The sequence below is a fragment of the Rhinatrema bivittatum genome, chromosome 4 (genome assembly GCF_901001135.1).
Source record: "Rhinatrema bivittatum chromosome 4, aRhiBiv1.1, whole genome shotgun sequence".
NCBI classification, from domain to species: domain Eukaryota; kingdom Metazoa; phylum Chordata; class Amphibia; order Gymnophiona; family Rhinatrematidae; genus Rhinatrema; species Rhinatrema bivittatum.
The window spans coordinates 413,164,722-414,151,311 of NC_042618.1; the positions used below are offsets into that span (position 1 = coordinate 413,164,722).

At 45.1% G+C, this 986,590-nt stretch overlaps 9 protein-coding genes and 3 long non-coding RNA genes across 39 annotated transcripts; 7 read left to right on the plus strand and 5 right to left on the minus strand.

The window, feature by feature from the left end:
- Window positions 1-32,392: 32,392 nt before the first annotated feature.
- Window positions 32,393-157,941, plus strand: QRICH1 (glutamine rich 1). 4 transcript variants are annotated; one of them, XM_029601244.1, is made up of 10 exons: window positions 32,393-32,611; window positions 80,448-80,780; window positions 104,856-105,872; window positions 129,317-129,488; window positions 137,653-137,807; window positions 153,505-153,619; window positions 154,290-154,398; window positions 154,848-154,999; window positions 155,452-155,542; window positions 156,581-157,941. In XM_029601244.1, exons 2-10 carry the CDS (start codon window positions 80,469-80,471, stop codon window positions 156,765-156,767), a joined length of 2,310 nt encoding a protein of 769 aa, XP_029457104.1. In that variant the 5' UTR covers window positions 32,393-32,611; window positions 80,448-80,468; the 3' UTR covers window positions 156,768-157,941. The 4 variants fall into 4 exon arrangements, with proteins under 4 accessions (XP_029457104.1, XP_029457107.1, XP_029457105.1 ...); XM_029601247.1 differs by having other exon boundaries at window positions 104,856-105,860; XM_029601245.1 differs by lacking the exon at window positions 32,393-32,611 and adding an exon at window positions 32,872-33,025.
- A 46,883-nt stretch (window positions 157,942-204,824) lies between these two features.
- Window positions 204,825-266,554, plus strand: IMPDH2 (inosine monophosphate dehydrogenase 2). 5 transcript variants are annotated; one of them, XM_029601249.1, is made up of 15 exons: window positions 204,826-205,020; window positions 211,223-211,271; window positions 211,714-211,830; window positions 225,410-225,484; window positions 229,980-230,186; window positions 244,697-244,784; window positions 245,781-245,980; window positions 246,253-246,343; window positions 247,499-247,594; window positions 248,804-248,875; window positions 250,791-250,934; window positions 253,373-253,517; window positions 254,872-255,015; window positions 255,802-255,885; window positions 266,374-266,554. In XM_029601249.1, exons 1-15 carry the CDS (start codon window positions 204,923-204,925, stop codon window positions 266,393-266,395), a joined length of 1,632 nt encoding a protein of 543 aa, XP_029457109.1. In that variant the 5' UTR covers window positions 204,826-204,922; the 3' UTR covers window positions 266,396-266,554. The 5 variants fall into 5 exon arrangements, with proteins under 5 accessions (XP_029457113.1, XP_029457109.1, XP_029457110.1 ...); XM_029601250.1 differs by having other exon boundaries at window positions 204,827-205,020; window positions 211,729-211,830; XM_029601251.1 differs by lacking the exon at window positions 248,804-248,875 and having other exon boundaries at window positions 204,827-205,020.
- A 13,138-nt stretch (window positions 266,555-279,692) lies between these two features.
- Window positions 279,693-359,741, minus strand: NDUFAF3 (NADH:ubiquinone oxidoreductase complex assembly factor 3). 4 transcript variants are annotated; one of them, XM_029601264.1, is made up of 7 exons: window positions 359,637-359,741; window positions 326,834-326,975; window positions 310,418-310,525; window positions 309,929-310,121; window positions 308,476-308,542; window positions 294,781-294,881; window positions 279,693-280,163 (listed from the first exon to the last, which is right to left on the minus strand). In XM_029601264.1, exons 3-7 carry the CDS (start codon window positions 310,501-310,503, stop codon window positions 280,053-280,055), a joined length of 558 nt encoding a protein of 185 aa, XP_029457124.1. In that variant the 5' UTR covers window positions 310,504-310,525; window positions 326,834-326,975; window positions 359,637-359,741; the 3' UTR covers window positions 279,693-280,052. The 4 variants fall into 4 exon arrangements, with proteins under 4 accessions (XP_029457124.1, XP_029457123.1, XP_029457122.1 ...); XM_029601263.1 differs by lacking the exon at window positions 359,637-359,741 and adding an exon at window positions 340,819-340,942; XM_029601262.1 differs by lacking the exon at window positions 359,637-359,741 and adding an exon at window positions 340,781-340,935.
- On the plus strand, window positions 359,073-384,680 carry LOC115091205. 5 transcript variants are annotated; one of them, XR_003856640.1, is made up of 5 exons: window positions 359,073-359,178; window positions 361,375-361,436; window positions 372,816-372,906; window positions 374,993-376,031; window positions 383,350-384,680. It is a non-coding gene; the product is annotated as an uncharacterized LOC115091205 (long non-coding RNA). The 5 variants fall into 5 exon arrangements; XR_003856639.1 differs by having other exon boundaries at window positions 375,974-376,031; XR_003856642.1 differs by lacking the exon at window positions 359,073-359,178 and adding an exon at window positions 359,795-360,076 and having other exon boundaries at window positions 375,974-376,031.
- LOC115091206 lies at window positions 376,028-385,984 on the minus strand. Its single transcript, XR_003856644.1, has 3 exons — window positions 385,675-385,984; window positions 385,134-385,383; window positions 376,028-376,302 (listed from the first exon to the last, which is right to left on the minus strand). It is a non-coding gene; the product is annotated as an uncharacterized LOC115091206 (long non-coding RNA).
- An 870-nt stretch (window positions 385,985-386,854) lies between these two features.
- Window positions 386,855-529,367, plus strand: DALRD3 (DALR anticodon binding domain containing 3). Of its 6 annotated transcripts, XR_003856638.1 has the most exons (15): window positions 386,855-387,191; window positions 389,561-389,859; window positions 390,937-391,223; window positions 405,130-405,188; window positions 405,652-405,768; window positions 406,552-406,622; window positions 416,994-417,052; window positions 442,443-442,525; window positions 442,804-442,927; window positions 443,520-443,578; window positions 444,115-444,228; window positions 474,324-474,392; window positions 480,718-480,837; window positions 513,025-513,122; window positions 529,046-529,367. XR_003856638.1 is itself a non-coding variant. In XM_029601259.1 (14 exons), exons 1-13 carry the CDS (start codon window positions 386,988-386,990, stop codon window positions 480,835-480,837), a joined length of 1,665 nt encoding a protein of 554 aa, XP_029457119.1. In that variant the 5' UTR covers window positions 386,855-386,987; the 3' UTR covers window positions 529,046-529,367. The 6 variants fall into 6 exon arrangements, 4 of the variants coding, with proteins under 4 accessions (XP_029457119.1, XP_029457118.1, XP_029457121.1 ...); XR_003856637.1 differs by lacking the exon at window positions 513,025-513,122 and having other exon boundaries at window positions 480,718-480,894; XM_029601259.1 differs by lacking the exon at window positions 513,025-513,122.
- On the minus strand, window positions 525,258-533,560 carry WDR6 (WD repeat domain 6). Of its 3 annotated transcripts, none has more exons than XM_029601254.1 (7): window positions 533,339-533,560; window positions 531,752-531,866; window positions 529,052-531,521; window positions 528,488-528,592; window positions 527,152-527,268; window positions 526,196-526,314; window positions 525,258-525,913 (listed from the first exon to the last, which is right to left on the minus strand). In XM_029601254.1, exons 2-7 carry the CDS (start codon window positions 531,858-531,860, stop codon window positions 525,429-525,431), a joined length of 3,405 nt encoding a protein of 1,134 aa, XP_029457114.1. In that variant the 5' UTR covers window positions 531,861-531,866; window positions 533,339-533,560; the 3' UTR covers window positions 525,258-525,428. The 3 variants fall into 3 exon arrangements, with proteins under 3 accessions (XP_029457114.1, XP_029457115.1, XP_029457116.1); XM_029601255.1 differs by lacking the exon at window positions 533,339-533,560 and adding an exon at window positions 532,466-532,666; XM_029601256.1 differs by lacking the exon at window positions 533,339-533,560 and adding an exon at window positions 532,213-532,459.
- Window positions 533,561-539,281: 5,721 nt separating this feature from the next.
- P4HTM (prolyl 4-hydroxylase, transmembrane) lies at window positions 539,282-643,773 on the minus strand. Of its 2 annotated transcripts, XM_029601267.1 has the most exons (10): window positions 643,340-643,773; window positions 642,783-642,864; window positions 630,732-630,922; window positions 619,740-619,836; window positions 610,107-610,269; window positions 593,491-593,676; window positions 586,870-586,960; window positions 581,845-581,968; window positions 566,976-567,237; window positions 539,282-540,995 (listed from the first exon to the last, which is right to left on the minus strand). In XM_029601267.1, the coding sequence occupies exons 1-9, from the start codon at window positions 643,739-643,741 to the stop codon at window positions 567,020-567,022; spliced, it is 1,554 nt and encodes a 517-aa protein (XP_029457127.1). In that variant the 5' UTR covers window positions 643,742-643,773; the 3' UTR covers window positions 539,282-540,995; window positions 566,976-567,019. The 2 variants fall into 2 exon arrangements, with proteins under 2 accessions (XP_029457127.1, XP_029457128.1); XM_029601268.1 differs by lacking the exon at window positions 539,282-540,995 and having other exon boundaries at window positions 567,086-567,237; window positions 581,871-581,968.
- Window positions 632,617-638,367, plus strand: LOC115091210 (secreted frizzled-related protein 5-like). The gene is made up of 4 exons (XM_029601274.1): window positions 632,617-632,810; window positions 636,151-636,320; window positions 637,237-637,323; window positions 637,590-638,367. The coding sequence occupies exons 1-4, from the start codon at window positions 632,632-632,634 to the stop codon at window positions 637,904-637,906; spliced, it is 753 nt and encodes a 250-aa protein (XP_029457134.1). The 5' UTR covers window positions 632,617-632,631; the 3' UTR covers window positions 637,907-638,367.
- A 60-nt stretch (window positions 643,774-643,833) lies between the features above and the next one.
- On the plus strand, window positions 643,834-675,307 carry LOC115091211. The gene is made up of 4 exons (XR_003856645.1): window positions 643,834-643,945; window positions 655,331-655,398; window positions 669,044-669,093; window positions 674,820-675,307. It is a non-coding gene; the product is annotated as an uncharacterized LOC115091211 (long non-coding RNA).
- On the minus strand, window positions 663,586-841,438 carry ARIH2 (ariadne RBR E3 ubiquitin protein ligase 2). 5 transcript variants are annotated; one of them, XM_029601271.1, is made up of 15 exons: window positions 841,325-841,438; window positions 833,428-833,775; window positions 766,506-766,573; window positions 745,965-746,028; window positions 728,060-728,207; window positions 726,919-727,040; window positions 712,040-712,149; window positions 702,577-702,694; window positions 701,747-701,797; window positions 701,624-701,645; window positions 679,572-679,723; window positions 677,903-678,046; window positions 669,106-669,174; window positions 668,479-668,562; window positions 663,588-667,384 (listed from the first exon to the last, which is right to left on the minus strand). In XM_029601271.1, exons 2-15 carry the CDS (start codon window positions 833,674-833,676, stop codon window positions 667,313-667,315), a joined length of 1,473 nt encoding a protein of 490 aa, XP_029457131.1. In that variant the 5' UTR covers window positions 833,677-833,775; window positions 841,325-841,438; the 3' UTR covers window positions 663,588-667,312. The 5 variants fall into 5 exon arrangements, with proteins under 5 accessions (XP_029457133.1, XP_029457132.1, XP_029457131.1 ...); XM_029601269.1 differs by lacking the exon at window positions 841,325-841,438 and adding an exon at window positions 841,037-841,282; XM_029601270.1 differs by lacking the exon at window positions 841,325-841,438 and adding an exon at window positions 840,929-841,282.
- A 19,542-nt stretch (window positions 841,439-860,980) lies between these two features.
- Window positions 860,981-969,644, plus strand: SLC25A20 (solute carrier family 25 member 20). 2 transcript variants are annotated; one of them, XM_029601275.1, is made up of 10 exons: window positions 860,981-861,129; window positions 861,234-861,367; window positions 890,577-890,669; window positions 890,827-890,954; window positions 901,922-902,012; window positions 903,495-903,612; window positions 905,338-905,410; window positions 905,973-906,082; window positions 906,794-906,918; window positions 968,804-969,644. In XM_029601275.1, exons 2-10 carry the CDS (start codon window positions 861,263-861,265, stop codon window positions 968,864-968,866), a joined length of 906 nt encoding a protein of 301 aa, XP_029457135.1. In that variant the 5' UTR covers window positions 860,981-861,129; window positions 861,234-861,262; the 3' UTR covers window positions 968,867-969,644. The 2 variants fall into 2 exon arrangements, with proteins under 2 accessions (XP_029457135.1, XP_029457138.1); XM_029601278.1 differs by lacking the exon at window positions 968,804-969,644 and adding an exon at window positions 924,614-924,710.
- Window positions 969,645-986,590: the final 16,946 nt, after the last annotated feature.

Here is a 986,590-nt window from a genome sequence, read left to right on the forward strand (position 1 = left end):
AAAAAGAAAAACATCGCTATCTGCATCGAAGGCCGCACACGTCGACCACCGACCCGATACCCGTGGTGCCATCGGAGACTGAATCGACTGCTAAGAAACCTCGGTTGGACGTACAGGCTCCGGAACCATCTATTCCAAGGCGATCCCCGCCGATACCGATGCAGGGAACCGTACCTTCTCAGGGCTCTGAAGAGGTACCGGCATCGCCACTACCGCCTCCACCCATGGCTGCTCTGATCTCACCAGCCATGCGGGCAGAACTTGATGTTTACATACATCAAGCGGTACGGGACGCATGCCTCGAAGCGATACCGAGGCCACAACCTTCGACACCAGCGATGCCATCGACGCTGATTCCGGTACCGATGGATATTCCGTCCTCGGATACCGATGTCACCAGCCATTCCGGCACCGATGCCGTCTACGCCGATTCCACCGGCAGTACCGATGAAACCATCTATGCCAATTCCAGAGGTCTCTATTCTTCAGCCTCTGATGGAGAAGTTGGACACCCTAATCCAAGCTGTAGCCAAGAAGCCACAAGATATGGATGAGGGTTCCATGCCAGAACCAATACCAGGTCCTTCTGGCATTGTACCACCTCGGAGACCACAATCTCCAGGATTTCCTTCCATTCCATCGATGTCTGTCTTTTAGACCATCAGGTCATCCAAGAGACACTGCAACTGATTCTGACTCAAGATGTCCTCGTCTGTAGAGACATCTATCTCAACCTTCACCTCCAGAAGATAGGAGAAAGTCACCTCCGGAAGATCTTTCTTTCTCCAATTTTGTAAAAGACATGTCGGAGACATGTCTTCTCTCTGAGATTGACTCCAGACAGAAGACATTTGAGGTGCTACAATTTGTAGTTCCACCCAAGGAAATACTGGCTATACCAGTACATGAGGTGCTGCAAGAGCTCATGTACAGATTGTGGGAGCACCCTGGATCAGTAGCATCAGTCAATAAGCGAGCAGATGCTACATACTTAGTCCAGCCAATTCCTGGCTTTCAAAAATTTCAACTACCACACCAGTCGGTGGTAGTTGAGTCAGCCCAGAAAAAGGCTAAAAGGCTCAAAACACATGCTTCCACACCACCAGGAAAAGAAAGTTGATTCCGGGATAGTCTAGGCAGAAAGGCCTTTCAAGGTGCTATATTGGTCTCAAGAATAAATTCATACCAGTTATTCATGAACCAATATCAACGCAACCTCTGGAAGCAGGTAGAAGGCCTTACCCCAGGAGCAATTACTTCCAGAGCAATTCCAAGAACCTTTCTCACAACTCTTGCATAAGGGCCTAGAAGCAGGCAAGCACGAAGTCAGAGCTACATACGACAGCTTTGAGACCGCTTCTCGATTGTCAGCCTCAGGAATCACGGCTCGTAGATGGGCTTGGCTGAAAGCTTCTGAGTTATGTCCAGAAGTTCAAGAGAGATTAGCCGACCTTCCTTGTTTAGGTGAGAACCTATTCGGTGACAAGGTCAAGGAAGCAGTGGCCACCATAAAGGACCACACGGAAACTCTCAAGCAATTATCACTGATTCCTCAAGAGTCACAACCACCTTCTAGAAGACTTCCTAGAAGAGATGTCAGAAAGCCTTACTACCGCCAACGACGCTACTACCCACCAACAAGCCGGACAAGACAAGCTCGTCCAACTCAGCGTCCTCAGGCTCGACAAAGGCCTACTAGGCCTCAACCACCTGCTCAGACTGCGTCAACATCAGGCTTTTGAAATTCAACCAGAGAGCAGAAGCCCCTTTCACAATCCACTTCCAGAATTACCAGTGGGAGGTCGCCTAACCTATTACCATCATACATGGACCTCCATAACAACAGACCAATGGGTTCTTTCAATTACAGCTCAAGGGTACCGATTGGATTTTCTCACTGTACCAAAAGAAACTCCACCAGTCAAATCTTGGACAGTAAACCACCATTCCAAAATCCTAAGAACAGAATTATCCACCCTTCTGAGAGCCAGGGCAATAGAACCAGTTCCCAGGCCTCAGCAGGGCAGAGGATTCTACTCCCGCTATTTCCTCATTCCAAAGAAAACCGGAGGCCTACGTCCAATCCTGGATCTCAGAAATCTCAACAAAGTTCTCAAAAAAGAAAAATTCAGGATGGTATCATTAGGCACCATGCTACCTCTTCTTCAAAAAGGAGATTGGCTCTGCTCTCTGGATCTTCAAGACGCCTACGCTCACATTCCCATCTTTCCTCCTCATCGACAGTACCTGCGATTTCTGATCGAGGGACAACATTTTCAATACAGAGTGCTTCCATTCAGCCTAGCCTCAGCACCTCGAGTGTTCACAAAGTGTCTGGCAGTAGCGGTGGCACATCTTCACAAACAAAAGGGTGCATGCATTCCCTTACTTGGACGACTGGTTCATCAGGAGTCAGACACAAGAAGGAGCTCTCAATTCCCTCAAGCTCACTATCAACTTGCTTCACTCCTTGGGGTTTCTCATCAATTACCAGAAATCCCATTTCACACCATCTCACCTATTACAATTCATAGGTGCAGACCTAAACACCATCACAGCAAAAGCTTTTCTTCCAAGAAACCGTGCTCAAACACTCACTCTCCTGCCATACTCTTTCCGAACTCAATCTCAAGTTACAGCTCATCAGTGCCTCACCCTACTCGGACACATGGCCTCCACAGTTCACATCACTCCCATGGCCAGACTGACCATGCGACTAATGCAATGGACACTCAAATCTCAGTGGATTCAAACCATTCAACCATTGTCCACTCCCATTCAGATAACGCAGGAACTACGCTCCTCCCTCCTCTGGTGGACATCAATGAACAACTTGCTCAAAGGCCTACCTTTTCAGCAACCAGTTCCCCAAGTGACTTTAACTACAGATGCGTCCACCTTGGGCTGGGGAGCACACATTGGTCATCTAAAGACACAGGGGACGTGGACAAAACTCGAAGCCTCTTTTCAAATAAACTTCCTAGAGCTTCGAGCTATACGTTATGCGCTACTTGCGTTCAAGGACTGCCTTTCACACAAGACTGTTCTGATCCAAACGGACAACACAGTAGCCATGTGGTACATCAACCAAGGGGGAACAGGTTCCTACCTCCTTTGCCAGGAAGCAGCACAGATTTGGGATTGGGCCCTAGCACATTCAATCCTTCTACGGGCCACTTACCTAGCCGGCATCCACAACATAGTAGCCGATCGCCTAAGTCAGTTCCAACCACACGAGTGGTCCTTGGATCCAACGATAGCAACCAAGATCTTCCAACGCTGGGGTCAACCAACAATAGATCTCTTTGCATCCCATCTGAACTACAAAGTGAACATTACTGCTCCCTGTTACAACAGGAGAACAGCCTACCAAGGGATGCCTTTGCTCCCCATTGGAACTCAGGCCTGTTATATCCACCGATACCACTCATAACCAAAACGCTAGTGAAGCTACAACAGGCCAAAGGGACAATGATACTCATAGCCCCATACTGGCCTCGACAAGTATGGTTTCCCACACTGCTAGACCTCTCAGTCAGGGATCCCATTAGTCTGGGAGTAGCTCCCACTCTCATAACTCAGGATCAGGGTCGCTTGCGCCATCCCAACCTTCAATCCCTGTCCCTGATGGCATGGATGTTGAAAGCTTGATCTTACAACCACTCAACCTTCCAACCACTATATCTCAAGTGCTGATAGCTTCATGTAAACCTTCCACTAGAAAGAATTATTCCTATAAATGGAAACTGTTTACTTTGTGGTGCACTCAGAAATCTTTAGATCCCTTCACTTGCCCCACTACCTCACTACTAGATTACCTATACCATCTTTCAGACTCTGGTCTTCAGACTTCATCTGTAAGAGTACATTTGAGTGCAATCTCAGCTTACCATAAGAGGCTGGGAGATGCACCTATCTCTACACAGCCTCTCGTCAGTAAATTTATGAAAGGCTTAACTCACCTTAAACCTCCTCTTCATTCCCCAAGCATACAATGGGACATGAACGTAGTATTAACCAGGCTCATGTGTTCCCCATTCGAACCCATAGATACCTGTGACCTTAAATATCTTACATGGAAAACTGTATTCCTCATAGCCATTACATCAGCTAGAAGAGTCAGTGAACTACAAGCTCTTGTCACATACGAACCTTTTACAAAGTTCCTACATGACAGGGTGGTCCTCCGTACTCATCCTAAATTCCTTCCAAAAGTAGTCACGGAATTCCACCTCAATCAATCTATAGTTTTACCAACATTCTTTCCAAGGCCTCACTCTCACCAGGGAGAAAGAGCCTTACATACCTTGGACTGTAAACGTGCACTATCCTTCTACTTAAACCGCACTACAGTCCAAAGGAAATCCAGTCAGCTATTTGTATCTTATGATCCAAACAAACCAGGTAAGCCAGTGGGTAAACATACTTTGTCAAATTGGCTAGCAGATTGCATACAATTTTGTAATGAGAAAGCAGGCCTTACTCTTCAAGGGCGAGTAAAAGCACATTCAGTCAGAGCGATGTCAACCTCAGTAGCGCACCTTCGCTCTGTACCTATTCTGGACATTTGTAAAGCAGCAACATGGAGTTCTCTTCACACGTTTGCAGCTCACTACTGTTTAGACAAAGAAGGAAGACAAGATTCAGCCTATGGACAATCTGTCTTAAAGAACTTGTTTCCAGTGTAATCCCAACTCCTACATCCAACCTGTTGTGATCTTCGGCTGATTCATTTCAACAACAATACTTCACTGTTGCCTCAATCCCAAATGACTCAGCCTCTAGCTTGCTAATCACCCATATGTGAGGACTAGTATCCTGCTTGTCCTGGGATAAAGCAAAATTGCTTACCTTGTAATAGGTGTTATCCCAGGACAGCAGGATGTAGTCCTCACGAAACCCACCCGCCACCCCGCGGAGTTGGGTCCGATAACGTTTTATTATTTTATTTTTTGGCTAACGCTAATTGCTACAAAACAGACTGAAGGGAGGCCCCTGTGGCAGGGAATATCATGGCATGCTGAGCATGCTCAGTAGGTACTCTGGTGCCAGTCAAAAGTTTCATAGAAACTTTGAAAGAAGTTTTTCCGTACATAGGGCTCCATACTGATGTCACCCGTATGTGAGGACTACATCCTGCTGTCCTAGGATAACACCTATTACAAGGTAAGCAATTTTGCTTTTTGCGATCTTATTAGAAAGATGAGAAGGCTGCTTCAGGAGAGCAGCCATGCCCTCAGAGGTTACACTTTGGTGGATAAAGAAGTTCCCCCATGTGAGTGAAATACCTGATTCTTTCCACAATGAGGCTTGAGCTTCCTGTTACATGAATAAATTAGAACATAAGATATGCCATACTGCATCAGACAAACCCAGTATCCTGTTTCAGATAGTGGCCAATCCAAGTTGCAAGTACCCAAACATTAAATAAATCCCTTCCTACTAAAGCTGGCAACAAGCAGAGACTATTCCCTATTGATTAATAGCAGTTTTCCTAGAGTGTAGCAGATGGACTGAGGACCAATGGGTATAGTGTACTCAGGACCAATGGGTATAGTAGTTGGAGATGGATCAGATTTCAATCTGATGTCAGCCCTAGTACATATATCCCTGCAGGAAGTGCAGCTCTTTAGTCTTCATAGCAGTTAGGGACTCTATGCATGCTCTCACAACATCAGAGTAATTTCACCAAAGAAAACCAAAAGAATAAGAAGAAATCTGACCTCTACAGACGAGCCCCTCCCCAGTTGGAATTCCTGAGGTGATTTCTGCAATCTCTCTGAGATAAGCCTCGGACCGGCGGCTGACCCTCGGCGGGGACCTAGCCCCCGACATCGGGTGAGGCTGAGAGACAGCGGGTGCAACCTAGAGCGCGGCGGTGAAGGTATTTTCCCTCTCCCCCCCTGCAGCCGGAGACCGCCCGGAACGAGACCGGGAAGCGTCGAGCAAGGTAAGGTAGAAATCTAATTAAAAGTCTCCTGTCCCTGAAGTTCGAGGAGTCGCACAGGTCACCAGCCGGGACCAGTGCCACCGGGTTGATCTGCCCTAGCAGGGCTAGACCCCAGTTAGATCCGAGGGTCCTTCCACGTGGAGACCCTCTGAGGTGGTTGCCGTCACCATTTTGATCCGTTCGCCGCCCCGATCCGTGCGCACAGAGGCGAGCCACGCGCTTACTGTGCCGGGCGCACAACTCTGTCTGCACACATCTCCCTGAGTGCGCACCAAACCTACATTCACAACTGTATTTTACGCGCACAAGCCATGGCACCACCGGAAAAGAAACTCATGGCTCAGGGCCTTTGCCCAGCATGCCACATGAGAGCTGCACAGCATGAGGAGGCCACGGCCCTCTGTTTACAGTATGAAGAGGCCCTAGGGGATCCAACTCATGGCCCTCCCCAGCCGGTACTGGGTTCCAGCCTCTCGAACAGTACGCCGGACCTAGCATTGCACAGCGGGACCCCTTCTCAAATGGGGCTCCCCAGGGACACAGCGCCTCTTAGTCTAGACTCAGCATCTATCTCCTGGGTGGAATTCTTCAAAGGTCTGCATACCTTCATCCACATGCAACCGGGGCCTCCTATAATACAGCCACAAGCATTACCAGAGGACCTCAACATCCCGGGACCCTCTATGCCCAGGGAAGTGATCCCACCACCCAGAAGCCCCACTTTCGGGGTCACGGACAACTCTGATGAGGATTCAGAACCCCTGGAGGAAGGGGAACTCTCTCCGGGGACAGAGCCCCACCGAACCATGAGGTGCTTCTTCACCAAGGACAAGCTTCCAGACCTGGTCACACACAGCTTTAAAAAAGCTTGCTATCCCGGGCACAAGTGCCTCAGGGGAACCTAAGACGAACCCCCTTCTAGAGGGACTCCGTCAGACCTCCCGTCATTTCCCACTATTACAAGCCGTCCAGCAACTAATTGACCTGGAATGGGATGCCCCGGAAACTACGTTCAAAGGGGGACGTGCTCTGGCAGCCATGTACCCTCTGGACCCAGCCGCTAAAGATCTCCTGGCATGTCCGAAAGTGGATGCCATGGTCTGCGCGGTCTCGAAGCGCACTATCCCAGTGGAGGGAGGAGCAGCCCTCAAGGATGCTCAAGACAGACGTCTGGAATCTATCCTCAAACAGTCCTTTGACGTCTCCGCTATGTCTCTACAGATCGAGGCCTGCTGTGCCGTGGTGACATGCGCCTGCTTATCACAGACCAGGAACAACACTCCTGGGGAAGCCCTGGAACCAGCAGTATCATTCCTCGCGGATGCAGCTTCTGATCTGGTGTGCACCACAGCTAGAGGAGTGTCATCCACGGTGGCAGCCAGAAGACAACTCTGGCTCCGAAACTGTAGGCTGATGCATCTTCCAAAACGAGACTCACAAGGATGCCCTTCAAGGGAACCCTCCTATTCGGAAGCGAACTAGAGAAACTAGCCAACAAATGGGGCGAGTCCTCACTGTCGTGGCTACCGGAGGACAGGAATAAGAGAAACCAGCGACCCTTCCCCTGAACTTCCAGGGGCAGAGGATCACAGCGCTTCAACCCATATAGAAGCACATATCAAGCGGCCCGCCCTGTGGGCCGGAGCCAGTCCTTTCGGAACAAGCACAACAAAAGGGGAGTCAGCTTGGGCCCAGGCCCCAGCTGCACCCCACAATGAAAATCAGCCGACCCATCCAAAGGAGGAAGCCATAGGGGGCAGGCTTGCCCTATTTTACCAAAGATGGGTCGAGATAACGTCGGACAAGTGGGTCCTAGCCATCATTCGAGAGGGATATTACCTGGATTTCCACCACCTCCCTCCTGACAGGTTTGTGGAATCCCCCTGCCACGACCTTTACAAGAGGATGGTGCCTCCACAACAAGTAAATACTGGACATTATTCCATCTATTTTATCGTTCCCAAGAAAGAAGCAACATTCAGGCCCATCCTGGACCTCAAGTCTGTCAACCGTCTCCTGAAAATTCCTCTCTTCCGCATGGAAACCCTACGCTCTGTGATAAGGGTGATACAACCGGGAGAGTTCCTTACATTTTATTTATTTATTTATTTGTTTGTTTTTATATACCGAAGTATTAGTGTTGGCCTTCACTCCGGTTTACATTTGAACAACATTATACATGTGAACTCAAGAACAATATACATAAGAATTCAAAGAACAATTTACATAAGAACTCAAGAACATTATACTTAGGAACTCAAGAGTATTATACATGAGAACTCAAGAACAGTATTATACATAGGAATTCAGGAAAATCCTATTTGACAATGTGAGGATTGTGGTAACTGAAATTATTAGAATCTGTGGTTAGCTGTGATAAGAGATAATAACTTAGCAGGAAATGACAAGGAGATAATTTAACGGTGGATGACGGAGTAACGGGGGATAAAACTGGTATGGTTGTTCTGGCATGGTGATCAAGGTGGTTAGTGTCGTGAGACTGGGGAGGGGGCAGAGCTGGGACAGTGGGATGGATAGGGGGGGAGATAGTGGTTTTGATAAGAAAGTGTGGCTATGGTGGGGAGGAGGGGGATTGTGCTGTGTAGTCGATGGTTTATCCTATCCCATCCTTAAAGGCTTGTTTAAACAGCCATGTTTTGAGTAGTTTTTTGAAAGATATGGTATTTCTTTCGGTTCTTAGTTGTGTTGGAAGGGAGTTCCATAGGTGAGGACCAGCTATTGAGAATGCTCTTTTCCTGGTTGTGGTGAGTTTGGCGGCGGTTGCAGATGGGATTTCAAGACAATCTTTGTTAGTTGATCTGGTGGTACGTTGGGAGTGTTGTCTCTGGATTAGGGTACTGATGCTGTCATCGTCATTGTGGTGTGTTGAATTGTGTAAGATTGCTAGAGTCTTGCATTTGATTCTTTGTTCTATTGGGAGCCAGTGTAGCTCTTTTAGGATCGGGGTGATGTGGTCAGATCTTTTGTGACCTGTGAGAATTCTGGCTGTGGCATTTTGTAATATTTGAAGAGGGTGTAGAGATGATTTGGGGAGTCCTAACATGAGCGAATTGCAGTAGTCTATGCTTGAGAAAATCAGGGCTTGAAGGACGGTTCGGAAGTCTGAGTGGTTTAGCAGTGGTTTTAGGTGTTTGAGGATTGATAGTTTGTGGAAACCTTCTCTTATTTTTAAGGAGATGTGCTTTTTAAGGTTGAGCTGTGGGTCAATCCATATTCCCAGATCTCTGGCATTTTAATTTAATGTGGTTGTTGTCTATGTTAATGGAGTGGTTGTGAAGATCTCCTGTGTTGGATTTTTCAATTAGCATACATTCTGTTTTTTCTGTGTTGATGCATAGTTTTAGTTGGTTTAGTAGGGTTTTAATTTTGTTGATGGTAGTAGCTGCGAGTTGTAGTGCGTTTTCGATGGTATTTGTTACAGGGATGAGGAGTTGTATGTCATCGGCGTACAGGAAGTAAGTGACACTGAGACTGGATAGAAGTTGGCAAAGGGGTAATAGGTAGATGTTGAAAAGGATTGCAGATAGCGAGGAACCTTGAGGGACTCCGGTTTCAAGTGGGATGGCTTCGGAGGTGTGGTTGTTGAACTTTACCTTGTATGTTCTGTTTTGGAGGAAGGAGGTGAACCATTCTAAGGTTTTTCCTGTTAGCCCAATTTCGGATAGTCTGTTGATTAGACTGTTATGTTCGACTGTGTCGAAGGCGGCCGATAGATCAAGAAGGATGAGAATGTATCGTTGTCCATTGTCAAATCCTCTTAGGATGGTGTTTGTTATGTTAATGAGTAATGTTTCGGTACTGTGACTTTTTCTGAATCCGTGTTGGGTGGGGTATAGTATTTTGTTTGTGTCGAGGTGATTGTTTAGTTGTTTGAGGGTGGCCTTTTCAGTAAGTTTGGCGAGGAATGAGAGGTTTGATATAGGGCGGTAGTTGCTTAGGTCAGTGGGGTCGAGGTTCTTTTTTTTTAGGATGGGTTTTATAGTGGCGATTTTTAGTTTGTCTGGAAGTGCTCCTTCTTCCAGAGATTTGTTTATAATAGCTGTGATGGTTGGGGAGATGGTTTGGGTGATTTCTTTGAGTGAAAGTGTTGGTATGGTGTCTAGATCGTGACGGGCTGGGTTTAACGTCTTGATTAGCTTTTCCGTTTCATTGATTGATATGGGTTCGAAGTTGGTCCAGGGTGTGATGTTTTTGCAGCTCAGTTGAGAGTTGTTGCTTGTGGTCTTAGTTATTTTTTCGGATATTTTATTTATTTTGTTTTTGAAGAACATTGCCAGCTCTTGACTTAGGTTTTTGTTGGGGGGGGGGAGTTGTTGTTCGCTGCGATCAAGTTATTTACTAGATTGAAAAGGGTTTTCGGGTTGTTTGAGGAATTAGAGATTTTTTTGCTGTAGTATTCTCTCTTTGATTTGTTTATCTGGCTTTTGTAATGGGCAAGGTGGGTGCGGTATCTTTCCAGGGTTAGTGGGCATTTGTTTTTCCGCCATTCTTTTTCTTTCCGTCTTAGGGTGGTTTTTAATTCTTTTAGATGTGTGTTAAACCACGGGTTGTTGTTAAGTCTTTTTGTTTTGATTCTTTCTGGGTTTATGGTGCTGGCTGTTTCGGTGGTGATTTGATGCCATGATTGGGTGGCATTATTTATATTAGAGAGATCTATGTTTGACAGTTGAATTTCAAGTTCGAGTTGAAGTAGGTCTGGTGAGAACGGTGGTCTGTACTTGAATGAAAGTGGTTTGTTGGGTTCTTTCTTGTTGATGATGTCACTATTGGTCGTGCATGGAAGGAGAAGGTGGTCTGACCATGGGACTTCAGAGTAGGATATAGATGAGTTTGAAAAGAATTTGTCATTGGTGAAAATCAAATCTAGGGTGTGTCCGGCTTTGTGTGTTGGGTTGTTAATGAGTTGAGTGAATTGGAGGGTGGTAAGGACGTCCAACAGTGTTTGGCAAGATTGGGAAAGTGGGGAGACAGCATGGAGGTTAAAGTCTCCTAGCTTGATTGTTGGTTTTTTGTTGTTGTTATTTGAAATGAAGAATTCAATAAGTGGTGAGATGTCTTTGTCCAGTAGTTTGGGGGGGCAGTAGATTAGATAGATTTGGAGGTTGTCGGAATCGAAGAGTGCTAATTCGAACTGCTGGGGGAGAGAGTGGGGGATTAGTTTTATGTTGAAGTGTTTTTTTATGATTAGCAGTAGACCACCTCCTTTTCGTGATTTCCTTGGTATTGAGAATAGGTCGTAGGTGTTAGGGATTTGGTTTGTTAGTACCTGATCGGTGTCTTTAAACCATGTTTCTGTCACTGCGATGAAGTCTGGTTTTTGATCTTGGAGGATGTCTGAGATGAGAACGAGTTTTTTTGTGAGGGCTTGCGCATTTATGAGGAAAAATGTTAGGTAGAACAAGCTTTTTAAAGGGTCCGTGAGAAGGATCTTTGTAAGGTGCCGATGGTGGTCTTTTTTCGGGTTGGTTGAGGAGGATTGCATTTTTGGATTTTGAAGGTGGTTAATCAGTGGTATAGGTGATAATGTGGGGGGGTTAGGGAGGGGGTAGAGGGTGGGACTTGTTATGTGTGATGATCTAAGTGGTATTGACATCTCTTTCTTATTGGGTGGTGAGGCAATTTGAGGAAAGGTTGTTTGGAATCCTGGGCGCGGTGTTACCTTGGTTTGGAGGCAGGTCTTGGTAGGCTAGTGACGGTGGGACGGTGGATTTTACGGTTCTTGGTGCTTGGTCTTGCGAAGATTTTGTATTGGTCTTGGTGCTTGGTCTTGGAGGGGCACGCTAAGGGGCACGACAAGGGGCAGGCCCCTTAGTCGCGCTCTTTCGGCACCAGAGGCGCGGTTGCGGGGGTTTTAAAGGCCCCTATCAGGTCCCACGTCGCCGCCTGGGGGACGTCTGTGGGCGGGGTCTCTGTTGGTTGGTGCGGCCTGGGAGAGGCCTAAGTCGGGCGCATGGGCGCGAGGGAACGCGATTGCCGGAGGCTCACCATGCAGGTGGGTCTGGTGTCCCTGGCGGTGGGTTCCTTCCGGGTTGGCGGGGAGTCCGGTTCAGTCCTGTCGCGTCGTCTGTCAGTCGGTGGGGCCTGATCCTACGGTGGAGGTGGGGTAGGGCTGAGGCCTGTGTGCTCTGGTCAGGCGGTCCCTCTCGAGCGGGTCTGGTGGGATGGGAGCCCGGGAAAGGCGCTGGTCGAGGGATGCTGCGGTAAAGGCGCCAGAGGCGCGGTTGCGGGGGTTTTAAAGGCCCCTATCAGGTCCCACGTCGCCGCCTGGGGGACGTCGGTGAGCGGAGTCTCTGGTTGGTGCGGCCTGGGAGAGGCCTAAGTCGGGCGCATGGGCGCGAGGGAACGCGATTGCCGGAGGCTCACCGTGCAGGTGGGTCTGGTGTCCCTGGCGGTGGGTTCCTTCCGGGTTGGCGGGGAGTCCGGTTCAGTCCTGTCGCGTCGTCTGTCAGTCGGTGGAGCCTGATCCTACCGTGGAGGTGGGGTAGGGCTGAGGCCTGTGTGCTCTGTTCGGGCGGTCCCTCTTGAGCGGGGACCGCCCGACATCCCTGGATCTGTCGGAAGCCTACCTACACATTCCGATCCATCAAGAGCATCAGTGTTTTCTACGCTTCACGATCCTGGACCATCACTACCAGTTCCGGGCACTACCATTCGGATTAGCCACAGCACCCCGGACGTTCACAAAGCTCATAGTGGTGGTGGCAGCAATACTGAGGAAGGAAGGAATCCGCGTACACCCTTATCTAGACGATTGGCTGATCAGGACGAAATCCCCAGAGGAGAGCCACCAGGCGACCAACAGAGTTAAAACTCTACTGGAGAGCCTTGGGTGGGTGGTCAACACAATCTTTAGAATACTTGGGAGTCCGGTTCAACACCAAACAAGACAAGGTCACCCTGATACCAACAAGGAGATCGAAATTGATGACCCAGTTGCGAACCCTGTTGAGCGAGCTTCACCCCACAGCATGGGACTACCTACAGGTCCTCGGCCTCATGGCATCCACACTGGAAGTAGTGCCATGGGCAAGAGCTCATATGAGACCCCTACAGCACTCACTACTATTGCGATGGAATCCACTGTCCCAGAACTTTACACCATATGCCTTCAGCTCCTGGACAAAGTCCAGACCCAACTACGATGGTGTCTACAAGAAGACCATCTGAGCCAGGGAGCGAGACTATCCTCACCATCCTGGATCCTGTTCACCACAGACGCCAATGTACGAGGATGGGGAGCACATTGCCAGGAGCTGACCGCTCCGGGACAATGGAGCAAAGAAGAGTCTGGGTGGAACATCAATCGCCTAGAGGCCCAGGCAGTCAGACTAGCCTGCCTACGGTTCAGTCACAGACTCAGAGACAAGTCAATCAGAGTTATCAGACAACGCCACAACAGTGGCCTACATCAACCACCAGGGAGGAACCAGACGCCAACAGGTGTCTCTGGAAATAGACCCCCTAATGTCATGGGCGGAAGCGAACCTTCAAGAGATCTTGGCCGTCCACATCGCCGGGAAAGACAACATCGCTGCTGATTACCTCAGCAGAGAAAGTCTAGAACCAGGAGAATGGTGGCTGTCGACCACAGCATTCCAATTGATAGTAAACCGTTGGGGAACACCAACCATGGACCTCCTGGCAAGCCGGTCCAACTCCCAAGTGCCCAGCTTCTTCAGCCGCAGGCGGGAACCCCAGTCCCAGATAATAGATACCCTGGTACAGACCTGGCCACAGGAGACTGTTATACATCTTCCCGTGGTGGCCCTTATTGGGCGCAATCATCCACAAGATAGAACTCCACAGGGATCCAGTACTTCTAGTGGCTCCAGACTAGCCAAGAAGACCATGGTACGGAGACATGTGAAGACTGCTGACAGGGAGCCCCCTCTACCTCCACACACAGACCTGCTCCAACAAGGACCGATCCTCCACGAGGATCCAGCTCGATTCTCTTACGGTCTGGCCATTGAGAGGACTTGCCTGAGGAAGAGCGGATACTCGGCAGTAATTGACACCCTACTCCGAGCACGCAAGTTCTCCACATCCCTAACATTCATAAGGATTTGGAGAGTATTCGAAGCCTGGTGCGAGGACCGCAAGATCGTTCCACGCTCAGTCAAAATTTCGGCGGTTTTGGAATTCCTGCAGAGAACGGGCTACAACTCCATCAAGGTACAGGTGGCAGCATTGTCATGCTACAGAACCAAGAGCGAGAGCGGCAGCATAGCCTCTCACCCGGATGTCTCCTGCTTTCTGAAAGGAGTCAAGCAGATCAGACCACCCCTAAAGTGGCCGGTGCCTCTGTGGAACCTCACCTTGGTCCTGGATTTCTTAGCAGGAGCCTCTTTCAGACCTCTTCGCGGCCTGTCTCTGACTATTAACATTGAAGATGGCCTTCCTAGTGGCAGTCTGTGTGGCCCGCCATATCTCCGAGCTACACGTGCTGTCCTGCCGGGAGCCATTCTTCAGACTCACCCCAGTAACCATCCAGTTACGCACAGTTCCGTCGTTCCTCCCCAAAGTGGTGTCTCACTTCCACCTCAACCAAACCATCTCGCTACCATCGCCAGATGAGCATAAGAATTCGGAAGAGTCTTGCAGTCTACACTATCTCAACATCGGCAGACTCCTGGTCCGATACCTGGAAAGGTTGGAATCCGTATGAAAGACGGACCATCTATTCGTTCTTCACAGCGGGAAGAAGCAAGGGGAAACGGCCTCGCGAGCAATCATAGCCCACTGGATCAAAGAAGTCATCAAGGCGACCTATGTAGAAGCAGGCAAGCCACCGCCTTTACAAGCCAAGGCCCATTCCACTAGAGCCCAGGCTGTGTTCTGGGCGGAAACCAAAATGCTGTCACCCGCCGAGATCTGTTGGGTGGCGACATGGTCCTCCATCCACACCTTCTCCAGGTTTTACCGCTTGGATGCTCAGGCTCGAGAGGACACAGCATTTGTAAGGGCAGTACTAAGTGGGTCACGGGCAGCCTCCCACCCCGTTCAGGAGTAGCTTTTATAAATCCCTTTGGTCCTGAGTCCATCTGCTACATGCTAGGAAATGGAGAAATTACTTACCTGATAATTTCATTATCCTTAGTGTAGACAGATGGACTCAGCATCCCACCCACGGCTGCAGTTATTCATGGAATTCTCGAGGGACATCACCCACAATGAGTGATTCACGGGTAAGCCACGCTTTCCTCCAACTAGAACACCCATCCCTACCGCGTGTCGACGTTTCTCGGTTGAGGGCACTGGTGGTCTCCAGCTATAACCAATTCAACTAGTTCAAGTTAATTAAGTTAACCAAGTTATACAAGTTAATCAAGTTTTATACAAGTTATAAAGTTAATCAAGTTAAATGAGTCAATCATACATATATCCACAATTGCTTTTCGAGGAGAATACTGAAGAGTTGCACTTCCTGCTGAAGTATATGTACTAGGGCTGACGTCAGCTTGAAATCTGATCCGTCTCCAACTGCTATGAGGAGTACACTATACCCATTGGTCCTGAGTCCATCTGTCAACACTAAGGCAAACGAAATTATCAGGTAAGTAATTTCTCCATTATGGACTACTTCAGAAACTTTTCTAAAACTTTTTTAAAATCCAGCTACACAAATTGCCTTAACTACATCCTCTGGCAATGAATTCCAGAGTTTGTGTGTGTTTGAGTGTGAGAATGTTCTCATAGAGAACCTCCTAGTCCTTGTATTATTTGAAAAAGTGCTTAACTGATTCACATTTACCCATTCAAGTCCTTTCATAATTTGTAGACCTCTATCTTTCCTAGTGTGTAGCAGATGAACTCAGGACCAATGGGTATAGTGTGCTCCTGATAGCGGTTGGAGATGGAGTCGGATTTCAATCTGATGTCAGCACTAAATATACCCCTGCAGGAAGCTCTGCTTTTCAGTATTTCTCCGTCTCCATAGCAGTTTGGCACTCTACACATGCTTGCACAGGGTTAGAAAATCCAGACCAAAAGAAGAAAGAAATTCCAAAACAAAGAAGAAATAATCTTACCTCTACAGCCAAGCCCCGCTCTCCTGCGGTGAAACATAAGGGTCCCTTCCCCACTTGAAAATTCCTGAGATGATTTCCGAGATCCCTCAGCAGTAAGCCTCGGTCCGGTAGCCAGTTCCCGGCGTGGACTTAGCCCCCAGGAGGGAGCGGCTGAGAGGCAGTGGGTGCAAGACCGAGCACGGCGGTGAAGGTATTTCCCTCTCCCCCCGCAGCTGGAGACCGCCCGGCACGAGACCGGGAAGCACAGAGACAAGGAAAGGTAGAAAACTTTCTTAAGTCTCTGAGGCTCTGACGCTGCACAGATCGCCCGTCGGCGTCTATCCCATCGGGTAGAGCAGCCCCATCCAGCTCGAGGGTCCTCCCACGCAGAGACCCTCTGGAGGGGTGATCGCCGGCGCCATTCCCTCCCCCATGATCGCCATACTGTCCGCCTAACAGTCATGAAGTCATGAAAATTCACTGAAATCCTCTTCTCAGTGTGCAGCAGTGCCCAAAAAAGCAAATAGAATGTTAGGATTTATTTAGAAAGGAGTAGAAAACAAAACTGGGAATATAATAATGCCTTTGTAACAATTCATGATGTGACCACAGCTTGAGCATCGTGTGCAACTCTGGTTGCCACATCTCAAAACAAGATATAGCAGAACTAGAAAGTGCAGTCAAGGGCAATAAAAATGATCATGGGGATGGAGTGGCTGCCTTATAAAGAGAGGCTAAATATTGTATGTGATGTGGAACAAGTTAATAGTAATGGTTATTTACTCTTAAATACTAGAACTAGGAGACATGCCATGAAACCAACTAGTAGCAAATTTTAAGAAAAAAAAATTTTTCCAGTCAAGACATAATTAATCTATGGCATTTGTTGCCAGAGAATATGGTCAAGGCTAGTAGTATAGCCAAGTTTAAAATAAAGGTTTACACAAGTTTCTGAAAAACAGGTCTATTAATTATTAACCAAAATGGACTCGAATGTCTCCACTTCTTGCTTCTGGGAGTTTGCCATAGGGAACAGGTTTTCCTATTAGGATTGGCTGGGTACTGCCAAGTGATGTGGACTAGTCATGGTTGGATACAGAATAGGGGGCTCAGTTGACCACTGCTCTGCCACAGCAAGGCATTTTTTGTGTTATGAATAAAAGAAGCCAAAAGAGCAAATGAGTGCACCAAGCAGAAATATTTCTTCACAGAAAGGGTGAAGGAAGCAGGAAATGGCCTCCCAATGGAGGTGGTGGAGACCAAAACAGTAAGGGAAGAGCAAGAAAGCCTGGGGTAAGCATGGAGGATCCTTAGCTGTGAAGAAAGCCAGAGATTAATTGGGCTCTATACCATTGTACCAAAAATGAAATGGAACTGGAGGAGCCTAAATTCTTTATCTGCTGTCATATTCTGTGTTTCGGTGGAAGGAAAATACAAACAAGGAACAGTTGAGGTGGTTCACTGAAATAGATTCTTAGCGTCAACAGCTGTGGAGATAACTTCTCTTTATTAAAGACTACAAAATAATGTCTTATGGAGAGAGCACTGGCAAGGTGCTATGCAAAAGACTAGTATAAAACTGTCTCATGATTTTACTGATAAGACACAGGAATTTACACTTGAACATTTCCAATTCTTAAACATTGACAATATTTCTATGATTGGCTTTTTTCTATAAACATTTAATCTGTAGGGCTGTATGGTAATTTGCTCTTGCTCTGCATGTAAATGAATCCTTGTTTTGTATGTAAATGTTATCTATGGGCCTCTAACTAGCTGCAGTGTCAGCATGGTCTTTGTTCTAAATATCGCTGTAACCCTGCAGCCCAGTTCTTTCCCATTAATGCAGCTTTCTGTCCAGTCTCTCTCCTTCTGTGGTGGCTGCTATCTAGCAAAATAAAGCACAAAACGAAAGCAAAAATGTATCTTGCTAGTAATTACAAAGCTGGTTAGGATAAAAAAAAAAAACAAAAAACCCAACAACTTAGAACAAGAATAATGACTTTTGTGTGTTATGTCAAGTGTTTCACTGCTTTTATCACAAATCATGGGGTTTTGTGCACCGACAGCACAGTCAGCTAAGAAGTGAATCTCTTTGACTGACGCTGTCCATGCTTGAAGTAAGAAAGGGTAAGCAAATAAAATGATCAATCTGTGAACTGATTAAGAAAAATACAGATTGTGGAGATTCAGGAACGAGTCTAGTGCTCAGAGCAGCAGGTTGCATACAAGGGGAGCTACGGCTCAAATCCAGCTGCTGTTCCTTGTGACCTTCTGCAAGTCACTTCAGCCTTCATTACCTCAGATACAAACTTAGGTTGTGAGCACTCCGAGGACAGAAAAATACATATAGTACCTGAATGTAATCTGCTTTGATGTGGCTACTATGTTTCTATTGCCATAAGGCAGAATATACAATTTAAATTAAAGCAAATGACTGGAGGTGGTTAAAGAGATAGAGAAAAGCAGTTTCTATGGGCCGAAGTGACCAGACACCAGATTGAAATGGGTAGATGGCATTGGAGGAACAGAGATGGTCCAGTCTAGCATCTCTAGCAAAAACTGAACTAGCATCTAAAAAAAGCTTTATCACATTAATTCAATTCACTGTGAAAAAGGGACAAACATAAATGGCAACAACTCTGAACAATGTCTTCAAGGAAAGCCACTAACCTTTAATAATCCCAGCCCTTACTTTTAAAGTTTCAACTGCTGAGATACTTAAATGTGTTCAAACAAATATTTATCCGAGTTATAACAAATGCACTCCTAAATAATCACTTCCCTTATTTGAAAAAGGTCCCAGATGGCACTCAACATGGGTCTGTATTTCTAATATCTGCTTTCGGACTGCTGTTCAGCTGATGTAGTATTTTAGTTTAATTAAGAGGCATCCACAGGATCCCTTCTTTTTGTCTTTTTCTGCCTCATCAATCTGCTACATTTAATTTTTTTTTTTTTTTGAGGGTGTAAATAAACATGTAGATAAAGGTGAGCCAGCTGATAAAATGTATCTGGATTTCCAGAAAACATTTGACAAAGACCCTAATGAGAGACTCTTGATTAAATAAAAAAATCATGGGATAGGGGGCAGTGTCCTATTGTAGATTGGGAACTGCTTAAAAGAAAACAGAGAATAGGGCTAAACAGTAAATTTTCCCCAATGGAAAAAGGTGAAGAGTGGGATGACCCAGGGTCTGTGGGAAAATGTGAGAGGTGATCAAATTTGCTAATGACACTAAATTTTTCAAAGTTGTTAAATCACAAGAGAATTGTGAGAAATTGCAAGAGGACCTTGCAAAACTGGGAGATTGGGCATGCAAATGCCAAATTAAATTTAATATGGACAAGTGCAAAGTGAAGCATTTAGGGAAGAGTAACCCAAATCATAGCTACACAATCGGGCTGATACAGTAAAAATCGCGGGAGAGCGGGCGAGTGCCCACTCTCCTGTGCGCACAATACAGTAAATTAATTTATTTAAATTAGGGTCTGCGGCAAAAAGAAGCACTAGGGACACTAGCGCGTCCCTAGCGCCTCTTTTTGGACAGCAGCGGCAGCTGTCAGCGGGTTTGACAGCTGATGCTCAATTTTGCCGGGGTCTGTTCTCGAGCCCGCTGACAGCCACGGGTTCGGAAACTGGACGTAGGCAAAATTGAGCGTCCAGTTTTCAAGCCGCGGGCCCATTTTAAATTTATTTATTTATTTTTTATTTTTTTTAACTTTTGGGGCCTCCGACTTAATATCGCCATGATATTAAGTCAGAGGGTGCACAGAAAAGCAGCATTTACTGCTTTTCTGTGCATTTCCCCGGCACCGGCAGAAATTAACGCCTACCTTTGGGTAGGCGCTAATTTCTTAAAGTAAAATGTGCGGCTTGGCTGCACATTTTACTTACTGTATCGCGTGGGAATACCTAATAAGGCCATCAACATGCATTTGCATGTTGCCGGAGCTATTAGGTTTGGGGGGGGTTGGACGCTATTAGGTTCCGGGGGTTGGACGCACTATTACCCCTTACTGAATAAGGGGTAAAGCTAGCGCGTCAAACGCGCGTCCAATCACGGGTTAACAGTGCGCTCCACCGGAGCGCACTGTGTACTGTATCAGCCTGTTTGCAAGGTTCCACCTTAGGAGCTGCCATTCAGGAAAAGGATCTAGGCCTCATCATTGATAATACATTGAAATTTTCTACTGAGTGTGCAGCAGCAGCCAAGAAAGCAAATAGAATGCAAGGCATTATTAGGAAAAGAATGGGAAATAAAATAGAGAATATATCAATACCTCTATATTGCTCCATGGTGCGACTTCATCTTGAGTACTGTATGCAGTTTTGGTCACGACATCTCAAAAAAGATTTAGCAGAACTAGAAAAAGTATAGAGAAAGGGCAAATGAAATAATAAAGGGGATGGAATGATCCTCCTATGAGGAAAGGCTAATGAGGTTAGGACTCTTCAAGTTGGAGAAGAGATGGCTGAGGGAAGAAATGAAAGAGGTCTATAAAATAACGAGTGGAGTGGATCAAGTAAATATGAATTGGTTGTTTACTCTTTCAAAAAGTACATAGACTAGGGGACACACAATGAAGTTACTAAGTTGTATATTTAAAACTAATAAAAGAAAATATGTTTACTCAATGCATAATTAAGCTCTGGAATTCATTGCCAGATGACGTGGTGAAAGCTGTTAGTGTAGTTGTGTTTTAAAAAAGATTTGGACAAGTTCCTGGATGAAAAGTCCATAAGCTATTATTAAGGTGGAGTTGCAGAAATCCACTGCATATTCCTGAGCTAAGCAGCATGGATTCCATCTACCCTTTGGGATCCTGCCAGGTACTTGTGACCTGGATTGGCCACTGTTGGAAACCTTTGATCTGACCCAATATGGCAAATCTTATGATTTTATGATCTAACACAGTGTTTAAAAAGAGCAATTACTTACTCAACAACCAATCAACATGTTTACCACTTACATGTTTAAGGAATTCCTCTCTAGTTGTCGGTTAAGCCCAAATAGGTCCATAGTTTTCAACTTAAAAGTCCACAATTGTTCCTTAAAGTTAAAAACTTTGGGGCGGATTTTAAAAGGAGCGCGAATAGCCTACTTTTGTTTGCGCTCCAGGCGCAAACAAAAGTACGCTGGATTTTAGTAGATACGCGCGGAGCCGCGCGTATCTGCTAAAAACCTGGATCGGCGCGCGCCAGGCTATGGATTTTGTATAGCTGGCGCGCGCCGAGCCGCGCAGCCTACCCCCATTCCCTCCAAGGCCGCTCCGAAATCAGAGCAGCCTCGGAGGGAACTTTCCTTTGCCCTCCCCTCACCTTCCCCTCCCTTCCCCTACCTAACCCACCCGCCCGGCCCTGTCTAAACCCCCCCCCTTACCTTTGTCGGGGGATTTACGCCTCCCAGAGGGAGGCGTAAATCCCCGCGCGTCAGCGGGCCTCCTGCGCGCCGGGCCGCGACCTGGGGGCGGGTACGGAGGGTGCGGCCACGCCCCCGGACCGCCCCGGGCTGTAGCCACACCCCCGTACCCGCACCCAAAACGCTGCTGACACGCCCCCGAAACGCCGCGACGACCGGGCCCGCCCCGACACGCCCCCCTCGAAGAACCCCGGGACTTACGCGAGTCCCGGGGCTCTGCGCGCGCCGGTAGGCCTATGTAAAATAGGCTTCCCGGCGCGCAGGGCCCTGCTCGCGTAAATCCGCCCGGTTTTGGGCGGATTTACGCGAGCAGGGCTCTGAAAATCCGCCCCTTTCTGTATATCACCTCCCTACGTAGATAGGTAGATAGCGTGTATTGCATGTCTGTCCAACAGATGTCGCTGTTTTCCCCACACAATGTAAAAATATGTTTTTCTCTGTAACCGTGTGACATCTATGTAATCTAGATAGAGAAGAACCTTGCTGAAAGTGAAAGCAAGGTTGTGTCCAAATTTGAAAGCAATTGGTGCAGTAGTTTCTGAGATTATCGATTACTTCCAAACTATTTTACATTTTTATTTATATAGATATGCCAGTCTTCTGTTAAGTAAGGCAACAAAGAATAACACATGCTATATTATTACATAAAATGTCTTGTTGAACTGGCTGCTTAGCCCATATGTAAAAAAGCTTCTCTTTTTGTGAGAAGGGTGGTAATTTTTGCACTTCGTGCACAGCTGCAACATCTATGGCTACTTTTTACCTTCATCTTTGCATCAGTTTTCCTAGCAAAAGGATGCACAAACTTTCCCTTTGAAAACTCCCCAAGGAAAAAGTACCTGCAGAGAGTTGTACCTGCTTTTTCTGCAGCTATTGTTTCCAACCATAACTATGCCCATAGTTTTCTCCTATGACCTAATCCCAGCCTGAGACCACCTCTGCTATAATACACACAAAAGGAAAGGCGTTGTGCCACAACGTGTATGCTGTTACCTACGTCCAGGCCAGGCAAGTTTGAGAGTACATGGAAAATTGCCCTCTTTGAGACTAAACCGGTCGCCTTAGTCTGTTTGCTAGCAGAGCACCAAGTAGGGGCAAACCATTGAGCCAGGTCAAGCCTGGCTCATTTTACTACAAATAAACAAGTTAGCAAGTTTCTCTTTTCTACATCCTAGAATTTACAATTGCAAATACCCTCAACTGGCTCTCAGTACCTAAAGGGCAACTGCTGCCTTCATTGTCATTTTTCCAACTGGCTTTAATAGCATCCCCCTCATTTGCACCAGAATTTCTTCTCTATTAAAAGTCTCAAAATATTCACCCTTTACTGCAGCAGTGTGATCGTTTAAGCACTGCATCATAAAGCACTATGCATCATTCATCAAAATGCGTTATCGCACACAATGCCCGAAATGACCATAATGCAATTCATGATAAATTTTTGGAAGTGAGAGTGAATGAGAGCACCTCTGGGGAAGGCCTCACAGTGTGCACCTATTTTATATCCACCTATTTTTATTTCTATATGAGGGCCACCTAATAGGTCAAGGTGAGGTGGTGGTGGTTTATGGTTTAGGGGCTAGTTTTGCATGTAGATTGAGACGTACGAACAAACAGCACTATACATCTTGGAGAAGATTTGATGTCATTTGGAGTGAGGAAAGTCTCAAAAAGATGACATTTTGTACTGTGTTATCTCACCCTAGCTTGATGGTACCCTGTTATAGAGTCCATCAAGCTAGGGTGAGTGAAAGTTATTATTCAGTGAGTATTTAATGCTACAAAGAATACATAACATTTACAAGTCGGCTTCCTCTCTTACTGGAGGGTCTGATATTGCCTGGGTTCTAATCCCAGCTCTGCCCCCGACCCACTTTGTGGCAGATATAACAGCTCCTCTGTGGTGACCCCTAACTCTTATGTCCACTGAGAACTCCTGGTTTTTGTTTGGGGCTGCAACACCTTCACAGAAGTTAAGGGCCTGAAGAAACTTTAGTGCTATCCATAGAATAGAAGCATCTCAAAGCTCCCCCCCCCCCCCCCCCTCGACTCATATTGGATGGTCTCATCAGCATATCCAATAATTCTGGGGAAAAGCCATAGCATTTGGTCTATTCATTCATTGGACCTAATAATGCCTTTGCTAGGCCGCCTTATAGAAAATATCAACAGGCCGCTTGCCTTCTATTTCCGGGTGCCAAGCAGCGAGGGCCCTTTTGAATTTCCTGCGATATCTGACCAGGACCGAGGACTCCAACACGAGGAGGAGGAGCGAATAAAAACTTGCCTACACCGGCGCGACACCGCCGGTGCGACGGTTAAGCCGCGTGTGGTCAAGGGGCGCGCAACTCTGCCCGGCTTAGCCCGGTCTGGAGCGGATTGATTTTATATATATGTGCACCTATTTTATATCCACCTATTTTTATTTCTATATGAGGGCCACCTAATAGGTCAAGGTGAGGTGGTGGTGGTTTATGGTTTAGGGGCTAGTTTTGCATGTAGATTGAGACGTACGAACAAACAGCACTATACATCTTGGAGAAGATTTGATGTCATTTGGAGTGAGGAAAGTCTCAAAAAGATGACATTTTGTACTGTGTTATCTCACCCTAGCTTGATGGTACCCTGTTATAGAGTCCATCAAGCTAGGGTTAGTCTCAAGCGGTCAGACTGAGATCTGGGACAACAATTGTGAGTAACTTGCGGCTTATCACTGAAAGCAATCATAGTTTGTTTCTTTTGTTGTCTCATCAAATTGCTATGCCTCATACGAAGAGGAAAGCAAAGATGAGAGAAATGTCATCTACCAATTTGTTGCAGCCTGTTATTACAGATTGCTTCCAGATGAATCCTATGCATACACCCGGAAGAGCCGCTAGTAGCCCAACCCAGGAGCAGGAGTTGTCTAACTTGGCATTCGAAACATCATTGTCCCCGGGTGCCCCAGAAAGACCTACCCCTCCGTCTGCTACAACTGATGTGGATATAAATTTTCTGCAAAGTCTATCAGTTTCCCAGAGAGAAGTCATGAAGGCGACTAAAATCTCGGAGGACTTAAAAGACCTTAGTCCCAGGGAAACTAAAGATACTATGAAGAATGCAGACCAAAATGAAGAGGTATTGCAGCAGCTAGGAGGAAGCGATGTACAAATTTGTTTAGATGGTGGTGAAAATGTCTTTGTTATCTCAAAAAAATTTTCAATGGAAGAACTAGGCTGTATGATGATTGCTATGCAAAAATCTATAAATAACCTAGTCAATAATGTTCAGGAAGTTTTAAAAAAGAATACTCAAATGCAGGAGAAAGTAGATTCTTTAGAAAAGAATTTAAATACAATGGAGGTAAATTTGGGGGAAGTTCAAACAATTCAGTCAAATTTAATTAAAACAGAAGCAGAATATAAGGTTAAGATTGAAATGATAGAAAATCAGATGAGGAAATTAAATCTTAGATTATTAAACTTCCCGAAGACTCATCTTGTAACATCTCTAGATCTGTTTAATAGTTATCTTAGGAACATTCTGAAATATACAGAGTCTAATTTGCCTAAACTAAATAGAATTTATTATTTACAACAAACAACAGAAGAGAGAAAAAGTGATAAAGATGGAGAGATGTTACAAGATCTGAATTTGACGGATTTTTTTAGAAAAATCTTTTGAATCTAAAATCAGTACTACAGCAACGTTAGTTGTACAGTTTATAACCCAACTAGATAGAGATACAGTACTGAAGTTGCATTTCAAACATCAGAAGAGTAATTTCTATGGTCAGTCTATAAGGATCTTTCCGGACATAGTTCGTTCCACTCAATTAAGACGTAAGAATTTTATAACAATGTGATCTGAAGTGCTATCACAAGGAGCACAATTCTATTTAAGATACCCCTGTAAATGTTTAGTTAAACATGGTGATAATAGATATGTTTTCACTCAGCCGGAACAACTAAGAACATATTTAGACACACACTCTTAATATGCTATGCAATATGGGAAAAGTTATTTTTTGATATGGGATGGAATAAGTAACAAGTGTATGTAAATTAGTAAATTTCTATTATGGGATGCTCCTAATTTCTGTTGAACCCAGATTTTCAACCTTTTCTTGACTCAATTTCCTTAGTACAGGATGATAATAAGTAAGGTGGTAAATGCTTCTATGATATAAATCTATGTATAAGATTGATGTAACTTATTCATCTATTTTTTGTATAAATTGAATAATGCAATAAAAAGAAAAAAAAAGAAAATATCAACAGTTCTACAGAAAAACGTATTACACATCTCTTAGTTCCCAGCAAATCTAAAACAGGAAAACTCTCCTGAAACTGGACTCGCTGACCAAATGTTGGAAGATATTAGCTGTGGAAAAATTAACATCTGACACTTTTTATAGCTTCTATCCATTCTATCTTTCATTTTAGTTCTTCCCTTTAAACTACCAGTAAAACTACAGTTGTTTGGCAAAAGCCCACTCTATATGATGTCCTTTTCCCCTTGCTAAGGATTAGAAGCAGTGGACAAAGATTTATGTTCCTGGATATACCAGTTGCTTGTTTTTCATTGTGAGGCAGAGTAGGTTATGGGAAGGGTGGGGGTAGGGACTCCCAACTACAGTGCTGGTGCAAAGGTATTAGATGACTTAGACAAAGCTTCAGCCATGCATGCCACCCCTCCAACTCAGCAGCATTTTTCACCCTCTAGCTGCTTGTCCCCCACCCCAGCTAGTCCCAGGAGCATTTCTCTTCCTCTCCCCCAACTCCAGCTAACCCCGGAGCATTCCTCCTTCTCTCCCCCTCCATCCACCCCCAAAAGCATTAATTCCCCCCTCCTCCCATCCTGGAGCATTCTTCTTCCTCTCTTCTTTCTTCCCAGCACCTGGAACATTCCTCTTCCTTTCTCTTTCCAGCCCCAGGAGCATCCTCTCCCTTCCCCCAGCCCAGGGCCATGCTGATAAAGCAGAAGGAAGCACATTTTTGCTGGTTCCCACCAACACAGGTGATGTCCTGGGAGCGTGGCTGGCAGGTTTGGTGCTGCCACCAACTTGGAAGGGAAGCTGGCTGGTGGCGCTCTTGAAAGCTGCCACTGCGGGAGGAGTCCGCAGAGCAAAGGAGGTAGAGGAAGTGGCAGGGAGCACATTGGCAAGCTCCCACCGCTACTACAGAAAGACTTAGGCCCCAACCGATTCTGGTCCAGTTCTGCTGCTGCTGCCCACAAAACTGGTGCTTTAGGACAGTGCTTTTCAATCGGTGTGCCTCACCACACCAGTGTGTCACCAAACATCGGCAGGTATGTCACGTCTCTCGGTGTCCCACTGCCCCATTGTACTTTCCTTCTCCCTTTTTCCAGCCCCAGTGGGCCAATTGGAAGCCTCCTTTCTTCCTACCCCCACTGCCCAATGGGAAGCCTCTTTTATTCTGCCTGCCCCAGTGCAGGCCAATTGGAAGCCTCCTCCCTTCTACCTGCCAGTGGGAGTAGGAAGAAGGGAGGAAGCCTTTGGCCGGTGAGCAGGCATCGCATAGCCTGGGGGTGGGGTGGGAGGAATGGCAGTGTCGAACCCCGACGAAGCAAGGCTGTCACGGGAACCCATCCCCGTGGCAGCAAAGAGGAAACCCGACCCCAAAAGAGGCCACCACGGGAGCCCATCCCCTTGGCGGCGAATAGGAAACCCGATCCTGATCAAGACCACCTTGGGAGCCCATCCCCGTGGTGGCGAAAAAAGAAGGCCCGCCGGAGTAAAGCCACGGTGGAACTGGAGCCCATCCCTGCAGTGAAGGAAGAAGTTTTTGGTGAGAGTTTGTGTGTATGGGTGTGAATGAGTGCCTGGGTGAGAGCCGGTGTGAATGAGTGCCTGGATAAGAGCTGGTGTGTCTGTGTGTGAATGAGTGCCTAGGTGAGAGCTTGTGTTTCTGTGGGTGTAAATGGATGCATGGGTGAGAGCTTGTGGGTGTGAATAGGTGCCTGACTGACAGTTGGTGTGAATGGGTGTAAGAACAATTGTGTGTGATTGAGAGCTTGTATATAAGAGAGCATGTGTGTGATTGAGAGAGAGACTGGTCAGGGAGGTGATGTGTTTCTGTGTGAGAGAGAGAGACTGGTCAGGAATATGACTGGTGTGAGAGAGACAGAGACTGGTCGTGGGGTCTAATTGGGTGTGTGTGTGAGTGACTGGTTGTGGGCGCTAAGAAAGAGGATTGTGAGGACAGAGCTTCAGCAGCCCTTGCTGATTTTGGTGAGTGCTATTGGCCTGGAAGGGAAAGGAGTAGGAGAGTTGCTGGAGAGGGTAAGTAAAGGTGGCTTTTTAAATGTATTTTTCTTGATTTACTGCCATTTTAATTATTGGGTATTATGTGATGTCTGCTCTTTTGAAATATTTTATTGATATTTGGACATGTTTTAATAATTTTTATGAATTTTTAATTGTTGGATATTCTGTTTAGCAGCTGTTTTGTAATATTTTTAGTATAGCTTTACAATTATTTCTATATGGGGCTCTTTAGCAGCTTGGTTTATACTGTTTTCCCAATAGGAAATGTATTAGTGTTTAGGGCCTGGTTTAATAGTTGTATTTCTTAGATAGGGTTGTTACTGTTTGAGTGTGTTCCATAATACAGGTGTAACTTTATGCGGGTTAGTTTGTGTGCATTATTGCAAATCCTGAGAGTCTGTTAAGAACTATATTTCTCTTTCCATTTCTCCAGGTTCGCACCGCATGCAGAGTGGCTTTTTTAGTTTTCCATTCCAGTCTCTGTCTCTAAATTTATAATTTGTGGTTTTTCTCTACTTGGTGAAGGTCAGGTCTGGGTGTGTGACCGAGGTGAGGTATTTTACTAGCATGTTGGCATTTGTATCGATCTTATTTGTTGTGTTTTCTCAATAGGATATGCATTAGTGGTAAATTACTGTCTTTTCATAAGGAAGGTTATTGTGCCTAGTAGTAGAGGGAGTTTGTTTTGCTTTTACTGAATGTCATCAGAACCAGAATATCTTTTTTGTATGGTGAGTTGTACAGGGCAATGCCCTAGATCTGCTCTGTACTCATTGCTGGGGGTTGAGGGGATTCCTGAGGATGCAGAGTGCATGTTTACATTTACCCTGTGATGGTCACATGTTCAGTGTGTCACACATGTGAGAACCATCTGTCAGGTGTGTCCCAGCCAAAAAAAGGTTGAGAACCACTGCTTTAGGAAACTGCTTAGTGCATCCACTGACCTTGCCCAATTATACAACCGCAGTACCAATTGGTGAAATATTTAAGATGCACCCATACTGGGTTCTGTACAGAGTCGAGGACTGGCCCCAGGGCGGCCCAGTTAGCTTGGGAAGGGCATTAAAAACAGGAAAACATTCAAGTAGTTGCGAATAAAGACTCCTCTTGCTGTACCACCAACAGAGGCAAATGCTAATTGAACTAGAAGTCCAAAAGGGGCAGAAGCAACATAAAGGATTTTTTAAAAGCTATTTTAATTCCTAGTTGACTTAAATTGTTTTAAACAAATTACACTTTCACTGCTTCATCGCGTCACTGCCAGAACCGTGAGCTATACTAAGAAACAAGGGCATTCTGTCCCTTTCCTGTACTCTTATCTTCCCGTAAACACAACATTCCTACTTCTGTGCTACTTAAATATTAACTTGCTTTCATTGTAATCAATGAGCCAGCCACATTATGTCCTAACTGGCGTGCATGGCGGTACTTTCCATGTTCTACGAGTGCAGCGTTCATGCCCTCCGTCTGTCTATCTGTCCACTGCCTTAGCTACGTGCCCATAAAACACAGGAGGTTGGGGGAAATAAAGGCACTGCAGCTTTAAAGTGCACCACATTTTCTGTTGTATACAAACACTGGTATCTAGTCACTCACTTCCAGTTACTCGAGCCCCAGTTTAAGGTAGGCTGGCTCAGGTTGATGTAGTGTATTTTGCGGTTGGTTTGACCCTGACGGCCAGCAACCAACTACTTTATGCTAAACGAGAAATTCTCTCTAGGGAAGAGCTCACTTGCCCTCAGCTTCTCGTTATGAGTCTTTCTGAGTGTTTTAGGTAGGCGTTTCAGGCAACAGCAGCAGCTGGAGGGTTGACACTGCGCCGTGCCACCTTAAGCAGAAGTGTTGCTGCTGTAGAGTGGGAGGTAGTAAAATAGCACATGGATATGTTAAAGCAGTCATGTCCCAGCTCCCTGCGGGGAACAAGCTGAGCAGTGAAAGGTGGGGGGTGGGGGGTGTCAGCTCTCAGGTTCAAAATGCGTTCAGACTGCTGGCGAGTTGGCTATCATAACCCGTCTCCTGGTTTGCACTCGACGCATTCGCTAACAAATCCAAGAGTAAATAAAGCAGGCCTGAAAAGCAACGCAACTTCTTCACGAGTTTTTCGTTTCTCGTTATCTTCAGCCAAACGGCAATGCCTACAGCATTAACCAGCTGTCACAGCCCTCCGAGGTCAAGCTGAGGGCAATTTATCTGCTGCAAGCTGCAGGTCTGCACGTCAGAAGAGCAAGGCGGCCGCCTGCGGGTGATCAAAGCGAGAGGTTTCTTTCACAGGCCTGACGCTCAAAGAACAGATTTTTTTTTTTTACGTCGCAAAAGCTGTCTGCCAAGCTTGTATCGGGACTCATCGATTAGAAAGCTTGAAAGATTGTCTCCTTAGAGCTCTCTTTTTTGGTAGACCCAGATCTATTCCACACAGACGTACATCCTGTGACCCCTTTTTTTCACTCTTCACGTGTAAGTTTTTTTGAACAGAGAAACCTTTTACCTTTTGATGGCGGCCAGGAGAAGAAAGATGAGACAAAATAGTAATTGAACTTCTATGCTATGTTTGCACCTCTTCTGCTTAAGAAAAAGGGGTAATATCAGGTAGTTTTGCCACTCTCTTAAATGATCACGGATACCATTTCTTTGCTCATTTCATCCCCAGATCAGAGTATTTAGGTATTGTTTGACGTAAAAATGGTTGAACTACACCAGTTTGAAACCAATCACCTAAGCTTCAACCTTTTGTTATTGTCTCAATCATTTCTCTCATATGTGATTGAGACCAACGTATAGCTCAGAAAAGCAGGTAGACAGATGGAGGGCATGATCTAGTAATTATAGTGATAAATTAGGCACCGAGTTCAAATCGTGCTTAAACCATTGCTGCTTGGTGTGATCTTGGGCAAGGCACTTTTATCTGTTTTATTTAATTTATATTCTGCATTTTGTGTCTCGTCAGTCACTTCCAAGTGGATTGCATTCAATTTTTCCCTGTTCCCACAGGGCTTACAGTTTGTGTGTATCTAAGGCAATGGAGGGTGAAGTGTCTTGCCTAAGATCACAAGGCTTCCCTGCTTTGCAGCCTGCTGTTCTAACCACTCTGCTAAGACTATAAAATTGTTGAAACAGGACCATGATTTTAAGTAATTTAATATGTAGTGCCATATTGGAATTAAAAAAAACATGGGACAAGAACAGAGGGTCTCCGAGGGATAGGCCTAGCATGAGATGTGGATAGGCAAACTGGATGGGCCAAATGGTCTTTAGCGGTCGTGGTCTTCTATCTGTGAATACCTGCAATGGAGCTAGTACCAAATTGTAGCATACCAGGAATACCAAGGGGGCCCTGATGCTTGGACAACACGGGGCTTCCATAAAACCTTGCTCAGACTTGTATACAGGAGCGGAAACTTCACCTTAATTTCATGCTATCATTATAACATGGCGAGGCAATAGTCACCAATTTAAAATCCTCACTCAGCTGGCATAGAGAATGAGTGTCAGAGGTTGCCTCTAGCACTGGGAGCTACTTCTGATTTCTGCTGCCATAATTGCAACAAAGATTGCTGTTCTCATGTGGGTCTTTACAGCCACAAATGCTGTCTATTGCCATGGGCTGCCAGAGACTGAAGAAGCCTAAGGGCCCAATGAAACTAACTTTGTGAAAAAGCAGAATATCAAATCTCCATATTATTTATAAAAGGAATAATCAATAGGCAAAATGGAAATAAAGGACTTGAATTCTAATTGAGTGCTATTACAGTTGGGGTGAGAGAAGAGGAAGTAGTTTGCAAGATAACCCTTTAAAATGCTATGGATTCTGCTGCCATCCTCATTTTCCCACAACATTTCTAAAACTTGATTGACTTTGTTTAGGTTTTCAAATAGTAAAAAACACTTCCAGATTACTCTCACAGCAGCACAAAATAAATCTGTGAGACACTGCCTCCAGAGTTACATATGATGTTACAGTTACAGTTAGGTGACATCTGCATATATCCTAAGGAGATACTCTACAGCTATCAGAGCATTATGGTAGCCTTTTAATGAAGGTTATCATTCTGTTGTGAGATCACACTACATTTATAAGAAAATATCTACCCATCATAGTTTAACTTCATTGCTCTGACAAACAGTACAGATTGCTATAGGTGCAGCTTACAACAGATCCATAGAAAAGAGCAAAAAAAGAAAAGAAACAGATGGCCCAGATTTTGCTGGGCCCTTTTTCATTACGATATTCAGAGAAATGGAAGCATCTATATTCACTATTGTATTTTGTAGGAAACGAAAAAGGGTAACCTGTTAATTTAGATTTTTCCTTAGCCCTGGATTCATTAGAACCCTTTAAAGCCCTAATCACAATTTAAAAAAAAAAATCTGATTGTTGGAGTGAGAGCACTGTACTGCTGCATCAGTAAAGTCTAAACCTAAGAAGCACTCCAGTTGACTAGGGAGAGCTCTTGCTTATTATTATTTTAAGCTTAGGGGGTCTTGTGTAGAAATGAGGTATTCTTAATTTGTGAATGTGATTTTTGAACGTTGCCTCTTCTCGCAGGCAGACTGAAAAGAAAGATCATCTTGCTGAGCTAGTGGCCCCGGGAAGCAAGCCTAGCCCTCCCGCCGCCAGCCATCAAGCTCCAAGTCCTCGGGGTGTGTGTCCCCTTTAAGGCGGGCCGGGGACTGCTCGTCACCATCGCGGGATTTGGGAGATGTGTTCTCGCGAGTGCCAAGCACCGCGCCGCGATTGGCTGAAAGGGGTTGAATGTAAGATGGCGCTCAGGGAGGTCTAAGGCGAAAATAATACATCAGGGGAGAAAAAAATTCCGAAGCTAAGGGAATCCGGCGTGCGATCCTGGAGCTAAGGCCGCCAGCGGCGGGCTAAGGACGCTGTGCAGAGGCGGGGAAGGGAGCAGGAGCCTGGAGTGCACCGTAGCGCCGAGCAGCGGGCGGGGTGAGTGAGCTCCAGCAGCCTGCGCTCGGGCGGGATTTCCGTGATGAGGAGAGGGGAGGGAGAAATCGCAAGCACAGCCTGGGCCTTTGGCTATCCTTCGGCGGGGTGGGGAGAGTTCGTGGTGCTGAGCCGGGATGGGGGCCGGAGACGAGAGAGTCCCTGGGGGCTACGCGCGCGCACACTTTCTCCTCCTCCTACGCGCGCTCCCTGCAGGGGCGGTCTCGCCCGTGTTCTCTGTCTTCCCCTCTCCTTTCCCTCCCCCCCTTCCTGTTTGTTGTTTGGCGCGGGCGTGCGCGCACTAGTGCCGGAGCGGATGAGTGACGGAAAGAGAAGGCGCGCGACGGTGGAATGCATCGCGGAGTAGGGGGCGTTTCGTTGGGGTGCAAGAGAAGAAAAAATGAGGGCGGCTAGAAGGTGGGTGCGCGCGCCCCTGGTGACGGATCTCTGCCTGCAAGCTGGGCTTTCCTTTCCAATATAAGGCCCAGCTAGTTTACGTCCGTAAAGTTGTCTGCGTAGACGGAAACATTTATGTCGCCGGTTTCTTATCTTTGGCTGCTTTGTTTCACCTTCCCTCCTTGGCACCTTGTCCCTGCTGCCCGCCCGCGACGATGTGGGCCGCCATTGTGTTCCGTGGCGCGCGCCCGCTGGCTGACTCTCCGACCCCTGTGGGGCGCGCGCCCGTGCACCTGGGGGCATTGGAAACCACCTTCCGAAAGACGCGAACTCCGAACCGGTTTCGCACTTCCTTTCTCCCCTCGGAAAGCACGCGCCGCGCGCCAGCCTCCCAGCGCCTTGTCCTGCTCCTGCGGTCTGGGAGAGTGCGGAGACCAAGGGCCTAGGCCGTTTCTCCGCTCAGTGCTTTTATTTATTTAGGTTTTTTCCTCCGCCTCAACTAGTGTTTGGAGAGGGGCGCGGTGAATACATATTTTCAGTTACCGTAGCAGAAAAGCTCTGAAATGGTGTAGGAGGAGCCCAAATGATGTCAGCTCCGTGTGAGGGCCTAGGAGAGGTGTCAAGACCCGGTCTGTAGTGAATGAGTGCGGGAGAAGCACAAGGATGACTTTTAATTGTTAGGAACAATGAATGCATTGGTTATGTTTTGGGAATATTATCTGACCTTATAAATATTTCAGCACTAATTTGTGTACCGTTTTGTGACCGAAGCCATAGTTCTGCTGTTCTGATAATGGGGATAATCCGTTCACACTGTAATTTTATTTTATTTGCAGAGAGGTGTAAGAGTGCGAACATGCCCTGCGGGGGTACATGCTGGCCTCCTATTAGCAAAGAAGCTTCCTTGTATGTGTGGTACATATTGCAAACTAATATTTTACTGTATTCCCAAATACCTTTGCCCAAAACGTTTAAGGCTAATAGTAAAGCTTACAGTAAATTATATTGCATGCCCACGTGTTTCATGTTAACACGGACCAGTACTCTTTTTGTATTCTATACTGATTTTGCATAGTGCAGACATTTTACACTAGAAATTGCAGTATGGGCGATTATCAAGTATGTGGTAGAATTAGGCAGATTTGATAAAGTAGTTCCTAGTCTTTTCTGCTTAGGTTGCAACTATAGCACAATCAAAGGATTTATTACATATTCGATTTTTTTTTTTTATAGTTATGCTGGAAATATAGCACTGTTCTACAGAATTTATAGACTGCTGTTCTGTTTTTTTATTGTTCTGATCAAACAAGCACAGTGGTATGATTTCACGTTATATCTGGTTTTGGGATCCACTATTAGGTCCAGAAATACAGGTTTGGGAAACTTGATTTTATACTGATTTTTATAATAAGTGAAAAATGCCCTAGGTCATTGCTAATTTTCATCCATGTTCTATTTCAACTTGTGTACAACTTTTTCTTTCCCAGGAAAATGAAACACACTGCTTCTTTTTAACATTATATAACATTTAGTTACCTCCTTCACCAAAAGGAGACCCAAAGTGGTTTATAACAAGGAAATAAGTACAATAACAGGTATAAAGTATCTAAAAATACATCAACAGAAAAAATGTAACAAAATTCTATTCAATCCAAAAATCCATTTATCCAACCTCTATCTTACTAAGGGATGGGCAGGACTACAACCCATCAAATTATATACCTAATAACATAGGCTCTCACATAAACAAAGAAAGATAAGAAATGTCACACTGGATCAGACAAAAGGTCCATCGAGTCCAGCATCCTGTCTCACAGTGGTCCAATTCAGGTTATAAGGATTCCAAAAAATAGCTCCAGTCCTCCTTGCTCATAATTAGAGATAAGCAGTGGCTTTACCAAGTCTACATGGCTAATAGTGGTTTATGGACTCTTCTTCCAGGAACTTGTCTAGGCTCTTTTTAAACTCAGCTACTTTTAACTGCTTTCACCACATCCTCTTGCAAAAATTCTACAGTTTAATTGTGTGCTGAATGAAAAAACATTCTCCAGTTTGTTTTAAAAGTTCTACCTCTTAGCTTCATGAGTGTCTTCTAGTATATTGGATAGAGTAAATAACTGTTTCCTATTTATCTGTTCTACCCCACTCATGATTTTATAGACTTCTATCTCCTCTCAGGGCTGAATAGCCCTCAGCTGTGAGCTGTCCCATCCCGATATCATTTTGGTCATCCTTCTCTGTACCTTTTCTAGTTCCAATATATCTGTGAAGTAGGGTGACCAAAGCTTCACACAATACTTGAGACTTTATATCTTCTGTTGTATTTTCAATTCCTTTCCTTATAATACCTAACATTCTATTTTCTTTTTTGATTGCCTCTGCACACTGAGCTGAAGCCTTCAAAGTATTGTCCATAGTGTCTCTAAGATACTTTTTCTTAATGGTGACTCCTAATATGAAATCCAGCATTGTTTAGCTATATAGTAACATAGTAAATTATGGCAGATAAAATCCAGAAAGGCCCATCAAGTTTGCCCAGCAGTTGCATCTACCCAAAGTAGATGAAGTTCCCACATGGAACCCAGCCCCCAATGCTGTTGACCCTTTTAGGATTGCAACAGCTGCTGTGTGCAGTTTACCCCATGTCTTCCAGGAAGCACAATGCAGTTATATTGCAGCCACCATGGGATGCAACTGTTGCATGCATAGTGAGTTACTAGGTGCTTCATTATCATTTTCTTGCCACTGGGTGTCCTCTGTTTATCCCATGGTTTTTTTTTAAATCTGTCATCACTTCATCCAATAGGGCATTCCAGTCATCTACCATCCTCTCTGTGGGGAAAAAATGCCTTCCCGATATTGCTCATGAATTTACTGCCTTGGATCTTTGCACTTTAACCCCAAGTTCTACAGCCTCCTTTCCATTGAAAAAGCTTGGCTTCCTAACTTCCTGTAATTTGGATTATTCTTCCCTATATGCATAACGTTGCACATGTAACATTAAATTTCATCTGCCATTTAAATACCCAGTTCAGTCTCACAAAGTCCTTTTGTAGTACTTCACAATTGGCTTGTGGTTTAACTACTTTGAATAATTTGGTCTCATCTGCAAATTTCATAGCCTCAGTCATTGCTCCCTTTTCCATATCATTTATAAATATATTAAAAAGCATTGGTCCCAGTACAGATTCCTCACTATTACCTTTCTCCATTGAGAAAGTGCTGTTTCATATCCTTTAGCCAGTTACCAGTCCACCACAGAACATTGCCTCTTATCCAATGACACTTGTTTCTTATGAGGGACTTTTTCAAATGCCTTCTGAAAATTTAGATACACCATATCAACTGACTTACCCTTTTTAGTGACCCCTTAAAAAAAAAAATCCTAACGGATACGTAAAACAAGACTTCCCTTTGCTAAATCCATGTTGTCTCTGCCCCATTAATCTAAGTCTATCCAAATGGCCATTAATTTTGTTCTTTAGAATAGCTTCTACCATTTTGATCAGTACCGATGTCAAGTTTATTAGTTCGTAGTTTCCCGGATCACCCCAGAACCTTTTTAAAAATGAACGTTATGTTGGCCAACCTCCTATCCTCTGGTATGGTAGCTGATTTGAATGAGAAGTTAGTGATTTACTAGTAAAAAGTCTGCAGTTTCATTTTTTAGTTCTTTCAGAACTCTGACATATATTATCTGGTTACAGTGATTGGTCAGTTTGCTCTATCACATTTTCCCGGTTCACCGTGATTTGCTTCATTTCCTCTGAATCATCATCCTCGAATGTCTGATGTAGGTATTTCCTCTATATCCTCACTCAGTAAAAACTGAAACAAGGAATTCATTTAGTTTTTCTGCTGTGATCTTGTCTTCCCTGAGCACCCCTCTGTCACAGGCTTCTTGCTTTGAATATACTTGAGAATTTTTATTTTCGGGTTTTGTCTGGAAAGTTTCTTTTCAGATTCTTTTGGCCTGCCTTATTCCTTTACATGTAACTTGCTAGTGCTTATGCTTTTTCCTATTTTCTTCATTTGGATCTACATATTCCTTTCCTTTTTTATTTTTTTTATTTTGACCTAGTAGTTTCCCTCTGTTCCTTTGTACTTCCAGCTCAGTCAGATCCAGAGCTATTTATTTAGACATTTTATATACATTCGTTCCATATCAAGATCACAACGATTTACAAAATTAACACATTGAATGAAATGTTCCAATACAAGTTAAACCACTTACTAAAAACATATAACAAATGATACAGGAAAATAATATAACAGCTAATGCGTAATAGCAATCAGTACATTGTAAGTCATGTTTCATTGCATCTGTCCTACATGCTTCTGATCCAAAGAGCTCTCATCATTCTTAGTATTTAAATTCCCTCGCTCTCTCATTACATTTTATTCCTCATGCTTCAAAGTAAAACCCTCGACTTCTTGATACAGTAGTTCTCTTATACTCTGCCATGAGCCTTTGCTTGCAATCACTTGATTTTTCTTTTTATATCTTCCCCTGCCCCAACATACCTGGTCTGTTCATTGTGGTGATAGCCCACAGCCAGGGGCCATACACCGAAACTCCTTCCAAAATACTGAATGTGGCCACCAGGTGTCGCTCTTAAGCATAGACCATGACCCTTTCTCCTCCTCTGCCTGCCAGTCAGCCCTCACCTTCCCCCTCCCAAAACACTGCCTTTACAGCATCCCCAGCTGTCCCAGGGAGTGGAAGACCTCATTCTGGATCGAACCAGGACTTCCAGTGTGGCAGTACACAGCACTTGCCAAAGGCTGGCTCCACACAACATCTCTGACATCTTATAAATGCACATAAATTCAAGCTTTTCATTTTCTCACAAACACTCCCATCTCGCACAAAGAAAACATTGCCAGGTTTGTTGGAAGGGGTGAGCAGGATGGCCAAACAAGAGGGAGAAGAGAGGGCGATGCTGCATTTTTGAGTTGCTGTCTGCAAGTATGAAAAAGAAGGGAGTGGTGAAAGCAACCCTTGCTGGGGGTGATTTTCCTTTTTTTTTTTTTTTTGCCCAGCAGTGGCCCTGCCACTCAACTCCAGCTGCTCACAAAATTGACCACATGATCTCCCCCACACACACACACACACACACGCAGCCTTGGAAATTTGTGGTCATTGTAAAGAACTCCTTTTGGAGTACATTTTTTCCAATCTTGATAGAAAGCTAGAATACATTGCTGTGCTATTTAAATGAATGGTAGAGTAGTTGCTGTTAAAATCATGTTTTGAATTGCCGGGTGTATTTATCATTTTAACATTGTTTTCCATATCAGATATTTTGGAGTTTGTCAGTAGAGACAATTTGCTATTTATTTTTTTCTTTCCCTTATTCTCACCCATCATATTTGATTCTTATCCTACCTTCCCTTGGCAGCATGTCTGTGGCTCTGGGAATTCTTGCCAGTTCAAGAGCTGGAGGTTGTGCCTCTGAGGTGCATTTTCCATATACTTTGTTGACTGGCAGTAGTGTTGCTAGATCTGACTTACAAAATTGTGTGGGAGCTTCAAAATTATTTTGCGAAAAATCATTACATGCTGCTTTGGTTTCTATCTCAGGGCCAGAGTTGCTTTGTCCTTTTTGGTTTCTGTCCGACAGGGGTGGGAAGAGGAGATTCCCCCTCCCTCGTTAATGCGCTATTTTTTTTTTTATCATAGTAAAAAAAGAAAATTATCCATTTTATTTATTTTTATTTATATTCTGCTTTTAACCACTTCAAAGCGGATTACGTTCAGAAATTGTACGGTAGGTATTTTCCTGTCCCTGGAGGCCTCAACCTATTTAAACCTGAGGCAATGGAGGGTGAAGTTACTTGCACAAGGAGTGACAGGGATTTGATCCCTGGTTTCTCGGGTTCATAGCCCACTACTCTAACCACTCGACTACTCCACTCCATTTTATTTCTAAGTGGAAAGAAATTTTTTTGCAGGGGGTGTCTGCATCATGCATGAATCAGAGTAACTGGTAGAGGGAGGGATACAATTTACCCTGAATGTTCCTAGGGTTAATTGTGCACAGCTCCAGCCATTTGCCCTCTTGTTGTATGGAAAGATGGAAGGAGCAGCCCAATCCTACTGCAAGGGAATGGAGAACACTTTTCTAGAGGGATTTCCTCTGGGGAGAATAAGCAGAATATGCATTTTGGTTGTAACTTCTGAAGCTCAGTCACATCAACCACTGCTGCAGATTGCAAAGAGATCAAGATTGTAAGCTCCATAGTAAAGGGTCTCTCTCCTTTGTTCTACACCAGCTGTGATCCCTTTTGGCTTGCTGGTTACTATCCCAGACCATTTAGAAGTTTTATTTTTTTCCCCTTTGCGTTGTGAATGCTTATTTCCAGTTTGAATGAGATAACACTTTATTTCCCTTTTTGGCAGGCAGGGTCAGAAGGGTTGGAGCTGGCAGTTTTATCCTGCTTCTCTGGGCTTTCAAGTCAGTTGAAACCAAGGTTGCAAACTGGCACCATGAGCCTTCATTTTCAACCATTTGGGGATTTTTTTCCTCTTCCCAACTTACCGTATTTTTTGCTCCATAAGACGCACCTAGGATTCAGAGGGGGGAAATTTAAAAAAAAAAAGGTGTGCTAAACCGGCTCTGTTCCTGGGCGTCTGTGCGTCTTATGGAGCAAATTAGGGGTGTGCATACAATTTTTTTTTTTTTTTGTCCCTATTTTGTTTTCGGGTCTGGGGAGGTGCCATTTCAGTCCACTCCCCAGGTCAGAAAACTTTTATCATTCTCTTTGGGGGGAAAAAAACCCCCAAACCCCACCCCCAACCCTTTAAATTTAATTACAAACCCCCCCCCCCAAGACTTGCCAAACGTCCCTGGTGGTCCAGTGGGGGTCCAGGAGTGATCTCCTGCTCTTGGGCCGTCGGCTGCCAGTAATCAAAATGGCGCCGGTGACCCTTTGCCCTTACTATGTCACAGGGGCTCCTACCATGTGATAGGGGCTGACCAATGGCACCGGTAGCCCCTGTGGCATAGTAAGGGCAAAGGGTCACCGGCGCCATTTTGATTACTGGCAGCAGACTGCCCAAGAGCAGGAGATCACTCCTGGACCCCCGCTGGACCACCAGGGACGTTTGGCAAGTCTTGGGGTGGGGGGTTGTAGTTTATTATTTTTTATATTTGCTCCATAAGACACACAGACATATCCCCCCCCCCTGCTTTTGGGGGGAAAAATGCGTCTTATGGAGCGAAAAATATGGTACTTTAGTCTAGTGATTGTAGTGATGGTTCTTCACTGGGGGCCATGTATATTTCCTAAATCAGCAACTAGGTGTTGCCACTGCACAGTGAGTATGGCTCTTGCCCTGGGGCTGTGAGAACTGTCTCCATAGAATTCCTAATCCCTACCAACCCAGGGAGTGGAAGACCTGAGCTGGGAAGTGGATCTGTATCTCTCTGCATGGCAATGCACAGCATTGTAAGAAAGCCACCAGTCCACTCCTTTTTGGTTTATTTGCAATCTGTGTTTCCTTGGTTCCTGAATTAGTTCCTACCCCTCAATATCTCGTTGTAAACTTTCCCCTGTTTTACAGTCTATGGAGTTTACAATCTTTCTAGCTCAGGGCTGTGTGTGTATCTGACTTAACTTCCTGTCATTGCAGCAGGAATTAGAAAGTAACTGGTTCAGCTTGCTGGGTGGGAGGGAAATTTTGACTGACTTCCTCCCAAACCTCACCCTTTCTCCTTTTCCTCCTGCCCATAACCCCTTCATTTTCTGTCGATAAAGCAGGCCTGAATTAGCCATTGTATATGGATGACACCAAATAAACCTTTCTTAGCTTGAAAAGCTACTGAATTCCTGCTCGGGTGTTGCTTTGAGCGCCTTCAGTTTTGTTTTGTTTTTTTTCTTCTAGGTGCCAGCATAGACGTGTATCTCTCTATTTCTCTTTTTCTATGAAAAGTTTTCCTAATTTTCTTTAAAGATGCCGCTCTGCTTCAGCAGCCCCCAAAACAGCACTTTTCAGTGCTACTTTAAAAAAAAGTTTTTTTCTTCAGTATGTCTGGAAGTAAAAAGGCCACAATCAGTGGATTCAAGGACTGTGTTTGTGTAAGGAAAGAGATTGAGGAGAAGAAAATAATTCAGGAATCAAGGAAAACCCAGACTTGCAAAGAAAAGAAAAATAGGTGGACTGTTGGTCTGCCTCACTGGGAATGAAGTTGAGCAAGAGCTCCTCCAAAATATCTCCCCTATCAGTAGAACAGGCCAGATCCTCAGGATCAAGTAAGCAATATGCATCGAAGACGAAGAAGCACTATTCTGCAGAGCCACCAGAGTCTTGGATGCATCAACGCATGTTGTGTTGCATAAATCCTCAACATATTTGACATAGTGGACCCTAGAAGGTGGAATGTATTCTCAACACCTTTACCATCAGGGCAGGTGGCTCTATCGTTGATGCATTGTGATGCAATGTTTCCCTGCACAGAAGTTTGACAGGGGCAGGATGAGGTATAACAATCTCATCACTACTGTCTCCAGTACAATCTATTCTAATTCAGCTGTATGTCTTATCTTTCGCCAAAGTCGCTACACCCATATAAACCTCTCTTCTGAAGACGCACTGAATTGGCTTCCTATCTGCTCCTGCATACATTTCAAGCTCCTCTTTTTCACCTACAAATGCTTTCACTCTGCAACACCTCACTACCTCTCTTCTCATCTCTTTCTCTCACCCCTCCTTGTGCATTCCGCTTATCAGACAAGTCAGCTTGGAGAAGAGATGGCAGAGGAGAGAGATGATAGAGATCTACAGAATCATGAAAGGGTTTGAACTGGTAACTGTGAAAATGGTTATTTACTCTTTTGGATAATACAAGGACTAGAGAGCACTCCATGAAGTTAGAAAGTAGCACATCTAAAACAAATCAGAGAAAATTCTTTCACTCAATGCACAATTAAGCTCTGGAGTTCATTGCCAGATAATGTAGTTGTCAGCTAGTGAGGCTGGGTTTAAAAATGTTTGGATAAGTTCCTGGAGGAGAAGTCCATAAACTGCTATTAATAGGGAATAGCCACTGCTTGTTGCTGGCATTAGTAGCATGGGATCTATTTAATGTTTGGGTACTTGCCAGATACTTATGATTTGGATTTGCCACTGTTGGAGGCAGGATACTGGGCTTGATGGACCCTTGGTCTGACCCATCATAAGACATATATGTTCTTATCTGTGCCTTTCTCCTCTACTGCCAATCCCTGACTCTGTGCTTTCCATCTAACTACACCGTATGTTTGGAATAGTCTTCCTGAACTGGTTCATCATGCTCCCTTTCTTGCTGTGTTTAAATCCCATCTAGACCCTCCTTTTTGAGGCTGCTTTTAAATCTTAGGTCTGTCTGCTTGTAGCCTCATTAACTAACATTTTTTCTTTTTTAACCATTGTCTTACTTTATGAAATGCCTCAAGTTTCTTGTCCTGTATGTTTGTCTCAAATTTAAGCTTTGTTGAGCTGGGACTCTCTCTTTAGTGTGTGTGTTTAGTGCTGCAGATGTCGTGTAGTGCTATAGAAATGTTTAGTTGTAGACCTTACTTCAATAAAATTAATGAAACAGGCTATTCCTAGAGACTCCAAGGACTGTTTGTTCTCTGGTATTACTCGCATCCAGTTGGCTTCCAATTCAGATTTTGTTGATCCCAGAAGATGTGCATGTTTCTATTCTGGTATCAGAAGAGGATGTTACCCTTTTAACATGGCATGGGCAGTGTATGTCAGCTCCTTGACCAGTTGGCGGAGCTGCTGAAAGATTTCTTAACCTGATGGCTAAGGATAAGGAGGGTAGCTTCCAACCTCTCCTTTCCAGAATATTAGATTTACTCTCATGAGGAGTCCCAGTATTCCTGATTAGGGTGGTTACTCCCATCAGAACCCCCAAATGGTAGTTCTGGTTCAAAAAATGTGCTTGCAGCAGAGACCAGCCAGTTAGCGGATGTCCTCCAAGAGTATTCCCCTCTGAGAAGACCAAGGACCTACATTTGGGTCCAGATCAGTGGTACCATTCCTCTTGGCTTTGAAAAGGGATTGATGGGGGATCCCTTCCAACCCTCTTTTGGACCCTCCAGAACATTGTCTCCACTAGAATACCTTTTTTACTTCAGATTTCTGGACATGCTGGGAAAAGAACTTGGTGTTAATGTGCATAGGGACAAAGATTGTTGCACAAACATCCTTTGGGGTTTAGAATAGTATGATTACTCCACCAATAAATTATGGTGGCATCAGCTCTTAATAGAGCATAGATATACTCTAATATCCCACCAGGGAAGGATTCCAGACTACTGGACAACATTTGGCAAAAAAAGGTTTCCAAAGCTGTATACTTAATGCACAAATCTCTGCTCACCAATTCTACATGTCTCATTACTTAAATTAGTGTATATACAATTTTCTTCCACCTGGTGAAGGTGGAGATACTCTACTGCATTTAAGAGTAGCTAAGGGTATGCATTTGCTGTCTTCTTCAATCCATCTACAAAGCTTTTGATTCTATGGCTTGCACCTTGACAGTATCTATTGGAGCTTACTGTATGGCTTGGTTGAGAGTCGTTAGCCTGTGTGATGGTGTCCCATGCCTAGGGGGATCACCTTTTTAGAGAAAAGCTTAGAGAAACAGTTGCTCAATTAAAGATTAGAGAATATGGCAGTCCAGCCCCTTTCTTTGGGAAAGAACAGCAATCTTCTGCAAGGCGCCCTTAACTGTGCTTTTAAAAGACCATATTTCCAGAGATAACTGATTCTGATTGCTGCCTCTACTTTTGCAACAGCTTCTGGCTTACACTTGACAGCATGAGCATCATCAATCAAAAACAACAAAAGTCTAGTCAGACTGGACCACGTTCTTGACATCTTTCATACCCAGCACCCATCCTCAACAGTAGGGGGGAGAATCCAGCACTACCTGGAGGAGTGGTGCAAGATCACCAAAGATCACTGGGTTGTCAATATTGTGGAGTCTGGATACCACTTGCCTTTCTTCCGGCTTCACATGCTTCCTCATTGCTTAGCCTTCAATCCGGATCTGTCTCATTCGATGCAGCTCTGCCTAGAAGTGGAGTTGCTCCTTGAACAACAGGCAATAGAACCCATTCTACCCCATCACCATGGCCAGGGATTCTATTCACGATACTTTCTTTATCTCCAAGAAATCTGGGGGACCAAGGCCCATCCTGGATTTAAGAAGCCTGAGCAAGTATATTCTCTGAGAGAAATTTAGAATGAATTCCCGCCACACAATTCTCCTCCTTCATCCAGAAGTGGATGTGTGCTTTGGATCTAAAGGATGCTTACATGCATCTTCCCATTCATCCCTTCCTACTAGCATAACTTGTGATTTATGGTAAACTTGCCATTCTCCGAGGACAAGCAGTATGGTAGTCCTCACACACAGATATCATCCGATGGTGCCTGGCACAGAACTTTTGTTCTCGAAGATTCTAGAGCTTTCAGCATGCTCTACTGAGCATGTGCAGCTGTAGCTACCTCCGTGCTCCCTAGGCAGAGCCCTCTTTTTTTTCTGCGGAGCTGTGTGGTCACAGTTTTAGCTTATCTCTCTCCCTCACAGCTACTGCTGTGACAATTCTGGAGCTGCAGCAACTGTTTTTTTTCTAACAGGTCTTTTTCTTTTTTACTTTTATATCTTACAGTATTTTTGTTTTTCTTTTTCTCCTATTTCAAGCTCCTCTGCTGGCTTGCATGGTGGGCCTAGTACATTGTGCAGCCTGGCAGAAGTGGTTCTCTTCTCTTTAATAAATAATGTATCTGTAGCTTATTTGTATTTCCTTTCCTTTAATTTGTCTGTTTTGTGCCTTAGGTGCCTCGTGGAACTAGCAGTGTGCAGTCTGTGTTCCAAGTAGGTCTCTGGCCAGGGGACTTGCCTGAGTTCCCACACAGGCAGGAGTTCTAGCAAATTTCTTCTGACTGCTGGGCATTGACGGAGGCTCAGACAGTGAAGGAGTCCAGGATCAGACCATTCCCCTAGGGTTAGTCTCCATGAGCCTCAAGTTAATATTCACCTCTGGAACCCTGGATGACATAGCCTTCCCTCCTGCTTGTCAGCTTGCTCTTGCAATGCATTGGGAGAGAAGGTGAGCATGAGTCTGGGCATTCAGCTTTGCTGCTGCACCATTGGTGCCTGCCCGTAATCAGTTGCAGGTGCAGGTCCATGCCAGAGCATCATAGACGCTTTAGCACTGAGCGCCATGGATGCATGCGATGCTATAGAAACCTATCGAGTGCTCTTGATGCTGTCAGCGCCGTGGGTGTCACCAAGTGCCAGGAACACTCTCAACACTGGTGAGCATCATGGATGCCATTCACATTGAGTGCTGTCAGCTCCCTTGATGCCGTCGCTCACCATGAATATCCTCAAGCTCTTAAGCGCCATGGGCATTGTGGATGTCCTCAATGCCGTCAAGCAACATGGACCCCATCGAGGACCATGGATGCTGTCAATGCCATCAAGTATCATAGCATACTTGACATGGTTTAGCACTATGGTCATCGTAGTGCACCATGGACACCATTGAGCACTGGGAGCACCATAAAGCATCGTTGATGCTGTGAGTTCTGTCTGTGCCATGGACTCCATTGAGCACCATCTAGGCTGTCGGGGCACCACTGTCATAGTCAAGTACTGTGAATACTACTGCCTAAATGGGAGGCAGTGGAAATGGTTAACGGTGGGCATTGTCTAGACCTCAGAGGACTATCGGGTGGGGCCATGGATGCCATCTATCACCCTCGTGTCTGGCATCATGGGTGCTATGTGGCATAGTTGGGGATGGCACCACCACACACTTCTTCACAGTTCAGTCTCGCACAATGCATTGCCACTAATACCGTCAGTTTTATGTCTGGTCCAGGCTGTGCATGAAGCTTTGCCCATGGGCGCTTTGATATCTCGTTCATACATGCCACCATTGGCATTTTGTAGCCACTTCATTGGGTGCATGGCACTGCAGTTGCAGGCTGACGCAGAGGCACAACTGTTTCTTGGTGCCCTCCAGGGTGTGTGTTTTTCCTCTTGGAAGTCGTCACAGGCTTTTGCACAGCAGTTGCCAAAGCACTGGGATGTCGTGAGAATGCACTCCTACTCACTCCGCATTTTGGGTGGATACCCCCCCCACCATGGGGAGGGGCCAGGCCTTTACAGGCCCCCCTCCCATATTGGCTTGTGCTTAGGTTACTCTTCATGTGGAAGCCTCCAGGGCACAATTCATTGGAGGTTTATTGCTCTGGCCAGTGACTCCATCTTCATGAATCGGTCCCCTTGTAGGTCCCGTGGGAACTGAGGGGGCGAAAAGCAGTGGGTGGGGGGAGGTCATCTGGACCATTTTCATTGTTATCTCTCTGCCTGGTTACTATGGTGGCTGTAGTATCAATCTAGGTGGCTACCAGTGACTGGTTATGTCATCAATGGAACCTGTGGTTGATGATTGTGCCCCATTTTCCTATGGAGAGTAAGGGGTATCTTGTGTGTCTGACTCGTTTACTGTTGCATTCTATCTCCCCTTTGGGAATGGGAGATTTAGCTATTGGTTTTCTAGAAGTGACCTTAATAGATTCCCGCTCAGCGCCTTATTTTTCTGCTCTGGGAAGTGGTTGTTTTCACGTCCCACTCTGAGTGTGCTTGCATTTATGTGGCAGCCGTGCTCTATTTCTTACTGGATCTGAGAGCTGTCAGACAGGAGTACTCACTCCACTGTTACACTGCTGTGAGTAAAGATGCTTTGTGGCAGGCAGGGATCTGTCCCAGATTCGGGGGTCCCTGCAATGTAGGATTTCCATTTCTTGGAAACCCACTCTCCTGCAACAGATGATGATTTCTCCTGCATGGGAGGCTTACCTTTTTTGATGCCTGCTGGGCACAGTATCCATGTTCACTTTTGTAACTGCTCTTGCCCATCAGTGTATCGTCTAAGTCAGGGGTGGGCACTTCCGGTCCTCGAGGGCCACAAACCAGTCTGGTTTTCAGGATATCCCTAATGAATATGCATGAGAGAGATTTGCATGCACTCTGCCTCAGTTGTATGCAAATCTGTCATGCATATTCATTAGGGATATCCTGAAAACCAGACTGGTTTGTGGCCCTCGAGGACCGGAAGTGCCCACCCCTGGTCTAAGTGGTATTTTTTCTCTGAGAAGAGGGTTCTATCCTCTGCAACCCAAAGGGCGTGTGTACCTTCAGGCAACTCACCATATACATGGTTGTATGTATCAGGGGATGGGGGATCTCACAAAAGAGACCCCGCATCTTTGTTGCAATCACTTAAGGGTTGTCATTGCCTCTTTTTGGGGGTAACTTGTCAGTGGGAACATTCATACACTGAAAAGGTGTTCCTTGTCCATGCAGATGTTCTTTCCATTTTGTGTGCCATGAGGTTATCAGATGGAAAAATGTTATCTTGGGCAATAGGGTATTTATTACCTATCCCCCGGTTGGTGAGTAGTCCGTTCTGCTAGTCAGACTGAACCTGATCTGGTACCCTCAGGGTTCCCAGATCAATGAAGAAGTCTGGTTTCTATAAGAACTGGCTTTTATAGCATTTCTGTTTTTGTGCTCTCAGCGAGGTTTCTGGACTTAATCCTCAATGTTCTCACTCTTGTCTCTCAGTATACCTTGCTCCTTTCTATTGAGAGGAGATATGCCCTCTGGGCTGAGTCAGCCACAGTAGCAACTCCCTGACTGGGATCAGCAGAAGGTTAGTATAGTTGGGATATGCCCAGCACTGATTTCTATAGCCTAGAGGTTATTTCTTTAACCTGAAACCCCAAGATCTGTCTGCCTCCTTGTATTCTTTGCTGCTTCTGACTTTGCGTAGATATGCCAAAGGAGAAGCCATGGTATGATTTGGTATATAATTTCAGGGGCAGGTACATCAACCTTTCCCTGTTGACTTTTCATGCTTTCATTGGCCTTTTTGCCTGGGCTTCCTGCCAGGTGGATGGATCTGCTTTGTCATGGTAGTGTCAAGCCTGGGTGACCTTCAATTGCAGCTCCCCATCTGTACTCAGGGTCTTGGCATGGTGCTCCCATTAAACGGGGTAGCCCTTTCATGTCATGGCACACTTCTTTTCACCATCTGACCTGGGAGGTCATTCAGCAGAGGGGTTTCCCTCAGACCCAAATGCTTTTTGCTGCTGCTTCTTTCAAACCCGGGCAATCTGTTCCTCCTCTTCTCCTTCAGATACTAGTGGACCACAGTTTTTTTTCTGGAGGACTCTCTAACCCCAGTTTGTCCTGTAACATCAAAGAAAATCTATGCAATCTTTGTCCAAGTGTTCTTTCTCTTGGCTGAAGATTTGTGCCCTTTCGTCTCACTGGTGCTTGTCAGAGTTAGCAGTATGAAATCTGACTGAATTACGTTTTGTGCAGCAGAGGGCTTCTCGGCATGAGTTTGCATTGCACCCCTGTCTTAAGAGTGTATGCTGCACATTGGGGTTTTTGTCTGTCTGTCCTATGGGTCTCTTTGAGGTGTAGAATTCAATTTTTTTTTCCCTCCTACAGTCCATTATAGGTCGGCTGCCTCCACAAAATAATAGGGGGAAAGTTGGTGCCTTCCGCACTATGGGGTTGCCCCACTTTATTTTCTTGTTTCCGGGTAGCCTGTAGCTTAGGATTCACCCATGTGGGAGGACTGTTATCCTTTTTGTTCTTGGAGAAAGCAGAGTTGCTTACCTGTAACAGGTGTTCTCTGAGAACAGCAAGATGGCAGTCCTCAGAATTCTCTCCCACCTCCCCTGGGAGTTGGTGTCTTCATATAATAATGGGAGATTTTGCTATTAGATTTCAATTACTCCAATATTGACTGACTGGGTAAATGTAACATCAGGACATACTAGAGATAAAGTTCCTGGATGGAATAAATGACTGCTTTGTGAAGCAGTTGGTTCAGGAACCGGTGAGAGAAGGAGCTATTTTAGATCTAATTCTTAGTGGAACGCAGGATTTGGTGCGAGAAGTGACAGTAGTGGACACGCCTGGCAATAATGATCAAATTTAAACTAATGACCGGAAGGGGGGGCAATATGTAAATCTACAGGTCAAACACAAAACTTTCAAAAGGGAAACTTTAAAATGAGGAAAATAGGAAAAAACTGAAAAGTGTAGCTGCAAAGGCGAAAAGTGTACAACAGGCATGGGCATTGTTTAAAAATACCATCTTAGAAGGGTAGTCCAGAAATATTTCATGCATTATGATGGAAGGAAGGCCAAATGATTACTGGCATGGTTAAAAGGCGAGGTGACAGACTATTTTTGGCAGAAAAATCTCAGAGGATCGATCACATGATATGATGAGCCAGGGAAGACATGCTTTCCTAAGCTCTGGGTGCCTTCTTCCTCCATCCAATTTCATCTGGATGAATTTAGCTTGCAGACATCTCAGTTCTTATGGGTGTGACACCTCTGGTATATGAACAAATTTATTAAGTATCTAAGGGTCATATCCACCTGTTTAGCGAGGAGAGAGAGAGAAAAACTATGCACATCAGAGGTAAAAATGATTGCTGTAAAAGATACTACTACTACAGCCTTAACTTTCAAATGATGCCACTGTTTTGGAACTGAGAGCGGTGATTTTAGCAGTTTGATTTTAAGTTTGAGGAACCTTTGGCACAAATCATTGTTGTTAAATTGGATGATATTGAATTCAATACTCGTTTTGACATGGTAGAAGTCCAGGAGGGAGTTGTAGAAGATGACATGCTAGCCCTGTCTGCAAAACTTGATAACCTTGGAAAAACTAGTGGGAGTTCAGGACACAAAAATCGAAGATTTGGAAAACAGGGCATGGCGTTCTAACCTGCATTTTGTCGGCTCCGCGGAGAATATCACAGATGCGAAAATAATGGAGATACTAGAGCAGTGGCTGCCAGCGGAATGCACACAACTGCTTGGGACCAGAACAAACCACATGTAGTTTTTGCCAAGATATTGAATTTCGCACACAAAGCTCTTTTATTGTAAGCTTACAATAAAAAGGAGCTACTATATCAGAATCAAAAGGTTATAATTTTTCAAGATTTTTCGCAGAGGTTTTCAATACAAAGGGAGAGAGTTTGCGCTGGTTTGCTCAGAGCTGATAAAACCTCAAATTTGCTTTGCGTCATTGTAACCAGTCAAGCTTAAAATATGGTACAATAATAGATCTCAGTTCGAATCGGTAACAGCGGCTAAGGAGTACTTACTATTGCTGCCATGTTTTGCGTAGTTGAGTGCTTGTCTTGCAGTGTTTATTCACTCTGTTCCGAGTTACATTAATTGAATGAGGCATGGGCAATGAACAGCCATACTAGAGCATAAGTAAAGTTTAAAAAAAAAATGGATGGCTTATAAAAGACATCGGTAATATGTTTTAAGAGATAACAGTAATGTAGCAGCCATTTTTACATATGAGGAACCTTCCATAAATCACTGCAAAATTGAGAGATTTGCCATTTAGAATATTCTTGCTACTTAAAAAGTTGACTGTGAGCACATGTGGTTCTGCAGTGATTACAGGATTGATAATGACGATAGTGTTTAGAATTCACCAGTTGAATTTCTCTATTTTGATCCCAATACAGCATTATAAAAGCTATTTGTAATCAATCTTTATTTTCTGGTCACACACTGGGAAATGTTTTCATGCAGAGGCTGGGTAGGGGTTATTTGTAAAGTGATATTTTAAACAGGAAAAACCTAGTAGTCATGGGTGGGGAGAGGCACCCAAACACAACTGATTCCAGTTCTCTGTTAGAGACACATTTTTATTAGGAATAATTGGGGGAGGGGGGGCAGAGCTCAGGGTAAGAAATGGGTGAGTAATTGGGGAGAAGAGGAATTGGGGAAGGGGAGAGAGAAGGGGTGGATGGATAGGCTGTCATGGGGTTGGATGATAGCTTGGGGGAGATATGAGCCGTGTCTGTTATGGAGAGGAAGTGAATGTGGAATGATTCCATATTGGGGATCTAAGAAAGTTTGAATGAAGAAGTCTGGTTTAGATAGAAACAGGGAAGTCAGCAGGTTACATGTTGAATACTTCCAAGTGGAGAAGTTTTTGGCCTTGGTAGGATGGGGAGTTCTCTTAAATTTGTGACTTGGAATGTGGCTGGAATGGATACTCCGATTTAAAAAGAGAAAAAGAATAGACTAAAAGGTACGGTCATGTTTTTTGCAGGAAACTCATATATCCGAAGGAGAACATCTTAAATTAAAGAAAAGGTATTAATCACGTACTGTCAGCAAAAGGTTCATCCAGTAGTCGGGGGTGAGAGGGGGGTAGCAATTCTAATGCATAAATCGGTCTCATTTGAATGACAAAAATTCATTATTGATCCTAAAGGTCGGTATATTATTCTGGGGATATTGTTTGGTAAACGTATGATTTTATCCTCAGTATATGGGCTGAATTCTTATGATCATAGTTTTTTCACAGAAGTCACATCTGATATCTCTTTGCAAGGTACCTGAGATATTGGGGGAGGGGGGGATCCTACTTTAGATCGCCAAGCTAATAGTACTGTATGTCCAATGGGGATTTCTAAAGGAGTTTCATTTCTTTGTAACACATTGAAGTTAATGGTTATCTGAAGGATTCTTTATTTTTTTTTTTATTTACATTTTTATTGGCACAAGTAATATAAACATTCCAATAACCTTGAACAACAATGTAATTTGAAACAATTTACAATCAACTTTGAACATCGTACAGTAGTGCCTAATGCTATTTCCGTGTCCCCATTTTCCCACCCCTCCCCTCATGCCCTCTATATAGATTGACTCCAAATTTTAGGCGTATGATATCTTGTCACATCTATGAGGTGTAGACTCCCTCCCCCCCCCCCCCCCCCCCGCACATCTCTTGACCCATCTTATCCCTCCATTACCTTCCTCAGGGGCCCTAGTATAATTAAGGTCTATATTCCCCAGCAGAGCTATCCTGCCTGTTTTCAAAAACCACTGTCTTCCTAGTAAACCTTATACCAAAGGAGAAAAGGTTCTCAAACAACACATGCTTCGCCATCGTATCCTGTTGCTGGGCTTTAAGATAGTACCAGTAATGCATTTGCCAAAGTCTATGTGAAACCGAAGTAACTGTGGGCAGCCAATCTTTTTTCCAATGTGCCGCCAGCTCCTGCCAGGCCGCACTGAGAACTTGATGTATTAAAGTCAGCTTTGTCACTGCCCATGTGCCCGGATAGGTGGATAACAAATCTCCGGACGTAAGAATATATTAACGTTCAGCATCTGAAAAATCATGGTCTGAATCCGTTGTCAATAGGACACCAGCTTAGGACAGGTCCACCAGATATGAAGAAAGGTACCCACTTATCCGCATTGCCTCCAACAATACTTCCCCTGGGTAGGGTAGATTTTATGTAGTTTAGAGGGGGTTAGATACCATCTAGACAGCAATTTGTAATTGGTTTCCATAAGGTTTGCAGAAATAGAACGTTGGGTAATATATCCGAAGCATTGTTTCCATTGTTTCTCAGTCCATTGTAGAGTTAAGTCCTGTTCCCATTCTCGCTGGTACCTAGCCACAGCTGTCGGCGAGCCCATCAACCACACATATATATTGGAGATAAGACCTTTCGCAACAGTATAAGTACAACACAAAGTTTCAAACTCCGTTTTCCGCCGAAACATGTCATCTGTGTTGTGTAAGTCTAGAAAGCAATGCCACAATTGTAAATAATAGTATTCCGTATCCGGTAGTCCATACAGGCGCTGTAGTTCCTCGAAGGGGATGATACGTTGCTCATGTATTAACTGACCATAATGCCATATCCCCCATCTGCTCCACCGATCATGATGGCCCCCCCCCCCCCCCAATGGGGCACCCAGCATTTATTTTTATACAAACCAATGGGTAACAAAGGTGTAACCAAACTTGACCCGGATAATAACAATCAACATTTCTGCCATAACCGCATTGTAACTTGCGTGAAAGGGTTATCCGGGACCTGTTCAATAGTTTTCCATAGCAGTCCCCATATTCTGTGTTGCAGGGGCTCCCCATTACCAGAAGCTTGCTCAATCAGTGCCCATTGCTTCAACTGTTGTCCCCCTGTCCACTCAGGAATAACCCGCAGCTGGACTGCATGATAGTACTGGGTGAAGTTTGGAACCGCTAACCCCCTGTCCTTCTCCCGAGCTTTATGTAAAACCTGTCTGGTGAGGCAAGGCGGCCTCATGTGCCAAATAAAGTGAAATATCTTAGCATGTAAGCGTTTCAAAAATTTAGTTGGTATGTCTATCGGCAATGTCTGAAAAAGGTACAGCCACCTCGGCAACACATTCATTTTGATAGTGGCCACTCTCCCCACCCATTATAGCATGTAGGGACCCCAGATCTCTAGGTCTCTAGTTAGTATTCATCAAAGGGATATAATTTAAAGCGAACAGATGCCGCCAATCTGCGGCATCTGTTTTAATCCACATGTAGCCCACTTAAAAGGGAAATGATCCTGGATACCAGATTTCTGAACTTCAGTAAGGGTGATGTTCAGAATCTCCGTTTTTGTCATATTAATCTTAAACCTTGAGATGGAACTAAAGCGGTCCATTTCCCGCACCAAAATTGGCAGCGTCTGCTGGGGATGTGCAGTCAAAAACAGGATATCGTCTGTGAACAATGATATTTTATATTGAGCGTCTCCGCTGACGATTCCTTTACTATCCCCATGCTGTCTGATCATAGCCACAAATGGTTCCATAAACAGAGCAAATAGCAGTGGAGAGAGAGGGCACCCCTGTCGAGTACCCCTTTCCATATCAAAAGTGGAGGAGTATGAACCATTAACTTTTATACATGCCTTTGGGGAAGAATATATTGCCGCAATCCATGTTCTGAAATTATCCCCCAATCCCACCTTTTTCAATACTCTAAACAGAAAATCCCAATTTACCCTATCAAATGCTTTCTTGGCATCCACCGCTATTAATACTGATGGTGTTTTATGCGCTCGTGCGGTCCCTATTAAGTTAACTACTTTCCTAATATTATCCCCAGCTTGTCTGCCTGGTATAAACCCCGACTGATCAGGGTGTATTAGCATGGGCATAACCATATTCAATCTGCGGGCCAGCACTTTAGCCATGATCTTTAAATCCAGGTTAAGTAGGGATATAGGCCTATATGACCCGCATACTGATTTATCCTTTCCTACTTTAGGGAGAACTGTTATGCCTGCTAATTCCATAGTGGCTGGCAATGTAGGTGATTTGAGAAGGTCGTGTTATACCAATTGCAAATATGGAACCAGCAGGTCCTTGAACTTCTTATAAAAAAAAGTCCCTTAAATCCATCTAGCCCAGGTGCCTTATTAGGCTTAAGATTTGATATGGCATCATGTATCTCCCCTTTAGTGATAGGTTTGTCTAAAATCTTTGACTGAGCATCCGATAACGTTGGCATTGTAACACCCTGCAGATAGGTATCAATCCGCTCTGTCGATATCTGAGGCCCTGCTGAATATAATTCTTTATAAAATTGAGCAAATCTATTCCGAATGCCTATGTTATCCAAAATATAATTACCCATAGCATCCTTAATTTTAAAAACAGTGCTCTGTGCTATTTGTTTTAATTTTCTCGCCAGCATCCTACCTGGCTTGTTACCTTCCAAAAAAGAAGTCCCTCGGGCCTTATCTAGCTTAGTCAGTATTTCCCCTTCCAATAATATTCATAATTCATTGCGCTTTTTATCCAGGTCTCTCAGGGTGTGCCACCTCCCGTATTGTTTGTGTTTCCTTTCCAACTTCCCAATTTCCATATTCAACACTTCCCTTGCTCTCTTATTCTCTTTTAGCCTAGCCGCTGCCTTGGCTATTAACTTCCCTCTCATAACTGCCTTAAAGCAATCCCTCACTGTCCGTGGAGGGACCTCACCATTGTCATTAAATTCAAAATATTCATTAATATCAGTTATTAGGGATTCGCATATTTGTGGATCCATAAGGAGGTTATTATTTAAACGCCAAAATTTAATCCCTGGTTTATCCTTTGTTATACAAAAGGTACCTTGGATGTTTGCGTGGTCAGACCACGTAATGTGTCCTATCTTGGTGTCCCTACAGCCCATATACCAGTGCTTGCTGCCCAGCCACATATCGATATGAGAATAGGACCCATAAACTCTGGAAAAGAATGAATAGTCCCTATCTTTTGAATGCTGCTGTCTCCAAACATCCTCCAATCCCCAATGCTCCATCAAGAGTTTGAGCCTCGCTCTGTGTCCCTTGTGTCCCCCTCCGGTCCAATTACTAAGATCCATTTGTGGATTCAAAATAGTGTTAGTCACCCCCCATTATTAGCGACCCTTGTATGAACCCACTTAATGTTTGTTCCAGCTGAGTGAAAAAAGGCTCCTTGATTTTGATTAGGTGCATAAACATTAAGTAGAGTGACCAAGATCAATTTTGGCCACCACAGCTATATATCTACCCTTCCGGTCCTTCTTGCTAACTATAATTTCCACTCTGAGATCCTTGGCTATTAAGATTCCCACCCCACACGTCTTTTTTTTCCTCGCAATTAGATGCCAAAATAATATGGGGGTATGCTTTGTCCCGTAGTAGCCTCTCATCTTTTCGTAGCAAATGCGTCTCTTGTACAAAATAAATTGATGCCTTATGGGCTTTCACATCTTTAAATAGCAATTGGCATTTCCGAGGATGATTCAGGCCCTTAACATTAAGAGATACAAATTGCAAGTCAGCCATAGGATTTATATAACTTCTCACCATGGAAAGGGCCTCTGTCCAGCTGCCTGGACGCACTCATTGTTCCCCACCCCCCTGAAATCCTACAGATATACACCATCAACCTACCCCAAATTCCTTCCCTCCCCTCCCCCTAACCCCATACAACAATAGTGAGGTGTTCTTCCTCACCTAAACCAAAAGGAGGAGTAACATCATCCTGTGTAGCATAACACATAAACCTTAATAACTATGTTGAATACACACTACAAATACAGAAACTGTCATCTGCTTGTCACCTGCCAGTCCGTTATGAGCTCTAGTGTTTGCAAAATGCTCATTAACATCCCACCTATACTATAGACTGCGGAAACTATTGTCTCATGTACAGGGGCTTCTCCCATAGGAGGGAAGCTAAAGAAGGTGGTAGTCACGACATGTCCAAATCACTCCAGCCTCCTGGGGTCGATCAGCCTTCTCAGAGTCCATTTCCCTCTTTAGTGCCATCTTGTTGGCGCAGTCGCTTGCCTCCTTTTCCTGCACGCTGCCATCTGGGTACCGGTCCGAATCTTCCAGGTTGGGTTCCTGCAGTTTGTCTCAGAAATCTCTCTGCTCCCTCTAGGTCTCTTGCAACAATGTAGTTCCACTAATATTAAACAGTATTCCAAACGGGTATAACCATCGATAACGCACATTTTCCGCCTTCAGGGTGTCGGTGATGCTTTTCATCTCCCTACGCTTCTGTAGCGTGACGGATGAAAGATCATTAAAAATTTGAATCACCGTTCCCCGCCACACGATCTGCCCCACAGAGCGTGCCTTAGCCATAATTGCTTCCTTGATTGGAAAGTTATGAAGGCAGGCAACGATATCTCTAGGTTTATTATTAACAGGCTTACCTAGGGCTCTGTGCGCTCTATCTATGGCGATTGTTTGCTTATAAGGTTTCTGGGCCTCGATGCTTAGCACAGCTTTACACAAGTCCTGCACCAGTTCAACATAATCAATGGTACCTTCTTTCTCCGGGATCCCCCAGATTCGAATGTTACATCGCCGTTGTCTATTCTCCAAGTCGTTAATCTTTAGCCTGTTGCAGAATCTGAATTTCCTTAGTGTGTTGCGCTAAAGCCGTGGCCTGTTCGTCTGCACCCTGCTCCACCACATGGAGTCTCTCCCTGAGTTCCTCCACTTCGACCCGCAGCGCGCCCATACTTTCTTTGATCTCCACTTTTAACGTCTGTATTATTTCTTTTTTAGCGTCCTGCAGCCACATTTTTATTTCTTGCCCCGCTGGATTAAGCCCCGCGCTCTCTGCCGTCTTTGACTCTGACACCCGCACACCTTCCTCTGCCATATTGCCGCCTTCCTCCGTCGTTGGCATGACCGGGTGCGCTGCACTCCCGCTATAGGAGAACTCTGACAGGTCTACAGTTCTCCGATGTGCTGCCATCTGTCTCTCCTTCGCATAAAGTTATTTGGAGCGTCGCAGAGGACCAGCTTTGCTGGATTTCCACTTAGATTTTCCTTAGCTACACGGAGCTAAGAGATTATGCTGCCATTCACCTAGGATGACGTCACTTCCTCCCCCTGAAGGATTCTTAACCCTTACGCTAGGGATTATACTCACTATGCATGTTCTTATAATTCCAAATCCAAGATAGACTACTTGCTGATATCAGCGATGCTTTTTTCTAAGGTGGGCAGTTCCAACATTGAACTCTTGTTTATCTCAGATCATTGTCCTGTGACTCAAGGAGGGAGCAATAGAAATGTTTTTTAATTGGAAGATGCCACCCTGGCTAATTCAGGGTAAAGTATTCAAGGATTTCTTACAGCTAAAATGGCAAGATTACAATAGCTTCAATAGCTCAAGTACCAATGAGCCGATTTTTTTCTGGGAAACAGCTAAGGCTGTATTGCGGGGGACATAATTAGTTTTGCTATCTGCAGGAAGAAAGAGCTGAATAAAGACATCTTAGAATTAACGATGCAGTTAAACATACAAAAACAACTATGGATTTCACAAAATACTCTAGAAAACCAGAAACAATTTATTTCTGATACGGAAAATGTTAAATGGATAAGAGCAATGTCCTTTTTGGACATAAATCAGATAAATTACTAGCTAATCTGCAGTTTACTGATTAAATCAGCTTTTGTGACTGGTTTTGAAAAATTAACATGGAAAGACAGTTACCTTATTCTCTGGTAAAAGTGAAATCTTTCAAGAATATTATAAAAAGCTTTATTCAGCAAAGGGTGAGAACTGTGAAGCCAGGGATAAATTTATGGAAAGTATTAGGTTTCCTACTCTTTTTACTACAACAGCTAGAATGTTTGAATGCCCCCATACAGACCTCTGAAACTGTCTCGGTCATAAAGGAATTAAAGAATTCTAAGGCCCCTGGCCCAGATGGGCTGACTGCTTTATTTTATAAAATATTGAATCCACTTATATTTGCGAATATTAAACAGTTATTTGATGCAGTGGTGGCTCTTGGTAAAATGCTGGATATGCTCAAAATAGCTCACATCATAATACTTCCTAAACCCGGTAAAAATGCACAACTCACCTCCATATAGACCAATTTCTTTGTTGAATCTGACACAGATTTTCGTGAAACCTTTAGCCAACAGACTTGCAGACATGGTAATATCTAAGGGTCAAGCAGGGGTTTGTAAAGGGGAGAAGGTCAAGTATAAACATAAGGCACATTTTAATGCTGTTAGACTTGTGTAGACATGCACGGTTCCTCTTTTAGTGTTTGATGCGGAAAAGGCCTTTGAGGTCTCATGGTCTTTTCTCCAGTTTATTTTAAGACATTTTGGGTTCTTGGGGTTTATTAGTCAGGCATTTCAAATTTTACATGCTAATCCCGTGGCCAGAATTTGGGTGAATAACACTCTCTCCACTCCTTTTCAGTTGACAAGAGGTACCAGACAGGGGTGCCTGCTGTCCCCTTTTAATTCATACTTACCTTGGAACCATTAGTGCATGTCCTTAATGTCCTATTACAAGAACATACTTTTTAACAACTTCTTACCCACTTTGTTGTTTCCAGATGAAGCAAGGTGATTGTAAAAGGAAGTGCTGGGAGCATTTCAAACATCTGGGAGTTTTTCAAGCCTAAAACTCGATTTGTAGATATCTGAAACAATGGATATTATGGGACATTTGAGTAAAGATTGGGCCCATTTTTTATTATAGTGGGTAGGAGGTTCAATTAAATTCTTGAGTATCCATATTCATAGGGATATATGGTTGTGATATCAGTCTAACATGTCATCCCTTATTCTAGAGTTTCAGAGAAGAACTCTGAGTTGGATGCAGTTTCCGATATCGTTGATGGGCAGGATAGCACTGATTAAAATGTTCCTTCTTCCTAAGCTATTATATTTGCTGCAGAAGATGCTCTTAGTAATTAGGAAAGTAAATATAGGAATACAAAAGAGATGTTCCAGGTTTGTGTGGAAGGAACGTAGAACACTTTTGCTAAACTAATGATCCCTGGCTTGGAGGGAGGCTGTGGGTTCCTAACTTTGATATTATAATTTAATGAGTATTTTGAGATCAGTAGGAGATTGGATTTGGAATAGCAACTATTAAGCAGATGTAGTTGCAGACATTAATTTTGCCCATCCATATGATTTACACTTCTTGCTTCATATAGGAATGAAAGATATACTATACTGTCTTTCCAGTAATTTGCTGATTCAAACTATGTAGTATGGTTGAAGGAATGTTCAAAGCATTTGGTACTCCTCTGGAAACAGTCACCTAGGCTTTCAATTGGTGGCAACTCCTGGTTCTTAACGCAGGGAGTCAAACATTTTTAAAGTGCTAACTGAAGCTGGTTTAGATACATTTAATTCCTTTATAGATAATCAAACCAAACAAATGTACTTCTTTTCCTATTGCCAGGAACATTTTAGCCTTTGGGAGCCAAACTATCTGGAATTCCACCAAATAGCTCATTTTCTTACTATATATTTAAAGACTAAAATGGAGCCTTATACTTCAGGTCTGTTTCAGAGACTGCTCCAGCTGTGTAAAGGAGGTAAACATTCCCTATCAAATATATACAACTTCATATCCTGGCGGATTTCTGGAATTCTGATTTGAAGTCCACTCTTGAACATGTGGATCTATTACAGAGCATAAATTGGCTATATAGGTTCATTCCCTCTGTCTTGTTACGTGAACATCATCTCAGAATAATTTGTAGATTAATGTCTCCTTATCGAGCATATAGGATTAAGTTGATACATAATTCAACATGTGTGAAATGTTCAGAGGTGAATGCAACTTTTGTCAATCACCTGGACTGGATGGTATGCACCCCAGTGTTCTGAAAGAACTCAAAAATGAAATTTCAGATATTAGTAAAAATTTGCAACCTATCATTAAAATCGTCCATTGTACTTGAAGACTGGAGGGTGGCCAATGTAACCCCGATTATTTAAAAAGAGCTCCAGGGATGATCCCAGAAACTATAGACCAGTGAGCCTGTTTCAGTGCTAGGAAAAATAGTGAAAACTATTCTAAAGATCAAAATCACAGAGCATATAGAAAGACATGGTTTAATGGAACACAGCATGGATTTACCCAAGGGAAATCTTCTCACAAATCTGCTACATTTTTTTCCTAGTAAATTTCAAGAAATCAACTCCTAATTCTCTCTCAGAAAATCAAATTCATTAGCGTGTGGATAGGTTGTCTACAAGAGAAGGCGCTCATCCCGTCAGACTGGGGGATACGCTCAGATTCCTTGTGTACAAACTGTTAATTATGAATTGGTTAACACAGTCGGAGGAGTTTGTCATTCTGGGCCACCTTGTGGTGGTGATTCACATAGCTCACTAACCTGCCTTCACATATGTCTCCTGCAGTGGGGTCTCTGCTCCCAGTGAGAGCAGTTCACACATCCCTTGTCAACCAGCATGACAGTTTTTCTTACAATCCAAATAGACTGGGCATAGCAGTGGCCAAATGTATATTGTTCAGTTGGCTAGCAAAGTGGTTCTCAACCTTTTTCTGTCAGGACACTCCTAACAGATGATTCTCACATGCGAGACAAACTGAACACAACCATCACAGGGCTTAATGTAAAAGGACATTCTCCATACAACTCATCATACAAAAAAGATATTGCTTACTCTTTCCAGCTGCCCTTCTACTCCTTTCCCTTGCAGGCCGGTAGCACACACCAGAAACAGCAGTGAAGCGCTGTCCTCACAGTTCTTTTCCTTAGGGCCCAAAACCAGTCTCTGTCTTTTATGCACACAACACACACACACATGCACGCGACACCCCCCCACCCCCATGACCAGTTTCTTTCTCCCTAACCAGTCTCTCTCATGCACACAAACACCGGTCACCTCTGTGACCAGTCTTTTTCTCACACAGCAGTCACCTCCCACATCAGTCACTTCCCTGACCAGTCTCTCTCGCACACCAGTCACCTTCCTGACCAGTCTCACTCTCTTCTCTTACACACACAGGCTTCCCAATCCCATGCTCTTTCTCTCACCCACTGGCTGTAAATCACAGTTACACATACACTGGGTTAGCTGGCTCTCTTTCACTTTTCTCTCTTTCTCCCTTCCTCCTGGAGCACAAATGGTAGCTACAACAGCCTAAGAATTTGTTGCCAGAGGATGTGGTTAGTGCAGTTAGTGTGGCTGGGTTAAAAAAAGGTTTGGATAAGTTCTTGGAGGAGAAGTCCATTAACTGCTATTAATCAAGTTTACTTAGAGAATAGCCACTGCTATTAATTGCATCAGTAGCATGGGATCTTCTTAGTGTGGCCTGGTTTGGACTCTGTTGGAAACAAGATGCTGGGCTTGATGGACCCTTGGTCTGACCCAGCATGGCAATTTCTTATGTTCTTAAGAGAGAATCCCATTGGCTATAGGAGCTAATGCAGCAGTCTTCCTTGCTGATCACCAGCTGCTTCTGATTTTGCTCCAGGCCCATGCTGCTGCTGCTCTGGGCCAATACTGCCAATACTTTTCAATTCAGCATGGCCCTTTCTTCCTGTGTGTGCCCCACTGCACATCACTTCCTCTTCCGGGCCATGGGGACAGGAAGAAGAAAAGGCTATGCTGCAGTTGCTAGCTTCCACTAACATTGCTGCCATTCCTATCTGGGCGGGAACAAGTTGATAGCCTGGGCAATAACAGCAGCAGTGGAAGAATGTCTGCCTCTTGCTGGGGTGGAGGAAGGGGATGGAAGCACAGTTGAGCCAGTGGGAGACCGGGTAGCATGTGAACACTTGCCGCAGCTTGGTGATACACTGGTTGAGAATTGCTGGGCTAGCAGATTGCAAATCTCACTGCTGTATTGTAACATTTACAAATTACACACATCATCAAGGTTTAGATTAGATCTATAGCTGTATCAGTGTCTCATCTGTGAGTGATGCCTCTCCAACATCTGCCAAGCTGCAACTTGGTTGTCAGTACACATCTTTATGCCCCATTACTGTCTGGACAATCTCTCAAGGAATGACAGTAAATTCAGAAAGCAGTTTTGTGTAATCTGTTCATCCAGTAGTCCGTTATCTACATGAGGTCCAGGTTTCTGTTTTTCTATAAACGTTCTGCTGCAATTTTCAGCTTGGGACTCCCTGCTTGTAATGGCTAATTCAACCCTGCTTATTGATTGAAAAAAGCAAGTTTGCTTATTGTAAAGTGTTTCCATAGTTAGGATGAGTTAACTATACTAAATAACCCCTTCTCTTCTCCCCCCCCCCCCCACCACACACACACAATCTCTGGAGAGTCGTCTACCTAGCTAGAATTAGCGCTAAAATCAACTGAGCGGGCTCACGAGGCTATGCCTGAGCAGGAATTCTTGCACATGCTCAGTAGAGCAAAAGCTCTAGAAGCTATGAAAGAGAGGTCATTTCAGTGCTCCCAGATGAAATCTCCCACATGTAATGTAATGTTTAACAAGTTTGAATCTTTTTTGAAACTCTGTTTATCCCTTAATATTGTAACCTTCATATTTGTAAACCGTTATGATGGATTTATGATGATGAATTCGAATGACTGTATATAAAACCCAATAAATGAATAAATAATGGCTAATTCATCCTGCTGGGTATGGAAAACAATTACAGTAAATAAACTTGCTATTTCCTCCTTCCTCAACCATTTTTGGGTTTTTCGACTCCTATCAGAGCAGGGAAGGTGTTCACATTATGCTGCCTTTCTCTTGCTCTGGCATGGATGGTCCGCAGTCAGATCAGTTGAGTCTAGATTCAGCCTTCTGCTTTTGTGTGTTTCCAGTGTGCTTTCTTGTGGCATGTTGAATTTCCTGCTTCACTCTTCATTCCTCTCTTGTTGGTGGTCATTCTGTACAAGCTTGGGCATACTCAACGAGCACATGCGAGCACAGCAGTGGACACACACAGATTTTGCTTCCAACGTTCTGCCAGTCATTGCTTAGAATGTTTCTGAGTTTTCAGATGGAGAGCAACCTTGGAAAGGTGCCAATGGCTGTGCTTTTGATCTGCCTCCTGTGTACCATTGCATAGGTGCAATCAGTATGGATGTGGAGTCTTCAGACTGTAGAAAAGTGACAGGCAAACTTATCATACATTTTCCCACTTTTTCCATTATTGATTGTACATTATACAAGGGGTGCAATTAGTCAAATACAAAATAATCACTATGTTAGACAGTGGCCAGCAGGGTTTGCTACAGTAGCAGCCACCATCTCCTGTTCTCAGTAAGGATCCCTCCCCTGCTCCCAGCTTAAGTGCACCACCTCCATGGTGCGCCCAGTAAGGACTTTTGAAGGATTTTATAAATGCATGCTAGTCATATCCCACAAATGTATGCTCTTGATTCTCTCTCATGGTTTCCAACAGTTTCTGCCTATGTGAGCTGGAATTTGGCCTAATAACTGTGTAGTTATCAAATAGTTTAGGATGATTGAAAACAGTTGCTGAAAAGACAATATCAGTTTGACATTATAGATTACACTGGGGAACACAATTTTCGTTGTTAGATCTGACACTTGTTTTTGACTAACTTTTGACATCAGAATCCAAAAATGACCCAATTTTTCTCACGTCAACTTTTTAAGGTACAGGATACCCTCCCTTTGTCCCAGAAATCATACAAAATGTACATACAAAGGAAATAAAAAATTACCTGAATATACTGTTTAGTTATTTTATTCATACAAAGGCTATATATTGTTACTGTAATGCAAATTATATACAAGTAGTAAAGTTCTGCTACCAAACATACAGGTCTATCCTGTAAAGTGCGGCCGCGTTTACCCTGCTCCTAAGCCGCGTTCTACTCACTTTCCGGCCGCGTTATCCCTTCCTGCGATCCTGAATCCCCTTTAACCTACTCCTACCGCGTCCTAAAATCCCCGGCCAACCCCTTCCGCACGCGGCATGTATATTGCATGCAAACGAGCGAATTAGCTATTCCCTAGCATCCCGTAACCCGCGCCCCGACTATCGCTATCTTTCCCTGCCGTTTTGTCGCGCGTTTAACCTGCTAACTTACCGCCTACCCTTACCCCTGCAGTAGAGGCAGGGGTAAGGGTAGGAGGCAAGCTTTCCCCCAGCCCCCGCTCACCTGCCCCGGCCGCGATCACGGGTGCCGGTCTCCGGGGCAGCCCCAGTCCTCTCCCATCCTCCCGTAGCAAAAAAAAAAAAAAAGTGCAAAAAGTAAGTCGCTTTGCCGCTTCACACTGTCAGTCTCTTCCCTCCTCCCAAAGCAGGGCGCGAAAAGCAGCCTTGCTCCAGGAGGAGGGAAGAAGAGACTGACAGTGTGAAGCGGCGAAGCAACTTACTTTTTGCAGGCGTCCATCTTCCCGAGCAGCTGGAGGCAGGAGAGGTCCGCCGATGTCCGGAGGGGGGTGCAAAAAGTAAGTCGCTTCGTACTGCCAGTCCCTTCTCCCCTCCTCCCGGAGCAAGGCTGCTTTTCGCGCCCTGCTTCGGGAGGGGGGGGGGGGGGGGACTGGCAGTCCCGACTTCCTGGTATCTGTCATTTCAAATGACATTTGAAATGACAGATACCAGCGTGGCGTGAAGCGTTAGGCCCGCGCACCCAGGATACTGTATAGGCGCTCTATCCAGTAAAATGGGTTGCGCGGGCCTAACGCTTCACGGACCCTTCTTAGACGCGGTTTACATTTGCATAAAATTATTGTTCAGGATCGAGCGGTAGGTGAGCTGCACTGTGCGTGCGGCAACCGGGGGTGCGCCGGGCACTAACGCAGCTCTTCCTACCGCTCGGTACTGGATAGACCTGATACATATTAAGGTACAAATTTACACTTATAGCTTTTCTGGCAGTGTTCAAACAGTGGACAATCTTGCCTGATGCTCCAACAATAGTCAGCCATCATATGTACATCCCATCTACCCTGGTAACGTGCCTCCATGACCTTCAAATCTTGGTGGAATCGTTCACCTTGCTCATCACTGACTGCACCAAGGTTTTTCGGGAAGTCAGCAAGATGGCTATGCCGAAAATGCACCTTGATGCTCATGTTGCAACGAAGCATTTTGAAGCTCTTCAAAAGTTTCTGGACAATTTCGGTGTAATTCTGTGCTGCGTCTGCAATCTGATCTATCCCATAGCCTATGCAGGCTCAGCCCTGAGTCTATCCCATAGCCTATGCAGGCTCAGCCCTGAGTCTGGAAAATGTGTACTAAAGTTGATGTGTTGTGATATGACAAGACTTGAACTATATTTTCAAAAGCAGCAGTACTAACTAGAATCCTCAATTTCAAGTGAGCAGTTTTCTTGGCTTGGTAATATCTCTTAGCACTATTCATTGGTTTCCTTTTTTTGTTTCACCTTAATATATATATTTTTTTATTTTTTTTAAGAGTAAATGATGTACAGCTTTTACCAATGTAAAACTCCATATTTTCAAACATCTCCATAATCCACTCTTTAGCTGATCATTTTGTATTTGTTTTATAGATTTGAGTATAGTATATGTGTGGTTCTGATGAGGAACAACACACTTAATTTATGGCTTGGCATTTATTCTTTTGTATTCTGTTTTCACATCTGCAGGGAAAGGTTCCTTTTCATGCTGTAATAGTCCATGGATGTTCTCTGTTCTTATATAAGCCAATATATGGGGCAAGTTGTCAGCCTATCTGGAAGCATTGTATTGTTAACCACTCTAATTGCACCTTGGCATGGCTTATAGCATGATATTATTGTATAATATTTTAACGGGTTTATTTAAAAAAAGAAACTTGCTGGGAAGATATAATCACAGGAGCAGCAGCAGCCGTAGTAGTAGTGATACTTGGTATTCTATATTATGTTGGGATGTTAACTATTCACAATACAGAGATTCTCCCTAATGTTTTAAAAAAAGATCTTAAAATAAATGTTGCTGTTATTCATGTGAAAGTGAGTTATATTTTTAGTTGCATTTGTCAATGCAAGAGCGCCTCCTGTTAGCAGTCATTCTTACTTATATTCCAGCAGCAAACTCATCTGATATAGCTGAAAATTTTTGGTGCTTCCCCCACTAAGCGCTGGGAGAAAACCTTTGCTTGATTCAGATTGGTCCGCTCTAGGGACCAGTTGAACCCCAAATGTGCCTACATGTTATACAATGCATAACGTTTTACATCTTGTTTCTTAAGGACTTAGAACCCTGCGCTAGAAACCAAAGGCAAACTTCTTGGCACAGTTTTTTAGTATAGAAACATAGAAATGACGGCAGAAGAAGACCAAACGGCCCATCCAGTCTGCCCAGCAAGCTTCACATTTTTTTCTCATACTTATCTGTTTCTCTTAGCTCTTTGGTTCTATTTCCCTTCCACCCCCACCATTAATGTAGAGAGCAGTGATGGAGCTGCAACCAAGTGAAATATCAAGCTTGATTAGTTATGGGTAGTAGGGGAAGTAACCGCCGCAATAAGCAAGCTACACCCATGCTTATTTGTTTTACCCAGACTGTGTTATTCAGCCCTTATTGGTTGTTTTTCTTCTCCCCTGCCGTTGAAGCAGGGAGCTATGCTGGATATGCTTGTAGTATCAGTTTTTCTTCTCCCCTGCCGTTGAAGCAGGATATGCATTGAAAGTGAAGTATCAGGCTTATTTGGTTTGGGGTAGTAACCGCCGTAACAAGCCAGCTACTCCCCGCTTTGTGAGTGCGAATCCTTTTTTCTTCTCCCCTGCTGTTGAAGCAGAGAGCTATGCTGGATATGCGTGAAGTATCAGTTTTTCTTCTCCCCTGCCGTTGAAGCAGAGAGCTATGCTGGATATGCGTGAAGTATCAGTTTTTCTTCTCCCCTGCCGTTGAAGCAGAGAGCTATGCTGGATATGCATTGAAAGTGAAGTATCAGGCTTATTTGGTTTGGGGTAGTAACCGCCGTAACAAGCCAGCTACTCCCCACTTTGTGAGTGCGAATCCTTTTTTCCACATTTCCTCTTGCTGTTGTAGCTTAGAGCGATGTTGGAGTCACAGTAACCATGTGTATGTTTATTGAATAAGGGTATTGTCTCCAGGCAGTAGCCGTCATTCTGGCTAGCCACCCACTCTTTATTGACGGCCTCTTGATTTTATGGATCCACAGTGTTTATCCCACGCCCCTTTGAAGTCCTTCACAGTTTTGGTCTTCACCACTTCCTTCGGAAGGGCATTCCAGGCATCCACCACCCTCTCCGTGAAGAAATACTTCCTGACATTGGTTCTGAATCTTCCTCCCTGGAGCTTCAAATCGTGACCCCTGGTTCTGCTGATTTTTTTCCTATGGAAAAGGTTTGTTGTTGTCTTTGGATCATTAAAACCTTTCAAGTATCTGAAAGGTTGTTAGAATGTATGTGTTATAACATAACACATACATAACACATGTATGTGTTAGAATGTATGTGTTAGAACATAAGAAATGGCATTCTGGATAAGACCAAGGGTCCATCAAGCCCAGTATTCTGTTTCCAACAGTGGCCAATCCAAGTCAAGTACCTGGCAAGTTCCCAAACAAATAAATCTCAAGCTACTATTGCTTATTAATTAACAAGCCGTTAAGCCCGTTAAAACGGGCTACATTACATTTAACACAGCACCCTTCTACACTTTTTCTCCCTCACTCCCCCTTCCCCTCGTTCACTCCTCCCCTTCCCTCCATCAGTCTTACTCACCCTCTGTCTCCCACTGCCTCCTTCCTCTCACTCTCACCTACATCCCATCCCCTCTCCCTCAGCCCTCCTCCACTCCCTTTTTCTCTGCTCCACAACTTCTTACCCTTCCACTTACTCACATCCCTGTCTCTCACCTCTCCCTCATTCTCCCTCTCCCCTCACTCTTCCCCACCCCCTACCTCCCTCCCACACACTCACCCACTCCTCCCTCTCACTCAGTCCCTCCCCCTCCCTCCCTCCCTCTCACTCAGTCCCTCCCCCTCCCTCCCTCTCACTCAGTCCCTCCCTCTCACTCCGTCCCTCCCTCTCTCTCTCTCCTCCCTCCCTCCGCCGCTGCCACTCGACGCCGCCATGTTGGTTTTTTTTTTTCTGAGACCGATGTCCTTGCCCGCACATGCGCAGTAGAGCTGCTCTCTACTGCGCATTTGCGGCACGTCGGTCAACCTTCGTTTATTAGGTAGGATAGCAGTTTATGGATTTTTTCCTCTAGGAACTTATCCAAACCTTTTTTAAACCCATTTACATGAACTGCCGTAACCACGTCCTCTGGCAATGAATTCTAGAGCTTAACTATGCGCTGAGTGAAACATTTTCTTTGATTTTTGTTTTAAATGAGCTACTTCCTAACTTCATGGAGTACCCCCAATCCTATTATTTGAGTAAATAACAGATTTACATTAACTTGTTCAAGTCCTTTCATAATTTTGTAGACCTCTGTCATACCCTCTGTCATACCCCCCCTCAGTCATCTCTTCTCCAAACTGAACAGCCCTAACTGCTTTAGCCTTTCCTGATCATTTTGGTCACTCTTCTCGGCACTTTCTCCAAAGCAACTATCTTTTTTTTTTGAGATGCGGCGACCAGATTTGCCCACAGTATTCAAGATGCGGTCTCACCATGGAGTGATACAGGCATTATGATATTCATTGTTTTATTTGCCATTCCCTTCCTAATAATTCCTAACATTCTGTTTGCTTTTTTGATCGCCACAGCACACTGAGCTGATGATTTCAGCATATTATCCACTAGGACGCCTAGATCTCTTTCCTAGGTGGTAACTCCTAAGATAGAACCTAACATTGTGTAACTACAGCAAGGATTATTTTTACCTATAAGCATCACTTTGCACTTGTCCATGTTAAATTTCATCTGTCATTTGAAAGCCCAATCTTCCAGTGTCGTAAAGTCGTCCTGCAATTTCACAGTCAGCTTGATTTAACTTCTCTGCATAATTTTGTGTCATCCGTAAATTTGATAACCTCACTCATCGTACCCCTTTCCAGATCATTTACAAATAAATTACCGTAGTACTGGTCCAAGTACAGATCCCTGAGGCACTCCACTGTTTTTACCTTTTTCCACTGTGAAAACTGACCATTTAATCCTACTCTCTGTTTCCAGTCTTTTAACTAGCTTGCAATCCACAAAAGGACATTGCCTCCTATCCCATCACTTTTTAGTTTTCTTAGAAGCCTCTCGTGCGAGACTTCGTCAAACACCTTCTGAAAATCCAAATACACCACATCTACTGGTTCATCTTTGTGCACATGTTTTTTCCTAGCATGTAGCAGATGGACTCAGGACCAATGGGTATAGTGTACTCCTGTTAGCAGTTGGAGATTGATTAGATTTCAATCTGACGTCAGCCCCTAGTACATATACCCCTGCAGGAAGTGCAGCTCTTCAGTATTTTCCGTCTCCATAGCAGTTAGGGACTATCTGCATGCTCTCACAGCGTTAGAACAAATTCAACGAAGAAAACCTACCTCTGAAGACGAGCCCCGCTCTCCTGCGGTGATACCCTCGGGTCCCTCCCCCAGTTGAGATTCCCGAGGTGATTTCCGTGGTCCTCAGAGGTAAGCCTCGGTCCGGCGGCTGAATCATGGCAAGGACCTAGCCCCCGATCCTCGGGCACGGCTGAGAGGCAGCGGGTGCACCCTCGAGCGCGGCGGCGAAGGTATTTGCCCTCTCCCCCGCAGCCGGAGACCGCCCGGGACGAAACCGGGAAGCGCCGAAGACAAGGTAAGGTAGAAATCTTCTGCTTGAATCCGGTCTCCAAGGATCGAGGAGGAGCACAGGTCACCAGCTGGGACCAGTGCCACCGGGTTGATCCGCCCTAGCAGGGCCAGGCCCTGGCTATTTCAGAGGGTCTACCCATGTGGAGACCCTCCGAGGGGGTCGCCATATTGCCTGCGTGCTCGCCATGGCCATCTTGGCCCTATTCGCCTCGCCGTTCGATAGCGCACAATTCGAGCTAGGTGCACAAAGCACTTGTGCGCATAAGTTGCGCGCACATTTCTACAGCTGAATGCACAGCTGCGCGCACAACTACCCGCTCATCCTAAGCGCACCGGAGCGCATAAGAGTTTACGCGCCGACAGCCATGGCACCTCCAGAAACAGGGATAAAGGCTCAAGGCCTCTGCCCAGCATGCCACATCAGAGCCGCATAAAGCGAGGAGGCAGACGCCCTGTGCACGCAGTGCACAGGGCGTCTGCCTCCTCGGAATGCTCTGGAGACCCCCTCGGAGGGTCTCCACATGGGTAGACCCTCTGAAATAGCCAGGGCCTGGCCCTGCTAGGGCGGATCAACCCGGTGGCACTGGTCCCAGCTGGTGACCTGTGCTCCTCCTCGATCCTTGGAGACCGGATTCAAGCAGAAGATTTCTACCTTACCTTGTCTTCGGCGCTTCCCGGTTTCGTCCCGGGCGGTCTCCGGCTGCGGGGGAGAGGGCAAATACCTTCGCCGCCGCCGCCGCCAGTCCAGGGCCAGGGCCGAGTTTTAGCTCCTCAGGGAGTACCCCGGACCTAGCCAGGGGGACCTCCCCAAAGACAGGGACCCAGCAACATGCTCCACAGGAGGACCCTCATGCCCCAGGCCCTTCAAGACCTAGGCACAGGCTCCCACTACCCAGAAGCCCCACCTATGGGGACTCTGACATCTCTGAGGAGGAAACTGAGCCCTTAGAAGAGGGGGAGCTCCCCCCGGGGACAGAGCCTCACCGAACCATGAGACGCTTCTTCACAAAGGATGAGCTCCCGGACCTGGTCAACCAATGCCTGATGGAGCTTGCTATCCCGGGCCCAGGTACTTCGGGGGAACCTAAACCAAACCCCCTGCTGGAGGGTTTTCGACAGACTTCTCACCATTTCCCTCTGTTACAAGCAGCACAGCAGCTGATTGACCTGGAATGGAATGCTCTGGAGACCACTTTCAAGGGGGGACGAGCTTTGGCAGCCCTGTACCCCCTGGACCCGGCAACCAAAGATCTTCTTGCATGCCTAAGAGTTGATGCCATGGTCTGCATGATCTCCAAGCACACTACCATCCCAGTGGAGGGAGGAGCTGCGCTCAAGGATGCACATGACCGGCGGCTGGAGTCCATCCTCAAACAGTCATTTGACGTAGCAGCTATGTCTCTACAAATTGCGGCCTGCTGCACCGTGGTGACATGTGCCTGCTTATCACAAACCAGGAACAACACCCCGGGAGAAGACATGGAACCAGCAGTATCATTCCTCGTGGACGCTGCCTCCGACCTAGTACGCACCGCGGCCAGGAGGCAACTCTGGCTCCGAAACTGGTCGGCCGACGCATCTTCCAAAACGCGCCTCACGAGGATGCCCTTCAGAGGATCTCTCCTGTTCAGCAGCGAACTAGAGAAACTGGCCGACAAATGGGGCGAGTCCCCATTGCCGCGCCTACCGGAGGATAAGACGAAGAGAAACCAGCGACCCTTCCCCAGGTCCTCCAGGTGCAGAAGTTCACAGCGCTTCAATCCTTACAGGAGCAACTATCAAGCTCCCTCGCCCTACGGGCAGGAACCAGTCCTTTCGGACCAAGCTCAACAAGAGGGGAACCAGCTCGGGTACAGGCCCCAGCCGCACCCCACAATGAGATTCAGCTGACCCATCCAAGGGAAGAAGCCATAGGGGGCAGACTAGCCCTATCTACCGCAGGTGGGTCGAGATAACTTCGGACAAGTGGGTCCTAGCCCTCATTCGGGAGGGGTACTACCTGGAACTTCTACGATTCACTCCGGACAAGTTCGTGGAGTCCCCCTGCCACGACCTCTCCAAGAGGGCAGCAGTGGAAGCTACACTGTCCAGGCTACTGGCCCTCGAGGCCATAACCCCAGTGCCTCCGTAAAAAATAAATACTGGCCATTATTCCATTTATTTTTTCGTTCCCAAGAAAGAGGGAACATTCAGGCCCATCCTGAAGCTCAAGTTTGTCAACCGCCACCTCAGGATTCCCCGCTTCCGCATGGAAACCCTACGATCCTTAATAAGGGCAATACAACTGGGAGAGTTTCTCACATCCCTGGATCTTTCGGAGGCCTACCTACACATCCCAATTTATCAGGATCACCAGCGTTACCTACGCTTCAAAGTCCTGAACAGTCACTACCAGTTCCGGCACTACCCTTCGCGTTAGCCACAGCACCCCGGACGTTCACCAAGGTAATAGTAGTGGTGGCGGCAACACTGAGGAAGGAAGGAATCCTCGTTCACCCTTACCTGGACGATTGGCTGATCAGGGCAAAGTCACCGAAGGAAAGCCGCCAAGTAACCAGCAGAGTCATAACTCTACTGGAGAGCCTAGGATGGGTGGTCAACACAAACAAAAGCTCCCTACAGCCCTCACAGTCGCTGGAATACCTAGGAGTCCGATTCGACACCAAAGAGGACAAGGTCAGTTGACCCCCACAAGGAGATCAAAATTGTGGAACCGGCTGCAAACCTTGCTTGAACGATCCTCGTCCCACAGCATGGGATTACCTGCAAGTCCTCGGGCTGATGGCATCCACCCTGGAAGTTGTGCCATGGGCGCGAACCCACATGAGGCCCCTACAGCGCTCACTCCTATCACAGTGGAGCCCAAGGTCCCAGAACTACACCGTACGTCTATCACTCCCGGGCAGAGTTCGGACCCAACTACGGTGGTAGCTGCAGGCCAGCCACATGAGCCGGAGATCAAAGCTATCCTCCCCAACCTGGACCCTACTCACCACAGATGCCAGTCTACGAGGATGGGGCGCACACTGCGAGGAGTTAACTGCCCAAGGGCAATGGAACACAGAAGAGGCAGGATGGAACATCAACCGCCTAGAAGCGCGGGCAGTCAGACTAGCCTGTCTGCGGTTTGCTCACAGACTCCGAAACAAAGCGATCAGAGTAATGTTGGACAACGCCATGACAGTGGCCTACATCAACCGGCAGGGGGGAACCAGGAGCCAACAGGTGTTCCTAGAAATAGACCCCCTGATGGCGTGGGCGTAAGCAAACCTCCAGGAGACCTCCGCCATCCACATCGCCGGGAAGGACAACATCACGGCAGACTTCCTCAACAGGGAAAGTCTAGACCCAGGAGAATGGAGGCTGTCGTCCGCAGCCTTCCAATTGATAGTGATTCGGTGGGGGACACCGGACATGGACCTTCTGGCAAGAAGATCCAACGCCCAAGTATTCAGATACTTCAGCTGCAGGCGGGAACTGCATTCCCAAGGGATTGATGCCCTGGTACAGACCTGGCCATCGGGGACTCTACTTTACGCCTTCCCACCGTGGCACATGTTGGGCACGATCATTCACAAGATACAACTACACAAGGGACTAGTTCTTCTGGTGGCTCCGGATTGGCCAAGAAGACCCTGGTACGCAGACATGAGAAAACTGCTGGCAGGGAACCCTTTACCCCTGCCCCCACACAGGGACCTGCTACAACAAGGTCTGATCCTCCACGAGGACCCAGCTATCCACAGTTACAGCATACAACTTTTGTTAAACTGGAGATGCGAGGCTCTGTTATCCATGTGCTAATCAACTAAGCCATCCTATCCCTGAAAATAGCATTTGTTTCAGATACAGCTTGAAGTAACATAGAGAGGGAATTTTAGTGTATTAGGGGGCTACATAAGCAGCCCCCTGCTTGGTTTTGGAGTCTTTATTGGCAGCAGTTGTACTAAGAAAATATTTTTGTGGTGGTTCATTTAATACACTGCATAATTTCAATAGTCCTAGTGGTTTACAGAAAAAAACATTCATAATTCAATAAGCACAAACAGTAGACTACTCTCAGTTCCCCCAGTTTCCTGTGGTAGATGTTTCAAAACTTTGGGCAATTATGTGGCAAATTTGCATAATTTTGCATAAAGATTCAAACCTAACTAGCAAAAAGTGAATTTTTTTTTATTGAAAACCATTCACATTGTTTAAAATCAATGTAAACTGTGTACAAAAAAATCTAAGTACAAAAATCAAGTTTATCAAGTTAAGACATATGCTACAGATGTTATCTGTGAAATCACTTCTTTGAAATAATGCAACCATTTTGTAAATATTTTCTTGAAAATCCTTGTCATATCAGCTTCTGAACTCTAAATATGCCCTCAACATCAGCAGTTTGTCATTCTGTTAATTACACAGAAAACAAAAATAGATATATATTGCACACATTGTAACAGACACAAAAAGGGGTTGAATTCGCACAAATTTGAAACTTGTCAGCAGCAGTGTCAGTCATCAGAACTTCTGAGAATTGAAATGAATGCCCTCTCTGTCAGCTGTAGAACTCCAGCAGTTGCAGACTTCCAAAACACATCCAGGTCTTTTGTAGTTGGTGTATGGTTGGCCACATGCTGGTTCAAGAACCTTTGTATAAAGATGTAGGTCTTCTAAAGAGACAGAAATTATATCAATATCATCTTTTGAAGAATCAAACATTACAACTGCTTTCTCTGTCCTCTCCAATTCACTCCTCACTCTCCTTTTTTCAGTACCTGAGGAAGAGAGGAAAGAGGGAAACAGGAGGAGTAGATTCCTTGCAGGCTGTGTTTGCAAGGGGAAGGGGCTGGAAACAGGAGTGTAGAGAGAGCTAAGAATGAAAATAGGCAGGCAGACACCCTGCAACAATCTTCAAAACATTGAATTAAGAGATGTGAAATCTATCTGGAATATTGATTCTGAGGCAGGTTGCCAAATATGCGGTTTCTCCTGTGCGGGAAGCTAGGGGCACTGACTACTGTATATATATATGTGTGTGGTATGTATATATGTCTTTGTATAAAATTACTGAGTAAAACAAAAAAAATTTCAGAAGAGCACAGGGAAGCTCCACAGTAATTCAGGAAACTAGAAGAAAACAGTATATTAAACATTGAATGCCTGAAAGAACAACTAGGACTTAACCTTTTTCCTAAACTTCAGTTAATTTAATTCTGAGTATCTACTGGCAGTGCGTTCCACAAGAATGGAGCTTGATAACTGAAGGATGTCTGTCAAGTTAACTCTTAACTCTGATGGGCAGAATGAAGAGACCTTGAGGGCAGTAATATATTAATAAATCTGAAAGAGAAATTGGTAGGGCTCTATGAAGAGCATGGAAGACCAAACAACATTTTAAAATGATTGTGACAAATGGTGGATAATCAGTAACTAGTAAAGGTGTTACGTGAGCACTGTTATTTAAAAAAAAAAAAAAAAAAAAAGTTTAGCAGCAGTGTTTTTGCATGACCTGCAACTTTTGGACAGGTTCCTGGAAGAAAAGTCTGTAAACCATTATTAAGGTGGACTTGGGGATATCAACTGTTCATCCCTGTCCAGCATGGAATCTATTGACCTTTTGGGTTTCTGCCAGGTATTTGTGACCTGAATTGGCTATTATTGGAAACAGGATACTGGGCTTGATGGACCTTTGGTCTGACCCATATGGCAAATCTTAAATTTAGGAGCTAAGGTGAACTCTGGTACAAGGCATTATAGTAATGAATGCTAGATAAAACCAGCGCATATACTCAGATCTGCAGGTTATTTAGTTTCTAAAAAAAACAAAATAATAATGTTGCAACGATGAATAAAGGACAACCATACAACCTTTGACATAAGTTTAGAGGCCAGGTGCCAAAGGATAATACCGCCTCTTTAATAGGTATCCATTAATGGGGCTGGTCAATCTAGGTTAGTGTTGATTTACAAAGAGAGCCTCGAATTTATATGGATTATCTTTTTTATTTGGTTAACCACTGTGCAATGGGACCTAAATTACTAAAATCTGGCAAGTCTGGAGAAATTTTTAAGTGAAAATATTTAATAAAACCCTGCTTTTTAATTATTGTTGCCAGCGAGGCCAAATAAGCATTAGAGCAGAGAGCAAGCACTGAATTCTGTGGGTACAGATAAGGTCTTTAAGAGCATTTGACCTCACTCAACTCAGTAAGGGCGACCTCAAAGGATCTAATTCATTTTAATACTGTACTGAGGAGATCTAACAAGTAACACATCGATGATGTCAGAGGTTGTGCTCATTACAGTAAAGAAAATGACTCTGGACTTTCCAACATCTGTACTTATTTTTCATTTAGTTATTCATAGCAATTGAGGCAAATTCAGTACTATGGTAAATACACAGAAAAAAATGAGGAATAACAAACTACTCACATTATGTTAAATTCTATTTTTCAAACAAGGGAATTAGTATCAGAATACTCTGTGCTCAATCGTTTGGCTCTTGCCCACAAAGGGCTGCAACCAACTTCGTGGCAGAAAAGCACTTTACTTAACCTCAATTACTAGTTCCCAGTAACAGATAATTTTTAAATTTCTTTTTTTTTAAATTGCACGTCAATTCACTTATCTTGAAAAATGTTCCATGAAGATCCCAACACCTCCGTGTTCCTCTTATCGTGACTCCAAATCGAACCTCAGTATACTCGCGATTAACCCAAATATTAATTCATACTGTTCTTTTTATTTTTGCGGCATTAAAATCTCTCCGAACTCCCAACACTGCAATGTTTCAGCGGCTAGTATCGCCTGCTTCAGGGGATTCTTCCTAACGATAAAAACAAAGTACACTCAATGGTACTCTACCCCCTCAAGTTGTTTTATTCTTATTATGTATTATATGGCATCGTAACAAACGAGACTCAGTCATTTTTTCAGCCGCTCCCGGCTCAACCCCGCAGCACAAAGACAAACTGCGCTCCTCGCTCAGATTTTTTACTCTCCCAGAAGTGCCGCTTTTAAACAGCCCGCTTACTTTGGCTTTGCACCAATCAAACCTCTAACTTTACCTTTAGACCAATCAAATCCCTCATTGCATGTATACTGACCAGTCTACTTCCTTATTCAAACCAGCCGGGTGCGTTGTCTGTAATTTGAAAATTCACTTCTGTTCCCTCTGCATTAGTCTTCGATCTAAATTGCCACCTCGCTCATCTTCCTTCAAAGCCTCTAGCACCGTGCATTTCAAGCTTGTAAATGCATGGCCCTTCTCCATGCAGTGTTGCACCATTGGAGCTTCCTGCCTCATACACTTCAAGGCGCTTTTGTGCTCTATGAGACGGGTTTTTAAACTCCTCACAGTTTTCCCAATGTATAACAAATCACATGGGCACCAAACCGCATATACCACTGCATGAGTAGTACAGGTTGTTCTTACTTTAGGTGTATAGGATTGTAACTTCGGAATTGGGATATCAATATTTGAATGTGCATTAGCACACATGGTACAGGCATTATGCGGGGTGGTTCAAAGAGCAATGGTTGAAAGTTTGTTCCTATAAAACTAATGTCCTTTTGGTGCCGTTTTATAGATGGTATCATCACAGTGTGGTCAGGAGGTCAAGATTTGTTTGTCCAGTTCATAAACTGGTTAAATTCTTGTGATCCATCACTCCAATTTACTTATACGTTTGGTAATAAAGAGGTACCATTTTTGGATATTTTAATTTCTATCACGGCCGGTGAGTTCTTTTTTACAATATATAAAAAACCGACTGATAGAAATACCCTGTGAAGTTACTCGAGCCATCATCCTCAACAGTTAATCCATAGTATACCGTTTGGACAGTTCTTAAGGTTAAGAAGATTGTGCCCAACCACGGAAGAATTCAAAGAGCGCTCTAAAGAAATGAGTGCAAAGTTTTTAAGCAGAGGGTATCCAGCAAAAGTGATACGGCGAGCCATGAAAAGGGCCCGATAGAACAACAGGGAGTTGCTGTTAACACCCCAGCAAAGAGTTAAAACGAATAAGTTAACTTGTGTTTTACCATACTCAGTGGGTATAGGGGAAGTAGTGACTAGTATTAAAAAAAACTTTGGCAATTCCACCAGGTGTTTGAAGAACGACCATGGATGGCATTTAAAAGAGGAAGTAATATTAAGGATAAGGTGGTCCATTCTCTCTTTAAAACACCCCAGCAGAAGATTACCGAAGAAGTAGGTCACTTCCCCTGTCATGCCTGTACCATGTGTGCTAATGCACATTCAAATATTGATATCCCAATTCCGAAGTTACAATCCTATACACCTAAAGTAAGAACAACCTGTACTACTCATGCGGTGGTATATGTGATTTGTTATACATTGGGAAAACTGTGAGGAGTTTAAAAACCCATCTCATAGAGCACAAAAGCGCCTTGAAGTGTATGAGGCAGGAAGCTCCAATGGTGCAACACTGCATGGAGAAGGGCCATGCATTTACAAGCTTGAAATGCACGGTGCTAGAGGCTTTGAAGGAAGATGAGCGAGGTGGCAATTTAGATCGAAGACTAATGCAGAGGGAACAGAAGTGAATTTTCAAATTACAGACAACGCACCCGGCTGGTTTGAATAAGGAAGTAGACTGGTCAGTATACATGCAATGAGGGATTTGATTGGTCTAAAGGTAAAGTTAGAGGTTTGATTGGTGCAAAGCCAAAGTAAGCGGGCTGTTTAAAAGCGGCACTTCTGGGAGAGTAAAAAATCTGAGCGAGGAGCGCAGTTTGTCTTTGTGCTGCGGGGTTGAGCCGGGAGCGGCTGAAAAAATGAGTGAGTCTCGTTTGTTACGATGCCATATAATACATAATAAGAATAAAACAACTTGAGGGGGTAGAGTACCATTGAGTGTACTTTGTTTTTATCGTTAGGAAGAATCCCCTGAAGCAGGCGATACTAGCCGCTGAAACATTGCAGTGTTGGGAGTTTGGAGAGTTTTTAATGCCGCAAAAATAAAAAGAACAGTATGAATTAATATTTGGGTTAATCGCGAGTATACTGAGGTTCGATTTGGAGTCACGATAAGAGGAACCACGGAGGTGTTGGGATCTTCATGGAACATTTTTCAAGATAAGTGAATTGACGTGCAATTTTAAAAAAAGAAATTTAAAAATTATCTGTTACTGGGAACTAGTAATTGAGGTTAAGTAAAGTGCTTTTCTGCCACGAAGTTGGTTGCAGCCCTTTGTGGGCAAGAGCCAAACGATTGAGCACAGAGTATTCTGATACTAATTCCCTTGTTTGAAAAATAGAATTTAACATAATGTGAGTAGTTTGTTATTCCTCATTTTTTTTGTGATTATTGAGTACAAACATACATAGTGAGGAAGTAATAGCCTTAATAGAAAGTACTATGATAAATGCCAGAAACCAGCCTAAGAAGGATGAAGTCAATCATTCTTAGTATTAAGGTCTTGTCAGCTGATCATCTACAATTTTTTTTTTTCAATTTTTGCTACAAATGATAACTTAGATATGGGATAGTAGTGACCAACTGCTCTCTGATCTAAATAATCCTTCAGTTTTGATTTGTTCTTGCTTCAAAACACTGGGTACATAGCCTGTAGAGAGGCTACTATTGATAATGGAGGCAAGTAATCAAAAGGCCGAACCTGTTTAATAAATTTCGTGGGCCAAAGGATCGCATGGGGAAGTAGTAGACCCTGGAGGCCAATTTGAAAGGTCAAATTAAAAGAAGAAAAAGTACTTCTGGAGTGCTTTGCTGAAATACCTAATTTATTACTTGAGGAATATTCATTAGAAGGCAGTTTGCTATGGATCAGGCAAATATTTTCTTCAAAAACAAAAATCAAATATATTAGGAATGTGCATCATCCTGATGTAGATTTATTAACCTCATCCATAGACAAATTCCCTGAGAACTTTGGTGACCTCCCCTTAGATCACAAATCGAGACTTGAAACATGAGTTCCACCTCAGAGAAGGTAGCACTAGTAAGGTAACGAATTATCAGGCCTGGTTTCTTTCAGGCATGGTATCATCTGAGCCTCAAAATGTTTTAAAAAGGCATTTGTGCAGAGGTGTCTCAAAGACAAATCCATCCATTTGAGCATCCTTGGATTTATTTACAAAGATACATTTTAAAAATTTGTTTAGGTTGATTATCTGATTCATCAGATAAATACGTATTTAAAAAAATCTTTTCTTAGATTGAAGCAAATTGTTTAAATTACGTTTCAATTTATAACTACAAAATCTCAACAGAGAAAAACATTTGACCAACTTTTACAACTTTATATTAAAACTAGATTAGGTTATTGTTTCATAGATAAATACTTTTTCTTAGATTAATTTTCTGATGATAGGAATTGTAGTTGTCTTTGAGACACCTCCGCATGACTGCCTTTTTAAAACATTTTGAGGTCGGATGATACCAGGCTACCAGGCTTGATAGTTCGTTACCTTACTAGTGCTACCTTCTCTGAGGTGAAACTTATGATGATTCAAGTCTAACCACTAGATCATTCACTCTCTCACTGCAGAGATGTGGTGAAATTAATTATCTTGTTTGTTTCTTCAGGATTCCTGACGACTTGAAGCTATGAATAATTCTTTGGAGAACACCATTTCATTTGAGGAGTATGTCCGTATGAAAGCACGGACTATCCCGCAGCACAGGATGAAAGAATTTCTAGACTCCCTCTCCTCAAAGGGACCCGAAGCCCTTCAGGAGTTCCAGCAGCCTGCCACAACCACAATGGTGTACCAGCAAGGGGGCAACTGCATTTACACAGACAGCACAGAAGTGGCCGGATCATTGCTTGAACTTGCTTGTCCAGTTACAACCAGTGTCCAGCAGCAAACCCAGCAAGAACAGCAGATACAGGTTCAGCAGCAGCCACAGCAGGTCCAGGTAAAGGGAACTGAGCCAAATATTAAAAGTGCACTTGCTAATTGCAGGACATGGTAAACAGATGGCAACTTCTAAAATCTCTGATTTCACTTGCAAATGTTTGTGCGTATTTTACATGTAAGAATTTAATTTGTATTATAGTTCTTCCTCTGTATGAACACTCATAAAAATACAGCATCTAGAAAGCATGAGAGCATGTTAAGGAAATAACTAGTATTCCTGAACGTACCCAGATCAGTCCAGACAAATGGGCTTTATTCATCCCTACCAGCAGATGGAGGTAGAGAACAAAACTTTGGGCACTGCCACATATACGAGAGTGCCACCTGCAGTCCCTCAGTATTTCTGTACCTCCAGCAGATGGTATTTATTTATTTATTCATTTTTATATACCGTCATTCGGTTTAGCCATCACAACGGTTTACAGAATCAAAACAACAATCAGATAAATTATACATAGTTGCAAAAGAAGAAAGCAATAACAATAGTGAAATGATAGGTAGAGGAGGATGGTGGGGTGAAAGGGGGGAGAAGGGAAAGATGTAAAAAGGAAAGTAACAAAAATAGTATTCATCTTAAAGGAGGGCTTCATATTAAATTTCTGAAATTGTAATACTTAAGGTTGATGCCAGTTGTAGTTACTGTTTTTTTCTTGTTTGGATTTGAATGGTTGAATTGATTGTAGACGGATTGTTAAAGATGATTATTGATGTAGACTGTATGGAAGAGGAAAGTGTTTAGGTCCTTCTTGAACTTTTTGATGTTAGATTGAGTTCTTAAATAAGGCGGTAGAGAGTTCCATTTTTGGGGGAAGCAATGGAGAATGCTCTGTTTCTAGTAGTTGATAGTCTAGCATCTTTAATGGGAGGAATTTTTAGACAAGAAGTTTTGTTAGATCGAAGATTTGTTCTGGTAATTTGTGGAGTGATTTTTAAACCAGTATGTTTATGATGATCAGCATGTATTAATTTGTGAGTGATGGTCAGGATCTTATAATCTATTCGAGATTTAATAGGAAGCCAATGAAGCGACATTAGTATTGGGGTGATGTGAACATATTTTTTTGTTCCTGTTAAAATTCTAGCTGCTGAATTCTGAAGAATCTGCAGAGGTTTGATGCTTGTTGATGGAAGGCCAATCAAGAGAATTACAATAGTCTATTGTTGAGAAAATAAGTTGCAAGATGGTTCTGAAGTCCATTGAATTTAAAAAAGGTTTTAAACGTCTGAGAACTAGGAGCTTATGATATCCTTCTTTGATTTTAGTTATGTGTATATTGTAGTTTAGGTTCCTACCCATGATAACTCCAAGATTTTTGGCGTGATTGGTAGAAGTGCTAACCCTGCTGTCCTGACTGATGTGGATAGTTTGAGGAAAATTTGCTCCCCGATGTGCCAGGTTCCTGGAAAAGGGCCATCCCTTGCGTAGAGCCGGGCGATCGGGGGGTTGGATGCCCCTTCCTAGTTCAGCCCGCATCTCCAGGACCCCGGACAGCCAGTGGTCTGGCTCCCTCGGTGGAACCTGAAGCCCCCTCCGCTGGCCAGGACGCCCCTCAGGGAAGTATCCTAGTTTTTTTTTTTCTATGGGGGACTTTCTTGTGGGGTGCATGTGCCTTTAAATTTTAGTTTAAAAAAAAAAAAAAAAAAAGCCTGCTTTGTGGCTGAGGTGGCTCGAGCTCAGCTGAGCTGCCTCTATGTTCAGGAGACTCTGCGATCGTCGCAGGCGGGCTCAGAGGAGAGCGGCGGATTGGGGACAGCAGTGGTAGAAACTCCCCGGGGGGGGGGGGGGGGGGGAGGTTCAGTTCGCTGCTTTTTGACTTAGCTGCACGGCCGTTTGGAACGGGCGGTTTTCTCAGCCGCTCCAGAGGCCTTTCTGTGCGCGCCAGCGGGAATCGCAGGGGACCGTGTGCCCTCTTCTGGTTTGTTCCCGGCTGCATGGTGTGCCTATCCCCCTCGTGGCCCAGCCGCGTTCCTGGGCAGTGTCAGCATGATTGCTGCACTTTTTGACAGGACCTGTTTGTTTATTGCTGTTTTGAAAATTTGCTGGCTATTTCAGGGGGTGGCAGATTTGCAGCAAGGAGAGGCCTGCCAGTCCTGAGGGGGGTTGGGTGGCCTTCCTCACTGACCTTCTCTGCACGGATTGTGCAGAAGGGGGGGGGGGAGGGAGCATCAGAGGCAAAGGTGAAGGCGTGGAAACATTCCAGTCCTGAGGCAGGGGCTCTGGAGGGAATGGCTATGGCCACGGAGGTGGCACCAGACAGCGGTCAGCCGCCCCGGGGTTCTGGGGGGCTCGCGCCGTCTATTACTCCCAGGGTTCGGCCAGAACTGGAAGACCTAGGGGCCTCAGGTCCGAGCAGCCCTAAACGCCCTTCGGGAGCCGGGGGGGGTGTCTCCCGAATTTGTGCTTCTTCTACACGATGCCTTCCTGGCTAGGCAGGCAGGTACGTGCAGGCGGAAGGTTGGCCCCGCAGACCCGGCGAAGCAAAAGCAGGACCCCTCTAAAGGATCTGGGGGATCTCGACTCCTACCCTGAGGGGAACGCCAGGCGCAAGTGGAGTCAGATTCAGAAGATTCGGAGGAGTCCCGGGAGGAGGATGTCCTTTCCTTGGGAGCTGGTCAAGATGAGGATCCGATAGGGGACCCTCCTCTGGACCCAATTGATTCTAGACTGGATCAGGGGGTTGCGGAGATACCAGAGACTGAAGGTGATGATCCGCAGGTGATTCGCCTATTTGAGAGAGGAGCTTCGCCCGCTTATACCCCAGGTGTTAGAGGAATTGGGGGTTAAGCTTACTCTGGAGGATTCGGATGCGGAGGGGGTTCATCACTGCTGGATGGCCTTAGGAGACCTCCCAGTGCCTTTCCAATTCCAGAAAAGCTCCAGAAGCTGATTGCCAGGGAGTGGGAGTCCCCCAACTCGGGACTGCGAGTCGGCAGAGCAATGGCCAAGCTTTATCCGCTGCGTCAGGTGCGTTTGGATATCCTCAAGGTTCTGAAGGTGGATGCAGCAGTTTCGGCGGTCACCAAGAAGACTACCATCCCGATGGCTGGGGCTTCCACTCTGAAAGATGTTAAGGATCGGAAGTTGGAGGTGCACCTCAAGCGAGCTTTTGAGGTTCTGGGTCTAGGCCTGTGAGCGGCGGTCTGTGCAAGTCTCATGCAGCGGGCCTGTTTGTGTTGGATTCAGAAGCCGCAGGAACAGTCTGCCTCTGGTACTCTGTCCCCAATCCAGGCGGCTCGCCTGGAGGCGGGGGTTGTCTATGGAGCTGATGCCTTGTATGACTTGGTGCGAACCATGGCCCGTGGTATGGTGTTGGTGGTGGCAGCTAGATGTCACTTGTGGCTACGAAATTGGTCGGCTGATCTTTCGTTAAAATCGCAGCTCTGTAATTTTACCTTTTCAGGGGATGCTGCTGTTTGGTGAGGATCTGGACTGTCTGAAGTTTCTGGGTGAGCCGAAAGGCAGTCAGCTGCCGGAGGATCGAAAGTCGGTCCGTAAGCCTTTCTCCTCTCTGCCTCGTTTTCGGGACTCAAGGTGTTTTCGTCCAAGATCTTCAGGAGCCCTGGCTCCATGACTGGCTTTGCATAGACAGCAGTCCTTTCACGGGACTGGAAGATCATTTAGAGGTGGATCCACCCAGGGAGCAGGTGGTAGTAAGTCCTCACAATGAGATCCGGCAGGTCCACTCTTCGTCTCTGGTGATCGGGGGCAGGCTGGCTCGTTTTTACGAGGAGTGGACCTAAGATTACATCAGACCGCTGGGTATGTATGTATGTATTTATTTATTTATTTATTTAAGATTTTTATATACCGGCATTAGTATGCAAACATCATACCTGTTTACATTACAACTAAAGACTGAAAGTACAATCAATGGGAGAGGGGGAGTGGAGAATGAGTAATTACAGAGTTACAGAAGTATAGAAAGTAAAACAGTAACAATAAATGGTAACAGGCTATATACAGTGGTGCAACTTATATACAGACTGTTCAAGAGAGGGAAAAAATACAGGGTCCTGGAGGTTTTACAGGAGGGGTTACAGGAGGTATTGAGTGTGCTGAGCGAAGGTTACACCTTAGAGTTTTCTCGTCCTCTGCAGTCCGCCTTTCTGGAATCGCATTGTCTTTCCCGAAGCAAACGGGCAGCTGTCCAGGAAACACTTCAATGGTTGTTAAGTCTGGAGGCAGTGGTGCCGGTGCCGGCGCCCGAACAAGGACAAGGCTGGTATTCCATCTATTTCGTGGTGCCAAAGAAGGAGGGCACTTTCCGTCCTATCCTGGATCTGAAAAAGGCTTATCTTCATATTCCCATCTGGCAGAAACATCAGAAGTTCCTCAGATTCATAGTGCTGGGACAGCACTATCAGTTTCAGGCGCTGCCCTTTGGTCTGGCCACCGCCCCACACACTTTCACGAAAGTGATGGTGGTGGCTGCAGCTCTGCGACAGGAGGGATTGTTAGTGCACCCTTACTTAGATGACTAGCTGATCTGGGCAAAGTCTCTGGAAGAGTGTGTACGGTCAGTAGACAGAGTGAGATCACTCCTGGAACTGCTGGGTTGGATCATCAATGTGCAGAGAGTCATCTGACCCCTCTCGTTCCCTCAAGTACTTGGGGGCCCGTTTTGACACCCAGCGGGGCAGAGAGTTTCTCACGGATGACATGATGAACAAGATTCAGGAGCAAATAGCTCGTCTACTTTGTCTAATGCGGCCAAAGGTCTGGGATTACTTACAGGTCCTGGGCTCGATGGTGTCCACGTTGGAGCTGGTGCCTTGGATGTTTGCTCATTTGAGGCCTATGCAGAGAGCGTTGCTGTGCCGTTGGAGTCCTCTTTCGCAATAATACTTTCTGTCCCTGTCTCTCCTATCTTAGTCCAGGATTCTCTTTAGGTGTTCTGCATTTCATTTGGATTTGATGTAATCAAGAACTGTAATTGATAAACCCTATTCCCTGTATGTACCCAGATCAGTCCAGAATCTTGGGTTTTGCCTCCCTGCCAGCAGATGGAGACAGAGAGAATTTCACTGACACTGTACATAACCCAGTGTACCACCTGCAGTCCCTCAGTATTTCTCTGTCTCCAGCAGATGGTAGATGTGTAAAACCTGCAGTCTGGAAAGAGAGAGAAAAAAAAAGATCAAAAGACAAAATTTCTGGATCCTCCCAGGGGATTGTGAGGTCCTGGTGTGGCCATCCACCCTAGTTTGAGGCAGAAGAGCAGGGGTTTGTGACCCTTCTAATAGCTTGGTCCGGAGGTCAGTTGGGTGGGACATCTGGTTGTCCAAATCCTTATCTCCAGAAGACAGTGGTGGAACCTGCTTAGCAGTTCTGCACCTCAAGCCCAGTGGAGCAGGGAAGTATCCCTTTTATATGGTTTGTTCTGGGCTGGGTTGCTAAAGTTTGGCAAAAGGAGACTGATATAACCAGTGGTCTGGCTCTTTTCTGATCTGCCATGTGGCCTGCGCTCCTAGAACCTGAACCAAAAGAAAGTATTGGTTTCTATGTATGTATATTTGTATGTATACATCCATCCTCCAGCTGGGTGGAATGTTTCCAGGGCCTGCAGACCTTTCTGCAGGGTTGCCTAGCAAAGGCGAAGCAACCTACTATGTAGGGATCACATGCTTGAGCCTCCCGTTTGTCAGTCACGGTGGGCAAATGCCACAGGGAGGCTGTCCCTTGTAATGTTCAAGGGGGTGTGGATCATGAGACATCGGAGGATTCTGTTGGGGAATTGGCTTTCTCACCTGTAGAAGAGGGAGAAATTGCATATGATTGGGAGCCGCTTTGGACTCTACTCAGATTTTTTCTTTTTTCACAGAGATGTCTTGCTGAGTTTGTTGGCCCAGACCCAGCATATGCTCAGCATGGCCAGAGTCTGTTGGCTCAGACCCTGAACATGCTTAGTGTGGCTGGAGGTCAATTTTAAGTTAAGCATCCTGTTCCCCCCCCCCCCCCCCGTATCCAATTCAAGAGATATTGGATTTAAAGAAGGTAAATGCAGCTCTCAAGGTTTCTCATTTCTGTATGGAAACTGAGATCCAACTGAGGTCCATCATAGCAGCGGTACACAAAGAAGAGTTCTTGGCATCTCTTGCCTTGATAGAGGCATATCTGCACATAGCCATCAGGCTGGAGCACCAGAGATTCCTGAAGTTCATGGTCCTAAGGGAACATTTTGGTTTCGAGCCCTTCCCTTTGGCTGGCAACGGCTCCACGTACCTTCACCAAAGTGATTGTGGTGGGGTAGCTGCATTGCAAAAGGAGGGTGTGTTAGTGTGTCAGGATGACTGGCTTTATTCGTGTGAAATCAAATGACCTGTCAACAATCAGTACCAAAGGTACCTATGCGCTCGAAGTCTCTAGGAAGGATGGAGAACCTAGCAATGAGCCATTAGTCCTCTTACAAACTCTGGAGAATCTGGGAGCTCAGTTCGATACACTGGTGGAGAGAGATTAGGCTTCTGCAAGAGCTTTTGGTGCCCAGGGTCTGGGACTATTTACAGGTCTGGGTTCTACGGCATCAATATTGGAATTAATGCATTGGCGTTCGCACATATGCAGCCTCTGCAGGGGGTGGTTTTTTCCTGCTGGAATCAGTTATTGGAAGAGTTTCGTCTTCCTCTTCCATTAGAGGAGGAAGCCAGGACCAGTCTTTAGTGGTGCTTACTTGCACCAATCTCGAGCTTGGTGCGGAATTGGAGATTCCGAATTGGATAGTAGTCACCACTGATGCAAGCCTCTCTGGATGGAGGGCAGTGTGGCAAGATCAATTGGCGCAGGGCCAGTGGTCAAAATAGGAGGCTTCATGGCCTATCAGTCTGTTACAGACAAGAGCGGTGCATTTCATGTTGCTTGCCCGTCTGCCAAGGTTATGCGATCATCCAGTACAGATTCTATCGGACAATGTGACAATGGTGGACTAATCCACCGTCAAGGCAGAACCAAGAATCAGGCAGCAGCTTGAGAGGCCCAGGAGTTGATTCTCTGGGCAGAACAGCACTTAGAGCGGCTGGCAGCAACTCACATCACCGGAGTGAACAGCGTTCAGGTAGATTTTATCAGTCGGAGAAAGTTAGACCCCGGTGAATGGGAGTGTTGGAGGCAGCGATGTGTCTCGTTCATGGAAGACTGGCATATCCTGACCAAAGAGAATACCAAGGCGTCGTGGTTTTACAGCCCTTGAACAGAACATAGTACAAAGGAATCTGAATTCTGGTGCTGCTTTAGACTCTAGGGATTCTTCTTTGTCTTCCCTCCATTGGCCTCTGGTGGACAAGGGATTACGGTGGATAGAGAAACATCAAGGCAAATGTGATCCTGGCAGCTCCAGAATGGCCACATCAACTGTGCTTCCCAGATCTTAACATAACCATAGACTGCCCCTGAGGTTCGGACATTTGTCAACTATTTTCCACCAAGGCTCAATATTTTTGGGTCAAGCGGCTCACTTCTGTCTCACGGTTTCGCTTCTGAAAGGAAGCAATTGAGACAGAGGGGATATTATGAAGCGGTTATTTCCACCTTCTACATCCTTGACGTATGTGCGAATTTGGAGGATTTTTGAGTCCTGGTCTGCTGTTCAGAGTGCAGCCTCAGTCTGTCAGGCTACGGTGTGCGCATATTTTGGCTTTTCTGCAGAAAGGTTCTGGTGAAGGGACTGGCCTTTAACTCTGAGTGTCCGGGTAGTGACATTGGTTTGTCTCCAGGATAAGGTGCAATGGTATCCTCTGTCCACACATCTGGACGTTCTGTGGTTCCTTCAGGGAGCTAAGAACTTTTGTCCTCAGGTGCGGAACATTTGTCCATCTTGAAATCTGAACCTAGTCCTTAGAAGATTGTGTGAGGCTCTGTTTGAACCACTAAAGAGAGCTATGGTTAAGGACTTGACTCTTAAAGTGGTTTTCTTGGTGGCTATTTGTTCAGCCAGGAGAATTTCGGAGCTCCAAGCGATGGCGTGTCAAGATCCCTTCCTACGAATGTCTGTTTCAGAGGTATCTTTTTGCATGGTGCCTTCTTTTCTGCCTGAGGTAGTCTCTGCATTCCATCTTAGTTAGACAGTAGAGCTTCCAGCTTTTATGGATTTGGATTCCTCTACACCTCATGCGGGGGAGCTTAGGCTCTTAAATTGGAGGAATGCATTCTTGAGGTATCTAAAGGTCACTTATGATTTCCATAGATCACATCACCCATTTGTAGATCATATCACTTCTTTGTACTGTGGAGTGGTCCAAGGAAGGGAAATAAATCATCTAAGGCTACAATTGTACGGTGGCTGAAAGAAGTGATTGAGTTGCCTTACATTTCTAAAGGCTGCCCACTACCATGGGGGTTAGGGGCACACTCAACAAGTTCAGGCGACTTCCTGGGCTGAGTCACAGCAGGTGTCTCCGCATGAAATTTGCTGGGCAGCTACCGGGAAGTTGTTGCCCACTTTTGCTAGACATTATCACTTGGATGTTGGGGCTCCGGCTTCCATGTGCTTTAGTGAGAGTGTTCTATGAGCGGAACTCTCCACGTCCCACTCGAGTTTAAGGGAGCTTAGGTACATCCCAGGAGTCTGGACTGATCTGGGTACGTACACGGAAAGGAAAATTGGTTTTTACTTGCAAATATTTGTTCCTGTAGTTCCACAAATCAGTCCAGAGACCCACCCATTTACTTGGGGGGGGGGGGGGGAGGAGGGAAGAGGAGGAGAGAATCCGCTGCTCGTACTGTTGCTTTGGAGGAAAGCAAATTTGCTTAGAAGCTTACTTAGAAATTTATGGTTATCATCTTGGCTTGGGTACTGAGGGACTGCAGGTGGCACACTGGGTTATGTACAGTGTCACTAAAATTTTGTGGCAGGGAGGCAAAACCCAGGAGTCTGGACTGATCTGTGGTACTAGAGGAACGAAAATTAGCAGGTTAGAACCAATTTTCCTATTCACCAGCTGTAAACTAGATGCATCCCAGATCTCACCACTCTAGGACTGATAAAAGATGATATCTAACCAGTGCTCGTTAAGGACATTTTCATTTGTAACTCAATATTTTTTTGTAGCCTTTCCTTAAAATCTCACTTTGATTGCAGATAAACACATTTCCAAGATCCAGGCTTATAGGTTTCACTGGATTCACCAGTATTTGTTAGATAATGAGCCCATTATTTATATTTTGCTTATTGTCCTGAAGAAAATGTTTTCTTTGTCTTCCAGTTGTTACTCTAGCAAGCCCAATCCTGTTTTACATTCTTGTTCTATGGTGGGGATTTCAACCACAAACTCTGGCAATTAAATTTGTCAGTTGTTTAGACTACTGTTATCTGGTGACAGAATGGCAGATATGACAGGTTGCCTTATATAATTGCTTTTTTACTCTGAAGCTAGCATTATAGTGGAATCTTCTGCCTCTAGATTTAAGGCCACTAAGAGAAATTGATGAAAGGTAGGAGCTTATTGTAGAGTATTTAATAAGGGTGTGCTGTACTGAACTAAAACCCGTGACTGTTTATCACCAGAACATCTAAAGAGTAAGAAATATACCCCAAGTGTATGGGATACAGCTGTTCAACACCAAAGGTCTTCTTTTTGAATGCCTGAGGAGGAAGTGGAGTCATACCACAAACTCATTAGAGATTCTCTTCAGGGCAAGGTTGGCCAACTCCAGTCCTCAAGAGCCACCTGAAGATATGGAAAGATAACTCTCTGGTGTAAATGATATTTTTCTTGTAAAATGGGGAAGTTAATCACCGCCCCCTTATCCAACATTTGCCCTATATTTCTTATGCCTCGATCTGCGCAGATTTTAAAGGATTTTGTCTGTCCCCCTGTAGGAAATAGGGTATTAGTGTAGATATTGGAACTGTAAAAATATCTCCGATTTCCCACCAGTGAGTTTCTCAACTTCTCCCAAACCGTTAAGGTGGTTTTGGTCGATGTCTGTATATAGTTCAGGTGCTGCCAAGTTCCCCTGGGCTGTCAGACTAAAGACCTAAGTGACATCTTCCCTATCAAGAATTGTTCTATATCCACCCATTGTTTTCATTCATCTTTCCTATGCCAATCAAAGATAGCTCGCAGTTGTGAGTCCATGAAGTACCAACTCAGATTTGGCACCCCCAATCCTCCCCGCAGCTTGGGTCTATACATGACTGCTTGTCATACCCTAGGTGGTCTTCGTCCCCAAATATATGAAAAAATCCTTCGCTGCCAGCTCTTAAGTATGGCGGTGGGGATATAAATCGGGAGTGACAGGAATAAATAGCCCAAATGAGGTAGGACGTTCATCTTTATGGATGGTATCCTACCCCAAACCAGGATAAATATAGTTTGGACCATGTATCCAAATCACGAAAAAGTTTTTGTATGAATGGGGGATAATTCAATTGGTATAACTCAGCAGGGTTATTGCTAATATAAACTCCAAGGTATTTAATTTTCTTATTGGCCCATTTAAAGGGGAAAGAGGATTTTAATATAGACAGCTCTCTTATTGGGACAGATACATTTAAAATTTCAGATTTTTTTCACATTTAGTGTGAAACTAGACACCTCCCCAAATTTCTGTAGCTCAGCTAGAGCTGTATGCAAAGACCGGGCCGGGTTTGTTAGGGTGAATAGTATGTCATCTGCGAACATAGACATTTTATAGTCTTGCTCGCCGATGGTTTCTCCCCGAATCCTCCCATTGTTCTGGACCTGAGTAGCAAGGGGTTCAAGAAAAAGCGCAAACAACAATGGTGAGAGAGGACAGCCTTGTCTCGTGCCTCTATTTATCGAAAATGTCTCTGTATATGTCCATTGACTTTTACTCTAGCCTTTGGATCCGTGTATAATAGTTTCAGCCAATTAAGAAAATAGGGGCCGAAATTCATCGCTTTCATAGTACTAAAGAGGAACAGCCAATGCACCATATCGAAGGCTTTTTCTGCGTCCACTGATAGTAGGACAGCTGGTAATCCCTGTTCTCTTGCACTCTCCACTAAATTTATGATTTTTACGTATATTATCAGCAGCCATTCTGCCAGGTATGAAGCTGGCCTGATCTGTGTGTATTATCCTGGCTATGATCTTATTCAGCCTCATCACCATAATTTTGGCTAAGAGCTTAAGATCCACATTTATAAGAGAAATGGGGCGGTTCAACCCACATTTCTTTAAATCCCTCCCCGGTTTTCCCAGAATTGTAATACCAGCAACGTTCGCCCCTGTCCCCAATGAATGACCCTCTCTTACAGGCCGATACAGTACAGTGCACTCCGGAGTGCACTGTTAACCTGCCCTTGGACTCGTGTTTTCCCTTACCCCTTATTCAGTAAGGGGAGGAAAATGCGAGTCCAACACGCGGCACCTAATAGCGCTCTCAACATGCAAATGCATATTGATGGCCCTATTAGGTATGCCAGTGGGATACAGTAAGTAAAATGTACAGCCAAGCCGCACATTTTACTTTCAGAAATTAGCGCCTACCTTTGGGTAGGCGCTAGTTTCTGCCGGCACCAGGAAAGTGCACAGAAAAGCAGTAAAAACTGCTTTTCTGTGCACCCTCCGACTTAATATCGTGGCGATATTAAGTCGGAGGTTCCGAAGAGTAAAAAAAAGTTTGAAAAAAAGAAGAAAAAATTAAAAATGGGCCGGCGGCTGTCGGGCCGTAAACCGGACGCTCAATTTTGCCAGTGTCTGATTTCCGAGCCCTTGGCTGTCAGCGGGTTTGAGAACAGACGCCGGCAAAATTGAGCGGCTGTCAAACCCGCTGACAGCTGCCACTCTGGGCTAAAAGGAGGCGCTATGGATGCGCTAGTGTCCATAGTGCCTCCTTTTGCCCGTTTCTACCGCACCACCTAATTTGCATACTGAATCGCGTGCACCGGCGAGTGGCTGGGGCGCGCACCGGGAGAGCAGGCGTTCGTCTGCTCTCCCGCGGACTTTACTGAATCTGCCTGTTAGTGAATTAAATAGCATGTTCAAAGGGGTCACCAGTGAAGGTGCCAACTTTTTGTAAAATTGTGGGGTATATCCGTCTAAACCAGGAGCCTTGTTAGCTTTCAGTCCCTTAATTGCGTGCTGAATTTCCATAGTGGAAATTTCCCTATCCAAATATTCTTTTTCCTCATCTGTGAGTGTAGGGAAGCTAACTTCCTCCAAATAATGGTCAATTTGTGCCTGTAAAATTGTTGAAATCTATGCTGGATATCAGGAGGGGAAGTGATTAACTTTCAGTCAGAACTTTCAATCGGTGTAATCTGGTTTTGCATTAATATTTGTTTCAGGTATCTTGCCAATAATCTCCCTGACCTATTGTCTCACTCAAATTTTTCCTGTGTACCAGGGACAATTTGGCCGCTAATTCTGCACCTGCCATGGCTTGTAGATCATCCCTGGCTTTTTCTGTAATTTCACATATGTATCCTTAAATAACGTTTGCTTGTGGAACACAGATAATTTTGTTATTTCATCAATCACTTTTAGTTTCGCCTTCTGGCTATTTTTTTTTTAATATGGGCTCCTTCAGGCAGTCCCACACTACAGTGGGGTCACCTTCATTGGTGGCCAGATACCCTGTGATCTCCTCCTGCAGGTATTTGCAAAATACATAGTCTGCTAGAAGGGTATCATTTAATTTCCATGGGCGAAACCCGGTTTCATCACTGAGGTAACCTGTCTTCATGCCGAGAGGTGCATGATCAGACCACGTAATGGGGTCTATATGTATCTGTTTAACCCTACCAGCTAACATCCTATCCACTAAAAAATAATCTATTCTTGAATAAGAACAATGTGGAGAGGAGAAGAAGGTATAATTTCTACTGTACGGGTTTCTTTGACGCCATATGTCTATTAGGTGCCATTTTTTAATAAGGGATTGTAGCTTCTTTCTAGTAGGGCCTGTGCCCTTACTACTCCCTCCCGAGTTATCTAATTGAGGGCAAAGGGTCAAATTGAAATTACCTGTTATTATTAAATTACCTTCACCTTCCCTGTCTAATAAGAACATACATAAGAACATAAGAAATTGCCATGCTGGGTCAGACCAAGGGTCCATCAAGCCCAGCATCCTGTTTCCAACAGAGGCCAAACCAGGCCACAAGAACCTGGCAATTAACCCAAACACTAAGAAGATCCCATGCTACTGATGCATTTAATAGCCCTGGCTATTCCCTAAGTAAACTTGATTAATAGCCGTTAATGGACTTCTCTCCTCCAAGAACTTATCCAAACCTTTTTTGAACCCAGCTACACTAACTGCACTAACCACATCCTCTGGCAACAAATTCCAGAGCTTAATTGTGCATTGAGTAAAAAAGAATTTTCTCCGATTTGTCTTAAATGTGCTACTTGCTAACTTCATGGAATGCCCCCTAGTCCTTATATTATTTTAAAGTGTAAATAATAATAGTTGGTCGATCTGCTCGAAAAAGGCCTGTTGGTCAGTGTTTGGAGCATAGATGTTCACTAAGATATATAATTCTCCCCGCTGTTCAAATTTAACCAATATAAATCTTCCATGTTCATCTTCCACATGTTTGCATATTTTATAATCCTGTCTCTGCTTGAATAATATACTCACTCTGGTATATTTGCTTTCCTTAATGCTGCGAAAAAGAATCGATAAGCAAAAAGAGGCCAGGCTAGAAAGGTGTTCATAACGACGCCTCAAGTGCGTTTCTTGTAAACAAATAACCATGGCTGCATTAGACTGAAGGTCCTGTTTAAGGAGGTGTCTCTTACGCGGGATATTAAGACCTTTAACATTCAGTGAGAGAAATTGTATTGCCATTATTTATACACATATAATAAAGCTCTTTCCTCAATAATATGACTCCCTCATGGAAACCAGCCTGAATCCCTTTGTTGCAGCCCCTTCCCAGGTAGTTCCCCACATGCCTCCCCCTCGCTTGGTTTTGAAACTGAGACCCTCTGGAGTTATACTTCTTACCACTCGTACCTGTAAAACCCTCGTCCTATCCTCCCCTCCTCCCTTTTCCCATTTCAATCGCCACTCTTCCATGGCCTTCCTGCCTACGCAGGTGAGGTTGGTGTATGTCCTGGGACAAATGGACAGCACCACAAGGTCCCTCAGGCCCTATTTAATATGCCCTCCTCACCGCCCCCCCCAACACCGAATGTCATTCTCCTATCTGATAAATGTCTAAGGTAACCAAGAAATGCATAAGACAACTGTCCCTTCAAACTGTGGTGTAGTCAATCCATTTTGAAATTGATATTACCAGTTCAATGCCTTAAACCACAAGGTTGTCCTTTGGTTGACAAATCATCCCTGTCCTTCCAAAGCAAGATGTGCAATCTCCCCTGTATTCCACCGAAGTCTCCGGCCTCCTTTCTCCACACGTTGCCAGTGCGGAGTCTCTGGTCTGTCGCGTGTCTCAGCTGGCACTGCTGCCTTGATATGCAGTCCTGCTGTCTTCAAGATGGCTGCCGCTTCTGCAGGGGAAGAAGCTTTGGAAGTAATACCCTTGATGGATATGGAAATCCCTATTGGGAAGAGCCACCGGTATCGTAAGTTTTCTTGTCTCAAAATCGATGTAATTTGCTGATATTCCTGTCTGCGCTTAAGAGTTCCTGGAGAAAGGTCCGCAAACACCAAAATTGAGTGAGTCTCCCACTCCCATGTTTGCTGCTTCCTTGCCACTTGTAAAACTTGTTCTTTGACTGGGTATCAGAGGAAGCAGGCTATTATATCCCACGGCTGGTTCCCCTGTCTGGCTCCCAGAGTACGGTGCGCCCTCTCAATTTCAGTCAGCGTGCTGTTAGCAGTGGGATCTCTCTCACACATTTGCATTAGTAAAAAATTACAGAGACTTGACCACCATGTGGTAGTCGCTGTAAACCTCCGTTTCGGGGACTCCTCGGAAATGCAGATTGCATCTGTGAATTCTATTTTCTAAGTCCTCTGATTTAAGGAGCAGATCTGCCTCCGATTTAGAGAGAGTGTCGCATTGGGACTGCATTTTCTCAATCTTACCTGCTTGGACGTCTAGCCGCGTGTCACATTCGTCCACCCTACAGCTTATCTCCGCCATTTCTTCTCTCAGCTCCGATAATTTTTACAACATTTCGTGTTTATTGGCTGGGTGAAAAACTCTGGTTTGATTCCTGGACCCAGCTGGGTCTGCAGATATGTAGGCAGTATTCTCGGCCCATGGTAAAGAAGGGAGGGAGTCTCATGCCCCAGTTATTGCTCAGTGGTATGACCTATTGGCTAGCATTAGGGCGCACAGGGTTTCAAAGGGAATCTTGGTCTGTGGTTCCCAGCCAAAGACCTTCATGGCAGTGACTGAGCTAGGGAAGGCAATAAAATTAAGGGAAATACCCCAAGCAATTGTGAGTGAAAGCTTTATGGCATTATTGCCTGATAGAGGCTGGTTCAGATCAAATTGGAAATCCAAAAGAGCAGGATAAAATTGCTGGGCTAAATTTAAAATTAAAACCAATTTAAATAATTTAAATGCATTCTGGCACAATAGTTACTCCAACAGTTTCTTTGTGGAGAATTCATATGCATACTTTATTGATAATGGAGAAGCTGACTGCCAGCAGAAGTACTTAACATGACGTAAAAAGATTTTAAAAATTTGGATTGTATTCCTTGCCTCATTTTTTTCTGGAATTTATAGAATTAACTCCCTGACAGTTTGTTACTGTTATATACGAGATAGTTTGGATGGGGGTCAGGGGATAACTGCTGTACAGCAGGAAAGGGAAGATGATTTGTGAAATGTTTCAATTTATTATTCTATTGTTTAAGATTGTTCTATAAAATAAATTTTGTGGGATCTTGCTGGGTAACACTTTAAATCTGTGTTTAATGCAGTATTTCAGTGAACTACACTTTGCATGTTTTTATGCAATATATATAATTTATGGATGTCATTTTTTTGAGAACAATCTTTTCTATATTCAGTGGCTTGCAAAAGTATTCAACCTAAAAAGTCAGCAGATTTGTGTGGATTATAAATGACACTGATAAAGCAAGTCAGACCAGTTGCCTTAGGTAGGGATTATTTATTCACACAATTACCTTGATAAAAGAGCCCAACTCTGTCCGAGTTTCGCACAAGGCTGCTTCAGGGGCTACAAAATAACCAAGCATTAAGGTAAGTATAAAGAAATGATAAAAACACAAGAATTATTATAAATAATAAAACATATAATCCACAAGGCATGAATAAGGAAATATAGGAAAAAGAAAATAAATAAATTTAATTACGCAAATATTCACTGAAAATTCTAAATAAAAAAAAATTGTAAATAAATAAAAACAGTTAATGCATATAAGTGCATAGATATCAATATAAAGTACATGGGAGCCAATATAAAATATACAGAAAATAAAAACCAAACAAAAACAGAGAAACAAGCAAAACAAAGAACTGGAGAGGAGGAACAGATATTGTACTTTTTGGGGAGATGGTATGTGATTTTCCAAGATGTAATTATGGAAGATTGTGCTGTACTAATATAAAGAAAAAATAATAGATGATAAATATCAGTTAACAAATTGTAGCAATCTTAAAGCTTTGGGATAGAATGCTCAGGCAGGAACATAATAAATAAATAAAAAATATAATAACTAGCCACGTTCTGTGCAGTATAACTCAACGGTTTAATTCTAAGTCAAATTGTCATGTGTGTTCAAGTGGAATTAATTAATCATGGAGGTGAAGCAGCCTACAATAGATGGATAAAGTATCAAATTATAAAATTTGTGAAATATGTATGCACGGTCAAGTACATATGTATTCTATTCACTGGAATCACGGCGGATTAAACTTCAACCATACGTTGTGTACATCAGTATTTCAGTTCAAATACTAAGCTGAACATAAAATAATTGCAATGATCAGTATAGCGTGACTGTCACCTTTTTTAAATCTACTGTCACCTTTTTTAATCTAAATAAACATCGCAGATTTTTATAATTTTATATATAACGAGTATATAATCTTGCAAAGCAAAAGAACAGGAGGCAGAGAGGGCAGGTGGTGGGGGTGTGAGGGGGAAGGGGGCAGGTGGGAAGGGGAGAGGGAAGTAAAATATGGGGAGGAAGGAAAGGGGCGAGGGGAACAGGGGAAGTTTCAATTAAGGTGTGGTGTATGAGTGCAAAAGATTAAAAAAAACAAATTACAATTATAGTTCTGGCGCACAATTATAGTTCGGGTGCACCAATCAAGCCAGTGCGCACAGCGGCACGCGCATCTTGCCCTAGGCGCACATAGTGGCCTGCACGCACATCTCCAACGCATCCGGAGCGCATATCTAAGCCTCCGGGTGCGCGCACAGACAAGTTTTGAACGACTCCACATGCCCAAATCATGGCACCACCGGCCAAGAAAGCCAAGGGACAAGCTCTCTGCCCAGCTTGCCACCTGAGAGCAGCACAACAGGAAGTGGCTTCGGTCCTGTGCCTGCAGTGCGAAGAGGCCCTGGGGGAACCAGGACAATGGCCCCCCCCCCAAGGCCAGTAGAGGAATCCGGCTCCACCAGCGACAGTACCCCGGACCTCTCTATCCCCGGCTCGGTCCCTACTCAATTGAGCACCTCTGGGGACGCTGCTGGCTTCAATATGGACCCAGGAACCTTTTCCTGGGTAGAATTCTTTAAAGAGCTACAAAACTTTGTCCAGGCAAAATCGGTACCACCAGCAACACAGCCACAGCTTCCACCAGAAGACTAGAACCTTCCAGGCCCCTCCCAGCCTCCCCGAGACATGCCCCCTCTGGACAAAAGCCTCCTCTTAGGGGACACAGACACCTTGGCGGAAGAACCAGACTCCCTGGAGGAAGGAGAAATCCCTCCAGGAATGGAACCATACCGAACCATGATGCGTTTCTTCTCCAGAGACGAGTTACCAGACCTCGTGTCTCTGAGCTTGAAGGAACTAGCCATCCCAGACACAAGCGCCACAGTGGAGCCAAAGACGAACCCTCTGCTGGGTCAGGCTTCATCAGGCCTCACGTCATTTCCCATTGCTACAGGCCGTACAACAACTGATAGACTTGGAATGGAATGCCCCAGAGGCTAGTTTCAAAGGAGGACTGGCCCTAGAAGCCCTATATCCACTGGAGCCCTCAGCCAAAGAACTCCTAGTGTTCCCTAAAGTGGATGCCATGGTCTGTGCTGTCATGAAGTGCACTACCATTCCAGTCGAAGGAGGAGCGGCACTCAAGGATGCCCAGGACAGACATCAGGAATCCATCCATAAACAGTCATTTGATGCAGCAGCTATGACACTACAGATCACTGCCTGCTGTGCCGTGGTGACACGGGCCTGCTTATCAGTTGCCAGGAACGCTACCACGTCCATCGAAACATTAGAACCAGTGATATCCTTCCTCACAGATAAGACGTCCGACCTGGTGCGCACCTCAGCCAGGGGCGTCTCATCCATTGTGGCAGCCAGAAGACAACTCTGGCGCCGAAGCTGGTCAGCCGAAGCAATCTCCAAGACTAAATTCACGAGAATGCCCTTTAAAGGAGCCCTCCTGTTTGGAAGCGAACTGGAGAAGTTAGCCGACAAATGGGGCGAATCCTCAGTACCTCAGCTACCGGAGGACAAGAACAAAAGAAGCCATCGCCCCTCTCCCCGAACATCCAAGGGCAGAGGATCACAGCGATTCAGACCATACAAGAATACATACCAAGCACATCGCCCTGCAGGCAGAGGCCAGTCCTTTCGGAACAAACACAAAAGAGGGGAACCAGCTCAGGTCCAGGCCCCAGCCGCACCCCACAATGAGAATCAACAGACTCATCCACAGGAAGAAGCCATAGGGGGCAGGCTTGCCCTATTCTACCAAAGATGGGTTGAGATAACGTCTAACAAGTGGTTCCTAACCATCATTCGAGAGGGATACTATCTGGACTTCCACAGCATCCCCCCAGACAAATTTGTGAAATCCCCTTGCCACTTCCCCTCCCAAGAGGACGGCAGTGGAAACCACACTGACAAAATTGCTCTCCCTAGAGGCTATAACACCGGTACCCACTCACCAACGAAATACTGGGCACTATTCCATCTATTTTATCGTTCCCAAGAAAGGGGGAATGTTCCGTCCCATCCTGGACCTCAAGTCCGTCAACCGCTACCTGAGGGTACCATACTTCCGCATGGAAATCCTACGTTCGGTCATAAGGGCAGTACAGCCGGGAGAATTCCTGATCTCCCTAGACCTGTCAGAAGCCTATCTGCACATACCGGTCCATCACGGCCACAAGCGCTTCCTATGCTTCGCGATCATGGACCACTACTACCAGTTCCGGGCGCTACCCTTCGGACTAGCTACTGCCCCTCAGACGTTCACCAAAATCATGGTGGTAATGGCAGCGACACTGAGGAAAGAAGGAATCCTCGTACACCCGTATCTGGATGATTGGCTGATCAGAGCAAAATCTCCAGAAGAGTCTCATCAGACGACCACCGGAGTCAAGAATCTACTACAGAATCTCGGGTGGGTTGTCAACACAACCAAGAGCTGCCTGCAGCCCTCCCAATCACTAGAATACCTGGGAGTCCATTTCGACACCCAACAAGACAAGGTTGTCCTTCCCCTTACAAGGAGAAGGAGATTGATGGACCAGTTGAGAAAACTGATGAACTGTGCTCGCCCCACAGTATGGGACTACCTCCAAGTCTGAGGCCTCATGACATCGACCCTAGAAGTCATCCCATGGGCAAGGGCCCACATGCGACCACTACAACATTCTCTACTGTCACGATGGAACCCAATGTCCCAGGACTACAACGTTCACCTCCAGCTACCGGCGGATGCAAGGATCCAGCTCCTATGGTGGCCACAAGAAGACTATCTGAGCAAGGGGTAAGGCTGTCCCCACCGACTTGGGTCTTGCTCACCAAGGATGCGAGCCTATGAGGGTGGGGAGCCCACTACCAGGAACTGACGGCCCAGGGGCAATGGGACAAGGAAGAGTTGGAATGGAACATCAACCAACTAGAAGCCCGAGCAGTCAGACTAGCCTGACTGCGATTCAGCCACAGACTCCGGGGAGAATCGGTCAGTCATGTCTGACAGTGCCACAACAGTGGCCTACATCAACCGCCAGGGAGGAACCAGAAGCCAACAGGTGTCCCTGGAAATAGACCCCCTAATGGCATGGGCGGAAGCAAACCTGCAAGGAATCTCAGCCGCCCACATCGCGGGAAAAGACAATGTCACTGTGTGGATTACCTCAGCAGGGAAAGTCTAGACCCAGGGGAATGGATGCTGTCGCCCACAGCCTTCCAGTTGATAGCAAACCGCTGGGGAACACCAGCCATGGATCTTCTGGCAACCCGGTCCAATGCCCAAGTTCCCAAGTTCTTCAACCACAGACGAGAACCACAATCCCAGGGGATCGCCCTCGTCCAGACCTGGCCACAGGAAGACTTGCTGTATGCCTTTCCTCCATGGCCACTACTGGGCGGGATCATCCGTAAGATAGAACACCACAGGGGCTAGTACTTCTAGTGGCCCCGGACTGGCCAAGAAGGCTGTGGTACACAGACATGTGAAGAATTCTGGTCTGTCTACCTCCACACAAGGACCTGCTCCAGCAAGGACAGATCCTCCACGAAAACCCAACTCTATTCTCACTTACGGACGGCCATTGAGAGGACTCGCCTGAAGAAGAGCAGATACTAGAGGGCAGTGATTGACACCTTGCTCCGAGCATGCACATTTTCCACATCTTTAACTTACATACAAATATGGAGAATATTCGAAGCCTGGTGTGAAGAATGCAACATCCTTCCGCGGACAGTCAAAATTCCCATGATCCTGGAATTTCTGCAGGACGGCTTGAAGAAGGGGTTGTCTCTAAACTCCATCAAGGTTCAACTGGCTGCGCTGGCCTGCTTCAGAGCAAGTGGGCGGCATCAGTCTATCTTCCCATCCAGATGTCTTCTGTTTCCTGAGAGGGGTCAAGTAAATCTGACCACCATTAAAGTGGTCGGTACCCCTATGGAATCTCAATCTAGTATGCGACTTCCTAGCGGGAGCTTCCTTCAAGCAGTCTGTCCCTACGGCTCCTGACCTTGAAGACTACATGCCTAGTGGCAATATGTTCAGCCTGTCGCATCTCCGAATTTCAAGCACTATCCTGTCGGGAACTGTTCCTCAGATTCACACCGGGATCCATACAGCTACGCACTTCCCTCCTTCCTGCCAAAGGTGGCTTCTCATTTTCATCTAAACCAAACCATCTTGCTGCCATCTCCAGACGAACATAAGGACTCAGAAGACTCACGCCGCCTTCGCCATCTTAACGTCGGCAGACTCCTTGTCCCATACCTGGAAAGATCGGAATCCATACGAAAGACAGACCACCTATTTGTCCTTCACAGAGGGAAGAAACAAGGGGAAGGAGCCTCGCGGGCAACCATAGCCCGCTGGATCAAAGAAGTAATCAAGGCGGCCTACGTAGAGGCAGGCAAGCCTCCACATCTACAAGTCAAAACTTATTCCACCAGAGCCCAGGCAATGTCCTGGGCAGAAACCAAGATGCCGTCACCCGCCGAGATCTGTAGGGCGGCGACATGGTCCTCCATTCACACCTTCTCAAGGTTCTACCGCCTGGATGTTCAGGCCCGGGAGGACACAGCATTCGCAAGGGCAGTACTAAGTGGGACACGTGCAGCCTTCCACCCGGTTCGGGAGTAGCTTTTGTACATCCCATTGGTCCTGAGTCCATCTGCTACACATTAGGAAATAGGTAATTTCTCTATCTGATAATTTCGTTTTCCTTAGTGTCGACAGATGGACTCCCGCCCATGGCTGCCTCATAATACGGAAACCTCAGGTGACAACCCCTTAGAGCAAGGCAAGCACGAGTAAGCCACGCTTTACCCCCAGTTAGGACACCTATAGTTACCGGGTGTCAGCGTTTCTCGGTTGAGTGCACTGGCGGTCTCCATCTAAAATTCACGTCAACCAGTTCAAGTTAATCAAGTTATCCAAGTACACATATATCCACAATTGCATTTCGAGGAGAATACTGAAGAGCAGAGCTTCCTGCAGGGGTATATGTAGTGCTGACGTCTGATTGAAATCTGACTCCGTCTCCAACTGCTGTCAGGATCACACTATACCCATTGATCCTGAGTCCATCTGTCTACACTAAGGAAAACAAAATTATCAGGCAAGTAATTTCTCCAGTAAAAGACAATAAATACATTTATTTCCTTATACATGCCTTGTGAATTGTTTTATTTATACTAATTCTTATGTTTTTATCATTTTTCTTTATTTATACTTACCTTAATGTTTGGTTATTTTGAGTCCCTGAAGCAGCCTTGTGCGAAACTCTGCCAGAGTTGGGCTCTCTTATCAAAAGAATTGTGTGAATAAATAATGCATACCTAAGGCAACTAGTCTGTCTTGCTTTATCTTTGTCTTCTGGCTTTGACAGACCACCTTCTGGTTTGTTATAAATTACACATAGATATTTGATATTGCAAATAGGATACGGAGAAGTCACACAAGGACCTGAGTTTTGAAGGTCAAAAATACAGACTGCTGAAATGGGAAAATTCCTGGAGATGGAATTTAAAGACGGAGAAAATGGTAGAGGTGGAACTGTGGGCAAAACTAAAAGGAGCAATTACAAAGGCAACTAATCTTTACATTAGAAAAGCAAACAAAAGCAAGAGAAATAGGATACCCATCTGCTTCTCAAAGGAGGTGGCTGACAAAATAAAAAGAACAGCATTTTTGAAATATAAAAGATCCCAAAAAGAAGAACAAGGGAAGAATATCTGGTTAAACTGAGAGAGAAATACTTCAGTTCGGTGTTTACTAAGGAATTCCCTGGAGAAGGACTGTCAATGCTTAAGGCTGTGAATGGGGGTTGATTTGATGAAACCCTATTTTTTTCCTATTCTCATTCCAAATCTTCATTAAGCTATCTGTTTCACTGTAAACCGATGTATTGTGCAAACGAACTTCAGTATATAAAAGAAGAAAATAAATAAATATATGTGTGTATATACATACAAAACAGCAAAAGGATACTTTTCTCCCAATGTCTGCATATATCTGATTATATCGACACAGCTCCAGAAATGCTGTGCAACTTGCACAATAGTAACGTTATTGGTAACATGCATTTATATATTTTAGTAAGTTCCTTGTGGCAAGTGCACTATCTAGGTACCTGAAGCTGCTTTTACTGATATAGATTCTGTGTCTTTGTGACAGAAGGTTAGAAGTTGACCCTTTTTCATATTGAGAGCTCAGCTGCTTTTGGTGGTTAGAGGTCAGGCACTAAAAAAAAAAAAAAAAAAAAAGCTTTTAGGTGATCTTGCAATAGTGGGAACAAAGACTTGACTGTACTTCAGGGGAAGTGGCTTTAAATCCAAACCTGTTCCAGCAAGAGAATATAAAACACGATCCTATCTCCAAAAGCACGCGTTGCTAATTCTGTAGGGAGTATCAATCTCTAGATTCTTTTCTAAACCCTGCATTTCTTGAGCTATGTACGATTAGGTGCACACTTTTTTTTTCCGTTTTGCTGCAGTTGCTTCTCTGCACTACTTACTGACAAGGATTTCAGAAAACTAAAAGCAGCAGCTCTCTACTTTCTGTTAAGCCCTCCTCTCCACAGAATGCCGATGTTTCAGTTCCCTCGATGTTCAAGTAACACATTTGCCCCATTGATAGACTGTGCTAATTACCGTCAGTCAAGATGGTTTAGCCCTTATAACGTTTCTATGAAATTTTATAAAAGGTTATTTTGAGGATGGATGAGTACTGAGAATATATTGTACCAGTTTTTATGCCTATCTTACTCAGCCATATAGCAACTATGAAATTCACTTTAATGTAGTTATTGTAGCATTATGAAACAGCGCATCCTTAGAGCCTGGCATTTAATACTTAGGAAAAGCACTTATTTCTTCTTAAAGTACATTTTGGCTATGTTCTATGTCAGAAAACAATTTGTGAGATGTAACCTGTCACATTTAGATCCTATTAAAGGCCTTAAGCCTTAATTATGCAAATGTATATTTTTTAGGTGAATGCTCACTTTTATATATATTTAAAACTGTACATATATATTTTTCTTATTACCGTAGGTGCAGGTGCAGGTCCAGCCATCACCCCAGCAGGTCACAGCACAGCAGCTATCCCCTCAGCTCACCGTCCATCAGCCCCCTGAGCAGCCAATACAAGTGCAAGTGCAGATCCAAGGGCAGCAGCAGCCACCACCCCAACAGGCTTCTCAAACAATACAGACTCAAGCATTGCAGAGCCCCAACCCTTCTCAACAGTTGTCTAACTCGCAGCTCCAGGCAGCACAGATCCAGGTGCAGCATGTGCAGGCCGCAGAGATACAGGAGGAGCATATACAGCACCAGCAGATCCAGGCACAACTCGTGGGGCAGGCAATTGCCAGTGGCCAGCAGATACATATCCAAGCAGTTGGGGCTCTTTCTCCTCCACCCTCTCAACAAGGGTCACCCCGGGAGGGGGAGCGGCGGATCAGCACTGCGAGTGTTCTTCAGCCAGTAAAGAAACGCAAAGTGGACATGCCCATTACTGTATCATATGCTATTTCAGGGCAGCCAGTTGCCACTGTGTTGGCCATTCCACAAGGTCAACAACAGAGTTATGTGTCTTTAAGGCCAGATTTACTGACAGTGGACAGTGCTCATCTATACAGTGCTACTGGGACCATTACCAGCCCAACAGGAGAAACTTGGACTATCCCTGTTTACTCAGCACAGCCACGTGGTGACCTTCAGCAGCAAAACATAACCCATATCGCCATCCCCCAAGAGGCCTACAATGCTGTCCATGTGAGCAGTTCACCGACAGCTGTAAAGCTTGAGGATGACAAGGATAAGATGGTGGCTGCCACGTCTGTTGTGAAAAACTCCCATGAGGAAGTGGTGCAGACTCTTGCAAACTCTCTCTTTCCTGCACAGTTCATGAATGGGAATATTCACATTCCAGTGGCGGTTCAAGCTGTGACAGGGGCATACCAGAATACTGCCCAGACCGTGCACATATGGGACCCTCAGCAGCAAACCACTTTGCAGGAGCAGGTTCAGCAGCAGCAACAGCAGGAGCAGCTGCAGGTAGCCTGTTCAGTAAGTGAAATACACTGGCATCTGTGGGAAATAGGAGATGGCTTGTAGTTGACTTAATTCTGAAGCATGATATAAAAGGATTGTCTTGATATAGAAGAGATCACCTTCACACCTCTCAGTACTGAGGATCAGCATTCTCAGTATTTTGAAATTGCAAAGATTACCTATAGAAATGCATTTCTGGGTTGTGCAACCAAGTAATGAATAAGTTACTACTGGTAGGAAGGATCCCTGTTTTAAACTTTATCCACCTTGTGCTTAGTAGGAAGATGAATCCTGCCTGTAGGAAGTGAGGCAGGAGTTCCCTATTGAAAACAAAAGTTGATTACTCTCATGACACACACAGTACAACCCAGATGATTAAAGGTTAGGCATACTGTCATTTTATTTCTTTACTTTGGGACCTCACTTAAGATTTTTCCCTGGGGCAGAGATTGGAAGGAAAACATCTACATCTATCATATTAGGCACTGCAAATTTTCATTTACTTTGTTGCAATAAAAACCACACTTCAGTTTGAGCGAAATGAGAGATATGACAGATAATGTGAAGATAGATGGAGGTTGCATGCAGGCTTTTGATAAATGTTAAATTGATGCAAATGAAACTCTGAGGAGATGGAAAGGGGACAGAGGAGCATGTATTTTAAAAATGTGGACAGAATTCTAACATGAAGCTTTGATTGTAGTGGCCCGGGCCAACATCCGGCCTCAAGAAATAATTTCTGGGGCAGCCATCTGTTGCCAGACCAGAAAAAGGGAGGAGCACTGTTGGGGAGAAGGGAGAGGCCAAAGGGGAAAGAAGCTGGAGAGGAAAGTCAATGGGGGGGGGGGGGAGCATTCCCACCTTCCATTCCAGGCATAGGAGGGGTAGCGTTCCTGGAATGGAGGGTGGGAAGATGAGGCAGGGAAGGGAGGTGAGCATCTCACGAGGTGCTGGGGGGAGGGGCAGACTGCAGGAGGGACAGCAGACCATGTGTGGGGGGAGAGTGGTGTAGGTAAGCTAGCATGCCATTGTCAAGGATTGGGGGTGGAGGCGAGCACAGATGGGACACACCCTACAATATCTAGTACAGCTTTGAGCCATTGTTAGGTTTTCAATGAAATTCATGAGGATTAGATTTCATTCATTTTGTTGTAATAGTCAAGTTGGTTTGCATATTTTGTTTACACTGAAAACCAGACGTGAGTTGTCAAGGACCAACTTTGGAAACTGCTGCCCTTCAGATAATGGGGTGAATTTTTCTAGTTTGAGTGCTTTCAATTAGTAATAAGTTTTAGAAAACATTTAAAATCGGATTTCTTTGTATGTGTGGGGGGTTAGATCAGGAGAGAATACTGGATATGAGCTACTTGGATTTTGGTAACTGCTTCGATCATATCCAACGTAGCTCTTTGGGGGATATTAGTATATAATGAGACAGTAATTATGGTCACCAATATAATAACTATAAAGAGTCCTGAATATATCTCCAATTGGGTGGTGATATCTGAAACTCACATATAAGGCAGTTGAGATACAATTACCCGTTTTTAAGTTCCTTGGACATTTTGTGTCGTTGCCGGACTTTCTCATACATACATCTTGCTGTTTATTACCACAGTAGCTTCTTCCTTGTCAGCTGCTTTAATCACTAAATCCCAGTCCTAGTTTTAAAGGTCTCAGAGTTTGATGTTCCAGTTTTGATACTGTGAAAAGTCTTATCAGATTGTTTGATAATCCAAATGAAATCTTTATGCACTAACTTAAATTTGTCTGTATTACTGGGTCTACTTGGCCCTAGAGGTGTCCATGTTGATTATCACCTGTGTTCCTATCTGCTTTACTCTCTCTCACAGAGCCATAAAGTCACTTTTGATATGCTATGCAGTATCATTTGTGATAGCATGGCTGAGCGGCATTGGATCGCAGTTACTAGGCTTGAGGGTTTTCAGCAGTAGCATCTCGCAGGCATCACCCTTCTCAGGACATGTATGGTTGGCAGATGGATATGGCTGTACCCTTTAGAAGCAAATCACCAACCACTATTACTATCTCTGCCTCCTAAGTGCAATGGTTGCTGAGCCTACAGCTTTGGGGTTTACATATTTTGGTTCCTTCTGAGCCTGGGATTGTTACTTCTCCTTTTCCGAGATGGAGGTGGTGGTGCAGATTCTGCAGACTGTCTAGAAAATTTCATGTTAAAAGAATAACAGGCATGTAAGGAAAGTGGAAGAAAGTGACACTCCCTATGTAGTAATTCTTTATCATTAAACAGGGGACTGGAGACTTCACAAAATAACCTGCAAAATTCCTCAAAGTGAATGTCCTTTACTAGCTCTATGTGTCACTCAACCAGCTTCTAACCCCTTTCTTTTGGGGAGGGGGGGAGCCCTTTGAGTGCATTTGCCAGTTTATGGCTCCCCCTGGCCTGGCAAGGAAGATGTCTACCCCTCTTCAAAGGTTAGGGTCAGCATTTTAAGCCCAGGTGGAGGACCTATCTTGCTCAGGTAGGGGGAGCAGCTAGGTCAGCAGGGGACCGGGAAGTGTGGGGACACACCTGCTTGTGCTTGGCGACACACTGGTTGAGAACCACTGCTCTAGGTGATGTACAAATGAAACGGAAAATAATACAAATAAAGACAATCACAAAACAGTTGACGACTAATCATAAAAATTTACAGGGGTACCATAACAGTCCATGAAAATGAATCGTGCTAGCAAATGTTCAAAGTCCCAAAATGGCTAATAGTAGGCCTGTTTAAATAGCCAAGTTTTCAACAAAGTTTTGAAAGCCTTCACTCCATCAGCCATGCATAATGCCTCTAGAAAGGTGCCGCAACAGAGAAGGCACAGTCTCTAGTACTGCTCAGTCTAGCATGGTGCAGAGATGGTACATCCAGCAGTCCTTTTTATGGTGATCACAATTGGCAAGTCAGACAGTACATATGCACAAGGCCTTGCACCATGGTGTGACTGAGGATGAGATCAATTTAAATAAAGTAACTGCCAACTTGTACTGGATGCGTTCAGCAGTTGGAAGCCAATGAAGATCTATTATCACAGGTGTAATATGATCCCCTCTTTTACAACCTGAAATCCAAATGAGTAGCATTTGAACAAAACTTGAAGTGGTTTTAATGTCACAGCAGGTAAGCCATTGAAGATGACATTATGGTAGTCAACAGCAGGATTAAGCCTGTACGACTGTCCGAAAATCTGACTTGTCTAAAAGATGTTGAAGGCTGCATAAAACCTGTAGCTTATAAAAGCCAGACTTTAACACTTTTCTTATGTGAGGATGGAAAGAGAGCAGAGCGTCGATTAGCACACCAAGGTTCCTTATACATGAATTCAATAGAAACGTGACATTTTCAATTGCAGTTGTAGTGCATTGAACCTTGGAGCATGGTCTCTGGATTAAAACGCAGTGTGTTTTGGCAAGATTCAAATTCAATTTATTAAAAATTAGCCATTTCTGGATAGTAGAGAGACAGATGTTCACAAGTTCTACAGTTTCTGTCCAGGATGGCTGAACACATACAAAGAACTGGATGTCCTCAGTGCAAAGTTTGTATCCATCACACAAGCCGGCCAAGATCTTACACAAAGGCGCTAAATAAAGATTGAAAAGCATTGCCGACAAGACTGAGCCTTGCGGAACACCTGTCTCTATCTCCGACCATTGTGAGTGATTAATACCGTACGCCACACATTGATAATGTTGTGAGAGATGACCTGAACCATTGCAGAACAGATCCAGAGATACTGCATTCATAAAGTCAGTACAGAAGGATGGAATGATCTACCATGTCAAAAACGGCTGAGATGTCTAGCGAGACTAGGATATAGCTGTTGCTACTATCCATGCCCCTCTGCAAAGTATCCAGAAGTGATAGTATTTTCCATACTGCTGCTCCTCGATATAATCAGTCAATTGAGTTAGGATGATTCTTTCTATCAATTTTGCCAAGAATGGGAATGAGGAAATAGGTCTGTAGTTAAGATCAGAAGGACTGGAACCAAGTTTTTTTCAAAAGGGGTCTCACTGAAGCTTTTTTCAGACTTAGGGAGGACAACCTGGGTTAGATACAGATTGACCAACACATTTAGAAATGATGCCACTGCTTCCTTTGCTCCCTTAAGAAGAGATATATTAAGGGTTTAGAGAGCAGTACGAGAGATTCCGTTTTGAAATTGCCTGTTTGATTTCAACCACTGAAGTAGTTTCAAAAACACACCGGGGGGAATCAACCTTTTTCCAAAGGAGAATGCCAGTTTGGTACAGTGGAAAAGCTATCAGTGAGTTTACAACTTTACTTTTGAAGTGATCTGTGAAATCATTAAAATTAATATTTATGGAAGAGTGAGTGGCCATACTGTAGAGTTGCATTAAGTGATGGTAAAAATATGTTCTTAGTATGATAAGTCTGAACCACCCTGTCAAATTAAAACGTCACGAGGGCTTTGTATAGGATGCAGATGTATGTTATCTTCCTTAGACTCATTTGCCATTCAGACTTCATAAATTGAAGCCTCGATGGATTGAAGAATGTTATGCATCCTGTTGGAAGTGTGGTAAGACTCAGGTTGTTGCTATTCTAATTGGTAAAAGTTTCTTGCAGAAGAAAATACTGGATCAAGAGGGGAAGTTTATCCTCCTACAGAGTAACTTAAATGGGGAGGAGGTTATACTGTTTAATAGATTTGGTCAAATGTGTCATCTAAACTTTTTTTCCTCTAAATTTTGAGCTACTTTGTGTAGAGGGAAAAGATATATTGTTAATGGGTGGGGATTTTAGTATCATTGATAGTGGTATGGATAGAGTGGGTCCAGCTCCACAAAATGAGAGAGAAAATGTTGAAAAATGTATAAAAGGGAAAATTAGGTTTATTAGATATTTGGTGAAGATTAAGCCTACAAGATGATAAATATTTTTCCCCACCACATACTGTAAATCCACTTGAGAATTGATGTGGCAGATGAGAGAAGAGTACCCATGTTAATGACAATACGCACTTTAAGATTATGCTCCTACTTCTCTGTAACCAAGTTGTAACTTAGACTCTCAGTGTGTAGGGGCATAAATAAATAATTTTTGAGGGATACTGAAGTTAAGGAGGGGGTGATCCAAAATGGAAGGAAGATGTTGAGTCTTGAATGATTCAGAAGGCATCGATATTGGTGTGATTGGGATGTGGGGAAAGGCCATACTGAGGTAACACCATTTCACGGTCATCCTATGAGAAGAAATGGAGAGAAGCTAAGATAATTGAACTTGAAACAGAAATCAAACAGTTATAAAAGAGTGGTAGGGAGGAAAGTTTCAAGGCACTGTGTAAGCCTAGGCATCAATGGAATATGGTGTTAAACGAGAGAATAGATTGTCTCATGAAACTCACTAAGAGGTTTATTTTTTTTGAGAGAGGTGATAAGCCATAAGGCCTTCTAGCAAGACAGTTAAGAGGAAGTAGATGGAAGAACAACGCTAGGGAGCTTAAATTAGAGGGTCGCACATCTATTGCACCTAAAGAAATAGCAGAAGTTTTCAAGATTTTCTGTGAGCATCTTTGCACTATGCAAGGGGAGGTGAATGGGGAAAGGATAGCAAGCCTTCTGAAATTATGGGAGTTAGATAGGGAAAGACTAGGTGCCCCATTACAGTGATAGAGGTAATTCAGGCAATTAAAGATTTAAAATCTGGCAAGGCTAGTGGATTGGATTGATTTAGTATTGGTTTAGGATTTTTATAAATCCTTTGCACACTAGTGAGGGTATTTCAGAGTGTGCTGCTGACATGTGAACTACCAGAAACTATATATGAAGCCTTTATCATTGTTATATTGAAGAAGGGGAGAGCCAGGGATGATTGTGCACTATATCGTTCAGTATTAGTTGAAAACAGAACTAAAAATGTTCACGAAAATATTGGGCAAAAGATTGGAAGGAGTGCTACAAAAGTTATACATAAGGACCAGGTAGGATTGTCTCAGGTAGACATTCTGGTAATAATAATTTATTGCATTCTCTGGGAGTGATACATGGAGTTAGGGATGGACCTAAGAATACAGTGTTGATCTTTCTAGATACTGAGAAGGCCTTAGACAGAGTTGAATGAAGCTTTATGGACACAGTGCTGGGGAAGGTAGGGATTGGAAATAAAATGAGGAGATGGAGTAATGCAATGTATAAATGCCCTAGAACATGGTAAGAGTTAATGGTGTGGAATTGAAGTCCTTTATATTGCAAAGGGGGAAAAGGGAGGGATGTCCTTTGTCCCTATTGTTATTTGCATTGCTTATTGAACCATTAGCGGGCCACATTATAGGAGCTTCCCGGATATGTGATATCAAGGTAGGAGGAATGGAGCAAAGACTAGCCTTTTATGCAGTTGATGTGCTGATGTATGTTACAAAATTGGAGAGATCCTTACCAGTTATTTTGAGAAAACTTGAGTATGGGGCCATCTCGGGGTACAAGGTGGGGGGTGGCCTTGTGGTTGGAGCGGTAGGCTGCGGATCAAGGAGACCGGGGTACAAATCCCACTGCTGTTCCTTGTGACCTTGGGCAAGTCACTTTACCCTCTGTTGTCTCAGCTACATAGTTAGATTGTAAGCCCTCTGGGGATAGAGAAATACCTACAATATCTGAATGTGATCCACTTTGAAGTGCTGAAAAGCAAAATATAAATCAAATAAGTCCAAGATATTAATTTTTGCATGAAGCAGAGGCAGGGGATTTAAGAAGTAGGGTTGATTGCCCATTGAGATGGGCTGGAAGATGTATTAAATATCTGGGAATTTGGTTGCCCTCCAGGCTGGGTGAGTGTTAGATCAGTTAAATTACTGTGGTAGTCATACTGTGGTAGAGCATAAAAACACAAGAAATTGCCATGCTGGGTCATACCCAAGGGTCCATCAAGCCCAGCATCCTGTTTCCAACAGAGGCAAAACCAGGCCATAAGAACCTGGCAAGTACCCAAACACTAAGAAGATCCCATGCTACTGATGCCAATAATAGCAGAGGCCATTCCCTAAGTCAGCTTGATTAATAACAGTTAATGGATTTCTCCTCCAAGAACTTATCCAAACCTTTTTTAAACCCAGTTACACTAACACCCTCCCCACTGATTTAAGACTTGAACCGACATCACAAACTTTCAAAAAGAAACCAAAGACATGGCTATTCCAAAAGGTATTCACAATATGTTGAGAACTCACCACTCAACTCTCCCACACCCACACCACACCCATCCCTATCCTATTCTCCTTTCCTTTTCACCCTTCCACTGACCCTATATTACTCCCACCAGCTCATCATCAATCCTATATTAATAAAATTGTACAGAATGCCTATCCCTTGCATACCTAAATGTACATAAGAGAAACCCCCCCTCTAATTTTTTTTACCTCATTTATTCAATTTTATATTTTTCTTTGTTTGCTTTATTTATCAATTAAATCTCTCTCCCTCTATCTTTACTCTCCAACTTACCACTCCTTATTGCATTGTAACTTTTTTCTTTTTCAGTTTGTTCTATGTAAACCGATGTGCTAACATATGTTGAATGTCTGTATATAAAAATAAATAAAATAACTGCACTAACCACTTCCTCTGGCAACAAATTCCAGAGCTTAATTGTGCATTGAGTGAAAAAGAATTTTCTCCAATTAGTCTTAAATGTGCTACTTTCTAACTTCATGGAGTGCCCCCTAGTCCTTCTGTTATCCGAAAGTGTAAATAACTGATTCATATCTACTCGTTCAAGATTTCTCATTATTTTAGAGACCTCTATTATATCCCCCCTCAGCCATCTCTTCTCCAAGCTGAACAGCCCTAACCTCTTCAGCCTTTCCTCATAGAGCTGTTCCATCCCTTTTATCATTTTGGTCGCCCTTCTCTGTACCTTCTGCATCGCAACTATATCTTTTGAGATGCGGCGACCAGAATTGTACACAGTATTCAAGGTGCAGTCTCACCATGGAGCGATACAGAGGCATTATGACATTTTCCGTTTTCCTCTGTTCACAGTTTTGATGCAATGGTATTGTTCCTCTTCTAGTCAACATTGGGTTGACTTTGGAAAAAGTGGAGGGAAAAGGGAAGCAGACATGTAACCCTGGGAGATGGGTGTGGATAGGATGAATATGATGTGGCTCTATGATAGCCACAAAGAAATGGTGGTTTTAAGGTAAGAAATGGGGTTATGAAAGGCTTTCAGGTTATACCCAGACTGTAGTTTGTACTAGTTTGGAAAACTTATGGCAGAAGGATGTGAGGGCCGTGACGTGAAAATGTCAGTAGAGTATGATTTCTATAAGTTTACAGATGGGTTTTTCTGAACATAAGGAGAATTTGGCCATGTGGGCTTCCCGTTGTATGGGAGTTTACAGTTCATTGTGTTTGCGCTAGCAAAGGAGAATAAAAGTCCCCACCTTGGTGGAAAAAATGGTTTTCAGAATGAATATTTCTAAGGGACGAATAAGTTGCATATACAAAGCCATTCGTAAGCCTGAGAATGTGATGAGTTTGCCAATAATAAAAACTTGAGGAAAAGACTGGTGAAAGTTTTCGAGGAAGAGGACTGGGAGCAAATTATAAAAGAGGTGTGGAAGAGCTCAGTTTCTGCAAATATTGATCAACAATATTGTATTCTATTGAGAGCTTACCCCATTCCAATAAGACTCCACACTATTGATAGTGCTAACGCAGAGGCATATTGGAGGGATTGTGGAGATATGGGATAAATTATGCATATTCTTTTCAGGTGTCCTGTCAGTTTATTGGAGGGAGGTGAAAAGTTCATTTGAGATAACTAAAACACAAATTCCAGATGCTCTGAGAATGTTCATATTTTTATTTGTAACAAACTATACAAGGGTAAGAGAGTAAGATGTCCATTCAAGAAACTGGTTGGAAGAAAAACTATTATAAGCAACTGGAAATGCAAATCCTCTCCTACATTGAAAGACTGGATTGCAGGTGTGGGGATGATGATGGAAACAGAAATAACAGGAAAAAGTCAATGGTGGTTCAGAGAAGGTGCAGATGTTTTAGGAACTTTTTGTAAAATTTTTGAATGACTAAAGGAACTCTACAGTCTAAAACTCATTAATACAATTCATACTTTTATGAGAGTTTAGGGGTTGGGATGGGAGGGATGATTAGGGATTCGACAATGGGAGAAAGATGAAAAGCTCAATAGAATTCTCAGGGTATGTAGATTATTGAAGTTTGTGATATGTTATTGAATTGTCTGCATTTTTTTTTTTGTTGTATTTGATACTCACTAAAACTGAAGTTACCAAAAAAAAAAAAAAATCAGTAAGCATGGAGAAGCTGGAATTTTTAATTTTTTTGGACCAATAGCCCAACTTACTAAGGGGCCCCCTTTCTTTTTTTTTTTTGGAAAGCATTGTATCTAAAGGGAAAAAAATGGAAGTAAACTTTTAGTAAATTGCCTTCTAATTTTGTTAGTAGTGATGGTTATTAGAAAACTTGGTAATAAGGCATAGAAGCGGTCCTCGTGGTTGGATTAAGCAGGAGTAGAAAATTCCTAGTTGCCAGGTTGCTCAGGCGCTTAAAGCTCTCTGGCACTCGCTGCTGGTTTAGGAAAGGTTGTAGTGAAGCATGAAAGAGTAACTCCTGTGAGCTATGGGCCTCTGAACAGGAAGGGAGGCATGCAGCCTGAAGAAAGTTGCTCCTACCTGTGGCAAACTTGGCTCCTCTCTTCTGGCCATATTTGAATTGGGTTTGTAGTAGGTCTGGTCTGGTCTGGAAAAGAGCAGCCATTGCTACTGTCTGTGGTGTGTGCTGTATTGGTCTTTATAAGAATCAGAATTGAAGGTGACGAGGCCTAATATGGCCTAAAGCAGAGTTGGTGGAGGCCAACAGTTTTAACAGATTTTGGGCATGGTTGGGACAGATATGGAGATTGACAGGTAGAGGGTTGAGGGACCAGGTAAAGACAAGATTAGTATTGCATGTTAAAAATAAATTGTGGATTTAAAAGTAAGTAGAAATTACATTAAGCATGTATGACAAGAATAGCACAGTGGGTACAGTCTTTAGTATTAAGTAAAATTGACTACTGCAATGCTCTGTATGTGGTGTTATAATGTTATTAAGGATGCTACAATTAGTTATGAATGGTGCAGCAAGAGTGATTAGGGGAACCTATCCCCATGTGCATATAACCCCAATCCTGTACCAATTACATTGGTTGCCAGTGAATGATAAACATGTTAAAATGTTGGTTCTGTTTAAAGCATTGCATACTGAAAATTATTCATTGTCTGTTAGTTCAGCCTTATGGTAACTCTCAAATTTTACTCTCTGGAACAAAATCTTTTAAGGGAACCAAATTTTAAGGATTATAAGTATAAGGAAATGCGAAATAGTCTTTTCTATTAAAAGACCAAAGATGTGGAATACAATTTCTAATGATTGAGGAAAATGGAGGAGTTGAAACTTTTTAGGAAATATTTTAAAACTAACCTTTTAAAATAAGCATATTAGTATACACATTTTAAAACTTTGATATGAGAGAGATTACGTATATTTATGCTGTAAGCCGCACAGATTGATGTTGGATGTTGCGGATTGAAAAGTAACAAACAAGATGGAGGAGGGGTGAAGTTGGTATTGGATTGCATATAGGAACTTTAAATGCTCATCTACCCATAGTGGAAGAATCTTATCCGGACAGACTTAGATGGGTCAGATTGGTCTGTATCTACTATCATCTGCTTGTGATGTTAATTAAATTGGTACAATTTTTACTAGCAGTGTAGAAATGGTCAGTAATCAATTTGAGTGATGGGGGTTACCATTCTTTGAAGTGCTGTTTCATTGGTGGGATATTTTGTCTTAAGTAAGGTTATAATTTTCCATGGAAAATCTTAGGTTAGTCATGGCATAGATGGAAAACAATGTGAAATTCCTGGTCAAGTTACTAAAAGTCATACAAGTTTATTGGAAGTTGAAGTTACCTCAGTTTAACAGTATTTTATGCAGAAGCATACAAACATAAGGGGGGGGAAAAAAGCCATAGGAAAAAAACTGGAAAGCAAATTTCTAAAAAACTATAGACTACTCTTTAAAAAAAAAAAAAAAAAAATTTTCTCCTAGTACAAGCAGGATGGTAGCCCTCACACATGGGTGACATCAGATGGAGCCCGGCACAGAAACCTTTTGTCAAAGTTTCTAGAAACTTTGCCCAGCATGCCACTATACACATGTTCACGTGGGGTTCCTCTTCAGTCTCTTTTTCTGTGAAGCTTTCGCCTTGCAACTGTGGAGCTTGGGGCTCTTTTTGTGGAAAACTGTTTGGTTTGTTTTTTTGGTTGCGCCAGGTCCCTCTTCTACCTGGGGTTAGTTACTGGGCATCGTGGTAAGTTATGTTTGCAGTCAATTCCTGACGTTGCTGCTTCCTGGTGGCTACCAGTCATCGACTGCACGCTGAATTCTTTTTCCCATAGTGTCCTCTCTTTCGCTGATGCCCCCAGTGCCCCTGGACTATATCTATCACAGATCCCCATGAGGTCTGTTTTTGTGCCTGGGGGTGTGCCTTCTGTGCCCAGATGACTCCTAAGGGCCATCACACGCATCTCGTCAAAATGGATAAACTGTTTGGTACCAAAAAGTCTGAACCCTCTACTTTTGCATCGGGAGCATCAGGACATGAAGTCTCAGCAACCCTAGCTCCCATGTTATCTTTCTCTCTGCTGGGTCTCAGGTCGAACTGGGCGCGGGGGGATCATCCACTTTGTGTCCTCTCGTTCCAGGTCTGGGTCCTTGCCATCTCCCTTGGCTCCAGGGAAGGACCGGGCCAAGCATTAGGAGAAGTCAAGAAAGCACCTCCATCGATCGTCATCTTCCCATGGCACCAAGCTGCCCTCAAAGTAGCCCTGGCCCGAGGAGGCATCGCCCTCCATTGAAGATGAGGGCCCAAGGTGATCCCCACTGGTTTCGGTGATGGGCACCACTCCTCCTCCTCCTCAAGCTGTCTTGTCCTTGTCAACATTTGAGGAGTTGGAGCACTGTGTGCAGTCGGCTGAGGGCCCTACAAGGCATCGAGCCACCAGCCCCATCCAGGCCACCACCGGAGCCTGCTCCATCGGTGCTTGCACCTGTGTTAGAGTGGCTGGATTTACTACTCGGCATACTGCCAACACAGCCTCTCCCAGTGCCCTCGATGCTGCAGGGGGCACCAGAGTGGCCTCCTTCAGAGACTATTCCGGTGGCAGATTCCTCCGATGAGGAAAGTCCATTTGGGTCGATGGCCCCACTCCCGTGGAAGGCCACCCAATCGGCAGTGCCCTCTCGAGTCTTTAGGGTTCGGTTCCTTTGGGGCCCCCCAATTCATTCGGTGCATCTGGTGCCCGCAGTGCCGGTGCACCACTCAGTGCCTGTGGGGCTGCTGGTGCCAGCACCCATGCTCTTGGGGCTCCCGGAGCCTTCAGGGTCTCTTCCTCAGAGAATCATGGGGCTCCCCCTCTGGTATCCCTGAGCACTCTGAGTGAGGAAGATGCCTCCTGTGACCTTTGGGAGGACGAGGCATCCCCATCCTCTTCGGAGGACTCTGAGGATTTGCCCTCTGAGCAGTCTCTTCCAGAGAAAAGGCGTAAATCTCTGCCGGAAGACTTGATATTCGCTGGCTTTGTACGGACTATGGTGGAATCTGTGCCATTCCAGCTCTTGACTGAGCAGGACTTCAGACATTAAAATGCTGGAGGTCTTCCAATTTTTGGATGCCCCCAAGGAGGTGGTAGCAGTGCCAGTTCACAACATATTTAAGGATCTGTTCGTCCAGCTGAGGGAGCACCCCATTTCAGGTCCCCCAGTTAATCGAAAGACTGATGTGGTTTATTTGGTGCAACCCACCACTGGGTTCGAGTGCCGTCAACTTCCGCTTTAATCGGTGGTGGTGGAATCCGCCCTAAAAAAAGGCGAAAAGGACTTGCACCCATGTTTCCATTCCTTCAGGTCGCGATGACAGGGCTCTGGATGTTCTAAGAAGGATAGTCTTCCAGGGGTCCATGCTGGCAGCCCGGATTGCATGTTACCAGCTATATATGAGCCAATTCTCCAGAAACGTCTGGAAACAGGTTCAAGATCTGGTAGAACAGCTTCAGGAGGACTTCCTGAAAGTGATTCAACAAGGTTTGGAGTGTGACAAACATGAGGTCCGATCCGCTAATGGCTTTGATTTTGAAACAGCGACAAAGATGGCTGTGCAGGCATAGGAGCTTGGCGCATGGCCTGGCTTGGGGCCTTGGACCTCCAACCTGAAGTGCAGGAACATATTGCAGACCTACCCTGCACTGGTGAAAATCTCTTCGGAGATAAAATCAAGGAAGCAGTAGCGCAGCTGAAGGATTATCACGAAACCCTCCAGCATCTGTCCACCAGCACCTCAGACCCTTGGTCCTCTGGCAAGAAGTCATCTAGGCAAAGTTCGAGACGTCTCTTACCGCCTGAGGAAATAGTAGTATCCTCCAGTGGGTAGGGCGAGGTCTCAGCATGCTGCTCCTAGGGCACGCATACGGTAGCCATGCACCCCTCGACCACAGCCAACCCCACAGCAGAGCCCTGCCACAAGGTTTTTGACTGGTTGAGAGGGAGTTTAAGCTAGCCACCTGTGCCTGCGACTAACAACTCTCTAGTCTGAGGCCACCTGCAATTCTTTGCAGACTATTGTCTGAGTGTCACCTCGGACCAATGGGTTCTATCTGTCCGTCAGGGGTACAGACTGAATTTCCAAAGGGATCCCTGAAATCCCCTCTGTGCCTCTCATGGGGGGTTTTGGGTGAACCAGCAAATAATTTGAGGGGAGCTCTTCACCCTTATAACGGTTCGAGATGTCAAACCTGTTCCGTCAAGTCAATGGAACAGTGAGTTTTATGCCAGGTATTTGCTGATTTCCAAGAAAACAGGAGGCCTCTGTCCTATCCTGGACCTGAGGGCTTTGAACAGCTTCCTCATAAGGGAAAAGTTCAAAATGGTTTTGCTGGGTGCCCTAATCCCTCTCCTAAGAAGGGGGGACTGACTTTGCTCCCTCGACCTAAAGGATGCCAACGCTCACATTGCAATCTCTCACAGGCATCGGAAGTACCTCCAATTTGTGGTGGGAGATCATTTTCAGCATCGCGTGCTACCCTTCGGCCTAGCGTCCGCACTTCGCATCTTCACAAAGTGCCTAGCAATGATGGATGCTTCTTTTTGAAGGCAGCGGGTGCAGGTTTTCCCCTACCGCACGGTTTGCAGTAGAGGAGGACCGGAAGGCTCATCTGCATACTGCTCCCAGCATCCCCCAGGAAAGGAGTCCAGAGGTCACCGCAAGCGATCCAGGGATTGACTGCCACATGCCCAGCTTCCAGAGGCCCCGCACGGTTTGCAGTAGAGGAGGACCGGAAGGCTCATCTGCATACTGCTCCCAGCATCCCCCAGGAGAGGAGTCCAGAGGTCACCCCAAGCGATCCAGGGATTGACTTCCACAGCCCCAGCTTCCAGAGGCCCCGCATGGTTTGCAGTAGAGGAGGACCGGAAGCGCACGCCATTAGGCGCGCAAATCTCAAATCCATTAACTAAGTGAAGATTAATTTAACCGTGGTTTAAGAGGATTGGTAAGTATAGTTTTCAGAAATTTGTGGGCTTATAAAAGTTTGGTGAAAGGTGAAATTAAGGGATATATTCTTTAGAGTTTGTGTGTGTCTGAGGTAATAATCAAGCCAGAGATAGTTAATTCTAGTGTCTGTCTTTCCCACCCACTCAACCCCTGATTTTTAGGCAAAAGACACTTTCTCATTAAAAATCAATCGGGGTCTTATCTAAAACATATTGTACCAGCCCTTATTGAAAGTTTAATCATTCCCTTGTAGGACACTAGCTGATTAATTACTAAATTCACCTGTAAATTTAAAGTACTCTCATTCCAACTCCCTTAGTATCCTAAACTTAACTAGGAACTCAATAAAACTAAGATGAAGGCAGCAGTCCAGCAGCAAGAGGGGGGCTTTCCAGTCTTTTGCATTGAGTGTCACATGTTTGATTTTTTACCCACCGGTGAGAGATTGTATGTGTGCACTCTGTGCAAAGAGCTCCTGGCTCTCAGGGAACAAGTCCGATCTCTGGAGGCTAGAGTAGCAGACTTGGAGGAGCTGAAGGAGGCAGAGGTACATTGACGAGACCTTCAGGGACATAGTAGCCAAGTCCCAAATCCATTCTGGCAGCCCCAGTGCTGCCTTGGATCAGAAAGGTCTCCCAGTAGGAGAACATCACCCTGGTGTAGCAGGAAGTGATCCTGTAGCAAGGACCTGCTCTCCAGGTGATGTATTGTCTTCTTGCACTGAGGACAAACCTCCCAGGGCTACTGCCCAGGAGGGAAGGGTTAGGCCGGCCATCATAGTTGGTGATTCGATTATTAGACATGTAGATAGCAGGGTGGCTGGTGGACGTGAGGACCGCCTGGTGCGAAGGTGGCAGACCTCACGCGTCACCTAGATAGGATTATAGACAGTGCTGGGGAGGAGCCGGCTGTTGTGGTACATGTGGGCACCAACGACGTAGGAAAATGTGGGAGAGAGGTTCTGGAAGCCAAATTTAGGATTTTAGGTAGGAAGCTGAAATCCAGAACCTCCAGGGTGGCATTTTCTGAAATGCTTCCTGTTCCACGTGCAGGTCCCCAGAGGCAGGCAGAGCTCCAGAGTTTCAATGCGTGGATGAGACGATGGTGCAGGGAAGAGGGATTCAGCTTTGTAAGGAACTGGGGAAACTTTTGGGGAAAGGGGAGACTTTTCCGAAAGGATGGGCTCCACCTTAACCAGAGTGGAACCAAGCTGCTGGCCCTAACTTTCAAAAAGGAGAGAGAGCAGCTTTTAAACTAGAACAAGGGGGAAAGCCGACAGTCACTCAGCAGTGCATGGTTCGGAGAAGTGTATCCTTGAAGGATACTAATGAAACAGGAGAATTAGGGCATCCCAACAGAGAGGTTCCATTAAAAGCAAACATAGTTCATATGCCTATATGTAAAAAATCACCAAAGCTAATGATTTCCGAATTACCCAAACAACTGAAAAGCAGGTTGTTAAAACAAGCAAAAACCACACTTTGAAATGTCTGTATTCCAATGCCAGAAGTCTAAGAAGTAAGATGGGAGAGTTAGATGTATAGCAGCAAATGATGAGATTGACATAATTGGCAACACAGAGACTTGGTGGAAGGAGGATAACCAATGGGACAGTGCTATACCAGGGTACAAATTATATCGCAATGATAGGGAGGATCAACTTGGTGGGGGTGTGGCACTTTATGTCCGGGAGGGTATAGAGTCCAACAGTATAAAGATCATACAAGAGAGTAAATGCTCAGTAGAATCTATATGGGTAGAAATCCCATGTGTGTTGGGTAAGAGTATAGTGATAGGAGTATACTACTGTCCACCTGGAGAAAATGGTCAGACAGATGATGAAATGCTAAGAGAAATCAGGGAAGCAAACCAATTTGGCAGTGCAATAATAATGGGAGATTTCAATTACCCCAATATTGACTGGGTAAATGTAACATCAGGACTTGCTAGAGACATAAAGTTCCTGGATGTAATAAATGATTGCTTCATGGAGCAATTGGTTCAGGAACCAACAAGAGAGGGAGCTATTTTAGATTTAATTCTTAGTGGAACGCAAGATTTGGTGAGAGAAGTAACGGTGGTGGGGCCACTTGACAACAGTGATCATAACATGATCAAATTTAAACTAATAACTGGAAGGGGGACAATAAGTAAATCTGCAGCTTTAACACTACATTTTAAAATGGGAAACTTTGATAAAATGAGGAAAATAGTTAGAAAAAAACGGAAAGGTGCAGCTGCAAAGGTTAAAAGTGTTCAACAGGCTTGGACATTGTTTAAAAATACAATCCTAGAGGTGCAGTCCATATGTATTCCGCACATTAAGAAAGGTGGAAGGAAGGCAAAACGATTACCGTCATGGTTAAAAGGTGAGGTGAAAGAGGCTATTTTAGCCAAAAAAAATCCTTCAAAAATTGGAAGAAGGATCCATCTGAAGAAAATAGGATAAAACATAAGCATTGTCAAGGTAAGTGTAAAACATTGATAAGACAGGCGAAGAGAGAATTTGAAATGAAGTTGGCCATGGAGGCAAAAACTCATAATAAAAACTTTAATATATCCAAAGCAAGAAACCTGTGAGGGAGTCGGTTGGACCATTAGATGACAGAGGGGTTAAAAGGGGCTCTTAGGGAAGATAAGGCCATTGCAGAAAGACTAAATGAATTCTTTGTCTCCATGTTTACTAATGAGGATGTTGGGGAGATACCAGTTCCGGAGATGGTTTTCAGGGGTGATGAGTCAGATGAACTGAACGAAATCACTGTGAACCTGGAAGATGTAGTAGGCCAGATTGACAAACTAAAGAGTAGCAAATCACCTGGACCGGTTGGTATGCATCCTAGGGTTCTGAAGGAACTAAAAAATGAAATTTCTGATCTATTAGTTAAAATTTGTAATCTATCATTAAAATCATCCATTGTACCTGAAGACTGGAGGGTGGCCAATGTAAGCCCAATATTTAAAAAAGGCTCCAGGGGCGATCCGGGTAACTATAGACCAGTGAGCCTGACTTCAGTGCCGGGAAAAATAGTGGAAACAATTCTCAAGATCAAAATCGTAGAGCGTATAGAAAGACATGATTTAGTGGGGCACAGTCAACATGGATTTACCCAAGGGAAGTCTTGCCTAACAAATCTGCTTCATTTTTTTGAAGGGGTTAATAAACGTGGGTAAAAGTGAACTGGTAGATGTGCAGTGTATTTGGATTTTCAGAAGGCGTTTGACAAAGTCCCTCATGAGAGGCTTCTACGAAAACTAAAAAGTCATGGGATAGGAGGCGTTGTCCTTTCGTGGATTACAAACTGGTTAAAAAACAGGAAACAGAAAGTTGGATTAAATGGACAATTTTCTCAGTGGAAAAGGGTAAACAGTGGAGTGCCTCAGGGATCTGTACTTGGACCGGTGCTTTTCAATATATATATATAAATGATCTGGAAAGGAATACAAGGAGTGAGGTTATCAAATTTGCGGATGTTACAAAATTATTCAGAGTAGTTAAATCACAAGCAGACTGTGATACATTACAGGAGGACCTTGCAAGACTGGAAGATTGGGCATCCAAATGGCAGATGAAATTTAATGTGGACAAGTGGAAGGTGTTGCATATAGGGAAAATAACCCTTGCTGTAGTTAAACGATGTTAGGTTCCATATTAGGAGCTACCACCCAGGAAAAAGATCTAGGTATCATAGTGGATAATACTTTAAAATCATCGGCTCAGTGTGCTGCAGCAGTCAAAAAAGCAAATAGAATGTTGGGAATTATTAGAAAGGGAATGGTTAATAGAACGGAAAATGTCATAATGCCTCTGTATCGCTCCATGGTGAGACCGCACCTTGAATGCTGTGTACAATTCTGGTCGCCGCATCTCAAAAAAGATATAGTTGCGATGGAGAAGGTACAGAGAAAGGGCAACCAAAATGATAAAGGGGATGGAACAGCTCCCCTATGAGGAAAGGCTGAAGAGGTTAGGGCTGTTCAGCTTGGAGAAGAGATGGCTGAGGGGGGATATGATAGAGGTCTTGAATGGGTAGATGTGACTCGGTTATTTACACTTTCGAATAATAGAAGGACTAGGAGGCATTCCATGAAGTTAGCAAGTAGCACATTTAAGACTAATCGGAGAAAATTCTTTTTCACTCAACGCACAATAAAGCTCTGGAATTTGTTGCCAGAGGATGTGGTTAGTGCAGTTAGTGTAGCTGGGTTCAAAAAAGGTTTGGATAAGTTCTTGGAGGAGAAGTCCATTAACTGCTATTAATCAAGTTTACTTGGGGAATAGCCACTGCTATTAATTACATCAGTAGCATGGGATCTTCTTAGTGTTTGGGTAATTGCCAGGTTCTTGTGGCCTGGTTTTGGCTTCTGTTGGAAACAGGATGCTGGGTTTGATGGACCCTTGGTCTGACCCAGCATGGTAATTTCTTATGTTCTTACCTGGACGATTGGCTCATCAAAAGCACCAGTGGGCTTAAGTCCTCCATCCGTGTTTTAGAGGGCCTGGGTTTTCTAATAAACTACCTGATGTCCCCACTGGTTGCATCCTTACAGCTGGACTTCATTGGGGCCAGGTATGAACAGAGTCGAGCCTGAGCATTTTTGTCCTGGGACCGGGCACTGACCCTGGTGTTCCTGGCAGGGGTGATCTCTCAGAGACACCAGGCCTCTGCCCACGAGATGTTTCATTTGCTGGGCTGCATGGTGGCGACGGTTCATTTACACCCTTTGCTCGGCTGCACAGGGGACTCTGCAGTCCCAGTGGCGTCATGTGACCCAGGACCTTCAGGTGCACGTCACGGTCACCCCACCACTTCGAGAGTCCTTATCGTGGTGGGAAACCCAGTCTAATTTGGAGGTAGGGATAACCTTTCAGGTTTCTTCTCCTTAAGTCATCCCCACTACAGATGCCTGCCAACTGGGTTGAGGAGCCCATGTTGCAGATCTCTGCACCCAGGTTCGGCACTCCTCACAGGAGGTGCAACGTCAAATAAACTTCCTGGAACTCCGTGCAATCCAGTACGCTTTATGGATGTTCCAGGACTGCCTAACCAACAAGGTAGATTTGGTTCGGACCAAAAACCAGGTGGCAATGTTTTACCTGAACAAGCAGGGTCATTCCTCTTCTGTCAAGAAGCGGTCCAGATCTGGTCCTGGACTCTGTCCCAGGGCATTCTCCTTCGTGCCATGTATCTGCCAGGAAATGAGAATGTGGCGGCAGATGTTCTGTGTTGCTCGTTCTGCCCCCATGAATGGTCCTAAAGCAGGAGATTGTGGATCGGATCTTCTAGCTCAGGAGGGGCGTCCCGGATCTGGAATGCTTTGCTTCCCCTTGCAACAGGAAGGCGGAGCAGTTCTGCTCCCTGTTCAGGGGGACGGCTAGCCGATATAGGATGCCTTTGTTCACCACTGAGGCTCGAGCCTCCTGTACGCGTACCCTCTGCTTTCGCTGATGATGAAGACTCTCCTGAAGCTCCAACAGGACCAGGGAACCATGATCCTAATTGTGCCTTATTGGCTGAGGCATATCTGGTTCCCACTTCTACAGAACCTTTCCTTCCGGGCTCCGATCAGTCTGGGGACTTCTCCAGACCTGATCACTCAGGATCCAGGGCAGGCTACGCCATCCCAACCTCCGAGCCTTATCTCCCATGGCATGGATGTTGAAAGGATGACCTTGAAGATCCTGGGCCTCTAGGAAGAGGTGTCTTAAGTCTTGGTGGAGTCCAGGGAGCCTTCCACTAGGAAGTCTTGTAATCTGAAGTAGATGAGATTCTCTGTTTGGTGTGAAGGACACTGCTTGGATCCGTTCTCTTTTTCCACCTCAAAGCTTCTGCACCTCTCTGAGGCTGGTTTGAAGACCACCTCTGTGCTATTGGGGCTTATCACCAAGGGGTGGATAGCTTGCCCATCTCAACGCAGCCTCTCGTGGGGCGCTTCATGCGAGGCCTACTTCAACTCAAGCCTCTGATCCGGCCCCTGGCAGTATCCTGGGACCTTAATGTTATTCAAATGGTTATTCAAAGAAGCCTTTTCTTAACTCCAATGTCCCTTTAAATTTCTTTTCGCAGCTTCGCTAGTAGAATTTTGGCACTAGCAATCCTCACGGAACTCTGTCGATCTTACAATTACATCATTTTGTCTCTCCCCCTATCCCCCCGTCTCGTTCTTAGACACCTTCCTCCCCTGTCAAAAAATGTGCTCGTCCATCTCATTTGCTGATCATCCCTTTTGGTTTGCATTCAAGTTTTACTTCCTTGTTTAATGTAATGCATTTCTTTTGCAATGGTTATTGTTATTATGTAAACCGAGGTGATTTGTAACTTGTTACATGAATATCGGTATATAAAATTGCTAAATAAATAAATAATGTGGTTTTAGCCCGCCTCATGAGAGCCCCCTTTTAGCCCCTGTAGTCTTGTGACCTGAGGTATCTGTCCTGGAAGGTCATCTTCCTGGTTGCGGTCACCTCAATGTGTGCAGGGTTAGCAAATTTCAGGCTTTGGTGTCGAACCCACCTTATGAACCACCTTATGAAATTCTTTCATAAGGTGGTTCTGTGCATGCATCCTAAGTTCCTGCCAAAGGTGGTGACGGAATTCCATCTCAATCAGTCTATCGACCTGACCACCTTTTTTCCAAAGCTGCATTTGCATCAGGGCGAGCGGGCTATGCACACCCTGGTTGCAGGAGGGTCCTAGACTTTACCTGGAGCATACGGCGGGCTATAGACAGTCCACACAACTCTGTCTCTCTTGATAAAAACAGATTAGGAGTTGCAGTATCTAAGCAGACTTTATTGAACTGGTTAGCAGATTGTATTTCCTTCTGCTACACGCAAGCGGGACTGCAGCTTGACGGCCACGTGAAGGCTCATTCTGTAAGAGCCATGGCAGCTTCAGTAGCCCACTTGCATGCAGTGCTAGTAGCTGAAATCTGCAGGGCTGCAACTGGAGTTCCCTCCACACTTTTGCTTCACATTACTGTCTGGACAAGGTCGGCCGACGTGACAGCAATTTCGGCCAGACAGTCCTCCGCAATCTCTTTCAGCTTTGACACTCAACTCTCTCTGCCTCGGGCCCTTCGTTCAGGTTCAGGCTGTCTCCCAGTATTATAGCAGCACTGGTGGTTGTGCACGTTGGCACCTATTAAGTGCTGGTTATCTTATGGCTCGGAGCAGCCTGTAGCTACATATTCACCCATGTGTGAGGGCTACCATCTTGCTTGTCCTAGGAGAAAGCAGAGTTGTTTACCTGTAACGGGTATTCTCCTAGGAAAGCAGGATGTTGGTCCTCATGAAAACCACCCGCCTCCCCGCAGAGTGGGTTTCCTATGTTTATTTTATTTTTCGTGAAGTCTATATTATAAGACTGAAGAGGGACCCCACATGGGCACGGTCAGTGTGCCAGCCAAAGTTTCTAGAAACTTTGACAAATGTTTTCCGTGCCGGGCTCCATCTGATGATGTCACCCATGTGTGAGGACTAACATCCTGCTGACCTAAGAGAAAATCTGTTACAAGTAAGCAACTCTGCTTTCTGTACATTTCAAGTTGCAGTAATCTGTAAACACTGAACTCTATTCTGTTTAGTTAGATATATTTATGTAGTTTTTGATATTCTTTCAGAGTGACTGGCTGTACTGGAACAGAAATGTCATGAGGGAGCAACTTAAGTAATTCACTCATTTTTAAAGTAAAATTTGAGTATTTTGTTTATAGGGCATGTGCTTGTTACACTGATTTCCTGAAATATTAGCTTGTAATGTGCCACTAGAGGGCAATTGATCCTTAGGAGTGGAACTCTCATTTGGCATTTACTACATATCAACAATACCATCTAAGTCAAGTTATGATTCATTTCCTCACTCAGAGGCAGGCATTTGGCCTCTGATACTAGATTTGTGTGTGTGTGTGTATGGAAGCAGGTTAGTCAAATGGTGTTGTAAACTGTCACGTTAATACTATTAATTAGCAAGACAATTTCTCAAAACCTAAACATACCGAGATTGGAAATAAAAATAAACATGTTCCATGCTATTCTCATATGGCTGCCATGTTAATCCACTTTAAATATGTAGAAATAAGGGTCAACAAATAAGTTGTAGAGTGATTTTTTTTATTAGACTAACTGTAATACATTTGTGACTAGCTTTTGGAAAGCTATGCTTCCTTCATTAGGTCAGTGAAGAAACAGCACAGTTCCACTGGGTTTAAATAATACAGGTATCTCCTGCAACTTAATTGTTGACCCTTATTTTTGTATCATTGAAAAAAGAAATTGCATTTTTTAGGAAAGGATGGTGATCAGAGGGGAAGGAAAGGTGTTTCTTACTATGAGGTTATTTGTTCTGTATGGTAAAGTGCATGCAGTAAAGAGTGTGTGTTTGTCTGTAGCCTTCTACTAGAAGAGAACCGTATATGATTCAAATCCAGGCATACACAAGACTAGAATAATTTGAATGATGAACACCAGCAAAGCTACAAAATATAGAAAGTCTGCAATGCTGCATTTTGGAATAAACTTGTGGGGAATGGTGTTCTCAGTTTGACTTGCGTTTCTTGCTGGAAATCAGATGACTCATTGGCAACCGGAATGCCAAAGGAAGTACAACCAGAATAAAATTGGTGTTTCATTTGTAAAACTAATGCACAAAATGTTCCAATGTCATTAATTTCATGCTCTGAATGGGTTTTGAAGAATGTTCGAGTGGGTAGGATGAGTTTACACGATCAGAAAAGATTAATATAGTAATTGCTGTTTGTTGCCTGTGGGCTTTTTTTTTTTTTTTTTTGGGGGGGTGGAAATTATGAACCTGAATAAATGGTTATCTGTTACAGGCTCAAACAGTCCAGGTCACTGAGATCGAGCCTCCACCTCAGCCTTCACCAGAACTCATGCTCCCAAATTCTTTGAAGCCAGAAGAAGGTCTTGAAGTATGGAAAAACTGGGCTCAGACCAAAAATGCAGAGCTGGAAAAGGAATCCCAGAACAGATTGGCACCTATTGGAAGTATGTTTCTAAAACATGGTGGTGAGGGGGAATTGGGGGTGGAGGCTCAGTGTAGAGGAAAAGCTAAAGCAGAGTATCACCCCTTCCAATGGTGGTGTGGAAGGGGTGGTATCTGCCTTATCAAGAAGGATCTCTGTTCAGATCTCAGTTAAGTCACAAATTAAATGTGTTTGTTTAAACTATCTTATAATTTAATGACCCTCCTAAACCTGTCTTATAGCCTGTGGGGCAGAGGAAGGTACCCTAGTGGTTAGAGTAATGGAATGAGAATCAGGAAGCTTGTATTTCCCGTCGATAGCAGGGCTGACTTAGCCATGCTGTCATGGGATCTGTCAATCAGGTCTGGGAGGCGGAGCTTTACCAAGCAGATATTTAGATTTTAGCTCTCTGCAGCTGCGCGTGTGTTCCCGCACAGGAAAGTAACATATTCTCCTCAGTCTGTTTTTTCCGTGAGCGGGATTGCACACAGGGCTGATTTCTCCTCAACGTTTTATTATTTTCTGACAATGTCGAAAAAGTCGGGGTTTAAACCCTGTACTTGTGGCAAGGTAATGTCGGTCACGGATGGACATGACCGATGATACCGATGCCTGGGGCCAGAGCACTATTTAAAAAATTGTGAATTTTGTGCCCGAATGTCCCCAAGAGCCCAAAAACAACGGGCGTATAGGACATTGGAGGCTCATTCTTCGCCTGGCCCCTCGACAACTACGGCTCCATCTAAAAAACGAGCGTTGTCGTGGGATCCTCAACCCTCCAGGCTTGGAGGTAAGGACTTGCCGAGCCGTCATAGGCCATCGGATCCGATAGGACCGACAGAGCCTCAGAGATCGGCGCCTGAAACTTCGGCGCCTATGACTTATGCGCCCAAATCTACGTGGGCGCATAAAAGTTCTGCGCCCAAATCGACATCAGCGCACAAGACGTCCGCGTGCACGGCGTCGGAAACAACGGCACACACAGCAATGAAGGAATCGACGCATACTGGACTACAACAGTCCACTCACTCATATCAGTCAATGCCACATGAGTTAAAATGTGGTATGGGACGTGGAATCCACACAGGATCATTGTCACGCCATCACCATAGGCGATCACGTTACATCAAAAAGCGGTGAAGACGAGAGACACATGGGAAGTGAGCCCTTCTACTTCTAGGTCATCTCAACCATAAAGTGTAGACAACTTATCTCGTAGAGACATAATACAAATCACTTCCTCTGCTGCATCTACATCCTCAGATAATTCTGTTAGGATCGCACAGCATAAGATGGGGAAGAAGTGTGAGGTGCCAAATGCTTCCCCTCACATTCCTCCAGTACAACCTAAGGCATGTGAGTTACCGAAACAGTCTGGTCATTCAACAATGCCTCCTCGAACAAAAGAGGCATTTTTTCAATTATCTCAATCGTTGGCAGGGTTTTACGAAACCCTTCAATCATCCTTTAAGATGTCTAACGAACTACTGGGGAGTTCCCTGGAACACAGCAGGCACACCTCTAGAGAACAGTCAGAGGAGCCTCCGGCATCCCCAATAACAAAATGACCAAGTTCACCAATTCAATAGCAAAATACACCTCTCGATTCTCTGTCTCCGCAAACATCCCCATCGTCATCTACCGGATTTCCATCGGATCCATAGGAACAACCACACGAACCATATTCCCCTCCTGAAGACCTGACATACCCAAAAGTTTTAGAAAAATTGGGCATGATATTGCATCTCGAGGTCCAAAAGGAGACAGACCCTAGATCAGAAACTTTTGGTCTCCTAAAGATTTTTGATGCTCCGGGAGAGCCAACATCTCTTTCACAACATGATCTATTGCATACCGTCTTACAGAAATCTTGGGAAACACCTTACACTCTGTCAGCGGTTTCAAAGAAAACTGATATAAAGTTTCGTATGCGAAAAACATCGCCTTATTCTGTCACAACTACCACATGCTTCAATTGTGGTAGAGTCTGCAATGCAAAGATTCAAAAAAGCAAAGTCTCATACCTCATATCCTCCGGTCAAAGACAACAGATATTTAGATGAGTTTGGCAGGAAGATGTACCACAACCCAATGTTGAATGCCTGCATTATGCACCATCAATTCTATATGGTACAATACCTATATGAGTGCATACAAGCCACAAAAGGTATGCTTTCCTCGACGGCTGATCAGGTACCACCACCTCTCCATGACGTGGAGGAGTGTTCGCGACACCTTCTTCGGTCTATATATGAGGGATTTGAAACATCTTCTAGGGTGTCTGCAACAGCTATCGCAGCACATAGGATAGCATGGTTACGTTCTAGTACGATACAAGAAGATTTACACAAAAAACTAACGAAACTCCCGTGTACAGGAGACAACCTGTTTGGAGAATGTTTTCAAAGCACAGTCAGCAAATTAAAAGAGGAGGCTCTAGCAGTCCAGTCCTTAACATCACAACCTCACTACTCGACCACACGTCGTTATGTGGGATCTATTCGTAGACAATCCTATGCCTGTAGACCGTACAGGTCTTATCAATCCTTTTGTACACAGACGTATCCATCTTACCAGCGTCCTCCGCCGCAACAAAACAACCCAACTCAACGTAGGGGTAAGCCACGTAACTAGAGACAGCAGACAGAACAGCCGGCTACTGCAGTAAAAGCAACGCCATCTTTTGAATAATCAAGTACCACCTGGCAGAATTCATTCTTGCCTGGGAGAGAATAACAACCGATCAATGGGTTTTAGAGAGAGTACGACATGGCTACCAACTCCAATTTACCACAAAACCCATACTACCTCACCTTTCCACTCTGAAGAGTCAAAGCTTCCAACCACAACTGGGGGAGGAAATTGCTTTGCTTCGCAAGCAGCAGGCCATTCGACGGATTTTCTCGGAGACCCGACAAACAGGGTTTTATTCCCCATACTTCCTCATACCCAAGAAGTCGGGTGGCCTTCGCCCCATATTTGAACAAATTCCTGACCAAAGAGAAATTCAAGATGGTATCGTTGAAATCGATCCTACGTCTGATTCAACCCAATGACTGGATGTGTTTCATCGATCTGAAAGATGCTTACACACACATTCCAATCCATCCATCCTCTTGGCGTTACCTATGCTTTCGCTACGGTCATCAACACTACCAATACAAAGTTCTCCCTTTTGGGCTATCTGCTGCACCCAGGGTTTTCACCAAATGCATGGTTGTGGTGGTGGCTCATCTCAGACAACAGGGTATGACCATCTCTCCATATCTGGACGATTGGCTAATAATAGCCTCGACCCCAGATATCTTACTCGATCACCTCAGACGGGTGATACAGTGCATACAGGAATTGGGACTAGTGATCAATTTCCAGAAATCACATCTCCAACCAACACTACAGTTTATAGGAGCAGGCCTGGGCACTGTTCGCAACTGGGCATATCTCCCAACAGAAAAAATAACACAATTACGTCAACTTCTCTACTCGTTGAACAACACTCGAAGGCCATCAGTGAGACAAATTTTGGTAGTCCTCGGCCGCATGGCTGCAGCTATTTTCACGGTGCCCAACACCAGGCTACACATGAGATGCTTGAAATGGGGACTAAAACGACAATGGAAACAACACTCACAACCATTGACACAGAAGTTATCGTTGACCTCCGAGATGAAACAGGACATAACATAGTGGCTCCTAGGCTCCACCCTATCAAAGGAGCATTATTTAGTCCTCCCCCTCACAACGCAGTTTTAACCACAGACGCGTCTCGCAAGGGATGGGGAGCACATCTCGAGATTTACGAAACCCAAGGGTTATGGACAATCTCTGAGCAGACCCTACAGATAAATTTATTGGAGCTCCGAGCAATTCGAAATGCGTTACAAGTGTTTCAAGATCACTTAAAGGGGCCGCAGGGTCATGATCTATACAGACAATCAAGTAGCAATGTTTTATATCAACAAACAAGGAGGGTCCGGTTCATGGTCCCTTGGCAAGGAGACGCTGACAATCGTCAAACATGGTCACCAACATTGCATACATCTGCAAGCAACTTACCTACCAGGAGTAGCAAATACAAGAGCGGACAGGCTAAGTTGCATCTCTCATCCTCACGAATGGACACTCAATTCGGAGGTAGCCCGAGACATTTTCATGCAATGGGGAATGCCTGCGATAGATCTCTTTGCAACAGAGATCAACGCTCAGGTTTCCAAATTCTGCTCGATAAGACCAAGTCAGTTCAGGATCGCTCAGGATGCCTTCCTCATTTCGTGGACGACAGGCCTCCTGTTTGCCTTTCCTCCCATACCATGCATAACAAGGACACTTCAGAAGTGCATAGCAGACCAGGCTCAACTGATACTCATAGCTCCAGCCTGGCCAAGGCAACCGTGGTACAGTTTCCTTCTCTGACTGTCCATCACGGACCCCATTCGGTTACCAAATCGCCCAGATCTTCTCTTCCAAGATCAAGGAACGCTTCTACACCCGCTACACTCATCTCTCCATTTGACAGCATGGAGATTGAAAGGCTCCTTTTAACAGAACAGGGAGTTTCACAATCCATTTTGTTAGAATCCAGGAAACTCTCAACAAGGAAAAACTATAGCTATAAATGGAAACTATACTCGACATGGTGCACTTCTAATGATATACCACCATTAGACTGTTCACCTGAGTTACTCATGGATTATCTACATACACTGAACACAGCTGGTCTTGCAACATCATCCATTAGGGTTCATCTCAGTGCCATAGTGGCATATCACAGACCACTTAACAATATTCCTATTTCCAATCACCCTTTACTATCTCGTTTTATCTTGATAAAACGAGATAGTTAACGAGATAGTGTTAACTCACCTTGGTCCTCCGATCTCCAAACCTCCAGTTCCATGGAACCTCAACATAGTTCTTGAACAGCTTATGCTTCCCCCGTTTGAGCCCATGGACTCAGCACATATTAAATACCTCACATAGAAGGTAGTGTCACTGGTTGATGTAACATCAGCACAACGAGTCAGTGAATTACAGGCCTTGGTCCATTATTCTCTGTATTTACAGTTTCATCACCAAAAGGTGGTTCTCTGAACTCACCCGTCCTTCTTACCAAAAGTGGGGTCTCAATTCCATCTTAATCAGACCATAGAATTACCCATCTTTTTCCCTAAACCTCATGCAAATAACAGGGAAAAATTACTGCATACACTAGATTGCAAAAGAGCTTTAGCATACTACAAAGAAAGAACAAACTTGGACTCCTGAGTTTCTCAACTCTTTGTCTCTTTCGACCCGAAGGCACCTGGACTACTGGTGGCTAAACGCACCATCTCCAGCTGGATAGCACAGTGCATCAAGTTTTGCTACAACAAACAGAATCTATAGCTACATTCTGTTCCCAAAGCTCATCAAGTTAGAGCAGTGGCGGCCTCCTTGGCACATCTTAAACATGTATAACCCATAGACATTTGTAAGGCAGCTACATGGTCTTCGCTCCATACCTTCACATCGCACTACTGCCTTGATCAACAAGCAGCCACTGATGCGAAGATAGGACACGCAATCTTCCAATCTCTATCCTCTGGTACACAGTGACTGCCACACTATTCATGATCATGTACAAACATACATAGCATAACCAACGTGATCGGGAGCTTGGGACTCCCATGACAGCATGGCTAATTCAGCCCTGCTATCGACTGGAAAAAGCAAGTTTGCTTACCGTAAACTGTGTTTCCGTGGATAGGACAAATTAGCCATGCTGACCCACCCTCCTCCCTGGCAGTCACCGTCTTTCGACTACAATACAGCTTAATCACAGACTGAGGAGAATCTGTTACTTTCCTGCGTGGGAACACACGTGCAGCCGCAGAGAGCTAAAATCTAAATCTCTGCTTGGTAAAGCTCCGCCTCCCGGACCTGATTGACAGATCCCATGACAGCATAGATTCATCCTGCTATCTACGGAAACACAGTTTACGGTAAGCAAACTTGCTTTTCATATCCTACTGCTGGCTCGTGTTGGTGACTTTTACTGCCTTAAGTACCCACTTAGATTGTAGGCTCTGTTGGACAAGGATTTATAATACCTCTGTGTAATTTGTTTTATGGCTTCCTGATTTAGTGTGCAAATAATAATAGGGCAATAGTCCAGCAATCAAATATGAATATCGGACATAAGCTCTATTATATATTTACTCGCATTTATTCCATCATGCTAGTTTTTGTTCATTTGACAGTTTTTTCTAATAATTAGCTTAGTTCTACCCCCGTGCTCCTGGTTCTATGTAACCCCTGTTCTATGTAATGCTTTTTGCAATGTTTCTGTTTCTCTGTAAACCGATATGATATGTAATTCTCCACATGAATGTCGGTATATAAAAGTTCAAAATAAATAAATGAATAGCCAATAAGAGGAGGAGGGATCTCAAAAGTTCAATGTCCATAAAATTCAAGAACAAAGTTTTATTCTATGTAGGCAAGCAAGAGTTCAAATCGTCAGCATCAAGCCAAACCATTTATATCTGTGAATTCGCGGTCCCCCGACACGAGCCGTGTTTCGAAAAGACTGCGTTGGGAGCGAGCCCACAAGTGATAAGATACTCATCTAAAAAATGAGAAGTGTTTGTAGTCTAAGCACTGAATCCCCAAATGAGCACAGAAAAATTCAGAAGGGTTTTTAAACAGAGCTTTTGGGTAATTGCTTTGTCCGGGAAAGCTTTTCACAGTAATCTTGCAGGGGATTGTGCAAATTGGAATTTGAAAATGGGCAAGTAAGCCCTGCAGGGGGACTGTGAATTCACTGATATAAATGGTCTGGCTTGATGCTGATGATTTGAACTCTTGCTTGCCTATATAGAATAAAACTTTTGTTTTTAAATTATGGACGTTGTTGAACTTGTGATTTTGCCCCCCACCCCCCTCATTGGCTATTCCTGATTTAGTGTGCCATATACGTATAAATACATATGTAATCTATACAAATTTCCCATTATCACGTTGCAAAAAAAAAAAAAAAAGGCAGGTCCTTTTTGTGATACAGTGGATGAATGTAACAATAGCTGCTGTGTAAGGTTTTTCTTTCCACAGCCATATGCTGACCATGGAGTCTTCCTGCCAGTAGATGGTGCAAGAGAGGTAGAACTGAACATAATCTCCTCTGCTTCCATGCCCTCCCCCACCCACCGCCATCGAAGACCTCTCCCATCATCTCCTCTGTTTTGCTATAAGGGTTCTTATTCCCTCTGCCTTTTCCCCCATCTCCTCATTTTGGAGTAGTGTGAGCCCATCCATATTGTTCTCAACATCTTTTTTTTTTTTTTTTTTTAAATACCTGCTGGTTGGGCTTTGCGGTTTGCACTTCCAGTTAGGTTTTGAAAATGCAAACACAGTAGTCTGTAGAGCATGTATTGGCACAACTGGGAGAGTTGCTAGGCATGGTAGGATCCCCTCCTCGCTGAACTGAAGCAGGAGTGAGGAACTGGGGAGAGGAGTGGGGGGGGGGAAAGGGAAGTAGGAAGATTTTCCAGCTGGGAATCTTGGGATTTGAGCTTTAGACTTTGACTCCAAACAAAAAGCCAAAGATACAGTAGCTGAGCTAATGGGAGCTTTGGTCCTTTAAGGCGGTTGCTTCTTTTATTACCCTTTCTTTCATTACCTTCGTGTCCTGTCCCTCATTCAGGACCTTCCACAATATATACTCTGGCAAACAGTCTGCCCAAGATGTGCATTTTTTTCTCTGAAGCTTGTTAAAGTTAGCTAAGGTAGACAGAAGAGCTTCACTCCCTTTTCTTTTCTTTTTTTTTTTTTAAACTATTGGCAGCAACACTAATAAAGTTTCCCTGATGGCAGACTTTGTACCTCTCTATCACTTTGTCTGTCTTTCGAAAGAGGTAGTATAATACTGGTAGCAGTGGGTGTGCTTTTTGGTCAAGCACCATCACATAATATTGAAAATAACAGGTTGTTTGTAAATGTATTTCTCATAAGAGTCACATTGAAGGTTTTAATTGTTCTACTTTGTGGCTCACGATAGGCCTCAGCCATCATCCTTGATTTTGCTGATCCTTTGATCTTGGTGGAAATTGTTGGGAAGGCTTAACCATATGTCAACTCCTAAAATTTTGTGTAGAACCGGTAGGCTACTTTAGTATGATTTTACAAACTGACACTGTCTCTTTCTGTAGGACGTCAGCTGTTACGGTTCCAGGAAAACCTTATCTCCTCAGCAGTCGCAGAATTGAACTATGGACTCTGCTTGATGACAAGAGAATCCCGGAATGCAGAAGGGGAGTCCTATGATGCAGATGTTCTTTACTATATTTTCCTGTGTATTCAGAAGGTGAGAGAATATGATTTCAGATTGTTCAAGCAACTAGTTTCTTGGAATCTGATTACTCAAGTAATAGAATATATCATATCTGTATATATCCATTACTTATGTATTCAATGCTTTGTTATTGTATGTAATCTGCCTGGGGCCTACCTTTAGGAAAAGGTGGAAGATCAATGCTTAGAAAGAAAGATAATTTTCTGTCGATAAGCAGGGCTATAACATACGGGTGGTTACATCCAGTGGCACCAAAGGGACCACTCTCTTAGCTAGTAGAGCTTGTGTGGAAATTCCCGCTTGAGCAGTCTCGTTAGCCCCCCTAGCACTAGCACGGATATGCACCCATATCACGCTCTCTTTTTTTTTTTTCAAGAAACTTTCAAAACTTAATCTTTAAAGTTGTTTCACTGCTTCAGTAGCCCCCAAACAGCATTTTGCAGTGCTGCCTTTCTCAAATAAAAATTTTCATCAGAATATCTACCAAGAAAAAAGCCACAGTAAGTGAGTTTAAAGACTATATTTGTGGCAGAAAAATGTCCATTACAGATGGAAAGAACTCTGCTACTGTTGCCTGGGTCCAGACCATGACCAAGCCAATTGTTACAATTGTGGACAGATGTCCCTGTGAACAAAAAGGTCCAGGGCCTGGAAAATGGAGGAAATATGTAAGTCTCATAGAAGCCACAGTCGTGGGGGTGTGGAGATTCTGATTTTCAAACATATATATGCAGATTTTTTGGAATTGGATGGGGATAAAGATGGGAGATAAATTATGATCCAAATGGTGATTGCAGAAGAAATTTTTATGCTTCTGAATATCTTTGGCCCTAATACCGATCAGAGTTCTTTTTTCCAGATTCTTTCTGATGTTGTTGCAATGAAAGTTGTAGGCCATGTAATAATAGGGGGAGACTTCAATATTACACTGCACCCTAACCTAGATAATTCAGGGGGAGTTAGGTATTACCTCAAGAAACACAGTCTTAACTTAAAATATTTGATCTCTAAAATAGGGGTAGCTGACATTTGGAGATTACGGCACGCACACACAATATGTACTCCCGTATTGATTTTTTTTTTGGGCAAGTCACTGGTTCTCAGAGTGCAAAAAGCTGATATAGTAACAATCACATGGTGGGATTATGCCCCTTTATAACATTTCAATTTTTATTGACCAATAATGACTCAGAATAGCGTTTTTGGAAACTTAATGATGCTTTATTGAACGATAAGGAAATTTGCAATAAACTTAAGTCCATTACTGAAGATTACTTAAGAAGAATAATAATGGAGAACGCTCTGCTGTTATGCTCTGGGAGGGTCTCAAGGCGGTTGCTCGGGTTCATTTGATTTCCTGGGCCAGCTGCAAGAGGAGGAAGAAATTAAGAGCAATTATTTTTAGAGCAAGAGATTGACAAATTTAGGGAAACTACAAAAGTCCCATCCCACTGGTAAACATCTCCTGGCTTTAGAAAAAGCTAGGGAAAAGCTTAAGTCTGAGGAAATTGTACAACATTTGAATATGACCAAGCAGAATTACTTTGAATTTGGTAACAAGGCAGGAAAACTTTTAGCTCATAAGCTCAAAACCCAAACAGCTTTAAATCAGTTCCTTAAAATTAAAGATAAGGATGGTACTATGATTTATACCTCCCCTTCAATTTGAAATAGATTGACCCAGTTTTATTTGAAGCTATACCACAAGGATGAATCTATAAAATTGACTAAAATTGATGAGCAGTTGGCTTCTGTATCATTGCCTTGGTTGGAGAATGAGCATAAGCAATTTTTGAATAAAGAAATTTCAGGTATTGAAATATCTCAGGCTATTAAAAGTTTAAAAATTGGAAAGGCTCCGGGACTTAGGTTCACGACCAGACTTAATAAAACTCGTGAATCTGTTCTTTTGTGACCCTTGCAGGATATTTTTAATTCCTTACTAGGAGAAGGACATTTCTTCTTGAGTAGTAATGTGGCAGGGATCACTGTTTTGGTGAAGCCAGGGAAAGATGCAACTGTTTGTGAATCATATAGACCTATATCTCTGAATTTGTATCTTAAGTTGTTGGCTAATAGATTAAGCATTTTGCTCCCTTTATTGGTTCACAAAGATCAATCCGGATTTATCCTGGGCAGAATGGCAGCTGACAACATCAGAAGAGTTGTTTTTTTTTTAATTTAATCTGGTGGGCTTGATTTAATAGAATCCCTTCTGTTTTATTAGCAGTAGACACTGAGAAAAAGCATTTGATAGGGTTTATTGTGATTTTTTTAATTTAAAGTTTTTGAGAAATTGGGGATAAGTGATAATTTTATTCAGTGGATTCATAAATTGTATAAGGTGCCTGAGGCATGTATCAAAGTTAATGGAGGTTACTCTGCTACCTTTACGGTGTGTTATTGATTGAGTCTTTCACAGAGACTGTAAACAGCAAGGGATAGCAGGTAATGGGTGATTATGACTATAAAATATTATTAACAGATGATGTTATATTTACGATTGGTGATCCTGTGACTTCTTTAACCACCTTGATTAGGGAAATGGGGAGAGATGGGGCGGTGTCGGGTTTTGAATTCAATATAGCTAAATCGGAGCTACTTAATATCTATGTAGAATGTGACTTGACTGAAACACTGAAATCTAGGTTTACATTTAAATGGGCGCATAACAGCCTGAGATATTTGGGTGTACTAATATGTTCTAAACCTGAGGATTTATTTCTGTTGAATTACCCAAAGCTTGTCTCTGTTTTCCAGGATTTGGACACATGGGGAATTTATAATCTTTCCTGGTTGGGCAGAATTGCCACTATTAAGATGAATGTTCTCCTGCGGCTTTTCTGTCTTTTCCAGACATTGCAAATATTTCTGTCGGATGCTTATCTTAAAAAAAAAAAAAAAAAATGAATCTTCAGTTTTATATGGAGAAAGATGCCCCCCCTAGAGTAGCACAACAAGTTCTCTATATTTCTCAAAGGATTTGGGTGGCTTGGGTCCCCAATCTTAGGAAATGGACTCTACTGGATTGCATTTGTAAAAGACTACTAAACCCTGGGCTGACGTGGATCAAGCCATCCTGGGTGAGGTCTCCTTCAAAACGCAGTTTTGAGTGCCCAAGAGATTTAGATATCCGCTTGTCCATATGTCACATTATACTTAGCTTATAATGAAGTTATGGGATAGATGGAAAAGGTATTTGGTGAGAAATAGTGAGGCGTTCTTTAAAACACCTCTGTTTTAATAAATATTTTGCTCCTGACTTGGATTCAGAAACTTTTCAAAGATGGGAATCTTTGGGTCTGCATTCACTGGAACAGTTTTGGACTAATAATATCTTTATTAGTTTTGATGCTAGGAATATTTATCCTTATTTTCAAGTTTACTACTACTTGAAATCTAAACAAGTTAATATGTATGTAAATAAGGGTAAATCTTTCTTTGAGGAGTTATGTGATAGTTGTGATAAAGGAAAGGGCATTATGTCAAAACATTTATAAGCAGTTAATAGAGGAATTGGTGACTAAACCGAAGCACATTCTATCTTGGGAATCTGATCTGAGTGTTACTTTGGATGAAGAGATTTGGGATCTTTGTTTCATGTCTGTAAATAAAGGATCCATCTCGTCGTTAGTGGAGAATGGATGTAAGATCCTGTTGCATTGGTATCTAACTCCTGTTAAACTTAACAAAATATGTCCTCTGACCTCCCATTGTTGGAGACAATGTGATAATGTAGGAACTGTTTCATATATGGTGGGAGGGTCCTGGTAGTGCGGTAATAATGGGAGACTTCAATTACCCCAATATTTACTGGGTAAATGTATCATCGGGACATGCTAGAGAGATAACGTTCCTGGATGGAATAAATGATAGCTTTATGGAACAATTGGTTCAGGAACAGACGAGAGAGGGAGCAATTTTAGATCTAATTCTCAGTGGAGCACAGGATTTGGAGAGAGAGGTAACGGTGGAGGGGCTGCATGGCAATAGTGATCATAATATGATCAAATTTGAATTAATGACTGGAAGAGGAACAGTATGCAAATCCATGGCTCTCGTGCTAAACTTTCAAAAGGGAAACTTTGATAAAATGAGAAAAATTGTTAGAAAAAAACTGAAAGGAGCAGCTACAAAAGTAAAAAGTGTGCAAGAGGCATGGTCATTGTTAAAAAATACCATTCTAGAAACACAGTCCAGATGTATTCCATACATTAAGAAAGGTGGAAAGAAGGCAAAACGATTACCGGCATGGTTAAAAGGGGAGGTGAAAGAAGATACCTCAAAAGATCTTCATTCAAAAATTGGAAGAAGGCTCCAACAGAAGAAAATAGGATAATGCATAAACGTTGGCAAGTTAAATGTAAGACATTGATAAGACAGGCTAAGAGAGAATTTGAAAAGAAGTTGGCCGTAGAGGCAAAAACTCACAGTAAAAACGTTTTAAAATATATCTGAAGCAAAAAGCCTGTGAGGGAGTCAGTTGGCCCGTTAGATGATCGAGGGTTTAAAGGGGCACTTAGAGAAGATAAGGCCATCGCGGAAAGATTAAAATGATTTCTTTGCTTCGGTGTTTACTGAAGAGGATGTTGGGGAGGTACCCGTACTGGAGAAGGTTTTCATGGGTAATGATTCAGATGGACTGAATCAAATCACGGTGAACCTAGAAGATGTGGTAGGACCTGATTTACAAACTGAAGAGTAGTAAATCACCTGAACCTGATGGTATACATCCCAGAGTTCTGAAGGAACTAAAAAATGAAATTTCAGACCTATTAGTAAAAATTTGTAACCTATCATTAAAATCATCCATTGTACCTGAAGACTGGAGGATAGCTAATATAACCCCAATATTTAAAAAGGGCCCCAGGGGCGATCCGGGAAACTACAGACTGGTTAGCCTGACTTCAGTGCCAGGAAAAATAGTGGAAAGTGTTCTAAACATCAAAATCACAGAACATATGGAAAGACATGGTTTAATGGAATAAAGTCAGCATGGCTTTACCCAAGGCAAGTCTTGCCTCACAAATCTGCTTCACTTTTTTGAAGGAGTTAATAAATATGTGGATAAAGGTGAACCGGTAAATGTAGTATACTTGGATTTTCAGAAGGTGTTTTGACAAAGTTCCTCATGAGAGGCTTCTAGGAAAAGTAAAAAGTCATGGGATAGGTGGCGATGGGCTTTTGTGGATTACAAACTGGCTAAAAGACAGGAAACAGAGTAGGATTAAATGGACAGTTTTCTCAGTTGAAGGGAGTGGGCAGTGGAGTGTCTCAGGGATTTGTATTGGGACCCTTACTTTTCAATATATTTATAAATGATCTGGAAAAAAATACGAGTGAGATAATCAAATTTGCAGATGATACAAAATTGTTCAGAGTAGTTAAATCACAAGCAGATTGTGATAAATTGCAGGAAGACCTTGTGAGACTGGAAAACTGGGCATCAAAATGGCAGATGAAATTTAATGTGGATAAGTGCAAGGTGATGCATATAGGGAAAAATAACCCATGCTAGAGTTACACAATGTTAGGTTCCATATTAGGTGCTACAACCCAAGAAAGAGATCTAGGCATCATAGTGGATAACACATTGAAATCGTCGGTTCAGTTTGCTGCGGCAGTCAAAAAAGCAAACAGAATGTTGGGAGTTATTAGAAAGGGAATGGTGAATAAAACGGAAAATGTCATAATGCCTCTGTATCGCTCCATGGTGAGACCGCACCTTGAATACTGTGTACAATTCTGGTCGCCGCATCTCAAAAAAGATATAATTGCGATGGAGAAGGTACAGAGAGGGGCTACCAAAATAAGGGGAATGAAACAGCTCCCCTATGAGGAAAGACTAAAGAGGTTAGGACTTTTCAGCTTGGAGAAGAGACGGCTGAGGGGGGATATGACAGAGGTGTTTAAAATCATGAGAGGTCTAGAACAGGTAGATGTGAATCGGTTATTTACTCTTTCGGATAATAGACTAGGGGGCACTCCATGAAGTTAGCATGTGGCACATTTAAAACTAATCAGAGAAAGTTCTTTTTTACTCAATGCACAATTAAACTCTGGAATTTGATGCCAGAGGATGTGGTTAGTGCAGTTAGTATAGCTGTGTTTAAAAAAGGATTGGATAAGTTCTTGGAGGAGAAGTCCATTACCTGCTATTAATTAAGTTGACTTAGAAAATAGCCACTGCTATTACTAGCAACGCTAACATGGAATAGACTTAGTTTTTGGGTACTTGCCAAGTTCTTATGACCTGGATTGGCCACTGTTGGAAACAGGATGCTGGGCTTGAAGGACCCTTGGTCTGACCCAGTATGGCATGTTCTTAAGATAACATTTTAGATATTCCTAAAGATCCCAAATATTTGAGTATTCCAGTTCCTGGTTTGTTTAAATCACTTTAACATTTGATACTTCAAATTGGCAGCTTCTGGCTGCATCCATCCTGCCCTTCTTTAGAAGTGGTTAGAAAAAAGCTTCATGATATATATTTTTTATTCTGTCTCACAGCTCTGAGACGTGATAAATTGGAAGTCTTTAATGTGTGTGTGTGGGGTGGGGGTGGAGATTGCGGGTCTATCTTTGTAACTGAGCATATACCAGCCTACTGTAATTGTACTATTGCTTGTTTAATAAACTATCAATTATATTAAAAAAAAAAAAAGCCACAGTCTGTCATCTTCCTGAAGTGCAGCCTTATCTGCCTCACTGGTAACAGAGTTGATCACTAGCTCCTCTAAAATATCTCCACCTTATGAACAGGGTGAATCATTGGGGTCAAATAAACATTGCTACTATGTGTCAAAGAAAAGGGGGCACCACTCTGCAGAACCACTGGAGCATCAGGTATTGAAGAAGCACTCGAGGCTTGAATGCATCAGCGCTGTCGATGCAAAAGTCTTCACATCAGGCCCTGGAATACTGATCGACAGCTTTGCCCATTAAACCATATATTATATCATATACTGCAAATCATCCTACACAGTTATATGCTGGTCAGAGTAAGCTCTTCATAAGAGCAGAAGGGGATAAGATCCCCTGTCCACTACCAATTGCTAGAACACTCTCACCTGTGAAATTGCTGTCACAGGGACTGCCTCTAGAAACATCAAATCCTACCTGCTCTTTGGTACCTCTTATTTTGAATTGGCCTCCAGTTCAAATTCTACAAAGCCCACAAAATGTGCAAAATTCCATCACTCACACAGAGTCATAGGGCAAGGCAGCCACTTGACCAAGAAGTGGAGTTGGTGAAATAATTATTTGTCTCTTTAGTGCTAAGGATGAGGAGAATATCATACAATCTTTCTTGCCAAGATATCAGTTTTACTTCAGCAAGCAGGAGTCCCAGAATCCCCAATACATGGTGAATTCTCTGTCCCATGATCTAGCCATGACATTCACATGCAGCAGAATCTAGCTACTCCAAGGATATACACTGGGAATTCTCTTTTCAGAGGCAAACAGGAACCTCTCCTCAGTCTTCATTGGAGTCCTGGATCAGCGTTCCCTCACCTCTAGGCTCCAAAGAAAGTTCAAGATTTCTGTCTGACCCCACTCCAGAACACTCATTTCATACTCCAGATTTCTGAACAAATTAGAAAAAGCCATTGGAGTGAATGTACATAAGAGCAAAGATCCTCATGCAGATGTCTTGGGCCTCCTTCAGGTTCTGGAAGCTCCAGCAGACCCAGCAGCGATTCTGGTTCGTCATACAGTATCCTGCAAGATTTACAGACGAGAATGAGAAAATCCCATTTTCTGTGTCCCAGTAGCAAAGTAACTTGATTTCAAGTACAGAGTTCAAAATTCCCAGGCTTCAGAATATTGCAGTTACCCCATAAATTAGTAGAATCAGCTCTTAAAAGAGTGAAAAAACAATAATATATTAAAATATGCTGCCAGGGAAAGATCCCAGGCTACTGGCATGAATCGTGCTCATCAATTCTACATGATCCAGTACTTACATGTGATGGTGGAATCACATACCCTCAGCCACTGCTAGATGCTGAAGAGTGCATATGCCATTTTCAGTCTGTCTACAAGGCATTTGATACCTCACATTCTTCTTCAAACTCCATTGCAGCTCACCACATGGCCTCATTGAGAGCCCTATGAAATGTTGACGGACATGTCATGCCTTGGTAAGAAAAGCTTAGAAAAACAGTAAAGGAACAGCACCTGGTGGTGCAGTCCTTCTCCACAGGACTAGAAAAGTCTTTTGAAGGCATCCATTCTATGCTTTAAAAAAAAAATTAAAATTAAAAAAAAAAATTATTTGCAGAGATGCCCCTTCTTGCAATTCCAGTGGTACCAGATTCCATCTCTATTTCCACAGCAACAGTAACTTCAGATTTGCACTTGGCAGCATGGTGCTGCTTTTGGATGACATCATTAACAGGTCCAGTCCAAGCCTGAGTCAAGTTTTTGACCACCCTTCAGACCCAGTAACTATACTCTCCAGTAGCAGGGAGAATCCACTACCTGGAAGAGTAGTGCAAGATCACCAAAGATCATTGGGTTCTCAAGATTGTGGAGTCTGGATACCCCTTGTTTCTCCCAGCTTCCTGCGCTTCTGCACCACTCAGTCTTCAATCCGGATTTTGTCTCACTCAGCATAGCTCTGCCTGGAAGTGGAGTTGCTCCTCGAACAGCAAGCAGTGTTCTCTATCTCCACATTTAGGGTTTCTACTCTTGCTATTTTCTCATCCCCCAAGATATCTGGAGGACTGAGACAATCCCTGGATTTAAGAAGACTGAACAAGCATATACTCTGGGGAAAAATTCAAAATGAATTCCCTCCACACAATCCTTCCCTTCATGCAGAAAGAGTTAGATGTGTGCTCAGGGTCTAAATGATGCTTATGTTCACATTCCCATCCACCATTTACATTGGCAATACCTTTGTTTTATGGTGGATTCTTCTCATCAATACAAAATGTTCCCATTTGGCCACTCAGCTGTACCAAGATTCTTTACCAAATGCCTGGCTATAGTAGCAGTGCATGTACAGCATCAGGGCATCCAGGTCTTACCTTAACCTAGACACCTGACTTGTGACAGCAAATTCACAAGAAGGAGTTCTGATATCCCTGGAGAAATCGATACTACTTTTACAGTTGCTCGACTTCCTTGTGAATGTCAAGAAATTGACTCTGACTCTGATTTCATCCCAGAAAATCAAGTTCATTTCCTTTCTCCAGATCGATCACAAAGTCTCTGGGCATTGGCTTACAGACAGCTGAACACAGATCAGTCAAATGCCAGAGAAATAATGGTGGATGTTGGTCACATGGCGGCAGCCATCAAGGTAGTATGGCTGACCCGAAAATACACATCTCCTACAGTGGAGCCTTCATTTCCAATAGGACCAACTTACTCGGCCCCTAACAACCAAAGTGGAGACTTCAACAGAAATTAAGCAGGACTCGAGTTGGTAGCTGGACCCCTTCATTCCACAGGAAGGGGCACTGCTGCCACAAGCTCCTCAAGTAACCTTAGTAATAGATGCCTTCACAAAGGGTAGAGGCCCCTTTCAAACTCAAAGAACATGGTCTTTTGTGGAGAAACAATGCCAAATCAATTTTCTTGAGTTGAGTGATAAGGTATGCTCTAACAACTTTCACTCACCTTCTTCAAGGAAAGAGCATTTTTGTCTAAACAATCAAATTGCCATGTTCTATATGAACAAACAAGGAGGCACAGGATTTTGGAGTCTGCCAAGAAGCAAAAATATGGGATTGTAGACATCAAGCTGTACTGCAGGTGACCTACCCTCCAGGAATTTCCAACATGTTGGCAGATTGCCTGAGCAGAATTGTTCATTGTTCATCCACACAAATGGTTCCTTCAGCAATCCACAGCTCTCTGGAGATTTCCAGCAATCAATCTATTTGTGTCAGAACAAAATAGAAAACTAGAAAAGTTTTGCTGCATTCTTTCCAGCAAATTCAGATCCACTTGGGATGCTTTTCTGCTCAACTGGAATGCAGAATCTCATGTACACTTTTCCACAAATTCCACTAATAGCCAGAATGGTACAAAAAGTACTGAAGAATCAGGTCTGTGTCATCCTCATTGCTCCAGTGTAGCTCATAGACAGATCTGGTTCACATATCTAGTACAGCTCTCCAGTCATCCTCTGATATCTTTCAGATCAGATCCATCCATCCTGTTTCATCCGAACCTTCCCTCCTTTAGCTTGACAGCTTGGATGTTGAATGCTCAATGTCCTTACCTAAAGCAGTGGAGAACATATTAATGTCTGCCAGAAAACCTTCAATTAGAGAACTTAAGATTTCAGATGGAAAAGGTTTTCCATATGGTGTCAACACAACAATTTGAATTTATTTGCCTGCGACCCAAAAGTTATTGAATTATTTGCTCTCACTTTCTGAACCAAGCCTAGTCACCTCATTAATAAGAGTAATCTCAATGCCATAGAGGCAAACTCTGTTTGAACATGGTAAGTTTATCTCTATTCATCCATTAGTATCCAAATTCATCAAAGTCTTGTGGCATTCTAAACCACCAGTTGTAAAACCATGGGATCTAAATGTAATCCTGGCACAACTATTGAAGCTGTCCTTTGAATTATTGAAGATGGCCTTACTCAAGTTTCAAACCTGGAAAGTAACATTTCTGGTTGCAGTTACCTCAGCCAAAAAGTCAGCAAACTTCAAGCTTTAGTTCATTATCCTCCATATATGCAAGTCTTTCACAATAGGGTGGTGGTCCACCATCCACCCAAAGTTTCTACCAAAGATTGTCAGATTTTCATATTAATCGAGCTATCATGCTGCCTATGTTCTTCATAAGTATTGTTCTTTATTTGTAATTGATTTGTTTAAGCTTAATTTTTTAATGTATATTAATTTTATATTGTATTTTATTTATTTACATTTTATTCATTATGTATGTTCCATTGTAAATCGCCTCAAACTATGGAGGGCGCGGTATATAAGTACTTTTAAATAACAAAAACCTCTCGCATATGAAGTAGAGAAAGCCCTTCCTGTCTTAGATTGTAAATGGGCCTTGGCTCACTATAAGAGAAGAACTTAGCCTCATCATCAGTCTTGTCATGATTCCGATAGATTGGGCATAGCAGTGGCTAAATGTATATTGTCCAACTGGCTACTAGAATGCATTGAATACTTTTATAGGTTAGGCTAAGAAATTAGACACCCATCAAGACTCATCAGGTTAGAGCCATAGCTGCATCATTGGCACATTTTATTTATTTGTGGATTTTTATATACCATCGTTCGGGTTTGCCATCACAACGGTTTACAAAAGTGTTCGCATGTTAACATATCAACGTGTTCATATTCAAAGAAACAATATACAATTACAGATATTATGATATGTTCTGTTAGAGGTTATAGTAATGTTATGGTTGGGATGGTTGTCGAGATTCTTAGAGTTGTGCGAGTCAGAAAGTGTAAAATTTGCTTGTAGTATTTAGTGTATCCTTGTCTCATTTGGTTTGATGGTTGTGGAACCAGATGTATGGTTTTCATTGAGTATCTAAGTAGGCTTTGGTGAATAGCCATGTTTTTAGGTCTGGTTGTTTCCTTATTTTGATTGGCAGGGAGTTCCATAGCTTGGGGCTTCCAATGGATATGGCTCTTTCTCGAGTTGTGGTGAGTCGCGGAGTTCAAATGGGAGGAATTTTTAGGAAGCCTTTGTTTGTCGAGCAAAGGGCTCGTTTTGGGGCGTGTAGCTAGATTGCTTTAGATAACCATCTGGTTTGGAGTCCTATGATTGTTTTGTGAAGTATTGTTAGTATTTTGTAGTCTATTCGATATTTAATTGGGAGCCAGTGTAGTGCCATGAGGGATGGGGTGATATGGTCGTGTTTATTTGTTCCTGTTAGTATTCTAGCAGCTGCATTCTGTAGGATTTGTAGTGGACGGATTGTGGTGAGGGGTAGGCCGAATAGTAAGGAGTTGCAGTAGTCGAGGTTGAAGAAAATGAGTAGTTGTAGAACTGTTCCGAAGTTGTTTTGAGAAAGGAAGAGTTTGTCTTAGGTTTAGTAGTTTGTGGTATCCTTCTTTTAGTTTGTTAGTGATGTGGATCTTGAAGGATAGTTCGCTGTTGATGTTGATTCCCAGGTTTCTTGCATGTGTGACTGGCGAAATTGAAGATTTTGGGTTCTCAATTTTGAGTGGTGTTGATGTAGCGTTGTTGTTTTTCCTTTCTAGGATGATTATTTCTGTTTTATCTGTTTATTATGAGATTTAGATCATTTAGGAGGAGTTTAATTTCAGATAGGTGTTTGGCTTCTTTTTTGTAAGTAGCTTCCAAGGTGTTGGGTAATGGGATTAGTATTTGTATGCCATCTGCGTATAGGAAATGTCAGACCAAGGCGATCCAGCAGGTAACAAATTGGAAGGAGGTAGATATTGAATAATGTTGCTGATAGTGCTGATCCTTGTGGGACTCCTGTGTTGAGGGTTCCTTTCTTCGAGAGGGGGTTGGAAGCTTTGGTGAGTTAGGTATGATGTGGACCATTGTAGAGTTTTACCGGTGGCTCCTATTTCAGTTAGTCTGTCCAGCAGGATTGTGTGGTTTACTGTATCAAATGCAGCTGATAAGTCTAGTAGGATTAGCAGGAAGCTTTGGCCCTTGTCGAAACCTCTGAGTATGGTGTCATTTAATGAGAGTATTAGGGTTTCTGTGTTTAGGTTTTTTCTGAAGCCATATTGTGAGAGGTGTAGAATGTTCCTTTTTAAGTGTTCAGAGAGCTGGTTGTGGACGACTTTTTCCATGATTTTGGCAATGAAAGGTAGGTTGGATATGGGTCGATAGTTTAGTAAGTTTTCAGGGTCCAGGTTGTTCTTTTTTAATAGGGATTTAATTATTGCTGACTTTAAGCAGTCTGGATAATTTCCTTCTGCAAGGGAAAGGTTCACTATGTTGGTTATTGTTTTGGTTATTGCGGGCTCGATTAGCTTGATTGTTGGTATGGGGATGCTGTCAATGGGATGATTGGCTGGATTCATTTTTTTGATGACCTGTATTTCCAGTGAGGAGGCCGGCTCAAAGGTCCGCCAGCTTGTGATTGGTTTGGTTATCATTTTTATGTTATGGATGTTTATGTTGAGATTGCTCTTTACTAGGTTATTTATTTTCTCGGTAAAGAAGTCTGCGAATTCATTGCATTTATTTATCTTGGTTGGTGTTCTTGGTTCATTTGCCATTTTGGTGAGGCTTTGCACTATTGAGAATAGCATTCTGGGGTTATGATGGTATTTGTTTTGCTCGTGTAGAATTCTCTTTTAGCGTTGTGGATCGTTTTTTTGTAGAGGGCTAGTTCGGTAGGCAGAGAGAAGGGGTGGTGTCTTGTTCTTGCGCCAAGTTTTTTCTTTTTTCTGAGTTCACATTTTGCATTTCTTATGCTGTCATTGTACCATTGGTTTAGGTGTTTTGTGTTTTTTATTGTCTTTTTTTACGATTGGGTTAATGTCGTCTGCTATAGCTTTGGTGATATTGATCCATGAGGTTGTGGCCGCTTCAGTGTTCCTTAGGTCTATGTTTGTGAGTTCTGGTTGTAGTTTTTGTTGCAGTGTTTCGCTATCGAAAGGAGGACGGTAGGAGATCGTCACTGAGTTGTTTATTTCCATTGTGAATTCAGAGTTGTAGGTCAGGGTGGTCTGGATCAGAGAGTGGTCTGACCAAGGGATTTCGGTTTTGTTTGTTTGGTGTGTTGACCAGGAGTCTGTATTGATAAAGACAAGGTCTAGTGTGTGTCTTGCTTTGTGGGTTGGGCTCTTGATAATTTGTTTTAGTCCTAGGGTTGATAGAGCTGCTGTGATTGTTTCACATGTGGATGAGTGGGGCAGTTTGTCCATGTGTAAGTTGAAGAATCCTAGTAGGATGATGGGCTTATTAAGTGTTAGGTTGGTGATTATAAATTCAATGAGTGGGGAGCAATTTCGGTCAAGGGAACCCGAGGGGCAGTATGCTAAGCATATTTGTAATTTTGCTGAGTCGAATAGGGCAAGTTCAAATGGGAAGCATATTTTTGTTGGGATAATTTTCAATTGAAGGTTCTTTTTGGCGATTAGCATTACTCCTCCGCCTTTTTTTTCGGCCTGGAGATTGAGAAGGTTTTATAGTTTGGGTTGTTAATTTGATTAGAATGGTGTGTGTGTTTTTTATCCATGTCTCCATTATTGCCATGAAGTCTGGTCTTGCATCGCTGAGCAGGTCGGAAGTTATGGGGATCTTTTTTACTATGGACTGTGTATTAAATAGAATGAATGATGGGAGAATGTGTTTGCAGTAGATCTTATGGTTGCTGTGTGTAATGGTTAAATTGTTGTACTCACTTTCAGTCTTTGTTTTTCTTCGTCTTTCGTTTCTTGATATTGTGACGAGTTCTTCCCTGTTAGTGCATTTGTTGCTGCTGTTGGATTGGAGCATGTGATTTGACATATTCTTCGTGTTGTGTGTTGCTAGTATACAAGGTGTGAGCCATGCCTCTTGAAGACATTTGAAAAGCTGCAGTGTAGTCATTTGTGCACACCTCTATGTCCCATTGCTGTTTGGACAGTCTGAGTAACAATAAATTTGGACAAGCAGTCTTGTGTAGCCTTTTCAACCAGTAGTCTACTCTCCACAGTGCGGTTTGGTTTGCTTATACAGTAAATGCTGTGCTGTAATTCTCATCTTAGGACTCCACACATGTTATGGCTGATTCAGCCCTACTTATAGACGGAAAAAGCAAGTCTGCTTACTGTAAATGGTGTTTTCTGTAGATAGTGTAGATTAGCCATACTAAATACCTGCCCACATCTCTGGAGAGTCAACTAGCTAGCTAGACTTAATCTATTGAGGGGCTGCTTCAGGCAGTGCCCAAACTGGAATTCCCAGACATGTTCAGTAGAGCAAAAGTTTGACTAGCTGTATGAGAGGAGGCTGTTCAGTGCTACTGGAAACGTCACCCACATGTTATAGCTAATTCATCCTGCTATCTATGGAAAATGCCTTTTATAGTAAGCAAACTTGCTTTACAGTATTGTTTGAGGAAGTTATTTATTATTAATAATGACTGTACTAGACAAGTCCATTTAACTTAAAATGGTTGTTTGCAAATATATGCTGCCATTTTAATAGTACTGTCAATCTGTGGGAAGTGTAAAATGTCATTTTTAATAAAAGTTTTTGTCCTTTATTTGGGATCTGCTTGTGCTAAGAAATTCTCTTCTCTGAACTCCATTATCTTCTGTCTGGTGGGATTCATCAAATCAGCTGAATGTAGCACTCTGAACTGGCCCAGAATTGCAGAAGTAATATGTCTGTTGGCCAAATTGTATTATTATAGAGTAGGGTATTTCAATATAACTGTGTTCAGCTTTGATTGTTGAATTGCAGCCAGGCAGCAGTTGTATATTAAGGAAGTTTTATGCTCAATGATAGTGACAGGAAAAATAATCTTTGCCATGCGATCACTTTGAAAATGGATCCATACAACTTTAGTAGCTTTTGAAATGAGTAAGCCAGAGCAGTGGCTGCCTACAATGAGAAATGACTGGGTGAAAGTCATTACTTTTGCATGAAATTGTACAGAATCCTGACATTGCATGTGTTGTGCTACAGTTCTGACTTGGCCACATTTTGGAGGTTTATGAGAAAGAGGTGTAGGCCAAACTTATATACTTTTAAATGTAACCTTGACTCTCTTATTCCATTTCCTTTCCAGTACCTCTTTGAAAATGGAAGAGTGGATGACATATTCTCAGATGTTTACTACACAAAGTTCACAGAGTGGCTGCATGAAATTCTGAAGGACTTTCATCCACGCCTTACGCCTCTCGGTAACTCGCCTTTCAGTTCCCCATTTCAGAAAAAGGTCTGTTGACTCTGATGCATATGAGAAGAGCTCTAGGAAAGGGTTTAATGTTTACCATATGGTTCTTTTTTGATATTTGTGGCTCTGAAAAATTGAGTTCACAAACTCAAATTTAATTATTTTGGTAGGTTTATAGTCCTTTTTCATCTCTTAATTGCTTCATAAAGAAAAATTGAGTTTTTTAAAGACATGAATATTTCAAAACTTTCAGTAAAATTGAAGTGAATTTTCATATTCCCATGACTCGTCACAGAAAAAGACGCTTTGAAACTTTGCTCCCTGTATTTTGTCAAGAGATTCCTAAAATGACTGGTTTTCAATACCGTGTCAAGGCTCAAAATTGCCGAGATCTACCTCTTTTGTACTCTGCTGGTGGTCAGTGATATTTCAGGTTGTCATTGTCCCTGTAGTGAGAAGTACACTGAAAATCATTGGCATAGTACAAAACTTATTATCCATCTACAATTTAGCTTTTAAACACATCTAGAGTGAAATTGAAGATAATTCCTTACTATTTTTTCTTTTTGGTGGCAGATGTGATTTTTTGTTGGCAGGATTGCATGTGAACCTGGGTTTTTATGCATGATAACTTTTTTTTATTCTTTTTGTTTTTGGTCTCTTTCTGACTTTTGTAGGTTATGTTATCCCCAGTCATGTAACAGAAGAGATGCTCTGGGAGTGCAAGCAACTGGGGGCTCACTCCCCTGCTACACTTCTCACTACACTTATGTTCTTTAACACAAAGTGAGTATTTGGTTTTCAGAGGGAGTAAGAGGATCTTGCCCCATGATGCCCAGTAACAGAAGTGACTTGGAAGGATCCATTAATCCCTTAGAGCAATAGTACCACTAAGAAAACAAAAGAGAACCTTGAAAGAAATGCCAGTTAAAATGTTTTTTTTGTTTTGTTGTAAAATTTCTCTTCATCCACCTTTTGTGAGTTCTGTGAAAATGCTTTACAATATTTTAATTTTTACTTCACCTGGTGAGGTATGTTATGTCAAATCACAAGATATTGCTCTGCTTCCATAGAAACTCATGAGATCTTGTGACAAAACAACCAAAAATGAATGTTCCTGTATTTACATGTAATCAATAGTGATACTTTTTCCCTTTTTGTACCACCATAAAATTGATGAGGCCCTCCCCCCCCCCCCCCCTTGTATTTCTTCTATTCCTTTCCTCACTGTTCAGATATTTCCTGTTGAAAACAGTTGACCAGCACATGAAGCTGGCATTTTCCAAGGTTCTTCGGCAGACCAAGAAGAACCCTTCCAACCCCAAGGATAAGAGCACAAGTATCCGATACCTAAAGGCGCTGGGCCTCCACCAGACAGGACAAAAAGGTAGAGACCCCCTTTAGTCACTTGGATTTCTCAGATTGTGAAGAAGTGTTTGTAAGAAATGGTTACTAGTTTCCCTAATGCTTTATTCTGGCTGCATCTGTTTGTAGAGGTTTCTACTGTGCGTTCCTATTCAAACAGATTGTCGAAATTGTAGTAACGATGTGGAAAGAAGTGAGACAGCAGGAACACATGACATTCTTAGTTTGGTGTTTCTAAGTACATGTCCCCCACTATAATGGACACTGCCAGCAGGGCCAGGAATTAACACAGCCAGAGAAGTCTCTTCATTTTTTCAGCCAGTTCTTCTGATAATGCACACATTCCTTTTTATATATTACAAATATATTAATTTTATCCATCACAACCGTGCGCACATTCTGTATTTGCAAATGTTCCATATGTGCTGGTAGTGCGAATCTGTAAGGGGTATATCTGTCTCTTGTATTTTTTAGTTACAGATGACATGTACGCAGAGCAGACAGAAAACCCAGAGAATCCGCTGAGGTGTCCCATTAAACTTTATGATTTCTACCTCTTTAAATGGTGAGTAATATTTTTTGTTTATTCTATAAACATATTGCATTAGCTATAGGTTCTGAAGCCATCATAAATACTCTGTGTATTAACCCCAGCTCAGTCCTGTAATTGTGCTTCTTATTGTAATATGAGGGTGTACACCTAATGCCTGGAAGTCCTCTCTTAACATGGGGGATGCGTGCTCGCTCGGTGCCCCCCCCCCCCCCCATATGACTTGTGCAGCAGTTTCCCCTTTCTCCCCCTCCTCCTTGCGTCCAGCACCTGAGTGATTTTGGCAGAGGAGAGTGGAGGCAGTCGCATGTTGATGACCCTCGTAGGCCTTTTAAACCCCTACTTCCCCAGTACACTTCGGAGGTCGGTGTACCCACCCACTCTCACCCCACCTTTGTTCAAATCTTATTTCAAAGAATAAAAAGGGGAAGGGAAGGAAGGGAAATTCTCTAGTTCTTCTTGTTGTCATTGTAATGTTTTGTTTACTTTCTATATAGAAGTTAGCCGGTTGGTGTTAGTGGATGATTCTTGTTATTGTACATGTGATATTGCATGTCGCAGCTCTTAGCTTAAGGCGGGGGTTCTTGAGCCGATGGGCCGCCTTTGATGGCCCGGGTAGCCCCCCTTGTTCGGAAACAATGTAAGGTAGGGCAAGATGGCTGTTTTGCTTGACAGAAGGCGGGTGGCAAGGTGTTAGTGACATGTCATGTCATTGGTAATCATGTGGTTCGAGTACCAGGAAGTAGTGTTTATAATGTTTACAATAAAGCTGCGGCGTTTATACATCCAGTTGATGCCTCTGTGTCATTTGTGGTGCAGGTGATGGGGGGGGGCCAACACATTCATAGCACCTCCCAATGCTGTAAGTGAATATAAAATTTAAACTACCAGAAAGGCAAGGATTAAGATTGGGTTTTGCTTGTTCTCACTGTAAATATATAAAAGTGGGCTATGATATGATTGGAATTGGCTACTAAATGATTGATAAAGCAGTGCTAGTGGTTCAGATGGTTCTCACAGTTTCCAAGTGCTAATATGTTTCAACTTTTGCAGCCCACAAAGCGTGAAAGGCCGGAATGACACATTTTACCTGACCCCAGAGCCTGTGGTAGCTCCTAACAGCCCTATCTGGTATTCTACCCAACCAATCAACAGAGAGCAAATGGAGCACATGCTGACCCGGATCCTGGTGATACGAGAGATTCGAGAGGTCATTGCGCTCGCCAGCAGCATGCACTAAGAGTCCTTTCCAGCCATGGAGAAGAATATCTGTACAGACTTTTACACTAAAAGAAGATGCCTAACTTTTCTGTTTCTTTTTTTTTTTTTTTTTTTTTTTTTTTTATTGGTGTAGTTATGAAGCCCTTTTAGGCTTCTTCTGTTTAAAATAAAGTATGAAAGAAAAAGTACCAATGTACACCATAACACAACTATTAAAAACAGCTTGTTGAAAGATGAGTTCCACATTTCAGAAAAGGCTGGATGCAATGTAAAGTTGCTGGCTGACTGTTTTCGTTTTATTTTATTTTTTAAGAAAAAATAAAATGGGGAGAGCGGACTGTACCAGAAAGGGCCCCCCGCCCCCCCCCCCTCCACCCCCTTTGAAGACTTGTTGGCGGAGTACAGCTTGAGGACGGATAAGATGGTCCAAGTGGTGGATATTCTCTGCCTGCTGGAGATGCAAGCTGTTTCTTTTTTTTTTTTCTGCAGAAAAGAAAATAAATTTGCCATCTTCATGAAAATATGAAAAGGAGGGACAGGGGGAATAGTGAACTTCAATTATGGTTTATATTATTAAATAAAAAAAAAAGAAAAATTTCTATTCAGATCTTTAAAGAATGTGACATTTTTAGATGTTAAAGTGAAAAACTTTACCACACTTTTGTTTTGGCCTAAATGATGAGGCCTTAAACTTGAGGCTTTTACGCCTGATAGAATTCTTGTAACATACACTTGTGTATCCTATAAAGATACCGCCCTGTTTCTCTTATGTATTCTTACTCTAGCTGTTTATTAAGAATGACAAGCACGTCTTTTCAACATGCCATTTGAACAGTGTGTTTATTTCGGGAAGACCTGTTACTTAGAAACAGATCAGCAGGGTTAGGTCCTAATGAGCTGCCAAATTCTCGTCTGTTTCTGATTCTTTGCTATGGATAAACAGGAAACTGGGATTTCATGCTGGAAATGCATGCTGTTGTCCCACAGTGAATGGGGTATGCAGATAGGCACAACTTTAGGGACTGCCAATCCTTTGGTAAGCAAGGTGCTCAGGGTTTAAAGGCATGAACTTCTCAATTTGGAGTCGGATATTTTTTTCTTCATACTGTGTGTGGAAATAATTTTCTGTGTGGGGGGTCAATTATCCTTAAAAAAAAAAAAAAAAAAAATCTATATGCAGCAACCTTTAATGACAAGGGGATTAAAGTTGGCATTGCAGGAGTGTTCTGCTGAGCCTGTCTCTGCTTTATCACATTAAGAAATGCTTTTGTAATAAGGATCTTATGTAGTGTTAGTGGAAATTTGCGCAAATTCTGAACTTACTCCCACCATCATCATGGTTCCTTGGGGGACTGAAAAGCCACCTGCTCATATACATGGCAGGCTTTTGTCTTTTAAAATGTGCTGCAGTCTTGAAGCACTTAGACTAAGCTCACGTTTTGTACAGGATGGAATGCAGCAAGCCTTTCAGAAAGGTCAGTGATCCATATTTCCCTTTCTAATTTGTGTGTTGGAGTAAAAAGTGGATAAATGCCACCTGGATAGCTTTGTGTTTGTTTTTTTTTTTAAGAAGGTAGGGCCTAATTTTTTTTTTTTTAACAGCATGAAACATCAGGGGGCGCTGGTGAACTTCAGGTGAAAAATATTCCAGGCATTATCAGCCTGTGCTCTACAGGTGGTGGTGTGCATAAAAGTCCCCACCTTGCTTTCCTTCTTATTTTAACATTTACATGAATCCTTTCCAATGGTAAGTGCCATTCTCTAGAGTGGAGCGTGATCTCAATGCATTTAATTGATTGGCCTGTCCTCATGATGCAGTTAATATATTACCGGTAGGGAGAACTGCAGCACAATGTTACTATAATGTACTTGGTCATTAATGATACCATTGTTTATAATTTATCATAGTACGTTTTGGGGAAAATCATGGATTGGTCATGGTAAAAATGTTCAAAAACCCTGAAAAGTTATTGGTGTGGTTTATTCAGCAGCAAAATAGTTATTTGTTACAATGTTTGTATTCAGATCAACTTGAAAACTGATTGAAGGAGATGGCATTTGAAAATAACAGCGTATTTAAGAGTACAGCAGTTTTATAGCTTCAGAGAAATTGCTGCAAAAGAAGGAATATGCTTCAACCAACAGTTGACCAGGCCAACAGCATCATTATTACAGAATTACATAGAAATTGCCAGAAGACAATGGAATCGTATAACATTCTAAAAAGCATGTGTGTGTTTTCTTGACCACAATGAAAAATGGCTCCAATGCCAGTACTGCTCTGTTAGGAAAAAGGATGCCATTGCACAGGACTGTAACTAGGAATAATAGGTGGGAGGGGTAGCTGCCCAGGGCACAAAGTTTCTGTGGGTGAAATGACTATAATGTAACTGTGGTCAGGCAGCTGATGAAAAGCCAGAAAGAGTGCCATTCTCTTACCATATGGGTTGTGGGGGAGAAAAGCAAAGTGGAGCAGGAATCGGAGTGGTGAGGGTGGAGGAGAGAAGAGCATGGATCCAGGGTGGGGGGGGGGGGGGGGAGAAGAGGTGGTGCATTCACTTGCCTGACCTAGGTGCTGCCATTGGTGTAATGAATACAACTGTTATATAGCAGAAATCCATTATTCTATTTCTAGTGATTGGGAGTTTAGTGCGGTTCTGTGCTATGGAATATGTGATGTGACTTTAGTGCTGTATGGCTAATATGTTCTAAAGGTTTTCTACCACTTTGTGCCTGTGAGAAAAATGCTTACTCTACAGGCAGCTGTATGCATCCTATGTAAAGGGGCAGCATCACAGATTGTAAAATCGTGGTGAAAAATAAACCCTGTAGAAAGTTATGATTTTTAGAAAACATGTATGTTTAAAAGTAAAGGTTTAAAAAAAAAAGTAAATCTGGTACAGTGATAGTGGGGAGTTGGCATTTGTCACTACATAAGATAGTATGGTTGCTGTTAGTACACTGATTTAAAAATAAAGGCAAATCTTTTTATTGGACTAGCTTTTGATGAGCTTTTGAGAACTATGCTCCCTTCAAGTTTATGAAAGAATTGATTTAATGGAAGCAATTGGGAGAGGAAGAGCAGTATACATTTAAAAAATAGTGCTTGGCTCATTTTGCACTGATTCAATAAAGGGGAGAATAGCTCTTGAAAGTTAGTCACAAATATATTAAGCTGATCCAATAAAAAGATCTCATATGCAACTTGTGTGTTGACCTTTACTTCTAACATCATTACAGGAATCCATAGTTGGAGCTGCATTGTCACTGTAGAAATCTAGCAACCTCATAAGCCTGGCATTTTACTATCTTAGCACCACATATGGTATTGTAAAAAGACTGATTTTTCAAATGTAATGCTGTTTTCAATATCACAAATTGCTTTGGCAAGTGATTACAGTATTAATTTATACCTGTATTTTTTATATATATTTTACACTGTCTAGCCTGCCAAATTACCAAGCTTGGCTCATAGTGGATAACAATACATAAACAGCAAATATATATTAACAGATTACATCAGTTAAAATGTGAATAAAATCAATTAAAGTAGTTTGGAGCTGAGAAAAGTAGTGTGCAATGGTCTTGTGAAAATAGAAGCAGTGCTGAATTTGAAGGTGCATTTAATAGTGAAGTCTTCCTTTCAACAAATGCTCTGGTTGAAGCTTTTTATAAGTTACACCTGTGCAACTGAGTAATGCCTTGCAGAATTAGCTGAAACTGCAATATTTAAAGAAAGTTGGTGGAGGATAACTAAATGCTCTGCTGTATGGGTCCCCATTAGCCCTTAAAGCAGTCTTACTCTTTTCTCTGATACTGGCCTATGTGCAAAAGAGGAAGATAAGTACATTTAAAACTGGAATTAACACCGATTGACAGCTGGAGGAGCATTTAATTGTGGATCAAGTCCATTTAAAATATTTTTCAGGCATCTGTGTTAGAAGTGTAAAGGTAACTCTTTCCTTCTCTAGATGGTGGCCCACCCTATTTTAGTAATAGTTTTGTTTAAAGAAAGATGTTCTGAGAAGTATGTATGCATTGAAAGTTCTAAGATATTTCTGAGGTGGTACTGATCATGAATGTAATATTCATAAGGAATGATACTGGGACAGGCCCAAAGTGACCTTGATTGGCGAGAGGATGGAGAAGGACCTATGAAAGCATAGGCAGATACAAATGGGCAGGCTCTGTGAACAGAGTGGTTTACTTCTGCCAGCTTTAATCAATGTTTTAAATGTTTTCTTTAAAATACAGTACAGTATACTATCCATATTGGACCTGTACAAAACTGCTTATCTTGTACAGAAGGTAAAACTTACTTTATTAGCTTTCTTATTTTTGCTGGATCCAAATCCATGTTGCTGGTTCAATGGCTGTTGTACTGGTCTTTGGGGGGAAAACTGTATATTTATGAAAGTTGTGATAGAATTGGATCAGCAATTAGGTTTTGTATATTCTCACAGGACAAGCAGGATGGTAGTCCTCACATATGGGTGACATCATCAGCATGGAGCCCAATCATGGAAAAATTCTGTCAAAGTTTCCAGAACTTTGATTGGCCCCTACTGGGCATGCCCAGTATGGCACTAACCCTGCAGCCAGCAGGGGTCCCCCTTCAGTCTTCTTTTTTCCGCGCAGTAGTAGCCTCACAGTTTAGGAGCTCTGAAGAGATTCCTGACAGGAATTTTCCTCACGGACTTAATTAAACTTAAATTGCCCCACAGGGGTCCCTCCTCTAACTTTTCTCAGGCCGCGGTACTCCGGTAAGTTTTTTACCATTTTTCGTCGATTACTGTCTAGTTTGGCCCTCGCGGCCCACTGGCCATTGACCGTACCGCGGCTCGATATTTCTATGGCCATGGCTTCGGGGTTTCGTCGGTGCCCAGACTGTACTCGCACCATGTCTATCACAGACCCTCATGGAGTCTGTGTAATGTGTTTAGGCCGTGAGCATGATGTCCTGACTTGCACCAAATGTGCCCTCAAGACACCAAAAGGTCACAAAGCCAGAATGGAGAAGATGGGACTCCTTTTCCGTGCTCACACCCTGACTCCGTCCATCGCATCGATGTCATCGGAACCGGCACTGTCGAAGTCGCACCAGCATTGACAACCGTCCGGTGACCGCCCACCATCGAAGTCGTCACGGCCATCGACTCCCGTTTCTCCCCCTCAAGATCGAGGGGATCGTAGGGAGAAACATCGCCACCGGCATCGTAAGTCTCGGACCATCGAGGGAGCGAAATCATGAACCTCACCACCGGCCAAGCCACCATCGAAGAAGCCCCGTCCAGGAACGGCACTGACCACTCCTGCGACCGGGACATCAAGGCAACCCTCACCTGATCAGGGTTTGGGAGTCGCGATTCCGCCTGTAAAGGTGGTCCCGCCGACTGTGCCTCAGCCTCCCTCTTCCGACATGGAGCCGGGGCAGATTGCCCCAGGTCTTCGGGAAGAACTGGACGGGCTGGTCCATGAGACAATCGACAAGGCGATGCAACGACTCCAGGTTTCTCCGGCACAGAGAGTGGAACCAGTCACCGACCTGATTCCAGCAGCACTGGCACCACTGCTATCCCGGATGGAAGCGCTCATGACTGCCCTTCCACCGGTGATTCCCGGGTCTCCGATGGCTCCGGTGCGCTCCCCGATGACAGCTTCATCGGGAGGAGAAACACCATTCCGCATTCCTCCTTTTGGGGTATTGCCTCAGCCATCGATGCCATGTCATCCCTCGCCATCGATTCATTCATCGGGGGCGATACGCACATCGGTGCCTTCGATGCCGGCACAGATACCCCCCAGGGTATCCACGGTGCCCCCGGTGATTCCTTCGATTTTTTTGGAGCCTCAGCTGGGCCCTTCGGGTATGCAACCCCCTTCTCATCCTACAGGTCATCCTGCTGATCCTTATGACACCTGGGGTGATGATACTTCCACAGACACCGATGACTTACCTTCACCTCCCTCTCCTACTGAAAGTAGAAAGCGTTCTCCTCCAGAGGACCTTTCTTTCATTAATTTTGTGAAGGAAATGTCGGAATTGGTCCCTTTTCAGCTTCAGATGGAGCAAGATGATAGGCACCAGATGATGGAGCTTCTCCAGTTCCTGGATGCCCCTAAAGTAATCACTTCTATTCCCATTCATCAAGTTCTTCTTGACCTCCTCAAAAAGAACTGGAAAAACCCTGAATCCATTGCCCCAGTACACAGAAAGGCTGACACTACCTATCTAGTACAGTCAGCCCCTGGCTTTCAAAAATCTCAGCTTGACCACCACTCAGTTGTGGTAGAATCAGCTCAAAAGAAAGCAAAAAGGACGAAGCCTCACTCCTCTACCCCTCCTGTCAAGGAACACAAGTTCCTAGACAATATTGGTCGACAAGTGTTCCAAGGGGCCATGCTCATCTCCAGAATTGCTTCTTACCAGCTGTACATGACCCAATACAACAGGGTCATTTTCAAGCAAATACATGACTTCTCTGAAACCCTGCCTGACCAATTCCAAGAACATCTTCAAATCCTTGTCAACAAGGAGTTTGAGGCAGGAAAACATGAGATAAGAACAGCTTACGATATCTTCGACACCTCCACTAGAGTGTCTGCAACTGCCATTTCGGCAAGACGCTGGGCCTGGCTCAAGGCTTCTGACCTTCGCCCAGAAGTACAAGACCTGCCCTGTATAGGAGATAATCTGTTCGGTGAACAGATTCTGCAAATAGTGGCTGAATTAAAGGACCATCATGAGACCCTCAAACAGCTCTCATCGATACCTTCTGACTTCCCTTCTAGCCAGCCCTTCAAGAAGGACTCTAAAGTCATTCTTCCGCCCAAGAAAGTACTATCCCCCACCAACAAGGTCCCGAGTTACGAGGCCTTATCAAAAATCTCAGCCTCACCAGCCCTGGAAGCAAAAGCCACAAGCAGCTCCCCAGCTGGGGCCTGCTTCAGGTTTTTTACTTTCCCTTTGAGAGCAGCAGCCTGATTCCTCTGCCAGGTATACCAGTAGGAGGTCGATTGTGCCACTTTCCCAGCATGTGGCAATCAATCACAACCGACCAATGGGTGCTAGCAATCATTGCTCAGGGTTACCACCTGAACTTTCTTGCTCTTCCACCGGAATCACCACCTCTACAAGTGTGGAGAGTAACTGACCACTCTGTCCTTCTGGAGCAGGAGGTTTCCCTTCTTCTCCAGTTAAGGGCAATAGAACCCGTTCCTCTTTCGCAAAAAGGCCTAGGGTTCTATTACCGGTACTTTTTGATCCCCAAAAGATCCGGGGGGCTTTGTCCAATTCTGGACCTACGTGCCCTCAACAAGTACCTCCACCGGGAAAAGTTCAAGATGGTAACCTTGGGCTCTCTTCTACCTCTTCTACAAAGAGGAGACTGGCTCTGCTCTCTGGATCTCCAGGACGCATACACCCACATTGCGATAGCTCCAGCTCATCGCAAGTACCTCAAGTTTTTATTAGGCCCAAGGCACTATCAATACCGGGTGCTTCCATTCGGCCTAGCATCGGCACCACGAGTCTTTACCAAATGTCTCGTAGTTGTCGCAGCCTTTCTCAGGAAAGAAGGTGTTCACGTGTACCCCTATCTAGACGACTGGTTAATCAGGGCCCCAACCCAGCAAGCTGCTCGATTGTCCCTGGATTTGACCCTACACACTCTACTTTCTCGTCAATTACGAGACATCCTCTTTAGTCCCATCTCAAACCTTGTCGTTCATTGGGGCAGACTTGGACACCTTATTTTTTATTTATTTAACAGTTTTATATACCGAAGTTCTGGTAACAGAGTTACTAATCACTTCGGTTTACATTACAACAGTTACAATGACAGTATATAGTATAATGTCTTACAATGAACAAGGAGAATTGAAACTTGGATAATATATCTAACAATGAACAAGGAGAATACAATTTAAATACAAAATACTTTGAGGAACAGTGAGTACCCTGTTTCCCTGAAAATAAGACATCCCCTGAAAATAAGACCTAGTAGAGGTTTTGCTGAATTGCTAAATATAAGACCTCCCCCGAAAGTAAGACCTAGCAAAGTTTTTATTTGGGAGCATGCCCATCGCACAGAACACCAGAGCATGCAGCTGTGATTTTTTTACCCTGCAGGATTCACAGTTAGTTGTCATCACAAACCAGCATAACCAGACAACTATTCAGAATATAATAAATGTTCATTTTTTTGTTCAACAATATATGTGAATTCTTCTTCATGGAAAAATAAGACATCCCCTGAAAATAAGGCCTAGTGCATCTTTGGTAGCAAAAATTAATATAAGACACTGTCTTATTTTCGGGGAAACACGGTATAATCGCTGGGACTGACTTTGCGGGGCCTAAAACCGACTATCATGATGTTCACTGGGAGAGAGAGAAATTATGAGTAGTTTATTAGTGCTGGAAGAAACTTGTGGAAATGTCAAAGGCAGGGTCTACTCTTGGGATCTATACTAGGGAAATTGGGTTAGGAGAATGCTTGGTTGAACAACCAGGTCTTAAGTCTTTTTTTAAAGGTGGGTGTCGATTGTTCAAGCCTGAGGTCTGGTGGGAGTGAGTTCCAATGTTTAGGGCCAGTGGTGGAAAGAGCTCTTCTACTTAGTGTTGTTTTGAGAGGATGGGCCTGTAGAGTGCCTCTCTGAGCTAGTCTCGTCGGTCGGGAGGTAGTGTGAGGCTGTAAAGGGATCGTGAGATCAATTGGGGTGGTGTTATTGATGACTTTGTGGATGATTGATAGGGTTTTGTAAAGGATTCTATATTTGATTGGGAGCCAGTGAAGGTTCTTTAAAATGGGTGTTATGTGGTCACTTTTGTTGGATTTTGTTACAAAATGCCACAGCGAGGATTCTAACATTTGTAATGGTTTCAAAGTGTTTGCGGGTAGACCAAGCAGCAAAGAGTTGCAGTAATCTATTTTTGAGAAAATGATTACTTGTAATACATATCTGAAATCTTGGAAGTGTAGGAGGGGTCTTAGCCTCTTTAAGACTTGGAGTTTAAAGAAACATTCTTTAACAGTGTTATTGATGAAACTTCTGTAGTTCAGCAGATTATCCATGGTGACCCCAAGATTTCTGACCTGGAGGGAAAAGGCTGGAGGAGCTAATGTGTGTGCGTTGGGTAAAGTGTAGTTGCCATCTGGAGTGATGAGAAGGAACTCTGTCTTGTTGAGTATCAAATTGAGATCTACCTCAACGAGTGCAAACCCTCGTGTCCCTTGCTCACCAGTTGCAGTCTCAGTATACAGCAACAGCTTGGCAATTCCTTGTTCTTCTCGGACACATGGTGTCCCTCAGTCCATCTCACACCAATGGCCCGCCTGGCCATGAGAGTCATGCATTGGACTCTGAGGTCACAATGGATTCAAGCGACTCAGCCTCTGTCAACCATTGTCCACATCACCAACACACTCCGTCTGTCTCTCGCCTGGTGGAAAGATCAGAACAATCTCATCCAGGGACTGCCTTTTCACCTACCAGATCCTCAACTCATTCTCACCACCGATGCTTCCAACCTCGGGTGGGGAGCTCATGTGAACGAGCTACAGTCACAAGGATTTTGGTCTCCAGAAGAAGCCAAACACCAGATAAATTTCCTGGAGCTTCAAGCAATGCGCTATGCTCTCAGAGCTTTTCAGGATTGCCTATCAAATCACGTCATCCTGATTCAGACGGACAACCAGGTGGCCATGTGGTACATCAACAAGTAGGGAGGCACAGGCTCCTTCCTTCTGTGTCAGGAAGCTGCGCTGATTTGGGCGGAAGCGCTCTCCCACTCGATGTACCTCGGGGCCACCTATTTGCCGGGAGTGCACAATGTCTTGGCAGACAAACTGAGTCGTGTCTTCCAACCGCATGAGTGGTCTCTCAATCCCTCGGTAGCAACCTCTCTCTTCCAGCAATGGGGTCATCCCCAAATAGACCTCTTTGCATCCCCTCAGAAACACAAAGTGGACAATTACTGCTCCCTCATTCGGAGCGAGCGCTCTCAGCCCAGAGATGCATTCTCCCTCTCGTGGGCAACCGGTCTGCTTTATGCATTCCCTCCACTTCCTCTTCTCTCGAAGACTCTCGTGAAGCTCCGTCAGGACAAGGAAACCATGATACTGATAGCACCTCACTGGCCACGCCAAGTGTGGTTTCCTATACTCCAGGATCTCTCCATCCGCAGGCACATTCCCTTGAGAACGCACCCGCTTCTGATCACTCAGAACGACTGATGTCTACGCCATCCCAATCTTCAGGCCTTGTCCCTGACAGCATGGATGTTGAAAGGTTAATCCTTCAACCACTTAACCTTTCAGATTCCGTTTCTTGTGTCCTGATTGCTTCACGGAAGCCTTCCACAAGAAAGTCTTATTCCTATAAATGGAAAAGGTATACATCATGGTGTTCTTCGCAATCCCTTGATCCCTTTTCCTGTCCAATCCCAAGGTTTTTGGACTCTCTCTGGCACTTATCGGAATCAGGTCTAAAGACTTCTTCCATCAGAATGCATGTCAGTGCGGTAGCCGCCTTCCATAAAGGTGTCAGGGATGTCCCTATATCGGTAGAACCCCTCGTAACACGTTTTCTTAAAGGCTTGCTCCATATCAAGCCACCTTTATGTCCTCCAGCCCCTTCTTGGGACCTTAATCTGGTTCTCGGGCGGCTCTTGAAACCACAATTCGAACCTCTTCACTCCTGTGACCTAAAATATCTCACATGGAAAGTGATTTTCCTTTTTGCTATCACTTCAGCTCGCAGGGTTTAGTGAGTTACAGGCCCTAGTTACCTATCCGCCTTACACTAAACTCCTGCAGGACCGGGCGGTACTCCGCACTCACCCTAAGTTTTTGCCTAAGGTAGTTTTGGAGTTTCACATTAATCAATCCATCATACTACCTATCTTCTTTCCCAGGCCCCACTCCAACCAAGGGGAACAGGCTCTGCATACCCTTGACTGTAAATGGGCTCTAGCATTCTACCTACACCGTACAGTTGCCCACAGGAAGAGCACTCAGTTATTCGTCTCTTTCCATCCTAACCAATTAGGGCAACTTGTGGGTAAGCAGACTCTCTCCTGGTTGGCGGACTGCATATCTTTTTGCTATCAGCAAGCAGGCATTCCTTTCCAAGACCGTGTTAAAGCACACTCTGTAAGGGCCATGGCGACTTCAGTAGCACACCTATGATCGGTGCCGCTTCCTGACATTTGCAGGGCTGCCACCTGGAGTTCCCTCCATACTTTTGCAGCCCACCATTGCTTGGACAAAGCCGGAAGACAAGATTCCATCTTTGGCCAATCTGTCCTGCGTAACCTATTTCCAACGTGACGAACCAACACCCTTCCGCCTGCCTGGTGGGGTTCAGGATGCCCTCTACCAAATTCCATCCCAGTTGTTGTGCCTGTTGCACGCCATTGGGTATCTTTGGTGCATGTTCGGACATCCTCAGCTCGGTACTCATCCATATGTGAGGACTACCATCCTGCTTGTCCTGTGAGAAAGCAAGTGTTGCTTACCTGTAACAGGTGTTCTCACAGGACAGCAGGATGTTAGTCCTCACGAAAGCCGCCCGCCGCCTCGCAGTGTCGGGTTCGTAACGTTTTGTTTTATTTTTTCGGTACTGCCTGTAGCTATCAAATAAGACTTAAGGGGGACCCCTGCTGGCTGCAGGGTTAGTGCCATGCTGGGCATGCCCAGTAGGGGCCAGTCAAAGTTCTGGAAACTTTGCCAGAAGTTTTCCGTGATTGGGCTCCATCCTGATGATGTCACCCATATGTGAGGACTAACATCCTGCTGTCCTGTGAGAACACCTGTTACAGGTAAGCAACACTTGCAATATGGCCGTCTCTGGAAGTAGACCTTTCCATATGTCTGGTAGTACTTTGTCACCGATTGCTCCACCGGGGAAGCCAGTGACAAAACTGCAGTGTTTTGTTCTTTTAACTGTGCCACTTTCTCTTGTCCCCAGAAAATTTGTCATGGCGACAAGGGAGGTCTGCCAACTTCTCGTGAACGTCTTCACAAATAGCATTGGCCCTAAGCCATGCCTTTTGATGGGTGTCTATGCTTCCTGCCATGGTACGAACTGATGTTTCAAAGGCCTTGTCGATCGTACGTAGCAAATGCCTTAGACCTTCCTGTAGGTCGTGGAACTTTTGCGGCAGGGCCTCTTCCGGCGGGGAGGCAGCAAAGAAAGGCTTGAGCGACTGAAGGCACTCATTGAGGTACTGGGTGATATAAAATTGATGATGTTGGATCTTAGCATTCAGCATCCCCACCTGGAATGCCAGTCTTCCAAAGTCATCCAGGTACTTAGCATGATTTTTTGGCTCTCTTCGTGGCCGATTTGACCACCATGGATGCATGTGGTAACTGGACTGTGCTGCAGAATGGAGATAGCTTTATCCTGAACTTAAGGTCCATCTTGCAAGAAGTCGCTAGCCCCAAAAACGGAGACTCCCAAGCCTTTGTCATGACTGCATCTAGAACAGCATGTGATAGCAAAGCTGTTGGCTCAGCTGACGTTTCAAAGATATTTAGTATCCCCAAGAATGCTGCACGGGGGTCTGCACCTTCCATGTTTCAATGTTCAGTTTGGAGCCCACCTTCTCCACAAACTTTTGAATAGGCAAGGTCCTTTGGGGGGGAGGCCGGCTCACGTTCCGGAGAGTCCGATGGGTACTCTGACAGCAGAGAGAGAGAGTGCCCCGCAGCTGGACTGCTGGATCGGTGAGGTGAAAGTGGTCTGCCCTGGGGAGGTGTCTTCTCTTGGAAGAGGGCGAGACACGCCACTTCCTTGATCCTGGATTAGGATCTTTGAAAGTTGGGCCATCGCTTGAGAGGCCAATGTTCCTCGCCCCTGCACGGGTGATGAGTCCACTGGCGGTTTCCTTGGGGGCAGCCTTGCCAGAAGGATATCTGAATCAGGACCCTGGGGCCGAACCTTTACCTATTCCCCTGAAACAGATGGTCCGTGAAGCTTCCGGAGGGGCTCCTGCAGACATGGTGCCAATCTTTTTTGTGCCTGGAGAGGAGCTCATGGACCCTAAGACTGACACCTGTTCTTCACCTGAGAAGACCAGATTCAAGTCATGAAGGATGGCCCCTTGTGGTTCTGCTGTTAGGGCTGAATCCTTGGATGATTTGGATCCTGGTGATACAGAGATGTTTTGCGTCGAGATGCATGGTATAGCGTGGGCCGGCATCTATGTTCTTGCTGATACATCGAGTCTGTCTGCTTACTGTGACGGTACGTTGAAGTGACTCCCCCTTGCACTTCGGTTTCAAAGCAGCGCCGACTGCGCTTGAGATGTGTGGTGTTTCGGGCCGGGTGACTCACTGGGGCAGTGCAGTGCATCGAGCGAGTGCGTCGGTGGTTCTGCGCCAATCGACGCAGACCGCTCTGGCTGATGCTTCGGTGCATCTCCCAATGCCTTCTGCACCAATCGGGAGCGCTGAGAGTCGGTGGGTATGCCCCCCTTGGCCCTGATTCTTTGTGGTCCCACGGAGGAGGCTCTTTTAGACTTTTTGGGGTGGTCCAGACGGAATGGGCCAACAAGCATTCCAAGCTGGGGCCATAGGACCCTGAATTACCTTCTCTTAGCCTGGCGATCTTGGTAGCATGTTGGCACTGGGCTCGGGGCGACATGCGGCTGCAGCCCTGACATGTAGTTTGGTTGTGATATAGTTCTAGGCACAAGTAGCAGTAATTGTGCCTGTCTGTTGCCAATATTATTTTGCTGCACTGGCACAATTTAAACCCAGGCAGCCGCAGCGGCATGATTGCGATCCTTTTCTTTTTTTTTTTTTTAACAAGGTGAAGAAAAAAATTACAGATTCTGTTGCGAGAGTAACAGTGGACCCTTGATCCGGCCTGAAGGAGAGAGAGGATGATGGAAGAAGGAGTCTCTGTGGAGAGAACACAGGCCGGGAGGCGGATGCTGGCTGAGCGAGAAGGAGCTCTTCACCCCGGAAGCCCGAATCCCCCCGGGAGGAGCCCTTGAGGATCCGAGCGCTGGGACTTAGGTGACCAATGGAGATGACTTCACCCTGGAAGCCCGAGGCTCCCCCGGGAGGAGCTCGTGGGAACCCGGGCCGCTGGGACTTAGGCGAGCAGCAATCTAGAAGAGATGGTCCGAGATCGAGGCAGGTGAGCAGAGTCTGAGGCAGGCAGAAGTCAGCACTGGAGGAGCAAGCCGGAACAAGTGAGGAGGGTCCAGAACTGGAACAGAAGCGGAGCAGGAACTGGAAAACGAAGAGCCGGGACTGGAAAGAAACAGGAACTTGAGCAGGAGAAGAAGAACTGGAACTGAAGGAGAAGATCTGAACCTGGAACTGGAGCTGAAGACAGGATCAGGATCCCCAAGCGAGAACAGGCACCGTCCAGGGCACACAGCAACACGGAAAGCAGGAACCTTGTTGCAAGGCACTGATAGAGGGCAGATGCTGGCCTTAAATATCTGCTGGCGTCTGACGTCACAAAAGGGGCGGCCCGCGGTCCGGCGGGAAAAGGCCTTTAAATTGTCCCCCCTCGCGCGTGCGTGCCTGCCTAGGAAGGGAGGGGCAATGTTCAGGCCCGGACGCGGCGACTGCTGCCCGAAACCAGGCCCGAGGAGTGGCGCTCCAACTGGCGGACCCCGGACGGAGAGGTAAGGTCCCGGTTGCCAGCGCTGCGACCGGGACCACAACAGTTTCTCGGAGTCGAGAGTGAAGTTCCATGTGCAGCCTGCAGCATGGAAGAAAGAGACTGAGAAGAGGAGCCTCACAGGAAAGGATGCGCAGCCGGTCACAGAGCAAAGCTCTGTCAGCTTGGTAAAGCTCCACCCAGCTGTCCTGGAGGGATGACCCCAGACAAGCAGGCTGAATTAGCCTAGCTCTCTGTGGGGGAAAAGAATGGAATGCCTGCCCAGCAGAGGTGGTGATGACAAGAGTGGTAATGAAGTTCAAAAGGTCATGGGCTAAACACAAAGGTTCTCTACTGCCTAGAGCAGGGCTTCTCAACCGGTGTGTCGCCAAACACCGGCAGGTGTGTTGTGTCTCCCGGTGTCCCACTGCCCCATTGTACTTTCCTTCTCCCTTTTTCCAGCCCCCGCGGTCCAATTGAAAGCCTCCTTTCTTCCTACCCCCACTGCCCAATGGGAAGCCTCCTTCATATTGCCTTCCCCCGCGCAGGCCAATCGGAAGCCTCCTCCCTGCCACCTGCCAGTGGGAGTAGGAAGAAGGGAAAGAAGCCTTTGATTGGCCGGTGAGGCAGGCATGGCACTGCCCGGGAGTGGGGTGGGAGGAATAGCAGTGTAGGACCCCGACGAAGCAAGGCCGCTACGGGAGCCCATCCCCGTAGCGGTGAAGAGGAAAACCCGACCCCGACGGTGCAAGGCCGCTACGGGAGCCCAACCCCGTAGCGGTGAAGAGAAAACCCGACCCCGACGGTGCAAGGCCGCTACGGGAGCCCAACCCCGTAGCGGTGAAGAGAAAACCCGACCCCGACGGTGCAAGGCCGCTACGGGAGCCCAGCCCCGTAGCGGTGAAGAGAAAACCCGACCCCGACGGTGCAAGGCCGCTACGGGAGCCCAGCCCCGTAGCGGTGAAGAGAAAACCCGACCCCGACGGTGCAAGGCCGCTACGGGAGCCCAGCCCCGTAGCGGTGAAGAGGAAAACCCGACCTCTGACTGAGGCGCCCATCCCTGTGGCGCCGAAAAAAGAAGGCCCGCCGGATTAAAGCAACGGCGGAACCAGAGCCCATCCCTGCAATGAAGGAAGAAGTTATTTTTGGTGAGAGCTTGTGTGTCTGTGTGTGAATGGGGGCCTGGGTGAGAGCTTGTGTGTGAATGGGGGCCTGGGTGAGAGCTTGTGTGTGAATGGGTGCCTGGGTGAGAGCTTGTGTCTGTGGGTGTGAATGGATGTCTGGGTGAGAGCTTGTGTCTGTGGGTGTGAATGGATGCCTGGGGGAGAGCTTGTGTCTGTGGGTGTGAATGGATGCCTGGGTGAGAGCTTGTGTCATTGGGTGTGAATGGGTGCTTGGGTGAGAGCTTGTGTGTAGGGGTGTGAATGGAAGCCTGGGTGAGAGCTGGTGTGAATGGGTGTAAGAGCTTTTGTGTGTGATTGAGAGCTTGTATATAAGAGAACATGAGTGTGATTGAGAGAGCGAGACTGGTCAGGGAGGTGATGTGTTTCTGTGTGAGAGAGAGAAACTGGTCAGGAAGATGACTGGTGTGAAAGAGACCGAGACTGGTCGTGGGGTCTAATTGGGGGTGTGTGTGTTATGAGTGACTGGTTGTGGGTGCTAAGGAAGAAGATTGAGGACAGAGCTTCAGCAGCCCTTGCTGCTTCTGGTTAGTGCTATTGGCCTGGAAGGGAAAGGAGTAGGAGAGTTGCTGGAGAAGGTAAGTAAAGGTGGCTTTTTAAATTTATTTTTCTTGATTGACTGCCATTTTAATTATTGGGTATTATGCGATGTCTGCTGTTTTGAAATATTTTATTGATATTTGGACATGTTTTAATAATTTTTATGAGTATTTAATTGAATATTATTTTGTTCAGCAGCTGCTTTGTAACATTTTTGGTATAACTTTACAATGATTTCAGTGTGGGGCTCTGTAGCAGCTTGGCTTATTCTGTTTTCCCAATAGGAAATGTTTTAGTGTTTAGGGCCTGGTTTAATAGTTGTATTTCTTAGATAGGGTTGTTACTGTTTGCGTGTGTTCCGTAATACAGGTGTAACTTTGTGCAGGTTAGTTTGTGTGCATTATTGCAAATCCTGAGTCTGTTAGGTGCTATATTTCTCTTTCCATTTCTCCAGGTTCGCACTGTATGCAGAGTGGCTTTTTTGGTTTTCTGTTCCAGTTTCTGTCTCCATATTTATAATTTGTGTTTTTTCTGTACTTGGTGAAGGTCAGTTCTGGGTGTGTGACCGAGGTGAGGTATTTTACTAGCATGTAGGCATTTGTATCAATCTTATTTGATGTGTTTTCTCAATAGGATATGCATTAGTGGTAAATTACTGTCTTTTCATAAGGAAGGCTATTGTGCCTGGTAGTAAAGGGAGTTTGTTTTGCTTTTACTGAGATGTCATCAGAACCAGAATATCTTTTTTTTGTATGGTGAGTTGTACGGGTTATGCCCTAGATCTGCTCTGCACTCATTGCTGAGGGTTGAGGAAATTCCTGTGGATGCAGAGTGCATTTTTACACTTAGCCCCGTGATGGTCACATGTTCAGTGTGTCACGCATATGAGAACCATTTGTCAGGTGTGTCCCGGCCAAAAAAAGGTTGAGAACCACTGGCCTAGAGGATGGAAGTGAACACAGGGTGTAACCTGTGGTAACTTTAGGTGTAACCTTTCTGCATGGACAGCAGATACAACTTTAGACATTTTGCTGGGCAGACTGGATTGAACATTTGGGTCTTTATTTGCTGTAATTTACAATATTACTTTCTGTCAATAATGCACCACAGCATATAAAATTGCAAATTTTAAGAAAAATTCTCTGTCCTCCTGCAATGCAGCATTGTCTGCCTGGCTGGGAAAAGAGTTGAGCATGGAACTCCTCAAAAATTCCTTCAGTAAGACAGGCTCAAACCTGGGACTCATGTAGTGCTGACCATTTTGCATGCAAGAAGTAGCAGCACTCTGTGGAGTAACCAGCATTGCAAAAGCATTGGCCTTCATCATAATTACCAGCCAAATACCATTCTTAAATGGAATCTGCGTTGAAGTAACTGAAAAAGCAGCAAAAAAAAAAAAATCCTCAACTCCCATGCACACAGTAAAGCAACAGTGGTGATGCCTGGTGCTTCATCACACAGTGGATCGATGGATGGTGCCCATACTCTATTGATGCATGGAACTCCAGTGCCATCAACATATGCACTATTGGTACCATAAATGCATGCAAGGTTGGTGCTGTCAACATCACACTTGAAGCTTGGCAAGTTAATGCTGTTGAAGCATCCAGCACCATTGAAACAAGTCTTTGGCACTGCCACAGCGAAAAGCCTTGGTGCCAGCGATGTACCATACAATACCTTACTACCTCTAACTAATCAAGCTAGATATTTCACTTGGATGCAGCTCCATCACCGCTCTCTACATTAATGGCGGGGGTGGAAGGGAATTAGAACCAAGAGCTAAGAGAAACAGATAAGTATGAGAGAAAAAATGAGGGAAGCTTGCTGGGCAGACTGGATGGGCCATTTGGTCTTCTTCTGCCGTCGTTTCTATGTTTCTATGAACATAAGAAATTGCCATGCTGGGTCAGACCAAGGGTCCATCAAGCCCAGCATCCTGTTTCCAACAGAGGCCAAACCAAGTCACAAGAACCTGGCAATTACCCAAACACCAAGAAAATCCCATGCTACTGATGCAATTAATAGCAGTGGCTATTCCCTAAGTAAACTTGATTAATAGCAGTTAATGGACTTCTCCTCCAAGAAGGTATCCTCTATACTATAGGAATTCACTAGCAAAACTACAGAGTCACAGAATGCCCAATTTGGGTGAATACACCCTTCAGAACCCCCACTAGGAGGTGGTTGGTTTATTTTATTTGTTATTTATATTCAGCCAAATTCCAACCAAAATTGTCCAATACTGATTACATCAACCAGATTCACAATAAGATAACAGCACATTCATTTATAATAAAACAATTTATGCAAAGGCTTATTTAAAATATAATTTCTTTAAGTTATTTCTGAAAGTTTTGAAATCCAGCTCATTCACTTGCAGTGGAGTCCAGCTGTTCAGAGGTTGTCCACTAGGGCCATTCCCTTCCGAGTTAACTGAGGATCCTTCAGTTCACCATCTTCATCCTTGGGATCCTGGTTAGTTTTCCCACTCCCTTGAGTTCTGAGAAGGTATGACAGGAATACCCTCTGACTCACTACTGGTTTTTCCAGAGTATTCCTCTCTGGAAGAACTTCCTTATTCAAACTTTTTAAATAAATTGGGAAACAAAGTTAAAAAAAATTAATAATAAATTGGAAAGCATGCTTGGAGTGAGTGTGTACAAGGCTAAAGATCCTTGGTCAGAAGTCTGGTCTCCTTCAAATTTTGGATACTCCAGAGCTCTCCCAGTTCACAAAAGTCTGCAACTGCGATTATGGGGAAACCCCCATCCCTTGTGCCTCAAATATATGGATTACAAAAATCATCAGGATTTGGACTAGTTCAATTACCTCATCAATCTGTTGTCATGAAATCCTCCCTAATAAAAGCAAACAAGAATTTATGCCAAATACTACTCCAGGGAAGGCTCCTAGGTTGCTTGACAAATTTGGGAAGAGGTTTTTTTTTTTTTTCTTCAGAGCTCCATGTGAAGTGCATGGATTTCCTCTCCCCAATTTTATATAGTGCAGTACCTTCATAATTGTGTGCAAAAGCTCTAAAACCTTTCCTTCAGCGGACTGAAGGCTGAAGTTATTATTTGCAGATGCTTCTAAATGCTGAAAAGTGTATAATGCCACTTCTTTGATCAGTCTATGAATCAATTGATACTATATTACATACCTCAACTGCTTTAATCAGAGCTTGCTGCATGGCCTGATTGAGAGCCAGCAGCATATGTGACAATGTTCATGACAAGTTGGCAGATATGCCTTTTCTAGGGGAACACCTTTTTGGAGAGAATCTCACAAAAATGGTTAAACAGATAAAAGAGCAGAATGTAGCAGTCAAGTCCCTTTCAACAGGATCTGAACAATCTTCTTCGAGACACTCCTATAGTTTTAAGAGGCCATACTTCCATAGATGCTCTGTATGACCTCTTCAAAGATATCGGCTGCTGCCTCTTTCTGCTCAGCAACAGCAGCAACCTTTGGCTCATGTTCGACAGCAGAATGCCATCACCCTAAAGCAAGCAACAAGTCCAGTCCAAACTTGAGCCTAGTTTTTGATCACTCCAAAATTTCAACAGCTGCCCTCTCCACTAGAGTGTAGAATCCAGGCCTTCCTGGAGAAGTTGCATAAGATAACCAAAGACTGCTGGGTTCTCATTGTTTGGCCTTTAAGCCAGATCTGTCTTACTTGATGCAACTCTACCTAGAAGTGGCATTACTTCAGCAATGAGCATAGAGCTGGTCCCTGTATTCCACCATAGTCTGGGGGATTGAGACTCATTCTGTATTCCACCATAGTCTGGGGGATTGAGACTCATTCTGGATCTGAGAATCCTGAACAAGTATCTGCTTCAAGATAAATTCAAAATGAATTCCTTCAACATGATTTTTCCCTCTATCCACAACAATGTAGAATGGATGTGCCGCTTTGAGCTGAAGGATGTATATGTCCACATACCCATAAGAAAAGAAGAATTTGACATACTGGATCAGACTGAGGGTCCATCAAGACTAGTATCCTGTTTCCAACAGTGGCTAGTCCAGGTTAGTAGTACCTTGCAAGTTCCCAAACAGTAAATAGATCAATATTGTGCAGTGATAAGTAGTGGCTATTTCTTAATTCTACTTAGTTAACAATTTGACTTCTCCAGGAACTTTTCCAAACCTTTTTTACACCCAGCTACATTAACTGGCTTAAACTCACATTCATTGCCAGAGGATGTGGTTAATTGTGCATTGAGTGAAAAAGAACTTTCTCTGGTTTGTTTTGAATGTGTTACTAACTTTATTGAGTGGCCCTAGTCTTTACTCTTTCAAAAAAAATAGAAATAACCGATTTCACATTTACCCATTCTATAGACCTGTACATACTCGCCCTGTTTGAACAGTTCTGATCCCTTTTGCTATCCCCTTTATCTTTTTGGTCACCCTTCTCTTTACTTTTTCCAATGCACCTCTATCTCTTTTTGAGATACAGTGACTAGAATGCATATGGTACTCTAGGTCCAATATCACCATGGAATGATACAGAAACAATATGGCATTTGCTGTTTTATTTTCCATTCCTTTCCTAATAATTCCAACCATTCAGGCCGATTCAGTAAAGTCCGCAGGAGAGCGAGCGAACGAACGCCCGCTCTCCCGGCGCGCGCACAGGCCACTTGCCTGTGCGTGTGATTCTCTATTTAAATGAGGCCCGGCGGTAGAAACGGGCAAAAGGAGGCGCTAGGGACACTAGTGCATCCCTAGCACCTCCTTTTAGCCCGGAGCGGCGGCTATCAGCGGGTTTGACAGCCGACGCTCAATTTTGCCGGCGTCTGTTCTCGAGCCCACTGACAGCCACGGGCTCGGAAACCGGACGCCGGCAAAATTGAGCGTCCGGTTTTCAACCCGACAGCCGCCGGGCCATTTTAAATTTTTTTTTTTTTTTTACTTTTTTTTACCCTTCGGGACCTCAGACTTAATATCGCCATGATATTAAGTCGGAGGGTGCACAGAAAAGCAGTTTTTACTGCTTTTCTGTGCACTTTCCCGGTGCCGGCAGAAACTAGCGCCTACCTTTGGGTAGGCGCTAATTTCTTAAAGTAAAATTTGCGGCTTGGCTGCACATTTTACTTTCTGTATCGTACGGGAATATCTAATAGGCCCATCAACATGCATTTGCATGTTGTGGGCGCTATTAGGGGGGGGGGGGGGGTGGCCGTGCGTTTTCCGCCCCTTACTGAATAAAGGGTAAGGGAAAATGCACGTCCAAGGGCAGATTAACTGCGCTCCGTCAGAGCGCACTGTACTGTATCGGCCTGACCGGTTTGTTTTTTTTTTTTAATCACTGCTGCCCCACCTGAAACCAATGATTTTAAAGTATTGTCCACTATGACACCCAGGTCCTTTTCCTGGACAATAACTCTTACTATGGAACCTAAGATTGTATAATTACACTGAGTTACATTTTCCCCTGTGCATCATTTTGCACTGGTCCAAATTAAATTTCATGGGGCATTTGAATGCCCAGTCTTTCAGTCTCGCAAGGTTCTTCTGCACTTTTTTACAATCCACTTGTAATGTAACTCAGAATAATTTTGTGTCTTCTTCACACTTGATCACAGCGCTGGTCGTTCCCCTTTCCAGACTGTTTATAAATATGTTTAAAAGGACCAATTCTATTCCTGATCCCTGAGACACTCCACTGTTTACCCTTCTTCACTGAGAAAACTGGCCATTTAATCTTACTCTGTTTCCTTATCTTTTAAGCAGTTTGCAGTCCACAATAGGATATTGCCTCCTATCCCAAGACTTTAATTTTCTCAGGAGTCTCTCATGGGTCACTTTGTCAAATTCCTTCTGATAATCCAAATACACTATATCCATTAGCCACATGTTTATTAACACCTAAAAAAAAAAATGTAGCAGATTGCTGAGGTGAGACTTCCTTTGTGTAAATCCATACTGGCTGTGTTCCATTAAACCATGTCTTTTTTTTTTTTTTTTTTTTTTATAGGTTTTGGGTTTTTGTTCTTTTCAATAGTTACCATGATTTTCCTCCTCACTAGCATTAGCTTTGTTTCAAGGTGAACTCTTCCCATTATCAATCCAGAGTATTCCCCTTTGCACTGTCAGCAACACTGAGAGTCTTCACCAAGGGGTAGATTTTATAAATCTGCGCCCGCGCGTACTTTTGTTCGCGCACCAGGCGCAAACAAGAGTACATGGGATTTTAATAGATACGCACGTATCCATTAAAATCCGGGGTCGACGCAAGCAAGGCTGCCCAAAATCGGCAGCCTGCGTGCGCCGAGCCGCACAGCATGCCTCCTTTCCCTTCCACCCCCCCCCCCAACACCTTCCCCTACCTAACTCCCCCCCCCCCCATTCTAAACCCCCCTCCCTACCTTTGTTGTACAAAGTTACGCCTGCCCGAAGCAGGCGTATTGTGCGCAATTTCCAGGCCCCGGAGCCATTTCAGAGGCTTCGTCCCTGCCCGTGGCCCCGCCCCCAGGAAAGCCTCTGGGCTTGTGCGTGCCGCCGAGCCTACTCAACATAGGCTCGGTGCGCGCAGGGGGTAGTTTGGCCAGGTTTTCAGGGGGTACATGCATACCTCTTTGAAAATCTGGCCCCAAATGTCTGACCGAAGTAGTAGCAGCAGCAGCACCAGCACCCTTTTGGTGTCAGGGAGGCCAAGTTCTCCCATCCCTGGATGATTGGCTAGTCCTCATGCGGACATATTAGTCTTCCTGCAAAAGTCCATTCAACTTCTACAGACGGGGTTTCTGATGAATTTCCAGAAGCTGAATGTAGTGCTGACCCATAAAATAAAATGGATTAGGGCAGTCATAGATTCACTGCAGGACAGAGCTTTTCTTTCAGTGGAATGGTTGAATACTATGTGAATATTCATTCACAAGCAGCACTTGAGAGGAAGAGAAGTTCTTGTTGGTTTAGGTCATGTGGTGGTGGTGTCCATTCATATAATTCCCCTAACCTATCTCTATCGATGCAGTCAATGGGACCAGCTATCTCAACCCTTGACAACCAACGTACAAGTGGCTAAACCCTCATCGTTTTCAGCAAGAAGCTCTAGTCCATGGGCTCCCCCCTCAAGTAACCTTGGTAATGGATGCCTCCACAAAAGGGGTGCATATATGGGACCTTTTTGAACCCAAGGAACTTGGTCTCTTAGAATGATCTGAAAATGTCTATCTGTTACAACTGAGAAATCAGATATGCTCTTCCATTTCCACATATCTTCTCAAGTAGCCATGTTTTACATGAATAAACAAGGAGGCACAGGATCATAGATTCTCTGCCAAGAGCAATAAGAATATGAGAAAGGGCATGCAAACATCAAGCTGTCCTGCAAGCCACTTAGCTTCCAGGGATCTCCAACACACTAGTGCATCATCTAAGTAGAGGGTTTTTTCCCTACATGAGTGGTCTCTGCAACAATTAAAAGCTGACACTATTTGACTTAAGAGGTATTCCAATGATCGATCTATTCATGTCAGAACCAAACAGAAAGTGTGAGAAATTTTGCTCAGTTCTACCTAGCAAACTTAGGTTAGCTCAGGATGCTTTCCTGCTTGATTGGAATGCAGCTCTCGTATACACTTTTCCACTGATAACCAGAACAGTGCAAAAAGTGCTAAGGGAGTGGTCTTGACTAATTCTCAGTGCTCCAGCATGGCCCAGGCAGACTTATTTTGCATATCTCATACAGCTTTCCAGCAGTCCTCGTATTTATCAAGGGACAGACCCAATCTTATTACCTCAAGAGGAAGGAAGTAAATTCCATCCAAATCTTCCAGCCCTCAGCCTGATGGATTGGACATTGAATGCTGTCTCTTTACCCAGAGAGATTAAGGATAAGATTTTTAAATATAATATAATATTAAATACTAGGAAGACAACAACTAGGAGAGCTTATGCCTTTAAATGGAAAAGGCTTTAAATGGTATCAACATAATTCCTTGGACTAGTTTTCATATGAGTTCTAAGATCTACTAACCTACTTTCTTTCTCTTTCTGAATCAAGCCTTGCTACATCCTCAGTAAGAGTACATTTCAGCATCATAGCAGCTTACTATAGTCAAGTAAACTGTAAACCTATCTTAACTCATCCGTTGGTATCAAGATTTATGAAAAGCTTATGGTAAGTTAAACCTCCGGTGCCATGGGTCCTGAATGTTGTAGAGATACCAGATACAGAGAAGGTTTTCATGGGTGATGATTCAGATCAACTGAACCAAATCACAGTGAACCTGGAAGATGTGGTAGCCCTTATTGACAAACTGAAGAGTAGTAAATAACCTGGACTGGATGGTATATACCCCAGGCTTCTGAAAGAATTAAAAAATGAAATTTCAGACCTATTTCAATTAATTTGTAACCTATCATTAAAATCATCTGATGTACCTGAAGATTGGAAGATGACCAATGTAACCCCTATATTTAAAACGGGATCCAGGAGGGAGCTGGGAAACTATAGACCGGTGAGCCTAACTTCAGTGCTGGGAAAAATCATGGAAACTGTAATAAAAGAATAAAATTATAAAACATTTAGATAGACATGGTTTGATGGGACACAGCCAACATGAATTTACCCAAGGGAAGTATTTCCTCACAAATCTACATTTTTTTGAAGGGGTAAGTAAACATATGGACAAAGGTGAACTGGTAAATGTGGTGTTTTGGGATTTTCAGAAGGCGTTCGACAAAGTCCCGCATGAGAGGCTTCTAAGAAAACTAAAAAGTCATGAGATAGGAGGTGATGTCCTTTTGTGGATTGCAAGTTGGTTAAAAGACAGGAATCAGAGTAGGATTAAATGGTCGTTTTCACAGTGGAAAAAGGTAAACAGTGGAGTGCCTCAGAGATCTGTACTTGGTCCGGTGCTTTTTAATATATTTATAAATGATCTGGAAAGGGGTAAGATAAGTGAGGTTATCAAATTTGAAGATGACACAAAATTATGCAGAGTAGTTAAATTGCAGGAGGACCTTGCGAGACTGGAAGATTGGGCTTCCAAATAGCAGATGAAATTTAATGTGGATAAGTGCAAAGTGATGCATATAGGGAAAAGTAATCCTTGCTATAGTTACACAATGTTAGGTTCTCTCTTAGGAGTTACCACCCAGGAAAGACATCTAGGTGTCATAGTGGATAATACATTGTGCTGTGGTGATCAAAAAAGCAAACAATGTTAGGCATTATTAGGAACGGAATGGAAAATAAAACAGAGGATGTCATAATGCCTCTGTATTGCTCCATGGTGAGAGTGCATCTTGAATACTGTGTGAAATTCTGGTCACTGCATCTCAAAAAGGATATAGCTGCACTTGAGAAAGTGCAGAGAAGGGCAACCAAAATGATAAGGGGCATGGAACTGCTGCCGTATAAGAAAAGGCTAAAGAAGTTAGGGCTGTTCAGTTTGGAGAAGAGATGTCTGCGGGGGGATATGATAGAAGTCTACAAAATCATGAAAGGACTTGAACAAGTTAAAATCGGTTATTTACTCTCTCAGATAATAGAAGGACCAGGGGGTACTCCATGAAGTTAGCAAGGAGCTCATTTAAAACAAATCAAAGAAAATTATTTTCACTCAGTGCATAGTTGAGCTCTGGAATTCATTGCCAGAGGATGTGGTTACAGCAGTTAGTGTAACTGGGTTTAAAAAAAGGTTTGGATAAATTCCTAGAGGAAAAATCCATAAACTGTTATTATGGTAATTAATATGCAATAGTAGTTTGTGATTTATCTAATGTTTGGGTACTTGTCAAGTACTTGTGACTTGGATTGGCCATTGTTGGAAACAGGATACTGGGCTTGATGGACCCTTGGTCTGACCCAGTATGGCATATCTTATGTTATGTTCTTATGTTTCGTAATTGATGAAGCCGCTTTGTAAATTGTTAGAATTAGTTTCTCTTAAGCTTTTGCCATGAAAAATTGTATTTCTTGTAGCGGTAACAGCAGTCAGAAGAATTGGTGAACTTCAAACATTAGTTCACTATCCACCATATATGCAATTCTTCCACAATAGGGTGCTGCTCCACACCCACCCAAACTTTCTAGTAAAAGTTGTAGCAGCTTTCCATGTTAATCAGTGCACCATGTTATCTACTTTCTTTCTGAGGCCACATTCATATGAAGGGGAGAAAGCCCTTCAGATGATTGCAAAAGAGTTTTGGCCTTTTACAAAAGAAAAACTCAGCCACATTACCAAGCTTCGCAGCTCTTTGTATCCTATGATCCTAACAGACTTTGCATAGTAGTTGTCAAAAGTACGTTGTCTAACTGGATAGTAAACTGCATCCAGCATTGCTACACAGCTTCAAGCCTACAAATTATAGACTGTCAAAGCTCATCACGTTCTGAGGGAAAGACAGTAAATTTGGACAAGCAGTTTTGTGTAGCCTTTTCATGCAATAGTCTGCTCTCGATGGTAGGGTTTCAGTTACAGTACAGTGCGTCTCCACCGGAAACGCACTGTACTGTAACCGAAACCGAAAGCGCACAGCCCACGTTTGGCTGCGCGTTTTCGACATGCTATTTTTACCCCTTATATAGTAAGGGGTAATAGCGTGTCGAAAATGCACAGCCAACCCCCCCCAAAACTAATACCGCCCGCAACATGCAAATGCATGTTGATAGCCTTATTAGTCATTCCCGCGCGATACAGAAAGTAAAATGTGCAGCCAAAGGCTGGCGTTAATTTCTGCCGGCACCGGAAAAGTGTACAGAAACGCAGAAAAAACTGCTTTTCTGTATACCCTCCCACTTAATATCATAGCGATATTAAGTCGGAGGCCCCAAAATTAAAAAAAATGTAAAAAATAAATTGTTTTAATCGGCCGGCGGCCAGCAGGTCAGAAGACAGATGCTCATTTATGCCGGCGTCCGTTTTCCGAACCCGCTGTCAGCGGGTTTGAAAACAGATGCCGGTAAAATTGAGCGACGGCTGTCAAACCCGCTGACAGCCGCCGCTCCTGTCAAAAAGGAGGCACTAGGGATGCGCTATTGTCCCTAGCGCCTCTTTTTACCGCGGGCCCTCATTTGCATACTCAATCGCGTGCCCAGGAGAGTGACCTGGACGCGCATTGGGAGAGCAGGCGCTCGTCTCGGAGCTCCTGCTCTCCCACTAATTTTACTGTATCGGCCCATATAAATGGTGATTTCTGTAGATAGCAGGATGAATTAATCATGTAAATACCCTCTCACCTCTGTGGAGAGTCGACTAGCTAAATTCAGCTCAACACTCAAGTGAGGAGGCTCATGAAGCAACGCCTTCACAAGAATTCCGTGCAAGCTACGAAGAGCTCAAAGCTCTGTTAGCTAGGAGAGATGAGGCTGTTCAGTACCACTGGAGGACATCACCCATGTTATTGCTCTATGTTGGAGCAAGGGGGGAGTTTTTCCATGCATATTCAGAGCATTGACCTGTGTGCAGATAAAAACATATATAGCTCTTGTACAAAAGAGGGGCATCTTGGAGAGGTACTTTCAGCACTTGAACTTTATAAATGCTTTCAACCCTGATGAAAAAAAGCTTCAGTAAATGTAATTTTGCTTTGTTTCCTTACCTTCCTCTCTAAATACTGTCCTAATTAGTTTCTTAGAATATAATCTGCCACCCAGGTGCATGCTGTGTAGTTGAGCAAGTGCTACTCCTGGAAGAATTTTAAACATGCTATTTGCCAAAATAATAGAGCTCAGACTAATTTAAAATATGCAGAAAAATTTATTACTAGGGCCCTGGTCTCCTGCAAGTATGTGGCTGCAAAATTGGGCCCGTGCTTCAGAATTTGCAGTCCTGGCCCGACTGCTGTGGAAGACTGGGGACCTTTTCAAAACAAAAACATTGGTGGCAGTGGAGGGTGCAGTTTCCATCTTCCAACTGCCCTAGCAGCGTAACATAGATTGCACCCTCTATTGCCATCAATCTCTACCCTCCTCCACCCCTGGTTCACTCCCTGGCCTATTTGTAACCCCTCGCTCACTGGCTCATGTGACTGTGAAATTCTAGTGCATCCTCCCTCCTAACTGGGGCCTGAATGGCACGCTTTAAACCAGGGACCACCCCGGGCCTTCTTGTCCTTCAGATTCAATCATTCCCTCCAAGTCAGCAGTGCGGGACTATGCTGCAGCAGCTGTCTTTTGTCTAAACTACACAGACTGAGACTTATTCTTTCAGCCACTGTGGGCTACTAATGTCATCTCCCTCTTCTCCCATGGACTGCTTCTCTTTGCGCTGCCTCCAATGCTGAAACCATTGCCTTGTGCATCTAGAAATGTGCTTCCAGCTATGCAGTCTGATACTTTCAGTGCTGCTTCCTGGTCCCCTGCTAAATTCTGCAAAGAAAACATAAAATTCTGTGTGAGTGGGAATTATGTGCAAATTCAGTGTTGCAGAGTTATGTAAAATTCCTCTAAGAGTGAATATCTAGTAAAATAGTGACAGATGAAAACCAATTCAGTCTGCCCAGTTATTCCAATCAACACTACTAAGGCTATATCCCAACCTCCAGAATTTGTAAGGTATCGCTCCTTATGTAAGTCAATTTTTTTTTGTCTTCTTTGGTTCTTTACCATCCTGGGTAGATAAGTATACAAATTCCCATATATAATCTAGTACCCTCTGCCCCTCCCCCCATGTCAAACCACCAAGCATTGTAATAATCTCTGGGTGTTTTTATAAGTGCGTGATGATAACTTGGCAAAACATCTATTTTTACAGACACAAAAAAGGGTTGAGCAAAAATATATAAAAACTGGTTTAGGATCAGGAAAACAATGATTTAAATAAATTAAAGTCACACATATGTACATTTTTACAAATCAAATTCTTGTCCTAGTCATTAATTTTTAGGCTTTTAAGTTGTCTTTGTAGCCAAATACTCACTTGGGTCTACATTTTTTGTTGTCTGTATCTATTGGCACTTCTACTCAAAAGATGTTTTGACAAAAATTGACATGCATATATTGAATACATGGTAACATCCATAGATTTAATTAGCATAAGTTTCAAATGTGTGAGTATTCTTTTTTTTCTATATGAAGTACTATAGTTCATGATATCATCAACTATCAAACATCAACTTTGCAACCATGCCAACAGCTCCAGTTTATTGGAACCCTGCTAGATACAACAGTGGAAAAGGTCTTCTTGCTAATCCAAAGAGCAAACTCCTTAGTACACAGAGGGGCAGATTTTTAAAAAGTACGCCGGATTTTAAAAGATACACGAGTAGCCGCGCGTATCTTTTAAAATCTGGGGTCGGCAGCCTGCGCGCGCCGAGCCACGCAGCCTGCCTCGGAGGGAACTTTTTTTTTTGTCCCCCCCACCACCTTTCCCTCCCTTCCCCTATCTAACCCACCCCCCCACCACCTTGCTTGATGGAGTTAGGCAGGCGTAACTTGCACGCGCTGGCTGGCCAGGCCCTGACACAGGCTGCTGGGTTGGGGCACTCGGCCACTGCCCCGGACCGCAGACACGCCCCCTCGGACTGCCCATTTTAGCAAGCCCTGGGACTTACGCACGTCCCGGGGCTTTGTGCGCACCAGCGGCCTATACAAAATAGGTGCACCGGCGCGCAGGGCTTTTAAAATCTACCCCATAGATACATATAAGTGATGGCAGAAAAGGACCAAACGGTCCATTCAGTCTGCCTAGCAAGCTTATGGTAGCATCAGTTGCACCATACAGGTCTACCCCCATAATGGTAGCATCTGCTGCACCATACAAGTCACCCAATACTTAGTTTCCTAAACTGCCAAATTCAGGGCCCTTGTTGGTTGCTGTCTGAGTCCAATTCCCCATTACCTCTTGCCACTGAAGCAGAGAGCAATGTTGGAGTTGCATCACAAATATAGGGCTTATTGTTTAAGGGTAGTAACAGCCGCATCAGCAAGTTACCCCCATACTTATTTGTTTTCCCAGACCATAAAAGTCAATGTCCTTGTTGGTTACTATCTGAAATGAATTCCCCTTTTCCCCCTGCTGTTAAAGCAGAGAGCAATAATGGAGTCGCATCAATAGTATGAAGGCTTATTGGTTAAGGCTAGTAACCGCCACACCCACAAGTTACCCCATGCACTCTTTTCCTCATTTCCATCTTCTAGCCTTTAGGGATCCCCTTTGAAACCTTTCACTGTTTTTATCTTCACCACCTCCTCCGAAAGGGTATTCCAGGCATTCACCACCCTCTTTGTGAAGAAATATTTCCTAATGGTTCTGAGTCGTCTTCCCTGGAGTTTCATTTCGTGACCCCCTAGCTCTACTGATTTCTTTCCAGCGGGGAAGGTTTGTTGATTGTGCATCATTAAAACATTTCAAGAATCTGAAGGTCTGTATCATATCTCCCTTGCACCTCCTCTCCTTCAAGGAATACATATTTAGATCCTTCAATCTCTCCTCATAAATCATTTGATGGAGACTTCCCACCATTTTTGTTGCCCTTCTCTGGCCGCCTCCATCCTGTTTCTGTCCCTTTTGAGATACAGGCTCCAGAACTGAACACAATACTCCAGGAGAGGCCTCACCAAGGACCCATACAAGGGGATTATCACCTCCTTTTTATTACTGCTTTTTCCTCTCTCTATGCAGCCCAGCATTCTTCTGGCTTTAGCTATCGCCTTGTCACATTGCTTTGCTGTCTTTAGATCGCTAAACATTATCACCCCAAGGTCCCTCTCTTGCTCCGTGCACAACAGCCCTTCACCACCTATCACATACAACTCCTTTGGATTATCACACTCCAAATGCACAACTCTGCACTTCTTGGCATTGAATCCCAGCTGCCATATCTTTGACCACTGTTTAAGCTTCCTTAAATCACATCTCATTCTCTCCTTCTGACGTGTCCACTCTGTTACAGATCTTAATATCATCCGCAAAAAGACAAACCTTACCTTCTATCCTTTCTGCAAAATACAATGAGAAACTTGGGAGTGAGCACCAAGGTGGTGGCGTGGATTACAAACCGGTTGATGGATAGAAGATAGTGTGTGATTTGCTTGTTCTATCATGACAGTTCCTTTCGTTTGCACTTGTGTGATGCTTAAATCTCAGTGGAACCAATTTACCCAACTGCTGTATCCAGTAAGGATGACCAGCCTGGCTCGTTTTAGCCTAGCTTGGTAGGAAGACTAATCTTAGTTGGGACACTTTTTACCAACCCTATCAAAAGCTAGTTTTGACCACAGATACATTGACCATGCGATGGGGTGCTTACACTCTCACTCTTATGTACAAAGTTCCTGGTCCATAAAGGAAAGATCAGATCAACTTACAAGAACTGAGGGCAATTTCCAGTGCACTCAGAGCATTTGCCAATGTGTTATCAAGATGCAGAATTTTAATATAGACAGCTAACGAAGGGGTGATGGTCTACATAAATAAGCAGAAAGGGACAGGATCCAGAGCTGGTGCTACAGGGTGTGCAACCGTGCATGGGGCGGCAACTCCGTGGGAGATGCGTCTCATACCAGAGTCGGGTCAGTGCCGTGTGCAGTAGTGGGAGAACAACAGCTTCGTTTGTCCTCCTCTATACAAGCAGCAACAGTAGCCGCGCAGCACAGTGGAAATTTAGTCTAGATTACAGCCTCTCACTCGCCCCCCCCCAATTCCGTCTGTGCCGTTCCTGCTCAGCCTCTGCTTACCTGCACAACTGAAGACGGGTCTATTGGAGCCTGAAAATACCCACCAGAAAATACTGTCATCATGGAGATTCAAAGGGTGGCAAGTGTTCCCCTAAAAAAATTGCTTGCCACCCTGTTCCATTCCCCTTTCCATCCTGCGGCAGTTCGGGGACTAATAAGCAGGAAGAGTGTGCTTGCAAAAAGGCTGCATTTCCAAAAAGCAACAGCAAGCAAACAGAAAGTAAACGCAGAGCCGATCTGTGAGCAGGAGCATTCAGCCCTGCCCCTTCTTCCACGTGGGTTTCCTGTTACCTAGGAAATGCATGAGTGCTCCTGGCTCCTGCTCACAGATCGGCTCCACATTTATTTTCCGTTTGCTTGCTGCTGCTTTTTGGCAATGCAGCCTTTTTGCAAGCATACCCTTCCTACTTTCTAGTCTGGAGTCTTCCTGGATCAGCTGAATCAAGCTGGTGAGGGGGAGGACTCGGGATTGTGCGGCCCTGGGGAGATGCTGGACAGAGAGGGAGCTATGGGAGACATCCTGGGAAGGGAGTTGACGACAGAGTGGTGGGAGATGTTGGGAAATATGGCTGTGGAGGAGAGAAGAAAGGTACTGGATGGGAATAGTAAAAGAGAGAATGTGCGCAGGGGAGGATGGGGGGAGAGTGGTGGAATATGCTTGGAAGGGGGGGGTGTTGAAAGAGGGGAGCTGCTGGATGGGGGCAATGGAGGAGAGAGGGGAGATATAGGGAAGGAGGCAGAGCGTGATGGGAGATGCTGGGAATGGTTTTTTTGAGAGAGAGGTGGATTATGGAGGAGAATATGGTGGGATATACTGGGTGGAGGTGCTGGGTAGAGGGATTGTGGAAGAGATGCTGGGAAGCGGGCAAAGAGTGGTGTGAAGGGAATTGTTGAGAGGTTGAGAGGGGGAAGATGCTGGACAGGAGGTTTTGGAAGAGAAACAGGGATGCTGGTAAGGGGTGACAATAATTGGAGATGATGGGAATGGGGTTGAGCAGGAAAGACAAGAGATGAGTGTGGTTAGGGAAGAGGAGATGTTGGGAAGTGGGGAGAGGGCAATGATGAGTAGGGGCTGGGGAAGAGAGAGATGCAGAGCAGAGGGAAAGATAATTGTTAGATGATGTAGGAGAGAAATGAAGAAGACAGGAGGAAAGAGAAGAAACAGAAAATGGACAGGAAAAACAGAAGAAAGAAGAGAAAAGCAGAAAACAGGAGACCAGGACCAACATGATTAAAAAACTAAAACGTCCAGACAACAAAGGTAGAAAAAAAAAATGTATTTTCACTTTGGTGATTGAAATATGTCAGTTTTGGCAATGCATATGTCTTGTATCTTTGTACTTTTTTAGTACAGGGGAAAATGTATGTTTGTATTTCTTGGGAGGTCAGCCGGACCCAGAGGGGCGGATTTTAAAAGCCCTGCTCACGTAAATCCGCCTGGATTTACGTGAGCAGGGCCTTGTGCGCCGGCGCGCCTATTTTCCATAGGCCTGCCGGCGCGCGCAGAGCCCCAGGACTCGCGTAAGTCCCGGGGTTTTTTGTCGGGGACGTGTCGGGGCGTGTCGGGGGCGGGGCCGATCGATGCGGCGTTTTGGGGGCAGGACGTGGTGTTTCGGGGGCGGGCCGAGGGCGTGGCCGCGCCCTCTGGAACCGCCCCCGGGTTGTGTCTTGGCGCGCCAGCGGCCCTCTGGGAGGCGTAAATCCGTCAACAAAGGTGGGGGGTTAGGTAGAGGAAGGGAGGGGAAGGTGAGGGTAGGGCGAAAGAGGGTTCCCTCCGAGGCCGCTCCGATTTCGGAGCGGTCTCAGAGGGTACGGAGGCAGGCTGCATGGCTCGGTGCGCGCCGGCTGCCCAAAATCGGCAGCCTTGCGCGCGCCGATCCTGGATTTTAGCAGATATGCGCGGCTACGCGCGTATCTACTAAAATCCAGCGTACTTTTGTTGGCGACTGGTGCGCCAACAAAAGTACGCGAACGCGCATTGTTTTAAAATCTACCCCAGTGGCCGGTTGGCCAAGGCACGCTCTGAGAGTTGGCCCAGGCCCGCGGCGGTGCCTCGGGGAAAGGCAGTTAGGTCAGGCTAGGGTCAGGAAGAAGGGAGGGGCTCGATCAGGGGAGATTTACCCCGCGGGAAGCGAGCAGGGATTGGCAAGGCAGGAGAGCGGCTGTCGTGCTGGCCGGCCAGGATTGGTCGGCGAGCACGGGGCAGCTGTTGGTAGCGGAGTCTCGGGGCAGCGCGTTATTGGCCTCGCATTTCGCTGGGACTGCCTCGAGAGCCGGCCGGCCGCTTTCCCTCCCACCCGCCCTTCTATTGTTTTGACTGTATTTGGTGTTGTTCTTGTTTGTTGCAGAGGTAGGGGAATAGCAGGTGTGCGGATGGCCCGAGCCGATACAGCTTATACATGGGATATCTGATAAGATGGATTTATGTGGCAATTTGAGAATGGCGGACAACTGGGGTAGTTGTCGGTTGCAGGCTCCTTGCTGGCAGGCGGCGGGAGTCTCCTGGTCTGGCTCCTTGCTGGTTGGCGGCAGGGGTCCATCGGGTTGGCTCCTTGCTGGCAGGCGGTGGGGGTCTGAACTCAGTGTGGGGCCGAGGGACGAGCCGTGTTGGCTGGCGAGGATCGTCTTGCTGGAGGAGTGGCGGACAATTAGGTTGGTTTGTTGTTTGAAATTGTAATGTTAATCGAGGGGCTCGGGCCTCCAGGTTTTATTAAAGCTGCGGCCCTGTTAACCCAAAACCTGTTGTCTGTTATATTTATTTGGAGTGTAAAAGGACGGATGCGAGCGAGTAATGTCCTGGATGCCCGCATTACCAGGGTTGCACTGCATGTAGAGTTGGGCTTCTTGGGGGTCCCATTTCATTTTTTGTCTGAATATTTCATATTTGTGATCACTTATTTTGTATTTGGTGAGGTTCTATCCATGTTGTGAGTATGTGACCGAGGTGAGGGATTCTGCTAGCATGTAGATTCTGTGTAGGGATCTGTCGCAGTCCAGTTTGTTCTGTTTTCTCAGTAGAGGTATATTAGCGTTCTAGGCCCGGTGTCATTTTGCTGTGCCGCCTTTTCCTAGGGAAGATTTTGTTGTTTTGGTATGGCAGGTTTGTTATGTATGTGCTGGGTGTGGGGTTTTTTTTTTTTTTTATTTCACAGGATTTTGTATTTCATAGAGTACTTGGAAGTGAAGGGAACTTGTGTTGCGGTTAGTAAGTATTCAAAAGTATTCAAATTTTGCTGTTATGAGTTGTAAGGGGGCAGGGGAGTTTCGGTGGGAACTATTTTATCTGATAGAAATTATGTAAAATATTATGGGATTTAGTTCAAAATGGACCAGATCCTCATACACTGAATTTACATTTTGGGAAGAGCAGAATTTTGTTGTCAGATTTGAGTTTTCTGGTGCATAATTAATTATTTTGTCTGCAGGATACATCTGGCATCCTTGAGATTTTTGTATTGGATCTGAAATATTTTGTGTTAAAACTTTGACTGTGAGACCGATTTTCATAGTGTTTAGACTCCTAACTTTCAGACAGGTCAATACAGTAAAGTGGGGCCGCAGTTACCCTGCTCCTAACCCGCTTTCTACTCACTTTCCGGCCGCGTTAGCCCTTCCTACGATACACAATCCCCTTTAACCGATTCTTACCGCCTCTTTAAATCACCGGGTAACCCCTTCCGCATGCGGCATGTATATTAGATATAAACGATCGAATTAGCTATTCCCTCCCATATAGTAACGCGCGCCCTGACTATCGCTATTTTACCCTGCCGTTTTTCTGCGCGTTTAACCTGCTAACTTACCGCCTACCCTTATCCCTGCGTTAGAGGCAGGGGTAAGGGTAGGCGGCAAACTTTCCCCCAAAAGGAAACCTCTAAAAACCTAAAATCTCCTCCTCCCCTCCTCCCGTAGCGACTCGACATTACTTTTTGTTGCTTTCTTACTTTTTGTTGCTTTTCAGCCCCTTCCCTTCTCTGCCGCCCTCTGGAGGGGGCAGCCGGCGGCGAAAGCGGCTTGCAGCGTTCCCCCCAGCGCAGGTCCCGGTTCTCCTGGCTCGGCCCTCATCAAATTGTGAAGTCAGGTGAAAGCCCACTGTTCTGTGCTTTTCAGCCCCTTCCCTTCTCTGCCGCCCTCCGGAGGGGGCAGCCGAAAGCGAAAGCGGCTTGCAGCGTTCCCCCCCCCCGCGCAGGTCCCGGTTCTCCTGGCTTGGCTCTCATCAAATTGTGAAGTCAGGTGAGAGCCCACTGTTCTGTGCCCTCTCCAGTCACGGCGCGAGCGAAGCAAAACGTACTTTCATTGGCCTGAGTGCCCGTCAATTTGGGTGCTCCAGCCAATGAAAGCACATAGACGGGCATGCGTGACGCACTCCGTGACATCACGCGCGCCCATCCATGTGCGCCCAAATTGACGGGCGCTCAACCAGTGAAAGCACATAGACGGGCATGCGTGACGCACGCTGTGACGTCACGCGCGCCCATCCATGTGCGCCCAAATTGACGAGCGCTCAGTCAATGAAAGCACGCCCGTCTATGTGCTTTCATTGGCTGGAGCGCCCGTCAATTTGGGCGCTCCAGCCAATGAAAGCACATAGACGGGCGTGACGCACGCTGTGACGTCACGCACGCCCGTCTATGTGCTTTCATTGGCTGGAGCGCCCAAATTGACGGGCGCTCCGGCCAATGAAAGTACGCTTCGCTTCGCTCCGCTCGCGCCGTGACTGGAGAGGGCACAGAACAGTCGGCTCTCACCTGACTTCACAATTTGATGAGGGCCGAGCCAGGAGAACCGGGACCTGCGCGGGGGGGGGAACGCTTTCACCGCCAGCTGCCCCCTCCGGAGGGCGGCAGAGAAGGGAAGGGGCTGAAAAGCAACAAAAGGTAAGTTGGCACATGTCGAGCCGCTTCGGGAGGAGGGGATTTTCGGTTTTTAGGTTTTCATGGGTTAAAGTTGGGATCCACTTCCTGGTGCCTGTCATTTCAAATGTCATTTGAAATGACAGGTACCAGCGCACCCAGGATACTGTATAGGCGCTGCATTAAGCGCCTATACAGTAAAATGGGTTGCGCGGGCCTAACGCTTCGCCTAACGCTTTGCAGACGCGGCTTGCATTTGCAAGCAATTTAAATAGAGTATCGAGCGGTATGTGATCAGAACTGTGTGTGCGGCAAACGAGGGTGCGCCCAGCACTGCCGCACTCTTTCTAACGCAGCCTTACTGTGTCGACCCGTAAGCTATTAGCTAGAGCCTCACAAGTTGTCCTTGAACAATGAAATCTCACTGAACTCATTCCCAGAAATAAATCTCTTTATGATAGAGGACACCAGGAAAGTTCAGAAATTCTGCTCCATACGACCAAGCCATTGCAGTCTAGCAACAAATGCTTTCAGAATTAATTTGGGAACAGGGCTTCTATATGCCTATCCCCCTAGTTTGTTGATACCCAAAATGCTGGAGAAAATAATTCAGAACAATGTCCTTGTTATTGCTCTGTCCTGGTCTTGATGTGTAATTTTTATATACTGGACTGTAAATGAGCCTTAGTTTATTACATGAAGAGGATTTAGTCTCATCATTAGTCCACTCATCCGTTCATCTCCTTTGATCCAAACAAGTTAGGCTATGCAGAAACAAACAAAAAAAAAAAACCAAACCATTATTGAGCTGATTAATGGATTGCATATCCTATTTTTATAGCTTAGTAGGTCAACAATTAAATGATCCTATCAATGCACATCATGTTAAATCCATGGCTACCTCGCTGTACATCTCCACTCACTTCTTATCGAGAAACGATGTAGAGCTGCAACCTGGTCTTCTGTTCACACATTCACAGCCCATTACTGACTAGATAAGATGTCTAGGAAAGAATGCTTTCAGTCAAAGCAAAGTCTTTTATATTAAGTCAACTCTCTCACTTCATCATTCCAGGCAACACTCAGTTGTGGGATTCCCAACTTGTGTGGCTGATTCATCCTGCTTGTTCTGTTACGGGGCTCTCTAAGTGTCAGATGTATCAGACACAGGAACTTGAATCAGATACAGGGACTTGACTTGCCCTCTGCAGAGGACAAGATGAATCAGGGATTTGACTGAAGGAGGTTGTGAGAAGGCAGAGAGACACCAGAGGTCCCACACATGCTCAGAAGGTTTTTCTCTGTTGGTGACAGGATAACATGCGTGTCTGATTTATCCTGCTGTCTATAGAGAACCCCCATTTCAGGTAAGCAATTTCAATTTATACAGAGTACTCTAAATGAGGTCTCAGAGACTTTTACAAAAGCAATATCACCTTTTTTTCTGCTGGCTATTCCTCTCCCTATGCACCCAAGCATCCTTCTGGCTTTTGCCATCACCTTATCTACCTGTTTGGCCACCTTAAGATACGAAGAAGTAGGATGATTGCAATGTTAAGAACATGCCATATTGGGTCAAACCAAAGGTCCATCCTGCCCAGCATCCTGTCTCCTATAGCAGCCAATCCAGGTCACAAGTACCCACTGACAGGCGAATTTTAAAAGCCTGATGCGCACCAAAACTGGGAGATTTGAGAGTAGGTCTGACCTGTAAGCACTGAGCGGATTTTAAAAGCCACCTGTGAATGCACATATCTCCTAGTTCAAGCACAAGTGAGAAAGCCCAAAAAGTGATGGGGCATGGGCGGGGTATGGACGTTCTGGGACTTTAACATGAAATGTGCAGGTAAGTATTTATGTGCACAAGCGCGAGCCAGGGCCCCCTGCCACATAACATTACTACTGCTATGGATGGCGTGTAAGTAGTTAAATAAAAAAAAAAAAACTAGGCTAGTCAGCAGTGTTTTAAGGGTTAGGGCTAAAAGGGGAAAAAGGAGGCTAATAAATTAGGAGAGGCTTGGAAGTCCTATCCCTTAACTGAGTGAACTGGGATAGGACACGTCTCTTATAAAAAATTTCCCCACTTATGTGGTTGAGGCGGAATTTACATGCACATGAACGCATCCATATAAAACTGCGTGCACATGTACGTGTGTTCAGCCTACTTTATACCATGCATACATATACACATGTATGCTATAAAATGACTGTGTCCTTTGGCTTGAGCCGGCATAAGCACATACATGTGCGCCTGTGCACCGGTATCAAAGTTACCATCTAAGATCCCATAGAACAGATCCAATCCTTCTCTCTCATAATCAGGATAAACAGTGTCTTCCCAAAGTCTATATAGCTAATAATCGTTTATGGACTTTTCCTCCAGGAACTTGTCCAAATCCTTTTTAAACCTAGCTACACTAACTGCTTTCACCACATTCTCTGGCAACAAATTCCATAGCTTAATTGTAGGCTGAGTGAAAAAATATTTTCTCTGATTTATTTCTTTGAATGTCCCCTATCAGAATGAGTAAATAACCATTCCCTATTTTTCCATTCCACATTACTCATGATTTTATAGATCACTATCATATCTCCTCTCTGTCACCTCTTCTCCAGACTGTAGAGCCCTAACCTGTTTAGTTTTTCATCATAGGGGAGCAGTTCCATCCCTTTTATCATTTTGGTCACCCTGCTCTGCAGCTTTTCTTTTTCTACTGTATGGTATATCTTTTTTTGAGATGGGGTGATCAGAATGGAACACAACACTCAAGATGTAATTGCACCATGGATCGATACAGAGGCATTATGATATCTTCTGTTTTATTTTCTACTCCTTTCCTTATAATATCTAACATTCTGTTTGCTTTTTTTTAACCATTGCTGCACAGTGAGCTGAAGATTTCAAAGTATTGCCCACCGTGACTCCAAGATTCTTTTTCTGGGTGGTAATTCCTTATACAGAACCAAGAATTGTGTAACTATAGTTTAGATTATTCTTTCCCCTATGCATCATTTTGCACTTGTCCATATTAAATTTCATCTGCCATACTGATGTCCAATCCCCTAGTCTTGCAATAGGTTTGTGTCATTTGCAAATCTGAACAATTTGGTGTCATCTGCAAATCTGATCACCTCACTCATCACTCCCTTTTCCTGATCATTTATAAATATGTTAGTTCACTTAGAAATAAAGGTTATCAACCAGTTTGTATTAACCTAACACATTTGTTACTAGCTTTCAAGAGTTAAACGTTTATCAGAGTTTGCATTGATCAGAGGCAGTATAAGTTGCATTGGCTGGAGGTCAGGACTTTCTAGGGGCTCCAGTGAATCCTCAAGAGATTCAACCCCCTAAACAGGTGCCATCACCATAGCCAAAAACACAGCTGTGCTGGCAAATGCAGAGAGAAGAGCAAGTCACCAGACCAAGGCAGAAGAGCCGCTGACAGTGATGGGAGCGAGCTACTGCTGCTTGCATTAACATCTTTGCTTCTATCCTCCCCACCCCATGCCCTGCATAATATTCTTTCACTGGCAGGAGGAATCATGTTGCTGCACTTATCTGCTGTTGCTATCTCCTCTGCCAGCTTCCTTCTGAAATCAAAACCACATGGGGCCTTCAAGTCTCATGGGACTATGTGACCTGATGTGGTTCTGACTGCACAGGGAAGCCAGCAGAGTTGGAGGCTGAAGCAGGTAAGATGCATGCCTGCTCGCAAACTCCTGCCAATTCAAGGGGATCAAAGGGTGGAGGAGAAGAGAACAGGTGTTTGTGCTAGGAGGGAGGAAAGAGGAGATAGATGACTGGGGAGAAGTGTGAAGAAAAAAAATGATTATTGCTTGAGGAATGGGGGAGAGAGATAAGACAATTAGGAGGTGCTTGGGGGGGGGGGGAGATGATTATGCCAGGAAGGTTGGGAGAAACAGAAGGAAGGTGAGAAGGTGATTATGCCAGATTATGGGCAGAGGAAAGGGAAGGTAATTATAGAATTGGGAGTGGAGGAAAGGGAAGGGAGGGGAGGGTGATTATGAAAGGGTTGTGGGAGGAGGTACATAAATTGAATATTCCAAGGACAGCATTTACTGAGAATGTCACCACTGACAGTTGAATGCTAATCCCAAAACAAAAAAAATAATAGATTACCTTCTTCATCTTACCTCCAGTTGTATGTCCAACTCCAAATCATACAACTTCTAGTCCTAACATTCTCATCCCCCCTCCCTCCTTTCCCATCCCACAGAGCTGGTATATGCGCACATTGAAGCAGGGCTGAAGAGATGTCATCAAAGACAAACCCATTCTTGTCTTGGAGACCAAACTCAGAGTATCTTACAGCTGTTGAATACAATCTTGCATAGATTTAGAGAGAATACCCCAGTAACCTTGCCAGATACACATACACTTTTGTCTGTATTCCCAAGATCTGTTTTTTTAACTCAAGAATTAAGGGTTCTTGGCAGCTGGCGCACTCTCCATCTCCATGATAAAGAGTATTCTTTCTATGCTCATAATGTGTATTCGAGAATTGAGTATATTTTGGTATCAGAGTCCTGTTTCTCTCAGCTGTGCAAATGCGAAATGTTTGACATTTCTTTTTCTGATCATTCTTTAATTGTATGTATCCTAGCTTTTGCTGATGAGGGGAAGGTCAGTTCCCCTTGGAAAATGTCCCCCTTGCTTTACCATGAAAAAGAATGTTAAATTTCTATGTGCTAAATGGGAGGAGTATAAAGAATTGAATCTCTTGCAGGAGGTGTCAGCCACCACTTTTGGAATGCAGCTAAGGCTGTGCTCAGGGGCCAAATCTTGGCCTACCAGGTGACCCTTTCAAGCATACCTACGTCAGTCGCATGACTCCAGCTAATTGGCAACAACAGGTCGCAGCTCATAGAGAGCTGGATCTCAAGCCAAGTCAAGATTTGCAATATTATAAATATAAATTATTTCAGTGGGGTAATAAGTCGGGTAAGTTGTTAGCGTGTTTGCTATGGAATGTGAGGCTAAAAACCTTTGTTCCATGATTGCATTTCTGTGGCTCAGATCATGTCAGCACAGAGGCAGTCCTCAAAGTTTTTCAGGGATTTTTTCAGAATATCTATACTAGTGCACCATCCAATCTGGCGAACCGCCGGAGGCTCTTCCAGGAGATAGCCTTTCCCAGATTATCTTCAGAGGACAAATCTAAGCTGGAAGAACCTCTCTCTTTGGGGGAGATTCAATCGGTGGTGAAAGGGCTTAAGCTAGGTAAAGCTCCTGGCCCTGATGGTTTCGGTCCTGAATTTTTTAAAATTTTAGGGCCAAGGATTTTTGAGTCTCTACGGGAAATATATGAGGAGGCATTTTCTGAGGGTAGAATGGACTCTGAGAACAATTTGGCAACAATTATCCTTCTCTTAAAACCAGACAGGGACTCTATGGTGCCAGGGTCTTATCGGCCCATTTCTCTTTTGAATCAGGACATTAAAATCCTTTCAGCAGTGCTTGCCACTCGGGTTAATAAAGTTATTCAGACTGTTGTGTCCAAGGATCAGACAGGATTCATTTCCCACAGGCATTCCTTGGCCAACATGCTCAAAACTTTACTCACGGTATTGTTAAATGGTCGTTCGGTGTGCAATGGCATGTTGGTGGGCATGGACGCTGAAAAAGTGTTTGATCAGGTGGAATGGTCTCATATTTAGTGGGTGTTGGAGCAATTCAATTTTAGGGATCAGTTTATCCGCTGGGTGAAAGCTTTATACATCTCTCCTAGAGCTCAGATTGTGGTTAATGGTGCACTGACCACTCCCTTTTGTTTGGAGAGAGGAACGCATCAGCGCTGTCCTTCTCCTTTGTTTTGTGTATTGGCGATAGAACCTCTTGCCATTTTACTTCGAAGGTTGGCTTCCTTTCGGGGTCTACCCATGGGTAGGAAAGAAGCGGATGATATGCTTCTGTTCCTTGTTAATCCACAGGATTGTCGGATGGATATCATGGGAACTATTAATCTTTTTGGGTTTTTTTGGGGATTACAAATGAATTACGATAAATCTACTGCATTCCCCATTTGTGCCGATTTACCTACTCATTGTGATGGGCCTTTCCTCTCAGGTGAAGTGGGGGAGGGGCATGAAATATCTGGGCATTCACATGGCTCGTACCGTTTGGGGTTTGTATTTGAGGAACGTGGGAGCTTAGGGAAAGTTCAGGCTTTGCTCAAATTCGTTCCTGCTATCTTTGATGGGGTGTTGTGCTGTAATAAAAATGAATGTTCTCCCCAAGGTATTTTACCCACTCCAAATACTTCCAATATGGCTAAAGCAATCTGATGTACTTCAGTTCAAATCCATGATTTCTGCCTTTTTATGCTGTGGGAGACGGCAGAGACAAATTGGATGTGAGAAAAAAACATGGAGGTTTGGCTGTTCCGGACCTGCGTCTATACAACATTGCTTGCCTTATGCGTTACATACAGGATTGGGCCTCTCATCATCACAAATTTGACCCAGAGGATGAGTGGGCTAACCCTTACCATGGGATATACCTGCTTCATCTTCCCAAGTCTGCCCTTCAGAGTTTATGCCTACATACCTTCTGGCTGGGGGCATTTCAGAACACGTGGAAATAGTGGAGGGTAATAGCACAGGGCTCTACATCTGTTTCTCCTTTTCTTCCTCTAATTGGCAATAAAGATTTCCCTGAGGATCTTGCTCTTTCTGCGTTTCATATTTGGAAGGCATTAGGTTTGTCTTGCCTTGGGCACCTAGTGGATATGGACGCAAAAACCTTATGGTCATTTCAACAGCTTCAAGAGCAATGGGACATCCATCAAAATTTTTTTTTTGCTTACCTGCAAGCTAGACACTATGCCTTGGAGGACTGCCAAAGAAATACTAAGTTACTTGCCTTACCAGAGGAGGAGGAAACGTTTTTGGAACCACTCCTCATTTTAATAAACTTGGAATATGGGCACTTTTTTGTCCCAATAGGATACACTGGCTAAGCAATGGCGTGAGGACTTACGCATAGAGATTGAGGTGAAAGATATTGGTAGAGCATTTATTATGCTTCATTGCTGTATGGTTCCTGCCAACCTGCAAGTGTTGTAACAGTCAGTCTCAGGTGGCTGCGACCTCTCATGCTCACCTCTTTTTTTTCCTGCATCAATCATTGGGAGAATGGCGGCCTCTGCCAATCAACGCCGACTTCCCCAGCGTCCCTGGGACAGTGTAGGCGCTGCCAACCGCCATCTTACTTCCGGCATCACCTAGGCGCGCGTGCTCAGGGCCTCCTTATGAATACGTCATGGTGGGAACCTCAGGGGCGTCCCCTCCCGATGGCATCAACACCACTAGTGTACGTATACGGACTGGCCCATTGCTAAGACGAGTTAGCAAAGAGTTCTCTCGCTTGTTAAATCCGCTCTAACTTGGATCTTCTGTTCCAGACTATTCTCCTGGCAATTGGACGCTCTGAGTACCCGCTCCTCGGGGGCTCTTCCGCGTCTTGGCTATCCGCTCCTCGGAGGGCCCTCCTGCCTGGGACATCCTGACCCGCTCCTTGGGTATCTCTACTGGGACTTCCTTGTGTGAGTACATTCTCCAACTTCTATCATCTCTATTGAAGATTCCACGGCGTACCCCGTTCCACAGGCCACTACCGTTCTTCAGATCTTCCACACTACTCTATCTGTGCCTCAGGATACTTCATCTCCTATACTGGGTCTACGGCCTGGTTTCTGTATCACCGATCTCTGCCTCTTTAACTTTTACAGTACAGCTTCCTCAGCATACCTCGCGCTGCGGGCCACTATCGGATCTGCACTCAAAGGTATTTACATCAGCCTACAGGAATTCCCGGGCCACTACTAGGACCTTCGTATATACATCATCATCCAAACCACTGTATTTACCATAAAAAAAGACTGTGTTTATCACATTTCCCGCTTCTCGGGTTATATTTTATTTTTCTCCTTAATAAAGTCTCTCTCACAGCTGTGTCCTACATCGCTGAGACCATGCCCACCGACGGTGAGGCCCACGGGGCTCCTCCCTGTAAGCAGAGACATCTCTCACCTCGCCTGGGGTTCACCAATTCATCAAAACCATAACAGTGAGAGATCCAATTCAAACTTATTCACTGTATTTATCTAGAGATAAAGGTGCCCGATTACGTTTGTGTGGATCTGATGAATGTTTGAAGTGCTCTCATATGCGGGGGGGATCTTTGTCACATGTTTACCGAATGCCCGAAACTTCAGCCTTTCTGGAGTAAAGTGTGCTCAGCTATAGCGCATACCTTGGATACCCCGATTACATGGTCTGGTAGCCTCATTTTCCTGTATCTGTTTGAGGAGACACTTGCCCTGCCAGGGTGGGGGTCAGAGGTTTGTTGTAATCTCTTTAACTTTGACAAAGAAGGTGCTATTATCCATTTGGAATGCAGCACTAGTTCCGGCTTTTCAGGACTGGTGCCAAGCAACGATCCACTTTGCAACATTAGAATCTCTAAGAAAGAAAGAGCTTGGCCACAAGCGCAGTGTTCTGTATCTGAAAAGCTACTTTGCACTATGGGAGAGAGTTTCTAAATGGAAGTCTAATTAGTGGGTCTTTTGGTTCTCTTTATGTTGCTTTTCTAATGAGGCACAGTGATTTACTTGGATTTTAGTAAAGCCTTTGACAAGATCCCGCATAGAAGACTCGTGAACAAAATGAGAAGCTTGGGAGTGAGTTCCAAGGTGGTGGTGTGCATTACAAACTGATTGACGGATAGAAGACAGAGTGTGATGGTGAATGGAACCTACTCTGAAGAGAGAACGGTGTTAAGTGGAGTGCCGCAGGGATCTGTTTTGGGACCGGTTCTGTTCAATGTCTTTGTGAGCGACATTGTGGAGGGATAGAAGGTAAAGTTTGTCTATTTGTGGAAGTTACGAAGATCTGTAACACAGTGGACTTGCTGGAAGGAGTGGAGAGAATGAGGCATGATTTAAAGAAGCTTGAATAGTGGTCGAATATATCGCGACTGGGATTTAATGCCAAGAAGAGTAGAGTCATGAATCTGGGATGTTGTAATCCAAAGGAACTGTATGGGATGGGGGGTGAAGTGCTGCTGTGTACGGAACAGGAGAGAGACCTTGGGGTGATAGTGTCTAGTGATCTAAAGATGGAGAAGAAATGTGACAAGGCGATAGCTAGCTAAAGCTGCCAGTAAACAAAATGGCGCCGGCGGCCCTTTGCCCTTACCATGTGACAGGGGCTACCGGTGCCATTGGTCAGCTCCCGTCACATGGAAGGAGCAATGGATGGCCCGCGCCATTTTCTAAGATGAACGCCTGGAATGCCTTGCCAGAGGAGGTGGTGAAGGCAAACACTGTGCAAGATTTCAAAAAGGCATGGGATAAACACTGTGGATCCCTAAAGGCAAAGGAGAGAGAAATGAAGTAAGAGGCTTGGGGGTAACTTGCTGGTGTGGCGGATACTACCCTTAACAAATAAGCCGTCATATGGGGATAACCTGCTGGTGTGACGGATTCTACCCTTAACAAATAAGCCTTCATACTGTGATGCAACTCCATCAGTGCTCACTGCTTCAACGGCAGGGGGAAAAGAGGAATGGGATTCAGTCAACAACTAAAAAGGACATCGAACAGTACAGTCTGGGATAACAAATAAGCATGGGGTAACTTGCTTGATGCAGCAGTTACTACCCTTAAATAAAAAGCCTAATACTACACTTCTGATGCAACTCCAACATTGCTCTCTGCTTCAACTGCAGGGGGGATAAGCTAATTGAACCCAAACAGTAACCTGCAAGAGCATGGGGTAACTTGCTTGTTGCAGCGGTTACTACCCTTAACCCAAAAGCCTGATACTACACTTCTGATGCAACTCAAACAGACTGGATGGACCATAAGGTCCTTTTCTGCGGTCACTTCTATGTTTCTATGTAAGTACTTGAGGTCAGTGACATAGCTAGTGGGGGAACGGAAGGGGTTCAAAGCCCCGGGGAGCCAGAGGCCTCTTTTTGCATATTTTTTTTCAGCTGCTTGCAGGTAGGGGAGAAGAGGGTGTTATTTGAAATGTCTGGTGTTGCTGTGATCTTAAGCATTTCTACAAGGAGGATGGTAGTGGTGGGGAAAGGGGAGGGCATGGAGGAGGCAACACAAATGTATTGGCCCCCAGATGCTGGAGACCCTTGCTACACCACTGCTTGAGGACCTATAGAAGTTTACAACATAAATCAAATTAACACTTCATAATAAACAATTAATATAAAATGTATCAGCATGTTATGTTAATTTACATTTCTAGATCATATGCCTTGTTCCAAAGTACAACACAAAGACGTATATAAAGGAAAAAAATAGTACATGATAGCAGATAAATACCCAAATAGTCCATCCAGTCTGCCCAGCAAGTTGCTTAGGGTACTAACATAAATCTAATACATCAGTAAAATTAATATAAGCCTTAATACATCAAAATATATCTAGAAACAAACAATTACTATAAAATATACAATTTCTGTATATCAAAAATTATTTACCCTTACCAATCCCATTCTATTACAAAGAGGCTGGACTATTCACTCTAAATTTCTTACAGCCAAATAAATTACCAATATTGAATAATAGCAAAGCCCACAGTATCCTCAAACACCTCCCGAAGGAACGACCCCCTAAAGATCGCCACCGGGCCAGCATCGACCTTAAAGCACAACTGAGGTGACATCACGGGGGGGGGAGAGCGCGGTGGCGGCTCAGGTGACAACAGTCGGGTAGGGGGGGAGGAAGGAAGTTCAGATAACTTCACTCGAAGAGAGGTTTAAAACCTGAACACCGCAGCTTCGGTTCACCATGGAGAAAGCATTGGGACAGAGGACACATTTTCTCTTCTTCACCATTCCCAGCCGACAATGACCTTAACGCCAGGTCAGATGACATCATCACTCGCAGGTGGCGGTAGCGCAGGTGACATCACTTGGGGGATGGGGCTTAAGCTTGCCATGGAAAAAGAAAAATGCTGGGGTTGGGGAAACAGTTCTCCTCCGAGAGCCTCACAGCTTAACATTCAGTTTCAGATTCTCTCCTCCTTCCCTCCCCGGGTTAGCCGGTATTTCGCTCTTTTTTTTTTTTTTTTAATCATTCATCTTCTCGCCTTTCCGTTGCCTCGACCGCTTTACTAAGCACAGTTGACTGGCGGAAGTGACATAAGGGGGAGGAGAGCGGGGAGAGGCTTTAAATAGCAGGGGCGCGCGCACTGTATCCTCTGCTTTTGGTTACACGTGGAGACGGCGGCGGTGCTGGGGGGGGCCCCACGGTCTCTCTCTTACCTCTCCTGGAGAGTGGCTATGGCGGATTACCTGATTAGCGGGGGGACCTCCTACGTCCCAGACGATGGCCTAGCGGCCCAGCAGCTCTTCGGCGGCGGTGACGGCCTGACCTACAAGTGAGTGTGTGCCCGTGGTTTGTGTACTCTCCCTGTCAAGAGTCGTGCCCGGGTCTGATGTGCGCCCCTTTGTATCACATCGACTGTCACGATGTGCACGGTCTCTTCCTGCACGCTGCCTCCTGTTTGAATTTCATAGTATGTACAATGACCTCAACACAGTACACTATCATTCCCTACCATTGTATGCAGGATCTTAGTAATTCAATATACCATGTGTATTTCATGTAATATATTTTCTCATCGAAATATATCGTAAGTATACAGCGTGTGTGTGTACACTTCTTGTGATCCCACAGCTAGTAGGGTTTTCAGGAGTTTCACAGTGAATATTTGAGAGCGTTTGCAAACTTCACAACATATAGATCTTATGCGTGTTCATGATCAATATTCTGAAAACCAGTCGGGGAGGGGGTCACCAAGATCGCTCTTTGCACCCTTGGGATAAAGCAATGGGACGATCTGGGAATGATTAGACTTCTAGAGTTGGCAACTGGAAGACCACTTTTAGCATTTGAAGCAGTAGTAAGGGCAAAAAGGCTTTTGACCAGAACTAGAGTATATTTGAGGTGGGACAGGCCACATGGTCTTTCTTATCTACTGCCATCCATTATGCTCCATACCCTCACAGTTCTCCCTCACAGTTCTAGGTATATACATATACAGTGAAGATAGCATACTATATGCATAAATGTTTTATCTTGTGTATAGATCTTACTCCTGTACCCTCATTCTTTGTATTCAGTTGTTGGTTATGTGGTATACTTCATTCATGTGTGCATGAATGTATACACATTCAATACTGGGAATTAAGGCTGCTGCTGTGATTGAACCAAATACCTGACCATCGTTTTCCACCATTGTTTTGGCAACTGGTTAGGAGATTAAAGTTTACTGAATTCTAGTACAGTAACAAGCTCTTGTAGCTTGTCATAACTCTTATTTAAAAAATAGTGTTAAGTATAATATTTGCAAACTCTTTTGATTTTATATTTTCTTGTCTTGGATGTAAAGAGGCAACTCTACATAAGAACATAAGAAATTGCCATGCTGGGTCAGACCAAGGGTCCATCAAGCCCAGCATCCTGTTTCCAACAGAGGCCAAACCAGGCCACAAGAACCTGGCAATTACCCAAACACCAAGAAGATCCCATGCTACTGATGCAATTAATAGCAGTGGCTATTCCCTAACGGGCGGATTTTAAAAGCCCTGCTCGCGTAAATCCGCCCGGATTTATGCGAGCAGGGCCTTGCGTGCCGGCGCGCCTATTTTGCATAGGCCGCCGGCACGCACAGAGCCCAGGGATGCGCGTAGGTCCTGGGGTTTTTTGAAGGGGCGGGACTGGATGATGGGGCGTTTCGGGGGCGGGACTAGGGGCGTGGTGCCGGCCTGGGGGTGTGGTCCAGGCCTCTGGACCAGCCTCTGGGTCGGAAGACAGCACGCCAGCAGTCCGCTGGCATGCATAGATTTACGTCTGCTTCTCGCAGGTGTAAATCTAGGGACAAAGGTAAGAGGGGGGTTTAGATAGGGCCGGGGGGGTGGGTTAGGTAGGGGAAGGTGAGGGGAGGGCGAAAGGAAGTTCCCTCCGAGGCCACTCCGATTTCAGAGCGGCCTCGGAGGGAACGGAGGCAGGCTGCGCGGCTCGGCGCGCGCAGGCTGCCCAAAATAGGCAGCCTTGCGCGCGCCAATCCAGGATTTTAGAGGATATGCGTGGCTATGCGCGTATCTTATAAAATCCAGCGTACTTTTGTTTGTGCCTGCTGCGCAAACAAAAGTACGCGATCGCGCTTTTTTAAAAAATCTACCCCTTTGTAAACTTGATTAATAGCAGTTAATGGACTTCTCCTCCAAGAACTTATCCAAACCTTTTTTTGAGCCCAACTACACTAACTGCATTAACCACATCCTCTGGCAACAAATTCCAGAGCTTAATTGTGCGTTGAGTGAAAAAGAATTTTCTCAGATTAGTCTTAAAATGCAATGACCAGAATTGTACATAGTATTCAAGGTGCGGTCTCACCATGGAACGATACAGAGGCATTATGACATCTTCCGTTTTATAAACCATTCCCTTCCTAATAATTCCCAACATTGTTTACTTTTTTCACTGCTGCAGCACACTGAGCCGACGATGTTAAAGTATTATCCACTATGATGCCTAGATCTTTTTCCTATGGAACCTAACATTGTGTAACTACACAAGGGTTATTTTTCTGTATATGCCACACCTTGCACTATCTTCTAATGTAACAATGGGGGAATATAATATTGCTCTGTAGATAGATAAAGAGCAGCAGGGAAACTGCTAAAACACTAACTTTTGATATATAGCAATTGATGCCAACAGGTTCAGTAAAGCAGCCCAGCCCCCACCTCATACTACCTGCAAAATGAGATTTCAAAACCTGGCCCCATGGCTTTTTTTTTTTTTTTCAAAATAAGATTTTGAAAAAAATATCATGGCTGTTGGGGTCAATTAATTTTCATATGGACTGATTTGTAGATGCTGTTGAGATGTTTCCTCATGCCTAGTATGATGGTCCTTTTCAACAGCTGCTATGTGTTTAAATTATCAAGACTAAAATTATCAAGGGATAGCCTTTGTATTTATTGGATTATAATTACACAGCTGAGGGAAAGATGATGCCTTAGTTTAGTAATGGTGAACTCCAGTCCTCGAGTGCCACAAACAGGCCAGGTTTTCAGGATATTTACAATGAGAGATTTGCATACACTGCCTCCATTATATGCAAATCTATCTTATGCATATTTATTGTAGATATCCTGATAATCTGGCCTGCTTGTAGCACTCGGGGTCTGGCATTTGCCATCTCTGCCCTAGTTTAATGCTAGAGGTAGACAATTATTCAGATTTTTATGTCTACATTCTAAAGTACATCCTTGTGCATGGCCTCTCTGTAATGGGATGCTGTAACTTTTTTTTACACAGATGTGTATGTGTCTTCTCCCCCCTCCCCGTTCTGGGTGTGTTAATATAGAAGTGGATTATAACTTATTTTCAAGCATTCAGTTTAATATAAAACTGCTGTTCAATTGATATTGTAGCGAGCACTGTTTATTTATCTTTTTATTCTGATTACATTACCTCACATTTTCTGACAGCATTCTTACAGTGAGAAACGAGAAATAAATCAATGTGCTTATATATAACATTGTGATAATTTGGCAGGCCTTAATGCCAATTTTTTTTTTTTTTTATATTTGCTTAGTATGTTTATCTGTTTTGTATACTGCTTTTGGGTTAAGCATTTTCTTCAAAAAGCAGTATATAGTATAAAATAGAAATAATGTGTATGGGATGCTGTAGCCTTTCTGATGTGTGCACTTGCTTACTATTAATCCTGCAGGTCTCAGTTCACTAAATATGCCATACATTCTGTACACTGCGTGTACAACTTAGCTCATGAAAGGCAAGGTGAACAATTAGCTGTTAATACCCCAAAGGGTTATCGCAGCTCCCCTATGAGGAAAGACTAAAGAGGTTAGGACTGTTCAGCTTGGAGAAGAGTCGGCTGAGGGGGGATATGATAGAGGTCTTTAAAATCATGAAAGGTCTAGAATGGGTAAATGTGAATTGGTTATTTACTCTTTCGGATAATAGGACTAGGGGGCATTCCATGAAGTTAGCATGTGGCACATTTAAAACTAATCGGAAAAAGTTCTTTTTCACTCAACGCACAATTAAACTCTGGAATTTGTTGCCAGAGGATGTGGTTAGTGCAGTTAGTGTAGCTGGATTTAAAAAAGGATTGGATAAGTTCTTGGAGAAGTCCTTTACCTGCTATTAATTAAGTTGACTTAGAAAATAGCCACTGCTATTACTAGCATCAGTAGCATGGGCTAGACTTAGTTTTTGGGTAGTTGCCAGGTTGTTATGGCCTGGATTGGCCACTGTTGGAAACAGGATGCTGGGCTTGATGGACCCTTGGTCTGACCCAGTATGGCATGTTCTTATGTTCTTACATAAAATGTGGGTTATGGACATAGTTATTTAGAAATGGAGAATAGCCGCCATGACCAATCCTGTCAGTGTGTAATAATCCTGGTATACTATTTTGAGTAAATCTATATTAAGTAACTCTATTTGTATCCTTTCTATACTTGGTGAGTCCCGTCTTCCGTTACCGGGTACATTTCTTGCTTTTTTCTTAATTGCTCTTAGGTCTTTTCTGACCTTTGTCTTGAACCTTTCAAACCAAGAAGTTTAGCTAGAAAGCTCAGTGGTGACTGGGAATGTTAGCTGCTACTGCAAAGTCTGGGGTTCTCCAGTTGCTGCCCATCGATCAGAAACCCTCATTAAGGGGTTCATCAGATGCCTGTCCCTCCCATCTTCCTGCAGACTTCACAAGCGCACCTCGGTCCTGACCTAAATTCACCTTTTCAGTTGTGATCTCGAGTCTCTCACAGGAGCATACAATTCAGTCATGCAGAAATTCTGTGATTGTATCTCCTGCTACCGCAGTTTAGCCACTTGTATTTGAGCAGTAATATGTTAACCTACACACAGTTGGGACACTCACATGGAGGGCATGAGTCTGAAATGGGGAAACGTTTTTTTTTTAATACACAGGATTACTTTTATGGCTCTTGCCTAAATCAGGGGAGAGGGGAGCAGTGGAATTTGTCAGAGGGAGGGGAGGGTCTCCGAGTTCCAGTTTGGCTCTTGCTCCAAGAAAGAACAGCATAATTTATACTCCCAGGGTAGATAATTTAAAAAAAAGCAAAAGCTACCTTTTATTTATGTATGTATGTAGTCTAGGAGTATAATAAGAACATAAGATATGCCATCCTGGGTCAGACCAAGGGTCCATTAAGCCCAGTATCCTGTTTCCAACAGTGGCCAATCCAAGTCACAAGAACCTGGCAAGGACCCATACATCAGATAAATCACAAGCTACTATTGCTTATTAATTACCGTCATAGCAGTTTATGGACTTTTCCTCTAGGAACTTATTCAAACCTTTTTTAAACCCATTTACACTAACTGCTGTAACCACATCCTCTGGCAACAAATTCCAGAACTTAACTGTGCGCTGAGTGACAGATCAATACTCTCCCCAGGATCACCCCTCCTAACTCTGAGATTTCATCCCTCCAGTACAGGCTTCTGTTATGTGGCAGTTGACTCTTCTTTTACCTGTGCAGCCATGCACTTGTCTAATGGTTGACTTTTTCCGTCTGTGATGGCTGCTTCGCCCTCCTCTGCCTGTCTGGCACAAAGAGTGGGAAGACCAGGACATTATAGCTTTGCAGCTGTACTTGCTGATGTCATCCAAGGTCTGCAGTGTCAGGCCTCTGACATGAACAGGGATAGTCACAGCGCTAGAAGGTGGACCAGTCAATCTATTTATCTAAAAATGAGCCAGCCAGATCAACGGGTTCTGTGGCCTGATTTTGTCCCGTAGGCCATAATTTGCCCACAAATAAACTCTAAATATAGAGTCACATGAGGTGCTTGTCTTATGTAGAAATCTGAAATTGTTTTGTCAGTGCAGGTGATTCTTTGTTTCTAAAGCCTTCCGTACTCTGATAGATGGCCAGATGCTTACTGGCAGAGAAGATTGAGTGAGTGCTTCATTAATTACATGGGCACAACATGGTAGTATCTGAGAAGCAAACTGACAGAATATATCACTTCATTCCTAGGATGATTGCTCCTGCCAATGTGACTTAGCAAGTCCTAGATCTGATTAATCCTACATGACACAAGGGGTTGCAGCATTTTTATGAGAAAAGTGCCTGGCAGTTTCCTGCATCTTAACTAAAGTTGTGCTATATTTAAACTATCCTCTGTTTCAAAACAAATCCAAGTGACCTAACACACGGAGATATTCAGTGTTTGGAATGTCGTTCCTAGAATATCTCTGGGCGGGAGGTGTTACATACAGATGCACATGGGACTGCCTATCACTACGTCTCATAGCAACATCCCAATATAGCTGCAGCATTGTAAATTTGGTTTTCTTTGGAAGAAACTAAGTTAGAAACCAAAGATACATTTTTAAACAGGTTCCAAAAGCATGCAGCATTTTTAAAACTTATTCTTAAAGCATTCATAGGTAAGTCGGCTGTGAGGTACTTCTATTTGTTAGTCATGCCGACTTGCACCCTGGAATTGGTGTGGTAGAGATTCATGGCTGAGTTCAGTTAACTGTTTTTTTTTCTTTCTCCTCCCTCCAGTGACTTTCTTATTCTTCCTGGATACATTGATTTCACTGCAGACCAAGTGGTGAGTTCTGGATGGAATTTTCATGTTTTTCTTGAATGGAGATGAGGAAGCCCCAAGCTGCTTTTATGCCATAGTTGGTAAAGCTAAGGTTGTCCCCTTGTTTGACTGCTGTTATAATCAGATGGTTACTACCAACTGAGGGCAAAATTGGTACTGAGTGATGTCTGAATATTATCATACAATTGGATCCTTTAGCTTACTACTTAATGAAATCTCACTCTGCCTGTTGCACAGTCTAGAAGTGCTGAATCTTACCTACTTGTTTTTTTCACTGAGAAGATGGTAATCCATAATGAGATTTAATTTGTTACATTAACTGGTTGACTTTAAGGGTGGCTCCATCTGTGAAACAAGTTTATTAAAAAAAAAAAAAAAAAAAAGTTGTTTTGTAGGCCTGGTCCTTAACATAGCTGTATGCATTTGTTGCTTTGTCCAACACAAGCTCCTCTTGTTTAAGGACTTGACTTCAGCTTTAACCAAGAAGATCACCTTGAAGACACCGTTGGTTTCTTCCCCTATGGATACAGTTTCTGAGGCAGACATGGCCATTGCAATGGCGGTAGGTGTTCAAGGAGGTCTTCCCTCACAAAGAAAGCAAGTTTAGTTACTGTAAACAGTGTTTTCCATAGATAGCAGAATGGATTAGTCATTACATGTGGGTCATGTCATTCACTGGCACATAACAAACATGTCTCTCCAAACAGTGGCATACTAAGCAGGGGTGTGGTCCGCCCTGGGTGACAGCCGGGAGGTCATTGGCCGCAAGTGGAGTCCATCCTGCTTGCGCTAGAAGAAGAGGGAGGCTGTTGGGCCACGAGTGGTAGGAGTGCTGGATGGCCACCTGGAGCACCACGGGTCTAGAGCCAGCAACTGCATAGCCTTTTCTTCCCACTCTCCCTGCAGCCTGGAAGAGGAAGGGGTGGGTCTGCGCGGGCAGGAAGAAGGAAAGGTCATGCAGTTGTGGCCCGAAGCAGGAAGAAGAGCAACAGCGCTGCCCCCCACACTCCCCACAACAGTTGCAGGAAGTAGAGCCGCACCAGCTCCCATGCTGCTTCAAGAAAAACGAGTCCCCTTCTGTTGCAGGGGCTGAAGGAGGAAATTGCTGTGCTTTTGATGGGGAGCGGGGTAGGAAGTGTGTGTGTGTGTGTGTGTGTGTGTGTGAGCTGTATGAAGGGGTGTGAATATATGAGAGAGAAATGGAGGGAGCCCATGTGTGAAAGTGTGTGCAAGAGAGAGAACCTGTGAGGGAGAAGGGAACCAGAGATCACTGGGGAGGGGGAGGAGGGATGGAGAAGTGAATCTGCGGGGTGCCAAATACATCAGGTATACCACTGTCTCCAAACTATTAAAGCTTTGAGCTCTACAGAGTATGTGCAGGAATTCCCATGTGAGCATTGCCTCGTGGGTCTCCTCAGTCTGAGCTAAATCTAGTTATTTAGTCATCTCTCCAGGGAGGTGGGTGGGTATTCCATGGCTAATTCATCTTACTATCTACAGAAAACAGTTTACAGTAAGCAAACTTGTTTCTGTTAATAAGTGGGCTGAATTGGCTATTACATGTCGGAAGTCCCAAGCTTAGGGTTGCAGCAGAGCATTTACTTAGTAAGTCTGTGAGTTGTAATCCTGCTAATGAATGCACTCAACTAACCAATTAGAGTGGGCTTGGCGACTGCTACTTCCAGTCAGTGTCGAAGATGAAAAGCTGGATTGACAATGTGTGAGGTTTTTTGCAGTATGGAAAGGCTCATTTGCAGTGCAAGGTATGGAGGGTTTTCTTGCCTTCATGAGTGTTTTGCCTTTAAAAGAATGGTAGGCAGTATGATGGATTGATATGGAAATCTGAGACTATCTTTTTGGTAGAAACTTGAGGTGAGTTTGGAGAACTACCCTGTTGTGAAAGAATTGCAGATATGGAGGATGAGAGCCTGGAGTTCGCTGACTTTTCCAGCAGAGGCAACAGCAATAAGAAAATATCTCCTTTCAAGTCAAGAGAAACTGATTCCAGAGACCTAACTATCAGTTGAGAGAACTGCATTGAGGTCCCATGACACAAAGGCATTTGGACCCGGGTGTCGTACATGTCATAAGAACATAAGATATGCCATACTGGGTCAGACCAAGGGTCCATCAAGCCCAGCATCCTGTTTCCAACAGTGGCCAATCCAACACACAAGTACCTGGCAAGCACCCAAACATTAGATCACAAGCTACTATTGCTTATTAATTATTCATAACTGTTTATGGATTTATCCTCTAGGAACTTATCCAAACCTTTTTTAAACCCAGTTACACTAACTGCTGTACCCACATCCTCTGGCAATGAATTCCAGAGCTTACCTATGCATTGAGTGAAAAAGGCCTTTCATAAAATGAGATCAAGGCATAAGTGGAGAATCTGTTCACTGTCCAATGGAGTGTGGTAGGCAGCTGTGGTGCTGAAGTTTACTTGTATGGAAGAAGTGGCGAGACCCAAGTTCAGTATGTAGAGCATTTACTGTAGTAGATGCTGAGGCTTACAGGAAAAGGGATCAAAACCATTCTGCTGGCACTATTTTGCATATCTGTTCCATTTGAAGGCATAGCTTCTTTGAGTTTAATGGCTTTCTGGATGATGTGTCTACAGTTTCTGTAGGTAAATGGAGTTCGGCCATTACTGAGCTTTCAATATCCAGGCTGTTAGGTTGAGAGCTGAGAGGCTGGGATGATAGTCCTGTGTTCCTGACTTTAATAGAACAGGGTTTGCTCTTAGATATATGGGAAGATTGCTAGAAAGTTGTATGAGGTATGCATGCTATGCTGGAGCAATGAGGATCAGTTTCTGCACTGTTTTGGCGATCAGTGGCATTGGTGGAAAAGCATACATGAGGTCTGTCCCTGCAATTGAGGTGGAAAGTGTCTTGAGCTAATCGAAGATCATTTGGAAGAATTGAGCAGAATTGATCTAGTATGTTTTTCCCTGAGGCAAACAGGTCCATAGATGGCTGATCCCATAATCTAAAGATTTTTGTCTACTACATATTGTAGTAGAGACCATTCTTGTAGACAAAATATTCTGCTGAGCTGATCTCTCAGCATTGAGATTCCTGGGAAATAAGAGGCTTGCAAGATGGCCCGACTTCTCTTCACCCAATTCCAGATCTTGAGTGCTACTTGGCAGAGGGGCCATGATCTCATTCCTCCTTGCTTGTTGACATAAAACGTGGCCACTTGGTTGTCAGTCTGAATCATGATGGTCTTGCTCTAAAGAAGGTTCTTAAACATAATGAGCAAATTTCTTATTGCTCTTAGCTCCAGCAAGTTGATTCGATATTGACTTTTCTCAGGAGACCAAGTGCCCTGGGTCTGACAGGATCCAACTTGAATGCCCCATCCCTTTGAGGCATCAGTTGTCAGCATTATTCGTTAGGGAAACTGACGAAGGAGAGCACCCTCTTGGGATTGTAGCCACCACCTCAGCTCCTGAGCCATCTCCCAGGAAATCTGGACTACATTAGAAAGTGACTGGGTTAGTTGATCCTGTTGGGAATGTAGACACCATTGAAGGTAACAAATATGTAGGCATGTCAATGGAATTTTCTTTTTGTAATTAGAATATTTAATTTTATTGAAACATAACATGTGCCTGGATTTCATTCCTTAAATACAATCTATGAACAAAACAAAATAAAACAAGCACTAACCCATATTTCAACCCCTCACCCCCACCATTCTCTAATAAATGATTGTAATTGCATAACATTAACATGACCAGCCTACACGATGGTCATTGAAAATAAAAAAAATTTAAAAAAAAAGGAAGAACATGGGTACCATAGACATTAATGCTCACTCGCTATCCTCAAAATATATACGGCTCAGGCATCTCCCACAGGAATTTTATCATCTAGTTAAAAATCAAAAATCTTTCCCCCCCACCCCTCACTCCCTGGAGTGGGTAGATTTATAAGATCTGGAAACCCCTTTTAAAGGAGGCCAATCAATTATATTTGGCTGCTGTTAAATATGCTAAACTGCGATATTCATAAATTTTTTCAAGGACCTCATTAAACGCTGGTGTCCCCTCCATTTTCCAGTGCATTGCAATAACATCACGAGCTGCTATGAAAACCCGCAGGCATAGTTTCTGCTGAAAGCTATTCAACCCTACAATGGGGATATTGAGTAAAGCTGCTCCCGCTGCAGGTCAAGTTTCCATAACCAGTCTACTACTGTATGCCAGAAAGGAGTAATCCTAGGGCACTGCCACCAGATATGAAAGAATATGCCAGCAAAGCCACAGTTTCTCCGCAGAGGTTAGATTGGCAAGGGTAAATTCTGTGTAATTTCTCTAGAATAAGGTGCCATCAATACAACATTTTAAAGCAGTTTTCTTGCATTTGAGCAGAAATAGAGCATTTGCTAGCATTTCGGAATATAATTCCCAAATCCTTTGGATCTAGGGTCCATCCCAGATCTTTTTTCCATTTAACAATATGATTAAAGGGTTGTTGCTCTAACTCAGCAAGCAGACCATAAATGTTTGAGATTATTCCAGAGTTTGCTTGAGAACAATAGATTTCAAATAGCGATCTACTGGTTCACAGGACCTTCATGTTTCTCAGTGATTCTATGATGTGTTTAATCTGGGCATAGGCCAAGAAGTTAATATACTCTAAAGGGTAATGCTGCTTAAGCAATTCTATAATAAGGAAGTCACCTTGTCTAAATAGATGTCCAATATTAGTAATCCCAACTGATTGCCAAGCCTGAAATACTGGTGTTTGGAAACCTGCTGGAAAAGAAATGATTGGTAAAAGTAGGAAAAATTGCCCACTAATCTTACTTTCCATGAGGACCAGATCTTTAATGTAGTGTGAGTTGACCATGGCATGCAACGCACTGGACACCACGTTATCTGGGGTTGCCAAAATAGAGCACCCAAAGGCATCTCGCCTATAATTGACTGCTCGATCAACACCCATTGTTTCACAGCTCTCTTACAGCTAATATCTGAGAGCTCATAATTGAGATGCAGCATAGTACAGGAGGAGATTGGGGACTCCTAGACCACCTTGATTTTTAGGCAGGAAAAGGATTAGATGGGCTACCCTAGGGGGGCGGTGCCACCAGATAAAGTCAAAGATCTTCTTTTGCGCAAAATGCTGAGGTGAAGTAAATCGGTAATGTAGCAAACAGATATAACAATTGAGGTAAGACATTCATTTTAACCACTGCGATATGACCCAGCCATGAGAGAGAGAAATGGGGCAGAGGTTCTAAATCTGTCAATCATACTTACTAGAGGAGTATAGTTAAGAGCAAAAAGCTCAAACATTAGATCTTAAAAATATTCCCAAGAATTTAATAGCAGATTTTGCCCACCAAAATGGAAAATGCTTTTTAATGAAAGATCTCGGACTCAGAGAGATTAATATTAAGAAGTTCTGATTTCTCAGTGTTTACTTTGAATCCAGAGACTTCGCTAAAAAGTTTCAGTTCGGATTCTGCACCAAACAGGGAAGTGCTAGGCTCAGACAGGGTAAGCATAATGTCATCTGCAAATAGGGAGAGTTTGAAAGAATTAATGTTTGAATGTAAACCGAGGTGATGTTACTTACGTGCCCCAGTATATAAAAAACCCGTAAATAAATAAATGAGGACTCTCCCAGCCGTATCCCCTTAACCATTAGTGAGGATCTGATTCTTGAGGTAAAAGGCTCCAAAACAAAGCAAATACAAAGGGAGGAGAGGGGGCAGCCCTGTCTGGTCCCTCTGCCAGTAGGAAAGTCCTGGTTATAACCCCCATTTACCTTTACTTTAGCCCTGAGATATTTATACAATTGCTGCAACCATTGTAAAAAGGACTGTCCAAATTGCATCTTCTGTAATGTGGAGAAATAAGAAAGGCCAGTGGGCAAGATCAAAGGCCTTCTCCATATCAATTGACAAAAGAGCTGTAGGAAGATGTTTAGTTTTGGGGGTTTTTTTTCACCCACCAGATTAGGTCAACGATTTTGCGCACGTTGTCTGCCGCCATGCGATGCAGAATAAATCCCACCTGGTCAGGATGAACCAGAGGGGGCATGAAGCGATTCAGTCGCAAGGCTAGGACTCTAGCTAATATTTTTAAGTCTAAGTTGATTAAGGATATGGGTCTGTAGGAGCTGCACAAGCAGGGATCCCTGCCTGGCTTAGCAATGGCAATTATTCCTGCAACATTAGAGTGAGTATGAAGAGACCCTCCCTCTCTGAGATAATTGAAGAAAGCAGTTAATGATTCAGCCAATATAGAAGAAAGTTTGCGATTTAGTATGCACTGGAAAAGCCATTCAACCCCAGTGCTTCGTTAGCTTTAAGGGACTTAATTACTTGCAGCGTTTCAGTAATAGAGATGGGAGAATCTAAAAATTGCTGCTGAGCTAGATAAATAAGGTAAATCTAAATACTGTAAATAATGCTCTGTATCTGAGTCCTGGATGGATGCATCCTTAGTATACAACACAGAATAGAAATCCAAAAAGAACTTCTGGATTTCAACTGTCCATACAAATTCTTCCAGACGCATCTTTAATTTTAGGGATGATACTTTGTGCTATTCGAGACTTAAGTTGGCGAGCTAGAAGATATCCTGCTTTATCTCCCCCTTCAAAGTAAGTTTGCTTATTCAGCTCTAACTAGTGCAGAATTTTATGATCATCTAATTGGTGGATTTCAGCTCTAGCTGCAAGCAGTTTTATTATAAGTGTCTGATTGGATGTGCATGTGCTGCCGGGAGAGGTGTTCCACTTTGTTTGCTAGGGAAGCACGCAATGATTCTCGCTCTCTTGCAAGCAACAGCCTTAGAAATAAGCAATCCTCTTGCCACTGATTTCGAATATTTCTATATTACACCCAAGGATTCAGTGGGCTGACAATTCAAATTGAAATATTCCTGCAATTGGGTACTTAGAGACGACACTTTTTAAATCACTCATTCAATCACCAGCACTGCTGCCCTGCTTCCCTCCCTTGTAAACATAGATCCACCCATACCAGTCCATGATCTGACCAAGTAATAGGCCCCACATCAGCTGCTGAGGTCCTGGGTAAGAGATTTATCAATCAGAAGAAAATCTATGCAGGAGTAGGGTATTGTGTGGTGAGGAGTAAAAGATATACACCCTTGAACTAGGAAAATATTGTCTTCACACTTCTACCAGGTCCCAGTCACCCATAATTGAGGTAAGTATATTCCTGGGACTCTTCCCACCAAAGCGTTTATGGTAAACCTTATTCTGAGAATCATCTAAGCCTGGGCTCAAAGTTAGTCTCCCCCAATAGTTACAAGTCCCTCACCATGATCTTCCAGGACTTTAATACGGCTCAAAGGTCCTTGGTCAGTGTTAGGGGCATATACAGAGTAACAAGAATACATCAGATCTATCTTAATTTTGATAAACACAAAACGGCCTCCTGGATCTAAGATGCACAAGGCTAATCGAAATGAGTGTATACCAGTACCTGCATAGCGGTTATTTTTCCTGCTGGCCGCTAAATATTTGAGGAAATTCTTTAAAAGAGAGCAGATGTTCATGCCTTTTGCGGAGATGGGTCCCTTGTACAAAGGCAATTGCCACCTTTTGGGAGAGCAGCTCTTTATGTAATAAAAGTAGCTTCCTGTGAGAGTTAAGGCCCTTCACATAAGAGATAAAATACGAGCCATTGTGCCAAAAAATAATTAAGCAAGCTAGGCGGAGTAGTGAATAGGAGTTGAAATAACACACTTACCCATGAAAAATGATATGGTGTAGAGTGAACTTAAACTCCCCCTTCAATCCCCCAAAGAACTGATCCACATAAATCACTCCATGGATCCCCGTCCATGAGGGCAGTGCCATGAACAGCTGACAGACCCACAGCTCCTCCCTCCCCCACCTAATACAAAACATGAAACGAATGCAAACCAAAGCTTAAATCCATGCAAACATTTCGAATTTATGTAATCTCAGTACATGGCAAATAGGCCAATACCTAACAATCTGGTAAGCCATCAAAGAAGAGATCAACAACTTGGTTTTGTGGACTTTTTTTATGTTTAAATTCATCCCTGGTCTGACAGTGCCTCTCGGGACTCTGCAAGATGGTGCCGCAAGCAACGTCCGCCCGGCCCTGTTCTGTGCCCTCTTGGCATTGGATCAATGGTAAATACTGTTGAAGCAGCAGAAGGGATTGAAAAAGTAATCTCCAGGCCTGCCTATTTAAAAGTTGTAACTGCCTCGGTGAGTAATTTGATACAATAGGAGATGCCTTTAAGTTGAAAGAATAGGGCAAATGGAAATGCCCATTAATAGCATTTGTCTTCCTGCCGGAGGGAGAGTGTAACTTCCCGTAACTCATACCGCTTCCGCAAGGTGCTGGGTGCTAAATCATGAAAAACAGATAGTGATGCCATTCCAGTTCCACTCAGGCTTCTTTCTGGCAATATTCATAATATCTTCTTTCTGAGAGAAGCTGTGTGGGATCAGCACAGTGTCCCTTGGTTTGTTCCGCTGTGGTCCTAAGGCTCTATAGGCCCGCTCAATTTTGATAGGAAATGTGCCGAACTCAGAAGACACTAACTTATTCTCTTTGTGCGATAACAGAAATGTGCAAATCGTCAATGTGGTGGTAACAGCTGCCATATTCCTCTGTCTCCGGGACTCCCTTTATCTGTATGTTAGCCCTCCTAGAACAGTTCTCCAAGTCCTCCACTTTCTCTTTTAGTATTGCAATCTCTGCCGACAAAGATTTATTTTGCTGGGTTAAGGTGGTGATGGCTACACTATGACTTTCTCTGCGGGAGTTTATCTACCCTGTGTCCCAGGGCCATCAGGTCTTCACGTACTTCCGTAATGGATGCTAGTAGGTTGGCCTTATGTTGCTGCATGTCTGCTCTCGGCTCCAAAAAACATTCCTGGAGCTCTGTTTTTGTAGGGAGATCCCCCAGGTCTTGTGGCCAATCTGGATTGGGATGGGACGATAATGTTGGGGCCTCAGCGTTGTCGGGCAGGCCGCCATCTTTGCCCAGTGGTGCTGCTGCAATTTTACTAAATGAAAATTGCTTCAAATCAGTGACTCGCTTCCTGGTGGCCATCCGTTCACAGGAGGAGAGCAGCAGCGCCTGAAAGACTCAAGATGGCTCGAAACAGCTCAACTTTAAGCTATTTTAAAGCTTTGATTTGTCGGGCAGGTGAGGAGCTCCGAGCTCAAGCGTCCATCTTTGTAGTGCGGCAAACAGTGCCCCCCCCCCCCACCCCATATTAATGGAATTATATAGACGGCCACTGCCATATGTCCTAAGATCAGAAGAGATCTCACTGTTGCTTTCTGAGAGGAGAGCAGTTGTCTATCCATTCCCTTATAAATTTAGTCTTTGAGTTGGTACTAGATTTGACTTTTCAAAGTTTATTAGAAATCTTAAGCTCTGCAGAGGAGTAACTTTGTCCAGAGATTAATCACCTTCTCCTGAAATCTTGCTGTGATTAGCCAGTCATCTAGAGAAGGGAAGACTTTTTTAATCCCATGCTGCTATTACAGCCAGGTATTTGGTGAAGACTCTCATGGAAGCTGTCAGGCCAAATGGGTGCACTCTTTATTGGTAGTGGATAGAATTCATCTTGATTTGAAGGTAGTACCAGTGCTAACAGTGGATGGGTATGTGCAGTTAAGCATTCTTGAGGTCCAAGGCACACTTCCATTCACCCTTGTGAATATATGGTGCTGAGGAAGTTCATTTTGAATTTCCTTTGAAGCAAGTGTTCAGATGCCTCAGAGCCTGAATATACTGCAATCCTCCCAGTTTCTTGAGGATGAGGAAGTAACTGGAGTAAAAGCTCTGCATGTTGAAACACAGGTAGAGGCTGCAGGAGTGACTGAACTTTCAGGCAAAACTTTGGCGCATGCGATCGATGCAGTTGATATACAGAACAATGTAGAAGAGGTGCTAGTCAGGAGAAATGCAATCTGGGTACTGGTTGCAAGCCCAGCATCCTGTTTCCAACAGTGGCCAATCCAGGCTATTATAAGTACCTGGCAAGTTCCCAAAACTAAGTATATCTAATGCTACTTATGCTAGTAATAGCAGTGGCTATTTTCTAAGTCAACTTGATTAATAGCAGGTAATGGACTTCTCCTCCAAGAACTTATCCAATCCTTTTTTAAATCCAGCTACACTAACTGCACTAACCACATACTCTGGCAACAAATTCCAGAGTTTGTGTTGAGTGAAAAAGAACTTTCTCAGATTAGTTTTAAATGTGCTACATGCTAACTTCATGGAGTGCCCTCTAGTCCTTCCATTATTCGAAAGAATAAATAACCGATTCACATATACCTGTTCTAGACCTCTCATGATTTTAAACACCTCTATCATATCTCCCCTCAGCCGCCTCTTCTCCAAGCTGAACAGTCCTAACTTCTTTAGTCTTTCCTCATAGGGGAGCTTTTCATCCCCTTTATCATTTTGGTCGCCCTTCTCTGTAACTTCTCCAGTGCAACTGAATCTTTTTTGAGATGCGGTGACCAGAATTATACACAGTACAAAGGTGTGGTCTCACCATGGAGCGATACAGAGGCATTATGACATTTTCTGTTTTATTCACCATTCCCTTCCTAATTCCTAACATTGTTTGCTTTTTTAACTGCTGCAGCACACTGAGCTGACGATTCAATGTATTATCCACTATGACGCCTAGATCTCTATCTTGGGTGGTAGCTCCTAATATGGAACCTAACATCATGTAACTATAGCATGGGTTATTTTTCCCTATATGCATCACCTTACACTTATCCACATTAAATTGCATCTGCCTCCTGCAATTTATCACAATCTGCTAGTGATTTAACTATTCTGAATAATTTTGTATCATCTACAAACTTGATTACCTCACTCGTCTTATTCCTTTCCAGATCATTTATAAATATATTAAAAAGCACGGGTCCCAGTACAGATCCCTGAGGCACTCCACTGCCCACCCCCTCCACTGAGAAAATTGTCCATTTAATCCTACTGTGTTTCCTGTCTTTTAACCAGTTTGTAATCCATGAAAGGACATCACCACCTATCCCATGACTTTTTACTTTTCCTGGAAGCCTCTCATGAGGAACTTTGTCAAATGCCTTCTGAAAATCCAAATATACTACATCTATTGGTTCACCTTTATCTACATGTTTTTTAACCCCTTCAAAAAAGTGAAGCAGATTAGTGAGGTAAGACTTGCCTTGGGTAAATCCATGCTAATTTTGTTCCATTAAACCATGTCTTTCTTTATGTTCTGTGATTTTGATTTTTTAGAACACTTTCCACTACTTTTTCCTGGCACTGAAGTCAGGCTAACTGGTCTGTAGTTTCCCGGATCACCCCTGGAGCCCTTTTTAAATATTGGAGTTGTTAGCCACCCTCCAGTCTTCAGGTACAATGGATGATCTTAATGATAGGTTACAAATTTTTACTAATAGATCTGAAATTTCATTTTGAAGCAGAATCAAAAGCTTCATAGATTGAGCTGAGGAGATGGTGGATGCTCTTTCATACTCAAGAACAGGTGAGAATAACTCAAAGATCCTTCCCCAGGTCAGAGGAAAGGCTTCAGCTTTCGGAGGCCACCATGGGTATACTGTACCATCATAGAATTGGTGAATGGTAATATGTGCAGTTGGCATGGAAGCTTAAAATGCTTTCTTGTCAAAGTGATCTAGAAACTTGTGACCTTTTCCTGGTGATATATTCGAATGGATCTACATCTTCACTTTTTTTTTTTTTTTTTTAAGAGTGGATGCCACTTCTACTGATTGGTGCGGCAATTGAATACCACCAAACCCTGGAGATTGTTGAACTCTGTACTTAGGTTCAGTTTTCTTGCAGTCTGCATGCTGGAAATAGGCATTTCCCACATTCTCATCTATGGAGCATTAAGAATGGTGTGGACAGGTAATGCCACTAGTTCAGATGGTGTATCAAGAATTTGTAGAATCCCCAGCATCTCAGAAAGGGGTCTTTGTCCTTAGGAACAACCCTGGGTGTCCATGTTCATATCTTCTTGAACATTTTACAAGACGTCTTCTGGAAGTGATGTATGGTGTGGGCGGAAGGTATGCCTGTCGAATCAGTCTAAACTCGCTGGTACAAGGTCATTTACCCAGATGAAGGTGAATCAGGTGGTTCCTCTGTTGGAAGTAGAGGCAGTGCTGAGCATGCCATTACTTCTGTTCTGATCTGCTGCCCACCGCTGCAGTGAAATGGGTTAAAGCCTGAAGAATCTGCTCCAAAAGTGTTTAGCCCTATGGGTGAAACCAGGACTCTACTAGGTGGAATTGTTGACATTAGTTTTTGAAAACAAGCTGAAGTCTCCTCAGACACTCTGGAAAGGGCAGTGAGGAAACATTGCACCAGAGATTGATATGGCCTCTGATCCCAGCAGTACACAGTGGTACATTCTCTTCTGTACCAGGATTGATTCCAGCATCTGGCAACTGTGGTCCACCAGAAGTAAACAGAAGTATAGAACATATAGGTCCTGGTGTTTCAAGCTGGAATCCTTCTACCATTAACTGAGGCAGAGAAAGCATTCTGATGGGAGGAGTAATCTTACCCCTTCCCTGTCAACCTAGGGTGGACCGTATACAGCTGTTAGAGTAACTTGTGGAATTGGCAGCTTTGGCAAGATAAAATGTTTGACTCTGAATGACTTAGATTTGGTTTGCTTTGATGGGTGAAGTTTTGATCATGTCAAGGACTCTAGTCAATTCTGCATCAATGGAAGTGCCAATTGCTTCATTGCTGCGCTATGCACTTCTTTCGCAGGGCTAGAGTGCAGGGATTCAGGTGCATTGAGGAGCCAGAGTGCCAAAGATATAGAATTTGTCAACAGAGTGCTGTGCTTCATTTGTGGCATATTGTACATCAAGTGCACCGATGAGGTGTTTTCATGCGGTCTGCGAAGAACGTCCAGATGGGGTCTAATACCTCAATGCAGCATTCTCTGATTTTCTTTGATGCACCATGTATGTTGACTTGAGTTGTACTGACTGCACCGATGCACTGCACTATGAGTGTTTTGGGGGGGTGTTTAAATGCAGGCTTCAGTGGCTGGTGGCTCTTTGACGCAGGGTGCTGTGGCTCCAGCTTGTGCTGATGGAGTCTTAAAGGAGCTTTCGACTCCTTAGATTATGCAGCTTCTCAATACGGTGCTCCCTGGAGTATTGCGAACATGGGGACATTTTCCCACATGCCTAAGATCTGTTGATTGTGCTCAAAAGCTGTTGGAAATGGACACTACCTTTCCATAGATACACCACTTAAAACCGCTCACCGTCTGATCTGTCTTTTGCAACATTGTGAGGACAGGCCTCTGAGAGGTGAAAAATGTGGTATTTCCTTTCTTCCTGTTTGCGGCGTTTTTTCTTTTCTTTTTTTTTTTTTTTTTGTAGCACTGAAAATTGCTTTTGGGGGGGGGGCTGCTGAGGGCAGCAAGGCAACAAATTTAAGGACTTTAGGAGAAAAAATTCTGAGGAGACAGTACACATCTGTGCAAGTCCTCTGACAAAAATTGACTGAGGAGGCTTATGAGGCAATGCTTGTGCAGGAATTCCTGCACAAAGTTCTACCTTCTTGGAAAGACAAATCCGTTTGGCGCTTCCAGATCCACATGTTGCTAATTCAGCCTGCTTATCTATGGAAAATATAAAATATTTGCATAAAATGTGTTCACTGTTGGAATGTAGTGGCTTGGAATGAGAAAATGATGAAGTAAGTCCATTATGCACAGATTGTCACACTGAATATGACCAGCCATCCCCAGCTATTTTAGCTTTCTCCTGAATGGAGAAAGTAGATGTGTCCTTGAAGTATGACCATGTTGGGGAAAAATCTAGTTTAACGTTGAGCTTCATAAAATGAGAGCTGCGTTCTTAGCTGCCAGTTTGAGAAATCTGGGGAAGGAAAACGCAATACAAATTGTCATAATAGAAGCCTTGTTTAGTGCTGTACTGAGGGGACTGGGCTAGTGCTTCTTTTTATACAACAGTATTTGGAATATTAACTATCTATAACATTGTTACTGTGTGTCTAGGACCGGAGTAACTGAGATTGGAACCTCATCCATATGTCATTTTTTATTTTTTTTATTGTTTTGCTTTGTTAGCTTACTGGAGGGATTGGATTCATTCATCATAACTGTACACCAGAATTCCAGGCAAATGAAGTGCGGAAAGTAAAGGTAAAATTAACGGCCGTCCAAATATCCAGAAGTAAAATAAACTTGGGAAGTAATCAAAATATTAAGTAAATAACAGGGTGAAATTGCCATTGCTTCTGAAAGTCTCTTCTAGGAACGCCAATTAAAGGAAACTTCCTCATTAGGGGATAATTACTGACACTGCATGTTGGTTGCAGGCAGATTGACAATAGCAGTCATGGGAAAACTTAATGTAGAAGACTATTATGTGACATTTTTCAATGGGTAAAAAGTGAGAATATAATGGGGATCACTGGAAATCATTTTTAGACTAAGGGGAGAGAAGACATCATAGTAAGGCTTTCACAGCTTCCATTATGTGAGCAGGATACCCACCCAGTAAACTGGTGTAATATCAAAGTTTCAAAATAATGATCAGGTAAATATCTTAAACTAGATAATGAGATTTCCTCTCTGAAACCAGTGTATGATCTGGGATACCCAAAAAAACAAGAATTAAGTGTATTTTAGTGTTTAAAAAAAAAAGTGAAAGTTGCAAAAAAATATTAAGAACATAAGTTGCCATACTGGGTCAGACCAAGGGTCCATCAAGCCCAGTATCCTGTTTTCAATAGTGGCCGATCCATGTTTCAAGTACCTGGCAAGTACCCAAACATTAAAAAGATCCCATGCTACTGATGTCAGTAATAGCAGTGGCTATTCCCTAAGTCAACTTGATTACTAGCAATTATGGACTCCTCCTCCAGGATCTTATCCTAACACTTTTTCTAAACCCAGCTACACTAACTGCCCTAACCACATCCTCCAACAAATTCCAGAGGTTGTGTGAGTGAAAATTTTCTCCAATTTGTTCTAAATGTGCCACTTAACTTCATGCAGTGCCCCCCTAGTCCTTCTAAATAACAGATTCACATTTACCTGTTCTAGACCTCTCATGATTTGCAGACCTCTATTATATACCCCCTGAGCTGTCTCTTCTCCAAGCTGAACAGCCCCAATCTCTTTAGCCATTCCCCTAGGGGAGCTGTTCCATCTCCTTTATTTATTGGGTAAATATTTAAGTTGTCTAGTAGTTAGCTTATAAATAGACCTGTTTGGTATCTGACATGCTGACTTGCTCCTGCTCTCTGATCTGTATGGTAACACCATTAACAAAATGTTGACTTTGTAATATAATCTTGTGCTTTTATGGTAAGGAGATAGTATACCAAGATCAAAGTCAGCTTCTTGCTTTAAGGTGATCCTTGATGTAACTTGACATTTTAAAAGAAAAACTTCCTCCTTTTTTTTTTTCTCAAACAAAAATCAGCATTTTTTAGCTCATTTAAAAAAAAAAAAAAAAAGTATTGCTTTGTGTAAATATTTTCTGAACTGTTCAACCTACAACAGCCATATTTGCAGGGAAGACAGAACTATATAAAAACTAAAATAATAAAAAAAAAAAATCAACCTCTTAATTTATGGATCTAGCTCAAAATAAAAAAAAAGTCTCACCTTACCCAAGATCAGTGGATCTTCCTGCATATTGAAAGCCCGAATCACAGAAGCTCTTATGTGCCACCTTTTTAGTTCTGAACTGGGACTGTCTGGGGGCAGCATGATTCAACCAAAGTTTCTTCCCATCCACCCCCCCCCCCCTCCCTGAGAACGAAGCATGAGGGAGGGGGGACGACTATACCATCTGGCCTAGTACAGTTGTCTCCAGGCATAGGCCACTGCAGCTTCTGCCCCACTAGCACTCCTGAGGAATGGGGGGGGGGGGGGGGTTAGGTTAGGCAGAGGCAAGCTGACAGAGGAGGAAGAAACAGCACGAGGCAAGTGCTGCTCACTTCTGCCAGCTCCGGGAAGGGACAGGAAGAAGCAATAGCTGAATGTGCCTAGAAGGGGGATAAGAATGTGCCACAGAGGGTTGGGGGGGGGAGGGAAGATGTTACAGGGTGGGAAAGAGGGAAGGTGATAAGGGTTAGAGAGACAGGGTAAAGGGACAAGGAAGGTGATATATAGGGGTGGAGGGGGGAGAGGTTAGAGGGAAAGGAAGAGAAGGTGCTGCTGATGCTGGAAGGGAAGAGAAAGTGATGCCAGTGGGGTAGAGGCTGAAGGTGGCGATGTCAGGGGAAGGGGATAAGGAAGATGGTAATGATGCTAGGGGAGAGAGTTATGATTGGAGAGAGAGGGAAGGGGAAGGTGGTGATTCTAGGGGTGGAGCGGGAGAGAGAGGGGGGAGGGGAAGGTGACTATGCCAGGGGAGAGGGAAAATTAAGGGTGGTGATGGTGCCAGAGGGTTGGAGGGAGGAAGAGGAGAAAGTGGTGATAATGCCAGGGGCTGGAGGGAGAGAGTTTGGGTAGTGGGAAGGAGAGAAGGTGATGTCAGAAGGTTGGAGGGAGAGAGAAAAGGTGGTGGTGATGCCATATGGGTGGAGGAAGTGTGGTGATACCAGGAGGTATGGAGGGAGATGGGAAGGGAAGATATGGTGCCGGAGTGTGGAAGGAAGAGGAACAGGAAGAGAAGGTGATGGTGCCAGGGATAGGGGGAAAGGAAAGGGAGAGTGATAATACCAAGGGGTAGAGGGAGAAGGAACATGATGCCAGAAGTGGGTGGAGAAGGAAGAGAAGATGAGTGATGTGCCATGATGAAGTGAGCCCTGTACCAGGTGTGCCATGACTCAAAAAAGGTTGAGAATCAGTGCCCTACAGCAATGTCCCTCCCCCCCCAAAAAAAAAAAGTCTGGTCTTGCCCAGTGGTGGTGGTATTCGGCTTAAACCAGTTTATAACCTGTTTACAACCTTGGGTGGGGAAGCACGCACAAACCTCTGCAATTCCTTATTTTTTATTTTTTTTTTGGAATTTATAAAGAGCTAGCTTTTTTAAATAACATTTTTAGACATGATAGTGAAATACATATTGTTTTTATTGAACCATAAAGCATATTGCAAACTAGAAAAATTGTAGGTTTCCAGAAACAGTCATGGAATAATACAGTAACATGGTACAAGGTCTTGAAAGAGAGAATCCCTACCCCACTTCCCTGTCTCACACCCTCACAATACTTGTGGATAACGTATCACTTAAAGGTGAATATATTAAAAGCAAAACATGCTACTCAAGCGTTCTCATGGCACCATTTGACATATGGGTCCCATACACTGAAAAAAGGATATAGTGAATCCTTCTGCAAGGCTGTTAATCCCCAAATAGTACATATTCCACGTACTTTCGGTTAAGGAGAGCAGCAAATGACAAATACTTTTCTCCAGTAGGCAGCTATTCTGCATTTAGCAACAAATACAGTTCGAGCTAGCAATTTAACCTTATTTGTAGGTAAATCATTAGGAAACAGAGAAAGTAAAAAGACCTTGGATTCCTTAGAGGTCGATACATCCAACACTTAATCAAATTAAGAACAACATCCCACAAAGATTGGACATGGACACAACTTCACCAAATATGAAATTAAAAAAATGATCCAGTTGCATCATATTGATGCCAGCATAAATCAATGATAGGCTAAATAGGATTTTTCTTACTATCTGGCATCGGGTACCATCACAACAAAACCTTTATCACTAATTTCCACAAAGTGGAAAGGGAGTATTTTGCAGTCTACTAAAACACATCCAATACATATCCCAAATCTCCCTCCCATGATGCACTTAGATGTTCAGCTTTAATGTCCACTCTAGGTTGGAGAAGAGCATGCAATTTAGAAATCAACTCTTTATCCTTAACTGTACTGGTTGTAAAATAGTGTCAATTCCCTAGAGATCTCTAATAATCCCTTTACATAGCAAGAAGTGTTAGACCTGTAGGAAACCATATTTATCTTTATCCAATAACCCAAAGTGTGTAGCAAGCTCCTCAAAACTTAAGTTCTTTATTTTGGAATAACTTCCCCCACCTGCTCCCATCTATGGAGAGTGGAAGACATGATCTCAGCACAGAATCCTTATTAAAGCTAATAGAAGTTAATGGGGACTGAGCCCTATGACTGGTAAAGTGAAGGACCTATTTTAAAATCCCTTTTACAGTTTTTAAGCCGTGAGACACATTTAGAAACATAATAGCAGAAAGACCATATGGCCCATCCAGTCTGCCCATCTGTCCAATTAATTTAGCATTACAATTCTCATCACTTCCTTAGAGATCCCCTGTACTTATCCCATGCTTTCTTGAATACAGATACTGTTTTGTCTCCACCATTTCCACTGGGAGGCTGTTACACACATCTACCACTCTCTGTAAAGAAATATTTCTTAATATTACTCCTGAGTCTACTCCCCTTTCATCCTCATCTCATGACTCCTTGTTCTAGAGCCTTCTTTCCAATGAAACAAGCTCGCCTCCTTTGCATGGAAACCTTTGAGATACTTGAATCTCTATCATATCTCACCTATCTCTCTTTTGCTTTAGCTTAGATGTCTATAAGCAGTTGTCTTCATTCGAGCATTCTTTGTATTTTGTAGTATTCTTGGATGCTCATTTTTCTCTTATTTTATTTTTTTCTCTCTCAAACTTCAGAAGTACGAACAAGGATTTATCACAGACCCAGTGATACTAAGTCCACAGGACAGGGTCCGAGATGTGTTTGAAGCTAAAGCTCGTCATGGATTCTGTGGCATTCCCATTACGGACAAAGGAAGAATGGGAAGCAAACTCGTAGGCATCATTTCTTCCAGGGACATAGACTTCCTGAAACCAGAGGAACATGACCGTCCCCTCAGTGAGGTCAGTAAAACTCCAGATAAGTTTTAGTTCCCTGTATGTACCCAGATCAGTCCAGACTCCTGGGTTTTGCCTCTGTGCCAGCAGATGGAGACAGTTTCACTGCCACTGTACGTAACCATGTGCTACCTGTAGTCCCTCAATATTTCTGTCTCCAGCAAATGGTAGCTGGTGTAAAACCTGCAATCTAGAAAGAGAAAAAAAAAGATAGACAATTTATGGATCCTCCCAGGGGGGTTGTGAGGTTCTGGTGGGGCCTTCCCCCCTGGTTTGAAACAGAAAAGCAGGGGGTTGGTGACTCTTCAGATAGCTCAGTCCGGAGGTCTGTGGGGTGGACATCTGGTCCAGATTCCTCATCCTCCACAAGACAGCAGTGGAACTCCTGGCAGTTCTGCACTGCAGACTCTGAGCAGGGAAGAATCCCTTTCTATACGGCTTGTCCTGGGCTGAGTTGCTAAAGTTTGGTGAAAGGAGACTGATATAGCCAGTGGTCTGGCTCTTTTCTGATCTGCCATGCGGCCTGCGCTCCTGGAACCGGAACCTCTGCAACAAAGGAAAGTATTGGTTTCTATGTTTTGGGTTTTTTTTCTTGTCAGAATATTGTTTAGCAGCAAAAACTAAGAATAGTACAAATGTAATCCTAAAAAACAGTGTTACAGTAGCCTTGTACAGATGATAAAGCCATATTTAACTGTTTAAAAAGTTCTTCGTTTATATGTAATTGCCTCCAAGCAAGTTTTCAACTGTTCTCTGTAAACCGATTTGATTTGCATATAATGTAAGAAGATCGGTATATAAAAAACAATAAATAAATAAATAAATATGCCAATACAGACATAATCATGTAATCAGGAAAAAAAAAAGCCAAGTATGATTAAAAAGTTATATTTTCCTAGCATACTCAGGACCAATGGGTATAGTGTGCTTCTGACAGCAGTTGGAGACTGAGACTGAGTCAGATTTCAATCTGATGTCAGCACCAGTACATATACCCATGCAGGAAGCTCTGCTCTTCAGTATTTTCAGTCTCCATAGCAGTTCGGGACTCTATACGCTTGCACAGTGTTAGTTTTCAAACCAAAGAAAGAAAATTCCAAACAAAAAAGAAATCTTACCTCTCCAGACGAGCCCCGCTATCCTGCGGTGATACCTAAAGGTCCCTCCCCCAGTTGAGAATTCCTGAGGTGATTTCCGAGATCCGAGGCAGGCCTCTGACCGGTAGCCGGTTCTCGGCGTGGACTTAGCCCCCGGCACCGGGAGCGGCTGAGAGGCAGCGGGTGCAATACCGAGCACAGTGGTGAAGGTACTTTTACCTCTCCACCCGCAGCAAGAGAGCGCCCGGAACGAAACCAGGAAACGCCGAGGCAAGATAAGGTAGAAAACTTTTTCTAAGTCTCCGGTCTCCAAGGCTCAGATAGCCGCACAGATCGCCAGCCGGCGTCTGTACCATCGGGTTCATCAGCCCAGTCCGGGCTAGACCCCGATCGAACACGAGGGCACCTCCCATGTGGAGATCCTCCAGGGTGGTCGCCATCTTGCTCGCGTGGTCTCCGCCATTCCCCTTGATCGCCACTCTGTCTGCCTAACTGAACCGTGCGCACAGCTGTGCTGGGCGCATGAGTTAAGGCTGTGCGCAAAGCGGCACACATCCCGGCCTACACAAATCTTGGGGGCACCCGGAGCGCATAGCTTAGCCTCCCGGCACACACATTAAACGCACAGACCGGGGTTTCAATGACCTACATGCACAAAACCATAGCACCACCGGCCAAGAAAACAAAGGCACAAGCCCTCTGCCCAGCCTGCCACATAAGAGCTGCACAGCACGAGGAGGCCACGGCTCTCTGTCTACAGTGCAAGGAGGCCCTGGGAAACCTGGACAAGGCCCTCCCCAGCCAGTACAGGAATCTGGATCCACCGATAGTACCCTGGACCTCTCTATCCCCAGCACGACCCTCCCTCAAATGGGGTCCCTGGGGAACACAGCGGTTTTCATTCTAGACCCAGGATCCTTCTCCTGGGTAGAATTCTTTAAGGGTCTACACACCTTTGTCCACATGCAACTGCCATCAATGACACACATCCTCCACCAGAGGACCCTAGCCTCCCAGGGCCCTCTAGGCCTCCCAGACGCGACCTCCGACCTGGTGCACACCTCCGCCAAGGGCATCTCATCCATAGTGGCAGCCAGAAGGCAACTCTGGCTCCGAAGCTGGTCAGCCGATGCAACTTCCAAGACGAAACTCACGAGAATGCCCTTCAAAGGAGCCCTCCTGTTTGGAAGCGAGCTGGAGAAGTTAGCCGACAAATGGTGTGAATCTCTGGTACCTCGGCTACTGGAGGACAAGAACAAAAGAAGCCAATGCCCCTCTCCCCGATTACCTAAGGGCAGAGGATCACAGCGCTTTAGACCCTACAAGAGTACATATCAAGCACCTCGCCCAGCAGGCAGGGGCCAGTCCTTTTGGAACAAACACAACAAGAGGGGAGCTGGCTCTGGCCCAGGCCCCAGCCACACCCACACCCCACAATTAGAATCAGCCGACCCATCCACAGGAAGAAGCCATAGGGGGCAGGCTTGCCCTATTCCAACAAAGATGGGTCGAGATAACAGCAGACAAGTGGGGTCCTAACCATCATTCGAGAGGGATACTATCTAGATTTCCACAACATCCATCCAGACAAGTTTGTGAAATCTCCTTGCCACGCACCCTCCAAGAGAACGGCAGTGGAAACCACACTGGCCAAATTACTCTCCCTAAAGGCCACGCAACAACAAAATACTGGGCACTATTCCATCTATTTTATTGTCCCCAAAAAAGAGGGAACGTTCCGGCCCATACTGGACCTCAAGTCTGTCAACCGCTACCTGAGGGTACCTCACTTCGCATGGAAACCCTGCGCTCTGTCATAAGAGCGATACAATCGGGAGAATTCCTTACAACACTGGACCTGTCAGAAGCATACCTGCACATCCCAGTCCATCACGAACATCAGCTCTTCCTATGCTTCATGATCCTGGACAACCACTACCAGTTCCAGGCGCTATCCTTCGGGCTAGCCACAGCCCCCCCCCCCCCCCCCCCCCCCCAACATTCACCAAAATCATGGTGGTAATGGCGGTGACACTGAGGAAAGAAGGAATCCTCGTACATCCATATCTGGACAATTGGCTGATCAGGGCAAAATCTCCAGAGGAAAATAATCAGGCAACCACCAGAGTCAAGACTCTACTGGAGAACCTCAGGTGGGTCAACAACACAAACCAGAGCTGTCTGCAGCCCTCCCAATCTCTAGAATATCTGAGAGTCCGGTTCGACACCAAACAAGACAAGGTCATTCTTCCCCCTACAAGGAGAAGAAAACTGATGAACCAATTGCGAAACCTGCTAGGAGGTCTCCACCTAAATTATGGGACTACCTCCAAGTCCTCGGCCTCATGACATCAACCCTGGAAGTGGTCCCATGGGCAAGAGCTCACATGTGACCGCTACAGCGCTCCCTACTGTCATGATGGAACCCGATGTCCCAGGACTACTCCATTCGCCTCCAGCTCCCGGAGGAAGTGCGGAACCAGCTCCAATGGTGGCTACAAGAAGACCATCTAAGCAAGGGAGTAAGGCTATCCCTACCGACCTGGATCTTGTTCACCACGGATGCAAGCCTACGAGGGTGGGGAGCCCACTGCCAGGAACGGACAGCCCAGGGGCAATGGGACAAGGAAGACTCTGGGTGGAACATCAACTGACTGGAAGCCCGGGCGGTCAGACTAGCCTGCCTACAGTTCAGTCACAGACTCCAGGGCAAATCTGTCAGTCATGTCGGATAATGCCACAACAGTTGCCTACATCAACCGCCAGGGAGGAACCAGAAGCCAACAGGTGTCCCTGGAAATAGATCCCCTAATGGCGTGGGCGGAAGCAAACCTACAAGGGATCTCAGCCGCCCACATCGTGGGAAAAGACAACGTCACTGCAGACTACCTCAGTAGAGAGAGTCTAGACCCAGGGGAATGGATGCTGTCGTCCACAGCCTTCCAGTTGATAGTAAGCCGCTGGGGAACCCCAGCCATGGATCTCCTGGCAACCCTATCCAACACCCATGTCCCCAACTTCTTCAGTCGCAAACGAGAACCACAATCCCAAGGGATCGATGCACTCATCCAGACCTGGCCACAGGAAGACCTGCTATAGGCCTCCCCCCCCCCCCCCCCCCCAACATGGCCACTACTGGGCGGAATCATCCGCAAGATAGAACATCACAGAGGGCTACTACTTCTAGTTGCCCCGGACTGGCCAAGAAGGCCGTGGTACACAGACATGCGAAGACTCTTAACGGGGAGCCCTCTCCCCCTACCCCCACACAGGGATCTGCTCCAGCAAGGCCCAATCCTCCACGAAGACCCAACTCTATTCTCTCTTACGGTCTGGCCATTGAGAGGATACGCTTGAAGAAGAGTGGATACTCGAGGGCGGTGATTAACACCTTGCTCCGAGCATGCAAGTTCTCCACATCGCTAACCTACATACGAATATGGAGAATATTCAAAGCCTGGTGCGAAGACCACGACATCTTCAGTGGACAGCCAAAATTCCCATGATCCTGGAATTCCTGCAGGACGGCTTACAGAAAGGGTTGTCCTTCAACTCCATCAAGGTTCAGGTGGCTGTGTTGGCCTGCTTCGGAGCCAAAGTGGAAGGCAATAGCCTAGCATCTCATCTGGACATCTCCCGCTTCCTGAGAGGGGTCAGGCAGATCAGACCACCCTTAAAGTGGACGGTACCCCTATGGAACCTCAATCTAGTACTAGACTTCCTAGCGGTGCCTCCTTCAGACCTATCCGCGATCTGTCCCTACGACTCCTGACCTTGAAGATTGCATGTCTAGTGGCAATATGTTCGGCCCGTTGCATCTCCGAACTTCAAGCACTATCCTGTCTGGAACCTTTTCTCAGATTCACATCGGGATCCATTCAGCTACGCACAGTCCCCTCCTTCCTTCCAAAGGTGGTTTCTCACTTCCATCTAAACCAAACCATCTTGCTGCCATCTCCAGATGAGCACAAGGGCTCGGAAGAATCTCACAGTCTTCGCCACCTTAATGTCTGCAGATTCCTAGTCAGATACCTGGAAAGGTCGGAATCCGTACGAAAGACGGACCACCTGTTCGTCCTTCACAGTGGGAAGAAACAAGGGGAAGCGGCCTCGCGGGCAACCATAGCCCGCTGGATCAAAGAAGTAATCAAGGCGGCCTACGCAGAGGCAGGCAAGCCTCTACCACTACAAGTCATTCCACTAGAGCCCAGGCAGTGTCCTGGGTGGAAACCAAAATGCTGTCACCCACCGAGATCTGTCGGGTGGCGACATGGTCCTCCATTCACAACTTCTCCAGGTTCTACCGCCTGGATGTTCAAGCTCTGGAGGATACAGCATTCGCAAGGGCAGTTCTAAGTGGGCCACGGTCAGCCTCCCACCCAGTTCGGGAGTAGCTTTTGTACATCCATTTGGTTCTGAGTCCATCTGCTACACGCTAGGAAATGGAGAAATTACTTACTTGATAATTTCGTTTTCCTTAGTATAGACAAATGGACTCAGTATCCCGCCCACGGCTGCCGCAAATCACGAAAACCTTGGGTGACAATTCCCGAGAGCAAGACAAGCACGGGTAAGCCACACTTTCCTTCAGCTAGGACACCCATATTTACTGGATGTCGGAGTTTCTTGGTTGAGGGCACTGGTGGTCTCCAGCTATAGTCCACGTCAACCAGTTCAAGTCTATTTCGTTTCTCAAGTTATTCAAGTTAAACAAAGTTAACCAAGTTAATCAAATTATCCAGACACACATATATCCACATTTGCTTTGTGAGGAGAATACTGAAGAGCAAAGCTTCCTGCACGGGTATATGTACTGGTGCTGACGTCAGATTGAAATCTGACTCAGTCTCCAACTGCTATCAGGAGCACACTATACCCATTGGTCCTGAGACCATCTGTCTACACTAAGGAAAACGAAATTATCAGGTAAGTAATTTCTCCAATGTTCAAAGTCAAATGCTAACAGAACAAACTGCCTAGAACCTTTTCTATAATGTATATAGAAATCCATCCATCCAAGTCAAGCCTCTTCCATTACCATCTTTCATCCCTATATTTACTCATACTCCACACTTGGACACACACATCCACATCCACACACCCACAGAAGAGCCTGCAACTCCCATAACAATAAATGATGGGGCAGAGGTCTAAATTGCAGCAATGACACTGCAGATCGCCTCCTGTTGTGCCCTGGTGGGCCCGTTCATGTCTGCTTCTCGAGAGAGAGGCTGACAGCTCTGGGGTTCCTACCAGGGAGGTGATGGAACCTGCCGCAGCCTTCCTAGCGGGTGCAAGCTCTGATCTAATGTGTACCTCGGCCAGACGAGTAGCCTCAGTGGTGGTGACCAGAAGGTATCTATGGCTGCGAAAATGGTCAGCAGATGCGACCTCTAAAGCAAACCTCACAAAGATGCCCTTTAAGGGATTCTTTCTATTCGGAAGCGAGTTGGAAAAGCTTGCCAGTAAATGGGGAGAATCTCTGGTGCCTTGGCTACCGGAAGATAGGAAGAAGAGGTCACAGGGCCCTTCACACAGGAGGGGTTGGGCCAGGGGCTTCCAGCACTACCGGCCCGTCAGAAACCCGCTGTTCCAGACTTTTCTATCTTCAGGAAGGTCTCAGACCTTTTGGAACAGACAACCAAAAAGAGGAACTGGCTAGGGCTCTGGTTTGGCCCGAACTGTGCAGTGAAGCTGGGCTGACCCATCTATGGGACGAGATAGGGGGCTGGCTATCCCTCTTCTGTCAAAGGTGGGTCACGATCACGTCTGACAATTGGGTTCTGGACATCATATGAAAAGGATATGCCCTAGAATTTCACAGCATCCCTCGGGACACATTCATGATGTCTCCTTGCCACTCCCAGCAGAAAAGACTGGCAGTGGAAAAAGCTCCTCAGTCTGAGGGCTATAACCCAAGTGCCCACACCCCAGGAAAATATGGGGTGTTATTCCATCTATTTCATTGTACCCAAGAAGGAGGGGTCATTTCGTCCCATTCTGGACCTCAAGAGTGTCAACAGTCATCTGCAGATAACCCACTTCCGCATGGAAACTCTTCACTCAGTCATAATGGCCGTTCAGCCGGGACAGCTCTTAACATCCCTGGACATCTCAGAGGCCTACCTTCATCTCCCAATCCATCAAGACCACCAGCGTTTTCTGTGATTTGTAGTACTCTTCCGCCATTATCAGTTCTGGGTGTTGCCTTTCGGCCTGACAACTGCATGCCCCCCCCCTCCCCACCACTTGAACTTTCTCCAAAATTATGGTGGTAGTAGAGGTGGCACTAAGGAAAGAAGGGGTCCTGGTGCACCCTTAATTAGACTATTGGCTGATCCGGGCAAAGTCGTCTGAGTCTCCAGGCGACCAGCAGGGTCATGTCCCTATTCCAGGAACTCAGTTGGGTTGTGAACACGGACAAGAGCAGTCTCAAGCCCTCCCAGTCCTTGGAGTACCTGGGAGTCTGGTTCGACACCAAACAAGACAATCTTCCTCCCTCCCTCAAGGATAAGGAAGCTGATGCACCAAGTGCGCCAATTGACTAACACCGTTCACCCCAGGGTGTAGAGCTATCTCCAGGTCCTTGGCCTGATGGCATCAACACTGGAGGTAATTCCGTGGGCGAGGGCACACAAGTCCATTCCAACACTCCCTACTGTCACGTTGGAGCCCACTATCTCAAGACTATTCAATTCATCTCCACCTACTGATGGAAGTATGTTCCCTGCTCCAGTGGTGGCTACAGGAAGTGAACCTAAGCAAAGGGGTAAGCCTGACCCACCGAACTGGGTAGTCCTCATGACGGATGCAAGCCTCTGAGAGTGGGGAGCTAAGCTACTGTCTCCCGGTACCATTTGCCGAGCTGCGACGTAGTTTTCCTCGCACACCTTTTCCAGGTTTTACTGTTTGAACGTCCAAGCCCGCGAGGGCGGTGCTAACTGGCCATGGGCAGCCTCCTGCCCTGTCCGGGAGTAGCTTTTGTACATCCCATTGGTCCTGAGTCCATCTGGCTACACACTAGGAAATGGAGAAATTACTTACCTGATGATTTTGTTTTCCTTGGTGTAGATCAGGGCTTCTCAAACTTTTATCCAATGTGACCCCATTTTAGCACTTGAAAGTTCACATGAGTAGGACGAAAACAGAATTAGCAGGAATGTGGTTCCCCTTTAACAATGTTCTCTTTTTCTTTCCTGCACTCCTGTTGATCCCCTCTCATCCTCCATTATCTCCAGTCAAATTTTTTCTCTCCACCTCCACCCCTCCAGAGGACCTCCCTTTTTTTTTAGCCACCTTCCCTCCAGCAGACTTTCTTCCAATCTCTGCTCCTCCAGCTGATCATCTTATTTCCCCCAACTCCTCTCAGCTTCTCCAGCCCTTTTTGCACCTCATGACCATATCCTCTTATCACCCCCAAGACCTTCCTATAACTCCCAACTTGAGCCTCTATTATCTTTTCCCTCCCCCTCATTTCCTAGCCTCATCTCCTCCCCTTCAACCCTTCTCTCACCTCCCATCTCCTAATCTATATACCCCAGTCGATCTGTCATTCATCTTCTCACCCTCCACAGCCAATCCCTCTCCATCTTATCCCTCCCTTCAAACAGCTCCTGGCCAGGGTCAGTGTCATTTTTTTGTGGGTGCTGGACCAAAGGTGGATGACAACTGGTAGGAAGAGAGGGCAGGTGGACAGGGGGCAACATTTTTCTCTTGGATAGGTTCAATGGTGGGTGAGGAGAAAAGAGCAGTGGTAATCTCCATAAACCCGGGCATACCAAGCCCTCCTTTCCCCTCCCAACCTGGCCATTCACTAGCTCAATGGTGATCTGCAAGTGGCCGCAGCATCAGTAATGAAAGTCAGCATGGGGATCTGTGAGTCAGTGCAAGGCCACCATAATCTCCTTATGCAGGGCTTCCTGTTACCGCAGAAACTCATGCAAGGGCAAGGCCACTGCAGGACCTGTATGTGCTGGCTTACAGGCCCCAAACTGACTTTCACTATTAATGCTGATGCTGGCACCTGAAGAATATTGCTGTTCGAGGCACCAGCTGAAGGTTCTGTGACCCCTTTTGGGGTCCCAACCCACAGTTTGGGAAGCCCTGATATAGATAGATGGACTCAGCATCCCACCCACTAATAGTGCCAAGGGAGCACACACAAACCTCATCCCCAAGGGACTGTGAGTAAGCCATCTCCCTATCCCTGGATTCGGGTTTCTACAAGTTGGCTGGGATTCAGCACTTTTGTCTGAGTGTGGCTACAGTCTCCAGCCTTTGAATTTGTTTTTTTAATCCAGGTTTTGTTGTTTTTTTTTAATCCTTAGTCCACAATGGCTTTTGAAGAGAATACTGAATGGCTGAGATCACTGCTAGCAGGGGAGCACATAGCCATTGGTCCTGCCTACACTAAGGAAAACGAAATTATCAGGTAAGTAACTTCTCCCTTATTGAGGGGACGCACTGGAGCTCCTACCCTGATGTACATTCCGGTTTGTGCCAAAACTGGAAGCCCTCTATGTATCTATTTGTTTTCAGAGTAAAAAAAACAACGGAACTAGTTAGAGGAATCTGTGTAGCATCAGGGTCCAGGGAAGGAGCTATCTTAGCAGCTCTGGGAGCTCCGCGATGGGATTTTTCAGTAGCTTCTCTGCCTGCAGAGACCAGGGGTGGCTCCATGGTGCTGAGTTGCTGGAGATGCCACGGGTGCTGGGAGGAACGGCGTGCAGCAAAAGTGGCATGGCGTTTGGAGGGGGGGTCTGCATCGAGCATGGCTGCACCAGTAGAATGAAACTTGCGGGTGATATGGTCAAGTGCTGAGGCTTTCCCCGTCAGTGCGGAAATGGCGGCCATTTTTTATTCCCTAGCAGTGTCAGCGGGAGAGACAGGTTGAGTCCCCTCAACTATCACTGGTGGTTCCCAGTCCTGCGGAGTTGCAGAGGGGCACTTGCACAGAGGAGTTGTCTCTGGTTCTGGTAGAGGTCTTCTGCCAGTTTTAATTTGCTTTTGTGCAAAGCTTGTTTAGTGGAGCAAACAGCAGGGGATGCTGGCTCTCGGCCCTAGTCTCCATGGATTCTTGGCCAGTCAAGAGAAGCACTTCAGGCCTTTGATTTTCGGTGCCAGATGTTGAACGGATCTGGGCCTAAACACGCTGAAGGTGCAGGCAGGCTTTACTTAGCCTTGTGGAAGGCCACGGCAGCAGTTATTTTCCTGCATGCGTAGGCATGTGCGCACATACTCTCCACGTGGTGGTTACATGAACAGGACCTGTGCGCATAAGGCTACAGCCTAGATTTGAGCGCATACCTCTGCGACCTAGACTTGAACACTTATTTGTACAGGTACTTGTGCATGTATGACTACGGCCTATACAAGTGTGTATTTGCTCATGTACTTGTGCGCATACGACCGCGACCTAATCTTAAGCACGTATTTGCACGTCCTGGACGGATGTACACAAATGCCCGTGTGGCATTGGTATGTGCACAAGAGGCCACCTAGAGCTGAAGTTCAGGAGAGCTAGGCGCTGGGGACAAACAAGTCCAAACGCCTTGCTATCTGTGAGGCTTGCTATCTGATAGTGCCGACACAGAGAATGAGGACTGAATTGCTATTTAGATGCTCAAAGCGATTTGACTATTACAGCTTTTGTCCATGTTGGGACATCCCCCTCAGCCTATGGTGTCTCTGAAGTGGGAGGTGAGGCAACAGTAAATTCTCATCCTTTGTTCCCGAGGGCAGAAGCTTCCCCAAGAGCGGTTGGAGAGAGCAAGTTTGGGCCTATGGGTTCTGGTGTAGATCCATCCTCCTTCTTCTGGGTGGAATGTTTCCAGGGCCTGCAGACCTTTCTACAGGGGTGCCCAGTGAAGACTAATCAACCTATATAAGGATCACATGCTCAGGCTTCCCATTTGTCAGTCACAGTAGGCAAATGTCACAGGGAGGCTCACCCTGGTAATGTTCAAGGGAATGTGGATCATAAGACATCAGAGGATTCCGATGGGGAATTGGCTTTCTCACCTCTAGAAGAGGGAGAAATTGCATATGATTGAGCTGCTTCAGACTCTTAAGATTTTTTTTTTTTCCCACAGATGTCTTGCTGAGTTTGTCTCAGACCCTGAACATGCTCGGTGTGTCCAGAGGTCAATTTAAAGTTGTCCTGTTTCTCTCTCTCTTCCCCCCCCCACATACAATTCAAGAGAAATTGGATTTAAAGAAGGTAAATGTGGCTCTCAAAGTTCTCTGTTTCTGCATGGAAACTGAGGTCTGTCACAGTGGCAGTACAGAAGGGAGAGTTCTTTGCATCTTTCGCCTTGACAGAGCCATATTTGCACATAGCCATCAGGTTGGAGCACCAGAGATTCCTGAGGTTCATGGTCCTAAGGGAACACTTGGTTTCGAGCCCTTCCCTTCAGCTGGCAATGACACCATGTACCTTCACCAAGGTGGTGCTGGCGGCGACCGTATTGCAAAAGGAGGTTGTGTTGATGCATCTGTGTCTGGCAGACTGGCTTGTTCATTTGAAATCAGAGGACCTCTGTCAACAGTCAGTCCAAAAGGTACTGATGTGCTTGAAGTCTCTAGGATGGGCGGTGAACTTAGCAACGAGCTATTTAGTCCTCCTTCAAACTGTGGAGTATCTGGGAGTTCAGTTCAACACACTGGCAGAGAGTTTCTCATGGAGAGAGAGTGCTGAAATTGCAGCGTCAATTAGGTTTCTGCTAGAGTTTTTGGTGCCCAGGATCTGGGACTGTTTACAGGTCTTGGGTTCTATGGCATTGACATTGGAATTAATGCATTGGATGTTTACGCATATGCAGCCTCTGCAGGGGGTATCTTTCCTCTCCTGTTGGAATATGTTATTGGAAAAGTTTCATATTCCGTTAGAGGGGAAAACCAGGGACAGTCTTTCTTTCTTTCATGGTGGCTTACTCGCACCAACCTCAAGCATGGTGTGGAATTGGAGGTTCTGAATTGGGTAATAGTCAGCACTGATGTATGCCTCTCCAGATGGAGGGCAGTGTGGCAAGGTCATTTGGTGCAGGGCCAGTGGTCGAAACAGGAAGCCTCATGGTCTATCAATTGGTTAGAAACGAGCAGTGCATTTAACGTTGCTTGCCTGTCTGCCAAGGTTACACAGTCTTCCAGTTTGGATCCTGTCAGACAGTGAGCTGGTGGCCCATCAATCGACAAGGTGGAACCAAGAATCAGACAGTGGCTTGAGAGACCCGGGAGTTGATTTTCTGGACAGAGCAGCACTTGAGACACTGCTAGCTGCTCCACTGCTGGAGTGAACAATGTTCAGGCAGATTTTCTCAGGTGCAAAAGTTAGACCCCAGGGAATGGGAGCTGTCTGAGGCAGTGATGTCTCATTTATGGAAGATGGGGGGTATCCTGACCAAAATGAACACCAAGGTGTTGCGGTTTTACAGCCGCTGAACAGAACATGGTATGGAAGGAAGCGGAGCTCTGGTGCTGCCATTGACTTGAGGGATTCTTCATCTTCCCACTATGGCCTCTGGTGGACAAAGGATTACAGCAGAGAATCATCCAGGCAATGTGATCCTGGTCGCTGCAGAGTGGCCACCATTGACCATGCTTTCCAGATCTGATCAACATGGCCATAGACAGGCCCCTGAAGTTCAGATATCTGTCGACTGCTTTCCACCAGGGTCCAATATTTTTGGGTCAGGAAGCTCAGTTCTGTCTCATAGCTTTGCTTCTGAGAGGAGACTGAGATGGAGGGGATAATCTGAAGCAGTTATTTCCATCTTATTGCAGGCTAGGCGACCTTCTACATCCTTGACATATGTGCAAATTTGGAGGATCTTAGAGTCCTGGTCTGCTCTTGACAGAGTATAGCTTCAGCCTGTTCAGGCTATGGTGTTGCATATTTTGGCTTTTATACAGAAAGGTTCTGATCAAGGGACTGGCCTTTAACTCTAACTCTGAGTCCAGCTAGTGACAATGGGTTGTCTCCGGAGTAAGGTGCAAGGATATCCTCTGTCTGCACATCCAGATGTTATACAGTTCCTTTAGTGAGCTAAGAACTTGCATCCTCTGGTGTGGAATGCTTGTCTGTCTTGGAATCTGAATCTAGTCCTTAGATTGTGAGAGGCTCGGTTTGAACCACTAAAGAGAGCTACAGTTAAGGACTCTACTCTTAAAGTGGTTTTCTTGGTGGCTATTTGTTCAGCAAGGAGAATGTCAGAGATCCAAGGCTGTCGTGTCGAGATTCCTTCCTACAAATGTCTGATTCGGGGTTATGTTTATGCATGGTGCCTTCTCTTCTGCCTGAGGTAGTCTCTGCTTTCCATCTTGGTTAGACAGTGGAGCTTCCAGCTTTTCGGGATTTGGATTCCTCTACGCCTCATTCGGGGGAGCTTAGGTTCTTAGATGGGAGGTATGCATTATTGAGATATCTAAAGGTCACTTATGATTGCTGTAGATCGCATCACCTCTTTGTAGAGTGGATTACCTTTGTACTGTGGAGTGGCTCAAGAAGGGAAATAAGGCATCTAAGTCTACAATTGTGCAGTGGCTGAAAGAAACAATCATGTTGACTTGCGTTTCTAAACGGCATCTGCTGCCAGCAGGTTTAGGGGCACACTCAACGCGTTCTCAGGTGACTTCCTCTGCTAAGACACAACAGGTGTCTCTGCATGAAATTTGCTGGGTGGCTACTGGGAAGTCATTGCACACTTTTGTTAGGCATTATTGCTTGGATGTCAGGGCTCTGGCTTCCAAGTTAAGGGGAACTTAGGTACATCCCAGGAGTTTGGACTGATCTGGGTACATACAGGGAAAGGAAAATTGGTTCTTATCTGCTAATTTTTGTTCCTATAGTACCACACATCAGTCCAGAGACCTGCCCATTTACTGAGGAATGAGTCCGCTGCTTCTACTGTTGCTTTGTATATTGTGCGGAGTTGTTGGTTTTCAATGCCGATCACTTATGTTAAATTTGGGAAACAAGCTTTCCATTGTCTTTTTGGGTAATTTCACCTTCTTCCAGCTCTTTGGAGGGGAGGGAGTTTGCTTAGAAGTTTACTTAGAAATTTATGGTTGTTTCTGTCATCTTGGCTTGGGTACAGGTCAATACTGAGGGACTGCAGGTGGCACACTGGGTTATGTGCAGGGTCAGTGAAACCTTTTTCCATCTGCTGGCAGGGAGGCAAAACCCAGGAATCTAGACTGATCTGTGGTACTACAGGAACAAAATTAAGCAGGTAAGAACCAATTTTCCTTTGACACTTGTAGCTGAAATAAGTTGAAATACTGTAACAGCTAGGTGATAGACTGTAAGCAGGACAAAAAGAATTTGAGGAGAATCCCAATTTAATTTTGGAACAATTCATGTAGATTTTTTTTTCTTTGAAAAACCCATTCACTCTTTGCCCATTATTCATTTTGTGTTAGATTATGACCAACCGAGAGGACCTGGTTGTTGCCCCAGCTGGAGTAACGTTAAAAGAGGCAAATGAAATTTTGCAAAGAAGCAAAAAAGGTTTGTATGTTCTTTTGCTTAGCTTCCTATAAATGTTAAATGGGAGGGTACCCTTGCCTTAAATGTTAAGCGCCAGGCCATTCTTTGACGCTTATGTCCAGGGACACAAGAACTCTTAGATTTTTTTAATAAAGCATAATTTTTTATTTATTAATACAAGTATTCTTGGGAGATGCTGATGCTATGTCTCTAACAAACTGACTACCAGCATCTCATTGTATACAGGAAGTGATCCTTCTTTTATAGATAACATACAATATTGTAGAAGATTCTAGAGTTACATGACTGTCCAGAGGATAATTTACATTGGTTGTCATGTCAACAGTATGATGTGATTATCCCTAAACTGCCCTGATTACTTCTCCCAGGTGGGGCCCATTTACCATCACTCTCTAGATAGTCCTTTTGTTCTGTTAGAATCTTGCTGGTCAGGGCAATTAACACATTTGAGGTTGTGTTTTTATAGAAACCCCTGAGAAAGAGTGCTCTATTGTGACAGTATAGCCTGCAGTTCCCTCCATTGGCTTCTGCTTTGTGTGACCCTATAATTAGGCATCACCGAATAAAGCCAGCTTCGACTACCTGTCCAGATGTCCTGGGAATTCTGCAAGTCATTCTCAATAAGTCACTTAGAGTTCATACAGCCAGGACAGGCTAAGCAGAGGATTCTGGGGCATTTGCCTTTCTCCATGTTGCTTTTCTGTTCAGGCACACTCATCAATATGCACTTGATGTGAATCAATACACTTTTTCTGCCCTTCTTGAGGACAGCAGCTAGGTGTCTCCATGCATACTGTAAGTTCTATGCTGCTCCAGAGCAGGGTGTAGATGTCTTACTGTTTGGCTGACTCACTGCGGCAGTTTGGCAACTGGCCTTTTAAGCTCAAGCATTTCAATTGTACCGAATCTTTAACATCTCATGGCTTGAGATGCCGATGCTGTATTTGCTGGACTTGGGGAAGACTTCTGTGATTGTTTTCTGCTGGGGTTTTTCAGGCAAGCTTCCCATTGTGAATGAGGATGATGAGTTGGTAGCTATCATTGCTCGGACAGACCTCAAAAAGAACAGAGACTACCCACTAGCATCTAAAGACTGCAAGAAGCAGCTGTTGTGTGGAGCTGCCATTGGGACCCACGAAGATGACAAATACCGGCTCGATCTGCTAGCTCAGGCAGGCGTAGATGTGGTTGTGCTTGTGAGTTTCTGGTTTTAGAATTTTTTTTTATCTCTTTTTAGATCAGCACACAATTCATAAGCTATTTGCTGCTTACTGGACAAAGGTGTCTGACACCTGATACTGCAATAGTGTTTAAGTGAAAAAAGAAAAAAAAAATCTAGTGCAGTGGACTGTGAGATCACTGTTTTAAAGATGCTCCATATACATACTTCAGATTTTGTTCAACCTAATTATATAAACGAAACATGACTCTACTTTTTTACATTTTATTTTTCTTTTTTTCCTTCTAGGATTCATCTCAAGGGAATTCAATTTTCCAGATCAACATGATTAAGTACATCAAGGAGAAATATTCTGATCTACAGGTCATTGGTGGCAATGGTAAAAATTTACTGAAAATAGTTTCCCTTCCAGTTCTGCCTGTCTCTAAGACAGAAGTTGCTATAACCCCTCCTCCTCTCTAGGGCCTGATTTAATTGAGCAGTGTTTTTTTACACTAGAATAGGATGAGGAAAACATTGATGCTTAGGTCCATTAATCTGCACTCTTTGGTTGCAAGCCAAGGATCACATGGAGTTACACAAATTGCTGTTCTGTGGAGATTGAATGCCCTTTTGACTAGATGCTTTACACGTGGACGGTGTCGGCATTTTCTGTTCCTGTTCTTAGGAATTTTAACAGCTCATTGACTAAAACTATTTTGGAATACTGAAAATGTAGAATTTCTTTTCACCAGACTTATCTGATATTGTCTTTAGTGTGGTTATACAGAAAGCATTAATTTGTGATGGAAATGGAGAACATGAGTTCAGGATGCATGGGGCTCCATGCTGAGGGAATTTATAGTTCAAATCTCTGGAGGAAAAGAGGGTTTGAGATAAAACCTGCTAGATAGTTGAATATTTAGAAGGTAGCATTTTTTCCATAGAACAGAGAGCTTCAAACACAGCACTCATATGAAGCTGAAGAGGGGAAGGCTCCAAAATCATGTAAGAAACCCTTTTACTAAGGATAGATAGCTGGAATAGATTTTTGCCAGAGGTAGGAGCCAAAACAGTGGCAGCATTTTTGATTGCATGGGATTAAAAAAAGAAGCTGATATTCCGAAGCATTTCCTTGGATAACTTGAGTTACCAGGACAAACCTGTTCTGAATTTCCTGCCATTCAGTGTGACAACATAGTTTAGCCAAGGAAGCTATTTCCCCAGGCTAAAATTTAGCCAAATAAAAAGAAGCTGGTCAGGGGGCATGGGTTAAATTATTTGGATAGCAATGAGTGCTAGCTGGATAAACTTAACCTGGGTAAGCCTGGTTGAATACATCCGGCTGAAGTTACCCTGTCATGCCTACTAATGTTCCCACTCCCTTCCTTTCTCCATCTAAACTTCTAAGGGACCTTACAGGCAGAGGGGGAGGGAGAGGAGCACTGATGGGAGTCAGCCAGTGATAGAACAGTAGGCAGGTACGAATGGCAGACCAAGTAGCCCTAGACTGTTTTTCACATCTAACTGTTCATATCCCTTTTTTCTGGCACAGTGGTTACAGCTGCTCAGGCAAAGAATCTGATTGATGCAGGAGTTGATGCCTTACGAGTTGGGATGGGCAGCGGCTCAATCTGTATTACACAAGAAGGTAAAAAGGATGCATTATGGTTTTGTTTTGTTTTTTAAGCCCTTGTTTTGGGGGGGGGACATTTTTAAACTATTATAAACCAGTGGCTATGCTTACAACTTGAATACTCTTCTGATATTTTGAAATGACAGAGAAATTTAGAAAAACATCTGCTCTGAATTCTTGTAGAATTTCTTGTAGAAACTAAGGTATTAGAAGCAACATCACCACAGTCTGCATAAACACATGATTTAACGGAGAATTCCCATGCTTTCTCCTCTTATATAAATCCCTATCACTTCACTGTAGAACTGTATCCAAGAGTCTGCTTGGATGCAGACTCAGCTTTTCCAATGAGGCTTTTGATCTAGTTCTTATAGTGGGTTTATATTTGACTTGTCATCCAGGTATCATGGAGAGGACCACTTTGTATTATCTGATCATGAGATTTTTTTTAATCTTCCCAATGCAAACAGTTGTCTCTTCCATTTTGGCAGAATTTTACAAAGTTGGGGTCTACTCCTGCTCATTTTTCTTATTGAAAGAGTGTCCACATTTTGTCAAACTTTGTCAGTGACTCCCTATGAAGCAACATTGTATGTAGTGGCTCCCAGATCCAGTCCCTGTGGGTTGTGAAACAGATCTAGTTTTCAAGGTGTCCACAATGAGCATTCATCAGATTATCTTTGCATTCACATGGTTCAGTACCTTGGATTACTTTGCATATTTTGGTTACTTCAAAAACCAGACTTTTTGTGGCCCTTGAGGACCTGAATTGATGACTGGTCTAGTGAGATTACGTTCACATACCGAGGCATGTCATAAAGGCTCTTAGATACTAGGGAAGCAGAAGGGGAGATAATTAAACCCTTCAGGCAGCAGGGTTGGAAGCATCTTTGATAGATTTTTTGCAAGTGTGGATTATGTTTCAAAAAATGCAGACTCCTTGCATAAGAATTAATACCCTGCAGAGTCTACAAAAATCAGTGTTTCCTCGTGTTCCCAGGAGGAGGATCATTGATACAGAACTTTTCATGCTTTTAATAATGGGATAAATTTAAAATTGGGAGCAAGTGTCACACTGGGATCTTTCCAGATAAATACGAAGCAGAGATTCTTTGGGCTGATAGTGCTGCATTTCATAATAAATCCTTGCTGGCTCTATGCTTGCACTGCCCTCTCCTCTATCTTTCCTTCTTTTATATTTTTTTTTGTTTTGTTTTTATTCAGCTGCTCCAAAGATACCTCCAGACCTAAAGTCCCACAGCCCCAAATGCCCTTCGGCAGTCACGGGCACTTATAGTAAGTCACTGCCCTGTTCCTGCCCCATGCTGTGTCTGGGAGCCATGTCCTGTTTGGCTGCACATATTGTCCTTGTGCTTGATTTTGGTAATTATGTAGTTGTAGATTGCACTTGGGGTTTTGTGGCTTTGGATACTGGTTAACATGAAAAATCCATTTTACAACTTAATTTCAAAAGCAGGATTCTGAATTGTCTATAGCTTTCTGAGCTTTTTAACCTGTGTAATTCTAAATCTTCTGGACTTGAGCTCCCTCAAGTAAACTAATAGTTAAAGTGATTTAAGTGTTGCTGAATTGTAACCTGAAAGATACTTGCTGAATAGTAAATTTTTTTTTTTTTAAGTAAATTTAATATTCTAAATATTCATTTTACAAACCAAAATTCTGTCAGTTATGGTGAATGGACATCTTGGCGGTCTCCCCTAATGACCAACATCTCCATTCCAAAATCAAGTTGGTCTCTCTTTTTTTTTTTATCAGCAAATTTTCATCTTGAAACCTGCTTTTTAGGCATGTGCACGCCATTCTTTGGCATCAGGAATTGGGAGCATCCAACTTGATGTACTAATCAAGTTCTCGGTCTACCTGATGCCAGGGTTCTTATCATAAAGGGCTGGTCTCCATCCAGGTGATCCGTTAGGTGACGTTATTAGTTTGCATTAGTCCACCTTTGATAAAAATGATTTGTGCTTGCTTTTATATAGTGCGAGTCCCTGCTGTGGGAAAGTAGCCTGTGTCCTTTTGAGTAGCGCTTTGATGCCAACCACTGTCAAAGTGAGACCATCTCTTTAACACCAAGTGCCCTTGGTGGTGGTGCAAAGCCAGCCTCCTTTTCTTGCCTGAACGGTTGAATATCCCAAATTAACGAATCTGAGTGTCATGATGCTTAATCCAGTCAGATGGTGCTGCACTTTATAAAAGTAGAGAGCTAATGAAAAATGAACTGTTCCTTGACCAGCTGTACTGACTTCCTGCAGTTCATGTTGGCTTAGCATGGTTAGTCTTGCCCCCATGGGAAGAATGCCAAAAACTGTTGAAAGTCCTCTGTATTAAATGTAACGTTTGCACTTTCTGCTACTAATCCTGCATGTTCGCCGTACATTGCATTAATAATGGAATGAAACATTTCCTATTTAATGGGGGGTGGGAGATTAAAAGAAATAGACTAAGGATTAAGAGCAATTTTCAAACACATTTCCCCAGGTAAATAAGAAAAAACCTAATGGGTGCAGGGGATGAAAATTGCCCTGCCTTCCTTCCTCCCCACTTGTAAGTTAACAAAACAATATACTGAAATGGTAGGGGTGTGTTTTACCTGCACTGCACAGAAGTAGGGAGGGTAGAAGACCGTCACCAGACAACATGCAGAGATTTCACTTTAAAATCCCCACATGCAGTTAGGGCATGGGACCAGTTGTAAAGCAGGTGCAAAGTCTGCAGGTACTGAAATGCCTGCAGCACCAGCCAGCCCTGCATTTAGAAAGGGAAACCGTTTCCCTTTTGAAAACGTGTTTGTAGGTGCATGGATACAGAACCTGTAGACCTGCAGCTTCCCAGGCACTTTGATTACTCAAGTGCTGTATGTATTTTTGGCTACCAGATGTGTGGGTATTCTAACTTCTGACCCCATAAGTCATTTTCTTGGCGTTTGAAAATGTTGTCTCTATAGATGCAATTGCAGCATTCCTAGTAGTCCTTTCCCAGGCAAGTGTCTAAGCCAGTTTAAATATTTGAAACCATATTGACAGACTTTTTTTTTTCCCCCTGTCCACATTTATTCCAGCAAATGCAGAGACTGGGATTTCTCTGAATAAATAGCATTTGCAGCCTGATCTTTTATCGAAACATGAATTTGTCTAACTAAAAACTTGGGTTTTTTGGGTAACTTAGTTCCTTTTCCTTCCCCTGAATTTAGTGTTGGCATGTGGCAGACCTCAAGCCACTGCTGTGTACAAAGTCTCAGAGTATGCCAGGAGGTTTGGTGTCCCTGTGATTGCAGATGGCGGAATTCAGTCCGTGGGGCACATCGCCAAGGCACTCGCTCTTGGGGCTTCAACAGGTGAGGAGCAGGGTCACTGTCTATAGTACCTAGTTTTAAGCAATTATTTCCTGTTTAGTTTGTTCAAATCACTGCCATTTATTAAACCAATCTGTACATCTGAAGGACTGGATGGCTCTAGCTTTACGCAAGGATACTAGGCAATTTTGAAACCCCGCAAGGGGCTTGCAGACTTGTGGGAATATTGTCTGTGTGGACCTGCATGCCCAATTTTTAAAAAGAAACTCCATGTGTGTTTCCCTTCAAAAATGCAGGGTTGGCTGCACTGCAGGTGCACCTGTGTTTCAATAGGGACACTGGCTTTAATGATGCCTGGGTGTTTCAAAACAAAATCCCAGCACTCTGGCTGGCTGTTGTCCTGCCCCCAAACCACCCCCATCCCTCTCCTTTGGCATGGACAGAAGTACCCCTCTTGTGGAGCAGCATAGGTACTTTGACCCTCAGTCGGGGAGGGCAACTTTCCGCTCTCCCCCATTTTACCCAGGTAACTACTTAGTTTTGTTCTCAAGGGCCTTTTGTTTCTAGACTGTTCATTCAAAGTCCAGCTGCTTGATGAATTAAATCGTTACCTTGTGAAAGCTACCTGTGTAATATGCTCAGGCAGGTTTTATCCTACACTGACTAACTGGTATCTGCATAGATTACACTGGTCTACATCAATTTTGCTGACTACAAGATAACAAGTGACCTTTATGTATTTTAGTGTGCCGAATCAAAAAATCGCATCTGTTTCCTCCAGTCACGTCTGGTTTTTCCGCAAAACGCTGTCTACTCATAAACTCTTATAGCAATAACGTAACATTATTTAGATACGCTGAATACATAAAAAGATAATGCGCAGAAAGACATGCTGAATACGCAATAGGAAGACTGCTTATTAAACAGTTTAAAACTGCTGATGTCTGCATTTTATGGCTATATAAGCAGCGTGAAAACGGTCATTCATGAGGCGTAGAAGTCGTAGCAAATTTAACTCTGTTAAATCTGTTTTTGTTGAATATGTCATCCAACACTCGAATAGTTCGTGGACTGTGCCGGAATGATCCTGATATATTCTGTTACATTTGTGGTTTTACAACACCCAAACAAAGGACAAATATATCTGACTTTGTACGAAAAGCTTATTATGCATATTTCAGCGTGAAGAACAAGAACGCTTCCATCAAGACCATGGAACATAGATATCAAGGCAGATGGAACACAAACATGATGGCAGACTACTGCTGGTGTTTACAGCATGACAACCCTGATTATAACTATTCCCGAGCATTCAAAAAGAGAATTTCTCCCTAACAATTAAAATTTACACTATTGTTCTCTTGGTTAGACGATAGACTTGTTTTTTGCATGAAACAAATATTAATTGCTATCGCTTCTTCAGAACTTATTACCCTTGATATTCAACTTTATAATCTTTAATCAAACATTTCTCATTTGTGAAAAAATTTGACATTGCATATTTTTTTACTTCATATTTGTAATTAGCAAAAATAATTAGGTCAGCAGAAAACTTTTTTTTCAAATATAGATCTGGGCTATCAAATGGACAAATTCAATCGTGGGTGCCTGAAATAGTGCTTCCTTAATATTTAATTAGTTATATTACAAGAGCAAAGGCATTGATTCATCTCTGCAATGGGACCCGAGGCATGAATCATCTCTGGGGTCACCCAAGCAAAAGGGGGAGTGACTGGACCACCAGTATCACCCCAGCCAGGCAAAAGGCACCGGGAATAAGGAATCCTAGGCTGAGCACTCAAGGGGAAAATCCCCCCCTTCTAGGACCCTGTAAGAGCTGTGAGACAAATCTGTCTCACTTAACAAAACCTTGAGGTTCCTTTTTTTTATTTATTTATTTATTTATTTAAATTTATGTAACCAATACTTGCTTGATCCTGAGAAAACCAAAAGGTAGGAAGAAATTCCCACAGAGAAAAAACATCTAGAGAGAGAAACGCAGGTTCAACTGCCTTCATCTGCTGGAGACAGAGAAATACTGAAGGGATGCAGGGGTGAGCACTGTCCTGATATAGGATACCCTTTCAGTTTTTCTCTGTCTCCATCTGCTGGACAGGAGGCTAAACCCACTATCTGGACTGATCCAGGTACGTACAGGGAACAAATGCTGGACTAAAAGCAGGTTTCCCTTATGGATGCATTCAAAAGTGCTGACCACAATCGAGCCATGTGTGAGGAAAGCCTGAATGGTAGAGGGAGATAAGCCACCTTTACTATCATTCGGGCCGGGGAGCAAATCCCTGAGCAGTGATGAAGGTTTCACTAGAGATTATGCTATTGGTGCATATTTGATAGAATACATGGAAACAAATGAATAGTCACATCACGCTAATTAGAAGCTTTATTGTAATTTTCATCTAAGTACCTGATATTCTGCTGCAGTGGCTTAACCTGTGGCTTTGTATTTGGGTTGTCTCTAGTCATGATGGGATCCTTACTGGCTGCCACCACTGAGGCTCCTGGAGAATATTTCTTCTCTGACGGAATCCGGCTGAAGAAATACAGAGGAATGGGATCTTTGGATGCCATGGATAAGAATCTAGGCAGCCAGAACAGATACTTCAGGTCAGGAATAATCTGCCTTTGTCCATTTACCTTCCCTTTTCTCTGTCAGAGGTGGGCAAACTACAGTTCTTTGTGTCCATGGCAGCACAAATGTCCAGCCCGCAGTACCTGCATCACTTCCACTGGCCCACAGAAGAGGATGCAATGACTGCAGGGAGTGTTGTCTACTCTCTGCACTGATTCAGTGGCTTCCCCCACCTCACTTATTTGCTCCTAAGCCAGCCCACCCCTGCTCTAGGCATATTCAAGTGTCCTGAAGAAAATCTTAATAGAATGAATTCTAATTTAGAGCATTCAAGAGTCAAGAACTTGTACAGATACAGGTAGGCTCATCCAATCTGCTTATTTTTCCTACCTGTTCAGTACTACAGACCCAACTTGATCTGACTTTACTCTCTTTTACTGCTGAATTCATTTTTGCTTATCCTTGCCTTCTTGAATTAGCACTTTTTGCCTGTTCTGCTTGGAGGCTATTCACAAACATCTGCCATCATTTCTCTGAAGAAATATTTCTTTGGGGAACTCCTGAGTCTAATCCATTACTGCCTCCAGTCCTGACTCCTTTTTTTTATAGAATCTCATTCCCAGTTAATACTTGCTTCTTGTTTAATGTGGAAGACCGAAATACCTGAAATCTCGCCTCTCCCCCTGGCAACATGGACCCAGGTCATTAAATTCCACTTCATGATGCAGGTCCCGATGTTCGAGACATGGTATCCTGGAGAAAGAAAACATTGTTGAATGGTTGTAAATGGGGGTGAATGATTTGGCGGCTCCTGAAGAAGCAGTAGATGCAAAACATCAGCTGTTGTTGAGCAACAGTCCATTGAATTTAAAAGGGATACATTTGAGAAGAAAGGACTTCACTAATAAAAAAAAAAATTAAATATAAAAATTGGGATTATAAATTGGGATCGATACCACAAATGACTGAGTAGTCCAGATGGCCTTTAGAAGGTAATAAGGCACGTCGCCAGGCTTGCTAATGCGGTTCAAAGTAATGTGAAACATATATTCAAGTGTGATAAATAAGGTTAAGTTGATTGGCATGGATGTTTGAAATTTTTTGGATGTGGATTTCATTTTATATATGAATATAATTACAGCAATATACATAATAGATGAAAAGCTTCAAAGTAGCATAAGACTCATCCCATCAAAACATGCATAACAAGACATTGAAACATACTTCTACAGAAACTTTAATATTAGGTACAGCAGTTTAAAGCAGCTATAAAAGAAAAAAATGCTTGTGAGTCAGTTATGAATTTTTAAGCCATTACGTTGGTTTGTGCATGAGGAATCGCAACAAATGTCCTTTTTTTCTCTCCTTCCTAATCTCAATCATCCTTAGTGAAGCAGATAAGATTAAGGTTGCCCAAGGGGTCTCGGGTGCTGTGCAAGACAAGGGCTCCATCCACAAGTTCATTCCATACTTAATTGCTGGGATCCAGCATTCCTGCCAGGATATTGGTGCCAAGAGCCTCACACAAGTCAGGTAAGAAAACACCTAGACACATAGGAGTGTCATCAGGATTAATTGTTGACTTTTGAGTTCTGCTGAACGTCTAGAGTAAATCTTGACAATTTGATGGTCTGGATTTTCCTGCAACTGATGCTGTTTAGAATCTTTTTGTAGGCTGCTGAAGCACTGCACCAATATGAGTAACTCTACATGCCACTCCAGCAACAGTGCTACACTTATATTAATTGTGAGCTACTCTGGTGACATTCTCATTATAAAGTTCTGTGGTTAAGGTTACAGGATTGCAAGTCCTAGTTTTGTTTAAAGATCTAAAGCCACCTAGTTTCTGTCCAGTTTTTAAAGTACTCTTTTTACACTTATGGAAGGGATCCCCAGATTTGAGGGATGATGAGGGCAGAAAACAGAACTAATCTGAAAAAATAGCATGTCTTTTTGTACTAAGACTGTCCTATTGAGAACAGGCTCTCACTGGGAAGTTTCCTGATTTCACAACTTTTGGGTTCTATACCAAAATATAAGGAAGGCCATCTCCTCTAGGAGTCTGAAACAGGTCTGAAAAATTTCTGCAAATCCAGAAACTGCACAGCAGGCAAAACTGATTAATGCAGACTTCTGCAAAATAAAAATGTTAAATTTTCAAAACAAGTAGGAATAAGGATTTTTCAAACTTTTTTTTTTTTTTTTTTTTTACCTCCATTTCTTGCTTTAATGTGTCTTGTTCATTTTGATGCTTGGGGTTGCAGGTACAGAGGAGATAAGGTAATGCTAATTAACACCTTTTTTGTTTCCTGATCTCAGAGCCATGATGTATTCAGGAGAACTAAAGTTTGAGAAGAGAACAATGTCTGCGCAGGTGGAAGGTGGCGTGCATGGACTCCATTCGTATGTTTCTTGTGCTTTTGGTTCAGCTAATCTTTTATGCTCTACTACTATTACTATAAGCATCTGATTTATAGTGTAAGAACTGCATGCTACATATGCATGTATTAATGTGGTAATGCTGGTTTACACAGCAGCCAGTACTCTTGTTCAGTGGTCCTTCAGCCAGAGAAGTCTGTGTGCTGTCACTGTACCGTAGTTAACCCTTTTTGAGGCTGAAACCCAGAAGCTTATTGTAGTTTAGTCAGCTGGAACATCTGCACCATAGCAGGACCAGTGTTGTGGAATTCTATGCCAGAGCAGTTACGGATTACATCTGAATCCAGTAAATATAGAAAAATTCTAAAATCCTAGCTATTTAAGCAGGAATTTGAGAAGTAAGAAAGATGTAATGGCTGAAACCAGCAGCAAGTAAATGGAGCACATTTGGTTTTTTGTTTTGTTTTTATGACTTCAGTTTTTATTTGTTTGTAAACTGCTTTTCTGGCGTTAGCTATATAGATGTTGTTTTTTTTAAAATAAAATATAAAACAAATAGTGATCTGCAGTTTCCCAGCATTCCAAAATGAGTGATGCACTAGAATTTCAGGAGCACGTATGATCTGGCTGTGATAAGAACATAAATTGCCATACTGAGTCAGATCAAGGGTCCTTCAAGCCCAGCATCCTGTTTCCAACAGTGGCCAATCCAGGCTACAAGTACCTGGCAAGTACCCAAATACTAAGTAGATCCCATGCTACTGATGCCAGTACTAGCAGTGGCTATTCCCTAAGTCAACTTGATTAATAGCAGTTAATGGACTTTTCCTCCAAGAACTTATCCAAACCTTTCTAAACCCAGCTATACAAACTGCCCTAATCACATCCTCTGGCAACAAATTCCAAAGCTTAATTGTGCATTGGGTGAATTTTCTCCGAATAGTTTTAAATGTGTTACTTGCTAACTTAATGGAGTATCCCCTAGTCATTCTATTATCAGAGTAAATAACAGATTCACAACTACCCGTTCTAGTTCTCCCATGACTTTAAAGGCCTCTATCATATCCCCCCTCAGCCATCTCTTCTCCAAACCAAACAGCCCTAACCTCTTTAGCCTTTCCTCATAGGGGAGCTGTTCCATCTCCTTTATCATTTTGATTATCCTTCTCTGTAACTTCTCCAGTGCAACTGAATCTTTTTTGAGATGCAGTGACCAGAATTGTACACAGTACAAAGGTGTGGTCTCACCATGGAGCGATACAGAGGCATTATGACATTTTCTGTTTTATTCACCATCCCTTCCTAATTCCTAACATTGCTTTTTTGACTGCTGCAGCACACTGAGCCTACAATTTCAATGTATTATCCATTATGCCTAGATCTTTTTTCATGTGAAGTAACTCCTAATATGGAACCTAAAATCGTGTACCTACAGCATGGGTTATTTTTCCCTATATGCAACAACTTGCACTTGTCCACATTAAACTTCATCTGCCATTTGGATGCCCAATCTTCCAGTCTTGCAAGGTCCTCTTGCAATTTATCACAATCCGCTTGTGATTTAACTACTCTGAATAATTTTGTATCATCTGCAAATCTGATTACCTCACTCGTATTCCTTTCCAGATCATTTATTTCATCTACCCGTTCACCTTTATCTACATTTATTAACCCCTGCAAAAAAAATGAAGCAGATTTGTGAGGCAAGACTTCCTTTGGGTAAATCCATGCTGACTGTGTTCCATTAAACAAGGTCTTTCTATATGCTCTGTGATTTTTGAGATTTAAAATAGTTTCCACTATTTTTCCCGGCACTGGAGTTAGGCTCACTGGGCTATAGTTACCCGGATCGGCCCTGGAGCCTTTTTTAAATATTGGGGTTACATTGGCCACCCTCCAGTCTTCAGGTACAATGGATGATTTTAATGATAGGTTACAGATTTTAACTAATAGATCTGAAGTTTCATTTTTGAGTTCCTACTGAACCCTGAGATGCATACCATCTGGTCCGGGTGATTTGCTACTCTTTTTAGCTTGTCAGTCTGGCCTTCTACATCTTCCAGGTTTACATTGATTTGGTTCAGTTAATCTGACTCTGACTCACCCTTGAAAACCATCTCCAGAACTGGTATCTCTCAAACATCCTCATTAGTAAACACAGAAGCAAAGAATTAATTTAGTCTTTCTGCAGTGGCCTTATCTTCCCTAAGAGCCCCTTTAACCCCTCGGTCATCTAATGGTCCAACAGACTCCCTCACAGGTTTCTTGCTTAGGGTATATTTAAAGTTTTTATTATGAGTTTTTGCCTTTACAGCCAGCTTAATTTCAAATTCTGTCTTAGCCTGCCTTATCAATGTTTTACACTTGACAATGCTTATGCTTTTTCCTATTTTCTTCAGATAGATCCTTCAGATTTTTGAAGGATTTTTTTTGGCTAAAATAGTCTTTCACCTCACCTTTTAATCATGCTGTTAATCGTTTTGCCTTCCTTCCACCTTTCTTACTGTGTGGAATACATCTGGACTAAACTTCTAAGATAGCTTTTTTAAGTGATCCCACTTTACCCTATGTTTTAAATGTCCCCAAGTGCAATCCTTTTAGAAAAGGATAGGATGCAGATTCCTTAAATGCCTGTAGGAGTCTTCTATGTAATTGTATATACTGGCCTAATTTGTAGAGTTAACCATGGAACATAAGAAATTGCCATACTGGGTCAGATCAAGGGTCCATCAAGCCCAGCATCCTGTTTCCAACAGTGGCCAGTCCAGGCTACAAGTATCTGGCAAATACCCAAACACTAAATGGATCCCATGCTACTGATGCCAGTAATAGGAATGGCCATTCTCTAAGACAAATTGATTAATAGCAGTTAATGGACTTCTCCATGAACTTATCCAAACTTTTTTTTTTTTTTTTTAAACCAAGCTGCACTAACCACATCCTCTGGCAGCAAATTCCAGAGCTTAATTGTGTGAGTGAAAGAACTTTTTCTCCGATTAGTTTTAAATGTGCTACTTGCTAACTTCATGGAGTGCCCCCTAGTCCTTCTATTATCTGAAAGCGTAAATAACAGATTCACATTTACCTGTTCTAGACCTCTCATGATTTTAAAGACCTGTATCATATCCACAAAGTGTTAAACTCAGAAACTAAAACAAAAAATGTCTAGATTTATTTTATACTGTGGGTAGGGACCTGTAATCAGTTTAAGCCCAAAGAATTTCTGTGCCTTCAGTGGGAGATAGCAAATGTTGCTTACCTGTAACAGGTGTTCTCACAGGACAGCAGGATGTTAGTCCTCACATATGGGTGACATCAGGATGGAGCCCAGTCATGGAAAACTTCTCAGTTTCCAGAACTTTGACTGGTCCCTACTGGGCATGCCCAGCATGGCACTAACCCTGCAGCCAGCAGGGGTCCCCCTTCAGTCTTATTTGAAAGCTACAGGCAGTGCCGAAAAATAAAACAAAACGTTACAAACCCAACACCGCGGGGCGGTGGGCAGGTTTCATGAGGACTAACATCCTGCTGTCCTGTGAGAACACCTGTTACAGGTAAGCAACATTTGCTTTCTCACAGGACAAGCAAGATGGAAGTCCTCACAAATGGGTGAGTACCGAGCTGAGGATGTCCGAACATGCACCAAATGTACCCAACGGCGTGCAACAGGCACAACAACTGGGGTGGAATTTGGTAGAGGGCATCCTGAACCCCACCGGGCAGGCGGAAGGGTGTTGGTACGTCACGTTGGAAACAGGTTACGCAGGACAGACTGGCCGAAGATGGAATCTTGTCTTCCGGCTTTGTCCAAGCAATAGTGGGCTGCGAAGGTATGGAGAGAACTCCAGGTGGCAGCCCTGCAAATGTCAGGAAGTGGCACCGATCGTACGTGTGCTACTAAAGTCGCCATGGCCCTCACAGAGTGTGCTTTAACACTGTCTTGAAAAGAAATGCCTGCTTGCTGATAGCAAAAAGATATGCAGTCCGCCAAGCAGGAGGAGAGAGTCTGCTTACCCACAGGTTGCCCTAATTTGTTGGGGTGGAAAGAGACTAATAACTGAGTGCTCTTTCTGTGGGCAACTGTTCGGTCTAGATAAAAAGCTAGAGCCCGTTTACAGTGAAGGGAATGCAGAGCCTGTTCCCCTGGATTGGAATGGGGCCTGGGAAAGAAGGTAGGTAGTATGATGGATTGATTAATGTGAAACTCCGAGACTACCTTAGGTAAAAACCTAGGGTGAGTGCGGAGTACTGTCCGGTCCTGCAGGAGTTTAGTGTAAGGTGGATAGGTAACTAGGGCCCGTAACTCACTAACCCTGTGAGCTGAAGTGATAGCCAAAAGGAAAATCACTTTCCATGTGAGATTTTAGGTCACAGGAGTGAAGAGGCTCGAATGGTGGTTTCATGAGCCGACCGAGAACCAGGTTAAGGTCCCAAGAAGAGGCCGGAGGACGTAAAGGTGGCTTGATGTGGAGCAAGCCCTTCAAAAAGAGTGTTATGAGGGGTTGTACTGATTTAGGGACATCTCCGACACCTTTATGGAAGGCGGCTACCGCACGGACATCCATTCTGATGGAAGAGGTCTTTAGACCTGACTCTGACAGATGCCAGAGATAGTCCAAAAACTTTGGGATTGGACAGGAAAAGGGATCAAGGGACTGAGAAGCGCACCATGATGTGAACCTTTTCCATTTATAAGAGTAAGATTTTCTCATGGAAGGCTTCCGTGAAGCAATCAAGACACAGGAAACTGGGTCTGAAAGGTTAAGAGGTTGAAGGATTAACCTTTCAACATCCATGCCGTAAGGGACAAGGCTTGAAGGTTGGGATGACGTAGGCACCCGTCGTTTTGAGTGATCAGGAGCGGGTCCTTTCCCAAGGGAATGTGCCTGTGGATGGAGAGATCCTGCAGTATTGGAAACCACACTTGGCGAGGCCAGTGAGGTGCTATCAGGATCATGGTTCCCTTGTCCTGACGTAGCTTCACGAGAGTCTTCCAGAGAAGAGGAAGTGGAGGGAATGCATAAAGCAGACCGGTTCACCAAGAGAGGGAGAATGCATCTCTGGGCTGAGAGTGTTTGCTGCGAATGAGGGAGCAGTAATTGTCCACTTTGTGGTTCTGATGGGACACAAAGAGGTCCGTCTGAGGATATCCCCATTGTTGAAAGATTGAGTTTGCTACCAAGGGGTTGAGAGACCACTCGTGCAGTTGGAAGACTCGACTCAGCTTGTCTGCCAACACATTATCCACTCCCGGCAGGTAGGTGGCCCTGAGGTACATCGGATGGGAGAGGGCTTCTGCCCATATCTGCGCAGCTTCCTGACACAGAAGGAAGGAACCTGTGCCTCCCTGTTTGTTGATGTACCACATGGCCACCTGGTTGTCCGTCTGAATCAGGATGACTTGATTTGATAGGCCATCCTGAAAAGCCCTGAGAGCATATCGCATTGCTTGTTGTTCCAGGAAATTTATTTGGTGTTTGGCTTCCTCTGGAGACCAAGACCCTTGTGTCTGCAGATCGTCCACGTGGGCTCCCCACCCGAGGTTGGAAGCGTAGGTGGTGAGAATGGCTTGAGGATTTGGAACTTGAAAGGACAATCCCTGGAGGAGATTGCTTTGATTCTTCCACCAGGCGAGAGACAGACGGAGTGAGTCGGTGATGTGAACAATGGTTGACAGAGGCTGAATAGCTTGAATCCATTGTGACCTGAGAGTCCAGTGCATGAGTCTCATGGCCAAGCAGGCCATTGGTGTGACATGGACTGAGGACGCCATGTGACCCAGAAGGATGAGGAATTGGCGAGCTGGTGCAGCATGTTGAGACTGTAACTGGTGAGCGAGAGACACGAGAATTAACGCTCGTTGTTGAGGCAGAAAAGCTTTTGCCTGCAAGGTGTCCAAGTCTACTCCATCGAACGACCAGGTTTGAGATGGGACTAAACAAGATTTCTCGTAATTGACTAGAAATCCTAGCGAAATTAGTGTGTAGAGTTAAATCAAGGGACAACCAAGCAGTTTGAGTTGGAGCCCTGATTAACCAGTCGTCCAGATAGGGGTAGAAGTGAACACCTTGGGTTCTGAGAAAAGCTGCGACAACTACAAGTCATTTGGTAAAGACTTGTGGTGCAGACGCTAGGCCGAACGGAAGCACTCTGTATTGATAGTGCTTGGGGCCTACTAAAAACCTCAGGTACTTGCGATGAGCTGGAGTTATCGCAATGTGGGTGTATGTGTCCTGGAGGTCCAGAGAGCAAAGCCAGTCTCCTCTTTGTAGAAGTAGTAGAAGCGATCCCAAGGTTACCATCTTGAACTTTTCCCGCTGAAGGTACTTGTTGAGAGTCCGTAGGTCCAATATTGGACGAACACCCCCTGATTTTTTGGGGATTAGAAAGTACTAGGAATAGAACCCTAGGCCTTGCTGTGAGTGCGGAACGGGTTCTATTGCTCTTAACTGGAGAAGGAGGGAGACCTCTTGATCCAGAAGAATGGAGTGGTCTGATGTTCTCCACGTCTGCAGAGGTGGGAAGTCTGGCAGGGCGCGAAAGTTCAGATGGTAACCCTGAGCAATGATTGCCATTACCCATTGGTCGGTTGGGATTGACTGCCACATGTTGTGAAAGTGGCACAATCGATCTCCCACTGGTATATGTGACAGAGGAATCTGGCTGCTGCTCTCCAAGCGGAAGTCAAAAACCTGAAGCAGGTCCTGGCTGGGGAGCTGTTTGTGGTTTTTGTTTTCAGGCTTGGCGAGTCTGAGGCTTTTGATAAGGTCTCGTAGTACGGGACCTTGCTGGTGGTGGATAGGCCTTCCTTGGACGGTAAAACGACTTCTTAGAGTCCTTCCTGAAGGGCTGTCTTAAGGAGAAGTCGGAAGGCATCGAAGAGAGCTGTTTGAGGGTCTCAAGATGGTCTTTTAATTCAGCCACCATTCGTTGGATCTGTTCACCGAACAGATTATCTCAGATACTTGGTAGGTTGGACAACCGGTCTTGCACTTCTGGGCGAAGGTCGGAAGACTTGAGCTAGGCCCATCGTCTTGCTAAAATAGCCGCTGCAGACACTCTGGTAGAGAGGGGTCAAAAATGTCATAAGATGTTCGAATCTCATGTTTGCCTGCCTCAAATCCTTTCTTTACAAGGGTTTGTAGCTGGTCTTGGAATTGTTCAGGTAGGAACTCTGAGAAGTCCTGTATCTGTTTAAAGATGACCCTATTATATTGGGTCATATAAAGCTGATAGGCAGCAATTTGGGAGATGAGCATGGTCCCTTGGAATACTCTTCGACCAATGTTGTCTAGGAATTTTTGTTCCTTAGCAGGTGGGGTAGACTAGTTGGGTTTTGACATTTTTTCCCTCTTTTGTGCAGACTCTACCACAACTGAGTGGTGGTCAAGCTGGGATTTTTGAAAGCCTGGGGCTGACTGAACTAAATAAGTAGTGTCAGCCTTTCTATGTACTGGAGCAATTGATCCAGGGTTTTCCCAGTTCTTTTTGAGGAGATCAAGAAGGACCTGATGAATGGGAATAGAGGTGATCACCTTGGGGACATCCAGGAACTGGAGTAACTCCATCATCTGGTGCCTATCATCCTGTTCCGTCTGCAGTTGAAAAGGAACCAACTCAGACATTTCCTTTACAAAATTTATGAATGAAAGGTCCTCTGGAGGAGAACGCTTTCTACTTTTAGTGGGAGAAGGTAGTGAAGGTAAGTAATCTGTGTCTGAAGTATCATCACCCCAAGTGTCATAAGGATCAGCAGACTGTCCTTTAGGAAGTGAAGGAGGTTGGAAACCTGAGGGTCCCGGTCTAGGCTCCGAAAACATCGGAGGAATCGCTGGAAGCACAGATGATGGCATCGAAGGCAACGGTGCAGGCATTGATGTATGACTCTGGCGCCGGTGGACGTATCGGCACAGACGGATGAATCGGTGGCGAGGGACGTGTCTGCATCGATGGCTGAGGTAAAACTCCCAATGGAGGGATGCCGAATGGTGTTTCTCCTCCCGATGATGCTATCATCGGGGAGGGCATGAGAGGCATCGGAGACCCCGGGATCCATCGGTGGAAGGGCGGCCATCAGCGCCTCCATTCTGGATAGCAGCGGTGCTAGCGCTGCTGGAATCAGGTCGATGACAGGTTCCACAATCTGTGCCGGTGCCAGAGGAACCTGGAGACGTTGCATCGCCTTGTCGATGGCCTCCTGAACCAGCTGGTCCAGTTCTTCTTGGAGACCTGGAGCAAGCAGCCCCGGCTCCGGAACAGAAGAGGGAGGCAGAGGCATAGCCGGAGGGACCACCATTACAGGCGGAATCGCGACTCCCAAACCCCGATCGGGTGAGGGTTGCCTCGGTGACCCGGTTGCAGGAATGGTCGGTGCCTTTCCTGGACGGGGCTTCGGCAGCTCGGACGGTGGCGAGGTCGATTATTTCGCTCTCTCGATGGTCCAAGTCTTGCGATGTTGATGGCAATGTTTCTCCCTGCGATCCCCTCTATTTTGAGGGGGAGTAGAGGGTGTCTTTGGCCGTGAAGACGTCTATGGCGGTCGGTGGACGATGCTGGCGCGAAGTCGACTGTGCCGGTTCCGACGACGTCGATGTGATGGACGGAGTTGGGGTTTGAGCACGGAAGAATCTTCTCCATTCTGGCCTTGCGACCTTTTGGTGTCATAAGGGCACATTTGGTGCAAGTCAGGACATCGTGCTCACGGCCTAAACATGATGCGAGTACAGTCCGGGCACCGACGGAACCCCGGCGCCATAGCTATTGAAAAAAATTGAGCCGCGGTACAGTTGACGGCCAGTAGGCCGCAAAGGCCAAACTCGATGGTAATCGGAAAATGGGTAAAAACTTACCGGAATACCGTGGTCAGAGAAAAGTTAGAGGGACCCCTGTGGGACAATTTAACTTTAAATAATCCGTGAGAAAAATTCCTGTCAGGAATCTCTTCAGAGCTCCTTTACCGCGGGGCTACTGCTGCGCAGAAAAAAGAAGACTGAAGGGGGACACCTGCTGGCTGCAGGGTTAGTGCCATGCTGGGCATGCCCAGTAGGGGCCAGTCAAAGTTCTGGAAACTTTGACAGAAGTTTTCCATGATTGGGCTCCATCCTGATGATGTCACCCATATATGAGGACTACCATCCTGCTTGTCCTGTGAGAAAAATGTATCCTATTTTAAAAGCAGTTGTTCCTCTTCATTCTGTCAGACCAGGCCAGATGAACGGATTATGCCCCCTGCCAGATTAACAGGTTTGCTGATGTCATCCCTGATATGCACTGGTGCTGATCTCAGCCTGCCACTGTATTGTCTCCAGCAGGATGATAGGTAGCATGCTGTGCTATGGTCTAAATCCTGGTTAGGTTGGATAATAAATTATTTTGTAGAGGGCAGCTCCTTCAGTTGAGTACGGCCCTGGGGCAGACTTAAGTCTTAGCTTCTGAGGAGGAAATGGTGTCCCCCTCACTTGGTTGAACAGAGCCTGGGGCAGGAGGCTTTCTACTTCCTTTTAGACTGGTATTGAGGGTCTCCCCCTTCACCTTTCTGATCCTTAAAAAAAAAAAAAAAAAGTGACTAGAGCACAACCTTGAGTGATTGCAGTCTGCAGGACTAGTTGGAGAGCATTCTTGGGTGAGTCCTGTGCCTTCCCTGGGGTTCCTGACCATGGCGGCGAGAGCTGAGGAGTAGATGGTGGCGGCGGCTGCTGCAGCAGCACACGAAAAAAGCCATGCTCTGCAACAGCTGTGGCACTCCCAGGCACCAAGGGTGGGGAGCAGCGATTTCAGGTCTTCTGGGGAGCCATGCCTATGGGGTTTTCAGGGCAGCCAATTCTGCTGAAGAACATCACAGTGGGGATGGTGGCCATTTATGAGCACAGGGAGCCACCAACTCTCAGCCCTAAAGAACAAACATGCACTAGCATATCAGAGAGGAGCAGTAGCTTTTCCCTCCTCCCAAGAACTGTCCTCCTTGGCTTGCACATTAATGTCCAAGGAGTCTGAAGCATCTGCACCATACATTTTGTATGGGGCAGTTCTACGATCCATGCTGTTGTGGATTTAGACTGAGCTTATTCAATCTCTGGAATAATCAGGGTGGAACATACTAAGCATTATAGGAGATGGTCTCACACCCCACCTCTACTACAACTTTGCCATTGTTCCTGTTGTCGAGCATGGAGTGGGAAAGAAGCCTGGTACAATGCCAGTAAAGCTTACATTCCCTGTACATACCAGGATCAGTCCAGTCTGCTGAGTTATGCCTCCCTTCCAGCAGATGGAGTCAGAGAAAAGCTGAAAAGGCACCTCCCATATAACCTGGTGTGCCACCTGCGATCCCTTAGTATTTCTGACTCCAGCAGATTGAGAGCATAACCTGCGGTCCTGATCATCTCTAAATTTGGAATGGTGTAATGGTTAGACCTATAGGAGCTGCTTTTACTGCCTCTTCCACATGCCATTTTCCTGGTTTATCTAGTAATTGCGTGTTTTGTTTGTTTTTTTTGTTCCCTCCCCCCTTAGGTATGAGAAAAGGCTGTTTTGAACAAGCAAGACAGAATCCAGCCCCACATCTGTTGTGATCTTGGAGGCTTCCACTTCATCTGTTTCATTTCTTGGAACAACAGTAGGCTGCAGAGCTGCCTGGGTGTTTAAGCATATGTATTGTATTTAGCTTAAAATAAAGATATCCACCTTTCCTAAATAGGCTGCTCCTATTTGTTTGAAGAGGGTTTTGTATTAAACATGCTGCTTTAGGAGAAAGCCCATGTGCAGGTCCCTCGAGTCTACTTGGTATTTTAGTTGACCCGGCCTCTAGTAGAGGGGTAATGAGTGGTAGTGTCTATAAGGTGTCTTGTTGTGCAGGAATCAATTGACAGTGTGCTGCCTCCCCTCCCCCCCTAAAAAACCCCAAAACAAACTATGAATTACTCCAGACTTACTAATGATTTATCTTCAGATTCATAGCCTGAGTGAGGATAAGACAGGACCTGGTCATCCTGATGTCACAACTCTGTGGCCTTTCTAAACAACCTTTCCCTTGTGGCACCATAGACCAGATTAGTCATCACACCAGAACAAAACAGTAATTAACCCTTTCCCTGTATGTACCCAGATCAGTCCAGACTCCTGGGTTTCTCCCCTCCAGCAGATGGAGACAGAGAAGTTTTGACAGACTCTGCCATATATACCAGGATGCCACCTACAGATGGATGCAAAACCTATAGTCTGTGAGCATACTTAGAGTTGGATTAGGGTTAGGTATAACCTATATAAAAAAAAAAAAAAAAAAAAAAAGTCTTAACTGAGGAAAAAGAAGTTTGGGCTACAGGAGACAGTCTTCTGCCTCCCAGAGGGTTGTTAGGTCCTGAGGGGACCATCTCCCCTGGTTGTAGAAGCCGCTGAGGACCCTATTTCCAGCTAAGTGCAGTACTGGGGGTGATACCGGGGAGCCCAGTTCACTCCCCCCAGTAGGATCAGGACCCAGAGGCTTTAGGGCAAGTGTGTAAAAAAAAAAAAAAAAATTTTCAAATTTTTGCAGTTTTGTTGCCTTTCATTTTCTGGGCTCTCCTTCTCCCTCCAATTGCTTTTGGGCTCCCCTCGTCCCCTTTCGCCGAGTTTTCATCAGGATTGTGCTGAGGAGCACTTGTGTTCTTGTTGGCACGTCCTTCTCCCGGACTAATGTTTTCGCCACCCTAAAATCTCAATAACACGACTCCTGCCTGCAGCATCAGATCGGGCAGGAGTTGTTGCCTCCAGCAATCAGCTACAACATGGGAGGAGCTATTCGCAGAGAGGCAGGAGAGCTGAGGGGGAGTGCAGCCCGGGCTCTGCTTTTCTCTGGCTGCCATTTTGCTGTGCAAACAGCTGGGAAACAGTTAACTAGCACAGCAGTCAGAACCTCGCTACAGCCCCAAATCAGGTGAGAGCCGCCAGTTAAAAGGGACAATCAACAATAAAATATAAACAAGATATTTTAAAAAAGCAAATATTTAATAGGTGGGTTGTTATTTGTGAACCGGGAGCGCTGCTAGCCGTTTGGGATTCTCTCTCTACGGTCCCCCCCTCCCCGATCTTCACTTGCTGTGTGCGGCAAGACCCAAACGGGGAAAACTGCAAAATAAACTCACCTTAATAATAGCCAAAGGCAGAATTTCTGAGGAGGAGTGGTCACTATCCAAGAGGCACTTAAGCCTGCCTCTCCTCCCTCCCCGCGATTAAACAGCACAACTTACATCCATCGTTCTGTACGACAACCTCTTTCAGTTACAGAGCCGGGCGAAGCACAGATTCCTATGACTGGCAAAAAAAAAAAGCTGCTGTTCTGGCAAAATTCTTGTTTCATGCAGGAGGATACAGCTTCATGGCCTTATTGGAGGATCCCGATACCATGGGTCCTGTGCCACCGCCAGAGGTAAGCGCTCAGGGAAATCAGCCCCCTGCATTGCTGACCAAGACACTGACAAAAAAGGATTTCCAGGTATGGTTTGAAGGGCTGAAGACTGAGTAGAGCCTTGAAAGAGAACATGCAGGCTAACATTGAAACCTTGTGATCGGATCTGCGGGCCACACGGCCATCAGGTGGAAGAGACAGAGGGAGTAATAGAAACCCACGGAACCCATTTAACTGAGCTCACTGATGAAATTGCTGAGTTAAAATCACGCCAGGAAGAAACTGTCCTAAAATTGGAAGATTTGGAAAATCGTTCCCGGAGGACGAACATCAGGATTCGGGGTCTCCCGGCGATTCCTGAATCTGCGGACCCCATGAGGGTGGTTTGCAAAATTTGCCAAGCGTTGCTGGCAGCAACTCTGGGGGGGGAAAAGTACAGAGGAGGCAGCGACTGTGGATGTTGTAATAGAGAGGGGCACATCATACATTGGGAACCACTCCCCGCAATACTCCAAAAGACATCATAGCCTGTATGCACAGCTTTCTTATAAAAAAAGATATAATGCACTGTACAGGCAGAGTTTGTCCTTTTAGCTGGGAAGGGCATGAGTTGTAGATCTTTCAGGATTTGGTGCCTGCTACATTGTGCCGGTGGAGAGCCCTACAATCTCTCACCCTGGCACTTTAAGTGGAGCAAATTTAAAAATAGATGGCTCTACCCCTGGGATTTAGCCTTTATTAGTCAGGGGGTAACCTCACAAGTGGAAGCACTGGAAGAAGCCATCCCCATCCTGCAGACAGTAGGTATCATAATACCACGAGGGGAAGCAATGGCACTGAGATCCAAGCCGCCAGCCGTCCCGAAATAGCAGTGGGTGGGGAAGGGGGGACGTCGCCTCACAAGGCAGACTGCCAGCAATGATTTTTCTCCTATGGATAAGCCTGCGTGAGGTATGGACTCCATTTTCTCCACCCTGGAGAGGAAATGGCAAGGAAGTACCCCCATCTACCAATTGCACACCACCCCAGCTCTATTTCTCGAGTTGTTCATAATAGAGACAGTGGGGTAGATTTTTAAAAACGGCGTGTACTTTTGTTTGCGCTCCAGGCGCAAACAAAAGTACGCTGGATTTTAGTAGATACGCGCGTAGCCGCGCAAATCCAGGATCGGCGTGCGCAAGGCTGCCGATTTTGGGCAGCCGGCGCGCGCCAAGCGGCGCAGCCTGCCTCCGTTCCCTCAGAGGCTGCTCCGAAATCGGAGCGGCCTCGGAGGGAACTCTCTTTCGCCCTCCCCTCACCTTCCCCTACCTAACCCCCCCCCTACCTTTGTCCGGGGATTTACGCCTCCCGGAGGGAGAAGTAAATCCCCGCGCGCCAGCGGGCCGCTAGCGCGCTGAGATGAGACCCGGGGGCGGTTCCGGAGGGCGCGGCCACGCCCCGGGCCGAAACCACGCCCCCGGGCCCACCCCCCAAACGCTGTGTCGATCGGCCCCGCCCCCCGACAAAAAACCCCAGGACTTACGCGAGTCCCGGGGCTCTGCGCGCGCCGGCAGGCCTATGGAAAATAGGCGCGCTGGCGCGCAAGGCCCTGCTCGCGTAAATCCAGGCGGATTTACGCGAGCAGGGCTTTTAAAATCCGCCCCAGTGTATAACAGAGTGGGAGTGCTGTGGACAAACCTGCAGGCCGTTTGGCTTAAGCGATGAGTAGGCTGAAGCGTATAATGTTACTGTTGTAGAGGTTGCAGGTTGCAGTTTAATGTTGTTCATTTCAGTGGTGAAGTTGTGCATGGAACATACAGGTTAATCGTGGGGGGGGGGGAGTAGGAGGGTGATCCGCCCTAAACTGAAGTCTACCTTTAAGGTGGGGAGAGAGAGGACAGGATGGGGGGAGGGGAGGAAAGGTAGAAGTAATAGGTGGGGGGAAAGGGAGGGAAGTGGACAGGGTACCTAGTAATAGGGATGACTGGATGGAAGGAGAGAGGGTCTGTGGAGAGGTTTATTGGTGCTGGGTGTGGGAGGGGAGTGGCTCCCTCACAACGGAGAGGTAGGGGAGAGGATATGAGATAAATGGGTGAGTTTACCTGTATTTCATTGAATGTTAAAGGCCTTAATTCTCCTTACAAACATCAAATGTTATTGAAAGAACTTCAGAGATTAAAGGCCTCCATAGGATTTATCTAGGTGACGCACCTCAGGGACAGAGATGAACGCTTATTACATTCTAAAAAAAAAATACCCCTCTTCAGTATTTTGCCCTAGCCACCAAGTATAAAAAATAGTGGAGAGTAGGGATTCTGTTTGCACAGCATCAGGATCCGGAGGATAGATTTTTGATTCTGTAGGTCTTACTGAATAATTCTCCCCTAGTGTTTAGTGTTTACTACCCACCCTCCCTTCCGACAGAGATGATGCTCAAGGTGAATAAACGACTGGAGGGATACTCAGGGGACCCTGTAATCATCGCTGGGGACTTCAATCTTTCATTAGACCTGGAAAAGGACACCTCCAGTCAAATTTTAACAGGCCAAGGGAAACCAAGGAAAATATTAAAACAGTTACTGAAGGAGTGCCACCTAGTAGTCATAGGGTGGTTACGTTACCCTTATAGCTGAAATTACAACTACTGTTCTCATCCACATAACTCATATACCTGCATTGATGGGTTCTTAATAGCTAAAGATCCGGTTGCAAGAACGGGTTGTAGACATTGAATGCATTACCTGGTCTGATCATGCCCCAGTCTTTTGTACATTATTAGGCCAGGGCAGAAGAGTGCAAGTTTTGGAGATTAAATGACTACTTGCTGACCCTGCAATCCTATCAGGACAGGCTGGGGAAGGTCGTGAAAGACTATTTTGAGCTGAATGGAGGGCAGGTGGTTGCCCCCAGATTGCTGTGGGAAGGTATGAAGGCGGTTATCTGGGGCCATTTAATAAGTATAGGCACATACCATAAAAAACAAATCAATAAATGCAGGGAGACCTTACTGCTGGAACTCACTAGGTTAGAAAGCAGACATAAACAAAACCCAGGATCTAATAGGACTCCTTAGCAGGAAACGAGAAGAGATAGCAGCCTTAGACACTGCAGCGATAGCACATCTGTTAGATCTTCTGCATCAAAAATATTATGAATTTGTAAACAAAAACAGTAGACTTTTAGCAAACCGGCTGCACATTAGGAACCTCAAAGCCATAATATATTATATCAAAGCAAGTTCGGGAGAACTGCTCACAGACGCGGGGGCTGTCTGTCCAGGTTTCAAACATTTTATGGGAATCTACCCCAGAGGTCAGGGCTCCCAGGGAGGATATTCAGGCATATCTAGAGCGATTAGACCTCATCCTCTCCGATCAGAATCAATACATTTTGGGGAAACCCATCTCTGAATATGAGGTGGATTGGGCCATTAAGGCTCTTAAATCTGGGAAGGCTCTGGGTTTGGATGGTTTTACCCCTCTTTTATAAAAAAAAATATAGACACATCCTCAGAGGCCCCCTGGCACAAATGTTTAATCACATCCGTAAAGGGGGGCATTTATTACCAAATGGTAATGTGGCAGGGATAACCTTGTTACCCAAGCCGGGAAAAGATCCTACCAATTGTGCATCTTTTAGCCCAATCTCCCTGATTAACATCGACTTGAAACTCTTGGCTAAAATTTTGGCTCTTTGCTTAAGAGGAAGAATAGAGGGATTAATTCACACTGAGCAAGCGGGCTTCATGCTGGGGCGCACTATAGCAGACAATATAAGAAAACTAATAGTTTGATTTACAGTGTTCAGTGGACTGCACACCCAACAATCTTTCTCACTATTGACACCGAAAAGGCCTTCGATAGAGTATTTTGGCCCTTTTTATATGCGGTCCTGGATAAAGTTGGCCTTGAGGGTTATTTTTCTACATGGGTGAGGGAATTATACCGAGCACCCCAAGCCTGTTTAAAAATTAATCATAGTTCTACCCAGAACTTTAAGGTACAGAAGGGGACTAGGCAGGGTTGCCCACTGTCCCCATTGCTATTTGCTCTGTCTGGAACCCTTTGCAGTGAAAATCAGGCAGGATCTGGAGGTGTATGGAGTTCAGGTGGGCTCTCGTCAGTATAAAATCTCGCTTTATGCTGATGCTATTATTTTTTCATTAACACAGCCTCTTTCTTCTCTGGACCAGGTAAAGCATCACTTAGAAGTTTATGGCCGCCTCTCGTAGGTCCTTGTGAACTATGATAATTCGGAGATTTTATCAGCCCATTGTGATACTGGATTGGAACGAGAAGGGAAATATTTGTTTCCCTTTCGTTGGACAAAGGGCTCCATCTGATATTTGGGTGTAAATTTAGGGCTAGATATTGCGGCATTAATGCGGAATAATTATCAACCCCTTGTGCGGAGTATAATGGGAGACTTGGATAAATGGGATGGATTTCAGCTCTCTGGTTTGGTCTGCAGTGGGGAATTCTTGGCTTCCTTGGATCTGACCGAAGCTTACTTACAAATAGCTATCCGCAAGAAGCATTAGAGGTTTCTTTGCTTCAAGATTATCGGCAGCCATTTCCAATTTTGTGTGCTGCCATTTGGGCTTGCGACAGCGCCTCGTACATTCAAAAAGGTGATGATGGTAGTAGCAGCGGCCCTTCGGAGGGAGGGTGTACTGGTTGACCCATACCTAGACGACTGGCTCATTTGGGTGAAGTTGAAGGAGCTGTGGGAGGCAGCTGTCAACAGAGTTGTGGAGCTCCTAGAGTCACTGGGATGGGTAGTCAATCAGGCAAAGAGCAATCCGGTCCCGTCTCGGGTACTGGACTTCTTGGGAGGCTGATTCGATACTCTGCTGGGGAAGGTTTTTCTCCAAGCGGTCAGGATTTCCAAGTTAATACGACAAATCCACCGCCTGATGGAGCTTCTGATTCCCACGGTTTGGAACTACTTACAGGTCCTCTGTTCCATGCCATCCACTCTGGCGTTGGTCCCTTGGGCGTTTGCGCATATGAGGCCGTTACAGAGAGCATTATTTTCTCGATGGGATCCGAAGTCAGAGCAGTTTCAGATCCCATTAGCACTCACAGACTCTGCAAGGGCCAGTCTTGGCTGGTGGCTGATCCCAGAGCATCTATCTCACGGAGTGGATCTCTAAGTTCCTCAGTGGGTAGTAGTCACCACAGATGCAGCCTTTCAGGTTGGGGAGCGGTCTGCCAATCACAAGCGGTTCAAGGAACTTGGTAGGTGGAAGAGTCACAATGGTCCATCCATCACCTGGAGATGAAGGCAGTCCGGCTGGTGCTCCATCTGTTTCTGCCGCTTATGCACAATCGGGCGGTACGGGTGCTGTCCGACAATGCGACGACGGTGGCCTACATCAACCAGCAGGGCAGCACCAAAAGTCGTCTGGTAGCTGCAGAGGCGGTACAGCTCATGGTCTGGGCAGAGAAGCATCTCGCCATGCTGGTGGCATCACACATCGTAGGCACGGACAACATGCAGGCAGACAACTTGAGTCGACAATGGATCGATCCCGGGGAGTGGGAACTCTGAGGAGGCAATGGGCCTCATCATTCGCAGGTGGGGATTGCCCCATCTGGATTTGATGGCAACCCAAAGGAACACCAAGGTCGCCCGCCAAGGTAGCCAGCCATGATTTCAGAGGCAGCCTGTTCAGAGTGTGTGCATATCATCCATATCCCTCTATTCTGGAAACCACCAAGGCAATACAAACACAGAGGGCACTAATAGAAATGGGTTCTCTAGTATTCAACTAACAGTAACCCCACAATCAATGAGAAGTGCCAATGGTGGAGGGGGACGACCCTAGGGTTATCTGCCTATTTAGAAGAGGAGTTGTGCCTCTGCTTCCACATGTGTTAGAACTAAGCATTAAGATGTTGCAGGAGCAGTCAGATTGGGAAGGCATGGATCCTGCCTGGGTGGATTCAGAAATCTGGCAAAAGCCTTTCCCTTTCCATAAGTAAATGAAGAAGCTAGTGGGCCAAGAGTGGAATATGCTGGAGACTGGTCTGAAGGTGGGGTTGAGCAATGGCAAAGTTGTACCAGAGGATGCGCTTGAACTGTTAATGCTTTCAAAGGCGAATATGTCTGTCTCAGCAGACACCAAGAAAACCACCATCCTGTAGCAGGGTCTGCAGTGCTGAGAAATGCACAGGACTGGAAATTTACCTCAAAAGAACTTTTGAGATTTTGGGGTTGGGCAGTCAGGCTGCAGTTTACAGCAGTTTTATGCAGAGGGTGTGTTTGGGTTGGGTGCAACGACTTCAGGAGCATGGTACAAATACCTCAGTTACAAATAAGCTGGTGGTACACCTAGAGACAGCAGTGTGGGGTATGTGGTGGATGCCCTCTGATTTAATTCAGGTGCCTTCCAGAATTATGATGCCCAGTTTCAGTCAGGCGACTTCTGTGGCTGAGGAATTGGTCGGCGGATGGCCAGTCAAAGTTTCTTAACTGCTCTTCCTTGTAAAGGGCAAGCTGTTCGGCAAGGACCTGAATCAGTTGGTAAAGCAGTTAGGAGAGTCTAAGGGGCTCATGCTACCTGAGGATAAGCCAAAGGGTGATAAGAGGACTCTTTCTACCCATCCCTGTTTTCAGGATACCAGAAGGCACTGGCAGAAAAGAGGCCAGTCAGACCAAGATTCAGTTCTTTCGGCGCAGACACAAGCCTGCTACAGACAGAAAACCAGGGGTGCTAAGTCCTCACAATGAGATGAAGCCAGTCCACTCGTCTCCTCTGGCCCTATTTTACAAAGCATGGACCAATGGGATCTGGAAATAAGACACCATTATGTGTTAATTTTGCTCGGTTGCTCAAGGAGACTTACATCCCTTCTTGCATGACTCTGGCCAAATGGCTAGAAGATTGCGACACAGTGGATTGGTCACTGTGCTTGGAGGTCATCATACTGGTCCCTGAGGAAGAATAAAGAGGAAGATATTCCACTTCAGGGTACCAAAAAGTGCTGACCACTTTTAGATTTGCAGAAGGTCAATGCGGCCCTCCATCTGTCTCAGTTTCAGATGAAAACACTTCGATCATGGTGGCAGTACAAAACTGAGAATTCCTGGCATCATTAGATCTCACTGAAGCATATCTACACATACCCATTCAGCCGGTGCACCAGAAATTCCTAAGGTTTAGGGTTTTGGGAAAGCACTTTCAGTTTCGAGCTCTTTTGTTTGGGCTCACTACAGTGTTATGTATATTCACCAAGGTAATGGTGGTGGTGGTGGTGGGAGTGACAGCTTTTTGGAAAGAATGTAATCTGGTGCACCATACCTAGACAACTAGCTTATTCGAATAGAGTCGAAGTCTTATGGCAGCAGGGGCTAAGGGGTTCTGAGCATGTTGCCTTCATTGGGTTGGGTAGTGAATCTGGCAAAAGGCAACCTAGTGCCATCCCAGTCTTTGGAGTATCTGGTCATGCGCTTCGAAGCCAAGGTGGGTAAGGTATCTGTCAGGGGACAGGATAGAGAAGCTGCAGACAAGTTTGCAGTTTGTGTTTCAATACCCAGAGTTTGGAATTATTTGCAGGTCCTGGGATCGATGGTGTCACTGCTTGATCTAGTTCCCTGGCCATTTGCAGAGATGAGACCTATTTCAGAAGGCACTCCTCTTCTACTGGAAACCAAGCCTGTCCTGTCGGAGGAGTTTCACATTGTTACTCCTTCAGGGGGAGTCCAAAGCAAGTCTTTCGTGGTGGCTTTCTCGTCCCACTTTGGAATGAGGAGTGGAGTGAAATTCCTCATATCTTAGACTTTTTGCAACAGGGGTTTTCGGACAGCCTGACCTATAGTTCACTGCACGTGCAGGTGTCCACATTGGGTTCTCTGAGGGGCAAGTTACGGGACAGGTCTCTGGCCTCTCATCTGATGTGATGCATTTCCTGGAGGGAGTGAAGCATCTGCACCCTCCCATTACAAAGTTGTATCTGGATTGGAGCCTCTTAGTGCTGCATGCAGTTTGTGGCTGTGGCTACTGCTGCTAGCCTGGAGAGTTGGGGAGCTGTTTGCTAGGGGCAGGCACCTCAGGGCCAATAGACCAAGATGCTTCTTCGGCTGACCATCAATTGATTAGAAATTAGGGCAGTTCGTTTTGCTGTTGCTTTCATTTTGACAGAGGTTGATGGGTGGAGCAGTGTGTCTTATTGGACAACTTGATGACTGGCTTATATCAACTGTCAAGGGGGGAACACTGAGTCAGAGGGCTGCACAGGAGTTGGTTGTCTGGGCAGATCAGTACCTGGTACCTCTGGCAGTGTCCCACATAGAGGGGGGGGGTGGATAACGTTCAGGCAGATTCTGTTGTCAGAGACTAGACCCTGGCAAGTGGGAGTTGGCAGAGGAGGCTATGATCCTCATTTGGGCCAGATGGAGGTTCTGCGCATGGATTGGATGGCATCATGGTGGACCATCCAAGGGGGCCCAGTTTTTCAGTTGCAAAAAGAGTACGGGGCAGAAGGAGTCTATGTTCTTGCTCTACCGTGGCCACCAGGATCCTTTCTGTATGTTTCCTCCATGGCCCTTGGTCAGGAGAGTGATTTGGTGAATAGAGGCATCAGGCCAAGGTGATTCTTGTGGCCACAGCACCTGTCGATTGAGGATCTCAAATTCTGGCAGTGGATGGCCTGCTGAGGTTCAGACATTGTCATATGTTGCTTCAGCAAGGTTCAATCGTTTGTGATCAGCTAGATCACTTCTGGCTCGCAGCCTAGATTTTGAAAGGCATAGATTTGAGAAATAAGGGTTATTCTGATGTCATTACTGTTACAAGTTAAGCCAAAGATATAGAAGGTTGCCAATGTGAGTATAGAAGGGGTTCGAAGTGTGGTGGCTAGAACAGTTGGTGCAGCCTACTCTAGCTTTAATGTTGCATATCCTGAGTGTTTTGCAAAGGGGCTGGTATTTAACTTGGTGTAGGTGCCAGCATTGGGACATTTTTTTGAAGCAAGGTGCAGGGAGTGGCTCTTGCGTCTCCTCAGGATGTGGTTTGGCTTCTTTGGGGCATGAAGGATGTGTTCCCTGGTGAAGAGGATGTGTCTATTATCGTACCTTAATTTAGTTCTCTGCCTTCGTTGTAGGAAGCTGTTCGAGCCCTTAAGGGGACAGTCTTTGAAAGATTTGACTCTGAAGGTAGTTGTGGTAGAGGCAGCTCTCTATTAAGACAAATGTAGTTTGTTTTGGGGGGTTTTTTTTGTTTTGTTTTTAGCTTCAAGGGTTGGGGAGAGACCCTTTTTCTATAGATTTTTGTAAGCGTGTGTCTCATTGTGAATGGTGTCTTTCCTACCACCAGTGCTCTGCCTTTATCTGTCAGAGAGTGGAGCTTTTGCCCTTTCTAAATTTTGATATGACCAAGCCCCATGTGAGAGAGGAAAATTGGTTCTTAACTGCTAGTTTTCATTTCTGTAATACCAAAGCTTGGTCCAGATCAGTGCATTTTGCATCCCTACCAGCAGATGGAAGCAGAGAATAAAAGCTTTGAGGCACTGCTACAGCACTGAGTGCCACCTGCAGTCCTTCAGTATTGCTAGATACCCAAGCCAGATATTCCCTCTAAACCTTTCCAGGGCAAACAGGCTACCTAGGGTTGGACCCCCTGAACTGGAGCCCCCAATACTTCCAGAAACTCCAAAAACCACTCTGCTTTACATATCTACAAACTATCACGTTCCTCTTAAAAAAGGAAATTGTCTTGTGACAGCAACAGCATGGGCTTTTGGACTGATCTGTGGTATGCAACAATACAGAATTAGAAGCCTAATGTCCGATCTGGATTCTTTATTGGACAGAGACAAATATCTTTAAACAAGCCCAACTCAGGCAGAGTTTCGCCCTCTTACAATGGGGCTGCATCAGGGGCTCAGCTTTATCATTTAGGAATTTCTGAGTGTCCGAGTTGAAAGTTATGATTATGCATCAAATGGTCTCTGGCAAATTGTGATACCTTGTGCGGCAGTGTTATTTAAAAAACAACGCTCTCCAATGGATTAGAAGCGCTGAGGAATCTGATATCAAAGGAGCAAGCTCTGTCTCTCTCCGATCGTGAAAAAAGGAAGATATTTTTGGTAAAAATGGCACCGTCCGCAACATGACACAGCCATCAAATGTGCAAAAAAGGGATCCCTGCAAGAGAGCGCTTGTAACTCCAAAATCCTTCTAGCAGAACAGATGGCCGCTAGAAACATAGCCTTCAACATCAGGTCCTTCACAGTTGCTCCTCAAAGACCCAAAAGGAGCACCACAAACTGCATGCAGCACTAAGAGGCTCCAATCCAGATACAACTTTGTAATGGGAGGGTGCAGATGCTTCACTCCCTCCAGGAAATGCATCACATCAGATGAGAGGCCAAAGACCTGTCCCGTAACTTGCCCCTCAGAGAACCCAATGTGGACACCTGCACGTGCAGTGAACTATAGGTCAGGCTGTCCAAAAACCCGTTGCAAAAAGTCTAAGATAGGAGGAATGTCTGCTATGAGGGGATCCTGACCTATGCCAGGGCCATAGAGGTTTTACAAGTCTGGAGAAGTGTGGAAATAATCTGCTCTGAATAGCCTTTCGACTGCACCTGCTGCCTCTCAAAAGCCAAGTCACAAGACAGATGCGATCCTACCGCTCTGAAAAAATGGGACCCTGACAAAGCAACCCTGGAAGGTGAACTAGCCTGAAGGGTCATTTAACCGCGAGATGAATTAGATCCATGAACCACGGATGCCACAGGCACTCCGCCACCAGCACCACTGCTCCGTGATGTGCCGCAGCACTCGCCCAACGAGATTAAAGGAGGAAACATGTACAGCAGGATCACTGTTGGCCACGGACACACCAGAGCATCCAGCCCCCTGGCTCCGATTTCTGTCCTGCAACTGAAAAAGCTCGTCTTTGAATTGGCTCGCGTTGCATGAGATCCAATTGGGGAGCTCCCATCTGGCACAGATACAATCCCAGGCCTCCAGGGACAACTCCCACACCCCCAAATCCAGTTGGTGCCTTCTGAAGAAATCCACTTGCCCATTGTCTACTCGGGTGCTACTGGATTTAAGAGAGGGGGAATTTGGTTAGTTATTTTATCTTGGCTTGGGTATAGGTCAATACTGAGGGACTAGGTTAAGTAGCACTGGCAGCAAAGCTCTTCTCTCTCTAGTGGTGGATAGGGAGGTAAACGGGCCTGATCGGTGGTAATTAAGGAACAAAAAATAGCAAGTAAGAACCAAGTTTCCCTTAGTTGTGGGGCCATTAGTTTGTTTTAGCAGAAGGATAGAAGATGGGAATTTTTAAATCCCTTTCCCTTCCTGCTATAGTCCAAGTTCCATTGTGTTGTGGGATGTTACTATTTTGCTTTTGTGAGTACTCATTGTTTTAGAATAGTAAAACAAAAGAACTTCAGGACTAAGCTGACCACAGCCAGAAAAAGGCAGGATTAATACGTTAGGTAAGGAGGGAAGATAGGTTTAACAGAGAAAATTTTATTTTTAGGTACAGGAGCCTGTTAAGTTATTACATGCAGTATGGTTATTTAAAATAGAAAGTGCCAACAATAACTAGACCATATGTACACAGTCCAAGCATCATCAACGCCAGTTCTTTTCCATCCCTTTCAGTTGCAATACTAAAGCCACATCCTGTCTAAAAAATATATATTATCTCATCTCCTTTATTGGTGTAGAGCTAGCTCAATGCCTGTACAAAAGAATTCCTCCAGAGAAAGAAGAGAAATGTGCTCCTTATCCCCTTTCCCAGAGAAGCTCCTTCTTAATATTACCCTAGATCACAAGTCCACTTTTGCCATTTTTTCATAGGCAATATCTATTGGCTCACAATTAGACTAGTCTTCTTGAAACCCAAAGGAGGGATGAGACCAGCTGCTGTGATGCGATGCTCACTGCTCAAGAAGTTGAAGGTTGCACAGGCATTAGGCTGTTTTAAGACAAAAAAAAAAAAAAAGTGAGTGCATCTGAACAATAAGGCATGAACTGAATTTGGTAAGCAGCTGTAACTTAGTGCATCAAGTCAGCCAACCTGCCTACCCTCTTCCCCCCACAGTGACCATGCATCATTACAAGAGAAGGTACCAATGAGCTGCGACTGTACCTTTAAGGTGAAATTACTTCTTACTTAATTTCATTTCCTTGAATATAATCAGCTCATTCCATACCAACCTGTTATGCCCACCAGCCAGCAGATAAGAGACAGATTAGCAGGCTTGTTGATACCAGTCCTCAGCCTACCAATATTTCTGTAATGAGTTGATTGTATTAACATTGTCCACAGTTAAACAAACCAAATTATCAGTTCTCTTCCCCCCCCCCTTTTTTTTTTAACCAGTAGACTTCCAGAAGAACAAGAAAGCATTGTCCACACTAAATTAAAGATATACTCACCAATGATGAAGTAGACACTTAATACTTAATTCCTTGAAGTGCTGTAATTTACTCTACCTTGGCCTTTCTCGCACTGTTACAAGTTGTGCACAATGCTTCTGCTGCTAAACCCTTTTTTTTTTTTTTAAATCAGAAGCAAACAAAAAGAACATATAATGCCTATTCTCATGAAGCTATATTGGTTGCCCATCACATGGAATTTGAAATACAAAGTCCTGAATATAATAGGAAAATTGGTTCATATCTGATAATTTTCATTTCTAGAATACCACCAATCAGTCCAGACACCTGGGTTTTGCCTCCCTACCACCAGTTTGCGACAGAAGAAAAGCTTTACTGACACTGCTGATTAACCTTGTGTGCCACCTGCAGTTCCTCAGGATGAGCTGTACCTAAGCCCAGATGAGAATACCTATAACAACTGAGACCATCAAAGAGCAGAAGGGAGTCAAAGCCTCTATGGAAATCTCGTTCCAACAACATTAAGCAGAAGATTATATAACCAAGCAAACTGCCATGACAAGCAGGTAGGATTCTGGACTAATTTGGGGTATTCCAGGAACAAAAATTAGCAGGTAAGAACCAATTTTCCTTTCCTGTTAATAAGCCAGATCAGTCCAGACTCCTAGGATTTACCCAAGCTCCCCTATACTAGGTAGGAATGTGATAATGCCCCTCGCACTATACTCTTTCCAATCCCCTCAGAGTCTGGTTCCTGGACCTCCAAACAATACTGTCTGGAGAAAGTATGTAACAAGTAGCCGCCTGACATATTTATGGTGAAGAAACTAGCTAGCTAGGCCCATGAGATTGCTTGCATCCAAGTCAAGTGAGCCCTTAGACCCTCCAACACAGGAAGGCCTTTATAAAGATAGGGCAAGCTAATCGTGTTATTCAGCCATCTCACAATAGTAGCCTTGGATGGCTTGCACCCCTTTGTTGGCCCATTCCAACAAAGGGGTGTTGGATATGCAGTTAGTCATCTAACTGCATATCCAACACATGAAGCTCCTTCACATGTGTCACAGATGCATCCAAAGGTGGGAAGTTACACTGTTTGACTAAATCAGTTACCAAAACAACCTTCAGCAGAAATGAGGGCATCATTTGAAAGGACATCCCATTCTCTGTAAACTGAAGAAAGGGATCTCTTCGAGACAACAGCTAAAGCTCTGAAATTCTTCTGGCTCAACAAATCGCTACCAGAAAAACCCAGTCAGGGTTAAATCATTTAGAATCATCATCCGCAGTGACACGAACAGAGCCTCGCACAACACCCTCATCACCAAATTAAAATTCCATGAAGGACACACCTTCCGCATTGGAGGCCGCAAGTGTTTTGCCCCTCAAAAAAAAAAAAAAAAGAATCACAGCCAATGCAAGGCCAGGGACCCTCCCTGCACCTTACCCCGAAGACAGCCTAAAGCTGCCACCTGTATCCAAAGGAAATTATAGGCTAAAACCCTCACTAGACCTTTTGTAAAAAGGTTCAGGGTATGGGAAATAAAAGCCAGAGTAGGCTGCAAGCTTTGTTCAACACACCAAGCCTCAAAAATCTTCCACACTCTAACCTAAGCCAAGGGTGTGTAAGGCCGTCTGGCCTGCAGTAAAGTGGCAACGACATCTTCAGTTGTCATTCTATCTCAAGTGTTCCTCTCAAAAACGAAGCTGTGAGACAGAAGCAATCCTCTTAATCCACTAATAGGGGACCCTGGTGCAACTGTCTTGAAAGAGGACTGAACCTTAATGGACCGGCCACTGCCAAGGTTACTAGGTCTGCGAACCTCGACTGACATGGCATTCTGGAGCCATGAGAATCATTTCATGCTGGTGGCTGTGCCATAGCAAGCTGCCCAGCATGGCCATGAGGGAACGACGTAAAGAAGAATCCCCGGTGGCCAAGGGAGGTACCCGTAATGGAGAAGGTTTTCATGGGTAATGATTCAGATGGACTGAATCAAATCACGGTGAACCTAGAAGATGTGGTAGGCCTGATTGACAAACTGAAGAGTAGTAAATCACCTGGACTGGATGGTATACACCCCAGAGTTCTGAAGGAACTAAAAAATGAAATTTCAGACCTATTAGTAAAAATTTGTAACTTATCATTAAAATCATCCATTGTACCTGAAGACTGGAGGATAGCAAATGTAACCCCAATATTTAAAAAGGGCTCCAGGGGCGATCCGGGAAACTACAGACCGGTTAGCCTGACTTCAGTGCCAGGAAAAATAGTGGAAAGTGTTCTAAACATCAAAATCACAGAACATATAGAAAGACATGGTTTAATGGAACAAAGTCAGCATGGCTTTACCCAGGGCAAGTCTTGCCTCACAAATCTGCTTCACTTTTTTGAAGGAGTTAATAAACATGTGGATAAAGGTGAACCGGTAGATATAGTATACTTGGATTTTCAGAAGGCGTTTGACAAAGTTCCTCATGAGAGGCTTCTAGGAAAAGTAAAAAGTCATGGGATAGGTGGCGAGGTCCTTTCGTGGATTGCAAACTGGCTAAAAGACAGGAAACAGAGAGTAGGATTAAATGGGCAATTTTCTCAGTGGAAGGGAGTGGACAGTGGAGTGCCTCAGGGATCTGTATTGGGACCCTTACTGTTCAATATATTTATAAATGATCTGGAAAGAAATACGACGAGTGAGATAATCAAATTTGCAGATGACACAAAATTGTTCAGAGTAGTTAAATCACAAGCAGATTGTGATAAATTCCAGGAAGACCTTGTGAGACTGGAAAATTGGGCATCCAAATGGCAGATGAAATTTAATGTGGATAAGTGCAAGGTGATGCATATAGGGAAAAATAACCCATGCTATAATTACACAATGTTGGGTTCCATATTAGGTGCTACAACCCAAGAAAGAGATCTAGGTGTCATAGTGGATAACACATTGAAATCATCGGTTCAGTGTGCTGCGGCAGTCAAAAAAGCAAACAGAATGTTGGGAATTATTAGAAAAGGAATGATGAATAAAACGGAAAATGTCATAATGCCTCTGTATCGCTCCATGGTGAGACCGCACCTTGAATACTGTGTACAATTCTGGTCGCCGCATCTCAAAAAAGATATAATTGCGATGGAGAAGGTACAGAGAAGGGCTACCAAAATGATAAGGGGAATGGAACAACTCCCCTATGAGGAAAGACTAAAGAGGTTAGGACTTTTCAGCTTGGAGAAGAGACGACTGAGGGGGGATATGATAGAGGTGTTTAAAATCATGAGAGGTCTAGAACGGGTAGATGTGAATCGGTTATTTACTCTTTCGGATAGTAGAAAGACTAGGGGACACTCCATGAAGTTAGCATGGGGCACATTTAAAACTAATCGGAGAAAGTTCTTTTTTACTCAACGCACAATTAAACTCTGGAATTTGTTGCCAGAGAATGTGGTTCATGCAGTTAGTATAGCTGTGTTTAAAAAAGGATTGGATAAGTTCTTGGAGGAGAAGTCCATTACCTGCTATTAAGTTCACTTAGAGAATAGCCACTGCCATTAGCAATGGTAACATGGAATAGACTTAGTTTTTGGGTACTTGCCAGGTTCTTATGGCCTGGATTGGCCACTGTTGGAAACAGGATGCTGGGCTTGATGGACCCTTGGTCTGACCCAGTATGGCATTTTCTTATGTTCTTATGTTCCTTCTGCTCCGTGGTTGCTCCTGTGATTGTAAAAGCTCCCTACTTTGGCGTTTTGTCTCTATGCCATTAAGTTCATGCAAAGCATTCCCCACCTGGCCTGACTGAGAAGCAACTGCTTTGACTGACAGCTTCCATGCTCTAGAGTGCAACTTTTGCCTGCTGAGAAAATCCACCTGCATGTTGTCCACCCTGGCTAGGAAAGACCCTGCCAGATACTACTCTGCCCAGTGAACCAACAACTGAGCCTCTTGAGAAACGATTCGACTTTTGGTCTATCCCTGTCAGTTGATAAGTCAACGCTGTTGCATTGTCTGATAGAATTTGCACTACTCAACCTTTTAACCATGGCAAAAAGGAAAACAAGGCTAAGTACACCACTTTTGCACCTAACCAATTGATAGACCACAATGCCTCCTCCTTTGATCATTGATCCTACTCAGTCAGGCCCTGACACACCACTCTCCAATCAGAGGCTGCTGTCGGCAGTCCCTATCACCCAGTCTGGAATTTCCAACTCTATCCCCTGTGCCAGATTGACCCGACCAAGCCACCGCCCCCTTTCCCCTGAGGGGAAGAGGAATTTTCAACTCCTCCAATCAGGGGATCCAATGGGAAGGGTGTGCTCTTTGAAGAGTCCACATATACACAAACTCCCAGGGAACTAGATCTAGCGTTGATGCCATAGACCCCCTGGACCTGCAAATAATTCCAAATTCTGGCCACCTTGAGTCACTGAGCCTGACTCTGCAGCTTCACCATCCTGTCCTCCGTCAAACACCTTGCCAATCCAGGTGTCGAATCGAGCCCCTTTGTACTCCAAGGAGTTGGATGGCATTAGATAGCTCCTCACTAGGTTCACCACCCAGCCCAGAGCCCTCAATCTCTTGGACCTGCTGTACTGCCAGCTGACAGAGGTCTGCTGACTTTGCCTGAATGAGCCAGTCGTCCAGATATGGGTGTACCAGCACTCCTTCTTTCCAAAGGACTACTGCCACCACCACTATCACTTTAGTGAATGTACCCAGTGCTATCACCAAAACCGAAAGGAAGGGCGCAAGAGAGTAAATCATCTCCCAGAATCATAAACTGCAGGAACTTCCGGTGCTCCTGCCTGATTGGAATATGTAGGTATGCCTCTGTGATGTCTAGTGATGCCAGAAACTCTCCCTTGTGAACTGCCACTATCACTGAACGCAACATCTCCATTCAAAACCATGGTACCTTGAGAGCTGTATTGACCTTCTTTAAATCCAAAATCGGTCTGAATGTCCCTTCCTTTTTCAGGACTGCAAAATAAATGGAATACCAACCTTTTTCCCCATTCTTTTTGGGGAACCAGCACCATCAGCCTTAGCTGTTGCAAGCAGTTTACTGTATCGCGAACCTCTACCTGTTTGGCACAAGAGGAGACTATGAAGGCTACTCACACTGGGCATGTAAAATCTAACGCGTAGCTGTCTTTATCACACCCAAGACCCACTTGTCTGTTGCAATTCTGGTCTGCTTCCCATAAACGTGGACCAACTGCCTCTCGACAGCTGGAACAGAAGAGTGGACCAGCCTGGTTTCATTGTGAAGATTTACTGTAGCTCCCCCCATTCCTTGACCAGGGATATCACGGTTCAGCTTTTGCCTACCTTGAAAGGACTGGGTCTTACCCAAGCTTTGCCTCTGTACAACCGAAGGGTCTCTCTTCTGCCGATATTATCTATACTCTCTAAAAATGCAAATGGGTGGGAAAGGATTTCTTTCCCCTCTTCAGCTTGTCCTCCAGCAATATATGTTCCTTAGACTCTCCCAGATGCTTCACCAGCTGCACTAAATTGACTTTGAACATGCCTTTGTTCAGGAGGGCCCCTGGCTCAGACTTTGACCAAACATCTGCACAACAGTTTGTTAACCAGAGCAGCCACCTGGCCAAAACTGCTGACATCATAACTCTGGAGGATGTCCTCCAATCAAGTCATACAAGGCATTGGTCACATCGGCCACCACTGCCTCCAAGCACTGTACATGCCTCATGGAGAACAATGATGTTGTCTCCTTCACCTGCAACTGCTGAACCCAGTGCAAACAAGTTCTCTGCACAAAACTGCTGCATACTGTAGCCCAGAACCCCAAAGCAGAAACCTCAAAAAAATCTTCTTCAGGTGATCTTACAGCTTCCAGTCCTGCACATCTTTCAGGGAGGTGGACTCTGTCACCAGAATGTTGATTTTCTTGGTCACTGCCAAAACCGAAGCATCTACCTTCAGAAGCATCAAAAGCTCAAGTGTCTCTGGTAACGGGTACAACTTCACCATGGTCTCAGGGGTGTTCCATTCCCTGACGACTAGCTGCTTTACAGACTCGTGGAAGGAAAAGGCCTTAGCCACTTCTCAAGCCGACCATGACGGAGTACACCCCTTCCTGGTCCAACTCCACCTGTGGAAGTTTGATGCCTAGCTGTTTAAACACATGTGGAATTAAGGGCCACAACTCTTTGCTGCAAAACCACCGGACCACCTTAGGGTCTTCCCCTTCCCTCACCAGCACCTCCCCCCCAGATCTAGATTTGAAAAGTCCTCAGGAGACTCTGGCCCCAAAGACATTGCATTCAGACTCCTCCATGGGGGCCGCCTCGCTGCCCAGCCCCCCTCTAGATATTGGGTAATGCCTTTTTGCAGGACTTGAGTCACCTTGCAACTGATCCTGGGTACAAGGGTGCTTCTCACCTGCTGCCTTTCTTACCAGATAGGCTCTGTGGAGAAGTAACACAAAATCCTAGGAAATAGCCTGAGTCCTCAAAATCTTCCTGCATTAAGGCCTTCTCATCTTCTGAGACTGCCAGCTCTCCCCTGGACTCTGCATGGCTGGCAATAAGGGAGGAGCCCACTCCCAAGAGGATTGGCAGAAGAGGGGGCGGGGAGGACTCCTCAGCCGCTCTGGTGGGAGTCACCGCCACATCTGCCTGTAAAGCGGGGGCTTCTGAGGTTCCTACAGAGACAAACTCCCCTGTAGAGACATCCGCCTGGGCCTCCACACACTTTTCACACACTGAGGAACCTCCTGGGACTAAGGACCTTCATATGGCATGCTGAGCAGATGCGAAGCTTCTTCCCTCGCTTCTCCCCCAATGCCATGTCACACACTCTTCTCTGTTCCTCTAAAAGCTGAGCAAATGCGTCCCACTGCGTGCCTCAGCAATTCCTGCCAATCAAAATGGCGCCTGCCACATATGGTTTTGGCAGTTCTAAAACTAGCCCTGCAGCCCTTCTGAATCGCACTGCTGCAATCGCAGCAGTCTACTGCCCGGCCGCAATCACAGCAGTCTGCTGCCCGGCCTGCAAAAGATTGTGCTGGCACCTGCTCCCAGCACTGCTCGACATGTGCTTTTTTTTTTTTTCCCCCCCCCAATAAACTTTCCACAGACAAAACCATCAAAATAAAAAAGGCAGGGAGAGAGTTGAGGGAAGAAAGCAGGACCAGACAGAGAAGAGGATTATGCAGCAGGGCTGAGCCCAAGGCCTCCTTACCCTACCAAATCTTTTCTGCTGCCAGAGGAGGACTAGGACTGCAGCCTTCAACTCACTCCTGTCATTTTTTTTAAAATTTTTGCTTGTCTCCTGACATTGGTTCTCAGACACTCAACTGAGGGAGGGAACTATTGCTTTCACTTGTTCAATCCAGGCAGGCCAAGATCCACAAGTATGGATGCCTTTCCACCACCTGCTGGAGACAGAGAAAAACAGGCTAGTTCGTGACTGAGCAGAGCTATATGAGGGTGACATCAGCAAATCTTTGTTCTGCGTCTCCACCTGCTGTTTGGAGTGCACAACCCACTGGAGTGGATTGGCTTGCCTGGAGGAAGAGTAATAGCATGTAACGTGTGAATTAACATGACGACTTTATATTTAACCCTCCACTGAACTGGAAGCCAGTGGAGGTCATACAATACTGGAGAGATGTGGTCTCTTGTTACAGCCTGAAACTAAATGAACTACAGAGTTCCGCAAAAGTTGCAGTGGCTTTGTTGTAGATGCTGGAAGGCCCACAACGATAGAATTACAATAGCCTAATGTCATCATTAAAAAGGCCTGAATAACCAAATGGAAATTTCCAGGTGAAAATTTGTGGCAGGAGCCACAATTTGAAAAAGCCATATCTAACAACTTTTTGTGAGATACAAGACAAATTAGAATCAATTGTGACTCCTAGGCTTCGGGCTTGCACCACTATCGGGAGATCTGTGCAATCAGTCCTAATAACCGGTGAAACTGACATTGTCTAACCTTGATGGATCACCAGAAGTTCAGTTTTGATAAGTTCAGAGCAGGTTTTTTATGGGTAAGCCAGGGCCTAATGGTAGTCAGACAGAGAGAAATCATAGAGGTGGTATCGGACCATAAGGGGGACAAAGGATTGTAGAATTGTATTTCATCCACAAAGAGACGACATACAATTCCACAGGGTCCTTGTGAAACACCAAACCATGGCAAAGCACTTTCCTATGAGGCAGAAGCTGTAGAGGGCTGCTGCTCAGCAAATGCCAGAGATCCATATACCGCAACTGCTGACGCCAATTGGGAGCCACTTGAAGCACTAGAACTGGATGACTTGCAATCATCTGGGGTATTCTACCTATCGTGGGCTAATGCAGAAACACATAAACCTTGCCTTCATCGGCCACACTTGCACCAGGGCATGGATTCCATAAGACCGAGAATCTCCTGCTTACATAGCCACTGGCCCCATCAAATCCAAGTCCAGCATACCCTACCTGGTGATGAGCAGATCGAAGGCCCTTGTCAAAAAGACACCACTCCCCCGGGTCTAATACACTGTGACTGAGGTAACATGCTCGCACATTTTCTGCGCCTGCTATGTGAAATGCCAACAAGGTCTACAAATTCAGTTCAATCCAAGGAAGAAGCAGATGCATCTGCAACAAAATCTGAGAACTTCTAGTTCTGCCTTGGCATTGTCCGATATCACCCTAATCACCTGACCTACCAACCGAAACACAAATTCGAGAAGAGCGAGTCGAATCAACCTGGCTTCCAGATATTTAATAGACCGGCTTGCCTCCTTATAGGGTTCCACTATCCTTGAGCCATCAGCTCCTGACCATGCACACCCCAATCTGACAGGCTTAAGAACATAAGAAATTGCCATACTGGGTCAGACTAAGGGTCCATCAAGCCTAGCATCCTGTTTCCAACAGTGGTCAATCCAGGCTACAAGTACCTGGCAAGTACCCAAACACTAAGTAGATCCCATGCTACTGATGCCAGTAATAGCAGTGGCTATTCTCTAAGACAACTTGATTAATAGCAGTTAATGGACTTCTCCTCCATGAATTTATCCAAACCTTTTGTAAACCCAGTTAGACTAATTGCATTAACCACTTCCTCTGGCAACAAATTCCAGAGCTTAACTATGCATTTAGTGAAAAAGAATGTTCTCCGATTAGTTTTAAATGTATTATCCACTATGACGCCTAGATATTTTTTCTAGGTGGTAGCTCCTAATATGGAACCTAACATCATGTAACAACAATATGGATTATTTTTCCCTATAGCATTACCTTGCATTTGTCCACATTAAATTTCACCTGCCATTTGGATGCCCAATCTTCCAGTCTCGCAAGGTCCTCCTGCAATTTATCACAATCCGCCTGTGATTTAACTACTCTAAATAATTTTGTATCATCTGCAAATCACTCATCGTATTCCTTTCCAGATCATTTATAAATATATTGAAAAGCATCGTTCCAAGTACAGATCCCTGAGGCACTCCACTGTTTGCCCTTTTCCACTGAGAAAATTGACCATTTAAACCTACTCTCTGTTTCCTGTCTTTCAACCAGTTTGTAATCAACGAAAGGTCACTGCGTCCTATCCCATGACTTTTTAGTTTCCTCATGAGGAACTTTGTCAAACACCTTCTGAAAATCCAAATACACTACATCTACTGGCTCACCTTTATCCACATGGTTATTAACCCCTTCAAAAAAATGAAGCAAATTTGTGAAGCAAGACTTGCCTTGGGTAAATCCATGCTGACTGTGTTCCATTAAACCATGTCCTTCTATATGCTCTGTGATTTTGATCTTTAGAATAGTTTCCACTATTTTTCCCGGTACTGAAGTCAGGCTCGCTGGTCTATAGTTTCCTAGAACGCCCCTGGAGCCCTTTTTAAATATTAGGGTTACATTGGCCACTCTTCAGTCTTCAGGTACAATGGATGATTTTAATGATAGGTTACAAATTTTAACTGTTGCGTCCGTCGGTCTTCGACGGCTTCGCTCCACTTGTTGCACCCCTCTCTCGGCTCCTCCTGCTTACCTGGGCAAGATGGCTACCGCAGTGTCGTCAAGCCGACTTCTCTGGCGTCCCCGGAACGGCTATGGTGCAGCCATACGCCATTGCTCCTCCCAGGTACCTGCTAGGGTGCGCGCGCGCAACCCACGTCTAAGTATGCCCAGTGACGCGAACCTCGAGGGCGTTCCCTCATCTGACATCACGCCAATCCGGGTATATCTACTTCTCAAGATTGCAAGCTTAATGGATCCTTGGTCCGACCCAGTATGGCATATCTTATGTTGCTTCGGATATATTTTAAAGTTTTTATTATGATTTTTTGCCTCTATGGCCAATGTCATTTCAAATTCTCTCTTAGCCTGCCTTATCAATGTTTTACACCTAACTTGACAATGCTTATGCTTTTTCCTATTTTCTTCAGATGGATCCTTCTGTCAATTTTTGAAGGCTATTTCTTTGGCTAAAATAGCCTCTTTCACCTCACCTTGCGTCTGTCATTACCATGATTCAGACTGGAAGAACTAATTCCACCCCCTGTCCAAGTGTTTGCATTCTAACCACAATTGCGAGTTCTGTCTGGTTTACTCCGGCAGCAGAAGCCTCACTGAGCAGTCTTGGGACTGGAGATTCCTTCTGGAAAGCATGGCCCTCAGCAGAGGACACATATGAGCTCTCGTCAACAGTACCAGGTCCACTGCCACTGCCGATGGAGTCAAAACCCTAAAAATAGGACCATATGGTCAGATCCCTGTCCATCCCCAATGTCTGGATCTTGTCTCACAATTTTGAACTCATTGTTCCATTAGCCACACACAACCTGTCTTCATATTGGACAGAGCCCCCAGATAAATTGGGTTCTGAGACCCAAGTCCTATAACAAGTGAATTACCCTCTAAGAAGCCATTGTCAGCCAATTGTCCAAATAAAGAGTGTACCAAGATACCCTTCTTGCGCAATGTCCACTACCATCACTTTTGAGAAGGTCCTTGGGGCTGTCGCTAAACCAAAGGGCAGAGTCTGAAACTGAAAATGACATCCTATCACTGTGAAATGAAGGAAGGATTGGTGATCCTTCTGGAGCGGAATGTGAAGATAAGCTTCTGTTAAGTCTAAGGAGGTCAGAAATTCTTTTTTTTTTTCACTGCCATAATACCAACCATGTTTCCATCCTGAAGTGTGCCACCTTCAGAAAGTCATTAACTCGTTTGAGGTCCAGAACAGGGCGAAAGTGACCCCTCTTTCTTTGGGACCACAAAGTAAATGGAATATCAACCTTGTCCTTCCTGTCTTTTTGGCACTGGAATAACAGCCTTCAAGTTAAGAAGGCTCTAGAGAGTGGTCTCCACAGCCTCCCTTTTCCAGGTGGAGTGACAGGTAGACTCAAATTCCAGGACATAACCATTTTTTATAATTCCCAGAACCCACTGAAGTTGGGCCCACCTCTAATAAAACAGATAGATGTCTGTCTAGCTCTGGTACTGGAGATTGGGCCCCCAAAGTACTCATTTTATTGGTCTAGAGGAGGAGAGGGAACCTGCAGATCCGTCCTTCTTGAGATGAAAGAACTGGAATACATCCAAGACCTCTGTCCGGAACAATTGCAGCCTTACTCAAAATACCTGTAGTCCCGAAAGTGACTATGGGGGGAAAAAGGTCGAGATGAAGCCTTGGTCCTATCCTCGGAGTCTTGGAACCTTTGAGTCCCCCTCCCCCCATGCCTTGGCCATCTTCAGCAAGTCCTCTCCAAACAAAAGCCACCCCTTAAAGGGCAATTTCATCAAAATGGTTTTGGAGATAGCATCTACTGACCAACTGCATATCCAGAATAGCATCAGAACTGCCACAATGGAAGCTATCCTTCTGGTGGAGGAGCAGACTAAATCGTAAATGGCATCGGCCAGAGATGTGGCCTCTGGTTCCAACAACTGGGAATCCTCCTCTAACTCCTCCAGTGTAACTTGCCACAATACAACAGCAGGCAGAGATCTGAAAAGCTATGCTCACAGCTTCAAAGACCTACTTAAAACACAGCCTCTATCTATCCTTAAGAGCTGCATCACCCTCACCTGGAATGGTGGTTCTCTTAATCAACAGGCACACCAGGGCATCTATCTGGGGAAAACAAAACCTTTTCTTCTCCTGAAGGTCCAGTGGATACATTTTGGCAAGGGAGCAACCCCTTTAAAATTACCTTCCAGGGCCCCCATTCTAGGTTAATTAAATCTTGCACTGCCTGGTGCAGCGTGACGATTTCCATAAACTAACCATGATAGGATCCTTCTTTGGAGCAGCTGACTTGTCTTTCTTATTCTCTGCAGTCTGCAATGCTCGCAGGGATGTTAATTCATCCCTATGAAAGGGACATAGCTTAGACATATATACCTCACCATCAGGAGGAACGTCCCCTTCTAAGCTGTCATCACCCGGAAGAAATTTCTCAAAATTGCCCCTCTGAGTCACAGAAATCCTCCTCTGGAACAATCTTGTCCATTGCCGCCCTGGCAAGCTTCCTCCCCTGAGGGTGCGAAGGGACAAGTAAAGATGGGCCAGTCTGCCCCACACCCTGCCCCATGCAAAAGGCCTGCAGGCCCTTAACAAATTCCACCCAGGGCAATGTGGACATGTCCAGAATGGGAGAAGCAACCACCATTGCGTTTTCTGGTGCTCTAGGCTTAAAAGAGGGGGGTGCACAATTTTGATCAATGTCGTGTCTGCAACATGGTCACTGGAGTCTCCAGCAAAGCAAGGGACTTACTCTTTCCAACAGATCAGCTGCCCTGTCCCAGCAACAAAATTATGGATAGGCATCTCTCCTTAGGTTCCTGAACATTCCTGGCATTCTCAAAACTGCCTCCTGCCTGAACCTAAGTTGACAGGCTGTCAGCTCGGTTATTCTCCCACGCTGACTAGCTGGTGCCATTTTACTAAGTTCCTCTCATCTCCAAAAAACACATGGGCCCCCACCAAAAACACCTTGCAACGCTAGAGACTAACTGCCACAGATTCACCAAACAATCCCCCTGAGCTCCAAACCTCGCTGCTGCCACTGAACAGGATCTCCATAAAGCTCCTCAATTTTCTTTTATAACATTTCATTGTTCCAAGCCATACTACAGTTCTGGATTAAAGCCACATTCCTCAGAGGAAGCTGAAAGGAGAATAGATGGAGGCAACTGGGGTAGCTCACAATTAGGGAAGGGGGTGGAAAGCCCCCTGGGTCCTGGACTGCTTAACAAAGGGAGGGAGATCCCCTCCCTCCTAACAGCAATAGGTAATGACTAGGCTCAACTGAGGGAGGGACAGCTAGTCTTTCACCTAAGGAACTCCAAGGGTCAAACTCTATTCAGTCTACCAGGCCTTAGTCCACCGTATGGGATGCTTGTGTACCATCTGCTGGAGACAAAGAATACTGGCAGGCTGGTGTCAGCACAGATGAATATAAGGAGTGACGGCAGCAAGCCTGTTGATTTTGGTTTCCATCTGCTGGGTGGCATGCACCATCCATTGATATGGACTGATCTGACTGGATGAAAAGGAAATGTACATTTTAAAATTGCCAGTGGATTGCAGCACTATATTACACACCTGCTGGCTTTTTACTCTTAAAATGTCACTATTTTATGAATGATGAGCATAGCTTAGATTGCACTTGCTTAAGTTTAAACAAAAATATATGTGCCATTAGTAATTGTTGTCTGGATCTGGCTGACAACAATAACTAAATCATGAACCATTGTATTTCCTGTGCAACTGGAACCTAAATCCAGCCAACAGATGTCACCAGTGAGCAATGAAATAATCATGAAAGGAATCTGCCAACTTACATCTGGAATCAAGTTGGCTCTTTTTTGTAATACCAGTAAGCAATGACCATGACTTCCACTCCAACCAGGGCCTGTGAATACTGTTTCCACAGACAACTTGGGGATTGAACTGGGGAGCTCCTGCATAGGCTTCCAAGCCAGTCCTACCAGCATTGATCTATAAAAGCAAGTCTTGTGGGGCGGGGGCTAAATGCTAAACAGAAGCCAGGAAAGACTCTTTAATAGTACAGAATACAGTAGCTAGATCCCAGTTGTTTCTCTATACACAGCTGCACGATGTTCTGTATTGCATAGGTTGCTTTGTATTGACATTGAGGAGTTATGAACCAGAATTGGATTTCATTGAACAGTCTTGCATTTAGTGTGCTCTTACCGTGTCCTGCACTTCCACTGCTATCCCCTTCTGTCTCATAAATTTTAGCAAGTCAGAATCAAGTCTCTCAACTCTGCCCCCTGTTCCCAGGACCAAGATTTCTAAAGAAAAAAAATATTGTAAACATATAGTATTAATCCCTTTTAGATTACAACAGATTATATTATATTTTTCTTTTCAGGACCGCAGGTTCTGCCACCCTTATCTGCTGGAATCAGAGAAATACAGGAAAAATGGTTCTTACCTGCAAATTTTCGTTCCTGAAGTACCACTGATCAGTCCAGACTCCTGGGTTTTGCCTCCCCTCCAGCAGATGGAGACAGAGAAGTTTTAACGGACTCCGTTTTATACCCCTGAGGTGCCACCTAGAGTCTATCAGTATTACACTGTACCCAAGCAGAGAAAAGTAAACTCGTACAACCAAAATTCCCCCCCCCCCCCCCCCCCCGAGCAGAGGGAATGAAAACTGGTAACATGAACAAAAACATGCCCATTCTCCTACCCTTTGAAGGTGGGCGCACAATATCAAAATGCATTGAATAAATCTGCAGAATATGAACATCAACCGGCTGAGCAGACTCTCCATTTCTCCATGGATGGGACTCTGGACTGATCCGTGGTACTACAGGAACGAAAATTAGCAGGTAAGGACCAATTTTCCTTTCCCTGTACGTACCCGGATCAGTCCAGACTCCTGGGATGTACCAAAGCTTCCCTAACCAGGGTGGGACTGAGAGAGTCCCGCTCGGAGAACACTGGCCTTGAAGGAACCGGGCTCTGGGGCCCGGACATCTAGACGATAATGCCTAGCAAATGTGTGCGGAGATTTCCACGTAGCTGCTCGACATATCTCCTGCGGCGACACCTGCTGAGATTCCGCCCACGAAGTCGCCTGCGATCTAGTAGAATGAGCCCGGAGACCGACCGGAATCAGACGGCCCCTGAACTAGGTAAGCCAAAGCAATAGCTTCCTTCAGCCAGTGTGCAATGGTGGTCCTTGAAGCTTTCTGACCCTTCCTGGGACCACTCCATAGGACAAACAGATGGTCCGAAAGACAGAAACCATTCGTGACCTCCAAATAATGTATCAGCACGCGTCTGACGTCCAACTGTCTTAACTCCCTAGACTCGGAAGTAGAAAGATCTAGGCCCGCCAAGGATGGGAGCTCCATCTTCTGATTCAAATGAAGAGGACACTACTTTCGGAAGAAAGGAGGGAACCATTCGTAAAGAAACTCCTTCATTACAAATCCTTAAGAAGGGCTCCCAACAAAATAAGGCCTGTAGCTCCGAAACACGCCGCGTTGATACGATAGCCACGAGGAAAACAACCTTCAATGTCAGATCTTTCAAGGTCGTCTTCTTCAGCAGCTCAAAAGGCGCATTACAAAGGGCACGGAGAACCAGGTTCAGCTTCCACGAAGGACAGGGGTTCCGAATCGGAGGACACAGATGTTTTAACGCCATGCAGAAAACGAACCATATCCAGATGGGATGCTAGAGCGAGGCCATGTACCTTTCCCTGAAAACTACCAAGGGCTGCTATCTGAACTCGAAGGGAATTGAAGGCTAGACCTTTTACTAGACCTGCCTGCAGAAAGGCCAGAACATCCGGAATAGTAACCCTGGACGGCTCCACCGCATGGGTTCAGGCACCAGTCCTCTAAAATACCCCAAACTCTGACGTATGCTATGGAGGTAGAAGTTTTATGGGACTGCAAAAGCGTAGTAATCACCTCCTCTGAGTAACCCTTATTTCTCAATCTCCGCCTTTCAAAAGCCATGCCGCTAGACAAAAGCGATCTACCTGTGTGAAATAAACGGGACCTAGTCGCAGCAGACTCAGGGAAATCTCAGTGGGCCGTCTACCGCCAGATTGAGAAGGTCCGCAAACCACGGGCGCCTAGGCCACTCTGACGCGACGAGTATCACCTTGCCCGAATGAGCCTTGATGCGGCATAAAACCTTGCCGACCAATGGCCACGGCGGAAAGACGTACAACAGAATGTCCTATAGCCAGAGAAGCACCAGAGCGTCTACACCTTCCGCTCCTGGCTCTCTTCGACTGAAAAATTGAGGAGCTTTGGCATTGCAATACATCGCCATCAGGTCCATCGCGGGACTGGACCATCGGTTGCACAGGAGACTGAAAGCCTCGGAGAGTTCCCACTCTCCCAGATCCAACTGGTGGCGGCTGAGAAAATCGGCCTGCACATTGTCCACTCCGGCAATGTGAGAGGCTGCTATCCTGTACAGGTGCTGTTCCACCCAGCTGATTAAAAGTTGAGCCACCATCGCCACCGGACGACTCCAAATTCTGCCCTGATGATTGATGCATTGTTGGAGAGAATCCGCACTGATCTCCCCTCTACTAAGGGAAGGAGGGCCTGTAGCGCCAACCGAACCGCTCTGGTCTCCAACCGATTGATTGACCAAGAAGACTCCGACCTCATCCACTGACCTTGCACTGCTGTTCCTCGACAAACCACTCCCCACCCGGAGAGGCTGGCATTGGTGGCTACCACTATCCAGGAGGGAATTTCCAAATCCACACCCAGTAGTAAATTGTCTGGACACAGCCACCAAAGAAGACTGGACCGTGCCAAATCTGTCAGTGGGAAGAGAAGATGAAACTGTTCGGAGAGCGGATTCCACCGGGAGAGCAAGGCTGACTGAAGAGAACGCATATGCGCAAAGGCCCAGGGCACCAGTTCGAGAGTGGAAGCCATCAAACCAAGGACCTGCAAATAATCCCCTGGGACAAGGCATGGATCGCAAGGACTCCACCTGAGTGAGAAGCTTGGACAATCTTTCCTCGGTAAGGAAAACCTTTCCCAAGATCGTGTCGAACCGAGCACCCAAAAATTTCAAGGACTGGGAGAGAACCAGGTGACTCTTGTCAGGTTGACCACCCAACCCAACGAGCTCAATATCTGCAGCACCCTCTGCACCGCTGCTCTGCAAAGGTGTTCTGTCTTCGCTCGAATCAGCCAATCATCCAGGTAGGGGTGTACCTAAATCTCCTCCTTTTGCAGGGCCGCTGCCACAACCACCATCACCTTGGTGAAGACTCTGGGAGCCGTCGCCAGACCAAACGGTAGCACGCAAAATTGAAAATGATGCCCCAGGATCACAAACCGCAGATATTTCTGATGATCTGGGCATCTAAGAATGTGAAAATAAGCTTCTGTCAGATCTAGAGATGCTAGGAATTCCCCTTTGTGTACAGACGCTATCACCGAGCGAAGAGTTTCCATCCGAAAATGAGGCACCTGTAGAGTCCGATTGACTCTCTCTAACTGCCACGAAGTAGATGGAGTAGCGCCCTCGCCTGAGCTCTCCCGCGGGTACTGGAACTATGGCGCCTAGGTCCTGTAACCGCCGCAGAGTGTCCTGTACCGCCCGGCATTTTTTGTGGTACCCGCATGAGGAAACCATGTACTGCTCGTGGATCAGCCGAGCAAAATCTAACGCGTAATCATGTTCTACTATACTGAGGACCCGCTGATCTGAGGTTAAGTTGGTCCACTCTTCTAGAAAAAGGGATAACCTCCCCCCTATTCTTGGGACGGAAGAGTGGCCCGGCCTCGCTTCATTGCGCTGACTTGGGACCCCCATGAGATTGTGGGGCTCGATCCCTGGCAGGCCGGCGCCCTTGAAAGGACTGATTCCAAGAAGATTGGCGGCCGGGACCCTGTTGAAAGTACGGAACGTGAAGAGCGAAACCGGCAATTTCCCCAAAATCTCGCCCGTTGAGGAAAGGATCCTCTCGTCCTGGGTCTATCCACCGGCAACCTATGGACTTTATTCTCCCCCAGAGATTTTATCATGTCATAAGAACGTAAGAAATTGCCATGCTGGGTCAGACCAAGGGTCCATCAAGCCCAGCATCCTGTTTCCAACAGAAGCCAAACCAGGCCACAAGAACCTGGCAATTGTCCTCCAATTGTTGCCCGAAAAGCAGCTTACCCTTGAAGGGTAAGGAGCTCAGTTGAGCCTTAGAGGAAACATCGCAGCCCAGTGTCTAAGCCAAAGGAGCCTGTGGGCTGACACGGCCGAGACCATAGTCCTGCCAGAAGTCCGCAACAGATCATAAAGCATGTCAGCACTGTAAGCTACTGCCACCTCCAGATGCCCTGCTTGCACCGCCTCACTCGCAGAAAGGGATACTACGGCTTGCAAATCCTGAACCCAGCAGAGACTGGCTCCAAGCACGAAACTGCTGCACATAGCTGCCCGAACTCCTAGGGCCGAAACCTCAAAAATCTTTTTAAGCTGCAACTCCAATTTGCGATCCTGCAAATCCTTCAGGGCAGTGGCTCCTGTTACCGGGATGATGGTTTTCTTGGTCACTGCCGAGACCGCGGCGTCCACCTTAGGGACCTTGAGGTCCAGCGCTTCCTCCGGAAGCGGGTATAACTTGTCCATAGCCCAACTTACCTTTAAACCAAGGTCCGGAGTGTCCCACTCCTTAAACAAAAGATCCATAACTGACATACGAAACAGAAAAGATTAAGCTGGACCCCTGAAGCCCACCATCACCGGATGCATAGCCCCAAACCGTGAGTCCTCCGGAGGAAGCTCAATGCCCAGCTCCTCCAGAATGGCCGGGATAAGTGGACAGAGCTCATACCTTCTGAACAGGCGGACCACTAGAGGCGCATCTACTGGCTTGGCTGGCTGGAGCTGGTGATCCTGATCCATAGCCAGGCCCCTCACCAGGGGCTTGCGGAGGAGACTCGCCTTCATCCACCCCGTCCGTATCTGAAATGTCCACCTGACATGAAAAGGACCTGAGAGGGTGTTTGGCCTTGGGGGCTTCTATGCCACTGTGTGACTTGGTTCACTTGTGGAGTGATGAAGCTCCTGTCCAAGCCCCCAGCAACGGCGGGACCTCATGGGGTACCTTAGTAACCTGGCTCTTTGCTGCTTTTCGCAGCAACAAAACAATCGGAGGAGAACGAGGAAGAAGACTCATCCAAGTCCTTCCCCCATTCCTCCTCTTAGGAAGAGATCTGCGCTGCCTGCAAGTTGCCCCCCCCCCCCCCCCCCACCAGGGGCAGCAGGACGTGGCGGAGAGCTCCCCTCCCCCAGGGCAGCCTTCTCCTGCTCCCTGAACGTTCGCAGTAAGGCTTCAGTACCTGCGCTGAGAAGAAAAGGGTCCTGAGGCTGCCGCAGCAATTTTGTCCTCCCAGGGTCCCTGCATGTTCTAGAGCTGCTGCAATGCAATTTCGCCGGAATCGGCTTCCCCGAAGAGCCATCCCCTCCCGACAAGTATCCAGTACAAACTCTGGTCTGCAGGCCGCACCATGTGGCATGATCCCAGAGCTAAATTAGGATCGTGGCCGAAAAAAGAACCAGCGTGACCAAGACAAACCCCCGGGAGCTTGTAGGAACTGAAAAGGACGGCGAAAACAGCATCGGAAGGCAGGAGGGCTGAAAGAGACCGCTAGGCCGGCTCAGAAATTAAATAAATCACCTCAGCGTTGTTTCATTCTGTGTGCAGATCTTCAGAGGGTGAGTGAACTGGGCTCCCCGGTATCAGCCTCAGCCACGAGCAGTTACAGAGCTCCCAACCCTCTGCTCCAGAGCCTCTGTTACCAGGGGGGGATGGTCCCACCAGGACATAACAACCCCCTGGGAGGATTAAAGAGATATCTTCTCTCTTTTTTTTTTTTTTTAAGATACCCTAAGGAACGAATACCAACAAAACAAAAAAGAGAAAAATCGCTGGGAAACAAAGAAGTTACTGACATCTGAAGGAAAAAGAGAACCGCCCACTGTGACGTCACCACGCTCTGAGTTTCAGCCGGTAAACGACGCCGGTCCACCAGGCGTCGCGCGCCTGCGTCGCGTGCCGAAGGGGCGCAACAAAGGGGCTTTCCCCTTTGTGCTCCCTTTCGTGCTAACCTTTGTGCTCCTTTTAAAATATTTGTATGTATATTTTTGTTAATAATTTAACCTTTGTAATGTTGTTTAGTTTTTTGCCCTATTTACAATTATTTTGTTATAGATGTTCAATGTATTAGACTAAGGAATTGTATTTCCTGCTTACACTGTTTCATTGTAAACCGGTTTGATATGCATTTGATGCATGAAAATCGGTATATAAAAATTATAAATAAATAAATAAATAAAACTAAAAACCTAACACTAAACCCAGACTAAAGGTTTTGCACCTCCACCATCTGCTGGAGACAGAGAAATACTGACGGACTCTAGGTGGTACCTCAGGGGTATAGGATGGAGTCCGTTAAAACTTCTCTGTCTCCATCTGCTGGAGGGGAGGCAAAACCCAGGAGTCTGGACTGATCCGGGTACGTATAGGGAATGAAGGATCGCAGGTGGCACAACAGGTTAAGAGGGGGTGCCTTTCAGCTTTTTTCTCTGACTTCATCTGCTGGAAGGGAGGCATAACTCAGCAGTCTGGACTGATCCAGGTATGTACAGGGAATATATTTTTCTTTTGCCACATGTTAAAAGTGCACCAAGTGATAAAATTGCTACAGTGGAAAACCAGGTGCTGAGTGTGTCTTCCAAAAAATAACTGCAGAGAATAAAGTGTTCATAGATGGTATCAACTCTGAAAAGCAGTAGCCTGCATATCCTAATCCGTTTCTACTAGACAGGAAACACAAGTGAAAACAGCATCTCAACCTAGCTGGACTGGGCTGCTCTCTGCAGGTGTCTGGCATTAATAATCTGATTTTTTATATCTTTTGCAGGAGAAATGTATATTAGTAAAATGGTACTTGTCAGGGTCAAAAGAAAATTGGTTCTTACCTGCTAATTTTCATTCCTGTAGTACCACGGATCAGTCCAGACTGTGGGTTATGCCTCCCTTCCAGCAGATGGAGACAGAGAAAAACTTGAAGGGCACCCTCTCATAACCTGGTGTGCCACCTGTATCCCTTCAGTATAGAGATTATCCAAGCAGAACAATAGTAATAACGAATCAAGCAAAAGTGAACATTAAAAATAGAAGTACAAAATCGAACAGGAAAGCAACCTGTAGTCTTCTTCCTTAGCTTTCTGCAATAAAACTGAATACGAACGCGGACTCTTCTAATTACTCCCTTCTTGGGCAGGCGTCTGGACTGATCCGTGGTACTACAGGAATGAAAATCAGCAGGTAAGAACCAATTTTCTTTTCCCTGTACGTACCCAGATCAGTCCAGACTGTGGGATGTACCAAAGCTTCCCTATACGGGGTGGACACAGAGTCCCGCGCGAAGAACTCCATTGCCAAAATTGCTGACATCTAGAGCCCGAACGTCCAAGCGGTAGTGACGCGCAAATGTATAAAGCGTTTTCCAGGTAGTGTTGATTCTTTAAAAATCAGCTTCAAGGTACTGCCCCAAGAACACACACAGAAGTCCAAATTTAGTACAGACAAATTTAAGTTTATTAAATAATATGGAAAGCCAATCATATGAGACCTCTGGAAGACCCAGAATGAGAGCCTCATGTTTCTAAAGCTCTCCCTGCGTGTCTTAGCGTTTGTCAGTGAGTGCTGACTTTTTATAGGTAAAACATACCATGATCCCTAAAAGGACTTCATAGAGTAACAGGTACCACATGTCCTGTGTCCAAATCAGACAACCTATGTCTAAGATTCCCTGGTCCCGCCTCCCATATTGAGATCCAATTAGGCCTTGTGGAGACCACGTGTCTGCTGATTACTTTCAGTAGGTCTTTGTTCTGTCACTCTTTCCAGTCTTTTGATCAGACTCTTAATCTCATGGGGATCTCCAATTACACTGGGCCCCTCAAGTCGAGACAATATTCTGTGAGAACATGGCCTGGTCCATGTGTTCATTGTGACCTCATGACCCTCCATCATATCTGAATAGGTCTGAATTCATTCCAGATGTCTCCCAGAAGCCATTCAAGCTCGGGTCAGTCTGCGTTCCTTGTATGCCAGAATTTTTCAGTTAGGCCAGAGACAGCAAAGGATTCTGGATAAGCTGAGTGAACCAAAGTCTGAGCCAAAGTCTTCATGTTAGGCTTCCCATATCTCAGTAGCCGCTCTACATATTTCTTGTGGTGAAACCAGCTGACATTCTGCCCAAGAAGCTGCCTGGGAGCGAATTGAATGGGCTTTCAAACTCTCAGGAACGGGCCGCCCTTTACAAATATAAGCAGACGAAATAGCCTCTTTCAGCCAACGCGCAATCATTGGCTTAGAAGCTTTCTGACCCTTCTTAGGAATGCTCCACAAAACAAACAAATGATCTGAAAGTCTGAAAGGATTTGTGACCTCCAAATAGCATAACAGAGGTCGTCTAACATCCAATCGACGAAGCTCTCTCGAGTGCAGGACATTGTCCAATAAATCTAGAAAAGCCGGGAGCTCAACTTATTGACTTAAATGAAAAGCTGAGATCACCTTTGGCAGAAAGGAAGGAACAGTACAAAGGGAGACTCCCGAATATGAAATTCTCAAAAAAGGTTCCCTGCAAGAAAGAGCCTGCAGTTCCGAGATTCTGTGAGTCGAACAGATAGCCACCAAAAATACCGTTTTCAACATGAGGTCCTTCATAGTGGCCCTTTTAAGGGGCTCAAAAGGCAGATCACACAAGACTCGAAGCACTAAATTAAGGCTCCAGGACGACCACACCGGACGGACGGGCGGAATCAAATGTCTCACTCCTCCGAGGAAACGCACCACATCGGGATGTGATCCTACTGAACTGCCAACAAGAGAACCCAACGCCGCCACTTGTACACGGAGGGAATTAAAAGACAAGCCTTTGGATAAGTCTTTGCAAAAACGCCAAAATATGAACCATGGAAGCCTGCTTGGGAAGGATGCCTTTTCGCGGCACCACGTCTCGAAGACTCTCCATACCCTGACATATGACAGAGAAGTAGACGTTTTTCTGGCTTGTAGTAGCGTAGTAATGACTTACTCCGAATACCCTTTCTTCCTTAACCTTCTCCTTTCAAAAGCCAAGCTGCTAGACAAAGCCAATTTGCCTGGTCGAAAAATATAGGGCCTTGCTGAAGCAGATTTGGAAGATGGCAGAGCCTCAGGGGCCCGTCTACCGCCAGATTGACAAAATCCGCAAACCACAGCGGTCGGGGCCACTCTAGAGCAACTAGGATCACGCTTCCTGGATGAACTTCTATCCTGCATAGAACCTTGCCCACCAGAGGCCAGGGAGGGAACACATACAGGAGAACTGTGGTTGCCCAGGGAAGTACTAGCGCATCGACTCCCTCTGCTCCGTGAACCCTTCTGCAGCTGAAGAAACAAGGAGCCTTGGCATTGTCCCGTGTTGCCATCAAATCCATGTGGGGTGACCCCCATCTGCGAGAAATAAGATCCATCGCTTGGTCGGAAAGTTCCCACTCCCCTGGATCTATGCACTTCCGACTCAGGAAATCCGCCTGTACGTTGTCTGTTCCGGCAATGTGAGACGCTGCAAGTAGAGCAAGATGTTTTTCCGCCCAAACCATGAGCTGCTCTGCTTCTTCGGCTACGGCTTGACTCCTGGTGCCGCCTTGACGGTTGATGTAAGCTACCGTCATCGCATTGTCGGACAGAACTTGGACTGCCTGATTGCGTAACAGGGGGAGGAAGTGCCACAGAGCTAACCGAACTGCCTTGGTCTCCAGGCGATTGATCGACCAGCTCAACTCCTCTTCGGACCAGCGGTCTTGAACTGAATGGGACTGATAGACCGCTCCCCAGCCGGAGACGCATCCATGGTCACTTCTAACCAATTCAGGACTTCGAGATCTATGCCGCGAGTCAAGTTGTGCGGGCAAAGCCACCACCCAAGACTGGAACTGGCGGGATCAGTGAACGGTAGAGGGAACTGGAACTCCTCCGACTTGGGATCCCAATGGGAAAGCAACGCTCGTTGTAATGGTCTCCTATGAGCAAAGGCCCAGGGAACTAACTCCAAGGTGGATGCCATGGATCCGAGGACCTATAGATAGTCCCAGGCTTTGGGGAGTGGGAGCGACAACAAGCGCCGAACTTGCTCCATCAATTTTGTTATCCGGTCTGGTGGAAGAAATACCTTTCCGACTTTGGTATCGAACCGGGCCCCCAGGAAATCCATAGACTGAGATGGGATAAGGTTGCTTTTGGATTGATTGACAACCCAACCGAGCGACTCCAAGAGACTGACCACCTTGCTGATTGCTTCCATGCAGAGGTCCCTCGCCTTCGTCCCGATGAAGCCAGTCGTCCAAGTAGGGATGAATGAGAAGTCCCTGCCTCCTCAGGGCTGCTGCCACCAACACCATAACTTTGGTGAATGTGCAAGGAGCCGTGGCCAAATGGAACGGGAGAGAGCAAAACTGGAAATGCATGCCTAGGATCATGAAGCGAAGAAATTTCTGATGATCCTTGCGGACGCGTATATGCAAGTAGGCTTCCATCAGATCCAGAGATGCCAAAAACTCGCCTTTGCGCACAGCTGCTATAACACCGCATTTCCACATGGAAACTCTATGCTCTATCTTGAGAACCTTGTTTACCTTTTTCAGGTCTAGAATAGGCCAGAAGGAACCCTCCTTTTTCGGAACCACGAAATAGATGGAGTATTGCCCCATCGTCCAGTCGTTTTGGGGGACAGGTTTTATCGCCCCGAGAGATAGTAGGCGGTCCAGGGTCTGCCAGACGATCTGGGCCTTGGAGACCATGAAAAAATCTTGGAGCGGCCGAGCAAATTCCAAAGCGTAGCTGTGTTCTATGATGCTTAGGATCCACTGATCAGAGGTTATTCTGGCCCATTCCTCGTGAACTGGGATAATTATCCCCCTACCCGAGGAATCAAGGGATGGGCCAGCCTTATCTCATTGAGAAGCCTTGGAGCCAAGGGTCGCGGCAGGGGCATCCTCACTAGCAGTTCTGCGCCCTCGAAAGCAAGGGGTCCAGGATTGCGGCCTAGCCAATGGCTGCCTTTGTCCTGCAGGCTGTGATCTGCTCTGTCGAAATCTCCACTGTCCACGAAAACGTGAGCGGGTTGAAGGAAAATCTCTGGAAGGTTTCAGCCTGTCCTCCGGGAGTTTATGGACTATTTTTCACTCAGGGACTTTATCAATTGCTCCAAGTTGTCACTGAAGAGAAGCTTCCCCTTGAATGGCAACACACCCAACTGAGCTTTGGACGAGGCATCTGCTGACCAGTTACGTAGCCAGAGGAGCCACCTTGCCGATACTGCGGACGACATGGTGCGAGATGAAGTACGAAGGTGGTCATACAGAGCATCAGCCCCATATGCTACCGCCGCCTCCAAGCGTTCCACTTGCTCAGACTTGCCCGGAGAGAGGTCTCTGGATGTTAACAACTGTTGGACCCAGCGGAGGCTAGCCCGGAGCATGTAGCTACTACACACCGCCACTCATATACCCAGTGCGGAAACCTCGAATATGTGTTTGAGGAGAACTTCCAGTTTCCTATCTTGAAGATCCTTGAGTGCTGCCATTTTGTAACAGCCGAAACTGAAGCGTCTACCTTAGGGGACTTTAAAAGTTCAAGAGACTCCTCAGGCAAGGGATAAAGCTTATCCATAGCACGACCAACTCTCAAGCCGGCATCTTGAACGTCCCACTCCCGGGTCATTAGCTGTTGGAGCATCGGATGAAAAGGAAAAGCTTTGGCTGGAGCCCTTAGTCCCGCCAGGACTGGGACCACGGAATCCTGAGGCAGAGTATGCTGGGGGAGGTCCACTCCAAGTTCCGACAACACTGAGGGAATAAGAGGCTCCAACGCCTCCCTGTGAAATAGCCGGACCACCTTCGGATCGTCACTGTCCAGAGGAGCCTGCTTTCCCAGGTTCTCCTCAGACCCCGTGTACCCTGTGCCAGGAGGGGGCAAGGTAGAAGCCAGCACGTCTGTAGCCCCACTATCCGCGGCATCTGGAACAGCAGATCCGCCAGCAATAGAAGAACCCCGCAATTTAGCGACCCACAGGGACGCCGGTGCGTCCAGTCACTTGGCGGCTCAAATATGAAACAGCACCCTGCGGAGACTGAGAAGCCAAAAAGGCATAAGAAGCACAAAATCTAATGAGAAGGTGTTAGAACCCCCGGGGGATCACCATCAAAATTGTGCTGGTCTGGATCAGAGTGATCCCCAGGACTGGAAGAAACCGGGCATAAATCAGGAGGAAGCTCTCCTGCCCCCATTGCCCTGGCTTGAGCTTTTGCAAAGGTGTTTAAAATGGCTGCCGTTCCCACGCTGAGGGGGAATTGGATCGGCTCGAGCTTCCCGAGGTGCTGATCTTTTCGCTGCACCTCGGGGCTTTGAAAAGCATCCCGTTGGCAAAATTGAGCTGCCTTTCCCACCCGAGAGGCACCGCGAGCAGACGCCTGAACGGGAGAGTCTACACGAGGACTCCCCGCAGGCAGTACAGGAAGATGGCTGCAGCATCGTGGAGCGGGGGGGGGGGGGGCAAAACGACGCGGCAGCAAGGGAAGCGGCAGGGGGCCTTAAAACCACACCCGTACTGCACCCGATCCTCAGAGCAATGCAGCCGTTCAAGAAAGAAACTAACAGGCTGCCTCCGTTTAAAGTTTACTTTTTTTTTTTTTTCTTTTGGGCTGATCAGCGAAGGGAGAAGCGTGACCGGACCACTGGTATCTTTCTCCGGCACCTTACCTGCCAGGAGCCCCGCGGGGTAACCAACCCCAGCTCCTCAACCTGCTACCAGGGGGGGCGGCCCCGCAGGACCTACCTACCCAGAGATGATTCGTTGACTTTTCCTTTTTTTTTTGCCTGATTCCCTGCCACAGAAAATTAAAAAAAATAAATAAAAGTTTGTGAGAAAGGGATATCATCTTAACCCTAAAATCAGGGCAAGACTGCAGGGTTTGCACCACCTCCATCTACTGGAGACAGGGAAATACTGAAGGGATGCAGGTGGCAAATCAGGTTATGAGAGGGTGCCCTTCAAGTTTTTCTCTTGTCTCCATCTGCTGGAAGGGAGGCATAACCCACAGTCTGGACTGATCCGGGTAGTACAGGAAATACCTGATACCATGTTGCCCTCCAACACTATGCTGATGCCCTTCAGGAACTATTACAGGAGTGTTAGCGCCCTGCTAGTCTGTTTCTACAGAGAACATGGCTGTGCTAAAAAAGGTCTCTTCCATGGCCAGAACTACAAAACTTGTTCTTCTTAGGCTGTGTTACTTTCAGCAGCTATACACATAATTCAACCATCTTATATTTGCAGCATGACAGCAGCTGAGGGCTTTTTTCAAGGTTTGGATCCATAGCAAAATCAGATCTTTGCCCAACTCTGTATGTGCATGTTACTTCCTCTTTAGGGAAGAATGTGGCAGAAATGTGTGAAAACTAGAGTGTTCACCCTTTGTGCATTATGTACAAAGTCCAGCCCTTTGAAATGTTTTAGTTTTTTCTCTAGATCTAGTGATAATTCTCAGTTTCCCCATTTCTCCAAGATTTTTTCAGGTCTTTTCACTCAAACTTTTACTGGAATTTCACTTGAAAGCCTTTGCAAGAAATCCTCTGATGAAAGTTTTTTGGGGAAAGGCAAATACAAAATCTTCATAAAATAATTCATAAAGTAGGAAATCTACCTTTCTTCCATGAAACAAAGACACACAGCTAAAATTAATGATTGTGCAAATCGAATCTTAGATATCAAGCACACAAAAAAGGCCATGAGTAGCTCATTGTTACTGGGTATTGCGAGCCTTTTTTGTACACACCTATTTTAGGCTCCAGCATGTAAAACAATGCCAAGCTCTCCCGGGAGATATCTTTATAACTGCCGACCTGCAAGCAAAAGCAAAGAGGTTAACAAAGGCACACATGCCAAATCTCTCAATTTCATAATTTATATACTGCACTTCCAGAGCCAACAGCCTGCCTAAAGCAGCATAGCAACAAACACTGGAAGTGCAAAGATGGAGAGCATTGTGCCACAAAATGCAGTAAATGGGAACCTTTATAATTTGGGTTCAGTTTTCATACAATGCTCAGTGCTAGGTCCCTAAATTTAGGTGAATTTTCAGCTGAATTTAGATCCCTAAGTTTTCCACTACAAATTTTCCTAAATTTAGGTCTGCAAGTTATCTGCCTAGATTTAGGATGATCTTAAAACTTGGTTTCAGAAGTGAAGTTATTCACAAATGTACCCTGACAAACTGCTCAAAGTCATTCCTACAGTGGAGCTGGTACTGCTATCAGTTATTCTAGAAAGATAGGTCTATAAATTCTATATCTGTCAATTACTAACTACTAGATTCTCTTAAATCTTGTCCTGCTCAATAGAATATGGTATATATTATTATAGGATAAGACAGAGAGAGGGAATGGCTGCTGCTACTAAAGTAGCTAGTTAACAAGCCATGACTCAAAGGAGGTGCCACCAGTCTTTGGGCCTCTCATGCTTGCCAAGGAGTGGGGGAAATAAAAGGCAGAAGGCAAAAAATGTGTTTTATCTGTATTACAAAGGCTTTTCTCATTCTTTGTGTTTTTCTTCCTGTCAGACCAGGGTGGAATGATGTGAGGAGATAGGGAAACCAGCATGAAAGCTGGTCTTGGTCTTTGAGGCCTGTAACTGTATTTATTTATTTATTTTTTTACTTTTTGACCCAGCAAAAGCTTCTCCTGCTCCTTTGGGCTTCCAGCTCAGTTAGAACCAGGGCTGGAACCAACAATATGAGCCTTTACTCACAATTACATGGGGTTTCTATCCCTCCCACCCTGGTTTTATATCCTCTCCCAACACACTTTAGTAACAGGCATTGCAGAGATGGTCTTGATCCAGGGGACCATACACCAGGGCTCCTTCAGGAACCTTGCAATCATGGACCCTCAATCTGACCACTAGGTGTCACCACTGCTCAATAGATAGGACTCTCTTCCCCCAGGTGCTATGCATGCAGCAGCTCCAGCCTCAGCCAACCCAAGGCATGCAAAACCTCAGCTGAGAATCAAATACAGGTACCAGTACTTGCCATTGAGCCACTGGACCAACCCACCAAAAGTTCTTTTCATTTTAGATTTCTGTGCTAACCCCGCTATGTGCGGGCTCCCCTCCATTACTCTCACAAAACAGTCCGGGGCATACTTTAACTCGTGCTTCAAGGAAATAGTGTTGTCCAGGATTTCTACTATATGAAGTCACATATCTCTGCAAACACTCTGCCATCTCACATTCCACTGTAGGATAGTGCGTGGGATTACAGCACATGGCCCAATGATCCTGTTCCCATTGATAGTGAAGCCATGGGTTGTGTAGCCATCGATAAAAATCAAGTTGGAAGAATCCTTCTCCAATAGGCTTACTGTTGTCTTCTGATACAACTCGTCATCGGAAGGACTGAGGCGGTGACTGCGCTGCTGCTGCCTATATAAAGGACAAATATGTAATCCAGCAACAATAACTGTCACTTTATTGTGCCTGTATGTTACAGGTAGATAAAGGCCAGCTGGTCCATTCCAATCTAGATTCCTTCTCTCTGGTTCATTACCACTTTGGCTACCTGAACATACAAATTCCCATGCTTAAACACAATGACCAACTTCATCCACATCACTCCATCAAACACCACAGGTAGGAGAGACTCTACAGCTACTGCTGCTATTACTCTGATGCTCAAAACCTAAATAGCAGGTGCTTCTAACTGAGTTTAATGAACTTACCAGTTCTGATCTTTCATGGCAATGCCTCCAAGCTTCCAACAATGTATAGGAGATCTCCATAGCATCCGGAGCGATGCAACAGCCATCCTGATCGCAGTCTCAGAAAACCTTACAAAGCAAGAGTGCATGGCATGAATTCCAAGAAAAGAAAATTGGTTCTTACCTGATAATTTTCGTTCCTGTAGTACCAACGGATCAGTCCAGAACTTCAGGGTGGAGGAATAGCCTAGTGGTTAGAGCAGTGGACTATGAACCAGGAGACCAGGGTTCAAGTCCAGCTGCCACTCCTTGTGACCTTGGGCAAGTCAATTTACCCTCCATTGCCTCAGGTACAAAAACTTAGATTGTAAGCCCTCTGGGGACAGAAAAATATCTACAGTACCTGAATGTAAACCGGTATGATATCTCAATTGAGATCGAATGTCGGTATATTAAAAAAAAAAAATCCCTGCCAGCAGATGGAGACAGATAAAGCCTCGCTGACACTGATTGAAAATCCCTGGTGCCACCTGCAGTAGCTCAGTACTGATCTGTACCTAAGCTGAAAAAACACTATGTGTAATAACCGACTAAAAAAAAGTCTCAAACAACTTTAAAATTTTACAAGTTCACAACAAAGAATGGAAGTTTGCTGAAACAGTTATAGCTGAGCAGACGACTCTCCTCTCGAACCCAGGTGGGTTCTGGACTGATCCATTGGTACTACAGGAACGAAAATTATCAGGTAAGAACCAATTTTCTTTTCCCTGTACGTACCCGGATAAGTCCTGAACTCCTGGGATGTACCAAAGCTTCCTAGAGAGGGTGGGACCTGGAGAGTCCCGCTCGCAAGACACCTTCACCAAAAGACTTGGAATCTGAAAATCCCAAATCCAACCTGTAATGCCTTGCAAAAGTATGGAGCGACTTCTAAGTCGCTGCCCTGCAAATTTCCTGCGGAGGCACCAACTGAGCCTCCGCCCATGAAGCGGCCTGAGCCCGCATTGAGTGAGCTCGCAAACCGTCAGGAACCTGGTGGCCCTTGAGAATATACGCTGACCCAATAGCCTCCTTAAGCCACCTGGCAATCATTGTTTTGGAGGCCTTGGTACCCTTCTTTGGCCCGCTCCATAACACAAACAGATGATCCGATCTTCTGAATTCATTAGTAAACTTGAGATAACGAAGCAAGGTTCTGCGGACATCTAACATCTTAAGCTCTCAAGCATGCTGCATAGAAGCATCTAAGTCTGCAAATGCTGGGAGTTCGATAGTCTGATTAACATGAAAGGCAGACACTACCTTTGGGACAAAGGAAGGAACCGTACGCAACGTAATACCTGAATCAGATATTTGGAGAAATGGATCCCTACACGACAAGGCCTGCAATTCTGAAATCCTTCTAGAGGAACAAATGGCCACCAAGAACACCACCTTGAGAGTCAAATCTTTAAGAGTCGCTCTCCGAATAGGTTCAAATGGAGCATCACACAATACTCGCAGAACCAGATTAAGGTTCCAGGGAGGGCAAATTTTCTGCACCAGAGGCCTCAAATTCTTAATTCCCCGAAGAAACCGCTGCATGTCCGGGTGAGAAGACAGGGAATAACCCTCAATCTTTCCTTGTAAGCAAGCAACCGCTGCTACCTGCACTTTAAGGGAATTAAAGACAAGACCCTTAGCTAAACCCTCTTGTAGAAAAGACAAGACTGGAGAAATCGAAGCCTGAACTGCAAGAACCCCTCAGTCGGTACACCAAGTTTCAAACACTTTCCAGACCCAAACATATGAGAAGGAAGTGGATTGCCGCCGAGCCTGTAAAAGTGTAGTAATCATCGGTTCTGGATATCCTCTCCATCGCAAGCAATGCCTCTCAAAAGCCAAGCCGCTAGACAAAAGTGATCTGCCTGGTCAGAAAATACAGGACCTTGATGAAGCAATTCCGAGAGGTGACTCAGGCGTAACGGACCAGCCACCGCTAGATTGACAAGATCAAACCACGGTCAACGCAGCCACTCTAAAGCCACTAGGATCACTTTCCCTGGGTGCTTCTCTATTCTGCGCAATACTTTGCCCACCAGCGGCCATGGCGGGAATACATACAGCAAAACTTTTGGAGGCCAAGGCACAACTAGAGCGTCGACTCCCTCCTGCGACTGAAGAACCGAGGAGCTTTCGCATTGAGCCGAGTTGCCATCAAATCGACATGGGGATGGCCCCACTGTCTCCAGATAAGCCGCATTGCGGACTCCGCCAACTCCCACTCGCTGGGATCTAAGGTTTGACGACTGAGAAAATCGGGCTGAACGTTGTCAACCCCTGCGATATGAGAGGCCGCTAGCTGAATCAAGTACCTTTCCACCCATTGAAACTCTCGCGCTTCCATCACTACCCCCTGGATCTTGGTCCTGCCTTGGCGATTGATGTACGCAATCATTGTGGCATTGTCAGACAGAACCCTGACCGAACGACCCTGAACGAGGGGAAGAAAGGTTTGAAGTGCCAGCCGTACCGCCCTGGTCTCCAACCGATCGATTGGCCACGAGGCTTCCATCACCAACCAAGTACCCTGGGCCAACTGTCGCTCACAGACCGCTCCCCAACCAGAGAGACTGCCGTCTGTAGTGAGAACCACCCATTCCGGAACCTCTAGGCTGACTCCACATTGCAGATTGGAAAACTGTAGCCACCATGATAGACTGTTCCACGCCGACGCATCCAGCAAAACCAGTAAATGAAAAGCCTGCGACAGAGGACTCCATTTATCTAACAGAGCCCTCTGAAGTGGACGCATATGTGCGAAGGCCCACGGTACCAGTGCTAGAGTGGAAGCCATCGAACCCAGAACCTGTAGGAAATCCCAGGCTCATGGAATCTTTAATGCCAATAAGCGGCAAACCTGTGACTGAAGTTTGAGCATCCTCTCCTGTGTGAGAAACACCCTGCCTTGGCTCGTGTCGAAACGAGCGCTGAGGTATTCGAATACTTGGGACGGCTCTAAGTGACTCTTCGTCCGGTTCACCACCCAGCCAAGAGACTCCAACAGGCGAACCACTTTCTGAACTGATGCACAGCAACCCTCCAACGACTTTTCCTGAATTAGCCAATCGTCAAGATAAGGGTGTACCAACACCCCTTCGCATTGGAGAGCTGCTGCCACCACCACCACCATCACCTTGGTGAACGTGTGAGGAGCCATCGCTAGCCTGAAAGGCAGAGCCTGGAATTGGAAACGTTGACCCAATTCCGCGAAATGGAGAAATTGCTGATGCGCTGGACAAATTGGGATACGCAAGTATGCCTCCGTCAGATCGAGGGAGGCCAAGAACTCCCGAGAACGGACTGCTGCGATTACCGATTGTAGCGTCTCCATTCAAAACCGTGGGATGTGAAAGGACCGGTTGACCGATTTGAGGTCCAGAATGGGGCAAAATGTCCCCTCCTTTTTCGAGACAACGAAATAGATGGAGTAGCAACCCCTGCCCCGTTCGCGAGGCAGTACCGGAATCACCTCTCCCAAATTGCGCAACCTTCGCAAAGTCTCTCGAACCGCGTGATGCTTCACCGAGAACCCGCAAGGGGAGTCTAAGAAGAGGTTGCGCACGAAGTGTGCAAACTCTAAGGCATAACCGTCTCTTATCACTAAGAGGACCTCTGATCCTGTGTGATTTTGGTCCACTCCCCATAAAAGTCCACCAGCCGGCCTCCTATATAGGGAACGGTGGAGTGAACCAGCCTCGCTTCATTGGGAGGACTTTGCCGCTGTTGCTCCTCCCGTCGTGGGGGCTCTAAAAGGTCGACACCCGCCGCGAAAGGACTGACCCCAACCACAGCCTCGCGATTGCTGAAAAGGCTTTTGGGCTTGCGCCCCTATGGGCCCTCTGGAAGGACGAGACCGTCTGGCATCCCTGGATTGAAAACGCCTGGTGATTCCTCTGCTTGTCCTCCGGCAGCTTTTGAACCTTTGTCTCACTCAGCTGCTTGATGAGTTGCTCTAGCTGCTCTCCAAACAAGAGCCGACCCTTGAAACGCAAAGAGCCTAACCTGGCCTTAGAAGAGACATCCGCTTACCAGTGACGGAGCCACAGCAACCGTCTGGCTGCGACCGCCGAACACATGGCCCGCGAGAGCAACCGTACCAAGTTGTACTGCGCATCCGCTACATACGTGACCGATGCTTCCATGCGATCCGCATCCGACATGTCAGGCCCCAGAGGTGCATCCTGAAAGTTCTGTACCCATCTCAGACATGCTCTCTGCCTGAAGCCGGAGCACACGGCAGCCCGGAGCCCTAAGGCTGCACTCTCAAAAAGCCTCTTAAGGTGAAGCTCCAACTTCCGGTCCTGAACATTCTTGAGGGCAGCGGCCCCCTCTAAAGAAATTGTGGTTTTCTTAGTAACCGCAGAAACTGCCGCATCAACCTGTGGAAGTGCAAAAAGTTCCAAGGTTTGTTCCGGCAATGGGTAGAGCTGGGCCATAGTTCTCCCCACCCTCAAACCGGAGTCCGGGGAATCCCATTCATGCTCGATCAACTGCCGCACCAATCTATGATATGGGAAGGCGGAAGGCAGAGCCCAAAGACTGTCCAGAACGGGGTCCGCACCATCCAACTCTGGAACCTCCTGCTGGGGTTTTAACCCCAGCTCCTCATGGACCTGCAGAAGCAGAGGTGCCAGCTTCTCTCTCTGGAACAACCGAAGAATCTTGGGATCATCTCCTTCCTGCACCGACGGCATCTCCCTGGATCTGGATTTGAAAAACCCGACGCTGTACCTGCCGGGGCCCCCGGTACCTGCGAGCCCCCTGGTGCCCCCATGGAGCTAGGCCCAATGGGAATGCCCGAGTCCCGCGGCCGAGCGGATCCCATCCCAGAATTAGGAAGCTGCAGACCTGGCTTCTGAGGGGCAAAACCCCCAGGAGACACCCCTACCCCCTCCTGATGCACCAGGTAAGCCTGGTGTAACAGGAGAATGAAATCTGTGGAAAAAGGACGTGCACCCGGAGGCAAATTGGGGATCTGGTCTCCCTCTGGTCCCTGAGGTAAGGGACTTGAAGATCCTGCTCCCCCAGCAAGCCCCTGCGAATCAGGGGGGCCCGGGATGGATGGGGATAGCTGCGGAGGAGAATCCCCCTCTCCCTCAGATTATGGCGGCGCGCGAGAGTCAGCATTCAAAATGGCCACCACACCCGTCTCGAGGGAGCTGGCAGACCCGGAGGGAGCAGGAGCATGAACAACCGGGCCGACCGCGGCAGCCGCGCTTTTACAGAGGCGCCAGTGTTTTGCCCCTCCCGGGAGAAGGGAGAACCCTCCCCCCCCCGAAATACACCCCGAAAAGAGGCCCAATCTACTGAGGTGCAGCGGGCTGAGCCGCGAACCATGCCGGTGAGCAGACGAAGAAACTGCAACAAAAACCCCAAGAAAAAAAGAAATAAGTGCCTAAAGAAAACCCCGGAGAAAAAAAAAGGGGGGGGGGAAGAAAGAGAGGGGAGTCACCCCGGCGCCTTACTGTCAGCCAACTTCCTTTTGTTGAAAAAAAAAAAAATTATTTTTTTTAAACTTTAAAAGTTAACAAAAAAGCCAGAGCTTCTCTCCCAGAGCTGCAAGGAGCTGTCCAGCTCAAAGCAGCTGCTGAATTAACAGGAGAGAAAAAAACCTCTGCTCAAAAAGAAGGGCTGCAAGCCGCACGGCCGGCTTCGTGAGGGGAGGGATCTGGACCACCAGATTTACACCCCACGGAACAACTTGGACCTCAACCAATCCATCCCAACCAAGCAGAGAATAGTTCCTCAAGGAACCAGTCCCCTGGGAGGAAGGCAAACCTGACAAAAACTAAATCTAGAAAAAAAAAACCAGCAAGGGTAAAAAGAAGCCCTGCAGGGGGGCGCACTGACGTCACCGACGGGAATGGCTGCATAGAGTGAAAGCTCCCAGCAACATCCTTTTAATCAGCCCGAATCAACAGCATCCAGCCATTAAATACGCCGCAAGGAACACAAATCCGCTCACCAGAGTGCTGCGATGGCATCTAAACGCAAAACTCCGGATTTACCACAGTTCTCGTATCTAAAATCCAGCGACGTTCACGGCGTGCCTCTGCAGGACCAGGCCGAGACTGAGGCCTCGGAGCTGGAACTTGATCACGAGGCGCCCGCATCACTCTCCGAGTTGACCACCCGCGCTGAAGTTCGGGAGTGGTTCATCGATCTGCGAAAAGACCTAAAACAACATAAACGGGAGCTGCTGCACTCAATATCAGAGGTTCAGGAGGAACTAGCAGCGGTGGGTCACAGAGTGCATGATTTGGACTCTCAAGTTGAGCACCAAGAAGAGGTAATACACAAAATGGCAGATGACACAATTCAGAGCCGGGCTGACCTGATTGCAATCGCTGAAAAAGTAGAGTATCTAGAAAACAGGTCCCGTCGTAATAATACACGTATACGGGGCGTCCCAGAACTACAAGAATACACTGACTGCAGGGAGGTAGTCACCAAAATATTTAATTTTCTACTAGCGGATGAGGCAGTGGCAGACAAAGACAATGAGACAGGCACTGTGGCCTTCCATACTGAGAGAGCACATCGGGCGCAAGGGCCGAGAGCATCTGAAAAACCCAGGGATATCTTGACATGCTTTCCAGGAAAAAACTCTAATTTACAATGCCTCGCGCAAAAAGAGAGAATGGCTTTGGGAAAGCCATAAGATTTATATTTATAATGATTTGGCAGCCACAACCTTGCGGAAGCGCTTCGACCTGAGAGCCGCGACCACAGTATTGCAGGAACATAACATTCGCTACAGATGGACATTCCCATTCAGCATGATGTTCATGGTGGATGGAGTCACACATAGAATCAAGGACATGGGGGAGGCGAAGGAAGCTTTTTGCAAGGCCAATCTGCTGCTGCCAGACCCCGCTCCGAGCTCTCAGTCGGGACCTAACAGAGTAATCAACACACCCCAGAAGCAAAGGGTGGGTAACAACAGGCGTTTGGAGCGCCAGAAGGGGTCACTCCGGGACCCACAGCAACAATCTAACCGCTAAGGCACGGACAGTATCCATCTTAGTTCAACAAGGCTGCCTGCTGGATGACACTACAGTGACCACAACATCACAAGGAATAGAACTTTGATTCAAGACTGAGGAATATCACTAGCTCAGATAATTGTAAGTCGCTGGGAATGCGGCTCACTCGTTGGTGACTGAGATCCCTATGATTGGAGGTATCCATAGGTGGGATACACATGACCTTTGAGGGGGGGGGATTTACATCCATGAGCACACCGAGGGGATGTGTGCGGGATTTTCTGGTGTTATAAGTGGGGATGGATTTCTTTACAGAGACAGGGGGAGGCTTCTGCAACGGATTAATGGGGAAGAGGTATGGCTTTGAAAGTTTGGTCCCTTAACGTTAAGGGACTTAATTCTCATTCTAAGAGGCAGTCTCTACAACGAGATCTACTCCACCTACACGTAGATATTGCTCTGATACAAGAAACACATGTGCGTAAACGCCACGAAAAACTATTATAGATTAGGGGATTCCCTTCTGTCTATCTGGCGGCTAGTACGAAAAACTCCAGATATGCGGGAGTTGGAATTTTGCTGGCTCAGCGGGTGACCTTTGCTTTTAAATCCCACTTCGCTGATCCATTGGGCCGATACCAATTTTTGAAAATCCAAATTGATAGGAAATTATTTACTGTTGTTAACCTATACGCCCCAAATAATGGTCAGAATACTTTTTTTACAAGCCCTGAAAGAGACACTTACTACATTCGCTGAAGGCGATATAATTTGGGGAGGGGATCATAATTTAGAATGAAACCCTAGGATAGACACATCTAACTACAGAAATGCAAGGGGCTGGAAAGCCACCTCGGAATTGTCTCACCTTTTGCGTACTTGGGGCATTGTTGATATATGGAGGCAGCACCACCCTACAGATAGGACGTATACATTTTATTCCATCCCACATGATACATATTCCAGGCTTGTTTTTTAATAATTGACAAAGGTTTACAAAATCTTGTTGAAGAAGTGGGTATCGGAAACATCACATGGTCTGACCATGCACCAGTGTGGACCTCGGTGAGGGTCAATACCCCAGACTCAGGCATACAATTTTGGCGCTTACGTGAGGATCTGCTGAAAAACTTGGACAACAATAAGCTCATCCAGGATGCTCTGCGGGAATATTTTAGTCTAAATAAAGGTTCAGTGTCAGCGGCGAGCTCAGTATGGGACTGCTCCAAGTTGGTAATCCGGGGGCATCTCATTGCACTCTCTTCAGCCGTCCAGAAGAAGAGGGATAAGAGGCAGAATGAGTTGATCCATATTATAAATACTTTAACCTACCAGCACTCTAGGACTTTTAAGGGCCCTACACTGTATGCATTGAGGGCTGCACGCACGAAATTAAACATTTTGGATTCCACCCAAATAGTTCACACCTTAGACAGAACCAAACAAAAATACTTTTGAGGGCCATATCAGAGCGGGTCGGATTCTAGCCAGACAATTGAAGCAATGCATGACCCTCAATAACATTGCTAAAATTAAGGATAGTAAAGGAAACATTCAGACTTCCAGCCAGGATATTAGAAAATGTTTTACACGATTTTACTCTTCACTCTGTAGCAAAGATCAAACGGTATCACAGGAGGCTATTGACCAATATCTCCAGTCGGTCACGCTCCCTGACTTAACAATGCAACAACAACAATACTTAGACACCCCAATCACCGTAGCGGAAGTACAAACAGCCATCCAAGACCTAAAAACTGGAAAGTCTCCCAGGCTTGATGGGTTTACAGGTTACTACAAGAAATGCCAGGCACAGCTTTTAGGGCCACTTATGGAGTTTTTTTAATAGTCTGCAGGAGGGTGCTCCTTTACCACTCCACTCCAACGTAGTGGGTATTACCGTTATCGTGAAACCGGGGAGGGACCCCACTCTATGCAATTCATGTGTTATTGTATTTGTTATTTTTATGTTTTTATTATGTATGTTAATGTTGTAAATCGCCTAGGCCTCCCTGTGGTAGACGATCAATAAATTTTAATAAATGAAAAAATGAAATGAATGCGGGTCCTACCGTCCAATATCGCTTTTAAATATTGATCTCAAGCTTTTAGCCAAAGTGCTATCCTACCGCAGCTGGTTCATAAGGACCAAGTTGGCTTTATCCCACAAAGAATGGCAGCAGACAATGTGCGAAAAGTTACTGATATTTTATGGTGGGCCAAAAGTGAGCGAGTGCCTTTGATTCTACTAGCCATCGATGCCGAAAAGGCTTTCGACCTTGTTCATTGGGATTTCTTATTCCCAACCCTGGAGAAGATGCAATTTGGGTCTAGATTTTTGGGATGGATAAGGAGCCTCTATCATAATCCAGCAGCCAGAATCAAAGTCAACGGAGGATATGGGGACCCCTTTCCCGTACAAAGAGGAACGCGACAGGGTTGCCCATTATCCACCCTCCTGTTCGCTCTCTTTTTAGAGCCCTTTACTACCAGAATCAGGGAGACAGATCAGATTGAGGGAATAGTTCTAGGGACGTCACAACTTAAACTATCATTATTCGCAGATGACATCCTCATGACCCTTACTGATCCCCTTAAGTCCTTACAAGGAGTAACTGCAGAAATACGAGCATTTAGCAGCATCTCTGGATTTAAAATTAATCTGGATAAAACTGAACTACTGAATGTCTCAGCTGACCCATCAGTGATCCAGACGCTGCAGAGGAGCTACCCCTTTAAGATAGCAACCAACTCGCTTAAATATTTAGGAGTGCATATTGGTCCAGATGTTCGGAAGCTAATTCACCTTAACTATACACCCCTCTTATTGGCGCATTAAAACGTGACCTTCAAAAATGGGATCGAGAATCATATTCATCAATCATCAATCCACAAGGCACTACATAACTTTGCCCCACTCGAGCTCAAAATCCCTCTCAAACTACACACCTCTACCAGGCCAGTGAGACAAGCCTACAAAAACAACCTTCAGATTCCACCGATAAGTTCATCATTAAGTAAAAGAGCCTTCTCTACAGCCGGCCCCAAACTCTGGAACACTCTCCCTTCAGACCTCAGATTAGTGCAATGCCCCACTATATTTAAAAAAAGACTTAAGACTTGGTTATTCAATCAAGCGTTCTCATAAGCAACAGCCTGCCGAACTATTCATGCCAAGGACCCTTCTTTAGTAACCCCCCCAGAGAACTATATAGATCATATCCAGAACTCTCAGGCCTTCTTTGAATCCTTAACAGACTTAAATCCATTCCCAGATTGATACCTTGCTTCTTTGTTTTAGCCTACATTAGGCTCTGTAGCATTTACGTTATGTTAAGTTATTACCCCATATAGCTGTATCCAAGTTACTTTTACCTGTTCATTGTAAGACATTAACTTGTCATTGTTCTGTTCAGAATGTAAACCGAATTGATCAGTAGCTCTGTTATTGGAAAATCGGTATATAAAAGTGCAAAATAAATAAATAAATATTCCTGGCTGGGACGGGTGGCCATAGTGAAAATGAATGTATTACCTAGACTCCTATATCTGTTTAATACTCTACCCATTTTTATTAGTAGCGCCATTTTACGATCTTAGCAAAAGATTTTATTTGATTTTATCTGGCGCAGACGGCCTCCGCGGGTTGCTAGACTACTTTACCAACCAAGGGATAGAGGAGGCCTCGGAGTGCCTAACTTGGAGCATTACTACGCAGCCGCTCAGCTGACCGCCATCACCAATATGCATAGAAAGGGCTATGTAAAACAGTGGGTACAGTTTGAATAATATTTAGTAGGGGGGACTCCACTGGCGGTGATGCTTTGGCAACCGTGTGATACAAGGCCTCCCCAAGGTAAGCAGACTATGGCCCTAGAAACAACCATGAAAATATGGACCAAGTGGAAAATGCGTTTAGTCGGCACTAGGACTTATTTTTATTCCACGCACCTTTATTTCAACACTCACTTCACCGCAAAGCAGAGCAACAGCTCCTTTCGTACCTGGCAGGCAAAAGGAATTCACACTATAGAACATTTATTCAGAGGGGGCTCCCTTATGTCCTGGCCAGAACTGCAACAGTTGTACCGGCTTCCACCAGCGGATTTCCTGGCAGACAGCCAGATCACTCATTTTCTACATACGCCTTCCATTTATAAATCTTTGTTGATGGGCAAAACACTCTAAAGGAAAATTAGTTTCTTACCTGATAATTTTCGTTCCTGTAGTACCAAGGATCAGTCCAGGACACCTGGGTTGTGACTCCGCACCAGTAGATGGAGACAGACTAAAACTTGTGGGCGGAGCCATATATGCCCCTGTGCCAGTCACAGCCCCTCAGTCTTACGGAATGTCAAAGTAGAACACAACCAGAGAAGTAAACAAAACTAGATACCGCTAACTAACGGGGAAGAAACACCCCCTCTGGAACCGGACTCTCCAACCGAGAGAGCGAACAAGCGGAACAGAGCAAATCAAAACACAGAGCGGACTCTCCATTACTTCAGCGCAGCACTGCGGGCGGGATCCTGGACTGATCCTTGGTACTACAGGAACGAAAATTATCAGGTAAGAAACTAATTTTCCTTTCCCTGTACGTACCAGGATCAGTCCAGGACACCTGGGATGTACCAGAGCAACCTACTGAGGGTGGGAAGCAGAGAGTCCCGCTCGGAGAACCCTCTCTCCAAAACCCCCGGAATCGGTAGCCCGGACATCCAGCCGGTAATGCCGGATAAAAGTATGCAACGACTTCCAGGTGGCCGCCCTACAAATCTCTTGAGGCGACACCTGAGAAGCTTCCGCCCAAGACGCTGCTTGAGATCGAGTCGAGTGAGCCCGCAGCCCCACAGGAAGAGGTTTTCCCCGCACCAAGTACGCCGAACCAATGGCCTCCTTGAGCCAACGAGCGATCGTTGTGCGGGACGCTGCAGCTCCTTTCTTTGGTCCAGAGAACAGGACAAACAGATGATCTGTGACCCGAAACGGATTAGTGACCTCCAGATATCGGAGAAGGGATCTCCGCACGTCAAGCTTCCGTAACTCCCTCTCTTCTGTAACAGAGGAGTCTCCGCACGCAAAAGCGGGCAACTCCACCGATTGATTCACGTGAAACGAGGAGACCACTTTCGGAAGAAAGGAAGGAACCGTCCGTAAGGAAACCCCCGAATCGGAGATACGCAAGAAAGGTTCCCTACAGGACAGGGCCTGTAACTCGGAAACACGCCGTGCCGAGGCAATCGCCACCAAGAATGCCGTTTTTAAAGTGAGATCCTTAAGAGTTGTGCGTTTCAAGGGCTCAAACGGCGCCGTGCATAGAGCGGAGAGAACCCAATTGAGGTTCCAAGCCGGACAAGGAAGACGTAACGGGGGGCGAAGGTGCTTAGCACCCCGAAGGAAACGAGCAATATCCGGGTGAAGCGCCAGAGACTTACCTCGCAAACACCCAAGCGCCGCCACTTGGACCCGTAGGGAACTGCACGCCAGACCTTTGGCCAGACCCGCCTGGAGGAACGCCAGAACATCAGAGACGGAAGCCGAAGTGGGGTCCACCCCGCGTTGCACGCACCAGTCCTCAAAGACCACCCAGACACGGACGTAAGCCAAAGACGTCGACTGCTTCCTGGAACGCAGTAGCGTGGCCACCACCGCATCTGAATAACCTTTTCTCTTCAGTCGATTCCTCTCAAAAGCCATGCCGCGAGACAGAAGTGATCCGCATCCTCCAAACAGACGGGGCCCTGATGGAGTAGGGCCGCCATTCCCTGGAACCGAAGGGGTGCCGCTACTGCCAGTTGTACGAGGTCTGCGAACCACGGCCGGCGCGGCCACTCCGGTGCCACCAAGATCACGTTGGCCGGATGCAACTCTATGTGCCGTAGAATCTTGCCGATCATCGGCCACGGGGGAAACACGTAGAGCAGCACATCCGTCGGCCAGGGAAGCACCAACGCATCGACGCCTTCTGCCCCTCGCTCTCGACGTCGACTGTAAAATCGCGGGGCCTTCGCGTTGTGCCACGTGGCCATCAGATCCATGTGGGGCACCCCCCACGTTTCGCAAATGAGAAGAAACGCTTCGTCCCCCAGCTCCCACTCTCCGGGATCCAGACGATGACGGCTGAGATAGTCCGCCTGCACGTTGTCGACTCCCGCAATGTGAGACGCTGCGAGGTTGCTGAGATGTAGCTCCGACCAGGCCATTAAGCGCTGAGCTTCTTCTGCCACCTGGGGGCTCCGTGTCCCCCCCTGCCGGTTGATGTATGCCACGGTGGTCGCATTGTCCGACAACACTCGGACTGCCTTTCCCCGCAGCAATGGTAGAAAAGCCTGCAGGGCCAGTCGGACCGCCCTGGTCTCTAGGCGATTGATAGACCACTGGGCTTGCGACACGGACCATAGGCCTTGAACTGAGCTCCCTAGGCAGACCGCTCCCCAACCGGAGAGGCTGGCATCCGTGGTCACCACTGTCCAACTGGGCACCAGGAGAGAGACTCCGGCGGAAAGATGACTGGGGTCCAGCCACCACCGCAGGCTGGACCTCGCGTGTCCCGCTAGAGGAAGCGGTAAATGGAAGTCCTCCGAGACCGGCTTCCAGCGGGAAAGCAAGGATGACTGTAAGGGTCGCAGATGAGCGAACGCCCATGGCACCAGCGCCAGCGTGGAAGCCATAGACCCTAGGACCGTAAGGTAGTCGCAGACCCGCGGCTGGCGAAGAGACAACAAGCGCTGCACCTGAGTTTGCAGTTTGCCCATCCGTTCGAGCGACAGAAACACCTTTTTTTTTTTTTTTTTTTTTTAAACAAAGATGCCTGTCGCTGTCCACGGTCCTGGAGCCCTAATCCAGCAGGGGTGAGTGAACCGGGCTCCCCGGTGTCACCCCTGACGCTGCTACTAGGCCAGCTGGGTCCTCGACCCTAGCAGCGGCCTCAACCAGGGGGGGTGGTCCCCTCAGAACCTCACAAACCCCCCTGGGAGGCAGGGCGAAAGGGACCTAGGGACAATTTAGAAAATTATTGCCAAATAGAACCCGTAGCCTAAACTGGCCTAACAAATCAAAACAAAAAGAACCGACCCTGACGGAATACCAGAACCAGGGCAGGCAGGGCTGTGACCGGACCTGCACCATCTACTGGAGACAGAGTAAGACTGAGGGGCTGTGACTGGCACAGGGGCATATATGGCTCCGCCCACAAGTTTTAGTCTGTCTCCATCTACTGGTGCGGAGTCACAACCCAGGTGTCCTGGACTGATCCTGGTACGTACAGGGAAGAACATTTATGTGAGGACATTGATAAAAAGAAGGGGGTGATTTCCAAACTGTATGTCTTATTAATGGGTATTGAGACTCAACCATTTACCCATGTTATGAAATGGGAAAAGGATCTGGGAAGCACTATCAGCACCGATGATTGGACACAGATATATATATATCTGCCTGTAGGTGTTCTGTGTCGGCTACACTCCAGGAGAACTGTTATATACCACCGAGTGCTGAGTTTATAACACCGCATACACTTCACCAATGACTCCCCCACGTGAGTGATCGCTGTTGGAGAGCATGTGGCCAACTAGGGACATTCCTTCACATGTGGTGGTACTGTGACAATGTGCAGCAACTATGGAAAAAGGTTGCATTGTGGATCGAGAGTCTTTTAGGCATACAATCACGTGTATATATACCTCCTTTAATTGTGGATACCCTCCTATATATCAGAATCTCCCCCTCCCCACCCCTATATATCAGAATCTCCCCCTCCCCACCCCCCACCCCCGTTTAGATAACCTCTTTCATGTATCACACTTTTATAATTTTACTTATATAATCTAATCAGTTATTTGTATGCTCTGAATGTTCCTTATTTAATTATCTAATTATGCAAAAATTGTAAAGCCTGTTGCTCAGTTCTGTTATATGTAAACCGACGAGATGTTCCCAACGTTCGTCGGTATATAAAAGTTACTAAATAAATAAATAAATAAAATAAATACATGGAATACAAGACCCTGGCTTCATGTTACTCCACTACCCACACATTCCCTTGGAGAAACCACACAGAGCATTCTGTCAACAAGTCTTTATTGCCACCAGGATCACAATAGCCAGCCTTTGGAAGCAGACTGAGGTGCCATCTTTAGCTATGGTACAACAGAAAGTGCATTTCTACTGTAAAATGGCTGCCATCACAGCAGAACTACACGATTCTTCCTCTAAGTTCTGAGAGACATGGACACCGTACCTACAATGGGAAACCGGGCAGGCTGGTTTGAAGCTTCCTTCTGCATTGGGTAATACCACCTGCATTTAAGGGACTGAACAACCCTACACTTATTACAGGTTCTCACTTTCTTTGTTGCCAACCGCAAGTTTACTGACTCATTACGGTTACAATTTGGCTGTGCCCATGGATTTGGGGGGGGGGGGGGTTGGGGGGAAATAGGGGAGGCAGTTGTTCTGTATACCGTTGTTCTTATTGTTCTCAATGTTATCCCATTGTTACGCAATGGTTCATTGTTCATGACTTCTTGTTTGCTTGCTCCACTTTTGAAATTTAATAAAATTATAGATTGAAAAAAAAAAGAAGCCCTGCAGGTTAATGCACCAGCCATCTGCTGGAGACAGATAAATACAACTCTGAGCTACTGCAGGTGGCACCAGGGATTTTCAAGCAGTGTCAGTGAGGCTTTAATCTGTCTCCATCTGCTGGCAGGGATGAATTAACCCAGGAGCTCTGGACTGATCCGGATACGTACAGGGAACTCCCGTTAATAGTATGGCTAATAAGATTGCTATACTGCCCGTCAGACTGCAGCACATCTCACCAGAAACTGCTGCCTTTTCTCACTAGATAAGCAAAGAACTAAAATTAAGGAACAAAGATGCATTAGATATCCTTAAGATCTACTGCTTAACCAGATTCAAAGTATCATCTGAGCTGAAAGACTCCCTACGTGCAGGCACATAGCACTAAACACCCTCATCATAAAATAACATTTTAATAACCAGGAATCTTTTCTACAGTTTAGGGTTTGTTCTTACCAACAGATCTCATTTCTATCCTGCAGGACATCCTCCTACCAAGCCTGTTAGGGAGCCTCATGCACATCAGTCTTTTACACACACACACACACACCAATTACATACAGCTCCTTTGGATTGTCATACCCAAAATACAGATGTGCACAGTCATGTATTTGGGGTAAAGCAATTCAAAGGAGCTGTATGCAATGGGTGGGGAGGTGAAAAATCGATGTGCATGGGGGTGATAGTGTCCAATGATCTGAAGGTAGTGAAGCAATACAAGGCAGTGATTAAGGCCAGAGAGATGCTGACTTGCATAGAGAGAGGCATAACCAGCTGTAAAAAGGAGATCATAATGCCCTTCTACAGGTCTTTGGTGAGGCCTCACCTGGAATACTGTGTTCAGTTCTGGAGACTGTATCTCAAAAAAAATAAGGACAGGATGCAAGCGGTCCAGAGAAAGGCAACCCAAATGGTGTGGAGTCGGCACCAGAAGACTTATGAGACTGGAGGACCTAAATATGTAAACCCTGGAAGAGAGGAGAAACAGGGAAGTTATGCTACAGACTTTCAAATACCTGAAATGAATTAAATGATACACAAAAATCAAATCTTTTCCAATGGAAAGAAAGTTATAAAACTAGGTGTCACAATATAAAACTCCAAGGGGGAAGACTCAGGAACAATGTCAAGAAATATTTATTCGCAGAAAGGGTGATGAATACTTGGAATGCCCTCCTGGAAGAGATGATGAAGACAAGAACAGTAATGGAATTTAAACGGGAATGGGACAAACACAGAGGATCCCTAGTGGCTAGAGAATGGAAATGAAGAAATGGAGTAACCTTGGTTACACCTAAAGTTTCCATTTCTGTATGGGAGTACCTGCATGGAGCAGCAGTTATTACACTAAGCAACTTGCTGGACAGACTGGATGGACCATTTTGGTCTTTATCTGCCGTCATTAATTATGTTACTATGTTAAGTAATTCTCTGACATGTGGAGGACATCCAGGAGACAGTCCCCAAATTGACTTAAAGATGAAATATGGTCTTACCTGTTAATTTCCTTTCCTTGAGTCCTGCCACACCCATCCAGATTAGTAGTTTATTTCCACTTACTAACAGATTGAGGAAGAGGACACACCCTGTTTTCAGTGACATCATCACTTGGTATACAGGCTGAGGCTGCACCGGTAATAGCCAGTATTCTTATATCAAAGCAATAGAAAAAAAACATCTGCCTCTATAATACAATTAACTTTGGAAACAAGAGAGAATTCATATACAGGAGGGATAGAGTAACACTGTTTGTCCTGTCTAAAAAGCAAACGCCACTGAGCAGGGACCCTGTTCATGTCAAGCAGTGCCATAGGAAAGATAAATAGCACAGAAGCAGCAGCTTTGGACGCACCTCAAAGGCAAAATCAAAATTTGTCAATTATAACAGTGCAAGCCCTGACTTCCCAGGAGGGTCTTGGACTAGTGTAGCGGGACTCAAGGAAAGGAACTTGACAGGTAAGACCAAACTTCACCATCCTTAACATCATGCTACACCAGTCAAGACTAGGAGGACATTCTAAAGCACATTCTAATAGAGGTGAGAAGATAGGGCTGCTCCGAGAATGCCTGCCTCTAGGCACTATCTCCCTTGGCTTGCATATCTAACCTATAGCATCTATGAGCTGCCTTCCAGATGTTCTCTAGAGTACATCTGGAAGGCACCTGAGCCTTTGTAGAATGAGCAAGAAGTACCTTCAGAACCTGTTGACCCTTTAACAAAGGCCGAAGGGATTATTTGCATGATTTACATGGACAACAAGGATTCTGAAGCTGTCTCGCCCCATAAGGTCCAGTGAATAAAGGCCTAGCAGTTAGCCAAAGGTATTAGCCATCTTTTAAATACCCGAGGACGGTATTTTTTACCATGGTAGCCCATTTAAATATTAAATCGGAGAGGTCAATTGGCACGCATTAGGAGAGCGGGCGATCAATCATGAGCACCCATTTTCCCCGTGACGATATTGCATCAGCCTGTAACTAAACAGTCCCAATCCACCTTAACGAGCAGAAGGAAGGTGAAGGTGAAGTCTCAAAAATGGAAAATTATTTTCAACGACAATAAAAGGAGATCATCACTGAACTTCTCATCAATTCTTCATTATATATAAATTGTCAGTATGAGCAGACTCTCCCAAAAGGGTGGGACTCATTCCTGATCTGATTACGGAACAAAAATTCACAGGTAAGAAAAAATTATCCTTTCCTGTTCATACCCAAATCAGTCCAGCCTCCTTGGATGTACCCAAGCTTCTCTGAATAGGATAAGACCGTCATAGTCCTACTTGTAGATCACTCTCACCAAAACCCATGGCATCCGGAGCTTGGACATCCAACCGATAATGCCTGGCGAAAGTGTACAACCTCTTCCATGTAGACACCCAACAAATCTGCTAGATTCCTTCGGCAAATGCACAATGGTAGCCTTGGATGCCATATACTTTCTTCTTGGACTACTCCAAAGCACAAAAAGTTGATCAGACATCCTGAAACTATTAGTGAACTCGAGATATCTCAATACACCCGAACATCCAAAAGTCGAAGTTCCTTCACATGAGATGCCGATGAATCCAACCCCCAGGAGTCTGGACTGATCCGGTACATACAGGGAAAAAAAGATCTCTCTACACAATAACGCCTGACGTTTTGAAATCCTTTTGGCTGAACAAATCACCACCAGAAAAACTACCTTCAGGACTAGACCCTTTATAATCATCCTTTTCAGTGGTTCAAAAAGAGTCGCACATATCCCCCTTAAAACAAAATTAAGACTGCAAGAGGAACATAAATGCAGCACTAGAGGACATAAATGCTTTGCTCCCCAATGAAAACGAACCAAATCCAGATGCGCGGTAAAGGCCAATCCCCCCGCTGCACTTAACCTTGAAGACAGCCCAAAGCTGCCACTTGCAACCTAAGGGAGTTAAAAACCCTTTCTGTAAAAAAAGTCAAAATATATGCAACCGAAGCATGACTAGGCTTCACTCCTGATTGGTACATTAGAACTCAAAAACCCTCCAAATCTTCACATAGGCCAAGAAAGTGGAGGGTCTTCTTGCTTGCAGCAAAGTGGTGATGACATCCTCAGAATACCCCTTCCATCTCAAACGCTTCCTTTCAAAAGGCAAGCTGCAAGAAAGAAGTGAGCTGCCTGATCCAAAAATATTGGACCCTGATGAAGAAGCTTCGGCAGATGACCGAACCTCAATGGCTCGTCTACCATCAGATTGACCAGATCCACAAAACATCGTCGACATGGCTACTCCAGAGCCACTTGAATCACCTTGCCCAAATGTTTCTCTCTCTATTCATCATAGCATCTTGCCAACCAGTGACCACGAAGGAAATGCATAAAGAAGACTCCCCCAGGCATCGATGCCTTCTGCCCCATGTTCTCGTCTGAGACTGTAAAAACAAGGTGCCTTGGTGTTCTGTCACAACACCATTAAGTCCATGTGGGTCATTCCTCATCTGATCGAATGAAGTGCATCGCCTCCTCTGCCGGTTCCCACTCTCGGGGTCCAGCCATTGTCAAATGAGAAAATTCACCTGTATGTTGTCCAGCCCGGCTATGTGAGATACTGCTAGCAAAGAAATATGATACTCTGCCCAGCAAACCAACTCATGGGCTTCTTGAGCCACTGCTTGACTCTTGGTTCCTCTCTGCAGGTTGATGTAAGCCACTGTATGCATTGTCCGACAGAATTTGTACTGACCAGCCTCGCAACCATGGAAGAAAGGCAAGCTACTGCCCTCATCTCATCAAATACCCAAATACCAATATCAAATACCCAGCCTTACAATCAAATCCTTGGCAGTCTAAAAATCAAATACCCAGTCTTAAAAATCAAATACCCAGCCTTATACCTATCACCTATTTCCTTAGCCAACATTTGGCTCCGTAGCATTTACGTTATGTTATTAACCCCATATATCTGTATCCAAGTTCCTGCTACCTGTTCATTGTAAGACATTAACTTGTCAATGTTTCTGTTTAGAATGTAAACCGAATTGATCAGCAACTCTGTTATTGGAAAGTCGGTATATAAAAGTGCTAAATAAATAAATAAATAATCTCTAACCAATTGATAGATCACGATGCCTCCTCCTTCGACCACTGACCCTGCGCTGACCTTGGCACACCGCTCCCCAACTAGAAAGACTGGTATCGGTGGTCACTATAAGAAAATTATTACTTACCTGCTAATTTTCGTTCCTGTAGTACCATGGATCAGTCCAGACCGTGGGTTATGTCCCCAATCCAGCAGATGGAGTCAGCCAAAACTTTGAGGGGGCGTCACCGTAAGTAGAACTACCCCCTCTGCAGGAGTTCAGTATCGAGTATATCAAAGCCCGAGTAGAAAAACCCGAACCCCCTCATTGAATCAAGTTTATGGAAAATTGGCAACAACCAGCCATGTAACTGTAATAACAGACTAACAGTGGGCGTCCTACAACGGGTAGGAGGCAACAAAGACAACACGTCAACTTGTGAGGCGCTGATGCTGGGACAACAGTGAAAAATGGACAAGTGGTGAAGTACAGATACCCTTACCGTTCCCACGAGCAAGATGAAGCAGGAGTAGAAAACCCAAAAGCGGTGGGCGTCTGGACTGATCCATGGTACTACAGGAACGAAAATTAGCAGGTAAGTAATAATTTTCTTTTCCCTGTACGTACCTGGATCAGTCCAGACTGTGGGATGTACCCAAGCTTCCCTAAATCGGGTGGGGTCCTGCGAGGCCTGCTCGGAGAACCTGTTCACCAAAATGTCCCGTGACTGAAGAGGCGAGGTGTAGGCGGTAATGCCTCGCGAACGTGTGCAACGACTTCCAGGTAGCCGCCCGACAGATCTCCTGGGATGAGACCGAGCGCGCCTCCGCCCAGGAGGCCGCCTGAGACCTTGTAGAATGCGCTACAACGCCAGGCGGAGGCGTCCGCCCCGCCCCAACATAGGAAGCGGCAATACCCGCCTTCAGCCATCTCGCAATGGTTGTCTTGGAGGCCTGGGAGCCTTTCTTCGGACCGGACCAAAGGACAAATAGATGGTCGGAAGTCCGGAACTCGTTGGTAGCCTCCAGGTATATACGCAGTGTGCGTTGAACATCCAAGAGTCGGAGAGACTTCGGCTCGGAGGCGGAGAAGGACGGCAACTCCACCGTCTGGTTCACATGAAAAGCAGAGACCACCTTCGGTAGGAAGGAAGGGACGGTGCGGATCGAGACTCCCGAGTCGGAGAACCGGAGGTAGGGTTCCCTGCACGATAGCGCTTGTAACTCTGATATACGCCGAGCGGAGCAGATTGCCACCAGAAATACCGCCTTGAAGGTGAGATCCTTGAGTGTCGTGGTGCGCAAAGGTTCGAACGGAGGCCCCGACAGGGCTCGCAGCACCAGGTTGAGACTCCAGGAGGGACAAGGATCCCGTAGCGGAGGCCGGAGGTGCTTGACACCCTTGAGGAACCAAGCAATGTCCGCGTGCTGCAAGAGAGAGCCCCCATCACGCAACAACGAACCAAGAGCGGCAACTTGGACTCTCACCGAGTTGTAGGCTAGTCCCTTGTCCACCCCGTCTTGCAGGAACTGAAGGATCTGAGGGACCGAAGCCGTTGTGGGGCTAGTGTCCTGGCTGGCACACCACCGCTCGAACACCTTCCAGACGCGAACGTAGGCCACCGACGTGGACGTCTTGCGCGCCCGCAGCAGCGTTGATATTACCGCCTCCGGGTACCCCCTGCGCCGGAGGCGTCGCCTCTCAAAAGCCAGGCCGCAAGACAGAAGAGTTCTGCCTGCTCGAAAAATACCGGGCCCTGGTGTAGGAGGAAGGGGAGGTGCCCCAGCCTGATCGGGCCGTCGACCACCAGCTGCAGCAGGTCCGCGAACCAGGGTCGCCTGGGCCATTCCGGGGCGACGAAGATCACAGTCCCCGAATGTCCTTCTATTCTGCGGAGCATCCGTCCTACTAGGGGCCACGGCGGAAAAGCGTAGAGCAGCAGATGTGCCGGCCATGGGAGTGCCAGGGCGTCCACCCCCTCGGCACCGCGTTCTCTTCGCCGGCTGAAGAAGCGGGGAGCCTTGGCGTTTAGAGCGGATGCCATCAGATCTAGGTGGGGGGCCCCCCACCGACGAACGAGGAGCTGCGTCGCCTCGTCGGACAGAGACCACTCCCCGGGATCCAGCCGTTGACGACTGAGGAAGTCCGCTTGAACATTGTCCACCCCGGCGATGTGTGACGCTGCCAGCCGGACGAGATGACGCTCCGCCCATTGCATGAGCAGCGCTGCTTCCAGCGCGACCTGTGGACTGCGCGTGCCTCCTTGGCGATTGATGTAGGCCACGGTGGTCGCATTGTCCGATAGCACTCTGACCTCGCGGTTTCGGAGGAGCGGGAGAAAATGCCGCAGGGCGAGCCTGACCGCCCTGGTCTCCAGACGGTTGATGGACCACGTCGCCTCCACCGCCGACCACGTTCCTTGTGTGGCGCTGCGATCGCAGACCGCGCCCCAGCCCGCTAGACTGGCATCGGTGGTTACCACCACCCAATCCGGTAAGTCGAGGGACACGCCTCGGGCTAGGTTCGCCGGATCCAACCACCAGCCCAGACTGTCCCTGGCCTTCTGAGGAAGTGGCAGAATCATCTGGTAGTCCTGCGAGACCGGCTTCCAACGGGAGAGGAGCGCCCACTGCAAGGGCCGGAAATGTGCAAACGCCCAGGGGACCATATCTATGGTGGATCCCATCACCCCCAGGAGTTGCAGGTAATCCCATGAGGTGGGTTCCGGTAACACAGAGAATCGTCGTATGTGATCCCGCAAAGAAAGCGCCTTGTCCTGTCGCAAGAAGACTTTGCCCAGCCGGGTGTCGAAGGTCGCCCCCAAGAAATCCAAGCGCTGTGAGGGTACGAGGGAGCTCTTGGAGAAGTTCACCACCCATCCCAGGGAATGCAGAAACTGTAGCACCCTGGACACGGCCGCCTGGCCATGGGTGAACGACTTCGCGCGAATGAGCCAATCGTCCAGATAGGGATGAACCAGGATACCCTCCCTCCGGAGAGCCGCAGCCACGACTATCATAATCTTGGTGAAGGTGCGTGGTGCCGTCGCCAGTCCGAACGGGAGAGCTATGAACTGGAAGTGCTGGTCCAGTATCTTGAATCGCAGAAGACGGTGATGATCCGGCCGAATGGGGATGTGTAAGTAAGCCTCCGTGAGGTCCAAGGAGGCAAGGAACTCCCCCCGATGCACCGCTGCGATCACCGACCGCAGCGTTTCCATGCGAAAACGGAGCACTCGGAGGGACTTGTTGACCTCCTTGAGATCCAGAATGGGCCGAAACGACCCGTCCTTCTTTGGCACAACGAAGTAGATTGAATAGTGGCCCAAGCCCACCTCTCCGAAGGGCACGGGCGCAATAGCGCCTATCTCCTGAAGCCTGTTCAGCGTTGACTGCACCGCCTGCCGCTTGAGGGCCGAGCCACAAGGGGAAAATACGAAGCGACTCTTCGGTGGCCGGACAAATTCCAACGCGTAACCCAGCTTTACGGTGTCCAAGACCCACTGGTCTGAGGTAATCCGCGCCCACTCCCTGTAGAAAAACTTCAGACGCCCCCCGATCCTGGGGACGGTGGAGTGGGCGACTCTGGCATCATTGTGAAGACTTGGAGGAGGGGTTACCTGTCCCGAGAGCGGGGCGCGCGGGCCTGCGGCCGCGAAAGGAGCGCGACCAGGGTTGGGACCGGGAAGCGGGCGGCCTGGAGCCCCCCGGCCTGTAGTTCCTGTAACGCCGCTGCGCCCTGGCTCTAGTCCGGGACGAAGCAAACGCCCGGGAAGGGCGATATCTATCCTCCGGGAGGCGGTGAACCGCATTTTCCCCCAGCGACTTGATGAGCTGGTCCAGATCCTCCCCAAAGAGGAACTTACCCTTGAAGGGTAGGGAGCCCAGACTCGACTTGGAAGACGTATCTGCCGCCCAATTGCGAAGCCACAGCAGCCGCCTGGCCGCCACCACCGAGACCATAGCTCTTGCCTGGACGCGGAACAGGTCATACGAGGCATCCGCCCCGTACGCCACTGCAGCTTCTAACCTGTCCGCCTGGGCGGCCTCCGCCGCTGGCAGATCCTGGGAGGTGAGAAGTTGTTGAACCCACAGGAGGCTTGCCCGCTGGGCGAGTGAACTGCACATCGCTGCTCTCATACCCAGCGCGGAGACCTCGAAGACTCTTTTCAGGAAGATCTCCAATTTGCGATCTTGTGTATCCCGCAAGGCCGTGCCCCCTGTCACCGGGATTGTCGTCCTCTTCGTGACCGCCGAGACTGCAGAGTCAACTCTCGGAACCTTGATGAGATCCAGGAAATCTTGAGGTAGCGGGTACAGCCGTTCCATGGCACGACCCACTTTCAGAGTCGCTTCGGGGGTATCCCATTCCCTCGTGAGGAGCTGCAGGAACGAGTCGTGAATGGGGAAAGCCCGCGCCCTCGGGCGCAGGGCCGCCAGGACCGGATCTCCTTTCTTTGAGGATGTGACCACCGCCGGCGCTACTGGAGCAGGCGGGTCAGGCGGCGGATCCAGATCCAGCTCCTGAATGATGCGTGGGATGAGCTCGTCCAGCTCTTCCCTCTGGAAAAGGCGCAGCGTACGCGGATCGTCCCCCTCCGTCGTGGCGTCCCCTTGCCCCAGATCCATGAAGTCCGGGTCAGGGTCCACTGGGTCCGGCGCCGCTCCCCCTGTTGCTGGCGAAACCCGAGCACGTGCGGGAAGACGAGGGGCCCCCGCTCCCGCCGCAACGGGGGGGGCCTGAGCCGGAGGCGAGGTCCGGCATATCTTGGCGGGGGGGGGTCCACCGGTGTATCCAGACCCTGCAGGTATGCCGTGTGCATAAGAAGGACGAACTCCGGGGAAAACCCCGGTCTCGCCGCGGGGGCTCTGGAGGGGGGCACGTCCGCGCTCTCCTGCCCCTGCGGGCCCTGCTCCGGCAGCAAGGTCGGGGGCGAGTCCGGCTCCGACTCCCTGTCATTCGCTCTCTCCTGAGGTGCCGCGGGGCGCCGAGCGCTCAAGATGGCCGCCGTTCCCGCCAGGCCTGTGGGAGGGGCCCGCCCCCGGCGTCCTGGCAGAGGCGCTAGAAAAGAGAAATCGGCAACGGGCTGTGAGGTGCCTTCCCCCCCGGGAAGACACCGGGCACAGATGCCCTCCCTGGAGATGCGGGACCCCGGTTCGCCGCAAGCCGCGCAGCGCGTCGGCCGCGGCATCGCAGCACCGAAAAAAACCGTGAAAAACGAAAGTGCTCAAAAAGAATAAAAAAGTGAGCCTCGGGGTCCCGCGAGCCGAAACGCCGCCGCCGCGGGGGGGGCCCGATGGCCTGCACTGCCCGCCGACGTGAGGAATAAGAAGGCGCGGGGGGGCCCTCCTGGCCGCACTACCCGCCAAGAAGAAAAGCCTGCCTGCCTGCCTTTCCGAGCCGCCCACGAGGCGCTCAAGATGGCCGCTGACAATGTGGCAAGCGCGGAGAGGCCGGTGCTGTCGGCCTCCGCGAGGTAGCAGGGGAGTTTGGGGAGCTGAAAGGTAAAAGAAACACCAACTTACCCCGTCTGTAGCATAGAAAACAAGGAAGACACAAACAGAGGGTAAGCCACGCCTCCCCAAAGTTGAACCCCTCAATTAATTAATTAACTCAATCAGAGTCTTCTTTTTTTTTTTTTTTTTTTTTTAAAACAAACTTGATTCAAACCTGATTCAAAAGAAATAGGCAATAGCCCAAGAAAGGGCAGCCAAAGACAAAGTTAAAAGCTTATGCTGAATTGGGAGCACTCCAAATTCCCTACTCGCATCTGCTGGAGTCAGAAGATACTGAACTCCTGCAGAGGGGGTAGTTCTACTTACGGTGACGCCCCCTCAAAGTTTTGGCTGACTCCATCTGCTGGATTGGGGACATAACCCACGGTCTGGACTGATCCAGGTACGTACAGGGAACACCCAATTCAGAACGTCCAACTCCATTCCGCGACTCAGACTGGCCCGACCAAGCCACCATGAAAGACGGGATCTGAATGGAAAATGAAACTCCTCCAATAACAGAGGATATCGCCACTACCACCATTACCTTGGTGAAAGTGCTTGGAGCCGTTGCCAACCCAAAAGGAAGTGTGCAAAACTAAAAATGCTTCCCTAGAATCAAACTGTAAGAACCACTGATATTCTGGTCAGATTGTTATGTGCAAATAAGCCTCTGTCAGGTTTAAGGACGCAAGGAACTCTCCCTTGCGCACAGCTGCTACGACTGAGCGCAGAGTCTCCATAAAAACAGGGAGTCTCGAGAGCTGCAATTACCTTCTTTAAATATAAAATCAGTCTGAAGGTGCCCTCCTTTTTTGGTACCATGAAATAAATGGAATACCTTCCTGTTCTCTGTTTCCCTAGAGGAACGAGGACTATGGCCCTCAGGCGCTACAAGCAGTCCACAGTCCCCTGAGCTGCCACCTTCTTGGCGAGTGGAGCGTAAGGGGAAACAATGTATGCATATCGGAGCAGGTGAGAAAATTCTAATATGTAGCTGTCTCTTATCACATTTAGGTCCCACTGGTCCGTTGTAATTCTGGTCCACTCCTCAGAAAAAAAGAGCCAATCAACCCCCCGATGACCAGAAAAGAAGAGTGGACTGGCCTCACCTCATTGTGAGGACTTGGCCCTAGCAGTCCCCTGTCTCAGTTTGGCTTCCACCCTCCACAAAAGGACTGCCCCCAGGACTGTATTCTGCCTGAGCCTTGTCTGAGAGTCCACGAAGGGGCCCTATTCTGCCTAAATCTCCTATTATCACGAAAACGAGAAGGGAAGAACTCCTTTCCACCCTTCAGTCTGTCCTCTAGCAATTTATGCCCTTTGGACTCTCCAAGATGCTTTACCAGTTGCTCTAAGTCCTCTCCTAACAGGAGCTTGACTTTAAACAGCAAAGCCCCGAACTGTGATTTAGAAAAGACATCCACCGACCTATTTCTCAATCAAAGAAATTTCCTGATCGACACCGCTGACGTCATAATCCTGGAAGAAGTTCTGATCAGATCATATAAGGCATCTGGCAACATCTCCCTACTGCCGCTTCCAGATGCTCTGCCTGCTTCGGTGCAGATGCAGACACAGGCTTCTTTGCCTGCAATTGCTGGACCCAGCACAAGCATGCTTTTTGCATAAATCTAGTGTAAACTACAGTCTGTATACCCAACACAGACACCTCAAAATTATTTTTGAGATGCATTTCTAACTTTCAGTCTTGAACATCGTTCAGTGCAGCTGATCCAGCCACCAGAATAGTAGTCTTCTCAATCACCGCCTTCAGAAGCATTAAAAGCTGGAGGTTGTCTTCTGGCAACAAATACAATTTTAGTCATTGCCCTGCCAACCTTTAAGCCGGTTTCAGGAGTGTCCCACTCTCTGACCATCAACTTCCTCACCAATTTGTGGAAAGGAAAAGCCTTTGCCGGACTCCTCAATCCATCCACCTGACCAGGTCTACATCTTCCTGGTCAGACTCCTCCTGTGGGAACTTGATCCCTAGCTCCTTAAGAACATAGGGCATCAAGAGCCACAGCTCCTCCTTGCAGATGATACGCACCACCTTAGGGTCGTCCCCTTCGGTTACTGGCACTTCTTCTGGAACATCTTCCAGATCCGACAAGTCGTGATAAGTACTTGTGTCAGGAGAGTCATCTGCTGGCACGATAGAATCCTCTGATTCCTCAGAGTCCTCCCTAGGGCTACCCGGGCAAGCCGTCATCCCCAGAACCCTCTGGATACTCGCAGATCCTTTCTTCTTCGAGACTTTGGGTCTCTTCCTGGGTCACAAATCACCGACAGGCTGTACCTCGGATGGAGACCTCTTAAGCTCCGCTGCTTTTCTGACCAGATAAGCTCTATGCAGGAGCAACACAAATTCAAAGAAAAAGCAGAGGAATCTTCAGAGTCCTCCCCCAGGAGGTCCTCTTCTGCATCAGAAGCTTCCTGCCCTTCCTCAGGGCCTGTACGGCAGAAGATAATGGGGGTAGGGAATCCCCTGACTCCCTAGAGGTCCTTGCTGCCGCTGAACCCAAGATGGCCGCTGTTCCTGCACTGTCAGGAAGACATCTATGGCAGACCCCAACCCTCGTGACACTCGTTTTGCAGCAAGAGCCTTCTCCCCAAACCGCCTTCCCCTCTAGAGAAGAAGCAGGAACATAAACTACACGACTCCCCACAAGAACAGCAGCTGCTGCTGATGCTGCTGCACATTTTTCTCTACTTGCCGGCTGGAATCGTATGGCAACAGGATCTGCATGCTGCGGTGAGCCCCTTCACACTGGGACCCCCAGCCGTCACCGCTGCCCCGGCTCCACTTGCGGTGCAGGAAATCCACCCTCCCGCTCAGATTGCTATAGCCACTTCTTTTTTTTTAAACAATAAACTTTAACGGTACAAATAAATAAAAGCAGTTACTTCCCTGAAGCTGGCACTTCCTAAAGCTGCAGAACTGTAGTGGGATTCAATGGCTCCTCCTTGGGGAGGAAACTGGACCACCAATTATCAAACCCCATGGAGATAAGGTCCGAGCCAAACGAAAGGGTCACCAATCTCCTGTTCGTCCACCTCAGGCAAGGAGGGATGGCCCCATCAGGACCTAGCAACCTCCTGGGAGAAAAGCTAAAACTCTTTTCTTCTTTCTTTTTCCCTCTCCAGACTGCAGGTTTTACACCTCTGCCATCTGCTGGAGACAAAGAAATACTGAGGGACTGCAGGTGGCACACTAGGTTATACAGTGGTGTCTATGAGGCTTTTTTCTCTGGCAGGAAGGCAAAACCCAGGAGTCTGGACTGATCTGAGTATGAACAGGAATATTATTTTCCTCTAATGGTGCATAGCTCCACATTCCAGCATAACAGAACTGCAGGGAGCATTTCAACCTAGTCAGATTTTTGATTCAGCCAGGATAAAGTTCTCCTGTAAAGGTACAAAACATTTGGAAAACTAACATAATCAGCAAATTTGGGAGGCAGAAAGTTAGGGTGACACAGAAAAATAGGTCCCAACCCCACAGGCAGGGCCGGTGCTTCCGTTAGGCAAACTAGGTGGTCGGCTAGAATGCCAAGATTTTGGAGGCAACAAAATCCTGCCAGTGTGATGTCTAGAGGGGTGCAATACCATAGCCAACACTGTCAAAGAAGGGAGTGCAGTCCTAGAGCCATTACTATAAAATTCATAGTAACATAGTAATGATGGCAGAAAAAGACCAAATGGTCCATCCAGTCTGCCCAGCAAGTTTCTTATGGTAGTCCTGCCACCTCATGCAGGTTTCCCCCATGTTTCTGTTAAGGATAGTAACTGCCACTCCGTGAAAGACACCCCCAAGCCTTATATTAAGGGTAGTAATATTTACAAACAAAACCATGCAACCGTTAAACTCATAACAAAATGTATTGCTAACATTTTTCACAGTGTGCAGCCTTCTTGATAAGTCAGACAATATTGCTTGAACATGCTTTGCTTTTTTCCTAATGTCTGTGTATCAATAACCAAACCATAAAAATCAGGGCCCGGTGTTGGCTGCCATCTGAATTTAATTCCCCTTTTCCCTCCCACTGAAGAGAGCAGCAATATTGTAGTTGCATCACAAGCATAAAGCTAACTGGTTAAGGGTAGTAAGTGTTGCTCCATGCAAGTTACCCCATGCACCCTTTCCTTCATTTCCATTCTCTAGCCTTTAAGGATCCACAGTGTTTACCCCATGCCTTTCTGAAGGAGCTGGAGTGGTCACCAACAGATAAATTGGGAGCGGAGGGAAGTGGGTGAAAAACTAATAGTTCACCTGGGAGCCAAATAGGCTTGTACCGGCACAAGGGGAGAAGAAAAGGAGGAAGCTAGGTGAGTTTCTAGTCCAAACACGGGCATCTATGCTACAGACATCATATTTGCTAACCAGAGTTTTCACCCCAGAGATAACTGCACGTTTCTGATGAACTGAACTGAAAAGTGCACCCTCTTTTCTTTATATCTTAACTATCACCAAAGGTTATCATGTATCCTCAGTATGTACAACAGTCGTGTGCTATAGATCGGAGGTGGAGAAATAATATCGAGGCTTTAGCCACTTCTGCACTAAATCTGCGTCATTATTATTAAAAAGAAGCGAGAGAGAAAGCGCTGCAGAAGTCCTCCCCTTCTCCTACACTAGCACGCTCTGCTTGCCTGCTGTGGGGCAGGAGAGGGTTCCTACGGGAGAAGCGAGTGAAAGGTTCCAAGGGCGGCAGGAGGGATACCTTTCCGGGGCACGTCATCCATTTCCTGCCGTACTCACTTTCATTCAAACGAGGACCCCGCCGCCGCCGATCCAAGGAAAGAGAGCAGCTTAGAGCCCAGCCCAGCGCCCCCTGCCGGCAGGAGGTGCAAACTCCAGCAGCTCGGAGCGTCCGGCACCCGAACTATATAACCTGGGTGGGGCGATTTCCTTTACTGCCCCACCTCTAAGTGTGGCCTCGGGCAGATTTGAGTACCTTCGGCGTTCCAAAACAGCGGTCGATGCCAGCTATATCCTGTGCGAGGGAGGTGAATCTGTATCTGGGTCCTCTGCTACTGGCCAGTCTTTTAATGTGTAAAAAATGTGGCTTTTACTTGCAAATGAACAATAATAAGGTCCTTAAAAGGGAAAGGACACGCTCTGAAAGCCTGTCAGACAAAATAAGACGTGGTGTGTCACCTAATTAATTCCACGCACCTTGAAGAAGGTAATCCATCTTAGAATAAGTAAATAATCATTTTGAAATGGTATAATATATTATTTTTAAATCTCTATAATTAATATTTATACGACATTAAATGTAGAGAGATTTTGGAGTCACATTCAGAAGTAGTTGCTTTGGGAGTTGAATATTTGTTTGTTTTTAATTATTGGTTATTGAATTTTTAAATTCCAAAGACATTCTTTATGGAAGAAATACATAGAGTCCAACATTGATAGTAACAGAGAAGAAAAAGGAAAAAAGATATATGAGGGCTTCACTTTTGAAGCAGGTATATACTTTACAAAGAGGCATAAGAAATAAAGGAAGATAATCAAATAAGCAATATACCAAAAAAGGGCTTAACACAGCCTAGGCACTAGTAGAATTTACAATCATGATTTAAATATTATTGGGAGACAAGGGAATAGGTTACCAGCCTACGGGGCCTCTAAGAAAAATTTCAATTGCTCAGGCAGAAAAAAGATAAAACCTTTGTTACCTTTCTTGATAACACATTTGCAAGGGTAACGAAATACAAAAGAGAAACCTAAGGATACTCACTATAAAGTAGTAATTTCACTACTCTCTGTCAACTCCTTATCATTTCTACAACCCCAGGCTCTGCCACCCTGCTCCCCACCACCACCTCCCCCCCCCCTTGCCCTCACCCAGCTTTTCCTTTTCCACATCACAATGACATATGGGCCGATGCAGTAAAGTGCGCTCAGGCTGAGCGCACTGTTAGCCCCAGTTTGGCCGCGCGATTTCCACATTCTATTTTTACGCCTTATACAGTAAGGGGTAATAGCGCATGGAAAACGCGTGACCAACCCCCCGAAACTAATAGCGCACGCAACATGCAAATGCATGTTGATGGGCCTATTAGTCATTCCCGCGCGATACAGAAAGTAAAATGTGTAGCGAAGCCGCACATTTTACTTTCAGAATTTCAGCCGGCTTACTGCTTTTCTGTACACCCTCCGACTTAATATCATAGCAATATTAAGTCAGAGGCCCCAAAAAAAAAAAAATTAAAAATCTGCCCGCGGCTCTCAGGTTGGATGACGGATGCTCAATTTTTCCGGCTTCCGTTTTCCGAACCCCTGGCTGTCAGTGGGTTCGAGAACCAATGCCGATAAAATTGAGTGTCGGCTGTCAAACCCGCTGACAGCCACCACTTCTGTCAAAAAGGAGACGCTAGGGACGCGCTAGTGTCCCTAGCGCCTCCTTTTACCACGGGCCCTAATTTGCATACGGGCTGATACTGAATCATGCGCCCAGGACACTGGCCTGTGCGCGCGTCGGGAGAGTGGGCGCTCACCGGCTCTCCAGAGACTTTAACTGTATCGGCCCGATTGTGAGCTAATCTATGATTCACTTGAATGTTCAAGCAATGTGCTCTTTTGCTTTGACCTGCTCACTTTGTCCTGATGAAGTGAGCGTAACTTCCAAAAGCTAGTCAAAAAATGTATTGTTAATCTAATAAAAAGATCTTGCCTTGTATTTTTTGTCTGTTTGTTGATATTTATTGGCCAACCCCAGGATCAGTAGAACATTGGATAATTTATATGTCAGCAATATCCAAAGATGGATGAACGTAGGGATGGACAGCCTGGCATGGTCTCCCTTTCAAAGTGTTCTCTTACTGTTCCACAAAGAGCATGTACAGATTAACACATCATATTTTACTTACAAAATTATTATAAATTTTATTTATATTTTGCCTTTTTGTGATACTTCAAAGTGGATTACATTCCACATCCCCAGAAGGTTTGCAATCTAAGGGGGTTATTTTCTATTCGTATCGCACGCGAAAAGTCCCTTTTCGCATGTGTTAGCAAGCAGGTGGCGAAGTCGGGGAGGGGAGGAGTCAGGCAGCGAGGAGGTGGACGCAGCGGTATCTTCGCTGGTGGCGATAAGGTAATCCACGTTATTGCCGCCAATAGCGCACCCAATAGCACCACCTTTCATGGTGGTGCTATTGAGTGCAAAAGGCAGCAGTGATAACACCGTGAGGTGTGATCGCTGCCAGCTTTCGCAGGCCTGCCGTTACCGCCGGGATTCACCATTCTCTGCAAGAATGGAAAATCCAGGCCTAAGAGTCCTGTCTACTAAGCATTTTTCCCGTAGACACAGAAGGAGAGAACAGCTTTAGTATATCAGGCCTTTAATTTGTACTTCAATTTAATTCTGAATGTTCTTTCCAGAAGCCAGGGGTGGATTGCTTGAAAATATCAGCCCGGGGAATTTTTTCAAAACCAGCCCACGGGGTATCTGACTCGCTCATATGCTTACCTCATCTTTTCTGATACAGGTCAAACCCTCCTCAAATACAGAATAAAGACATCATAAACTATAACTAGAAATATGCAGACAAAATCTAAACTGGAAACTACAACAAGCCAGAATCTGTATGTACTGCAACAATGGATAAACAATAACCATTACACATAACATCAAACAATAAAATCAAGAAATATAATAATAAAACCATACTAAATAAATTAACAAATATTTCAAAACAGCTGAATAGAACATCCAATAAATAAACTCACTGGGAAATGTTTAAAAGATTTCCCAAAAAGCAATACAATATTTCAAAATAGCGGACACATCAAATAACTAAATAATTTTAAATTCACCACTCTCCATATCTGAAAATTTTTTATTCTAGTCACCAAAAAATATAAATAAATGTACAGACAAAAACCAAGCTGAAAACCGCAACAAGCCAGACACTGTATATGAAAAACAAAAACATTACCATTCCTCATAAAACATCAAGCAAACTATGAAGTATAAAATATAATAGTAAAAGCATACTAAAAAAATGAATAAATATTTCAAAATGGCTGGCAAATAGTTTTTAATTATTAGATCTACTATATTTTTTAATTTAATGTTTTGAAATATGTTTTGGTATTTGGAAGACATCAAATAAAATCCTTGTAACAGGACTCCCTATTTACTTAGCCAGATTTCAGTTATAGAATATTATTACCTAATCGTAATCATTGTAATTTACTCCCCAGTTCATTGATCCAAGTTATCCTACCTGTTCGATGTAACCGCATTCTTATATGCCTGTTAATTGTTATAATGTAAACCGAAATGATATGTAACTTTGCTACATGAATTTCGGTATATAAAAATGTTAAATAAATAAATAAATAAATGAATGAATAAATAAATAAATAAATAAAAAAATAAATAAAAAATGATTAAAAAAATGTTGTGCCCTTCATACCTGGGGATGTTCGATTTCCAGTCATCTGAAGATTGTCATACATTAGCAAAAGAGAGTGGTTGTATAAACTTTCTCCTTCCTCACTCCCACCCACATACACATTGACAGAAGCAATCTGCTTTTCTCACACACAAAGGCAGAAGCATGCTCCTTCTCTCTCACACAGCCACAGACAGCCAGAAGCATGTTCAGTCTTTCTCTCACACACACACAGAATTACCCTCCTCTCACCCGTACAGAAGCACCCTCCCTCACTCGCTACACACAGAGAAAAACAATCCCAATCTCACATACATATATACATACACACACAAGCACCCTCCTGATCTCACATACATGCACACACAGAGGCACTCTCCAGATCTCACATACATACGCAGACAGGAGCTCCCTTACTCACTTAAACAGAACATTCCCAGTCTCACACACACACAAGCACCCTCCGTCTCTAACACACACACACACGGCCCCCAGCTGAGTAGCTCAAGTCTTTGGCCCTGCCGTCTTGGTCTCCAGCAGCAGCCAGAGACTCCCATCTTTGACCCTGCTGGCCTGGGCTTTATCTTTGGCCCTGCCAGCCTGGTCTCTGGCGGCAGCCAGCACCTGTCATCTTCGGCCCGCACCTGAGCAGCTCTTTTCTTTAGTTGCAGCGGCCTGCAACTCTTTTCTTTGGCCCTGTTGGCTCGGAAAACGCAGGTTGCAAGATGTGGCCAGTGTTACCCGCCGCTGCGGTGCTGCATGGGGAGGAGCATGTGAGGCACAGTGAGGTCCCAGGCCCATGCTGCTGCTGCTGTGGTAGTCAAGGAGAAGGGACGTGCAGGCCGTTGTGACCGCCACCAACCATGTGATTTGGCCTACCGACCAAAGCCCAATCTGCCCCTGCCAGAAGCTACACTATTTTACTAGCATCTACTTATTTATCATGCCACCTACAACAGTCAATCCCAACAATCTTATTGAAATTTGAGCACTACCATTTAAAATGTTCATTTTCAAAGAGTGACATGATTGAGGTACAATCTATTTACTAAGACACAAAAAGGGAGAAAATCTTTAGTAAATAGCCCCTTAGATTGTTAGTCCTTTGGGGAAAGGGAAAATACTTACTGTCCCTGATTGTAACTTGCCGTGAGATAGCAATGAAAAGGCATAATAATCTAAATAAACCTTTCATTTACAGGAAGAAAAATGTAATGTGCACATATTTAAATCATTTTCCATACTTTATATACAGTCTTCATCATGAAAGCATGTGTGAAAAAGTGACAGGCAGATTAAACCAGCTTTACAAAATCTGGTTTGTTACATTCTTTGAAAAAGGCTTAAATCTAATTTTAAATGTTTGCTACAGGAAAACTGCATCTTTTAAATTACATACTACTTCCCCTAGATCCACCAAAAAATTGCACTGCAGTAGAAAATTGTACAAAAATATGCAACTTTGGACTGGTGCAAATTTCGCCGAAGGCATACATTTTACACCACGCAAAAAAACTTGCACAAGCTAAAAATATGCAAAAAGCCACTGCGACAAGATTTTAGCATAATCCTTGGATCTGGCACTAACGTGTCTGAACAATCAGAAGAAATTACATGAAGTGAGTCATTTTAACTTGTTCAAGAAAAAATCTTAGAACCTATTTTCAGTTAAGATTGGAAATATTAAAATTATTGCCAGTTTAATCTTAAACTTTTCTAGGTTAATTGAAAAAATACTTTTTATTTTATTGTCATCCAAATTCTCCCTTATTCAGATTGTAAGCCATCTGGGGACAGGGAAATACCTGTGGTACCTCAAATGTAACTCAGAGTGTGCTACAATGAAATAGCCTCAAAATCTAAATATATCTTAAAATTAAATTAATTAAAAAACACTATTAAAAAAAATCTTGTAATCCTATTTTCAATTCTTATATTATTGGGACATATTGTCTTAAAAAGCAAGATATTAAAGCTGACTGAAATATGATTTTTTTTTTTTTATAGTGCACAAGGATCTGGAAACTTCCGCTGATTAAATTTCACTGACCTGCGAAACAGTAAAACAGTCTCGAGACAACATGGAAAGCCCACCTTTTCTAAATTCAAATAAAAAAGAGAATCGGATACTGCTGAGTGCATGCATGAGTGGCAGTGCTCAGTGGAGAAGGCCCAGTGAAGTGCTGCCAATTGCTCCTGCTCCACTCCGTGAAATATACTTTGTTTTCTTAAAATAATTTGAAAAGGGCCTCTCCAGAGACCCTGGGAGACCCTGCCAGCAAAACATCACCAGGAAGACCTGTTGCTCTGTAATTGATCCCAGTGCTGTATTACATTTTCCTATTAATTAGCAGTCTGTGTGTATTTATGGAAAGCACCAGGCCACCTCAAAATTTTCGGGGCTTTTTCCACGCAACAAAATAATTAAACCGGAAAGTCACGTGTCGATGGACAATGGCAACTACGTTAGTTGTCCGCACGCTGCAGCATGCCTCTGAATTGTCAGCCAGTTAAGACTTTGAGTGCCTGCCTTGAGGAAAAAAAAACCAACTTCAATGCGAGGACATTCCTTGGCCTATCTTATGGGTCAGCCTATGACTTGCCACTCAGCCCATTTATTATCCCAGTATTTCAGGTGAACAGCGTATTCCTATCTTTGCTTATCAATGACATAGCATCTCTAAAATCCAGGCAGCAATGAAAATTCAAACATACCCCTAGATTCATCAAAATGCGTTAACGCATTGATAGCGCCCGCATTAAGAAAAATGGGCATGTTTAGGCAAACTTACCATTTCACATCGGTAGTATCGTGTGGTGCAGTAAACTTATCCCTATTTTTCACATCTTGCAGAGAGAAAGAGAGAGACTGACTAACTAAAGGGCCTTCATAGTAGTGAAGTATTTATATCTCTATAGGTGAGATGTTGGTAGTGGTTTAGGGGGCCAGTTTCTCATGTAGAGTGAGACATACAAACAGCACAGTACACCTTGGTAAAGGTTTGACATCATTTGGCGTGAGGAAAGCCTCACAAAGATGAAATTTCTACCATGTTGCACCCTAGCTTGATGGACTCTATACCAGGGTACCATCAAGCTAGGGTGAGATAACATAGTACAAAATTTCATCTTTGTGAGACTTTCCTCACTCCAAATGATGTCAAATCTTCACCAAGGTGTACTGTGCTGTTTGTATGTCTCACTTTACATGAGAAACTAGCCCCTGAACTCTAAACCAGCACCTCACCTTGACCTATTAAATGGCCCTCCTATAGAGATATAGATAGTTGCATACTGTGAGGCCCTCCCCAGAGTCAGTTAGTCTCTCTCTCTCTCTCGCTCCAAGCCCAGAAATGGCCAAAATGCAATTCAAAAAATTTATCATGAATTGCAGTGTTAAAACCGTGCAATAGCATGCATTATGCTATCGCACAGTGCGATATCGCCATTCATTTTCCTAAATACCGCCCAAACTCCTCCCTGATCCCAACCCTCCCAAAAATTTGCATTCATGCCGTGCGTTAATGTTCTTATTGCATACGTTATGGCTTTAACCATTGCGTTATCGGGTGTGTTTAATGCCATAATGCATTTTGATGAATAACCCTAATAGTTTGAACTATAATTAGTTGCACAATAACCCATGGGACATGCATTTCTGGAACACCATCCCTTTTGTCAGGTGGAAATATAGAGGGATGATCAAAGGCTAAGTCAACAGGCTACCAATGAGTACCAATATCAACTGAAGCTGGGAGGGGAGAGAAAGTAGAGTCCTATGCTTGCCCGGTCCGCACCTGGAAATGTCTCCAGGGAAGCGGAGAGTCCTTAGTTGCTAGGTTGCTGCAGGCCTAGCTGAGGAGGGGACCCTGTTCTTGCTCTGCTGTGCTTTGCTGTAAAGTGACCTGGGAGAAGGGGGAGGGAGTGAATGGTTTAAAAAAAAAAAAAGTGGAAAATCCTAATGAACACCTGCAGCCTCAAACAACGCTACTCAACAGAGCAAGGGAGTCCTTATTAATCCTCTCAGATTTCATGCGTTGGCTTCCCAGCCTGCCTCCTTGTAGCCCAGGAGTGGAGCTAGCAGCCAAACAGCAAATTACAGTGTAACCGACAATCTGACGGGATTTTTGTTTCATTTCTGCCAGTTGGTGTAACTTAAGAATGGTTATGCGGTTCATTTTCCCTCAGACGATGATGCGATCATTTTATTTTCCAAGGGCCATTGAATGTAATTAAGAAGTGGTTGAAAAGCTAATTTCAAGTTTACATTAGGAGCGGCAGGGTACACAAGCCTCCCATGCTAAAGCAAGACCTAGCAGAGTGGTCCACCCTTTATCATATGGGCGGTTAATGTCCTGCCACCCAACCCCACCGGGGACATGATGATGTAATGACCATAGTCAAAGTAGAAGGATTAAAAGTGAAAAAAAAAATTAAATGGGGATGTCGCTCTTATTGTGTGTAGATGACAATAACCTTTTATAGCTCAGATCTAGATTTCTTTGTGTATGTATAAACCTAAAGCCAGAATATTAAAGCATATGAGAACAAGTAAGGTGATAAAATTTGCTGATGACACAAAATTATTCAAAGTTGTTAAATCACAAGAAGATTGTGAGAAATTGCAAGAAGACATTGTAAAACTGGGAGACTGGACATACAAATGCCAAATGAAATTTAATGTGGACAAGTGCAAAGTGATGCACTTGGGGAAGAGTAACCCAAATTATAGCTACAAAAAAGCAAGATTCCACATTAGGAGTCACCACAGAATCTAGGTGTCGTCATTGAAAATGTGTTGAAATGTTCTGCTCAGTGTGCAGCAGCAGCTAAAAAAGCAAACAAAATGCTAGGGATTATTAGGAAAGGCATGGAGAATAAAACAGAGAATATCATAATGCCTCTGTGTCACTCCATGGTACAACCTCATCTCGAGTATTGTTTGCAGTTCTGGTCACCACATCTCAAAAAAAGATATAGCAGAATTCGAAAAAGTACAGAGAAGGGAAACCAAAATGATAAAGTGGAGGGAACAATTCCCCTATGAAGAAAATCTAAAGAAGTTTGAACTCTTCAGCTTGGAGAAGAGATGGCTGAGGTGAAATACGATAGAGGTCTATAAAATGAGTGGAATGGAACGAGTAAACATTAATCGGTTGTTTACTCTTTCAAAAAGTACAAAGACCAGGGAACACACAATGAAGTTATTAGGTAGTACATTTAAAACAAGTACAAGAGAATATTTTTTTACGCAATGCATAATTAAGCTCTGAAATTAATTGCCAGAGGATGTGGTGAAAGCTGTTAGTGTAGCTGAGTTTAAAAAAGGTTTGGACAAGTTCCTGGAGGAAAAGTCCATTAACCATTGATAAGGTAGAGTTGTAGAAATCCACTGCTTTTCCTTGGATAAGCAGCTTGGAATCTGTCTACCGCTTGGGATGCTGCCAGGTATTTGTGACCTGGCTTGGCCACTGTTGGAAACAGGATACTGGGCTTGATGGACCCTCAGTCTGACCCAGTCTTATGTTCTTATGTCCTTCCAGGGTTACCAGTGCCATATAGTCCCATGTCTGTAGGAAGCAACTGTGCCAGGCCTGGTGGCATTTTTATTGCTTGCATGGACTTGTAGTTCCAATTTCTTAACAAACAAGAACCAGAAATCCATGAATGTAGTGAGAGGCAAACCAGGACTGAATGGAAAGGCAGAAAGGGAAGAAATGCCAGAGATGGAGGGAAAGAGGGAGAACCAGTGCCAGAGAGGAAAGGAGTACCAGAGAGAGAGGGAGAATGGCACCCAGAGAGAGAGAGAGAGACAAAGGGAGAACCAGAGCCAGAGAGGGAAGGAGTGCCAGAGAGAGAGGGAGAATTGCACCCAGAGAGAGAGAGAGACAAAGGGAGAACCAGAGCCAGAGAGGGAAGGAGTGCCAGAGAGAGAGGGAGAATTGCACCCAGAGAGAGAGAGAGACAAAGGGAGAAGTGGAGCCAGAGAGGAAGGGGTGCCAGAGAGAGAGAGAAAGGGAGAGCCAGTGCCAGAGAGAGAGGGAGAATTGCAGCCAGAGAGGGAGAGGGAGAAGCAGAGCCAGAGAGGGAGAATCTGTGCCAAAGCCAGAGAGAGAGAGAAAGAGAGAACCAGAGCCAGAGAGAGAGAAAGGGAGAACCAGAGACAGAGAGGAAAGGAGTATCAGAGAGAGAGGGAGAATTGCAGCCAGAGAGGGAGAGAGAGAAAGGGAGAACCAGAGCCAGAGAAGAAAGGAGTACCAGAGAGAGAGGGAGAATGGCACCCAGAGAGAGAGAGAGAGACAAAGGGAGAACCAGAGCCAGAGAGGGAAGGAGTGCCAGAGAGAGACAAAGGGAGAACCAGAGCCAGAGAGGGAAGGAGTGCCAGAGAGAGAGGGAGAATTGCACCCAGAGAGAGAGAGAGACAAAGGGAGAAGTGGAGCCAGAGAGGGAAGGGGTGCCAGAGAGAGAGAAAGGGAGAACCGGTGCCAAAGAGAGAGAAAGGGAGAGCCAGTGCCAGAGAGAGAGGGAGAATTGCAGCCAGAGAGGGAGAGGGAGAAGCAGAGCCAGAGAGGGAGAATCTGTGCCAGAGAGAGAGAGAAAGAGAGAACCAGAGCCAGAGAGAGAGAAAGGGAGAACCAGAGACAGAGAGGAAAGGAGTATCAGAGAGAGAGGGAGAATTGCAGCCAGAGAGGGAGAGAGAGAAAGGGAGAAGCAGAGCCAGAGAGGGAGAATCTGTGCCAGAGCCAGAGAGAGAGAAAGGGAGAACCAGTGCCAGAAAGAGAGAAAGGGAGAACCAGAGCCAGAGAGAGAGAAAGGGAGAACCAGAGCCAGAGTGGGAAGAAGTGCCAGAGAGAGAGAAAGGGAGAGAAGAAGTGGGAAGAAGTGCCAGAGAGGGAAGAAGTGCCAGAGAGAGAGAGAAAGGGAGAACCAGTGCCAGAGAGACAGAAAGGGGGAACCAGTGCCAGAGAGAGAGAAAGGGAGAACCAGAGCCAGAGAGAAAGAGAGAACCAGAGCCAGATAGGGGAGGAGTGCCAGAGAGAGAGAGAAAGGGAGAGCCAGAGAGGGGAGGAGTGCCAGAGAGACAGAAAGGGAGAGCCAGTGCCATAGAGAGAGAAAGGGAGAACCAGAGAGAGAGAGAAAGGGGGAACCAGTGCCAGAGAGAGAGAAAGGGGGAACCAGATCCAGAGAGAGAGAGAACCAGAGCCAGATAGGGGAGGAGTGCCAGAGAGAGAGAGAAAGGGAGAGCCAGAGAGGGGAGGAGTGCCAGAGAGAGGAAAATGGAGAGCCAGAGAGGGGAGGAGTGCCAGAGAGAGGGAAAGGGAGAACCAGAGAGGGGAGGGGTGCCAGAGAGAGGGAAAGGGAGAACCAGTGCCAGAGAGAGAGAAAGGGAGAACCAGAGCCAGAGAGGGGAGGAGTGCCAGAAAGAGAGAGAGAAAGGGAGAGCCAGAGAGGGGAGGAGTGCCAGAGAGAGGAAAAGGGAGAACCAGAGCCAGAGAGGGGAGGAGTGCCAGAGAGAGGGAAAGGGAGAACCAGTGCCAGAGAGAGAGAAAGGGAGAACCAGAGCCAGAGAGGGGAGGAGTGCCAGAGAGAGAGAGAAAGGGAGAGCCAGAGAGGAGGAATGCCAGAGAGAGGAAAAGGGAGAACCAGAGCCAGAGAGGGGAGGAGTGCCAGAGAGAGAGAAAAGGAGAACCAGAGCCAGAGAGAGGGAAAGGGAGAACCAGAGCCAGAGAGAGAGAAAGGGAGACGAGTGTGCCAGAGAGAGAGAAAGGGAGAGCCAGAGAGAGAGAAAGGGAGAACCGGAGCCAGAGAGGGGAGGAGTGCCAGTGCCAGAGAGGAAAGGAGTATCAGAGAGGGAGATGGAGAAGCAGAGCCAGAGAGGGAGAATCTGTGCCAGAGCCAGAGAGAGAGAAAGGGAGAACCAGAGACAGAGAGGGAGAAAGGGAGAACCAGAGACAGAGAGGAAAGGAGTATCAGAGAGTGAGGGAGAATTGCAGCCAGAGAGGGAGAGAGAGAAAGGGACAACCAGAGCCAGAGAGAGAGAAAGGGAGAGCCAGAACCAGAGAGAGAGAGAAAGGGAGAACCAGAGCCAGAGAAAGAGAAAGGGAGAACCAGAGCCAGAGAGGGAAGGAGTGCCAGAGAGAGAGAAAGGGAGAACCAGAGCCAGAGAGAGAGAAAGGGAGAACCAGAGCCAGAGAGGGGAAGAGTGCCAGAGAGAGAGAAAGGGAGAGCCAGAGCCAGAGAGGGGAGGAGTGCCAGAGAGAGAGAAAGGGAGAACCAGAGCCAGAGTGGGAAGGAGTGCCAGTGAGGGGAAAAGCAGAGCCAGTGTTGCAAAGACTCACCATAAGCCTTTCAGGGGAGTCTTCATCTCACTTACCATTCTTCACTTTTCTCTTCCTGACACTTTTCTCTTCCTGCATTTCAATGGGAGATTCAGATTTCTTTTTGTTCCCCAAATCTTTCTTCTAGCAACTCTCAGTTGTTGCCAGGCATTAGTATTCCTTACTAAAATTGTTTTGCTCTTTATACTTCCTGACAGAAGGAGGGGTCAGAAGGCCTAGGGCCTAATTCACTGAGCTTTTTCCCATAGAAATAAAGGGGGGCAATAATCAAGATTTTACATGCGTAAAACGCATATTTACCTGCATAAAAACAGAGTTTGAGAGTTTGACTATTGGCTCCTCTCCCTGAACGCAGTTAAAAATCAGGCCAATATAGAACGGTGCGCTCAGCTGAGTGCACCATTTAGCCCGTTTGGTATTATTACCCCTTATACTGTAAGGGGTAATAGCGCGTGGAAAACACACGGTCAATCCCCCAAAACTAATAGCGCTCATCACATGCAAATGCATGTTGATGAGCCTATTAATTAGTCCCGCACGATACAGAAAGTAAAATGTGCAGCCAAGCCGCACATTTTACTCTCAGAAATTAATGCCTGCCTTAATTTCAGACGGCACCGGGCAAGTGTACAGAAAAGCAGAAAAAACTGCTTTTCTGTACCCCCTTCGACTTAATATCATAGCGATATTGTCGGAGGCCCCAGAAATTTAAAAAAAACAAACTTCTTTAAAAAAAAAAAAAATCTGCCCACGGCCCGGAAAACGGACGTTCAATTTTGCCGGCGTTTGTTTTCCGAAGCCATGGCTGTCAGCGAGTTCAACAACCGACATCGGTAAAATTAGGTATCGGTTGTCAGACCCACTGACAGCCGCCGCTTCCGCTAATAAGGAGGCACTAGGGACGCGCTAGTGTCCCTAGCGCCTCAGTGCCGGCACTAATTTAAATACTGTATCGCACGCCCAGGAGAGGTGCCAGGGCGCGCGTCGGGAGAGCGGACCCTCTCCTCGAAGCGCTGGCTCTCCTGCAGTTTGGTTTTTTTTTAAATCGGCCTGAATGAGAGCTAGATGATGGCATGCAGGCTTTTAAACATGGTGGAAGCGGGTGGCACTGGGGGTGATGTAAGTACAAGTGGGGATCTCATTTGGAAATCTGCACGTGCTTTCTGCAGGGAATTTTGCACCTGCTTCAAAGCAGGTGACTTAAGTACACAGGTACAAAGCACTTGCTGTTCTCCTCCTCCCCTCACCTGCCAAATATTCAAAAGGAAACTCCACAGAGAGGTTCCATTTAACAATATTGGGACTGCAAGCTGCACGGACATCCTTATTATTGCCCAGGGAACGGACTCGGGGGCCCTTCATTTGTAAGGATGTGCTTTCATTTTCAAACGATACGAAAACTCCAGCGAGACAAGCAGTTCTTGTTTTCCATCATTTGAAATCCAAACAAAAAGAAATGTTAACAAAATTTGGTTCTAATTTCATTTTGCTTTTGTTTTTAATGTATAGCACACACTAAATTAGAAAAAAAAAAAAAGGCAACTTGAATAATAAAACAAACCCCACTCTCTCCCAGAAACAAACCTTTTGGGGGCTGCACACCCCTAAACCCCTGTTAATTTTATCAAAAGTGGATGCTTTTTTTTCCCCCTTCCTTCTCTAACACCCCTTCAGCCCTTACTGTGGCTGTAAGTGCAGCTCTGGTGGGCAAATTCTAACTTCCAGAACCTGCTGCCTCCTGCTTTCCTCCTTCTCATCGTGTTCCCTTGATATCTGCCAACTGTAGAGCCTAATCCAGAAACCATTCTTTAGACTTAAGTATCCATGTGTGGCAACTGATTGCCCAAGCTTCCTCCTGCCCATGTGCAAGCTCTGCGTTCCCACTCATCAGACATTGCCTCTTGCTTCGTTTGTGTTGAGTTAATGGATCTGCATTGGGAGCATGCTACATCCCATGGCACACCTAAGCAGAGGTGGACAGGGATTACAAATTCAGCCCGGAAATTATGGTCTAGACTGTCCTATATTACATTATGAAGATTAAGGAACAGATGTATTGAATATTTTCTCCATAGACATGGGAAAAACCCTTTAATACATCTGGCTCTCAAGCTTGACCAGTTCAGCAGTAAACTTTACATAAACCACTATTGTTGACTCTGTCATTACTACAGATTTAAAATAGTCCTTTGGGTTTTCTTTTTAAATTTCCATTGCCATAATGACAACAAAGCAAATACAAATGGCAGAAATATGATTTACAATTCTGAAAATAAATTGTGAAATTGTTTACTGTTATTATAGATCACAGATCAGTATACCGGTTTCTGCCAGGATATTTTGGAAACCATACAATAACAAAAAGACAAGGGAAACTGATTGAAAACTTTATCTAACAGAATAATCTTGAGAATGTGCTTGTTATGGCTATGGACCATAACAGATATAACAGAATAGCAACAATTACAGCTAAAATTCTGAAAAGGGTAGGCTATAAAAGTTCTATAACATTTACAAAAAAAATATATATATTTTTTAAAGACTATTTTGGGGCCTCCAGCTCAGTTGGAACTGGGCCTGGGATACTGCATCATGAGCCCTCATTCACAGCTACCTGGGGATTACCCCTCTCCCTATCCCTAATCACGGATGAAATAGCCACCAGAAAAACTGTCTTCAAGGTCAGATCCTTCAGGGTCACTCGCTTCAAAGGCTCAAAAGGGGCCATACACAGTGCCCTCTGCATCAAATTAAACTTCCACGAGGGACAAGGGCTCCTAACTGGAGGACGTAGATGCTTAGCTCCTCTTAAAAAACATGCCACGTCTGGATGAGAGGATAACGCAACTCCTTGCCTCAAAAACAGCCAAGGACCACCACCTGCACACACAGGGAATTGAACGCCAACCCCTTGGCTAAACCTGCCTGCAAAAAATCCAGGATCTCTGGAATTGACGCCCTAGATGGTTGAACTTGGTGGTCTATGCACCAGGACTCAAACACTCCCCAAACTCTAATGTACGCCATAGAGGTAGAGGTTTTACAGGAACGCAAGAACGTGGTCACCACCGCACACGAGTAACCCTACGCCTTTCATAAGCCATGCTTATGAGTAAACCTACGCCTTTCATAAGCCATGCTGCAAGACAAAAGCGATCTGCCTCTGCAAAATAAACTGGGCCCTGACGCAACAGAGTCGGAGATGGACGAAACCTCAGTGCACCGTCTACCGCCAGATTCAAGAGGTCCGCAAACCACGGGCGCCGCGGCCACTCTGGAGCCACGAGGGAAAAAGCACTTTATTTTTCAGACAGGGCTATATAGATCTTATTGGTGTATATGGTGTATATGGTTTTGGAGCTATGATTAGGAGTTCTAATGAAATATTAATGTTTTTAGAATAAATCTGAAACTGAAGTAAATCTGTTTTAGCAGATTTGAAATTAATAAACTTTTTATTTAATTGAAAATTTTGATGTTTTTGCATCTGTCTGAAAAATAAAGTGCTTTTTCCCTTTTTCTCCAAAAATTAGTTTGGGGTAGTTTTGTGTATATATATATATATATATATTTATTTATTTTTTTTTACCTGGCTGAAGACAGGCTGGCTGAGGGTGAGTGAGCCGGGACTCCCGGTATCACCCCTCGCCGTGGCAGTTTCAGGGTCTCCGACACTCTGCTCTCCAGCCTCGAATACCAGGGGGGATGGTCCCACCAGGACCTTCCAACCCCCTGGGAGGCTACTCACAACTGTCCGTGTACTATTCTAATAATTCTTCTTTTTTTTTTTTTTAATTTAAAGGGACCCTCAACTAAACTTCCCTTGTAAAATCAAGCACTAAGAAACTAAAGTCAGACCAAATCCAACCCTAAAATCAGCACCTCTATCAGACACTAGGTTTTGTGTCTGAGGTGCCACCTAGTATCTGCCAGAAAATGGCAGACACTAGGTGGCACCTCAGGGGTATAGGACAGAGTCCGCAAAGTCCTTTTCTGTCTCCATCTGCTGGAGGGGAGGCAAAACCCAGCTGTCCTGGACTGATCCGGGTACGTACAGGGAAAGACTATTTTGGGGCCTTCAGCTCAGTTAGAACTGGGCCTGGGATACTGCATCATGAGTCCTTATTCACAGCTACCTGGGGATTACCCCTCTCCGTATTTTATATCCCTCCCAACTCACTTAGCCAAGTCATTGCAGGACTAGGTCTACATTTAAGGATTGTGTGGTCTTTTCCTGATTTACAGTTCCCAAGCAGCCTTGCATGACTCAACTGGTCCTTCTAGAACCTTAAGGCCAGCCCACTCCTGAGCCTAAATTGTGATCAAATGATCCATGAAGCAGCCCCTTCTAAAGAAAGCCTTGAGATAATGGGTCATTCACACACCTCTTGGATCAGTAATCCTGTGCTCAAGAGGAGGCAAGAATAACAAAGCCTGAGTATGAATACCAGCCCTAATTCTTTATTAAAATCACAGTATACCTCATGCCTGACCTGAGCTTACTTGCCTGGAAGGGATGACAGGGAGAAGAGTAAAACAGACGATGAAACAGCTGGATTCTTGTTTCAGTACATGTTGACACGTCAACTTCACATAAAATTACTGAGATCTCAGTTTAAAGTCTCTCTCTGCTTCCTATGCTCCTTTTGATGGAAAAGTATCTAAATATCAAAAGAGATTGGTATTGGAAAGATTTTCTCCCAGTGTTTGAACAGGTGAGGGCATTCACTGTCTCCTAAGAAGGGACAAGACAGCCAGGGCTGAGAGTTGCCACAGTATAACACTGGAGCAGTGCGGGGACAGTACATGTTGTGAATTCAGTTCTTAATGCTTTTCCTGTGTTTTACAGGTCAACGGGGTTCACTTACGCTTTGTACTCAAATCTGGAAGTGTTTTCATGATGTTGGAAGTCAGAATAAGACCCTGCAGTCTAATAAAAGAGAGCATGTTCTGAAAGTCAGTTCCTTACACAAATTTGGAAGATTTTAAGCACTTTTGGAAAAAAATAATAATACTTCCAAACTGAGACTGACAGAAGCATTTCAGGTCAGTGCATTACCTACACATAGAGCATTTGAGATTTATTGGAAGGGTGTATGCATCAGTGTGTTATTTACACGTTTGAGCATTGGTGACATTTGGGAGGCATGTGTGTCAATTTGGTTACACATAAAGCATTTGAGAGGCTTGGGACAGGTGGGGGTTGTGTCACTGTATATGTCAGCACGGTTACACATGAAGGGGGTAATTTTCAAAAGGAGTTACGCGCATAAATGTAACTACTATTGTAGCAATTTTCAAACGCTATTTACTCACGTAAAGTGCATTTATGTGAGTAAATCCTATGGACAATTCAATGGCATATATTGTAGCAATCTTCAAAAACCCACTTACTCAAGTAAAGTGCATTTACATGCGTAAAACCCAGATTTACGCATGTAAATGCTTTTTAAAATCCGCCCCGAAGTGTTTGGAAGGCTGGAATGAAACATGTGTCAGCATGGTAACACATGTGGGGTTCAGAAGTCTGTAAGGGGAGGTTTGTGTATGGTTACACATGCAGTGTTTGTGAAGCCAGGTATAGGAGAAGTGTGTGTGTGAGGTTACACATGCAGTGTTTGTTAAGCCAAGGATAGGAGAGGTGTGTGTGTGAGGTTACACATGCAGGGTTTGTGAAGCCAGGGACAGGAGAGGTGTGTGTGTGTGTGAGGTTACACATGCAGAGTTTGTGAAGCCAGGGATAGGAGAGGTGTGTGTGTGTGTGAGGTTACACATGCAGGGTTTGTGAAGCCAGGGATAGGAGAGGTGTGTGAGGTTACACATGCAGGGTTTGTGAAGCCAGGGATAGGAGAGGTGTGTGTGTGTGTGTGTTTGTGTATGCATATGGGAGGAGGGGACAAAAGGAGAAGGAGCTTTCTGCCTAGGCTGATGTGGCAATCGCTGACTGCTGAGCCCTGACTTGGCACCTGATGCTGCTCAAAGAGAAACGGGTACATAGAGAGCAGTCTTCTTAACTGCCACTCCTAAGAAAAAATTCCCGTGTTAATAAAATAACATCTCAATCCATCCAGAACGATTTCAGGCCGGGTCTTGTGAAGACGCTTAAACAGAAGGCAAGAAAAGAGAGGCAGGACCCACACAGCCACTCATATCAAAAGTGAAAATGCCTTTGACTCCTCGGAAAGAGGAAGTTTGTAAATGAGATTAGTTTGATCTGTCTCTGATTGGAAGGCTGGTCTTTTTTTTTTTTCCATCCTCTCTGGGAGGGGAAGAGAGGTGGAGAGAGAGGGAGGTATTTGTGTCTGTGCTGTGCATTTAATAACTGGAGACTGGATTTCCCTGGGCAGGTAGAGCAGAGGACAGCAAGGCTGGTAAGTCACAGAGCATGTCTGTCTCCTAGCACTCAAACTGGACCTTGTGTTGTGGGAGAGCAGTTAATGCCCCGCACAGGAATCGGAAGCAAAACTCATTTCAACAGGGAGAAAAAACATAGGACATACTTATACATGACCTGAGAAATAGCAGGGAGCAGCACCGTTATCTTATTTGGGCAAGTTTAGTGAGCATTATTGAAAAATCCTCACATTGCATTTAATGACATAATTAAAGCTGGCTTTTGCAAACGTTAGAGAACTGTGACGGCATGATGAGGTGGGGTTTTTTTTGGGGGGTGGAGGTCCGATAATATGTAATATGTTCAAAGCAAGCTTTGAAATTCTGTGGCCCGATGAGCTTGAGAGACAGGAAGGGAGAAAAATAGCCCTGCTCTGTGGTTTCTGGCAGGAATGGAGAATGAGTGCAGTAAAACGCTTAGAAGTGGTGCTGGTACCTGAGAACTTCCCACTCTCTTGCCCTTGGCACTGGCGGACATCCTGCTTCTACCAGGACACAGGATCTTCCCTCCACTTAGTGCCTTGGAAGGAAAAGTACTGCCTGGCACACCTGCTGCTGGGATACTGAACATGCAACAGAGAGAGAAAAAAAAAAGAGGACAGAAGCTAGTTCTCAGCTCGATCGTCTGGCAAGGCCTCCCTTTCCAACTCGTTCACGTCAGAGTGAGGGGAGAGGAGAGTGATTGCCTGACCCGCGGCCTGTTATTAAGGGCTGCACGGCGCGTAGAGCAGGGAAGACCGAGGTTGGCATCGGGAGCCCTTTGTACGAGATCTGTAGGGCTGCCGTCCGTTGGGCTGATCGTTATCCGGCCGTGCACGTTGTGAAAAGGAAGTGCTTAGGAGAGCGCTGGCAGCTGCAGAGATCCGGTGACCACAGGTCGGGGGTAGTTAAAAAAAAAAGGGGAAAGCACGTGTGCGAGCCCTGATGGGGGAGGAGGCAGAGGATAATTAACGTGGCTGGTGAACAGAACTTAGGGAGACTTGGAAAAGGCATGAGCTTTGTTGGAGATTTACTGTAGAGACCATGCAGGAATAGCTCTGCAGCACAGTGCATGGGGGGGGGATTTAGACCTGCCCCTCTTTCAATAACTGCAGTTATGCACATTATTAGCCGAGAAACTGGTTGTCATGCAGGTGATAGCCTTTTTGATCTTCGGTTTTTTAAGCGTATCTTTCTTTTTTGTTGTTTTTTTTTGGCAGAAATTTTGAGTTTTCACTTCACCTGAAGTTGTCTCTCCTTTATAGATGGGGCCAATTTGGGTACCTCAGACCCACAATGCCCTCACACGCTGCCCTAAGAAAAACCCCAGATCCAAAATGATATCCAACACTGCCCAAAAATCCCGGGATGAGGCTCATTTGGGAGTCCCAGATCTTTAGTGACAGCACACTCTGCCCCAAGACCCCCAGATCATTGGCAACACCACACCTTCCTGCTTCACTATATACCAGACACTACATTTCAACAGAGTATTGATCAAGTTTTGTTAAATCACTGCTTTAAATATTTTGCTGAAAAAAAATACTGAACTCTTGAAATGAATTTTGAGATCCTGTCTTGGACCTGGAGAATCTCTCTGATTCTATAGGTGGTGACATTAGTCGCTGCACCAGCGTAAGAATTACCCGAAGGTGTGGTACTGCATCCTCCTTTCCTGTCCCCTTTTCTCAGGTACCCTTTGCCTACTCTTCTGTTCTGCCTGGCCTGGGTACTTGTGACCTGAACTGGCCATTGTCCGGGACGGGCTGTTGGGCTTGTTGGACCTCGCTCTGACCCAGCATGGAGTTTCTTTTGCTGTTTTATATAAGCCTCCCTGACCAGGCCATTTCTTCCATTAGGCAAAGAAGGTGGTCACCTAAAGCAGCAAAATCCTGCTAGTGCAAGGTCCAGAGAGGTGCAGTGACGGAGCCAGCTCTGCCAAAAAAAAGGCGTGTTGTGCTGGAGTCGCTGCAGCCATAGGAGGAAGTTGGGGAGTAGGGTGCATAACCAAAGGGTCACTTAGGGAACCAAATATTCTAGCACCGGCCCAGACCCTAAAACCTAAGAGGCTAGAATCTGAGCAAAAAAAAAAATAAGGCAAGCTGCAACAAAAGGTTTGACAAGAAAAAGCCACCTGGCTTGCCAGAGAAATATGAAAGCTGCAGGCTTTACAATACTCATTTTATGTTTTGCAGGTACAATATTCTAGGGCTTCAGCTCATCACTTCCCGCACAACAGGCCACACAATGGCACAAGGTAAGAATAAAAACATCCCTAAAAATCTGTTATCTGCTGGTATTACATTAGTAGGAGAAAAAAATATTAGCCCGCTGGTTTTTTAGGTAATTCATCCTAGGAAAGCACAAGAGCGAAGAAGGATGGTGTTTTTCCTACAGCTTGGTATGCATTCATTGTGCAGCTAGGAAATACGAGACACTTCTAGGACAATAGTACCAGGAGAACAGGGACCGACTTGCTAAAGCTCCCTGGACACAGATTGAAGGTTTCTGTAAAAATGCTGGCGAGGTCTGTGCTGAACAGGTGGCAGGTCACACAGTTTAATAATAGCAGAGTTCGGAGAGCGCCTGCATGATAGTTACTGCATGGGGTTTCAGCCTGTTTCTATCAGTAATAATCCAGATGGTGGCAGTGCTCTTACTGGATGATGTTTCATAAAATGTTTCACCTCTCCTCTTTGGGTTGCTCCCCTACAAAACATGGCTGCTGCCCAAAGAAGCTCCCAGTTATTGCCAGAGTACTGGATTTAATGTGATGAGCTTCGGGATCTGTATTTAGCTGCTCCAGTCAGGTATGGTGAAAAATTCTCCTGGATCTATGCGTACCCCTCTTGCGGTTTCATAAAATCCTCTGCTCTGCTCCTCCCTATGGCAAATAGGACTTCACTCGTCTTGGCTTCCCCTGCTAATTTGTATTCGAACAGGAGATAGTTTCCAAAGACAGTATCACTCAGTGCATTGATTCAGCCCCCATGCTGAACAAAGCACATGGAAGGAGGAGTAAAAAAAAGAGAGAGACTGATAAAATATTGCTAGGAATTAATCCTGGCCTTTTTTTTTTCCAGCTACAACAATAATATAATCCCAACCAAAGAGAATCATTAGAACCAAAAAAAAAAAAAAAGGCAAGATTTTAATTGGGTACCTCTGCAGGGTGCTTTGTGCCCAGAAAGAGAGGGGAAAGTGAGTGGATGGGAAATGCCTGTACTGGTCACTGGATTACATCCAAGCTCTCCTGCAGATTTCCAGGCATGGACTGGGATTGCGCAGTTTACCATGGCTCTGCCATGAGTCACTACAGGGAACAGGGACAGTCCCATGGAAGGGGTTCCCTGGTAAGTCACTGTAGGGAGCTCAATTCATTCTAGAAAAGATTAAAAAAAGTGTTTTCTGGAGGGCAAAGCCAATAATGAAATTTCCAATTTAGTGTGATTCTAATTGATAGATGCTGATCCAGTGATTTGTTTCAATTGCCCTTAAAGAGCTGGGAAGGAATTTTCTGCTAAGAAAAGATGGACTTTAGGTCCATGATATTTACCTTTTTTTTTTTCACTTCCCTATGAATCACCACAGGTAGATTTTTATTGGCCAAGGCCCAAACATGGGCTGATTGAACTCAAGAGACTAAAGTCTTTTCTCAACCAGATGTGAACCATGCACTGCTTACACTTCCTGCTGAGACGATTCTGCTCCCACATCCTTCTTAGAAGGGGGTTTGTTTCCGGGTGATGCCGAGACTGGGAAGAGCTGGGCGCTCACTCTCAACTGCCACCTCTCCCGCCTTCCCTACTTACCCGTGACTCCTGCTGTGAGACCTGGAATTATATTTCAGTGTGCCTAAACCTAGAAGAGGTCAAATTTCACTTATATTCACCTTCCTCCCACTATAAAGCCACATCCAGGTCAGGAGAGAGGCCTACTGTGTCCCGAGTCTACTCCTTCTGGCTAAATTTATTATTGGCAGTCACATGTGCCCGAGTACCTGCTCTGGAATCACTCATGCTCCGACTTATGCCCTTGGCTGTTTTTTTACATCTAAATCCATAACTGCTTCCCTCTTCCCACACACTCATTAAACTCACATGATTAAGGGACATTTTGCATATGTTTGCTTACCTTTCACAGAGCCACCACTTAATATTTTATAATACTGACATTTTTTCAGATTTTGTTCGTTTGTACAATGGAAAAGTAAAAACAAAAAAGGTGATACTTTTTTTTTTTTTATTGGACTAACTATAGTTCTTGACCAAACTTGCGAGGGTTATTACTCCCTTCCTCATGTCAGAATGGAATGAGCAAAGGCTGATATTGCCAAAAACAAAAGTGAATCACAAAAGGCATTCAAGACCGAGGAGGGGGAAGGTGCTGATGGGTGATCAGAAGGTGCCTGGCAGTATAATTTTATGGCTCATACTGGATTAGGAAACCTAGGGCTGAGATCTTCTGTGTTCCTTCCAAAGTGTCTGAGCATTTTAACTTCCAAAGTTTTGCATTCCTGGATTGCTTACACATTCCCTTTCATTGTTCTGGTTTGGGAAAGTGCTCCTCCAAGGAGGCTTTGGTTCGGTCATCTCTGTAGTCTTTGATTTTGTGCCTGTGCGAGTCTCACCTGGCCTGTCTTACCAGTGTCGCATGCTTCTTTACATTTTCTGCCTTGAATAATAGACACTACATTAAAGGAGGAGCATGACTAGGATCCCTTTATGCTGAAATTTCTCCCAAGTGGGTGGGGGGTGGGCCTTGATATGAGCTGGCAGATTTTGCAGCGTGATGCATTGCAGGGATCTGTGCCATTTTCTTTTTGCTGCGTTTGTTAGACCCTTTGCTTTTTATTCAGATTGGGAAGGCCAGAACCAGTGGAGCAGGAAATATTTCTTCCAGAAACTCATCCTCCAAGAGTAGTGGTTGTAGGTCTCTTCTGATTTTTTTTTGTAGCTCTAGGTTTATGTAACTATAAGGGGTACTTGTTCTGTCTTTTTTCCTTTTATTTATTTATTATTATTATTATTATTATTATTATTGGTACAGCAGTAGGTTGGTCCTGGGTGTTTTAAGGGAACAAGCAGTCTTCGGGAGGTTAGTTTGGGGTTGTAGCCTTTGTGTCTGAAGGATTCACTTAGAACTTTGAGGTGTTCATCCCTGTATTTTGTGTCAGCGCATATATTTACCAAAAAAAAAAATCATAAAAGGCATTCCAAGGTAGTGTCTGCTTTGGCTCATTCTATTCTGACCCCAGGAAAGGCGTATTTGCTGCCCAAATCTAGTCAAGAAATGCATTGTTAGTCGAATAAAAAGGCATCGCCTTATTCTTTTTCTTTTATTTCCATGCATTCAAATGGGCTAACACAGCAACCACAAGACTTCATGCAGTTGAAAGGAAACAAAAATAATCTGTCCCCTGCAGTACTGAAGGGAGAGGGTGCATGGGAAGGACTGTCTTTAAAGTGTTAGAACATTTTGGGACCTAACGTCATAGTGGCCCTATCGAGTCTATTTGCTGTTTTCCTACAGGGCATACATGAGCAGCAGGCAGAAGATGGGACAGGCTAGCCAGGGAGTATGTTGGGAAATCTCCAAGTCCAAACTAGACTGGAGTTGTGGTTTGCCAGTCTAGTTTTCAGGATATCCACCATGAATAGGCATGAGATACATTTGCATACATTAGAGGCCCAATATATGCAAATGAAGTCAATAGGATAGGTATGGGAACTGGAGACTTCTATGAGCCGTTCCAGTGTAGTAGGATAAGAACGTGGGAGTTTGAATAAACAAAGGGATGAAGTTAGGTGGTATAGCAAGCATCCACAGCATCACAAAATCTTGCTGTGTGGCAAGTTCCCCTGTCTTTTTCGGTGAAAAACAGTAAGCATCATTATTCAAATATTGCTGTACACAGAAATGCACAGTAGATTTCCAATATTCTCCTAGGATTTTTTATTTAATAAAGGAAAAATTAAGTTTCTCTCTTCCACAATACCATATACTAGAAAAATATTGCATCACACCCCAGGGTTTTCTATTCATTCCTTGCTGAAGTAATTGTGCTCTTTGTAACAATCTTTAGGCTCACTGGAAAATCATATAATTGATGTTCCAGTCTTGCTTCTTCAGCTCCCATTTCAAAGCACTGTGGGGAGTGTGTGTTGGGGGTGAGGGGGGAGGTTGGATGAGCACTGACAAACCAGGACTGTGTTCATGGAGTCACCCAGTAGCATACATTTGAAATTCAGATTATTAGCAGTTACCATACAGAAGAAAGCTTAGGGGTAGATTTTAAAAGGTGTGTGCGCGCAGGCTTCCTGGCTCGCACACATGAACGCACTGATTTTATAATGTTATAAAATCCCATGGCCGCACGCGCTGGATTTTATAATCTGCAGGTGGGCCCAATTTTGTAAGATTATGCGCAACGACGTAATTGGGCCTCCCAAAGTTCTCTGCCCATACTCCCCCCCCCCCCCCCCCAACCCTTTTGCCTACCTTTTTTTTTTGTTTTATTGCTTACTGCTCCATTGGAGCAGAAGCAACTTGTACGTGCCAGCTGACTGCTAATGCGCACTTCCCTGGGACAGCGGCTAATGGCTGCTGTCCCGGCCAGCCTCCATCCCGTTCCTCTCCTCCCAGGCCATGCCCCCCCCCGGCCTGCCCCCTTTTGAGAGCCTGGCAGTTTGACACATCTGTAGAGATAGGGACCACCCCTATCTCTACAGATGTGTCAAACAGCAGCTTGCATACTTCAGCATGTTTGGTGTTGGTCACAGCTTACTAAGACTCCAGCTTTCTCCAGGACCGATATGGCTACAAGAATTCTACACTTCTACCCTGTGATAAGAGTTTGGTGACACACCTGGAAGAAATCAGACTTCCCATCAGTCCTCTGATAATCTTGGAGGTGTGAGGAGCTCCATGTGGCAAGATAACATCTGTCCTGTAAAGCTGCAGTCTGAGTTTAGGAGGACATGTTTTTTTGTGTGGTACAAATTCTGTCGCTAGGTGTGATTAGCATTGCTCACCGGGTCCTTCAGTCTGAAAAATCATTGATTTCTTTGAAAAGATCATTTCTGCTGAGAATTGTGCTGGGAATTACTGAATGCCCAAGCTGCTACATCCAAGGTGACCATTTAGACACGTGGCTACATAATAGCCATTCCCTGATTGGTTGCTGCTATTTTTGCCAGAGAGGGGCAGCAGAATTTAAATGGATTTAAAAATGTATCTCTTGTTTCCCAGGATTTATTTTACAAAGAGTGCAAAGCTCCCAGAAGCAGATTCTGAATCTTAAAAGTATTCCTACTTCCAAAAATGTAAACTTCTTTTGAAATTGGACAAATTGTTAGAATTCCAGAATAATATGGAGCTGCTGGTATTTTCATACAGCCTGAGCTGGTTGCCCCTTAGCATTTCCTGTAGTGAAAGGGATAAAAGGACCAGTAAGAATAGTCATTTTTTCACAAGGTCTACAGGCAGAACCTGCTGAATGCATCTTGTATCTATCTATACGACAGTATCTTCCACTGTGTATCTTCCAGCTGAGGATTCACATCCAGTTCAGGTCCCTCCATTACTGAGGTGTGTACCCAGTGTCTCTTCCAGGTATATGCAGAGGTATCCATTCTGGTTCCTCTTCTCTGCTAAAATCTGTATTCATCATCCATTCCAGGAAGACAATTCTAGTCCTCCCACCTCATAAGGTCTATGCCTAATGTTCATCCAGATAGGCACCCAGATTATTCTGGTTTCTCCTCTGCTAAGGTGTGCATCCAGTGACCTGTGCAGGATAAGCAAAAAAAAAAAAATCCCAACATCTCCCATGGATGGGATTAGAGTACAGAATTTCAGGTGGAGTCAGAAATCTAACTCAGGTTTTTGTCACTAGGGCTACTTTTCATTCGTTTCAGGCAATGGGGATTTATTTATCTATCACTTTGTCTCAAGGCAATTTACATATAATGATAAAAAACAAAATTAAAAGTACCAATCATAGCATCAGCAATTTATGTTTAACAACTTATCCCTGCCTCAATACATCTATTCCTCTACCCCCTTTATATAAAGTCCTCATTTTCTCACAAAACCATTTCAAATACATCCTTCCCTGCCCACTGGTAAAATTTATCACAGCTCTCAACTTTTGCCAACCTAAAAAAATCAGCAGCTAGTGTATCAGTTCCTGATTCATCCTTTATATCGAGAATAATAATTCCCAAATAGCCAGGTTTTAATTCCTTTCCTAAAGGTTAGAGATTTCTCTGGTTGCTGTTGTAAATCATCAGGGAGACTCTTCCACAACTTGGGAGCAAACTAATAATTTGCCTGGACAATCATCAAATCCTGCTGTGATGATCTGAGCTAACAATTTGGACTATACTTGCATAATTTTTCCTGAGGATAATCTGGTGCCATTCCATGAAGAGCCTTAAACATTAAGGTACAAATCTTAACTAAAATCCTAGCTTGGACGGGAAGCCAAGCTAGGATTAATACCCGAAAAGCAGAATCCCTGGCCCTTAAACCCATCAAATCCTTGCCACTGTATTTTGAAGGCATCTTCAAGCTCTGCCACAAGCTCTGTAGCAAAGGGCTGGGCTTCCCCTGCAAGTCAAAAAGCCACAGAGAAACCCAGTTTCCTCTGTGCGCTACTTCAGCCTCTGTGCCTCACTTCCTCTGCTCGCTTTTAAATGTGTTGAGCTAGTCTAAGAGTCAAATCAGTTTTTTGTTAGAGCACATACATCTCACTGCACACTTCTGGTTAGAATAATCAAAGATAGCGCTCTAGAGTTTTAACAGAAAAAAAACAGGGAAACATAAGTAGCAAGGCATCCGATCTTGGTAAATTTGTAACAGAACATAATTTCTGGTTTTCAACATAACAACTTGGGTAAGTTTGGCCCTACACTCACAAACGTCTCTAAAATTGGTGTAAAGTGTTTAATTACTTTCACTGGGCATTCTTTAATTAAAACAACTGTCACTATGAAATCTGTACCATTTTTTCAGTTTATTGTTTTTCTGAAATCTCAGTGGCTGAGCAAGGGCATGAGTTTTCCCCCTATGATATAACAGTGTAATTATAGCCCAGGCTGAAGAAGATTTGGAAGGAAGAGGGGCGAGCTGGAGAATAATCTGTCCAGTTTGGGGTTTTCTTTTCAGTCTTTTGTGTTTTTAAAACTAGCAAATAACCAATTCATGTTAGCCACACATCAAAAGGGCAAGTTCTTTCCAGCTGTGGCTGTAGAGCCAGCTCTGCTGTGGGTGGGTTTTTTTTTTTTTGTTTGTTTTTTACAGAAAAGAGAATAACTTTTTTGAAATTTAATTTAAAAAAAATGTATATGCCATCAGTCCAGCAGCTCAAGGCAGCATACAGCGTATACCGTTCATACAATTTAAAAGCAGCAAGACCCATCAGAGCTGCAAAGTTCTGCAGCTAGACCAAATTTTTACACAGCATTTATACAGCGTTATTTGCAAAATAAAGCAGGAGTCTGATGCATTCAAAGATGGCTAGAAAGTATTTTCTCTTGCTTCTAGCTAAAGCCTGATTAAAAAAAAAAAAAAGCAAGCCAATCAAGGAGTAGCTAAACCCTAAGTCCCTTAACAAGCTGCTATTTGATCTTCACTATACACCCCTAAATAATGTAAACCTGCTTTAACAAAAAAAAAAAAAATTACACTGTAAACAGCTCTAGGCAGCTTGTGCTATCGCTCTTGGGTTCCTGCATCCCTTTTATTTTCTGACTTGATGAGGGCATGCAGCTGCAGTACAGGGTGGAGAGGAAGGAGAACAGATGGTGCTACACCTTTAAAATCACTTCAGACCCAATGATCTGGTTTTGCCGGAATCCTTGTAGGTTGCCAGACCTTTATGTGAACCATCTATTTATTTTATCTACTATATTGCCCGAGCAGGATATTCCGCGTTTTACAGACCACATAGGTCTGTCTTTTCTTCACATATTTCGGTGCACTTCAAAAATGAAGCGCAAAACCCCATCAAATAGCAGGGGGTGAAAATTCAAACCTGCAGTGTCTTCATTCATTCATTCAATTACAAAGAGACTGCATTCCACCCTCAGAAATAGGCTAAGGGGATCATTACAACTCTAAAACTGCACCTTTCTTTCAGAAACAAAGCAGTACACAATATCCTCTTCCTTCCACACTGGAAGCAAAGGCATTCACAGAGATAAAATTAGAACAGTCAGCAGGTATTATTTCTGCCGTGCAGTCACTTTACCCAGCTCTGCACTAAAGAAGATGCTAAACCACGTGGCATTTGTATTGCAGTCTTTTGGCTAAGATCCAAGGGTAGGATCTCAATTATGAACTGAAGATTGTCGTTTCTTGGCTTTTTGGTCAAGATCAAGGCCCTGTACAGCATGGAGCATTAAAGTCCTGTTAAGCAATCCCATTGGGGCGAACATTACATCCCAACCATTGCTAAAACAGGAGGATTACATTTTCTGCTAAAAGAAAAAAAAAAAAAAAAAGCAATCCTATGTATATATTTATTTATTTTATTTATTTAAAGGCTTTTATATACCGGAGTTCATGCACTTGTGCATACCACTTCGGTTTACACAGAACAAGGAACAGAAAATTACATCAAACAGATATACAATGAATACTGGCATCATGCATACCTGTGCTTTGTGTGGCTTACCATACGTGGTTCTTAACCAGTACAAGACAGCAGAAAAGGATAACATCAGGTCTACAATGAGATGGCAGAACCACAGCACTGCTAGTAAATCATAATTAAAGTGAATATACTCGTCTATTAACACACCTCGCATATGCCACCTGTAAATACCCCGTTCAATGTTATACGTTAAAGTTACTATTTGATTGTTATTGTATCTGGTTGTTAAAAATGTAAACTGGAGTGAAGGCCTTCACCAATACTTCGGTATATAAAAACCTATAAATAAATAAATATGACATTTAAAGGCGCCATGCGCTGGTGGCCATCGTTTAATTATTTTGCATTTTATTTCATTTACAGCCCAACTTGGCTCACTAGATGCATCTTGTTCTGTTTGGTTGCAATCAACTTTCTCAAGTTTGTTTTTTTTTCTTTTTTGAAAAACATTAACTGGGCCTTTCTTGCAGTTGCAAGGAATGGAAATGCTGCAATCAGCTTCTTGGTGGGTAATACAAGTGGGGGTAGATGGGACAAGAAGCATCACAAAAAAGGAGAAAATGACAGCAGACAAGAACCATGATTTTCTAGGGCCCATCTGGTCTGCCCAGATTACTGTATTTTATTTAAAATTTCTTAGATTCCGCAACTTCCAGAAAATGCTTTCTTAGTTGATCTTCGCTTCCCTGCAGCTAGAGATCTTCTGTGCTTATTCGTAAATTCTGTTACTATTTTTGCCTTCAGCACTTCTGCTGGAAGATTATACCATACCAGTGATAGATTTCTTTCCTTCTGCCACACTATCGGTGCTACCCACACCCCCTATAGATTTCTGACCCCAAATGATCTGCATTTCCTCCCCTAACTTCATTTGGTTGGTCTCCCCAATTCAAATTCAAGCAGAGCTTCGCTGCTATCATCACAAAGATGCAAGCAGGTCCTCAGTAATCCCACAGCGCCTTGCTCACAGGCTCAAAATTGTCCGTTCCCTCCCCCCCCCCCCCCCCCTTTCCAGGTTTCTGTTCAAAGGGCATTCCCTGCTTGCTTCCTTATGATAACAGTAGCACTGGCACCGGAGCTATAGCTCTAGGGTTGGGGGCAAATGGGAGCTAAGGAGGCCTAGAAGCATGCATGGGGAGAGAGGGAAGTGGCAGGATGGGATTGAAGGCCTGCAGGAGGGCAGCTGGTGAAGACGGGCAAACTTGCCCCCCCCCCCTAGGCACAGGCCTAATATGCCTGTATGTAAATCCAGGCCTGCACCACACATCTACCACCCTCTCCCTGAAGTAATATTTTCTGATATTACTTTTGAGTCTGATCACTTGGAGCCTCACTCTTGTTCTACAAAATCCTATCTGGTGGAAAAAGTTTGCTAGTTGTGTGTTATATTTAAATGCCACAAAGGTATAAATCTCTATTCTATCCCCCTCTTTCTTCTCTAGGATAGGGGTGGGGAATCTCCAGACTCCTAGGGCAGCAAATCAATCTAATTTTCAGGATATCCCTAATGAATACGCATGAGAGATTTGCATGCACACTGCCTCAGTTGTACAGAAATCTCTCTCATGCATATACATTAGAGAGATCCTGAAACCCAGATCAGTTTGTGGCCCTGGAGGGCCAGAGGTTGACTACCTCTCTAAGGCTGTTGGAGCAGATTGTGCACCATTATGGTAGCCTCTTTCTGGATTGCCTCCATTCAGCCTATATCTTTTGGCAGCGTGGCCTCCACACAATACTCCAAATGAGGTCTCACCTTTTCCTACTGGTTATGTCTCTCCCTAAGCCACCTGGACTCCTTCTGGCCCCTGCCTGTTGGATTCAAAAGGAATGATTAGGACAGCCAGCCCAACAGAATCAAATGCAAATAAACACTGCATATTAATTGATCTCTGCTTTACATCCTTCATGACTAAATCTGAGTCTCTTAAATGGAGATATCTCTGGTGAGATAATGCCACAGGTGAGGAGCAGGCAGTGACTAATACTGGATTAAACATTTGTCTTTGTTCATTGCCCCTCATTGGTGTTGAATTTCTTGATTTTTATGGCTCTTTTGTCTAGTGTGTTAAACTACCTTGCAGAGCCCCTCTGGGAAGTGCCCAGACTGGGCAGCAGGATCCACACAAAGGTTAAATCATCTGCTGCTGCTTTAAAAACGTACAGGTGATTGCTTTGTTCTCCGGGTTTGTATTGTTCTGTGTGTGGGTTGAAATGGTTCGTTCCTTCCTTGGCTCAAACAGGTGTTTCTGCAGGTTTAACCGTGCTGAATCCTGCTGGGAGATCTGCCAGGTTGGCAAGATTATAGGCTATTCTCCCATCCCTTCCCCCGCCTCCCGAAGCTGCAGTATTCCTACATCAGGTTTCAAGAGTGCAGACTGGAGCAGCGGAGCCCTGAGCTCCTTCACTTCTCTCTACAGCTAGTGGGGCTGGGAGTGGCTAACACAGGGACACCGGGAGCTTCCCCCATAACCACTGCTTCTACTCCATTCCCTACAAGGATTCCCGCTGAAAGGGGCCAAGGTTGGAGTTCCCTATAAACTGCATCCTTTTACCATTCCCTGCGATAAGAGATGGGATTCTTACATCATCGTTTACAGCAACTTCTGCCAGAAGAGGCAGGGTAGGAGGAGGTTGATGGGAACTTTCCTACAACCAGCACTGAAGCATCATTCCTAGTAGTGGTAGGTTTTATACTTCGATCAAGAACATATTCTCCAACATGTTGCATACCATGACCAGGTCGCTGGTAGTGTTTGGGGAGGGATTAGTGTCAGTGGCAGGCATTTAAGGATATGACCTCTCGCTGCTAACTCTGTTAAGGGTTAAAGTACTTTGGCGGGGCCGTGTGGGGGGAAACCTGTGCGGTACCTGTTCCAGAGGTAAATGGAAGACTTCAACTTTCAAAGTTGTGGATTCAGCACTTTTGAGCATTAGCAGGTATGTAAGAAAATAACTCTGGTTCTTTTTGTTTAGCGCTCCTGCCTTTCACTGTTGGAAATTAGTGAGGTACAATTAGGATCTAACCGGAGCTCTTGCTTCCACTGCTTCCGTTTCTGCAACAGAGGTGAGTGTTACTCATATTTGTCCTACATCCTAGAAGCTGCTCTGTGGATCTGTGCACCCCCCATGTTACTACCTGTCAGAGAAAGGGACAAGAAGAGTTCAGATCTCCTCTCTCAAAGCCGTAAGAATGCAGGACTTCCAGCTCTTTGCTCTTCAGAGGCCTTTTCATTCCTTTTCACCATCCTCCATGCATGGAACAATAGCACTTTTTTTTTGGGGGGGGGGGGGGGGGTTAGGGATTTACAGGGAGTTTATACTGCAGAATCCAGAAAAATGGCTCCCTTTTCCCTCAACACCTCTCCTATCAATCTGTCAATGAAACCCCAAATAACCTGCAGAACTCAGGATGCATTTCCAGGTGAAGACTGTGTTGCAAAACCCAGGTAGCCTTCTAGTTTTGAATAGCAGGCTTGTTCCTCCTACTCCTAACCTGCACAGAACCGCCTCTCCTCCAAGACACGGAACAGCACAAGAGCGGACAACGGAATCCCAAAAGCAGCTGTTTTCAGAACATTGCAGCTGCTGTTGGATTCTGTTAACTGTTCTCCTGCTTAGGCATCCACTTTCTCCACCCCAAGTCAGGACAGGCTCGGACTGATTAAGGACTTGCACCCATTCCTAAGGATAACATATCCATGATGGAAAGCATGCCGATTGCTACTCCTCTACCTCCAAACAAGGCAAACGCAGCCATCAGTTACAGCATCAAGGACTCAGAGATTCAGAAGACCTGGATCCTTCCAAACCCAGACTGTGGCTGTAAATCAGCTGTGCTTCTGATATTATCTAGTAGCATTTATTTGTTACATCCTGCTGCCATTTTCTGGCTAAATCATCTCTAGGCCATGCCTTTCACCTGCATCCAAATCCCTCTTTCCAAGGAGCACCTGAATCTCAGCAGACCTCTTCCCTGTAATTACATTAAGGCTGTCGCCTGCACTATAATCAAACCATTCAGTGGTCTGTATCACACCTCAGATGCACAAGAATCCATTCCCTCACCTGCCCTGGACTCATATTTCCTAATTATCCCAAGTGTCACGTTAAAAGTCTCCTTCTGATGTTAGTATACTGGAAGAGTTTAAAAAGTGATGACTGTACAATTTTAGAATAACTCATTTCTTTAAGGCATGCTGTAGGTACTTAAGTACAATGCTGTCTTACCAAAAAAAAGTTAAGAGACTCTTATTAAAACTTTGTGTGTGTGGCAGCGGGGGGGGGGGGGGGGGGGGGTTCCCAATAATTGTGTCATTTTTCAATGAAAACATCCCTTTATTTTTAATAGGGAAGAGTGTCACCGATTTTGCACTGGAGCATAACTGACCCAGAACTGTAATAAATCTGCACCGAACTCAGTTTTCAGCTTTGCTTTACCAATATAGAAATTCTAAAAGTTTAGGAGCGACAACAGTCTCTTCCTCTCTCTATGTGTCTTGCTGAAAGTTTCCTCGGAGATATCAAGCATGTATTGTCTAGATAGCTGTTCACATTTCCTGAAGAAAACCAGCAGAGGTCTACAGCAGCCTGCTACTATCTCCAGTATGAATGCTAAGATACTGCAGAGGGTAGGGTTGGACCATCATCTTCTGAGGCAGTGGGATACAATTTGGAAAGGTGGGACAGGGAGGGCGTGAGCAGTTGGCAAACTATGATATAAGCTTTTGGCTTTTTATGCCATAGTAAGTTTTGACCCTTAATTGTACTTTGGGGTGTAGTGTAGGTCTCAGACTAGTGTTCACTGGACAGTTGTACTTTGCAGTAGTGGGTTAGTGAAATGGGTAATTTAGAGCTGACCAGTTTTGCAGAGGGGATACCCTGCGCTGAACAGACACCAGGACAGGTATATGATTTTTACTGGAATACTGGAGACTGAGTCTGCCACATTTGAAAGAGCAGTGGTAAAGAAGAAAAAAATTAACAGATTATCCCACCTCAATAACATGAAAACCAAATTCTCCTTATACCTTGTATTCTTACAGAACCCCACTGATAAATACAAACAGCAAGCATTGTAGGGTTAACATAAATCTTTAAAGGGCTGCAGTTCTAGAAACAAAACCATGCATGCAATTTTTTTTTTTTTTTAGAAACTTTTTGGATGTGTGTTTGAAGCAGAGTTATGGTCTTTTGCAAGTGTTCTTTGTTTGGAAGATTGAGGATGCATCGCTTCATATCATTCGTCGTTTGATTCCTCTTGGCACTTTTGCTGGGTGTGCCCTTTGGCTTATTTGCGGAACAGCACAGATTATTGCACCGCTTGCTGAGAGAGGAGCGAAGCCCATTGGAGAGAACCTGCCCTGGAATGACACGATCACTCCCGTTGAGCAGGAAGCAGTGACGCCATCGGGAATATCGTGTCTGTCCAAAGCTCTCTCGTCACCTCCTGTAGTGCACAGCCAGCAGACACAAGGATACAAGAATAAGAAGCAACATGACTTCTCTCTCCCTAGTTTTCATGTGGTAGCAGTTTGAAAGTTTAGGTTTGCTAGTTTATGCCTATGCTCCCAGTTCCATGTAACCCTGTTCTTTGTAATGCTCATTGCAACTATTATGTTTCACTGTAAACCGATAAGATATGTAGTCTGACACATGAATGTCGGTATATAAAAATCCAAAATAAATAAAATAAATAAATAAATTACCAATATGCTATTTCCCTCCTGGATACAGTAAATACAATTGAAACTCACTAACCCGTTGGAAGTGAAACTATTTCACAATAACAACCACCACACATGTTAACAGTAAGCTATATTTATCCATGAAAAGAGGCTTCAAGACATTATTAAAAGAAAATAGTCTATAGGCAGGGTATATTTGGCATGGATTTTCTGGAGAAGACCCCATTCAAACCATGAGAGGAGTAGGGTGAAGGAGGAAGGTATGGCGCTGATGAGGTTAAATGATTTTCAAAGCCAGAACCTCTTTGGTGCAGAACATCTTTCCTGTCCAGATCCTCCGGGGCAATAAGAATAATACAGCAGACCTTGCCACTCTCTGAGATGCTTGCATGTAATTGTTAATTAGTTTAATCTGCTTTTCTCTTCTTGTTAATGAATTGTTCTCAGGTTGGAGATCCTGGACAGCATGTGTGGGATGAAGGCAGAAGGATAAAGATGGCCTGAGGTATACAGAGGACTGGCCTTCCACTGCAGACAGTCAGTAGTTGGTCTGGCGTGAGCATTCAATCTCAGATCACCTCTTGCCTGTGCGCGGTGCTGAGTGTGCTTTCTGACCTGAATTTCATAACTACAGTAGATTGAAGAGTGCCCAGTGTTGTTGAAAGTACTACACTTGCTGGTAGCTATGATGAATTTCCATGGTCAAATGTAGTCTGGATACATATCCTGTCTTCAGAACTCCCTGTACAGAAATGCTTTAAAGAAATGGTTCTCACCTGAAGGGAAAGAGAGAGAGGTTATTTCAGGCTATGAAGGCAGCATATATCTGATAGTGGCTGAGTGAAAAAGAGGACAGACTGATCTAATTTAGAAATGTAAAAGGGCAAGAATTATTTATAGCTTCTATATGGTCCCTACCCAGAACAAGCAATGCAACATTTCCCTTCTTCCCTGCGTGGTTTTATTTTTACCTAATTTGTCAACCCTTTTCCTACCACTGCCTTCCCTCTATTCCAAGCATACTTACATCTGTTAATGTACCCAGGACTGTCCCCGAGCTAAACAGTGCCCTGTCTGGGGGCGGAGGCGGTTTTCTCATAAGAACATAAGAAATTGTCATACTGGGTCAGACCAAGGGTCCATCAAGCCCAGCATCCTGTTTCCAACAGTGGCCAATCCAGGCTACAAGTACCTGGCAAGTAGCCATGCATTAAATAGATCCCATGCTACTGATGCCAGTAATAGCAGTGGCTATTCTCTAAGTCAACTTGATTAATAGCAGGTAATGGACTTCTCCAAGAACTTATCCAAACCTTTTTAAAACCCAGCTACACTAACCACTAACCACATCCTCTGGCAACAAATTCCAGAGTTTAATTGTGCGTTGAATTTTCTCTGATTCATTTTAAATGTGCTACAAACTAACTTCATAGTGTGCCCCCTAGTCCTTCTATTATCCGAAAGAGTAAATAACCGATTCACGTTTACCCATTCTAGACCGCTCATGATTTTAAACACCTCCATCATATCCCCCCTCAGCCGTCTCGTCTCTAAGCTGAACAGCCCTAACCTCTTTAGTCTTTCCTCATAGGGGAGATGTTCCATCCCCTTTATCATTTTGGTCATCCTTCTCTGTACCTTCTCCATCGCATCTATATCTTTTTTTGAGATGCGGCGACCAGAATTGTACACAGTATTCAAGGTGTGGTCTCACCATGGAGTGATACAGAGGCATTATGACTGTTTTATTCACCATTCCCTTCCTAATAATTCCTAACATTGTTTGCTTTTTTGTCTGCAGCAGCAAACTGCGCCGACGATTTCAATGTATTATCCACTACGATGCCTAGATCTTTCCTGGGTGGTAGCACCTAATATGGAACCTAATATCGTGTAACTACAGCATGGGTTGTTTTTCCCTATGTGCATCACCTTGCACTTATCCACATTAAATTTCATCTGCCATTTGGATGCCCAATTTTCCAGTTTCACAAGGTCTACCTGCAATTTATCACAATCTGCTTGTGATTTAACTACTCTGAATAATTTTGTATCATCTGCAAATTTGATGACCTCACTCATCTTATTCCTTGCCAGATCATTTATAAATACATTGAAAAGCAAGAATCCCAGTACAGATCACTGAGGCACTCCACTGCCCACCCCCTCCACTGAGAAAATTGTCCATTTACTCCTACTCTCTATTTCCCAACTTTTAACCAGTTTTTAATCCACGAAAGATCACCACCACCTAACCCATGACTTTTTACTTTTCTTAAAAGCCTCTCATGAGGAACTTTTGTCAAATGCTTTCTGAAAATCCAAATACACTACATCTACCGGTTCACCTTTATCCACATCTTTGTTAACACCTTCGAAAAACTGAAGCAAATTTGTGAGGCAAGACTTGTCTTGGGTAAAGGCATGCTGACTTTGTTCCATTAAACCATGTCTTTCTATATGTTCTGTGATTTTGATCTTTATAACATTTTCCACTATTTTTCCTAGCACTGAAGTCAGGCTAACTGGTCTGTAGTTTCCCGGATCGCCCCGGAGCCCTTTTTAAATATTAGGGTTACATTAGCCACCCTCCAGTCTTCAGGTACAATGGATGATTTTAATGATAGGTTACAAATTTTAACTAATACATCTGAAATTTCATTTTTTAGTTCCTTCAGAACCCTGGGGTGTATACCATCTAGTCCAGGTGATTTACTACTCCTCAGTTTGTCAATCAAGCCTACCACATCTTCTAGGTTCACCGTGATTTGGTTCAGTCCATCTGAATCATTACCCATGAAAACCTTCTCTGGAACGGGTATCTCCCCAACATCCTCTTCAGTAAACACCGAAGCAAAGAAATCATTTAATCTTTCCGCGATGGCCTTATCTTCTCTAAGTGCCCCTTTAACCCCTTGATCATCTAACGATCCAAATGACTCCTTCGCAGGCTGTTTTGGATATATTTTAAAAAATTTTTACTGTGAGTTTTTGCCTCCACAACTAACTTCTTTTCAAATTCTCTCAGCCTGTCTTATCAATGTCTTACATTTAACTTGCCAACGCTTATGCATTATCCTATTTTCTTCTGTTGGATCTTTCTTCCAATTTTTGAATGAAGATCTTTTGGCTAAAATAGCCTCTTTTACCTCACCTTTTAATCATGCCAGTAATTGTTTTGCTTTCCTTCCACCTTTTCTAATGTGTGGAATACATCTGGACTGTACTTCTAGGATGGGTTTTTTTTTAAAACAATGTCCATGCCTCTTGCACACTTTTTACCTTTGTAGCTGCTCCTTTCAGTTTTTTTCTAACTATTTTTCTCATTTTATCAAAGTTTCCCTTTTGAAAGTTTAGATTTGCTTATTGTCCCCCTTCCAGTCATTAATTCAAATTTGATCATATTATGATCCCTATTGCCAAGCAGCCCCCACAACCATTACCTCTCTCACCAAATCCTGTGCTCCACTGAGAATTAAATCTAAAATTGCACCCTCTCTCGTCTGTTCCTGAACCAATTGCTCCATAAAACTGTCATTTATTCCATCCAGGAAATTTATCTCTCTAGCATGTCCCGATGATACATTTACCCAGTCAATATTGGGGTAATTGAAATCTGCCACACAAAATCAATATCAATGGAGTCAAATAGTTACCCAAGTGGCGAGATAAACAATTAAATGAATGGGAACTATAATCCAATTATAATTATAGCCTAAATGCAGGTGTCAGCAAGCCTGATGTTATGTTTCTACCGAAATCAACTGGTCTTCGCGATCATTCACCTTCACAATTTTTTAATGCACTATTAAATTTTTTTAGAATTTTTCAAAAAATATTTTTATAAAACTTGTTATAGACCATAGTCCAGAGAATGTATTCCAAAATCAAACTTTGAAAAGCATTGAATAGCGCTATTACTACACTACCAATTTAGTTAGCTTCCCTAATTTCTCTTAGCATTTCACTGTCCGTCTCACCATCTTGGCCAGGTGAACGGTAGTATACTCTTGTCACTACACTGTTTCCCAACACACAAGAGATTTCTACCCATAAAGATTCAATTGTGCATTTAGTCTTATGCAGGATCTTTATCCTGTTGGACTCTATGCCCTTCTGGAGATAAAATGCCAACCCGCCTCCCAGATGCTCCTGTCCATTTGAGATATAATTTGTACTCCGGTATAGCACTGTCCCATTGGTTATCCTCCTTCCACCAAGTGTCTAAGATGCCAATTAAGTCTATGTCATCATTCACTGCTATACATTCTAATTCTCCCATCTTACTTCTTAGACTTCTGGCACTACAATTAGTTGTCCTAACTGACTCACTGTTGTTCTGATTAACAATTGATGGTACCCAATCAAACCAAATCACACTACCTTAACACCTTTCCAAGGTGAGTAACTGAACCTTTCAACCTTTTTACTTAGGTATACACTGCTCCTAGCTTATTACTAGCTTCTGGCTAGTTTGTTTTTTTTTCTAAATACAAACTGACGTGCCCTCCCCCCTGGGAGGCACGCGGAGTAGAGACTCTCCCATGAGAGCTGCGAGCCCGCGTTCCCTCATGCGCGGCAGGCTGCGCCACGCAGCATCCCGTGAAAAAACCAAACGGCACAAGAGAGCAAAGAAAAAAATCACCCGTTTTCTCCGCCCCCCGCTGAGGAGAGAACGAACGGTGCCGCCGAGCACTGCCCTCACAAGAAACTGCAATTTAAAACTAACAGGTCTTCTTTTTTTTTTTTTTTTTTTTTTTACCTGGGCGCTCTCCGAGGTACCTGTGACCTGCTCCGAAGAGGGCGAGTGAGCCGAGCTCCCCGGTATCACCCTAGCCAGGCGTGGTTGATGGGCCTAAAACCTCTCCAACTCCGGCGGCCTCAGCACCAGGGGGAGGGGGGGGGGGGGGGAAATAGTCCTTTCAAGACCTCACTACTCCCTGGGAGGCAGTGAAGCGTCTAGTCAGAAAACAAATTTGACACAATCTTCTTCTTTTTTTTTTTTTTTTTTTTTTAAATCTCTTAAAAGGCCAGTTCTAAGACAAAAAGATTCCAGACTAAACCCAACTAAATAAAATTCCTAACTACTCTGACAAGAAAACCAACTATCACAGACTGCAGGATTTTGCACCTCCACCATCTGCTGGAGACAGAGAGATACTGACGAACTGCAGGTGGCACTTCAAGGTATAGGGCAGAGTCAGTCAAAGCTTTCTCTGTCTCCATCTGCTGGAGGGGAGGCATAACCCAGGGTCTGGACTGATCCAGGTACGTACAGGGAACTTCTATTAGCTGCCTTACTGACTATTTAAAACAAAAACACACTAAATAATATACCCCAATAATTTACTTCTCCCCAATGCTTTTAAAAAGTTTCCCAAGCAGAACTTACTAATTCTTTTCAGCCACCAGCAAGGTGATCCTCTCCTCTCAGTACTCCCACTAGATTGTAGGTTACTGAGCCCTTCCCTTGCAATATATGTTGTGCTTCTAAGGCAAATTAGTACAAAACAATCCCTGTAGAGATTTACATTACAGTTAGTTGTCCTGGGTGACTCACTGCTGTTCTGATTAACAAATGATGGTACCTAATCAAATCAAACACACAACCTTAACACTTCAGTTAGCTTATTTAGGTATACACTGCTCCTAGCTTATTTCTAGCTTTTTTGTTTTTAATATAAAACACACTAACTTCTGTTTGTGCTTTAAATAGTCAGTAAGGCAGCTAACAAAGACACTAAATAATATACTCAATAGTTTACTTCTCCCCAATGCTTTTAAAACGTTTCCCAAGCAAAACTTACTGATTTCTTTCAGCCATCAGCAAGGTGATCTTCTCCTACTGGTTTTTATAGATTAGGCCAGAACTCTTGATTTCTAGGGTGAACACTTTGCTTTAAAAATCTTTTTGGACCTGGGTTCAATTCTCTGGTTATGTTTTCCGCATCCAGGCTGGATGGGGCTAGGGATGCTGAGGAGGCAGTGGGCAAGGGAAAGAATCCCAGTCACTGGATTGAAGGCCCATGATTATGAAAGGATCCTTGTGCATGGCCCCTGGCCAAGGAATGTCATTATGGTGACTGAGCTTAGTGAGTTGGAAGGGGGATATCCCTAAATCATTAGAAATGAAGGCTCATAGTGCTGGATCCTAGCCCCGATTCTAATTGAGCTTGGAAGCCTTAAAAAAAAAAATCTTCATTGGGCCTTGTTCAAAAAGGACTTTTTTCCTAGTCTGTACTTATAAACAGAAGAGGGGCTATGCTGGGTTAGAGCAATTATCCATTGAGCCCAGCATCTTCCTTCCAGCAGTCGTCAGTCCTAAGATGAGTCCATTCCATGTTACTTACTCCCAAAAGTAAGAGGTATGAACCAAAATGTTTTGTTAACGGTCATTATCTGCAAACTGTAATACAAGAACATTACTGCAGCCAAAACTGGCCAAAATGGACATCAAGAAATGCAAGGACATTTTTCCATTTCTTGAATTAACAAATTTTTCAAAAATAAGCTCTGATAAACAAGGGACAATTTTTGTCTCAGCTTAATTTCCTAGAAACTTATGGATAAAATGCAATAAATACTGTTTTGTGTACATTTCTGTCCATGTGTGTACTTTGGAGATCTTGAAAACCTGATTAATCTTAGCCTTTGAAGGACTGAAGTTAGGTACCCTGTTCTTACCTCTGTTCACATACAAGATGCAAGGATTTTCAATTTCCAATTTCTGGGTTGTATATTCTTCTAAGCAAAAAGCTAAAAGCTGCTGGTCCAATGGATTTCACTAGATAGCTGAATTACTCTTGCAGTTTCCTCTTTTCTGGGAGTCTTATCCTTTTACAGTTTGTGTTGGGATCCTAGAATCATGCACTCCCTGCACCCTTACTATTCAAGCGATACCTATGTCAGGGCTTTCCAAACTGATCCTGGTGACCCCACAGTCAGTCAGTTTTCCGAGATATCCTCAATGTGCAGATACTGGAGATCTGGTATATGATCCTTTAGCTCCCATATATTCATTGTAGATATCCTGAAACCCCAATTGGCTGTGGGGTCATCAGGACAGGTTTGGGAAGTCCTTGCCTTACATATTTGAGGGAAAGAGGAGTGCAGTGAAAAATGGTACTGTATCAAAGAAACTGACTCTGCCAGAGTCAATATAAGCACTTCCTTAACGAGGCAGGTGGGTTTCCAAGTCGTTTTACAACATGTGAAGGAGACTGAGGACTAACTCGAGTACAAGTGGTGATGATTATTCATCTGAATAATAGCTCATGTGTGTCCTGGGATTTTACTGTGCTGCATAATTGTTTTTAGCCTTGTTTTATTGCAATAAACCCTGCACTTTTAAAACAAAGACTTATGACTATGGTATTGTAAGAAAAGGCAGCACACAGCCAAATGATGGAAGTTATAAATTGGGTATCCAGGTCTCATAACTCTGCATCTTAACTACTGTTTGACTTTGCCACTCTTCTAAGGCTCAATATATTATAGTGACATATAAAATAATTATTCAAAAATTCTTTATTTAGTACAAAATATCAATTTATAAAAATCCTATTTCTTTCATCAGATACACATAGAATTAGCTCAGGAAAAATATATACCCCACATTATATATAAAATAAACATTCATACACCTATTCACAGATCAATAATAGGAGAGGTGGAGACATTAATAAAACTTTATTATGGGCAGAACAACTATGGATATTTTTTCTAAAAACTTTGGCACCAGTAGGTTTAAATGAGAGAGTTGATTGGGTGGCGTGTTTTTGAATTGGCGTCATTTGATTGGCTCTTTTGCCCTTTAAAACTAGCTTGGGAAGGTTGCATAGAAGTTTGATTTGAACAGCTGGAAGGTTTGACGTAACATACGTGCAAAAGACGCAGGTTTATCTCATGCGTTTGGGGTGAGTTTCAACTTTTCCCTCAATGGTTTATGAAGTACATTGTGCGATTTGGTGATCTGTGTAGTATATTAATTTTGTGGGTTAAAATTTAACTTTTTCAGAATTGAAATATGTGAAAATTGAAGGACAGCATCTCCTCCGTGTATGTATCTGAAATCTCAGGATCGGGATTCGAGGTTTGCGGTTATATATAGATAATGTTTTGTTTCTTGGAGAAATAAGTTTATTGAAAAATTGTTTGAATGTGAATTATATTTTGTAGACAGGATACACATGTATGATCTATAATTAGAAGAATTGCAGGCTTTGAAGAAGAAACGGCATGGAAATGCCTTATTTAAACACTCAGGAACACTAATTGTGTGAACTGGATGTATACTCTCCTGAAGAAGCCTTCATAGCAAAACATGTTGGGATTGTTGTAGAAAAACAAAGGATATCTGAAAAAGAAGTGTTGTAATTCTTTTTTTTTTTTTAATTGTGTGAATGAATGTATGAATGTTTATTTTATGTATAATGTGGGGTATATATTGTTCCTGAGCTAATTCTATGTGTATCTGATGAAAGAAATGGGATTTTTATAAATTGATATTTTGTACTAAATTTTTTAATAATGTTATGTCACTATAATATATCGATTCTTTAGCAGTGTGAGATATGTAAAGTTGCCACTAATTTTTGTAGTACTCTTCTAAGGCTGACATTCTCAATCTCTCACCCTTCCGATAGTCTGCCAGATCTGTATTTAGCGAGCACACGTTGATTGGAAAGGTTTTGGTTTTAATTTTTCCCTTTTGTTCTTTGCTTTTGCACATTTTGGCAAGCCCCATGCTTTGACATTGAAAAAAGAAATGAGAAATCAAGGTCTGCTGTACAGTTGGCAATACTCCTGGCTTGACTGGCTCCAGTGCCAAAAAAAGACCCTCAGCTCCAGCCTACTCTGAAACTGTTCCAAACTACTACAACAACTCTGGAACCACAGAGGAAAAAAATGTAAACTAGTATAATATTGTAATAAGCTTAACAGTTTCTAACTTATTGAATAATAAAGATGATATTTTTCTAGCCCTATTCATTATGCCATAGTTGCTGATTTATTATATATACAAATAAAACAAGCTGGGTTTAATAAAAAGCTTTTATGTTTCTTTTTAATTTAAATTAATAATTTTTGGAATATTTCGCTTTTAAACTATTTACTAGCACAGAAACTACATCTGTATGATATTAATTGCATATTAAAACATAAAACATTTCCTAAACAAAATATTTCCATTTTTTTTCCCTTAAATTGCTTTTTTCATAACTCCTTGTTCATTACTTACGCAAGGACAGATTATGGTTTATCAGAATGATTTTCTCTCTCAAGTTAGAATGAGGTATCATTGTTTTATTCCTGTGAAATGAATTACATAGTGCATTTGTTACTTTCAGTATTGTAAGGTAGCAGAGAGTAGAGAAGCTCCAGAACCTCAGCTCCAGCGCTGGAGTATAGCTAGAAAGAAAACATGACAAGCATCAGATTTTAGATCTGGCCCTAAGCCGATCCTTGGCCATTCCTAGTCTGTTAGTGTATTCCTCTGAATTTCAATGGCGACGCAGATGTTTCACAAAATTTTCACATGAAAAACCCACTGGCTACCAGCAGGGTATTATTTACAGAAGGCAGCCTCTCTCATCATATCACTAACCTTTTGCATGCTGTAAATGACTTATTGGTTTAAAATCAGTCCAGTACTTCATCTGATTTTCTTCATCTCTTCAGGTGGTATTTCTACTACAGGTTCAGAGAAGTGGCTCAAACCCCCCCCCCCCCCCCAAAAAGAAAAAACTCTTGAGTCTTGGCCACTAGAGACAAACACTTAACTAATGAGTGTGTCCTCAAAAATCACTGGTAAAATTCCTTAGGATTTCCATTTGAGATGCCAAAAATCCCTCGATCTGTATGCCAATGGTTAAGAATCATCGGTTACACAAAAGATTCATATCACCCTACAGTTACCCACACAGAAAAGATAATTAACATAAATAAATATTTATGCTCTACATATTCATGTAATATAATTTACTCACTGAAGAGTATGTGAACAGGAATGCTATACTGGCACAATTGGACAGAAGTTAAAATAAACCTTCATAGACGTGATAACAGCACCGAACAAGGCAACACTCCTGAGAGGCAACATTTTTCTAGGCCAGGCTACTACAGTAATGACCTTATGATTAGGATACTAAAAAGGAATTTCAAAACTATCCAGAAACATAAGTTATTTGAAATTCAAAATGTTTCCCTTTTGCTCATTTTGCACTACTCCCAAATTTGTGCAAGACCAGTACTAAGCTGGGTAGCCCAGCATGCCTCGTACCCCCCCCCATCCTCCTCCTTTTTTCTCTTCCGCTGGCACAAAGCACTTGGAGGTGCGGAAGGGGCGGGGACAGTTGGGGGCTGGCTGACCGGCCAATCGGAGTGGGCAGGGAGAGGCACTGGGCGATGCAGGCAGAGTCTTTATTTAAGGCGCTGCTATAAAAGCTACGGGTGTTTTTTTCCTTCCCCCAATTTAACTGAGCTTCCATTGTAGGCCGGGGAGGAGGAAGAGGGTGACTGTTGCAATTTGGCGGGACCCTCCTTATAGACGGGCGAGTCGCCTGGGATATCGGCAGGTGGGCATAGGAGTTAAAGGCACAGGCCTTGTGCTACCTCAGATCGTGAGGTGCCGAACTAGGCGGACGGCCTTGCGATGCTGCAGGTCAAGATGCCAAAATTGGGCTAGTAGTCCTTGTGGATTGACTAAACAACCCTGACAACAAATCTGATCATAAGGACTATTGCACTGGACTAGAATGGGGAGGATCATTAATAAAAGATTCATAACTGTCATGTAATGGTTAGAGGATACGTATTTAGTTGGTAGGATACAAAATTGTATGAATTCACTTAGGAACATTTATATATTAAACTGTATCATACTAAAACGTTATTGAATAAAGTTGTGGCCAATTATACCCACTACCTGCTGTTCGCCAATTAATGGCGGTTAGCAGCGTGCTGCCTGTGCAAACAAGTTAATTCAATAAAAGGTTATAATTTACAACTGGTTTGTTGAAGGTCTAGGAGGCTCATGGTGTTACTTTGACCACTCAAGGAAGACTGTCAGGTACAGCCTTAAAAGCTGTGACCAGCAGCCTAATTGGCTCGTTGCAGTGGCACAGGACCATTGGAACAGAACCTTTCTATAAGTCTTGAATAATTGTTATGTAAGCTTATTATAAAACGTGTCCTGTTAGATATAATTATACTTCACCCACACAGATTCCGTCTCCAAGAAACCACTACACCACACCCCCTACTCCCAAATTAGCCCACTTCAAAAATGGCTATCCCAGCTTCATTTCCCTCTAGCGTCATATCCGCTTCCGCCTGTACAGGAAGTTAGCAACACGTTTCCTGCCTTCAGTGTTCCGAAACTACTGGGCCCCAGTGCACGGCGGAATAAAGCTGCGGGGGTTTGAACAGCCCTTTTAACTCCCGTTTGCCTGCTGTCTCTATGGAGATGGGGAGCGGTGCGGAGGGCTCGGTCGGCTGTTTCCGGCTGTCAGAGGCCCTGCGGGCTCTGAACGCTTTGCTTCTCGCCGCCCCGAGGGCCCACCCGGCTTCTGTCTGGTTTAAGGAGAGCAGAGGCAGGAAACTGCGGAACCGGGATTTCGTGGCCCCGCATGAGGCCTTGCAGAACCTATTTCCCCAGGGTCAGGTGCGGGAGGGCAGCGAGTGACCTAGGCTCTGGGGGAGGGACAACACATTGCATTGTGGTATTTGTAGTTCTGCACCTTCTATAACTAATCAGTACTACCTATATCAGAATGCACAAAAAAAAGCCGACACTTGAACAAAGAAAGTCTCCCTTCAGAAACTGGTGACTTGGCAACGTGTATCTAGCTTGGGGTGGGGTAAAGGAGCTGTCGGAGACAGACGTGCTGGTATACTCATACACTCATCCTCAATTAAATGGGCTTTTCTTGCAGAATATGAATGTCACAACTGAATAACAGGTGTCAATATTTCCAGAACTATTTGTACCTGTTTTTTGTTTAGAAGGGGGATTATAAGAGAACACAGTGCCCTGGACTTTGCTTTAGGAATAAGGCGACAAGCTGATGCAATAAGACACGCATTAAAACGGGCACTTGCATTGAGCTCCTGTTCTCCTAACATGTGCACAGCCATGACTCCTGGGTGCCCGATGCAATATTTAAATGATCTGCGTTAAAAAGCATGCGCTAAGGAAGAATGGTGCTTCCCTAGCACTCATATGCATCGGGCACTCACAGTTGCAACAGATGCTCAATACGAGCATCCATTTTATCCTGCTTCAGGGCGATTTCTCCCAATGTACACACACAATAGCAATGGGTGAAATCGGCCTGGAGCCTGTCAATTGTATGTGTATATTGTGTATTCAGAATTTTTTTTTTCATCAAGCTATTACATACTTATACTTTTCTTCTTAAACACCACAAGCAGTAGATTTAAGTATCACAATCATACTATTAGGAGGTACCACAGAGGACAGTATTTTTTACAGTTCTCCTTAGCCCTTAACTTGCAGATTGACAGCTGTGGGGCTGGATTTAAATTTGCCATGTTAAAAAGTGTGCATTGGGAGCTATTGTCTAGGCATTTCGGCATGCTTTTTGGATGCACTAATCTCATTGCATTGGGTACTAGTCTAGCGCATTCAAAACAGGCATCCAATCGCACATAAACCTATGCGCTAGGCTGGGAGCACTTTATTGCATCAGCCTGAGAGTATTCATATTTGGAAGCATATGCGATATCACATACTGCTATTACAATTCAGCTACTTGCTCTGATGTCAACAAGAATGAGGGGAGTGGGGACACCATTAAAGATGCTGTGCTGATGGTGAGGGAATGGGATTTTTTTTTAAACAATGGAGGAAGGCACCAGTTTGAAGGTAGCAAAAGACTTAAACAGCAAAATGTATCTAGTAGAGACCCTGCAGAAAGCACAGCTCTCCATGAAAGATATGATTCCTGGGAACATATTCTTAAGAATACTTTCAGATGGGACTTTAAAACAAAACTCAGTCTATTCTGCAAGCATTAAGGATATCACTTTTTGAAGGCATAAGGATTTTAATCCTGGTATCAAGCAAATTACCACACATTTTGTACAATTTAGTGTGCTATAATTGCTCCAGCAGGGAGAACATAATTACATTCTGCAAACTAAGGGGGTCATTTATCAAAATGCGATAAGGTGTTTTCGCATGCGTTAAGGGCTTATTGCATGCGAAAAGCCCTGTTAACGCATGCAATTGCACGGTGCAAATTCGAGAGCGAGAGCGCCTGGCCACAATATGATGGCCCATAGGTAGGTATTTGTATCCCTATGGTAGGCCCACCTAGTAACTCAAGGTGGGGTTTAGGTAAGAGTGTAGGGAGTTAGGGGCCACTTTGACATTCTACGTGACACCTACGAACAGAACAGTGGTCTCTTGTGAAGATTTGCTGGCCTTCGGAGTGAGGAAACTCACTCCAAGATGAGATTTGGGCAATGTTCGTAGGTGTCACGTAGAATGTCAAAGTGGCCCCTAACTCCCTACACTCTTACCTAAACCCCACCTCGAGTTACTAAGTGGGCCTACCATAGGGATTCCACCCCTTGTTTTAATACAACTGTACAAACTGAATTCACACTAACCCCACTCATGCACCAAGTTTCTGTCTTAGTTGGCCCCTGGTTTCTGAATTTTGATGGAGTCGCCAGTATATTTTAACACCCAAGAGTTTATATATGAGTCTCCAGCAAAATAATTAGCTCTGAAGAAAAATTATTGAAAATCTTTTATATACTGTGTTCATAAACATTTGGATAGTTTGTGATTGGTTGAATTAGGATCTAAGAATGCCAAACAGTGGTGCTAGTAATTAATTGCATCAATTAGCCTCTTCTAACAAAAACATGAAAACATTTTGAAATGATAAATACACCTATGAAACTCATTACTGTTGCCTGGTGCTAGAGCAGCACTGGGTTATGTGGCCCAGCACACCTTAGTGTTGTAACATTTAACCTATGTATCTCTTATTTCATTAGGTTCCTGAAAACATGATAAATGGCATGACTCACCTACAAATAGCTGGTGTTCCCCCTATTCGAAGCTGCAAACAGACAGAGGCAGGACTTGTAGTTCAGTTAGAAAGACCTGCAGTGTTTCAGCAGGTCCTGAGTCACATTCCTTACTATTTGAAACCTTCATCTGCATCCAGTGGACAGAATGTCATTTTGAACTGCGTTCCTCTGCATGGCTGCAAGAGTCTAGAATCCCTGCGGCTGAGCCACCTGAGAGCTATCTTGGTAGCAGATCACCTGGCGGCAGTGCTTAGAGCAAAAGGGTCAGTGATTGAACAAAATGTGACATGCAATACTAATGATATAAAGCTGCTCTTGAAGTCAGTGTTTGTGCTTTGCAGAGACACATTTATTTTTATGACCAGAAATGTGTTAGTTCAAAGACTTGTGGCTTTCATACAGAGTCTTATGTCAGATACTTTTAGGGAAAGATATGAAAAAAATGCTGAGTGTATACCTTTATGAAAAAGTCTGGCTAGAAAATGAAAGTATGTATTTTGAACTGGGGAAACCTCATAAAGTGCCAATACTGGGCTATATAAAGAAGCCTCTTATGGCTACTTAATCCAACTCCAATGTGCAGGTTCTTATGGCTACTTAATCCAACTCCAACAACCTGCACATTGGAGTTGGATTAAGTAGCCATAAGAGGCTTCTTTATATAGCCCAGTATTGGCACTTTATGAGGTTTCCCCGGTTCAAAATACATACTTTCATTTTCTAGCCAGACTTTTTCATAATTTAGTATTTATCATAGTGTCTGGCACCATCTGGATTTATTATTTTGAGTGTATACCTTTCCCATCTTCTTTTTTTGCTTATGCTCTCTTCTTGATCTGTTCTTTTTTTAATCAAACATAAGAGGAAGCATAAGTTGTTTATTTTTTCTATCCATTTCTGGGTGTTGATGGGCCCAATCACAAGTTCTTTTTGTAAATTGCTTGATGGGAACTTGAGGCATTTGTCATCATTACAGTGCTCAGTAAATAACTCTGGACATTTTAAACAAAGGAGGGCAGGAAGCAAGAATTTTAGGGCCCAACTTAAAAATCACTGCAGATTCCACACTGTTTTCTCCCACAGCATTTGTGAACTTTTTTTGGCAGAATACTACAGAAGTTTGCTATTGCCTAGTACCCAGTCTTTCCTGGTGGTCCCTAATCCAGGTACTACCTCTGCCTAATCCTGCTTAGCTTCTGAGATCTGATGAGTTTGCTCTCTCCTAGGCCAGTATTGTTGGATGAAAGTAGAAGTACTGGAGAATATAAAGTATTAGCATTTCTTAATATAGCTACCGTTCTGTAAATTCATGATGGAAAAAATATGTCTGTCTGTTTTAGCGTGGAAGTTCGCCTGGTGCCTGCACTGCACAATGAAGAGATCAAGTACTTTCTGCACCAAATGAAGATTGATTGGCCCACTCTACTGGTAACATCATCTGTTCCAGATGCAATTTTGTTACTTAAGCAAAGCCTAATGGACTGCATTTATGCAGAGAAAAATGAAGCAGAGATGGGTCTGCAGCAGAAACAGGAGACAAATGCATTTTGCAGAGTGCATTTCAAAGAGTTTATGGAGAAGCAGCAGGATTTGGAAGGATATGATCCAAATCTGGATGTGTTTCTTGGTAAATATTGTCAAAATCCTGGAAAAGATCAGCTGGTGTTGGTGTGAGCATGTACATAGCACTATATTACTAGGACAGACTAGACCTGTCCTAGTATTTTAACTTTTATTATTTTAGAATCCACAGTATTGTATTCTTAGTAGGAAAAAAAGAATTGCAAATATTTGAATGCATTTGGACAGTAATTTAAAATAAAACAGGCCTGGACTAACATTTACCAAGTGTCTACACTGTTTAAAGCTGGATTCCCTGTACGTACCCAGATCAGTCCAGACTCCTGGGTTTATTCATCCCTGCCAGCAGATGGAGACAAAGAAAAGCCTCGCTGACACTGCTTGAAAAGCCCTGGTGCCACCTGCAGTAGCTCAGTATTTCTCTGTCTCCAGCAGATGGCTGGTGCATAAACCTGCAGTCATTCTTTACCCTTGCTTTTTTTTAAGGGATTCCGTCAGTGACAGAGGGGGATGATCCTAAAATTCTCCGGTTGTCTGGAGGGAGGAGTTGGACCCTCTGCTTCCGCAAGTTCTTGAGGAGCTTGGTTTGAAAGCTCCTCAGGAGGTTCCGGAATTAGATGGGGCGGATCCTGTCCTGGACAGTCTTCGGGCCCCACCTTCCGCGTTCCCTTATCATAGGTCGGTGCGGCAGTTAGTTGAACATGAGTGGGATTCCCTGGACTCCGGCTTGAGGATGGGTAGAGTTATGGCCAAACTCTACCCCTTGCCAGAACAAACGTTAGAACTTTTTGCGCTTCCGCAAGTGGATGCAGCAGTTTCCGCAGTCACTTAGAAGACTACAATCCCGGTGGCGGGGGCCGCAGCACTCAAAGATGTCCAGGATCGAAAATTAGAACTCCATCTCAAGAGAATTTTTGAAGGGGCGGCTTTGGGGCTCCGGGCTGCCATTTGCTCCGGCTTTATGCAAAGGGCATGTTTACGCTGGGTGCAGAATTTTCAGAATGGCCACCACTACCTGGGTCCGGCACGTCAGATGCTGATCGCGTGGAGGTATCGGTCGCATATGTGGCGGATGTGCTGTATGATTTGGTGTGCTCGCTGTCTCTTGTGATGAGTTCTGCAACGTTTGCTATGGCTCCGTCACTGGTCTGCGGATGTATCCTCTAAGGCCAAGTTAGGTTCTTTGCCTTTTAAGGGGTGTCTCTTGTTTGGAGAACAGCTGGAACAGCTGATCAAACAATTGAGTGAAACAAAGGTACATAAGGTACCGGAGGATAAGCCTAGAAATCTCCAGGAGTTTCAGGCCTGGTCCCATTTTCGAGACGGCAGGTGGTCACATCCTTCTAGAGGTCCTGTCGGGTCACAGTCACAGAAGCCTTTTCAACCACGTGGCTCAAATTGGGGTCAGTCCTTTCGTGGCGGATGAAGACCGTTCAGGGCTTCCTCGGCCGGGGGAGCAGCTGCAATCAAGTCCTCCCAATGAAGCAAGACAGGTCCACTCCGCCATTCCATATATAGGGGGCCAGTGGCAGACGTCTATGGGGGAGTGGATCAAGATTACACAGGATCAGTGGGTTCTTTCGGTGATAAGAGACGGTTACGCATTAGAGTTTGCATATCCCGTTCGCGACCTCTTCTTAGTCTCCCCCTGCGGGTTCTCGGCAAAGCGTCGGGCGGTTCGGGAGATGTTGCGCAGGTTGCGAGAGTTAGGGGCGGTGATCCCGGTATCCCCATGCAAACGGGGCAGGGGTCGTTACTCCATCTATTTCGTGGTAGTGTAAAAGGAGGGAACGTTTCGCCCCATCCTGGACCTCAAGTCGGTTAACGCGTCCTTAAAGATACCGAGCTTCCGAATGGAAACTTTACAATCACTAATTGCTGCGATGCGCTCGCGAGAGATTTTGGCCTCCCTACATCTGACGGAGGTGTATTTGCATATTCCCATTTGTCTGGACCATCAGCATTTTCTGAGATTCGCAGTAATGGGTCAGCATTTCCAATTTCAAGCTATTCTCTTTGGCCATGGCTCCTCGCACGTTCACCAAAGTAATGGTGGTGGTGGCGGCAGCTCTTCGGCGCGAGGGAGTGAGTGTTGGTGCACCCTTATCTCGACGATTGGTTGTTTCAGGAGAAATTGTTGCAGGGTTGCCTTTCGGCGGTCCAGAAAGTTATTTGTCTGCTAGAGTCTCTCAGCTGGGTGGTCAATCGGGCGAAGAGTCATCTAGAGCCGTCACAGACACTAGACTACCTTGGGGCTTGTTTAGACACGAGGCAAGGCAGAGTGTTCCTCACACAGGAGAGCATGTTCAAGCTCCAGGCACAAGTTTGCCACTTGCTGTCGTTGAAGGTGCCTCGAGCCTGGGATTTTTTGCAGGTTCTAGGATCGATGGCCGCAACACTGGAATTGGTGCCATGGGCCTTCGCGCATATGCGCCCACTTCAGAGGGCCTTGTTGGACAAATGGAATCCTCTGTCGCAGGCTTTTCAGTTACCGGTTTTGCTGGATGCGTCGGCACAGACCAGCTTCTCATGGTGGCTACAGTCGTCCAATCTACAGCATAGAGTCAGTCTCAAAGTCCCGGAGTGGGTGGTTCTCACTACCGATGCCAGTCTCTCTGGTTGGGGAGCGGTCTATGAGCGACAGTCAGCCCAAGGCACTTGGTCGGCGGTGGAAGCCTCGTGGCCAATCAGTCGGTTGGAGACCAGGGCGGTGTGGCTGGCACTTCAAACATTTCTCCCCCTCTTTCAGAGTATTTCGCTCAGGGTTCTGTCGGACAACGCCACAACGGTTGCTTACATCAATCGTCAGGGCGGGACCAAGAGCCAGGGGGTGGCACTGGAAGCTCAGGAGTTGTTTTAATGGGCGGAACGGTACTTGGTTCAGCTAGCAGCTTCTTATATCGCAGGTGTCGACAATGTTCAGGCCGATTTCCTCAGTCGTCAGAGCTTAGATCCAGGCAAGTGGAAGTTGGCGGAGTCCGCAGTGTGGCTCATCCGGAGAAGGTGGGGCTGTCCCTACGTCAATTTGATGGCAACTCGGCTAAATGCAAAAGCTCCTCGGTTTTTCAGTCGCAGGAGAGAGTACGGGGCCGAGGGAGTCGACGCTTTAGTAGTGTCTTGGCCTCGGGAAGTCTTGCTGTATGTTTTCCGCCGTGGCCTCTGGTGGGTAAAGTATTGCACCGAATAGAGAGGCACCCCGGGAAGGTGATCCTAGTGACTCCAGAATGGCCACGTCGACCATGGTTCGCAGATCTAGTCAATCTAGCAGTGGACGGTCCGTTGTGCCTGAGTCATCTTCCGGAACTTCTCCATCAAGGTCCCGTATTTTCCGACCAGGCAGATTGCTTTTGTCTAGCGGCTTGGCTATTGAAAAGCGTCATTTAAGGCGGAGAGGATATCCATAGCCAGTGATCACTACGCCTTTACAGGCTAGGCGGCAGTCTACTTCCCTCTCGTATGTTCGAGTCTGGAAAATGTTTGAAGCTTGGTGTACCGACCGAGGGATACATGCAGTTCAGGCCTCGATTTCTCAAGTCTTGTCTTTTCTACAAGAGGGTTTAGCTAAAGGTCTTGCCTTTAATTCTCTTAGAGTGCAGGTAGTGGCCCTTGCCTGCTTACAAGGAAAGCTTGAGGGTTATTCCTTGTCTTCTCATCTGGATGTACAGAGGTTTCTTTGGGGAGTTAAGAATTTGCGTCCTCTGGTGCGGAAAGTATGTCCTCCTTGGAACTTTAAAATCTTGTTCTGCGAGTATTGTGTGATGCTCCATTTGAACCAATTCGGAGAGTGACCCTTAAGGATCTGATTCTCAAGGTGGTGTTCCTGGTGACCATCTGTTCCACCAGGAGAATTTCGGAATTGCAAGCCTTGTCATGTAGGGATCCGTTTCTTCAAATATCTGATTCCGGGATTACGTTGCGTACGGTTCCCTCCTTTGTCCCAAAGGTGGTCTCTGCCTTTCATGTTAATCAGACTATCGAGCTCCCAGCATTTGCAGACTTGGATGATTCTGCGTAGCATGCTTGGGAGCTTAAGCTGTTGGATGTCCGCAGAATCTTGCTTCGCTATCTCAAGGTTACTAATGATTTCAGGAGGTCTGATGTTCTTTTTGTTTTATGGAGCGGACCAAAGAAGGGTACCCATGCCTTCAAAGCAACTATTGCCAGATGGCTTAAGGAGGCTATCGGGTTGGCGTACATTCTCAAGGGCTGCCGAGTTCCTTAGGGTTTGCGGGCCCACTCAACGTGGGCCCAGGCCGCTTCATGGGCGGAGGCTCAGTTGGTGTCTCCGCAGGAAATTTGCAGAGCGGCGACTTGGAAGTTGCTGCATACTTTTGCAAGGCATTACCAATTGGATTTAGGATTCTCTGATTCCAGATCGTTGAGTGAAAGTGTCTTGCGAGCGGGACTCTCCAGGTCCCGCCCTCTCTAGGAAGCTTTGGTACATCCCAGGAGTCTGGACTGATCTGAGTACGTACAGGCAAAAGAAAATTGGTTCTTACCTGCTAATTTTCGTTCCTGTAGTACCAACGGATCAGTCCAGAACCCACCTGGATTGGAGGGGAGAGTCTTCCACTCATCTATAATCCTTTCAGCAAACTTCTGTTCTTTGTTGTTAACTTACACATTTTTTCAAGTTTTTTGACGTTTGTTAGTCAGTTTATTGCACATAGTGTTTTCAGCTTGGGTACAGATCAATACTGAGCTACTGCAGGTGGCACCAGGGCTTTTCAAGCATTGTCAGCGAGGCTTTTCTCTGTCTCCATCTGCTGGTAGGGATGAATAAATCCGGGAGTCTGGACTGATCCGTTGGTACTACAGGAATGAAAATTAGCAGGTAAGAACCAATTTTCTTACAAATGTGTTGGAGGGCCACCCAAAGGCTTCTCCACATGAAAAAACTGTTGTGATAGTGGCTCTCCTCAACCCAAGGGGGAGTACACAGAAACCAGCTTTAACTAAAAGTGGACAAAAAGTCCAACAGAAAGAGCAGACTTAAAAATAGCAACCAAGACTTTACCAAGTAGAGAAGAGAAAAAAAGGAAGTGGGTAGTGCATAACCAGGTTGGAGGTATATCCGAGGTGTGGAGGATAGAAATGTCTCACTTCTCCCAGACAGGCCTGCCCACTTCCAGACTGGAGTTCTGCTCTTTTGGCAGGGCCCATCACAGGTGGCCACCATCACATAAAAACAATGTAGCCCTCTTCATCTCAAGGGGATGATATACAGTTGAATCTTAACTGAAGCTAGACTTAAACTAGACTAAATGAAACTGTCTGATAATTGTGACAAAGGGAAATTCTACCCAGGTTTGGTCTCAAAGGGGATTATAGAAATTAAGATTTAGGCATAATATGGTCAATCTACTTAACATTGAGTGTCATTGTATGACATAAGGACTAAGTGTGGGAAAAACTTTAATATTTCTAATGAGCCAGCTGGGGAAAGGCCTGGTTGAATATCCATGCCTTGGCTTTTTTTAAAGAACTTTTTGGTTCCTTGCTGATGGGTAAAGGAACCTCATTCCAGATTTTGGGAGCACATCAATTCAATTTGGCAGAAGTCGTGGATAGAGAGGAAAGAAGGGCCTTTTGTGAGGTTCGGAGCTCTCTAGCTGGTGTGAAGAAGGCAAGAAGACGGGTGATATACTCCAGGGCCTGTTTGTTCACATTTTTGAAAATGAAGCAAAGGGATTTGAATTTAATCCTGGTTTCAATCGATGGCCAATGTAGTCTGTAGAAGATTGGTGTTATGTGGTCTGGCACCTACTAGGATTCTGGCAGCTGCGTTTTGCACAAATTATAGTCATTTCAAACAGGTCTGGGAGATACCGTTCAGAAGAGAGTTACAGTAATCTAATTAGTGCATGGATAACTGAATCAAGGTTATGCTGATTGAAGTAGTAGCATAATTGCTGGAGCTGGTGGAGGCTTAAAGGAGGCTCTCATTGTTTTTAGAGATGTGGGCTTCCATAGTGAGGTTAGGATCAAGTTGGTCCCTTAGGCTTGGTATAGAATCTTTGAGCTGGAGGAGAGTGCCTGCTAAGGATGGAATAGACTACAGGGGGTGACAACTAGCTTAATCAGAGGAGTTCAGATTTGGAGGGGTTAAATTTGGGTTTATGGTTGTTGAGCTCAGACAGTTGTTGAAATTGGTGATGGGAGAGGATTGTTCAGATCTGAGTTTAATTCAAAGTTGGATATCATCCTCATACAAGTGACATTCAGTGTTGAAGAACAACATCAGATTGCAGATAAGTTGAATGTAGACATTGAAGGAAATCAGAGAAAGAACTCAATATTCCACAAATGAGATTTTTAGGAGTGGACTGTTCATTGGCCCAGATGACAGATTGAGTTCTGTCAGATAGAAAAGATTGGAACCACCTAAGGGCAGTACCTTCAATTCCAATATTCTGTAGGCACTGAATCAAGAGTCTGTGATCAACTGTCGAAGACTGCAGAAAGATCTAGTGACACTAGGATGGAGTCACCACCTTGATTTGTGTTTAGATGGATTCCATTGGTTAAGTCTAGTAGGACAAATTCAGTAAAGTGATTTTTCCTAAAACCAGGTTGTTGGGGGTCCAAGATGGTTCTCTCTTTGAGGATAACACCTGAGGAATTACCAAATTACTGGCTTATATGTATTCAGGCAGACTATATCAAAATCCCAACCCCAGGGGTGGGTGGGTAGAGGGGCAGGGTAGGAGGTAGTTAAACAGTTAACCCTTGGTCAAAGTTGTTCTCAGGACCTGTATCTGCTGTTAAGTTTGAAAAGACCCTCCCCCAGATTGGCTTACTAAGTTAAACCTTTTACTTAGCTGGACACAAGAAGCTTTAGTATTTCATGTATTCTGGCTGAGCACTGCCCTCAAAGGATCTAATTGCCCCTTGCTGTCTCTGTGAGTCAGCCGCCCAAGCTGGTTAGAGCAAGACTGTTTCTGGAATGCTTTCAGTTTTGCTTTAAATTAACTCCACAGCAATTTTATGCCCCAGTATTAATGTCTAGACAAACAGTGATTTTTAATGACAGCTATATGCAATTAAAGAAAAAGATTATAGTGAGAGAGTGATTATAGTGACAGGAGTATCTCAAGAGGTTTTTCTTTTTTTTTTGTTTGTTTTTTTTTGTCTTGAAACTTAATTAGCCCACAGCAAATTAATATACAATATCAATATCTAGAAACAGAGAGAGGTTATAGAGAAAGTACAGACAGCAATATATTATATCACAAAAGTACTCTGAAATAAGTAGAAATTAATAAGAGTTATTCCTTAGCTGTTTAGCTGGATGCTTGATCATAGTCTGTCTCCTGGCACAGCCCTCAAAGGATCTTTTTTCCGTGTATGGAACAGAAAAAAACTCTTTGTCAAAGATGGCGTACATCTGTCTGTGGAGGGATAAAGGATCCTAAGAGATAAATTCAAATCCTATGTCATAAGGCATTTAAACTAGATGATGGGGGTGACAGTAGGACATTAGAATTTCACCCCCCAAATACAAATGCAATAAAAAAGGGCAAAGTGGATAACAAAAGTCAGCTAAATAAGTCACAAACAGGCTGATACAGTAAGGACACGGTAGAAAGAGTGCGGTAGTGCCGGGCGCACCCTCGTTTGCCGCGCGCACAGTTCGGATCACATACCGCTCGATACAGTATTTAAATGGCATGCAAATGCAAGCCGCCTCCAAAGCACGTCCAAGAAGCGTCCATGAAACGCAATCCATTTTACTGTATAGAGCGCTATACAGCGCCTATACAGTATCCTGGGTGCGCTGATACCTGTCATTTCAAATGTAATTTCAAATGATATTTGAAATGACAGGTACCAGAAAGTGGATGGTTTTCCTACGCTCGGGCATCGGGGATTGCCAGTCCTCTCTCCCCCCCCTCCCGAAGCAAGGCGCAGGGCGAAAATCGACTCGACATGTTATTAAGAAAATAGAAATTGTAACTAAAGTAAACTTACTGCATGCTTCCAGCAGCCCCAGTCCTCTCTCCCCTCCTCCCGAGGTGCCCACCGCGGCTCTCCTGCCTCCCGGGGGCAGCCGGCAGCGAAAGCGGCTTCCAGCAGACCCGCCGGCGAAGGTGCATGAGCGCACGTCCAATTTGGGCGCTCAAGGCACCTTCGCTGGCTTGAGCACCCAAATGGGACATACAGGCGGTGCGAGCTCATCATGCCAAAAAAATTGCACCGGCAGGCAACTGGAAGATTGCCAGAGCGGCAGGGCCGGGGGTGGGGGGGTGGGGTGTGTGCGGGAGGGGGTGGGGCGGCGGCTCCCCTACTTTTCCTGCATGCGGGGCAGCTCCGGCTCGCCTGCCTGCCTGCCTCCCTCCGTTCCGCCAGTCACTGCTTCCCCAGCGCCATCTTGCAGCTTGTGACGTCACCCCTGACCCTTGAGCGCCCAAACGCCGGCGAAGGTGCATGAACACACGTCCAATTTGGGCGCTCAAGCAGCGAAGGTGCATGAGCGAACGCCGTGACCTCGGAGGTCACGGTGCAATTTTTTTGGCATGATGAGCTCGCACTGCCTGTACGTCCCATTTGGGCGCTCAAGCCAGCGAAGGTGACTTGAACGCCCAAATTGGAAGTACAGGCGTGCCGTTCATGCATCTTCACCGGCGGGGGCTGCTGGAAGCCGCCTCGCGGAGAGCGCCCGATCCGCCCCGGGCTGCTGAAGCGGGAGAAGGAATGCTGAAAGAGAAAATGAAGGGACAACATGAGCCAAAGCGGAAGAAGGAATGCTGGAGGAGAGAGTGAAGGGACACTTGTGAGTCAATGTCCCTGTCCCTGTCATCGCGGGCCCGTACGGGAGACCGGCACCCATGGACGCAGCCAGGGCAGGTGAGCGGGGGCTGGGGGAAAGTTTGCCCGTGAAATTTCACGGGCAAACTTTACCGTCTACCCTCTAACGCAGGGGTAAGGGTAGGCGGTAATTTAGCAAGTTAAAGACGCGGCTAAACTGCAGGTTAAAAAGGCAATAGTCGGGGCGCACATTACTGTATGGGAGGGAATAGCTAATCGGAGCGTTTACATATCATATACATGCCGCGGGCGGAAAGGGTTACCCGTTGATTTAAAGAAGCGGTAAAAATGGGTTAAAAGAGATAGTGAATTGCGGGTTGAACTTACGCGGCCAAATTGCAGGTACAAAGTGGGTTAGAAACGGGGTAATCGCGGCCGCGCTTTACTGTATCGGCCTGAAAGTAAGTCCAAGAAAAGCATTAACCTGTACCAGAATAGCTGGAAAGCTATGAGCACAAATGCTCGTAGTTTGGGCAATAAAATCCCAGACCTGCAAACCCTAATAGTGGAAGCGGACTTGGACATTGTTGCTGTCATGGAGACGTGGTTCACGGATTCACATGATTGGGATACTACCATACCGGGATATAACTTATTAAGGAAGGACAGAGAGGACAGAAAAGGGGGAGGAGTGGCTCTTTATGTCAAAAACAATATCCAAGCATCCGAGCTGCAAGGAAGATGGGGCAAAGAAGAAACTTTATGGGCCATCCTAAAAAAAGATGATGGGGCATCCCTTTTTATAGGCATGGTTTACAGGCTTCCAAATCAAATGGAAGTACTAGACAGAGATCTGGTTGAAGACATCCAAAAGATGGGTAGGAAGGACAGAGAGGACAGAAAAGGGGGAGGAGTGGCTCTTTATGTCAAAAACAATATCCAAGCATCCGAGCTGCAAGGAAGATGGGGCAAAGAAGAAACTTTATGGGCCATCCTAAAAAAAGATGATGGGTCATCCCTTTTTATAGGCGTGGTTTACAGGCCTCCAAATCAAATGGAAATACTAGACAGAGATCTGGTTGAAGACATCCAAACGATGGGTAAGAAGGGAGAAGTGGTGATTGTTGGAGATTTTAATCTGCCGGATGTAGACTAGAGAATCCCTTCTGTGGAATCTAACAGTAATAGAGAGATAGTGGATGCCCTGCAAGGGGCTCTGTTCAAACAAATGGTAATGGAGCCTACGAGGGAGGGAGCTATGCTCGATTTAGTGCTCACTAATGGAGATAATGTCTGTAATGTCCGGGTGGGTGCCCACTTCAGCACCAGTGATCATCAAACGGTATGGTTTCATATTACTAATACGATACGGAGAAGTCGCACAAAGACCCGGGTTTTGAGTTTCAAAAATACTGACTTTGTTGAAATGGGGAAGTACCTGGAGGAAGAACTAGAAGGCTGGGAGAAAACGAGAGATGTGGAACAACAGTGGGCCAAACTAAAAGCAATTACTGAAGTGACTAATATATGTTAGAAAAGTTAAGAAAAGCAAGAAAAGAATGAAACCTATCTGGTTCACAAAGAAGGTGGCTGATAAAATAAAAGATAAAAGAACAGCGTTTAAGAAATATAAAAGATCCCAAAGGGAGGATCACAAGGTAGACTATTTGGTAAAACTGAGGGAGACGAAGAAAGAAATCAAGAAAGCAAAAAGTCAAGTGGAAGAAAGGATTGCCAAAGAGGTAAAGCGAAGTGAAAAAACATTTTTCAGATACATCAGTGAAAAGAGAAAAGTCCAAAGTGGTATAGTGAAATTGAAAGGTGAAAAGGAACAATGGGTGGAAACAGATAAAGAAATGGCAGAAATATTAAATGAATACTTCAGTTCGGTGTTCACTAAAGAAGACCCCGGAGAAGGACCGTCGCTAGTAAACAAGAAACTGGAGGGGAATGGAATGGATGAAACTCCATTCACAGAAGAGAATGTATGGGAAGAGCTAAGAAAACTGAAAGTGGACAAAGCCATGGGGCTTGATGAGGTTCATCCCAGGATACTGATGGAGCTCAGAGATATGCTAGTGGCTCCGCTGCGTGACCTGTTCAATAGATCCCTAGAAACGGGAGCGGTGCCAAGTGATTGGAGAAGAGTGGCAGTGGTCCCTCTACACAAAAATGGGAGCAGAGAGGAGGCTGGAAACTACAGGCCAGTTAGCCTCACCTCTGTGGTGGGAAAAGTATTGGAATCGCTGCTGAAGGAAAGAATAGTGAACTATCTACAAGCAGCAGAATTGCTGGACCAGAGGCAGCATGGTTTCACCAAGGGAAGGTCCTGTCAGACGAATTTGATCGACTTTTTTGATTGGGTGACTTACTCGGAAGAGAGAGCAGTTGTGAGCGGAGTGCCGCAAGGCTCGGTGTTGGGACCGGTCCAGTTCAATATCTTTGTGAGCGACATTGCGGAAGGGATAGAAGGTAAGGTTTGTCTTTTTACGGATGATACTAAGATCTTGTCGAAGATATGGCAGCTGAGATTCTCTGCCAAGAAGTGCAGAGTCATGCATATGGGCTGTGGAAATCCGAAGGAAATGTATTCGATGGGGGGTGAAGGGCTGATGTGCATGGAGCAGGAGAGAGACCTTGGGGTGATAGTGTCTAACGATCTGAAGTCGGCAAAACAATGTGACAAGGCGATAGCTAAAGCCAGAAGAATGCTGAGCTTCATAGAGAGAGGAATATCGAGTAACAAAAGGGAAGTGATTATCCCCTTGTACAGGTCCTTGGTGAGGCCTCACCTGGAGTACTCGGTCCAGAGAAGGGCGACCAAAAAGATGGATGGTCTTCAGCGAATGACTTATGAGGAGAGATTGAAGAACCTAAACATGTATACCCTGGAGTAAAGGAGGAGCAGGGGTGATATGATACAGACTTTCAGATACTTGAAAGGTTTTAATGATCCAAAGTCAATGACAAACCTTTTCCATCAGAAAAAAATCAGCAGAATCAGGGGTCACGATTTAAAACTCCAGGGAGGAAGACTCAGAACCAATGACAGGAAGTATTTCTTCATGGAGAGGGTGGTAGACACCTGGAACGCCCTTCCGGAGGAAGTGGTGAACACCAAAACTGTGAAGGATTTCAAAGGGGCGTGGGATAAACATTGTGGATCCATAAAATCTAGAGGATGTGAATGAGGAGAAGAGGCATGGGGGTGGCTTGCGGGAATGATGTCTACTACCTGGTGATTAATACCCTTATTCAATAAACACACACACACGGTTAATGCGACTCCAACATTTGCTCTATGCTTCAATGGCAAGAGAAAATGTGGAAAAAAGGATTTGCATTCACAAATAAGCGGGGAAGTAGCTTGCTTGTTGTGGTGGTTACTACCCCAAACCAAATAAGCCTGATAGTTCACTTGGAGTACATATCCAGCACAGCTCACTGCTTCAACAACAGGGGGAATGAAGAAAAGAGGATTTATATTCAGACAACAACCAGCAAGGACTGAATTGCACAGGGTGGGTAAACAAAAAGAGTGGGAGTAGCTTTCTTATTGCGACAGTTACTTCCCCAAATCAGTTAAGCCTGATATTTCACTTGGAATACATATCCAGTGCAGCTCACTGCTTCAACAGCAGGGGGAATGAAGAAAAGAGGATTTATATTCAGACAACAACCAACAAGGACTGAATTGCACAGGCTAGGTAAACAAATAAGAGTGGGAGTAGCTTGCTTATTGCGGCAGTTACTACCCCTAACCAATTAAGTTAGATACTTTACTTTGATGCGGCTCCAGCACTGCTCTCTGCATCAATGGCAGGGGGGAAGGAAATTGGAACCAAAAAGTTACCAATAAGGGCCAAGAGTAACAGATTAGTATGAGAAAAATAAGTGTGAAAGCTTACTGGGCAGACTGGATGGGCCATTTAGTCTTCTTCTGCCATCATTTCTATGTTTCTATGAGGAAGTTAAGTAGTTGGAAGTAGATTTATCTTTTTCAGTAGTTGGATAAAAATGAGAGGCTGGAGACTAGGCAATAGTTATCGATTATTTTGGGATCAGAATTTGGTTTCTTCAGGATTGTTTTGATTACTGCTTCCTTAAACATGCCAGGAAGCAAATCTTGGAATAGGATGCCATTGATTATATTGGAGAACCATGGGGCTGGTTCTTCCTTAAGGTCGCAAATTAATCTTGGAGAATTGGGTCTAGTGGGTTTGAGGGACGGATTAATTTTCTGGAGGACATTTTCCATCTCTTTAGGGGACAAGAGAGAAGGGGAGAGGAAGAGGGAAGCCATTACCCTGGCAAATAAGGTTTAATGGGATTGCTCTCCCTTACCTAGGATGTGATTCCAAGGCTCATGGAGGGAAGGAACATCTCACCTCCCCCATGCAGACCCATCAGGGCTGCCCAGTACTTAAATAGAGTCCTGGTATGATATCAGGGAGGAGGTCCAAGGAGTGTGAGAGAGGGTGGAAACGAAAGCCTATTGAATGAACCTGTTAAATTTTCACCTTCTGATCTGAGGTTGACTTGAGTTGGCCAGTTGGTGTTCTCCTGTGAATGTATATGAAACTTCTTTTCTTGAATATGGAGTTCATTTTATTTTTATGTATGTTAAATTAATTTTATTTCCTGTGGGGAACATCTGAGCAAAGTCAAATTTGGCATGGAGCTTTAACACTATCGCTTTCTGTTTGTTTGATCTGAATACTGATCCTAATGTCTGGAGTTCGCACATCACCACCACTTGTGTTAAATCTGTCCTGAATATAAACAAAGCCTTCTCCTTTGTGTACTGGTCACTTGGAAACTTTTGCAAGTTTTGAATTTAAAAATATTTTTAAAACACAAACAGTGATTTAATAAGGATCCTGTAAAGCTAAACAGCATTCCTGAAAGTTAACACCCCTTTTCAAATATATAAAAATGACTTTTTCACTAATTAGAGGATATATCTGTATCAGATTCATATAGAGTCAGTTAAGATTTCATATGATGCCGAGAGCTGGCTGTTCTGGGCAAACAGGATCTTTGGGGACCTGTTGGCCCATTGCCTCCCTTTCAAGCACTGTTTACTGGTATGCAAAATACAAGCAAAGTTTGGAGCCTGGGAAAGATATGAAATGTATTTACTTAAAGAAAAGGAACTTAGAATAACATCACTTCTATTCTTTTTTTTTTTTTTTTTTGTAAAGTGCTTGAGGGGAACTTGAGGCATCTGGCAGAGTTACAGGAAGCCGTGGCACAGTGTTTAGTAAGTACCCTGGACATTTTAAGCAAAGGAAAGCAGGAAGCAAAACATTTAGGACCTAACATTTAAATCACTGTAGATTTCACCCTCTTTTTCCCAAAGCACATTTTGTGAACAAGGAGAATCCAATGAGCGTAGTTCAAGGAACTTTTGCCAGTCCCATTAATGAGCAAAACAGTTTGTTGCGAATGATTTAACTATTTCTAATTAAATATAATATTTTGATTTAATAAATTGCTGCCAGTTATACACACTGGTCAGTTCTGAAAACCTTATATTGCTCCTCTGTCACAGTCTCTCCCATAAGGATCCTGTGTTCCATCACAAAGTGTGATCGCTTTTCTTTCCATGGCACACCTCCCTGCAACACAACCATTTTTCAGATTTGGAAGGAGCCAATGAGAAGTGACCCCTAATCTGCCAGGTAGACCCCTTTGACTAAGCATAAGCTATATTCTGTTTCCAGAGTGCCGCAGAGAGCTGCAGAGTGATTCATGTGGTCAGCTGCGAGGAGGAATTTCAGCAACAGAAGGTGGACCTGCTGTGGAGGATAGTGGATACAGGAGCACACACAGCATCACAGGTTCTGACAAAGCAGTTGCTGGACTCCTGGAGGCCTGTCTTTTATCCAAAAAAGTTGTCCTGATGTTACAGTTAATGGACAACAAAACTGGATCAATAGGTGTTCTAAGTCACCCTACAAAAAAGTATAGACAGTTTAGAACTGATGACACGTCCTCTTAATTAACTAATGTAATTACCCTTTTTCACTTCTTTTCTTTTTAAAGATCCTTTATGCAACTGCAAATTAGTGGGAGATTAAATCATTTGGATTTATATAGTGCCTTTTACACAAACAGCATCCTAAAGAACTTTACAGTTTAACACTTTCAAAACATACATGCAGCCACATCTGGGTTTGATAGCCTGGCAGCATATTTTGTCCAGTTGAACTATAGAACATTAGCAGTTAAGAAATAATTTTCTTTTATTGCCCAATTACTGCCTGATTCACTAAGGCTTCTTCCATTCTATGTCTATGGGAAAATACCTTGGCGAAACAAGGCCCTTAGTTATATAAATTAAGGCACAGAGAGAAAACGTGTTTTCTATTATCACAAAGAAAGTTAGAGAAAATGAAGATTTGAATATGCTTCCCAGGAGTTCAGTACTTTCACCACTAGACTTCTCCTCCTTTTCCTCTTTGGAACTTTCAGGTCATGTCATGTACGAGCAGATCAATAAAGCTGATAATAACTTGTTTACAGCTGATCTCTGCTACTGTGCGACAACCATTTTCACATCAAAGCTGTTCCCATCTTTAATCTTCACTCACTTACTGTCTCTCGACTTCTATTTATTTCAGAAACACCTTGTTTGTGGGCCAGTGAAGGTTCTGTCCTCCTTGTCTCCTGTTGGGGCTGCTCATTATTTTGAGTAAGTAAACATATTGTGAAAACCTACTGCTATCACTGTACAAAATAAGCTTTGATGCATGATCCGTGAAGAATTTCAGGAGAAGTATGCTTTTGTGAGAAGGACTGGAGTAAACAAGTTGTATAAAAAGAAGGTAAACCTTTCATCTTACTCCTGTTCAGACAGTGGCAGTCAGACATGGTGCATCTGGGCTGGGTTACACTGCATGGCCAGGTGTTGGAAAACTGATGGGCGAATATGAAACAGGTTGTTTTACTTTACCCTCCATTGCCTCGGGTACAAACTCAGATTGTAAGCCCTCGGGGATAGGAAAATACCTACAGTAACTGAATGTAATCAGCTTTGAAGTGCTGAAAAAGCAGAATATAAATAAACAATAAAATAAAATTCCCTGTACGTACCCGGATCAGTCTAGACAGCTGGGTTTTGCCTCCCTTCCAGCAGATGGAGACAGAAAGTTTTTGACTGACACTGCCCTTAAGTTGAGGTTCACCTGCAGTCCGTCAGTATTTCTCTGTCTCCAGCAGATGGTGGAGGTGCAGAATCCTGCAATCTGAAAGAAAGCTAATTAAAAAAAAAATGTATAGACTCTACAGCCTCCCAGGGGGTAATCAGGTCCTGGTGGGACCATCCCCTCTGGTACTGAGGCATTTGAGCAGGGGGTCTGAGACCTTGGAGCTCAATTATTGCAACTGCCAGGGTTGACACCGGGGAGCCCAGTTCACTCACCCTGCAGGGGAGAGTCAGGAGCCTGTTGCCAAAGGTCGCTGTTTAAAAAGAAAAAAAAAAAAAAAGATTTCTTGTCAGTGGGAGTGAATTGAGTGTTCCAGAGGTAGGCTGTGGCTTTTCTGAGGTAGGCTGTGTGCCCCGGCGCTGTCGTTTCGCTTCGGGACAGTTTTTTCTTTTCTCCGGCGCCTTAGTCCCGTGATCTGGTGTGGCCTGCACTGCCTGTGGCGCCACGTGCGCGTGCCTTTCACGTACCGGCCTATGCACAGAGTGTCTCCCCAGGGGGGAAGGTACCTCCAGTTCCGTGGCACAGGGGAGGATGTCTGCAAGCCTGGGAGGCTTTCTTCGGCACAAAACCCCCCGGATGACCTGTTCCCGCTGAGCGCAGGAACGGAGGCCGTTTTGGCTGCGTTCGCCCGACCTGCGGAGGAGGAAGGGGAATTCCCTCCTTCGTTGTTGCTGTGTCCTGACCTGACGGAGGCTTACCTGCACATAGGGATTCGTCCCGACCACCAAAGATTCCTCCAATTTATGATCCTAGGGGAGCATTTTCAGTTTTGTGCCCTGCCTTTCGGTCTAGCCACGCGCAGGACTTTTACCAAGGTAATGGTGGTGGTGGCAGCGGCCCTTCGGAAAGAAGGGGTCCTGGTGCACCCTTACTTGGACGACTGGCTGATTCAAGTGAAGTCAGAATCTCTCTGTTGCGAAACGGTGGATCGGGTCCTGTTCCTATTGTGGTCTCTGGGCTGGATAGTCAATTTGGCCAAGAGTCATCTTGTTCCCTCCCAGAACCTGGAGTTTTTGGGAGCCCTGTTCGACACGGGCAAAGGCAAGGTGTTCCTAACCGAGGAAAGGATCCACAAGTTGCAAGCTCAAGTTCACTTGCTGCTGGCCATTCACATGCTCAGGGCCTGGGATTACCTGCAAGTTCTGGATTCCATGGCTTCCACCTTGGAGTTGGTCCCATGGGCCTTTGCACATTTGAGACCTCTACAATCAGCCTTACTATCCCGCTGGGATCTGCTCTCCGAGCAGTTTCAGCTTCCGCTTCCACTCAAGGAATCTGCTCGGTCCAGTCTCCTCTGGTGGCTCGTCCCAGACGAGCTTCTACACGGGGTGGACCTGGAGGTCCCCCTCTTGCACAGTAGTAACCACGGACGCTAGCCTCTCCGGTTGGGATGCTGTTTGTCAGGGCAGTTCCGCCCAAGGCCTTTGGACACCGATGGAGTCCTTGTGGTCCATCAACTGGTTGGAGATCAGAGCCATGCGACTGGCTCTCCAGGCTCTTCTCCTGCTGGTGGAGGGAAGGCCAGTGAGGATCCTGTCAGACAACGCCACAGCAGTGGCTTATATCAATCGCCAGGGGGGCACCAAGAGCTGAGCGGTAACCCTGGGAGTTGTTCAGCTGGGCAGAACTGCATCTGGAGTGGATAGCAGCCTCTCATATTGCGGGCTCGGACAACGTTCAGGCGGACTTCCTGAGTCGTCACCAGTTGGATCCCGGAGAGTGGGAGCTTTCGCACCGCGCCTTTTGTCTCATATGCAGCAGGTGGAACCAGCCCTGCATGGACTTGGTGGCGACCTTTCGCAACTCCAAGGCCCTGCGATTTTTCAGTCAGCGTTGGGAGTTGGGAGCAGAAGGAGTGGACGCTCTGGTCCTCCCTTGGCAGTCAGATCTTCTGCTGTACGTGTTTCCACCATGGCGGCTGATCGGCAAAGTGTTGCGCCGAGTAGAGACACACCGAGGAGATGTAATTCTTGTGGCTCCGGAATGGCCGAGGTGTCCGTGGTTTGCGGACCTGGTCAACCTAGCGGTGGACGGTCCCTTACGGTTTCCAATCTTGCCGGACCTCCTCCACCAAGGGCCCGTTTATTTGGAAGGAGCGGATCGCTTCTGTCTCACGGCCTGGGTTTTGAGAGGGAGCGCCTAAGGAATAAAGGTTATTTGGAGGCAGTGATTACTACTCTCTTGCAGACCCAGAAAACCTCTACTTCCCTGGCGTATGTCAGAGTTTGGGTTGGTGTGATGAACACGGGGTGAACATGACCCATGCCTCCGTGGGTGATGTCTTGGCCTTTTTGCAGGATGGCCTTGTGAAAGGTTTATTCTTCAATTCCCTGAGAGTTCAGGTAATGGCTTTAGGTTGTCTTTGAGGGAGTGTGTGTGGCGTTCGCTTGGCATCTCAGCCAGACTTGGTCCGCTTCCTCCGGAGGGTAAAGCATTTACATCCTTCCGTTTGGAATCCTTGTCCCTCCTGGAGCCTTAATCTGGTTTTGAGGGCCTTGTGTGCGTTGCTAAAGGATCTCACTTTGAAGGTGTTTTTTCTGGTGGCTGTTTCCTCAGCCCATCGGGTGTCGGAGCTTCAGGCTCTGTCTTGTTGCAAACATTTCTTGCGGATTTCGGATTCAGGAGTGTCCTTGAGAACGGTTCCCTCTTTTCTACCTAAGGTGGTTACATCCTTCCATTTGAATCAGTCTGTGGAGCTCCCTTCCTTCCCGGTTTTGGTTCCTCCAACCCCTCAGTCCAGGGATTTGCAGAAGTTGGATATGAGGCGGGCGCTGTTACATTACTTAGAGGTTACCAACAGTTTCCGCCTGTTTGATCATCTGTTCGTGCTGTGGAGCGGCCCCAGACGGGGGCAAAAAGCGTCTAGTGCCTCTATTGCTCGGTGGTTGAAGGAGGCCAATAGCTCTGCGTACATTGCAAAGGGTCAGCCGGAGCCTGTCGGGCTTCATGCACACTCTACCCGCTCGCATGTGGCCTCTTGGGCCAAGTGTCAGCAGGTTTCCCCTCAGGAAATCTGTAGGGCGACTACTTGGAAGTCCTTGCATACGTTTGCCAAGCACTACCGTCTTGACGTCCAGGCCCCAGAAGCTGGGGGTTTTGGTAACAGGGTGCTTCGAGCGGGACTCTCGGGGGCCCACCCTCTGTAAGGAAGCTTTGCTACATACCAGCTGTCTGGACTGATCCGGGTATGTACAGGGAAAGGAAAATTGGTTCTTACCTGCTAATTTTCATTCCTGTAGTATACCAGATCGGTCCAGACTCCCATCCAGGTTGGGTTAGGGGAGTTGGAGAGTCCGCTCGTTCAGTGTTTGGCTTCAGGTTCTGGTCCCGTGCAGGTGTGTTGTGCGGGTAACAGTTTTTATTCAATTTCCAAAGTTTCTTCTTCCCTCTGCTCATTTGGGGGAGGGGGGGGTGAATTTGTACATAGTTAGTGTGAGTTGTATTCCTTTCAACTGGCTTAGGTACAGTTCAATACTGACGGACTGCAGGTGGCACCTCAACTTAAGGGCAGTGTCAGTCAAAAACTTATCTGTCTCCATCTGCTGGTGGGGAGGCAAAACCCAGTTGTCTGGACTGATCTGGTGTACTACAGGAATGAAAATTAGCAAGTAAGAACCAATTTTCCTTTAGTCAGATTCTTGTGATTCTGGCACAAAGTCTGACCTCACCCACTAAATCTATTTTCTGTTCGTACCCCAGATCTGTCCAGACAAGTGGGTTTTGCATCCCTACCAGCAGATGGAGGCAGAGAACAAAGCTTTGAGGCACTGCTACATATCTGAGAGTGCCATCCTCAGTTCCTCAGTATTTCTCTGTCTCCAGCAGATGGTAGAGGTGCAAACCCGCAGTCTGCAGTTTTGAAAGAAAAAGAAACTTAGAAAAGGAAGAAAGACGATTCCTAGCAGGCTCCCCAAAGTGTTAGGTTCCTTTGTGAGCCATCCCTTGGGGTAGAGCAGGGCAAGCGGGTTGGGGGGGGGGGGGGGCGGGTTTGGTGATCCCTGAGCTAGCTCAGCCCTTGTTGGTCAGGGGGAGAGGGTGAAAGCCAGGGGTCCTGGTTCCCTCACCCCATCTGGGTCCTCACTTCCAGTGCAGCTTCCTCCGGGCATCCAGAAGCAGGGAAGTAGCCTTCTTTGGTTTCTTTGCTTGCTTGTTGACTGTTTTCTTGGTTTAGTCTGGCTATGCCTTTAAAAAAAAAAAAAGGAGAGAGAAGATGACTTGGGGATAAAGCTTGGTAGAGCACTGATCGGCTGGTCTGCCGGGAGGCAGGGTCAGATGAGTGAGGACAGAACTCTTCCGATCGCCGGGCTGGATGCTTGGGACAGTATCGGGAGCGCACCACCAGTGGTGTTTTCAGGGGCTATTTTTAGGCTCAATCACAAATCATACCGATGCCCGCTTAGCACAGGAAAAGTTGCCGTGGCTGTGGCTCAAAATGGGTTTGCCTCAGTGCGACCGCATTTTGTGCGGAGTGTCCCTTGGGAGGGGCTGGGACCTCAGGGGGTGGCCAGAGCATGAGGTCGGCTGGGCTGGTGCTGGAGGCCCCGATGGGATTGGAGGAGCCGGTGGCCATTTTGGCTGCACATGGCAGGAGCCAGGAGGCTGTTCCAGGGCCTCGGGACTCCCCTTCCCCGCTGTTTCCCATCGATATAAGCCCTGCTGGTGGCAGGGAAGGGGAATGGGTCCAGGGGGACAATGAGCAGGATCGGTCCTCTTCGGATTCAGAGCAGTTTTCCACAAATTTTGTCTGCTTCTTCATAAGGCCTATTTAGCCAAGAAAGAGGCAGGATCCAGGAGGTAGCTTCCCAGAAAGTCCCTCATGGCTAAGAAGCCTGGGGGGGGGGCGGGCAGGCTCGGGAGGGATCCTGCATCTCCTTGGTCCGGGACAGTCCACAATTGAGGATGGGAACATGACAGATGAGTCGGATGTAGTCAATTAGTGGCAGGGTGGTCTGCTGGATCCAGACAAGGACCTGGTCAGCGATTTGGTGGATCCTGTGCAGGATGTGGATGATGTCCCGATTGCTGAGGGTGATGACCCTCGGGTGGTCAGGTTGTTCCACAGGGAGGAACTGGGTCTGCTGATTCCCCAGATATTGGATGATTTGGGGGATTAAGGTCACGCAGGAAGATTCGGACAATGAGGGGGTAAATCCGGTCCTAGAGGGGCTGCGAGGTCCCCTAAGGCCTTTCCTTTGCCCAAGAAGGTGAAGAAGTTGGTGGACTGGGAGTGGGAGTCTCCCGAATTGGGCCTGAAGGTAGCCAGAGCGATGGCTAAGTTATATGCTTTGCCAGAGCAAACCTTGGAATCCTGGAAGATTCCCAAGGTGGATGTGGCGGTGTCCACAGTAACCAAGAAGACAACCATCCCGGTTGCAGGCTTGGCCGCTTTAAAGGATCTCCAGGATCAGAAGCTGGAAGTCCTGTTGAAGAGGCTATTTGAGGTTTCGGCCTTAAGCCTTCGGGCGGCGGACTGTGGGAGTTTGATGCAGGGAACCTGCTTGTGCTGGGTGCAGAAGGCGCATGAGAAGGTGTCAGGGACCACGGCAGAGGCTACTCAAGCTGCCCGTTTGAAAGCAGGTGTGGCCTATGTGGTGGATGCCCCTCTATGACATGATTCGGACTTCCGCCAGGAATATGGTCTCTGCAGTGGCAACGTGGAAGCTGCTGTGGTTGCGAAACTGGTCAGTGGATGTATGGTCTAAAGCCCAGCTATCTAACCTCCCCTTCAAGGGCAAGTTGCTGTTTGGAAAGGATCTGGAACAACTCATGAAGCAGTTGGGGGAGTCAAAGGGTAATAAGTTGCTTGAGGATAAGAAATCCACCAAGAAGTCCTTTCCCCGTGTGCTCATTTCTGGGACGCGAGAAGATTTCGTTCAAGCAGATCCTCTTTACCTATGGTGCAAAGCAGAGCTTGGGCAGACAGCAGTCCTTTCAAGCGCATCATAGACCTCTTTCGGACGGTGGTTCCCAGGGGGGAGGCAGAAACAAAATTGGCCAATGAAGGCAGGCTGGTCCACTCCTCTCTAGAGGTAGTTGGAGGAAGGCTTTCCCTTTTGTACGAGGAGTGGACCAGGATCATGTCAGACCAGCGGGTGCTGGAGGTGATAAGAGATGACTATGCTTTAGAATTTTCTTAGCCACTCAGGGATGCCTTTGTAATCTCCCACTGCGGCTCCTGTTTCAAGCGGGAAGCGGGGAGGGATACTAGATTGGAACCCTGCCTCTTAACCTTCAGAAAAAGACTAAAGACGTGGCTCTTTCACCAAGCCTTCCCAGATCCACCAGATAATCACTAGTTTGAGCCTCACTTCTTACAAGGACTTTGACACACTTCCTCCTGAACAATGGACACTGGCATTTCCTGGTTAAAGCATATGCTCTAACCCGTTAAATTATTCGTATCATGTTATATTTATTCTACCTGCCTCTATCTTCCTTCCAGCTTGTCTTTAAGCCTCCAAGTTTTCCATACCTTGTTGATTGTAACTTTGACTTATTCCTTTTCCTTTGTTATCTATTATTTACCAGAATTGTTACCTCAGTTTTACCCTTTGTTAAAATGTAAACCGATCCGATATGGTTATCTACTATGAAGGTCGGTATAAAAAACTGCTAAATAAATAAATAAATAAATCTCCTACGAGCCATTGTTCCGGTACCTTTTCAGAAGAGGGGACAAGGAAGGTACTCAGTGTATTTCATGGTTCCCAAGAAAGGGGATGTTTCAGCCCATTCTCGATCTTCAGTAGGTCAGTGCTGCCCTTCAGGTGCCATGTTTTCAGATGGAAAAGTTGCGGACAGTGATAGCAGCAGCATGCAAAGGGGAGTTTCTGGTGTTGTTGGATTTGATGGAGGCCTATCTTCATATTCCCATAAGGGCTGATTACCAGAGGTTCCTGAGATTTATGATTCCCAGAGAGCATTTTCAGTTTCGGGCCCTTCCCTTTGGATTGGCAACAGCGTCGCGCACGTTCACAAAGGTGATGGTGGTAGTGGCGGCTGCACTCAAGAGGGAAGGGATCCTGGTGCATCCATACCTGGACAATTAGCTTATGAGGGTGAAGTTGGAATTGGAATGTCGTCGTTCAGTTCACTGCGTCATATAGCTCCTGGACTCATTGGGCTGGGTGGTGAATGTGGCGAAGAGTCATTCAGAGCCATCCCAGTCTTTAGAATATCTGGGAACTTGGTTCGATACCCGGATAGGGACGGTGTTTCTGACCATGGAGAGAGTGGTCAAGCTGCTGAGTCAGGTACTCCATCTTCTGCAGTTGTCAGTTCCCAGAGTCTGGGACTATTTGCAGGTCCTGGGTTCTATGGCTTCTACGCTGGAGTTAATTCCATGGGCCTTTGCTCACATGTGGCCCCTGCAGAGGGCTCTTTTATCCCGGTGGAATCCGCTTTTGGAGGAATTTCAGGTTCCTTTACTGCTTCTGGGGGATGCCAGATCCAGTCTCTCGTGGTCGCTATCTCGGACCAATCTGGAGAAAGGAATGGACCTGGAGGTACCAGACTGGGTGGTGACACAGACGCCAGCCTCAAAGGTTGGGCAATTTGTCAAGGAAGATCAGCCCAGGGACTGGTCACTAGAAAATGCGTCCTGGTCCATCAGTCATTTGGAGACCAGAGCAGTTTGCAAAGCCTTGCTTGCCTTTCTCCTGCTCGTTCAAAGGAAGTCAGAGCGAGTGTTCTCGGACAAATCAATGACTGTGGTGTATATCAGTCATCAAGGCGGCATGAAGAGTTGCCTGGTGGTGCCGGAGGTGCAAGACCTGTTTGTTTGGGCGGAGAACCATCTAGCAGGAATAGCAGCATCATATGTGGCTGGAGTAGACAAACGTGTAAGCGGACTATCTCAGCAAACAGCAGCTAGATCCCATGGAGAGGGAGTTGTCGATGGAGGCCTTTGCTCTAATTCAGGCCAGATGGGGCAGGCCAGACTTGGACCTTATAGCAGTTCCAGGAAATGCGAAGGTGGCACGATTTTTCAGTCGCAGGAGAGAGGCTGACTCTGATGGCATCGATGCTCTTGTTCAGCCATGGCCGACAGAGCTGTTGCTATACATTTTCCCCCCATGTTCTCTTGTAGGGAGAGTGTTGCGCTGCAATGAATTTCATCTGGGAAGAGTGATTCTGGTGGTACCCAAGTGGCCATGCTGGCTGTGGGTTGCGGACTTGGTTTATCTGACAGTAGATGGGCCCGTGCGTTTAGCACATCTTCCAGGGTTGTTGCAATAGGGACACATACTTTCATACCAGGCGGATTGTTTCTGTCTAGCGGCTTGGCTTTTGACAAGTGGCGGCTCCGCATGAAAGGATACTCAGAATCTGTGATTACTACTTTACTTTAGACGCGTAGGCCTTCCACATCTCTGCTTATGTCCGGGTTTGGAGAGTGTTCGAGTCATGGTGCTTGCAGAATAATTTACAACCATTGAGGTTAGAAGTTCCGCAGGTTTTATCCTTTTTGCAAAGCGGTCTGTCCAAGGGCTTGCCCTATAATTCCCTCTGGGTTCAGGTGGCAGCCTTAGGTTTTCGAGGTAAGGTACAGGGATGGACGTTGGCAGCTCATCCGGATGTGGTGCATTTCCTGAAAGGGGCAAAACATTTGTGCCCTCCAGGCCGGAAGGTATGTCCGGCCTGGAACATTAACCTTGTGCTTTGAGTTCTGTATGGTCCTCCGTTTGAGCCAATTATGAGGGCATTCTTGAAGGATTTAACCTTGAAGTCTGTTTTCCAGTGGTTATCTGTTCAGCCAGAAGGATATCAAAGCTACAGGCTCTGTCGTGTAGAGATCCTTTTTTGAGTATTTCAGAAGACGAGGTTTTGTTGCGTATGGAACCTTCCTTTCTGCCTAAAGTGGTTTCGTCCTTTCATCTTAAACAAACAGTTGAGCCACCAGCCTTTCTGAATTTTTCTCCGGATGATCCAATGGCAAAGAAGCTTCACCTCTTGGATGTGCAACGAGTGCACGTGTAGTATCTTAAAGTGACAAATTCCTTTCAGAGATTGGGCGCATTCTTCGAGGGCACAGGTAACTTCCTGGGTGAAGTGTCAGTTGATATCTCCGCAAGAGATTTGTTGAGTTGCGCCATGGTCTTCTCTTCACACTTTTACCAAACATTACTGCTTGGATGTGCGGGCGCCAGAGGAGGCAACTTTTGGGGAAAGTATGTAGCGCGCTGGTCTTTCAGGTTTCCGCCCAGTATAGGGGAGCTTGGGTACATCCCACTTGTCTGGACTAATATGGGGTACAAACAGGAAAGGAAAATTTGTTCTTACCTGATAATTTTTGTTCCTGTGGTACCACAGATCAGTCAGGAGACCCATCCCCTTCTTTCAAAGGACTTCCTTACTTTTGGATGTTGCTGAGCCAGTATATAGTCATATACAGAATTTCTGAAAGTGTACATAGGTTAATATGTTCCTTGTTTGTAATCAAGGGGTCCTAGTTTTAGGGGGCTTCAACTGTATTCTCTGCTCATCTTTAGTTTTTGTTGGGGTTTGTTAATTTGAACATCTTGGCTTGGGTATAGGTCAATACTGAGGGACTACAGGTAGCATTCTCGGATATGTAGCAGTGCCTCAAAGCTTTGTTCTCTGCCTCCATCTGCTGGTAGGGATGCAAAACCCACTTGTCTGGACTGATCTTGGTATTACAGGAACAAAAATTATCAGATACATTTTCCTTTCCTACTCATACCTCTTACAAGATCTGGATACAGTGACAATTCTTATTGCTAGACATGGAATGTTTCCAATAAAGAAGAAATGAGTATTTTCTTATCTTATTCTCATGACTAGTAGCATTACGCTATTCACTGGGTGAATCTTGTCTTTTTTTTTTTCCTTGGCAGGCTTCGCAGATCTCAGATGCACAAAGCCTCTTTTATGAAATATGGAGACCTTGTTCAGGGTACATTTTTATTTCTTCTTTTTTAAATCACACATTTTCTTCTCTTTCTACTCATTCCTTTGTTGCTGTTATGCTTGTGAACACAGAGGGCAGCATCTGCTGACAGAACTCCTCCTAGATCAGGTACATGGTTATAGATGAGCCACAGTTTCCTTTCCAGTTACACTGGTAGAATAACAACACTGTACCTGTTCAATCTTTCCGTACAAGAACTATATAAGGTACAAGAACTATATAAGGATGCAATTTCTATTTTATTTTATTTAATTTATATGGTGCTCTGTCTACAGAACTGACAATTAACACACACCATGTCTAAATAGGTTGAGCAATACAAACAAAATCTCAATGATATTGACCAGTCAAGAGGGAGGGCTAATTGAGGTGATTAAGGGAAAGCCAATTTGTAAAATGGGTTTTTAATTTGAAGTAAAAGATGAGCAGGGGAAGGAGGGAATCTTGATTCTTAGAAAGGTATCAATAGAAAAGAGCACAATATATTTCTTTTCTGAGAGCTTTAGTTTGATTCCTGCCCACTGTAGTAATCCCTGAAATCAGACCTGGCACAGATTTAAGTCTCTGGACATGCCTGACTAACTGATCTAACTAGAGGTATCCTGCAATGAAAATAAAGACCTCTTCTAAGACTTATTTTGCCAACTGGGGCTTTTGACTTTATACTTTGGTACAAGGAAAGAAATGTAAATTAACATAACATCAAATTATTTAAAATTAAAAGCTCAGAAGATGCCTCGAAGACAACTTACAGAAGCTCAAATAGCAATGATAGCATAGGCCTGTGGTTTAGTGTGGCACTCTGGTATATGAGCGAAATTAGACCAACAAAGGAAAGAGAAACCATGCCCGGATTTGGAGGACTTTTCAACTTTGACCCTGTTAAATGACTTTACATTTATCAGATCAAGCTCATTTTCCATAGGATAAGTCCCAAAGCCACGGTCAACTTTACCCCTCCCACTCCACCAATTTGCAGCCCAATTGGTTGAACAGATTTAACAACTGCATTAGAGCTTTGCAACCTTAGTTGAAAAGTGCTAAAATGAAAACAGTCACACTATTTGAAAGGGTTCAATCCCTAACACTTTTATTCCATTGATCTATTGGATCAAACTGATCTCATTTAAAATATTCAGTTTCAAAGCATGACATGCCATAGAAGAATAGATCCATTCCTTCCAGATATAACACAACTTAATTCAGGAGCATGATCTCTTTATCAGAGATAAGGATTTGACATAAATATTTATTCATTTATTAATTTACTGTATATTCCACAATTCTAATATTATTATTTAGTGCAGATCACAATGTAAAGCATCCATATTCAACATTACAAATAAACATCACACACAACTAAGATGCATCATGTAAACTAACAGCATTAATAAATAATTACATCATAAAATTATTTTAAATCAGCACTAAAATGACTGGCTTTCATCTTTTTTTTTTCTATTGATGACTGAGTAGTAGTCCTGTTCTTGATACATTTCATGATGTGCACTGGAAATGTTGTAGTTCTGTGCATGTATTTCATTTTTAACAATATTTAGTGGTCTCTGTTTCAGACAAAACATCTGAGGAAAACGAACTGAGGTCTTATGTTTTCCATTGATAAGCAGGCTGAATTAGCCATGTTTAGTGGGTGATATCAGGTGACATGAGGCAGAGCAGTCTATCAAAGTTAGTAAAGTGTTAGTAAAGTTTTTTGGCTCTACTGAGCATGGGTGTAACTTCCCACACAAATGTATGTTTGAGAACCTCCTAGGTCTCTTTTATTCCGCACTTTACCCGGACGCATGGATCCTGTCTCTTGCTCTCTCTTCAGATCTCCTTGAAAACATCTTTGCTTATACGTGATCCCTCAAAAGCACTTTTTCTTAGCATCCAGACAGATGAATTCAGAGCCAGTGGATTATGCACCTCTACCAGCAGATGGAGATGGAGCAAAGCTTAGTATATATACGCCTGCAGTGACATCAGCCTGCCAGTATTCTCCGTCTCCATCAGATGGTGGACATGCATCTCCCTACTGGGATTGCTTTAAGTTTTAGAAGGAGAAAAAGAAGGAAATTTAATTTGCCCCACTCTCCGGTGATACCAAATGGTCCCTCCACCAGTTAAGAATTCCTGAGGTGATTCCCTTGGTCCCTCAGATCAGTGCCTTGGTCCGGTAGCTGGTTTTTTCAGCCAGTGTGGACTTAGCTTTGAAACAGCTGAAAGGCAGCAGGTGCAGGAAGCTGAGCGCAGTGATAATGGTATATGCCCTCTCCCCCCGGAGCCGGAGACTGACTCTGTACTCAGCCAGGATGGGCTGAGCTCAGGTAAAGATTAGAAACAAAAAAAATAGGGCCCATCGTTTTGGCACTGGCGCAATTTACGACATGATATGTTACAAATGGATCGTAGAGCAGCGCTAAAATATTTTAAAAGACAACGTTCCTTCTTGGCAACATGGAACTCGTATCTTCAATCATTTTCTCCGAGCGCAAGGAGTTTAATCCTAAATTCTACGACATGAAAAACTGGACATTTTTGCTGTCTGTGTTTCTCTAATAATTGGGAGGGGGTGGGTAAGGGAAGGGGAGATTCTGGGGTTCATAATTGATCTTTTGGTTATTCTTGCTGCTTGTTCTTTGCTAGAACAAAGGGGAAAGCCGTCAGTCGCTCAGCAGCGCATGGTTTGGAGAGAGGTATCTTCAAAGGATACTAATGATGCATTAGAATTAGGGCATCCCGACAGTGAGGTTCCAATAATAAGAAAAGTAGTCCAAGTGCCTGTAACTAAAAACTCACCTGAGCTAAAAAATTCTAACTTATCCCTATCAATTAAAAAGCAGAATGAAAATACAAACAAAAAACAAACTTTGAAATGTTTGTATGCTAATGCCAGAAGTCTAAGAAGTAAGATGGGAGAATTAGAATGTATAGCAGTGAATGATGAAATAGACTTAATTGGCATCTCAGAGACATGGTGGAAAGAGGACAACCAATGGGACAGTGCTATACCGGGGTACAAATTATATCGCAATGACAGAGAGGAGCACCCAGGAGGCGGTGTGGCGCTTTATGTCCGGGATGGCATAAAGTCCAACAGGATAAACATCCTGCATGAGACTAAATGCAAAATTGAATCTTTATGGGTAGAAATCCCTTGCGTGTTGGGGAAGACTATAGTGGTCTAGATAGTGGTCAAGATAGTGAGACCGACAGTGAAATGCTAAGAGAAATTAGGGAAGCTAACCAAATTGGTAGTGCGGTAATAATGGGAGACTTCAATTACCCCAATATTGACTGGGTAAATGTATCATCGGGACACGCTAGAGAGATAACGTTCCTGGATGGAATAAATTATAGCTTTATGGAGCAATTGGTTCAGGAACCGATGAGAGAGGGAGCAATTTTAGATCTAATTCTCAGTGGAACACAGGATTTGGTGAGAGAGGTAACGGTGGTGGGGCCGCTTGGCAATAGTGATCATAATATGATCAAATTTGAATTAATGACTGGAAGAGGAACAGTATGCAAATCCACGGCTCTCGTGCTAAACTTTCAAAAGGGAAACTTTGATAAAATGAGAAAAATTGTTAGAAAAAAAATGAAAGGAGCAGCTACAAAAGTAAAAAGTGTGCAAGAGGCGTGGTCATTGTTAAAAAATACCATTCTAGAAGCACAGTCCAGATATATTCCACACATTAAGAAAGGTGGAAAGAAGGCAAAACGATTACCGGCATGGTTAAAAGGGGAGGTGAAAGAAGCTATTTTAGCCAAAAGATCTTCATTCAAAAATTGGAAGAAGGATCCAACAGAAGAAAATAGGATAATACATAAACGTTGGCAAGTTAAATGTAAGACATTGATAATACAGGCTAAGAGAGAATTTGAAAAGAAGTTGGCTGTAGAGGCAAAAACTCACAGTAAAAACTTTTTCAAATATATCCGAAGCAGAAAGCCTGTGAGGGAGTCAGTTGGACCGTTAGATGATCGAGGGGTTAAAGGGGCGCTTAGAGAAGATAAAGGCCTTCGCGGAAAAATTAAATGATTTCTTTGCTTCGGTATTTACTGAAGAGGATGTTGGAGAGGTACCCGAACTGGAGAAGTTTTTCATGGGTAATGATTCAGATGGACTGAATCAAATCACGGTGAATCTAGAAGATGTGGTAGACCTGATTGATAAACTGAAGAGTGGTAAATCACCTGGACCGGATGGTATACACCCCAGAGTTCTGAAGGAACTAAAAAATGAAATTTCAGACCTATTAGTAAAAATTTGTAACCTATCATTAAAATCATCCATTGTACCTGAAGACTGGAGGATAGCTAATGTAACCCCAATATTTAAAAAGGGCTCCAGGGGCAATCCGGGAAACTACAGACTGGTTAGCCTGACTTCAGTGCCAGGAAAAATAGTGGAAAGTGTTCTAAACATCAAAATCACAGAACATATAGAAAGACATGGTTTAATGGAACAAAGTCAGCATAGCTTTACCCAAGGCAAGTCTTGCCTCACAAATCTGCTTCACTTTTTTGAAGGAGTTAATAAACATGTTGATAAAGGTGAATCGGTAGATGTAGTGTACTTGGATTTTCAGAAGGCGTTTGACAAAGTGCCTCATGAGAGGCTTCTAGGAAAAGTAAAAAGTCATGGGACAGGTGGCAATGTCGTTTCGTGGATTGCAAACTGGCTAAAAGACAGGAAACAGAGAGTAGGATTAAATGGACAATTTTCTCAGTGGAAGGGAGTGGGCAGTGGAGTGCCTCGGGGATCTGTATTGGGACCCTTACTTTTCAATATATTTATAAATGATCTGGAAAGAAATATGACGAGTGAGATAATCAAATTTGCAGATGATACAAAATTGTTCAGAGTAGTTAAATCACAAGCAGATTGTGATAAATTGCAGGAAGACCTTGTGAGACTGGAAAATTGGGCATCAAAAAGGCAGATGAAATTTAATGTGGATAAGTGCAAGGTGATGCATATAGGGAAAAATAACCCATGCTATAGTTACATAATGCTAGGTTCCATATTAGGTGCTACAACCCAAGAAAGAGATCTAGGCGTCATAGTGGATAACACATTGAAATCGTCGGTTCAGTGTGCTGCGGCAGTCAAAACAGCAAACAGTGTTGGGAATTATTAGAAAGGGAATGGTGAATAAAAGGGAAAATCATAATGCCTCTGTATCGCTCCATGGTGAGACCGCACCTTGAATACTGTGTACAATTCTGGTTGCCGCATCTCAAAAAAGGTATAATTGCGATGGAGAAGGTACAGAGAAGGGCTACCAAAATGATAAGGGGAATGGAACAGCTCCCCTATGAGGAAAGACTAAAGAGGTTAGGATTTTTCAGCTTGGAGAAGAAACGGCTGAGGGGGGATATGATAGAGGTGTTTAAAATCGTGAGAGGTCTAGAACGGGTAGATGTGAATAGGTTATTTACTCTTTCGGATAATAGAAAGACTAGGGGGCACTCCATGAAGTTAGCATGTGGCACATTTAAAACTAATCGGAGAAAGTGCTTTTTTACTCAGCGCACAATTAAACTCTGGAATTTGTTGCCAGAGGATGTGGTTAATGCAGTTAGTATAGCTGTGTTTAAAAAAGGATTGGATAAGTTCTTGGAGGAGAAGTCCATTACCTGCTATTAATTAAGTTGACTTAGAAAATAGCCACTGCTATTACTAGCAACGGTAACATGGAATAGACTTAGTTTTTGGGTACTTGCCAGGTTCTTATGGCCTGGAATGGCCACTGTTGGAAACAGGATGCTGGGCTTGATGGACCCTTGGTCTGACCCAGTATGGCATGTTCTTATGTTCTTATGCGAGGTTTGTAAAATACAAACACATGTATTGCTCCGTTTAATATCTCATTGTAAAGCCTGTTGCTGAATTATTGTTTGCTGTAAACCGAGGTGATGTGCTGTACGTGCCGCAGTATATAAAAATCTCTAAATAAATAAATAAATAAATAAACACATTTCAGCTGTGTTTGTTAATGATAAAATAAAAATATATTGAAAATAAAAAAAAACAAAAAATTGAGGAGTGTTTTTTTTTGTAGGGCCTCCTCCTGCCTCCAGTTTCCATGCTTGGCGTGCCAATCCAACGTTTGTTCTCGCCCCCGAGGGAGTTTAAGGGGCATGGGCAACCTGGCGGATTGAGCCCAGCCTTTTGGGCTAGGCCCCGCTCTTAGGCTTTTCTCTGTGTGCCACATGGCAAGGCGTGCCGGCTATTTTTGTACCTTTTTCTTGTGCATTAGGCTGCCCAAATTAAGCACCCAGTTTTTGGAGCTTAGTTGGATGCCTGCATGGGCGTCCAGTTGGTAGCAGCATCTGATTTCAGCGTGCACAATCTGATCTAGGGGGCTCAACTTTTGGACGCTCATCGCACACATGGTTGTGCACTTAATCTTTGGGTCGCCTAAGTTTGGTGCTCCTACGTTTTGGATGCCTAAATATTGGGCACATTTTTACAGAGCAAATTCCGGTGGATGCACACCTTTCAGTCACCTGTTAAGTGTACTGACATACTGATGGTGCCTATAATTAAGAAATCTAAGCGCCTTTCCTTCTGTATTGCCCGAAATATTCGAGCTTCTCAGCCTGGCGTTCCTGCTAACTTGTGCCAGCACTGATTAGAGGCTCAGGATGAATTGCCTTGTCTGATTTTACTAAGCCCAGTTCTTCCCAGCCTGATGAAGGCCCTGGTAAAGATGTGTCAAAAGGAGCGCTTGACCTTGAAACTCCCTTAACTGTTTCATTAGTGGGTTAAGGTAGCTCAGGGGGCATCTTTCTGCCTTTTCTTGGGTGGAATTTTTTCAAGGATTGCAATCCTTTTTTTCAGGTACAGTCCTTGGCCCTGACAAATCTTGTCAGGTCAGAGTCTCAGGTGGTGACCTCCTGCACACCTGACACTGTGGTTAAGCGTCGAAGTACTACTAGATTGTCAGCCAGTCTTCCCGATAGGGACTTGGATGGCATGGATGATGAAGCCGATTCTTACTGTCTGGAAGATGGGCAAATTCCTCCGGGACTGGAATCATGTACAACTATGTTGCAGTTCTTTCATAGAGATAAGTTTCAGGCTCTGATTTCCCAGACATTAAAGTTGCTGGGAGTACCTGGGGCTGATTCCATATCTGAGCCAAAGAAGAATCCCATTTTGATTTCTTTGCGTAAAGCCTCTTGTTTTTTTTTTTTTTTAAATTGTAATTTTTTATTGCTGACAGACAGAGAACACAAAAACAGCAACAGCATCAGATATTGTCAGACAAAAAATAGCTGATAGGCAAAACAAATTGAATACATCCTTAACGTTTCTATACCCTCCCCTCCCTCCCCCCTCCCCCCGTCATCATGCCGATCAAAGATAACAGATAAATGAAAAATAGTGTTATCAGTACATCATACCAGTCAAGGAAAAAGAAAAATCCCAAGTCCAATGCCCGGGAATACACACATGGGGGCAAAAACCCCAAGAGGAGCCCGCAGTACCACGTGATCAAGAACATGCTAAAAGGTCAAGCCCCTCCAAGTTATATAGGGATCCCAAATTGAATTAAATTTGGAGATACGGTGATTTTTCAGGGCGGTAAGTCTGTATAAGGTGCAGTTCCTATCAATGCGAGTCAGAATTTCCTGTGGAGAGGGCGGTAATGTCCTTTTCCAATGAAAAGCAATCTCCATCCTAGTGGCTGTGCATACCTGGGAAACAAGGTTTTGTTGAGTGCGTGGTAGGTCATCATTAAAGAGCGATAACAGCGCTTGTTCCTTCGAAACCACAAATGGAGTCGCCAATATAGTAGACAGGAGTGTAGATATGTATGACCAAACTTGTTGGATGTAAGGACAGTCCCACCAGACATGCAGATATGTGCCTTCTTGATGACAATTGTGCCAGCAGAGTGGTGATACAGAAGGGAAGCAACGGTGCAATCGGACAGGAGTATAATACCAGCGAAACAGCATTTTATAATTCGCCTCAATTATCCTGGCAGAGACATTCCCCTGTGTAATCTTGGTGAAAATGTCAAGCCAGTCCTCCTCCAGTATTGGCCGTTCAAGGTCCCCCTCCCAGGCCTTCAAGTGCTTATACACCATAAACGGACGCAGAGAGAACAGTTTGTAAAGTTTAGACACCATACCACAGGGAGTCTTGTCCGAAGTGCAATAACCTTCAAAAAGAGAGCGCGTCAGGGAGATCCTGCCCTGAGATCGGAGTTGTAATAAAAAGTGTCGGAGTTGTAAGTAAGAGAGAAATTCTTGAGGGGGCAGATGGTACGTGTCCACAAGAGTGGAGAAGGATGCTTCTGAGCCTTGAGTAAGTAGATGATGGATATTTGTGATCCCCCTGATCTTCCAAAGCTGAAAGGCTAAGTATGGTAGACCCGATGGAAAGTGAGTATTATGGAATAATGAGGATTGAAGAAAATAGTCAAAGTCTCCCACCAGTTTTATCTTCCACCGTCTCCACATCTGCAGTGTATGTCTGGTGGTAGGCGTCATAGCAAGGCCCATCCGCCACGTATTTCTGGGTTGCCAAATAAGCGATGCAAGGGGTGTATCTCCCAGCCAATCCTGTTCAAGTAGCATCCATGGTTTGGGGTCATCCCTTGCGTGCCAGCTCACTACGGGCCTCAGTTGGGCCGCGGCATAGTACCATTCTAAATTTGGCAAACTAAGACCTCCTGCTGTTTTGGGAAGATATAGAATGGCACGTGCGACCCTAGGAGGGCGATGACGCCAAAGAAAGCGTAGTAGTTTCCGTTGCCATAAGCGTAGCGTGTTGTTGCTTACAGGAATAGGTAGCGTTTGGAAAAGATATAATAACCTTGGGAGAATATTCATCTTGAGAGTTGCCAAACGCCCCAACCACGTAAGAGGAAGTGAGAGCCATTTATCAAAGTCTTTATCTATCTGCTGTATGAGGGGGGCATAGTTTAGCTGGAACAGATCCGTCGTTGTGCTACTAAGTTGGACCCCGAGATATTTCAGTTTATGGGAGGCCCACTTAAATGCGTGGGAGGCCCTCAAGGAGCTCACTAAGTCTGAAGGACAAGTTAGGTTAAGGATCTCAGATTTGTCCCAATTGATTTTAAAGCCCGATAGGGCACTAAAATTTGCCAACTCTAGTTCGATCGCCGGGAGAGAGATTTCAGGCTTACCCACAGTAAAAAGAATGTCATCCGCAAATAGCGACATCTTGTACTGCTTGTTGTTCAGAGCAAAACCCCACACGTTCAAATTATGCCTAATGCGAATTGCCAAGGGTTCCAAAAATATGGCAAATAGCAAGGGTGACAGGGGGCACCCCTGCCTAGTCCCTCTACACACTGGGAAAGGCGCTGTATACCTCCCATTGATCTTGAGACAGGCGGTAGGGAGATGGTATAGCGCATTGATCCAATTATGAAAAAAGGGACCAAATTTCATGTGATGCAAAGTTTGGAATAAAAATGGCCAGTGCACCATATCGAAGGCTTTTTCAGCGTCGATTGCTAGCAAAAGGTGGGCCGCTTTTTGAACGGAGGAACCCCATATGATGTTGATAATTTTTCGGACATTGTCACTGGCCATGCGCCCCGGGATAAAACCCGCCTGATCCGGGTGTATAATTTGGGCAATAAAACGGTTAATCCTCTCGGCTAATATCTTAGCCAACAATTTAAGGTCCAGATTAATAAGTGAGATCGGGCGATAGGAGGCACATAAGGTAGGATCCCTACCGGGTTTGGCCAGGATGGTAATGCCTGCCTTGTTAGAATCTAAGTTTAAAACCCCGCCCTCCCTCAAAGCATTAAAATGACGCTTTAGATATGGGGCAACACTAGAGCCAAAGGATTTATAAAATTTGGCTGTAAGACCATCGGGTCCTGGAGATTTCCCAACTTTTAGAGTTTTGATGGCCCCCATAATATCAAGAACGGAGATCTCTGCATTAAGGAGATCTGTCATGTCAGAAGTCAATTGAGGCAGTTGCATGGACTGTAGGTAGTGGTCTATATCTTCCAACTTAATATGAGATTCCGCTGAATACAGGGACTGGTAGAATTTAAGGAATTGCTGTGCTATAGCAGAGTGAGAGGACTCAATATGGCCCAGGTCTGTCTTAATTTTAAGTATATGATTTTGAAGAGACTGTTTTTTCAATTGCTGAGCTAGGATCCTTCCAGCTTTATTGCCCCCCTCGAAATAAGTCTGCCTGGTAAGGTTAAGTGCATGAGCGGTATGTGCCATTTCAAGCCTCCGAAGGTCCTCCCTAGCCCCAGTGAGCTGAGCAAGATTCTTTTTAGACCCTGTTTGAATATGCTGATGGGTGAGGGATCGAATCTGGTCTCTCAATAGGACACAGGCTGCTTCTCTCTGTTTCTTGAGATGTACTGAGTGAGATATAAAGTGCCCCCTTATGTAGGCCTTAAAACTATCCCACAACATAATAGGGGAGGAGACCGAGTGGTCATTTAGTTGAAAATAATCATTAATGATAGACATAGTGGCCCTAGTGAAGGAGGGATCCATGAGGACAGAATCATTGAGTCTCCAAAATTTACACCCAAAGTCCCCTCCTGTGAGATATAGTTGTATCGTGATTGGCGCATGATCAGACCAAGAAATTATTCCCACCTCTGAACGCCGGACATGATGGTAAAGAAATTTATCCACCAAAAGATAATCGATTCTAGAATAAGAATCATGAGCCTTGGAATAGTATGTGTATGAACGAGAATGAGGGTAAGTTAGTCTCCAAGGATCCACCAGTTCATATTCCTGCATTAAGGCCTTAAGGGCCCTGGTATGTGCTATAGCAGTGTGAGAGTGACCTTTGGAAGTATCTAAAGAAGGTGCAATAGTAACGTTGAGGTCACCCCCTAAAATAAGTCGACCCACTACATGTTGTAAAAGAGTATGTTGGATTTGCGTGAAAAAAGCAGCCTGGTCACTGTTAGGAGCATACAAGTTTAAAATAGTAAAGTCCATGTTATATATAGTGAGGCATAGAAGTAGATAGCGCCCCCCCGGATCAGCAACACATTTTTTACACTCCACAACCAAATGGGAAGCAATAAGAATACCAACGCCAGTATATTTAGCTTTTTTTGAGGCAGCAGCATAATATTGGTTGTTAAATTTTGGAGATTTCATGAGAGACTCATGGCATCGTAAAAGATGCGTCTCCTGTAAAAGTACGATATCTGGCACTGATAGAGACAACTCTTTATAGAAAAAGGAGCGCTTCTGAGGCGAGTTAAGTCCCTTAACATTAAGGGACAGAATGTTCAATTGCGCCATAATATTATAATCGAGTAGGGAGCAGTGAGCACGCCTACAGATATGGCCCGGGACACCGCCTCTGCAATACCAACCATGGTATCACTGGACTCTAAGCTGGGCTGTCTTGGGTTATGTGCCACGAGCCCGAAGTAAAATAAGACACTGAACCATCCAGCCGCCTCATAGCCTAACAAAAATACCGGCATAGGTTTTCTGGTATGAGACAGATAAATAAACAACAGCATGATCCCCAGAAGGACTATTAAGATCCTTCGATCCCCAAAGAACAGCCTGCCAATCCCTCCAGGCAGACATCCTCTCACCATGATTTGGGGGTGTAGGTAAGATCACAGGAGCGCTATACTCTCTGCCCACCCCCACCCAACCTCCAAAGGTATAAAACACCAACAATAAAAGATAAACCTTTAAACTGCGTCAAAACTAGAACCCCCTAGAAGCCTGTAAATGTCGACAAGGCCAATATTCATTCAACGGTACACCATTAAATATACACTGTAGAAAAACTGTAAGCGGGTACAAAACAATTAGTCATCCTTATCCCATGCAAAAAACTCATGGGGGGCCCTGGCTAGAGGAAGAACCCCCAGACTGCCGGCGCAGTCGGCTATTGCGAGGTCCGACCCTCTGCCAGGCCGGGTATGGCGGACGCGTTGTTTGCAGGCTCCCTCTCTTCAGAGGAGACTGGGGTGCAGAGAAACCGATGGGCGCCAGTCCGGGGTAGGCCTCATCGGAGTTAATACATTTATGTGTGACCCCCTCCAGAGTATAGGATAACCCGAAAGGGTGCAGCCACCTGTATTTTATAGCTTTAGTGCGCAGGAACGCCGTTATATCCCGGAATGATTGTCGATTTTGCAAAGTAGCAAAAGAAAGATCCGGGAAAATGAGGATAGGCTGACCCTCCCATGTCCATTGGGATTTTTCCCTCGCTGCTAACGCCACTTTTTCTTTAGTAAGATAGTCGGAGAAACATACGATGATATCTCTCGCCTTATTAGTTTGGGGATTTTTCAGCGCTCGATGCGCCCTGTCAAACCGGAGGTTAAACGAATGGTCCTGTGTCGCCTTTACCGGTCTCTTGCAGGATATGTAGGCAAAAGCTCTTGATAAGCGCATGACAATCTTCTGTCTGAGTGCCTTCGGGAAATCCTCTAAAGCGAAGATTACTCCGCCGGGAACGATTCTCCAGATCGGCTAATTTTGCTTGTAGTTGTACACTTTCAACTCGGAGCTCGTCGCAGGATTTTTTATTAGAGGAAGCATGCACAGCAATACCTTCAAGCCGGACATCCATCTCGTCCACTCGATGGCCCAGGGAATTGAGATCTTCCCGCATTTCTTCTAGGTGCGCCTGAAGTTCCTGGCGGTAAGTTTTAATATCAGCCCGAATGTTGGAGAACCATTCCCTGAACTCAGCCCTGGTTGGGTGTTCCGTAAGCTGATTATCTGCTGGAACGGCCGCATTCTGAGAGGACTCCGGGCCCGTAGGTTGATCAGCGACGCCATCTTGGTCCTCCTCCTCGAGGGTCGGCGGATTATCAACTCCATCTTTTCGGTAGGAAAATCGCTGTAAATCCGGATTTTTCTTTCTGGCGGACATTGCTCAGATCTTAGGCAATCACTTCGTGGAGAAGATGGCTAGAGTCAGATAAAGTGAAACGCAGATTCTGGAGGATTAGGTGAGGGCCAGCAGGAGCTCCCGGATCAAGCTACCATCTAGGCGTGTGACGTCACGCGTCCCCCTCAAGCCTCTTGTTTTTCCCCTGTAATGGAGGCCATTCAAGGTGATCTTGGGTGGGGCGCCCTGGAGGCTAATTTCTAAGGGGGTCGAGTCTTGGAAGGCTTGCACCCCCTGGATCCAGTGGCAAGAGAGCGGTTGCATTTTCCAAAAGTGGACACACTTGTGTGTGATATCTCTAAGTGGACGACTATCTCCATGGAGGGAGAAATGACCTTGAAGGATGCGGCAATAGAAGGATTAAGGCCATCCTTGCAGATAGCTTCTTGTTGTTCCCTGGTGGCTCACTTCTGTTTACTTCTCTCTCAGGAGGTTGATGCAGCTGGAGTGAATTCCAGGGCCGTTATGGAGCCAGCAGCCACTTTTTTGGCAGATTTGGGCTGTGATTTGGTCCGCACCTCAGCCAGAGGAGTGACTTTGGTAATAGCGGTCAAGCATCAGTTATGGGTGAGAAATTGCTTGGCCGATACGACCTCCAAGGCTAACCTTATGAAGTTGCCCTTTGAAGGCTCGCTCTTGTTTGGGAGTGAATTGGAGAAAATGGCCAATAAGTGGGACGAGTCTCCAGTTCCTCGATTTCCGGAGGATAAGAAGCAGAACAGAGAATCATATTCAGAAGCTGACTGTGCAGGTCTATTGATGAACACAATACACCTAACAGTGTGGTCCCATCTACAGGTGCTCGGATTGATGACAGTGATCCTGGAAGTGGTGCCGTGGGCAAAGGCACATGTGCGTCCTCTTCAGCATTTCTTGTCTCGTTAGAACCCTCAGTCTCAGAACTATTTGATTCGGCTCCACCTACCAATGGAGGTCTGCTCTCAGCTACAATGGTGTTTACAAGTGGATCATCTAAGAAAGGGGGTTTTCCTAAAATCTCCAGACTGGCTAGTACTCATGACAGGTGCGAGCCTCCAGGGCTGGGGAGCTCACTGTCAGGAACTGACAGCATAAGGGCGCTGGAGTGCAGAAGAGTCTCTCTGGAACATCAATTGGCTAGCAGCCTGGGTGGTCCAGTTGGCATGCTTGCAGTTCGGAGATAGTTTGCAGGGTCGAGCAGAACGGATAAAGTCGGACAATACAAGACACTGGCCTACATCATCGACAGGGAGGAACCAAGAAGCCAGCAAGTGTTGCAGGAAATAGACCAACTTATGGAATGGGCGGAAATGCATCTTTAGGAGATCTCCTGCACACTGCAGGAAAATACAATGTAAGAGCAGACTTTCTCAGCAGGCAGAGTCTGGACCCAGAAGAATGGGTGTTGTCAGACGAGGCATTTCAGCTGATTGTGGATCGCTGGGGCCTTCCGTTTCTAGACCTGCAGGCGACTTCTCGCAGTGCTAAGGTTCCTCGATTCTTCAGCAGTTGCAGGAGAAATCTGAAGTCATTGGGTATCGATGCTCTTGTGTAGGATTGGCCCAAGACAAGCTGCTGTATGCCTTTCCCCCATGGCCCATGTTGGGCAGAATGGTTCGGAGGGTCAAGAGTCACAGAGGGATGGTGCTTCTGGTGGCATCAGATTGGTCCAGGAGACCATGGTATGTGGATCTGCAAAAGCTCCTGGTAGACTCCCCCCTCCAGTTTTCAGCACACAGAAATCTGTTGCAGCAGGGGCCTTTTCTTCACGAAGATCTGACTCAATTTTGTCTTATGGTATGGCCCTTGAAGGGACTCACTTGCTGAAGTGCGGATATTCTACTGCGGCGATTGCCATCTTGCTATGAGTGAGAAAGTTCTCCACTTCCTTAGCTTATGTGCAAGTTTGGCAGTTGTTTGAGGCTTGGTGTGAAGATCAACGTCTTCTTCCTCGTTCAGTTAAGATCCTGCTCATTTTGGAATTTTTGCAGGATGGATTGAATAAAGGGTTGTCCCTTAATTCCTTAAAGATGCAGGTAGCATCTCTTGCCTGTTTTAAGGGTCAGGTGAATGGTGAATCCTTATCGGCTCATCCAGATGTGGCCCATTTTTTGAAAGGAGTGAAACATCTTCATCCTCCCTTGAGAGGAGTTTTGAATCTGGTTTTGAATTTCTTAGTGGGCCCTATGTTTCGACTGATTCGTAACCTCTCCTTGCGGTTACTGACCTTGAAAATAGTATTTCTTGTGGCGATTTGTTCGGTGCATAGAATATCCGAGCTGCAAGCCTTGTCTTGCTGGGAGCCTTTCCTCTGAATGACTCCAAGGGCAATTCAGCTGCATACTGTTCCTTCCTTTTGCCAAAAATGGTCTCAGATTTTCACTTGAATCAATCCATTTACCTTCCATCTCTGGATAGGGAAATAGATGTAGAGGAATATCACCTGTTGTGACCCTTGGATGTCAAGAAACATATCATGAGGTATCTGAAGGTTTCTAAACCTTTCCGAAAGATGGATCGCCTGTTTGACCTCCACAGTGGAGATAAACAGGGCGATCCAGCTTCGAGGCCTATAATAGCTTACTGGACTAAGGAGGTAGTTACGGCTGTGTATGTGGTTTCTGAAAAGCCATTGCTTAGTTAGGTTAGGGCTCATTCTACTAGGGCTTAGGCAGCTTCATGGGCAGAAGTTAGATTGTTGTCGCCTCTCGACATTTGCCGAGCTGTAATGTGGTCCTCCTTACACGCCTTTTCCAGGTATTATTGTCTGGATGTGTAGGCCCAGGAGGACGCAGCCTTTGCAAGTGCGGTTTTTTGACAAGCCTGCAGGCAGCCTCCCACCCTATTTGGATCAGAACTTGGGTACATCCCACTGGTTCTGAATTCATCTGTCTGGTCGCTAAGAAATGAGAATTACTGCTTACCTGATAATTTCCTTTTCTTTAGATCAGACAGATGAATTCAGCTTCCCGTCCTTAGCTGCCGAATGATTGTGCTATGGTCCTCCTGCGTGGCTATTTGTTTCAGGGGTTACTGGTAAGTGTTAGTTCAGTCCCTAGACTAATGTTGATATATTCTTTGTCTGAGCTCAGTGTTTCCTGTTGTCTGAGTACTGAAATGGTTATCTGTTATTAATAAAGTTTTCTAGTCTGTCCACAGTTGGCTTTTGAAGAGAATGCTGGCAGGCTGATGTCAATGCAGGAGAATATATACTGTGATATCAACTTTGCTCTGTCTCCATCTGCTGGTAGAGGTGTATAACCCACTGGTTCTGATTTCATCTGTCTGGTCTAAAGAAAAGGAAATTATCAAGTAAGTAGTAATTTCTCATTCAGTGCTACCATGTCGACCTGCCCAACTTCTGGATTTAAATACTGATCATGTGAGCACATTAAGTCTGTAACAGACGGGCACAAGTATTATTATCTGTACCTGGGGCTGGAGCAGGATCAAGCAAACTACTGTGATTGCAGCTGCATGTCACTAAGAGCTCAATGTCAGCAAGCCAAGAAAATAGCCCAAGGGCTGAAGGCGAACCCCTTGTTGCTGTAGAACTAGGGTCAACCTCATCCTCCGGAAGCTCTCACAGTAAGTCCCCTCCCCAAACTGGCTGGGATGATAAGAGATCTTCCTACTCCTCACCAGGAATGACCAAGCAGACCCATGCCAAAAAGCACCATTCTGCCTCCACAAGAGCAACAGATGAGCAGAGTGTGCCGTCCAAGTCGCCGTTGACACACCTAAAGCCACATAGCATCATGGTTGAAAAGACATGCGCACTACCGACCCAACACATGGCACACAACATTGTCTGGCGCATGATATGGCGCATGGGGCTCACAACTCCACTCCGTCAATGCATGACACACAAGGGAAAGCGCATGCCCGGGCGCATGGAGCAACTCCTGAGGCCAAAGGATGCCTCAAGCCACCTGTGTAGAATTGTCCGGTGCAAGAGTGCTTCTAGCGCATGATACGGCACATGGGGCTCACAACTCCATCAACACACAGCACACAAGGGAAAGTGCATGCCTCGGCACATGGATCAACTCATGAGGCCAAAGGGCGCACAGGCCACCTGCATTGAAGCGTACAGTGTAGGAGTCCTCCTTAACACAGATGAAACTTAAGGAAAAACCAAAGAGCTATGAGAAGGCTCATCTGGCACCCCGGTCACCAAGTGCCCAGAAGGAAAGTAAACTGGTCCATACGATATACATAGACCGATTGAGGCACCTCCCTTGCCATACCACCATCCAGAGTGCCCTCAGGCATATATTCCACCTATGAGTTCATCTTTATTTTGCCAACTGCAGCCCTAGACTATTGCTAGCATCCATGCTTTGGTAACAACATTTTCACCTACAGACCCCTGACCCCATCAGTTCGATCATTCCAATTTCTCACCCATTCTCAGTGGACCACAAATAGATTTTAGTGCCAGAGGAAGACACCGCACCCTTGTTCCCAAAGCATAGATCACCACAGGCGGTGGATCAGATAACGGATATCATTAGAAATTTCTTCTCTGCTTTTTTCCTACAGGTGGCACCACCATCCTTCCTGCAAGCGTACCCCATTCTTCCATTGATAAAGAAGATAATGCCGGGAGCACCACCTTGTCCAACCTCCTCCTCCTCCTTCTCAGAGGATCCATGATTGCCTATACTGGAAGGTTTTCCACCATCTTCCATTCCTTTGTGGGAGCACACCATGCCCCACTCATCACTACCATATATACCTTCTGACCATCCCCAGGGATGGTCAGAACCTACTTCAACACTGGAGGATTTAACCTATTCCAAGTTCATGGAGAAAGTAGCCTACACCCTCCAGGTGGAAGTCTGCAAAGAACCAGACCCACGTTCAGAGAATATGGGAATCCTAAAAACACTGGACATTCCAGCGGAGCCTTCCGCTCTCCCTTTTTATAATGTGCTTGACATAGTGCTTATGAAGAGGTAGGAAAACCCCTTTCTCAGGAACTACAGTAATGAGAAATATAGACTTCAAGTTCTGACTGAAGAAGATTTCAGGATACGGAATGGTACAACTACCTCACAATTCCATAGTCATAGAGTCAGTGATGAAAAAAGCCAAGAAATCCAGGCTCCATTTCAACATGCCACCAGACAAAGACCACAAACTTTCAAGGTACCATGCTCATTTTCAGAATTGAGCAACATCAATTCTGAATGGTCCAATACCTGTACAAATGTGTGCAACAACTGAAGCCCCACATCTGTTCTGAATCTAGCGACCAGATTTCGCCACAAACCCTCCATGACCTGGAGGAGGGCCTACCCCACCTCATTTATTCTGTCTACAAGATTTTTGACACCATGGCCCGAATATCAGCAGCCTCAATAGGGACTTGAAGAATGACTTGGCTTCGAGCCAGCGGGATACAGGAAGATGAGTATGAAAAGCTTGAGGACTTCCCATGTCTGGGAGACAACTAGCTTGGAGAAAAACTAAAAAAAATGGTTTCCCAAATCAAAGAACAGAATGTGACCATATAGTCCTTCATGACTCAAGGCGATCAACCAGGAAATATTAGACAATTCTACCCTCTATACAAATGCTCTTATTACCCATGGACAGTACAGATCCTACCAGCCCTACTGCCTGCCTCCATTGCAACAGCCTTGCCAGCAGCCGCAAACTTCCTAGCAAAGAGAATAACAGCCGAACTGGTGTGTGCCAAAGTTGCAATCTCAAAGTTTTTAATAATCCAATTGTCACAGGCACAAGTACAGGTCGGGGGCAGAATCCAGCAATTCCTACATGCCTGGATGCAAAAAGCCACGGACCAATGAGTGCTGAAGTTTATTCAAACAGGATACGATCCCATCTTCTTCCACCAGCTGAAGCTGCCCTACCTAGCCCTTCTTTCATGATCTGGAACACTTCCTCCTCCTGTCCCAGGAGGCACAGACATTATTACACCAGAACACAATACAGGAGGTATTTCCTCAAGACTGCAACAGGGGATCACTTTTTCATTTCCAAGAAGGCAGGAGATCTCTGCCCAGTCTTGGACCTCAGATCCTTAAAACAAACACCTGTATTGAGAGAAATTCAAAATGATATCCCTCGATATTTATTTATTTATTTAAAGGTTTTTATCTACCGACATTCGTAGTTCCCTGTATGTACCTGGATCAGTCCAGACCATGGGCTGAGCTTCCTTTCCAGCAGGTGGAGACAGACCAAAACTGAAAGGGTATCCTATATGAGGACAGAGCCTACCCTGTAGCCCTTCAGTATTTGTCTGTCTCCAGCAGGTGGAACAGCTCACCTTGTGGTTCCCTGTTAACTTCTATTTGTCCCTTCTGGGTGTTTTTTCCTTCTGTGTGTCTATCGTGTTTGGATCAAGCAAGTATTTCTGAGTTATTGTTTAAAAAAAAAAAAAAGTATGAACTCTGTGGATCCTTCACAGGAGACAGTCTCTGTCTCCTCACTCTTGCGGGGGCCTAGGGGGGCTTGGCCCCTTGTTTTATATAGCCCAGGCTCCCTTTTCCCGGTGATCCTCAGCTGCAGGGGTGAAAATTGGTGATGCCAGTCACTCCCCCTATTCAGCGCCCTCTCTCCTTCTCTTCTGTACTGCTGTCCCTTCAGTGGGATCCATGGTTTTGTAGCTGCTGACAGGGACCTTTGTAAAAAAAAACAAACAAAAAAACCCCAAAGACTAAATAAAAGGCAATTTTACCCAGAGGAGTCCCTGATAAGTTTAACCAGAAGCATCAGTTTTTGGTTCTTTTGGGTGGTAGGTAGTTCGAGCGGGCCTGTCAAGGTCCCACCCTGTCTTGGGAAGCTTTGGTACATCCCATGGTCTGGACTGATCCGGGTACGTACAGGGAAAGGAAAATTAGTTCTTACCTGTTAATTTTCGTTCCTGTAGAACCACGGATCAGTCCAGACGCCCTTTCCTCTCTAACATCCTGTCCGCTTGAAGATCCTTATGCTATGTATGTCCTCATTGGAGGCACCGGAAGCATCCATGTGATGATTGTGGGCATTCATGCAAGAGTGTCCATACACGGTGTTCATTCATTTTTTCACTGTTGTTCCTAGTTCAATATTTTCAGAGTTCTCTTGTGGTTTGCTCGAGTTCTTCTGTTACTTGCTTGTTCCATGGTGTTTATCTTCTCTGCTTTGACAATGGTTATACTGAAGGGCTACAGGGTAGGCTCTGTCTTCATATAGGAAACCCTTTCAGTTTTGGTCTGTCTCCACCTGCTGGAAAGGAGACTCAACCCATGGTCTGGACTGATCCGTGGTACTACAGGAACGAAAATTAACAGGTAAGAACTAATTTTCCTGTACATCATGACGGTTAACATAGAACAGTTAATTGGAAACGAGTTACAGCAAACTAGGGCAATAGAAACAGGGGAGCTAAGGAAGGCATTTTAAGATACATTTCAAGGTAAGAGGAAAACAAGATACAGTCACAATGAAGTAATAATATAACAATGAAGTAACAATATAAAAATATAACAAAAAATGAAAATCTGATCATATGGCATTATGTTGAGGTAAAGGAGGGAAATCAATTGTGAGGTTACAATGCAATGGAACTTGCATGAACAGAGGGGGGGCATAGCCAATGGTAAGGACAAATACATTGGAATGGGCTAAGAAGAGGGAAAGTATAAAAAATGTGTTACGATTGAGATAAGAAGGTTAAGGGTAGGCTTGCTTAAAGAGCCAGGTTTTGAGTTTTTTCTTAAATTTCTGGGTGCATTGTTCTTGTTGGAGATCGGGAGGCATGGAATTCCAGGTGAAGGGACCGGCAATGGATATAGCACGTTCTTTTGTGGTGTTAAGATGGGAAAGCTTAGGAGAGGGAATGTTTAGAGTGCCTTTGTAAGAAGATCTGGTAGGTCTGTTAGAGGTGTGGAATTGTATAGAATAATTTAACCAGCACATGTTCTGGTTGTGAAGAGTTTTATGTACGATGGTGAGTGTTTTGTAGATTATGCAGTAGGAAATGGGGAGCCAGTGAAGATCTCTGAGGATGGGTGTGATATGGTCTTTTTTGCGAGTGTTTGTGAGTATTCTGGCAGCGGAGTTTTGAAGCATTTGCAGAGGTTTAATAGTAGCTTTTGGGAGACCAAGGAATAAGGAGTTACAATAATCTATTTTGAAGAGTATTGTGGCTTGTAGTACAGTGCGGAAGTCATTAAGGTGGAGGAGTGGTCTGAGTTTTTTTAAGTGTGTTGAGTTTAAAATAGCATTCTTTCATCGTCGAGCCAATAAATCTTTTTAGGTTGAGGTGATTATCTATAGTGACACCGAGGTCTCGTACTTGCTGTGAGAATGTAGTTGCTTGTGTCAGGGTACTTATTGGGTTATGGGGTGGAGAGATGATAATCAGTTCCGTTTTGGAGGTGTTGAGGGCAAGATTGAAGCTGGTGAGAATGCTATTGATCGATGACAAGGCGTTTTCCCAGGTTTTAAGGGTGTTGTCTAAAGAGTCAGTGATGGGGACGAGTATTTGTATGTCGTCCGCATAAATAAAGTGAGAGAGGTTTAAGTCGGAGAGAAGTTGGCAGAGGGGCAGCAAGTAGATATTGAAGAGGGTAGAGGAGAGTGCGGAGCCTTGCGGAACGCCCCTGGAGAGGTGAATAGGTTTAGATTCTATGTTGTCTATTTTAACTTTGTTTTGTCTATTGGTTAGATATGATTCAAACCAGTGGAGGGGGGGTACCAGGTATTCCAATTTCTTTGAGACATGTAAGGAGGATGTTGTGGTTTATGGTGTCAAAGGCAGAGGAGATGTTAAGTAGGGCGAGTAAGAATGATTGACCTTTGTCGAAACCTTTTAGTATGGTGTCGGTGAGGGAGATTAGGAGAGTCTCAGTATTGAAGAATCTGCGGAAGCCGAATTGTGATGGGAAGAGGATATTATGTTTTTCAAGGTGGTCTGAAAGCTGGATGTTAACTACTTTTTCAAGTACTTTGGCCAGGAAGGGTAGGTTTGATATGGGTCGGAAATTAGAAGGATCATTCGGGTCAAGATTAGGTTTTTTGAGTAGGGGTTTGACAGTGGCTTGCTTTAAGGGCACCAGTACGTTTCCAAGGGTAAGGGAGCAGTTAATGATATCAGCAATGGGTTTGGCTATTATACTGGATATGGACAAGAGAGATTTAGTGGGTATGGTGTCAGAAGGGTGTTGTGCTGGTTTCATTTTCTTTAGAATCGATTCTGTTTCGGTGGAAGAGGTCATTTCAAAGGTGTTGAGAGTGGTTGTGAGGGGTGTAGAGGGCTGGGATGATGAGGGGAAGCGTTGTATGAGTTTAGATATTTTGTCACAAAAGTAGAGTGCAAGGTTGTCACATTTGGTTTGGGTGTCTTCCTCGGGCAAGGGGGGGTTGGGAATTTTGGTGAGCTCAGCAGCGTAAGTGAAGAGAGCTTTAGCATTGTATTGTAGATCGTGAATTCTAATGGCGTAGAAGTCTTTTTTTGTTTTAAGGATGGTTGTGCGGTATGTGTGTAAGGCGGATTTGTAGGATGCCAAATGTGATGGGGAGGGGTCATGGCACCATTTCTTTTCCTGGCATCTCAAAGTGTGTTTAAGATTTTTTAGTTCTTGTGTGTACCAGGGTTTTTTTTGGGTTGCTGGAGGTTTTTAGTATTTTCGTGGTTTGTGGACATAGGGAATTGGCAATGTTAATGGAGATGGCATTCCAGGTTGAGAGTGCCGCTTCAGTATCAGGTCAAGTTTTTGTAGGGTGTTGGAGAGAGAGGTGATGAGTTCGTCTCTGCTGCATGTTTTTCTGAATTGTATAGTTTTTTTGTTAGTGTGAGAGGGAGGGTGTTTATTTATTATTGAGAGGGAGGTTGCTAAAAGCGCATGGTTGGACCAGGGGACAGGGGTGCAGGAGGGGGTGTCAGTGGAGAGGATTTGGGAGTTTATGAATATTACGTCAAGGCTGTGGCCGGCTTTGTGAGTGGGGTTGGTAATAATTTGGTTGAAACCCATAGATTTAAGAGATGATCTTCTCGTTTATCCAACTCAATGACTGCACATGCTCGTTCAACCTAAAGTATGCATATGCACACATCGCAGTTCACCCTTTGTGTTGGTGCTTCCTCTGCTTCAAAGTGGGACAGATAAACTACCAATACAAGGTTTTCCAGTTTGGGCTCTCCTCTGCCCCGAGAGTCTTCACAAAATGCCTAGCAGTAGCTGTCGCTCATCTATATCGATCGGGGATACAACTCTTCCCCTACCTTGACTGTTAATTGTAGCGCCGGACAGAAACACACTCCTCTCTGACACTGAAATGACCATTGGTTGCCTGAAGTCATTGGGATTTCTCATAAATTATGAAAAATCTATACTCCATCCAGCTCAATGGCTCCAATTCATAGGGTCTCAAATAAACTTCTTTCAATCAAGGGCCTTCCTCCCTCTCAACAGAGCACTCATGCTTCACTCACTGGCCACAAAACTTCTGCAGCCAAAAAAAGATGACAGTCCACCACGTACTGGGGCACATGGCAGCTGCCATTTATGTTGTTTCCTTCACTCGTTTCCATATGCATCAGTGCCTGTGATGTCAGTTTCTGCAGCCCTTATCAACAATAGTTTGCATCACATAACAGATGTCTCAGGACATTTGTTAGTGGCTACACACAGGTGTGCTGGAAATGGGGTCCCCACTTCATCAAATTCCACACCAGGTGATCCTTACAACAGACACCTCCACCATGGGATGGGGTGCACATCTGCATCAATACAAAACACAGGGCTTCTGGACCCCTCTGGAGTGAACAATACACATAAATTTACTGGAGCTAAAAGCCATGTGGTACACTCTCAAAGCATTCAAACACATATTTCAGTGAACACCTGACATGATCCACATGGACAACCAAGTTGCCGTGTTCTTTGTAAATACACGGGGCGGGGGGAACACCAGCTTGTGGTGCCTTTGCAGAGAAGATCTAGAAATTTTGGACTGGGCAGGCCATCTGCTGTAACCATGTACCTGCCAGGTATCATGAACATGGAAGCAGACTAACTCAGCAGAATATTCTGCCCATACGAGTGGTCCCTATTTCAAACAGTCACCAACAACTTATTCTAATGTTGGGGCTGACCATGGGTAGATCTCTTCGTTCCAACCCCACAGAGAAGCACTGGATGCTTTCCTGCTATCATGGATAACAGGACTGATCTATGCCTTTTCCCCATTGCCACTACCTGGTCTTCCATTTACATTTTTACATCCCACTACTGCCTTGATGAATCCGTGGCCTCTGACAGCTCGGTAGGCTGAGAGGTACTGAATCAGGTTATTACCTCTTAAATCTGCTATCCAAGAAGGAATCTGGGTTGCAGAAAATAGAAAAGCAAAAACTAGAAGAAACAAAGAAGCACTGACTTTCTGCAGCCCTCAGTTTGGGACTTCCAACTGAGCATAGCTAATTCAGCTTGCTTATCGATGAGAAAAGCAAGTTTGCTTACCATAAACAGTGTTTTCTGTAGATAGCAGGATGAATTAGCCATGTGAAACTCACCCCTCCTCTCTGGACAGCAACTACTTCTATGAAGTCAGCTAAGCTTTGTTATCAACTGAGGAGATTCTAGAACATGCGTTCATGCGGGAAGTCCTGCACATGCTCAGTAGAGCCAAAAACCTTACTAACTTTGAAAGACAGCTCTGCTTCATGCCACCTGATGACTTCACACACTGAGCATGGCTAATTCATCCTGCTGTCTACAGAAAACATTGTCTACAGTAGCAAACTTGCTTTTCTTATTTATTGAGGTGGAGTTGCAGAAATCCACTGCTTATCCTTGGGATAAGCAGCATGAAATCTGTCTACCCTTTGGGATCTTGCCAGGTACTTGTGACCTGGATTTGCCACTTTGGAAACAGGATACTGGACTTGATGGACCTTTGCTCTGACCCAGTATGTCAAATCTTATGTCTTCTCCCCTTAATAAACTTATATTCTGCTACAGCACAAACTTCATTGGCTTCCCAGCTGTGTACTTGCTGTTCTCTAATACATGCAGCTGAATCAGGGCTGCTTTCTGTTGCAGTTAAATTATTAGATTATTAACCTTTCTGCTGATCTGTAATGGAAGAGTAGCCTAGTAGGCTGAGAACCAGGAAAGCCAGGGTTCAAATCTGTTATCCTCCTTGTGGCCTTGGCAGGTCATGTCCCCCTTCATTGCCTCAGGTACAAATTTATTTACTAAGCATTTTTCCCATAGACACAAAATGGGAGAAAACCTTTAGTAAATACCCCCTTAAATTGTAAGACCTTTGGGGGTCAGAGAAAATACTTACTGTACCTGAATGTAACTTGCCTTGAGGTAGCAATAAAAAGGCATGAGCTAAATCTAAATAAATAAAAACAACCATATATATCTATACTGATAGAAGATTGTCTTTGTTCTGTGTAAATACTTCAGTAATATATATCCAGTGCATCTGTTTCCCAAACAGGTAACGCTTGGGATGATACTATCAATATCTTAACATCTGCTGCTATCAGGTTTGAGATGCTGGCGACAGCACATCGCAGTCAGGTGAGTATGCACTGTTTCTTCTGTGGTATTGCATTTAGGAAAAGGGGATCCTCTGGTTTAGAGGATAGTAGAGTATGTGGTGCGCGAAAGTCTGTACATCTCTGAAGCCCTGTGCTTAATGGAAAGAGAAGAGGTGCACGGTGCTCAGCAGAATTGTCGTCTCCTTGCATTGTTGTGCTGGTGTCTGGTACTCACTGCATTGTGATCCTTCCCTGCTATATAGAGAAGGGAGGGATTACAATTCATAAATAAAGATCTGTTTCTGCTTTTTATTCCAGATCACCATCAACATGGAGGATGCTGCCATCTCCACCAAGGGGACGAAGGGTGGTGCATTCATGATGTACAACTGCGCACGTCTTGCCACGCTGTTTGGAAGTTACCACAATGCTGTTCACCAAGGTGAGATTGCAGAAGCCTGAATCAATTTTTACTGTAATCATTAGTGATAAAGCAGGGTCAGTAACAGTTCAGCTTGGTAGACAGTTAAGTGCACACCATCCAAGGAACAGAAGGGCTTTTTGGCTGGCAGGTTTTCCTGCTCCTTATGGACTTCTTGCTCAATTGAAACCAGTTTCTATAGATAAAATGGCACAATGTTCTTAATGAGGCTTCATTTGCAAATACCTGGGGTTTTTTCCCCATTCCCACCTCCCCTCCAACGACGTGGTCCAACCCAGTCATCATAATAACAATTATCTGGGGTTCTCTCTGAAACCCAGTACAAGTCCAACTTTGAAGCAGTCAGTAACTGTCAGGGTTGCATGATGCCTGGGAATCATCTTGCCCACGCCCCCAGAGGCTGTGAGGTTCTCACAGAGGTGCACATGCATATTGACAGGATAAATGCAAGATTGGGCAAAGCTTCATTAAACTTAATCAGTAGTGGCATTTGCTACATATTGATGAATGTAGGTTGATGAATGCAAACATAATTATGCATTTTGAAGATACAAATGTAATCCTGTATTTGTATTATGAATTTTGATTTTAGGTTTGTATCCAGCATTTCCCCCTACAAGTGAATTGAACTTCTCATCTCTACAAGAGGAGGTGAGAGAGCAGGTTGAGGGATAAGGCAGTGGGAGGGATGGGGTCACAAATAATGTGATAAGGGATAAGGCACAGGTGTAATATATTCTAAAGTCTAAAACTTTTTATCACTCTCTGATCTCATAGCTTACCAGTCCAGTTGCTGTTTGAAGGTTGCGTCAATGACTAAATAAACAGCACAGTACAAAAAAACCCCCCAAAAAACGCATTTCTGTACTGGTAGGCTCAATCAATTAATTGTATTTATATATTTTTACAATTTTCATCCAGCTGAAAAATCAGCCATCAGCAGGTTTCTGGTTGGCCCTGGGAGTTATGATCTCTGAGGAGGCTTGAATACCAGGGCTTGTTGTTAAGAGGATGACAAACTGGTGCAATATTACACACAGGGAAACCTGGAGATACAATCCTCAGAAAAGAAACATGGAGGGTATGAGAAGTTGTAGTCACTCCAATGAACCCCAGAGATGAGTTCAGAATGAGTTTTACTTGTAAATATCCAGTATTTACTTTGTATGCTTTGTTTCTTCTCCCAGGGTGAATGGCTTTTATTGTTTAATTACATCATCCCCTTCTCAGAGGTCCTTAGCCAGTCAGCGCGGATCCCAATGTCTGCTAAAGGGGTTCGGATTACAGCAAACACAGAGGCGGTAAGAGTCCTTAATCTTATATATTTGTCCATATTTCAGTGTATAAATGCTCTCTTCCTCTTCATCCTGTCAGACCAGTCCATGAACAGGTTATGCAAACCAACCAGCAGATGTAGATAGAGATCAATAGGCTTGCTATATCACTCCATATATACCTCTGTGCTGACACCAGCCTGCCAGTATTCTCTGTCTCCAGCAGATGGTGGATGTGCATACTTGGGTAGATTTTATAAATCTGCGCCCGCGCTTACTTTTGTTAGCGCACCAGGCGCAAACAAGAGTACGCAGGATTTTAATAGATACACGCGTATCCATTAAAATCTGGGGTCGGCGTGCGCAAGGTTGCCCAAAATCGGCAGCCTGCGTGCACCGAGCCGCGCAGCCTGCCTCCATTCCCTTCCACCCCCCGCACCTTCCCCTCCCTTTCCCTACCTAACCCACCTCCCCAGCCCTATCTAAACCCTCCCCCTACCTTTGTTGCACAAGTTATGCCTGCTCAAGGCAGGCGTAACTTGCGCATGCCGGGCCGGCTGCCGGTGTGCCATGGTCCGGTTTGGGGGCTGGTCTGGAGGCCGCAGCCACACCCCTGGAACGCCCCCGATGACGCGCCGGCCGCGACACTCCCCCCGGAACGCCCCCGATGATGCGCCGGCTGCAACACGCCCCCCCAACACGCCCCTGACACGCCCCCAGGAAAGCCCCGGGACTTACGCGCGCTGCCGCCGAGCCTACTCAACATAGGCTTGGCGTTCGCAAGGGGAGTTTGGGCTAGGTTTTTGGGGGGTACGTGCGTATCCCTTTGAAAATCTGGCTCACTGTGCTGTGGACTATGACCTGGCTGACTAGGAGTAGATCTTCAGGCTCTTGAGGTGACAGAATAGTTCTCCCTTCCTAAGTTGAGCCTGATCCTGCTTGTGGTGTTCAGATTGGGAGGGTGGGGTCCTCCCTCTTTTGAAAAGTTTGGATCCAGGGAACTTTCAGGAGGCTAAGGCTAGCTTTTTCTCTGCCTCCCCCCCCCCACCCCCTCCTTCCCCTCTATCCAGGTCTCTCTCACTCTCCCCTCTGGTGAGCCCTGTATTTTATCTTTTGTGATTCTGTTTCTTTAAGTGTTTTTTGTTCCCAATCGATGGACAATAAAAAAAAATTGTCAGTGCAGAGAGAGAAGTTCCCAGAGGCCCTGTTTCGGCTGTGCAGCCTATGGCAGTGTGATTAGGGGAAGTTGGGACCAATTTGGACAGACTTGGGTTAAGGTTTGCTGCCTTGCTGTAAGGTTTCAGTGCGGAACCGCATGCTTAGAGGAACCGCGGGAAGCAGCCAAGATGGTGCCGGCTAGTCAGTACAGGAGTAAAAAAACATGCTTTGTTCAGCCTGTCACCTTAGCTCATTTCAGGCTAGGGGCAATTTGAAAATATGCAGGGAGTGTTCCATAGCCTAGGGAGATATGCCTGCCCACAACCTTTTCTCTGTGGGGGTAGGGGTGAGAAGAGAGGTCCACATTGGCAGCTCCTGCTGAGCTGTCCCTTGGGAGTGCCTCCCTCTCCACAGGGGAAGCTCCGATGGCAATTTTAGGACAGAGGAGCCCTGTTCAAGATGCTGGGCTTCCCTCCTTAAGTCCAGGAATAAGGGGACTTGCCCCTGTGTGCTGGTGTGCCCCTGGCTGCAGCACCCAGACTTGATATGTCTTCCCTGTCCTGGGTGGTATTTTTGAAAGGACTCCAGGTTTTTTGTGTGGGGCAGGGTGCAGCATAGCCTGGATCAGTTCAGCCTGTTTCATCCGCCCCTGTGCTTCCTCGGGGGAGGAAGCACTCTCGGCAGGATCTTGATTATGAGGTGCCAAGGGAGGATCCTCTCCTTCAGAGAAGTCCTGGATGATTTTCCCAAGTCCCTCCAGGCAACACTGGAGATGGCTTGGAGGAGGGGGAAGGTCCCCCTGATGGGGAAGACCATTTGTCTATGCTTCGTCTCTTTCATAGGGATGAATTGCCATCCCTGATTTCTCAGTCCCTGCACACACTGCAGATTGTTGACGACAAAGGGGACCCCATCATGGTTAGTTTCCTGTACATACTCAGATCATTCCAGACCAGTGGGTTGAGTATCCCTACCAGCAGATGGAGTCGGAGAACAAAAACTTTGGACACTGCTACATAAGAGAGAGTGCCACCTGCAGTCTCCCAGTATCTCTCTGACTCCAGCAGATGGTAGAGATGCAAACCTCTAGGGTTTAGTTAAAAAAAAACAAAAAGTGAAGTTAGTTTAGATTAGTTGAGCTGAGATTTTGCTCCCTAAGGTGTTAGGCACCGTTGCGGGCCATCCCTGCAGTGGATTCAGACGTCCGGGGGATTAGATACCCCTGACTGTGTTTTGCCCGCACCCTGCCGGAGGGCCTGATAACCAGAAGCTTCTGGTTCCCTCGGCATCTGAAGCTGTTCCCGGTTTCCTTTGGTCCTGCTGAGGTTGGCTAAAGTTTTTATTTAAAAAAAAAAAAGAAAAGTGATTCCCTGTACGTACCTGGATCAGTCCAGACCGTGGGTTATGTCCCCAATCCAGCAGATGGAGTCAGCCCAAAACTCTGAGGGGGCGTCACCATAAGTACTACTACCCCCTCTGCAGGAGTTCAGTATCTTCTGACTCCAGCAGATGCGAGCAGGGGAATCGGGGCTTGCTTCCGATCACCTATAACCTTTTTGTGTTTTCCCTTGTTTTGGGGCTTTATTCTCTGTCTTTGCTTAGTTGTTTGGATCAAGTTGTTTGTCAAAAAAAAAAAAAAAAAAAAAGGGACAAAAGTTAATTGACTAATTGGACTAATTGGAGAGGCGTGGCTTCCTTGTTGTGCTTCTCTGTCTCTCTCTCTCTCTCCTTTCCCTGCGCTAGTGGCTTCTCCGGGGTAAGTTGCTTCGTTTTTTGCTGCTGTTATTTTATTTTACAGTTAGGTTGAACGCGGTTGCCGGTGGGACCGGCCTACCAGCGCCTTCTCCCTCTCCCGCGGCCATTTTGCGGCTCCACGTGGGCTGCAGCGGGGAGTAGGGGGATAGTTGTCGGCGGGTTGTGCGGCCAGGAAGGCCCCCCCGCGGCGCCGTTTTTTTCTCGTCGGCGGGTAGGGTAGGCCATCCGGGCCCCCCCGCAGCGGCGCTTCGTCTCGCGGCCCGCCCCCGAGGCCCTGGGTGTGTTTTCGCTGCCGGGAACTGTTTTTTCATCGCGATCGCGATGCCGCGGCCGGCGCGTTGCTCGGCCTGCGGCGAGCCTGGATCGCGCGTGTCAAGGGAGGGGATCTGCGCTAGGTGCCTCCCCGGGGGGGAAGGCACGTCTGGGATCCTCACCCATTCTCTCCCTATGGCAGCCTTGCCCGGGCGGCGCGGGCCGGCCCCTCCCCCATTCCTGGTGGGAACGGCGGCTATTTTACATACGCTGCACCCTGAGGGAGCTCAGGCAGCGCTGGGGGGTGGGGAAGCCTCAGAGGGCTCTCCCCCGTACTTAATGCCGGAGACAGATCCGGAGGAAGACCCGCAGGGGCAGGGTCCCCCGGGGCCCCCACCCGCGGAGCTCCCCCCGAGTAGGCCGGGGTTTTCCCCGGAGTTTATTCGGCTGATGCACACAGCGTATCTTCAGGAGCTGGCGGCTCCCACGGGACCTCCACCACCCAAGCTACCGCGACCTTCGTCCCTCTCCCCGGCCCCCCCCGCTCCGGCGGGCGTGGGGGCCCCACAGCTCCCCATACACGCCCGACTCACGGTGGCCTCAGGGGGGACTGGGTCGGCCCCAGTTTCCCCTGGGGCGGATCCTGCAGCTTCGGGACAAGGGGACTCTACTGCAGAGGGAGAGGATCCACGCACGCTGCGCCTCTTCCAGCGGGATGAGTTGGATGACCTAATCCCTCAAATCATTCAGGGGTTGGACCTCGATCCTCCTCCGGACCCGCCAGCTCCCGTTGCGCCCGCTGTCGTCACTTCCTCTAAGAAGGGGGATCCCGTACTGGCAGCCCTTCGTCCGAGGGCTCGGGCTTTTCCCATTCACGAATCGTTCCTGCAGCTGCTCACCAGGGAATGGGATGCCCCGGAAGCGGCCCTGAAGGGCAGCCGCGCCATGGAGAGGCTGTATCCGCTGCCGGAAGATTTCCTGGATCTCATCAAGGTACCCAGGGTGGACTCCGCGGTGTCGGCGGTCACGAAGCGGACGACCATACCGGTCACGGGTGGAGCGGCGCTAAGAGATACGCAGGATCGCAAGTTGGAAGTCTTCCTCAAGCGGGTCTTCGAGGTTTCCGCTGTGGGGCTGCGGGCGGCGCTGTGCAGCTCGCTTGCCCAGCGGGCCAGTCTTCTCTGGGTGCAGCTACTGCTCACTTCGCAGGCGTTGCCACCCGGGGAGGCCGCCCAGGCGGATAGGCTGGAAGCTGCGGTGGCATACGGGGCTGACGCCTCCTATGATCTTTTTAGGATCCTCGCCCGCTCCATGGCTTCGGTGGTGGCGGCTCGTCGACTTCTCTGGCTACGCAACTGGGCGGCGGACACGTCCTCCAAATCGAGTCTGGGTTCCCTGCCATTCAGGGGTAAGTTCCTGTTTGGGGAGGATCTGGACCAGATCATCAAATCCCTGGGAGAAAACGCGGTCCATCGCCTGCCGGAAGACAGATATCGATCCACCAGGGCATTCTCGTCCTCCCGGACCAGAGCCAGGGTGCAAAGGCGCTACAGGAGTTACAGGCCGGCGGCGGCTCGGCCCTCTGCCCCCAGGTCTCAGCCCTGGGCACGCTCCTTTCGCGGGCGCCGCCCCGCACGTCCCGCTCCCACGGCGGGACAACCTTCTCTCAAGTCCTCTCAATGATGTTCAGCTCGCCCACTCCGCCGTCCCCAGGATTGGGGGGCGGCTGGCGTTCTTCTACGAGGAGTGGGCGCGCATCACCTCGGACCAGTGGGTCTTGGACACCATAGGACACGGCTACGCGTTGGAGTTTGCCCGCGCTCCGAAGGGACGGTTCATCTTCTCTCCCTGCGGCTCGGCCGTCAAGCGAAGGGCGGTGCAATTGACGCTGGACAGATTGTGGGAAATAGGCGCCATTGCGCCCGTACCCTCCGGAGAGGTGGGCTCGGGCCATTATTCCATCTACTTCGTGGTACCGAAGAAGGACGGTTCCTTCCGCCCCATCCTGGACTTGAAGGAAGTCAACAAATCCCTTCGGGTGGTCCGGTTCCACATGGAAACGCTGCGATCGGTGATCGCGGCAGTACATCGAGGGGAGTTCCTGGCCTCCTTGGACCTGACGGAGGCCTACCTTCACATCCCCATTTGCCGGGAGCATCATCGTCTCTTACGGTTCAAGATCCTGGATCAGCATTTCCAGTTTGTGGCGCTCCCGTTCGGATTGGCAACGGCCCCGCGCACCTTCACCAAGATCATGGTGGTCGTGGCAGCTGCCCTTCGGAAGGAGGGCATCCTAGTTCATCCTTATCTGGACGATTGGCTCATCCGAGCGAAGTCTTTTCGGCATGGACAGACTGCAGTGGCCAGGGTGATAGAGTTTCTGCAGTCTCTGGGATGGGTGGTGAACTTCTCCAAGAGCTCCCTCGTACCTTCGCAGCGCTTGGACTTCCTGGAGCGACCTTCGACACCCGTCTGGGCGCGGTTTTTCTACGACAGGACAAGGCGCAGGCCCTGCGGGAGCACATACAGCGGTTCTCTGCATTACCAGCTCCCACCTCCTGGGACTATTTACAGCTCCTGGGGGTGATGGGGTCTACCATCGACATGGTTCCCTGGGCATTTGCGCACCTCCGGCCGCTGCAAAGAGCACTCCTCTCCCGTTGGAAACCACTTTCGCAGGACTACCAGGTGATTCTCCCGCTGCCCCAGCTTGCCAGGAGCAGTTTGTCCTGGTGGATGGTCCCGGAGAATCTGGCTCGCGGCGTGTCCCTCGATCTACAAAATTGGGTAGTGGTAACCACCGACGCCAGTCTCGTAGGCTGGGGAGCAGTCTGCGACCGCAGCGCCACGCAGGGGACGTGGTCCGCGGAGGAGTCAAAGTGGTCCATCAACCGTCTGGAAACCAGAGCGGTCAGGCTGGCGCTTATCCACTTCCTGCCTCTCCTTCGGAATCGGGACGTCAGAGTCTTATCCGACAACGCGACAACGGTGGCCTACATCAACCGACAGGGCGGCACTCGCAGCCCGCAGGTCGCGCTCGAGGCCGCGATGCTGATGCAGTGGGCGGAACGGCATCTGGGCCGTCTGGCGGCCTCGCACATCGCGGGAGTAGACAACGTCCAGGCGGATTTCCTCAGTCGCCAGTTTCTGGATCCCGGAGAGTGGTCCCTCTCCGACGAGGCCATGCAGTTGCTTGTCCGGCGGTGGGGATCTCCCCACCTGGATCTCATGGCGTCCGCCCGGAACACCAAGGCTCCTCGGTTCTTCAGTCGCCGGCGGGAGCGGGGGGCGGAGGGCGTCGATGCTCTCGCGCTCCCGTGGCCGGCCGATCTGCTCCTGTACGCGTTCCCCCCGTGGCCGCTGGTGGGAAGACTACTCCGCCGGATAGAGGTTCATCAGGGGACGGTAATACTCGTCGCGCCAGAGTGGCCAAGACGGCCTTGGTTTGCGGATCTCCTCCAACTGGTAATCGACGGGCCCATCCGTCTGGGACATCTTCCCCGCCTCCTCCACCAGGGACCGGTATTTTTCGACCAGGCAGAACTCTTCTGTCTTGCGGCCTGGCTTTTGAGAGGCGCCGCCTCCGCCGACGGGGCTACCCGGAGGCGGTAGTGTCTACGCTGCTGCGTTCTCGGAAGACTTCGACGTCGGTGGCCTATGTTCGAGTCTGGAAGGTGTTCGAGCTGTGGTGTACCGGCCTGAACACCAGACCCACGGAGGCGTCTGTTCCCCAGATCCTCCAGTTCCTCCAAGCAGGGGTGGACAAGGGACTCGCTTACAACTCCCTTCGGGTTCAAGTGGCCGCTCTTGGCTCCCTCCTACGGGACGGAGGATCTCTGTTTCAACACCCGGACATCGTCCGTTTCCTCAAGGGAGTCAAGCACTTGCGGCCTCCATTGCGGGACCCCTGTCCCTCTTGGAGTCTCAATCTGGTACTGCGTTCCATGTTGGGACCTCCGTTTGAACCTCTGCGGACTGCGACGATCAAGGATCTCACTCTCAAGGCTGTGTTCCTAGTGGCCATCTGCTCCGCTCGGCGTATTTCCGAGCTACAGGCTCTGTCGTGCAGAGAACCTTATCTCCGGTTCTCCGATTCGGGAGTCTCGCTTCGTACTGTGCCCTCCTTCCTTCCGAAGGTGGTGTCCGCGTTCCATATGAATCAGACGGTGGAACTTCCATCTTTCCCTTCGTCGGAGCCGCGGTCTTTACGTCTCCTGGACGTCAAGCGCACTCTGCGCCTTTACCTGGAGGCTATGAATGATTTCCGGACTTCTGACCATCTCTTCGTCCTTTGGTCCGGGCCCCGGAAGGGATCTCAGGCCTCGAAGACGACCATTGCCAGATGGCTGAAGGCCGGCATTGCCGCTTCCTACGTTGGGGTGGGGCGGACGCCCCCGCCCGGCATTGTAGCGCATTCTACACGTTCTCAGGCGGCCTTCTGGGCGGAGAGTCGCTCGGTCTCTTCGCAAGAAATCTGTAGAGCGGCCACCTGGAAGTCGTTGCACACGTTCTCGAGACACTATAGACTACATCTCGCCTCGTCCACCCATGGACACTTTGGCGAACAGGTTCTACGAGCAGGCCTCGCAGGACCCCACCCGGGTTAGGGAAGCTTGGGTACATCCCACGGTCTGGACTGATCCAGGTATGTACAGGGAAAAGAAAATTATTACTTACCTGCTAATTTTCGTTCCTGTAGTACCATGGATCAGTCCAGACGCCCACCGCATTTGGGTTCTACTCCTGCTCAGCTGTCTTTGGGGCTGATTTTTCTCAGCTGTTCCTCATGTTACAGTAGTGTCTTCCTGCTATTGTCTTTTCACGTGTTTCCAGTTTTCACTGTTGATGGAGGTTGACACGCTATGTTCGTGGTCCCCACCCGTTGGTGGGAAGTTTCCAGTTTTCTCTATTTCAATTCAGCGGCTTATTGTTGCCGTCTTGTTTCAACTTGATCCACTCAAGGGGTTCCTGTTTGCTCGGGCTTTGATATACTCGATACTGAACTCCTGCAGAGGGGGTAGTAGTACTTATGGTGACGCCCCCTCAGAGTTTTGGGCTGACTCCATCTGCTGGATTGGGGACATAACCCACGGTCTGGACTGATCCATGGTACTACAGGAACGAAAATTAGCAGGTAAGTAATAATTTTCTTTTTCATCAGAACCTAAGAAGTTCCTCAGGTAGGCCTCTGGACTTAGTCGGGGCCTGGCCAGGATAGTGGGTACTGTGGCCGGAGGAGGAGACTGGTCAGTGTCCGGGGCGTGAGATTCGGCAGCCCAGGGTTCCGGGCGGGTGCGACATCAGATGCGATCGCTTGCTGAAGGAAGGGAGCTCCCTCTGCTCTTTCGCGGCGCGCGCTGGTTCTCTCTCACGTCCCGCGGTGTGAGTGACACTTTCGGGGCAGGCAGCTGCGGGCCCTGGGACCTTGGTCTGCAGGCGCTTTGGTTCACTCGCGGGTGGCTGAGTGCGGCTCCTTTTTGGCAGGTGCCATTTTTGTCGGAGCTCTCACGTGGTTCTCCACATGGTGCCGAAATCCAAGATGGTCACCTGCCACATGTGTGGCGTGGCAGGGGGCAGGTTGGATTTGCACTCCCTCTGTGTTAACTGTGGGTCGGGAGAGGAGGGCCCCTCGGGAGGGAGCTGCTCAGTTAGGCTAGGCCTCTGTTCGGCTGGGCCTCCTGCCTCTGCCTCGGAAGTCGAGGCTTCTGACCTCGAGGTGCCGGGGGGGGATCCCCCTCCCCCTCTTTCCCCTATGGAGCTGGTTTGCACGCCTCCGGATGATGCTGTACAGCCCGAGCCCCCGCAGGAGGTAGAGGAGCAGCCTGTCAACTTCTCGCCTGAATTTGAGCTGCTTCTTTATCAGGCCTTTTTGGCCAATCAAAGATCCGTAATTAAAAGGACAGCGGAGTGGTCGGCAGACCTGCCCAGCGGAGGATCCAAACTTTCTTCTGGCCATGTGGGCGACTCTCCAGAGGTTATGCGATCTCAACGCCATTTGTCCAGTCCCTCCTGCGGCGCAGGGCCAGATTCGGTATTTGGTGTACTTCATGGTTCCCAAGAAGGAAGGGTCCTTTTGTCCTATCCTCGACTTGCAGAAGGTGAACCGGTGTCTACGAGTTCCCAAGTTTCACATGGAAACGGTCCGAATAGTGCTTGTGGCGGTGCGTCCTATCCTCACATCCTTAGATCTAACGGAGGCTTATCTGCACATTCCAATCCGGCAGGACCATCAAAGATTCCTGAGGTTCAAGGTGCTGGGTCGGCATTTTCAGTTTCGAGCTCTTCTCTTTGGGCTGGCCACGGCTCCTCGAACGTTCACCAAGGTGATGGTAGTAATAGCAGCAGCTCTGCGCAAAGAAGGGATCTTGGTGCATCCATATTTGGACGATTGGCTCATCCAGGAAAAGTCTTGGGAGGACTGTAAAAGATCTCCCCAGAGAGTGATGACCACCCTAAGGTCTCTTGGTTGGGTCATTAATCTGCAGAAAAGCCAGTTGGTGCCCACACAATGCCTGGTGTACCTAGGAGCAGAGTTTGTCACGCAAAAGGGCAAGTTCTTCCTGGCGACAGACAGAGTGCGGAAGTTACAGACTAAGGTGAAAGGCCTTCTTCGCTTAAAGAAGCCTGGGATTATCTCCAAGTCCTGGGCTCCATGGCCATCCACATTAGAGCTGGTGCCTTGGGCTTTTGTGCACTTGAGACCTTTACAGCGTGCGCTGTTGTCCAGGAGGAGTCCTGTGTCGGAGCAGTTCCATATTCCATTGCCTCTTCTTCAGGATCCCAGACGCAGTCTCTCTTGGTGGCTGTTGCGTCACAACCTGGAGAAAGGGGTGGAGTTGACCCCCCCCGACTTGGATGGTTGTCTCTACGGATGCCAGCCTCTCCTGATGGGGAGCAGTGTGTGAAGGCAAGACCACTCAGGGCCTGTGGTGAATGTCGGAGAAATCTTGGTCCATCAACAGACTTGAAACCCGGGCGTTTCGCCAGGCCCTTCAAGTGTTCCTGTCCTTAGTCAGGGGTCGGATGGTGCACATTTTGTCCGACAACATGACCACAGTGGCATATATCAACAGGCAGGGGGGAACCAGGAGCCCTATGTGGTGCTGGAAGCGCGACATTTGTTTGCTTGGGCAGAGATTCATCTCGGGGGCATTGCCATGTCACAGGAGTGGAAAACGTGCAAGCAGACTTCCTCAGCCAACAGCGCTTGGACCTCGGAGGCATGGAATCACATTTGCGCCAGATGGGGCACTCCACAGTTGGACCTGATGGCGACTTGAGCCAACTCAAAAACGGTTCGGTTTTTCAGTCGAAGGGAGGGAACTTGGATCAGTGGGGCTCGATACTCTGGTATGTCCATGGCCCTCAGGATTTCTTCTGTATGTCTTCCCCCCCGTGGCCTCTCATAGGCTTCGTTCTCAGACAGATAGAGTTGCATCACAGATCCGTGGTGCTCGTGGCTCTGGAGTGACCCAGGTGTCCCTGGTTCGTGTATCTGGTACAACTGGCGGAGGATGACCATCTTCGTCTGGCTCATCTTCCATGCCTTCTGTGTCAGGGGCCTATATTCTCAGATCGGGTCGATCACTTCTGTCTCGCGGCTTGGCTTTTGAGAGGCGGAGGTTACGTCTGAAAGGGTATTCTTAGTCGTTAATTTCCACTCTTCTTCAGGTTAGGAGACCTGCTACGTCGATGGCATATGCCAGGGTTTGGCAGGTGTTTGAAGGTTGGTGCTTGCAGAGGAACCTGAGCCCCTTGGCTGTGGGGGTGTCCCAGATTTTGGATTTCCTGCAGCATGAGTTAGCTAAGGGCTTAGCTTTTAACTCGCTTCAAGTTCAGGAGCTGCTTTGGGAGCCCTGCGAGATGTTGCTCAGGATCAGAAGCTGACGACGCATCCAGATATAATCAGGTTTCTTAGAGGAGCGAAGCATTTGCGTCCACCAGTGCGCAAAGTATGCCTGGAATGGAGCTTAAATTTGGTACTCCGCGCTTTTTGCGAAGCACTGTTTGAACCGTTGAAGAAAGCGTCTTTGAAGGATTTGACTCTTAAGATGGTGTTTCTGGTGGCTATCTGTTCGGCACGGAGGATTTCGGAGCTGCAAGCCTTATCCCATAGAGACCCTTTCCTGAGAATTTACCGGGACAGGGTATCCTTGTGAACAGTTCCTTCCTTCATGCCCAAGGTGATCTCTTCTTTACATGTCAATCAGACAGTGGAACTTTCAGCTTTTCCAGACTGGTCCCATGATTCCTTCCGGGAGAGGGAGCTGTATTTGTTGGACATGCGGTGCATCCTTCTCTGCTATCTGGAGGTTTCTAATGCTTTTCGACGGTCAGACCGTCTTTTTGTCTTATTTGCCGGGGCCAAGAAGGAAGACAAAGTATCTAGATTGATTCAGGAAGTTATTACTTCTGCGTACATTTCTAAAGGAAAGCAGGCTCCTGTGGGATTGAGAGCCCACTCCACAAGAGCACAGGCGGCCTCCTGGGCAGAGTGTCAATGTCTTTCTCCGCAGGAGATTTGTAGGGCGGCTGTCTGGTCTTCCATTCACACTTTCACCAAGTTTTATCGTTTGGATGTCAGGGCGCAGGAGGAGGCGTCCTTCGGTGAGAGTGTTCTGCATGCGGGTCTTTCGGAGGCCCGCCCAGTATAAGGTGGCTTGGGTACATCCCACTGGTCTGGAATGATCTGAGTATGTGTTGCGGGCGCGTCCGCCATGCCGCTGACGGACCGAGGGTATGGGCGCTCTCGGGTGCAATCGTAGGCGCGAGGAGCATGGCCGTCTCTAGAGCAGGTGGTGTGAGCCCTTGGGCCATGGCGAAAGCTAGGGAGGAGCCCCAGCCACACCGTGGGAGGTGAGCCGGTGCTGGCATGGTGAGGCAGGCAGGAACAGAAGCAGGGGATAAAGAGCAGAGTCTGACCCTCAGCCGGACCTGCACGCCCATGGCAACCAACACTGGGAAGTTGATTGATGAACGGTCCTCCGACTGTTCCCGGCCCTTTCGGACCTGCCGCTGGGTAACGGCAATGGGTGGCAGGCCGGAACGAGGACGAGGGCAGACAGAGTCCTTTACACTGAAGACATCGTAGACAAGGCTGGTGCAGAGACATCAGAGGCAAGGACTGGTGCAGAGATATGGGCACTGCACAGCCCTACACAGCCCAGGAAGGCTGTGTAGGGCGCGGACCACCCTGAGAACGGAAGAGCGCAGGGAAGATCCAGGCGAGCAGGAACTCCGATGCTGGGAGCAATGACATCCGAAGCCCCTTCGGCTGGCAGGCAGGGAAGCTCCAGAGCGCAGGGACGAATCCCACCTGTTGGCCACTCCAGGGCCCAACAGGCCAGAAGGCTCAGGAGCCAGACAAAGATGTAGGGCAGAACAACTGGAACTGGATCAGGAACTGGATCAGGAGCAGACATCGAGGCAGAGACAGGAACAGACATCAAGGCAAGGTCAGGAACAGACATCAAGGCAAGGTACCATCTAAGCAAGGCAGACCACGGTGGACCTGGATCAGGCAAGGTTACAGGCAACTGTAGAACCCGATCGAACGGCCAGTTGCAAGTGAAATGAGAGTCCTTATATACTGCAGGTTGTAGGCAACTCCCTGGGAGGAGTTTGCCAGGACCGCCCCTTGATGGCCCTATAACTGGGGTAGAGAGCTGCGGGCCGGCCCCTAGGGAGAAGGGCGTCACCAAACAGGAAGTCCAAACACAGCCTTGCAAGCCACAGGCAGGCCTCAGGAACAGCTAGGCCTCCCAGGCCCTGGAGCAAGTCCCGGATGGTGCACAGGCGAGGCCCTGGCTTCAGAGCGGCCTCCGGAGGGAAGGTAAGATACCTCCTGTAGCGCAGCAACAGGGGGGATCGCAACAGTATGTACAAGAAAGGAAAATTGGTTCTTACCAATTTGGGTCCTGTAATACAGCAGATAATTTCAGAGACCCACCCCATTCCGACTCCGAAAGACAGTCTATGGAGCTTTTAGTATTCTGAAGGAATGATTGGATTTCTATTAAACAGCAGGACTGGTGGCTTACCAGTGTATGTTTCGTTGATTTCTGGCAACCTAGACATCTGGTTATTTGGGAGGGATCCAACCTTTGGGGCCAGGTTGCCCTTGGTTGAGGTTTAGTTTCAAGGGCTTGGGTGCAGGCCGATACTGAGGGACTGCAGGTGGCACTCTCTCTTACGTAGCAGTGTCCAAAGATTTTGTTCTCTTACTCCATCTGCTGGTAGGATTACACAACCCACTGGTCTGGAATGATCTGCTGTATTACAGGAACGAAAATTAGCGGTAAGAACCAATTTTTCTTTATGAAAGTCATCCTGATTTTTCCCGCTGCACCAGGACTTAATTGACTTGGAGTGGGGAGCTCCGGAAGCTAATTTTAAAGGGGGGGGGGGGTTTGCTCCTTCACCAAGATGTATCTGCTAGATCCTCAGGTGAAGGAGCGATTCTGTTTTCCCCAAGTACATGCTTTCATGTGTTCGGTGACTAAGAGAATCACCATTCCAGTTGAAGGTGATGCTACACATAAGGATGCCCAGGTTAGAAAGATAGAGGCTACCTCAGTTATCATAACTCTTTAGATCTCAGTCTGTTGCATGGTCTGGATTGTGTCTACTGTAAGAGGTTATAGCAGGGCTTCCCAAACCTGTCCTGGGGACCCCACAGCCAGTCAGGTTTTCAGGATATCCAGAATGAATATACATAACATAAATTTGTATATACTGAGTCGCTATAATATGCAAATTTATCTCATGCATATTCATTCCAGATATCCTGAAAACCCGACTGGCTGTGGGGTCCCCAGGACAGGTTTGGGAAGCCCTGGATTATAGGAAGATTCGGGGGAGGATTCCCCATTTCTTGATAGACAGGTTGTGTTTCTGGCAGATACCAGATATGCTTTGGCCCGCTCCTCCGCCAGAGGGGTGGCCTCCATAATAGTGGCTCTTCAGCTTCTCTGGATACACAATTGGTCAGCAGATGCTATATCCAAGTCCAATTTTACCAAGTTACTTTTTAAGGGGTAGATGTTTAGGGATGAGTTGGAGAAAATGGCCAAGGTTTGAGAAGACTCGAAGATTCTGGGATGCCCTGAGGATAGGGCCAGTGCTTTCTCATGTCCTTACTCATCCCATAACTGTCTTTAGGACTCCAAGAGATTTTGGCAAGGCCGTGAATATTCAGGGCAGAGGTCTCGTACCTTTTTCTGGTTCTAATCATTTTGTTCAACAAAAAGTGGGAAAGACAGGTCTGCAGTTGCCAGCTCCTTCAGATCTGTGCAATGAGTGCTTGGGCGCCTGGTCTCTAGTGCTAGAGATAGGCGGTCATCTGTCTCTGTTTTATCAGAGGTGGGCCCAAACTATGACAGATCAGTGGGTCCTTGAAATAATAAGACATGGTTATGCCCTGGAATTAGAGTGTCTAGTTTCCAACAATTTTATGATTTCCCCTTGTCGCTGCTGGAAAGAAGGAAGCTGTGCAATCAACTCTTCAGCAGCTTCTCAACTGGAAGGCTCTCGTTCTGGTACCAGAAGGGCAGGGGGGCAAGGGCTATATTCCATTTAATTTATGGTCCCAAAGAAAGAGGGGTCCTTTTGCCCTATTCTGGACCTGAAATGAGTCAATTACTTCCTGAAGGTGTCGCACTTCAGGATGGAGACCTTATGGTCAGTGATTATGGTGATGCAGAAAGGAGAATTCCTGACTTCGTTTGGATTTGACAGAAGCATATTTTCATATTCCAGTCTGGAAAGATCACCAGCGATTTCTTCATTTCGCAGTGTTGGGTCACCATTTTTATTTTTTCCAAAACATTTTATTGGGTGTTATTCAGCATACAACAGTAACGAAACAACATACAGAACACATCAACACGCCTCCCGGGTTTTTATTTGAACACTAAGTCCCTCCCCCCCCCTCATAGAGAATCTCTCACTGTAGTAAAGACCAAGGGGTTTGCCCTGCTCGCCATTATCCCGGCACTAATACATCCCTCCAATAAACAAGTAAGCACAGTCACAGACTTACTGACCTATGAGCATGGCATGTCTCTGGCATTAACCCCAACTACATACAATCACTACCCCCTAGCGGAGCAAGTTTCTTGACAGTTTGTGATAAAGTTCCATAATAGTTGAACCATATCTCATGAAAGATACGTTTCTTCCGGGGAGAAAAGCGCTTGTATAGGGAACCATATTCCAATTGGTAGAGTTCTGTCATAAGAGAAGACCACATCGCAAGTGTCGGGGGCTCTTTCTCAATCCATTTAAGCAAAATGCATTTCTTCGCAATAAGACATGCTTTTGCGATAAAACCAACATTGTCAATGTTAATACTAACTTCGCCAATATCATTATTGAGAATACACAAGGAGCATGACCATTGAATATCAGTGTGGAACAGGGCAGACAAAGAGCCACGAATGGAGTCCCAGAAGCTCCTGATAACCGGACAGGACCACAGACAATGGATGAATGACGCAAATGATTCGGGGCATTTGAGACAGGCAGCAGACTTCACGCTTCCCATGCCCATGCTGGAGAGTAGACGATGCGGTGAAAGATCCGTTGTTGGAGTTCCCTTAAACCCACATTATTGGTGATGAGGTTAATAGATATGTAAGAATGTTTGAGCATGTGTTCCTCCAGCTCCTCTTGACAGTCCCGGGACCACTTGGAGAGTAGACCTTGGAAAATGCGACATGGCTATGTGGCAGTATAGAAAGTGTACAAATGAGACAGAGAGGCCTGCCTCTGTTGAAAGCAGGTAATTAAAGCAGAGTAGGTAGAATTGTCTATCTGTCCTTCAACCCCCCCGGACAAGTCCTCGTATAGCTGCTTGTAAGTACCCATAGATTAAAAAGTGATGAGAACGAAAACCCAAGAGAGTTTGACATTGAGAAAAAGAATACATTTGGCCAGAATGAGGATCCACGAGTACTCCCAAGGGCCAGTTAGGCCTTATGCTAAAGTGATGGTGTAAAGGAAGTATCTCTAAGGATGTCGGAGATGATCCCCGCATAGGATAGTGGGGTGAGACAAAGGGTGATAATTCCAGCATCTTGCGTGTAATACCCCAAATCTTCCTAATCGTTTTCACCAAGGTGAAGGGTATGTTCAGTTTCAGGAATTCCAGGTTGGAAGTGTGAAGCACATAGCAAGGGTCTCGAGGGGTACATAGCATACGTATAAGCTCAGGATCAGTATATTCAGAAGTCCCGAAGACCCAATCCCCCAAGAAATGTAAGTTAGCAGCCAGGGAATATAGATAAACATTTGGAAGACCATACCCTCCAGAGTGGCATAGGAGAGTCTAGCTTTCTTATTCTTCCACAAAAATTTCCGGATCTCCGCCTGTAAGAGACGACAGTCTCGAGACGAAAGAAGCATGGGTAACATTAACAGCTTGAATAATAGCTGAGGCGCTATCACCATTTTAATCACAGCAATTCGCCCTTGAATGGATAAGGGAAGAGCACTCCACCCTCTTAATTTGGAAACCATCTTATGAATCGTGGGGGGAATATTGAGGGAATACCATTTGTGGGGGTCAGAATGTATAATTATACCCAGGTATTTGACCGTGGAAGACGCCCACTTCACCGGAAAATTCTCCCAGGTAGATTTTAAAGACCCCGACAAGTCCAATGCCTCAGTTTTGTCCAAGTTCAACTTAAATCCAGACAGTAACTGATATGCATGAAAAATATCTAACACTGCCAGAAGGGTCGTCTTAGCCTTAGATAAAAGGAGTAATATGTCATTAGCAAATAAAAGAGTAAGATAGGATTGATGACCTACTAATATACCTGTTACTGTAGGTGTGGACTTTAATTTGCAAAGAAGGGGTTCTACCGACAGTATAAACAAAAGAGGGGACAGAAGGCATCTTTGACGGGTGCCCCTTTGTAAGCCAAACTCCCCAGACAATTCACCATTCACCAGAATCCGTGCCGTTGGATTTGTGTACAGTAGGTTAATATATTCAAAGATTCTCCCCACAAACCCCATTTTTTGAAGAACTTGCTTTAAGAAAGGCCAGGCAACTCTGTCAAATGCCTTTTCCGCATCACATGTAACCAACAAGGGATCAGGAACCCCAGAGCCAGCGTACAACTCTAACGCAGTCAACACCTTATGAAGGTTGACAGTAGAGCGCCTCCCAGACACAAAGCCTACTTGGTCTGGCGAAATCAGAATAGGCATAAGGGATTTTAATCTGTTGGCCAATATTTTAGCATAGATTTTGATGTCAAGATTTAATATGGAAATCGGCCTGTAAGAAGAGGGCTGCAACAGATCCCTGCCCGCCTTTGGAAGAACTACTGTAGTAGCAGCTCTCATCGTGGTGGGCATTTCTTGTTGATCTGTCATGTGTTCATACACCGACTGTAACACCGGTGCCACTTCCTCTTTTAAAGCTTTATAGAATGTGGAGGTCATGCCATCTGGTCCCGGCCTCTAGCACCTCCTCCAATTCGATAGAGCATTGTAATCGCTGAAGTTGAGCGTCAGTCAAGCATGGCATAGCAATCTCATTTAAGAATTCTGTTATAGCCCCTTCATTCACAGGGTCTGCAGAGTATAAGGTTTTGTAGTAGGCAGAAAATATATCAGCTATATCTTTGGTTGTGGTCTTTACTTTCCCTTGAGGATTACTTAAGTTAGCAATATATTTAGATGACTCTTGTGCTTTTAAAAGACGTGCTAAGAGCTGACCAGCTTTATTGCCATGCTGAAAGAAATTAAACTGCCTATGCCGGAGAGTATGTGCTGCTCTAGTGTGTAGTAAATCATTAAGCGCAGATTGTGTCTCCCGAAACTGAGTTGTGGACTTACGGTCTCAGGAGGTGGGTAGCCTCCGTTTAAGAGCCCATAACTGTTTTTCCAGGGAAATAATATCTTTATCCAGCTTTCTCCTTTTAAAACTAGCATAGCTAATGATATCCCCTCGAAGAACACTTTTTGCTGTTTCCCATAGAAGAACAGGTTGATCTGCATGTTGCGCATTATATGTCATGAATTCTTTCCATTTCCTTTTTAAAAAAAGGGAAAATTCAGGGTCACTAGACAGGGATGTTGGAAGTCGCCATTGACCCCGGGAAGGACCACTCCCCAACTGAAAAGTCCCTGTGACTGGACTATGGTCAGAGATCACCAACGCTTCAATAACAGAAGCGGTAAATTTAGGAAATAGGGATTCAGATATGAGCAGATAATCAATCCGGGATTGAGGTGGATGCGCCTTGGCCATGTGGGTGAATTCACGTTCACCCGGATGGAGCACGCGCCATAAGTCCATAAGACCTAAATGTTTACATAAAAAATTGGGGCCTTTCCGCTCACTTCTCTGATGCCCTCCCCATGCTGGTAGCCTATCCATCTCCGGATCTATAACAAAATTAAAATCTCCCCCAAGTATCATAGGACAATCTCCCATTCCAACAATCTGAGAAAGTAGTGTAGTGAAAAAAGTATGGTCAAAGGAGTTGGGGGCATATATATAAGCCAAAAGTAGCGGAAAACCAGCTAAAGTGCCCCTAACCAGAATGTAGCGCCCTTGGGGGTCCGCCAGTGTCTGTTGCATTTTAAAGGGGATATCTTGGTGAATCATAATGGCTACACCCCTACTTTGAGGTTCCAGTAGCATAGTAAAGCTGGGATACCCACTTCTTCCGCAGCTTCAGAATTTCAGTGGGGAGCATATGTGTTTCCTGTAGGAATACAATCCGGGCACGGAGTCTGTTCAGTCTGGCAAAAACGTTTTCCCTTTTTATGGGTGTACCCATTCCCGCCACGTTCCATGTTACCACTTCGAATGCCATAGCAATGTATGTATAAGAATGTTCCCAAGCTTTCTAGCACTTGTCTCCTTTGCGTATGCTGCAATGTCAAACTCTCTTTGGGAATACCTGTGGGTCAACGAAATCAGGTATTGCGAATTTAGTGAAACCAAGAACAAAAACCCCAATGTAAAAGCAACATAAGCCCATTCAGTGTACCTGAGATTCTCTACATATGCTGTTTCCCCTCCCCCCACCCCCTTAAATCCCACCCACTGGGGGTCGTACAGAACCTAATCTGGCACGACCCTCCACTGTATGTAATCCCCATCACCAAGGAAGTATATCCCTGGACGGGATAGAGAACACATAGATGAACTCATGTGCTCGGCTGTCCCCCCCGTTGGCGAGGATGACAAACTGACACACTTATAACCCAACCATCAATATAAGTAAACAACCGGTTAAATTCGCCAAGGACAAAGAAGTGCCTTTACATGAGAGAGCATACAGCAAATCCCACACCTCACGGCTTATAAGTGTGGTAAAAAAGACATTAGGCAAACAAAGAAGGGGAAAAACAACGACAACGAAAAAGAAAAAGTCCCCAAACACAGGATCCCGCCCAGCCTCCCAGCTGGTGTTCAGGTAAAAAGTTAAACTTCAAAATAGTAAAGCACAAGTCAGGTATACCAAACTCAGTTATTGTAAAGTGAAGTTAGACGACTCAGATTTAGAGAAAAAAAGAAAAAAAACAAACAATGCTGCCAGAGGACTCATTCCCAAAACAAACAGACTCAATAGTCACGTCGCCGCGGGATGACCTGGCCCTGGGAGCTCTTGAACATAGGCCCGGGCTTCTGCTGCAGAGTCAAATAATTTCACTTGACCCTGGTAGGTAATTCGAAGCTTGGCAGGGAACATAAGAGCGAAATGGATCGGTTTGTTGACCAGTTCCGCGCAGACTTCATTAAAGGCCTTCCTCTGCAGAGATACTCTGGGGGAGAAATCTTGGAAAGTCATGATGCGCCGCGATTCATAAAAAAATTCGCAAGCCTTCCGCTAGTGCTGTAGAACTAGCGCACGGTGAGCGAAATGTAAGAAGCGCGCAATTATTACTCTCGGTCTGTGCACCATCTCTCCTTCGTTCTTCTGACCTAGCCGATGTGCTCTCTCAAATAGACTCCCGGATGGAGACGCTAGGGACGGCACCACACTCAGCAACCAGGCCTCCAACACGCGGGGCAGGTCAGCATCGGGCAGAGACTCCGGGAAGCCGACGAAACGTAGGTTGTTGCGTCGGGACCTATTTTCGAGGTCCTCAAGTTTTTCCTCGCTTACCCGGGCTTGTTTACTGAGCTCCTCGACCCGTCTCTCCAAAGCCCCGACATCATCCTCCATAAGGCCCACCTGGCCCTCAATGCACTCCGCGCAAGTGTCAAATTCAGTGAGGGAGGCCCGGACTTCGGCTATTTGTTCGGACAACTGGTGAAGACGAACATCTAAAGCTGACACCACAGCATGGGAGATTTTGTCTTCCAAAGATTCGCCGTCGGGTAGGGGGTCCTGTGTAGATGCGGCGGCCATCTTGGTAACAGGGACCGTCGGTTTTTCTTTCTCTCGGCGTATCGAGCGAGTAGCCACGCGATGACTCAAAGCACTTGATAAGGGACCTCGTTGGATTTACAGATCACAGAAGACGAGTTTCGCCAAAAAAAAAAAAACACAGGAAAGCTTTGATGGTAGGGATTATCCGGGAGGGGCAGCCAGAGCTCAGTGTACAGCACCCTACTGAGCCCACCACATCACGTGATCTCGGGTCACCATTTTTAGTTTTAAGCTCTGCCCTTTGGGGTGGTTTTGGCTCCAACAACCTTCTCAAAGGTAATGGTAGTGGTGGCTGCAATGCTTCAGATGGAGGGTATCTTATCTGTATGATTGGCTGATAAGGGTAAAATCCTTCCAGGAAAGCATCACGATGTCTCAGCGGGTGATCTAACTGTTACAGGATCTGGGTTGGATTGTCAACCTCTCCAAGAGCAAACTTCAGCCATCACAGAGCCTGATTTATCTGGGGACTCAGTTCAATACAAAGATAGGCCGGGTATATCTGCTGGAACAACGAGTCCAGAAGTTGTGGGACAAAATCCAGAAGTTGGGAACAGTCAGAAATCCAATCGTTTGATTCTATCTTCAGACTCTTGGGTCTAGGGTGTCAGTTTTGGACTTGGTGCCATGGGCAAGAGTTCACATACAAACTCTTCATAAGGCCTTTCTTTCCTGGTGGAATCCTCAGTCCTACAACTACTCTGTGAGCTTGCTACTTTCAGAGTCGACTAAACAGAACTTGCAATGGTAGATTGATCATAAGCACTTGGACAGGGGGATGAATTTAATACCTCTAATCTAGATTGTGGTGACCACTGATGTGAGCCTGTTAGGGATGGGAGCTCACTGTCAGGAGTGATGGCTCAGGGGTAATAGAAACCCAGGGAGGTGCATTGGTTCATCAACCAAATAAAGGCCTGGGCAATTAGGCTGGCATTCCTCAACTTCGCGCTTCAGTTAGTAGGTTTGGTGGTCAGAGTGGTGTCTGACAATGCCACGTAAGTAGCATATATAAATCATCAAGGAGGAACCTGAAGTCATCAGGTTTCCTTGGCAATGGATCTGCTTCTTCCTTGGGTGGAACTGAATTTGCAAGCCTTGTCGGCATCCCACATAGCAGGCATGGACAATGTGCAGGCCAGTTACCTCAGTAGCTATGTCCTAGATCCAGGGGAATGGTGTCCATCATCAAGGGCCTTCTATCTCATCATCGCCAGGTGATGGCCACCAGACCTGTGAAGCAAGCAGGTTCTTCTGTCACTGGAGAGATTCACACGCCTCCGTAGTTGATGCTATGGTGCAGGAATGGCTGACGGAAGAGACATTGCATGTGTTTCCCCCTTGGCCTATAATAGGCAGAGTACTTCAAAAGATTGCAGGTCATCCAGGATTGGTTCTTCTGGTAGCACAGTATTGAACTGAGTCCCCAGCTAAATCAGGCTCTGTGATGGCTGAAGTTTGCTCTTGGAGAGGTTGACAATCCAACCCAGATCCTGTAACAGTTAGATCACCCGCTGAGACATCGTGATGCTTTCCTGGAAGGATTTCTGGAGTCTGCTGTGCGACAGCCCTCTGTGTTGCAGAAACTTGCTTTATCAGAGTCCAGTATTTTACGATGTTCCGATTGGTTTTATCTTATGGTTTGTCCCTTGAGAGGGCACATTTAATTTAAAAAAAAGTTATTCTCCAGCAATGGTGGTTACGCTTCTGAAGGCTGGAAGTTTTCCACTTCCTTGGCTTATGTGTGTGTTTAGAAAGTATTCAAGGATTAGTGTTCGGGGTGCAGTGTGTGAAGAGCAAAGCATCATACCTTGGTTTCTGGACTTACAGCAGGTGGGGTGCAGGGTAGGCTTCTGTCTTCTTACCCTGATGTCTTTCGGTTTTTGAGGGCCATTAAGCATATTCACCCTTCACTCCGTATTCCATTTCCTGTTTGGGATCTTAACTTAGTCCTGTCTTTTTTGGCAGGATCACAGTTTTCCCCTCTTAAAGGTATTTCTTTATGGTTTCTTACTTTAAAGACAATATTCCTCTTTGCTATCTGCTTTGCTCATAGGATATCAGAGTTACAGGCAATGTCCTGCAGAGAACCTTTATTGGTGATTACACAGGATAGGCTTCTGCTTCGCACAGTCCCTTCCTTTCTTCTGAGAGATATGTCAGGTTTTCACCTGAATCAGACTATTTCTCTGCCTTCCTTTGACAGGAAGACAGATGTGGCTAATTACGCACTCCTTCATCCTTTGTACAAGGAGAGGCATCTATTGAGGCATATCAAGGTCTTCCCGAGATCGGATCATCTTTTTGTGTTGTATGGTGGCATATGGAAAGGTGAGGCACCTCTAGGGCTACAGTAGTGCACGGGATCAAAGAGGTGATTACAGTGGTATTTCATGGATTCTGGTATTCCTTTGCTGCAGCAGATTCAGGCACATTCCACGCAGCAGATTCAGGCACAGGCTGCTTCATGTACAGATCTGCAGTTGGTGTCTCTTTCAGAGATCTGTAATGTGGCGACTTGGTCTTCCTTGCATACCTTCTCTAGATGCTACCATGTGGATGTCAGAATTAGAGATAAGGCCTCTTTCACCTCGATATTATTGCGAAGAGCTCGCGCAGCATCCTGCCCTGTTAGGGAGTAGCTTGGGTACATCCTGTTTATATGGACTGGTCTGGTTAGATGAAGGGAAAGGTGAAATTACTTATTTGATAATTTCCTTTCCTCAAATGCAGTCAGACCATTCCAAGACTCTACCAATGCTAATGTTTGTCATTTTTTTTTCTGTATTTTCAGTCTTTAGGGAAACTTTTTCTTCTGGACCCTTCAGGCTCAGTATCTTTGGATTGCCCTGTGGCAAATATGACTTGTTCTTGATTTCCTATAATTTCTATTTAAATGCGAACTAAAAACATGGCTATTCAAAAATGCTTAAAACCTAACTTAGAAACATCAGAATGAAGAGAGCTACAATAACAAGAAGGACAAGAGTTTCTGAACATACCCAGATCAGTCCAGAAAAGTGGGTTGTGTATCCCTACCAGCAGATGGAGTCAGAGAACAATTAGAACTTTGGGCACTGCTACATAACGAGAGTGCCACCTGCAGTCCCTCAGTATTTCTCTGACTCCAGCAGGTGGTAGGGTGCATCTTCTGCAGTCTTAGTTTTTTTCAGGGTAGTTAGGAAATTTGTTATTTTATTTTTCCTTCTCGTTTGCTTCCTGAGGTGTAAGGCATCTTCGTGGGCCATCCCTCAGTGGAAGCCGGGTGTCTGGTGGGGGTTAGACACCCCTGACTGTGTTTCGCCCGCTCCAACCCGGTGGGTACAGGCTGGGGGCTCCTGGTCTTCCTACCCCTGAAGCTGCTCCCTTGACCCCTGTTAGTGCAGGCTTCAGTAGTTTAGTTGTTTAAAGTTAGTTTAAAAAAAAAAAGTCTCTTCAGTCTGAGGTAAGGAGTCTGCACCAGGGGATCCTGCTGTGCAGCAGGCTGTGGGGACAGCTTTGAGCCGTCGCAGTTTCGTTTCCTTCCTCTCCTGGGGCTCCGGGTTGATAGTGAAGGTAGTCTGTGTGTGTACCGGGTCCAGGCCGCGTTTTCAGCACCCGGGTGGCTGAACAGCGCAAGTCCTCGCAGAAGCCTTGTTTTTCTATTTTTCTTTTTTTTTTTTCCCACACTGCCGGCGGCGCTCGCGCAGCTGCAGGCTTGGGCCTTTTTTTTTTTTTCTTCCCTCAGCTGCTCTGACTGCGTGGCTACGCAGCCCGGCATGGCGCCGCGAAAATTGGCGGTCTGCCGTTCCTGTGGGACGCGCGGGCAGAATTTGAGCTCTGCGTCGTTGTGCCCAGACTACTCCAGTTTGGAAGGCCTGTTGGGGGTGGCCCCTCCCCCCCCCCCCGCGGGGGGGGGGGGGATGACTCGCGACACTGAGCAAGAAGAGGATTCCCCCCCTCCTACTTTGATCCCCATGGCAGTAGATCCGATTTTAGGGACTGGGGAATCGGCCCCGCAGGACCCCCCAGATGGGGAAGTAGACACGGGAGATTTTTCCCTAGAGTTTATCTTGCTGATGTATCAGGCCTTTTTGGCACGGAGATCCCTCTGAGCCCCCTCTAAAGCAGGGACGTCCTGCAGCCACCCAGCAGCACCCGGTGGTCCACTCTTGTCCTAGGGAGGATGGTCGCGAGGCAGGGGCGGCACCGGTTCCAAGTCTGGGGGTTGGATCTGGGCAGCTACCGGGTGCGGATCCAGACCAGAATCCTGATCCGGTGGACACAGATACGGATGATCCTGATGGGGATGATCTCCCTCCGGTGGAGGGTGATGATCCTACTGTTGTCCACCTGTTTAAGCGAGATGAGCTTTGCCCGCTTATTCCCCAGGTACTGGATGTCCTAGGTCTTAAGGTTACTCAAGAGGATTCCGATAATGAAGGGGTTAATCCGGTTCTGGATGGTATTGGGGGGTCATCATCAGCTTTTCCACTGCCTAAGAAAGATCGAAAGCTGGTGACCTGTGAGTGGGATACTCCGGATGCGGGCTTAAAAGTGGGTAGGGCGATGGGAAAGCTCTACCCGCTGTCGTCAGAGGTGCTGGACCTGCTGAAGATTCTGAAAGTGGACGTGGCCGTTTCGGCGGTCACAAAGAAGACCACAATACCCATGGCGGGACATGCAGGACCAAAAGCTGGAGATCTAGTTGAAGCGAGTTTTTGAAGTGGCTGCTTTGAGCCTTCGAGCAGCAGTCTGCGCTAGTCTTATGAAACGAGCTTGCCTATGCTGGGTCCAAGAGGCGAGTACTAATGTGGCGGACGCCGACGGTGGAGCGTTGCAACTAGCCCGTTTGGAAGCCGGAATTGTGTATGGAGCAGATGCACTATACGACCTCATTCAGACCTCGGCTCGGTCCAAGGTGTCTGAGATGGCAGCTCGTCGTCTTCTCTGGTTACGGAATTGGGCAGTGGACCTCTCCTCAAAATCCCAACTTTGTAATCTTCACTTTAAGGGCAAGCTTCTCTTTGGGGAGGAGTTGGATCAATTGGTCAAGCTCCTTGCGGAATCCAAGGGCCATGGGTTGCCAGAGGATAAAAGAGTGACCAAGAAAGTTTTTTCCCCTCGGGCTCGTTTTCGGGACTCTCGCCGTTTTCGATCTGGCAGATATTCCACTCCGGCGGGTCGTAAGTCAACACCGGGTCGCCAACAGTCCTTTCGCGGTGGCCACCGCTCCGGGAGGGACTCTGGACACCTCGGGGCGGGTAGCAGTAAACCTGCCCAATGAAGCCAAGAACACCCATTCCGTCGTAGAAGCTATCGGAGGCAGATTATCCGGCTTTTACGTGGAATGGGCAAGAATAACCTCGGATCACTGGGTCTTGGAGGTGATCAGGGACGGTTACGCCCTGGAGTTTGTGCGTCCAGTCTGGGAAATGTTTGTGGAGTCCCGTGTGCTCTCTCGCGCCAAACGCGAGGCGGTACAGGATACCCTGCAGCGGCTGCTAGACCACAGAGCCTTTGTCCCGATGCCGGAAGCGCAGCAGGGACGGGGATGGTACTCAATTTACTTCTTGGTCCAGAAAAAGGAGGGCACTTTTCGTCCCATCCTTGATCTGCAGAAACTCAACCGTTGTCTCAGGGTCCCTCATTTTCGTATGGAAGCCCTACGGACTGTGATGGCGGTGGTTCGAAAGGGAGAGTGTCTATCGTACCTGGATCTTACGAAGGCGTATCTTCATATTCCAATCCGGATGAATCGTCAGTGGTTCCTGTGCTTCAAGGTCTTGGGTTAGCACTTCCAGTTTCAAGCCCTTCTGTTTGGCTTTGCCACAGCTCCTCGGACTTTCACAAAGGTTATGGTGGTGGTAGCAGCTTTCCTTTGCAAGGAGGGTATTCTGGTCCATCCTTATCTGGACGACTGGTTGATGCGCACCAAGTCTCGGGAGGATTGCATATGGTCCATCCACACGATGATGGTCACCTTACAGTCACTCGGGTGGGTCATCAATGTGCAGAAAAGTCATTTGGAACCCACCCAGAAGCTGATTTACTTGGGAGCGCGATTCGATACATTACAAGGCAAGGTGTTTCTGGCGGAGGATCGTTTGCGGAAGTTGCAAGAACAGATTCACGCTCTCCTGCGGAGCGATTAGCCCACAGTGTGGCATCATCTGCAAGTCCTGGGCTCCATGGCTTCCACCTTGGATTTGGTGCCCTGGGCTTTTGCTCACTTGCGACTATTACAACGTGCGCTCTTGTCGCGCTGGAGTCCAGTGTCGGAACAGTTCCATCTCCCAATGCCGCTATTTCCCGAGTCCAGACTCAGTCTGTCGTGGTTGCTGTTGGCGACAATCTGGAACGGGGAGTGGACTTGGATCCCGCGGATTGGATAATAATCTCCACCGAAGCCAGTCTGTCTGGCTGGGGAGCAGTGTGTGCAGACAGAACCGCCCAAGGGCTCTGGTCTCCGATGGAGGGGTCCTGGTCTATCAATCGGCTCGAGACGAGAGCCATACGGCTGGCCTTACAGGCATTTCTCCCCTGGATTCGGAACAGCATGGTTCACGTGTTCTCCAACAATGCGACGACAGTAGCTTACATCAACCGCCAAGGAGGCACAAGATGTCCCGCGGTTGCGCTCGAGGCACACTTCCTGTTCACCTGGGCGGAGCGCCATCTCCAGGGAATTGCAGCTTCTCATGTCGCGGGAGTGGAGAATGTGCAGGCCAATTTTCTCAGCAGACAACAGCTCGATCCTGGGGAATGGGAACTGTCTCGCGACACGTGGAACCTCATTTGCGCCCGGTGGGGTGTGCCGCAGTTGGATCTGATGGCAACCAGGACGAACGCGAAGACAGACAGATTTTTCAGCCGTCGGCGAGAGCAGGGCTCGGTGGGTCTCGACGCACTGGTGTGTTCCTGGCCCATGGGAATTCTTCTGTATGCCTTTCCTCCGTGGCCCCTCATTGGTTGACTTCTTTGTCGCATCGAACTCCATCCCGGCAGGGTGGTTCTGGTGGCGCCGGAGAGGCCGCGTCGCCCGTGGTTTGCGGGTCTAATTTGCCTGACCCTAGAGGGTCTGTTGCGACTCGCTCATCTACCGCATCTTCTCCGTCAGGGGCCCATATTTTCGGATTGGGAGGATCACTTCTCTCTCGCGGCCTGGCTTTTGAGAGGCGACATTTACGCTTGAAGGGTTATTTTGAGCAGGTTATTTCCACACTCCTACAGGCTCACCGTCCAGCCACATCTATGGCTTATGTTTGCGTTTGGAAACTATTTGAGGCATGGTGTCTCCAATGCTCCTGCAATATGTTGACAGTGGATGTCATCCGGGTGCTTGAATTTTTGCAGCAAGGACTTGCTAGGGGGTTAGCGTTTAATTCCCTTCGGGTTCAGGTGGCAGCGTTGGGTGCCTTGCGGGGTCAGTTGAATGGTGTGTCTCTAGCTGTCCATCCGGATATTGCTCACTTTCTCAAAGGGGTTAAACATCTGCATCCGCCTGTCCGGCCTTTATGTCCCGATTGGAGTTTGAATCTAGTTCTCCGGGCACTGTGCGAAGCCCCCTTTGAGCCTTTGTGCAGGGCTTCGTTGAAGGATCTGACTTTAAAAACAGTGTTTTTGGTGGCTATTTGCTCGGCCCGCCGGATTTCGGAATTGCAGGCATTGTCGTGCCGTGATCCCTTTCTTCGGATATATGACGATAGAATTTCCCTGCGCATGGTTCCCTCGTTCCTTCCCAAAGTGGTTTCGGCCTTCCATGTCAATCAGGCGGTGGATCTTCCCAGTTTTCCGCACTGGGCTCGGGATTCCTCTAAGGGCAGGGACCTTCATCTATTGGATGTCTGGCGTATTTTGCTGCACTACCTGGAGGTTACTAATAATTTCCAACGTTCGGATCACTTGTTTCTCCTGTTTGGGGGGCACAAACAGGGTGACAAGGCGTCTAATGCGACCATCTCTCGTTGGATTAAGGAAGCCATCGGCTCCACCTACATTTCCCCGAGGGCGTCAAGTGCCATTGGGTCTCAGAGCACACTCAACCAGGGCACAAACGACCTCTTGGGCGGAGTGTCAACTCCTGTCACCTCAGGAGATTTGTAGGGCGGCAGTGTGGTCTTCTTTACACACTTTCACTAAACATCGCTTGGATGTTAAAGCTGATGATGAATCGTCCTTTGGTGAGAGTATATTGCGTGCGGGTCTTTCGGGTTCCTGCCCACTTTTCTGGACTGAGCTGGGTATGTTACGGAAATGAAAATTGGTTCTTACCTGCTAATTTTCGTTCCTGTAATACCACAGATCAGTCCAGAGGCCCACCCCTTTCTTCAGATACCGAAAGACTGCATTGCCTTACGATTTGCTTTTTTTTTTTAAATTACGGAGCTCCGTGTTGACAGAGTTACTCGATGGAGCAGTTTCTGAGTCTGTTTGTTGAGGCCACAGGTTGTCGTTTTTTTGTTAGGGTTTCAACCTCGGCCGCTAGTTAGTTCTGTTAGTGTGGGCTTAGGTACAGGCCAATACTGAGGGACTGCAGGTGGCACTCTCGTTATGTAGGAGTGCCCAAAGTTCAAATTGTTCTCTGACTTCACCTGCTGGTAGGGATACACAATCCACTTTTCTGGACTGATCTGTGGTATTACAGGAATGAAAATTAGCGGGTAAGAACCAAGTTTCATATACTAATTGAAGCATGAGGAATAAACTTAATGAGGGAGAGAATGTAAGAAATGCGTAACTTTTGGAACAATGGTAGGGGGGGATTTAGTTAAGGCTGGGAGGTGGGTTAGATAGGGGAAGGGAGGGGAAGGTGGGGGGGGGGGGCTGAAAAAAAGTTCCCTCCAAGGCCACCTCGATTTTGGAGCGGCCTTGGAGGGAACGGGGAAAGCCATCGGGGCTCCCCTCAGGCTCGGCACACGCAAGGTGCACATGTGTGCACCCCCTTGCGCCCGCCGACCCCGGATTTTATAACATGCGCGCGGCAGCGTGCGCATGTTATAAAATCGGGTGTACATTTGTGTGCGCTGGGTAGCACGCACAAATGTACCCCGAGCATGTAACTTTAAAAATCTGCCCCCAACTATCTAAATAAATATTCCTATGTTTTCCTGCTTCCTTGTTCTGTTGGATGTCCTTGGTTAAAAAAAAAATATTAATTACACAGAGGAATACATTTTTTTCTAAATTGCTGCTCATTTTTAAATTTGTCCAAGTTTTTGGTTTTTTTACAGAGGTACTGGCAGGCTGTCAGCACAGAGGTATATATGGGGTGATATTAGCAAGCCTATTGATCACTATTTCCATCTGTTGGTTGGTGTGCATAACCCATTCCTATGGACTGGTCGGACTGCATTCGAGGAAAGGAAATTATCAGATTAAGAAATAATTTCACCATTTTAAAGGAGCGCATCATGCTGAAGATGTGGAGCTCCTATAGCAAAGGGAAATTCAGATGTGGACTCTCACTTGCTCTTCCTTGTGTGGTGGGAAGTATTTGCAAGTGAGCAGAGTGGCTGAACCAAAAGCTTTGAGTTGTAGTAACACAGATACATTCTCCTCTCTTTGTTTCAGATATGTAAATTCCTGGTCAAGTTGAGCATGGATTTCAGCTCCTATTACAACCGGGTTCACATTCTAGGGGTAGGTCACACAGATTACCAGAGGAGGCACCAATACCCTCTTTCTCTTACAAAATTATGAAGCAGAAGGATCATATGGTAAAAAAACACATAAGCTGCACATGGGAGTGGGGAGGAGTATTGGACAGATTTCTGCAATTTAAGATCTCCTCCCCATGACCCTAGAGGAAAGGCGGATAGGGGAGATATGATAAAGACATGAAAAATACCTCCAAGGTTTTCATGCACACGAGGCAGGCTTCTTTTCAATGGAAAGGAGACTGTGGAACAAGAGATCATGGGATGTTGAAAGGAGGAAGACTGAAGAATAATGTAAGGAAATATTTCTTTACAGAGAAGGTAGTGGAATAATGGAACAGCTTCCCCATGGAGGTGATGGAGAAAAGGACAGTATCTGAATTAAAGAAAGCACAGGATCTCTGAGGGAGTACTAGGTGTAGATGGGCAAAAAAAATATTATTTTTCTAACTTTACCAATGGAAATTAGAATTTAATTTTCATTTTGAATTAGCTCAGAAGGATCATCAAACTTTAAAATTCCAACAAGTGCATTATTTAGTCAGACTATTTCTATACTGTCCCTTGCTATGTTGGGTCTTATATTCCCTTCTTGTTTTATTTTCAAGAAAGTTCTTTCCTACTTGCCAATTATTGTAACAACATATCTGACAACATGAGTTTCCCTGTACGTACCAGGATCATTCCAGACGGTGGGTTATGTCCCCCTTCCAGCAGATGGAGTCAGAACAAAAGCTCGGGGGGGAGGTACTATATAACCTCACCTCCCTTGCCTCAATCCTCAGTATCTTCTGACTCCAGCAGATGTTAGCAGGGGACTGGCAAGTCCCCAGCACAGGAGCTTAGGTTCCCTAGGCCTTCTTTGTCTGTTTTCTATAGGGATCAAGTAAAAAAAAAAAAAAAAGAGAGCGTTTCCTGATTTAGTGGGGACAGAAGGGCTTGCTGACAGGTCTGTTCCCTTGTCTCCCTCCCTCTGCCTTCCTCCCTTCCGTTTTGGGGGGTAAGTGTTTAATTTGATTATTTCTTTCAGGCTTACCTCTTGCTTAGCGGTACTCAGTGTCTCTGTGGACTGGGCCGGACCCGGGGTGCACGTTAGTGGTGCTGACCTCTCCACCCCCCCACCTCCGTAGCCGCTGCCGACCCGCAGCCCCGCGATGTGTCATTCCCCGGGGCCGCCGGGAGGTCCGATTCCCCGGCGGCTCCTTCGGGTCGGTGGGGGGGGGGGGGATGGTCCGTGTGCCTTCGGCATTCAGGAGCGAGGACTTCGCCGTTTTGGTCTTGCTCCTCCCCCCCTGGACCCGCCATGCCGCGATCGGCAGCCTGTTCTTCATGCGGCAGGCGGAGGGGGGGGGTCGGCTGTCGCTGGAGGGGCTCTGCGCAAGCTGCCTCCTCGATGGGGAAGACAGCTCTCAGCAGGAGGACCACGCGGCTAGGAAGTGGCAGGCCCCATTCCCTCTGAGCGCGGGAACGGCGGCCATTTTATTTTCAGATTCGGAGGCCGGCATTTCTGAGGAGGACACAGAGGGCCCCATCTTAGCGGCGCCTCCCGTTTTAGCGCCGATTACAGATCCGGAACCAGTTTTTCAGGAAGGGGAGGCCCCGGCTTGCCCCCCCTCAGGGGCACCCTTGTTTTCCCTGGAATTTGTTGTTTTGATGCACAGGGCTTTCCTGCAGAGCAGGTTTCAGCCTATAGATTTTTCCGTGGGGCCCCCTCCCCCCAAACTGGCGCGCACGTTTCCACCCCTGGGGGGTCTTCCCCACAGGATAGTGCCCAACCATCTGGGGGAGCGCCAGGGCCTCCCGGGACCCCCTTGCGCCATCACGTGGATCGCTCGCCACTCCAGAGGGGGGACCCTCTCCAGGATACTGCTGGGGACGACCCCACCTTGGCGGCCTAGGTGGAGGGAGACGATCCGAGGGTCCTCTGCATTTTTCAGTCGGAGGAGCTGGACGACCTTATTCCCCACATCCTACAGGAGATGGACATTGATGCCTCCCCCGGAACCAGTGGGGCCCGTCCCCCAGGGGAGGAAAGGGGATCCCCTGCTGGCAGGCCTCCGTCCGCTGGCTAAAGCCTTTCCAACTCATCCCACCTTCTTACAATTAACCTCCAGGGAATGGGATGCACCGGAGGCCTCTCTCAAGGGCAGTAGAGTGATGGAAAAGCTCTATCCCCTTCCGGAGGAGTTTCTGGAGCTGCTCAAGGTCCTGGCCGTGGATTCCACTGTCTCGGCAGTCATGAAGCGTACCATCATCCCCGTCACAGGCAACATGGCGTTGAAGGACCTCCAGGACAGGAAGTTGGAGGTCTATCTCAAGAGAATCTTTGAGGTTTCTGCGCTAGGGATTCGGGCGGCCATCTGTAGTTCACTAGCACAGAGAGCTGGTCTTCGTTGGCTTCAACAGCTGCTCACCTCACAGGATCTGCCGGCTGCGGAGGCCCAGCAGGCGGATAGGTTGGAGGCCATGGTAGCCTATGGGGCAGACGCCCTCTATGACCTCCTTCGGGTTCAGGCCCGATCAATGGTGGCTGCGGTCTCGGCCCGTCGTCTCCTGTGGCTCCGAAACTGGTCGCCGGATGCCTCGTCTAAGACCTGCCTGGGATTGCTCCCCTTCAAAGGCAAGTTTCTCTTCGGAGAGGATCTGGACCAAATCATCAAGTCCCTCAACGAGAATGCAGTGCACAGACTTCCAGAGGATAGGCCTCTGTCTACTAGATCCTTCAGCTCCACCAGGTACCGGTCCCACAATCAACGCTGGTCCCGCACTACGAGGCAGCAGCAGCAGCAGCCACCCCGGACTCTGTCATCTCGCTCGCATACCTGGAACCAGTCCTTTCGAGGCCGCAGGCCCGGCAAGGAAGGACAGGGCCCGGGCACCTCCTCGAAATCAGTCCAATGATGCCAGGCCGACCCACGAACCGACTCCCTGGGTAGGGGGTCAGATTGCTCTCTTCTACAAAGAGTGGGTCCGAATCACGTCAGATCAGTGGGTCTTGGATATTCTAAAACACGGCTACGCATTGGATTTTGTCCGCGCGCCCAGGGACATGTTCCTCTTCTCCCCATGCGGGTCCCTTCACAAGCGAAGGGCCGTTTGGCAGACCCTCGACCGCCTACTCTCACTGGGGGCGATAGTCTCAGTAGCCGCCTCCGAGCTGGGTCGGGGACATTATTCCATTTATTTCGTGGTGCCCAAGAAGGAAGGCACTTTCCAACCCATCCTGGATCTCAAGACCGTCAACAAGTCCCTCAGGGTCCCGCGATTTTGTATGGAAACACTACGCTCAGTGCTGGCAGCAGTCCATCAGGGGGAATTTCTCGCCTCCCTGGATCTCACGGAGGCGTCCTTCATATCCCGGTTCTTCGGGCACATCAACGCTACCTTCGCTTCAAGATCTTGGGGCAGCACTTTCAATTCCGAGCCCTTCCCTTCAGTTTGGCAACAGCTCCACGCGTCTTTACGAAGGTCATGGTAGTAGTGGCGGCAGCTCTATGCCAGGAAGGTATGCTGGTGCACCCTTACCTGGACGACTGGCTCATATGGGCGAAGTCTCTGATCCAGGGGTTTCAAGCGGTCGACAGGGTGGTACAGTTGCTCCGGTCCCTGGGGTGGATTATCAACTATGCCAAGAGCAACCTCATTCCATCCCAATCGTTGAACTTTCTGGGGGCGCGCTTCAACACCAAGGTGTTCTTGCGACTGGAGCGGGCACAAGCGCTGAGCGAGCAGATTCTTCGCTTCACGGCGCTTCCTGCCCCCACAGCGTGGGATTACCTACAGGTTCTGGGAACCATGGCTTCCACTATCGACCTGGTCCCGTGGGCCTTTGCGCACTCTCCAGAAGGCATTGCTATCCCGTTGGAAGCCGGTGTCGCGGGACTTTCAGGCGGTACTTCCAATCCCGATCTCTACACAACTCGGCCTCCGCTGGTGGCTGGACCCTCGACACTTAGCCCAGGGAGTATTCCTGGAAGTTCCGGACTGGGTGGTAGTCACCACGGACGCCAATCTAGTTGGCTGGGGAGCGGTCTGTCGGTCGAGCTCCATACAGGGCCGTTGGACGGCGGATCAAGTGCGGTGGCCCATCAACCGCCTAGAGACCAGAGCGGTCCGCTTAGCATTGAAAGGCTTCCTCCCGCTGGTTCGCCATCAGGCGGTCAGGATTCTCTCGGACAACGCGACCAGGTGGTGTACATCAATCGCCAGGGAAGCACGAGGAGCCGTCGCGACTCAGAAGCAGACAAGCTGATGCAGTGGGCGAAACTGCACTTGAGCCATCTGGCAGCCTCCCACATTGCAGACGTGGACAATGTACAAGTGGACTTCCTAAGCCGGCAGCACATAGATCCAGGAGAGTGGGAGCTCTCGGAGGAAGCAATGCGTCTGATAGTAAGATGGTGGGGGACTCCCCACATGGACCTCATGGCCACAGCCGGCAATACAAAGGCCCTTTGCTTCTTCAGCAGCAGAAGAGAGCACGGCGCGGAAGGGGTCGATGCCCTGGTACTGCCGTGGCCCCGGCAGATTCGATTGTATGTCTTCCCTCCGTGGCTCCTTGTGGGGAAGGTACTTCAGCGGATAGAGAGCCATCAGGGTTCGGTAATCCTGGTGGCGCCAGAATGGCCCTGATGGCCGTGGTTCGCAGACCTCCTCCACCTGGCGGTGGGACCTTGACGTCTCCTCAGTCAAGGTCCCATATTTTTCAAGGAGGCAGATTGCTTGTCTTGCAGCTTGGCTTTTGAGAGGCGTAAGCTGAGGCGTCGTGGGTATCCAGAGGAGGTGATTTCCACTCTACTGCGGGCACGAAAAACGTCCACCTCCGTTACTTATGTGCGGGTATGGAAGGTCTTTGAGACATGGTGCCAGTCACATACCATCCAACCGTCCCACGCCTCGGTGGCACAGATTCTCTCGTTTTTGCAGGCCGGTCTGGATTTGGGCCTCGCCTATAACTCCATCCGGGTTCAAGTGGCGGCGTTGGGAGCTTTCCTTCACAATGGGAGAAAGTCGCTACTCTCAACCCACCCGGATATCCTGCGTTTCCTAAAGGGTGTTAAGCACCTGAAGCCACCGCTATGGCCACCTTGTCCTTCCCGGAATCTCAACTTGGTACTCCGCGTCCTCAGCGGACCACCTTTCGAGCCTCTTCGGGCTGCCACCATCAAGGATATCACCTTCAAGACGATCTTCCTGGTAGCGATCAGCTCGGCACGTCGCATTTCCGAGCTTCAAGCGTTGTCCTGCCGAGAGCCATATCTCCGGTTTACCAATGAGGGTGTTTCCTTGCACACGGTTCCATCATTTCTTCCCAAGGTAGTCTCGGCCTTTCATCTCAACCAGTCCGTTGAATTGCCTTCCTTTTCCTCGATGGACTCCAGAGATCTTCGCAAGCTCGATGTTAAGCGATGTCTGCTGCAATATTTGGCAGTCACCAATGAGTTTCGCTTTTTGGATCACTTGTTCGTACTCTGGTCGGGACCTAAGAAGGGTCGTATGGCCTCCAAACCGACCATCGCCCGTTGGCTGAAGGGAGCGATTGCCGCCACATATCTCGGTGCCGGGAGCCACCCTCCGCTGGGTGTCAAAGTGCACTCCCTTCGCTCTCAAGCTACTTCCTGGGCAGAGAGTACTTCAGTGTCTTCGCAGGAGATCTGCAGGGCGGCCACATGGAAGTCTCTCCATACCTTTGCGAGACACTAGCGTCTGGATGTACGGGCACCAGTTTTCGGTTCCTTCGGGGCTGTCTATGGCCCACCCATAGTAGGGAAGCTTTGGTACATCCCACCATCTGGACTGATCCTGGTACGAATAGGGAAAAGAAAATGATTCCTTACCTGCTAATTTTCGTTCCTGTAGTACCATGGATCAGTCCAGACGCCCTCCCTGGTTTGGGGGATTTCTTGGGGTATGCCTCTGCTCGAATGACATCTCCGACTCACCTCTGTGCGCCCTGGGGAACCAGAGTCTGTTTGTCTTACAGTTCTGTTTACAAGTTCCCATTGGGGTTTTTTACGGCAGTTATAAAATTCTCTAACGTTGCCTTGTCAGCGTTTAGTTACTTGATCCCTCTGTCTCTTCTCTTCTTGGCTTTGCTAGTCTAGTTACTGAGGATTGAGCCAAGGGAGGTGAGGTTATATAGTACCTCCCCCCCGAGCTTTTTGTTCTGACTCCATCTGCTGGACGGGGGACATAACCTACCATCTGGACTGATCCATGGTACTACAGGAACGAAAATTAGCAGGTAAGGAATAATTTTATTATTTTTCTCAGATTTGATGTTTTAATTTGTTTTCCTTGCTATACAGGAGCCATTGCCTCACCTGTTCAGCCAGATGTTTGCCAGGTTACAGCTGATGAAGGCAGTGCAAGAGGTGTTTCACAGTGCATTGGCCACGCTACACATCCCTCCACTCAAACAAATTTGAGTATGTTCCTAAAATACATTACTGCACTTTTAGCCACTGTTGAAAAGGAACTGCCAGGTAATTTCAGGATGTTCTATAAAACTCCAAAGGCCAGACACAAGCCAGTTCAAGTACCAGATATCGCAATCAAGTGCCATTCAGAAAATATATCTCATCAGAGCACATTCAGAATGATTGCAGATGTTTGGTAGTGAGTTTGTTCGTAATGATTATTATTATTAAAAAATGTATTACTCACATATGCCACCATTTCTAGTAAATTACATAAAAACATTCATAATGATGTATTGCTTGATTCCCTGTATCTTCGTTTTTTATTAAATTTTATGGAGTTGTTCTTTTGTTTATAAAAGAGGTCCTTATTAGCCGGCAATTTCTGTATTATTGTACAAGACTATAGGTTAGGAGAGGCCAACTCCAGTCCTCAAGAGCCACAAGCAGGTCTGCTTTCAAGATTAATTCCAAAATTAATATGCAGGGGTTACTTGCATACAGTGGAGGCAATGCATGCTAATCTCATGCATATTCATTGTGGATATATACCAGAGGAGACCATCCCTGCTAAAGTGCAAGCTGAGGAAGAAGAGGCAGAAATTAGTACCTAGCATTCTACATTCCTGTTCCTACCCCAGATCAGTCCAGACAAGTGGGTTTTGCATTCCTACCAGCAGAGAACTAAAAACGTTGAGGCACTGCTACATAACCGAGAGTGCCACCTGCAGTCCCTCAGTATTTCTGTCTCCAGCAGATGGTAGAGATGCAAACCTGCACTTAAGAAAAAAGAAAGAAAGAAAGGAGGGACAGAAGAAGAGAAGTTAGAAGACGCTCCCTGAGGTGTTAGGTTCCTTCATGGGACATCTCTCAGGTTCAGCGGGGGGGGGGGGGGGGGGGGGGGGGAGGGGGTTGGTAATCCCTGATCAGCTTTAGCCTGCAACAGATCCAGGGGTCTGACAGCCAGGGGTCCTGGTTCCCTCGTATCCCCTGAAGCCTCCTTCCCAAAGTTGTTGCCAGCAGCAGGGAAGTCTTCCTTTTTTTGCTTGAATTTTTTCCTTTGCGGTGGCTGCTGTTAAAAAAAAAAAAAGTGTTACATTTTTCTTTCAGCAGCAACTGCGTGGGCTGCTTCTGGTTAGATCATCAGGGCAGGCCTGGGCTGGGGAAGGAAGCAGTGTAGCTTCTCTGTTCGCAGCTTTAGGCTGCTTGGGGAGCCGCTGATTACATTGGGCCGTGTTCCTCCCCTCTCCCATGTGCCACGATCACGCAGCTTCTGTATCTTTGCAGCAGGCCCAGCCGCATGGAGACAAAATGGCTCAGACAGCGATTTATTTATTTTTATTTATTTTATTTAAGACCTTTTATATACCGGTATTCGTAGGAACATCATATCAGTTTACAAGGAACATTAACGCAATACATGGAACATTGTGTGTGGGAACTTGGAGGACATCAACGAAACATGATAAAAAGGAAATATACAGTTATAATACAATTCGACAAGATTGATAATAGGGAAGATACAATGTAGAATAATTGTTAAATAAGATATGAAGGAAGATATAATATAGGATAAATATTATATATACATGAGGCAGAAAAATATGTATTATACAAAACAAGAATCAAATATATTAATGCAGATATTGAATAGAGCACTATTCGGGGAATGCCTGTTTAAAGAGCCAGGTCTTTAGTTTTTTCTTGAATTTCTGGGTGCATAGCTCTAGACGGAGGTCGGGAGGCATAGAGTTCCAGAGGGCGGGTCCTGCGATCGTTAGGGCTCGATCTTTCGTGGAGTTGAGATGGGTGGACTTGGCGGAGGTGTGTGTGTAGGGTACCTTTGTAAGCTGATCTGGTGGGTCGGTTGGAGGTATGGAGGCGGAGGGAATTGTCCAGCCAGTGTATGTTACAGTTGTGTAGGGTTTTGTGTATGATTGAGAGATTTTTGTAGAGAATTCGGAAAGATATTGGAAGCCAGTGGAGTTCTTTAAGTGCGGGGGTGATACGGTCTGTTTTGCAGGTGTTAGAATTCTGGCAGAGGCATTTTGCAGCATTTGGAGAGGTTTAATGGTTGAGGTGGGGAGGCCTAGGAGAAGAGAATTACAGTAGTCAATTTTAGAGAAGATGGTGGTCTGCAGGACTGTGCGGAAGTCATTGAAGTAGAGGAGAGGTTTCAGTTTTTTTGAGGAGTTTGAAGTAGCATTCTTTTATGGTTGAGTTGATGATTTCCCAGCAAGGGAAAGCTTTGGGCTGCTCGGGAAGTCTTCCCCTCCTCTCCTGCATGCAGCAATCATGCGGTTTCTGTTCCTCTGCAGCAGGTTCAGCCGCGTGGAGACAAGATGACGCAGACAGTGGTTTTCCTGTGCAGGAAAGCTTGTTGGGCCAGTGGCCTGGCTCAGGGACAGCTGAATGCAGCAGTGCAATGCCGCGATTCATTTCTGGAGGGGAGGGGCCCTCGGGGGGGGGGGGGGGGGAGGGGGGAATGAGGTTGGTAAGAAAGTCATAGGTTCCCAAGGCCGTGTCAGCTCAATACTGGGAGCCTAAGCCTGTCAAGCAGGAGTAGGGCTACAGCTCGGAGGGTGACGGATACCCAGGAGCCCAGGGACTCCCCTCCCCTGTTGTCTCTGGCAATCCTGCTGGGAAGGGGGAAATGCGAGCTCTGTGCTGGAGAGGGGAGAGGATGATGTGGCATTTTCCTCAGACTTTCTCTACCTTATGCATAAGGCCTTTTTAACCAGGAAAAGCACTGGCTATAAAAGGGCATTTCTGTCAGGCGTCTTGTCCTGCTGTAAAGAGGCCGAGGGGTGGATCAGGATGACCCAGCAAATCTCACAGCAGATGTCGATCAGGACGGGGATAAGGACATGGCTGATCCGGAAGAGATCCCGATAATTGAGGAAGATGACCTGCAGGTGGTTCATCTGTTTTGTAAGGAGGAGTTGAGGCCCCCTTAATATCCATGTTCAGAAGGAACTGGGTATTAAGGTGGTCCAGGAGGAGACAGACAATGAAGGTGTGGATCTAGTGTTGGTTGAACTCCGGGGCTCACCAAAAGCCTTTCCTTTCCCTAAAAGGATCAACAAACTGTTTACCAGGAATGGGACTTCCTGGAGGCAAGCCCCAAGGTGGATAGAGCCGTAGCAAGGTTGTATCCCCTGACAGAGGATATCCTGCAGCTGCTGGTATTGCTGAAGGTGGATGCTTCGGTCTTGGCAGTCACTAACAAGATGACCATTCTGGTTGCAGGTTTGACAGCGTTAAAGGACGTGCAGGAATGGAAGCTAGAGATTCATCAGGAGAAGATGTTTAAAGCCTCGGTGCTGAGCCTGCGAGTGGTATCTGTGGAAGTCTGATGCAGAGGGCCTGTTTACATTGGATCCAGAAGTCTCAGGAAAAGTCTTCAGTAATCACTGGTGTTAATAGCCAGGCAACTCAGGTGGTGGCCAGGATTGCATATGAGGCTGATGCGATTTAGGACTTGCGTTGGACTTCAGCCAGGAATATGGTCGCAGCAGTCTTGGTGCAACGTCTGCTGTGGTTGAGGAATTGATCAGCTGATATGAGGTCCAAGTCTCAGCTCTGTAATCTTTATGTTCTGCACATGTGACTAATAGGGATGTGCAGGGAAAAAAAGTCATTTTAACTTTTCGTTTTGGAAGGATTTTTTCCCACCAGTTTCAGTTTGTGGAATGTTTGATTTGTTTCATTTATGTGAAAAAAACGAATCAAACATTTAAACACACACACCCCCCCCCCGCCACACACACACAAAACGGGACCTCTCAAGGCCTCCCACCAACCTGGAAAAATGCAGGGAGCCAGGATCCACCAGCTCCCACTTACCTAGTCCGGTGGGGATATGCTGGCGATACCTAGGCCCTGACCCAAAGGCTAGGTTCCAATGCCAGGGTGTCAACCAGGACCGACACCTGACACCAAGACCCGGTCTGGAAGCCAGGTCCCATCATCTTGGCCTCAGCCTAGGCCCAGGCCAAAGTCTTGGCCTTGTGTAGGCTGAGGCCAAGGTAAGTTACTGCGACCTCAGCCTCGGCCAATGCCCGAGCTCAGGACTGATGCTGTAGCCTGGCACAGAGGCTGGGTCTTGACACCGGGGCCATAACCCAGACCCAGCCCCAACACTGGGGCCTGGCCCGGAGGCTGGGTCTTGATGCATGGGTCTCTGCCTAGGCTGGAGCCTGGGTCCAGGCCCAATGCTGTGGCCCGACCTGGAGGCCGAGTCCAATGCTGTGGCCTCAACCTGGACCCAGGTCCAATGCCAATGCTCCCACAGATAGCCAGTGGATAAGGTAAGAGTTTGTTTAGGGGTGCTCAGCTGAGGCCCTAACGTCAGCCTGGGCCCAGACCAAGACACTGGGCCTAGGCCATAGCTCCTGCTTTAGACATTTGTCTATGCCCTAGGTGAGGCCCTGGCTTCAGGCCTAGGTCTAGACCCAATGCATTTATTTTTAAAAAATGCAACAAATAAGCTTTGTTTCATTCAGGTCCCCCTAATTCATTTTGGGGCCCCATGAATGAAACAAATCAGCCTTATTTGGTGCATTTTGTACATGCATTTTAATCAAATGCACATCCCTCATGACTAAGGTGAGATATTCTGCTAATGTGTAGTGCCTGTGTAGGATCTATAGGAATCAGGTTTGTTTTGTTTCTCCAGTAAGTGGTATTCTAGAACCCAGAGTAATATTTACATTGCTGCTTTTTCTCAAGAAGGGTTGTTGTTTGTAGCTTGGTGTTACTACTGTTATGTTATGATAGGTTTGCTATAGAGATTTTGTCTTTTTTGTGGGGTTTTGGGTTACTTCACAATGTGTCTAGCCATATAGAATTATTTGAATTTTGCAGCAATAGCAAATTGTGCCTTAACCTATTCTTGCTTCATGATGGATTTAAGTAATGGAGAATTATTTTCATTAAAACAGTTTAATAAAACATTTGAAATTTGATATTTTTCACACTATTTTTGCTCAGGCACACTTGGCTAGTAGCACACATATTTTAGCTCAGCTTATAAAACGTTGCATGAAAGAACATTTTTGCGCATATAGCCTGTCAAATCTTAGAAGGAACATTGCGCCAGATCAAATAGGAAGAGGTTCTAGTCTAGATATTTTCTTATTTTGAAGAAAACAGATCTTCAATCAATACTGGACCTTCATGATCTCAGTTCTTACCTGGAGAGAGAAAAATTCAAGATAAACACTCTAAGCACTATTTTAACTCTGCTTCAGAAAGGAGACTGGTTAACCTCAATAGACAAGAAGGATGCTTACACACACATCCCTATCCATCTGAAGCACAGACAATTTCTCAGATTCACTCTTCAAAATTAGCACTTCCAGTTCAGCAGTCTGTCAGCAAAATATCTAGCGGTAGTAGCAGCATATTTGCAGACAAAGAACCTGCTGGTTTTTCCATATCACAACAACTGGCTATTATCAAGCACTTCCTCAAAAAGAATTGATGCTCAATGCAGCTCAAGTAGTCCGTACCATGCAACGGTTGGGTTTTGTAGTAAACTTTGAAAATCCAATTTGATACTCGTGCAACAGCTACTCTTCATCAGGGCCTAACTCAATATGGAAGACAGAAAGGCATATTTTCCAGCGTAGAGAGGACTCAATCTAAAGACTCCAGTTTACATGATTTCCAGAAGACCATGGGTGACTGCTAGGAATTTTCTCAAATATGGAATCCATGGTGCACATTACATCTTTGGCTCGCTTGTTAATGCACCCAGCTCAGTAGCAGTTGCGCTTTCACTGGAATCAGCTTCTACAAGCGAAAGTTCCCATTACCCGCAATCTAATTCCCTCGCTGAAGAGGTGACTGAGCGACAAGAACCTTTATACTGGAAGGAACATTCATGTGTCAAACGTCCATCTCATCCTCATGACAAGTGCGTCACTTTGCGGTTGTGGAGTTAATCTTGATCACATGACCACTCAAGATGTTTAAGATGTGCAGAAATACAGATATCACAAAAATCTCTTGGTGCTCAAGAGGATTTTCAAGGACATGGTGGCATTCAAACCTTGGATAGTCAATAAAGTTCTACAGGTGCAGACAGACAATCAGGTCATCATGTTCTACATAAATAAGCAAGGGGGAACAGGCTCTTACAAGCTGTGAAAGGAAGCATAAGAACATGCCATACTGGGTCAGACCAAGGGTCCATCAAGCCCAGCATCCTGTTTCCAACAGTGGCCAATCCAGGGCATAAGAACCTGGCAAGTACCCAAAAACTAGTGTATTCCATGTTACCATTACTAGTAATAGCAGTGGCTATTTTCTAAGTCAACTCAGTTAATAGTAGGTAGTGGACTTCTCCTCCAAGAACTTATCCAATCCTTTTTTAAACACAGCTATACTGACTGCACTAACCACATCCTCTGGCAAGAAATTCCAGAGTTTAATTGTGCATTGAGTGAAAAAGAACTTTCTCCAATTAGTTTTAAATGTGCCACACACTAACTTTACTAAGTTAGCGTGTGGCACGCTTAGTGATCTGGCACTTTACTAAGTTAGCGTGCCAGATCACTAAGCAGTAGTGATCTGGCACTGGGATATCAAATGGAATATCCACTTGACTACACTTTACCTTCCAGGCATACATGATCGCTTGGCAGATGGCTTGAGCAGAGAGTTACAGTCTCACGAGTGGTCTCTTCATCTAGATATAGCTTGCCAGGTTTTTGCGAGGTGGAGCATCCCAGCTATCGATCTCTTTGCTTTGCTGCTCAAACAGAAACTACCACATTTCCGCTCAAAGGATCCTTCCAACCAAGTAGTGACCTTGGACACATTTGCATATCCATGGTCCAAAAGTCTAATGTATGCATTTCCTCGAATACTACTAATCTCCAGAACAATTCAAAAGCTATGAAAGGCCAAGGCTACAATGATTATTATAGCCCCATTTTGGCCAAGGTAAACATGGTTCACATGGGTCTTGAGGTTAGCAGTACAACCTCCCATTCACTGCCCTCTCTTTCTAACTTTCCTTACACAAAACTAAGGGACAATTCACTCCATCTTACATTCTCTAGCAATGACTGCATGATTGCTGAAAACCAGATGATTGGTAGTTTTTGTCATGAAGTGTGAACCCTTGGCTGTGACATGGTTGATGCAGCCTGAAAGGCAAGCCCACTAGGCCCACTCCGACAGTAGGTGAACACGCTGAACTGAGATGAGGTCTGGGCTTGCTTATTTATTTATTTATTTATTTAGAGTTTCTTCTATACCGATAGCCGTTTGCACATTGTATCGGTTTACATACAACTAAGAACGTTTGGGCATGGCCCTTACATAGAACAATCGCAAAATATGTAAAAATAGACACAAGAGATATATATGTCTTAAGAACAGGGAACTATATCAAGGGGTTCACTTATACCAGCTCCGTTCCCCTCAAGTTTAGCTCTTAGGTTCCGAGGGCTGGCAGGGGGTAGGCAAGGGTCTGATAGAGAACAATCAGACAGAGTCTGGTGGTAGGCCAAGGTCAGGACAGGCAGCGAATAAACAATGGTCAAATCCAGGCCATGGTTGGAGCAGGCAGATATCAAGCAGTGTCAAGGTCCAGGCAATGGTCAGGGAGTGCTGCTGCTGGGGTTTCTCACCGCAGGACCTCATAGGCCAGTGTGCAATGTGTGGGCATGCAATCCGTGCATGAGCCTAAGGGCGAGGCATCAGTGGGTCAGAGCAGGGCGGAGGTGACGAAGTTTCTGCTGTGAAGATGCTGCAGCTAGGTCAGGATGAGTGCAGCCGGTTGTGGGGACTACCCATGGCTGGCTAAACATTACATTACCCCTGCCCAGGGCCCTGGGCTTATAGGGAAAGAGGGGATGAAACTCGTTGGTGAGACAAGGAACCTGGACATTAGCTTGCCTCTAATGAACCTGGCTTCCAGAATGTGTCCTCTTCAGTGGTCACACTGGTAGGTTCAGGGATGGATCATGTTGGCCAAGACAAAAGCAGAGGCTTAGCTGCTTTTGTCACATGGAACATGTCATGGACCTTGAGTGAGGGAGGCAGTTTTAATTGATAACAACCGGGTTCAGCTGATGAATAACAGTGAATGAACTGATGAAATGTTGTGCAAGTTTCAAGGACAGAATCTTTAAATGGAGGCTACAGGTGTTTAGCTATACTCTGTCCCCTGGTTTGAAGTGAGGAGTCAGGCAACATCTCTTAACTGCCTATGTTTTGTACTTTTCTGCGACTGTAGCAAGGAGCTGGTGGGTCCTGTGCCAAAAGTTTCCTAGATTCTGGGGTGGGTGTGTGTGTGTGTGAAGGAGAGAGCCACCGAGTGTGAGAGAGTGCCTGTGTATGTAAGAGCCAGAGTGAGAGAGTGTTTGTGTGTAAAAGTGAGACACAGAGTGTGAGAGACTTCCTGTGTATATGCGAGGGGGAGCGAGAGACACTGAGTTTGATATTGCCTCTGTGACAGGCCGATACAGTGTTAACCCGCGTTTGGACACGCGTTTGTCGTGCTAGCTTTACCCCTTATTCAGTAAGGGGTAATAGCGTGTCGAAAACGCACGACCAACCCCCCGAAACTAATAGCACCCGCAACATGCAAATGCATGTTGATGGCCCTATTAGTTATTCCCGCGCAATTCAGTAAGTAAAATGTGCAGCCAAGCCGCACATTTTACTTTCAGAAATTAGCATCTACCCAAAGATAGGCGTTAATTTCTGCTGGCACCAGGAAAGTGCACAGAAAAGCAGTAAAAACTGCTTTTCTGTACACCCTTCAAATTAATATCATGGCTATATTAAGTCAGAGGTTTCAAAAGTTAAAAATTAATTAAAAAATTAAAAAAAAAAAACTTAAAAGCAGCCCGCAGGTTGAAAACCGGACACTCAATTTTGCCGGCGTCCAGTTTCCGAACCCGTGGCTGTCAGCGGGTTTGAGAACTGACGCCAGCAAAATTGAGCGCCGGCTGTCAAACTCGCTGACAGCCGCCGCTCCTGTCAAAAAAGAGGCGCTAGGGACACGCTAGTGTCCCTAGCGCCTCTTTTTACCGCGGGCCCTAATTTGAATAAATTTGTTTTAGTGAATCGCATGCACAGGAGAGTGGCCTGTGTGCACACCGCTCTCCCACAAACTTTACTGTATCGGCCTGTGAGTGTATAAGAAGGGGGAAAGCCACAGAGTGTGAGAGCATGCCTTTGTATGTGTGAGGGGGAGAGAAGCTTTTGTGAGTGGGGTGTGTGTGAAGAAAGAGCTACTGAGTATGTGTGTGTGAGTGAAAGAGGATAAACTTTCTACATCTTCCCCCCCCCAACTAATATAGGTGTCACGGTTCCTCCGGTCCATGCACTCCCAACTGCGTTGTTTCCAAGGTCCAGCCCCTGAGAGAGCTTTCCTGGTCCCTTGAAAACTCAAATAGAAGTTCTTTGTAATTTATCCTCACAACTCCCCAGGCGGGGTTTGAACTCTCCCGGCCTGGCTGGAAGGCAGATGCCCTCCCCAGTGAGCCAATGACTCACCCTGCAATGTCTGGCTTCTAAAGTTCATAACCAACCAACATCAACTCCAAAGTTCAAAAGTCTGACCCAATGGGCCTAACTGCCACCTCCCACAGTATCTCTCAGGATAGTTTCCTTGTCCCTTAGATACAACCACCCGCTGGCAGTCTCTCAAACAATATCCTTAAGTAGGCACATCCGGATAGTAAACAGTCTTTAGCTCCCAAGCTCACCTTCAAGGAAGTCACGCCAGCCATCCGTCTTCCATCTAAGCAGGAGTACCAAAGTTCCAGTCTTGCAGGTAGCATGGTCCTTCTCCTTCAGTTCCCAGCAAGAGACTGAGACTGCTGGGTTAGGGAGTCTTTTTTATACTCTGTAACTCCTCCTCCTCTGCCAGCTGATTGGCTCGAGGGAAGTCCCACCCTTAACCTCCCACACCTGTGAGTTTGTCTCTATGGTTACAGGGGAAGCCACCAGTGTATATCCTTGACTCTGTGTCACCTGGGTTTTCTTCCCCCTCCTTCTAGGACTTTGGTTCCAGGGAGTTTTTGTTCCTGGCTTTATTCTACCTACCCGGACTGGCTTAGTGACCCCGTCACACTAGGACAATCTCAAGGAGATTAAAGTTCCCAAGAATGGAGAGCAGAGGATTTTTTATCCCTATTAGTTTCAATTGTTGAATGTAGTTTGATATTAATTAATTAATTATTTATTTATTTATTTATTTATTTATTTAGAATTCTTATATACCAACATTCTTGAAAAAAATATCTAATCATATCGGTTTCCATTATAACAGAACAATCGCAGCTAAGGCGTTACATTAAAACGAGGCGTCTGATAAAATAAATAAATAAAACAGCAAAACAGTAATAACAGGCGTTAAATTAAAACACGGCGTCTAATAGAGTATCGCTATGAACCTGAGAACCATCCAAATAGGGCGTAAAGGGGGGCCCTAAAGGATGTAAGAGCAAAACCAGGATATAAAAACATTAGCATTAGCTACTAAGTATAATGGTTGATTGTTAACTCATAAGTAAGGTAGTAGGGGTTATCTTGAAAGAGGATGACACTGGGTGTGTAAGGAGGGACAAGGGAATGGGTAGCAATGAGTAGAGAGAGGGATAGGCCGAGATGGCTGATGGACGGAGGGAAGGAAGAGGAAGAGGAGGGGAGGGAGGGGAACATGCTAAGGTGGTTGAGGACAATCATGGATCCCCATAAAGTTCTGTTATGTCCTTTGACCAGTGTCCGCGTGTTCTTGGGACTCCGGGAAGGCTTGTCTGAAAAGCCATGTTTTGAGGTGTTTCTTAAATGTTTGATGACATGGTTCTTGGCGAAGATATGTCTATTTTTAAATGTTTTATTGATGTAATATTTGCAGTGGTGCTCTTTTCTGGGTAGGGTTGCTGTTTGAGACCTGGGAGTTAGTGTTATTTTGCTGTGGCAGATTTCTCTCTTGAAGAAAACTTTATTCTTGGTAAACTGTAATAGTTTTTATTGGAGCTATGTAAGTATTATCCCAATATAATGTATGTGAGCTATTGAGACAATATAGGACCTATCTTTAGATGTAAATATCTCTGATCTGACATCTGAAGAAGGGGGTCTTTGTAATTTCAAAAGCTCTTGCATAATATTTTTAGGTAAAGGTATTTATTTTGTAGGTATTTTTAGGCAGCCTGGCTTGTTCCATTAGGTGGTGTATTGGTGTTCAGGGCCCGATGTAATATTTACATTGTTGCCTTTTTTTTTTTTTTTTTTGTAATCACTGTTTTTATTGGGTGATTCACAAACAGGGTAACAACATTCGTTGCATAACATTAGAGACAGAGAAACAGAAATACTTTCAAAACAGGCAACTCGCTGAGTAAACAATTATTACACCCTTTTTTACAATCTGCAATGCTACCCATCTTCCCCCCCAAGGTCCCAAGCATCCCTTCCCCCCGCCCTCCCCCAAGAGACCGTAGAAAACCATGCGTAATCACCATTAACTCTGCAAGTACTCAGTAACAAGTATTAAGAACCAAACTTCTAGCTCTAGGAGGCAAGACTTGGATGTAAGGCTCCCAAGTTTGCAGAAATAATTTTCTCCGGTTAGGTGAGCCACGGGCAGCGAGCTGTTCCATCTGCATAAGTCTATGAAAATGGATCCGCCAGGTCCTTGTTGCCTTTTTATACGTATGGTTTTTACTGTTTGAGTACTGTCAATTAGTTCAGTTTTGGTATGGGAGGTTTATTATATTGTAATTGTTTACTCAAGGCTTTCTGAGGGCCAAGTCCATACCCTATTCATACTACAAAAAGCCTAATGCCATATAGGTTTCAACTGTCTTTTGTATGGTGGGGAAAGGGGACGGAGGGTGCGAGACTGCTGAAGGATTGGGAGGGGAGTGTGGGAGGGTAGAGAGAACTGAGGGAGCAAGACTGTTGGTGACTCGAGAGTGGGGAGGGGGGGGGGGATTTGGATTAGAAAGGAAGGATGAGGGAGCGAGACTGAATCCCCATTTATAAATATCACCACAAGCCACTGGTTGCCAGTATAGGAGCATATGCACATGTGCAGGTGGGCCTGGGCAGTGCTTGGTAGGATCTTCCAAGCGGCCACAAGGTTAACCCTGAGTGGGTGTTAAGAGTAGCACTGAAACATTATATGGCAGGGATCAGTAAGCCTAATATCTGCTAAAATGCTAGAAACTATAGATAAGAATATAATTACTGGGTGCATGGCTTAATGGAGAAATAACATGGTTTCAGCACAGGGAAGTTATACCTTACCAATATATTATAATTTTTGAGATGCAAATAAACATGTTGATAAGGGTCAGTTTGGCCATATAGTTAGGGACCATTTTTTCTTGGAATTCATCGGTATTTATTATAAAATGTCTTTTTTCCACTGATTTTCTCCTGCTTCTATTGTCACGGTAAACACTGATAATTTCCTGGGAAAAAAATCAGAATTGAAAACCAAGGTCCCTAGATATGGTGTACCTGAGTTTCAGACGGCATTTGATAAAGTCCCTCATGAGAGACTGCTCAGGAAATTACAAAGTCATGGGATAGGTGGCAACGCGCTATTGGGATGTGCCAGGTACTTCCAGCTGACCTGGACTGGTCACTATTGGAGACAGGGATGCTGGGCCCGATGGACATTGGTCTAACCCAGGATGGTATTTCTTATGTTCTTAATATCTATAATGTTTACATACTGATTGAGTTTTTATTCACTTGAATCATTTCACATCTTTATTATGTACAGCACTGTATATAACAAAGTATTATTTAAAGATTCAGCAATGGACATTTGTTTAAGTTGCCTTTGTTTTTTGCACAAGTAGGTTTTGTAACACTTTAAGGGTTAGATGTGCTAAAGGGTTTTTACCCATTTTGAGGTAAAATTATCGGTGGTATGCCTAACTGCTAAGTCACATGTGTAATTTAAAATACAAATAGAGTAGTTGGAAATCCAAAATCACTGGAATATATCAATAGTAGTGATCTGGAAAATGTTCAAGTCCACAAATGTTCAAATAGCTGTTCAGAAGGAATGCTTTAATCACTTAGAACAGACAACATCTCAGTGTATTATATGCATAAATAGGCCATTCATGTGCATGATTTTTTAAAATTCAGGTTGCACAAGTAAAACTATAACTTGTCTCCAAAGCATCTCTTTTTTATGCAGCCATGTTTATGAATGTCATGAACATAAGCACGTATGTATGGCCCATCTTATTTTACATGCTCAAGTCTTGACAAGTTTGGAAAATTTGCCTCATCGTGTGTACGGGGAAAAATGCTTAATATATCTGGCTCTTAATAATAGGTCAATATTCAAAGCCATTTAGACAGAGAACTCATAAGTTATCCAACTAAATGGCAAGTCTGATATATTCAGCCATTTAGCCAGATATTAAGTCATTATCTGGCTATAATTTAAGCTGGATAAAAAAAAAGGAGCATTTCAGAGGTGTTCCAGAGCGTGACAAACTTATCCAGCTAACTTAGCTGATTTTCAATTGTCACCAGCTAACTGGAAGATTTATCATTTCGCTATAATTATAGCGAAATGATCCACCACGGAAAAAAAAAAGGGGCGGGGGGCGATAGTGAGCAGGTGGCCGGTGCACACTATCGCCCCTTTAGCACCAATGAAATATCTGTAGCTATTTCCGGCGCTAATGCGGGTGATGATGTACTTATCGCCCGCAGTGCTACAGGCCCCTAAATTTCCTGTTTTCTGTACACCCTCCGACTTAATATCATGGCGATATTAAGTCGGAGGCCCCAAAAGTTAAAAAAAAAAGTAAAAATTTTAAAAAAATAAAAATTTAAAATCGGCCCGCGGGTTGAAAACCGGACGCTCAATTTTGCCAGCGTCTGGTTTCCGAACCCATGGCTGTCAGCGGGTCCGAGAACTGACGCCAGCAAAATTGAGCGTCGGCTGTCAAACCCGCTGACAGCCGCCGCTCCTGTCAAAAAGGAGGCGCTAGGGACGCGCTAGTGTCCCTAACGCCTCCTTTTACCGTGGGCCCTCATTTGCATAGGCCACCCTCCTGAATCGTCGCGTGCCCAGGAGAGTGGCCTGTGCGCTCGCCAGCTCTCCCGTGCATTTTTCTGTATCAGCCTGTAAGTTAGCTAAATAACTTTATACCTGCTTCAGAGCAGGTCTAGTTATCCGGCCTCATGTAGCTGGATGGCTTCCTATTTAACTGGATATCCTGTTAAGTAGTGCGTCAACATTAAAAGAAAAAAACAAAAAAAGCAAGAAAAAAAAGTGCCAGTGGCTTGGTCTCCCTCCCTGCTCCTCATACATGGCCCTGTTGGGCCGTGCACCCTCCATCCTCCTCTTGTACATGGTTAAAGTGCCGGGATCTGCAGATTGAGCCTTTAAAATAAGAAGATCGCGCTGCCCCCACCCATACCTAGCGCATATGCTAACGCTTCCAGCTCTGACTCTGACAGAACAGCCCTTGAAGCATCGGGAGTGGGGAAGGGTTTACCTCACTCCCGCGTCCAGGCATTTTAAGGTATAGGGGTGGAGTATGGGAGGCTCAGAGGGGATGTCGGCCTGGCTTCATATACATTACAGGTGGGTGGGGGTGGGGGGAGCAGCCTGATCTTTTAAGGGAAGCGAGGAAGAGAGGGGCCTGACCTGCAGACCCCAGGACTAACTATATGCTGGATGGGAATCGGAGTCTAGAAACTCAGATTTCTAAGGCGATGTGATTAGCGTTTTTATTCATTTAAAAATGGTTCGTCTGTTGCAGCCATTTGTAAATGGACAGGCTCTGAAATCGGTAGTCTATATCCTAGTAATGGCAACAGTGGATTACTGTAATGGTATCTACTGGGGCCTAATCAAGGTATTAATAAGACGTTTACAGGTCATACAGAATCTGGCTGCGAGGTTAGTGATGGGGTGTTCAGGGCATGATCCTGCAAGTCCGCTTTTAAAGAAATTACACTGGCTCCCTACAGGATTCTCCTTGTAAGTTCAAGATACTAGTCCCAGCTTTTAAGATATTGAATGGGGGAAGTGTCCACCGCACTTGCAAAATCAATTGTTATGGAAAACATCAACCAGGTCACAAAGATCTCTCCATCAATTTCAGCTGCAATTTCCATCTGTTACGGTGTTTCAAATTAGGTTCCAAAATAGAGCTCCCTCCTGAGATCAGGGAGGAACATGGTTTACTAACATTTTGGAAAAAAACTGAAGACCTGGTTGATGCTTACTGAGGTGAATTAAGGCTTTTATAAAAGTTTATTGTGCTGTATTGCATTACTGTTGGTGAGACTGATTTGTTTTATTGTGATGTATGTTTCTATTATTGTGCACCGCTTTGGACTTGTTTTAGCCAGGAAAGCGGTATATAAATCATTTAAAATAAATATGTAAGAGAGGTTTGGGAGGTGGAGGGTATACGGCTGACAGGACCATGTATGATGATGGGGTTTTTTGGAGGGGGGGGGGGGGTTGATCCGCTGGTATTTTTATGTTTTGTTTTATTTTTATATATTGACAGCGCTACTTATCTGGATATCTTTGAAAGATATTCAGTTAAGTAGGAAGTTATCTGGCCAAACAGGGCTGTACAACTTAAAAGCCTAAGTGGCTATAGTCAAACATAATCAGTTAGGTTTTTCAGTAGCTGGATAACTTTAGGCAAGTATATTCAGTGGGAAGTTTATCATGCTGAATATACGAGCCAAATTATCCAGCTAATTTTAGCCAAATAACTTGTCCACTAAATGGCTTACTGAATATTAGCCTGCTTATTTCTAAGGTGCACTTTTGTTTCCTTCTTAATTAGCAGAAGTCCCTCTGTTTTTAATTTGTTAGAAAAGGCTAAATTGGCCAATCTAATTGGTCAACTTGGCCTTGTCTGAATAAATTCTTGCTCTGAAGATGCTTATTAGCTGCACGAAAGATTGAAAGTTCCATTTACATTTCTGCAACCCTCTACAAGTGCCCTCCTAAGTAATTCAGTTGTGGGGCCTTTCTTGAGCTGCGGTGGGATGATGTCCTCCGCAGCAGCGTTGGGCCAATCTTCAACTGCAGTGGGATGGCATCCATACTGGGACTTTCTTCAGCCGTGGCGGGATGGGATCCACTGCAGCTATGTCGCCATGGGATGGGTGATGCTAGCGGTGCCCCCCCCTCCCCCCACCTACCCAAACACTGGCTTTCAGTTCTGTAGCTGTTTCATGATAGCTTGCACTAGCTGTTGGTGCTGAAGCCAGTGCTTCTGCCTCCAATGTTCAGGCAGTTCGAAGTATGAGAACGTGAAATTTCTGCTGAAGCTGAGGTTGGAAATCCTTTGCACAGGTGGAAGCTTTACAGGACAGAGCTTGGCCCCACAGTGTCCGTAGGACCTACCTCTTTTCCCTTGCCCCTCAGCCTTTGCCCCACTGGAATGCTTGCTTCCATGGGACTTTGCATCCTGGGTGGGTTGCGGCTGACGTTTGTTGCTAGGTTTAGGACTGGCTTTCTTCAGGCTCTGGCTCACCCGCCCCTGCAGGCCGCTGAAGTGGTTGGAGTTTCCAGTGCAGGCTGCATGGACGGGGGCATCGTGGAGGAATGCGGTGAAGAACTCTGAGGAGGGTGATCCTCCCCATGGAGTCAGGTCTTCTTTGAAGCTGGTGTGATTCTTTTGTTTTGCTTGTGGGGAGGGCTTTTTTTGAGGTGAACAGGCAGAGCAACGCCTTGGCTTTTGGTCCCCTTTTTCTGAATTAGAGAAAACAAAATATATGAACAGCATGCAGTTCAGTCTGTTACAATAAAGCAACATATAGCTTGAGCTACAATATTTATTTATAATGATTTGTTTACTGTTCTTTCTAAGGATCAAGGCAGTTTATAGTACTAAAACATACATTTAAAAAATGTACATATAAGGTCATGACAGATTCTGCATAAACATTTGACACAGGAAATAGCATGAGGTGCATCTTATATACTAAATTCTAAACTTCAAATCAGAGCCGTAGCCAGGCCATTTGGCACCTATGGCCAAGTATAAAAGTGCACGCTCACCCTGAGCACCACATACAACACCATGAGCTGGGAGACTCCGTTAAATTTGGGGGCTTTTATTTTGACCCAGTAGCTTTCTCCTGCTCCTATGGGTTTCTGGCTCAATCGGAACAAATATGGGGATCCTGATGCCATGAACCTTCATTGAAAAACTGAACTGGAAACCCCAAGAAGTCAGATTCTGCATGCCATTCACCATCAGAGAAATAGAAATACATTTCCTCTTATATTGTTCAAAATAAAGGAAATCATGGGCTGCACATTCCCAAAGTTGACATATTCCATTCAATAAACTGAATATAAACTGCTTTTTTCCACCCATGCTGTCTGAACATTTTATTTTCCTAATCACTTTATACTGCTTTATACTGCTTTTCTCTTGTTGGTTTCCTAACTCCTTTACAGGGTCTCCTGTTCATTTTCCATTTCATCTCTCTCCTCCTGTCTTCTTCAGTTCCTCCCCTATGTCTGAGTTTAATACAGATCTTTCCGTTTTCTTCTCCTTTTTCTTCATTCTCTTTCTCTATCTACTCATCTAGATTTCATCCCCTTCTTTCCGTCCAGTTCTCTGTGCCAATCATACAACTCGCCAGCTCTCTCCTCTATTGCCCCCTCTGTCCTCATTCTCCCCCTTGTTGAGTTGCTCCTTATACCATCTCCAGCTGTCTGGCTTCCTTGTCTTTCCTCGCAACAGCTGCATCCTTTCTTGTTCTTTTGAAACCACCTCACCCCCAAATCCTCCTCCTCTCCCATCCCCCTTGCTCATCTTCTAACCACTCATATCTTCCATTCTTCCCTAGGGCCACTGAAAGGGTATTAGGCAACCTATGTGAACCTTACAGCCTTGCACCCCCTCCTTCTCAGGCATGCCCTCCCCACACACAATCACAAATTATGCATTTATAGTAACAGATTTTACAAGAAAAAGGACTTTGAGGCAAAAACATCACTTACAGAATGTATAATACATTTACATGCACTGCTGTGGTGACAACCAAAAAATCCTGCATAAAGCAAAAAAAAGACATTTGCGGGTAGATTTTATAACATATGCGCGTGCGTCCATGACCGCACAGATTTTATAACATGCGTGCGCCGGTGCACGCATGTTATAAAATCAGTTTGCCACGCCACATGCACTGAATTTTAAAATCCACGCGCGCACATATAGGGAGAATTTTTGCAAAGTCCGCGTGGTAACGCAAACGGGCCTTCCCCAGTTCCCTCCCAGTCCGCTCCTTAATTGGAGCGGACTGGGAGGGAACTTCCCCTCTCCTCCCCACCTCCTAAAACTAACCTACCTTGCCTCTATTTTATTTCTTACTACTCCTCGGGAGCAGAAGTAATTTACACATGCCGGCCGCCCAGCTGCCATTGTGCGCTTCCCCGGGTCAGTGGCTAATAGCCACTGTCCTAGCTGGCCTCCATCCCACCCTGCCCCTATCTCAGGACCCAGCCCTTGTGTGGCTGGGCCCTTTTGAAAACGTGCGTGGCGCACGCAGGGCCCAGCCACACACATAAGTGGCGATTTTTATACACGTGGCTGATTTAAAATTTGGCTGTTGGTTTATGGTGTTAGGCCTATGGTAACAATTTGGGTATTGGTTTTGTCCTGGCAAAGCCATGAGAAAACTGAATTATAATTACAATATAGTAAACCTCCCATACCAAACAGCAGTAACAGCCAGCACTCAAACAGTAACAATCCTTCCTATGAAAAGATAATATTGCAAATATTACACAGGCCCTAAAACACCTCCTATTTGGGAAAGAAAACAAGCCAAGCTGATATAGATCCCTACACAAAAACTACACGCTACCAGAGTACTTCACCTCGGTCATACATGCAGAACACAGACAAACCCTCACTAAATACAGAATTAAAAAACGTGCAGACAAAAACTCAACTGAAAACCACAACAAGCCAGACTCTGTATACAGTGCAACCTAGGAAAAACAGAAACATCACTAAGCCTCGTAAAACATAAATCAACAAAATCAAGAAATATAAAACATCAATCATAATAGTAAATCCATACTAATGAAAAGAAATAGTTCAAAACAGTTGATGATTAGAACAGCATCTAAAAACTCATAAAATTTTTCTGAATGGCAATAAAATATTTCAAAACAGCAGATACATCAAATAACACCTGATAATTAAAACTAATAAGGATAAATAAATCTTCCGCTCTCCATTCCTGGGAACATTTTGATTTCCAGATGCCCTGAGATTGCAATGGATTAGCAGAAAGAGGGGAGGGATTTGTTGCACACAAACTTTCTCATCTCTCTCTCCCTAACACATATGCTTATTTGCTCTCTCACTCTCACATTCTCAATCATACATACACACACGCACTCGTTTTCTCTCTCACATGCTCAATTATATCCACAAACATACATATAACATGCTCAGTCATACACACACACTCATACGCTCTCTCTCAAATGCTATCATACATACACACATGCTTGTTCGCTTTCTCTCACATACACAGACACACTCGATCGTTTGTTTTCTCACATGCGCAATCATGCACACATGCTCATAAGCTCTCTCATACATGCTCAATCACACACACACACATACTCATTCATGCTCTCACATGATCAGTCACACACGCACATACACACACTCATTTGCTTTCTCACATGCTCACACACACACGCTCATTCACTCTGACACGCACAATCACATGCACTTGTGTACTCTCGCATGCGAAATCACACACACATGCTCGTACACTCACAATCACACGCGCTTGTGCAATCTCACATGCGTAATCACACACACATGCTCATACACTCTCACACGTGCAATCATATACACATGATCATTTGCTCTCACATGCACTATCACACATGCTTGTTCGCTCTCACATGCTCATGCACACAAATACACATGCTCCTTTGCTCTCTCTCTCACTCAAGCACATGCTCAGTCATACACATATGCTCATTCACTTTCTCACAAATGCTCAAGCATTCACACACACACACTCATTGGTTCGCACATGCTCAATCATATACACAAATACTTGTTCACTCTCTCACATGCTCAATCATATACACACACATGCTCATTCGCTCTCTCTCACACACGCTTAATCATACACACAAATGCTCATTCCCTGTACGTACAGGATCAGTCCAGACGGTGGGTTATGTCCCCCGTCCAGCAGATGGAGTCAGAGTAAAACTTCGAGGGTGCTGGTATATAAACTGGTGCACCCTCCTAGATCCTCAGTATCTCTCTGACTCCAGCAGATGTGAGGAGGGGATCTCGGTGTTTCCCCAAAGTTTAGAGTTTATTACTCTATATATATATATATATTATCCTTCTTTCTTTTGCTGATGGATCAAGTTGTTTAAAAAAAAAAAAAAATATATATATATTTGGTTCCTGTCAGAAGGGAGCCGGGGTGGCTTGGCTCCCCTGATCAGCCTGCCATCAGGACTGCCTCTTACCTCGTTTATTTACCTCTTCTTTGGATTTCAGGGGTAAGCTTAGGGGTAGTTCTTTTTGGGTTTGTGTTCCTTTTATTCTTACAGCGCAGGTTTGGGCGCATTCTGAGGTGGATGCTGGTGGGGCCAGCCTCTCCCCTCCTTCCCGTTGCGGCGTCTCACCTCCCCCGCGGCCCTGCAACGCTTCATTCCCCAGGGCCGCAGGCGCCACGGAGGTCCCATTCCCCTGCCGTCCCCGGGGTTGAGGGTGTTTGGGCGGGTGTCCGAAGGCACGGCGAGCCCGCTCTTTCCGCGCCGCGATTTTAGGCTTTCCCGGGGGGGGGCTTCTCCCGGCGTGCTACACTCGTTCTGACCCTCGCGCGCTGTCCGTCCTGCGGCGGCCCGGGCCAGGGCGCCTCGAGGGACGGTCCCTGCGATCGTTGTCTCCCCGGGGGTGAGACGAGCGGCGCCCCGCCGACAATTTCGCCGCCGCGCCAGGAGCGCCGCGGGCCTCGAGGGCTAGCCCCGCCCCCGTCTTTGGCGGGAGTGGCGGCCATCTTGGACCTGGAATGCAGCGCGGACTCCGACGCGGAGGAGCCCACGGAAGATTTTTTGCCGGCCGCCCCTCCGACCTCAGATTCGGGGCCTCTGCCTTCCACATCCGGACTCCCCAGGGACCCCCTGCCCTCTCCCTCGACGGGCCTGCTCAGTTTTTCAGCGGACTTTGTGGTGCTTATGCACCAGGCGTATTTACAGAGCCTGAGCCCTCAGGGGGGGGCAGCTTTCTCTCCTCCTCCCGCCAAGGTCCCCAGGCCCTCGGGCGTTGCAGCTGCGGTACCAGGGACCGGAGGGGGCGGCAACAGGTTGCCCCTGAGTATACCACTCTCCCTGGGGGGACCATCACCCTCGCCGAACCTCGGGGGCGACCCAGTGTCACAGGTGGATGACGATTTGGCCTTAGCAGTGCACCTGGAATGCGATGATCCGAGGGTCCTTCGCATTTTTCGCAAGGAAGAATTGGCGGAGCTCATTCCCCACGTTCTCAAGGAGTTGGACCTCGACCCTCCTGTGGAACCCCCGGGACCCCCGGCTCCCTCCGTAGCCTCGGCTACCTCCAAGGGTGACCCTGTCTTGGCAGGTCTGCGTCCCATAGCGAAGACATTTCCCATCCATGATTCGTTTCTCCATCTTCTGGTGCGGGAGTGGGATAACCCGGAGGCGTCCCTTCGGGTCGGCAGGGCGATGGACAAGCTCTACCCTCTTCCGGGGGATTTTCTGGATCTCCTCAGGGTCCCCAAGGTTGATTCAGCGGTGTCCGCCGTCACCAAGAGAACTACCATCCCGGTCACGGGGGGCACCGCGCTGCGAGATATTTCGGATAGAAAGCTGGAGGTCGCCCTCAAGAAGATCTTCGAAGTCTCGGCGCTGGGGGTCCGGGCGGCTATCTGCGGTTCACTGACTCAGAGAGCCGGGCTTCGATGGGTTCAACAGCTCCTCACCTCGCAACAGTTACCGCCCGAGGAGGCAGCCCAGGCTGACCGTCTGGAGGCGGTCATTGCTTATGGGGCGGATTCCCTGCACGACCTGCTGAGGGTCCTGGCAAGGACCATGGCATCGGCCGTCTCTGCCAGAAGACTCCTGTGGCTCAGGAATTGGGCGGCGGACGCTTCCTCCAAGGCGAGTCTGGGAGCTCTGCCCTTCAAGGGCAGGTTTCTCTTTGGTGAAGACCTTGATCAGATCATCAAGACCCTGGGGGAAAATTCGGTCCACAGGTTGCCTGAGGACCGACAGCGTGGTTTTCGTTCGTACTCTGGAACTTCCAGGAACCGCTACCGCCCCCAGAGGCGTTACCGAGGCTCCAGAACACAGACCCCTAGGACACCTTCCACCAGGTCGCAGACGTGGACGCGGCCCTTTCGGGGTCGCAGACCGGCCAGGGACTCCTCGGCTCAGGGAGCCTCGGGCAAGCCTTCCCAATGATGTCAGGCCAGTCCACTCCTCGCTGCCCCGGATTGGAGGTCGCATCGCTTTGTTTCGCGAGGAATGGACCAACATCACCACGGACCAATGGGTCCTGGATATTGTAAGAGAGGGTTACGCGTTGGAATTTGTGCGGGCCCCCAGAGATCGGTTCATCTTCTCCCCCTGCGGGTCAAGTATCAAGCGACAGGGGGTGCAGCACACGCTGGACAGGCTGCTGACCCTAGGAGCCATCTCGCCCGTCCCCTCAGGAGAGGTGGGCTCGGGGCATTATTCGATTTACTTCGTGGTTCCCAAAAAGGACGGAGCCTTTCGTCCCATTCTGGACCTCAAGGAAATCAACAAGGTGCTCCGGGTCTCCAAGTTTCGCATGGAAACACTCCGCTCTGTCATTGCGGCGGTTCATCAAGGGGAGTTCTTAGCTTCCCTAGATCTCACGGAAGCTTATCTACATATCCCTATTCATCCGGCCCATCACAGACTCCTTCGTTTCAAAATCTTGGGTCAACATTTTCAGTTTCAGGCGCTGCCCTTCGGCCTGGCGACCGCGCCCAGAACCTTCACAAAGATTATGGTGGTGGTAGCGGCCGCGCTCCGGAAGGAAGGCGTTCTGGTTCACCCTTACTTGGACGATTGGCTCATTCGCGCGAAGTCTCTGTCGCAGGGACGGGCGGCGGTCGACAGGGTGGTGTCTTTCCTTCAGTCCCTTGGCTGGGTAGTGAACTTCAGCAAGAGCAGCCTGCAGCCAGCCCAACAGTTGGATTTTCTGGGAGCACGGTTCGACACAGCTCTGGGCAAGGTCTTCCTGCGTCCGGACAAGGCTCAAGCACTGCGGGATCTAATCGTCCGGTTTGCGTCTCTTCAGTCACACACGGCGTGGGACTATCTCCAAGTTCTGGGTTCCATGGCGTTTGCGATCAGCTTGGTGCCCTGGGCCTTTGCACACCTACGGCCCCTGCAAATGTCCTTGCTCTCGAGATGGAAACCAGTCTCCCAGGACTACCAGGCGATTCTCCCACTTCCACCGGCCGCCCGGTCCAGTCTGAGGTGGTGGCTGGACCCCAGGAACCTAGCTCAAGGCTGTTCCCTGGAAACGCCGGACTGGGTGGTGGTCACTACCGATGCAAGTCTGTCTGGTTGGGGAGCAGTGTGTCTCCGGAGCTCGGCTCAAGGCAGGTGGACGGGGGAGCAGTCTACCTGGTCAATCAACCGCCTGGAGACAAGAGCGGTTCGTCTAGCCCTAGTGCAGTTCCTGCCTTTGATCAGGGGGCGAGCGGTTCGAGTCCTCTCAGACAATGCGACGACGGTGGCATACATCAACCGACAGGGGGGCACCAGGAGCTGACTTGTCGCGTGGGAGGCCGCGCGCCTGATGGCGTGGGCGGAGCGTTTTCTGGACCAGCTGGCGGCATCCCACATTGCCGGGGTGGACAACATTCAAGCAGACTTTCTGAGTCGACAAGCGTTGGATCCGGGGGAGTGGTCTCTCTCCGACGAGGCGATGTCGCTGATCTTCCGCCGGTGGGGGACGCCGGCGATGGATCTCATGGCGTCCGCCGCCAACACAAAAGCTCCTCGCTTCTTCAGCCGCAGAAGGGAGCGCGGCGCGGAAGGCGTCGATGCTCTGGCTCTCCCCTGGCCCACTCAGATTCTACTTTATGTCTTTCCCCCCTGGCCACTGGTGGGAAAGGTGATTCGAAGGGTGGAGCGGCACCACGGTCAGGTCATCATAGTGGCTCCGGAATGGCCGCGGCGTCCGTGGTTTGCGGATCTGCTCGGCGTGTCGGTGGACGGTCCACTCCGACTCGCGCACCTTCCACGTCTTCTGCACCAGGGCCAAGTATTTTTGGAACAGGCGGAACCCTTCTGTCTTGCGGCGTGGCTTTTGAGAGGAGGGCGCTCCTGAACAAGGGCTACGTTATTCCCGTGGTGGACACACTCCTCAAGGCGCGGAAGGCTTCAACGTCGGTCGCCTACGTGAGGGTCTGGAAGGTCTTTGAAGTTTGGTGCTCGGCGCGGGGAGCCCTCGCGACCGCGGCTTCCCGCCATCACATCCTGGCGTTTTTGCAGGATGGTCTGGAAAAGGGCCTTTCCTACAATTCGCTCCGAGTGCAGATGTCGGCCCTCGCGTCCTTGGCTCGCGCCTCCGGCAGGCCGGATCCGTCATCTCATCCGGATATATCCCGGTTCCTCAGGGGAGTTAAGCACTTGCGGCCGCCGGTGCGTCCTCTTTGTTCCTCCTGGAATCTCAACTTGGTACTGAGAGCCCTGGGGGGGCTCCCCTTCGAGCCTTTGCGTCACGCTTCCATCAAGGACGTCACCTTAAAGACGATTTTCCTGGTTGCAATAGCCTCGGCAAGGCGTATCTCGGAACTACAGGCGCTGTCGTGCAGGGAGCCCTTCCTGCGGTTCACGGACTCCGGGGTTTCCCTGCGGACGGTTCCTTCGTTCTTGCCTAAGGTGGTCTCCTCGTTTCACATGAACCAGGTGGTGGAACTGCCAGCCTTCCCAGGGGACGCCCCTGCGGCGCTTCGGTGCCTGGACGTCAAACGAGCGCTTCTTCGCTATTTGGAGGTGACGAATGACTTTCGACTCTCTGACCATCTCTTTGTCCTCTGGTCTGGAGCTAGAAAGGGCCGGCAGGCGTCCAAGACTACCATCGCACGCTGGCTCAAGGAGGCGGTGGCTGCGGCTTACATTGGTTCCGGGAAGGATCCTCCGGTGGGGATCAAGGCGCATTCGTTGCGAGCCCAGGCCACTTCCCATGCAGAGTCTCAGCTGGTCTCCATACAAGAAATCTGCCGGGCGGCAACTTGGAAGTCTCTCCACACTTTTGCCAGACACTACCGTCTCCATGTACCGGGGACGGAGTCTGGTTCATTTGGGGACAGGGTACTTCGAGCAGGGTTCTCAGGGACCCACCCGGTGTAGGGAAGCTTTGGTACATCCCACCGTCTGGACTGATCCTGTACGTACAGGGAAAAGAAAATTACTTCTTACCTGCTAATTTTCGTTCCTGTAGTACTAGGATCAGTCCAGACGCCCACCCGGTATGAACCTGCTCGACTATTCTCTACTGTCCTTCTGTTCGCTGCTCCCCCCCTCTCGGGGGTAGTGGGCTTTTGTGTGTTGTTATGTTTGGCAGTTCTCATTGCATGTTGCATAAATTTGTTCACAGTTTCAATCTTTTGGTTGAGTTCATGCTTGATCCATCATCCTTGGTCTGTCCAGTTTTCTGGCTTGGCTTTGATATTCTCGATACTGAGGATCTAGGAGGGTGCACCAGTTTATATACCAGCACCCTCGAAGTTTTACTCTGACTCCATCTGCTGGACGGGGGACATAACCCACCGTCTGGACTGATCCTAGTACTACAGGAACGAAAATTAGCAGGTAAGAAGTAATTTTCTTTTCGCTCACACATGTTCAATTATGCACACACACTCATACACTCTTTCTCTCTCTCTCACACACACACACACTTGCTTGATTGCATATGCACACATACGCTCCTTTGCTCTCTCTTTCTCGCTGCAGGCCGAGCTTCTTCTGACTGCAGGGGCAGGGTGGAGGCTGATGTTTCTATTTTTTTGGTCCACGGCCCACGCGGTTCCTAAATGCTGGAGTGGGGGTGGGGAGTGAAGGAGCTGAAGGTGCTTTGCGGGCTGCACTCCTAACTTCCGGGGGAAGGGAGGCTGATTCTGCTCTTGCAGATCTGTCTGGCGTGGCAGGAGGTTGATGTCTCTTTTTTCAACATATATGTTATGATCTCCCTAAATGCCAGGGGGGCAGGCGAGGAGGTGAAAGAGGCTGACACTCCTACATAAGCTGTACTCCTAACTTCCGGGGGAAGGGAGGCTGATGCCACTCTTGCAGGTCCTTGGGCCGTACTTCTGACTGGCAGAGCAGGGCGGGGTGGGAGGCCGATGTTTCTTTTTTCAGCCTGGGGGGGGGGGGGGTCACATTCTCCCTGAATGCTGGGGCAGGGCGGGGTGGGAGGCCGACGCTGCTCCATGGGCCGGGCCCCTAACTTCCAGGGTGAAAGGCTGATGCTCCTCTTGCAGATCCGCAGACCACTCTGCATCTGACTGCGGACAGAGGGGGGAAGGGCAACAGTAGTGTTAGTCATCTTTTTGTCCCGACTCCCAAGAACGGCCCAGAGCGTGGGTGGGACATTCATGAGCAGGCCCAGCAACTCTTCTTTTCCCCTCTGGCAGCTGAGCCAGTGGAGGGGAGGCAGAACGTCTACAACATTTTGAAAGAGATGGAGCCCCTGGAGGATGGGGCCCATGGCCGAGGCCATATCAACCATAGGCTAGCTACGGCTCTGCTTTAAATGCTTTTTTTTTTTTTTTTTTTTTTTTTTAAATAGCCATGTTTTAAAATATTTTTTGATAATTTAACATCAGTTCTGTTTCTCAGTTTTTAGGCATGGTGTTCCAAATTATGAAGCCAGCAACCAAAAAAGCCCAGTCTCATACTTCACCCAAATGGGCCTGATGTGAAGAGGGCATTGTTAAAAGGCACCTACTTGCTAATCTCAGGGTTTGCTGCTGAACATGTAGATGAAGTGTTGCTCCCATCCAGTGATGATTATCTCCCATAATTATTCTTGTAGGATTACTAAGATTTTATAATGAATCCTAGATTGTCCAAATACACTGTCTGCATGAGTTCTTGTCCAGACAGTAATGCTTTATAAACGTGTGTATTGTCCATGTGGCAGCCTTACAGATACACTAGATTGTTGCCAAGTTCAAATGTGCTATCTTTGCGGCCTTCACAAGCACCTGATGCACCTTTGTCCCTTGGGATATACTCAAGCCAATGGTTTCATAGCAATGAGAAATACATTGGGTCAACCATCTCGATAAGAATTGTTTTTTGATATCTATGCTCTTCTTAGCTATATTATAGGATATGAAAAGTTGAGTTGAATTTCTGAGTGGTGAGATCTATTCAAATAGAACAAGAGGGCCCTTTTGCAATCTAAAGTATGTAAAGCTTGTTTAAGGGTGTTGTATGTGGTTTTGGAAAGAAATTTGGGAACACTATTTCCTGATTAAGGTAGAAATGTGACACTGCTTTTGGCAGGAATTTCAAGTGAGTTCTAAGGAGAATTTTATTTTTGAAAATCTGTGTGTAGGGCTTATAGGTTACCAGTGCTTGCAATTAAGAACATAAGAAATGGCCATACTGGGTCAGGCCAAGGGTCTATCAAGCCCAGGATCCTGTTTCCAACAGTGGCCAATCCAGGCTACAAGTACCTGGCAAGTACCCAAACACTAAGTAGATCCCATGCTACAAATGCCAGTAATATCAGTGGCTATTCACTTAATCTACTTAATTAATAGCAGTTTATGGACTTCTCCTCCAGGAATGTATCCAAGCCTTTTTTAAACCCAGCTACACTAATTGCCCTAAGCACATTCTCGGATAATGGATTTCAGAGCTTAATTGTGTGTTGAGTAAAATCATAATTTTCTCCAATTTGTTTTGTTTTCTAATGTGCTACTTGCTAACTTCATGGAGTGCCCCCTAGTCCTTCTATTATCTGAAAGAGTAAGTAACTGATTCACATTTACCCATTCTAGTTCTCTCATGATTTTATAGACCTCTATCATATCCCCCCTTCAGCCATGTCTTTTCCAAGCTGAACAGCCCTCACCTCTTTAGCCTTTCCTCATAGGGGAGCTGTTCCATCCCCTTTATCATTTTGTCGCCCTTCTCTGTACATTCTCCTATGCAACTATATCTTTTTGAGATGCAGCAATCAGAACTGCACATGGTATTCAAGATGCAGTCTAACCCTGGAGTGATACAGAGGCATTATGACATTCTCCCTTTTATTCGCCATTTTCTTCCTAATAATTCCTAACATTCTGTTTCCTTTTTTGACTGCTGCAGCACACTGAGCTGACGATTTCAATGTATTATCCACTATGATGCGTAGATCTTTTTCGTGGGTGGTAGCTCTTAATATGGAACCTAACATCGTGTAACTACAGCAAGGGTTATTTTTCCTTATATGCAACACCTTGCACTTGTCCACATTAAATTTCCTCTGCCACTTGGATGCCCAATCTTCCAGTCTTGCAAGGTCCTCCTGTAATGTATCACAGTCTGCTTGTGATTTAACTACTCTGAATAAATTTGTTTCATCCGCAAATTTGATAACCTCACTCGTCATATTCCTTTCCAGAACATTTATAAATACATTGAAAAGCACCGGTCCAAGTACAGATCCCTGAGGCACTCCACCGTTTACCCTTTTTCACTGAGAAAATTGACCATATAATCCTACCTTCCGTTTCCTGACTTTTAACCAGTTTGTAATCCACGAAAGGACATTGCCTCCTATCCCACATATGTTCCAATCACCTCCCACACACAAGCCCCTGGTATCAAACTTTTCCAACTGAGCAGAGAGATGCTTACAGAATTCACCCTGTCCCACATTGGGGCCATTGACATTAACTAATGTAATGGTCTGATTTACAGGCTACTTTCCAAAATAACAAAACACCCCTCTGGATCACAAAAGGAATTATGTACCTGAAAAGGGATATTCTTGTCAATGAGGATACATTCACTCAACTCTTAGAATTATAAGAGGCAGTGAAGACTTGGCCCACCCAACCTTGACGTAATTTATCATCCTCAGGCTTAGTCATGTGAATTTCCTGTAAGAACCACTCCCTCCTTCTTCTGTTTGTTAAACAGCAATATTCTCGCCCTCTTCACTAGACTGGATATGCCCCTTATATTCAATGAGACCACATGTAAATTAGCTGACATTTACCCAAAACAACATCAATATTTTCATGTAGAATGAAACAGTTAAATTGAACAGGGCTTGACAGTTTCTACCAGTGCCAACTGAAACAAACAAATGCCTTTTTCGTCCCCTTATACCTCTTAAACTCATAACCAAATTAGATAGAACTTCAACACCATCGCATCCACCCACTACCCACCTCCCATCACTAACCCCTAACATCCCCCAACAACCTCTTCATCTAATCCCAAACCCACTTGCTTTCCCATCCTCCTGCCCCCATTATCCCTCTACAAATCCTAACCCCCTGACCCCCTGTGCCCAGCACCCCACAACCTCTCAACATAGCAGAGCTATTTGCCTGAGAAAGCCTTTGCCCGGCCCTGACAAAACTCCTACTTGATAGGCACAAACCAGAAAACCAACAGAAGATATATTAACAAATTGGGAAGACCCAAAAAATCATAAAAAAAATAAAACAAAGGAATTAGGCATATAAAATGTTGTAGCCAGCATAGTAACATACAATCCTCTGCAACAAAATAAAGATGTGGTTACAAACAGGTTAAACATCTTAACACCCAGAGCCATCATCTGATACAGAGAAGTTACTCAATCCCACAACTGTCCAACAGTCTTAATAACCACTGGAAAAATATAATCTGCATCTTTTCCTCCCAAAATTGTATTTAAAAACAAAAAAACAAAACAAAACTAGCATGCCTCATATGATCTCCAAAAAAAATCAAGAGGACCCCCCCCCCAAAACCAATGCAAATACCCAGAAAATCAGCTGAGTAATGAGCAAATCCCATCTCTCACCCGTCCTATCTTCCAGCCAGAATTTCCAAAATAGACCTATTCCATATCAAAGCATGGAAGCTGGAACATTTGCAAACCCCAGGAAAGGCATAATCTCCACTGAGCAGGGTCAATAATGCTCAGTGCACAAGCCTCATCCCAAAATCACAAAAACGTAAACCAGGGAAAAATATAAGAAGAAAAATTGGAGATAAAAATAAAAATCTGATAAGAAGAAAAAAAAAAGATTAAAAAAAAAGAAAAAGAAAACACAAGCGCAGCACCAACAGGCCCATCTGCCAAACCGGTTCTAGAACAGTCGCGTGGCCCAGTAGTACTGCTGCAGGCAAAAAAGAACAAAAAAAAAAACAGGAAATAAAAATAAAACAAGCAACTGTCATCTGATATCTTAACAAAGATTGATATCAAACATTCACAAAAGAGTAGAGGAGCTGCATGCAGGGTTTTCCAACAAATCGCCTTCCAGCCAGTAACTATCAAGAAGGCAAACAGGTCCAAAAGTTCACAAAAGAAAAAAAGATGTCCCCAAAAACACCACCATTAGGGTTAAGCAAAAAAAGTGAACTCTTGAAGCAGACATAGAAGAAAAAAATAAAATAAATGTGGAAACAAAGGAAAAATGAGTTAAAAAGAAAAAACCCCAAAAAACCACTCTACAGTATTAACGCAGGAAAGAGACATGAACACTCATCCTGCTTCCTCCGACCAGATGTACCTAGTTGGTTTCTTCCCATTTAAGAAGAGTTCTCAGGTAGCTCTGACAAAAAATGCTGTACCGCGCCGACCGACTCAAAAGTACAATTTTTATTCTGTGCGGTGACCTTTAGCCTGGCTGGATACAGCATAGCATATGGCAAATCTCTCTGTCGCAGCAGTTTCTTCACATCCGCAAAACTGGCCCTATTTTTTGGGGCCAGTTTTGAAAGAAGTCATGAAAAAAATAGATCCGGTGCTGTTTATATGTAATGTTTGCTACTGTCAAGCCTTAACCATCACTCTCGCCTTATCCACATAATTGTGCAGCTGCAAGATCACAGCACACGGCCTTCCTCCTGGCGTGGGCAGTTGAGCCAGAGCTCGGTGAGCTCATTCTACCTTCAGTTTGCCACCCAATTTTGCATCTAGGCCCAAGTCCTCCAAAAGCCATGTGGTGAAAAAAGCAATGGGATTATTGTCCTTCACACCTTCAGGTAATCCGACGATTCAGATATTCCCCCGTACGGCCACGATTTTCAATATCGTCAATTTTTTCTCCCATAAAGCCCAATTTTCGTTGAGGTACTCAGTTTTTTTTCTGGGCCTCCATAAGGGACATTTCCAGCCCTTCCACATGGCTGGCCACTTCTGTGATATGAGTCGAGTTGTCCTGAACCATCGTAACCCAATTGCGCCACCTTTTCCACCACCACCACTGACAATTTATCAGTTATAGTTATGTGTGCAGTTATTTTTCTATAAAACTTATCAAACATGTCATGTAATTGCTTTGAATTGTCCATTGGAGTAGCCAGAGCAGGCTATTTCTCCTCTAAAATAGCTTCCTCCTCTCGCCCCACACGTGCTGAAAATTTGGAACAAGTGTGCTGCGGCAGCTTAGCAGTCATACCCGCCCAAAAAGCAGACAAAGATTTCTTTTGTAAATCTTTTACCGGGGCTGCCATTATCCAAGAAAGAAATGTAGTTTTTAACAGGAGATAGGAATAGGGTTGGAGGAGCTCCCCTCACACACAGCCACCCGATAGCAGCGCATCACGTGACCCCCCCCCTTTTTTTTTTTAATTTTTCACAACAAAAAGCCAAGTGAGAAAACAATTGTAATAAAGAAATTTTCTTGAAGAAGCAAGTCATAGTCAATTAAAAGTCAGCACTTTGCAAACAAGCAAGAAAATATCACTTATCTATTGGATTCCTGGACGTGATGCAATCACATTAAAACAAGGACAGTTTCTAAATATACAGTTGTTCCCATAGGTATACAGACTGCTTAAACTTAAATAGCCACAAACACTTCCCAAATGAATGTGAGGGCATCACTTAAAATAATGTAGTCCACACTTCTCATGTTACTTCACAATAAGGTACTTAAATTGTTCAGGTTTAACTAACCACCAGCACTTTCCAGGTAAGAGGAAGAGCGTCAGCTATCTTTGGATGGAAGCCATGCAGTTCACACTCCTAGTATCACTTGAAAGCCTTGCATCAGCTCCAGGTATCCAATAGGTAAGTGATGTTTTCCTGCTTGTTGGTAAAGTATGAAATTTAATTGAAGATGACTTGTTTCTTCAAGGAAGTTTCTTTGTGACAATTTTTTCTCACTTTGGTTTTGTTGTTTTGAAAATCTTTCGAAAAATATGGCTTTTTAAAAATGCTTTCACTTATGAGGAAAAAGATTGTAGTATTAGGTGTGAAATTTAAAATTATTTGTGTAGGCTATGATTAAAACCCTGTTCAGCAGTTCTAGGAAAGAGGCACACTGCCGCCTTTAATGTTTTTACTGTGTTTTATGAATGCCCATTTCTTCTCAAAGTGATTTGTCATTTTCATTGTATTAGCCATCTATAGTGGGTTGTTTTTTGATTTTTGTACTGCTGGATTTTCATTGGGTGTTTTAGAGGCTAAAGAGAATAGAAACCAGAGGATGGATTCACCACCATCCCTGTGGGCAACCGTGAGATCTTTGGAGATAGCATCCAAGATAACTGCTGTATACTCAACAATTACAGTTAAGCATAAGTATGTTAAATACAGTCTAGGAGGAAATACAGGTCAAACACTAATATGTACATCTCGTAATTAAAGACTTACCAGCGTCCTTTACCAGTTGATTAATACGTGGCAAAGCCGATGTCTTTTGCCTCGGAAGGAGCACTCCCCCCGTTAGTACTTCCTCCTGGCATCTCAATGTATCTGCTGCCTGGACAAGAGAAAAACTGGACTTTAATGGCTAACACAACAGGCAGGTCAATTAATTCAGGCAAGCTAGGCTCTCATCTTTTAGACTTAGGAAGCCCTTTCCAGTTCTAATACCCTGGTGATTATAGCTCAGATTCATTCTCTGTTTCCTTTAATTTACATCATAAGAGGTATGAAGTGCAGGTTTACAAATGTATGCTGGAAAGGCACTTTCTCTACCATTGAATATTATATATTGGTTAAGAACAACCCAAGGTTTAAAATCTACATCTGGTTCTTTTTACCACAAAATAGAACTAGAACTTACAAGACATAATTTTTTTTGAGAATTACTATTCCACTAAAGTTGCTCTGTGTGTGACAAAACTCAAGTACCTTTTTATTCTAAGGAATTTATTCTTCCCCACAGTAACACACAGAACACTCAAGTGCTGTCATTTTAATGGGTTGCTTCATAAAATTTCACGTAAGTGCTGACCTCTTCTAAAGTCTACAACTATTTTTTTTACCTTGGCAGAATGTCCTGGTTTTGTGTTGGTTCCTGGCACTTGTACGACTACTCTTGGGACAACTGGACTACTCTTAGTTGGCAGCAGCAGCAGATCCACCTTTCCATGTTCTGAGTAGACCAGCTTTTGTGTAGCTTTCTTGGAGTTGCACATCTGGTAATTTGTTTCTGGGTCTGTGCTGGAACCCAACCCTGCTTCTTCTAGATTTTCTTGTAGCATCTCTTGCAACTAATTTGATTTCTTCTTTTGCTAAAAGAAATCGCATGCAGAAATGCTGTCTGGTCTTGCTTGGCTGTAGAATGCAGTCAATAACTATTCTTTTAAAACAAAGATGTAAGTCATAATGGAGTTCAAAGCCCACAGAGCAGTCTTCTGCAGATACTAAAGTGTAATGTACACTGCTGCAGACCAGCACACATGCCACACACATCTAGGGCACTCATTAGGAGCTGAGAGCTTCAATAGTACTTTGGTTCACAGCAAGTTCAACATTTGAACTGAACGATGATCCTCTCTGGTCTCAGTTAAGGGTCATTGTGAGCTACTGATGCATGACAGTCATCAACCCATGATAAAGCAACTATACAAAGTGCCAGATTATCACAATAAGCAGTAGAAATGTGAAACCATGAAATATGCATAAAGGATGATGGAGAATGAATAACTCCAGACAACCAAGGGTGCCAAACATTCAATTATTCAAGAAGAAGCTGGAAGTAACCCAGGCTACAGATGAAACCAATCTATCTGGAGTCCCCTGAGGCAGATCCCAAATTCTGGAACCAGCAGAACTATGGAAATCTCTCATTTTCTCAAACCTGGATTACTGAAATTCATGACTTCTGATTAGTCACTTAAAATCTCTGCAACTACTGCAAAATGCCACAGCTAGACTATTGTCTGGAGCAAGGAAATTTGACCACATCACCCAATACTGATGGCTCTGAATTGGCTTCCTGTACAGTCAAGAATACATTATAAACTCTCAGATCACAGAACAAAGGCCTCCTAGAAATCCTGAACTTAAGAGGTTCTCATCTAACGCTAACTAGACAGAGTGATTTCAATTGCCAGCCCCAAACTATGGGATTCCATGCCAGAAGAACTTCGAACATTAACGGATAAAAAGAAATTCAAAGGAGACTTAAAATCTTGGCTATTAAAAAATGCCTTCTACTTGACAGAAACACCCAGTTCCCCATGACTCAGAGAACAAAACTAAGTCTTGAACAATAATCCCCCTCACAAACCCTTATAATCGAGCTGTTTTCATGTTCTATGTCTGCCATTGTAATACTTCTGTTTATTATGAATATTTGTCCACCTTGTAACACTCATTATAATTACGAACGTTTTACCTGTAAACCATTATGAACTAGTGATTCTCACATGGAATGACAGTATATAAAACATTTAAATAAAATAAAATAAATAAATTGATTTTGGGTGGGTGCGTATGAGGTGAGGGGAAGGATGAAAGAGCAACACTGATGGAATTTTCAGAATGGGTACCAAAAGTGTGTGCGAGTAGCAAGGATTAATGACTCCTATAAACAGGACAACAACTTCCCTGTGCCAACCATTACCAGCTGCACTGTTCATACTTCCAAATCCGCATGCGAGTAAAATATGAAAGGGACAAAATAACCTCCCCTAGAAAGTTTGAGTTCCTCATACTGCATCATAATTTTCCTCTCACTATTAAGTAAAGCAATCTTCTTGTGACTAAGGAAAAACTGCAATTGCTGCTTTTTCACAGCAATCCCATTTTTTTTTTAATTTAAACTGTGCTTGGAAGACAGGATGGTCCTTGGACTGTCAAGCTGGACTTTCCTTTATTTCTCATTTATATAACCACCAGTTGGGGATAACTTCAGGGTCTTTGGATACTGAAAGAGAATTTAAAAACGTGCTTTTCAGACATCAGAAAGATATAGTCTTGATGCACCAACCTTATGCAACTACAATATGGAAGGGATACCAAACTTTTGGAATTTGGAAACAGCAGTCATAGGACTGGCTGAAATGTGGCAGTATAGTAAGTTTTATTTCCGAGTCCATATTATTAGAAACTAAGTCACACTTTGGTAAATAAACCACTTTTGCATTAAAAATTAATATCCTGCATGCAAACCACTTTCTCTTACAAAATAGGAAAATTGGTTCTTACCTGCTAATTTTCGTTTCTGTAGTACCACAGATCAGTCCAGATTCCTGGGTTTTGCCTCCCCTCCAGCAGATGGAGACAAAGTTTTACTGACACTGCCTCATAACCCGAGGTGCCACCTGCAGTCCTTCAGTATTGAACTGTACCCAAGCCAGATGAGAAAACAAAAATTTATTTATTTTATTTATTTAAGTTTTTTTTATATACCAACATTCAAGACAATAGTCCCATCATGCTGGTTCACATGAAACAGGAGTGCAAAATAACCTTAAACTTGAACAATAGTGTGGAAAAAGCAGTTACATGTAACAAGGAAAAATAGAACTTGGAGTGAGAAGGAAAAAGGAAAAGGAAAACCAGCTAATTACATATAATTACATTGTAAGAGGTAGCTAATAGTGATATTGATGGTGATGTGTGTTGATTGTTAGGAGTTAAATAATATTGGAGTTAGGAAAAGCCTGCATGAACAGCCAGGTCTTGAGTCTTTTCTTGAAGGTTGAGAGGCTGGGTTCCATTTTAAGATCTGGGGGGATGGAGTTCCATAAGGTAGGACCGGCTGTGGAGAAGGCCCGATTTCTTAGCGTAATGTGTCTGGTAGTTTTGGCTGGGGGTACTTGAAGTGATCCTTTGTAAGCATCTCTTGTCGGTCTTGTTGAAGTGTGTAATCGGAGGGGGAAATGAAGGTCAATTGGGGCTAGTTGATGGATGTTTTTGTATATGGTGAGAATGGCCTTGTAGATTATTCTGAAGTGGATGGGTAGCCAGTGGAGGCCCATTAGGATAGGGGTTATATGGTCTCTTCTCCTGGTGTTAGTGAGTATACGGGCAGAGGCATTTTGAACCATTTGCAGTGGTTTGGTGTGTAGTGAGGGGAGACCAAGCAAGATGGTGTTACAATAGTCCAGCTTTGCGAAGATGATTGATTGTAGGATTGTTCTAAAGTCATGAGTGTGGAACAAAGGTCTTATTCTTTTCAGTACTTGGAGTTTATAAAAGCAGTCTTTGGTGGTTTTGTTGATGGTAGCTTTCAGGTTCAGGTGATTGTCAATTAGAACTCCTAGGTCTCTCACTTGTGTAGTTTTTGGTATGGCTGGATGAGTGGGGGTGCAGGAACTGTTCTCTGGTGTGATGAGTAGTAGTTCCGTTTTGGATGAATTTAGTACCAGGTTGAGGCTTGTGAGAAGCTGTTTGATATTTTGGAGGCATGTTTCCCAATGAGACAGTGTTTTCGCGAGTGACTCCTTGATGGGGATCAGGACCTGGATATCATCCGCGTAGAGGAAATGTTTGAGCTTGAGGTCAGTGAGAAGTTGGCATAAGGGTAACAGGTATATGTTAAATAAGGTAGGAGATAGGGATGAGCCCTGAGGGACTCCTACTGACGCGGGGTAGAGTGAGGATTCTTTGTTATGAATCTTAACCTTGTATCCTCTATTGCTGAGGAAGGTTCTGAACCACGAGAGGGCAGTGCCTGAGATACCTATGGCTATTAGTTGGTTGATGAGAAGGGAGTGATTGACGGTGTCAAATGCTGACGAAAGGTCCAGTAGGATCAGAAGGAAGGCTTGTCCTTTGTCAAGGCCTAGGATGATGTGATCTGTCATGGAGATGAGGAGTGCTTCCATACTTAAGGTTTTGCGGAATCCGTATTGTGATGGGAATAGGAGGTTGTTGTCTTCTATGTAGTTTGAGAGTCGTGAGTTTACCAATTTTTCCATAATCTTGGCTATGAAGGGGAGGTTAGCGATCGGTCGATAATTGTTGGGATCATTGGGGTCGAGATTTGGTTTTTTGAGTAGGGGTTTGAGTGAGGCCAGTTTGAGGTTTTCTGGGTAGAGTCCTTGTGTGAGTCCTCATAATTAACTAACCTCCCATGAACGAGCAGTGGGAAAAGGAAACCTGAGAATTCCAACTGTGCCCACACAAACCCTGTGTATAGCTGACAAAAAACCTGCGCCATATTTCAGAGTATTTACAACAAAATCAGATCAAGCAGATTCTCCTATTCCCCTCTCCTCCAGTGGGCGGAAACTCTGGATTGATCTGTGGTACTACAGGAACGAAAATCAGTAGGTAAGAACCAATTTTCCTTTCCCTGTATGTACCCAGATCAGTCCAGACTCCTGGGATGTACCAAAGCTTCCCTACTTGAGTGGGACTGTAAGAGTCCTGCTCAAAGCACACTCTCACGAAAGCCCATGGCCTCAGGGGCCTGGACGTCCAAACGGTAATGTCTAGCAAAAGTGTGCAATGATTTCCAAGTAGCCGCTCAACAGATTTCCTGCAGCAAAACTAGTTGACAATCGGCCCAAAAAGCTGCCTGAGATAGAGTAGAATGTGCCCTCAGCCCCTCCGGAACTGGGCGGCCTTGACAGATATAAGCAGAGCTAATAACCTCCTTCAGCCATTGTGCAATGGTGGCTCTTGAGGTCTTATGACTTTTTTTGGCACCACTCCATAGCTCAAAAAGATGATCCGACAAGTGGAAGGTGTTCATAACTTTCAGGTAGTGTAATAAAGCACGCTTCACATCTAAATGATGCAATTCCTTTGCATGTGGAGTCGCAGGATCCAAAGCTGGGAAGGATGGGAGTTCCACCAATTGATTCAAGTGGAAGGAAGAAACCAACTTTGGCAAAAATGACGGAACCATTCTCAAAGAAACTCCCGCATCTGAAATTCTCAAAAAGGGCTCTCTACTTGATAAAGGCTGAAGTTCAGAGATTTGGCGAGCCGAACAAATTGCCACCAGAAAAAACCACTTTCAAAGTAAGATCCTTCATAGAAGATCACTTCAGGAGTTCAAACAGAGCAGCACACAAGCTCTTAAGGACCACATTAATGTTCCAGGACGGACAAGGTTTTCGAACCGGAGGACACAAATGCTTAGCCCCCTAAGAAAACACACATCTGGATGTGCCGCTAAAAATACTCCATGAACTTTACCACGAAGGCAGCCTAAAGCTGCCACCTGAACCCTGAGGGAATTAAAGGACAGACCTTTAACCAATCCCTCCTGCAGAAAGGCCAAAACATCCACCACTGAGGCTCAAGGATCCATCTTCTTCCCCATACACCACAACTCAAACACTTTCCAGACTCTTACATATGCCAGGGACATGGAAGATTTCCTTCTCCCTTGATTACCCTCCCATGTTATTATTCCAGCTTCTCCCTTGATTACCCTCCCACGTTATTATCAAGCTAATTTATTTTATGTCATCTCGTTATCTTCCATGTGATTATCGTTATGCTATTGCATGTTTCTTTTATATTATTTTGTTTATTATTATAACTTTCATTATATAATATTATTTCTCGTTAGTTGCATCCATTACACTTCTTCTGTTATGCCTTTACCCTGTTATACCCCTGGTTCTTCCACTCCCCTCCCCGTTCACTGTATTTCTCTTAGTTCCATGTAAACTAATATGATGTACCCACGAATGTCAGTATAAAAAAGTTGTTAAATAAATAAATAAAAATAATAGGGTAGCGATAACTCCTTCCGAATAAACCTTATTCCTTAATCGCTCCCTCTCAAAAGCCATGGTGCTAGACAAAAGTGATCTGCCTGATCCAACCGGGACCTTGATGCAGTAGATTGGCCAGATGCGCCAGGTGTAACGGACCATCCACAGCTAGCTTGACCAAGTCCGCAAACAACGGACGCCTCGGCCACTCTGGGGAAATGAGAACTACGTCACCTGAATGGACTTCTATGCCCCGCAAGATCTTGCTAACCACCAGCCAAGGCGGAACCACATACAGAAGGACTCCTGTCGGCCAAGAAAGAACTAAGGCATCCACTTCCTTCTGCCCTTCTTTCTCTTCGCCAACCGAAGAACCATGGGGGTCTTGGCATTGTGAAAGGTCACCATCAAATCCATGCATGGCATGCCCCATTTTCGGCGGATGAGACATAGCGCTTCCTCCGACAGCTTCCACTCTCTGGGGTCCAACTGATGCCGGCTCAGAAAGTCTGCTTGCACATTGTCCATGCCCGCTATATGAGAGCCAGCTATTCGCTCCAGATGCTGCTCCACCCACCAAATCAACTCTCAGGCCTCCTAAGCCACTGCTAGGCTTTTGGTGCCCCCTTGCCAATTGATGTAAGCCACCATGGTCACGTTGTCTGACAAGACCCTCACCGGCTATCCCCTCACCAGGGGCAGAAATGCTTGAGGGGTAATTGTATAGCTCTCGTTTCCAAACGATTGATGAACTATGAGGCTTCCTCAGCCAACCACTAGCCTTGCACAGACTGGTTCCAACACACCGCTCCCCACCCAGAGAGACTGGCATCAGTGGTGACAACCGTCCAGTTCAGTATTTCCAAGTCCACACCCCATCTTAGCTTGTCCGGCATGAGCCACCAGGAGAGACTGGATCGAGCAAACTCTGGGAGGGGGAGCAGAAGCTGAAACTGCTCCAACCACGGGTCCCAACAGGATAGCAATGCTGTCTGCAGAGGCCTCATAAGAGCAAACACCCACAGAACCAACTCTAGGGTGGAAGCCATAGACCCAAGAACTTGCAAATAATCCCAGACCCTGGATATTTGCTTCCACAATAAGCCACAAACTTGTGTTTGAAACTTGGAAATCCAATCTTCGGAGAGAAAAACTTTCCCCATTTTGGTATTGAAAAGCGTCCCCAAGAATTCCAAATGCTGGGAAGGAACCAGTTGACTTCTGCTCAGATTGACTATCCAACCCAGAGAGTGCAGTCAGTGGAGAACTACCTCCACTGCCTCCCGACAAAGGATCTCAGACTTGGCCTGAATCAACCAGTCATCGAAATAAGGGAGGACCAGGACCCTGTGCCTGTGGAGCGCCGTTGCTACCACGTCCATCATCTTGGTAAAGGTTCTGAGCACTGTCACAGGACCAAAGGGCAGAGCACAAAACTGAAAGTGTTCTCCCAGAATCATGAACCTCAGATATCTCTGATGCTTGGGCCGGATTCCGATACGCAAGTACGCTTCGGTCAAATCCAGAGATGCCAGGAACTCTCCTTTGCGCAATCACCGAATATAAGGATTCTATTCGAAAATGAGGAACCTTGAGAGCGATGTTCACCTTCTTTAAATCTAGAATGGGCCGGAACATGCCTTCCTTCTTGAGGACCATGAAATAAATGGAATATCAGCCCAACCTCCACTCTTCTAGTGGTACAGGCACTATGGCCCCAAGTGGCGAATACAAGCAATGGTTTCCCTCACCACTAGCCTCTTTTCTGGATAAAAGCAGGGGGAGAGGAAGAAGTGATCTCTTAATGGATGAGCAAATTCTAAAGCGTAGCCTTGACTTATCACACTTAGGACCCACTGATCCAATGTGATCTTGGCCCACGCCTCACAATACAGAGTCAGCCAGCCAGCCAGCCAGCCCCCGATCACTGGGACTGAGGAGTGGACTGGCCTCGCCTCTTTGTATGGATTTGGCTTCTCCGCCACCAAGGGAAGAGGTATCCCTGCCTGACCAGCGTCCCAGAAAGGGCTGATTCCAAGAGGCTTGCCTACCCGAGGACTGCCTCTGGGAACCCCCTGAAGCCCTGGTCAGCCAAAACTGCCAACTGGCTCTGAAGCGGGAATGGGAAGGTAGGGAACCTTTCACCTTCAGCTTGTCCTCTGGCAATTTGTGGACCTTATTCTCGCCAAGAAATTTGATCATCTCCTCCAAGTCCTTGCCAAACAGCAATTTCCCTTTAAAAGGTAGCGACACCAACTGGGACTTGGACAAAACATCAGCCGTCCAGTTCCTCAACCAGAGGAGTCTCCGAGCCAAAATTGCTGACATCATAGATCTGGAGGAGGTCTAGACGAGATCATATAAAGCATCAGCACTATACACCACCACTGCTTCCAGATGCTTGGCTTGTTTTAACTCAGACTCAGATAAGGGCTTGTCAGCCTGCAACTGCTGCACCCAGCATGAGCCAGCTTTCAACATAAAACTGCTACACATAGCTGCTCAAATGCCTAAGGCAGACACCTCAAAAATCTTGAGGTACACCTCCAGCTTCATATCCTGAAGATCCTTTAATGCCATTGAATCAGCCATGGGAATGGTCATCTTCTTAGTAACTGCCGACAAAGAGGCATCCATCTTCAAGATCTTCAGAAGCTCTAGTGCATCCTGAGGCAAAGGGTATAATTTATCCATGGCTCTGCTGACCTTTAAGCCAGTCTGGGAGTATCCCACTCTCTAAACAGCAAATCGCTGACAGACATATGAAAGATAAAAGCCCTTGTAGGACCCCTGAAGGCCAACCATGATCGGATCCACTGCTCCCAATTCAGAGTGTTCTTGCGTGACCTCTATACCCAGGTTCCTGCAAAACAGCTGGTATAAGGGGAGCCAACTCCTCCTTGAGGAACAACCGAACCACCTTGGGGTCATCACCATCGACTGCTGGGATCTTCAACACCTCTTCATCTGGTTCCTGGTGGTCCACCAAACCCAGAGGACCTTGCGTGGAACCTCATCAGCCCAGGAATCCTTGGGTGAGATGTCCTTGGTGGACGTCAGGGTGGAAGCCTGGGAACCCGCCTGATCCTTGTGGCCCCTGTAGCCCTAGAGGGCTTATATCTCTTAGCAGGAGTCATGGAAGCTTCCTGACCAGACCTGCGCCACAGGGACTTTCTTGTGCAAGAGAAGCACAAAGTCCAAAGAGAGGAAGAAGAATCATAATCCCACGGGGCATCCTCTTCACTTCCTAAAAGGGGCCCTCAAGTGTCTGGACCCCCTCCAGAGGTTCCTGGCACTGGCGTCAAGGAGGTAGGAAAATCCCCTTCCGCGGCCCGCGCAGCAGCCTTGTAAGAATACAAAATGACATCCGTTCGTCTCTGCAGAACAAACTGAGGATCTTGGGGTCATCCCCCTCTGCCCAGAATCTAAGTCACCACCTGGGTCGGCATCCACCACATCTGGGTCCGTTGCCCAAGTACCGACCAGTGTTATCCCTGGGCTGGCGGGATCCCCCTGTGGTGCCACTGTGGACACGCACAACCCTCGCGCAGGTGCAGTGCCTCCCTGCAACATGCCCTGACCTGAAGCCGAGTCAGGCAGCAATCCGCCCTGGGACAAGCCAGGCTCCGGGAGCAGAGGGGCATGCTGACCCCCCTCCGCTAGGCACACTCCCCTCATACTGTGCCAAACACACCTTGTACATCAGAAGCACAAATTCCAGCGAAAAAGGGGCCAGAGCCCGCCGACTGTCAATTGGAGGCAAAAAGGGCCCCCCCTCCCCGAGGTCCTTCCAGGGCCCCCTGTCCCTCTATAGGACCTGGGAGCACCGGGAAAAGCACTAGAGGGTGGTCCTCTACAGGCTCAGGAAACATGGGCCGGACCGCCGGGGGATTCAAGGTGGCTACCGTTCCCACGGTTACAGCAACAGGACACCTCGTGGTAGCTGCAGAGCCCGGAGCTGTTAGGGAAGGATCAGAAATGCCTCTCTGTCATTTAGCCGGCCTAGGGAGCTCTGAGGGGCCCTCCCCCCCTCCCCCTGAAATGCAAGCCACGCACAAACCGTGGTGATTCAGCCTCGCCGGGATCGACCCACACGCGCAACAAGCCACCCCCCTCACCATTGCGTCGGCGGCCCAACAAAGAAGCAGGAAAAACAAATCAGAAATTGAACAAACCAGAGGAAAAAAAAACATCGAAACCGGGCCGGGGTGGGGGGGGGAGAAGAGAGCAGATACAAGCTCCTACCTATTCCTGCTACCTAATTTTTTTTTTTTAAATAAACTTTACTGCTCTAAAAGCAACCTCACTGAAAGTTTCCCCTCCTAGTACTGAAGACAGCTGTCCAGCTCAATTCAGCAATATAATTAAAAAGGAGAGGAACATGAGAAAAAAATCAACTTGGGAGCCAACTTGTTGCAGGGAGGGATCCGGACCACCGGATGTGCACCCCACGGTTACTTTGGGGCACGGGCGTACAAAAGGGTCACAGCCCCCCACCTCAACCAAACAGGATGGGGGCTCCTCACGAGCAACCCCGACCCCCTGGGAGCAAGGCTCAACCTAGAATCAAAGAATTAAAAAAAAAAAAATACTGGACCAAACTGCAGGGTTCAAGCATGAGACCTCCACTGCTGGAGACAGAGAAATACTGAGGAACTGCAGGGGGCATCAGGATATATAAAGCAGTGGCAGTTTTACTTTCTATGTCTCCGCCTGCTGGCACGGATGAATGAACCCAGGAGTCTGGACTGATCTGGTATGTACAGGGAAAGAGGCATTTCCCTTAAGAAGAATGGCCACAGGCTCGAGCAGTCCCACAGGGTGATGGAACAGGGACCCCCAGGTTTCAGCCGATCAGCAGAGGACTGAGCAACAAAAGGAACCCGACCCCCTACTCGTCTACCTCAGGAACCAGGGGGGGTGACCCTGCCAGGATCTACCCCTGGGCGGCTCTTAATCCCTGAAGATTCTGATCGGAATATCCCTTTTGTTTTGGGTTTTTTTTGTTTAACAGGCCGCAGGCTTTGCACCTCCACCATCTGCTGGAGACAGAGAAATACTGAGGGACTGCAGGTGGCACCTCAGGTTGTGTGACAGTGTCAGAAAAACGTTCTCTGTCTCCATCTGCTGCAGAGGGGGCAGAACCCAGGAGTCTGGACTGATCTGGGTACGTACAGGGAAAGCTTATTTAAGAAACTATAACTTATAGCTGTTACTTTGCTTGAGATAATACATAACGGTGAGCAGCTGCCTTTGTTACTGACAAGGATAGGATGAAAGGAGATTTTATATAAAAATCATTTTAATGAGTAAAAGTAATTCTTCTTTCTAATGTTTTAATAAATACAGGCATTCAGCACACAGAGTCCTTTCACATGGGCAGCATGATTTCCATTATTTGACAATGTTATCTCTCATATAAACATTACTTATATTTCTACAGGTGATATTTAACTTTTAATCACATTATATACTTGATAATCTGAAGCCCCTGGCCACATAAGATGTTGTAATGAACCAGCTCTCCCTCTGTCCAGCAGTCCAGGTCAGCTACATCAGGCACATGACAAAACTTGCTACACAGGAAGTGAAGGCCATTGTCACCCAGTCTCCATAATGTAAAACGCTGATCCACAGAAACAGACACCAGCAGGTCTGATTGGAGGAGCTTTAGTCCTGTTATATGGGCTGCATGGGCAGATACCACTACAAACTTCTTCAGCAGCTGGATGCAAGATCCACAATCCAGCTCATACTGTGCTGTGTCTCCAAGCTTAGATGACATCACATTGCCAGGTGTCATTTCTATGGCAAGGACACAGATGTGAATGGAATTATCATCTCCTCCACTGGCCACAAGGTAATATCCTTCCTCTGTCTTTTGAACATGGAGGCTGTTTATCCCAGACTGATGAGCCTGAACAGTCAATAATGGGATCCCTAGGTCTGTTTAAAAAACAAAACAAAAAAAAAACACATGCTAAGAAATTGGATTTACAGGAATAAACATATAAACACTTCAGGAACTCAAGCAAGAGACTTGAGAGCTTTAGAAGGCTGAGCCCACGTGACCTTGATGAAAACAGCAAAGCCAAGAGGGGCAGGGAGAAGAGGAGAGAGAGGATTGCACTTGGAAGCATTAAATCATCAGTGCAACAACCCATTGTATAGCTTTCCTTGTCCAGCAACATCTTAGATTTGCATAAATGTAATATAATGATCTCCTACCCTTTGGCTGAATTGCTCTATCTATGAGCTCCAAAGTGCTCTTAGCGAAGTCCATAATGGTAGTGATATCCCAGAATGCTATGATGCCATCCGTGGCTGTGCTACACAGAAATACTCTCCTGGAAATGGAAAACAAAAATGGTTTGTTTTGTTTAAAATTCATGTACAGGACAGACCATTCTAATCTCTTCCTGGAAAATGACAGGAAGCTGTCAAAACAATTACTGCTATAATCTGAAACCGCCTGCTCCTAACTATTTCAGTCTTATGCTTGCAAACACTGTACCTGTGTTGGAGACTTTCTACAAATATGAGAGATAAATCAAGAATATACCAGAAACCCTCTGTGGCACTCTACTGAACAACATGTAACTAATTTAAGAGAATGAATGGCCAGTGTGGAAAGGGACAACATTTAGTGCAAAGGAGAAGGGATCATGAGCTACATGTAGTAACAATACAATCCATGTTCTAAGCCCCAACACATATGTCCCAAAACATATTGCAGTGGTGAAGGTACTAATACATACTTTTTAAGAGTAAAAGTTAAAAGTAAGGGAGAACGAGGCAGTTTCTAAATGGGCCTTGAAGAGGAATAAGGAAGGAGCACAGACAGAGCTAAAAAAAATAAGGTATTGTAGCAGGAAGTAAATTGGACTATATAGATGAGTCTTACAGTCCTTATCTGCTATCATATTCTATGCTTCTGTGAAGGGTTGGTCAAGAGGTAACTGGAATTATAGTGATATTCAAAACCTGTCTGGTCAGGATACAAAGTAGATTGAGGAAAGAAATCAAGAGGTAGTTTTAAAATATAAATATATTTTACAATTACTTTAAAAACTGTACAGTGTTCTGGTTCCCAAGGGATAGTACAAACTAGCCCTTTCACTTCCAAGCTATACCTCTAACATTCCATCAGCTTCCTTATGGAAATTCTGTATACAGCAGCTCACCTTCTACCTGCCGCAAATCTGTGCATAAATGTTTCCACTTTGAGAACGCAACGCTGGTGGTGAGAAGACTCTGCGATGAGAAGCAGCTTTTGGGAGCACTCAGACATCAGGAATAACCTGAAATAACACAAGTGGGAATAAGAACATAAGAAATTGCCATACTGGGTCAGACCAAGGGTCCAAGCCCAGCATCCTGTTTTCAACAGTGGCCAATCCAGGCTACAAGTACCTTGCAAGTACCCAAACACTGACACCACTTTCTGCACTACAACCTGCACGCATTTCCTCCAAGGCTTTTTGTTTTTGTTTTGTGATATTTATAACAAAAAAAAAAGTAGCTTAGCACATATGTTACTAGGTAATGGATGACTCCTTATGGATGCCATGCTGGGTCAGACCAAGGTCCATCGAGTCCAGTATCCTCTTACAGTGACCAGTATGTGTCACAAGTACCTGGCAGATCTATTTATTTATTAATACATTTATATACTACCAATCTACAATTCTTAGCAATTTACAAAATCATACACACTTTCAGGGATAGCAATGGCTTTCTTTAGTCTACCTGGCTAATAGTGTATTATGAATTTTTCCTCCAGGAACTTGTCCAAATTTCTTTTAAACCCTGCTAGGCAAGTCGTCTTGACCACGTTTCTCTAGCAACAGATTCCACAGCTTGATTGTGTACCAAGTGAAAAAGTAATTTCTATGATTTGTTTTAACTCTGTTGATTGTTAATTTAATGGCATGCACCCTTGTTTTAGCATTATTTGTAAGGGCAAATAACCATCTTTTATTTATCCAGTCCACCCCACTCATAATTTTATAAACTATCATGTCCCCTCTCAGATGTCTTTTTTCCAAGCTGAAGAGCCACAATCTGCATTGCCTCTCACCATAGGTGAGCCATCCCATTCCCTTTATCATTTTTGCCACCCTCCTCTAAACCTTTTCTAGTTCCGTTATGTCTTTCTTGAGATGGGGCGACCAGAACTGCACACAGAACTCAAGGTGCAGTTGAATCATTGGTTGATACAGAGGCAATAATCTATTTTCTATGTTATTCTCCATTCCTTTTGGATCATTCCTAATATTCTATTTGCTTTTTTTGACTGCTGTGCACACTGAGCTGAGGACTTCAATGCATTATCCACAAGGGCTCCATGATGCTTTTCCTGGGAGTGACTCCCAATACAGAACCCAGAACTGGATAAATACCTTGGGTATTTATACAGAGTGAATTAAGATTATGATGGGTATTATAACCCACCCTCAGCATGAATAAAATATTTAAAAATAAAATAAAAACAGACGTCTCGTTCTGCACACATCTCACCTCACACTGCCGTCACTGCATGCTGCAGCCAGGAACAAGGAGGAGGAGACAAACTGCCTTGAATCAAGATCTCTTTCCTCATCCACCACCACAATGGACATGTACCTTGAAAAATAGGTTAAACAATTTTATACATCTTTGCCTATCTTGTTCACCCTCCTTCACTTTGATATCTATTGAAATTTGCTTGCATTTATGATTTTCGTGCTCATGTGTGTTTTGCCAGCCAAATACAGGTCTAACTAGTTTTACCAATTTCTGTTGCTTCCCTATTCCAGAGCATTATTGCTTATTTTCTTCCATTACAAAAAAGGATTACATGCTAGTATGTCTTCTAGCCTAGATCTGGTAGGACAAGCAATACTACGGTAGCATATGATGGGGGTACTGAAGAATCCCAATCCAAAAGTGCAGGGTATAAACTTTTATATGTCCTGATCAAAGGAGAATTCCAAACATTTTATGTGAATGCAATTTATAATTTTATTGCGGCAACTGAAGAATCCCAACACAATTCAGTAACTGTGTCATTGTCATTATATCCTTTTATGTCTACAGCAATACCTGGTTTCTGGATCCATTTTGATGACTTTGTGCTTGTTCTTCATACAATCCCAGTGTTCATCCAGCCTATGAGAAGCCACATGGATCACCTGGCATCTGATGTCATTGTTGCCACACTCACAGCTGATTAATAACCTATAACATTCAATTTCTGCCCTGCCTCCAGCTGAGAAAAAAACAGTGGACATGGGAGAGTTCTCCAGTTTCTTGCTATGGATTCTTAATGAAGCCAGGGCTCTTACACTCGATATGTGAGTACTGATTGTTGTTAGTTGGAATATTTTGTTTGTCAGCTCATTAAAAGCTAAAATACTCACAGTGGTATCTTCACTACCTGTAAGCAAAATATTTACAGCCTGCTTAGTAGATGTCTGTATTGTTCCTATATGCCTTACACAGGTGAGCTCTCGTCCATGTAGTGAATCTTTAAGGACACATTGACTGCTGTCAGCAGATCTGTTTTGATAGATAAATATGTCACCAGACTTGATGTAAGCTAAGATCTTGGTGGATAAAGAGCAGTCGTAGCTCCAAGACCTGTGACCTCCACCACAGGGAACACAGAGGAGCTTCTCACTGGTTCTTGTGCTCCAGAGGACAAAGTTTGTGGAATGGAAACCCATCACCAGCAGGTCACCAGTGGGAGTGAAACAAAGTTTCTCAATCCAGTCCATCCCTTTACAAGGTTTCTGTTTTCTCAGAACTTTCAATTGCCCTTTTTCTACATTAAGTTGACAGTAGCAACCATCTCTCCCAGTACTGTATATCAAGTCATCATGATGGCTCACTGATGTCACTCCCAGCTTTCCATGAACCCCAAACAGAAAGGAGCTAGGACCTTCTGCTTGGAGTTTCTGCCCTCTGCTAGAAACATTTTTTTGTTCACCCATGTTTGCAAGCTCTAAATTGTGACACATAGAATTCTTTGTTATATAGGTTCCCCCACTTTCTTCCATCAGTGCCTGTACTGCAATGTCTTTCTGAGCAGTGGTACAGGAATACAGCAATAAGGACCCTCTGCGGTCACCAACAACAATCAGCTCTTCTTTGGGCAAAAATGCTAGGCTTGTATGCCATCTCTGTTTGCACAATGGCAAACAAAACTGACATTTTTGTGCAATAAATTTGATCTGTCCTGAAGAGCATGATATTTCCAACCAAATCAGTATTCCATCTGGGCCAGAAGAAAATAGATTGCACAAATCTGAAGTTTGGCCTTGAGGTAATGTCCAGGTCAGATTATGAACTTTTCCTTCATAAAGTCTTAAGTCTTTAGCTTCCTCAGGGTGGCAAAGAGTAAATAGTTTTATGTGTCCTGTTATATTACCAATAGCACATATCACACAGTTATTAGTTAATCTAACCACTTCAAGTAAACTGTAAGATTGGTAGCTTGTGTCCTCCAATACAAATTTCCAAATTTTACAAGTCAAATCATAAGTGTATAAGCCTCCAGTATCAGTCATTATTAAAAGACAATTTATGTCAACCAGTTTTACAGCTTTTGGTGTCCCCTTCCTGTTGGAGGCACTGAAGTTTAGCTGTAAGAGACCAGATCCATCAGCTTTATTTCCATTAATATTCCAGAGTTTGATGCCAAAATCAGCCCCACCAGTGGCTACCCACCCATTGGTTTCATGGACAGACATTGCTCTTATGCTGCGGCCTTTATGACCTTTAAAATGATGCATAATATCTCCAGTGTAATTCCATACAATACATGCTGAATCTTCTCCAATGCTAATGATGCAGTCACTTAGTAATTTGACTGACCAAACTCGAGACTGGTGACCATATAACACAAGACGACACTGAACAGGATTTTCAGTTGCTTTTAGGTCACCAACATACCACACCCGAAGACTTCTGTCATCTGATGCAGAAGCCAACAAGCCTTTGCTTTCTAAGTAGAAAATACTAAAGATGACACCGCTATGTCCACTGATTCTGCATTTGGGCTTTATCCTTCCCGCATCATCGATGGGACCAACCATACGCCAGACAACAAGTTGGTTAAAGACTGTCCCAGCAATCAAACACAATTCATTCCAGCTGTTTCCAACAAAATGAGCAGAATACAAAATACATTTTTCTTCACAGTGAACCTCTTTAAGTATTCTTTGTGTGGTATAGTCATAAAGCACCACTGAGTTGTGTCCAAGAGCTAAAGCCACGTAAGAGACAATCTCCGGACTATTCTTTAACCACTGAAGATCCCAAATCCAGTCATGCAGCTCTTGGAATTGACACACTTCAATTAATTTCATCTTGTCATCAAAGGTGATCAATTGCAGGATGATAAGACCTTTACCTCCGAACACGGCCAAGACAGTCCTCTCATCTCCAGAAGCAGGACAGATGCAATGTTTAATCTTGTGAATGTTGTAATTTCTGAGCACACTTTGTGAATGCCTCACTGTGTGTTTACCCCCATGCTTCAAGATATGCACAGTAAGGTTAGGCCCTTCACCTAAAATGGAAAAAGTCAAAGTTACAACAAAGTACTAAAAAGAAAAGTAAGCTTACTGATTGCACTCAACACACTGCAATGCATCAGAAGTTTACTGTAGCAAAGCATAATAAAACTAACAATATTCAATCATAAACACCTGACAATGATATGCCAAGCAAAACAAAATCTTATAAAAATGGCTATATCAGGCAACCAGAATAAAGTGTTGCCAATAATTCCAGATTTACCTGACAGAAGATGGTCCCCTACAAACTCTAAGGCCGTGACAGGAGTGAGTAAGAGCACAGACTCCATCAACATGGCTGCAAAGTCTGTATCTTCGTCTTTTTCTCTCATGGATACCTATCAACATAAAAAGTATAAATCAGGTTACCTTTAAGCTTTTATTATCTTGAAAGTCTGACTGATTTTAATGCTCATAAATACACTTATACAAAACTTGTTTAGTGCAAACAAATGCTGTACATACACTTTTCCCCCAAATACCTAAACTAGTACAAATCAGTCCAAACTATTGTTATTCAAAGCTGATGGAATCAGATTAATAATGACGTAAAGTTGCCAAGAAATCATTACAACACAAACCACTGTCTCAGAAATTAACACATAAATTTTGTTTTTATAGTACAGCGATAATATAGATGAGAAGACAATGGTAATGTCAATACAATTGCTAAGGAAAACTCACATTAAGCCTTCATTCAGTGTCCAAAAGGTAAGAACATTAACCACCAGATAAACATGCACATTCTGTACAAGAGAACACAAAACAACCAAACAAAAACTCAGGCCCATATTCTAGACTGTCTTTTAGTCAATCAGGAGAAAATGTAATCATAATTTTACAATACATGCCAGTTACCAAATGAACTACAAACTTCATAGACAAATGTTAGCTATTTTATCCCCATTTCTTAAAACTTAATGAAGCTAATAGCTACTTTATTTTATTAGGTATAGTGCGTCCATCTAGAGCAGCGGATAGTCCCAGTCAGAGAGTTTGGGGATAGGTCTGAGCTGAGATCAGCTGTTTCTCAGCGCCTCATGCTTTGTTATTCTTGCACAGCATCAGAGAAGCAACAGAAACAGTGGGAGCAGGGCTGGAATCGCAGGAGAGTTAAGAAGCAAAAAAAAAAAAAGAACAAAAAGCCATACGACCCATAAAACAGAATTTATACCGGCCGACCCGGAAGTGTGAAAAGAGAACAGGGGACTTGAACAGAAGGGAAATGGAGCCCAAGGTAGTGCCTGAAGTTCTTCACCCTCAAACCACTTTTTTTTTTTTGTTACGGGAAATCAGTTGACAAACGAAATAAGACGGGATGGAACAGCATGCAGAGAACGGTCAGCACACGCAGAACACATGTTTTGGTTTTCTTTTTCAGAAGAAAAATGTCAAAAATCCGGCAGGCATCTGGCACTGCCCAAAGCACAATAGGACCCCTTGGTTGGCAAACAGGTGGAACCTTTTGAGAATGAAAGTCTGAGGAGGAAAACGACCAAATCTAGCTACGTTAGTTCTGTAGTGTAGAGGTTGTGAAGTCATGTGAGATCTCATTTTAAAGCGCTACTTGATCTTTTTCCATAAGGTCTATTTTCAGTTTGTTGGGAGACTTGCCGTTTCCGTTGGACCCGTTTTTTTTTGGCTCACAGACCCTCCACTAGAGTTACTTTTTCTCATCTTACCCGTCGGAATTGAGAATTTTGATCCCCCCGGAAAGTAGAGGACACGCGAGCATTCGTTTGTTAGTAATTTAAAAACGGAAGACATTAAAAGATGTAAACGAAACCAGTTCGTTGCCGAGAATCCTTACCCGTGGAAAAAGTCACCGCCGCCAGCAGCTCAGATACGTCCGCACCAGCTCCTAGCAACAGCAAGAGACCCCGGTGGTGGCTCTCAAAGCCAGCACGATGCCCCACCCGCAGTGGCGTAGCCACGGGTGGGCAGGTGCCCACCCAACTTAGACCCAGGCCCACCCAACTGGCACCGGAACTGCAAGGCTGTCGCGGGATCCCATCCCCGCGACAGCGAACAAGAGAACCCACGCCTCGCGCGCCATCACGGCACACATGGTGCAGCGCTGCTGCGGCCGTATGGCCAACCGGTCTTCCTGTTCGGGGGTGGGGGGGAGCGGAAGCGCCGCGCGCAGCTTCCGCTTCCTCCCCCCCAATGCAGGAAGATCAGCTGCCTCTCCTGCTGCCACCCGTTCTCCTGCTATCTTCGGGCGCCGAACTTCCTGTTTTGGGGTGGGGGAGCGGAAGCGCCGCGCACAGCTTCCGCTTTCTCCCCCAAAACAGGAAGATCAGCTGCCTCTCCTGCTCCACCGGCCTCCTGCTATCTTCGGGCGTCGGGCCCGCCGAACTTCCTGGGGGGGGGGGAGGAGCGGAAGCGCAGCACACAACGTCCGCTTCCTCCCTCCCTCCCCCCCAAGCAGGAAGATCGGCGGGCCATACGGCCCGACGCCCGAAGATAGCAGGAGTTCGGTGGCAGCAGGAGAGGCAGCTGATCTTCCTGCTTTGGGGGGAGGAAGCGGAAGCTGTGCACGTGCTTGAATGTGTATGTGTGGATGAGAATGGGAGTGTGTGTGGGTGAAAACTGGAGCCTGGGTGTGTATGTGGGTGAGAATGGAAGCTTGAATATGTGGGTGAATGGGAGCTCGAATGTGTGTATGTGTGGTTGAGAATGGGAGCCTGGGTTTGTGTGTGGGTGAGAATGTGAGCTTGAATGTGTGTATGTGTGGGTGAGAATGGAAGCTTGAATATGTGGGTGAATGGGAGCTTGAATGTGTGTATGTGTGGGTGAGAATGGGAGCCTGGGTTTGTGGGTGGGTGAGAATGGGAGCTTGAATGTGTGTATATATGGGTGAGAATGAGAGCCTGGGTTTGTGTGGGTGGGTGAGAATGGAAGCTTGAATATGTGGATAAGAATGGGTGCTTGAATGTGTGTATGTGTGGGTGAGAATAGGACCTTAAATGTGTATATGTATGGATGAGAATGGGAGCTTGAATATGTGTGGGTGAGACTGGGAGCATGGGTTTGTGGGTGAGAATGGGAGTCTGGGTTTATGTGTATGGGTGAGAATGGGTGCCTGGATGTGCGTCTGTGTGTGCATAAGAATATAAGCCTGGGGAGGGGTGAGAAAGTGAGAACTTGTATGTGTGTCTGCAGAGAATGTGAGCTTGTGGGGGGGGGGGGGGAGAGCATATAAGAGTGAGAGCTTGAGTCTGTGAGAGAAAGTGTGTGTGTGTGTGTGTGTGGAAGGGAAGAAGACAGTAATAGAAGAAAGACACTGAAAAGGAATTAGGAAATGAGCTATAAGGGAAAAAGAAACCAGGACCAACTGATCAGAAAAATACAAAGATCAGACAACAAAGGTAAAAATATATATCTATATTTTGAGATGTTAGCAATTTAAATATAAGCAACACAACCGCTCTCTCAAAATTTATGGACAGGTAGGAGCTGTGTATAAAATCGTAATAATAAGAAGGCTAAAGTACCACAAATCACCGTGAATTATGTTTGTATCATTAAGTAAACCTCAGGCGTAGATGTGAATGCTATGCTGCATAATTTGGCATTATTTATCAGTAAAAAAACAACTAGTAGACCTGCATGCCTACAGCCCACCCATGTTAACCTTGTGCCCACCCAAAAAATCAATTCTGGCTACGCCACTGCCCACCCGGAATGTGAAAATTAACAAGCAGCATGCGGAGAAGGGACAGCCGCACCCGTCTTTCTCCTTAAACCAAGTGAGATGGGGGCAAGTCGCCGCTCTGAATTTTGTGCTCAACAACACTGGTCGAGGTCTGGCAGCCAGCGTGGTGCTAACCTGGTCAGGAGGGAGAAGCGTAGAGCTCCCAGGACCCCCCCCCCCCCCCCAAAAAAACAAAACAAAACCTTGAAAACTTTATTCCATGGAGTGCGCAAAATTTCCAGTGGCATTCTTTACAACCTGTCCCTCTCTTCCAGCAACTCTCCGTGTAAGTCTTTTGTTTCTGCACCGAGGGCTCCTTGAGGTAATCTACATGGAAAGGCAGTTACTACCCTTAACACAATGTACGGGGGAAACCTGCACAGAATGGCAGTTAAACCTTGTAATGGAATGCATGGGAGTAACCACCACGGAAAGGCAGTTACCAGCCTTAACAGAATGGGGGGTAATCTTAACAGAACGCATCTTTTAATGCTTTGGCATTCGGTCTTTATCTGCTGTCATTACTGTCTTTCCTGTCTGAGGGCTGTTTTCTCCACTCCCTAACAAGATGTAGACATCTCTTTCGTCTTCCCACTTTTCTCAACTTCCCGTCTCCTTAGCCCTCTCATTCTTTTCTTTCACTCATCACTGTACGCTGATGGTCTTCTCTCCCCACATATCCCACCCCTACCCAGTGCAGTCTCTTCCCCTCCTCTACTCTTCCTTGTGTCCTCCTACTCTCTTACTTTCTCCCACTCGTCCCTCCCCCCTCTCTACCTCCACCAAAGCCCTGCTGTTGTTTCACAGGCCCCAGTAGTTAAAGAACCTCCTTCCAGGTCCCCTGCTGCTGTCATCTCCTGGGCTGCCATTGGGGCAGAAGATCCTTCTTCTCTCTGACTGGTGGGACCTTGGGAGACTCACCAGCCCCCAGTTCTCAAACCACTGGCCCCTTCCTCTTTGTTTAGAGTTGGCAGAGCTTGGGGAACCCCATCACCTGCAGTGTTCCTGCCCCCTTGTTCCTCGTTTTGACTGTTTTAACTTTCCACATGCAGATAATAACAATGAACAATTGGTTAGGTGCATAACATTTTCTTACAGTACTTACTGTAAAGAATACATAAAAAGGTTTAAAGTTCACCCTAGGAAGAATGCTTAAAATGGGTCAAGCAACTGCAGCTATCTTGGTCCCCTAAACCAAATCAGCTATAGTGTTGGTAGAAACCATTTTCAATGAGAAATCCATAGCAGGAAATCATTCAAAATCTACTATTATGCAGGAACACTGCGTCTTATAGAAAGCTTAACACCTCTCCCTCCAAAAAGGTCAGGAAATGTTGATACCCATGCCCCTGTAACTGCACCAGGGATGGAAAAACATTTCATCCGAGGGCCACATGGGGCTCAGGTCCAAATTGGGAGCCTAATGAGGGTCTGAGTTTTGGGTGAGATGAAAGGGATATTCCTCTGGTGATAAGACACTGGGTCACCCCTCCCCCCTGTACTTTATATACTACCCCCCCCCCCTTTTTTTTGCTGTTTTTCTTTTTCAGTTTTCCTCGCATTATACAATATTCCCTGTTGATCACATATAAATCTTTGTTAGCCCTGTACTTTATACCTCGTGAATATCAGTACATATGTCTATTATTTACCTTACTCCTTGTATATGTATTATGTTGTACTATATTGTACCATACACCTTGTATATATATTATCCCAGGCTACCCTGTACATTGTTAGTCCTGTACTTTACTCCCATTATATATTAAGATACTTTTTTCTTGTTATTTTAGGATACATTATTTTGTGTACCCTGGCTTCCCTGTTCTCCCCTCCCTTGTTTTTTGTAATTCGTTAAGTTCTCTGTAAACCGATATGATGTACCCACGAATACAGGTATAAAAAACCCCCCATCCATCCATCCATAAATAAATAATTATATTATATATATATATATATATATATATATTCCTAAATGCCAACTTGAGGTGCTGCCTTCTGATGAAGGCACATGGCAGCATCACTTCTAACCCATGGTTGTCACTGCTGCAGGCCAGGAACCATCTTCTCACAGGCTGGATCAAAGCTTCCTGCAGACCATTATTTGCTCATCACTACTCTGCACCTTTTGTGCGCTGATTATATCACAGATGACATCATCACGGTTGTTTTCTATATCTATTAGATTCTCTATTAGATGAAACATTTTGATAAAATGTGCTCATCTTCTCACACAATAATTTGCATTACTTTTGTATTCATTCAAATGGCTTCATGTTGAAATGCTGATCAAGCTGGGTGTCAATCTGGAGTCTCAAAAGTATGGTATTATTGCCCTTCCTCAATTTAATCCCACTTATATAACCCTCCTGGTTTACTTCTTCCCAATCAGGGCCTCACTGTTTTGACTCAAAACCTCCTATTTGTTTTTGTTGTGCTTCGTCTGTCCAACTTGAATAGACTGTAGGCTCTCCTGAGAGAGACAGTCCATTATATGTCTCTGTACAGTGCTGCATACATCTGGTATGCACTACACAAATGATTGATAAAATGTATTGAGTGCCCATATCAACAAATCACATATTCTTAAAGTGCAAATATATCTTGTCCCTAAATTCATTTCTGGTCATGTGTTTACATGTAGCACTTTTATCCAAAGCACTTTTCAGAAATGTAAAATGGGTGAGATTACACATGAAAACAATTACAAAGAACTTGTGAAGGTGGTCCAATAATGGAGGACTAGTGATTAGTGTCAGAAAGAACAAATGGGTGCTGAGATACTTAATGTTGTGTTTTGGACATTGAAGCGTGGGCCCTTGGTCGCTGTAAGAGATGGCACCAGACTTGTAGCGATAGGCTAGCTCAAGGCAGAGATGGACACAGAGAATTAGCTTTATTGTACTGCAACGTAGATGGTGACCCGAGGAAAGGGTGATGATTCCAGCCAGGAGCTGAGGAACCAGATGGCAATGTTCCGTCTGTAGATTGCAGGATGGAAAAGGCAGTTCCACAGTCTCACCAGATCTCAAGAGGGAAATGGGACCGGTAGTGGTCTGCGAAGCGGGGTAGACCGAGAACCCAAGCTTAGATGGAATAGCCAATAGATCCGGTAGTGGTCCGCAGTGCGGGGTAGGCCGAGGATCTATGGAGAGAGAGATGAGACAATGCAAAGACAGAACTGAAGCGGCAGTACTCACTCTGATGCTGGTAGTTGAAGAGAGAGGGAACTCTTGAGGAGCGGAGGTCCTGGATGAACAAGGCCCCTGAGGAGCGGGTACCATAGGCGTCCTGGCAACTGAGTAGGCAACCCCAAAGGGAAGATAGGAGCACGGCAAGGTCCCCGAGGAGCAGGTACCTTAGGCGTCCTAGTTGGTAGGAGATAACCCCGGAGGGTAAACTGGAGCGAGGCAAGGCCCCCGTGGAGCGGATACCTAAGTCATCCTGGAGCGAGCGGACACAGAGCGGGGGCATCTGGTAACATGGAGAGAACAGCATGGAGGATTCCTTGCTAACTCGAAGAAGTAATCGTGACTCCTGGAGAAAGATGGTGAACGCAATCGCCCATGCCGGGCCAAGGACGCCAGAGAGTTCAGTGAGGAGAATCGGAAGCAGCCATCTTTCCAAAATGAACTGAGTCAGGTAGAAGAAAGGTGAGCAATAGAGGGTGCAGCCGTCTGCGGCCGACGGGTGCAACACTTAAATTGTCACTGGTGAAGGTAAACTGAAGAGTGATGGGCCAGGGAATAAGGATCTTTTTCATGTATTCCCTGATTTCTTGGATTCTTTAGGGACTGTAATCAAGCCAAAGTAAACTTGGATTATGGATGGGGTTTGCAATGCAATTTTGGTCCCTCTCTATGCAGAAAATCCAACTCACAAATGCAGTCTTTAAAATCAAGCTGGCCTAACTTTTTTTAATTAATGCATTTTACATTTAATATATCTGTAAAAAAAATAATTTCTGTTGAATTCTGCATATACCAATTGATGTATTCCTGCTAGTGCACAGGGTAAAGAAATATTTTAAAACAATGATTTAAATAAGGAATCAAATCATTTTAAAAGCTTTTATTATCTGTTCAAACAGCTTCATTCCTCTCTGTAATAATACAATAAATATATAAATACATTGGGTGCAATCAATGCAAATATTGTGCAAAATGTCACAAAACAAGAAAAGGCAGCCATCTATGAAGAGCAGAGACACCTGGAGAGCAGAAAGGGCCATTCAGACAGCTTCAGATTTATGAAGATGAATCTACAAGCATATGTTGCTTTTAATTCTACTCTTATCACTCCTGTTTCTTTAAAAATATAAATAGACAGTCGGTTCTCTTATAAATAAAGTATTGCTGTTAATCTTAAAAAAAAGATATAAAAATGTAATTCCTGTATTCAAAAAACAGAAGAAATCACTGAATTCAAGGGAAGGACATATGGAACATGGATTTACACAAAAAAAGTTAATTTCTTGCTTTTCCTCCAGCCTTCTCATATGTAGATGTAAACACACATGCAATGAATGGAGAGTGCCATTCTGTAATTGGAATCTAGTTTGTAATCAGAATACATACCTCTAACCTGAAAAATGGAGCCTGGAATATCTTCCATGTCCCCAAGAAATGATGTTGTTACCAGCTGCTATACCAATTGTCCGCTAGATGTCAGAACTACTTTAATTCAAACTAAAAAAATGTGTGAAACCACATAAGGAAAAGAATGCAAGAGGCAAGGCCAACTCCATCACCTGCGTAACCTGCCATCTCGTTAAGGATGGGGCTTATATCACATCAACGGACAATTAATAAACTTCAAGAGGAGACTGAAAATGTAGTCACCATTATCATATATGTATAGCTATTGGACTATGTTTGGAGCTGTAGTATTTCAATATCTGAATGACACAAATAACTTTAGAATCTCCAGGTTCAACATTCCTGTTTATAATTCTGCATTGCATATTCTTCAGGATAAATATATGACAAGAAATAAGTTGCAGTATACTTTACTGTACCCTTAATCAGTTATAAATATATATGCCCCTAACAAAAAAAACAAAAGATGATTCTGGTGTGACAATTCTACTTTCTCACCTACCTGGCATATGTTATATGATTGCGCTTACTGATCCCCTGATCTCTCTATCCTGTTTACATCAAGTTCAAACTCATTAGTGGGTCACAAGTTAAGGAAAAAGCCAGCACAAAGTTGGGCACTTGGAGGTGCCGGGCCATGAAACCTCTGTCCACACGGACATGGAGTAAAAAATCCCTCATTCAGTTCATCATCTAATATTTAGCATCTTGTTGATCTCTTTATAAATGAATATTTGAATACAATTTTTTTATTCCATGTTTGTGTGAGCTTGCTGAGTGCAGGCAATGGTCTGTTGTTTCCTCCAAACTCAGTGGGGAAAAGTCACAATCCTTCTTTAGCTGGCTACAGAACATTAGTGCTTGGTTGTGCTACATTGAGAGATATGTGTATATCCAGTGTCTATATAGATAGTGTTCTTTGGTTTCATTCCCATATGAATTTAAAGTAGAAAGAAGAAACACCAAAGCTGTTCCAATTCACCACAGGAAATGCTGCATATGTAGAAGGCCCTCTACATTCAGCATGTACCGTATCTTTCTTGCAAATGTGGGGAATTCAAATAGATCAGGAATGCACACAAATGGGTTTGCAGAAGTGTCTCTAATGAAAGAAATAAGAAAACAGAGCAACCTGTACGATGGCATTTCGTGGGTTTTTTGGGTCCAGTCTTCTGCAAAATAAATAAATTAGTGTGATCTATGAACATCTCTATTTACAGAAGTCACTCAGCAAATCTGGTAATATCTTCAATGATGATCAGAGAACATGTACAGTTTAATGTTCATTTTTCCTTGAAATATTTTTTCCAGTAATTGAAATGTGGCCCAATTTTAATCACAAATTCTGAATAAAAGACTTTACAACTTTTATTTTTATTGTAAGCTGTTTATCCTATCTTTACCTGCAATTACTCCCACTCCACCTTCTCTCAAACAATGCAGTCTAAACAGGGAGATGTCCTGCTTTGGCCAAAGTGAAACGTCAGGGAGGAGGGGTGGAAGGAATCACAGATTTATCCAGGAGGAAAGAAGGAATACAGTTAAGGAAAAAACAGATAAATTAGTTCTTACCTGATAACTTCCTTTCCTTGAGTCCAATCAGACCAGTCCAGATAAGTGGGTTAAGCATGGCAACCAGCAGATGAAGACAGAGATCAACAGATTCACTGACATTAATTAATTAATGATTTTGTTCTATGTACACCGACGTGATATCTCTGATGAGCGGCGGTATATAAAAACCAATAATAAATAAATACATAAATAAATTATCCCATATATGCATCCATGCTGGCTTCAGCCTGTCAGTATTATCTGTAACAAGCTAACTGGATAACTTCAATACAAAGCAATGAACAATATATATACTGTACATTAGGAGGTCCATATTCATCAAGCCGGTTAGTTGACAAGTTATCTGGTTAAAGTTAGTCGGATAACTTGTGCTCCCATGACAAACAGGATGGTAGTCCTCACATAAGGGTGACATCATCAGATGGAGGCCTGTCACGCAACACTTTTGTCAAAGTTTCTAGAACTTTGACTGGCCCACTGAGCATGCCCAGCATACCACTAACTCCGTAGACACCAGGGGTCCCCCTTCAGTCTCTTTTTTTCCATGCAGCAGTTGCCTCGCAGTTTAGGAGCTCTGTGAGAAATTTCTCACAACTTTCCTCACGGAAAAATTTGAAGAACATAAGAAATTGCCATGCTGGGTCAGACCAAGGGTCCATCAAGCCCAGCATCCTGTTTCCAATAGAGGCCAAAACCAGGCCACAAGAACTTCTTTAAAAAATCCCTCACTGGGGTCCCCCATTGCGCTCCATTCCCTCTGATGCTTGGTAAGTGTTTTCGCGTACTTTGCGGTCAGTTCCCTGCGGCTTACCACTTCAGTGCCCGACGGTCACCAACTGCGTGCCCGCCATTTTTCAGCATGGCAACCGGGTTTAGGAATTGCCCCAAGTGTCCGAGGACCATGTCCATAACTAGAGATATGCTTCGGGTTATAATTTTGTGTCGGGCTTCGTTTCGGGGACCCCCTGTGGGAATTTAGTTTTTCCTGCAGTTAGGGTTTTGTTTTGTTTTTTCGGGGGCCCCGATTTTCGGGTTAGTGCTCACTAACTCTCGATAGTGCGCACTAACGTGGGAGAGTTAGTGCGTACTAACCCGAAAATGAATTTTTTCCGAAATTTCGGAAAACATTCAACCATTTTTCAGTTCTCCCGAACCATTCCAAATGAAGCAATTTCGTTGAAATTGCCTAATTCTGGAAAAATGACTGCACATCCCTATCCATAACAGACCCGCATAATGTTTGCGTTTTGTTCCTAGGCCCCTCGAACGATGTCCGCCGATGCCCTAGTTGCGCACAAATGACCCTCAAGGGCCGGTGCGCTTGACTGGACAAAATGGAGCATTTGTTTGCGTCAAAGCGTTCGACTCCAGCTCAAGTGACGCCGCCCGAAAAGGATCCATCGACCTCGGAGACGCCCCGCCAGGAACATCGCAGAGCGGGTGACCGTCCATCACCAACACCATCAAAGGCATCGGCATCATTGTCCTCTGTGCCGGAGAAGGACCGAGCACAGAGGGAAACACTGGCACCGACGAGTGTCCCTGCCTGGTGCCAGCACCGATACCGCAGCAGCATCGACTTCCACTGAGCTGCCTGCGAAGAGGGCCCGGGGAGAGGAGCCCCCATTCTCCTCTGGACCCGGGACCCTTAGGCGCTCCCCACTGGTGCCAGGCACTGAGCCTCCACGGGCCCCCGTGGAAGCTCCAGTGACGCCTAGCCTGCCTCCTACCCCAGTTGCCGTGCCATCCATGCTAGCTTTTCAGGAGGAATTGGACCGCATGGTCCAAGAGGCAGTGCTGAATGCCCTATGAGGCTTCCAATCACTGCTGGCCCCGGCCTCCATACCGGCACTGGAACCGGCTCCCTCAATGTTCGCACCACTCCTTGAGCACCTCAATACGCTAATCGGTGCCTTGCCGACTCAACCTTTGCCCCCGGACATGCTGGCACCGAGCTGTCCATCAAGGCCTCCGCAGGTCCCAATACCAATACCGGGTTCCGCGGAGGAGGAAGAATTGGTTCCCGGCCAGATCCCTCCACGGGAACCACCGATGCCGGAACCTGTTCCAGGTCCATCAGGGCTATCTGTGCCCAAGTGCACCTCATTTGCCCCAGTGCCCTAGATGCCAGCACCGATTCCCTCGTTACTGGTGCCACATCTATCGATGCCTTCCCACCCTCTCGGCTTTGGCACACTTCCTCCATCAGGACTTACTCCAGGGGAAGAGATAACTCCCTATGATCCATGGGGAGATGCAACTTCAGATGATTCTTCACAAGTTTCCAAGGAATTGCTCTCAGAGCCTTAACCCCCGGAAGAGCAGCGATAATCTCCTCTGGAAGACCTCTCCTTTGCCAATTTTGTCAAAGAGATGTCTGAGACTATCCCATTTCCACTGGTTACGGAGAAAGATTCTCGCCACAAAATGTTGGAGGTCTTATAATTTGTAGATGTTCCAAAGGAGATAATGGCAATACCAGTGCATGAAGTCCTTGATCTCTTGCACCGCCTGTGGGACCATCCAGGCACTGTACCTCCAGTCAATAGAAAGACAGATGCTACATACCTGGTCCAACAAGCCCCAGGTTTCCAGAAAAATCAGCTGCCCCATCATTCTGCAGTGGTGGAATTGGCTCAGAAAAAAGCTAAACGATCACGTCCACATTCCTCTGCTCCCCCTGGTAAGGAACAGAAGGCATTGGATGCGTTAGGACGAAGAGTTTTCCAAGGGTCCATGATTTATTTGCTTCAGTGTTTACTGAAGAGGATGTTGGGGAGGTACCTGTACCAGAGAAGGTTTTCATGGGTAATGATTCAGATGGACTGAACTAAATCACGGTGAACCTAGAAGATGTGGTAGGCTTGATTGACAAACGGAAGCGTAGTAAATCACCTGGACCTGATGGTATACACCCCAGGGATCTGAAGGAACTCAAAAAAAAAAAAAGAATAGAGTACAAAGTCCTCACTATCCTACACAAGACAATTCACAAAGCTGACTTCACTGCCTTGGACAATATTATACATCTACATAAATCATCACGTACAACAAGATCAACATACAAAATTCAGCTGGATGTCCCTTCACTACCACAAGCCAAACTATCCTCCACTAGAAATAGAGCCATCTCTATCGTCGGCCCAAAATTATGGAACTCACTACCTCAACACCTCAATTCTCAAGTAAACTCTAAATCTTTTAAAAAAGATCTTAAAAACTGGCTACTCTCACAGTCATACAATGACTGCTCACCCATTGACAGCAGAACTTAAACCTTTTTATCATATCCACTTCTCAGTCCTTTTCATGCCAGCAACCCCCTCCTTCTGACTTTGCCCCGACTCGCAGGAACCTTTTTCTCATTTACGATATCAACAGTCTACTTCAAGATTTGCATACATTCATATCTAATGTTCAATGTATTTACTGAATTTTATTAAGTTATTGTTTTTTGATTCAATCTCTGTCATACTGTTATGAATTTAAATGTAACTGGTTGTTATAATGTAAACCGGAGTGAAGGCAATGTCAGCTTTACCTCGGTATATAAACAAATGCTAAATAAATAAATAAATAAATAAATAAATAAATAAAATGAAATTTCAGACCTATTAGTAAAAATTTGTAACCTATCATTAAAATCATTCATTGTACTTGAAGACTGGAGGGTGGCTAATGTAGCCCCAATATTTAAAAAGGGCTCCAGGGGCGATCCGGGAAACTACAGACCAGTTAGCCTGACTTCAGTGCCAGGAAAAATAGTGGAAATTGTTCTAAATATCAAAATCACAGAACATAGGGAAAGACATGGTTTAATGGAACAAAGTCAGCATGGCTTTACTCAAGGCAAGTCTTACCTCACATATCTGCTTCACTTTTTTGAAGGAGTTAATAAACATGTGGATAGAGGTGAACCAGTTGATATAATATATTTGGATTTTCAGAAGGCGTTTGATAAAGTTCCTCATGATAGGCTTCTAGGAAAAGTAAAACGTCATGGGATAGGTGGCAATGTCCTTTCGTGGATTACAAACTGGCTAAAAGACAGGAAACAGAGAAGATTAAATGGACAATTTTCTCAGTGGAAGGGAGGGGGCAGTGGAGTGCCTCAGGGATCTGTATTGGGACCTGTACTTTTCAATATATTTATAAATGATCTGGAAAGAAATACGATGAGTGAGGTAATCAAATTTGCAGATGATACAAAATTATTCAGAGTAGTTAAATCACAAGCAGATTGTGATAAATTGCAGGAAGATTTTGTAAGACTGGAAAATTGGGCATCGAAATGGCAGATTAATGTGGATAAGTGCAAGGTGATGCATATAGAGGAAAAATAACCCATGCTCTAGTTACACAATGTTAGGTTCCATATTAGGAGCTACCACCCAAGAAAGAGATCTAGGTGTCATAGTGGATAACACATTGAAATTATCGGTTCAGTGTGCTGCGGCAGTCAAAAAAGCAAACAGAATGTTGGGAATTATTAGAAAGGGAATGGTGAATAAAACAGAAAATACCATAATGCCTCTGTATTGCTCCATGGTGAGACTGCACCTTGAATACTGTGTACAATTCTGGTCGCCGCATCTCAAAAAAGATATAGTTGAGCCATGATTCTTCCCCCTTGGACAAACCGGCGTGAGGCATGGACTCCATTTTCTCCTTCCTGGAGAGGAAATGGCGAGGAAGTACCCTCATAGATCAATTGTGCACTACTCCGGCTCTCTATCCCCAGTTGCTCATAATAGAGACCTGAGTATAATAGAGAGGGAGAGCTGGGGGCGTTCCTGCAGGCCAGGAGGCTTAGTTCAGTGAAGAAAAGGTTGAAGAGTATAATGATTGAATTGATGTTGTAATCACAGTTTGTGGCTTTTAACGTTAGTGTTCTTAGCGTTGAAATTGCGTATGAAACGTTGATCGTAGGGAGGGAGTGGGGGGCGATTTGCCGAGAACTGAAGTCTACCTTTAAGGTGGGCTGGGGGATGGAGGGGGGGAGGGCACAGATGGGGTTGGGAAGGGGTCAGATATGGTAGCTATAAGGGGGAGGGGTGGAAAGGCAGAGATAATGGGGGGGGGAGTTGGAGGGAAGTGGACAGGGAATTTAGAAATAGAAGTGATTGGATGATAGGGGAGGGGAGAGAGTTGGTGGACAGGTCATTGCTGAGGGGGATGAAAAGGGAGAGGTTTCCTCACAACGGAGTGAGGGGGAGAGAGCATGAGATTCATGGGTGAGTTTACATATATTTCACTGAATGTTAAAGGCCTGAATTCTCCATATAAACGTCAAATTTTATTTAAAGAACTGCAAAGATTAAAGGCCTCTATAGGCTTTATACAAGAGACGCAGCTTAGGGGTAGAGATGAACGCCTATTGCATTCCAAAAAATACCGCTTTCAGTATTTTGCACCAGCCCCTAAGCATAAAAAATACTGGGGTGTAGGGATTCTGTTTGCGCACCATCTGGAGGTGCAAATACAGGCCCAATATTGGGACCTGGAGGGCAGATTTTTGATCCTGCTGGTTCTATTAAATAATTCACCCCTAGTGTTAGTTAGTGTCTTCTGTCCTCCCTCCTTCCAGACAGAGATGATGCTTGAGGTGAACAAGCGTTTGGAGGGATACGTAGAGGATCCTGTAATCATCGCGGGAGACTTCAATGTTTCCTTAGACCCAGGAAAAGACACTTCCAGTCAGACTTTAACAGGCCAAGGAAAACCTAGGAAAATATTAAAATAGCTGCTGAAAGATCGTCACCTAGTAGATATCTGGCAGTTACGTTACCCCCACAGTCGGAACTACACATATTTTTCATATTCACAGTGGGGCGGATTTTCAGAGCCCTGCTCGCCTAAATCCGCCCAAAACCGGGCAGATTTAGGCGAGCAGGGCCCTGTGCGCCGGTAAGCCTATTTTACATAGGCCTACCGGCGCGCGCAGAGCCCCGGGACTCGCATAAGTCCCGGGGTTCTCCGAGGGGGGCGTGTCGGGGGGCGGTCCCGGTCGTCGCGGTGTTTTCGGGGCGTGTCGGCAGCGTTTTGGGGGCGGGTACGGGGGCATGGCTACGGCCCAGGGCGGTCCGGGGGCGTGGCCGCGCCCTCCGTACCCGCCCCCAGGTCGCGGCCCGGCGCGCAGGAGGCCCGCTGACGCGCGGGGATTTACGCCTCCCTCTGGGAGGCGTAAATCCCCCGACAAAGGTAAGGGGGGGGTTTAGACAGGGGCGGGTGGGTTAGGTAGGGGAAGGGAGGGGAAGGTGAGGGGAGGGCAAAGGAAAGTTCCCTCCGAGGCCGCTCCGATTTCGGAGTGGCCTTGGAGGGAATGGGGGTAGGCTGCGCGGCTCGGCGCGCGCCGGCTATACAAAATCCATAGCCTTGCGCGCGCCAATCCAGGTTTTTAGCAGATATGCGCGGCTCCGCGCGTATCTACTAAAATCCAGCGTACTTTTGTTTGCGCCTGGAGCGCAAACAAAAGTAGGCTATTCGCGCTCCTTTTAAAATCCGCCCCATAATTCATATACCCGCATAGATTGGTTCTTAATTTCTAAGGACCTGGTGGCCAGAACGGGATCAGTAGATATTGAAAGCATTACCTGGTCGGATCATGCCCCTAACCTTTGGACATTAGTAGGCCATAGCAGGGAGGAAGGGCGTAAATTTTGGAGACTACATGACTACTTGTTAACCTTGCCAACCTATCAGGACAGGGTGGTGGAGGTCCTGGAAGACTATTTTCAGTTGAATGATGGGCAGGAGGTGGGTCCAACATCGGTGTGGGAAGGTATGAAGGCGGTTACTAGGGGGCATTTAATAAGTATAGGTACATACCATAAAAAACAAATCAATAAACGAAGGGAGACCCTACTGCTGGAATTTGCTTGGTTAGAAAGCAAACATAAACAAAACCCAGGTCCTGTTCGGGTAGGATTCCTGAGTCGGAAGCAAGACGAGATAGCAGCCCTAGACACTGCAGCTATAGCGCATCGGTTAGATCTTTTACATCAAAAATATTATGAGTATGATAATAAAAGTAGTAGACTTTTAGCAAACTGGCTGCGTACTAGAAGCCTCAAGGCCATGATATATCATATTAAAGCCAGTTCAGGAGAACTGCTCACTGAACCGGGGGCTATTCGGAGCAGGTTTCAAACATTTTATGGGAATCTCTATACTCCTGAGGTTGGGGCTCCCAGGGAAGATATCCAGGTCTACCTAGAGGAGGTAACACTGCCCACGCTTTCAGATTCAGATCAAAACATCTTGGGGAAACCTATCTCCGAATATGAGGTAGACTGGGCCATCAAGGACCTTAAATCCTCAAAACTGCAAATCCTCAAAAGATTTGCAACTGCAAATCCTCAAAAGAGTCAAACCACTTCTCTACGCCCAAGACTACAGAACAGTACTCCAAGCTCTCCTATTCTCCAAACACGACTATTACAATGCCCTACTCCTGGGCCTCCCATCCAACACCCTCAGACCACTGCAACTACTCCAAAATGCTGCCACAAGATCACTCTCAAACACCAAAAAATCTGAACACATCTCACCAATCCTCAAAAACCTGCACTGGCTACCCATCCCACAAAGAATTCAATACAAAGTTCTACAAAAAGCATTATACACTGAAAAATACAACTGGCTGACCCCTGCCCTTCAATTCCAAGCTTCCCAGAGATCTCTCCGATCCACCAACACTGGACTCATTCCTACTCCATCATCAAGAATGGCCCATCTGACCTCAACAAGGGAACGAGCCCTAACAGTGGCAGGTCCAACACTATGGAACAGCCTACCATCCCAACTCAGGCTCAACCCCACAACCCAATCTTTCAAAAAGAACCTAAAAACCTGGCTTTTTCAAAAAGCATACCCAACGATCACCCAACACATGAACATGAGCGCTCCCCCACACACACCCCCACACCCCTCCCTCAATACCCACATCAAATCCATATATTCACATATTGTGATCAACCCCAAAAAACTAAGCTTTCTCACTACATTAGATGCAAACTTTCAATGAAATTCTTTTCCCCTAAAATGCTTCATTATGACTCCCTACAGACCTTCTACTACCTTCTCCACAAAGTTTCATCACAAAAGATTGTAAAGCCTCACTACATAATGTTATAAAGTTCAATACAACAGGCAATAAAGTTCAATGTAAAATGTTCAATGTAAAATGTCCAATGTAAAATGTCACAAAGTTCAATGTAAAATGTTAAAAATGTTTAATCTTAAATGATACAATGTTCCATTGTAAAACAAGAAGTCTACTCTAACAGACTTCTTGTTTCCACTGTAAACTGGTGTGATATGTCCGATGAACATCGGTATAGAAAAACAAACAAATAAATAAATAAATCTGGGAAGGCTCCAGGTTTGGATGGATATACCCCACTCTTTTATAAAAAATATCACCATATCCTCAGAGCCCCCCCTTGGCAAGAATATTTAATCATATCCGGGATGGGGGCAGTTATTACCGAATGGTAATGTGGCTGGGATAACTTTATTACCCAAGCCGGGGAAAGATTCTACCAATTGCGCATCCTTTAGGCCAATCTCCCTAATTAACATTGACTTGAAACTTTTAGTAAAAATTTTGGCTTTCTGCTTGAGAGGTAGAATTGAGGGGCTCATTCACACAGATCAAGCTGGTTTCATACCAGGGCGTACAACAGCAAATAATATTAGGAAATTGATTGATTTGATATACAGTGTTCAGCGGACTGCACACCCAACAGTTTTTCTGTTGGGTGTGCAGTCCGCTGAAAAGGCTGAAAAGGCTTTTGATAGAGTATTTTAGCCCTTCTTATTTGCGGTTCTGGATAAAGTGGATCTCGGGGGTCCTTTTTCCACATGGGTGCGGGAACTTTATCGAGCACCCCAAGCCTGTTTAAAAATTAATCATAGTTACACCGAGAACTTTAAGGTACAGAGGGGAACTAGGCAGGGTTGCCCACTGTCCCCACTGCTATTGCTCTCAGTTTAGAACCCTTTGCAGCAACAATCCGACAGGACCCGGAGGTGTCCGGTATTCTGGTAGGAGCTCGTCAATACAAACTTTCTCTTTATGCAGATGATATCATTCTTTCATTAACGCAGCCTTTCTTGTCCCTGGATAAGGTAAAATGTCATCTGGAAGTGTATGGCCGTCTTTCAGGGTTTCGTGTGAACTATGATAAGCCTCAGCCCATTGTGATACAGACTTGGAACGAGAAGGGAAGCGATTGTTTCCCTTTCAGTGGACAAAGGGGCCCATTTGCTACTTGGGTGTAAATTTAGGGCTCGACATTGCAGCACTAATGCGGAATAATTATCAACCCCTTATGCAGAGTATAATGGGAGACCTGGACAAATGGGACAGACTTCAGCTTTCCTCATTTGGTAGGATAAACATCATTAAAATGAATATATTACCCAGACTGGGATATCTCTTTCAGGCTTTACCCTGTCTCCTCCAGAAACATGAGTTGAAACCCCCTTTTGAGGAAAATGTTTTATTTTATCTGGCATAGGAGACCACCGCGGGTAGCCAAGATGGTGTTGTTTTTATGGTTATTGATGTTTGGGTGGATCCTTGGACACTGTGGCAGCTGACCACGCCCACGGGGGGCAGTCCCGTGAGGGACCACAGTGTCAGGCTGGACTCTGGACACACAACACAGATTTGAATCTTTTATTAAACAGTTTTGGAAGCCATCAAAAGTGGCAGTAGTGAGTAGTGGATGTTGAACCCAGCTGGGCAGGTCTCCCAGAGAATGCTGGAACAGCGAGTCCTCTGCTAGGCAGTGCTGTAGTGGAAAGAGACTAAGAGTTATGAGTACACAATAAGAAACATTCAGAGTCCCAGGTAGAATTAGGAGAAGCTCCGAGACAGGAGAGCAGGCCCTCGAGGCGCGAGTACCTGTTCTCTTAAAGCAGAGAGACTCAGTTGTATTGTATTCACGTAGCAGTAACAGAGATTCCACTAGATAAGAGGTCTGGCACCGGAACAGAGGGCAGGCCCTCAAGGAGCGAGTACCTGGTTCCATTGAAGCAGTACTGTGGAATAGATGGTAGTTGTACTCACAGATGGAAACTGTTAGTGAAGTCTCCCAAGTAGAAAGGTTTGAAGATGCAGGCAGCGACTCAGGGAACATGGGCCCTCGAGGAGCGAGTACCGGTTTCCTGATAGCACCTGAAAGAAGCAGAAGAGAACCCCGAGGAGTGTATACCCCATTAGCAACCCCAAAGGGTGTAAGAGTTCCAGATAGCGCTGGAGTGGCAGAGCAACTTCGGTACGGAGAGCGAATCCCATCCATAGAGTTACCGTCGCTAACTCGATGAGCTAGCAAATACTGTAGGCTTAAATATCCGGGCAGCGTGACGTCATATCAGGGGGACGCCCCTGAGGTTCGCGCCAACGTGGAAATAAAGATGAGGGTGGCATGCACGCGTGCGCCCTAAGGTACCTTGGAGGAGCATGGCGGGAGGCAGCACCAAAGCTGGTCCGGGGACGGCGGAGAGGACGGCAAACAGACGCCGCAGTAGTCCGAGGTGAGCGGGAGGAGCCGTAAGTAGTGAGAGGTAGGCGGGGCAAAGCCATCGAAGACCGACGGTCGCAACAGTTGTATAGGAGCAGAAGGGATGGAGGAGTGGGACTCCCATCTATAATACACTATTATGTGGCCGCTCAATTCCGTTCGGTAATTGAATGCCATGATCCTAACTCGACCAAGCAATGGGTAGAGATAGAACAGACTTTGGTAGAGGACATTCCATTGCACACTCTGTTTTGGTCGGAGGGACTCTCCAATCAGGCTCTCAAAGACTTTCCTCCTCCTTTACAATGTACCTATCCTTTATGGAGATGTTGGAAATCAAAACTGGTGCGGAGCAAACAATATTCGATGCTTTCATCTATCCATCATTTGAGACATTTTGTTGCTGGGAGATTAAATTCAGTATTTCTCCGATGGGAGAAATTGGGGCTTACTTGTTTGGGGCAGATCTGGCGTAATGGAGTAATAGCATTTGATCAATTACAACGGATATAGGGCCTCCCTAAGTCTGACTTTTTAGCCTATGCCCAGCTGAAACACTTTGGGGCGGATTTTTAATGCCCTGTGCGCGTAAATCCGGGCGGATTTACGCGCGCAGGGCCCTCGCGCGCCGGCGCGCGCAGAGCCCCAGGACATGCATAAGTCCCGGGGTTTTTTAAAAGGGGCGGGAGGGGGCGTGTCAGGGGCGTGGCCGAACTACGCAGGCGTAAATCGTGCGATAAAGGTAAGGGGGTTTAGATAGGGCCGGGGGGGGGGGGGGGGTGGGTTAGGGAGGGGAAGGAGGGGGGAGGGCGAAGGAAAGTTCCCTCTGAGGCCGCTCCAAAATCGGAGTGGCCTCGGAGGGAACAGGCAGCGTGCGCTGGGCTCGGAGCGCGCAGGTTGCACAAATGTGCACCCCCTTGCGCGCGCCGACCCCGGATTTTATAAGATACGTGCGGCTACGCGCGTATCTTATAAAATCCAGCGTACTTTTGTTTGCGCCTGGTGCGCAAACAAAAGTACGCGATCGAGCAATTTTTAAAAATCTAACTGTTTATTAGTACCAAAGCAGTGGAGACCGATCTACAGCAGGGCCGTTCTCTTTTTGAAGGGTACTGCATTTTCGCCGGTAAAGTTCAAAAGCATATATCAAAAATATATCAATTACTGATAGGTCAAGATTGTATTCAAGGAACCCATATTGCAGCTTGGGAATCAGACCTGGGGGCCAATGGGAAGAATGTTTTCGTAATCTGGGTCGGGTTTCAATGTCGGCTGACTTGATGGAGAATAGATATAAACTTTTACATCGCTGGCATTATTCTCCGGCTTGTATAGCCAGATGGTCTCGGGGTCGACCACCTACATGCTGGCGGCAATGCTTCTAAATAGGTTCTTTCTTTCATATGTGGTGAAGTTGTCCTCACATCTAGAGGTTCTGGAAGGCTTTTCAGGGTTGGATGGAGAAAGTCCTGGGTGTCCCCGTCCCTTTGACAGCAGAGTTTTGGCTATTAGGAATTTCAGATGAGGGGTACACGGATGAGCAGCAAATATTGATTCAATATGTGGCAACTGAGGCACGAGTATTGGTGGCGGCTCAATGGAAGTCTAACACACCGCCATCCCATACACAGCTGTTAGTAAAATTACGATACTTACAGAGGCTGGAAAAACTGACGGCAATAAGAAGGGACGCCTTTTCTAAATTTCGCAGAGTATGGTCCCCGATTGCCCTCTATTTCCAAGAATAAAGAGGAATTGGAATATTGGGAGGGTCCACAAGAGGGTGGGATGGGATTACAAAACAGGGGAGGGAAGGGGGTGGGATGGGGGAAGTTGGTCCACGTAAAAGATATAGAGGATGTTTTGTTCCTGCAGTCAGTATTTTATTGGTAGCACGTATAACTACACTGCCTCTTGTAATTTTCATTCTGTATGTGATAATTCTATTCGTTGACAATATATTGTTCATGTGATTTTATATTACTAAAAGAGAGTGGACAATGTAACCCCATTATTTAAGAAAGGCTCCAGGGGCGATCCGGGTAACTATAGACCAGTGAGCCTGACTTCAGTGCCGGGAAAAATAGTGGAAACTATTCTCAAGATCAAAATCGTAGAGCATATAGAAAGACATGATTTAATGGGCCACAGTCAACATGGATTTGCCCAAGGTAAGTCTTGCCTAACAAATCTGCTTCATTTTTTTGAAGGGGTTAATAAACATGTGGATAAAGGTGAACCGGTAGATGTAGTGTATTTGGATTTTCAGAAGGTATTTGACAAAGTCCCTCATGAGAGGCTTCTACGAAAACTAAAAAGTCATGGGATAGGAGGTGATGTCCTTTAGTGGATTACAAACTGGTTAAAAGACAGGAAACTGTTACGCTTGGGCTCCGGTCAGGAGGCGTGAACACCACCCAGCAGGGTGGCTCCAGGTGGAGAGAGACAGGAAGCTAGAAACAGTGTCTGGTTCCAGGCTGGGTCAAGGCAGGCAGCAATAAGCAGTGTCTAGTTCAGGCTGGGTCAGAGCAGGCGGCAAGGAGCAGAGTCTAAGTTCAGGCTGGGTCAGGGCAGGCGGCAATGAGCAGAGTCTAAGTTCAGGCTGGGTCAGGGCAGGCGGCAATGAGCAGAGTCTAAGTTCAGGCTGGGTCAGGGCAGGCGGCAATGAGCAGAGTCTAAGTTCAGGCTGGGTCAGGGCAGGCGGCAATGAGCAGAGTCTAAGTTCAGGCTGGGTCAGGGCAGGCGGCAATGAGCAGAGTCTAAGTTCAGGCTGGGTCAGGGCACAGTAAGCAGGGCAAGGCAGGTCAGAAGGCCCGTAGGCCACACACACACAGAAGGCCCGTAGGCCACACACCATAAGCGGGGCAAGGCAGGTCAGAAGGCCCGTAGGCCACACACACACAGAAGGCCCGTAGGCCACACACCATAAGCGGGGCAAGGCAGGTCAGAAGGCCCGTAGGCCACACACACAGACAGAAGGCCCGTAGGCCACACACCATAAGCAGAGCAGGGCAGGTCAGAAGGCCCGTAGGCCACACACACACAGAAGGCCCGTAGGCCACACACCATAAGCGGGGCAAGGCAGGTCAGAAGGCCCGTAGGCTCCACACACACAGACAGAAGGCCCGTAGGCCACACACCATAAGCAGGGCAGGTCAGAAGGCCCGTAGGCCACACACACACAGAAGGCCCGTAGGCCACACACCGTAAGCAGAGCAAGCAGGTCAGAAGGCCCGTAGGCCAGGTGAGAACAACGAGGAAGGAGGCCCGAAGGCAAGGAAAGGCCCGAAGGCCGCGCAGGGCAAGGCAAGGAAAGGCCCGAAGGCCGCGCAAGGCTAGAGCAGGGAGCCCAGGTGAGCTCGATGCCGAAGCACCGAGGCAACTGTCAGGCAGGGTTATAAGGACACACCCAGAGCACAGAGTGGACAGATAAGATGGACTGGGCCTGTCCGGAAAGCCAGCACTAGAGGGACCCCTGGTGGTGAGGCGGTTGCACTGCAGCCAAAACTGTAACAGAAACAGAGAGCAGGATTAAATGGTCAATTGTCTCAGTGGAAAGGGTAAACAGTGGAGTGCCTCAGGGATCTGTACTTGGACCGGTGCTTTTCAATATATATATATAAATGATCTGGAAAGGAATACGACGAGTGAGGTTATCAAATTTGCGGATGATACAAAATTATTCAGAGTAGTTAAATCACAAGCAGACTGTGATACATTACAGGAGGACCTTGCAAGACTGGAAGATTGGGCATCCAAATGGCAGATGAAATTTAATGTGGACAAGTGCAAGGTGTTGCATATAGGGAAAAATAACCCTTGCTGTAGTTACATGATGTTAGGTTCCATATTAGGAGCTACCACCCAGGAAAAAGATCTAGGCATCATAGTGGATAGTACTTTAAAATCGTCAGCTCAGTGTGCTGCAGCAATCAAAAAAGCAAATAGAATGTTAAGAATTATTAGGAAGGGAATGGTTAATAGAACGGAAAATGTCATAATGCCTCTGTATCGCTCCATGGTGAGACCGCACCTTGAATACTGTGTACAATTCTGGTCACCGCATCTCAAAAAAGATATAGTTGCGATGGAGAAGGTACAGAGAAGGGCAACCAAAATGATAAAGGGGATGGAACAGCTCCCCTATGAGGAAAGGCTGAAGAGGTTAGGGCTGTTCAGCTTGGAGAAGACACGGCTGAAGGGGGATATGATAGAAGTCTTTAACATCATGAGAGGTCTTGAACGAGTAGATGTGACTCGGTTATTTACACTTTCGAATAATAGAAGGACTAGGGGGCATTCCATGAAGTTAGTAAGTAGCACATTTAAAACTAATCGGAGAAAATTCTTTTTCACTCAACGCACAATAAAGCTCTGGAATTTGTTGCCAGAGGATGTGGTTAGTGCAGTTAGTGTAGCTGGGTTCAAAAAAGGTTTGGATAAGTTCTTGGAGGAGAAGTCCATTAATGGCTATTAATCAAGTTTACTTAGTGAATAGCCACTGCTATTAATTGTATCAGTAGCATGGGTTCTTCTTAGTGTTTGGGTAATTGCCAGGTTCTTGTGGCCTGGTTTTGGCATCTGTTGGAAACAGGATGCTGGGCTTGATGGACCCTTGGTCTGACCCAGCATGGCAATTTCTTATGTTCTTAAGATATAGTTGTGATGAAGAAGGTACAGAGAAGGGTGACCAAAATGATAAAGGGAATGAAGCAGCTCTCCTATGAAGAAAGACTAAAGAGGTTAGGACTTTTCAGCTAGGAGAAGAGACGGCTGAGGGGGGATATGATAGAGGTGTTTAAAATCATGAGAGGTCTAGATCGGGTAAATGTGAATCGGCTATTTACCTTTTCGGATAATGGAAAGACTAGGGGGCACTCCATGAAGTTAGCATGTGGCACATTTAAAACTAATCGGAGAAAGTTCTTTTTCACTCAGCGCACAATTAAACTCTGGAATTTGTTGCCAGGGGATCTGGTTAGTACAGTTAGTTTAGCCTGTGTTTTAAAAAGGACTGGATAAGTTCTTGGAGGAGAAGTTCATTACCTGCTATTAATTAAGTTGACTTAGAAAATAGCCACTGCTATTACTAGCAACAGTAACATGGAATAGACTTAATTTTTGGGTATTTGCCAAGTTCTTATGGCCTGGATTGGCCACTATTGGAAACAGGATGCTGGGCTTGATGGTCTGACCCAGTATGGCATGTTCTTATGTTCTTGATAGCGCGAATAGCAGCATATCAACTATACATGACCCAATATAATAGAAATCCCTGGAAACAAGTCCAGGAGATTGCGGAGACATTACCACAGCAACAACAAGAAACCTTGTCCTCCATCCTACACAAAGGATTGGAAGCAGGCAAACATGAAGTCAGAGCTCCCTACAATTCTTTTGAAACAGCATCCTGAGTCTTGGCAGCAGATATCAGTGCTAGGCGCTGGGCCTGGCTCAAGGCCTCAGACCTATGCCCAGAAGTGCAGGTCAAACCTGCAGATCTACCCTGACCAGGAGACAACCTGTTCGGGGACAAGATCCAGGATGCAGTGGTCCAATTAAAAGACCACCATGAGACCCTGCGTCAGTTGTCAACTGTCTCCCCAGATATTCCCTTCGTAGCCTGCAGGGGCACACGTAGGGACACCAGGAAACAATTCTACCGGCCACATAGATATTTCCCTCCTGCGTCCCATGCACGACCAGCTCAGGCACGCCAAGCGAGAACACCTAGGCTGCAGCCTGCTCCACAAGCGGGCTCTGCGGCTGGATTTTGACTTCTTGGTCAACAACCGAAGCGACCCATCAAATCAACTTTCTGGAGTTTTGGGCAATGCGGTACGCTCTTTATGCATTCCAGGACTGCCTCTCCAACAAAGTTGTCCTGATTCAAACAGACAACCAAGTTGCAATGTGGTACCTGAACAAACAGGGGGGCACTGGCTCTTATCTGCTCTGCCAGGAGGCAGCGCAAATTTGGGTCTGGGCCCTGTCGCATTCCATATTACTGTGAGCCACTTATCTGCCAGGCACACAGAATGCACAGGCAGCCCCACAAGTAGTCTCTGGATCCCTCGGTTGCGAGCAGAATCTTCCACAGGTGGGGGTCAGCCAACCTCTTTGTGTCCATTCAGAACCACAAAGTGGAACGCTTCTACTCCCTGCGCAGGGACTGGAGAGCACCAACCATGGATGCCTTCGCCTGTCCCTGGAACACAGGCCTGCTATATGCGTACCCTCCGATTTTGCTAATTAGCAAGACTCTCGTGAAGCTACAACAGGACCGAAGCTCAATGATACTCATAGCCCCGTATTGGCCACACCAAGTTTAGTTCCTCATACTTCTTGACCTCTCTGTCCAGGAACCCATTCGCCTAGGCACATCGCCCAATCTCATAACACAGAACCACGGCAAGTTACGTCACCCGAACCTCCAGACCCTGTCTCTGAGAACCTGGATGTTGAAAGGTTGATACTACAATCACTCAATCTTTCTACGGACGTCTCTGAAGTCCTCATAGCTTCATGGAAGCCTTCCATGCGGAGGTCTTACTGCTCTAAATGGAAGAGGTTCACCTTGTGGTGCACACAAGGCTTGGTCCCCTTTTCTTGCTCCACATCGAATCTGTTAGACTATCTCTGGCACCTTTCGGAATCTGGTCTCCAGAAGTCATCTATCCAAGTACACCTTAGTGCCATCTCTGCTTACCTCCAAGGAGTAGGGGATGTCCCGATAACAGCTCAATCCATGGTGAGTCGCTTCGTGAGAGGCTTATTACAGCTTAAGCCTCCTCTATGGCCACAGGTCGTGGCATGGGACCTCAATGTTGTCCTTGCACGGCTCATGCACACTCCTTTTGAGCCCTTGCACTCCTGCGAACTCAGATACCTTACATGGAAAGTACTTTTCCTAGTAGCCATCATGTCTGCTCGCAGGGTAACTGAGTTACAGACCCTTGTGACCCACTCACCCTACACAAGGTTCCTCCATGACCGGGTGGTTCTTCGCACTCACCCTAAATTCCTTCCTAAGGTGGTAACTGATTTCCATTTAAATCAGTCCATAGTCTTGCCCACTTTCTTTCCAAGGCCTCACGCTCACACAGGTGAGCAAACTCTGCATACCTTGAACTGTAAGCGTGCTCTTGCATTTTATTTAGACCGCACCACAGTCCATAGGAAATCCACCCAACTCTTTGTATCTTTTGATAAAAACAAACTTGGACTTCCGTTGGGCAAGCAGACACTCTCCAACTGATTGGCAGACTTTCTCCCAGGACAAGTCTGGTAGCATTGCATTCTGCTACCAGCAAGCAGGCCTTCCACTGCAGGGACGTGTGAAAGCACACTCCGTCAGAGCCATGGCAACGTTAGTAGCACACTATCGTTCAGTACTGACTGCCGACATCTGCAGGGCTGCGACATGGAGCTCTCTCCACACCTTCGCAGCTCACTACTGTCTTAACAAGGCTGGGCAACAAGACTCTGTCTTTGGCCAGTCTGTCCTAAGGAACTTATTCCCAGTGTAGGAACCCAACTCGTCCTACCTTGACCCGCTGTGAATTTCAGGCTGCCTCATTATTGCCAGCAGCACCAAAGTTGTGGTGCCTGTTGCACATTTTGAGTGCTGATTGGCTTCCTGTGTTATGAGTCAGCCTGTAGCTTGCTATTCACCTATATGTGAGGACTACCATCCTGCTTGTCCTGGGAGAAAGCAGAGTTGCATACCTGTAACAGGTGTTCTCCCAAACAGCAGGATGTTAGTCCTCACGAAACCCACCCGCCACCCCGCGGAGTTGGGTTCATTATCGTTTTCTTATTTTAGTTTTTGCTCATACTTTTGCTACAAATGAGACTGAAGAGGGACCCCTTGTGGCTACAGGATTAGTGGCATGCTGGGCATGCTCAGTGTGCCAGTCAAAGTTCTAGAAACTTTGACAAAAGTGTTCTGTGACAGGGCACCATCTGATATCACCCAGATGTGAGGACTAACATCCTGCTGTCCTGAGGGAATACCTGTTATAGGTAAGCAACTCTGCTTTCCTTATACATGCCCAGATTTAGGCGTAGGCAACATAAGCAACTGTCTCTGGTGCCAAATTTTTATAGACACGAGTGAGGCTTTCAAATTTGCGGATGATACAAAATTATTTAGAGTAGTCAAATCACAAGCGGATTGTGATACATTACAGGAGGACCTTGCTAGACTGGAAGACTGGGCATCCAAATGGCAGATGAAATTTAATGTGGACAAGTGCAAGGTGTTGCATATAGGGAAAAATAACCCTTGCTGTAGTTACACGATGTTAGGTTCCATATTAGGAGCAACCACCCAGGAAAAAGATGTAGGCATCATAGTGGACAGATAATACTTTAAAATTGTCGGCTCAGTGTGCTGCAGCAGTCAAAAAAGCAAACAGAATGTTAGGAATTATTAGGAAGGGAATGGTTAATAAAACGGAAAATGTCATAATGCCTCTATATTGCTCCATGGTGAGACCGCACCTTGAATACTGTGTACAATTCTGGTTGCCGCTCCTTCTGGCAGGGCAGGGCAATGCACTCACCTCCTTCTCTCAGTAGCATCACGGTCCTGTTAAAATTGATAGAGTGGTTGGTGGGGCCTATTTCACAGCCCCTTTCTCACACACAAACTCATTCATACCCCCTCTCTCTCTCACACATACACACACAGGCTCTGTTTCACACACATAACCTCTCTCTTCCTTACAGGATTCTGGCTCTCATACACACACACACATACAGGCTCTCTGGCTCTCAAATGTGTACACACAAGCACAGGCTCCCTGGCTCTCATACACATGCACCCACTGACACAGGCACCTGATGATGTCATTCAATCACCGGCAGCCAGGAGGGAGGAAGCAATCTGTGCTGCAAGGCCACAATCCTTCGATTGTTCAGGAGCAGGGAGGATGAATGAGGGGATCACAGCAGTACCGTGGGAGTGAGCAATGTTAAGAAAATCATGTGTCGTTCCACTGCCACTAATGAGGCTTCTCCCGTTGTTGGCAGCCATCCCCTGTTCCAACGCCTATGAGTGGAAAAAGCAGTGTGGCCCTGCCAGAATCATCAGCGGGCCGTGCTGCTTTTACAAGTACTGAGGCCCCACATGGCAGTGCTATGGCACCTTTCAGTAGCTGTGCTTATGGCCGTGGCCATAGGCCCGCTCCGGTTCCGTCCATGGGTCCATTTGTGCCCCTTTGAGAACACACAAAATGGGATCGATTTGCTCCAGTGCTTGTGTGAAATGTGGCACACTATTAGCCACATTTCTTCACTGCTATGGGAATGCCCGCTAATTAAATGTTTTTGGGAAGACATAAGAACATACGGAATGAGATATTTTTGATCACAGAAAAATGTGCTCTGGACAAGCTCTTTTTGCATTTTAGGTTATAATAAAAGTGGAAATTTTATTGAAAAAGACCATAAGGCGTTCTTATTAACATTTTATTTGATAGCAAAATGTTGTATTCTAATTAATTGAAACAGACAACCCCTCCATTGGTAACAACGTGGAAATACATATGATCGAACTGTTTCAGATGGAATATTGGTCTGTATACCATAAATTGAAAAAGGTGAAAGTATTTTTTCAGAAAACTTGGGGATGGTTTCATTGCACATTATCAGCAACATTCTCTCTCAATTTTCTATTGGGTCAAAAACTAGTGATGCTATGGACCTGACAAAGCCTTATGTAAAACTCCTTGTTATATCTTTTACTGTGCCTCAGGTGGTAGGAATGTTTCCTGAGGGGTTCAATTGTCAATTTAAGTTTATTCATTTAATTGTGTAACTAATTCATTTTTTCAAGAATGGTAATGTTTTTTGATTGCTTCGTTAACATATAATTGGGGAGAAAATGTAACTATAGTGTGTTTTGGATACTGTTCCTTGTCTGTAACAATAAAGAGAATTAAAAAACATTCAGTGCAATGCCTTCAGCAGCTTTGGCAGCACGTTTCCTCCTCCTACACAGACTTCCTGTTAAGATGGAAACCTATGTGTGGGGTGGGGCACCTCTGGGTCATTCAGGGTGCCAGGGCTGGGGAAGGCCCCATGCTGATTTTTACTTCATCTTCCAGCACCTACATGAAAGAAGCGGTGCTGAAACTTGTAGATGAGGAGGGAGGGTTCGTGCCCTACACCCCCTCCCCCTCAGGGAGGAGTAGAGAGGATAACCCTACCCCCATTACCTATGGGTGCCTTCTGCCTTAATCTGACCCTGTCCATATATTCAGTTGGATAAACATCCGGCTGAATATATTTACTTAAAGTTATCCAGCTATTTGTAGCTGGATAACTTAAAAACTTAACCAGTTATGTTTGAATATAGCCATTTTGAATTTTAAGTTATCCAGCCTTGTGTGGCTGGATAACTTGCTACTTATCCGGATATCTTCAAAAGACATCTGGGTAAACAGCACTGCTACTTATCCAGATATCTTTTGAAGATAAGAACATAAGAAATTGCCATGCTGGGTCAGACCAAGCCCAGCATCCTGTTTCCAACAGAGGCCAAACCAGGCCACAAGATACCCGGATAAGTAACACTGTTTATAACCAAAAAAAGTAAACTTATAAAAGGGCCTGTGGCCCAATCCTCAACATCCCCAACAAAATATCTTCTGGTTCTTTGGGCCGTGCATCCCCACCCAAATACTAAAAAAGGTTTCAGGGCTCATAGATTGGGCTCCGCTTCCCCTGTTCATTAAAAAAAATGCCTCTCTTGTAGCCACCACCCAACCGCAGACCGTATTTTCACACCTATCCACTCCCTTCCCAGACCCTCCCCTGCTGGAGGCAAGGTACCCATTTCCCTGTTCCTGGTATTTCCAGAACAGCATCTGTCAGTGGCTGCAATGGAAGGGTGACTGCCGGGGTTATAGCTGGAATCTGCCTGGTCAGAGGCTTAAGCCTTGAGGAAGTGGCCACACGATAGCTGTGCCAAATCTGTGAGTGCTGAAGCTACCCCGGGACATATCTTGCCCATATAAAAGACCTACTGCCAACAGTTTAAATCCAGATTAAAAAAACAAAGGCCCATACTAAGAAGGACACTGCTGAGGGTGGAAGAGAAGCAGAGCTGAGAAACAAGAGAGGCTTTAGCTCTCCTCTAGCACCTTGTGGCTACAACATGGCCGCTGTTCCCACGTTTGCAAAACAGGAACCAGCCAAAGAAGAGCCTGACTGCCTACAGGCATAATTATGAGCGCAGCCTCCTTGAGTCCTCTGAGGCAGCACACTCATCTTTTCGCAATATCTTCCGGTCCCCTTTCTATCCAGAGAGCTCAAAGGGCAAGAAGATACTGGAATGACTGAGAAAGCTGCTTCAACAGCATTTTGCTTTTAAAAAATTCTTGTGAGCCCAAAGTACCAGAGAGCTTTGGGAAAGCTGGGGCTATCCCTGAGGCCTTACCTTGACCCATACGGAAGGCCTATAGGCCTTTGAAAAATTCCCATGAAATAGCTGTCCCAAGGTAGAGAGGAGACAACAAATGCTGGGGTAGCTGAGAGGGCTTTAACCTGTGCAGAAGCTGTTCTAGATGCCACTGCCATTGCTTCTCTGGACTGAGGGAGGAAGCCTGAAGTTCCCCTTCACACCCTTTGGCTGCAAAATGGCCACCAGCGGCTCCTCCGTGCTTTTGGGATCCTGTGGAGAACTGCAGTACCTCATTGGTCTCTGTTCCGGACACCCCCTCCTACCCAAACACACGGCTGCAAAGATCCCACCTGAGCCGCCAAACATTTGCGGCACATTTTGGTGCCACTGACTGCTGGCACCTTCCTCAGGTTGCGGGTTGTGCAGAGTGCGGTTTTCCTCCAGTGCTCCACAGCTGGCGCTATCTTGCCTGTCAAGCTTGTTCCCTAAGGGGAAACATGGCTGCAATCTAAAGTAAAAACTTTGTGGCGACTCACCCCGTTGAAGGAGACCAAAAAACTCCTCAGAAGTCTCCTTCTTGCAAACCCAACTGCCGCGTCTCTGCCACTGAAACAACAAGACTCCTATCCTACTCCCTTTTTTTCATTATTGCAACTGCTGAGAAAAAAACATCTTCAATTAAAGGAAAAGCAGCTCAATCCAAAGAAAACTGAATGAGCAGGGCAAAATAGGAATAATGGGACAATATGTAACAGGGAGGGGGAGGAAGGCATGGGCCGATCTCACCTCCCCCTCCTGGAAGCCCCCTGGCTCTAACCCGACTCATGGAGGAAGGGAGTCCAAGGCTTTCATCTCCGGAGCCAATTTCCTGCAATCATCAAAGGACTCTGCTCAACTGAGGGAGGGAGAAATACTTTCACCTCAATATTTTCCTATTTAGCCTACAACAGTCCACAGCACAGGATGCTTGCCCATCTGCTGAAGAAAGAGAATTCTGGCAGGCTGAGGTCAGTATGGATTCACATATGGAGTGACAGTCAATTTGCTGATCTCTATTTCCATCTGCTGGTTAGCGTGCATAACCCACTTGTCTGAACTAGTCTGACTGGATGAAGAGGAGTGGGGCTTTATTCAGTACTTCTAATTAAATGTACTGCTAGACACACATTGGAGATGTTACACCTGGGCTGAAAAGAAGCTGAGGCAAATCTGAACTACTACATTAAAATAAGAGCAGTTTCATGTGTATGTACGCCTCGGCTATATTTAATGTTACATCTCGTTCTTTTCTCTTAATAACAATAATGAAATAAAACAAAGTGTGTGTTAATAGGTAAAGGCCACCTGGTGCAGCCAATCTGCCCATTTGTGCCTGCTCACCGTGCTGCCTCAGGAGTTTCTCCTTTCATTCCCCATTCTCAAATAGTCATTTAATCCTAAGAATATTTTATAAACCTCACAGCTGTAGATACGTTCATGGCTTTTCAAAAATGTAAGTGTCCTCCTGCTTAATCCCACACTGCTTTCTAAGGTGTCTACATTCTACATTCCTTCACATCTGTACTTCCTCCGACTTAATAAGTCGGAGAAACTGGGGCCAGAACAGCAACAGACACTTTAATCCTTTTGGTCTGAAATCCCAACATTTTTATACAGGGTGGCCCATGGAAAGTAGCCTGCCTCCAATGCACTGGTATTGGAAGCGGGCTACTTTTCCATGGGCCACCCTGTAGTAGTTTGAGCTATCCAATTACTTTCTGGGTAATTGAAAGCAGTAATGTTCCCCTAACTTTGGCTACATAACCTACCAGTGGCATAGAGATATTCTTAAGGAAGCGTGCTGCATCATGTTTGAGCTTTCAATCACATTGATTCATGAACCAGTGAAGATACACATTTCATTTACTGCAACTTTTTATATTTTCCCTCATTGCTAAGGGTTGTTTGCATCATAAATTTCTATTGCATTTTCCCTCCGCATTTTATGGCTGAAATATTTTAAGACTATGTACAGTCTCAGATGACAAGTCCATAGAGCATAAACCCCAGGTAAAGAAGCATGCAAAGACAGGCCAATGATGGTGCATACAGTTCAGCTGTAATGGAAGAGAAGGCTTAGACCCAGAAATTATATTTCAGTTAGCATGCATGCTCTTCCCTCCTGTGCCTCAAACTCTTACAATAAATGACTATGAAAGAAATTGCAATTTGGGCATCAACACATTATTTTACTTGTCATCTCTCTAGTTTCTTCTTCATACCATTATTTTGCAGTTAAGCAACGAATGTACTCCAACGAATGTCAGCATATAAAAGCAAATAAATAAATAAATAAATAACGACTTCCTTTCCTGCTTTCCTTTGCCATAATCAGGCCGATGCAATATCAGCACACCTTAAATGGGTGCTCGTGACTGAGCATCTGCTCTCCTAATGCGCGCTGATGCACCTTTCTTGGGTGTCCGATTTAATATTTAAATGGGCTGCTGTGGTAAAAAGGAATTGCTAGGGAAATTCTGCGCCTCTAGTGCCGCCTCAGCAGCAGGCACCCAGGAGAGGTGGCTGTCATTAAGTTAGGAAAACAGACGCTCCATTTTAGAAGCATCCATTTTCCTAACCTGACCTTCAGAGACTTTTTGTTTTTTTGCTGGTTCTTTTTTCAGTTCCTCCGACTTAAGATCACCACGATATTAAGATGGAGGAAGTACAGAAAAGCAGTATTTTCTGCTTTTCTGTTTACTTTTGGGACTCCTCAAGAATTAACACCTGCTCCGGGGCAGGTGTTAATTTTTGAGAGTAAAAATGTGTGTGTTGGACACACTATTAGCTACACGCTGGTTTGGATGTGCATTTTGGATGCACTAATCCCCATACTGAATAAGGGGGTTTTGGACGCGCCTCCAAACGAGTGTAAAGCGTGCACTTGGCCAAGTGCACTATATTGTATCGGCCTTAAAGTGTGCAATGGCTGCACTAATGACCAGAATGGCACAGGAGAGCTAGGTCCTAGCAGCTTCACTTCTGACTGAATGTCAGATTGTAAAATGTGTCATTTGATTTAATAATAGATGTTGTGTAGGGACAGAAGGTTGATACTGTTGGCGTAAGTCATTCACAGTCAGTAAGTTTGTTATTGAGGTGAAAAGAAAGATAAAAATCTATTTCTTTTCACCTCAATAACAAATGTATTGACTTCTACTCTTGTACAGTAGATAATATGGAGTAAAATGATAATTTACATAAAGGAATGTGCGAAACGCCAAGTTTCTAACCTGACAGCACTGCCTTGGAAGTTGAGAAAGCACTAATTGCACAATCCCTACATTGGAAATGATGGACAATGGAAAGCCAACACTTGAATATCTGGAGTTTGTGGAATAAAACCTGCGATGTCCTCATATTGTCCTTAGCATTCGCTAGTATGGTATGACTATAGGTAAAAATAAAAAGTGAGAAGCTCTGCCTCTAGGTATAAACTACTTAAATCTTGCTATAACTCATTAGTTGGCCCATCTGTTGCACTGACGATCATTGTTAATGCAGATGCAAAGGCTACAAAAGAGCTTGAAAAGTGGCCATAGGAAGAGAGAAGGATATCACAGGAGCAAAACAGCTGATTGCTGAAAGGTACTCACAGTGTTGCTGAATCAGCATCTCAGTGTCCAGCTGATCTGTAACCTTATAAATCCATATGCACATCCTTGTATGATCTGTCTACAGTCCACTCTGTCTGTGCTTCACTGTCCTCTTCAGTATAGCGAGCCATCTCATGTTGGAACTGGATCTGCCGCTGTTTACTTGGGTCTATATTGATCCAGTTGTTAGCAATCCATTTGACTCCTTTAGTGACTAGGCAGCCTCCATGTAGTGAGTATTCATCCAAGTCTCCTACCCAGCCTGCAACAAGAAAACCATGAAGTTTGGACAAAAAAGAAAGAGAAATAGAGTCAAGAAACAGGTATATTTTGAAGAAAACAGAGCTGCTAGAAAGGGAATTCTTTCCATTTACTTTGTTACTACTTTAAAACTCAGTGGCCAAGCTGGGCATTAAACTGTGCACTGAAATTCAGCACACAGTTTAATGCACACACGAAAATATTTTTTTATTTCCCAATGTAGTAAGCTAATGATATGATAATGCATCAGGAGTTACAAAATGGACATTAATCAGAAAATGTGCATAAAGAAAATGCTTAATGCACATAAAAACATGATTTATCAGATAAATCATGTTTTCTGCACACAAAAAAAATGTTTTCAGTGCAGAAAATCCCAGCTACAGTTCCTGGCACTGGAACTCCAGCTTCCACCCGTACACTATAAATGTTACTTCACCTCAGGAGTAAAGCTCCTTGCACTAAGAAGCACAAGGTAAACTAACATACCTCTAGCTATTGCAATGATTAGCATGGGAACTGCATAAGAGGGTGCTACTCTGTACACATATTGTGGTGTGCAAAACCAGCTGCATTGACAGTAAAGTGTGTGCACAATGCCAGATGCACCTTATTAAACTGGCCCTTTAATCAAGTGTGAGAAGTCATCCAAAGAAATAGAGTATAAAAGGGTAATAACTTGGCCAACCTGTGGCTCAGCAAAGTTGCTTACCTGTAACAGGTGTTCTTCATGGACAGTAGAACAAACAGCCACACAAGATGATGTCATCTGACAGCACCAGTATGGTCTTTTTTCTCTCCTAGCCCAGAAACTTCTGGAGTTGTTTCTGGGCATTCACAAATGTTCCTACGCTAATTCCTATGCTAATGCCACCACACGCCTCTCCCTCAGTCCATTTTTAAGCTTGTCTTCAACTTCCCAGGGAGGAGGGAGGGATTAAGTGGCTGCTTCTTCTGCTGTCCACAGAGAACACCCGTTATATGTAAGCAACTTCGCTTTCTCTGTGGGCAAACATCACAAAGTAGACACACAAGATGGAACTCCTCAGCTAAGGGCTGTGTTTCTTTCTGTTTACACTTTTTTTTTTTTTGCAACCTGTGGCTATTGTGTGGGAAGTTGGGACTTCATTTTAAAATGATGGTGAATTTTACATGCCCTATGTGCACAAAAGCTGGGAGATACGCAAGTGACTGGGACGTGCGCACGCTGCACAGATTTTAAGAGGCCCTCAGCCACGCACCTATCTCCCAGTACGCGGGTAAAAAAGGTTAGGTGAAAAAGGGGTGGGATGGAGCGGGGTCTGGGTGGGGCATGGGTGGGCCAGGACTGCACCCATGAAATCAGTTACACGTACTAGCGCATGCCGGGATCCCACAATCGCATAACTTGCTTCAGCTATGGACATAATGTAAGTAGTAAAATAAAAAACAAAGGATAGTCAGCAGGATTTTAGGGGTCGGGGCTAGTAGGGTAAAAAGGAGAAAAGTTAGGTAGGGGGTTTAGGAAGTCCACTCCTTTACTGGGGCAAACTGGGAGGGAACTGGGAAATAGGCATATTGCATCTGCGTACGTACCTACTAAAATTACCCTCCCTTACGCGCTTGAGACGGGATTTGCACGCACATGCGAGCATCAATATAAAATCATGTACGCATGTGAATGCAGGTAGCAGATTTTATAACATGCGTGCAAAGACGCACGCATGTTATAAAATCAGCGCATCCATGTGCGTGCACCAGCAAACGTGCACACATTTGTGCACGTGCTTCAGTTTGAACGTTACCGTCTTACTGAGCACATACTGTATCTGCTCAAGATTTCTGTTCCAAACAAAATATCTTGTAAAAGTTTTGATGACCATGTTGCTGCTTTGCAATTGTCTTGTGCTGAAGAAGAGTTTAATGAGCTAATGTTGTGGCAACAGCTCTTAGCTGATGGACCTTTATCAGTTGTGAAATCTGTTAGTTTTATAACATTATACATTTGTAAGGGTGCTTTGAGAAGGTTTCTATGAAGCCAGACTAGTTTGGTGACGGTGAAGAAATAAAGAAATAGAGCACAATAAGATTGCACTAATCAGGCTTGTAGGAATAGGCAAGGCTGCTGAAAGGATAAAAAATATGTTAAATGTCAGCACTGACTTTCGTTTCTGCCTTCTGGGCTCAATTTACAAGAAATCATATGATTTAAGGAATCCAATCTTATTAACATATATGACATACAATTATAATGCCAACCAATTAGGAAAATGTTATGCAAACAAACTAACTCATTGGTGAGTAAATTAGAGGTGGTGATGTATTTCACTGAGAATAATGGCTCAGAAGAGCTGAAGGAAGCCTTTTTCCTTGATGTCTATCTCCACCATCCAAATCCGCAGCGTCAGTTCATCGTGGAGGTAGATGCATCTGATTTTGCGATAGGGGCTGTCCTGAGCCAGTTATCCACTAAAGGCAAACCCTTACCATGTTCCTATTATTCTCGAAAATTCTCTCCGGCAGAGAGAAATTACAGTATCGGCGATAAGGCGCTCCTGGCCATCAAGCTCGCGCTGGAGGAGTGGCGGCAGTGGCTGGAGGGGGCCCAATACCCTGTGATCGTCTATACGGATCACAAGAACCTGGAATCCTTGTGCCAAGCCCAATGCCTTAATTTTCGACAAGCCCAATGGTCGCTCTTCTTTAGCCGGTTCAATTTCCTCCTCCGGTACAGGCCAGCTTCCAAGAACATTAGAGCAGATGCTCTCTCACACATGGCTGAAACAGAGGATAACCCGGATCTGCCCCGTTATATCCTCGATCCAGCCAAAGTCCTTCTTGCAGCATCAGAGGTGGTTCCCATGCATAAGACGGTCGTACCCATTCGCCTGCGCAAGAAGGTGTTGTCATGGGCTCATGACTCGTTGACTGCAGGGCATTCGGGGGTCGCTTGGACCTTAGATCTGCTGACCGAGTATTATTGGTGGCCTCAGGTCAGGAAAGATGTTCGTCTTTATGTCAGCTCCTGCCCGACCTGTGCTCGACAAAAGACGCTGACTGGTCGCCCGTGGGGGCTCCTTCAACCATTGCCTATCCTCACCAAGCCATGGACCCATTTGTCGACCAACTTCATCGTGGACTTGCCACCTTCTGAAGGGAAAACAGTGATATGGGTCACAATCGACAGGTTTTCGAAGATGGCCCACTTCGTCCCCCTCACTAAGTTACCAACGGCACCAGAGCTCGCTAGTCTTTTCGCCCAGCACATCTTTCGCCTACATGGACTTTCTCTCCATATTGCCTCCGACTGGGGCTCACAGTTCATGGCTAAATATTGGAGAGCACTCTGCAAGAAATTTGGGGTCCAGTTGGACTTCATGACTGCCTTTCATCCCCAAGGTAATGGCCAAGCAGAATACACAAACCGGACCTTGAAAGCCTTCCTCCGAGCCTTCATGGGAGACCTACAAGATGATTGGGTGGCTTTACTCCCGTGGGCAGAATTCTCCTACAACCACCATAGGCATTTGGCCACCGGTAGGCCTCCCTTCCAGGTAGTCTATGGGAGACATCTCTGACCTCCTTTGCCTTTGCCATTGGCAGTCCCATCACCAGCCATGCAACTCACAGCCCAACAGCTACACAGCCTCTGCGGCTCTACTCGGGAGAAACTTCAACACATGGCAGTCACAGCAAAAAGATATGCGGACTGTCTGCGACATCCAGCTCCAACATGCCTTCCCGGGGACAAGGTATGGCTAAGTACCAAACATCTTCGCCTGCGGGTTCCTTCGGTGCGCTTGGCTCCGAGGTACATTGGACCATTCCCAATCATGGAACGGGTGGGGGCGGTCTCCTACCGGCTCCGCCTTCCCTCTACGCTCAGGGTTCATAACGTTTTTCATGTCTCATTGCTCAAGCCGTTGGTCTTGTCCGTCTTCCATAACAGGATTCCTGAATCCACCGCTCCCGTGGCCCAGGGGGACACAGTCTACCAAGTAAAGGACGTCTTCGATGTACGGTTCCACCATCGTAGATGGGAGCACCTCCTTTCCTGGGAGGGCTACGGCCCCGAAGAGAATACGTGGGAACCGGCCTCTAACATCCTTGACAAGGGGCTGCTCCGCCAGTTCCACCTGGATCATCCTGCTAAGCCCAAGCCCCCGGGAAGAGGGTGTGTGGGGGGGGTACTGTTATGGTCCTGGGCCGTGCCCCTGTCCCTTCACTTACCTCGGGGCTGGCCCGGGCCGCTGAAATGCCTCCCCGGCCGGCAAAGCTCGTCCCGGCTTCTGCGGCGGTGCTCCCTCTTCGAGGGAGACGCTGTTGATCCTCCACGCCTGGCCCCACCCCTAGGCGCGCGCGCAGGGGCTCAGGATTTAAAGGGGCCAGCGCGGGAAGAGTAAGAACGGCCCTCAGATGACATCAGACGCTGCAGGGGTATTTAAACCCTGCAGCTAGGCCTATACTTTGCCTTGCAACAAGGTTCACTCTTTGTTGAGAGTTACTAGTTGCTGCTTCTGACTTCGGCTTTCGACTACTGGCTTCTGACTTTGGCTTCCATCCACTGGCTTCTGACTTCGGCTTTCATCCAGGAGGCCTCGCCTAAGTCCAAGCGGCTCGGGTCCTCACGAGCTCCTCTTGGGGGGACCACGGGCTTCCAGTGGTGAAGTTCCAGTTAGCCTCCTGGCTTCAGCTCTACTCTTCTCTATCCTCTGGAACGCTTCTTCGACACCGACCCACAGGAGACCGCACGTAAGTCCAAGCGGCTCAGGTCCTCACAGGCTCCTCCTGGGGGGACCTCGGGATTCCAGTGGTGAAGATCCCTCTGGTCTCCTGTCCTGTGCCGCCTCCCAGCTTCGACTTCTCTGTGGGTCTTCCCACGGCGTGTCATCATCTGTCCCAGCCGGCTCAGGGGTCCACAAATCCAACAGCTGTTATATGGAAGTTTCATTAATTGTTGAAATCTCATTGTGGTGATGGCATTTTAACTGGAGGTTTTAAATTGTAAAGACCTTTCATAAATTTGGCTACTAATGGATGATGGGAGAATGGGTGCCCTTCTTCATCTTGAGTTGATGGTAAGCTGCAATGGCGCTTAGATGTACTCTCACCGAGTTAGAGTCATCCTCCCCCCGCGCCGCCGGTGCCTTGGCAGCTGCGGACACCAGCGGGGCTAAAATGGCGGCCGCTCCCGCCAAAGCAACAGATATTTTCAAGTGCAAATCAAAGACGTTATGTCAGAAAAAATAAACCTTCAAACAGGAGTACCACAAGGTTCAGCCCTATCGGCCATACTCTTCAACATATATCTCTTACCACTATGTCACCTACTGGCTGGTCTAGGCATCACTCATTATATATACGCTGATGATATCCAATTAATACTACCCATTGATGACACTATTGAAAAAACATTAAAAATAGCAAATATGTACCTAGATATCATCAAACAACTACTAAACCAAATGGAGCTAGTAATTAATATTGAGAAAACAGAATTTATACATTTAGAACGAAAAGACACGCAGATCGTTCAAAAAACAATAATACTCAACAACAACCAAAAAATAGAGTTAGCTGACAAAGTACGGAACCTAGGGGTAATAATTGACATGGAACTAAGCTTAAAACAACACATATCTTTAAAAGTAAAGGAAGGTTACGCTAAAATCATGGTGCTTAGAAGACTTAAACCTCTTCTAACAACCGCCAACTTCAGATCAGTACTACAAGCGCTGATTTTTGCAAGTACTGATTACTGTAACGCCCTCCTACTAGGCTTACCATACACTTCGTTAAGACCGCTACAAATATTGCAAAACACAGCCGCTAGAATCTTAACCGGCAAAAGCAAAAGAGATCACATCACAGAAACCCTGGCAGAATTACACTGGCTCCCCATTGAACAAAGAATTCAGCACAAAACACTAAGCACCATACACAAATTAATACATAATGAAAAAGCAGATTGGCTGAACACAGCCCTTCGCGTACACGTTCCAAATAGAAACCTGAGATCAGCCAACAAAGCACTCCTCACCATTCCATCAATCAAAACAGCAAGGCTTACACAGGTAAGAGAGAGAGAGTTATCCTTGGCAGGACCCGTACTATGGAACTCCATGCCATTGGTGATAAGACTACAAAGTAACAACAAAACCTTTAGAAAAAATCTAAAAACATGGTTCTTTAAACTAGCTTATCAGAAAGAGAAAGGAGAATAGTGCCCAGGGGAAAGCAGGTAGAAACAAACAAACAGGTGAACAACAAACACATAACCAACATCAATATGTGTATAATTTTATTTAGCTTAAGTTTCATTTTTAAGATCAGCAATAAAAGGTAAAAGTACAATGATAAAGGTAATCTCATAGTCTAAACCAATACAAGGTGAATTGGACATGATTTATTACACTTACCAATTAATATTATTATAAACTATGTTACCGATCCTTAATGGCACCTATGTAACTTAAAATACGTTAGAATTATTTTTATGTGCCTTAATGTAAACCGTTGTTAAAATAAATAAATAAATAAATAAATAAAATAAAGCTGACCCTAGTGAACCTAAAATGGCGCACGTTCCCACGCTCCGCGGGAACGGGTTGGCACCTGAAGACTGTAAGTCCCCAAATGCTCCGGTCATCTTTTGGACCCTCACCAGGACCCTGCCCGGGGCCGCAGAGACTCCCTCGCCTCCGGAGAGGCAATTAGAACACAAATTGTCCCGGGACAGTCGTGCCTGCGCGGCGCCGCAGACCCTACAAGCAGCCCGACGCGGCATGCTGCAGTGAAAAACGGCACCCGAAAATTGCTTGGAAAGCGGCGAAAATGGCGCGCAAGCACCCCCAACTCGACCGGAAGGGAAGGAGAATCAAGCCCCGACAGGACACACAAAAAATAAATATTTTATTTTTAGCTTTTTTTTTTTTTTTAAATATACTCCCCCAATAGCCTCCGGGTCCTGGACCAACTGGGGGGAGTGAGCCAGACTCCCCGGTATCACCCCCAGTCATGAATTCAAGCTGGCAGGAGGGTGAAGCACCCCACACCTCAGCGGCCTCAGAAACCAGGGGGGATGGTCCCCTCAGGACCTCACAACCCCCTGGGAGGCGGGCGACTGAACCTGCAGGCAAACCACTGCGGTCCTATATCTTATTCTAACTTTATCTTTCTTTTTACCCAGCTAACAATACTATCTAGAACTGAAAACTAGGCCTCAGCACAGACTGTAGGTTTTGCACCTCCTCCACCTGCTAGGAGACAGAAGAATACTGCCAAACTGTAGGTGGCACCAGCCTAGATAAGGCGGAGTTTTGTTTATTAAACTTCTGTCTCCATCTGCTAGAGGGGGGCAAAACCCAGGAGTCTGGACTGATCCGGGTACGAACAGGGAATAGCAAATTAAAATACTATTTCAAATCATAAAACTAAAAAATAGGCAGATTTAAACAAACGGGTCTTGAGAAGACCTTTGAACTTTTTAAGAGAGTCACATTTTAGTATTTCGAGTGGGAGGAGATTCCAGAACATAGGTCCAGCAATGGAGAAAGAGCATTCGCGTGTAATATAGAAGTGTGCTGCTTTTGGTGAGGGGACTTCGAGAAGGAGGTGTTGTGATGAGCGTTGAGAACGAGTAGGTTGGTAAAATTTGAGTAAGGAGTTGGCCCATGTACAAGAGACATCATTCAGAAGTTTATATATTATCGTTCCCAGTTTATATTTGATGCATTCGGATATGGATAGCCAATGGAGATGAATTATAGTTGGTGTAATGTGATCTGAGCGTTTTGTGTCAGACAGGAGTCATGCACCCGAATTGATTAAGAGTTGGATAGGTCGTAGAGTCGCAGCAGGAAGACCAATGATTAAAGCTGACATGGTTCGATGTTGTCTTTTTCAATGTTTTCCCTTTGTTGATGTGAATCTATTTTTTGCATGGCTGACAAGAGAGGAGAGAATTGTGTCCATTCATGAAGCGGATAAAATTAAACTGAGGGAGAGGCACATGGTAGTGTTATCACATGATCTCCAATCCATGCCCAAAAAGAACTCCAGAAGATTCTGGGCTAGGAGAAAATAAAAGACCAAATTGGCAGCGTTGGATTATGTCACCCATCTTGGTATCTGCTTTGTGATGCTTGCCCAGGAAGAATAGCCATAGAGCTTGTATTATGGTGCTGGCCATCCAGGTTTGAAGTCCCCATTCATCAGGCTGGTTGGAACTGAATGCATTGCAGAGATGGTGCATGTAGGCCTAGGAAGGGAAGACAACTGTCTCAAGAGAAGGTACCCCCCCAGCCCTCAAACTGGCAAGAGTTCCCCAGAGCCACCCAGGCATGCTCTTTGGGGACGGAATTTTTAAAATGGAGGATGAAAAAGGGGAAAAAAACAAAAAAGGGTAATAACTATAATGTTGTTCCTTCTCTTGTCTTCCATTTGGACATCCAGGTCCTACAAATAAGCTGCCATACTATCCTTTCCTGAAGTGGCTGCACATATAGTTCTCAAGGGCATATTGGTATTGCTATATAATAATCCAATTAAGCAAAATTGCTTACCTTGTAATAGGTGTTATCCCAGGACAGCAGGATGTAGTCCTCACATATGGGTGACATCAGTAATAGAGCCCTATGTACGGAAAACTTCTTTCAAAGTTTCTATGAAACTTTTGACTGGCACCAGAATGCCTACTGAGCATGCCCAGCATGCCATGATATTCCTGGCCACAGGGGTCTCCCTTCAGTCTGTTTTGTAGCAATTAGCATTAGCCAAAAAATAAAATAATAAAACGTATCGGACCCAACTCCGCGGGGTGGCGGGTGGGTTTCGTGAGGACTACATCCTGCTGTCCTGGGATAACACCTATTACAAGGTAAGCAATTTTGCTTTATCCCAGGACAAGCAGGATGCTAGTCCTCACATATGGGTGATTAGCAAGCTGGAGGCTGAGTCATTTTGTATTGAAGCAAACTTGCAGTCTTATTGATGGAAATGAGTCAGCCGAAGATCACAGCAGGATGGATGTAGAAGGAGTTGGGATTAAACTGGAAACAAGTTCTTTAAGACAGATTGTCCATAGGCTGAATCTTGTCTTCCTTTTTTGTCTAAACAGTAGTGAGCTGCAAAGGTGTGAAGAGAACTCCATGTTGCTGCTTTACAAATGTCCAGAATAGGTACAGAGCGAAGGTGTGCTACTGAGGTTGACATTGCTCTGACTGAATGTGCTTTTACTCGCCCTTGAAGAGTAAGGCTTGCTTTCTCATAACAAAACTGTATGCAATCTGCTAACCAGTTTGACAAAGTATGTTTACCCACTGCTCTACCTGGTTTATTTGGATCATAGGATACAAATAGTTGACTGGATTTCCTGTGGACTGTTGTGCGGTTTAAGTAGAAGGATAGCGCACGTTTACAGTCCAAGGTGTGTAAGGCTCTTTCTCCCTGGTGGGAATGAGGCCTAGGAAAGAATGTTGGTAGAACTATGGATTGGTTCAAATGAAATTCCGTGACTATTTTTGGAAGGAATTTGGGATGAGTACGGAGGACTACTCTGTCATGTAGGAATTTTGTAAAAGGTTCGTATGTGACAAGAGCTTGTAGTTCACTGACTCTTCTAGCTGATGTAATGGCTATGAGAAATACAGTTTTCCATGTAAGATATTTAAGGTCACAGGTATCTATGGGTTCAAAAAGAGAACGCATAAGCCTGGCTAAAACCACGTTCAGATCCCATTGTATGCTTGGTGAATGAACTGGAGGCTTAATGTGAATGAGGCCTCTCATAAATTTAGCGACGAGAGGCTGTGTAGAGATAGGTGCGTCTCCCAGCTTGTTATGGTAAGCTGAGATTGCACTCAAATGTACTCTTACAGATGAAGTCTTAAGACCAGAGTCTGAAAGATGGTATAGGTAGTCTAGTAGTGAGGTAGTGGGGCAAGTGAAAGGATCTAAAGATTTCTGAGTGCACCACAAAGTAAACCGTTTCCATTTGTAGGAATAATTCTTTCTAGTGGAAGGTTTACGTGACGCTATCAGCACTTGAGATATAGTGGTTGGAAGGTTAAGTGGTTGTAAGATCAAGCTTTCAACATCCATGCCGTCAGGGACAGGGATTGAAGGTTGGGATGGCGCAACTGACCCTGTTCCTGAGTTATGAGATTGGGAGCTACTCCCAGGCGAATTGGATCCCTGACTGAGAGATCTAGAAGTGTGGGAAACCATACTTGTCGAGGCCAATATGGGGCTATGAGTATCATGGTCCCCTTGTCCTGTTGTAGCTTCACTAGAGTTTTTGTTATGCGTGGTATCGGTGGATACGCATATAACAGGCCTGAATTCCAATGGCGAGCAAAGGCGTCCCTTGGTAGGCTGTTCTGCTGTCGGAGGAGAGAGCAGTAATCGTTTACTTTGTAGTTCAGGTGGGATGCAAAGAGATCTATTGTTGGTTGACCCCAGCGTTGAAAGATCTTGGTTGCTATCGCTGGATCTAGGGACCACTCGTGTGGTTGGAACTGACGGCTGAGGCGATCTGCTACTACGTTGTGGATGCCCGCTAGGTAAGTGGCCTGTAGAAGAATTGAGTGTGTCAGGGCCCAGTCCCAAATCTGTGCTGCTTTTTGACAAAGGAGGTAGGAACCTGTTCCCCCTTGTTTGTTGATGTACCACATAGCTACTGTGTTGTCCGTTTGGATCAGAACAGTCTTGTGTGAAAGGCAGTCCTTGAACGCATGTAGCGCATAGCGTATAGCTCGAAGCTCCAGGAAGTTTATTTGGAAGGAGGCTTTGAGTTTTGTCCATGTGCCTTGTGTCTTTAGATGACCAATGTGTGCTCCCCAACCTAAGGTGGATGCATCTGTAGTTAAAGTCACTTGTGGAACTGGTTGCTGGAAAGGTAGGCCTTTGAGCAAGTTGGTCATTGATGTCCACCAGAGAAGGGAAGAACCCAGATCTGATGTTATCTGAATGGGAGTGGACAACGGTTGAATGGCCTGAATCCATTGAGATTTGAGTGTCCATTGCAGTAGTCTCATGGTCAGTCTGGCCATGGGAGTTACATGAACTGTGGAGGCCATGTGTCCCAGTATGGTGAGGCACTGATGAGCTGTAACTCGAGACTGATTGCGAAACGAGTGCGTCAGGAGGACGAGTGTTTGAGCACGGTCTTTTGGAAGAAAAGCTTTTGCTATGACGGTGTTTAAATCTGCACTATGAATTGTAGTAGGTGAGATGGTGTGAGGTGGGATTTCTGGTAGTTGATGAGAAATCCCAAGGAGTGAAGTAATTGGACTGTGAGCTTGAGGGATTTGAGAGCTCCTTCTTGTGTTGTACTCTTGATGAGCCAATCGTCCAGATTAGGGAATACATGCACTCTTTGTTTGTGAAGATGTGCCACCGCCACTGCAAGGCACTTTGTGAATACTCGAGGTGCTGAGGCAAGGCCGAATGGTAGCACTCGGTATTGAAAGTGTTGTCCTTCGATCAGAAATCGCAGGTACTGGTGATGAGGAGGAAAGATGGGAATGTGAGCGTAGGCGTCTTGAAGATCCAGAGAGCAGAGCCAATCCCCTTTTTGAAGAAGAGGTAACATGGTGCCTAACGATACCATCCTGAATTTTTCTTTTTTGAGAAACTTGTTGAGATTTCTGAGGTCTAGGATAGGACGTAGACCTCCGGTTTTCTTTGGAATGAGGAAATATCGGGAGTAGAATCCTCTGCCCCACTGAGGCCTGGGAACTAGTTATATGGCCCTGGCTCTCAGAAGGGTGGATAATTCTGCTTGTAGGATGTTTGAGTGATGGTTCACTGTCCAAGATGAAAGAGGAAGATTGTCGTTTGGTACAGTGAGAAAATCCAATCGGTACCCTTGAGATGTAATTGAGAGTACCCATTGGTCTGTTGTGATGGAGGTCCAAGTATGATGGTAATAAGCTATGCGTCCTCCGACTGGTAAGTGTGGAAGAGGATTTTGGTAGGGGCTTCTGCTCTCTGGTTGAACTTCAAAAGCCTGAAGTAGATGTAGTCTGGGCAGGCGGTTGGGGCCTAGTAGGCCTTTGGCGGACTTGAGAACGCTGAGTGGGGCGTGGTTGCCTGGCTCGGCCTGCTGGAGGATAGTAACGCCGAGGGCGATAGTAAGGTCTCCTTATGTCTCTTCTAGGAGGCCTCCTAGAAGATTGATATGTGTCCTGAGGAATTAGAGAAAGTTGCTTCAGGGTTTCAGTATGGTCTTTGATGGTCGCCACCGCCTCCTTGACCTTGTCTCCAAAAAGGTTTTCACCAAGACAAGGTAGGTCGGCCAATCTTTCTTGGACTTCTGGCCTTAGTTCAGAAGATTTTAACCAGGCCCATCTGCGAGCCGTAATACCTGAGGCTGATAACCGGGAAGCCGTCTCGAAAGTGTCATATGTGGCACGCACTTCGTGCTTGCCCGCTTCTAGGCCTTTGTGCACGAGATTTAAGAAACCCTCTTGGAACTGTTCTGGAAGTTCTTGAGTGAGACCTTCTACCTGTTTCCATAAATTGCGCTGGTACTGGTTCATGAATAGTTGGTAAGAGTTAATTCTGGAAACCAGCATTGCACCTTGAAAAATTTTTCTGCCCAGACTGTCCAGGAAACGACTGTCTTTTCCTGGAGGTGTGGAAGCATGTGTTTTAAGCCTCTTGGCCTTCTTTTGGGCTGATTCAACTACCACCGATTGGTGTGGTAGTTGAGATTTTTGAAAGCCGGGTATGGGTTGGAGGAGATATGTGGCATCTGCTCGATTGTTAACTGCCGCCACTGATCCAGGGTGTTCCCACATCCGGTACATTAGCTCTTGAAGAACTTCGTGTACTGGAATAGCTAATATCTCTTTAGGAGGATCAACGAATTGTAGCACCTCCAAAGTTTTCTGCCTGGTATCCAGCTCAGAAAGAAGTGAGAATGGTATGGTTTCTGACATATCTTTAATGAAGTTAGAGAAGGAAAGATCCTCCGGTGGTGATTTCCTTCTATCTTCTGGTGGTGAAGGTTGAGATAAGATATCTTCATCAGATGAGACATCTTCCCCAGAGTCAGTACCAGTGTCCACTGGGTGACCTGATGGTCCAAGAGGTTTGAAGGGAATGCCAGGCAGCTGTGGTGATTTTGGCCTCACAGGTGGAATAACGCCTGATGGATCAGGTAATGGCTCTGAAAAAGTATCCTGATCCAGATCATGAGGTGTACCAGAGAAAACCTGGATTAAAGAGTCCAATTTATCCATTAAAGGCTGGAATATGGAAACTTCCTGTCCTGGCATCGATGGAATCATCGGTGCTGGCATGGGCATCGGCATCGATGGCATCGAAGGTCCATGCGTAGGAATAGGTGGAATCGGCATCGACGGCATCGATGGTGTTCTTGATGGAATGGTGGGAATCGGCATCGAGGGTACCGGTGCCGGAACGGGCGATGTCATTGGTGTCGGGAGCGATATTCCTGTCGATACCGGAATCGGTGTCGATGGCATCGCTGGCGTAGAAGGTTGAGGCCTTGGTATCGCCTCGAGGAACGCTTCCCGTACCGCTTGACGTATGTATACATCAAGTTCTGCCCGCATGGATGGTGAGAACAGAGCACCCATGGGGGGAGGCGGAATTGGCGATGCCGGTACCTTCTCAGGGCCCTGTGAAGGTACGGTTCCCTGCGCCGGAATCGGTGGGGATCGCCCTGTCGATGGCTCCGAAGCCTGAACCTCGAGCCGAGGTTTCTTAGTTGTCAATCCGACGTCTGTCGATGGCTCACCGGGAATCGTGGCAGTAGTCACCGTATGCGGCCTACGATGCCGATGCTTCTCCTTTTCCCGGGCTTTCTCACTACCTGATGTCGACGCCCTTGACGATGGAGAGGGGGAGGAAAGAGGGGCATCTCCCGACTCACCTGGTAGACGTTTTTTAAACACCACCTTTCGAATCGACCCAGCCGGAGACGATTGTGCTGACGAAGATGGTGCAGGCAAAAGCTGTATTTTGAACAACTGTTCCATTTTTTCGAGGCGAAGGCGACGGCCTTTTGATGTCATGGTGGCACATAAGGGACAAGCCTTAACATCATGATCCTGACCCAGACAGAGGACACAATCCTGGTGAGGGTCGGTAATGGACATGTTCCTAGTGCATTTAGGGCACTTTTTAAACCCCGTAGCCATTGTGGGCCAGACAGCCGTCGACGACCGATGACTAGGGAGTAAAAATCTGATGAAAAAATGGACGGAACCGCGAAGAAGGTAAAACTTACCGCGATGGTTATACTAAGGGGAGACCCCTGCGGTAGAAGTTTTCTAAACCTTTTTGAAGTTTTAAAGTTGTGGAGAATTCTCCACAGGACTCCTAGGAGCAGTTAGCGAGGCTAACTGCTCCGCGGAAAAAAGAAGACTGAAGGGAGACCCCTGTGGCCAGGAATATCATGGCATGCTGGGCATGCTCAGTAGGCACTCTGGTGCCAGTCAAAAGTTTCATAGAAACTTTGAAAGAAGTTTTCCGTACATAGGGCTCCATTACTGATGTCACCCATATGTGAGGACTAGCATCCTGCTTGTCCTGGGATAATTAGTATTACCACCTCATTTGCACACTAAAGTGATAGGAACTCTGGAGACAGGGGTACCTTTCCCATTGGACAGGTAATTGTACCAGAAAACTGCAGTTCCCAGCTGGGGTTTCACTCTCAGGTTGCCTTTATCACAATGCTTCCGTGTGTCTCGCAGATCAACATCATTCTGGATCAGGGACTGAAAGAAACAGACACAGGATGGTGATAATTTACTATTACCTCAAGAGACTTTGGGTTTTGCAGAACTTTATCCTCCCATTTACTCTGTGTTCCACTTTACCTGTTCACATGAATATACTTTCATTCACAATAATTAAAAAAAACTGTTTGAAGAGTTTCTTTTTTCTACCAGAGATTGTTTTTTATTGTTTTAAATTTATGTCTGGCATAGATCACAAGCTTTGCTAGGCCACTTTCTTCTCTGTCAGTGTTTCCCAATCCTGTTTTGGAGGCACACCTGGATAGCTACAATGAGTATGCATGAGACAGATTGCATACATTTCCTATCTCATGCATATTTATTATGGATATCTTGAAATTCAGACTGGTTAGGTGTGTCTCCAGGACAGAGCTGAAAAACACTGTTCTGTATTATTCATTTTGTTTCATTGGTGAAGATTAGTGGCCTCTCATGCAAATCCCATACCAAAGCTGGGACCAGCTGTTTCTGCGCCTGGAGCAGATATATAGAATTACGCCAACCTCCCCACCCTTTCATTTACCAGTGTCTGCTCTGGCACAGCACTTTCTCCTTTAGCAGCAAAGGCTCAGCTGGCCTTATAGTGGTGGCAGCTTCAGCAATGTCTCTACTTCTCTCTATTTCTCTCCCTTTCTCCCACCACTCCACTCTGTGTCCTGAAACCTCCTATTCTCCCCCACTCCTTGCCCTGCATACCCCTGCCACTTACCCTAGGTCCTCCTCTTTCTCCCCACCTCCCTACTTTCTTGGATCCCCTCATACCTTGTCCAGCAGCAAGAGTCCCCTCTTCATCATTCTGCCCAGCAGTAGCACCCTTTCTCTTTTTCCCCCACCTCAATCTACTGCACAGCATCAGCCCCTTGTTTGACTCCCCTCTTTACCCCTGCCAAGTGTCAGCCCCTGCCCCTCTCCCTTTTTCTGTCTCTCCTGCCTCCTATGCTCCTCAGGCTGCAATGCTGTAGATCTTTCTGCAGTGGCAAAAGAAATAGCTGAAGAAACTTAAATTCAACACAGTGATCCTTGAGGCAGTTCCTACCAGGGCCGGTGTAAGGGCATTAGGCGTCCGTGGCACCTTCTGCCTTGCGCAGCCCTGACTCCCACCTCTCACGAGCGGCGGCAAAGAGGAGTAGAAATTCGAATCCCCACTTCCCTTTGCCGCTTCCGCTCGCAGCCCCACATGGCTCGCGAGCAGTGGTACCTCCTAATGGTCAGTGCCCTAGACCCAGGTCTAGCTCGCCTTATGCTTCTGCTGGCCCTGGCCCCTACCATTCTCCTACACAAGTTTATTCATTGCAGTATCCTGAAACAATGAGTGGTTGGGGGTCCCCCCCAGAGCAGATTTCGGAACCATTTCCCTAGGTCCTTCTGCCTTGCACACCCTCCTCTCTTAATTTTGAGACTCATAGGCTCCCCTTGAGTTGTTATAATTGAACTCATCATTATGACCCCCACCACAACCCTTCCCAGAACAATCCTGTAGAATTACATAATTGGGGATCATACTTTTAAACTCTGTTTTGTAAAATCATGTCACACTGTCTGAATTATGTGTTCTGTGATTTTTGGAATAGATTGCAAAAAAAAAAAAAAAAAAAAAATCCAAGAAATATCTAAAAATATTAATTAAAAGATATTCATACTGCATTGGTTGAAGATAATCTCTGAAATGGCTGGCTGAGCTGATCTGGAATTTTTTTCCCTTTACTACTCACCATAGGAAAAATATTTTGATTTTTGTTATCACTTCAGTTACAGTGACATGAAGTCCTCTGATTACCAGGAACTTTGTGAGATAAGACACAAACCTTGCAAAAAGTCACTCAGAATCTATACAGCAAGCCTGCCATATCAACACAGCATTAACTCTCAGAACTCAAACAGCAACAACCCTGAATGAAAAGGCAACCCTTCAAATATTCCACCTGGGCCTAAAATACTAAAACACCAAAACACCTTCTAGTGGGAAAACAGAACAAGCTGGACTACTACAGGTCCCTACACAGGACCTACATGCTAGCAGAATTCTTCACCTCCATCACACATGTAGAACACAGCCAGACGTTCACCAAATACAGAATAAGGAATCAAAAATTAGAAATAGAAATATACAGATAAAGAGTGAATTCTTCTTTGTTCTGCTGTCCTCTCCAGTCCCCTCCCCTCTTTGCGTTCCCTGCAGGTAGGAGGAGAGGAAAGGGGCTGGATTAGGATGAGTTCTTCATTGCTTTGCACTGTGCTCTGTCTACTCTAGGTTCACATCCACCCCACCCAGTTCCTTGCATGCTGCCTGGGAGGGGAGGGGCTGGAGTAGAAAGCAGAGGGCTGATCTCTGCTGCCTGAGATTTTGGGCACTGGCCAATAGTCATGGGGCAGAACCTTGGGTGCTTATGCCCACAGGTAAAGCAGCCTTGCAGCTGATGCCCCCTTGGGCTTAACACCCAGGGCAGTTGCCCCCCTGGCCTCCCTCCTAGTCCCAGCTCTGTCCCATGCTAATGATGGCATTAACAATACCCCCCAAATACTGAGAGATGCGCTGGCTTTCTTTGGTTTTATTAGTGCTAGAAACTTAATTCCAAGTACGAGGTCAAGTTTCCAGGACTAATGCTAGTCTATGGGTGGAAGCTGGAGTTCCTGTACTGGAAGGCCCAGATATAGACATAGGCAATACAGGCAATTGCCTAGGTTGCAAATACCCAGGTCAAAGAGGAGTGGAACTGAACCAAGGAGGAGCCTGTTCTAGCAATCCACATCAAAGGGGCGTTGTCATGACACTCTGGGGGCGGGGGAGTGGAAGTAAAGGGACTTCACCCACTAACTGATCTCCAGGGTCTCCCACCTCCTACTGTCCAATTCTGCCTATTGGTGCCCAAATCCTAAATTCAGTTCTGAGTGCTGGGGCCTGTAATTGGGATTTTATGTGCAACTTCAGTGGAGAAAACACCCACAAAAACAGCAAGTATAGTCTGTCCATAGACGTTTTCTGAATCGCTTTTCAAAGGAAAGTTTAAAGGGAGAGTTGTTTCTTTGAAAACTGATGTAAAGTTTCTGGGTAAATAGTATGCTCTGACTTTACACTTTTGCACATAGTTTGAAAGTTTTCCTCCATCTGTTTAAGGCAGAGCTTTCCAAACTGTGTGTCGGGACACGTTAGTGTGTCGCCTGCAGTGTGCAGGTGTGTCGCGCAAGCCCGGTCAACTCTGATGCGAGTTTGGGCTTTTTTTTTTCTAGAGATTCACTTTTTTTTTTTCAGTTTATGGGTTGCTTATTATTGGGTGATTTTTGCTGTCAATCGCGTTTTTTTGGGGGGCTTGGTGGGTGGAACGAGCCCAGCCATCCTTGCATTGGCTGCTGCTGCCGATGAGGCCTGGCCATGAGGAGTACTGACTGCAAGCAGCAGTGTCTGGTGATCATGGAAGGGAGTGAAGCACTTAACTGGCAACAATCAAAAAGACGAGGTACATGAGTGTGGGGGCCAGACATGTGCTGGGGAGAGAGAGATGAGTGAGTGGGGGGCAAACGTGCTGGGGGGACAGACATGTGCTTGAGGGGGAGAGATATGAGTGTGTGGGGGCCAGACATGTGCTGGGGGGAGGAGAGAGATGAGTGTGTGGGGGACAGACAATTTGTTTTATTATTGTTTCTCATAAATTATAACAATAACATGAATCTTGGAATATATATTTTTAATATAAATTTAAGGTTTTCATGAGATAGGTTGTGTCGTGAAACATTTTATTTATGTATATATTTAAGGAAACATACATAAATTGTCGAAATATGTTTCGTTCGTTTAACCTTTAACCTCTGGTTTACTAGTAGACTGAATTACTGTGTCCCGAAATTATGTTTGTCTAAAAAGTGTGTCACCAACATGAAAAGTTTGGAAAGCTCTGGTTTAAGGAATGCAAATCTTTCCTGACACCCATGTGCAGTAACATAAAAACAGGCTAATGCAATATGGCACGGGGAAAACGGATGCTTTCCCAACACACGCCGATCGACTTCTCTGGGGTGCCCGATTTAATATTTAAATCAGATGCCGCGGTAAAAAGGAGGTCCTAGAGGAAATTGTGCACCCCTAGTGCTTCCTTGGTTGCAGGTGCCCAGAAAAGTTTGGCTGTCAGCCGGTTCATTAATTGAGCATCCATTTCCCTAACCTGACTGCTGGCACTTTTTTTTTTTAAGCATGTCCTCCATTCTGTTCCTCCGGCTTAATATCGCCACGATATTAAGTCAGAGGAAGTACAGAAAAGTAGTATTTTCTGCTTTTCTGTACACTTTTTGGGCTCTTCCAAAACTAATGCCTGCTCCGGGGCAGGCATTAATTTTGGAGTGTAAAAATGCACGTCGGGCACGCATTTGTTTTTTAAATCAGGGGAGAATTGCTAATAGCCTCATCAAATGAGCGCTATTAGTTTCGCGGGGGGGGTGTTAGACGCATGTTTTGGATGCGTTAATCCCCTTATAGAATAAGGGGTTGTGGATGCGCATCCAAAACCCGCATCCAACCAGGGGTTAAAGAGTGCGCTTGGCTGAACGCACTGTGTTGTATCAGCCTGCTAGTCTTTTTAGTGGCTGTGTTTCAGAAAATCCACTAAATGCAAAATATTCCATTAGGTAGGTCACACTTAATCCATCACATTAACAGCTTCTGCTTAAGAAGAAGAGTCTATTAACACCTCTATCAGGTGCTCTTTTAACTGTTTTGTCTTTTCTGCATAAATTGTCAATTTGTGGCAGGGTTATTCCTTCTCCCTCTGCATGTCTCAGATGTAGTCACAGTTAAGTTAAAAAGGGCCTGAAATTACCTGTTAAAAATAAAATATAATTAGCAAAAAAATAAATACATAAAATTCAGTTTGGTAGATAACACTTCATACCATCTCCTCATAAGTCCTATTATCAGCTATGGGAAAGGCCGTCTCTCCACCTCCAGTTACATTGTTCAGGTAAAACAGCACTGTCACATACCTGTAAAATAAAACAATCGGGAATAGATATTACAGGCAGAACATTGGAAATGTCACCATATGATAAAGTTAATCTTCAAAGTAAAAATATCAAAAGTTTCATTTTTCATAGAACTATTATCTACCCCCAACAGTGGACTTTATTGCCAAAAGATGTGGTCAAGTATAGCTGGATTTCAAAAATGTTTTGGACAAGTTTTTGGAGGCAGCTCCATTAAAAATTATTAGGCAGGCATAGGGATCATCCCCGCCTACCTCCAGAAATGAGCACAAGGAAGGATCTCCCTATTAAGATCTGCCAGGTACTTCCAAGTGACTCAGAGTGGCCATTGTTGGAGACAGGATACTGGGCTCGATGGACCACTGGTGTGATCCAGTTTGGTACATCTATGCTAACACTCCATTTATAAAACCAATAGCAGGCCTCTCTAGCTCATCCTTGTTACAAGTCAGGGAGGAGGTGTGCAGCAGAACTTACAGATCCATGGGAATCTGACAGATCTCAGAGCGTGGAATGCTAAAAAGGCATGCAGATCCAACAGCTCTATTAACGAATGTTACTGTTCTGCTTAATAAATGTTTATCACGATGACTGAGTTTTCAGAAATGAGGATCTGCAGTGTATTGATGCACATAGAATATCAAACTATTAAAACGTCTTTGCATGCTGCTAAGAAGTTATATTTTTCTAATTTAATATTTCATAATGAATAACACTTTTAAGAATTTGTAGCAGATTATGAATTCCCTTTTGTTCTTCATATTCTCTTCCTCCTGCGCACGTTATAAAATTGTCGAGTCCATATGCACCAGATGGCCGCGCGCTCCTTTTAAAATCGACCCCATAATGAATTAGTTATGATTTCTGGGTGGACACCATCTAGTGGCAATGAATGGACTTCTCTCATACAGACCGATACAGTACAGTGCGCTCCAGTGGAGCGCACTGTACTGTATCGTTAGCCCGCGTTTGGCGCATGTTTTCGACCCACTATTTTTACCCTCCCCCCCAAAACTAATGGTGCCCGCAACATGCAAATGCATGTTGATAGCCCTATTAGTTATTTCTGCGCGATACAGAAAGTAAAATGTGCAGTCAAGCCTCACATTTTACTTTCAGAAATTAACGCCTGCCCAAAGTCAGGCGTTAATTTCTGCCAGCACCGGGAAAGTGTACAGAAAAGCAGAAAAAACTGCTTTTCTGTACACCCTTCAACTTAATATCATATCGATATTAAGTCATAGGCCCCCAAAAAAAAAAATTTTTAAATGTGCCTGCAGCCCGCGGGTCGGAAGACGGAAGCTCAATTATGCCGGCGTCCGGTTTCTGAACCCGTGGCTATCAGCGGGCTCGAGAACCGATGCCGGAAAAATTGAGCGTCGGCTGTCAAACCCTCTGACAGCCACTGCTCCTGTCAAAAAGGAGGCGCTAGGGACACGCGAGTGGCCTGGGCGCGTGTTGGGAGAGCGGGCGCTCGCCTCGGAGCGCCGGCTCTCCCGCGGGATTTACTGTATCGGCCCAATAGCTAGCAGAGCTTTTTAGTTCTATTGAGCATGTGCGGGAATTCCCGCATGGCCACTGCCCATCAGTCTCTTCAGTCTGAAAAAAAGCTCTTGTATTAACATGATCTGGTCTCCAGGGAGGGTTGCTCATGGCTAATTCATCCTGCTATCTACAGAAAACACCGGTTACAGTAAGTAAACTTGCTCTTTTCCAGTCTGAATTAGCCATGATCTCTGGGAAGTCCCAAGCTAAGGACTGCAGAGGAGTGTGTCTGCATGCATGGCGGAAATACCTGCTACGCTCCATCTCCTTGTTTTTTGGGGAATTTTGCAACCTGAGACAGCTTAGCTTTTCTTACAGCGCTATGCAATGCCACCTACTTGTCTAGATAGAAATGTGAAGTGAAGGTATGTACAGACGACAATATCACCACTTTACAGATATCATTGAGCAGTAAGTTCTGTAAATTTGCAACTGAAGTCACCACTGCTTTGATCTGGTGAACGCGTATTGGACCAGTGAGCTGTAAATGTATTACAGTTACAGCTATAGCATACTATAGGTCCCTTCACTTAACAGCATGGATGTTGAACATTTAGTAATTGAGCTTCAGTTACAGTAATAGTATACTATTAGTATATGGCATGCTGCTATGACGGCTACCAGAAATACCACCTTCCAAGTAAGAAACTAGTGGTTCAAATGGCAGACACATGAGTTCCTGGCATACAGTGTTTACGGTGGATTAAAGTGTAACAGACCTTTTATAAATTGAGCTACCAGAGGATGTGTTGCTATGGAATGGTTATCATGGTAGACTGCTATGGCTTTAAAGTGTATTCACATGGACAAGTTTGCGAGGCCCAGGGAGGATAGTTGATGCAGATACACTAGTAAAGATCTGGGTTTTCAGGAGCGAGGATTGATGTTATGTCTCTTACACTATGATGAGTATTTTTTCCATTTGAAGGCATGGTTTCGATGAGTGGAAGATTTCCTGGCTGGAAATCTTCCACTCTGTCGGAAGATGCAGCTTGTTGATTACTGAGCATTCAAAATCCATACTATTAAATAAAGAGACATAGGGTCCAAATGAAGAAGTCGTCCTTCGTCCTATGTGAGTAACATGGGTCTCTTGCCTATGGGATCTGTTGGATGCAATGATAGTTATACTAGATACGTGTACCATATTTCTCTGGGCCATGCCGGAGCAATGAGAATCATATGAGCCCTGTCTCTGATCATTTTCTGAATTGTCCTGGTGATCAGTGAAAAGGGGAGAAATGCGTACACGAGGTCTGATCCCCAATCAAGCAGAAATACGTCTTGCGTGATCCTCCATGGGCTCCATCAGACTGAGCAGAACTGATTTAGCTTCCGATTCATTTCTGATGCAAATAGGTCTATTGTTGGTCAACCCCATAGTGAAAAAAATCTGTTGACTGTGGTTTGTCTGAGGGACTTCTCGTGTGGATTGAAGATCCTGCTGAGGCGATCTACATGTGTGTTCTTTAGACCAGGAACATAGGTCACTTGCCCATTGCCATATTTCCAGAGCTTCCTGGCATAGTGTCCAAGAACCTGTGCCGCCTTGTTTATTGACATAAAACATTGTGACTTGGTTGTCTGTCCGAATGAGGATACTCTCCTCTTGCAGAATGTGTGAGAACGCAAGACCATATTTTATGGCCCTCAATTCAAGTCAGTTGATATGAAGTTTCTTTTTGAACCTCATCCATGTTTCTTGTGTTTGGTTGGACAAGACATGTGCCTCCAGCCCATTGTAGACGCATCCGTGGTTAGGATTATTTGATAGGGCTTTGGGGAAAACATCACTCCCACAAGGATATTGGGTAGTTGAAGCCACTATGATAGATTCACTTTCATGTCTTTCAAAATGGTGACTATGTGAGAAAGAGATTGTCTCTGCTGATCCCCTGGGACTTGATTCCCCATTGCAGATGATTCACATGGATTGTTGTATGGGGCACCACATAAATCGCAGCCATGTGTCCCAGGATCACCAGAAGTTGACGGGCTGCTGTCCGAGGTTTGTTTAGAAGGATACCCACATAAAGTTGGAAACTCAGGATTTGATCCTGTAGAAGATATGTTCTGGCTCTTTGTGTGTCCAGCAGGGCTCCTATGAATTAGAGGGAATGTGATGGGTTCAAGTTCGATTTCTTGAAGTTTATGTTAAATCCTAGATCCTGAAGAAGCTCAATGGCCCTCTGAAAAGAACATTTTGTCTCCATTTGTGATGGGGTGGTTATCAACCAGTTGTCTAGATATGTCACCACAACTCTCAGATTGATGTTATTGGACTCCCTATATATGTGCGTTGTGGTTTAATAAGTAGGGGGTCTGTACTCTCTTATTTTGTGACAAAGATATGTCGCCACAACAATCAGATATTTGGTGAAAACTCATGGGGCACTGGAGAGGCTAAAGGGCAGCATCTTGTACTGGTAATGAGTTCTGCCCACCTGGAAATGGAGGTTCTTCCAGCAAGATGAATGAACTGGAATGTATGCATATGCATCTTGGAGATCCAGGGAGCACATCCAGTCTCCTTGCTGTAGGAAGGGTTAAGATTGTGCTCAGGGAGTTCATTCTAAAATTTTCCTTTTGAAGGAAGGCGTTTAAATGTCAGACATCCAAGATGGAATGGAGACCTCCTGATTTCTTTGGAATTAGGGAGTTGAAACCAGTTCCTTCCTGGGATGTGAGGACCAATTCTATGGCTCGGTGGTCCAGTAGTTTTTGTACCTTGGTTTCAACTGTTGCTGGTGGTTGCTGATCCCTGCAACATGATATGGAAGCTAGGGAAGACACAAGAAATTGAGGTGTTCCTGTTCATACCCAGATCAGTCTAGACAAGTGGGTTTATGCATCCCTACCAGCAGATGTAGGCAGCGAACAAAAACTTTGAGGCACTGCTACATAACTGAGAGTGCCACCTGCAGTCCCTCAGTATTTCTATGTCTCCATCAGATGGTAGTGTGCAAACCTGAAGTCTGTTAGTTAAAAAAAAAAAAAAAAAAAAGTAAAGTTAGGTTATTTCACAAGGATGAATTGCAACCATTCATCCCTCAAGTTCTAAATTGCATGCTAGTGCATGCAAATTTTCTCTCAGGCATATTCATTGTGGATATCCTGAAAACCTGACTGACTGGGGGTCCCCAGGACAGGGCTGGGAAGGGAGTGGATCTGGAGGTTCTGGATTGGGTGGTAGTTACCACGGATGCCAGTCTCAGTGGTTGGGGAGCAGTGTGCCAAGGATTGGTGGCCCAAGGGCAGTGGTCCCCGGTAGACGTGGCCTGACGTAGTTCATCTATTTTTCTTTTTTGTTGGGCCTATGGTGACATTTTGCGCAGACTGGACAGACTGGCTAGTCATGATTAAGTCCCAAACAGCGATAACATACCTCATGGATATCTGTTATTGACATTAGTCGCCCATATGTGCAGGCCTTGAAGCCACTGACCAGCTTTTTCGGTGGAGACGTAACAGAGTAAATTCTTCCTTTCTTCTTTGTTTTTTAGAAGAAGTTAGCACTATAAAGTGCTGATGGGAGGTTGCTGAGGCAGCGGGGCAAAGAAGCTGCAGCAAAAAACTTTTTTTTTTGAGGGAGAGAAAGAGAAATCCATCCATGCTCTAGCACAGACAAAAAATGACTGAAGAGACTGATGGGCAATGGCTGCATGGGAATTCCTGCATATGCTCAGTAGAGCTAAAAAGCTGCTAGCTGTGGCAGAAATCTGTTCGTTGCCACCAGATGGCATCAACCCAGGGATCATGGCTAATTTAGACTGCTTATCAATGGAAAAAGATTATTACAAAGTTTGATGGTAAAGACACAAGGGATGGGAGGACCTGGTGGTTGGATCAAGTATGGGATCTTTTATGCCTATCCATCCAGGCTGGTAAAGAGCCAAAGAGGAAGACAACAAACACTGACCTGAATAAGGAGCAATGTCCTACAGGCATTCAAGCTTCTACAGTGGGCATCTGGAATATATTCTTTGCAGTGTAATGCTGAAACTTCCTCTAGATTCTACAGTAAGCCAGACCAGTGTAGACCAGATAAGTCAACTGGTCTTTATCTGTTGTCATCTCCTATATCACTATAATCCTTTCCCTCTCTTCTTTTATCCTTCTATAACTTAGATTTCTGAACTGCCTCCTACTTATCTTTTTAATCTTTCTCATACTCAGGGAGTCATCCCAAATCAATAAACATCCTACTGATTATCCGGGAGAAGTTAGCTGGCTGTCTTTAACTAGCTAATTTATCTGCTCATCAGCTTACCAAAAATTGGCCTCTATATACTTTTTATTTGTACCATTTTTATTTATTATTGTCCAATGTCTTGGACAAAGACACAAAAAATAAATGTATAATTGGGGGACTGGATGGCACAGTGACTAGCCCAATGATACAGAGCCATTCATTTCTAGGTCACAGGTTCAAATCAGGCTCAGAATGGTAGTGCCAAAAGTCAGTACCATCTGAAAACCATTTGGTGTTGTATGAAAAAATATATTGGTGGTCTCATTCCAGTTCCCAGAAGACAAATGTTCACATTCCTATATAAATCTTCATAAAAATTGGCACCTTTGTCTAGTTATATATGCAATAAACTCAATTCCCATTATCTTAATACCAATATAATTTATGTATCATACCATATATGCATCTCATTATCTCTTTTTTAACTTTTAGAAAGATATCATAAAATCCCAGGGATAACCAATATATTTCCCCAGGTCTTTCTTATTAACAGTTTATGGATTTTTCCTCCAGAAACATGTCCAAATCTTTTTTTAAACCCAGCTACTTTAACTGCCTTTATCACATCCTCTGGCAGTGAATTCCAGAGCTTAACTGTGTGTTGAGTGAAAAAATATTTTCTCTGATTTGTTTTAAATTTGCTACTTAGTTACTTCATGGATGATACTACATGATTTTTCTATTAAAATTCAAATTTGGTTCATTATTTTCTTCCACTTGAGCTATGACTCACCGACAAGATGTTTCAAAGGGAGCTGTTTCATTTACGATCAGTTTGGTATGGCTGCAGACAGTCTCAGGGAAGACTGGTCCACTATCCATGTGGGCATGGTAGTGCCCTCCTTGGTCATATCTCACTACTTGCAGGGGTTCGCTGTGCTCCACAATCTCAGGGGGCAAATGGGTTAACCGAATCACCCTAACAAAGATAGAAACAAACTTGTAGGCATGCTCAGGAATTCTTAAAGACAACACCAATGCTTACATAATGAAAATGCTACTTCAGGGAAAATAATTTTATAATTGCAGGTTGGGATAAAATCTGCATGTAACTTTGAGAATGCTCAGGCCCTTCACCGTATATAAAGTAACCCCTGCTCTTCTCAGAGCATAGGGGCGGATTTTAAAAGGAGCGCGAATAGCCTACTTTTGTTTGCGCTCCAGGCGCAAACAAAAGTACGCTGGATTTTAGTAGATTTTAGTAGATACGCGCGGAGCCGCGCGTATCTGCTAAAAACCTGGATCAGCGCGCGCAAGGCTATGGATTTTGTATAGCCGGCGTGCGCCGAGCTGCGCAGCCTACCCCCATTCCCTCCAAGGCCGCTCCGAAATCGGAGCGGCCTCGGAGGGAACTTTCCTTTGCCCTCCCCTCCCCTCACCTTCCCCTCCCTTCCCCTACCTAACCCACCCGCCCGGCCCTGTCTAAACCCCCCCCTTACCTTTGTCGGGGGATTTACGCCTCCCAGAGGGAGGCGTAAATCCCCGTGCGTCAGCGGGCCTCCTGCGCGCCGGGACGCGACCTTGGGGCGGGTCCGGAGGGCGCGGCCACGCCCCTGGGCCCACCCCCGGGCCGCTCCCGACACGCCCCAAAAACGCCGCGTGGTTCGGGCCCCCCCCGGCACGCCCCCTCCGAAAACCCCGGGACTTACGCGAGTCCCGGGGCTCTGCGCGCGCCGGTAGGCCTATGTAAAATAGGCTTACCGGCGCGCAGGGCCCTGCTCGCCTAAATCCGCCCGGTTTTGGGCGGATTTAGGCGAGCAGGGCTCTGAAAATCCGCCCCATAATGTATAGGTTAATTTAAGTGCATACTTTTATAAATAAAAGTATATGCATGAAAGTCCTAACTCTGCCCTTTGGAACACCTCTCCCTAGTACACATAAAAGTGCACACAAAATCAAATTACGCTCATACTTTTCTGTACACAGAGCTCCAGCCTTTTAAGTGTATAAAACCATGCAAATGTCTATGAAAATCTAGCCCATAATATTCAGTTTCTCAAGCAGATTCTGTTACTAGTTTCCACTCAAGTCTGGTTTTGATAAATAGTCCAGATATTAATCCCAATCCCACTGCATCTCCTTCAGCCGATGGACCTGGAAACAAAGAACTGGATGCTCCTGTATTTTAATAGTTCTCTTTTAACCACCTTTAAACCAGGCTCCAATAAAGGCATTACATACATATATTTCCCTTGGTGAGTTTCAGTGAAGGCAGATATTTAATATTAGATTATAGATTTAGATCTTGGAGAGGGCACATTCTTTACTTTTTTTCCCTTTTTCTCCTCTTGCAGCCACAGACTGATTGCCACAGATCACTTTGCTGGACTTCTGCTCTGAGACTGAACCTTTCCATGCCAGTAGGGGGTCACTAATTTATAAAGCAGCAGTCTTCCTCACTGCCCCCTGTTCATCCCAGTCACTCCTGCCTTCTCCACAAATGCATCAACTCCACAATGTAACCACTCATCCCCACATCCATTCAAGAGGAGACTCAAACCCAGCTCTCCTGAATCACAGAGCAGGCCAGAGGGTATATTTGGGAAGCTAATTTGGTGGTAGATGAATTAAAAAATATATCCCCCGGGGAGAGAAGGGTGAGAGGAGACCGCTCTGTGAAATAAAATCGCTTGCCTGCTAACCTGTGTGTCCTGCCTCCGGGGGTGGCCAAGCCTCGACGGTGCAGTGAGGGCGAAGCCGAGGGCAGTGGGCGGAGCCCCGGACCGGAAGGAGGAAGTAGCTGCCTTTAAAACCAGAGAACAAGCAACCAGAAGCGGGAGAGAAGGGTGAGAGGAGACCGCTCTGTGAAATAAAATCGCTTGCCTGCTAACCTGTGTGTCCTGCCTCCGGGGGTGGCCAAGCCTCGACGGTGCAGTGAGGGCGAAGCCGAGGGCAGTGGGCGGAGCCCCGGACCGGAAGGAGGAAGTAGCTGCCTTTAAAAACCAGAGAACAAGCAACCAGAAGCGGGAGAGAAGGGTGAGAGGAGACCGCTCTGTGAAATAAAATCGCTTGCCTGCTAACCTGTGTGTCCTGCCTCCGGGGGTGGCCAAGCCTCGACGGTGCAGTGAGGGCGAAGCCGAGGGCAATGGGCGGAGCCCCGGACCGGAAGGAGGAAGTAGCTGCCTTTAAAACCAGAGAACAAGCAACCAGAAGCGGGAGAGAAGGGTGAGAGGAGACCGCTCTGTGAAATAAAATCGCTTGCCTGCTAACCTGTGTGTCCTGCCTCCGGGGGTGGCCAAGCCTCGACGGTGCAGTGAGGGTGAAGCCGAGGGCAGTGGGCGGAGCCCCGGACCGGAAGGAGGAAGTAGCTGCCTTTAAAACCAGAGAACAAGCAACCAGAAGCGGGAGAGAAGGGTGAGAGGAGACCGCTCTGTGAAATAAAATCGCTTGCCTGCTAACCTGTGTGTCCTGCCTCCGGGGGTGGCCAAGCCTCGACGGTGCAGTGAGGGCGAAGCCGAGGGCAGTGGGCGGAGCCCCGGACCGGAAGGAGGAAGTAGCTGCCTTTAAAACCAGAGAATAAGCGGCGCGCTGCAGAGCCGGCGCGTCGCTGAAGCCGCGTGCGCTAAAGGGGCGTGCGCTCCATCAGACTCTGCCGGACTCAGCCGGACATAGCCATAGCCATCGCTTTCAGGTATTAAAAATTTTTTTTCTTAATTGATGGTCTCAACTCTCTCCCCTCTACTTATCTCCATTTGAAGGAGTGGTAAATTGAGAGATAGTGACTGCCTATGAGATAGAGTATATATCATGCCGGCCAAAAGGAAGGGAAGGGTTAGGGTTTTTCCTGCCCTACCCGCCCCCCTAGCGTCGCCTATCCAACAGGCAATCACGAACTTTCTCGTTCCATCTATCTCACAATCTCAGAAAGCCGAAGAATCTGGTGAGTTGGGTAGTGTGGGAGGATTGCCCACTTCTACAGAGGAGGCTTCTTTAAGCCCAAATGTTGGACTCCCTCCAGTTCAAAGAAAATCAGGACTAAGCAATGATTTGACCCCAAATGAAATCAGTGGCCACCTGGACACAGCTGGAAGTATTTTAAATCCAGCTGTAGCACAGGAGGTCCTGGGACCTACATCTGATGCTGCTTTGGCATCTAGCAGCAAAGAAGTTGTTCTGCCTATACGTCCTGAACTGGTTACTTTGGAGACTATATGGGAAATGGTCGCAGCAATGTCTCTTAATATCAAAGTTTTGGAAGGGAAAATGGATATGTATAATTTGAGGTATACCCAGGATTCGGTTCAAATTCAAGATCATATTAAAAGATCCGATGAAAGAATTACTAAATTGGAAAGTAATGGTGTGAAATGTCAGGAATTTAATATTGCTGTTGCAAAGGATAGAGAGCAAATTGCAGTTAGATTAGAGGCCCTAGAAAACACTACCAAGCGCTTTAATTTGCGTATTATAAATTTTCCCAGAGTGACAGGGGAAACCCCCCTAATCACTTTGACAAATTTTTTTCAAGAAACGCTTGGTATTGTCCCTGGGGAGGTACCGGTTGTGAATAACTGTTATTTCCTGCCTAAGTCAACGAGGAATAGGAATATTTCCCAAGAGATGTTTCAGGGGGATCTTACGAGATTTTTAGAAAATTCAAATGAAAGGGTAATCGACTGGGGTATTCTCCTCGTTACCTTTTTCACTGTAAATGATCTGAATAAGATCATGAAAAAGTACTTTAACAAATTTCCTGTTTCATTTATGGAGAAACCTGTAAAAATTTTCCCTGATTTAGCAGTTGCAACACAACAAAGGCGAAGGGCTTTTTTGTCCTTTCGCCAAGAGGTGTTGTCACTGGGTTTCTCATATAAATTGAGGTTTCCCTGTAAATGCTATATTAGTAAAGAGGAAGAATCATATATTTTTTTCGTTCCTGATCACCTAAAAGTATTTCTTGAACAACGGATGAGACAACAACCTGCGACATCTTCTCCTATAGACCACACAGGGCAATAATTTAAATAGAGATAGAAATTACCACGTATGTCATGTATTTAGTTTAATATTATGTTTTTTTCTCCCATTTGTTGATGGAGAATAAGTATCTCCCCTTTTGTAATGGCACTTAATAGGTTGGAATCTTGTTATTATGTTTAGAGAAGAAAATATGTTTAAAACATCTCTTTTTCTTTGATATCCAGCTTATGTATTTCCTTAATACAATGTATATATTATTGTATTTGAAAAACCATAAATAAAGAATTTAAAAAAAAAAAAAAAAAATATCCCCCAATTGTAATGCATCACAGTAATGCTGCTGATTCCCTAGAAAGATTAGCACTCTGTAAAGACAAGAAATCAGATTACAAATTTGCCAACATTTACACTGAATAAAGGTAAAGCTTGTAAGTATCCTTGTTTATTTCCAAAACACAAGTAATCAAACCAGGGTGGTCCTTGTTAAAGGCTTTTGACATTATTTAAACAATAAAGGAGTAAATGCTACAAGAGCAATTAGTTATAATTAATTGAAAACAAACACCAGGGAGGAAACTATTTCCAGTTTTCAATTCTGTTGTTTGCTAATAATTAAATTGACTTTAATTAATCTCTTATCACCCAAGGTTCTCTACAATTAGCCTCAATTGAGCAAAACAATTAATTTTTCCTAAAGAATCTTAATCCTTCTGCAATGCATCTATTGAGGAACCTAAGGAGATGAGAGAAGTACCAGAATGATCTGTATATACAGCCCTTGTAGTTCCTGAGCTGAGCAGAGACTTCAGAAAGTCACTCTACTAAACCAAGAGCCTGTCTTGGACATTTTGTCACATAACAGCGCAAATACCCCGCATTACAAAGAGCAGCAGCTTTCACAGATTGGTGGCATGCGCTGGATCTTGCTTTGATGGCTGCATACAATTTAGGGTGAACAGATCACTCTAGAAACATGCTTTCTAGCAATGGGTTATTAAAGCTCTTCCCCTTCCAAGGATTCTGACATCAGGTCAAAACAATATGGAAGGGATGAAGGAAGTTTAATTCCCTCAAGCTAGTAAAGGATTGTATTAATAAAGAGGTATCATATTATGTATTTTTCATGCCTTTTAACTTTCATTTCTGCATTTTTCTATGCTGGAAATCTACAGTAAATAACAATCAACCTAATCCTATGAGGGTAACTACTTTATAATGACAAGAATGTTTTTCACTGTCTTGTTTTCCTTTAACTCCTATCCAAACAAATTCAGGAATTTGTAGACCTCGTTTATTAACTTAAAGTGGGCTACACATCTCAGAATCCTTGGAAGGGGAAGAGCTTTAATAACCCATTGCTGGAAAGCACGTTTGTAGAGTCATCTGTTCACCCTAAACTGTATGCAACCATCGAAGCAAGATCCAGCGCATGCCACCACTCTGTGAAAGCTGCTGCTCTTTGTAATTGGGGTATTTTGCTGTTATGTGACAAAATGTTCAAGACAGGCTCTTGGTTTATTCCCATGCATTCACATGGATTCACACGGCATCCACACTACTGTCCCACTGTGAGCAAATATTTTGGATCAATGGGACAGAAGTGCTTTTAAAAACATAATACATACTTTATCAAGCATAACACTAAAATCAGTTCTTTATCATAGGGGAGAACCCTAACAATAATACAATAGTGACATCAGTCCATATTCTCTTTGATTTTTCTTAGATGAACTGTCCATATCTCACCTCATCACAGGTTCTTTTAGCAGTGCACATATAGTACTGCCAGAAGTCCCTGGGAAATATGGCTTCCTTGAATTCAAGAGGATGACACCTACAGACTGGGCAATTAATGTCATGTTATCAAGGATATTCGAAGGCACTCTTGTTTTTTTAAACTCTCATAGTTAAGCACTTGGGAATTTGCTATCCATCTTATTAAAAAAATGTATAATTAGGTTTGTCTATTCTTTAGTTTTTTTAAGTTTATTGCTTTTAATTTTGAAGTTCATTGCTTTGATACAACTACAAACTACTAATCTACCAAATAATTTCATAAATAAGATAAAACAGGTCCAGCCTCTTGGAGCCCTATCAGGGCAGAGGAACAAGATCACATCACAGAGTTGATTTGGCTGGACTCGAAGGCTGATTGTTATTGCAGGGGGAACTCCTGTCGGCTTAAGAGCAATACTGAAGGGTTCAGCCTCAAAGAAATTGTCTGTTTTAGCCCTCAGCCAGTAAAGTGGACCAGAATCATTCAGGACAGACCTCCCAGAGGAAAAGGGAAACAGAAGAAAAGCTGAAAAAAATAAATGTCATAGAAACATACAATGGCATAAGTATTTACAAACAGGAAAGTTTATGGTGGATCTGTTTTGAGCTCCCCTTTCACTGTCAGAAGAACAAATGGATTTGCTGACTTATCAGAAGCTTTTAACCGAAAGGTTAACTATGGAATTCAGAGGGCAGTTGCAAGATGTCACAGACACTGCCATGGCTTTTTCTTATCTAAAAACCAAGCCAGAGATGCAACACAAACTGGAACTAAGAAATGAGCTGTTACACTATGTCCTTACTTGCTTCAGTTTAAGATCTATTTGGGCTGTGACCAAGCTCAGCACCTTTAACTTAAGACAGTTGCGCATGCCTGCATTTCTGGATGAAAGCTCTGTGGTAAGCAAAAATCTGCAGAAGAAATATATCCAACTAAAAGTACTAAACATTCATGTTAATGCCTGCAGGACGTCTCTTCTTTATCAAGCCTCAGAACTCCCAGTCCTCGAGAGCCACAAACAGGTCTGGTTTTCAGCATATCTATAATAAATATGCATGAGATATATTGGCATGCAGTGTCTCCACTGTGGATATCTTGAAAACCAGACTTGTTGGCGGCACTGGAGGACCAGAGTTGCCTACGACCAGACTAGTCTTTTGGTCCTTTGGTGCGTGCTCATTGCTTGGTAGTGAAGACAAAAGGAAAATCTCAATGGAATTCCAGATGACCTTCATTTGCAAGTGGTGTCCCTTAGCTGTGACTGCTACATTCATTTCATCAGGTTAACTATTTAATTGAAACTGAATGACAATCTAGAAGGAAAGAGTTGTCTGAAGTATAAGTATGAAACAGCACTAGATTAAAAAATAAAACATGCATAGGAAGTTAACTGCAAAATATAAATGTATCCCCAACTAGTCTCAGATCATCATAATCTAATGGAATCAAGTTCCTAGGAGGTAATTTTATAACAGCCTGCATAAATCTGTGAACTGTTATACACCTAAGTTACACCAATTTTTAAAACAAACTTACATAAACTTTGCTTTCAAAATTATCCCCGAAATCTACCCACAGAAAATTACACCTACTACTTTATGGCAGGAAAGTTTTTGGCAAAATTTACATGCTTAGATTTTCAAACCCCGGTGCGTGCAAAAGCCTGGGGTTTACGCATGTGGCCGGACCTTACGTGCGCCGGGCCAATAATTTTCAAATGGCCCGGTCACGCGCGTAAACCCCCAGGACCCGTGTAAGTTCCGGGGCTTGAAAAAGGGGCAGTCTAGGGGGTGGGGCAGAGCGGTCCGGGGGCAGAGTGGGGCTACAGGCGCCCGGCACAGCGGCCATTTGCTGCTGTGCTGGGGGATCGCATGCCGGCACCCTGCCAGCGTGCGCAACTTGCTCCTGCTCCGAGGCAGGAGCAAAAGGTGAGATATTAAAAATCGGGCTAGTTAGGATAGGGATAGGGGGAGGGCAGGATAGGGGAAGGGGAAGGGAGGTTAGGCTAGGGGGTTGGGAAGGCCCCGATGCGTCTCTGCACGTAATTGCTTAACTCTATCACCCCTTGCGCACGCCGACTTGGCATTTTATAAGTTTTGAAAATCTACCCCATATTTTTCAAAATCTAAAAGTGCATACATAAATGCAAACCCCACCCAGACTCTACCCTCGGAAAGCCTCTTCCAGGTGTGCTTAAAATTATGCACCTACAAGGCTGTATTTCTAATCCATAATATTTGTATATTTTTTCTTGAAATTATGAAAATGTTCCTCCTAACCTGAGGACTTGTTTTGTAATAGGCCAGATAAGAACATAAGAACATAAGAATATGCCATACTGGGTCAGACCAAGGGTCCATCAAGCCCAGCATCCTGTTTCCAACAGTGGCCAACCCAGGTCACAAGAACCTGGCAAGTACCCAAACACTAAGTCTAGTCCATGTTACCGTTGCTAATAATAGCGGTGGTTATTATAAGTCAACTTAATTAATAGCAGGTAATGGACTTCTCCTCCAAGAACTTATCCAATCCTTTTTTAAACACAGCTATACTAACTGCACTAACCACATCCTCTGGCAACAAATTCCAGAGTTTAATTGTGCGTTGAGTAAAAAAGAACTTTCTCCGATTAGTTTTAAATGTGCCACATGCTAAGTTCATGGAGTGCCCCCTAGTCTTTCTATTATCCGAAAGAGTAAAAAACCGATTCACGTCTACCCATTCTAGACCTCTCATGATTTTAAACACCTCTGTCATATCCCCCCTCAGCCGTCTCTTCTCCAAGCTGAAAAGTCCTAACCTCTTTAGTCTTTCCTCATAGTGGAGATGTTCCATTCCCTTTATCATTTTGGTAGCTGATTGTGTTTCTTATTACTTTTTTTTTTGTTCTAATCTCTGTGCCTTGTCAAATTTTCATGTCAAGATTTGTCTTGAGATATTTTGTGAAATTTAATAAAGTATAAATAAAAAAACCCAAAAAACAAGGCTGTATGGGTCAGATTTTCGAACCTACGCTCGGGCGTAGATTTGTGCGTGCAACTCGGCACGCACAAATCTACGCCTGATTTTATAACATGTGCGCACAGCCGTGCGCATGTTATAAAATCCGGAGTCGGCGCGTGCAACGGGGAGCACACTTGTGCACCTTGCGCGCGCCAAGCCCTAGGGGAGCCCCGATGGCGTTCCCCGTTCCCTGCGAGGCCATTCCGCTCAGGTTTATGATCCTCAGGAAGCATTTTCAGTTTTGCGCTCTACCGTTCAGTCTAGCAACGGCTCTGAGGACTTTCACCAAGGACTTTCAACAAGGTGGTAGCGGCAGCCCTCAGGATGGAGGACGTGCTGGTTCATCCATATCTGGATGACTGGCTCATCAGAGCAAAATCGGAGGTCCTTTGCAGACAGACAGTGGAAGTGGTCTTGCACTGCTTGAGATCCTTGGGCTGGGTAGTGAATCTGTCCAAGGACCACCTTTCTCCTTTGCAGGATCTGGAGTTCTTGGGCACGTGCTTCAATACTCGTGTGGGGAAGGTTTTTTTCTCAGAGGAGCGGATTGTCAAGCTGCAGGCACAAGTTGGGAACATGTTGAAGGCCTGAGTGCCCAGAGTCTGGGATTACTTGCAGATCCTCAGTTCTATGGCCTCGACCTTGGAGCTGGTCCCGTGGATGTTTGCTCATATGAGACCTCTACAGAAAGCATTGCTATCCCGATGGGATCTGATTTCAGAGCAGTTCCATCTTCCACTACCGCTTACAGAGTCCGCCAGGTCCAGTCTTTTGTGATGGCTTGGCTGGGATCATCTGTGCTGCGGGGTGAACCTCGAGGTGCCTCAGTGGATGATGGTGATGTCCGATGCCAGTCTCTCTAGTTGGGGGCCTGTGTATTAGTCCCAGTCAGTGCAGGGCCAGTGGTTGACAGAGGAAGCGTCTTGGTCCATCAATCACTTAGAAACAAGAGTGGTGCGGTTGGCTCTGCAGGAGTTTCTTCCTCTTTTATGCAACCGGGCAGTCAGAGTCCTGTCAGATAACGAGATGACTGTGGCCTACATAAACAGCCAGGGAGGTACTAAGAATCAAGCGGTTGTGCAGGAAGCAGAGATGCTGATGTTCTGGGCGGAGAGGAATCTGGCCTTGATAGCGGCCTCGCACACAGTGGGGGTCGACAATGCCCAGGCTGATTTCCTGAGCCGGCAGCGATTGGATCCTGGAGAATGGAAGCTATCGGAGCAAGCAATGACCCTCATTTCTCGCAGTTGGGGCAAGTCTCATATGGATCTGATGGCAACCCAGAGGAATGCCAAGGCGCTATGTTTCTTCAGTTGCAGAAGAGAGCATGGAGTGGAAGGGGACAATGCCTTGGTGCTTTCTTGGCCGCACGACGTTATGATCTACGTGTTTCCTCTGTAGCCTGTGGCGGGCAAGGTTGAACGGAGAATAGAGGCCCACCCAGGAAAGGTGATTCTCGTAGCTCCAGAGTGGCCCTGAAGGCCTTGGTTTGTGGATCTGGTCAATCTAGCAGTGGATGGCCCCCTGGGGCTGGGCCATCTACCACATTTCTATGGCAGGGTGGCAGGGCCCTATATTCTCAGATCAAGCGGATCGCTTTTGTCTAGCGGCTTGGCTTTTCAAAGGAGGCAGTTAAGGAAGAAAGGTTATCCAGAAGATGTTATTTCAACTCTGTTGAAGGCTCGCAAGGCCTCCACTTCTTTGGCGTATGTCTGGGTTTGGGGAGTCTTCGAGTCTTGATCCTCGGAGAGCTTCAGTGGCGCAGATTCTAGCCTTTTTGCAGAGAGGTCTAATGAAAGGTTTGTCCTTTAGTTCCCTGAAAATACAGGTATTGGGCCTGGGCTGCTTATGGGGCAAGGTTCATGGAGCAACTCTCGCAGCACATCTGGATGTGGTATGTTTCCTCTGAGGGGCTAAGCATTTGCAGCCCCCTGTCCATAAGGTGTGCCCTTTTTAGAGCCTTAACCTGGTTCTTAAGGGCATGTGTGAAGCACCATTTGAGCCTCTTAATAGGGCCACCATAAAGGATCCGACTCTGAAGGTAGTTTTCTTGGTGGTGATTTGTTCAGCCAGAAGGGTATCTGAACTTCAAGCCCTGTAATGCAGGGAACCTTTTTTGTGGATTTCGGTTCCGTCTTTCCTGCTTGTTGTGACCGTCGCTGCCCAACGTCTCCACTACGCCCACCTTACTGCTTTGGCGACTCCCTCTTTGCCTGTTGGAAGTTTGGATGCCACGTCGTCCTCTTGCCGTCCTCCTCCAGCGTCCCCGGATGGCTAGAAGCTGCACACCTCCATGTTTCTTCGGAGCCTAAGGGCGCACGCGCGGCCTGGCCCCGACTGAAGTACTAGCAGTGGTGCGAACCTCAGGGGTGTCCCCCTGAGGTGACGTCATCCGCACCGGATATTTAAGGTCTCTGAAATCGCTAACTAATCGAGTTAGCAAGAGATGGGTTACTCTACCTAAGCTACTCTGCCTCAACGGACTTACCAGGGGTACCCGCTCCTCGGGGGCCTCGCTTTCTCTTTTGCTTTGCAGATCAGTCTGGAACCGGTACTCGCTCCTCGAGGGCCCTCGTTCCCGGACTTGCTACTGAATACCACTTCTGCCAGGAAGTCCTCGCTGCCTACAACATCAGTGAGTTACCTTCCCTCTCTCAGAGCGTTCCCTGGAACCAAGTACTCACTCCTCGAGGGCCTACTCTTTCCAGGTCCTGGGCTACTTCCAAGGAACTATTTTGTGAGTGTTACCATCAAGGTTCTGTTCCTGAACTCTGCATACCCTGCCTACTCACTATATTCAGTTTCTCTACAGCTCAGTTATCCAGGATCACTGTTCCAGTATCTGAGGGACTACAGCCCAGCCGGGCGTTCCAGCTCACTACTGCCACCTCTGGTGGTTCCATATACTGTCTAATAAAAGAACTAGTGTGTGTCTGTCTCCATACTCTGAGCCTGACCGGTAGTCCCTCTCAGGATCTTCCCCCGGGGGCGTGGTCATCTGCTACCGGCCCAAGGATCCACCCACAACTACCTCAAACACCAACACTGCTGAAGGTCATTTCAGCGTTCCATTTAAGTCAGTCCGTGGAACTTCTGGCCTTTACCAATTTGGAAATTGATACGCCTCATGCAAAGGAGTTAAGTCGTCTGGATGTCAGAAGGGCTTTATTGTGGTACCTAGAGGTTACCAACAGTTTCAGATTGTCGTATCACCTTTTTGTGCTATGGATTGGTTCAAAAAAGGGTCAGAAAGTATCAAAGGCCATGATATTGCGTTGGTTGAAGGAGGCTATTGGTTCTGCATACATCTGTCGCAGTTGACCTGTCCCGGAGGAGTTAAGGGCTCATTTTACCCATTTGCAGATGGCCTCCTAGGCAGAGTGCCAACTGGGAGATTTGTAGGGTGGCAACTTGGAAGTCTTTACATACCTTTGTCAGACACTAACGACTAGACATGCAGTCTCCAAACGTTGGCAATTTTGGTGAAAGTGTTCTTCGAGCAGGACTCTCACAGTCCCACCCCAGTTAGGGAAGCTTTGGTACATCCCAGGAGTCTGGACTGATCTGGGTACGTACAGGGAAAGGAAAATTGGTTCTTTCCTGCTAATTTTCATTCCTGTAGTACCACAGATCAGTCCAGAGTCCCACCCGGTGGTGGAGAAGAGGTTTGGAGAGTCTGCTCGATCTATCTACTCTAATAATTCTGAGGAATTCTGAAGAATGGCACAGGTTTCTCATTAGTCCTTTCAAGAAGTATTCCAAATTTAATTATAGTTCTTAATTATAAATTTCCTTTGTCCTCTGCTCGTTCTGGGGAATATAGTAGAGTTGATTTGACAGAAGCTTTGTTAAATATTTTATGCTTGGGTACTGATTAATACTGAGATGCAGGTGGCACACCAGGTTAAGAGGCAGTGCCTACGAAACTTTCTCTGTCTCCATCTGCTGGAAGGGAGGCAAATCCCAGGAGTCTGGACTGATCTGTGGTACTACAGGAACGAAAATTAGCAGCTAAGAACCAATTTTCCTGTATTACTGCGATAGTGCTCTTCACACGATATGCATTATTTAATGTGTGTTAGAGCACTACTTGCGGCTTGATGCATCTCCCAGTAAGTTACTTAAATGGCCAGCTTTGAATATTGAGCTCAGAAGTGTCGAAGGTAGAAGGATATAGTGAAAAGAAATGTTAGAATGAAGGAAGTTGTCTAGAACAGTGTCCTTAATGCCCCTTTTCTCATCTATCTACATATCATAGTGCAAACATAAAATAAGGAATCTGAAGAGAGATTTTTAAATGTAATACTTAACACAGAAGAGAAAGACCAGCTTATTTTCAGACTAATGAAAATTTCTATAATGTGAACCTGCATGTGAATTCGAAGTTCAGAATCTTTGCTAAAGCACTTTCACTTTGCTCTGTCCATTAGTCTGACTTGCACTCACCTTACTTCTAGCTTTATTTTCCCTTAGACAATGCTCCACACAAACCATCAGACCAAGAAAAATTCAGATGCTGATAAGAATATCATAGGGAAAACATTCTGAATATGAAGGAAAACAATGTTTATGTTTGAGAGGGCCCTAACCTGCCATGCCACCATCTGGGCATCTACTGGACTCTATCATCAGGATTAGCAGATAAAGAAATTTGTCATCTTAAAAATTCTCTTTGAAGATTTATTTTGATTAAGTCATCATGAATTCTGTTTCACTACTTAGATTCACACACGCACACAAGGTGAATGATAGAAAAGACCGGGCGGTTCAATTTTTATTGAACACCTGACACCTTAAAAACAAGCAATTAAGCCTCTTTGATGATTTATGTTATTTTGGTTCCCTGCTCCTTTTGCATTTGATTGATGTGGGTTACCTAGTTGGCTCTGTTTATGTCTGCAACAGAGAAAAAACAGCTAACTGTGATCTTCAGTCAGCACTCCACAACATTATCTGCAGTTAACTCTGCTGTAATATCTGATTTTATTTATTCTCTGTTCTATTCTAATCATTGCTTAAAATAAACCTACTATCAGAAAGACCTGGAACTGCGATGTACTGAGTCAGAGTGTGTTCGGTCAGACTCCAGAACATGCACCCCGGGGTGACTTCCTCCTTATGCCTGCTATTCAATTTCCTTGGGACCTCCTCTCCTCCATAACACCTATAGGCGCCAACATTTTTAATCCAACCCTGAACTGCTGGCTTGCTCTTCCCAATTTGTGACAGGTACATCTGTTTTCTTGAGATAAAGTAATGGTAACTGTCAAGCATACTCCAAAATCGATACTAGGATTTTCTAGAGTTTAAGTGAAAATCAGCTTCTTGACCTTTTTGGCTAAAATTAAATGTAAAGAACGTAAAGTCTGAGTTGTAATCCAGGGATGCTCTCTTCTTGGCTGGGATTGAGAAGCTGTATAACATGGGGTGAATGTCCTGCTACCCAACCTCATTGGGCACATGAAACTACTTTAACCAAGGTCAAAAATGGAAAGATTAAGCCTTCTGTTAAAAAAAAAATCTGTCAAAGGGTAATCAGCTCCATGAAGGTACAAAGGAAAAGAAGGGAGATCCTTTTAAAAGTATTCTATTTTTTGAGCTGGTACAGTGGCGTAGCCAGAATTGATTTTTTGGGTGGGCACAAGGTTAACATGGGTGGGCTGTAGGCATGCAGGTCTACTAGTTGTTTTTTTACTGATAAATAATGCCAAATTATGCAGCATAGCATTCACATCTACGCCTAAGTATGAGGTTTACTTAATGATACAAACATAATTCACAGTGATTTGTGGTACTTTAGCCTTCTTATTATTACGATTTTATACACGGCTCCTACCTGTCCATAAATTTTGAGAGAGCGGTTGTGTTGCTTATATTTAAATTGCTAACATCTCAAAATATAGATATATATTTTTACCTTTGTTGTCTGATCTTTGTATTTTTCTAATCAGTTGGTCCTGGTCTCTTTTTCCCATTTTTTCCCTTATAGCTCATTTCCTAATTCCTTTTCAGTGTCTTTCTTCTATTACTGTCTTCTTCCCTTCCACACACACACACACACACATACACGCTTTCTCTCACAGACTCCCTCTCACACACTCAAGCTCTCACTCTCATATGCTCTCCCCCCCCCCCCCAAGCTCACATTCAAGTTCTCACTTTCTCACCCCTCCCCAGGCTTATATTCTTATGCACACACAGACGCACATCCAGGCACCCATTCTCACCCACACACATAAACCCAGACTCCCATTCTCACCCACAAACCCATGCTCCCAGTCTCACCCACACATATTCAAGCTCCCATTCTCATCCATACATATACACATTTAAGGTACTATTCTCACCCACACATACACACATTCAAGCACCCATTCTTATCCACATATTCAAGCTTCCATTCTCACCCACCCACACAAACCCAGGCTCTCATTCTCCCCCATATATACACACATTCAAGCTCCCATTATCACCCACCCACAAACCCAGGCTCCCATTCTCAACCACACATACACACATTCGAGCTCCCATTCACCCACATATTCAAGCTTCCATTCTCACCCACATACACACCCAGGCTCTAGTTTTCACCCACACACACTCCCATTCTCATCCACACATACACATTCAAGCACGTGCACAGCTTCCGCTTTCTCCCCCAGAGCAGGAAGATCAGCTGCCTCTCCTGCTGCCACCGGACTCCTGCTATCTTCGGGCGTCCGAACTTCCTGTCGGGGGGGGGGGGGTAGCGGAAGCGCAGCGCACAACGTCCGCTTCCTCCCTCCCCCCCCCCAAGCAGGAAGATCGGCGGGCAGTACGGCCCGACGCCCGAAGATAGCAGGAGGCCGGTGGCAGCAGGAGAGGCAGCTGATCTTCCTGCTTTGTGGGGAGAAAGCGGAAGCTGTGTGCGGCGCTTCCGCTCCCCCAAACAGGAAATTCGGCAGGCCGTTTGTTCCGAAGATAGCAGGAGGCCGGTGGCAGCAGGAGAGGCAGCTGATCTTCCTGCATTGGGGGGAGGAAGCGGAAGCTGCGAGCGGCGCTTCCGCTCTCCCCCCCGAACAGGAAGACCGGTTGGCCATACGGCCTCAGCAGCGCTTCCCCATGTGTGCCGTGATGGCGCGCGAGGCGTGGGTTCTCTTGTTCGCTGTCGCGGGGATGGGATCCCGCGACAGCCTTGCAGTTCCGGTGCCAGTTGGGTGGGCCTGGGTCTAAGTTGGGTGGGCACCTGCCCACCCAGGCCCACCCGTGGCTACGCCACTGAGCTGGTATAAGTGCATGTGACCTAATGCAGACAAAAATTACTACTTTTCATAGCTAAGGGATGGCAAACATGAAACTAATGGTGGTCTTGTATTTCCACGGCACTACTCCCACCTTGCTGGAAACATGCTCTTCTTCCTCCCAGCAGAAATGAATTAAATGTTTCAAATGGGGGGAAAAGAAGTTACTGTTATAATATGCTGAATGAATGAAAATGTAAGTGCATTACTGTTCAGTCTTTTCAGTTGTTTGCACAGTCCATTGGCACTGGGAACACCCATTTTAACATGTCCATATTTCATCAGAAAATTCCAGCATTAAAGGGATAATTTTGAGCAAGTCTTGAAAGCATTTATATGGTGTTGGCCTTCAGATAGGCAAGCAGTTACCTTTGCCGTATGGATCTGAGCACTTGATGTGCTCCTTCTCCTTGATAAAGCCACGTATGTTGACTATTGCGTACCAGATCACTCATCTTCACATTCTGGCTCCCCATGTATTTATGGAAGTCTCTAATGTTCAAGCGTTTGAATTCTTCCAAGCTCAATACACCTATGGGAAGACAAAAGTAAAAACCTTCTTTAACAATTCTGTATTAATAGATGCATGGTCAAGAAATTGTACTTACACTTATCATACTTCCAACTCAAAATCTGGCGGCTCCAGGGCATAAGCTATTATTAAATTTGACCTCTACAGAACATTCTGTTTATGGTTTTCAATTATGGGGGTAATTTTAATAATGCCCATCAGGCTTGCAGTCCCCTGGGTACATTTTCTTTACAGGACTGAAAGCTAACTTTCAATGGGAACTCCTCACAGAATTTCAATTTGAAAATTCAGGCCAGTGAGGAATGTGATTTCTTTGTAGCTCTGAAGCGGATGCAAAATACACCCTCCTGGAAGAGGTGGGTGAGGATGAAAACAGTAAATTAATTCAAAAGGGCATGAGATAAACACTGCAGATCCTTAGAGGCTGGAGGTTGGAAATGACGAAAAGGGTGCATCGGGGGAACCTGCATGGAGCAGCAGTTACTATCCCTAACAGAAGGCATGGGGGTAACCTTTATGAAGCGGCAATTACTACCCTTAACTGAAGATATGTGCTACAGTTGTAGACCCCTGTGCAATGGTGTAGTTGACTCAACCACACAGGCGAACCCATGGAGCCTGCACTGACCACTGGCGGAAATGCCTGGGTGGGACTATCAGGAGCTTCACCTAATCCAGCCGTTGTATCTACAGGTTCAGCCCTTGGTGTGCCCAGCTGGCAGAACTTAGGTGAGTCCTAGGGGCAAGAGGGAATGGCAAGGTCCAAGTAAAGCTCAAGGTAGGCAGCAAGAAGGAAGTCCAGGGCACAAATCAAGGTCGGGACAGAATTTGAAGACAGAATCTGAGAGGCAAATCAGGGTCTGGGCAGGCAGCAGGCAAATAGTAGTCAGGTCCAAAGCCAGGGGTCAGGTCCAAGAAGTGGTCTGCTGAGTCCAGGACCAAGCCAAGGTCAACCAAGAAGTCCATCTGCAGAAGCAGGAAGGGCTAGGAGAGGAACCAGGGGCAGGACACCCAAGAAGACATGAGACAGAGGAAGGAGCAGACACCAGACAACCAAGGAGCTGGAATATAGGAGCAGGGGCAAGAAGCAGGAAGCACAAAGCAGGACCAAGAACAAGCACCACACACTGAGAAACAGGTTCCTCAGGAGACCTGTTGCCAATGCACTGGCTGGTTGCAAGAGAATTCCCCGCGCCCAGTTACTCTCCCTGTTGAAATGTACTTTCCAAACTTGCAGTTATTATGTGAACCGGTATGATGTCCCCACTAATACCGGTATATAAAAGTTCCTAAATAAATAAATAAATATAAACCTGGAGGATGTGACATCATCAGACAGTGCCACAGGATATAATTGTGATGGAGAAGGTACAAAGAAGGGCGACCAAAATGATAAGGGAAATGGAACAGCTCCCCTATGAAGAAAGACTAAAGAGGTTAGGACTTTTCAGCTTGGAGAAGAGACAGCTGAGGGGGGATATGATAGAGATGTTTAAAATCATGAGAGGTCTAGAATGGGTAGATGTGAATCGGTTATTTAGTCTTTCAGACAACAGAAAGACTAGGGGGCACTCCATGAAGTTAGCATGTGGCACATTTAAAACTAATCGGAGAAAGTTCTTTTTTACTCAACGCACAATTAAACTCTGGAATTTGTTGCCAGAGGATGTGGTTAGTGCAGCTAATTAGTATAGCTGTGTTTAAAAAAGGACTGGATAAGTTCCTGGAGGAGAAGTCCATTACCTGTGTTATGAACTGCTGCCCGCGGGTCCCCCCGCAAGCAGACTCACTCACCGTGCCGCTGCCTTCTTCACCTGACGCGGCAGGACGCCGCCGTCGGGCCTCCAGCAGGGCTGGAGCCGCGATCTTGCCTGCCCCACGCAGCCTGGAGGCCGCCCCGGATTATCATCTCCTCCGCGGTCAGAGCCGCGGCCTTCCTGCTTCTCCCTGTGGGGCTGGGACTGCCCCCGATGCCATTACCTTCTTCGCGGCACTAGGCTGCAAGCCCCGGTTCCATCCGGCGGCTGGAGCTGCCCCTGAGGCTCCTCGCAGCGGCTGGAGCCGCTGCCGATGTCAGGGCCTACTCCTCAGGCCCTGCCTGCGTCTCTATGCGATGACACTGTGCAGGCCGCTGTCCACGGTCCTGTACAGCTCTGCTCCTGCTTGCTTCTTAGGCGCCGGCCCGCACCTCTCTGCCAGATTTAAAGGGCCAGACACAGGAAGTGTGCTGGCCCTACCTTTAAGTGGACTTCCTGCTTCAGCCCTATAAAGGGCTGCTCCGTCAGTCTGTTTGTTGTCTTGCATCGGAGTGTGCTGCCAGAGTCTTGTAAGGTCTTCTGTTCTTCGTGGAGCTCCTCGTCTCGTCTGCTTCGTACCACGTCTTCGTGTCATGATGTCTTGCCTGAGGTCCCGGTCTATGACCTGATGTCTCGTCATGATGTTCCACTTCCTGATGTTCCTGCCTGTCTGGATATTCTTCCCTGCATCTTCGTCTGGTGCTCCTGAGCCTTCTGTTCCTGTAGAGCTGTGGTTCTCGGATGGTGTATGCCCGAGATTGGTGCAGAATGCAGGTGGGATTGGTCCCTGTCCTCCGGAGTCTCTGTTCCCGCCAACCATAGAGGGAGCTCCGGGTGACACCGGCTTCGTCATTGGAGTTCCTCCGTGCCTGGGTATTCCTGCGCTGTCCCGTTCTCCTCGTGGTCCGTGACCAGCCTCTTGGGGCTGTGTAGGGGGCGCAGTGGGACAGGGTGGTCCGCGACTCAGTCCCGCGGGTGGCCTGAGTAGGGCGCCCTGAGAGACAGTACAAAGGTCCTTCCACCCAGCTGTTGTCAAGTACCAAGTGTCTTTGTCAGTGATGCCGTCGCATCAGCCAAGTTTCTTCATCAGTGATGCCGTCGCATCAACCAAGTGTCTTCGTCAAAGATGCCATCGCATCAACTAAGTGTCTTGTCTGTGATGCCGTCTCATCAACCCAGTCTTGTCTGCGATGCCGTCGCATCGACCATAGTCCTGTCTACGTGTCAAGGCCTTCGTCTGCCCTCAACCTCAGGCCAGGCCTGCTGCTCCATGCTGTTCCGCAGCAGGTCTGAAAGGGCTCGGAATGGTCGGAGGACCATTCAACTTCCAACATCCTTGGGTGTTGGCCTTGGGAGCTTGCAGGCCTGGCAGAGGGTCAGCCCGTTAGCCTTGCGGAGCCCACCGTCAACCCTCGGCTCGGCCCTGAAGGTCTGGGCCTGGGCAGAGGCACAAGGGCACACTAAACACCCTCAGCGCAACAGAATGCAAGGCCTTCGAGGCCCCCTTGTAACAACCTGCTATTAAGTTGATTTAGAAAATAGCCACTGCTATTACTGGCAACAGTAGCATAGACTTAGTTTTTGGGTACTTGCCAGGTTCTTATGGCCTGGATTGGCCACTGTTGGAAACAGGATGCTGGGCTTGATGGACCCTTGGTCTAACCCAGTATGGCATGTTCTTATGTTCTTATGTAGGAAGCCCAGCTAGAGGCCTATAAAGGCAGTCCAATTCTACATGAAGTTCTAAACCTGGTCTTTAGAACAGCATGCTGCTAGAGGCTACAGAGGAGTCGCTTCAGATCAGAGCTGAGGGGCTTACACTGGGGAGGTGGCTGGAGCCTAACAGTATGGGTTTAACCTGCATGGAATGGCAATTACTACAATTAACAGAAGGCATGGGTTAAGTTGCACAGCGCAGCAGTTACTACCCTTAACAGAGGGCATGGGGGTAACCTGCTCAGAGCAGTAGTCAATACCCTTAGCAAAAGGCATTAGGGTAACCTGCACAGAGCAGCAGTTAATACCCTTAACAGAAGGATGGGGGTGGGTATACTGCACAGAGTGGCAGTTACTACCATAAGCAAATTGCTGGGCAGACTGGATAGACCATTTGATCTTTATCTGCTGTCATTACTATTTATTTATTTTGGTCTTTAAATATGTTACTATGTATGTATTTTTATATATGAAATTCAAATTGAAATCCTCCTGAGTATTACACTCCCCTGATCTAACCCTGCCCCCTTCTCAGAGTAAAAGATATGTGTGTTGAGAACAGTGCACATACTTTTACCTGCATTGAAGAGCAGGCAATTTTTAAATAAGCTTTTTATGCATATCACACCTGTAAAGTTTTGAAAAATTGCCCTCCCCCTGATTTAAAAAAAAAAAAAGGGTCAATTTTAAAGTGTCGCTTGCGCAAAAATGCCCATATATGCGAGTATGTGGGCTGTGCATGAGCAACAAGGATTTTAAAAGCCATGATTTATGTGCGTATGTGCATGAGTGCGAGCAAAGAATAAGGGGGTGAAAAAGGGGCGGGGCACAGACATTCTGGGGCAGGGCCAATAGTTATACATATAACTCTGTATTTTAAAACCAGAGGCCGCAGCACACAGCTTCTTAGTTGTGTAACTTTATTGCTGCTCCTGATAAGAAGCAAGTCTGCCTATCTCACGTTTTAGGGCTTACATGACAGGGTGAGGGGTCTGGGTCAAATGGGGGGGCATACAGGATAAAGAACCAGAGGGGTCTGGATGACCTTGAGATTAAGTGGGCAAACTGGTGGACTAACTGAAAAAAATTGGGAATGTCCCTCGCTTGAGCATGTTTTAAAATCTGCTTACATACACACGTTAAAGCCTCCAAAGTCCTATGGAAGATACGCAAAGTAAGTTTTCTCAAGTAACTGCTTAAAATTAGGAGCATACTTATGCGCGGTAGGCATTTCTTTAAATCATTTGCACACAAGTTCATGCATGATTTAAAATTCCAGCTTATCTCCGCTCATGTGCCGATATGCACATGTATGGGCACACGCACACTCGTTTTAAAATTAGCCTGTAAATTCTGAAATAGTAAAAATACATGCAAACTGACTAGCCTCTTGCCCAGCATTGCTTAACTTCTGCCCCTTCTTGACATTTTTTACTTCCTTCCAAATCAATACTGCAATACCTTGGGACATATATATGTTGATGGCCATAAATAAAGTAAAAGTGCAAAATTATATCTAGTAGAATAAAAGCAGCATAAAGGCTAAAACAGCTGTAAAATTGTCTGCTAAAATCCAGACTCTTATGCCATGTGTCCTGCTTTGGAGCTGTATGGTCTATTACAAGGCACAGTAGTTGCTATAAAGGTTTCTAGTACCTCTCATATTGGGTATCTTAAGGTGCTGCTTTTTTATCTTGATGCTACAAACATATATATACTCAAATACACACATTCATATACCCACAAATCAGTACAAAATGAATAATTATTTAAATCTAAGTCTTCTAAATTTTGCTGTTCACGTAGTCTTGAAAGGAAGCTTTAGCACAGTAACTATGCCTGGTAGTAGAATCCAACCCAGCCCTCCTCTCTATGTTTAGTTAATATAGGCCAATTCAGGACAGCCTTTTCAGGCCCTTAAAGCTACAAAAATTGCTCTTTTCCCAAATCATTCTTCAGGGCTGTTTGTAGACATCCCCTAATCCACACATCACCTTCCGCCTCTCATGACATACTAACACGTCCAATCCTAACTAACTCTGTCCATTCTAACTGAGATGTGCCAGCACTCCAGTAGTAAGATAGTGACAGCAGTGGCAGCTATGCTTTAACTGAAGTTTTCTGTTTGCTGGAAATACCAGAGACAATTAGATCACTCTTTTCTAATTGTGCCAACATTTCTGAAAGCTACATCAAGAGGATTGTTGGAGCAAGTTCCCTTTTGTGGGTAGTACCGAATATTCTGCTTGCCTAAAGAGCTCCAAACGGCGACGAGTGCAAGCCCCGGGACACGCCTATGTCCCAGGGCTTGAAAAAATGGGCGGGCCGGGGTCAGGCCGGGGGCGAGGCTGGAGCCTCCAGGTACAACGACCATTTGCCACTGTGCCCGGGATCGCGGGCTGCCCGTCACTGTCGCGCGCAACCTAGGCCTGCCCCGAGGCAGGTGCAACTTAAAAATTAAAGGTAAGGGGAGGTTTTAGGTAGGGCTGGGGGGCGGGTTAGGTAGGGGAAGGGAGGGGAAGGTGGGGGGGGCGGAGGGAACGGAGGGAACGGAAGAAGGCTGCGCGGCTCGGCGCACGTAAGTTGCACAATTGCTCGGCGCACGCCAACCCTGGATTTTATAACATGCGCGCGGCTGAGCGCGGATGTTATAAAATCGGGCGTAGATTTGTGCGCGCCAGGTTGCGCACAGTTTTTAAAATCTGGCCCTCAGTTCTTAGGTGGGAACAGAGTTCATGCAAGATTTGAAGGGATGCCATTAACCCTTTTACACCCATTCAGTCCTCCCACTATCAGTCTATTATTTAATTAGTTATCGAGTTTTATATACCATCGTTCGGTATCACCATCACAACGGTTTACAATTTTTGATCGGAGACAGACAATTTAAATGGGAAATACAAAGATCAAGATTATAGAAGTTTGAAAAATAGGTATGGCAGCCGGTATATTTATAACATGCAAATAAAGAGAATCTAAAGGGAGTCTGTAGTCTTATTTTAAAAGTAGAGTGTGAGCTATAGATACTAATGGAGGTATAATGAAATCACAGCTCAACCAGCTATTTATTTAATTTATTTATTAAAAATAATTATATTAACATAGTAATGACAGCAGAATAAGACCAAATGGTCCAGCCAATCTGCCCAGCAAGTTTCTTATGATAGCAACTGCCGCTCCTGGCAGGTTACCCCAAGTCTTATGTTAAGTGTAGTAACTGCTGCTCCATGCAGGTTACCCCCAAGTCTTATGTTAAGGGTAGAAATATTAACAATCACAACCAAGTACTGTCAAACCCATAACAAAATTATTGCTAACAATTTTTTACAGGGTGAGCAGCCTTCTTAATAATTCAGACAATGCCGCTTGAATATATTTTGCTTTTGGTCCTGGTCGTAGAAGCAGTCCTGTGCTTTCTCCCTAATGTCTGCATATCAGTACCCCAGGTCATAAAAGTCAGGGCCTAGTGTTGGCTGTTGTCTGAATCCTATTCCCCTACCCACCTGCCGTCAAAGTGGAGAGCAATGTTGCAGTTGCATCAAAATCATGAAGCTAATTAGTAAAGGGTAGTAATCCCCATGCCTTCTGTTAGGGGAAGTGGCTGCTGCTCCATGCAGGTTACTCCATGCACCCTTTTATTTCCATCCACTAGCCTTTAGGGATCCACAGTGTTTATCCCATGCCTTTCTAAATTCATTTACTGTTTTCATCTTCACCAACCTCTTCTAGAAGGGCATTCCAGGCACCCACCACCCTCTCCGTGAAGAAATATTTCCTGATGTTGGTTCTGAGTCATTCCCCTTGGAGTTTCATTTCATGACCCTCTAGTTCTACTGTTTGCTTTCCAATGGAAAAGGTTTGAATATCGTGCATCATTAAAACCTTTCAGATATTTGAAGGTCTGTACCATATCTTCCCTACACCTCCTCTCTTCCAGGGTATACAAACTTAGATCCTTCAACCTCTCCTTCCCTAAGTCTTCCAAAACAGACCCCACATCATTTTGGTCATCCTTCTCTGGACCACCTCCGTCCTGTCTCTATCCTTTTTGAGATACAGGCTCCAGAACTGAACACAGTAATCTTTATATTTTGCCTATAGCGATTAACCATGCTAAGCAGACCATAATGCAAAGTTAAAACATATATCATAAAATCACAATATAAAAACAATTACAAAAATAAGCAGACATAAACAATAACATCAGTTAAACATTTATTCATACTGCCATTATCCTTTAATGGCATAAAAATAATAGCTTAGTAATAATAGCTTCCCATGAAAACGGAAATTAACCAGCTAATGTTTGACTAAGTAGAGAAGATGTAGATGTGAAAAATGAAGAGCAGACTTACTCTGATGTCATAGTTATTGAGGCAACACCATCATTTTTAAAGGTACCCAAAGTAGAGTGTAGATCTCATATTAAATTGGTCCAGTAAAATGGTATCACCTATAAATAGTTTGTCAACCTTTATTTCTAAGGCACTGACATTGGTTCATAGAAACTTTTTATTATCAATCAGGGTCAAGGGTGTGCATATATGTTGGAGTAGGAATTAGGGTATAATGCACAGGGTACGTCTTTGAGAGGACCACAGTCTTAGCTGTCAGAGATGGTATGTGGTAGCAGAACTGGTACTACTGCCCTCTTGGTTCAGAGTGTAGGGTGCTTTACACTGTTTCAGCACATAGTGCTAAATTTGCTCACTGTGACACTGTCAGTCATCTGGCCAACAGGATGACACATGGAAACTCTCACAGCAGATCCATAGTCCATTTTCCAACAAACTATAAGGTACTGTGTGGTTTTGTGGCTCTCAACTGGATAGTGTCACCTATTTTGTAGAAGACTGTCTACATTATCAAGGTGTGGCAAGATCATGAACTTCAGGTACATGCACAGTGAAAAAAAGAGAGAGAATATGAAGTTGTTGCCACTCCTTCTGTGATCTGGATTGGATGAAGTCCAGCTAAAAGGGGCTGCTGGGAATCAGGAAGTTTCCCAGCACCCTGAAGGCTACTAGTCTGCTTGCTCAAGTAAACCTCCAACATAAGAACATAAGAAATTGCCATGCTGGGTCAGACCAAGGGTCCATCAAGCCCAGCATCCTGTTTCCAACAGAGGCCAAAACCAGGCCACAAGAACCTGACAATTACCCAAACACTAAGAAGAACCCATGCTACTGATGCAATTAATAGCAGTGGCTATTCCCTAAGTATAATTGATTAATAGCCATTAATGGACTTCTCCTCCAAGAACTTATCCAGACCTGCAAGCTAATTTTCAAAGAGAAATTCTCCCTGGACCCACACTTTTCTGGAGTGGTAAAATGTGATTGCACTCTGAAATTGTATGCATACTTTTCTCCAGTGGCATGGAGGGTAATTTTTATGCCAAGGAATTTACTAGGGTAACTGCTTAGTTACCCAGGGAAATTCTTTTTTTTTTTTTAATTTAAATTTTTATTGGCAAAAGCAATAATAAATTCATGGCAACATTGAACAAAGGAGTCATACATAAGCCAACTTCAATAAACCTTGCACAAAATACAGAACTGCCTTTCTATTTTTCGTTTTTCCTCTCCCCCCTCCCCAGAACCATCCCCTCCCTACCCACCCCTCCCCCCATGTGGTGTAGAAGAGCTCGAACTATTGGGTATGAGGGACCATAACGTCCCGAGGAGCCCTGAAAATACCTGCTTTTTACCACTTTTCCAAAATTATCCAGTTATCCATTATCCCCACAATTCTCTTATTCATATTGTTACCAATATCCCTGGCACCATTAACCACCAGACTCCACCCAGGGAAATTCTTTTGAAAATTCTCCTCTCTATGTACAATGACAGGGCCCAAAATAAATGAATGGTGGAAAATATGAGAAACACACAATATCCTTTTTGCAGTGCAAGAAAAGTAAATTTATCAAAATGATTTAGAGTGACATTGCCTCACCATCTCCATCAGGATCCGCCTTGACTGCAGCATACATCTCCCTGATATTCTCAGGGGTCATCCATCTGCCATTTCCTAAACGAGTGTGCGTCAAGACCTGAAACAACCATCAAGATTTTGAAATCAGAGGCACTACTCCTTGTTACTCACCTGCTTGTTACTCAGGATCATAACTGATGATATAGATACTAAAGCAATGAACGCTGGAAATGAGGGAAAACAAAGAAATCAAGGCCATATTTATTTATTTTAAAACATTTATAATCTACTGATCCTAACATTATTACTCTTATACGTATAAACCATAACATAATACTACATATAAAACACACATCTTATCACAATTATATCAGTAATAATACCCACCCTTCCCCCAAAAAAATGCCAACCACAAAATAAAACTGTATTTCTAGAATAGCACTTTAGTAAAAAATTAAAACAATCCTATCGGGAAAAGGAACAAGTGTCCTGTGGCTTGCACAGAAGGGGGCCCACTAATGAGCACAGAGGGTTCTCTCCCATTACTCTAGTGGCCAGTATCTTGAATCTCAGGTAGCAAAGAACAGCCTTCTACTTCCTGCTCCAGCCCTTTCCTCCCAGACAGTGTGCAGAGAACAGGAGGAGCAGGCATGAGCCTGGAGCAGACAGAGCGCAGAGCAGAACAAAAAGCCAATATCTTCCCTAAAGAAGAGGGGAGGTGCTGAATTAGAGAGCAGTGGCTATTCTTTACTTTGTAGTGTCTCCTTCAGGCTCACCTCCCTTTCCTTTTAAGTCCCCCCTCCCCCTCCCCTCTTCCTCCCCCCCCAATTTTCTATTGCTACTGCCCCAATTTTCACCGTTTGTTATTACTGTTAAATGATAAGTTCTATGTAAAGCCTTGTTGCTGATTTGAAAGTTCTACTGTAAACTGATCAGATGTTCCAAACGATGTTCGGTATATAAAAACCATAAATAAATAAGTAAGTAAGTAAAATAAATAAAGCAGCCCATCACCTTCTATCCTTCAGAGACAGGAGACGGGGATGAGCCTGAAGGAGACACTACAAAGTAAAGAATAGCCACTTCTCTCTAATTCAGCACCTCCCCTCTTCTTTTTTCCCCCTCTCTACCTATCTGTAGGGAACAGGAAAGGAGGAGTGAAGCTGAAGTGCACAGCAGAGCAAAAAAGAGTTTTTGTTTGCATAATTCTAATTCTAACTTGTATAATTTACTCTATATTTGGTGATAGTCTGTGTCCTGAATGTGTGACTGCAGTGAAGTTCTTGACTAGCATGAAGTTTCTATGTAGGGATCTGTAGCAGTCTTCTTTGTTCTGTTTTGACAATAGGTGTTTTTGCATTCTAGTGCTTAGTGGAATATTTGCAATGTTACTTTGCCATATAGGGTTGTTGATGTTAGAGTTCTGGATGTTAGTGCTGTTTTGGTTTGACAGGTTTGTTACATAGATTCTGAGTGACTTTTTTTTTTTTTTTGCAGAGTTTTGTGTTTCTCCGAGAACAAGCAGATTGGCAATCCTCACACATAGGTGACATCATCCAATGGAGCTCAACACAGAAAAATTATATCAAAGTTTCTAAAACTTTGTGTCTCACTAGGCATGCTCACGCATGACCACACGTCCATGCAGAGTCTATTCAGTCTTTTTTTCTGTGAAGCCTTTTGATCACAGTGTGTTGTCTCACTCTCCTATTCTGGCTTGGTTTTTTTCGTTTTTTCTTTACCTAGCCACAGGATCGTTCGTCACAAGGTCCTGCAGTGTTGTTCTTCATAGTTTTCCACAGATAATTTTTTTTAAAAATAATTTTCCAAAGATAACCAGTGTACAACATAGAGGCCGATGCCTCATAGATACGTTTTTTGATGGTTTTTAAGTTTTGTGATTGTTTCCCTCCATGGCAGTGTCCATCGACCAGTCTCACATGCCTAGTGGTTTCCAGTAATGTCCCCGATACAAAAGGACCATGTCTATCACGGACCCCCATGATAGATGTGTCCTTTGCTTGGGGTCATCGCATGATGTCCATGGGTGCTGCAAGTGTGTAGCCATGACCCTGAAAGAATGCCGGCTCTGTTTGGAATTCATGGATAAACTCTTCAGCCAAGCTGCACCGATGAAAGGATCATCCTCAACATCATGGGAACCGTTAATTCCCTTGATACCATCAGTCGATAGGCACCCCAGAGAAAGGCCATCTCTTCTCGTTTGAAGAAAGCATTGGGTTTTTGCCTCTTTGTCTCTGGCATCAAGGAGAACTCATGCTGCGCATCAAGGGAAGCCAAAGAAGCATCAGCCTCAGTACTGATCTCCATAAATTCGAGATGCTGGGAGCGAGGATGGTCCAGTGCATGCCAAGAACCCCCTTAAGTGGTCACAGGGAGAGGACAGTTCATCCTGTAGACAAAGCAAAAGTAGATCGGTATCAAGGAAAACGTTTATTGAACAATTAGTAGAATGCAATGCCCGACTTGGGCAGAGTTTCACCCATCACAACAAGGGCTGCTTCAGGGTGTGGGTCAATAATTTAATCAATAGATTATTATTAAAATACAGAAAAAGTGATAAATACAGAAAAAATCATAATAATATATAAACATATATAAAAGTACACACATATATACTTAATGCGAACAGCGTAAAAACATATATAAATAGCCAGACATATATATTCACATATAAGATATACGATAAACATTTAGGACATATGGAGATCAAAACATTATGGTATATAGTAATACAAAAGTAATATTGAAATTAAAAATTACCTATAATGGTCCAAGCTGCATATAAACGAGTGACTAGTCAGATCAAAGTTATGGTCAATGGCTCTCTCTTAAGGATTTAAGGCACGACTTCGATTCTATTTTATCGGGATCACATATCATTTATTAGTACATAGTATGTTCGCATTAAGTATATATGTGGGTACTTTTATATATATATATATATATATATATATATTATTATGATTTTTTAAATGTATTTATCACTTTTTATGTATTTTAATACTAATCTATTGATTTAATCTTTGACACAGCCCCTGAAGCAACCCTTGTTGTGATGGGTGAAACTTGGCCCGAGTCAGGCATTGCATTCTACTAATTGTTCGGTAAAAGTTCTCCTTGATACCGATCTACTTTTGCTTTGTCTGCATTTTTGCTACATTGGATCGTCTTCCGTGTTGCTTTTGGGACCATCCCTCTTACGGAAGATGTCGTTCTCACCCTGGAAGGATATTTTTAGCTTCAATGATGGGTACATCAATGAATTACTCCCATTGGAACCCTTTTTCAAGAACGATGAAGTCTTTGAAGACTTTTTGAAAAAGTGGGAAGAGACTATAAATTTAAGTAAAAGCTTAGTAAGGAGCAGCTTATACACCTCTACGCTGTTGCACTACTGTTGGTTTAAAATGATCCCATGAAGCCTCAGAGTTAACAAACCGCCGAGTATGTTTAAAGACAATTACCAATTTATGCAATGTTGGTAAGCAATTTTAAATAAATGTTCCTTAGATCTGATAATCCTAATTATTAAAACCTTGAAAAAAAAAGAGAGGAGGAGATCAAAAAGGAATTAGATCTTGACCTGGATTATTTAAAACAAAATGACTTGTGTTTTGATGTAATACATAGTGACTATAAAAAAAATCTGAAGAATTTCACAAAAGATTTAAAAAGTGTGAAATTGGAGAAATTCAAGAGAGATGAGCTAGACTATAAAAACAACAATACATATCCTTGGTATCGTCAAAATAGAATTTTTCAGAAATACAATAAGACTATTCACAATAGTCACAATACACACAATCAGAAACCTCCTACAGTTGGTAAAGACAAGAGGTTATATGAAAGCCCCAACAGAGATAGAAGTGCCAAACACATACACAGCACCACAGTTGAGGACATCAACCCTTCTGCTCCACTATTCACAATTAGATCTGATGAACCAATTCCTGAAAAAGTAGACAAAGGTTTTTCACTTGGGGAAAATCTGGAGGAGGGACTCCACGAAAGAAGTGGAACAAGAGAAACAATGTGAAAGCCCATTATACAGTGGCAGAAGAAGGGGAAGAGGGAGGGGCAGATGGAGGGAGTTCTATAATCAGAATTACTAAACAAAACACCAAATAAAATGAATAGGGTCATCAATATTCCTTCATACCGATCTACTTTTGCTTTGTCTGCATTTCTGCTATATTGGATCAGCTTCTGTGTTGCTTTTTGGGACCAGTTCATTCTATAGGCATGCAGGTAACTCACAACAGTCTCCACTAGTCCTTGTGTCTTCCACCGATCCATCTCTCAGTTCTGAAGCAGATGTGGTCACTCCTCCTGCTTCCCAGTCAATGTTGGCATTGGCGATTTTTGAGGAGGAGTTGGTTAAAAAGATCCAGCAGGCCTTGGAGAAGGCACTGCAGAACCTTGGTGCTGGGGCATCAAGGGCACTGAGGCAGACATAGTTGATGCTCAAACCACTGCTTGATACCCTCCAAGTGCTTGCCGGAAATGCATCGGTGCTGATGCCAGCACCAGTGTCAGTTCCATTACCTTGATCTTGGCTCTTCAAGGGCAAAAGTTATCCTGCAACATCAAAGTTCCTCAGGGTCCAGGTCCAAACAGCCAACTACACTGGTCAGAGTCCCTCTAGCTAAGGACAAAACACCAAGAGAGCCCACACCAGCAGAGCAGCATGAGTCCAACTCATGCTGCTCTGCTGGTGTGGCTATGACTCTGAAGTCATCTCTGAAGAGAAGGTGTCTGTCAGTCTCCCTTCCGACCTCTCTCCTTCACCAGAGAGAAGTAAGTCTCCATCAGAGGACCTTTCCTTTGCAGGTATACAGGCTGATACAGTACAGTGCGCTCCATTGGACGCGCGTTTTTCCTTACCCTTTATTCAGTAAGGGGCGGAAAACGTGCGTCCAACCCGCCGAACCTAATAGCACCCTCAACATGCAAATGCATGTTGATGGCCCTATTAGGTATGCCCGCGCAATTCAGTAAGTAAAATGTGCAGCCAAGCCACACATTTTACTTTCAGAAATTAGCGCCTACCCAAAGGTAGGCGCTAATTTCTTCGGGCACTAGGAAAGTGCACAGAAAAGCAGTAAAAACTGCTTTTCTGTGCACCCTCCGACTTAATATCATGGCGATATTAAGTCGGAGGTCCCGAAGGGTAAAAAAAGTAAAAAATTTAAAAATTTAAAAAAATTTGAAGTCAGCCGGTGGCTGTTGGGTCGAAAACTGGATGCTCAATTTTGCCGGCGTCCGGTTTCCGAGCCCGTAGCTGTCAGCGGGCTCGAGAACCGATGCCGGCAAAATTGAGCATCGGCTGTCAAACCCGCTGACAGCCGCCGCTCCGGGCCAAAAGGACCCGCTCCGCCGGACCTAATTTAAATACTGCATCGCATGCACAGGCGAGTGGCCTGTGCACGCGCCGGGAGAGCAGACTTTACTGAATCGGCCTGTTTGTGAGGAAAATGACAGAAACCATTCCATTAACTTTGTAACGAGAGGAGTCCCAAACCAAAATGCTGGACATTCTCCAGTTTGTGGATCCTCCTAAGGAGACCGTGGCAGTCCCAGTTCATGAGATCCTTCAGGAGATACAGATAAGAAGGTGAGAGAAACCCCTAGTATCTCCTGTCAATAGGAAGGCAGACGCGGTGTATCTAGTCCAAAATATTCCCAGATTCGACAAGCAGGATTTATCACACCAATTGCGAAAAATACGTGGTCTGTTTGACCTTCATTGTTTTTGAAACAACATCAAGACTCATAGGATAGGGGCACGCATACACACCTGGCTACAAGCCTCAGATCTCCATTCAGAAGTGCACGAAAAACTCTCTGATGTACCATGTACAGGAGAGAAACTCCTTGGAGACAGGGTCATGGATGCAGTCGCACAGATCCATGATCACTATGCAACGCTCTAGCAGCTCTCCACGGGCAGTGCAGACCTGGCCTCCTCCTCCAGGAGGTATCCAAGGGACAGGGCTTAGGAGGCACTTCCACCTGAGGAAGCGCTATCCTCTGCCCCTTTGGTCTTAATCAGAGCAGACCCCTCGTGCTCATCCAAGGCAGCGAGGATGCCTAAGCCTTAGATGGCAACCCAGTCAGCACCTAAGATGGGGCTTTGATTAGACTGCAGAGAAAATAGCTAGAATGCCAGTACCTGTGCCAGAGGACCTTTTGGTTGGGGGGAGGTTGCAGTGAGGTTGCGGTTTTACATAATCCAGTGGCCCAATGTAACCTAGGACGTGTGGGTCCTCAGCATCATCAAGAGGGTACAGATTAAACCTACTGGCATCGCCATCAGTGCTGTAGCCAGAACCCATATTTTGGCAGGGCCTGAGGTTAATTTGGGTGGGAATTAGGAATAGAAGTGTGACTGTGCTAGTTATACATTTATCCACAAACCAACCCTCTTAACTGAACAAGTCCTCCCAGAAGCAATTCTAGTAACTATGTAAACTCAGGGCTCGTACCTATATGGTCCTCATCAAAATTTTTGTAATGGATTTCCACCTCTCTCACCTCCAAAAATAATCCTGTAAACCACATAATTTTACTTCATACTTTTATATTTTAACTTTAAATGAATATTTAAATTCTGGTGTCACTTTAGAAACAGCAAAACAAACTTTCTCCACTATCAGGCACGCTGAAGTAGTACAAATCATAAGACCATAAGATGTACCGTGCTGAGTCAGACCAAAAATCCAGTGAGCCCAGCAGGAAATCCTAAAGAGTAGCTCCAGTTCTTTGTTGCTCACTCCCAGGGATAAGCAGTGGCTTTCCCAAGTAGATAAAAAGTAAACTTGTAACCCCTAGAAGTCATCTTTGCATGCAGGACAACACATAGAGGACTCAGCACATAGTTAAGCTCTGGAATTCATTGCCAGAGGATATAGTTACAACAGTTAGTGTAACTGGGTTTAAAAAAGGTTTGAATAAGTTCCTAGAAGAAAAATCCATAAACTGCTATTATAGTAATTAATAAGCAATAGTAGCTTGTGATTTATCTAATGTTTGGGTACTTGCCTGGTACTTATGACTTGGATGGGCCACTGTTGGAAACAGGATACTGGGCTTGATGGACCCTTGGTCTGACCCAGTATGGCAAGCCTTATGTTCTTATGTTATGTACTGGAAAAATAGAAAGACATGCACTTCCTCCTGTACTGAACAAAATATAAAGATATCAGAGATGCACATTCCAAAATTTATATATTCCAAACATTAAATTCAAAATAAAATGCTTTTTTTATACTTTTGTTGTCTGGGCATCTTAGTTTTCTTATTGCATTGGACCCAATTTCTCTCCCACCTTCCTCTACCTTCTGCTAACTCTTTTTCCAATCTCCTTTTTATTTTCCATTTCTTTTCTCTCTTCCTGTGTTCTTCACTTCTTCTTCAACACCTGCTCTAACTTTGATCTTTCATGTCTCTTTTTTCCATTTTTCTCTTCTTTACCTCTTTATTCACTAATTAATTATCCTTAATATCTCTTTTCACCTCTCACCTATATACCAGACTTTTATTTCCCTATTTCACCCCTTCTCATCCACCCTCCCATTCCCTCCCATTTCTCCCTCCTTCCCCAGTCTCTTATTCCTCGGTTCTTTCGCTTATTCCTTAGTCCCCAGGTTTAGTGTGTACTCACCCTTTTCCCAGCCTTTATTTATTTTCTTCTACCTTTCATCTTCTCACCAGCCTCAGCTCATTCTCTTTTGCTAATTCCCTCCCCTGCCTCCAGTCCCTTTCATCTACCTTTTATCCCCTACTTAACCTCCTATTATATCCTTTTCATCTCCTTTCTAGCCCCATTTCCATCATCTCTCACTCCCTTCACAGACCTATACCTTTCCAATACCTCTCACCCCTCTCCAGCCCCCTCTTCTTATCCTTTTCCACTGTCTTTCACCCCAGGTCATTTATGCCACCTCTCAACTCCTCTCCGCACTTAAGCCTCCATCTCTTATACCCATCTCCCAAACCCAGCCCCATCTCAAATCCTCCATTCATAGTCTTCTAGACTAACATTCCTATCTCAAAAGCCTCCTTCCAAATGTCCAAGTCCCCATTACCTTCCCAATCCCCACTCAGTCTCTTAAGTCCCTGATGTCTTCCCCATCCCATAGTCCCAACTTCCCCACCATTCTCTTCTTAGTCCCTTTTCAATGTCTTGAGTCCCCACTCTTCTCCAATCCATACCCAATACTTCAGCTCTCACTAACCCCCATTCTCTTACTCAATCCCATTGTCTCCAAGTCCTCACTCAGTCCCCATTCTTCTCCTCAAACCTCACCCAATCCAGGTCCTCACTCTCCTCCCAATCCCTGAGCCCTCACTAACCCCATTGACCTTCAATTTCCCAGTGTCCCCCTCCCCCCAAATCTCACCAAATCCAGGTCTCAATAGATGAATTAAGGACACTATCTCATCAGCCTATTTGCTCAAGGGCTGGCAGGCTCCTGAGCTGCTCCATGCTCATTCTACTCGGGCACAGTCTTCTTCATAGGCAGAAGCAGTTGCGGTTGCCCCAGCTGACATTTGCAAAGTGACAGTGTGGTCATCTTTGCATTCAGTTTTGAAGCATTACCTTTTGGATGTCTTGGCCAAGGAGGAGCAGGGGTTCTCTGGTTCTTTCTTCCTTAAGTAGTGGGGTTTTGGGTCCACTGGCATGGACTAGTGTAACAGGACGAAATGGAAGGAGAAATTTTTCTTACCTGTTAATTTCCTTTCCATTAGTCCTGCTTCACCAGTCCAGAACCCTCCTGGGAAGTAGGGCCTTTGCATTCGCGTCCATTTGCTCCTTTACTGGGTCATTTTTCAAAGCGCATTAGGGCATTATTTTACACATCGCGCGATGCGTATGCCAATTATGAAAATGTAGTCAAAGGATAGGAGTTCCAGAAATAACTACACCTTTTTTTACTGGCATAAAGCTGTGTGATATGCCCGAAACAGGGTGAGGGTGAGGGTGCGGGTGAGAGAGAGAAAGAGAGAGAGCGAGCACCTCTGGGGTGACACGCATATTAGTCATCTATTTATACCACTGTAGGAGTGTCAACTATAACTCGAAGTGAGGTTTTGGTGGTGGTCTTTGGGGCCAGTTTTACATTCACAATGAGACGTACGAACAGCACAATACACATCAGTGAACATTTGATGTGATTTGGAATGAAGAAAGGTACACAAAGATGAGATTTCTACAATGTACTCTCGCCCGAGCTTGATAGCACCTAGGTAGTGTTAGTTTGTTCTGCACATATTTTGCAGATGAATGAGGTTTTTTTCAGCCTAGAATCTATCTCCTGTTCTTTTAGTGTTTTTTCATTTGTTTAATTCTTTGACAGGTGTTCAAGGTGGGAGGTTTTCTCCCTTAACGTGTTGGAAGATATGTGTACATTATACATAAGCTGTGATATTTATATTGTATCTTTGTTATAAGTATTTATATATTGTCTGTTCTTTGATTGTGTATGATTGAGAAAGATGAATATGTATGATTGAGATGTAGTTTTAACATATTTTGGTGAGCAGTATTTACTGCAATAATTGTTTTATATTTTTGTAATCTGTAATAAAAATGTGTGATAACCACTTGGGACATTAATTTGAAAATATATGGGTATTCTCCCATTTTTGTTTTACATATTTATATAAATTGGGAGTTCTCTTTTGAGATAATTTTACAATCATAAAAAATTTATACCCAGCTATCTTGTAAAATTAGCATATTACATAGGCAATTTTACATTATGATCATTCTTACAATTTTGCCTTAAATGCTTTTACAAGACATTACTTGTTAAAAAAAATTCCCCTGTACAAAATAGATAATTAATTGCAGGTCAATGCTCAATGTCTAATTTGAATGCAAGAACTATTATTTTAGAAATAGTTTCAAACCTGTTCAAAGGTTTTACTACAGGTCCAAGTCCCAAGTCCCAACAAAGGCCTTTGTTTCACCCATATACGGGCTTCCTTGGGGGATTTTTCAAAAATCAAGACTGCACAGAATTCAAACCGGGTATGAAAATGATTATAGTCTTAAGAGGTTCACATTGTCAATTAGATGATTGAATGATCTCAATTGCAAGCTTAATGATGGACTACAGAAGTATCGGAGAAAACCTCACAGCATTCTTTGGAGTATGACATAAACATCCTCAATCCTTAGAGCGCATGTTAATGCTTATAGCAAAATGATTGCTGTTTGCAGTTACAGTCCCAATGACATGCAGCTCGAACAACTGGAAGCTCACTATATATATACAGTATATAAATCAAACAGCTTAATATTTTAAAATGTGATGTCTATGTGTTTTACAGGATTGTTCTGGGAAGGGTGTTGGTAGGTTCATAATGATTTGAAGTTAATTATTAAAATCTCAGGGGGTCCCATGGGCCTGAAAATTAATTGGGGCCACAAGGCTGAAGGTACACCTATGGAATACCCTTGCACTGGTCCTGTCCATAGCACAAGGCTCTTAACACTGTGCTCACACCAGCCCATGTGAGCAAAAAGGAGAAACATGCCTCATACCACATTTACATAAGTCCACAAGGGAAAAGAGGGTACATGTGTGCTTGTGTTGGCCTACATAGGTTGGAAGAAGGTAGAGGTGTGCTTGCATTGGCCAACTTGGGTTGGAAGGAAAGGTGATAGCATGCAGCTGCCCTTCCATCAGTTAGCACAGAGGAGGAAAGCTGCAGCAGTGGGCTGCTAGCATCAGATTAACAGGTGAGGAGGGAAGGAGGAGAGTGCTGGTGTCAGGGAGGAAAGGGAGGAATACAGTCAATGTGGATGAAATAAAAGGGGACCTAACCACAAAAGTTTGCCCAGGCCCCTTAAGTGGTTAAAGCAGCCCTGACAGAAATGCCACTTTATGGTCTTAATCCTGTGACATTCAAAGACCTATCCTGATTTTTTTTTCAAGTGTCTATTTCAATGTCACCTGGCCCAGGTCTTTGGCATCATACCTCCTTCAGTTGTAGCTGCCCATCCTGGTTGTGATCCAGCAGATTAAAGATGTCTACCTGGCTAATCTCAATTTTTTCCATGGCTTCCTCATATTCCTCAGTGGGAAGAATCTGGCTCTTCTGCAAGCCCTTCAGCTGGGCCAGATGAATAAGTAACTTACACTCCTCTTCTGTCAAGAAATTGGGAATTTCTACAGGCAAATAACATGAAATATAACATTAAAATAATAACAAAGTGAAAGATATTTGTTTTATAAATTTAGCCCTGCAAAATGAAAACATCTGACTTGGACAGGGCAATTTCCTAAAGCCATTTACAGATACCAATTGCATCGCAAGTGTTTTGTGGGTTTCAGCTAGTTTTATTTTAAGGGAAAAAAATAAAATGTTGGAAGTCCATTGTGCCTATGCACTCCTATAGAAAAGTTTTTATATGGTTCTTAAACTTTACCAAATGTGTGCATAAGACATCTAGTTAAATTCACAGTATTTACTGACAGTTTCTGCAGGATTTCTACACTTAGGGGTAGATTTTTTAAAAAAGCGCGTTTGCGTACTTTTGTTTGCGCACCAGGCGCAAACAAAAGTACGCTGGATTTTATAAGATACGCGCGTAGCCGCGCATATCTTCTAAAATCCTGGATCGGCGCGCGCAAGGCTGTCGATTTTGGGCAGCCGGCGCGCGCCAAGCCATTGCTAGGCAATGATTTCCTTGCCATTTGAAGCTTTGCGATGGTATTGCCCTTAAAACGAAGGTCCTTTAATCAATTATGTTGGGTGCATTTTTGTAAAATGTCCTTTTAAAACTTTTTCATAAAATTGTTTTTGAGTACTTCATAAACTGAACATCCATGTTTCAGTTTTTAGTGAATGATCTTTAGAATAAAAAGCATAAACTTACTGAATTATGCCATAATTAACAAAACAAATAATGGTATGCATTATCAAATCTTGATTTAAATAATTCACAATAAATTGTGTGAACCTGGAAACCCTTTTAAACCAGAAGAGTCGCATTTCACAATGGAATTAAATACTCGTAATGATTAAGAATTAGAAATCTTTAAGAGGTAGCCCATATGCACACACAAAAGTCACACACCCAAAACAATATAGTACATTTGGAAAATGAAAAGCTTACAGATTAAGTGCTGCTAATCCGGTAAGCAAACAGCATCCTCAAGAAACCTGCAAATGAAGTTTCCTCTATGAAAAGCTGCCTGGTAGGCTCAGCTTGTGAATGGAGGTGATCCCTCCCTGTTCAAGACTGCAGTATACTATACAAATAGTTCTTAATTGACCTTGGTCAACCCATGATTGTTTTTCACAAAAGAAAAAAAGGGAGGAAAATATTTGCATTTATGAGATAATTACTAATCTCAGGGCAGGTAAGAAGACTGGACCCAACTAATAGCATCCAACAGAGATCTAAAAAAAAAACCCAACAAACCCAAAACAAACCAGGACACTGTGGAGGTTAGGAGAGAGGAAACTTTCAAACTCTGCCCCCTTATTATAAGAGCCCCCCCCCCCCCCCCCGAAAAGTCTAATCAGGTCCATTAACAAACTCAAACTGAGGTATTGTCTTTGCCACTAGAGCATCCAGAAGGCAGTTCCTTAATGAGAAGTGATTAATAGAGGTGGCTTCCACACTATAAAAATCATCTCAGAGCCAGGAAAAGCTCACTTCTGTTCTCAGTTGAGAAGAAGGAATCTCAACTGGCATTTGAACAATTCTTCTGTTAGGGAATCGGAACAGAAAATGTTTTCAGTGCACGACCGATATGCCAGCAGCAAAAGCCTAGTGTTTCTCTTGCTCTGGCTATTCCCCCTGGGCTCCCAGGGAGTTTCTGTGGACTTCTTGGTTAGTTCTTCAAGGTGCATGCTGATCCCAAGGGGCATGGCTCTATGTTATGACATTGGCTATTCAGAGATGAGGATCCCCAACCTGCTGGAGCATGAAACAATGGCTGAGGTGATCCAGCAGTCTTCTAGCTGGCTTCCTCTGTTAGCTAGAGAGTGTCATCCTAATGCAAGGATCTTCCTCTGTTCACTTTTTGCACCAATCTGTTTAGACAGGTAAGTTACTTTAAAAAAAAGATATTTCAACTATCTACTGTTTTGAAAAGGAAGAATAATGTATTTTCCTAACTTGTAAAAAGTGTTTCTCCTATGAATTTACAAATATCCAATGTTATCATTCCAGTAATTTAAAGGTTTCATCAACAAAACATACTCATTCCCTTCTGTCTGTCTTACTTTTTTGCTTTGTCTTTTACTTGGGAAAATTTTCATTGTGCTAATTATAAACCTGCATTTTTTGCACTGTATGAACAATAAAATCTATCCTCTTTTTCCTGAAGTCAATATTCTATGACCCTTCTATTCCAGCATTTTACACATTTATACAATAGTTCTGGGATCCTTGCACTTTCAAGCTACCTAACTTCTGCCTTATCACACAATAATGTCTCCTTCCATTATGTGCATCACTAAGGGGCCAACTCAAGTTTTACTCCCATTCTGTGTCTATGAGAAAATACCTTAATTTTATTTTAATTACATTTAAAAATGTATAGACTACATTTTTTTTTGGGGGGGGGGGGGTTGGCACTTGATGAATCAGGCCCCAAATCAATAATATTTCTTCTTCTCTTTTTAATGTCACTCACCTAGTAATAAAACTGCATACAGAAAGCTTAAATCATGGAATTAATGGAAAAGGAATCCCTTTTCCTGTGCATGAAGAGAGCTGCCATGGGTACCTCAGTAGCCTACAAACGTTTTTTAAACTTTACTTTTTTCTAAATGTTTCTCAGTTCCATTAGTAACCATATTTACAACTCATTGGCATTAGTATGAAACCAAAGGAGATGCTTAAATGCTTTAGGCAGTGGGATGCAAATAAAATGAATGGTACAACAGATACAGAATTGAAAAAAAGATTCATACTGAACAATTTTGGAAGCTGTTAAAGTGATCCTTTTTTAATTTCAAAAGTCAAATTGGGCTCCCTAGCATAAGAAGATTACTTTAAGGACATGATCTTCTTTTAAAATCGGTCCAAAGCTAAAGTTTAGACTGAAAAATCACATTTGTCTACCTTGTTCAAATTTCTTTCAAGTGCTCTAGATTCTGCTTTTCCTACCTCTCTAATCTACTTGGGGTAGATATTGAAAACACAGAGAGAGCGAGCGAGCCTCTGTATAGAGGCAGTCTGACATTCTAAATATATATGTACCACTGTAGAGGGGTGCTTGAATCAGGGTGGGTGTCAAAAGGTGGAGGGGGGGGGGGGTTAGGCGGGTGGTGTTACAGAAACATTCTGAAGTTCCAACACTGCTCTCTACATTAATGGTGGGGGTGGAAGGGAAATAGAACCAAAAGGTTACTAAGGGCCAAGAGTAACAGATAAATATGAGGAAAAAGAAAGTGTGAAAGCTTGCTGGGCAGACTGGATGGGCCGTTTGGTCTTCTGCCGTCATTTCTATGTTTCTATGTTTATGTTTTCATAGTAGAACCATTCATTACAACTTTTTGCAACCTGTATTATATATCACTTTACTTAAATGTGATTTGCTCTGCTATTTAATCACTGACTTAACTAGCATGGACCTTCCAAATCCTTCAACTGTTCCTTACTTGTAATTAGCCTTTGTTTTTGTTTTGTTACTATTCTATCTAGTTCAATTGTTCAATTGTAAAGCACTGTTGCTAGTCGTTATGTTAATTGTAAACCGATGTGATGTTACTAAACGAATGTCGGTATATAAAAGCTGCAAATAAATAAAACAAGAAAAATACTACATCCCTAGATCCACCAAAGAACTCTTAATAATGATTCCCCAACTGACCTCATAGTATATATTACATCATCAGAAAGAAACTTGGAATTGTTAAACCCCCTGCTGCTACAGATCCAAATGTATATCTCACCCAGCCTATACACCTTCCCCTATCCCCCACTTATTAACCCAAGCCTATATGTAACATCAGTATATATGTAATATCCTTGCTGAATGTAAGATCTTTACTGTATATAATGAACCTCACAATTGATAACTTTATATGTAATCATCTTACACCACATGATAAGATGCTGTGATGATGTTTATACAATTCTGTAAACCGTTATGATGGTGAAACCGAATGACGGTATACAAAACACGATAAATAAATTGACTTCACTAAAGATTTGTAGTCATTACAATGGATGAAAAGTATGGTATAACTAGAGAAGTAGATTTGTACCTACTCCTCAGTTTTACTATGAATACATCAGAGTGTTTCTGTAACACCACCCCCCTAAACCCCATTCTGGGAACTATGTACTCAGCATTTCCCTCATAGACACAAGATGGGAGAAAACCTTTAGTACATAGGCCTGTGTCTTTAGGATAAAAAGCTTAGTATCTCAGGTCCTGTTTATTATCTACATATACTGATATGAGCACCTGTATTTCATTAAAGCATCCAATGTGGCTAAAATCCCTTTGTAGAATTAAAATACTTAGATCATACTAACTTGTGAGTTCTAGGTTACATGACTTCACTCTCATATACCATTCAATGAAAGTTGATTATTAAACAAAAGATCATATATTTCCCTCTTCCCCATATCTACAGAACACAGACAGCTCAGCAAACACTACAGGCATGATTTTCCAACAAAATCCTGAAATTTATAGGGTAATCACCACTTGATGTAAAATTTAACATGGAAGCACTAACACTTATAAGTACAGAGTGGCTGTAATGTGTTAGGCCTTCAGCTATTCCTTGTGTGTGTATCTGTTATACAGATATTCCCACAGTTCATTTCAAACCTCATTCATTCTTCTGAATACATCATCAAACAGGCTGGTAAATGTCTGATGTCATGATCAGGAAGAATAATGTCTGAGATGAACAATTACGGCCGAATTTTAAAACTGGCCATGCGTGTAAAAATCGTCACTTTTGTGCATGGCCAGGCCCTGTGCATGCCGTGCACATTTTCAAAAGGGCCCGGTCACGCACGTAAGTGGCGATACGTGCACAAGTGCCGGGCCCTGAGAAAGGGGCGGGTCAGGGGGCGGGGCGGGATGGAGGCCGTCCAAGACAGCCGGCAGCCTTAGGGGGCCCTTTTGAAAATGTGCGAGGTGTGCGCAGAGCCCGACCACACGCGAAAGTGGAGATTTTTACACGCATGGCCAATTTAAAATTCGGCTGTTAATTTTTATGGAGCAGTACGTGAGATGATAAAGTGGGAATAACTAGAAAAGCTATGGCTGAAAGTCTTACAAGTGGGATCATTTTGTCATTATTGCATCAGTTTACCTGATGTGGAGAACTGTTCCTGCTAAAGCTGAAGTTCATTTCTTTACTAGTGCCTTTGCTGACATTATTTGGATTCAATAAGTCCTGTTTCTACTGCTAGGTTTATCTACCCCTGCCGTAGCCTCTGTGAGGTGGTGAGAAACAGCTGTGCCCCAATAATGGCCTGTTATGGATACCCATGGCCAGAGATCCTGAACTGCAACAAATTCCCAGTTGATCATAGCATGTGCATCTCATCCATTACAAATGGCACAAGCACAAGTCGCAGAAGTAAGCCATTTGTCTGACTTGTATTGTTTGGTGGAAAATGAAGGAGCCCATTTTCTTCTGTGTGTCATTAAGTGTGCTCCTCCAATTTAACAGAAATGTTATCACATTATGATCATTGCATGGAAGTAAAGAGCTCTTCTTCAATAACAGGGACTGGGGTCAATAAACTGTGTTTTGGTCAAGCTAGAATAGGTACCATAGAAAGACATTTGGCTAACATGTATTAAGGAAAGAGGAAGATTGAGGTCACACCCTGCACAGAAGTTAAGAATTTTGATTATCTACAATAACTGTAATGCTACATTTTAGCTGATCTTTTAATTAAATGTAAAAAGTTCCAATTTTTATAGCCCTGGGTTGCTAAAAGAGCTAATGAACAAGTGATGTTAGTGAAACACTAGCTCACTGGCCCCGTAAAATTCTGCCATATTAAATTACTGATAAATGCATATGTATAATGAGGAAACGCCCATGTGGGAACTCCTGCATATTCTCAGTAGAGCTCAAAGCTCTACGGCTTGGAAAGATGAGTCTATTCGGTGCCACCAGACAACATCCCCCACATGCAATGGCTAATTCAGCCTGCTTATCAACGGAAAAATGCATATGTACAACACAGAATAAGATCAAAATCAAGGTGTGAAAAGCAAGAACAGGATAATAGTGTTTTTCCCCTCTGAGTACCACATTTAGCACAAAGATTTTCAGCAATGACTGAAGTACAGGCACATTGTTGCCATGCTATGTTGTGCTGTTGGTTAATGACTGAGGGTGGTGTAAAGTCTGGGCAAGATACTTCTGCTCCCTTGTCCAAAGGTTATGCAGCTTCCAAGATATTTTTCAAAAGATAACTTACAGGGGAAGTGAAGGTCTCCTGGCTGTAGAATTGTTATAACTCTGCTCTATGTTACAGCAGTGCCCAGAGCAAGCTGCAGGGATTGTGAGTTGGAAGAAGCCAGTTCAACAAAGGAGATCCTGAATACCTTCTGTGTCAATGATTTCAGTAAGTATAAGTCCAAATATTCACAAGCACTTTATTTAACTAAAATGTAAAAATCATTAAAAAGTTGATTTAATTATCAACTGTACAAATCTTTACTATGCTCAAGACTAAAATTCTAACAGTAAAACATACACTGCAATAATTCTTGTTGGGTTTGAAGAAAGGCCTTTAATAAATAAGCTAAAATCCCAATCAAAAATCTTTCAAGAGGACAGGATTCATGCACGTTAATAAGGTATAAATAAATATATATCTGCTTCTCACAGCTGTAAAAATTAAAATTTCCAAGAAGAACATAACCTCCACCACAATCTTTGAGTTTGACTTGGACCCCAGGGTGGAGGTGGTGAAGCATGGTCCCCTGCTCAAGGCTGACATCCTCCCAAGACTCCAGCAGTGGCTTGACCTTGATGCCACCTGCGTTCACAACATCATGCGAGGCACCCGTTCAGGATACTATGTCATCAGTGGGGAAGTTCAAAGTGACAAAGTGGTGGCAAATAAAGCCTACTCCTGGCATAAGAAACACAAGAACTTGCAGCTCGCTTTAAGGAAATGGAAACACCATAGGTGCCGAGCATAAATGTTTACATATAAGAGAATTTGTTTTAAATATGTGTTTCTCTCATATTCAGCTAGCTAGCTGTGATTTTCCAATTATTATTTTTGTGCTATAGTCTTCTCTACAAAATGGAGTGATTACTGACTTACTGATGCAATCTGCAGTAAATTCAGAATAAGCTATATACAGTACAGTAACATAAGGTAGACTATATTTTATTTTACAACTCCATGTTCTTGCAGTGCTCACCATACGCAGGACAAATTTCTGGGAAGAGGCGTGGAAAATATTTGAAAGATCTGCATGCAAAAGAGATCAGTTTACAACAAATCTAGTTCCAATAACATTTATTTCAACTCGCAAATAGGAATGAAACAGCTACAGAGAAAACTGAGCAGCTGATATTTCAATTCTGTAATAAATGTACATTGTGTATACTAAATGATAAGTCATTTTGTACGTTAATCATTGTAACTGACCACAATGAATATTAAAGTATAGAGTTTTGCTAAATCAAGTAGCATTACAAAGTAAATTTAAAAAACTAGTAATTCTAACAACTTTTTTTAACCTCCTGGTTAGATTACGGTTCTGAATGATTTGGGTGGCAGGGCACTAACCAAACCCCCCACCCTATTATACAGGTTCTTAATCTCAGTCCAAATGTCATGAAGGGTCTGTCCTCAGCTTATGATTCATAAGAATATAGTAGATGACAGCTCTGTCTATCTACACTGCTTTAACAAACTATATATCCCAGCTGGGTAGATATGAATCAGTAATTTATGCTTTCAAAAAATAAAAGATGGGGACACTCCATGAAGATACTAAGTAGCACATTTACGGTATGTACAAATCTTTTTATTATTCAATATCAACAAACAAAGGGGGTCATTTTCAAAGGCTTATCGCATGTGATAAGCCTCTATTGCATGCGAAAAGTCCCTTTTCGTGTGCGATAGCATGCTGGAGGCAGAGTCGGGGCAGCGAGGGGGAGGAGTCGGGGCGGCGAGGGGGTGGACTCGGCAATATCTTCGCTGGCAGCGATAAGGTTAGTAACCTTATCGTCACCAGTAGCATGCCCATTAGCACCACCTTTCACGGTGGTGCTATTGGGTGCGAAAGCCAGCAGCGAAAACACCGCAGGAAGGCTGCAGGTTTTTGCAGGCCCGCCCCCCCCGTTTTCGCTGGATTCCCCATTCTGCGATAGAATTTATTTATTTATTTATTTAACATTTTTATATACCGGGATTCATACAAGATATTGCATATCGTCTCGGTTTACATTGAAACTGAACATAAGCATGAGAGCATGCTAATTACATGGAACATAAAATGCTAATAGAACGCTGATAACATAGAAAGCTAAATGCTAATTGCTAATTACATAGAACAATGAATCCAGGCCAAAGGTACATTAAATATACCAGGTAAATATAACAGATGCACAATAACATGAAAACATCAACATCCTACTGAAAACCAAACACTTTATCCCTCTCCACCCATGTCTGTGTATCATGTACCGAACTGTTGAGAAATGGTGATATCAACATAATATCAAGATCAACAAATAATATTCTACTCTCTAATGAGAAATGTAATGTATAAGTAGTACATGTAAAACAAATAGCGAAAATATTTTTCACTCAACGCCCAATTAAATTCTGGAATTCATTGCCAAATTTTTTGGTAAAGGCAGTTAGTGTAACTGGGTTTAGAAAACGTTTGGACAAGTTTCTGGAGAAAATGTCTATAAACCATTATTAATTAGGTAGACTTGGGGAATGCTACTGTTTAACCCTGAGCATGGAATCTATCTACTATTTGGAATCCTGCCAGGTACATGTGACCCAGAATGGCCACTGTGGAAAGCAGGATACTGGGCTTGAAGGACCCTTGGTCTGACCCAGTATGGCAGTTCTTATGTTCTTATCGCAACCATACAGACTAAATCAGTTAGGATTTTTGTTTCCCCCCTTAGTCCTCTACCATATGATTTTAGCAAAACATAGGCCAAGATATGGTAGAGAGAGAGAGAATCAGAATTCATCCTCACTTTGTATTATGCATATAAAACTGTCCCTTTGAAGTCATAAACTTAGGGTGTTATTTTGACTTCAACCACAACCTTATTTAAAACAGCACAGAAGCTGGTGGCATATTAGAGACTAACAGGTTCATTAAGGCATAAGCTTTTTGAGGACAAGTTCTCACAAGTTGTTGTTCTCAAAAATATATGCCTCAATATATCTGCTGTTCTATAAGATGCCACCAGCATGTGGCATCTTTGCTATTACAGACTAGCATCTTTTCATTTGGTGCCATAATGCTCTTTCTATCAGGGACAAAAGTACCAGAACACAAATCATTGGCACTTTGCTATATTTCTCTCTTGCATTCAAGGAAATACATGGTAACATGGAGAAACTAGGAAGCCATGTTAAAAAATATGCATTATTCTTTCTGAAAAAAACCCCCACCTCACAATATTCGTTTAATTTCAAATATACCAGAAACTCCCAGAACATAATTGTGAATTTTACTGCATAATTATTAAAATGTGCATATTTTGGAGGAAATAACTTCATTTGCTTTAATATTTTCACATGATCAAGTTCTGAACTAAAAATATTTCTATTTTCTATATCATACCACAATATTAGATTGTTTGCAAATGTCTCCTTAGAAGTTTTTCTAGTTACTGGCTCATAGATTTCTGCAGTGTTGTATGAAATTGTAAGCATCCTGACCTCTGCATTATCACTAAATATGCACCACTCAAAACAGTAACTTTTTAATTGGCAACAGCATTTAAGAAAGTAGAAATCCTCTTACTTCACAGCTCTGGTCACTGTCCAGTTTTTGAATGGCTTTAAGTTTAGATATAAAATGCTAGTGTGAAAAATATTATTATTTTGAACTAATATATTAAAATGACAATCCATTATTTTCTGATTGGATTAATTACCTCACAGTTTCCTTATAATCAATATCATACCCTGGGTTCTGTCTAATAAGATAACAAAAACAGGCTACTTAATGACTTCACATCAGAAGTACTAGTATATTCCTGTCTGCTAGAACAAGCACTGATAGGAAGGCACCGATTAAAGTGCTATACCTTAATCAGTGTTACTAGAGTGATACTTTGCAACTATGAAGCCAGGTTTTCACTAGAATCAGTGCAAATGATCTTCAACCAGAAGTTCTGTTTAACTTGGTTGTCACTTTATGAGGAATGTTCTTTATTATCAACAATTACTCAGCAGGTTGCAAGAAACATTTGGAGATACTCACGGTAAAGAGAGTAAAAAGAGATAGAGAGTAAGCAAAGTGACAAAATCCTTACTAAAAGCTCCTACTGCATCAGCACACACACATCCACTGTCGCTGACTACATTCTTTGCAGAATATTTATAGACTATTTATAGACTTGTTCATGACAATAGTTTTTTTTAGGTTCTCATTCGCCACTGGCAGTGTATGCATAATTGCTTAAGTTAATTTCTAAATTATTACTGATGTTATGTATTTCAAAACCAATGACTGGAGTTTGTATTTACCCAAAAAAATCTCAAAGGTAAAGATCTTTTATTATAAAGTAAGTGAAGCAGTTTTTATGAACATTAGTAATTCCCTTTTACTGGTTCATATTAGGGGCGATAAAGAAATTGGCCTGTTTCAAAATACTTCAAATATCGTAAAAATGTCCTTGTTTATGCCAGCTTCTTTACCATATAGTATAAATCAAGGGTTCCTTTAGTTAAAATCATTCCAGATAGTTCTGGTATAATTGCAAAGAGCAGAATTTGTCAAATACCATATTTATTTTGTTTTTTGGCCCAGCTGCTTCTTTGTGCTTCCAGCTGAATCAGAACCAACACCTATTGGGCTACATTGCCGTGAGCTTTCATTCAAAATTTCCTGTCCGGGGGGGGATGGGGGATGATGGAATATCCCCTCTTAGTACAGTCATTGCGATGACATAGATTGTGAGCCCTCTGGGGACAGGGAAATACCTAAAGTACTTGAATGTAATCTGTTCTGAAGTGCTGAAAAGTGAAATTTATTTATTTTTTAGCTTTTCTATACCGACGTTCCTGTAAAATATACATATCACATCGGTATACAATGCAACTAAAACGTTCGCTCAGGGTGATACAAAGAACAGAGGTGGCAATTAACAGTAAAACGGGTCATAACATAACATGTCCTAACATAACTAAAATCCTCAGCCAGGGGTCACAAACTGCAACTCCCTACACACATTAGCAAATGTAGACCTCTTCGTGTTACCATTAAGTACTAGCTGAGACTCCTTCCTCAGGAACTGTATGCCTGGCCTCTGCAGCAACCCAGGCGAACAGAAGCTTAGCTTGAGAACCAAAACCAAGTTTCCTACATGGCAGCGAGCAGCACTAACCCACCACACTGGCCCATAAATATTGATTTTAGAACAATGTGTCAAAAAGGGCAAGCTTTTTTTTTAAAGATTTTTAATAACATCTCAATAGTATGCTGTGGAAAAAAGAGAATTGGAGAGCATTCCAAAAAAGCAAATTTGTATATAAAATAAAAAGTGAAACATTTTTAATAAAAAACAAATTAAATAAATTGGTCATTTAGCTTTTGGGGCAAAAGATATCTACAGTAATAAACATGTTAACTTCATGACTTTTGTATAAAATCCAAAAATGGATATTACAAGAGAGACTCTCTAGGAAACTCATATAAAAAGGGCAATGATATTCAATTTTCATTGGTTTTTCCAAAACAAAAATAAAACAGAAAAATATTGATGTCAGCATTAATAGTTGACAATTAACATCCGTGATATTCCTTTTCACTTTAAATATCAACTGTATCATTCTCAGTAACAACCTGGATCTCTTACCAAACAGGAGAGGTTTCAAGCTGAGAGTTTTCATGTAATGTACTTTGTTGGGAACAAGATCCATCTTCTGTTTGTACCCAACCTAAATATAAAATATGTACAAATTATTCTTCTGCGGTATTTCAAGAAAGCTCAATATAAGAATCACTGCATCAAAGAACATGAAAGGGTGCACATGGGGTAATTTATGACAACTAAAATTATATAATTTTAAATGTGATTATTGTCACAGGCGGTCCATAGAGGAAGGGCCAAAAAGCCATTGGTCCTAAAATTATTTTTCATTAAACTGAGTTACCAGATTACACTAATATCGCTATATTGCAAGCATGCTATATAAATGCTACTCTCCAGAAGCTTTCAGTGCTGCGCTTTTCAGGATATTTTGCAGGAGACAACAAACTATCGTGTCCTGAAAGTACTGGAGACTTACGGAGCGTGCACTTGAGCTGAGCAGCACTGATCCATAGTGCATGCATTGAAGCCTGGGCTTTAGCATTATTCGGTGCTATCAGGGAGATGCATGACAATAATGAGAGACGTGGCCCTGTCCTTGCCTTGATGCCTTCTAGCCGAGGCAGGTGCACGTAAGGCGCCGCCCCATCCAGCCGCGATCTCTGCTCTGGCGCCGAGGGAGCCGGGGCAGGTGAACCCGGTAAGGCGGTGTCTCCCGCGCCAGTGCTGCCGCTGCTTCCACCGTCGCCGTGGTGGTTGCTGTTGCTGTAGTAGACGTAGAGGAGTAGCGCAATGACATTGAGGATGTAAACGTGCACGAACACCATGACAACCACGAAGTACGAGCGCGAGCATATGGTGTTCTTCTGCAGGCCCAGACGGTCTCTGCCGCCCATCACCAGCGCCGGCTCGTCCACCGTGCATCTCGACCCCGGCGGACGCGGCCTCCGCTGCAGCTCCTCCTCCTCCTCTTCGTCTTCAGCCACCAACCGGGAGGTAGCCATGTCTCCGCCGGAGGGACAAGCGCGGAGCCAGCGGCCGTAGTCTGACAGCACCACGGACGACGCAGAGCTAAGGCTACGCCGTTGCCCTTGGAGACCAACCCAAGACTGGAAAGAAGCTTCGCTCGCGAGAGGTGTTGAAGGTGGGGGGAAGTGAAATCGCGTCACTGGAGGACCCGAGGCTGTTGCTAGGATACACTGCAAGAGGTAAGAAGATGCTGAGCCCTGGGGCAGTTCAGCTACTTCCTCCTTCCCATGCGAGCCGCTGCAGGCAGGGATTAGTTTAGGCATCCTTAGACTAAAGCCGATTCTCCAGTGCCAGGAACAGATCTGGTTTTTAGGATATCCACAACTGATATGCAGGAAATATATTTGACGACAAGGAAGGCAATGTATACATTGTATGGAAAAGAGTTAAACAGCCCTGGCCTTATGCATAATTTTTTAGTGCATGTCCTTAGTGTGTTGTATTTGCTATTTTATTTTTGTCATTTCATTTTCCAAGATATATCATTTATTTAATTTACATCACCACATCTCAAAAAAGATATAGCAGAATTAGAAAAGGGACAGAGAAGGGTAACTGTAGGAGATACCAGAAGTTTTACTACTCTGCAACTCAAAATTAATTCCAACTTCACAAATGGACACTAACCTGTGCTCCAGCAATGAAATACAGAGATGATTAACTTTGGCCACAATAGCAATAGCTGGCTGAGTTAATTGCCCAGCCAGCACAGCTGTTTAGGCCTCTCTGAATAATAGCAACATCTCTCTGTAAATAGAAGTCCTGAGACAAACAGGCCAGATGTGTATAAGGACAATTCAGACCTGCAGCAGAGCTCAAAGATGCCTGGCAACCAGGAACACCAATCCTTGGAAGGCAGGCTTATGAAACAGGTTAGCATGCAGGTGAACTCTGTCATAGGTCAGAGCCCAGGTCAAGATGCGATGCCCTGGTCAAGATGCGATCAGGTCAGCTTCTTGCTCAAGATGTCACGAGACCGGGTATATACAAAACACATAAGGGTAAAAGAGGTATTACATTCCCAAATAAATCATAATATACCTGTATACTAATTGAATTGTTTATTACAAAATATTAAAATTCAGTAATCATTATATTTCAAAAAATCAATTGTGATCACAATTTTAATACAATAAACATCTATTCACTATTCTCAAAATTTAAAATCATTCACCCTAGAAACAGATATTGAAACAGTGTCTCTCTCAAGAAACACAGTTTCATACAATTGATCTCCACCTATACATTTTTTAAACAATATTACAAATATACTAATTACACACAAGTGCATTAAAACAATATCCCAGTCCAGAAATTAGTGATATTTTCCTATCTTCTTCCTTCTTCTATATATTCCTGACAAAGGATCTTTATTTCTCCAATGATTTAATCAGGGGATATGCAATAGTTGCATAGGAAATCATCACATTCTCATTCCAAAGGTCCTTTGTCGGGGCAAATGGCACAAGCAACAATGGCATGAACACTGTGTGTCCTTGAGTGCAGAGCAGGCAGCAAGAAGAGTGGCATCAACACAGCAAGGTATTGAACAAAGAGAGCAGCAGGGCAGTAGGAGCAGGCTAAGCAGGAACAGTACAGTAAGTAACTTGCCTCGTGCTACCACTAAAGAGGTGTGAGCTCAAGCTAAATTTAAAAAAATAATAATTAAAAGATAAAATGTATTTCATGCATTAAAAACGATTAAAGGAAGACCAAATTACTCCCATGGTTAAATGGTGAGGTGAAAGAGCTGTTAAAGGTAAAAAGACATCTTTCAGAAAATGGAAAACAAATCTAAGTGAACATAAAGCACTGGTGAGTTACATTTAAAACATTAATAAGGCAGGCCAAGAGAATTTGAAAAGAAGCTTCAACAGAGGCAAAAACCAATATTAAAATCTTTAAGTATCTTCGAATCAAGAAGCTTGTGAGAGAATAATTTGGACAATTAGATTATTAAGGGATAAAAGAAGCACTCAGGGAGGACAAAACATCACAAAAAACAAAATTAATTCTTTGCTTTGGTCTTTACTGAGGAGTATGTTGGGCATTTGGCTAGACATAGTCTAAAGGGAAAGAGCCAACATGGATTTAGTAAAAGTCTTGCCTTCCAGTCTATTAGATTTTTTTGAAGTTGTAAATAAACATGTAGATAAAGGTGATCCAATTGATATAGGGCCGAATTTTAAAAGGGTTACGCGCATAAGGTACACGCGGAACCCTTTTAAAACACCCCTGCACGCGCAGAGCCTATTTTGCATAGGCTCGGCGGCGCTCGTAAGTCCCGGGGCTTGCAAAAAGGGGCGGTCGGGGGCGTGTTCGGGGGGGAGGGGACATGTCAGCAGTCCGGGGGCGTGGCCGAGTGCCCCGACACAGCAGCCTGTGTCGGGGCCTGCTGCGCCAGCAGACAGCCGGTGCGCGTAAGTTGCTACTGCCCGGAGACAGGCGTAACTTTTCGAATAAAGGTAGGGGGGGGCTTAGATAGGGCCGGGAGGGGGGTGGGTTAGGTAGGGGAAGGGAGGGGAAGGTGCGGGGGGGTGGAAGGAAAGTTCCCTCCGAGGCTGCTCCGATTTCGGAGCGGCCTCGGAGGGAACGGGCAGTGCGCGCAGGGCTCGGCGTGCGTAAGGTGCACAAATGTGCACCCCTTGCGCGCGCCGACCCTGGATTTTATAAGATATGCACGGCTACGCGCGTATCTTATAAAATCCAGCGTACTTTTGTTTGCGCCTTGTGCGCGAACAAAAGTACGCGCGCGCCTAGATTTATAAAATCAACCCCATAGTGTATTTGGATTTTCAGAAGGCTTTTGACAAAGTCCCGCTTGAAATACTCCTCAAAAAATTAAAAAGTAATCGGATAGGAGGCAATGCCCTATTTTGAATTGGTAACTGGTTAAGAGTAGGAATAAATGTTCAATTTTCCCAATGGAGAAAGGTGAATAGTCGAGTGCCTTAGGGATCTGTACTAGGACCGGCACTGTTTAACATATTCATAAATGATCTGGAAAAGGGAATAACAAATGAGGTGATCAAATATGCAGATTTCAAAGTTCTTAAAACATGAGCAGGAACTGCAGAACTGTGAGGAACTATGAGAAACTGCAGAAGGACCTTGTGAAACTGGGAAAGCGGGCATTTGAATGTTATATTCAATTTAACGTGAACAAGTGCAAAGCGATGCATATAGGGAAACAAATCCTAACTATAGGTACACAAAGCTTAGTTCTATATTAGGAGCCACCACTTAATAAAAGGATCTTACAGTGATTGTGGTCAATACATTGAAATTGTCAGCTCAGTATGGGGCAGGGGTCCAAAAAAGCAAATATAATATTAGGAATTATTTAAAAAGGATATGGAGAATAAAACTGTGAATATTGTAATGCCTCAGTATAGATCTATGGTGAGACCACACCTTAAATAATGTGTTGCCCCATCTCAAGAAGGACATAGTAGAAGTAGAAAAGATACATAGAAGGACAACAAAAATGATAAAGGGGTTAGAATGGCTCCCTTATGAAGAAAGGCTAAATAGGTTAGGGCTCTTCAGCTTAGAGAAGATATGACAGAGAGGATGGAGGTATATAATAATATATGTGGTATGGCACAGATCAAAAGGGGATGGTTATTTACAGCATCAAATAGAACTAAGATTAGGGAACTCTCCATGAAACTAGCAGGTAGCAAATTTAAAATAAATTGGATATTGTTTTTCCTCAGCTCATAATCAAGCTATGGAATTTGTTTGCAGAGGATGTGGACAAGACATCTAATAAAGCAGGGTTAAAAAGGGGTTTGGACAAGTTCCTTAAAGAAAAATTCATAAACAATTATTAGCCAAATGGAGTCAGGGAAACCCACTACTTATCTCTGGGCATGAGCAAGCAACGGGGAACTGGATCTGCTCTTTGAGGTTAGGTCTTATGACCTGGGCTAGCCACATTCAGAGACAGAATACAGGGTTCAATGAGCCATTTGTCTGATTCAATATAGCACATCTTTCCTTATGTTCTCAATCTTATCATTAGGGGTATATACCAGACACTTTTTTCATTTTTGTTTTCTTTTATTAATTTAATTTTTATGTTCATTTATTTAGATTCCACAGCAGAGACTCATCCTTTAGCATCTGCCCACTGGAAGCCTTCCTCACCGTGAATTCCAAAAGATTCGCCCACTACACGCTATTGAACTGATTTGTAATCTCTCTCACCCTGCTGGTGTTTAACTTACTTATTTGCTCTCTTTCTCCTTATATATATATACACACACATACATAAAAATTTTTATACACACACATATACATGCAATTTATTGTATGCCTATTCCACCTATTTCCTTATTCCTTCCTAATCTACCCTTACTTATCGTTTTACTTGTACTCTCATATCTATATATCATATCTATATGTATCTGTTACTTATGTACTCAGTACTGTTGCATTCATCAGTCTGTGGGCTGCTCCCATGAACTGCTGCTCTTACCTCTCTAGCCAGGCCGGCCCTGCTGTCTACCGTGTGACAAACGCCACCGACACACTGCCAAGCTCCACGCAGTAGGTCGCTGCCACCTTCTTATGCCGCACGCATACCCGATGTCGGCCTACTTAAAGGGCCCACAGCGGGAAAAGCCCCGGGGCACCCCTTGATGATGACATGAGCTTAGCTCTATAAAGGGCCCTCTTTATCTCTCCCTCACTGCCTCAGCAATAGGTCCAGCTACCAAGGTAGTGCGAGTTGTTTCCCAAGCCTGTTCCAGTCTTCATCTCTGCCTGCCCCAGTTCTTGCCTGCCTGACCTGCTTCTGCCCTGTCTGCCTGCCCTATCCATTCCTCTTCCTCTCCCTCAGAAGGATTCCTGGGTTGACCCTTCCTGGACTCTGGATACATCTGACCACTGCCTGCCTCTAACCCTTGCCTGGACCCTGACACATCTTCTCACCGCCTGCTTACAACCTTCACCTGGCCTCAGACCACGTCTCCAATCACCAGCAGAGACCCTTGCCTAAGTCCTGCTGGCCCTGGCACCCAGAGGCTCAACCTAAAGGGAACGTGGGCTGGTAAAGGTGAAGCTCCTGTGCTGTCCAGTCTCTGCCTCACCTGGGTCCGCCTGCTATCCGTGAGAACCTGCAGGGCTCCTCCCTGCAGGTAAAGCCAATCTTGCCTTGGTCCACAGACATAACAAATACCTTATTACTTTATGTAATCCGCCACTGGCCTACCTGTAGGAAAAGATAGAATATGAAATGCAAATAAAATATTAAAAGAAACAAAACTGAATAAAATAAAAAATGGTATGGGGTTTAGGGTTCTGACCCTTCCACTGCAAAATATATAAAAAAAAACATCTCAGGCCCCTATCCACTTGTCTCTCACCCCTCCTTAGTATCCTGCCCCAGTTGGAGCTAATGGATGGGTTAAGATATAGAGGAGGGGATTGGAAGAGGGTTAGAGGAGTGAAAAAGAAGCTGAGAGGGGCCCAATATATTTTTTTAATGAAATTAATCTCTTTCATTTTTCTTTCATTTTGTTTTAAAAACAAAAGGAAAAAAACCAAGACATTTAGCTGAACTGTTTTATTTCCAACAAAAGCATATCCCTACTTATGAACTCTCAAGCTGAAAACCCTCAGGGCTACAGTGGGATAAAAATGAGTTTTTCTTTTCATTGATAAGCAGGGATGAATTAGCCATGATCTGTGGGTGACATCATCTGGCAGCATCAAATGGACTTGTCTCTCCAAGCTGTAGAGCTTTGAGCTCTATTGAGCATATGCAGGAGTTCCTGCGCAGGCATTGCCTCAGAGTCTCCTTAGTTTATTTTTGTCCGTGATTGTACGGACTTCTTTGTCTCTCTCTCACATACACACTTCTCCTTAGGATCTTCTTAAAAACAAAACAAAAAAACCAACTCACTTGTATGGGGGCCCCCAAATCACATCCATCACAGATGGACATGAACAAGCCAGGCTGCAATAGATCCCTACGCAAAAACTACATGCCAGCAAAATAGCTCACCTCGGTCACATATGCAGAATACAGACAGACTCTGAACAAATACAGAATAGAGAGACCAGAAAGTATAAGTAGAAACGTGCTGAGAAGAACTGAACTGGAACCCACAAACAAACATTAAATAATAAAATCAAGAAATATAAGTCATAATAGTGAAATCATATTCATAAAAAGAATAAATATTTCAAAACAGTTAATGAATAGAATATCCAAAATTTTCCAAACACCAATAAAATATTTGAAAAAAATCCAGTAATTAAAAAATGTTTTATTTCCCCCAAAAAATAATAAAATATTTAAAAACAGCAAAAACATCAAATTACACCCAATAATTAAAACTAAAAAGGATTAAAAAATCTCCTATTCTCCATATCTGGAATCTTTTGATTTCCAGTCTCCCTGAGATTGTCGTGGACTTGGAGAGGTAGGGTTGCACAGACTTTATCTTCTCTCTCTCATATACACACACAATCACACATTGATTCTCTCACACACTCCCTGTCTCATATACATACCTATGCTCTCACACATACTCCCTCTCTCTCACAAATACACAGGCTCTTTCTCCCTCACAGGCACATAATGTGTGTATTTGTGCATGCCTGTGAGAGCCTATATGTGATACATGGGCTCTCATAGATGCACACACACACATATACAAATACACACAGACACACAAACACACACAGGTCCTCACACACACTAGCACATATGCTCTCACACAGACAAACACAAGTTTTCTCACAGCCACCTACAGGCATACAGGCTGTCACACACACAAGCTTTCACACAGATATAGACACACAGGCTTGCACAAACATACACAGCCTCCTATTCTCTTTGGGCCTGGTGGGATGAGCTCTACCTCGACCTGCCAGCCTTCCTGCTCATGGGGCTGGGAGTGGGGGGGGGTTGGGGCTGAAGCTGTAGGTGCCTGCGTGAAAAGTTGTGCATGGGTGCACATGCCACAGATTACAGGGAACACTGTGGCAGTGCGGCATTTCCTTGTTTTCATCTGCCAGTGGGTTGAATTCTGCCAGTGGCCCATTGCCTCTCTTCCTCTTCAGCCGCCAGTGGGTTGGGCTCCATCAGTGGCCCCACCACCTCTCTTCCTCTTCAGCCACCGGCAGGTTTGGCTCTATTGGCAGCCCTGCGGCCTCTGCTGTTGCTGCTGCATTCCCCCGGGTGTGCTGCCCCATGCAAGTCACACTGGCCTGGGTACAATTACCTCTCAACTCTGTTGTAGTGGAATCTGCCCTCGAGAAGTCAAAAAAGACTAGCCTTCACTCCAACAATGCACCAGGAAAGGATGACCGAATATGGATCACCTTAGCAAGAAGGTATTCCAGGGGACAATGCTGACTCAGAATCACGTCTACATGGTCCAATACATCTACGATTGTATTCAGAATTTGAAGTCCTTTATTCATTCAGAAAAAGGTGAACTTATATCACTATCCCCCTCTATAATTTAGAGGAGGCAATCTGTCACTTGCTCCGCTCCATATGAGAGTCTTTTGATACCATTACTTGAACTTCCGTGGCATCTATTGGTGCACACCTCATGGTGAGATTAAGAGCAAGCAGTATTCTAGAAGATGTTCATGAAAAGCTGGCAGACTTGCCCTGTCTCAATGACAATGTCTTTCTAGAGAAATTATGTCACACTATCAAAAATCAAAGACCAAAATGTAGCAGAACCACACCCTTTGGGCAGAAAGATGTAATCAATCATGTAAGCACCTTATTATCCCAGAATAGCTTATCGTTCTTACCATCAATACTATCTACTGCCTTTATGTTGGAACAAATCCAGAAATTAAATAGATTCTTCTCTATATTATCAAGTGCTCTATGAGAGGCACAATATGCTTTCTTGTTTCTCTGGGACAAAGGCCTTATGTACACTTTTCTTCCTATTCCACTTATATCAAAAACAGTACAAAAACTCATGCAAGACCAGACCTCCATGATTTTGTTCACACAAGCATGACTGATACAAGTATGATATGTATATCTAGTGGAGCTGTCCATGAGACATCCTAAACATCTAGGAGATGACCCATGTTTCCTGTCTCAAGAAGAGGGCTCTCTTCTTCACCCTGCCTTTGCCTTCTCAATCTCACAGCATGGATGTAGAATGCTTGTCTTAGTGCCATGGGCTTTGCCAGAATAAATTTAGGACATACTCCTCTTGGTGAGAAAACCTTCCACGAAACGCAGTATTCCTTTAAGTGGAAAAGAAATTCAGAATAGTGTACTTCTTACAACCTAGAGCCATTTACTTGTGAACCAGGATGGCTGTTATCCTACCTTCATTTTCTTTCTCAGTCCAGCCTTGCAACGGCATCATTACAAGTACATCTCAGTGCCACAGCAGAGTGCAGACTATAATTTCCCCGAGAATAGGGTGTCCATCTCCATGTGCCTTTTTTCCAAATTTATGAAAGGACTCTTACCTGTACATCCTCAGATTCACAAGATTCGCAAACCACCAGTGCCCTGGGATCTCAATGTAGTCCTCACTCATCTAATGAAATCTCCATTTGAGCCTCTAGAATCAGTATCATTTAAGTACTTCACGTGGAAGGTGGCCTGTGTAGTAGCCATAACCTCCACACATCATGTAAGTGAGCTTCTGGCACTAGTGCATTACCCCCCATATATGAAATTCTCACATGATAAGTTGGTACTCAGAATACATCCCAAATTCTTATCAACCCCAGAACAGATGCTTGAGGCACTCCACTTATGTATCAGAGTAGGTTCCATTTATCAATACTTGTGGTCTATCAACAATTTGTAATATATTCCATCACCTTGGGACCCATTCCCAGGCTTTTCATTTTGTTCATAAGACTCCTATGCAGGACCTTATCAAAAGCTTTGCTGAAATCCAGACAAATCCCATCAGGAGTTTGTCCATGATCTAATTTTCTAGTCACCCAATCAAAAAAAATCAATCAGATTCATTTGACAGGAGCTTCCTTTTGTAAAATCATGTTGCCTTGAATCCAGTAACTCATTGGATTGTAAATAGTTGACTATTCTTTTCTTAGGAATTATTAGGAAGGGAATGGTTAATAAAACGGAAAATGTCATAATGCCTCTATATCGCTCCATGGGAGACCGCAACTTGAATACAGTGTACAATTCTGGTTGTTGCATCTCAAAAAAGATATAGTTGCAATGGAGAAGGTATAGAGAAGGGCAACCAAAATGATAAAGAGGATGGAACAGCTCTCCTATGAGGAAAGGCTGAAGAGGTTAGGGCTGTTCAGCTTGGAGAAGAGACGGGTGGGGGGGGGGGGGGGGGATATGATAGAGGTCTTTAAGATCATGAGATTTCTTGAACAAGTAGATGTGAATCGATTATTTACACTTTCGAATAATAGAAGGACTAGGGGTCATTCCATGAATTTAGCAAGTAACACATTTAAGACTAATCGGAGAAAATTCTTTTTTCACTCAACACACAATAAAGCTCTGGAATTTGTTGTCAGAGGATGTGGTTGGTGCAGTTAGTGTAGCTGGGTTCAAAAAAGGTTTGGATAAGTTCTTGGAGGAGAAGTCCATTAACGGCTGTTAATCAAGTTCACACTGAGGTAGATCTTAAAACAGTACACACGTGGCGCCAACAAAAGTACGCTGGATTTTATAAGATACACGCATAGCTGCGTGTATCTTATAAAATACGGGGTCAGCGCGCGCAAGGCTGCACAAAATCGGCAGCCTGCGCGAGCCGAGCCGCACAGCCTGCCTCCGTTCCCTCCGAGGCCGCTCTGAAATCGGAGCGGCCTCGGAGGGAACTTTACTTCCGCGTCCCCCCACCCCCCAGCCCTACCTAAATCCCCCCCTACCTTTTGTTGTGCAAGTTATGCCTGCTTGAAGCAGGCGTAACTTGCCTGCGCCGCCTCGGCATGCCCCGGCACAGGCCGCAGTGCCGGGGGGCACAGGCCGCAGTGCCGGGGGACTCAGGACCGCCCCCCCCCACCCCCGAACCATCGCCACGTCCCTGGACCTGCCCCGGACCGCCCCCTGACACGCCCCCAGGACACACACCCAGACTGCCGACATGCCCCCCCAGACACGCCCCCTCCCGCCCCTTTTACGAAGCCCCAGGACTTACACACATCCCAGGGCTTTGTGCGCGCCGGCAGCCTATGCAAAATAGGCGCGCCAGGGCTCTGCGCGCATAAATCCGGCAGGATTTATGCGCACAGGGCTTTTAAAATCTAGCCCTTAGGGAATAGCCACTGCTATTAATTGCATCAGTAGCATGGGATCTTCTTAGTGTTTGGATAATTACCAGGTTCTTGTGGCCTGGTTTGGCCTCTGTTGGAAACAGGATGCTGGGCTTGATGGACCCTTGGTCTGACCCAGAATGGCAATTTCTCATGTTCAGCAGAGTCTCCATTAATTTTTCCGCCTTCACATTAAAGCCAACCAGCCTAAAGTTTCCAGCCCCCCCTCCCTTTTGTGAAAAGGGACCACAATTGTCCTTTTCCAGTCTTGTTGCATGACCTCTATCTCCAAGCATCTATTGAACAGCAGACCTGCCAGGACAGCTCTGAGCTCCCATAATATCATGGGATGTAACTTATCCAGCCCCATGACCTTGTACCTTAAAATACATGTATATACAACTTAATATAAACTATACCACTCAATTTCTTCATTCAAACTCTTCGTTGACCAATATCTTAAGCATCAACATACATTTGATCAGCTAGAGTGGATTGTGTTAATATGAAGGTGATTGGGAAATGCAGCTTAATTTCCTTAACAATTTTGGATTTTCACTCTCAAAAGTGTCAAACTGGTTTGAATGAAAAAATTGAGTGGCATACCTTATATTAAGTTTTATATATCTGTACATTAAGGTCATGATGTTTTTTTTATCTTTATGATCCCATTGGTTGACTCAAATTGTAAGAGTTCTATGAAATATTTTTCTTCATATGGTGCTGTGTCAAGCTGGAGTTTAAACACATCTGGTGACCACCTGTTAACATTTTGTTTTGTGATTCTGAGAAAAGTGGACTTTTAAACTATTTTCACTTAGATTGTTACTTTAATAGAGATACTATATATAAAAAAATAGTTGTACAAACAAAACCACTATACTGCAGTATGGTTGCAGCATGACAGTGCTTTGATACAGTAATGAATGGCTTTTTTATGATGGTCTACCCAATACCTACTCTTATTATAAAGAACATTGTTAGATGGATATTTTAAAATATATTTATTATTATATTAGAAAAGTTGTCATTCTGCAGTTTCTAACAGAGTCATTTTTTTAGCAGGAGATTTTAAGTCATGATTAAGAATAGGAAATCCTTCTTGAAGGTCTAACAAGATGGAAGTTCTTCTGTGCTGCAAAAGGAGGATTTGAGGCTCTAAGACATTTTCAGGGAAATGAACTCAGGCAATCCTAGCTTCATGTGGTATAAGAGAAATACGACAATTTATTCAATGACGTGTTGACATCTCTTTCTATAAAAGTACTTAGTGCTTTCCTTAATACAGACTTTTTTTTTTTTTTTAATAGAACAGCAGCTGCTTCAAGTGGAGCTGGAGTTACCACAGAATGTGAAAGGAGGCTAAAGTTAGTGGAAGGTAAGTGTGGATCTTCTAAAGGACAAGACAATAATGCAATAATATGGTAGAAGATAAGGATGGGCAAATGATTAAAGATTTGATTCCTTCAGTTCACAAAAAACTAAGGGGTTTAAGAAAGTCAAAGAGAAGTGGAAACAGATGGATAATTTGGCCAAGAGCAGAAATGGTTATCGGTTTGGGCAAGAGGTTATTTGTCTGTGTTGGCAATGACTGTTCGATTTTATGAATGCGATATTGTAACCTGCTTAGAATCTTGCAGATAAGGCCTATAAATATTTAAAATAAAACAAATAGGGATAGATTTTAAAAGAAGCGCACGCGGCCTACATGTGCACATGCTACCCGGCGCACGCATATGTATGCCCGATTTTATAACATGCATGCACATGTGACTGAGAGGGCTGTGGATCACTTTTGTAGGTGTTCACGACCTATCCGAGCTTCTGCAGTAGGCTCTTGACTCTGCTGGTCACCTGCCTGCTCTCCTCCGAAGACTTTGCCCTGATCAACCAATTGTCCAGGTAGGGATGTACCAGGATCCCTTCCTTCTTCAGTGTTGCCACCACGACCACCATGATCTTGGTGAAGATCCTGGGGGTGGCTGCTAAACCGGAGGTTAGTGCCCAGAACTGGTAATAGTGACCCAGTATCGCAACGCGCAGAATTTTCATGCGGAAATGTGGCATCCGTAGATGACAGCTGACGTTCTTGAGATCCAAGATGGGTCGGAATGACCCTTCCTTCCTGGGAACGATAAAATAGATGGAATAGCACCCAGTAGTTTGCTGGGGCGTGAGCACCGGAGTTATTGCCTTCAGACTGAGTAGTCTTGTTAATGTGGTTTCTACTGCCAATCTCTTGGCATGGAAGTGGCAGGGTAATCTCATAAATTTGTCTCAAGGGATGCTGTGGAATTCTAGAGAGTACCCCTCTCAAATGATGTTTAGGATCCATTTGTCAGACGTTATCTCGACCCATCTTTGGTAGAAGAGGGCAAGTCGACCCCCTATGGCTTCTTCCTGTGGATGGGCCGGTCTCTTCTCATGGTGGGGTACGGCTGGAGCCTGCCCCCGGTCCTGCTCCCCTCTTGGTGTGTCTGCTCTGAAAGGACTAGGTCCTTCCGGAGGGGTGAGGTACCTAGAACTGTGCATTCCTGTAGGGTCTAAAGCACTGCAAACCTCTGCCCTTGGTCCTTCTGGGGTCTTTAACCTCTATCTTCCGGTAGTCGGGGCACGGGAGATTTGCCCCATTTGTTGGCTAATTTCTCCAATTTGCTCCGGAACAAGAGATCCTTTAAGGGGATTCTCATGAAATTTGCTTTAGATGTCACGTCTGTAGACCAATTTTGTAGCCATAGTTGTCTTCTGGCTGCTACTACCGTGGCAACGCCTCTGGCTGAGGTGCACACTAGGTTTAAGTTTGTGTCAGTGAGGAAGGATGCCACAGATTTAATCGTCTCTCCGGCCGTATTTGCGCCTCCTGAGAGGAGTAAGCAGGCACGTGCCACCAGTGCACAGCAGGAAGCAATCTGCAGTGTCATTGCTATTGCGAAGGCCTGCTTAAGGATGGACTCCAATCATCTGTCCTTCAGTGTCGCTCCTCCCTCAACGGGAATCGTTGTTTGCTTTGAGACTGCACAGACCATAGCGTCCACTTTCGGGAACACAGGTGCTCCTTGGCCCTAGGTTCCAGGGGTTATAGGGCTTCCAAGGACCGCCCCCCCTTTGAAGCTGGTCTCCGGGGCATTCCATTCCAGGTCAATCAGTTCCTGGATGGCTTCCAACATAGGAAAGTAGCATGAGGCCTTACGAAGGGAAACCAAGATAGAGTTCTTTGGTTCTGCCATAGGGTCAGAGCCCGGAATGCCCAGCGTCTTCGGAGTCTGAGAAACAAGGGCTTGAAATTCATCCTTGTGGAAGAAGCGAAGCATGGTTCGGTATGGTTCCATCCCTGGAGGGATTTCTCCTTCTTCCAGGGAGTCACTTTCATCACTGAGGTGTCTGGACCCTTAATAGGGAAATTCTTGGTTAGACGAAGCCTGTCTTGAGGCATCTGAGTAGTGCCGGGAGGATCTTGTGCTTCCAGCCTGGGTTGAGCCTGGTGCACAGCAGGGGCTGTTTGCAGCCCTTTGAAGAATTCCACCCAGGAGAAGGTCCCTGGGTCCATGTTGATCCCGGGTGGGGGGGGGGGGGGGGGGGTGGGGGGGGGAGGGTATGTGGAGTAGGGGCACCAGAGGTGTCCTCCTGTGGGAAGGCAGTATCAAGATACATAGGTCTGGGGAGCAATCGTCAGTCGTTCCGGACCCCTCCGACAGTGGGGGTCCATTCCCCCTGGGCTTCTTTGCACTGTGGGCACAGGCAGGACTCCAATTCAGTCTGTGCGGCTCTTATGTGGCAGGCTGTGCAAAGAGTGCCTTCTGGCCTTCTTAAGACACCGGTGCCATTGAATCTATGTCTAGGCGCACAAGTTTCACTGCGTGCGAGAATTTGTGCGCGGCAGTAGTTATGCGCACGGTATTTGTGTGCGGCCGTAGTTATGTGCGGCTGTGATTATGCGCACGGTATTTGTGTGCGGCCATAGTTATGCGCGGCTGTGATTATGCGCACGGTATTTGTGTGCGGCCATAGTTATGCGCGGCTGTGATTATGCGCACGGTATTTGTGCGCAGCTGTGGTTATGCGCATAGAGTGTGCTCCGGTGTACACGCGGCCCCGTTGTGCGCATCGCTGCGCGTGCAGCTATGAGTGCGACTCTAGGGGATGCACACAAGTTATGCACATCAGCCACTGGAAGGTCCTGCGAGTACCACCGAGGGGAAGGGAAGATAGCGTGTGTCCACCCTCCACCCTCCGCCCCCCAGGGTCTCCACGTGTGTGGACCCTTGCACCGGATCGGGGCCTAGCCTAACCAAGGCTGCTCAACCCGATCGGTTCTCCCTTTTAACTCGCTGGAAGCAGAGTCGGTATGGCGATCCGAGTTCTGGAGTTTGGAGACCTGAACGTAAAGTTTCCTTCTTACCTGGTCTCGTCGCTTACCGCTTGCGCATCGAACAGTCTCCAGCCGTGGAGGGAGAGGGTTTTACCTTCACCGCCGCGCTCGGATGTGCACCCGCTGCCTTTAAGTCACTCTGGGGGCTAAGTCCACACTGGGACCAAGGCACACTTCTGAGGGATATCGGAGAGCACCTCAGGAATTCTCGACTGGGGGAGGGACCCTTAGGTTTCACCACAGGAGAGTGGGGCTCGATCTTCTTGAAGGCAGATTTTCTTTCTTCTTTGTTCTAATTAATAACATTATTCTCGTGTGTGAGATAGTGTCCGCATCTGCTGTGGAGACGGAGAAATACTGAAGAGCTAAGCTTGCTGCACGGGTATATGTAGAGTGACATCAGCTTTGAAATCTGGCTCTGGCTCTGTCTCTGTCTCCCATCTGCTAATCAGGAGAGCACAATACCCATTGGTCGAGTCCAGCTGGCTACACGCTAGCAAAATATATTTCTATTAATCTTAAATGAAAGATTCAAAATACTTGCCTATGTTGCTTTTAATTATGTATGTGCCTTCACATTACTTCTGCTATGTATGTCACCAGCACCAGTCTCCCACTGCAGTGAAAAAGTCTTTTAATGAGGAATACAATATAAAGCACAGTAAGGAAGGCAGATAAAGACCAAATGGTTCATCGAGTCTGCCCAGCACTTTGCTTAGGTTAGTAACTGAGGCTCCATGCACCTCTTTCTTCATTTCCAACCTCTGGCTTCTAGGGATTAGTAGTGTTTATCCATTGCCCTTTTGATTTTGTTTACTGTTTTTGTCCTCACCACCTCTTCTGGGAGGGCATTCCAGGCATCCATCACCCTCCTCTCCGTGAAGAAATATTTCCTGATGGTGGTTCGGTGGCATCCCCCCACAGAATATGTTCTAATACAGTTTGTTCCTTTTTCTGGATTTACCCACATTTCTTTACAAATTAAATGTGAGCATATGACATTTCCAATCAAACACAAAAAGAAAAAAGTGTAATTAGAAATTCACAATTTATTGCAAACATAACCACTTAATGGCAAAATGTTCAAAGGGCAGTTTTCCCTGAATTTACAAACTTTCCTGTAAAGAAAAGCAAACAGCTGTGCCACTTTCCTTAATCTCTCCTGAGAATGGAAAGGGCAAGTCAGCCAACTGTACATCAACATTCAACCCACTGAAACACTGTATTTCTCTAAGCAGCAACCACCACTTTCAGAGGGAAAGTGAAAAAGAAACACCAGTTAGTATAACTGAAATCTTTGATGTCAAATCATGTGCATGTTGAGAAGAAAAAAAAACAAACACAACAAACATTCTCTTCACTACCTCAGGTGTATCTGAAAGTTCAGACGGTAGATTATAGTACAGAAACCTCCTGCTGCTCCTTTGTAACAGCTGCATCAGAGTTTCTCCAAAGTACTTGTAAGAGTTGTGAACCACTGGGTTATTAAAGTACCATTCCAGCACACTTTCTAAAAGTTCCCTTCTCCCCACAGTTTGATCTCAGTTAATATGCAGACCTGAGGCTGGCAGGAAAGCCCAGCTGCAGCTGTGTGCACTGCTATACAGGACCAGCAGCTTTGATTCCCAGACCTCTGGGCCAGAAGAAGCTGAGGATCTTGTAGTCCCAGCTATTGCACAGCAGCTTAAGAGTGCATTTGGACCTGGCTCCAGAGGGAAGTGCAGTCCATGTCTCCTAAGACTTGCAGTTTCCTTCTACTCTTCCAGCTCAGCTGGATCCTGTCCTAAATGAGCTAAAAGGCCATGAGCACCCTTCATGCAACCCAGGGATTTTTCCCTCCCATCCATCAACAATCCTCCAGCCAAGACACATGGACTGTACTTCCTCTAGGACCAGGTCTCTGCAGGAAAGTTTGTAGGAAGGAGTTTTTAGAAAGTGTGCTGGAATAGTTCTTATTAACCCAGTTATAAACTTTAATATGCAACATTTCTGACTTTTTATTTTACACATCAAAACCATCTGCGAGTTCTTCCCATCCTTGATGGTCTATGGAGAAACTGTGTGCATGGAACGTACACATGCAGAGCCACAGTCATGCAGTTTGTAGCGTCACCAATAAACTCCTTCTCCTCTTTGCCCTGTCCAGGGCTGAGGAATAATTACATACCCGAGGGATTCCTATTTACAAGCATGTGCAGTACAAACTGGAATAGCACAAGTCAGTGAAAAATTACAGGCCATCAACAATAATAGCCATTGCGATGAGAAATTAAACTGGGGAATAAACAGCTGCATAACACTAGGCCATTATCAGCTTTTGGGACAGAATGGTAAGTCCATTAACAGATTTATTTTCAGGATAGTTTTAAATTCTGAATCACAATTACATCGGCTCCTTTCAGTCACCTGCAACTAAAACAGAACAAAACTGGTTTGTGCCCCATTTCTCAGTATGAATTTTTCAGCAACCTTCCTTTCTCAAATACAGTTTGGGATAAAGACTTTAGTTTTTTTTTATAATATCATTGAAAGTAGCTCACAGCAACACAAAAATCAGTAAATAGGTCTTCTTAAGTTGTACAACCTGAACCTATAGCAGATGCTGTGTTATATGCAAACCTTTCAGCCAGTTGCCTTCACCAACTCATTTTGCCCCTGTAGAACTCAACACCACCTTTCATAAATATCAGGGTTATTCCATTCAAACTATGAAATGGAAAGTTTCTGTCTTTTAAAAAGTATTAATTCACTTGTTTGACAACCTGGCTCAAAGTTTTTGAAAAAGTGGCCCTGGTATGGGTCACTACTCAGTTAAACACATGAAACAAGTTTTACATCTATTGACTTCAATTCAATTGAACTCAAAACAAGATAGAATCTAAGGCCTCAGATTGAGAATGTAAAAGCGACAACAGAAGGAAAAACCATAATCACAGTGTTAGACTAGCCTAAAGGGTAAAGAATTTGGATTTACAAGGCATCTTTCAAAACACTGAGGTCAATATTTAAAAGCAGGAAAAAAATATCTAGCTATATTTACTTTATCCAGATATTAAGTGGCACATATTCAGCTGAAAATCCAGCTAAATCTACCCACACAAATTTTGTGGGGGTAGAATTAGGACATCAATTTGTGCCGACAGCATTGTCCATACCTACTTAAACTGGTTAAATTTGTGCAGTTGGCAATTTTACCTACACAAATTTACAAAGAAACATGATGGCTGAAAGAGAGCATACGGTCTGGTTATCCATATCAACTGCTGAGCCCTTTAATCCTTACCACTCTACTCAAGAGATCCCCTGTGCTTGCCCCATGCTTTCTTTAATTCAGATACTGTCCTGGTCACCACCTTCTTAGAAGGGGAGAACTTTTAAACAGCTAAGATTTTACCAGCTAAACCTTAGTTTTAGATGGGCTCTATTTTTTAATATCTACTACTACATGTCTAAGCTTTCCAAGTTATCACAGAATGTCTAAAAGCTGCTGCATCATATGTGGCTATAAAGTCAAGGAAAGAAAGATTAAAGAAAACAGAGCCTGACCTGAGGCAGATTTAGGATTTGAAACAGGGCATTCTGTTACCATTAATCTGTAAAGCCCAATGTCAGCCATTCCAAGCAAGGCCGCTGCTCTTTTACCAAGAGATACCATGAGCTATTTTAGGTAAGGGAAAACCAGGGGAGACCAGAATGATGCTCAGTTCTGGGAAACCCTTTGACTTGAAAATGAATTGGCTTTAGTTTTGCATATTTCCAACTTTTCAGCTTTCTACAAAATATATCATCAAACCTGTTTTCTTAGATGAGTCAGAAGACGGAGGTTGTACAAAGTCATGCCAAAACATTATAGCTAGACTAACTGAAAACAAACACTAAATTACCATAAAGCAGAAGATGTGTACTACAGGTGATAATTTCGCTGTCCTGCTTTCTTCCCTAATGAAGACATTTTTCCTTTTGCCAGAGCTGGTGTGTTGCTCCAACACCCTTTTATACCTTCAACTGGACCTTGTTTACCCAGCAGAAGCATTTTCTATTTTTACTGCAAACTTATTTAAAACATTTACATTCTGCTAGTGTAAGTGGATTACCTTCCTCCCCGAAAAGGGAGTAATATGCTAAAGCTGAAGTACCAGCTGGACTGCTCACAATATCCATTTGCTTGTTTCCTGGCTCTATTGTTTCCTGTACTGATCTTACTGTTGGGTCTCTTTTTGTACTGTTTGTCATCATTCCATATGACTGAGGAATAAAACACAGGCAACTTCTATTACGGTCAATCGCACCATTAATAAATACTTTTCTTTTTTACCCCCTCCCATGCTGTATTCATGTTTCATGTATGTAGTATGTTTTCTGCATGGGGTTCTGATAAAGATAAGTACATCAGCAGCACACCCCAATCAAGTTATACTTATATCCGTTGGCAAAGCAACAGAGAAAGAACTTTCAAGGACTCTAACGGGCAGATTTTAAATGCCCGGTGGGCGTAAATTCCGGCCTTTACACGCCGGGCGAATTTTCCAAGAGGCCCGGCCATGCATGTAAAAGCCAGTACGCGCTCAAGTACCGGGCCCTCTTGGAAGGGGTGGGCCGGGACAGCGCCATTGTTCGCTGTCCTGGAGCCTTGCTGTCCCGGAGCACACAACTTGCTTCAGCAAGGTAAAAAAAAAAAAAAATTGGATTTAGGGGGTGGGGAGGATAGGGGAAGGTGAGGTGGGGGGAAGGGAACTGGGGAATGCGTCGCCGCCCAGGAATTGCTTAAGTCCTCCTCTCCTTGTGCGCGCCACCTGCATATGGGCGCGGATTATAAAATCCGGCACACATGTGCGCATGGCCCCTGTATTTTATAATATGTGCGCGCCAGTGCACGCATGTTATAAAATTGGCGCATCCATGTACATGCGCACCTTTTAAAATCTACCCCTCAATGTTAATCTTTCTTCAGAAATAAAATAAAATCAGAAAGAACTTAACTGATTTAGTTTTAATGGAGTACTGTGTTTGCTACATGTGATGCACTATTGCTGCTTTTGGCTCAAGTGATCTAAGGGCCAAAATGTTTACATTAAATAGAAATAAAATTCTAAAGCACTTTGTAAAAAAAAAAATAAGAAAAAAAAAAAAAAAAAAAATATATATATATATATATATATATATATATATTTTTTTTTTTTTACAGAGATTTTAGAAAGGCAAAATCAGCTAACTGAATACATTCATTATTTTGTAATTAGGAAATAAGACAGTCTCTTTCCTGCACCCACAATGCAGCAAGGTATGCTTAGGACCTTAAAAGGTACAAAATTGGCAGGATTGAAGAACTTCAAAGCAACTGCTGCTGCCTCAATTGAGAAACTGGAAAGAACAATATTTTAATAGATGTTGCATTGCAAAACTAATTTTTTAAAAATTTGCTTCAGTTTATTATTTCCAAATTCAGATGTCCTGCATTTGATAGCAACGCAATCACTAAATAACAAGATTTGTGGATTTTGCCAACACTGTTTATACTAGATAGCAAGTTTCTAGTATCCATCATAAATCATAAAAGCAAAATAGCAAAGGATTAACAAGCTAGCCCTGAAAAGAGCACTCTTACAGACTGAACTCACAATGGTTCAGATACTTAACACCTTCACATGCCTCACCCATGCAAAATTATCTATGCATATAAAAAAAAAATAATACAAAAACAAATTATCAACATGTAAGAAGCTATCAACATAGTAAAGCAAAAGCTGTCATAAAACTTCTTCCTTTAAATTACTGACTGCCAACCTGTGGTTTAAAAGTAAAAACAGAGATAACCAAAGGTATCTCTTTCGTACTTTGTTCAATTAACAGCGGCTCCCTGAATGGCAAAAGGTGAGGCCAAATGCAAATATCAGCAATGGGACTGAACACTATGGAACTAGAATATTTCAATAGTATTGTAATACGGAGACAATCAATTGTATCATAACTGACCACCTTCAGATTTGCATCCAAAAAACCAAAAATATATATACCTCTCAAGCACGCTGCTGTGTGTTAATTATGTTTGGGTCTTAGGAAAACAACCTTAACAAAGCAACTAACAGCTCAAATGAAACACAGTTGATAATATTACTGCAGAGGTGATACTTTATAACAAAAATGCTCAGAATCCAACACATTTAAAGAATATTTGCTATAGCTAAATGTAGCTCTACAAAATTTGCTCTGGAGGAAACACTTATATCCATCCTTGGTTATAGCAAACTGAAGTCATCTTGATATAAAATGAACCACTGTACATATAAACCCTGTGCCCTTTCAGTGCAAACAGCAGGTCCTCAACTTTCCTGTTTAAATTGGCACTGTCCTGTATATCTAAAACACAACCTCATCAACGTGAAGCTGAGCTACCCTCGCACAATGTCGAACTTGTCAGGGGTGAAGCCTTTCACCAAGAGAAAATTTCGGGCTGCTGTCAGCTGCTATGCATAATTCATAACTAAGAATATTCCTGGATCGAATAGCCTCAAATAAAATGTTGTAGTTCTTCTCATTATTACAGGCATAACCCCTCCTATTTATGCAAAATTTGTTCTAAACAAGAGGAAAGTTTTCTCTTTAGTAAGGTGTAATCATTTTTTATTAGATCTGAGTAAGAATCCTCCAGTGATAATGCAGTACCATGAGTTTTCAAGACCACATCATTTCTTTCCATAGAACTAATACAACCACTAGAATCCCCCTCTCTCTAATAAGGATGAACCACCAAGACAGTTTCTTAATAGGATCCAATGTCTGAAGGAAAAACAGATGCTGTTTGATTATCTAAGTATCCACAAACTAGATGGCAGACCTGTTCCTGCTTTGTTTCACACAGCAGAGCGGTTTAAGCAGTGGTTCCCAGTCCAAGCACAAAGAGAGTGAAAGAAAAAAGAGGGCCACTTTAGATCTCAAAGCCATTTTCTTTGCTTTAAGTTATATTAACATGAATCACATTTTTCCCCCTAAACCACTGTGGAGTATGCTACCAAAATAATTTATCACATCTGAACTCTGCTACAAGTAGGAGGCACTGCTGCGTGGTGACTACTAGTGCTTTCCATCACTACTGTAAAGGACATTAAACAGACGCTCCACAGGATTAAAAAAGTGTGCCAGTTCATCTCACACACACACACACACACTTCAGCACATGGCAGTGCTCTTTCAAACCCCATTTAGAATGTTTTACCAGCTAAAAGCAGCACCCTTCCTCTATAATTTTCACTCAGACATTGTTGAAATCATTTCTATAGCACACTACAGAGTATAAATGACTTATTGTGATAATGCAACTGAACGTTAAGTTTTGCTTTCATGAAACATCCACAGAATTAAAAGTAATTATACCATTTTTATTAATTGGTCACTGTCCCTTATTCCCAATTTTTTATTATATTTATTTATTTTACAGTGTTTCATTTTTATTTAGAATATTTTCAGAATGGCATTCCGCAAGGTTAAAGTCCACATGATAAGCAGATCTAAGGGTGAGGTAGAAGGAAGAAGCCTGGTTTTACAGACACATTACTACAATTTCATCTACTGTATATAGCAGATCCTCTTCATTAGAAACTAAAGTCTTGTCCTTGAAATTAGTTCTTACACATCAGATTATGCTACAATAAACCATTCTTATAAATACTACTTTGTTAGCTCCTAACCCATTCGAAGTAAATGTTACCAATATACTCCAAGTAGAGAAGACACAAGTTTTAAGGCTCTAACATTATACTCATAACCTCAGAAAATATGAATGGAGAAAGAATGAAGAGACCAAGTTTAGTCTTCACCTTTTCATTGCTCTGTGCCGAATTCAAGAGAATATGGAACATTGAATTCTAGGTATAGTCCTACAGTATAAATTCCTATATAATCAACCAGTGAGTAAAAGCTCTGAACTGCCAATGTCTCTGTGATGTCCAGGACTTTAAAATGCTTACCTAAAAAAAAAAAATCTTAACACCTTTAGCATCAAGCACTCTGTGAATTCTGTTCCACAGCTCAAGGTACTGGTTTGATAGCTTAGCAATACAATGCTGTGTTAGTCAACCATTTGCACCAACGTTTTTCACCACCAAAGATCCAAATACAGTCACATTAGCTAACCAGGATGAAAAAGGAAAAGCAGGGTATTCACAGTGTCACCAGGACCCTCCCTCATTTGTAGCAGAGTGTTTTTGTGCCCTGTGGCACCAACTGATGAAGTCCATCTCAACAACCTCTCAATGCATAACCTGAAGCTTGCACGGGAAAAGCAGATCTGTCTTCCAAGGCATGCCAAAGATCAAAGAGCAGCGGCTTACTCCATGCAATCACAGATCACTGCTGCAAAGCACATTTATTGAAGACCTTGCATAGGAGGAGAAATGGTGTCACTTTCTATATTCAGCATATAAAAAGATTTGCTTTGGAGATGGTGAAGGAAACTCAATGGATAAATACAATTTAGAGCAAAAATGAAGAAAAGAAAAAAAAACACTCCAATGCCAATTTGTTGTTAAAAAGACTTCTCATGTTATTCTAGTTTTTGATTTTTTTTTAATTATACAACTTTTGAAAAGTACATAAGTTGTAATGATCTAATACTATTAACAGCCTTCTTTAAAGAAACAAAAAAGCCCCAAGATTCCTACCTACCCACCCTCCCAACAACAGCCATTAAAAAAGTGAAAGGTGCCAATTAGAAACCTGGCTGCTAAATCTTGCAGAAAAGAAAAGCTGAAAGATGAGACGAAAACAGAAATGGGGAAATTGTTTGTTGTGTGTTTTTTCTTTCTTGTGGAAACAAAGGGGTGACTGTGGGAGAAGTGTCCTTTGTTTCCATTCTTCCTGCAATATCCATAGTGTCTTGCCTCTTGTTCTCACACTCTTTCCCCTGCAGTCTCCTCTTCCCTTCCCCTTATGTGTCATGAAAGTCCTTCAGCAGCGTTCGCCTCCGTTGCTCTGCAATGTGCATCTGATTTTCTAAGTCCTGGAACAGGAAAAACCATTAACCCAGTTATTAGCAGTTTCCCATTTCCTCAAAGTCCTTTTTGAACCAAATCCAAGGGTTCAGGAGACATCTACGCCTGGGGCCTGACTTGCAGTCTGCACTGTTTGTAGGTTGATCAGAGAATTGCTCCCACTTGTTTCAGCAGCCTACACGGAGCATGCAGCTCATGCATTTTCAAGTGACTGCTCCTCCCCCTTCTGACTGACTCAGCATAAAGCTGCACAACCCTCTTAAGAATGCAATGCCACCCACAATAAGCCATTCTACCTCCTACATTTCTTTTTATGATTTTGTAAGATACATGAATTGTAAATTGAGGTGATGATCTTGGATGAAGGAACAAGAAATGTGGGCTTAAAGAGAAGGTTTCTGCAATTGCTGGAGGAGTCAGCTCACAACTAGACATCATACCTTCTCCACAATGATATTTTAATACTAGAGGACAAATGCAGTACTTTCACCCCTCTACTAAGATACACCACCTGCTAGGCTGCACATTTCTCCATGTTTTTTTTTCTATAGCAAGAGAATTTATCAATTGAATAATCCATCTACTCAATATATTAACTGGCCTACTTCTGCCTTCCTTCTCTGCTACAGTGTGTTGTATGCTAATGGGAGGCTACAAACATTACAAGGGTCACCAAAAAAAAAAACAACAACAAAAAACCAGGCTATAGGCAAGTGATCATTTTTTTTTCTACACTTAGGAATGAATTTTCAAAAGAGTTGCACATGTAAAAGTAGCATTTATCTTGGCAATTTTCAAAAGTGCATTTACGTATGTAAAACCTTTTGAAAAGTCAGCCCTATAGAATGAATTTTCAAAGTGTTACTTGCATAAAAGTAGCAATTTTCAAGAGTCCATTTACGCACATAAATCCTTTTGAAAGTTACCTCCTTAGTTTCCACAAATTCCCGTACTGTCAGAATGAAGCAATTAAGTTGTTTGTTTGTTTTTTTTAATTTAGCAGGGAAATCCGGTATCAAAAATATTCTGCATAACAGATTTACACCACGTTCTTCTCGAAAAGCCATGAACAAGAAAGTGAGCAGAGAGAGGAATAACTCACCCCTCTATCATAGCTGTCTGCTCGCTCTACCTTCCATGACAGGTTTTCAATTTCAGCCTCCAGCTGAGCCTGCTGGTATTCAAACTACAAGCAACAAAGGCAGTATGTTAAAAGACAAAACATGGACAGAGAAAGCAAAGTGTGACCCGCTGAGAAGTGCAGCTCCTAGGAACTGGAAGATCAAAGGAAAGGAAGGTGGGAGTGTGGGGGGGGGGGGGGAGAGACGTTAACAACTTACTGCACAGTTAAGGTTGTCTTCTCTCATCTTACATGTGATGTACATATCAAGGGCTTTTCTCACATCAGAAAAAGCAACTGCTACAATTGGTGAGATTGTAGGTATACATGCATGATGAAATGAAAAAAAGCTAAACCAAAATTTGGTGTAAATATTTCACTCTTTAAAAATGTAATTTAAGTGCAGTGTCACACAAATCCAAATGTATTTTTTTAAGAAAATATTTATAATGGTAAATTATTTGGACACAACGTATTTAAACTCAGCTGTGTAAGTAACTAAGAACATATTTTTCACACAAATATATCTGGTTTTGTGTTCTGACAGAGGGACTCTCCTCCCACAGACATATCCAATGGAAGAATAAAATGAGCAGTGTAAGTCTTTACCAGCTTTTTCCTGGGACCAGACTCCATGTAGTATGCATACGGATATGTGTACTGCAGAGTGTAGCGACACTGCAACAAGAGAAGGGGGGGAAAAGGATGGATATAATCAAGAAAATCAGTTTGAATAACCTCTGCTATATGCAATGCTGATATGAGCTCATCTAAAATTTACCCCACTTGCCTACTGACAAGGCCATGATGGAAAGACCTGGCATTGAAGTATCAAGCAAACATTGGCCATAGGGTCAGTATAGATGATCCATTTCTCTTAAGAGTACAATTCAGAATTAGCAGACATAAGAACATAAGTGTCATGCTAGGTCAGATCAAAGTCCATCAAGCCCAGCATTCCATCTCAGACAGTGGCCAGTCTGGGTCATAAGGATTTGTAGGATAAGATTCCCAATAGTTGATCTATTTCTTATATTTCACTCCCAGTGATAAGTGCCAGCTTTCCTACGTTTACCTGGCTAATACTTGTTATGGAATTTTCCTTCAGGAACTTGTCTAATTCTCTTTTGAATCCCACTATCAGGCCGATACAGAACAGTGTCTCGGCCAGAGGGGCTATGAGGATCATAGTCCCTTGGTCCTCTCAAAGCTTCAGGAGAGTCTACGTTACTAGAGGAATCAGAGGATACGTGTACAGAAGACCCTTGCCCCAATGGTGAGCACAGGCGTCCAAGGCTGGTTTGCCATCTGACCTGTACAGGGAGCAGAAAAGAGTCAAAGGGGGATGTGAACAGGTCCACTTCTAGGTTTCCCCCCCCGAGGTGGAAGAGCCGATCCACCACCCCCTGGTCCAGCGACCACTCGTGGGGGTCTGAAGGCTCGACTCAATCTTTCCGCCATCATGTTCTCTGTTCCAGTGAGATAGATGGCCCGGTGCACCATCCCGTGGGAGGGAGCCCAGGACAAGATCTGGACCACTCTCAGACCCTGTGCTTCCCTGCTTGTTGAGATACCATATTGCCACTTGTTTGTCTGTTTGATCAGGATGATTTTGTTGGACACTGAAAGTCCACAGAGTGTACCTGACCGCCCAAAGCACCAGGAGGTTGATTTGACATTATGTTCCCTGGATGGACCACAGGGCTTGGTGAGGAGCCCCTCTACATGAGCACCCCACCCCAGTGTGGACACATCCTTGGTAAGGACAATTTGGGTAAGGGGAATTTGGAAAGATACCCCCTGCTCCAAATTTGAGAGGACCTGCCACCAGGACAAGGAGTCCCAGAGAGATGGAGTGATGTGGATGTGAGCCTGGAGGTCCTGTGAGGCCCGCACCACTGCGACTTCATTGAGCTCTGTGCATGTGTAAACATGCCAAGGGAGTAACATGGATAGTTTCATCCATGTGGCCCAATAGCCTCAACATCTGCTGAGCTGTTGCCTGCTAGCTCTGTTGAATCACCTCCACTATGGACGCCAAAGTGACCACCCTGGAACGTGGCAGGAAGGCTTTTGCCTGAGCCATGTCTAGCAGGGCTCCTTTGAGGTCCAATTGAGGTGATAGGCTAGGATGGGACTTTGGGTAGTTGATGACTAACTCTAGTGACTCCAATACCCAGATGGTCAAGCGTAGGGATCGATCTGCCCCTACCTGAGAGGTGCTCTTGACCAGCCAATTATCCAGATAAGGGAAAACATGCACTCCTAGTCTGTGGAGGTGTGCCCCCACCATGGCCAGGTACTTCATAAAGACACGTGGGCTGACGCTAGCCCGAACGGCAACACTCCATACTGGAAGTGCTGTTTTCCCACCACAAATCTGAGATACTTCCTGTGACCTGGAGAGATCTCGATATGGGTGTACACGTCCTTTAAATTGAGGGAACATAGCCAGTCCCCTTTTTGCAGGAGAGGAAACCATCTTTAACTTTTCTTTTTTAGAAACTTGTTCAGGGCTCTCAGGTCTAGGATGGGACAGGGTCCCCTGTTCTCTTTGGAATCAGGAAGTACCAGGAGTAGAATCCCTGCCCCCCTTGACTTGGTGGGATAGGCTTGACTGCTCTGGCCATTAAAAGGGTGGAGAGCTCCCTTAACAGTACCTCCTGATGCATGAACGGCCCCCAAAATGGGCATGGAGGAGAATTTGGCAGGACACCCAGACTCAATCGGTACCCTTAACGGATGATGGACAGAACCCACTGGTCCGAGGTTATACTGGGTCACCAATTCGCAAAGAACCATAGCCTGCCCCAGACCGGGGGGTCCAGCATCTCGGGTACAGGCGGCTGGCTTAATGCTCCCTAAAATCCAGTCAAAACCCCGTCCCAGGATTTGGCTGGGGCTTGGGAGCTCACTGCTGCCTGGGATAGCTGCGAGAGCTCACTCTCTGCGAACAGAAGCGAGAGGCCGGAGAATAGTACGTCCTCTGGTGATAGAAAGACCTCCTCTGACCCTACCTCGCAGATCTGCTGGCTGAGGAGAGCAAGTCTGAAGTGCTGGTGGAGAGATGCTGGAGGATCTCATGGTGATCCCGCAACTGGGCTACCCCGTCACTCACTTTTATCTCTGAAGAGATGCTCTCCTGTGCACAGCAGGTCAGCGAGTCTTTCATGTACCTCTGGTCAGAAATCTGAGGCCCGCAGCCGTGCCATTCTGCAGGTGCCGTTTCCCGCTGCAGAGACTCTCACTGCCATCTCAAAACCATTGTAGAAGGAACGCACCTCATGTTTTCCGCACTCCAGGCCCTGACACATGAACGACAAGAAGGTGTCTTGCTGCTGCTGAGGCAGCCGCTCGGCCTCCTCTTGCACCTGCTTCTAGAGGTTGCGAGAGTATTGGCTCATATAGAGCTGGTAGGAGGCAAATGTGGGCAATAAGCATGGTCCCCTGAAATACCTTCCTCCCAAGAGCTCTGTGATCCTTCCCTGGGGGCGCTGAGGCATGGGTCTGAGAGCAGATTCGACCACTACCGAGTGGTGTGCCAGCTGATGCTTTTCAAATCCAATAGCCCGATGGACAAGGTAAATCCAGTCTGCCTTCCTTTTTATAGGGGGTATCATGAGGGGGTGCTCCCTAATCCTCAACAGCAACTCCTTAAAGATCTCATGTGCTGGGACCACCATGATTTCTTTAGGAGCCTCCACAAACTGAAAGATTTCCAGCATATTGTGCCTGGCATCTTCATCCATCAACTGAAATGGGATGGCCTCTGCCATCGCCCTATAGTCAGGTCCTCAGGTGGAGACCTCCTTCATTCCTCTGGTGGAGACTGTTCTGAGGAGAGACCCTCCAAATCCTCTGAGGAGGATTCTGCAGTGTCATCTGCCCAGGGGTCATAAGGGGCCTCTCATCCACAGGGAATGGGGCACTGGGTGCTCAATCTTTGTCCAGAGGCCTGGGCACTGGTGCCGGCCCCAGTACAGCTGGACAGGGGGTTGTAGACCTCAGTGTCACCGCCGGCCTCAATGGAGCTTCCTCCTCAGAGGAACCAGCAACAGGCACTGCATCTGTCAGGGGAAGCATCAGTGCCCCAACGCCAGCTGGGTTGATTCCAACAGGGAGAGTGTGAGCATTGATATAGTCCGTGCCGCCAGCTCAATGACCCATAGAGCCCAATCGACTGCCAGCTAGACTCTGCGCTCCAACTCTTCCTTGAAAATTGCTGATGCCAAAATGGACTGGGAGGCAGGAGGGGTGGCCAGATCTTCCTCGCATCTCTGAGATGGATTGGTGACTGACACCAGGACCAATGGAGCGCATCGAGGACCCCCAGCACTGATGGAGGATGGCTACGCCTCGCCATAGGGTTACTTCGGGGGCATCACAGCAAGCTCCCATGCTTTTCTGAACCTGGCACCATGCAATGAAGGTGACTGGTGCCGATGCTTCTTTGGTTTCCCTCTGTGCTCGGCCCGGTCTTTCCCTGGTGCTGATGACGACGAACCCAATATCCTTGGTCCTGTAAGAGACTGACAGGAGCCGGTCCATGGTGTCCCTGTCTACTGGCAGCATCGACAGAGCGGACGGCTCTGCCAGTGTCGAAGGCTCTGTGTCCATTGTTGTGGCTCTATGGTCCTTCGGCGTCAATGCCACCGATGCTGACGTCGATGGGTCAGACTGCCTCACCCAAAAGAGTTTCTCCATTTGGTCAGGGCGAGTGCGACATCCCTTCGGGGTCATTTGGTCACAGAAGCAGCATCCCCAGACGTCATGCAATGTCTCCAGGCAAAGGATATACACATCGTGTGGGTCTGTAATGGATATAGTCCTTGGGCACTGATGGCATCAAAAGAAACCAAATGAGGTCGTGGCAACATAAAATGAAGGAGCGAAAATGTGACGGCAGGCACCAAGACACCACCACCTCGGGGGGAATGGAAGCAAAAGAAAATTTACTGAACCGCCAAAAAACATAAGAAATTGCCATGCTGGGTCAGACCAAGGGTCCATCAAGCCCAGCATCCTGTTTCCAACAGAGGCCAAACCAGGCCACAAGAACCTGGCAATTATCCAAACACTAAGAAGATCCCATGCTACTGATGCAATTAATAGCAGTGGCTATTCCCTAAGTAAACTTGATTAATAGCCGTTAATGGACTTCTCCTCCAAGAACTTATCCAAACCTTTTTTGAACCCAGCTACACTAACTGTACTAACCACATCCTCTGGCAACAAATTCCAGAGCTTTATTGTGCGTTGAGTGAAAAAGAATTTTCTCCGATTAGTCTTAAATGTGCTACTTGCTAACTTCATGGAATGCCCCCTAGTCCTTCTATTATTCAAAAGTGTAAATAACAGAGTCACATCTACTCGTTCAAGACCTCTCATGATCTTAAAGACCTCTATCATATCGCCCCTCAGCCGTCTCTTCTCCAAGCTGAACTGGAGAGGGAACCGCACCGAAAAAGATGTGAAAAAACTGAAAAATTGCATGGAAAACTTTTTCTACTGATCATTTTAACAAAAAAAAAACCAAACAAAAAAAAACCCATGAGCTCTGTGGGAAAAAGAGAGACTCCATGTGGACGCGTGGTATAGAGCATGCTGGGCACCATCACTGCATCCTGTTCCTCATCCAAGGACACTCCTGTTTCTCTCAGGATTCTAAGTCCAGCCTCAGGGAACTTTCTCCGGAGTCCTGAGTTCTGAAGGACTGCTCTGGGCTTGCAGTAGGCCTAGCCCTCTTCTGAGGAGTTCATGGCCTGCAACACCAGATGGGACTGGGGGCCCCTGGTTATTTTGCATAGTCTAGTAAGCCTGATGCATTAGCAGGACAAACTCAGTTGAAAGGCCCCTGAGGGTTGAGAAGCATCTGAGGGTGGAACGGAGACTTCCAGGTCACCTGGAATGCCACTTAACTGATGGGTTTTTGCTTCATCCTATCTCCCATCCTCCCTGCTTGTAAAGGTTTCACCAGCTGCCAGCTCTACTGGGGGAGGGGAGAGGGCCGGGTTCTTCCAGAGTCGGGTGAGAATCGCAGAGGGAATCTGCCACCGTGGGGACTCTTAGTCCTGCAGCTAGGGCATCTCCTTCCTCTTAGCATGCCGACTTTGTTATGCTTGCCGGTGAGGAATGTTGAGGTGCCGACATATACACGTGTACATCCAGGCCCATCCCTGCTTCCACACATTCCTGACTCTAGTGCTGCCTGAGTGGGCCCCTCCAAGTACCTGCACAATTTGTGCCCATGCTCTGAATTGCGAGGCAGCCTGTCTCCCACTGTAGCAATTTCACTTTCCTTTTTTTTTTTTTTATATTTACAGTGCCGCAAAGAGATAGAGGAGAAGCAGAAGAAAGAGTCGGGGTGAAGCACTTGGCATCTGTAGTCCCTGTCTCCTCACAGGAAGTGGGAACACCATTACCACAGCAGCCACTCCAGCCCCCACAAGGACTGGGGGCACGGCCTGAAGGAGCTCATTGGGGAGGAACCAAAGCAAGCATCCCAGGAATTGTGGCTACCAGAGGAAGGCCCACCAGGACTACTCCTGAAGCCGGGGAGGGGCCTTACAGGCAGCAAACTTAGAAACACAAGACGTTGAATAGCACTTGACTGCACGTACTGTGAGCCAGAGAACTACTGGGGACTGCCCTCCAGCTCACCTCCCTTATTGGGGATGTGATATCACACCAAATAGCATGAGGAAGAGGAAATCCCTGTTGTGAAGACTGATCTAGCAGGGGGATAAGGAATCTGTTAGCATCTGTTTTCTCATCCTAGCCAGGCGAGTGGTATTATCCCTGCTACTATACTCTTCCCTTTTACCTTTGGAATTTCTATCCATAAGAATTCCAGAATGCAGTTTGTTTCCTGCAAAACATTTTTTTTCTGTTTGACTTTATGTCATCCTTAACATATAGTGCCATCCCTCCACCAATTTCATCTGCCCTGTCATATTGATATAATTTGTACCCTGGTATCAGTGTCCCATTGGTTAAACACCTTCCACCAGGTCAACAAGATGCCTATTATGTCTATATCTTCCTTTAGCACCATGCATTCTAACTCTCCAGTCTGTTTTCATACATCTAGCATTTGCATAAGGACATTTTAAAGTAGATTTATTTGTATTTCTATTTTTATATGTACCCACAGCCTGCTTATTATCAGATGATACAGGCTCTTTAGAGTCATTATTATCTGCATACTGTGCATTTAAATACATCTGGATGGTTTCAGCTTTTACAACTACCTTTCCATTGGGACATTCCAACTTACTTGGTTTGCCAAACCATGCACTGCTGAGCAACTGTTGGCTTTCTCCCATGTTTTAGTTTAAAAGCTGCTCTATCTCCCTTTTAAAAGTTAGCGCTAGCAGCTTGGTTCCATTCTGGTTAAAGTAGAGCCCATTCCATCGGCATAGGCTTCTTCTACCTGAGTGTTCCCCCGGTTCCTAACAAACCTAAAACTATCTTCCTTACTCCATCATCTCATCCATGCATTGAGACTCTAGGGTCCTGTGCATGGAACAGAGAGTATTTCTGAGAATGCAACCTTGTAGGTTCTAGGTTTCAATTTCCTATCTAAGAGACTAAATTTACCTTCCAGAACTTCCCTCCTGCATCTTCCTATATCATTGGTACCCACATGTACCACAACAACTTGTTCCTCTCCAGTGCCCTCACATTTTATCTAGGGTGGCACATGATGTCTGCTACCTTCACAGTAGGCAAGCAAATTACCAAGTAAGTTTCTTGGACACAGATCCCTACACACACATTCTGGATGTGAGAGGATAAAGCCAGGGCTGGATTAAGGAAGAAGGTGCCCATAGGCAATTGGGGGGGGGGGGGGGATTTATCTTCCCCCCTCCTTCCTATGGGGAGAGGGAGAGGTTTAAGAGTGGATTCTTCCAGCCAAAATCTCCCACCCCTCCCTCCTCACCTACAAGTTGCAGCGTCACTTCTCTCCTCTAGGTGCCAGAAGATAAAGTGAAAATCAGCATGAGGCCTTCAGCAGCTCTGGTATTCTGACTAACCTTGTAGCACCCCACCCCTCACATGGGTTTCCATGGTAACAGGAAGCCTGTAGAGGAGGAGGGGGTGAGGTGCCATAGGGTCAGTCAGTCTGCTAGGGCTGAAGACCCCAAGCTGATTCTCACTTCATTTTCTGGTGCCTAGATGAGAGAAGCATGCTGCAGCGGCAGGCTCCATTTTAAGCATAGCAGAAGTGGCAATGCTCCAGGAGCTATAAAAAGTTGGTACCGGAGGCAGTTTTCTATGCTGATTATGTCTAAATCTGGTCCTGGATAAAGCAATACCTGGATGGCAGGTCCTAGCTACAAGACCACTTCCTGCCACACCAAGTTGATCGTCTCCTTCAAGGTGATCTTATTCCTCCAAAACATCCCAAGGGTTGCTAGACTCTAGTTGGGACCACTCTACTATGTTCCTGAAGATCTCCTCTCTGCCTCAACTTCTCCAAGTCTGCCACTCTGGCCTCCAGAGATCAGACTCGTTCTCTTAGAGCCAGAAGCTCTTTGTACCTGGTGAACACATACAAGCTCTCACCAACAGATACATGGGGCACTTGGCACAAAAGACTGTATAGCCCCCATTTCGCTGCTGGGCTTTTTTCAGCATCTTAATTTGTTGAGCTGATAAAATCTTAAAATACTGATTAAGTAATAGATATATCTCAATTTAAGGGTTAACTAAGATTGGGGATTTAAAAAATATTTTTTTTAAATTTGATAACTACATGATTAATTGATGTTCATTAGTGAATGACAAGCAACAGGACTAAAATTAGTCAATTACTAAAATCAAGGTTAACAATTATTTTAAGTGACTAATTGACTTATTTTGAAGTCTCCTAGTTGGGGTGATTATATATAAAAAAAAATGAGACATGGGAATCAAACTAGTAACTAGATGCCCAAGAACCAGTATTCTCACCTTCTCAGAACCAGTATTCTCACCTTCTCAGATCAAGTAAGTGACCTTGCAAACTCACAATTCTAATACTGGCAAAGAAATACTATCTTTTCCTAGCTCAGAGGATCAAAGTCTATTTTCCTACCATACAAACAATTCTAACACTGGCAAACATATGCTTTTACTAGCTCAGTGCCATGAAGAAAGTGGTTAGAAATAGGAGCCCCAGGTTCCTATGAAAGCTGATTTTCAACATATAAAGGACACAGAAATCTCACAGACATTGAATGGTGAACCCAAAGTTTATCTATCAATGGTATACCACAACTAGCCATGTCCAAAAAGTTAATTAGTATGCTTCTATACCTTTAGAATCTTATAATAGCCTATGTGGGCCACAAAGTCATTAACAAATTTAAGCTCATCTAATTTATAAGGAAAGATCTGAAGGCAGGTTTGTTGCTGTATGCACCTTAGCAAGTAGTTTTGCAGCATTTTGTAGGTACTGCCAATCTATCCACGTCCCCAGGTTGTTCATCACTCTCTCCTGGATCTTTTCTTGAATTCGCTGGTATGTCTGTGCCTCCAGCTGTAAGCTTTTGTTATGGTTCTCCCACTGCAGAAGAAAAAGCAAATGGAAAAAAGCATCAGACTTTTGTAACTTCTCATAGTCTTCTATTCCGGAACTTTCACTGCTCACATATTTGTGAGGGAGAGGGAGAGAGGGAGAGAGAGAGAGAATGAATAAGAAGAAACTAGGGGAAGGAACAGAGGAAGATTCTTTAGCAAAATGCAGAACAAGCAGATGTGTGTATTCTCTGCAGGCTGTGCTATCTTTTAATAGGATCAATAGAATCATTATCCCAAGATGATGGTGTAGAGGAGCTTTCAAGAGCATGTATGGGCAGACTAGACAGGCCATATGGTCGTCTTTTGCTGTCATATTTCTATGCAGGTCCTATCTTCAAATGTCAAGTTAAGAAAAGTCTTGACTCACCAAATTCAGAGTGAAAAGATGTAATCACAATCTGTAAAAATATTTAAGAAATTCTGCCTCTCTTTCTACAGGGGTTAGCTTTATGACATGCAGTCTACAGAGTTTTGACCCCTTTTACAGGGCTCTGTAGTTTTCAGCATGAAATCCCTTATCAAATAGGTCACATGTGAAGGAAGGATCTGTCCAATCCAAAGGTGGCATGGTCTACCAAAGCCTCCTTTCCTCCAAGACCAACAATTACTACTAGAACAGAGAGAGAGAGAGAACATGAAAAATAAGGGAAAAAAGAAATTAAGAAATGAAAAAAATCACGAAAAATCCCAACAGAACAAAAAAAGAAATCCATCAGTCACATGTAGCAAAAGTTATTTTCACACTGGAAAGGTACAATTTCTAACCCTTTCTTTGTTAAATAAAGAGTAAAATGCTTACTTCTAAATAACAGAAGGATATCCAACAAGTACTGGATCTAAAAAAAACCCCCAAACCCATGAAAACCAGTGCATTACAGGACTGCCTGCTACCATACATCAGAGCAGATTAACCAGAGTTAAAACAGGAAAAGCCTATTTTATACTCCCGCCAGTGGACAACTCATTTCTGAGCTTCAGGATTCTGTCCATTTATACTAAAAAGATGGGATTTCACATAGCCATACAATATACTTCAATGTGTTTGTCAAACTCTTAATTCATAGGAATCTCTTTTAAAGGCCTGTAGAGAATATGTTATAGTAGAAAAAAAATGAAATATTCCTTTAAGAAGATATATCTCTGCAGACCTTACTTCCCTCAAATACATTATGATAATGATCAAAGAAAAGCTTCCAGCTCTTGCAATGCAATGAGAGAAAAAAAAAACACTGTACTATTATACAGAGTAAACAGGTTCACCGCAGTCACAGGTTTCTTCAACAGCTGGTAGCATGACAGTTTCTCCAGTAAATATCACCAGCTGATTTATAAAATGTGTATTTTTAAATCAAGTCTGGCTGGAGCTACATGGTGTAAAATTTCATTTGAAGACACACAATCTAATCTTGGCCCCGGAAGGTAATGCATCTAGATAAACTTCACAGAATACAGTTCTCTAGCCAGGGTGGGTGCAGGGAGGCAATGACAAAATGCCCTGAGACATCACCTACCCGTTCAAAGTAGAACAAGTACTTCTTCAGAGCTTCCCTGGCCTGTGCTTGCTGGCTCTGGTTAACGATGTCTGGATTCTCTTTGTACCGACTGCATTCGTAGTACTCGCTGCCATGAGTCTTCCAGTCTCCCAGACACATCCAGCAGAAGTCTGAGCAAAAACAACAAATGGAGCCAGAGTGAAGAGCAGCGTTAGATAGAAAGATGCAGACACATAGTACACTTTTGCACACCTACCAACATCAGGGAAGAAAAGCACAAATGCAATTTAGGAAAGCCAAAAATTGGCACTAATGTCTGTATTTAAAATTGTTTCTCAAATTATTAAAGATTGGCTCTTTTGCTGCCATGAATTTGTGAATTAGGAAAACAAATGCATTGCTTATTTGTGTAGATCAGGGGTAGGCAACTCTGGTTCCCGAATGCTGCAAAGAGGTCTGGTTTTCAGGATACATTTGCATACAGTGGAGACAATGCATACAAATAATACATGCATATTCATTGTGCATATCCTGAAAACCAGACCTTTCTGTGACACTGAAGCACTGGAGTTGCTTACTAATGGTGTAGATGATCATGTTACACTTCTTTAGTAGTATGCCATTCTTTGGTCTTATTTTTTTTTTTTGAGTCACTCGAATGTAATCTGTAATTCTATGATTATATGAGTGGACACATTTCAGTTTTGCTGATGTCAAACACTGGCAGAGTTAAAATGGTCACAGAGGATGCACAGTGCTAAATATACTGCTACCCACCGACAAAGGGAGAAAACATGTACATAAAGTTATATTCTGTTTTGGGGTTGGGTGCCAGATGCCCTGCAGTACCCCGCCTCCCTTTCCAATGCAGCCACTGATGGAATGTTTGACTCTCTGACAAGTTTTGAAGGGATGTGCAGCACAACTGGGCATGGAATCTGCTTTGTCAGAGCATGCTGAGCACCAGTCAAAGAAAAAAAAAATTAAATTGCTTTCTCCACTCTGAGAAAGCATTTCAGCTCCATCAACTTCATGGAGCTGGCCATGCTGAAATGCCTCAGTTTTTTTCTGGGATGTTTCTTTAAATGGCTCAATTTTACAGCTTTTTTCACAGCTTTACTGCTAAAGTAAGAACATAAGAAATGCCATACTGATTCAGACCAACGGTCCATCAAGCCCAGTATCCTGTTTCCAACAGTAGCCAATCCAAGTCACATGTACCTGGCAAGTACCCAAACATTAGACAGATCACAAGCTACTATTGCTTATTAATTACCATAACAGCAGTTTATGGATTTATCCTCAAGCAACTTATCCAAACCTTTTTTTAATCCAGTTACACTAACTGCTGTAACCACATCCTATGCGCTGAGTGAAAAAGAATTTTCTTCCATTTGTTTTAAATGAGCTTCTTGCTAACTTCATGGAGTACCCCCTGGTCCTTCTATTATCTGAGAGCGTAAATAACAGATTTACATTAACTTGTTCATTTTGTAGACTTCTATCACATCCCCCCTCAGTTGTCTCTTCTGCTAAATTCTACATTTCTATATACTATTCCTATAAGGTAAATTTGTTCTTATAATTTTCTTTCCTTGGGCCCTGCTAGACCAGTCCATTACACTTGGGGATTCTCCCTACTTCTCCACTGGAGGAGTCAGATGGCACGCCCCTCTGAGGACATCATTCTTGGTAAAAAATGGGGGAGTTGTCACAGGCCCTTGCCAGAGGCCCATTGCCAAAGAAGATAACACCCTTTTTCTATCCTTTTTTTGTCCCTCAAGGTTCCTCCCCTCTTGAGGGAGAGTTAGGAAAGAAGAAAGGAGGAAAAGAGCAAGAGAGCGAGCCAGATCGCTTCAGGCATCTCTGCCTATGGCCCCTCTATTCCCAGGTAGGCCGGACTCAAAGAAAATGATCAAGTTAAGAACAATTTTACCTTCTTTATCACCTGCTAGACCAATCCATTACATTTGGAAGATAAAGCTACTACCTAGGCTGGGTGGGAGGAACATAAGGCTACTCCAAGATCCAGATCCAAAAGCTGCCTTCATAAGTACATCCATCTTGTAGTATTTGGAAAAAGAATGCAGGGTTGACCAAGGGCAGCCCTGCAAAGCTTACCTGGGGAGACAGACGATGCTTCTGCCCAGGATGCCAACTGAACCTTTGTAGGCTGAGGTGATTGCTTCTTTAATCCACCTCACTAATGTGGCCTTGGAAGCTGCTTCTCCCTTTTGTGACCCCCCCCCCCCCAAACAACACAAATAGCCTATCTGATTTCCTGAAGGGGTTCAATACCTTCATGTACCTTAACATGATGCTACATACGTCCAGGGGGTGCAGTCCCTTGTTGCTACCCTTGATTTCTTTCCTTTGAAAGGCTGGAAGTGGCACAGTCTGGTTCAGGTGAAGGGGGGACACCAGTCAGAAGGTGATCGAATGTGGAGAAATCAGCAAGTATGGTTCTTTGCATGAAAGGGACTGTAGCTCAGAGATGCATCTGGCAGAGAAGATTGCTACCAGTAAGCTAGCTTTCAATATCAGATCCTTAAATGGATGCATGCTATAAGGACTCAAAAGGTGCCCCTACTAGTGTTCTATGGACCTAATTAAGATCCCACTAAGGAATGATAGGTCTGAAGTGTGGGCATACTGCCTTCACCCCCCTTAGAAGGCACCACATCCGGATGCACAGCTACTTGAGTACCTTTAATGCAGCCTCTATGGAAGGAAATGGCTGCTACTTGAACCTTCAGAGAATTAAGTGCCAAGGTTTCATCCAGGCCCTTCTGCAGAAGTTTAGGAGTTGGGGAATATCTGACTTTCCTGGTGAAGTCTTACACTCCCAGCAGCAGGCTTCAAATAGTCTCCAAGCTCAGATACAGGTGACTGGGGTTGAGTTTATTTAAAAAAATATGTATTAATCACTTCACTGATCACAATCTCTCAAAATAATGTATAGCATTAAACCAACAGTACAATCACAATAAATTAAACACAGTACAAGCAGATTTCTCAAATTCTTCCAAAAACCATAATTAGGTACCATAAACTGATGACATCCTTTGAGCTTTTAGCAAAAGTTCCTACCTCACAGTTGTGTTCTTTCAAGGGCTAAGCCATAAGACAAAATGGAGCTGGGTCTTCCATTAGTATTGGACCTTGCTGCAACAGCCCATGTTCTGGGATGCTGTAGAGGGGTCTTCACCAGGAGTCATCTCAAATCTGCATAACAAGGCCTCCTTGGCCAATCCAGGATCACTAGTATCATCTTTGAGGGGTGATCTATTTTTTTGTTATCACCTTGCCTATCAGGGACCAATTTGAAAATACATATAGCAGCCTGCCTTTTGGCCAGGCGTGAATTAGTGCTTCTATTCCTCTGGATCCTGTTTCCATGCACAGACTAAATGACCTGTCTATTTTGGCATTGGCTCGGGGCACCATTAAGGCTCTTGCTAGTGGTCTCCACTGGTCCACTATCATGTGGAAGGCATCCTGGCTGAGTTTCCATTCCCATGGGTCCAGTCTGTTCCTGATGAGAAACTCTGCTTGCACATTTTCTTTTCCTGCAATGTGAGATGCTGACAGCTGGAACAGGTTTCTCTGCCGAGCTGATAATCCTAAACATTTCTTGTGCAAGCCCGAGACTACGAGTACCCCCTGCTTGTTCACATATGCCACCGCTGTGGCACTGTTTGAAAGGAATCTGGACTGCTCTTTCCTTCATTCTCAGCAAGAAGGCCTGCAGAGTCAACCTGATGGCTCACAAGTCTAACTTAGCTCCCTTGGGCCAGCTGGCACTGGCAATGAGCTCCCCATCCACTTAGGCTGGAATCGTGGTGAGCACAATCCAGTCGGGTGATTCTAGATCTACCTTCTTTTAAGAGGTAAGAGGGATCCAGCCACTAATCCAGGTTGTCCTGTGCCACCCTGTGGCTGGTGGTCATAGTCCTGAGAGGCTGGAGACCAGTGGGTTAGCAACACTTGTTTTAACAGACGCATATGCACCCTGGCCCAAGGAACTACATCTATGGCAGCTGTTATCAGTCCCAATCACTGTAGGTAGTCCCAAGCCCTGGTACACCACTTGATCCAGTATTTTTGGTGAATCTCTTGGGCATGAGGGTCACTTGTCCTGCCTATGTATCTAGTATAGCACCTAAGAACTCCACTGACTGCAAGGGCTTTAAACTGCTCTTTGCATAATTCACTACTCAGCACAACCTTTCTAGAAATTGGACTACCATAGTTGACACCTGCCTGTTCTGAGCTGTTTTTGCTTTGATGATCCAGTCGTCTATGTAAAGATGTATCAGTATTCCCTGCTTGTGCAGAGTTGCTGCCATAATCATGACCTTGGTAAAGGTCTTGGGGGCAGTTGCAAGTTCAAAGAGTAGGGGCTTGAATTGATGATGCTGGCCTAGGACACAAAAAGTGAAATTAGTTCTTACCTGATAATTTTGTTTCCTTGAGTTCAGTTAAACCAGTCCAGATAAAAGGGTTATGCCTACTGATCAGCAGATAGAAACAGAGATCAAGGGGTGATTATATGTGGTGATTCGCTGACATCACCCCTTATATACATCAGTGCTGACATCAGTCTGTCAGTATTATCAGTACCAAGCTAACTGTGGACACATCAATACAAATCAAGCAACATTATGTAACCATTACTTTTTTGTTTTATTTTAATTTTTTGCAAAGAACTTCCAGAAAAACAAAGAAGTAGATGAAATATAAAGTGTGCTAAATACACAAGAAAACATTCACTTGTTTAGAAGCCAAAGAATTTCTGCAATTCTGAATGGTCATTTCAGTTTGCGATTGAAAAGCTACAAAAGTGTGGCATCACAGGGAGGATCCTGGACTGCTCTGACTGGACTCAAGGACAGGAAATTATCAAATAAGAACTATGAATCAGTTATTTACACTTTCGAATAACAGGACTAGGGGGAACTCCATGAAGTTAGCAAGTAGCACATTTAAGACTAATCGGAGAAAATTATTTTTCACTCAGACAATTAAGCTCTGGAATTTGTTGCCAGAGGATGTGGTTAGTGCAGTTAGTATAGCTGGGTTTAAAAAAAATGTTTGGATAAGTTCTTGGAGAAGTCCATTAACTGCTATTAATCAAGTTGACTTAGAGAATGGCCTCTGATATTACTGGCATCAGTAGTATGGATCTTCTTAGTGTTTGGGTACTTGCCAGATTCTTGTGGCCTGGTTTGGCCTCTGTTGGAAACAGGATGCTGGGCTTGATGGATCCTTGGTCTGACACAGAATGGTAATTTCTTATGTTCTCTCTCTTTATCCAGTCACACCAGTCTAGACGAATGAGATGTACCCAAGCTACTCCTGAACAGGGTGGGATACTGCCAACAGTCTCAACACCCTAGAAGTGAAGAAGGATTCCTGCAAGACGCTAAGTTTTTAGTGATAATGTTTAGAAAAGGAGTGCAATAAAACCAAGCCACTGCCTTAGAAATCTCCAAAGAAGATACCAGCTCGGTTCTGTCTAAGAAGAAGCTTGACTTCTCCTGGAAGAAGCCCTCACCTTCCTAGGTAAGAGACTATCAGAAGCCACATAGGCTCCCATAACCACCTAAGCAAATCAACATGCTACTGAAACTTCAGTAACTGCCTCACCTTTTCCCACTCCACCATACTGCACAAAAAAACCCAATGGATCCTTTGAAGATACTTTTGACCTTGACAAATTGCAAAAAGACTGTTTTCACAACCAAAGTGGCTAGCTTCTGCATTCAGCCAAGTTTGCAGATATGCTGAACAAAGTTAAACAAATCACCTGAATCAAAAAGGAAGTCCATGACTGAAAAGAAGGAACTGCACAAAACTTGACCACATCCTTAATAATCAATAAAAGAACTCTCTGCAAGAAACATATGCAATGCCAAAAATCATCATGCTGAACAAGCCTCTAGAAAAAACTCAAACAGTAAGCAGGCATAATGAAATGATCCTAAAAGGGACCAATCTAAAATCAGAAGCCAAGATAAAACAGAAGAAAACTACAGCAGAGTTCTATAATGCTTAATATAGCAGAATGTGAAGAAATGAAACTTTCCAATATTGTAAAGCTGTTGCTAAGTTAATGTTCAATGTAAACAGAGGTGATGTTTCCTAATGTGCCGCAGTATATAAAAACCCTTAAATAAATAAATAAAATATACGTCCCTTCTCCAATTCACATATAAACATAATGTAGTGGAAAACTTTGTAGCTTTAGAAGAGTAGCCTCTACAGCATGTGAATATACTCTTACCAAATGCATCCTGACAAGGACCCAAAATGTAAGACAAAAATCGATCCAAGTTTCCGAATAGATCTGGGCCCTGCATAGGTAACTCTTAGAGGGATGAAAATCTCATGGGCCTTCCTTGCAAGGACACTGCAGGCAATCTGGGGCTAATTGAATTACCAGACGTGGATGTTCCGAGATGCTCTGAAGCACTCTCCATAAAATAGGCCATAAGAGGAAATGCATATGGGACTACTGCTGTCATCCAGGTCTGAACCAGCGCGTAGCTTCTGTCCAAAAACCCTCCTCTTTCACGATTGAAAAACTAATGCCCTATTGCATTCTCGAAGGATGCCATAAGATCCATCATCGGATTCTCATCTGGCCACAACATGGTTGAAGGCTACTTGAGACAAAGATCAGTTCCCTGGATCACCACAGTGCGACTGAAATAATCTGCTCTACATCAGCTATACATGACACTGACAAGGTATTCAAATTCTTTGTCCATCTTTACCTGTGGAAAGTGTACCATTGACAATCTTATTGTTCTTTCATGGCATCTTGTGTTATCTGTTATTATGGCTAATAAACTTTAAATTACAAAATCTTTGTCCATCCAAGCGAGCAAAAACACTTGTAACACCTCAGCACTATTGGATCCTGTTTGATGATTCATAAACGCCACTGCTGTAACGAACATCAACCTGGCTGCCTGACCCATTAGCAGGGTCATACATATCAGAAGAGCCGATGAAACCTTTCTGGCTCCCAACTGATCGATAGACCATTGAGTCTCCTTTGGTTTCACTGTTTCCAAGCCAGTTGCCTCACTGCGCTCCCCAGACGGCACCCTGTAATATCATCATCCAGACCAAGGTGATGCCACTGCTATTAAGTGGGGAAACTGAACAGAAGACCATACTGCTGAATTCCTGGCGGATGATAATGCAAGAGTTTGGCAACTCAGCTCTTGGTTTCTTTTGCTCTGTAAGTTGAATATATCCTACATTCGTATCAACTGTTCCTTCAGAGAATCCAGAGTCATGGATAGCTATAGACTGCTCTTGGGGAAAACTACCCAAACCAATTCTTGAAAAACTGAACCACTCATTGGGTGGTCAGTACATTTTGCTGAAATGACTCCATCTTCATTAACCAGTCATCCAAAACAAAAGAACCAAACTTCCTCCGTTGCGCAAAGTCACTGCAGCAAGCATTACCTCTTTCAAAAAGGTCCTTGAGGCTGTAGCTAACCCTAGGTCCAGGCTTGAAAAGGAAAATGCTGATCCATGAATGCAAACTGAAAGCAAGCGCTGATCCTTTCTTTTCAGAATGTGAAGATAAGCTTCCGCTCAATCTGAGGTCATCAGGAATACTCCCTTTCCCACTACTATAATCACCGATTTTACTGCTTCCACTCAATTATCTTCACCACCCCTTTGATCTGATACAGAACTAGCTTGGGACAGAAGAGCCCTTCCTTCTTGGGTATCCCAAGAAAAAAGGAGAATGACTTAATCCATTCTGTTCCCTTGAAACTGGAACCACAGTCTTCCATTCCATTCTAGAAACCTTCCCATTATCGCTCTTACAGATTCTCTCTTGGCGGAATGGCATGGGAAAATCAAAAAAGGTGTCAGCAACAGTATGAGAGAATTCCAGAGCAAAATCAGCTCGCATAATCTCCAGGACCCATCGATCTGACATGAATTGCATCTATCACTGACAGAAGTAGGACAGATGGCCACCTACCTCTGGAAATAGATATAGCAATCTTTGTGCGCTTGAGAAGATCCCAACCAAAAGTGGACACATTGGTCTTTTTGGTGACCAGGGAGCCATAGTCCTAGTAAAATGAGGTGCTGTGCTGGCCTATGAGGCAATTACCAAGCCATATATATTGCAGCTTGTAGTTGAAAAGTAGCATGTTCAGGAGGACTCCTCGCAGTTGGAATCCCGGCTTGATTTTTTTTAAAATGAGGATATGCTTTGGCTAGCAAGCATTTTCGCATAAAAACAGCCTCTGGAGACATGTACCACAGATCAATTAAATCTTACCTCACTTTATAAGTGGGAAGAATGTGGATGGCTTTTATATACTGACCATAACTGATCCATCTTCTCTCTCTCAAGAACGTATTCTTCCAATTCCTCCCCAGCCAACCTATCCCTCAATAACTGAAAATTATCAAGGGAACCACTGGCTCTAAGGATTCCCCAGACAGTGCCACGTGTGTCTCTTTTCAGTTCCTTTTCCTCCCTTGGAGAGTAGGAAATAACTGGAGCAGATCCAAGGACTGAAATCCATCCCATTCAGATGGGCAGATGGTGATAACTGAAAATTTCTGCAGAAATTGCAGCCCAGGTGAAAGAGAAGAGTTCAAGAAAGCAGAGTCTATGCACTGCTCAGCTCCTCTTCCTTCAAACGTCCACAGCACCAACAAAGCCCCTTCCAGCTTGTTGCCACAGTACCTTGCAGCAGATACCTAGAATGGATCCCTTTATGCACTCAGCTGCCATGGTCTTGCTTAGCTACCCTAGCCAGCCAATGTTCACGCTGCCGCAAATAGGTTCCCTGAAATTCCAAGCTGACTCGCCCAGAGAGCTGTGCTGAAGGAGTTCTTGCTTAGCCTTCATCTCTTTCCTTTCCTTTTTTTAAACTTGATTAGCAAGGTGGGAAACCAAAAAGCTCTCTTTTCTTCTTTTTTTTTTTAATGTTATCTAAAAAGCAGGGAAAGGATCTCAAGGATCCAAAGCTAAAGAGAGGAGCATGAAGAAAGCAGGGGAGGGTGGAATAGGATAACCAAATAAAACTGAAGCCTCTTCCAGATAAAAACTGGAACTCCCCTGGTCCTGAGCTAAGCTCAACAGGGGGGGGGGAGGAAGAACAAAACTTTCACCACAGGAACCACCCTTAATCCACTCCTTTTTATTTGGTCTAACCAGGCCACAGCTAACAGCACAGGATTCTTATCTACCAATTGCTGGAGACAGAGAATACTGGCAGGCTGAAGTCACACAGGTGTGACCTGTGTGACCTCAGCCTGGTTGATCCCAGTCTATCTGTTGGTCGGTGGGCATAACTCCTTCGTCTGGAATGGTCTGACTGGATGAAGAGGAAGTGCAGATGTTTTTTTAAATACAGGCCTGGTACGGGATATAGAGATAGGCTTCAGCCAGGTCCAACAATGATAAAAAGTGTCTTTTTTTTTTTTTTTTTTACCGCTGACATCACTGAGTCGAGGGTCTCCATTCTGAAATGGGGTATCCATAAATACTTGTTGGTCCCTTTTTAAATCTGACACAGGGTGAAAAGCCCCATCCTTCTTCGAGACTACAAAATACACTGAATATCTCTCTAACCCCCTTTCTTGGGGAAGAACTGGGATTATAGCTTCTAAGTTCCACAATTTTTGCAAAGCCTACTCTACTGCACTTCTATTGCCTTGCGAGGTACAGGGAAAATTAAAGGCATTTTGTATCAGGGAGGTGCACTTGGGCACGCACTTCCTTAGAATTATATCCAGGTCCGTGGTAATCTGGGTCCACTCTGCATAATACTGCAATAGACATCTGCCTACCTGCATTACTGTCAGAGGGATCCGCTACATAATACTGGTAACCATTCCCTGCGACTGCAGATGGGTAAAACTCTTGGTATTTTTTGGCTCCTCAATAGGACCAAGGCTTCCCGCGAACTGAATGCAAGGCTGTCAACACTGCACTTAACCTATGCTGATTCTTGAAATGCTGCAGCCCTCATGTTTTGGCCTTTATTCTCTGGAAGATTTTGGGGCTTAGATTCCTCAAAATCTTTTACTAAGTTCTCTATCTCCTTTCCAAATTGTAGCCCTCCTCTGAAGGGAAGGTTGCAGAGGTGTGACTTGGATGCCAAGCCTGCTGCTCATTTGCAAAGCAACAGAAGCTCCCTGGCTGCAATCCCAGATGCCACCGATCTGGAGGACAGCCTAATCAGGTCATATATTATATCTGCCAGAAAGGCCATCACCAACTCCAGGCATGCGGTGTCCTGACTCTCGGGCAACTGCCGAACCCAGTGTAATACTACGTAGCTTCCACTTGGTAGTTCTGCGAGCTTCTGCAGATACCAGAGCTTCAACCCTTTGCACCTGTAAAAGCCTATTTTTATCTTCTGCAGGGAGGGTGTTCAGCTTCCTGATCACCTTTGTCCTCCGAGTCCCCCTTGTGGAGAGCCCCACTTAGCCAACACAATCATTCTTAGGGCCTCAAGCAAGGGCAGGGAACTTCAAGGTCTTCTCAACTCCTGAAGAATGGGATCACCTTCAATTGGATCCTCTGATCTAGAGCCTGAAATCTTCAGAGCTACCTGCATGCTATAAATGAGGGCCAACAGCTCCTCTTTGTGAAAGTGTTACTATGCTGGGTTTCTCTTCCTCAAATGAGTATTACCCCCTCTCCCTGAGAGCTCAAGGGTGCACTAATCTCAGAGAACGCCACTGACCAGTCCCACTCTTTGGAGTCTGGGGTGGCTGTGAAAGTGCTTTGGGGCTCCACCTCTACCCTCCATCAGCCCCGCAGTGGAGCCAGGATTTTGCATGGCATAGAAAGCCTGGTGCATCACTAACATGAATTATGAAGAAAACCCTGCAGGGTGAACCTCCCTGGGCCATTGTCAGATCTAGCTCAAGGCCTGCCTGCATTAAGGGCCCTGGCCTGACTGCAGTCCCTTTCCCGAGCTCCTTTCCATCTGGGATGTTGCCAGGCCTGTCTGTCTTGGGTGAAGCAGCTCTTCCTCCCTCTGCACGGCTGGAGGTGAGGCAGCTGCCAGCCCTATCACCTCCCGTGGTCCAGCTCCCTCACAAACAGGCTGATACAGTACAGTGCGCTCCAACGGAGCGCACTGTTTACCTGCCATTGGACGCGCGTTTTCCCTTACCCCTTATTCAGTAAGGGGCGGAAAACGCGCATCCAACCCGCTGAATCTAATAGTGCCCTCAACATGCAAATGCATGTTGATGGCCCTATTAGGTATTCGTGTGCGATTCAGAAATTAAATTTCTTCCAGCACCGGGAAAGTGCACAGATATTAAGTCAGAGGTCCCGAAGAGTAAAAAAAAAGTTAAAAAAAAAAAATTGGAAGTCAGCCGGCGGCTGTCAGGTCGAAAACCGGACGCTCAATTTTGCCTGCGTCTGGTTTCCGAGCTCGTGGCTGTCAGCGAGCTCGAGAACAGATGCCGGCAAAATTGAGCGTCTGCTGTCAAACCCACTGACAGCCGCCACTCCTGTCAAAAAGGAGGCGCTAGGGACGTGCTAGTGTCCCTAGCGCCTCCTTTTGCCCGTTTCTACCACCGGGCCTCATTTGAATACTGTATCGCGCGCACAGGCAAATGGCCTGTGCGCGCGCCGGGAGAGCAAGCATTTGCCCACTCTCCCGCGGACTTCACTGAATCGGCCTGTAAGAGAGTTTCCTCATCAGGCCTAACTACTGCAGATCGGCCAAGCTCTTCATCACACATCGGGCAGAAAGACCCAGTAACATCAGGACTTTCTTTGCCCTGCAGGATTCATATCTGAAGCCTTGGAGCATTCTCCTGGCTCTCTTTTTTTTTTAAAATCAGCCCACCACACTGAAGTAGTTCCGTGGACCTACTTCAAAGTGTGGCACATTGCAGCCAGCAGCATGGTATCTCCCCTGTCGAGCTCCAAAGTTACTCACCATCTCCGGGGATTGCTGCAACCACCTGAGCATAGCAGCGATGCTGGATACAGCTCCCTGCACTGGCATCACTGTGCACTGCATGTTCACCCTCCCCCCCCCCCTTTTTTTTTTTTTTCAATTTTATGTCTCCTGCACTGAGCCTGGGAGGAGAAGCAGCCAAGGCAGAGTAAAAGGCATTCGAGGGGAGAAGTCAGAGAGAGAGAGAGAGAGAGCCAAGAAATAGAGAAACCTTGAGTTCCCTAAGAAAGTTTTTTTTAAAAGGGCTAGGTCTTCTCGTACCCTGTAGTTCCTAATAAGTAGGAGTCTTCCTAGGGAGGATCTTCAGTCTCTCGGGAAAAAGGATACATACCTAGGCGCCTCAACCAGGGTCTACCTGGAAAGCAGCTCCAAGAGGAAAGGCAGCCCTGAAAAACTATTGCCCCTGGAGATCAGCACCCTATCAGGCTGGGGCCGCATCCTGACTCTGGGAGGAAGTCTGTCTACACTTATCTGCAGTTTTTATTGGAGACAAGGCAAGGGTTTGTGACCATTCCCCTCTTTATGACCAAGGATGAGGTCATCAGGAGGATGTGCCCTCTCAGTCAGCTGAGGAGCAGTGAGAATCCCAAGTTTAATGGTCTGGTCTATCAGGCAAATAAGGAAGATATTAATCTGTGCCCTTCTCCTCCATCCCCAAATCTCAGCAATGTATCTACCACCTTACCACATTGGTTTCTGGAGCAGCCTACCTAAACACATGTGCCAGGCTCCTTCTCTAGCTAAATTAAAATGTAGCCTGAAAACTCATCTCTTAAGGCTTAAGTGGTAAAAGCAACCTTAAAATATTCCTGCTCATGCAAAAGATTTTATCAATTTGGGTTGGAGAGAGCAGAGTTGCTTACCTGTAACAGATGTTCTCCATAGACAGCAGGATGTTAATCCTCACACATGGGTGACATCATCAGATGGAGCCCCGATGCAGAAAATGTATGTCAAAGTTTATAGAACTTTGACTAGGCACACTGAGCAAGCCCAGCATACCCTATACCAGGGGCCCCCAACCACCGGTCTGCGGACCGGGACTGGGCCATTGGGGGGTTTTTGCTGGTCTGCGGTGCTGCTCTCCCCGGCTACCGTTCATTGGCTGCCGCTGCTGCAGGGAGGTGGGGCGAGGCTGGAGACCTGCCTCCTCCAACCCCAAAAGGGAGGAGGCACGACCCGAAAAGCAAGAAGATCAGCAGGGCCGTGGTGGAGCTCACGTCACCACGGCCCGAAGAAAAAAGTCGCGTCTAAACATGCAGGTGCTCCTCCTCCTTCCTGCCCATGCGGCCCTGGAAGAAAAATGTTGCCGGAGCCACATGGGCAGGAAGGAGGAGGAGCATCAGTCGCGTGCAGAAGAGGAGCAGCGTGGCCCCGGAAGAAAAATGTTGCCAGAGCCGCACGGGCAGGAAGGAGGAGGAGCATCAGCCGCGTGCAGAAGAGGAGCAGCGCGGCCCGAGAAGACCAGGGCCGCTGCAGAGCCCATCCTGCAGCAGCCCGTGAAGAGGAGGCCCAGAGGTGAGAGAGAGGCTGAGGGTTTGTAGAGTGTGTATGTGTGCGTGTATGAGATGAGTTGAGAGACTGTGTGTGGGAGTGAAGACCTGAATGTTTGCAGAGACAGCATGTGAGAGCCTCTGTGTGTGTGAGTGAGACAGCATGTGACAGTGAGAGCCTGTGCTTGAGCAAGATAGCATGTGGGAGTGAGAGAGTCAGCATGTGCCAGTGAGAGACTGTGTGTATGAATGATTGTATGAGAGAGAGCATGTGAGTGAGTGTGTGTGTGTGTGAGTGTGAGAGAGAAAGCATGTGAGAATGAGAACCTGTGTGTTTGAGGGAAGAAGACAGATGGAGAGAAAAGAAATAGAAAAAAAGGCAATAAGGAATTGGCAAAAAAATAAGAAAGGGAAGGTGGGAAAAAAAGCCTGTGACCAACAGATTAGAAAACTAAGATCAGACAGCAGATGTAAAAAAAAAAAAATAAAAATTACTTTTTACTGATTGGCACATGTAATCTTTGGGAATGTACAAGAGTAGCACTTTCTCTATGTGGATCTCACAATATACGAGATCAGCATGGAGGAACTGGAAGCCCATGGGGCCTGCACAGAGGAGGCAGCAGAATGGGCTTCAGTGCCAGTAGCAGCAATCAGCACCTCCCCAATAGCCACGTGGCAGCAGTGACACTGGCAGCAGAGGAATGAGAGAGGCTCTGAGGGAGCCAGTGAGAGCATGAGTGTGTATGAGAAAATCCAGGGGAGTAAAAGTGTGTGTGTGGGAGGGGTGTGTGTGGAGGGGGAGAGAGTATCTTACAGCCTGAGAGTGTGTCAGTGTCTGTGAGAGTGAGAGGTTATGGTTGGGTATAAGAGCATGAATGTGTATGTATGCGACAGTGTATGTGTGAGAGAGAATGGACATGTGAGTATGTGTGAGAGAGAGAGGATAACCTCCTAATCCTCAACAATATCAGGGTGACTGGAAATCAAGAGCTCCCATGTATGGACAGCAGGGGCTTTTTAAAATCCTTATTAGTATTAATTATTGTGTATTATTTGATATATGTGCTGTTTTGAAATATTTTATTGGTGTTTGGGAAATTATAAAAAAATGTATATGATTTTAATTAATAGAAATTCTATTTATCAGTAGTTTTAAAGTATTCTTTTATTAGTGTGGTTTTACTATTATAACTGATGCTTTATGTTTCTTGATTTTATTTGTTTTATGAGGAATGGTGGTTCTGTTTTTCCATTGTTAATACAGAGTCTGGCTTCTTGGGGTTTCCATTTCAGTTTTTTCTAATTTGTGCTCCTTTATTTTGTATTCTGTATTTGGTGAGGGTCTGTCTCTGCTCTGCGAGTGTGACCATGATGAGAGATTCTGCTAGCATGTAGTGTCTGTATAGGGATCTATAGGAATTGGGTTTGTTTTGTTTCCTCAGTAGGTGGTGTATTGTTATCCTAGGACCCAGTGTAATATTTACCCATGCTTATTCACAGGTAGGGTTTTTGTTGTTTGAGTCCTTGGTGTTATTACTGTTATGTTACGATGGGATTGCAGTATAGATTTTGAGTGTCTTTTTTTGTGGGGTTTTGTGTTAGTTCACAATGTGTCTGGTAGTGGAAGGTGTTTGTGCTGCTGTTACTGTGAGTTGACACCAGAATTTGAAAATATCTTTTAGTATGATGAGCTGTAAGGGAAACATCCAAGCTCCATTGTTTGGTGGTAGTGGAAGGTGTTTGTGCTGCTGTTACTGTGAGGTGACACCAGAATTTGAAAATATCTTTTAGTATGATGAGCTGTAAGGGAAACATCCAAGCTCCATTGTTTGGGGGAATTTCAGTGGATGCATAGAGTTAGAGAACTTGAGGTGCAGGATTTATAAATGTCATAATTAAATAAGTATGCACTAAAATCCAACCCCATCCATAACCCCACCCCCATATGACCAATGTCAGGAAGTATTTCTTCATGGAGAGGGTGGTGGATGCCAGGAGTTCCCTTCCGGAGGAAGTGGCGAAGACTAAAACTGTGAAGGATTTCAAAGAGGCATGGGATAAATACTGTGGATCCATAAAGGCTAGAGGATGGGAATGAAGAGAAAAACCATGGGGGTGGCTTGCTGGAATGGTGGCTACTACCTGATGATTACTACCTTTACTCAATAAGCCTTCACATGGTTAATGCAACTCCAACATTCCTCTCTGCTTCAACGGCAAGGGGAAATGTGGAAAAGAGGATTTGCATTCAGGCAACAACCAACAAGGACTGAACTGCACAGTCTGGGTAAACAAATAAGCGTGGGGGTAGCTTGCTTGTTGCGGTAGTTACTACCCTAAACCAATTAAGCCTGATACTTCACTTTATGCATTCAAACAGCATTGCTCTCTGCTTCAACAGCAGGGGGAAATATGGAAAATAGGATTTACATTCAGACAACATCCAACAAGGCATCCAACATGTGCAGTCTGGGTAAACAAGCATCAGGGTAACTTGCTTTATGCGGCAGTTACTACTCTTAACCATTAAGACTTATGCTTCATCTTGGATGCAACTCTAACATTACTCTCTGCATCAACGGCAGGGAATGGCAGGAAACTCGAATCAAGCAGTTACCCATTAGGGCCCTGAACGTGGAAGTCGGTGAAACAGATAAGTATGAGAAAATAAGTGTGGGAACTTGCTGGGCAGACTGGATGGGCCGTTTGGTCTTTTTCTGCTGTCATTTCTATGTTTCTATGTATATTTTTAAAAACTGACACCTCCCCCATCCCAGAACCCATGGATACGGAAGGGTATGAGGTACCCTAGGCCAGAGGTTCTCAACCTTTTTTCTGTCAGGACACACAGGACAGATGGTTCTCACATGCGTGGCAAACTGAACACATGATTGCCATGGAGCTAGATGTAAACATATACTCTATATCTACAGAAACCGCCCTGACCCCACCCAACAGCAGGTGCAGAACAGAACTAGTACATTCCACGTTCAATTTACCATACTAAAAAGGTATTTCTGGTGTCATCTCAGTAATAGCAACATAAACACTCTCTCCTACCATGCGCAATAGCCCTCCTTATGAAAAAACAATTTACCACCAATACATGTCCTATTGAGAAAACATGACAAATAATATTGATACAAATGCCTACATGCTAGTAAAAATAGCTCACCTTGGTCACACACATAGAATCAACCTTCACCAAGAACAGAAAAACCGCAAAGCAAAGTTGCTTACCTGTAACAGGTGTTCTCCCAGGACAGCAGGATGTTAGTCCTCACATATGGGTGACATTATCAGATGGAGCCCTGTCATGGAAAACTTTTGTCAAAGTTTCTAGAACTTTGACTGGCACACTGAGCATGCCCAGCATGCCACTAACCCTGCAAAAGTACGCGCGAAAAATAAAATAAAACATACGTGAACCCAACTCCGTGGGGTGGCGGGCGGGTTTCGTAGGACTAACATCCTGCTGTCCTGGGAGAACACCTGTTACAGGTAAGCAACTCTGTTTTCCTCCAGGACAAGCAGGATGGTAGTCCTCAGCCTGTAGCAAGCTACAGGCTGAGTCATACGTATGAGGCCAAGCAGCACCAAACATGTGCAACAGGCACAACAACTGGGGTGCTGTTGGCAAGGATAAGGCAGCCTGAAATTCACAGCGGGTCGAGGTAGGACGAGTTGGGTTTCTACACTGGCCAAAGACGGAATCCTGTCACCCAGCCTTGTCCAGGCAGTAGTGAGCTGCGAAGGTGTGAGAGAGCTCCATGTTGCAGCTCTGTAGATGTCAGTAATCGGTACTGAACGGTAGTGTGCTACTGACGTTGCCATTTCTCTGACTGAGTGTGCCTTCACTCGTCCCTGCAGTGGAAGGCTTGCTTGTTGGTAACAGAATGCTATGCAGTCTGCCAACCAGTTTGACAGTGTTTGCTTGCCCACCACATTCCCAAGTTTGTTCGTATCAAAAGATACAAAGAGTTGGGTGGACTTCCTGTGGGCTGTAGTGCGGTCTAAGTAAAACGCAAGAGCACGCTTACAGTCCAAGGTGTGGAGAGCTCGCTCACCTGATGAGCGTGAGGTCTTGGAAAGAAAGTAGGCAAGACTATGGACTGATTTAAATGGAAATCAGTTATCACCTTAGGAAGGAATTTAGGGTGAGTGCGGAGAACCATCCAGTCATGGAGGAACCTTGTGTAGGGTGAATAGGTCAAGGGCCTGTAACACACTTACCCTGCGAGCAGACGTGATGGCTACTAGGAAAAGTACTTTCCATGTAAGGTATCTGAGTTTGCAGGAATGCAAGGGCTCAAAAGGAGTGTGCATGAGCTGTGCAAGTACCACACTGAGGACCCATGCCACGATTGGTGGCCGTAGAGGAGGCTTAAGCAGTAATAAGCCTCTTATGAAGTGACTCACCAGGGGTTGAGCAGTTATTGGGGCATCCCCTATTCCTTGATGGTAAGCAGAGATGGCAATAAGGTGCACTCGGATAGATGAAAGATTCCGAGAGGTGCCAGAAATAATCTAACAGACTCGATGTGGGGCAAGAAAAGGGATCCAAGCCCTTCTGAGTGCACCACAAGGTAAATCTCTTCCATTTAGAGCGGTAGGATTTCCGCATGGAAGGCTTCCGTGAAGCTACTAGGACGTTACTAGAAAGATTGAGTGGTTGTAGAATCAACCTTTCAACATCCAGGCTGTCCGAGACAGGGTCTGGAGGTTCGGGTAGCATAGTTTGCCGTGATTCTGTGTTATGAGGTTGGGCGATGTGCCCGGGTCCTGGACAGAAAGGGCGCGAAGTATGGGAAACCAAATTTGACGCGGCCAATACGGGGCTATGAGGATCCTTAAGCCCCGGTCCTGTTGTAGCTTCACGAGAGTCTTGCTTATTAGTGGAATCGGAGGATACGCATAAAGCAGGCCTTTGTTCCAGGGACAGGCAAAGGCATCCCTGGCTGGTGCATGCCTGTTCCTGTGCAGGGAGCAGAAGTTTTCCACTTTGTGGTTCTGACTGGACACAAAAGGTCGATGGTCGGATGACCCCACCGGTGGAAGATTCTTTTCGCAACCGAGGGATCCAGAGACCATTTGTGGGGCTGGAAACGTCGGCTGAGGCGGTCCGCCAGTGCATTCTGTGTTCCCGCTAGATAAGTGGCTTGCAGAAGAATGGAATGCCGCAGGGCCCAGGCCCAAATCTGCGCCACCTCCTGGCAAAGCAGATAAGAGCCTGTGCCCCCTCCCTGTTTGTTCAGGTACCACACTGCAACTTGGTTGTCTGTTTGAATCAGGACAACTTTATTAGAGAGGCAATCCTGAAATGCATAAAGGGTAGGGATGTGAATCGTTTTAGGACGATTAAAATTATCGTCCGATAATTTTAATATCGTCTTAAACCGTTATGGAACACAATACAATAGAGATTCTAACGATTTATCGTTATAAATCGTTAGAATCGTGAGCCGGCACACTAAAACCCCCTAAAACCCACCCCCGACCCTTTAAATTAAATCCCCCACCCTCCCGAACCCCCCCCAAATGAGTTAAATAACCTGCGGGTCCAGCAGCGGTCCGGAACGGCAGCGGTCCGGAACGGGCTCCTGCTCCTCAATCTTGTTGTCTTCAGCCGGCGCCATTTTCCAAAATGGCGGCGAAAAATGGCGGCGGCCATAGACGAACACGATTGGACGGCAGGAGGTCCTTCCGGACCCCCGCTGGACTTTTGGCAAGTCTCGTGGGGGTCAGGAGGCCCCCCACAAGCTGGCCAAAAGTTCCTGGAGGTCCAGCGGGGGTCAGGGAGCGATTTCCCGCCGCGAATCGTTTTCGTACGGAAAATGGCGCCGGCAGGAGATCGACTGCAGGAGGTCGTTCAGCGAGGCGCCGGAACCCTCGCTGAACGACCTCCTGCAGTCGATCTCCTGCCGGCGCCATTTTCCGTACGAAAACGATTCGCGGCGGGAAATCGCTCCCTGACCCCCGCTGGACCTCCAGGAACTTTTGGCCAGCTTGTGGGGGGCCTCCTGACCCCCACGAGACTTGCCAAAAGTCCAGCGGGGGTCCGGAAGGACCTCCTGCCGTCCAATCGTGTTCGTCTATGGCCGCCGCCATTTTTCGCCGCCATTTTGGAAAATGGCGCCGGCTGAAGACAACAAGATTGAGGAGCAGGAGCCCGTTCCGGACCGCTGCCGTTCCGGACCGCTGCTGGACCCGCAGGTTATTTAACTCATTTTGGGGGGGTTCGGGAGGGTGGGGGATTTAATTTAAAGGGTCGGGGGTGGGTTTTAGGGGGTTTTAATGTGCCGGTTTTGCGATTTTTAGATTTTTAGATTTTTCACGATTTTTCACGATTTTTCACGATATTTTACCCCCCCAAACGGCAACAATACGATTCCCTCCCCCTCCCAGCCGAAATCGATCGTTAAGACGATCGAGGACACGATTCACATCCCTAATAAAGGGCATACCGCATCGCTCGAAGCTCCAGAAAACTGATTTGATGGGTCGCTTCGGCTGTTGAAGGGTGTCATGATGGTCCTTCAATTGCGCTACCACATCCTGGACTTAATTCCCGAAGAGGTTTTCACCTCTGCAGGGGAGATCGGCTAGCCTGTCTTGGATCTCTCTCACCCACACACACGCTTCCTCTCTCTCTCTCACCCACACACATGCTTCCTATCTCTCTCTCACCCACACTAAAACACACATACACATATGCAGACAAGAACTGAACTGGAAACCACAACAAGCCAGATTCTGTATGCAGTGCAATAATAGAAAAGCAGCATATCACTATTCCTCAAAACAATACAATCAAGAATTATAACTCAATCAGAATAGTAAACCATACTAAAAAATTATATGAATCAAAACAGATGGTGAATAGCATTACCAACACTAATAAAATATTTCAAAATGACACATCACAACTAATAATTAAAACTAATAAGGATAAAAAAATCTCTTGCTCTCCATATCTGGGAACTATAGATTTGTAGTCATCCTAAGATTGTTGTGGATTGGAGGAGAGTGCAAAAAATTGTAACCCCTCTCACACATAAATACAGGCACAGGCACAATCTCTCACAGAAACCCACACACTCTAACCCACTCATACACGCACCCTCTTACTCTCTCATACACACACAACACACACTCAACCCTCTCATAAACACTCTCATACACACCCACTTGTTCCCTTATTAATATCTTTCAATACTGGGCAAATTGTTGCTTGCTTCAAAATACTAGTTACCCTATCTTCTAAGACAGCGCAATTAACTTTTTAATGATCTCAAAAGCTTGATCTTTAATATTCTTTATAATTATAAGCAGGCAAGGATCTAATAGAGAAAATACTTTCTTCAGTCCTGCAACAATATTATTGACCTCTCTCAATGCCAGCAATCTAAACTGTGACCACTACCCTCTGTGATTCTCAATTAAACTTTCATTTTGTTGTAATGAGCTGCCTATCTGCCTTTGTACTGAGTCTATTTTATTCACAAAATAGGTAGCTATGCTTTCACAATCTGGAAGTTCAGCATTATTGTCTGTTGGTCTTGAGGTTAACTATTTCACTAGAGAAAATAGTTGTATTTGGCAACTAATTGAGGATGCTAATTCCTTAGTATAGTATTCTTTTTTTACCCCATGACAAAGTATTCTATATTTAACAACTCCATATACTGTATATCTCTCTTTTGGCTCTTTTTCATTTCTCCAGCTCCTCTTAGCCCTATGTAACTCCCTTATATCAGTTCTTTTTTAGAATCATGGTGCACATTGACTTCTCTTGCTCATATTTCTTGCTTTGGTGCAATATTGTTATAAGCAGAAGGTAGACTAGAGTAGCAGGTGGAGCATGTGAACAATTCAAAGGTCTCTGTGACAGATTTCCACTGCTGTGCAAAATTCTCAATATTTGCTTTAGAATGTATCGGGGGGGGGGGGGGTTGGGTTTTTTTTTTTTTTTAGCATAACGCCTTTGCTACCTTATTTCAAAACCTTTTTTTTAATGTATTATGTCTGTCAATCTTGACTAGACTGTACGCTCCAAGGAATAGGGACCTTCCTTTATGTGCCTCTGTACAGTACTGCATATATCTGATCTGCACTATACAGATAATTGATAATAAGGCTGATGAACTGTTTAACAAAACAAATTAGCCTAGCTCTCCTGTTTTTTACTTTGGATTTTCTTTATGGTGTGTTATGTTACAACTTGCACGTTTTCTGATGGCCCACTAATGGGACCCACCTTACATTTGGGATAGACTATACTACACTATTACAGAGTTCTAGCTTCTCTTGGAAGCTGAGCGAGGCGACTGCAACAGAAGGCACCAATGTGGTAGTACTACTGCTGAGCAGATGAACAAATTAGTCAAGCAGAAAGCAGACATAATTTAATGAAATACTTTAATTGTCGAGTCACAGGAAGGTCAGCTCATTCTGCATCACTGTTCTACAATCAAAGGAATTCATTTTGGGAAACTACCACAAGCCAAGAAAAACAGACTCAGTTTTTGGCTCAGATATAAAAAAAACAAATAAACAAACAATAAAAACACATTGCAGGTCATCGACTTACCATGTTTGCATTTGGAGCATTGCTGTAAGAGAAAAAGATGAGAAATGAGTAACTTTTTTTATTAGCCTTTTCAGCCGACGAACAAGAGCAAAGAAAAAGTGAGCTGCCCAGGGTAGTACTCACCATGTGATTGCATCCTCCGTTCTTCTCAATACAGATATTGCACTTGGGACACTATGAAAACAGAACCACTTGTCAGTCACATCCAGCATTTTCTATCAATAAAAGAAAATTGCTTTTTGTTTCCCTAATATCTACAGAGCATGCAAAAATCTGCTGATAACACTTGACTACATATTTCAAATCAGCAGGTGGCAGGGGGTGGGGGGGGAAAGAAATTTAAGGGGTTAGACCAGTATTTGATCATTTAAATAACGAGGTGACAATGAATATGAGATAACTAGTCCCAACTGTGGTAAGCAATGACTTGCCACATAGGTCCTAGGCTAAGCTAGAGTAACTCTAGGATTCCATTTATAGGGCATCCACCACTTTATAGCCCTAGAGGGTGATTTCATAGAATTTCATAGCTGCAGCAGCATAAGCAGCACTGCTAAGAGACTTAAATTAATCCATGTTTGTTTTATGAGAAGTGGATTTGCTTATTCTGTGCTTGCTTTTTACTAGATTACAGATTTAAAAAAAAAAAAAAAAAAAAAAAGAGGGAGACTGAAATGAAAAATTGCTATAACCAGCCGCAGAACTACAGGTGTTCAAGCCTTTATATACTGGCAGTGAAAGACTTTAAGAGGCACTAAGACATTGTGCCAGGAGCTAGGCACCTGCCAGCAAAGTTTCATTTCTGAACATTGTACTACTTTTCAAGTACTAAACTATGATATAACAAAATTAATCCATAAAAAGCAAAACAAAGGAGCCCTGCCTTACCCCCCCCCCCCAAAATGCACCCTGGACCCCACCCTTCCACAGACAATTATACAGGAGGTGCTTACATCTTTAGTGTGCGCACTAATATAGTTTGCAGTTTCTGAGTCGTCTGCACACTTTGTCAGCCACTTCCGGATAGTGGCACAGTCTGTTGGGGCATGGTACATCTGACGACATTTGAAACTTTATAGAGAAAACATAAAAAAATATATATATTGTCGCTCAGATTACATTAATGCTTCAGCATTTCCAACAATTAAAGCATCAACTACAGGTCCTGAAGTTCATGTGTCAGTTAACACCAAGTAGAATGCTGGAAAGCAGAGTTGCTTACCTATACAGGTGTTCTCCTAGAACAGCAGGATGTTAGTCCTCATACATGGGTGACATCACTGGATGGAGCCCAGCATGGAAAACTTATGTCAAAGTTTTTAGAACTTTGACTAGGCACACTGAGCATGCCCTGCATGCCCTATACCACATGTCCATGCGGGGTCCCTCTTTAGTCTTGTAACAAAAAATTACGACAAAATAATAAATAGGAGAAACAACTCTGTGGGGTGGCGGGCAGGTTTTGTGAGACTAACATCCTACTATCCTAGGAGAAAACCTGTTACAGGTAAGCGACTGCTTTCTCCTAGGACAAGCAGGATGGTAGTCCTCATACACATGGGTGAATCCCTAGCTATAGGCCAGTGGTTCTCAACCCTGTCCTGGGGACCCCCCCAGCCAGTCGGGTTTTCAGGATATCCACAATGAATATGCATGAGAGAAAATGTGTGTGTTATGGAGGCAGTGTATGCAAATTTTCTCTCATGCATATTCATTGTGGATATCCTGAAAACCCAAATGGCTGGGGGGGGGGGGGGGTCCCCCAGGACAGGGTTGAGAACCACTGCTATTGGCTGTTCCCCAACTTGCACCAACCAGGTGCCAGACACAACAATCACAGTGCTGTTGATAACAGAAGGGGAGACAGCCTGAACCCAAACAATGGGCCCTAGGCAGTGAGTTGGGTTCTAAACCTCAAAGAGATTCCTGAGGACAGACTGCCTGAACCTAATGTCTTGTCGGTCATCCCTATCCAGACAATAGTGTGATGCGAACGTGTGGAGGGAACTCCACATCGCAATCTTGTAGATCTCCTCCATGGGAACTGCTTGCAAGTGGGCCACAGACGTTGCCATGGCTCTGAAAGAATGAGCCTTGACATGACCCCCAAGATGCAGTCCCACCTGGGCATAACAGAAGGAGATGCAATCTGCTAGCCAATTGGATAGTGTCTGTTTGGCAATAGAAACTCCCAAACTATTTCTGTCAAAAGAAATTAAAAGTTAGGTGGCTTCTGTGTAACTCTAGGTAGAAGGCTAAGGCTCTCTTGCAATCCAAAGCGTGCAGTGCTCGTTCGTCTGGTGCAAATGGGGCCTAGGAAAGAATGTTGGCAGGAAGATTGACTGGTTAAGATGGAAATCCATCACCACCGTAGGCAGGAATTTAGGGTGTGTGCTCAAGACCACCCTATCGTGAAAAAACTTGGTATAAGGAGGATAAGTCACTAAGGCCTGGAGCTCGCTGACCCTGCGCAATGAAATGACCACCACCAAAAATATGACCTTCCAGGTCAGGTACTTCGGGTCACAGGTGCACAAACAGTTCAAAAGGAACTTTCATCTGGTGAGCTAACACCACACTGAAGTCCAAAGATACAGCGGGAGACCTTAGGAGAGGTTTTAATTGAAACAGGCCCCGCATGAAACATACAACTATACGCTGTACAGAGATGGGCTTACCATCTACACCGTGGTGGTATGCGCCAACTCCACTAAGATGAACTCCAACGGAGTTGGTTTTTAGGCCAGTCTCAGATAGGTGCGGAAGGTAATCAAGCAGTTTTTGTGTGGGGCAGGAAAAATGATCTAGGGCCTTCTGCTCACATCACATGGAAAACCTCCTCCACTTCATTCCATAGGACTTTCTAGTAGAAGGCTTTCTAGAAATTGCCAGGACCCAAGACACATCCTCTGAAAGATCAAGCAACTGCAGGATTAATCTCTCAACATCCAGGTTGTGAGTGACAGCATCTGGAGTTTGGGATGCCACAGCCTGCTCTGATCCTGCGTGATGAGATCTGGGGAAGCCCCCAGACTGATCGGTTTCTGGAGGGACAACTCCCAGAGGAGTGGAAACCAGACCTGTCTCGGCCAATGAGGGGCTATGAGGAGAGCCTTTGTTACTTGAGGAAGCGGAGAATACATGTACAAAAGACCCTTGCCCCAATGGCAAGCAAAGGCATCCGAGGCTGGTTCGCTGTAGTCACCTTCCTGTTGCAGGGGGATGCGAACAAGTCCACGTCTGGGTTCCCCTAGAGGCAGAAGAGCAGACTCACAACCCCTTGGGGTCCAGTGACCACTCATGGGGCCTGAAGGCTCGACTCAGTTTGTCCGCTATTACGTTCTCCATTCTGGCCAGTTACATGGCCTGGAGCCCCATCCCATGGGAGAGAGCTCAGGCCCAGATATGGACCAATTCCTGACACTTGAGGTATGACCCCATGCCTCCCTGCTTGTTGACATACCACTTAAATACTTAGTTGTCTGTCTGGATCAGGACAACTTTATTAGACCGCCAATCTCTGAAAGCCCATAGAGTGTATCTGATCGCCCGGAGCATCAGGAAGTTGATTTGACATTGTGCTTCCTGGGCAGACCACAGACCCTGGATACGGAGCCCATAAACATGAGCACCCCGCCCCAGGGTGGATTTATCTATGGTAAGGACAATTTGGGTAAGTGGAGTTTTGAAAGATATTCCCTGCTCCAAATTCGAGAGAGCCTGGAAAGATGGAGTGATGCGGATGCAAGCCTGGAGGTCCTGGGTGGCCTGGCACCACTGTGACCTCAAGGTCCATTGAGCTCTGCGCATGTGTAAACGTGCCAAGGGAGCCATGTGGCCCAACAGCCTCAACATATGTCGCGCTGATACCTGCTGGCTCTGTTGCATCACCTCCGCTATGGACGCCAAAGTGACTGCCCTGGAGCGCGGAAGAAAGGCTTTTGTCTGAGCCGTGTCTAGCAGAGATCCTATGAAGTCCAATTGAGGTGATGGGATGAGATGGGACTTTGGTTAATTAATGACGAACCTTAGTGATTCCAACACCCGGATGGTCAAGTACAAGGACAGATATGTACCCGCCTGAGAGGTGCTCTTGATCAGCCAATCGTCCAGACAGGGGAAACATTCAATACACATTACAATGTACTCTATGTAGATATGTGACCTGCTGACTCCGCCCTATACATACTGATTGACATTTTTGGCGCCAACGACAGCATTTATAATTGTGGTTTCTTCAGCAGGTAGATTGCTATAATATTGAATGCCGGTGGCAATTTGCATCCTAGAAGTTACTTGCGTCAGCCTTGAAAGCACAGCATAAAAAAATAGTAAGTATTATGCTTAACTGCGATACCCTTCTTGACATATAGTTTAAACTTTTTGCAACTTGAATAATGCAATTCGGGAAATGCTCCTTATTGATTCGGGAGGTCACGGATCAAGATCCTGTAGTCTCTTTCAGTTGTGTTCATTTTATTGTAAAACAAAGCAAGCAGCCACTTTTTGATTTCTTTGTAGTTTTGAATGGCTTGACACTTCAATGTCTGCATAAAAAGCTTATTTGCCAGCAGAACGTTATGTTATCACATAAGCATTGGTGCCTGCCAGCTGGATCAGTAACACCCCAATGAGCACATGCAGACGCTCCAGTAGCGGTTCCAACAGGGAAAGCGCAGGCACCGGTGCCGTCTGAGCTACTGACTCAATGCCCCGTAGCGCCCGATAGACCGCCAGCCGGACTCTGTGCTCCAACTCCTGCTCAAAAGCTGCCCATGCCAAAATGGACTGGGAGGCAGGAGAGATTGGAGCCCCAAGGTGGATCGGCAACTGACACCAGGACTGGTGGAGACCGTCGCAGACCCCTGGCACCAATGGAGGATAGGCACCTCTCGATGCAGGGTCGCTTCAGGGACAATATGGCAAGTGCCGGCACCGACCCGAGCCCTGCACTGTGCATCAAAGGGGACTGGTGCTGATTCTTCCTTGGCTTCCCTCGGTGCTCGGACCAGTCTTTCCCCGGTGCCAAGGTCGAAGATGAAGAACCCGATGTCTCGGCCTGGAAGAGACAGACAGGGGCCAGTACCCGGAGCCCCTGTCCACCGGCGGCATTAATGGAGCGTACAGCCCTGCAGACATAGATGGCTCGGTGTGGCTGCATGGTCCTTCAGTGTTGATGCCACAGTTGCCAATGTCAATGGCTCAAAATTTCTCGCTCCGAAGAGTTTCTCCATCTTCGAGTCAAGTGCGAAGTCCCTTCGGGGTCATTTGGTCGCACAAGCAGCACCCCCGGATGTCATGCAATGCCCCCAGGTAGAGGATGCACAGAGTCCTTGGGCACTGCCGAAAACCCGAGGTAATGACGATACAAACTTAAGGGGCAAAAACGACAATGGAGACAGCGGGCGATAGATGCCAGTGGTCACCAAGGCACCACCACCAAGGAGGGGAACGGAAACAAAAAAAAAAAGAAAATTTGGTTCTTACCTGATAATTTTCATTCCTGTAGTACCAAGGATCAGCCCAGACTCCTGGGTTCATACATCTGTGCCAGCAGGCAGAGACAGAGAAAGTAAAACTGCCACTGCTTTAACTATGCTGATGCCCCCCTGCAGTTTCTCAGTATTAATCTGTACCAAAGCTGAATACCAAACATCATAAAAAAAACCCTATTGAATTATAAACTTCTGAACAATGAACAAAAATTTGTCTCTGATAACAAGGAACCAATAGGAAAGCGGACGACTCTCCAACTGTCTTAATCCCTGGGCGGGACTCTGGACTGACCTTGGTACTACAGGAACGAAAATTATCAGGTAAGAACCGAATTTTCTTTTCCCTGTACGTACCAGATCAGTCCAGATTCCTGGGATGTACCAAAGCTTCCTAGACCGGGTGGGACCTGGAGAGTCCCGCGCGCAATACACTTTCGCCAAAAGACCGAGACTCCCGATCTGCCACATCTAGGCGATAATGCCTTGCAAAAGTATGTAGCGACTTCCAAGTTGCTGCCCTACAAATCTCTTGTGGTGAAACCAAGTGAGCCTCTGCCCAAGAAGCCGACAGACCGGGTGGAATGAGCCCTCAAACCCTCCAGTACTGGTTTATCTTTGAGAATGTAAGCTGAGCCAATAGCTTCCTTAAGCCATCTAGCAATAGTGGTTTTGGAAGCTTGAAGGCCCTTCTTCAGACCACTCCATAGCACAAAAAGATGGTCAGAGCACCTAAAACCATTTGTGACTTTAAGATAGCGAAGCAACGCTCTGCAGACATCGAGAGGCCGAAGCTCCCGCGCACGTGGCTCTGAATCAGATAAATCCGAAAAAGCCGGCAGTTCCACTGACTGATTAACATGAAAGGAAGAAATTACTTTCGGTAGAAAAGATGGAACTGTCCATAAAGACACACCCCTATCCGATATCTGAAGGAAAGGATTCCGACAAGACAAGGCCTGCAACTCTGAAATACGCCTTGCAGAACAGATGGCTACTCAGAAAATCACCTTCAAGGTTACATCCTTCATCATAGCCCTCCAAATGGGTTCGAAAGGAGACTCAATAAACCCCGAAGGACCAGGTTGAGGTTCCAAGGAGGACAAACCTTCCGCACAGGGAGACGCAAATTCTTGCCCCCCTTGTATAAAGCGTACCACATGCGGATGAGAGGACAAGCAATAGCCATCCATGGTTCCCCTCAAAGAGGACAACGCTGCCACCTGGACTCTAAGAGAATTGAGAGCTAGACCTTTAACCAACCCGTCCTGTAAGAAAGATAACACTTGTGCTACCGAAGCACACAAGACCGGAGTCCCCTTTGCCAAACACCAAGCCTGACAACTGGCTTCCGACTTCGCCCGAATGAGCCAATCGTCCAGACAGGAATGGACTAGAACTCCCTGCTGACGTAAGGCCGCCGCTATGACCACCATGACCTTGGTGACGACGCGAGGTGCCGTTGCCAAGCCGAAGGGGAATGCCTGAAACTGGAAGTGCTGTCCCAGGACCATGAACCGCAGATAGCGCTGATGTGCCTGAAAAAATAGGGATATGAAGATATGTTTCCGTCAGATCCAATGATGCCAGGAACTCCTGGGAGTGTACCGCTGCTATCACTGAGTGCAGGGTCTCCATCCAGAAACAAGGAACTTGCAACGCTACATTCACTCCTTTCAAATCGAGGATGGGACGAAAGGTTCCCTCTTTCTTCGGGACCACAAAGTAGATTGAATACCTCCCGGTTCGAATCTCCTCCGGAGGCACCGGTATCATGGCCCCCAACCGCTGCAACCTGTGCAGAGTCTCCCGCACCACTCTGCGCTTCTGCAGTGAGCCGCACGAGGAAACTAGGAACAAGTCGCAGATGGGCCTTGCAAAATCTAAGGCGTAGCCGTCTTTTAACACCCCTAGAACCCACTGGTCCTGCGTGATCTCGGCCCACTCCCCGTAAAACAATGCCAGCCGACCTCCTACAAAAGGATCGGTGGAGTGGACCGGCCTTCTTTCATTGGGTAGACTTGGGACCGGAGGGAGCTGTATTACCGGGATTCCTGAAGGGTCTACGGCCCCTTCGAAAGGGCTGTCCCCAGGAATGTCCTCTTGCCGAGGAACCCCTCTGCGCCGGCGCCCCAGTAGGGCGCTGTTGCCGAAACCTGCGATTGTCACGAAAATGCAACCAAGGTGGAAAACTGCGTCTAGCCCGGGTTCTGTCTTCTGGCAAGCGAGGCGCCTTAGTACCCGCCAACTGTTGCACAATTTGATCCAATTCCTCCCCAAACAGCAGCCGACCTTTAAAAGGCAAGGATGACAACCTGGACTTAGAAGAAATATCTGCCGACCAGTTACGAAGCCACAACATGCGCCGAGCTGCTACTGCCGAGCCCATCACCCAGGAGGACGTCCGGACTACGTCATACAATGCGTCGGCTACAAAGGCTATTGCCGATTCTAATCAGTCTGTGCGAGCCGCTTGCTTGTCCGTGTCTGCTCTTCTTGAGTGCGCTGTACCCAGCGTAAGCATGCCCTCTGCATGAGGCTGGAACAAACAGCCACGCGAAGACTGAGGGCAGCGACCTCAAAAATCCTTTTGAGCTGAATCTCGAGTTTGCAATCCTGAACATCCTTCAGCGCAGTCGCTCCTGTAACCGGGATAGTGATCTGTTTTGTTATGGCAGAGACCGTGGAGTCTACCTTGGGTAGGCAAATAACTCCAGGGGGGGAGAGACTAGACACAGCTCCTACCTGTTCCTGTCTACCGGATCCTTAACCTTTTTTTTAAACTTTACTGCTCTAACAGCAGTCTCACTGAAAACCTCCTCTCTTGCGCTGAAGAGAGCTGTCCAGCTCAATTCAGCAATTAACCAAAGAGAGAAATAAGTGAGAAAACTAATTTTGGAGCCCAACACGTGGCAGGGAGGGATCCGGACCACCGGATGTGCACCTCACATTTACGGGATGGGGGCGTACAAAAGGGTCACCAACCCCCAGCCCCCCCCCCACCTCAACCAGTTAGAGTAGGGGTTCTGTACCAGCAACCACGACCCCCTGGGAGGAAGGCTCTCAAAATTTAAAAGAAAAAACAACTACCAAATCCTAAACCAAAACTGCAGGGTTCAAGCATCCGTCCTGTCCTGCTGGGAGACAGAGAAATACTGAGAAACTGCAGGGGGCATCAGCATAGTTAAAGCCGTGGCAGTTTTACTTTCTCTGTCTCCGCCTGCTGGCACAGATGTATGAACCCAGGAGTCTGGACTGATCGGGTACGTACAGGGGAAAAAAGCTTACCAAACCACCGTAAAACCTGACTAGAATACAGGGGAACCGAGAGGGACCCGCACACAGGAAAAATCTGAAAACGATCGGTGGAAAGTTTTCCAAACATGATAAAAATAAATAAAATAAACAAACAAAACACGAGCTCAGTAACTGCAAGGGAAAAACTCAGCGGAAAAAAAAAAGACACTAAAGAAGGACCCCCGTATGGAAGCGTGGTATAGGGCATGCAGGGCATGCTCAGTGTACCCAAAGTTCTAGAAATTTTGACATAAATTTTCTGTGCCGGGCTCCATCTGATGACACCCATGTGTGAGGACTACCATCATGCTTGTCCTAGGAGAAGCCTGACTTACTGCTTACAAACAGGCTCCACCTGGTGTGATTTAATGCTTGCTCGAGCTGAATATGTGCTGCTTTTGGTAGGCCGTGTAGAGTTTAACTGCAGGTTTACTGTTGTCTAACCTTTCATATCAGAGATTTAACAGCAAGTAGGGAGAAAGTAAATTGAGATTCCGTAAAGTCTACTGTTGCCAAACACTTTTAAATATAACAAATACATAAGAAAACGAAAAATATTGAAAATCTCATTTTGTCAGGTTTTCCCATTTGTCTCAAGACACTAGTTTGCTAAGAATATCACAATCTTAAAAGATAGTTAAAGGCAGTTGCCCCTGGAGGGGTGACCCAGTGCTCCATCCTAGAAGTGAGCAGTATGATGCCTGGACACCACGGTGTTATGTGAGACCCGTCATCTCACATTCAAAGCCAAACAGCAATGTAAAACTGATTTTTAAAAAAGCAGAATCTTAGAAACAAGTACCAACTAAACTAGTGAGCCTGAAAACTAGTGTTCTGAGGTCCTGTGGCCACTATAACTTGGCTACCTTTGGTAACAGGCTCTGAATAGTATTTACTGAGCAAATCAGGAGTAGCCTAGTAGTTAGAGCAGCAGGCTATGAACCAGGGTTCAAATCCCACTGCTGCTCCTTGTGGCCTTGGGCAAGCCACTTTACCCTCCCCCTTGCCTCAGGTACAAACTTAGATTGTGAGCTCTTTGAGGATAGGGAAATACCTATAGTACCTAATTGTAATCCACTCTGAAGTGTTGAAAAGCAAAATATAAATCAAATAAATAAAAATATGTCCAAAGTATTGAAAATGGCAAGGGGACAAGTAAAGATTATAAAAAGTACTTTAACAGTGTGATTTGTGTGTGTCAAAGAGCGCCAACCACTCATGGCAGCACTAGAAAAAATATCTATAATCAACAAAAAGGAGCAACAAAATTCAAAATCACTTTTAAAAAAAATAGTTAAAACACTACTGAAGTATCAAGCCTTCTTTACTCAAGGTGGTATCAGTTATCCTAGTGCCTAACCTCAATCTAAGAACCTTTTGCCATGCAATGGGCTTTAGATTCACGCTGCTGATGGTGGTCATTTTTTCAAAGTTTGAAAGTTCTGATTTTTCAGAATTGTTAAGGTAAAGTTTTCTAGAAAGTTCTTTAAAAATCACTTTTTGTGGTAAATGATTGTAGTAGTAGCGTGCAAGGGGTTGAGAAAACTGTAAAAGAGGGAAGCAGCCTGGATCAGATATATCTGGCTACCTTCGGTTCCTCATATCCTTACCCATTGCCTTTCCTTACCAGAACACTTCATTGCAGCGATTGCACTGAACTCGGCGAGCTTTAGGCTCCTGTACCTGGATAACCATCGGGCAGTCTGCACCGGGACACAGCTGGAGCTGATAGTGGCTCTATGAACAGATGGAGGAAGGTGGTCATCAGTATGTCAAAGAAATTTGTAGTTAATTTTATGAGCAAGTCAAAGTTAAACTATATAGTTAATTAGGAAAATCTGACCGGACTTGCTTGGGTTGTCTAGTCCATAACAGATAAAAATTTAAAAAGCAAAGAAAAGTGACAATGATATATATTTTTATTTTATTGAGAATTTAACAAAAAAAAAAAAAAAAAGGAATATAGAAACTTTGAGGACCTCTCTATAAGGAAAAATTGGTTCTTACCTGCTAATTTTCTTTCCTTGCCCCACAGATCAGTCCAGATGAATGGGTTTTTCTCCCCTACCAGCAGATGGAGACAGAGGAAAAAAAAAAGCTTTACTATACACTGGTACAGAAAAGTGTGTGCCACTTGCAGGTGCTCAGTATACCCTGTAACCAAATTAAGAACAAACACATTAGCCCTCCTTATGTTCGAGCAGGGAAAAGGTAAAGCATCGCCAATCACAATTCCAGCTGGAGAACACCGCCTCCAACAAAAGGAATTTGAACACCAAACAAAACAATCATCTGACCTTTTAAGACAGTGGAAAGAGCGGCCAACAGAAATCAAGGAAGAGATTATGGATTGATCTGTGGGACTCAAGGAAAGAAAATTAGCAGGTATGAACCAATTTTTCATTTATCATCCCCCATATCAGTCCAGACAAATGGGATTTATTAAAGCTTCCCTAAACTGGGTGGGAACCCTAAAGACCCATTTGCAGCACACTCTCATCAAACACTGTTGAGTATGGAGTCCTACAATGCTTGTTAAAAGTGCGCAAAAAAATCCAAGTCGCCTCCTTGCAGAACTCCTGTGGTGATACCAACTGCCTAAGACACAGCCTCGGTTTTAGTGGAATGAGCTGAAGACCAAAGCCATCACCTCCTTAATCCATTTGGCAATAGATGGATTTCTCCTGCTTGTTGTGACCACTGAATAAAACAAACAGATGATCTGGCTTGTGAAAACTGTTTGTGATCTTTAATACCTCAGGAGAGGCCTGCACATTTCCAAAACATGAAGCTCCCTGGCATGGGGAGAAGAAGATTTCAACATCCTAAAAGCAGGCAACTCCCCAGTTTGAATCAAGTGGAATGAAAAATCATCTTCATTTAAAAAGATGATACTGTTATTAACAGAAACCCCATCCACCAAAAACAGAGGGAAAAGGATTCCTGTACAACAAGGCCTGTAGTGCTGAAATACACCTTGCTGAATGAAAAGTAATCAAAAAGATCATCTTCAGGGTAAGGTCATTCAATGACGTCCAAGGACTTGAAAAGGGAGTTATATAAGTCCCTCAAAATCAAATAAAGATTCTATGACGGCACCACCCGCCAAATTGGGGGATGCAAGCATAGTACTCTCTTGCGAAATCTTACTACATTCTGGATGAGAGATCAAAGTCATAGTAACATATACATAGTAAAATAGTAATGACAGCAGATGGCCCATCCAATCTGTCCAGCTAGATTCTTATGGTATCTGCCGTTCCGTGCAGGACACCCCATGTTTCTCTCAAGGGTAGTAACTCCCGCACTTTCCTTCTGACACAGGCCAAAATTGCAACTTGCATCTTCAGGACTAGCCTTTTTGTAATCCTCTTTGAAAAAAGTAAAGAATCTGCAGAAGAGAGGCCTCAAGCGGAGTATTACTTGCATCCTGTCACCAATCCTCAAACATCTTTTAAACTTGTTTGTATGCAAGGGAAATTGAGGTTTCCTAGCTTGAAGCAAGGTTGTAATGAGTTCCTCCAAATCTTCTCTTCGTAAACTTCTCCTCTCAAAACTCAGGCCACGAGACAAAAACGATGCACTCACTTCAAGCCAATTGGACCTTGATTCAACATTCTGGGAATATGACTAGTCCTAGGGATCCTCTAACTTCAGATTCACCAGATCCGCAAGCCACGGTTGCTTAGACCTCTCTGGATCTGCCAGGATTATCTTCCCTTGATGTTTATCTATGCGCTTACTACCCTGCCTCTCAGAGGCCAAGGAGGAAACTCATAAGGCATGAATTCTTTGGGCCACAGCTGTAAAAGCGCATCGAGACCTTCCAATCCCATCTCCCATCTTCTATTAAAGAACGGCAGAGCTTTGTAATTTAGTCTTGCCATCAGTGATCTTATTGTGGGACGCGCCCCCCCACATCCCCAAGCTACCTTGATTAGGGACATGGCTCTGGTGTCCAGAGCATGCCTGCTCAGGAAATCCACTTGCACCTTCTCCACCTCAACCACATGAGATGCCACCCAGCGGAACAACATTTTGACCTCCATGGAGATTTCCGGGCTCCTGGTGTTCCCTGTCTGAAGATATACAACACCGCTGTCGCACTGGCTGAGAATACTTCACTGTCCTGTTTTGGATTAGCCAAAGAAAGAACTCTAGGCTTTCCTGATCATGCTAGTTTCCAAATGATTAATGGATCACTAGAGTTCAGACACCAACTATAGGCCTTGCACCGCTTAACCCTGTTGAATGAGTGCCTAGTCCTATAGACTGGCATCCATTGTCATTACTATCCAAACCAGAATTTCCAACAAACTGTCCAATGAGAGCCACCAGGAGAGACTCAATTGGGCTTCCCCAGACAGGGGCAACCTGACCTCAAAATCCTCAGACTAGGGACACCACTGCGACAGAAAAGCCCTCTAGTGGTCTCATGTTATCAAATGCCCAAGGAAACAGATCCAGCATAGACTACGGAAACTAGGACTTAAAAATCTTTCCAGGCCCTGGGTACCCTCAAGCCCAATAAGTAGCGAATCTGCCTCTTCAATTTTAGCATTCTGTCTGAAATAAGAATCTTGCCTAGTCCTGTCTTGAAATATACCCTCAAGTATTCCAAACTCAGTGATGGAAGAAGTTTGCTCTTGGGCAAATTTATGACCCATCCTAACTACTAAGGTAATTTTTACAGAGGGTAATACCTTTTTAGTTAAACTCTCTGATATTGCATAACTATATCACATCACAGAGAGATCACATATACAAAAATTGTAATCAATCATTTATTAGAAAACACAAAGTATTCACCTATCTAGACATTTAAAATCTAAACTCACACATTCATCCATCAATCACACATCAACCATGTTAAAAACCATCTGCATGCACAAGTAATATTGAATAATCCAAAATTACAATACAGTTTCATCAATATAACAATATCAAATACATGAAGACTGTTACTTTATTTAAATTGTTCCTATTAATTATATTCCAGTATTCCTGTTTGTCTGTCCAACAAAGGATCTCCTTGTTTCGCCTTTCAGTGAGGCTTCCTCAGGGACTAATATCTCACGTAGCAGATCATATCTCTTGAGACTTTTATTCTTATTCTTACACTGAAAAACCCAAAACACAAATTTTTACCTCCAGTAACCGATCAGTATTCTATACAAGCGAAGATTCGCTTGTATAGAATACTGATGAAAAATGTTGATCGGTTACTGGAGGTAAAAATTTGTGTTTTGTGTTTTTCAGTGTAAGAATAAGAATAAAAGTCTCAAGAGATATGATCTGCTACGTGAGATATTAGTCCCTGAGGAAGCCTCACTGAAAGGCGAAACAAGGAGATCCTTTGTTGGACAGACAAACAGGAATACTGGAATATAATTAATAGGAACAATTTAAATAAAGTAACAGTCTTCATGTATTTGATATTGTTATATTGATGAAACTGTATTGTAATTTTGGATTATTCAATATTACTTGTGCATGCAGATGGTTTTTTTTTTTTTTTTGTAATTTATATTTTTATTAGTACCAAATTGTTTACATAAGTGGGAATAGCTTCCCAAATACAGAGGATAGCAATGGACATGATAACATACATTACTCAATGCCACTAGTACAGGACAATATGTGTCTTCAAAGACCGTCTCCGATCAGTGTCGCACCGCCGTAGCGCTGGGTGGCACAATATGAGCATGTTACAACAACAGCATATTCCCTCTCAACACTATAATGTACAAACTAAGTGGTAACAAATTGACAATAAAAACTTTGAGAACACTAAATGGATGCTTCTTGGTTATTTCCCCTCAGTACCACAGCCCCCCTTACCCCCCCTTCCCTCCCCCCCACCCACCCCGCCTAAAACCTTTCCAAGCCTTGCACCAGGGAGAAGGTAAACCTAGAAGTGAAACATGGTTGAATAAGTAAATTGTCAGAGAGAGAGGAGAGTACGTCTCCCCGAAAATGGTGTCAGTGATATCGAAAACCTCTATAACAACAATAAGAAGGCTTCCGGAGTTTCAGTCCTTGAAGATCCCCTTTATGTATGGAGCCCACACTTTCTGGAATTTAGGGAGCTGATCATGCCTAGTAGCGGTCAGATGACACATAAGATACACTTTATCTAATCTGTTCAGGACATCACGTAATGCAGGGGTCTCAACCCTTTTCCACCAGAGCGCTATTTCACATCTGGTAGCTAAAGCCACCTGCGTCACCAAAGCTCTCTCCCAGATGCTGCCCTCTCCGGAGTCCACCTGTAATAAACAAAGCTGGGGAGTTAGAGGAATTTTGAGATTTAAGGTATGCTGAATATAATCCTGGATGTAAGCCCAAGTCTGGGCAACGCTAGGACATTCCCACCACATATGAAAAAAGGTGCCTATAGAGCCGCACAACCGCCAGCAGTTAGCATTCAGGCGCAAGGACATCCTGTGTAATCTATCCGGCGTGCGGTACCATCTATAGAGAAGTTTATAGCCATTTTCCTTCAAAGTGGCTGAAATAGAACACCTGGATATGCGCTGATAACACATTTCCCAGATCTTCTCAGTCATAATACCACCCAGATCAGAGTTCCAGTGGACTAGATGCGTGTCAGCCACACCCGTGCCCCTATTTAATAGAGCGTAAACCCGAGAGACATGTCTCTTAACCTGATCGGCGTTCCTACAGAATGTGAGAAAAAGTGGCTGTTCCTGAGAGAACAGCTGAGATAGCCTGTAAGTGGAAAAAAGATGGGAAAGCTGCAGGTAGGTATAATGGTCTGACTGATCTAAATGAAACTGAGCCTGTAAATCGGGGAAAGGGACGAGTAGACCACCCTTCCAAAGTTGCCCCAAAGTAGTGAGACCCTTGTGCTGCCAACGTCGAATGAACGCTGCGTCCAACCCCGGGGGGAACAATGGATTATGCAAGAACGATGTATGTTGGTACATCACCAGATCACCTACAAGCCGCCTTTTCCAAGACTTCCAAGTGTCCAGCACCACCCGGGAGAAAGTTGTTAGTCCGTCCCCTGTCGGAGTGTGTGGGGCCCAAACCCTGGTAGTCAAGGGAGGAGGCCCTGCAATCGCCTTCTCTATTACTATCCAAGGCTTGATCTGACTGTGACAGTGCCAATTGATAATCACAGCTAATAAATTAGCTACGTAGTACCATAACAGATTAGGGAAATTAAGACCCCCCTGTAATTTAGACTTATATAGAACTGACCTAGCCACCCGTGGAGGCCTTCTCTTCCAGACAAATCGAAAGAGCTTTCGTTGCCAAAGAGTCAGAGCTTTAAGAGGGACTTTAGCAGGCAAGGTCTGGAATAAATAGCAAAATTTAGGGAGAATCGTCATTTTGACCGCCGCAATGTGCCCCACCCAAGAGAGATTCATTCTGTCCCATCTATCCAGGATAGACTGAATGGAAGTGACAAGCGGGGTGTAATTTAAGTCAAATAATTGCCGCAGATCCGGGCAAATCTTGACCCCCAAGTATTTTATCCACTTTTTTGCCGACTTAAAGGGTAAATGTGCAGCCATCCTTGAGTACACTAAATCGGGCATAGAAATATTAAGCAACTCAGATTTGTCCTCATTCATCTTGAAGCCAGACACCCTCCCGAACAATCTAATTTCCTTTGCCAAAGCGGATAATGAGGAGTCAGGGTTGGTGACCGTGAAAAGGAGATCATCCGCAAACAAGGAGACTTTGTATTCAGCCCCTCCCACGGAGATGCCAGTAATGGACCGCGAACCGTCTCTGCCAGAGGTTCCAATGTCAAGGCAAACAACAGGGGGGACAGGGGGCAACCCTGCCTAGTGCCCCGCCTGACCTCAAAAGGAGAGGAGTATGCTCCATTGATCTTAATGCGGGCCTGGGGGTGGTCATACAATTTATGAACCCATGACTGAAAGTTCGTTCCCAGCCCCATTTTGGTCATTACTTTAAATAAAAAAGGCCAGTGGACTCTATCGAAGGCCTTCTCAGCATCCACGGATAAAAGAGTGGCCGGGATATCATGGTTCTGGACATGTTCAATCAATTCAACAACCCGCCGTACATTATCGGAAGCCAACCTCCCTGGAATAAACCCTGACTGATCTGGAGCTACCAGCAGATGGGCCACACTCCCCAGCCGTCTGGCCATAATTTTTGCCAGTATCTTGAGATCTAGATTAATGAGAGATATTGGCCTATAAGATCCACATAGGGTGTGATCCCTCCCGGGTTTAGCCAAGATAGTAATTCCCGCAGTGTTGGCTTGTTGGGAGATTCTGCCAGTATCCTTCAAGTCATTAAACATGTTGATAAGGGGTGGTGCTAATAGGGCCCCGAATACCTTGTAGAACTTCCCAGAGTACCCATCCAGTCCCGGGGACTTGCCCAGTTTGAGCTCTTTAATAATCTGAAGAGCTTCCATTTGTGACACCTCCTTGTCTAGCCGCTGTCTGTCAGCCTCTTCCAGGGCGGGCAGGTGAACACTCTCCAGGTAATTAGCTATCTCAGGGTCTGTGATAGTTGGGTCAGAGTCATACAGGTCTTGATAAAACGCATTAAATCTCTGGCCTATTTCCCCTTGCGAGTGAATGTATTGCCCATCCGAGGTTCGGATTTTTGTAATATGAGTGGCTGCCTCCTTTTCCCTTAATTTCCGTGCAAGTTGCTTGCTCGCTTTATTGCCATATTCAAAATGTTGTTGGTTGAGAAGCTCTAACTGGTGCGCTACCCTTCCCATCTCTAATTCATGAAGAGCCCTACGTTCCTCCCGTAGCTGTTGTGCAATGTGGGTCTCCATAGTCCGTTTATGACGGAGCTCTAAGTGTGCGATAGATTCTAGAAGCTGTAGGCGTTTCTTAGCACTGTCTCTTTTAACATAGACCGCCCTAGAAATAAATAAGCCTCGTAGGAAGGCCTTCAAGCTCTCCCATAGTGTACCAGGGGCCACCTCCCCATTATCGTTAATAGCCAGAAAGTCCCGTATGGCCTCATTAATATTTACAACAAAGGCCTTATCATCCAGTAAACGTTCGTTGAGCCGCCAGAATCGCGTCCCCTGGTCCCCCCCACACCGCTGCAGCGAAATCCACACCGGGGCATGGTCAGACCAGGTGATACTACCAATATCAGCGTCCATGACTTGGCTGACCAATGCTTTGTCAAGGAGGAAATAATCAATCCTAGAGTAGGAATGGTGCGGGTGTGAGAAAAAGGAGTAATTTCTAGCCGTGGGGTTTAAAAGTCGCCAGATATCTGTAAGGCCCCTATCATCAATCAGATGTTTGAGGGCTCGTCTCTCCTTACGTCTCCCTCCCGGACTAGAGCCCGTGTTGTCAAGGTAAGGGTTTCTAGTGAGATTGAAGTCCCCACCAACAATTAAGTGCCCCTCCGCCCAGTCTCCCAATAACTTGGATAATTTCCCATAGAAAGCTCCCTGGTCACCTGTGGGTGCGTAAACATTAACCAGCGTGTATTGTGTGTTGTATAGCTTCACCTTCAGCATAATATAGCGGCCCTCTACGTCCCTTAAGATCGTGCCCACCTCTGGGGTAACATGCTGGGAAAACAGGATACCAGTCCCACAATATTTATCCCCTTTAGTTGCCGCTGAATGATAGAAATGAGGGTAGTCCCTAGCAGCCAACAGCTTTTCATACCGTTTGAGCAGGTGCGTTTCCTGACAAAACACGATATCAGCCTGTAACCGTTTCATATCCTGAATAAAGGTTTTCCTTTTCATAGGCGAATTCAAACCTTTCGTGTTCACAGAGATTAATTTTAGACTATCCATCTAAATAATACATAGTAGAAAAAATCTCTTCCACCTCCCTACAGGTAAACACTGACACCCACCCCCCAACCATACCCAGCCAAGAAGCTGTAATCTACCCCCCTCACCCGAATGCATTGCCAGGAAGAAAACATCTAAGGCTCGAACAGTTCCCCCTCCACCCACCCTTCCCCCCCACCCCACCCCTTATGCGCCCACTCATTACGTGAGCTTGAAGCATGGAGAGCGATGCCATCACCGAGCAAGCTCCGTCCCCCCTTCCGCTCGCACATGAATAAACACAGAGAAACAACGGTCGCCCCATCAACCTAAAACGTAGAAAACAATTGAACCTGGCAATAGACCTCAGCCTTTGTGGATCCAGGCATGACACAGGCCCCGCACAAAGCTAGAGTCCGCGAGGAGGTGTCCCTCCTCGTAAGTCCCGCCCCTCAGCCTGGCCCCTTGGAGGCATTAGAGTCCTCAGAGTTCCTACGAAGCCTTTTACCACCCTTGGGCACCCGCTGCCACTTTGGAAAGTCTCTCCTGAGTGGCGTCTCCAGTGTACCAGTCCTCGCCGATCTCCGTGCCTCCGTCAGGAGGCCTGCCGTGCGCAGAATATCCTCGGCCTCTGCCACCTTTTGAACCCTGGAGGAGATACCATTAATAGAAAAGCTCAGTCCAAAGGGAAACAGCCATCGGTATCGAAGGTTCTGATCACGCAGGACCTGCACCACAGCCCGGAACTCTCTCCTCTTTTGAATGGTGGTGAAGGACAAATCTTGAAAAATTTCAATCCGTTGCCCCTGCCATTGCAGGGAGCCTTGAGCCCTGGCAGCCGTCATCACCCGCTCTTTCACCTGGAAATTGTGAAAGCAAGCAATGACATCCCTGGCCTGGTTATTTCTTGGGGTCCCCAGGGATCTGTGTGCTCTATCTAAAGCAATAGGTGTCTCCTCCGCTGGAGCCGTCTCGGGATGAAGCAGAATCTTACAAATGTCCTGAACCACCTTTATACAGTCACTATTATCAGTGGCCTCTGGAATGCCCCTAAATCATAGATTAGATCTTCTTAATCTATTTTCCAAGTCTTCCACTTGCCTGGATAATATGTCCTGGGCATCGATGAGCTTCTGCTGGTCCTCACCGAGAGTGTGGCTGTAAGTCTGTTGCTCCTCTAGGCCCTCCTCCAAGGTCTCCACTCGGTGTCCGATCTCTGCTACCTCCGTTTTTAGGCTGGACATGATTGCCTCCATGTCCTTCTTATTCTGTGCCATATCTGCTCGCAGCGCCCCAAACCACGCTGTAAACTCGGATCGGGAGGGCATTTCGTTGTCTCCCCACTCAGGGGACCTTGGGGTCACCTCCCCCTCCACCTCGGGAGAGATTCCTGGCCCGTCCGCCATTTTGGCCACGCTGCCCGTTTCCAGCTCGGCCGCACCCGCGGCGAAAGAAAATTTTTTTAAATCGATTTTTTTCTTGCCAGCTGCCATAGCAGCACTTGCTGAGCCAGATCCTCGTTTTGGGGCGAAAACCGAGGCCTCTGGGCGCCGATGAAGGCTGATGCTAGGAGCGGTCGGGGAGCAGCTCGGGATCAGCCGTCCGACCCGCGCGGTGACGTCATCCGCTCTCATGCAGATGGTTTTTAACATGGTTGATGTGTGATTGATGGATGAATGTGTGAGTTTAGATTTTAAATGTCTAGATAGGTGAATACTTTGTGTTTTCTAATAAATGATTGATTACAATTTTTGTATATGCGATCTCTCTGTGATGTGATATAGCCATCCTAACTACTGCCACCTCTGCACAACCTTGTGAATGGCCTGTTGGCAAATGACCCTTGACTTTGCTCAAATAAGCCAGTTGTTTAAATAAGGGTGAACTAGGATACCATCCTTGCACAAGGCTGTAGGCCTTGTGGAAGGCCTACAGCCTTATATTCTTATATTTCGCATCTTCCTAATATTTCTTATATTTCGCATCTTCCTAATATATGCTCAGTGCGGATTACAGTATACATTCATAAAACATAAATCATAATACATTGTATAAAACTAGACTTCACAATGTCAAACATAGTAACTAAAACATTAATACATCATCCAAATGCCTGTTCAAAGAACTTTGTCTTAAGAGCTTTTCTAAATAGTTTTATATTCTGCTGCTCATGGAGCTTTACTGGCAGTTTATTCTACTCTACCACAGCTGCAGAAGAGAGAACCCGTGCTCCTATCTGAACCCATTTATACTTGTTGGCAGTGAGAATAGCCAACAAGCGGGTACCTTCTGAACATAAAACCCGTTTTGGAGTGTACCATTCAATAAAATTTCTTAATGCACATGGGTGAGAACTGCTCAACAATTTATACAGTATGTTCAGCAACCTGAATCTTGTCCTCCACCTGACCGGTAGCCAATGGAGATCCTGCAGCACTGGAGTAACATGCTCTGTCCGTGAAAGACCAATTACAACTCTAGTGGCAGCATTCTGGACCAGCTGCAACACGAGTCAATGTCTCAGGTAATTCCACATATTAACACTACAGTGGTCTAAATGGCTCAGTACTAGGGCTTGTATCACTGAGCAGAAGAGATCATGTGGTAACAAAAACTTTAATGGTCTAACCAACTTCAATTTGTAAAAAGTCACTTTTGAAACATGACATATTTGATGTTTCACTGTCAACTGGGAGTCCAAAAAGACTCCCAAATTTTTTTACTTCCTTCTGAATGGGAATAGCTAGACAATCTACCAATATGGCATCAACAGGAACCCTCCTTTCATGTCCCTTTCCCACCCAGAGGAAAAAAATGTGCAAGGGGCTGATGCCACCTCAAATGGAAGTGCTTGAAACTTAAAATGCCCTCCGAGTACCACAAACCTGAGAAATTTCTGATGATCACTCCGAATGGGATATTGCCTCTGTCCGATTTAAGGACGCCAGGAATTCCTGACTACAGCTAGCACTGAGTGCAGTTTCCATCTGAAAGTAAAGCACTTGCAAGGACATGCTTGCCTTCTTGAGGTAAAAAATGGGCTGATGAAGGCACCACAAAACCAATGGTATATCTTCCCAGACTTCTTTCTGCTACTAAAACCAGGATCATTGTATTCAACAGAAGTCAAACCAATGCCTCAAACACTGGACACACAAATTCTAAGGCTAAAAAGGATCCCCTGAACTGTTATCTTGGTCCCTTTTTTTGTTAAAGCGGGCCCACTGCCATCCTATGCATATATACAGAGAGTGAACCAACAATCTCATTGTACACCCTTAAGATTCCCCTGAACTGGGGCATGAAACTTTATGAGAAATCTACCAGCCTGCTGAAAAGTGCTGAGATTTAACAGTATACTGGATGCTGCGCTGAAGACGAATCCTTCCCAGGGCGATACAGTCTGGAGTCTCTGAACTTCTGCCTAGTAACTGACTAGTTGCTGTTGGCCGCTAGATTCACAATTGCCCAGTTTTGGAAAGGTATTCCTCTTTTGGATCATTGGAAAGCCCAAGTCTTTGAAGTAGCCTGGATTGAGCGGTTGTCACTCTTCAGGGTTCTCTCAAAAATATGATTCTATCTGGGGGAAGTTCTGGGTACATTGGTTTAGCTCCCCTTAACGCTGTTCTTCTATTTGGAGTGTTTGCAATTCTTCATATATTTGTATATCTGTATGCTCTCCCACTTTTCATATTGTTGCAGGGGGGGGAAGATGTCTATACCCTTCCTCTATTTAAAACATCTGCACTGTAGGGTCATCCAAAGCTCCAGTTCTAGACTACAATAATTATGCTTGCTCACATATGCCATTAATGTATTTTGTTCATTGTCAATGTTAGTGTGCCGTTGGGTATTCTCAGCAATGATTCTGACACTGTCTGATTATCTTGTTATTAAAACAAAAAGTTATAAAAAAAAAAAGACAAACCAACTTACGTACACCTCTAGGCTTAACTTCCGCTAGACTAAGATTCAGATTCTCCCAGGTGCTTGACTACCTTCTTTAGACCTTCAAAAAAAGCAATTTGTTTCAAAAAAGGTTAGATTACCAAGCTGTGACTTGTACCACAGTTCGGCTGCCCAATGGTGCAACCAGAGCAGAGACCTAGCTGACATTGCCAACAGCATAAAAGTGGCTGCTATGTGGACTAAACTATACAAGGCATCCACGAGAAAGGCTACACCAGATTCTAAACGATCTGCTACCCTTCTCCCAAAAAAATAACTAACTCTCTCAGAGTCTGCTATCAGAATCCACTACACACAACGCAGACGTGCACGTGTCAAAACACTGCTGTAAACCATCGTACTTGAGCACCAAAGCCAAAATGTAAAAATTCTCTGGAGATGAACCTCCTCCATCTCCCTTCCCTGAGAATCTCTGACTGTAGTGCAGCTGACTACCAGAACAGTGATCTTAGGCCCTGATGCGACCAAAGTAATCACCCTGGGTTCCTTTAATAAATCCAAGACCTCTTCCAGAAAAGGATACAGTTATGCAGCCTCAATCCTTTGCAGATTCCTTTGATACATATATATATATATATTTTTTTTTTTAATTCCAGTTTCTTAAAGTGAAAACACCCAAAGCAAAAATATATAAAGAAAGGAATACTCCCTCTTTGTAGTCTTCTGTGGGAAGCTAGAAAGAGAACTCTTTACAGGGAGGGAGGAAAGGGAAGGAGGGAGCCAGCACCACTGGCTATCAGACTCTCCTAACCACATGGGTACGAGTCTACCAAGGGCCACTTACTCCCTGCTCAATCATACTCTACACCAGGGGATGTCCCAAAAATAGGATCTAGCTCCCTCTGGGATTAAATCTTCATCTCCAAAATCTGACAGCATTTTGTACTTCTACTATCTGTCGGAAACAGAGAATGCTGAATGACTGCAGATGGCACACTATTTTATGCGATCACAAAAGTCCTACAGCACCCAATCTAAAGTAGGGAACAGCTGCCCAGTAACACAAAAATGAATATCAGCCAAGGACCCAGATTCTAAACTCGATAATAGTGTAAGTACACAATGTAGTCCTATATATAGCAGACCTCATACATAGTATACATATTTCATGCTAATTAGCATAAGTATACCGCAGTATAATCATTGGTCATATAGTGTCCAAAATTTTTTTAAGAATTTTCTTCTGCATACGTGAGCATTAAAGCCTATTGGCATATTGTAACTTCGCAAATTTTGCATAACATTTCAATCAAGCACTTAGCTTAGTAATTCCGAGGAGTAAGCAGAGACATGGAGGTGAGGACGAGCACGGTGGCAGGCACGACGAGCAGGGCCTGCCACCGTGCTCGTCCTCACCTCCATGTCTCTGCTTACTCCTCGGAATTACTAAGCTAAGTGCTTGATTGAAATGTTATGCAAAATTTGCGAAGTTACAATATGCCAATAGGCTTTAATGCTCACGTATGCAGAAGAAAATTCTTAAAAAAATTTTGGACACTATATGACCAATGATTATACTGCGGTATACTTATGCTAATTAGCATGAAATATGTATACTATGTATGAGGTCTGCTATATATAGGACTACATTGTGTACTTACACTATTATCGAGTTTAGAATCTGGGTCCTTGGCTGATACACTATTTTATGCACCAGTGGGACAGTAAAGCTTTTCTTCTCTGTCTCCATCTGCTGGTAGGGGAGAAAAACCCATTCGTCTGGACTGATCTAGGGGATGATAAGGAAACTACACTGAGAGTATATTAGACATCTTCCATTGCCGTCCGCTGTGGAATGCAGTCCCGTGGCGGCTAAAGGGGCCTGCAGGATGGCCAGTGCGGATGCCATCCCCATGGTAGCCAAAGAATGAGAGGGCTGTCATGTATCCCCATCCCTCAACAGATGATCAGGTCTGTCTACCAGTGCATGGGAGCATGAAAGACAGGGCTTTGCAAATGCAGCATATTAGTGAAAAGTACCTGACATTGTTAGAGTTGTCTGGTCACAACTGATGTAAATGTTCAAAATCAAACAAAAGTTGAAAAGATAAATATTGTTTTAATGTATTAAATTAAGAGAAGAGCCTGTGTGTGTGAAGGTCTCTGTGAACATGTGTGTCTATGAGGGAGCCTGACAGACAGGGCTTTGCAGACATAGCATATTGTCTCCACTGTTCTGGGCACAACCTAGTGGCCACAGACAGATATGACCGTGTGACTGACTGACCGACTAACACAAGCCTTTTATATGTAGATTGATTATCCGCTTAAGGTTACTTTTCCATAGGTTACTTGCAATGTAATACTTGTTTAAAATACCACTGTGAACAAAGCCAAAAAAAAGGGAAAAAAATGTAGCCTGAAAGCTTTCACTTTTCTTGTAATAAGTTTTCTTTAATTTATTATAAATAGTACCATTATTATCTTTACATATTTACATCTCTGCAAGAGAACTGGTACAATGTATGTTCTTTCTGAAAATATAAATAAAATACAGTTTCAAAAATATTATACCTTATGCAGAGCATATTAATAAAGAATAATGTTAGTTTATTATAGAATTCCCTATGAGTCCTAGTGCAGCATAAGGAAGTAATTCTATCACATGAGCTGGAACTGCTACATATAAACCATGCTATAATATTGAAAAACCGCATGTATAATCATAAAGGGTGTGTTTACAATATGTTACAAATTAAATACAAGTTTCTAAAACTTATAAAATAAAACCCTAATATATACGCACAAAATTGTAATAGGAATACCTCAACATAGTCCCTGAAGAGGTAGCGTCTATATTTGTCTTTCAGGTCCTCGCTAGGTAGCAAAGGAAAGACAAAATCCTCTGGTGTTCGTAGAGGGCAGTCTTGGGCCATGCAAGATACTCCTACACAAAACACACAATAAATCAGCATTAATATATCATAGGCCTGTGCCCTATGTGACTTCCTCTTTTCATAGCGCACATGCAGGTTCCTTTTTTCAATATGCACAGGGGTCAGTTTATCAGCTCTTTGTTTCATAGGCACAGAGAATGGAAGAAAACACTTGCTAAATCAGATCTGGATTTCCAAACACTTTGGAGTTGGCATCCCCCAAATCACTTCAAAATGAATCAGAGTTCACAATTAGGAAGAGCGTGACCTTCTCCATGCTATTAAACCTGTGAATGTACATTTAAAAATAATGTTCTTGATCATTTTATGGATGATGTTTGTTTTTAACCTATTATTTTATTTTGTTATTTCTGCGATTGCCAAAATTATGTAGGTTAGTTCCTTGTGAGCCACCTAGACCCTTGGATTCACGGCATATAAATTCCAAAATAAATAAAAATCAGAATCTCTGATATCTGCCCCGTGCAAGACAATAACCAGTTAGATCTCTGACTATTTCAGGCCTGGATACAATTTATACATTTAGAACAGGGGACCCAACTGAACACAGGCAACTTTTTCTTTTCAATTTAAGCAAGAAACATGCAAGTAACAGCAAGTGCTGCAGACTGGGTTAGAAAAGGATGTTGATTTCTTCATAGTGTTTTCTTAGTTTTATGCCCAGTCAAGCCCATACTGCTCCAGGAGAGGAGATCACTCCTATGACACTTCCACTTTCAGACACTAGGATGCCTCAGCACATGGAACATATTTTAGCTCATGTGCTGGATGCTGCCTGTAACATGCTCCACTTTTCTTTACAGAAAAGGAGAAGCCTTCCTGTAGAAATGGTGGAGATAAGGACAGTATCTGAATTCAAGCAAGCATGGGACAGGCACAGAGAATCTCAGAGAGTGGTAAGGGATTATAGAGTTGGGCAGTTATATGGCTGGGCAGACTAGATAGGTTGTATAGTCTTTTTCTGTCATGTTTCTGTTTCACTCTTGCAGAGATTCCATGCCAAACTCACCAACACCAATCCCATCCTTAACAAGTACTGTACAATACTGCTCCCAGCAGCTACGGCAAAACGGGTGCTGACAAGCCAGAGACAGCAAATTCTCCTTTCGGACAAACTGCATACAAACTGCGCAGTGATGGGAGGAATGTACCATTACCTGAGAAGGAAAAGAAGAGACATGCAGATAATCAAACTTGCTAGCAATCTCGAGACTGCCATTTGTATCTAAGGAAGCCTGCGGGGGGGAAGGGGGAGGGGACAATGCGGGCAGTGTCGTATCCCCTAAGATATCATGTGCAACTTTCTATGCCGTCTCCACCTGAGGAATTCCCAGTCACTTTGCCAATTAACAAAGCTTTTAAACACAGCAGACTAGGAAAAAAAAAACAAAAGACAGTCAGAAATACTTTCACAATACCAGACAGCAGTTTTAGAAAAAAATGGAGGAGCATGCCAAACGTTTTAGGAGCAAGGGAGAAAAAGATTCTTTAAAGCATTTTTGGGGCTTTATTACTTTTTTTTTTTTTTTTTTTTTTAACATCTTTCAAAACATTTCTCTTTATTTTCTTGTCATTTTTGCTCTCTCCCTCAGCCTCTCTTCTGCAACTCCAGGAGTGGTATTTCCACCCAGTCCCAGTGGCAGTTCCTGCACCTGGGTTTGGTGGCAGGTGCCAGTCCCGAGGCCCCAAAATTTACACACCCAGATGGTCTGCTTTATGGTATTATTAGTCAGAGCTGTAAAAAAGTTGTTTAGAACAACTTGATCACAAATTTTTTTTTATGCTCCCATGGCTGTATAATGCTGTAAGCACCATTTGAAGGCATTTTAATATAACTGATTTTTGTGTTTGTTGTGACAAGAAATTGCTTCAGTTTCTCAAAGCAAAAGATAGCTAACAGATGCTCTTTTGCTCAATAATCCAGCTTTGTTTTCTGCTGGATTCCATTTATGTTGATACAAGTTACTATTACAGGGTAATTGCCAGGTTCTTGTAGCCTGGTTTGGCCTCTGTTGGAAACAGGATGCTGGGCTTGATGGACCCTTGGTCTGACCCAGCATGGCAATTTCTTATGTTCTTATGACTGCAAGAGCAGACAGATTATGTCAAACTGGATTGCAGGAAAAGATTACAAACAGGATTTTATGGTGTTTCGTTTGGAGAGAGTGGAGCAGGATGGTGGTACCTTTCTTCCTGTAGGCTTCCATTTAAAATTGGAACTAGGAATTTGGCACTATGATCCTTCATTCACAACTATTTGGGGATTTTTCTCTCCCTATTTTATATTCCCCCTGACAATTTACTTTAGTCCAGTCGTTGCAGTGGTGGTCCTCGGCCGAGGGCATGCAATCATAGGACCTGAATGTGGCCAATAGGTGACACCATTGTGCGATGAATGGTGCTCTCCCCTATATAAAAATGGTTCTGAACGCTACCTCTGTGGCATCCCCAGCTAGCCCAGGGAATAGAAAACCAGACCCAAGAACTGAACCCAGGTCTTCCACACTGCCGCATGGTACTGCCACCGAGCCATCATGCCAGCTTTATGATTTCATTTTATAAACAGAAGCTCGCAACAAGGCCGGCTTGGTAGCAGCGCTGAACTCTGTCATTCAGAAGGATCTGGGTTCAATTCCTGGCTCTGGTCTTCTGAGTCCAAGGCTGGCCAGGGCTGGTGATGCTGAAGAGGTACGCACTTTCCCTGGGTTGGGGGAGGGAGGCAATAGCTTTGTGCAATAACAACACCTTGTGGCCAGCTTTAGGTCTATGACTGCAGGGATCTGGATAGAGCCCTGGTGCATGGCCTCTGGCTCAAGATGGTCACTGCAATGAGTTGAGATGGTATATAAAAGAGAAGAAAAATCTCTGATCAGTTGCAAATAAAAAAAAAAGGTGCTAGATCTCAGTCTTGGTTCTGACTGAGCTGGAAGCCCTGAAGGAGGAGGAGGAGGAGGAGGAAACTGCTGGTCCTCAAAAAAAGAAGCAAAAAACATTCAAATATGTACAAAAATGGCACAGGAACCACAAGGGCAAATATAGCTGTAGATTTTATAGGGTTTATTGTATTTATTTTATGATTCATGCATGAAAATATACTATTTGTGGATTACCATTTTATTGTGCTAAAATGATTTAAAGCATTGAAGTTACTGTAACTTGCCTAGAGCAAGGTGAATAGGTGAGGAATAAAAAAATAAATACATTTGCTAACACTGGCCACCTATCTCAAATTTCCCCCTTACTTCACTTTTTCTTTGACCCTGCAATCAGCAAATCACCTACCTGTATCCAGGCCCTGTGCAAGTGGGTGGCAGCAGTTAGTCATACTGGCAGTGGTCCGCAATGCCAAAAAAGAAGAGGAATTGCAGGCAGCCAGAGGAGAGTGAATGTGTGAGCGTGTGTGTTCCCCTCCTTTCCCCCCCTTTAATCCATGACAATCTCTGGGCATCTGGAAATAAAAAGTTGCCAGGTATAGGGAGAGGGATATATTTATTTTTTACAAATTAAAATCCTTGTTTGTTTTACATTATTACTTGCTGTTTGATACGTCTGCTGTTTTGAAATATTAATTGGTGTTTGGAAAATTTTGGATATTCTATTTGTTAACTGGTTTGAAATATTTATTATTTTTATGAATATGATTTTACTATTATGATCGATGGTTTATATTTCTTTATTTTGCTGTTTAATGTTTTATGAAGAATGGTAATAACATAGTAATGACGGCAGAAAAAGACCATATGGTCCATCTAGCCTGCCCAGCAAATTTTAACGGTAGTAGCTGCCGCTCCATGCTGATTACCCCCAAGCTTTATGTTAAGGGTAGTAATATTTACAATCAAAATCAAGCAACTGTCAAATATTTCTGTTTTTCCATTGCTGCTCTGCATTTAGAAGCTGGCTTGTTATGGGTTCCAGTTAAGTTTTTTCCATGTTTCTATTTTTACTTTCTGGTCTCTTTACTCTGTATTTGGTCAAGGTCTGTCTGTGTTTTGCAAATGTGAGGTGAGGTATTCTGCTGGCATGTTTTTGTACAGGGATCTATATTAGTCTGATTTGTTCTGTTTTCCTAATAGAAGGTATATTGGTGTTCTAGGGCCTGGTGTAATATGTGCAGTGCTGCTTTTCATAAATAACCCACACCCAACACTTATTACACAAGGTATAATTCCATATGAGTTCCAAGTGTCTTTTTTGCAGAGTTTTCTGGTTGGCACCACAGCAGTGCATGTAAATATAATATGAACTGAAAGGTGCAACTACAAAGGTTAAAAGCATACAAAAGGTGTAGAAATAGTTAGAAAATACCATCTTAGAAGCACAATCCAGATATATTCCACACATTAAGAAAGGTGGAAGGAAGGCTAAACGATTACCGGCATGGTTAAAAGATGAGGTGAAAGAGGCTATTTTAGCCAAAAGACCTTCCTTCAAAAATCTGAAGAGGAATCCATCTGAAGAAAATAGGAAAAAGCATAAGCACTGGCAAGTTAAATGTAAAACATTGATAAGACAGGCTAAAAGAAAATTTGAAAAGAAGTTGGGCGCAGAGGCAAAAACGCATAAAAACTTTTTTAAACATATCCAAAACAGGAAGCCTGTAAGGGAATTGGTGGGACAGTTAGATAATCAAGGGGTTAAAGGCCATTGCAGAAAGACTAAATGAATTCTTTGCTTCGGTGTTTACTGAAGAGGATGTTGAGGAGATACCCATTCTGAAAACTGTTTTCAAAGGTGACAATTCAGATGAACTGACCCAAATCATGGTGAACCTGGAAAATGTAGTAGGCCAGACTGACAAACTGAAGAGTAGCAAATCACCTGGACCAGATGGTATACATCCCAGGGCTCTGAAAAAACTCAAAACTGAAATTTCAGACCTACTACAAGTAATTTGTAACCTATCATTAAAATTACCCGCTGTATCAGAAGACTGGAAGGTGGCCAATGAAACCCCGATAAAAAGGGCTCCATAGGTGATCTGGGAAACTACAGACCAGTAAGCCTGACTTGAGTGCTCCGAAAAATCAAGGAAACTATTATAAAGAATAAAATCATAGAACACATAGATAGACATGATTTAATGGGACACAGCCAGCAAGGATTTACCACAGGGAAGATGTTTTTTTGAAGGGGTGAATAAGAATGTAGATAAGGGCGAACCAATAGATGTGGTGTATTTGGATTTTCAGAAGGCATTTGACAAAGTCCCTCATGAGAGGTTTCTAAGAAAATGAAAAAGTCATGGGATAGGAAGAGATGTCCTTTTGTGGATTGCAAACTGATTAAAAGACAGGAAACAGAGTAGGATTAAATGGTGTGTTTTCACAGTGGAAAATTGTAAACAATGGAGTGCCTCAGAGATCTGTACTTGGACCGGTGCTTTTTAATATATTTATAAATGATCTGGAAAGAGGTATGATGAGTGAGGTGATCAAATATGCAGATGATACAAGATTATTCAGAGTAATTAAGTCACAAAAAGACTGTGATAAATTGCAGGAAGACCTTGCGAGACTGGAAGATTGGGAGTCCATATGATAGATTAAATATAATGTGGAAGGGTGCAAGATGATGCATGTAGGGAAAAATAACCCATGCTGTAGGTACACGATGTTAGGTTCCATTTTAGGAGTTACTACCCAGGAAAAAGATCTGGGCATCATAGATATTACATTGAAATCACTCGGTGTGCTGTGGCACTCAAAAAAGCAAACAGAATATTAAGAATTATTAGGAATGGAATGACAAAACAGAGCATGTCAAAATACCTCTGAATCACTCAATGGTTAAACTGAACCTTAAATACTGTGTGTAATTCTGGTCACCACATCTCAAAAAAGATATAGTCGCATTGGAGAAAGTACAGAGAAGAGAGACCAAAATGATAAATGTCATGGAACAGCTCCCCATGAGTAAAGGGTAAAGAGGTTAGGGCTGTTCAGCTTGGAGAAGAGTCGGCTGAGGAGGGGATTTGTTAGAGGTCTACAAAATCATGAAAGGACTTGAACGGGTAAATGTGAATGTTTCTTTCAGCTAATATACTAACTAGAGGGCATGCCATGAAGTTAGCAGGTAGCACATTTAAAACAAACTGGAGAAAATTCTTTCACTCAATGCACAATTAAGCTCTGGAATTTGTTGACAGAGGATGTGGTTAAGGCAGTTAGTGTAGATGGGTTTAAAAAAAGGTTTGAATAAGCTCCTGGAAGAGAAGTCCATGAACTTCTATTAATCAATAGGGAATAGCCACTGCTTGGGGCCAGTATTAGTAACATGGGATCTATTTAATGTTTGGGTACTTGCCAGGTATTTGTGACTTGGTTTGGCCACTGTTGGAGATAGGATACTGGGCTTGATGAACTCTTGGGTCTGACTCAGTATGGCATATCTCATGTTCTGAGTAGCGACCAAAAGAAGATCGGTAAACACCAAGGATTCTTTATTAGCACAAACAGTCATAAAAAGCCCGACTCAGGCAGAATTTCGCTCTATTCTGAGCTGCTACAGGGGCAATGATGGTACTGCTGTATGGAAGGTGGTCTACTTGCTGCAATCATATAAAATGGAACACAGCTTGAAGATTAACCTGTTTGAGCAAGGTTTGAAAAATGATACCAGTGGTTGCCTATTTGCAGCAATTCATAAGGATTCCATATTCACAGCTTCCTTAACATCCATGTAGTATACTGTAAGTGCCAGGAAATGAAACCACCGCAACCAACGCTTGCCGACCGGAAATATACTACTTTTCAATGTTCTGTTTCATGTAAAATTTGTTATAAATGTATAATTTAATTGTGTGTGGGGGGGAGAGTTGGGGGTGTGCGCGTGTGTGGGGGGGCAGAGTTGGGGGTGCGCGCGTGTGTGTGGGGGGGCAGAGTTGGGGGTGCGCGCATGTGTGTGTGGGGGCAGAGTTGGGGGTGCGCGCGTGTGTGTGTGGGGGCAGAGTTGGGGGTGCGCGCGTGTGTGTGTGGGGGCAGAGTTGGGGGTGCGCGCGTGTGTGTGTGGGGGCAGAGTTGGGTGTGCGCGCGTGTGGGGGGGGAAGAGTTGGGTGTGCGCGCGTGTGGGGGGGGGAGAGGTGGGTGAGAGTGGGTGGGCGCGTGTGGGGGGGGAGAGTTGGGTGTGCGCGCGTGTGGGGGGGGGGAGAGTTGGGTGTGCGCGTGTGTGTGTGGGGGGGGAGAGTTGGGTGTGCGCGTGTGTGTGGGGGGGGAGAGTTGGGTGTGCGCGTGTGTGTGGGGGGGGAGAGTTGGGTGTGCGCGTGTGTGTGGGGGGGGGAGAGTTGGATGTGTGCACGTGCGTGGGGGGGGGGGGGGGTTGGGTGTGCGCGCATGTATGTAAGACTAAGGTTTGCTTAGGTTACCTAATACCCTACCACTAACCACATATTCAGTGGAGGCAGGGGGGTTACTTTTTAAAAATATACATTGCTGAAGCGATCTGGCGCTGTTCTTGACGGGCCTGGGACAGAGACTGAATGAATTGGATGGGGGTGGGGGCAGCACAGTAATTGTTTGCAAAGGTCAGCAAAAAAGCTAGCACTGGCTAGCATTTGATCTACCCTCAACTGTCACCCTGCCATAACCTGCATTCATTTTCTTGAGTAACAGACCACCATTCTTCTTCTCAACACTATTTTCTAAAGCTTACTCGGAACCTGGCTAATAAGGAGAAATTTCTTACCTGTTAATTTTCTTTCCATTACTCCTGCTATATCAGTCCAGTCATCACAGGTGGATTGTTTCCCCCTACCAGAGATGGAGGCATAGAACAGTGTTTCCCCAGCCTCCCATCAATGCCACTACTTAGGGGTGATGCAGCTCAGAGGGAATTCAGAATACAAGTGACAAAAGCTCTAAAACAAACCAAACATGAAGAATCCAAAAATTCAAAAAAGGAAAATTAGTTCTTACCAGATAATTTTCATTCCTGTAGTACCAAGGATCAGTCCAGACTGCTGGGTTATGCCTCCCTTCCAGCAGATGGAGTCAGAGAGAAAAACTGAAAAGCACCTCCCATATAACCCGGGGTACTCCCTGCGATCCTTCAGTATTATCGATATCAAAGCAGAATGAACTTACTAATGATAAAGAGGAGCGTGTAATAGAACAATCGCTAATACGCTTTTGCAACCAGTGACTAGACCAAGTTAAACAAGGAAACTATTTAACAACATGACTCAGGCGTCAACAATCTGTGGAAAAAACAGAACAGAGAAACTACTGACTGGACTCTCCTACGTACGGGCGGGCGTCTGGACTGATCCTTGGTACTACAGGAACGAAAATTATCAGGTAAGAACTAATTTTCCTTTCCCTGTACGTACCAGGATCAGTCCAGACTGCTGGGATGTACCCAAGCCGCCTTAAATAGGGTGGGTCCTGGAGAGTCCTGCACGAAGAACACTACCGCCAAAGGAATCCACCGCGGGATCCCTGACATCCAGCCGGTAATGCCTAGCAAAAGTGTGCAAGGACTTCCACGTAGCCGCCCGACAAATCTCTTGCGGTGATACACAATGACTCTCCGCCCATGACACGGCTTGAGCCCGCAAAGAATGTGCCTTAAGACCTTCCGGCACTGGGCGCCCGCAACCGATGTAGGCAGAAGCAATGGCGTCCTTCAACCATCTTGCAATAGTAGTCTTCGAGGCCTGAGACCCTCTCCTAAGCCCGTTGCACAAAACAAAGAGATGATCTGAGCGACAAAAAGGATTAGTGACCTCCAAGTAGCGCAATAGAACCCTACGGACATCTAATCGCCGCATCGGAAAAAGCCGGTAACTCGACGGATTGGTTGACATGAAACGCAGATACCACCTTAGGCAAGAAGGAAGGAACGGTGCGAATAGAGACACCCGAATCCGAAATCCGCAGAAAGGGCTCCCGACAGGAAAGGGCTTGCAGTTCCGAAATCCGACGGGCCGAACAAATCGCCACGAGAAACACCGTCTTGAGCGTCAAATCCTTAAGGGTCGCCCGCTTCAAAGGCGGATCCACAAAGAGCCCGAAGGACCAAGTTCAAGCTCCAAGACAGACAGACCGCCCGCACGGGAGGCCTCAAATGCTTGGCCCCCTTTAAGAATCTCACCACATCCGGATGCGCTGCCAACAGCTATCCCCTCAATTTTCCCCCGGAGACTGGCCAGGGCCAAGACCTGAACCCGGAGCGTACTGTAGGACAACCCCTTTTGCAATCCAGCTTGCAAAAAGGACAACAAGTGAATGATAGAGGTCCGGCGAGGGGACAAGTTGCATTCCTGGCACCAAGACTCAAAAACCTTCCAGACTCGAACATAGGCAAGTGAGGTGGAGGTCTTTCTAGCCCTCAACAGGGTAGACACCACTGCATGTGAATAGCCTTTTCGCCTTAACCTCCTCCTCTCATAAGCCATGCCGCTAGACAAAAGCGATCTGCCTGCTCCAAAAATACTGGACCCTGACGTAGGAGGTAGGGTAGATGACCGAAGCGCAGCGGGCCGTCCACCACTCGGTTGATTAGGTCGGCGAACCAAGGCCTCTGCGCCCACTCGGGCGCTACCAGAATCACTGGACCCCGGTGGTCTTCTATGCGACGGAGCACCTTTCCTATCAGGGGCCACGGAGGAAACACATACAGAAGAATGTCTGGAGGCCAAGGGAGGACCAGGGCATCCACTCCTTCGGACCCATAGTCTCGCCGATGACTGAAGAAGCGAGCCGCTTTGGCATTACGATGAGTCGCCATCAAGTCGAGGTGGGGGGGCCCCCACCGTCACAATATCATGTCCATCGCTTTGTCCGACAGTTCCCATTCTCCGGGATCCAAGATCTTTCGGCTGAGAAAGTCTGCTTGAACATTGTCTACGCCGGCGATATGAGATGCTGCAATCCTGTCGAGATGGCGCTCCGCCCATCTCATCAAGCGGTCGGCCTCGTCTGCCACGGGACGACTCCTGGTGCCCCCTTGCCGGTTTATGTAGGCCACCGCGGTGGCATTGTCGGACAGAACTCGTACTGCCTGGTCGCGCAACATTGGTAAGAAGTGTTGGAGGGCTAGGCGGACCGCTCTGGTCTCCAACCTGTTGATGGACCACCACTGTGCTTGGGCCAGCGTCCAAACCCCTTGTGCCGACCTCGACTGGCACATTGCCCCCCAGACAGGCTGGCATCGGTCGTGACCACCATCCATGGAGGACTCTCGAGACAGATCCCCTTCAACAGGTGGTTCGGATTCAGCCACCATTCGAGGCTGGACCTGGCCGGCTCGAGGAGTGGTAGGGGAATCTGGTACTCCTCCGACCTGGGATCCCAATGCGAGAGTAGTGCTCTTTGCAAGGGTCGTAAATGAGCGAGGGCCCAGGGAACCAGCTCCAGGGTAGACGCCATATATCCAAGCACCTGCAAGTAGTCCCACACCACCGGGCAGGGAAGAGAGAGCAAGCGGCGGATTCGCGATATCAACCGGTCCATGCGTTCGATGGGTAGGGAGACTCTTCCCGCCCGTGTATCGAAGCGAGCCCCAAGGAACTCCAGTACCTGGGTCGGGACGAGCTGGCTCTTGGCAAAGTTGACAACCCAGCCCAGAGACTGAAGTCGAGCTATCACCGAACTGACCGCCGTCCGGCAAAGCTGCTCCAATTTTGCCCGAATAAGCCATTCGTCCAGGTAGGGGTGCACCAAGATGCCTTCCCGACGCAAGCTTGCCGCTACCACCACCAACACCTTGGTGAACACTCGAGGCGCCGTTGCCAGCCCAAACGGTTGGGCGCGAAACTGAAAATGTTGTCCCAAGATCATGAATCTGAGAAACCGCTGATGCCGACTCTGTATTCCTATGTGAAGATACGCTTCCGTCAGATCCAAAGAAGCAAAAAATTCGCACTTGTGGACCGCGGCAATGACGGACCGCAACGTCTCCATCCGAAAATGAGGTACCCGTAATGCTCTGTTGACCTGTTTGAGATCCAGGATCGGGTGGAAGGATCCATCCTTCTTGGGAACCACGAAGTAAATGGAGTACCGCCCGGTTCGGTGCTCGGCCGGAGGGACCGGCACAATGGCTCCCAAAACCCGTAACCGGTCCAAGGTCTGAAGTACCGCCCGTCGCTTGTGCATCGGCCCGCAAGGGGATATTAGGAAAAAATCCCGGAGGGGACAAGCAAAATCCAACGCGTACCCGCGATCTATAATATCTAGAACCCACTGGTCGGAAGTAATCTTGACCCATTCCTCGTAAAACTGAGATAACCGACCCCCGATGAATGGGACAGAGGAATGGGTCGGCGTCCCTTCATTGTGTAGTCTTGCTAGTGCTGGCAAAGGCGTGGGTTCTGGCCCGCGGAGGCCATCTGCCTCGAAAGGAAGACGACCAAGACTGAGCCCTGGACGCCGACTGCCTGGGGGTATAGCCAGACGCCCCCGTAGTGGAGCGAAAGCAACGCTGACCACGAAACCGGCCACGGAAATTACTGGCGGAACAAGCCCCTCGAGGCTTGTCCTCAGGAAGTTTGTATACCTTATTGTCCCCCAAGGCTCTGATAAGCTGTTCTAGCTCGTCGCCAAACAGCAACTTACCTCGAAAGGGAAAGGACCCAAGCTGAGCTTTAGAAGAGGAGTCGGCGGACCAGTGTCTGAGCCACAGCAGCCGGCGAGCCGAGACCGCAGAGGACATAGTGCGAGCCGAGGTCCGTAGTAGATCATAGAGGGCGTCTGCCGTATAGGTGACAGCCGATTCCATACGCGCCGCCTGTTCAGCCTCCCCCGCAGGGAGAGCCTGTGATGTCAACATTTGCTGAACCCAGCGGAGCAAGGCACGTTGCATCAAGCTGCTGCAGACCGCCGCTCGGACTCCTAGGGCGGAAGCCTCAAATACACGCTTGAGCAACGCTTCCAGCTTCCTATCCTGCAAGTCCTTGAGGGCTGTGCCCCCCGTCACCGGGATGGTGGTGTGCTTGGCGATGGCTGTAACAGCGGAATCCACCCTGGGGACCTTCAGGAGTTCCAGTGTCTCATTAGGGAGGGGGTATAGCCTCTCCATTGCTCTGGTTACCCTTAATGAGGCTTCCGGGGCTTCCCACTCCTTGGAAACGATCTGCGAGAATTTCGAATGGAACAGAAAGGTCTGTGGGGGATCACGCAGGCCTGCCAACGCCGCATCCCCCGTAGACACCTCTGACGAACTCTGAGACACGGGGAGCTCCAGCTCCTGCAGCACATACAAAATTATAGGATTAAGCTCCTCCCTGTGGAATATCCGTAGGACCTGCGGATCATCGCCCTCCACTTGGGAGGCGGAATCACCCTTATCATCCAGGGCAAAAGGATCCGGGATACCCGGATCCACCGGGTCCGCTAGATCAGGATCCCCGGGCTCCCCCGGGTCCTCGGAATCAGGCACCCTGTGCTGCGACTGGCTCCCGGAGGCCCTCGGGGCTTTGACTGGAGCGGGAACGCTGTCATCCCAGTCAGATTCCGCCTCTAAATAAGCCTGATGCATCAACAAAATAAACTTAGAGAAAAAAGGTGTCCGTCGCTTTAAGGGCCCCCCCCCCCCCCGAAGGCCTGGGCGCCGGGGGGGCAGGCCCTACCGGCGAACCGCGGGGTCTGTGAGGCAGGGAAAGTGGAGGGGGAAGATACTCCCCCTCATCCGAAACGCCTTCTTCCCCGCTGAAGGCAGTCAAAATGGCCGCCGCTCCCGCGCTAATCGGGAGCGAGCTAGGCCCCTGCCCTCCTGACACGTGGTCCCCATGCGGCTGCCGGCGGTGCGAAAAAGTTGCCCCCCCCCCGCCAAAACTCCGCTTTGTGAAGGCCCCTCGCCCCCGGGGAGACACCGGGAGCAGAGGCCTTCACGGGAGAACCGGATCCCCGGCTCTCCACAAGAAACGCAAGCCGTGCCACGAGGCATGAAGAAGCAGCCGGGTGGAAGACTCCACCCCCTCCGGAGGCCCGGGAGAAACAGCAGGCGCGGCCGGTAACTTTGTTTGTTTTGTTGTTGTTTTTTTTTTTTAAATCGCGATCAGGCTGCGGGCAATGGCTTCTGGGGGCAGAGAAGGAAACGTCTCTGTTAGAGGGGGAGAGTGACCGGCCCACTGGTGAATCCTCCCCCTCTGCTCACCGGGCCCTAGTTACCAAATTCCGGGAAGAAAAAAGCAGGACCGAGCCCTGCCCTGCCTGCTCAAAACTGGCTGCTAGCACTTGAGATGTTCCTGAATCTTTTTTTTTTTTTAAACTAAGGATATATAAATTTAAAATGACCTAGTCACCAGTGCAGTAAACCAATTATAATTATTAATATCTCTTTTTTTTTTTTTTTTTTTTTGTAAGCAAACCTGAAGGGCCACAGCCCCAAAGAAAAATGCCAGAGATCAGGACCGCAGGGAATGCCTCTCAATCTGCTGGAGTCAGAGGAAATACTGAAGGATCGCAGGGAGCACCCCGGGTTATATGGGAGGTGCTTTTCAGTTTTTCTCTCTGACTCCATCTGCTGGAAGGGAGGCATAACCCAGCAGTCTGGACTGATCCTGGTACGTACAGGGAACTGCAAAAAAAAGTTAACCTGAGAAGAAAATCCTCTTTAGTCCTTATCAATCCAGATATGAATAAGAAAGAGCTGTCTAAGAGGAAGGATGAAAAGGAGACAAGAACAATGCACAGCTATGCTACAACTAAACCACTGGCTGACCAAGACTGATACCCTGTTTTCCAGGAGGATCCTGGGCTGGTGTAGCAGGACTAATAGAAAGAAAATTAACAGGTAAGAAATTTCTCCTTCTATTTCATAGTCCAGTCATCACAGGTGGAAAGTACAAAAGCCCCACAGATCTGGGTGGGAAGGAAAGAGGGCCACTTTAAGAACTCCAGCCTTGTAAGAAGAGTCCTCTTTGGCCAAAACATCCAACAGATAATGTTTCACAAAGATATGCAAGGAAGATCAAGCGGCCAGCCTGCAAATGTCTGCAGGCTTAATTACATGTGTCTCTGCCCAAGAGGAAGATTGCTCTTCGGTAGAGTGCGCTCAAAACTCAGGGTGGCTTTCTGCCATAGAGCACATAGGCTGAGACAACTGCTTCTTTGATCCAGCACGCCTGAGTACCATTGGAAGTGGCCTTCCCTTGATGCGGCCCCCCCAAATAAGATGAAAAGCCTATCAGACTTACAAAAAGCATTAGTTACTTCCAGATAACCGATCAGTACTCTATGGACTTCCAAACATCTTAGAGACTTGAATTCGTTCCCACACCTCATGAGAAAAGGCAGGAAGAGAAATTGCTTGATATGAAAGGCGGAATTCACTGTCAGAAGAAACGAAAGCACCAGTCGAAAGGCAACTACATCCAAAGAAATGACAAGAAAAGGGTCACGACAAGACAAAGCTTAGATCTGCAAAATACGATGAGCAGAGCCAATCGCCACCAAGGCCTTCAAAGACATCTTTAAGCGATGCAGATTTTAATGATTCAAAGGGAGACACTGTCAAGGCCCACAGGAGCAGGTTAAGATCCCACTGGGAAAATAGAGGACAAAAAGGAGAATACAGCTTTTTAAACCCCCCCCCCCCCCAAAAAAAAATGAGACACATCTGGGTGGGCTTCCACAGAAACACCACCCAGAGATGGCAGCTACCTGCAATTTTGTGGAATTCAGGATCAGGCCCTTTTCCAGACCCCTCTGGAAGAAGGCTATGATACAAGGAACCTCAGACTGCAAAGAAGATTCTGAATTACTCTCACAGAATATCTAAAAAAAAAAAAAAGCTAGACTCAAAGATAGGCTAGTGAGGTCAAATTTTTTCCAACCCTTCAACAGTGTGGAAATCATGGAAGAGTAGTCGTCCCTCTTTAGAAACTACTTCTGCTCAAGAGCCAAGCCATAAAACAAAATGGAGCCAGATCCTCCATGACCACCAGAACCTGAATCAGAAGACCTGGGACCTCCGGAAGTTGCAGAGGTCGATCCAAGTGCAGGCTCATCAGATCTGTATATCAAGGCCTTCATGGCCAATATGGCACCGCTAGGATCACCCAATTGCTTTCCAACTCCACCCTGCAAAGAACCCTGCTGATGAGAGGCCAAGGATGTCAGATGTAAAGAAGCTTCCCCACAGTCTAAGGCTGAACCAAAGCATCATTGCCCATGGTGCTAGGTTCCCTTTGATAGCTGAACCATTGATGGATCTTGGCGTTCCTTCAGATCTATGTGAGGAATTCCTCATCGCAGAATTATGAGGTGGAAGGCCTGCCAACTCAGCTCCCACTCCCATGAATCTATAAGGGTCCTGCTGAGGAAATCCACCTGCATGTTCTCCTGATCCACAAGGTGGGCTGCAGACAACAGTTGATTCTACTCCACCCTCAGGAAGAGCAAGTTGTTTTCCTCTGACACTCCCCAACTCTTGGTGCTCCTTGTCTGTTCACGTAAGCCACATTGTTGCACCTGTCCACCTTACCCTTGAGAATGGGAAGAAAGTGCTGCAGTGCTATCAGATTGCCCTGGTTTTCAATCTGTCGATCGACCAGGTGGCCTCTTCCTGGGACCAAAGTCCCTGAGCCACTTGGTGCATGCAATGAGCTCCTCAACCTGTCAGGCGGGTGTCTGTCGTAACCTGGATCCAGGAAGGCATGGACAGACCGATTCCCCCCACCCCCGGAGCAGAGCAAATGAGAAAGCACCATTCACCAGTGAAGGGAGTCCGCAACTGAAGCTGGTAGAGGAAGTTGGATTTTGTAGTCCTGAGATTGAGGGGACCTCAGACAGAAGGGAGAACTGCAACAATCTCATACGAGCCCTGGCCCAAGGGAGCACGTTCAGCCTCACCACCATTGAACATAGAAGCTTTAAATAGTCCCAAGCTTTTGAGGGGGGGGGGCATAGAGCGATCAACCTATTCACTCTTTCTTCTGAAAGAAACACCTAGCTGATTTGTGTGTCAAAACATGCCCCCACAAATTCTAGAGATTAAAGGACTAAAACTTGCTGTTTGTGAAACTGAAAACCCAGTCCAAGCCTTCTAAGACATGGACCACCCGGCCAGATACTAGACTCATTTCCTAATGGGACTTTGCCCAGATCAGCCAGTCATCCAGATAGGGATGGACCATAATGCCTTTGTGCCTCAGAAAAGCTGCAACAACCACCATAACCTTGGTGAAGACATGTGGTGTCATTGCTAGGCCAAAGGCAGCACTTGGAACTGGAAATGTTCCTGCAAGATGCAAAAGCGGAGACACTTCTGATCTTTTCCAACAGATCTAAAGAACAAAGGTACTTTCCATATCATACAGCCAAGAGAACAGAACAGAGCATTGCCATCCATAAATGAGAGTCCCGCAGGCTGCAGTTTACTTTAAGATCCAAGATAGGGAAAAAGGAACCATCCTTTTTGAGCACCACAAAACAGATTGAATACTGGCCAAGTCCCCACTCAGAGATGGGTATAGGAATTACAGCCTTCAAAAGCTCCAGCTTTATCAGTTTCATGGACTGCATGCTATCTGACCAGAGAGCAACAGGGAGAGACCGTAAAAGTGTCAGGAAAAGGTTGCTACAGATCCAATGCATACCTGATGCAAATGGTCTCTTACACCCACTGATCCAGTACAACTACTGCAAACACCCACCTACTAGGGTCATCAGAGAGTGAACCCATTGAAACTCATGTGGACCTTCGGACCCAGTGGAAGATGCTAAGTCAAGCCTTGGCTTTCAGAAGGCTTGACTCATCTCTTTCCACTGGGACCTGCCTTGGGAAAGCTGCCATTCAAGGGTAACCTGCTTTTTAGTGAAGATCTGGAGCAGGCAGTAAAGAATCTGGGAGAGACAAAGCCCCAGAGGCTTCCAGAAGATAAGAAGTGGTCCTTTTATAGGGCTGGCAAGAGTGGCACAGCTCCTGGATTCTAGGTGCTATAGGCTGTGGAAACAAAAAGAGAGAAAAGAATAAGAGAAGGATTGTTTTCCCAGTCTATAGCACCTACAATCCAGGAAATGTGCCCAACCCTTGCCAGCCCTATAAAAGAACTGCTCTTTATCTTCGGGAAGCCACTGGGGCTCTGACTCTCCCAAATTCTTTACTACCTGCTCCAGATCTTCACCAAAAAGCAGTTTACCCTTGAATTGCAGTTTCCCCAAGCACGACTTGGACCAAAAATCTGCTCCCCAGCTGTGAAGGCAAAGTAATCTCCGAACAGCAACAGACAAGGTTACTGATCAGGAAGAACTGCAGAGAAGATCATACAGGGTGTCTGTGAAAAAGATAATGGCTGATTCCATGTGAGCTACTGGATCCAGCAAAGATGGGCTCACATGACAAGAGCTGAACAAACAGAGACTTGAACTAATATAGCCAAAGGAGAAACAAATGTTTCAAGGCAAGCTTCATTTTCCTTTTCTAGGGATCTTATAAAGACATACTCCCTTCCACTGGGATGGTGGTACTTATAGAGGCCATCATTACCAATGCATCTACCATAGATGACTGGAAAAAAAGAAAATAAAAAAAATCACTGGCGCATAGCCTGAGGGAGAAGATATAACTTTTGCAAAAGCTTCACACTCTTGAGAGCAGATTCCAGGGACTTCCACTTGGTCAGCATCATGATCTCCAACTCAGGGTGGAGAGTAAAAGGCCCTAGTGGTCTTACGAATCCCCTTAATAATGGGATCCCAAGCCAGGGTCTTCTCCAACTTAGCATCTTTGAAAAAGAGGCACGATACCATCTGTTCAGGGATACCACCATTCTCATCCTTGTGGAAAAGTATAATCACTCTGTCCTCTGATCTGGGAAGGACTTCACACTCTTCTAGGGAAACAGAGCAGGCCTTGTCCAACTGCTCCTCTGGTATATCCTGAACCTCCACCCAAGGTGGTATAGGAACATCCGAAGCCCCCCTGACCCGCTTGTGAAGGACCTCCAATGCCAAAGATGGAAGACTGACCTCTGTGGGTTTGGGGGACTCTCCAGACACAAAAGGCCTGGTGGAAGAACCAGAAAATCTCCCAAGAAAAATCCCCCCAAAGTCCCAGGAGGGGGAAGAAGCAGTCGGGGAAGATGAAAAACCCAATGGCAGTAAGCTTGAGGAAGCCTCGGCCCTCCCCTCTAACATTGCCAATGCTAAAGGAAGATGGCCGGGACCCACAGGGTCTGCAGACAAAATGGTTACCTCCTCTGCAGTTCTCGCTGAGGCCTGTGTGCGAGGGATGCCTGCAACTTCAGATATCTGCCAGTCCCTCAGCTAATAGAGAGGTGGTGCAGGCTCCCAAGGCTGCTGCATGTAAAGTATTTCCCAGGATTTCTCCTACTCAAATGCAGGCTACAGATAACGGGCCTTTACCTGAAGACTTATGCCAACCCATACAAGTGCTGCATCTGCAGCTGTGGTCAGATTTCTCCATCGGGCATCCCCCTGAGAGCCCCCCCCCCCCCAAGGACAAAATGGAATGCTCAAATGCTCATTTGAAACAGACTTGAAGATTCAAGACTGCTCTGAGAACCAACACATGTTTGATGGTATGGAGTCAGGACTGTCCACGGCTCTTAGGGAAAAGAGTTGCTTCAGTCTTTAGTACAATGGAAAACCAAGCGAATTGTGCTGTGCAGTCATTTGTTGATCATGAGGAATTCAATTTCTGTCCATGCACCCCACTAAACTCTTTGTTCTATCAGTGTGGTCAACAAAAAATTCACCTGTCCAATCCACCTCTTTATCAAGGCTGAAAACAATCCTGCCGTGCACTGGTCAACAATGTGTAGGCACATATTTAGACAGAAGTCAACAAAGAGCATTCATTTTCAAATCAACTGACACACAAAAAATGAAACTTTAGAGAATAGCTCTGTGTGTGTTTATGTCTTTACAGCTCGCTGAAAACTGCAGAGTACAATGCCATGGGAAAGATTTTTCACATTCTCACTAGGATCCACACAAAAAGTTACTCACGTGTTTGGAAGAAATAGGTTGTACTCTAGCTTCTGCTAATAGCTGTGAAGAATTGGACTTGTGTCTAGAAGAAAAAAAGTCAAGAGAAGCTGATTTCTTTTCTCCATTTTTACATTACATAGCATCAATATTTTCAAGGGGTATTTAACATAATGGCTGGCAATTTCTTAAAAAAGTTTTCATTATGCAATCACGTTCTGTGCAATAATTCTGAAAATTATCAATGTAAAAAAGCTCATGAGAGCTAAAGGGCCCAGGCAATTATCAATGACAGCAATGGCTTCTAGTATTACTTGTTAACCTCCTGTTTTCTTCCCATGCTGTCTGAGCAGCATCAGAAATAACAGGAAGTGGATAAATGATGATGTAAACCATGAACAGATATGATCAATGATGGCTGCCCAGACCCATTAACAATCACACATACACCTTTTTTAAAATGGTGATTTCCAGCTACTTCAAAATAATTACTGTATTAAACCAAACCATACAATATGAATTTTTAAGCAGGTTGCCAAATTCTATTTTTTGAAAAGGGGCTCTTCAGTATGCAGTTTCTAACTGTATTTGGATTATTTTATTAAATATTCCCAGTACCGATGGTATGTGCAGCAGTCTGAACTGAAGAATCTCAGCGTTCACCTGCAATCTTCTATATAAATAAAAATGTTAAATAGTTTGTACCAAATGGCTAATCTCAGCAACCACTTAACCGATTGCGTTCAAATTTGGACACAAGTTTCACCTCACATACGGCAAGGATCTTCTACACTTACGTTACATATATGTCACACCGGGGGCTGGTAAAAAAGTTTTAAAATTTGGTTCCACAAAACAGCGACATCTGGTGGACGTAAGCGGAAGCTCTTACACCTTGCACAAAAGCTCACACCCCGCACACAAGTGACCAATGTTTGCGATTCACACACCCTCCGAGCAGACACAAATCCACCCTCCTCACACCCCCCCGCACACATGCCAATTGTACTTATTTCACACACCCTCAAAAAACACACAAAAACCCACTAAATACCAGCATGCTACACTGGGAGGCCACTCACATGCCACGTTTGCAATTCCCACACCCTACGAACTCACACACACCCTCCTCACGCACATGACTTTTCTACTTACTGCCCTCAACCTCCGAACGCACGGAAAACTGCAGAATAGTTCGGGCTGCTCCAGCTGGGTGAGGGGACAACACCGCTCCGGGACACATCGCATACACTACGGCTGTCGGCTGCCAGCAATCAAAATGGCGCCGACGGCTCTTTCCCTTACTAGGACACTCGGGAACGCCAATAGCGGCAGTAGCCCATGTGACTTAGTAAGGGCGAGGGCCCGTCTAAGCCATTTTCTGAACTGGCAACCGGCGCACCTTCGCCCTTACTATCTGAGCGAGACGACCGCTCCCATTGCTCCACCTCGAGGGCCTGGCGCCAATACTTCCATGCCGGAACGAACGCCCGTTCCACAGACTACCATTTTTGAAAGGTATAGTCGGGCCTGCAGGGGGGGGGGGGCGTGGGGCAGTTCCGAGATTCTGCAACTCTTGTGGGTTAGTCTATTTCGCCGGCCTGGGGGGGGGGGGGGAAGGGAGGGTGGGGGAGGCTTATATAAACACAACGTTTCTGTGGGGATTACTTTGGGGTGCAAAGGGGGAGGGCACACAAACACATACACAAAATGTGCACCATCTCCGAAAGGTTACAAAACAGCCCTCACCAGGTGGGGAGTCACTGAGGTGACAGTGAGGGGAGGGAGAATGAGGAGGGAGGTAACTGTCAGGGGAAGAAGAATGAGGGGAGAGGTGAGTGTGAGGGGACAGAGTTGGAGTGGGGACAGAGTTGGAGTGGGGACAGAGGAGGGAAGGGGGGGGGGGGGGGACTAACCAAGGGGGAAGAGGATGAGTGACTGAGCTAAATGAGCAAGGGGAAGGGGCAGGGAGGGCAAAGAATCTGACTCAGCCACTGCAACGCGTGGCAGGGGTCCACTAGTTTTATATATAATCGTTTGAGTGGCCAAGAGCAGTCCTAATTTCCTGAAAATAAAAGGATGACCAAATTGAACAAATGGAATTTATCAGTTCAGATAAGAACAATGGCTGTTATTGGTACAGAAGATCCACTTGGTACATGCATGAAGAGGACTTGGGAAACAAGTGATCTCAGGTAAAGATACAACTCATAAGGAAAAGTTAGAACAGAAGAACACAAGATCTGACCTTATGGGCATAACTCGTGGTGGATCAGAAAAATGAGATTATGCATGATCTTTTAAGACACAGGAGAATATTGTTTAACTTCCTGCTGCATGGTGGGACTGGAAATCTTGGACACAGCACATTTGAGAGTGCACACCTTGTCGTCTACATGCTATACCATGGGAGGCTTTAAAGTTTCCATTCTCTTCTTGCTTTGGTGGGGGCTGGGGAATTAGTTTTCATCATTATGGTGACTTTGCAATTACATCATCATGTGAAAGTCATGCCGAGAAACAATCATGAATAATTAGTCATATGAGCATTAATCATTTCCTGGCAGTTAATTTTATGCTTCCAGAAATAATGTATTGCAGAATTTAAATATATTGTGTGATAATATTTTATTTCCCAACTTTTCATTATCAACCTCAAGGTGATTACAAGCCATAAAATACAACAGGAAGTTACAAGTCATTATAACACAAAACTAAAATCTATACCTAAAACATTTCCTAAAACCAAAGTCTGTCCCCTCAGTTCTTAATCCCCTCTTACATTATCTAATGTCATCTATCTTCAACAACAAATAAAAATAAGGTTGCATTAATCTTCATAAGCAATGTCCAAGGAATGCCTGTTCAAAAAGCCAGAGCTTTGCTTTTTTTTTCCCTAAAAGCCAAATATAAATGAATGACTCTAAATGAATATCCAGACGGACTGTTTTCCATAATTATGGAGCTGAACAAGTAAATACCGTTTTGATGGGTCACCTCTAACTTTAACAATGAAGGTGGCAGAATGCTCAATGCTTGTTGCAAGGAACATAAGACCCTTTTCACAGAATGGCACACCAATCTCATATTATATTATATATCTACACCCACACATACATCCAGCGCCAGTGCAAGGGGATTTGTACTAATGCTTAAGGTCACAGAAAATCTGTGGTGTCTCTAGACAGAAGAATTTGGGGGGGGGGGGGGGGGTGGGGGGGTGGGAGCCAAAATGACATTTCTTCATCGCACCCACCTCTATAGCATGGATCCTGCTTTAAAATTGGTTATAAAAAAAATGTTAATAAAAAAGTCCAAAGGGTCTTCTGCGTAATTTTAAAAAGCTGGCCAGTTTCACACTATAAACTTATTTGATAGCCTCATTCAACTAATTCTATATGGCTATGAGAGTGAAGTTTGGAATATATAGGAAGGGACAGAATGTCAATATAAATCCTGCACCTCCAGTTCTGTAACTCTGTGCATCCACTGAAATTCCCCCAAACAATGGAGCTTGGATGTTTCCCTTACAGCTCATCATACTAAAAGATATTTTCAAATTCTGGTGTCACCTCACAGTAACAGCAGCATAAACACCTTCCACTGCCAGACATATTGTGAACTAACACAAAACCCCGCAAAAAAGACACTCAACATCTATACTGCAATCCAATCATAACATAACAGTAATAACACCAAGGACTCAAACAACAATAACCCTACCTGTGAATAAGCAAGGGTAAATATTACACTGGCTCCTAGAATACCAATACACTACCTACTGGGGAAACAAAACAAACCTGATTGCTATAGATCCCTATACAGACACTATATGCTAGCAGAATCTCTCATCATGGTCACACTTACAGAGCAGAGACAGACTCTCAAATACAGAATACAAAATAAAGGAGCACAAATTAGAAAAAACTGAAATGGAAACCCCAAGAAGCCAGACTCTGTATTAACAATGGAAAAACAGAACCACCATTCCTCATAAAACAATAAAAATCAAGAAACAAAGCATCAGTTATAATAGTAAAACCATACTAATAAAAGAATATTTTAAAACTAATAATAAATAGAAATTCAATTAATTAAAATCATATACATTTTTTACAATTTCCCATACACCAATAAAATATTTCAAAACAGCACATATATCAAACACACAATAATTAAAACTAATAAGGATTTTAAAAAGCCCCTGCTCCCATGTATGGATATACATGGGAGCTCTTGATTTCCAGTCACCCTGATATTGTTGAGGATTAGGAGGTTATCCTCTCTCACACATACTCACATGTCCATTCTCTCTCACACATACACTGTCACATACATACACATTCATGCTCTTATACCCAACCATAACCTCTCGCTCTCACAGACACTGACACACTCTCAGGGTGTAAGACACTCTCTCCTCCTCCACCCCCCCCCCACACACACTCTTACTCCCCTGGATTTTCTCATAAACACTCATGCTCTCACTTTTACTGGCTCCCTCACATACACACACACCCAGGCAAGCTCTCAGTCATTCTCACACTGAACCCCAGGCAGGCTCCCATTCATTTTCACACCACTCCCTCCCCATCCCCTAGGCATGCACACATTCATTCTCACACACACAGACCCCCAAGGCAGGCACCAATTTATTCTCACACATATACATACACCACACACAGGCAGGCACCTATTCTCACACACACAAACCCCAGGAAGACGCCCATTCATTCTCATACACAGACACACCCTCAGGCAGGCACCCATGCATTCACACATACATCCCCAGGCAGACTCCCCTTAATACACATACACACACTAAAGGCAGAGACCCCCTCTCTTTCTTTTGCCAGCAACCTCAGAGTCTCTCATATTCCTCTGCTGCCACTGTCACTGCTGCCGCGTGGCTATTGGGGAGGTGCTGATTGCTGCTACTGGCACTGAAGCCCATTCTGCTGCCTCCTCTGTGCAGGCCTCGTGGGCTTCCAGTTCCAGTATGCTGATCTCGTACATTGTGAGATACGCATAGAGAAAGTGCTACTCTTGCACATTCCCAAAGATTACATGTGCCAATCAGTAAAAAGTAATTTTTTTTTTACATTTGCTGTCTGATCTTAGTTTTCTAATTGCTTGGTCACAGGCTTTTTTTTTCCACCTTCCCTTTCTTATTTTTGCCAATTCCTTTTATATATCTCTCACATGCTTTCTCCCATACAATTGTTCATACACAGGCTCTCACTGTCACATGCTGTCACACACACACACACACACAGGCTCCCACATGCTGTCTCTGCAAACATTCAGGTCTTCACTCCCACACACAGTCTCGCAACTCACTCTCACACATAATCACTCAACTCATCTCATACACGCACACATACACACTCTACAGGCCCTCAGCCTCTCTCTCACCTTTGGGCCTCTTCTTTACGGGTCGCCACAGGATGGGCTCTGCAGCGGCCCTGGTCATCTCGGGCCGCGCTGCTCCTCTTCTGCACGCAGCTGATACTCTTCCTCCTTCCTGCCCGCGCGGCTCCGGCAACATTTTTCTTCCAGGGCCATGCAGGCAGGAAGGAGGAGGAGCACCTGCATGTTTAGACGTGACCTTTATCTTCAGGCTGTGGTGGAGTGGTCCTGCTGATCTTCTTGCTGTGTGTATCTGGCACACAGCACAGCAGTAGTTCACCGCTCAGCCGCCAGTGGGATGAGGTCCACCGGCGGCCATCAGCGGCTCGGCGCCCCCTAATGCTCAGCACCCTAGGCGATCGCCTAGTTCGACTAGTGCTTCCACCGGCCCTGCATACATCATGCAAACAGATTTAGGGAAAGCCATTACTTATCACGGGATCTGTTTACTGTCTGGGAGCTTTCCATGTACTTGTGACCTGGATTGGCCACTGTTGGAAACAGGATATTGGGCTTGATGGACCCTGTCTGACCCAGTATGGCAATTCTTAAGTTATAAAATGGTGTAATCTATCTATATACACATACATTCATACGTACACACAATTATATATGTATGTGTGTCTAGATAGGTGTGTGTAGATGTGTAAAGATATGAGTGTGTATATTGCCCTAACAAGTATCTACTTAAAAGACCATATCATTAGGGTAGGTAGAGACAAAATGTTTCAAGTGGTTTTCAGCTCCCTCATGTGGGTTGCTATGTTGGTTGCTTCTTATTGACATAAGAGGGAAACAATTAGAAAGGGTATGGATTTTTAATTAGCTTTTCCAGGAGGCAGGATGGCATTGCTCCTGCTCTGTTTTGGGGAGAGGATTCTTTGGGCCTTAAGAATTAAGACCCGAGTATGGAAAGGGGGTACCCTTTTCCCCAATTTCAAGGATTATTATTTCCTTCTGGTCTTGTGTGTCATTTTTGTTGAAGGAATTTTTTGTCCAACCTTCCTTCCCTTTTTGTTTTTATATTGATTTTTATTTTTATTTGGCTAAGTGCCCCATGGCTAAAGGAATTTAGCTACCATCACTGCGAGAGGCGTTTTTGAGAAGAGTCTCTCACCTAGAGAGACCTAGTTCCTTTCAAAGGTAGTGCAAAGGAATGGACTTTAATTCATTCCTGGAAGGAGGAGTGAACAGGAAGAAAGGAGAATTATTGCACCTATCCAGTATTAATCACTACAATATCATCAGGATATTCTGGGAGGAGGTTGGATAAAAAGTAAGAACCCTATTCATGACACCTGAGGTTTGAGTAATGGGACATTGAATTATGCCATCTAAACCAATTTAAGTATCATGTCCACCAGTCTGGGAGGACACTCCAAAACTGCCCATGAAATTGGGATGGGATATGGGGAACAAAAAAAGATTAGATTACACCATCAGTACAGAATAAAAAATTTATTGGAAGAGGATTAATGTAATGAACTGTATTCAAAAAGGACTTGTAAATTGTCATTTACTTCACTTTAAAATCAACTATCAGTAAAGTTTGATGGAATTACAATCATTCAACATGATTATTACTGTATATCTTCTGGCAAAACAATATGCGCAAGCCTTGGAGAGTAATCCCCTCCACCCACACCAACAAGGAATCCTGGAAAGTAGTGGGCTTATGGAAGATACTGAAATGTGGACATCTTAAGCCCTTGGAAATTAAGTTAGTCTTTGGACTCCTAAGTGAGCACTTCAGCCCAAGGGTTATATGCAACCAAAACCGAACTACTCTTTATATCCAAGCAACCTGAACAAGATACCTCCACCACACCACCGCCCCCCTACATCTCCCCCACACTACCCCCCTCCGTAAGAGACCTGGGAGTCACCCTTGACCAACACCTGAATTTCAAACCACACATCAAGTCCCTCCTCAAAGCAGGTTTCTACAAACTCCAGATCCTCAAAAAACTCAAGCCCTTACTCCATACTCAAGACTTCAGATTAGTCCTACAGTCCACTATTTTCTCCAAAGTGGACTACTGCAACGCCCTCCTACTAGGCCTCCCCTTCTCCACCATCAAACCCCTACAAACTCTTCAAAACGCCATGGCTCGTATCCTTACTAACACACGTAAAAGAGAGCATATCACACCCATCTTAGTAGACCTACATTGGCTGCCCATCCAGTTCCGCTCCCAATACAAAACCCTTACTATTCTTCACAACACCCTCTACAATAACAACTCCCCCTGGCTTAAAGAAATGCCCCACTTCCACCTCTCCACCCGCCAGACTAGATCCACCTCCACAGGCACCCTCCACACTCCCCCCCTCAAAACTGCCCGCCTATCCACCACCAGAGAAAGAGCCTTTACCATCGCAGGCCCCGCCCTCTGGAATTCCCTCCCCACATACCTCCGTCTTGAACCCTCCCTAACCATCTTCAAAAAAGGCATTAAGACCTGGCTCTTCCGACAGGCTTACCACTGCTCCAGCCCCTCGTAGTCCACCCCCCTAAATCTGCCCCGGCCCCCTATAGTCTACCCCCCTGAAACCCCCCCAATCGCTCCCCCCTGTCTCTCCCCTGCCTCACCACCCTGAATCCACCCGAGCCTCACCCGTCAACCCACCCATACCCCCACCCTCCCTCCCCTTACCCCGCCACCCTCCCACCGTGCTCCACTGTAACCCAGTTAAAACTTACAACCTATATGTCGAAATCAAGACTCCGTTATTACCTGCTGTAACTGCTGTAAATAAGCTAATACTTTATATATATGTGTTTAATTGTTTAATAAGTTATCTATATAATCCACCATAACTGCTGTAATTAAGCTTTAATATTTATCATTATATAATCTATTTATTCCTCATTAACCGCTGTAAAAAATCAACCTTGTTCTAACCTCATTAAGCAACCTATCCTGTAAATACTGATATGTTCCTTGTACCTTTCTCAGCTGCTGTCTTTCCTCCTTTACCGCTCTCCCCCCTCTTCCCCCCCCCTCTTTTCGCTCCTGCTCCACTCCCCCACTCCCTGTTTTTTGTAATTTCCTCCTTTCTCAAGTTTATTGTAAACTGGCGTGATGTGCTTGCACGAACACCGGTATATTAAAAGCTGTTAAATAAAATAAATAAATAAATATGTGTATTTATCCTGGTTCCTAAATCTTTTGGTTAGCACCCAAGGTTTCTAAATATTTTTTCACCCCTATGCACAAAAGATGTTAAGGTAGACTCTCTATAACTAACAGCATAGCTTCAGAACAGAACTCACATTGCTGCCTCAGCAGAGTTGCTAAATCGTCAGACTGTAAAATACTTCTGGATAGAAAACCTACATGTGACGGGTAAGGGTAGAGCAGTATACCACTGTCCACCTGGCCAAGATGAAGATACAGACAGTGAAATGCCAAAGGAAGACATCTTTCAGAAAATGGAATGCAGATCCAAATGAAGAAAATAGGCACGAGCATAAATACAGGCAAGTTAGATGTGAAACATCAGTAAGACAGGCTAAAGAAGAGAATTTGAGAAGAATCTTGCCATAGAAAAAAAATGAATAAAACTTTATCAAGTTATATTCGAAGCAAAAAGTCTGTCAAGGAGTCAGTTGAGTCGCTAGATGACTGAGGAGTAAAAGGGGTACTCAGGGAGAACAAGGAAATAGCAGAAAATCTGAATGAATTCTTAAGAACATAAGAAATTGCCATGCTGGGTCAGACCAAGGGTCCATCAAGCCCAGCATCCTGTTTCCAACAGAGGCCAAAACCAGGCCACAAGAACCTGGCAATTACCCAAACACTAAGAACCACCCATGCTACTGATGCAATTAATAGCAGTGGCTATTCCCTAAGTAAAATTGATTAATAGCCATTAATGGACTTCTCCTCCACGAACTTATCCAAACCTTTTTTGAACCCAGCTACACTAACTGCACTAACCACATCCTCTGGCAACAAATTCCAGAGCTTTATGTGCGTTGAATGAAAAAGAATTTTCTCCGATTAGTCTTAAATGTGCTACTTGCTAACTTCATGGAATGCCCCCTAGTCCTTCTATTATTCGAAAGTGTAAATAACCGAGTCACATCTACTCGTTCAAGACCTCTCATGATCTTAAAGACCTCTATCATATCCCCCCTCAGCCGTCTCTTCTCCAAGCTGAACAGCCCTAACCTCTTCATCCTTTCTTCATAGGGGAGCTGTTCCATCCCCTTTATCATTTTGGTTGCCCTTCTCTGTACCTTCTCCATCGCAACTATATCATTTTTTCTTTGCCTCTGTCTTTATTGTCTAGGTTAATGGGAATACACACACACACATACAAAACAATTATTTGATGGCAATAATTCTGAGCAAGGAAAACAAATCTTTGTGATAATGTAGGATGTAATAGAGCAAATTGACAAACTAAAGATTAGCAAATCACCAGGACAATATGGCACCCACCCCAGAATCCGAAACAAACTCATACATGAAATTTCAAACCTGTTGCTAATAACCTGTAACATATCATTTAAAACAGCCACAATACCTGAAGACTGGGGCTGGCCAATATAATACAATTTTTTTTATAAACAGGGCTTCGTAGTGATCCAGGACACTATAGACCAGTAAGCCTGATATTTGTGCTGGGGAAAATGGTAGAAGTTCTTCTAAAAAACACAATTATAGACCATATAGATAAACAAAGCTTAATGGGGAAAAATCAACATGGTTTTAGCAATGGGAGGTCTTGCCTTACAAATCTCTTACATTTTTTGAAAGTGTAAACATATATAAAGCTGTGCCAGTTGATGTGTATTTGGATTTTCAGAAAGTATCTGACAAAATCCCCTATGAGACTCCTCAGGAAATTAAAAAGTCATGGAATAGAAGGCAGTGTCCTATTGAGGACTGGTAAATGGTTAAAAAATAGGAAACAGAGGGCAGAACTAAATGGTCAGTTTTTCAGATGAAGAAAGGTCATTAATGGAGAACCTCATGAATCTGTCATGGGACTTCTGCTGTTTAACATTCATAAATGATCTGGAAAAGGGAACAAGTGAGGTAATCAAATTTGCAAATGACAAAAACTTATTCAAAGTTGTTAAAACAGCAGTGGATTGTGAGAAATTGCAGAAGGACCTTGTGAGATTAGGAGATTGGCCATCTGAATGACTGATGAAATTTAGTGTGAGAAAGTGTAAAGTGATGCACATAGGGAAAAATAACTCCAACTACAGGTACCCGATGCTGGATTCCATATTGGGAGTCACTATCCAGGAAAAGGACCTTGGAGTCCTTGTGGACAATACATTGAAATCCTCAGTTCACTGTGCAGCAGCAGTTAAAAAAAACCCAAAAACCAAACAAATGGAATATTAAAAATGATCTGAAAAGAAATGGAGAATAAAACAGACAATATCCCATTGCTTGCATATTGATCTATGGTGTGACCGCACCTCGCATTTTGTGTGTCATTCCACCTCCAAAAAAACAGTGGAACTAGAAAGTGCAGAGGAGGGCAACAAAAATGATAAAGGGGATGGAACATCTCTCCTATGATGAAAGGCTACACAGGTTAAGGCTCTTTAACTTGGAAAATAGATACAGAGGGGGACATGATAGACCTTTCTAAAATCATGAATGGGATGGAACAAGTAAATCAAGAAAAGTAATTTAGTCTATGAAAAAACACTAAAACAAGGGGTCACTCCATGAAATTAACAAGCAGATTGAAAACAAATAGAAAGTACTTTTTCACTCATCACATAATCATGAAGTGGAATCTGTTGCCAGAGGACATGGTCAATGTGAGTAGCATAGCAGGATTTAAAAGAGGTTGGGACTAGTTCCTGGAGGAAAAGTCCATAACAGATTATTAGCTAGGTAGACTAAAGAAAACTATCGCTATTCCTGGGAGTGAGTAACAAGAAATATCTCTACCTTTTGGGATCTGCCAGATACGTGTGATTTGGACTGCCCACTGCTTACTATCCAAGACAAGATGCTGGGCTCAATGGACCTTGGTCTAACCCCAGCATGGCATTTCTTATCTTATATTCACTGGAGAAATTACTTACCTGATAATTTAATTTTCCTTACTGTAGATAGATGGATTCAGAACCAGTGGGTTTATGCTCCAATGCCAGTAGATAGAGAGGGAACAAGCTGACATCACAGTATATATAACCCTGCAGTGACCCCAGCCTGCCAGTATTCTCTTCAAAAGCACCTATGGACAGACTAGCAAAAAACTTGATCAAAAACAGATAACCAGAACTGTACTCAACCAACCATAAACACTGAACTCACATAAGATTCTAGGTACCTCAAGCTAGGTACTGGATGAACACTTACCAGTAATCCCTTGGGACCCAGAGCCCCACAGGTGGACTACTGACACACTCATATGGCAGTCAAGGATGGGAAGCCGAGTCCATCTGTCTACACTAAGGAAAACAAAATTATCAGGTAAGTAATTTCTCCATTTCCTAGTGTGTAGACAGATGGACTCAGGACCAGTGGGATGTACCAAAGCTACTCCCCAACGGCGTAGAAGGCTGCCCGCAGTCCAGACAACACCATATGTGCAAAGGCTGCATCCCCCCAGGCTGGCACATCCAGATGATAAAACATGGAAAAGGTGTGTAAGAAGGACCACGTCGTAGCACGGCAGACATCAACAGGAGACAAGAGACTAACCTCTGCCCATGACACTGCCTGAGCTCTAGTGGAATGAGCCCTGAGTAGGCAACGGCTTTCCAGGAGCCACATAAGCGGCAATGACCACCCTCCTTAATCCAACGAGCTATGGTAACCGCAAAGCCAGAGCGCCCTGCTTACTCTTGCCATGGAGAACAAACAGGCATCTTTCAAAAAGACTCAGTGACCCATAGATACCACACGCACGATAAGTCACTTAACATCCAAGGAGCACAAAATGTGAAACTCCTCTGCATCCTTGATCTTATCCAGGGAGGGCAAGGAGATGGACTGTTTCAAATGAAAGTCTTAGACTACCTTGGGCAAGAAGGATGGAACAGTTCGCAGCTGTATTGCCTCCGGAGTCACCCGAAAGAACGGCTCCAGGCAAGACAAGGCTTGCAGCTCAGAAATCCAATGCACAGAACATATAGCCACCAGGAACACAGTCTTCAAAGTCAACAACCATAAAGAAAGGCTACGTGGTGGTCAGAACGTAGGGCCCAACAAGAAGTCCAGCACAAATTAAGACTCCACAATGGAACCGGTAACCTCAAGGGAGGCCTAAGGTGCTTCACTCCCTTCAAAATACAGGCCACATCAGGATGAGACAACAAGGAAACACCATTTACCAGGCCTCTGAAACAGGCAAGAGCCACAATCTGCACCTTCAAGGAATTAAGAACCAAGCCCTTTATTCAATCCATCCTGCAAAAAATCCAGAATGAGCGGGATCTTAACTGAACAAGGAAGAACACCTCGCTCCTCACACCAAGCCTCAAAAACTCTCCAAACCTGCACATAAGCCAAGGGAGTGGAGAATTTGCGAGTGTGGAGTAAAATGTTAATCACCACAGAGGAATAACCACGCTTTAACAGGCGAGTCCTCTCAAGGGCCAAACCGTAAGACAAAATCAAATCTGATCCTTGTGAAGCAAATCCATGTGTGGCAGAAGACGAAGGGGGGCCTCCACCAGGAGTCATCACAAATCTGCAAACCACAAATGCTTGGGCCAGTCCGGTGCCACCAGGAATACTAGCTCCCTGTGGCCTTTGATCTTGCGAATTAACCCGCCCAGCAAGGGCCACTGAGGAAAGGCATAAAGCAATCTGTCTTCCGGCCAGCGTGTGCTCCCAGGGACCACGGATCTCTCCTGCGACTGTAGAAGCGAGGAACCTTCACATTTCGAGAAGTCGCCAGCAGGTCTAGGAATGGAAGGCCCCAGTGATCCACAATCAGCTGAAATGCCTCGGCTGACAACACCCACTTTCCTGGGTCCAGACTCTCCCTGCTGAGAAAGTCCGCTCTTATGTTGTCTTTTCCAGCAGTGTGAGGGGCCAAGATCATCTGCAGATGACCTTCCACCCATTCCATCAGCTGGTCTATTTCCTGCGACACTTGCTGGCTCTTGGTTCCTCCCTGGTGACTGATATAGGCCGTCGTCGCTTTGTCATACATCACGAGAACTGATTGATTCCGCAGTCTGTGGCTGAACTGCAAGTATGCTAGCTGTATCACCCGGGCCTCCAGGCGATTGATGTTCCAGCGGGACTCTTTGGCATTCCAGCACCTCTGGGCTGTTAACTTCAGATAGCGAGTCCCCAACCATGGAGACTTGCATCTGTCGTTAGTACCAACCAGGCCAGAGAGGACAAGGGAACACCTTTTCTCAGATGATCCTCCTGCAACCACCACTGGAAGTGGGAGCAAGTTTTTCTCTTTTTTTTTTTTTTTAAACCTTACCTGAGCTCAGCTCCTACCAGTTGAGTACAGAGACGGTCTCCAGCTGCGGGGGGAGACTGCATCTGCTGTCACCCCCATGCTCGGCCTCCTGCACCCGCTGCCTTTCAGCTGAACTAGCAGCTAAGTCCATGCTGTAAAACTCAGCTACCGGACCAAGGAACACCTCTGAGGGACCACAAAAATTGCCTCAGGAATTCTCAACTTGGGGAGGAACCTTTAGGTATCACCGCAGAAGAGCAGAGCTCTCTTTGAATTCAGAATTTCTAATTTCTTTCAAAAAGCTCAAAGCAATCCCCATAGGGAGATGCACATCCACCATCTGCTGGAGACGGAGAATACTAGCAGGCTGGGGTCACTTCAGGGTTATATATATATTGTGATGTCAGATTGCTCTGTCTCCATCTGCTGGCAGGGGAGCATAGACCCACTGGGTCCTGAATACATCTATTTACCTGCTAGGAAATAGCAAACTTTTCATTGTAAAAATTAAAAATGCAAATGAAAGTTAATGAATGCGACTTATTGCACATCTCACACTTACAAAGGGAATGCTCATCTCAAAGGATGTAATCTTTACAGTTACCTTTATTTTAGTCTATGTACTGTTTGTGAATGGTTCTGGAAAATGAAGTTCTTCACTTTTTCTCAAAACAGAAAAACACAGGCAGTGATACCACAAACTTCCTCTATTAAAAGCATATGGGGAAAGACTTAAGATCTAAACAGGTACACATGGGGGAGGAAAAGGGGAGATATGATAGAGATGTTTAAATACCTCTAAGAAAAAAAATGGACATGAGGCTCTAGAATAAGGAGTCAAAGGATGAGGGTGAAAGGAGATAAAATCAGGAGTAATCTAAGGAAATACTCTCTACAGGAAGGGTAGTGGATGCATGGAACGGCCTCCTAGTAGAGGTAGTCGAAACCAGGCCAGTGTTGGAGTTCAAGAAAGCGTGGGACAAGGTCAGAGGATCTCTGAGGGAGAGAATAGAATTTATAGCTAAGTAGGAGGGGTGGATGGGCAAACTGGGCTATATAGTCTTTATATACCATCATATTTTAGGTTTTTGTGTCCTGTTACTATTCGTGTTCTCTATTAATTTATTCCACACAATTCATGAATTTATAATCCTCTGTCATCTCTTCTCCAAGCTGAAGTGTTCATTCTTTTTCATAAAGGAACCTTTACATCCATGATAGCATTTTTGTCACCCTTCTCAGTACTATTTTTAATACTGTTATATCTTTTTTGAGATGAAGGGACCAGAACTGCACAATACATGTCTAGGCCATGGGTTCATGTCTAGCTCTGGCCTGTAGTGACTAAAAATCACTATTTGAGTGTTTTGCATTGCATGTGAACAAAAGACGTGTTTATATTGTCTAAAATTCACACTTTCATGAAAATTTAGTATCTACTGGTAGCCATGTTGACATTCTCAGCAGAGAGACTAAGACAGAACAAGCTTGGACACTGCATTATCCTCTTGTATTTACAGGATTCACACCACTGAATATGCCCAGATATCTAAAAATTAGCCGGACAAACTTTAGGACAAGTCTACAGGCTAACCAGAGTTAGATGGATAAGTTATCTGGCTAACTCTGAATATCTGATTTAGCTGAATAACTTATCTGGTTATTCAATTCCTCCTAGTTAGACCCTGGAATGCCCTTAACTTATCCAGCTAGAACTTAGCTGGATAAGTACCCAAACTGTCATTTAGCAGGATAACAGATAAATGCATTTGAATATGGACCTTCTTAAGTTCACGCATTATCACCCCTGCTCGCAATCTTTTTTGCACAAAAGAACTTCACCCCTAGACTATCTTGCTTCCTTATGATTTACAATTTAAAAGCATGACCATGAAAATTTTGGCATTAAATGTTAACCACCAAACCAAGCACCACTAGCTCTCTCTTAACATCTTCCACACCTTCCAGGTTATCTATCCTGTTGCAGATTAACTCTTACTCGAAAGCCCTTCTGCAATATTTATGAACACATTGAACAAAAACGGACCAAGGAGTGAGCTCTGTGCACTCTATTGGTAACCACTCTTTCCTCACAGTGAGTTATTTACCACTACCCTTTCTTTGTCATCTCCCACTCAATCAGTTTCTAGTCCAGTCAATCACTTTAATGGATATACACACAGAGTTTAGTTTGTTATAAGTCACCTATGCAGAACCATGTCAAAAGACCTTGTTGAAATTCAAGTACATTACATCTTCTCCACTCCCCTGATCTAACACTCTAGTCACCCAAAGAAATTGATGAGAAAAATTTTTTTTTTCAGTCAACACATAATTAAGATGCAGAAGTTGTTGTCCAAGGATGTGGTCAAGGTTAATGATACAGCTGAGTTTAAAAGGAGTTTGGACAAGTTTCTGGAAGACAGGTCCATTAACACTAGTCAGGGAGACATGGGGATCATCACCTCTTACTTGTGAGAATGAGTAACAGGGAAAGGATCTACCCATTTAGATCTGCTGGATACCAAGTAACCCAGATTGGCAATCAGAGAGAGAATGCTGGGCTCAATGGACCATTGGTCTGACCCACGATGGCACTACTTACATTCTTAAGAAAGGCACTGTAATCCTTTACTGATAAACTGCTCCAACCAGTCTTATAATCACGGACAAACAAACAAGTTTCTGTAATTCCAAACTCAGTAAAGCAAGTTTCTTACCTGTAACTGGTGTTCTCCGGGGACTGCAGGATTAACAGTCCCACATGTGGGTGACATCATTGTACTGCACCATATATGGAGAGTGTCAACTCATTGGCTACAAGCCTAGAAGGTTTTGCACACCGAGTAAGCGCTATGCCAAACAGCTCTCAGTGAAGCCCACTATGTCAAAAATAATGGCATGCAGAGTAAAGAAGTGATTATGGGGAGGTGAGAGGTTATGTGGGAGTGTTAATCCTGCTGTCCAGAGAACACCAGTTACAAATAAGCAATTTTACTTTCTTCATGAACAAGCAGGATGAACAATTCCATCTGTGCAGACTCCCAAGCTAAGGGTTGTCTTGATGTCCCCTTCCATCTACCCTTCACAAGGCATGGAAATAATCCACCTATATTTTTAAACATATTTTTGAGACCTGACTGACCAAATCTACTGTCTTGACAGGAGTCAGCCTCTAGGTAACAGTAGGATGTAATAGTGTGCACTGAATTCCAATTGGCTACCTTACAAATTTCTTGAATAGAAGTTGACCAAATGTACGCAGTTGAAGGAGCCATTGCCTAGTGCATGGCCCTTCAACGAGAGGCCTTCTTTTTGATAACAGATAAATATACAGTTTGTTTACAATCCTTCCCAGTCTATTTGGGTCATAAAAGACAAGTAGCTGTGTGGATGTTCTGCTTTCCTTTGTCCTATCCAAACAGGACACAGGTCTTTTACAATCTAGTGCATGTAACACCCTGCCTCTTCCAGCAGCATATGTGGTTTAGGAAAGAAGGTGGGCATAACAATTTCCTGATTTAAATGAAAATCTGAGACTATCCAGCAAATATTTTGTATGTGTATGCAAGACTACTCTAGTGAACTCCAGACACTGGTCACCTTCCTTCTGTACATAAGATTCCTTCCCAACAATCTTCCTCATTGGAACTATTGCAATGCGGATAATACTTTCTTGGTCAAATGCTCTATTGAGGACGTGCCTACTAGGTTGAATAGCAGTTCTATTAGACATGAAAGGACCACATTAAATGTCCACGTTATGGCAGCTTTAAATGTAATAAGCCCTTCATAAAATGGGAAATTAAGGGATGACTGGAAACTGGTTTCCCTGCCACCTGGTCATGGAAGGCTGCAAGGGCATAAAGATGATCTCATGCCAGATTTGTTTTGAGCCCAGAATTTGATAAGTAAATTGTCCAGCAAACACTGGACTGTACAAGAGAAAACAGGTAACCTCTTCTCTGTACACCAAATTGTGAACCTCTTCCACTTTTGAGGCATAGGAACCCTTAGTTAATTGTTTTGTTTGAAAGAGCATCCATATGTAGCAACTATGTTGGGATGTAGGAACATCCCCCCTGAGATGAGACTAGTGTCATTGTTAGCTTGAACCAAATTGGCTCTGCTGTGGACAGCTGAAGAAATAACAAAAGCCATACATGCCTGGGTCATGCTGGGGTTATGAGGACCATGTTTCCAGTCTTATTTCAGCTTTGCCAGTATTGGTGGATAAGCATATAGAAGACCCTGTCAGCAATGGATGAAAGAGACATCCCATGCCACATAGTGCACTTGATCTCTCCTTGAGCCAAATTCATTTATACAGAATATAACTACTTAACTGCCTGTGTGAATGAGCACTCTTCTGTTGGACAATTAATTTGTCAACCACTGGCTCCAGCCTCTGTAGGGACATCGTTTTTTTCCAGCTGAGTGTTGTCTGGTGTTTTTAGCTTGCGATGACACAACATTGCTTTTTGTTGCTGTATTGCTTTTGATAAAAAAGCTGCTGTGTAATGCTTATACTAGTAATATTACCACCCCTTTTGGAAAGGGAGCTGAAATGAAGTCACAGTCTGCTGCTGTTCTTGCGTGGACATGCATAAGGTTTGTATTATACTACAGGGTGTATTGATCATGCACACCTTCATAGAGCCCTAAGGTTCTGAGCCAGGCTATTCTGCATGCTCCTGTGGACAGCACTTATGCCCTATTAAATGTATCAAAATCATCATATGTTGCTAAAATGAGGTGTTTTCCCCACAGTCCTTGCACTCAGATTAGGATAAGGATATTGCAGCATTTTGTATCTGAGACAAACTCAGAAACCTTCTGGAGTTTCTCCTATCACTTCTCCAGAAGGATGTGTAAATATTGAATGATTAGGAGCTGAAAGAAAGAAAGAAATGCTGATAGCATGGAGGACTGGAATTGTTTCTTGGCAAAAGAATCCAGCAGCTGCTGATTCATGCTTGGAAGAGCTGAGACATGGTTTCTCCTTTACTTTGTCTTTTTTAAGTCAGCTTTCATCATTACTACTGGCGAGGCAGCTGAACACTGTTGAACCCTGGTATAGATTGGACTTTATTTTTTTCCATCCAACCTTTTCGATACTAGTTAGGAAATAAGGGAGAAATCCCAATTTTTAAATAGTAAGTCCTTAAGAATTTGGTGGACCAGCAAGGCCACAGTGTCCTTAGGAATATTACAGTATTGGAGGATGCTTAGCTTTAAAACTGTAGGCTCTGCTTCCTTCTGAAGGCCACCAGAAAATGCTCAAGACATCTTTGGATAAATGCAGGGGAGATCAGTCCAGGCTGGTGTGTGTACACGAGCAGTAAGGAATGGGTCTTCCTACCACATGTCCTACCTGACTTAAAACTGGAGTCATAGCAAGTGGCTGAAATTTAGAAAGGCACTTAACCAGAAAGTCCTGAAATATAGTAAGTCTCTTTCATAGAGTACTCCTGGTAACTGGATATGGGATAATAAGTCTTCCTGTATCACTAATGTGACAGAAGTCTTGAGGACACAGGAACTGGACAGGCATGCTAGATGTATTTGGCACTTGCAACACTGAAGCTTTATGGAGACAGCAGCACATTCTCCTCTCTGGTGTTCTTAGGAGGGCAGCCTCTGGATTCTAATATGAGCTCCATATGATCCAGTGGAACCTTTTTTTTTTTGGTGGGTAAACCTCATGGACCTCATCCTCAGGGCCAGTGAACACATTTGGTTGACTGAGAAGATAAATAAGGTAAGAGTTAGGAGCACTGTGCATTCTTCAGCTCTCACTCTCTTACCTAAGAAAGCAGGTAATAGAAAGTAGTTAAAGAGCAGTTGTCCTGCTTTATTTTACTCTGTACACTTAAGTGCTTGTGATTTGACCTGGTTAATGAAAACAGTTTCAGTATAGTGTGAAAAGAGTTTTTATAAATGAACCTTTGCCGTTTATGGTTCTGAGAGGCCTGTGTGAGCACACTGAAGAACTTAGAGTACTTTGGTCCACTCTCAGGCAGCAAAATGCATTGTATATGCTTTTTAAATCACAGTCTGAGCATCTTTAGAAACCCGAAACATTTTTCCTGGCCATAGTTTAAAAAAAAAAAGAAAAAAAAAAGGGGGGGGCGCCTCCTGTCAAATTAAAAGAATTTAGAAATTTAAATTTTTTTCTTTTAAATTAGAGAAAACTAAAAAGGAAAACAAGAAAATTCTGAAAAAAAGAAAACCCCTAAGATAAAACCTGAGGTAAAATGTACAAAGAGAGGAGCTGCTGCTGACAACACTGCTGTCCAGAGCTGCAGAGGGGTGGGAAAAAAAAAAGTGAGGGGGCTTCACCGAGGGTTGCTTGGTGCAGTGCCTACCTCACGTGTGCAAAGCCTTCCAAGCCAATGAGCTGATATTCTCCATATATGGTGCCATTCGATGACATCACTCGCTTGTGGAACTGTTCATCCTGCTTGTTCATGAAGAAAGTTTATCTGTAAGGAAAGCAATGCATGGCAAACATCTCAGTATTTTAATTTATTTATTTATGTACCGCCATTCTGGTTTACAATCAGGGCAGTTTACAAAGTTGGTATGCATAAAATAAAACAAACATAAGTAGTTAAAACATTCAGTATATTCATAATAGGCATTAATAAAACACATTGTGCAAACCATCAGTAAATGCTTTACTTCATGCAAAACCTTCGCATGCCTCAACCTTCCTGGGAATTGGGGGGGAATCCTTACCTTTCCAAAATGTCAGCCTCTTGCCAATGAAAGTGAACTAATACAAGCTTAGCTATAGAATGAGACACCTGAAATGAAAAAGACAAAGATCAAATAAAATGCATATCCATCCAATATGAACAGGTCTAAGGGCTATAAACTTCTAGGTCTTTTCTCAATAATAAAAAGCTGTCCTAGGTTTCACTGAAAATACATAAAACATACAAATGATAATGTGTTTATTAAGTGCTCTTCATCCAAACAGGATAAATAATGGGGTAGATAGTTAGGCTGCGATTTTTGTCACCTGACTTGTAGGACAGTATCCTCGAGAAGAAATACAATGCTATTATCTGTTCACAAAACTAAAATGAGTCAAAAAAGATCATGACAAGTTCTAAAGATTTCGCATTTACTCAGCAAACAGGAATAAAACTCATGAACCTCAGCAGCTCGTTCTCTGCTCTACGCACCACTTCTCCCAAAAATCTAACCATAAAGGGGAAGGGATTGGGAAGTGTATTATAATGTAAGTTTGAGTTCCGGGTGGAAATCAAGGCTTAGGAACAGACTGTGACGGATAGGGAGAGGATGCACTAAATACAGAAGTGTTTCTAGTGAGAAACTTACCGTTTCAATTTACAGAGGTAGATGTATGATAATTTGTAACCATTCCTTTAAGTATATCTTATGTTTGGCATGCTCTGACCTCAGACAGAGTCCTACTGCCAAGGGCTCTGTGTGCACCCACGCACATGCTGGGGGAAGGGGGTAAGAATTAATCTACTTGGTATGCTTCCACCATTCCTTTCTTTCTTGTCAATGTTGCTAACACCATTTCCCTTCCTGTTTAGCACGGAAATAAACTATCAAGAAACAATAAGAATAAAGCAATATCTTTTTACTGGATTAACTTCACACATTTCTTTACTAGCTTTTGGGAAATGTATTAACTCAGTCCAATAAAAAGGTATCACCTGATATATATATATATTTTTTTTAGTTTATTGACCTTTGTTTCCTATTTGGTAAGGCAACAAAATTATTTGTTACATTAAACTAATGTAGTTAGCACATGGGTAAAGATCTCTACCAACTGCTTTTCACAGAACATTTGATTTTAAAATCAAACTTCCAAGACGTTCATGTCAATGCTGGGAAATTCAGGTGAAATCATAAACCTGGAACACAAATTGCTCACCTATGCTTATTTCACTTGACCAATACTTGGAGCTTCCTAGTGTCCTGTTCCCCAATTAGTTCAATATCAGTGCCATGGCAGAAGAAAATATACAATTTATGAGGTCTGAAAATTCAGTAGACTTAAATCTGGCACTGTGATGTCATCACTTGGAACATTTTAACTCAGCAACTGGATACTGCATACAGACCTAGATTCTAAAGCTTTCTCGCTTTAAAACAGGCTACAGCTAGATCTCTATGGATGCAACACAACGGCTTTTCTTAGATACTGCAGTTCCAAATTTAGAAAGATTACTCAATAAGATTCCAACATTAACGATAAACTTCCACCTTCCCCTCTGAGGTTCTGATTTCTGTATGCATAGACTGAAGCTTAAGAGAAATAAGACACTGACTAAAAGAAGTTGCACATCCAGATTTCTGTGCATGTAAAAAACATATTTGCATCTGTTATATTCTCTCACCAACTGTACTGTTGGATAGTAGTAGCTTTCATCGTTATTGCCGTAACAAACATGTAAGCAATCTGCTCAGCTCAAGAGCATCTCAAAAGGCCTCAGACAGTCCAAACCACTTAATTCAACTGTCTGCAAACCAAACTGTCACTGCAAAAGTGTTTTAAAAATCTATCAGAGGGCAAGCTGCTTTAATTCAACATCCTTCCCTATATAGCCAACAGAGAGGGCAGTCAGTAGTCTCTTGCCCATGCTGATAAGGAAGGCTATCCTGGAACTCAATAGAAGACATGAATCCAAAATAATTTCAATAATAAAGAAAACAGTAAATGACTGAGCATTATCTCTGCCGTTCTCTCCCTGGCTAAGTTGTATAACTATTTTGTATCTATACCTCTTCTCTTTTTTCAGCCATCAATCTATTCTCTGGGTGGGCTATGGATGGTCTGTTGGCACTCAAAGAAAGGAAATTAGCAGATAAGAACCTAATTCCACCTTCCTCACCATCCTGCCAGTTCAGTCCAGACAAGTAGGGTGTACTTAAGCAGTACCTTTCCCAGGTGGGAGTAACCTAGTGCTGCTTCCAGGACTCCCATGGCAAAGGTTGTATACTTCTTCGCTTGAAGGTTTAATCTATAATGCTTTGTAAATGAGTGCAAGGATGCTCATATGTAGCCACCCTGCAGATTTCTGCTGGTGCCAATAAACTGTGCTCTGCCCAGGATGCAGCCTGAGCCCTCGTGGAGTGTGCCCTTAGACCCTCCAGCACCGGCTTTCTTCTTAATATGTATGCTGCCATTATTGCTTCCTTAATCCAGCAAATGACTTTTGTCTTTGAAGCCGCTTCCCCTTTGTGGGGCCCCACAAACACAAAATGTTTGTCATGGCTTCCAAAATTCTCAAAAGAACCCTTCGCACATCTAGGAATCGGAGCTCTCTGTTCTGGCCTTGACATTTCGCTTTTCTGAAGTCAGGCAAGGAAACCACCTGATCACATGAAACTGACATCTTCAGCAAGAAGGATAGAACTAGTCTGATCATAAGAGACATATTGGGTTAGACGGATGGTCCATCAGGCCCAATATCCTGTTTCCTGTTTCCAGATATCTGGCAACATAGTTCTCTCTAAGCTAAGCGTGTGAGCAATAACGTATACATTTCGGAGCATTGCTCACAAGTTTTACATAGTCACTACAAATTTTTCTTTGTGCTAGATACAGAAATGCAACGCTAATACTGGTGCTCAAAAATTGTTGGTTTAAAAAAATTGGTGCTCACACAAAAAAACATGTGCACACACCTTGAATGGAACATTGCCAGGCTGGCAATATTCCAAAAAATAAACAAATCCCAGGCTGCTATTGCACAGTGATAAGTACTGGCTATTCCCTAAATCTACTTGGTTAATGGAGAAATTACTACTTACCTGAATTTCTTTCTTTAATAAGGGCAGGTCAAAAACAAAGGAAAATTTGTTTCTTACTTGATAATTTTCGTTCCTTTAGTACCACGGATCAGTCCAGACACCTGGGTTTTGCCTCCGCACCAGCAGATGGAGACAGAGTAAGATTTGACTGGCTCAGCCACATATAACAGGGTGCCACCCACAGCCTCTCAGTCTTACGTAATGTCAAAGCAGAATGGAACAAACAACCAGTCTACCTAACTATATTGAACCCAAATAAGGCCAAGTTCAAACCCCCAACTGGAACAAAACTCCCAGAACCAAAGGAGTGAATGATAAAACAACAAATAGCAAGGAAAATGAATCCATGAGTGGACTCTCCGTTACTTCAGAGTACACACATACACAGACACGGGCGGGTCCCTGGACTGATCCGTGGTACTACAGGAACGAAAATTATCAGGTAAGAAACTAATTTTCCTTTCCCTGTATGTACCCGGATCAGTCCAGACAACTGGGATGTACCAGAGCCAACTTACCTAGGGTGGGAACCAGAGAGCCCCGCTTGGAGTACTCCCTCACCAAAACCACCCGAAGCTGCGGCTTGAACATCTAAGCGGTAATGTCTTGCAAAAGTATGCAACGACTTCCAAGTAGCCGCCCTACAAATTTCCTGAGGCGACACTTGCGAAGATTCCGCCCAAGAAGCAGCCTGAGACAGTGTAGAAATGAGCCCGAAGGCCCACGGGGACATGCTGCCCCCGAAGCAAGAATGCAGAACCAATGGCCTCCTTAAGCCAGTGAGCGATCGTGGTTTTGGAAGCCGCACCTCCCCTCTTGGGACCAGTACACAAGACAAAAAAATGGTCAGAAACGCGGAAGGGATTCGTAACCTCAAGATACCGAAGTAAGGCCCTGCGAACATCCTGCGAACATCCAGGGGAGTGGGCGGATCTAGGATCCGCCCACTCCCCTTCAGGAAAGGAGGGAAGCTCAATCGACTGATTCAAGTGAAAAGCCGACACCACCTTAGGCAGAAAGGAAGGGACCGTCCGCAAAGAGACCCCTGAATCCGAGATCTGTAAGAACGGTTCCCTACACGACAGAGCTTACAATTCCGATACTCGCCTAGCCGAAGTAATCGCGATGAGGAACACCACTTTTAGAGTAAGATCCTTTAGCGTCGCCCGCTTGATAGGCTCAAAAGGCGACAAACATAAGGCTGAAAGCACCCAATTGAGGTTCCAGGACGGACAAGGGTGGCGCAATGGAGGACGTAAATGCTTAGCCCCCGAAGAAAACGAGTGACATCTGGATGTACAGCCAAAGACACCCGTGTACCTTACCTCTAAGACAACCAAGCGCCGCCACCTGGACCTGAAGGGTACTACAAGAAAGCCCTTTAGAGAGACCAGCCTGAAGAAAGGCTAGGACATTGGACACTGAAGCTCTCATAGGATCCACACTGTGATCTCTACACCAATCCTCAAACACCTCCAGACCCGAACGTAGGCTAATGACGTAGACTATTTCCTAGACCTTAACAACGTGGCTACCACCGCATCAGAATACCCTTTATTCTTCAAGCGTTGCCTTTCAAAAGCCATGCCGCGAGACAGAAGTGATCCGCTGCCTCCAAACAAACGGGGCCTTGATGAAGGAGAGCCGTGGACTCCCAAAAGCGAAGGGGCATCTCGACCGCCAAGTGGAGGAGATCCGCGAACCACGGACACAGCGGCCATTCCGGCACCACCAGGATCACGTCCGTCGGATGCAGTTCTATGCGTCGAAGCACCTTGACGATCAGGGGCCAGGGAGGGAACACGTACAGTAACACGTTTGTGGGCCATGGAAGCACTAGCGCATCGACCCCTTTGGTCCTTCTCTCTCTCAGTCGGCTGTAAAATCGCGGAGCTTTTGCGTTCTGAAAAGTGGCCATCAGGTCCATGTGAGGCGTGCCCCACCTTTCGCAGACGAGTTGAAACGCTTCCTCCGCTAGCTCCCATTCTCCGGGATCTAGATGATGCCAACTGAGGAAGTCCACCTGAACATTGTCTACCCCGGCGATGTGAGACGCCGCAATGTTGTTGAGATTCTGCTCTGCCCAGCACATCAAGCATCGCGCCTCCGTCGCCACTAGCTGACTCCTTGTCCCGCCCTGGCGATTGATGTACGCCACGGTAGTTGCATTGTCCGACAATACTCTGACCGCCTTCCCCCGAATCAGCGGAAGGAAGGATTGCAGCGCCAGAGCCACCGCCCTGGTCTCCAAGCGATTGATGTACCACTGAGATTGTGTCCTTGACCACTGCCCCTGCACCGAACGTCCAAGACAGACTGCTCCCCATACGGAGAGACTGGCGTCCGTGGTGACCACCGTCCAGTCGGGCATAACCAGGGACACTCCAGACATCAAATGATCCGACACCAGCCACCAGTAGCAACTGGCTCTCGCCTGGTCCGTGAGTGGAAGCGGCAGATGGAATTGTTCTGACACCGGCTTCCAGCAGGACAGCAATGCTAATTGCAAAGGACGTACATGAGCGAAAGCCCAGGGCACCAAAGCTAGCGTGGACACCATGGAGCCCAAGACCTGCAGATAATCCCTCACTCGAAGCATCTGTAGGGACAATAAGCGCCTCACTTGACACTGTAGCTTGACCACTCTCTCCTTGGTGAGAAACACTTTGCCCTGCCTTGTGTCGAACAGTGCTCCCAGAAACTCCAAGGACTGAGGGAGGAAGTGACGTCAGCGAATAAGCTGGCTGCCTGACTCGTGAGCTCCCGCACACTTCCCCAGTAAAAGCTACTTTTTCGTTGATACACCCAGTGCAAATCTTTTAAAAAACGCAGCGTTTCTCTATAGTTAGCCTCGGCGATGGCAGCAAAACGAAAGTCCGTGGACTTTCAGAGCTTCTCGTACCAGAAGGCCGGGGGAGCGGCGACGGAGGCCCAACCGCGGGGCGCGGTTGCAGACGCACCCTCGGACTTGGCAGAGGGAGAGGATGAGTTTCACATTTCATCTGACGAAGCTCCTACTCGATCGGAGTTCCGAGAATGGTTTTGCAGCATCAGAGCAGATTTAAAAAGCTACAAAAAAGAAATCCGGGAAATGATGGAGGATTTCCGCGAGGAGTTAAATGCGGTGGGCCGCCGGGTCAATGAGCAAGAGGGCCGCATGGATGAGCAAACCGAGGTTACCAAACATCTTCAAGATGTGTGCACCGAGTTGCAGGGAGAAACAGCAACCATGCGGGCTAAAATGGTCGACCTGGAGAACAGGGCTCGGCGGGGAAACCTGCGCTTCAGGGGCTTTCAGGAGACTCCTAATAATGCTGACTGTGAGCTGTTGATTGCCCGCTTTTGCACTCATCTGCTTCAAATTGGCAATCCAGATATTCAGATGGCAGAGACTGAGATTAAAGCTGGACTGTGCGCACCGGGCGTTGCGTCCGCAGCGAGCTAATACCCCAAGGGACATCATTGTGTGTTTTCACAATTACTCTCAAAAGGAAAAAATAGCTAACGCAGCCCGCAAGCAGATGAAATGGATGTGGGAGGATCAGGAAATTTCTGTTTTTGCTGATCTCTCCCAAGCTACGCTGCAGAGCCGTTTTGAGTTCAGGGAGATCACGCAATTCCTCAGAAACGCGAATATTAAATATCGTTGGTTGCATCCCTTTGGACTTATTTTCACCAGTGAAGGGAAGACAACACAGCTGCACTCCGTGGCGGAGGCGACGTTGCTCCTGAAGGAGAAAGGATTCCAGCCCACAGCTCAGGCGGACACTTCCACTCGACGGGCTAACATCCCTGGGCAACATCCGCGTTGGCAGCGAGCCACCACCAGGAATAGCAGATTGAAGAGGAATTCCGATACTGCTAAACAAGCTACAGGGAATACATGAAGCGACCTCTCCAGACTTTATTTACTGGTTATTGTGTTGAAGCCACTGTTTTAGGCCTCGTTTTCCATGCTTGGGAATCTATTAGCCTACGAAGTATAGGGGTTTTTCTAAGGTTTAAATGTTCAGCATAAGTTTCACGTTACTGTCACTGGGTTTATCCATATTTTTTCATGGTTACTGGGAAGGGGGGAGCTCAGTTAGTTATAATCTTCCTCCATGAGTAGCCGGAGAATGGATCTACAAAACGGTGTTTGTAGATCAATTAAAAGGGGGGGAGGGTTGGGGGAGAGGGGAGGGAAAAGGGTGGGTAATGGGAGGGTTAAGCAACCACAACTTCCAGCTCAATTATGGCAAGCGGGAGGAATTCCCACTAATGAAGGTATGCCGGTATGGAGGCCTGAGAGGCGGGCTGGGGCCCGACTGCTCCAAGCAAATGGGGGGGTGGCCTTGATATGCTACTATGACTAATATACGTATAGCCTCTCTTAATGTTAAGGGGCTCAATACTTCTTATAAAAGAGGCGCCTCCTTTTCAGGGAGCTGGGTTACCTTAAGATTGATGTTGTCTTGGTCCAGGAGACGCACCTGCGGGCGCGTTATGAATCCTTAATGAAGTCTCCCTCATATCCGCACCAATTTTATGCTGCCAGCTCCAAGAATGCGAAGTATGCGGGGGTGGGCATATTGCTTAGCCGGAATGTAGTTTTTGAGTGCCACAGTTGTATTAGAGACCCCATGGGACGCTACCTCATACTGGTAATTTCTATAGATGGGGTGGATTACACCTTAATGAACGTTTATGCCCCAAATAAGGATCAGGGATTCTTCTTTGATCAGCTTAGCTCGCTTCTCTTGCTGCACTGTCGGGGCTACCTCTTAATGGGGGGTGATTTTAATGTGGTTAGAATACCTAAAATAGATGCCTCTAAAGGTTCTGTATCGACTTCCCGTATGCAGAGAGTTAAATTGCAAAATTTGATGGATATGTGGCAACTGATTGATATATGGCGGTTGCACTATCCCACATCCCGAGTGTATACCTACTACTCTGCTGCACATCTCACGTACTCCAGAATAGATTATCTGTTCACAGATAAAGGACTATCGCATCATGTACTATCGTCAGATATAGCTCCAGTGGTATGGTCTGATCATGATGCGGCAGTTATAGACGTCACTCTTAAAGGCTATGATGCAGGGGTGCGCTTCTGGCGCCTTAACGAATCCTTACTACGGGAAGAGGACTATAATACGGCCCTTATTGATAATATCAAATGCTTTTTTCAGCATAATATCGGGGAGGAGGTATCTGCACCTATTGTTTGGGAAGCCTTCAAGGCTTACCTTCGAGGTCTGCTAATTTCTAGAGGCACCTATGTCAAAAAACGAGATTCTCAGGCAGCGCAAGAACTAAGGGACACTATAAAGAGTCTCTCTAAACAACACCAGGCTGGGGGTTCGAGGGTGGTTTTATTAAAACTAGAGAGAACCAGGGAGGACCTCACCCGGTTGGAGTCTAGGAGGATCACTCACTCCATGCTTTTGGCTAAACAGGAACACTTTGAGGGGGGAAATAAAGCGGGAAAAAAGTTGGCCAATCAGTTGAAACGTGTACAATATCAAAATAATATAGCCAAGATTAAATCTGATAACGATAAAATACTTACCAATAATACGGCCATACGAAAAAGATTTTTAGAGTTTTACTCCCAATTATATGCGTCCAATACTACTATTACACAAGCTAACGTGGATGGGTACTTGGATGGCGTATCGCTGCCCCGTCTATCACCTGAAGCTCAATCTGCTCTGGATGCAGAAATTACGGTAGCTGAGATTCTGGATAGCATAAATACTATGAAGGTGGGGAAGTCCCCAGGACCGGATGGCCTGACGGCCCAATTTTATAAACAGTACGGCCCATATATTGTAGCCCATCTCCAAAAGGTATATAATTCCCTTCGACATGGTGCCACGCTGGGTCTCCAGGCGAATTTGGCGGGAATAACAGTGTTACCTAAGCCAGGGCGTGACCCCACAAGTTGTGGATCATATCGTCCCATTTCACTGATAAACCTGGATCTCAAGATTTTTGCGAAAATTTTAGCTGGCCGCCTGACCAACTATATCACCTCTCTTATCCATCAGGATCAGGCTGGCTTTATTCCGGGTAGAATGGCCGGGGACAATGTCCGCAAATTGGTCGATTTGTTATGGATTGCCCATGAACGCAAGGACGATGCGCTTTTTCTATCCATGGACGCAGAAAAAGCGTTCGATATGGTGCATTGGCCATTCTTGTTTGAGGTTTTGCGACAAATGGGATTTGGTCCGTACTTTTGTAAATGGTTGCATAAATTATATGATAAGCCACAAGCCTGCCTTAAAATCAATGGGGGGTATTCTGATAGTTTTGAAGTGGGCAGGGGTACGCGACAGGGGTGCCCTTTATCGCCCATTCTTTTTGCCATGTTTTTAGAGCCCCTTGCTATTAAAATTCGTAGTAATCCCTCCATTCGTGGCTTGCTGGCGGGCGGTGCTCCCCGCAAACTTTGTTTATTTGCTGATGACATCATATTCACAATTAGGGATCCCCATGTCTCGTTGTCAGCAATTGAACAAGAAATACGGCATTTTAGCGAGGCCTCGGGCTATAAAGTCAACTGGGAGAAATCCGAAATATTGAATGTCACCTGTGCCCCAGCTGTGGTGCAATTTTTAAAACCGCTCCACCCCTTTCGTTGGACCAATCACAAACTCAAGTATCTGGGTATTTACCTTACTAGTCACCCGAAGGACCTTTTTAGTTGTAATTATCCTCCTTTAATTAAGAAAATATTCTTTGATCTAGACACCTGGCACAGGTTACCCATTTCGTGGCTGGGACGAATAGCTACAGTAAAAATGAACGTGCTCCCCAAATTGTTATATTTATTTCAGTCCTTACCTGTTGCTGTTTCTACTGCAGCATTGAAATTATGGCAGAGACGAATTTTTAGTTTTATTTGGAGACGGCGCCCGCCACGGGTTAGTCGACAAGTGCTCCATCAATCCAAACTGGAAGGAGGACTCAGTGTCCCAAATTTTCAGTGGTACTATGTTGCTGGTCAAATTAGACCTATTATAGAGTGGCATGCAGAACGGGATCAGAAACACTGGGTAGTGATTGAACAACATAGGGCGCCAGGGATGAAGTTGGCAGCTATGCCCTGGCAGCCATGTCACACCTGGAAGGAGCATCAGGATTTATTGCCCACTACGAGACATACCTTGTCCTTGTGGTCTACCTGGAAAGCTAAACTAGTGGGCACTAAAACTTATTACCACTTGACCAGTTTATATCATAATATGGATTTTCAGCCGGGTGTTTTGACCTCAGCATTCCGGGCATGGAAAGACAGATCTATCACTAGATTGGAGCATTTATGGGGTGGAGATAAATTCATTTCTTATGCTTCATTTCAAGAGTCACTAGGCATGCCGGGTACGGAATTCTTGGCATATAAGCAATTGGTCCATTTTTGTTCTACTAGCGGTATTCCGGCAGACCTGTTGAGAGGGAAGACCTTATTCGAAGGCTTTTGCTCTACTCCACACAGGACGCGGGGCTTGTTATCTAGAATTTATAAACTAATGAATACTAGACTGTTGCCCAGTCCTAGCTATGCCAAGGCGTGGAGAGCTGATCTTAAACGGGACATCCCCATATCTGATTGGGATCGCATATATCTTCAGATTAGTAAAGCCTCAGTATCCGCATCCCTAGTAGAAAATGGTTATAAGCTTATGTACCGATGGTATGTAACGCCAGCTCGGTTGCGGAAAATGTCATCCAAGCATGATGGTTTTTGTTGGAGAGGGTGCGCTGTTGAGGGGACGTTTCTACATATGTGGTGGGAGGGGGGTTGTATTAAACCCCTCTGGCAGAAAGTGGAAGGTTGGATTTCTGATGTGCTTACTAATCCCATTTGCCTTTCAGTGGAAGGAGCGTTGTTGAATGACTTTGGTGAGGGGGAAGTTACGGCGCCGTTGGCTTTCAGTGTACAGGTGTGCATAGCTGCCAGGCTGGAAATTGCGCGCCTGTGGAAGAGTACAACAGGACCCAATCTGGCAGCATTTCAGAGCAGAACCGATCATGTTTGTACATTGAATAAGCTCACGGCGGAAAAGCATAAAAGAGTAAAATCCTTTCAACGCATTTGGACTCCCTACTTACAGTGGAGGGCTTCACAGTCCTCTCATTCCTCGAACTAGTGGTTTTCTTACCCTCTCATTGCACGTTATTTCTATGCACTGATATCGAAGGCTGTCGCCTTTACCTGGACTGGCTAGTCTTCTCATCATGGGCCGAGCCATGCTTTTATGTTCTTTTAGTCATCTTAGCTCGCAGTCTATCTAAATTTATCTGAGCTGATATTTCGGCATTCCATAGCTCTAGTTGGTGGTTGTATGGGGGTCTTTCAATTCTGACTTATTGTAGAAATCTATGTATGATGTTTTTTGGGGGGGAGGGGTTGTATACTTTGAAAACACAGGGATGCATTGTATTCTTTGCTATATGTTTTTTCTTGCCAACATTGTATTTTGTCTTTCTATGCATCAATAAAACTGTTCAATATAAAAAAGAAGAAACTCCAAGGACTGAGTAGGGGTCAAATGACTTTTGGCAAGATTGACCACCCATCCGAGAGAATGCAAGAGCTGTAGGACCCTGGTGACCGCCTTCTGACACTGCAGCTCGGACTTCGCCCGAATCAACCAATCGTCCAAGTAGGGATGCACCAGGAACCCCTCTCTCCGGAGTTGGGCTGCCAACACCACCATTACCTTGGTGAACATGCGAGGGGCGGTGGCGAGGCTGAAAGGGAGAGCTCTGAATTGATAATGCCTGCCCAGAATGCAGAACCTGAGAAACCTCTGATAATATGGCAGAATGCCTATGTGGAGATACGCTTCCGTGAGATCCAGAGAGGCCAGGAATTCGCCTGGCCGAACTGAGGAGACAGCCGACCGAATAGTCTCCATTTTGAAGCACGGAATCCGTAGACACCTGTTGACTCTCTTCAAGTCCAATATTGGTCTGAATGTTCCCTCCTTCTTGGGTACTATGAAGTAAATGGAGTATCGACCCTTGCGTTGTTGCCCGGGAGGCACAGAGGTGATTGCTCCCAAGTCCTCTAGGCGCTGTAGAGTGTCCTGCACCGCCCTTCGCTTTTCTCGGTACTCGCAAGGTGAGACGAGAAACTTGTCTGTAGGAATCTGTACAAAATCTAAAGCGTAACCTTGACTTATCACGGTGAGGACCCACTGGTCCGACATTATCTTGGTTCATTCCTCGACAAAGAGCGACAGCCTGGCCCCCCACGCTTGGCACCGGGAGAGGAACCTGCCGTGAGGAATGGACCAAAAGATTTTCATTGGGAAGTCTTAGCCCCTGGCCCCAATGGAGGACCACTTTGCTTCCCAATCGTCTGCCACGAAAGGACTGAGGCCACGACGGCTGCCGCGACGAGCTTGGATGGTACGACGATCCTGAAGACCTCGCTGGACGAGACTTCCTGTTCCCCCGGAACCGGGTCCTATTGGAAAAAGAGCTCCGAGGCCTAGGCCTGTCCTCAGGCAACTTAAAAGCCTTGTTTTCTCTGTGAGATTGCATCAGATCATCCAACTGTTTGCCAAACAACAACTTCCCCTTGAACGGAAGGGAGCCAAGGTGGGCCTTAGAAGAACCATCCGCCACCCAATTCCGAAGCAAAAGTAGACGGTGCGTGGAAACCACAGATCTGGCCGATGTGCGCAAAAGGTCATACAAGGCATCCGCGCTGTAAGCGATCACAGCCTCCAATCGATTTGCCTGAACAGCTTCTTCTTCTGAGAGATCCTCATTGGCCTGGAGCTGCTGTGCCCAGCGCAGGCCCGACCTCAGGGCAAAATTACTACATATCCCTGCGCGGACTCCCAGAGCCGAGACCTCAAAAACCTTCTTAAGTTGGAGCTCCAGTTTCCTATCCTGTAAGTCCTTGAGGGCTGTCGCCCCCATGACTGGAATCGCTGACCTCTTTGTCACAGCCGACACCGCTGCGTCCACTCTAGGGAGGCGGAGAAGCTCCAGCGCATCCTCTGGAAGCAGATATAGTTTATCCATGGCCTTACTCACCTTCAGACCCAATTCAGGAGTGTCCCATTCCCAGAACAGTATGTCCGTCGCCGAATAATGGAATGGAAAGGCAACAGGTCCATTGAGGCCCAACAAATCCGGGTCCATTTTGGCCCCTAGCCTGGACTCCACTGGTGGAACCTCCAAGCCAAGCTCCTGAAGTATGGCCGGAATGAGCGGAGCCAATTCATCCTTTTTAAAGAGCCAAATCACTTTTGGGTCATCACCTTCCACCGCTGGGGTTCCTTTGCTGGTAACCAGGCTGAGCCGGCACCTCTCCATCCGCCTTGTCGGCCCCCCCCAGGGGTCTTGTGAGCGGATCCGTCTTATCCTGAGACGTGGACTCCGTGTCCGTGTCCTGAGGGACTGAACGTAATGGCCACTTATCTTTTGGCGTGTCCAAGCCCCTCCAGGACCTATCCCTAGTCCGCCTCTCCGGGACTTTGGCTGCAGCCCTAGTCCCCCAGGAGCTAACTTCTTTCCTGCCTTCTTTATCAGGACTTTGTGCTTCAGGACTTTTTGCAGCAAAAGCACAAAGTCCGATGAAAAAGATGAGTCTGACGAAGAGGATGCCTCCTCTAGGCTATCCTCTGGTAAAAGAGAGGCAGCCCCCCCAAGGGCGCGCCCCCGGACGGCTGCTGCTGTGGAGAAAGCGCGGGAGGCATTGGGCCACCCTCAAAACCGCCCGCGTGGTCTCCCGAAAAGATTTTAAAATGGCCACCATCCCCGCACTGAGTGGGAACGGCTCTGCACTGCCCGCAGCATTCTGGCCCTCGCGAGACAGACACACAGACACAGACACACACACACACGGCTGACCCCTGGAAATTAAAAGCGAAAAGTACAGCGAAAGAAATCAAGCCAAATAGCGGAGAGTCGGCGCGTCGAAACCCAAAATAAAACACTTTTTTTTTCTGTACTTGCCGTTGCTGTCCCTGGTACTGGACTCCTGCTCCAGTAGGGGTGAGTGAACCGGGCTCCCCGGTGTCATCCCCGATGCTGCTAACCAGAGAGGCCGGGTCCTCGACCCTTAGCAGCGGCCTCGACCGGGGGGGGGGGGGGGGGGGGGGATGGTCCCCTCAGAACCTTCTACCCCCCCTGGGAGGCCTCCCATGACAAGGGACTGTCTTCTATTTTTTTTTTTTTCAACTCAGAATCCTGACAAACTAACTTACAACAACCACACAAGAAACTTTCTTCCCTGGGGATCCCAGAGGCTGTGGCTTTTGCACCTGCACCATCTGCTGGAGACAGAGTAAGACTGAGAGGCTGTGGGTGGCACCCTGTGATATGTGGCTGAGCCAGTCAAATCTTGCTCTGTCTCCATCTGCTGGTGCGGAGGCAAAACCCAGGTGTCTGGACTGATCTGGGTACGACCAGGGAACGAGTGGTTATGCACCTCTGCCAGCAGATGGAGCAAAAGCTGATGTCACAGCTATATAGTTCCACCCCAACATCAGCCAAACTGTGGACAAAACTGATTATATTTGCACAACACCATCAACAGGCAACCATATATATTTCTCAACCAACAGAAACGCTGAGCTCAGCCAAAAGAAGAAACATATCTAACAAACTTAGGGCTAGAGAAGCCATTTACCAGTTTTCAATGACTAGCAGGAATCATACTCTTTATAGCTCGCCCGAAGAAAGGCTAACCACAATTCAAACATCGGCAGCAGAGGACGGGTCTGGGATTGACCTGCTCTTACTAAAGGAAAGGAAATCATCAGGTAAGTAATAATTTCTCTTTCCTTGGCGTTCGGGCAGGTTAATCCCACCGAGTGGGATGTACCAAAGCTAATCTCGCAAAGGGCAGAGGCTGCCAGCGGTCCAGTCAATACTGCCCATGAAACATGGAGTCCTCCCTAGCCCTAATATCCAAGCAGTAATGCTTGAGAAGGTGTGTAACGATGACCATGTCGCCCCTCGGCAAATTTTAGCAGGCGACAACAAAGTTCTGCCCACAATACCCCAGAGCCCTTGTGGAATGCAGTTTAATCTGTTTCAGTAAGGCAACCTCAGCAGCCACATAGGTTGCCGTAATGAACTCCTTAACCCAGCGGGCAAATGTTACCCGTTTCACCAGTGCTTCCTGCCTACCTCCACCATGGAGCACAAACAGGCAGACTTCCAAACAGACTTAGTCCAAGGCAGGCAGAGAAATGGACTAATTCAAATGAAAGTCCGAAACCACTTTGCACAAAAAGGAGGGCACTGTCCAAAGTTGAACCGCACCCAGAGTCATATGGAGAAGAGGCTCACGGCAGGAAACAGCCTGCAGCTCAAAGACCTGATGTGGTCTTCAAGGTAAGCAGCCTCAAGGAAAAGAGTATGCAGCGGTTGAAAGGTCGGACCTGCCAAAAACTTGAGGAACAAGTTAAGGTCCCATAGAGGCATTGGAAGCCACAATGGGGGGCGAAGATGCTTAACCCCCTGCAGAAAACAGGACACATCCGGATGGGAAGGCAAAGGCACGCACCCCCCCTCCCCCCCCCCCCCATTGACTCTTCCTCTATAAACAAGCCAGAGCTGCAACCTGAACCTTCAAGGTGTTAAGGGCCAAAACTATAAGCAAGCAGTCTTGTTAAAATTCCAAAATCAAAGCAATATCCACCTTGGGCAATCAGGTACCTCACTCAGAAGGGAGTATTGCATTTCCTTGAAATTGTTTACCTACAGCAAAATCTGGAGGTAAGGAGCCTACCTAGCCCCGACGGCATTGCTCCAATTGACTTCCGGGACCGACGTAATCAGGGAGGGTCCGAGGAAGGGCCTTTATAAACCGGAGCTTTCACGGTGCGCAGTTGCTGCCGGTGCGCTACCAAAGCCGCATGCGCCTAAGGAGTGCGTGGCTTTCTTTAGAAATTTAGGACTAATAGGTTTAACTCCCACGATCTCCTCCACTTAAAAGTAAGTTACTAATATTTCATGATATTTTGCTCTCCTCCTGCCTCCACTGTATATAAAAGTTTCCCCAACTGAAATATAAAGGAAGTTGAGCTTGACAAACTCTTCATCACGTAATTTAATTCTTTACACTACATACCTCATACGAAGCGAAAGGGCAGGGGGTGCGATTAGCTTCTTCTGCAACTACCATGTCCATGCCCTCTCAATCCATTATTGAAGGGTTTTTCACTCCAACCCATGTGTCCACCCCAGGAGCATCTGCTGTGAAGATGGGTGAGGAACACACTTAGGCTTCCTCAGACATTTATACATCTCTAAGCCCTGGGGCTCCTGAGATCCCCTCTCCTCCAATAAACACCCATATCCAGATACAGGACTGGTCAGCACACCAAAGAATTTTGGATACTAAACCGGTCACAGAAGTTGGAGCCGAGTTTTCATCAGAGGATGTTATAAATAGAGGCGCAATAGGATGGATGAGCGCCTCCATTAGAAACTTAGAGGGGGGGGGGGAGAGGAAACTGCAAATGAATACAGTAGGATTATTGCAATTTGTCAGGAAGGAGGAGTGAGGGATTCTCCCAGTAAAAAACTGGTTAAGCCTTCTGAAATCCCTCTGGGAACACTTTGGGAAGCCTTATCGACAATTCAGAATATGATAGCCTCCTTAATTGAGGCTGTTAATAATTCACAGACTAAAATTCAAGTAATTGAGCCAAAGTTGGTCGACCATGAGTTAAAAATAAAAGGATTGGAAGAAAAGACTACCTCTATATTCAGGAAACCCAAACAAAGTTAATCCAAAATGAGAATGTTTATTTATTTATACATTTTTATATACCAAAGTTTAGCTAGATGCCTTCACTCCAGTTTACATTTGAAACATATTACATTTGTAGAGGCCATTAGTAAAAAGATAAAAAAAACATGATAGTAAACTGGTATATCTATGCGCTTTGCATTACATAAAACAGTATAACTTATATTACAGCATAAGATAAATAATAGATGGGGACATAATATGGCTTAGGGTAAGACAACAGCTATTTAAGTGTTCATGTTATCAGCTTTTCTAGCGTCTGGTTAGAACAGTCGTTGGTGGGTATGTGTTTGTCAGTCCGTTATAGGGATTAAATATCTAATGGTATAGTTTAAATAAATATTTATAAAGTTCGATTGATTGTAACAGAATGGGTGATAATTGTTGTATGTGGTGATTAGCCGATTCAGTCTTTGAAGGCTTGTCTGAAGAGCCATGTTTTGAGATCTTTTTTAAATGTTTTCGTGTTATTTTGTAATCTCAGGTTTTCTGGAAGTGAGTTCCAGAGGTGAGGGCCGGCTATGGATATGGCTCCGTTTCTTACAATGGTATGTTTGGCAGTTGAAATTGATGGTATGTCGAGATGTAATTTGTTTGTTGTTCTTGTGTTGCGTTGGGAGACAAGTTTCTGGATGATGTTATTTAGGCTTGTGTTTTCATTGTTGTGGATTGTGCTGTGTAAGACAGTAAGGGTTTTATATTCTATTCTCTTTTCTATTGGTAGCCAGTGTAGGCTTTTTAGCACTGGAGTGATGTGGTCAGATCTTTTGTGACCGGTTAAGATTCTAGCTGCTGCATTCTGTAGCAGTTGGAGTGGCCGAATGGTGTACTTGGGTAGGCCTATCAGAAGGGAGTTGCAATAGTCTAAGCTGTTGAATATGTGTGATTGGAGAGTGGTTCTGAAGTCAGGGTAGTGAAGGAGAGGTTTTAGGTGTTTGAGGATTAGTAACTTGTGGAAGCCTTCTCTGATTTTCAATGAGATGTGTTTTTGAAGTTAAGTTCTGGGTCTAACCATAATCCAAGATCTTTTACTTGGTCCTTTAATTTGATGTGTGTTGTCAATTTGTATGGTGTAATTCGCATTGATTTCAGAGTGGTTTTTTTCGAGTGGTATACAGTCTGTTTTGTCCATGTTTAGACATAGCTTCATGTGGTTTAGCATGGTTCTTATGATGTCGAGGTATTTGGCTGAAGTTTTCAATGCGTTTTCAATTGCATTGGTTACGGGTATGATTAGTTGGATGTCACCGGCATACATGTTACGAAGAAAATTGAAAATCTAGAAAATTCTGCCAAATATCATAACTTACGAGTACTACATTTTCCTAAACTAAAGTTGATCTCTCCTCGAGAGCAGTTCAAGAGATACCTGATTGAAGTTCTTCAATTTTCCAAGGAAATAATACTAGTAATACCTAATATATACTTTGCATCTTCAACAATGAAAGAACAAGGGATAACAACTGAGCCTGTATCGGGAGCAGAAGTTAAATCTAACTGCATTTTTGGAAACTACAGAAGAGAAACAAAGAATACAGAGGGACACTTTTGGTGACTTTTGTATCATCAACAGAGAGAGACTCAGTATTAAATTTGTTTTTTCGAAATAGAAATAAATTGTATTTGGGGCAAAAGATCTGGGTATTTCCGGATTTAACCCGGGTTACTCAAATCTGAAGGAGAAAATTCCTAGATATGATTCAAGAGGTTAAGCAGTTGGGGGCTTAAAATGTCTGTCAGATACCCTTGAAAGTGTTTTGTACACCTGAATAATATACAATATCTTTTTTTTTTAACCATCACAATTAAGATTTTTTTTGGATAACCAGGGAACTGGGAGCATAATAACTCAGCCAGCTCAGGATAATTTAGAATAGGGTTACTTTCTTTTTTTCTTTTTCTATATTTTTTTTTGTTTTTAGTTCTTATGTTCTAATAAAAGTGGAGTCTTCTATACCTACCTATTTAAATTTATAAGGAGAATTAGGGATAGTCAGGAAATATTTAATATTACTTTTGTATTTAAAAAGAGAAAGAGTAACAAATGTTATAAATGACATGTAAACCTGGAAATCCTTTATGACTTATTGTAAAAGTGCATAAATATAAAATTTAAAAAAAAAAAAAATCTAACACAGGCTAGAGAAGTAGAAAATTTCCAGGCCCGAAGAAGAGTGGACATTACCGCAGGCGAAAAACCCTGCTTAAACTGAGCCCTTTCAATGACCAAACCATAAGACAGAATTGACAGATCCTCATACAGAATGGGCCCCTAACGTAACAGATCTATGCGAGACAGTAGCCCGAGGGGACTGCTGATCAGAAGTCTCTGGAGATCAGCATACCACGGCCTTTGAGCCCAATCCGGAGCCACTAAAAGGATGGTTTGACTTGTAATATTCTGGACCTGCCTACCTATCAGAGGCCAGGGCAGAAATGCATACAGAAGAAGAGCGTTGATGTCCATCGATTTTGGGTCCCACCTGTGACTAAAGAATTGTGGAACCTTTGTGTTGTTGAAGGTCGTCAACAGGTCTAGATCAGATAGGCACCAGCGGTTCACCAGGAGCAGAAAGGCCTCATCCACCAGCTCCCATTCTCCCAGGTCCAAGTTCTCCTGCTGAGGAAATCTGCTCTAATATTGTCCTTTCTGGCAATGTGAGAGGCGGATATGCTTAAGAAATGCTGCTCCATCCACACCATGAGTGCATCTATCTTCTCCAACACCTGATGATTGATGTAAGCCACTATTGTCGCATTGTCAGACATTATCCGGACCGCAAAATCTCTAGGTGCTTGGCGAACTGCAGGCATGCCAACTGAACCACCTGTGCCTCCAGTCTGTTGATGTTCCACTACCATTCTGCTGCATTCCAGCGCCCTTGCATCACCAACTCCCTACAGTGAGCCCCCCAGTCTCGGAGGCTTGCATCTGTTATGAGTACCAACCAACCTCTCGTCATCAGGGAAATTCCCTTCCTGAGATGGTCCACCTGTAACCACCAGTTCAATTGGGATCTCACCTCTAATGGAAGGAGCAGCCTCACCACTGAAAAGATTTGCCCATTCGATTTGCCCATTCAAGAACCTTTAGTTCTCAATCTGCGGACTCCATCGGGAGAGCAAGATGCGCCGAAGAGGGTGCATATGTGCGCCCGCCCAGGGAACCACTTCTAATGCGCAGCCATCAACACCAGGACCTATAGATAAGACCACATGGTCGGACGAACAGAGTTCCGCAGGGATCGAATTTGCAGCGAATTTGAAGTGAATTTGCAGAGATTCTGGCAGAAACACTCTGCCCTGCCTTGTACCGAAATGAACCCAGAGATACTGCAGGGTCTGAGATGGCTGCAAATTGTTCTTGGCCAGATTCACCACCCAGCCTAATTCCTGTAGCAAGGAAACCACCCTGTGGGAAGCACGTCAACTCTTCCAATGTCTTGGCTTGAATCAACCAGTCATCCAGATAGGGGTGAACTAGAATGCCCTCCTTGCGAAGGGCCACTTCTACCACCATGACCTTGGAAAAGGTCCTGGGCACTGTGGCTAATCCGAAAGGCAAGGCCTGAAACTGGTAATGACGATCAAGGATAGCAAAATCGGAGGAACCGCTGATGTTCCTCCCAGATGGGAATATGCAGATATGCCTCCATCAGATCCAGAGACGTGAGGTACTCCCCTGCTTGAATAGCCCTTATGACAGAGCACACAGTTTCCATCCTGAAATGCGTGACTCATAGATGTTGACCGATGCCCTTGAGATCCAGAATGGGCAGAAACAACCCTTCCTCCCTGGGCACAACAAAAAAAAAAAAAAATGGAATATCTGCTTGTATTTTTCTGCAATTCGGGAAGGGGAATCACTGCTTTCAGATCCAACAGCTGCTGTAATGTTGCTTCCGCTTCTACCTTCTTCTGAGGGGAGTTGCATGGAAAGACTGTGAAGGCATCCGGAGGAATGCGAAAAAGTTCTAGTGCATACCGTTTTGAATCACATCAAGAACCCATTGAACGGAAGTAATCTGGACCCTCCTGTGATAAAACCAGGATAAGGGACCACCTACCTCCTGCACCACCAGGTGTGCCTGCAAACCTTCATTGGTAAGACCAAGGAGCTCCATCTCCAGAGCCCACATCCTTTCAAGGAGCTCAGGGGCGAAAGGACTGAGACCTGCGAAAGGGATGGGATCTCTGGAAAGAACCTCCCCTATAAGGTTGAAAATGCCAGTTGTCTCAAGACTGGCCAGTTGCCTGCAAAGACCGGGCAACAAGTTACTTTTCTTCTGGCAAACAAGGGATCTGGGTCTCTCCCCATTTACTTGCCATTTTTTCCAATTCATTGCTAAACAAAAAGCGAGCCTTTGAAGGGCAGCTTAGTAAGAATGGACTTTGAAATAGTATCTGTAGACCAGTTGTGCAGCCACAGCTGCTGCCTGGCTGCAATAACTAAAGCAGTTCCGTGGTGGCTGTGCATACCAAGTCACAGCCTGCATCAGCCAAGTAGGTGGCCCCAAGTTCTATCATAGGTCCAAGATCAGACCCATTGCCACCAGATTCTTGACAAAGACTCCAGATAGCCTGAGCTACCAAGGCGCAAAAGAAGCAATTTGCAAGTTCATTGTCACTGCCTCAAAGGCTTGCTTGAGGATTGCCTCAATCCTTCTATCCTGAGCATCCTTCAGTGCTGCACCCCCCTCTACTGGGATAGTGGTACGTTTCGTGACAGAACATACTAAAGCATCCACCCTAGGGAAATGTAATTATTCCCTGGCATATGGATCCAAGAGGTATAAACTAGGCAAGATGCATCCCCTTTTAAAAGACGTTTCTGGCACACTCCATTCCAGATCAATCAACCCTTGAATGGCATCCAAGAGGGGAATGAAAAAAGAAGCCTTGAGCAGGGTGACCAAAACAGGATCCTTTTTCTGCGTCCCCAAGGAGTCAGGCCCAGCCACTCCAAGGGTCTTCAGGGTCTGAGATATCAAACTCAGCAACTCATTTCTCTGAAATAAACAAAGAAGAGTTCTATGTGTCTCCAAATCTGGGGGGAATGACCCCTTTCTCACCAGGAGAGCCTCCTGATCCAACTGCATTCGAGCTCAGTCATACTGCACTGTACCAGGGCACTTAACTGTGGAGACAAGGGAAGGTGCACTTGGAGTGCACGGAACTACCTTAGTAGGGTTCTGCTGCTTCAGAAGACTGGCCCTGTAGAAATGCCTGCAATCCCTGGAAGAATCCCACCCAGGAAAAGGAGGACGGGTCCATTCCAGGCCCCATAGGCCTGAACCTGATGCCCTGCAAACTAGGGACCTCTAAGGACGCGATCCGTGGATCAATCAGGGGAGGGGACACCCCTGCTGTCACTCCCTCAGTCCCACTCCCCACAGACTGAGGAGATGGAGCATCGTCGACAAAATCAGGAGGCGGCAAATCTCCCGGGCATCCAGGTAGTGCTGACACAGATTTAAAGAAAGCTCCAGCTGAATGGCCCTGATGTGGCATGCAGCACAGATAGATAGGAGCTTAGGTTTCTTCGCCAAGGGCGCAATGCTATCAGAATGTAGCTTGATGAAGGTTTGCACCTAGCTTATCCACGTGTGTAAACATGCCCAAAATGGATGCACAAAAAATGTGCATCTAAGTCCATGCACCTAGGCCACCCATCCAACTGGACACCCAAACTGGACGCCCAGTACTGATGCCTAAACTGGACGCACAAGATGTGCGTCCAGAAGGAAGAATGCCCAAACCGGATGCACACACAGATGCGCAAGTGTGCACCGACGGCCTGCAGCAAAAAAGCATGCAAAGCTACCCTGTGGCCTACCACGCATCAAAATGGGAGAAGCCTGGGAGCTGGGACTAGCCAAACAGCTGCTCAACCCGCCATAACTGCACTCTCCCCTCACAGAGCTCCCCAGAGACGTGAGCAGGACAGTTGAATGCTGAGGGATCAAGGCCATTCTCCTGCTGTCTTCCTTTCTCTGGGGGGGGGGGGGGGGGAAAGAGGGGGGGGACAAAAAAAAGCTACTTACCTGAGCTCAGCCCTTCCAGGCTGAGAGCAGGAATAGGTCCCAGCTATGTGGGGGACAGGGCTAAAGCCTTCACTGCATAGACTCTCTCGGCCTGCAACCGCTAATTGGAATTTAGGTCCACGCCAGTCAAGGCTACTAAACTGAAGGCACTCTACTGAGGGAGGGACCGCATGTTATCACCTCGGAAAGTTTAAAAAAGTTAAAAAAATAAAAAATAATTGAAGTCGGCCCACGGCTTGAAAACCGGACGCTCAATTTTGCCGGTGTCCGGTTTCCGAACCCGTGGCTGTCAGTGGGCTTGAGAACCGATGCCGGCAAAATTGAGCGTCGGCTGTTAAACCCGCTGACAGCCGCCGCTCGTGTCCAAAAAGAGGCGCTAGGGACCCGCTAGTGTCCCTAGTGCCTCTTTTTGCCGCAGGCCCTAATTTAAATATTTTTATTTACTGTATCGCGCGCACAGGACACTGGCCTGTGCGTTCGCCCGCTCTCTCGCGACTTTTACTGTATCAGCCCGTTTAAGATGACCAATTTAAACTGTGGAGTGCTGGGTGCTTTCCAAGCAGCTGCTATGACACATCTAGTGGCTAGTATGATTTGATGTACCAATATCCAGTTGTGTCTAGAGCAGTCCAGGGGTGCATTTAATAGGGCATTTTCAGGGGATAAATGAATGGAGCACTTGCTGGATTAATAGGGAAACTGCCCTCCAAAGTCTTACAATTATAGGACACTCCCTCCACATATGAAAGAATGAGCCTTTTTGACCGCATCCCCTCCAACACTGGTCCCCACTAGTTATATGAGCTTTAAACAACCAGACAGGTGTAAGATGCATTCTCAATAAGATTACTTACGATTACTGACAAACTCCAGGAAAAGAGACATCACTCCAATCCTAAAAGACCTACACTGGTTGCCAATTCACTTCAGAATTATCTACAAGTCTCTCTCCATTATATACAAAACCATCCATCAACATACCCCACTTGACCTACAAGTCCCTTTCCGATTATATAACTCTTCAAGACCGACAAGAGACGTATTTAGAGGATTTCTCCAGGTACCTCCTGCCAAAACCACCAGACATATTACCTTAAGAGATCGGGCCTTTTCTACAGCCGGCCCTCCTTTATGGAACTCCATCCCCCCCGATCTCAGACAGGAACCCAGCCTCCCAACATTCAGGAAAAGACTTAAGACCTGGCTGTTTAAACAAGCATTCCTGGACACCAATTAATCAGTCACACCATCAACATACGTTACCCAGCCAGGTCAGCCTCTTCTCCTTGTAAATAACTCTATCTAATGTTATCCTCTCCTTTATTTCTCTTCTCCCAGTTCTATCCTCCTTGTTATTTGTAACTGCCTCCTTCTACACTACCAGGTTAGTTTGTTGTTTATTGTGCACCCCTGTTTAAATGTAAACCAGCATGATGTGATTGTATCATGAATGCCGGTATATAAAAATCTTAAATAAATAAAATAAATTTTATAACTGTTTTCTGATAGTAGCACAGATTTAGAACTATGTTTAGTATTAAGGAAAATCATATCCCAAGTCTCATCTGCTAGTTCTTTCCCTAAGTCATTTTCCCAAGCCAGTAGGAAGGCTGGTTTCTTACAGGGGTCCTTATTGAGAAGGCTATATATCTTAGAGATTCCCCCTCTCAACCTGTCTGCCTGCTCACACCAATGTTCAAATTGGGATTTTTATCAAGGCTAGATCTTCCTCTATTCTTTCCTGATGAAGGAAATGACATAATTGTAGCTATGAAAACATCTTTAGCCAATAATTGGTGTTTTTCTTTAATGTTTGCAAAAGTTAGAAGTCCCTCAGAGCCCCACAATTCCCTAGTAATATAATCCCTTTTGTTTTCCATTCCTTAAAAAGAGATGAATCCCACCCTGGGGCAAAATGGCTATTGTGAAACAACAAAGAGCTATAAAAAGTACCTTCTTCTACTCACCAGTTTATGCTGCCATTGCTTCCATATACGGAGGGTGGTGTTAGTCATTGGGGGAAGGTCTGTCAGGCCGATACAGTACCAATACGTAAAAAAAAAGTGCGGCAGAGCTGGGCACCTGCGCGTTTGACGCGCGCACATTTTAGTTCGCAAGCCGCTCGATTCAGTATTCAAATTAGATGCACTCCAAGCGGCGGCAAAGGAGCGTCAAAAGCACGCCTATGAAACGGTAGACGTTCGCAATCCATTTTACTGTATAGAGTGGTATACAGCGCCTATACAGTATCCAGGGTGTGCTGGCACCATACCTGTCATTTCAAATGTCATTCCAGCAGGTAAGTGGATGGTTCTTTTCTACAGACCCCACATGGACACCGGGGCAGCTGCCCTGAGCATCCGGACGTCCTTGATCGGAAGCCACCCCCAACCTTCCACGTCCGGGCGCTTAAGGACGTCCAGTCGTCTGTGAAGGTTGAGGCCTCTGAGCATGGACGCCCGGAAAAAGACGGGAACGCTGCCTTCCAAACGTCCATAGCCTCAGGACGCCTAGCAGACGCCGGAAGGCCTGGTGCGGCTCCCATCTCTCCGGTGTCCGTAGAGGCGTCCATGTCTTCGCTAGACCCCCAGAGCCTCAGACGCCCAGAGATGGATGGTACCATTGAACACATACATCCTCCGGTCTTGCTGCTGGGTTCTCCGGTTGGCTAGTTCTCCTTGCTGCTGGACTTCCCTGTTGGCCTCTCCAATCTGCCTTGTAGAATTCGCTTGCCGAGCATTTCTCATTCTGCTTCTCAACCGAATGAAAAAGATCGCCAGAGCCAATATATGCATGTTGTCCATGACGCTGTCCGGTCCGAAGCTGACTGAACACCACACTAACGCCAGGGTAGGCGGTAAATATAGAGGTTAAAGACGCAGTAAATAAGCTGGTTAAGAACGCGATAATTTGGGCGCACGTTACTGTATCGGGGGAATAGCTAATCCAATCATTAACATATCATATACATGCGGCGGGCAGAAATGGATACGCGTCTTTTTCGGCTAGCGCTAAGGACGCGTAAAAGCAGATACTGAATCGTGCTTCATTCTTACGTGCTCAAAACGTGCGTCCAAAGCGGGTTAAAAACCGCGCAACCGCAGCCGCGCTTTACTGTATCGGCCTGTGTGTTAGCTATCCAGGTTGGACGAGGCTGACAGTTAAGGGCCCAAAGTGGCATACTTCCCAAGAAAACGTGTTCTGTCACTACCCAACTTTTCTGTTCTCCTCTTTTATTCCAGTCTATGATTGCACTTGTTTGAGCAGCAATAAAATACCACCTCAAGTGAGGAACACCCAGCTCGCCTCTCAATTTATGTCAGAAACACATCACATTGTAAAACATTTCTGGAAACGGATCATGATGAATGACACAAGTAGATCTACTGGAAAGATGGCTTGGCAAATGCTATTCTCTTGCCAAAAAATGTGTGTGAGAGAGGAATGATTCACATTAACTTCTTGCACCACCAGAATTTGCTGAAATGGCAACATTTGAAAGAACTGAACAATTAGCTGTTCACATTTTAAATATGGATAGAGTATCATGAGACAGGAACAAAAACTGTGTGTTAAAAAAAAAAAGTTTAATTTAATACATGGTCAGTGTAAAAAGTGGAGGAAAACTCTGTAGTTCACCTCTAGAAACAGGATCCATTTTTATGCACACAGTTCCTGCAAAATACTGTACCAACTGTACCAACATGCTCAACCATACAGGTATGGTTGAGCACAAATATGGTTGGTCTTTTCCTGGGCGGCGATGAAGGGATACAATACTGGATTTCTGGATACTCTGAACCTCTGTGTTGTATATAGTTTACTGTATTCCCTGTTAAAATGTCTCCCAAATCCCTCTGCAAGGTCAACAAACACTCCTGGAATCTCTCTTATTCAGATGATGTATAAACTATTTCCAGTGCAATGGCTGACCAAACTCAAATGCAGCAGGTGTGGAGATAAGATACAATGGATACAAAGGCAGTTCCTAGCAAGACTGACTTTATCTGAGATTTACTACTTCACAAACTACAAACATATTTCTCCTGAAAAATGGTGAATATCTTATTACATAACCTCACAATTATAATAATCTATCTTTATGGAGCATATATAGAACATATAATCTAAGCTTAGATCATTCTTGGGGGCTAGGATGAATATGTCACAATGACCAGAGACGTCTAAAAGTTATGATAAAGGGTTCAATCTCTGCAGTATAATTTCAGTGATTTCTCATTTATAACTGCAATTAACCCTCTCAGATCTCTGCGAGTATTCCTACATTATCCAGCAAAAAAGGGATAGATATCGGACCAACTCGGAGGATATCAACAAGAGAGTCCTATAATCGATCTTAAAACCATCAAAGTGGCCAGCCATAATAGGCACTTCCAGTACATTTGCCTTTTCAATAATCATCGGCCAAACAGATATTTTGTGTATTTTTTTTTTTATATTGCAGATAAAAATGTACTTATCTTGACACTTCCCTGACATGGAACCGTGTTTCGAAACCTGCATCAGGGGAAATATTTTCTGATTGAAAGCTGTCAATGGGCATTCTTAATAGGCATTCTCACATGGAAATATTTTACTGTAAAAACAGAATTAAAATTGATCAGCATGTTATTCAGGCAAAAATATCAATAACAGTACCTTATTAGAAATTATAATGAAATGAACATAGAAAACAGACTAGGAACTATTTGTATATTCTCCAAAAACATTAAGTAAACAATGGAATTTACTCCCAAGACGCCAAGCCTTTGTCACGAAAATGGTCATCTACTGAAGCACATTTATTGCAGTTTATATCATGGACATACGGTCTGTGGCTGTTGTGCCTTTTGTGCCCAAAGCATTATGGGCACACATTGGACACATCCTGGCTCTGGGAAGTCAATCGAATTATTAGGCTCTACTAGTTGCCTTTCCAATTTTGATATCTATTTCATACAGTGTCCCTGCCAAAAATTATACATTGGACACACAAAACACTGTATAAAAACCAGGCTCAGGGCATAAAAGTTCTATCAACATGGGAAAAAAATACAAGCCCCTATTGTATCCCATTGTGTACAATCATTCGTTTACTGATCTTAATTGGGGCATCCTTGAACAGACTGACATTTTACTGAGAGGGAAGAGCAGGGTACAGAAACTGAATTTACGTGAACAATTTTGGATTTTTTAATTTAAATTCTGTTGCTCCTCATGGTCTCAATTCAGAAATTGAGTGGTACTCTGATCTAAATTCTTTTTTGTTCATAAAATATTTTTGACATCACATTATAAATACAGTATTTTGGAAGCCCTGTGCTGGCTTCTAGTTTACATTTTCATGCCAAAGGCTTGGCGTCTTGGAGGTAACACCCCTGGTTTACTTAAAATGCTTTTGGAGAATATACAAATGGTTCCTAGTCTGTTTTCTATGTTCATTTCATTATAATGTCTCATAAGGCACCGTTATTGATATTTTTGCCTGAATAACATGCTGATCAATTTTAATTCTGTTTTTACAGTAAAATATTTCCATGTGAGAATGCCTATTAAGAATGCTCATTGACAACTTTCAATCAGAAAATATTTCCCCTGAAGCAAGTTTCAAAACACGGATCCAAAGTGTTATCAAAATAAGTACATTTTTATCTACAATATAAAAAAAAAAAATCTAAAAAATACACACAAAATGGCTGATTATTGAAAAGGCAAAAGAAAGTTTGACTATACCGAAAGTGCCTATTATGACTGGCTACTTTGATTGTTTTAAGATCAATATAGGACTCTATTGTTGATATCCTCCAAGTTGGTCCGATATCTATCCCTTTTTAACTGGATAGTGTAGGAACAGCAAATGTTGCTTACCTGATGTAACAGGTGTTCTCACAGGACAGCAGGATGTTAGTCCTCACAAATGGGTGACATCGAGGATGGAGCCCAACCACGGAAAACTTCTGTCAAAGTTTCAGGAACTTTGACTGGCCCCTACTGGGCATGCCCAGCACGGCACTAACCCTGCAGCCAGCAGGGGTCTCCCTTCAGTCTTGTTTCAAAGCTACAGGCAGTGCTGAAAAATAAAAACTAACCCAACACCGCGGGGTGGCAGGCGGGTTTCGTGAGGACTAACATCCTGCTGTCCTGTGAGAACACCTGTTACATCAGGTAAGCAACATTTGCTTTCTCACAGGACAAGCAGGATGGTTGTCCTCACAAATGGGTGAGTACCGAGCTGAGGATGTCCGAACCAGCACCAAATGTACCCAACGGCATGCAACAGGCACAACAAATGGGGTGAAATTTGGTAGAGAGCATCCGCACCCTACCGGGAGGTGGAAAGGTGTTGGTACATCATGCTGGAAAAAGGTTACGCAAGACAGACTGGCTGAAGATGGAATCCTGTCTTCCAGCTTTGTCCAAGCAATAATGGGCTCTAAATGTATGGAGGGAACTCCAGGTGGCAGCCTTGCAGATATCAGGAAGTGGCACCGATCGAAGGTGTGCTACTGAAGTCGCCATGGCCCTCACAGTGTGCTTTGACACGGTCTTGGAAAGGAATGCCAGCTTGCTGATAGCAGAATGAGATGCAGTCCGCCAACCAGGAGGAAAGAGCCTGCTTACCCACAGGTTGCCCTAACTTGTTAGGATGGAAAGAGACAAATAATTGAGTGCTCTTCCTGTGGGCAACTATACGGTCTAGATAGAAAGCTAGAGCATGTTTACAGTCAAGGGTATGCAGAGTCTGTTCCCCAGAGTTGGAGTGGGGCCTGGGAAAAAAGATAGGTAGTATAATGGATTGATTAATATGAAACTCCGAAACTACCTTAGGTAAGAATTTAGGGTGAGTGCGGAGTACTGCCCGGTCCTGCAGGAGTTTAGTGTAAGGCGGATAGGTAACTAGGGCCTGTAATTCACTAACCCTGCGAGCTGAAGTGATAGCCAAAAGGAATAACACTTTCCATGTGAGATATTTTAGGTCACAGGAGTGAAGAGGTTCGAAAGGAGGTTTCATAAGGCGACCAAGAACCAGATTAAGGTCCCAAGAAGGGGCCGGAGGGTGTAAAGGTGGCTTCAAATGGAGCAAGCCTTTAAGAAAGCATATTACAAGGGGTTGTACTGAAATAGGGACACTCCCGATACCTTTATGGAAGGCGGCTACTGCACTGACATGCATTCTAATGGAAGAGGTCTTTAGACCTGATTCTGATAGATGCCAGAGATAGTCCAAGAATTTAGAAATTGGACAGGAAAGGGGATCAAGGGACTGAGAAGTGCACCATGATGTATACCTTTTCCATTTGTAAGAATAAGATTTTCTTGTGGAAGGCTTTCGTGAAGCGATCAGGACACGAGAAACTGAATCCGAAAGGTTAAATGGTTGAAGGACTAACCTTTCAACATCCATGCCGTCAGGGACAAGGCTTGGAGGTTGGGATGGAGGAGGCATCCATCGTTTTGAGTGATCAGATGCGGGTCCTTTCCCAGAGGAATGTGCCTGCGGATGGAGAGATCCTGAAGTATGGGAAACCACACTTGGCGTGGCCAGTGCGGTGCTATCAGGATCATAGTTCCCCTGTCCTGACGTAGCTTCACGAGAGTCTTCGACAGAAGAGGAAGTGGAGGGAATGCATAAAGCAGACCAGTTGTCCACGTGAGGGAGAATGCATCCCTCGGCCGAGAGTGCTGGCTCCGAATGAGAGAGCAATAATTGTCCACTTTGTGGTTCTGAGGGGACGCAAAGAGGTCTATATGGGGATAACCCCATTTGTGAAACAGAGAGGTCGCTACCAAGGGGTCGAGTGACCACTCGTGTGGTTGGAAGACGCGGCTCAGCTGGTCTGCCAATACATTGTCTACTCCCGGTAAGTAGGTGGCCCTGAGGTACATGGATGGGAGAGGGCTTCTGCCCAAATCTGTGCAGCTTCCTGACACAGAAGGAAGGAGCCTGTTCCTCCCTGTTTGTTTATGTACCACATGGCCACCTGGTTGTCCATCTGAATTAAGATTGTGTGGTTCGATAGGCAATCTTGAAAGGTCCTGAGAGTATATCGGATTGCTCTCAGTTCCAGGAAATTTATCTGGAGTTTGGCTTCCTCTGGTGACCAGAACCCTTGAGTTTGTAAATTGTTTACATGGGCTCCCCAACCGATGTTGGAAGCGTCGGTGGTGAGGATTATCTGAGGGTCTGGTGGAAGAAAAGGCAAGCCCTGTAGGAGGTTGGATTGATTTGTCCACCAGGCAAGAGACAGACGGAGTGCATTGGTGATGCGAACAATGGAGGACAGAGGCTGAACAGCTTGGGCCCATTGCAATCTCAGAGTCCATTGCATGACTCTCATGGCCAGATGGGCCATGGGAGTTACATAAACTGAGGAGGCCATGTGTCCCAGTAGAATGAGGAATTGGCGAGCTGTTGCTGTGCGTTGAGACTGCAACTGGCAAGCTAGGGACACAAGAATTTGAACTCGTTGATGAGGAAGGAAGGCTTTGGCCTGTAAGGTGTCCAAGTCTGCCCCAATGAAGGATAAGGTTTGAGATGGGACTAAATAGGATTTCTCGTAATTGACAAGAAACCCTAGAGAAAGTAGAGTTTGAATTGTCAGTGTCAGGGAGGACCGAGCGATTTGCTGGGTTGGGGCCCTGATTAGCCAATCGTCCAGGTAGGGGTAGACGTGGACACCTTCCTTCCTGAGGAACGCTGCAACCACCACGAGGCATTTGGTGAAGACCCGTGGTGCGGATGCCAGGCCGAAAGGTAGCACTCTGTATTGGTAGTGATTTCGGCCTACTAAAAAACGGAGGTATTTGCGATGAGATTGAGTTATCGCAATGTGAGTGTAGGCGTCCTTTAGGTCTAGAGAGCAGAGCCAGTCCCCTCTTTGCAGCAGAGGGAGAAGCGAGCCCAAGGTTACCATCTTGAACTTCTCTTTGTAAAGGTACTTGTTGAGGGCCCGTAGGTCCAGGATTGGCCGAAGTCCTCCTGACTTTTTTGGGATCAGAAAGTACCTGGAATAGAACCCTAGTCCTTGTTGTGAGAGAGGAACGGGTTTTATAGCGTTTGACTGGAGGAGAAGGGATACTTCCTGCTCTAGAAGAACAGAGTGATCGGTGAGTCTCCACGCCTGCCGGGGTGGGGAGTCCGAAGGGAGAGACAGGAAGTTGAGGTGGTAACCCTGTGCAATTATCGCTATCACCCATTGATCTGTGGTGAAATGGTGCCATTTTTGTAGAAAATGACCTAACTGACCTCCTACTGGTATGGTTGGAAGAGGGATGTGGCATCTGCTCTCTAATTGAAAGTCAAAAACCCGATGCAGGGCCAGGTTGTGGAGCTGCTGCGGGCTTTTGTTTTCGAGACTGGCGAGGCTGAGCTCTATGATAAGGCCTCGCAGGCTTAGACTTGGCTAGTGGGGGATAATACTTCCGTGGACGGAAGAATGACTTTTTGGAGTCCTTCTTAAATGGTTGTTTAGAAGGCAAGTCAGAAGGAATAGATGAGAGCTGTTTAAGTGTCTCATGATGATCTTTTAGTTCAGCAACTATTTGCTGAATTTGCTCACCAAATAAATTATCCCCTAGACAGGGCAAATCAGAGAGCCTGTCCTGAACTTCCGGGCGAAGGTCAGAAGACTTAAGCCAAGCCCAGCGTCTGGCAGAGATGGCAGTAGCAGAAAGTCTAGTGGAAGTATCAAAGATGTCATAAGCAGTTCTTATTTCATGCTTCCCAGCTTCAAACCCTTTATTTAGTAGGGATTGAAGCTGAGGCTGGAACTGCTCTGGCAAGGCATCTGAGTACTCCTGCATTTGTTTCAAGATGACCCTATTGTATTGGGTCATATATAATTGATAAGAAGCTATTCTGGAAATCAGCATAGCTCCTTGGTATACTTTCCTACCTATACTATCTAGGAATTTACTTTCCTTAGTAGGAGGTATGGAAGAATGTGGCTTTATTCGTTTAGCTTTCTTTTGAGCTGATTCTACCACAACAGAGTGATGGTCTAATTGTGGTTTCTGAAAGCCAGGTGCTGACTGTACGAGATAGGTAGAGTCAGCTTTTTTATTTACTGGAGCAACAGATCCAGGGGATTCCCAATTCTTTTTTAAAAGGTCCAGAAAAACCTGATGAATTGGAATAGAGGTGATGACTTTGGGGGCATCCAAGAATTGGAGCAACTCCATCATCTGGTGCCTGTCATCTTGTTCAGATTGAAGCTGAAAAGGGACCAACTCCGACATTTCCTTCACAAAATTTATGAAAGAGAGGTCCTCAGGAGGGGAACGCTTTCTACTCTCCACAGGAGAGGGTGGTGAAGGTAAATCATCGGTGTCAGTAGAGGTATCTTCACCCCAGGTGTCATAAGGATCAGGATGCTGACCTATAGGACCATGAGGGGGCTGTGTACCTGAAGGCCCCGGTTGAGGCTCCGAGAAATTCGAAGGAATTACCGGGGGCATCGAGAATGTTCTCAATGGAATCGGTGCCGGCATCGGTACCGGTGTCTGCACCGAAGGAATCGGTGTCTGCATCGAAGGATTCGGCACCGACATCGAAATTTTCGGTGGAGCTGATGTGCGTATCGCCCCCGAGGAGAGTATCGGTGGCGAGGGACGACAAGGCACCGATGGAACTACCCCCGAAGGGGGAATCCGGAACGGTGTTTCTCCACCTGATGAGATCGGTGACCCTGGCATTATCGGTGGAAGGACCCTTGTAAGCGCTTCCATCCGAGCAAGCAGCGGTGCCAGTGCTGCTGGAATCGGGTTGGTGGCCGGTTCCACTCTCGGTGCCGGGGGTCGGTGCCGGAGAAGTCTGGAACTGGAGCATCGCCTTGTCGATGGCCTCCTGGACCAGCCGGTCCAGTTCTGCCCGGAGACCTGGGGTGACAAGAACCGGCTCTACAGGAGAGGGAGGCGGAAGCTGAGCCAGAGGGACCACCGTCACCGGTGGAATCGCGGCTCCCAAACCCCGGAGGGGTGAGGGTTGCCTCGGTGTCTGCGAGACAGGAGTGGACGGTGCCACTTCTGGTCGAGACTTCTTCGAAGGCGGCTCGAACAGTACCGAGGTCGATGACTTCGATTCCTCGACGGTCCGAGACTTATGACGTCGATGGCGATGTTTCTCTTTCCGATCCCCTCGATCTTCGGGGGAAGGGACAGGAGTCGATGGCCGTGAAGACGTCGAGGGCGGACGGTCACCGGGAGGCTGTCGATGACGATGAGACTTCGACGGTGCCGGTTCAGATGACGTCGATGCAATCGATGGCGTCGGAGTGTGAGCATGGAAAAGGAGTCCCATCTTCTCCATTCTGGCCTTGCGACCTTTTGGTGTCATTAGGGCACATTTGGTGCAAGTTAAGACATCATGCTCACTCCCTAAACACAAAACACAGACTCTATGTGGGTCTGTGATGGACATAGTACGCGTACAGTCCCGGGCACCGACAGAACCCTGACGCCATGGCCATAGGCCAAAAATTTAGCCGCAGGACGGTCGACTGCCAACAGGCCTCGAGGGTGAAACTCGACGGTAGTCGACAAAAACAACGGCAAAAAACTTACCGAAGTACCGCGGAGGAAAAATTGAAGAAGGGAGACCCCTGAGGGGCAATTTTTTCTTCAAGAAAGTAGTTGAAGAGATTCCTGTCAGGAATGTGGTAAGAGCTCCTTAACCGCGTGGCAACTGCTACGCGGAAAAAAGAAGACTGAAGGGAGACCCCTGCTGGCTGCAGGGTTAGTGCCGTGCTGGGCATGCCCAGTAGGGGCCAGTCAAAGTTCCTGAAACTTTGACAGAAGTTTTCCGTGGTTGGGCTCCATCCTCGATGTCACCCATTTGTGAGGACAACCATCCTGCTTGTCCTGTGAGAAACTAGCGTGCTTTGGGAGGATATCTAAAATAACACAAAATATATGTTTGCGTGAATTTCAATAAAAATACTATCCCAGGCATATGTATGCCTGGGATAGTATTTCATCTCCTGCCATCCCTCAACATACATTCATCCAGGCATCCAGCCTCACACCCCAGCGTGCTTCCAGCCACTCCAGCATTCTTCCAGGCACCCCAGCCTGCACCCAGCCACTCCAGCATTCTTCCAGGCACCCCAGCCTGCATCCAGCATTCATCCAGGCACCCCAGCCTGCATCCAGCCACTCCAGCATTCTTCCAGGCACCCCAGCCTGCATCCAGCCACTCCAGCATTCTTCCAGGCACCCCAGCCTGCATCCAGCCACTCCAGCATTCTTCCAGGCACCCCAGCCTGCATCCAGCCACTCCAGCATTCTTCCAGGCTCCCCAGCGTGCATCCAGCCACTCCAGCATTCTTCCAGGTACCCCAGCATGCATCCAGCCACTCCAGCATTCTTCCAGGCACCCCAGCCTGCATCCAGCCACTCCAGCATTCATCCAGACATCCCAGCGTGCATCCAGCCACTCATCCAACCACCCCAGCACTCATCCAGGCACCCCAGCCTGCATTCAAGCACTCTCCCAGCCATTCTAGCGTGCATCCTGCCACCCCAGCACCCACCCAGCCAATCCAGCAGGCATCCAGCCACTCCAGCACCTACTCCAACAAAACCACACCACAGATCATCCTGACCTCTTCTAACAACATTGTCCTCACCAAGCAGTTTCTAGAACTCTATTTGACCTCATCCAGAAGCTTCCTGCTTTGCTCCCTCACTCACACACTATGATTCAAGCGTTCCCCATCCCCATTATCTCTCACCATTTCCTTAGCAGAGATAAACCACCGATCCTCAACCATCAACGCTCAAAGAGATCTTTGATCCCTATCATGACGTCACCCCTTACTCAATTCCTGGGCCTCTCTCTTATTACCCTAACGCATCTCAACTCCCAATCCCTCACAAAAAAATCACATATCCTTAATGACTACCTCTTGGACTCTCAACCTGCTATCTGCGCTATCACTGAAACATGGTTACAAAACACAGACACTGCCTTAATTAACCAATTGCCATTACAAGTATACGACATATTCTCCTTACCCAGACAAAAAAAAAAAAAAGGAGGAGGAATACTGCTAGCTGCAAAAAAAGAGTTGAGAATATCCCATCAACCAGTGATCTCAACGACTAAACTTGAAATTGGGCTATTCAAATCGAACACCCTACAAATCTGTCTAATTTATGCCCCCCCCCTGGGCTCCTAGAGTCTGACCCCTCCCCGCTCATCGAAATTGTCTCCAAACACATTAACACAGACGTCCCTGCCATCATCTTAGGGGATTTCAACATTCATGTGGACTCTCCATCTCCTACCCCCAACTGAGAAGCCCTCCTTTTCTCTTTCCAAGCCTTGGGTTTTAAACAAATTATAAATAAACCCACCCATAAAGCTGGCCACACCCTGGACCTCATCTTCATAAATGAACCCATAACGTACCACACCCCCCCCCCACCTGTACCCCCATCCCCTGGTCAAATCACTCATTGATCACTACAGAACTATCAATAAAGAGAAAACAGACTCCCTGCCTTCCCAAATCAACAATATGGTTCAGAAAACCATGTTCATTGGATGACCTTAACTCAAATCTGGCCAAGGACCTACCCTACCTGGATCTCACCAACGCCGACACTGCTATAACATCATGGCTTAACATCACTCACTCAGTAGCTAACAAAATCTGCCCGTTGACTTCCAAAGAAATCAACCCAGCAATTTCAAATAAGAAACCCTGGTTCTCTACAACACTGAAAAATCTCAAACAAGACCTACGACACAAAGAACAACGTTGGCGCAAAGATCCATCACCTTCCCTTCTAGCCAATTATAAAACCGCTATGAGTATCTATAGAACCACCATATTACGCACAAAGAGAGATTTCTATGCCAAGAGAATACACAGCTTCATGTACGATCCAAAAACACTATTTTCCTATGTATCAGCCCTCACTAAACCAGTCCCTCTTAACCATCCCAGAAGAAGCAGCCCAAAACAAATCCACTGAACTGGCTCTATTCTTCGAGAAGAAAATTCACAACCTACTGGCACCACTAAATAACTTAAACACCCATCCTCCACCTATCTACAAACCATCACATTCCACACACAAACCGCTTCTAGAATCATTTGAACCCGCATCTTCCCTGGAAATTGAATCTTTAATCAATAAAATGAAGCCATCGTCACATCCTTCTGATCAAATACCCACCAAACTCCTGCTTACAATCCCAAATACCATATCCAAACCACTGGCAGACATCATAAATTGTTCCCTGCACAAGGATACGTTCCAGAATCACTCAAAACCGCCTCTCTAAAACCTTTACTAAAGAAACCTAATCTGGATCCAACCAACCCAGCAAATTTTCGCCCCATAGCAAATCTTCCATTTATCTCCAAACTTATGGAAAAACTAATCAATAACCAACTCACAGACTACTTGGATTCCTACAATATTCTCTTCCCATCACAATACGGTTTCCGTAAACACCTAAACACGGAAACGCTCCTACTATCTTTAACTGACAACATCTTAATGGGCCTAGACAAAGGACAATCCTACCTTCTGGCCCTTCTCGACATCTCAGCAGCATTCGACACGGTAAACCATGCGATTCTTATCAACCGCCTAATGGAAATCGGAATCACAGGCCGGGCACTAAAATGGTTCGAATCCTTCCTCAATAATAGGTAATACAAGGTGAGAATAAATGATAAAGAATCCCATCCCATCCACTCCAACCATGGCGTCCCCCAAGGATCCTCGCTATCTCCCACACTGTTCAATATTTATCTGTTACCTTTATGCCAGCATCTAGAGAGCCTAAACCTAACACATTTTGTATATGCAGATGATGTACAGATCTTAATCCCTGTCACAGACCCCACCTCTAGCTCCCTGCACTTCTGGAACAACTGCCTCAGCTCCATCAATAATCTACTCTCAAGTCTCAATCTAGTACTTAACACCTCAAAAACAGAACTTCTATTCATCTCTCCAAAAGACAACAACCCCCGTAATTACTCTCCATCTCCCACCATTCGTAAACCACGTGAGAAATCTAGGAGCCATGCTTGACAACAGAATGAATCTCAAAAAATTCATTAACACAACCACCAAGGAATGCTTCCACAAGCTACACGTCCTGAAACAAATAAAACCTCTCCTTCACTTTCAAGACTACAGATCAGTACTCCAAGCCATACTGTTTTCAAAGATAGACTACTGTAATGCGCTCCTCCTTGGCCTTCCAGCCACCTCAACGAAACCACTACAGATGCTTCAAAATTCCGCAGCACGCATCCTTACAAACTCCCGGCGCAAGGACCACATCACACCAATCCTAAAAAATCTTCATTGGCTACCTATCAACCACAGAATAATATTCAAGACCTTATCCATCATCCACAAAAACATACATCACCGATCTACTCTACAACTCAAAATACCTCTCGAATTTCATGTTTCCACAAGACCGATCAGATCGGCTTATAAAGGATCGCTCCAAGCCCCCCCTAACAAATCCATGAGTCACACTTCCATCCAGAAACGAGCACTATCCACGGCCGGTCCATACCATTGGAATCTTCTTCCCCCGGAACTGCGACAAGAACAATGCCCGTTCTCATTCAGAAAGAAACTAAAAACGTGGCTTTTCACACAAGCCTTCCCTTAATGGACACTACTAACAGCACAGCTATCCATTCCATTTCCACAAATCCGCCTCCCTTCCTCCCTCATTGGTGCCTGCTGTTTTATTGACCTAAAAACTAAACCATTGTCTAAGATCCTATGTTAATCTCTGTTATATTACTCTTAGTCACGTTAATCTTTGTTATACTACTCTTAGTTACGTTTTTAACTAATTATGTTAACCATATGCCTTTGATCTCTTCTTTCCCACACTGTAAACCCCCTGTTCACTGTAACTTTATCTTCCTAGTTAATTGGTTACCCCGAGTTTCAATGTAAACCGGTACGATAAGACGCTAGTCTTGAGTATCGGTATATCAAAAGTATTTAAATAAAATAAATAAATATATAAATCACAAAGACAAGCTTTTCTGATGGGGTTAGCAAAAATCAATTTATGTATTTATTTATAGATTTTATATACCATAGTATACTTCACACATCCAGCAGAGCTCTCTCTTCAACGGCAGGGGAAAAAAAAAACTGATGCTTCACGCATATCCAGCATAGCTTCAACGGCAGGGGAGAAGAAAAAAAGGATTCGCACTCACAAAGCGGGGAGTAGCTGGCTTGTTACAGCGGTTACTACCCCAAACCAAATGTGCCTGATACTTCACTTTCGATGCATATCCAGCATGGCTCTCTGCTTCAACAGCATGGGAGAAAGGCTGATACATCAAGCATTTCCAGCATAGCTCTCTGCTTCAACAGCAGGGGAAAAAAAAAAAACTGATGCTTCACGCATATCCAGCATAGCTTCAATGGCAGGGGAGAAGAAAAAAGGATTCACACTCACAAAGCGGGGAGTAGCTGGCTTGTTACGGCGGTTACTACCCCAAACCAAATGTGCCTGATACTTCACTTTCGATGCATATCCAGCATGGCTCTCTGCTTCAACGGCATGGGAGAAGACTGATACATCACGCATTTCCAGCATAGCTCTCTGCTTCAATGGCAGGGGAGAAGAAAAACTGATACTTCACACATATCCAGCATAGCTCTCTGCTTCAACGGCAGGAGAGAAGAAAAACTGATACTTCACACATATCCAGCATAGCTCCCTGCTTCAACGGCAGGGGAGAAGAAAAACAACCAATAAGAGCTGTATAACATAGTCTGGGTAAAACAAATAAGCATGGGTGTAGCTTGCTTATTGCGGTGGTTACTACCCCTACTACCCCTAACTAATCAAGCTACATATTTCACTTGGATGCAGCTCCATCACTGCTCTCTACGTTAATGGTGGGGGTGGAAGGGAAATAGAACCAAGAGCTAAGAGAAACAGATAAGTATGAGAGAAAAAATGTGTGGGGCTTGCTGGGCAGACTGGATGGGCCGTTTGGTCTTCTTCTGCCGTCATTTCTATGTTTCTATAGTTTGGAAAGTCCCATCACAACGGTATTCATTCTCTCTCTCTCATATATATATATATAGCTCCTTCAAAGTATCATACAATAACAATACTTCGGATCTCTCTCCTCTCCCACTAGGCATCCCTCAAGGTTCATCCCTTTCTCCCACCCTTTTCAACATTTACATGCTTCCATTATGTCACTATCTAAATAAATTAGGACTCTCATATTTCCTTTATGCGGATGATGTCCAAATTTTGTTACCCATCAAAGACAACATCCACAGTACATTGTCACAATGGGAACTATATCTCTATGATATCAATATTATCTTATCTCAAATGGCACTTTCACTCAATCATAACAAAAACAGAGTTTCTTCTTCTCTCCAAAACGTTAACGCCTCCACCTATAGATCCATCAGCACTCTCAAATTATAGATTATCCACGTCAGTTAAGGACCTTGGAATTACCTTAGATAAAGAACTTAATTTCAAAGCCCACATCAAAAATCTAATTAAAGAAGGTTTCTATAAACTTCAAGTTCTAAGAAAATTGAAACCGTTACTACATCCTCCTGACTTTAGAACAGTACTACAAGCCTTAATTTTTGCAAAATTAGACTATTGCAACTCCATCTTAACAGGATTGCCTGCTTCCACAATTAAGCCACTTCAACTGCTTCAAAATGCTGCCGCTAGATCCCTATCAAATTGCAGAAAATTTGAACACATCTCTCCAATTTTGCACCAATTACATTGGCTTCCCATCGCTTTTAGATCACAATATAAGATACTTATGCTTATTCATAAAGCATTGTACGATGATGACTCATCTTGGTTACAAAAACCACTTTATCATTGTATTTCTACTAGAAATCTTCGTTCTACAGACACTGGTTTACTCTCTATTCCCTACAGCAAAAAAATGCTCAAAACAGCTACTATAAATCGAGCCCCCTCTATAATTGGTCCTACTCTATGGAACTCACTTCCACCACCACTAAAGACTGAATCCTCCACATCCACCTTTAGAAAAAACCTTAAAACATGGCTTTTTTTCAAAGCTTTCCCCCAATAAACTCGATAGATTTCTTCCCCTTATCTCTGCTATCCAGTTGTACAATGTATGCTTGGCGGCTGGCACACCTAGTCTGTTAGGGTCATATGACATGAACAACTGAGAACATTGACGATGTGGGTGAGTATGTTTCTTATAATAAGCCAAGGTATAAAAAGTTTTATAAGAAAGGACATGAGATCTTGGATTGACTGATATGAAAAGCAACGATGACCTCGGCAGAAACTTCAAGCGAGTATGGAGGACCACCCTGTTGTGGAAGAAAAATGTATGGTGGATACTGAACGAGAGCTTGGAGTTCACAAACTCTTCTAGCTGATTTAACTGCTACCAGGAACAGCACTTTCCATGTCAAGAATTTAAATAAAGCTGATCTAATGGTTCAAAAAGGAGGCTTCATGAGGTGAGAAAGGACAACATTCAAGTCCCATGAAACTGGTGGTTTCTGCACCAGAGATTTGTCATGCCATAGTCCCTTCATGAATTTAAATATGTTAATACCTATTGTTTTGAAAACTACTCTATTAAGGGTTAGCAGACAGGCATACAGCAAATACACTTTAGAATATTATGGAATCCAAATCACTAGAGATGACTCGTGATTTGGGAGTTTATCTTTGAGAAATCAGATAAAAGAAGTGGTCAAATCTTCATTTTTTAGATTGCGTTTACAAAAGCCACTTAAATGTTTTTCAAATTGAGAATGCTTAGGCACTTAAAACCCATTTTACAATCTGAAAACTTTTGTACCATACTTCAAGCTTTTCTTATCCCATCTACTGATTATTGTAATTCCCTCTACGCTGGGCTCCATAAAAATTCTCTCCATGCACTTCAAATAATTCAGAACTCTGCTGCTCTCCATTCTATAATAACTCCATGGCTACCTATTTCTTCACGAATTACATACAAAATTGCTATTTCCATACATAACTTGCTTTATAACCTTAGTTCCCCCTGGATTAGCTTTATTCTACATATTCACACCCCTGCATGGGTTCTGCATTCTTCCAGTCAGTTTCTTCTTGATGTTTCCTCCCACCCGCCAAAGAGATGCTTGTCTAGTCTCCACGTACAAGTGTTCATTTTCCATTCATGGTCCTATCCCTCTGGAACTCCCTCCCTGTTTGATTGAGACTCACACAGGACTCTAAATTGTTTAAAAGATCACTAAATATACACCTTTTCTGTGAAGCTTTCCAGTACTGATGTCCTCTGCTCTCCCTCCCAGCCTTTAAGTGATTGAGCGCTTATCTTCCCTCTAGCCCTTCCCCCTAGTTTGTATTATTTGGTCCATGGCACTTGTGTGTGTGTGTGTGTGTGGGGGGGGGGGGTTATGTTAGATGCAGATAATTGTATTTTTTTATCTACTTTTTATGATTATTTCTTTGTACCCCACCTTGAACAGTGGAGGGGTGAGTAATAAATGCTTTTAAATAGATTGTCATCACCCCCAGGATTGCCAGGAAAGCATTTAAGAGCCTTGAAGTTGATTCAACATTCCACAGCTCGCATGCTGTCTGGAATTGGCTTCCCATTGAAATGAGGATCAAGTTTAAAGTAACAGTACAATAAGTTACTGTATAGGAGATTCTTTGTTCATTAGTTGGTAAAATATTAAAATACAATCCACAATACAATCTTCATTCTGCTAAGGCACAGTTATTAGCTGTTCCCTCTTTACGGGTTTATAGACTTTAGGCCATGCACTTCAGTGCTTTTTCCTATTTTGCTTCAGTGTTGTAGAATGCTCTGTCTCTTGGATTACATGAGGGGAGATAAGAAAATTCAGGGAACAGGTAAAAGCATTTTATTTTAATCAAGCTTATGTAACAGTCTAGCTTTTTATGTTTTCAAGATTATGAATTTGCAGTGATAAGTGTCTAATGATTATGTATGTTTTTTATGATATACTCTGCACTGAACATAATATGAAGTTGTAGAAAATAAGACACTTTAAATAATTTAATTAATTAACTTGAGTGGAGATTGGCTTACCACTCTCCAGAATATAGTATGCTGTTATGGAGCTGAGATGCACACCTACTGGAGTTCCCCAAGGCTCTGCCCTGTCCGCACTCTATTTAACACATACCTACTTCCTATATGCCATCTACTAAACAATCTTGGAATCACCCATTTCCTCTATGCGGATGACAATTACTAATTCCTATTCAAAACTCTCTTGAAGAAACCTACAAAGAAACAGCCACTCTACTAGATTCAAACTACTAACACGTATGAAACTCATAATCAACATCGACAAAACCGAAATAATTCTCATGGATCGAAAACCCAATCCCTCACCACCACTTCCATTCATACTTGGAAATCAAATGAACCCAATATCCCCAGTTACCCACACCAGAAACCAAGGAGTCATAATAGACAAGGAACTATCCTACAGGAACCACATAACAACCAAAATCAAAGAAGGATACCACAAACTACTAACTCTAAGACACCTAAAACCTTTCTTAACCACCTACAACTTCAGAACAGTACTACAAATACTCATATTCTCAACCATCCACTACTGCAACTCGCTACTCCTTGAACTACCATCTACCAACATCAAACCACTCCAGATCCTACAAAACTCAGCTGCCAGAATCCTTACTGGCACAAAAAAAGAATGATCATATAACCCCTATACTTATATCGCTACACTGGCTACCAATAAAATCCCAAATAGAACACAAAACTCTGACCATCGAACACAAACTATTACATAATGAACAAACAGACCAGGCAGGTTTAAACCTGACCCCCCATAATACGCAACAAAACCTACGATCAAACACAGACCTTCTGACAGTCCCCCCCCGTCCCGTCCCCCCCCCCATCAGAGATGCACAACTGAGCACAATCAGGGAAAGGGCTATCTCCATCGCCAAACCCAAATTCTGGAACACCCTTCCGAAAGAATTAAGAATGCAACCCAACCTAAAAACATTCAATAAGGATCTAAAAACATGGCTGTTCTACAAAGCCTACAATGACATTCAAGAGACATAACAACCAAATCACAACAGACCTCTTAATTGAACCCAAGCAAATCCACATCATCCAAACAACCAACAAGACTACCTGACATGAACAATCTGCAACACAAACAAGATATCGCTCTGTTACCCAACTATGTCTATACCCCTGAATATAGCCTCCTCCTGATGTAGATATTCTATCAACAAACCATACATACGATTGACTCTGTTATAATACATACACCGCTTATGTAACCCATCCTATACCGATCGAATGTTGTAAACCTCTATGATCATGCTTCTCATATGTAAACTCGCCCTACACCGGTCGTATGTAACCCGTCTGATAACGAACGAAGCTTGTAAACAGTTATATCCATGCTTCGCATATGTAATACATCTTATACCGATTGAATCTTGTAAACCATTGTGATGGCGATACCGAATGACAGTATATAAAACTCGACAAATAAATAAATAAAATACTAAAGAATATGTAGAATAATCTGAATCAGAAAGGCAGAGTAAGTACTTTAGCAAATGCTTAGATTCACATGAGGGAGAGCATAGAGTCCAACAGGATAAAGATCATACAAGAGACTAAATGCACAGTAGAATCTCTATGGATAGAAATCTTGTGTGTTGGGTAAGAATATAGCGACAGGAGTATACCACCGTCCATTGGCCAAAATGATGAGATGGATGATGAAATGCTAAGAGAAATCAGGAAAACTAATCAATTTGGCAGTGTAGTAATAATGGAAGATTTCAATTATCCCAGTATTGGCTAGGTAAATGTAACATCAGGACATACTAGAGAGGTAAAGTTCCTGGAGGGAATAAATGATTGCTTCATGAAGCAAATGTTTTTTTCTTAGTCGAATGCTGGATTTGGTATGAGAAAGAACACAGTTGTGGGGCCACATGGCAATAGTGATCATAACATGATCTAATTTGAACTAATAACTGGAAGGGGGACAATATGTAAATTTACAACACTAACACTAAACTTTCAAAAGGGAAACTTTGATAAAATGAGGAAAATAGAAAAAAAAACCTGAAAGGTGCAGCTACAAAGGTTACCATTGTTTAGAAACACCATCCAGATGTATTCCACGCATTAAAAAAGGTAGAAGAAAGGCCAAACGATTACCAGTATGGTTAAAAGGTGAGGCGAAAAAAAATATTTTAGCAAAAAAAACAAAAAACCATCCTTCAAAAATTGAAAAGAGGATCCATCTGAAGAAAACAGAAAAAAAGAATAAGCATTGTCAAGTTAAATGTAAAACACTGATAAAACAGGTTAAGAGAGAATTTGAAATGAAGTTGGCTGTAGAGGCAAAAATTTCATTAAAACTTTTAAAAATATATCCAAAGCAGGAAACTTGCGAGGGAGTCGGTAGGACAGTTAGATGATCAAGGGGTTAAAGGGGCTCTTAAGGAAGATAAGACCATTGTGGAAACACTAAATGAATTCTTTGCTTCCATGTTTACTAAAAAGGATGTTGGGGAGATACCAGTTCTGGAGAGGGTTTTCAAGGATGATTCACATGAATGGACCCAAATCACAGTGAACTTGGAAGATGTAGTAGGTCAGATTGACAAATTAAAGAGTAGCAAAATCACCTGGACCAAAAGGTATATACGCCAAGATTCTGAAAAAAAAAAAAAACACTCCTCAAAAATGAAATTTCAAATCTTATTAAAAATTCATAACCTATCAATAAAATCAACCATTGTACCTGAAGACTAGAGGGTGGCCAACATAATCCCGATAATTAGAAAGGACTCCGGGGTGATTGGGGAAACTATAGACCGGTGAACTTGACCTTCAGTGCCAGGAAAAATAGTGGAAACTATTCTAAGAACAAAATCACAGAACATATAGAAAGACATGGTTTAATGGAACAGCATGGATTTACCCAAAGGGAGTCTTGCCTCACAAATCTGCTACTTTTTTTTTTTAAGGAGTTAGACATATGGATAAAGGTGAAACAATAGATGTTGTGTATTTGGATTTTCAGAAGGCATTTGACAAAGTCCGTCAAGAGAGGCTTCCAAGAAAACCTAAAGTCATGGGATAGGAGGCAAAACCCTTTCATGGATTACAAACTGGTTAAAAGACAGGAAACAGAGAGTAGAATTAAATGGTCAATTTTCTCAGTGGAAAAAGGTAAACAGTGGAGTGCCTCAGGGATCTGTACTTGGACCAGTGTTTTTCTATATATTTATAAATGATCTGAAAAGGGATACGACAAATGAGGTTATCAAATTTGCAGATGACACAAAATTATTAGTTAAATCACTTGTGGACTGTGATAAATTGCAGGAGGTACTTGCAAGACTGAAAGATTGGGTGTCCAAAATGGCAGATGAAATTTAATGTGGACAAGTGCAAGGTGACACATACAGGGAAAAATAACCATGCTGTATTTACACGATGCTAGGTTACATATTAGGAATTGACATCCAGAAAAAAAAATCTAGGCATCACAGTACATTGAAATCATCGGCTCAGTGTGCTGCAGCGGTCAAAAAAGCAGATAATGTTAGGAATTATTAGGAAGGGAATGGTGAATAAAATGGAGGATGTCATAATGCCTCTGTATCGTTCCATGGCGAGACCACACCTTGAGTACCGTGTGCAATTCTGGTCACCGCATCTCAAAAAGGATATAGCTGCACTAGAGAGTGCAGAGAAGGGCAACCAAAATGATAAAGGAGATGGAACAGCTCCCCTATGAAGAAAGGCTAAAGAGGTTAGAGCTTTGGTAAGTGATGGCTGAAGGAGGATATGATAGAGGTCTATAAAATCATGAGAAGACTAGAATGGGTAAATGTGAACTGGCTATTTACTCTTTCAGATAATAGAAAGCCTGGGGGGGGGGGGGGGATGACTCCATGAAGTTAGCAAGTAGCACATTTAAAACAAATTGAATAAAATTATTTTACAATCAATGCACTATTAAGCTCTGGAATTAATTGCCAGAGGATGAGGTTAGGGCAGTTACTGTAACTGGGTTTAAAAAAGGTTGGATAAGGGTCACGTGTTGCTGTAAAGGGAGCAAGACTTGCTCCTTCTGGGCCTAGCCACCATCCACCACCGACCCGTGTCCCACTGCCCCGGTGTACTTTCCTTCTCCCTTTTTCCAGCCCCCGAGGGCCAATTGAAAGCCTCCTTTCTTCCTACCCCCACTGCCCAATGGGAAGCCTCCTTCTTTCTGCCTTCCCCCGCGCAGGCCAATCAGAAGCCTCCTCCCTTCTACCTGCCAGTGGGAGTAGGAAGAAGGGAGGAAGCCTTTGATTGGCCGGTGAGGCAGGAATAGCAGTGTAGAACCCAGACGGTGCAAGGCCGCTACGGGAGCCCATCCCCGTAGCGGTGACGAGAAAACCCGACCCCGACTGTGCAAGGCCGCTACGGGAGCCCATCCCCGTAGCAGTGAAGAGGAAAACCCGACTCCGACGGTGCAAGGCCGCTACGGGAGCCCATCCCCATAGCGGTGAAGAGGAAAACCCAACTCCGACGGTGCAAGGCCGCTACGGGAGCCCATCCCCGTAGCGGTGAAGAGGAAAACCCAACTCCGATGGTGCAAGGCCGCTACGGGAGCTCATCCCCGTAGCGGTGAAGAGGAAAACCTGACCCCCAGCGGCGAAGAGGAAACCCGACCTCCGACTGAGGCACCCATCCCTGTGGCGCCGAAAAAAGAAGGCCCGCCGGATTAAAGCCGCGGCAGAACTGGACCCCATCCCTGCAGTGAAGGAAGAACTTATTTTTGGTGAGAGCTGGTGTGTCTGTGTGTGAATGGATGCCTGGGTGAGAGCTTGTGTCTGAGGGTGTGAATGGATGCCTGGGTGAGAGCTTGTGTCTGAGGGTGTGAATGAATGCCTGGGTGAGAGCTTGTGTCTGAGGGTGTGAATGGATGCCTGGGTGAGAGCTTGTGTCTGAGGGTGTGAATGGATGCCTGGGTGAGAGCTTGTGTCTGAGGGTGTGAATGAATGCCTGGGTGAGAGCTTGTGTCTGAGGGTGTGAATGGATGCCTGGGTGAGAGCTTATGTCTGAGGGTGTGAATGGATGCCTGGGTGAGAGCTTATGTCTGAGGGTGTGCATGGATGCCTGGGTGAGAGCTTGTGTCTGAGGGTGTGCATGGATGCCTGGGTGAGAGCTTGTGTCTGAGGGTGTGCATGGATGCCTGGGTGAGAGCTTTGTGTGTGGGTGTGAATGGGTGAGAGCTCGTGTATGGGGGTGTGAATGGAAGCCTGGATGAGAGCTGGTGTGAATGGATGCTTGAGTGAGAGCTTGTGGGTGTGAATGGAAGACTGGGTGAAAGCTTGTGTCTGTAGGTGTGAATGGAAGCCTGGGTGAGAGCTTGTGGGTGTGAATGGGTGCTTGGGTGAGAGCTTGTGTGTAGGGATGTGAATGGAAGCCTGGGTAAGAGCTGGTGTGAATGGGTGTGAGAGCGTTTGTGTGTGATTGAGAGCTTGTATATAAGAGAACATGAGTGTGATTGAGAGAGCGAGACTGGTCAGGGTGGTGATGTGTTTCTGTGTGAGAGAGAGAGACTGGTCAGGAAGATGACTGGTGTGAAAGAGACCGAGACTGGTCGTGGGGTCTAATTGGGGGTGTGTGTGTTGTGAGTGACTGGTTGTGGGTGCTAAGGAAGAAGATTGAGGACAGAGCTTCAGCAGCCCTTGCTGCTTCTGGTGAGTGCTATTGGCCTGGAAGGGAAAGGAGTAGGAGAGTTGCTGGAGAGGGTAAGTAAAGGTAGCTTTTTAAATTTATTTTTCTTGATTGACTGCCATTTTAATTATTGGGTACTATGCTATGTCTGCTGTTTTGAAATATTTTATTGATATTTGGACATGTTTTAATAATTTTTATGAGTATTTAATTGAATATTATTCTATTCAGCAGCTATTTTGTAACATTTTTGGTATAACTTTACAATGATTTCTGTGTCGGGCTCTGTAGCAGCTTGGCTTATTCTGTTTTCTCAATATGAAATGTTTTAGTGTTTAGGGCCTAGTTTAATAGTTGTATTTCTTAGATAGGGTTGTTACTGTTTGTGTGTGTTCCGTAATACAGGTGTAACTTTGTGCGGGTTAGTTTGTGTGCATTATTGCAAATCCTGAGTCTGTTAGGTGCTATATTTCTCTTTCCATTTCTCCAGGTTCACACTGCATGCAGAGTGGCTTTTTTGGTTTTCCATTCCAGTTTCTGTCTCCATATTTATAATTTGTGGGTTTTCTGTACTTGGTGAAGGTCAGTTCTGGGTGTGTGACCGAGGTGAGGTATTTTACTAGCATGTAGGCATTGGTATCAATCTTATTTGATGTGTTTTCTCAATAGGATATGCATTAGTGGTATATTACTGTCTTTTCATAAGGAAGGCTATTGGTTCCTGGTAGTAAAGGGAGTTTGTTTTGCTTTTACTGAGATGTCATCAGAACCAGAATATCTTTTTTGTATGGTGAGTTGTATGGGTTATGCCCTAGATCTGCTCTGCACTCATTGGTAGGGGTTGAGGGATTCCTGAGGATGCAGAGTGCATGTTTACATTTAGCCCCGTGATGGTCACATGTTCAGTGTGTCACGCATGTGAGAACCATTTGTCAGGTGTGTCCTGGCCAAAAAAAGGTTGAAAACCACTGACCTAGGGAATAGCCATTGCTATTACTGGCATTAGTAACATGGAATCTATTTAATGTTTGAGCACTTGCCAGGAGTTTATAACCTGGATTGGCCACTGTTGGGAACAAAAGGCTGGGCTTGACGGACCTTCGGTCTGACCCAGTATGGCTACTTCTTATGTTCTAATGATTGCAAAGTGTTCTGTTGGCATCACTTGGAATATCTATTCCATTTGAAGACATAATTTCTTCTGGTTGATGTCTATCTGGACGAGACTAGTAGTATGTCTATTATTTCTCTGAGTAGTTCGTGATCCATGATTATCAAGTGCTCAACATCCAAGCCATTAGTTTGAGAGCTGTGAGGTTGGGATGATAAAACATTTCTTCAACTTGAGTTAACAATGTAGGATTTGTCCCCAGATGTATGGGAGGACTGCTGGAGAGTTCAACTAGATATACAAACCATATCCGTGTGGGCCACACTGGAGCTATGAAGGAGTATCATCTTGAAGTAAAGGAGTCAACGAGAGAGATTGCACTGCTATATTCTGATCTTTAATCAGTGACCATTTCTTTGAGCTTCTCACCAAAAAGATTGTCATTGAAATAAAATAGGTCAGCTAACTTCTCGTAGACATAGTCATGTATGCTGCTTGCTTAAAACTATGCCCTATATATTGAGCCCCAATTGAGGCTGAGGAGGTACATCAAAAAGAGTTCAATAACTCATACACAGATCTGGGAAGGTGACGGATACCTTCTTCTGCACCCAAAATTAGTTGAGGATAATAATTATCAACTTCCATAGGCTCTAGAAAAGGCTTTAACTTCTAGATGCAGTTGTGAATGTACTGCACCATCTAAAATTAGAGGATAGTGATGCGAGCGGAAAACATGGAACTTTGAAAGACTCTCTTGCCAAAATTGCCATGTAATCTATGATCTTTCCCTGGAAGGTAAATTTGAGTGGATTTTGGTCTTTTTTGCTTTTTACATAGCAGATTCAACCACTACAGACTGGTGTGGTAATTGGATGACACCAAATCCCAGAGACTTCTGAACTCTGTATTTAAGGTCACATTTCCTTGCTGTGGGAATGCCCGAAATGGGAATTTCCGACACTCTGATTTGCAATATGTTAAGGATATTGTGAACTGGGAGGGTTGCTGGCTCTGATGGGGTGTCTAGAATTTGAAGTAGACCAAGTAATTCCAAGCAGGGGTCTTTGTCTTTATGGACATGGTTGCCAAGTGTCGATCCTATCTTTTCCCACAGAGCCTCCAGGGGCAAGGCGTTGTCAGGGGGATTCAGAAGTAGGTCAGAAGATATACCTGTAGTTTTTTTTCGGAACTTACTGGCAGGCATGCACTAATCCAGGACACTAATTGCAAAGAGGGTGAGCCAGGAGGTTCTTCTGACTGGCCCAAGGAGATACAACCTGGTGTAAGGGAGTCCATAAGAAACTCCCTCAAACCACCTTAAAAGACCGATCACAGGTAGCTGGCCTGGTTCTTCTTAAGGATCAACACTGCAAGGGATTCTGGTCCAGGGAAGTTCCCTTTAGCCAGGGGTTATTTTAGCAGGGCAGAGAGAGCTTGAGGAGGCCCCGGGAAGCAGAGGGAGCTACCAATTGCAAGGACCTCCCCTAATTAAAGGTTTGTGCATGCCTGAAATAAGGTGAGCTATATTGTTTTGTTGTAACTTCAGAAGTGAAGACATGCTGTTGATTTGAGTTAAATCCACTGTAAATAATGTGCACTGAAGTCACAGCCAGAGTCTACCTGGTATTTCCTCTAGCTGTTATCAAGCCATTCATTGCTCAAGCTACCACATATGGTGTCATTTGTGGGATTTATTTTCCCCCTAAGCCTGGCAGAGGAAAAACCCAACGCCTCCAGAGGGAAGGAAGAAAAAAGTCTTGTGTGTGCCCTCTGTTAGCTGCTTTTCGCTTTACTGCTTCATTTCATGATAGTTCGGGTTGATTAACTGGGTTTGGTTTAGCATTATTTAGTGCTATGTTCATTTTGGGCTTGCGGGGAGGGGAGGGAGGCGGAAGACTGCCTGAGATCTGATGATAGCACCCCACAGGAGTGTGGTATCCCACCGGGTTTGGGTGACACACAATTGGACTAATGGGGAAGACAACTGGTTTCTTTGTTATTTTACTGATGGTGTTAATGGTAACAATCTTCTCTTCTTGTCTTGGTATGTGACTATCTCCTCTGCCTAGCTGGATATGGCTGGAAATTGAGGGGAAGCTTTTTATTTTAACATACTATGGCGCATAAAATTGTCTCTCTTAATGTAAAGGCCATCAATACTCCGAGAAAACGCCTTCTGTTAAAGAGGGAAATGCAGAGTCAGGGGGCCGCCATTGTCTATGTTCAGGAAACGCATGTGCGTAAGCACCACGAAAGGCTACTGGTTTTTCCATCCTACTCTCAGTCTTACTGGGCTGCCAGTACAAAATCCTCACGCTATGCCGGAGTGGGAATTCTTGTCTCCAATTCCCTGACGCATGAGGTATTAGATCAACATCTTGATTCCTATGGCAGATATCTCTTCCTTAAGCTACGGGTGGGATCCTGCACAATTACCCTATTGAATGTTTATTTCCCTAATACCTCACAAGTTACCTTTCTCCATGAAATAGATCAGTTGCTTTTAACTTATGGGGAGGGAGACCTGGTGTTGGGATGTGACTTTAATGCGGTATGTGACCCATCTCTAGACAGCTCCTCACGGGCCGTGGCACCACCTGGGATGCGGAAGGAATGGCGATCCTTCCTAGATAGATGGAGTTTAGTGGATATATGGAGGCAACGATATCCACACTCCAGATCCTATACTTTTTTCTCCCCTCCGCATGGTACATACTCCCACATTGACTATTTGTTTCCTCACATTTGCAAAATGCTGTTTCCAAGGCTGGTATAGAACCCATTACGTGGTCCGATCATGGTCCTGTATGGATTACTGTTTGCTTAGGAGATAGAGACAGGGGGTTCGAACCGTGGCGTCTTAATGATAGTTTGTTAAAAGACAAGGAATTTCTGCATTCCACTACTGCCCATCTCCAAGAGTATTTCTGTAATAATACCCAGGATGAGATTAGTTCTACCACGGTGTGGGATTGCTCTAAAGCAGTGATTAGAGGGTGGTTTATTGCTAGGGCAGCGCACTGCAATAAGGAGCGGGAGAAGGAACGTTCTTCTCTTAAGTTGGAGATTACTAAACTAACTCAACAACATATAACCGATGGCTCCAACATTACTTATAATAAACTTCTCAGGGCAAAAGATGCTTTGAGATCTCTTGAGGATACTGCCATTAGTCACCATCTCCTCATGTTGAAACAACAATTCCTTGAGGGCGGCAATAAAGCCGGGAGATATTTGGCTCAGAAGCTTAAAGCTGCTCGGGCTCAAACCCTTGTGGCAAAGATTTGCAACTCGCAGGGCTCTCTGATTACAACATCTGAGGAGATTCGTGACTCTCTCTCAGCCTTTTATGCCCAGCTCTATAAGGGTAACCAGGGTATTGGGGAGGAAGATATTTCTTTATATTTGGACGCCATACTCTTGTCCACCCTCACTTCTGAACAACAGGCATTCTTGGATAGGCCTATAGAAATTTCAGAAGTCTTAGAGGCAATTAAGGGTCTGAAGCTAGGCAAGGCCCCGGGACTTGATGGGTTCACTGGCTCTTATTATCGTAATTTTGCGTCTGTCCTTGCTGAACCTCTCACCAATATGTTTAACTCCTTATGTCAGGGGGGACTTATAGCCCAGGACAGTAATACTGCAGGAATATCGGTCATAGCCAAACCAGGTTGTGACCTTGCACAATGTGGGTCCTATCGCCCCATTTCCCTGATAAATATGGATTTAAAATTACTGGCGAGGGTGCTGGCGGCTCGACTTAACGGGGTCTTGCCCAAGCTTGTCCATTCCGATCAGGTTGGCTTTGTACCTGGCAGACTTGCTGCTGATAATGTCAGGAGGATTATTGACATTGTTGATTATGTTCATCACTCTCAAGTGCCCGCCATACTCCTCTCATTGGACGCCGAAAAGGCATTTGATCTTGTTCACTGGCCCTTTTTGCTGAGCACCCTCTCCCGTATGAGTTTTGGAGGCAACTTTATCAACTGGATTGAGAAACTTTATGATCACCCACAGGCTCGGGTCAAGGTAAATGGGACGTATGGGAAACCTTTTGATATAGGTCGAGGCACGAGACAGGGGTGCCCGCTCTCCCCATTACTTTTTGCATTATTTTTGGAACCCTTTACTACTAGAGTCAGGCTTGCCAGCTCTGTTAAATGAGTATGTGCGGGTGGTCACCACTTCAAAATCTCGCTATTTGTGGACGACGTGATGCTCACTCTCACCGATCCGTTTACCTCCCTCCCGGGTATTATGCAGGAGCTCACTCATTTCACTGCGGTCTCAGGGCTTAAGATAAACTATGAAAAATCAGAGATACTCAATCTCACGTTACCAGAGGACGTGACTCGCCTCCGGGGTCAATTTCTTTTCAAGTGGGCCAAAGGAGCGTTAAAATATTTAGGAGTGCGTATTGGGCCTAGATCTGACTTACTGTATCAACTAAATTATACCTCGCTTGTTCAGAAAGTAAAAAGGGATCTGGATCAGTGGAGTTGTCACACCCACTCGTGGATGGGTCGAATTGCTATTGTAAAAATGAATGTCTTGCCCCGTTTTCTCTACTTTTTCACCACCATTCCTATTTCTATAAAGTCCGATGTCCTTAATCATTGGCAACAAATCATCTTTGGGTTTATCTGGCGCAAGCGACCACCAAGAGTAGAGCGCACTACCTTATACTTACCTAAAAACAGAGGAGGAGGATTGAGCGTCCCCAACCTCAACTGGTACTATAGTGCAGCTCAGCTGAGGACTTTAGTAGCTCTGCATAGAACACAGGAGATACCTCAATGGGCTTTTTTGGAACAAGCTATGATAGGGGGTATGCCCTTATCTGCCATACCATGGCAGCCCCGAGACACTTGGGACCCATTTTTATATTTTCCTACAGCTCTGCGGACCACGGTCCAGGTGTGGTTACAACGGAAACCAATCCTGCTTGGAAAGGAGGCCTATATGCTCCTTACACACCTTTTTACTAACTCCCTATTGCCTCGTATGGCCTTCTCGAAAGAGGTGCTTGAATGGCGCACAGCAGGCATTGTACGCATAGAACACGTACAGGTGCAGGGGGCACTACTGTCCAGGGAGGATCTGGGACGTCTCTATAATAATTTTCCCAATGACTTTTTTCTTTATGCTAAGGTCTATCACTCCCTCCATCGTGCGCTTCGCATGGGCACCCTTAAAAATCATCCATTGTACCTGAAGACTGGAGGATAGCAAATGTAACCCCAATATTTAAAAAGGGCTCCAGGGGCAATCCGGGAAACTACAGACTGGTTAGCCTGACTTCAGTGCCAGGAAAAATAGTGGAAAGTGTTCTCAACATCAAAATCACAGAACATATTGAGAGACATGGTTTAATGGAACAAAGTCAGCATGGCTTTACCCAGGGCAATTCTTGCCTCACAAATCTGCTTCACTTTTTTGAAGGAGTTAATAAACATGTGGATAAAGGTGAACCGGTAGATATAGTATACTTGGATTTTCAGAAGGCGTTTGACAAAGTTCCTCATGAGAGGCTTCTATGAAAAGTAAAAAGTCATGGGATAGGTGGCGATGTCCTTTCGTGGATTGCAAACTGGCTAAAAGACAGGAAACAGAGAGTAGGATTAAATGGGCAATTTTCTCAGTGGAAGGGAGCGGACAGTGGAGTGCCTCAGGGATCTGTATTGGGACCCTTACTTTTCAATATATTTATAAATGATCTGGAAAGAAATATTACGAGTGAGATAATCAAATTTGCAGATGACACAAAATTGTTCAGAGTAGTTAAATCACAAGCAGATTGTGATAAATTGCAGGAAGACCTTGTGAGACTGGAAAATTGGGCATCCAAATGGCAGATGAAATTTAATGTGGATAAGTGCAAGGTGATGCATATAGGGAAAAATAACCCATGCTATAATTACACAATGTTGGGTTCCATATTAGGTGCTACAACCCAAGAAAGATCTAGGTGTCATAGTGGATAACACATTGAAATCGTCGGTACAGTGTGCTGCGGCAGTCAAAAAAGCAAACAGAATGTTGGGAATTATTAGAAAGGGAATGGTGAATAAAACGGAAAATGTCTTAATGCCTCTGTATCGCTCCATGGTGAGACCGCACTTTGAATACTGTGTACAATTCTGGTCGCCGCATCTCAAAAAAGATATAATTGCGATGGAGAAGGTACAGAAAAGGGCTACCAAAATGATAAGGGGAATGGAACAACTCCCCTATGAGGAAAGGCTAAAGAGGTTAGGACTTTTCAGCTTGGAGAAGAGACGACTGAGGGGAGATATGATAGAGGTGTTTAAAATCATGAGAGGTCTAGAACGGGTAGATGTGAATCAGTTACTTACTCTTTCGGATAGTAGAAAGACTAGGGGGCACTCCATGAAGTTAGCATGGGGCACATTTAAAACTAATCGGGGAAAGTTCTTTTTACTCAACACACAATTAAACTCTGGAATTTGTTGCCAGAGGATGTGGTTAGTGCAGTTAGTATAGCTGTGTTTAAAAAAGGATTGGATAAGTTCTTGGAGGAGAAGTCCATTACCTGCTATTAAGTTCACTTAGAGAATAGCCACTGCCATTAGCAATGGTAACATGGAATAGACTTAGTTTTTGGGTACTTGCCAGGTTCTTATGGCCTGGATTGGCCACTGTTGGAAACAGGATGCTGGGCTTGATGGACCCTTGGTCTGACCCAGTATGGCATTTTCTTATGTTCTTATGCCGATTTGAGTTAAATCTACTGCAAATACAGTGCACTGAAGTCACAGTCAAAGTCTACTTGATGTTTCTTCTGGTTGTCATCATGCATTCACCACTCGAGCTATCACACCTGGTCAATCGCCTCTGACCATCTGAACTCCAGTGTGTAGTGGGTAGGCTGAATGTGTTATAGAATATACAACACATAAATAAGTGTAAAAGTTTTACTTATAATTCTAAGAAAAAGCAATGAAAGCAAACAAGATTAGATTTTACATTAATAATATATACAAAGATATTTCCCCTCATAGCTTCCAGTGTGAGTCTTAAATATCTTGGAAAAATTGGAAACAGCACTGGAAATCAGAAACAGGTCATCAAACACTAATATCCAACAAGCTTTTCTTCTGAGCTGTTCTTTTTTCTGATCTAACCTGTCTTGACTTTGGTCTTTCATGCCAATTGTTTTGACCTATGTCCCAGTTTGTTCTCTGGACTACTCCCTTCTGTTCTTGTCATTTGTTGAGGCCTCAACTGGCTGCTAATCATATCAGCAACAGTTAGGTGTGGTTAGGTTGCTGCAGATCTATTTTCCCTGATTTCTTCACAGTTAGCCTCATGAGTAACTGTTCGTTAATATATCTGATCTCATGACTTGTTTCTTGTTACAAGTAAACCAAGAAAAATGGCATATTTATTCTTGGAACTTATAGATCTTATGTCACGCAATTACATTAGTGATTCTTTGTTCCACTAAATTCTAATCGCTTACAAAGTTCTTCACATTAAATAACTCCTTAAATAATCTTTCCACACACTGCTAGAGTGCAGTGATAAACGACCCTGAATTACAGGTTCTGATGATGTATTCAGGCCAATGGGCGAGACTGGGATGCCAGTCTGAGGAAGCACTGCAGTAATAGTAAAAAGGGGAGGTTGGATCATTCCTGCCATCTTCCTAGTGAGAGAGACAAGGAAATTTCTCACCAAACCTGCAATCTGGTGATGTGACTGATTCATTCACTAACCTGGCATGGATCGTGAAACATCCTCTTCAGAGACTAGTATAAGTTTCTGCATCTGAACAGGTGATCTTTTGGAGGCAAGCGGAACTATGAAGCATACTGGATCTGGTGTCTCCAAATGATCATCCAAAAGCATCCTTGGAGTGGGGGATCTCGTTATTCGAGGAAGCAGTGGTAACATGACATTCTTCACCACAGATTTAGGATAGGCTGCATAATATCTTTAGTATAGCAGCCTGATGAGCCAGGTAGTAGACCTGATGTCTCAATGGCTTTTATGAAATGGAATGCTTAGATTCTTTGGAAGAACACAGCTTCAATTAGTTCTATGGTTCTTTAGAAAGTCATGTCGAGGAAGCTGGTGCAGAACAAGAATGCTGCCTTAATACAAGCATAGACTGTATCTGGAATTATGCATCAGAGGACTGGATGTACCATGCGGCTGGTGCATGAACGCTTCCAGATGCATCGATGAAGTGTGGTCTAAATACTGCGAACTTCGGTGCAGAGCACATCACTGCGCCATACACTGAGCACACCAGTGCATAGAGTGCTTTTATGCTTTATGCACAGGGTATGCTAGTGTGTAGAGTGCTTCAATGCTTTGTGTATCAGTTGTGCTCATGCACCCTGCATGGACGGTGCTAATGTTGGCAGTTTCGACTACACTGGAGCGCTTGGAGTGCTTGCGTTTCTTCAAATCAGGCTCCAATGATTGATGCTGCTTCTTCTTCATTGAAGGGTGGCTGTTATTACTCAACCCCGTGGCTTCAGCCTGAGCTGATAGAGGGAGTCTGAGGAGCTCCTGCTCAACTATTTTGCCTGTGAAGCAGATGATGCTGCACTGCAGGAAAAGGGACCTGCTGTGACCCCAAAGAGATTTACACAGCTCTTCATTTCAAACAATCATGGAACTTTGGAAATATGTTCACAGGCATAGCAATTTGCCTGGTCATGTTCTGGCCCAAGGTACCAATAGCACAGCTCATGGCCGTCAGTGAGGGACATTATGTTGACACAGATGCAATTTTGAAAACTGCTCACTGCTCGGCTTTTTTTTTGGCTCAACATGTCGAGGAGAAAGGCCTGTGTAAAAAAATTCCATACCCCCCCCTTTTTTTTTTTTTAAAGTAGCATTGAAAAGTGCTGTTCGTGCTGCAGAGGTAGCAAGGCAACTTTAAAGGACATACTGAGGTAAAAATATCAAATTTTAAAAAGTTTAGAGAAAAATTATGAGAATACTGAGTACTTGTCCATGCCCGAGCTCTGACAAAAAAAATGACAAGAGGAGACTCATGAGGCAATGCCCGGGCAGGAACTCCTGCACATGCTCAATAGAGTCAAAGCTCAACTAGCTTGGAGAGACTAGTCTGTTCTGGCCCTCTAAATGATGTCACCCATATGTAATGGCTAATACAGTCTGCTTGACAGAAAAGTACCAATGAGGCAGATCTAGTCACAAACTAGAAATGCCAACTCAGCAATTCCATATTATTTTATCAGGCAGACAAAACTGTTGGCCATTTAGCCTCTCTCTCTGTCTTACAACACACATTGTTATGTTTGGAACTTCAAAAAATATATTTTCTTTTGTGAATCTTTTTATTTTTTTGTACTCACAATTATATATGGTAAACATCTCTTCTTGACTCAGAGGTATCTATAGAATATTTTTAAATAAAATGCAGTTGGCTTCCCCCTCCTAAATTTTACAGAAAATGCCATGAGGCACCCCTCTAACAAGAGGATATATAGGATTATATCCAAGATGAGAGCCAGAACAACCAAGGAGTTAAAGATAACTAGTTTCAACTCTTATGCAGAAGTGCAGGATGAATGCCCTGTCCATAACCACCACCAAATGTAGGAGGTGCTTCATCATATGCCCGAATCTTGCTATTAAGACTTTTCCAGCCAGACGAAAGATGGTCTAACTATTTGCAAATCAGCACCCTGCCAGTTGGCCAACAGCACAGAGACATACCAGATGTCAGCTCACAAGATTAGACTCACATCAGAAGGACAGATGCCCAGAGATAATAAATATCACAAGTGTTACTAAGCAAAGACTGCAAGCAATTCTAACCCATAACAAAAAGTGCCTAGATGGATGACAAAGCATGATTCCCGACCCTATTCTAATTCATTATTTCCTTAAACTGCATGTGATATACCAAAGGTTTAATGCTGTGTACCAAATGAGAAATTTCAAGTTAATTGGAAAAAAAAAAAAAAGATAGATTTGAAGTGTAATTCTTGCAAGGGTCAACAGGGAAAGAAATATGGAACTAGCAGAATAAAGACTGGATGAAACATCCCAGAACTTGGACAATGGGTTCATCTGCCTATTGCATCATGGCTCATTCTCAGAATAATATTTTAACCTCCTCTTTCAAAACTGTTATATGGGAACTCAATGTTAAGAGATCCTTAAAGTTCAAATACAGCTACAGTTTACTGAAGAACAGTTACAAAGAATGCACAAGATTACTCAACAGCCAGTGTGAGGAACTTCAAACATTTCCCAAAGAGACAGTTTGCTCAAGTGATCCAGGACTGAAAACCTGTGATTAACTCATGCATACAACGAAAGGCTGGCTGCAGCCTAGTCTCTGTCTTGGTATAAATAAGCATGTTTAGATCATATTGTGATTAAAATATGTTATACAGAACTAGTCTAATCCTGTAGTTTGAAAGTAGCATTGCACATTTGCTACATTTTTCTGTGGGGGCTGATAGGATTTATTTAAAGGCTTTTACATACTGATAACCGTTTGCACATCGTATCGGTTGACATGGAACAGGGTGATTAAAACAAATAACGTTTACATAGAACATTTGGTAACAAGGTAAAATTAAGAAATGGTACAAACTATAAACATATTAATAAATAATCAAAAGTGATGTAAACATAATAAATTAAACAGGAGGGAAATGGGGGATTCAAAAGAGGAAAACAACAATTAACAATTGGAGAACTCAGAGAGGTTTATAGATAAGAGGATAAAGGGAAAGAGGGGCTAGGGAAAGGTAGGGGGGAAACAATAATGTAGAGGAGGGAGGGTGGGGAAAGGGAGAAGGATCGAGAGAATAGGGGTGAGGTATGCGAGGTGTAAGGAAGGAGGAGGCAATGGATGGAAGGGGTGTTAGGTGACAGCTTGTTTGAATAGCCATGTTTTAAGTATTTTTTTTAATTTCTGGGTACAAGGTTCCATGCGGAGGTCAGGAGGCATTGTGTTCCAGTTTGAGGGACCTGCTATTGATAATGCTAGATTCCTCGTGGAGGACAGGTGTGTGAGTTTAGGAGAGGGTATGTGAAGGGTTCCCTAAGTAGGCAGATCTGGTGGGTCTATTGGAGGTATGAAAGTGGAGAGAGTAGTTTAGCCATTGGATGTTCTGGTTGTGTAAAGTTTTGCGTAGAAGGGAGAGGCTCTTGTAGATAATTCTGAAGGAGATAGGGAGCCAATGGAGGTCTCTTAGTATAGGTGTAATGTGCTCTTCCTGCATGTGTTGGTGAGGATTCTAGCTGTGGCATTCTGTAGCAACTGCAAGGGTTTGATGGTCGAGGCGGAGAGGCCTAGGAGGAGGGAATTACGATAGTCAATTTTGGAGAAAATTATGGTCTGGAGGACAGTGCAAAAAAAAGTCATTGAAATGTAGGAGAGGTCTTACTTTCTTTAGGACATGAAGTTTGAAGTAGCAATCCTTCATGGTGGATTTTATGAATTTTTTAGGTTTAATTGGCTGTCGAAGGCAACGCCTAGATTACGTACATCTTGTGAGAAGGGTGTAATGGGGGGGGGCGTGGTGTTGGAGAGTGTGGGGGTGATGGTAGTTGGATTGTGAAAAATGATGAGGAGTTCTGTTTTGGTGGTATTGAGCACGAGATTAAGTTTAGTGAGGAGGCGATTGATTGAGTTTATGCAGTTGTCCCAAATCTTTAAAGATTTGGCCAGGGAGTCAGCGATAGGGATTTGGACATCGTCCGCATATATGAAATAGGTGAGGCCTAGGTCCGACAGGAGTCAGCAAAGGGGTAACATACAGATGTTGAAAAGGGTAGAAGATAGCGAGGAGCCCTGGGGTACACCTCGGGTTAAGTTGATAGGATCAGATTCACTATTACCGAGTTTAACCTTGTAGTGTCTATTTTCAAGGTATGATTCAAACCAGTGGAATGCAATTCCTGTTATGCCGATGTCCATGAGTTGGTTTAGTAGAATTTTGTGGCTGATGGTATCGAATGCAGATGAGATATTGAGCATTACTAGGAGGTAGGAATGCCCATTGTCCATACCTTTGCATACAGTGTCTGTGAGAGAAATTAGGAGAGTTTCTGTGCTGAAAAATTTATGGAAGCCAAATTGGAAAGGGATAGAATTTTGTGTTTATCCAGGTATTCGGAGAGACGGAGGTTGACTACTTTTTATGTGATTTTAGCAAGAAAAGGAAGGTTTGAGATTGGATGAAAGTTGGAGAGTTCTGATGGGTCAGGATTGGGTTTCTTAAGGATGGGTTTGACAATAGCTTGCTTTAAGGTGATCGGGACATTACCCATGGTGAGGGCGCAGTTGATGATCTCAGATAGGGGTTTGGGCTATTAGGTTGGGAATGGTTAGAATGTGGAGAAAATATGCTTGGACACTGGTGAGAGAGAGGATGATTGCCTGCTATGAGGGTAAATGGGGCGGGGAAAAATTATTTCAAACTTAGGGACTGGCCAAAATTTTTAGGAGTCAAAAAAAATGTATATTTTTGCACTTTTTTCAATTTTTGTTTTCATCTTTGAGCTTTTCTTTTTGTTTATTTAGAAGCGAGAGGAGGAGATTGCTTTTTGGTTTTGCTTTTTCTTTTCCCTCCAGCTTCTTCCTTTACTGTCCCTCAAACTACAGCCTCTTCCCCTCCCCTTCATCTTTCCTCCTTCCAGCCTCTTACCCCACTAGCTGCTCCTCATAGATGGGGTCCAGCAAGAAAAAACTGCCCTGGGTTCTAAATTTTAGATGCCTTGAATTTCCTTTCCCCTTCCCCCCACTGCTTGAAATAGCCCCTGTTAGGGAAATAGACTCTCAAAGGGTCAGAATTGCAGGAAGCTTCTGCTGGAGCCACTAGCCAGCAATAAGGAACTGGACCATCTGGGAAAATCCTACTGGGAAGATGGGGGGGGGGGGGGGGAAGAAAATCAGATACCTGTTAAATCACACTTGCAATGCTCTTTGCAGTAGGGGATGTTTAGAACTAAAAAAGTGATTTAATACTCTCTAAGACAAAAAAGGGCAAAAAAAAGCTCTTAAAAGGATGGGCAGCAGCTCAGATAAACAATTTATAGGCACCTTATTTTCAAGACATCTCTCATCCATTTGTGAATGATTCATCTACTTCTTACTGCTACAGTATTTCTTTACTTGCTTTGAATTTAGCATGGACATCATGCTGTACTGTGTCGAATAGCAAACAGTAAAGTATTAGTATGATGACATATCTCTGCCACATTGGTGCATATTACAACTGCAGAACATTACTAATATTCTTTAGATACTTTCTCTAGAACTATGCAAAAATGAGACCAAATAACTAGAATAAGATTTCAATGCTTAAAATAATAATTTATTCATAACAATCTGATCCCTTATACCCAAGTTACACCATATAAAATTATTCCTTACTTTCCCTAAAAATAACAAGATAATCTTAAATACAACTGCTATGAAACTGTTGTCACCCTACCAAATGATTTATACATAAATCTGGGCCAGCGTATCCAGCAATATGTCAAACAGAATATTTGAAAGCATAACATCAGAGTAAATGATAGAAGATAAAGACCAAAATGGTCCACCCAGTCTGTTTAGTAGATTCATCCAACGTAGATCACAATCCAATACGCAGCCCAACACCAACTCCCCCCCCCCCCCCCCACCCCCAATCTTCAACCCTCTCTCCCACCACTGTCCAGAGCATGCCTAAAATCCACCAAAATAACTGCCTCCACCTCTTCAGCTAGCAGACCATTTCAAACCCTGACATTTTTTAACTGCTTGTGACAAAATCAATGCTCAGTGCAATCATACCACATGTGTTTAGGGTGATAACGGCCACTCCATGCAGGTTACCCCAATGCATTTGTGAAAGCACAATGTAGTTACACCACTGCTATGTGAAAAAATGAATGAATAAAATTACTACTGATCAAAATTACCTCTAATAAAAAAAAAATCGAGCCTTAAACAAGTTTCTCTCAAGCCAGTCCTGGAGTACCCCCAGCCAGTCTGGTTTTCAGGACATCCACAATGAATACGTATTGTAAGCTGCAGGATACAACAGCAGCATACAAGATTACAAAAAACGTTTATTATGGTAAATGTCATCAGGACTGGTCTTTTAGGACCCTGAGCTATTAACACTTCATAAAGAATAGCAGCGGTATCAAGCTGGTCCTGGAATATCCTCAAGCTGGTTTTCAAAATATCAACAATTAATATGCATGAGATAAATTTGCATTTACTGTCTCCACAGCATACATATCTACCTAATGCATATTCCTCGAAAAATCAGAAAAAGAAGAGGTACTCAGCATGGCCTATCTGGCATAAATAATCTAGTTACCAGCAGAAGCGCTGCAGATGAAAACTGATAGTAGACATTTGTAAGAGGTAAGTTACAGCATTATGCTAAGATCAGAAGTTTGTTTGGTTAATCTGATCAACAATTTTCAATTTTACAACAAAACTAACTTAATCTGAAGGAAGAAGTCAAACAAATGCCCTCTGCTTTACATCTTTCCCAAAAGATTCATCATCAAGGGTGGAAATATATTCAGAAAAAGCTTAGGCCAGTCAAAGATTTTTAGGAACCAGGGAAGTGTTCTCTTACTTTTCTTGCTGGTTTGCTTGGCTTTTTTTCTCATTTTGATTGCTGTTTTTTTAAGTTTACTTTATACAGTATTTTTGCTTCTTTTCCTGTATTTTTATCCTTTTGCTTTTTATATACTAGGTGCCAGATTTTAGAAACTTGGGTGACCTTGCTCCCAGGATTTTTCCAGCCTAGTCCACAATCATAACTTACAGCAGGGGTCCTGGGCCCCCCCACCCAGCCAGGTTTTCAGGATATTGGTAATGAACATGCCTGAAAAATATTTGCATACATAGGAGGTAGTGCATGCAAATTCATCTCATGTATATTCATTAGAGATAGCCTGAAAATCCAACTGGCTGGGATGGGCCCCAAAGGACCCATTTGAGCAATATTTCCCAATCCTCTCCTAGAGGCTTACTATCCAGTCAAGTTTTCAGGACTGCCACAACGGATATGAAATAGATTTGCATACATTGTGTCTCTAATTTATACATATGTTCTTTATTCTCACTCTTATGCATGCAAGAACACAACCATGAAATGTCCATACTATCTTTACTTCTAAAGTACTTCTGGAATAGCACCTCACTTGCACCCCTGTCAATCCAATCTGCAAAGTTTTTTTTTTGTTTTTTTTAAAGGGCAAACTCTCCCATCTGTTTCTCATCTCTCTCATTAAACCTGTAACTTCCTTTCATAACAGGGAGGAAAAAGGGAAATTGTGAAAAAAATTATAGCGGATCCAATAAAATGTCACTAATGCCAATAACCACCAACATACAAGATCATTTAGATCTGCTTAGTGGTGATACACTTAAAAATGTTTCTAAATATTCTTCTTGCATTTCTTTCAAGCTCATCAACACCACAAAACTTATTTGATTGCTCATGCATACTTCACACTGAAGATGAATAAGAGAAGAGTTAGTTTGGTCTATTGAGTAGAACTAGACTATACATGGTTCAAGTCTCATATCTATTTCACTAACTGGGTAAGATGCTTTACGTTCTTGTATCGTAGTTTAGACAAGTGTGAATAAACAGTAATTATGTACTTTTGTCTTATTCTTCCTGTTAAGTCATGTAGTGTCTTAGTACACAAAAAATAAGCTACCATAAAATTCACCTAAGCTTGCTGTTTTTATATCGCTGAAAAAATATGACTAAAGTATATTAAGACTGTTTGGATTAAATACATTATGTAAATCCAGATTACACACACACAGGCCTATACAGTAAAGCGCGGTCGCGGTTACCCTGCTTCTAACCCGCTTTCTACTCACAATTTGGCCGTGTTAGTCCAAACCGTGATTCACTATCCCTTTTAATCCATCCTTACCGCTTCTTTAAATCAACGGGTAACCCTTTCCGCCCGCGGCATGTATATGGTATGTAAACGATCAGATTAGCTATTCCCTCCCATACAGTAATGTGCGCCCCGATTATTGCCTTTTTAACCTGCAGTTTTGCCGCGTGTTTAACCTGCTAATTTACCGCCTACCCTTACCCCTGCGTTAGTGTGGAGCGTCAGGTCAGAGAGACGAAATTTCACGGGCAAATGACCCCCTCACCTCCCGGGATAAAACCTTTAGAGGAGCCAGGATCGGGCAAACTTTCCCCCAGCCCCCGCTCACCTGCCCTAGTCGCTTCCATGGGTGCCGATCTCCCGTGCGGGCGCCGACAGCTCCAGAGCAGGAAGGAAGGACCTGTTGTTTCCAAGCATAACCTCTAATCCTCCATAACTAAACTCTTGCCTGCCCAACCTAAAATCCAACGCACCGGGAAAGCCACGCTTCAGGATCGGGCAAACTTTCTCTCAGCCCTCGTTCACCTGCCCTGGCCGCGTCCATGGGTGCCGATCTCCGGAGCAGCCCCAGTCCTCTCTCCCCTCCTCCCGGGGGCAGCCGGCGGCGAGAGCGGCTTCAGCAGCCCGGGGCGGATCGGGCACTTGGCTGGACGTCCAAGGTCACGGCGTGCACTCATTCACCATCACCGGCGAGGGCTGCTGGAAGCCGCGCCTCGCATGAGGAGCGCCCGATCCGCCCCGGACTGCTGAAGCCGCTCTCGCCGCCGGCTGCCCCCGGGAGGAGGGGAGAGAGGACTGGGGCTGCTCCGGAGACCGGCACCCATGGACGCGGCCAGGGCAGGTGAGCGAGGGGCTGGGGGAAAGTTTGCCCAATCCTGAAGCGTGGCTTTCCCGGTGTGTTGGATTTTAGGTTGGGCAGGCAAGAGTTTAGGCCGGCTGATACTTCTCTGATCCTTTTCTTTTGCTTTAAGTTGGGATCCACTTCCTGGTACCTGTCATTTCAAATGACATTTGAAATGACAGGTACCAGCGCACCCAGGATTCTGTATAGGCGCTGTATAGCGCTCTATACAGTAAAATGGATTGTGCTTCATGGACGCTTCTTGGACGCAGCTTGCATCTGCATGCTATTTAAATACTGTATTGAGCGGTATGTGATCCGAACTGTGCGCGCGGCAAACGCGCGGGCGCCCGGCACTGCCACACTTTTTCTACCGCGTCCTTACTGTATCGGCCTGACAGTTAGGCAACATTTGCTCACCTTTAACATTGAGGCCAAACTGGCCATATGTTCATTCAATGCACTTTCCGACTCTTTGTAGGTTAGGCAGGTGAACTGATATTCTTCGGGATCAAAGGCATCTGCTCCTTGCTGTTCCACATCATTTGCAACCCCCACATAATAATCCTCTATATCACCAGGATCCTCGTCCTCTTCCTCATCCTCACAATTAGGGTCATAGTCCTCTTCTAGGCTGTCAGAGCCCTGGCTGTTCATGTCCACAGACATCTTTCTGTCCAACCAAACGGCTGACCAGAAAAGCAACAGATGACTTTTTCCCCCACAAAATGTTACCGCTGTTTAGAGTTCATCTGCCATTTCAGTTCTCTGAAGAAAGAAAAGCAAACAAAAATCAACATGGTTGGTAATATTTGTACCATTCATAAAACTTGTATAGGGACCTTCATGTTCAGTTTTTATTTATTCTTCCTTGGAATTTCAATATTATAACAAAAAATAAAAGTGGCAAAATGACTGTTATAACAAACAGGAGAAAAATTATTTTGCCACTGATTTTTTGTTATAACATTAAAATTCCCTAGAAAAATAAAATAAAAACTGAAACTGAAGATCCCTAACTATGTATTAATAAATACAAGCAACTTAATACCCTTACACAGAAAAAGGGTCTGATTTACTGCCACTTTTCCCCCCGTTCTGTGTTTATGGGGAAAAAATCTCTACAAATCAGGCTCCTAGGAGGTCAAGCAACAGCTTGATTGCCTGAAAACATAGGAATCCATGCTTAGGCATCAACCATGTCCAGTGAGAATTAGGATATGCCATTCTGGTATCTGCTAAGCACGGATGGAGTGCTAAGCAGATAATTAACAGAAACAAAAATAATGGCAGAAAAGGACAAATAGTCCTTCCAGTCTGCCCAGCAAGCTTCCCATGATGGTATCCTCCATGCCATGCAGGTTACCCCCATGCATCAGTAAGTTTTGCTTCACATGCTTTACTTATGGACTTGGCCATAGATCTAGTCCTGTGTTTTTTCCTTAATGTCTGCGCATCAGTACCCCAGACCGTAAAAGGTCATGGCCTGTTTTGGTTGTCTCTGAATCCAAATCCCTCTTTCCTTCCACCCCCACCCCCCCTCCTTCGAAACAGAGCGATGTTGCACTTGCATCAAAACGTTTGGTTAAGGGTAGTAATCCCATGCCTTCTGTTAAGGGTAGTAACTGCAGCTCTGTGCTGGTTACCCCCATGCTTATTTCCCCAGACCGTAAGCGTTGAGGCCCTCGTTGGTTGCTGTCTAAATCCAATTCCCCATTTCCCCTGCTATTGAAGCAGAGAACAATGTTGGAGTTGCATCAAAAGTATCAAAGCTTATTGGTTAAGGACAGTAACTGCCACACCAGCAAGTTACACCCCCCCCCCCCCCCCAAACATGCTTCCTTAGTTTTTTAGGACTTGGCCGTAGAAGCAGTCCTGTACTTTCTCCCTTATGTCTGCCCAGAAGCAAGGCAACAATTCAGGAGCAGAGGAAGCTCTGAACTAATTGGCAGAACTCTATCAACCATTCTGACTTTTACACTTTGGCCAAGTCTATCCTCCACAAAAGAGCATTTATGAAAATTACTGCCTGTATTATGGTGACAACTTGGTACTACATCGTTTATGAGTAGCAGAATTCTGAAATTATTTATAAGGCTTTACATTCCTGTAAAACATTGGAGCATATTTATTAGATACTACTTTAAACTGACCAGTAACTTCAATTATTATTTAAGAGCCCAGGTCCTCTCAAATTAACGTATAAATCCCTGAGCTAGTCCAGAACCCATGGAAAACAATCTGCAATCCCCTGTCCTTGAATGCTCCCCCACAGACCGTGATGTTTCAGGTCATGCAACAGAGGTATAAAAACATAAAATGGTTGCCCAGAATAGAAAAGTATCTTATGATCTGTACTCAGATTAGTCTAGTGTACAATGGCACTGAATCAGGGATAGCAGAGAAAACTTAGTGTGTGCCCCTTTAGGTGAAATGAGCAAAAGTCATATGACAAAAAAACAAATTAAATCATTTTTATACATAAGTCCTTTGGTAAATGCTAGCAATCATCAGTTATAGATATACAACCAACCCCTGTGGGCAATCTGCTCCCAAATCAAAGAGACTATCCAAGACTGTGACATTGCAGCACATAGCAACATATACAGCTGTATTTAGTCATTTGTTGACAAAGTAAAAAGAAACGCCCAATACAGAGATAGTGTGCATCCTGCATGTGTGCCTGTGATACTGTTTCATCTCAGAAACTAGCAAACAGATTGACACAGAAGAGGTGGGGAGGCTTAATTATTCATTTACAAAAATAACCCAGTGTTCAAGAATTGTCACAGCAGTGAACAAAATAAAAAAGAGCAAGAGCCACAAAAGTCAGTAATTAAATAAATAGGGTCACCGTGAACATAAAAGCAAAATAAGTCAGACAGCTGGTGATGACAAGATCATCATATATTGAAGGTCTGTTTAAAAAGCCTGGTTTTAAGGCTTTTCTAAATGTTTGTGCACATGAGACTGTGCAAAGTTGCACTGGAAGAATATGCAAGAGAGCTGGGCCTGCTACTGAAAAAGCATGGTCTCCCGGAGTGTACAAGGCAGAGAGGGCATCTCCAATAGGCCTTTACTCAACGTGTGAGATGGAATGTAAATCTGTAATAGCGACCTAAGCTGTTCAGCAACTTGTATATCAGAATAAATATCTTATATTTTACTCTCCACTGCTCTGACAATCAGTGAAGAGCGAGGACAGATATATGTTCAAACCTACATGTTCCTGACAACATACTGGCAGCTGAGTTTTGAAGAACTTGAAGGTTGGTTAGTCAAACATGATAGGACAAAACTACTAGGGCAGCTGTCTTTCATGTCCTTCGCACTGGGTGTTTCTTTGCAATCAAGAAAACATGAAGGGCAAGTGTGCACAGCAGTGGGTTAGTGCACATTCAAGTTTGGGAAGCTATCATCAATATGAATTAGCCCGTGGTACACACAACAAAAGCTCTAAATAGCCCATGGACTACTACGGAACCAATGAACACAGTTTCCACATAAAAGTACATGCAATGGGAATATACCTCCATTACTTGTTATTACTGCTCAATTCATTGGGCTCTATGTATTAAGCAATTCCCATAGACACAAAATGGGAGAAAACTCTTAGCAAATCCGGCCCACAGTTTGACTCTATAATACATTTTTATGACAACAGGTTTGTGAATGTGTGTCTCAAAAGACATAAGTAATTTAAAAATGAATGCATACTGTTTATGTAATTAGGTCCTGCACTTCAAGAAACACATACCTTAATTTCACTCATGAATAAGTTCCTCAGTGGCGATTGTCCCAAGTGATTGCCATTTTGAGGAATATATTCATAAAATAGGAATTTTTGTGATTCTATGATTGACTCAGAAGATTCCACCTTACACCAATGTCTTACATTGTAAAATAATGTAATAAAAATAATTTTAGTTGCAATAAAACTTTAGTGTTATGGTAGGATATTAGTTTTTTCTGTAGTTGAATGTTTTGAGCTTCACAGAATGCCCAAAGCATACCAGTGACCACCGATAACAGACAAGGAAGTTGTTCTGCTTTTTTGTTTAATCAAAGGATAGTCAAATGTTCCAGTTTCTGCCAGAAGGCTGTGATAAAATAAAGATGACAAGAGTCCCTTAACTTTTATTTTTGCTTTGAGTAGCTGCAACCTTTCGTGTGTCTGTGTCTCTGTGAGAGTCAGGAATAAATGTGTGATACATGCTTCATGTATATGAATCTTACCAGGGATATAAATTGGTACAGGAAAACCATTAAAAACAACTTAGTTACTTGTTAAACATTTAAATGTTGTGTGTTAATTTTTAGGATCCTATTTATAATAAGTCTCTTTAGAACTATATGCTAATAGCCCTTTACAAAAATAGTTTTGACAAGCATACACTTAAAATAATTCATTAAGAAGCACCTAGGTTATAAGGTGATAAAATTGAAAGTTATAAAATAAAAGTTACTTTTACCCTAAATGAGTTGCAGGACATAAAACAAGTACTAGTTGATTCCTGCAAAATCAATTTCAGCTAATGAATAAAAAACAATCTGATTTTAATCATGTACTCATAATGATTACATAAGTTATGGTGCATATCTACACAACACAGAATCAAAATATAAGACTTAATAGGCTGGGATACCTTTTGAAGGCCTTATCTGAAGAAAGAATATGTGCTACAATAATTTTGGTTGGTCCTCAAACTTATCAGAACCAGTAGGACGCCAGTATTCTCTTGTGCACACAAGGCTAATGACATATGGCATTGGTACCAGTTAGATATCAGAAGTCACCCTGAATGGTTCTAGATGATCACACCACCAGTTAATGATGAAAAACAGTGACCAATTAAGTCTTCATGGTTGTGTCTAACCACTGGTTTTATGCTGTGCTGCATAATAAATCATCCTTAGAATGCCAAACTTATTTCTCTTAAGACTGACTGCTGAACAGATGGAAAAACAGAGAATGGTAAAATTTAAAGTTACCTGTTAATTTCCTTTCCTTTAGTTTGCCCGACCAGTACAGACAAGTGGGTTATGCCCTTCTGCCAGCAGATGGAAACAGAAAAAAAAAGCTCAAACCTGACTTCACTACCTCTATAAAGGTCTGGTGCTGCCTTCAGCTCCTCCGTTTCCTATGTCAAAGCTAAGACAACTGAAGGCAATTGTTCACTTTGGTGTCCAAATCACCATCACATCCAAAACCTAATACAAACAAAAATCTTCACTCCATGGTTATTAACCCAGAAATAAGAATCCCTACACCAAGCTCAGAATTAGGCCAGCTGCTGTCAGACTGAGCGCCCTTGATTGCTGCAGTTTGCTTGACTGGGTTCTGGAATGGTCTGGCAGGACTACAGAAAAGGAAATAATTTACTTTCCTTATTGTCCATGCCAAACAAGTCCAAAAAAGTGAGATGTACAATTGCTGTACCCAGACCAGGTGGGAGAAAGCCATGAAAGGATAAATAACTATTCTTTATCTGTTCTACCACATATGATTTTATAAATCCCTATCATGTCTCCTCTCAGATCTCTCTTTTCCAAGCTGAAGAATCCTAATCTGTACAGCCTCTTTTCATAGGGGGACCATTTCATCCCCTTTATCATCTTTATTGCCCTTCTGTTTATCTCCTGTAGGTATACTACATCTGTTTTGAGATGAGGCAATCAGAACTATACACAATACTTAAGGACCTTCAATTTCAGTTCTTAATTTTTTCTCCCATGAATTTATCATGAAGTTATAACAAGAACAAAACAGGAGAAACTCAGTGGAAAAATAACTAATCATTTTTATGGCTAAATATAATTTTTGCTTCTGTTATAATAAACACTGATAAAATTCCCATGAAAAATAAAATTGAAAAAGATGGTCCCTAACAATCCTCAATGGTTTAAGTTATTAAAGAGGGACAGACAAGACAAACAAGTATGTGATTTTAAAAGACCAGATACCTTATAGAAAACATAACTAAAATTTTGGTTGTCAGTGTAATCAAACTATGAAAATAAAATCACAAATTGCATGTATTTTATCCAACTAAGTCTCAGGAATATTCATATGGTTAACCTGGAAACCAGACCTACTTGGAACACTCAAGGACATCAGCTCTTCTCTGACTAGCCATAAATAATTTAACAATTTATATAACTATTACATATGAAGCAAATAGTGGACCTTATTTGCTAAGTCTGATTTTAACAACAAACACACTTAAGATGGATGGGCAGACTAGATGGGAGATATGGTCTTTTTCTGCTGTGATGTTTCTAGGTTTCTTAGCTGAATCTACAAAGATAGGGAGCCATAATCAGAAAGGGGAATATTACAGAGATATTCAAACACCTCAAAAGTATAAATAATGCACAAGAGCAAAGTTTTCCAGTGGAAAAGAAGTTCTAGAACAAGCTCATGATACAAGGTTCAAAGGGAATAGAATGCAGTAGCAGCATTAAGAAACATCTCTTCACAGAAAGGTTGGTGGAAGCAAAATAGTAAATAGAATTCAAAAAAGCATAGGACAAGTACAGAAAAATTTTAGTTGTGAGTAGGCAACAGTAAAGCCAAAGATCAAGTGGGGTTACTCTACTACAACAGAAAAGGAAACTGGACAGACTATATGGACCTTTTATGGTCCATATCTGCCACCATGGTCTGTTTCTATAACAACCTGAATACAGTAATACCTGTCCAAGGCTACACAAAGAAAACATTTCCGTCTCTTCAGAAATCAGACTAACAAAAAGTAAGAACATAAGAAATTGCCATGCTAGGTCAGACCAAGGGTCCATCAAGCCCAGCATCCTGTTTCCAACAGAGGCCAAAACCAGGCCACAAGAACCTAGCAATTACCCAAACACTAAGAAGATCCCATGCTACTGATGCAATTTATAGCAGTGGCTATTCCCTAAGTAAACTTGATTAATAGCCATTAATGGACTTCTCCTCCAAGAACTTATCCAAACCTTTTTTGAACCCAGCTACACTAACTGCACTAACCACATCCTCTGGCAACAAATTCCAGAGCTTTATTGTGCATTGAGTGAAAAAGAATTTTCTCAGATTAGTCTTAAATGTGCTACTTGCCAACTTCATGGAATATTATTCAAAAGTGTAAATAACTGATTCACGTCTACTCTATCATATCCTCCTCAGGCTTCTCTTCTCCAAGCTGATCAGCCCTAAGCTCTTCAGCCTTTCCTCATAGGGGAGCTGTTCAATCCCCTTTATCATTTTGGTTGCCCTTCTTTGTACCTTCTCCATTGCAACTATATCTTTTTTGAGATGCGGCGACCAGAATTGTACACAGAATTCAAGATGCGGTCTCACCATAGAGCGATACAACATTTTTAAAAAGAGGATCCTAAAACCTTCACATTTTCACAACTAAGACATATTGTAGAGTAAGGAAAAAAAATGCAGGTTTCAAGTGTAAAAATAAGGGTTTTTTGGTTTGGTTTTTTTTTACATTTACGGATATTTAGTTGAATAAAATAATGGTAAACCCAACAGTTCTTTAAATTGCCAGAGCAAAAACAGAAGATGACTGTAAATCTTGGCAGCATCAGTCATAGAAAGAGAGCTCTACCCAAAATTTGCCATAGGTCTGGCACGATTAATAGGTGAGGAAAAAAAACATAAAATGCGATTTTCAATTATGTGTTGAAAAATAATACAAAAACAGCGTTAAAGTAATTGGTCAGGAGAGGGATACAGTGACGAACAAGGCATCCCTGCAAGAACAGTTACAGTATCCAAGAGCTCAATGGATGGACAGAGAGCACTATTATTCGCCCCCTCATATTTATCCCTTCTACAGAAGCAAGGCGCGAAAGGCGATCTGCTTTGCTGTCTCTGCTGTTTTATTCTGCGGGAAGACAGGTTATCTGCCCTCTGTACTGTAATACTAACCCCCGGCTTGCTGCGGGGCCGAACACAAAGGAAAGCGGCCTTCCTCTCCCAGCTCAACCCGCGCTGCAATCACCAGCCGGAGCGAACGGCAATCTACCCGGAACTCACCGTCCGTCGCCGCTGCCCCCTTCCAGCTCAGGAGCCGCTGCCACAGAAACGCCGTCAACGCTGTCGGTGGCCCCCAACTTGGCCACTACCCGAGAACCCCCCCAAGCTACCGAAGAGCCCAGTGGGACAGACGGTGTTACTAGGCCCCTCCTCCCCCGGCTCGCTCTACCACTACTCGCACGCAACCTCGCGCCAATGCACGCCCCGAGGATCCAGTGGTGCCACCCCTCAGAAAAGTCCTCCCTCCCCTACCTAAAAGACCCAACCAAAGCGCGACTGCAGACTGACCATGACGGCGAGACGGGGCGGGGCCCACCTCTTACTGGGAGGTAAGGGGTTGGCTTCGCGACAGTGCGACGCTTTACGGTCGTCGCTCTTTTTCACTTTCCACGTGGTCAGCGTTGCCAGACTGGACTATTTTACCCCCAGTTGAGCTATTTGTTTGTCCCGTTCTTCAGCGTGGGCTAGTTTGGTGCTGGGTGACTGGGCAGCTGAGTGAAAGCAGCTCTTTATGTTGCTATCGGGATTTTTTTTTTCTTTGCCTCCAATAGCCTAGCCAGCAGTCTCAGAATGATGACTCATGGGCAGCAGCCAATCAGAGGTTACGGTGCAGAGGGCAATTGCTGCAGAACACGGAAGGAAGAGAACGGTGCATGCAGATGCATAAAGGCAGATTTTTTCCAGTAAGCTGTGTCTGCTTATACTTCTACTGTGTTGCTTGCAGCTTTTCAGAAAATAAAGCTTTCTGCTTTCACCCCTGAACCTGGAGTTGCTGCTGAATTCTCCCCTTGTCTCGGTTCTGAATGAAACTCGAAGCTGCTGAACTTCACTTTAGCCTGCTGAAGCCTCCTAACTCAGCTGTTGCCTGGAAGATTGTACTTAGTAAAGAGAACAATGGAAGACAACCGTCTTTTTGCAGATCATAGTTGGAGGGAAGGGAAAAGGATATAGGTGGGAGGCGGTTGCGTGGACATGGAGAGGAATTGAGCCGGGGCATTGCAATAGTGGAGGAATGTTGAAGTCATCTTCCTTTGTTATTTGGATGTGGGGTGCAGGATTCTCTCAATCAATGCCAAGGAGCTAAATTCCCCCTTTTAAGAGACAAATGCTATTTAAGTAAGCTAAGTTGCTGAAAACACAAGTATTGTTTGTGCAAGAGACTCGTCTGCGAAAGAGAAATGAGAGGATCTTGAACTCTCGGGAGTTCCAAATTGCGTTTTTAGCCTGTGGTTTCATCCGTAATAAGTATGAGGGAGGTAGGAATTTTGATTGCTAAAGATTTTAAGGCTAACTTAACAGTGGTACGTAAAGATGAGGTGGGAAGGTTTGTTATAGTTCTAATGGCGGTTAATGCGGTCACTTGTCTGCTAGTTAATCTATATAGCCCCAATACTAAGCAGGAGGAATTTTTCCGGGCTATGTGAAGTATTAGTGGAGTGTTATAATGGGTAGTATCTATAATGTCACCAGGAAACCCTCTGGACTCCACTTCAAGGGCAGGGGCTAAAACTAGGTCACATGGTGTCCAACTGAAGAAACTCACGGATAATTGGAGAATGGTTGATTATGGAGGTTGATTATACCCCTCTACTCGGGATTATTTTTTCTATTCTAAATTTCACAACTCCTACTCTAGGATATATATTTTTTTTTTACCTGCTCGATAAGACTTTGGTAGCAGAGGTTGTGGGTACTAGGATAAGCTCTTTAACTTGGCCTAACCATGCTCCAGTGTGGGTAGGTACCTCCAGTTGTTTAGAAATGACAGTGGCAGGCATTTTTGGAGAGTTAATGATATTTTATATTCTGACCAGATTGATTGCAAACAGGTAGAACAATGCATTGTACAGTACTTGCACTTCAGTGACACTGAAGAGGTCACATCAGTTCTGTTATGGGACTGTCTAAAGACAGTAATGCAGGGGTAGCTTATACACATAGCCACCTTGAAAAAAATTCTTTTTGCCTTGTTTGAAGAGGCATGAGAAATGCCTTCCAAGCCACTTTAAGCTGTCACTGAAAAATTCCCTGATGTAGCTTCTCAGTGAAGTGCTGCTCTGGGTCAGATCTCCATTCTCTCTCAGCTAAGTGGACCTTTATTCTTGTTTCAGCTAAATAGATAGATATATTGAAAGTGGATTTGTTGATATACTTTGCACAGCATTTTTGAGACAGTTGCACCTTTAAAAAGCAAAACTCTTGGGACTTTGATTAAAACATTTATATGGACCTAGATGGTGAACTATTTGCTTACAGGTTTCGGTTTCCATAGATAATGATCCACTTAAAAAAATTATTAAAAAACAATAAAGATATTTAAAAATAGGTTTGAGTAAATGAGAGCTTTTTTTTCCTGGGAATATATAGACAATAAGGAAACATTTCTGTAATTTTTGCATATTAAGTGGAGATGAATGAACATGACATCCTCCATGTATCTCAAAACCTTTCCTTGCTCAATTATGTCACAAGCTGGGGAGGGGGGAGATGAACCTTGAGGAATCTGATTGACAGGCCAAGGGGATGTACCAAATCACGAGGTGTAAATGATGTTGAGCAGCAAGGACGAGGCAGGGTATAGTTCATGCAGAGGTGGAGGTCAGGCACGAGTCACGGCAGGTGGCAAACAGGAGCAGAGTCAAGGTCAGGCAGGGTTAAAACCAGGAAACATCAACTGGAACAATTAGTAGTGCAGGAACACAGAAAGGGGACTTGTTGCTCAGGCACCAGCCCAGAGGTCTGGGCCTTCCTTTATGTTGCAGAATGGTAATGACATCATCTCATGCCACTAGGAGGCGGGTCTGCAGTGTCTATAAAATTGATGAGTTACTGCAAGGCCTACTCAGAGCAGCTGGATACTATGGATGCTCAGAATGCCAGAAGCCATACCAGGCATTGGCAGCAGATCTCAGGATGTCCGGTCTAGGACCAAGAAATACAAGTCACCCACCACAGAGCAGCAGCCCATAGTCGGCAGCATGTTACACCATAAAACTAAAGAATATGTCACATTTATTTGTAGAGGATACAGAGAAAAGGGTAACTAACAACATTGTGTAGCTGTGAGAACCTAAGCTGCAGTATGGTCTTCCTGCCTGCAGGGGCCTTCAGTGGGCCACAGTCTGAGCTGCATAGGCTTATGCCTTGAAGATTCTCATGACTCTGCATTTCCACAGTTCCCTGTCTCACCTTGGAGTTAGTTTTTCTAGCTGTGGCCACTGATCGTAGTCTGGTACCCTTGCACTTGTTCTTGTCTGCTTTTGTATTTAGGCCCCACTTTAGTGGCATAAGGTGACTGACTAAGTTGGTGGTGCATCTGTATGGGCTAGACCTTGCCCCAACCCCCACCACTGAAAAATGTGCCAGGGTCAGGAACCAACCTGGCTCCCACTTACCCATTGTAGGGGGTCCTGCATAGAAAAAGGGGCAGGAGTGATGCCCACTGAACTCCTAGCCCAGTGCCATCCCTTAAAAATGGTACCAGTTGACTATGAGACCAGCACCATAGTGACAACAAAATAGCACTGGTCTCAGGGCCAGTCTTTGCCATTTTGCTGTATAGCCGTACAAGAAAATCATGTTGGCTGATCTGGAGACCAGCACCATTTTGAACGTGGGGAATCCCAAGGAGGCCTCAGGTCGGGTCCAGGGCTGATACAAGGTTTGGTGCCCTAGGCAAACCTTAAGACCTTATGTGTATCCTGCCCATTGCATCCTCCTCATAACACAACTAAAATATTATGTATTTATAATAGATTTTACATGAAGAACAACATTCAAAGTATAGTCTTCTGAGGCAAAAATATCACATGTATATTGTATTTACATGCACCCAAATCAGAAGACTGCAAAAAGACCCTTGGAACTCATATTAGGCATATTGTAATGCATGCTAGGTGGCTTGGCCCCCCAAAAAAAACAAGTAAACAATTACAATATATTGAAGGCATAAATAAACATGGATAAAGGTGAGCCAGTTGATATAGTGTGTCTGGATTTCCAGAAAGCATTTGACAAAGTCCCTCATTAGAGACTGTTTAGGAAATTAGAAAGTCATGGGATAGGTAGCAGTTTCATATTGTGGATTGCCAACTGGTTAAAAGATAGAAAACAGTTCAGGGCTAAATGGTAAATTTTCCCAATGGAAAACGGTGAATAGTGGTGTTCCCCAGGGATCTGTTCTGGGACCAGTGCTTTTTAATATATTTATAAATGACATGGAAATGGGAGCAAGTGAAGTAATCAGATTCGCCGATGACACAAAATTACTGTATTTTTCGCTCCATAAGATGCACTTTTTTCCCCCAAAAGTGGGGGGGGGAAATGCCTGTAGCGTCTTATAGAGAGAATATAAATAATTAACTACAACCCCCTCCCCCAAGACTTGCCAAAAGTCCCTGGTGGTCCAGCAGGGGTCCCAGGAGCGATCTCCTGCTCTTGGGCTGTCTGCTGCCATTGGTCGGCCCCTGTCACATGGTAGGAGCAATGGGTATTGTGTTCAGTTCTGGTCACCACATCTCAAGAAAGATACAGCAGAATTAGAAAAGGTACAGAGAAGGTGACCAAGATTATAAAGGGGGTAGAACAATTCCCCTATGAAGAAAGGCTAAAGAGGTTAGGACTCCAGCTTGGACTCTATAAAATGAGTGGAATGGAATGAGTAAACATTAATTGTTTACTCTTTCAAAAAGTACAAAGACCAGGAACACACAATGAAGCTACTGGGTGATACACTTAAAACTAATAAAATGTTTTACTCAACGCATAACTAAGCTCTGGAATTTGTTGCCAGAAGATGTGGTGAAAGCTATTAGTATAGCTGCGATTAAAAAAAGGTTTGGACAAGTTTCTGGAGTAAAAGTCCATTAACAATTAAGGGAGAGTTGCAGAAATCCACTGTTTATTCTGGGGATAAGCAGCTTTGAATCTGTTTACCCTTTGGGATCCTGCAGGCACTTGTGACCTGGTTTGTCCACTGTTGGAAACAGAATACTGGGCTTGATGGCCCAGTATAGCAAGCTTTATGTTCTAATATAGTAAACATCCCATGCCAAAACAGTACAAATTGCCAGCACTGCAAATATTACACCAGGCCCTAAATACCAATTCACCTCCTATTAAGAAAACAGAACAAGCCAGGCTACTGGAGATCCTTACACTAGCAGAATACCTCTCCTCAGTCACACATGTAGAGCATAAACATACTCTAACCTAATACAGAATAAAAGCACCATAATACATTAAATAGAAAAATGCATGAAAAAACTGAACTGGAAACCAGAAGCCACATCCTGTCTATAGTACAACAATGGAAAACCAGAAACATCACGGGAAACATTAAACAGTAAAATCATGAAATATAAAACATCAATCATAATAGTAAAGCCATACTAATAAAAAGAACAAGTATTTTTAATCAGCTGATGAATAGCATCTAATAATTAAAAACTCATATAAACATTTTCTAGACCAATAAAATAATTCAAAACAGCAGACATTAGATAAAACCCAATAATTAAAACAAATTAGGATTATCTCTCTATTATAAGTTCCCTGTACATATCCAAATCAGTCCAGACTCCTGGGTTTTGCCTCCCCTCCAGCAGATGGAGTCAGAGAAAGATTTACTGACACTTAAGACTAGGTGCCTCCTGCAGCCCCTCAGTATTTCTCTGACTCCAGCAGATGGTGGAGGTACAAATCTTGCAGTCTAACCAAAAAAAAAAATCAGAAAGGGCGCATAGGCTTCTACCTTCGCTTCCCAGAAGGTTGTTAGACCTTGGTGGGGGTTATCCCTTCTGGTGTGTGAGGCTTGAGAACAGGGGGTCGGGAACCCTGTGTTGCTCGGATCCCTGGCTGGACAGGGCTGATACCCGGGGGTCCCAGATCACTTGCCCTTTGGGATCTTCACAGCCTGTCGCCTCTTCAGGAGTCTACTGCTGCTTTTTTAAGGAACGTTCCCTTTTTGTCTTTTGTTTGTTAAGTTTGAAAAAAAAAAATACAGCATCTACAGTGAAAGATTTGTTTCTTTCCTTTGGGGGCAGTACGTTTTCGCCTTTCTTCGATCCCGTCATCTGGCAGCCAACATCGGAACTTTTATTTTCTTCTCTCCCCTGTGGCGCTCGACCGGGGGGGGGGGGGGGGTTGTCCCGGTCTCGCTTGTGGATACCACCTGTTCTTCCTGCGGGGATGCGCGGTCGCGTCTTTCCCGCACCGGTCTTTGCTCCTGTTGCCTCCCCAGGGGGACGGGCAGTTGGGAAGCTCTGCAGGCGATACGGGCAGTGTCTCCCATGACTTGGGGCAGTGTGGGCCACGGAGGGGAGATCGGATCTCCCTCCCCTGTTGTCTCCGGAGCCCCAGGCCTCTGGGGGAGATAGCGGATTCGTTTTAATTTTCTTCTGAGTTTGTGCTCCTGCTCCATAAGGCTTTAAGGCCAGGAAGGCTGCACGTCAGGGTGCATCCAGGGAGGCCCCAGGGTGGTCTGCCAAAAAATCCAGGACCCCCTAGGGTCCAGCAGCTCTTGACTGCTGCAACGCCCGCCTTCTACGGATTGTTCCTCATTCGCCTCTGATACTGAAGGGGCCCAGGGAGCAGATTCCCAGGAGTCCAGGCCTGGGGTTGGTCCACTGTATCTAGATCTGTCCCTCTTGCAGGGTACATCCCTCGAGGGTGATGACCCTAAGGTCGTCAGTTTAATCCATAAGGAGGAGCAGAGCCCACTTATTCCAGCGGTGTTAGAGGAGTTGGGCAATGAAGTCCCCACCGATATCTGTGCCAGGTACTGAGCCCCCACAAGTCCCTGTGGAGGTGCCAGTAGCGCCTAGCCTGCCACCCCCTGTAGTTGCGATATCTACACCAGCTTTCAGGGAGGAACTGGACGGTTTCATCCACCAGGCAGTGCTTGATGCTCTCTGAGACCTACAGCCATCAATGCCGGCCCCCATACCGGCACCGACACCGGAGCCTTCGATATTTGCACTTTTGCTAACCAGGCTGGATACACTCATCAATGCCCTTCTAACACAACCCAAGCCACCGATGCAAAAGCAACCTGCAAAGCCTCTGTGTTGCGACAGTCACTGCCCGATGTCTCCACTCCGCCCACCTTACCTCTTTGGTTACTCCCTCTTTGGTTGATGGAAGTTTGGCTGCTGCGGCGTCATTTTGCCGACCTCCGGCGCCCCAGACCGGCTAGACACTGCCTTCCGCCATGTTCTCCTGAGGCCTAAGGGCACATGTGCGGCGAGGCCCCGACTCAAGTACCAGCTGTGGCGTGAACCTCAGGGGCATCCCCCTGAGATGACATCATCATTGCCAGATATTTAAGGTCTCTTGTTTTGCTAGCTAATCGAGTTAGCAAAGGGTTTCCTACCTAGCTGCCTCCAGGTATCGCTGTGGATGGGATTCACTCTCTGCATACCTTGCTACTCTGCCTTCTCGGACTTTACTAGGGGTACCCGCTCCTTGGGGGCCTCACTCTCTCTCTTGCTTTTCAGGTCACAGTCTGGAACCAGTACTCACTCCTCGAGGGCCCACATTCCTGGACCTGCTACTGCATATAACTTCTGCCAGGAAGTCACTGCTGCCTACAACACCAGTGAGTTACCATCCCTCTCTCAGAGCTTTCCCTGGAACCAGGTACTCGCTCCTCGAGGGCCTACTTCATTCCAGCTCCTGGGCTGTTCCAAGAGACTATTGTGTGAGTGTTACCATCAAGGTTCTGTTCCTAAACTCTGCATATTCTGCCTACTCACTATCTCAGTTTCTCTACAGCTCAGTCATCCTGGGATCGCTGTTCCAGTGCCTGAGGGACTACAGCCCAGTTGGGCTCTTCCAGCTCACTACTGCCACCCCTGGTGGTTCTCTAAAACAACTGTGTGCCTGTCTCCCAACTCTGAGCCTGACCGGGGTCCCTCTCGGGATCTTCCCCCGAGGGCGTGGTCATCTGCCACTGGCCCAAGGATCCCCACCCACAATTATCACAAATAATAATACTCTGAAAGCCCCGATTCCCATTCCGGGGTCCTCAGACGACGAAGGCACGGATTCCAGTCCTCTGTCACCAATGCCTGAACTGATGCCTGGTCCATCAGGGCTCTTGGGACCGAGAGGCCCTCGTTTTCCATCGATTCCTCCGGTGCTGCCGAAACCCACATCGGTGCCACCAAATCTTCCATCAAGGCCATTGAAAGATCCATCGGTGCCAACCCGTCCTACCGTACCAATCTTCTTCCCTCCTTCAGGATCTCGACAAGAGACCTTTTCTGACACATGGGAAGATGTTGACACCGACACATCCATGGAGGATATCTTATCAGAACCATCTCCTCCAGAAGAAAGGAGAAAATCTCCCCAGATGATCTCTCCTTTGCCAATTTTGTTAGGGAAATGTCATACACAATTCCCTTTGAACTCATTACAGAGGAGGACACATGCCACAAAACATTAGAGGGTCTCCAATTTGTGGATGCACTGAAAGAAGTGATGGCTATCCCAGTACACGAAGTGCTAGTAGACCTACATCATCGCCTCTGGGAGCATCCTTGTGCTGTTCAGCCAGTGAATAAGAGGACAGATGCAACTTATCTGGGCCAACATATTCCTGGATTCCAAAAACCACAACTGCCCCATCAGTCGGTATTAGTTGAGTCTGCACAAAAGAAGGCCAGAAGACTGCGACCACACTCTTCATCACCTCCTGGCAAGGACCAAAAATTCCTTGATATCTTGGGTGGCAAGATGTTTCAAGGTTCTTTGCTAGTGTCACGCAAAGCTGCATACCAACTTTATATGACACAGTATCAAAGAAATCTTTGGAAGCAGGTTCAGGGAATAGCTGACTCTCTTCCCCAACAGCAGCAAGATAATCTCAACGCCATACTACAAAAGGTCCTTGAGGCTGGGAAATATGAGGTTCGTGCTGCTTACGACTCCTTTGAAACAGCTTCTCGCATGTCAGCGACAGGAATCAGCGCCAGGAGGTGGGCCTGGCTAGAAGCCTCTGATCTGAGACCTGAAGTCCAAGACAAACTTGCTGATTTGCCATGCACCGTTGAAACCTATTCAGCGATAAGATACAAGACGCAACGGCTCAATTAAAAGAGCACAATGAGACCCGCAGCAGTTATCAACGATAACTCCTGAGGCCCCTTCTTCTGCAAGAAGATCTACTAGAAGGGACCATAGGAAGCAATTTTATCACCCACGCAGATACTACCCACCTGCATCTCGTGCGAGGCCAACTAGGCCGTCTCATAGAACACATCCTCGACAGCCCAAGACATCCAGGCCTCAGCCACCACCACAAACAGCCCAAGCCTTTGGATTTTGAAACCTATCCAGAGAACAGCAGCCGTTCCACAAATCCAAATCCACTTTTACCAGTAGGAGGTCGAGTTCACCATTTCATAACCATCTGGCTCAACATTACCACAGACCAATAGGTCAAGATTAATAAGTTGTTTTCCCAATTCTTGTTTAAGTGAGTTGAGATTGAAGGGGGGTCTGTATTTGAAAGACGTTGGTGTATTCGTTCTAGTCATTTTATTGGTATTGATTTGTGTACAGCATTTGATTAGGTAGTGATCAGACCAAGGAATGGGTTTAATAGAAATTGTAGGGTCGCAGAGGTATTGGTTGGTGAAAATCAGGTCTGGTGTATGACCTGCTTTGTGAGTGGAGTAGCAAGCAAGCAGGAACCAGCAGGTACTGTAGCAAGCAGGCAGACACGAACCAGCAGGTACTGTAGCAAGCAGGCAGAAACCAGGCAGGTACTGTAGCAGGAACGAAGTGACGAAGCGAAGCGGGTGACTCCGGGGCACAGCGCAACAGGAAACCGGGAAGCTAACCCATTGCAAGGCAAAGACTGGATAGCCGCGGCCGGCTTATCAAGGCTGCGGCGTCTGATGTCAGAAGTTGGGTGGAGTCACCACTGGCGGGAAACGGCCTAGAAAAGCGCCCAAGTGGCGCACATGTGCGCCTAGGAGCCAGGCATCCATGGAAGGGCTTGCAGCGGCACAGCCCCAGCGGAGACACCGCCAACCAGGCCGCAAACCAGGCCCCTGGAAGCGGGAGCAGGTCCCAGGACCCGGAGGTAAGGGCCTGGCTGCGATGCTCGCAGCCAGAACTGCAACAGTTCTACTTGAAATGGCAATTGTTTATGCACCAATAAGGCCACCCCTTATTGGTGCAATGAAGAAAAAAAACATTGCTCCACTCAATCTTTTTTTAATTTACTGTGTTCTGTGTAATTTAAGTGCGTCTCCTGGAGAAATACAACGCGAGAATTTAGTCACTTAAACATAGTTAAGAGCTTACTTCCTTTCAGTGGTGAGTGGATTCCATCAACATTAACTAACACAATTACCTTCCCCATATTCCAGTATTGAAAATATTCCCCAGTGAATACTGAACCTCCTCAAAAACCTGGAAGACCTCTCAGCTGAGTACTCCAAGCATAGACAGCCATGGTAACAATCACATGCACCCATTCGTAAGAGACACAACACCCACAATATCCCACAACTACCTCTTCCACACCTCTGACATTCCCAATCACTCTCACATACATAATCGCAGATACATTCAAATTCACAACTCCACAAAACCCCCCCTCCCCAAACAGCTGAGAATCCACCCACTTCTTATGCTCCAAGGAACCACAACCCTTAGCACCCTTTCTTATACTCTGTAAGGGTGTGTCCTCTAGCGCCTCTCTTATTTACTCGATAAAGCTCCCACCCCTTGTAACAATTTGTACATCCAAGAGCCTAACAGACACAAATAAACTTGATAGCATATAATAATGTATGACAGTATAGTCACATTCAAATGATGAAAGAGTATGTGTCTCCTTGATAAACACACAAAAACATGTTTAAAGATAGTAGAAAAAGAAAAAAGATTTGTGAAACATTTTTAATCCCAGAAAGTCAGATGAAAAACTGCAAATCTTGTTGTAATACAATGCCAAATGTTGCGGAGGTGGACCCTTAGGTCGATGGGGAGTTGGCGCAACCCGCAGTGAGGAGCACTGCAGGTCCTCACCCGTCAGCAGGCAGAGCTGGCTGAAGCAGAGGCCCAGCTGGAGCTTCGCCAATACCAGCCCACGTTCCCCTTAGGTTGAGCCCTTGGGTGCCAGGGCTGGATGGTCTTAGGTGTGGGTGTCTGTGGAGGTGAAGATCCATTGAGATGAAGTCATTGCAGGCCAGCATGGAGAAGGAAGCAGAGTCAGGACAAGCAGCAGTCAGGACGGGCGGCAATCAAACAGGGTCAGGTCCAGGCTGCGTCAAGGTTCAATCCAAGGTCAAGCCAAGTCCATTTCAAGTTGAAGCTAGAAGCCAGACTGAAGTCAAAGCCAGAAGTCCAATCCGAAGAGGCGAGGAATGAAGAGGAGGACCACCACAGGAGCAAGATGAGACGCTGAAGACAGACAAAGGAAAGACTAACCATGAAGACAAGAATTCAGGAGACTCTCCAGACTGCCAAGGAACCAAGAACAGGACACAGGAATTCAGGAAAGACACACAGTGGAATCAGGAACTAGGAACGCAGAGGCAAAGCACTTCTCCAACGGAGCCTACCTATTGCCGAGGCATTGAAGGGATGTTCAGGAGGGCCTTAAATACTGAGCAGGCTATGATGTTATCAGAGCGCCTCAGCCAGATTCCTGCCACTGGCCCTTTAAATTACCAGTAGTTGGCACACATGTACCCTAAAGTGAGCAAGGCCAGGTACAGTGGCGTCCTGCTGAGAGTGCTGCACAGTGTGCTGTCAGGCCGTGACGTGGCCTACTGCCATGTCGAGAGGAGAAGGCCAGGGCCGGGTTACTGAAGAGCTCTGCGGGCAGAAGTGAGAGTGGCAGTTTGCAGAACGGACCTGCGGGCCACCGAACACAACAGCCAGGTGTATCTTCTGGTATTTACACGATCACTCTATCTCCAGTAGGATCTGCATCGAAAAGATATTTTGAAAATCTGAGTTGTGCATGACATTGTAAGAATAAAGAAAGAATAGGCCATAAAATAAACTATAGGCCCATTAAATCGTTATGGCAAAAATTTCACCAGCATGCATGCAAAAATATGGCTGCCATGCTTTCAGTCCACATATTGCACCAGCAACCCACAAGAAGTTTTAACATCTGCCATCTTCCGCAGGTAAAGATGAGAAAATCTGTGGTTTCACTTTTCGTAGAAAAATATAGCACCTTATTCTCATCTTGCACATTAAATTATGTGAACTGGTATAATGCCCTATGAATATCGGTATATAAAAATAAATAAATAATAAATAAATATGCAGTCGAGCCGGGAAAATTAGCAAGAAATCGGACATCTCTTCGGTGCAGCTCTGAGCAGGGCCTGGATGTTATGGCCGCTGGCCGCGGCAAACCGCAACCGGGGCCGACCGTCATGGCCGCCGGCCGTGGTGCACCGCGGTCGGGACCAGTAACTCACCCTTGACATCGGGGGAACCTGGAGGCTCCTGCTGGAGCAGGGAGCCTCCTCCGACATTCTCCTCACGGCTTCGGCCGCTGCCCGGGTCAGCCGCGGAGCCCAGCGGGGCTAAGATGACTCCGCCCCCTTCCTGACTGCTTAGAGCTGCGCGCGCGGCTGAAGAACAGATTTAAAGGGGCCACGACAGGAAATGTCGTGGCTCCCTTCTGAAGCTGCTTCCGCCTTTTCTAGTATTTAAGGCAAGGTCTGCCTCTCAGACCTTGCCTTGGTATTGAGGCTCAGTTCCTGGTTTCCTGTTTGGTGTTCTGGATCCGCTTCTCGTCCCGCTTCTGCTCTTCTCCCCGTTGGATTGATTCTGTGGCTCCTGACCTTTGGACTGGCGGTGGTGACTTCTCTGGCTTCGACGTGGACTGGCTCTGGACTCTTCTCCCTCTTGCTCCTGGATTGGCTTCGGACCATTCTCCCGTCTGCTCCTGGACCGGCTGCCGACCTCTCTCCGGACTTCGACCCTTGGATTGGACTGGAACTATTCTTCAAACATACTCCCCGACCTCTTACGACCTGCTGGAGGCGCCAGCCGTCTGGAAACCACGACCTGCAGGAAGCGCCTGCATCCAGACCATCTTCATTCTTCAGGGAGTCTCCTAAGTCCCAGCGGCCGTGCCCCTACGGGCTCCTCCTGGGGGGGTCACGAGCTTCCAGGGTGAAGTCTTCAGCTTTATCTCTCCAACAGGCCTTGCCTTCCGACAGTAGAGACCGACAAGGGTTTACTCCCTTCTTGGCAGTGCTGATTCTACTTCGGAACAGGGGTCCACTCTCCAGATCATAACACTGGACATCTCCCTATGTTGTGTGGCCACGTGGGTGGAAAAGTCATTAAAGAGAAGAATTTTGTTACCTTAATATTCCACGGTTTCTTTCTGGTGAATCACTCAAAAGATATTTGTTTTATGTGACCAGTTTAGGATATATGCCATCACTGGCCGCGGTTTGCCATTCTTGTCACGAGGAGGATCAAGTCTGTGCACACACTTATAACACAGAGGATAGTTAGAAAAAGAGAGGCTCAGGCACTCAGGAAGCCACTGCTCCATGATGTTGTAGAGCTCTTCCACCCTTAGGAATTCAGACTAACCAACACTTTTAATTTTGTTACGACGGCTCCGGCGGTTTTCCTGTCTTCTATTCGGTCCATCAGCATGGAATTTTTCACCCTCAGTTCGCTGATAAGCCTCTCAGCTTCAATAAGTTGATCGTCTTGTTGGGAGATGTGCTATTCAGCATTATCCAGGCATTTTGATTGCCCTTCCACACCATCCTTTATGTCCTCCATAGCCACCTGAATTTTTATTAATGCTTATCTAGTGCCGACAATACGCTTTGGGCGATTTGTTGTAAAGCTTCCGTGGAAAGAAGAGCCAGTGTTTTGTCAGCGCCCCCATTCGCCGCTACCTTTGTCTCCACCTGCTTTTTATCTCGGCCAAAATGCAACACTCTTGTGCTTATACCCACTTAGAAAAAAACTCTTCACCAGGCAATAGCTCTCCCAGCACAATACCTTACCAATCAATTAACTTGAGTAGTGGTTAACTATGGGCATTTGAGTGTAAAAGACACAGATGTTTAAGGGTGGCACACCGGAGCTCTGTCCCCCGACATCCAATCAGGCACGCATCATAGCTGGAAGTCCTCCCCACAAATTAAGCCCTGCCTTTTTTCATCATTTGGGTCTGCTTTCCATTTTTTGAATGATGCCCTTTTAGCTTTAAATGCCTTCTTTACCTTACCAATAAGCCACACTGGCAGTTGTTTAGTCTTCCTTCAAACTTATTAATACATGGAATACATTTTATCTGGGTTTCCAAAATGAGACATTACTACTTACCTGATAATTTCCTTTTCCTTAATCCAAACAGATGGATTCAGTGCCAGTGGGTTATGCACCTCTACCAGCAGATGGAGGCAGAGCAAACTGACGTCACAGTGACATCAGCCTGCCAGTATTCACTTCAAAAGTCAACTGTGGACAGACTAGCAAAAACTTTATTAATAACAGATAACCATTTCAGTACTCAACCAACAGGAAACACTGAACTCACGCAAAGAATGTATGAACACTAATCTAGGGATTGGATTAACATTTACCAATAGCCTCTGGAACATGTGGCCACTCAGGAGGACCAAAACACAATCATTCGGCAGCCAAGAGCAGGAAGCTGAATCCATCTGTTTGGATTAAGGAAAAGGAAATTATCAGATAAGTAGTAATTTCTCATTTTCTAGCACCCAGACAGATGGATTCAGGACTAGAGGGCTGTACCCAAGCTACTCCCGAATAGGGTGGGAGGCTGCCCGCAGTTCAGTCAAAACCACATGTGCAAAGGCTGCATCCTCCCGGGCCTGCACATCCATACATTAATACCTGGAAAAGGTGTGGAAGGAGTACCACGTCGCAGCTAGGAAAATATTGATGGGAGACACAATCTAACCTCCACCCATGACACTGCCAGAGCCCTAGTGGAATGAGCCCTAACCTGAGTAAACAACAGCTTTTCCACAGCCACATAAGCAGCCATGATTACTTCCTTAATCCAGCGAGCTATTGTAGTCCTCGAAGCCGACTCACCCTGTTTACCTCCACCATGAAGGATAAACAGGCGATCCATCTTTTGGAAAGATTTAGAAACCTCCAAATACCTCACAACATGTCTCTTGACATCCAAGCAACGCAACAGGCAATATTCCTCTGCATCTCTTTCCCTATCAAGAGATGGCAGGGAAATGGATTGACTCAAGTAAAAATCTGAGACCACTTTGGGCAAAAAAGTAGTAACAGTATGCAGCTGCATCACCCCTGGAGTCACCCAAAGGAATGGCTCCTGGCAAGACAAAGCCTGCAGCTCAGAAATTCGACACGCAGAACATATCGCCAGCAGAAATACCATTTTCAAGGTCAGTAACCACGATGAAAGGCTACGCATTGGTCAAAATGTAGGGCCCACCAAGAAATCCAAAACCAGATTAAAAGTCCATAAGGGTACTGGTAACTTGCAAGGGAGAACGAAGATGTTTCACTCCTGTCATGAAACAGGCCGTATCTGGATGAACTGCGCCAGCTGAGGAAACCAGCTACCGGACCAAGGCATTCATCTGCGGGACCACAGAAATCACCTCAGGAATTCTCACTGGGGGAGGACTATTTTTTGTATCACTGCAGGAGAGCAGGGCAAATCAAATCTCTTATGAATTCTCTAAAATTTGAAGCAATCCCCACTGGCAGGCTGATGTCACTGCAGGAGTATATATATTGTGACATCAGTTTGCTCTGTCTCCATCTGCTGGTAGAGGTGCACAACCCACTGGTCCTGAATCCATCTGTCTGGGTGCTAGGAAATGGCATTTTTAAACTGTCATGCTTCATGCAAACTTTTTTTTTTTTTAATTTTATTTTTAATCATTTTTAATTACAGAGGAAGTCAAACAACTCACTTACAGAGAAAATAGGAATGCATTTATACATCCAAATCAAAAGAAAATAAATCTAGCAACCGCATATTATATCTTATCCTATACAATATAAAGCATTCCCCTTATTTAGAAATCCACTTCAGGGGGACAGAATATAGGAAGTTACTTGTCCAATTAAACATTTGCAGTAATAGGCCTTAACGTAAATAAGTGACCATCATACTTTATATTTTGGATCCTAGTTTAGGGCTTTGATCCGGGGATACCTATCACCTGTCTTGCATTCAAGAAGGATTTCAATTGCTCAGGATAAATAAAAATGTAACAATCTTTTGATGATCTTATAACACATTTGCAGGGATATTTTAGTACATATGAGAAGCGAAGAGCAATTACTTGGGATCTCATGGTAAGAAAAGCCCGTCTCTTATCTTGAGTGACGGGAGCGAAATCTGGAAATACACGTATCTTAGTTCCCCTAAATTGGAGATCAATATTTTTTAAATATCTCTTCATAATTTCCGTTATATCTTTCTCTATTATAAATGATACTAACAATGTAGCACATTCATAATACTCCGAGGCAGAATCTTCCAGGAACTTTGTCAAATTGCCTTTTTCTGTATCGATTTGCTGTTTTTCTTTATTTTTAGTAGATATAGGCAGAAAATATATTTTATTAACAGACGGCATTTCATCTTCCTTGAATTTTAAGACCTCTTTAAAATAATTCTTAAGCGTGACATAGGGTAATTCCCCTACCATTTTCGGGAAATTTAAGAGCCTTAAATTCAAATGTCTCGAGTAATTCTCCATAAGTTCTACTCTCCTGGAAATTACATTTAGGTCTTTTATGATCTTTAAATTACAGTCTTGAATTTTTCCTACTTCAATTTCAACTTTTTCCAATCTTGGCTTCATATCTTTAATCTGTGAGTCACAGACCACCAATTTTTGTTCCATTCCATCTAAATTATCTTGGAAATCCCCTATTGATTTTACCAAAGCTGCCATGATGTCCCAAATCGCCTCCAAAGTTATTTTGTCCGGCCTCCCAGGCATCTGAAAACGGGGTCTTGAAATTGACTCACCCGTTCCCTGCACTGGAGATAGTCCCGCCAGCGAAACTTCCCTTCCAAAGGTGTTCAGCACTCCTCCGGTTTCCTCCATTACCCTCTCCGATATCGGAGTGGACGCCGGGGCCACCGCCGTCAGCTCATCGGCTCGTGCTATCCCAGAGCCCGATGAGACTTGCTCCGGAGTGCTGGTGTCTTCTGCCCTCTGACCTCCTCCTGAAAGGGACGCATCTGCCGCGTCATGGCCCTGCGACTCGCCTGCCAGAGGGCTCTCGGGGAGTGGAGTTATTCCGGGCTTACGCGGATCCGGGGGAGAGAGGGAAACTTCTCCAGGTAGAGTCAGTGCTTCCTCACCAAACGCTACAGCGGAGCCTTCATCTCCCAGTTCGATAGTCCTTCCAGGTACGTATGAAGTTATTAAACGTTGAGTGGCCATTACTTCCGAGTCTGAAGGAAAGATTCGAAGTTTGCCTTTTCTTTTTGCCGGCATGGTAAGGAAATTTTTGAAAGACAAACGGAGCTCAACTAATACGTGTCTGGTTACGCCGCCATCTTGTCCCGCCTCTTTCCTCATGCAAACTTTTAACCCTTGCCATTGTTCCTTTTAATTTGTTTCTAATTTCTTCATTATAGCATAGACTTCCTTTTTACTATAGTTCTTTTACTTAATGCCCTCCCTCCAGTGCCTACAGGGGCAGATTGCCTTGTCGGGGGATCGGGCATCCCCAGGTGGGCCAGTCGCTCTAGTCACGTGGTCTGCCGAGCGCGGCTGTGACAGAGCCGCGCTCGGCAGACCACAAGGTATCTCCTGGGCGGCGAATCCCCGGGCTGGTCATCATCGGGAATCCGCCCGAGTGCCTATGTCAAATTTGATTGATTTATGATCACTATTGCTTACTGAACCCACTACCTTAACTCCTCGTACCAGATTGTACATTTCCTTCACCCAACCTGGATATCAAACCCATACTGTTTACAACAGTAAGAATTTGCTTCCATAATCCGTTTGTTAATACTATCAGCGGCCTGGCTGGTATAAAACAAATTGTAGGAAATATTTTTTCACTCTGTGCTCAATCAGGCTATGGAATCTGCTGCGGGGGACATGATTGAAGCAATTAACAGAGGAGTTCAAAAGAGGATAGAATAAGTTCCTGAAGGAAAGTCCATAAACAAACAGTTATTAATCAAATAGATTCAGGAAAGCCAATTCTTACCCACTGGAATAATATACAAGATATAGATCAACTATTGGGGATCTGACAAGTACCTGTGACCTAGACTGGACACTGACAGAGCCAGAATGCTGGACTTGATGGACTTTGGTCTAGTCTAGCAAGACATTTCTTATGTTGTTAAAGTGAACCCAGTATAACTGTGAGAAATGTGAGACTGCTTCTTCCACTGTTGGAAACAGGATGCTGGGCTTGATGGACCCTTGGTCTGACCCAGTATGGCATGTTCTTAACTACACTTTCATAGGATGAAATTGGGCTGGTAGGTGTTGTTCTCCTTTCTGTGCTTGGTGAGTCAGTTGTAGGTGGTGTTTGAAGCCTAAGCATCACTGTGGTCCTTAAAGCCTGGGTGATGGCTGTGCTCCTATCTACGGCCGAGTGCTCTACAGGTATTGAGGCCCCGCCAGCCTTCTGAGTCTCCTTTTAAGTGGCGACGTGCTTTGTTTAACGGATCTGGAGCAGGATAGATCCAAAATACCTCATTAAACTCCCATTTTCTCCCTAGTCTGACTCCATACGCTGCTTCTGATCCAGCTTTTTATTGCCCAATTGTGTTACCCTGTGCTTTCTTTTGGTTCAAAATGGGTGATTGAACCCACTTAACAGCATTCCTTACTTCTTTGAGCCTGAACAGTTTTAGTGCTCAGGAAGCCAGCAGCATTAGACCTGATGAACTCATGGCCCAGTACTCATCTTTGTTGCCTGTTCGATCTGAACTTTCGTCCTTTGCAGGGCCGGCGGAAGCACTAGGCAAGCTAGGTCTAGGCTATGGCGCCGACTATTAGAGGGTGCCGCTGCTGCTCGCAAGCCAATGAGGCAGGGCGAGGTGGCCACTTCAAAATTCTGCCCAGCCCCTGCCTCACCCTGCCTTCCCCTCCACCCCCCGGTCATCCATTGCCCCTACCATGTGACACAGGCCAGCTAATGGCACCAGTAGCCCCTGTCACATGGTAAGGGCTAAAAGCCACCGGCACCATCTTGGTTAGTGGCAGCTGATCGCTCCCAGGCCTCCCCCGGACCACCAGGTGTTTTCATGAGTCTTGGCGCGGGGGGGGGGGGGGGGGGGATATTTTATATAAATTTGGATTGACAGCGGCGGCATGTGGTCCCCGCCCCTGGAGTTGGGGCTGCAGGGTTGCCAGGTAATCATGAAAGAACAAGTACTATTTCCCAAAAAACAAGGCCAAAACACATGAGATTAAAGCTACTTTTATTAGAAGGTATTTATACACAGAAAACACTTAAAATAAAGTCCATGATCAAACAGTTATTAATCAAATAGACTCAGGAAAGGCAATTCTTACCCACTGGAGTAATATACAAGATATATGGTAGATCAACTATTGGGGATCTGACTAGTACCTGTGACCTAGACTGGACACTTGTCAGAGCCAGAATGCTGGGCTCGATGGACTTTGGTCTAGTCTAGGATTTGGTGGGCTTGCAATAGTATTTAACTCCCTAAACTTTCCATCAGATTTTTGTGGGTTACATGACATTACACAGATTGTTCCAGACATTATGCGTTAAAAGTACATTTTTAAACTCACAGTCTCAGCCACTGAACTCTGTAGCTTCTTCAAAGTGAAAATAAGAACACCCCCACACACTGGTTCCTCCCACCCCCCCTCCTCGCACATGGGTGGCCCCCCCACACACTCGTTCACCCTCCCAAGCAGGTGCCTAGGGCGTCTAATCCCATTGCACCTGCCCTGGTCCTTTCTCACTTCTATTTAAATTGTCTTTTGTAAATAAAGTTTGTTAAGTAAAAAAAAAAAAAAGATTGGCGCGGAAGTGGAGGAAAGGTCGTCAGCTGCGGAGGGGCGGGAAAAGGCTGAGGGGAAGCCGGAGGCTCGGTGAGCTGGGACACAGAAGTTTTATTCCTGTCAGCCGGTTGTTTTCTCCTTTTTGCTTTTGGTTTATTTTATTTCATTTTATATTATTATTGCCTATTTGCCAGAATCATCCCTTCTCCCCGAAGTCGGAAAAATGTCGAAACAGCCGCATCCTATCAGTCCTGTGAAGAACTTCTTCGCGGGAGGCTTCGGTGGGATCTGCCTGGTCTTCGCCGGCCACCCCCTGGACACCATCAAGGTGGGAAGGCTGGAACCCACGCCCGCTTCTTCCGTCCCCTTACCCTTTCACCCACTCCCGTAGCTGCAGGAGCCTCCTAGTTCTCCTCTCCCTGCTTCCCTTCATGGCTGCTGCTGCTCCGGGGTCTTCGTTCATTGTACTTTGTAACCGGACCTGGAGAGGTGCAGAGTCCTCCAGAGCCACACACAGGAGACTTGGAGCCGGGAATGGTGAATTCTAGGTGAAAGGTCTCCTATAAAGCTGGCGCACGTGTGGGCCCTGTCTGCGGAATACTCGCCCTTGCACATGTAACTGAGTGTAATCTGCCATGAAACCAACTTTAGTAAAGGCGGAATATCAAAAGTTCATTCCAAATAAATACAGTGCATCGTTCTTAGATGTAGTATGCTTAAATCATTGTTACAAGTAAATACAATATGAGTAAATGTTATGCATTTTTTTTTTTTTTTGAGGAGCTGTGAACAGCCAAACCTTTTTTTTTTTTTTTTTTTTTGTGGGGGAGGGGGGCAGGATTCAGAAAGTAGGTTCTTCATTGCATTTGCCATTCAGTAGTCCACATGATGCTTAAGTATTCTTCTTTCATGGAGATACTATTGTATCACAAAATTTCCCTTGTGGCTTGGAAGGTAATATGTAAAATATGGTTCCCCACAGATTGGGCATATACACCTGTACATGCACCTATGTGACTGTGGGAAATTACCCATGTCCGACTTATCTTGGCCACCCTGATATGTCCTGAAAATTTAGTGTGAATGGGATACAAAGCCAAAAATGATTAGGTGATATGATTTTGGGTATATATTTGTGGAATACATGGATAGCCTCCCCCTTGTGTACTCCCAGATGTCCTGGAAATTTGATGTGGATGAGTTTGGAAAACCCCCAAGTTATTAGGTGGTTTAATTGCACATGCAAATTCATAGAATGCATGGCTCCCCGAAACAATTTTCCTTCATGATCCCCCATGGGCCCCCACATGCATTTCTAGAAAATCTGGTGTGGATTGGGTACCAAGTGAAAAAGTGGCATAATTCAATGCATGTATTCATGCAATAAGAGAATTCAGAACAAATTCCCCTTTCAGAATCCTTGTGTCCTGAAAATTTGTTATGAATCGGATGGAAAACAAAAATATTATTGAGTGGTATAATTGATTGTGTGTCTGTGGAATACATGGATCCCTTTCAGAAGTATGTCATGATACCTGTGGACACCTTATAAAAATTTGGTGTGTATCGAATACAGAATGAATCAAAATAAAAAAGTTGTTGGGGATGACAGTTGCATGTGAATCTTTGTGGAATTCATGGATCCAGGTTTGACTCCCTGACGTGTCCTGAAAATTTGGTTGATAGAACATCCCACAAAAAACTGACCTTAGCCCTGCTTTCTCCTTTTTTGGCTTCCAATTTAGTTGGAACCAGGAGTGGGAACTGGTACCTTGAGTCATTTTCTACAATCTGAGGATAATTTTTCTCCTATTTTATATCTCTACCCAATTTATTATTTTAGTCCAATCATTTCAGCGACAATCCTTGGCCTAGAGGCCATCCACCAGGCTTCTTCCAGGGCCCTGCACTCATGGGCTGTAAATCAGGCCACCAAGTGTTTCTGTTGTGAAATGACTATAAATCCCTCCCTTAGTGGCTGTGAACACTGCCTCTGTAATATCCCTGGCCAACTCCAAGCTATGGAAGACTTCCTTGTTGTTCAGCCAGACAAGTCCAGATACAGGAGAATGTTCCTCCTACCAGCAAATGGAAGCAGAGGACCCAGTTTTGAGCTGATGTCTTCCTTTTATATCAGTGGTTCTCAACCTTTTTTTGTCCTGGACAGATGGTTCTCACATGTGTGACACACTGAACATGTGACCATCACAGGGCTAAATGTAAACATGCACTCTGCATCCACAGGAATCCCCTCAACCCCCACCAATGAGTGCAGAGTAGATCTAGGGCATTACCCTGGACAACACGCCATACAAAAAAGATATTCTGGTTCTGATGACATCTCAGTAAAAGCAAAACAAACTCCCTTTACTACCAGGCACAATAGCCTGGCTATTCAAACAAGCATTCCCCCAATAATTCCAGCTTTGCCTCCCCTATCTACTTAACATGCCAGCTCTTTGTTGAACTCTGTACATATTTCTGTTACAATTTTTTGCTAGAACTATAACCATACTTATTCCTATAATTATTTATATGCCTTATCACTATTAAGTAGTTGTTGTCTTTGACTGGTTTTCCTGTCATTTCCTTGCTAATCTTTACTGTTACTATGTATCCCATATAGCCCCTCCTACCTGTTCAATGTAATTTCCACCTGCTGTTATACTGTAAACCGATATGATGTCGCTACGAATATCGGTATAGAAAAGATTATAAATAAATAATTTACCACTAATGCATATCCTATTGGTAAAACACAACAAATAAGATTGATACAAATGCCCTACACGCTAGTAAAATACCTCACCTCGGTCACCCACCCAGAACTGACCTTCACCAAGTACAGGAAAACCACAAATTATAAATATGGAGACAAACCGGGATGGAAAACCAAAAAAGCCACTCTGCATGCAGTGCGAACCTGGAGAAATGGAAAGAGAAATATAGCACCTAACAGACTCTCAGGATTTGCAATAATACACACAAACTAACCTGCACAAAGTTACTCTTGTATTATGGAACACACTCAAACAGTAACAACCCTATCTAAGAAATACAACTATTAAACCAGGCCCTAAATACTAATACATTTCCTATTGGGAAAACAGAATAAGCCAAGCTGTTTAAAATGTTACAAAACAGCTGCTGAACAGAATATCCAACAATTAAAAACTCATAAAAATTATTAAAACATGTCCAAATATCAATAAAATATTTCAAAACAGCAGACATCGCATAATACCCAATAATTAAAATGGCAGTCAATCAAGAAAAATAAATTTAAAAAGCCACCTTTACTTACCCTCTTCAGCAACTCTCCTACTCCTTCCCCTTCCAGGCCAATAGCACTCACCAGAAGCAGCAAGGAATGCTGAAGCTCTGTCCTCACAGTCCTCTTTCTTAGTGCCCATAACCATTCTCGGGGTCTCTCACACCAGTCATCTTCCTGACCAGTCTCTCTCTCAATCACACTCTTATATACAAGCTCTCAATCACACTCAAATGCTCTCGCACCGATTCACACCCACTAGCTCTCACCCAGGCTTCCATTCACACCCACACACACAAGCTCTCACCCAAGCATCCATTCACACCCACTAGCTCTCACCCATGCACCCATTCACACCCATAGACACACAAGCTCTCACCCAGGCAACCATTCACACCCTCAGACACACAAGCTCTCACCAAAAACTTCTTCCTTCACTGCAGGGATGGGCTCCAGTTCCGCCGTGGCTTTAGTCTGGCGGGCCTTCTTTCTTCACCGCCACGGGGATGGGCTCCCGTGGCGGCCTCGGTCGGGGTCGGATTTCCTCTTCGCCGCCACAAGGATGGGCTCCCGTGGCGGCTTTGCTTGGTCGGGGTCGGGTTTTCCTCTTCGCCGCCACCGGGATGGGCTCTTGTGGTCAGGGTCGGGTTTTCCTCTTCGCTGCCACCGGGATGGGCTCCCATGGCAGTCTTGCTTCGTTGGGGTTCGACACTGCCATTCCACCCACCCCACCCCTGGGCTATGTGATGCCTGCTTCACCGGCAAATCAAAGGCTTCCTCCCTTCTTCCTACTCCCACTGGCAGGTAGAGGGGAGGAGGCTTCCGATTGGTCTGCGCAGGGGCAGGCAGAATGAAGGAGGCTTCCCATTGGGCAGTGGGGATAGGAAGAAACGAGGCTTCCAATTGGCCCACGGGGGCTGGAAAAAGGGAGAAGGAAAGTACAACGGGGCAGTGGGACACCAGGAGATGCGACACACCTGTTGAGAAGCGCTGCTTTATACAGTCTGGCACTGCAGAGGAAGACATCAGTAGTTCTCTGCCTCCAGCAGATGATGGATGTCGTCGGGTACTGTATTACAGGAAGGAAACAAAGATCCAGGATAGGTTTCTGGGGCAACAGTCTAATCAGGTTCATTTCCCCAAGGTGAGTCAGGACCAAGTCCAAGGGAGATAAATGACAGGCTGACTGATCTTCCTACTCTGCTGGAAAATCTAGAACCAGGAGAACCAGGACCTCTCCAAACAGCTGAGCATGGAACTTGCTTAAAAAGAAATAAGAAAAAAGTACCTCTCCAGCTCCTGCCATTTAAGTCAGCAGACTTGGGGGGAAAAAAAAATAAAGAGCAGGTAGAAATAGTAACATAGTAATGACAGCAGCAAAAGACCAAATGGTCCATCCAGTCTGCCCAACAAGTTTTTACAGTTGTAACTATTGCTCCATGCAGGTTATCCCCATGCCTTCTGTTAAGGGTAGTAACCTGCACAGAACGGCAGTTACTATCCTTAACAGAAGGCATGGGGTAACCGGGGTAGCGACTTGGTCCATTTGCTTCTCCAGCCACCTGCTCCTCCCCCTTCCGGTACTGGATAGCTGAGAGAGGAAGAAAGTGTGCACACTGCAGAGCATGCTGACTATACAGCATGGTAGGCACCTTTTGTCTAACATGTGATGGGGAAAGCATGCCTGCAGAGCAGACAGAGAGGAGAGAGCGACGGCTGCCTGCCAGATTTCTCCTTAAAAGTATTACAGCTAATAAAAAATGCTGCAGCGAAGGTTGTGACTGGTACAAATAGAGAACGCATTTCCTCTATACTAGCTTAATTGACTGTCTGCCTATTAGATATCGTATCAAATTTAAAATTTTGCTGTTAGTTTTTTAAGCTATTAATGGCCTTGCCCCAGGCTACTTTAATGCAGCTTTGAAACTTTACTTGGTTGTCTTTCCAACATCTCTTGTCTGTTCCATCAGTTAAGTAGGCATGGCTGGCATAGTCTAGAGAACGAATATTTTGTTTCTGGAATGAGTTACCAAATGAAATTAAAACAGAGACTTCAATTGTGAGATTCCATAAGGTATTAAAAGCCCACTTGTATAAGCAAGTTTATGGATAAGAAATTTCTCAAAATATACTCATAAATATCCAGCTCCTAATACAGGAAATGCAGGAAGGGTCACTGTTTATATTTATTCAGTCATGCCATTAGCGAGTTCAGGGATACTGTAGGATATTAATGGATCGGAACTTGAACATATTTTTCACTAAGGAACTATATGATAGTATGATACTTGCTGGCTATTGAGTTTTTTTTTTTCATTTTATGTTTGTAATGATTAATTTTTGTTCTATGTTTTTGAAATTATGAATTTTTATTGTAAGTAGGTGAGTTATATAATATTTTAAATATATACATAATCACCCCTGGAAAGAGGTAAGGGAGACACAGATGAGAAAAAGGGCGATGTGTTGGAGCAAGTATAAAGACAGCGCAATGTCGGCCTTAAATCAGGTGCAGCTGTCGCCAGAAGGAGCAGTGGGGGCTCAGGATGCCTGAAGGAGCCCTGGGAGAAAGTGGAATTGTGTCCTTTAAAGAAGTGATACATTAATTCTCACCAGAATTTATAAGATTGATGCATGAGGCCTGTTGTGAGATAAAGGGACAAACAGACTTGGAGGCCCTGTGGAACCCAGGTGAAAAGTGGGAGTATCCACCTTTTGAGAGCCCAGGGGACCAGGACTCTCTCCCAAAGAAGTCTCACTTGACACAGGGAAGAGATTCCTTGCCCACAAAGTCACTGGCACCCCTCAATGAATAGAGTGAGCAATTAGAGGAGGATGACCAAAAATATTCTGAAGAAAGAGGAGAGGATGCAGCAGTAAGATTGTTCAGGAAAGAACTGGCAGCCCTTAATGACAAGATGACACAGTCCTTAAGGTTGATTGAGATCCAGGCAAAGGAATCAAAGTTCAGGAGGGACCCAATCTTGCCAGGAATGAAGAAGCCCACAAAAGCCTTTCCACTGCATGCTGCCATTTGAGATATGATTACCATGGAAAGAGAGGTGCCAGATGTAACCTTTAGGACCATGAAATGCCCAGAGTGGATGCCCAAGGAGTGGCGATAAAAGGCAATACCATTCTAGTTAGGGGGTCAGTATTAAAGGACCCCAGGATCAAAAAGTGAGTTAGCAAGCCTGTTACAGGCAGTGGCTTGTGGCAACTACATGGCCTGGGCTATGACTCACTGGATTCAATAGTCCCAGCCAGAGTCAGAAAATGTCAAGCCCATAGTGGAGAAATAGTCTGCTTGAAGTCAGGAACAGCTTTCCTGGCAGATATTTTATACAGTTTAATTAAAATGGCAGCTAAACAGCTGGTGACAGGGGTAACTGCTGGCTGGTTGTTATAACTTAGAAACTGGTTGGCAGACTCTGTATCTGTTGTGTCCGTCGGTTCCCGATGCCCTCTCTCCGCCCTCCTTACCTCGTTGGTGCCTCCCTCTTCGCCTGCGGGAAGATTGGCTGCCGCGGCGTCCTTCTGCCGAAGTCCTCCGGCGTCCCCGGACTGGCTAGAAGCTGCAACGCACCATGTTCCTGGAGGGCCTAGAGGTGCACGCGTGGTGCGGCCCCGACTGAAGTACTGGCGATGGCGTGAACCTCAGGGGCGTCCCCCTGAGATGATGTCACCCGCGACAGATATATAAGGTCTTAGAATTTGCTAACAGATTGAGTTAGCAGGGGTTGGGTTTCTCTACCTAAGCTACTCTGCCTCCTCGGACTTACCAGGGGTACCCGCTCCTTGGGGGGCCTCGCTCTCTCCTTTGTTTTTCAGGTGACAGTCTGGAACCGGTACTCTCTCCTCGAGGGCCCTCGTTCCCAGTCTTGCTCCGTATTCTCTTCTGCCTGGAAGTCATCACTGCCAACTACATCAGTGAGTTACCATCGCTCTTTCAGAGCTTTCCCTGGAACCATGTACTCGCTCCTCGAGGGCCTATACATTCCAGCTCCTGGGCTTCTATGAGACATTGTGTGTTCCATCAGGTTTGGTACATGAACTCTGCATACCCTGCCTACTCACTATATTTCAGTTTCTCTACAGCTCAGCCTCCATCGATCGCTGTTCCAGTATCTGAGGGACTGCAGCCCAGCCAGGCATTCCAGCTCACTACTGCCACCTCTGGTGGTTCAGTATATTGTCTAATAAAAGAACTAGTGTGTGTCTCCTAACTCTGAGCCTGACCGGTTGTCCCTCTCGGGATCTTCCCCTGGGGGCGTGGTCATCTGCCACTGGTCCAAGGATCAACCCACAACTCTCCTAAATAACAACAGATTGCTAACTCCCTAGCAGATTGGCAACTCCTAACACAACAGTATCCAAGGCCAAACTAAGCATTCAAAGGGCTACTGTTTTTTGGGAGGAACTAGAGAAACTGGTAAAGGAATTGAAGGAATCAAAGCCCCAAAGGCTTCCAAAGGATAGATTCAGAAGAGCTTCAGAGAGAAATTTCCCATGAAGCTGATATATAAACACCAAGCAGTATAAGCCTGGGAGGTCTTTCAACGCCCAGGAGCAAAGCAACAGAATAGGATGCAGCCATTTTGTGACAATCTGGGAGTCCATTCCTCTCCTGTGCCAGTTCTACCCAAATAACAAAGGCCCAATGGGCCCTTGAGATTATTTGGCAAGGTTATGTCCTAGAATTAAAGGCCCCAGTTTCAGACACATTTGTCTCTTCACCTTGCAGGTATCCTCTTAGGAGGATTGCAATTTAGGCACAAAGAGGCAAAGGGAAATATTCCATGTACTTCATAGTCTCAAAAAAAGAAGGAACATTTTGAACAGGTCCCTGAAAGTAGCCCGGTTCAGTATGCAGACTCTGAAGTCAATCATCCTAGCAGTAAGACAAGGAGAGTTTCTAACATCATTGGATCTGGCAGAAGCATGCTTCCATGTTCCTATCAGGGAGGAGCATCGCTGTATTAGGAAGACAAACTGTCTGAACATATACGGGTTCCTACTGGTTTTCCAGTAGATTTGACATCACTTGCTCTCACAAAAAATGTGTTTTTCAAGAGGATTTTTTTCAACAGATTAAGGGAACAGCAATGGGGGGTCATGTTGGCCCCCGGCATTGCTTGTCTTTAGATTTCAGCTTTTGAGGATAGATTTTTGTATCCATGTGTTTAGTTGAGGGTTATGCTGTGGCTTTGTTATATTGACAGTCTTTTTGTGGCTAGGAACTGAGGAATCTTTTCAAGATTTATCAAGTATTTAAATTCTTGTGATCCCAATATACATTTCTCCTACGTGGTATATACTAGCCACATGGCGCTTTTGGGTATGTGGATAAATGCGGTCATCACCCACTTTGCATAGGAAAACAATAGATTATATTTTGCTTTTGCAGTTTGACAGATGCCATCCACGCAATATGAAAGAGGGGACACTGGTCAGCCAATTCTTTTGGCTGCGTCAGGTTTGTTCCTCTTCAGATTAAACAGGCGGCGCTTATGCAGATGTCCTTTCTAGAAAGAGGTTATCCATGTAAAGTTATTAAACGCGCCTGTAAAAGGGCACATTTTTGCAATCATGATTGGTTGTTGAAAAAGAAGCCTGCGGTCCTTTCTGATAGCGGAGTGTCTGGTAATATATACATTAGACTAACTCATAATATGGTCAGTATAATTAAATCTCATTGGCCAGTGCTGTGTGAACTTGGTGTATTTTCTAAGCCTCCTCTTTTTGCATATACACGTGGTAGGAATTTGTGGGATGAATTTATGATGAAGTCATGGACCCTTGGGCCAAGGTGGAGTTGGTGCAACCTGCAGGGAGGAGCCCTGCAGGTCCTGGTCCCTGCCGTCGGCTAGTGGAGCTGGACAAGGCAGAGGCCCAACTGGAGTTTCTCCTGTACCAGCCCACGTTCTCCTCTGGTTGAGCCTTTGAGTGCCAGGGCTGAAAGGTCTTAAGGTGGGGGCCTCTGCGGATGGTTTGGAGGTCCATTGGAGTAGGTGAAATACAGGTGATTCTGGAAGCAGGACAGGGTCAGTGGCAGGCGGCGTTTGGAATATCCAGGAGGCAGGCTGAGGTCAATACTGAGTATCTGTCTGAACGGATAGGCAGGTCAGGAAGGCAAGGAGAAAGATATTCGGGTAGACAAGGAGACAAAGAAGGACTGAAGTCAATGTTGCTGGAACTGAAGAATGAAGACTAGAACCACAGGACATGAGAATAAAGACAAACTGGAACTGAAGGCAAACTGAAGAACCAAAGATGCTGAAGCAACTCATACTACTATAAGTAGACAGACCTGTTACTGAGACGAATTGGGCAGCATTGCCCTTAAATAGGGCCTAGACTGACATCAACAGGGGAGGTGGGTGGGGGGAGGGGAGGGGTGTTTCTCACCACAGTCCCTTTAAATAATGATGAGGCACGGTGCTCAAGGCTGATAGCATTCAGGTGCGTGCCGACAGCAACTGCAGTGGTATGGCTGGTCGGGCTGGAGTGCGACGCTATCTGTGTCTGGAGGCAGCGAGGGCACGGCTGAGAGGTGAGGGTAGTGGTTCGCGGGATTAGCTTGCGGCTACCGAACATAACAAGTTAGTCTTGACATTTTTTTTACCAATGCAGAACAATGGGTTTGATCAAATTAGTGGGTTACATCAACCATGTGGTGCATACAGGGTGTGTACTCTTTCATTGACCACCTTGGAATTTGTACATTTGAAGACTTTTAGAAAATATTGGATTAAATCTATAACAGGTCAATCAAGTAATCTAATCTGTCATTCTGTACCCATGTAATTTGATCTATGTCGGGAAGACATTTCTTATGTTAAAGACTTTGGTAATAGAACACCATAGTAATATACATTTTATCAAAGTTTCTCTTTTGAAAGTTTAGTGTTAGAGCTGTAGATTTACATATTGTCCCCCTTCCGGTCATTAGTGCATTCTGATGCACCCATACCTAGGCGATTGTGGCAAGACCGTCAACAGGACATGCTCAGAGTACTGCATATAACAGAAAAGTTGGGCTGGGTAATGAACTGACCCATGAATCAACTCCAATCCTCACATTCTCGGGTCTGTTTAGGAACTTGCTTTGACACAAAAGTGGGGATGGTATACATGACATCCAAAAGGATTACCAAATTGCAGGGCCAAATGAGGGAATTGATGATCACCAAGGTGCCTATAATCTGAGTGTGGCTGCAGGTATTGGGCTCGATGGCAGCTGCAATAGATTTGGTGCCATGGATGAGAGTCAACATGCGCCCCTTACAAGGAGCCCTACTGTGAGGCAGTGGTCTCCCCAGAGTCAGGACTTTAAGCAGTCACTTGTGCTACCTGAGCAGGTGAGGCGGAGCTTGGAAAGACGACTGACCAAAACTGATATTCAGTAGGGTCTCTGTCTTGAACCCTCAAATTGGATCAGGAACACAAGTCTGAAGGGCTGGAAGCACATTGCAAGGGACAAGTAGCACAGGGACTATGGTCTACCATAGACCAAGTTGGGCAATAAACTGGCTAAAAACCAAAGCCATCAGATTAGCCCTGAACGGATTTCTGCCCAAAATAAAAGAAAAGGTAGTCTGATTTTTGTCAGACAATGTCACGGCAGTAGCCAACATCAACAGGCAGAGGGGCATTGGGAGTCTCCCAAGTAGCAAGAGAGGTGGAAGTACTACTGTATTGGCGGCATCTCACCTCAAAGTGCTGTCAGCAGTACACACTGCAGCAAAGGTCAAGCTTCCTAAGATGGCAGATCTTATGCCTAGGAGAATGGGAGCTGGCCAAGGAAGTGTTTACTCAGTAAACCCACAGTAGATCCCACAGTAGGACTTGATGGAGACCCAGGCGAAAACCAAGGCAGAAAAGATTTTTGGCCACAGAAGGGAGACAGACTACATGGGAGTGGATGCACTACTGCAACCTTGACCAAAAGAGGTTCTTCTGTACGTGTTTCCTCCATGGCCCCTGGTAGGTTGGGTGCTCTAGAGAGGATAGTTCCTGAGGAGCTAAAGTATATGCAGGATTTTAAGGCTTTTAGAAAGAAGATATAGTTTTGTTCTGTGAGGCTTTTTCAACATAAGCTACTGGCATGTTATGTTTGTTTAATTATGATTTTATGAATTTTGTGTTTTGACTGTATTTATCTGAAATTGAACATTTTTATTAACATATCACTTCCAAAGTTGAATAATCATACAATCGTAAGACAATCTGCACAAAAAATGATAGAGCTCTACAAGAAAAACAAATGAGTAATCAAATCGATACCATTTTGACAACCTTTCTTTTCCCCCATCATTCTCTTCCAACAACCTAAATCCCAAATCCTCCCCTTATAGCCCCCCCTCCCAAAGTATCAGTGGAATTAGCCATATATCAATATCCCCACTATTTCCTTATCCACATTCTTTTTTTTATTTTTTATTAATTAGTCATTTTTATTGCCGTCAAGAATCAAAAGGTACAGCCACATAAGAAGCGATGTGGTACACAAATATATATGACGACATGAAATAACATTTCAGTCATATAGATTCCCCCCTTTCCCCTTCCCCTGCTGCCTAAAACCAGAGCGAATTTAACACATTAATAGAAAAGAGAGAACAAAAAGAAAAACATAAAGAAAAAGAACTATAATGCAACATGGGCAAGCGCAGAATGTTCACTAATATTATGTTGAGCTTAATAAAGGTGATACTATGGTGAAAAGTAGGATGGTTTGTTATGTCTCCAACTCAAGTATGAATCCCAGGTAGCATTAAACCTGTTAAGTCTATGGTGTTTAAATGCGGTGATTTTGCTCATAGTGCATGTTTCATCCAATACTTGGATGGTTGCAACTTCCTGTGCTGCTGGAAGACTGAGAAGTGCCAGTTCCTTCGATAACTGAATTATTTTCTGCAAGATTTGAGATATAGTTCCTTCTGCCTGCTGCCATAATGTTCATATTATGGGGCAATCCCACCACATGTGAATAAATGTACCTCGGGAGGAACAGCCCCGCCAGCACAGATCACTTGTTTTGGAGCTAAATCTATGAAATCTAGTTGAAGTAGAATACCATCTGTTTGGTAGCTTGTAACTGTTTTCTTTTAAGGTTGAAGAGATAGAGGATGACTTAATTGATTAAAAAATAAGAAGCTAGTCCTCTTCAGGGAGGGAGTGGCCTAGATCTTGTTCCCAGTTTCTTATATGGGTGGGACTGTTCCTCAGAGAAACGTTCAATATCACATACAATTTAGAGATCATCCCCTTCATTAGATTAGCATGCATACAATAACCTTCAAATGTGGATCTCTCCCTGGAAAGTAAGGATCTCCCCTGAATGTCCAAAATAAAATGTCTAAGTTGCATGTAGTGGAGAAATTCAGACGGGGGAAGACCATATTTGGTGTGGAAAGCATTAAATGGCAAAATACTATCGTTGGTATAAATATGCTCTATATGAGTGATCCCCTTAGCTTTCCAATTTTTGAATGTGCTGGTGGGCAAGCAAGGAGTGAAGTGGGAGTTATAGAATAGGTATGAGGATTGAAAATAATGGGAGTTCCCCACCAGCTTATTTTTCCAAGTACCCCAAACAGTTAAGGTGTGTTGTGTGATAGGAGCCCATTCTGTCGGGTGTCACCACGTGTGGTGAGGTTGCCAAAGAGTGGCAGGTAAAGGCATGTCAGGCACCCAATACTGCTCTGTCTGCACCTATTGCTTGATGACTACGGAATTGTGCCATTCTACAATGGGTCGTAGCTGGGCTGCGTCATAATACCATACCAGGTTAGGAATACCTTGACCTCCATTTAGTTTAGACTGATATAGAACTGAGCGGGCCACCCTGGGGGGTAGCCGCTTCCAAATAAATCTAAGAAGTTTCTTTTGCCATGATTTTAATGAGGGTGATTGTACTGCACTGAGATGCATTTGTCGTATTGTTAATCGACTTGTTTCCCGTCGATAGCAGGGCTGAATTAGCCATGCTGTCATGGGAACTGTCCATCAGGGCCCAGGAGGCGGAGCTTAAGAAGCAGAGTGTAGAGTTTCGACACTCTGCGGCTGCGCGTGTGTTCCCGCGCGGGAAGAATCAGTTCTCCTCAGTCTGTTTTTTTCCGCGCGCAGGAGCGCAGCGGAGCTTTTTTCTCCTCACAACTTTTTAAAAAATGTCTAAAAAACAGTCTGGTTTCAAACCTTGTCCCTGCGGTAAGATCATGTCCGTCACAGACGGCCATGATCGCTGCTACCGCTGCTTGGGACCGGACCACGATCAAGATATTTGTAAATTTTGTCGACAGATGTCCCCGAGAGCAAGGCGTCATCGGGCCTACCGGATGATGGAGCTAAAATTAACTAATCGACCGTCGACCATCTGCTCCTCCCCCGGTACGGGAGTACGGACGCCTCCTCAAAAGAGAAGATCATCTTCATTAGATCAACAAACCTCCGGGACCGGAGGTAAGCGAAGGAGGGAGGATAACCAGGGATCTGGTTTTCTTGGGCATTCCACTTCCAAAAATCGTCGTGGAGCCGAAAAACGCCACAGCTCGACGGGCCATACTGGGCCGGAGCAGGCGGGAAGACTCCCCTCTAAGAAACCGAGTTCATCGAGGCCGGCACATACAACGCTACAACCGGCGCCGAGGGATCACGAACCGGCACCGTTGGAGCAAACACGGAGCCATAAACAGCCGGCGCCGTCGGAGCCGAACCCGGGATCGGGCAAGCCGGCGCACTCGGATCCGCATCCGGGGCCGAGAAAATCGGCGCCGTCGGAGCTGAGGAAACCGGAGCCGAGGAAACCGGAGCCGTTGGAGCCGAGACAAGGGCCAAGTAAACCGGCGCCGACTAAACCGGCGCCGTCGGAGCCGATATCGGAGCAGGGACATACAAATCCGGAGCCGATAGTACACGCGCAATCGGCGCCGAAACCGGCGTCGGGAACAAAGCCCTACAAAAGACGGGAAAAATCACGACATTCCCAAAAATCCTCGGGCGATAGCAATCGCACTCCAGCCAGACCTTCTCGTTCGAGAAAGGATGATGCTGCAGGTAGCGAGACTTCCCAGACAAAAGTCTCGCGCCATAGGTCCTCCTCATCATCTTCCGCACATACCAAGCGGCACAGGCGACATTACTCTTCGGATCATACCAGAAGTAGTTCCCTACAATCCTCTTCCTCAAAATCTAGAGGACTGTTGACACCGTTAGAGAGACGACCTATTCAAATAACTTCATCGTCCTCCTCTCGTACACCTTCTAGGTCTTCGACTAGACACTCCTCTCGTAGAAGTTTCACTGATACCGAGAGAAGACGTTCTAAATCATCTCCTCGGACAGACCACTCAGGACCGGAACTTCCACTATCTCCTCACAAGCGACACAAAATGCCGCAACATACCCAAAAGGCATTCTGGGATCTCTCGCATTCCCTAGCGGGATTTTTTGAGACACTGCAAACCTCTTTTGTCTTACCACCAGAAGATACCTCTGCCCCATCAAAACCGGCAGATTCCGCACTAGAAGGGCCGGTTGATCCGTTACCAAGATCTGAGCCAGTGCAAACACAGCCGCCGTCCCCGGTTCACTCTCAGATCTCACAGGATGTGTCTTTATCATCGCACTCCTCTCCTTCCTCATCTACTGGATACCCTTCGGACCCACCTGAAAAACCAGCGGAGCCATATTCTCCCCCGGAAGATCTTTCCTACCCCAAATTCGTTGAAAAGATGGGCTCCATTTTGAAGGTGGAAGTGCAAAAGCTGCCGGAACCCAGAGAAGAGACCTTAGGCTTGTTAAAAATATTTGACACACCAGGGGAGCCTACATCTTTGCCCCCCCATAGTATGCTGCACAAGGTACTGCAGAAATCGTGGGAGACGCCCTTCGGGATTTCAGCAGTCTCCAGGAAGACGGACGTAAAGTTTAAGTTACAGAAAACGTCAGAGTACTCCAATACCCAATTGCCACACGACTCTTTAGTCGTAGAGTCAGCTTTACAAAGAGCCAAGAAGACAAAAACACACGCCTCTAACCCACCGGGTAAAGACAATAAATGCTTGGATGATTTCGCCAAACGAGTTTATCAAAATGCGATGCTAACTTCACGCATTTGTCACCATCAATTCTACATGGTCCAGTACATGTATGAGTGTGTTCAGGCGACAAAAGGGATGTTTCTCACCGCTGGAACCGAAGTTCCTTCCCCTATTCTGGACATGGAAGAATGCTCCCGACATTTGCTGAGAGCAATCTATGAAGGGTTCGAGAATTCCTCAAGAGCATCAGCTACTGCAATAGCAGCGCGCAGACTGGCGTGGTTGAAAGCTAGTTCGATTCGAGATGATTTGCATGATCGACTAGCCAATCTTCCCTGCATGGGAGACAATTTGTTTGGGGACCGTTTCCATGATACCGTAAGCAAATTGAAAGAACAAGCGCTGGCGGTCCAATCTATAACCACGCCAACTCCTTCCAGGAAGTACTATCCAACGTCTCGTCGCCAATCTTTCTCTCGACGACCTTATAGGAATTATCAACCTTTCAGAACACAGCCTTACCCAACATACCAAAGGCAACAAACACAAACTCCTCATCAGCAACAGCGGAGGGGTAAACCGAGGGCACAAAGACAACAACCGCAACAACAGGCAGCACCTGCGGTTAAGCCTTCGCAATCTTTTTAAGCATCAGGCCACCACCACCTCCCTCAACAGCACCCCCAGGCAGAATCACAGCCCGCTTTCCTGCCTGGGAATTGATAACAACGGATCAGTGGGTACTCGAAATAGTGAAGAATGGCTATCAGCTTCAGTTCATCAACAATCCCCCAGTTCCGCATCTAGCGCAGCGAGGTTCTCAAACATCTCAACCTCAGCTCACTCAGGAGATAGCGCACCTCTACCAGCAAAGGGCGATCAGATATGTTCCCCCACAGGAATGGAACAAAGGGTTTTACTCCCCCTATTTCCTAATTCCAAAGAAATTGGGAGGCAACCGCCCTATCTTGGATCTCAGGGAATTGAACAAATGGATAGTTCGAGAAAAGTTCAAAATGGTTTCGTTGAAATCCATTCTTCCACTATTGCAACCCAAGGACTGGATGTGCTCCATAGACCTCAAGGAGGCATACACACACATTCCAATCCACAGATCCTCTTGGCGGTACCTCTGTTTTTTACACAACAACCAGCACTACCAATACAAGGTGCTTCCTTTTGGTCTTTCGGCAGCACCCTGAGTTTTCACCAAGTGTATGATAGTGGTGGTGGCCCACCTCAGACTACAGGGTCTGACAGTCTTTCCCTACCTGGACGATTGGTTACTGGTAGCGTCGGACCCGACATTGCTAATGCATCATCTCAAGATTGCAATCAACTGCCTTCAAACTTTGGGATTACTTATAAATTACCCCAAATCCAACTTACAACCTACTCAGATACTCCACTTCATTGGAGCTCGCCTAGACACTCTTCGCACAAGAGCTTTCCTTCCACAGGACAGACAGATAACAATTCGGTGTCTTCTTCAATCACTGAAGACAACAAGACACCCGTCAGCTCGACAGATACTAATAGTCTTGGGACACATGGCAGCAGCAAACTTTATGGTACCAAACACGAAACTACACATGAGACGGCTTCAATGGGGTCTGAAAAGGCAGTGGAAACAACACACACAACCATTGCAGAACCAAGTCACACTCACGATGCAAATGAAGAAAGACATAGAATGGTGGCTCCTAGACCACACCTTGACAAAGGGAGCCCTGTTCAATCCCCCGCCACACAATGCAGTCCTCACAACGGATGCATCTCGGACGGGATGGGGAGCACATTTGGACCTCTTGGAAACTCAGGGTCTATGGATGCCATCGGAACAATGTCTCCAAATCAATCTACTAGAGCTCAGAGCAATACGCAATGCACTGAGAACCTTTCAACAATAGTTAAGAGGACGAAGAGTAATGATTTACACCGACAACCAGGTGGCAATGTTTTATATAAACAAGCAAGGCGGGTCCGGTTCATGGACCCTTTGCAAGGAAACTCTTCAAATCTTTCACCATGCACTCCGGCATTCAATCCATCTTCAAGCAACCTATCTGCCAGGATTAGCGAACGACAGAGCAGACAGATTGAGCCGCATTTTCCATCCCCACGAATGGTCGCTCAATCCAGACGTGGCTCAACAGATCTTTCAATGCTGGGGGACCCCGACGATAGATCTTTTCGCAACGGAAGAGAACGCCCAACTACCGCAGTTCTGCTCCATTCGTCCCAGCTCATCACGCCTCGCCCAGGATGCATTCCTACTTCCGTGGACAGCAGATCTTCTATATGCCTTTCCACCGATTCCACTAATAACCAAGACGCTGCAGAAATGCATTTTGGACAACAGTCAGCTAATCCTAGTGGCCCCAGCCTGGCCGAGACAACCATGGTACAGCTATCTCTTGCGACTGTCAATAACCGACCCGATACGTCTTCCAGACCGGGCAGACCTTCTCCAGCAGAACGGAGGAATGCTAATTCACCCTCTCCACTCCTCGCTTCACCTGACGGCATGGAGATTGAGCGGACATTATTGACAGCACAAGGCATATCATCGGTGGCACAAGTAGTGCTTATTGCATCACGGAAACCATCCACTAGACGCAATTATTCCTTCAAATGGAGACGATACTCCAACTGGTGTATTCAAAAAGGGATTCCACCCATAGACTGCTCACCAATTCTTCTACTTGACTATCTGCGTGCCCTATATGATGACGGGTTAGCAACCTCCTCCATCAGGGTGCACCTAAGTGCAATTGCAGCTTATCACCGACCAGTAGATAACCATTCCATTGCTGTACACCCTTTGTTATCCAGATTCATCAAGGGATTATTGCACCTTCGGCCGCCGACAGCAAAACCACCAGTTCCATGGAACCTTAATATCGTTCTGGAGCAGCTAATGCTTCCACCATTCGAACCGATGGAATCTGCACATATTAAATATCTTACCTGGAAGGTAGTATTGTTAGTAGCAATAACATCGGCACGTAGAGTAAGTGAATTACAAGCGCTCGTACATTTCGAACCATATCTTCAATTCCATCATCACAAGGTGATTCTACGAACGCACCCTACCTTCCTTCCAAAAGTAATTTCGGCATTCCATCTCAATCAATCTATAGAACTACCCATCTTTTTTCCAAAGCCTCATGCAAACGATAGAGAACGCTTGCTACACACATTGGACTGTAAGAGAGCATTGGCTTACTATAAACGACGGACTCATGCTACGAGCAGAGTCTCCCAATTATTTGTTTCATTCAACCCAAGAGCCCCGGGACTACCCGTGGCCAAGAGAACAATTTCAAGCTGGATCGTTCAATGCATACAGTATTGTCACAACAAGGGAAAATCCCCACTTCAGACGCTTCCGCGAGCGCATCAAGTTCGGGCTATGGCCACATCTATAGCTCATCTTAAGAACGTCAACCCAGTGGACATTTGTAAAGCGGCCACTTGGTCTTCTCTTCATACCTTCACTTCTCATTACTGCATAGACAAGCAGTCGGCAACAGATGCCACACTGGGTCAGGCGATTCTGCATGCGTTGCCTAAATAATAACCGACTACCACACGCCTATAATCACGCTACCAACAAACAACAGCGTGATCGGGAGCTTGGGACTCCCATGACAGCATGGCTAATTCAGCCCTGCTATCGACGGGAAAAAGCAAGTTTGCTTACCGTAAACGGTGTTTCCGTAGATAGCAGGATGAATTAGCCATGCTGACCCTCCCACCTCCCTGGTAGTCGTACTACATTAACTACAACAAGCTTAATCACAGACTGAGGAGAACTGATTCTTCCCGCGCGGGAACACACGCGCAGCCGCAGAGTGTCGAAACTCTACACTCTGCTTCTTAAGCTCCGCCTCCTGGGCCCTGATGGACAGTTCCCATGACAGCATGGCTAATTCATCCTGCTATCTACGGAAACACCGTTTACGGTAAGCAAACTTGCTTATATCTTCTGAGGAAGGTCGGTATATAAAAATGAACAAATAAATAAATAAAATATTATTATTAAAATCTCAGTCTTACAACAATGAGTCATTGAGATGCCAACATTTTTTCCCCCGGTCATAGTAGTCGAAAATAATATCTATAGAGATAGGGGCATGATCTGACCATGAAATTAAACCTATTTCTGCACCCAACACATTGGCTAATAAGGATTTATCAACTAGAAAATAGTTGATTCTTGAATAAGAATCTTGGGCCGCTGAGTAGAAGGTATACATGCGAGAAGCTGGGAAGCGGTGACGCCATAGGTCTAATAGTTGGAAGTCCTCCATAATGACCTTCAATTTAGTTACATGAAGTTTAGCTAAAGATGAAGTACCTTTTGATGTATCAAGGTTAGGAGATAAAATTGTGTTAAAATCGCCACCTATTAATAACTGCCCTTTATGGTGGTGGTGTATCAGTTGGTAGAGATTCTGGAAAAAGACGGCTTATTCTTTATTAGGGGCATATCTGTTAACCATGGTATAGGTTACGCTGTTCACTAAGATATGGAGTAATAAAAATCCACCTTGGGGATCCTCCACCTTGTGGGTGCATTCACAGATAAAATTTTTGGAGAATAATATACAGACTCCAGTATATTTCATCAGTTTGCAGGCTGGGGCGAAAAACCATTGTGCGAATCTGGGAGATTGGATTAAATATTCATATCTGCAAGTCAATTGTGTCTCCTGTAAGAATAGGATATCAGCTCAAGTAGTGTCCATCTCCTGGAGCATAAGTTTTCATTTGTATGGGGAATCTAAACCCTTAACATTAATTGATGTAATATGAAAGGGTGGCATTGTAGCAGCTGGATGTTAGAAGATTGACAAAATAATTCTTCTGTTTTACACATATAGAGATCCCCTTAAATCTCAAAACATCCCCATGGAATATGGAATCCACTCTCGTACTTAATTGGCCCGCAAGAATCAGGAGGCACATAGAAACATGGTGAATCACCTGATATGCCCATGCACATAAAAGCAAAAAAAAACCAAAAACCTGTGTAACAAAAATTAGAAGCAAGAAAAACCACATTGAAGGCAGCTAATCCCTCCAGATAAAATCCCCAGCACAATCAACTTGGCTTCATCACCCCTTTGCAGGCCCACGCTACGGCCAAAGTAGGGGAGGTGATCATCAACATCGGGATGGAGCCCGCCCGCGCCCAGACCTCTGGATAGCATGATAGAAAACAGAAACTGATAATAAGAATAAGCATAAGCTATTTTGTCGGCTAGTTAGAAATTAAGGTGCTTAAAACAATAGAGGCAGCTGGCTGAAAGTTCCATCTACTGAAACTAGACTGGCTTCATCACTTAGCAGTCCACAAGAAACAAACAGTCAGATTGTGCCCTTAGCAGCTGATGAGGCTCCAGAGTGGCAACGAAGGTGGCTGTTGAGCTTACCCATGCGCTGCCATGTTGGTGGCGAGGCTCTGGATGGAGTGGGTTTGGCAATCGTCACTGTAGTCGAGAAGCCACGTGAGGCCAAAATAGCAAGGGCATCAGCTGGTGTATGTATTTTATGCGTGGTTCCATCTAAGTTAAGAGACAAACCAAATGGATGTAGCCATCAGTATCTGATGTTGACTTTTCTCAAAAAGGATGTAACTTCTTTTAGCTCCTGTCAATTTTGTATGGTTGCTTGAAACAAGTCAGAGAAAAAGCATCTCCTGATCCATTGCTAAGTGGCCTGTTGTTTGGCTGCCTGTGCAACTTTCTCTTTCATTGTGAAGCTATGGAAGCAAACAATAATATTGCAGCTGTGATTCGCCATGGCGGCATGGAGAGCTTTATGTAATCTGTCTGATACAATGTCCGGTAATTCTGAGGTCTCTTCAGTTTGGGTGGAGGAGAGAAGATGTTTGCAGAATCGAATTATTAGGGTATTATAATCCTCTTTATCTGGTGATTCTGTGAACCCCCTAAAGCGCAAGATACTTCATTGCATGAGATTTTTTCAGATCAGCTAGTTTGGCTTTCAGGTTCTGGTTGTCTTCCTGCAGGTCTAAGGAGATTGCCCTTACATTATTAGACACCTCCATCTGGGAATCCAGGCGGCAGTCCAGATTGTCTATTCTGTGTCCCATCGAGGCCATTTCCTCACGAATCTCCTCCATATGTTCAAGCATCTCTTGTCGATAGGACTTAATATCTTTACGGAGGTTTGTGAACCATTCTCTAAATTCCGCTCTGGTGGGAACATCAGAATCCGGAGCGTTCAGGTCGTCAGTATGCAATTGTTCATCCTCCGGGCCTTGCTGATTGGTGCCATCTTGGCCTTCATCGCCACTCACTTCCATGATTGTCTTGTCGTTTCTCGTGTAGGAAAAGCAGTGAAAGTCAAAATGTTTGTGCTTAGCTGCCATAGGAAGCAATCGGGATGTTATACAATGCTACAGAATCAAAATTTGAGTGTAGGAAGCTCTGCAATGTTGATGGATGGTCTGAGTGGGGTCGGGAGCTCTAAGTTTAAGTTGCCATCTCGGTTGGTGATGTCACTTCCCCCCTCCTTATCCACATTCTAATCAACCCATATTTACTAAAAAAAACCAAAACCAAACAAACCCCATAATCATCAGATTTTCACTTCACAAACTTCTGCCAGTTTCTCACACTTAGCAGATTGTTTCCTCTTGATAGCAGTCAGTTTACTAATATAATACATTTTATCTAATCTTCGGATGATTCCTTGTAGGGAAAGAGTTTCATATTTTCTCCAAAAATATGTTCTCCCCTAGCTGCCAGGGTCACTTGTTGAGAGAGATACAAAACAATATCACTCTCTTCCTTGACTGGTATATTCAAAAGAAATATGTGTCCCTTGGAATCGATTTTCCTGTTATTTGGATAATCAAACTAATAACTTTGTCCCACATATGAGCAATTTTTGGGCATTCCCACCACATATGAAAGAAGATTCCCAATAACTCACAATCTTTCTAACACTTAATACTCAGAGTGGGATAAAAGGAATATAGCTTGACAGGTGTCAAATACAATTGAAATTTATTTATTTATTTATTTTATTTTAAGTTTTTTTATACCGATTTTCCTGCATAAAATGCATATCAAACCGGTTTACAATGAAACAGAATGAGCAGGAAGTAAAATTCCTTAGTCTAATACATTTAAACATCAATAATGAAATAATTTTAAACAAAGCAAAAAGCTAAATAACATTAATAAAAGTTAAATTATTAACATAAACATAATTATATTAGAAGGAGCACAAAGGTTAGCATGAAGGGGAGCACACCCGGCACGCGACACCTGGTGTAATTGTGCCGTTAATCGGGTCGCCGATTAACATTATAGTTGTTTTCCACAATTGAAGCAGAAAGAGAACTCCTTTTAGTATTTATTTATTTATTTATTTATTTAACGCTTTTATATACCGACATTCGTTTGCACATCACATCGGTTTACAGTAAAACAATCTGAAGCATGAAAGGAAGTTACATAAAATACAGATCCCAAGTGTTTTCCCCAAAAGATTAATTCAAATCCTTTTCCCATGCAGGTATATGTGCTGACTTACTTTTAAGATCCCTATTCAATCCATAAATTCTAGATATCCCTCTAGTCACCCATTTTGTCTTATCACAAAAGCCTTCAAACATGGATTTCCCTCTCCTCAATGCCTCTAACACCTCTCCTTGCTTCGTAAAATGATGCAAGATAGAAATAATGATCTGCCTGCGAGAGGCTGAAAACTGTTATTGTAGAGAAATCTAACACCTGTTTACTGTCCCACATTTGTCTTAACCTACTGCACCCCTTCTCCTTTCAATTCTTTGAAGTAGAAAACATCCACCCTGGGAGAAATTGTTTGTTAAAATAGAAAGATGTTCTATGAAAGTAATTCCTATCCCCCACTAAACATACCTTCCACCTGTCCCAAATATTTAGTGTTAGCGCTATGATTAGACACAACATCAGACTAAGACATCAGGTGGTATGCCATTTAGCATAGATTGTTTGTTTGAGTTCTATCCACCTTTTTTCTCCTACTCCCCCGTGCCATTTCAAAATTATTTTAATTTGAGCTGCAACATAGGATCTCATTAAACAAGGAACTCACAATCCCCCCTATTTTTAGGCAAATACATCACTTTACTGCTCATCCTCGGCAGTCTCCTTTTCCATATGAAATTAAATTATTTTCCTTACCAAAGAGCAAAGCAAGCTTCTGATATGAATACTGGAAGAGTTTGAAAAATATAGCTAAGCCTAGGTAGAATATTCATTTTTATAGCAGCTATTCTACCCAACCAGGACAGATCTTCCCTATCTCACCTCTGAAGATTACTTTTTTTTTTTTTCCCACAGAGTCGTAATTCAAGTTAAGCCCTCTAGAGTAGGACCTGTTTTTTACCCCTAAATATTTCAGTTCTGACTTTGCTGTTTAACAAGGAAACGTCTTTTTAATGATTCCCATTCACTCCTCTGAAAAAGAATCATTCAATAGTTCTGATTTTTCCGCATTTAATTTATAAGCTGAGACTCCACTAAACTTTACCAACTCTGCCATCAAAAATGGTAATGATTCCTCCAGGTGTATAACTGTAAAGAGCACATCACCCGCAAACATAGACATCTTGTATTCCTGATCTCCCACCAGTATCCCCTGAACCTCACCTACACTGTGAATTCTAGCTGCTAAAGGTTCCAAATAAAGCACAAATAATAAGGGGGAAAGCTGGCAGCCCTGTCTCATACTCCTCTCTTCCTGAAATACCTTTGAAAATACCCCATTTACCTTTATACAAGCACTGGGATCCATCTGGAAAAGTTCCCTTCTAATCCCATTTTGTCCAGCACTGCAAATAAGTACTTGTAATAGATTATATTGAATGCTTTTTCTGCGTCCACTGTTAGCAAAGTCAAGGGGATGTTGTGCTGGGCTCACCACATTAAATTTATTACCCTCCGCACATTTTTGGAGGCCAGTCTTCCCAATATAAACCTCATTTGGTCCGGATGAATGCATCTCCTCCCAATCTTTTAGCTAAACTTTTTGCCAGAATTTTTAGATCTAAATTTATGCGTGAACTAGGTCTGTATGATCCACAGAGTGTAGCATCCCTTTCCAGTTTACCAGCATTGTGATTCCTGCTCTGTTGCAGCCTGCACTCAGCCCAGTGACCTCCATCAATTCAAGGTAGGTGGCGAATTGGCGACTGCAGCCTCGCAGGCCCATTGAAGAAATAATAGTATAGTACACCCCCCCCCCCCCGAAGCAGACAGGTGGTAGCTGTACCCAGCCAGCCCCCGCCGGAAAAATTAAAATCGAGGCCGGTGGAGGCCGAAGAAAAGAAGATGGGTCGGCGCCACCTAGCCAGCCCCCACTGGAGACCAAGCGGTGGGGGCCGAAGAAATAAAAATTGTGGCCGGCGGAGGCTGAAGAAACGAAGATGGGCCGATGCCTCCCAGACAGCCCTCGCCGGAGACCAAGCCCGCGAGGGCCGAAAAAATGAAGATGGACGCCGCCCAGCCAGCCCCCGCCAGAGACCAAGCGGCGGGGGCCGAAGAAATAAAAATCGTGGCCGGCGGGGGCGAAAAAATGAAGATGGGCGCCGGCAGGGGCCAAAGAAGTGAACACCGGTGCTGCTAGCCGCCGGCGGAGACCAACTGTTCAGCTGGGGGCTTTAGATCGGCAGAGTGCTTCTGTGTGTGTGTGTATGTGTGAAAGGAATGGTGCTTCTGTGTGTGTGTGAGAAAGGAATGGTGCTTGTGTGTGTGTTTGTGTGTGAGTGTGAGAGAGTGAAATCCTGTGTGTAAGTAAGGGGAGCGAGAGCATTGTGTGATTGAGAGAGACTGGCCAGAGAGGTGACGTGTGTATGTGTGAGACTGATCAGGGAGATGACTGGTGGTATGTGTGTGAGAGAGAGATACTGGTTGGGGAGATGATTGGTGTGTGAGACACAGAAACTGGTCTTGAGGGTGTGACTGGTGTGTGTATGTGTGTGAGAGAGAGAGAAGAGACTGGTTGTGGTCCCTAAGGAAGAGGACCATGAGGACAGCTTCAGCAGCTTCTGCTGCTTCTGGTGTGGCCTGCAAGGGAAAGAAGTAGGAGAACTGCTGGAGAGGGTAAGTAAAGGTGGCTTTTTAAGTTCATTTTTCTTGACTGACTACCATTTTAATTATTGGTATTTGGTAAAGGTTTCAAAATTTGCTTGAGTCTTTAATTATTGAATATTCTATTCATCAGCTGTTTGAAAATTATTTTATTAGTATGATTTTATAATTATGATTCATGATTTATATATCTTGATTTTATTGATTGTTTCATGAAGAATGGTGACATTTTTGTTTTTCCATTGTTGCACTGTATAGAGTCTGGTGTGATACATTTTACAGTTTAGTTTTTGTCTGCGCATTTCTATTTATACTTTATGTGGCTTTATTCTGTATTTGGTGAGAGTTTGTGTTCTGCATGCAAAGACTGAGATGAAGCATTCTTTTAGCATGTAGGGATCTGTAGTAGCTTGGCCTGTTCTGTTTTCCTGATAGGAGGTGTGTTGATATTTTAGATTCTGGTGTAATATTTATGGTATTCTTTTTCATAGGTGGGGAGGTTGTTCTTTGAGTTTTGGCAAATAGTACTGTGTTGATACAGGAGGACCATGCCGAAATATAGGGGTGTGTACATATATATGTAAATTATATTGTATATGTAATTGGGTACCCATGGGCCAGTATGGAGAAAAATCCCCCGGGCCACTTTTTTCCCTCAATCCGCCCCTGGATATCATAGAGGTGTTTAAAATCATGAGAGGTGTAGAACTGGTAAATGTGAATCTGTTATTTACTCTTTCAGATAATAGAAGGACTAGGGACACTCCATGAAGTTAGCATGTGGCACATTTAAAAGTAATCGGAGAAAGTTCTTTTTCACTCAACGTACAATTAAACTCTGGAATTTTTTGCCAGGGGATGTGGTTAGTGTAGTTAGTGTTGCTGGGTTTAAAAAAGGATTGGATGAGTTCTTGGAGGAGAAGTCCATTACCTGCTATTAATTAAGTTGACTTAGAAAATAGCCACTGCTATTACTAGCAACAGTAACATGGGATAAACTTAGTTTTTGGGTACTTGCCAGGTTCTTATGGCCTGGGTTGGCCACTGTTGGAGACAGGATGCTGGGCTTGATGGACTCTTGGTCTGACCCAGTATGGCATGTTCTTATAGTAAAGTGAAGTCTAAAGTCTATGGGAAAATTTCAATATATATATGCAATATATATCCAAGTCTATAACACAATCTGCATTCACATAAAGGACCCATGCAGCGGACCTAGGATGTTGACCCTTACAATTTACCATACAAAAAAAAAAATACTTTTCAAATTTTATTGTCACTTAACAGCAGCATAGGCACTTTCACTGCCATTTTGTGAAATAACACAACACTTTAACAAAAAGAAACTTAGAACCTATACAAGAGACCTTTCATACTGTAACAACACTAACTCCAAGGACTCAAATAGTAATAATTCTACTTTTGAAGAGGTAGCACTGGAAATATTACACCAGACCTTGAAACACCAACATACCTATTGGAAAAATAGAACAAGATCCTTGCACAGAAATTACACACTAGCAGAATATCTCGCCTCAGACACACATGCAGAACAGAGACATACCCTCACCAAATAGAATAAATAGACCATAAAGTATAAATAGAAAGGTGCAGCCAAAAACTGAACTGGAAACGGCAACAAGCCAGTACAACAGTATGCAGTACAACAATGGAAAAACAAACATTGCCATTCATAATAAAACAAACAAAATCTAGAAATAAAAAACAGCCAAACAAATAAAAAGCATAAATATTTCAAAACATTTGATGATTAGAATAACATCCAAAAAAATCATATTAATTTTTTTTTTTTTTTAAATTTACAAAAGACCAAGTAAATATTTTAAAACATCAGACATTTCAAATAACATCCAAAAATTAAAACTAATAGGGATAAAATAAATCCTCCTCTCTTTATACCTAGGAACTTTTGATTTCCAGTCACCCTAAGATTGTCCTGGATTAGTGGGGGAGGGGGTGGATGCACAAAATGTATCCTCTCACTCTTTCCTACACACTAGCACGTTCTCTCATTCTCTCTCCCTCACTCATGCATAGGCAGGCTCCCTCACACTCACAGGCATGCAAAAAGGCACTCACTCTTTCATACCTAGGCCTAGCCTCTCCCTTTTCTTTCTTCAGCCGCGGATGGCATGTCAGATCTGCTTCTGGGTGGTACATGGGCTCAGATAGGGTGAGTGCAGCAGCATGAAGAAGTATGTACTGTCACTGCGCACACGCGCACCTTAGAGATAACTCTATCTTAACCTCGGGTGGCAAAAGGATGGCATACCATTTTTTTTTGGGGTGGCACTTGCCACCCTGTAGTGATGCCTATGCTTCAGCCCTGTCCTGCTGTAGGGGATAGATGAAAGGGAGCTCAATAGCTTTGCACTCAGATATAGTTAGGTTCTTCAGTGAAGTGAAACTTATCTGCCCTCCATTTCATCTGCTGGTCCCAGCATGGGACTTGAACTTGGTACTCAAGGCTTTGGAATCAACCCCATTTGAACCTCTGAAGAAAAGTTCATTAAAAGATCTCACTCTGAACCCAGTGCTCCTAGTGGCCATATGTTCAGCTAAGAGAATATCAGAGGCTTCAAGCCCTGTCCTGCTGGGATGCATACTTAGTAATATCAAAGGGAATGGTGATGATTCTCCCGATACCAACCTTTTTACCAAAAGTAATATCGAGTTTCTAAGTAAATCAGGTTTTCTCCCACCTTCAACGTGGCAGAGCGTAAAGGACTTAAAAAGATGCTACATCTTTTGGGCGTTTGGCAGGTACTACTGCAGTATCTGAAAGTCACAAATCCCTTTTCAAAAATCATATATACTTTTTGCACTTTATGGGGGTCCCTTGAAGGGACAAGTGGCATCTAAGGCATCTGTTGCCCACTGGATGAAAGAAGCAATTGCCTCAGCATATATAATGAGAGGAAAGCAAATCCTGCAAAGCTTGAGGGTAAACTGTACCAGGGTGCAGGGCATAGGCTTCATCCTGGCCAGAAAGCGTTTTTTGTCTCGGCCCCACATAGACACGACTTGGGTACATCCCACATGTCTGAACTAGACTGGTTTGGCTAGATAACAAGGTAAAATTTGAGTGTACTAATTTATTTTCCTTGAATTTTGCCAGACTATTGCAGAACCCATCCATAAGTTGAAGAAAAAAAAAAGTTAAATTTGCCAGTGATCCAAACAGCAAGTATTGGAAATAACTTGTTTTTTGTTTTTTTTTTTGGGCGAGGGGGAGGATTTGATATCTGGAGGGTGGAATTCAGTACAGAGAAGGAAGAATGGCAAGCCATGCTACTATTCTTTAAAAAAAACAAACAAAAAACAAAACAAAACATAGATACATTAGGTGGCACAGAAGGCTTAAGAAAGCATAAGAAAATATTGCAAGTGGTGCAGAAAGAGTAGGCAGAAAGCGGAGCCACTGGCTTGGCAAGAATCTACTGATGTCTTCATCGACAGCAGCAGACTATATAGAGGATGGCATCAGCTCAAGATTGGGTCCTCTGCTTCTATTTGCTGATAGGAGGAGCATCCCCATATGTCTAGACTGCTCTGGCAAGACTCAAAAGAGAGGAAATTAGCTGGTAAGCTCAAATTTCACCTTGAGTCAGTAATCAAATCCAGGTAGCTCTGTATGGTAGTGTTTATACTATTGAGCCACCTGCCCCAGGACTGTGAAGCCCAGGACAAATCTGCTGGAATAGGTCAGAGAAGTGATGGAGAAGGGGAACCCTTCTCAGGGCTGTCTGCCACTATATCTGAGATCTCCACTGGTGTTCAAGAACAGGAAGTGATGGGGGCAAAGTGACCACAATTGCTCTAATTTGTCCACTCTTAAGGACAGCCATGGAGACAGTATAATGGGCATGTTTGTAGCAAATACATTGTTGAATTTAACCCGAGTATAGGTTTGCACTGGGACAGAACGGCCACTAAGTTTATCAATGAATGTATTTTGCTCTTTCAGCAGGGAGAAGTGCAGTTTTTTTCACTGAGCAAAACTTTGATAAATCCACTCTGTGCCTGCTAAAATGTCCTGTAATTATATGCCCTAATTGATGATTAATTTTAAATATTTTTTTACAGGTCCGAATACAAACACAACCAAAGCCTGGTCCAGGGCAACTTCCACTCTACTCAGGCACTTTTGACTGTTTCAGACAGACGCTTCTCAAAGAGGTATGCTATTTAAGATTTCAAAAACACAATGAAGGGAGCAGTGAGATATTTTATAGACATTTCACTTATTGTCCCTTAATATCAAAGACAAAAGTTTTTTTTGAGTACATTACTGTACTTTCTGGATTCAGTGAATGAAGGAATCTGTGTGTTTCAGGGCATTAAAGGTTTGTACAAAGGCATGGCAGCCCCTATCGTTGGAGTGACTCCTATGTTTGCAGTATGTTTCTTTGGATTTGGTTTAGGAAAAAGACTTCAGCAGAAGACCCCTGATGAGATATTGACGTAAGTTCCGCTTCCTGTTTTAGCCCTTCTTGTGTTACATTTGTAAATGAATACCACCTATATTACTGATGTGTTCAGCTTCTTCTAATTGTAAAGATCTAGGATAGATAGTAAAGATTTTAATGTAAAAATTGTATTAATTTGTTTCTTTTGTTGGTTTGTGAAAATAACATGACATGCTGTATTCTTCTATTGTGTTCTAAATATAAAAGCAGGCAGATTTAGCCATGCTTTCTGGGCGTTCCCAGCTCAAGGTTTTGGAGCACAGATTAGTGGGTAGCGTAGTCATGGAAGCTATTCCTCCTTTCTTTGTTACTCTGTTTTGTTTTGTTTTCTTTCTTTCTTTCTATGTGGCGAAATCCTTTAGGTTGGTGGACAGTACTATGTGTTAGTGGGCTTGATGTAGTACTTCTTGTCCCATTAGGGCATCTGATCTAGCATACTGTTGGAGGCAGTAGTGGGAGGTGAAAGTGTGTAAAGACGACCAGGTCGCTGCCTTGCAAATGTCTTGAAGAGGAACCTGTCGCAGGTTTACTAAGGAAGTAGCCAAAGCTCTCAGCTGGTGAGCATTCACCTTTGAGGACAAAGCTTCTGAACGACTCTTGTAACAGAAGTGGATGTACTGGGTCACCAACTAGCCAATGTGCATTTAGTCACCAGAAGCCCTGGGGCATTCGGGCTGTAGGAGAGGAAAAGCTGTGAAGGCCTGTTAGGTACATACGTTTTCTGTTTGTAGTAAGCCAGAGCTTTTACAATCCAGCATGTACAATAATGCTTCCCGTTCCGAGGTATGTGGCTTTGGAAAAAAGGATGGTAATGTGATCGTCTGGTTGAAATGGAAAACTGAAACAACCTTGGGAACAAAGGATGGATGCATCCGTAGTGTTACCTTGTCGTGGTAGAATTGCAGAAAGGGGGAGTAGTGTACTAGTACTTGCAATTCGCCCACCCATCGAACTGACGTGATGGCTATGAGGAGCAATGCCTTCCATGTGAGAAACTTCAATGTGGCCGTCCCTATAGGTTCAAAGGGGGAAAGCATTAATTCTTTGAAGGCTACATTCAAGTCCCAAAGATTGGTGGGTGGCGTAATAGGGGGCCTGAGCTGTTGTAGGGCACCCCTCATGAAGCAAGATATTAAGGGATGCATGGAGATGGAAATGCCGTGAATGGATGAACAGTACACCTCTATGGTACTGAGGTGTACCCTGATGGATGAGATAGCCAGTCTAGACTGAAAAAGTAAGTGGAGGTATTTAAGTAACTGCTCTGGCGAGGAGAGGAAGGGGTCCATGGATGCCGTTATGCACCAGCATAATGTTTCCTCGAGGAAGGTTTCCTTGCTGAGATGAGGATATCTTGAATTTCATGAGCAGTGGGAAGGTAGTCTAATACCTCCCTTTCAATCTCCACATCATCAGGTGAAGGGATTCTTGCATAGGATGTATCAGTGTCTCTCCTTCCCGAGTTAGGAGGCTGACTCTGTTGCAAAGGGAAATTGGCGGTTGTATGGACAGGTGAACCAGGTAGACATACCACAGCTGTTTGGGCCACGCTGGGACAATGTGGATGAGATCAGAGTTGTCAGAAATGCATTTCTGTATAACTTGTCTCGTCCTAGCAGGGGAATTGGAGGGAATGCATAGAAGAGACTTTCCAACCAAATTATCAGGAAGGCATCTTGGGTGAGTCTTCTGTCACTTGGATAGAGGGAGCAGAACTGTGGTACTTTTGCATTGCATTCTGTGGCATATAGATCCACTAGAGGCATCCCCCACCGAGGAAAGATGTCAGAAGCTACATCCTTGTTCAGCTTCCACTTGTGGGGATGAAACAGTTGGCTGAGCCTGTTGGCCTCTGAGTTCCGTATGCCGGGGAGATAAGTGGCTTGAAGCTGTATCGAATGTGCTAGTGCCCATTCCAGTAGTGGTACGGATTCTCTGCACAAAGCCCTGGAACCGGACCCGTCTTCTCTGTTTAGGTAATACATAGCTACCCAGTTGTCTGTGTATACCATGACTGATTTGTCTGCAAGAAGCCATGAGGTGTGGATGGTGTAGCGAATGGCTCGTAGTTCTAGAAGATTGATTTGAAACCTCCTTTCCGCAGGTGACCATAGCCCCTGTCTTCAGATGCAGTACGTGGGCCCCCCATTCTTTTGTGGATGCGTCTGTAGTCAGGATGATCTGATGTGGTGGGTGCCGAAAGGGGGCATGACAATGGGTGAAAACACTGGAACCACTGGGACTTCAAGCCCCATTGGAGGCTACGCATGAGGAGGTGGGCATGTGGTATCACACATGTGGCTGCTGCCATGTGATCCAACAGCCCACTGCACTGGTGTGCAGTGGGCTGTGCTGAACATCTCAGATTTCTGGCTAGGGCTTGAAATGTGGAGATTCTGTCCTTCAGGAGGAAGGCTTTGCAGAGTTGTGTTGATGAGCGCGCCAATAAATTGTAATGTCTGAGAAGGGTTGAGGTGAGACTTCTTGTAGTTTACCAGGAAACCCAGGCTTTCCAGACAATATAGAACTAGAATTTGATGAGTAAGAATCAGTTCCGGGCTCGGGGCTACTAGAAGCCAGTCATTGAGGTAGGGGAAGATTTTTAAGCCCTCCTTTCGAAGGTGGGCCACAGCTACCGCCAGACATTTGGTGATGACCCTGGGTGCTGCTGATAGGCTGAAAGGTAGAACCTGATATTGATAATGCTGTCTACGAATTTGGAAGCACAGGTAGCTCCAGGATGAGGGGTGCATGGGGATGTGAGCACAAGCATCTTTGAGGTTCAATGAACACATCTAGTCTTTGGGTTGCAGGTAGGGCAAAATGTTCTTGAAAGAAGTCATTTTGAATTTTTCCCGTACCAAGACCTTGTTGAGAGCTCTGAGATCCAGAATGGGTCGCAGCCCTCCACTTTTCTTGGGAATGAAGAAGTATTGGGACTAGAATCCTTGAGACCGTTGAGAACGGGGAACGATTTGAATTGCTCTCTGTCCTAGGAGGAATTTGACCTCTTTTAAGAGGGGGAGAGTATCGCTGTCCCGTACAGGGGGGCGGGCAGGTGTAGTAATGTGGTGGGTGTTCTGAAATTTAGACTGTATCCATTCTGGATGAATATGAGAACCCAACGGTCATATGCAATTTGACCCCATGCTGACGCAAATGAAGTAAGGCATCCGCCTACTGCTTCTGGTAGCTGTGGCCGTGGTTGAATCAAAAAGATGATTGTTTTTTGGGGGCAGCGGTTGGAGTTGGTTTGGGGGTGTGTTGTGCTCTGACCTGGCCCCGTTGCTGCGCCTGCAGAGGTTGAGCCCTCTGTGTAATGTAAGAGGGAGGATGGTACAGCGGGTATGGTCTGTAAGAATGTCGGGGATAGAAAGGTTTCCTTTAGGTGGAATACTAGCACTTTGGAGTTGGCTGGTCTGGAGGTAATGTGAGCGATAGCACTGCCACACTGTTCCTTAATTTGTGAGACTGTTTCACGAAGCTTGTCGCTGAATAAGTTATCCCCCTTGCAGGGAAGATCAGCAAGTTTGTCATAGACATCTTCGCGGATTGCACTTGCGGATTGCATTTCGCGGATTGCAACTACGCTATGTGCTGGGCTGCTATAGCGACGGCGGAGGTTCAAGCCAAAAGATCAAATCCTTCATAGATGGTGCGTAAAAAGTGTCATAGACCCTCTTCTAAATCAATTACAGTTTGTTTACGATGACTAGATTCTGGAGGCTAATCCTCCTCCAACTTCAGTTGCTGGAGGCACTCGTATAGATATTGAGTGATTATAGAACTGGTGTGCTGTACCTTGGCATTTAACATAGAACCCTGGAACACCTTCTTGCCAAAATCATCCAGGTACCAATTGTCTTTGCCCAATGGGGCATTAGAGTAGAGTCTCTTTTTCCTGGCTTTTTTCATAGCAGACTCCACTACAACTGAAGCGGTGGTAGTTGCACTGCGGTGTAGTGGGGAGATTTCCGTATTCGGAACTTTAGTTCTGTCTTCCAGGATGTGATGGGCAGAGAGGAGTCTCCCAGGCTTTATTCATGATGGCATCCAAGACTGAATGGGGGGGTAAAGCTGTAGGTTCAGCTGCACCTTCGTGCGTGGATCAGGTACTTTCTTGGTCTCCAGAATTAAAGCAGAGCCCACCTTCACAACAAATCTGGAGTAGGAAAGATCTTCTGGTGGTGACGTTGATTCTGGCGGGTCCCTGGGGGGGGGGGGGGGGCAGAGGGAATTCCCATGGAAGAGCTCGGCAATGATGGAGAGGAGCAATGCAGCTCCCTGTCATATATAATCTCTGGTGGACAGGCTCACTATCCAGTTCTTCACCGTCAAAGTGAGGAAGAGAAGGAGGGGTTGAATGACCCGAACCCTCTCCAGAAAGGTTTGAAGGGGATCGATGTTGAGAAAGGACAACAGAATCAAAGGAGTTTTGAAGTAGTCCTGTGATTTGTGACTGAAACATCTTCGAGGAGTGTTTAGTTATCTTCCTCTTCTTCGGGGGTGGGGAGGCATCTGAGAACCGCCTGTGCGAGGACTGCCTAGATGTGGAAGATTTTCTCTGTCCTTCGCCTTTGGTCACCATCCTAACCAGGGTAGATGAAAAGGAGCGGTGTGAGTGATGGGGTACTTCCCCTTCTGACTCCCCAGAATAATCCATATTTGATAGGAGTGGGAGCATCGGGGGGTCCATGCGCCAGGGACTTCTTGTGGCAGAATCTCTAGACGATTGTTCTTTGGGTTTTGATGAATGGTGTTCAAGGTGGGGTGCCTTGTCCTTTGCTTTCTTTTGTCTGGCAGTGGAATGCATCAGTGGTCCACCTGACGCTCCGTGGTGCGTTGGGTGCATCAACGCAGATGCTGGCGTCGGGAGCACAGAGGGATCAGAGCTCTGCTTCTGGTGCGTTAAATGGAGATGTGCGTTGGCCAATGCACGGCACTCCAATTCCCGTGTTGAGTCTGAAGTGCCCCATCCGTGCCGCTGTGGTTGTCCATGCGGTGCCGCCGACGCATCCGGGGTCCAGGCCGAGTCAGTAATTAGTTCATTTTGGGGCCGTTTGTGTGGATGTTTCACGGACTTACCTCTGCCCTCAGAGTTCTTTATTTTGGAGGAGGCACTTTTTACTCCTTTGGCCCGTTTTGGTTCCCTGCCCAGAGAAGAGTGGGCCCATCTCTGCAGGCATAAGACCCTGATGCAGCATGGTCCCCATCCCTGGGGGACATTCTTCCACAGTCCCGACAGGTCACCATGTTGTGGTCAAGCCCAAGGCAAAGGTAACAATAGTTGTGTCGGTCTGTATGGATATAATTTTGCTGCATTGGCAAAATTTAAAATCTGGGGCTTTTGGAGCCATGTTAGCACTGAAAAGGACTGTTGGGGCTTCACAGTAATAAAAGAGAGTGGTAAGAAAGAGGAGAAGAACCCACGCCTGATTGCTGCGTGGGAAAGGCGAAAACTGAGAGGAGAATGTTGACCGCGCGGAAAGACACCGTGCAGGCTTGCAGCAGCAAAGCTTTACTACTGCTAGGAGAAGTTCCCACTGCGAGCCGTCAGGGGACGCTCCCAGAAAGCATGGCTAATTCAGCCTGCTTATCTGCGGAAAAAGTAGTATATGATGTGTAGAGTAATAAAGCTTATCATAGAAACATAGAAATATGACTGCAGAAAAAAACTGTATGGCTCATCTAGTCTGTCCATCTGTCCAATTAATTTAGTATTATAATTCCCATCACTTCTTTAGAGATCCCCTAAATTTATCCCATGCTTTATTGAATTCAGATACTGTTTTTATCTTCACCACCACCAGTAGGAGGCTGTTCCATGCATCCACCAACCTCTCTAAAAAGAAACATTTCGTAGGAGTACTTCTGAGCCTACCCCCTTTCAACCTCATTGCGTGACCCTTCATTCTAAAGCCTCCTTTCCGTTGAAAGAAGCTCACATCCTGTGAATAGTAACTTTGAAATATTTAAATATCTCATATATCTCCCCTATCTCACCTTTCCTCCAGGATGTATATGTTTAGATCTTTGTCTATCCCCTTATGCTTTAGAATGAAACCCACTGACCATTTTAGTAGCCACCCTCTGGACTGATTCCATCTTGTTTATATCCTTTTTAAGGTGCGGTCTCCAGAATTGTACACAGTATTCCAAGTGTGATCTCACCAGGGATCTATACAAGGGCAATATCGCCTCTATTTTTTTGCTGACCATTCCTCTCCCTTTGCAGCCAAGCATCTTTCTGGTTTTTACAGTCTCTTTATCCACCTGTTTGGCCACATTAAGATGATCAGATACAATTATTCCCAGATCCCGCTCTTCCTGTGTGCTTAGAAGAATTTCACCTCCAATACTGTACCTTTCCCTTGGGTTATCAGACTTTGTGTTGTTTGTAATGGAAGACAGCCTACAACTATATACACATTTTTTCAAGAGCTTGACTATATGGAACAAACCATAAGAACATGCCATACTGGGTCAGACCATCAAGCCCAACATCCTGTTTCCAACAGTGGCCAATCCAGGCCATAAGAACCTGGCTAGTACCCAAAAACTAAGTCTATTCCATGTTACCGTTGCTAGTAATAGCAGTGGCTATTTTCTAAGTCAGCTTAATTAATAGCAGGTAATGGACTTCTCCTCCAAGAACTTATCCAATCCTTTTTTAAACACAGCTATACTAACTGCACTAACCACATTCTCTGGCAACAAATTCCAGAGTTTAATTGTGCGTTGAGTGAAAAAGAACTTTCTCTGATTAGTTTTAAATGTGCCACATGCCAGCTTCATGGAGTGCCCCCTAGTCTTTCTATTATCCGAAAGAGTAAATATCCGATTCACATTTACCCGTTCTAGACCTCTCAAGATTTTAAACACCTCTATCATATCCCCCTTCAGCCGTCTCTTCTCCAAGCTGAACAGTCCTAACCAAGATGACATTAGAATTAAATTGTATCAGTATTGCTTTTTCCTGTTCTTATCAGATACTTAAGAGCCACATGTACTCAACATTTTCCTCATAGACATAAAATGGGTAAAATCCTTTAGTATATATGGCCCAAATTTTGCTGACTGAAATTCTTGTCAGTTAGTGATTAACACTGATAGCTATGCTTCCAGAATTTAAGAATTGACTTTTTAAAACATGAAACAAGGTAAAATGTTTGCTGGCAGTCAGACTTAAAAAGTGAAGAGGTCTTTAGGTAGGAGAAAAGTGACAAGTCTGATTTTATTCTTAATTATTTTGTAGTTTAGTATGACAGCCAATCAATAGTTTATTTATTTATATTTATTTATTTAAGTTTTTTTATATACCAACATTCAAGACGGTAGTCCCATCATGCTGGTTCACAAGAAACAGGGGTGCAATAAACTTTACAATTTGAACAATGGTGCAGAAAAGCAGTTACATGTAACAGGGAATCAATAACTAGGAGTAAGAAGGAAAATGAAGATCAGATAATTATATATATATATATAATAACATTATAAGAGGTGGCTATTAATGCTATTACTAGCGAAGAATGTTGATTGGAGGAAGTTAAGTAATGTTGGAGTTAGGAAAGGCCTGCGTGAACAGCCACGTCTTGAGTCTTTTCTTGAATGTTGAGATGCTGGGTTCCATTCTAAGATCCGGGGGAATGGCGTTCCATAAAGTTGGACCAGCTGTGGAGAAGGCCCGATCTCTAAGCGTGATGTGTCTGGTAGTTTTGGCTGGAGGTACTTGAAGAGATCCTTTGTAAGCATCTCTTGTCGGTCTTGTTGAGTAGTGTAATCGGAGGGGGATATGGAGATCGATTGGGGCTAATTGATGGATGTTTTTTGAAAATGGTGAGAATGGTCTTGTAGATTATTCTGAAGTGGATAGGCAGCCAGTGGAGGCCCATCAGGATAGGGGTTATGTGTTCTCTTCTCCTGGTGTTAGTGAGTATACGGGCGGAGGCATTTTGGACCATTTGCAATGGTTTGGTGTGTGAAGAAGGGAGACCAAGCATGATTGTGTTACAATAGTCCAGCTTTGCGAAAATGATTGATTGTAGAATCGTTCTGAAGTCATGTGTGTGGAAGAGAGGCCGTATTCTTTTCAGCACTTGGAGCTTATAAAAGCAGTCTCTGGTGGTTTTGTTGATGTTCGCTTTCAGGTTTAGGTGATTGTCAATTAGAACTCCTAGGTCTCTCACTTGTGTAGTATTTGGTAAGGCTGGATGAGTGGGTGTGAGGGAGCTGTTTTCTGGTGTGATGAGTAGAAGTTCCGTTTTTGAAGAATTTAGTATAAGGTTGAGACTTGTGAGAAGCTGTTTGATATTTTGGAGGCAGGTTTCCCAGTGAGACAGTGTTTTTTGCGAGTGACTCCTTGATGGGGATCAGGACCTGAATATCGTCAGCGTAGAGGAAGTGTTTGAGATTGAGGTCAGTGAGAAGTTTACATAAAGGTAACAGATAAATGTTAAACAAGGTAGGAGACAGGGATGAGCCCTGAGGGACTCCTACTGACGCAGGGTGAAGAGAGGATTCTTTATTATGAATCTTAACCTTATATCCTCTGTTGCTGAGGAAGGTTCTAAACCAAGATAGGGCGGTGCCCGAGATACCTATGGCTGTTAGTTGGTTGATGAGAAGAGAGTGATTGACCGTGTCAAATGCAGACGAAAGGTCGAGTAGGATCAGAAGGAAGGATTGTCCTTTGTCTAAGCCTAGGATGATGTGGTCTGTCATAGAGATGAGAAGGGCTTCCGTGCTTAAGGTTTTACGGAATCCGTATTGTGATGGGAATAGTAGGTTATTGTCTTCAAGGTAGTTTGAGAGTCGGGAGTTTACCAATTTTTCCATTATCTTGGCTATGAAGGGGAGGTTGGCTATAGGTCTAAAGTTGTTAGGATCGTTTGGGTCCAGATTTGGTTTTTTGAGAAGGGGTTTGAGTGAGGCTAGTTTGAGGTTGTCCGGGTAGAGTCCTTGAGTGAGGGAGCAATTTATGATATCTGCCAGGGTTTTGGCGATAGAATCTGGAATTGATAGTAGTAGTTTAGCTGGGATGTGATCTGAAGGGTGGGAGGAAGGTTTCATTTTCCTTAGAATTCCTTGGATCTCCATGGATGAAGTTGTGTCAAGTTCTTCTAACTGAGTGTAGTTGATTGAGGGTTGAAGAGTGGTTAGTGGAACAGTATGGTTAGTGGGGAGCTGAGATAGAAGAGTGTTGATTTTGTTGCTGAAGAATAGAGCTAATTCTTTCGATTGAGCTTGGTCATGTGGAATCTCTGGTTGGTTTAATTGTGTGAGGTTGGCTACATAGCTGAAGAGGGCTTTGGCATCGAATACCAGGTCGTGTATCTTCGAGGCGTAATAGTCCCTCTTGGATCTTAGGGTGCTTGATTTGTATTGGTGCAGAGATGATTTGTAGATTGAAAGGGTGTTGGTTCCTGGGTTTTTGCGCCATTTAGCCTCATTTTGTCTTAGTTTGGAGTTTGAGCTTTCTTAGTTCTGAGGAGAACCAGGGCTGTCTTTTGGAGGAATTCTGGTGTGGTTTTTTTGTAGTTGAAGGGCATAGCTTGTTAGCTATAGTTTCGGTGATTGTGTTCCATGATCGAAGTGCTGAGTTCGGATCTGTAAGGTCCAGTTGGTGGAGTTGAGGTGATAGGTGATTATTGAGGTCTTCTGGGGAGCAAGTTTTCCTGTTAAGTAGTTTTCCTGTCAAGTTTTCCTGTCAAGTTTTAGTTAAGTAGAGTGGTACTTAATTTAGTTAAGTAGAGTGGTACTTAATTTAGTTAAGTAGAGTGGTACTTAATTTAGTTAAGTAGAGTGGTACTTAATTTAGTTAAGTAGAGTGGTAATTTTCTGCCAGATCAGTGCCCTGGAAGCTTTTTGAACTTGCTTCCTTTTTCTTATTGCAGCTGGATTGGAAGTTGGAGATTAGTTAGCCCTCCCCACCTGGTACCTTTTTTTTTTTTTTTTTTGTAAAGAAAATTACCACTGGCTAAGCATTTGAAAAGAATCTTCTGAACACAGTGAGATATTAAAGCTGTATGTATATAGCTTTCTAGTCACAAATCTAGCAGTTTATACTGCCATGACATTTTGGACGAATATTTCTCTGTTTTGTCATTAATATAATATATGGGCTGGAAACAGCATTAATAATAAAGCATAAAATTATTAAACCACTGGATAATATGTATGCTTCCAAGTCACCTGGTCTTCTGTGTCATGTATAGTGCATTAATCAATGGACTTTTTAAAATATATTTTTTAAAATTGAGAGTTTTTATTGACCATTAGAAGGAATAACAAATATTCCAAAATGCACAAATAACAGAACATACAAATGTGGTCAAAAACTTATAAGGTCAATTTTAAACACCCCCCCATCTCTCTGCAGTAGTTAGCAAATGCTGCATAGTTAACACGGACCAGTATAAGTACAAATTAATCGGCTTATAAAACAACATATAAAAACCCAATATATGGACTTACCCAACTTAAGAATCAAACCTATAGAGCTATCCACTCTGTTCTGGCTAATCAGGCTATATGTAAAATAATATAATATATATCCGCCTATTCACAAGCAAGAAAAGATTACTACAAAGCAAGGATTAGGGAGAGGTATTCACCTTTCTATTCAACCGTTAGGTTCTAATTGTCTAGCCATACTATGAATGGTTTCCATGTCAATTGAAAGGAGGACAGTCTGTCCTGTTTCAGTGCTGTGAGATAAGCTAGGCGGAAATGATTATACAAGCGATGAATTACCACCAGGAGCGATGGGATAGTAGGCTGTTACCATGTCTTAGCTAATCCGCATCGGGCAGCTATATTGGCCTGTAAACAAAAGCGCTGAGCATATTTATTAAGCCTATCTACTGGCATGTTCAACAGAATGTATCTAGATCCATTATCCCCCCCCCTCTATGATTTGGGATATCCAGTGAGTAATTTGTCTGTTAAAATATTTATATGCAGATATCCTCAACTGTTTGCTGCAGGCATGTTATCAGGTGTTTTCACAACTGTGATCATGGCTCCTGGAGAGCGAATTAAGTGCCTTCTACAGGTATGTAGGTCTTAATGTAAGAGTAATGCAGTAGACTGTAATATTTTAATATTTTTAACATTTAAAAAGAAAGTAATGTAAGATATATGGTCTTTGTTCTGTGCTGTAATTGGTGTGAATTAACAAATAGCAAGCAGCTGAAAACAGAAACACAATACTTATTTGTCTCTTCACTACTTATCTTAAACCCATTCTTTAAACACTGGATTTTATCAAGATTGGGTATTCTGATATGGTAAAATGCAAACATGTATTAGTCATGATAAGAATAGAAAAGAATTAATAGATCTGGACATTTCTTTCCTTTTGCCAACACCTTCACATGAAATGAGGCATGAGGTGTGGGCAGTGTTGGATTGGGTTTCTAACAGTTTTATTTGGTATAATTGATGGACATTAGCTGGGAGAGCATCCTAGTGTGTAACAGATTCTTGGACAATGGGTATATAGGATAGCTTAATCTGTCACAATTTGGGGAAGATCAGTGGGATAAACACGCTCTCTGTGAGCAGATATACTAAGCATTTTTCCCATAGACACAAAATGGGAGAACATCTTTACATAGGCCACTGTGACAGTTGATCTGTAGGTAAGCAATGAACCTTATGTGGGTATCAATTCATTGCTGCAGACTCTTTCCAGAGGAGTTGTAAGAAAAAATATGCCAAATTCAAAATATGTATGTTTTTAATGTACCCATGCCTGAACTTATTTGAGGGGTGGGTAATAAATATTTTAAATAAATGTTTTCAAAATGCTGGTGTTTTTGTTGACTTTGACACTATTTGGGGGGGGGGGGGGAATGGAAGCTTTCTAAGTTGTCTTTGTATTGTTTGTTTTGTCTGTTGAATGTGATTTGGAGCCTAAATTAAATCTTAAAGGCTGGAAATTTTGGAAAATAATTGAGTAAAATTACTCTAAGAAATTTGATGTACATAGAAATATGAACTGCTGCTGAGCCCCTGGTAGATCAGTAGTGGTGGAGACAGGATTTCAACAAATATATTACTAGAAAGGCATGCATTTAGCAGGTTTTTGGAGCCATCAGTGTTGGCCTGTCATATAGACTTAATACACTACTGTATATTCGTTAAGATAGATTCATGGAAGAGAAAGTTGAAGATTATATAGTAGAGACATCTGATTTACTTTGCAAGGTAGGCATAGATTTGATTGGCATCAACAAAGAAGAAGAAAGAGAGCACCATGTGAAAAATGGGCAAAAATCGCTATGGACTCTGTTGTGAAAAGAATTTGTCCTGTTCAGGGTTTATGGCAAAATGTTTTTGAGACTGGGTTCATGTGACTCCATTTAGTAGATTATTTACTGAATTGCTGACAATTCCCCTGAACTTAAGCTCCTGAATCCAGCTCAGAATAGAGAAGAAAGCCTCTGCCTCACTCCATGGGCTCTACAGGTCAACTTCAGAAGCAGATTTTTGTACTTTTAGAGCTGATTTAAACCATCTACTCATTCTCCAGATCCAGGCTACCTCAGGCAAAACCACATATGCCGGTCCAGTTGACTGTGCGAAACAGTTATATCAAGAGGCAGGCATTCGAGGAATTTACAAAGGAACAGTGCTCACGCTCATGAGAGGTAAACATTCTGTAACACTGGGAAATAATATGGATTCATCTTTCCCTCTGCTCCATGGAAGTTACTCTAGATAACTTTCTGCAAATTCCAGCATGAGTTGGAATATATTAAAAAGTGTACTTGTTACAGAAGCAGTGCAAGGTATTTCCTTCAAACCATCAACTTCAGACAGTAGTTCTTCACGGAAAGGGTGGCAAATGCATGGAATCGCCTTTCAGTGGAGGTGGTGGGGACAAAAACAATAACGAAATGCAAGCATAGAAGATCCCTAGTTGCGAAGAAATGAAGGGAAAGCTGGAGATCAACTGGGATCTATTCTATTACACTAACAAAGAAATTGGGCAAACTAGATGGGCTTTATCTACCTTCATACTCTGGTACTTACCTATACACTGTCACTTGGATTTGCTTGTCAGCGGGCTGGTTGGTTGTTTCTGTCCTCCATTTTTTAAAATCCCAAACATTTTCTACATATATTTTTGGGACTGGGATGTGAATCCTTATGTATTCTAGAATCTTAACAGCCGAATTTTAAAATGGCTGCGCAGGGCTGGGCCTTGTGCGCGCGTTTTCAAAAGGGCCTGGCCACGCACAAGTGCCAGGCCTCTTCAAGGGGTCGGGGCGAGTCTGGTCAACGTCATTGTACGCTGTCCTGGGGAAGTGCGCTCCGGCAGCTGACCAGCGTGCAGCATTTGCTTCTGCTCCTGATGAGCAGTAAGTTAAAAAAAAAAAAAAAAAAAAATTTTTAATTTGGGGTAGCTAGGTAGGCATTAGGGGTCGGGGTGGAGAGGGGAAGGAAGGTTAGGTAGGGGGGTAGGGAAGTTCCCTCCCAGTCCGCTCCTTAATTGAAGCGGACTGGGAGGGAACTGGGGGAGGCTCTTTTGCGTCACCACGTGTATTCATGCAAAATTCAGCCCCAGCGTGTGGCCATCGAATTTTATAACATACGTGCACTGTTTTGAAAATCTACCACTAAATGTTTTCTTTCCTTATTTGGTTTCAATAACAAACAGTTTGCCCTAGTTGAATTTCCAAATGGAGATCTTAGCAAAGGTATAGTTGGGCAAGAATTAAAAATGAAACATAATAGAGAAGGAATATATTTTTTCAAATTAATTGCTATTTGAAGATGTAATCAGTGAGCCAGCTACTTTGTTAATCTCTTGTTCCTCTGAAGTGGGAAAAAAACTTGCTAATGAGATTTTTTTTTTTTTGTAACATGGGTCACAAAATTGTGATATTTCCTGATGTTTCTAGATCTGCCCAGAATATGAGAAAAGCTTTTCTTCAATTAAAAGATTCTGTATTAGGACTGGGGGATGAATCTAACCTTAGTTATCTTCTACATGCTTAATTAAATTAGAGGGAAATAGTTATTCCTTTTATAATTCTTCTCAACTGAAGGTATTGTTTGATTTTAGACCCTGAGCCTTAAGGGATTGCTGGTAAATGCAGAAAATTAATGTATACAGCCTTTTTCTTTTCTCTGTTTTTCTTAATTGAGGTTGTTTCAATGAGTCCTCTACCTCCTTTTTTTGTGATTTTACTATGGGATCACAGCTTAAAAATTGTCTTTAAAAGTATTGATTGAATGTATCTTGCTGTTATACTCTATTTTCTGTAAAGCTTTATTTGCTTGTTTGAAATTATATAGAGTTAAAAAAATTACCTAATTTTACAGTCTCCTCAATTTATCATCCTCAAATCTCAGTTGTATCATTTCAGATGTTCCAGCCAGCGGGATGTACTTCATGACATACGAATGGTTGAAAAATGTTCTTACTCCAAAGGGGCAAAAGTAAGTAAGATTAGAAATTTTAAAGTATTTGGAAAAAATGGATATATTATTTTTCTCAATAGTTTAGGATTGCATCATGTAGTTCAATAATTTAATAGGCTTTCAATCCTGGGTCTTTTTTTATTTTTTGATCTAGCCGTTTCCCCTCTGCTCCTCTGGACTTTCAGCTCATTCAGAATGCAGTCTGATGCCATGAGCCTTCATTTGCAGCTACTTGGGGATTTTTTTCCTGTATTTTATATTTCCTCACAACTTATCTTAGTCCAATTATTGCACCATCCGGCAAGGACCATGTACTTGGTCGCCTGTTGGAACCCTGCAATCATGGTGCCCTAAATCTAACCATTAAGTGTCACCATTGCACAATGACAAATACTCCCTCCCACTGGGAACATGAGTTTTGACTCCATAGCATCCCCAGCCAATCTAGGGGAACTGAATCAGGTCCTCTGCAGCATTACTTCTGAGCCTCCAAGTTCCCGCCCCTTTTTTTAGCCATGTTACTTATTTTATGTGTTGAGTCTTGTTTGCCCTTATTACATTTTCACACTTTTGTCAACAGTGTCAATGACCTTAGTGTTCCCAGAATTCTTTTCGCTGGTGGAATAGCTGGAATCTTTAACTGGGCTGTTGCAATTCCTCCTGATGTACTAAAATCCCGGTTTCAGACTGGTGAGTAAAGCAGATATTAATCTTCTTTATGTTGTATACAGGTGGCGTTTCTTCAGGAGCAAAAACATTAATGGTCCTGTTTGCAAAAAAGTTTTCCATAGGCCTGTAATGGGGAAACCCTTTTTATTTTCCAAAAAGTAAAGAAAAAAACTGCAGAACAATTTGTGTAAGTGCTCTTGGGTTTGTTTTTTTTTGCTAAAACTAGATCCATATTTTTAATGGTGAAAAGGTAATTTTTTTCAATTTTGGGTTAGGTTCATTAGTTTTATGGAAAACCTTTTTTTGTGTGTGTGGTTTTTTTTTTGTTTTCTAGCTTTTATGTAGATATACCTGTTCTGAAAATTTGGTTGCTGTAGGTTGAATGATTCAGGAGATATGTACACAGATAAAGTAAATAAAATGTATGTATGTATTTTTTTAGGAAACAAGTGCTAAAAAAAAAAAAAAAAAGCCCTAGGCTTAAGTGGTAGAATGTAAGACAAAGTAATTGTGCATATTGCAAATTTCAGTTTATAACTAAGTGTTTTGTTTAACCAAATTATTAAAAGACTAGGGAGTTCTTTTGTAAGAAACACGATTGGATTGACCATGGCCAATCTAAAATAAACTGATCTAAATTGTTTCACATTTTAAAGTTTCTCTTATTCATGTTGTATCATTAAAATGTTTTGAAAGAACTTTTTACAGCTGCCTCTTGTTCTGCCCCATCAGCTCCTGCAGGAAAATATCCCAATGGATTTAGAGATGTTTTGCGAGAACTAATTCGAGAAGAAGGCGTGGCATCTCTGTATAAAGGGTTCACCGCAGTGATGCTCAGAGCTTTTCCAGCAAATGCAGTGAGTGAAATAATCTTTTTTCCTATCTTATTCATGTCTAGGAGAGAGCTAAATATGATGTCTTCTAAATCTCTTTGGGAATTATAAACTTGGGACTGCATGATGGATAATCTTTAAACTTTGCTGAACTGCAAAGTTTACATCATTAAAGATGGGACTGTTTTTGATTTATTTAACTTTTTGATTCATGACAATTAATTGAGTGCCAACAGTATTGCTTTATATTTGGTGATGGACTTGTGCAGCATATTAATTTTTCAATAATTTTTCTTCTAAGTATTTATAAAAGAATTTTGAGTGTGTTGTCAATGGTATTGGCAATGATTACTTTTTTAAAACTACTGTCTGTGTATTTTGGATCAGTAGTGTTTGTATGAAACTTACCTTTGTTTTCCCCTTCCTTTTATGGTTTATTTTTTATTTCTGATGCTTTAAGAAATTTTTCATATACATTAAAATAATTAAATACTTTAAGAATACCTCATTTGTATACTCTGCTCATTTAGATAGCCAGGCTGGTTTCTCTATTCTGGATACAAATTTAAACTTAACTTCCTGCTAAATTAAAATTGCAGGTCCATGTTGTCACATATATGACATGTTTGATTTATCTTCCAGTAGCTGTTCTTAATATAGTAGTTTTGCACAGTTAGCTCTTTTCACACGAGGTTAAGGATTTTGTACAGACGTGGGACACGACAGGACTGGACCCTTAAAAGAGGCGACAGAGCGCCTGCGTCGCACGCCTAAGGAGCGCGACAAAGGGGCCTGCCCCTTCGTGCCGCCACTGAAGGGCGCCACATCAACCGCCCTTTTCTACCCCCCGTCTCCCATTGCCTCACTAAACCTGCGCCCCCCCTCCTCACCCTCCCTCCATCTCTCCATTCCCACTACACTAGAACAAAGAAGCAAACCTTCCCCATCCCCATAATCAAGCATCTCTACCGCAACCTGAAAAAAAATCCACCCCCACCCAAACCCACCTAACGAGATCCCTCATACCCATCATGACCCTCCCTTCTAACACAACTCCTCAGACTCACAATCTTCACTCTAAAGCTCTTCAATGCTCAATCCCTTACAAAAAAATCACACATCCTCAACGACTTTCTACTAGACTCTAAGCCAGACGTCTGTGCTATAACAGAAACCTGGCTTAAACACACCAACATAGCTTTGATTAACCAACTACCATTACACCTGTACGATATATTCTCACTACCCAGACAAAAATAAAGAGGCGGTGGCCTACTACTAGCCGCCAAAAAAGATCTAAGACTAATTCCCCAGACTGCAAAGACCACCTCTAAACTAGAAATCGGCTTCTTCAAATCCAATCAATTACAAATCTGTCTAATCTACTCCCCCCCCCCCCCCCCCCAGGGCTACTAGACACTGATGCCTCCCCCTCATAGAATTCATCGCCAAATACATTAACATTGACTCCCCATCCATTATCATGGGGGACTTCAACCTCTATGTCGACGCGACACCGCCATCTCCCAACTCCGAAGCCATACTGGCATCCTTCCAGGCCATGGGTTTTAAGCAAATCATTAACAGTCCCACCCATAAAGCAGGCCACACCTTAGATCTCATCTTCATAAACTCCTGCCTCTCACACACTACTCCTCCCACTTGCACCCCAGTCCCCTGGTCCGACCATTCGATGATCACAAACCTCATGGTTAAGGAAAACCTGACCCGCCCCCTCCCCAAGACCACACTCCATCTTAGAAAACCCCTCACCATGGATGACCTCAGTTCCCACCTCTCCAAGGAACTGCTCAACTTAGACTTTTCTAACGTAGACTCAGCCTTCTCCTCCTGGTTCAACATCACAAACTCTGTAGCCAACAACATATGCCCCCTAACAACGAAAGTAATAAACTCCGCCCTTAAGAACAAAAAACCATGGTTCTCGCCTGAACTTAGGAAACTAAAACAAGAGCTTAGACACAAAACACAAATGGCGTACTGACCCCTCCCCCAACTCGCTGACCGCTTACAAATCCTCCTTACACAGCTACAGGACTAACATACTCCGAGCAAAAAGAAATTTCTATGCTCGCAAAATCCACAACTTTCAATTTGACGCGAAGGCACTGTTCTCATACGTCTCAGAACTTACTAAATCCTCCCCCCCCCCCCCCGCCATCCCTGACAACCAAGCCCAAACAGAATCCAACGAACTCGCAACCTTTCTCCAGAAAAAAATCTCAAACCTCCTAGCCCTCCTCACTTCCACCAACACTCTTCCCTCTCCCCTACTCTCTTTAACATCTTTTTCTCACAGGACAAGCACGATGGTTGTCCTCACAAATGGGTGACATCGAGGATGGAGCCCAACCACAGAAAACTTCTGTCAAAGTTTCTGGAACTTTGACTGGCCCCTACTGGGCATGCCCAGCATGACACCAACCCTGCAGCCAGCAGGGGTCCCCCTTCACTCTTCTTTTTTCCGCGCAGCAGTTGCCACGTGGTTAAAGAGCTCTTACCACATTCCTGACAGGAATTTCTTCTTGAACTTCTTCGAAGTAAAATTTGCCCCACAGGGGTCCCCCCTCTATCTAAATTTAGCCTGTGGTACTTCGGTAAGTTTTTTTTTGCCGTTTTTCGCCGGTTACAGTCGAGTTCGGCCCTCGCGGCCTGCTGGCCGTCGACCGTCCCGCGGCTAAATTTTTGGTCAATGGCCATGGCGTCGGGGGTTCCGTCGGTGCCCAGATTGTACGCGCACCATGTCTATCACAGACCCTCATAGAGTCTGTGTATTATGTTTGGGGAGTGAGCATGATGTCCTGACTTGCACCAAATGTGCTCTTATGACACCAAAAGGTCGCAAAGCCAGAATGGAGAAGATGGGACTCCTGTTCCATGCTCACACTCCGCCGTCCATCGCATCGACGTCCTCGGAACCGGCACCGTCGAAGTCCTTCCATCGTCGGCAACCTCCCGGTGACCGTCTGCCATCAACGACTCCACGACCATCGACTCCCGTCCTTTCCCCCGAGGATCGTGGGGATTGGAGGGAAAAGCATCGTCATCGACATCGCAAGTCTCGGACCGTCGAGGAATCGAAGTCATCGACCTCGGTACCATCCGAGCCTCCACCAAAGAAGTCTCGATCAGAAGCGGCACCGTCCACTTCTGTTTCTGAGACATTGAGGCAACCCTCACCCCATCAGGGTTTGGGAGCCGCGATTCCACCGGTGACGGTGGTCTCTCTGGCTCAGCCTCAGCCTCCCTCTTCCCCGGAGCCGGGTATTGTTACCTCAGGTCTCCGGGAAGAACTGGACCGGCTGGTCCAGGAGGCCATCGACAAAGCGATGCAACGGTTCCAGACTCCTTCGGCACCGCCTCCGCCACCGAGAGTGGAACCAGTCATCGACCCGATTCCAGCACCGCTGCTCGCCCGGATGGAAGCGCTCATGACCGCCCTTCCACCGGTAATACCCGGGTCACCGACAGCACCGGTGCGCTCCCCGATGCCAACTTCATCTGGTGCAGAAACACCGTATCGAATTCCTCCTTCGGGAGTGGTTCCATAGATGCCGTGTCGTCCCTCGCCACCGATACATTCCTCCGGGGCGATATGCACATCGGCTCCATCGATGCCTTCGATGCCGGCACCGATGCCTCCAAGGGTTTTTTCGATGCCCCCGGTGATTCCTTCGGGTTTCTCGGAGCCTCAACCGGGACCTTCAGGTATCCAACCCCCTCGCGGTCCTACAGGTCAGCAACCTGACCCTTATGACACCTGGGGTGATGATACTTCCACAGATACCGATGATTTACCTTCACCACCCTCTCCTGCTGAAAGCAGAAAGCGTTCTCCCCCCGAGGACCTCTCTTTCACCAATTTTGTGAAGGAAATGTCGGAATTGGTCCCTTTTCAGCTTCAGTCTGAGCAAGATGACAGACACCAAATGATGGAGTTACTCCAATTTTTGGATGCCCCAAAAGTCATCACTTCCATTCCAATTCATCAGGTTTTTCTGGACCTTCTAAAAAAGAATTGGGAAACTCCTGGATCTGTTGCTCCAGTAAACAAAAAAGCTGACTCTACTTACCTTGTACAGTCAGCATCTGGCTTTCAAAAACCTCAGCTAGACCACCACTCTGTGGTAGAGTCAGCTCAAAAGAAAGCTAAAAGAATAAAGCCATACTCATCCATACCTCCTACTAAGGAGAACAAGTTCCTAGATAGTATAGGCAGAAAAGTATACCAAGGGGCCATGCTCATTTCCAGGATAGCTTCTTATCAGCTGTATATGACCCAATACAACAGGGTCATTTTTAAGCAGCTACAAGAATTTTCAGATACCCTACCAGAACAATTCCAACTACACCTTCAAACCCTCGTACTTAAAGGATTTGAAGCTGGAAAGCATGAGATAAGAACATCTTATGACATCTTCGATGCTTCCACTAGACTGTCTGCTACAGCCATCTCAGCAAGACGCTGGGCTTGGCTTAAGTCTTCTGACCTTCGCCCGGAGGTTCAGGACAGGCTCTCCGACCTGCCCTGTTTAGGGGATAATTTGTTTGGTGAGCAAATTCACCAAATAGTTGCTGAATTAAAGGATCATCACGAGACCCTTAAACAGCTCTCATCGATTCCTTCTGACTTCCCTTCTAAATAACCATTTAAGAGGGAACCTAAAAAGTCATTCTTCCGTCCACGGAAGTATTATCCCCCACACACCAAGTCCAGGTCAACGAGGCCGTATCAAAAGCCTCAGCCTCGCCAACCTCGAAAGCAAAAGCCCACAACAGCTCCGCAACCAGGCCCTGCATCGGGGTTTTGACTTTCACTTAGAGAGCAGATGCCTAATCCCTCTACCAAACATACCAGTAGGAGGTCGACTAAGCCACTTTACAGAAAACTGGCATCACATCACCACAGATCAATGGGTGCTAGTGATAATTGCACAGGGTTACCATCTAAACTTTCTAACTCTTCCTGCGGACTCTCCACCTCTGCAAGCGTGGAGACTTACCGACCACTCTGTTCTTCTAGAGCAGGAAGTTTCCCTTCTCCTCCAGTCCAACGCTATAGAACCCGTTCCTCTCTCGCAACAAGGACTAGGGTTCTATTCCAGGTACTTTCTGATCCCAAAAAAGTCAGGAGGACTTCGACCAATCCTGGACCTATGGGCCCTCAACAAGTACCTTCACAGAGAAAAGTTCAAGATGGTAACCCTGGGCTCGCTTCTCCCTCTGCTGCAAAGAGAGGACTGGCTCTGCTCTCTAGACCTCAAAGACGCTTATACCCACAATGCGATAACTCAGTCTCATCGCAAATACCTCCGTTTTCTAGTAGGCCAAAACCACTATCAATACCGAGTGCTCCCATTTGGTCTAGCATCCGCACCGCGAGTTTTCACCAAATGTCTCGTAGTGGTTGCAGCGTTCCTCAGGAAGGAAGGCGTCCATGTCTACCCCTACTTGGACGATTGGTTGATCAGGGCCACAACCCAGCAAATCGCTTGGTCTTCCCTGACCCTGACAATTTGAACTCTAATTTCTCTAGGTTTTCTTGTCAACTACGAGAAATCCTACTTACTCCCATCTCAAACCTTATCCTTCATTGGAGCAGACTTGGACACCTTACAGGCAAAAGCCTTCCTTCCTCATCAACGGGTTCAAACCCTTGTGTCCCTAGCTTGCCAGTTGCAGTCTCAACCCACAGCAACAGCTCGCCAATTCCTCATTTTGCTGGGACACATGGCCTCCTCAGTTTGTGACTCCAATGGCCCGTCTGGCCATGAGAGTCATGCAATGGACTCTGAAATCACAATGGATCCAAGCCACTCAGCCTCTGTCGACCATTGTTCACATCACCAATGCACTCCGTCTGTCTCTTGCCTGGTGGACAAATCAATCCAACCTCCTCCAAGGCTTGCCCTTTCATACCAGATCCTCAAATAATTCTCACCACCGACGCTTCCAATGTCGGCTGGGGAGCCCATGTAAACAATTTACAGACCCAAGGATTCTGGTCTCTAGAGGAAGCCAAACACCAGATAAATTTTCTGGAGCTTCGAGCAATCTGATACGCTCTCCGGGCCTTTCAAGATTGCCTATCAAATCACATAATCTTGATTCAGACAGACAACCAGGTGGCCATGTGGTACATCAACAAGCAGGGAGGCACAGGCTCCTTCCTTCTCTGTCAGGAAACTGCAGATTTGGGCAGAAGCCCTCTCCCGTTCCATGTACCTCAGGGCCACCTATTTGCCGGGGGTAGAAAATGTCTTGGCAGACCGGCTGAGCCGTGTCTTCCAACCACACGAGTGGTCACTCAATCCCTTGGTAGCGAACTCTCTTTTCCAGAAATGGGGTTATCCCCACATAGACCTCTTTGCGTCCCCTCAGAACCACAAAGTGGCCAATTACTGCTCTCTCATTCGGACTCAGCACTCTCGGCCCAGGGATGCATTCTCCCTCCCGTGGACAACCGGTCTGCTTTATGCATTCCCTCCACTTCCTCTTCTGTCGAAGACTCTTGTGAAGCTACGTCAGGACAAGGGAACCATGATCCTGATAGCACCTCACTGGCCACGCCATGTGTGGTTTCCCATACTCCAGGATCTCTCCATCCGCAGACACATTCCCTTGGGAAAGGACCTGCATCGGATCACTCAAAATGACGGATGCCTCCTCCAACCTAATCTCTAAGCCTTGTCCCTGACGGCATGGATGTTGAAAGGTTAGTCCTTCAACTACTTAACCTATCGGATTCAGTTTCTCGTGTCCTCATCGCTTCACGAAAGCCTTCCACAAGAAAATCTTACTCCTATAAATGGAAAAGGTACACATCATGGTGCACTTCTCAGTCCCTTGATCCCCTTTCCTGTCCAATTCCTAAATTTTTGGACTATCTTTGGCATTTGTCAGAATCAGGTCTAAAGACCTCTTCCATTAGAATGCATGTCAGTGCGGTAGCCGCCTTCCATAAAGGTATCGGGGGTGTCCCTATTCAGTACAACCCCTTGGAACACGCTTTCTTAAAGGCTTGCTCCATTTGAAGCCACCTTTACGTCCTCCGGCCCCATCTTGGGACCTTAATCTGGTTCTTGGTCGCCTTATGAAACCACCCTTCGAACCTCTTCACTCCTGTGACCTTAAATATCTCACTTGGAAAGGGATTTTTCTTTTGGCTACCACTTCAGCTCGCAGGGTTAGTGAGATACAGGCCATAGTTACCTATCCGCCTTACACTAAACTCCTGCAGGACCGGGCAGTACTCCGCACTCACCCTAAATTCTTACCTAAGGTAGTTTCGGAGTTTCATATTAATCAATCCATCATACTACCTATTTTCTTTCCCAGGCCCCACTCCAACTCCAGGGAACAGACTCTACATACCCTCGACTGCAAACGAGCTCTAGCTTTCTATCTAGACCGTACAGTTGCCCACAGGAAGAGCACTCAATTATTCGTCTCTTTCCATCCTAACAAGTTAGGGCAACCTGTGGGTAAGCAGGCTCTTTCCTCCTGGTTGGCGGACTGCATCTCTTTCTGCTATCAGCAAGCTGGCATTCCCTTTCAAGACCGTGTTAAGGCACACTCTGTGAGGGCCATGGCGACTTCAGTAGCACACCTTCGATCAGTGCCGCTTCCTGACATCTGCAGGGCTGCTACCTGGAGTTCTCTCCATACATTTGCAGCCCACTACTGTTTGGACAAAGCTGGAAGACAGGATTCCATCTTCGGCCAATCTGTCTTGCATAACCTTTTTCCAACATGACGTACCAACACCCTTCCGCCTACCCAGTGGGGTGCGGATGTCCTCTACCAAATTTCACCCCAGTTGTTGTGCCTGTTGCACGCCGTTGGGTACTTTTGGTGCACGTTCGGACATCCTCAGCTCGGTATTCACCCATTTGTGAGGACAACCATCCTGCTTGTCCTGTGAGAAAGCAAATGTTGCTTACCTGATGTAACAGGTGTTCTCACAGGACAGCAGGATGTTAGTCCTCACGAAACCTGCCCGCCGCCCCGCGGTGTTGGGTTTGTTTTTCTTATTTATTTTTCGGCACTGCCTGTAGCTTTGAAACAAGACTGAAGGGGGACCCCTGCTGGCTGCAGGGTTGGTGCCGTGCTGGGCATGCCCAGTAGGGGCCAGTCAAAGTTCCAGAAACTTTGACAGAAGTTTTCCGTGGTTAGGCTCCATCCTCGATGTCACCCATTTGTGAGGACTAACATCCTGCTGTCCTGTGAGAACACCTGTTACATCAGGTAAGCAACATTTGCTTTCTTGCCCCTCTGCCAGTTCCTTGCAAAACTAAAGCTTACTCATTTCATATACGCCGATGATGTGCAGAAACTGATTCCCATAACAGAATCCCTCCCCAAAACCCTCAAGTTCTGGGACAGCTGCCTTCACTCCATCAACCTCCTCCTCACCAGTCTCAACCTCGTCCTCAACAAGACCAAGACTGAACTCTTCATCATCTCCCCAGATCACAATAACCTTTACCTCCCTGGCCCCTCAACCGCCACAACGACCCAAGCAAGAGACCTCGGTGTTATACTGGACCACCAACTGAACCTAAAAAAATTTGTTAACAACATTACTAAAGACTGCTTCTACAAACTACAAATTCTGAAAAGACTTAGACCCTTCCTCCATTTCCATGACTTTCGGTCCTCCAAGCTACCCTCTTCTCAAAAATAGACTACTGCAACTCCCTCCTTCTTGGCCTCCCCGCAACTACCACAAAACCCCTACAGATGCTCCAGAATGCCGCCGCCAGAATCCTAACTCCAGCCGAGGAGATCACATCACGCCCATCCTTAAGGATCTCCACTGGCTCCCTATAAATTTCAGAATCCTTCATAAGTCTCTCACCATTATCCACAATACGATTCCATACCTCAGAAAGACCAGTTAGAGCAGCCTATAAAGGAATCCTTCATGCCCCCCCCCCCCCCCCCCCCAACAAATCCACTCTCCACGCCTCCACCAGGGAACGTGCCTTCTCCACAGCTGGGCCATCTCTGTGGAATGCCATGCCTCCAGACCTACGCCAGGAACGCCCATTAACATTTAGAAAAAAAACTTAAGACCTGGCTGTTCAAACAAGCCTTCCCTTAACCTTATTATCTGTAATGTCTCATTTACTATTCTATATTGTATATATTTGATATGTATGTATATACATATATAATTTTTTTTTTTATATTCATTTAAATATATGTATATTGTTATGGTTATTATGACAAAGTTCATTATTCGGTTCCTTACTGCTAGCATTCGATATATATTGACTACTCATTTGCTCCTTCTCTCTACTCGCTTCCATCCTCCAAGTTTCAGCAACCCTCGTTCATTGTAACTCATCTCTTCTCTCAACTATATCAGTAGCTCCTTAGCTACAGTTAACGTTAATTTTCCCTTATCCGATGTGAACCGATGTGATGTAACATGCGTTATGAATGTCGATAAAGAAAAGAACTAAATAAATAAATAATAAAGAAGTTAAATTCACCCTTTCCCCACATTAGAAAGAATGGTATTGAAATAGTGATTGTTGATGTGAGGACCCATGCACTGTTGTTACTAAAGAATCTGGTCTGGGAGTAATGGAGTTAAATATCTACTCTCAGGTCTTACCCCTCTGGGCAGACCTGAAAATAAGGGATGAGTGTAAGAACTAGGCAGAAGTTGCACATTGTTTCTTATATGTGTGGGTGATTAATTTTTTTTCTGTTGATAAGCAGACTGAATTAGCCATGCTATTTGAGTGATGTCACAGACTACGCGCTCTTGTGGACATTTCCTTCTCCAAGATAGTTTTTGTTCTGCTGCACCTGTGCGGCATCAGTCTCTTCAGTTTGTTTTTCTCCCCGCTCAGGCACGGACGTATTTCTCCATCTCTCGCTCCAGAATTTCTTTTCTTCCTCTTCGTGCTAGTGATCCCCAAAACAGCACTTTTCAGTGCTAATATGTCCTCAAAGAAGCCTGGGTTTAAATATTGTCAGTGTGGACATATGTCCATCACTGATAGTCATAATTACTGTTATATCCGCCTCGGCCGGGACCTTGACCAGGAGTCGTGTAGAGACTGCGGCCATACGTCTTCCAGGGCTCAGAGGCAGAAAGCAGCAAATATTGCCAGCCTCCGGGACTGGGAAAGGACCCCATCGACCTCAGGGAGTTATGCGCCCACCCCGGGGCGCTCCGTCCAATTGTCCCCAGGACTAAAATCCATTCCCCGACAACGTGGCCAGAAGATCCTCATTGGTGGATCCAAAAAGAAACATCTGGCTAGGACAGGGCCTGAAGTCGAGGCGGCACCAAAAAAGCCCAAATCTGGACCTGCAGATCATTCTGCACATGGTCCTGATGCACATGCGCTGTCTGTGCTACTGAAAGACCCAGCGCAAGGACAAAGTGAGTCGTCCACCTTCAAACACCAGGATATGTCCACGCAAGTGTCTAAGAAAGCATCTGATAAAAAATGCAATGCACAGCTCACCAGCGCAGACCTCAGAGCAAAAGCTGATGTGAGCACTTTTGATGCAAATTGCACTGCACCCTGCGACACATGGCGCACAGGCGCACCGCATCACGTATTGACGCATTCATACCACCTGACGCACGGTGCCTCTTTGCATCGGAAAGATTCATCAACGCATGCATTGTTAAAAGGAAAGAGCTCATGCAATTCCAATGTCATGCTTGAGAAAAGCGATCCCAGACGGGTTCAGAGCCCATAGGGGCATAAAATCAGATCCCCATCTTGTCCTGGGCACAGTATGGATCCCATACTAGATATATTGTTGCAGCCCCCTTGGGTATCTCCTCCAAAAGCTGTTTCTATCAGCCCAAGGTTAGCCTCCTCTCAGGAAAACCATTCAGAATATTCAGGATTATCCTTCTGCTCACACCTTCAACGGTTCATCCTTCAGGAGGGACTATCACTGAGACATAGTCCTCCTACACGAGAACAGGTATCCTGGGAGATTCAACCCTCCTCAGACATTCTAGCCACAGGGGTACACCCTCGAACAAGTTCCCGTTCTCCTCAGGTGAGACTACAACATCCAAAGTCTCCTACAGATCTACAGGCCAGTCACTCACAAGAGGCCATGGATCAGATATCTACCATCGTAAAAAACCTGTTTTCTTCCTTACACCCAGAGGTCTCTCCTCCTCATCTCCCAGGTTCAGACGGAGATGGGGTTTTAGCCTGTACTCCTCCCTCTCCGGTGGCACTACCATCACCAACTCCAGAAAATCAGCAAGGTAGTGAGCAACAGTCACCTCAGTCAATGCCTCAAGACTCTCCACAGGACTGTTCCCCTGACAGCTCAACTGGTATTCCATATGATCCCCTGGAAGAGCCACCAGATCACTCCTCTCCTCCAGAGGATCTTTCTTACTCACAATTCATGGAGAAGCTCAGGAACGTATTGGGAGTGGAAGTCTGCAAATTGCTTGACTCTCAGGAAGAGGTATTTGTCGTCCTAAAAATCCTGGATGTACCGGCCAACCATTAGCTCTGCTGTCTCATAAATTATTGGACTTGGTACTATCCAAGATGAGTGTCCCCTCATTCAATTCCACCTGTTGCTAGGAAACTAGATTTAAAATTGATTACAGAAGTCTGCTACTTATGGAGTCGTCCAACTCCCTCATGCGTCAGTGGTAGTTGAGTCGGCAATGAAGCGGGTGAAGAAATCTAGGCTCCATGCGTTCACTCCTCCACCAAAGGAGCACAGACTTCTGGATGAATATACCAGAAAGATGTTCCAGAGTGCAATGTTGACTTCCCGAATTCAACACCACCAATTTTATATAGTTACTTGTGCGAGTCCCTGCAGTTATTAAAGCCCTTTCTACATACAGAAATGGGCCAACAACTTACTCCTCAACCATTTTATAACATGCAGGAAGGATTAGCCATTTACTCAGAGCGGTGTATGAGTCCTTTGAGACATCTCCTAGGACTTCTGCCACTGCTATCGCTGCTTGACATATAACCTGGCTCCGTTCTAGCTCCATCAGGAGGACGTCCATGAAAAGCTAGCCAATATATACCCTGCATGGGAGATAATTTGTTTGACAAGTTCAAAGATACTGTGGCACAGTTAAAAGAACAAAACGTAGCAGTTCAATCCCTGTAGGAGCTTCAGATTCTCAAGTGACAGCGAGACATTTTTATCAACAGCACCGCAAACCTTATTATTAATAGCGTAAACCATACAAGAATTCCCTACACTATAGATCTCAACAGTTCCAACCATATCAACAACCACGTACTTAATCTCAACCAGCTCAACCTAGAGGACACCGAAGAGACAGGAAACAACAGAAACCCTCCCAGCCGTCTCTTCAGAAGCCTTCACCATCTTTTGAAGAAAATCCAGACACAGCCTCACCTTCCTGTAAGGGGAAGAGTACAAACATTTTTCTCAGAATGGAGCTGCATCACTTCAGATCAGTGGGACATTTGAATCATCCACAAGGGTTATAATCTGAATTTCCTCTCCTATCCATCCCTTCCTCATTATGCTGGCCTGTTAAAGGATGCTTCTCCATTACCTCTTCTGGAACAAGAGATCCAAATCTTACTTCAGCATTAGGCCATCCAATTGGTACCTAAGCCCCAAGTCAATGCAGGATACTATTCCTAATACTTCCTCATTCCGAGGCACTTAAGGGGTTTCCGACCTATTCTGGACTTATGATCCCTAAACAAATAACTTCAGAAGGAGAAGTTCAAGATGACATCCCTCAAGTTACTCCTACCGTTCATACAACGGAATGATTGGAAGTGTTTGTTGGATCTCAAAGATGCCTACACCCATATTCCAATACACCCCTTGTGTTGGCAGTTTCTGTGCTTCCAGGTGAATTCCAGGCACTGCCAATACAAAGTTCTACCTTTTGGTCTATCCTCTGCTCCCAGAGTGTTCACCAGATGTCTGATTATGGCAGTGCCTCACCTAAGGCGTCAGGGGATCCACCTGTTTCCTTATCCACCTGTTTCCTTATCTGGATGATTGGCTGATAGGGATATTTGGTCGGAGGAAACTATGTCAGCATCTAGAAATGACAATCTCATGGTTGGAGTCTCTAGGATTTCTCATCAATTACGAGTAATTGGTACTCAAACCGACTCAGATTCTACAGTTCATAGGGGCCAGAGTAGACTCTGTCCAATCTCGTGCCTTCCTTCCCCAGGAGAGGATCAAGCAGATGCAACATCTGTGTACAGATTTACTCCTCAAATCAAACATCACTGTCTGCCAAGTCTTTGTATTATTGGGTCACATGGCGGAAGCCATCCATGTAGAATCTTGCACTTGCCTACACATGCACCTCCAATGAGGACTGAAGGCACAATGGATTCACTTTCTTTAACCAGTTTCTACCATAGTCAGGCTCCATGAGGAAGGACATTTGCTGGTGGTTAGATCCGGAAGCTCTAACTGTAGGAGCTCCTCTTTGAGACCCAACCCACACCCTAGTCCTCACCACAGATGCTTCCATGCAAGGATGGGGAGCACATCTCCTCCATTACAAGACTTATTTTTTCTGTCTCACAATTGATGTATGATGTAGTATTATTTCAGTATGTGTATTTTTTTTACATCAGCATAATAACCATTATCATTCTCCCCCTGATGAAGCCGTTGAGGGCGAAACATCAAGGCCTTCTTGTCAGGGACAGAAGAAAATGGTTAATGTTTATGAGCCATCACTCTTCTCAGCTTTTTGCCTCGAGTCACTGTATGATCTTCCGATTAAGACTGAAAGATTGACGTTGACTGTGATACATTTGTTAATTTATATCAATTTAAACTGCTTATATGATGTAGCTATAAAATAGTATATTCACAATAACATCATAAATGGAAACTATTTTTTCTTTTTTTTGTCTTATTTTGTTAGAGGGAAGAGACCTCATATATACATTCAGAGAGCACTGTGTTTATGTACTCTCACTTTCTTACTGAATAACAATCCCCTAAGGGAAATTTCATTGGCATTTCATATTTGCCACGCTTTGAAATTTATAATCATTGGTCTCTAACCCTCTTGTTTTTTTGCAAGTTTTTTCTTCTTTTCCATTTGGATTAACAAGCATTATTCATGACTTTTAACTTTTGTTATGTGCTTTCATGCTATAAATCGCAAAAATAGCACTTATCATTTGAAGTGGAAGCTGAGCGATGGACGCTGCGGGAGTGCTGCACAATGAGCTGCCCGACACGGCTCGTGTTTCGTCGGCTGCTTCGTCAGGGGCTCTCGATGTGTCTGTTTTATTACTACGATGGAAAAAGACTGGTTAGCACATTTTTCATTCGTTAGCAAAATAATTCAGAAAAAAACAACCTTACATACACTCCACAAGTCTTCTTGTCCAATTCTTAAAATGTTGCTCGTTTAAACCCGCTATAGCATTTCCTCAATGTGATCCTCCATCTTGTTTTTCCCAAGCCCTATTTAAACCATATCATGGGATGTTGATGTAGCCAATCACCGTTCTTGCCAGGAATTACCAATGAAGTGCTACAAAGAGTGACGTCAAATTAACGTGAGCCATTCTACAGAGTCATTCATACCCAAGGGGCTGTACGATGCCAAATTGAATATCCATTTTTGTTCAATGTAATTCAGTTGCGAGGGTAGATCACCCCCACGTTTGGAATTCTTAATTTGATCTACAACCGTACATTTGAATTGCTCATGCATTCATTCACGGAACATAATATCTGACCATGCTCCTTTTCAGGAGACCACTATTTTTGCGAATCTAAGAGCCCGGAATCTACGGAGTATGCTTATAAAAACATACAGAGACAGATCCACATCCCACTTGACACCTAGGGGTCTGTTCACATGCAGCAAATGTGTTAAGTGCAGTCACACAATGCAGATCCAACAATTTGCTTTACCCAATAGCACCAGAACACATTACCTTTATGGACATTATACATGCAACTCAGAACAAGTAATCTATGCAATAGTATGCCCCTGCAATAAAATTTACATTGACTACATTAAAAGAGCTATAAAAATCAGACTAATCCAACATGCAAGTTGCATCCATACCAGGAAAATGGAAGCCCCCGATATTTCAATCATGAGTACAATAATTTTCTCCAAGATTTAAAGTCTTTTGTCATACAGCAACTCAATTTGACAAGAGGGAGCAATATCTCCCTTCAGTTACAAAGAAGTGAACAAAGATTTATCTACCAATGGGACACAGTTTACCCTAAAGGTTTGAATAAAGCCATTGAATGATAGGCATTTTTTTTTTTTAATAAGTCTGCTCTTTTCAGTAACCCTTAGGTACAACAAAGTCCACATTAATCACCATTACACTTAAAGTGCTAACTCATTAGCTGGGTCATTATCACCACATTGAAACAGTTTAGATGACTGGGGAAATCTTCTTGCCTACAGACAAGAAAAGATTCTTAGAACATAGGAAAACCAAATCAGCATAATTATAAATGTACGATGGAAGGCAGTACTCTTCAGGAATTTTGGTTGTGGCTATCTACGGGGTCAAGAAAACTTTATATAAATTGATCTTGAGGAGCCCTGTGTGAAGCTCTCTACAGGGGTCAGTAAAGTTCTATACAAATGACCACCAGATACAAACAGCTAAGAGCCCTATTTGACACTAACATCACAGTGAGGCCGATGCAATAAAGTCGTGTAGAAAAGGGGGGCGCCATGCAATATTTAAATTAGGGGGCGCGTTAGCAAGGATGCGCTAGGGTTGCTTGCGACCCTAGTGCATCCTTGCTAACGCGAACCCAAACGGTTTTCGTGACCGCCGTACGGCAGTAAGAGAAACCGACGCCAATAAACCCGGCCTTGGTTTTAGTCGCTAAAAGCCATTGCCGAGATTATCCGTGTCGGTTTCCCTTACTGCTGTAAGGGAAACCGACAAAACCGGGTTTATCGGTGTCAGTTTTTGTGGCTGTCCGCCACTAAGGAAAACCGATGCCGATAAACTCGGCATTGGTTTTTATCAGCATCTGTTTTCCTTAGCGGCAGACAGCCACGAAAAACCCGGTGTGGGTTTTCATGACTAGGTCGCTGGAAACCTAAGTTATATTTCATTTTAGCTACCCAGAACCGAGCCTGTTGAATGTCGCCCAATCCAAGTCGGGGGGAGGGGTAGCCTTGCTAGGAGCCCGCCCCTTTTGCCAGTCGTAGTACACAGGCTGAGGCAAGGCTAACTGTCTTCGGAGAGTGACAACAGTTTTCGTGAGTGAGGAGTGGTGAGAGATCTTTGGTTGCTTCTTTACGTGTGGGTAGACTGAGGGAGCGGTGGTTAAATAGCAGCTACTGAGGATTTTGGCGTCCCTTATCAGTTGAGTTTCCCTCCACCCTCACTTCACTCTCAGGAACCCGATATCTGCAGCCGGGAGGAGTTCTGGAGCGCTGCTGCTTTCCTCTGGAAGGAGGAAAGTTTAACTTTCGGTAAGTTGGGTTGCGTTTAATGGCGTTGATAACGAAAACCGTTAAACTAGGCGCCTGTTTTTGTGATGGGCCCGATGGTCAATTTTTTTTCTTTTCTTTTTTTCTTTTTATTCTTTTTTTGATGCACACATCTATTAATGTCTGCTCCTGGCAGGCGTTAATAGATGACAGTTAAATGTGCATCGGAGATGCACATTTTTCTTTTTGCATCAGGAGTGAATGCCTAATAGCCTCATTCACGTGCATATCTTTTAAGATAGGCATGATAGTTTTTAAACTCCGTGCTCTACCTTCTGATGTCAGCCAGAACTCTTAGGTCCTCTCAATTAAATTTACTTGAGGTGCCCTCAGTGAGATTAGCCCATTTATATAGTACAAGGGAAACAGCTTTCTCCATAGCGGCACCGAATCACTAGAATATGATCCCGTTTGATCTTCGATCTATTGAAGATGCTAAGAAATTCAAAACATCTTTCAAGGAATTTTTGTTCAATCGTACATACAATTGTTAAAGCAAATACTTGAATAAGTCAAGGCCTTTGGTCATGAAGATTTGATGAGACTTTATTTGTCTTTTTTTAGACAATATGTATTGTTGTTTCACTATTATTTTGTTATTTAGTTTCTATGAAACTGTATTGTCTGTATATGTACCTTTGTTTGTTATGCTTTTATTATGTGTGTTTATTTTGTATATCGCCTAGGCCTAACAGTGTTAGGCGATTAATAAATTTTATAAATAAAAAAATATATATATATTGCGTTCACTTCATGTTAGACATGCTTTGAAATAGGCGCTAATCCCCTTATTGCATTAGGGGATTGATTAGCGCCTATTCTAACTGCGTCCGACTGCACGTTAAGTGTGCGCTCGGCTCAGCACACCATATTGCATCGGCCCCAGTGTCTGTACTGTAAAGAGGCATTGAAGTCTGCTCCAAATACAGTTCCAGCAAAGAGACTTGAAAATGTTTCCAACACATTAAGAAGGTAACAGCTCTATAACGCCTTGTTCAAACTGTAGCCATGCATCCAAGCTAGGTTTAGCTTTGGTAACAGATGAAGAACAGTCTATTTCATACATTGAGGAGTTAATGCAACATTGCGGCTACAAATAAGTGAAAGGCATAGTTTATTGTCTTGTACTTTAAACATTTAACGGTTCTCATAAATTAGAGTTCAATCAAGCAGAGGTTTCAGAACTAACAAATAGATATACATTTTTGTTTTCAGATAGTGGAAATTCACAGATGATTGTGCTGCATTTAGCAAGCTGTTAATTAACAGCTGAAGTCTTGAGACACTGACTTGACAAAGCGACATATAAAGGTTAGACAAATGTTTGCTTAAAAAGATTGGTTTGAAAAATCTTTTATACAAAAATTACCAGAATCAGGCATCAATACCAATATTTTGTACAAAATTTAATCTCTCTAGTAGAATCAATAATAAGAGATTGAGTCCTCTTCACTAAATACAGTCCATGGTAATAACGTAAGAATAGTTATGAACAACATTTTCCCCTGAGGAAGCCTGGATGGCAAAGCAGAGTCCTTTGTAGGGACAGAGAGAATACAGGATATAGCAGAAGTAGAACAGAGATTACGAAACATCATTAGAACAACAATCCTGTGAAACAATTTCAAAATATCCTTTCTTGTGGACTGAGATTAAATTGTATTCTCACAGGACAAGCAGGATGGTAGTCCTCACATATGGGTGACATCACCAGATGGAACCCAATCACGGAAAACTTCTGTCAAAGTTTCCAGAACTTTGACTGGCCCCCACTGGACATGCCCAGCATGGCACCAACCTTGCAACCAGCAGGGGTCCCCCTTCAGTCTTCTTTTTTCGCACAACAGTAGCCTCGCGATAAAGGAGCTCTGCAGAGATTCCTGACAGGAATTTTCCACACAGAATTACTAAAAGTTTATTTGCCCCACAGGGGTCCCTCCTCTAACTTTTTTCAAGCCGCGGTACTCGGTAAGTTTTTACCCGTTTTCCGTCTATTACCGTCGCGTTTGGTCCTCACGGCCTATTGGCCGTCGACCATACTGCGGCCCAATTTTTTCTATGGCCATGGCATCGGGGTTCCGTCAGTGTCCGGACTGTACTCGCACCATGTCTATCACAGACCCTTATAAAGTCTGTGTAATGTGTCTTGGACAAGAGCACGATGTCCTAACGTGCACCAAATGTGCCTTAATGACACCAAAAGGTCGCAAGGCCAGAATGGAGAAGATGGAACTTCTCTTCTGTGCTCAAACCCTGACTCCAACCGTTGCATCGACGTCGTCTGAACCGGCACCGTCAACTTCACGCCAGTATCGACCAACGGCCGGTGACCGTCCGGCATCGACGACATCTCGGCCTTCGACACCTTCTACTCTCCCTCAGGACCGAGGGGATCACAGAGAGAAACATCGCCATCGACATCGTAAACCTCGGACCATCGAGGGAGTGAAGTTATCGACCTCGCCATCGTCCGAGCCACCATCGAAAAAGCCCCTTCCAGAAAAGGCACTGATCTTTTCGGCGACTGGGTCACCAAGGCAACCCTCACCCGACAGGGGATCGGGAGCCGCGACTCCGCCTTCAACGGTGGTCCCTCCGGCTATGCCTCTGCCTCCTTCTTCTGTTCTGGAGCCGGGGCTGCTTGCTTCAGGTCTCCGAGAAGAACTGGACCGGATGGTTCAGGAGGCCATAGACAAGGCGATGCAACGACTCCAGGTTCCTCTGGCACCGACACCGGTACCGATTGTGGAACGAAGCACCGACCCGATTCCAGCAGCGATGGCACCGCTGCTATCCAGGTTGGAAGTGCTCATTGCTGCTTTTCCACCGATGGACCACGGGTCTCCGATGGCTCCGGTGCCCTCTCCACTTACTCTGTCATCGGGAGGAGAAACACTGTCCTGCATCCCTCCATCTGGAATCCTGCCTTAGCCATCGATGCAGATTCGTCCCTCGCCACCGATACAACCATCAGTGCCGATATGTCCGGTGCCACCGAGCCATCCATCGATGCCCTTGATGCCTGTGCCGGTGCCTTCGATGCCTTCATTGGTCCTCCGATAATTCCTCCGATTCCTTTGGAGCCTAGACCAGGACCTTCAGGTATCCCACCACCCCGTCCCCCTCTAGTTCCTAGAGGGACAGGTGCTGATCCTCATGATACCTGGACTGATGATTCCTCGCCAGACACCGATGATTTACCTTCACCCACTGAAAGTAGGAAGCGTTCTCCTCCAGAGGACCTTTCCTTTATAAATTTTGTGAAGGAAATTTCTGAATTGGTTCCCTTCCAGTTGCAGACTGAACAGGATGACAGACATCAGATGATGGGGTTGCTCCAATTCCTGGATGCTCCCAAGGAAATAACCTCCATCCCTATTCACCAGGTTCTTCTAGATCTCCTCAAGAAGAACTGGGAACATCCTGGCTCCATTGCTCCAGTGCACAGAGAGGCTGACAGTACCTATTTGGTGCAGTCAGCTCCAGGCTTTCAGAAAACTCAATTGGATCCACCAATCTGTAGTTGTTGAATCTGCACAAAATAGAGCAAAGAGATCAAAGCCTCATACCTCTTTTCCCCCAGGCAAAGAACAGAAGTTTTTAGATGCCATTGGCCACCGGGTATTCCAAGGCTCAATGCTCATCTCCCTGATTGCCGCCTATCAGCTTTATATGACCCAATATAATAGGGTCATTTTTAAGCAGTTACAAGACTTCTCAGATACCCTGCCTCAACAATTCCAAGATCAGCTTCAAACCCTTGTAAACAAGGGTTTTGAGGCAGGCAAGCATGAGATCAGATCATCCTATGATATCTTTGACACTGCCAATAGGGTATCTGCAGCCGCTATTTCGGCAAGAGGATGGGCCTGGCTCAAGTCTTCCGACCTTCGCCCTGAAGTACAAGACAGGCTATCCGACCTGCCTTGTGTGGGGGACAATCTGTTTGGCGAACAGATTCAGCGAACGTGGCGGAACTTAAGGACCATCATGAGAACCTAAGACAGCTCTCTCTGATGCCTTCTGACTATTCTTCTAAACAGCCCTTCAGAAAGGACTCTAAAAAATCTTTCTTCCGCCCGAAGAAGTCCTACCCACCACCAACCAGATCCCGTGCCACGAGACCTTTTCAAAAAGCACAGTCTCGTCAAACACGTAAACAAAAGCCACAAGCAGCTCCTCAACCAGGGCCTGCTTCAGGTTTTTGACTTCCACTTAGAGAGCAGCAGTCAGATGCCACTGCCTCACATACCAGTGGGAGGTCGATTGTGCCACTTCCACAACATATGGCACTCAATCACCTCAGACCAATGGGTATTGGCAATCATTGCTCAGGGTTACCATCTGAACTTTCTCTCCGTGCCACCAGACTCCCCACCTCTACCGATGTGGAGAACTTCCGATCACTCCATCCTTCTGGATCAAGAGGTCTCCCTCTTTCTCCAGTCCAAGGCAATAGAACCCGTGCCCTACTCTCAGCACAGCCTAGGGTTCTATTCCCAGTACTTTCTAATCCCCCAAAAATCGGGAGGCGTTCATCCTATCCTGGACCTACGGGCTCTCAACAAGTACCTCCAGCGAGAGAAGTTCAAGATGGTAACCTTAGGCTCTCCTCTTTTACAAAGAGGAGACTGGCTCTGCTCTCTGGACCTCCAGGACGCATACACTCATATTGCGATAACTCCATCTCATCGCAAATACCTGAGATTTCTAGTAGGCCCCAAGCACTATCAATACCGAGTGCTTCTGTTCGGCCTAGCATCTGCGCCACGAGTCTTCACAAAATGCCTCGTAGTAGTTGCAGCCTTCCTCAGGACCCAAGGTGTTCACATCTACCCCTATCTAGACGACTGGTTAATCAGGGCTCCCACTCAGCAAGCTGCTCTGTCCCTCAGTCTAACCTTACACACTCTAATTTCATTAGGATTTCTTGTCAACTACGACAAATCCTACTTAGTCCCATCTCAAACCTTGTTGTTCATTGGGGCAGACTTGGACACCTTGCAAGCAAAGGCTTTTCTGCCGTGACAGCGAGCGCTCACTCTCGTGTCTCTTGCATACCAGCTGCAGTCTCAGCAATCCGTGACTGCTCGTCACTTTCTCATCCTTCTGGGACACATGGCGTCCTCAGTTCAAGTCACACCAATGGCACGATTGGCCATGAGAGTCATGCAATGGACTCTACGGTCGCAATGGACTCAAAGCGTTCAGCCCCTGTCGATCATGGTCCACGTAACCGTCTCACTCCGTCAGTCTCTTGCCTGGTGGAGGCATCAGACCAATCTCCTCCAAGGCTTGCCCTTTCAGGCTCCAGACCCTCAAATAACTCTTACCACCGATGCTTCCAACCTCGGCTGGGGAGCCCATGTGGCCAATCTGCAGACACAAGGATCTTGGTCTCCAGAGGAAGCCAAATACCAAATACATTTCCTGGAGCTTCGAGCAATAAGATATGCTCTAAGGGCATTTCAGGATCGCCTCTCAAATCAAGTTATCCTGATTCAGACAACCAGGTGGCCATGTGGTACATCAACAAACAGGGAGGCACGGGCTCCTTCCTTCTGTGTCAGGAAGCTGCACAGATATGGGCGGAAGCTCTCTCCCATTCGATGTACCTCAGGGCCACTTGGTTGCCGGGAGTGGACAATGTGTTGGCAGACAAGCTGAGTTGCATCTTTCAACTGCACGAGTGGTCTCTCAACCCCTCGGTGGTGAACTCCATCTTCCAACAATGGGGATATCCTCAGATAGACCTCTTTGTGGCTCCTCAAAACTGCAAAGTAGAGAACTTCTGCTCTCTTATTCGCAGCAAACACTCTCAGCCCAGAGACGCATTCTCCCTCTCGTGGGCAACCGGCTTGCTCTATGCATTCCCTCCACTTTCTCTTCTCTCGAAGACTCTCGTGAAGTTACATCAGGACAAGGGAACCATGATCCTGATAGCACCTCACTGGCCACGCCAAGTGTGGTTTCCAATACTGCAGGATCTCTCCATTCGCAGGTGCATTCCCTAGGGAAAGGACCCGCTTCTGATCACTCAAAACGACAGGTGCCTCTGCCATCCTAATCTTCACGCCTTGTCCCTGACGGCATGGATGTTGAAAGGTTAATCCTTCAGCCACTTAACCTTTCTGAACCAGTTTCCCATGTCTTGATTGCTTCACGGAAGCCTTCCACAAGAAAAGCTTACTCTTACAAATGGAAAAGGTTCACGTCATGGTGCTCTTCTCGGTCCCTTGACTCCTTTTCCTGTCCAATCACGAATTTTTTGGACTATCTCTGGCATTTATCAGAATCAAGTCTAAAGACTTCTTCCATCAGAATGCATGTCAGTGAGGTAGCCGCCTTCCATAAAGGTTTCGGGGAGGTTCCTGTATCAGTACAACCCCTTGTAACACGTTTTTTGAAGGGCTTGCTTCACCTCAAGCCTCCACTGCGTCCTCTGGCCCCTTCTTGGGACCTTAATCTGGTTTTGGGTCGGCTCATGAAACCACCATTCGAGCCTCTTCACTCTTGTGAACTTTGATATCTCACATGGAAAGTGATTTTCCTTTTGGCAATCACTTCAGCTCGCAGAGTTAGTGAATTACAGGCCCTAGTTACCTATCCGCCTTACACTAAACTTCTGCAGAACCAGGCAGTACTCTGCACTCACCCTAAATTCTTACCTAAGGTAGTTTTGGATTTTCACCTCAATCAATCCATCATATTACCTACCTTTTTTCCCAGGCCCCATTCCAATCCAGGAGAGCAGGCTCTGCATACCCTTGACTGTAAACGGGCTCTAGCATTTTATCTAGACCGTACTGTTGCCCACAGGAAGAACACTCAATTGCTTGTCTCCTTCCACCCTAACAAATTAGGGCAACCTGTGGGTAAGCAGACTCTCTCCTCCTGGTTGGCGGACTGCATATCCTTTTGCTATCAGCAAGCGGGCATTCCATTTCAAGACCGTGTTAAAGCACATTCTGTGAGGGCTATGGCGACTTCAGTAGCACCCCTGCGATCGGTGCCACTTCCTGACATTTGCAGGGCTGCCACCTGGAGTTCTCTCCATACCTTTGCAGCCCACTATTGCTTGGACAAAGCCAGAAGACAAAATTCCATCTTCGGCCAGTCTGACCTTCGTAACCTGTTCGCGTACCAACACCCTTCCGCCTGCCCGGTGGGGTTCAGGATGCCCTCTACCAAATTCCACCCCAGTTGTTGTGCCTGGTGTACGCCTTTGGATACATTTGGTGCATGTTCAGACATCCTCAGCTCGGTACTCACCCATATGTGAGGACTACCATCCTGCTTGTCCTGTGAGAAAGCAAATGTTGCTTACCTGTAACAGGTGTTCTCACAGGACAGCAGGATGTTAGCCCTCACGAAACCCGCCAGCCACCCCACGGTATTGGGTTCATTACGTTTCTTATTTTATTTTTCGGCACTGCCTGTAGCTTTCAAACAAGACTGAAGGGGGACCCCTGCTGGCTGCAGGGTTGGTGCCATGCTGGGCATGCCCAGTGGGGGCCAGTCAAAGTTCTGGAAATTTTGATGGAAGTTTTCCGTGATTGGGCTCCATCCTGTGATGTCACCCATATGTGAGGACTAACATCCTGCTGTCCTGTGAGAACACCTGTTACAAGTAAGCAACATTTGCTTTTCCTTTTTAATGAAAGTATCTTCCATGTGACTCATTTGCAATTCACAAATTTCCTAGTGTGTAGCCAGATGGACTCAGGACCAATGGGTATTGTGCTCTCCTGATAGCAGATGGGAGATGGAGTCAGATTTCAAAGCTGACGTCACTGTACATATACCCTTTCAGTAAGCTTAGCTCTTCAATATTTCTCTGTCTCCTTAGCAGATGCGGACACTGTTCCACACACTAGAATAGTGTTAACAATTACAGCAAAAAGAGAGAAATCTACAGCAAAAAGAGAGAAATTTACCTTTAAGAAGATCGAGCCCCGCTCTCCTGCGGTGAAACCTAAGGGTCCCTCCCCCAATTGAGAATGCCTGAGGTGATCTCCGATATCCCTCAGAGGTGTGCCTTGGTCCCAGCGTGGACTTAGCCCCCAGAGTGGCTGAAAGGCGGCGGGTGCACATCCGAGCGCGGCGGTGAAGGTAAAACCCTTTTCTCCCACAGCTGGAAGACCGTCTGATGCACAAGCGGTAAGCGACGAGACCAGGTAAGAAGGAAACTTAAATTCAGGTCTCTGGTCACCAGAACTCGGATCGCTGTACCGACTCTGCTTCCAGCGAGTTAAAAAAAGGAACATCGATAGGGTTGAGCAGCCTTGGTTAGGCTAGGCCCCGATCCGGTGCAAAGGTCCACACATGTGGAGACCCTTGGGGGGGGCGCCATCTTCCCTTCCCCTCTGCGGTATGCACAGGATCTTCCGGCGGACAATGCGCATAACTTGTGCGCATCCCATAGAGTCGCACGCATAGCTTAGCGCACAGTGGTGCGCAAAACCGAACCGTTCGCACAAGTTCGCTGCGTGGACCCCGGAGCGCACACCAGGCGTATATCTACGGCCGCTCACAAATACTGTGTGCATAGCTATGGCCGCGCACAAATTCTCACACGCAGTGAAACTTATGTGCCTACACATTAATTCAATGGCACAGGTGTCTAAGAAGGCCAGAAGGCCCTCTCTTTGCATAGTCTGCCACATAAGAGCCACGCAGACTGAATTGAAGTCCTGCTTGTGCCCGCAGTGCGAAGAAGCCCAGGGGGAAAGGACCCCCACTGTCGGAGGGGTCCGGAACTACTGACCATTGCTCCCCAGACCTACGTACCTCGACACGGCCTCCCCACAGGAGGACACCTCTGGGGCCCCTACTCCACCCTTGGGGTCAACATGGACCCAGGGACCTTCTCCTGGGTGGAATTCTTCAAAGGGCTGCAAACAGCCCCTGCTGCGCACCAGGCTCAACCCAGGCTGGAAGCACAAGATCCTCCCGACACTACTCGGATGCCTCGAGACAGCGTCGTCTAACCAAGAACCAGACACCTCAGTGATGAGAGTGACTCCCTGGAAGAAGGAGAAATTCCTCCAGGCATGGAACCATACTGAACATGCTTTGCTTCTTCCACAAGGATGAAATACCAGCCCTCGTTTCTCAGACTCCGAAGACGCGGGGCATTCCGGGCGCTGACCCTATGGCGGAACCAAAGAGAAACTCTATCTTGGTGTCCCTTCGTAAGGCCTCATGCTACTTTCCTATGTTGGAAGCCATCCAGGAACTGTTTGACCTGGAATAGAAGGCCCCGGAGGCTAACCTCAAAGGGGGGGTCCTTGGAAGCCCTATACCCCCTGGAACCTGTGGCCAAGGAGTGCCTGCGTTCCCGAGAGTGGTCACTATGGTCTGTGCAGTCTCAAAGCGAACAACGATTCCCGTTGAGGGAGGAGCGGCACTGAAGGACAGATGATTGGAGTTGAGGACAGATGATTGGAGTCTATCCTTAAGCAGGCTTTCAACACAATAGCAATGACACTGCAGATTGCTTCCTGCTGCTCACTGGTAGCATGTGCCTGCTTACTCCTCTCGAGAGATGCAAAAACGGCCGGAAAGACGATGGAATCTGCGGCATCCTTCCTCACTGATGCAAGCTTAGACCTAGTGCGCACTTCAGCCAGAGGCATTGCCTTGGTAGTAGCAGCAAGAAGACTTCTATGGATACGAAATTGGTCTGTGGACGCGACATCAAAAGCAAATCTCACGAGAATCCCCTTAAAGGATCTCTCTTGTTTGGAAGCAAATTGTAGAAGTTAGCCAACAAATGGGGCGAATCTCCAGTGCCCTGACTACCGGAAGATAGATGTAAAAGACCTCAGTGTTCCTCTCCCAGAAGGACCAAGGGCAGAGGATCGCAGCGCTTAGACCCTATAGGAACGCACAGTTCCAGGTAGATTGCCCCTCCGGAAGGACCCAGTCCTCTCGGAGCAGACACACCAAGAGAGGAGCAGGACCGGGGGCAAGTTCCAGACATATCCCACAATGAGAAGAGACCGGCCCATCCACAGGAAGAAGCCATAGGGGGTCGACTTGCCCTCTTCTACCAAAGATGGGTCAAGATAACGTCGGACAAATGGGTCCTAAACATCATCGAGATGGCTACTCTCTGGAATTCCGCTGCATCCATCGAGACAAATTTATGAGATCACCCTGCCACTCCCACCCCAAGAGACTGGCAGTAGAAACCACATTAACAAGACTACTCAGTCTGAAGGCAATAACTCTGGTGCCCACGCCCCAGCAAACTACTGGACGCTATTCCATCTATTTTATCGTTCCTAAGAAGGGAAGGGTCATCCCGACCCATTTTGGATCTCAAGAACGTCATCCGTCATCTACGGATACCACACTTCCGCATGGAAACCCTGCACATTGCGATACTGGGTCACCATTACCAGTTCTGGGTTCTACCCTCTGGTTTAACAGCTGCCCCCAAGTTTTTCACCAAATTATGGTGGTCGTGACGGCAACACTGAGAAAGGAAGGGATCCTGTTACATCCCTACCTGGACGATTGGTTGATCAGGGCAAAGCCTTCAGAGGAGAGCAGACAGGTGACCAGCAGAGTCAAGAGCCTACTGCAGGAGCTCGGATGGGTCGTGAACATGAACAAAAGTGGTCTACAGCCCTCTCAGTCACTAGAGTACCGGGGGAGGGGCCCGGTTCGACCCCAAACAGAACAAAGTTTTCCTTCCCCCTCTGAGGAGAAGGAAACTGGAACAATCACGATAATTGATGACCAATGCACGCCCCAAGGTATGGGACTACCTTCAAGTCTTTGGCTTCATGACATCAACCCCGGAGATCATTCCGTGGGCAAGGGCCCATACGTGACGCTCCAGCGCTCCCTACTGTCATGAGGGAACCCACTGTCCCAGGACTACTCAATTCACCTCCAACTACCAGCAGAGGTTCGGGCTCAACTCCAACAGTGGCTACAAGAAGACCACCTAAGCAGAGGAGTAGGCCTATCCCCACCGAACCGGATCTTGCTCACCATGGAGGCAAGCCTGTGAAGGTGGGGAACCCACTGTCAGGAACTGACAGCCCAGGGACGATGGAACAAGAAAGAGGCGGAATGGAACATAATCTGCCTGGAAGCTCGAGCAGTCAGGCTAGCGTGCCTGCAATTCAGCCACAGACTCCGGGGCGAGTCAATCAGAATAATGTTGGACAATGCGACAACAGTGGCTTACATCAACTGCCAGGGAGAAACCAAGAGCCGGCAGGTGTCTCTGGAGATAGACCCACTCTTAACATGGGCAGAGATGAACCTACAAGGGATCTCTGCCTCCTACTTCACGGGAAAATATAATATCTCAGCAGACTACCTCTGCAGAGAGAGCCTAGACCCAGCGGAATGGATGCTGTCGACCATAGCCTTCCAACTGATAGTAAATCGCTGGGGCCTCCCCGCCTTGGATCTACTGGTAATCTGGCTCAATGCCTAAGTTCCCAGGTTCTTCAGCTGCAGACGAGAACCACAATCCTGGGGACTCAACGCTCTCGTCCACACCTGGCCAAAGGAAGTCCTACTGTATGCCTTCCCCCCCATGGCCACTACTGGGCAGTGTCATCCGCAAGATAGAGCACCGCAGGGGACTTGTTTCACTAGTCGCCCCGGACTGGCCAAGACGACCATGGCACGCAGACATGCGAAGACTACTCGCGGGGAATCCTCTGTGCCTACCTCCACACAGGGACCTTCTCCGGCAGGGCCTGGTTCTCCACGAAGATCAGTCTCTATTCTCCCCTACGGTCTGACCCTTGAGAGGACCAGCCTGAAGAATTGCAGTTACACAAAGGCCATGATTGACACCCTGCTCCCAGCACGCAAGTTCTCCACATCAACGGATCTGGAGAGTATTTGAAGCCTGGTGTGAGAACACGGGATTCTTCCGCAGACAGCCAAAACCCCAGGATCCTGCAGGACGGTATGAAGAAGCGGTTGCCGCACAGACCGGCTTCACAGCCGAAGTGGATGGCATCAGTCTAGCAACCCATCCAGATGTGTCCCGCTTCCTGAAAGGGGTTAAACAACTCCGACCACCCCTAAAGTGGCCGGTACCTCTATGGAATCTCAACCTAGTATTAGACTTCCTATCGCAGGGGGGGCTTCCTTCAGACCAATACATGGTCTGTCACTACGTCCCTTAACATTGAAGGCGGCATCCTTGGTGGTTCAGCTCGTTGCATCTCTGAACTTCAGGCACTATCCTGTCGGGAACAGTTCCTTAGGTTCACGCCTAGAACCATACAACTGCGCACGGTCTCCTCCGTTTACCAAAAGTGGTCTCCCAGTTTCACGTGAACCAAACCATCTCGAGACCATCTTCAGATGAACATAAGGACTCTGAAGACTCGCGCCTCCTTTGCTATCTAAATGTCGGCAGACTCCTAGTCAGATACCTGAAAAGATCGGGATCTGTGCGCAAAACGGTCCACCTGTTCATTCTTCGCAGTGGGAAGAAACAAGGGGAAGCGGCATCGTGGGCGATCATAGCCCGCTGGATAAAAGAAGTAATCAAGGTGGCCTATATAAGAGGCAGGAAAGCCCTTACCTCTACAAGTTAAGGCTCATTCTATGAGGGCCCAGGTAGTCTCCTGGGCGGAAACCAAGTTGCTGTCGCCCGCCAAGATCGGTCGAGTGGCGACGTGGTCCTCCATACATATCTTTCCCAGGTTGTACCGCCTGGATGTTCAGGCCCAGGAGAACACAGCCTTCACAAGGGCAGTACCAAGTGAGCCACGGACAGCCTCCCACCCTGTCCGGGAGTAGCTTTTGTACATCCCATTGGTCCTGAGTCCATCTGGCTACACGCTAGGAAATGGAGAAATTACTTACCTGATAATTTCGTTTTCCTTAGTGTAGACAGATGGACTCAGTATCCCGCCCACGGCTGCCCCAGAAAATGAGAACCCCAGGTAGCAAACCTCGAGACTAAGCTAATACAGGTAAGCCATGGCCTACCCCTAGTTCAAGACACCTACAGCCTGTAGGTTGTCTGCTTTAATTGGTTGAGTGCACTGACTGCCTCCAGTGTGAAAATCAGTGCAAACCATTCCAGGTTTAATCAAGTTACTTAAGCAAACATATATCCACAATGGCTTTTCGAGGAGAATACTGAAGAGCTAAGCTTACTGCACGGGTATATGTAGGGTGAGGTCAGCTTTGAAATCTGACTGTCTCCTATCTGCTATCAGGAGACCATAATACCCATTGGTCCTGATTCCATCTGTCTACACTAAGGAAAACAAATTTGTCAGGTAAGTAATTTCTCCAGTATCTTTGACGTCCAGCTCTATTGCAAGTGTCATTATTTCATTACAAGCACTTTATATATACTTTATATATATTTTGATAATGTTTTATGTTTTATGCATTCATGTTATAAATGCATAACACTAGAGAGTTTAGAAGCAGTGTGAATGAGGAATGATTGAGTAAGGCAATTGATATATATGTGTATGTGTTGTGTGCCAATCTTATTTTTTGAAATATTTTTTGAATAGCTTTTATATTCTTTGCCCTTATGTAATAAAACTTGCAACATTAATCATCTTTCAAATCATTGAAAAACATGTGTGTATATATATGTGTATAGAGAGAGAGAGATATAGAGATATAGTTTGTGCAAGGCAAAATTTGGGCCATTTGAAAATTGTGCAATGTCTTTTTTTTTTTTAATGGCTTTCACTATGAAGACATCACAGGAAAAAGGAATATTTATTTTTCTCACAGGACAAGCAGGATGGTAGCCCTCACATATGGGTGACATCAGGATGGAGCCCAATCACGGAACACTTTTGTCAAAGTTTCTAGAACTTAAATGGAGCAAGCCTCTCATGAACCGTGATACTAAGGGTTGCGCTGAAATGGAGACATTACCTACACCCTTATGGTACGCAGACACTGCACTAACATGCACCCTGATAGAGGAAGTTTTTAGGCCTAACTCTGACAGGTGCCAGAGGTAGTCCAGGAACCTTGCAGTGGAACAAGTGGAGGGGTCTATGGACATGGAAGTACACCAGACCATAAACTCTTCCATTTAAAACGATAAGACCTTCTAGTTGAAGGCTTTTTTGAAGCCACCAGGACTCAGGATACCGACTCTGAAAGGTTAAGAGGTTGAAGTATTAACCTTTCAACATCCAGGCTGTCAGAGACAGAGCTTGGAGGTTGGGGTGTCGGAGATACCTGTCGTTCTGAGTGATTAGAAGGGGATCCTTCCCCAGAGGAATGTGTCAGCATACTGATAGGTCCTGGAGGATTGGAAACTACACCTGGCGTGGCCAATGAGGAGCTATCAGAATCATTAATCCTTTGTCCTGCCGGAGCTTCACGAGAGTCTTTGAAATGAGAGGAAGAGGAGGGTATGCATAAAGGAGACTGCTGGCCCAGGAGAGGGCGAAGGCATCTCTTGGCTGCAAGTGGTGACTGCGAATGAGAGAGCAGAAGTTGTCTACTTTGTGGTTGTGAACTGACGCAAAGAGGTCTGTGAGTGTAACCCCAACGTTGGGGTTGAGAGACCACTCGGGGGATGGAAACTGCGACTCAGCGTGTCCGCCAACACATTGTCCACTCCCGGCAAGTAGGTTGCTTTGAGGCACATCGAGCAGGACAGGGCCCATTCCCATATCTGTGCAGCTTCCTGACACAGAAGCTAGGAGCCCGTTCCCCCTTGTTTGTTGATGTACCACATCGCAACCTGATTGTCAGTTTGAATCAGGATGGCTTTGTTTGATAGGCAATCCTGAAAGGCCTTGAGGGCATATCTGATCGCCCCTAGCTCCAGGAAATTTGTTTGGCTTCCACTGGAGACCAGGTTCCCTGAGTCTGCAGGTCACCTACATATGCACCCCACCCAAGGTTGGATGCATCTGTTAAGATAATTTGAGGATCTGGAGCCTGAAATGGAAGGCCTTGAATGAGATTGGAGTGGTGCAGCCACCAGGCTAGTGACAGACGCAGCTGTTTGGTAACCTGGACACTGCTGGACATTGGCTGACAAGCTTGAATCCACTGGCATTTTAGGGTCCACTGCATCACTCTCATGGTTAGGCGAGCCATCGGAGTGACATGCACTGAGGACACTGAGGAAGTGCCGAGCAGTTGAAGATACTCGAGACTGTAGTTAATGCGCCAGAGATGTAATTTATTTATTTATTTATTTATTGGTTTTTATATACCGCCGCTCATCAGAGATATCACGTCGGTGTACAGAGAACGAAAAAATACGCAATTGCGTTGTACATAAAACAGTATGAAAACAACTGGGAACCAATACATTAAAACAGTTAAATGCATTAACAAAAACAGGTTATACAAATATAAATAGATATATATAGATAATATATTATGGAATAGTTATAATAACATAACTTATTATAGTATCAGGGAAACTGTAGGAGAGAAAAAGGAATGAAGGGGTATAAGTTTAAATAGGGGAAAATGAGGGTGAGGACAGGGAGGAAAGGATTATATACAAGTGAAATGAGGATCCCACCCATGGGGTGGGATCCTCATTTTCCAGGGGTAGAAAATGAGGGTGAGGACAGGGAGGAAAGGATAATATACAAGTGAAACTGTTAAGTAGAGCAAATTCTTCAGTTATGTGAGATATCAAAGAAGGTGGTAGGGATGAGAAAGAGATAAAAAGCGTCTGGGGTTGACTGCTGTAGGAAAGAGGTAGGGGAGAGGGGTAGGGGAAAGGGGGGTGGTATCTTCAGTGGGATTTTATGATATAAGGAGGGGGGGGGTAAATAAAGCTAGGAAGGAACACGTGAGGGTCATGTGTAGGCTTTAGTGAAGAGCCATGTCTTGAGCTTTTGCTTGAAAGTCTTTGGGGATAATTCAAGACGTAATTCAGTAGGCATGGAATTCCATAGCATAGGGCCAGCTAGAGATATGGCACGAGCTTTGGTGGATGCGTATTTGAATAGTTTTGGTGAGGGGGTTTGTAGGGTGGCTATGTATGGGTTTCTTGTAGGCCTGTTGGAGTTATTGAATTGAAAAGATTTGGAAGGCCAATTCATTTCTGGGTTGTGGAGGGATTTGTGGATAAGTGATAATATCTTGTATTGTATACGATAGTGGATGGGGAGCCAGTGTAATTCCTTAAGTATGGGAGTGATGTGTTCCTTTGTGGGCGTGTTAGAGAGAATACGAGCTGCAGTATTTTGCAGGATTTGTGATGGGTGTATGGCATTTTTAGGCAGGCCCAATAGAAGAGCATTACAATAATCAATTTTAGAAAATACCATAGCTTGTAACACAGTACGAAAATCGGAGAGGTATAATAATGGTTTAAGTTTTTTGAGTGTATGGATCTTGAAAAAACACTCCTTGAGAGTAGCATTGATAAATTTTTTGAGGGACATTTGATCATCTAATAAAACTCCTAGATCTCGGACTTGTTGGGAGAATTGTGTGTGTGGTGGGATAATGCGTGATGTGGGTGTAGCGTGTAGGGGTGTAGGAAGTGAGATAACCATGAGTTCAGTTTTTGTAGAGTTAAGGGCAAGCTGGATAGAATTTAAGAGGCTGTTAATTGAGGTGAGTGTGGAGTGCCAGATTTCCAGGGTTTTCGGAATAGATTCAGTAATGGGAATAAGTATTTGTACATCATCAGCATACAAATAGTGAGGTAACTTAAGGTTAGAGAGGAGATGGCAGAGTGGTAGGAGGTAGACATTAAATAGGGTGGATGAAAGTGAGGAGCCTTGGGGGACTCCCTGCCCAAGGGAGTAATGGTGAAAGCACGATCCTGTGGAAGGAAGGCTTTCGCCAATATAGTGTTTAGGTTTGCCCTCTGTAAAGGATAGGGTTTGGGATGGAACTATCTTGGATTTTGGATGATTGATTAGAAACCCTAAGGAGATCAGGGTGTTGATAGTGAGACGCAGGGAGGTTAGCACGCCCTGCTGAGTCGGAGCCCTTATCAACTAATCGTTGAGATAAGGGTAGACATGGACACCCTGATTCCTGAGGAAGGCCACGACCACCACCAGGCACTTGGTGAGTACTCGTGGAGCAAATGCCAGGCTGAATGGTAGTACACGGTACTGAAAATGATGAGGGCCGACCAGGAATCACAAGAATTTGCGATGAGATGGTGTGATTGAGATGTGTGTGAATGCGTGCGTCCTGAAGATCTAGAGCGCATAGCCAATCTCCTCTTTGCAGAAGAGGACGTAGAGAGCCCAAGGTTACCATCTTGAATTTTTCTCTGTGCAGAAATTTGTTTAGTGCACGGAGGTCCAGTAATGGGCGTACGCCACCTGACGTTTTTGGTATTAGAAAATACCGGGAATAAAATCTCTGCCCCTGCTGGGAGAGGGGTACCGGTTCTATTGCTCAGAATAGGAGGAGGGATGAGACCTCCTGCTTCAGCAAGGAGAATGATCGGACTTCCCTCACATCGGCTGAGGTGGAGAGTCCGCTGGAACAGTCAGGAAATTTAGGTGGTAACTGGTCTGTGGTGACTGTGTGCCAAGCGCTGCAAAAGTGGCAGAGTCAACTGCCAACTGGTATGGATGGAAGAGGAGGTTGGCTTACACTCTCTAGGAAGGAGTCAAAATCCTGACACTGGTCCAGGCTGAGAAGCTGGCTGAGACTTGAGGCCGAGTCTGCCTGGATTGACTTTTTTGGTAAGGTCTGGAAGGGCGTCCTCTAGAAGCCGGAGGATAAAATTTCCTTGGCTTGTAGGTTGGCCGCTTAGAGTCTCGTCTGAAAGTTCTCTTAGGGGCGGAAGGGAACTCAGCGGCACAGAAGAAAGCTGGCGCAGCGTTTCATGGTGGTCCTTCAACTGCGCCACCTTCTCTCGGATCTTTTCCCCGAAGAAATTATCTCCCACACAGGGGTAGGTCTGCTAACCTGTCTTGGACTTCTGTTCTTAAGTCCGAGGATTTGAGCCAGGCCCATCTTCGTGCACTAATCCCCACCGCAGACACTCTAGAGGCAGTGTCAAAAGATATCATAAGCAGCGCGGACCTCGTGTTTTCCAGCATCCAGCCCTTTCTGAGCTACAGTATGAAGTTGAGTCTGGAGTTCTTCTGGTAACGAATCAGAGAAGTCCTGGATCCTTTTAAAGAGGTCTCTGTTATACTGGGTCATGTATAACTGGTAAGAGGCTATGCGAGATATGAACATAGAGCCATGGAAGACACACCTGCCAAAAGCATCCAGGGTTTTTTGTTCTTTCCCTGGAGGTATAGAGGAATGAGGTTTTGAACGCAGTGCCGCCTTCTGGGCTGACTCAACCACCACAGAATGATGATCCAACTGAGACTTCTGGAACCCAGGTGCTGACTGTACCAGATAGGTGACTGTATCAGATAGGTGGCATCTGTCTTGTGATTGACATGTGGAACTGAACATGGGTGTTCCCATGTTCAGTTCTCTTTTCAGGAGATCAAGCAGGATTTCATAAATAGGTATGGACATGATTTCCTTAGGAGCATCAAGAAATTGGAGTACTTCCAGCATCTTGTGCCTAGAGTCCTCTTCTGTCTGAAGTTGGAAAGGAATATTTTCAGACATTTCCTTCATGAAATTGATAAAAGACAGCTCTTCTGGTGGAGAGCGTCATCTTTCATCTGGGGGAGAGGGCTCTGATGGTAGATCATCTGTATCCTGGGACGAATCATCGGTCCAAGGATTATAGGGCTGATCTCCAGCACCTAGTGGGTCTCCAGCAGGAAGAAAGGGTGCTAATCCTGAAGGACCAGGCCTAGGCATTGATGGCATTGGAGGCGGCATCGATGGAGGCACCGAAGGGACCGGTGACATCGATGGACGAGTCGGTGGTAAAATCCCAGACGGTGGGATGGGAATCAGTGTTTCTTCATCATCCATTGATAATGGAATCCGTGTAGAAGGCACTGGACCCACCGGTGCTCTCAGTTCCATCGGAGGCAGGGCACCGATCAAAGCATCCAGTCTACCCAGTAGCGGTGCGAGCGCTACGGGAATCAATTCGGTGACCGGCTCAGGGACCGGTACCGGCGTCTATGGAGGATGGAAGCCCTGAAGTGCTTTACTGATGGCCTCTTGGATCATCTGATCCAATTCCTCGCAGAAGCCTGGGGCATGGAACCCCGGCACTGGTCGTAGCAAGAGGGTCCACTGGTGAAGGTGGAATACCAGATCCCAACACCACTGAAGGTGGGGAATGCCTCGGTGACCCGGTCACAGAAGAGGATGGGGCCTTTTCTGGACGGGGCTTCTTTGTCGGTGGCTCTATCGACATCAATGCTGAGGACTTGTCTGGATCGACGGACTGAGCCTTCCGATGCAGGTGTCAACGCTTTTCACGATGTTCTCCTCGGTCCTTTTCCTGAGGAGTCAAGGAGGCTATCAACACTTTTGGAATCGCTGACTCCGGTCGAACAGCAGTGGTGTCCCGGTGCTGGCGAGAGGTCGATGGCACCGATGTTGAAGCTGTCGATGGAGTCGGGGTTTTTAACTGAAAGAGAAAGTCCATTTTCTCTAATCGAGCCTTACGGCCCTTCGGTGTCATTTGGGCACATTTGGTGCAAGTTAGGACATCGTGGTTGGACCTCAAGCACATAACACAGACCCCATGCGGTCAGTGATGGAAATTGTCCGAGTACAGTCGGAGCACCGACGAAAACCCGACGCCATGGCTCCGACAAAAATTTAGCCACGGTGTGGTTGAAGGCCGGTAGGCCTCGAAGGGATAACTCGACGGGAATCGACCGCAACAAGGGTAAAAGCTTACCTTTCGACCGCAGAGTATAGGTATTGATAGAGGGGACCCTTATGGGGTAGAAGTTTTTGAAAAAATTTGAAAGAAGTTCTGTGAGGAAAATTCCTGTTAGGAATCTCAGAGAGCTCCTTAACCCGCGTGGCTACTGCTGCTCGGAAAAAAGAAGACTGAAGGGGGACCCCTGCTGGATGCAGGGTCAGTGCATTGCTGGGCATACCCAGTAGGTGTCAGTCAAAGTTCTAGAAACTTTGACAAGTGTTCCGTGATTGGGCTCCATCCTGATGATGTCACCCATATGTGAGTACTAACATCCTGCTGTCCTGTGAGAACACCTGTTACCGGTAAGCAACTCTATTTTATTTTTCTACACTTTTGAAAACTATTACAAGGAATACCTTGATTTGAAAAAAAGTAGGTTATACAGAAAAGAAAATATAGAAATAACCATTACAGTTGAAAGTACACATCCAACCCCTTATTTTTAAAAGGTAATAGGGAGGGAGCAAGAGGAAAAAGGAGCGATTTCATAATCAATGAATACAAAGAAAAGAGAGAAAAATTGAAAACCAACAGTTCCCTGTACGTACCCAGATCAGTCCAGACCGTGGGCTGAGCCTCCTGTACAGCAGATGGAGACAGATCAAAACTGAAAAGGTATCCTGCACCCCTTCAGTATTTGTCTGTCTCCAGCAGATGCAGGCAGCTGAACCTGCGGTTCCCCTTCTTAATTTTCTCTCCCTGTGGGGATCTTGACTCTGTCTTTATCAGGATCAAGCAAGTATTAGTTTTAATACATAATTTAAAAAAAAAAAAAAGCCTTAAAAGATTTCTCTGATTGTTTCTTGGAGACAGTTCTGTCTCATCGCTTTGCTGGGGGCCTAGGGGGGCTTGCCCCTTGATTCTTCAGTCTAGGTTCCCCATTTCCCGGTGACCTTTTGGGGTGATACTGATGGTCCAGTCACTCCCCCTTGGCTGGCTGTCCATCTTTGAAAAGTTTCCTTTCTTGGACCTGTGGCAGGGAAGTTTATTCCCCTGCATTTGCTGAGCATTTGAAAAAAAAAAAAAAAGTTAAAACTAAGCCCTACTCAGCCAGAAAGCTTAAGGACAGCGGACAGCTCCGGCAGCGTGCAGAGTTCAGTCTCTGCCTCCGCTTACCGGCAGGGCTCAGCTTAGCTGATTTTCTCTTCGCGGCTTTTTTTTTTCTTCAGCTGATGCCGCGTTCCAGCATGTGTACCGCCTGCGGGGAGCCTGCCACGTTGCTCTCCCACAGCGGGCTCTGTTCAGAGTGCCTGCCGGGTGGGGAGGGACCTTCCGCAGCACCTGTGAAACCAGCGACCCGGGGTCAAGCTGCATACCGTGTGGCCAGGCCATTCCCAACTCGGCAAATCACGGGAATGGCAGCCATCTTGGGAGAAGTTCTGAAGCTGAACTGGGGCTGCAGAAGGGAGGTGAGCCCGATTCTACGATTCCCCCCCCCCCCCCCCCCCCCCCAGATTTGAGCCCCACACATTCCCTGGAGGGGGGTTTCTGACTTTGCCTCCCATCCCTATCCTCCTCCCGCCCCCCTCCCGGGAAGTCTAAGCCTCGTTTTTCCACTGAGTTTGTGCTTATCATGCACAAATCCTATCTTGCTAGCCTGCAGGAGGAGGAGAACCCCTCCCAGGGCCCCCTCCAGCGAAGGTCCAGCGGGTTTTCTTTCCACAGCCACCTGCAGTGCCAGAGGGGGCCCTAGGGGGGGTTCCATTAGTCAGGGTGGTGCCGGGGGTCCCGCTGCCCCCGGACCCCCGCAGCCGGTTCCTGATCCTGATAAGGATACTGATCCTCTGCTTCCAAGCCCCCCCCCCCCCCCCGAGGGGGACGACACACGAGTGCTTCGCCTATTTCAAAGGGAAGGAGCTGGAACCCCTTATTCCCTTCATTTTGAAGGAACTGGGAATTGAGGTGCCCCCTGAGGATACTATTACAGCCGCTACGTCCACTAACGTGGACCTGGTCCTGGCGGGACTTAGGGCTCCTCCACGTACTTTTCCCATTCCATCCTATGCATAAGCTGATGCTTCTTCGGGAATGGGAGTCTCCAGAGGCGGGACTCCGAGTGGGTAGGGCAGTGGACAAGCTCTACCCTCTCCCTGAGGACTGCTTGGACTTGCTTAAGATACCCAAGGTGGATTCCTCAGTCTCCGCTGTTACCAAGCACACCACCATCCCAGTGGTGGGGGCCACGGTATTGAAGGATGTTCAGGAGCGCAAACTTGAAATTTATCTCAAGCGCATCTTTGAAGTCTTGTCCTTAGGAGTTCGGGCGACAATCTGCAGCAGTCTCATGCAGCGGGCAAGCCTCAGGTGGGTTCAACGATTACTCAGCACCCAAGACCTCCTGTCTGCAGAGGCGGAGCAGGCAGACCGTCTAGAAGGCGCGATTGCGTATGGGGCTGATGCCCTTTACGATCATCTGCACGTGCAAGCCAGAGCCATGTCTCCGCTGTCTCGGCCAGGCGTCTCCTCTGGCTGAGGAATTGGGTTGCGGATGCCTCTTCTAAAGCTCAGTTGGGCACTCTCCCTTTCAAGGGTCAGTTGCTCTTTGGTGAGGACCTTGAACAGCTTATTAAATCTCTCGGTGAGAACAAGATCCATAAGCTGCCGGAGGACCGCCCTTCTTTCCTTCCCGCTCTCGCTTCAGAGGTCAGCGTCGATATACTAACAGAGCACGGGGTTCTTTTCCGAGAGGCAGTGCCTCCAGATCCCAGTCCTGGTCTCATTCCTTTTGTGGACTTCGGTCCTTTCGGGATGGTACTCAACAACACTTGGCCACAAAGTCCTCTTCCCAATGAGATACAGCCGTCTCATCCCTCTATTCCAAACTTAGGTGGCCGGCTGTCCCTGTTTCTCGAGGAATGGGCCAAGATTATGACGGATCAGTGAGTCCTAGAGGTGATAGAAAAAGGCTACGCGTTAGAATTTGCTTGAGACGTACCGGACCTTCACCTAATCTCTCTGTGCGGAAGTTGAAAGCGGACAGCGGTTGATCAGACTCTGAGCAGGCTGCTGGAACTGGGTGCCATAGTTCCAGTCCTGGTGGAGGAACAAGGGTCCGGCCAATATTCAAACTACTTTGTCATTCCCAAAAAGGAAGGTTCCTTTCGTCCAATTTTGGATCTCAATTGAGTCAACCAGGCCCTCAGGGTTCCCCATTTTCGAATGGAGACCCTGAGGGCTGTGATAGCGGTGGTTCGCTCTGGCGAATTCCTGGCATCACTCGACCTAATGGAGGCTTACTTGTACATTCCGATTCGCCTCTACCATCAGAGGTACCTCTAGTTCAAGATCCTGGGTTAACATTTCCAGTTCCGGGCACTCCTGTTCGGCCTTGCCACGGTGCCGCGCACTTTTACCAAGGTCATGGTAGTAGTGGCAGGCACTCTCCGTCGGGAAGGAGTTCTGGTCCACCCTTACCTGGACGATTGGCTCATCCTGGCAAGCTGGCGGTAAACAGGGTTCTGTCTTGTCTGACCTCCCTGGGGTGGATAATCAACTTTTCCAAGAGCAAGCTACAGCTGACCCAGATCCTGGAATTTCTGGGGGCCCAATTTGACACTCGAGTCGGCAAAGTGTTCCTCCCAGATGCTTAGGCGCTCAAACTCAAGGAACAAGTGCAAAATTTTCTCTTGCTTTCTCTACTCACGGCCTGGGACTACCTTCAGGTCCTGGGGTCCATGGCCTCCACTATCAATCTGGTTCCTTGGGCTTTTGCGCATATGTGTCCATTACAGAAAGCTTTGCTATCCCGCTGGAATCTGGTGTCGGAGCAGTTTCGGATGCCTCTCCCGCTATCTGAGTCTACCATCGCCGAGATGCAATGGTGGCTCTCGCTTGCTCACCTTCTGAAGGGGGTGCCCCTTCAGACGCCACAGTGGATCATTGTCACGCCGGACGCCAGCCTCTCCGGCTGGGGAGCAGTGTGCCAAACCCAGTCTACGCAGAGATACTGGTCCCCAGCTCAATCCCGCTGGCACATCAATCGGCTGGAGGCTTGAGCGGTCCGTCTGGCGCTCAAGGTTTTCTTTCCCTTGCTCCAACACAAGGCGGTGCGGGTTCTTTTGGACAACTCCACCACGGTAGCCTATACCAATCGGCAGGGAGGCACCAGGAGTCGCCTGGTGGCTCTGGAAGCCAGCAAGCTCTTTGCCTGGGCGGAGCATCACCTGGATCGCCTAGCAGCTTCCCACATAGTGGGGAAGGGAGAATGTTCAAGCTGATTTCCTCAGTCGCCAGCGGCTAGACCTCGGCGAGTGGGAATTGTCAGATGGAGCGATGAATCTGATCGTCCGCAGGTGGGGTCCCCCCCTACTTAGATCTGATGGCCACAATGAACAATGCGAAAGCTCCCAGGTTCTTCAGCTGCGGAAGGAGTGGATGGCTGGTTCTTCCCTGGCCTCACAACGTTCTCCTGTACGTGTCTCTCCCCCCCCCCCCCCCCTTCCCCGGCCACTGGTGGGAAAGGTACTCAGAAGAATAGAACTTCAAAAAAGCCTTTCCAGACACCGAATGAACCCTAATTCACACTTACCAACTTTCAGTCATTACCCTAACGCAGAAAACTATAACATTGCAAATGGCATAACCTAGTAAATACCATAAATTCTGTAAATGCATTCTGTTAAATTCCTATCGCCTTTCTCTGCTCCCAGTTGTGCATTTCCCTGTTTTATTGTAACTGCAATTGTTTTCGCTCAGCACCTGTTATTTGTTCTTTTTATTGTTACCTATTATTACTCCCCCTTGTTTATTGTAAACCGGCATGATGTGATACTCTTCACGAATGCCGGTATAGAAAAAACTCAAATAAATAAATAAATAATAGTGGCACCTGAGTGGCCCCGCAGATCTGGTGAACCGCAGATCTGGTGAACCTTGCGACGGATGGCCCTCTTCGCCTTGGCCATCTTCCACGCCTTCTCCGACAGGATCCCGTATTTTTCAATCAGGTGGATCGCTTTTGTCTAGCAGCCTGGCTTTTGAACGGCGGAGATTGAGAAAGAAGGGGAATAAGGACGAAGGGGTATAAGGATTGTTGAGGGCCCAGAAGACGTCTACCTCTCTCGCTTATGTCCGGGTCTGGAAGTTTTTTGAAAATGCATCGGGAGTGTCTGCCCGTAAGGCTCTGGTATCCCAAGTCCTTTCCTTCCTCCAGAACGGTCTCTCAGAGTGCTTGTCTTTCAGCTCCTTGCGGGTGCAGGTTTCCGCCCTCGGCTCTCTCTTAGGCAGCATTGATGGTTATGCAGTGGCGGCTCATCCGGATGTCGTTCGCTTCCTCAGGGGAGCCAAGCATTTGAATCCGCCGGTTCGGGCTACTTGTCCCTCGTGGAGTCTTAACCTGGTTCTTCGGGTCTTCTGCGAGGCTCCCTTCAAACCTCTACGGCTGGCTACACTTAAGGATTTGACTCTCAAAACTGTCTTCCTGATGTCCATTTGTTCCGCCAGAAGGGTTTTGGAGCTCCAAGCTTTGTCTTGCAGGGAACTTTTTCTATGATTTTCTGATTCAGGGGTCTCCCTCAAGACTGTACCTTCCTTTTTGCTGAAGGTCGTGTCTTTCTTTCACGTCAATCAGTCGGTGGAACTCTTGGCCTTTTCTTTTGAAGACATAGCGAATACGTCTGGCGGTGATCTCCGATGCCTGGACGTAAAACGGGTGTTACTGCGCTACCTCGAGGTTACTAATGAATTCCGGGTCTCGGATCATTTGTTTGTCCTCTGGAGTTGTCCAAATAAGGGTAACAAGGCTTCTAAGGCCACGATTGCTCATTGGCTAAAGGAGGCTATCGCGTCGGCGTATATCTGTAAGGGCCGACCGGTTCCGGCGGGCTTAAAGACCCACGCTTGCGTTCTCAGGCCACTTCTTGGGTGGAGAGTCAGTCTGTTTCTCCACAGGAAATATGTAGGGCAGCTACTTGGAAGTCTGTGCATACCTTTGCTCGTCATTACCGCCTCAATGTACAGGCTCCAGTTTTTGGCTCCTTCGGACGGCAGGTTCTTCAAGCGGGACTGTCTCGGTCCCATCCTATGTAAGAACATAAGAACATAAGAAAATGCCATACTGGGTCAGACCAAGGGTCCATCAAGCCCAGCATCCTGTTTCCAACAGTGGCCAATCCAGGCCATAAGAACCTGGCAAGTACCCAAAAACTAAGTCTATTCCATGTAACCATTGCTAATGGCAGTGGCTATTCTCTAAGTGAACTTAATAGCAGGTAATGGACTTCTCCTCCAAGAACTTATCCAATCCTTTTTTAAACACAGCTATACTAACTGCACGAACCACATTCTCTGGCAACAAATTCCAGAGTTTAATTGTGCGTTGAGTAAAAAAGAACTTTCTCCGATTAGTTTTAAATGTGCCCCATGCTAACTTCATGGAGTGTCCCCTAGTCCTTCTACTATCCGAAAGAGTAAATAACCGATTCACATCTACCTGTTCTAGACCTCTCATGATTTTAAACACCTCTATCATATCCCCCCTCAGTCGTCTCTTCTCCAAGCTGAAAAGTCCTAACCTCTTTAGTCTTTCCTCATAGGGGAGTTGTTCCATTCCCCTTATCATTTTGGTAGCCCTTCTCTGTACCTTCTCCATCGCAATTATACCTTTTTTGAGATGCGGCGACCAGAATTGTACACAGTATTCAAGGTGCGGTCTCACCATGGAGCGATACAGAGGCATTATGACATTTTCCGTTTTATTCATCATTCCTTTTCTAATAATTCCCAACATTCTGTTTGCTTTTTTGACTGCCGCAGCACACTGAACCGACGATTTCAATGTGTTATCCACTATGACACCTAGATCTCTTTCTTGGGTTGTAGCACCTAATATGGAACCCAACATCGTGTAATTATAGCATGGGATATTTTTCCCTATATGCATCACCTTGCACTTATCCACATTAAATTTCATCTGCCATTTGGATGCCCAATTTTCCAGTCTCACAAGGTCTTCCTGCAATTTATCACAATCTGCTTGTGATTTAACTACTCTGCACAATTTTGTGTCATCTGCAAATTTGATTATCTCACTCGTCGTATTTCTTTCCAGATCATTTATAAATATATTGAACAGTAAGGGTCCCAACACAGAACCCTGAGGTACTCCACTGTCCACTCCCTTCCACTGAGAAAATTGCCCATTTAATCCTACTCTCTGTTTCCTGTCTTTTAGCCAGTTTGCAATCCACGAAAGGACATTGCCACCTATCCCATGACTTTTTACTTTTCCTAGAAGCCTCTCATGAGGAACTTTGTCAAACGCCTTCTGAAAATCCAAGTATACTATATCTACCGGTTCACCTTTATCCACATGTTTATTAACTCCTTCAAAAAAGTGAAGCAGATTTGTGAGGCAAGACTTGCCCTGGGTAAAGCCATGCTGACTTTGTTCCATTAAACCATGTCTTTCTATATGTTCTGTGATTTTGATGTTTAGAACACTTTCCACTATTTTTCCTGGCACTGAAGTCAGGCTAACCGGTCTGTAGTTTCCCGGATCGCCCCTGGAGCCCTTTTTAAATATTGGGGTTACATTTGCTATCCTCCAGTCTTCAGGTACAATGGATGATTTTAATGATAAGTTACAAATTTTTACTAATAGGTCTGAAATTTCATTTTTTAGTTCCTTCAGAACTCTGGGGTGTATACCATCCGGTCCAGGTGATTTACTACTCTTCAGTTTGTCAATCAGGCCTAGCACATCTTCTAGGTTCACCGTGATTTGATTCAGTCCATCTGAATCATTACCCATGAAAACCTTCTCCATTACGGGTACCTCCCCAACATCCTCTTCAGTAAACACCGAAGCAAAGAAATCATTTAATCTTTCCGCGATGGCCTTATCTTCTCTAAGTGCCCCTTTAACCCCTCGATCATCTAACGGTCCAACTGACTCCCTCACAGGCTTTCTGCTTCGGATATATTTAAAAAAGTTTTTACTGTGAGTTTTTGCCTCTACAGCCAACTTTTTTTCAAATTCTCTCTTAGCCTGTCTTATCAATGTCTTACATTTAACTTGCCAATGTTTATGCTTTATCCTATTTTCTTCTGTTGGATCCTTCTTCCAATTTTTGAATGAAGATCTTTTGGCTAAAATAGCTTCTTTCACCTCCCCTTTTAACCATGCCGGTAATCGTTTTGCCTTCTTTCCACCTTTCTTAATGTGTGGAATACATCTGGACTGTGCTTCTAGAATGGTATTTTTTAACAATGACCACGCCTCTTGGACATTTTTTACTTTTGTAGCTGCTCCTTTCAGTTTTTTTCTAACAATTTTTCTCATTTTATCAAAGTTTCCCTTTTGAAAGTTTAGCACGAGAGCCTTGGATTTTGCACACTGTTCCTTTTCCAGTCATTAAACCAAATTTGATCATATTATGATCACTATTGCCAAGCGGCCCCACCACCGTTACCTCTCTCACCAAGTCCTGTGCTCCACTGAGAATTAGATCTAAAATTGCTCCCTCTCTCGTCGGTTCCTGAACCAATTGCTCCATAAAGCTATCATTTATTCCATCCAGGAACGTTATCTCTCTAGCGTGACCCGATGATACATTTACCCAGTCTATATTGGGGTAATTGAAGTCTCCCATTATTACTGCACTACCAATTTGGTTAGCTTCCCTAATTTCTCTTAGCATTTCACTGTCCATCTCACCATCTTGACCAGGTGGACGGTAGTATACCCCTATCACTGTAGTCTTCCCTGATACACAAGGGATTTCTACCCATAAAAATTCAATTTTGTATTTAGTCTCATGCAGGATGTTTATCCTGTTGGACTCTATGCCATCCCGGACATAAAGCGCCACACCTCCTCCCGACTGCTCCTCTCTGTCATTGCGATATAATTTGTACCCCGGTATAGCACTGTCCCATTGGTTATCCTCTTTCCACCATGTCTCTGAGATGCCAATTAAGTCTATGTCATCATTTACTGCTATACATTCTAATTCTCCCATCTTACTTCTTAGACTTCTGGCATTAGCATACAAACATTTCAAAGTTTGTTTTTTGTTTGTATTTTTATTCTGCTTTTTAATTGATAGGGATAAGTTAGAATTTTTTAGCTCAGGTGAGTTTTTAGTTACAGGCACTTTTCTAATTATTGGAACCTCACTGTCGGGATGCCCTAATTCTAATGCATCATTAGTATCCTTTAAAGATACATCTCTCCGAACCATGCGCTGCTGAGCGACTGTCGGCTTTCCCCTTTGTTCTAGTTTAAAAGCTGCTCTATCTCCTTTTTAAAGGTTAGCGCCAGCAGTCTGGTTCCACCCTGGTTAAGGTGGAGCCCATCCCTTCGGAAGAGACTCCCCCTTCCCCAAAAGGTTCCCCAGTTCCTAACAAAACTGAATCCCTCTTCCTTGCACCATCGTCTCATCCACGCATTGAGACTCCGGAGCTCTGCCTGCCTCTGGTGACCTGCGCGTGGAACAGGGAGCATTTCAGAGAATGCTACCCTGGAGGTTCTGGATTTAATCTTTCTACCTAAGAGCCTAAATTTGGCTTCCAGAACCTCCCTCCCACATTTTCCTATGTCGTTGGTGCCCACGTGTACCACGACAGCCGGCTCCTCCCCAGCACTGTCTAAAATTCTATCTAGGTGACGCGTGAGGTCCGCCACCTTCGCACCAGGTAGGCATGTTACCAGGCGATCCTCACGCCCACCCGCCACCCAGCTATCTACATTCCTAATAATCGAATCACCAACTATGACGGCCGACCTAACCCTTCCCTCCTGGGCAGTAGGCCTTGGGGAGATATCCTCAGTGCGAAAGGACAATGCATCACCTAGAGAGCAGGTCCTTGCTACAGGATCCTTTCCTGCTACACCTGGTTGGTGCTCTCCCATTATGAGACCTTCTTCCTCCAAGGCAGCACCAGGGCTGCCAGTCTGAAGTTGGGACTGGACTACTATGTCCCTGAAGGTCTCATCTATATACCTCTCTGTCTCCCTCAGCTCCTCCAGGTCTGCCATTCTAGCCTCCAGAGATCGGACTCGTTCTCTGAGAGCCAGGAGCTCTTTGCATCGCATGCACATGTACAACTTCTCACCGGTGGGTAAAAAATCATACATGTGACACTCGATGCAAAAGACTGGGAAGCCCCCCTCTTGCTGCTGGACTGCTGCCTTCATCTCAATTTTGATCAGTTCCTAGTTAAGTTTTAGGTTGCTATGGGAGTAGGAATGTGTCTAAGTTCCTTTAAATGTATTAGTGAATTCACTATATGTCTGGTAGTGGCCTACTGGGGTCTGATCAAATTCTCAATAAAGTTTTTGTTGATGGGTTTTTTTTTGTTTTTTTTTGTGCAAGTGGCACCTGCCTATAAATTAAGGGATGAGCTTGGGGTGGGTGGGCGAGGGGTGGGAGGGTTGGGAATTTAGTTAGTCAGCCTGAGTGACTCACAGCTCCCTTGATTAACAAATGTTGTTCCCTATTCAAACCTAATCACACTACCTCAACACCTTTCCAAGGTGAGTAACTGAGCTGAACTATTCAACTTTTTTACTTTGGTATATACTGCTCCTAGCTTATTTCTAGCTTCTTGCTACTTTTTTGTGGTTGGTTTTTTTTTTTTTTTGTGGGTTTTTTGTTTTTTTTTTTTGTTTTTCAATACAATGCACTCAGTTAGTTATTATTAAATAAAACACTTAGCTCTTTAAAAGTCTGGAGGACACTTTAATAGTCAGGCAGACTTTTAAAAAATAAACACACTACCTACTGCTACCTTATTGACTGACTATTTAAAAATGCAAACAGTCTAACTTGTTTATTCACTACCTGACTATTAAAGGCACAAACACACAAACACACTAAATAATATTCCCAAATAGTTAACTTTGCCCCAATACTTTTAAAAAAGTCAATGTCAATGTCCCAAGCAAAAACTTACTGATTCCTTTCAGCCACCAGCAAGGTGATCCTCTCCTCTCAGTGTTTCCACTGGAATGTGGTTTACTGAGCTCTTTCCTTCTAATTTATAATGTGCTTCTAAAGGGAATTAGTGCAAAATAATCCCTTAGGAGATGTACACTTCAGTTAGATTTCCTGCGTGACCTTTCAGTTAGATTTCCTGCGTGACCTTTCAGTTAGATTTCCTGAGTGACTCACTGCTGTGCTGATTAACAAAATGTAGGGAAGTTTCGGTACATCCCATGGTCTGGACTGATCCGGGTACGTACAGGGAAAGGAAAATTGGTTCTTACCTGCTAATTTTCATTCCTGTAGTACCATGGATCAGTCCAGACGCCCTCCCATGATCGATCTGTTCTGTCCGCTCAAAGTTTTTCTTCCTTTACAGGTTCCTGGATCCTAGATACCTGAATCTCTTATTATTGCTTTAAGGCACCGGAAGCATCTACTAGATGACAATGATTTTCTATGCAAGAGCGATCTTATACAGAATTCTTTCAATGGTTCAATTGTTCACTTGTTCAATTTATCAGTTTCTGGTTGCTTGCTTGATCTTTTACGAGTTAAATCTGCGTTATTTATTATTTATTTATTTAAAAGTTTTTATATGCCGTTATTAAGTTATTTACCATCATAAAGGTTTACAATAGGGCACATAAAGCAAAGAGAATATATAACATACTTTACATAGAGTGTGCCATTATTATTCGGTAACAAAAATCACATTAAGTATAATATGGTTTATGACGTTGAATTTACATTAATGAAGTTCTCATGGGAGATTATATGTTTTATTGCTATTCAACCTGTCGGTTTGACTACAATTATCAGAGGGATAAAATAATTTCCAGATAGTATCTGGAGATTGTGTACTGGGTGCTCTATGTCCGCTTATCCTTCTTTATTTGCTTGCATCGTTCTCTTTATTGAAGGTTTGTTTGAAAAGCCAAGTTTTGAGGTTTGTTTTGAAAAGTTTATGATTTCTTTGAAGTCTTAGCTCAAGGGGCATCGTATTCCATAGTATGGGACCGGCCAGGGACAGTGCACGTTCCCTAACCTGGATTAGTCTTGCTGTTTTCACAGATGGAATGGTTAAAAGAGCTTTGTTTGCTGATCTTAAATTTCTTTGTGGGACATGTTCGCGAAGTGCTGTGTTCAGCCAGTCTGCTTTTTCGTCATGGATTAGTTTTGTGTATTATGCAAAGAGCTTTGAACTGAACTCTTTGTTCTATGGGTAGCCAATGTAGTTCGGCAAGTGTATCTGTGATGTGATCTTTTTTTACTTTTTCCAGTGAGAATTCTAGCTGCAGCATTTTGTAATATTTGCAGTGGTCTAATCATAGTGTAGGGTAAAGCAAGTAGTAAAGCATTACAGTAGTCAGTGCTTGCAAATATCAGTGATTGAAGCACTGTGCGAAAGTTTGGCAGTTATAGTAATGGTTTAAGTTTTCTGAGTATCATGAGTTTAGCATATCATGAGTTTAGTATAATTTTTATACTGAAGGGGTGCAGGGTAGGTGCTGTCCTGATAGAGGATACCCTTTCAGTTTTGGTCTGTCTCCATCTGCTGGACAGGAGGCTCAACCCACGGTCTGGACTGATCCGTGGTACTACAGGAACAAAAATTAGCAGATAAGAACCAATTTTCCTTTACATCATATTTACCGGTTCAATTACAATGGAGAGTTTAACAATGCATGTAGCTGGGAAGGCTCAAAAATATAGCCCGTCGGGGTAAGGCCTCTTGTTCCGCTCGCCCCTCTCGGGCTCCTGCGCCGATCGCCGGCCCTTCTCTGCAGAAACTCTCCAGCTGCTTACCATCCGGTAAGGCCGCGAACATCCGCCCTCTTCGGCCTCGACCCGGGCCGCGAGCCCTCGCTTCCGCCGGCCTAGACCCGAGCCGTGAGCCCTCGCCCGGAACCGCCATCATAGAAAAAGAGACGCCCACGAAAACATCGCGGCGGTGACGTCAGAGGCGCGACCGACCGGCGGGGTATTTAATCCACCACCCTCCCTGGCGTCGCGCGCACGAAGGAGCGCGACAAAGGGGCCTGCCCCTTTGTTTCGCCCCTTCGTGTCGCCCCTCGCTCTCCCCGAGCATTACCCCACAAGCACCGTACCAGTGCTAACCCAGCGCTCACCCTACAAACAACCTTCCAGCGCTCACCCTGCAGCAACCATCCAGCGCTCACCCTGCAGCAACCATCCAGCGCTCACCCTGCAGCAACCTTCCAGCGCTCACCCTGCAGCAACCATCCAGCGCTCACCCTGCAGCAACCTTCCAGCGCTCACCCTGCAGCAACCATCCAGCGCTCACCCTGCAGCAACCATCCAGCGCTCACCCTACAAACAACCATCCAGCGCTCACCCTACAAACAACCATCCAGCGTTCACCCTGCAGCAACCATCCAGCGCTCACCCTGCAGCAACCTTCCAGCGCTCACCCTACAAACAACCATCCAGCGCTCACCCTACAAACAACCATCCAGCGCTCACCCTGCAGCAACCATCCAGCGCTCATCCTGCAAGCAACCATCCAGCTAACCATCCAAAATGTATCCAGCTCTTCCAATACCAATTTTGCAACACCACCTCCTACCTAAAAGACCATCTGCCAGACAAGCCCTTCACTACAACTTGAAAACACTCACCCCTATTCTGATTGCACCAATCACCCAGCTTTTAGGCCTCACCCTCTTTTCACTTTCACTCTTCAATGCACAATCCCTAACAAAAAAATCTCTAATTTTCAATGATTACCTCACCGACGCCAAACCAGATATTTGCGCAGTAACCGAAACATGGCTCAAGCCCTCAGATACAGCTTTAATAAACCAACTCCCTACGCTGACCTATGACTTCTTCTCACTCCCAAGACTGAAAAAAAGAGGAGGGGGAATCCTTCTGGCTACCAAAAAAAGCCTTAACTTCACCCAACACCCATTCAGTTCTAACACAAAACTGGAAGTCGGTTTCTTCACATCACAACATCTTCAAATCCTTCTTGTCTACGCCCCCCCAGGGCTCCTAGAATCCGATGTCTTCCCCCATCCTTGAAATCACCACTACGCTCATCAACCTGGATTCTCCAGCAATCATCTTAGGAGATTTCAATCTGCACATAGACAATCCTTCACCTTCTAACAGCTGCGTAACCCTCCTCACAGCCCTGTCAGCAATGGGATTCCAACAATTAGTCAACGAACCCACACACAAAGCGGGTCACACTCTGGACTTGATTTTCATCAACAAAGGCATTACTACTACATCCAATTTGAAGAACATAAAGGTCCCATGGTCGGATCACACTCTCATCTCTACCTCTTTCGCTCTGAAAGAAACCAACTCTCCTAATATCCGCTCACCTTCATTCCAATACAGGAGGCGATGCCCCCCAGAAGACCTTCACAACCAGCTGGATTCACAGCTCCCTCTATTAGATTTCACCGACCCGAACACTGCCATTCGTTCCTGGAACAACATAACAGAAAACATAGCTAACAAGCTCTGCCCTTCAACTATAAAAAAATCTCACACCAACGCCTCCAACAGACAGCCTTGGTTCACCAATGAACTTAGAAAACTAAAACAAAGCTTAAGAAAGAAAGAAGCGACTTGGCGTAAAACCCCTTGTGACATCACCATTTCTTCATACAAATCCACACTATATCAGTACAAAGCCCTCACCTCAAAATCAAAAAAAGATTATTTTGCATCTAAGATTCACAACCTGGTCTTTGATGCTAAAGCTCTCTTCGCTTATGTCTCCAGCCTCACTCAAACCATACCGCGAGAAATCCCCTGCGACATGGCACAGTCTAAAGCTGATGAACTCGCTCAGTTTTTCCAAAATAAAATCAACAATCTTTTAACTCAACTGCCCTCCAATACCGCTGACGCCTTTCCATTATATCAACACCCAACCTTCAAAAACTCCAGCCTAAACACTTTTGAGCCCGTCTCTTCCACTGAGATACAAGCCATCTTGAGAAGAATGAAACCTTCGTCTCATCCCGCAGACCACATCCCCACCAAACTACTTCTATCTATTCCAGACACAATAGCCACATCATTGACAAACATCATTAACTGCTCTCTAGCCCAAGGATCCTTCCCAGATGATCTCAAAATGGCTTCAATCTCACCACTCCTAAAGAAACCCAACCTTGATCCGAAGGACCCTAACAACTTCCGCCCCATAGCTAACCTTCCATTCATCGCCAAGATCATGGAAAAACTAGTCAACTCTCAACTTTCAAACTACATCGAAGACAACAATCTCCTCTTCGCCCCACAACACGGATTCCGAAAAAATCGAGGCACAGAATCCCTACTTATCTCTTTGACAGACCATATCCTACTGGGCCTTGACAAAGGAAATTCATACCTATTGATCCTGCTAGACCTATCCGCAGCGTTCGACACGGTCAACCACGCTATCCTCCTTAACCAGTTGTCATCCATAGGAATCAGCGGCACCGTCCTTTCCTGGTTTAAAACCTTTCTCAACAATAGAGGTTACAAAGTTAAACTCCAAAACAAGGAATCATCAAGATTCAACTCTGCCATAGGAGTCCCACAAGGTTCGTCTTTATCTCCGACTCTATTCAATATTTACCTTCTTCCTCTCTGCCAACTTCTCACCGACCTCAATCTAAAGTTTTTCCTATACGCAGATGATATTCAAATCATCATCCCTATCAAAGACACATACTCTAATACTCTTGACTACTGGGAATCATGCCACAAAAAAATCAAACAACTACTCAACAGCCTACACCTCATCTTAAATTCCTCTAAGACTGAAATCCTACTCATCTCTCCTGAGAACAACACCTCCAACAGTACTCTTCCTACCAATCTGCCTACCACACAAGCTAGAGACCTAGGAGTAATAATAGACAAACTTCAAGGCACACATCAACAAAACAACCAAAGACTGCTTCTATAAACTCCAGGTCCTGAAAAGGATAAGACATCTTTTCCACGCTCAAGACTTCAGAACGATCATCCAAGCAGTCATTTTTTCGAAACTAGACTATTGCAATTCCCTATTGCTAGGTCTACCATCATCATACTCCAAACCCCTACAGATGGTTCAAAATTCAGCAGCCCGAATCTTGACAGGCGCAAGGAAAAGAGACCACATATCCCCCGTCCTGAAAGAGCTTCACTGGTTACCAGTCTACTTCCGCATCATGTACAAAGCCATAACCATCACCTACAAAACTATACATCAACTCACCACTCTCGATCTTCAATTCCCTCTCCAAACACATAATTCTACCAGACCTACTAGAGATGCTTATAGAGGCTCCCTCCAAGTTCCCCCAGCGAAAACGACCAGACACATCACCATAAGAGATCGCGCCACCTCCACAGCTGGCCCTCTTTTGTGGAATTCCATTCCTACAGACCTCAGACAGGAGCCCTGCCTCCCAACTTTTAGGAAAAAACTTAAGACTTGGTTATTCAAACAAGCATTTCCGGACACAACCCAATGACACATTCCAATGACTCCTAAAACACCATTCCTCTTGTATATAACATTTATTTTGTATACTATATTTAAATTGTATATTGTTTAACCATCTCTTTTCTCTCCTCTCTTCTTCCTTCTCCTAGTTCGGCTACCCTTGTTAAATGTAACTGTACCTTCGGACACCACAGTTCTAGTTTTTGTATATAATGCACTCCTGTTCGATGTAAACCAGCAAGATATGTTTTTCATGATTGCCGGTATATAAAAACTCTAAATAAATAAATAAATAAATAAATAAAATTAACATTATTCTATTTGACCAAACATTTGCATGGATAATGCAATAAGAAAAAGCCCCCCTTAGATTGAACTTTGGAACGCATTAGCAAGAATTTTTTCCTCCGAATTTGGGTAACCCTAGATAAATCAGGGTATACCCAAATTTTCTGACCATATAGTAATTTGGAACGATTACGAAAAAATACACGTAGGACATTTTCTCTGTCCATAGGAAAAGTGAATTTGACAAGCAGTGTTCCTCTTTGATTGATATCAACCTCTTGAAAATACTGCAAAAAATCTGATAGATCCTGTGGGATCCCAGAAGGTATATTATCTTGAGTTTCCTCTGTTTGTTGTTTTGCCAGTAGGTAAGCCTTTACTATCACTGGCATAGCTGTATCTGGAATTTTGAGAATCTGAGAAAAGTAGTTCCTAAAAAGTTCCACCGGAGTATATTCTTTTATTATAGGAAAATTAATGTTCTCACAGGACAAGCAGGATGGTTGTCCTCACAAATGGGTGACATCGAGGATGGAGCCCACCACGGAAAACTTCTGTCAAAGTTTAAACAGAACTTTGACTGGCCCCTACTGGGCATGCCCAGCAAGGCACTGACCCTGCAGCCAGCAGGGGTCTCCCTTCAGTCTTCTTTTTTCCGCGCAGCAGTTGCCACGCGGTGAAAGGAGCTCTCTTACCACGTTCCTGACAGGAATTCGGTTTTTTTCTATCCGAAGAAAATTTGCCCCTCAGGGGTCTCCCTTCGACAAATTTTTGTCACTTTCGCGGAAACCGGTAAGTTTTTTCCCTTTTTTAATCGGCGGCCGTCGATTTTGGCCCTTGAGGCCTGTGGGAACTTACTGAGCCCGCGCCTAAATTTGGCCTTAAGCCATGGCGACGGGGTTCCGTCGATGTCCGGATTGTACCCGGACTATGTCCATCACTGACCCCCATAGGGTTTGTGTTTTATGTTTGGGTAGTGAGCATGATGTCCTGACTTGCACCAAATGTGCCTTAATGACACCTAAGGGTCGCAAGGCCAGGATGGAGAAGATGGGGCTCCTCTTCCATGCACCCACCCCAACGCCATCGATAGCATCGACGTCATCGGAACCGGCACCGTCGAAGTTGCACCACCATCGCCAACCCGCCGGTGACCGTCCACCATCGATGACTTCTCGGCCGTCGACTCCTGTCCCCTCCCCGGATGACCGAGGAGATCGGAAGGATAAGCATCGCCATCGACGGCATAAGTCTCGGCCCGTCGAGGATCCGCAACCATCGACCTCTGAACAGGCCGAGCCACCGAAGAAAAAGCCTCGGTCGGACCTGGCACCGTCCACGTCTCGTTCGCAGGCACCGAGGAAACCCTCACCCTCCCGGGGTGCGGGGGCCGTGATCCCACCGGTTACGGTGGTCCCTCCGGCCCTGCCTCAGCCTCCCTCTCCCGTCGAGCCGGGTATGCTTACCCCTGGTCTCCGGGCAGAACTGGACCGGCTGGTCCAGGAGGCCATCGAGAATGCGATGCGAAGATTCCAGCCTCCACCGGCACCGCCTCCGGCACCGATTCCGGCACCGCCTCAGGCACCGACCTCAGCACCGACTCTGCCACCGAGGATGGAACCGACCACCGAGCCTATAGTGGAAGCGTTGGCACCGATACTAAATCGTATGGAGGCACTTATGCGCGCCCTTCCATCGGTGATTTCATTAGCACCGACTACACCATCATCTCCGGAAGGACATTCATCGACAGGAGAAACACCGTTCCGGATTCCTCCGTCCGGTGTCGTTCCATCGGTGCCTTCACATACCTTTCCACCGATTTATCCTTCGGCTCCATCGATTCCAAGATCGGCACCGATTCCATCGGTGGCCCCGAAGCCCTCGATGCCGTTCACTGTTCCGCTTGCAGCACCGGTTCCATCGATGCCTTTGGATCCTCTACCAGGTCCTTCAGGACAGCAAACCTTACATGACCCTTATGATACCTGGGGTGATGATTCATCTTCAGATACAGATTTACCATCCCCACCATCTCCTACAGAGAGTAGAAAACGATCTCCTCCTGAAGATCTCTCCTTTATAAATTTTGTAAAGGAGATGTCAGAAGTTGTGCCTTTTCAGCTGCAATCTGAGACCGATGACAGGCACCAAATGATGGAGCTGCTCCAATTTCTGGATGCCCCCAAGATCATCGCTTCCATCCCCATTCACCAAGTATTTCTGGATCTTTTAAAGAAAAACTGGGAATCACCTTCATCTGTGTCACCAGTTAATAAAAAAGCTGACTCAACCTACCTCGTTCAGTCAGCACCAGGATTTCAGAAGTCTCAACTGGATCATCGCTCTGTTGTAGTTGAGTCTGCGCAAAAGAAAGCCAAGCGTTTAAAGCCACACTCTTCCACTCCCCCTATCAAGGACAACCAATTTCTTGATAGTGTGGGAAGGAAAGTGTATCATGGGGCTATGTTGATATCTCGTATAGCTTCATACCAACTTTATATGACTCAGTACAACAGAGCTATCCTTAAACAAATGCAGGACTACGCTGACACCTTACCGGACCAATACCAGCCACAGCTTCAAGCCCTCCTTCACAAAGGATTTGAAGCTGGGAAGCACGAGATCCGAACGGCCTACGATATCTTCGATGCTTCCACGAAAGTCTCAGCTACTGCCATCTCAGCCAGACGTTGGGCTTGGTTAAAATCATCCAACCTTCGCCCAGAGGTTCAGGATCGTCTAGCCGATTTACCCTGCTTAGGGGATAATCTGTTCGGAGAACAGATTCAACAAATTGTGGCGGAATTGAAGGATCACCACGAGACGTTGAAACAACTTTCGTCTGTTCCATCTGAGGTATCCTCCAAACCACCACCTAAGAAGGACTCCAAAAAGTCATTCTTTCGGCCACGTCGTTATTACCCTCCGTCGACTAGGCCTCGTCCGGCTCGATCCTCCACCAGACCTCAGCCGCGCCAACCTCGGAAACAAAGACCTGCTGTAGCCCCACCCCCCGGGCCTGCGGCAGGCCTTTGACTTCCCGACTCGGAGCACATGCCATATCCCACTTCCCCACATCCCTGTAGGGGGTCGTCTGTGCCACTTTCTACAGCATTGGATACGGATTACCTCAGACCACTGGGTGCTGGCGATTATCGCACAGGGTTACCACCTCAATTTCATAACTCTTCCGGCAGACTCCCCGCCGCTTCAAGCGTGGAGTCTATCCAGCCATTTGGCTCAATTACAACAGGAAGTATCTCTTCTTCTGCAATCAAATGCTATAGAACCCGTTCCTCCCTCTCAACGAGGCAAGGGATTCTATTCCAGATACTTCCTAATTCCAAAGAAATCAGGAGGGCTACGTCCAATTTTAGACCTTCGAGCCCTCAACAAGTATCTGCAAAAAGAAAAGTTCAAGATGGTAACCCTGGGCACGTTACTCCCTCTGCTGCAGAAGGGGGATTGGCTGTGCTCCCTCGACCTCAAGGAAGCTTATACCCATATTGCGATAACACAATCCCATCGCAAATATCTGCGGTTTCTCGTAGGCCGCGACCATTATCAATACCGAGTACTGCCTTTCGGTCTGGCATCTGCTCCACGGGTCTTCACCAAATGCCTCGTAGTTGTAGCAGCATTCCTCAGGAAGGAAGGTGTCCACGTATACCCCTATCTGGACGACTGGCTGATCAGGGCCTCCACCCCTCAGATTGCCCGGTCCTCCCTACAATTGACAATCAACACACTCCATTCCTTAGGGTTTCTTGTCAATTACGAGAAATCTTGCTTCGTCCCATCTCAAACCTTATCTTTCATTGGGGCAGACTTGGACACCTTACAGGCAAAGGCCTACCTTCCGCTACAACGGGTCCAAACTCTCATGTCCCTAGCTCACCAGCTCCAGTCTCAAAACACTGCCACAGCTCGCCAATTCCTAGTTCTCCTGGGACACATGGCATCCTCGGTTCAAGTCACTCCCATGACCAGACTAGCCATGAGGGTAACACAATGGACTCTACGACAACAATGGATTCAAGCTTTTCAGCCTCTGTCCTCCATAATCACAGTCACACAAGCGCTGCGCCTATCCTTAACTTGGTGGACGACTCAGGTCAACCTCCTTCAGGGCTTACCCTTTCTTCCACCGGATCCGCAAGTTATCCTAACCACCGACGCTTCCCACATCGGTTGGGGGGCCCATGTGGACAATTTTCAAACCCAAGGGTTATGGTCCAACCAGGAAGCCGAACACCAGATCAATTTCCTGGAACTTCGAGCAATCCGCTATGCGCTCCGCACTTTCAAAGATCATCTCTTTCATCAGATAATCTTAATCCAGACGGACAACCAAGTGGCCATGTGGTACATAAACAAGCAGGGAGGCACAGGCTCCTTCCTTCTGTGTCAGGAAGCTGCGCAGATCTGGACGGAAGCTCTCTCCCACTCTATGTACCTCAGGGCCACTTACCTGCCGGGAGTAGACAATGTATTGGCAGACCGGCTGAGCCGTGTCTTCCAACCGCACGAGTGGTCACTCGATCCTCTGGTAGCGACCTCTCTGTTTCACAAGTGGGGTTCTCCCCGCATAGACCTCTTTGCGTCCCCTCAGAACCACAAAGTGGACGATTACTGCTCTCTCATACGGAGCCAGAACTCTCGGCCGAGGGATGCATTCTCCCTCAAGTGGACAACCGGTCTGCTCTACGCATTCCCCCCACTTCCTCTTGTGTCAAAGACTCTCGTGAAGCTACGCCAGGACGGAGGAACCATGATCCTGATAGCACCTTACTGGCCACGCCAAGTATGGTTTCCAATACTCCAGGATCTCTCCATCCGCAGGCACATTCCTCTAGGAATGGACCCGCATCTGCTCACTCAAAACGACGGATGCCTCCTCCATCCCAACCTCCAAGCCTTGTCCCTGACGGCATGGATGTTGAAAGGTTAGTCCTTCAGCCTTTCAACCTTTCAGATTCCGTTTCTCGAGTCCTGATAGCTTCACGAAAGCCTTCCACAAGAAAGTCTTACTCATACAAATGGAAAAGGTACACATCATGGTGCACTTCTCAGTCCCTTGATCCCCTTTCCTGTCCAATTTCCAAATTTTTGGACTATTTATGGCATCTCTCTGAATCAGGTCTTAAAACCTCTTCCATTAGGATGCATGTCAGTGCGGTAGCCGCCTTCCATAAAGGTGTACAGGGTGTCCCTATTTCAGTACAACCCCTAGTAACACGTTTTCTTAAAGGCTTGCTCCATCTGAAGCCACCCTTACGGCCTCCGGCCCCATCCTGGGACCTTAATCTGGTTCTTGGTCGTCTAATGAAACCTCCTTTCGAACCTCTGCACTCCTGTGAGTTAAAGTATCTCACATGGAAAGTGTTATTCCTTTTGGCTATCACTTCAGCTCGCAGGGTTAGTGAATTACAGGCCCTAGTTACCTATCCGCCTTACACTAAACTCCTGCAGGACCGGGCGGTACTCCGCACTCACCCTAAATTTTTACCTAAGGTAGTTTCTGAGTTTCATATCAATCAATCCATTATACTACCTATCTTTTTTCCCAGGCCCCACTCCAACTCTGGAGAACAGACCCTGCATACCCTAGACTGTAAACGAGCTCTAGCCTTTTACCTAGACCGTACAGTTTCTCACAGGAAGAGCACTCAATTATTCGTCTCTTTCCATCCTAACAAGTTAGGACAACCTGTGGGTAAGCAGGCTCTTTCCTCCTGGTTGGCGGACTGCATTTCTTTCTGCTATGAGCAGGCTGGCATTCCTTTCCAAGACCGTGTCAAAGCACACTCTGTGAGGGCCATGGCGACGTCAGTGGCACACCTTCGATCGGTGCCGCTTCCTGACATCTGCAGGGCTGCGACCTGGAGTTCCCTCCATACCTTTGCAGCCCACTATTGTTTGGACAAAGCTGGAAGACAGGACTCCATCTTCGGCCAATCTGTCTTGCGTAACCTTTTTCCAACCTGATGTACCAACACCCTTCCACCTTCCCGATAGGGTGCGGATGCCCTTTCCCAAATTCCACCCCACTTGTACTGCCTATTGCACGTCGTTGGGTGCATTTGGTGCAAGTCAGGACATCCTCAGCTCGGTACTCACCCATTTGTGAGGACAACCATCCTGCTTGTCCTGTGAGAAAGCAAATGTTGCTTACCTGATGTAACAGGTGTTCTCACAGGACAGCAGGATGTTAGTCCTCACGAAACCCGCCCGCCACCCCGCGGTGTTGGGTTCGTTTTGTTTTTACTTTCTAGGCACTGCCTGTAGCTTTGAAAATCAGACTGAAGGGAGACCCCTGCTGGCTGCAGGGTCAGTGCCTTGCTGGGCATGCCCAGTAGGGGCCAGTCAAAGTTCTGTTTAAACTTTGACAGAAGTTTTCCGTGGTGGGCTCCATCCTCGATGTCACCCATTTGTGAGGACTAACATCCTGCTGTCCTGTGAGAACACCTGTTACATCAGGTAAGCAACATTTGCTATCCTCAAATTTAGAAAACGCAGTGAATTTTTAATGTTCTCAACCTTTTTTGAGCAGCTTAAGTTGGATTGTACTAGCTCTGGTTTCTATATTAGTAATCTTAAGTTTTTCCTATACGCAGATGATATTCAAATCATCATCCCTATCAAAGACACATACTCTAATACTCTTGACTACTGGGAATCATGCCACAAAAAAATCAAACAACTACTCAACAGCCTACACCTCATCTTAAATTCCTCTAAGACTGAAATCCTACTCATCTCTCCTGAGAACAACACCTCCAACAGTACTCTTCCTACCAATCTGCCTACCACACAAGCTAGAGACCTAGGAGTAATAATAGACAACCGGCTAAACTTCAAGGCACACATCAACAAAACAACCAAAGACTGCTTCTATAAACTCCAGGTCCTGAAAAGGATAAGACATCTTTTCCACGCTCAAGACTTCAGAACGATCATCCAAGCAGGATCCTCAAATTTAGAAAACGCAGTGAATTTTTAATGTTCTCAACCTTTTTTGAGCAGCTTAAGTTGGATTGTACTAGCTCTGGTTTCTATATTAGTAATCTTAACTTCTTGAGTTGATAATTTAAGTGAGTTTTGCTTTAAGGTATTGTTTGTTTCCAAAACCACTGAAGTAAGAGAAGAGATGGAAGTCTCCAACTTAAAGCATGCCATAACGCATCTAGGGTAATCACCGCTGGCCTAGACAATTTTGAATTACTAACCCGTGCAATTGTAGTCTCACCATCAGTCCAGGAAGGGAGCCTATCGAGCTCTGCAACCGGCAATTGCTCCATATTGGCAGTCACGGAGGTGATCTCAGCATGGCCTACAAAATCTAAGGCACCTTCCGTGATCTGCACCACGGCCGCAGACTCACACATAGACGCAGCCTCTGTTCTCCCTGCAATTTCCCGTCACTCGCATGCAGCCGTCGGGTTCCCATGGACATCATCATCCAAAGGTATTTTGGAAACCAAAGTTCCCAACTTTGGAGGTGAGGGTGTTACCTGTGCTCCCGGGCTGAGAGAGATTTCATTGGCCTGTAAGGAGGGACTCCGCCCAACGTCCCTCTCTACTCTGTCATCGCTTCAGGATCCTGAACTGGTGTCGCACCAAATAACTCCAGGATTTTTGGTTGAGTCGAGCCAGGGAGGAGAGAACTGGATACAATCTCCCTTAACCTGGCTTTCCGTTTAGTATGCGGCATCTGTTTGCAGGAGAAAATGGCAACAAAGGAAATTCTCCATTGAGCTTCTTGGTGTCCGTCTCAATTGGTGGCCATCTTGCCCCCAGGAAGTATATTTCTAACTTGTAATTTTTAGAAACTTTTAAAATTTGTTTCAGAAAGAAATTAGTTACACTTGGATTTCAGTTGGTAGGACTGTGCGAGAGGAGCTTATCAAACATGTGAATGTTCCTATTTTGTGGAAAAGTACAAAATGTAGAATGGTGTTGACATGATGGAAGGCATATAGCTTTTGACAGCTCGTCATGTGCATTGTTAATCCATTAAAAATGATCTTGTTTATTACTTGTTTTTGACCTTTATTTCTACAACATACCAAGCATATTATTTTATCCAAGAATTGAAAGAAGAAACTTTATATTTTTGCTGGAATAGAATGAAGGTGGATATATATATTTTTTTATTTTTAGCAGCACTGATGAAGTTTTTTACAAATTCCAGATTTAAAAAATATGCTAGCTCTTTCTAAAAGAAGCAAGCATTATAATACAGCAGAATAAAAGATCAATTGGCCTATCCAGTCTGCTCTGCTATTCTGTCCACACTGGTAAGGATTGATCCCAGCTGCCAGCTATCAAGGTTTTCCTGCTTGTGGGCTGTCATTCCTTATCTAAACCAGTTTTTGTTATCTTCTTAGTTGGTTCTTTACTATCTTGGGTAGATGAGCATACAACATTTCAACAAAAACATTTCTAAAATCCTAAATAGATATTTTAAAATTGGCAAAAAATGAAGTTTTGCAGTTGTATTGGGGGAAAAAACTAATATAGCTTTTATTTTAATATTTCTTTGATTTATGCATATCTGTACACTTTTTTACCCAGTCCTTTCATTTGCCCTTAATGTATTTGGGGTGAGCATACAGTTGAAATAAGTCTCAAATTTTCAGTATCTAAGGCAGGGATGCTTAAGTCCTCAAAGACCTAAAATGTGCAGTCTGCATGATACAATGAAAATTCATAATGTATATTTGCCTAGATGTAGTCTAAGATAATGTATATTTGCCTAGATATAGTCTTAAGAACTAAGTTAGTTTACATATTTTGGTTACCATGAAAACCAAACATGTTTTAAAGCTTTCAAAATTGGGGGTTTAATAGCCCAGATTTTGGGTAAAGTGCACCATCAGCTTCAAGCAGCTCTTTTGAAGTTGTCTCATTTGAACATGGTATATATCTGTTTCTAGGCCTGCTTCCTTGGTTTTGAGGTTGCCATGAAATTCCTTAACTGGCTTGTACCAAATATGTGACCATCAAGAACTGGATTCTGAGGATTTCAGAGAAACCCAGAAGTTCAACAGTGAAGAAAGAAGAGGATGTTTGAATTAAAGGAGAAAAGCAAGTGGGAATTCAGAGTGCAACGATTTAGATACTATTAATATAATTTGCCTTACCAATAACGTTTGGATGATAGTAATCAGGTGCCATTCAGCGTCTTGAGCCATAGCTTTGTGATTTTGTAGAACCAAATACAATGCATTTCTGGCACTGTGTACTGGGACTGTTACAGTGGTTACACATGATAAACACTTATTTCAATTTTTCTGTGGTTTAAAAAAAAAAGAAGAGAACCTTGATTTCATCTTTTCTGTAACCCAAGTAACATAGGCAATCTTTTTTTTTTCCAGTATACTCCAGAAGTTACTAGACATCAAAATCTGAATGTTCCGAATTAGTTTGAGATAACTGTAAAACTAAAAAGTTGGTGGTAGCTAATACCTCTTCATTTTAGCTGATCTCGGACCAGAGGCAATTTTTGGGTCATATTTTATATACATTTAGGTTAAAATGATATTAAGTATGCATAAAATGGCACTTGAGGATTCATAAGTAGTGTCATGCCTTTGATTAGCCTTTTTAACTGCCCTGGTAAAGAAATACAAAGTTGACTGGTTTTTGTTTTGTTTTTAAAACATAATCAGAGAATAAAATAAGAGTAAAGATATGCAAGACAGGTCTTGACTATTCCAGTCATAAATGGATGATGATCTTTATACAAATGTAATAAACTTTGCCTCATCTCCTTACCATCAGAGTTTCATGTTTTGCTGATTTTCAACATGGTTTATTAAGCAGTAGATGCAAAGCTATTTTTCTTAAGGCAGGAGATAAAATGCAAAATTTGTGTACATTTGTAACTCTTTGAAAATTGTGTCCTTTCAACATGGTTAAATTCAGAGGATTCTCATCTGAAAGGAAGCATTTCAGTATTCTGAGTAATTGCTGCAGAAAGATTTTAATTAAATGTTAGGCTATAGAGGGGGCTGTTAATGGTGGTCCAGCTTCTTCCCAAGAATGGCAATCTTTATTACTTTCAGGACTTGCAGAGCTCCTTTTGAATTTACCTACAGGGATTTTTATGACTATCTCCAAGTTTGTCGTCATATTTTGTCATTGAATCATTCAGACCAAAGTGCTGCTAATGGTATATTTTGAAGGGCTGGTTTGACCTAATTAATTCCAACAAGATTTCACTGTCTTCCATATATAAACTTTTGATAGCTCTAGATAATATTTGGTCTTTTATAGAATTGTGAAACCAAATGGACACAATTACTATGTCTTCAAAACTAATATTTTTATTGGCAGTTTTGTTCAAATACATAAACTTTCCAGTAATGTTTTGTTAAGAGAAACATACAAATTTTTGAATACAGCATATATTTCACAATGCCAAGAAATTTTAGCACAGATTTTGGATTCTGATAAATGCTTTACTGCAGCAGGCTCTTGGACATTCTTTTTGGACTTGCACCAACATGCACTACCTCTGGAGAAAAGTTTTGCATTTGTAGAATGGGCTCTGTACAAGTGTTACTTTTTTTATGCTTCTTCAGCATTGTTTGGAGATGTTAGTTCTTTGTTCAGCACTTCAGAAACTGTGGGTTTGTAAAGTTTTTTTTCTTATGGCAAAACTTAACTATTTTGCACTGTTGTAGAAAGCCAGATACTCCATCCATTACATATTGGAGAAATAGGGATGGTAACTTTCAAAATGCTGCACGTGTGCACATTCATTGGCCCACATCCAGGGATGTGGCCATTTTATAACATAGACATGCTATAAAATAGTCTGACCGCACGCACATGTACACCAAATTTTAAGTGGGCGCACTTGTGCGTGCAAATCCCGCTTCTACTGCATAAATAGGAGGATTTTAAAAGGGGCATATGCTGACACCATTCCAAGTTTTACCAGTTCATTCCCACTTCACCCAGTAAAGAGCGAGGTTCTCTCTGGTTTGATAATCCCACATATCTACCTAATTTTCTTTAATTTTTAACTTACACAGCATCTGTAGCAGAAATAAAGTTATGCAGTAAGGGACTTCAGCATGCACAGAGTGTGTAAGTATTTACACATACATCTCAGGTTCACGCCCCGAAATGCCCATGATACACCCTGCCTCACCTCTTTTTTTAAAAAATGTTTGAGATGTGCGCACTGAGGGAAATATGCACATATATTGGCGGCTTTTAAAATCCTCTCTATGCGCACAAGCCCAATTTCTTTGTGCATCCCCTAATGCACGCATCTGACTTCTAAAATTCACCTGAAAGTGCATAATTTATTGGTTATTGAACAACTAACTAGTAAGGTGGAATCTATGCTGAGGAAGAAATTCATTTTGGACTTGTGGTTACCTTACATTTCAAAGCTTCCCCATAATGCCTGAAGTCAGATTTTAAATGATTTTAGACTATTCACATGTTTTGAATGAGTTTTCCCCTCTTGGTTTGTTTGGATTGAGAGAGGGGAGGTGGGTTGGATATGGGACAGCATTGAGGTATTATTTACATTTGGTCATTGTATTGCTAAGTGTGTGGTATGCAACAGGAATATTGTATACCTAACACATTGACTGTTGTTAATTTCAGTAAGACAGTTAAAGGTGGATGTCCTGACTCACAGTAAAGCACAGATATAAGAGGTCAGGCAATAAAATTTTAAGTTCACTCATTTTGCTGTTCAAAAGGTAAGCTTTATATAGTTTCATAGAGCTGTTCATACATCAAGCGAATACCACTAGCGGTCCTCCGACACGGGCCATGTTACGAGGAGCTGCATTGGGAGGGTCCAATTCTATAAGTAAAATATAAACAATCAATCATAATGTGGAGACGTAACAGCAGAGAAGAAAAATGTATACATATAAAAAATAAAAAAAAGTTACATCCAGATGCTCATCTCAAACTTAAAACATTCAAGCATAGATTGAACAGCATTAAATTACATCACGTCACAGTCGAGGGTTAAATAGCTATTTTAAAAATGGCGCCAAAGATTTTTTCTTTCGACAGTTGTATTTATCAGAAAATTAAGGGCACTGCTATGGGGGCCACTATGTCCTCCGACATAGCCTGCCTCTATGTTATGAAGTTTGAACACTTACACTTGTATCAATCTTCATTTTATCTTGTCCTGGTATTGCTACATTGACTATATTTTTCTGATTTGGAAAGTACATATATACAATTCTTTTTGTTTGACTGGCTTAACTCTTGTAATTCCAGTTTGAAATTCTCTGCACACATTGACACCTGTAGCATTTCTTTTCTTGACATCCAAGTATCTATCTCTGATGGTGAATTTCATACTACACTGTTTAAAAAAAACCCACTGACAGGAACACCCTTCTCTCATATAGAAGTTGTCAGCCACGTTATCCCAGGACAAGCAGGATGATAGTCCTCACATATGGGTGACATCATCAGATGGAGCCCTGGTATGGAAAACTTGTGTCAAGAGTTTCTAGAAACTTTTGGCTGGCACTGTGGGCACATTGAGCATGCCCAGCATGCCATGATATTCTCAGCCACAGGGTCTCCCTTCAGTCTCTCTTTTTCTACCTTGCTGTAGCAAAGCACGTCAGGAGCTCTGGAAAACCAATTCCCTCACATTTATCAGGGAAGAAAACTTTCCAGTCACATATTCTCAGTCACAATTTCATCATAATTGGGTCTCCTTTTCACATAGTCTCGGTGAGTACATTTTTCAAATACTTTTTGATCAATTCCGGTCACCTCAGCGTCGATTTCCTCCGGTCGTCGACCGTTATCAGGCCAAAAATTTTATCATGGCCTCAGGTTTCAAAAAGTGTCCGGATTGCAACCGGACTGTGTCTATTACCGACCCACATTATGTTTGTGTTCTTTGCCTGGGATCAGGCCATGACGTCCGAGCCTGCTCAACTTGTGCCCAAATGACACCAAAGGGCAGATGAGCTCGGCTAGATAAGATGGAAGAATTATTTTAAAAGATTCCATCATCATCGTCGACGTCTTCACCAAGGATAACTCCTCCTTCGGCATCGACGCATCGAGAGGAAAAACGACTCGATGACCGGCCATCACCGGTGCCGTCGGAACCTCGATAGCATCATCTTCGGCATCGACATCGGTCTACCGATCCAACCGATGAACAGGCATCGACCATCGAGATCCAGACCCATCGGATCGATGCCGAAGAAGGTCCGTGTACTGGAGCCAACTCCACCGGCTGTACACATGGAACCGAGGCACTCTCTACTGGGCTCGGTGTTGGAGGAAGTGCCACCACGATTTATCGTGGAAGTACTTATAATGCCAGCAGTAACCTTCCCCGGTAGCAGTGGATACTGCCCCGATTTCAAGGGAAGAAGTGACTACTTTAGTCCAACAGGCGGTCATCGAGGCTCTACGGAACCTGCAACCTCCGACAGCGCCTCCGACACCGGCGTCAATACCGCCAGTGGCACCGGATCAATCCATTTTTCATCCTTTGCTGAACAGGCTCGATGCCTTAATAGAGGCTTTCCTGTCGGCACTGACAGAACCGGTTCCATCAAAGAAACCACCGATGACTCCAGCCATTCCAGCCCACAGATCATCGGAGGAGGACGGGGGAGACTCTGATTCAGCCCCAGGTCCATCGGGACTACATCGACATCCAAAGGAACCCTCGATGCCTCCCTGTCATCCATCGATGCCAATACATCCGGACCCCTCAGGGGATACAGGGCACCGATCAATTCCCCAATCGATGCCCTCATTGCCAAAACACATACCAACAAAGGCTATATTTAAGTCAAAGCACCATCTACTTTCAGATGGTCCTGATTCTCCTTATCATCCAGGACACACCCCTTGGAAGGATGTTGATTTGGACACAGAGTCGGAGGAAATGATATCAGAACCCTCTCCACCAGAAGAGAGAAAAAAATCCCCGCCTGAAGATCTGTCATTTTCTAACTTTATTAAAGAAATGGCAGAAACAGTTCCATTCAAATTAATCAGAGGAAGACACCAGACATAAGGCATTAGAGGTTCTACAATTTGTAGATGCACCTAAAGTAATTATGGCCATTCCAATCCATGACATCCTTTTGGAATTGCAGCAGAGAATGTGGGAACACCCCTGCTCCGTTCCTGCAGTAAATAAAAGAACAGACGCCACTTATATAGTGCAACATGCTTCAGGGTATCAAAAACCTCAACTACCCCACCACTCTGTAGTTGTAGAATCAGCTCAAAAGAAAGCCAGAAAAACGAAGCCTCATTCTTCTGTCCCACCAGGGAAGGATCAACGCTTCCTGGATACATTAGGAAAAAATGTCTATCAAGGTTCCATGTTGGTAGCACGTATCGCAGCATACCAGCTGTATATGACACAATACCAGAGGAACTTGTGGAAACAGGTTCAAGGTATTGTAGATAACCTTCCACAACAACATCAACAACCTTTAACGACGTTGGTGGACAAAGGACCAGAATCAGGAAAGCACGAGGTAAGAGCGGCGTACGATGTATTCGAGACTTCAACCCGTCTCTCTGCCTCTGCAATCAATGCAAGAAGATGGGCTTGGCTTAAAGCCTCAGATCTTAGACAAGAGGTCCAAAAACGTCTGGCAGATCTCCCTTGCGATGGAGAAAATCTTTTCGGTGAGAAAATTCAAGCCATGGTGTCTCAAATAAAAGACCACCATGAGACACTCCGTCAGCTTTCCAAGCTACCAGCGGATCAACCATCCTCTCTCAGGCGACCAACCGCAGAGATACGAGGCGACCTTTTTACAGACCTAGGAGGTATTATCCACCTGCCTCTTCAGGACGTCAATACCGACCCCCACAGAGAGGACGCCCTCTCCAAACCAAGCAGCAGAAGACCCAACCACCACCTCAAACTGGTCCAGCAGCGAGTTTTTGAACCGTGCCATGAGAACAGAAGTCTCTCTCTCTTCTGCTAAACCCTATGCCCTCCCTACCAGTCGGAGGACGACTTCATTATTTTCAACACCAATGGAGTCGTATCACAACAGACCAATGGGTATTAGCCATACTAAATCGGGGTTATCGATTGAAATTCAAAACAATACCGCCACATTCACCTCCCACTCCACTCTGGACTCACATGATAATCACATCTCAGCAGTGGAACTCTCTTCTTTGCTGACCGCCAGGGCCATCAAACCAGTTCCCCTGTCTCAGCAAGGGAAAGGGTTCTACTCCTGCTATTTCCTCATTCCAAAGAAAACAGGAGGCCTTCGTCCTATCTTGGACCTCCGCAATCTCAACAAATTTCTTTACAAAGAGAAAGTTCGAATAGTATCCCTGGGATCCATCATCCCGTTGCTTCAAAAGGGAGATTGGCTCTGTTCTCTGGACCTTCAAGACACTTACGCTCACATACCAATTTCCATACAACACCGCAAATACCTACGCTTTGTAGTGGGGAAATAAACATTACCAGTATCGAGTCCTCCCATTTGGCCTGGCCTCTGCACCTCGAGTATTCACAAAATGTCTAGTAGTGGTGGCCGCACAATTAAGAAAAAACTATATTCACATTTTTCCTTATCTCGACGATTGGCTCATCAGAAGTCCATCCAAGCAGGGAGTTCTCTCTGCCTTAAAAACCACAATAAACTTATTATACCTCCTGGGTTTTCTCATCAACTATCCAAAATCTCACATCGAGCCGTCTCAGCTCCTCACGTTCATCGGAGCATACCTCGACACCACAATGGGTAAAGCTTCCCTTCCATGCGACCGTGCAGACAATCTAATGCGACTGGCAAACATTATGATTCATCATCAGTTCACATCTGCTCATCAAGTTCTGATACTTCTAGGACACATGGCCTCCACAGTACATGTAACTCCTTTTGCAAAGTTAGCCATGAGACGAACTCAATGGACTCCAAGCTTCCCAACCATTGTCGCATACAATTCAAATCACCCACCAGCTTCACCAATCACTTCACTGGTGGACAAATCAGACAGTATTGACTGCTGGTCTCCCATTCCAACCAACAAATCCGCAAGTCATCCTGACGACAGATGCCTCCAACCTGGGATGGAGAGCTCACGTCAACAGCCTTCAAACACAAGGGATGTGGACTCCGCTCAAGAAAAAGTGTCAAATAAACTTCTTGGAACTTCGAGTGATACAATATGCCCTTTATGCCTTCAAACACTGCCTTTCAAACAAGACTGTGCTGATTCAAACAGACAACACAGTGGCAATGTGGTACATAAACAAGCAAGGAGGCACCGGCTCGTATCTCCTATGCCAAGAAGCAGTACAGATCTGAGCTTGGGCTCTGGAGCACTCCATACAACTCCGAGCCAGTTATTTGCCGGGCATCAAAAACATTCTAGCAGACGATTTCAGTCGACATTTCAATCCCCACGAATGGTCACTGGATCCACGTGTAGCGAGCAAAAATTTTCAACATTGGGGTCGCCCAACTATAGACCTCTTTGCATCCAAACTGAACCACAAAGTGGAAAGGTTTTGCTCCCTCCACGGACATCGGCAACCAATCCCCAGGGAAGCATTTACTCGCCCTTGGAACACAGGTCTTTGTATGCGTATCCTCCAATTCCGCTCATAACGAAAACTCTCGTGAAGCTACAACAGGACACAGGGACAATGATCCTCATAGCCCCGTATTGGCCACGGCAAGTATGGGTCCCCATATTCCTCGACCTCTCGATCTCACAACCAATCAGACTGGGCACAGAACCCATTCTCATAACCCAGAATCAGAGCAAGTTGCATCATCCCAACCTGACAACTCTTGCCCTGACAGCTTGGATGTTGAAAGCTTAGTTCTGCAACCACTTAATCTTTCAACTCAAGTCTCTCAAGTTCTGGTAGCTTCACGAAAGCCTTCGACACGTAAATCTTACTACTTTAAGTGGACCAGATTTACAAAATGGTGTACTCAAAAGGGTATAGAACCCTTTTCCTGCCCCACTTCTTCTTTACTGGATTACCTATGCCACCTGTCGGATTCTGGTCTCCAGACATCTTCTGTCAGGGTACACTTAAGTGCCATAGCGGCTTACCACAAGGGTGTAGGCGATGCGCCCATAACGGCACAACCACTAGTAAGTAGGTTCATGAGAGGTTTACTTCACCTTAAACCTCCCATTAAACCACCGGTCACTGAATGGGACCTCAGTTTGGTATTAACAAGACTTATGCGTTCACTGTTTGAGCCTCTACACTCTTGCGAAGAGAAATTCCTTACATGGAAAGTTCTTTTCCTAGTAGCCATTACGTTGGCTCAGAGAGTCAGTGAGTTACAAGCTCTCGTCACATACTCGCCTTACACACGATTCCTGCATGTCCTTCGCACTCACCCAAAGTTCTTACCAAAAGTGGTAACAGACTTTTATATCAATCAGTCAATAGTCTTGCCTACTTTCTTTCCAAGACCACACTCTCATCCGGGAGAGAGAGTTTTACACACTTTAGACTGTAAACATGCGCTAGCTTTCTACCTTGACTGCACAGCGGTCCATAGAAAATCCACCCAACTCTTTGTTTCTTTTGACAAGAATAAACCAGGAGTTGCGGTAGGGAAACAGACTCTATCCAACTGGTTAGCAGACTGTATAGAATTCTGTTACGAAAAAGCTAATATTCCTCTCCAGGGGCGAGTAAAAGCACACTCGGTAAGGGCTATGTCTACATCAGTAGCACACTATCGTTCAGTGCCCATTCTTGACATATGTAAAGCTGCAACATGGAGTTCCCTTCACACATTTGCAGCTTATTATTGTTTGGATAAAGGATGACGACAAGATTCAGCCTTTGGACAATATGTCTTAAAGAACTTGTTTCCAGTTTAATCCCAACTCCTTCCATATACATCCTACGGTGATTTCAGGCTGCCTCAATTTTTTCCAGCAGTACACCTGTTGTTGTGCTTGTTGCACTTGTTGTATGCTGCTGGTATAACATAAGAATGACACAGGCTGTAGCTTGCTAATCACCCATATGTGAGGACTATCATCCTGCTTGTCCTGGGATAAAGCAAAATTGCTTACCTTGTAATAGGTGTTATCCCAGGACAGCAGAATGTAGTCCTCACAGAACCCACCCACCTCCCCGCAGAGTTGGGTGTGATACGTTTTATTATTTTATTTTTTTAGCTCACGTAAATTGCTACAAACGAGACTGTAGGGAGACCCCTGTGGCTGAGAATATCATGGCATGTTGGGCATGCTCAGTGTGCCCACAGTGCCAGCCAAAAGTTTCTAGAAACTCTTGACACAAGTTTTCCGTACCAGGGCTCCATCTGATGATGTCACCCATATGTGAGGACTACATCCTGCTGTCCTGGGATAACACCTATTACCAGGTAAGCAATTTTGCTTTATCTATGGGACAATATCCTGGTTGGTCAATTCTTTCACCTGCGTCGGATATGTTCGACCAAGGAAGAGTTCTTATCCCAGGCTAGCTCTGTGTTTACTGACTTTTTTAAAAGTGTGGTTATCCTTCCCGTATTATTAAACATGCATTTAAGCATGCACTATACACGAATCGTCATCTACCTTTTTTTTTCTAAGTCTTCCTCTGCTGATTATGATATTTTCACTTGTGTATTGCCTTTTTCTCCCACATGCCAACATGTTTTGTAATATCATCCATTCTTATTGGCCTTGTTTGAGCCCTTTACCAGTATTTCAGAGTGGTCTCCAGTTTCTTTTGGCATGAATGCATTTTAAGGGATATGTTAACATCTTTTGAATATCGGGAGCCCACTCAGTCTCCCACTGCGTACTCTGGCCATACTCCATGCAGGAAATGTAAAGCTTGCTCTTTTTCCATTTCGATCTCTACTTTTTCACAACAGTCTCTTTAAAAAAAAAAAAAAAAAAAAAAAAAGCCTCTGAGGTTGAGATTTTCCTCTGACTATTCCCCACCGGTGTAATTTATGCAATCTACTACCCTTGTCCCTTACTATACATTAGGAAAACCACATGAATGATACACACCCGCATCTATGAACATATTTCATGCCTTCGACATGCTTGATAAAATACCTCTCTTGTGCAACATTGAACTGATTTTCAACACACGCTGGATGAACTCTGCTTTTTTGTTATAGACGTGGTTTTTGTTTCTGACAAGGAGGTGACTTCTGTCCGGGCTCTGCTACAGTGTAAGCTTAAATGAATTTTTACGGTGAATACTGTATCTCCACATGGAATGAACCTTGATTTGGATTGGACAGCTTTTTCTGAATTGTCAGATTTATGTCATTTTTCTATGCCTCTTGTTTTGGTATAACACTTCCCCCTGACGTAGCCATGACATATCTCACCATTGACAGGTCTTGCCAGGTGACCTTTAAATCTTTGGTGCCATATTTTGACTGAGTGTGATGCAATGTAATGCTGTTTTAAGTTTGAAATGAGCACCTGGATGTAACTTTTTATTATTTTTTATATTTATACATGTCTCTTCTCTGCTGTTACGTCTTTTTCGCTTTCATAAGTCCACATTATGATTGATTGTTTTATACTTACTTGTAGAATTGGTCCCTCCCAATGCAGTTCCTCAAAATATGGCCCGTATCGGGGGACCGCAAGTGGTATTCGCTTGATGAACTACTCTATGAAACTATATAAAGCTTACCTTTTAAGCAGCAAAACAAGTGGACTTATTGCCTGACCTCTTATATTTGCTAATTTCAATAAAACAAAATTTCCATAAATGTCAAGCTACTTGTAGACAAAAAGACAAAACAATATAAATATTTTTTGGAAGGAATCAAAATAAATAATGGATATACTTTGATAGCACACTTATACAACTTTTTATATGATGCCTTATCACAAAATGCTACCATCTTTTATAATCATTTTGCCGCCTTTGTCCATAAAATTAATGTCCACAAAATATCTTTAAAAAGCCTTCCACTGTAGCAAAGAAGAGTATAAAATCCTTCATCAAGCAACAATGCAACACTGTCTGCGTTTTGGCATTCCGTTACCTGCCTCTGGGATATCTGTAACAGGAGCTTTAAAATCAGGTGAAATATAATACAAAAGCAGAAGTGCTAGGTCAGGGGTGGCCACCTCCAGTTCTTCAGAGTCACAAACAGGCCAGGTTTTCAGGATATCTACAATGAATATGCATGACAGAGATTTACATGCACTGCCTCCATTGTAGGAAAATTTGTCTCATGCATATTCATTGTGAATATCCTGAAAATCTGGCCTGTTTGTGACTCAAGGATCAGAGTTAGCCACCCCTGTGCTATGTGAACATTTCCAAACTGAAAGCCACAACTAGAGTTTTTTTGTAGGGGCAAAGTCTCAAAGTACATTTTATCATGAACATTAATTAGTTTTTAGGTTTGAATGAAACAATGTAAACAAATTTGTTCATCCTGAAGCTATCTTTTGTATTTGCCCTCTTCTCTACAATAAATGTAAGCTCTGTGTAGAAACCTTTCTTGTTGTTATGGGCAGAGTGCCACCTAAAGGATATTTAGCTGATGCTCTTGCAGACGCTCTCTGATGTCTCCAGTATTTCAGCATATACCGCTCCCTTAGTTGTGCTGGTTTTTGTTTTTGTTTTTTTAGGATTTTTCAGTCCCTTTGAAAGTCTTCAGGTACAGCAGATTTCTTATCTCTTCAACTGCTGTTAAATTCTGTTGCCTTGGTTAAATCATGAGGGATTCATCCCTAGCAATGAAGCAATAATCTATCGCCAGGCATGATGTATTTTGAGAAATTCATTTGTATTAGGTGTGTATTTTTTGCCTCATAAATCAGATGTAACAATATCACATGATACACTACAAATATGGTATATTATTGCTAATAAGAAATGTCTAACAATTTAATTTATGTATTCTTCCAACATGAAAATAGCTTATATTGAAAGTGTTGCCCTTCTGTTGTTCTCCCTGCTTCTCTTCCAATTGTTTTCTGATTGTATATATATTAGTATTTCTGTTATGTTTAAAATTATTTTGCTGGGGTTTTCTCATGTCCAAAGACTAAGATTTTCAGCAAACGTTTAAATTAAATTAACACTTCCCCTCTTTCCTCCTCCCCGTGTCTTGAGAGGAAGTGGCTGTAAGCAGTGGAATCCATACCACTTGACTTCTTTTGTCCTCTTCAGTTGGTATGTCTGTGTGGCTTTCCAGCCTGTAACAGTAGAGGAAGTGTTTGGGGTTCACAAGAGAAGAGAAGACATTTCTCTTCAATGTCCTCAATTAGTTTTATGTAACATGTTGTTATAATCTGTAAACCGGAGTGAAGGCTACTCTGCTCTACCTCGGTATATAAAAAATGCTAAATAAAATAAGAGAGGGTTCCTGAACATACCCAGATCAGTCCAGAAAAGTGGGTTGTGTATTCCTACCAGCAGGTGGAGTCAGAGAACAATTAGAACTTTGGGCACTGCTACATAACGAGAGTGCCACCTGCAGTCACTCAGTATTTCTCTGACTCCAGCGGGTGGTACAGATGGACACCTGCAGTCTTTAGTTATATTTTTTATTTAGTTAGTTTGAATTTAATTTTTTGGTTTTCGGTCGCTTCCTGAGGTATTAGGCGCCTTCGTGGGCCATGCCTCAGTAGAAGCTGGGCGTTGGGGAATTGGATATTCCTGTCAGGGTTTCGCCCACCACAGTTCGGTGTCTGACGACCAGGGCCTCCTGGCTACTCACCACTGTCTCTGCTACAGCTGCTCCCTTGTCTCCTGCAGCAGCTTTTCGCTGTGTCTTGGTAAAGGTTAAAAAAAAAAAAGAGCTGTTTTCACTGCGTCTGACTGACAGTCTTCAGTGCTGAGGTAAGGAGTGGTGCAGGAGGGACCGGGTCTTTTAAGGCCAGCCGGGGAAGCTGTCAGCAGTGTTCCCCTCAGCTCCCGGGGCCCCGGGTTGTTTTCTGAGGGCAAGGGTGAGTTTTTCTCCGTGTGGCTTGTTTACTCGCCGCTTCCCTGCTGGGGGCCTTGCGATTTCACTATAAACAGGCTCCTTTCCCATGGCACAGCTGTGCGCGTTTTTTTTTCTCCTCAGCCAGTAATCTCTGCCTGCTGCACGAAAAGTTTGTTTTTTCTGGTCCTGCCTGACTGAAATTTTCTCCGCGCCGCGGCTTCAAGCATTTCTTTTTTTATTTGCACCCTTTTATATTTCACTTCAGACTATCTATGCGCTGCTGCGGATGTGACCGAAAACACAATCGCAGGCCTGTCCCGCATGTGGGTCACACGACCAGGCATTAGATGCGGCCTCCTTATACGCATCGTGTTCCCTGGGGTTAGAGGGTTCTTCAGGGCTTCTTGCCTTCTCCCTCAGGGAGGGAACGTCTGTCTCGCCTTCAGCTTTGCGGGAAGAGGATTCTCCACCTGTTCTAGCCCCGGTGAGGGAAGACTTCACCGGGGGAACTGATGATATCACCCCAGCCAACTCTCCAGTGCGGGAGGGGGACCTGGAGGGGTTTTTCCCAGAATTTGTCCTCCTTATGCACCAGGCTTTCCTGGCAAGGAAACGCTCAATGGTAAAGCAGCCCAGTCTCCTGGGGGCAGGTTCGGACCCGCTTGAGAAAAGAGGTCTGGGTACGGACCCTTGTCAGCGCCTCTCTGATCAGGCTTACCCCACAGGGGATTCTCCCCAGGATACGCAAGATCTGATCCTGGGGTCTGGGGTGACGCCGGCTTCTGGGGTAGTAGGGGCGGCAGACCTGGATCTGCGGCCGGATCCGGCTAATGGTGGATCCAGATGAGCCCAATGACCCTCCTGTGGAGGGGGATGACCCCAGTGTGGTGCGTTTGTTCAAGCAGGATGAGTTAAGACCCCTTATTCCCCAGGTCCTTGAAGTTCTGGGACTTAAGGTTTCTCAAGAAGAGTGACAACGAGGGCGTCAATCCAGTCCTCAATGGCATTAGGAGTCCCATAACATCTTTTCCTCTGCCTAAGAAGGTTCGCAAACTAGTGACCCGGGAGTGGGAGACTCCGGATTCCGGCTTGAAGGTGGGCAGAGCTATTGCGAACCTGTACCCGTTATAGTCTGATGTTTTGGATTTACTGAAGATTCCAAAGGTGGATGCCGCGGTCTTGGCAGTCACGAAAAAGACCATTATCCCGGTTGCTGGGGCGGCTGCCCTTAAGGATATGCAGGACCGCAAGCTGGAGATCCAGTTGAATCGAGCATTCAAGGTTGCAGTGCTATGCCTTTGGGCGGCTGTTTGCGCTAGCCTTATGCAGAGGGCCTGTCTGTGTTGGGTCCAGGAGGCGACAGTGGGGCTCTGCAGTCCGCCTACCTAGAAGCAGGCATCGCTTACATTGCATATGCTTTGTATGATCTGGTGAGGACCTCGGCGAGAGGTATGGTGTCCTTGGTGTCAGCACAGCGTCTCCTCTGGCTGCGAAATTGGGCAGCGGATTTGTCCTCCAAATCCCAGCTTTGTAATCTAGCCTTTAAGGGCAAGCTCCTCTTTGGGGAGGATCTGGATCAGCTAGTAAAGCTGCTTGCCGAATCCATGGGCAATCAGTGGCCGGAAGAAAAAAGATCTAGCTCGAGGAGGGAAGACTTTCTTAGGTTTCGGGACTCACGCCGCTTCAGAGCAGGTAAATACTCCGCACCTCCTGCTTCTAAACCTGCTTTGGGGCGCCAGCAGTCCTTTCGCGGGGGTTGCCGGCCTGGAAGAGATTCGGGATATCTTGGTGCAGAAACTAATAAAAAAAAAACAAAACCCAATGAAGCCACGAGCACCCATTCCGTCGTCGAAGCTGTCTGAGGCAGATTATCCAACTTTTACTCGGAATCGGCAAGAAGTAAATCAGACCGATGGGTCTTAGAAGTGATCAATGACGGGTATGCACTGGAGTTCTCGTGCCCGGTCCGGGAGGTTTTTGTGGAGTCCCGAGTGGCCTCAAGTGTCAAGAGAGGCGGTCCGGGTGACTCTACAGCGACTTCTCGAGCTCAAAGCTATTGTCCCGGTTCTGGAGGCTCAACAGGGACGAGGTCGGTACTCTGTGGTCCTCAAGAAGGAGGGCATGTTTCGGCCCATCCTTGATCTGCAGAAGGTGATCCGTTGCCTTCGGGTTCCTCAGTTTCATATGGAAACACTGAGGACAGTGATGGCCACGGTTTGAAAAGGGGAGTTTCTCGCTTCTCTGGACCTCACAGAGGCGTATTTACACATTCTGATCCGGCTGAATCACCAGAGGTTTCTGCGGTTCAAAGTCTTGGGACGACACTTCCAATTTCGAGCCCTCCCATTTGGTCTCTCAACAGTTCCTTGCACGTTCACCAAGGGTGATGGTGGTGATGGCGGACTTCCTTCGTCAGGAGGGAATCTTGGTCCACCTGTACCTGGACGACTGGTTGATTCGCGCGAAGTCTCGGGAGGACTGCGAGAGATTAGTGCACATGGTCATGTTCACATTGCGATCCCTAGGTTGGGTAATCAATGTGCAGAAGAATCACTTGGAACCCACTCAGAAGTTGATTTATCTCGCAGCACAATTCGATACCTTGCTGGGCAAAGTATTTCTAGTGGTGGACCGAATAGGGAAGTTGCAGGAACAAATACATTCCCTTCTTCGAAGGAACAATCCCACAGTGTGGCATCATCTTCAGGTCCTGGGCTCCATGGCTTCAACCTTGGACTAGGTTCTTGGGCGTTCGCTCACTTAAGACCTTTACAGCTTGTGCTTTTGTCTCGCTGGAGCCCTATGTCAGAGCAATTCCAACTACCAGTGCCTCTACTTCCGGGATCCAGAGCCAGTCTGTCATGGTGGCTGTCACTGGACAATCTGGAACAGGGGGTGGATTTGGACACTCCGAATTGGCTGATAATCTCCACCGATGCCAGCCTCTCAGGTTGGGGGGGCGGTGAGTGCAGACAGGTCCACCCAAGGGATCTGGTCGGCGATGGAAAGATCCTGGTCCATAAACTGGCTCGAGACCAGGGCTGTATGTCTGGCCCTGTGGGCATTTCTTCCCTGGATCCAGGGCAGAATGGTGTGAGTCTTCTCGGACAATGCGACAACGGTGGGGTACATCAACTGGCAAGGTGGGACTCGAAGTCCCGCCGTAGCACTGGAGGCACGTCTTCTGTTCACCTGGGCGGAGCGCCATCTCGAGGGCATTGCCACATCCCATGAAGCGGGAGTAGAGAATGTGCAAGCTAATTATCTCAGCTGTCAGCAACTAGACCCAGGGGAATGGGAACTATCTCTCGAGGCATGGAATCTCATTTGCGCCAGATGGGGAACTCCTCAGCTGGATCTGATGGCAACGCAGGTGAACGCAAAAACAGTTCATTTTTTCAGCCATCGCCGAGAACAGGGCTCGGTGGGCATAGACGCTCTTGTGTGTCCTTGGCCCACGGGGATTCTGCTGTTTGCCTTCCCACCCTGGCTCCTCATAGGTTGGCTTCTCCGTCGCATAGAGTGGCACCCGGGAAGGGTGATTCTGGTGGCGCCGGAGTGGCCACATCGTCTGTGGTTCACGGATCTGGTACGCTTGGCTCTAGAGGGTCCACTTCAGCTGGCTCATCTAATGCATCTGCTCCGTCAGGGGCCCATATTTTCGGATCGGGAGGATCGCTTCTCTCTCGTGGATTGGCTTTTGAGAGGCAACGTTTAACCTTGAGGGATTATTCAGAACAAGTCATTTCCTCCCTCCTACAGGCGAGACGTCCAGCCACCTCTATGGCCTATGTGAGAGTTTGGAAGCTTTTTGAGACGTGGTGTCATCAGCTTTCCTGCGACCCTTTAGCAGTGCATGTTCCTCAGGTTCTTGACTTTCTGCAACAGGGCCTCGCTAAGGGCTTGGCATTCAATTCCTTTCGTGTACAAGTTGCAGCTCTAGGTGCCTTGCGGGGAAACTTTGACAGCTGTTCGCTGGCAGCGCATCCGGATATTGCTCGATTTCTTAAGGGGGTCAAACATTTGCGCCCTCCCATCCGTTCAGTGTATCCGGATTGGAGTTTGAATTTAGTCCTGTGAGTTCTATGTGGCGCTCCTTTCGAGCCTCTTCGTGGAGTTTCCCTGAAAGATCTGACTTTGAAAACGGTGTTTTTGGTAGCCATTTGCTCGGCCCGTCTGATCTCAGAGTTGCAGGCACTGTCTTGTCGGGATCCCTTTCTTCGGATTTACAACGATCGGGTATCGTTATGTACGGTTCCGTCCTTTGTCCTTAAGGTGGTTTCAGCCTTTCACGTCAATCAAACTGTGAAGCTTCCAGGATTCCCTAACAGGTCCCGCGAGTCTTCTCAGAACAGAGACCTTCATCTTTTGGATGTGCGGCACGCCTTATTGTGTTATCTGGAGGTTACCAATGACTTCAGACGTTCTGATAATTTGTTCGTTCTCTTTGGTGGCCCAAAGAAGGAGGACAAAGCGTCGAAGGCGACCGTATCTCAGTGGATTAAGGAAGCCATTTGCACGGCATACATAGCCCGAGGGCGTTAGGTGCCTTTGGATCTCAGAGCTCATTCCACTAGGGCTCAGGCTACCTCCTGGGCAGAGTGTCAGTTACTGTCGCCTCAGGAGATCTGTAGGGCGGCGATGTGGTCGTCTATTCACACTTTTACGAAACATTACCGATTGGACGTTAAGGCTTCTGATGAATTGTCCTTCAGGGAGAGTGTGCTTCGTGTGGGTCTTTCGGTTTACCGCCCAGAGTAGGGTGGCTTGGGTACATCCTACTTTTCTGGACTGATCTGGGTA

What these genes read in the sequence shown, in the direction of transcription:
- QRICH1 (XM_029601244.1), top strand. Translation starts at nt 80,469, where the DNA reads ATGAATAATTCTTTGGAGAACACCATTTCATTTGAGGAGTATGTCCGT. An exon ending in AGCAGCCACAGCAGGTCCAG is followed by an intron (nt 80,781 to 104,855) that starts GTAAAGGGAACT and finishes TTATTACCGTAG; the next exon opens with GTGCAGGTGCAGGTCCAGCC. An exon ending in TCCACGCCTTACGCCTCTCG is followed by an intron (nt 153,620 to 154,289) that starts GTAACTCGCCTT and finishes TGACTTTTGTAG; the next exon opens with GTTATGTTATCCCCAGTCAT.
- IMPDH2 (XM_029601249.1), top strand. Translation starts at nt 204,923, where the DNA reads ATGGCGGATTACCTGATTAGCGGGGGGACCTCCTACGTCCCAGACGAT. An exon ending in ATGACCGTCCCCTCAGTGAG is followed by an intron (nt 230,187 to 244,696) that starts GTCAGTAAAACT and finishes ATTTTGTGTTAG; the next exon opens with ATTATGACCAACCGAGAGGA. An exon ending in GGCAGTCACGGGCACTTATA is followed by an intron (nt 248,876 to 250,790) that starts GTAAGTCACTGC and finishes CCCTGAATTTAG; the next exon opens with TGTTGGCATGTGGCAGACCT.
- NDUFAF3 (XM_029601264.1), bottom strand. Translation starts at nt 310,503, where the DNA reads ATGGCTGTTGCATCGCTCCGGATGCTATGGAGATCTCCTATACATTGT. An exon ending in GCACTATCCTACAGTGGAAT is followed by an intron (nt 308,543 to 309,928) that starts GTGAGATGGCAG and finishes TTTTGCTTGCAG; the next exon opens with GTCGGCAGTTATAAAGATAT. An exon ending in CATGCTGGAGCCTAAAATAG is followed by an intron (nt 294,882 to 308,475) that starts GTGTGTACAAAA and finishes TTTTTTCTTTAG; the next exon opens with AAATCTTGGTCCTGGGAACA.
- SLC25A20 (XM_029601275.1), top strand. Translation starts at nt 861,263, where the DNA reads ATGTCGAAACAGCCGCATCCTATCAGTCCTGTGAAGAACTTCTTCGCG. An exon ending in ACCCCTGATGAGATATTGAC is followed by an intron (nt 890,955 to 901,921) that starts GTAAGTTCCGCT and finishes ATTTATATGCAG; the next exon opens with ATATCCTCAACTGTTTGCTG. An exon ending in GAATTAAGTGCCTTCTACAG is followed by an intron (nt 902,013 to 903,494) that starts GTATGTAGGTCT and finishes CTCATTCTCCAG; the next exon opens with ATCCAGGCTACCTCAGGCAA.
- DALRD3 (XM_029601259.1), top strand. Translation starts at nt 386,988, where the DNA reads ATGGAGATGGGGAGCGGTGCGGAGGGCTCGGTCGGCTGTTTCCGGCTG. An exon ending in GGGGCTGCTCATTATTTTGA is followed by an intron (nt 406,623 to 416,993) that starts GTAAGTAAACAT and finishes TTTCCTTGGCAG; the next exon opens with GCTTCGCAGATCTCAGATGC. An exon ending in TTACAGCAAACACAGAGGCG is followed by an intron (nt 444,229 to 474,323) that starts GTAAGAGTCCTT and finishes TCTTTGTTTCAG; the next exon opens with ATATGTAAATTCCTGGTCAA.
- WDR6 (XM_029601254.1), bottom strand. Translation starts at nt 531,860, where the DNA reads ATGAGAGAAAAAGACGAAGATACAGACTTTGCAGCCATGTTGATGGAG. An exon ending in AGGGGACCATCTTCTGTCAG is followed by an intron (nt 531,522 to 531,751) that starts GTAAATCTGGAA and finishes TTTCCATTTTAG; the next exon opens with GTGAAGGGCCTAACCTTACT. An exon ending in TGCAGTGACGGCAGTGTGAG is followed by an intron (nt 527,269 to 528,487) that starts GTGAGATGTGTG and finishes GTGTTATTTCAG; the next exon opens with GTTATTCCTGATGTCTGAGT.
- ARIH2 (XM_029601271.1), bottom strand. Translation starts at nt 833,676, where the DNA reads ATGTCTGTGGACATGAACAGCCAGGGCTCTGACAGCCTAGAAGAGGAC. An exon ending in CGCTGCAATGAAGTGTTCTG is followed by an intron (nt 702,695 to 712,039) that starts GTAAGGAAAGGC and finishes TTCTCTATAAAG; the next exon opens with TTTCAAATGTCGTCAGATGT. An exon ending in CTGGTCCCAGGAAAAAGCTG is followed by an intron (nt 668,563 to 669,105) that starts GTAAAGACTTAC and finishes TGTTGCTTGTAG; the next exon opens with TTTGAATACCAGCAGGCTCA.
- LOC115091210 (XM_029601274.1), top strand. Translation starts at nt 632,632, where the DNA reads ATGGCTCTATGTTATGACATTGGCTATTCAGAGATGAGGATCCCCAAC. An exon ending in GCACCAATCTGTTTAGACAG is followed by an intron (nt 632,811 to 636,150) that starts GTAAGTTACTTT and finishes TTCTACTGCTAG; the next exon opens with GTTTATCTACCCCTGCCGTA. An exon ending in CTTCTGTGTCAATGATTTCA is followed by an intron (nt 637,324 to 637,589) that starts GTAAGTATAAGT and finishes TGCTTCTCACAG; the next exon opens with CTGTAAAAATTAAAATTTCC.
- P4HTM (XM_029601267.1), bottom strand. Translation starts at nt 643,741, where the DNA reads ATGGCTACCTCCCGGTTGGTGGCTGAAGACGAAGAGGAGGAGGAGGAG. An exon ending in CCCTTTGAAACATCTTGTCG is followed by an intron (nt 586,961 to 593,490) that starts GTGAGTCATAGC and finishes TTTATTTTACAG; the next exon opens with GTATGTGACAGTGCTGTTTT. An exon ending in ATAGGACTTATGAGGAGATG is followed by an intron (nt 581,969 to 586,869) that starts GTATGAAGTGTT and finishes TGTTTCTTTCAG; the next exon opens with TCCCTGATCCAGAATGATGT.